General features: G+C 40.2%; 25 protein-coding genes and 2 long non-coding RNA genes across 102 annotated transcripts; 10 read left to right on the top strand and 17 right to left on the bottom strand.

Annotated features, from left to right (window-relative positions):
* Positions 1-9,727: 9,727 nt before the first annotated feature.
* On the bottom strand, positions 9,728-36,536 carry PLA2G4F (phospholipase A2 group IVF). 7 transcript variants are annotated; one of them, XM_054198782.1, is made up of 21 exons: positions 34,624-36,536; positions 34,211-34,353; positions 30,681-30,753; positions 28,959-29,095; positions 27,503-27,631; positions 26,054-26,094; positions 25,397-25,439; positions 24,054-24,120; positions 23,581-23,750; positions 21,490-21,603; positions 20,936-20,973; positions 19,894-20,029; positions 19,019-19,155; positions 17,691-17,913; positions 17,003-17,117; positions 15,747-15,884; positions 15,150-15,257; positions 14,017-14,211; positions 13,513-13,679; positions 12,680-12,866; positions 9,728-11,283 (listed from the first exon to the last, which is right to left on the bottom strand). In XM_054198782.1, the coding sequence occupies exons 2-21, from the start codon at positions 34,319-34,321 to the stop codon at positions 11,054-11,056; spliced, it is 2,559 nt and encodes an 852-aa protein (XP_054054757.1). In that variant the 5' UTR covers positions 34,322-34,353; positions 34,624-36,536; the 3' UTR covers positions 9,728-11,053. The 7 variants fall into 7 exon arrangements, with proteins under 7 accessions (XP_054054757.1, XP_054054756.1, XP_054054760.1 ...); XM_054198781.1 differs by having other exon boundaries at positions 34,211-36,536; XM_054198785.1 differs by lacking the exons at positions 34,211-34,353; positions 34,624-36,536 and adding an exon at positions 31,055-31,293.
* Positions 36,537-36,705: 169 nt separating this feature from the next.
* On the bottom strand, positions 36,706-62,151 carry VPS39 (VPS39 subunit of HOPS complex). 5 transcript variants are annotated; one of them, XM_054198776.1, is made up of 25 exons: positions 61,963-62,151; positions 60,202-60,267; positions 58,800-58,864; positions 57,962-58,004; positions 56,828-56,922; positions 55,481-55,579; positions 54,699-54,791; positions 52,937-53,120; positions 52,310-52,430; positions 51,815-51,935; positions 50,891-51,020; positions 49,618-49,760; positions 48,649-48,792; positions 47,927-48,068; positions 47,554-47,640; positions 45,425-45,498; positions 44,718-44,816; positions 44,344-44,461; positions 43,732-43,860; positions 43,025-43,127; positions 42,120-42,165; positions 41,326-41,475; positions 41,021-41,155; positions 40,353-40,444; positions 36,706-39,185 (listed from the first exon to the last, which is right to left on the bottom strand). In XM_054198776.1, exons 1-25 carry the CDS (start codon positions 62,033-62,035, stop codon positions 39,110-39,112), a joined length of 2,628 nt encoding a protein of 875 aa, XP_054054751.1. In that variant the 5' UTR covers positions 62,036-62,151; the 3' UTR covers positions 36,706-39,109. The 5 variants fall into 5 exon arrangements, with proteins under 5 accessions (XP_054054751.1, XP_054054752.1, XP_054054754.1 ...); XM_054198777.1 differs by having other exon boundaries at positions 55,481-55,576; XM_054198779.1 differs by lacking the exons at positions 57,962-58,004; positions 58,800-58,864 and having other exon boundaries at positions 55,481-55,576.
* A 2,697-nt stretch (positions 62,152-64,848) lies between these two features.
* Positions 64,849-89,881, bottom strand: TMEM87A (transmembrane protein 87A). 2 transcript variants are annotated; one of them, XM_054199819.1, is made up of 20 exons: positions 89,696-89,881; positions 88,660-88,717; positions 84,706-84,803; positions 83,730-83,846; positions 82,024-82,077; positions 81,873-81,929; positions 80,100-80,247; positions 79,291-79,352; positions 77,381-77,564; positions 76,436-76,535; positions 75,618-75,711; positions 74,928-74,999; positions 73,125-73,233; positions 71,932-71,990; positions 71,566-71,669; positions 71,133-71,206; positions 69,762-69,823; positions 68,496-68,551; positions 67,212-67,242; positions 64,849-66,855 (listed from the first exon to the last, which is right to left on the bottom strand). In XM_054199819.1, the coding sequence occupies exons 1-20, from the start codon at positions 89,828-89,830 to the stop codon at positions 66,814-66,816; spliced, it is 1,716 nt and encodes a 571-aa protein (XP_054055794.1). In that variant the 5' UTR covers positions 89,831-89,881; the 3' UTR covers positions 64,849-66,813. The 2 variants fall into 2 exon arrangements, with proteins under 2 accessions (XP_054055794.1, XP_054055795.1); XM_054199820.1 differs by lacking the exon at positions 74,928-74,999 and adding an exon at positions 74,298-74,366 and having other exon boundaries at positions 89,696-89,880.
* Positions 89,882-89,987: 106 nt separating this feature from the next.
* Positions 89,988-118,353, top strand: GANC (glucosidase alpha, neutral C). 10 transcript variants are annotated; one of them, XR_008466147.1, is made up of 25 exons: positions 89,988-90,159; positions 91,209-91,271; positions 92,808-92,916; positions 94,467-94,594; positions 95,097-95,279; positions 95,879-95,924; positions 98,007-98,073; positions 99,468-99,564; positions 100,149-100,329; positions 101,215-101,368; positions 102,551-102,786; positions 103,938-104,064; positions 104,985-105,064; positions 105,982-106,125; positions 106,529-106,625; positions 107,007-107,108; positions 107,588-107,831; positions 109,529-109,593; positions 110,469-110,545; positions 111,789-111,863; positions 112,294-112,407; positions 112,948-113,060; positions 114,108-114,211; positions 115,121-115,348; positions 115,600-118,352. XR_008466147.1 is itself a non-coding variant. In XM_054199807.1 (25 exons), exons 2-25 carry the CDS (start codon positions 90,547-90,549, stop codon positions 115,228-115,230), a joined length of 2,745 nt encoding a protein of 914 aa, XP_054055782.1. In that variant the 5' UTR covers positions 90,025-90,159; positions 90,521-90,546; the 3' UTR covers positions 115,231-118,350. The 10 variants fall into 10 exon arrangements, 7 of the variants coding, with proteins under 7 accessions (XP_054055781.1, XP_054055786.1, XP_054055783.1 ...); XM_054199807.1 differs by adding an exon at positions 90,521-90,575 and having other exon boundaries at positions 90,025-90,159; positions 115,121-118,350; XM_054199806.1 differs by having other exon boundaries at positions 115,121-118,350.
* Positions 118,354-121,078: 2,725 nt separating this feature from the next.
* CAPN3 (calpain 3) lies at positions 121,079-153,055 on the top strand. 4 transcript variants are annotated; one of them, XM_054199815.1, is made up of 24 exons: positions 121,080-121,719; positions 128,925-128,994; positions 131,039-131,157; positions 131,781-131,914; positions 132,344-132,512; positions 133,161-133,301; positions 135,870-135,953; positions 136,346-136,431; positions 137,187-137,264; positions 137,717-137,877; positions 138,420-138,589; positions 139,236-139,247; positions 140,420-140,628; positions 141,331-141,367; positions 142,418-142,435; positions 143,891-143,992; positions 145,343-145,420; positions 146,118-146,175; positions 146,770-146,834; positions 147,856-147,924; positions 148,492-148,570; positions 150,096-150,212; positions 151,382-151,440; positions 152,083-153,055. In XM_054199815.1, the coding sequence occupies exons 1-24, from the start codon at positions 121,426-121,428 to the stop codon at positions 152,107-152,109; spliced, it is 2,436 nt and encodes an 811-aa protein (XP_054055790.1). In that variant the 5' UTR covers positions 121,080-121,425; the 3' UTR covers positions 152,110-153,055. The 4 variants fall into 4 exon arrangements, with proteins under 4 accessions (XP_054055791.1, XP_054055790.1, XP_054055793.1 ...); XM_054199816.1 differs by lacking the exons at positions 142,418-142,435; positions 143,891-143,992 and having other exon boundaries at positions 121,079-121,719; XM_054199818.1 differs by lacking the exons at positions 121,080-121,719; positions 128,925-128,994; positions 131,039-131,157; ... (7 more) ...; positions 138,420-138,589; positions 139,236-139,247 and adding an exon at positions 139,301-139,318.
* Positions 153,056-154,134: 1,079 nt separating this feature from the next.
* Positions 154,135-198,058, bottom strand: ZNF106 (zinc finger protein 106). 3 transcript variants are annotated; one of them, XM_054199803.1, is made up of 22 exons: positions 197,924-198,055; positions 189,337-189,422; positions 187,945-188,006; positions 182,434-182,631; positions 178,212-180,311; positions 176,765-177,389; positions 175,776-175,845; positions 174,055-174,209; positions 173,900-173,960; positions 173,245-173,586; positions 168,770-169,550; positions 168,318-168,373; positions 167,677-167,822; positions 167,232-167,366; positions 166,211-166,327; positions 165,183-165,374; positions 164,009-164,071; positions 162,655-162,774; positions 162,114-162,185; positions 160,558-160,629; positions 159,771-159,917; positions 154,135-158,720 (listed from the first exon to the last, which is right to left on the bottom strand). In XM_054199803.1, the coding sequence occupies exons 2-22, from the start codon at positions 189,388-189,390 to the stop codon at positions 158,664-158,666; spliced, it is 5,625 nt and encodes a 1,874-aa protein (XP_054055778.1). In that variant the 5' UTR covers positions 189,391-189,422; positions 197,924-198,055; the 3' UTR covers positions 154,135-158,663. The 3 variants fall into 3 exon arrangements, with proteins under 3 accessions (XP_054055778.1, XP_054055779.1, XP_054055780.1); XM_054199804.1 differs by having other exon boundaries at positions 168,770-169,547; XM_054199805.1 differs by lacking the exons at positions 154,135-158,720; positions 159,771-159,917; positions 160,558-160,629; ... (5 more) ...; positions 167,232-167,366; positions 167,677-167,822 and adding an exon at positions 167,934-168,032 and having other exon boundaries at positions 197,924-198,058.
* Positions 198,059-198,996: 938 nt separating this feature from the next.
* Positions 198,997-200,354, bottom strand: LOC128908190 (translation initiation factor IF-2-like). The gene is made up of 2 exons (XM_054197858.1): positions 199,575-200,354; positions 198,997-199,236 (listed from the first exon to the last, which is right to left on the bottom strand). The coding sequence occupies exons 1-2, from the start codon at positions 200,229-200,231 to the stop codon at positions 199,174-199,176; spliced, it is 720 nt and encodes a 239-aa protein (XP_054053833.1). The 5' UTR covers positions 200,232-200,354; the 3' UTR covers positions 198,997-199,173.
* On the top strand, positions 199,733-221,835 carry SNAP23 (synaptosome associated protein 23). Of its 2 annotated transcripts, none has more exons than XM_054197863.1 (8): positions 199,733-199,868; positions 208,983-209,088; positions 209,645-209,686; positions 211,464-211,512; positions 212,030-212,147; positions 215,644-215,796; positions 216,351-216,495; positions 219,093-221,835. In XM_054197863.1, exons 2-8 carry the CDS (start codon positions 209,032-209,034, stop codon positions 219,156-219,158), a joined length of 630 nt encoding a protein of 209 aa, XP_054053838.1. In that variant the 5' UTR covers positions 199,733-199,868; positions 208,983-209,031; the 3' UTR covers positions 219,159-221,835. The 2 variants fall into 2 exon arrangements, with proteins under 2 accessions (XP_054053838.1, XP_054053839.1); XM_054197864.1 differs by lacking the exon at positions 199,733-199,868 and adding an exon at positions 200,074-200,209.
* Positions 221,836-224,645: 2,810 nt separating this feature from the next.
* Positions 224,646-230,536, bottom strand: LRRC57 (leucine rich repeat containing 57). 3 transcript variants are annotated; one of them, XM_054197862.1, is made up of 6 exons: positions 230,515-230,536; positions 229,459-229,637; positions 228,124-228,259; positions 226,831-227,099; positions 226,182-226,367; positions 224,646-225,583 (listed from the first exon to the last, which is right to left on the bottom strand). In XM_054197862.1, exons 2-6 carry the CDS (start codon positions 229,540-229,542, stop codon positions 225,542-225,544), a joined length of 717 nt encoding a protein of 238 aa, XP_054053837.1. In that variant the 5' UTR covers positions 229,543-229,637; positions 230,515-230,536; the 3' UTR covers positions 224,646-225,541. The 3 variants fall into 3 exon arrangements, with proteins under 3 accessions (XP_054053837.1, XP_054053835.1, XP_054053836.1); XM_054197860.1 differs by having other exon boundaries at positions 230,408-230,515; XM_054197861.1 differs by lacking the exon at positions 230,515-230,536 and adding an exon at positions 230,300-230,417.
* On the top strand, positions 230,526-235,438 carry HAUS2 (HAUS augmin like complex subunit 2). The gene is made up of 6 exons (XM_054197857.1): positions 230,526-230,827; positions 231,517-231,609; positions 232,946-233,015; positions 233,854-233,986; positions 234,639-234,747; positions 234,884-235,438. The coding sequence occupies exons 1-6, from the start codon at positions 230,567-230,569 to the stop codon at positions 235,031-235,033; spliced, it is 816 nt and encodes a 271-aa protein (XP_054053832.1). The 5' UTR covers positions 230,526-230,566; the 3' UTR covers positions 235,034-235,438.
* Positions 235,439-237,968: 2,530 nt separating this feature from the next.
* On the top strand, positions 237,969-351,400 carry STARD9 (StAR related lipid transfer domain containing 9). 4 transcript variants are annotated; one of them, XM_054198160.1, is made up of 34 exons: positions 237,969-238,080; positions 252,295-252,364; positions 255,262-255,378; positions 289,352-289,468; positions 290,347-290,379; positions 290,469-290,530; positions 291,146-291,258; positions 296,746-296,815; positions 299,959-300,031; positions 300,950-301,017; positions 301,997-302,094; positions 302,312-302,512; positions 303,464-303,561; positions 305,746-305,823; positions 306,646-306,720; positions 307,434-307,613; positions 311,436-311,487; positions 312,385-312,522; positions 313,477-313,559; positions 314,591-314,694; positions 316,962-317,009; positions 324,226-324,416; positions 328,770-329,253; positions 330,142-341,379; positions 342,187-342,384; positions 343,159-343,342; positions 344,672-344,818; positions 345,455-345,560; positions 346,141-346,283; positions 346,945-347,009; positions 347,098-347,303; positions 347,740-347,819; positions 348,218-348,376; positions 349,753-351,400. In XM_054198160.1, exons 1-34 carry the CDS (start codon positions 238,034-238,036, stop codon positions 349,852-349,854), a joined length of 15,228 nt encoding a protein of 5,075 aa, XP_054054135.1. In that variant the 5' UTR covers positions 237,969-238,033; the 3' UTR covers positions 349,855-351,400. The 4 variants fall into 4 exon arrangements, 3 of the variants coding, with proteins under 3 accessions (XP_054054135.1, XP_054054137.1, XP_054054138.1); XM_054198162.1 differs by having other exon boundaries at positions 348,678-351,400; XR_008465898.1 differs by lacking the exons at positions 346,945-347,009; positions 349,753-351,400 and having other exon boundaries at positions 348,218-348,355.
* Positions 351,401-352,628: 1,228 nt separating this feature from the next.
* CDAN1 (codanin 1) lies at positions 352,629-387,975 on the bottom strand. Of its 3 annotated transcripts, XM_054198164.1 has the most exons (28): positions 387,616-387,786; positions 384,211-384,911; positions 382,377-382,601; positions 380,002-380,195; positions 379,461-379,580; positions 378,465-378,543; positions 377,955-378,075; positions 376,827-376,936; positions 376,039-376,128; positions 374,321-374,396; positions 371,889-372,097; positions 371,000-371,114; positions 370,065-370,208; positions 369,249-369,415; positions 368,544-368,625; positions 367,755-367,844; positions 366,513-366,567; positions 365,382-365,515; positions 364,576-364,679; positions 362,889-363,038; positions 362,371-362,434; positions 361,806-361,884; positions 360,666-360,823; positions 359,008-359,115; positions 358,564-358,627; positions 357,154-357,356; positions 356,299-356,406; positions 352,629-355,534 (listed from the first exon to the last, which is right to left on the bottom strand). In XM_054198164.1, exons 1-28 carry the CDS (start codon positions 387,709-387,711, stop codon positions 355,409-355,411), a joined length of 3,972 nt encoding a protein of 1,323 aa, XP_054054139.1. In that variant the 5' UTR covers positions 387,712-387,786; the 3' UTR covers positions 352,629-355,408. The 3 variants fall into 3 exon arrangements, with proteins under 3 accessions (XP_054054139.1, XP_054054140.1, XP_054054141.1); XM_054198165.1 differs by lacking the exons at positions 352,629-355,534; positions 356,299-356,406; positions 357,154-357,356; positions 358,564-358,627; positions 359,008-359,115 and adding an exon at positions 361,214-361,269 and having other exon boundaries at positions 360,671-360,823; positions 387,616-387,975; XM_054198166.1 differs by lacking the exons at positions 352,629-355,534; positions 356,299-356,406; positions 357,154-357,356; positions 358,564-358,627; positions 359,008-359,115 and adding an exon at positions 361,560-361,659 and having other exon boundaries at positions 360,694-360,823; positions 387,616-387,975.
* Positions 387,976-388,086: 111 nt separating this feature from the next.
* On the top strand, positions 388,087-391,477 carry LOC128908607 (uncharacterized). The gene is made up of 2 exons (XM_054199215.1): positions 388,087-388,585; positions 389,424-391,477. Exons 1-2 carry the CDS (start codon positions 388,117-388,119, stop codon positions 390,080-390,082), a joined length of 1,128 nt encoding a protein of 375 aa, XP_054055190.1. The 5' UTR covers positions 388,087-388,116; the 3' UTR covers positions 390,083-391,477.
* Positions 391,478-393,881: 2,404 nt separating this feature from the next.
* On the bottom strand, positions 393,882-500,228 carry TTBK2 (tau tubulin kinase 2). 5 transcript variants are annotated; one of them, XM_054199210.1, is made up of 17 exons: positions 499,851-500,228; positions 499,337-499,417; positions 472,999-473,159; positions 467,516-467,663; positions 460,728-460,801; positions 459,539-459,679; positions 457,100-457,204; positions 433,414-433,479; positions 432,719-432,811; positions 431,615-431,740; positions 428,395-428,552; positions 426,589-426,805; positions 424,972-425,183; positions 423,200-423,803; positions 417,699-417,947; positions 402,631-403,904; positions 393,883-401,639 (listed from the first exon to the last, which is right to left on the bottom strand). In XM_054199210.1, the coding sequence occupies exons 3-17, from the start codon at positions 473,065-473,067 to the stop codon at positions 401,171-401,173; spliced, it is 4,005 nt and encodes a 1,334-aa protein (XP_054055185.1). In that variant the 5' UTR covers positions 473,068-473,159; positions 499,337-499,417; positions 499,851-500,228; the 3' UTR covers positions 393,883-401,170. The 5 variants fall into 5 exon arrangements, with proteins under 5 accessions (XP_054055189.1, XP_054055185.1, XP_054055188.1 ...); XM_054199213.1 differs by lacking the exon at positions 417,699-417,947; XM_054199211.1 differs by lacking the exon at positions 499,337-499,417 and having other exon boundaries at positions 472,999-473,158.
* A 14,615-nt stretch (positions 500,229-514,843) lies between these two features.
* On the top strand, positions 514,844-521,234 carry LOC128909479 (photoreceptor outer segment membrane glycoprotein 2). Its single transcript, XM_054201204.1, has 3 exons — positions 514,844-515,424; positions 520,080-520,326; positions 520,968-521,234. Exons 1-3 carry the CDS (start codon positions 514,844-514,846, stop codon positions 521,232-521,234), a joined length of 1,095 nt encoding a protein of 364 aa, XP_054057179.1.
* On the bottom strand, positions 515,319-519,997 carry LOC128909480 (uncharacterized). The gene is made up of 3 exons (XR_008466389.1): positions 519,570-519,997; positions 518,391-518,492; positions 515,319-518,066 (listed from the first exon to the last, which is right to left on the bottom strand). It is a non-coding gene; the product is annotated as an uncharacterized LOC128909480 (long non-coding RNA).
* A 4,788-nt stretch (positions 521,235-526,022) lies between the features above and the next one.
* Positions 526,023-599,723, bottom strand: UBR1 (ubiquitin protein ligase E3 component n-recognin 1). Of its 5 annotated transcripts, none has more exons than XM_054201503.1 (47): positions 599,270-599,723; positions 586,216-586,472; positions 584,006-584,084; positions 581,722-581,832; positions 576,552-576,682; positions 575,887-576,028; positions 575,436-575,498; positions 574,984-575,107; positions 572,886-572,993; positions 572,338-572,426; positions 571,429-571,527; positions 570,580-570,737; positions 569,853-569,952; positions 569,436-569,564; positions 568,422-568,602; positions 567,417-567,478; positions 567,091-567,201; positions 566,091-566,156; positions 565,817-565,918; positions 565,158-565,221; positions 564,606-564,730; positions 563,614-563,666; positions 562,491-562,593; positions 561,935-561,983; positions 559,781-559,935; positions 558,724-558,823; positions 556,827-556,936; positions 555,706-555,795; positions 554,220-554,401; positions 552,858-553,063; positions 549,776-549,869; positions 547,182-547,334; positions 546,721-546,818; positions 545,962-546,055; positions 544,553-544,701; positions 542,159-542,214; positions 541,734-541,830; positions 540,730-540,797; positions 539,646-539,796; positions 538,729-538,816; positions 536,812-536,945; positions 535,466-535,574; positions 533,622-533,678; positions 533,048-533,125; positions 532,225-532,395; positions 531,921-532,022; positions 526,023-531,444 (listed from the first exon to the last, which is right to left on the bottom strand). In XM_054201503.1, the coding sequence occupies exons 1-47, from the start codon at positions 599,357-599,359 to the stop codon at positions 531,303-531,305; spliced, it is 5,280 nt and encodes a 1,759-aa protein (XP_054057478.1). In that variant the 5' UTR covers positions 599,360-599,723; the 3' UTR covers positions 526,023-531,302. The 5 variants fall into 5 exon arrangements, with proteins under 5 accessions (XP_054057478.1, XP_054057477.1, XP_054057479.1 ...); XM_054201502.1 differs by having other exon boundaries at positions 554,220-554,407; positions 575,887-576,025; XM_054201504.1 differs by having other exon boundaries at positions 575,887-576,025.
* A 2,317-nt stretch (positions 599,724-602,040) lies between these two features.
* Positions 602,041-628,195, top strand: TMEM62 (transmembrane protein 62). Of its 2 annotated transcripts, XM_054201507.1 has the most exons (14): positions 602,041-602,627; positions 606,152-606,263; positions 607,383-607,520; positions 609,780-609,825; positions 613,246-613,387; positions 615,417-615,541; positions 615,683-615,805; positions 616,646-616,801; positions 618,300-618,459; positions 620,151-620,264; positions 621,175-621,259; positions 622,799-622,903; positions 623,797-623,915; positions 624,850-628,193. In XM_054201507.1, the coding sequence occupies exons 1-14, from the start codon at positions 602,442-602,444 to the stop codon at positions 625,174-625,176; spliced, it is 1,938 nt and encodes a 645-aa protein (XP_054057482.1). In that variant the 5' UTR covers positions 602,041-602,441; the 3' UTR covers positions 625,177-628,193. The 2 variants fall into 2 exon arrangements, with proteins under 2 accessions (XP_054057482.1, XP_054057483.1); XM_054201508.1 differs by lacking the exons at positions 602,041-602,627; positions 609,780-609,825 and having other exon boundaries at positions 606,154-606,263; positions 624,850-628,195.
* Positions 628,196-634,587: 6,392 nt separating this feature from the next.
* PTGR2 (prostaglandin reductase 2) lies at positions 634,588-650,045 on the bottom strand. 3 transcript variants are annotated; one of them, XM_054201511.1, is made up of 11 exons: positions 649,975-650,045; positions 649,041-649,153; positions 644,352-644,420; positions 642,803-642,921; positions 641,306-641,497; positions 640,191-640,361; positions 638,930-639,139; positions 638,018-638,139; positions 636,705-636,792; positions 635,953-635,992; positions 634,588-634,780 (listed from the first exon to the last, which is right to left on the bottom strand). In XM_054201511.1, exons 3-11 carry the CDS (start codon positions 644,386-644,388, stop codon positions 634,716-634,718), a joined length of 1,044 nt encoding a protein of 347 aa, XP_054057486.1. In that variant the 5' UTR covers positions 644,389-644,420; positions 649,041-649,153; positions 649,975-650,045; the 3' UTR covers positions 634,588-634,715. The 3 variants fall into 3 exon arrangements, with proteins under 3 accessions (XP_054057486.1, XP_054057484.1, XP_054057485.1); XM_054201509.1 differs by having other exon boundaries at positions 649,056-649,153; XM_054201510.1 differs by lacking the exon at positions 649,041-649,153 and having other exon boundaries at positions 649,975-650,035.
* Positions 650,046-660,618: 10,573 nt separating this feature from the next.
* Positions 660,619-667,464, bottom strand: LOC128908463 (uncharacterized). Its single transcript, XR_008465953.1, has 3 exons — positions 667,373-667,464; positions 666,108-666,238; positions 660,619-660,733 (listed from the first exon to the last, which is right to left on the bottom strand). It is a non-coding gene; the product is annotated as an uncharacterized LOC128908463 (long non-coding RNA).
* MIDEAS (mitotic deacetylase associated SANT domain protein) lies at positions 667,401-719,751 on the top strand. 3 transcript variants are annotated; one of them, XM_054198719.1, is made up of 15 exons: positions 667,413-667,525; positions 668,487-668,603; positions 693,492-693,825; positions 697,039-698,731; positions 704,344-704,664; positions 705,684-706,029; positions 706,500-706,566; positions 711,853-711,995; positions 712,832-712,935; positions 714,361-714,436; positions 715,557-715,645; positions 716,772-716,921; positions 717,126-717,302; positions 717,699-717,898; positions 719,307-719,751. In XM_054198719.1, the coding sequence occupies exons 4-15, from the start codon at positions 697,274-697,276 to the stop codon at positions 719,524-719,526; spliced, it is 3,351 nt and encodes a 1,116-aa protein (XP_054054694.1). In that variant the 5' UTR covers positions 667,413-667,525; positions 668,487-668,603; positions 693,492-693,825; positions 697,039-697,273; the 3' UTR covers positions 719,527-719,751. The 3 variants fall into 3 exon arrangements, with proteins under 3 accessions (XP_054054692.1, XP_054054694.1, XP_054054693.1); XM_054198718.1 differs by lacking the exon at positions 693,492-693,825; XM_054198717.1 differs by lacking the exons at positions 668,487-668,603; positions 693,492-693,825 and having other exon boundaries at positions 667,401-667,525.
* A 4,955-nt stretch (positions 719,752-724,706) lies between these two features.
* On the bottom strand, positions 724,707-750,761 carry LOC128908462 (dynein axonemal light chain 1-like). Of its 5 annotated transcripts, none has more exons than XM_054198720.1 (9): positions 750,129-750,761; positions 747,072-747,274; positions 740,223-740,261; positions 737,189-737,298; positions 736,454-736,509; positions 733,630-733,685; positions 732,280-732,406; positions 731,727-731,873; positions 724,707-729,197 (listed from the first exon to the last, which is right to left on the bottom strand). In XM_054198720.1, the coding sequence occupies exons 1-9, from the start codon at positions 750,688-750,690 to the stop codon at positions 729,151-729,153; spliced, it is 1,347 nt and encodes a 448-aa protein (XP_054054695.1). In that variant the 5' UTR covers positions 750,691-750,761; the 3' UTR covers positions 724,707-729,150. The 5 variants fall into 5 exon arrangements, with proteins under 5 accessions (XP_054054695.1, XP_054054696.1, XP_054054698.1 ...); XM_054198721.1 differs by having other exon boundaries at positions 731,727-731,870; XM_054198723.1 differs by having other exon boundaries at positions 731,727-731,819.
* A 158-nt stretch (positions 750,762-750,919) lies between these two features.
* On the bottom strand, positions 750,920-757,867 carry LOC128909492 (acyl-coenzyme A thioesterase 1-like). Its single transcript, XM_054201231.1, has 3 exons — positions 757,147-757,867; positions 754,485-754,687; positions 750,920-752,857 (listed from the first exon to the last, which is right to left on the bottom strand). The coding sequence occupies exons 1-3, from the start codon at positions 757,754-757,756 to the stop codon at positions 752,252-752,254; spliced, it is 1,419 nt and encodes a 472-aa protein (XP_054057206.1). The 5' UTR covers positions 757,757-757,867; the 3' UTR covers positions 750,920-752,251.
* A 2,054-nt stretch (positions 757,868-759,921) lies between these two features.
* Positions 759,922-763,651, bottom strand: LOC128908863 (acyl-coenzyme A thioesterase 5-like). The gene is made up of 3 exons (XM_054199795.1): positions 763,042-763,651; positions 761,122-761,324; positions 759,922-760,503 (listed from the first exon to the last, which is right to left on the bottom strand). The coding sequence occupies exons 1-3, from the start codon at positions 763,649-763,651 to the stop codon at positions 759,922-759,924; spliced, it is 1,395 nt and encodes a 464-aa protein (XP_054055770.1).
* A 9,169-nt stretch (positions 763,652-772,820) lies between these two features.
* Positions 772,821-774,707, bottom strand: RIOX1 (ribosomal oxygenase 1). The gene is given in 2 exon segments (XM_054199626.1): positions 772,821-774,184; positions 774,186-774,707. Coding segments are annotated over 2 exon segments (1,851 nt in total). The 3' UTR covers positions 772,821-772,855.
* An 8,693-nt stretch (positions 774,708-783,400) lies between these two features.
* NUMB (NUMB endocytic adaptor protein) lies at positions 783,401-882,722 on the top strand. Of its 15 annotated transcripts, none has more exons than XM_054198010.1 (12): positions 783,432-783,470; positions 792,795-793,072; positions 846,354-846,497; positions 858,746-858,820; positions 864,073-864,150; positions 869,721-869,795; positions 871,709-871,849; positions 873,338-873,539; positions 875,763-876,065; positions 877,894-878,043; positions 878,891-879,034; positions 880,751-882,722. In XM_054198010.1, exons 3-12 carry the CDS (start codon positions 846,372-846,374, stop codon positions 881,470-881,472), a joined length of 2,016 nt encoding a protein of 671 aa, XP_054053985.1. In that variant the 5' UTR covers positions 783,432-783,470; positions 792,795-793,072; positions 846,354-846,371; the 3' UTR covers positions 881,473-882,722. The 15 variants fall into 15 exon arrangements, with proteins under 15 accessions (XP_054053983.1, XP_054053985.1, XP_054053988.1 ...); XM_054198013.1 differs by lacking the exon at positions 783,432-783,470 and adding an exon at positions 784,230-787,768 and having other exon boundaries at positions 791,259-793,072; positions 875,766-876,065; XM_054198007.1 differs by lacking the exon at positions 783,432-783,470 and adding an exon at positions 784,230-787,768 and having other exon boundaries at positions 791,259-793,072.
* Positions 882,723-882,778: 56 nt separating this feature from the next.
* PAPLN (papilin, proteoglycan like sulfated glycoprotein) lies at positions 882,779-939,293 on the bottom strand. Of its 12 annotated transcripts, none has more exons than XM_054198004.1 (30): positions 938,845-938,989; positions 936,658-936,815; positions 932,687-932,738; positions 924,630-924,692; positions 912,473-912,588; positions 911,066-911,126; positions 910,679-910,781; positions 909,659-909,789; positions 909,208-909,331; positions 908,364-908,444; positions 906,971-907,143; positions 906,291-906,414; positions 905,061-905,187; positions 904,292-904,357; positions 901,950-902,157; positions 900,498-900,674; positions 899,037-899,193; positions 898,322-898,408; positions 897,492-897,780; positions 897,249-897,366; positions 896,388-896,517; positions 894,503-895,142; positions 893,672-893,809; positions 892,683-892,807; positions 891,625-891,763; positions 890,071-890,208; positions 889,273-889,400; positions 888,570-888,678; positions 887,056-887,231; positions 882,779-886,544 (listed from the first exon to the last, which is right to left on the bottom strand). In XM_054198004.1, exons 3-30 carry the CDS (start codon positions 932,702-932,704, stop codon positions 886,369-886,371), a joined length of 4,122 nt encoding a protein of 1,373 aa, XP_054053979.1. In that variant the 5' UTR covers positions 932,705-932,738; positions 936,658-936,815; positions 938,845-938,989; the 3' UTR covers positions 882,779-886,368. The 12 variants fall into 12 exon arrangements, with proteins under 12 accessions (XP_054053979.1, XP_054053980.1, XP_054053970.1 ...); XM_054198005.1 differs by lacking the exon at positions 938,845-938,989 and adding an exon at positions 937,846-937,902; XM_054197995.1 differs by lacking the exon at positions 938,845-938,989 and having other exon boundaries at positions 882,779-886,100; positions 886,338-886,544; positions 936,658-937,116.
* Between the last annotated feature and the right edge of the window lie 10,358 nt (positions 939,294-949,651).

Raw genomic sequence — 949,651 nt, 5'->3', positions numbered from 1 at the left:
CACTCAGCTTTCCCCCCCAGCAGTAGTACAGGTGAGAGAATACAAAGAGCAAAATCCAGAAAATTCTTGGGTTGAAATAAAAAGTTTAGTAAGTGAAGGAAAGAGGAAAAGCCACAACTGATGCAAAGGCAATCACTCACCATCTCCCACCAGCAGAGTGATGCCGAGCCAGTCTCAGGGCAACAGCTACTTTGGAACAGTCCACTCTCAAGCAAAGACAGACCTTGAGACCAGAGAGTGTCTTAAACTTGACACACTTGAAGAGTCAGGTTACCTATTTGACTTGAGAGCACATGCTCCCTAGCACTGCAGATTTCTCCAGGTGACAACAGTTAGAGTAATCCAGATAAGAGCTACAGAAGATATCCAATGAAAAGACAATTGCTCTGAAATAATAAGCACCAATAATGTTTTCACTTGATATCCAACCTTAGGTATCCAATATAAAATACAGAAAAATACAATTTTAAATTGGACAAGTTTTTTATTCACATCTGGAGTGAAATGCTATATCACATCCCCCAAACCCTTCTGTTTTAGGGTCAGAATGAAGAAAATAAATCACTCGGGAAGATTCAAGTCTTCCAGTACTCATTTCAGTTATTGCTACATTTCTTCCATTCAAAGGCCATGCAAAGTGTCTGCAGAATTTGGTCTGTTATTCTGGATATTGTAGTCACTTATAAGAACCAGTTTGTCAAAGTCATCCTTACAGTCCATCATGTTCATCTGGTTGTACGAAGAGCAGCAGCCAGTGAGAGGTACCACTCCTCCTGCCCACGCCTGCAGAACTGTGCTCCACTCCTACAGAAGGGAGAAGAAAACTGTGCTATTAGCAAAGTTTCAGACTTCAAAGTGGTTGCATAGCTGGCACCAGTCTTGACAGCACCACTGTTTGTTACTGTTACAGACAGCGCTTCCTAAAATGGCTGCTTAGTGCAAAGATATTTTAAAAAGAATAATCTCAAAAGCTGTGCTCAAGGAGTCATCAAAAGGACAAGATGATGCTCATGCTTCTCTCCTCCTTCAGGAGCAGTGGGTGAAGGGTCTTGATGAAATATACAGCATCAGCAAGGCAGAGTGTGTTTTCTGGGGGTGTCAGTTGATCAGGGAGCAAGTCCAGCCACCAGTCGGAAAGGAGACAGTCACTAGCTCAAAGAGCTGCTCTGTACACACCTTCACTGGGCAAGGGAACCAAGATATTTCAGCCCTCCAGATGTGAGGAGCTATGGATGGCTGTCTCCATCACTGTTTCTTTACCCCATCCTAGAATAATTCCTTAGGGTAAGAGAGGCTTTGATTTTTTTAGAGCAATTTAAGTTTTACCACAATATAATAGGTGCCATAAAAGGAGGACTGAAGGAAAAAATACAGATATTCAGATAAACTCAGGTGGTCCTACAATTCTCCTTGGGGGGGGAAAAAAAAAAAAAAAAGAAGCACCATGGACAACTTCCAAAATGCCACGGAGCACGGAGTTTTTTTCCCATAATTCCATTAAGCAATAATTAGTGTTTAGTATGGTCATAAATTCCTATGGGATCATAACAGATAATGATATTTTGCCCTTTCTATGTAATTTATAGAGTGGTACGTTAGACTAATGAGCTGATCCAATTTCAAAAGTGCCTGTTCTCTTCATTTGTTAAAGGATTATTACACTTCAGCCCCAGCTCAACCAGAATTTTTTTAATGAAGTCACAATGTGACATCTCGTTAATTTTTTATTTTTTAAAGAATTCTTGGGAGATGCAAACCTCCACTCTGATCCCCAAATACTTCAGCTTTACAGAACTGAAGAATACTACAAACAATGCTTGTCATTGGAGGAGCATCTGGATTAGATGCTCCGAACAAGCAGAAGTGTCAGACCTCCAAACAGAAAGCTGCGTCTCTGGGATGGTGTGGAGAGTGAAGGTCAGGTGCAGACACGCAACTCCTGTGAAAAGAGTGCCACCTAAGGGCTGACTGTGGGAAGAGAAAGAGCACACAGAAACAGTAACCGTTTTTATATGGGCCTCGGAAATCCCACGGAATTACTTATATCACGAATGAAGTCATTTCATGATCATTGGGTTGAAAAAAAATAAAAATCAGTGGATTCCCCAGTATTTCAGAACACTGCAGTGACATACCGTAGTGTTCTCCTTGGAGGTGGGTCCTCATCAGCAAGCAGGGCATTAATAACAATCTCAATCCTCTATCCAGCTATCTATTTCCAAAGGACTTCTAAGGATTTGTCTTTGATAAATAAGTCAAATTCAATTGGGATGGGCCACAGGTTAAAAAAAATATTAGAGTAGAAAACACATGCACAGGGAACATCATCTCATAAGTCTTAATACCTTAAAAAAGGCCAGGAAAAAAGAGAGAGAGAAAAAACATTACAGTTTCTTTGGAATCTCTTTCAAATGAATCCTATCTGTATTCCAAAGGGAAACGGAGTCCACATAATAAGACTTCTTGGGATACTAACACAACACAGCTTGGGGATTTCACGTTGACCTTTGAGTCAGCATAATAGCATAAAGCAAGGGGCAAAAATCAGACATTAAGGTTAAAGGCAGAGAGGGTAAGCGTACAGCTGACTGATAAGCGCTTTAAGCATATGTACTTTTGTGCCACTCAGAACAGAGGTCGATCCATAAATAGCTTTGACTTCCTATGTTGGCTGTGCATATTTCCAGAAACACAGTAATGTAGGGAAGAAAAACGTAGCTCATTATTATTATTATTTCTATTGACAGCCCAATACTGATTTCCCCTAGCATTTCCATGTCTTTCTAGCACCATGAGAAATACCTTAAAAACCACAGTATTTGCTAAAGAGTGCACCTTTTAAAGGGTAATCTAACTTCCCAGTGCTTCTGCTAAATATGAGTACTGACTCAAGTGGATACAAGAATAAAAATATCAAAGCAGTCCTTTTGTCATTGAAAACACACACCCTTTGAATTCAACACATCTATGAAAGGAAAACACAACTATGCCTCGAGAATAATTACATTTCAATCAGCAGCAGACACCTGGTTCTCTGACAGTTAAGTAGAGAGGTAGGGGATTTTGCCCCCAACGGCTGGCCAAAGAATAAACATCCCACGACAGCTGGATAGAAAATGGACAGCAAATTGTAAAGAGGAAACCTGAATTGGCTGCTAATTGAATGGAGCTGACTTCCATTTCCTGATGTGTACTGTGAACTCTAGGGGACAGGGACCTCTGCCTGTAACCCCAGGTATGTCCCATCTGGCATCAGTTCAACCAGAACACATGTTTTTCTGATTTTTTTTCCCCTCTCATCTCTTCCTGACACACTGCGTTAATGCTGTTGACACATTTTAAATGAACCTATGATGTAATATTTTCCTTAAAGCATCATATGCATCATTATGCAGATTCCAGTAATGGATCCACAGTAAGGTGAAATTTGCAGATAAAACACGCTTAAACTTGCTGTGTTGCACAATGGAGTAATGAATGCAGCTGTCCAGATGTCGTTTTCTAGAACTCCTTATTACAAAACACAGGCTAACCTCTGCAGACAAAGCAGTCATGAGGCACTTGTAAAATACAGTCCCAGCCACTCTGAAGCCGCTCCCCGGCCAAGCTTCTCACTTCCAGCTCTGCTTTTTCAATTTCGCCAATTTTCTGGCAGAAAAGAAAAAACAAAAAACAAACAAACAAACAAACAAACAAATCTCTGGTGAGCTGGGAAATAACTTTAACAGCAGGGGAACTCCATTGCTCTACAACGCGAGCAACTGCCTGCGTGGTGGAATGCTAAAGGAAAAATATCCCCATTGTTTAAAACATGGATATGCCTGCAGTGAGGCTACTAACTCTCACGAGGGCATAACGATGCTACAGTTGTTCAACGACGGCATTAGGGTTTAGGTTTAGATGCATAGAGCTGCTCTGCAATGCAAACCCTTAACACTGCAGATGGAACAGAACGTATTGCAAAGGTGCAGAGGCTGGTTAAAACCTCACAACAATGGTGCGGAGACCTACTTTAATTTCCACTTGTTACAAAGCACAAGGAAATGCTTGTGGTGGTCAGGTTTGGCAGGGCCAGCAACCATAATTAGCCTTTTATAAATAATTTTTTTTTCCCCTATTGGGGTTATGTAATATTTTTGTTTGTTTTAAAGCTAAAGGTTGCATGTAAAATTTAATTACCCATGATATTGCAGGATTTTTTTTTTCTTTTAAGAAAAAAGGATTTGAAGTTTCATCCATCATTTTCTGACCAGCTTTCATTCTCCTCTGAGTTATCACACCTAGTTAATCAAGCTTTGCAGCTCTACGTGTTTACCCCAAAGGTAAACTCAGCCTGATATTTACATCAACACCCTTGGCTGAAACTATATGAGGCATGAATCATAGCCTCTGTGGAATTCTCCTCACAAATTCTGGTTTGCAGGACATTATACAACTCTTGGCAGACTTGAGCTGACTTAACTGTGACGGTCAGCAACACAATAACCAGTTCACAAACAAACAAATGAAAGAAAAACAACCAAAAAAAAAAAAAACCCACCCCAAGAGCACTGCTGAGCTTAACTGCAGTTGTGGGTAGAAGCGATAGAAGTGCAGGAGCCAAAGTCATAGGCATGATTACACACCCACAAAACTACAGCAGAGAAGATGGGTACACGACAAAGCTAGTCATTAGTAATTTACAAAGCTTATAGTTATTAATGTTTCCCAGGTCTCTCCTGCATTACTAACCCCAATTCTATCTGACATAGTTTGCTCTGAAATTGAAAGATCCTTCTGTCACATACAGTTCATTTCACAGAGATTCGCTCAGACATTTGCAGGAAATACGACAGTAATAAAGATCATTTTATACCATACCCACTAGGTATGGCAGCCTACTCTTGCAAGAGTACTTGCAAGAGACAAATGCAGTTACCGTTCGTGTAGCTCAAGGTCTTTTTGTATGATATTTTAAGGCTATAAACCCAGCAGGTGATGCCTTGTAGAGGAGCGGGAGGAGAGTCATTGCAGTGTCATGTAAGAGAGCATTATCTCCCCTTACTGCGTTTGAAAAATGCGATGGGTACGAAAAGGCATGCAGGTATGTCAGCAGTGCTAAAGCACAGACTGTAAAATTCAGTCGCTTTCAGGACAAAGTTTCACTCGTCACCACCAAACCACCAGTCTTGATGGCCTTAGTGGTGGGGGGGGGGGCGGGGGGAGATCTGTGCTGTGAAAATGAAGGGCCAATAGGAGTGACACAGGGCAACCTGACCTAAGAAGTTAGCTTATGGCAGTGTTGTTTATGTTATCCTTAATTAATTAATAATGAACAGGACGCTGTGTTGTTTGAAGTCGCTATTCTCTGGACCTTAACCAGAGGGAACATACGGGATTTACCATATATAGGATGAGTTATTTGACAACCTGGCAAGATAACTGTCCAGCTAGCCAACTCGTCAACAAGACTTACTTTTAGGGTGTCCTGAAGCGAACTGCCTTCGTTATAATACTATAACACACACACAGGTTAAGACGACCCTTGCCAAGGTGAAGACACTTCCTCTACATAGGCACAGTGGCTAAAGAGAATGACACAGCAGGTACTATAATTATATGTAAATTACTAACCAATCATTGTAACCAGGAGTGTACTACCTTGTAACTTTTGTGTATAAATATAACGAAGAAGCTGGCATGGGGTGTGCTTGACTTGTGGAAAATCCATCTAGCACCCAGGCCTGAATAAACACAGTATCTCTCCAGAGCGTGTGAGATCAGTTAATTGCAGCCCAGGCACAAATCTGCTTTTCAGACAACAGAAATGAGGTTTGATACCACTGCTGTGGTCTTCCCTCTCCTCCCAATTTGCTATTTGGGAAATCCACAGTCAGAAGCTATAGTCTTACAGAGAAAAGAGTTATCAATATTCCTTCGTGCAATCAAGAACGTTTTCATGGCTTAGAGGAGCAATCTCATGCTTTTGTGCCATTTCACTGAGCTCTGCTACTGTTTTACCAGGAGAGTCAGAAGTGGAGGAAGAATTATTAGATATATCCTACATAAATACTGGAATAGGTAAAGAGACATTTTCAAGTGCACTTGAAAACTTTCAAGTGCTCCTTAGACCACAAGAACCACAATTCCACCCAGTAGTGCTTTAATTATATCTTTACATTAAGATGGGAGCCACACAGGGATATGCATGATCACATTCCTTTGGATAGCAAGCAAGCCTAGTAGTACCACCATGAACTGCAAAAATTAGGCCATAAATAAATTTACATTCAACAGCACTTGGCAGGCTCCTCAGCATCCTCCCAAGAAAAATTCCACATCCAACTCTTATATTTCTTCTCCCTTCCCTTCAGAGACATACAGGGGTCACCTCAATACATAGTTCATAACCTCAGGGACCGTCAGGAATTGGATTTTCAAGATAGTAACTGCTCAAACACATCGTTACATTGGGTCTAGCCATCTGTTGGTGAATACCCACTTCTGACATAAATTTCATTTGATTTACAGGCATGTTTTAGTTCCCACAATGTCTCAAGCTGGTGCCATCAAGAGTATCTTACCTCTAAGACAAGGAGTGGGAAGGAAAATGCAACTGCCCTAGAGTATTACTAGGTGAAAGAGTAGTCTGTTTCCTCACCTTCACTCAGAACTCAATACTTTCACCAAAAAACCACACCCAGCCAATTTGTAAAGGCATCACTCCTGAGGTTACCCTCATCTAATGCTTCACATGCAGCATGGATTCTCCCAGGGCTCACTGTGCTGCAGGAGGAGTATATACACCAAATTATCATGGCTATGATTCTTAAACGGGACTCGGCTAGAGGAGACTTGAAGGAGAGCAAGTGCTGTCCTCAAGCCGCCAGAAAGCCTGTAGTGTCCAATTCACTGTATCAGCATGCAGCCAAATGAAGCAGGAGCGACAAGGTTTGTGACTGAACTTCTGTGTTACAGCAGAACTGAAGTAGAATCACAGAATCTTAACAGTTGGAAGAGACCTTTAAGATCAACAAGTCCAACCTTTAACCTAGCACTGCCAAGTTACCACTAGACCAAGTCCCTCAGCGCTACATCTACACATCTTTTAAATACCTCTAGGGATGGCAACTCAACCACTTCCCTGGGCAGCCTGTTCCAATGCTTGACAACGCTTCCAGTGAAGAAATTTTTCCCAACAGCCAATCTAAACCTCCCCAGGCACAACTTGGGGCTGTTTCCTTTCTTCCTATCACTTGTTGCCTGGGAGAAAAGACCAACCCCCACCTTGTTACAAACTCTGTTCAGGCAGCTGTAGAGAGCTATAAGGTCTCCCTTCAGCCTCCTTTTTCTCCAGGCTAAACAACCCCAGTGGCCTCAGCTGCTTCTCATAAGAATTGTGCTCTAGACCCTTCATGAGCTATGTTGATCTTCGGACGCACGCCAGCACCTCAAAGGCTTTCTTGTAGTGAGGGGCCCAAACCTGAACACAGTACTCAAGGTGGGGCTTCACCAGTGATGACTACAGGGGGACGATGATTTCCCTAGTCCTGCTGGCCACACTACACTGATGCACACTTCTGATACAAGCCAGGATGTTGCTGACCTTCTTGGCCACCTGGGCATACTGCCAGCCATGCATGAATAGGTGTCCAGATAAAGTATACGAATTGTTAGGCCACTGTTAGTGGGCTTTTTTGAAATATTTTATAGATGCTGCTGCCACACACCTACTGGCTGCCCTCCTTTGCTGTGCTGTGTACGAATGTTTTCCAAAATAAAAATTGGGGAGGGAAGCAACCTTCTAGCTGTAGGTAGGTAACTAAAATGTCAGAGTGGTGTAGGATGATAATCCTGGTCACTGGAGAGAGTTGGGCACTTCCAAAGAGCAGTTCACCATTCTTTAAGTACTAACTTCCTCCCATATTTTGCTTAGTTTATCATGGAGATATACATATATATTTTTAAAAAAAAAAAACTTTCCTTTTTCTCCATACTTTATAAATTAATTATTTTATGGAAGGTTACAGAAATGTCTTATCTGGAACAGAGAAAAACACAATCCTGTAGAGCTGTTACTTCTTGCACATAAATTGAGCTACTTTGGTGTGTTAATCCAGGTTCATTTAAATGCTTATCACCTTATACAGATCATTCACTCTGAACATTTACGATGACCTAGAATAATCCGAGTTATTCTGCCACAGGGCAAATACAAAAGCGCTGTAAAAAAAGTTGCTGTTACTTAGGACCCAGTTTCTCCACTTCCTTTGACATCTTCAGTTGATTCCTGGAGCGCAGCTGGTACACTTTTGACAACTGTATGATAGTGCAAATCTCTTTGTCTCTACTTGCTGCTCCCACAACTGACTCTGTCCTGCTCACAGATACCTTTTGTCTATAAACATAAGCCATGCATAGCTCAGACCTTGTCTGCACTAGAGCCTTGCAAAGCTAGACCTCAAGCCCACAGCGTGACCAAAGCTAAGATATTAGAAAGACAGGTTGGCCTGCAGGCTATTTTTGTACACATCTTGTTTCCAGAGTAACATGCAGCCTGCATGCACACTTACTCTCGTAAACATATAGCAAGAGCAAGGCTTAGGCACCCACGCGAGCTCTTCCTTGGACATTCCTCCCATTTTCAGGGCTTCTTTCCCCATTGGCATTCATTTGTGAGAGAGCTCTAATGCTGGGACTCAGCAAAATAAAGCACAAACCCAAATTTACCTCCTTCCCATTTCTCCTGAATGTTCCTTTCACTTGGGATGCGAGGTTGATTTCTCCTTAATAACTAGGCTTGTATTTAAATGCCAGGACAAAAGACACGTTCCTCCTACAAGGCAAGAAGCATTTTAACAAGACTGAAGAACACATGCCGCATAGCCAGTGCGCAGATTGTTTGTGGACAACTATCCTGCCACAACATGGAATTTCAAATGAGGTGGCTACTTACCAGTTTAGGAAATTAAAATTAATTTTAAGGCCCTGTATCTTGTTCCTACAAAGAAATACTGCCACTGTGGAAGAACTTATGGAGAAGCTGTGCCTTAAAACACTCGTTGTAACGCCTAGCAAATTTGAGTAGATACAGTTTTTGGAGGAAAAACATTCCACCTTCCCATCGATATGCTGGTATCTAAATACCTATATCTCCACAGTGTCCACGCATCTCCAATTAGGAAATGACCTCAAAACCAAGAAAGCACAGTAAATCAAACCATGCAGTTCAATACAGATTCACATCAGAAAAACAGGAACAATTCAAGAGGAACAAAGGGAACTCCCATCCTACTACAAAGGCGTGGTGGCAGGCTGAAAGGCAGCTAAGACAAGAACATTTGAAAATCTTATGTGCAAAAATGTACAAAAAGCACTCCGCAAATATGACAGATGTCCAAATCCTAAAAAGCAAGCAGCTGTAGAGCACCAACTATAAAGAAAAATCATAACATTAAGTTGCTATTTCTCTATATCAGCATAAGAAAACAAGTGCTAAGGACATAAAGGATACATCCTTCCAGATAAAGAAGATTAATCACCCACTGTTTGAAATACATCTAAAAAAAATTCAGTTTCGAGCCATGCTTCCTCAAAACGAAGTCTCACAATGAAAAGAGCACTTTCTACCGCTGTGTGGCACCAGTCTGAGATGGACTTGGTAAGTCACTTTCCTGCTGTCAGGTATCCTGATGTAATAAAGGAAACTTTGCAAACTGTCATAGAAACTACGCAATATAGTATTACATTGACTTTTTTGCTTACCTTTTATTAGAATAAGGAAAAATATATGAAGACTAGTGTTCATAAGAAAAATTGTGAAAAGCACATTAGCAAAACTAATATTTATTAGAAGAATTAAAAAATATACCAAGAATCACACATATTTATAAGCCTTTACATCATTTCAGAAAAGACAGATTTCCTGTCTCCAGTTTTCAAATACAGAACCAGTACATTCATCTCAATGTAAAAGCTGAAAAAGTAAACAGCACTTGTTTGCCACCCTTTTGCATTAGATATTTTCAATTGTATAATTCAGTACTTTTCTCTGAGCATTCTGCAAATTGAGGTGAATTCCATCCCACAGCACTGCAGCATCCAACACTGTTTTATTCATTCACATTTATAACATGTGCCTACCTTGAATATCAGTGTTTGTATAAATAGACAAAGAGAAATTCCTTGAACAAAGGCCTGGCTGAATTGCAAGCCCAAGTGTAAGGAAAAAATATCTAAGTCAGTCTCTTCAAAGGAGCTTTCCTTCCTCTTACACAGAAAGAGAAAGATGAGACTCGTAGCATTTTTAAAGTTTCATCACCTTGTGATGATCAAACTGCAGGAAGACGGAACACTACCCCATGATGTGTCTTTCATTATTAAATATTAAAAAAGGGAACTACTATTTCCTCAAAAACAAATGGTTACCAAAGTCAGATTCTCTACATTGAACTTTTGGGAGACTAAAGGCCATTGTAATCCTTGAGAAGGGTGGGAAAGAAATAACACCGAGATCTTGGAAACCATGAATGGCAAAAATGGAAAACAGGTAGTGACTGTTCAGTCTTGAAAATATGTGGGCATCGGCCAGTAGCAAGTTGAAAGCAAAAGGACACATTTCCTCTTTCAGTGCATAGTTACAATCTTTGGAGTTCCTTGACAGATGATATAAATTGTAAAAGTTTACGGAGGGAGGTTCAAAAAGCAAGAAAGGTAAAGGTATAGAAGAAACACTGCTGCACTTTTGAAAAAAAGGAGGTGCTTCATCCACAAATCAGTACTTGAACTGTTTGAATAGATCTCCCTAGTCATCTGGTATCCACCACTGTAACATGAGATACTGGGCTAGATAATCCCCTACTCTTCCCCACACGTCAAAGCAACGTCCATGTTGTACTGTACAACCCTTGGGTTTTCGTAGGAGCATCTGTCATCTGGAGTGGATTTTCAGTGTCACACATGCTACTCCCTTCCCAAGAAGACAGTTTCCAGCTATTAGTTTTCAGCATTATGTCTTGAACAACACAGCTTTCGTACACAGCCGTCTGTCCGTATCCTCAGCTATGGAAGCTGATCATGTATTGGACGTATCAATTACTTTCTTCAACTTTCTCCTTTCCAGAGCCAAGTTTAGGGCTTTGAAGAGAGTGTCCTTGCTGTTCAGAACATTGTAGCGATTCACTTCCACTAACCTCCTGAAATCGTACGGCTCAAAGGTGAAATTTAGCGTACGGTAAGGAGAATCTTTTGCCTCAATGACAAAGTCACCAAAGGACTTCTCCTCTTCTGACTCACGTTTAATTCCTGGAGCAAGAAAGAAAAAACAAACACTCACAAAAAACCCAGCTGTGATACTCATTTTAGTTGGATTCAGCAAGGAGTTTATCACAGTAACACAATACTTTTTTAACACAATTTAACACAATAACCCTGTTGAACCTTAACTTTTTCCCCAAAGCTCCTCCTCAGAGATTTTCGGTCCTTCAGGATCCCAAATGCTTGGAAGTTGAAGGTAAAAATATTATTACCCTTTCTACTTCCACCAGAGTCCAAAATACCGCACTAAAATACATTTTCATTGTGATAAATTTCTTGGTGCATCCATGATTATCATGCTCAAAATAGGAAGTACAAAGCTCAATTTTTCCTGAAAGTGCTGCTCTACACTAAAATGAAAGACATTAATGCCCTGAGCTCAATTTACCTTAGGAGGTTAGTATATACTCTTTAAAATATGGTAACTTGTATTTTGAGTATCCTGCCGCTTAAATTTAAATACCAAGATGAACGTTAAAGAAATTTGCTAAAAACACTTTTGCTTGCTGCCATTATCGAAATAGTAGTCTTCAGCCATATTCGAGAACAACACTTTGAAACTCTTCACCACTGATGAGGAAATATAGCCAGGACGTGGCAATCGTTATAGTATTAATACAGATAGCATTAACAGGCTGCCTTACACCTCCCCTTGCCTGCGTTAGTACTGCATATTCTTTTCTAGATGATCTTTAAGGTCCATTCCAACTCTAACCATTCTATGTATTCCAAAAGTTTTCTTCAGGATGCTGTTTCCTCCCAGCATGGGAGAAACAGGATACTGAATTTTGTCTGTATCTTCTTAATGGTATAGCCCTGTGTTTCATCCCAGTGCTCTCGCTTGATAGTCTGAGGTGTGCCTTACAGTCTATATTAATCATGTTAAATGAAGCAAGGATCACTTATCCCTCGACCTTACACTACAAGGGCACAGGCCACTTGGCACTGAGTTACACGATCTGACATACAAACTGGTCCACAACGCTTTGCTACTTAGTGGTTTATTCATAGCCAATAAAGAAATGAACTCATTATTCAAACTGATTTATACTGCTTTCCTACATATTTAGAGTAATTCAAGTAAAAAAAAAAAAATCGAGTATCAGGCCATAAAGGATAAGAAAGAAGCAAAAATACAGGCTCATTTTGATTCTTCCAGCCCTTACATTTTTATCTTTTTTTTAATCATCAGCCTCTTCTCCAACTCTACTTTCCAAAAAAATCAGTGGAAGCTGATCCCATCTTAAGTGAAAGTAACAATTTAATACTAAGTAACAATTTAATACTAAGAAGAAAGAAAGGAGGGAGACTGAGCCCACTGAATTTCCCCATCAAGGCACACAATAGATTCTAAAAATAGCTCCTTAAGATATAGCTCCCTTACCCGGAGCTTTGTATTTCTTGAAGGTGTCATTCACCAATGGGAAATGGAGCACAATTGGAGCCTTTGGATTATTATTATCCATAAACATGTAACACTCTTTTGGCTTCCTTTCATCTTCCTCACTCAGTTTGATTTTTGGAAAAGGAATTTCCCGCTCCTCACAGTATTTTTGAGTCAGCTCTAAAACCTGTTGTCAAAGAACAAAAAGAATTTTGACAGAATACCAGCAACACCTCTAAGATTATGTAACTACAACCTAATAGAGAGATACTTTCACAAAAAGTGACAGAAATGAAACTGCCAAATTGGAAAAAACTATTTCTCTGGCTGGTGATACAGAAGAACAATGAGGAGTAGAACTAAGAACCACTACCAAACATCAACAGTTTGCAGCTGAAACTCTTTTTATGTTTTATTACTCTAAATATATACACCTTGACTTTTCTGTGCTTAAAAATAAACACCTGTATATACAGAAAATAACTTATTTGCATGAAGAAAATCACCAATAGCCACTTTACTGTTAGATGTGCATAGCTATGTAACAAGGATCTTATGAACTCAGCAAATACTCTTATTTTAGGAACAACCTAGTTAAGCTTCTGAAAAGTTTTGAATCTTATTACCTATGTCGCTTTCTGTCTCCTCATGACATCCACAGTGAAAAGCATAGTACAATAGCATTTGAAAGAGGTAAGGATTTATTGTAATGCACTTCCATTAGTGTTTGTATTCAACATTAATAGAGTTTGTATTCAACATCTGCTGCCATTGTGAATACGATTCTGTGCTTTTTTTATCTTCATGTAATAATGCTCAGCTATATCTCTCACCTCAAACGGAGCTTCCCAGGAAAAATTGAATGACAAGATAACATCCACATCCCTCTCTGGCTGAAGTACCAAAGGAAAGGGAGAGTTGATAGAAAAGCCGCCATCCACTAAGTACAAGCTCTCTTCCATGGGGGTCAGCTGGTTGGGAAACGCACCCAGGTGAGTGCCTGGAAGACACTCCAAGTAACACAAGTAACTATAAAGATTCATGACACACCTCTCAGTAAAAGCAACAAACAAAGCTTATGCTGGGGCTAAAAGAAGAAAAAAAAAAACAACATTCCAACACAGACGTTGATCTGAGACCGGCCCATGAAGTCTGATGATGAGCTTGCCTTATATGACAAAGCACACGTAGCAGATCAAATTTTTTGCTATGGTACAAGAAGGGGTAAATTCCCTGACTTCAGTGAAACAAATTCAAGCTTACTTCTGTTCTGTAACTGACTGTTGCAGAATATTAATGCGCTATTTTATATACCATATACAGACTCACTCATTTACCTCTCCAAGTCACAAATTTCTTGACATTAACATAATCTTTATGAAGATACAATCCGTGCATGAAGTTGAAGGTTTCTCCACATGTGACACGGGACTTGAAGAAATCCTGGAAGATTTGTAATAAGGGGCCCCCAGGTATAACCAAGCGAGTCTTTAGTCGTGTTGGATCTCGGAAATGGAATCTTCGGCAGTCATCTGCGGAAGCCACAGAAGGATGCAGAACACACAGCAAATGTTTGTCCACCTCCAAGATTCCAATCAGACTTTTTTTTCTACAATATTTAGTCAGTTGTCCTAAGGCTGAATTTGTCCTCTAATAAAAAAGTACTGCAAAGAAATTTAGGTGAGCTGCATATTCTACAATTGGATAATTCACCTCCCCTATTTAAAGGGAATAGCATTACTCATAAATCCTTGTCCATGTTCATTTCAAATCCACACCGAGAAACCCTTGTTACCAAGTGACGACCACTTCTGTCTCGTAAGACAACAGTCATCCACGCATGGTAGCATTTACAGTTACAATAACAAAAGTATAGGGGAAAAAAAAAAACTAGGGCTGCAAAAGCAGAGAAGAAAAAAAAAATATCTCTCCCCACTTACTACGAGGCTGTAACTATGCATCTGAGCAACTCTCAGCCTTTAATACACTTTCTTTTAGCCTGCTAGGGAGGCATCATAGAAATGGAGAACAATGCATAAACATACAACCAGCTTATCCAAGGTTACCCAAATCAGTCCAAGGAGGGAACTGAAAACCTATTTTCTACTTCCTGGTTAGCAGACCAACATCTATTCTTCCTCTTCTCATGATTAAGGCCCCTGCACTACAATTTGTGTTTAAGATAGCTCCCGGAGCTAACCTAAATTTATAGTCAAGGTCAGATAAAAAAAAAAAAATCTAAAAAGAGGAACAGAAAGTGTACTGAAAATTATAATTGCTCTCTTCACTATATGCTATATGTGTGATGGAAGGGAATAATACATAGTACAAGAGGGATCTGTCCAAATCCATCCTTTATGCTAATCTTGAAAACTACACACAGCACATTTTTGAGTCATATTATTTGTATAATCATTCCAAACCCCGGAATCTTTCGAAAAAATCCAACTATTTTAAAGTATGTTCTTACCTACAACTTTGATAACATCTTTGAAAGAATCTAGAAATCCCAGTCCTAGACCAACCACCTTCAGACAGATATCATCCAAGCTTGCAGCAAAGGCACTGCCCCACATTCCTGCAGAGGAAATATAGAATAATTTAATACTCAAGAGGCTCTTCACAATGTAACAAAAAAGGCCTATAATTCAACTAACATTTGTCATGGGAGAAGGTTGTCACTTGAGCCCTACTGCACTAACAAATGATGTTTGAGTTTAAACCTTTGAGTTAATCATGTGACAAATTCTAATGTAATAACACGATGCAGAAACTTCTCTGAGAGAAAAGCTCTTCTACCAGCAAGGGAAAGCTAGCAAGAGAACGGGAAGACCTAAAGCAGAAGTTTTTGACAAACAGTCCATAGTAGAGTCTGCTTGCAGACTCAAGAACGTCTGACTGTAATGCTATAAAACTACACCGAAACCTTTGGAGAAAGAGCTGACATTTTTCTCCTCTTCAAATTCTTTAGGAAGGGACAAAAAGGCATAGGTTTAAGTTAATGAGTCCCAAAAGCAGCGTGGCTCCTTTCCATCTCCCCCTTTTATTCACTACTTTAAGATCATACCTTGTAGAAAACAAATCCTAGGCTCTGGATGTTTCTGGACGAGCCGTCCCATGAAGAACTCGCTGTCAAAGTCCTCTGTTCGTATAAAAGCTCCATATTTGCGAAACCCAACTTCATAGGGAGTGAACTCACACCATTCTAAGAACAAGTCAACAGGATATTTAGTCGTCTCAGAGTAAACATAGGTGAAAATACTCATTTGATTTCTGCTTACACAGGGGAGACAGAAAGAAATCTCCCTCCATTTCTTTCACCATCAGTATAGATTTCCCTGTCACTGTTCTCAGTGAGCCCCTATCTTACACATGATTGATAAAAACTCTTGTACAGGCTTTCATTGACTCAATACAACCTCCTTTCTTCCTGGCTTTTGGGAAAAAAATCCCATATCTGTCCATCTTGACTTTGTCATCACAGAAATAACCTGCCTATTTTACTTTCACTTTAAACCATTCTGATGGCTAACCGTTATAGTACTGCTTCAAGTCTCAATTGATCCACTGTCTGACTTCATTGTCTGCTTATCAAAGTGTCACCTCATCCTTGAAAGCTTTCCACAAATACTTACAAGTTCATTGTCATACACACACACTCCTCCAGAAAGAGGAGAGGAGAAAAAGAAAAGAAAAAAAAGAGAGCCGCGTAGTGATACACAGATGGACACAAGCATTTGTGTTCCTGTCCCACTGCATCTACCCTCAGTTGTTGCATCATATTTAAAGTTTCAAGTGACCTGGAATAGGACTGGCCTTCATTTTTTACTGCAATTGTATAACCAGAAAGAACCCAGGCTACTAAATACCACAGTTTTGATAATGCATGCTACAAGGTTGCCAATCCATCATTTTACATGCATCTACACAAACTGATTATCTGAGACTATAAAAGAAAGTAGGTCAACTAATTACCAAGGACTTCAATTTTCCAATTCAGACGCAGACTTGTGTATTATAAGAATCTTCCCTCTCAGCTCCTGAAAATTTCAGGGACTTTCTAGCAAAACACGTGGAGTGGCCAGCAGAGTTGAATCTCATTTCTCCATTATAGCCATTTGCAATCAGGATGATAACACTCTGCCTATCAGTATCCTAATGCCTCTTGCACTACCATCTGCTGCTTGAGCCAAGTTTCCTTGTTTTCACAGAAACAGAAACTCAGTTTCAGTGAGTTTTCAGCTCACTACCCAAGGAACAACTGAACAGGTCAAAGGAATTTATAGATTCCAGCAAACAAAAATAAATTTGCCATGTTCATACCTGCAAAGTCACCACTGCTAATATTGGGTCTCACATTGACAGCTGCATAGATAGGATAGGGGTTCTGCGCCCATTTCACTGCTTCTTGCTGATCAGACAGCTTTGATGGATCTTCCTGGTTACAAGCAAGGAAGGAGAAGCACACTTTAGTCAGGTAAGTTCTGTACCCATACTTTGATAATTTGAAGCTGTTGCTTAACATTTCTAACTAATTCAAATCCCTTTTCCTCTCTCTGTCTGTGCACATGGTTAGATTTTGCCACAATATCTCCGCAGTTGCATACTTACAATGTCTGGTGTTATTAATAAACTAGTTATCCTCTGATTTCTGATTTCAATTAGCGTAACAAATACTGCACAGTAATGCCATTTTGCAAAACCAACATCATTCTTTCAGGCTTAACCTGCCCAATACAAAAACTATTTACTAACAGTCATTCCAAATAAACGCTCCACTTTTCTATAGCACCTATCTATATGACTTCAAAATTCTTAGTAAAGAGGAGTGCTGGGAAACCCGGAGCACCGAGAGATGAGAATTTCCCCTGTTTATTCCACACCTCCATCTCTACATTTGTGAGCTGTTCTGGAATAGGGTAATCAGTTTCTTGACACACAAGATATGGGTGGGCAAAGCTCCCACCTGGAAGACAAACAGCAGTGCACATCCAAACATGAAGCCTTTTACCTTTTGTTGTAGGAAATATTCCACAATAAGGCCCCACAAATCTGTAAAGGAAATATTCCGTCCACTAACTTCCATTGCATTCAGCTCCTGGAAATAGTATTTCAGTCGTTCTGGGGAAAACGCCCCTGCTTTGCTGCTGGACACAGTACCCTGAGCTCTTCTAATTGCATCTTGAAGGTCTTTCTGCGACCAGTCAGGGTCTTGATACAGTGTAGATAAACACCTGAAAATGCTTATATTCATGCCATCAGTAATAACGACCCTTGTGTAAACAATAGTTTTAGCTAGTTATAATTATCACTGCAGTTCTGAACTAAAAGCTTGAGAAGTCTAGCTAGAAGATAAAACATCATGAAGAGAAAAGCGACCACAATAATGGATCTCTGAACTCTAAAACATGCTGAAAACCCCAACACCTACAGGACAGTTTCATCCTGATTGCTAAACTAGCTTTCAAGGACGTTCCAAACATCATATGCTAGCACACATGAACTGGTTCATCAATATGAGTTAATTCCAGGCCATAACAACCCTGAGAGACTGGCAGACAGCAACAGCGCTACCGCAGGCAGCAATAGAGGCCATAGGTCTGGTTAAATGAGAAACTTGTTTGGACTCTTGGCTATCCACATGAACAGATGCCTACATTTGTTTGAAAGTCTGTCCCTGAATCAAAAGGGGCAGGCCAGATCACAAGGCTAGTGGAAGAATACTAGCTACACAGGAGTCAATTAAACACGCAAAGCTCTGGAAGATTTTACTCTCAGGTTGTGCAACTCCTCAGTGAAATCATTTCACAAAACCAATGTGTACTTATGAGGGATGATTTCACCACAAACTCCAAGAACTGAAGCATTCTAGCTATGTCTAACATTTCAGCACATTTCTCCAGTCCACCAAAAGGGCAAGCTGGTGCTATTCCTCTGTTCAGACGCACATGCCATTTTAGAAGGTGGTGACATAGTGGTCCGTGTGGGCATGTCTCCAGTGCCTTGCACCACCTCAGTTGTCTTCTTGGCAAGAGCAAAGAGATGGGGAAAGTCTTTAAACACATAAGTTTTATTCACGTAATCCATTCTAACAGTCAACTGCCAAGTTTGCAAGAGCAGTAGATTCGTAAATTTAGCCAGCAGGTGTGTGGGTTAGAAGTGATAATGAATCCCTTAGACTCTTTAGGTTCCCCGTCAGAACTCGCAGGTGAGAACTGATGAAATATTTGACTTTGTTGTTGGTCTGCAGATGGCACAAGTGCAGTTCTGGCCTTACTTTGCATCAACACTCTCATATTTACCTATAAGTTTCTGGAATCGACACCCCATGTAACTTACCAAGTAGAGCCAGAAATCCCACACAGATACATTGCAGCATCCAAAAGGCCCAGCTGCTGAAGCCCAGCAAGACTGCCGTAGAACGATGTCAGTGCTCTCATCCCACCTCCAGACCCCAGTACTGCTACGACTGGAACCTGCAGACAGCAAACTCAGGAGTCACAATCACAGACTTTTGAATTGCCAATAAGTTACAGAACTAATCCTGTATAAGTCTCATTCATACAAAAATAAGACATAAAATCTCTATTTCTATTTACATTTCCAGTAATTTCAGATTTTATTTCAACCAGAACTCCTTTCTCTACTGTATAATTGAAATACGTTGTTTACTCTGAAAGATAGCAGTGTCATCTCAGGGACCATCACTTACTGAAATTGTTGTGTATATTATCACACATTTACTTGCATGCCATACAACATACACATAAGAACAAAAGAAGGCAACCATTCTTACAATAGCACCCAAAGAACACAGAACAAGGTATCAGGCTATCTAGATATAACAGTGTCCTCAAATCAGCAATTAGGAAGCTGTTCCTGTGGTCCGAGCTTCAATTTAAATATTCTGAAAGAGACTTTCCCATCACAATTCAGAGGTCAAAGCCCAAGATACAAGAGTTCAACTAAAGAAAGTACATACATTCTGAAATTACAATTTTTTGTGTTCCAAAACACACACAACCCCCTCAGAATTTTAGAAATATAACAACATTTGAGGCTTCAGAACTGAAATGTCACAGTGATTTATCTCACACACCCTAGTGAACACAAATCACATTTTCTGTTGGTTATAGGCAAAGAATCCTACAATACCTAATTATCACCAACCACAACGGACTTTAGGAACCTCACTACAGCACTGTGTTCAATACCTCATCTTTTGGAGGGGATTCTTTTAAGTGAAGAGTCTTCTTCAGTGCCTCAGAAACTATTTTCTTCCTTTTGTTCAAAAATTCTCTCTCCTCTTTACAGAGGTCAAAACCCAGACGTATATCAAGATCCCAAGTGCTGAAACAGAAATTAAGACAAAAAACCCCAAAACTTTGGAGGATTTTTAGTTACCAGGGAAAAGCAATTTCTGTGATCACACAATCTAGGTGCTGATCTGAATTACTAGACCAAACTCTTAAGTTTTAGTGTACGTCTATACACCAACTATTGTGTAACAACAGCTTCTGAAATTAAAAATGAAACTTCTCCCTAAATACAAAGTTGTGTCAAGCAGTATTCAGATTACGCTTCAGGCATTTCACAAAGGAATAAAAGATTCAGTAGGTAAAGAAGACTGTATGAGGAGCAACCGAGATCGCTGTATTGACATGGATGGAGAAATGAGGGGAAGAGCTATTTTAAAATGGAAGTTTCTGAACTTAAGAGGCAGAGAGGACAACTGAATACCAATAAACTTGCTATGAGTTTGTAAAAGGGGATCATGATCTTCAGTTCATGACTATATACCAAATGACCCTAGCAGCTTACTAGCCAACTGCTCAGTTTTGAGTGTTACTCTTTCCTTATCACTTCTCTCTTTCACCCTTTCTCTATTTTATAGTTCAAGCTCTTCACACACTGAGATGCTCTTTACGATTTGTCAGTACAGCACTGGACATATTCTGGGAACTAACAAAGATACTTAATATTTACACCATCAGATATTTTACATTTAAGTATTACGAACACAAAATTTATTCAGATTTCAGCACAACTGACACCAATCCAATAGACAGTATCTGCAAAGTGAAGAGTCGCAACCTTCAGAGGAAAAATAATCAGAGATATTTTCCTTTAATCTATCCCAAGAGATCAGTGGAGACAATAGACCTCCCCAGAACAGCAGGGAGAGTCACTCAGCTCCTTCACTATGAGAATAAAGGCCTTTCCTGATTTTTAGAGGTCATTGAGGTTCCCACTCACCTCTCTTCAGTTTTCAAACTCATATCCAAACTTTGTCCCTGTGAAAAGAGAGAACACATCTTGAAATTGATACCAACTACATAGGTGGAACTGCTAACTAGAGGTTATGACATCAGTGGGGTCACTAGATACTAACCAGAACAGCACTCTCACTCACAAAACTACATCTCTGGAACACCTTTCCCTTGCACCTATTTCAGACATTTTCAATAGGTCTCCACAGAAACTAAAAACGTGTACTTGGAGAGCAGAGTGGAAAAAACAACTATTTCTTCTGCAAGCTTCTTGCTTTTCTCCTCCTCTGATATTTTTCTTTCACACCCTAACAGACTTTTTGCTTTGGAAAGTGATGAAATTTATACTTATTTTGCAAGACCCAACCATAAAAACATTTGAGGAGAATTGCGCTGAGTAACCTCAGTATTTCATTCTAGATATCCAACAAAACAGCACTCCCAAGAAATACATGCAGTGTAACTTTCCAAATGCCTATAGGCAATGGGGGGAAAAGTTATCCCAAGCATGTTAAAACAAGCTCAAAATGTTGACATTACCTCTCCCAGAGAAACGATTCTATCAACTTTTCGTCCAATAGGAAGGGAATTAAGTGGTACAGTCCCCAATCCCAGAACTGTAGTATGCTTTTCAATATCAGGGTTCATACCATCCTAATAAAAAAACCAAATGTTATTTGAGGTCTCCAGAAAAAAGTTAAAGATATGACCTTCATATGTCAAAACAGCAAACAATCCTTGAGATCATTATAGCTAAATCTTTCCCAAAAGTCTAAGGCTTTTCAAGATCATCCTGCTCCCTGACAGATCTTTGCTGGAATTATTCCAGTCACTCAAATAGCTGTGGAGTTTTTTTGTTTTGTTTTGTTTTTTGTTTATTGTTTTTAATATAGCTGTCTGTCACAAGCAAAAAATCTTCACCTCCAAATATAAAATTTCGCAAAAAATAGTTGTGTTCTGACATGCGTCAGAAAGCTCACAAGCAAACTTGCATTCTGTCTTCAAAGAGGGATTTGGAAAAGATACCAACCAGGCAACAGTGTTAGACATACAGAAAAAATACCACAAAATAGGAAATAAGATAATAGCCTTAGGGAAAAATAGGAGCATGTAATTAAAAAACATAATATTTTTATAAGCACAGTAAATTAAAGTTTGCCATGAAATCTTTGAGTTTTCTCCCATGTTGTATTAGGAAGTAGCAAGCTCTGTTGTTGCAGAGCTGTGTGCAGATTCCTAAATTTTAGGACCTTAAAGAAATAACAGATTCACCCTTCTCACAACAAAAACTCAAGACAGACAAGGAACTACCCGTATTATTTCACAGATGTCTTCTAACCAGAAACAGCTGCCTCGAGTCAAATGTCCCTCTAAGCCCACTGTCCTCCTAACAGTGGCAGATAACATGAATTTAGGTACAGGGCAGGCAACACTACTATGCTCCTGGCACACTCCTATCTCTGATAAGGGAGGAAAGGTCAGACTGGATAGCTTTGTGCTCTATGCCAGCTCTTGAAGGAGTATGTTTCTGCTAGCTACCGCGGGTGGTTTGCTTGAGGTTTACCACCTGGGCCAACCTCCATGATTGACTTCTACCATATTTTTGCTTGCCTGGCTCTGAGTTTTTGACTACTTAAGTCCAGGTCTCTCTCTTCAGCTCACATTTGCTGCCCAACCAACCCCATTGCAAAGCTATTCTACCATATTTCTTTTTGTGTTCTCTTCTCTACAGCTGCCTCTAGAGTAGTCAAGATCGCCATCGTGCACTCACACTGCCCAACTGTTTGTGGGGATGAATAACACCACAGAATAAATAGTTTCCTTGCTGTCTTTTTTGGTGTCTAGCAATACCGGGAGCAGTCATCACAATAAATGTTCAGTCACTCCTATGGGATACACACACTGCATGGGTACCTGTAAAAACTATGAAGTGACAGACAAAGCTAAATAAACCTTTGCAAGTGGCACATACTCTACAAGTTTCTAATAGGAAACACTTGCTATAGAGTAACAGCTGAAAGTAAAGATGTCTTCATGTACCAAGCATGTGCAGATTCAGATTTTTTTAACCCCCAAGTTTGAACGAATTTTAAAGTGTTGAGTAAGGCACAATTTTAGACAAGTTTGCCTCCTTACCCAATGTCAAAGATCCAATGACACGTCTAACAATTTTATTCAATTTTTAAAATAAAAAAATCATAATGTGTAAAAAGCAATGATAGAGAAAAACTTATCTCTGCCCATATATTCCTAATACATAACCAGAAAAATAATACATCCATTCAGAACAGGCTTCTAGCCTAGAAAATTTTTATCTGAGCAGTTACAACATTACAGAGTTAAGTTTGATCAAAAAGGTGTATCTGGAAGTGATGAATAACCTTCACAATAGATGGTCCCTAACACCACATACATAGAGTACTCCACAAGAAGCTTGCTTCCGATGCAAGCTTTTGACACCCAAAACTGACATCCCTGAACATTTGAAGAAATCCCTAGCCTTCTTATGACCAAATTAAGGCCATTCAATTTAAGTTTAAGGACATTTTTATGGACCAAAGACACTGATTTCAGAGTGGATTTATTCAAAAGTGGGCTGTAAACTTTGTGGCAGTCAGTGCAGACGCTTACCTGTAGGACAGATATGGTTTGCTCCAGCTCTACTTGCAGTTCCGAACACATTTCTTTATCCACATGAAAGACAAATGAGGTTTCATAATCCTCCTCGTTGTCTGGTCTCCAAGGAATACACAACTGCTTCTGATATGCCCCCGGAACAGACAGCTTGACTTCACAGCCTCCTGTGCATTAGAATAAGAAGTTTAGACCACAGAAGCCATTTAAATAAATGTTGAAAATCAGATACTTGTTAATTGTAGCTGAGACTATGAAAATACAAGCAAAAACTCTCTTGTGCGGCACCCAGTGAAAGGGACATAATATTAATTAATATGAAAAATAAAAGCAAGATTAACTTAAAAAGTCAATTTTGTAGTCAGTAAATAGAAGTGCACTGTGTCGATAGAGAATCAAGTCTCCCCTCTCTCACAAGGAATAAACATGCTGAAAAGCAGATCTGACTTAAACTCTGCAGGCAGCCCTACCTTGCTGTGTCTCTTTTGTTTTTTCCTCTTTGTTGACCGTGCCTTGCAGAGACAAGCAAGGATGAACCTATGAAAAGAAGAAACCAGCTCCGGTTATGAGATTTTAGTTCACTTCTTGGTAGAAGCTTAATCCACCTACTATATTAGATGGAGCTTTACAGCTGCGAGCTGTCAAAAAACCACTATGGATTATTTTGATCTTTCAAATAAAAAGCAAGTTTTCATTCGGTAGGACAGGATTATTTCCTCTTGTTTCAAAATCAAAACCACACTTCCTATTCCAGTTACGTTTTCGTTTTGGGGATTTTGGGGGGTTTGTTTTTGTTTTTTTTCCAACCAGTACTTTGTAGTTACAAGTTCTCAACAGCTGGGGTTCTTCTGTTGTTTCACCTTTTTTTAATGCGTGTGTGAGTACACGTTCAGAACCTGTTCAGATCAAAGCAAGGACTTAAACGTAAATTCTGCCAGGTCTTTCTGTCCTGGATTGCCCACATCCTCATGAAATTTACTCTCTCACACCATTCAATCATCAGCTTCCCTTCTAGGACAGCAGATGAGATAGATAATTGGCCATAATTGATCTGAAAGATAAGAAACTACTCCACTGCTTGAACGTAAGACTGATTTGCTAAAGGAAATAGGAACACAAAATACTGTCTCCTGTGCAATAGTTTGCAGAACTGTGCTGTTAAGTGCTACCATTTTTTCCTGAAAAAATGTTAAAACTCTACATTTCAACAATGATAAACTCTTTCCCGTCCTTTTCTCCTATTAAAAAACACCACTACAGTCCCTTTCCTTTGGGAGGAGAAAAGAGGTGGTAACACCTGTATTTTTAATGTATAATGCATTGATTTTCTTAGACTGACTGCCCCAAGAGAATAGACAAATCCCTCAAGATGAAGCCTCCCACTCTCAAACTCAAGAGTTATCATCTACTTAACTAATAGCACTGATAAAAGCTTAGAAATAATAAGTGTTAAGATAAAAAGGAGGACTGTACCTGGCAAGCATCTAGCCTAGAAAACTCAGTACAATCTGCAAGACTCACTAGCCTCCTAAGGACATTTTCTTGTTTACATCTTTTAAAACAGCCCCACTGGAAAAAAAAATATCAAAAAAAGACAAAAACAACCACCCTTTCTGTAAGCTGGTATTAACATTTACAAATTGAGGAAGCTTTTTAAACCAGCAAATTAAAAGAGAGGGGCAGATGCTGGAGAGACTAAGAGCTATTTGGACGCAGGAGTTGAATTCTCAACAATTCTTGTCCTCTCACTATTAAAAATCTACCTTCATGAGTAAATCCCAGTCAATTACATAATTGACTTCCATGTACTCACCACAAGGACTCCATTGGTCAATACCTCTATAGGGGCATCTGTGCTGTGAAATGAGGAGATTTAATGCAAATGAGTTTTGGTTTTAATTTGCTTCATCCTACTTTACAAACTAACTGCCTGGATAAGAGGTGGGGGAGAAAGGTCCTCATTGTGAGAGAGCTATACAAATTAAACTGACACCAAGTATATTTCCCTTCACAGAACAATGGGGGAAAAAATACTGAAGAAAACATTCCTCTGCAATTATAAGCATGTGCTATAAGGTCTCCCTATCTCAGTTATGTTGATAACCTAGAGTAAAGCTAAGCTTAGGTAGACTATCAGATAGATACAGTATTCAGTTGTTTATATTGAAAGGTTAACTGTAAGCTTTCCACTCTTAGGTAACTCATCCACAAAATGTTTTTTTCCTTTGCAGCACTGCCATTCCCATGAAGTCCAGTAAAAAATTTTATTTCTTTTTTGGTACCCCAAAAATTTTGGTGACTGGAGCTTTAAAGATATTTGTGATCAACCACTGCCAAATCAACTCAAACACCACAGAGAACTGTAAAGCATTAGCCTTTTTATGGTCATGACTGTCCCTGCATAGAAAAAGGAACCAAGAGAACATATCTGCAGAGCACAAGTTCTTTCAGCTCTTCAGGTAAGACTCACCATTTCTCCAAGTAAAACTCTACATCCAGCTCTTCGTTAGCCTTTAAAAATAAAAGTTGGACACAGGTGACCCTTGATCTTGAATATAATTATGAGAAGTTTTTCCAAGAGATTAAACTTTCTTCCTGTTACAAACTATAGTAACTATTTTTGTTGCTTTTACAAAAGCTCCAGTTAGATTTTGGAAGGTTTAAACTTATGCCTTTTGTTATTGTTGTTTTTTAAACGTTTCTGTCTTCCCAGGTATATCCTATATGACCAGACACATCTATGTTTGAGGAGACAAGCCCACACAAGTGAGAGATGGCTTTCAAAAGTGTTACTCAGCTAATGAGAAAAAACACACCCTCTTCTGGCTTGAGTACCACTGCAGCACCACCTCTGCAAGCAGCTTCTACATGATGTTTTGTGCTTCCTCCCATTTAAATTCATCAGATTGCACTCTTAACTCATTGCTGTCTTTGTCTTGCACAGCCTTTGATTCAGCCCTCTTTCCTCCCACCATAGCATACAGTAAATGCTTGATATGAGACCAAGCGCATCTTTTAAAATAACCAAGTAGAAGAAAATTTGGGTAATTCTCTTTACTGAGGTTGAAGTTTCCAGTTCCATAATTCCTGATCAAGATGACTTAAGCATTCAGCAAACAGGACAGAGTTAGTGGGAACAAGGGAGTTACTAAGCCTCTTTCCACGATCGCAAATCATTCAACTTCTTGCAACACTGACCAACATCTCCCTGCTAACTGCATACCAGTTAGTCTGCTTCTGACCACACCAACAGCACTGAAGCCCTGTTTCTCAAGAAAATACATCATTAGCTCAACTTTAATCCAGACCTATTGTAGCAATCTGTTTGAGACAGTTACAAAGAAAAGATCAGGCTGGCGATATGGCTTTAGCTATGTAAACAACAAGCTGTCTTGTTGCAAGTCCACAAACACGTGTACAGGGACTGCGAGCAACTGAAATGCACCTATATCACCCACATGAAGCAGAGGTTAACTGTAACTGAACATAACTCGGGGAAAATAAGCTTTTCTTAGGCTTTTTCACTTATTAATATAGAGGTAACCTTTGCAGCAATAAACTTCACTGCAAACTGATGACTTTCATTGTAAGCCCAGTTTATGCCCCTCTAGTCTCCTGAAAAATCAATTCCCTTTAAAAGTGCTTTAACATCTTCTGAAAGACACCAGTTATCCTAAGTTTCTTTTAGCTGGGCATTCCAAAGACTGTAGAACACACACACACAAAAAAAAAAAATCAGTAGGGATTTTGGAAACATCTCAGATGACAGTAAAACCATATATGATGACACCACCCGCTGACACATTTTCCCCTTCTGGCTTCTACAACACAGATAAGGCAGCCAGCATGTACTGCAGGATTTCTGTAATGGCGAGCTACAGCTATTCGCAGTTGACCTGGGAAGAAGCCAGGGACTAACCTCAGGGTTCAACCTAAAAGTGCGCAGCAGGGGCTGACCCGGCCTCATGCCTCCTACATCGAAGACAATAGACGTGAGCTCATCGCTGACGAGAACATCCTTATCATAGAGTGTCAATTCCAGAATATTCTAAAACCAAACAGGAAAAAAAAAAAACAAAACACAAAACAAAAAACAGCCTCAGATGAAGAGACAGAAACGCTTACACAAACCTGGGTAGCCTTATACAATAGACCCTTCCTCTTTCCCATTCCTGAAGATAATTCACTATTTCCAGCAGGACCTACAGCATAGTTAAGCAAAAAGCTCATAATTGACAGTGTTTAGCTAAAAGATTTTCTGAGCTTCACAACTAGAGAGAGGCACCAGCTGAATGCATGTGGCAGTACTCTCCTCCAGCTTCAGGCACAGAGTTGCCTGAGGAAGCAACAGCAATTTCCACCCTTTCAGCAAGATTCAGTCCAGGATGTTACAAGGACCTATCACTTCCAGTTTAGCACGCTCTCAGAGCGGCTAAGTCCAGCAGAAATTAACTGAAATAGACACAGTGAGTAGATATGGCACCTAAAAAATGGCCTTGCAGCAACTAGTTTTCAAGGAGACAAGACTGAACTTAGAATTGTGCTGGCACAGCCTCGCAGCAGTAATCTGACTGAGGCCTCGTGAGCCTGCAAGGGGGGAAAAAAAAAAGCTCACATGCTCTAAAGCTTAGTTTACAATTCTCTTATGGAAAGGTACTCCAGTGAGGGTGATAGTTTCTTGTTAATAAGCACCTTATTCCGAAGCCTAGGATGTTACGCAAAGTAATAGTGCCACACTAAAACTAATCTTTTAAAGTACAGTTTCATTCTTCCCTCTACCATCAGTATCTACTTTGATAATTAATGCTGACAATCTGAAGACTCTGTTCAATACTCTATTAGGTCCTGCTCAAAGAGCAAACAGATGCACTGCCTCTAAGAGTTTCAGTTTTGCTTTTCTCAATCATATGAACTGATGGCAAAACTTGACTGAATGAACTAAGCGTCAGTGATTTGAAATTTAGTTCCCATTATTCTCACTCAGCCATTTGGCTGCATAAGGCAAGTAGAGCTACAAGAAGGCAGCAGCTACTCTGTCAAAGTAGAAGCAATCTTCAAATAGAAACTTGCTTTATCAAGGAACTCCCTTGAGCTCTACCAGGTAGTGCCATACCTTCCCTTTCCTGAGTTGCATCACAAGGACATTTATGGAAAATTCTAGCTGCAATTTCCATGAGAGTGCAGTTACAAACTGCTGTAGTTATCACTGGACATGTATAGTACAGCTTTTTGTACCACTGAAGAAGACTGACACCTAAACAAGGAACACTGGGTTTAAGTGTAATAAAGATCCCTTGGTTTTGAATGAAGTACCAAAGGTCAGCCAGTACACAAAGGCAGATAGCCCAACCCGCTCCACAAAGTGGACTCCTTACCTTGACAGCACTATGGATTCGATACCGGAAAGTTTCATTCCATTCTGGGTTATCAGAGTTGTCAATAACCTGAGTTCGGGAGACTACAGGAGATGCAGTGGGCAGCTTTAGTTCCACGTAGCAGTCTGCCTTGGACACTAGAGCAGAGAGTGTAGAGAAAGACATCAGAACAATTTTAATCAAACATATTCTTTTCCATGAGCTCCTCATTTTTTAGATCTCATTGCATCATAGAAACATGCAAATTTAAGGCTGGATTTTAAGGAAGTCTTTAATGGAGTACATGTCTTTAAACAGAAGCAAATTGAATATTAGGTACCTATATTTCTTTTTTCTGGTTCATCCAAACCATAAAGTCCCTCATAAAAGAAATTACTATTCAAAATGAGGAAGATTAGCTTTTCAGAAAAGATTACTGCTAACATAGGCCCACTGCCTCTTGTCCTGTCACTGGGTACCACTGAAAGAGTCTGGCTCCATCCAGATGGATAACACCCTCCTTTCAGATACTTGCACACATTGATAAGATCCCCCTGAGCCTTCTGTTCTGCAGGCTAAGCAGTCCCAGATCTCTCAGCCTTTCCTCATATGAGAGGTGCTCCAGTCTCTTCACAGTCTGAGTGGCCCTTCACTAGACTCTCTTCAGTAGCTCCAGTATCTCTTGTAGTGGAGAGCCTAGAATGAGACACAGTACTCCAGATGCAGCCTCGACAGTGCTTCTCTATGAGAATCTTGTGGGAGATAGTGTCAAAAGCCTTACTAAAGTCAAGGAGACAATATCCACTACTGCTATATCCTCATCTAGTCTGTCCAGGAGCTGAGCCTTTTATTTCCATTCCCTGAAAATAACTAAATGTCTCAGAGTCCTTCCTTCTTCCAGTTAAGGCCCCTTTAACAATGCAAGTACGGAAATCATTCTTCATTCCAGTTGAACAGAAAGGCCATAAAAAGAATTTCTCTTCACAGTATGATTCTAGCTTTCAGCCTTTCAAGAGGGTTCTCCATTGCCTAGATAGTCATTTAGCATTCCAGTAGTTCAATGTTGGATGCCAGATATAAACTTAAGGCAGAGAGACTACCTTAATATATTAAATATGAAGGAATTAAATCTCAAATGAGTTTTAAAGATCCAAATGCCCCAAACAGCCCTGAGAGCTTTAGTCAACACAGATGCATAACAGTAAGAGAATGTATACTATGTTATCAAAACCAGGAACAGGTAAAAAGCAGTTTGTCTTGGAATCAACCACCTACTTCTTTAAAAAGCTTCAATGATATAAAAAAAAAAAACAGCAGACACATGAAAGAAAGCACTACTACAACTGAGAAAATAAACATTCGGAAGCTAGAACTGAAGATTGCTACTTCCAGGTACAAGAAGACTGTTCAGCAGGAGCAAGGGTGAAATTTGCCATGACTGGAGGGCTGACTCCAGACAAAGGAACACAGAATGGGCCACAGTAGCACATGTAAAGGAGCAGGGAAGCTAAACATTACCAGGACTTACCTGATCTTGTTCTGCAAAGTAGCAGCGTTAATCTGCACCTTGGCCTCACATCAAGCTTTTAAAATATATGTAATGCTTTACAAAAGAAGCCTTTGTTCAGACATAAAGGCAATACACTACGTGTAGGTGAGAAGTTCCCATAACAATGCTACCTGTGTTACAGGTATGCACTGAACAAACCATCTATTTTCATATTATCTTGATTAAATACTTACACAGATCTGTACCCTTGATGTTTCTGGCTCGGAGGACTTTTACTGTTAGGTTGTAGTGAGGGTGCTTCTCCCACTGAAAAGAGAGGAAACAAGATCAGCACATAATTCAACTGCAATGCCTGTTCTATAACCACACTAATATCAGTCCAAAGAAATGGATCAGACCAGCCAGCCCAAAATAAACTATTAATAAGTCAGTTTGGGAACATAGGCAGCACTTTCAGTGTCCTGGAGAAAACTAAAGGAGTCTAGAAGGAAACCCAATTCCCTTTCAGCACATCAGGGAGTGATGTCTCCGGGTAACTCCTCACAGACTTCAGAAAATAAGTCCCTTATTTAGGGTTTCCTCTAATTATAGATCAATTTTGAATTACTTCATTAGTTCATTCCTGATGAAGGATAAACAGATGCTGAAGCAGCTCAAATAGTTTTAATCATGACTTGACTAGTTTAAGGCTACTTGCCAAGGGCACATGCATGCTTGAGTAATAGCAGACATGGCAAGACTCCTAACAGCACGGTCTAAAGACATAGAAAGCATATGCTGTTTACAATGAGGAAAAAATACCACTTTCTTGTGGGAACACATATTTCATGGCAGTTTGAGCAAGAAAAGACAAACCTTAAGTTCCTTTTCATTCTGAACTGCTACCGGTATCAGCACTCTAAACACGCGCACCACTTTACCAGCATAGATAAAAATGTAATCCTTGCTCTTGAAAGCTTCTAGGAGGCTATTTTTGGAAAGTAATATTAGAATCTAAATGCCCGGATGTGAAGAGGGGGAAAAAAAAAAGCCTGACTGAATACTAGAAGATCGTGAAGGAGAAGCTGGGGGAGGGCAGAGGAAGACAAGAGAAAACAGCTTGAAGGGATTGAGTGCAGAAACTGCACAGAAGCAATTGTGTAAGGCTCACGAACAGAACAGGACTCTGTCTCATTTCCATCAGTTATGACACAATTCTGGCCAGCTAAGTACCTTTTCTATTCTTAAATACCATTTCAAAATGCTTTTCAGAGGTGGACGCTACTTCACATTTTTTTTTTCTACAGAGAGAAATTCAAGATTACATATGTTATTCTCACCAACTTCCTAAAGGTGCTGCAACTCTTCGGGCTGTTGAGAAATGAAGCAACACAATCACACCCCCACTGCTGCCAAAGCAATCTTTATTCACGTAGCCTGACTATAGCCTGGAATTCAGACACTATCAGCAGAGAAAGCACAGAACACCCTGAAGATACCATATCCTTCTTTTACTGCACACCATCTGTCAACATATAGTTTACATGTTCAAAAGAAAGTCCTTTCCAAAGGTCTCTAACAACCTTTGATTAGCCTTCATTATACAGCTAAGGATACATTTTCCACACCCAGATCATAATTTAAGGGCATATAACACAACAAACATTTCACTGTGCTCCCAAGACTGTGCTATCAATTGTGCCAGAACCTTCCCATGTGTCTTTTCCACTTATCTTAGCGAAAGCACAGCAAGGTCATAACACGTTGCAAGGTGAGCTTGCAGAGTGGTGAAGCATGAGAGTATCAGATATGCTCTATCTAAATGTATTCGGGAAAAGGCAGGCAAGAAATCTGTTTGGGAAATGAACAAAAAATAATGACAGATCTGCCTATACCAGTGTACGTGACAGCATACCAATGTACGCGACAGAGGCAAGCTGCCAACTTCTACTTTGCAGTTTAATGATTTTTCAGAAAGGTCCCTTTTTCAGAGTTGAGGAGAGTGCATCTGAAGCAAAAAAAAAAGCAACCCTTGAAATCCTTAAATGAGGGCACAAAACTGAATTTGCACACACTCAACCCTGCTAACAACTGTGTATCTTTCATCTAAACTCAACATGCTGATGCAGCAGCAAGCCTCTGCAGAACAGGTTATCCCAGCTACAGGACCCAGTAGTCTTTACTGTCATATAGCCCAGAATACCTGCCTTTATACAGTGGGATGCAAGTGCTGGGATCCACCCCACATCTCTCCGTGGATGCAGAGGGCTCACCAGAAGCATGTCAGTTTCCTCACAAAAATTTGTCAATAGCAAATAAAAATGTAACTTCTAAACCACATTCCTTTTGTGTTCACAGCTAGCAGGCAACTCAGGTAGCTCAATGTCCAGTTTACCAAGGGAGCACTTTCTCCCCATCTTGTTCCTGCTCCCAAGCAATGTTGCCTATAATTCCTTTCCTTGTGGCCAAAGTGCCACAGGTTTGCTTTTAAACCCAAAAGCAAACTCCTGGCTTTCCGAGGCACCCCTTGCACTTTACCTCCTCCCGAGGAGTGTGCACCCACAGTCATGAAAGGAGACTTTAGACCCAGCCCTAAGAACTGTTCTCTTCTGGAGGGCAGGTTTTATAATCCGCTGGGTGATACCAGTAGTGCTAGCAGCTCAGTATCAGCAGCAGTAGCAAACACCAGGCTCCCTCCCAGTTTATTGTTGTTTGTCTTTCGATGTATGAAACTAAGGTTAAACTTTGGAAAATTAAAGAGATCTCATGATGTTGAGTTCACCTACAAAGCCAAAAGGTTGATCTGCTGCCCCTGTCTTCCTCAACTGCTATTAATGAGTCAATACAAAAATCTCTCCCCACCAGCCAGCACAACTTCACTGTCAAATTTTTTTATTTATTTATATAGTGAGCACCTGAGGGGAAACATCGCATCCAGTGGTTTATGGGTTAATGGAAATCCCAGCAGGCTGACACTAGGCTCTTCTACCCTGACTTCCCAAGTACTAAACAACAACATAAAAAAAGTCAACAAGATAATTTTTAGCGCAGAGCAAGCAGAAGTGCAGAGAGGCATACAGGCAGCAAGCCATCTTCTGACATCTACAATTTTAAGCTGTAGATTTGGGGGAGGGGGGGGGGGAAGACACAGACACGGGACAGGAATCAGACGACAGATCAGATCTCCCAGGCAAAGGCTCCTTCACCAATATTTAGTGCAATTCAAAACCGAGGTTATTGGCCAGACTGTCTTATACAATGGAATGGTTATACACCAGTTAAAGGACAAACACATTGAAACCACTTTATCTAACGTGGTTGCGCTGCATTAGGAACAGGGGGTGAAGTCATCGTTAACCTTTATCTACTTTGGATTATCAAGACCTGTGAGATAAGGTAAAGAGCAGAAAAGAAGGGAATGGTAATAAATGATATTTTGAAAGAAAACACGTAAGCACTATTTCATCTCTACTGATGAGAAGCACAGTATTCTGGATTCTTTTCCCAAAAAAGTACTTGGAATCAGCTTAATTCTGTTCCCGAAGACTTAAGGAAACAGAGACCTGCTCTGCATTGCCTCACACAGACCCTGAATGTAAATAAAAACCTGGAATCTCCGTTAGCATTAACACTATCCAAAATTTTCCCCTAACAATAAGCTTTTTTGATTAGTTCCTGCAGAAGTGCAGGACTGGTTTTCCCACACGTGCAGTAGCAGGAAGTCACTGCCGAACACATCGGCCAAGGAATGCCCTCTCAAAGGCAGTGCTACAATTTGTCTTACCCGCCAGTGATAAAACCCAGTCTCTTTCCTCTCCTTCCTTTGGAAAAGCACAGCCGCCAGAAAAGGCAGCACTCTGGGTGGAAATGGGCCCCGCAGCACCTCATGGAACATGGGAAAAACGTCCCGTCGCCTCTGCAGAAAACCTGTCAGGGAAACGCAGAAAATAAAGAAGAGTGCCCGGATGCCTGGCTGCGAAGGGCTGTTTGCGGCAGGCTGGGTGTGAAGCTTTGCGCAGGACTGGGCTGCTCTCCAGCTGCGAGAAGCGGAGGTGTGGCCAGCGGTTGCCAAATGACCCAGTTCAAAGCTTTGCTATCAGGTTTTTCAAATACTGGTAAAAGATAAGGGCAGCAAAGCAGCGCCCAAGAGGGAAGCCCTGGGCAGGAGGAAGCACCGCTCCGTGGTTAAGCTACAACCTCAAAAATCCCAGTCCAGATTTCCTTTGAGAGTTTCAGCAACCTGATCTCTGACTTTGGCTGTTCTAAACCCTTTCAGAGTTTCATCAGACCCTAAAAAAAAAAAAAAAAAAAAAAAAAAAAAATTTTAAATAGAAAGAAATTGCCATCTTACAAGCCTGAAGCAAAGCCAAATTTGTCATTGACTGTAGCTGTTCAGAGAAGTTTCAGGGAAGCTTGAGCGGAGACACCACAATTTGGTCTGCGTTTGGATGCCTGAGAATATTGATTGACCACCATGTCTCACCTCTCGCTTGTGGCCCCACAAGTCCCCCCCTTTATTATCACTTCCACACAGCACAGTCTTGAGTCTTCCACCAAAGGTTCTTAGAAAATTGTACAACAGATAGGGAAGAGTTTTTGGGAGTCTACTGTGCCCCAAAAAATATTTCAGTAGTAAAGGAAATTGTTTACTGGAAGTGATTAATTTATTAACAGCTGCTGACAGTTGGCTTGTCTCAGCTTTTTATTAAAGAGCTTAAACTGAAGCAGACGACAAAAAAAACCAAGCTTAAGTGCTTCAACAATGAGAAAGTGGCAGAGGGTGTATGAAAGCAAGTAATGCAACATGTCAAGACCTCCATGCAAACATGAGAATGTGACACATTCTCAGCAAGGTCCCATTCATTAATCATTTCCTGTCATTAGTGTCAGTCATGAGATCATAATTTAGGAAAATTAATAAAAACATAGGCACTGACACTTAGAACACAAACAAGTCAGTACTAGTTAGTGAACTGATGGACTTAGAGTCAACGCACAGGCAAAAAGCAAACTGGGTACCATTGCAAAACAGCCAGCAACCGCTGTTAAAGCTCTCATATGGTACGGTAAAGATAGACACCGGGCTGAAAATGCAGTTTCTTTGCATTACTACATACCACTGCACTGAAAGTGAAGGACTGTCACATTACATTCTATTTATCTTCAAAAAATTGCAGAACCATAAGTGTGATTTATTTATATTTAATCTAATATAGCTCCGCTACAAATTACAGGAAAATTGAAGCAGCCTCGCACAGTAAGCTAACATGGAGAAATCACACTTGTTCTAAACAGTTTATTACAGGCGGTATATAAACCCTGTATTTTATCTTGCAAGTACCCAATTGCGTTTAAAATCAGGCCTACCTGCCTTCTCATGAAGTTCTCTCTCCTCTTCCAATAAAATCTCAGCACAGGGATCTCATGTTTATAGAATTCCTCTTGAACTTCTCTCTCAAGAAAAACTGAAAGCGCTTTAGAACACATGCTTAAGAGTTGTTTTATAGTCAACAGATCATTCACTAGCACACAGTGTTTGTGTGCAGCTTTAGCTATGTACAGACACTACTGACAGACAACTTAATATCCAAAGAGAAGCTGCTGGCTGTTGTCACTTCCTAACAGAGTAGGAAAACAAGCAAGCAAAATGGCATCAAAACCTGAGGCAACAAAGATGGCCTCACACCTGGCAGCTTTACTTCTGCTTGGATTAGCATCCCCATAGTGGTAAGACTAGATGTATATCTACGTTTCATTCAGTTATTTTTTTGTCAGCAAGCACGAACAAATCACACTATCACCAACTATACTATGTAGTACTTAAAATGTGCGTAGATATCACAAGGGACACCACTGCTCCCATTAGCAGCACTAAGAGGAGAGCCAAGATGCAGTGCGTAATTTAAAGAGATGAAGATTCAAAAGGATGCCATCAAGGTTCAGAGGTTTTTTTTTGAGGGTCGGTCTCCTCCAGAAATACCATACATTCAATTGTCCAACACGGAGGCAAGACTTTTCTTCAGTGCCGATATCTCCCATTTCTATAGAATGAGAAAACTGAAGATCCAGATTCTACTTCCAACGCTAAACTAGTCTATGACCTACAATCCAAGCAACTGCAAACCTGTGAATCTAAACATTTCCTGATTTGGTCGTACAGAACTCAACATCCCTCCCCCGACCCCAAAACAGCGTAACACCACTCAAAAAAAATTGTCAGTAAATTTAGTGTTCTCTGATAAGTACATATTTAATGGTATAAGACTTTCAAAAACATTATTCAAAGAGAGAATACAAAAGTGGTTTTAGCAGGATTTTGAGAACATTCACAAGCATACTATAAACTTGTAGATTTAAAAACCAAAGTTGAGAAGTGATGACAGCTCTCATACGACATGGCCTCATTTGAATTACACATATTAAAGCAGGAGTGGTACTGGGAGCCCCTGCACAGGGTCTGACTTCCAGGAGAAAGTGAGGACTAATACGTTAAAAAAAAAAAAAAGTCTAAAGCAGCCCAGAGAAGCTTAACTGCACAATGACTGAAACACACACGGGTTCACAATATTTATTACAATCTATTGCTTTAGATAAACCTGCTGTATGGTTAGTAAACCCAAATCATATTATAAGAACCAACAAAAAACGTTACAGCACAAACCATATCTCTGTACAAGGTATGCGATGGAGGTGAACAGAGGCACAACCTTAACCATATAAGTAAGAGCACAATAAAGATCCTCACGTGTGAATACAGCTCTCCTGGTAGCAGATAATGAAGGTAAATAAAAATCGTACTAACAGTACTAGGTTACTAGGATAGGTAAAAACCAGAATATTGTTATATCTGTATACAAAGAATACAGGGCCTTTTTAAATACCCCTCTTTCATTCTCAATGACCTGTAAACACAACTCTCCCAAACCATCTTCCCTCTGTACCTGAACTAGTATATAAATATCTATACAGAATGTGCAAATCCAATATAAGTACTTTTAGGCTCTCTTCTTCAAATAGAAGAAATACAAGGTTAAAAACATTACCACCACAGATCCCCTCTACCAAGCCTCTGCAGAAAGACACCAGTAGCAATACTGCCCAAGACATCCAAGTACAGAAGTAGCAAAACACCAGACCAAGAAATCCATAAGAATGCATGGCATATGAACAATAAATACAAACACACGTGGAAAAGGGAAGAAACATTTAACAAGGGAAACTAGTAACACTGGCAAATGAAAGTAAGTTAGGACTCTTGTCAGCCTACAGCAGATCTGTTCCTAAAAACACTCATACAACAATGGCTAAAGTAAACCTATAATGTTAACTGAGATCCAATTACACCTTAGGCAGACAGGCTTTATTCATCTACTTGTTCGTTAAGAGACAATATCTGGTAGTAGTTACATGCCATGCTCCAAACTATTTAATAATTACATATTTATAAGTATTGCTAGACCAGGATGTTGGGAGTCAAACAGCCACTCTACTGGGTTATTTGCTACTGCTGCCTTTTCATTACCACTGCACAGATTCTTTCTGCACCGACCAAACATTTTAATATCCCTCATACCAATCTGCTATAGGTTAAAGTTTGTGAAAAAATAAGTTAGACAAAAATATCACAGCCTACAAGGAGTATGGTACAATCTAGTTCTTCTAGTTAAGACTTCTGGCCCAAGAGTAACTTAAGAACAGTACCAGCCTGAGCAGAATGCAGTTCTAGAGCATTTAAGATACAGAGATGTTGAAATAGTCTGGATTTTATTCAATGCTGGAAAGTGAACCAGAGACCAAAGAACTTGTATACACAAATGTCAAGTGTAGTCTAGAAGCTCAAGCAATAACTATAGTTCGCTTCCTTCAGAAGTCGCTTTACAGGGTATTCTTTGCTTTTTGGTATGAGTGCAGATGTGAACTTCTTCGAATAGTCTCTGAGCTTCCACTCATGCTAAGCAGTGAACATATTCAGTGCAAATAACAGACAAGTTAATTCAATTTACAGCTCAAACTAAAGTAAAAAGGCAAAAAAATGCTTACTAGTAGTATCTACTGTTTGTCTGACTATGTCTTGTGGAACTTCTTATCAGAAGGTCAGGTGGTAACACTGAATATCAATAAAAAGATTCCTTTGGCCAGCACTTCAACATTCCCATTACTGAGATGAAAGTAAAATTATATCTTCTAGGTCTAGAAATAGGCACAGAAGCCTTCTCTATGCCAAACATCTGGTGGCCACCATGCAACGCTGATACAGCTGCAAAGACTTTAAAGGAATTTTCTTTTTTGGAAGAACTATTTACATACGAGGCCAAATCATAACATTGTTACCCAAAGGAGGTAAGTGTTATAGTAAAACTTGACTTGTGGTGAACGCCCAACAGTTGTCTAACAACTCATTCGCAAGGTTGGAGTGCAATACAAAACTCTCTACAAAAATCAGTTTCTATTATTCATCTGAGTACCGAGAGGTTCAGTGTAGTTGCCAGCACTATAGTAACATGGTTAAAGTCATTTTCTAGTAAATCAATATTGCCAGATAGGTACAGTCAAGTCCACAGATACAAATGACTTCTACCCACTGTAAGAGAACCTAGGAACAAGCCTCAAAAAATCTCAGAAGCATCAACTTCGTAAGTCGTCAGTTCTGAATTTCATATGACTATTGGGACAGTTGACCATGTCAGGTGTCCAATGTGTTGACTTCTTTGGAGCAGAAATAATGCACAACTATTGCATTAGGGTATCGAGCAAATGCACTGTAAAGACACAGAACACAAAAATCAATACAGACAAACAGTTTTCCCTATTCAAACAGCATCCAAGTTACACAGAATCAGAAAAAGATGCTTATATGATAATGATGCTTTATCTTCTAAATTACAGTCTGAATATACTCTTGAGAAAACCAGACAAAAGAATTCTATGGATTTTGTAAGAGTTTCATTATAAAAAAATAAATATATGTTTTCCTGTCTATAGGCACACTTTACTTGGAAGTCACTGGTAATAGGTTAAAGACTGGGTGACAGACTGACATGCTTGCCCTTCAAAACCTTGTTGAATTTAACAGCATTAGAAAAATCCTAGACAACCAAAACAATACTGCATACACAAATTTAAATTCTGATGCTAGATGCTACACACTAACAGCAAAAAATTGAATACGCACCGCAATAAGTATATTTAGACCTATGTTCATTAAAATGTTTTGGAAAAAGAACCTTTCCTTATCATTGTGAATGCTACCAATATCTCAGAAGGGTTCACATCAATAAGAGAAACAGTGAATAAGCTAGTCATATGGAATTTCACTGGAGTTCAAAGAGAAAAAAAAGAAAAAGTGCAAATAAAATTTGTATTCTATACTAACCCATAATTACCTACTAGGAATGGTAGAAGAAAAGTTATTGGCATCCAGGTATCAAGTGAGTAAGTTCTACTTTTAGGTGTCCTAAGATAATGTAAATCAGTCAGGGAATCACAAAGCCATCAGATACAGAAAAGTATTACACATGTATCTTAATTTAAGATTCTTTATATCACCCTTCTTAATTCTAATTAAGAACTGGGTAGGAAGCAGTGCTCTTCGAAAATTTTCCAAACTCAGTATGAGAAACAATTTTCTGTCTTCTAGAGTTGTGAAGTATGAAGTCTTAGGAGTTTCTGACAGGATTTTATTCTCCTTTGTTGAAAGCAGGATTAAAACTCTTGCAGTAAACTTCACTGACTACAGCTTTGATGTTTTCCCAGCCAACCAGTTGAGCGATGTAATTTGTAATTCAAACACTCTTCAAATGCCTCCCTCCTACTGGTATTCTCTCTGCATACATATCACATTCCAAGTTTTGCAACATTCTTAGTTTAAGTGCACCAGATTCGTATTTGATCCAGTTTCCCAAGCTTTAAGGTATATGCTCTCTCACCTGTTACCTATCTTCTTTTTACATACAGTGCACACTTTCTCCTCTGTAATAATGCACTTCACTTGCTGATGCAAGATCCGCTCCTCCTGGACCTAAAGAAGAATTAAAAAAACAAACTTACTCAAAAAGCGATGCCACACTGCAGCTCCCTTCTAGCCTGGTGAAACTGAAAAGTGTCACAATATTTAATTTTCAGTGGCTGTATCTACATTAGCAAGTTGTACAACACAAAATAAACAGGTCTGTAGAGCAGAGCAGGCGATACCAAACACCCAGCACCCACACTATACACACTGCAGGCCTTTGCTTTCAACTAGTCTGGTCCACAGCCTAAGGCAGTCTAACCACTAGGGGGTGTTCAGGTGAACTACTGAACTGCATCATCTGGTTCAGTTTATCTGAAGAAAATCCAGTCCATGCTCTCTGAGATCATCCTGCAATGCACAACAGAGCACAGTGAGTCCAGAGACTCACACCGAAGACACACACCTCATCCAAACTAAAATGAATGTACTCGCCATCTCCTGAAAAAATCTACTTGATGCATATTTACTCGTTTCAGATGTGCTACAGCACCATCTAGACCACACACATTCTGTATAAGAAACAGTTAATTTAAATACCGAATCTGCTTGAAAACACCATTCCAAGAAATGGTGGGATCTTACCCTCAGAAACTCTGCATGGAGAAGATTCTTGAGTACTTGATTAAATCTTTTCTTCTGAGCGTTTTCTTCAAGGACTTTCTCTAAGAAGATTCGAATCTCACTAATCTGTGTATTTGCTGGAAGTAGGTTTATCGCCTGGAGCAAAATACACTTAGTTAGGAAAAATTAAAAAGGAATAGAGAACAAAATAGAATAGAAATTGACACATTTAGCTTGACACTGTTACAATTTGGGTTTGCCTACTTCAGTACCTTCTGTCACCTTCTGCCAATAGTACAAACTGAGTACTCAGAAGTCTTTCTTACCTTGGTGGTATCCAGTTTGCTGTGATGTAGTTCCAAAACCTGCAGGGCAGCCTGCAGATTGGCTTGAGGCTCCAGCACTTCCATCTTGATTGGTCCCAGGCAATGAACACTAGGTGGGGAGAGATACATCCGGAGCAGTGACAGATAGACCTGTTGCACACAAAAAGAAGAGTTCCGAAACCACTGCATGCATCCACAACTGACAGTGCTAGTATAACCCAGCAATGGTACTAGATAAGCTGTACCCATGCCATTCAAAATTCTGAAGTGCTCATTTGAACAGCTCCTACCTTAAAACAACAAAAACTGAAAAGTACTAATCATAGAATGATGTCCAAGGCCTTTTAAGACTTGCATTCTACGCTAAAGTTTTTCTATAAAAGTAGTTTTAATCACACCTCCCTCATTTATCTTACATAACTCATCTATAACCTTTAGAAACCAACACTTCACTGCTTTTTACCATTAACTTTTCTGTAGATGAATGTGGAATACACACACAGTTATTTTGTCTTCTGAATTCTATCAGAACTTTAACTACAGAATATACGCTCAACTCCAGTGACACAGTAACATTCTCAACAACAAAAAAAAATATTTAAAAAAATAAAAATAAAAAAAACCCAATCATCTAGTAATTCCTAAATTCCACAAGCTTATATATAGGTTTCTGTCCCCCTACACAAACTCTGAAAAAGCCTATACAGAGCAAAAACTTTAAAGTCCCTTACACAGTATGAATAGTCTAATACCTCCTTACTGAAAAGGAAGGCTTCAAAGATGAAGCTACTTACATCTTTGTTGCCATCTTTGTTTCTGTCATAATGTTTATGGCAGTAGCTAGAACAGAGAAGAATCAAGTGAAATGCAGGGTCAGTTTTGGAACCCAGAGAATCAGTCCACAGAAATTAACATTTAAATGCTTTGTTTACTGAAGCCATCCAAGTTAGGCGACCATACATCCAATTCTGATCAATTAATCAAGTTGCACAACAAAACTACACCACTTAGTCTGCATCACAATGCTGAGAAAAGGGAGGCTTTGTGCAAGTCTCCCACTTCCGATCAACTTAAAAAACATTTAATTCAGCAGTGTAAAAAAAAAAAAAAGGGGGGAAGATGTCTCCAATCAACACATCATAGCATCAAAATACATGTGTAGATAGATCTAATTACTGTGTCTGAATCACAAAGAGAAGGTGTTCATTAGTGTGGTTAATTCTTTTTTCACCTAAGTACTTTCGATTCACTCAGAAGGTTCCCTGACACAATGCACTTAGCAAAATGCCATATCTTTACTAGAGAGGATTCTGCTAACTGGAGGAGCTTAACTTTGTATTTGGGCTAGTGAATGTCTCTCTAAAGAGAAAGGAAGCAAAACAACATACAGAAGTTCACAAGCTAAGAACAGGTGGAAACAAAGAAGTCATTGATTAAAGTCATATCACTCTAAAGTGCAATGATAGAAGAGCATGAGACGGTACACCTCAAGAGGATGTCATCATCAGTAATTAACAGCCAGATTTCAGGCGGGAAGAGCCTAAAAGTAAAGAAAACATGGAAACCCAGAAGATCCTCAAGGCTTACAGCATTCATGCTCCACATACATCAACATTTCACTACACATCCTATCCACAGGGCAGTGAGCAAACTAAGTCTTGCCAAAAAAACCCAACAGAACAAAAAAAGCCACCCTTACTTTTCAGCCATGTTGGTGTCCTTCAAAATATGAACATAAATAAAGAGAGCTTGCTCATGCTTCCCCATACGACCCAAGAGCAGAGCACGTTCTTCTAGGAGACCTAGTGATAGCACGAAGGATTAGTCAATAGCTACACAGAGAAATGACAACATAAGTTCCATTGGTGACCAGACTAACAGATGGAACTATGAACTGTAGTCTGAGCACAGGTTAAAATTACACTAAGACTGTAAATCTACTTCACACTAGCCTCAGTAATGTTTTATGAGTTCTGAAGTAACCTTAAGAAACAACAAACTTCAGATCTGTTGAGAAATTCAGGCTCATCAGAAAGTTAGGCTAAATATTTAAGTGAATAATAGAATCATAGAGTTATCAGGTTGGAAGGGACCTCAAGGATCATCTGGTCCAACCTTTCTTGGCAAAAGCACAGCCTAGAGAAGATGGCCCAGCACCCTGTCCGCGTGAATCTTAAAAGTGATGGGAAACACCACAAGGTCTTAGGCCATGGTTACAAGAATCCTGCAGAGACTGGTAAACCCAAGTGTGCCAGCAAACACAGAGTTAGTATACTCAGCAGCATACAACTACAGATACAGCCATCTTCTCCGTTTCTAGTCACCATGATTCTACAATAAGTGAGGAGGTTTTTCTGTACAATGCAATAAGCTAGGATTTAATTAACCTACGGAAACCGAACTCACCATCAAAGGGGAAGTCACTAATTAGTCGACTAGGTTCATACCAGCTAGACTTCTCCAGAAAAAGCAGAAGCTTCTTCCGGTAATCCCCCAAGTCTCCTCCTTCCTCCCCAGCAGGCACTGGAGTTTTATCTATATGGAAAAAGACAACATAAACTATGGTATTACCACTATTTCACTACACTAGTACACACAGAAGAAGATAAACAAACAAATCATTACAAGCAGGAACGAAATGCTGATTAAGCTGTTACATGGGCTGTGATTCTCATGCACCTGCCAAATTACTTCAACTCCTTAAAGCACATCAAGTTGCTGGTTAAAGAATAGACTCAGTTATTCAAGACCCTTTTCTACCCTTAACATGCAGAATTCAGGGAGCAGTAGCTGCCATTTCACTTAATCATGAACAAAGTGTCACTTGGTCCCTTAAGATCTCTAGGGTGGCAATAAACCAGACTTCCCTACAAAGCCACAACTTTTGTTCCGGTTCCTTCATCACTTGTTGTATCTTCTTCTGGATGTGAAGAGGGAAGGCTTACAGCAATAGATTGTGAAGGCTCCCCTGTGCTGACCCGTGTCCCTGGTATTCCCACCAGAAAAGGCTAAACATACCTGCAGGGAAAGAACTGAGATATTCTTTCATTAAGCCCTGCACTTTCTCACAGTACAGCTGGATCAGACAGTTGTGAAACTCTGCACCAGTTTCTTCCCAGACATGAATGATGTGTTCCTGTAAATACACATTCGGGTTCAGTTACAGACACTTCTGGGAAGTAATTTGTTACAAGCAAGCAACAGTTCCATGCTTTCCTTCACCAAGCTTGACTTCAGGATTTCATACATTTTAACTATTTTTTCTTTGCACAGCTTATGTCAAAGCTAGGATTGTCTGAGACAGCATCAGGCTCCAATGCCTGGAGAACTAAAGCCTTACATGTAACATGTTGTACTGAAGGTAATGCACTCGTAGAGATTTGAGTTCTTACCAGATAAGGAATAGTCAAGCTTTTAAAATTTTCTATCAAGAAACTGAGCACTTTGTCTCGTGGCAAAGCTTCCACTTCAGGGAGGTCTTCTGTAAATATCTGTTAAACAAAATTTTATTCATAGCATGGTGATTTTATTTAAAATGTAAGTGACACAGTGTCTCTGAGGCACTGAAACCCAGCATGTTATCACATACGTCCAAAGAGTAAGCAAAAGAAGTATAAAAAAAAAATCTGAGCAGCTTATTCAGGCCCTCAGAAGCTATCTCACATGAGAAAGGATCAACAAAAATCCCCACTTCTGCCTTAGTTAACACTCTTCTTTTACAATGCCCAACACCTCCAAAATACAGGGAGTTAATTCTATACCAAAGAGGAAGGGGAAAATAAGAAAGGCAAATTAACACTTGACATTTAAATACTCAATCAGGCTCTTGTGCAAAAAGCATGACATCAACAAAATTAAATCTTGTATCAAAGGTTCCTAGCTATGTATTACAAGTTAAAGTATTCCAAGGATGGAAAAGGATAAGAAAAACTGAAAAGCTATCCTGCTCTACCTACTGATAATCTTACCACAATAGAAAATATAAGTTATATGTTTAATTGGATTTAGCATTAATACATGGCTTCTTACATTGAGTTCTCCCAGTTCCATACACTGTGCTAAATCTCAATGGCAAGGTGCCTGTTTCAACCACACTCACCTTCAGTCCATCTTCAGGAAAATCTCTTAGCACCCAGACAGAGTAGGAAAATACCAAGTGCAAGTTCTCTGTTCCTGGAATACAAAAAGCAGCAGTACCCAATGTTAAAATCCTAAAGAACTACCTACTCACAAACAAAAGCATTCCAAAAGTCTTCCCTTTTATTTTTTTTTATTAGGGTAGAAAAAGCATTGTACTTTTCACTTTTGTAATTTCCTTCAGTCTATTTCCAGCCTGCCAGCCTAATGACTTCCATAGCAAATGGTCAAACACTTCATGACAAGTAGTAAAGCATCGTAGTATGAAGTAACTGGCACAGAAACTACATGACAGGTAATAACTTTTCAGCTTTTAGGAAAATTTAGGACCTGCCTCTTTAAAAGAATACTTTTATTTGGACAATTTAGTTCACAAAGTTTACAAAACATGTTACAAAAACATGACTTTCCCCTCACCCTCATGATCAGAGCCACTAAGGCATCCACTGTCCAAACAATGCAACACAACTATACAAGAAACAGATATAAAAAGGCAGTTTGCTTTTCTTCTTCCCATAGTATCATCAGGAGTAAGTTACTTTTTAATAGTTAAAACAAGCAGCATCTCCATAGTAGCAGTATTTTAAAAACCAGACAATGAACACTATGAAGTAAAACAATTAAAATAGCCACCAGAAGAGCCTATTTCGAAGCTTCGTAAACAAAACAGTGACTTGGCAAACAGCGCTAAGGTCATGGGTCTGAATTTCACTGAACTTCAATTATCTTTCTGAATTAACAGGGCATTGTACAGTGATGGGTTTGCTAGCCTTACTGAGAAAATTTAACAATTTCATTAACAAGAACAAGAGAATCTAACTCCTCATAAACAAGGGTAAGATTAATTAGAATAGCTCCTTTCCAAAGCACTGATCAAGTTGCCTTTACTGAAATCACAACCAAATCAAACACAAAGTTACAATCTACTCAAACACTCATGATGGCAGGAGAGGAGGAACTCATCAAGTAACTATCGAAACTTATAGATCTGAATACTAAAAGGCCAACATCACATCACACCACAAAACAAAACAACTGGCTCCCTCAGCACATAACATCTGCCTGCACGCGGCTTTACACTGTAGGTCACAGGCAAGGATGTTTTTGCTGCTAGAATTAAAACAGACACTAAACTTTCTCATCAACAAATCCTTAATTTAAATGAGCTATAATAGGGAAAAGTTCTGCATAACACTATTTTAACAGATAAAGAATGGTGTCATACAGAAAACTATCTACCATCCAGTCAAAGACATAACTCCCCTGTGCCTACCTCTGCCCAGATAAAACTATATTTTTGATGGACATGGCCAATCACAGAATTAGCAATTAATATTTGCTTTGATGCAATAAACAATAAGTGCTTACTCTGATGACACATGACAAGTATCAAATCCATATCAGTAATACATACTTGATGACTTTTTCTAATTACCTAAGAATTATTTAAGAACACATCATTAAATGCCCAGAAACCTATAGACAAGATACGACTAAAGAGTTTCTACCTCACTCAGAATGTAAGTAAAAGCAAGTTATTGGATAGGAGAAGACTATTCTCAAAAGCAGCAAAACCAAAAAAAGACTTGGGAGTTCACAACAAATAGTCAACAAAGAAAGTTCCTATCATGATGCTGTGACCAGCAACTACAACTGTTAGGTCATTATCTGGATCAACCTAAACACAGAAAACAAAAACTTCACATAGGATTCTTCATCTCAGGAAAGATACCACAAGCCCCAGCAACTGGAAGTTAGACTTTCAGCTGGAAAGCCTAACACAGAAGTTGGACTCTCCTTTTGTCAGGGATGGTAAATCATCACTGGAAGAAAATTCAAACTACTACATCACGTTTTGTACCAACTGAAATTTTTAGCAGGAATAAGGAATGTTTTCCAGTAAGATACTCAAGTTTCAACAAGATGCTCCTGAACTAATCCTTGAAGTTTGCATTATGCAAGAAATCAGACAAGATGCCAAGGATACCCGTTAGCATGATAGTCTCTAGAAAGTTGCAGAACAGTAACATAACCGAAGTCCAACAAGATTAACACCTTCACAAAAAAAAAGCAGCTCTCCTTCACACTCACCCAAATGCTGCAGATATTGCACTGTCCTCTCATGACCCTTCAAAGGCGAGTTGGCTTTCTTTGATTGATCCACCAGTACCTGTAATGCTTTTAGAAGAACAAAAAGGTTCATTCCTTTGTATTCGCAAGTACCATTCCAACTTGAACAACAAAGTGCATTTTCCCTGTTCTGCTACCAGAGGCAAAACAAAGTTTTGTTTTAAACACACAGACCAAACAAGTAACAGGAACAAAGACCAATTTAACCACACGACAGACCCAGAAACAAAGTCTCTTCAGAATATTGCCTGCTCCCTGAAGACAAGTTACATCTCGATATTAGGAATACACGCTCCTATCCCTTCTCCTCTCCCCACCCTAACCACATACCTACCTTTCTCATGCAGACCCTTCTTCTCATACAGAATTATCAGCTCACTGTATTTGTGTGCCTTCTTTAGTACATGCTCACTCTCCTCAATATGGCAGTGATTGTTCTCCAGACGTAGCAACGGTGCCACCAGTGCTACATTTGTCTGCAAGTGAAAAGGGAGCACTTAAATGTACTTCTAATGTGCACCTCCTAAGCTTATAGTAAAAAACATGAGCTGGACAAGAGAAAAAACAAAATAAAACAAAAAAAGCCTTATAGCATAAGAAATGACAGTTTAACATCTTAGAGAAAGGCCCATCTTCATTCCATAATTTGTCGGGACAGAAAGAAAACAATATATCAGAGCTACTCCCCTTCAAGAATAGAGGTCAGCTTTGAAAAACATTGTTGACAGCAAAGATTACATTCTCCTTCATTTAACAGTACAAGGCAATATGAGAAGCATTCATTAGAGCTTCAAAATACACAGGCATGGTCACATCGTTTTGACAGACGCAGCAACCAGAAATGAACACATCTGCTTTACTGCACGAAACTACATCCTGACCAGTGAGCAAACCAGCTAACACCAAAATTTGACACACCATTTTTAGATCACAGACAGACAGTTGTGTGAGAATTTCTGAAGTAGCTCCTTATCATCCTTCTTAAACTTTTCAGCATGAAATTCCAACAGAGTTTGCATGGTATATAAAAGGCCTCTAAGTCAGGCAGAAACTCACATGTAGGTAACACTTTAACAGGGTGGTATCAATGATCTGTAGCAGCTTCTTTTTGGATTTGATCGTGGGTGTTCCTTCCATGAGGGGTGAGGTACTGGACTGATGGTCAGAATCATTCAGCTTCTTCACCAGCTGACTTCGTTTCTGCAGGACATCAAATGAAATTTGAAGAGCAAAAGACCATGGATTTCTCCATCCCACCTCAGCAAATATAACCTACCAAGTAAAAAGACTAATTGTTTCCTAAAGAATTTTTATCATTACTAACTATTCAACACATCACCTTTCCAGCCACATTCAGGTGTATACATTTCTTTTGCAAGTTTATAGCCTTGCAAGATGCCCAGAGTCTTGAGAAAATAGTCAGAAGCAAACTCTGTTAACCTGAACAGAGACATTGTAGAGAAGTTAGGAGACATTTAAAACATTTGGAAAACAATTTAGGTTTTGAACTACCAGGCACAAAAACTATCCTCCTTCAGACAAAAGCTTCCTTTTAGTCTAGTATGAATGGCAACAGAACAATCCATATTCCAGCTAAAACAAAGTGAAGAGGACAGAAGTTACAGTACCCACTACCTCCTGTTCCACCTTTTAATGCATGCTTTTGACCTGTCTCCTGTATAGAATGCTCTCCACAAGAGTCATCAAACAAAACCAAAACATCAAGAGCTCAAGTTCTCTTCAGAAGGCTACTAGAAATAAAATACCGGACTCATTCAGATCTGGTCCACATGCAAATTTTGTTCGGTCCTCACAAAAGTCACATGTGATGTCTCCCACATATCTGTGGGGCACCTCACATCTTCCAGTTCCCCTGCTTTCTCAGAAGCCACTGCCATAGTTTCCAACCATGAAGACAGCACATTAAGGCTAGCATGACAGAGCTGGAGTAGGCGTACTGCTTCCTGCACAAAGCATGCTAAAACTGAATAATCCTACTCTAAAAACAGATATAGGAGCACTCACTTGAGTTAGGTAGTCTATCAGAGCTAAATGTGCCTTCTCCAGCTCTGCCCCAGAGAGACATGGCAGGGGGTTGGGATACTGTAGCTGTTTCCTGTAATCTGTGGGCAGGAGGTCAGGATACAGACCCATCACGTGAGTGGGATCTAAGCAAAAAATAACTAGTATTAGTAACCATTCATAACATTATTTTTCCAAACTCTTAAATATATGTAACCTTTGAGCAAGCTTAGCTTTCCAGAGCTGTCTGTAGTCAGCTTGCATATCCACAAGGTTCCAGATAACAACGTTTCCTTATTAAAGAAAAGAAGCTAAAACACGGCAAAAGTCGCAAGACAACGACTGTTTCAAAGTCCAAGCACAACAAGTTCCAACCTGTGCGTTTGGCACACCTGGAGGACAAGCCATTATTATAATCCTCTTACTGCTCTCCTTGCAGAATCCCAGCATTAACAACCCTGACAGTAGGACAGGATTTCTAGGAACAAGCAATGTTTTCAGAGAAGATTTACTGTGCTTTTGAAACAAGAACTGAATAGCACCTTCTGTAATTAATGAGCACACATTTTCATGGAGTCTAAGCAAATTCAAAATTACTGCCCTCTAATTAAAGTTCAAAGTATTTTGAGTTCTCAGCCCTTTTCTTTCATTGTAGTTTTCCAAAGTATGATATTGAGTGTCATCAAAACAAGTAAGAGTTCCATGTTTAAATGCACAGGGGATGTGCTGTCACCAATAAGAGACTCTCAGTCTTAAGCACTATTCTACAGTACAGTCCAGTCTTCAGGTGTTCCTACAATAATCCTAGTACGAACCAGAGAAATAGCATCAGACTATTCCGACTTCCAAAACCACAGAAAATTTTCCTGGCTTCAGCAGCTTGTTCCACTAAGCTGGTAACAGGGTTAAGGGTCCCTCAGTTTGGTCCAAGTCCAAGGATTTAGCATATCTACAGATGTTCCTTATTTTTCTTTGCAAGCTACAAGTAGGCTTCTGGCAGCTGCTGAAATCCTCAACTTCAAAGGTCTGTGTACATGCTATGCACGCTGTACAACAGCCTACAATACAAATATATTCTGCACAAAGGGCAAATTCATGATTTAACTCACTGACTGGAGCTAACTAAGTACTATAACCAGTTTCACAAAAGACAGACAAATAGCTGTCTAGGCTTTGTCTTAAAACAAAAACAAAACAGAAAACCCCACACAATAGTCTGCGAGCTTCGTTTCATTCCTCCAAACCTACATATCTCAATGCCAACTCAAGCATTTACCTGTACCAAGCTTGGCAAAAACTTGCATGGATTCATCAAAGCGTTTCTGGCAGAAGAGGTTGAAGGCAAAGAGGTTCTTTATATGGTGAATTTGTTGTCGCTTCTCACTATCTGAATCATCTTTCATTTCCTGCACACATACAAATTAAGCAACATTTAAAACCTTTGGGCCAGGTAAATGAGAAGGAAACACTCTACAGAAATAACAGGAGTATTATCCTTTGGGGAGAGTAAGACGAAAAATTATAATCTTCCAAAGCGATCACCTGTGATGGTGATTCTCAGATACTATGCTTATTGTGTCACTGAGATAGTCTAGAAGGTTTGAAAGCTACCCCTGGTTATCTACATACTCACTTGATCACAGCAACTATGTCTTCACTCATTTGCCTTTTCAATTTTTTTTCCCTAATTAGTAATACAAAATGCAATTAAGTCATTTTAATGTAGTTCCAGGGAAGTTTCTGAAAATCAGAAAACCCTAAAACAGTAAGAGCAATACAATTAAACGTACTGCTTCAGCGTCTCTAAGAAATTATTATATTTCAAGAGTAATATGGAGTAATATTTGACAAAAAAAAACACACAACACCAAGCAAAACTGTTTACAAGCAGTCTGAAGACTTTGAAGCCCAACTGACTTCAAAGTCTAGAAGAAGGTAACCGATTAAACAGCTAAGAGATAATCTTTCACATACAAGATGATATCTCAACATCTAAACCACAATAAATCAAGACAGAGAAACAGCAGCATAAAACTAAAACTTAAGTCAAAAAAGGCCAGAGTTTACCAGTTTGTGCAAAGTGGACAGTAAGGAGGATAAATTCTCCAGACTAGCTACAGTCAAGCAGAAGGCAAACATCCTTTTGTGTACTTTTGCACAAGTGCACCTGCTGCAAACCCAAAGGTTTTTGAGTACTTACTGCCAACTGCAAAGCCAACTCAAACTGCTTGTCCTGCAGAAGTTGCTGGATCTGCGTGGCTATGGACACCGGAATGAGTCGCCACACGAAGTGATTACTCGCCACATATATAATATTTGTACTGTAAACAGGACAAAAAGGTCAGTTACTAAGTTCCAGCACTGAAAAAAAGGCAATACCCTATCTGAAAAAAAACACAATCCTGGTTAATACACACATGGATCAGTCAAGTACAAGGGCAACTTGAGCAACATTGAAAAGCAGAAAGAAGAAGAATGTATCTCCAGTGATCAAAAATTCCCAAAGACACTCAACTCTGCCATTTACTCCTCAAGTTATAGCCTCCACCCATCTTTTCATAAAAAACCAACAGACTCCTTCAATGCTGCTGCTTAAGCTGAGGGAGTTAGAAAAGCTCTTCCTCTCCCAGTTTTTCAGAGTGCTACCATATATCCAGACAGCCCGACAAAAGTAATAATCAGTTATACTCGATACCCTCCAGAGGTGATAAAGCGTGGTCTCTGCAGCTCAATACTCTGTACCAGCAGCCGGGGTTCAAAAGTGCGGATCTCCACATACCTTGGCAGAACAGCAATGATGTAGGGAGGCTGGTGTTCTATTAATGAAACAAGTGAAAAATGTAAGTTGATTGTTCTCAAGTATTCCTTGAAACAAGCCATGACTTAAAGTAAGGCTTCACTTCAATTTTTTTTTCCGCTTGAAATGTGTCCCTTTTTTACTTACTAAAAACAAAACTCAGTGCCCAACGCTGACAGCAATTTGCTATCAGACTACTACCAGGCTTTTTTTTCATCTTTCAACATAAGGAATTTCTGTGGCACTCAGGTTCTCAGAACTATAGTGCTTCAAACACACTACTTTCCATTTCAAATCTTTTCCCTTTATAAAAGATATCGATTATGCCTATTTTCTGAGGAGGAGATAGGCATGCAGACTACAAGGAAAGAAGGGGAAGAAACAAAAATAAACACATGAAACCCTCCCTAAGAATACAGCTTGAAATACTTTAGAAACTATCACACTCGAAATCTAGCTAACAATTTTGTTATATACAAAGGAGTAAAGAAGCAAATTTAAAAAAACATTACTGCTAATTCTCACCCATGGCTATAGGAATATCTGTCCAATTCAAGGCACATTTCTGAGTACAGATCCCTTCTTCATTGAGCACAACTGTTAGATCATCTTGGCCAACTGCAACTTTTCCATCTGCTACAGGAGCTACCAATGGTTCCAGCTGCTTCCCTGTGGGAAACAGTTCTTTGATGGATCCTTTTCCATCCACCTAAGATAATAAAGAAAATAAAAAACCTGGTTTTGAAATAACCTTTATTCCAAACCTTTATTTCAAACCTTTATTGCGTAAGATCAAAGCCAAAAACCCCCTGGAGGGATTTACAACCCAGAATAATCACTAACAGGACGTGCAATTTAAAGAGTAGCAATAAAATTTTTTGCATATCATCATTTATCTTGCTTATACATCATTTGGAAATAAAGAATTAATACTTTTGTGTCTGAGATGATGTATTCCTGTTACTGTAGCTAAGCACATAATTCATACAGGTTTATAAAATGCATAGCACAGTAGCAACATCAGTTAGGTGTCCAAACACTTCTTGGTGTAACCAGAGGATTTCGTTTAGGCCAAAACTTTAACATGGTTTTATTCTGGCATGAGTGAGCATTGTAACAAAAAACAAATTAAAAGCCTAGCAACCTGCCTACTCTTTTTGCCCTGCCCTAGCCACTCATTCTTGTGGCCAGATGCTGTCCCAAAAATTTAAAAAAATTTAAAAAAATTTAAAAATTAAAAATGCAAAACGTTGTTCCATGAGCTGTTCTAACAACTCACTGCCACTAAAAGAGAGAATCCTTCTCTTTCAACTCCGGCTATATGTTCCTGCTGCTTCCCTTGCACTACAGCTCAAGCATCCTTATAAATCAACTAGCTAGCCAGCAGAAAACAATACCATAAAAATATATATTTATTTTTCTGCCTATTTAGTGAAGTCATTCAAGGATGGGTCAGTCAAGCACCAAAGCCAACCCAAAGTAGACACTTGGACAGCATGTCTCCACTGTAGTTAATTCAGCAGCTGTACAACTATACATATCACTAGAATGGTGGGAATCAACATCTAGGAGAGAACTGCAGAAAGACATCACTTCTTTTGTGAGCAGTGTCAGTTTGAAGTGACTGTAAAAATTACTGTGCAGTTTTCCTGTTGATTACAGATCAGAGTTGCCACCCATGTATGTACATACACATACGTATGAGTGCTGCACCTCATCTTCATCTCATTTTCCTATAGTATCAGCAGCACTCAATTGTAATGGCAGAAAAGAGAATGATAGATAGCTGTCAAATGAAGCATAAGTGCAAACTATAATATTAAATTGATGACAGTAAGTTTAAAGACTTTCAAACTGAAATGACTGCAGTTCAGCAAGAGAATCAAAAAAAAGAAAAAATGGTTAAGCTCCGTTGTCTGCCAGATAAGAAGATATTCTTGGTCTTTTTTCCATTTAGAGCTATCTCCTTTCTTCATACATTAAATAAAATGCAAACTGAGCTTACACAGACTGCTGCCAAACCAAAATATCTCTCTTCCAATGCCTTTTTTCTGCAAGAGCTTCAAACACTGGTTTCAATAGCAATAAACAGAAGATCAATTCCTGACAATGCATCAGTTTAAAAGGACAGACTTAGACTGCAATTTCCAAAACCACATATAGCAAGAGTACCAGATGCTGTTTTTCATAAATGTGTTAGCTAAATCCCTGAGCACAGGAGCAGCCTCCATAGCATCTACAGCTATCCAAATCTTCTTTAACACTGTCTTCCAAACCCCAGTCTTACCCGTATCAGGTAATAGTCCCTCTTGAAGCCTACACAGATGGAGTTTTCACACCAGGCCATAGACTTGGGTACATCAGGTACACTGAAGTCGCCCTGAGGAAAACAAGTTAAAACAGCTGTTACAAGAGAAAAGCAAAAGTCAAATCTAGCAACACAGAGTGTAACAGGAAGCACTGTTGTTGACATCATATTCCCCACCGCACATGCCTGACTTTTGCTGGTCAAGGAATGGCAGTATTAAACTAAAAGGCAAGATTCATGCACAGTAAAGAGGCATGTCCAGAGTTAGCTGGTCATTTCCTAGAAGAGCAGCGTAGCCTAAAAATTCTCTACCCATTTCCATTGGTTATTTTTATCATTCTGGTATTCACAAGTGCAATTCGCTATGCTTGTTGTCAGTAACTACCTTCTGCCTTTATGACATACCTGGAAAACTTTGAGAAGTGGACCCGCTTCCACAGTGTTATTGTTAGGTACACATTGATAGAGGCTGCACACTAGTACATTTCACTGACTTAAAAGTGTACTACAACCAGAATGTTAAAATAGAACACAGCCTTTGATTTAATTTATGAAACTGTATTAATGCCATTAATTGTGCTTTCAATCGTGTATTTTCACTTTTATTTGCTGCTTCATTGTTAAACCACCGCAGAACCAGCCGGAGTCAATACTCTGAAAGTCAGCAGTGCCTCTGAGTAACAGGGACTGCACAGCAAGCAGTAAAGAGCAACTACGCTCCCTGTTGAGGCATGCGAGACTGCAGAAACAACACAACTCACCTGTAGTTCATGGAACTCTCTGTCCTTCCAAAAATAAAGTTGTAGCTTCTTCCGCACTGCCACACACATTCTCAGCACCTCTTCCCCTGTATTTGACTGCTGTGAAAATAGACAGGCCTAACTCACAGGCTCTCGTAAACTAAGAGGCAAGTAAGCTAACACAAGCCCAAAAGAATCCTCAACCTGAAGCAACACTGTCAGCTGAAGAGTGGCTTTGTTCATCCATGCCAGATGGGCATTCCGTAAACAAGGAAGCACAGAGAGAAGGGGGGCAAGATACTTAAAAATGAACTTTGGCAGGGATTGTGACACCAAGGAAATAAATAAAAAATAAATAAATAAAAGAGCACCAAAGACATACAGACACAAAGAGAAGATAAGTAGAGCGCTATCAGTCCAGCCCTGAAGACTAGGATAAATAGCTTGAACTCTATGAAGTATAGGAGGGGAGGACATGGAACAAGGCAAAGAAGTGCAACAATGCAATACTGACAGATAAAAACATTAATAACTGTTTAATATTCTAGCCTATTGTAAAAATTTCCTGACAAGAAATACTAGAAAAGCTAAGTGCCTGTACACACAAACAACAAGGCACTTTGGAATGATCAGATTTAAAGCTGCTTTGAACGTCATCACTAGTTTTAACATCTAGAAAACTTTCAGTACTTATTAGAAAATATTTAACACTAGGCTTCCACGGGGCAAAGAGATAAAAAGTGATGAAGAGCACTATGCCATCTCTTCTGTTTATGAATAAAGTTTCTGAATGACATAGCAGACTAAGAAACTCACTTGGATAGAAGTGAGTCACTTAATAAACCGCAGCATATGAACAGAGAATTGCTATACCTTATGGAACCATTTTATGGCCTGAATCTACCACAACTGCTCTGGGACTCCTTGGGCCAATACAGTTTAACATAAACAAAAATGTAATAAAAACAGTGATGGAGATGCTTGGCAAAGTACCTACTACACTGGCAATTTAAGGGAAGGGAATGGCTTTTATATTGGAAGAGGACCTTTTAAAAAAGAAGACAGTCAAAGTTACTACAGGATGCAAATGCCTTGAAGTTTTGTATCAGGAGATTAAAGGTTACAATCACAACAGGCACAGGAAGATGTCTTATGAAGCACAGGAAGAAAATTAAGGTTACTATATCAAAAATTGTTGCCTTAAGCAAAGCTTCAACATCCAGTATGTACTAATTTGAAAAAGCACTAGTACCCAAACAACTTGCATGTAACACAAAAATCAACAAACCTAATCTATACAGCAACATAAAAAAGTTATCCTTATTACAAACAGTAAGGACATTTGTGCCGTTGTGTGCCTCCTCTTACCTGAAGATCACAAGTGAAGAGAGATGCGCCTTTTGCCTTGGAAACAGTGGTAATTTGTTGAAATGTCAACAGGTCATGGACATAAATGTTATTTTCTGTTTTAAACAAAATTCCAATTAGTACTCAATACTTAATACATGTAAAGCTCATTGCTAATTCAAGTAAGTTACCACATTTTATGTTTACGTAAGAAGAACAACTTATGAAACTAAGAGCTGCAAGAAAGTAAAAGGAATGTTCTCCCAAAAGCTGAAAAGCGCTAAGGCACATACAAATACAAGACAATAAATGCAGAAAAGACAACTAACACCAACATTGGTAAAATTACATGAAGGAACTGAGAACACGTGCTAACCAAGCAGAGGAAGTGGGAGTGGAAGGGACAACAAGCAGGCCAGAGCAGAGCAAGTTCATGATGGAAGATTCTGTGAACAAAGACCATTTTGAACTGGCTCCTGAAATTAGTGGAAAGTGAACGGTTTCAAATGGAGGGTACTGTGGTCAAGTTTTTGTACGCACGAGGACGCAGGCAGCAGAAATCTACACATGCTGGAGTCGGAAGAGCCGGGACTTGGAGATCATAAAGAAGGGATTAGCAACATAAGCAAGAAAAGACACAGGAAGATCATAAGGTTAAACAAATATAGCGAGGGACAAGCAAACTTAGATCTTCCACAAGATGGTAAAAGATCGCCATCTGCATATAAACTGAATTGGGTGTAACACATCAACAGTAGGTTTCACATATCAAACAAGTTTGGACAGAAGTTTTAGCCCCTCTCATACAGTGCACACACATACGTATGCATGTATGTATATATGTGTATATACACATGCCAACATAGACAAACTATATACACACACACATGCTTTAGTGCACGTATGCACGTTTTCATTTTTAATCACAAAACTTAGCGTTTATACTTTGTTCTCCAAGCTGGCTTACGACAAGCAAAGCTGCTTCTCAATCTATGCTGCATAATGCTTCCTCTGCAAACTGAAAAAGCCTAGGCCCTACCCAATGACTTTTTAACTACTAGACTACTATGCAGGTGGGTGGAAAGGGTGTCACATTCAGCCAAGTAACTGCATCGAGAAGAGCTCATTAAATATTAAAACATTTTCTCCACTTACCTAACAGACTGACCAGAATTTTAAACTGAGAAACAACATGAATCTGGAAGAAAGAATTCCATTAGTGAACTCCACTCATCAACTAAACCTCTGAAGAAGGCTCGATTATAGATAGTTTAAGAAAACACACCTTAGATACTCTCAAAATAATGAAATCTATGCACAACCTTCCTCCAGCTACTGCAACCCCTTTCACTTACACTCAGCTTTTACAAGCTAGCACACAGAGCTTGTAACCTAAGCTGGTAAAAAAAATGCTGTAAGTGGTATGTTACTAGTACTAAAGTACTTCTAAAGGATATGCAGAACATTGCTGAACGAGGCCACATAATCTTTGGGGTAAGTGCTTTCCTAAGTATCAATATAGTCATTGAGCGGAAGTTTGACAAAAAAAATGAAACAGTAGTAAGACTGGCAGCAGATAATCAGTTACTTTAGTTCTAAATTCCAAACAAGAGGAATTACATTCACACTCCTATAGCATTTTATCCAAGAGTCAAATTATGTATTACAGTCTGTTGGTGTATCACCATAATTTTTACAAATATTCTCAGTCAGGGCAGCTGAAGATTTATTGCTAACAACAGCATTTCCATAAAAGCCCAAAATAAACCTTTAAGTCGAATTCTTTGCTTTCTGCTTTAGCAATCAAACCCAGCTTATTCCTTGCTTGGGAAGAGTGGGCAAAAACACCAGGCTGTACCGCCTCTAGAAGAACCCACAGTTTTGGGGAATTTTTTTAAGCTTATCAGAGACTCCAGAAGTACATTTGGTATTTCATTTCTCGGATGAAAACACTGGAAAACTGTCCCCACATCAAGAAGATAGCATCTCCTACCTGCTGAATCTTTTTTGAGAAGTTCTTGTTGGATTTCTCTAGTGTCACTTCAAACCTATTGCAACCTACCAGAAAGATTTGAGAGAGTATGTAAACTGAAGTTGCCCTTAAATTTATGGCTGCATATATCTTACACTAAATAGATTACAAAGAATTATGGAAGCAAACTTGGCTACTTAGCACTAGAAGAATGACTCTTCTAACATATCTGCGCTATCTTTTACTTAATAGCTAAATGCATCAGAAGGTCTTCTATACAGTCAGGTGAAAATGTAAATTACACTTCTGGTACCCAACCGAAGGCCTCATCAATAGTTACATTTTTGCCTTCCTGGAATTTTAGATTACAAGAATTATATTTAAGCATTCTGAAACCCAGATATACAAAAATACCCATAAAGACTTTATCCACACCAATCAAATACCAGCAATTTAAATTGCTAGGGAGCACATCACTGCAAAGTAGACAAGGAATAAACACTACACCACAAGGGTTTAAAAGGAGTTTTAGGGATAGAGACTTACAGACACTTTCTGATGACATAACCTCTCCTGGCATTGATGCAAAAAAGGGGGAGAAATTTACCACGTGAGATAAGACACTAGCAACTCAAGACTAGCATGTTGTGATTGGAATAGACGGCCTACAAGTTCAGAAAAAGCAAGCTGAATTCAGTCTCTAGAATCCAAGCAGCTACAAATGAACATCATTCCAAGAGCTGATGAACTTGGAAGCAAATGCTTGGCTTTTTTCTTTCCCGTCACACACTGCACGACATTACTGTGTTCAATAACATCAATTTCTACATAATTGCAGGTAATGCAAAATACGAATCTGTTTAGTGAAAATCAATTTTAACTAAACTGAAAATAACATAGCTCTATTTGTGGCATCTCTCAAATAGACTATGAACGCTATGACTGTCAAAGAGGCAGGGACAAGAGTAAATGCCATGACAGAACTACTCTTCCCTCTTCCCCATCCCTTGATGCTCATGGACCCATTGAAAAAAGTTCCTCTTTCACTTATCTAGTCCTTCATTAACAGAAGACGTCAAACCTCTGGCAACTTGCACACTGCACTGCTTTTTCGCATGTTCGTGCACTGTATTCACAAAAATTACACTAACTTACTCTAAATTCAAACATATAGAGACCTGATATAAAACATACTTTAAATCAGAAAAATGGCTAATACTACTTGCTATCTTTCTTGCACATCTGATAAATGGTATGAACACTTTCACTAAAGATCCCACACAAATATTCATTAAACTCTATGTAGGAAAAAAAAAAAATCAGTAATTGAACATACTTCTGTTAACATCACTAAAAGCTCTTTAAAGGCAGGAAATAAAAATAATGTAATCAGCTTTTTGTGATATTCTTAAAATCAACTTACCTATGTCTTTCTTGATCCTGTAAAGCAGAAGATGCCCTTGTTTGGTACCAACAAGGAGCCATTCCTCTAAAAAGACAGGGGAGAAAAAGAGACTAATTAGTTTCAACAAAGACTGCCCTTCCCAACCAAGTTACACTTATCAGAACACTTGGAAAGTCATTTCAAATGCCAGAGGACTTCCTGTGGCAACTACACGCACGTCTCCTATCATCTCTCTGGTGGAAGTGCTCAGAAGCAGCTTTCATTCTCAGGAGGGGATAGACAAAAATCAAGCAGCAAAACATGAAGTACAGCCTAGACATCACGTCCTACTTGTTTATACAAAAATAAAGAAGCAAACCATTGTATCTTGAGCGTAATCAAAAGAGGCACTGAACTATTTTCAGAAATTACTATCTCCCAGAGAGGAACACTAATACATAAGGGGAAAAACTGTCAGGAAAAAAAAAAAAAGCAGCTCTACATGGGTTTGTTTGGTTGTTTTGTTGGGTATTTTAAAATAGTTTTTACAAGAACTCTCTGAAGTAGTCAGCTATGCCTGGAAAGGCAGAGCTTAAGCGGCATTTGAATTGCTTGGATGATCAACAGTCATTCAAGATTTATAAAAGAGAACTTTTTTATATACAAACTCTGTGGCAGAGTTTCACTCTTCCTGTTTACAGCATTTATAGCATACAAAATGCATAGAATCTTTATTGGGTCATGAAATACGACTGAAATTAATCCTGCCTGCTGAACATCATACAGGAAAGAAGCATACACAAACATTTCTTTGTACATTTAGTACTCTCTCATTACTAAAGATATTTGTATTTTAATAAAATCTTTTTTCCTGCAAGATCTTTCTTCCACTATGTGGTAGAAAAGTTGTAGAGACAGAATTACACCTCTTTTTACACAACCATACTGCCATAAGCCTGTGGGTTTAGGCTTTTTTCTACTTCAGCAAAAGAAATGCTTTCAAAGAGATAAGAGCCTCCACACAGGAATAAATTTCACATCTCCTCTTCAACATAACTCTAGCATAAACAACCCAAGTTTAAAGGTGGCACTACTATCCAGGTTATAATTCTGTTCTTAAAACAGATTAAAGGGGCCACAGTTCCGCAGTGTCTGGAGTTTTTTAATTACCGATTCTGTGCTATGGTAGTACATCCGATGGGAACTCCTCAAGCAGTCTGAAAAGCCTTATCAAGCCTTATCATTATGACTGCCGGTGCAATCACCTGACCAAAACCTTGACTCGTTAAGCATGCCCACGAATATAACCTACATTTATACGCCACTAACACAGGCAAACAGATCCTAAACCTGACACTTGGCCACACCACCGGCTTCCCAAAATAAATTTTAGCCAAGACATAGGGAAGGCTTTTTCGCAAGGAACTAGCCGGCCCGTGGTTACAGAGGATCATGGCAGCCTCCTCCTCAGCTGGGCTGCTGCCGCCGGGCAGGCGGGGCTGCGGGCGACCGCCAGCCCTCCGGCGAGCGGAGCTCGGCCCCGGCAGCCCCCCCGCTGCCGCAGGCACCGAATGCAACACAGGGAGGCGAAACACGGGGAGACGCTCCCCGCACGCCCAGGCCTGCGACGCGGCACGGCCAATCGGCCGCCCCAGGGCACAGCCGGCCGGGGGCCGAGCGACGCGGCTACCCCCGGCCCGCCGCAGGGATGAAGAACGGCTGACGGGGCGCCCCGGCCGCCCGGGATGGGCGAGAGGAGCGGCTCGGGGCGGCAGCGCCGCGGGCCCCTGCCCGGCTCACCCCAGGCCGCCAGGCAGTCGATCTGCAGCGGCAGCTTCTCCAGGATCGGCACATGCTCGAAGGCGTCGTGCATGGCTGCTGCGGCGGCCGCTCCTCCGGCGAGACAGAGGGGCGACGCGGTGGGACTGCCCCGACGGAAACGCCGGCGCCGTGCCACAGCTCCCCGCCCTTCCCGGCAGCGCCCGCGCTCGCCCCGCCGCCGCTTCCGCCCCCACCCCCCACAACCCTCCGCGCCGTCCCCGCCCCGGCCTCGCCGTCCCCGCCCCGGCCTCGCCCCCTCAGCGGCGGCGGGCGGGGCCGTCTCCGCCGCCCTCCCCTCACGGCCGGGGGCAGCTTCGCCATGCATGGAGCAGCCGCCCGCCAGCGCAGCGCCCCGCAGCTGCTCAGCACTAAGGGAAAGGGGGGTCGGCGGGGCGGGCGCGCTCCCCGACCCTGAGGGGGACGCTCGTCGCCCTGCCGTAACCCCTGCGCACCGCCATACGGCCCGGCAAGGGAGAGACTGTAAAGACGCTTATTTTGTCTTTCCCACAATGTTAGGGGCGGAGTCGTCGGGTTGCCATTCGCTAAGGTAAAACGTAGCGGGTACGAAAGTCACCCTGGATACAAAGACAAAAATTCACCCCTGTAACGTAAGGAAACCAGACAGAAACAGCAAAACATCTCTTGCAAGTGAATGTCTATTTTTGGACGTCCTAAATTTTACTTTAATGAACTCATCCTATGAACTTGGCCAGTGAAGTTAAATCTCCTGGAGGAAATCTTTACTTGTTACCTTGTTCCTTCCAGAATAGGCCGTGGTTGCATTTACTTTGGCCGTGCAGAGGCACAACATTAGCCACCACTGACCTAGAAGCTAAGGTAATTAAACCAACTAAAGAAGCACGTGCTCCTAAGTTCTCTGAGCATCTCCACGAAGAGACCCCTGTTTTGGAAAACAGGGACTGAGGATGCTCTGTGCTGCGAGAGCCAAGCACAGGAACGGGAGAACGAGCATGGTGCTCTTGTATCCAACTTCTTTCCTGCTCTGGAACGAAACCTTGCTAAAGCCCGAAACCGTGCTAAGTGACATCCCCTTCACAGACAGCACAACTGCAGCGTGCCAAAGGAGTTACGGCTCAGGCATGTATCCGGTCTCCTTGACGTAGGATTCCTACAAAATGAAGAGGGACATAGCACCCGTTTAGTGAAAGGAAACATAAGTTTCAATAACACCGGGTAATAGTGACCTCACATGCAAATGGCTGTGATCCATTTTTACCAGCACACAAATTATGTGCCAGGCATTGGCTTCCTCAGGTTTTATGAAGTTGCATACTTTTCCTTTCGCTTAAAATATAAAATGCCATATAAAGTGATCAGAAGGGTAAAAAAAAACCCCACAAACTCTCACACCCCTCCATCTGCAGAGTAAGACAAACACCCCCTTCCTACCCGAGGTCTTGTGATCCTGACTCACTCGGTGCCTATCAGGCCTGTTGCATTGCTTTACCATGCCATGTGATCTCTTACTCCTCAGTCCCTCCTTCAGAGCGCCTAGCAGGAACATTTTGTCACCCTAATGAAAAGCTGGTCAACATCATCTTCTGTGATATTACTTCGTTTCCAGTTTTCTCCATGGCATGCACATGCTACAATCACATCAGTAGCATCACAGCTACTTCTCACAAATAAACAAACAAATACACACAGAACTAATCAGGCACAAGAAGTTTAAAAAACTCCCTCTATATTTGAATTCCTGGCAGATCTTTATTTTTTCTGCAAGTAGAGTATCATCTCAATTAGGAACAGCTTGTTGAAGATATTTGATGTCTGTCGCCAAATTTCCTAAAGAAAGTTCAGCTTCTACACACCATTCAAGTCACTAAAAACTTATGCAGAACTCAGACCTAAGAGTAGGCGTATTTCCTCCCTCCTGCTCACCACGTCTTCAGAGTGGTCTGCATGGTTTGTCTCAAAATTACAACACCTGTTTTGAAAGAACAGGTATAAATTTGAATTAAGTCCTGCCTGTTTACATAACTAAAGATAACAATCCTGCAGGATTTCTGGTTTCATGCATTCTAGCAAGCTAGCTCGTGGACAAAGCCTTCCTGGCAAGTCATGGAGCCCACATGTCTTTAGGAGCAAAACCAGGACTTAGGAGAGGCAAAAATCTCCTTAGCGGAACCAGCACATCTGACCAACCACGCTGTCAGGGGAGAGGCCACGTTGCTGCAACTCCCTTGCATACAACCTCCTCACCCACATCTCATCTACTGCTTTTAGCCACCTCTTCTGCAATCGCAGTCGCGGCAGTAGTTGTGCATATGCCACAGCCCGCATGGTACAGTAGGAACTGGGCTCCGATACAAGTTGTCCTTAAGACTGCAAACACGGAAGTCACAGCACGCACCAGCTACCTTCCAACAATACAGAAACTCTGCCAAACGAGCAGAAAAACGAGTGAACAGCTAACTAAGGGAGCAACAAGCTCCCTGAGGAATTGAGGCCAACTTCAAATACTGATGGAAGTTACTACAGGGATGGAGGGGTAGAAGGCAGAGAGGACTGCCCAAGACCACTACAGTTGTAGGCTGAAAGCACCACACTGCTACTACATGTATTTTAACCTTTAAACTATGAATGCAATTAGGGCAACTGTTTAGATCTTTGACTTTTGTTTAGAAATCTACAATTTGCCCTACCTACATTAGCTTTACAAATGACAGACTTCCACTCTATTGTCAAGCTTAACAAGAAAAGAAAGAGCTATTAGGAATAACCGCATTACAAAATATCATGCAATAAAGAGTTAAAGAGAAGTAAGGGAGCTTTGTGAAGACGTTAACACTTTCTCATGTGAGAGACCAGGTAATATGAAAGTGGAAGGACACAATGTAAGCCTTTCTACTCTTTGCCTAGCTTTTATTAAATAGTACATACAAACTTCTTTTGTGCTTCCAGTAGAGAACATTTTTCCCTATTTGTCTCAAAAAAAACCCAAACAACCCAAAACAATAGGACTTAAAAAAAAAAAAAACAACAAAAAAATTAAATAGCGAGTTTTGTGTAGCTTTATTTCACAAAATTTCCTCTCCCCAAAAGGACACGGAGGTAACGTTTTTTTTTTCCTTCTGTATCAATTAAGCACAGCAAATTAGAAGTGTTTTCTAATTAAAGATTCTATCTGTGGCCTAAAGGGGATGGCAGAAGAGATCCAGCAACTCTTGCAGAGGCAGACTGAGGTGTTATAGCCACAGCTTTTTATCTCTGCCCATCCGCAGAGGGTTTGCTGCCCCCACGGCACAGCTAGCAGAAGATACTATGCACTTGTGCCTCCGCTACTGTAAAGTGCCATGTTTCAGCACAAATTGCTGATAAAGATGAACTAGAGCTAAGCTACCGGACCTTACAGTGGAATGAATGAAGTACAGGCACATGTTCATTTCTGCTGACATCGCTACAAGTGAAGAACCAGAAAAGCTGACTCCCTGTGCCATTCCAGCAGCAGCCACATCAGCCCCCTGGAAGTCCAGCTGTGCTGCAGCTTGCCTGGTAATTATCAGTCATAAAGGTTATGAACCCAAATTAGAGCTTTTGTCATACAGTCCACAAAGGGTTTCCATGTGTAAGTTATTGCAAGTGAAGCTTCTACAGCCAAGCATAGAATAGAATAAAAACAGAACACCATCCAAAAGCTCTTTTTCAAAGGAGAAACAAAAAGCAATTATATAGAATAGAAATCTGCAACTTTGACTGAAACACAGTGATCTTAGAGTACTTCTTGGCCACAGGGACCAATAGGGACAGGAAAGCCCATCATCAAATCACTTAAAAGGGAGGCCATTCTAAACAGACACTGGGAACAGAACTATCCCAGCACTGTGGAATCCCATAAAAGCCTCTTTCAAGTAAGGTAAGCAGTGCTTGCACCCTCCAGAAAGCAATGCCATCTTCACGTAGAAGAGTGCTGACTTCTCGGTGGGAGATGTTACATGTGCAGGGAGAAAAGCTCTGCTGAAACGTCTAATTAATATCTGCTTAACATGAACAGTCAAGCACTTGTGGAGCACTGCAGGAGTGGGTTTGGTGATGTTTAGTTTTGGTGGTGGTGTGTGTTTGTTTTTTTTAAATTAAATCATGGAAGGTAGGGGCAAATCTTTTTTCCAGGCATCCACCACATTGCCGGCAATGAGATGTGCCACAAACAGCAAGTGTTAGCTCTGTGCAGCTGTTACCTATATGTCAATGGCATTTAAAATAGAAAAATCTTTCTTACACAGTGTTATGAATAAAATTGCACTTGATTTTTGTTAAAAACTCATATCACTGTAACTTTTCCAAATATTTCCTTTCTGGCATCTTAATTTTCTTCATTAACAGGAGCTTCTCTCTAAAAACTTCTCATTCACATTGGACACATGACATAAAACAGCAGTAAGCCATTATCTACCAGAAAATGGGTCTGTTGTTTCTTCAGTGCTTATTTCTATCTGTCCCCATCCTCCCCCCAAAAAGGTACAGGCAGTTCACCTCTAAGCGTCAATTGTAACATTGAAATATAAACTCCTCAAGCAGACATTAGGAATTTTAGTTTCACAGATTAAATATTTGAAAAGTTACAGAAGGTGCTGGAATAGTACACATTTAAATTGCTTAAAAATCCAAACTTGCAGCAACTTTGTAAATTCAAATTTCAAAAAGGTTTATAATGTCCTTGTGAACTTCTTCCACGGCAAGACACCCTCATGACAATAAAGCATCAAACTTCCAAGGCTGAGATCAAGAAACGAACCAGCAGGATGCACTTGCTCCACCAAGCAATTTTAAAAGAGGCGTCTCCACTTCCAATAGCCAAAAGCTACTCCTTCATTCCATTTTGGACCTTTCAAAGTGTGTAATCATTCTTTCCTGGAAAATAAAACACCCAATGTTGTCATTTCCCCCAAAAGGTTCACATTATTCAGAAATAAGGTGGTATGCTTTGCACAATCACAACAAAAGCACACTCTTACACTTTTTCAGTCAGGAGTCTAACTCACACAGCAAAAATACCACTTTTTAGAATACACATTTAGAATGCACATTTGTATTCTAAGAAGTTGTATCATGGTTGTCCCCACCATCCTTCCCCCCCGTGTAGTATTGTACTGCTTCACTGGCAAGATCAGCAAGTCCAGTTCTAATAAGCCATGCCCTTAACAACTGACTCATGACTCCTTTGGCATGTCAGAAGACTAATTTGAACTGAAGATTTGTTTACTGACCTCATCTGAATCCAGAAGAGCTGGAAGAGCACTGCAGTGGGGGGAAAAAGAAAAAAAAAAAAAGAATTGGTTAAGAGGATTAGAGCACTATTGGGAGCATACTATTCAGTGTTATGTTACACCTTAATCTTTTTAGGGCGCAGGAGAGCAATAATGAAGACAGACCTTTCACTTGAACAGACAGAAATTAGAGAAAGACACATAAAAAAGGAAGAGCCCAAGGAGTATCCTCAATGACCTTCCCAGTTTTAAAATGCTTTTTTTTCTAAGCTTCTCATTACCAACGGAACAATTTCCAAGTTGCCATGAATTAAGCTGCATCATTCACACAGGAACAGTGCTGAACTACACTGAAGCTATTTAAAAACACATCCCAGAAATCAAGCAAGTTACATTGGTACCATAGCCTTTTCAGCTACCATAGACCTCCCATCTATTGGGATCTCATCTTTTCGCAACCCTGATCATACTTTCAAGAACAGAAAGCCCTGCAGCAGACTACCTCAAAGTGCCCTTTCCTAGCTTATACCAGTCTAGCCCTTGTTTTCTTAAGGAATCCTACCATTCTTCAAAAAAATAAGTGCTAGAACTGGGAAAAACAAATTCAATTGAGAAAGTGCACTTTTTCATCCTCTTGAAGCTTCACTTGATTTCTCGTCTTTATCTTCAAGCAGAGTTTTGTACTTAAATCCAGAGCCTCTGACAAAACTACCTGTTCAGATTTGTGAACATAATTAACCTGTGAACTTCTGATTTGCTATGAAAAATGTAGGCACAGACACTGACATTCTTATGACATAGAAGTTATTAAAAGCAGAATATGGACTGCCTACATAGCTGACTATATTGCCAGAAGTATAAAAATGACTCAACAGACATCCAAATTAATTAGAGAACTAAATTATATTATTCAGTGGTTTACATTGGGCAAGATACTCAAAGGACTTTTCAGAGCACTATACTGACAAACAGGGTTTGTTTGTTCATTGTTTTCTGGATTTATTTATTTAGTTTTAACTTCAGCTAAGTGCAAACAAGTCGGTCTGTGGTTTCACAGTCCAAGACGGTGTTTCTTAACTCAGCATGTGCTCAAGTGGCATGACCTGTAAGTCTGACAGACTGCAGAAAGTCAAGTGGAAGCATGCCAAGAAGTCAGAGGCCAATTCCAGGCTTAACTCAGTATCTGCTCATGTAAGTGCAGCATACAAGTTACACGGCATTCTAATATATTTGTGTTCCTGTGTCCAAGGAACCTGCTCTTATTGTGACTATAAAAATACTCACACGTCTGTCACTGATGAAGGAACATTCTCCTCTACCCACTTCAGGTCATCGTCCTGCTACACGTATAGAAATTAAATGGAAAACAGAAGTCAGTTTTCCCAACATGCTGTCACATGCAAGCCTTTTCCTTCTCAGCCTACTTGACAAAAACCAATGCATCTATAGCGTCAGTAAAAAAAAAATATATAAAAAACCACAGAAAAAAACAACAAAAAACCCACCTTCAACTTGATTTATGGATTACAGAAAACACATTCCAAGGAAAATAAAAAACCAAAATCCTACATATAAGTTACTGTCAACTCTGTAATAGTCTAATAGTGACCAGGGAAAGCAGGCCCTCAGGACACTTTTGTTATTTACATCATCTACTTCAGTCTCCCACAAAAAGAACATTATCTTTAGATGTGTTATATATGAAAAATTATTATAGAAAGCACAAAAGCTAGGTTTTGCAAAGATAAGTTAAACTGTATTGTCAGAATTTCTCATTTCTATCTGATCAACACACTAATTCACAACACAAGCACGCTTGTTTTGAAGTTGGAGAACTGACCCTTTGTCATCCCCCCCAGTTGCTAAAACAGAAGTTTGATTTTCATGTTAACCTCAGCTAAGTAACATACAGTTGCAACCAACCTTTCAGAAGAACAATGTTAATGACAAAAATATTACTGCTATTATTAATTCCTACAGGTTCTTTCCAATTTTAAATTTATGCATGAATTCCATGAAGAGATTCTAATACATATTTTCTACTTCCTAGCTGAATGTGAAACCACCTCTGCTTATAAGCCACATAAAAAAATGCAGCTATATTAAAAGTGTTACACTCAAAACTATTTAGGCAGCTACGTAACAATATGCACATCATTCCGTTCAAGTAATGAATCACAAATCTCAAAATTAGCAGGGCAATTAATTTAAAATATGGCTCAGCCTGACAAATTTGTTAAAACAAGGTATTATTCATTATCAGAATATAGTATTATACAGTTCTATCTATACTCAATTGTGCAAACATTCCTGAAGAATAGACTGAATTCTAAAGCTTCCATTGCGCTTACAGGAAGTTAGATGAAAACCTGTATTTTCTTTCTTTTCAGAAGTATCATAAACATGATACTTTGACTCGCTCCCGTTCTGAAGCAAACCAGGACACTCACATTTATAGGCTGAACACTTTGCATTTGTGAGCTACTACTGGGGAGCAACCAAACGAGAGATATGGATCTATATCCTTCGAGGTAGGGAAGGCATACTCACAGCTTTGTTTGCTTTTACATTTCCATTTGGTTCTTGCTTCGTACTTCTCATTTTCATGCCCTCTGAAAACAAAAGAAGGAAAAAAGATTGGGATAACTCAACTATAATCATAGGCTGTAAGTGAAAGTGTTGAGTGTTCATTCAGAGTATTTCAACAAATGCAAAGAGGCAGAGTAAGACAGACAAGTTACTCATTAAGACAATGCTTTCCCTTTGTATTTTTGACAGGTGGAGTGCCTAGTTTTTCCTGAATTTTGCAATTTTAGCTAGGAAATATAAATTTCTATTCCTTTACTTTAAGCCAGACATAAGCAGTGTAGAAATCAGACACAGTTGCCCAGAGGGGCTGTGGAATCTCCATCCTTGTACTCAAAGGCCATCTAGACATGGTCCTGGGCAACTTGTTCTAGGTGACCCTCCTCCAGCAGGGTGTTTGGACAGGGTGATCACCAGAGGTCCCTTCCAACCTCAACCATTGAGACACATGCAACTCCAAAAGTTTATTTTACCTGCTGACCAGCCACTTGGTTGACTTAGGAGCTGAAAAGCAGCATGCATCTCCCAGCCTGGCAGAGAGCCAGATAGAGCTGATTTGGCAAATGCACCTAAGGGATTACACACTCCCCCTCCACTCCTAAACAAGTGAAACAGCACTGATATATCCCAGCAGAATTGATCTGTGGACAGACAGCAGCACTGGGTATGTCACACTATGTTTTACACAACTTAAAAACAATAGTGTTAGAAGGACAATAGACATCGTAGGGAGACAGGAGGCAGGGAACTGAGAGGGTTTTACAGTAGGAGGGGAGTAACTGGAGAGAAAGATGCAACCTAGAGTTATAGGGCACGACTCATTCATATGAAATTTCATTAATATGTAAACATATTCATCCATATGTTTACAACTCCATATTCCTGTAGCAGGCCCTAATATAGAAAATGAAGACGACTGCAACGTTCACAGAACAGATAATAAATGAAAATCCTTGAACTGGATTTTAAAGAAGAACTGCAAACTAAATCACTGCCTAGCAACAACATCCGAGAAACTCTCGGATATCCATCATCGTAACTGGATCCAAACCTATGACTTATTTAATAAAACAAAGTCCAGTGGACACGTAAAGCAGCCACAACAGTAGCACTGTATTCAGTGTCATCTAAAAATCCCAGAATTAAACAAGAAATGTGAACACTAGCCATAAAGCCAATGTTTGCTCTACAACTGCATAAATCAATGGCAACAGGGAGGCATTGACTCCACTTTTACAGCAGTAATGAACTTTTTGTCAGAGAACAAGAGACCTCCCTCCACAGCAATGTCTCTTTAACACTGAAATTAGGTGGGGAAAAGAGTTTCTCCCTTACCAAAGCTTTCCTTTAACATTGGCTCTTTCTGCTCATCATCATCCTCCTCTTCAGACAGTGGTGAGAAAGCAAACCTTTAGGACGGCAAGAATGAAAGCTATATTAGAATAGTACTTCTTGCCACTCAAGCGATTCATTACCCTGACATTCACATGACTTGATTCTTCTGTGTAGTTCATTGTTTTTAAGACCGATGCTAAGCTACATAATCAAAAGTTTAAGTCACTTCTTTTTAAGTAAGTTCACCACCAGGAACAGACTGAATTTTATCTAGGTGACTTCCTACACTTACTTTTCCTGAAGCCCCTGCACACACTGCATAGTACCCTTATGGATCAGTATACAGCAACTAAGAATCACCCACCAGTACTTCTTCGGATAAACAAGCATTCCCAAAAAACAAGTTTTTAGAAAGAGGTAAGAATAGATGAACCTTTGGTTGTTAGCAGATGGTCTCCATAGAATCATGATGACAAAAAGGATCATTGAAAACAATAAACGCCAGATGGCATCATCCACCCATAGCTCCTGCCAGTCCTGTCGAGGAGAACAACAGCACAAATAGAAAACGTTGTGAATAAAGAGACTCCACGTCCTCAGCTGTTTCCAAAGGTGAACCACAGGCATCTGACAAAGAGGCTTGTTTCCCACAACACTAAGAATTTTACCATGTGGCATATTACTCTAGACATCATCCACAGAAAAATCTGTTCCAGAATGCCCAGTCTCACTTCTTACACTGTCAAGTGTAAACTTACTAAGAGGCAGCAATTGCAGAAAGCATTCAGTATAAACTCACCGACTGACAGTCCACCAGCCTGAACTTCATGGTGGTCCAGATGATAAATACAATAGATGCTGCAAGATTAAAACAAACAAGCTGCTTAGTACTACAAAATATGATAATCCAAACATACTACTGTATAGAACTGTGTTTCCCAAACAAAGGGGAAAGACCTAAATAGTGAATTTCTGGAATCCAATTTATTAGTTTTGGAAAACAAGAGATTGATTTATTGCAGCAACCTTATACAATAGGTTAGGCACAAACCAGTATATTTTGTTCTTGATTCTTCAGAGACACAAGGCATAAATCAAGTATGAAGTATTTAGCCAAACTCCTCATCCCTATTCACTATTCTTATGTTACTTCCATCTAGTCTCCAAACCATGGTTTCATTATCAGTTGACAAACAAAGCCTACCTTGAAGTAAATGAGCCATCTGATCTGACTGAATGCCTAAGCATTCAGATCTTGACCTGTAAGAGTTCCAACGCTCATCAGTTTTAGAAGACAAGACTTCCCTCTACTAAGGTGCTCTATGCTAACTAAGAACCAGATGCTGCAAGGAATTTAATCAGAGCTCTCGATTGAAAGGAATGTGCCTTTTTGTTGAAATAAAAAAAAAGTACTGTGCTTAGAAGTTTTCTGCTCATTGTATGTATAGCATTTCCAAATAGATGAGGAGCTAAGCACCTGGAAGCACCAACAGATTTAGTCACGAAGTTCAGTTCATCACTACTACAAACGGAAAGAGAATCTGAATTTGTATTCTTCCAGGACACAGAAGGCATTATGTTACAATACTAAGGATACTGCTTTTCCAAGAATCGCTCTGGTCTTCAGACATCTTAAAAATCCCATATTACACAGTGATACTGTGATTTTGGCAAAAACTACACCTGTGAAGTTAACAGTATAGCATAATAATCTTTTGCCCCCCAGCAGCTTTAAGAGGGACAAAAGTGCTCCATGAGAGCTGAACAGAGCTACTGATCTCGTTAACATCAGGACTAATAACCCACTGACTCTGAAGTATCAACATAACTTGGCATCGGTCCACTATTAGAAATGGGTGAAGTGTTAGAAATACCAAGTGTTTTGATTGCATTTACAGAAAGGTCACCAACTCAATTTGCTTTAGTGATGAATTCAAGCCCTACATGGAAATGGCAAGTGCTCATATTTGATTAATGTAATTTTCTGCTTACCTGCTACTGCCAAGATAAGTGTGTTGGTGAAGTGCCGATACAAAGAGAGTTTCACAACATTCCTTCGAAGTTTTAGCAGTTTCATTGTTTGAGTTAAGCTGATGAATATGTATAAAAAGTCAAGGAAAGCCTCTGAAGGGACAAGCTGGTCACAGACTTAGAAGGACACCAGTCTTATGATCAACAGCTCTCCCACCCACACACTTAGCCCTCCAAAAGGGCAGACCAGACTCAACAGAAGAAAAGTTCATCCTATAGCAAACGTGACAAAGAGCAGGATCCATCCCTTTCATATTATTTAGTCATCTAAACCTAGAACTCTCATCACACAAACATGGTATCCAAGCATCTATTTTGGACTAGGGCCTATTCCTCCAGAAAAGTATCAGATGTACATTTGATAAATAGAAAATGAAGCCTAGAAGTGAGTTAAAATCTAATTAGACAGTGCACACATGTCTTCACCCTTTTGCCTACAATTTTATTTCCATAGTGACAAAACAAGTGCTTAGGAGACACATCATGGTAGGAGAGAACTGAAGCTGTCATGGCTGGGCAGCAAACTATTCATGTTTTAAACAGTTTTGTGATTGACTTTTGCTAAAAACACTTTACAGGGATTTTGCTATACTTGGCTTTGAGTTCAGCATTTGACAGCAGTTGCTAAAGTCACACAAGGTTATGGTTGTTTGGATGTAATATGCCAAAACACAAAAAAGTTAACACTGCCCCATTTTGTCACCTAACTACTTCAAGATAAGTTCAAATTTTACAGAAATAATTTTAGGTTTGATGTTGCCAAGGAACCTTCTCCCCAAAACACAAACTGAGTATGTCCTCCAAAGGCTACAACTATGGAACTGTTATAGTGCTACACAGTGAACAAATTAATTTCATACTTCAACAATCAAAGACTGATAACAGACAGACTTAGTCTATGTTCAGGAGCTGCTCTAACACAGATATCTATTGGGTAGCTAGTTTTTCCTTGCACTGGCTGTAGCAGAAGCTTACCTGAACACTCAATTACAGAGGTTCTATTAACTTTACCAGAAGTAGACAGAACATATACTTGAAGCTGATTTAAAAACAAAAAAAGTTCAGCCAAAAAGACTCACAAAACAACAAATGTGAAAGAAAACACACCCCACCAAGCAAAATAGTGAAGGATATCCACCAGCACAGGGCAGTATCTAGGAAAGCCAGGGGAATAAAAGCCAAGGAGGCAAGATCATTCTGGGCCTAGAGACAAAGAGAGAGCCAATAAGAACAAAACGAAAAAGGAAACAAGGTACAGAAGAAGTGAGGAGGGTCAGGCTATTTTATGAGAAACCACAAATACTCCACCACAATGCTTCTGAGTTTTACTACAGAAGCAGAGGGTTTGAACCAAGAGTTTAGTCCAATGATTGAAGGGGAACTGACAATACCACATCGTCAGTTCTCCACCAGCAAGGGGAGAAATAGTTTTCCAGATTAAGTCAATCTAGCACCATTAAAAGGAGCCTCTGCTGAGGTGATTGCTGCAACAATGTGCTCTGGCCACTTCCATTACAGAAGACTAGCAGTCAGCTTGTAACAGATCTAGTAATTAAATCTTTTACACTATCCATGGATAAACTGAACACTCCACTGGCAACCATGAGTTTGACTGAAAGTGGCAAAAATTGCCTTCGCGCATACATCAAAATCTATCAAAGTCCCAACTGAAACAAGCAAATCACCTTTTATTCCTTTTAAGTATGAGACAGAAATAATAAGCTGTGAATAAGCTTGTAACATTCTGCAGTTATGAAAGGATATCCACAAAATAATACAGGCATCAATCATGGACAGGGCCAAGTTTGCTATCAGAGCCACAGTGTCATAGAAAAACTGAAAAAGTACCAAATATATGACATGTTAAATACCTTATCCCAAAATATCAAAAACAGAACAACAGAAATCTACATCCTCAGATCCACATCTTAATGAAGCAAGAAGCAGCATCACCACTCACATGCACTTCCCCAGCTACAGCCTCCAAACTTGGAGTGCTGGTGCAGGTTTGTTTTGTTTGTGGTTTTTTTGGTGGTGGTGGGTTTTTTTTGTTTTGGTTGGTCAGTTTTGGTTTTTTGTTTGGTTTTTTTGTTTGTTTGTTTTGGGTTTTTTTTAGACTCATGGCCAGGTGATCCTGGCTGTACATTTGTGATTGCAATTAGCCCTAATTAATCCGAAGTATTAGACACAAGGGTCCAGGCAGAATATAGTATCTGAAACCTGACTAGTCAGAAAACTATTAGAATTATTTCCAAATACACAGAATTACATCCTGATAAATAGAGAAGACATCAAACTTAAAATAACCATCAGTAATCCAGTCTCAGAGTTTAACCACTTCATTATGTCTGTTTCCTTCTTTCAGCATAGCCCTGGGATTCTCCCTTAGCATATAAGTAACTAAAGACAGTGGCATCTGTGTCATATCAGAAAATTTAAGCAGTTATTACTGACCCCTGTGACTCTAAGAACACCTTCCATGCCAGAAAATAATAGATAAAGGGCTCCAGCCATAACTACTTTGTGAAGAGTAACTCCGAGGCGAGGCCTGTAGGAAAACAAAGTGAAATTTAGATTAAGAGGGGGAAAAAATGTGAAGTCACATCAACTTGAGTGTAACATAAGGCTGAAGCATGTAAATAAAAGGTCCTCATAACAAGCTACTTCTAGATACAGAAATAATTTTATTATGGTGCTGGAAGCTTGCTATTCATTTTGTCCTATGGTATAATGTGACTAAGGAAGAGATTGGTAACAGTCCTGTTTCCGAGTTAACCTGTTTAGTTTTTTATGACCATTTCAAGAAGTCTCAGCCCACCTCTTCTTCACCAGTTCCCCCAGCACACCTGCACTTACTAGAAGCTTCCACTACCACACAGCATGTTGTTTTACCATTGAATACAGCTAGGGACAGACAGATGAGCATCAATCTTGGCAGCAGAAGCAGATCCCCTTCCCTATCATCGATTCTTGACTCCCCCCATTTCTAGCCCTGAAGAAAGGCATGTAAAGCTCCTATTCCAGTCAGTGGAGAATCTCAACAGTGACTCAGAAACCTACCCAACAGCGGTGCGTGGAAAGGGGTGGGAAGAAGAGTAATCATCATATGGAACTGTATGTCTCTGTTGACCAGTGAAGAAGTCTAGACCTTTACAGCACTTAACTAAAGCACCTATCTTTTAAGTAGCAAAGTACAGGGAGATAAATACTGCCTTAAGTTATTAAAAAACAACTGTGAAAAGCCTTTAATAGAACACAACAGAATTACTCACTTGACTATCCCATATCCCAAGCTGACTATGATCACCAGAGTTCGAGCCAATGAGCGCTTCACAGCAGAAAGCAGTTCTGCCAGTATTACTGCTCCTTGAACTACCAAAAGTAAAGAGAAGGAAGCTAGGTTATTAAAATACAATTTCTGTTTCATTAACTACTGCATGCAACTGTAGTATGAGAGCAGACATCATTATTTTCAGAAAGTAGGTTAAAGTGTATGATCTCTTTGTTATCTACATCTGGAGTAACCCTTCAGAAAAGATAGCTCACTTAGCATAAAAAAAAAAAAGCTACTGAAAAATTTTACATCAATAGAAAGTGGAGAGTAAATGATCTATCTATAAGATCTGCCTGGATGATCTTCCAAACAAGTCAACCAACAAAACCTTCTGTACAATGGGTGTGGCCAATTAACAAAGTCATAATGAAGTTTTACTTGCAGAGTTTCATTTGTATGCATCCATCCTAAAGAATTCAAAACCAGACTCTCAAAGTTTTACGTGGAGAGAATAGCTTAAGATGGATTATCAGGCTATGGGCTGAATACCAGAAGTCATCTGCAATGCTGTCATGTTGGACAAGGAGTTTCAAAGTCTCTTTCCAAGGCCAATATCAATTGTCAGAAATTAATTACAAGCTACACTTGGGAAGTGTTAGCTGGCCTCAAGCCAGCACTACAGTGAATACTCTCCAGAATCTAGCATTTTACGTCCCTAAGATGCTACACTCAGGAGTCAATCAACAGCACTTTAGCTTTGGAAGAGCACAGATCATCACATTTATAACATATAAAATGATGCAGAAACTCTGGTTCCCTGTTCTGTGTTTTGAAACAATCCTCAAGCAATCATACACTTCATATGCATCTGTCACCCCAATTTAGCATAAGCCATTAGTACTATGCTCCATCAATTAAAATGCAAGCTGCAATTGCTACCTACCGGATTCCCCTGTGTAGCGGATATTCTGGAACTCTGCATAGAAAACTGCTTTCTCGAGCATTCCCAGGAAGATAACTGCGCCAATCCAGAACTGGATCCTCAGGAGATCCCGCCAGTAACAGGCTGACCAGGCAAGCCATAGAACCCCGAAGAACACGTACACAATACACATCACCATGAAAAACTATTACACAAAAAGAAGAAATAGGAACCTTAGACCCAGAAAAATTAAATTTCCTTGTTTCTATTCAACAGCTGTAAGACAGCTCTATTTTCTCCCCAAGTATAGCAACTTTTGAAGTTTTTATATACAAAAGAGACTAGAAACAAGCAGTGCTTCATTTGTCTTATCTAGATTCTTTTACAGTGACAGTCTAATTTCTCACTGCCAACAAAAGGAATCAGAGTAATTGAATTTCTGAGTAATTTCTCTCTTGAAGGGCAGTCTGCCAGTTTATTCAAAGGCAGTTTTTCTAAGGAAGATATCAAGCACTACTAGCTTTCTGAAATTCAGATAACAGCTTAGGCAAAACATTAACTACTAGAAACTCTGCCCCTTCTCACATATTATTCTATTACTAACTTCATTGTACATTTACATTACTCTGCAAATAAGCTTACAAGTCACCTTTACACATCATTCCATAGAACAGAGATAAGCAATTGATGGTTGTAATTCCTCTGTTCAAATCATTTGACAACTACTCTCAAAAGTTAATTTCCAAACTTAGTTTTTGACCAAGCTTTAGGTCAGCCAAGAACCTGAAACTGAAAGAGAAACCCAGATATTAATTTAAATATTACCACTCTGTGATCTTATTTTTTTTCAGTCCAGCATTACTTGCTTCAGAAGAAATTTCAAGGTATACATCTCCTGCAGCGAACAGTAAGCTTGACAGTGCTACTTAGTGCTGAGTTTTCTAAATAACAGCACCATACAAGAACAAGTCAGGAGGTAGATATTTTTATTTTTTTTAAACCAAGAAAGTATTGAAATTAGCTGCACAATCCATCAAAGCTTTCACAAACTGAAAACACCTTCCTTTAGGACAACAGCTTATTGGTCCTTATAGATTTTCCACATCTAACGCATGCAGTTCAAATGATAAGGACTTAGGCATACTAGTTCATGTTCAGATGCTCCATTACAGAAACATTTAGACAGAGATCTTTTTCTGGACCTGACACATGGGGCTATTCAGACTAGTGAATTACATGTAAACAAAGCTGCTGGAAGCTTTTTACTTCTGTCACGCCCTCCTATTTACAGGCCACTCTTGCCAACACAGTCAGGCTAGAGACCTTACCTGTTATTGATCCCCAGCTAAAGTCTGACTACATTACATAAATATTGAAGTTATTTTATTAGCCTCCTGGACAGGAGCAACTAGCAACCAAGTCCATGACTCCTTTGAATAAAAAGGGAGTTAGTTCTTTGATGTTCAGTTATGCTTTCGCTGTTAGGAAGTATTTAGGATCTCCTCATGGGATGTAAAACAGCTAGTAGAGGAAGGAAGATTAAGCTGTAAAAGAACGAAGCAAGCAGTGACAAATGAAAGGGTAGCTGTAAAAAAAAAAAAACCAACCTCATAGAATAGCAAATTTTCTAAGATACAAGCTAAGGAGGAAAAAACAGCATCAGTAAAACTGCTCAGAGGCATCAAGTCGAACAATCCAGAGGACAACACTAGTGGTACATGCAAACATCTGAAATCTATGTCTGTTTTCCCTATCTGGTATTTAGAACGAAAAAAAAAAAACCAACCCAAAAACCCAAAACCAAAAAACACCCTCTCTAAATTATTTTTTCTGAGACACTGGCTTTGTGTTTCCTGAAGTATGAAAGTAGAGTATTTAATTGAGATTCAAACTGACAACTTTATAGGTCAAAGAAAAGCTGGCTTACTCACAATCATCAGAGGATAGTCTGCAAGTGAGAGATACTCATACGGCCCCTTCAGTTCTACTGTCACTGTCAAAAAACAATCCAATAACCAAATTGAACAAGAACCAAAAGGAGGAAGCCACAAGAAAGTACTTAACTGATTTCTACTCAAGCATAAAGAAATTCCAAATCTTCACATAGCTTTTAAATCTAACTTGCACTTTAATCCAAGAAAGTTAAGACTCATAACACACTCAGCTAAAAGCATGCAATTAACATTACATGCTCCATTACCAAGTAACACATGGCAGCACCTTAAGTAAAAGTAATTTGTGTTGGAGATCCATGTGTAACAGGAGAGTTCAGGAACACACATAAGTTAACTTTTTAAGGTGATTTTCAAACTTCTCTGAAGTTTAGATAGGTTATCAATGCACTGTTAGATATACTACAATATAATTTCAAGGAGGCATTTATGATCTTTGTATTCTACGCGATTTGAGTTTATTAACATAAACCACTGCATTGGTCTGGACATTTTTGAAACACAACACCAAGCCTCAAAATTGAACTGCTTGGGATTCTTCTTTACTTCCATCATTAAAATGACAGACCAACAGCCTTAGGATCTTCAAGACACTAACAATCACCTATGTTCTTATAAGAAAGAGTTGTAGTAGGTAATATTTACATCTATGTGAAGTGAAATATAGTGTCTTATGAAAATGAGCCATACAGTATACATTAGATGTACCTTAGAATACATTCAGACTAGTATACATAAAAAAAAAATGGCACTATGCTTTTAGCGTAGTGTATAAACGGCTATCTTACTTGTAAAGGGCTTGCTTTGGTACGAGGAAGGTGGCATTTTCACTGTTCTTTTAACTCTGGTAGTAGGATCCTTCACAGTTGTAACTCCAATATGCACAATAAATATATACGGCCCATCTCGCCACGTTTTGATAACGGCATTCATTGCCTGAAAATAAAATGTCTACATGTAGACAGTGCATAGTCAAGAAGACAGGAAAAAGAAAGAAGTAGACTTGCCATACATGGGTGATATCTTCCACGTAAAAATAAACTTCATCTCTTCGCAGGCCTGAAACTTGTTAGTCCACATTTGATACATAAATTTTAAATCTATTTATAAGACCTAATAATTACAATGTAGCTGTTTGAATCCAGAAGAATCTCAGAGACCTGGGAGGTGATCAGGGCTTATTTGCAAATTTAATACTGGCTTACTGCAAGAGTCATCTCAAAGGTACTGCAAAAGCTACAAAGAATTCAGCAAAGCGTCCTATTCCTTGTTTTCAGTCTAGAAACATTAGGACCACCACAGAGATACTTCTTTCCTCCTGAAATCAATTGTTTGGCAACAGCACAGCTACATATAACTCAGCTCCCTGGCAAAGGCTGACTTCTATAGTGTAAGACAGAAGAGGTAGCTGAGAAGTAAAAAATTTCCATAGTAGTCATTTCCTGCGGAAACTACTACAGACCCTGCAACCGCTCTCATACCTAGAAGACTCAAACCCTGCCAATGAACAGGGAGAGGAGAGGAAGCTTGCCCAGATAAATATTTGCACCATAAAACAAATCAGAGATTTCTTTGAGTTCCAGCATTTTGTGTTAATTCCACAACTGAAGAAGTTCTAGCTATCTCAGAAACCGCAATATTTACAAAGAGCTTTAAGGTTAAGACTAAGACTATCTATATGTATGTCACTCATGTGACCACTGCAGAACTACCACAAACACTTTTTTTGTAACTGCCTCTCCAAAAGAATTTCAGTAGTAAGAGCATGCATTTCTTAAGAAACTTCCTGACTACCAGACCTAAAGCGAACAGAATTTTATATATATAGAAAAAGAGTTTATGTTGATATTGACTGAAATTAAAATACTTATTTAAAAAAAACACAGTAAACTTAAAAGAAAAAGGATATATTTTTATATACCAATTTTGCCTTTAAAATATCTCCATTTCTTGCTGCATCGATTCCTTATGTCAGAATTGCACACACAGGTATTTATATTTTAACTTTAACGTAAATGGCACTGTAAGTACACAAAGAGTTAAATACTTTCTCTTTGTTGGCATTGAGGACATTCAATTTGAAGTTATTTTGACAATCAGCCCTGGATAAGGCTTGAACATTATATATAATAAAAATACTAATAAATCTGGAAATCAGAAGTAGTCACTTAATTTGTTAGGTACAGCGTTTTAAAAGACTGACTAGTTAAAGATAAAACCAAACACAATCTCTAAGTATTAGTCACCACTTAAAACATATCATATCAATGATTACTTTAAATTACTATGAAAAAACAATTTTCTCATTTATACCGTCAATCTAAACAGTATGAGTTCTATATTTCACATGTAGAAGAAGCAGTTACTCTGTTTCTGTTACTCTGTTTTCTGTTTTTCCAAACAATGCTACCTAGTTTCAAGTTAAAAAAATTCCAGGTGTCAAAAAAAAAGAACTGCACTATCCCTGTAAATGCTACTAGCAATTTTTTATACAAAGAAATATAAATTTTTAAAAAATTGACTATTGGTCTCCAAGCCATGTTTAAATTCAATATACATACAGTTTTATCTGCCACCATGGTGTGATTTCCTCCACTCTCCTTCTTATCTTTTGAGCCCTTAAAGAGAAACAGAAAAATAGATAAATCAATATGCCAAAATTATCTCTTTCATGTTTACACTCACTCATTAGAAGGAAAGAAAACTCTTTACCTCTTGTTTCTCGGGTGAGAGAGGCTCTGGATGAACAAATTCTTTATAGAAAATCTGCAAGATATAATAAAGGTATAGCATTTATAGGCACTTCATATTAACATGTCTTTACCAGAACAGCTTCCAGTAAACTTTATTATAAGGAAGGATTCTCTGAACAGCCATATTGGAGAGCTTTCATTTTTCTAAATCAAACAACTATCCATTTGTGGAAGGAATCTCGAATACTTGGATTAATATTTTTACGTTTGAAAGTTGCTTTTCCTCCCCTCAAACAACAGGTGTCTACTTTTAGAACTGGACCCACAGACATGACAGAAGTGAAGTTAATTTTATTTTCCAAATATTAATCTCTTTGATATCTCCATTACTAGATAAACTCTAGACAAACAGAAACAGGATTTGAAGATTTCTGCCTTAGTCTATGCAAAAAGAGTCCCTAGATGGGTGGATGCCTACTAGAGATCCAGATTTTACCAACTCTCCTGAACTACAGTGACCTGAAGTCTAGTGAAACTACTGTACCACAAGAAAAAAGCTGAACAATCAAGAGGAGAAATGTCTGTGAAACTTCAGAAATTAATATCTGAGAGGAATATATTTTGTTAAAATTCTAGTAGACTTTTCAAAGGAATTAGACTTTTAAAACCCCAGTTTCACCAACCTGAACGTTCAATTAAGATTCAATTAAGTTCACATTACAGACCTAAATCTACAAGATTTCTTCTATAAACCAAGTAAAAGTAGCACTGACACATCTTATATTATTAAACAAAAAAGCAGGCAGCATACAGATTATTTTTTTAAAAAACCCTTCAAGCCATCTTCACATATATCTTCACATAATTAGAGGCATGCGAGCAGATTATTAAAAACCCTTTTCAAGTCACCTTTAGGTTTTTCTTAAAAAAAAACCCAAACAAACAAGAAAACCCCAACACCAGGTTCAATAGTTATGAGACATTTCCCAGTATTCTCTGTCCCCAACCCTTTGTCTAAATCAGGAATGGCTGACTACAGATGCAACACTGCACAATTTGTCTTGAACTCTTAAGGAAGTACATCATTAAAGACAGACAGTGTGTTATATTGATATTGTCATTAGTATGATCGCACAGCTTTGCCTGGCGATACACAGCTGGCATAGAGTCTATGTTTGCATATTACTTCCCTATGCTGTTTTGCATTGTCTTCTCTCTTCCACTTGATTTGTTTCAAACACATTTTCACACTACTTATTTTTCATTTTTAACCTGCTATCAGTGCTTAAGTAACCCATTTCTCAACACTCTTATTTTCATTATGATAAATCAATATTATCTGAGCAAGAAATGCCAGTCCTTTATTGACCCAAATTTAGTGGTAGCTTCACTCTGCTGCCAGAGATTCACACTTCTACTCAACTAGCCGTAGCCTTCTGTAAATGAAACAAATTCAGAACACAGAACCACAAACAAAAAGCAGCACTGAAATTTACAGTGGTTTGCGTTGGGTTTTTTCCCCCCATGGTTAGCCAGACTAGCAAGGCAGAAGTAATGCAAAATGAAGAAGCTATCATTCTAGTTCCGTTGCCATACACAGATAAAACCAAGTACCTCCCAACCTACAGTAATACTTACACAGGATGCTAACACATCTAACAGGAACTACCACCTCCTCTGTATATTGTATGAGAGAACAGAGCAAACTGAAGTTTCTACCCATACCTGAGGCTTGAAGAGCTCAGAGCAATTTGGAAAGAGGAGAGAAGCCGTGGCATAGTATCCTGACCAACCCGGATGCTCTTCAGATGTAGCCCCAAAATAGTACTCTGCCTGTTCATCCTGCCAAACATAGAAGAGAACTTAGGTTAGCATCCAATATATCTAACGGTTTATCTCAGCAGGCAGCTGCAAAACGCAGAGAGCACCGTAACTTCCCTCTGCACACACTCTTGAATAGAATTTAGTAGAATAAAGGCCATCAAGACCATGCATGACTATAAAAACAAAGGCCGGCCAAAAAAAAACCCTATACAGGCTTTGAATAAGAATTAATACCCAATTAAAAACAAATCACTCCTGCAGTGGAGGTGCTGCAGCCAGCATAAACTTCAGTCTACACAAACTCTACATTATATTAAAGATCTCAGTACTGTGTTACGTTAGTAGTTGCAACTGTCATAATTAATATTTTAAGTAAATATGGAAAAGATATTACACAGTATAAAACACAGTTGTTCTACCACATTTGATAGAAACACTAAACATTTTGTATAAATTGCTAATACTTCCAATGTGCAACCATAAAGAACAGAATTTAGACTAAACATGAAAATATTCTTTTTATTTTCTATTTGCTGTCATTAAGCAGTTTTGTAAATAATATTTTCATCTACCATAAACTCACACACTTCAGTTTAGAGCTGACGTACTTATTTAAGCTTCTGGGTTTAGAAGAATTCTGACAAACACTTCAAGTTTACCCAAAACCCAGAAAAGTCAGTAATTCCAGCAAGCTGTGAATCAATTCCCTTGTGTTCAATTCCCAATGATCCAGAAATTTGTTGTCTTTCAATAGAAGAGTGTGGCTTTTAGACCAAAAGAGCAACGAAGACATGAGTGACATCTTCTACAATCCCCTCACCCCTAGATCTGCTTACCCCTAAAAATCATAACCCATGTTTTTCCACACAATTCTTACCCCAAAGTTGAAGACTTCATTGTAGCAGTCAGAATATCTTAAGTACCAAGTAACGTTGTAACTTTGGGAGGGATCACAAGCTTTTTCATCCCCTTCAACTAAAATAAATAAATAAATTTAAGAACATGTAAGATACCCTCTACCTGCCATGCTTTTCCTCCCATTCTGTGCCAAACTACCACAATTAAATTTATTTTAAACTCAAAACAGAAAGCAAAACAATAGAAAAACATTTTCCTCGAGTCATTACCGTTCAGTGACAGAAAGAAGCTTGTGGAAAACAACTGCATTGTAATGTTACAACATTCTATTAAATAGCTGAAGATCATTTGGAAACTTTCTGTTCTCAAGAGAATCCGGGATACTTCAGCAACTGCAAATACCAACCAAGAGGAGAACAGCAGTGACTGAGCAATTACAATACACAAAAGGATTTACCTTTCCAAGATACATGGGACACACAGCAGATAAAGCGAGCTAGGAACAGGTAAATACTAAGGGCAATTTGCACAGATAATTTAAACATGCCAATACCATCACCAAGAAAATAAATAAAAACGTAAGATTTTGCAAGCCAACATCCACCCCCCACTCCCAAAAGACAAACAAGCAATCTATATATTAGCGCACTCTATCAAAGCCACAGTGCTACCTAAAACAGCAGTAAGACAACTTTATGCTTTGATTTATTAGAAAACAACATGCACAAGAAGGGAAACACAAGACTTCCCCCTCCTCCCCGCTCAGGAAAGATTGTGTGATTTTTGCGTTTCAAATCTCATTCTGAAACTAAAGCCCAATGAAGAGAATTTGACATTAAGAAGGTAAGCTTCACCCAAAACGTGCAGTGACTATTCAGTCTTGGAAGAGGCATTTAGATGATTATGTTTGGGTTTTGCAGTCAACAGATGGCAAAACTCTGAGTTGACAGCATGTTTCTAGTGGCTAGGAAGTCCCCACATCTTCACAGGTAACGTTCATCTCAGACTAGACACCCACAAATGTGTTACACATACAGAGCTTTTAATTAATGTTTCCATATTGACCACTGCAGGTAAAAAATGCAATTAGAAAAAAAGACCCTGCCACGGAGTCTTATCTGACTAATCCCACTTTAATCCACATGACTACTAAAGCAAGTAAGTGTAGAGCTAAAAACTCAACAACCAAGTCTCTGATACCAAAGATTAAAAAAAAGGAAAAAAAAAAAAAAGAAAAATATTGGAATGCAATCACTGAAAGATAAGAGTTTCCTTATGACACCTTCTGGTAAGCATGAAAACAAGGCTTACATTCTCCACATGGCCCCAGATGTTGCAGAGGGCAAAACAAACTCAAAGGCAACACAAGCACTGCAGTGACACAGGTAGATGGCAAATTCTTAGAAGACAAATGCTCTTCTAATAAAATTGATCTCAAAAAAGTGCCACCAAAGAAGAGGAGAAATTCAGAAATACCTTTTAAATGCCTTTTTACCTATTAAAAATAAATAAGATTATTGAAACTCTATGTTCAGCAGTAACATCAACTAGTTAAAACAGGCCATGACTAGAACGATCCACCCATATCTGCAAACATCAAAATTATAGAAACTTTGAAAAGGAAGTACTCTAAAAGACAGAAAAGGCATCCATGGTATTTATTGAATTCAGCAACATGGAAATCTAAGTTCCTTAACCTTCAAAGAAAACGTGCAACATTCAACTCAAATGCAGTCTTTGCAATCGTTTACAGAGAGCAGAATTTCTACCATCATGCTAGATAGGAAACCAGATGCCTTCTAGAATAGCACTGAAGAAAAGTAGTAGGTAAAAATATATTCATTATTGACAATACTAAACACCAGTGGCAGTCTTCCCAGTCAGAAGCAGAAAGCATCAGACAACAATACATCACACACACGAGAAAAATAAAATCAAAAATCAAGAAGGGGAAAGAAAACGGAAGAAGAGGTGGAGGAGGAGATGCAGGTGCTCACCAAAAACATGAACAACCCATGGGCAATCATGTTTGGCAAGAAGGGTCATATTGTCCACACAAACAGCACAAAACAGATGGAAAAGGCAACAGACAGCAAACAGGAGAGAGACCAGTTGCCACACAGACACAGGCAGAAAAAAACAACATGTAAAGTTAAAGCTTCCCAGTATCAGATGCAATTTAAATATAATCTAGGCTGAGAAACCAAAAATAAGTTCCTAGCCTTTGTTCCTTCCTCTTTCAGTGACTCGTTATTTAAATTCATGTAAATCTTTTAATCATACTGCCATGTAAAACAGGTGTCTTCACTAAAGAATTTTAAGGCCTAATGCCCGTTTAAAGGCTGACAGCACACTGTAGTTGAAGTCCACATCAGGAGGCAGGAGATCAAATTCTTACTGCCAAATCTGCCACAAACCTGTCTTGTAACAAATTTTATTTTCTCCATGTCCTAGTTCCTTCCTTGTCTTTGTTATTTCAACTGTACACCTCACAATTAGACTTAACCACACACTTCACTGCAGGGACGCACATCTTAGATGCCATGTTAGTATGAGTACACTATTTCTGTTAAACTTTAGGCAAGAAAGCCTAAAGCCTACCAAAGCTCAAAAGGCCTTTTCAAACCACCCCCTTTTCCCCAAGCATCAGATTTCTACACTTTGATCCTGCATGCGTACACTTGTAATTGTCTCGCTGCAAGCAGTGAAACTCAGCATTTGGGCTGCGCTTGACAAGTGGGAAAACCTTAACTCCGACATGATGGACCTTCACTAATAACCACTCTAATACTAGCCTCCTATTTCAGATTCACGTGGAATTAATGGAGGCACTTTAACAAACTCCCTTTGAAACACTGTCCCAAGAAGGGCAGGTATCTGAAATTAAACCTGAAAATCAATAAAGTTAAGTACTAAACATAATAGAGCACAGAAATACGCAATTCCATCAAGAAGCATTGGCTAGTCCTCATGATACCTTTATTTTGTCACATTTAAAAAAGAGTACGCTCACTGCAGTAACGAAGTCTTGGGAAGCGACAAAAGCACGGATCCCACTAATCGTCTCTAAAGTGACTTTTCTTTCCTTGTTTGACACAAGCGCAGAAGGGCATTCACCAGCACTGTACCTGTATAACTACCAAACTAGCAGCTGGGGATCGAACAGCTTCCCCCCCCCGGCCATGGTAAGAACTGGCACAAGCAACCCCTTAAAGTGATCAAAGTGCAGGGGAAAGATTTCAAGCCTTTCTAAATCAGCTAGTTACTTCCACAAGTCACCTACATCATCTCGTTGCTATCTAAATGTTGTCCTCATGTTCACAGATAAGAGAGTATTTCACAGAAACTCTCCTTTGAGCTGTAACCTACATAACCCGTAGCCCTGGCCAGATCAGCAAAGAGCAACGAACAGAAAGAACAAATGGGGAGGCTGCCAACGTGTTTGCTCTGTAGCACACTCACACACTGTGATCAGAAGGAGAAAACAGCTCTCAGGAGAGCTCTGCCATAGCGCGCAGCAACACTCCCTTACCACTCCCAGAAACACCCAGCTAAAAAGAAACAGGGCCTCAAAAGCACTGCCTCCTGCACAGTGGCATCAGTCACCCTGCAACACAAATAGCCCCTGTCCCAGTCGGCACAAGATCTCCCAGCTGGAGGAATTTAGCTTATCTTATATAGGGAAAGCACACCTCACAGTAGGGCTCAGCACACCCCACACCTGATTACCCGCTGTCTGAAATGAAGTGGTGCTCCCATTGCACATCTTGCCCTCTCCACAGAGGACTTGAACAGATCACAGTTGGGAAGTTTCAAGGCTGTTAACACACCCCACCATATCAGAGCTATGGCTTTCATCCAGCGTTAAGGAGATCAGCTGTCACTGCAACCAGTGCAGTTAAAACACTTCCCAGTGTTTTGAGTCTCAAAAGTCAAAGCAGTCGAACAGCAGAGACAGCAGGTAACCACTTACATCTCAGGAAAATGGTGGTGTTGCTGAAGAGAATCTTCCCAAAGTTAAACTTCTTCCCCTGCAAAGGCACAAAAAATGAAGAGACGTTAGTGGCATTAATGTCACGGAGCTTAAGTAAACATTATCTTCCACTCAACAGTTTTAAGTTAATACAGCAATGAAAGCAAATGCCAAATCAGGAGCCAGCCTTACTGGATTTTCCAGTCATGCTTCACTAACCCTTCAACCTACTCTTAAAGATGGTTTGAGAGGCTCAGGGCTTTTTGTTCTGCAAAACTGAATCAGTTTCATCATCCTTTGTTGAAGTGATTAATATTTTCTTGCTGATGAGAAGGTCTGGACCATGCAACACAAAAAAAAAAAATTGTTCCAATAATCAACAGGAGTGTTCACTGTGATCCTTGAATTTTGTTCCTGAACCTCAAGAGCCTCACAGAAAACGTACATTTCTCCCTTCCTCAGTCTGGTAAAGGCAGGTTTAACGTGAGGCAAAACAGCTTTTCTCCACACAACTTCAAACACGCACCGTACAACACACGTGCCGGAAATCCCTTCACCTTCCCAGAGGCCCACAGCTCTCGGTTCAGCCTTTCAGGGGCCCAGCTTTCCCGACGCCAGGCCCCAGCCCAGCGCGGGCGGGGGCCGCCAGCCCAGCCGCACGGGGGGCGCCGGCCGCCCTCTCCCCACACAGGCCCCACCGAGGCCGGGACCCAGCCGGGGAGGCCACCGCCTCCCGCCCCACGGACCGCACAGACGCCAACGCTCCCACCGCCGACCCGCCAAAAGGGGCTCAAGCCCGGCACAGGGGCCCCGGCAACGGGGCAGGAGGGCGGCCCGAGCGGGGACCCACAACAGGCCCTCCTGCGGGGCCCCGCCGCGTTCCCCCCTTTCCTCCTCCCAGGGAGGACGAGGCCTCTCACCACCACCGCCGCCACGCACACGCACTCCGACCGCCGCCACAGCCAGCTGGCCTAGCGGCTGGGGGCCGAGAGCCCCCTAGCGCGGCGCCCCGGCCGGCCGCCTTCCCCGCACTCACCATGAGCACTGGAAGCCGCCATTTAGAGCGCTGCCCGGCGCACGCCGCGCCCGCCAGCAGCAGTACGGCCAGCAGCCGCAGCAGGACGGCCTCAGGCCGCCGCCAACCCCCGGAACGCGGCGCTGCCGCCGCCATCCCGCCGCACGGAGGCCACTGCCGCGTTGGCCGCGCCTCTTCCGCTGCCCGCCGGGGGCGGACGCGGCTGTCGTGGGCTGGCGGGAGCGGCGCAGGGGGCGGAGCCGGTCTCCGGCTGGGCCCGGGCTGTCACCGCCCCGGGGGACAGAGCGCCGGCCGGAGCCTCCGGCACCTGCGGCGAGCGAGGCGAGGCCGTTACGAGAGGGGTGTGTCCCCCCCGCTCCCCCGGCTGCCGCCGCTCCCTCAGGGGAGTTCCTCCCGGGCCCTGCCGCCGGCGGGTGGTCACCCCTTCTCCCCGCCATGGAGGCGGTCACGCCGGGGGAAGTCAGGTAACGCTGCCCGGTAGCGTCTCCTCGTCCGGCCCTCTCCACAGCTTTCCGCGGGGAGCGGCGGGGTGCGGGCCCGGCCCCGGCTCCAGCAAGGGCCCAGAGCCGGCCGGCGGCGGGGGGCAGGCGTGAGGGGGGCCGTGGCGGTGCCGCCCCCGCCGCCCCTGCCTGGGCAGACCCTGCCCGGCCGCGGACGGGGAGCAGAGAGCAGGGTGGTGGGGGTGCAGGCAGGCCGGTTGCAGGGTGTTAAATACCAAAACCGAAAGGGCATGAGTATCTTCAGGCAAAATGGGAAGGGTTAAATTGCCTAAATATATGGTTACTGTGAGGTCTCTAATAATAATCCAGGTCTGCTAATATTTAGTTCACAGTAATTGTGACTGAGTCTTCATGACTGCTGTCTGCATTTTATGTCACATGTAAGTATTTTGTGAGCATAAGCTCTTTGTCTGCCAGTACTAATATCTTATTCTCTTCGATGCCTGTCAGAACTCAGCATGCTCTGGGGAGTTTGATGATAGACACTACTAGCAGTCCATTTCTTCAGGCAAGCCAAAAATTTACTGTTACCTAATAGATCTAAAAGTTACCTTAAGCCTAGAGATAACATAGAGCTGTCAGCAGGGCCACCAGAAGCCTCCCTCCCTCGTCAGTCCCACTGCAGGTAGAAGAGAAGGGTGCAGGGTTTCTCCTTTTCTGCCAGTCCTGCCTCTTTCTCCATTCATATTCCTGGAGCATAATATTTGACTATAAGGACTGCAGAGAGACATCTGTCTTCAAAATGCAAAACACCAAGAATTCACTCATGCTGATTCAGTTGTTCCCTGAAAGTACCAAAATTTTAAAGGAAATGGTTTAACATGGAACTAAATGTGTAAGACATTCTTCCCATATCCAAACATAGTAGTTCAAAGTCCAACATGTTTTATGCCACCACGATTGTCTGCAGTTTCTTTAATCCTTACCCCACTTGAGGAGGACTCCCATCATCTGATCATTCAGCAGATGTTTGGTGAAGACATACAAACATTTTCTTTATCTGCTCTTTCTAGTGTCCAAGATGAGGCTGTGGACAAAAGCACCTTTAAGAAATGCAACCAGATTGCTTTTTACAGGTAAAAAGAAGAATTATCATGCAGGTTGTTTGGGTTTTTTAACTAGTACTATTAAAAGACACAGGAAATAGTTATATGTTGACTTTTAATCACAGCAAGTTTGCTACTTTCAGTATTTGTCGTTCAAATTGAGCATTCCACTCACCTGTCAGCAAGCAATAATCGGCGTATTTTAAAAGGTGGAATCTTACATCCAGAACCTCTTCTGTTAAAATTCAAAAGTGTCGGTCCTCTCATCTGACAAAGCCCCAGCAATATTTTAACTATAAGTACACTCAGACACAGCTTGTTTTGTTGATGTGGATATTTCTTGAATATCCGTAGTTCAAAACAATAAAATTCTCAGTAGAAACCATTAGTCTGTGACAATAGCATACATGATTACAGTCCTGTTGAACCTGTGCCAGAATTCAGCATCAAATCTAAATTCTAGCTCATTAGACTCTTAAAGCTAACCTTAAGCTAAGCAATCCTTCTCATCCCATTTCTAACTGAGGTGTCTCTCTCCTCCGCCTTTTTTCCTCCTGCCCTCCATTGTTGCCAGAGTGAAAGGAATGATTGCCTAGCGTTATACCAATTAGTCACTGACGTACTGGGTTACAGTTTCAGATATTCATTTCTGTTCTGCAGGAAGTTATGTTCGGAAAACCCCAAATAACATTTTGCCAGTGGGAGCAGGACTCCATCCTCTTTTCACATCAGCCCTTTCTAGCGTGCCACCACTTTAACTTAACACATCTAATTTCTCAGCAGGAGGTTGCCCTACATTAGCGAGCATCAGATCCTGTCTTTGCTTTGCTTTTTAAATAAATCCTTTATCTGATTGCTCATATTTGTGCCATATCTGTTTGCAAGGAAACAAAGTCAGTTTACCAATGAAGAAGCTTCCCTTTAAGGTAGTCTCCAAGACACTTACTTATCTTCAAATAGTTCGTAAAACCTGGGCTCAGCAAGGAGCATTCTGCAAACAGCTGAAAGAGTCTCTGTTTCAGGCTCTCTGTCCTGAAAACTTCATCAGGGCCAGAAGCTGTAGTCAAAAGTCTGTAATCAGCAGGCCTGTTGAAAAACAGTTTCCTCGGTGCATATTCAGGAGGTTACAAATTACAAACATATACTGCTTCATATTCACAGAATGTAGAAGCTGTTCGCCGAGTGGTTGCAGACCAAGCAGGGGTATATGACAGAAAATGAAAAACAGATTATTCAACTGAAATTTCTGGGGTCATGGAAAGAAGAAAAATGTAACTGTACAACTAAGAATTTAGTTGGACACTTGAATTAAGACTACTATTGTTTAAAAAAACCTATAGAGTGGTGATGGGTGACCCAGCCCCTCTAACATCTCATTCGTGCATGTATGTGTGCTCAGAACCATATTCCTTCTTTTTCCCCTTGACTTGAAGTTCTGCTAATAATTTTATTTGAAAAAATTCAAGACAAAATTATTAATTAAACATTTCTAACAATATTATGTCGCTCTGTGTGATATAAGCCACAACACTTAGGGAGACAAAAAATAATTTTCTGTCTTAACAGGCGTCAGAAACTTCTACATCCTGGCAAATCCTTGTATAAAGCATTGTTGGATTCAGTCACGTTAAGTGATGAAAATGTCAAATTCCACATTATTCATGAGGAAAATAAGGTGAGATCCCACCTAGTATAAGAGGGTGCTTACAGAAAGAGCAGTGAATATTATCAACAAGTCTGATAATATTTACAAGTTTTGAGATTCTTCAGTGATAATTTAAGATGTGATGCAAAGCATCAGCCTAAAGATGTCCTTACCAGTCAGTATTTATTTGACAGCTTGAGATTGTGCAAGAAGAACAGGTATTAAAAGTAACTTAAAAATACCTTTAACTTTGTGAAGAATTTGCATAGAATTCTTTTTATCTAAAAAAATGTTTTTAATTCAGAGTTTTCTCCACTATTCCAAAATAATAAATTCTTTTTCTGTAATGGAATAAGAAGACCTATGTTCCAGCACCTCCTAACCATACCTTTGTATTCCTGTGTTTGCTCAAAGGCAGTTTTTTGGGAAAAAAGAAGTCTTCTTTGCATTTAAGAAGACAGCCAGGAAGAGGAGTGTCTTCTGTTTCTCTAATTTAACAGCATAGCAGGTAGCACATCCCCTCAGGGAACAGGCAACCTAACCTGTCTACAGATAATAGCAGTTTGGAACTACAGCTGTCTTCCTATAGTGCTCTATGCATCACACTATATAGATACTGTGCATAAATGTATTTTCTGCCTCTCCTGTTAATCCTGACCTTCTTTGCAGTAAGCACAGAAAAAGGAGCCTATTTTTTGTCTAGATTTTAAGGTAGATGAAAGACTGAAGGCTCTGTGGCTTCCTAGACTGTTTGGGCGTTTATACAAAGATGGCATAATGTTAAATATTTCCTGGAAAGCAGGATCTGGAACTCCAGATGAATCTTTTCTCTCTTGCCTGCTCTTCCTCTGGTATTATGGCTCTTTCATTCTTTCATGCCTTTGAAGAGAGCAGGGCTGATGGCTTCCAGGTAGAGGGAAAAGATACCAGGCCAAAATTCTGCAGCCAGTTTTGTGTGTCACGGGATGAGAGATTAAAAAAAAAAAAAACAACAGAAAAAAAATGGACTTGTGGTGTAGGGATCTTCCTCAGGAGAAAAATGAGTCATTTTATATGAGCTAGAACAGAGTGACATCCCTGAACTCTAAAATAGCAAGTTACAGTGGGTAGGGCAGTATTATGCATTTTCTATAAGTGCCTTTCTGACAGTTCATCAGTGTCAGCACCACTGTGAATACTAGTGAACACAGAGCACTGTCATTTTTGCAAAAAACCCACATCTCAGTAGCATCCCACTCTTACATTGACAGCACAGTAGTGAAATTGTGCAAACTTCAAGATTAGTGTATACTACCCTTGATTTCCACACTGCTTGCGGGGAGAGCTGCAAAATGCTGGACATGGGAGACTTGAAGATAAAGAGTCCACTTTAAAAAAGTGTTGCTTCTTCAAAGGGGAGAAGTAGAGATAGCTGGTGTAAGTTCATATGGATGATGATTGTTGCTCAGCAATGCTAAAGAACATTAAATCAGAAAGCAGGCTTTTTTTTTTTTCCAGACAGTAAGTGTTTAGTGATGTTGAGTTGAAAAGTAAGTTGGTATTTTTTATCGTTACCAGTTTATCTGTTTGTTTGCTTCCAGGTTCTTCTACAAGTAGAAATTTGTGAAATAGAAGGCAGTATTTTCAGGCTTAAAATTGATGAGGCTTCTCCTCTCAGAGCAAGATACAAAGTTCCTGATGTTCTTATAAAGGAACCCACCACGCAGAGGTAACTGATGGGAAGATCTGCAAGAGTGTTTTCCCCTCTCCCTCATTTGTGCTACACTACGGTTATCTTTTTACAATACAAAGTTGTTACAGGAAGAGAAAATAAAAATGCACGTAGTTAATTTACTTTTAAAAATTCTTGTTGAATACATAGGAGAAAATTTTGTCGTATACATAAGAAACTTGAGGTTATTTGACGCCATCAGAAAATAGCCTACTTGTTATGATGCATCATTTTTACTGAAGACATTACCTGTTAATGTGAAAGGAATGCACAATCTGGATAGTTTTCACAGCAGTTCTGTAGCCACCTGTTGCACTGTGCAGTGAACCCTGAACACAGCATGTATTTCTGGAATTCTTTGCCTCAACATTAGCTTTGAGGGTTTTGTAATGTATGTAGATATTCTCAGCCCTTCTTTTGTTTCAAATCGTTATTTAGTCACAGGGGATTTCATGTGCTGCTGATTGATGTAAAGCTGTCATTGCTTTTCATTTGCCAGACTCTTCATATCCCAGAAGGAGGCAGGTATTTTAGTGCTGTCAAGTGTTAATGAGGACTACAAAATTCAAGTCACAGCAAAACCCTTCCAGGTTGACCTGCAGTCCAAGGGTGAGACTGTTCTGAGCATGAATTCCAATGGGTTGTTATATTTTGAGCACCTACAACCACCTCCCAGTGATAGGTACAGTATCTGTCTGTCACATCATAGTATCTACTGATTGTGTTGTAGCCGAAGATAAACAATTCCATGGAATTGCAATTTCTGTGATAGAAGCTCTTATGCATTGAAATCTGTCTTCTCTTTTGCTTCATACCAGTAAGTACAATGGTGAAATTTTAGTGAAGAAATTCTAGATCAATTAACTGCAGACTGCTTTAATTCCTTGCAGCAGCCATGTGCAAAATGCTAAGTTCATTTAATGGCAAATTCTGTAAAACACTAAAATATCCCCTTGTCTTATTTGAGAATGAGTGATGGTAGTAGATGAGCTTATTAGTTTTGTTCCTTTTACAACTTAAACTTACTCTTTAGGTAAGTTCTATTCACTATATAAGCTCTTGGTGTAAGTTTTATTCAACTTACAATGTGCCATATAGCTGCAAGATTTTACAGGTCAGCTCCACTGCAAAATGCTGGAAGGGTGAGAAACCACAGTGCAGGACATGTCATGACTAGAAAAAGAGCATAGCAAGCATCACTCCTAGATTATTTAAAAAACTTTAATTAACAGAGAGCCCTTGACAATAAACTGATTTCTATATATTTATTTTTTTCACTAGAAAACCTACAGGAGAAAATAAGGAGGCAGCAAGTGATTCCTCTAAGGTAATCCAGGTTTACTGCAATTCCAGCATGAATATTTTGTAGAAAAGAGAATTAGACTCACATGTTCATTTTTTCCAGGTACTATGTTTACAAACATTGTCTAACCACTTTCCAGTGAAATTCAAAAGGGACCTGGTATTTCATATTGAGATATTTTGCAAATTCATAGTTGAATAAAGGTTTATATGTTTTACTGGGGCTGTAGAAGACATCAGTCACAGAATCACAGAATGGTCGGGGTTTGAAGGGACCTCTGGAGATCATCTAGTCCAACCCCCCTGCCAGAGCAGGGTCACCTAGGGCAGGTTGCACAGGAACGCGTCCAGGCGGGTTTTGAATGTCTCCAGAGACGGAGACTCCAACACCTCTCTGGGCAGCCCGTTCCAGTGCTCTGCCACCCTCAAAGTAAAGAAGTTCCTCCTCATGTTGAGATGGAGCTTCCTATGTTCAAGTTTGTGCCCATTACCTCTTGTCCTGTCCCTGGGCACCACTGAAAAGAGCCTGGCCCCATCCTCCTGACACCCACCTTTTAAGTATTTATAAGTGTTGATAAGATCCCCCCTCAGTTGTCTTTTTTCCAGACTAAAAAGACCCAAATCCCTCAGCCTCTCTTCATAAGAGAGGTGTTCCAGTCCCCTAATCATCTTGGTAGCCCTTTGCTGCACCCTCTCCAGCAGTTCCCTGTCCTTCTTGAACCGGGGAGCCCAGAACTGGACACAGTGCTCCAGGTGCGGCCTCACCAGGGCAGAGTAGAGGGGGAGGATGACCTCCCTCGACCTGCTGGCCACACTGTTCTTGAGGCACCCCAGGATGCCATTGGCCTTTTTGGCCACAAGGGCACGTTGTTGGCTCATGGTCATCCTGTTGTCCATCAGGACTCCCAGGAAGATCAGGTAAATCTAGCTTAAAAATGTTTTTTCCTTGGCCTTTTTATTTAGAATTTCTTTTTCTTTTGTTCTCTCATTTGATTTGGAGTAGATGTGTAAAAGGGAGTTTATGGTGATATGTTGTCATTTTCAAATTTCCTGTTCATTGGAATTTCAAAAAAAAAGAGATCTGTTTCATAACAGTCCAAAAAAGTGCCTCCACATACACTAATGTTTAATACAGAAGTAAGATTCTGTCTGAAAAAAGACCAGGTCCTGGCAGTGCATAAAGGCACATACCAGTTTTCTCAGGAAGTTGAGTTATGTCCATGATATAATTTTAGCCTCGTGTAGAGCAGATGGCTTCTTACTCCACCATCCTGTTATAAATGGCAAGAGCTATGCTGCTTGCAGCATACTTGCGTCTGAACTCTGAGTTCTGCCAGAGAGTGTGCTTGCTTTGGGGGAGTCACACAGCTGCAAGAGGCCACGTCTGCTTGTTCTGGGATGAATGTAGAAAAGAAAACCAGGAAAGACGCTGCAAAAAGTGGAAATTCTGGGACAATGAATGGCAGGGCACAAGGCTCAAAATTTGAAGGAGGCTAAAAGAAGTATCGGTTACACGCAGGACTCTGGCGAGTCTGGAGAGCTTTTTGTTGTCTGACCCTTACTGTCTAGGGGAGCGGTTTGGTTTCTGTTTGTATAGGTTTTCCTGTTTGGTTCCATCCATGCAATCTTTGCATTTCATAATCATGTTCAACATCCAGAAGAAAGACATTTTTTATAGTGAGAGCAATCATTCACTGGAACAACCTCCACAGGGACGTGGTAGAGCCCCCATCTCTGGAGGTTTTCAAGATGCACTTGGACAGCGTGCTAGATAATATCATCTGGGCTCCCTTTTCCACGGAAGGTTGGACCAGATGATCTTTCGAGGTCCCTTCCAACCTATCATTCTATGATTCTATCCAAGATCTCAGGTATTACTTTTATGCTGTAGCAGAGTGCATGTGTGCTCCACTAGCATGTCAGTTCTTCAGTGTAAATTCCTGCATCAGGATCTGATTTGTGTTTTGGATATATTTATATTAACCATATTTGGCAAAAAAAAGCAGTTATCAATATACAAATCTCATGTGAATAAGCATATTTTTTCTTAGAAGTACACGATGTGAGCAGCTGCATTTGCTAGGCTTGGCTATTTCTGTTTATGCAGGAGAAACAAGAGGATCTAGGTCTCTGGCAAGAGAAATTTGGCCGTTTCTTAGACATCAAAGCTCATGGTGAGTCTCAGTCTAGTTCTGAAAACAACTTTACTGCTTTGTAGATACCTGGGTTTATTCATATTTCTGTCTGCTTTCTGTTTAGCTGCTTAATGTTTATCAATGTCTTGCTTGCTCCTTTTAACTTGCCTACCAGATATCGGTGACGGGTAACAAATTTGACATAAGTACTGGGAATATTCATTAGATTTATGTTCAGGAGGGAACACATTAAATGTGATCCATTTCGTCAGCTCACTGTATGCCATTTCTGACACAGCATAACCCTATCTGTGTTGGCTGACTGGTATATAATGCATTATTTCCTTTTTATTTTCTTTTTTTCTTTTTTACTATCAGCACGTAGCATTGATTTCCCTTGTAGTTTATTCTCATGGTGTATCAGAAATCACGATACGTAAGTGTTAATCATTGTCGCAGCAAAAGTCTTTAAGTGGGCAACTACAAAAGGTAATACTGAGCAGTCTTAAAGGATAAGAAGAATGTTATAGAAATGTGTAGGTCAATTGCTCAAATACAATTTAAATTATTAATTGCCAAAATTTATGCCCATCTGCTGTCTGTCCAGTTGTATTGCACATGAATTGAGTTTGTCCATTTTGTCCATTACCGCTATCCTGCAGACTTTTATAGCCACCAGCACTACCCAGCAGCTGCAGCAGGGAGAGGGAAGTCTGAAAGAGCTTCCTTTTGGTGACAGGAGGTTCTTCAGTTCACAGTCAAGACACAGAGGGGCAGGAAGCTGTTGCCCTTGTTGTTCATGCGGTAGCTGATGTATTAGGCCAGCATCATGTCTTTTCTGTTTCTTTGTGTTGGAGGAATAAAGTCCATATGGTCAGGTTCTGATCCTGAAGCCACTGCTTGTCAGCCTACAGGATCTCTGGTCACCTGCCAAAAGTTGCTCTGGATTCAGTAATGTGACAAGATGATATCACTGCCAGAGGCTCTTGTGCATGCTACTCCCGTGGCTGAGGCTGAAGAGAAGAGCAGTAGAAAACAGGCAACTCTGATTCTAAAGTCCACTCTGCTGTACCACTGTGCTGCAGAGCTTGGCTTGTAGGTACTGGGGTAGAAACAGGAGATAGTTTTAAGCAGTTTCACTACAGAATAAAGAAGTGACACACTATTACATGTAATTTTTTTCTACTGAAGTGATTAATTTTATCTTCTTAAGCAGATCAAAATCAGAATAAATACAAGAAAGTCTGTTTAAAACATTACCGTTATAGTACATAAATAATAATGAAAGTGAAGTTGAAATCAAGTATGAAGAAGCTAATTATTAAAACCAGCTTTTCAGTATTTTTTTTTTTCAGTTAGGTTGCTCTGCTCTGTTGCTTTCAGCTAAGCCTGAGAATGGAATGTGGTCTTCTCTTTGATTGTTGTTCCCACAGGTCCTAGTTCTGTAGGCATGGACTTCTCTTTACATGGATTTGAACATGTTTATGGAATACCACAACACACAGAAGCACTTCTTCTCAAAAACACCAGGTAAAGGTGGCAGATTGCTACTGAAAGCAGTATTGGTTTTGTAGAGGAGAGATATAACATTGTCTTATAATTTAATGCACACAACAGCTTGAGATATGTATATTATATAGGGTATGTTTCAGTTTAATGATACAGCAAGCTGAATCATAGCCCCTGTCCACGTGGAGTAAGTTGTTCTGCTTTTCCTTTCCGCTCTGCAATTTCATGAATGATTCTTTCTGTTCTCTTTCAATTTTCCATGCAGTTTTTTTCAGAATTACAGGATTGGTCACGTTTAAGTAGAACTCTTAAAAGAGAAACTCAATGGGAGGATGGGAGAGTTCAGAATTCATATATTAGGACTTAGAGCAAATGAGCAGTAGTCTCACTGGCAGCAAAAATGTTGTTTGATTCAGACAGCTACAACCAAAGCAAAGAAGCAGTAATCTAGGATGTCTACATTTCAGCTCTGGATGCTAAGCAAAAGACCATAATACAGAGCCTTCACCGTGTGTTCACTGAGTTTAGTGGAATAGCAATAGATCTAAAACTGGCCTAGTGCAGGATGCTTACATATAACAAACACATCTGTTTGTTTGTCCTAGTGATGGTGATGCCTACCGGCTTTATAATCTGGATATCTTCGGCCACAAGATACATGACAAAATAGGCATTTATGGCTCAGTGCCCCTTCTTTTAGCACACAAGCCTAACAGAACTTCAGGAATCTTCTGGCTGAACTCTTCAGAAACACTGGTGGATATTAGTACAAAGGCAGTAGCTGAGGTGAGAGTTGCTCACTTTCCTCAGAATTTAATAATGAAAGAAAACACTCCAAGACAGGGCCAACAGGAACATGAAAACATTATTGGAGATTATCTTTTGCTCCCTAGTAAAGAATTGTCAGTCTCTTTCTCCTGTCCTCCCTACCGCTAAATTTGTTGTATTGAACGACTGAAAAAAATAAGGCGATGACTCCTTTCAAGAGTCAAGTTACAGAATTTGTATCTTAACAGTTCCACAGGAGAAGAACGAGAGGAAATGTGTAATGTTGGAGCAGAAAAAGTCTACACAGGTGGATGTAGCAGGCAGAAAAAAGGGTGGACAAAAATCTTGACAATCGCTTGGATTTGAGGAATTTTCTGAGTTTTTAAATCCTTGGAATTGCCACTCATTTCTGCTTAGCAGGGTTATTCTTCTGTGGAATGTAATTGATCTTCAGAAAACATAAAATGTTCAGGAAATGAACTAACTCAATTCTTGAAACACAAACATATGAGTTCTGTTTAAAATTAACACAGCGAAAAAAAATCTTTCTTTATCCCAGCACTCCATTACACGGTTAAAATTATTAATTTTCTTTATTATTCATGATATAACTATAGCTGTTACTCAAAGATCCCACAGAAAATGCATAGTCTTTAATTACAGAAAAGCTTTAACTACTTTGCCCCTCATTACCCATTTTTCCTCATTAACTATTACTTTGTATTTTGTATAAGCAGTATGCAAGGTAAAAGATTTGTGAAGGATATATAAGAAAAGTTCAGTGTGTATTCCTAATACCTGCCAGGTATGTGTTAGTGAATTTTGTGGGTTTCCGACTTTTCTGCTTCATTGAACAAAAGTTCAATAGAGAGACATTCAGTTTTACCTGGGTTTCCTTCAAAGCACCAGCCATCCAGATCTGCTGCAGAGACCGCTAAGCAGAGAGCAGTGCCTCTAACTGATGTGCGCTGGATGTCAGAAAGTGGGATCATTGATGTTTTCCTGCTGATGGGACCCACTGCTTTTGATATCTTCAAGCAGTTTGCACAACTGACAGGTACTAAGTCACATAATTGGAGTCGGTATGGCACATGCACCTGGGAGATTCTCTGAGGAGCATGATGTACCCAGGAGTGGGTTAATATTTACCTAGCCTATTCTGTGCAGGAGGCCAGTTGTTCCTGAACTGTGGTTTGTAGAGCAAAGGCTGGTGCTTTGTGAAGACAGGCCTCCATCCTTTTTTCTAGTGACCGTCATGGTTACTGCTCTCTGAAAGTGCTTCCTTAGATGAAGAGACGAGACACGGGGCTAGAACTGCCAGTCACCATCAAGACAGGCCGCCTTATAACGAGAAAAGCCTGAAGTTATGCAGTAATGTATCCTGGAGAGTAGAGAAAGAAGATAGGTAACTGTCCAGTGTGTCCATTAGGGAAGGGAGCAGAGATGACATGCAGATATGGAAAAGGAAAGAAGCAAGAGTCTCAGGAAGAGAATAAAAAAACAGAGGCAAGAGGACTTAACATTTTATGAAAGCAAAATTCTTTTTGTACTAAAGAGAACTAAAAGCACAGAAACATCCCTGGTAGTTCTTTAGTGTGTTAGCAATGATTATTTGCTGCACAGATGTTATGGGGAGAATTTGGTTCGGCTGAATGGGAATAGGAAAGTAGCCAGATCGCAAGAGGATCTCACCAAGCAGAAATGCGCACTCGGGAAGGTTTCTGAGCTCCCTTTTGCCATATGCGTACCTGTTTTCTAATTTTAAAAATTCCTAACATTGCAATTCCATGGTTCTTCTTGTACTGCAGCACCTGTAGGCCTGTTCACACTACTCAGGTTCAAACAGTTGCAGGAATTGCATTCTACTGATTCAAATCTATTTATAACTGTTTGCATTAATGACATTTAAGCTCATCTGGAATATTTTTACATGAGAAAAAATTAAAAAATAAAATTATATTGGTTACTGGAATAACATTTCAGCATCATGGTACATTCCTTTTCACTCTTGTATTATGATTACAGTCCTCTGCTCTCTCTGGCTGTTTAGCCCATTGTAGTGTTTGATATTTCCAGAGTTCAGTCACTTGGGTGTGAAGAACATGCTTTAGACACAACTTAGGGCAGCAGTCCCTAGCTCCAGACAGTTACATATTAATCATGTTAACTTTTCTGGAGTCTCTAGATAAAATCCTGAAGGGCATTAACAGCGTTATCTTCATCCATATACTCTTCCTAGGCACTCAAGCCCTGCCTCCACTTTTTTCTCTGGGCTACCATCAGTGCCGGTGGAATTATGAGGATGAGCAAGATGTGAAGGCGGTAGATGCTGGCTTTGATGAACATGGCATTCCTTATGATGTGATATGGCTGGACATAGAGCACACAGATGGCAAGAGGTATTTTACTTGGGACAAAAAGAAATTTGAGAACCCCAGAAAGATGCAAGAACATCTCAGGAAGAAAAAACGCAAGGTAAATAATAAAGCAGGAAGAAAGAAAACATTTCTTTGTAGTGTGAAGCTACCCAATCTAGCTTTAAACAAGGTACTTCAGATACTGGAAACAGTTGAACTACAACAGAGTAAATTAGACTGTGTTGCGGTCTGCTTCCAGTGTGCAAGCTATTAATTAAGCTCCTCGTGCCATTTTATTATTTCATAGTTTGTTCTGTATCCTGACCATCAGGCTAAGTTTCACATGTGAAGCTCCATCTTACAGAAGCAGCCCAGTGCTGTCTTTGATGGTCATGGTAGAAAATCTTTATACTTAACAGGAGCTTTCACCATTGGTAGTTGTTGTCCTTGCTTCAGTTTTTCTTTGTATTGATAATCCTTTTTATTTTCGGCTTACACTAACTGGGATTGCTTACCAAAAACTAAAAGTTTTTTCCTTCTGGTGAAGTCCTGGTATGATGTGCAGTCTGTTAGCTTAGTTAGCCTTTATTTCTGCTTTTACAGCTAAAATATTTTCCCTGGAACTATAGAGGTATTAAAATGTACACAGTTAATATCTAAAAGTTGTAGAATTGCTTAATGCTTTATCTTTGCCAAAAGTCAATGAACAGGGGACTGTTGCAACAGCATTCAAGTTTTATAATTTCTTTGTTGGAGCTATAGTACTTTCCCAGCTTTACAGCAAGGCAGTTAATGGCAGCAGAAAGTAACTGCACAGCACAATACCTGGATGTTTAAAAACAATTTTAAAACTTCTGTTGCTGTCATATGTTGTACAAACTAAGATATATTTAAATGTCTTAAGGCAAATTATTTTAAGCAGGGACATGAACATGGAAGTCAGTTATTTTCCCATTCACAGAATACAGTAGTGAATTAAACATGGTGTTTTTAGGGGTTGTGGTACTTGCTTTTATCTGAAACAATGTTTTTTGGCCCTCATTTCAGATGGGTAAGCATGAATTCATGCCCTCCTTGTACATTCAGCTGTTGTACGTAAGTCTAGCACAGCATATACAAGCACTGGTAACTGCTTTCTAAGATTAGTGACACAGCTACCTTCTTTACCTGAAGTGAAATTACTATCTGCCTTTTATCATAAGTGAATTCTTGCTGGTTTATTCAGTGCAGCTGATGCTAATGATGTGTTTTATTTTCTTATCCTGGCAGCTTGTCGTCATTGTAGATCCCCACATTAAGGTTGATCCCACATATACCCTGTATTCACAGGCAAAAGACAAGGGATATTTTGTGAAAGACAGAAATGGGCAAAATTTTGAGGGCGTCTGTTGGCCAGGTAAGAAACCACTCTGTCTCTACATTTCAAGCTGTTTATTTTAAAAATTTTGCAAAATAGTTTAATTGGGACCCATGGAAGTGGAATTAAATTCTTAAATTCCTTGCATTTTTTTGTAAATATTCACAATTTCAAATACTTTGTGGTTTCTTTGATATAGTCATGTTCTAATTGCCTCAGCTGTACAACTTCCTCTGTTACGTCTGTTGGCTTTGCAGGTAGTCCCAGTGTCTAGAGCTAAAAAAGTTGGATTTGTTGATCAGAATAGCCATCCCTCCTCCCAACTTGTCTCGAGTTGCACAAATGCAGCCTGGTCTGTTGCAGTGAGCACAGCTGATGTAGGCTGGATGAAACTAAGTGAACTCTGATACTGAAGACTTTGATTCAATCATAATATAGTGATTTGACATGTTATTTTTCATGAGGAGATCTCATTGCAGGGGGGAAAAGGAGGTTGTCCCCCTTCTTTGCAGACAGAAAGCCCACAGTCTTGGCAAAGGAATGAATATGAGAAAAATCAAGGGCGTATTACAACTTCTAGTAGCATGGCAGGATGTAGTTGTTCAACTTCTAAGTGACTTTTTCCTGTTTGAGCTCAAAATACGAGGGACGCCATCTCTCCCTGGCTTCCTCTTCACATCTGAACATATTTCAAACTGCTAACAGTCATCCTTAAATGGTGCTGAGTTTTAGACCTCCAGAATGTATGTCTATTGGTCTGCAGAATATGGCAAGGGGTGCACTGAGTTCCAGGACAGCCTGGAATTTGCGCTTGAGCTTTTGTCTCAGAAACAATAGCGACCACATTATTGCTGCCCATTGTGGAAAGCGTCCTAGCTTTAGGCCACCGTATTTAGGTGCAAAGACAATGCACGCATGCTTTTAAAATCAGGTAAATAATTGATCTCTCACATCCACAGGTTCCTCTTGTTACCTGGATTTCACCAATCCTGAAGTGCGAAAATGGTATGCAGATCAATTTGCCTTCAAAACATACAAGGTGTGTATTTATTTGCTCTGATCTACATATCCCAGAAAGCCTGAAAATAGGGAAAATAGAAAAGATAAACTACTGGCTAAGCAAGTTGGTGGCTTTTGTAGCTGTATTATCATAACGTAGAGGAAAATATCTTGATGAGCTGAAGTACCACTGAGGAATTTTCTCCATGGACTTGTTGGAAAGTTGGAACTTTCCAACTTCTAAGAAAGTTGGAACCCATATGCCACCAGTGAACCTGTTCACTTAGGTGCAGCAGTAGAATGGATAAATTGCAGGCATTTTAGCAACCCATAATCTAACACAGCTACTGCAATTCCAGCTTCTACTACCATGATGGCACATAAGGTGCGATGTGGGAGTGCTCTCTCATAGCTCATGGTCACTTCACCCTGACTTTGTTTCCAGCAGTCCTGCCTAGTGCTGAAAGCATCTGGGTGAACACTGCTGGGCACCTCCAGTTCCCCCCTCCCTGTCCTGAAGTTCTACTTCCAGTAGGGTTGTTGAAACCACTACCATAGTGGACATGTGTAGTAGGCATTTCCCGTGCTGCTTTTCCTTTCCTTTTTTTCTCTTCTGGACTTCTCTAATTTTTTCCTCATGGCTGTTTAATACCTCTCTTTTCCCTGCCCCTTTTCCCTCAGCAGAAGTCAGCAATAGCAAGTACCTACTGAGTTTTGTAAGAATTGCAAAAATCAAGTGGGCTTGTAGGCTGCCATCCTGACCAGAAGGGCACCAAGAGAGATGAGATGAATGACTGGCAGATTTCAAGTGACCACCACAGGAGTATAATTACCGTGTTTTGCTTTGCTGCTGCCGTTTCTACTCATACCCCAGACTGGTCTGACACCCACTAGAAATAAACACGCTAAGTCACAGCAATGGCTCTGTTATGTCCTAATTGCAACCCTGTGTCACAGGGATCCACTGATATCCTCTTTGTATGGAATGACATGAATGAGCCTTCAGTCTTCAAAGGGGCAGAACTAACAATGCAGAAAGATGCTGTGCACTACAACAACTGGGAGCATCGGGAAGTACACAACCTCTATGGATACTACCAGGTAGAGTATCTGGAGACACAAACCAGCAGTTGTTCTCATGGAGTATGTCTAAAGTGGTAACTTACACAGTAGTAGGTATTCTGTAACCTCTATCAAGGATTGAAACTCTGCTGTGCTGGATATTGCTATGTTTGAAATAAACTCTGTGATTGGTCACAAGAAAATGTGACAACATCCGTGCCTCTGCCATAACAATGTAACTTACATTGGCGGTGACTAGATGATGATAATAAGTTTTTGTTGTTCAAGTATATTCTAGTAAGAAAGTGTTGCTTTAATAATAAGTATTATTTGTGGGTGCATATTTCTTAATTTTCCTGCCTTGAAAGGGCTAAAAAGGCAGTGTAGCAAATATCCTAATTACAGAGTTTATCTTCCTGACTTTTATATTCATGCTTTTCAGCAAATGGCAACTGCAGAAGGACTCATCAGACGTTCTTCAGGAAAAGAGAGACCATTTGTCCTCACACGATCTTTCTTTGCTGGATCACAGAAGTACGGTAAGTAAGGACTAGCTGGATGCCTTCCATGCTGCTTTGTTCTATTAAGTTTGCTGTGTAGTAGTTAAGTCTAGAGAGAGGACAGAAACTGTCTTAGAAATACTGACATGGTGAGTTCGTAAGAGTGCAAGTGATTAAAAAAAATCAGGAGAGGCTGTCAAAGTGTGTACAAGTTAAAGGCAGAAAAACAACCCGTGTCCTGTGACAAACCACTACCTGCTTTTATTGCATATTTCAGGATCCTCTGTGTATAAATAAAAAAAAAGTTGCAATGAACAGCAGTTCACCAATAGTTCATGACCATTCTTGTCTTCTTTCCTTAACTGCAAGCATAAGCTGAACCCAACTTTCCTGTGTAATGCTGAAACTGGGTATTTCCAGGGGCAGTGTGGACTGGAGACAACACGGCAGAATGGGGTTACTTGAAAATATCCATTCCAATGCTTCTCACGATCAGCATGGCAGGGATTTCATTCTGTGGAGGTAAGGTGTTTAGCTGGAGTTGCTCACTATGCATAAATCGCTGGTGCCACCAAGCTTGTATCCCAGGATAGACTTCAAAACAGGTGGTGGAAAGCTCCACAGTCCAGTGCATTTCAAGGCAGTTTCACAGAGTTGTCTGGTTTCACATGCCGGTAACTTCTCCACTAACTCCTATGTAGTGTTTGCATCCCATCTGGAGCAGCTGTCCTCGGGTGGTGTTCTGTAGCATCACTGTGACTGTCCTTTGTCACTGCGGAAGGCACTCACTTAGAAAGCTCTCTTGAGATTTTTGTTAAAGGATAACTTGTTACACCAGTTTTCCACTCTTATTTGGACGAACAGCTGCCCAACAGCAGAACTGCAAGCACACTGTGAAATGCATGGATTTATACACTCAGAATGTTTGTTAGAGGAGTACTTCACATTTTTCAGAATAAATTCCAAAAATGTGTATTTTTATTTGTCTGCGCAATATCTAGCTGATGTGGGAGGGTTTATTGGAGATCCAGAACCAGAATTACTTGTTCGCTGGTATCAGGCTGGAGCCTACCAGCCCTTCTTCAGAGGTCATTCTAACATGGAGAGCAAACGGCGAGAACCGTGGCTCTTTGGGGAGAAGAACACCCAGATCATCAGGGAAGCCATTAGAGAGCGCTACGTCCTGCTGCCATACTTATACACACTGTTCTATCGCGCACATACAGCGGCTGAACCGGTTATGAGGTAAGAGCATAAGTCAGCAGGTTTAGTGACTATGTTCAACTTGGAGGAGGGAAGTTAAATTGCCATCTCTTACTTTTTTAATTGCTTATTTAAATATTAAAAAAGAAAATACACACAAAAACTACTAAATTCTATTTTCATGCAGTCTGCAATCCTTGGTAAGGTTCTCAGAGGAAAATTATATGTTTTGGCTTTTTTTCCAAATGACGCCTGGAACACACTGATTCAGTAAACACTGCACAGCCCTGAAACATGTTTTAAAAATACAGTAGACTGCAAAATTCTCCTCATAATAAATAGCATTATGTAGTACCCCAGCCCACACTTAGTGCTTAATGGCCTTGGAACTTGCTGACCTAAAAACTTTTTGCCCCTCATGAAAATAACTCTTACTGCTGAATTGTGACGGTTATAAAAGCTTATTTCATATTGGTAACTTGATCCTTTATCTCTGCAGTATTTCTTACAATTTTTCTTTTAGTAGAGAATCTCATAATCTAGAAGAGAAATGAAATTAGAAAATAAACTTTTGCTCTGCTGCTCCCTAACCTCTAAGAAAGTGTCTCAGGGGAATTGAACGCAACAATCCTTTCAGCAAGAGATGAATGTCATTAATCTCCCTGGTGTTACTGCGTCTTTGAAGTTGCCCTAGAACTCTCCCTTTGCACCACATTTACCTTTACTTGTTGTTACGCAAGTACAATGCATCTCTTAAGTTTTAAAAACATAAAGGTCTTTTTGAAGAGGGTTGAGGGGTTTGAACTTTGAAGATGATTTGCATTACAGACAGTGTGAACATCTGTCTGCACATGTGTAAGCATAGATGCCCCTGTTGTATGCACTGACATAGGCAGTGGGTTTCTGTCTTTCTTGAAATGAAGCTTATGTTGACAGGTGCACTGCCCGCAATATTAAATAAAACTTTGATTATGTTAAATTTGCCGCAGTAGCTACAGAATTAGAGAGGAAGCATGGTATTTTTTACACTGAGATAAGCAGAGTGGAAAATGTGTCTCATTAGCAAGCACATAAACAGCAGGGCTGCAGTGAACAAGCAGGTGCCTACAAGCGAGCAGGTGAGCCAGGCTTTTTGTGTAAGGAAACCCAGACCCTGTCTCTGAATGAGCTATTGTTGTCATAATATCTTTGAATATACAACTTTAAACATACAACTCCTGTTCTGTAACCAGATGGTTATCGCACTGCCCTTTTTTGAGAAAGACTGAAATTGAACTTCTGGTGCAGGTTTTTCAGTCATGACCGGGAGGAGACATGCTGTAAAAGCAATGGTCAACTGCTGAGAACAGGAAGGACTGTGCTGCAGGGACCAGCTCATCAGGTGTCACCATTGCTGGTAGACGGTGACAGAAAGGCTCATCCATCTCTCCTTTGCTAGAAGGAAGGGATATGTAGTGGAAGTTTGTAAGGAAGAAGGCAAGAGAGAAGAAAGTGAGGCTGCAGGAGGCCAAACCATAGGTATATATGGGGTGTCTTAACCCATGTTAACTGGGAACTCTCATCAGTGACTCAAAAAGAGTACTTTAAGACACAGAAGAGGACCTTGCCCTATCTTCAGTGCTTGATAGCTGTACATTGTAAAGAGAGGGAGGAAATGGAGCCTGAAAATGCCAGAAGGTCTTGAACAGACTGGTGTGAGAGGGGAAACTAACTGAATTTCACTTTCTTTCTTTCTACAGGCCTCTCTGGATAGAGTTCCCAGGAAAAATAGAAACTTTTGGTGTGGAAAATGAGTACATGCTCGGTAAGCAGGTATCTTCTCATTCTCTGGAATTTGAGTTAAATATTTTTTGGGTGATAGACTATGTCAGAAATGACAGTAGCAAACAACTACCATCCAAAACTGATTGTTTTTTGCTCTGATATGGCTCACTGCTAAAGTCAGTTTTCTCAGAAATTAAGTTTAAGAGATTAATGTGTTTGTGTAAAGCACATTCAGCCAATATGGGATGAGAGAATGCGAGGGGAATGGTGCATTCCATTATTCTTTTTTACCTCTGGGCTCAAGAGTGCCTACTGATGGCTTTCAAATGAAGGGACATTCACTTCTCATGCAAAAGTCTGACCAAGGTAGGCAGGACACAGCTTCAAAGCTAAGTGTGGTGAAGCAGAGCATTTCAGAGGACTGTGGAAGTTCAGCTTCATCACCAGCAAAGCAAGGAGAGAAGTAGTTTATCAAACTGTACAGTCTATATATATTTATGCATTTTTTTTTAGGAGTAAAGAACAACCATCCCAAATGCAATAAGCTTAAGGAGATTTTTTTTTGCAAGGACATTGCTGTCTTCCACTCTTGGCTAGAAAAGTGTATTTTTTTGTTCAACCGTAGAGCAAACGGGAAGCAAACTCTTAGACTATGAGGGGCCCAGAAGTGCCTCCAAGCTGGTGGGTATACAGTGCAGCCCAGCTGCATCCCAGTAGCCTAACAGAACAAGACCCAGGCAGCCATCAGCTCCCTACACATGCCTTTTTTTCCAGTAAAAAGTGAACTTAAGTACATGGCATGCCCCAGCAAGCCCCTAAAATGGCTATGGGAGGCTGACAACCCCAGAGCACACAGCTTCCAGTCCAATGAGATGCAGCCTTGAGGACCACAGCCATGTTTATGTTTTTCTTCAGGAAATGCTTTGTTGGTGCACCCAGTCACGGAGAAAGACGCCAAGGCAGTGAGCATTCTCCTACCAGGGTCAGAGGAGGTGAGGATGCGTATGAAGCTGCTCAGCTGTTCAGCCCACAGAAGTATTTTATACAGCAACATTCCAGCTCCCCATCTCTTAACTGCTGAGTGCTGCCACTGTGCCAAGTGCTGACCGGCCATTCTGTGCTACTCTGAACCTTGCTGCCATCTTTATATCTCGTTTGCTTGGCTTACAGTAAATTTACTTTCTTGCTTTTCCAAGAGCTGCTGCACAAATCTCAGGTCTCCTATAATTTAAAACTCCCCTCAAGGCCTGCTGCTTCTCATGGAACACCAAAAACCACCTTCACTAAATTGTCCATTCCCTTTTTTCATGCATTTCTCTTTAGGTTAAACTTCTCTTTTATGTAGAAGAAAACGGATCTTTGAAGAAAGGTCATAAGGAAATCAGAGGGAAGCTGTGGGGAGGGAAAATTATAACGAAATACAAGCCTCAGTAGGCTGTGTTGTGTGTAGCAAAGACTTTGACATGTACAGAGATCAGTTCCTCTCTGAAGTAAAGTTACTTATCCACAGGATGGCACTGTGATCCACTCCTACAGAGAGTTTGGCTGCAGCAGCCGAGAGGTGGAGGAAGGAAAGGAATTTGGGGAAAATAGTTCCTAAGGGAAAGCCTGAGACTCTAGAGAGGAATGAGAGGAAGGACAGCAGCGAAGGGGAATGTGTGAGACCATGCAGAGCCTTGTGACCCTAATGCATCTGAGGACACTGAGAATTCTTCTCAATATAAGGAGAAAAAACAGACTAGGCTCTTCAAACAAGTTAAGAAAAATACTTTTATCAAGATCTCTATGGGAATTGACTGCCTGGCACACTGAAAGCAGTTAAACCTGTTGGCAAGTGTGGTGCATGGGAAGTTTCAGGTGTAGCTCTCTTTTGTGACCTGTTATTAGCAACTTTGTTGTTAATTTTCACTGCAATTTAAATCCGCTTATTCTGTAACTCAGCATTTCTAGATAAAAAAAGAGTGGTATTTCATTGTTTTGCATTTCCAGATGCTTTAAGACATACAAGATGTTATGCAAGCTGTAGAACAGACCAGCTTATTTTTGTGCTTCAGGAATGAGAATTTATTCTTTCCATCCAGAAGGTCATCTGATTTAAAAAGTAAATGCTTTTTCTTGCACATCAAATAAGTTTTTAGGAACAGTGACAGTAAGGTTAAGCGGGAGAACAACCGCATCTGCAGAGGGAACAGATCATGCCATATGTCAGGCTAATTCTTTTTTCATTTTTCCTAGATTTGGTATGATTTCAGAAAATTTAAACGAATGGAAGATCTAGGCACTCTGAAGATCCCAGTAACACTGGAGAATGTATGGTTTTGTTTTAAAATACTACTTCCATTGAGCAGAAAAAAACCAAATAGGCTTTTGTTTTGTCAACATTCAAAATCAGAAAAGTGACATTGCAATTTCCTTGTAGAAATGTAACGTAAAATAGCTTTTGTAGAGAAGAAAATCCCATGTCCTTTGTTGTTAGATGGAGCACTAATATGTCCTGGTGGTAAAGAAAAGTGAGATGATGTAAGGGTGACTTCTCCAAGCAAAGGTATTTTGCTTGTACACGTACAGGAAGATTACTACTGTTCCCATTGTTAGCTGAATAGTTTCTTTATGTACTTGTGATAAAAGCTGATTTTGGGCTTTAGTGAGAGCAAGCTTCAGTTATCCCTGTTCCAAGTTAAAATTATATGATCAGAGTATATGAACTTTTCTATACTGGCTTTTTTTTTTTTTCTTCCAGATTCCTGTATTCCAGCGGGGAGGCACTGTGATACCTCTGAAGACCACAGCTGGAAAATCCACTGAATGGATGATAGATATTTCTTACGAACTCCGCGTGGCCCTGAACACTGAGGTACTCTGAGATGATGTACCCTTTACAAAGTTGCCTTTTATTACATCTGACCTTGTTATGGTCCTTGCTGCCTGTTCGATCAGCACAACGGTATCTGCATCTGTATGCCAAATGGCTCTCCCGCACTTCTCCTGTTTGGGGGGGCTGCCACCTCCCCTCCCACTGTTCCCTTAAAATGAGACTGAGTATAGCAGTGGCAGAACATTTTTCTGACCGTCCTCATCCCTCCTCCAGTTCCTTGGAGGAGGGAGCAGAGAACGGTCAGGCCACAAACTTGCTCTTGGACACAGAGAGAGAACTTCCCACAACTGTCTTTTCTAATAAATGAGGTGACACCTGGCACCCACATCAGTTTACAAAATGAGGATGTCAGAGCACTCACAGACCTGGACTCTCTGAGCCTTCCAGGGATACAAGTCACTAAATAAAAATAAACACACACCCTTCACTATGAAGGGTAACATATAGTGAGGCATTTTTAGTTTCTTTGTCCAGCGCTAGAGGCTGCTGTTAATTTGCTCCACCTGGTGTGTTTCACAGGCCTGTGCAATGGGTGAGCTCTACCTAGATGATGGGCATTCATTTCAATATCTCCACAAGAAGCAGTTCCTCAATCGGAAATTCACTTTCCATAAGAACATTCTGTCTTCCAGGTAACAGCAATTATGGAAAAAAGCCACCAACACACTGTCATTGGAAATGCCTTTTCTAGTTCATGAGGCCTTCTTACAGGTGTAGAAGTATTAGCCTCATCTATTGCTTAGTGAAGTCCCAGAGCGTGCAGAATCCGTTATAAAACTGCAGAGGTAAACAATGTTTTGTATAAGTCTAAGGGCAGAAACACATGCAATACCGAGGGTTCTCATTGTTTCAGTCTAGTCAAATCTGCAGATTCTACGTATTTACTCAAATACAAAGAAAGTCATCAGCAGGAGTAAAGCCTATCAGAGAGACAAAAAGAAGATAAACTGGGAGATTTGCAAATAGGCAATACCTGGAGTGCTTGTATTTTCTAAGATCTTCACTGAGAGGGTGGTCAGTCACTGGAACAGGCTGCCCAGGGAAGTGGTCACAACACCAAGCCTGTCAGAGTTCAAGGAGCATCTGGACAATGCTCTTAGTCATATGATTTAGTTTAGGTAGTCCTGCGAGGAGCAGGGATTTGGACTCAACGATCCTTATGGGTCCCTTTCAACTTGAGATATTTTGTGTGGGAACCACAAACAGACACCATCACATGTAGTCTCCAAAAGTCATCAACAAATATACCATGTACATTAGCATGGTAAAAAATACAGGAAAAGCATGTGAAAGGAAGCATGAGTGGACACAAGCTGCAAAGGTTGAGTGAAACAACCTAAACGCCAAAAATATCCATAGCTGCTTGTAGGGAAAGAGATCCTAAATATGTCACTATGACACTTTCACTATTGAGGTACGTTGCCCGTGGGGCTGTGCAGTACATAAATGGTGATTTTTACAGGCATTTGTTTATTTCTTCAGGGTTCAAAAATATGCAGTAAAAAATTAGCTGATAATGGGAGAAAGTTTTACTTGTTTCAGGAGAAAGGTAAACAGAGGAAAGGAAGCCAGTACAGGGAACTTTCAGGGTGAGACTGAAGTATTACTTTCTCTATATGGTGCTGAACTTTTACTGATGGACAGAAACTAACGTATATGAAATTATTTTCTTTTTTCAGGTGCACAGATGAAAGCGGACAATACCACACCACATGTGTGGTTGAACGGGTGATAGTTCTGGGATTTGGACAGCAACCCACTTTTGTGACAGCCTGTTCCAAGGGTAATGAACTGACTTCCATTTTACTCCAATTATTTGAAATACCATTGCACCGCTGCCATTCACTAGAGGTGGCAAACTGACAACTCTATAAAGGAAGTGTTATAACATAGGGAGCATCTTTGTTTAGTTTTATTTGCTACTTTTTGGATATCAAGGACAGAATTTAGTGAAAGGAGACAGCAGCTACTCACCACTAATATTACAGGCAATATTAAAGAACACTTGCTTTTTTGTAAGGCAAATAGATACATCAATAACAGTGGTTCAGACTTAACAAGTTCAGATAACTTTGTCCTGCACAGAATATGACCAGAGATAGCATTTCAAATGAAGAACCATTTGCTTGGATCTGTAAGCCTGCCTGGTTTAGAACAGCAAACTTGCAGACAAAAACAGAATTACCTTTATGTTCTCTTGCTCATTCAAAAGCATCTGGAGTTCCTGACTATGTGAGGATCTCTAGAAGTTGTGAGGAATCCCATATAGATTGGCAGCGGCATCTAGAGAAAGGGCTTATGATTTCTGGCTGCTTTCCAAGCATGCCGCCTTCACTTGGGGAATCGCATGGACATGGCTTTCTGTCTCCACCTGTTGAGCTTGAGGACTTTTAGGGTGCTTGGAAGAAAACCTATGCTGAAACAAGGGTTATTTTTTTCAGAAAAATCCCTGAATAGTTCCATAGTTTGATGTACCATAGTGTGAAAGGTCAGAAAAAAAGAAATAGTTTTTCCAATTCTGCTACATTCTTATGCGTATACTGGGCAGATTTGACTACTGGTTTTTTTGTTAATCAATCCTTTCCACCAGCGGCAGGGACAGTTTGAATTAAAAACTGGAGGGAGTCATGTGTAACTGCATTTCAGAAGGGTTCTTCTTAAATCTTATACTGAACTCTCTTGTCCTGTTCAGATGGGAAAGAAAAAGAAGTGGTTTTCGCATACAATATGAAGACCTCTGCACTGACGCTGGAAAATTTAGCCCTGAGTGTAGATGCTGACTGGGAGATTTGCATCAACTGAAAGAAGACACTTCTTCGAAGAATTCTTGAGAAGTTGAGGGAAAATAAGTTGGGAGGACTTAAAAGGCTCACTTGGATCCAATCAAATCAAGGAACATGTTTCCCACCTACACCCCAAAGTAATGTTTCCTGCAATTTTTCTTTTAAAGCAGTAATTTAAACTTGGATAGCTCTTCTAGATGGCAAAAGTAATAGCACTAGGATCTTTGGGGAAAAAAGCTAAATACTATCTCCTTCAGGCTAGCTTCAGTTGGGCATTAAAATTGAGTTCTACCTTCACTTGCACTGGAAAAATCACAAATTGATAGGGTGAGATTTTGGCTTGTGATCATGAGGTTTAATTCAAGTATTTGGAAATCCCACTATTCAGAGACTGGAGTTCTTGAGAAGAGCAGATCTGTGCCAGCTCGACAAGCAGCATCAGTAGATGTGCCAGATGCAGAGGTTATCCTCAGAGTTCTGCCTGCAAGCTGCCTTGTGAAAACAAACCCAGAAGGAGCCACCCAGTGTAATTACAGACACTTGCCCTTTCCGCTCCTTATGACAATGCGAAATCAGGCAGTCTGTACAGGAAAGTGAACAACAGGCTAGCCAAACAGTTCAGTCACAGAAGGTAAGATTTGAGTAGGTTGTGCCAGTCAGTTGTGCAATAGTAAAAGACAGTAACATGGGAGTGCAGAATTCTCTCCAGTAGCCGGCTTTGAAACTGGTGTTTGAATTTTGAAAAGGCACAGGTCTACCTAAGTGCAATACTGGCTTAGGGTAGCAGCTAGACTCGCACAGAAACATTTTGCATGTTATTGCTCCCCTCTGCAAGTAATACTTAGAAAAAAGTCATTTGTTAGGAAAGAATTGGCAATTTTGGATGATTAAATGTCATTAGTTAAAGCCAGCCCAGTGAAGCAGCTCAGATTACGGAGAGCTCTGCTTCTCCACATCTGCCAACTCTTGCCAAGATTTGGCTTCCTTTACACATATTTTAGTAATTTCTTGGACAGTTTTTAGTATCTGGCTGAGATTTGCGCCTGGTATTTATGAAGCAAATTTTTAGTTTTAATGGGATTAATTCTGCATTTCACCATCCCACTTCGTGCTTATTCCCCTATTCTCTTACAACTCACCCTAATGTTCCCTTTCCTCCTTTTCCCCGCCATCTCTGCAAACAGAACTGGTGTGTCCTGATGCTTTCTTCCCTTTCAAAACCAGGAGTCATCCTGAGTCCCACATCCCCTACATTCTGCCTATTGCCAGAGCCCTTTCCGTATCAGACATCTCTTTTTGCAGGCTGCCATTGCTCCATGGCTCAAGTTGTTTGCCCTTTCTATTTGCTACACTTGTCAACTGTATTTTTTTTAAAACCATTTGTGCTTTGAGTCAAGTCTGAACATGCCATCAGTTGGCTTTTGTGAATATAAAAGGGCAAAATTTACGTAATGTCTTTTAGCAAGATAAGGAAGTATTTTCTAAAAAACTCTTAGGAAATGGAGAATGATGCTCACCATTTTTGCCAACTAAAGGCAATGTAACCGTCCATTTGTGTGTTGTTCCCTACTCTTCTTACCAAGTCTTTTCTGTGCTTGGTCAGTCATTCCCACCTGCTGCTGTCTGTCCTCTGCAGAGCAGATTTCTGGGAACAGCAAGCGTGAGAGCAAACTGTGACTACTCCGTCCGCTCTTGAATACCAAGCGCAGTTTGTTCCCCAGCAGACCCTTAGGTTCCTTCTTTTTCCTTGTGTGGAGCTGTTCGTCAGCCCCTTCTAGCAGAGAGTGTGAGCCTCCACTTCAGGAACTGGCAGCCTAAATTCTGTTGTCCTTAATGCAGACGAGTAAATCCAGGTAGAACAGTAGCAAGTAGATCTTTACATCTGTGAGAAGAGAGACAGACCCTATTTTTGAGACAGACCCTATTTTTCTAGCAATTTCTAAGCTTTTATTGACAATTGCTTCTTATGTTTAAGCATAGCAGTGCTTCTGACGGGATATAATTATTGTCTGGAGCATTTTAATGGAATGTTTTAACTGGTATTTCGGAAGTTAGAAAGTAAGTGAAATAAAGTAACAATGAAGCCTTATTCCTTCTAACCTTCTTTCTACTGTTTAGAATCACTACTAAGTATTCTTCCAAGGGTATCTGGTAAAAATGAATGACTACTTCTTGTACTCTGTCCCTCAGTATGATATCTGCACTATAGCATATACTCATGGGTCAAATTTTCAGTGGTATGAAGTGCTTAACTTCTACGGATTTCAATAGGAATTAGTTGCTGAAAATCTTAGCAGTTGTGTCTTTTAAATTTATTTCCTCAGATTTAAAGAATATCATTTACATTGATATTTTTAGCAACTCGCATACTTTTCCACATATTTATGCCATAGATGAAGAAATAAATTTATAGTGTATCTTTACAAAAAAAAAGTAATTGTATTCAATTAGTGAAAACAACTGGAGATAAAACTTTAAAAAAATTAAATAGAAAGATTATCATTCACATAGTTCACTTTTGCTCTGTCTGAACAGGTCAGGTATTGGGATACTTCTGCTTGCAAAAAAATTCCATTGCACAAGGTGGTTTAATGGACAAGGGGTCTATTTTTCTGTTTATAGCAGACAGCATATCCATTCTTCTCTATGGTAACTTGTGTTTTTTTAAAGATGCCGTTTGTCTTTTATTAGCAACTGCTGTTTCTCACAAAAACCATCTGTCCAGTAAAAAATAAGAAAAGGAGAAGCTGTTCTTTGAACAGGTATAACCACATAATACTCCTGAACATCTGTAAAAAGCAGCATTGGGTTAGAAGTGAGAAGTGCATGTCCACCTGCCATTCCCTCTGCAGGCACTACTGAACTGTTAGCTGTCGCAGTGGCAGCAGGTCATACCCTGACACTTGCTGACCATCCCAAGAAAAAAAAAGAAATAATAAAAACACTGCTAATCACGGAATTTTTCAGAGTTGGAAGGGACCTCTAGAGATCATCTAAGTCCAACTCCCCTGCTAAAGCAGGATTGCCTAGGGCACATTACTCAGGACTGCATTCAGGTGGGTCTTGAAAGTCTCCAGAGAAGGGGACTCCACAACCTCCCTGGGCAGCCTGTTCCAGTGCTCTGGCACCCTCACCATAAAGAAGTTTTTCCGTGTATTTGAACGGAACTTCCTATGTTCCAGCTTGTGCCCATTACCCCTCGTCCTGTTACTGGGAACCACTGAAAAGAATCTGGCTTCATCCTCCTTAAACCCACCCTTTAGGTACTTGTAAACATTAATAAGGTCTCCCCTCAGCCTTCTCCAGGCTAAAGAGTCCCAGCTCTCTCAGCCTTTCCTCAGAAGGGAGATGCTCCAATCCCTCAATCATCTTTGTTGCCCTATGCTGGACTCCCTCCAGTAGTTCCCTGTCTCTCTTGAACTGGGGAGCCCAAAACTGGATGCAGTATTCCAGTTGTGGCCTCACCAGTGCAGAGTAGAGGGGGAGAATGACCTCCCTTGACCTGCTGGCCACACTCTTCCCTATGCAGACCAGAATTCCATTGGCCTTCTTGGCGACAAGGGCACATTGCTTGCTCATGGATAATTTACTGTCTACCAAGACCCCCAGATCCTTTTCTTCAGAGCTGCTTCCCAGCAGGTCCACCCCTAACCTATACTGGTGCCTGACATTCTTCCTCCCCAGGTGCAGGACCCTACACTTGTCCTTGTTGAACCTCATTAGGTTCTTCTCTGCCCAGCTCTCCAGCCTGTCTAGGTCACGCTGGATGGCAGCACAGCCCTCTGAGGTGTCAGCCACCCCACCCAGTTTGGTATCATCAGCGAACTTGCTGAGCATACACTCTGTCCCCTCATCCAGGTCGTTGATGAATACGTTAAACAATACTGGTCCAAGTATGGACCCCTGGGGGTCACCACTGGTTACAGGCCTCCAACTCGACCCTGCTCCATTAATCACAACCCTCTGAGTCCTGTCACACAGCCAGCTCTCAATCCACCTCACTGTCCCCTTGTCTAGTCCACACTTCCTCAGTTTCTTAAGGAGGATGTTATGAGAGACAGTGTCAAAAGCCTTGCTAAAGTCAAGGGAGATGACATCCGCTGCTCTGCCCTCATCTAGCCAACCAGTTATAACATCATAGAAGGCTACGAGATTGGTCAAGCATGATTTACCCTTGGTAAATCCATGTTGACCACTTCCAATAACTTCCTGCTCTTGAACGTGCTTGGATATGATATCCAGAATGAGTCGCTCCATTACCTTCCCAGGGACGGAGGTGAGACTAACCGGTCTGTAGTTCCCTGGGTCCTCCTTCCTGCCCTTTTTGAAGACTGGAGTGATATTGGCCTTCCTCCGGTCCTCAGGCACCTCTCCTGTTCTCTATGACCCTCCCCAGCAGCCCACAAGGAACTTGTCAAATGCCACACCTGTGCTACTGATATTCTTCCCGAAACAGAGCTCTGTGTATGAGACGTAATAGATGAATTTTTGTACTGGGCAAAAAGGGAGAACATGAAAGAAAGAACATACGCACAGGCTCCAAAATGAGCATTTTTCCTGAAGCTGTGCAATGAGAAGCCCTTGCATCACTTGCATTGCTCTTGAAACATCCTGGAAAGAGAGAGATGTGTCTCTGCCAAGCTGTCCTGCAGAGTAATGTCAAATATGAGCCCTGCAATCCTTGCGTCTAAATGTAATGAGGAAGTCATCAATTCTGCATCTGAACTATCCACCGTGAAGAAATTGCGTTCCCATCTCCATGAACACTTGAATCTGCCCTTTCTGGTTGCCCTGTTGGTGCAAGAAGGCTTGCATTCATGATAAAAAGAAAAGGATTTAGGCCACCGTTAGAAGACTGAGGATTAATACTTCTAGAGGGTCGTCAAGCTTGCCAACTATATTACCTTCTTTAAAAGTTCCCCTAGTGAAGGCTTTTTTAATGATGTTTAGAGATTGTCCATTGTACTGTTGATTTGAAATGTGTAAACCAAGCAAATGGATGAGGAAAAAAAAAAAGAAGAATCAGTGCTTTGGAAAACACCATAGTACTAGGGCAGAAGGTCAGCAATCTGTACATGAGCCAGAGTCCAGAGACAAGTGTCATTAAGCAAAAATAACGCTGATGTCATTGTGTGATTTAAGACTTCCCAATAAAAGAAAAATCAAGGTGTTAGGGGGCTTTTCTTGACACCTTTTAAAGAACTGGGTTATAGAGAAGAGCAACATGTGTTTAGATTTTCTTTCATAGAGACTGTGAATTTGTCCCTTATCCCACTGTTGTGTGATAAAATAAATGTGCAAAGTCAGACGTCTCCTCTAAAATTGGTATATGCTAGCACATGCAGAATGGCCCAGTTTCCACAGTGGGCCCCCTATATGAAAAGGTGCCTTTTACATGGGAGGTAGCTACCACCAAGTGAATCTCAGTGCTGGTGAGCTGCTTTCTAGAGGAGCCAAACCCAGCTGGCAGGTATTGACCTGACCTCAGTAGCATAAAATAATTACTTTTTTCACTACTAGGAGCATGCCTTCAGATAAGCCTCCCTACTAGTAAAAATCTCTATATATCTTTTCTGCAGCAAAGAGTAGAAACAACAAGTTGAGTACAACCGTTCCTTCTGGAGTGTCAGGACGAGTTTAGTGGCTGGCAGTAATTCGTAAATGTGTTCCCAGATCAGCAGGAGTTTAGCTTCCAGTTTAGCTGTTCTCTCTACTTAAGGAAAAGATGGGCTGCTTGCACAAGGAGTCAGCCTGCACATGGAGCCTGTCCCAGGAACATGCCTGGCCTTGGCATGAGCTGCGCAGAAGATTGACACCATCTTACTAACCGTCTCACTTTCCCTCTCTCTCACCCTTTGCCTGTAGTTATTTTTAGATTTCATGGGTAAAAGCTTGTCCCTTCTGGGCTCTTACGCGCACAGGACAGGCGCACACACACATGCTGTAGATACAACAACTCAGGCACAGGAGTTAGCCAACAGATTATCCTGTTCTACATTGAGGAATAAATTCCAATTTGTTATGACAAAATACCACCCTCTGAGAGGATGCACAACGCCCTTAACCACATGGAATTCTATTGCTTGCCGATTTGACTAGGAGACTTTCAACGGATAGAAAAAGCGGTTTACCCAGCAACTTCCTCTTCTCTCAAATTTCCTTCCAGTTTGCAAGACCTTGCTTTCTTTCAACGTCTGCTTTAAGCCTGATTCCCATGCCGACCGCCATAAATGCAGCAGTGGCTCAGCAGACAGGTGCTGGGTCGGTTCCCAGCGCTACTATTAGCACTACAACTGAAGGTGCGGGTGGGGGCACGGGGGGGATTTATTCTGCCATTATAAGTCGCAACCAGCCCATTATCAGAGTGAAGGAGAAGACCTATGAAGAGCTTCACAAGAAGTGCCTGGAGAAAAACATTCTCTATGAAGATCCTGATTTCCCACCGAATGAATCCTCCCTCTTCTACAGCCAGAAAATCCCTATCAAGTTCGAATGGAAAAGACCACGTGTAAGTAACATGTTTGCTGAGTGTTTTTTACTGTCTGTAAATTGAAGTATTCACCCCGAGCTTACATTTTTGCAGAAAGTGTGTGTTGTGGGAGGCAGGGGGAATAAGCTGGAAACGTATTTCCCTAGAGCTCTCCTGGAAGATAACTAGCTAGGGCTGTGGAAGCTCAGAGAGTGTGTATATAATGACTAAAATACAATAAACAAAAATTAAACAAAATAAGAGATGGAATTAAATATGTAGAAAAAGAAATATGGAATTTAATTTTCTTCTTTCATGATTTGCTAGGGATTTTCTTGTCTGAAACTACCAAAAAAGAATTCTCCTCATTCTGCTACAAGTTGTTGGGTTTGCTGAGGCTTAATTTTTAAGCACTCCCTTATTTCGCTTACAACTTTACTTCAGCATTCCGCTGGTTTCCTAATCTGTGAAAATAAAAGGACAGGTTAGGGCCTGAAACATGGTTTTATTCAGTTGATTGTTCCCAACGTTGCTTAGCCAACTTACAAATGTAGTTTAGCGTATTATCCATTTACCATGAACGTAAGCGTTATAATCACTATGAGGACCCACTTCTGCCTACTATTCCCATTTATTTTTCCTGTCTTGTGGGCATTCCCCAGCCTGCCTTCCTCTTCTTTCCCACCCTGAGTCTCTCTCACAGGCAGAGGACTAATTCCTCAGTTCCCAATTGATTCCCCATCCTACCACATGAGGAGTTCTCCTCTTTCCCTGTCATTCCTGCTGGGCAGCTGCTCCCCTCCAGTGCCCCTGGGACACTGCCTCAGCCCCTGCTGTCCCCTGTCCGGCAGCGAGGACGTGCTTCTGAGGAGCTTCCCCAGCTCCCGTTCTCTGGCAATTTTTTGCCGCCTCTTCTAGATTTGCCATACTCCCCCAACACTCAAATCTGTGCTTCAATGGCAAAGTCAGTGGTGGTAGAAAAAGCTAACCACAGGAATGTATCTAAAGAGCAAAAGCCCGGGAGCTCTTGTGGGCGGCCGTTACAGACGCAGGGAAAGGCCGTGTGCCACTGTCGCAACAGTGTGAGCAACAGGGGGGGAGCAACATGACTCCCCCGTCTGCTGTGCCCTGTGCGTATGTGCTCTGTCACTCCTTCACCATCACCACGGCTGCATCAGCTCCTGGACACGCGTGTGAATGAGCTAAATGCAGCCACAAGTCAATCATCTTAAAGGGATGGATTTCCCTTATTTCTACAGAGAGGAAAGTGACACAGCAGTACGGTGGATGAGTGCCAGCACCCTGGGGCAGTCAGACCACTAGTGTGAATATCATTAAAAATAAAGCACAATGTAACCTCACGCTTGTCTAATATATCTGAGCAGGCACAGACCAAGCCTTTGGTTTTGGGAAGGTTCTTCCCGAAGAAGGGAAGACTTCAGGATCTCTATCCCAAACATAGTTCTCTAAGCCACTCATTAACAAATAGGTTTTGGAGTTCTATACTTATTATTCAGCAACAACATGCTAAGGACTGTAGAAAGACTCAAAACCTAAACATCAGAACCAAAGCTATCTGTGTTCTTTTGACACAAGTGTTGACATCTGATGTGTCTGTGCTGCCAGATGCAGGTAGAGCAGAGGCAGGAGATCCAGAGAGCTGCAGTCTGTGCCTGCCGACTACTGGTGTGCTTTGGGATCGTGGATCCAGTCGGTCCTGACCCCCATAGAGATGGCTGTCCTGCTGGGGACGCACCGGACCTATGCCTTCTGTTGCAAATGTGTGTGTTTGTTTTAAAACAAACCCTGTAATTCAGGTCATTGCTGCACCCAGTAGGTCCCCAAAGAGGAGAGACACATTTATCACTTTCTCCTTTTATAATGCATCCCCCACCTTGCCATCATACCACAACTGCAAAGTGAGACCTCTTGAGCGCTGATGCAAATACCTGTATTTATCGGTGCTGATCTCAGATTGACTCAGGACTTTGCTTCACAGAATCATAGAATGGTTTACGTTGGAAGGGACCATAAAGATTATCTAGTTCCATGGGCAGGGACACCTTCCACTAGACCACGTTGCTCAGAGCCCCATCCAGCCTGGCCTTGAACACTTCCAGGGAAGGGGCATCCACAGCTTCTCTGGGCAACCTGTCCCAGTGCCTCACCACCCTCATAGTGAAAAATTTCTTCCTGATATCCAGTCTAAATCTACCCTCTTCCAGTTTGAAGCCATTACCCCTTGTCCTATCACTACATGCTCTTGTAAAAAGTCCCTCTCCAGCTTTCTTGTGGCCCCCTTCAGATACTGGAAGGCTGCCATAAGGTCTTCCCAGAGCCTTCTCTTCTGCAGGCTGAACCCCAACTCTCAGCCTGTCCTCACAGGAGAGGTGCTTCACTGGACTTTGAAACTGTAGGTTATATAGCACTGGCAGGAAGACTTGCCCTATAATAGCATGTACACGAATAGCCACAATAGACACGTTAATAGCACGTCATAAAGTCAAATTTATATGAAGGAGTGATACTGGGCTAAAGGGTATTTTGCTAAGAGATTAAAGCAATCATTGAAGCACTAAATGTAAAGATTTGACTGCACAGGCCAAGTTTTCTAACAGTCTGTAAAGATACAGACAACTTCTGTTCTTATTAAATTGCAATGGCATTTTTTTGGCAAAGAAAGCAACTAGCTTCTAAAAAATTGTCTTATAAAGTGGTAATTTTTAATCTCTTTGAAATTCAGGTCAAACTGAATTGAATCAGATTTGATAATGCATTCTAACAGAAAACTAAATACCAGACAGTTCAGAAGTCCTGAGAGAGTATCCTAACGCTGGCTTCACTCTAGGTCCTTTCCCTGATTTCTATAGGATATTGTATATTCCGCATACGCCCAGGAATAGCAAACAGAGTGATCCATGTTCTCTAAGATCTCATTTAAAACAGAGAGCTGGGAAATAGGCAACCTGTTCCAGACTGCCTCTGGCTTCCTGAGTCACCTCAGTCACGTCACCTAACCTGTATATGAAAGATTAATGCTGGCCTTAAATGAGCATTATCTGCGATGACATGGATTGACGTGGGATTGTTGAGTGCAAGTTTTTCCAGAAGCTCCAAGTATTATTTGAGGAATCACAAAGTTAGTCTAAAGGGCACATGTTTGCCAGTTACCAACACTATAACCAAGCACTGATGATGGTGCCGTTCCTCAGCTGAATAGTGCTGCTTCTCTGCAGCCCTCACACACTGTGCTGACATGTGGAAAGGCTAGGAGTCTGCTGGGGATTTACAAGGACCCCACAGCAAGTCAGCCACATGATGGCACTCCCCCGATCCCAATCCCAGGATGGGCAACTCTCCTTCCCACCTGTGGGATGCTGGGACCCGGGCTCTCTCTGCTTCCCCTGGCAATGGCTGTGCTGCAACTCAACCCTTTCCTTGGGGCTCCTGCAATTCATTACCAAGGTGGAGAGAGGTGTCGAGCATTCTGGCCCCAGACCTACCCCTTGCTCTCATGTGTCTGGCTCTGCAGGCTCTTCTCTGTGCTATCTGGAGGTCAGGTCCTCTACCGACACCTCCTAAAATGTGCGAGGGCAGCGAGGGCACTGGGAATGGTCTTGTGCCTTACCGTCAGAAGGACGGCTGCCATGCAGAGCAGCTGTGAGCCTTGGCATGGGGGCTGCGAGAAGGCCCCTGTAATTCCATCCAGCTAGTGACTGCCATGCTGCAACATGAATGCACAGAGCAGACCACCTAATACTCAATTTGGGCAAAAGCCAAGTGACAGCCCTGAAAGTTTCCCCAAGTAAAGACTGCGGGATCCTTCCAGTGTTTCTCTCCAGAGTATGTGTGAGTGTGGTTTAGGTACGTAGAGGGGAAATAAAATCCCCCTCAGTTAATGCATAATATTAAATCATTTTCTCACCCATGGAAGGTAAGAGAAGCCCAAAGAGCCATTCTCACCTGCACCATGTCATATCCAGCTCAGTGGCAGGCTCTGTGCTCAGCTTTCTTAATGACCTCTGCCTCCCACCTCTACGCTGCCTCTGGGAGCTTCTGTGGGCTGACAGCAGGGACAAAGTCACCGATCTTTAAGAGTTGAAAAAAGTCTGTGTTGTAACACAATGCAGAGTATTGAGAGGTCCTGCTGCAGTCCTGTTTGGATCTAATGACACTAGGACATTAATAGGAAGGCTCTGCCGTGGCACTGTGCTTTCAAATGTACCATTGTCATTCTCCCTGCTCACAGCCAGGAGGTCACAGCATTAATCGCCAGATTCTATGACTTCCCTACGGTGATCCTGTCCATAGCCAAGAAAGTCAGCAGGAAGAGCTTTCTTTTCAAAATGAATACAAATAAAATCAAGTCATCAGACTAGTGGATTTTGCTTAGAAAGAAAATGAATCAGTCTGATCATCTGCTGCTCAGGTGTGAAGCTGTTTGAATTTAGTAATCACAAAATGTGTGCCTCTACAGGCAGTACTGCAAATCAAAGCAAAGACAGTGTTTAGTGCCACCAAGGCAAGACTTTCAGATGAGAGTAATCCAACTCTGAAACTCTAAAACCAGCTTGGTGTCTGACAATGTCGAGCTCTGCCTTGAAGTCTGCAGCACAGACATTTAATAGCATGGTCTAGAAGGGACCAAGGGAGCAGCCTGAGGTTACAAATTGTCTTAGGCAGAACCAAAGAAGATGCTTCCTCTACTTGATAGGATCAGTTTAGGGAATTTACTTAGAATGATGCATTTATTAACAGCAGGTTTTTAAAGGAATGAATGCTTTTTGCTGCAACAGTATAAGCTGAGTGGAGGGTTTTTCCTGACGCAGAAGAAAAGCTAATGAAAATATAACAAAGGTCAAATGCCATTTTTAGTTCCATGCTGCCTTTGCATTTTCCAGTGCTCTCTTCCAACTGATTCGTAAGTACCCTCTGCCCAGAAAGCAGCAGGCACTACTAATGGGGTTTTCCTAGGATTTTCTGTCTCTTTTGCTGTAACCTTGGCTCTTTGTAATGAAGTTACAGTCCGAACTGAATCAAGCCAGTGAAAACAAAGGTCCCTTGGATAGTACAAGGCTGTCTGAGGCATTCAGATCAGAGAAGACTCTTTCTAGATGAATCATTGCATCGATGAAGTGCAGCCTGTTGGGATTCTCTCTGATAACTTGACCGAAGAGATGAAGAGCAAACCCTTGCTCAGCCAGGGAGGCTGGGAGGACAGATCTGCGACCTGCATCTTGAACACCAGGTCATCCCACTCTGCTCACTGAGTACTTCTCATCAGCCTTGGAAGACCTTGAAACCTTTCCCTGTAAATTCGGCTGTACTCAGCACAACTAGCACAGCTGGAGATGAACTAGGGTAATACAATATTAAAAGTATATCCACAGTGTACTAAACGCACCTGGCCACCATAAGGAAATGCAAGAAAAGCATTTTAGTCATAGCTAAATCGGTCCATCTGACAACTGTATGATTCCCTCATTTTCATTTATTTACCAACCATCCTCCAAATCAAACAAGTCCAGGATGCAATAAATTGCTCTGATGAACAATAATTGCTGTACATTTAATATTTGGAAACACTTAGGCCCCATCTAGCTACCTTCATCTAAAACACAGCATGCTGGATTTCAGAGCTTGTTACTGTAACAGGAGCAGGATCAAGCTAAAATACAGCAATAGAGGCTGAAAAACACAATAGGAAAACCTGGCATCTCACAGCTAGTTTTCAGAAGAGCACCACAGCAATGTGAGGAAGAACATTTTCAACAGAGCAAGTGGGTGGAGATGCATGAAGGCATCTCAAACAGCTGCCTTGGCAGAACTGGACCCCAGGACAGCTGACTGAGGCCCAAAATAACAGGACAATCCCTCCATTCCCTCCCTGGCGGAGAATAAGTTGACTGCTGGGAGGAGCCGGAAGCTGGTCTCTCTGGCTATATGACTAATCCAAATATTTACATCAAAGCAACTCTGCTGATTACTGTGAAGGAGCAAAAAAGTGGGCTCAAGCCAAGTGAAACTACTAGACCTGAAACATGAGTCTGGGAAAATCCAGGGCTACGCTGATGACATGGGAAAAAAGCTTTAGACCGCAGAGGTAGCGTCAGCTGCCTGTGCTGCCACACGAGCAATTGGCAGTTGTTTTCTCTTTCTCCTTCCCATTCCAGCCCTGCCATCTTCCAGCAAATTTGTTTCCTGGACTATACTTTGTCTTCTTCCCCATTTGCAGCTGCTCAGTGAAGCAGTCCTCAGGTTGCAATATCTTACCCTCACAAGACATGGGTCCAAAAATTAGGGGTCTTCTTTTCCTTCCCCATACCAAGCATTCAAGTATGAGTGACGGCATAAAGCAGGGACTTTTTCTGTCTGTAGGACAGGTGCTACTTCTTCCCTTGACTTTCCTATACCCTGTAGTTCTTTGTCCTATATGGAAGAGGTTCTGTGTAACCCTGCGATGGTCCCACCTCCATTGCTGGTAGTTCCTACATAGTTCTTCCTTCCCTACAGAAATTTCTTAATTATTTATGCGGGTACAGCATCTTGTGCCCACTCTGTACTAGTGTAAATACTGACAAACCCAATACATTGTCCTAAGTGCAGGGCAAAAGAAGAGCTTCCTGTCCTCAGAGACAGATGTATCTATTGTATTTCTGAACACAGCATTGGCAATTAAATACTGCAACGTGAGCAAAAGAACAAAATCTCTTAACCAGCAATTGATTATTCCCGAGAATTAAACACCTGATACCGGGCAAATTTCAAGGAGTATTACTGGGGTTCATTCCTAATGAAATGCACTCTTCAACCTTATTAATACCTCAGCATATAAGTTACTGCAAATTGGACACCTTAAACCTGCAGTCATTTTTAAAGAATTTAATCTGGTCCCCTGAGGTTCTTTCCACCTGCCTGCTCTCCTCTCTCCTCTAACATTTATTTTTTCGTTGTATGGAAAAAATATTTTTCCCTATTCTCCTCATTTTAACTGTACAGAGGGATCCCCCTCGACTAGCTATTAAACCCTGTAGACACATGGAGAAAGCTGTACCTGAAGTCTGGAACACCCGGATTCTAAAACATTTCCATAGTGAAACTCTGCCACTGAAAACTCTGCAGGAGATTTTGATATCCACAAACTACCCTACACGAAAACATTGCCCTAAACCAGCCTTTATTTGTGGCAAACAGGCATTATAATGTATGTTTTTCCTGCTCATCCATCTGTTTATATTTTTCAGGAAATCTGTGAGAATCCACGGTTTATCATCGGTGGAGCCAACAGAACAGATATCTGCCAAGGAGAATTAGGTATGAAATTCTTACTTCAATCCTGAACTTTTTTAAAGTCTGCATCATAGCTGAGCTCTCACTTGATTTTCTTCTGCTTCCAAGATGATATTTGAAATCCTCTGTTTCCATATACCACTACACATCTACTGATTCCTGCTCTATACAGCAAATTATTGCTATCTGCCTAGTAGCAATCTAGCGAAGAACTTTAAGCAAAAGATGCTTTGCAGGGTGTTTTGCTTTTCATGAACTAATACCATGAGTGTGTTACAAAGCACCACTCGGCCTTTCTCTTGGGATTTGAGGATGAACAAAATGAGCTAAGATGAGAATAAGAGGTACAGAGAAAGAGTTATTTGACTGAGAGAAAAATCTAATCAGCTACTGTTGTATTTTTTCAAGTATTTAGTCCTGTTATTTCCATACAGAATCTTCTGAAGGCCTCCAGCTAAGTGTGCCTTGTACTCAAGGAAAACCCCTATATTGAAGAACTTAAGCTTAGATGCTCGAAGAGCCTTTGATATATAGAGCTGCTACTTAATACAAGTGATGCCCCTGCAACAGTCATCCACATGGCACTCACCTGCACTGCTTTGTACAGTCATCCCCTGCTCAGCTTTGCCATGTCTTTCATGGTTTTATAGCTTCTCCTGTGACCTTCTTCCTGAGCCAATGCATCCTAATGTGCATTAATCTTTTCATTTAAGAGTTGTTCTGTGCTTGTGACTGTCCTCACCTTCCCAGTACTTTTTTTAAAAACAAACAAACAAAAAAAATCCATTGCCTTTCCTTTTGAGGCGACCAGAACTTCACAGTTTCCAAGCTGCGGACACAAATGAATTTATGTGCGTAATATGTTCTCTCTTTTGTCTTCCATTCCTTCCTCAACTACTCATAGCATTGTTTATCTTTTTGAGTTCTGCTGAATATTGGATAGTTTAGAAAACTCCTGTTCACGGTTGACCCCACATCCTTCCTAAGGAGAAATAGGTAACTGTCGTGCTTTAACCCCAGCCGGCAACTAAACGCCATGCAGCCACTTGCTCACTCCCCCGCAGTGGGATGGGGGAGAGAATCAGAAGAGTAAAAGTGAGAAGACTCATGGGTTGAGATAAAGACAGTTTAACAGGTACAGCAAGAGCTGCACACGCAAGCCCTACATAGCGCTACATTGGCTGCCAGCAAGAAAGTATGTACAGAGGTGGCTTTCCAAAATATATACTTATATGTATTTCTATATGTTTTATCATTCCACCAGTTTCATAAATTTATTTTACAGCTCCCTGCAATTAGGTTTAGTTTTTGGTACCTCATATAATTCTATCGCCCCACTAATTCACACTGCTCAGCCAAGCTTACCATATAACCTCTCTTACAGTAGCAGCAAGGAGGTTTTAATTAAGGGTTGAGGCATCCTTTGCTGAACACAGAAGTACTGTGGGAGAAAGTCACTTTCCCAGAGCTCCTACAGAGGCAGCAAACTTGTGCAAGAGTCTGAATGAGGAACTGAAAAGCGCTAAAGGGAACAGCGTTTACAACAGTGCAGATACAAAGAGGAAAATGCATCAGAGCAATGAAGCAGGAAAGAGGCCCCACAGAACGATGACTGGGACAGTGGGTTATCCTGAGGGCAGAACATGAAAATGCGAGACCGAGCTTCAGCTGTACAAGAGCTCCACCTGGGAGAGAGTTATTTCTCAGCTGGTCTCTGTCCTGAGCTTGGAAGGAAAAGTAACATGGGAATTCAGATAGGAGTTCATATGGGACAGGGAAATCTTGACACAGGCAACAGAGCTCATCAGGTTTTAGGCATTTTCTAAATTACAGGGAACATCTATTTAACAGCCATGTACCTAACCATGAATGATGCCAATGAGCATTCCCAGAGCACAAATAAAGTGATAAAGTACCACAGAACACATGGAGAAGAGCCCTCTACTGAAAGGCGATGATGGCATGCTCTACTGAGAATTAACATGTTGCTTTGCAGTATCTCAGGTTTCCCCTTTCATTCTAGTTGCTCTGTCCCTTCATCTTGCCTGCTGCTTCTGCTCATTTACAGGTGACTGCTGGTTCCTAGCTGCCATTGCCTGCCTGACACTGAATAAAAAACTCCTCTGCAGAGTCATACCACATGACCAGTCCTTTATACAAAACTATGCTGGCATCTTTCACTTCCAGGTGAGTCCCTGCATCTAGCGGGAGGCAGATGTAACTGTATTTACCCAAGAGAGAGCTCAGCTCTCAGCACGCTCTTCCCATTCACTTCTCTGCCCTTTGGAAGCACGAGGGATTGAATTGCCCCACCGCAAACTCTTCCAACAGGGCAGTCACAGAAGGGACAGCCCTTACAGGCAACTAGGGAGCATTAATCCACCAAGGAAGCGTTTGCAGGTTGCTGTGTCCTGCGTGTAAGGGATAGTAACAGGTGCCCAGTCCTGCCTCGCTACTCAGATGCAGCCGTACAGCCAGCACAGACACACGGGGAGTTGGCAAGAGCATCTATTTTTAGGCCCACAAGCAGCTGGTCTCTGTCAAAAACAAGTTATTGAAGAACCTCTTATTTAGAAAAGATTGACTGCTTTCCGTAATTCCCTTGCCTCCCCTAAGGGACCTCTCACTGGTCCACACGCATTGCCCAGGGGAATTCAGTCCGGCTGCCTCCCTCCCGATGCCATCACTTTTTGTCATATTATGAAGCAGTTCATTTCCACATTTGTCCTCTCTCAGCCTGGTTTTTCAGCCAGGTTCCCCCTCCCTGCACCAAGTCAACACAGGGGTGTTTTCTGTTTGCCTTTATTCAGTTCTGGCGCTATGGAGACTGGGTGGACGTTGTCATCGATGACTGCTTACCCACATACAACAACCAGCTGGTCTTTACCAAGTCCTCCCAGCGCAACGAGTTCTGGAGTGCCCTCCTGGAAAAGGCCTACGCAAAGTAAAATGACCTGCTGGACTGCAACGGGCTCCCCACTGAGGCTTTGGCTGGGGGGGGCGGTGTGGTTAAACCACTGCATACAGGACCTATAATGAGCACATAGAGAGGCTCTGAACATACCACTGCCTTTTCCTATAGATCCTCATGCCTCAGAATTGGGGATGGGGTAAAGCATATCTTCTAGGGGATTTTGCTACTCACTCAGAGATCCACATTTGATTCTCAACATAATTTTTTTTTGATGCGTACAGGTGGCACGTTTTAAAACTTTTAACTTGAGGGTTACCAAACAGATGGTTTGTGGGGTTTTTTTTAGTATGGGTATTTACATATCTTTATTTATTCACACACACAAGATAAGTATAAATATATAGGTAGGTACCTTTATCTGTGTAAAAGAGAATCTTATTATTCTTTTCTCCTTCCAAGACTCCATGGGTCATACGAAGCTTTGAAAGGAGGCAACACTACCGAAGCTATGGAGGACTTCACCGGAGGAGTCACCGAGTTCTATGAGATAAAGGATGCCCCTAAAGATATCTATAAAATCATGAAACATGCCATTGACAGAGGATCCCTCATGGCCAGCTCCATTGATGTGAGTCTATGAATTTTGCAGATAAGCCATAAGAAAGGGTAGAGAAGAGGGACCTCTTCATCCATAATTACATATATGACACCTTTTGGAACTACTTGGTTTAGTCCATATAGCAAACATTCAGTTCTAGGAGACTGAGTCATCTCCACTAGACACCACCCATTAGCAAACAGCAAGTGCCAAAAGGGAAACAAAGCGAAGCAGAACATGGAGGTGGGGAGAAGGGGTGTGATCAGCAAAACCAGCACCCCCCATCCTCAGTGCCCTCGTCCAGGTTAGTAGGGGGGTGCTGCAACTCTCTTAAGACACAAATCTCCATGTCAAACATGCTAAGTGTGCAAATGCTTGGGAAATCAACCCTTCGATTGCCTACATAGTCTTAAATTGTCTTCATTTACTGTAGTTAACATAGAAGTGAAAGTAAAAAACTAGTTTCATTAATCATTATGAAGTATGAAGTTGCAGTAAAGGCAGAAGAATAAGCAGTGCTATCAACTACCGTAGGTAAGTATGAGCCATCTAGCGTATAATGAGAGAGAAGTTATCTGTCTAGGCTATCTTTTACCACTCATCTTTCTTGTATAATTTCTCTTCTCTCTCCCTGCCTTATCTTTCTGCATGACGCTTTTCTCCCATTCTCTGTACCAGGATAACCTAGGCTTTTCCTATGGATCAGCTCCTCGGAGCGACATCGGGGAACTGATTTCTCGAATGGTGAAGAATCTAGAAAACGCTCAGATGACTCACCCTACTGTAGACTACCAAGGGACAGACGAGAGGCCAGCCTGGGTTCGTATGTTTCTGGAAGCAGTTGGCTTCACAGGGCTTTTGTTTACAGACGAACAGTTAGAGGAACATATCATCTATGCTTTTAAATCCTTATTTGGCTTCACTGAGTTATCCCAACACTAAAGACCTCTTATGGATGCTATTTGACATGTGTATTAAAGGATTTCTGTCCTTTCAAACACAGCAACTGATACTAGAGGGCTTTGCTGATACTGAGGCAAAGGGCTGTTGGCTTGTGGCAAAGGCTTATTATTTCCAGAGCTTACTTGTACAGTAGAAACAGAGAGCAAAATCATATCAAATATGTCAAAGTGGCACATTGATTATTGTATTTGGGAACAGGACATGATTAGTGGATTTTATAAAGTACCTCGCTTGCAAAGTATGGCAAAAGCGAGGAAATTAAAATACTAGAATAGAACAAGATCCCCAAGTGTGGAGGGGGTGTGAAAGAAAGAAAAAGCAAGCTCTGCACAGCTCTCACACCAGGCACAAAAGCTCCTGGTGAACTTATTTTGAGACAGAGAGTGCTGTGGAGGTCTGCCCACTGATGGAGGGGAGTCTGCTCTCAGGACACTCCTTTAGATTACTGCCTTTAAGATCCTCATTTAAAATTCATAACAAGGAAAACGAAAAATGTGTCAAGTTTTACATGTGTGATAAACTACAAAGTAACTCCAGCATACCTAAGTATATAGCAAAATAGAGAGAGGGATGTTAAAAACGTGAAAGGAAAATCCCATATTGGGAAACAGAAGAGCTTCCAAATCTGTAGAGGGACACACTGCTTTCTCCTTCTCTCTGTCAGGCAGCTGCCATACCTTGCCCTTTAGGGAGCTGCATTTCCATGACAATGAAATTACATCTGTCACTTTACAGAGAGAAAAAACATCCAACACCCACCCCAATTACATCATCTAAAACTTTTGGTTGCGCAAACTGTCTTCTTTATTTGCAGCAGAAATAGATGGTTTTTCCTCTTTTGACATCCATATTTAGTGTTCCTAAAAGACTGAAATGGTGTAACTCTCCGGGAAAGCCCAGTATGACTGCTTTGTTTTGCAAGCATGCCTACACAAATCACCCATGTTTTGGGGAGAATTTCCTCCCCAGTGACTGTCTACTCAAAGAAGTTTGGACAGCTCTATAGTTGCTGCTCCCACAGTCATTTTGCTGCATTATTACACACTCCTGAGCCATCACCAGGAAAAAAAATAATCACAACTCTTGAGGGAAAGAGGCAGGTAGTGCAGACTTCAGAAGCCACTAGAGAAGCAGCCCAGAGCACTAGCAGAAGTTAATATTCTTTAAACGAAGAGAGAAAGGGGTTCTATTAAGCAACGATGATGACAACGTGAATAGAAATGAAGAAAAAAGCAAACAGATATGAAGTGATAGGCACAAAAAGTAGGGAAACAGAAGTAAGAAAGAGAATAAATAGGACGAGAAGGGAAATAATGGAAAATAATTGTGACAGCCAGGAAATATTTGGATGAGATCCTCCCTGTGCAAGTTGAGAATGCATCTGTGTGAACTTACTAATTCTTCATTTCCTGCCCTGCCTTTCTCATGCCCTCGAAAAGCAATGGCAGAATTACTGGCAGGGTCTTGTGGTCATCTCTCAGTCACAGACGTAATGGAGGAGGGGAAGTTTCACAGATATGCCACGTGTGCATAGCAGGGTCTTTCCCCCTCACCCTTCTCAATGATCTCTCCTACAAACGCAGCAGACTGTGCACCTGCCATCTTCCTCTCAATTCTTTATCTCCCAGATACAGACCATTCTGAGACTTGCAAATAAAAACCTATCAGACACACTAACAGTTGATTACCAAGACAGTAAATGTATTTACACCTGAGCACACATTGCTGAAGAAAGCTACACCCTTCCTGAATGCCAGTTGGAAAAAATTTCAAACATAAGGATTTTAACAATTATGGAATAAAATGTACATCTCCACAGGAAATTAAAAAAAATTAAAATAGTAAAGTTAGTAGGAACACTGTATTAAATAGGGTGCTTTAATGTCATTGTGATAAGATTGCAGCCATGCATAAAGGTAGAAGTATTCTTCTAGGTCTTGAACTGCTCTGATGTTTTCAGTTAATACCTAATAACCTTACTGAGCCATACCAGAACACACTATCCCAGAAACGGCTGAATACTCCCACTAATAGAAAATATGATCGTTTTGGTTAAGCATCCTATATACATATATATATAGATAGAAATATACATATATATATATATAAAAAGCATGTTCTGAGTGCAAAAAGCAGTAACCTACACAAAGGTAAAAAGTTAATCATAGAATGTCCTTTCCAATTGATATTATTAACATTTTGCTTTTTTAGTTCATGCTTCATTCCTTTCGAACCAGCAACATTAATTCTGTGGGCACTAAGCTCGGCCACCTTGGCAAATGCAAAAAAGAGAACAAAGACAAAAGCCCCTGTCACCTGAACAGTGTCATCCTCCCTCCAAAAGCCCTGGGTGGCCATACCTGCCTTGGAGCAGCCGGCTGAGCTTTGCATGACTCTTACAAGTTTTTATCTTGTGTCTACCAGACCATAGTGCCAATGCAGTATGAAACCCGGATGTCTTGCGGGCTTGTCAAAGGTCATGCCTATTCTGTCACTGCTGTGGAAGAGGTACGTATGGTCCTTTTCCTCCAGCTATGAGGAGCTACTGCCCTAGCACAATGCATGTTCAGCAAAGCTATGAGGGGGGGAAAAAAGCAAAACAACTTAGGATCTGAGGAAATGAAATTTATTTCTAAATAAATGAAAGATTTGTGGAGAAACAAACCTGTCCAGGTTCTGGCTTTCTGGGGAAACGGATAGTCCACCATGGTGTGCTTGGGCAAATGAGGCCACAGCCAGCCACTTCCTGGTCTTACAGCCTTTCTGCACTCACCCCAAGAAGGTCAGACTGGACGATGGCCCAGTACAGTACCATCACTGGAGGAGCTAGTATCAGCAATTTGACAGGCAGAATGTTTCTTTCTGAACAGCCTATTCTTGTTGCCTTCCTTTCCAATTAGACAACATTTAAAGGGAAAAAAATACGTCTGGTAAGGCTGAGAAACCCCTGGGGGCAGGTGGAATGGAATGGACCTTGGAGTGACAAGTGAGTAAAAAGAAGATTCACATGATTTGAAAAAAAATTGCAGCTTTATTTGCCCTTACACAACTTGTGCATGACCCTAACATTTAATGATGAGGTATCTGAATTGTCTTTGCTGTTATTTTCTTTGCTGTTATTTTGACACATGAAATTTGAAGCTGATCATATTTGATAGCTTAGCTGAAGCTGTAAAAATAAAAGAGTAACTAGAAAAGACACTAAAAGGCGCTTCAATCAATGGAGAGAGCCCCCAGTCTAATGGCACAGTCAATCTGATTTTACTGTCTAGCAAGTTCAGCGATGTCTATTTTCAAAACAATATGTGACAGTAGAAAAATCTTTTCAGTTATGGAAGAACTGGATGAAGCAAGATGTCAGTACATGAGCGAGTTTGGATAAAGCTTCTCATTAGGTTTTACTGAAAGGAATTTCAACAGCTACTCCAGCAATGAGAGTCTGCAAACATTTTTGTCTTCAAGCTAAATAAAATGAACACAGTTCAGGAGATTTTTTGAGAGCTGCTAAGAGGATGTCTGAAGGGAAGGCAGAGAGGAACAGGGCAATTGCTTTTGGATTTGGGCACGTGGAGAGGAGAGTAGCATCGAGAACAAACGGTTGTAAGGCTGACAAAGGAAAAATTATATGGATATAGCAAGATGACTCTTGACTTTCCACTCAATGAGGCTTAGAGTAAAGAGTAGAAATTTTAATGAAAACTGTATTGCAAATTGTAATCTAACTTGCTTACTCCTTTGAAGGTCAGAAGAGTGGAACTTTGTTAACGAAGCAGAGAAAATTCGCCTGCAGCACAAGATCGTGGAGGATGGGGAGTTCTGGTGAGAATCGAAAACCTGTGTTTCTCTAGGAGATATGCAACTATAGCAAAAAAAAAAATAATAAAATCACATTGCACTAGCTAAATCTGCTAAAACTGTTGCAGTAGTCCCTGTTCCCCTCATACTCCCAATTAGCCCTGCTCTGCAATCCCCTCATTCTCCCACCAGGGTTTATTGAGTGCCACCAGCACAGTCCTTCTAATTATGTCACCCTTCCACAAGCTCTCTATCACCCTTCCTATGTACCATCCTCTCAGCCCAGTTTCCCCCAGTTTGGATGTGTATCTGTGTTAATTGACCAGCCAGCATTAGGAAATCATGGTGCTCCCACTGCAAACTTGCCCTGAAAGTGGCATTAATGTGGGTCACCCTCCTCCATCTCACCAGGATCTTTCAGGCAACCACCCACCACGTAAATCTCTTTGGGTTCAGTTTCCCCTCAATTCTTCCAGGATATCATTTGAAGATTTCATGAGGCACTTCACAAAACTTGAGATCTGTAACCTCACACCTGATACTCTGGAAGCAGATAAACTCCAGACCTGGACTGTGTCAGTCAACGAAGGGCGCTGGGTGAGAGGCTGCTCAGCTGGAGGCTGCCGCAATTATCCAGGTGAGCAATGGGTCTTAAGAGAGATACGTCCTCTTTGATGGGGACTGTATTAGATCCCACAGGCTAAGGTATACCACAGCCTGATCAGTGCTCAGCCACAGGAAAAGCCTTGCTTCCTCAGTGGATGAGGCACGCGATTTTGTAGCTGGAAATCTTCTGTCGCTATGTTTGTGACAGCACACACCTCATAAGCCCAAAGGTAAATCACTGTTCAAATACTTCACAGTGGCCCAAGTAAGAGAAAAGAGAACAGTTTCACTCTGTTAGATTTCACTTGGGAAATCCACTTTCTTACAGCTTTAGGTGCTTTGGAAGTTTGTCAGATGCCAATTCTTCATTTTATATCCTCCTTTGCTGTACAGTTTTGTTAAAACTAGGTAAAAAAAACATAATGCAGAAAAAAATATATACGTATTAGCCCAATTTTAACTTTTCCCTCAGGAGCCACAGGCAGGGAACTTACAAGTTCTCTTTGATTACGAGTATCATTAGAAAACTGAAGCTTTACACGTTTGCTTTGGGTTGTTGGTGGGATTTCACAGATACGTTTTGGACCAATCCCCAGTATCGCCTGAAGCTCCTGGAGGAAGATGATGATCCTGAGGATGAAGAGGTTATCTGCAGCTTCCTCGTTGCACTGATGCAGAAAAATAGGAGGAAAGAACGCAAGCTGGGAGCCAACCTGTACACCATTGGCTTTGCCATCTACGAGGTACCAGCTCTAGACTTCATTTTTCTCACCGCGGTCACAAATCCTGACAGTATGCATTTACTAAGAGAGTCACCGAATCATTCCACCCAATTACATGAACTGCAATTTTTACTTTGCAAGGAACTCAGGGGAAAACTGGAAGCGAGGAAGGAAATTCAAGGCTTTGTAAACATTCAGACCATAGTAACCTCTGAGTTTATCCCCATCTATAAGTAACACACTTTTTAGACTTTTATACTGACTTAATGCCAGAATTTAATATATTCTTTACCATATATTCTTCAAAATCCCTTTCATCCATGCGACAATAAACATTTAATTGAGAGAATTGTATAAAAAAGGAAAGGACATCCAAGATGCATACGTAGGGATTAACCTCTGTCCCTGCTGACAGAACTTCATGAAGAAGTCAATTTACTCAGTCCCTCGCACAAATATATTTAGTTCAGATCTTAGTGGATCTCATGTAGACCCCAAGAAATCTAGAAAGGAAGAGAGAAAGCCCTCGGAATATTTATATAACTTGGGGCATTTTAATTACTGGCTGTGTCCCCAGAAATCTATGTGAACACCCTTCTGTAAGACCTATAAACAAGTGGCCTCACCTAGCAGCTCTGACTGTTTCTTCTCTTTGTTTCTCCCTTAGGTGCCCAAAGAGGTATGAGCAGAACGGAGGCAGATTGACATCTTGGTGTATACTCACAGCTAGTGTTACTGTTGTGCCTGTCTGTAAGTCAGCAGGAAACTGTTCAGTCAAGCTTGTTTTCAGGGATGTAACAGAAGTGAAACCACTAACCTTTCTGCTTTGAGTGTTTCTTAGTAACATTTTGCGAGTAATTTTTAGTTCCTTCTCACCCAGCACCCCATTTTCACTTGCACCTTTTCCTCAGTCCTTCTCTTCTGTTCTATATGAGACCTGGCCATGGCTTGCATGGTCAGTCAGTCAGCCTGGGCTGCAGGAAGCCGCGCCAGCGAGCACTTTGCCACCACGCTCCACACAGAACCACCCTAAATCACTTCCGTTTCCTCCTGCAAATAATGCCAATGGCCTATATCCTGCAGCCACAGAGTTTTCTCTATAGTTTTAGAATTTGTTTGGAAAAATCAATGGTATTTTCAGCCATTGAAGAAAATGTATTAAAAGTACACAGATGAAGTTTTTCTGAGCCTGCCAGTAGCTGAATCTTTGGCATCAAAGTTTTTGCAAACAAGCTCACCTGAAGGCTATTTTACCTGGAAAACATGAAAATGAAAGTCTGGATATTGTCTTTGCTGACTATTTTATGGGTGGTTATTTCTGCAGAAAACAGCCTGCAAGTGTTCTTAGCCCACAATTCTTGACTTAATGTTCATATTTGAACCAATGCAACGTTTGATTATGTTTCTTTAGCAGATACAGAACTAATGTTTTGTCCAGGCAAGGACATGTTTCCACTGAAAGCATCTTCACCTAACCACACTGCATGTAGCAGTTTGCATATTACCATTCCTTGCCATGCCACCTTCCAAGGAAAGTAGCTGAACTGCGATTACACACAACTTAGCATCCAACAAACCAGTCAGATAAAAGTGCCTACACAGCAGAAGTCAGCCAACGCTCTACAGGTGGGCTCTGGGGCAGCCCTGAGAAGCCAACTAGACCCAGCCAGTAGCAACTTAAAGGTGACACCTTTGTATCTGTTACCAGCTAGCATCCCTCTTCAGCTCCCTGCTTGCTAAGCTGCTGCTTCATTCATGTTTTCTGTCCCAACCATGTACTACCCTCATGACAAGCCACCTGGGGAATGGTTAAGGCTTCCTTGAAGACAAACTGACTCATTTGTTCTGCAGATGCATGGTACTAAGCACCACTTGCAAAAGGATTTTTTCCTCTACAATGCCTCCAAAGCTAGAAGTAAGACCTATATTAACATGCGAGAAATCTCTGAGCGCTTCCGGTTACCTCCCAGCGAGTATGTCGTCATCCCATCAACATACGAACCCCACCAGGAGGGAGAATTCATCCTGAGGGTCTTCTCAGAGAAAAGAAGTCTTTCAGAGTAAGTTGCAGATCTATTTATCTGGCCACAAAGGTGGAGGTGAGTTAGCTAGTCTGCTTTAGTCGTGTTCCAAATTTGCCACATCTGCTTTTAATTTTCTCAACCTCATTAGAAACTCCAAGCTGCAAACTCATGTCCCTGAGCTTCCCTCAGTCTACCAAAAGTCTGCTTTCAATTGTCTTTGGAGAAGCTTACTACTTGCAGGGTATCCTTTGTAAACATACCATTAGCCATTTATAATAATGAAAACGAACCTGTTTGGTTTTTATTGCTATATGCCTCTGGGTGAAGTTTTAGCCAGATAGATCATTGAACCAGATCTAATGAATGAAACACAGCAGTAGGTAGTTAGTTATTTTCCATCCTGCTCTTCAACTACTTTCCCAGAGCTCAGCAAATTACAGCTAGTGTCACCCTACTTAGGCCAAACATCTTCTGTTTTACTCCCAGCTGCCAAAGTTCAGTGTTATCAAAGGCTCTTTAGAAGTGTAAACCAGGCAGCAGCCCTCCTGGAAGTGGTACTTGGGATGCTCAGCTCAAACTGGGAAAAGGCTATGTCTAGAGTCCGCGTTTGTAATGCTTGGAAGCCAGCCCATGCCACTGGCTGTTTGGAAAGTTCAAGCGGCTGCTTACAAACCAGCTACAGAAACAAGCAATGTTGGGAACATTCACTTTCCTGATTTATTTTCTGCTTTCTTCTAGGGAGGTTGAAAACATGATTGAGGCAGAGCGTCCATCGGTAAGTACTGTCCTGGGCCTCTTTTGTACATGAATAGGGGCAGGGAGAGGAGGAGCATCACATCTAGGGAAACCTACAGCAGGAAACAATTTGCGGCCACATCACAGCTCCTTTAGCATAAATGCCCACATTTTCTCATCAAGGTACTTCTATTAACACTTGCTTTATATACACTACTTTCTGATTTGGCCAGATGAACATCTTTTGCCACATTTGAAATCTGCTCCTAGCATAAAGAAGCTGGATGGTAAGCATTGCCTTTGCCTCCATCAATGGAGATTATTCATTTACCAGCGGAGACCTAGCTCTGGGCTCCAAGATATTTTGTTTATGAAATTGGTATCTCATCTAATAAAGAAAAAAGTACCTCATTTTGAAATACATCCCTTTCTGGAAAGGGATCCTAATGATACTCGGATTCAAACTAGCGTCCGTGACAAGCTCTAACTCTTCAGCCTGGGGTTTTACATGTTTTTGTAAGAATATACTAAAGCTAACAATACAATTAGTCTTGAAAAAGAATCAGAGGATATGCTCTTGCACAGAATTGAGCTCCATCAAACCTTGCTTAGAAGTGTTCCCCTTTCGTTTGCTGCCATGATTACAAAATATCTGTCCAAATCTGGTGGAGTTTAATTGCCACTTCATATAACATTGATCTGTGGGCACAGAAGTCCAATCTCCACTGCACTCACAGGTTGGGAAACAGAAGAGGAATAGTCAGAGCTAAAAGTAAAACAGAGACATTATTCGAGCAGACAAAGCCCCAGATGAGATGGGACACTGTTTTCCTATGGTTTCTGCAATTTCTGTCCTTCAGTATGCAGTTTCTTGGTGGGTGCATTTTCCCTCATTTTTTGAGATTTGAAAACTGTATGAATATAGGAAATGGGAAATAATTGTATGAATACAGAAATGAGAAAAATAAATGTGAGAAAGGGCAAGAGAAAAAAACACAAGCTTTACCATCAGCTCTGCATAATCTGGGTAAAATCTATAATTCTGTTTAAAAATACTTTTTTTCTTTAAATTTTACCTCTTTTTGTACAGAAGAAGAAAAAGGGCAAGGTGGGTACTTGTGCAATGTGCTGAGTGCCAGAAAGGCGATGAGCATGTGCGATGCATGCAGCAGGAGCAGAGTCCCTTGGGGTCATTATGATTTCTCTGCATCTGGAAACTAATCTAGTTAATGAAGGGCACTGGAAAAGAGGCCATTTGCAGGCAGCAAAGACTTTTGTCTTCCTCCACTAAATTCTAATGAAATGGCATTAGCATCGTATACCCCCTCTCATTCAAAGGGATGGAAAAACGGTAACAGAAACTTTTCAGGTTTATAAGCTTGATCCTCTGGGTTGCTCAAACTGCCCGCCCTTCCTGCCCCTCCACAGGCACCCTGACACCTCTTCCTAGAGAAAAGCACCCCTTTTCCAGACACGTCCCCTGACAGAATCATAGAACCATAAGGGTTGGAAGGGACCTCTGGAGATCATCTAGTCCGACCCCCCTGCCGAAGCAGGGTCACCTAGAGCAGGCTGCACAGGAACGCGTCCAGGCGGGTTTTGAATGTCTCCGGAGTTGGAGACTCCACCACCTCTCTGGGCAGCCTGTTCCAGTGCTCTGCCACCCTCAAAGTAAAGAAGTTCCTCCTCATGTCTAGGTGGTTCCTATGCTCAAGTTTGTGCCCATTACCTCTTGTCCTGTCCCTGGGCACCACTGAAAAGAGCCTGGCCCCATCCTCCTGACACCCACCTTTTAAGTGTTGATAAGGTCCCCCCTCAGCCGTCTTTTTTCCAGACTGAAGAGACCCAAATCCCTCAGCCTCTCTTCATGAGAGAGGTGTTCCAGTCCCCTAATCATCTTGGTAGCTCTCTGCTGCACCCTCTCCAGCAGTTCCCTGTCCTTCTTGAAATTTGCTCACATTTGCTTTCTGTTGCCTAATGCAGCTGCTCCTCTTTCCTGAAGTTTCTGCTCACCAAAGTCCAGGATTCTCCTTCCTATTCTACACAACACATTTAGAACCTTGAAAACATAACCAGGCATTTTAATCTCAAGACAGGCTGATTGCAATTAAATACTCTAGGGTAACACATTCGCATCTTTCTTGTAGTGGCTTTCCTTGTTTTAAATAAACTAAAACAGAACAATTGCATGTGGCTGCTTACAGCTGAATGCTTCAAGAATTAATACAGAGGAAGAATATACACTTTGCATAGCTAACAAGCTCCTACACAAATACTCCTTTTCTGTGTAGGATTCAGATTCTGGTTTTGTTGCTACTGTCCATCATAGAGAGGGGCAAGTTCATCAGCTTAACTGAGACTTGAGATGTCCCCCCACCTTTTTTTTATTTTTTTTTTTTCCTTTTTTATTTTCATTCCTAGCTCTGGCTTCTCCAGTCATGCTCTCAGGGGTGGGAGCTGTTGCTGCATGTGCTTTCCCACAGAATGGCTGTCACCAAATATTTTCCCTTCCACTATTTCTTGTGTAATTTCCACTTCTCTTTTGCTCTCTTCCTTCTTCTAGCCTATCATCTTTGTTTCCGACAGAGCAAACAGCAATAAGGAGCTGACAGCAGATGAAGATGCTGGCAAAGACGGTGAAAAAACCCATGTAGATGAGAAAAAGGTTTCTGCGGCAAGGGGGGAAACAGAGCTTGGTCTGGGCTAGCATGAAAGAGTAGCTGGGAAGAGCACAGGAATGGCACAAAGCGTCCTAAGATACTTAACAGCTTTTCATCAAATCTTAGTATAGCTTGCATCTGGTTTAGGTGGATCTAATGAGCATGAGTGAACAGAGATTATTTTACAGTTATTTATTTTACAATTATTTAACACCTGTGCTGGAGGATTTAGTTGCTTGAAAACATCCCCTGGTCATGCCCTCGTACAAGGACCCTGGCTGTGAGAGATCCCTTCCCCATGAGCAGTGCAGTTCCCTTCATTCTTGCTCAGCCCCCTGAAGCCGTACCCCCTTTACACAGGGCACACACACAAATCACACCCGAGGGGCTTCAGGAGCTCCTGGCAATGATCCCAGCCTCTCCCCATTACAAATTACACAGCCCTGTACCAGTCCCCATGGCCAGTGGAGAAACGGACGAGTAAACACAGAAGCTCCTGCACCTCTCCTTTTTTTTTTTTTTTTCTTTTTTTTCCCCTCACCTCTGGAGGTGTGGAAAACAGAGTAGCAAATCTGGAGTTTCTGCCTGCAGGTGGGTGAGGGATGTGAGACACAACAGCCAGATCCTGCATCCAGGCTCGTGGCGTCTGAAGGCACGGCTTGAGTGTCTGCTTCCAGGGAGTGCGCTGTTCCGCTGCGTGACCGCCAGAGCAGCAGGTGGCAAAGTGGGAACCATTTAGACAAACAAAAATAAGAACTAAGCCAAGACATTCACTTTGCTTTGTTACACACAATTCCTGTAATTTAACATTGGCGGGGAGGGAAGGGAGGGGGAATATAGTTTCCTTTTCCAGTATCAGCCTCAGAGATCAGACTCACTCTTTGCATGGGTCTGAGACGGAGGAAAACAATGAAAATGAAGCTGTCTCATGTGCTGCTTGTCTCCAGCAAGGGGCTCCCCACTCTGCAAAGAGCTCTCAAGCCTGAGTCCCTCTGGTCCACTCATAGCCTACAGGGTGGCTATGGAGCAGATATGGCTCTTCTGCTCCAAACTTCTTTGCAATGCTTTGGAAAAAAAAAAAAAAAAGAGAAGATAAGCATCTGTCAGTGAAAGTAATCATTTAGGCTCCTTCCCAGAAAAAGGAGAGCAATGGGATGAAGTTAAATAGTCAACAGTTTTGGCAAGGAACACATTTAACTAAAAAAAGGGGAAAGGACCAGGAGGATGACCCGTTCCTCCAAAGAGCTCCAGATTCAGTAAGAGGCTCCTTCACGTGAGGGTGAGTGAGCCGTCCAGGCCCCTTCCCTTCCCTGCTGGGCTAATGCTGTCTCTCTCCTTTGCTTGTCTCTTTTCAGCGCCCTTCAGCAAAAGCTCGTGAAGGGAGTGAAGAGGAAAAACAGTTCAGGAATATTTTCCGACAGATCGCAGGGGATGTGAGTATGCAGCCGACCCTTGTCTCTGCCATCAAAGCAGCCTAACCACAACAGCACCTGAAAGAACTGCTTCACAAATTCAAAACGCTGAATTTTAAAATTTCCTTTGAATTTCCTTCCATCAAATTTCCTTTGAGATCTGAAGCTAAGCAAAATCAAATCAAAATCCAATTAAGTATACAGCTATCCTCATATGTACATATAAGCTATTCCCATTGCCTGTAAGGGAGCCTGATTTAAAGTGGGGCTTTTACTTCTATCACTACTACGTGATGCTAGCATGCATAGCATGTATAAACAAGTTAGAAATACAATGCCCTCCAGTATATGATTAATGAGAGAAGTTAAAAGTAAAAACAGATCAAAGAACTGCATAAACCAAGAGGCTGCAAATGGGTTACAAGGATTTTCGCATTTTGCTTTTTGGGTTATTCAGTGACTTGAAATTACTGGTCATTATTGTAGTTGTAGCTTAATAAGCACTAAATGGTAACTTTAGACCTACCTCATACTGCAGCCTCAAGAAAGATTTAGACCACTGTTTATATGGCCTAGAATGCGCTCTAGCTTGAAGCATATATATGCCATACTGAAAAGTGACCAAAGACTTCATAACTTCTAGCATATACATCCATAAAGCAATCTGCTTAATAAGGAATGTTGTAGTTAATTATATTTTCACCACATTTCTCACCAGGACATGGAGATCAATGCTGAAGAACTCAGGAATGTTCTCAATAATGTCGTAAAAAAACGTGAGTTTGAGCATGTTTTTCAGTAACCCTGGACAAAGAAATCCATGATATACTGTAACCCTCCACCCCTGAGCTGCACTCTAAAAATTATTTATGATTTCAAACTCACTAATTCCCTAGTTACCCTTCCATAGACTTTTCATCTCAGACATTAGCAAGCTGAATGTTTCATAGAGATGTTCTCTACGAGTGATCAAGTATTGATCATGCAGAAATGAGCAAAAGTTCATTGGAAGCGCTACATGGAACAATATAACATTTCAAGCAGTCTGCAAATGCCCTTTAAAAAAAATTCTAATGGCTAGGAAGGCTTTTCTCCCTGTTTAACAAACTTTATCCTACAGACCTTGGGCTTGCTTAGTTACCTGAGAGTTAGTTTAGAGTTTCCCAGAGGTTTTTATTGTATATAACAGGTCAACAAAAGTCATCTCTAATTCACAAGTAATAACATTAGAGTCTTTTCAGATTTCTCTACTATTCATTTCTTACTGGACAAAGTAGGTTTGGCTTCTACTCTGAGTAGAGTTACACCTAAGAGGAGGAAGTGCTTGCTGACTTGCATGACCTATTTTCACCTGGGATCATTTATTTCAGATAAGGACTTAAAGACAGAAGGATTTGAACTGGAATCCTGCCGCAGCATGATTGCTTTAATGGATGTATCCTTTTCTGGTGAAAGAGGAGTGCTTGATTCCACACTATTCCACTTGGGTTGTACTTCCCACCACTACACACACACAATTTAGTATGCCAGGGAAGCAGAACAGGACATTATAGTCTGTAGTCAGATAACACAGCATTTCTGGTTTGGCACATCTTAACTCCAGTCATCTCAACGTTAGCGTAGTTGGTAGATGAAAATATCTCAAAACAGAAAACTACAGAATAAGTCAGTCAGTATGATACCCTTCCTTAGGTATCAGCAACCGGCCAGCTATGTACTAAAGCGTGATTATTTATTTTTAAACCAACGCAACATAACTACAGTTCTTGCCAACAAAATTACTATATTTCTCTCAAGCTTATATGTATCATACATTCCACTGAGTGCTTAGCATGCAGCGCATACAGAAATTGTCTTAGAACAAGTATAACAAAACACAGAGCAAGATGCTGTACGGGGTTACCTCTGATACAACATCAGTCAGTTGTCCTATTTGGCATAACCCATGATTTTGAGAGAGCACAAGCACGCTCAAACATAACCAGAACAAAATTGTAACTACAACCCAGAGCCATAATAGTTGGAGCCTAAACACATTTTTGTAAGTGGCTTTAGTCAACATTTTGCTTAGTTCTCAATTCATTTTAAGCAAGGCAGAAAGAGCTTCATTCTAGGATAAAGCTCAGTTGTCTTAAAAATGTTGAGTAAGCTTCACATTTGGAGGTATTTGGAAAGAGCCCCCTAAAACATCCTGCTCACATGCTTTATAATAGCTGCAGGAATGAGCCTCTCTCCTGTACCAGATGTTTGCTTCTACACACCGTAAAAATAGTACTTCACACTCCTGAAAGAAAATAGTCCAAAATGGTCACAAACACTTTACTGCGCAGCTCAGCCAGCTCTTAATGCTGAGGAGATCCTCAGTTTCGCATTCATCCCTTCACCACTAGCTGCACGCTTAATGAATTTTCTCTTAAAAATATTGTGGTTTTTTTACCTGAATGTTTGCATCACAGACAGATGGCTCAGGGAAGATAAACTTCGATGAGTTTCGACACCTCTGGGACAAGATTAAAAGCTGGCAGGTATTGCTGGTATTCACAGCGCTGTTCTTCACAGCTTTTGTGGCACAAAAGCTTGTGTAGGAAAACAAGACCTCTCTACATACGCTACAACAAAAAGCTAAAATATTGCAAATTAGCTTCTAAAAAGAAAAGGAATGTCTCTCCTTGTCCTACTCACAGCCTAAGCAAATAGCCTGAATCTCTGAAGCTCCAGCACTCATGGTAAGAATTTCCCCCATGAGAATAGCACAGAGGCATACAAATTGGAGGAGGAGGGTAATGGGAACTAGATTAAGGGCTCACAAATAGCTTAATTAGGACAATCAAGAGAGAAGATTAACAGCATAAACTCGAGTCAAACAAGGAGAGTCTCTAGGGGAGAGCTTTTTGCTGGATCTAAATTATTTTACTTTGTGACTGAGAGGAGCTCTGTGGGAACAATACAGACTGCCCAGCAGCAGCAATGTAAGGCAAACGGCAAAGCCTCCAAGAGCCTGAGGTACACATCCCATACCCACTCAATGGGTACATCCAACAGAAGTACAAGCTTTTATTTCTGTTGTGTATTTATTTTTTTTGTTTTTCCAGAAAATTTTCAAGCGTTATGACACAGATCATTCGGGAACCATTAACAGCTACGAGATGCGCAATGCAGTCAATGATGCAGGTACTTCTCCCACTGTTCAATGCCCAACAGACAAAGAAACCTTATTCTCGTTGATCTATCACAGGTGAAATCAGGAATGCAGTGCAGCCTTTTAAAGAGACCCTACAGAAATTCAAAAATCCTTTTTTCCCCAACAGAGCTTCTCAAATAACCGAAGGGCAAGTCTTGTATCTCTTGCCAATCAAACAGATCTCTTCAGCTCTTTAAACTTTCCAATGAATGAGGCTCTGCTGTCTTAAGGATCTCGTACTCGGGGTCCCACTCTTCAGGGGGACCAGGGAGCCCTGAAGATATTTGATTTCATTTAAGCTGTGGATTCTTTATGCTTGTGTAAGTAACAATCAATGAACAGCAGAAAACCTGCAACCCAAGTGTACGGGCACTGGAACCGAGGCAGAGCAGGTTAATGTCCAAGTTTGCATCAGAGGCAATTGCATGGACATTTCTAGAGTCCCACAGGTGTTTCGTAGTGGCACTAAGCCACTGTGGGCTCAGTCTCCTCTTCTACCTGCACAGCAAGAAGAAAGTATTTTTGCAAAAGCTGCGGTTAATGAAACTTGTCCTGCAAAGAGAGGCTTTTAACTTTTCTTGCTTCTCATCTCAAGCACCTTCTTTCCCTGGACAGCAGGCCTCCCCCAGCAAGTGTCTTTATCAGCTGCTGCTTCTCTAAGGGAGCAAGATGGCTTCTTTAATCAGAAAATCTGCAGCATCACTGTAAAGCTCAATGTGATGATTTCAGTGACATTTTGTCTTCAGTAGTATTTTGGCACATCAGTTACCAGTTCATCAAGGAACAGAGAGAGATGGCTATCTTGTACAATAGAAAACCTCAGTGATTTGATCCTTTGTTAAGGACAAACCTACACCTGGATTTGGACTCCTGCTACAGTAGAAATATGGGTCATTGGGAAGTTGTCAATGTAAAAAAAAAAAAAAAAAAAATTAAATATCTCCTGCCCTGACTTTAGAACTAAGAACACATGTTGCAATAAAAATGTCTCAGTCTTACAGCATGTAGGCTGTACCTGACCTTGCATTTAGCCAAGAACCACCAGCACCCAAACCACAACAGACCCTTTGCGAAGCTGCAGCAGTCAGGGCCACAGGTTGGCAACGCCACGCCGAGGAATTACCTCATCTATTTTTTGACCGTTTTGTAATTGTGTTTTCACAGCAACTTCCTCTTATGCTTCTGTAACCCTGTTTTTGTTGCTCTGCTCTCACCAGGCTCAGCTAAGCTGCAAAATCTTTGGTGTAGGCCTCTCTTCTTCATACTGAGAGCATGTGGTAACTTATGTGCTATCAGCCCTCCCAAATCGTAATTTCAAAATGTTAATCGTGTTTTAAGAAAGCAGCCGGACAGAGGGAAGCTCTTTATAGCTTTACTTCCTTATGTTCAGCAGCCGCAGCTTCCTCAGCTGGGCCCGGGAAGCGCTTATGGCCAAACCTCTCCTGGAGGCCTGACCAGCCCCAGCGCTTCCCCCCGGCCGCAGCCCAGCTGTGCCCCGTTTCTGGTCCTCTGCAGGGTTCCGGCTGAACAACCAGCTCTACGACATCATCACCATGCGCTACGCCGACAAGAACATGAACATCGACTTTGACAGCTTCATCTGCTGCTTTGTGCGCCTGGACGCCATGTTCAGTGAGTGGCTGCCCCGGTTTTACTGCGCTGCATCCGCGCCTTGCCCCTGAAATGCACTGTTGTACCTAAAACACTACTGACTGCATATAGTTTTAATAATTTATGTGCTTAGGGAATCTAAAATATGACAGCCATCCTATACAAACACAATAGAAAATAAACCATTGCGTTTCTCTTTGTATTATAGAATAGCATCATAGAATCATCTAGGTTGGGCGGGACCTTTAAGATCATTGAGTCCAACCATCAACCTAACACTGATAGAATCCCCAAACCAACACTAAACCATGTCCCTTAAGCACTACGTCTACCCCTCTTTCAAATACTTCCAAGGATGGTGATTCCACCACTTCCCTGGGCAGCCTGATACAATGTTTGATAACCCTTTCTGTGAAGAAATTTTTCCTAATATCCATCCTAAACCTTCCCGGCGCAACTTGAGGCTGTTTTCTCTTGTCCTATCGCCTGTTACTTGGGAAAAGAGACCGACCCCCACCTCACTACAGCCTCTTTTCAGGTAGTTGTAGAGAGCGACAAGGTCTCCCCTCAGCCTGTTCTTCTCCAGGCTAAACAGCCCCAGCTCCCTCAGTCGTTCCTCATAAGACTTGTTCTCCAGACCCCTCATCAGCTTTGTTGCCCTTCTCTGGACCCGCTCCAGAACTTCAATGTCTTTTTTGTGGTGAGGGGCCCAAAACTGGACACAGTATTTGAGGTGGGGCCTCACCAGTGCCGAGTACAGGGGACGATCACTTCCCTAGTCCTACTCACCACACTGTTCCTGATACAGGCCAGGATGCTGTTGGCCTTCTTGCCCACCCAGGCACACTGCTGGCTCATATTCAGCCGGCAGTCGACCAACACCCCCAGGTCCTTTTCTGCCGGGCTGCTTTCGAGCCACTCTGCCCCAATCCTGTAGCGCTGCATGGGGTTGTTGTGACACAAGTGCAGGACCCAGAACCTGGCCTTGTTGAACCTCATACCATTGGCCTCGGCCCATCAATCCAGCCAGATAAGGAAAAGCATAGCAGATATTCTTGCTGACCGCCTAAGTAAATATCTGCAGAAGTTTGCACAATACAGCAGGAGCACAATTTGGTTTGCCATTTGGGATCTTCTTTACACACACAGTAATTTAATCTACTCTATACGCTTTTGTTTCCTTGCTTTAGGAGCATTCCACGCCTTTGATAAAGATGGAGATGGCATCATTAAGCTCAATGTCCTGGAGGTAAACTGGTTTATGCCAGTATTTCTAACACAAAGTCACAATATTAAATTTTATTTGTATTATTCATTGCACATGTTCTCAAGGGAGCCTGTAAGAGTTGGTCTGAAATTGTCATCCAAGTGGTAAGAGTCCACAAAACCTCCTAAAAATCTTGCTACATATTTTACACAGAAAATGCCTGTACCCATGATCTGCCAGCAACAGCCTCTCTGTAAGACACCAGTTGGTGCTGATAGGCACAGCTGCGGACTCTTCAGACCATCTTTAAAGTGCTTCAAAAAATCTTTTTGTTTTTTCTTATGAGGCAATTTAAATCAAACATACTTTGGTTTAAAGGCATCAACTGATAATGGGATTTAACATAGTTCTTTACCTTTGTATAAATCTTATTAAGAAGACTTAGAAAGTTTCAACTTAAAAGCATGTCTCCTGCTAGGGAGACCACAAAAAAAAACCCCTTCTCTTGCTGCAAGGGAAGGAGGAATAGGAGCAAGAAGCCTCAGACAAAGTTCCCCATTGCCAGTAGGCTTCATACTAAGTATCAGCAAGCAGCTGCCTTCCAGCTGCAGACAGTGGTGTCTCAATACAATTTCTTGGAGGATGCCAACGTCTTTCGTCATTTAATTCTAACTCTTCTTCCAGTGGCTTCAGCTCACAATGTACGCGTAACACCGGAGCCAGTGCCCACCTTCATCAAGAAAATGCTCAAGACATCTGTTTTGAGTAACTAGCTCCATTCATCCCCAAGTGCAAACAAGAGCACTTCCTAATTAAATGCTTCACCTGCTGAGATAAACAGCAAATGGGATGAATCCCTTGGAAAAAGACAACCGTACTTCAGTAGGCAGACTAGTGCGCATATTCTGTAACTACTTTTATAACTTCCTGACATTTTCCTTCAGGCAACAAGGATTAATTTATTGATGACTGAATTAAGCTTTTTATGCGTGGTGAAGACATGGAGCATACATCGTTATTTTGCTTATGCTGACGACTGGAAAAGTATTCCCTCAAGTCAGGCAAAACCGTAACTGTACTTGAACTGTGAAAGTCAGAGGTGTTTACTACCACCTTGTAATTACCCATTAGCTCTTTGTCCTGCTTTTGATACTATCATTTCAGCCTCTTCGTAATGTTGACTGAATATTTCACATGAGATTGTGCTATGTTATGTTAATATTATGCATCCCAGTCAGTTACGTTGTTATAGCCGTGGCTGTGCAAGTTGGTTCTCGGCTATGCTAGAAACGTGGAAGTACAGCAAAACAGACCGCAATACCCAGGCACGGCTTGGTCTAGTACCCCCCTAGTATCTTAGTTACATATTGGACATTTTAAATGTTTCTGCATTCTCTGTAACATTGAGAAAGTCGTTTGCCCTTCGAGACAGAAAACCTCTGTATATACATAGAAATATACATCTCTACACACATGCTTCACCCCACCCGCCCCGATCCTATTTCCTGACAGTATTCTGTATTTCTTTATTGTACGAAGTGACTTGCAGCAGAATCGGACACTATGTTAGCATGACCACTTTGGGAAGATTATTAAAATGTGTAGGTACAATTAGTTCAATTGAACCAAAAATAAAATCAACTGGGTTTTGGCCTAATGTTTAGGGATGTTTTTTGTTTTTATTTTGAAAGAACAGAGGAGGATGAAACACTGAGAATGCTTCTGTCATTCTGAATATACAGCCGCTTTTGGAGTTTATGGCAAGCACGCCATCAGCTTAGTATCTCAAACACTTGCCGGTTTGCTCCTTGAACGCTTTAAAAATAAAAAAGCACTTGAGTGTGGGAGCTCCATCATTACCAGCTTTAAGGATGACAGCTTTTCAGAACTGGTGAATTGCTGATCAATATAAAAATGGAAGGAAAAACAAAATGTGGAAGAGGGGGTGTGAAAAGACCAGACTTCATCAGGAGAACCTTCTACTTAGTTCTGCACTGGTGAGAAGTAACAAAGCAATCCACTACTGTAAAGCAAAATTGTAAAAACAAATCCTAGCATCCACTCAAAGGTATTCTGATAAGTGGCACATTTAACTGAAAGGTCACTATGAAACAGAAAACCTTTGACTATACAGTTCTCAATGTTGTCCGGCATTATAACTTACTCTGAAGGAGTAAGAAAATACTAGAGTTTATGTAAGGAAGACTTATTCTCCTTTAAATTCAACTTTTGTTTTAACCCAAATCAAGCTTTTGAGATGACTGGAACAGTAGGAACCCTGCATTCCAGCCATGTGTTCTCTCCACTAAGCTATTATTTTCCATAGAAAAATATGGCAGAGATGCTCTTGGTTAGGGTGTTCAGAGAAAAACAAAATCTATCAGTCAAAAGATCAAAATCGGGATTTTTGATTGGCAACTCAAAACTGGTCCTTAAGGTTCTGGTGAGGTCTAGAGACCTTCCCTTTGCAACAGGCCATGCAGAAAGGAAGTCAATACATCATCTTGGTGGCACCAGCTGGGTGGACAGTTTCTATTTTCCCTGCCGAATGACTAGGTCTGAGATTCCTGCACATTGGGAGCAAAAACTTGCCCTGCCAGTGCTGGAGCTTCAAAGCGACCTGTCTGGTTTTATCCAGCCCTCTTAAAGGAAAAAAATCCGGAACAAGGTGAAGTTCTACTGAATCCTGTGAAAGAATCATTCCATTCAAAACAAAGAATGAGACTGACAAACCACAACAATATAAAGAACTTTTATTTTTTTTCTTTTTGTGTTTTTTTTTTTCCTTCTTTTTTTCTTCTTTTGCTGTGTAAAGTTTTGTTATTATGCTCACAGCTTTGTACCAAAGTGAAGGAAGAAAACCAAGGTCAATCTGTGCACATGTTCTACACAGCTTAAATTATTAAATATTCAATCATGTTGTTTTATTCCACTTCCATTCTTCAAAAAGACTGTTTAACACTTACAGCAAAATGAAATTAGAGAAGCTGGCAGGCGCATATAACAGAATATATACCTACACAGTTTGCTCTTTACTTTCGCTATGAAATATTTCACAAACAGTAGCTGAAACCGTTTTCTTATCCTTCCTTACATATTCTGCAACTCTGGACAACTTACACTGTTTGAATGATAGTACCACACAAGCCTCAAAACCAAAATTCACCTGTACCTGTGTTTTAATTCAAAAAAAGGGAAAAATATTTTCTCAACACCACACTTTTGTTTCTGGGAACCTAGAGTTTATCAGGAGTTTTTGGTTATCCTTTACCTTGATCTAGCATTATTGTACAGTTTGAAAACGTGCATTAAGAACTGCACTACTTCAAACACACTGCACAGCCAAACTCCTGCTATTTTGCAGGTGTCAGCTCATGCGCTGATAATACATATAAAGTCTGCAATTCACAAGTAAGTGACCCAAGGCAAGCAGAAGCTGGGATATTTAATGCATCTTCGATACCAACGGATGCAGCAGTTTTCCCTCCGTCTCCTCCCACGTACAGAAGCAGCAGCATTAGGCCACAGAGTATTTTGCACTGCCAGTTAGCTGTTGTTTTTCCTTGTGTTTTGAAGGAAAAAAAGGAGCAACGAGTATAGACCAATACACGTGAGGCTACTGGGGCTGGGGAAGGTTAAGTTTTGTGGCGTATGTGAATTTCAAGTGATTGTTTTATGCTACTCACCCTCCTTTTGGAGCTCGGGCGGGCCTTGGTATGCCTATGGCACCCTTTTGAAAAGAATGATATAACTGGTTGCAGTAGCGTCTGGCCCACTCTTTATTAGAAAAGTGTACAGTGTCTCTGAGCACGCACTCTCTGCTGAGGAGGCTCATAGCTTAACAGGCACAATGTCAGTCCTGCTAAGAGGAAAATGGTGACTTGCCCCCCAAAGAGCCTGCCATATGAAGTCAGCCATATAGCAAGACCAGAGCTCATTATTTAACACTGGACTAATAAAATAAACACAGCTAACCCCAAAATAAACCCTCACTCTACGCACTCTTCCACCCACAAGTTCTTACTTGCATAGAAAACAAACTGAAAACAAAAATAGTCCTGAAACAGGCTTCAGATGTGCAGTACTGCTTTTCAAAAATATTAATCCACTGAATTCCACGAACAGCCTGCCTTACAAAGTTATTACACTCTTCGCCCAGAGATATATCAGGAAAAAAACCCGTAAGTTGCAAGACTGGAGAGGATCTCATTAATGGCTAGGAAACCAATACCTTAGTTTGGCATCTCTCTTCTGCAATTGCCTCCGGAAGAAGCGAACAGCCAATAGCAAAAGCTGCACCAAAGTCCAGCTGAACAAGTAGGAAACCTCCCCAACAGGACTCCAGAGAAGCCTTGCGATTTCCACAGCTGCACAACTTCATAGCAAATCCTTTTAAGATATCCTCAGGACAAAACAGCACAGCATTTTATTCTGAACCCCTAGGCAATTTCTAAATTTTCTTTTAACTTATGGAGCAAAATTTTTATAAACACTCGAGCAGCTCTGCTATCTTCCTGCCTCTTATCCATTTTAAGAATCTTACAGTATATCTGGAATTACCTACAAAGTAGAAAAAGACACCACTGCTAAAGCTAAAACTGGATTTCAGAAGCGAAGATTCTTCAGGAGGACTGTTTTCAAGGACAGATAAGAAAATATCACGGACTACACGAGAAGAAAGTCTGCTTCCACCAACTAGAAAAGATAAACCCAACAAGCAATTAGGAATGCAAATACAATGTAATAACTGTGTTTGCTGCAACACCTAGTGGGAAAGATCTTTACACATTCCCAAAATCAGCTGAAAGAACATGAAGAATCACAAGGACAAAGTAACAAAGTCTACTCTTATGCACCATTTTTCAGAATGCTACAATCACTCCACATGCTTGTCCTCAGGACACACATCTCCACACCTTCACTTCAAGCACAGTCAATGAAGGACAGCTTGAGATGTTCGCATTGTTTATGCCACACTTACACTTTTGTGGTTCAAAAAAAAAAAAAAAACCACTCAGAAAAACTCCTGAACATCACTGGATGAACATCATTGGAAATGGTTTAAGTATTACCCAGTATTCTGCTTTCAAGTCATGAAAAAAACCCAGATACTCTCAGAGGCTCTAGGGCAATACGGCCTGCACAGAAAACATTTACACTATTCAGAGATTTCCCTGAACTTGATTCTCTCTTGAATTGCTTCATCCACAGACCACAGAAAGAAAGGGAAAAGAAAAACCAAAACCACAAAAATACACCCCAAAAACCAAAACAAAAACACCCTCAAACTCACCTGGGGGCTGAGCCACATACTGTGTTTTTTTTCCTGTCTACAAACAGCTTAATAAAAAAACCCAAACAAATCACCACAAAAGCATTGGAACCTCAGAGATTCCCATGAGTTTGAAGTAGGATGCTACTGCACCTCATTCCTATTTTACTCCTGTCTCTCACAAAAAAAATCATCAACGTCAAGCAATTACAGAGAAGTTATACTCGTCCGCTAAGACAATACAAAAATAGCGTGCTTCAGAGAAGGCCCTGAAGCTCCTTGATTTGATGGCAGTGGAACATTCATGTGCTTTCCTCAGTCATTTTCTTGGCCGAGAAAGGCTTCTTTAGAGTCAAAGAATGAGGCTATAAAACTTATTTGGCCTATGGTTGGCATACCAAGCCTCAAAGTAGTGGTGAAAGAGATGTCCGGTAAAAACAGTACATTCAATTTGTTTGAAGAGCACTCGATTCATTTATAAGCAGCTCAGTTTTGACACTGGGCTGTTTTTACTTTCTGTTACGGTTTAAGGAAACCTCTGCTTTTTTTATCCTGAGCAGCAAGTTAAGCAAAAGTGAACACAAAGCTCCTTGCTAGATTAGTCTCATTGTTTAAGAGAGCTCTTTGCTAAATGAGTGTTATTAGGGGTGAGAGGATCACAAATGCAAGTAGTACATTTCACTGAACTTAATGGTAAAGTTTTCTGCCCCAAGGGACACCTGCAGAGGAACCCTGACAAGTAGAAAGAGTCTCCCCCCTCTGCACTGGCTTCTCTGTGGTACCTTCCATGCATTAGTAGAAACAAGACTTCTACGTGCAACGTGCATTTTGTATCCTCACCTTCTGCTTGAGAACTTTAGACTTTAAAATCCTTTAAAACCCTGCCCCATTCTTTCCAGTTGAGTCTTTGTGAACCTAATACAGCCCAAGCCAATTAAGCCAGTTCACAACAGAAACAAAACAGTACCTAAGCTGATGCACTTAGGCAGTACCTTTGCATTTCTCTTAGTTTGCTGTGCCACGAAAACACAGGACTGCAAAGCTCAGTCACGAAGATTCCCATTAAAACCAGGAATCCGACTATGGCGTTGTATCAAGATAGCAGTGGTTATGCTGGTATTTAATTAAAACAAAAGCCGACACCACTTACTTCTTTCCTGTACATAAGGACCTGTATTTAAAAAGACTAAGACTGCAAAGCACATCAGTGGAGCCACTGTTGTGGTTGTTTTGCTGCTACTGGCATACCTCTCAAGAAACAACTGCTTTTCTTTAAATAAACAAAATATCTCAGGAGGTATAGTATTTAGGGCAGTATATCACTGTATATATTGTGCCAGTTAGAGCAACTTTTACACAAGGAATAAAAAATAAGTTACAATCAACACTAAAAAAATTCATTTATTCCAGTTCCTCATAAAATACCTTTTTTTTTTATGAAGAAAGTCAAAATGTACATGGGATATTCAGGTTACACTGTTAGAATTTGTGATATTCTGGTTTGCAGAATTTTATTAAAATCAGCTAAAAAAATTGGATGCAACATAAAAACAGACATGTCTTAAGACACTTAACACATTTCAAGCTGAGTTTGCAAACACCAGCGCCTATTGTAATTTAAGTCCTCAACACCCCTCTGGACTTCCCAAAGACTCTCAACTATGGTTCTTAAAAAAAAAAAAAAAAACACAACAAAAAAACAAACCCCAAAACAACAAAAAAGCCCAAGGCAGACAAGAGGAGGGAATATTCTTAGCTGTCAATGAATTAAAAACTTGCAAGAATCTGCCATTTGGGCCAAGTCTTAATTGACCATCCTTATTTCTACAGAGTGCAACACAATCTGCAGTCTCTGTAGCAAGGCATTTCAGCCCCACTCCATTTTTGCATTCCAAGTGGGAAAAGAAAGAGGAAAGACTGGAGTAAGAAACTGATGTTATTTGGAATAATTCTGGCATATAAAATTACTTCCCAATGTGGGAGGTGAAAAGCTTCATGAGTCAATCCTGCTGTCATCCTCAGCATGTCTTTCAATGTGTCCTACAGCATCCTAGAAAAGAACCAGAGAAGTCAGATGTTAATAATCATCGTCCCCAAAAACTTTGCAGAAGATTCTTGACATCTCAGTGAAAGTGACATTCTGGATAATAGACACTTTTTGGCTTAAAGCTTCTAAAACATTTTTTAAAAAAATAATAATAATAAAAAAATCAATGCCAAACTATTAAATCACACATAGAAAGTGTCTCACATCCCACATGATTTAAGGCAAATAAAAACCAGCTTCCTTTCTGACTGGAAGGGCGTATAAACACATGATATCCAAAGCCAGTGCTTAAAGAGAAAATAAGGATTCTACTTCTGTTTCTTAGTTCTCACAGAAACGTCCTTCCATTACGTATTTTGGAAAGCATTCAACAGGAAGGTAGTTTATATTGCCAAGCAGTAAACCGTGGATTTTGCCAATCAGTTTACAGGTAACAGCCCACCTTCCACCCATCCCCCAACCCTTTCCACATCACTTAATCCAACTGGCATCTAACTCTTCTGCTTTCTTAATTTTTTTTTTCCTCATCTGCAGTAACATTTATTCATAAATGTATGCATCATACTTATTTAAATATTGTTAGCAAAACCAATCCTGTGTGAAAACTAAACAGTGTCAACATCCACAACAATGAAGGTGGGTAGTGATGGATAAAAATTAAGAGGATTAAAATCTGTTTTGAGACTGACGTTTGTTCATCTTAAAAATAAATTTTTCCTACAAAAACTTTATACCATCTTGAGTATAATTACCAGAGGTTTCTTTTTGGTTTGTTTTTCTTTTATTTCAAGAATTTTACCATTTCCATGTAATATTTTAGGACCAAACTGTTTTGGATAGACCATATCTCAAGCTATCATATTTAGCTGCACTCTTCATCTGTCACAGGCTGAACCCCGTTAGCCTTGTATGACTGTAACTGTAAGCAGTTAAGCCTGTTAAGACTAGAAGAATTTAACCATTTTAAAGAGAAACAGGATTCAAATCCCACGACTGGGGTTATAGTATATACTTTATACTACCAAATACAACCATGTTAGTTCAACCACGCACCTGCTTGGAACCTTTCCTGGAAGTAAAGAAAGCATCACAGTTCTTCCAACGACATTTTAGGGTCTGAAAATTTGGGTTGGTGTGGTCAGTTAGCAAGTGTTGTTTTAGATGGTCCACAACTCCAAAGATCAGTGAACATCCATGCCACTGGCAGAAAAAACATGGCAGAATAAGCCAGGGAAAAAGAACTTCAGCTAATGCCTTTATTTGTGCAACTTAACAATATTCTACCAAGACTGCTCACATGCATGCCACCTCCTGTCACTTTTTAACCTTCTTATCCCAGTTTCACTCTCAGTGGTCTCTATTCCTTTAATTTCCACTTTAAAGAGATTTTTCCTGCCTCTAGCCAAGCCTAGACCATCAGCAAGAATGGCAGGAAGAAGAGAGGCACTAAGCCTTTAAAAGATTTAAGCTAACCTGAGACAGAGTCATTGGGAATGTAATTAAACTTATTTAGCGGAGTAAATCCGCTTTTGTACATCACTCAGCTGAAGCTTTTGGTTTTAAACAGTTAAATGTCACTTTCTAAAAATTGCCAGGGAAAAAAAAAAATCATTGAAGATGCTACTACTGACGTGCCCCAAAGCATATACATATACTAAAGACCATGAAAAAGGGAACTAGAGATATATATTTACATTTAAAATGTACGTATACAGTTAAAAAATATTATCGAAGTATAAAAACTTAAAGATCAAGCTATCCAAGACTGAGAAGTGACCATCCCCAGAAGATAAGTCTAAAAACTATAACAAAGGAAGGCTGAAATAATTTTGCTCGTTACCCAGCAACGATAATTCTGCATCAGATTAAGCCTCACAGCTCTGACACTGCCATCATAGCATCCAGTGTAGATCTGTAAAAGAAACATTTATGGATAAGCAAGCTAGCAATAATTTTGAAGGAGCCTTCAGTGTAGAGTATATCAGGTGAACGACAATAAGATACCAACATGCAAGGCTTCAAATTTAAAAAACAGGTCTAAGCTAATTCTTTTAAGGTTTGCATTCATAGCTTACAAAAACCTACTAATGAATAAGAAATGTTTCCGTAACGTCTATTGTTCATACTGTCATGTGTGTAGAAGTTCAGAAAACTTTGAAACATGATGCTACTATCCACTAAAGTGGAAAAAAAAAATTTCAGCCTAAATGTTAAGTTGAATACATTTCCAGGACTTAACCAGTTATATGTATATCAAAAAGGGATGCAGAGGAAGGGTGAGGAAGAACATCAAAATTTCAGAAAGAGAAGACTGATGCAGATCCTGAGAAGTCAGGCAAAGTGACATCTTAAAAAACACTTTTGTTAGGCAAATGCTCTATAGACAATCGTCTTTTGGAAAGAAAAGGATGTCAGACACTCGCAATTCCGCAAAGAACATTCCTTATTAAAAAAAGTCCTCACATAATAATGAAAATCTGCAAGCTGAAGATTTCATTTGATACCTTTCTTCAAGTCTTTTTGTCTCTTGGAAATTCATCACTAGGATATAACAGCCAATCTGCTTTGCGTAGAAGACTATACCTTAGTAAGGACTACTACAGAAAATTATAATCTTTCACTCCACACTAAGCTTCCCATTTGAACACTTCTTTGATTTGAGAATGCCCAAAACAGACTATTGCTGGAGGCAGTTCAAGCTTCAGAGCGTAAGCACAAAGCCTGAATGCACTTTGCTCTCCAGCTCGCTCAAACGAGCAGTGAAGCTTGGGCAGCATGTATTACAATTAGTAGGAGATCAGTTCTGTTACACTTGTTTCTATATTACAGACATCACTATACATCTGTACCTCTTATTTTACAACCTGAAAGAAAGTTTGCATACAAATTCCTACACGTGCAGACAAAAAAGTGTTTTTAATGACTATTTTACAAAAATGATTCTGAAACCTATCCTGCAGAGCAGATCTGTGAAGAAATCTGTGCACCTAAATCAACTGCACACCTTTGTTGAGATTCTATCAAAGGTTGCTAGAGAAAAACTTCACGCACAGTCTAGTATCTGCGTGACTGTCTTGAGTAAAATTCAAACTGGATTTATACTTGAAAAGAGGGAGTATTTTACTATTTCTAGACTCTTCATTGCAATCATCACTGTAAATAAAACTATTGTTTTAGGACTACAATAAAGCTAAAAGGTAATTTTGCCCCAGACAATAATATTACATAAATACAAAGCTGTTACAGCAACTTGATGTTTTTGGCTGACATTTCCAAGTTCCTCTGTCTTAGTCAGTCAGCAGGCCGATTTCATTATCTGAAAAATTTAAACTATCTTGTACGTGCTTGTGGAAATTACAACCTTCTCTTTGAGACCAGTGAAAAGAAGGAAGTTACCATGCTCTTATGGATGGTCATACACATGATCATATCTGTGTGGCCTCCGTAGACTTGCAAGCGGTCGTGTGACTTGAAAGAAAGAGAAAAAGACAGACGTTTAATAGCATGGCAGTTAATAGTCATTTTTCACAGACATGCAAATGACAATGCTTCCAAGAGCAGTTTCCTGGGTAGCAACTAAACTCCCCTGGTAGACTCCAAACTTCATAGCTACCATGAAGGCTCACTTTTGCTTACATTACTTCTGTGAGTCTTTCTGTCCAACTAAGCACTTCCTCTTCCAAGGAGACAAAACTAACATTTCCCCACTTTTCTGAGCTGTCATTATCTTAGGATAACCCAGGTTCTGAAAACACATTTGAGGTTACGTTCTTTAAAACCCACGTATTTTGGCTGGTGAGACAACTATATATTCTGAGTGACAGCAGAGAGAGATGGGCCAGAGACCAGTAAGCACAAAGATGACTTCTATTGGACTTCAAAATCATTAATTAACACATATTAGGTAAAAGTCAGTAGTAACCATCTAATTTCTTACCTGTAGTTCATAAACACGAACAAACTTATCCAGACATGCTGTCACCATCACTTTCCCAAGAATGTTCACAACTGTGACTGCATGGTTATGGCCTTTATAGATCCGTACAAGCTCTCCAGTCTGCGTCAAGAAAAAGCAAAGGCAAAGAGGTCTTTGGGTTTTTTTTGTTGTTGGTGGTTTGTTTTTTTTTTTAAACAACAAAACAGTTTTATCTAACCTAGATAGGGTAGCTAGCTTCAATGCTCACAACTCAAAAAATGAAAACACGCTTTATTAGACTTCCATTTCCTATGAAGGCACTAGATTACCATCAAATACTACCTCTCCTATGAGGAAAGGCTGAGAGAGTTGAGGTTGTTCAGTCTGGAGAAAAGAAGGCTCCGAGGAGACCTTATAGTGGCCTACCAGTATCTTAAGGGGGCCTACAAGAAAGCTGGTGAGGGACTTTTTAGGATGTCGGGTAATGGCAGGACTAAAGGGAATGGATTAAAACTAGAAATGGGTCGATTCAGACTGGACGTTAGGAAGAAGTTCTTCACCATGAGGGTAGTGAAACACTGGAACAGGTTGCCCAGAGAGGTGGTGGAAGCCCGATCCCTGGAAGTTTTTAAGGCCAGGCTGGATGGGGCTCTGAGCAACCTGATCGAGTGGGAGGTGTCCCTGCCTATGGCAGGGGGGTTGGAACTAGATGATCTTTAAGGTCCCTTCCAACCCTAACAATTCTATGATTCTATCCTTTTCTTTACCCATGTTAACATAGAGCCATTCCAGTAGAATAGAAATACAGATCACTATGAAAAGTGTCTACTTCTCCTCTTTCCATCATTAGTTACATGTGCCCCCCAATCCTGCTATTAGTACTGCACTATTACTACTAGCAGTATTTTATGTAGCCACAAGGATCGGTGGCAGGGCTAGAGAAAAAGCATTCACAACAGTATAACAGCTTTTGAACTAGCTGGTTTGGAATGCTGTTTGTGTTCCTCAAGTTTTTTCTGTAATAAAGAAATCTTCCCCCACCAGAATATCTCACATGGCTTTCCTCTGAACCCTTTCCACATTATCAGCACATTTACAGTAATATTTGCAAAAGCAAGATCCCCAGATAAAAAGGCACTGCATACCATATTAAAAGAGTCAGCATGTTTATGTTTCCCAAGGTATTTAATCCCCTGCATCCCTCCTTAGTTAGCTATAATGCATAGTCACGTTAACAAAATCATATGAATTCCTTTTCTGGAAGCTATTCTGCCCAACCAGCCAGTGAAAAATTCTGGAAAAACTGACTTTATAGTAAAGGAATTCACTGCCATAACAGTAAAAGTCATTCCAACTTTATATATATGAGACTTACATGAATGTTGTGGGCATGGACCGACTGATCACTGGAGCCACTGAATACCAGATCATTTACAACCTTACCAAAAAAAAAAAAAATCAAAAAGAAAACACCAAAGAACAGTTTTATTTTTGTAACAGACACAGAAATGGGTAAGCAAAACATTAAGACACTGTTGTGTTTAAAGTTGTACTGTAATATTTCCTAAATTTGACAGTCTTAAAATCAATAGAGAGTATGAAAAAAAAGCACGCACTGAGTTCTTTACATAAGAGCTAGAAAATGTACTATGCTATCCTAATGTTGACTTTTGACGCTTCACAATTGCCATTAGAAGCTGTTAACTTGCAGCCCACCAGGCTAACTCATCCTACCTACAGACTATTCTCAGGGACAGCTCAGCAGCAGCTCAGCGACCATGCAAATTGAAGGCAGAATGCTGCTCTGCACATGCACAGCAAAGCCCACTGTTTCCTGGAAACATTAGATGTACTGTGCACTTATATTCTGGTCACGTGAGAAAGATGGTGCTCCTGATAAGTCCTAATCTAGAAAGGAAGCTCAACAGATACATCATGGATCAAGAAGGGGCCACAGTATGCTGCCACACAAACAGGACTAGGATAGCCAACAGAGCAAAAAAGGCTGTGCCACTGCACCATAAGATCTAAAGCGACAATTTATGGAATTCACCCCCTATCTGTTACATGATAGTGGTCACAGCAAAGCAGTCAGGCAAGCATATGTTCCACCTTGTAATCTCAGGACCCAGAAACCTCTAAATAAGTGATAGTGATTCTTCTATTAAAAAAAGAATACTTCTCTAGAGTTACATTTTTTCCAGTTTCCTCTGAGATTTGTACAATGTGGGTATACGAACGTTAGCTTCATCTTTTCCCCAACTTTCCCTCTGTTGGCAAACTCACATTTCAAGATTCCCTGAATCTTCTAACAACATGAAATAAACATGCTTCCTACATAACACACCCACAACAGTTTTGCTGGGAACATGGGATATGTCAGCCAGTCAGAGACAATTTTCCTACCAAATTACTCAGTTTTTATCCTTTAAAGTAGAGAAATCCTCTGTTTCCTACCACAATCTGCTCACTATTAGATGAGGAAGAAGAAGAAAAAATGCACCATTTTAAGTATTCTTTGTCAAAAACGTATTTTCAGAGACACTTGCCTTCATGCAGAGTATAGTCTTGCTGTGACCTTCCAGGGTTCTGAGAAGCAGCCCGTTCCGCGCATCTCGCACGCTGATGGTGCAGTCATAGGAGCCCACTACCAATAACTTGCGTGCTCCTTCCTGAGCTGTAGCTAGACAGCTCACTGCTCTAGGGCCATGGCATTCAAAGGTATCAACCTGCTTGTTGTTCTGTTGGGGGAAGAAAAAGTGGTTTTTAAGAATTAAAACTTTGCTATGACACTGACTAGACCACCAACTCCTTTTTGTGTTGTTATAGGATCTGATTTCAGTTTAGTAACATGCCATTCGAGTAGCGGTAAGAGTTGAATCTTAACAACTAAGTTTCCAAATCAAGGAAATAACTCTTTATGTTGGGATTTGATTCTCTTTTTTTTTAAATTTTAAAAAATATTTCATTATTTAGCAAAGGTCCAGTAAATCCTCCGAGTTAGAAAAATGAGAGGAAATAGTGTTATGAGAAAAATGCAAAACAGAGTAAATTTGTAAGGATAAATTTGAGAAATTAGTCTAGGATCCATGAAAAGAATAATCAGAAAAATAATTTCTTTAAATCATGATTTTTATTCACTTTTAAATATCACGGGAACTGCTGATTAAGCCTCTTTGCCAGAAAACAGTGTGAATGAGTCTCTTCTATAACTGCAAATGAAGCAAGCAAAACCAGCAACACATTAAAATCTCTCCCATTATTTTGATAGGCAAGAAAGGAGGATTCACGAACAATCAACTGTGTCAAAAAACTCACACGCATGACTGATAGGTCAGGTGGAACCTTAAGGAAAAAGGTGACAACAATACAGCAATTAAGAGAAAGGTAACCGGAGGGAAGGGGAGATGGGACAGCTTCATGCACTAACCAAAAGGGGCCACCAGTGACCATTTATACCAAAATACTTAAATTACAAATACACTTGCTACTCAAGAGAAAGAATAGAAAGAAACACAAAGTGGAGAGAAAGAGCATCACAACAGGCTTTTAGGTGCCAATATTTAAACAAACTAACCTTTATGCTGAAAGTAACCACAGTGCCATTTGCAAGGCCTGCATAAAGGATCCGCCATCTGCTGTGTAAACAGAGCACTCGATCTTCCAATTTAAACTGTACCATGCATTCTCTGGTCTGGCAACAAAAGGAAGTATTTAAAGATTTTCATTAACTGAAAACAATTTAGGGAAAAAAGCCTGAAGTGAATGATGATTTCTACCTACAACTTGCATTTTTCAAACCAACAGAGCTGGAGAAAAACATCTGAAAGTCTGGTGTCACATGGCAGTTTGACACTGGTTTTAATCAGCTCCCTCCCATCTTTGAGACTTGACTGTATTTCAGCAACCAGTCATAACCCTAAAAGCTTTATTCTTGCCACAACCTCTAATGTATACAGACGTTTAGACTACAGACTATATATATCTATAGATATGAAAACCACCCTGTTACATGCTTGAGTTTGAGGAATCCCCATGAAGTTCCCCAAAGGGAAGTGCCATGAATCCTCAGCCTGAGTCAAAAACCTCTAGTACTTTGCCCCTTGAAGCAGGTATTTGCTTTCTAGTCCACCAAGCCACAGATTAGACAAGCCTTCCTATCATTTATCCTTAGAAGTCCAGCTTCAGGAAGTCTCAGTCTGCTCTTCCATCTGCCCTCAGAATAATACCTGCTCCTCTATAGCTGCTCCACAAAGAGAGCAGTGCCTTCCATAAGCAACGTAGTTACAAATACAGCAAGACAAATAGAATGCTCATGGCCAGACAAGCATCCTGCACTTTGGTGTTCCCAACATTCAGTATCCTGTCATGCTGTTCTGGCAAAAACTCTGCTGACAAGCTAGTCAAAAGATTAGGGTAGTAAATCACTTCATGGTTTGCCATTTGGTTGGGTTTTTTTTCCTGTTCTACTCTAATGATGTATAAAGTGGGGCTCATGTCCAGCTTATATGGGTTTAAAAGGCTTTTTAAATTTATATTTGCAAAGAAACACTCCCATAAAAAATGAGTACATGTTAACCAACACAGAGTTTGAGTACCTTGATATTGTAACAGTTGATAGTGTGGTCGCTTGAGCCAGTGTAGAGTGCAGCATTCTTCCCATTTGTCTGAGTGACCAGGAGGCAGTTCACTTTTGAGGTATGTCCTTCAAAGATGGCCACACACTTCCTGCTCTAAAAAGGAAAGCACAGGGTCTGTCAACATAAAGGCCCATAATGTCAGGCACAGAATCCGAGAGACAAAGTCAGGTAGGACAGCTAAAAAAAGTAGGGCACATGCAGCAGTCTATCTCCCCCTACCCGTCTTGTAGGGAGAACGGGTTGGGGAGGGGGAGAAGAGAGGTTTGAAGGAAAGAATAGAAGAAAAAAATTAAGCTCTTGAAAAAGTAGCTGCTCCCTTAACTACATAGCAAGGCTTCACAAAAACACAACTGCAACCTCATGACTACAATTAATGTAACAACATTCCCACAACCTTACTTACAACCAGATTGTAGGCACAAACAGTTTTGTCTGCTGAGCAGGTATACAACAAATTCCCAAAAATCTGAATAGCATTCACTGCAGCTAGGTGTCCCTCAAAGTTTCCCTCTGTAGGTTCTTCATCCTCACCTGGCTCCGAAGACACTTCTGTAGGACAGAGACACAGGTACTTTGATTATGTGAACACACTCAAGCAAACACGCTACTGTTGTTTGTATCACCAAACAGCAGAACTATTTTGTGAGCTCAGCACCTTAAAGTCAGATTTCATTGTAGGTCCCAGCTGGAGCCTGTACGTGGCAGAAGGCAATACAAAATGCCAGAAAGACCTTTATACGATGTTAAGTCCAGAAAGATCTTTAAAATAGAAAAAGGATTGTATTATTGTTTGTCCTACAACTCTACGGAGACTGTAGGGCGTAAGTGTTCGTGTGGGAGGGGGCAGGAGGATGTGGAGGGTTCAAGGCACAAAGCATTCAATGAGGGATGACGTAAGTGAATATGCATCACTTCCCACTTCAGTTTTCAGTGCAGGTTTTTACCTTGCAGGGCAAAATTCCCCTCTGGAAGCAGTCTAATCGAGACTTACAAGTCCTGCAAGATACTATACACAAAGTATCAGAAGAAAAGCTTAAAAGATACCTGATGAGTTCTTTGATCCTCTTAGCGATGATATGGAAGTCTGCGTCTCAGCCATCCTGTAACACAGAAATAAAGAGTAGTGAGACTATACTTTGCATGTTCATTTTCAGACAAAATACTGGTGTAAGTAATACTCCAGAATACAAGACTCAGCACTTAGTAGAAAATAGGCTGTAACAGATAAGCTCAAAAACAAACTTTCCTTGGAGGGCAGCCTTGTTCTTGCTTTAGAGAAATTAGTAGGCAATAAGACACATTCAGTTGCTGGACCAAAAAGGCAAATTCAATTTTTATTTTCCCCTCTCATTTCACTCCTGAATGAAATTAAAAGTTACTCATGTTGTAAGACTTTCTGAATAGAAAAAAAAAAGAAAAAAAAAGAAAGAGAGAGGCCTAGGCCTCTCATGAATATTGTTTAATGCTTTTACTTTAGAGAGCTACAATAATCTCACCTTGTTTTCCCATCATTCCTATAATTTGTGCCAATCTCACTGGTAGAGCTCACTTCATCATAACCAGAGCAAGATGCCTCTAGAACTGCTTGATCCACAGAGCTGCATGAATCTCTCTTTGATGGACTGTCTGGTTTCTCGTCTCCCGACTCTGATGAACCAATGTCAACAACCTCACACTGGGGCGCTGGAACTTCCACTAGTTCCAGAGAAGCATCACTGTCATTCTCATCTTTGTTTCTTGTTGTTTGAGCAGTAGCTCCATTCTCCTGTCTTGGAGGAGTGGATGTAGTAACTTTTTCTCCTTTAGGAACCTTTCCACCCTTGACTTTCCGGACAGGCTTACAGTCAATTATATCCTGTTCTGTGTCACTGTTCTCTGGCACGTGGGCTGCCCTCAGAGTCTTCTTCTTCCTTAACTTTCTCCTCCTCCTGTTTCCTTTTTCTGCTGGGACTACAGTGGTTACCGTCCGTTGCTCAGATGGTTCTGCTGACAATTTGGGGGTTTTATCCATTGGCATTTCTAGAAGGACTGAATGCTTCGGAAGAGAGGTGCTACACTGATCCAGTAAAAAGCTTTCAGTCACTGTATCATTTGCATCTCTCTTGCTGAAGACAGACAGTGAATGAGGAGAAAGGTTCTCAGGAAGTCCACCCTTTCCCCCGTCTGCAACAGGCTTGTGAACATCTTGATTAGTGCGGTGGAAACAAGCTGCCAGCTCTGATAGGGATATGGTTGCAGAGACAACTGGATACACTGGAGTTTTCTGGTTGGTCTCTTCTGAAGAAAAGAGACTAGTGTTACACTCAATCTGTACAGCAATAAATATTTACGCAAAATTGCTTTCCCTGCATTTTTTTGTTTATACTTAATTGTGCATATAAAGTACACATACATACACGTTGAAAGCTATGTGCACATGCAGATCTGCTATTTCAGTCAGCTATGCAGCCTTTAAAAAACATAGCCGGGGAATAAAATGTTTACCTGTGTACTCAGAAGCAAAGGAATAGGGCACACCATTAAAATTCCTGGCTGACTTTATGACATTAAAGTTCTCACAAACAACCTTTTGTGAGTCCTACATCGTCAGCTTAAGATGCCACCAGCCTTCACAGTGTGCTCCCTTACCAGCTGTCACCATTATTGTAGGATTGGTATTAAGCAATGCATGCCTAATACATCTCAGCTGCTAAGTGACACAGTTTGAAGACCCTGCACTTAACCCACCTGTGTTAGTTACTTCTACCAAGTTACTTGGACCTAACTCAAAGTAGATGAGTCCTGCACAACCCATTCTGCAGCATTGTACCTTCTGCCCTAGGAATGGCAGCACTGTAAGCCATCAGGGTAAGTTTTTTAGTTCATCCGTGGTAGATTAAGTGATGAGGCAAACACACTCTCCCTGTCATTTTAATTTGAAGCTAATATGAACAAATTAAGCCAATCTCTCAACGGAGACAGGCTAAGAGCATAGGCAGCATCTCACAGCCGTGTTTCCCACACCCTAAAATTCCCCAGTTGCATTTGCAATAACTATAATCCAGAACAGGATGTTTCAAGTTCACTGCATTTATTGGGTGGGATCCCTCAACACAAATGGGAAGCTGGATGTATTTGAAACACTTCCCTGCTTCAGTCTCTTCAAAACCAGCAATGCTTAGACAAAGCTGTTGGACAGTACAAGTTTGATGCTTCAGAATTAAGCATCCACCGTACTAGATCCACTAGTACCAGGTAGCCAGCTGGTACCACTAGAGCCAGATTAAATGTGAACATCTCACCCCACACCTTCCTCAGGTGGAAAGTTCCAAGATAAAATTAGAACCATGCTGACAGTGTAGGGTATATCATATTTAAAGTAAATGAATGGAAAGCTGTTTTTCCCCCTAACCCATAACTGTCATACACAGCTACATACACAGTGCATACACAGAGGGTTAGAAAACCCTCTATGCAGAGGAAACGAATGCTTAGATGAGGTTTAAACAATTACTGTGTTGAATTGTATGAGGGAGAAGGAACACAAACCCTTAAATTATGAATACACCTCTAACATCACACGTCCCTCATTTCCCACAGGAAGGGGGAAGGAAACAACGGGGTCACTTAAAACAGGAAAACAACAGTAAGGGGCAACTTAAATTGAAATTTCTAAAACCAAAAGTTACTAATTCTCAGGCCTTGGAGTACTACAGATGTTATAAAAGGAATCATGGAATCACCATGGTAGTGCAAGAAACAGAATCTCAGTTCCGCGGGTGGAAGAGATGCTGTTAGTTAGGGGAAACCAAATGCAGTCAGCTCCTTCAAAGCAAGGCTGAGCTGACCTCCTCGGGAAGCTGACAAGCCTTTCCCCATGTTCAATCCCCAGAAAGCAGATAGGCTGCCCTCAGAGAGAATGCCTCTCCCCCAAATTACAGAATTCACCTGACGGTAAATGCTTATTTTGACCACAAATGACCAAATTCATTTGATGGTAGACACTCATTTTAAATGTAGCACGTATAGAAATTGATCATTATGAAAACCACATTAGTTTGACAAACAAACATCAGAAGAACATTCTTGCTTTTAGTATGTCAAAAATAAGTTTGTAGGAAACTGAAAAATATGCTAGTGTGATGATAACATTTTAATGCAATTATTTAAGTGAGAAATACAGTTATAGATTGAATGTTCATCTTTATGAGAGAAAACTAAAAAAGCTCCTCAGCTTCTGTCATGCCTGCACAGACATCAATAAAGTCTGAAGATTCTGTAAGCTATGCCACTGCAGCTAGTTATCACTAAATCTTTATTCTGAATTATCCAACTCTAACATTAAAGAAAAATGACAAATGACACCTCTCTTCATTGATGTTTGAACGTAACAGAATGGCCAATACAAATGGGAAAGAGAGGGAAAGGTAGTGGCTTCCTACAAGCTAAGTCTTAACAATGCAAACAAACACAAAAGTTCATTCCTCAAACACCATTCCCCCGAGTTTACTTTAGTGTACACCCCTAGAGCTTCATAATCCTTGTCAAATCCTCCAAAGAGAGATGAAGTAAAATTCACACTACTACATTACTGTAACGTAACACAGTGGAATACAGGAAAAGCAATGGTGACTAAAAAAAGCACAAAAAGCGCTATTTATACAGAATTCTACATCTGAAGCAAACTGCAAAAAGGTAAAAAAACCCTTCAAATTCTTGTATTTACAGGTCTAAGCTTCAATTCAGCCAACAATTCCCTTGTGCTTGAGAAAAAAAACACGCTTATGGAAGTAGGACAGCATGGCTTTTTCCAATAGTATTTTCCACTTCAGTTGAAGGAAAAAAAATTGTCTATAAAATTGGCTATATTTACCTTTAACAAGGATCTTACTTATGAACCTTTACCTCAAATTATCTAAGTTAAGGGTTTGGGTAAATGACAATTATGGCAGACAAACAACTGTCATTAGAATCACCCTGCGTGACTTCCCAGGCTCTTAGGAAAGTAAAGGATAATTGAGCTTGTAATCTTCAGTTAGTACCTTCAGTCACAGTAGCAATTCGTAGTGGAAAGTACCAAAAGCATTTAAGCCTTTGACCACAGAACATGAGTTTTAGGGGTTTCAAACTGTCTAAATAGTTAGCAGTTTCAGCTACGACCATAAAGATCTCATTTTTCTGAAGCAGTAGCTCTCACATCAGTAGTTCGGTTAATTCATCATTTTCTCCTCCAGACAAAAGTGAACATACACCTTCATTGGCAACCCTCCCCTACTCACCCCCCTCGCATTAGTGAACAGTGCCAAACGTCCTTCTTACAGTAAATTGTTTACTGAAATCACAAATAAGATCGCACAAACTTTGAATGAGGTTATTAAATCTAACTAACATCTCCAGACCAGTGGGATTTGGAGAGATGGAGAGGGGGAGAAGATGGATTGTTATTTTTAATATCAGAAATTATACTCTTTGTGCTTATCCAGCAGGTCCCAAAAGGAACACAGAACACTCTTAGTGTAGTTGGTCATAATCTTTTTTAAAAGATCTTCAGGCATGCATTTTTCCTTTGCCGGTAGATTTTCATCTGCCAATGCCCATTTAATGATGCAGAGTAAACAAAAATTACAGGGCAGGTTTTAAGGTTCATTTTTTTTTTTCCTTTATTAACTAAATTATTCTGAGACAATGTAATCTGCAAATTCATATTTGTTCTATTTTTAAAGTAAAACAGAAACCTGTAGGTGCAGATAACTACAATTTGCACGTGCTCAACAATTTCAAAAACATGGAATCCTTTTGGATGTGTCGTAAAGAAAGTCCCAGTTTCTAAGATTATTAAGTTGACAAAGTCCTACACCAGTTGATGGGAGCTTGCCTCTGCACAACAGGCTGCAGGTCTGAGACCCAACTTACATTCTTCCAGGAAAAAAAAAAAAAAAAAAAAATCCTTATTTTCTTAAAGCTAGTTCTTTTAAAGAGAAGCCACACATACCATCCTTCTGCTCCACCTCTTCTGCTCGTGAAGCACATGGAGAACTCTGGAGCGCAGAATTCACATTTTCTTCTGAGCCTTTTGGAGACACAGGTTCTCGTTTAACTTGCACTGAGGTGTCAGGAGGAACAGTAGGTGTGATGCCAGAAGACTGGAATGGTGACAGTGTATTTACATGAACAGAAGCTCCCATTGGAGGTACAGAAGAAGATAAAGTGTCCAAAAGGGGCAGGAAGGAGCCTGCAGGAACTAAGTCAGCTGCCATCCGAGATTTGCTGTTTCTTCTCTCACTTAAGACACTGCAGGAAAGTTGCTCTGACAGATCAGAGGGTTCATACGTTTCTAATGGCAGAAGAGGAGAGAAAAAAAAATACAGAACAAAAATGTTCACATTTTACAATAAAATTTAATGGTGCCGAGAGCTTGTTTCTTGTGGACACAGAGACAAGGAAGAGAAAAACCGGTAAAAAAGCCACTAGATAGCACTAGCAAAGAAGACAGATCATACTTGAATAAAGACTTCAATATTGAAAGCCTACAATTTTATTGCACATTTTAAACAAGTGAATTCAAGTTAAATGCTGTTTTTACAAGATTCTGAGTTCAAAGAATAAGAGTCGTCATTCCACTGTTGTTGTTTTATGGTATCTCATACCTTGTAGTCCCTGCAAAATCTGGATTCTCTGACTTCTCAGTGTACTCATTTCCATGGTTATCTGCAAAACAGTTATGGTTTAAATCAGTCCTACTTAAGGCAGTTCTTCAGGCTGCTAACTTCTAGTTTGGACAGTCTCAAAAGCCCACTGTTACCTGTTGCTTTAACACAAGGAAGCGTTGAACCTCAACATACGCAGCCTGCAGGGCAGCCCTGGCCTGCAAGAGACTGCTGTCCACACTATGCAGGGACTTGCTTAACTCTTCTTCCCTCAGTGAAATAGCCAACAACTGGTCTACCTGAGAATGTTCTGAAAAAGAAACAAAATGAAGAGTGTAACTGTACTTGACAGTTAATAAATTACACGTGATATCGAAATAAATACTACTACCTCAGAATGTAAAAATAACATAAATTATGTCAAGCATCAAGAGTCATAAAAGAAGCTGAAAAGGAATATCTACGCACAGGAATAGTCACACCTACATGACAGAAGAGCAAAGTCAAGTATTCCCTTTTTACAGGATCTCAGCCTTGACTCTAGCAGCTTTTTTTTCCATCATAGCTTTGCCAGTACTCTTCCACAAAGAACTTTTATTGAAGTATGTGTACATAAAGTACAAACACATACTTTCCATTAATGTAATCAAAAAGGCAAAGGCAAGTTTAAGGTAAACAAGATTTAAATTATTCAGCTAATCCAGAGGCCAAGGAAAAGCAGCTTAAGAGAAAAATTCCAATGATAAAAAAATCATTTACTATCCAGGATGATTTTGGGCTGTGAGACTCATGTTTGCAGTCTCTTGAGAAAGAGCCTCTGAGCACTCTACTCAGGAAAAGATCCACCTATACTCCTTTCTAAAGTCCTCTGGCATTACAGATAGATTCTCCAGGCAAATTAAGTTTCAGTTTGAGCACTTAGGTTCATTCAGTTTGTATTTTCCTCTAGTAGTTTTACTACAATAATGATGACGCTGAAGCAAAGTAATGGGAAGGAGAGATTTTACCAGTCAAATGTGCCATTATTCTCCATAAGAGGCACTAGTCATTGAAGACAGACTCTGATAAAAAACCCACCTTTTCAACTAGTGAAATATTAGTCCCCACAAGAAGATACATATTAATTGCCCTGCATTCCAAACAACCCTCAATATAAATAAAGAATTTTAAAAAGATAAATGGAACATTTGAAAGTTATCTTCTGGACCCCAAATACATCATTATAGTGATGTAATGATTTAGTTCCCAATGAAAACATTCTCCCTAAAATACGGATGGTTAATTTTGATTTGCGGTGATGTGGATGTGTTAGGCGTGTTTGAAAAAGACCTGTCTAATGCTTCTGTCAGGAGCAGGAAGGAGTGAAGCATTCCACATTCATTTCCATTAAGGACAGAGAAGGAGGAGTCAAAAAATAAAAAGCATTGCTGGAGATGTCAAAAACAGAACACAGCCCAAGCTACGCAGACTACAAGTTTTCCAGTAATACCAGACAGTAGTAGAAAGGGAAAGCTGCATGGCTGAATTAGAAGGTAGCGATGGGTGCTTCTCCCTTCAGAACTTCATACGAACAGGCAACAAACCTCTCTTCCCCGAGCAGGGGAAAGCAAAGGCCCCACCCATGCAACTGGGATCATGAACTGCAGGCAGAAAGAAGGCACAAAGTCTTCTCTTCGAAATAACTCTGACAAATTAAGATGTGACTCTCCAGAGAGGAATCTGTTGCAGACCTGAAAGCAGTCCACCCCATGACCTTCAGTAAGAGTCCAACAGGCACCAAAGTAACATTAAGGACCTACCATTTTAGCCAAGTCAAAACACTAGTAGGTATTTATAACTGCTATACCAGATGCACGTATATATGATACTCACTCACCTTTTTTGCCTTTGATTTTTCTTCTCTTATTCTTTCTTTCTAGACTAGGGATTTCAGGAGAAGATCCCTCCTGCAAGTAAAATCATTTATTAACAAAAGTTACAAGAGCAATTTTGCCTAAATCAAAAAGTCAAACATCCACTGTCTTTTCAAGCATTACTTCTACCCACAGAGAAGAATATTCAAATAATTTTGCACATTCTTGTATAACTCATCCTTCCCTCTTCCCTTAAAAGAGGGAGGGCCACAAAGCGAGTGCCATGTTTTCGTCTCAAGTAGGAAGAAATACTAAACAAGCTGACAATCTTCAACTTGCTCAGATGTTCAAGACCACACTTGAGTCAGATTTCTGCTCTACAGTTTTAGTTGAAGGTCTAGAGGATTAAATCAACGAGGAATTAAAACTATCACTTTCTGCATATAACAAAACCATTCTGAGGACTTTGATGAGAAGCATATTTTTTTTTCTCCTTTGGGTAAGTCCAAGACAGAAGAGTGAAACAAATTCAGATTTAAGTATATCATTTTAAGTATATAATTTTGTAAAAAGGGTTGTCTTTCCTTGCTTGACCATAAAACCAGGAACATCTAAGGAAAACAAATTTCTGCTACAGCTTAGCTTCCATTTACGTTCTGAAACACCAAGATCCTTGCCACAACACTAAGTACTTCCACGGATATATTTTAATAGCTCTCATTTACCAGTATAGCATGTCAGTTACCAAATCAAAAGTAAAGAGCATTTGCCATTCCTACTAATTAAAAAAAGATTAAGCAGAAGTCCTGCACTAGGAAGGCAGAAATGGAAAAGATTGTTAAAGAAAATTAAGTCAAACAAGCAAATTAGTTTGAGGCTATCAATGTACAAGACAATGAAATGGAGAAAGCCCTTCTCGCAGAGATCATTCCCAGGTTGAATGACCATTGACAGGGAAGAAAAAAACCAACATTTTTTACCACATCAAAGCTGGACAAAATTGCACACTTACTCCAGTTGCTCTTCGTTTCTTTCCAATTCCTTGGCTGTCATTCTGCTCAGTACCAGATGTGCAGCTACTGTCCGTAGCTGCATCTATGTTATTAGACACTGCAAGAAGTGAAGCATTATTTGAAGCTGGACGATTTTCTTCAGAGATTTCTAGTACGTTTTGTTTTTCAAGAAGAGGTGTTCTCTTCTCTGGGCTCTCCTGGTCTTGTTTTGTGAGGCCTGTGACCTCAGAAGTGGCCTGTAGGCTGTGTCTTCTTCCACTAGTCTCAGTTCTTTCAGACGTAAATGGTGACAAAGGAAGAGAAGACGTCTTCCGTTTCAAGTCAACCTCAACGTCAGTGCTTGCCTCATACCCAGATGTTATGTGATGTGAGTGGCTGGCTGCAATTATTTGCCTTTGCCCACATTCTTTTGTTTTGGCTTGTTCACTGAAGAAGCTATAAGCAGAAGGATTTCTATCTGCAATGACACTGCTTTCAGAAAAGCTACGTTTTCTGGCTGAGCCAGGCACTGCTAAGGAAATCCCTTCCCACTGGAATCCTTCCAGAGTAGACAGATCAGATTCTTCACCAAGTTCTAGACCCTCTTGCTCGTTTTGAACAAGAGGCACCATTTCTATGCCAAACCTTTAACAAGATAAAAAGAAAAATAAGTACACATGTAACAAGCCAGCTAAATCTAAAAAAAAAAAAAAAAAGCCTTCCAAATGCACATTGCTGTTTTAAGAGATCTGGCCACTCACTACACTGGTATTCTGTGCTTTCTGTCTCATCTGGTAATGGAACGTCTTTTGTGTATCACAAAATGTGATTTAGTGGCTAAGAACTGACAGCATGATTTCCAAGTCAGAAATCATGTTGGCGTAATTATTCCAAACCAAGTTTGGAATAAGAAAATATAACATCTTTTCAAGACACTTCAAAAACTTCAGGTTTATAGAAAGTTTCAACAGTGAAGTATTTCCTTCCTCTAAACACAAAACTAAACTGTGTACCAAATTAAAAGATTAATATATGAAGAGGGAATATTTATTCTGCTTGCACCAATGCAAGCATTTCTTGTAGTCCTGAATAAATGAAGAAATAAACAACTGTCACAGCATTGTTCACATCCTGATTGCATTTTCACATTCTTCCACTTACTAGAACTTGAAAAGCAAACGTATTGCTACTGTTCATATTCAGATATTGAGCAACAATTATGAATCTATTAGAATCTTTTCTAAACAGACTACTATGACTTATTTATGGATAGACATCCACAGCAGCGAGCAATCATAAAAACTCAAAATTATTTATATACGCAAAAGATTGTGGTATAGCAAGCTTCATTCTGAAGTCTTAGTTTTAGGATTCTGGAATTTGTTTCAGATTTGGAGAAAAGCAACCCTCTCCCCTCAACACACACACACACACACAGAGGCATGGTTAGATCTGAAAGCAACCAACCTTGGTAAGCCTTTGCCAAGTTCCTGTTTCTTCTTGGTTACCTGCTGGATGACTTGATCCCAGTTTACATTTCGCCGGGAAGCACTAAGAATCTGCCTGAGGGTGGGTTTAAGCCCCGACTCCTTCTCAGTCTCACTTTTCCGATGGCCACTCACATTCCGAATGCGCCGTGCGTTATTTAGATTGGGCTCTGGAAGATGTGTCCCGACTTTGCTCTTCAGACTAATATGTCTTGTCAGGTCTCTTTGCAGAGAGGCAGGGAGGCCAAGTTTGCTTAAATCAGGAAGAAGGAGGCCTAGTGACTGGCTTCCTCCTTTTTGCAGCTCATGATCTGAAGGATTTTCAAAACCTTCCATTTCAAAGTGATCATGTGACTTGACATGCTCTTCATCCCCTTCTCCCTCCTGTGAGGAGATTTTCAAATCCACGTGCAAACGGTCCTGACCGCTCGATGGAGGAACTGTGGATTCCCTCTGGAACGTAGAATCTTTTAGATCAGCACAAGAAATACTTGAAGCAGTCGGTTTTTCATCATCTTCCTTTTCAGAGGTGGCAGGTTTACCTTCTGGAGTGTCACAGGGTAAACAAGAACTAACAGAAGAACCCAACTTTTCAAATTTTGCTTCTGACTTCTCACTTCCCGTTAAATCATCATCACTCACATCTTCTAATGTATCTAATCTGAACTCGTTCTTTGGCAATGCTTTCCCAGTTTCTTCCTTATTCTCGTCACTTGTATCCTTGCAAGATGTCAAGGGAGCATTTTGCAAGGAATGGTTAGACTGAACATCTTTGGGGTTTTGCTCTGCTTCACTTAAGTTATTAACAGGCTCTCCAAGATTGCTACCAAGCGTATCTTTGTTGTCATGTAAGTTACCAGCACATGCACCATGCAGCTTTGATGAATACGAGGAGAAACCGTTTGTTTCCAAATTCAGTGCATTCAAACGATTCTGCTCTTCACCACTAGTTGACGATAACAGAAGCTTGACATTTTTTAGGAGACTGTTTGTGTCTTGCTTTGGAGAAGATAACTTCCTGTCTGTGATATTCAGAAGAGGGGATTTCAGTGATGGCATCGTGTTACTTTTGCCATCATCTTTGTCAAGCTTTTCACCACTGGAACAGTCTTTCATTACCTTGCAAGAATCAAGGTGATCTGAGGTTACATTAGAAGGGGAAGATGCTTCCCATTTTTTAGGTTTTGAAAGGCTAACATCGGCTCCACAAGTTTTTCCTTTCATTGATGAATCAGTAAGCGGCATTAATACAGAATCCATTTTATCTGGAGTTTTAGAAACACTATCTTCAGACCGTGGCTGCTGCTCTGCAGCTTTCTGGGATGGGTAGGGAGTCCAGCGATATATTTTATCTCTGGAAGGACTGCCACTTTTTCCACTGGCTCTTGAAGTTCTGCCTTCTCGTTGCTTCGACTTACAAAAATCCAATGCCCCCTCGGAAGGAAGTTTATCACTAGTAAAATCAAGTGAGTCACTCCTATTTTTTCGATCTCTATATGGCAGAGAATCAATATCTTTCTCCTGTCGCTGCCATGCATATCTTTCCTTATTATATTTAATTGGCTCTAATGAATACGTATCTCCTGAGTTTCCAAAATTCCAGCCATTTGCACCATGAGAACTAGATTTCCAGTTTCCTCCATAACTCTTGGAATTCCAGCTGGAAAAATGACCTGTTCCTTCTGAGTGCCAAGTAGAGTTTCTCTCCCTGGCACCGTGATGCCAATTTGATGTTCCTCCTCCCCGCCCACTTGGATGCCAAACATTTCCAGAATTCCCATAGCTATGCCGATTTGAAGAGCCTCCTGAAACATTTTGGTGCCACCCAGAGCGTCCTCTTGGGACACCTGAATGTCTGTTTACACTAAGGTTCCTCTGAGAGTGTGAAAATTTGCCTTGTCTAGGACTAATATAATCATCCTTTTCCCACTTCCAGTCCCTTTGTGATGCATTATGATGATGCCACGATGACTGATCATAAGCTTCTCTTTCTTTGTAAGTAGCTCTTTCTTCTCGCCTTCTCTGTGATCTCCTATCATCACATTCTAATTCTTGGTTTGCACAGCTTGGTTCAGCTTGCCTATAAAACAATTGAGAAAAACCTAAATTCTGATGCCATTCTACGGAAACCAAAAAGTCTCATGCATTTTATTTGCACTGGGAAGAAAACATTTCCTTTTTTAAATAGAAAGAAACAGAGATAACTTATCTAGCTGCTTTATTGTTCAGGCTTCTGTAGTATTTGACTTTCAAAATGAATGTCGTACTTTTAATTTATTTCAAAATTGCCCATACAAGAACAACTGATTTAGTGCAGGGACAGGGCAGTAGACTAATTCTTAAATATTTCTGTTCAACTCAGAAAAGATTATTCCTTTCTATTTACTAGTTATTGAGCTATTAAGAAACAAACAAAAAGAAAGCTTCTTTCTGTTGTATAACCTTTGTAATTTGAGTTATCTTGAGAAATGAAAAATTCGTTAGTAGTGAGATAATTATTTTTGCCGAAGACTATTCTTTCAGTGTTAGTTATTCTACTTATTGTAGAAAACAATTGAGATCATGTCTCAGTTTAAAAAGCTTAAGTTAAAACACAGATGTAATAAATCCACAGAAGTTGTATCTCAGATACAAAAATATTTTGTCTTGTTTTAACCAACAGACTCCAGCAGACCACAGCATGCAATGCTGAGTCTGTATGAGCCTCCCAGAACCACTATCTACTGCCCTTTGGAGAGTGCTTGTGCTTGGCGACTTATCATGAACACGTGGTAAATTACCACATGCACATTTAAAGATAAATGCTACCTTAACACCGACAGCTATTCCCAGGGTCAGCAGTCTAAATGCTCTAAGTAGTTATTCTACCAAATGAGGAGTTTTATCAAAAGTGTTTCCAAAAACTGATTACAGAAATGCTTTTTTTCTGACATTGAAGGAACACATTCAGTTTAGATCCCTGGACAAGCAAGACAGGAAACTTTCACGCTAGTGCTTAAAAACGATTGATTTGAGTAAACTGGAAATTCATATTGTACCACCTTTTAAGCTTTCAACACATTCCAGTTTTGCTAAAAGATGCACAAATAATTACTCTCTAATGGGAAATGGCCTACTGCATAAGATAAAGTGAGTTCTAAGACAAGAATGCAGAGAAAGAATGTCTATGTGATACCGTTAAATTCTAGGAGTTCACTCAACTAGATTATGATCTAATGGAAACAATTTTCTGTATTAGTAACTTAATCCGTAAACTTTCTTTTGTCTCCCCCCTCCAAACCGGCATCCAGCTGAGAGAGATTTTCTAAGATTTTAGTTGCCTCAGAATACCACTGTACTGACAGCGTTTTACCATAAAAGCAGAAAAAGTGACGTTGTTGCTACCTACATCGACCAATATGAAAACACAACCATCACGCAGTACAGGGACACCCTAGTATGACAGGATGATGTCAAAATCAGGTAATCTCCACAGATCTAGGCACTTGGAGGTGCTAACTGAAATTTCTAGCCACAGCAAGAACTTCTTTGAAAAATCACATGCCTCTAATACCATTGCCATGCCATAAATCTATTCAAACAATATATTCACAACTGGAACATCATATTAGCGATGCACACTTGCAGAGTCACGTGGAAGATAAATGGCGGTACTTATTACTCTCTGCAGCCATCCATTTGCTAGTAAGCCACCAGAATTATGTTTAGCTAACGGTAAGCAGTAAGATAAAACAGGTAAGAAATGTCAAGGATTATGGGATTTTAGTGTGACATTGACAGAACAATCCTAACTCATTTTAAAACCAGACAGATTAAAGTTTTATAACAAAGCGTGTTCAGCAACAGTTTCTAAAAGGCCAGGTTCCTACAGACACCCTGTGCCCCAAACAATATTAGCACTACTGACAGATTTATTAAGCCTCTCAGTTAAATGGGTATCAAATATTAAAATAAAAACATTAGGGCTCTCAAAACACAAGATTCCACACTGGGGATTGTTTTTATCAATATAAAACAAGAATATTGAGCAGAATCACATTTACATTTGAAACTACAGTATCTACGTAGGTCTCTTGCATTGTTCTTTTAACAAGTACACTGGTTACAAGTGGTTTACATTTCACGAGCACCTAAGCGTTAGGAGCATATCCCAACTGTGTTAAAAGCAAATCTACGACCTAAGAGGAGAAAGGAAAACTCACCGGTTCTTTTCCTTCCTTTGCTTGATTAGTTGAATGAGTTCTTTGTCAAGGTATTCTTCTTCTGCCTCTTCTTTCTCTTCCTCTTTTCTGTCATGGGCATCAACATTGTCTTTGTGCAGCTGGCTTGAGATGTGCTTGGCATATGCTGACAAACCCACCAGTGTCACCCTGCACACCCGGCATTCGTGGTTGCTATCCCTAGGAAGAGAGGCAGAGGGTGGACTTTCAACTCTGCCAACAGGCATGGCAGGTATCTCTTGTCTTACTTTGTTTCCTCTGAATGTGCTTGTGTTCAAGGCAACTAGGTTTTGCTCAGTATATTTGTTACTTGAATTCTCTGGCTTTTTCTTTCAAGGTCTAGTTTTTTGATGGTCAGTTTTTAAAAGATTTTTTTCCAACAATCAAGAGGTAAAAGACTTGGTAATAAAGCTGCATTAACTGGGGGGAGGAATTCTTCTTGAATTGTTGTACTCAAAATCTTTTCAGAGGAAACATAGTGAGCGAGGAGGCAGAGTGGAAGGCTTACAGAGCTAGCAGGAGCTGCTCTGAAGCCCATCCACGGTGCCAGCTGCACTGAGGAAGCCTGGTGACAGCTTCTACATTTAATCCTTGCCTTGAGCCTTCCCCCAGTGAAATTTAGAAAAGGGAGGAGGCAGTACATGGATACAGCCAATCCTGACACAACATAACCTAAACTGGGACAGCTGAGACTGCTGCCTGGAATCCAAAGACTCCACAGCACTGCGAGTGATGGGAGGGTGTCTTCAGTTCACTGTACTTTATTTGGTTCAAGTGTGCATGAGATCTGCTTTCTACTTTAGAGGCCTTATCTTAAAAAATACAGAAATTATTTCAGCTGGAGGAAGTGGACAGCTGTTCCAGACAAATGGCTTTACTCATGTTTCAGTGAATACTGGGTTAAGGTTACAGTATTTTTTTTTTTAAACCTTTTTTTTTAATATAAATTCAGATTTCTAAAAATGCCTTATTTGTTCTCCTGACAAATCCTTTCAATACTACACTGTTAAGGAAATACTTTGTTAATAACAAACCTAAACAAGGAAAATATGTTCACCAGTTTAAAAAAAAAAAAAGTGAGGAAAAATCTAATGAGCACAATCCACTGCAAATAATTCAGCAGGACCAAGTTAGGACTCCCTGCCTGCCTCCACAAGGCTTTCTTCATAAAAGCGGATCTGCGTACCCCCATGGCACACTTGAGACCAAAGTCTTGTAACAGCAGCATTGGAATACACACACATGGCTGGGGTTCAAAAAAAAAAAAAAAAAAAAAAAAAAAGGATCCATAAAGGAAAAAGGCAGACATGAATCCCTGATCCCTGTTCTTTAGAGAAAAGTTAAAAATAGAATGAGAAAAAGATCAAAAGATGCACTTTCACTCAAGATATTAAGCCAACATCCTTACTGGAGTGCTTGTGCTTAATGGAAGTGTCAGCAGCTATCTTTTATTTATCCTAGAAATCTGTAGTTTTCCTACTAACACAGTTGAGATATTTAACCAATGCAGTCATTCAGGCCCAGGTAGAGAGGGGTTTATTTTAAATAGAGTAATTAATAAAAATTACACTTTTTACATTTAATTTTTGTGTCTTTTGCAGCCTAACTAATTTCAGATGAAACATTTGGATAAATTTCATTTACAAAGCCAGTAGCTTACAAATTTAGTCTGTGTTTTCCAGAGAGGGGTGTACTTCATTTTGCATACTTCACACTCACTAATAATATTCAAATATTCAAAGCTCAGATAGCCAATATATAGTATCTCACTAACCCAATAAACATAACCTAATACAATCAGCAAATTTTCCTAATGCTATCAGAAGGATCCTCTCCATATTCATAAATGGCACAGCTACGTGTTGCTAATAGGACTTATTTTTAACTTAGGTCATTACAGAAGGCAAACTGCAAATAGGAAGCCGACTTCTTGCTGAAAAAGGTGCTCTTTTTACATAACATTCCACTTGAGCCATAGGGACACTTAGCAAGAAGTGTACCTCAGTGGTACTAATTAGGCTTTAAGAGAACAATCCAAATCCTTCATAAGACCCGTGTTTCAATTCTTTCATAAAACTTTCATCATCCTCATTTATAGACTTTATAATAAATAAATGTAAGTTTTGCTTACTTTGGACAAAGCCAGTGAGTTAGCAGCTGGCCTATGGACAAAGAACTTGTTTCTATCACTTCTAATTTGTGAGTTACTAGTTACTGAGCTGTGATTCTTGTACCAACTGATAGTCTGGAAAGAAAAGACCTCAGTGGGTAGTGACTAGAATTCTCTGTCCTGCTCTTAACCTATATGAACCTAAAGAAAAAAAAACAACACTATTTTTTCCTATGCGAACAACTGCTTTAATTGAAGATGAATTGGCTGGGAGTTAAGATAGTTAGAATTAAGGGAATTTTTATTTCCTCCACCCCTATTAATATCAGCCAGAACTGGGCACGCTCCAAGACACACACTGATCATGTTTACACACTTCCCCACCACACAGGAATGCCACACAATTGTAGTTGTTCAATAAGAAGGCCAAAAGTAGTTCAAAATAAACAGAACAAAAGTATTCTCAGTATGAAAACATCCAAGAGCTTTATTTACTGGATGTGTACTTCAGATGGCAGACTCAATATCCCTTGTATAAGAGCAGTATTTCACTTTCAATTTAAAAATCAAGACAAAAAATACCCACTAAGCTTTGTACTTGGCTCCTTATATATCATATGGAGTAAGACTTCAAGAAGAGAAGAACCTCACAAAGTTTCAGAAAATTATTCTAGCCCTCAAGATTACTAAATTAACTTTACAAGGAGAAAAGTGTGAACCAATGTGTCCATTTCCTTTACTTTTTCCCCAACGGAAGTCTAAAAAGTGACTTCTAGTTGGATATCAAATTTGAAGGCAGTGAGATACTGATATTACACACTTAGGTGGTATGATCCTCTGTTACACAATTCAACCACACTCACAAGGCTGTTGCTTGTCCTTCTTATTTTCCACTTGGAGCACCTTTTGCTTTATAAGGCGCTAAGAATCATAAAAGACTTCTACTAAACTTCAATGGGAGGAAGAAGCAGCACAGAGGAAGAGAACAAGGCTGCTGCTGCACAGTGAAAAATGAAGTTCATTATTAGTTTTGAGAAGAAACATCTTCTATGCGTTCTTCCAAAAAAAATAAGACACTTACCTTAATAATAGCAAATGTAATGCTGATGAAACAAAGTTAATTTAATTTCAGTATTATGGAAATGGAAAACCAAGAATTGTCAGATCACTTGCAAGCCACTCCAGACACAATATGTAACTTCTAGAAACTACTGTTACCTTCAAGAGTCATGAACAAAAAAAAAAAAATATATTAACTTAGAAGGCCAGAAATAAGATGGAAAAATATGTGAAATTTTAAACTGGAATCCTCACCACTTTCTGTGGTAAGAATCTCAGAACCATTGTCAGAAGAAGAAAGTCCAGAACAGAAACACGCTACAAGTTAGCTGACCAGAAGCCCTATATCAGTGTTTAGTGCTGAGGACGTTCTGGTTTCTAAGCAATCCCTTCCCAGCTGTTCAGTAACAGAACAAATCCGTTTCACACCCAACAGGACAGATACTGAATAGCATGACACACTTGATTCCAGGCACATTTTCAGAATGTTCCTAGCTCCTATGACCCCATTGTGTGAGGCATTGCAGAGAAGAAAATAAAATTATCTGGGTTTTTTTGGTTCTGTTTTAGTAAGTAGCTGAATTCAGAACAAGAAAAAAAAAATCCCAAGGATAGGGCTGAATAAGGGATGGCGATGTCAAGGGAAAGAAAGAAGAGGGTGGGGAATGTGAGGAATTTATCATTTTTATGCCCTCCCTCTTTACTGCAAAGCAATTTTTATTCGAAAAAATGAAATAGCTTCCAAGAAGCTACTTTCATACATTTTCCAGTGTGACACAATAACAACTTTATTAATCTGAACAAATTGAAGATTTTCTGAATCCTACTAAAACAAATTTAATTTCAAGAGGAAAGATTATTTAATTTTCTTTCTAATATGTTTTAACACTTTGACAGTCCACACAGCCCCTGCCTAAAGACAGGCTGATGACAGAGATTCTGAAGGTGGAAGTTGTTTTCCCAATTTACTAACCTATTGTGAAGGCCTGGACCCCTGGACAAATTAACCAAATATTCAATGGAAGCAGGAATCAGACAACAGAGGTTATTTACTGACAGTTAATATGCATTTCGAGGTAAACTGTATATTTTTTACTTATTGTCCTGCAATAAGGGTTATTTTATATTTTAGAGAGACAATTTGAAGTGTTAGCAGATATAAGCGGGCATACACATATGCTACAGATTTTCTCGAATTCTTAACCTAAAAACATATTAGGTTGCTGATTTAGATGAACTACAGCAATACTTCGCAATTATACACAACAGCAGTATAAAGTACTATGCAGCTGGCTCAAACAAGTGTCTTCAGCTGCGGCACATATGTAGTACAAGCCTGTACTCCAAATGCAGACACTTCTCTGCAGCTATATGTATGCTTTGCACATGAAAAGTTACTGAAGAGAAATAAATTGCAAAGTTCCTCTAGTTTTGAAACATTATAAAACAAAACAGTTTAAGAATTCTACTAGAATTCAACTTGGCACAACTTAACTAGCATTAGTATCCCATACCTCTAAGAGTTGAAAGAGGATCACTTAGTCCTTTAAAAGGTGTTTAAAAAGGATTTGCCATTTCCATATAAAATTTGTGCTGCAAAATGATTAAGAAATTATTCTGTAGGTCAAATACTTAAGTGCAGACTATTTGATCTCTCTGGCTACCTCAAAACCCATAAACCTGAAAGCACTTCTAAGTAAGCGCACTCTGGTTACACACTGATTCCATATTATCAGGATATTTGAATACCCCTTAACTCCCTCCTCCTGCTTTCCAAAGGTTCTAAATAAAATCAAGGACACCAGAAGGAAAACACCATCCACCATGGTTAGGTGCCTTAACCAAAAAACTGGACCAGGGTAGAAGAGGACAAGGCAGTCACTCAAGCAGATGCAGACTTCACATCCAAGATATTAGTCTTCTCACAGTGGTCTAAAAGATCAACAATTGTTTCTATAGCATTGTAAAACTTTTAAAAAACATTTTAAAAAGGAAAATACCAGTGTTCATAATTCTGCCAATGGCAGAATGCTTGCAAGAAACCAAGCACGAAACTGCCAAGACCTAAAAAACATGTTTTTTTAATTTTATTTCACTGCAGTCCAGGTAATACGGGAAAGCTTTCTTCCACATCACTGCTTGCCTCCTGAATTTTCAACATTAAGAGAACATGTCCGTTGTCAGCTTTATCACAAGGCATGCAACTAAGCGATGCATGAAAATAAGTTGTGCAATGCAGCTTGTATGGGAAACAGGACATGAATTCTTCCAGAATATGACATACAAACCACATAGAGAGGAAGGATGCAAGATTGTTCTCATACCTTCCCTTCAGGTTTTCAAGTTCTCTGTGGTGAAGCATGCTTCTCATGTGTTCTTCCATCTCCTTCAACATGGGGAAAAAAGTAAAATCGGTAAAAAAAAAAAAAAAAAAAAAACAGGTGTATCATATTTGAAAAGCTCACTTTTGAGAACTCTCCTGCCTTGCAGGAAGATGTGCTCTACTCCTGTAGGGCTGTAGCAGTTGCCAGTCCCATTTTGACCATGAAAGCACAAGTAGTCTTACTCTCAGGAAGTCATATAATATTACCTTTCCTCAGGAAGGACGCACACGAGTCATTAGAATTCAACAGAGAGGAGCAGAATTCCAGGAGACAAACAGGAGTGCATGTAGCAAAGCTTATTAGACTGATTTTTGACAAATTACTGTTGATCATAATTTTTATTGAAAGTCTCATTGATACCACTCTCCAGAATCATAATACTTAACACAGTTTTCCTGTGCACTCTGAGCAGTCTCTCTGTATTTGTATAATGATAAAGCTGTAATTTCATCATCACATACTATTTTACTCTGCTAGATGCACTTCAGAAACTGAGATGTGCGTAACGTGTCAGTTTGTAGTTTCCAGCAACCTTGATACATGAACTGCAGTGGTAGTATAATTAATTGCCTATGAAAGACAGCTGCTGTAAGAGAAAGAATGTTCATAATTCAGCAAAAGGAAGCAGTTCAGAAAATTTAACTTGCTCTTGGTGTTTGAGCCAAAGCGTTTGGAAACTTTGAAAGAACAGACACTAATCACTATCCTCTTCAGTCCTTGCAATCCCATCTGCAAAGGGAAAGCAACGTCTTCAACCTTGAAGAGTTGTGTGAATTAATACATTGGTATTTGCAAGATATCCATGTGCCATGTGGGTAAGGTCCGTTAAGAAACACTCAGTTCCAGTGCAGGCATTGCAAGATATGCAGTGTATAGAAGATAACACACCGAATTTATGCATTAATGAAAACACATGCTGTGCTGCATAATTCCACATTCTGTATTTCCGTATGGAAAGAGATCTCCCAAAAGGAATTAAAAAATTTGTGTATTACAGTACTCTTAACATAGCACAATTTATAGCCAAACGAGTCTGAGTGCTTTTCACTTTATTATCTTTATACAACAATATGAAAAAAAATAATCAAAGACTTCAGTATTTTTAACATTCAGAATCAAGCATACTGCCCAGCTCATTTCAAGAAAGATACTCTAAAACACATGCAAATATATTATTTGATTTGTAATGGACCTGCATCAATAATATTCCTGCTAGAGGAAGAAAAAAATCCTCATACTTCACACAATTTTAAAATGGAAGCATTTCCTACATTTCATAGTAGTATCTTCATAATGATATCTACCGATAGATGTAAAGCGTTAATGATTTACCTTTTTTGAGTTGTACACAATGTGACATAATATGCATTTTCGTTCTCGAACCATGCTTGTTACTCTGGAAAGATCTTATCCCATGCCTGCAAATAAAAGTAATTTTAAAAGAATCAACATTCAGGGTTACTTTTTTTTTTTCATTGATCTGTTTTAGTAAGGAAAGTAAAAATAAGTTACTATTCAAGAAAACACCTGTGCTGAGTTTCTTTAAGAGAATACATACCCCTTATGCATAATCATTATTTTTCAAAAAAGATAAGGTGGTTCTGAATAGTCATCTAAAACAGCTATAAAAAAAACCATAGCCTTCCCTTTCTTTCATTTTGTTCCTTGTCCTCCAAGACATAGCACTTATTCTACAAGCAAATAAAGATCTGTAGGAATCCTCTCAGCTACTCAAATCAGATTAACAAAACACTTTTCAACTAGAATGATGAGAGGGAGATAAGGAATTGGGGAAACAAAGCAGGTCAAACTCAGATCTTTATTTTGGTATGCAGGTCAGCTCAAGTAAGATATTTATAAGGCCCTAGGAAAATGAAACGAAGGCCATTCATGACATCAAAGACCACCGGTCTTCAAGGTTTATTGGTCCATTTATTCACTATAAAATAAAGCCTAAAGTGATTTAAATTCAGCATTTTTCTCATTAACCTCCATAAGAACTACATGTATATATGTACTGAAATACTCAATTTAGTATTTTAAGATACATTCTCTAACACCATGCTGTACATGGGCATCTTATGTATTTGAATCATTAATAAAAGTTATTGATTTTCATTAATTATTCCCAACGGTACAAGATTATTCAAAACTTTGCACCATAATATTAGACATTTTAACACTGGTCTTAAGTAGACTTGCATATATGCAAATGAAAGCAGCATCAGCTCAAATAAAATGTTGTTTTGTATTTTATCATAAAATTGAATTCATTGGGAGAGCAATTGGAGAGGTATATAACAGTCTAGGCTATAATACAGAGACGGACATGTCTGCATAAGTAACAGAGTATAATCTTTGAGCTTTTCTTTCTCTGAAAAGACACTAAAATACAGAATGATCAAGCATTATAGTAACTTTTTATTGACTTGGCAAAGGCAGTTCCTCACCCTAAAGTGAAAAGAAATAAAAATGCCTAGTGAAAAGAAATAAAAATGCCTAGTAGTAAAAAGATATGTACCTCCACATAAAAAGACAAATCCTTCCAAGCTTTGCTATCTTACATTAGTCAAATTCAGAGATAACCTAGCTAATACCACCAAACTTAACCCACCAGAGCCTTCTTCAACAGATCACCTCCAGAGCTCACTCTACAAAGTTAATTCTAATTATTTACCATCAACCTTCTGTATCAGGGCCATCAAACCCTCCAAATCTGGTACTAAGAAGCTGCGAGCAAAAGGCAAGAACTGGATTTTTACCAAGTCCAGATTACCTAGAGTTAAGGCAGCACTGACATTCAGTGGTACTGTCCAACAGTAAACAAACAAAAATAAGCACTTAAAAACACATCCTTTCTTTTTCCAAAATGCAGTTCTTTGACAAATAACTCTTTTCCTCCAGATTTGTATGTCCATTTACAGTTAACATATGCACCAGCATCTGTCCAGCCTAAAGGGGAAGAGAATCGCAATAGCCTTTTCACCTTTAGTTTCTTCTCTAAAAAAATCCACCTCATCATACCAGTACAAACACACTTAACACACAACAGGAGATTCAGTCATCTTCTTATGGTCCCCATCTAGCATTCCTAGGGTTCCATTCTTGATCTCACCTGATGGTGTTTAAATACGCATTCCTAGCTTTATCACATAGGCACCTGATGTACTCGAATCATTAGTAACAGTTATTTATTTTGACAAATCATCCCTGACAAAAGTACAAGATCATTCAGAACTTTGCACCAGCCTAGGTCATATAGAGCATGCATATAAAATTATGTGATAATGTGCATGCAAGGTCAGAACACAGAAGTTTTGGAGCAAAGCATTTTGCAATCATTTGAAAACATATATAAAGAGTATAACTTGTTTCAAAACTTATTTAAACTGAGACAGCAGCTAAGGAAAATTTAAGCTAATTATGAGTAGAGATAGAAAATGAGATAGTTCAGCCTTATGGTTTTCCAATAGGTTATTAGGTGAGTATAGTAGCACATCATCAACATACTGTTTATACACAGATCATCTGTGCAGCTCCAATGCAACAGAGCTAAGAGAATTATTTATGATGATACACAAGTGACAAAGGTTTAGATGCCTCCCCAATATAGGTGTGCTATTTTAATGTGATTAAAAAGCAAGGGTGCTAGTCCTTGCACCAATTTCAGATATTTCCTTTGCATTAAAATATTCTCTACTCCCACAACATTCTTCACTAGCAATACTTTGTAGTTTAGCAGAATAATTCCCTACATGCGTTCAGGATCTTGTTCAAGATTACTTGAATATTTACAGAATTCACTCTGCACAAGAGTGGAACAGCAGCATGGGACTTTAGTCAGGAAAAGCAGGCCAGTAAAGCATGGTGACTTGCTCACAGCAGTTAGCACATAACATGAAAGAGCTTTCACAAGTAAAGCTAACATTACACCTGTTTTGGCTAATTAAAACATATAGTAACTATACACGATTACAGGAAGAGTTTTAGGCTAACTGCCCAATCAACTGGTCATTACTTATGACAGAGTACTAAAAATACTAATGGAATTCAAATGCTATTGGATGTCACTATGAAAAGTGAAACTTTCACCTCCACAGAGAGAAGCACTCAAAGGCAAGGACTCAGAAGTTCAGAGATTTAGTAGATGCTACAGGGTCTGAGAGAAGACTGACCCACGTTCTATTTCCAGATCACCTCATGACTTACTGTCTACATAGAGATAAACCATTTTCCCTCATCCTTAGCTTTCTCACAAATCCCGCTAAGAAACCCAAGGCTCACTATTAAAGTACTTCAGTTTCACTGTAAGAGAACTTTCATGAAGTACTTTGAAAAGCATTATAAATTCAAGGCATTCCCTCATTCACTATGCAACAGCGACAAGAACCAGACAGCTTTTGAGCCATGTAGTCAGTAATGGCATTTCATCTCATCACACACTGTTCTGTTCAACCACAAAACTGAGAAACTTCCTAAACATAGCTTTCTCTACATAAATGCAGGCATATTTGAATTCTTAACACAAAAAAAAATCCCATACTTTAAACACCAAACAATCTTCAAGCTTTTACCAGATTTAACAGTTTGTACTATTGAAATCACCAACTTGCTGCATAGCATAGGAAATTACCTCTTATGGGACCTTAATGGGAAAATGACCTACTCTAAAAATGAGCATCAAACTGCAAGCAAAGATAAGGTTTTGCCAAAAAGAACCCACCACCATATAAAAGAAAAACACGTCAACAGCAAAATGTAAAGCCTTCAAACAAATGAGATGTTACAACAACTTTGTATTTTGAGGAAACGTAACTGTTCAGCGAAGAGATGCATTTTACAACAATGTGATGTCAATGCAACTTGCCCATAGGCTGCAGCTGCCCAGAGCCTGGAAACCCCACTGAGTTTTAATCAACTTAAGCAAGTCTGCTACAGAGATTTTAGAGAACACTTCTCACAAGTAAAAATAGCCTACAAAGAAAATAAGGCATTAGACTACTTCCTGCTACAACATCCATTTGTCCACAGTTATTCAACCTTACCGGATAACATACATTAAAAATGTACGTCAAGGTTAAATCTGTTACAGAGCAGTGGTGGAACACTGACTATATAAAGCCACAAGTGCCATGGAGTGGCGCGGGCAGCCCAGCATTCCAGCTGCCTAGAAATCCTCAGGCGGCCTCAAAGAGCTCAGCAGTGCTGGCCTGTCTGAAGGCCTGCCTAAATGCTGCACGTCCCTACAGACAGCAGTGGAAACTCTACACTTGACAAGAACCGGAGTCTAGAAGTTCACTGTGGCAGAATGCTTTGCAGCAACGTGCTCCTCAGTTCCTCACAGGGATGTTGTTCCTTTTGTTTTAGTGACCTCTCCTGCAGCAACCAATTGCACACATCCTAGTTGAGCTGTAGAACAGTAATACAAGCTGCCATAGACATAGGAGAGGAGAGCAAGGAGGAAAGCAGCAACTCACCACAAAGCGCATTCATAAAAATCTTTCGTTGGCTGATGGGAGGAAATGGTGGACACAAGCTCATTTTGACTTGGAGAGAAGCCTCTTGCTCAGAAGAATTAGGAACGGCAGTGTATTTAGGCCCTGGAAAGCACTTAAACAACCACTGCTAAATTAGACCATAAGTAGTTTGATTATCAGCATAACTTATTTTGCTAATCTGCCAAGAAGCCAGGCCTTTTCACAGGAAAACCTGGAGAACCCCACATAGGCCTTTAAAAGCTGCATCCAGCCACCTGTTGTGATAAACAAATGTTACAAAGCAATAACAATTGCTAATCTAACCAAATAATAATTTAGTAAAGCCTAGTAATAGAGCAAGATTTTCTTAGGGAAAAATTTTATCACTATAAAACCATTTCCCTGTATTACACACTGCTCCAAACATCAAAGTCCTGTACCACTGTGAGAATGCTGTACAAAACCAAGTAATTCATCATAACAAGACTGAGGACTATGCTCAAATTTCATCACCTCGAGCAGAATTTAACGTGGAATAAAGCACCGACATTCAAAGCCTATCTTTCCTTCTCAGATTCATTGCCCTTGAGGCATCTGAATTCACTATGCATCCACTTGCTAGACTGTAACTTTACCAATTACCTTAAAATTACTTATGGGCATATATAGGAAGCACTTTAATCTTTCTACTGAGATGCAGATCTGTACAACTTCACCTGATCAACAGCCAGAAACTTAAGAACTTACTAAAGTTAAGTCATGACTAACAGCATTATTCTCCTCTAGCACACTATCATGCAGTGTACAAACTACTTTGTAGTCACAGGGTTTGTTTTTTTTTTAAAATGGCAAAGGAGATAACTTTGCACAATATTTAAAATACTTGTACCACAACTAGGACTTTTAAGGTAAATTCCTCCCTGCTTTCCAAGATTTAACTTCATCCTCATGACAGACTGAGGGTACTCAAGACCCCACAGCAGTGAAAAAGCACCACTGCACAGCAAATGCTATAACTGGGTGGCCAAGTGCTCAACTACTTTGACATAGAGCCAGAAGAGAAGAGTTATTTCATAGATCAAAGTTCTTTAAGTTCCTGTTAAAAGCAATAAAGTTGACTCCACTAACTAACCTACAAGACATCTATCAGAAACTGTTTGCATGCTATCCCATGAGCATGGCTGGCTTTATATAGGGAAGGCATACTGGAGATAAGGAGACTGTAGAGAAATACCTTAAACAAACAGACCTGTGCAGGCACAGGAACACCTGGCATGAACACAGAGTTTTCACTGATATGTATTTTTACTTCAAGTAAGTCTAAGAATGAGGTCTAAGAAGAATAGATATACCTTAAGTCACAATCAAACTGCATCGTCTAATTCCCTATATATAAGCAACGTTAATAATTTCCTAATATCCGAACTAAATTTTTCTTGCTGTAAACTGAGATGATAATTCCTTCCTCGTGAAAGTAAATACCTTATTGTTAACTTGCTTGTGATAGCTTTTTACGCGCTGGAAGATTCAGGGATATACACTGTCCTAATTGGAATGGAGAGCTGCTCAGCATCATTGCTGTATGCTGTCATTTAGAACACCTAAAATCCACCCACCTGGAAAGCTTCTGCTTTCCCCTGTACTCCCAGTTCGTTTTTAGACATATGCAAACTCTTTCTTCAGATATTTTTCTCAAATACCACATTTCCTGAGCCGATTAAAATTCCTGTTCCTCTTTCCAAATTGCTTACAACACTCTTAAAAAAATGTCCCAAACTGGAAAAAGTACTCTTAACTAAGACCCCTATCAGCACCCTTTGGAGAGGGGCATTCTTTGTACCCCTACTACCATTACGCCTCAAATATAATTGCTAATGATCGAGACAAAATCTAATTAAGAAGCAACATAGTGATCCACAATATGTGGGACAGATAACCTACCTGATTTACATATTTATGTGACTTAGATATTTAGATATTTATGTGACAAAAGAATTCACGTCAGCTTATTCTGACAACCTTGTGTCAATTTATAAAAGGTTCTTCAACAAACAAACCCTTATAAGAACAACAGAAATAAGCATAAAATTAAGTGGTGGGTAACATTTGTCTGTATGTTTTTTCCCTTCCTAGGGTATTTAAGCTCATAATACCCTTCACAGGTATGCATACTATGCCACTTTATTGGAAGTTATGAGCAAGGACTCAGAAACCAAATCAAAACAGACCACTCTATACATCCCATCTAGTGCAGTTCCACAGAAGCAGATACCTGGCATTGGCAAAATGATGCAGGTTCCCTAAGAAGGATCTATGTAGATGCAAGAGAGCTCATAGAAGAGCATTCAGTCATCAGGCTTCTTCTATTTATATAGTCACTACAGAGTATTAAGAGTCACTGGAGAGCGATTTGAGGTGCTCAAACCAAGGTAGTTAGGTCACATGTCAGTGTACAGAGCTTCGGTGCCAAGTAAATTCAAGTTAAGGATCCCAAACATTAAGACAGCAGTCATTAATGACCAGGCAATAGAAATACAGGGGTCTGTCTGAATTCTTACACCTCTGCAAGACAGGTGGTTTGCCCCAGGGCTGAACATTAGAGGCTCCATCAACTTGCAATTAAAATGTAAAACAGTCTAGGACTAGATGAGAAAAATCTACACTACAAATATGAAAAACATTTTCACAAAAACAAAGAAGTTATTTGTAATGCATAGTATCCTCTTATTTTTCTATAATCAGCTTGCGTCAGATGACATCTCAAATCTTATGACACCATCTGGTGGCAGAGTTCACCATCTTGTGAAAGATGATTACCAGAAGTTAAAAGGAATTTGATTGCAGATACCTTATTAATTTTGTCTTTACACAATAAAGTGGAAAAATGCCTTAATTTTACCTAGATGAAGTTAACTACAAGTCTTAGCAACCCTGTACACAATTTGGATATGTATTTGTAGGATAGAGGCCACTGTTACTCTCTGTACTGGATATCAGAGCCCTGCATAAATTAAGATGTATTTAGCTGACATCTCTTCAAACATGTGATATTCTTGGACGTACGGGCTAGAAGTTACCTGAAGTTTGGTCACAGTGACTCAAGTAACAGACTAACATAGTTTGGCTAAAACCAATTATTTGCCTGAATTGAAAACTCTAGAACATAGCACCTATTTAACAAACTTTACATTAAAAAAAAATAAATATCCATCAATAGAACATATGTGGTGATGCAAATGCAGCTGCCTTTTACTGCTAGTTCAACTGAAGTGAAGCAAAGACTAAAAAAAAAAAAAAAAGGTAACACGGTTGCCTTTAACAGAAGGGACTTCAGGATGGGAATCTGTTCTCCAAGGTAAGTTATAAAGCCACCCTACATTACCGTGTAGAACCTGCAATATTCATCCCAAATACTGCAGTCCTAATGGGGGGAGAATTTCAAAGTTCAGCAAAACTATTAACCAATTTTTTTGACATCTTAACTGTTTTAGACTAGGACCTACCAGTTCAGCAAAATGGTCATTTACTTTAATATAGTAATTGAGGTTTGACTGAAAGTAGCAAGTGACAAAAGAACAGAAAAAAATGGCAAAGATGTAGGAAAAAAGCAGCCCCAGGGACTCATGCTGAAAACAAAGTCCATCAAACCACATTGCTCTTCTCTCTCAGGTCACTCCTCAGAACTCATCTGTTCTACAAACTTCTTTAAAGCTGCACTTCAGAAGGGGTAGGATGGAAGGTGAAAAGGAAAATTTCTTACTTGCATGAGACCATTGTTATCAAACCACTATCAATAAAGTACAAACTTTAATCACCAATGCCACTTCTATCTAATGTTCATAAGCTTTTCTGAGGTGAAGGCCATAAATTATATTAAAAACTGTTCAGGGGTGCTTAAATTTGCATGTGAACTACCCTGCTTGCAATGATGAATGCTTACTTTTAAATATCTCATATTTCATTGTACTGTTAAGGCATGTTTCACCCTATCAGTCCCACTCGGTTTAAGTTACCCAACGTTTGTCACCACGTTCATACATGCTTTCACTAGGACACATCTTTTCAGCTCTATGTCGCGAGGAAGGTAACTAAGCAACTCTGTACCCAAAGCCACACTTCAGCACTAGAAATGCTTCTGGCACACATGTAGAGACAGCATGATAACAACACATCTGCAAGATAGAAACTGCTCTAACAAAGCTTATATTTAACCGGATAACAGAGTTCAGGGATCACTCCAGCAATAAAGGATGCTCACAACGCAAAGCAAGACGTATGCCTGCCCCAAGGCAAAATGCCAGGCTACAGCCCCTCTAGGCCGGGCCTGCCCCGCTCCCCTCCCTAGGCCGCCCCTTCCACCAGAGCCGGAGCAACCCCCCATCACCCCCACAGCCGCCACAGAGCTCCCAGGGCCCTCTGCTCCCCTCCGCCCCGGTACTCACACATCGCACCCCTCGCCAGGGCAGCGGCCCGAAAACCCATCCCCCTGCCGGCACCGAACAGGCCCAGGCACCACCTGCCCCACAGCCCACTGCCCTCACAACACCAGCGCCGAGCCGACCCCACAGAGACCCGCGGCGCACGGCGGGGCGGGGCAACCGCCTGGCACAGCCAATGAGACAGCGGGAAGGCGGCCGCGCTGCACGCCGGGAGGGACGCCAGCGCCGCCGTGGTGCCTGCCGGGAAATGTAGTCCTGGCGGCGGGACACCTGGGCAGGGGTGTCAGCGAACTTCATGGAGAGGGCAGCGGCGTTTGCCGCTTGGGGGCATTTACCAACCGATAATGGTAATAAACGTTGTTATTATTATGTGTAAATATGGCGCTATAAACGTTGTCCCACATGCTGCCACCCTAAAAAGCCAGCACTGCAGACTGCAGGTACCTCAGCAGCGAGAAGCCACTGACGATGTTGTGCTGGGCCAGGGCGGCTGTGGCTGGAAAACCGGTTCCAGGAGCAATTTGAAGGACAGGAGGACATGCTCATGCGTGCTCATGCCCGGGCTCTGCAGTGTGCAATGAGCCTTGATCCACCAGGGAGGGGCTCCGAGCATCCCGAGAGAAGGGAAACCAAGGGCCGGCTGCGAGATCGCAGCGGTGTCACTGGATGAGGGACCTCAACCAGGCTCAAAGAGCCACAGCAGCTGCTGCCGGCCTCGATGCTGTGAGAGTTCCCAGCACCACTCCGAGTTAGCAGCCTTACAGCAGGTACAGGATCCAAATGGCAGCCCCAACAGGGAAGAAGTTCTCCACAGCTGAGAGGGAACACCTCTCAGGAAAGGCTCGCTGGCCCAGCCACACCAGACGAGGTCTGTGATTCCAAATGGCAGCTTTCCCTTTCTACCTTCGTTCTCTGGTAACAGCAGAGGGGCTCACACACTTCCTTCTGGCAACTTACCCGCTGGTATGGTTTGAGGAACTCCCAACAATTTATTGTCATTTAGACAATTATTCTATCATCCGATTATCCCTCCCCACCTGGGAAGGGGAATCAGGAAAAACAAGAAAACCCAAAGGTTGAAATACAAACAGGTTTAATAGAATAAGACTAGGTAATTAACATCGATAATACTAAAGAACCAACATTGATCCTGATACCAATATAAGATATACAAGAATCATACTCAGCCAGTTCCATCAGTGGGAAGCTGTGCACTCCCAGCAGTGGACAGCAAATGTTGGACACCGTGAGCGCTACGGCTTCGGGAGGAAGGGAAGGGCCCAGGGGTCCAGCACTGGGGCAAGGAGTTCTCGGGACTGCTGCCAGCAAGAAAGAGAGAGAACTTTTCAGCAAACTTTGTAATTTATATTTATTGTGACATTCACAGTGTGAAATAATCCTGTGGGACAGCGTGAGTCAAGTGCCCAGGTCTTGCTCCTCCTCATCCCTGCACCTGGCAAGGCCTTGAATCCCACACACCATATCTGGCTATAAAGTAAGTATTTTCAGAAATTCAGACACTAGAGTCTTCTAAAAGCGTAAATTTCCCAGGCATTAGAAATTAGCCCTGTGTCACTCAGACCGGGACGCCCGGAGGAGAACCCTACTGATGTAAAAGCAGGGCTATTTGTTATAAACTGCCCTATTTGCTCACCCAGCCCTCACACCCCGGCGCATGCGCACAACCTCTCCCCGGCGCCATGTTGGGTGTACCAGCCCCTGCCCGGGGGCGCCGGGGGCATCTGCTTTCCCCCGCCATGTTGCGTGTGGCGGGCGGCGCCGCCGCTGGGCGGTGCTCGCTCCCGCTTCCGGGGGGCGGGCGGTGAGGCGCTGGCGGGTCGTCGCTCGGCAGCGGGCGCGGCGGGAGATGGGCTCTTAAAGGGGCGGCTCGGCTCAGTGGTGGCTTGGCTCCGCTCCGGTGGGCTGTGAAGGAGTGACGGTGTTGCCGGTAGGTGTACGGCGGCTGGGCCTCTTCGCGCTCCGGGCGGGGCATCTGGCTGGGGGATCCGGTCTGTGGGCGCCTCCCTGCCGCGTAGCTCCCCGGGCGGGGCGGGCTCGGCTCCGCACCGCGGGGGCCCAGCGGGGTCGCCCTGCCTCGGCTCCGGGTTAGTCGGCGGCCGGGTGCTGGTCCCGAGAGGGCCCTCCGAGTCCCCGTCGCAGCCGCGGGCCGCGCCCGTCCCCTGGTGTGCCGGGAGGCCTCCCCCGGCCCTCCCCTGCGGGGGGCGTCCAGGTGTTTTGTGCTTGCCCCTCCTAAGCTTGCGTGACGTCCTGCTGCCTTTAGACTAACCGGTGAGATGCTGTTCTGATACATAGTAAGCAATAAACGTCAAAAGTAAGCTGTGTTTTCGTGCTTCTCTTAATCGTACATCTCGATGCTCTTGGCACTTATGGGAAGCTAACGAAGAGACAGCTTTATTTATCACTTTTTTTTCCTTTTTCGCTTTCATTTTTGTTTCACACAGTGAAGGCTATCAAATCAACACATGTGACTTGACAACCTGAGCAAATGAGCTAAAGAAACTTTGGAAATTTCTTTGTGCAATATCTCTAGCTATTTACCTTCCTCTTTTTCACTCTCTTAAAAAGGGTAGTAGATGCTTAGTGTTCAGAACTAAGCAGCTGGGTGTTGCTTTACTTCTCCTTCATAAACAAACCTCATTCTGTGCTGCAGAGGGAACAGCTACATAGGAAGGTGTTTACGGACAAAGGAAAAGCCTCCTATGATGTCAATTGCTTGATTCATTGACTTGAGTAATTAATTGCTTACTGACAGTTGAGTAACCAATTGTGTGCCTGGCCTCCCCTGCTCTGCAGTCTTTGAGGTAGCTTTTTATATAGCACAGTTTGTGTCACTAAAAGAAATGGAATTTGTTACAGTCTGTATGTGGGTCTAGGGTTGGCTGTTCATTTGTGTTGGCCAGTAACTAATTTAGAGGAGGTATCACGAGGCTTTTCCAGGGACAAAAATGAATTGTTGAGACAAGTATAGGACTGAACGCACTGCACAGAGGAGGTGGCATTACTAGCGCCTATTCTTTGCGCTATCGTCTCTGTGCAGTGTGTTCAGGAAGCTGATAAGAGAAAGCAGGAAGCATGCAGAGTAGTGTCTTGTTCTTGGGTCCTGGCCTCTTCTTCCAGGGTCACAGATGCTTTATTCATTTATCTTGTAGGCATAATAATATGGAGGAGTACATTCTGGTGCTGATACCTTGTACCACCCTGCACTAGCTGGGCTGAATTTCAGCTAGCAAGTAGGATAACTGTTTGTGTTAAGGAAGGGTTTTAAAAAAACAACTTCTACATTAGTGATAAGAATTTGAAAGAACAAAAAAAAACCCAACGCTTGATACAAAGCCATCTAATTGGTAAACTGTCTAATTTTTAATCTTTTCAAGAATGCACAGAAATTTCATAATTAACGTTCACATTTTTCTAAGAACATTGTTTCATAAATTTTTCCATCTTTCGTGGAAGGCAACAGCTTGCTTTACAAGAGAAGGAACTGGGAGTACATCCATCCATGATCACCTGAGGCTATACCAATTTGCTGATGGGTAAAAGCATAGCTCATGAGATACTGCCTTTCAGTCAGTTGCTGCAACAGTTGTCATCTCCTAGTTCCTACCTTTGTGGTAAGATTACCCAAAAGGAAGCATAGGCTGCATTTCTCCATCATACTTTTAGATGTATTGGTTAGTAGCTATTATTTCTTCCTTGGTATGTATATGAAACATCCAAGGAAAGAACTAGTGAACTGGGAATTGTAGGATTTTAAGGTTTAATCCTTTGGTTATTCTTACTACTGGTTTATGTTAAAAGGATAAAGTACAAGTATCTCTTTCTCCTTTATCTGAAAGGAAGAGGTAGTCAAATATAGTTACTTGAAATAGAAGGGGTAGGATTCTGTCATATTATGGCTTTCTAAAAATTAGTAACTCGGACATACATGTATGAAAGTTTTCCATGCAACTCTGCTGTGTTTAGTTCCTGACTGCCAAAAACTTTCACTAGGCTTTTAAGAGGAAAGGAACATGAAGATGTAAGCATGGGGTCTTGCTAGAACACTTTGTAGAAGTTAGTGGCTTTCATTCACAGCTTGGAAATAGCTCTTTTGAGAGAGAAAAAGAAATTATTCTAGAAGGCAGGCTTAATAAACCTTACAGTTTTGGCATTAAACAAATAATCTTACACCAACTTCCAGCTCTCACAGCTATTGTCTTCCATTGCTAAAAGTATTATGCTGGTTTCTTCTCTCACTTTACTTCCTACTTGCAAGGAAATTGTGGACCCCTTGCTTATTCTCCATTATGGAAACAGGCACCGAGGCACAGCCTGCAGTGTGGTGTTGATGTTATCAAAATATCTTTAACAGAAAAAAAGAAATGTTTGTGCTTAACTTTTAGTTTAGAGCTATCAGTGAAAGAGGAAGAAAATCACGTGATATTGATTAGATGCATAACTTGACAGAGAAGGGGTTATGTTCAAATAGAGGACCTCCAGATGGTGAGGAATTAATTTATGATATTTAGCAAACGTGTGACAAATTTCTGAAAGGCATTCAATCTGTCAGAGGCACAAAACTGCATGTCAGCCAGAGATGCTGGACAAAAACCTTATGATCGTTCAAGGTGGGTTTGTGAAGGTGCAAGCAATCAGAACAACTTATTGGTCTGGTGCAAGTAGATCTGTCTGGTTGAAGTAAACTTGTCACTTTTGACAGCCTCTTCTGCCCACAGTCCTTCCAAGATACGGACTGTGTAAGTGTAGTTGAGCAAGCACTTCATTAGACCTTGTGGTGCCCTGCAGTTGGTTTAAATTTACTAAGATCAGTAAGATGGAAAATTCCTATGGGTTTTGAGTGCTTTGGATAGCACGGCCTGAATATGCCATAACTGTCATAAAACAAGGAAGTAAAATTTTTTTTCTCTAGAGCTAATAAGCTTTAGAATTGTTTCTCAGCTACTGCTGAAAAGCATATTCAAACAGCATGTAAATTGTCTACTGTAGCTTTATTACCTTGAAGTGTCTTATATTATTGTGATTGAAAAATCCTTGAAAAGACTATAAACCTCACTGTTGTAATGGCTTTTGAAACTTGTTTACATTGGAAACTGAGTGTTGGCATAAATAGCTGGCATCCAGTTTACAAGTAATTCTGAATGAAAAAGAAGACAATTGTAAGAAAAACCCGTGGTTGTGCAGAGGAGTATCTTAGACCAATGACAGAGACAAGAAAGAAAGATTTCATGTTAATTTTTTACTGTGTGCTCTTGCAAGATGGGTTGCAAAGATAACTATGCTGTAGCTGGCAGCATAAAACAGTACTTTGGTCTTGAGGCTCTGTCCATTCAAATGCTTTATTTTTTCCCCTGAAGATTTTTAATGCACCTATTGTCAGGGAATCCCATCCAGAGAGCTGCTGTTGGATAAAACGATGCTGCCTTAGCTTCCTGATCCCAAGCAGATAGTTTAAACTTGGAGACTTATACATGCAGATAGTAGGCCACTGCTCCTACTGCACTCAGTCTTATGAAAGTTATGTCTTGGCAGGCATTAGCTCTCAAATCAGTAATTGGGGTTGGGGTAGAGCTCTGATTAAATAATTCTGACTGATCCACCTGAACTGTGGTAGTGTGAGCAGTGCTTCCCCCAAACAAAAACTTGCCCTCACAGGATCACCCTATTGCTAATATAGACACAGCCATCGCTCGTACCGATCTGTGTCACCTTCAGTCTTTTCAAAACAAAGAACCTAGTGAAATGCGTCAGGTGCTATATGGGGTAGCAAATTAAGCTCTCTAAACCAATGATGCTTTGAAAGGGTCTGGCACTGTCAGCCCAAAACCGCCTGTAGTGTCCCTCAGAGACACCTTGAGGTTTTAAACAGTTCTGCAAGATCACCTGTGCTGTGTCTTTTCCTCAGCCTTCTCCAACCTAACAATTTCACACAGGAGAGTGAAATGAAGGTTTTTCAGGGGTTTTGGAGCCATGGCTAAATGCATAGTAAGTGGGGAGAAAAGTCTGTGCAGACACAAATTTATTTCCCTTATCTCATCGTTCCTTTTGTCCAAGGGATAGAAGTAACTTAGATGTAATCTATCCTCAAGTGGTTTGGACAGTAATATCCTAATTTTAATATCCATTATAATGGTGAGCTTATAGGATGGCTTAGCACAATATGAATAGTCTTGTGAAGAGATAACATTGTATCTAAAGCTTGTGGTCAGAATTGGAATTTCAAAGAACTTCTTATGCGCCCACAATATCCACAGTAAAACATGGCAGAAAAGACAAACTCTTATGATTTGCAGGCCCTGCACTTATTTCCTTGCTGCTCTTGTTTCTTGATGAATTCTTGTTTTTATAAGACAGTGATAGTTAGGATGATGAATATGTTGTAGTCATCTTAGTTTCCTAGTAGAAAAGTTTCATGAGGCCTGTTACTTCAAGAAAGTGTATTTTTGTAGCAAGCTTAGTTCTGCATAGTCTGTAGGTGCCAGGTTTTCCTGGGTAGAGGGGTTAAAGGTTCCAGGTTTTCAAGGGGTAGAGGTGGGTTGTGCTAAATGGGTTTAACTTTAATCCTTGCAGTCTGGTAACTAAGTAAATACTGCAGAGTACTTTTTGATAACAAAAGGTAAATACAGCTGATGGTACATCCTTCTTTAAAGGAGTTCTACTTTGTATTTAGGTACATTAGTTTCTTTAAAACTTAACACTCTAGAGAGAATAAACTAAAATGGCAGAATATTGTTGCAATATCATTATGAAGTCTCTTTGTAGGCTGTCTTTTTTTCATTGGTTACTTTGTGGCTAGGATTTTTAAAATGATAGGAAGGAAAGCAAAGAAAATGGGCATTGAGCATTGATATTAAAATAAATGCTTGCCTTAGCAAATATTACACTATAATAAAAATACGTACCAGGAATACTTTAGCCACATCATGTATTTTCTCCCTGAATATCTTGTCTTTATTGAGGAATCTTAATGTCTTGAATATAAAAATCATTTTGTTATATACCATTAACTTAAAAGCTGGATACCTCAGTGGGTCCTTTATGATTCCTAGGCAGAAAGACAGAGGAATGAGTAGCTCTTCTTTCTGTATGTACAGTGTGTTCTGTTGGAATATCCGAGCTATTATTTCAATACAAACGGCCTCATCTTGGGTGTTCTAACTCCTTCAGAGATATCTTGCAGTACAGGGACCTGCTATGTTCCAGCTATTGCAGTTAGACATGCTGCTATCAAGCATGTATTTCCATCTTTGGAAACAGGCTTTTTTTTGAAATGTTTGATTTCTTCTCTGTTACTCCTGTGTGCTTTTTTTGGATGTTACAAAATGCTGTGTGGTGAGAAGTCTCTTTGTTACTGCCTAGGGAATATCTCTTTCTATTCTTGCTTCCTCTGCAGAGTTACTGTGCAGGTTGTGTGTGTGTTTACGAAAGCAGTGCTGGCCAACTGAGTTGTACAAATTAACCAGAATAAAACTATGGCTTTGTGGAGTTGGATGCATCAGTTTGTGATATTCAGCTTTAAAGAGACGTTATAATCAAACCAATTCAAAGAGCGTCCTTTCTTAAGCCTGTCTTAAGAAGGAAATGGTATCTTGTTTCATGTAGCTCTAATGGCTGAAAAGTGAAGGTGGGTAAGCTTGCTGGGAAGTCTAGAGGGGGGAAGAAGAAGGGATCTGTCACTGTTTGCGGTGACATAAGACCTCAAGAAATGATCAGAAAAGACCAGCAAGTAGCTGTACCCTGTTATCCATAGTAAAGGATTGTCAGAACACTTGTCTCTTAACTAAGTGTTCTGAGTGGTTTTATTTAGCTTCCTCCCACATAGCTCAGTTATCCTGGCAGTTGTAAATTGGACATATGAACTGTCACTTTAGATTATGTTTTCATCTCGCAAGAGGCAAAACACTACAAGTGTCCAAATATGAGCATCAGAAGATAAGCACGTGCATGCCTCAGCTCTGAGGAATTCTGGAAGTAACTATTTTGCTCTGTATTGTGGAAATCTGTTATGTAGAAGGGTTGTTTTTCCTTCCTATCTTGCAACTGGATTTCTTCAGTGTTAGGTCAATTCATAAACAGTTTCAAGACCAAATATCATTGATTTAGGGGGAAAGTGGGAGGAATGCTGTGGATTTCCATAGAACTTCTTCCTGTCTGGCAGTGAACTTGTTCAGGAAGCTGTGAGCAAGCTAGGGGAAGGCAAAGCTTGTCTGTCAACTCTTAGAACTGGTAGATTTGGTGACAAGTGCTTGTTTTTTTGTTTGTTTTTTTTTCAAGCTGTTGTCTGGTGTCAAATGCAACTGCAGACACTTTCTAGTTTTAGTGTGTTACTAGTAACTTATGTCAAATAATGAATTGCTAGTTCCTTAGTGAGGTAACGTAAATAAGACAAAGGTGGAGGGGGGAATAGTTTGGTAGCTGACAGTATGTGAAGGAGCTACTTTATGTAATTGCTGTGTCTCTTCATGTAAGTACTATCAGATTTCAACATGGCATTATCTTTCTTAGGACTTTATTAATATCGCAGTTGTCAGCCCAGGGTGAATTCAGTATAGTGTACGTGAGCTTCAGTCCTGAAGTTAATTCGTAACTGTCAGCTTCCAGTAATATGTTACCTTCCAAACTGTACCACCAAGAATAACTAGCTTGGGAGTCAGAAGTGATGACTGTTGTCTCCTTCCTTCTTTTTCAGCCTCACTGCTGGTTTGTTTTTCAATGGCTTCTCCATGAACTTGTGGCTCTAGTAGCACAGGACAACATTCTGGCAGTATTGAATGAAACACAAAACTCAGTATCTGGCCTGATAAAGTATACCTTCTTTCTTCTGATTTTGGGTGCTTTCTTGATGTGAAAGTAGCAGTATAATGTATTTGCAAACATCTATTCAAAGATGAGAATCTTATTACCCACTAAAGACTTATTTTGTAAACAAATCATTCTTATGCATGCTTGAGAATATTATTGTCGTTGCCCTTGCCTCAAAAGCAGAGAATCTGATGTCGTAGTGTGTAGTGTTGGCTGCAGTATGGCTCTTGGGTAACTCAAAGACAGCTTCTGAGCTAGGGCTACATCATGTGGCCAGCAGTTGTGCTTATGCTGGTGTGTGAACTCCTGGGTAGGCTGAGCCCACAGCTGCAAAAGGAAGCAGGACACCGGGGCTCCTGAAAAAGAAATCTCCAGGTCACTCTGGGAATACAGCTGTATTTCCGGCCCTGTTATACAATTACAGCTGGATTCTTGGGAAGCCCTTGTATTCATAGGGTGGGGATATGATATCCCTTTTGCTGTCCAAGATGAGACGTGTGTGTTATGGCTCCAAGCTGCAGAAGTACCTGACTGCATGGCACCCAAAGTAGAGAAAGGCTGGCCAAACCTGCAACAACTACAGTAATCCAGATATTGCTTGTTCAGTGCAACTATAAAATTGAAATTTCATCATATTTCTCAATATTAAGAAGATGCGAGGTCTTTACCCAAAGAACTAGCTTCATGTAACTTTTCCTGTGCTTAATCTAATTCAGTGAAAATAGGTCCTTTCCTCCCTGTCCCTGCTTTAATGGTCCTTAGCTGTGCAAAGCAGCTTGAAGGATGTTCCCAAGTTCAAGGTTGGGACTCAGCGGCCCTAAATAAACTTCACCAAAGGAGCTTAAACCTGTTAATGAAAAGATAAGTCACTGATTATGTAGTGAAACTGGACTGCTGAAAACTGAGCTATTAGAGCTATTGGAGGCCTTGTGTGAGAGAGTTTTTGCCATCACTTTAAAAAAAAAAAAATAGACAAACTTGTGTTGATACTACTTAGAAAAAACCTCCTAGAGTCATAGTCTTAGGCTGGGGAGGTATGTCAGGTGCTAAAGACCAGACTTGCTGAAGTCTCTAAATTCTGAAGTACTTCAGCTGCAAAGGTGTCTTGATTTCAATTTGCCCTCAGAGGTATGCATACTTTGTGCAGAGAGCTGTAAACAGCGACCATTCTTTAGCTAACAGCTGAGTGAATCTGCATGAATTTACCCTTCTAGGAGCAGTTACTAATGCAGTGAGTTACCTCACGGTCTTCTAAAACATTGATCTTGAAGGGGAAGATGGAACAGAGTTCTGTTAGTCAAGCAGGGTGTTGGAGTGATCTCAACGGATAATGCAAACTTAATTTGGAAGCTACCCATGTGAAAGGACAAGGATTAATCTAAAGTTAAGGGGAAAATTCATTTTAAAAAATCCTCTTATTGTTAAATTCTTTATAGCCTGGGAGCTCTGTTTTCCCATTGCTAGGAGTGCCAGCTTTATTAACATTCCTCCAACAAAAATACAGATTCTTAGCTCTAAAAAGCCTCGCTCTGATAAGACTGTATTTATTGATGGGCTTGCTTTTTCTTCTTGTCACTTCAGGCAAAAATATATCTCCTGTTTATAGCAAAAGTTAAATCATGGTGTGTTGGGGCTTCAGTTCTGAGAATCTTGAGCCTATCCTTGTTATGCGAAAGGTAGATTTGAAAACCTTTGCTAGAGTTGCAGACATACAACTTGAAACTTTTGCAGATCCTTTTGCGTTTGAGGGATTCATCATATGTAAGAACTATTTCTGGAGTGTTACTGGAATCATTTTGGGTGGTGCTTGATCTGTGAAAGTGTTTCCCCTTCTTCTGACTGTCTGTTGAAATCCCTCAAAGGGAAGGGGAAGAACACTTAAAGCTTACTCTAGTAACTTAAATGCCTTAATGAATTTCTTTCTGGATTACTGGGTAAACCAACACGCTTTTTCAATGTGGAGAAGCTTTTTATTTTAAGACTTCATTTCCTGATTTTTACCTTAACTAACAATAGATAGAATTTTCCAAAAATGCTTAGGAAGCCAAGCCTTGGAAAGGAAACTATTTCACGTACTGATTGTTCTGCATTTCTCTAACTCCTGAGTTATGTTGTATCAGATGAATAATTTTTTTAGTGCCTTCTAGTCCTAACCAGCTGTTGTATTAAGCAGAATGTATAGGCTTTCACTCTTTGAACTGTTGTCTAGTTTCTGATTCATACCGAGTATCTCTTGTTACAGGGGGAAGATTCTCTTTAACGTGATTACTTACAATTAATAGTTCCACATCATGGCTGAACTATCACCTGAAGAAATTCAGCTGAGGGCCAACCAGGTCACTGATGAGGTAAATATTACAGGAAGCCATCTGGGATTACAGTACTTACCTGCCAAGATTACAATATCTTTTAAAAATAAAGACAGTCTAGGGTAGTGATTCTGCAAGGGTATGGCTTCATACTCTCACTTTACTTGGTAAATACTGGACCAAAGACTACTCCTAAAATTAAGACTGAACTTAAACTTCTAAATTGTAAAGCCACTGACTTGACTGACTACTGATCACCCACTCCTGATTATTGAGACAATGCAGGCTGGGTATCTACATTACTCTTAATTGTGTTGACTTCTTCTATTTAACTAGAATTCATTTGAATATCTTCTCTTTTATAATGACTTTCCAATGTAATAAACAAAGTACTAGCAAGTACTAAAACCCAAGGATTTACTAGCTGCTGAAAAAAAACTCTAGTATGCTGCCGCTATGACTGTGTTGTAGCATGTATTATGTACAGACAGGTTGATGAACCTTTGTATACTGGTTGCCTTACTGCAATGAACTGGTAAAGACTTTCAAACACTGATATATGTTGTTAACTCTCATTTTAAAATTCTCTTTCTAGTCTTTGGAAAGCACAAGGAGGATTCTTGGCTTGGCCATTGAGGTAAGGAAAAGCTTTTGAATTCCCTGGGGATTTAAGTATAAGCAGCATCATGTTAACTATCACAAAGTGACCTTAATCACTTTTTTGTCTTTTTTAATATTAGAAGTTGCCAGTTTAATTCAGTAATAGAGATGGAATGACTTAAACACAATGTTTTTCATATTATGTAAAGTCAGAAGGATCAATATACTTTCTACCTGTTTTCCTCTTAAGCAAAATGGCCTAATCTCCAAATGCTACAGATCAGTTATAAACAGTCTTCTGTGCTGGTCAGTTATGGTTTTGTTTGTTGCATCACTTGCTCCTCATAATATCTTCCGGTTTGTCTTTTAGCTCACTTTGGCTGTGAACAGTGTGAAAATGTCTTGCTTTGAGGAGGAGGGCAGGGCTCAGTTGGGTGGGGTAGTAGAGGGTAGGGCTACTTTTGGTTCTGAACAAAAGCAGTTCTACATACACCTTCTTACAATCTATTCATCAGTTTTAAAGATAGTGAAGTATGACAATGAAACTTAACACCCTTGTACATGACTTAAAATAAATACTCTGTATTCCAACCAAGTTTATCTAGGTGATGTTGTGTGAGGAATCTATTCCTCTGCACTGTTATGGTTTGCATGCCCCATTGTAGAAGTGACTAAAAGTTTACTTTTGATGCTGTAATCTCAAAAAATATAGAGCATCCTGTTGATAGGGAGTAAGATAAGGTGGCTGTTAGTCAGCTCCGGTAGACTTAAAGCTTACCTGATTCAGCAAGACAATTTTGCTAGTACTTGGCTATGACATAGACAAATGGGAATCCAGAGACTAAGCAGTAATGCCTTTCAAAGCTGATGCCCAGACTTTTAGTGGTGAAGACTTGAGACAACTTATTGTCAGTGTGAGAACACTAAAAAAAATAATCCAATGAATAAGGACCCTAAAGTGCTTGGTCACTCCTGCTTTAGGGCCTGTACTCACTGTCCAGATGGTAGCAGGCTGCTGTGGAACTGAAGATGCTGCTGTTACCAGTGAGGCATTTGAATCACCATAGCCTAATGAATACCTTTCAAACACATGTTAAGAACGTGTAATGAACCAACATAATTTCTCTTGATATCATAGTTTGATGATTCATAGAAGCTAAAATAACTCCTAGCATAGACAGTTCTACAGTAAAGTGTGGGTACAACTTGTGTGCTAGTTTCAGGGCTTTGAGCCAGCAGAGTAGTGTACTGTGCTATGTACCTCACTGATGACTCTCTTGCTTGGTTCTAAAACTAGGGATGGGCTATTCTCTTCCTGATCTCTTCTGCCGAATTCTCAAGAATGGTTTTGCAGGTTTTGTTTTGCTTTCTTTTACTCCAGCTTCCAGGACTAAAGGCCTTGTCAGCCCTATTGAAGGGTGTAGGAATAAAGAATAAACTAAATACTACTTTTCAAAACAAGGCACAGCTAGGTTTAATTTTTTAGCTTGACATTGTCATATTTCAGTTTGAGTATTACAATAAACTTTATCATCTTGTTGTAATGTGTAAAGGAAAAAAAAAGAGCACCAAAAACCAAACCCGCACACCACCAAAAAACCCACTAATTGAGATAGGTTAACAGGTGAGATTATTATTAGCCTAACATAGGATCTAATTTGAAATTTAGCATAGCTTTACTACAGAAGTTATTCCTAACACAGTGTTTTAATATGAACTTGGTTGGCTTATCAAATCTACTATAGAAGCCTTCTGATTTTGCACTGATGTATTGAAATCTGGTTTTATATCTGCAAATAAATTTATTTCTGCAGTCCCAGGATGTTGGCATCAAAACTATCACTATGCTGGATGAACAGGGAGGTGAGTTCTTCCTTCTTCCTCTCTAACATTCAAAATCAATTTTATGACTAAGAAAAAGGATTATCATGCAAGAGTTGTTGCTGAAACTAAAGGCTTATTAAAGACTACTTGTGTGAAAATGAGATCTGCTAATTGGTTATTCCCATGTGTTTGTGGTATTTAAAAGAGTTTTTAAAGTAGCTGAGAGACCATGGTAGTTAAAATTTAATACAGCTTTGCTACAGAAGCTGTTCCTTTCCACCAGGAAAGGTGGAATTTCTGCATTTGTTCTGAAAGCAGCAACAGAAATGTTGCTGTAAGGATAGGGAAAATATTTTTAATGTAGTAAACAACTGTATCACTGAATATATTTCCTAAAAATAAAAAAAAAAATCCCAGAAGGCAGGAAAGAAAATAGGCATTAGTCTTGGTAAAGATAGAACTGAAACTTGTAAGTTCCTGCTTGAAAGAAATGTTAATATCCTACCCCTGCCTTCGCCCAATCTGTGTTTATTCAGGTTTCTTGTTTCTCTTCTAGAACAACTAAATCGCATAGAAGAAGGCATGGACCAGATAAATAAGGATATGAGAGAAGCTGAGAAGACGCTGACAGAGCTCAACAAATGTTGTGGGCTCTGTGTCTGTCCTTGTAACAGGTCAGTTAAACTGGTACTTGAGTCTGAAGTTCTAGAATACTCCCAATAGCTACTGTACTGGGAGAAGGTCTCTAATAAAAGAGCCAATTAAAAAACGAAGAATCTCTAGGAAAGTTGACTGCTTTGGTTTGTAGAGCTGCACCCTTCTAAAATTGTATGAGACTAGCAAAAGCTTAATTGCATCTAACCGTATATTGGGCCCCTTTCACTGTAAATGTAGCTGCTGTATGACATCCTGCACAATTGTGCCGTAATCTCCTTAAAGCTTATATTTAGTAGAATACTATTAATGTCCATACAGATGAGACCAAATTGGAGTGCAAATAGCTATATGTAAGTGCATGTCTGTTAGAAATTCGACTGCAAAAATCACTTTTTTACAGAAGTACTTATGTACTAAACTAAAAGCAAGAAAACTTCTGTTTTGGAGAAGGAAGGTAATACTCGTTCTCTAGGTATTTAAAAAATTTTCATGCTTTAGGGAGGAAGAGAGTAGGAGAACAGACATTGTTGTTAAAGCTTTAATCTCACTAGTGACAACATAAATTCTTGCAGACCTGCTTCACAGTACCTTTATAACATCAGTGTTATGGCTACCTTATCCAAGTCAGTTAAGAGTAATGTAATCTTTTGTATGGCACTTGGTTTGTACTTTTAAACACCTAAACAATGATCAGGAATCAGTATTGTAAGGAAAACAATATTTATTTTTTGGATGTGTGCTAGCTTTATCTTTAAGCAGCAAAGTATCCAATTGATTTGGGTGAATTGGATGTAATCATAGTTCTTCCAAGTGAAGGAGAAATAAGTTATTTTAAGAGTGGGACCACTGAAGTGAATGGTGTGTGTGTGTGTTCTTTTTTTAGCTCTTTAGCATGAGCAAAATAACTTCACCATTCAACTGAGAGGTAGCAGAAATTTAGGTAAAAATTCCTTGGTGTAGCTGAGTCTGCTTATCCAACAGAATAATACTTTGAGGATCACTTAGGATAGATATGAATGTGGCTTCTAAGGCTAAAAGTCTTAGACCTTTAGTATCTTGAAAAGGCAGTTATTTCTGTCCTGACCTCTGGATAGGTGTGCTTACTGGTTTATTAGTTTTATTAAGATGACGGACTTTGAGCATTTTGACACACTCAGTCTTTGTTTTCTGTAGTTGTCTTATTTCACTGAAGCTAAGCAGCTTATTGACACTAAGCAGGCTCAGAATTTGTGAACTCTTTTGGAACTCCAAATACACAGGTAACAATAAAAGAAATAATGAGTTGTATAGAAAAATGGGTAGTAATGTGCAGAAAAATCTACTAGATAGAGGGCAATGAAGAAGAAGAAACTGTGAATTCTTTTCATATATCTACTGGTACATCAATTTTTCTGACAGTTATTTGCCACCCAGTTAACTCCAAAACTTCATTTTTTGCATAAAGCTAAATCAGAACGCTTTCTGAAATAAACATTGCTTTTCTCATTTCTCCTAGGCTTTGATTATTTATAAAAGCTTTGTGAAAACACAAAATACTGGCAGTGCTCTAATATAATCTATATACTAATAACAATTTATGTGCTTGCTGGTCTTTACTATTCTTTATTCTCCATTCTCTCCTAACACTGACTCTTGCTTTCTAAAAATGAAGACTAAGATGAGAAGCTGTATTCACTTAACTGCTGAAAGTGGATTTTAGGACAAGGTCAGTCTTATTAGTGCTGATGTACGTTTAACAAGCTGTCTGAAGTGATGCTTCTGTTGGATTTGTGCTTGCATGTGCATGATGTCTGCATGCAGGTCTCCTTGTGACTGTGATGTGTTGTAATACTGACGTGAATGGGAGATGTCAATTACTGTAGAGTGTAATACTTGTGGAAATGAACAACTGCTTGAGCCCTTGCTGGTTTTACAGGCTACATAAATTGCCTTACTCTTACCGAAATGAAACATGAGAAAAGTGAACATATTTGAAAAACATGAATTTGAAAAACAGCTGTTAAAAAAACAGGTGGTGAGAAGCTTTGTTCTTAACTGTGCTTAGTTTGAGCAACAATTCTGTTTCTAGCTGTCTACTTACATAGTACATACTTACATACATCTACAAGATATGTAAGTAGTTTTCAGGCCACTTGTTTTTGTTGAATAAATTCCTCACAGTTACCTCTGGCACCTTAGATTCTGCTAATCCAGAAACATACAAGCTCTCCTGCTGTTGTGGCTTTAGTGTGAATGAGATTAAAACATAATGCTTGATCTAGTTGCTGTAAACCTAAAGAGATCTCTTAAGTCTGGGCATCCACAAGGAGCTAGAATTGAGTAGTTTAGGTTTCCTGAGGGTTCTGCTGGGTGCAGCAGTTCCATTCTGAACTGAGAAGTTACTCCATTTCTTCCCCTTTTTGTATTCATAGTACATTACTTTTCATAGGATCTATCTGACCTATGAAATACAGCTTCTGGTTTTGATTACATAAATGCCTTAAGAATGAGAATATATATTCATTACAGCTAATCTCACATCTCTTCAAATGTGAAACATCTGGGCTACTGAAAGGCACTATAAATATAGAAATTGATTACCTTGTAATTGTAAAGATAGTTCTACTGAAAGATATTACAGATTTCCCTTCACAGGCTTTTAAAGAAGCAGAAAAGTGTCAGTGGAGTCTGGATTATCTAGCTTAAACCTGAAAATGCCAGCAAACAAGGGGAACGTGAAACTATTCTTGTCAAAATACGTTCTTTAGCGTTCATGAGAACTGACCCCAATTTAGATCAGTTATTTTTCTGTTATATTTTCTTCCCCTCTTGCTTTTGTGGGTCTGGGATTCTTGAGATTGCTTCATGTCAGTGTGCTTTCTTTAATGTTTTTTTCTTCTGAATTATGTGGTATAAGTGTAACGGTAAGTTGATGTGTCACTTTAATGGATCTAATGCATTTGAATTGCAGAATGAAGGAGCTATTTAAACATGATTACTGTTATTTCATAATCAAAATTAACCTGAGAAACATTAACTTTAAAAAGAAAGACATGGCGACAGAAAATGTTTGAGAAATAAAACAGTAAAGATCAATGGTTTTCTTGTGTGCTGTAGCTGTTTGTATTTGAGGGAGTTTTTTTCCTTCATCCCTATTTCTTTCCTGAACAGTAACTAATCCTGACTCTAGACTAACTCCTGTTGTAAGTGCAACTTTATCTTATGACAGTGGAAGCTTCCTGTTACTGTCATAAGCTTCTCCTCTTCTGGTAAAGTATATTACTTTAGGGAAACTTCTGTGCTTGTATAAAAGCTTAAGACCAAATTAATCACTGTCCCTAGAGTAACTCAGTTATGTTTGGACTATCCTGATACAAGAAATTGTATTATATAGAAAAGGCTTTGTCTATAGAAAAACTAATCTCTTTCAGGCACAAGACAAATGTTTCTTAAAAATCTAGATTAATACAGAACTTGAGCCAGGAACCCATATTTCTGATGTAGCAGTTCAGATTTCTTATTTTTACGGAGTAGGACGAAGAACTTTGAGGCTAGCAAGGCATACAGAGCAACCTGGGGAGATGGCACAGAGAACTCAGCAGATCATGTGATATCCATGCAGCCAACAAGTATAAATCGGCAGCAGCCTCAGACTTCTGGAGGACCAAGTGGTGGATATATTACAAGGTTTGCTTCTTCATATTTCTTGATTTCAAATGGAGAAATCCTAAATTAGCAGTTGTCAACTTCTTCCAGATGCATTTTAAGTGAAGTTGCTAAACAGATAAGTTTTTTACTACTGCTTGAAGGAATTGCTACTGCTTGGAGAGGAGAGGGTGGACACCTACACTTTCAGTACTGTAGCGTTCATCTTGTACTTTTTCTTAGAGGTGGTATTACATTCTATTTCTGGATGTGAGGACTACAGAGCTTAGTGCTTTGTTACTGTGGTGACTGTTAAAAATATCAGGACTTTTATTGTCATAAAGTATATTTGAGACAAATGTGTCTTAAAATAATAGCTACCAGAGGAAGTTTAGATTCCAATAATGTAATAGCAGTTAACTTGGCATCTTTTTTTGGTGGGCCATTTGCTTGGGGAGTTTTAAAAGGGGGGAACTAGGCTTGAATACATTGCCTGTCAGATAACTGTGCAACAAACTATTTCTATTAAAGTAAATTCAGGGTCGGGAAAAGCAAGTTCTTGATTCTTGGAAACATTGTTCTAATTATTTGAACAGGATAACAAATGATGCCAGAGAAGATGAAATGGATGAAAATCTTGCTCAAGTGGGAAACATTCTTGGGAATTTGAAAAACATGGCTTTGGATATGGGCAATGAGATTGATGCCCAGAATAAACAAATAGATCGGATAAATGTAAAGGTAAGTGTCAAAGGTGTTCTCTGCCTTCAGCTTAGAGGTTTTTACTGAGAAATTAAAAGGAATGGGCTCACTGTCCTATCTACCTGTATTTGCAGTAAATATGCATTAAGATTATACCATCCTCTAGGCTGCAGTGATTTGAACAAGAGATATATCTTGGTGTTTGGGTATGTAGTTGAAAATTCAAAGCGTCAGGAAACCTAAAACTACAGCACAGGACACTGCTTACTCTGAAAACAACTAAATTTGACTGGATCAAAAGGACAAACATTTACTGGAGGTATAACTGGGGAATTGTTGCACGTTGGGAATCTTGTATGTGGTAGGGAATAGGTATCTTTAACAATAGAAAGACTCCTCTGGAATTATTAAAAAGTTACTATAATCATTGAACATAAAATAAAACACAGGTAATTTGTTGACCGAATTCTTGTGGACAGGTTAACATTGGGTCTGGGGAGACTTTGGAATAATAGGTTTTGTAGATGCACAGGACATGGTCTGCCCTCATCTGCACAGGAAGTTATTCATCACCAATAAGATCTTTATTATATTTTTTAAATTTTATTGATTTAAAGATTAACTTCTTAAAACAGATGAAGCATATATAAATATGCTTGGGGGAGATTCTTTTGGAGGGCAATTTATGAGGATGTTAGTCATATTTTGAAATCCCCATATTCTGAAATGAATAGAAGTTTTTACGGGCATGCTGTTAAGAAAGGGAATGAAAGCTTTTATGAATAGTGTATATTAAAGATTTTAAAAAGCAGAAGTGAAAACCACTTGCTGTAAAACTATAGAATTAACACAAAATGGGAAGTTAGATGTCACTGAAATGCCCAATAGGATTAAAAGCAAGAGGAACATAATTTTCTCAAATATACAGAGCTAGTCTGATGTAAATGCTGGTTGGACCTATGTCAGCATCTCAATTTTGTCTGGTAATTTAGGGGTTGTGCTATTAATATGGCCAATCAACATGATTTTATGAAGGATGCCTTAATGGTCTTTCACTGTTCTGAAACTGCAGATATGAGGTGACTATAGAGTAAAAGAAATCAAACACTTTTAAAAAACACTAGAAAACTTAATTGGAGTTTAAAATGAGGTGTGAAATACTTACAGTTTATACATGGACTGAAAACTGCCTGGTCAAATTAACTGCAAGTGAGAATTAGTGCTTTTAGCAGTAGTGTTTCTGGTAGTTTCAAGCACCTGTTTTGGCCTGACGCTCTTTCATTTTAGTGGTCTGAATAAATCTTGCTGATCAAGTCTTACTAGCTACTAAAATATGATGTAAACAAGTTAAAATTGCTTTACAAAACAGAAATAAAAATGAAAGTGCACCTCCTGTCTTTGAAACTGGCAGCTTGTCTCAGGATATTTAAATTAATCCTTTTCTGCTGATAACTGTTTTTAAATCTCATGAACAAACAGTATGGAAACCAAATCAGAATGTTGAGGGTAAATCTCCAAAGGACAGTATCATATAAAGAAACAAAGAGCAATATTAAGCTTAACTTCAGAATAGAGTTGATGCTTTTATTTTTATTTCTTTAAAAAATAAAAATTCCTACTCACCTGAGAAATATATAGGCTTGACTTTTGGTAGCCTGCAGTGTTATGCAGGACTCCTGGTCTGAATAAACCCCACATAAAAGCTGATGTTACCGCCTTTTTCTTAGAAGATCTAGTAGCTAGATCAATGTGTTTCTAAAGTGTTGTTAACAGGTTCGATTCTCACTTTTCTATAGTAGAATCCTGCCCCTCTCCAACCCTTGACCGGAAGGGAAGAACAGGAGGGAAGGGCTTGAACTGGCAATGTCCTCTTCCCAGCCTGTTGCAGCGTGAAGGTGTGAAATGGCTAATAGTTAGCACAGGTAGAGCTTCTCAGGAATTCCACTCCTCATGGTGAGGGCAGAGGCTAGGTTTATGCTTGTTACCCCTCTGCTCATTCCCTGCTGCAGGCTGGATAATCAGGGAATTATTTCAAAGCTCCTTATCATACCTTTCAGTAAAACTGTATTTTGATATTTGTTCAGTCTAGATGCTGTGGCTGACTTTTGATGCTTTGTAACAGTAAAACAATTATAAAGTGTTTTTTCTTACCAATACCATACTACTGTGACACTAGGACACTGGGAGGGGGTGTGGATGAAAACCAAGGATCTGCACTAAGCGAAATAATTCTGACTTTGCCCATAGGTCACTTCCAGTTTTGACTGTTACTTCTAGTCCATAGCAACAAAGCTGCTCTGTAGAGGTCCTTAAGATGTCTAAGCACTTGGAGAAAGGGAATTTTTATCCCCTTGTTCTGTTAATATTCTTCCTGACTTGCTGAGGCAAGCTGCTGTATGTTTTGGGGGTCAGCTAGAGACTAAAAACTATTTCTCCTGATTCTGGTTCTGCCAAAATTGACAGCATATGCTGGCTGGGGGGTGGATGGGAGGGCGGGAATTCTCCCAGCTTATAAAAGTTGCTCCCCTTCTGTCTACCACAATGATAACAACTTGCAATTCAGAATTTCATTTCAGTTTGAATTTTTAAATTCTTTTGCATGAAGTCTGCGAATGACCTATGAATTTCTCTTTCAGGCTGATACAAACAGGGAACGCATTGAGCAAGCCAACATCAGAGCCAAGAAACTAATTGACAATTAAAGCCTGCTGTCATTGTTCAATGACACTGTCTCTCCAGCTGCAAGCCACCGTGTTCATGGATCTGTGAAACTTCTCCTATTCTGAAATAAGAGGGGCTGGGAAAAATGAAGCATTACCCTTTCTATAGGGATTAATTTTCTTTTTTTTTTATTGTTTCATGTAAATGTGGCCTTGACTCCAAGAAAGCAGCCAACATAACTTCTTCCCACTCATCTGCCTTCACTTTCTTTAAATTGCTCAGGGCTAAAAGTGTTATGGCTTTGAGAATCTTCTTGCATGTTTTATTTCCCCTCCCAGTCTCTTTTTTTTTTTTTTTTAATCTGCATGCAAAATACAGTCCTTTTATTGAAGTTGAACAAGCAGGGTAACCTGAATTCACAGTTGTGGGAAGTTGGAGAGGGCACTTTGCACTGTTTGAAATACCTCATAAGTTGAGTGTCTTCACTAAAATAGGGACTTGGTGAATATTGTCTGACTTCTATCTCTAGCGGGCTAACCATAGTGTTACAATTCAAACCACATGATTGGTTTAGGGTTCCGTTTGAGGGTTACAGAATTGTAGAGGCCCACTACTTACTACTTGTGTGTTGAGGGCTTTAAAACACTTCCTAACCACGTGAAGTTTAAAGGTAACTGGAGGGATATACAGGTTTCCATTTCTTTACTGTAAATTGACATCAGTTTGGAGGCCATGACTAGGAAATCATGCTGCTTTGTTCTGATAATATGTTGTTTGTATATATACCTGATCTAAACCCCATGCACATGTGAGTAGAAGAACATAAAACTATCTCTCTAAAGTATTTATTTGATGGAAAATTTTATGCCCCTCATCTAAAAGTTAACTTTTAAGTGTTTGAATTATGCATCTTAACTGGAAGAAACTGAATAGAAAAGCATGCAGCTTTTCTGCATCCCATGTCAGATTCTATTTTGGCCAGTTTTCACTGGAGTTCAGTTCATGCCTTTCTCCAGTGCAAAATAATGCCAGAGATCTGGTGCAGAGTTTGCTGTCAGCAGTGACTTTGGGGGAGCTTCTTAAACCTACTGAAAACAGAGAAAAGCTTATTATGAAACTTCTTCATGACAAGTCTGGAGGAAGCAGTATCTATTTGAGAACTGTATGCTAGTGCTAAATAAATGTTCTAAATAGATTCCTGACTGGTTTATTATTGCAGACTTTGGACTGTAATGTTAGAAATATTACATGTCTAAGTTGCTTGCAACTAAAGGGTTCCTGTTCTGTTGCAGAACAGAGAAGTTTCTGACTGGCTGAGATAAAGCTCTCCCTACGAAGAAGAAAAGCATTTTGGTTTTACTGTGATATAATCGGATTTATTTGCAGCATTTTCTTGAAATTTTTTTTGGCAAGTAAATTGCAAGCAACCTGTATAATTTTAACTCCACCCAGCAATATATTCTGTGTATTTCAAAGGTGAAAATAATGCTTGAACTAATCTGTGATACTCAACACTGGATGACAAAAATCTTCAAACCAAATCGATTGGAGGAATAATTAAAACTGATAGCATTATGGGGTGTTTTTTTGGAAGGACAGTCCACAAGTATCCTTAATAATGAATCCCAGGGCTAGAGAGATGACACTAATCTGCATAAATGTAAGACAAACGGTCTTTAGTGTTCTGTTTTCTTTTTAGTAGAAATACAACCAGTATTACTGGTATATTCTCAGTTCGCTTCCAGGACAACTTGATATTTAAAGGAAAAAAAATAAAACCAAAACAAACAAAAAAAACCAACAAAGCACAAAAAACAACACCTGACCAAAGGATGAAGCTGCTGCGTGTAATAAATAGGCCAGTGGTTTTATGTGAATATGGTAGAGTAATTTTTAGGGGACTGGATATTTCAGAAGGCTCTATCTGGCTTCCAGTAATTGTTGGAAAGCTAATGAATTTTAAACGCTCATTATCTGCCCCACTAGTAAATGAAGATTACGTGATTGAAAACACAAGTAGCAAAGAAGTACTTTTAAGAATATTGCATAGTAAATTTCTAACAACCGCTTCCATGGGAAAGCCTAAGGGATTTGTATGGGTTTTTTCTTCCCCTTATTACAAACTTCAGGTTAACTGAAGGAATATTTGCTGCTGGTTGTGAAAGCAAAGTATATGTTATTTAATTATGATTGTCTCCTGGAACAGAAGATTAAAGTGGTTACCTTATTCTGCTTACAATAGTGCAACCTGCTCTGTAGCATCTGGACATTCCAAACACTGGAATGGTTTTCTCCCTTGCCATGACAAGTCTGTGTTCTTGACTTCCCTGAGCTCTAACAACAAATTAGCATGTTGGCTGAGAGAATCTGCAATTGGTATATCGGAATTGAAATATTGCAATGAGTACCACACAAGGAAATAATTTCTGAGACTCTAAGCTTGAGTATTAGCAGAGTATCAATACTATCTTCTGATGCAGCAAGAGCCAAATCCGTGAGGGAGTTGGTGCCTTTATGTTAGCGAACAACACAGTCTGCTTCTTGGATTGTCTTACTGTTGTCTATAGAATAGATGCTTCATTTCCATATCTATGGGATGGAATCAACACTTGTACATCTTTGTATTTCTGAATGCTATTAAGAATGAAGGTTTACAGTTTCTGCTTTTGATTGTTAAACTATATATTGTGCACAAAAATACATACTTTTGTAACTGAATGTGTTTTAAAACTATTTTTCTCTTAGAAATGTCTTTGTTTAGTTTCCTGTCCTTGAAAAACTTGGCAGAACTAGTTGCTACTCTGCAACTAGGAAGTTTCCCTTCTATTTTTATTTCACAGAAATCCTAATGCTAACAAAGGAATGGGTGTGGTTGGGAAGAAAGGGATATTGTGATTTATTTTTTTTTTAACACTTTGGTTTTCATCCCTGCATAATCAACATCACCTAACTTCAAACTATGAAATGTATCCATCTTTTCTTTGAAAGACTGTGATTTGATGTGGCACTATACCTCAGGATGATAAAGGAACTAAGTAACATAACTTAAACTTTCCAGTCAAATATCGGTAACAGATGCCTAGCAAATACTAGTCCAGTAGGTGAAATCTAATGATTCAGTCTACAGCCAATGTAATTTCACTTGCAAGGCAATTTAAATTGTATTTTCTCTGATGTTTGAACCTCAGATTCCCAGAATGCTCTTAGTGGGGAGGAGGTGGAGGGGAAATACAGACTTATGTTCACTTGCAGCAGTTTTCAGCTGCAAGAGAATAGCATATCTGGGAATGGCTTGGAGGAAGTACTTCTCATATAGTATACTTCTACCAGTAACTAAGGGAAAAAAAGTAGGGACAGCCTGCATATGAAACTATTCTGAGCATGCAGCACGTGCCCTATGGGTACACTTAAGTGATGATAACTGGTAAATTCAAGCTAGCCTACTCCTTGATGAAAGATGAATTAAGCCATTTAACACAGGGGTAGCTATAGTATGAACTGCAGCTTGTGCAGTAACGTGTAGAACTTTCCTCTGTGAAGGCTATACCATGAAACAATTTGCTGTTTACCCAATGCAGTGACTTGCAGTTGCACTTGAAACAGCAATGCACTATCTAAACGTTGATTGAATAGATGGATGAAAAGTGTATCTTAATGCCATGGAAAATTGGAGAGCAAGTAAAATACATCTGACACAAAATAGATGAATGGCTTACATTGTTAACTAGGGTAACGCTTTCTACTTCAATAATTCCAAAAGTAAAAACCTGCTAGTGTAATTATTAGTGGAAATAACATTGTTTCATATTGTCATTCGTTGTAGAGTGGGGGTGGTGAGAAGGGAAAACTGAGAAACTCACAATATAAAACTACTAATAGATTACATACAGTGCTGAAACGTACAGAACAGTGTTCTACTAAGTGACTTGGTCACAGTTATTTAGTGCTGTGCGCTAAAACATATGAGGGTATCAGCCAGCTTTTTTTCTTGAAACAGAAATAGTCTTCCTCTGTTCTGGAACAAATCTGGTTAATCCAGGACTAACTCAGCACCATTCAATACTTTGCATGATGTTTCTCTCTTACTTTACAGAGTTTTTGGTAGCTGTCATAACTCCAAGGTAGCAGAGGAGCCTAACGAGTAATTGAAAGGTTTCTAAATGTAGTAGCGATCACGTAAGAGAAATGTTCACTGACTTCCTCAACTACTTCCAAAAGCAGTAATATTTTTTATAGCAATGCTAACTGCATCATTTTTAAATATTCTGATCTACCTTCTCTTCTTAAACATCTTTGTTGAACAGACAAAAGAATCCTGATTGATAAACAAGTGTTAAATGAGAGAAGCAGCATGTCTGAACAGGTATTTCCAGTTCGAAAAAAAAAGCAGCAACCAAAAAAACCTCCCAAAACCACCAGAGTGTAACATCCCTAAGTGCATACATAGTGATGGTAGTGATACGTATTGACCAGTCCTTTGTAATTGTCACAGCTGGTGAATGAAAAGGAGGAATCTGCTAATTGAGGGACTTTGTTCTGTAGAGGTCTCACGTGTGGCAAATACCTAGAGAAAAAAGCGCTAATACTTCAGCTGGGATTTAGGTATCAAGTGAAAAGAAATAAAATTTAAAACAAGCCTGGGACTTTAAACTATTCACTGCTGGATTTGCACGTCATAATCTGTGGAGTCTATTAGTATAAAGCTGAATAGATTTCTGACTATACAGGGACTTGCATTATGATATCATACAGGTTGTGCTCTTAAAGCACTTGCCTAGTTATGTCTTGCAAAACAAAAGTGGCCTTGTAAACTGTTGTCAGCTACTTCTTACAGGAAGCTAGTAGTTTTTCCACAAAGTAACCCCTCAAAGGGGGGTTCTTAAGTAAAACTGGTTCCCTGTTTCATGATGGATCACATCCATCCTTTGAATAAGGAGCTGATGTTCCTTAAAACACTCTTATAATAGGTATTACTATGTAAGATTTAAAGTAAGACAGCAACAGGGTCAGGGAACTGGCTACCTCTTCTGGCCATCTTACAAAAGAATGATGTATCACTACTCTTAATTTCAGTGGTTACATTGAGGAAAGAGATTGGCACAGAGGTTACTTCATTTTTCTTAACTGCAGATGGCATAAGACATTGAATACATTTAATGATTACACCAGCAACTTTAAGGATCTTGATGTCCAAATGCCTTTCCTGTCTCATGCAGGAAAGCTTAACTATAGAACAGTAGTTAACATAAGACAGTCTCACTAGAAGTAGATGCCTCCATGCTTATCTGGCCAAGAAGCATACTTAGTACAGCTCCTACTTCACTGTTTTAAGCGTGCAGTACCTATTAACTAACTGAATTGCTACCAAAGTGTTGACATATTCAAATCCTCTGTATTCTCAAAGCAGCTGAAGCATAGCTGTTACCAACAACTGACAGAACCAAGTACCAAAGTGATGGCTTTCAGTGATAGCTTGGTACTACCTGTAAAAGTGACAACAGCAGCAGTCATGCCAAATAAACTTGAACTGATTTTTTGAAAATTATTTACTAAAATAAACAAGTACATTTTCCTTTTCAGTATGAGTTACATAATTGCATACATTTTTAGCTCTTTCTAGGTGCTTTTGGTAATAAGGCTGCAGCAGTAAGCTGACAACTAAAGCTTTCAGCATTGCTCTGTACACAAGGAGTCAGTGCAAGGATATTTTGTTTTCCAGCAATATCCATTTTTACTGAATGTGTTGAAGATGAACCTAATTTTTATTTGATACAGCTCAAGCAGAAGTGGACTGTAGTGCAATTCTTGCTTATGGGAAAAGAAAGCCCGTACAGTAAAATATTAATGAAGGATGCTCAAATCATGATTTGTTTACTAGAAGCAATTAATAAAACACTTAACTTAGCCACAACTATTTGTGCTTCATAAAAAACTTTTACAGGTTATAAACTAAAACCTCATCTTTAAAAGTTCTTTTCTGTAGAATAGTGCTTACTGCAAGACAGACAATGCTTCAGATCTGCTTTGGTGGCAGAACTTCCATATGCTATCACAGAAAAATGTTTCCAGAAGAAATAATCCTCTTACAAATCAACAGCCAGCTTCCTAACAAAAGGGAACTGGCAACTTTGAAACACTCATTCCCCTTCTCTGTGAAAGAACAAGCCCTGACAAAGGAGAACATGTATTGTGTTAAAAGCTATAGTGGCACAAAAATCAAAACTGGCCCCTGGGAAGGTTCATCAGTTCAATACCCATGTTCTCTAGTTCAAGTTTATTCCATGTGGCCTTAACAGACCGTATCAGACTAGAGGAGGAGGAGTACTCTGATCATCTACCTTCATCAGTCTTGGCTTAAGTCAGTGAAGCAGGTGCTTCAGTCACTAACTCTTCTTACTGGGAATACAGAGGGTCAGAATAACGATCATGCAAACTTCTTCTTTGTAGCTGTAAATCGTTCCATGTACTACAAAGAAAGCCAAAAAAAAAAAAATCTAAGATTCAGAAATTAATACAAGATTCATTACTGTTCAAAGCAGCTAAGCTTCTGCTCTCAGACTCAAAAGCATTCTGCATCTAAAGCTTATTTTCAGTTCCCAGACATAACCATTAGAGCTTTAATTTCAAACAAACAAAAAAACCCCAAAATTTTTTCTGCCATTTGCTGTAATTCAGATTAATGTTCTAGAAAGTCCTCACAGTGCTTAACAATCAAATCTCAAGTATTCAGGATGAACTAATGTTAAACAGTTAAGAAAGCTGCATAATAGGAAGCATCTATTATTTGTCCGATCCAAGTGAAGACACGCACCTGTTATTAGCTACCCTTCAAAAGATGCTGATGAAAGAGCACTGATCCCAAATCCTATGAGAAAGTTAATCTTTGAAGAGCCCTTGAAATTCTTTTCAGAGGTTAGTTACGAATCCAGTACCAGTAACAATACCAATAGACTGTGCTTTAATTCACCAGCATAAAAGTTTCATATTCTGAGGAAGTACTGGCTAAGGACTTCACCAGAAGCTTCTTTAGAGAGAGACACAAAAAAACCAAACAAAACACAAACCTTGTCGTAACCTTCCAGTTCTCTGAGTTTCTTGATTTCAAAGAGGTTGCCTTCTACTGCAAGCAGTGAGATCTGGGAATCGCTGAGGATGCTTTGAGGAAGCATGCTGAGTTCTAGACAGTTTTCTTCTAAACGCAAGACTTTGAGGCGTGGACAGTGGGAGATCTGCACTGAGATCTGGGAAATCTGTCAGAAATAAAAAACCACAGAGAAATAGGATTAAAATGTTAGAGATCCATGATTACATAAAGTGATGTGTTTCAGACTAATATGAAACAATTACCATGTTGTAAATACAAACTACATTAACAGTAACTACTTAACAATGCATAAGCAACAATAATAATGATCAAAAATCCCAAGTAACTTTTTTTTTCCTTCCATGATGACAGGCAACCTACACTTCTGTTTGTCAGATTCCTACTCAAGAACTGTTCAAATAATTTTCTGTATGACTAAATTCAGGATTTGTTTGTTAGTCAAATCAGGCAGTTGGATGTTATCAGTACATAAATTCTAGTTACGATCCCTCATTTCTGTTGTGTCCAGGAGATGTCTTTTAGCTATGAAGTTTTGATGGTCTCAGCTTATGTTCTGTGGATGTTCTAAGTCCTAAATCCACATGCCCATAATATCTCAGTTACCAGACCTGATTCTGATTCAAATTGAGTTCGATAGCCTGCAATTCTCCCACAGTGTCGGGCACATTTTGGATCTGGTTTTTGGAAAGATCTACCACATCCAAGTGGCGAAGACCACAGAGTTGTGTAGGCACAGTCCGAAGCTGGTTTCCAGAAAGGCTCAGGGTTTTGAGAGCTGAAAGTTGTCCAAACGCAGCCGGTAGCTGCCTCAAGTGATTGCCATTCAAGTGTAGTGTTTCCAGTTTTTTCAGTTTACACAGCTCCTCAGGTAAAGCAGCTAGAAATAAATGACAGAACAAAGAGATGACCTAAACAAAGAGCAGTAAACGTTCATACTCATTTAATTCAAATAAGCTTCTGCATCGAAAACAGTGCTATATTACAGTAATTTCTCACGGGATTCCTGCCCATTTTCCCATGAAGGCACAGATCCCTGCACAGAAGCTTAAGCCCACTGACAGCATGTGCTTTGTATATATCTTCCACAAATAAAAAATTATCTGCAGACAAGGGATACCTTCAAATCACAGGCTGAAAACACTGCTCTAAGAGGATTTTAGCCTATCAGTTACACTCCTTACTAACCACTTTGCCACTGTATTCTGTGACATTTGAAATACTACACAATTCACAGCTTCAGGTCTGCTGCAGCCCTTTAAAGGTATTACACAACCCACTCGAAAGTCAGTTCTCAGGTAATTCATACCATATCATACCAGCATATAAACCTCACCAAGTAAGCTCTGCTGGCATTTATTCACCCCTCATTCTACCTACGCAAGTGTATAACCTGTAGCACTCCTGAGTTGCACTACAGAGTCAGAGAGGTTTGTAAATTACACTTGTTTTTCAAAAAGGCAGATAATACACAATTAACACATAAAAAAGTTAGTTTCTTCACCTCATCCTAATTTTTCCTTAAACTTGGAAGTTTGCCCATTACCATTGAATGGCCAGCAACTTTTTCTGCAGATCATCTTCATTACCTGTTCTCTATGCAAGTACTAAACCACCTGACACTGTTAAACCTTCTGATCAGACAAGTCACAGCACAGAAATGTTACAGTTTTAAGTACTTACGTGTCATTGTAAAACTGATAATACAACTAAGTTGGCAACTAGTTTTGAAGAATCTATGGGTTTGGGGTTTTTTCCTGTATACGAATTCCAAAGATTTCAGTTTAGGTGACTAAACTCCCCATTTACATCCTGTGAGAGTTAAATCATTAAATTTAGCTTCTGATCAGAGAAGTCAGGTTATTAATTTAGAAATCTGTGGAGATATTAATTAGCAGGCATACTCAGTTTGTTGTTGTTTAGAACAAGGCTCTTCAAAAAGGAAAATTTTCCAATGAGTGGTGGCAAGAGCTCTATTTTGTTGTTCGACAAGTCTATTGTCCTTAAGTTGCTTGTTAGCTTCTGCAGATCTTCAGGAAACTGCGTGGGAAGAAAAAAGATACAGCATTTAAATAGTTGATACAACTCTGAACGTTCAAGTTACACAGCTTAAAATTTTAATTGAAATTTGTATCACTATTACATACTGTCATATGTGTCACAATGTCCAATCACCACAGTGTGCAACTAAGTTGGAAAATTTGCTTAATACATATTTTTTTAAATATTTTTTCATCTGAGGAAGGGAAAAGGGATATAAAGGAGACAGTCTAACATCTAGGAAGAGTAGTTTTTAAGCCAAATAATTTAAATTAAAAAGGGAGAAGGAAGCATACCATGACAGGAGCTCATTTATGTTTTAGTCCTCTTGTATGTTTCTCTTAAACGTGCCTGTCATTTAAAAATATTCTACAGCTAGTTAACAACTCTGTATTTTAGCAGAGTAGGATTGGGAAATCTTTCTCTTGCTTTCCTTTTTAAATAATTATGAAAACCATTTTCTTTATTCTTATTTACATCCTGTACCACTTTAATCTGCACTTGGCACCGAGCTGAAAAAAAGAAAAAACTGACAATCACCATCAGCGAGTCCTGATCAATAGGCCAGTAGTTTTGATTCTCCTTTGGTTTGGCAAAGGAAAAGGGAGGAGAGAAGGTAGGACAGTGGAAGAAGATACTTTAGAAAAGTCTTGGAAAATTACTGCAATATAGAGTTACTTTGGCTATCCTGTGAATTGTTACTCGACTTATGGTTCCAGGACATTCTGTGTTTTTCTGCAGTTAAGTCAAAGTCAAGACAATTTCCGATATAATAAACTTCAAGATGCTTGCAGCCCAGTGAACAGCCTGTACAGACTATTCATATGACTACAATTAAATACAGCATATCTAAACGTGACAAACTGTGGAATATCTTTCTAAGTAACAATACAGTTGTAAAATTTACTTTTCTCCCTCAAGTTTTCAGCCTTTTTTTAAAAAGGCACATCACACACATGCACTCTAATGCATAAGCTCATAGGCATACAAGAACCCTGACAGATAAATCCTCAATCACAAAAAAGTGCAAAGTTCTGCTCTGTGAAAAGGAAAAAAAACTAATTCTTGAAATAATATTATCCATCGCTATTTATAAGAAATACATGCATGTAGGGCATTACGACAGTCAAGTGGGAACTTCTCTCCAAAAGTGTCAGTCATGCACACACAAAGCCACATTTCCACTAGAGTTACATTACCTCTGCAAGTCCCTTTCCCGTTAGCTGAAACACACCAGTTTTCTGTGCTGTCTCAAGGTGGGCTTTTAATGCACTATTTCCCATCTTAACAGTCCTCTGTCAAGCGTACAGAGTTGGACTGAGTGTCTCAGCCAGTTTCTCTCAGTTATTCTTCACTAGAGAACCACAATCCGAAGTCTCTGTGATAAAGCAAACGTAAAAAGTCATTTTAGTCTACCGTCTTCAACACAAGCATTTCAACATACTGAACTGTTTCACTGCTGCGTTTTCATTTCCCTCATAACTAAAATCTAGAACTTAAAAGATTTACCTAGCTTGAGGTGCCGTCATTATAGTAGTTTAAATACTGACATGATGCAATGGGTGGAGTTAAAACTAAGTGTAAAAATTGTATACTTCCCACATTTCACCTCTTTCAGGGCCCAGTAGTGTACAGAGATTCTCCATGGAGACTGGCCGTGATTTTAGCGGCATCTACCAGCACTGAGCTGCTGTCAGTACTACAGTTTTCTTCGCTTTTTTGGGAAACATTTGTTTCATTTAGAGACCGAACACCTTTGCTGCGTCTCTAGATGCAGCCATTCGACATCCATCTCCCGTAACCCCAGCAGGGTTTAATCCCCAGGACAAACGAGGCCGGGTTACAGGCCGGAGGATTAGCCTCGGGTTTGTAGCCGGGAGGTGGGGAATAAAGCCTAATACAGCGTATAAATACCCGGGACGAGGAGCCCAAGACAAGCAGCACTCCCTGCCACGACGGCCAGAAGCGGCGCAGCAGGACCCTCGGCAAGGGGCCAAGCCAGCCATGACCCGCTTACAGGCCCCGGTCCCCCCGCCTCACCTCCGCCCCGGGTGCTGCGGTTCCACCGGGGCCGCTTCACCCTCGTCCCAGCCCCGCAGTGAGCCCCGGCGGAGGCAGCCAGGCGCAGCCAGGCCCGGCCCAACCCACCTGTACAGGCACCGCACGCCGAGGCTCCGCGGTAGCGGAACCCCCCCGGCACCGTCCCCCCTGCTCCGCCTCCGCCCTTCCACAACGGACGCTCCAAGAGCCCTTACCGGCTCCCCCGGAACCGGACGCGCGTCGACAGCTTTTCCTGTCACGCCCAACATGGCAGACGCCCGTCGGTCGGTAAAGGGCGCCGCCAAGTCCCTGAGCTTACAGGCCCTGTGGAGCGCTACAGCTGACAAGGAAGAAGAGGCAGAGGCGGCGGAGGCCGCCGCCAGCGGTGGGCTCCTGGAGCTGTGGTGGGAGCAAGGCGCGGAGGAGAGCGACACTGCCGCCGTCTGCTCTAGGCCCCGGGAGCCGGGGCAGCCCACGGCGGCGGCCGCCCTGCTGGCGCGGTGCCTGGCGGCGGGCGCCGTGAGCCAGGTAACGGCCCGGGAGCGGGCCGCGGCCGCGCGACGTGGCGGGGGAAGCAGCAGCGTAACAAAAAAGTACCTGCGGGTGAAGGTTCGGGGCGGCCGCGGCTGAGGCGCTGCGGTCGCGGGTTTCCTCATCCCTCCGTGCCCGGCCTTTGGGTGCCGGTGCCCTGCCCGCAGGTGCGGGGCTGCGCACTCCGTCTACAGGTTAACGGACCCCTGCCTTGGTGTCCCCTCCGCTAAAGCCCCGGCGGCCTGTCCTGGAATAAAAGTGTTAAACCCTGTCACTGTTTGCATAAGTGCTTGCTAATTTGAAGTTTTCCCTTTTATCGTGGGGTCTCTGACGGTTTTGGCTGGTGGCTGCTTTCCTCACTAGGAATAACCCAACCTGCTGCTGTGTATGTTTCTGGAAGGTAGACAGGAGGGTTTTTTGATGCCCTCTCCTGTGTTTCAGCAGCAGCAGCAAGCTGGTGGTGTTGAGAGTGCTCTCCCATTGCCTTTCATGAAATTTCATTTTCACTTGCATTCGTTTTCCCCCAATAATGCATGTATCTTATGAGTTGTTCAGGTGAAACTTACTGTATTGCATAGTGCAAAATATTAACGGATACTTTAGACTATTAAAAGCTAATCTGGAGAATTTGCCTGATTATGTTCTTGCTGCTGCCTGCATTTCTTACTGCTGTTTTCCTTTCACAGGAGACATTGGATTTAACCAACAGAAAAGACCCGTGCTTTGTGAAATTCTCAGAGATCGAAAAAATAGCAAACATGCAAGCTGAAATCAATGAGGTACAGCCTTTACTGTTGTCAATATACACTCAACGTTTCAATACTGAGAGATAATACATGGCACCTGATGGGATATCAGACTGCAATGTGCTCATTTCATGATTTGTTGGGGGTTTTTTATCAGTTTAGCCATTTAACAGCTGACATTTTTTCCCCAGTGCACTAAGTTGTCATAAAGAAAAGAGCAAAATCATGAAACAAAAAGTTTCAGTATAGCTGGAAAGACACAGCAGCCTGCATCTTTGACTGAAGTGTTACCTGAAGTTTTCTGAAGAAACGGAAGAACAAATAAGAGTTTCTAATTGACTTACATTCACAAAAATGTGTTTCTGTATATGCAACTAGACCATTTATTTTATTGGTCAGCAATAGGTAACTTCAGTCGTTTCCTACTGCTTGAATTGGCTGTTGGCTTGTGTTTTATGATGATATTTTCTGAGCATCAGAAAACTGTACAAAACCGAAAAACTGGCACAAACCCCATGTTTATTAAATTATGCAATATGGGCTCCAGCAGCTACAAAGTCTTACTGTAAAGCAGTGTGACAAATCACCATTTGCTTTTTTGGAGAATGAGTTAAACAACTGACATCCTGTATTCATGGGCAGAAGGAACAAACAGTTTCCAGCTCCCAGTAAGGTGGCTACTTAGTCTCCTTTGCTGGAAGGTTTCACATGCAAAGTACTCTGAAAATTTTCACTATCCTGTGAGTGAAGCAGGTGTATTTTTGTCCTCCCAGTGATCAAGAAAAGTAAAGCAACAGTTCTCTGTGTGTTCGGAGAGACCGATGTGTCGTCCTCTTCTGTACTTTACTTGTCTTCTCTTGTCTATCCAGAAATGACCGCATCTCTTTCAGCCACAGGAAGGTACCTGCTCTTGTGCTGGTTTATCATTGGCAAGAAGTAAAGTCAGGGGGTTCACCTGAGAGAGCTTCTCCCTCAGCTGAAAAAACACAAACCAGTCTTTGCCAGAAGATGATGACTTGGGGCTGAGAGGTTCTTTAGTAGAATATACACTATGAAACTGCTTTGTAGGAGGTGTAAGTTTCTGTGTTTTAGGAATGAATTGCAGGATCTGTCTTTTCCAGACCAAATTTGCAATAACTCACTGTTTTTAAACAGTCTTTTCCTATTGACCAAAAAAGCCCCACCTAATAGTAGAAACACTCGAGAGAGCGTGTTAGCATGCTCTCATGCACATACTCTTTCACATGTGTGCTCTCCCCCATCCTCCTGCTTTCTCCCTTTCTACTTACTCCACCGCCTCAAGAGGGTCAACGATATTTGGGTAATTACATTAAAAATTTATTTTCATTTGTGGATGTTATTGTTGTAGAAGAAACTGAAAACTGAAATTCTGCAGTTGGAGCAGGAGACAGCAGACATTGCTCACCCTTTTTACTTAGGTAAGTGCTGTTGTACCTTAGAAGAACCAAGAGTGTTAAATGACTTTATCAGCAGATTAATGTTTCACTTAAGTACGTGACAATTCTAGACGTTATTGCAGCTGTCTCCACGGGCTAGCTTGCTAGAGGTGGCAGGTGTTTTATTAGCCCCTAAAGAATGCTTCCGTACTATTTGAACTTGCACTCTCCGCTGTCTCAGGAGAAGCTCCCTGTGTAACTCATTCTCCAGAAAAGTTTTTTGTGTGTGGTCAGCTCCCCAGGATCAGTTGGAGCATCAGGAGTTCTGGGATCATCAGTCACCTGATTTGCTTCCCTTGACTTGTGTGCTACTTTGCTGCTTTTCCAGTAATTCAGTGCTATTTTTGCTGCATCTGTATGCCCCTAAAATTGCTTGAATTTTTATTTTAATATTTTGGGAGCATATATATTAATTTCTTTATTATTGCACGCTTTTCCCACTATGATTTGATGGATGCTTAAAAACATTCTAGCTTGCTACCACTGTGTTAGGCTAGTGAAATATATTGTAATACTTCAATGCTGTGATATAGTTTAAGAAGTTGGTTTAATCTCAAAGACAGTTTACTTAAAACTATAGGTGATGTAAAACGATTAACAAAGCTATATCTCTAAAAGTAGGTGTTATGACTTTGAGGTGCGTGCTGATATTAAGTCCTATACGCTCCAACAAAAGTCATTCTGATGAATTATGTCATTCTTGAGTTTAAACTCTCCAGTGCAATAGATCAACGTTTTCTTTCTGTTGTGCTCTTTCTTCCTTTCTTTTGCTCTTGGTTTAGCAGGACAATAGTTTCAACTTTGCAATTTTATTTTATAGGCAAAAAATGTGAGATTTTGCAAGATATGAACAGACACTTGGAAGCAGTACTGAAAGAGAAGAGAACTCTTAGGAAGATGTTGATAAAGCCCAGATGTCAAGAGAGCCTGCCTATTGAGGCTACTTTCCACAAGTAGGCATATAGAAAATAATTGTTCTTGTTTGCATGAGTCCAAATTAATTTGAACTAATAGGCAGTAAAATTCGCTTGCTTTCATTCACTCTTCCATTGAGAAGAATAGAAATAAAAAGTGGTAGCAGAACCTCAGCTCAAAGCTAGTACTTTACTGATTGCTAAATTCAAGAAAGTTAGTGGTGCGTATTCTTATGAATATTTGCTTAGCTTATTTGTCTTGTCTTTTGAAGACTACGCAGCAATTTGTAATGTATTGTTTTAAACAGCTGTGTTAAATGCTTGATTCATTATGCTTCTCCATAGGTAGGAATTGTTACTTTAGCATTTGGTGTCTGCTTTCCACTGTGACTCGCTCAGAATAAGCGTGTGAATGATTCCCAGACATGCATAGTACTTGTTTTAAAAATATAGTCCTTCTCATGTTCTAAAAATCTAGTCCAGTTTCTAAAGAAGCACGTGTTCACTTCTGTAATCCCGGCTGTACTTTGTCCTGAGAGTCATAAAAGAAGTGTAATTGCAAAGAAATTAATTAGATGGTTAAGAACCCAACTAAAACTGGAAGAGAGGACTAAGAGAACCCACGTGGGAAAGAAATAAGAGCTCATTGTTTTGCACAACTTCTGAGTAGGGGGCTTATTCTTGGTTACAGGTATGTAGTAGAGTTGTTGGCTGAGGCTGTGACTTTCATTGAGAACCTTGAAAGCCATTTGCAGACTGTAAGAAGCATCCCTCAGATACCAAACGTCATGAAGAGTATGGTGAGTAGCAAAAGAACGAAGCCTTCTGTCTCCCCAGCGTTAAGAATTCAATGCTGTTTTGTTGTTTAGGTTATTGTTACGTCTTGCTAGAATGACAGGATGTATAGAGGCGAAATCCAACTCTTTTCTGCTTCAGGGCACTGCTTTGAGAAAAACAGAGATGCTCGTGATGGAGTTGGAGGAACTGGCAGACCAAATATTGAAATGGAGCAAACTGCAGAAAGATGTGTGTTCTGACAGCATCTGCAATACTGCTGGACTGGACTTTGGCTTATCTTTAACCTGACAAATCATTTTCCTCAAATAGGATGCATATTCAAAGAACTACCTTTTTACAGTCTCCCGTGAAAACTACAACATAGTTGTGCTTTAATCCAACAGGGACTTTGTAGGTAGTTTTATATTTCTGTTCTTACGTAACAGTTCTCCAACTAGTAAAAAAAAAAAAAGGACAGCTGCTTCTGTGAGCTATAGCTCACAGGAGGACAGACTACTGAGAAGACTGTTAAGGAGTTCCTTTTTGAAATAGTTGGACAGGATTCCCTTGGAGCCTATATCTTCAGTGCAAATTTGTTTTGATATTTTTCACGCACTTGCTATAGTGTCTATGTTCATTTTTATATGTGTTTTGATAATACACTGTGTTTTGTATGTCATTATAAAACTTCAATAAAAGCACTACATTTCAAGAGCTGAGGCTCTTGGTTTTTATTTTGTTACAAAATCCTGTAATTAAAAGAACAGTGCAAAGTCTTAGGTCCCAGTTTATACTTCCATAGGAGTTCCAACCAAGAAATTAAACAAGTTTTAAGTTACAATTTATTATGGCTATGATGTGGTTGTGTGGGAAAGCAGGGAGTGGATTCGGTGATATATGTCAGACTACTGAGTTGCAAACCATGTTTCTATGATAGTGATAAATATATTCTTCAGTCTCTCCTTTTCTGTTGCTTGCCCTACCTTCAGTGCCCCCGCCCCCCTTAGGATAAAACTCATGTTCCATGAGTATGACTGACAATTTAGCAAAAGCACTGATAGTTCCACTTTGCAAGCTTAGCTACTTTTATGTCATGGAAAGACCTGTTGGTAAAATGTCAGTGGCAGGACATCTGTAAACCAGGACGGTTGGTTGTCTTTGCAGGATGTCCGGTTTTGTATTCAGGATACAGAGCAAACTGGAAGTGGTGCAGATGTATTCCTTTCTACTGTTGTATTGTTTATGTTATCTGAATTCTTCACATATCCAACCTGTTGATTTCAATTTCTGAAAATGAGTCCTTTATTTTTTGAAAGTAACCACTAGGTGGCTCGGTACCACACATTTCACTGTAGTTTATGAGATTCTTGCATAAAAACTTGAATTAAGGAAGAAATCTTTGGTTCTCTGTTGAGCACGCTCTGGTCTGACTGACTTGTAATTGGTCTACTCTATATTTGAAATTTTCTGAGAAACCCATTTTAATATTTGTAGACCACATCATTCTGAGTGTGATGACAAGGTGTACAGTTTAACAATTCTCTAGTATACTATGTCAGCGTAGATGATGTTCCTCTCTGCTGCTAGTTAAGAGGATAGAAACAATTTGGATTAACTCAAGCAGAACGTCAAGAGATAGGATCTGGGAATATAAAACAGTGTTCGAGTCCCATAAACTCGAATGGAATCTTTGTGTGAGCACTTGCTATATGTCCTTGCAGGATTTGAGTCCAAAGTCCCCCATCACTGTCATTTCAGATGTGGAAACGAAGGTCTTCCACACAATTGCAGAGGAGCTGGCATTTTTACTGAAAATGCTTTGCACATTCTGTGAAACAGGCAGAAACAGAATCCAGGCTTCTGGAATCATCGTCCTGTGCATCTATCACAGGCTTAACCTCTCTCTCATTCTCTTACAGGGATGATTTAAGTCAGGCAAATTAAAGCTGTTGTAATTTAATGCTTCCAGAAGTAGGATGAAAACATTTCTAGTTAGTTTGTTTGTTATAATTCCTTGAAGTGAAGACAAATATGTGTTTTTGCCATATCCCAAAGAATCCAGCATATTTTTTTTCTTTCACTGTATCAATTATTGGGGGTTGACTGTGGCAATGGGTTTAGCTAATACCATTTGCCACTGATGTACCAATTCATTCTTTAGTATGATTAAAGGGATAAATCTGTTGAAGTAAACAGTGATTCACAGCTTGTAGGTATTAATTTTAGTAGCTCTGTGGTGGGTCCAAGGGACCCATCCCATACTTCACTCTGGAAGGTTTCTGTATTGTGGTATCTCTTTTATTTAGATTTAATGTTTCTGGAGCTTAAGGCAAATTGTCTCATGAGGAGAACTATACTTAAAGTACAAATAAATAGTACAGTTAAAAGGCAGTTTAAACAAAAGTTGTTTAAATGGACTGTAAAAGGCTCGTATATGATATTCAGATACAGCTCAGTTTCTCATATATTGAAATGCAAAACAAGAAAATTCCAGTTAAAAATGAGCAATGACATTGGCAAAAAAACAGGAATTGTGTCTTGAGCCTGGCATCTTGTTTACGTGGGCAGCCAACGCTGCTTGCTCTCACATCTTCACAGGCTTCACAGCAACGGCAGTAGCTGACAGGGACAATATTCTAAAAGCAATTTTTTAAAAAAACTTTTGGTGGTTTTTATATTACTCCGAGTGCAAAACCTTCATCGAAGTTTTGCATTGATTTCAATTACAGTTCTTTGGAAGTTTCAAAGTTTAATTTTACACAATAAACACAAGCCTCCTAAAGACTGGAGGTTTTCAAAGGAATTTTAAACACTTGAGAGCTTTCCTTTAGGTTAGTGAGGAAGGGGTACTTACCTTCCTTCAATTACTGTCAAATTAATTAAACGTGGAGCGCATCGCACTTTAAACAGGGCTGGTTTTCTGGGCGCCGGCACGTTACTCGGAGAAGAAACGCGATTGGGATTATAAAACTGACAAGTTTTTTACTTCTGAAACCCAGTTGTTTTCCCTTGGCTTGGGGGGCGGGGCGGGGGGCTGTCCCTCAGCGAGTGTCCCCACGGCAGCGCCCGCCTCACCGCACGGTCGCCATCCGGCCTCTCCCCGAAGCCCCCCCTCTCCGCCGAGGGAGGTTTCCTTCCTTCCCTCCCTTCCTCCCTCCCGCCCCCGCAGCGGCTGTCCGGGTCTTCCCGCCCTCCCCCCCTCCCCTCCGGGGCGGCTCCGCTCCTCCCTCCCCGTCCCCTCCCCGTCCCCTCCCCGGGCGCTGGGCCGCCGCGATGCGGGGCCGGGGCTGCTGGGCGTGAAGGCGAGCCATGGCGAACGTCAAGGTGGCCGTGCGGGTCCGGCCTCTGAGCAAAAGGTGAGGGGACGGACGGACGGATGGGACGGACGGGGAGGTGCCGGTCGCCGCGGGGCGGCTGGCAGGGGTGATGGGGTGCCGCTGGTCCCGTCAGCGGGGACGGGGAGAGGGTCGCCGCTGCGGGGGGGGCTTAGCTGGGGCTGAGGGAGGGACAGCAGGCGCTGGAGAGCTTCGGGGTAAGGCGGGAGGAGCGGCGGGACTCCTGTCTCCGGGTCACTGCATGGCTTGGGAAGTTTTCTCGGAAAAGTCACCCGCTGGAGCTGTTAGGCTGAACTTCCCTCTTCCTGAGCTCCCCAAAATAGGACAGTTGTCACCCAGTGTCAGGGAATCGTCCCTTCCCCTTCTGTTGTCGCTGGTTTTTCCAGCGGGAGGCAGAGCCGGATATTCCCATTGTGGCTCAGCTCCGCTCCTTCCCCGGCTTGCTTGGCTCCAATAGAAATCCCAAAAGCTCAATGAGGGGGCTTGAAGACAACTCCCACAAACAAGAAGATGCCGTAGCACAAATGCTCTGGTGTTGTTTGAATATAATACACAACTAAAACCTTGCAGACTTTGGAAATTCGGAGAGGAAAGCAAAGAGAAAAAGCAAGCAGCCAAAATTTCAGTGGCTGGTAATCTACTTCTCCTGTTTGAGAAATGCTACGGCAGTTCAGGCAGAAATGGTTTGAAATGTGGTATGAGCTCTGAGGGACAGTCTTTGATTTGATGCTGACTTTCTGTTTAGCACCAGTCCCTTGCGTTGTCTTCCAACTGCGTTTACTTCTGTGATAAATAACTCTTTCATTTAGTAGAGAAAATTATTCTTGAAGAGTTGCCCAGACAGAAAATTAGCCTAGTCATTTAGCCAGCAGTATACCATACTATTTACATTTTGTACTCTTAAGTTCTTATTTGTCTATGGATTTTTTTTTTTTCAATAAAAGATACCAGAGTGTGTTGAATAAAATAGAAACCCAAACCAAACCTGATAGTCTTAATAGAAAAGGGAAAGGTGGAAAGTAATTTACAGGCTTTTGATATATTTTACCTTTAACTCAAAGCTAACTGATTTAAACAATACCCTGTCCATAATTTAATCTGAAACCATCTTTGGATAATATAGTTCTGATCTGTTGTACAGCTATGAATAGAACAGATTTTAATACATACTGGCATATTGTAAGAAGAGTTGCAGCACTGAAGTAAGCCAAGATTAATCTTTCATTGCTTAGTGTTTACTTTAGTGTTGGAGAAACTATTTGGTTTTTATTCTCTTCCGTATTGTTAGTCATTCTTAGCGTTTACTGGTTAAAGAAATTGCCATTATACTCTCTATAAATAAAAAGCAGTATTCAAGTGCTAAGTATGAACATTAAATGACAATTTGGTAATGATACCACAGGACCCTTTTGCTTCAGTCTTGTGGAGTTCCCTGGAGACTGAAAGTATTTAAAAGCCTGACTTGGTGATGTATTTCATTGTGCAGTCAATGACATATTTGTTTCTCCCACAATAGCATTTGGCTGCCTATTTGCAATTACATAGTGGACTTAGTAGGGTCTCCTGTAGACATAAGTTAAAATGAGTGTTTCTTAGCAGTTGGGGAAGAGAGGCCCAAGACTGAATTGGCAGGAGTGTAATCTTCCTTCTCACCAGACCCTCCTTGGTGAGGAGCTTTGCACCACGTCTGTCTTAATGTTTTTTCCCCGATGGGTATCATTAAATAGTCCATAACAGTGCATATATCATGATAGCATTAAACAGCACCTGTAACTCTGTCAGATAAGGTGTGATAAACAGGAAAACCTTTGATATAGTCGGCGTGGGCCAGCTATTTGGTAGGGAATGTAGTTTGGAGAGTAGGATCAAAAAGGTGGACAGCCTCCTGCATGTGGGAGAAGCTAATCTGGTGCTGAAGTAGAAATGTTTGTATGAAGGTGAGAGTGGAAACCCAAGGGGTTGTGCGGGAAGAGACTTAAGTAATTTCCACCTGCTCAACCCGTGGCAGCGTAAGTGATGAGATGGGGAGGCAGAGACCAGTCTTGTATTTGACCCCAAAGGCAGTAGGCCATTTGTTCCTTGTGCTGTGTTGCCACAGCTGAGGTCAGCAAAAGCATTTCAAGATGGATTCTTGTATTTCATAAATGGTAAGGGGAAGTGACAGGATATTCTCTGTGAAGGCTCTGACGTGAGAACTTGCTTTCTAGCCTTGACCAATATTGTCCAAATGTAACGACTTCGGGGCAAATACCAAATATATGAAGGCTTAAAGTAACCTTGATAAGCATTGATAGGACTAAAGCTCTCAGTGAGGATAAAGGCCTGCTCTTTCTATTCCAGCTTCTTGTACCACTTCCATGTTGTGGTCACACAAACCTCTCGCCCTCTCTATACGCACACCCTGTGATTGCCTCCAACAGGTACCCATGCTGCCAGAGCTCCTGGGATCTCTCAGGTGCTTTGAAAAGAAAAACTTTCTGCAGAAAAATTTCAATTCAACTGGATTGAAGTATTGTAATGTGTACAATTGCAGTTCCAGCCAAAAATATTAAGCTTTGCTTTTTAAGAGTCCCCAAAATTGTAAAGTTGCAGGCAAAGGTTAGAACTAGAGGGTTAGTTGGTTGTTTCTAGACTACCATACAAACTTTACTTGCTTATTGCTTCTTTTCATTTAATTTACAATGGCAGATGAATGTTGGATTTGCATCTTAAAATTTACAGAATATTCAGATGTTAAAAGATGTTAATACAGAAGTTCATAAAATCCTTCTTTCTGTTTAAAGTTTCCATTTTTTTATAAACCATATTAATCACATCTGCTACGCGTTATTTAGCATAAGGCAAAGAGTGGTCTTTTTGTTCTGTGCCTGTTCGGCGCCCATCACAATGCATTCTTTGACAGCGAGCTCCTATGCACAAATAATCCCTGATAGTTATAAAGTGAGTACAGTTATACAGAATGCAGAAATTTTTCCCTTGCCTAAACTTTAAATAGCTTGTAGCCAATGTTCTTCATAATGCCATCAGTCATTCTGGAACAGACTAAATGATTTTTTTTTTTCCCACCAAAACATTGTCCGGGCAGTAAATTACCTCAGATGTGTGTTCCCTGGAGTGACATTGCTTTAAAAAAGTCTTTATTACACATTTACTATAATACATACTAAAAAAGATTTATTACTTTGTGGTTACATGGATACTTGTTCTGTGTAAATACATTTCCCCCTCAGTATGAAATATAGAAGCTTGAATGGGTGCTATAAATTGACTACAGCGATAGGTAATAATCAGGTATTAAATAGGAGCCAGGAACTGATGAAATCCCTTTATGGTTTATTTCCGGTCATCTTAATGCTTGGTCTATTAGATATTAGACTTTTGTAAGGAAAGTGTAATGTTATTTTTGGCTGTCATTCAGACGCTGTTGATGGAAACACTTTCAATGCTAGCACGTAACTATGTGAACTAGGAATGTTGTTTCTTTTTCTTTCTTGATGTCTGCCGTGGAGTACGCCAACACCGCGGGCTGCAGTGTGGTGCTGTGATAGCAGATCTGGCCCTCCAGACCTGGAAATAGTGCGACTGGCTGAGAAAGAGGGTACATTACCCTTCAAGCATTTCAGTGCTGCATCTAGGGCTCTCCTTGCACCTGGGTAGCTCACTTAAAGCCATGTTAGCTGTTTGTATGCTGCAGAAACACCTGCAGCGTTTGGCATGTGCTTTTACCACTTATGTGGGCCAGCAGAAACCGATGCCAGTTTTTATATGCTGCTGGATTCAAAAATGTTTGTCCCTGTGGTATCCCAAGACAATTCTAGTGCCTGGTTGTGGCTGCTGATTGCTCTGACGGTGGATCTCACCCCTGTGTTGTATGAGAGGAGGAAGGGGGGGCTGTGTTTGTGCACGGGAGCCCCCCTGGGAGGGGAGCCATCATTGTTTCCAGGACAGTATGGTTGGGGCCAGGATGGAGCACAGCTGCCTTGTGCCTTTTCTTCCACGATCCACTTCTGCAGCTTCTGCTCTGCATCCAGCTGTCTCAGTTCACTCGTGCATACCCAGGACGTATTCCCTTGTGACAGTGTAGCTTGAGAGCCACTACCTGAGTAGTCTTAAAGATGGGAAAGAGGGATTTTAAAAAACAGAGCTCTACACCACAATGAAAAGCCTCATGCATTACTATAGCATTCTCTTTTTAGCATGTGCCAGTGACTAGAAGACATTGCATTCCTTCACGGATTGTGGATTGAGGCCTGGGTAAAATCATTCACAGCAAGTTTGTTTAATTGAATTGTAAAATTATAGTGGTGGTAGTTAAAAACTTGGCACTAGGGCATGCAAGTTGCCCTGTGATGCTTTTTGAGAGTTTAAAGTACTTTGCTGGGCCCTGAAGTTTGGGAGATACTTGTGCAGGACCCACTAAAACAGAAGACATATTCTGCTGTTGAAAATATCCTTTCTGCTTTTCAGTTGCCTCTGTGGCCTGGAAAAGGAGGGACTGGCAAGGAACTCTTATTTGAAAGGGTCTTTTCTGGTGTCTTTAATAACTCACAAATTAACTCTCCCATCCTCTGTGAACCTTGTAGACATGTCACCTGGAAGAGTTGCTAAACAGATTAATTAACCCAAAAACCGCCCTCAGCCTTTTTCTGCTTTGCCTGCTTTCCAAGATGTAGCTTGAAGCCTCCTGGCCAGCTGTCTGTTTCCCAATCTCCTCAGGAGTCCCTGAGCCTGTCCTCCACACTCTGGCAAATGAGAGCGTCAAAGAAACGCCTATGTAGTTCCAAGCAGCAAAGAGGAACTGCGCTCACAGCTGTGCAGGTGTTTGCTACCACGGTCTGAGCTCAGCGGTTGTTTTCCTCATTACTGCTGCCCTTCTAATGGCCTTCCTGGGGTGCAGCAGGTGGGAGAGTTAAGTTTGAGCTCCTAAGGACAGGGGTGATGGATGTGACCAAGTCCAAGGCTGGGAGGGAATTGTCTCCAGTAGTACGGAAAGTTTCTCACTTACAGTTTGCAGAAACATGCCTGGTGTGTCAGGCGAACCTGGGCAGTGTGTTGAGCATAGTGGCAGGGAGTGGGTAACAGAGGAGCTCAGCTGATCAGTGCATTATGACGTAAACACGTAAAATTTAATTTCTATTGAAAGTGAAAGTTAATGGAGAAGTTATGGAAAAATAAAATTAATTTAAAAATCATTCTGGAAATTATGAAAAGTAAATCACTGTTGGTTTGGGCTGGGTACGCCTTTATTAATCTGCTGCGAGATCAGCTTTGTTAAATAGTCTCCGTGCTGTGGTCCCCCTCCTTTGTTCTTCCTAATCACACTGTGGTAAGTACAAGGAAGGATTATTTTGTAAGACTTGTTGCTGTTTTATAGACCATGCTATTAGCTATTTTGCATGCTTGCATATAACCACAAGAACTTAAGATAGAGCAATATTGCCTACTGCTGACAAGAGTGATAACTTGTAGCAACTCTTGTAGAAAACATTCCTTGAATCTTATGCATAACAGATGTTAAATGCTGTATCGAAGTAAAATTAAAGCAACGGCAGATTGGAGGCTATTGTTCTCCCTCTTACCCCCACCAAAGCAACTGTGATTGTTTTACTTATTCAAGCATATTCCTTTTAAAATGTTTATTCTTCACTAGTTGCTTAGTGCTGCCTTTTTTAAGCACTCTTTGAACCAGCCCTGTTCAGTTGTTGTTTCTCCGTCTTAAAACTTCACAATGCCACTGTTAAGAGGAATGTATTCTGGGGAAGGATAGCCATTGACGTTTAGGTTAACATTTCAAAAGCTTTTCCAATTATATTTAAAACAAAAACAAACAAAGCAAAAAAAGCCCACGTGACCTTACTTTATTCAAACTGTTGTGATACGCTTCTTCAAATGTACTTCATGCGAGTGTATGATGACGCAAGGTACTGGCATCATTAGTAATTCATACAGTTTATTTTTGTTTACAACTTCTACTTAAGTTAGCTTTTCTGTGCTTTTTGAATAGTGTTTGAAAAGTAAGTGTATTTGAAGTAAGTGTATTTAAAAAACCCAACACAGTATTTGCAAGGGGAGAATGTTTCTTTTCCTTTATATTTCTAAAGGTAGATGTGAGGATTTTTTCTATTTGGTACTTTTCTTGAGCTAACTCACACTTTACTCTGTGACCCAAGTGTGTGTTGGATAAATGAGTTCTCTGTTAATGGAATATTGCTATCATCTGTGTTAACTGCTTTACTGGATGTAATTGGACGTAACTTCCTTAGAAATCTGCATATATTTTACATTATCACAAGAAATATATTACATTCAAAAATTCCCCGGAATATAGATGTAGTATAATTTGGTTTTATAGATTTTAAACGTGTGTTCCATAGGGATGTAGTTTTCAAATTCGAGACAAAATACTGCTTTCTTTGAAGAAAATGACAAAATTGTCTTAGATTTCAAAGGGATCAGAATGTCTCTGTGAAAAGAAAAGGTATAAATACAGGAAAAAAAACAGGTAACAGGCAAGAGCAGAAAACACCTTTTAGGCTTGCTTAGGACTGTTGGATACTTCTTATGCTATTCTAAGGTTTGGACTAAGGCAGGCCATTGAACACAGTGCAATGAAGTGTTTTTCTTCTACCCTGACCTTGATTTCTTTGCCCTGCTCAATTGTATATTTTAGAATATATATTCCTTGCTACCTTGGTGCTGTCATCTCCTCTCACACCTAGAGAAATGGCAAACTTTCATCTGCTGTGATAGCTGAGTGAGTGTTGTTCCTCAGTGTCTCTCTGTTACACAACAGTCCCTTTTTTCAGAGGGTGGTAGTTGAACTCTGTCCCAAAAACTGTGGGTTTTGGGGTTGGGTACCTGATGGTGGGAAAGAGCTCTCATGGGCCTCCAAGAGTTGCTGTCTGAAAATGTGTAAAAACTGCATTGGTTATGCATTGCTCATGATTTCAAGCTTTTTTTTTTCCACAGAAGAGATGGGATTTCTTTTAAAAAGTTTACATTCTAATTGTATGTTTATAAAGGAGATCCTTTCCCAAAAAATGTATTTTAACGTTTCTGTATCCTGTTTTGTAACCTAGCCTATTGTTAAGTTTATCTTGACATCTTTTCCCCCCTCTCTCTCAAATTAGCTACTTTCCATTGCCTAGTCTACTATTTAAAGTTTCTAGTAAACTATCATTGAGGTGGCTGCTCTTTTCTCTTAGTATCTGTACTTGGCATTAGCAGGTGGTTTTCATAAGTCACATCTGTGTTTTTATAAGGGACTGCACCCGTAACCTTTCCCAAATGTATTCTTCTTGCAGTTGCATGAAGCAAGTTTTCTAACTTTGGTAAAGGGCAGACTTTCTAGCTTTTATAAAGGGGAGGGCTCTGCACGGCTTGAGTGGCCACCACCACCCATTCCACAGAAGGTCATGCTTTTGCTGGTGTTATGTGACCATGCTGTGCCTGTACTCATTTAAGCCCGGAGCACAAGATGCAGGCTACTGGTGGTTTACTTCCCAGAGTAAGAGGCTGACTGTCTTCTCTTCTTTTGCTTCCCTTGTTGCCTGTGCAAAAGCAGCTACAAGAATGTCCTGAAAAAACAAAAGCAAAAGAAGCTTTTGAAAGCCCTCTAACTAATATTTTGCATTTTCATAGAATGTGTTTCCTCCCAAGTCCTAAAAATACTTCATGAGTGTCAGAATGTTTTGAAGCAGGGATCAGATTTTTTGTATGTAGCAAAGAAAAATGGGGCACAATGTCATTAATTAACTGGAGCCATGTCTGTGCTGGGCAGTTTCATTCTCTAAGACCACATACTCTATCTGAGAGAAGTTGCAGTAATGTAAGATGACATGACTGCATGGATTGAGATCACTGCCCATCGCCCCCGGGGAATGGTGCAGAGTTGGGATGCTAGTCTTGTGGGACCTTTGTGCAGTGCATGGTGAGACACCACCACTGTGCACAGAGAATTTCTGCAAGTTCTGGGTAGGGTTTCCCCAATTTCCTTTTCTTTAGTCTGACTTTTCTTTAGACTGAGCTTTATGTGAACTTTAAATAGCAGTGCACTTTTATTTTTTTTTCTGCCACTTTCTGTCTGTAGCATAGATTTCAAACAAAATAGTGGAGTTTTGCACCTTTTTTTTTTTTTTTTTTTTTTTTTTCAATTTAAGGGTTTACTGTAGGAGCCACTTTTGATGCAATGAAAGAGCAAGAGGGATGAGACAGTAGTGCATCACAGCATTCAGTGTCACATCGTTTGTTTAACTACGATCACAGGTTGAAGTTCTGTCCTGGTGGAATGAAAACTGACCACTGTATCCAAATTCTGGTTTGCATGGGAATCATGGCATTTGCACAGAATTTCTTTGATACAAAAGTCCATGAACTATACTGTCTCATTACTCAGTAAACAGTTGGAAAATCAAGGGTGGATGAAACTGGACTGTAGCTTTGTTTTAAACCCTCCTTATTTCATACTTCCTTAAATGCTGGTGGTATGAGAGATGAAAAGACTTTTCCCTCTCCCTTTCCCTCCTCCCCTCAAAGCCTCTGAATGAAAGAGAAAGCAGCATTATTCCACAGTTGTTCAAGGCACTGATGGATCATCAGGAGTATTTCTGACCTGGGATTGCTCAAGGAAGATGCCTGGCTCTTGTTCCAGCAGTACAAGACTTCAGAGATGGTGCATACAGGAACACCCCTCTTGTACAGGATTGCAGAGCTTACTGTGACCGGAGGAGGTTGTCTCCTGTGCTTCCTCTCCTAGCTCGTGAATATGTATATCAAAAGTCTGGTAAGATTAAGTAAAGACTTTAACGGTTTGAGCAGGCCTGTATCTGAAAAGAGCACTGACGATGCCTCATATTTATCTCTGCACTAAATATTCCTATTTCTGTTGTTGCTATGTAATATTTGCAAAGAAGAATAGGGAGAAAACACGAGGATGATGGTGATCACTAGGAATGCTGATTTTTTACTATCAGATTGTGTTAGCCATTATCAGAGCCAATGAAAGCTCTATGCAGCTAGGAGGAGCCTTGAAAGGATAACTTGAGCAGTGTGTCTAGTATAGCAGCGTGCTGTCTTGGTGAACTCTGTACTTGGCGTCAATATAGATTTTTAAGTTATTTATAAACATCTGTTCTGAATTTGTTAGGAGGATTGGTAACCGGGTGTGCACTGCTTTTTTGCAAGACACAGTAAAAAAATTATGACTTAAAGAGAAATACCCAAAATAGTATCGGGTAGTACTGAATAGTGAAAAACATTGAAAACAAGGTTTAGGTAAATTTATTGATTATTGATCCTTTTTTTTAAAAAAAAAATAAATCTGCATTAGCCCAAGTGAGGATGTTCATACTGTTAAAAGCTCTTGACTTTCAGAGTTTATAGCAGTAAGGATACAGATCATGCTGGTGTCGTGGAGCGATGTTGTGTTTGGGAAAGTTGTGGTTGTACGTACCTTAATTTGTCAGTAGAGTGCAGAAGCTCTAATGGCTGAAGGCTTTGACATTCTTCTCTACAATTTCTGATGGACCAGCATGGATTTCTAGTGTTATTCTCATTGCACCCTTCATCTCATGACAGACGTGTCCTCAACCCATTTTGTCTGGGGCAGTGTTCTCTGAAGAGTAACATAATAGAAAATACACCTTGCATTTTTTTTTTTCTTTGTTTCTGTGGCCAAGGTCAGTCACTCAGGTGATGCAGAGATGGCGGCTCCTCAAAGATACCTCTGCCGAGGACACCAATAAAAAGGAGGCAAAGACACTTTACAATATACTGTTAATGGGAAGAAAAAGATAAATCTGAATACTCCCTGAATGTTTCTCCCTAAAACCTTTCGACTTTCACCAAGAAAAAGCTTGAGTTAGATTTTCCTAGGGGTTATACTGCAGCTGCTGGCATGGTGATTACATAGGGGTGCCAATTAGATGGCACAAATGTCCCATGTCCAAGTGGAAGTAGTTTAGTAAATGTTACACCTTGCTTATAGACTGTCATGGCTATGGGTCATATCATGGTAAGTGACAGAGTCACGGAGACAGCAGCAGTGACTGCTGGCATGCATCCTGCCGAGCTTGCTACGGGTGTGCTTTTGGTTGTGTTTGTAAGCAGAGTGTGACAGTGTCCATCACAGTAGGCCACAGAAGACTACATTTTTCTAGAAAAAATATTAAAGTGAATTGTTCCAAAAACCAGAATGGACACGATTGTCCAGATCAGTAAAAATCTCTGCAAGAGGGGAAGGATTGATACTGTTGCCAAACTGCATTTCAGAGTCTCCATCTCAGTACAGGTTGAGATTGGTTTTGCAGTTAACTTGGGTGATGGGAATCAGTAGGAAAGCATAAGTACTTGCAACAATTACATTGCAGGGTTATTTTCAAAGTTTATATGAGTAGACACATGCTCAATTCTTTAAAAAATGATTTAAGATTTTTCACGTATTTGAGCGGTATATATTGGCTTTAATATGTTTGATTACTTTGGTGAGCATTTGGTGGTCTGTACTCTTAGAAGCTGTTTTGTTGTATGACATGACTACTGCTAATGACTTCAATATTTTTGCTTTACTGTATGTGCATGTTTTTAAAATAAATAGGCAACTTTTAAAAGTCAGCTCCTTTGTTCTCCAAGTGCCTGGCTGTTATTTGAGAGGGTGGAGGAGAAGTGGGGCAAATTTTATAATGGATAAAATAAACAACTGCCCCCTTTCTTTCCACCTACTCCTTCCTCCAGCTCCGCATACCTACTCACACTTCTGTACTCGGTGTCTGAACATGTGTCAGTGAGGTCCAGCAAGCTGTGGGTGGACCTCTCAGGGGTCTTGATCCTCTCATGATTCTTTTCCACTGGCTCATTCTTCCAGGTCTTGCAGAGTGTCTGTTGTCCCTATGGGGCTGCATTAGCTTTACATGTTGTCTGCAGAAATGATTTGTCATAGGGACAGCAAATGTTATGAAGAGATTTTCCTTTGGGCTGCTCCTGTCTTTTGGATTGCCACAGCAGCTTCACTTCTGTCAGGTCTCTCTTGTAGTTCCCCATGACAGCCCTGCTGCTGCATTCTGTACTTGTGTCACTGTTCTGTTGCTGGGTCTGCATTTCTCTAAAACTTTCTGGGTTGGAGAAGATCCAAGTCTTCCCTGGGACATGTACCATTAAAAGGTCTCTCTACAGCTTTATCTTTGCATGAAAACAAGTTATCTGTAAAGAAGTAATTCAGAAGAAGAGAGGCAGTTTCCAAAATTCTTGAAAAAATCGTGGATTTTTCAAGAAGTGGGGAAGAAAGGAGGATGGGAAAATTAAATGTTAAGATCACTGTGATTTCTGAGCAGCAGAAGTCAAATGTGTTAAGTGTACTTTGGAATTGATTTTATTGATATGAGGAATACAGCTTTCATATCTGTGAAGTGGAGCAGAGCACCTATTCCTAAGGATGACGGACTTTTTTCAGTCAAATGCAAACTGTGGTGCACGTGTGTGTAAGACTGTACTGACAAACGTGGGTTTTGCTGAGAGTGCTTTTGTAGTGTTTGCAATCGGGAGTTAAGGTCAGAACATCTAGAGCAGCTGTGAGTCTGCACTGCCTCCAGGGCTTTATATATTAAACTGTGCTTTCTTTCCCAACATTCTCTGGTTTGTACCTAAAAGAAGAATGAAATAAGTATGTGTTTACAGGGAGGCTGAACTTATGGCTTGTAGGGCTGGGAATGGCTGCAGGTCGAATTTTGTTGATGCTCAGCTCTCAAGCTGCTGCAGAAGGGAGGGGTCTCCATTCCCACCACCGCGTGTTCTTGCTTTGGTTTAGCAACCGTGCGACCACTGTGCTCTGGAAGGTCTCGCTGGCCCTGTGGCACCCTGATTATTTGTTTTGGTGTGTTTGTTTTCTGATCGCATCTGATCTGAGTCATTGCATGGGTGTGTTATTGCTAGATCAGATGCAAGAAAAGAAGTGGGAACACATGTGGGATGTTGGAACAGGGAAGAGAAATTGCCTCTTGCGGCAGCAGCCTGCAGCTAAGATAGATAAAGTGTGCTGTGAATCTGCACCCAGAGCAAGGGGAGGCTTTAGTTCTATCCCTGTTTGCTGGTGGCTTTCTTGTCGTGTGAGACTTCAACAAAGCTACTTGACTGCTGCATAGAGCTTTTTGTCTGCATAGTGAGGAATGTTACCCTATGGTAAAAGCTGGTCTGGTAATTTGATTTTGTGTTGTTTGTACCTTACTGGTTTTGTATTTATTTTAATGTAAGTATATAGACATAAGTATATAAACTTACATAGATCTGAAGAATGTTCGTACTTCAAAGGTTTTATGTTTGGAATTTCTTCTTTATCTTGAATCTTTAATAATGACTGTGTCCTGGGAGAACATCAGGTGATGAGAACCCACAGCATAAAGCCATTTGTTCATAGGATTGTGTACAGTGCACGTGGACTGAAGGCAGTGAGTTTCATTTAACTGTTATAGGTGCTTGTTGTTGAGGTTGCCTTATGTCTGCAATGAGAATACCGTAGCATTTAAAACTAATAAGAGCTTTGCCAGATTTCAACAGTTTGGGTAGAAATCTCCCATGCATGATTGCCTGCCTTGGGCTAGGTATTTTAAATTATTTTTAGGCTTTGTCCAGAACAGTTCAGCTGCTACAGAAGATAAGGTTAAGGGAAAATTAAGTTTTAAAATATTTAAAAGCAACTTAAGGTGACCTTTTATTTGAATTTCCAACTGATTTAAATTTGGAAATCTGATATGCATTTTTTTGAATTCTCCATTTGAATCCACCCATTTCTGCCCAAGTTCTAAACAACTAAAACTCTTTAACATGCTCAGTGAAGATTCATAAGAACACAGTAGATAAAAGGCTTAAGGCATCTGCTTTCTCTGAGTGCATCTGAGCTTATATTTTCTAGTGTTGACCAAATTGTGCATGCACCATCCCCGTAAGTCAACTCATCAGTTGAGCACTGCCTTGATAAATTGAGCTCAGTGTTGTCCAAGTCTCAGTTGAAGCCCGGGTGTAGGAACTGAGAGCAAGATCTTCTGTCCCATTTAATCACAACAATCTGTCTGCTGACCTCAGCTGGTGTCCAGGAAGAAATGGATTCAGTTGTGGAGTGTACAAGAAAACATGGGATAAAGACTGAAAGAGCCTTCAGCTTGATTTTAAACAAAGTGTGTTAAAACTGCACTATGGACAAAATTTATTTTATTTCTAAACCAATTTTTTCCAGCTTTACAAAGGCATTAAACTTCATCAAAATAAAACTTTCTGGTAAAGTTGTAGCTTACAAGATTTGTCAGTATCAGACTGCAAAGCAAAATATAGAAGAAATATAAAAGATAAAACATCTTTCTTCTGTTCTTAGCCTCTCAGTACCGAATTGTTCATTTATTTTCTGCTGTCAGATAAGTAGTCTGCTGACCTTGTCTTCCTCATTTCTATGTTGCTATGTATAAAACAATCCATGATAATTATTGAGGGCGGTGTGAATAAACGCACCTATAAATAAGAGCATCCTTAACAAGTAGCTCTCATGTTTTCAGCGCAGAAATAAACTGTTGATTGGTTTTGGGCTTGTTTGTTTTGTTTGTTTTTTTCTTTGGCCTCATGCTTTTATCATTCTTGTCTAATATGACTCATCTTTGGAAGTGGAAGTTTTCTGTAGTAGTTAATCATAGCTGTGTTCAGTGGGAGTTTTTACAGGCAGTATATATGAGTGTGTGGTTCGTTGCACTTGTGGAACAATCCTGTCCATTTACATTTCAGGACAGTTTTGTTTTGCTAAAAAGTACTTTTTTGAGGACTACGACACACACTTTGGATTATGTGGTAAAAATCAGATGGTACGACTTGACAACACTTGTGGCTAATAGGTCTGTGACATGGATTTGTACTTCTCAAAGCACAGCCAGTCTACCCATGTTCCACTCTACTTCCTTGTAAACATAATTTAAAACAACAGCTCTTAATTTGAAATAAAATCCTAACAAGTATTTAGGACAAGCTCTTGGAAACTGTTTAATGACGGCAGTCCTGTTTTGTTCTTTTACTATAGAGATACCTGGCTGAAGCTCTGCAAATGCTCCAACCTGTTACAGAGTGTCTTATGAGTAGCTGTTTTATAGCTCTTTCTGATCTGCAATTTGTCAAAGTAAACACAAATTTCTGGGGTTTATGAATTTGATGTGCATCTTTCTGTGTCTTCATATTTTAAATGGATTTTTTAATGTGTTCTGTTTCCAGAGAGAGTGCAGAAGGAGGAAGAGTGATTGTAGAAGTTGATGACAAAGTGGCAAAAGTCAGAAATATAAAGGTATGCTTTTTGTTGTCTTCTCTCTCTCATATAAGAATCCCGATGCCCTGATGCTTTTCTGTGTTTGCTTGGCTATTGTATCATTCTAATAAAAATATTTAAGGGAGAAATTTAAACTGGCACAGCTCTAGAATAAATGCAGCAAAAGTGTGCGTGGCGGGTGTTGTTTTGGTTTGGGGTTGTGGGTTTTGGGGTTGGTTTTTTTTTTTTTTTTTTAGATAGGGCATATAAAATGTAGCTGCATTTTCTGTACTTGTCAAAGCTGCTGCACTCTGGCTGCATGCCATCATTCAAAGCTGTTAGTAAATTGTTTAGGATTTTGTGCTTATCTTAATGTTACTAACATCTGGATAGTTTCTTTCCCTGTGTCTCGTCTCTTCTCATATTTGGACTCGGATTGCAACTGACTGGCATGAAACGGAGCAAAATGTGTTCAGCTACACTTCAGGCCTTGGTAGAAGACCAAGAGCTATAAGAATAAACTGAATGTAGCTGTCGTCCTCTCTGAGAGCTCTGGAGCCAGGATGCATGGGAATCAGCCCTCTGGTTTAGAGTCTTGAACTACTTAAAGCTGATACGGTCCTTCACTAAATTAATAGAATGGGTGTAAATAAATTTTTTGTCAAACATGTTTCTGCTTGAAAGGCAAATAAATGCACTGTGGGATAACTGCGATTACTGTGGGAGTCCTAAGAGATAGATGCATTTTGTATTTCTTCTCTCCTTTTTCTGTACATCTGCAAGCAACCCAGTTATTCTGGATGTCGGTTCAAGAGAAAGAATTTATTAGGTTATGAAGAGAAGCAGTGGCAAAAATGGAATTAGAAGAGTAGAGCTATTTGTCTGGTTTCCATTATACATAATTTTTGTTTTGACTAGAAGTGTTCTTTTCTAAAGAAAGAAGAGAGGAAAAATGGTATGAGAGGTCTCATGGATGTAAAATGTTGCTTATTTTCCTCATCTTTCCTTCCCAAAGGCTGTATTTGCAGGGTCTGAGACTCGCTAATTTCTGGAATAATTTTCCCCAATTCCTTACAGATGTGATGAAGCTCTCAGACAGACGCTTGTGACAGGCAGGGCTGTGGGGCCCTGGGCCTCCCGGGCTGCCTGCCCCACGGGGGGACCTCCCTCAGCAGGTGGAGGCCTCAGTCGTGTAGCTGCTTAACTGGGTCCAGCTGAGCCTGGTTAGACCTAGAGGGTTTGGTTTGTTTTTTTTTTTTTATTATGTTATATTTGTTTAATGAGGAGCTGTGGGCTGCCTGGGGAAACCACAGGAGTGGGGTGGACTGCTCGTAGCAGGCCGCGGAGGGTTGTTTGGAGATGCGAGGGCTGGCTTGTGGATGTTTTCTCTTGTGAGGCTTCGTAATTGGTGAGTTTTGTAAGGGGGGGTTGAGTTTGCTTTATGCATAAACTAAAGTTAGACAGCCTTTGGTGAATCCAAGTTAGTGTACAAATTAATATTTATATGCTAATGTTCACATTGTTGCCTCTGGGTAGGGGCGCTTTGTAGTTCGAAACAAACCCCCTCTCACCAGAAGGGTCATCACCTCTGTGATCAGGGGCTGCTTTTCCTGAGGTGGAGGGGTGTTATTTTTTTTATTCTTCTTATTTTTTTATTTTTACGTGTTGCAATGGGAAGGCAGTGCTCCAGGCTGTCTCCTGCCTATTGCTGTAGAAAACCTGAGAAAAGGTAATTGCCTATAAATCTCTGAATCGCAATATGACGAAAACATCATTATTGAAGATGATCAGTAGGCTCGTTGAGGTGTTAGTTCTGCCTAAAGGAAACCTTGGTTGTACTTAGCTCAATGTGACAACTTTTAGAATCATGTGGGTTTAAAATACATGCAACCTCTTTATTTCAAAGATGATTTAAAATTATTTCTGTCCTCTTTTGCTTTGCACTTTCTTGTTTTTTAAAAAAAAACAAAAAAACCCACAAACCTGCCAGATGGGCCTGTAAATTAATTTTCCCTGCAAGCCTCACAGCTGGTGTCAGAGTTCAGTGCTTACAGCACCCTTTACCCAGTAATCAGGCAAAAGCACGGTCACCCCTAGTTTTTGGGACTGTTAGTGAAGCGGTTTGTTTAGGTACCAAATTATAACACACCCTTTTTTTCTGCTTATGTTATTGCAAATGTCAAGTTTACAATAAAGTTACAGATCAGGTCAAAAATCATGTGTGGATGGTGTTAATTTTGTGTAATGTTTTGGCTCTTTACTTTGCTGAGTAGAACAGCAATGTGTTGTTCTTTGTTCATAAGCTTATCTGGCTTATTACAAATCACTTGGGCAAGATTATACAGAAAGGCTTGCGTGATTTCCTTAAAATTTCAGTCACCATTTCTGACTATTATGCTAGAAAGGCTTTACTGTCATTATTACTAACCCCTAAAGGTTAGGTTTGTAGTGTGCAGTCCCAGTGACAGAAGCATTAGCCTGCAACCATGACAAAGCAAAGGGGAAATGGGGGAAGAGACCTACATTTCAACAATGCAGTCAGAAAATTGGGTTTGTTTTCTCACTTTGGGCATCATTTCTGTGATGCAGTTCTTGGTGAAACCAAAAAATGGCAGAAAAAGATAAAAAGGCCTATAGAACTTTCCTGCTAATATAGATGTTATGAAGGTTCACTAAATTATGTTTGTTGTATATAGCCTGGAGGACCTTAGCTGTAATAAATAAACCCTTCAGCAAAAATTCTTCAGCAGGTCTGTCATGGACGTCTCCGCCTCACTCTGAGCATCAAAGAAAATTGAATAAAGAGGATAAACTCTTTGCCATTCCTTTTCCACAATACAGATCTTAGATATGGTTCCTGTTAGTTCATAAATACTTACTTTTTGCTCAGATTAAAAGTAAATTGGTCTTCTGTCTTTATTTCTTTCTGTTGTCAGGTTGACAGTAGGCTTGATGGGACTTGGGACTCGAGAGAAAAGACTGTGGCCTTCAGCTTTGATTATTGCTACTGGTCAGTTGATCCCGAAGATCCGAAGTATGCGTCTCAGGAAATGGTAAGTGATGCTGTTCTTCATGTCTGTGTTCCCATCCTGTTTTGTCCTTTATATTCACATCTACAGGAAGAGATTGAGACATAGGGTAGACAAAATTTCATTTTCTTTTCTGTCCCCATCTTTTTCTTATTTGTTTTTAATACCACAGTACTCAGTCATTTTGTCTTAAGTAGAAGCAGTAGGACTGTAATACCCTTGTTCATCAACTGATGCAACACCTTCATTAGATTTGTCAGCTTTGGTAGCAATCATTAGTTGCGATTAATAGCTTAAACAATGAGAATTCTGGAGGAGGGGAGAGGAATTAGGTTCTAGGAGGAGAAAGCTCTGAGGTGAAAGGAAGATTGTCGAGGTGATGCTCCCGACAGGATTAACAATGAAGTAATCACATCTTTAACAGTAGTAAATTTTACTTACAGTGTATTGTTCCGAGCACTTTTCCTTGCTAAAGCATCAGAAATCTCTTATAACTAATGGAGACTCCTAGTTTGAAGATCCGAGGTCTGATTGATTAAGATTTGATTAAGAAAGTTGAAGGATTTGGTATAAAAACAGGATACAACTGCAAATTTTTGTTAATAAAGAAGGAATTATTAAATCTACTACAAATACATAAATATCATGCATGGCAAAGCTATCCAAAGATTTCTCTATGCATGTGTACAATCACATGTGTCTGTTGGCATTAAAATAAGTTTTTACTGCTCTTTTGTCTTCAGAATTCTATCTTACTTTGTTTTCATCTGTTGTCAGTACAATTGGTCCTGAAATTCCAACCTTTATAATTGTGTTGTTTTTCACAGAAAGTATCACTTAAGATAGTCCTGTGAAATATGTATTTCTGGTGGTGATGAGTGCAATTGTTTTACTTTTGAGAGGCAATATTTGAAAAAACATCAAATTTGGCAATTACCACAACAATAAATCAAATTTTTGGTTGTGCTACATTTCCTGCTTGGTGCAATAGAGTGGAAGAGATTTTGGGAACTCAGGAAGCGTGTATTTAGTGTTTTAAAAATAAAGTTGTCTTTTCTAAAGTACTTAGCACTAGATAAACTTCCATTTTAGGGATTACAAATAACAAATCTTTAAATGTTGAACTGCTGTTGGGTTTGGGTCCTGTCCCATTTCCCTCCCCTGCCCCCACCTCCTTTATATTATTGTACTTGCTTATTTGGGTTTTATGTTCTTCGTGAGTTTTTTCTCATCATACACTCAGGAGCATGCTTCTTTGAACTGTTGACAATAGGGTTGGCTTTCTATCTGGAATGGTTTAGCAGATGAAATGTTGATAAATACAGTCTGCCAAGTCAGCTTTATCTCTACTCGGTATGAAAAATTATCAGACCTGCCAAATGGAAAATATAAATATTGGCTACAGAGTGTAATTTTTTTTGTTCTTCTTGTTACTAAGTACAAGTGCAATTGAAAAATCATGTAAAATGCGATATAAACAGTGGAGCTTCCTTGCTGGGGCTGAGTAGGTATTTCAGACACCGTGTGAGACTTCTGTTATCGTACAATACAGTTTTATCCAATAAAAGCACTGAAGGGGAAACACAAGCTCACTGGCCGTATAAAATTAAGTAATGGTCCATGGTTTCCTTACTCAAGTTTGATGCTGGCTGAAAGGATGTCCAGTTCTGCTTCATGTAACCATTGGGTTCTTGAGCCTCTGGCAGACCTTCTTCGTGAGCTAAGAAAAGTTTAAGGATGGACTGGTGTTTTGAAAGGCCCGGAGTCATGAGTGAATTTCTTGAGATTTTTACCTTTCTTGGTGATTGTAGAACCAGTAAAGCATACTTTAAATGTCCTTGAGAAGAGGACTGCTGGAATACTGCAATCTTATCTTGCTTTTGTGCATTTGTCTGCCCCCTTACACTGTATGAATGAAGTTTATTGTACTAATTCCATGTTTTGAATAATTTCTTCAGTGCTGAGCTTGAAATTTCTAAGCTTCCTTACAGCAATGATGCTATCTGCAGCCAGAGGAGGTTTGGTAACTCTGTCGTCCAGTAAAAGCTTTCTTTCATGGGGTGACCTTGGATTACTTTTTCCTTTAAGATGTCCTGCCAACTGTTATCATACGTGATTGGTGTATTGGTTGAGGATGAAAAGTAGATTAAAGTATCTGCCTTCAGGTTCATTTTTGCAGAATGCTGTCTTTTAGTAAACTGTCCTTTTTTTTTTTTTGTCCTCTGGATGGACATATAAAAAGGCTTCTTCAGTTGTTAGGGGTTCTGTGACAATAAAACAATAGCAAGAAGGCTGCAAATCATAGTTTTTACCTAAAACCTGTGATTTCAAAGATAGAAGTCTGCTTCTCCGAGTAATTCTTACCATTTCTTCCAGATGTTAATATTGCTTACTTTAGGTCCTGGTCCCTTGCATTCCAGAGATGACTGCACACAATGCGTTTTATTCCCTATATATTTTGATCATATACTTCACAGGTACTTGTGACAGGCTTAAGTCACACATGTGTAAGTACTTTCAAATATTTGGATGAAAAGTTCAGATTTATTGTTCTATTTATAAAAATAGTGCTTTCTCTCCCACCCGTATTCTACTTCTATTTGCCAAAATGGGAAAACATGTTGCCCACCTTGTTTGTTTTTCCTAATACATTCGTGTTAATATTTCTTCTATTGTTTTTTTTAATTTCAAAAAAAAAAAAAGATGGGAAGGCACTTTCTCACTTTAATTTGGGGAGAGCAGACCTTGCAATACAGTACACTGAAGAGGAACTGAACGAAATTAGTAAAATCTGCAGTGCCTATGTGACAGATTATATGCCTTCACTTCTTTTTTTTTATTATTATTATTTTTAATAGCACTGAAACTGGAAGTGCTTTTCCCTTCAAAACACTGGCACAAACAGAGTCAAAAATATAAATTATTTTTAAGAAGTGTTATTATCTGCATATTTTTTAGGGCTGAATTTAAAAGGTAATTCTCTCTTCACAATATATGTAAGCTTTCTTGATTGGCATTACATAAATAATGTAAGCCTCCTCCTATCTCTGAAAAGAGGAAAGTTTGCTAAATTAAATACAAAACTGATTTTTGACTACTGAAGGAAGAACCTATCACTGTTGATGTCTGGCTTCTTAGCAGAGATAACTTGTTGGGTAGTGGTTGGTTTCGGAAGATGGTTTCAGGTACAAGTGGATAGTCTTTGACTGTCATTTAAGATTATTCTCTCACTTAAAAGATTTGAGGAAGTAGATGAGACAGAGTTCTGTTTTCTTTATTTGTCTCCTAACTGTGGTGAAGTATGAAGCTATACACTGTTTCTAATGATGATCCGGTAATTTATAAGCTTAATTTAGAAGTCTTAATAGTAGTGGTCTGAATTCTTAGTCTTTCTTTAGAAGTTATATACATTTTTTTACAAAATGTGATATTTTTGAAATAGTTCAGCCAGCTAGGCAATTATTATGTTCATTTTCCAAATAAGCTGAATGCCACATTTTACAATGGGACCACCGGTCAGGCCCAGATCCTTGGGCCTCTTGCTTTTGTTTTCTTACTGGGCGGTTGAATACTTCGCGTTAATATTAAGCTGAGAATTTTCATCTACTTTCACAGATGTGCAGTTCTTTCCAAAGGGAAGTCTGCTTTCTCTTTTTAATGATGACTTTTTTTTTTTCTAAGTGGATTTGTTGGTGCATAAACAGAATAGTAGAATAAAGAAATACCCTAAGAGAAGAGTCTCTGTCTAAATCAACCAGAGCTACCAGCCACTAAAGGAAGAAGGAAAGGAAACAGATGTGCTAAATCCTTCTCAGTACAGAGAGGTGAACCAGGCCCTAGGTCTACATGTCAGAAAGAAAGAAACTGAGTATCAAAAAATTGTGTGGGACCAGAGAAAGAACAGGTAACAGATAAATATTAATTCAGGACAGGAACAGAACATTTGATGGTCAAAATATGAAATGAGAAACAAAAGGAAATTCTAAAAGATTATAGGCATTTAAGAAAAAAAGATTATGCATGGTTTTTCTGATCTTAATTGCAATTTGTTATAGGCATTTTCCGTGGTTATAAACAAGGGAATGGTTTTCCAAACCATGTGTCAAGATATACTTACCAACCCAAAAGAGAAAACCAAAACCAAGAAAGAACAAACCGAACAAAAAAAACCCACAAGAAACTGTAATACTTCTGATGATGTTCCTTTTCCTGTCATTTTTGAGATAAACTGCTCATTTTCCTCTGTGCTGTGTTGTTCCAGAATTAGTTTGGTCTTGCAGAGGGAGAATGCCGAGTGTCTGCACCTGGGCTTTACCACTTGCATACAATGAAGTAGTTTCACCATGTCTCCTTACATTCTTGTATTAAGGTTTTCTTGGGAGGTGAGTTTGGTAGTATACAAAACCACCTTTAGTAAAGAGGGACATTTTGTGCAAAAGTAATTATTGCTTCCTTCTTTTCCCCTTGCCCCTTTTCTCCACAGATGTCTTCAGGAAGCTGCGTGTAGTTCAGGATTGTTTTCCAAAGACAATGTTGGAAATCCGTCACTCTTTGGCCATTGTGTAATTATGGGATTATCCTTTAATAGAGATTCATGGTGTATTTCCATTTCCAGTAAAAATAATGTGTGATAATGATATTGTAATGATGTTTAGCATTATAATTTTTATTCTTATAGGCAGATTCAGGCTTGCTGGTTCGTTCTCCTAGTTGAATGTGATAGTTAATATGTAGGTGCTTTGAGACCTTTATAGTTGTCCTGCAAACAAACGTCTAAATTTAAACTTACTTAAATTTTTGTCTAGCGTAGGAAAATCTTTCAATCTTTTGTGTTTCCTTTGTAAAACCTAGAATAGCTCTCAATGAATCTTTCCTCAAGTATATTTTAGCTCTACCAAGCAAAGGAAAATGTTTAAAACAGTTGCAAAACTTAAGTAAATGCCCATTTAAATCCTACTGAAAAAAAAAAAATGCAGCTTGGTCTAATGCCAGTGCAGTTAAACAAAATCTTAAGAGTATTCAGCACAAGAGTATTCTTAAGGCTACAGGAACATATGCCAGCATTAAGTTCTCCTGTGGCTGGTTGTTACAGCTTCAGTCCTCAGCTTCCCTTCAGCCATCCTACCCATCCGGTTATTGTGCGTGCACAGTAACCGCAGTGGGCAGACTGACCCACAGGATGTACAAGCAGGTATTTACACACAGCAGTTGCCATAGATAGCTGATGTGTAGCAGTCTGTTCCTTTTGATAAGAGGAATACATCCCATGACTAATAGGCTTTGAATGGTAGAAAGGGTAAAATCCAGGAAAGTATTTAAGTGCCCAGCTCGCACTGACTTCAGCAGGATCCAAATCTCTGACTGTGTTTTCTTGAAAAACTTTTTGTAGATCTCAAGCTTAGTTTTCGTACCTCAATGCATCAGTTAAATCGAGATTATAATGTTCAAGAGGAAAATAATAATTTAGACTTTCAAATTTTTGCCTCGGGCTTTCAAAAGTATGAAATAAATTATATTAATGTTGGTCAAGGAATTTCACACTTCTGGGCTTGACTTGATAAGGTTTTTAACTTGGTTTGGTATAGTGTATTAGCTTTATGCAGGTATGAATATTCATTCAGTGTCTCTCTGAATATTATCATTTTCAGAAGTGCCGTGACCCTCATTGGACTTTCTAAGATGCAACCATAAAAGCGCTCAACCAAAAAGGCCATGAGCAGACAAAAAGATGACTGTCTTTGAGGCAAATCTAAGAAATATGAGAGTGCACAGAGGTTGTTGTAAACAGCTGAGTGATGATATTACTCTTGCATCTTTTCCCCTGAAAGATTACATTGTCTTTTTGATTAGAAGTGGCTGCCTACCAAAAAAACCACAGGAATCTTGGTTTCAAGATTTCATATGGATTTCTCTGTACGTGGAGGTTGCACTGTGATGTGTCACGTGTGAAAAGTATTATCGTAATGAATCAGGATGGTTTTATAGTGAGGAAACAGTAAGGGTATGAAAACAAGTCTTATTAGGAGCAGTTACTGACATTTGCAATTTCTTGACCTTCTCCCCTCCCGCCCCATTCTTCAGCACTGGCTTACTAACGTAAGTGAAAGAATAACTGTGATTCTTTTTTTGGTGCACTTCCACCGTACATTTAAATAATTGAGGGGTTTGCAAGACTGTTCAGAAGCAAGACGGTGTGTTAAAAGTTCTTTATTTCTAAACTTTATAGAACAAGTGACACGGGTTCTCTTTTCATGTCTGTCCATTGGAAATGTGTGCTAGGAAGAGCTCCTTTCCATTCATACACATTATCTAATTATTTCTATCCTTGTTTATAAATATTCATCGGGAAGATTGTGTTTTATTTTGTGCTCTGAAGGGAGAAATGAGGGTTACTGATGACTCATGTCAGTGAACACACATGACCCCTGTAAACAGATGTTTCCATTTTTTATTTGTTTTAAAAGTATCATAATTGCTTTTCATCACATTTGACTTCCCAGCGTAGTTGGGTTTTATACTACTTCCAGCCAGGAAAAGTAGTTGGGGAAAGGGGCAGACAGGCAGATGATATTTTTACCTCCTTGTCAGAGCATAGCTGAAAAGGAAATAGAAGATGACACAGATACGTTTATTTTAATATGCAAGATCTTCAGTGTGGCACTAGGTTTTATGTTTTGGTTTTTGGAGGGTTTTGTTTGTTTGTTTTACATGTTAATTGAAAAAGTTTAGAAAAGTTACACAACAGTATTGTTTGGAAGTAAAAGATTGCAACATACTTTCCAACCCTTCATCAAACTAAGTTACTGTTCTTGCTTCTCTTTTGTTTTTTCTTTTTTTTTTATTTTAAAGCAAATGTAGTCACAAACTTGAACTGTGAGACATTTCCTTTCTAAGATGAGTTTGTGACACTTTCATGCCTCTGTACATTCCCTGTGAAATTTAAGTTTTCGATTGTCTTGAGAATTCTTAAGACAAATTCGAAATCTGTTATCTGGCATACATGCTTAATTCTAAAAATTATAACATAATAAAGTTCCAATGTAAGTCTCTTGAAAAATCCTTCAGTTTGTTCTCTCTCTCTCTCTCTGCCTCTCCCCCTTGTCTTGGTGTAAAAGGAGGGAGAAAGAGGCGGCGGCAGTGGCTGTGGGTGTAAATGGCATTTTCGCATGAAATATTTAAAACGTGGCAAGCATTCCATCCACAAGATTATTTTTTTTTCTCCAACCCAGAGTGAGACAGACGTGAAAAGGAGAGAATGCTATAAGAAAAAGGCTTTTTGTGCAATAATTGTATCAGTATATAATGGATTATGATGGAGGGAGGGAAACCACCATGAGTGCATGCTATATATCTTCTGCCAGCAACACAGCTGCTGTGTTCAGTTTGTCATCGAATAAGGTCATTCTTTCTGGCTATACCAAGATTTCTTTGCCGAAAACTTCTCGGGGAATTATTGTGAATAATTGCAAACTTCAAAGAAGGCTTTATTGGAAGACAAAAAAGAATCAAGATGATTTTCAATTTACCGTGCATAACACTAATTTTTTTTCTACCCAAAATACAATGTTTTTAGTTTTAAGTAACTGAGGCATTGAGTTAATTGATAGAAATAATTATATAGTCATTCTACAATTCTATGCTGTATATTCATATGCAGCTATAATTTTATGCAGATACATTTCAAATATGAAGGCTAAACAGGAGTAGGCAAGAAAGGATTAAGGTGAATATTGATAACAAGTTGAGGGAAATCAATAAACTGTTTCACAAACAATGAAATGAAACATTCTCTGACCGTTCAATCTGCTAGTGCTCATACGCACTCACTCTGTTTTCCTGTTAGGTGCTTACTAGACACGCAGAGCACATTCTTTACAATAGGCAGGCAGTATAATTTGTTAAATAATATTGAAAGGATGCATGTTGTGGTGAGCCTGCACGTTCACAATCTGCATTACTTTTATCAACCTTATGATTTTTGCACGTCTTACAAGTGAAAACAAAAACTTGGTACTGGGGACATGCAAACTTTCTGAAATAACTCGGCACCATGTGTTTGTTTGAAAGGATGATTTTTTTTTTTTTTTTTTAGTTCTAAATAAATAAAGTTGTTACATAGATAAGCTGTATGCAGATGTTGATTGTTCTTACTTGCAGATGAACATTCACAGTTTAAATTCCTCTGTGTAATCGCACCACAGTCATAAAGTAGTGATATTTTTTTCTTCTTTTAATCTAATATGAGGACCATTCCTTACTCTTTCTGCTTTGCAAATAGCTTCCCTAATTCATCTGCAAGTATTTCCAGAGCATGGCTGGATACAGAATGGCAGTTCATATTCATGGTGCTTCCAAGGTAGCAGATTGTTTCAAGGTTAGTTTTTAACCTGGAGTGTTTTTTCTCCGATCTTAGCCATGTTGTGTGTAAAACTTCAGTTAGACTCGTCTTTTGGGAACTGAAATTACTGAAAAATTAGTCTGAACTTCATCTAAGTCTCCAAGTTCATATCGGTCTGCGAGTTCTGTAGTCATTGGATGGAAGGATGCTGATAGAGTTTTCGTAGGAGATTGGGCCAGGTTTGGGGCTTTTATTTTATGCCTTTGGCGTTTTATTTGGTTTTAGCAGGCAGCTGGCTTAAGAAAGATTTTGTTGGGCAGGACTGTGCTAGCATTGAATAGTGAGATCTGCTTATTGCAGCAGCTGTGATCAAGTTCAATATGGCCATTTTGTTTATTTCTGAAAACGTGCCATGTTTCTGACATGTTGCAGCTATGAGATTGGACTTGCATGTGGAAGTACCTAAAGCCTGAAAAACTTAAATAATATGCATGTGTCCTGTGTCACTGTTTATTACAGTGTTTGGTATGAACAGCAATTGTTCCTTTATATTACATGAAAAAACAGCCCTTCCCCTTTTTATAGTTTTGTGCTTGCTTTATTTATTTATCTTCACTAGTGGCTTTTACATTTTTCTGTTAACTAAGATGATATGCCTCAGAGAGATGTGTGTGTGGCCTTGAACACAAGCTGAATGAATCATCCTTTTGGCTGGTTCTAAGCACCTGCACGTTTATTCCCAATTCTGTTTTGTTTTTAATCAACAGAAAGTCTGCCCTTGAAAGCTCGTATGTGAAAAGCAAAATTAACATCTTTGTTCAGTTGTGGCTTTTCTGCTAAAGTAGATTCTGTTGGCCCCGCACCTAAATTGCATACGAAAGAGTGAAGATGAATAAAATTCCTTCTGTCTAGAAACATTTACAGTAGCCTCAGCACATCAAAATCAAAAATCTGAGTGTCATTTTGGGGTTCCTTACCCTCAGATATACATGCTATTATGGGTATGTTCTCACTCTTTATAACTTCAGTGTTATGATGTCAGGACTTTCTCAGCTGAAGCAGGGGAGATGATGTTCTGTATCTTAGATTAGCAAATAGATTTTGCAGCATGTCTTACCAGACTATATCACTGTCACGTGGAATAGTTGATTAATAAGTTTTGGAATGGACCATTTGAATCAATCCTTGCTGGACAGGTTATATTCATAAGATGCTGTATGGCCATGAATGTTTTCTTGGACTTTTTTCTGTGCCTGTAAGGATTGACTTGATCTCAAATTACATCTATTAACTTTAAGATGGGTCTCAACTTCTGCTCTACTGTTATTGCAAGTGTTTTCCATTCTGAATTTTTAGACATCACTGTCCTGCATACACATACATCTTTAAGATCACATACATGGATTGTATCATTGATACTGTGGGCCTTTACAGTATTGTTGGCCGATTTTCCTATGAAGAAAAGGGATAGTCTCTAAAGAGTATGTGCCTCATCCCCTGTGACGGACCTAAATATAAAACATCAGGTCTGAAAAATTAATCTAAAGAACTGTGAGGATCCAGCCCAGAATAAATTAATTTGGCCTACCTCGTTCTCTTTATATTTATAGATTTTATTTTTTTTTTTTTATTTCATAGGCAGAGCTGAGTAGCTTGACATCAGTGGGTAAGGAAAGCCTTCTCTAGTTAGCGTCAGAGAAGCAGAGATAGAAAATTGCAGGGGATTACTTATTCAATTTAAAGTAGGCATACTTTCAGGGAGGTTATATTTGTACTTTGTATGTGGTTTTGAAAAACAGCTGTCCACCTGTCTGGGATTTTGTTTTGTTTGGAATATGACTAAAAAAAGGAGGAGCTCAAATTACTGGTGCAAGACTGCTTTATGCCTTTTGTTTTGGTAGCTTAAGTTTTCCGAGACCATAAATATTTTGCAAATTTTGCCCAGATCTGTTGATTTTAGTAAAAGATCTTTCAAGCTATATTTAAATTGGGCTTCAGCAAAGGAAGGTCTAGAAAAGAACCAATGGCTTTGAAGGAGAACAAAACAGAAGGAGACCTGTCTTATCTTCTCTTAGGTTTTGATGAGTGTGTTCTCTTGTGATAGCAGACAATGGATTTGAGTAACTGCTCATGGACTTAGGAATAAAGTTTTTTTGTCTAGAACAGTAATGTTGAAAGCTTCATGGGTAATACTTTTTTTTAATCCTCATTGTGGAAAAATTAGGTTTCCTGATGGATTTTAAAAGCCAAAAATCTCTCAAAGCAATGATTCACAGTCTGTTGAAGCAAGCCCTACTGGAGCTATGAACTTCACAGTAAAGACCACAATGATCGTTTTGCCACAGGACCAATAAATGTAACCTGAGTGCCTGGAACTATGATCACAAGAACTTCCTCATATAGTGCCCTGAAAGCACATATCCCTCTGGGACAGGAGAGGTGCGTCTACAAATTCCATCTGCAGAATAGAAAAGTGCTTCTTTGGCTGTTGGCACTGGGCTTTGCTTGGGCTTGCGTCACTTGGGCTTTGGACTTCTGCATTCCCTCTGACGCTCTCCAGGACCTTCTTGTACATAGGCAATGGTTATTGCTGATGGTGGGTAACTCAGGTTACCCTGTGATCATGCATGAAGTCACCATGCTGCTTCAATAAGTGACAGTGCTCTAAGGCTATTTTCTTTTCCAGTCTATCTTATTTTGATGCTCTTAGTTGCATCCTGCTTCTTCATGACTGAAAGTAATGGCCAGAGTAGTTAATGAATGACTAATATCTATATATTTTAATTTTTTTTATGGCTGCATGTTGTAACCTGTTTCCTAATAGAACACAAGTTCTGCTTTAAAATGTGTGTGTCTGAATTCGCTGACCTTTTCATTAACTAAACAAAATGTGAAACCTGCTTGCTTTTACCCTTTTTTCTTGTTGTTGTGGGTTTCCTTTTGATTTTGATTAGAACTAAGAGCATTTCTTGTAGCTGCTTTGAAATAGGAAAAAAAGGTGGAATCATGTTAAAGATCTAGAGAGAGAGTTGATATGAATTTATCACTGAAGCAGTGTTTTTTCTCATATTCCAGCACTAACTTTTAAACCCCAATCAAATGGAAGGGTGTGGTGTAGCTAGTTAGCATTTTAAAGCCAAAAATCGTCTCACTTCTGTAATAATTGGGAAATGTTCTAGTCCACAATCCAAGGCTGTTACTTGTTCCTTGTTAATTTTCTGATAGCTAACATTGTTATATCTTTTAGTTATTTTTAATGTGTCTTACAACTCTAAACCAAGAAATTGACACTGCATTTTCAGCTCCCCTTCAGAAAATTGGCAACCTTCTTGAGTCCTATATATGGAGAATGAGATAATTTAAAGCCTGGGCTTAAGTAGCTTTTGATATTTTTAACTTAAATTCAAACTCAGCTGAAACTCAAAAGAGCTGTCAGCTCCTTAAAGATACATTTAGTCTGAAAACACAAAGTTCTCAGAGGACTGTAGAAATTTGCTTCGAGCTCTTCATGTTGTCCTCCTTTACATCATTTCTGTGTTCGACTGCTTGGTACAGCACAATGCTTGTATTGTCTCATATCCTACTGCATGTCATTTGCATAAATTTGTTGCTTATTACAGTATATAGTGTTATCTATTTCTATTACATTCATAATAAATGGAAGTGGCTTTCTACAACTGAATGTCATTAGCATATTGAGTTGAAAGAGAGAGCAAAAGAGAATAGAAGGTAATCTTCTGCTCTCCACTTTATTAATCTGGAGTTGATGCTCTTTTCCTCATAGCAAACTGAGGCTGTATCTGTGCAAGTAAATAAAGTGGCCCTATTTAATGCCAGGGAATATTCCCTGAGCACTGCAGCTTGGTCATCTGTACTGCTGAATTGTTAGGCTTGTTCCTGGTACAGTTTGGGCTGGGATAGCTGGTACTTCTAAAAGTTTCTGGGCACAGTCCAGGAATCGGCAGGGCCTATGAGCATTCCTGACTGGCAGTTTGCATGTGGCCAGACTGCTTTGGAGGCTTAGAGTACTTGATCATATGAGCACAGGTTGGTCTGTGCTGTATGGGCTGGGCACACTTAAATCGCTAGTGGTTCAGCTGTAGTTGCGTGGTACTGTAAGAAGTGCTTGTAGCAGTGTTCAGGAAGTGATACTGAAGTGCTTTTGCAAGTGACTAGAAGTTATCGCTTGGAAAAGGAGGAACGTTTTTCACACATATGCCTCTGTCCCAGCTTTGTGGGACAAAAAAAATAATCACATTTTATGTTGGCGTAACACCTAACTGTGTCTTTGCAGGGTAGAAGATAGCCTGCAGTGTGTAACCAGCAGTGGACCTAAAGCTGTGATTGGAGCTGGCTGGAGAGCTCTGTTCCCGGAGGGACTAGGGGTGGAGAGTTAATTATGGAGGCTGAAATTTGTTGCACGCAGTTTAGCTTTGATTTAATGGCTATGCTTCATACTAAGCATCAAGAACTTTTTTTTTTTTCTTTTAACTATGCTATCCACAAGATGTCTAGCAGCATGCATATTGTAATATTGCTGATACAGTTGGGAAATAATCTGGACCCCCTCTTACAGCTAGGCTCTGTATAAATCCTTTTCCTGTGTCTGTAGGCCAACCTTTGAGAGTCCCTGCAGCTTTTGTTTTGAAGATGGATTTACCATTAGAGCTGGTTCCGCACTGTACACCTTCTGCACCGTGCGGTTTTGTACATTTATTCACTGATTCAGGCACCTGACATCACATCCCAGAACACGAGGACGTGTTCTTTAGTATATGTATACAATGTCAGAGATCTAAAAATTTCTGCGGTATTTTCTACCTTCCTTCTGTTTTGTTCCATCCTCCTGGTGATTGTTTTTGCTACTGTTACAGATGTAGAAGTATTTCTTGGACTCAGTCATTTTTGCCTAAAGAAAATGGGGATAGGAGGCAGGAAGAGTGATGAGACAAAAATAGGACATAATTAACACATTTGAGGTAGTGAATGGCTACTGTTTAAAATAAAATTGTTTGTTTAAGAAACATTAATAAGAACTAAAAGTCTAGGCAGGGCATGGAGGCAATTTGTCACTTGAAGGAAAGAGAATATTCATTAGATCGTTTTTTGTTCTTCTAAGACCCAGCTATAAGAAAATGTTGCATAGGCTCAAGCTGCAAGGTAAGTCCTTGCAACCATTTCCATCACAGTCACAGCTTGCAAGTAATCTACATAACCTTTTTTGAGAACACAGAAAATGCTGAAGTAGCCTCACATAGAATTGACCCCTCCTCCCATTTTTGCTTCCAGAAGGAATTACTTGAGTTGTAAGGTGCTTCTAATATATTGAAAAAAAAGTATTGTTACTATCTACCAAAACGTTTTTACACTTCAAAAATTTATTACAGTCAGCAGCATAAGCATGATAGCTTTATTTACAAAGCATCAACACAATTTACTTTCAATTTGCAATGCAGTTAGCAACTGTGTAACGTTATTAATGAGGCAGCATGAGAGATATACACCTTTATTTTGATAAATAATCCACATAGGAGCTGGAGGATGTTTTCAATAAAATGCCTGAAATATTTTCATATAAAGGGTTTTCTTGTTGAGTTTAAAATGGTATAAACTTGGTTAAAACTTGTGGCATACAAAAAGTCATCTATGCTATGCTTCCTAAACAACAATCCAATAACTATGCAATTCAGGTATATCACTTTTTTCCAATAAAAATTAATACAGTTTTTTTTGTGGGCTTTTAAATGGGAAGACCTGTATTATTGATTTGGTAGAATGGTAAATGCAATATACTCAAAATGAAGATGGCAATGAGTGAGTAAGGAAGCATCTTGAAATAATGAAATTATTAATGTCACTTAAAATAATGGCACGAAATAGTAGAATTTAAAAATATTTTCCCATAATCTTAACTATTTTTTTCTGTTATATACCTTAGAATGAAAGCATGCTTAACAAAATAATAATTTCTCAAAATTAAGAAAAAGACTTAGGAAAATAAATTATTTGATAATGGAAATCTGCAGGAAACAATGCTATACATAGAATAGTTTTTGGTTGTTTTTTTAAATATTGTTTTAAAAATCCTTTTCAAGTCAGGCTTTGAATTTTAAAAAATGGTTGAGGGACTAATAAAAAATGAAGCATTACAAGTGAAATGCTCTAATTTGTACAGAGCGCTGTGCTACTTTGACCTGTTTGTGCGGCTTTGATGGCTGGCAGTCATGTTTTAAAAAATGAATTTATGCTGGGGCCTTTTTTTTGAGGAGAACAGGCTATACAGATGTTGAATGTAAGAAATAGCCGATGTTTCTGCTGTAAATCATTACACTGAAAGGAGAGAAGCCTGAGCTGAATTCCATTAGAGATAGACGGTTGTCTGAAAATCGCCCAACAATTTCAGCATGTGGTCATTATATTCGACACTCTTTTGAAACAGAAACAGTACTCCCTAATAACTGAATTTCTAGCTAGGTCAATGATGCAAACTGTTCTCTATCTGAAAGAGAAAATAGTGGAAGTAGAAATAAAGATGATTAGGTTGTCATATTCCAGTACATCCTCAGGTTGTGTGTGAACACGTCTTTTTCTGGAGCAGTTTATCATAGTAAGACGGTTGTATTAAAAAAGAGTTAAGGGACGTGTATTTAAAATGTATTAATTTAACATATGCTCAATACAATGAACTTTTTTTGGGACAGAACTGACAATGTAAGTTGCAAACTGTAAGTGACAAAATTTATACCTCATTATAAAGCGCTGGAAAGTTTATGTAAAAGCCGGATAGTTCCTTAAACCTGGCATAAGTACATTAAATGTCTTGCATTTCAGTCCCTTTTAAATCACTTACTTTGAACCACCAGTTCTCTGCCCTTTTCTTGCCCGTTTTAAGGTGCTCCATAGCTGTTGTGTTTTGTGCTGGGCTAGCCACTGAAACGAACAACAGGTGTGCTCTTACCAAATTTTAATTTGTAAAGAAAAAAAATTAAACACATCTTCAACTTGGAAAAACTTTAAATGCTGATAAAATTTCTTCTTGCTGTCTCATTTTTAAAAGGAAAAAGAAAACCAACAACCCTTCATGTATTTTATTAGTCATGAATAAATCAGTAAAATTATGCTTTTTTTTCTTAAACAATCAAATGTGTTCCTCCAAATATTTATTTTATTTTTTTTGTCCCAAAAAGCCTCATGTCTGAGAGGGAAACTCCAGTATTGTCTTCACAGGAAATGTCTTGTTATAATATTATAAAGAAGTGTTTTTTGACAGTCTGCCAAAGGGTCTTTGTTCATCTTGGTAATACCAAAGATTTGGTTTATTACTGGGCGGAAATATGTGACCTTAATTGGGACATAGGGATTCCCTGGTTCTGATGCCTGTTTGTTCTCTGATCTTTAGCAGATCTGCACGGTTTTCTTTTTGAAAATGTATGGTGTCATCTTTTGCTTTATGGGAGTATTGGGATGGTTGATTTCTAGATATTTTACAACTACTTTTTAAGATGTTTTACAGGTGCTGCACACCAGCTTGCTTTTTGCTTTCTGTCTACTTTAGCAAAGTGTAGTATGAAGCACTGAGGTATCTTCATAGTATGCCTTGCCCAGTTTGGAAGTTGGTGTGGTGTGTATGAAGTGAGTGGGGAAGAGAAGGACAGTATAAAGAAGTAGTTATGTCCAGCCTAAGTAAATTCTGTCACTAGGGGAGCAAAAATAGAAGAAACTGATAGTCTCTGCAGCCTTTTTAATGTAACATTTCTAATTAGGTGAGCTGTGACTGCTCATTGCACCTTTGGCTGCTAATATGCTGCCCACAGTACTTGTAAGCTGGAAATGAAGAGAGGCCACCGACCTGGCAAAAGAGCAAAATTAACAATTTACTCAACCACTAGTCCTGGCAAACTTTGCTGTTAATAAATTGTTGAGAATAAAATGCCAAGAGTTCTCTCTCTGAACTCATAAGTGACCTTAAATTACCTCCTGTTTTGTGGATTCTCCCGGAAACTGCTAAAACCATATAAATTTAGAAAGGACTTTTTTTGGTGAGAACCTTGTACAGCTCCAAACCACTTTTTTTTTTTTTTTTTTTTTTTAGAGTTAAGACGTACTATAGACAGCATTCTTTTTATGCAATAAAAGAACCCCATGAAACTTTAGTGCTGCAAGAATCTTTGAAGAGCTGAACCAAAGTCAAGAAACTTGCTTGGGGATTTCACTTCTGGTTCTTGATCTTCTCAATAAACATTGAAGTGATATCTAAATTCATACAAGTGTGTAGATTTTTTTCCTTCATGTCCTTTTCATGGAAGTCAGTTGCACACTTAGTACTCTGAGCATACAGAGTATTCAAAACATAGGCATAAAAATAGTGTCATTGCTGTAAAGGGCGTTACTCAGTGGAAACATCACTATTGTGATGTTTACATCTCCCTGCCTCTGAGAATAGTGATAGCGGATCCCTCCCTTGTGAACTGTGCTTAATGAAGACAGTTGGCCCTTCATATAAGCGTGGGATGAAATCTAGGTGTATGCAAGTAGCTGTTTCTCAACCTGTTCTTTTGGCAATAAGCCCGGCACATATTCTAAAAGCTGGCCAAACTTTCCTATCAGAAGGCATGTACTTTTATGTCTTTATTTTATGGAAACAAGCAACAGAAAAAAGAAGTACTTCTAATGATTAAAACAGATTTAGTCCTAAATCTATTGCTTGAAACTAGGAGGAATACATTAATCTGCTTTTTGTTTTTTTTCCTTCCTGTGAAAGACAGAAGTAGAGTGACTGCTGTGTCTTACTAATAAGTGTCCTTTATACCTTCTCATCTCTCCAATTATGAAGCCATAATTTCTTTCAAATATAGAGACTTCTGTCTTAAAGTGGCAACATTTCTGGTTCGTATAGTAACATAAAAAGAGTTATTTATAGATGACCTGAATTGCTTTATTAACAAAAAATACGGCTACAGCTTGCTTAATATCCCAAATTATAAAAAAAATAGTATGTCTATATTGTATTGTAGAATCAGGTTAAAAGTTGGTTCTTCGTTTAATACATCTCTAACAACTTGAGTCAAAAGATTTGTTTTTCATTGGCTGAATTGGATGAGACAACCAGTGCACCAGAATAAGAGAACATGGTAAGCCACTTCTTTCTTTGCTTAACTGCTGCTGATTGCTGCAGGCAGAATATAGATTCTTTAATCCCAACCTTGGCAGGTAAGACTTCATTTACTTGTACACTTAAAGAGAAAAAAATCATTGCAATAAACCTGAAGCCCCTTTTTACATATGCTGCTAATAATATAATTGACTATAAAGTTGAAAATTTTATAGTAGCTGCTTTTCATTTGATTTTTAATGTTCTGAGCTTGGGCAGTGAAAAATCAGTTTGAAAATGAAACTGTGTTCAAGTAACTTTCATTGCTGCGTTTTTGTGTCTTTAAAGTCTTATAATGCCCAAAGGGAATTTTTTTTTGTTATGCTTCAGTTTTCAGTGGAACTCTTAAAATCAGTACTTCTGGGTATTCAGTTTTTCGAGATTTGGCTTTTTATTAGCTTATAGTATTTATGTAGATGAAACTTGAGACACACTTTATTGAAACAGTTACTGTATGTCTTTCCAACAGCTGCCATAATTGTAATTGTCAAAATTTGAAATCTGAAGTGCAGTTTGAAACCAAGCACTGGTGAACTCCATGAGCACTTGCAAGGTTCACACAGATTAAACAATGCCAAATACAGGAAATTTACTCTCAGCAGCATGAAGTGAAGTTTATCAGGTTTGGGTATGGTTGAAATTCAGTTGTTGCTGGTAGTTTTACAAATGGAATCTGCCTTGTAGTATTTCTACTGGTATTTTAAAAGAATTGTTGATATAAATTAGTAATTTCAATGTTTCGTCATCTCTCTTGCTTTGTTTTACTTTCTTTTGGCAATGATGTCTCTTGTATGAGGGTGGATAAATGAGTTTATTGCTAGGAAAGTATATTTTATAGGTTTAAGAATTGTTTTCCAGTGTAATTTTAAGAGATGATGATTTAATAGCAAAAATATCAACTTGAATTAGCTGATACCTGAAAAGAGAATGCCCATTTCCAGCTGAAGGGAAAAAAGCAGAAATCTAATCTTGATAATGTCGTTGTGCTCTTGCCTGAGTATTACAGATGATTGTTAGCCCTTACTGAATTACTGAAAAATTTGGATCACTACTTTTTCCTCCCACCCCCTTGTAATAAAGTCAAGGAACAGTCTTTTTTCCATCTCCATCCTCTATCTTCTCACAAAATTAATGGGCAGTTATTTTCAGAGACACAGCTGAAAATTGATATTTGTCCCTGCTGCCTTAAACAATAAAACTTACTAATTTTATGTTGTTGTTCTTTACTTTCCTTTCACATGGAATCACAGACATCCGCTAATGACCTGGGATCCTAGCCAAGAGCTAGCAGTGGTGGGAGAAAATGCAGGATATTTATAACTTCATTATCGTCCATTATTTATTCCTCGCTCTTTTCATTGTGAGACATATATAATTCAGTATAAAAGAAACCAACTAACAGCTCTCACAGTATTTATTTTGCTCATTTTAAGAGGATAGCAGTAAAACTGCCTCACTTTTTCTTTTGTTTGTTGTTTTTTTGTGGGTTTCTTTTTTTTTTTTTCTTTTTTTTTTGGTACTTTTAGTAGACATTCAGGCACAGGTAACGATGGTATCACATTTAAAGTGACAAATTACATGATTTTTCTGGCATGAAGTAGTATCTGGGCCAGGGAAGTGGGATGCCTAAAACATGTTCTGGTCCTGGTGGAGAAAACAGTATGACTGTAGAGAGCATTGTGCTGCTTCGTCCAGCTGTGACAGTAGCCTTTGCTAGACATTTAGAAAAGCTGAAGCTTTTAGTTTCTCCTGTGGTTCCATTCTTGCATGGTCTGGCCCAGAATTCACTTGGGAAAAAAAAAATCTTGCTTCCCTGTGTATTGCTGGCACTAGTGTAAATCAGTGTGTTACTATTCTGCTAGTGAACACAAACAGCACAGAAATGAAATCTGTTCCTCTGACACCCAATCCCGCAAACAAGCACCCATATGGATAGAGTAGCACTGCAACCGGCAATTCCAGGTTCCTGAAACAGAGAAACAAAAACACTTAGTTGCTCATCTGCTCATTAAGTGTTGTAGACACAGTGTTGCAGGTTGTGTGTAGCTAGCTATTTACTCCGTCCTTTGCCTAGGGGTATTTATTGACGCTTTTGTCTATTTTGAAAGAGCTAGATAATATAATGATGCCACAGAGTAGTCTTTCATTGCCTTCTGCAAAAGAGTAACTCACTCTTTTGCAGAAGATAGGCATAATCAAAAAAACTCTGTGTTTTCTAAGCATGTCTAATTTTTTGATATGTAATTTATTCTTAACGCATGATCAGTTTCACTCTCCCACTTCCCCACCGCTGCCCTGGTAAAAACAAGGAATGTTCTTTAACTGGGAAGTAAGCAGTATGTCTTTGTGAAGCACAGGCAGGAGGTCCGAGGGCTGGAGCACCTCTCCTATGAAGACAGGCTGAGAGAGCTGGGGTTGTTCAGCCTGGAGAAGAGAAGGCTTCAGGGACACCTTATAGCGTTTTCCAGTACCTGAAGGGGGCTTACAAGAAAGCTGGGGAGGGGCTGTTTGCAAGGGCATGTAGCGATAGGACAAGGAGCAATGGTTTTAAACTACAGCAGGGTAGGTTTAGATTAGACATTGGGAAGAAGTTCTTTACCATGAGGGTGGTGAGGCACTGGAACAGGTTACCCAGAGAGGTGGTGGAGGCTCCATCCCTGGAGACATTCAAGGCCAGGCTTGATGAGGCTCTGAGCAACCTGATCTAGTTGAAGATGTCCCTGCTTACTGCAGGGGGGTTGGACTAGTTCACCTTTAAAGGTCCCTTCCAACTCAGCGCGTTCTATGATCCAGGATTATACAACTGCTCAGAATTTTCCTTTGACATGCATAAGAAGTTGTACATGTCCAAGTAACTGTATCTGTAAGGACTGTTTTTTGTCGATTGAACAGGGATCTTGGAAGAATAGAGCACCTGTGACAATTCTGTTTTGCAGAATATCTGTATGGAAAGAGTATTCACATCTGAAGTTGGGCTGCTGCCAGGTGATCCACAGATTTAGATCAGAAATAGAAACAGCTCCCCAAGAAGAACAGTCCTTTTCCTGCAGTTCCTCTTAAATAGTGACAGTTGGTAACCATTGGCTTTTGAGGAAAAATGGGGGATGTTTTCACTGTGTTTCCCTAACAAATATTTGCTGTTCTCCTGGAGAGGATTACCAAGCCTAGTATCTACTTCACATTTCACTAAACGAAAGGGTTTTCATTCAGTCCTTAATGGATAGGATTGGTCTATGTTGATTTGATGGGCAGATGAAATACCAGAATAAAACATACAGGAAACACAAAATACAACGTACAAATCTTAAAGTATTCATTATTAAAGCCAAAAATGATGTCAGGTGTTTGTTTTTTTTTCCGTGTAGAAAGCTTTATTATGACAAGTACAGCTGAACTGAGCCAAGTCAGATATTGATACAGTGTCAAATGCTGTGGGGTTTGGGTTGTATGGCTGTTGCATTCAAATTGTTCCTCTATAATCCAGCGATAACACGATAGGGACCCCTGTCAGGCAGGAGGAGAGAGATCTGAGAAAAATGTGGTTTTGTACAGGTAGATGAAAATGCCAGGTGGTATTTTTGCAATGGGTATCTGATCTTTCAGCTTTAAAGTAGAATACCACCAATTTAATAAAAATAAAAGGGGAAAAAAAAAAAGCGGGGGTCGTGTGGTTGAGTTGTGCCTTTGGTGATTTTAACACTTTTGGAAGTTCAAGATATCTATCAGAACATTTATAAATTACATTGGTGTGATAAGCACAGAGCCTTTTTCTTTTTCAAAATAAGGTAGATTTTTGATGAGTGCATAAGGTGTATTTTCATGACTGTATAATTCAGTGACAAAATGTCAGGAATATAAAGCTACCACTCAGCCTAGTCAGTGTTTCTTGTATTCTCCCTCCCATTCCCCAGAGAAGCGCTATATATTTGTCATATGTTATCTGTGACTTTTTCTAGTATTTTACAATTCTGCCTAAATACCTTAATCAAGATTGAACTTTCATGCTGTTAAATACAGTGTGTATATGTACATTATCACACAGAGCAGACAGTTTCTCCACTGGAAAACAATTACAGCTGATAAGAGGAACAAAGAAACCATTGTTGTCTCTCACAGGGAGAATTAAAGCACAAAGGGATTTGAGGACACGCAGGAAGTCTGTTGGCAGAGCCAAGAATTGAACTGTCTCTCAAGTTCTGGTGCAAATGCCTCCCCCACGGGCCAAGCTTCTTGAGCTGGAGAGAAGCCGTCCCTTTCACTCCCCTGCTTCCGGTTTGATTGGGAAAAGAAACTGAAAAGGCTGGATAGAGAGAAGGAAAAGAAGTAATCCTAGCTGTGAAGCTGCGGCCTCTTAACAAGAGAGAAGAAGTGTTCCCAAACTAACCAACCAATCCCTTTTTTTCCTCCCCTCTATATTCCATTCAAATCACAAAGCAACGTTGCTGAAGTAATCCTAATGTCCCAGTAAAGGGTTCTGTGCAGCTGATCAGCATAATGCACTTCCCTTTGCTTGTGCTTTCTCTGGCTGTGTACAGAAAGCCCTTCAGCTGACATTTCTTTAATATTCCTTAAGCGAAAACATGTGTGGAAAAAGTCTTGTGTTATTGGAACAAACCCCTAGATTTGTTTTCAGATAGTCCTTCCTTGCATCCTCTTGCATCTTCCTTGCAGAAGCCTTTTTTATTTAAATTAATCTTTGGGGGTTTGTGAGGGGTTTGGAAGCAAGGCTTTTATTATTTTGGCAGGAAGCATTTAGTCCTATATAATTCTATTTCATGAAATATTTTTTCACTTTAAATCCAAGTCTTGGATGCTGTATCTGAGACGTAGCAACAATTTAATTAAACAGAATTTGGTCATAATCCAAACAGTAACAGCTTGAGCAGGTCAAGATTCTTTAAGGAAAACACACCAAATATGCGATACTGCATGTCTGTAATTCATAGTGGAGGTGGTGGCAAATAGATGCTGCAGGACTGAGCCTTTTATGTTTTATGCAGTTGCTTAAACTGTCCTGACCTATCAGTTGAGAGTAATTTTGTTTGTATAGTAAATAACAGCACCTTTTTTACAGTAAGTTCATTTTGTGCGTGGATATGCTGCACTTTTCTTGATGCTCTCAAGCTTTCTATCTTCTGATGAGGCATTTTTCTGTTTTCTTGTGTGCGTGGCAAATCTTTAATGGAAATTGAGCCATTGAGTTTTTTCAGCATTTATAAAGTCATTTGTTGGTTCTATGGTGAAAAGCAGCTGTTGGCTGTGTGTCTTACTTAAGTTCGGTCTTTTCCCCTTTCATTAAATCAGTGGTATTTTAAAGGCTATTTTAAATTGTGCAGTGCAAGAAGATGATTTTCTTCTGGTTTTGGTCCCAGTTATTAACCTGTGGGAATTTATCTTAGTATGCTAACTTTAGACTAATGTTTTACAGTACAAGTGGTTTGCGTTTAGTGAGTTTGTTGATACTGATGCTTGTGGACTATGCCTGTAACAAGTAGCAATTTTATTTATTAAAAAACCTTTTTTAAAAATTACCAGAAGTTTTTATTCTTGTCTCTCTTTTTTTGTCTTGACCCAAATAAACTCCCTTGAAATTTCTGACGTTTCCAAGATTAGTTAAGTTTCCTAATGATGATGTGAAGTATTGACCATTGCAGGCAATTCCAAATAAGAAAAGTTACTGTACAAATAAGACTTGATAAACTATTTTATTAGCTTGTTACTCCTAAAAGTTGTAGCTCCCTCTCTTCTACTCTTTCCATTTTCTCCTCCCTTCATCTCTGCTCCAGTCAGAGTTGGTCCTAGCCTGGTCATTGTAGTATAAGAAAAATGCAAGTATTATTTACCAGGAATTATTCAGGGTTAAAAAAACCAAACCAACAAACAAACAAAACAAACAAACAAAAAAACCACAACAAAATCCCCTTATTTATCAATATTGTTCCCTTAAATTTGGGAACTTAAATGCAAACTTGGCATTACACGCTGTCCCTGGAGTTTTACTGGGCTATTTTTTTTCCCATGTTACTCTGATACTTGGCTTGAGTGACTTGGGAAAACTTTCAGTTTCCAAAATTATTAAACCCCAAAGCATAACAGACAATTTACTGTAGTTTTACACAACTGCTTTTTGTTTCCTTCTACAGTTCAGGTTCTGATTGGATTAAGAAAATTAAATCTTATAATCTTGAAATTCATATTGCCAAAACTTCATTTCTGATAGAATGCCCCTTTTATCTTCAAATTAAAGCATTTATTACCATATAAGGGACATTATCACAGAATAAAGAGAGCCCATTGCAGTTACCATGTAAAATATGTATTTGCTGTTATGAGCTGTCCTAGTTGCGTATCCATTCAATGCATAGTAATTCAATGAAAAGCCAAGGATGCTGCTATTAACTGAGCCTCCTGTAGCATTACTTTGAATCATGTGTATAAAAGGAGAGCTTAATTATCTTGAACTTTTTGTTAGATCAAAAGAAAACCTGACAACTGACACACTTCTGTCTGTCTTTGTGTGTGACACATAGAAAGGTTATAGATTACAGGGGTTATCCACAGGCCATCAGTTTGGTAGTAACTAAGAGGCCAAGGAACACAAAAGAAAAAAAAGGCTTGAAAAGAAGAGTTTAAAAACAATAAGCTTCATGGTTTTAATATCCAAGCAAAGATTTCAGTGTAGAATAACAAAGTCCCAAACCATCACCATTAATAATAAATATCTGTCACTTCTGGTGTCGGACTGGATGTGGTCCATGCCAAATTTATTTCTTCTTGGCACTGGCACAAAAAATATTTGTTTTCATTCCAGAAAAAAAATATAGTCATCTGTCTGCTATGTGTATTTATACACAGGCATGCAGGTCTAATGCGATAAAATGTGATATAATCTCAGGCTAATAAATATTTTTCAGTATCTTGAAAACTCATTATTTAGGAAAGATTTAGAAAAGATGCTATAAATTTTGACTTTTAAGCCAGTAAGAGAGAGAGCTGAGATTTTTGATTCTGCTGTCCAAATGGGAAAGGATCAGAATAGAATATCGCTTCTCTATTATAAATCTAGTAGTAAAAAAGGTTGTTTTGCTTATTACCCACAAATCTATTTGCTAAGCATACTCCCAAATTCTAAAAACGGAGAGTTTGACTATTTTAGTGTTGTGAAACTTTTCATAAAAGTTCATTCAATAGGGAGGAAAAATGTCTTCTGTCACTTAGTTATCACTGTTTCTTTGGATAGATGGTATACTTTTCTTGAAATCTCCCGGACTCCTTCAATTTTTCTGTCTTTGCAAGGTACATTTGCAATGAATTTTCCAATGAATATTCTTTATATGTCATTTTAAAAATGGTCTGTGGAAAGGTTAAAATTCTCCAGTATTCTTGAAAAAACAACCCAACAAGGTGTTTCAGTTTATTCTGGTTTTATTATTTGTCATTTTCTTTTGAAATGGGTAGTAAAACGAGACTTTTATGTCAAAGATGACCTTGTACAAACTGCAAGTTTTTGGTGTGGTTTTACTTTGTGTTCCAAGCTGACTGCAATTTGCACTTCATGATTTTCTCTTCCAATAGAGTTTCAGAGGTTGTTTGCAGAGTGGCATATTCATTTGTCCTCTAATACATTTGGATTCTAAAGTCAATCTTTCTAGCTTTTAATTTTAAATAGGATTAACTCAATAGTGGTAATTAGGCTGCACTAAGTGACTACTTTTTTTTTTTTCTTTTTCAGTTTCCCAACATAACAGCAATTAGAACCTGAAGTTGTCCTCATTTTAACGTTTTGCTCATATGCCATATGAAAATTCTTTTGGTTTTGATATATTTATTTGGTTATATGAAAATGAATTTTTAGGATTTAGATGGCCTCAGAATCTGTTATTCACATAAATATTTGGAAAACATACACTGTAGTGAGACTTCATCTGAAGTATTTTCTGTTTGTATCTTCAAAGTTCTACAATCCAGGTCTAACCACCATGTATTAGAATTGACTAAAAATATCCTGTTGATGCTCACATGTAATATGTAGTGACCTGATTAAAAGAGCTGATGTGCAAATCAGAGGAGAAAAGCGAAAGCAGCATAAATTGATGGGAAGCGGGCACACTTATCCCACACAGAAGCATTCACTTCAGTGTGATTGCCAATAGTAAATTTGACCTTGTAATTCTAGACTTAAGGTGCTGGACTTGAGACTCAAACAAGTTTTTAAGAGTGACTTTTTTGTTTTTAAAACTATTTTGAATGAGAATAGAATCCTAAAATTATTTTAAAACTACATTAATTTGAAAAATTAATGTATTTGAAGAAGGAGGCAAGGAATTTAATTTTTTTCTGATTAAATAGTCTACTGTCTAGTAGACACTTAAAGGTATTTGTCGGGGCTGTTAACACCAGCCCCAGGCTTATGGAGCATTTGATTTGAGTCTGTTATTCTTTACTAGATCAGTAGTTTTCCTTGGGTGATGTGGAATTTTGTAAGACAAGAAGATTTTGCACTGGAGGTTTGTTGAAACAAGTTATCTGAAGAGAAATTATATGAATTGAGGGAGGGGGAAAGACAGAAAGAGGAGGAAGATGTTGGGCAAGTCACCAGTACTCCAGTGCACTGGCCATGCATTTAGGAAATGCTTCAGAAAGATGGTGTAACAGTTCAAGGCGCTGATGATCACGTCTTTCTGCACTGCTGGGCCAGGGTCTTCTAAGTTTCCTGCATTATCTGTTGCAGCTTGCACTCGTACTGCCCAAGGCTTTGAACTTCACCTGAGTAGCAATTGCATATCTGATTTATATTTCAGTCTGGTAGTATAACCAAAAAGGGTTGAAGAAGTTTGTATGTGTTTAAAGGGTATATGCATATCAATTGTACAAATAGCTTCAAAAAATCACCAGGTAAGATCAAACTGCATGTAATTCTATTTTTAACTAAACAATAGAAGTAGCCTCCCTGGCACATAAATCTGTAAACCTTAAATTGTTTTTAAAAAACACATTTAGTTGAAATGGTCTGGTTTTCTAGTATGGACAAGAGCAAACTACTAATACTGTAATTTTCAGAAATTAAGTTCTGTGATTCTTTGTCTGAGTTAGGACTGAGTTATAAAACTGAGGTTGCTACTTAAGAGTTGGTAAACCTTGTACCTTACTTAAGTCTTCTTTTTCTTACATTCCCCTACGGTTTGTTAAGGGCAGGATTCCTGTTGCAATCTTTCTATGTGCTTCTAACATAGAGCTAGAGCGTATGTATGTTTGTTAGTTAGAGTGTATGAATGTAGGTACACAACTGTACAGCTTCTTATGTAAGATTTCACAGTGAGCAGCTTAATTTACCTGTTCTGCAAATATTTAGACTCTCTGAACTATTTCTTCTGTCTTCTGATGGAGCATTGAAATAGGTTTTGAAATATTTAAGTGATCTGTTGTTATACTTGAAGTAGATGATTCTTATCTAATATAAAACAGTTTCAATCCCACATATGTTCATATTGCAACAACTTGAACTGTATTTTGGTATGCCTGAGCTGCATGATTAGGCATAAATTTTAACTACATTTTAAACTAAAACTTTCCTTTTCTCTCTTCTGTGCTGAGAAGGAGGGCTCTCTTCTGAGCCCTCCTGTAATGAGGGCTAACTTGTACGATTCAGGATTTGTTGGATTTGAGTTGGAACCTGGCCACTTTGTAGTGAGCATGCCAGCAGAGTACCTTGAATGATAACAGTTGTCTTAATGCCCTCTCATAACTTCTTCAGAAGGGCATGTATTTTCCAGTATTAGGACAGTTGACAAGGAATAAATTGTAGAATGTTTCACAGATCACCATGGGATATGGACCAGATACAGCTGGGCGAGCGCAGGAACAAGGCATAGCAAAGCCAGTTAAGGCTTTGTTGAAAGAAGCTTTCTTGCATGGAACAAACTGAACAGTGCCAATCACGTAGAGCAGCCATGCAGGGAAGACATAGTCGTCTCGGCCAAATGGCGTGTTCTCTGCAGGAAGCATTATCCAACTCATGTTCTTTGAAAAACCTCATCTTCCTGAAGTTTCATTTCAAAAGTGAGACTTGGAAGAATCCCAGAATAATCCTCTTTTTTTTTTTATCTTTTTTTTTTTCCTCATGATCAACAAAAACCATGATTCAATCTATTATATCATGAAATATGTTAGTACTTATGTCCAGAATGATTAATCCTAGTACTTTTTGTATGATCTGCAGCTGTTGATGCTGATGGGTATTTGGACTAATGCCTCTGATATTAGCACAGAAAAAGCTTTGATTTCAATTACTCTCCTTTATTTTTAAACAAGCCATAGCTTCATTGCTGTGCTTCACTTCTCCATTTTTTTTCTGTGGTACACTAAAACAAAGAGGCTTTTCTGACTAAACTGAGACTATATTCAATTAAATTAATTGTAATTTATCTTCACAAAACAAGAGAGGGTAATTTACCAGAAAGAATAAACAGAAACCAGTGCAAATCTGCTTTTAATAGGATTTCAGTAAATAATTTTTGAAATTCTCATTCATTATCATCATAGGGTTATGGCATTGTTTTCAGAGTTATCCAATTTTGGTTGTAATAATACGTCTTCTCTCAAGGCCTAATTCAAAAAGGACTGATTTGAAACATTTGAATTGAAGCATTTGAGTAGCCATGTGTATTTAATAGAGAGTAAATATAACAAAGATTTACTTAACTGGTACTTTGGATTTAGATGTTGTTCTTTCAGAGAGTCCAATGTATGTGGAGAGAGAGCGAGCACAAGAATTTGCACAATTAGAACATCCAAGGCAATTTAAGCCAAGATCACAAGGAGTTTTATGAACACTACTGAGAACATCCCGCAATTTTCTGCTAATGGATAGCATTATTCCTACTCTATCTGTAGGAAAATTGAACCATTAAAATGTTAAATGAGTTGCACAATGTTGTACAAAAGTTTCAACAACGGAGCTTAGAAGTAAAATGCATTTCCTCTCAAATTCCAACTTCAATGTCCAGATGACATTGCTAGCATTGCTATCCTGAAAACTCGCCACTTTGTGAATATTTTATATTATTATACGTAGATCAATTAATAACTCTCAAAAGCTCCATTATGAAACTTCAGAAAGAAGGACAGTTCTTAATAAGGAAACTATCATAGAATCAAGATACTTCTCTAGGCTGCATTTATCCTTGTTGTAAGAGGTTCTACCATGTGAAGTACAGGTTTCTAAACTGATATGGAGTACAGAAGCTGGTTTTAGGCTACTACTGTGTACAATGGGCCATGCAAAATTCCTGAATTCATTTCATGTTGGTACTCTGAGGGAAAGTGGGCACAGACTCACCTTGCTCATGTTACTTCAAAATAATGCATCCTCTCATTTCTTAGTCCTTTTCTTTATACTATTTTGACTCCAATCCCATTTGGTTGCCCCAAAATCCTGCCCTCTGGACTCCAGATGTGCAAATGTCTGCCTTTCACACTTGTCCTTGTTCTTTGTCCTCTGTATCAACCCAACCCAATGGTTTCCTGCACTTTGGCTTCCAAACTCCATCTCTTTCCCACTGATTTGTTGTTCCCAATGGATACTAGTCCCGCCTTTCCTCCCTTAACTCTGTCCAGTTTGACTCCCTCCCCCTCTTACTCAGAGCCTCTTACTGGTCCCACTCCCTTCTCATTCCTTCCTCTCAGTGTTACTGGTTCTCAGTGGTTGTTATTTTACCGAGTTGTTCCCCAGGCTTCTGTCAGTCTTCAGATCTGGCTCTTGCAATCCTGAATTTAGATGAGATTCTTTTCTCCTCCCTATGTTTGCATTCCCAGCTACTGAAAATCATTGAGCCACTCAGATAGGAGGAACTTTCTCTTCTGCTCTGAATTTAGGTATCCTGTCTTAGAGATCTCTTGGCCCATGGCAGTCCAGTTGGGAATCTGGGTGAAAGTCCTCACCTCATGAGCTGGAGCGTGTCCAGAGCAGGCAGAATCTTACAGGAAAGTTATGTGGTGAAATCTTAATTTCTACTGAATAGATAGTAATTGCAATCTCTTATCCTGATTTTCTGAAGAAATACAATTTTACAGTGGCTGGCTGGTTTTGGCCTATGTTTCCCAATAATTCTTGGAAAAAAAAGGCCAGGTTGAACCAAATCTGAAAGAGGCATAGGGATCTCTGATATTGGATTCCTACAAGTTTTGTGTGCTTGTAGATAGGGAAGAGATCCTAATGGTGCCTCTACTGAGAGAAGGTTCAATGTTCACTGGAGAATTCACATGGGAGCATAACCTTATGTTATGACCATTTTGTTTTGCAGTCTTGGGGGATTCTGACATCTAAGTGAATAGTAAGCAGCAAAATAGAAAAGCTGGGAGTGCAGAGAGGAGAATTCTGGAAGTTGGGGTGCAGAGGGCAGGCAGAGTGGGCAGGAGGAAGACAATGACTGCCTAACAGCACAAAAGACACGTGGAAGAGGGTGCCATTCTTCCATCTTTTAAAAGGCTGTATGACATGCAGTTCATGAACCAATTTTAAATTACAGGGAATTTCTTTGTGGCCTGCCAGGGCTGAGAGTCAGTCTGTGGTATTTGGTGCAAGGCTTGTATGCATTTCCACTGGTACTTGGCAGCTGCTGGAGCAGTTGGCAGTGTCCCATGTTGCCTGGTCAGTCATATCATCTTCCAGTATACCAAAAGCAGTATACCTTGTCCCAGCTCTGAGAGTGGATGTGAAGATACATGAGAGGATGGCAGGGAACAGTGGAGAGGTGGTGGGTGCTGAAATATCTGTGAGAGAATTGCAAGAACCTGACTTATATCCTACATTGATTGATGACTCCTGCCAAGAATCAGTTACAGTGATTTGCGTTGCTGCTGTTAATGTTCAGATGCTTTCCCAAATATCTTTATTGAAGAAAAACAAATTAATCTCTTACAATGATGTGTAAATATGGGGCTGACCTCTTTCTTCACTGAGCCTTGAGGGAGTGCATCGGTATTACTGAAAGGAGGCACATCAGCATCATTGTGTTTAGCATGTAGCTTGCTCTGTTTATCACCATGCTCTAAAGCAGTGGCATGCTTATGGTTAAATGTAGTGTGCTGTTCACCTCTGGCTGTTACCTGTAGCTGCTTCTTTAGTTAGAAGATTGATACCACTGTCGCTGAATCACTGAAACAAACAGCAACTCTCAGTTCAGAAGGAGGAACTATGCTGGGACCGTACAGGGATACATTGCGTACATGTGGTGAAATGCAATCAGGTTACTAAAAGAAAAACAGTAAATCAAGAGCAACGGAAGACTCAGAACCTGTCATAAAAGTGATCTCAGGGCCAATTTCTGCAGACCTTCTTCATGTAAGAAATCCCATTGCAGTCAGACCCACTGAATTCCACTGATCAAGTAAAAGAAAAGTAATAGGGATAATTGCACAGTTTCACGCATTTATTCAATTATCATTTTTAAGTGGGGCTCCCATAGATGCAGGGATATAAAAACAGATGTCGAAACACCGCTACAAGCAATGTCCATGAAATCCCAACCCCCAGCCCAATCCCTGCAGTTACATTTTCCCACACATGGGAAGGCAAGTCTCATGGACAAAGTGCTGCCTATGTTTTTATTTTATACTTTCCAGTATGTGCTCGATTTATAAGGAACAATGTACTCTCAGTTGTGGTTGTGGAATCGTGAAACATTTGTATCTGAAGTGGGTAACAGAAGCACCACTTTTGTAATAGCTCTGAGAGAGGATTCTAGTGGTAACCACATTCTGCCGCTGGAAGGAAGAAACTTCCTTTTCCCCTTACCATACATATCAAATGCAACTTTTCCTCCTTGCCTACAAGGTTCAGAAACTGCTTTGTAATTGCTGCTCTGTTTTTTCATCTTTCTTTCACCTGATGTTTTGAATGTTGTTTTCTTAGCTGTTTTTCAATTTTTCGCCTGGTCCTTTTTTAAGCCCCCTTTGATGATAACATCAGGCTATTAAAATCCCTGTGCATAAACTTCCCTCTCCTCCTCTTCTCTTAAACTATGCACTTTCCTTCCATAGTGACACCTTAAAATTGACATTTCCAAGTGCTTCTCAGTGGCTTTCTTCTCTACCATTCACTTCTTAAGCCCTTTCTCTGTCTTTATGTGCACTTCTGGGTTCTTGATATAGATTCTAAATCTTTGTGATGGCAAATAATGTGTATCCATGCCTCTGTATATGCTGATATTTATAAAAGCAGAATGATAATATTTTTTTTTTTTTAATTTAAGTAGTGTTTATTTATTAGGTGAAAGTGGTAGATTGGCCTCTTCAGCATAACTTTTAACCATCATGCTAATGTGTAAGTTATTTGTTCACTCGTTCGTCAACTATGTACCATAGATTTATTTTGGTACTAGCATTACTTTTTTTTTTTCCTTCCTGTCCATAGAAGTTGACCATTTTATGGCATATTGTCCTTGGTGAGGAATTACTAACCAGATGTGCTGCAAGTGAACTACTAGTTCTCAGTGTATATTCTGGACTTTTGGCTTTGATCTAATTATTCAAGACCATAGATAAGTTGTTTCCAATAGTAAACTTGATACAGTTAAGGTCTGTGTATGGCCACTGGCCCCCTGTGGACTCCAGGACCTGGGGGTTCCTCTTGCCCAGCCCCTGGAGGCCAGCCCCGTGTGCCTGGATACCTGGAGGTCACTCCATCCCACACTGGTGGACAGGGCAGCTGCTTTCATAGAATGTGTTGGGTTGGGAGGGACCTTTAAAGGTCACCTAGTCCAACCTCCCTGCAGTAAGCAGGGACATCTTCAACTAGATCAGATTGCTCAGAGCCTCATCCAGCCTGGCCTGGAATGTCTTCAGGGATGGAGCCTCCACCACCTCTCTGGGTAACCTGTTCCAGTGTCTCACCACCCTCGTGGTAAAGAACTTCTTCCTAATGTCTAATCTAAACCTACCCTGCTCTAGTTTAAAACCATTGCCCATCGTCCTATCGCTACATGCCCTTGCAAACAGCCCCTCCCCAGCTTTCTTATAGGCCCCCTTCAGGTACGGGAAGGCCGCTATAAGTCCTCTGGAAGTCCTATACTTCGATTTCTTAATGGCCTGTCCAGTAGTGACTGCAGAGTTTGTCACTATCTTTGTTATCCCTTGTATATTACATTCGTATCCATGTGTTTTGTTTATGACTTTCTCTGTTACTCTTTGAATAGAAAAGTCCCTTGATCTGATAATCCTAATGAAGCAAATGCTCTGACGTGCCACATGCCCTTACAAATACAGGCAGGGGTAGCCAGATTCTGCTGAATGGGAATATTATTGATTCTTCATCTAGAAATTAGCATCTTGTCTCCATTTGAGTTGAAAATATGATCTGAAAATAAAAATCTCAGGAGAGGATTTTTAATCTCTTTTCTGGGCTGTTTAGGCAAAGTGGTGATGCTTATAAAATACCTTTTACTATTGATTTTTATATCAGGTTCAGTACATTTACCTGTCCATTGGAGAAGAAAATGCCCTGGCAGTGGATGAGATTTCACAGCAGTGAAACACTGAAATTGTATGCATCTGTCTATATATACTAGCTAGTTTTCTATGTGAATGGCAAAACCATTAATACTTGTAATGTTTCTTTTGAAAGGACAAACCTGTGCTAAGGGGTTGGCAGCCTGCCTACTGCAATCTTTTGATCCACCATGCACTTCCTAGCAAACCTTACCAGATGTCCTTTCAGCTGGTCTATGGCGAGGTTTTGATGTGCTGAGAACATGGTCAGCTGTGTCTCCAGAAGAGGAACAGGGAAAGCAGAAGGAATGACTGTTCAGATCTTTATGTATGAGTAGTCTGGTTGTCATGGTCCAACTTCTGCAGCCACTGTGGGATCAGTGCAAGCTTTGGAAGCCCCTACAGGCTGACACTGATTTGGTGGTAACAGTTCCCGTCTCTGCATTATGATGAGCAGAACAAGGCACATCACTGTGCATGTGGCATGAACAGGAAATAAAGTATTTAGCCTTTGGTTGTGTTACTTGCTGACCAGATGGTTCAGATAGAAGCATTACTTGGGTGAGGTCTGCTTGCAGGCTGTGAGTTAGACTTCGCTTTGCTTTTGACCTGTAATTCTGATGCCTAATGCTCCTATTAATGTCATTGCGTCAAAAAGCCTTGATCATGCCTTTCTGTCAGATGTATGCTGAGGGCTGTAAAACCTTGGGATGGGGTTATAATAATATAACCTCAATAATTCATACAATCTAAGTATAAAATAAAAGATTGCAAGCAGGGAACCACAGTTAAACACTGCTGCTCGGTATCAGCACTGACCTTCGCACACCCGCATCGGGAGGAAAATCTAAGTAGTGAATGTTGGGCGCTTAACATTGTGTCTGATAAATTAGAAAGACAAATACCGTGAAGATCCTTGTTGCCATGGAGTTATTAAAGCTGCAAGATCCACAAATAATGCAGAGTGTCTATAAGGACACATATTATTCATGGTCAGTTTTGTTTCTTCTCGGTCTTTTCAGGTGTTCCAGGACCTTGGCACTTCCGTGTTGTCAGGTGCATTTAGAGGATACAACATCTGCCTCTTTGCATATGGACAGACTGGTTCAGGAAAAACTTACACAATGATGGGAACGCCTGTGAGTTACACTGTTCATTTTACACTTAGGGTTGAAGGTGGGATGTCCAGCAGAAACATCGCTTTACTTTTAAACTGTGATTATGGTGCTGGTTGAGCGGAATGCTATACGTGTTTTATTTGGTATTTATATGTATAAAATGAGAGTCAAGCCTTTACACGTAGCATCAGCTAAAAATACTAGAAAATATGGTGTGAGCAATCATGTCATAAGAACAGATCATCACACAAAAACACACTGTTAGTTGAGTGCTGTGTGGACTGTTTTGGCAAAGTTTAAATCAGCTAGTTTGGCTACTGTTGGCAGCCCATATTCCATTCTCTCCGACAGATCAGGTTTATAAATCTAGAACATAAAACTGTTCCAAGCCTGTTCTGTGACACCAAAGTATAAAGAAATAAAAGCAGAATAAGGAATAAACAAAATATTCATGATGTCAAGCTAGTTTCAGTGTTGGCCTGGCTTTATCTAGCCTGCGACACCTCTGACGTGGGCATGTCCAGTATCTTTACATCAAACGGCTCTTGGCTTTAACCCAAGCCTCTAAACTCCTCATCGACGCTGTATAAGTGGCTCTAAAATGACTTCTGCTATAAATAGCATTTGCACTGAAGCTAAGACAGATGACATTACACAGCACGTAAGTCCCTGGCAGTGTTTCACGTGCAAGGTGCTTCAGCTGGAGTAGTAGAGGACTGCCACGCTGTTCTGAACTACACTCCAGAGCAGTTTGTGTTGTAATCTATCATACGGTCATCACTTTAATGCTACATTATGATTCTGTCCTTTTCTTATAACTTGGCTTTTATTTAAAAATAAGTTTTGCAAGAGTGATAGCAAGTATATTGTTTAAATTTGTTTCTGTTTATTATTTGAAGGCATCCATTGGGCTGACACCACGTATATGTGAGGTACTTCTTTTTTATTTCACTTGCATTTGTTTAAGCAGTTTGATTTTTTTGATGGATTTAAAATTTACATAAACTTCTGGTTCATGCAGGGCCTCTTTTCAAGGAAAGATGATTACTCAGACCAGACAGCATCTTGCAGAGTAAAGGTCAGGTAAGTGTGTCACTCTTTTGGGCAATGCTATGAATGCTTTCAACAACATATTCTGGTAATCAAACAAAGTAAAGACTAGTTTATTTTGTTTCTGTTTTCTCAGATGATAATCATTTTGGAACAAGGGAGAGAACACAGAGGAAGGATGAGAAAGTGATAGTTTTAGTTTTCCATCTCAGTATAGTTCTTTGGATGCCGTTTTGTATAGACAGCTGAAATAGGAGTCTATTAAAAATTTACTTCCTGTTTGTTTAACTCTTAAATTTCAGCCATAATCCTACATTCCATTCTTTTTGATCTTTCCCATTGATCTAATGAAACAATACGTTTTGAAATCTGGGAATTTGAACTCACTAGTGTTAAAAAATGATATTTTATGAATTTTTAAATAAAATACTGAATGCTTCTTGCTTCTTGGAAATTTGCTACTATGAGTTCTTTCCATGTGCACTGCATGGGAAGGGGCAGTAACAGAGATAATGAAAACTAATTCATTAACTTTATCATGAAGGATTTATCTAAGATTCAGGTAGTGACATTGCCTAAATATATGCTTTCTCTTTTTTTAATTGTGTGCATTTAACTTTCCTTTTTTTTAATTTTTTGGCTTTTCAGTTTTCTTGAAATCTATAATGAGCGCGTCCGAGATTTGTTAAAACAGTCAGACCGAAAGAAACCTTATACACTTCGAGTCCGCGAACACCCTGAAACAGGACCATATGTACAAGGTGAGAGTGGGCTTCACAACTAGTGTCAGAATTTCAAGTAAATCTGTACCGGGTCTGTATGTATCTTTGCATATGTTCCTGAGATGATCCTGATTGCTTCTACTCTTCAAGAGTTACTTTCCTCAAATATTTTGATTGTTGATATGACCATGTATAGCACATGGAAAGCTTTGCCTCTGTTATCCCACTGGCTGGATATCCTGCACTTTTCTGTTTGCCTTTACAGGCATAGGTGATGTGTGAGCTACAGTGTTTTGCTTTCTTTCATTTTAAAGAAATCTTATCTTAATCAAGAAATCCACCACCATCAGCTCTACACAGGTTCTCCAGACCAGCCTAAGGTCCTTCCATACCTGTTTCAGTCCTTGGCAGCAGTATATATACAAAATAATAATAATAATAATAAAACAACTAGATAAACTCAACTGTTTGATATTGCAGGCCAGGCCATGAGAAGTGATTAAAATCTCTAATACACAAGTGAGAACCCAATGATCTTCATTTCCTTCATTAAACTGAAAAAGCATAGGATGGGTAGTGTAGATGCATTATATGATTAAAAACATCACACACTTTCTAATTCCCACTTGCAACAGCAGCCCCTCAGGTGGTTTTGTGTTTTCTAGTGAATCATAACTTTCAAATCAGGTGACACAGAGCAGATGAAAAAAACCCCATATCTACGTTTTCCATTTCAGTTGTCTGTCTTATTTTAGTTCTTATCTTCTCTCTCATTGTTTTTGTACTTCCAGTTAATTTTCACTTTTGATTGGTGCCTTCACTTCAGCATCTTACATAGCTTTAAATTGGAGCTTGGTCATTGGTACTTGTGAATTGATTAACTACCTATGTAAAGTTTACCTGCTACATTTCCATTTATGTGACCAACATCTGACAAAAGGGATGTCTCTCAAAATCAGTGCACCAGTGCAAAATCATACAGAGTAGCTTTACAGTGGAGATCAGAAGGAAGAGCCTTTTCCAGACTGATGCAAGTTTCAAAAATACTGAGTTTGTTTAGAAAGTAAATGCATATGTTTCCTTTTCAGCATGCCTTATATCTAGTGGGCAGGATTCCAAAGTTGCCTCTGGTATCACTGACACTGCAACTGCTTGGCTGGCCACCAAGTGGGTAGTAACACCTGGGGGGTATGCATTTAGTGTGCAAAATGCATATCACACAGAATTGTATTGGTCCTGTCACATCAGATCAAATACTGATTTGTTCTGGCTTTTAAATAGAGTTCTTGTCTATGTTGGTTTTGTGAATTCCTTTTGTTCTCCCTGGTTCACTTTTCTCTCTCTCTTTTTCTTTATCACGCCATTACACGTGAGACTGTTATCCTCACTTCAGAGATTAAGGCAAGATGTGACAACAGATAGGGTGACTTGACTGTGTGATTGAATGAAGCCTGGAATTCCCAGCTTTCATTCCCTGGGGCATCTGCACTATCAGTCACCGTACATCTAACAACGAACGGTTGTTACCAATTCCTCCTCTCAACATTTGAAATAAGTGCTTGGGAAGGGTTGAACTTGCATGGTCCTTTACACAGGGGACTATCTGGCATTCTGGTTATTTCAGCTGTGCTTTCCCAGCACATCAGCATCCTGTCTAAGGGGAGCTGGAAAATAGATGAATTGATGGTCTCATTAGTATGGCAAACTTACCATTCTTTGAAAAGCAGATTCATAGACATTTGGCCTTTATTGAGGTCTTTCCAAGATTCTCTTTCTACCTGCTTGTTATTGGAGAACTTCATTGTTGGTGGAGTATAGTTACTAATTATTTTCTTTTAGCAGCTGCTCATTCACCACACAAGAAAAGGTCTTTAAACTGCTTCCTTCCTTGGCAATTTCCATCCCTTTTTTCAGGCCTTATATCTCCAGTGATTCCTTGGCTGCACATAATGGATTTTCCTTGTTTTAAAAGAAAATGAAGTTATAGCTTCTGCCAATGGGCTGGCTTGCCTTTTGTCACTATTTTGTCTTCAACTGGAACCTTCCAGGCCAAATCTGTCACTTCTTTTCCAGTTCTGTTTTTTTCAGAGGTTTTTTGGTTGGGTGGATGGACGGGTGGGTTTTTTTAATTATTATTTAATTTTTCCCCTTTTGAATAAGTATTTTATACTTAGACACAACTAAAAATTTTAAGTGGAACAGTATTATACTAGAGTTCTGAAATATCCCATAAAAGTTCCCAAGGGATTAGATTTTGTAAAATAAGAGGAAAGGATAATGGAAAAAGGTTAACCTAAATAATATTTGCCAGCTCTGGCCATGTTTGTAAATGCAGTGTGAATACTTCATTTTAGATTCTCTCCCTCTGTATCTTACGACAACCTCCAAAAATCCTTGTGTTAATGACTATAAGAAAAAATTTAATTTTAATGATAAGTGTGATCTGCATTTTTAGAAAAACTGATCGCATGCAGGAAAAATTAAGTAATTTCTCTACTGAAAGCATCATGGGGTGTAATTAGATGCTGTTGTGAGAGCATGTGAACAGAAGCAATTTCAGGCTGATGAGTCAGTGGCTTAGGGCAACAGCTAGATGACATAGTTATTTTTTTTAGTTTTGTGTATATGATTATATATTAATAAATAAATATGCACGGTTTACACAATTAAGAAATGTAACAGTTTGCTTTACTTGAGGCAACTCTGTTGTCTTTTGGGGCAAGGGACTAATAAAGAAGATATGATTATGTAGCTCCTTTTGGAATTACACTCATTAGCTCATATGAAAAATAAGCAGCAGTGAGAAAGTCCAGAGGTCTTCTGAATGCAGGTGAGCAGTACACCTGAGCTTGGTTTTAATAATATCAAATCCAAGAAAAGGAAGCGGTTCCCTACTCTGGTAAAAAATGCCCTTCTCAACTGTAGTAATATATTGTTGCAATCAACAATTGTTGATCTCTGTAATTAGGGCCTTCTATGTGCCTGAAGTAGCCTTTTGCAGTTTTATATGTAGTCTCTCTGTGTGGGATCAGAGCACATGAATATTGTTTCCAATAGCTAGATGGCTGAGATCAGAATTACCAGCAAGCTTCCTAGAAGGGAAGCTTGTTTTGTATTCCCCTTTCAGGCAATTTGCTGTATGGGAGAAATAAAAACGGTGAACATCAGCAAAGCTCAGAAATTTTCCATTATTTCCCGTAGATACAGTATGTTAAGGACTAGCATCTGTATTTGCATCATACTTCTTGCAAACCATCAGCAATTTTAAGGTTTGCGGACTTTGATCAGGAGCTCCCCAGTGTACTGTTAGTTTGTCAGTTGTGTGCTTGGTGTCAATGATATCCAGAGTACGGTTAGCACTGGATGAAGAAGAGACAGAAAGGAAAATCAGAAAACTTAACCCCTTTAAGGATGCTTAGATGCTCTGGGCAATGCATTTTCCATTTGCAAGTCCAGTCAGGAAGTCCCAGCTCTGAACACTGAGTATTTTGAATAGTTTCCAGCCCATCATTTTTCCATGTAAAGGCTGTGAGATTGTAGCCTTTAAAATGCTGAAAGTGTTTTAGTGCTTTGGGTTTGGAATCGTTTCAAACTTCTCCCTCACAGATGGTTGCACTGTTAAGGAATCGGCCTCTCTTAAATCAGGAAATGATGCAATCTATTTTGTTACTCTGAGACAGATTTCTGGGGGAGATCCTTTCTTACTCCAAGGCAGATTTCTAGACGAGCAAGTGTTTTTGATCTTTCTATGGGACTTGAAAATGACCTTTCTTGTTCTAGCAGCCAACAGAACACTTTGTCATTTCTTTTCATACAACATTTACAATATTTCATTTACCTTATTGAAAAACTAAATGTTTTGAACTCTGTGCTAGATTTACTGTTCCAGTACTTACAGAAAAGTGAGAATTTCTTCCGTGCCTCCATTTTATAACTGGATTTTTATTCAGTTAAATAAGACCCTGAAAAAGGGTCTGGGAAAACAATAATAGTTTCCATATTCTGAGCTTTGAAGATCCCAGTGCTGTTGGAAAAATAATAATGGGCCTCTTTCTCAAATGGAAAATGTGATGACTTCTGGAATTAATGTATTGTAAAGGGACACTAGAGAGCAGAATATATGCTTTTGTTTGAAAATCATCCTGTACTTGGTGTGTGTGCAAGTGTGTACACTACCGTTAGGGTTTTTTTAAAAGTGTGGGTGATACAAATTTTTTTATTTTTCTTTATGTGTATCAGTTGTTAAAGGACTAAAATAAATTCCCAGCTTTGGCTTAGATGTTGCTTTAATTTAACGTGAAGCAAGCTGTTATCATGTAAGGATAGACTCTCTCTAACCATGTCAGAAGTACTTATTTCAGACTTGTTGAATTTTATATTCATCTTGACTTACATTCTAGCAGTAGATAAATTATGTGATCCAAATAAATCACAGTTTTCAGTACTTTGCCTTCAGCCACACTTTTGTGGCCTTCAGTAAAACAAACCAAGCCAGAGGGAGGAAGTAGCCCTGGATTCCAGCTCTGAGATAAAATGTTCCGCAAAGGAGTGTTTTACGAGGTATTGTATGACGAAGTCTTGCTTCACAACTCAGGTGTACCGCAGTACAAATGATAACTAATCATCGCCATAAAATGCAAACGAGGCATGCTAAACTGGATTTATGTGAAATACAAGGCTGTTGAGGTTAATCTTGTCTGTCTGCTGGAATTTGCATTTTGCAAGGGGCTGGCAGTGCCAGTACAGCACAGCAGCAGACTGCCCTCCACTGGGGCCCTGCTAGTCACAACCACCACTCCAGCACAGCAGGCTCTGCAATGCAGCACTTCTTTCATTTGTTTTCAGTGAAGTTTTTTTCCCCTTAAAAATAAAATCAAATTAAAAAAAAACAAACAAACAAACAAAAAAAACCCCAAAAAACCCCAAAAAAAACCAAAAAGAACAACTGAAAGCAGAAGTTATGCAAAGGCCAGATGTTTGATATAATTATTTGGGTACCCCCTGGGGAGAAAAGAGCGTGAAGACTCCTAAGCGTTGCAGGCTGAAGCCTAGTTAAGTGAACGGTAAATATTCACAGGGGTTGACTCCTAATTCTGTTAGTTGCGTGAGCAGAGCCATTATCCAGGGGCAATGACAAAAAGCTTCTTTACAGGATCTGTACCTAGTTAGTAGCAGTGACAGAGCTGTAAATTTCTTATGGAGTTTCAGTTATACTGTTTTATATACTATTGTTCTGCAGACAAGCTGGAAAAAGGTCTGTAATTTGAAGGTATGAGGCATTTTTTGTACTGACGTCACTGCACGTGAAGGATGGATTGCAATTTTTTATTTTATTTTTTAAAAAGAAAATATTTTTTAAAAAAATAAAATAGTTACTCTAGTTGAGAGACTGCTTGTAGAACAGACTGAACAGACTGGCATCCCAGCAGAAGATCCTTATGGCCCTGATGTTGGGTAAATTGTTGGTAAACTGACTGAAACTTCCTGAGAAAAATATGCATTTATCTCTTTTTAAATCTTTGGCAGGATTGACTCAACATTTAGTTACAGACTACAAGCAAGTTGTAGAACTTCTAGAAGAAGGAATAGCTAAAAGGTATTTTATAAAACAAACCAGCTCCATCTTTAATTAACAGTTCTTTCACCATGTGTTGATTTCATTAATGTTTATTTTACTGACAGTGTTGCCAATGCTTTGTTGTGACAGGATGTCAGATTTTATGATCCTGCACATGATGTACACATAAGATGTTACATATTCTCGTATTATCCCAATAACAGCTAAAAGCACTCATGAAGTTGTTTCTTCAAAACTGATCCCATGCTGACTTACCCACAAAATTCAACCATCTGTCTGGGATAAAAAATGCATGCCAGGAAAACATTTTGCTGTAAGCAGACTTCTGTTTTTCTCCTCCACTTGCTTGTGACCCTTTAGATTGTATAGCTTTCAACTCACTTGTTAGTGTAACTTAGTGATTTAAAACTGCTGAAAAGATAGTATATTTTAATTTAATTTATAAAAATATGTGTTTTATAATTATTTGTTTTAAATTTTACAAGTATTTTTTTAAGTTCTTAGTCCAAATCATGCATGTTTGCTATGAGAGAACTGTGGGAATTGGCACACCAGTGAAGCCAATGATTTCAGTTCTCATTAGTCAAGACACTTCTTTGTGTATTCCACAGGGAGCCTTGGATATCAATACAACTGCTAATACAGTGGTAGAAAAGAGTTGTATTTGAAAGGATCCTCCAAATACAAATCACAGTTCCAAAATTCGTATTAAGTCTTATCGTAAGAGAGGCCAAGATTTTAGAATATCACTGATGCTGGGAAGTAAATAAAAACTAAGCCGCATTATCGAAAAAACATAGAATATACTGCAGGATTAAGTTTTGCTGCTTCTGCTTGTAGTAATCAAGAGATGCAACTCTGTGGTAAGAATAGATTTTTTCAAAAGAACGACAAAATTCTAGTCTGTCTGCTAGCGTAATCCTATAGTCGTCTCGTTGCTAAGGAAAAAGAAGATGAGGAGAAAACAAAATCTGAGGTTCAATATTTTGTGTGTAGGTTTTTGTGATGCTGAAGTTTCAAACTATGTCACTTGCATGAAACCAAGCAACTACTTCTTTTTCTGAATAACTTTTCAAAAACTTATTTGGAATATAGAGGAAACTCCTTTTTGCCTATAGTGTTTATTTTTGTGAAATATTCTATAGAGTATTTATTAGCACATTATAAATGCAAACAAACTAATTTAAAACATCTGCTGTCTGGGAAATGATGCAAAAAGAACATCAGCAAGATCTTAGGGATAAAGAAGGTGGGGAACAAGTTGCAGTTGCCCCATATGGCTGGAGGCAGGAGAGGATTGAATGGGACATGGTGGATCCAGGTCTGACTATACAGGAAAGATAGGAGGGGAAGCTCCCCTTGAACATGGGTGGTGCCTTTCATGGGGGAGAGGGTGGCTCCTGTACTAACAACAAGCAGAGTTTACTGAAAGCATTTTTACCATCAGTTGGTTTTATCAGGCCATCTCCAGCTTGCTCTGGCTGCACCTGTCCATTCTAAAATAAACAAATAGGATTTTCAACATGCAATCATTATTTTTGTTGTAACTCTCAGTGCTATTATTTTATTTTTCTCTTAATACTTTGCAAGACTCAGTCTTAAATGCTTAAGAATAGAATTTTTAAAATGCAGGAAATACAAATTTCCAAAAACATATCCCTGATGCTGTGTAAAGCAAAACAATCAATGAATCTAGATAATATTATTAGAACAGTTAAAACTATTAAAATGTATACCACATGCCACAGTGAAATAGAATATATGAAAAGCTAACACAGATTCTCCCATAAAAATGCTTACGTGGGTTGTGAGTACTTGAGATGTGAACTTGCCCTCCAATTACCCCGTGTATTGTCGGAATTGAGAAGCGAGTACTAACACTTCCTCCTCCAAATCCTGGGGCACTTTCTATTTCTCTTTTGCTTTATAAACTTCAGTGCTGTTCCCTTATATTCTCTGGCTGCTGTAGAGCTGTTTTCTGTCTTCTGCCCTTTACCTAATTGTTTGTCTTCCTCCTCCAACATCTGGAGACTAGTTCACGTTCTCCTGCTTCCTCAGCTTGTAACCATGATGCACTAGACTTGCCTGTAGGTTTTGGCAGAGCCTGCTCACATGGCTGTGGAGGTGTAGGGAAGCACAGAGCAATAGGGAGGAGAATCCCGGAGTCCTTTGGCCTCTGGCAGCAGCTCAGGGGCATACACACAGCTGCAGCTCTCTGGTGCAGCCAGACTCTGCAGTACTCTGACAGCTGGGCTCCTAACAAAAAATGTGGTTCCACAGTCCTTGTGTGCACTATTAAAATTGCCTGTTGTTGTTGAGAGTAAGCTTGGCAAAACCGATGCTTAGTGCTGCACATACAGACAATATTCAAGGCATGCTCCAAGAGTGACAAAGTAAAAGACCTGTGACCTGGCTTCTGCCCTAGGCAAAACTCTGCTTTCTTTGTGTTTGTCTAATCAAAACAACAACAAAGAAAGTAGAATCTCCAAAAGTTTGTGTTTCAGAGACAGTGGGAGAGTGCCGCTGCTGCTCCTCCTCCTGTGCCTGGTACCTGATGGCCAGAGGGCTAGAGACGGATGGTCTGTCCACATGGTAAAGCCAAGCAAGTGGTACACAAGTGAATTACAGCGTTCATTGGTACTTATACGGGTAGACTGGCTAATCTCATTGGACTCCTCTAACAGTGTAAAACTACAGTATCAGCCCTGTGACAGAAGGGAGCCCCAGAAGCGGTATATGAAGCCTTTTGGACCCTTTGAAGTACCAAGAAATAAAAATGAGAACAATGGAACTATATGGAGAAAATGTACCAGGCCAGTGCATTCAGTGGTGTTGGGGGTGAGCTACATGATGCAGTTGCTGGCTGTACGTCTCTGCTCTGTTCTACCCTTATGCAACACCTTACACCTGTGCTGTAAGGCTGCTTTAAGATATTTCTTCTGAGTGCTTCTGTTGGACAAAACCACCTCTAACCGACTCAATTTCCAGCCTTCCAGGTCCTCTGCCAAACACTCTGTGATCAGATGCAAGAATACAGCCTGCCATATTTTCCAAATTTCACATTCCTTCATCTTCATTTATCTGCTGTATTTGTTATTTTTGCTTTCCCTGAATACAGGGAAATAAGCCTTTGTAATTGAATGGTTTGTTCTTCTCTCTAGAATCACAGCAGCTACACATATTCACAATGCCAGCAGCAGATCCCATGCTATCTTCACCATCCACTACACTCAGGTTAGCTAAAAATAATCCAACTTCCTTTTCTCTTCTCTCTCAAAAAGCATTGTTCAATGTGTTGTGCATTGTTTACTTGTCACTGTTTTGTGCTGTTCAAAATAATCTCGGTGGAAGTGGTTACTTACTTCCTTTGGATCACACTGCAGATGTGTTACTCTTCCTACACCACCTGATGTGTTGAGTGTTTACTGAAGTGTTCTTGTTCCTTTATGCAAGCTTACAGTCAGAAGTGATGCCAAAGACTCACTGTAAAAAGAAATGTTTTAAGTTTTAATCAGCCCTTTGAAATGCAATACCCCTTCTAGGATGCTGTGAAAATTACATATAAATATGTTTGAAGTTATGTTTTGTCACACTTGTTTAGGATCCTTAATTGAAGTATAGCATTAGTTTAACACTTACCAAAATTTTGTATCTGTCCAGCTTTTCAGATGTGCTCATCTCTTTAGCATTTGGCATCCGGTACTCTTCCAGAGACAATGCACCCTTTCTCCGGAGGAATTATATCCTTCCCTGGCAGGGAAATCGTTCAGTGATCCAATAGACCTTTTCTATCTCACATTTCTAACATCCTGTAATCACAGAACATTTCGGGGCATTTTTCAGTAGTTTCACAAAAGACCTTTGGAATACATTAGTGGAAAATAACTCTGCAAGATCTACAAGAAAGCCTTTCACAGTCGCTAGGCAGTAAAGGTTTTTTTTCAAGAGGAAATCAGCATAAGAGGGTAGTTTCTCTGTTGGGTGAGAAAGCTGTTGAGTTAATGGTTTGAACATAGTCAGTGGGTCAAGGTCACGAAGAAAGGCAGTGAGACAGTTGTGTACAACTCCATTTCAAACAAAAGAGCACATCTATTTTATTTTCATTAATTAATTAAGAGGAATAATCTTCCTTATTTACATATTTCTCTTCAGGCTATATTGGAGAACAATCTCCCCTCTGAAATTGCAAGCAAGATCAACTTAGTGGACCTTGCAGGCAGGTAATAATATACTGAGGGGCAAAAAGGTAATTTTCTCTGAAGATGTTGGTAGTACTGCCTTAAGAGATGAAATTTAATATTTTAAAACTTCATTAAACTAACAACAAGCCTGACTTTTTTGTATACAGTAACAAGGAATATTGAGGTAATATTGTCTCTGTCACCTGCTCTTCTGTATTGGGTATTGGATTTCATTGAGGAAGGTAATTCCTGGGTCCTCAGATCCAATGTTGTGCTGTTGCATACATTTAAGGTAATTCCATTCAACCTGGTGTTCTTATTAAGTGGCTTTTCCAGTAGCTATTGGTGGAATTACCAAATCTGAGCTTGAAAAGAGGCAGGGAAGGAATGTATTCCTCATGGCTGCCTAGCATAAGTGGGAGAAAATAGTCATATGTCACTGCTTATGTTTTTCATGTTACAAAAGTTCCTAAGTCTCTGATCTTAGCTATGCATTTCAGGGAGGAACATGTGGTTATGGTGGATGTCACAGAGTGTAGAAAGACGGAAGTTGTGCTGAAGAGTTACAGAACAGCTGGAGAACAGGGCATTTTTCTTTCTCAAGAATGTAAATTGCCATGCATGTCTGAGCAGAGAAAGTAGCATTGAGAGGATATACAGACCTTTGCACTGAGCCAGTGAAGAGAGTGAACCATTGCAGAGCTGTGAAATGTGTGTTTGGTTTTTTTTTTAATTCAGAACCACTATGATTGGGTTGCACAGTTCAGGCTTGAATTTATGTTTTGATGAGTCTTTAACAGTAGTTTGTGGCAGCGGCCTTGGCTCCTGGTTGTTTGGACTTTCTGAACCAGAGTGCAATGTAAAGTATTCAAAGCGTATGTTTTTGTAATTACAAAGCTTGCAATTTCTGTTTTCTTGTATGTCAGGAAAATACATAATGCTTATCATAATGAATGTATGTTAATAATGGAGCATTTTTTTTTCTTTGCATTGTATTTTCCATGCTTGTGTGCTACAGTGAAAGAGCAGATCCCAGTTACTGTAAAGATCGAATTACCGAAGGTGCCAATATTAACAAGTCATTAGTTACACTTGGAATTGTCATCTCCACTTTAGGTAAGCACAGTAGTTCTTTATATTGAAGGGTAGTGATAAAAGCATAAGGCTTGCTCACCATGTGCTGTGTGTTAATGTTTATCTATATTTACAACAAAAGGCTGAAGAGAACAGTTGTGTGGCATCTTCACAAACTGTAATGGCATCTAAGAAAATTAAATAACCATGACAGAAAGAGATGACCCCTTTCCTGAGCTCTGTGGTATTTCTCCTTCAGCACAAAATTCACAGATGTTCAGCAGCTGCCAGAGCATAAACACCATAACAAGCGAAGGGGAGAGCAGCCATGCGGACAGTCCTTCCACAGGCAGCATCAGTGGGACCAGGCGACCAGCTTACATTCCATACCGTGACTCCATCCTTACCTGGCTTTTGAAGGACAGTTTGGGAGGCAACTCTAAGACCATTATGATTGCCAGTGAGTTTGGTTTCTATTCATTGTTAACATTTTGCACTACGCTACCCCCTTAAAATACACCTGTACTGCAGTGAGAAGACAGCTATATCACTTAGAATCTGTCCTTGTAAAGATTTTCATAAATACTTCATAGGATACTCAAGGAAATGAAAAGGCATGCTGATTGTGCACGATGTTAAGCTTAAGAGTCTTTCCAAGGTCATAGCTTTGATTTAAAGTGATTCATTGCAAGAGTTTGAAAGAAACGTGTATGTGCAGAAATAACATCTGTGAACGGTGATTTTTCTTGGTGGCCGAAACAGTGAGGTGTAAGGCATTAGTTAGTAAGGCTCTTCGTATCCAGCTGTTGGTCAGGATGAGGTTGGCTTTCTCACAGCTTGCTCACTCCTAGGCAGGGACATTCATGTCAAAGAAGCCTAAGGAACTCAGTTACCAACATCCATTGATTTCAGTGAGGTTTGGTTGCTTGACTGTTGATTCCGATAAAAAAGCCAAATTACGTAAAATTCTATACTGCGTGATACATATGCAGCATTCTGCAACTCACAGAGCTGGTAGGGGTAAAGGAGATAAGAAGTTGATAGCTTGAATTCAAACAGCTCGCACTTCTTTAAAACTATGTTTCTTGCGAATTAGTCCACAGGTAATCCATAACCTTCAGTAACCCCCACAAAAATCAGAGAAATGCAGCTATAGTGTTATCTTCATGGCTGGACTCGATGATCTGAAAGGTGCTTTCCAACCTAGGCAATTCTATAATTCTATGATTCAGTTATAAATACAATCTTGAGAAGACATTCTCTGTGAGCTTAATAAAATATCCCTAAGGATGTTTTTGGTTTTGTTTTTTAAAGAAGCAAGACTAAAAATGTCCCATTTTTTGAAAAGCAGTGAGTTAAATGGATTACTTTCTAAAACAGTATTTATTTTCCATTTTTTTTCTGTCTGTAGCTATCTCTCCTGCCAGCTCCAGCTACAACGAGACCATGAGTACCTTGAGATATGCTTCAAATGCCAAAAATATCATTAACAAGCCCAGCGTGAATGAGGTGAGGCCTTGGGTTCTGCTTTTCATTCTTGTTCCATTTTGTTGTGTGCATTATTTAAGGTATATACAGTATATCTGCTCTCTGAATAAAACTCATACCTCTTTTTCCCATGTTAATGAGAGCTAAAAAGGAGCCTCAGTCCTCTGCCTCTTGAACCATTTAGAATTTCACACCTATTTTTTATCCTTCATCTCTTTCCATTGAGTTTCAATCATCCTTCTCTTTTAATTCTTACAATATGTATATTTACCCTATGTCTTTATCCTAAATATTGGCAGAGTTACAGATGTGTTAGGATTATTTGTTACTATTTAACCTGTTACTGTAAGTGCATAACCCTTGCAGCCCTTCCTTGTGGCATATTAAATGAACTCTGTTAAGGTTGTAAAGTCAAGAATTCAGAAGCTAAATACCAGGTTTAAGGTAGCCTATGCAGTCTCAATTTATCTTCTTTTCAGTACGCAAAATGATGAAGCCTTTAAATACATGGCAACTATTTTTGCCACAGACCCCCAGCTTCATTCATTGCATAAAGTAGGCCTGTTCCAGGTATGAACTCTTGACTGTATGGCAGTTTCATCTGTTTGATTGTGCAGGGGTCCTTCACAGACTGCACAAGTTAAAAGGTGACATGGTATTAAGGGGAAGGCCTGATGCTGTCTTGGAGGACTGGGTTCTGTCACTGCCTCTGCTGCAGCATTCTTGTTTGATGCTGGTCCAGATGCTTAAAGCAAATTTTCAATGTGTGCTTGTTCATCATTTTCCATCCTTACCCCTAGTCCACATTTATCAAATGGGAAAAACGTAAACTCTTCCAATCAAAGATATGCTGTTAAAATAGGTTGATTAGCAGTTGTGGTTTTAGACGCTATAGTGATGAGAATTGGCACAAAAAATATTCATGGGGAAATGCATAATTCTGTCTGTCTCCACAGCAAAATTCAAATAGCACATAATAATCAAGATCTATGATCACACATGCTAGCAATATAAAACTCTTGAATGGTTGGTCTTTAACTGAGCATTCTTCACCTAGCGTTCTGCATGAGGCTGCCATCCTACAGTGATCATGTAAGTTAAGGACTGAATTTAAGGGGACTGAATTAAATTTTCAAAAAAAGAAGTCTTGATTCCAGCATTTCCTGATCTTTGAGCAGTTGACTTTACAACTTTAGTAATGTTCTTCTGTGATTTGGCCTGGGTGCATGAAGATTTTGTCTGTAGATAAAAGGATAGAATCTGAGGGATGTACTTCATTTATTTGCTTTCTTAATGATACTCTGTTAAATCTTGGGCAGAAGGAAACCCTGCTAATCTAAGGTTTCCCAAATTTAATTCACATCCCTATTACCAGTGCCCGTAACTAGTTTTTAGACATCACTAGTGGCAGCAACACTGTGTTTGGTTTTCACAGCAGCAGTTCTCAACTCTGTCACAGGCCACAGGCAAGTAAACACAGTCCTCCTGCGTTGGCCTCTTGTTACATACAACGTCTCAGCCTCCAAACTTGCATGCCCACCAATCTCTTGCACAGCCCATGCTAGACCTTTAGCTCCATCCCTTCAGCTAGCTGCCTTCTTCCCCTCGCTGCAAATTAACCTGAGCCAAAGTGTCACTGGCAGCCCAGAAAAAGTTAACTCTTGAGTTTCCCTGAACTGTCTGCAAAAAGCTGCTTTCTAGAAACTGCCTGTGCAGAGGTGCTTATTCTGAAAGTGAGATAAATGCCTCCACACAAGCAGGCAGGAAATGCTTTTTGTATCAGCTGCAAGGGATTTTAGTACCATGGCTGGTGACATTCTGACTTAGTGTCCTCTAGTCTCATTTCCTCCTCTTCATGACAGAAATAACAGCATTTTTCTGACCTGATGGGACTATTTTGAAGGTAAATCCATAAAAGTAGTGATGTGTCCAGCTATTGTGATGATGGGAACAAATGCTATGGTAGGTCTATGTTCAGAAAAAAGATGGAACAAAGTTTATCGGAAAAGAGAACCTATTAAACTTGGGAACCACCTACATCCTAGGCAGCACATCCCAGAGGCCTGGCACAGTGAAGCAAGGAGTACTGCTGTGAATGTGCCTGTTCTCCTCTCCTCCTGGCTCTTGTAAAAGCTCTGTATTGATTTCTTTAGCTAGAAATGTTTAAAGAATGATTTTTCCAACATCTGTGTCTCAATGTTTCAGGATGCAAATGTAAAACTGATCAGAGAACTGCGAGAAGAAATTGATAGATTGAAGACTATGCTGATGAGCTTTGAACTGGTACGTAGGAACACCTCCCATCTGGAGCTCTAATGGTACTTTAGGTATCTACACTAGCTGACTTTTGTCCCATCTGTTTATCTTTTCATGTTTATTAAACTGTTCTCTGAGTGATTTCACCATAATTATAAGGCTAACTGCATTTCTGTCATTCCTCCTTTTTCTGGCATTATATTGATAATCCTGGAGTATAAGCAGTTGTGTAATGATCAGAAAGGATTTCCTTTGCTGTCTTTCATGGAGTCAGATAGTTTTGTTGTCCATAAAAAATGTGAAATAGAAATATTTTATTTGTAGTGATATGGAAGCACAAAGACAGTACAAAATATTAATCGTTAAGGTGATTTCCCTGCCAGACTTGTTACAATCCCCTTTTCCAAAAAAGTGAACTAGTAGGCCTGAATAGTGTTGGAATTTTCACCCTGCCTGCACACTCTGTCCCCCAGAAGAAGTTGTGAACATCTGTGAGCCCTCACAATACAGCTGACAGTCTGTGTTTTTCCCCTTTGGAATAATAATAGCGTCTTGGTTTTCCGTGCCATAGAGAGCATGTTTTGCTGGGGGAGACTGGAAATGCAGTCCAGGATTTATTTACATAGAAGTATCTCTCTGTTAATGCTTCACCAGTTCTTCACAAAAACTTGCGTGCAATAGCTAGAGAGGTGTAGGCTAGATGCTAGAAGGCAGTATCAAATGTCCGTGTATTTTGTCTTTCCTTCTCCTGAGTTCATCTCCTTGAAATCCTGGAGAGTGAAAGAACATGCCTGCCAGTTGTGAATAAGGAAACTAATATGTAGATCTCGGTGGCTGTTGTTTGTACAGAGGAATTCCAGTCCTTCTTGGAGCGATGACAGGGATGGAAATCTGACTGAGCTGGTTCTTCAGAATGAAATGAAGGTGTGTGTGATCTATTTGATGCTGTAACTCTCTCCTGTTTCACTGGGCCAAAGGGGATAGCATTGCCATAGTTTGAAATCACAGTGAAAATGTTTTTGTCCTAATCCTTTCCTGTTTGCTCTGAATATGCAAGAAATAGCTATCCATAATGCATGTTGGGTGCTCTCTACCAATTTGTGATGAAAGTATTGTGTCCTCAATGGGATACTGTCCATTGCATACCACTAAATCTGCACAACCTACTCCTTGTTTGAAAGCTGTCTCAATATATCACAGTAATTCATTATACAGAGCCTCTCTCTTCTAAGATTAAACTCCTCTGATTTGTTCAAAGGCAATTATTGTGCAGTCACCAAATTACTAAGAAGATTTGATCACTGGTGACCTAGAAAGGTTTTGGAGATCTTCATTTTAAGTTTTGCTTAAAGACAGGCAAAATAACTAGTTAGCATGATCATATATCTTTATGGCATTTTGGGGGAATGAGTCTTCAAAAGATTAAACCTGCTTCATTCGATGGTAGTACAGTTTTTACCTGATTTTTTTTGTTGCTACAGAAATGTACTGCAATTAGAAATACACCTGCATTGCAACTGGTGAAAGAATTTTGCATCCAGTAAATGGAAAATATCCTGTTATTTCTGAAGAAATTTATGTATGAGAAAAATTAACTTGCTTAGTAAGTGAAACAATTTCCTCTCCTATTCTTTAAGATTGAGCAATTGACCAAAGACTGGACAAGTAAATGGACAGACAGGAAAGCCATCATGGAAGAATACAGTGTGGACATCAACAAAGAAAAAGCTGGAGTAACAATAGATTCTAGTTTACCTCATCTAATGGCCATGGATGATGATATCCTCAGCACAGGAGTGGTGCTGTATCATCTCAGGGTGAGATATTGTCACTTGTCTTATTTTTTTCCTTGAATTTTAAAACATTTGTTTTCTTTTGAAAAAAGGCCTTAGCCCACAAGACACAGATAAAAGGAAAAAAAAAGCAGAAACGGATACATGAAAATGGAGGAGGAGAAGAATTCATATATGGAATAATAATTTGACCTTTTATGAATTCACGTGCAAACTATTTGATGATGTATAATAAGCAAAGCAAAATACTCAAAATAAGCATTAGTAGTTTATTCACAAAGCATGAGGACAGGCGCGTGTGCCTGCATGTGTGTGTAAACATAAAGAATGGTGCTTAAAGTATACCACACACACTGGTCCAGATTTTACTTGGTACTTGCATACTTGTGACTGGAATACTTGTATGTGTAGAATAAAGGTAAAAGTAAGCTTTAACAAGCACAGCTCACTTTGGCAATGACTTCTATATATTGCCTGCCAAGTATACCCCTGGTGTGTAGCTTGAATGCTAATTACTTGCGATCTCACTCGAGTGACTATTTTCCAGGATCAGGTAGAAATCCTGCACTCATAGATATTTTGCTGTGTAGCTGCTCATTTAAGGCAAGGTTTTTACCAAGAAACCTTCATAACATCCTATGTATATTACTCCACATTGCAGCTTATGATGTGCATTAGGGTGTTTATTTTCTTTTGATTAAGTCAGTGCTAAGTTGGACTTCAACCTTTTAATGTTGTTTAAATTAATGGAAATTACTGAAATATTGATACCATTTAATGTAAAAGGAATGATGGATGGGCATCTCTACAGAGGTGTGATCATTAGCAAAAAATGTGTTAAATATGGTTGAAAATCATGTATCTGTCTACTAATAAAATATCTTAATCCAAATCTAGGTTTTGTGCTATCTGATATAGTTTAGGGACACAGGATTTTTTTTTCACGTTAAAAAGCCGCAGCAAATATTTGAAACAGAAATCGTGCTGTTCTTTATCATGTTGAAAGAGAAACTTTCCTAATTTTTCTTGTGCCAGCACAAAGAACTTGTACTAGGTAATAATTAGGGACCAAGTAGTAATGTCCAGTGCTGATCAATGTGCAACTTGAACTACTTAATCCTACATTAACATTAAATATTTATTAAAAGTCATTGCTACTACTTAAATGTTTTTCCATTACGTGCCATTTTGGAAACAGCAAATATTTTCACATACTAATTTTGACAACACCTAAAGTAATTTAAAGATACTAATTTTAATGAAGGAACCTAGTTTGAAGGGTCACCTTCTGAAGTCATTAGTGTCTCTCTGTCACACTAACGTCTTTGTCCCCTCTTTCTTTGCTCCTAGATGCTGCCTTTTCTTTTCATTGTGCTTTGCATCTTTTAGACTCTGGTGTCTATTACCTTCATCTGAACAACAAGAAGGTAAAACATGAGCAGTTCCTTACATATTAGGGCTTTGACATATAACAGCACTTCACATTGTAGTTCTAGGGAGAGGTCGTGGCAGCAGTTCTCAGATCATGTAGAATAAATATTGTGTTACTCTTTCAGTCTCTTGATATTCCATAGTATTAATTGCACTAATCGATGCTGCATCTATGCTTGAAGAACCTTTCTTAGGTTCTGTTCTTTTTTTCTGGCTTTCATTAACAAAAATATATGTTTTCCCTATAACTGAGCTTTTTTGCATAGCTTAAAAATATGGGATTTTTTAAAATATTGTTTTAGAAAAAGATGTACTTCGCAAACTTATTTTGAAAGTTGGAGTACTTCCAAAACTGACGGGGGAAAGCAATCTTGCTCTTTATGGTTCTATAATGCTGCTTGGGAGTTCTACCCTTAATCAGGAAATGCTGCCAGAAGAGGGTAACAATGTAAAAGCACTTCAACAGTTATGAAGATGTATCTTGGTACATTAAGGTGAAGTTGTGCGATCATTTTGTCTGAATCACGTGTCTTTCACTTTTTCAGGTAGAATACTCAATATTAAATCAGGAAAAAGTATAAACATTGAAATTATTAGCTCAGTAATAGCATTTGGAAAAATGAAATCAATGTGTGCCTGGCCTATGTTATGGCACTGTTTGTTTTGTTTTCTTCTTGCAAGTTTACTTGTATCCTATCTGTACTCTTGCTCTCAGCTGCAATTTTTAGTTGTGCTTAATCTCAGTCACAATCACTCCACCAACTGGGATACTATTGCAAATTTCATGAACCAATACTGCTGTAATATACTTTCCTGAATTAAATTGTATTACCAGAGAGTTATTTCAGCACATTGGAAAAAGGTTTATTTTGGAATTAGAATAACTGTGTCTTTGCTTAGTCAAGAAGGTAATTGATAAAGAGGTCTTTTAGGAGTTGGTTTACTTCTCTTGGTATAAAATGCATGTTGCTAACTCATTTGCTTGTGCGAGGTGAGTCAAAGGCTATATGGATCATAAGTTTTCTACAAGTTGTGGCCAAGCCGTGTGGATATTTTGTGGTTGAGTCCATTGAATGTTAAGCTGACATGTAACTTGATAATAACTCCGAAGCAGGGTCACTGGCCACAATCCAGCTTTCAGCCCCTCCAGCAAGGGAGTCTCAGCAGGGCTTGTAGCAAAGGGCTGTGTTAGTTGGTTCAGATAGCTGAGCTCTGTGAGGAACTGAATGATTATCACTCCCTTTCCCTCCAATGCACAAAACCACTGTGATTCCCCCATAATTACTCATAACTGCATCATCTTACAGCAATGCACAGCTTCCCTTTTCCCAGGGAAACTTCCTTTCACACTTCTGATTACCACTTCTTGCTTCATGCTTTAATCTATGTTACAGTATGCTTGGAGCAGGAAGCATATTCAGTTTATTCTAATTAGAATACAAAAATAAAGAAGTTTAATGATGGTAATAAATTTTAATATCACTGAAAGGGCTGCCACTAAAGTAATCTTAGAGTGTATTCACTAATCAGTTTACAATAACGAAGTATAGCCTCCCTTCCGAGATGGGAAATGATCCTGCTTTGTTTTCCTAAGGAAAAAGATATAACTGGGAATGGAACATACTAGACAGGTGGTAAATTCATTGCTTTTTTTGGTAGTTTTTTTTCTCATAGTATTGATTAAATGACTCATTAAATGCTTCATTGACATATGCACTGTACCATAAAAATACAGTCTCCCTTCTATCGCTGGTCCATAATATGGTTTGAGTCTGCTTGTTCTGGAGACTTTTGTTCCTAAGCAGTTCTTTTCTCTGAAGTTATTGATTCTTAAAATTTGGGAACTTGCCTATATACCATAATCACCAAGAAGACCTTTTATAAATGTCATTTAACTTTTGGAAAAAAGTTCTCCTTTAGTAGTTAGTTTGAAGAATTCATAATCTGTGAGAGAGTTCCCTTATGAAATAGGAATTCTGTAACTTTTCTGTCTGAAAAGCCTAGTGAACTGAATAATTATTTTGCAGCTTCTTTCTTCCTGTATGGATATTTATAAAAAGAATGATCTAATTTCTGCAAACAACAAATCTCCCTGTAAAAGTTCAAAGATCAGAATATTTGTTCATATTCAAAATATTTTTCTCAATCACAGTCCAAAAAATCATCCACCGAGAGTTATTTCATCTATTGGAGTTGTACTAGGAGAAGCTGACATAGCTGCAAGATAAGAAGTAGTTGCACTGCTATGGGGAACAGCAGCCTGAGTATTATGAAGTAGTAGACAGAGTTTGCTCTAAACAATTCAAGTGATTTATTTCAGGTATTTGCTAAGATGCTGTACCAACACTTTTTAAATTATTATATATAAACCACTTTCAGTAACCAACTTTTAAATTAATTCTTTTCTTGTTTTAGGAAGGAACAACCAAAATTGGAAGAAGTGATTCAGACCAAGATCAAGATATTGGTAAGAGAATTATATTACAAATTATTTTATGATATGGTCAGGTCAAACCAAGAGATTTATATTTGTCATGTGCGATAGCTAGGTAATGTTTCTGTTTGTCAGCTTTCTTTACAGAAGAAGGTAAGTAGAAGAGAATAATTGTTGAAGCTGCCTAAAATCTTTCAGCTATTTTTTGTTTAAGAGGTCAGAAAGTCAATGGTCTTGATCTAACTGAGATTTCTTCATAATTTCTTCCCACTTGTGAAATGCTACAGTAGGGTTTAAAAATATCTTCATCCAACATGCAAATCTTGGTATGTTCTATCCTAAACTAGTGGCACAAGTGATCATGAGACATTGAAAATCCTTTTCACCCCTACTTTGGCAGAGTATTTTAGATATAAAATCCAAATTATTCAGAATATTTTTTGTTTTATTTCATTTATGCTTTTAATTTTGTCAATCTCAAGAGCTGCAAATTATGATAGAGAGTTGCAACTTTATACTGAAACTGGAAACTTTGTGGAATCTCAGCTTTGGTTAGTTCTGCTAAGTTTGGTTAAGTTTGTTTTTCTGACAGTAGGTTAGTAAAATATAAACAATAAATGACATAACACTAAGAAAATTCAGCATAATAGAATAATTTGCATATCAGCTCACACATCAGAAAGTAGTGTATAGTTTTCTAGAACCAGAAATACTTTAAAAGAGCAATCTCATTATTTTCAATCAAGTAAGTTTTTTCTGTGATTGGCTATCAATCAAAGATGGCAACTTAATCTCCTTGGTCTGCACGTGACATAGTTCTCTGAAGTATGCAGTCATAGTGTCAAACAGTGCATGGTATTTAATTCTGAGGAAAATAGTGCAAACCCAACCCCTTCAACAGGTGAAATAAAACAAATGTATACATTGTAGTTTTGCAGGGAAGGTGGATTGAAAGGGATCATTGTATGATAGATAACAACTGTGGGATTGTGACGCTGAGACCAGTTCAGGGCGCACACTGCACTGTGAATGGATGTGAAGTCACTGGATCATGTCGTCTGTCACAAGGTAAGGCTTGCTTTTGCTGTAAATGCTGTGTTATAATCAATTTACCTTTGGAGTTTAGAGCTTTAGAGACAAGGATTTATCGAACTCATGCAGATCTAAGAAATATATCTCTCAGTCTCCTACTTAGCTCCACAAGGTTTGATCCATGGCTAGAGGTTCCAGACTGGGACAAATTAAGTACCCCACAGAAAGTAAAATGAAGATGTACGTGACAATATTAAAACCCCTTTTGGCAGCAGTAGTCTGTAGCCTTCTGAAAAGGGAAGATCTGTAGTCAGAGGCACTGTTGTGGAAAGTAGTGGAGACTGGCTCTAAGCCAGCTGACCACTGGTGGGGTTTTCTGGCCTTTATGTAATACAGTTGAAATGATCTTCAACTTTTTCATAGCGTGTTTAGGTGGAGAGTACTGGCCACTGAGTCACAGGCTATGGTGAATGAGCTCAGATGAAATGGATCAGGCTCCCAGATTTTCAGGCTGTTTAAAATTAAAAAAAACCCAACAAAACCCAACACAAAACAACAATTTCTGTGAACTTGCAGTGATCTGGATTCTTAAAAAGATAGTGTAAAAGCAAGTTTCCAGCAGTGGGTTGGTTATGTTTTTGATAGGAAGACATACTGGTCTGTAATATGAACAGGGAATTTACTGTTATGTTGAGTTTGCAAAGATCTCCAAGATGAATTTGCTTGGATGCTGTCATTACAGAATGATAACTCTTCTGTTCCGTAGTGTTCCATGGTGGCAAATTTTAAAAATAGTTTTCTACTCTGTGATGGTCAGAAAGCTCTTGTTTTTTGAGTTTTGGTTGTTTGTTCTTTTTTTAACGTACTACTCTGTAGTAATTTGTATATGTTGTAGTCTGTATACTGGAATTAAGAAACTGCTAACATTCTAGGGACCAACTGTTTGATGAATTATTTCTCTGTAGATTTCTAATGAATTTTTGTTCACAGGGGCCCTTGTTGTCCTTGGCAAATCTCATAAATTTAGATTCAATCACCCAGCAGAAGCTGCTATCTTAAGACAAAGAAGATCAGTAAGTTCTAAAACTGTATTCTTCTTTCCTAATTCTTCATTGATTTTCCTAATTATATTCCCTCTTGAAAGCTAGCCTGATAAAGATAATATTTCTTCTCATCATCATATTCACTTGCTTCATTTCCTCTATCTAATGGTCTGTAATGACATTAAACCTTTTGTGAGAGGACAGTAGCGCTTCTTTCAGATGTGCTTAGCAAAAGATGATGCAGATCCCTTGAATAATTTAGTGTTTCCTATTTCTAGTCATGACTACAGTAGGATTGAAACAGAAAGGCAGAATGCTGCAGTGAATAGATCAGTTAAGAATCTTTCCACATTTGATAATTTTCTGACTTATCTTCTGCCTCTGCCATTTCACCGTCCCGAATGAGGTATACTAGAAGAAATGGAAAATTTATGGGATTAAGTGCTTTAGTATTGTAGACTCTGAAAGCACTTAATTGTAACATACATCAGAAATAGATAAAATATTTCTTAGTATGTTAATCTCAGGAACTAACTACTGCAAGATAGTATTTGGTCAGCTAGTTCAATAATGTTTCAAAAAAATTAGATAATTCTTAAAGTGACTGGCATATATAACTAAAAAACCTAATTTAAAGAATGTAAATTTTTCTGGTTTAGGACATAACCATATTACCAAGTGATATGGGCAAGAATCTATCTTTTAAAATGGATTTTCATACAATAACGTCTTATACTTTCTGCTCAACTGTCCTTTTGTACTCACTTCTGTAATTAAGAGCCTTAACTTCCATTTGTTTTCATTCATAGTTTCTTCATTAGTGAAACATGCGGTACATTAAAACAGAGCTACAAGAGCAGCTATACTCAGTAACAAATGCATAGCAATTTTGCAAATTATCAAAGACTAAGCAGAAGTGTTAGTGAGATTATAAACTCACGTGGGAGGTATTATGCATCATTGCACACAGTACTTAACAATGGTGGTGTTAATGTTAACTTAGAAGTTCCTGGATTACTGTGATACTTTTTCTTTCTATTCTCGTGTTATGTGTTTTGTAGATTAATGAAACCCCATCCGTTCTGACTTGTGGAGCTTTGGACTGGCTCAACTTGGATGGAAGTTGCATGCATTCTCCTCATTATATACTTTCTTCTCTTGACTAGTAAGTTAAAGCAAAGAAATAAACAATTTCTCATGTGCAATGATGTTTGAAACCAGGACTTGGTTCAGACAAAACTAAGTTGTATATAGAATAGGTCCCATCGTGTTTTCAAGTGATCAAATAAAAGCGTCCGAGAAAATGCATTCACCAGCTGACTAATACACAGTGTTATATATATATCCAAGAAACAAACCTGAAAAATTAATTGATGCACAATGAGTATTGATGCACAATCAAGAAAATGCCTTGGATGAGACTGTCAGACAGCCTTAGTACAGTTCACTTGCACATCTGCATTATAGCTGTTTTGATTTATAAGGTAATGTATAATTTTTACAATACTCTTACTTCAGTGCACAGAATGGATTTTTCTAGGTGTGATCTAACCAAGGTAATTATTACCAATTCAGTTTCCCTGCTAATTTGTTGTGGAAATCAGAAGGTTGGTTTGTTCATAAATTCCCTTTAGTTCAAGAGCTCATTGAGCCCTTTGTCTCAGAAAGCCATTGTGATTCTTGGGTTTTTGTTTGGGTTTTTTGTTGTAGGGTTGTTTTTTTTTAAACTGAGCAGTAAATAAGGCATAAACTGCTTCCCAAATGTCAAAGAGCTGCTCATACTCACAGTGTCTAGTGTATGCTTTTCATGGCAGAGCCTTTCTGAAACGGAAAGGATTGGTGTTATGAAGACGGTGATTAAAATGTATCAGGAAAATTAATTAAGATATCTCCTGTGTTTCAGTTTATAACATTGAAAACAGAGTATCACAGAATTAAATGTAATTGAGTTCTTTCTCTTTTTTTTTTAATTCCTCTCAGCCTGGCACATTCAATTGACCTGTTAAAGGCAAGAAACAGCCATCTTCTTGTTCATATCTGTTGATAGTTTTGCTTCTTGCTAGAGCATTTTTGGTGTAGTAACATACTGGGAATCTTTTATCTCTTTATCTCTAGAGGAAGTATCTCATCTTGTTTTTATGAGCATTAAAGTTATTTCTGTTTTGAACATCTCTTCATACTTTTAGTCAAGTGGCTTGCTTTCCAACTTGGGTAGAGTGTGTCTATGTGTTTTCTTTAATGTATCTAATCTCTGCATTTGCTTTTCATTTGCTGCAGTGATACCTTTCTATACAAAATGATATTTCATTTTGTTTCTTTACTGAGGTACATTTTACGCATCACTGCTGTTATTTTCTTTGTAAAAATTAAAAAGATTTTTTTAAAAAAGGCTTCGTCTAATGACCTTCAAAAGTAGATACCAAGTTGCGCTTTACATGGGTATAAACATCAGAGGTGGAGATTTTGTCACAGAAATTTGTTGACGGTCCTAGAAAAAACTGCAGAAATCCCAAACTATTGTGAACAGTTTAGCACAGAATTGCACTCGGTTTCCCCCTCTTTAACCTGACAAAACTGAAGAACGTTTCTCATTGATTTTTGTTCAGACCGTGTTCAGATCGCAGATTTGTCTGTGTTGATCAATTTTTTAATCACTTGGACAGGACTATGCATATTACGTTGCTTATTACCGTCATACTTACCTAGAGTGTTTCAAATGGTTACTTCAGTGTAAATGAAAAGCATTATGGTGTTGCATTCACTTGATTTTTATGAATGTCCATCTCTTACAGGAATAAGCTATAAATTATATCTAATATTAGTTGTCTTTCACTTTACATAATCCACTGGTCTTTTTTTCCTCTTCAGTAGTTTTTTGGCAAAGGTAAACTGAATTGATCCACTCATCCTTCCTTTACAGTAGCCAGCCAGCCTGTGCTTCTGTCCAGACAAGTAGTTTTGCTCATGGAGGGGGGTTATGATTGAGACATCTAGCCTAAGATCGGTAATATAAGAATAAAACGAGATATATGTGGTCTCTTAAATGTCCAGCTTTTGTGTAGAAAAGTCAATGTCAAGTACTAAAAGGTGTCTGAGTTATTTTGCAAACAGTAATACAGGACTAAGCGGACTACAGGGAATGGTTATTGTTCATCAGTAAAAAGATGACCTAGTGCAGGGTCTTATCTCTGTGGGAAAGAGATGCTTAGTCGAAAATATAAGAACAGGGCAAGCCACGTGTGTGTGTCCCTCACTCCCTCTCTCTCCCCTCTCACTTGGTAGTTCTTGATGCTCTCCTAGCTGCTAGCAATCTGCATCTTAGAGTTGTCTTCTACTGAAAATTACAATAACATCTCTGTATAATAGGCTTCAGTCGAGTTTTTTTGCCTTCTTTTTGAACGTCTTTATGATGTCCTGTTTTTATTTTTACAGTCAAAAATGTGGAAACTGTAAAGAAAACAAATGTTCTCCTGAACTAAGGTAAGAATATTAATGTCTAAATATGCAGAATTTTTTAGCCCCTCTAGCTTTGTCTTTCTCCTACACTACACTACACTGATTTGCTACAGTAATTTCCTCCAGAAGAGATGCAAACTAGGCTTCAAGCTTTAATTTGATTTTATCATATTGAAACAAGAATCTGTACATGCAGCTGAGTTACAGGCAAGTCTCTGCAACCATGTTCTTTCTTCATACTCAGTCTTATGCAAATGGTTTGCAGCATTGTTGCACTTGTAAGCTTTAAGCCATGATTAGAGTGGGGTTTACGCTGAAGCTGCCCCAATTTACAATATATAAGAACCCTAAAATACATTAAGTTTGATGTCAGTAGTAGGTACCGTGAATACTCATTACTATATTGAAAAATCCTTGGACAAATTTTGTTCTCTTCTGGTGAGAAGAAAATGCCTTTATGGAAGAATCCAAAAAGGAGGTCCTAGCATAGAACATGGTTCATTCCTGCAAAGAGACACAGCAGCTGCACACAAAAATAATTCAGAAATTTTTACACTTCCATGGGTTTAAGTACTCTTTAATCAGGAACTGATGGTACTTTGCTTTCTTCTGGGTTTTTTATTTCAGAACATATATGTTATGGTAATGATTACTTACAGTCTTATCTCCCATGCTGTCAGTAAGATGACATTTTTCCCATCTGCTTTTCATGGGTTGAATTGCCAGTTCAACCTCTAACTGTATGTTAAAATATTTTGAGAAATGAGAGAGAAAACAGATTTCTACTGTTGCACCAAAATATTAAAACTTTAGGCATGAAACTTCCCCTGAGAAAGGGGTGTGATTCATTGTGCTCTTACTTGGCTGCTTGCTTGTACACCCTACTCAGAAGACCCCAGCACTTCAAACTTCTAATGTTTGTTGTCAGCCAGCAAACACACAGAAGGCATGTGACTGGCATCAGTCATCATATGATAGCATCACCACAAATAAGTAGATAATGAAGGTCTTGCGCCTGTCATTGCCTTAATACCATACTGCATATAAATATAAACCCTGATTTTGTTCTCTTGCTAGTTTGAAAAAAACAGGACTTGTTCCGTTAGAGTCCAGTGGTATAGCAGAACACTTGAATTAATTTTAGTTGCTTGGAACATATTTAAGCTCTCTTTCCTTGAAAGTGCCAACATTGTTAAACTGGAGAAAAAAAAATCATCTCGTAAGAATGTGTGAAATTCTACTGAACTAGAAAGGAAACAGTGCCTGTAGGTATGGCATCTGATGCTGGAGAACACAACACAAATGTTACTCTAATGTGGTATGGTTAACATGTACAACGAATATTTGTAAAAATAATACTCTGAGTTCTTACTAACAGCTTTCATTTTCAAAGTGCTCTACAAATACAAGTTAAAGAAATATTTTGCATCTCTTAAAAGATCCCTCAAATATTTCATTTCACAGAGAAATGCAGCGTCAATTACAAAAACTCTACAACTTAGAGCAGAATCATCTATAGTGGGTTAGCAGGGGAACCAACTGATTCTATATATAACTGAAATCATAAGGGGAAAACCTGTGATAGATTGTAGTTCCAGCTGAACTGGAATTTAGCGAGGCAGCAGTGACCTTTACTGGAGTGTGTGGCTGCGTCTTGTGCCTCTGACTCCTTGCCAAAAAGAGCTCTGTTTTAGAAGCATATTTAAAGGGTTGCCTTAAATAAGTCGTTGCCTTAAATAAGTCGTTGCCTTACTGTTGTTTTGGGGGCTTAGGCAAATAAAAAAAAATGAGGTTTTGCATGGAAAGGCTAAAAAAAATGCACAGGTGTGCTTTTTCTGTAAGTATACCAGCTAATCAGAAATCCAAATGATACTTCACCTGATGGTAACTTCTGTGAAGGGGATTACTCTGTGTGTACATTTCCAAAGGTCCCTTATTTCTAACGGTTTCTGACTCTGCTAGCTGTTTTGAGTGATTTCTGGTTCCCCCCTCCTGCCCGCCGCCCCCCAACTTTGCTTTGAATTGTGTGAGCATCATGGCTCCAGGAGGCTGGAGGAGGTGTCCTCATATCTCCTTCCTCCCTCTTCCCTTTGCTGTAGGGAGGAGAAGGTAGAGGTTGAGCCTCTGTGCTAGGCAGAAGCAGATGTACGACCCCGTGCAGCTGCGTGGTGTCTGCTGCGGTGTGATGCTCTGAGGCCCTGCGGGAAGGGCCCCGGATTGGACACGGGTGGAGGGGGAGGATGGAGCGGGGGTGGATGTGTATCAGTGGATAGGCTTGTAACCCTGACTTACAATTGCTCTCAGTGCTGTGATTTGCAAGGGCGCAAAATGCCTTGCCAACATCTTTTTTTTCTGTTTTGTTATTAACTCCTCTTCCCCTGGAAAAAATCATTTGTAGAAGAAAAATGGGACTTGAGCACTAGGCAGACAGAAGGATCAGGACGCTGACTTGACTGATGTTTTCTTTGGGAAAATTGGCAAATTTCAGATTTTAGCAACAGTGCTTATTTTCACTTGAGTTTCTCTGTTTGAGCCTGAAGATTTTATTGCAGAAGGCGTTCAGACTCACCACAGAGCTATTGCTGCCATAGTTACTGAAAACTGCATTATGCTGTAGCAGCCGCCAGCTTCTGCATCAGCAGTAGAAGTGTTTGGGGAAGAGGGGAGGAGAATTGCACAATAGGATCCCGGAGAGCTGACGACAAAACAGGCTGGAAAAAATGTGGATTTACAGATGGTTCATTTAGCATGCGTCATGCAAACTTTGTGGAGAGAAAAATGAGGTGGAAAAACAAGCCGGCAGCATTGGTATAATATGAAAATTTTCTCAGTAATTTGTGATTACTTTAGTTTAAGATTTATGTCTTTCTGTTGTTGTAATTTTACTTGCTGTTTTTAAAGGCTTACTTGGAGGAGGGGGTAACTGTTGACACTTCTTGCTGCATTTGGTACTCCTAGAAATATGCATGCTTTTATGAAATTCTGTGCAGGGTTGCTTTTTTTTTTTATATGCTGTGTGCCAGAGTATGTCAGTCCCTCGAAACCAACGTTTTATGTATGTCTTGATACCTACAGAAATCAAGCTGTTTGTCTTATGTTTGTCCTGAGGTTATATTATTTCCTGCTAGACCTGTACTGAGTGTAGATTGCTTATGTGGGAAGGCAGGAATACAAGCAATAGCAGAAATTGGTCTGGGCTTGATTCCTGTATCTCATAGTGTTCCTGTATTTCAAGTCTAAATTTAACGGTACATCTGATTTAAGATGTTTTAGATGAAAGAAATGAGCGATCTCATCTACCTATTACAGGATATGGCTAAATTCTTAGTTAACTGGATTGATATTTGGTTTTAGTTTAATCATTCAAACATGTATTACAGAAACATTGCTCTTTAAATTGTCTATTAGGTGATTTAGCTATGAAGTGTGTGTGAATCTGTTATTTTCTTTCTGAGCCTTTGTCACCTCATTTTTTAGTTTAGTTTGTCATGTCATTTCTACAAACCAGCAAGGGTGTGTTGGTGTGACATAGCATGTTCGAAGGTAGAAAGGGAGCATTCTTACTTCATGTTCTTGGTTTCAGCAGTTTCTGAGAGAGACAGATCTGTATCCCAAACCCAAAGCAGCCGGTCATTTTGCTCTTTACAGTCAGTAGTCTCACAGCCAGACGAAAAACATCTTCTGGCATACCTGTGTTATGTAAGTGGCTCTGCATGAATTTTCATTACCTTTTTGTTCCGCTTGAGAAAACCATCTTTAAGAAGCAACTTTATAAAAAGGTGTTTAATATTCAATCTTTGTATTCAGACCTGTCTTTACTGCCCTGCCTGGTTTTTGTTTTGTACTATTAAAAATTAGGAGATGAAGCAAAGAGGCACTGAAATAGCAGCAGAATTGTAATTCATATCTATACCTTCAGCAACAATATTTTATTACAGAAACCAGCTTATTATTTTATTATCTGAGGGAGAATTGTACCAAGTAGCTACATCACCAGAACAAAAGCAGTAACACTGTGATGGTTGCTGTGCTGTGTTTGTTTTTCCAAGGTTTAAAGTGAAGTATGAGTATGCCTCTGTAGTCTGCCTTTTTGGGGTGTAGTCCTAGTATGGAGCTGTGATTAATAACATGAGTTTGGCCTGCATCATGTTCTGCTCTGTGTGCAAACGCACATGCCTGTTGGAAAGGATCTTACAGTTTCATGTTAGTTCAGCAAAAATCCATTACCACACACACGAGGGAATACACTAGTGCTGCTGAGAGCAGCAAACAGCACACTTCCATGTGCATTGTTTGCGTTGCTTATTCTCTGATGCTTTATAATAGGGGTGGTGGCGGTGGGGTGTGTGTTGTGGTTTCAGCATTGTTGGAAAGCATGGGAAGACCTTGTGACCATCTCCTAGCTGTAAACAGATGTTACCTAACCGCCTCTGCGAGCACCCTGAGGTCTTTGGATTCAAATGCAACACTGAGTTGTTTCAAATACTTAAACGTTCTGGGTTTCAATTTGTAAACAGTTTGGTAGGTCGATTTTATGGAAAGCATGGCTGAGAGCTAAAAGTTGTGGTTAGGAAGAGTATGAGACGTTTTGTAAGAAGTAAGAATTTTATTTTATCTAGTTTTAGTAAACTGTTACAGAACAAGAATTTCTGGTCTACTGTTTTACTATCATGTTCCGCTTTTCAGCCTTATTGGCAATGATTTACGCAGTTTCCTCAATCTCATACAGAATGGTGCTAATAGTGATAAATTAGAAAATCAGCCCTCCTGATGCTTGACTTTCTGATATTTGATAATGTTAATGTGGATCCTCATCACTCCACTTAGATGAAGGCACTTTGCTTTTTTCACCCATGTCTCAGACTAAGTGACTTGCCCAAGGTCATGCAATTGTCCAGTAACAAATTTAGACGCACATTTTTCAACTTTCATACCACTATAGGAATCAGAGCTTTTGCATGTCTGTTAGCAAAACAGATTAAAGACTACCCCATCATCAGAGTATGCACAGGGACTTAACATTTACAATTGCTATTAAGGTTTATTAGTTTTCACGTATCAGCAAGTAGAGGCTCCAGCTGACATCAAGGCTCTGTTACGTTCAGTGCATAGACATCCAGAGGCAGTCCTCACCGTGAAGACCTTGCAGCCTAAGTACGCAAAAGCACAGAGGGGATACAAGTGCTCCAAAACCAGAGAGCTTTTGTCTCAGATCAGTGCTTTAACCTCCATATTATATGGCCGTTCCATTACATTTCCCTTGAAAAATATGGAAGATAATCTGGAAGACGCATTCTGGGAAAGTGTTCCTCAGAGTTATCATTATCGGTGTGCAAACTCATTTTCCTAAATGAGATCCTTCAGATTGAATACTATGTTTGAAAAGTGATTCTTCTTTAGTTAAGTAGTCTAGCTTTAACCTCTGAGTTTGTCCCCCAGTCATTGGTGGCATTACAAATACCCGAACAGCTGGAGATTTGTAATGGCCATATGAGCGTTTCAGTGCTGCAGTGTCAATTCAAACCTACTTCAGCTGAATGAGAAATGAGGCATCCCACTCCTATTTCCTTGGGATCAATTAAAGTTTATCTTAGAGGAAAAAAATTACAAATCACAGGTTGTTGGCATCTTTGTAGTCAAGCCAAGGACAAATAGATCTTGGAGCTGCTTGTTCCTGTAGTTTGTTCCTGTGGGTCCCAGGCAGAAACAAACCATTAAGCAAATGACAGCAGCAGAGTTTTTACTCTGTTTGCACCATGCCAGACAATGGAACAGAAGATGTTCCTTCTCAGTTATTCTCACCAGTATTACATTTACATAAACATTAAAAACAAACTGAATTCTGGTTTCCATAGGTGAGCGAAAGAGAATCACAGCAATATTGTAAATTATTGAGAATCTTAAGGCTTTTATGTAGTGAGGCTTTCCCACTGCCTCTTAAGGAAGTGAAATATATGTTCCATGTAAAGGTACTCCAGAAGATTTGTAGACTTTGCCTGCTTGTTTGTTTCATCTGTTTTGTCTGTTAATCTAGCACATGGAATCAAAGTTGTTGCTGTAGAAATGGTTGCTTTGAACACATGCTTACAGTTCTAAATAGAAATGTCAAATTAATTCCTATGTAGCAAATGTCAAATGCTCTTTTCATACAGGTGACCTTGTACTGGTAATGATTTTTCAAACAACATGCTTCCAAAGCATTCCCTTTGAAATTATATTTTTGTTTTCTTTTGACCTTCAGGGACTCTTTGGAGTTTTGATACGTTTGCTGTCTTTAAAATTATAAAAAATACATCATTTACTTCATTAGTAAAATATATTAAAAAAATTTTCAAGACTTAAAGATTTCATTTTCTGAGGTGACATATAATAATGTGGTGTTTAGAAACAAAAACCAGGCAAAGATCATATATCACCTTTATATATAATATAACTTTAACAAGTTTGGATGATATTATGTGGACAGGCAGAATATATATTCCTTTCACAGGTTTAATGTATTTTGAATATTATCATGAGTCACACTAAGAATAGATACTATTTTTATTGTTACTCTGGGTATGCGTGTAAAATTTTGCCACACAGTCAGGAACCAAACATCTTGGAGGGGACTGTAAGGCAGTTTTTCACAGGTTAGTCACTTTTCTGATCCCAATTCTGCTCCAAATATAGAAGCAGTAGCCTAATATAGTCGTTGCATCCAACAGAGATTGGGTGATCAAGTTCTTTCCTTGGTACTGCCAGAGAACTGTCAGTGTAATCTCAACAGTGCCTGTAACCCTTTCTAGGTTGGAGATTTTTGATCTGAAAACAGCGAAGAATGTTTGTCATTTCTGTAAAGCACTTTGAAGTACTTAGATAACAAATATCCTATATAGCAGTTATAAAATTTTATAACATATAAGTAACCCCCCTACCCAATTTCGGTTTTGGAAGATGTATAGAAAAATGAAAAGTGACAATATTTTTTAAATTCTTTCTGCTATTTTCTTTCTGGTGATGGAATTTTCTGCTTCACCACAAGAGCTTTTGTGTTTGCTGGCACTTATGATACCTACAGGATTGTAGCCTGCTATGACATGCATATACACAACTACTTTACATTTTAGGCATAATGCACCCTTATTGAACAAAACAATATCTTGAATGCTGTCTGTCTTTCTTTAGTAAGATGACTTGTTTTCTTACAAATGTTTGGTATTCGTTTCTGGTTTAAATTCACCGTCAACATGTCTAACAGCAGAGAAATAGATGCTGTGCATGAAGAGTACAAGCAGAAACTGAGAGACCAGGAAGCTTTCCACAGAAAACAAATTCAGCGGCAGCAGCTCTACGTTGAGGATTTAAAGCAGCAGATCCTGAGAGGACAGATCAGAGCAGAGCGGGAGCTAGAAAATGACCAGGCACTAATCAACCAGCAGATCCAAGAAAGTGGGTACATGCCTCTTCCCCTCTCTCACTTCCCTTCCATTATTGCATTCTTTCATCCTCTTGATGTTTTGTCCTAGTTATGCTTTATAGTATGGGTGAAACTTTTTATTATGGCTTATGACAAGTTTTCTCTTATAATTGCCTTTCCCTTGAGAACAGTTACTAAGCTTTGATTAACAGGACTAAAGTGCACCAGCAGCACTGTTTAATTAGCTCTGCAGGTCGCTGCTGGCAGAGACAGCACCAGCATGCTACTCCCCTGTGCCACTGAGCCTCTTGTCTCCCAAGCTGCTCCCTGTCCTGCCTCCCTGCAGCTTTGCTCTGCTCCTGTGTGTAGTGCAACTCTGCCGTGTTACAAAAAATAGACCGAGTCTGCTATTGTGTTTCAAGTTTTTCTTGTGATATGCCTATGCTTCATCCAATGAGTTGTTCTGGGAGACTGAAATTGGGACCACTATGGTAGTTCTGACCATAAGCTTTCAAGCGAAACTGCTTTAACAACAGGATGCGATAGGAACCAAGCAGCGCTTCCAAGGCAGTCACGTATGTCAGTTGACTTACTCTCTTTGTGCATGTCATTGATGATGTCACCTGTAACAGTAGAGACCATTTTCATGTGCATTTAATGAATTTCACTCATTAGGAAAAATAGGGCCATGGCATAAGACTACAGGTCAAACTGAATTTTCTGTGGTTGCTGCGTGAGTTTTAAACAATGAAAACAAGGAAAACACCTGTGAGAAGTAGGTGGGACACTGAAGATCAAAGCTAAAATCCCAGCCCCAGTTAAGGGAAAGAGAGTTTCACTGGCTTTTATATATTCAATATTTCCATACGCCCTCGCCCTTTTATAGCATGAAGAAAAATGTATGAAGATATTCTGTGGTAGAAACTGAAGCGCAACAAATTAAGATTAAAAATAAGATATGGGTTTATTTACCCTAAAGATGATTAATTAGTGTTATTACATTCTTCACTGCTGAATTTGTTATAAACAAAAACTGGATTAAAAAAAAGAGGGGCATGCTTTGGTTGAAATAGGAGCTGTTTCTAGGAAGTTCTATAGTGTTATGCAAGAGTACTAAAGGCATCAGCGATCAGATTTTGACTGGCAAATAGCTATGTCAGAAGGTGAAGCCACAGCATATTTGGAGAGGTATTTTTTAGCATCAGTGACTCCTGGCCCCTAAAGGTGCTGCTTTGCATGCAGCCAGACATATTCAGCAAGAAGTGTTGGTGGGGTTGGGCTGCCCTTTAACGAGTTTATAGACTGATTTGGGAACATTCTAAACCTTGAGAAGTTTTTGACCACTGAAATTGGGTGGTTATAGTGTTCTCTAGTTTGTCATCTAACAAATTATTTGATCCAGGTTTCTTGATAAGCAAAGTATGCCCGTTGTAAAGGCACCGTTCACACTCGGCAAAACTCACTATTGGCTCCTGGAAGAATAAACCTTCTGTGGACTTTTGCAAGCTTCTCAGACCCAAACTTCTGCAGTCTGCTATCTTTTAATCATGCCAGCCACAATGAAGAGATTAAAAGGAAATTGAGGTGATGGGATAGCAGAAAAAAGATAGTACAGAGAGGAGAGTTCCCCCAAAATATCTTTATTTTGTGGCTCTGTAGACTTCTTCTCAGTTTCCATCTAGTTCTGCTGGTTTTGCTGTGTTCACGTGAAGCTTAGCCAGGCAAAAAAAATTCTTCACTTGGCAACCCACCAAAGTTCTTCACCTTTTCTGTGCCCTCTGTGTCTCAGCTCCTGACAGAGGCAAGTTTGTGAGCAGAGATTAATTAGCATCTTGGAGCTTGCAGTTCTGTTGCAGAGCTTGTCTGCCAAATGTTCTGCTTGCTAGAAACATGCTAAAGAGGACAGACCTGGAAATAAAGAATTAAGAATAAAGTTTTTATGTGAAAGTTACAAATGTTATTAAGAAAAAATAAGTAAAATAATGACTGAAACGCTTCCCTTTTATCTGTAGAGTAACCGTAGAGTTATAATTCCTACTTCTGTGCATGTGCTGTGTGCAGAGCAGCCAACATAAACAGGACAGGAGACTCATTGCGGTAGGGTTCACTAATCATAGAAGGAAGTATGTTTAACAAGATCAATAGTCACCAAGCAAGTGATGCTGACAATGCCTATGCACTAATAATTTCTTACATTAGGGAAACTTCTACAGCCCAAAATTCCTCTCTTGCAGCTTAGCTGTGCAGAGCTGCAGGTAGCCCTTGTTCATCACATCAGAATTAAGTACCTCTTAATTCCTAACCCCCTGAATAAACAATGAAAGGTTGATTATTCAGTAAAGGACTGCAGATTGAAAGTAAGCCCAGCCAAAAAAATGTTGCTGCTTGTAAGACATAAGTGCTTTGAAAAGCTTTGGTCCTTTGAGAAATGGTCTACTTCTCAAGGAGCTTTGACTGTGATTTTTACATTGCCCTTTCATCTGAGAATTATTTTTGTTTTGTTTGCTTTGTACAGCTGAATATGTATATTTTTATAGCAGTATAAAAATGAACAAACTCTGCTTTGTTAAGAGAACATTTCCAAGCCATCAGGTATAATCTGGTAGTGGTGATCTCAGTAATCCCTTCTTCTGATTGTTACTGGCTCAGATTGAAGCCAGTGCACTCTGAAAAACCCCTAAGCACATACCCTGTGTGGAATAAAGTAGTCTTCCATCCAGGGTTAAAAATAAATCAACCTGGTGTTCTGTGTTCTCTACTGCTTCCCTATTGACTGCAAAGATCAGGTTCTGAATATTTAGAAAAGACTAAGTGTGTAAGCAGAGGTAACATATTTTATTATCAAATTAGGTTAATCGGTTGATTTGTGAGCATATTTAGCATTTATGAAATATGGGGACATTAACAAAAGCAGAGAAGCTAACTCTCTTCGTGGAGTAGAGTGGTGATTTTAATGAAAAATACGCATTGACTGATGGTATGAGCTTGTCTTTTTCGAATTATGTTTGTCCTGATAGCTAAAGGTTGTGTCGGACTTGTGTCCTTGCCATGAGAGTATTTGATTCATTTCAAGTACACAATATGCTAAAGTGCTCATGTACAAGATATGTGTGCTCCCATCAGGCTGTTTTGGCAAGAGCTTGTTGGAGCAGCTGTAGTTGCAACAGGTAGTAAATTTGTGGTTGTTGCTCTGCCTCAGCCAGGTGCCACAGAGGGTTTGTGTTGCTCAGGAAGTTTCCATCTGATGGGCGTAGAGAGGCTGGAAGAACTGTCCGGCAGGTACCTCTACGGTGGCTTCCTTATAGCCTTGTCTTCAAGCCACTTTGAAGGTTGCATGTCCATCCCCACAGGACTGGTAGCTGGCAGTTGCCCCCATAAATGAGGCACGTCTGTGCTGGGGCATAGAGAGGTCTAGCCTTCAGGCTTATTGAACTTGCCACTGATAAGGGCAAGCAGAAAAAATTGCCATTTCCTGTGCTAAACAAAGTTCCTTAGCATGACTCTGGGATCCCTCATTTTCAGCATGCCTAGCTAAGTGAGAGAAAATGGTTTGCAGGTGGCTTTTGTTGGTTCAGTCAAGTTAAGGAGGAAAGGATAGGTGCAAAAGGCACAAAGGTGAATGTTTGTTTCAGAATAGTTGTAAAACACTCAAATGCTGTGACGAGAAGTCATTTTAAGAGTGCACAAGTGCTTATTTTTTCACTCAAAATGTAGGAATTTATTAGCCAAAGGCTCATTAGTGTGTGCATGAAATTCCATTTGCTGCATTAACACAGAGGCTCTGTTTAGCTCTGTACAACTTCCTCTTCTAGTTCCCTTGTTAATTCTGCTCTCAAATGCACATACGTTCATTCCCTAAGTAACACATATGAAGTTTAACATGTGACTTTAGAATAATTAAAGCATTAGTAGCATATTTCACAGTCAAAAGCCAATGAAAACATACTTTACTACTGTGAACACATATCCTATGTCTGAAAAGTTCACAAATTGAACCTGAGCCTTTTAATGCTTCCGCTGTATTTTAACAAGAAGATTGAGGTGACTTTTGAGTGTGGTCTTGGAGAAAGTGAAATGCGTTCTCCTTTTAGCTTACAAACAAGGTCTTACCCACCAGTCTCCTTAGCTGTATCAGTCAGGCCCCTGCTTATATCTTGCAGTTGTTACCCAAGTCCTAATCCCAATGGAGAGGCTTTGGGTTATCAATAAAGTGCAGCAATGATTTACGTTTTTCTCTAAACTCTTTGTCAAGATTCTGCTCTACATGCATAGAAATTCTGTTCTTAAATGAGCTCTCAAGGCTGATTAAATTAAGAAACAAGATAGTAAAGAACAATGTTTTTCCTATGATTTTTACTTTCTTTCAATCGTTGTTTTGTTTACAGACCAGCAGTGGCTTATAAATGAGAATAAACGACTGGCTGCCCTTCAGCAACAGCAGAGGGAGTTTGCAGTGCAAACAGAGTCTACGCTGTATGCAGAGGCTGAGGTGCAGAGTACCATTGGGCTGGAAATCTGTCCATCCCTGCTACAGCAGAACAAGAAGAGACTGGTGCAGCTGGAGCTCTTGCGAAGATATTCCTTAAAAAAGGCAGAAAGAAACATAAGACGGAAAAAGGTCAAATTCCAGCTGGAAAGGATAGTCAAGAAGCAGAAGTTATTGGAAGCCAAGCAAAACCTAGAGCAGCTGGAAGCTAGCTGCTGGCTCAATGAAGAGTGTGTGAAACAATCCCAAATCCTAAGCGAAAATACTGCTGTACGGTCCTCTTCGGATCACCGGTTACAAAAGAGAAGGAAGTCATTGGGTTCAAGTTCCTTGCAGCAGAGGCAGCATTTGTTCTGCAACCCACATCTGCCCCAGGTACCCAGGTAAGACAACATCCGCCAATATTTCTGCATTTTCAAAAGTAATTCAAATTCAGTGTGTTTTCAGTGGCCACCTATAATCCAGAATGCCTTTCAATGTATTGAAACAATTCCAAAACTTGCAATATCAGTGAACTTACTATATTGTTTGTCATGCCGGAGCTGTTTGTCCTTTTTCCTCGGATCTGTACAGCGCACTCCCTGCTTAGCTATTTGACATGGTCTTTCTCACTGGTTTTTACATTTGTCTTTCAAGCCTTTCTGCACTTTTTACCTTTTTGTGAATGCTTTCCAGAACTGGCTTAACTCTTGTTCTTACCTTGTTCAAACTGTTGGTAAATACTAATTTCTGCATCATTTTATCTTGATTAGGATCAAACTCTTCCTTCAGAATATTTGTATCATTGGGGTGATTCTGGATTGTACTTTTAAGTTTGCCAGCCTTTCTCAAGCTAAATAAAAATCTCTACGCAGTGCTAAAAAGTTGGGCTGCTAGGGATTCTATCACAGCACGGTCCTGGAGGCAGAAATTAGCTAAAAGTGGGTTTCTGTGACTTAAAACCATCCTTCATTTTCAGCTAATGCTTGCAGCTACTTGAGCCTACAGAGTTTGAATACCAAGCTATGCTGCATAGCATCGAGCTATTCCTTTGTGTTGCAGGACATATTTCAGGATATCTAGGTGACTGTATTTATTATTATTATAATATATATATTATTATGACAGAATTATTTTTTGTTTAATTATTCTGTGCTCGAATTTGCTTTTGAAAGCATGAAGATTATTACTTCATGTATTGTTACTCTTAACTACACGACATTACTGATGTGGAAGTGTTAAGTACGTCATTCAAACAAGGATTGGACTTTATTTCTTCTTTATTTCCACAGCTTTTTGTTGAAGAGGGAGACTGTCTCAAAGTTATCTACCTCACCAAGTATTGATCAATGCTATGAAGGCAATAGAACAGGGAGGTTGTCATCTGTAGAATATCTTTACAGAAGAGGTAAAGACGTTTCTGGGAGTGATGACCTTAATGATGAAAAAGGGATCTCCTTTTCAGTCCAGAGGCAGCTAACTGAAAAACAAAAAACATCTTCATTTGGAAATAAAAAAGGAGCAGAAAAAGACTCTAATGATTCAGCTATCATGGCTTATGTCAATAAAAATGATCAAAAAATCAAAAAGTTGGATGACAACCCAGGGCAAGCTGGATCTCAAAAACAGACCTCTAAAGCCCCCTCTCCTGATCTTTTTAAGGAGAAAGAGGAACCTGAAACCTTTATTACAGGGACAAGAATGACAAAAGCAAAGGTGCTAAGAGATTTAAGTCAGCCTGTAAGTAGCAATCTAGAACAAAATAGAGCTCAGGTATCCAATAAAAAGACTAGAATGGATATCAATGGAAAAGGCCATAGGTCTTCTCCAGAAAAATTTCCTAAAGAAATGAAGAAAACAGTGTATGGAAACCCACCATCAGTGCATCTAAACCAAACAGCCAAGAACTGGAAGAGAGAGACAAACTCAGCCTTGCCAAGTCATGAGAAATCATCAGTGGAACAGCAAGAATTTCTGATGGTGGCAACATCAGTAGGAAATCTCACTAAGATGAACACACAGGCACCACTCTCTTATGTTGAAAAAAAGTGGCACAGTGCGGAGTTGCTAAGTGCTGGAGTGTCCAAAACAGCCACAGATGTGCTGGGGAACTGGCAAGAGGATGATGAAAATGAGATTTCTGATACCGACAGTTCCTATTCTGTAGATTCTCTCTCCTGTGCTTATGCAAAAGCTTTCACAGAGAAACTGAAACAAGAAGATTTTGACAGAAATAAATGTCTTGCCAACCCAGAAGATTCTGAAAGCGATGACAGTCAAATGTCACAAGACTCTCTGGTAGAAAAGGAAAATAAAGCCAAAAAGCAAAATAAAAGCCGATTTCACAAGTCTAAGGCCTACAATGAGCCAGCTAAGCTTTACAAAAGCAGAACTGATCACCATATTTCATCTTTGGTGACATCATACGCATCTCATGTGAGGCTGGGAAAGCCTGAAAGAAGCTTCTCTCTGGACAGCTTAGCGGATGGAGAAGAGATGCCAGCAGAAGATCCAGTAGAAGAATCCAAATCTGATTCATCTGATGAAGTGCCAGCAGAGATTTTCTGGAAGTTACAAACTCCTAGATCACCAACTATACAGACTGAGGAAGACCATGAGTCCACGACCTGCGACAGAGATATAGAAGGGACAAATTATGATCTGAAGCTGAGCAGTTCCTTTTATTTGGACACTAAACCACAGCCTGCTTCTAGTAATGCTTGCAAGCAGTTGCTGAAGGGGACAAAAGTCTCCTTTGTAGAACAAGAAAGGTCTCTTGATAGAAGACTGTATTACGCAAGTGGAAATCCTTTGCTTACTAGCGATGCTTGGTCTTCCTGTGACTCCGAGGTTGACATCAGCAGCCCCAGAATAACAGCACCTTCTTCCCATGAAAATTTGGAATTTCAAGAAGCTCATTCGTGCTCTTTGAGCAAACCAGAGCTTTGGCTGAAGAAAGATGATCTAAAGCAGTCAGCTGCTGAAGTTTCTTTTGTTTCTGGCTCTAAGCAGATACATAGCATTACTCATTTATCACATCATATAAATGAAATAAACACAGTTTTCTCCTCTGACACATCAGAAGTACCTTTACCTGAAACAACAACTGCAAGCAGAGTTTCTGAGAGTGGATCATTAAATAAGATTCTTAAGGAGTGGACAAACTCTAATAAAAATTCTTCCTTGGAATCTCAAGATGTAACGTCCTCATTTGTTAGCTCAGTAGGACCAAGCTCCTCTTTTGTTCCTATTTCAGCAAAGCATGATTATTATGAACATTCAAGGTCAAATCATCCTGAACAAGAACAACTGAATGAATTATCTACTTACAGGTCTACCACTGAATGCACACAAACATTCAGCTGTTTGGAAAGCACCGCCATCACAGATTGCTTGTCACTGATACCTAGGAAAGAGCAGGATTCCCTCCCCACAACTCATCCAGAGCTGCCAAAAGATCACAATCTGAAAAAAACACCTTTTATTTCCGTGTTGCCTATGCACATTTTGGAGCAGAGAAATGCCTGTGTAGATGCAGACTTAGACGACGATTTCTTCAGAACTTTTGAAAAAGACGACCTCGATGATGACTACAATAACTCGATGACAAAATCACGTATGACAGATTCAGGCAGTGGAAGTGCATCTGTCAGTGCACCTGCTGCTGAGTCTTCTACAGGACTTGCTGATAATATGACCTCAACACAGACACCTGCAGCAAAACAAGTCCAATTTGGAAACCATGGGCAGCTTTTTCCAAGCAGGGAAATCCCAACATGTTGTGCTGAAGGTTTCTTTCTCAGTGACTTAACAAGTAAGAACTGCTCTGTAGTAAGCAGTTATGAGCTTCAGCCATCAGCTGAACAAGGAGCAGAAGCAGCTGTTACAGTAGGTCTTCTCAGATCTGGGGAGAGTAATTTGGAAACAATGCAAGAAACCGATTATGAACAAATATCTGCAGAAGAAATAACAACAGAGACAGACTTTTCGTCACAGAAGACAACATATCGATGTAACCCTTTAGTTGTTGCTCACAGTGCAAGTTATGACCAATCTGCAACACCAATAGAGATGTCTCAAAAAGACATTATCTGTATGGAAACAAGCACAGATAGCTTGGCAGAGACTGTGCCAGCGGGGCCTTCCTTCGGAGATAATGAAGAATTTGAACCAAAGGATGAAGACTTATCTTCACGGAACCATTATGAATTCAAAAGCAAACCTGTTTCAAAAAATTATTCCCATGAATGTGCTCTAGCAGACAGTCGGGCAAGTTGCTTATCCCAACAAATTTCAGAAAATTCTGTGTTATGTATTGATAACATAAGGGAAGAAAGCAGTGAAAGCAAAGAACGCAATGTCTTGAATTCTCAGGCTGTAGTTCAGAAAGAATTTTCATCCAAATATGAAAACCTAGTGCTAAATGAAGTAAGTTATCTCATAGTGAATGTAAATGGGAAAGACACTGAGTCCTTCCCTGCTGCTATTTGTGAGACTACAAATGATTTTCTCCCAGAATCCAATTCAAGCATATTTTACAAAGCTTCAACAGAAGCTAATCTGTTTCAGAGTGCATCTGAGACTGAAAATTATGATAAACTATTGGAGCATGTCACCGTAGTGAAAGGAGATTGCGATGCTACCTCTAATCTTACTGTGGAAGTCAGTGCCACAGAAAGTTGTTCTGATGTACATTCTGGCTGCCTTTGCACAACATGCTCTTCAAAATCAACAGGGCAGAAAAACAGTACACGTAAGACAGCCAACATTTCTGTGGAATTTGATGCAGCCATTCTGTTGGAAACAGAAACACAGAACAACTCTTTACTTGAATCAAGAGAAGAGAAAGAAGCCTTTTTTGAAAGTGATTGCCCAGAGGATATCTTGCTTGTTGAAGATGATGTAAACTCAGAGTCAGGAAGAGTATTTGAATATAACACAAATACATCAGCTACTGTTTCTCAAGAGGAGAGTCCACATATAAATAAGGAATCCAAGTTTTTAACAGACCCAGAAACCAATCCAGAGGAAACTATGGTTCCTTATCAGAATACAAAAGCAAACACTGATGAAGAAATAACAAAATTAATCAATAGTGCAATCAACTTAGAAAAAAACGCATTGGAAATTAAATCCAGACAGATTGAAAGTTTACCTGACTACTCAGTAGCCAAAGTCCAAAGTGCAACTGAAGACAAGAGTGGAAAGGATTTTAAAGGCATTAGTCTGTCTCAGAATCCAAAGAAAGCTATTGATATTGTAGCTCGTGAAGTTCAGTGTGAGTTTTATACAAATCTGTGCCTGACACATGAAAATATGGAGAAAGATGAACTGCAGGTAGCCAGCACCGGGGTAGAATACACTCAGGAATCAAAAGCACTCATGCATTCTGGCAGCCAACTTGAAACAAGCAGCTTTTGCCAAAAAGAAAAAAGCAAGAAAATAGAAACAGGTATTTATTCACCAGAGTTTTCTGTTGCTCCCAAAACCACTCCTTCAGCTGTGTGTTCCCACGCAGCAGATATTACTCAGAATACTTCACGCTTCCTTGATACTTGTGAAGGGTTTTTACAGATGAACACAACAATAGAAAATGTGTTTAATACAGAGGACGTAGCTGCAACGGTACAAATCACAAGTGGGCAAGGAAATATTTTAGCAAAACCTGAAAATGAAGGACAACTAAATTCTAGCAATTTAATTGAGCATTGTGTACCAAACTGTTTGCCCCAGGAAGACAAGGTTAATGAATGTGAAGTGACTGGGAGTGAAGAACAAATTATCATGACAAACACTGAGGGGCTGATTATTACAAGGCAAGAAGTCATACAGGCAGATGAAAATGTGTTATTTACTGAAGAGTCTCCAGCTCTACATCAGATGTATTGTGACAGAGATGACAAAGAGGAAATTTTAAATCAATTTAGGATCCCTGAAAGATACCTGACAGCTTCAGGACTAGAACAGAATATACTGTTAGAAGATGATTCAAGATACCATGATTGTACTGAAATGAGTGAAGATGGTAGCTCAGTGGACTCTGTTACAGATACAAGAAATGCAGTCATGAAAGATATCGATGCATATGAATATCCAGTTGATGATAGTACTGGTGTTGAGCAATATAGAATTGAACAAGAATTTAAAAGTCCCCACATTAAAAAGGACAGCCATACGTATATGAGTTGCTCTACGCGATATCCTGAGCATGGCACTTCAGAGAACTTGAATGTAAGTATCGTTAGAAAAAGACCTGATATTTGTCAGTTGGATCCAGTAGGCTCCAGAGTTGAGGAGGAGAAAGTGCATTTGATGAATCTAGTACAAATGGCCAAAACAGACACAGAAAAGCAGATGTTTGTAGAAAACACAGAGGAGGTAGAACTGATCATTTTACAAAACCTGAATGAGCTGTTCCCTGAAGACAAAGACAGCTGCCAAGTGACACATGATGACAGCAGATTAAATGAAATCCTAAGAGAAAGCCAGTGGGTGTCTACTAGCTTTTCTAGAAATAACGAAGATATCAGCAAGCAACAAAATCCACCAGCAACACTGAAGTCTTCTACTGAAAAAAAACAAGAAGGTTCACTTAAAGACTCCCCGTGCCAGACTGTAAATCACCATTTATATCTTGGAATAAGAGATGATTCCCATCTTGTTCAAGATGTTCCCGCTGCATTGAAAGGATGCACAAAACCATCTGACAGCAGTGTTGGAACTGGAGCTATTCTGCCTTACTATGAAACATTAATGGAGAGTGAAGTCTGTGTTGGTACGCCTGTTACAGTCAACAAAATAGTGGGAGAAGACACACATCCTTCTGATAAAATGCGAAGTAAGAATGTAGCTTTTCTGGAAGCCAGGACCACGCAGGACAGGCAGGAGGAAGAATCCTTTGTGTTTAACAATGCACCTGATTATGCCATATCTGGGCAACCTGTCAATAAGAACAGATCTTCCACTCCCTACGGTGCAGGCGGTCCTGAGTCTGAAATTGTTGTACTTCAGCAAGGTGCCAAAGGAAACTCGTTTTCCTTGGAAAAATTAGATTCTTCTGAAGATATAATTCAGGATGTTAACAATGCTCATGAAGAACGCAGTGTGGATTTAATGGTTAATAAGCTATCAAAAGACTGCCTTAATTCCATAGAAGATACAGTTCAAGAGGAAAAGGGTACCATTGTGCCTGATTCACTGCTCTTGGATAATTCAGACTTGCTTTCTCCTTCAGAGAAAGAAGTGAGGGAAGATATAGAGGGGCAGGAAATGCATTCTTTACTAGAAATCTCTTCACAAAAAACATTTCACAGTATTAATACAACTCAGAAAGTATTTCACTCAGGGAGTTTATCGCAGCATGATGAGAAGGAGAAATTTTTAAGCACAAGCTCTACCACAACAAGCAGTACAAATGAAAATGCAAAGTGTCCTGGTGTAGCTGCATATCAGCGTGAGCCCAGAGAAAATCAGCGACACGGGACTTCTGAAGACTGCTGTGTAGATCAGCCAGGCAGCACTGTTTCTGAGAATGCTTCAACTCTTTCAGAAGGCCTGAACAAGTCTCCACGGGAAAATCCACATTATAGTAAAGAGTTTCTAAATTATAATAGAACCTCGGGCACTTCTGAATGTTCTCCTGGTCTCCAGAATCATCCAGCATCATCTGCAGATGTTTTCATTGCCAGCAATGGAGGCAAATGTAAAAACGATGCTGTTCTCTCTGAAGAAACAAAATACTTTGAAAGTGAATCAACTGATTTAAGTGTATCTGTAACTTTTAATGTTGTTTCTCAAAAAGGAGCTGAAAGGAAAAATAATTCTGCAGTTGCAGAGGCCACATATGCTCAGAATAATAAACTCCCTGAAAAAGTTGCGGGAACAGATCAAAAGGAGAAAATACTTCAAGGTTCTATCCAGAATTGTAATGACATAAAAGAAAATAAAGTTCCTGAGTATTCAGAGCACTATAGCAACACTTCTAGTGTGACTGTACCAGAATTTGGCTCACTTACTTTTCAGACCCAAGGACAGACTGGCAGTAAAGAATCAGAGTCTCTTCCATCCTACTTTGCAGAAAATACTCCAACTGATACACCATTTCAAAGCTCAAAGAACTTCAGTCCTTTTGACACTTCTTGTTTACTTGATGACTCAAAGTCTCTAATATTTAATCAGCGTGAGGACTCACTTCAAGACACGTTTTTGACTGAACAAATGTCCTCCAGTTCTGCAGATGTGTGCTCTGTAAAAGAAGATTTTCCCCAAGCATTTACATGTGTTAATCATCCATCCTTAACACCATTTTCAGAATCTTCTTTAACTGCAGATATAGGCCATGGTGAAACCGGTACATACAATATTTCACATACAGATATGTTGAAACATACTCCATTTGCTGCTTTGCAAATACAAGACACTCAGTCTGATAAGGCTGTGGTATTCGATGAGCCGATACGTGCTTCAGGAAGTATTTTACTTTCTCTTGCAAAAGAAAACAGGCATTGTCCAGTATCAGACACAGACTCTACTTCATATAAAAAATCTGCCGTAGATAGGGAAACCGTATATGGAAGTAATCCTGAAAAATTTGACAATGACATAAAAGTTGATCAGCACCACTGGGGTAAAGTTCCACCACAAGAAGCTTGCACAGAATACATAGAAAAAGTAGTAAATGATAATTCTCTTTTATTACCATCATTGTCGTTTTGGGATACTGGAAGGGCAATTCTTGTTAAAGAGGGACAAGTGAGAAAAATACTTAACAGAAATGAGGAAGAACTACATTCAAATACTGAGGCTGAACATTCTGCAGTAAAGACAGAGCAGAGAAAAACATTAAGTAGAGAACCTGTTGAAAAGCAAACTAACGTATCCTCAAATTCTGCAAGCGAATTAATAGGCTCAGAAGTTACAGTGTTGGAAAATCTGTATCCAGGAGGTGTTGGTGTGGATCCTGAACACACCTGCAATCCATTTAGTCCAACATATCCCACATACAGCAGAAGCACTGATCCCAGGCGACTGTATCACACTGGTTTGGGTTTTGAAAAAAAACCTGCAGATCTGCAAGGTAATTGTCAGTATGTGCCTACAGATGAACAGATAGAACAGGTGTCAGGTAGAACAAATACAGGTGGTAGAAAAGAGATTTTACTTTTCAATACTACAGGTTCAAGCATTGATTGCCCTGATGATGATGATGAGGCAGACGATTGTTCAACAACAGGAGATGCTATAATAAGGAATAAGACTCTAAAATCAGAAAGACTAAAGTTTTCTGTAATGAATAATGAAAGTACCTCCACAAAGTTTCTACCAGAAAACCATGATTTGCCTCCTCAAGAATCCAAAGTAGTGCAATTTAGGAACAAAAGATCATATTCTACTACACGGAATACAAAGAGCTGTAAAGAAAGTGAACAGAGACCTTATTTACAAAGTCACAGACTGTCAGCCCCAGCTATTGCTGTCTTCTCTGATACAGAATATACTTTGGAAGCTTCATCCAAGGCAGATCCTTTGTTATATTCTGCATCTAAATCACTACAAGATTTAAATATGAGTGTAGAGCCTCCATCGCCAACTGAAGATGATCTTCACAGCATTGAAAGATTTTCAAAGCAGGAATCGAAGAACTTCCTACAGGTTAAATCTAAACCCAGATTTCAGCAAAGAATGGCACAAATGAAGAAGCTTGCAAACTGTGATCCCAAAAATTTACAAAATTTTGCAGCAAGAACCCAAAGCAGCCAGTCTTTAAAAGACTGTACTACTCAATCTCCATCATCCTTACTGCACACAGCTCACAGTTCTGTGGGTGCAGAAGCAACTGTCTATTCAAAGAGTAGTTCTGTAACTCAGTGTAGTGAAGGGAAAGTTGAAGAAGCAAGATACCAGCCAGAAACAGATTTATTTTTTCACGACAATAAAGATACAATGCACTTTAGTTCAAGTGATATCAACCCATATATTCATCCATGGCAACAAGATGGATCATGCAAGAATGGCTGGAAACAGTATATTTTTGGAAGTGCAAGCGATGTCTCTTGTAATCAAATTCCTGTAAACCTGGAAAATCGTAAAGTTATGAGATGTTCCAGTGTAGACAATGGATTGAATTCTCAAAATTCTCCATTTCATTCTCATCTCAGTTCGTATGCTACAGCAAAGGTTTTATCAAGCACTTTAAGCAGCATTGAAGGTCTTCAAAGATGGGACAATGTCAGACAAAACTTTCAATCTGCATACTCAAGTGACAGTACCAAGCAGTATAGCAACGTATCCAGTGAAACATTGGAAACTAATCTAGAAAATAACACTGCTGAATTTGAGAATCCTTCTGCACAACCTGGTAACTCTTCAGTGCAGGTTGATGAAATTGTACTATTATATCCTTCTGAGTCTGAAAGGTCTTCCAAAAAACTACCAGGGATTACATGTGAGCAGGGAACACAAACAGCAATTACAGGAAGGTATAAGAGGCAGAGAAGACATCAAAGAAGCTATACGGATGTTTCTGCAAGAAAGCAGGAAACAAACAGAGATCTATTTCATCAACCTTCTTGGACAAGTATGCAGAACCTGTCCATGCATCTGTCACAGCTTCTTCAGAACACTTCTGAGCTGTTGGGAAACCTCTCTCAGCAGAGTGTTATAGACAATGAGCAGAATGCCAAAATCAACCAAAGAGGAACTGAAGAGGCTGTAAAGGCTACGAGATCAGATAGCTGCACTCAGACTACAGCAGATGTAGGCACTCAGACTGAGACTTTGGAAGAACCTCAAAGCAAACAGGAAGAAAAACAAGTGGAGGCAAAAATGGAAAATGAATTGAGGGCAGCTCAGGCAGTAAACGTTGATTGGAAAGGGATAGGTGCAGATGCAGTAGGTAAGATTCCCAAAAGGAAAGAGGAAACACTTCCTTTTGAAGAAAGAACACAAGAACGAACAGGGATGAGAAATCTGGGTGATCCTGACTTCCATGACAGCCTTGATAGCATTTTGCAAGACTCCTTTATGCGTCTCCCTCTCTTACCCAGAACCTCCGCTCCTGTCTTAAATTTTCAAAAAACGTCATTAAATGCGCCGCAGAATGTTGCTTTTCCTAATACCAGAGTTTCATCTGTCACGTCATCTTCACTGAGTTCAGGGCAAGATGGTTCTTCATGCACTGTAGTTAGCAGCCCTACTAATAGCACCTCTCAATCTCCAGCATCTTATGCCCAGGAGAAAACAAGTGTCAGTGAACTAGAGGTTCCAGCAGAAAGAAAATTTTGTTACAAAAACACCCTGCTAGTCGATAGGGCCTCTTCCCCCATTCTTACCCTTAGTGCTAGTCCCAGCAGGCAAACTGCTTTTAGCAAGTCTGACTGCCCTCTTGGATATTCCAGTGACGTTTCAAGTCCCTTTCACAACCAGAGACAGACAAGGGCAGGCCCGCAGTCCAGCGTGCAACCTCATGTGGACAATTTTTCACAGACAGACAGTGAATCGAGCTCTTCCAAAAGCAATAAGGGCATAAGAAAGAAATCTGGAAGTTTCACAGATAAGAAAGCAGCCAAAGAGCTTTTAGGACAGGATAGTTCAAAAAGCTTGGAACAACAGCACAGACTCACGGTTGACACCCACACTACTATTTGTGCAAAACGACTGTATCACTCTAGTAGTATGTTGGAGGTGTCGGGCCACAGGGAAGTTTTAACAGGTGATCTTGGAGACCGCAGTCCACTGGCACGTTCACTTCGTTGTATGTATGTCACAAGGGGAGGAAGAGGTTCTTCAGCTGGAATTGGACACAAAAAATATGTTGGTAATTCTGATACTGCTTTGATTCATAACTACTCACCTCCAAATGCTGAGTTACTTTTTAATCAAAAAATTAGTGCCACTTGTTCAAGTAAGACAAATGCTGGCACGTCCTCAGAACCTCTGGTAGAAGCATCTTCTCTACAATTTCACGATTTCTTCTGGAAAAATGAAAATAGCTGCCCTCCCCTGCTCTCTGATGTGAGCGATGTGCAAACTTCCTTCCAGGACGACAATACAGATTCTGTCACGGAAAGTGAATGTGACACCGAAATTCCTCTCAACAGAAATACTACTTTTGCAAAGCCTTACAGGCCTCGGAGCTACAGTCTCCGTGACTTACCCATACACAATAAATTTAGCAACTGGTGTGGTGTTAAGGGCAGCCCTTCTCCTTCATTACTCAGCTTGAGCGGCAGCGTGACCGATTTACGAAGTCAGGCAGAAAAGACAGCTAGAAGCACACGAGCAACAGAAATGGAAGGCAGATCCCAGCTTTCTGATAGCAGGAGCAGAGAGATCGAGAGACTTCAGAGAGAGCGTGCTCAGATCATGTCTGGCATTCACCTGGATCTGCATCAGCATCCCCTTACTGTGGAACTGACCGAAGCAAAGCTCAATTACGGCATCGGGGAAACGGATGCCCTGCTGAGGGTCCTTCAGAGCGGAACTGCAGAGGACCTGGTGGCGATTCCAGTGAAGCAGCAACTTTATGAAAGGTAAATTACTTATAGTAGTCTTGTATTGAGTATTTTGTATGCACTTCATGTACGCTTCGTGCAGCATAAATAACATTTAGTAATGAGCATTTAATAACTTAGTCGCACTGAGTGAACTATACGTGAAGAAATATATAGTATTAAGCTTATTTTGTATACAGCAAAGTAATGCATTTAAGACAAAATTTTGCGGTTACTTCAAGAAAACAGGGGAAAGTATAAGATTCGGTGTAATTCAAACCTAGCGTCACCCCACTCTTAACATTTCTAGCAGCTATGAGAGCGATCGTGTGTATCTGGTGATCTGATTTCATTAGTTTATTGCAATGTAAAAACAATTGATATGGGAATCTCATATCTCATTCATGCTTCTGTGAATAAATGCTGCTGCATGAATATGCAAAAACAAATTTTAAAACCCCATAAATATACGAAATATGTTACGAAAAAATCAAGATCCTAGATTCTTGCAATTGGATTCTGGAACTCAGTTTGGGAAGCTGTCGTAACTAAAAAAATTTAGGAGTAGCTACATTAGTCTCTGCCCTCAATTTACCTCTCAGCCATTACAAGCAGTAACCAAGACCCTCTTATGCATTTCCCACTATTATAAAAGCAGTGGAGTTTTAGAATTTCTGCATCATCTGTCAGCATATGGCCAAAGCGGTATTTGCAAGGGCGGTGTATGGTATTATATTCCTACAAATTTTACATTACAAAGCTAACAAATATTTAAGTGTTTTAAAAAATCAGAAAATGTGACTTTGCAGGGTGCATTTTGTCAGTGTAATCATGTTTCCCTGACAGACACATGAAGACTATTGAAACTTTGAGGAAGGAAAGAGAAAAGAGGCTGCAAAGGTACCAAAGAAGCCGAAGTCTGAGTCCTCAAAAGCATTTGAGTCTGTTGCAGACGCTGGATGCAAGTCAGAGGGATCTAGATCTCCCCAGCAGACGCCGAGAATATCTGCAACAACTGAGAAAAGATGTGGTGGAAAATACCAGGTAGGGCATTAGAAACCTCTCTTTTGTCCTGCTGGACATTACTAGTGTTCACAATGGGTGCACATTAATAGTTCTTACCGACATCCGAGACTTCTGTGGCAGAAGAATTCTTCTCAATGCAGAAGTGTTAAACTTTGGGATAGAAAGTGCTTTCAGAAAAAACATGTGCCTGATTTTAGAAAACATTCATTAAAATCTTCCGTCTAGTTTATTTCAGTCCATAACAAATGTCTAACTTATTTTATGTGTATGATGTATGGGGACAGCCAAGTATTTAGACTTGAGCCATTATAGACCAATCTGTTTTCTTATTCTTTCACTCACTTAAAAGCTACATGAAATAGTTAAATTTCACATTAAATATCAAAAAAGTTCTAAAACCCTTCACCATTTAGAATTTGAATGTCTCATCCCCCACCATATCCCCTAAATGACTTTGCTTCCTTTGTCAGGAGACAGTTATTTTCCCAACACAATTATTTTGCATGTGATATGCCAAAGCAGTAACCTTAGATCATACGGAGAGCTGACTTAGAAACCAGTGCAGTTGTTGGAGTAATCTCAGTGGTAAACTGGACTTGCAATCTGCATAATTTTCCAAGGTTGAGGTCCATGCAGCCTTTAGTGAGCAAAGAGAAACTTTTGGGAGGCTAATGTGGTGTGTTTTAATTGCTTTTCTGGCAAATTTTCCTGTTCCATGTTGAAAGATGATTTTCTTATGGTATTTTTTCAGGTGACCCGGTTTCAAGTAATTATGTTTTCCCTCACTTACAGAGTTCAAGAACCAAAAAGAAGAAGCATTCAGCATCCTTCAGACATTGAACTGTTGCTCCGAGACTACCAGAGAGCACGAGAGGAAACCAAAACTGAAATTGCACGAGCTAGGGACAAGCTTCGGGAGAGAGCTGAGCAAGAAAAAAGGCGTATACGGGAGCAAATATTTTCTCAGTTGCAGAAGGTGAGCATTGCAGAGGAAACTGTTCTGCGTTTTTCACATCAAAGCATTTTTTCAGAGAAACCTTTCCATGGCTAAGTAATTCTCCTGTTTGATACACATCAGTATAGAAAAAAAAGCAGAGAATTAAATGCAAATTTATGCCTAAAAAAATCCCAGTAGTACTGAACTGATACTGTTCATGCTTCTGAACTGCATCTTTCTGAAGCCACATTTTATGTGCAAGAAACACCTAATGTTTTCTTATTGGATCAAGCTTACACAGCCGTCCTGTGGGGCATCTGCCCAGTCTAGGGAACAGTTGCTAAGGTAAACTGAATTTATTTCAGTATGTGCTTAAACACAAGGACCTTTATTAATTTTCTTTTTTTCTGTTTCTCTTTTCATATTGTCCTCTCTGTGTGTATTTGTCCTCTACTTTTGTTTTTCTTCTGCACTTTGTTACCCATCTTGCCCAGTCCAAGTGTGTGCATTTTTCTCCCAGAAGCAAGGACGATACCTCGTTAGGGTGCGTCTGTTCTGCCCAGTTCCTGGCTCTACTTTTACACAGTAACCTTTGTCGCTGCCTGACAATGCAGCTCCAGTCGTAGCTGCAGAATTCCTCTCCTCCTACCTGTGTACCTGGTACAAAATGTGGTGAACGCTCATTTCGTTGCTCTGTGCCCTTTAAGGCACCTCAAATTCAGGCACCTCCACTGGATGACTGGATCTTACCACATCTACTGCCTTATTTTTCTTGTGAAATGTAGACATACGTCACCTGAGTTGGAAGACCAAACTTAAAACTGCCCTCGAAAGTATAAGTCATCTTGAAGTTCTCAGTTTTTCTTATTATGTAATTTTTATTTCATCTTCTGGGCTGTCGTTGAGGAGTTGCATTGGTTGAAGTAAAATCTTCAGTCTTTAACAACTACATTTGGCCAGCAAGTTAAGTCAGGGGCTACTCGAGAGGTAGGCAAAAAGCAACACATGGGAGTGAAAAAAGATCTTTTCTAAATTTCTTTTCCCCTTTAAAAACATCCTAGCATTGGTTTCATAGCCTGGACTCTCGTATGTGAAGAACAACAGCAGAAGCTGCATTTTCCCAGACTGCCAGGTTTTACAACGTGATTTGCTCTATGACTTATGCAATCTTAATCTTTCAGTGACCCTGCTTATTTAATACTTTCTGTATGGCAACAGCTTTTGTCCTGTCAAAGCTCCTTGAAAGACATTGGACTTGGGTAGATTATTCCTCTTTCATTTTTCAGTGATTAGAGATTTGGCTAGCTGTTGTGGAAGATGATGGTTTGTGTGGCATTTCTGTTTGTAACACTGTGATACCTGTTACAGGAAGAAGCAAGGCTGAAGACTCTTGCAAGTACAAGCACTTTATGTACAGACTCCAGCCTCAGCCTCTCCTCTGGCCCAACCTCTGGCTACAACAGCAGTAACACCGCTACCTGTACTGCGAGTAACCTCAGCAGCCAGGAAGGACAGGTGAGAAACTGGCCTGTGAGACTGATGTCTCCCGGCACTTCGACAACAGAGGGATAATGTGGGAACAAACACCCTTTTTGAGATGGTTCGTATTCTGTCACAGCTCTCAAGCAGGACACGTTTGTGTCACTAGGACACAGAGGGGTGACATGGGGTGGAGGGAGCGTTACCATGTAATTGCAAAGGACAGTGACACTTATTTTTCTGAGTGGTGTTATTCTTTTAAACTCATAGATAAAAACCAGATAGTGTTACTATCAGTAATGCCACCATCTGTCAAATGGTTTAGAAACAGTAAGCCTTTTCTTGTGATAAGCCAGAATGTGATATTCTCAGTGTGCCTCCCTCAATGATGCGTACATTGACTTCAGAGTTTGTGTGTGTGAACATAAACTTTCCTGAAGTTACTTTTTGGTGTATGCACCTGTGCAAGCTCCTCACACTTGGTTTGCTTTATTTCCGGAATCAACGTATAATTTCATAACAAGGGGAAAGGCAAAGGAGTTACCGTTTCATAAAGAGAAGCTTCCAACCTTGTAAGACAGATTTGCTACAAATAATCCACTTGCTGTGTAACAGAATTTATTTTTCACAGTTCACACCAAAAGCTCCCGCTTCTGCTCTTTCTTAAATCAGGTTTCTTCTGGAAATGCTTTGTTTTCAAGAGACACACGAGGTCGTTCAGCTGTTAGAAATAGTCAGCTTTATGTGTTAGAGCAACTACAGAAGGATTCAACGTCTGGTACGTAAAACATATGTTGGCTTATGTTTGAGTTGTATTCAAAAACCTAATGAAATTTGTCATTTATGCAAATCAAAATCTTATTTGAGTCTAGGTATTTTGAGGATGTCCCTACCATTAGCTTGCTTAGAATTTCTTGAAAAATGGTGATTTGGTCCCTCTGAAGTTGGTCTTTTGACGTGGTAACATCAAAGTACAGTGTTCTGAGAGATGTGAGGGTAATGCTTTGAATGAACCAAGGAAGCATGCGGGGGGGGGCTAAAGCTGCAAAAAATATAGGCTTGTACATGCACGCACTTATTTTTATCCTCAAGACTGATGTTGCCTGTTCTTCTGTAGGTTATTTTATTAGCTTATACGTGGTAATAACCATTAAACTTGAGTAATGCAAAATGTAACTGCAGTGTAATTACCAATACAGAGATCGTCTAGACAAGGGACGTTCTCTCCTTCGTCTCTTCATGAGGATCAGGGGGACTGGGTGCTCCGAGGGAGGGTGTAAGTCCCTACGACTGCTGAATAGTGGTGGGTTTCCTTTTTATTTTTTCATTCCCCTACAGCTTTTTTTTGTTTCCTGCAGAAGCCAGCAGAATTCAGCCACCCCTCCCTTCTAGTAGCATCAGCTGCAGGTTCACTCATGGATTAACTATTTCTGTCAGCTCCTCTTCAACAAAAGGATACCAAGATTTATCCAAGCATATCTTGGCTAATGCTACCACTGAGGTAAGTAAAGAAGCAGAGTTTTCACTTATTCCTGTACCTCCTACTGGAATTTGTAGTGAAAATGGGTGGGACAAGCCTTTTTTGTTCTGCACTACTCATAGTTACCTAGAACTGTCACCTACAGAGAGACACGCTGAGAAATTTTAAATGGTGGGGGAAAGTGAGCCAAGCTGCAGCACTGAGGTTCAGAAGAGACTGCTGCATGCTAGCCTACATGTTTGAGTGAAACTGGCGAAACTGCTCAACTCCTCTAGCATCCAAGAATTCCTACAGTGCAAGTTTTATGTGACAAGATGTGTGTGTAGTTAGAAGGAAAACATACCGATTTCAGATCAGGTAGAATCACTTCAACATCATCCGTAGCTACAAGCTCTTCCCATCTCCCATTTTCTCACAATAGTTTAGGTTAATATACAGGCTTAGGCTCATATATATCTATTTACATATATCTCCTCCTTCAGCAGAGAATGAGACAGGCAGGTCAGTCTGGCTATTAAGACTCCCTAAGGATTAGTAGCACCGTAAAACCGTTTCTGGTAAAGCCAGCTTACTAGTTTGAGTAGAAGATAGTGCAGCAGCATGTAAAAGCTGAACACAGCTTTATAGTTATTACGATTTATACAACTTTCTCTTACCTGTACCTTTGTCACTGTTTTCTAAGGTAATGGCAGCATGCTCTCATAACCTGAGGAATCTCTACACATGCCAAGCAGCAGCTGGTTGGAAGTAAGCTTATGGCAGGTCTTTATAATGGGAGGCCTTTTTATGTACTTGGTCCTCCTGTGTGTAAACACCTTTCATTTGTCTTTGACAGATATCAATGTACAGAAAAAGAGGTGATGGTTTACTACAAAGTCTTCCCTTCAGCAACAAGGCACGGGTTTCTGGGAGCAGGAGTGATAGAGAGACCTCTTCCCTGTGTGTGGGGACTAGTGAGGGATCCTGGCAAAAGGCACCTGTACGACAGAACGATCAACACAGCACGAATCCACAAGAAGGTGACCAGCCATATTCAGCTGGGTGAGTATCAACACAAACCCCTGCCCACCATTACCGTTGTGAACTCTCTCAGCTCAGGTTGTCAGCCAGGAAGAAATTTAGAAGCATCTTACTTCATTTCTTCAGGTTTGAATAAACAATTTCATTTTTTAATATTTGCAAGATTTTTCCAAAGTAAGGATAGTATTAAACAGATCTTGCTGCAGAAGTACAACTAGAGACACTAGTAGAGCTAGAGAGTTTGAAAGTCAAAATAAATCTTAAGTGGCTTGAAAAAGCATCTTAGTGGCACATGATAGCATAGTAACTAGAGCTCTGCTCTTAGGCAACAAAAAGTCAAAATAAAATACTGCATGTGCATTTAAGGGTTGAGGGAAAATAGTGACAAGTTAAAGTTGTCAAAGTCTAATTCCCCCCTTTTTTTTTTTTTTGGTTCTTGGGTGTTTTTTTTCCACAGTATATTTAGTGACTGATACCTCCCTATGTTACCTAAAGCAGCCCCGGGATTTCTGCTGCATTACCGTAGAAGCCAAAGAGGTAAAGTGAACGTTTTCTCTGAAGCATAGAGGAATGATTGTTCTGAACTCATGATGCAAGGACAAAGGCGAGAAAGAAGGAAAGTCCATGCTCATATTTCCAGGAGTGACAGTGTAAGAGGAAGAAAAGCCATGCTGATATGACACAAGTGGATTATGTATAAAACCCTCTTGTGAATGACAATTGTCAACGAAGCCCCATTAGGCAGTAATACAAGTGTTACACAGTATATCCCGGTTACAAACATGCAAGATTATGACAAAAAATTATTTAATAAATAACATGAGAACTATTATTTCTTATTAAAATAGCTCTTTTAAGTAAGAAAGACAAAGAAAACCTTCCTCTATGCATAGGAAATTTTTCAAATTGTCATTTTTACACTTTGTTGCATGCAGGAGAACTTGTCTGTCTTGGCTATTCAGTCTGTCTACGATGCATCCATGCCTCACCCTTGTAAAGAAGTGGTGAGAGGGGAGATTTTACCAAGTGCTTGGATACTGGAACCTGATGTAGTGAACGGAAGAGATATCACCAGAGTTATTTACATGGCACAGGTAAGATTTTGCTGTATGTCACAGAATCACAGAAACTTCAGAGTTGGAAGGGACCTCTAGAGATCATCTAGTCCAACTCCCCTGCTAGAGCAGGATTGCCTAGAGCACATTACTCAGGGCTGCATCCAGGCGGGTCTTGAAAACCTCCAGAGAAGGGGACTCCACAACCTCCCTGGGCAGCCTGTTCCAGTGCTCTGTCATCCTCACTGTAAAGAAGTTTTTCCGTGTATTTGAATGGAACTTCCTATGTTCTAACTTGTGCCCGTTGCCCCTCGTCCTGTCACTGGGACCCAATGAAAAGAGTCTGGCAACTGTGATGTCCAACTGTGAATGCAAAAAATCATTAAATATCAGAGCGCTGAAGAGCTGGTAAGTAACAAAAAAATGTAATCCTTATGCCATGCTCCACAAAGTTTATGAAGTGGCCGTAAAAGTCACCTCTACTTTGCACTGTTATCTAGCATGATGTACAGTAATGCAGAGAGAATCTTATTAGCATTGTGCTTAAGCGCCTGATCCCGAGTTTTTACAGCATCTAAAGCTGCTCCCTCGGGTACCAAGACTCTTCTGTAAAGGTTTATTAGCAATTTTAGTGTATGTTGCTTTCTCACGTGGTGAACCAGTGTGGAGAGTCTCATTCACATTTTTATCTTGCTGAAGGAAGTCCACCTCAGGTTATATTATTTCCAAAATGCATGGAAATAGTTGTTGTTACCTTTTTCTAACTGAAGCCAGTAGTTCTTCACACTTAATAGAGAAGTCACGCTTAGAAGAGAAATCAAGATTAGGATTCCAGTTAAGAATAAGAAAATCCTGCCGTGTATTTATTACAGACTCATCTGAAAAGCAGGCTCTCTTCCAGATAGTGGTACCAAGTGGTATAATTTAAAGTGCTCACCTCAGAGCTAAATGGCACTAGTCCTTTAAACTTATCTATATAAAACATGTTTTTAAGACAAAATTTTAAAAATGTTATCTTTAAATTACAGTAATTAGTATACCCATTTTACAATGCATATGTGTAATGTATACGCATTTTAAAATTGTATATGCACTTTATACTGCACTTTAGTATATGCATATACATTGTCAGCAACGCTGTATCTGTCTCAAACGAGTACTGTTTAATGCAAACTCAAACTCAGAAGCAGTGTGGGTCACACCTGCTGAAAGTAACATCCAGTAGCAAAGCTTTGAAAGTCTGTGGAGTATTGGGAAGGAGAAGATACAAACCACAGAGTAACGAAAGCACTTGTCTGTAAACTGCTTTCATGCTTGCTTACGCTTGCACCGTTGGAACTATTCCAGGCTGGAGACCTGTTTTGTTCAAACCAGGTACAGACCCCAACGTGCAGCCTTTCTTCTAATTCCTGCAGGTGGATCTCGGTGCCCCAGCTATCCCCGCAAGGCTCCTGAGTTCCATTGCTAAGCGACAGCCGCTGGTGATCGCTCGACTGGCGCACTTTCTGGCTAGTTAGTGTTTGGTACAAAACTGGACACCTAACAGCAGCTGAAAGCTCATGAAGAGACACAAGCATCTGTAAGGGTAATGTGAAATGCTGGCTCACAAGACAAGTCACAATCAAGCCTCACTTGAGGAGCCTAATGCTAATGTTGGACTATACAAAAGTATAGTTAGAAAAAAGGATCATTTATTTTAGCCAACGCTGCTCAGAAGAAACCCAGCAAGTTTTATGGGGAACCTGTCCTCCTGGAGACAGCTGTGGAAAACCTCCATGGCACGGCAGGAAGGAATGCTGTCTCTACAAAGAGCAGAGGAAGAGACTTTGCTTTACTATAGCCAGCCTCTTACATGCAGAAGTGTATTATTTAATTTCTGTTTCCAAGGAGCTTCAAAGATCAACCTTCTTTCTTTAAGAAAGTTTACGCAGCAGTGAGAAAAAGGCAATGGAAGCAATGAAATGCACTACAAACTGGAAACAGTAGGTGAACGGCTTGAGACGTTTTACAAGCTCTTGAGTAGAGCTGCAAAGCCACTTTCTAATGTCGAGCGAAGTATCAAATGCAGAATTCCTAACAGCGTAGATTAGATAAATCATTTAACTTAGCTAGCTGGCTGCGCTTCCCCTTGAGGAGGGAAGTTAAACCAGCACACTATCCACTAGTCATCCTGCACCTTGGACAGATTTTTCTCATGTAATTGGCTGACCACTTGCAGCCAGTATAAGGTATTTCCGATTGCCACTACACTATGCAGCATCAGTGGAAACCACCACACCTCAGGACACAGTTTTACTGCACTGCAGAATTAGGTGCTTTGAAACAAGGAAACCAAACTGACAGTTGTAAACAGTGACACTTTGTCATTAATAGGGAGTAGTACTGAGTAATCAGCTTGTTTCTAGAATTTAAATCCTGCAAATAAGAGTAGCTTTTTCCATCAGTCCTCCTACACTTTTATCCAAATGCATTAAGAGTTGAAGATCTCGCCTGGTCATAGTCTCAGCGCACTTCTTTGTTCGTGACCACTGTCTCACTGCAGTGAGTACAGACTCTTCCTGTTCAATCACCTCATGTATTTCTGTTGAACCGAGTCCAACAATTCTGCTGTCAGGCTTTACAGGTTTGTTCAACGCACTCCCTAGTTTGGCCACACATTCCTAAAGTTAAACAAAACCACAACCAACTTGAATACCTAAATAACTTCATTTAGTCCTTCAGCACAACAGTAAAGAATCACTTTAGATATCTTATCTAAGCAATAAAAAGATCCTACGATATGCTTTCTTTAGCTCAAAAAAGCCCATGTTGTTCAAGAAGCTGTTGCACTTTAAATCTGTGAAGTAAGAAATATGTATTCAAGCATCCACCTTACCAGAGTCAGCATCTGCTGCTTTAAGAGTCACTTTTGGTAAAAGATGTGTTTCCCCAGCATACAGTGAAGTTAGCTGCACTTCCCACCTTTGAGTTCAAGAGCCAAAATCTACTTTTACTATATCTTTGCACAGGTGTAATTTTGGCTCTCAGCTTCTATGTTACTTCCTGTTACTAATATACTATGTTTTAAAAGAAAAGATAATAGCTATTTTAAATTGATATTTAAGAAAATAGCAGTTTTGAGGCATATCAGCCCAAGGCTCCCCCCCCAAATAGATAAGACAACAAAACCTTTCACTTACAAATTTGCTTTGTTTTATCTTTAGATGGTCATGGTTACAAACTACACCAATCTTATTAGTGTTCTTTTTTTGGTGAGACTCAGCCTTTTCTTAAAAGCTTGCCGAACTGAGTGATGGCGTGGTTCACTTCAAGTGTCATGCATCTTCCACAGCTCCTCAAGCAAAAAGGGGCAACCCGTCACAAAGTTTTCTGCAACTGAGTGAAAAGACAGATTTCCAGATTTGCAGCCTGTCACACAGCTCCCCCCAGTCCCCTTTTGGTGGAAACCAGGAAAGGAAGAGCGAACAAGGCAGTACATAAAAGCCCTAAAAAAAATGTGCAGAAAGAGCAGCAGGGTGTATTGGCTGTTTCCCCAGTGCTGCTTCCGTGGAGTTCCGGAGGAGGTAGGGGAGGTCTTCATACAGTCCACAAAAGATTCGCTCAGTGCTCCGCTTTTTTTCCCTTTTATTTTGGACATGGCACTAGTGATAAAGCAGTTTTTGTAGGAAAAACATCTAGGGGGACTCCTGTTGATCAACGATGCCAGTGCCTATGAAGGATAATGTCTTATTGTACAGTGCATCAGATGTTTATTTTTATATATACATAAGATTTTTTTCTATGTTTACAAATTAAGTTATTTATATATGCTTGTTTTGAAGCGTTTTTATATGCTATCAAAGCTAAGTTTTATTTTTATTGGTATTGAATTAATGTAACTTTTTTTTTAATACAATCTTCAATTGATACTAAAAAGCCTATTTATATAAATGTTTTCTTTTGCAAATATAACGTTTTATGGTACCTGTTACTGTACGGCATTGGTTTGTTTGGAAGGAAGAAATAAAAACCCAGCAGATATCTAATTTGTTAATCTACAACGGGCAAACCCCAACGTCCTGTAAGTTACTGCTGAGCAGTAGATGACCAAACCAAGTGTATTGTACCACCTACTGTCGCATCTCTGCTCTTAATCAAGATTGCTATTTTCATATCCACAATAAATGGTATTTTCTACACAAGAAAACGTGCCACACGTTATTTTGCTCCAGATAAGATTCCTCATCTATGGAACTACGCTGGATGGAGAAATAACGTAAAGGCTAGCTTGTGATAAAAGATGAGGTCTCCTGCTTACCTGCTGAGGAACATGCATGGAATATGAAGAGTCAAGAAGCCAGTCACTGCTTAAATTTGGTTTCTGTGATGCAGTGCCTTGCCAAGCAAAGGGGGGTTTTTTGTTTGTTTTGAAACAAGGCACCAGCTGAAGCTTCTTCCTGAATCCACTTACATGGCTCCTCTGACCTGTGCACCCAGAAGGAAGGTAATGTAATGCCATGTTTCCTCATTTCCTTTTTTTTTTTTTCCCAGTCGGGAAGACTGACAGAAGGAAGGCCCGACACACTGACCTAGCTTGCTGTGAGCTCTCTTCTCACAGTGCCGCTTGCACTACAGCTAGCGGCAGCGCACAGGGAAGAGGTACCACGCTTGAAGCACTCGCACAGAGAGGAGCCCACCAGCCCAGTGGGACTGCACCAGTCATGCATCCTCATGAGAGCGGTTCCGCTGCTGAGTGTCCCTCTGCAGGAAACAGCACGCTGTACAACCGTTCCTGAGGTTTAGTCACAAAATCAAGTGTCTGTCCTTACAGAGCAACCAAGGCCAAGTACCATGGGATGCCCGGGAATAGAGTAACTGCATTAAGACATGAGAACAGGGAAGTGGGTGTTTCTTACCTGCTGGCTCCCACTGAAGCACTGACTGCCTTCTGCCCAGTAGGGCACAACTATGCTCGCTGGAAGTAGTAAACCGCTCCTGGGGCTTGGTCAACTTTTAAATAAAAATTTCCAGGCATGCTGTATTAGAGACGGATAATTGAGGTACGCTGATGTCACAAAAACAGCTGTGGCCACAGCATCTATGCAAACATTTTAGAATACCCAAATAAAGTCAGCTCTAGGGCCAAGAGCATCTTTTTTAACCCTAATGGATTCCAGCTTCTTCCTCCTTCCACCACACCAACCGCCCACGCCCCTTGATAACAAAATACAGTTATATTTCAGTATAAGCAAAGCAGCAGCAGCCCGGACAGGAGAGATTACTGTACTTCTCTGCACCATGCTTTGTGCCCAGGCACCTTTTTTCTACTTTGCCCCAGTACAAAGAGGCTCTCTCTGTATCTATCGCTCTCAACAGCTTGAACACAAAACAGGACATTTAATCATGTTTATTACAACAAACAACAACTTCAAATAAGATCTGCAGCAAAATGTCACATAACAGCCTCAGGGAGCAGGTATGGTATGATACAGTGTACTTGCTATTTCAATTTGTATTACCATGTCCTTGCTGCGTACACGGCCTGCCTGCTTCTAGGGACCTCTGCTGCATTCACATCTGAAAACCCCTAAAATGCAGCACGCAGCTGCAACATGCCAACTCTTTCAATGCCGGGCTTAGTAACCAAGTCAAGAAATAACTCAGTACAGTTCAGCCACTGATGTTGCTCTATGGTTTCTCTCGTAGTAGCACATATTTTAACAGAAGCCACAGTTCTACCTAATCAGGTCTCTGTGGTATTTCTTAAATCACTGACTCCAAGATGTTACCTTTTCTTGCCTTATAGAAGGAAAAGGTAAGTTAATTAGCAAGCTCAAAAGGCCTGGGCTTCCATTTGTCCAGATGATGTTCTTACATAACACAGTACGTGCTTTCTGGAAAAAAACCCTGCACTAACAGGACACTCCTAGAAAAAGGAAATAATGTCCTCACTGCTACGGGGGAGGCGGGGGGGAGCATAATAAAAACATCCCATGAGACAGCTAATGAGTGCCTAATCATATTCTGCTAGCCTCCAGCTGTCCCTACCACAAAGCCCAGTTTAAGGAAATACTTGTGCAGGGGGTGGGGGTGCAGGGGAAGTCACACCCTTGGTGATGATCTACGCAGAAAGGCAAAGAACACCTACTGTCCTCCATGAAAAGGATTCCTTTGAAAACCCACGCTCCAGGGGCTGTCACAGTGCTTTGACACTACTTTTTTGTCTGTTCTTCCAGGCTGTAGTTTTCTTGCTGCATCACTGCCTGTCTGAGAAAACCCAAACTCAAGGCAAGAAGGATTATAAAAAACAGTGAATATCAACCAGATGCCATTTATGTTCACATACTATAAAAGTGTCTTAAAAAATACCGTCATCTGTCTTCAGTAAAAAATATAAACAGATATTTTCTCCCTTATTTCTATTAAAAAAACCCAAGAAGTTATAAGTTCTGCTTCCAACAGGAGATGGAAAAACACTTAAGCATCTACATCCTTTAAGAATAATGCCATCAGTGTTCTGGTGTATATATTTAATACGGTTTAACTTTTAAAACGAGTCTTTTAAAAAAAAAAAACTAAAAAATCAGACCTTTGAAATTGAGCTTACAATGAAAAATAAATATAGACTCATCTCCATGTCATATAGGTTCACCTTTTCCTGCCCCTGACAGTACAGTCTTTGTGAAAACACCATGAGAAATCACAAGCCGTCAAGAGAAGAGGCAGCCACCAGGAAGCCATCTCTCTGATCACGAAGTAACTTGTGCACTTGAATTGATTCCTGGGTTTGGTCACAGCCTGCTGCTGTGCAGATACAAAAAGTGTCTATGAGTCTAAAAAACAGCTGCTTTGAGCCACAATCAAGGTGCTTAAAGGACTTTTGACTGGGAGATCCATTTGCTGACATAAATCTTTCAGCACAGTCACCACGGCAAACCATCCATGAACAGAAAGACCAGTGCAGGCTTGGCACAAAGTGATGTCTTATCTGCAGTATGCTCCCAGCAAAGAGCTCACAATGCATTCAGAAACATTAAAAATTCCATTTGCATCTTCAAGTAGTAATTTTTGTCCAGAGAGAGTCCACCTCCACTAACTTTGGGCTGTCACGGTACCTAGAGATTGTCTGGTCAGCTCACAAGGGTTAGTCCTGGTCTCTTCTCTATGGTGTTCTGATATAAACACTCTGGACAGCATTTCCAGTTCTCTTAAGAAATCCTGTAATAAACAGATAGAAACCAGAGAACCCTTATTAACAAATGTCAACAAAGAGGCTTACTTAATTTTTCTAGTAAAGAACTTTACAAGGTTAAACATGTTGTTGATGGTTTTCCAGTGCAGAGCCCCAGACAAGCTACAAACTTGATTGCAAAGCTGAATGCCTGTAGCTCTACACATTCAGTCTCCCCTTTAATCCCCACACCTTTCTCAGAAAAGCTCACTGCCCCACTTTAAATGGCTAAACATCTCCAATATGCAAGCGCTCACCAGCTTCAAAATACTGCCCATCTTCAGCAAGGGAGTCGGGTGGTTTCCTACATTTTGACTCTGGCTAGAATAGTCCTAGAATAGACTCCTTGCCCATCCTGAGGGTAAGAGGGAAAGAGGTTTACACGCCAGTCTGGTCAGTTACGATCCTTCCCAATGTGTCATGCTCAGCTGGAGCACGGCAAACACATCCAGGCTAGAACTGAGAGCTGGTAACTGAGCCAGCTGGTCTCCAAACTGGTTTAGAGTTTTCTTGGAAATGTTTCCACTGCATGGGAAAGGCTGGGGACTCACACGAGTACCCATTTCAACCAAGCATTAGTAACAGTAGTGTGCCTGTTGGAAGCCAGGCCTTCTGCTGCATTAAGCAGGAACTAGAGACAAGGGAAGGTTACGGCTCCATCTACACGAAGCAGAACTACAAGGATTTACTTTTTATGTAGCTTTACTTTTTATTTCACTTATGATTCACACACATCTAATTCATTACTTACTGAGGGCCAAGGGAGCTCTTCGAGGCTATGCAAGCAACTCTCTATTTCACTAGTTCTCATTAGTTCGTGTTCTACAAGACCATGAAGCAAGAAAAGGAACAAATCCCACTGCAGAAGAGAAAGAAACATCAACAGTTCAAAAAGAAATGGACTTTGTGTTCATTTCTTTATCCCTATACAATTCATGTTTTTCTTCTTGGATCAGAATGTGGAGAAAAGGAGAAAGCACATTATTTATCTGGGTGTGGCAATGAAGGATATCAAGGAGCAACACCCAAAATGAATGAACGAAATTCCTTTAGTTCATACACTGTATCCTGCCATAAAACCTCAACATTTCTAATTCTCAGTTTCCAAACACATCAGGTATTTAATTCTTGTGTGTTCAAGAACAGCTTGAAAAAGTCTTTTCTTGCCCTCTGGAATAAGCTGGTTTTAGCCTGCAACTAAACTAGGGCGATTTTCAGTTTCATAGTTGGGGATCTTATAAGATAACACCAAAACACGTGCAAAAATGAAAACTGATAAAAGACACACAAATGCAACCAATTAAAAAATCCTGCCTGTTCAGTCCTCTTAATCTCCCAGGCCAAACAGGCCACTTTGCCATTTGTTCCTAAATTAAACTGTGCCTTCCCGACAGCCCCCCAGAGAGGTATCAGGCACTGACAAGTAGTACGCCGTCCTCTTCTTCCCTGTCCCTGCAGGAAGAACGCCAGCAAACAGGAGAGCAAATCCTGCTGCCCTCGTTCACACAAGCCATCAGTCAACACTGCAGGCGGGCAGAAACTCCTACACGAATATATCAAACCACAGTGGGTAACTGGCAGCTCCACAGATCGGAATAAGCTTTACCTCTCGCTGCCTAACTTCTGCAAGATAACCGATGTTCTTCTTGCTGAAGATCAGCTGTACAGGAACAGGTGTCCCAAAGTCCTCCTTCCAGACAGAAAGCAGCAGTTTTAGAAGGCCATAGGTGGGATTACTCTTTACACGCAGCCTCTCGGAGCTCTTCTCTGGGGACTTGATCCTGACATTCAGAGGAACACGGTCTGAAACTGTAAGAAAAGGAACGAAGGTGAACTTGTGTAGCTGCAGTATCTTCCTTTTATATCATCATCTTGGTCCAACAGCACATTTTGCACAGCTGGTATCTAAACAATCACTGAAGTAAAAACACTTAGTGAGTGTAAACCAGCAAACCTAAGAGGACAGGAGTTTAGAAACATGCAAAATTATGAGCTTTGAAACCACAAGAACAAGTGTTACATAGGAAGAGATTTTTACATAGGAAAAGACTTATACTAGTCAGATAAAGAATACCACTTGGTTGGCATATAGCCCCAAGCCTTGAAAGACGACTGAGTAAATAAAAGTCAGTCTGATGTTTAATAAAAGAGGACCTAAGCGTTACTCCAAAGGAGAGGAAAGTAACACAGTAAAACAACATTTAAATCTATAAACAGATTAAATAGTTGTTCCTAGTTTTGATTATAAGCAGAGTTGCATAACTTCATACAAGTGAAAGTAAAGCTGAACAGTGTTTAACTGCACCTAAACATACACCGAGGGAAGTTACCAGCTCTTCCTTCGTGCAGACTAATGGAATGGGGCAGAATTACATTGCTGCCCCCCAGAATGAAATTTCACGATATTCACATGTGAACTACTTTCTGAAAGAATGAACCACGTATAAAAGCTTCTTAAAAAGGTTCTAAATCCAGGAAATTAGAAGGTTGCCCAGGGAGAAGACACCTGCATCCAGATCACTAGCTCCTGCTGAGAAAACCATTGTATTTAACACATTAAAGCAAGAGGGGAAAAAAAAAATAACCCTGAAAATTCTCACAGAAGTCACAATACACAGAACACAAGTTATTTCCATTCGCTCCAAAAAGAGATATAAAAATATAATCTAAGGGAAAAGGCCCTTACTTTTAGGGGAGAAAAACCCCATCACCTACAACTTTTCAGAGGCAGAAATACTGGAAACCATATCACATATTTAAATGAAGGTATCGATAAATAAAAAACAATGGAGGTGTGACTAGAACACCAGATGTGAAGTATAATGTTGTTTTGCAGATGGTGGAAGGGAACAATAACAACCACCCAAATGGACAGAAAAAAAATCTGCAGACTCAATGACACCAAAAAAGAATCAAACATCCACGAGCTCTAAACAGTGACATCTCTGACCCCAAGGATTTAAGAGAACTGTAATAACAGACTTCAGTCTTAAGTAGCTTATCATGACTGACTTACCCAGCAAAGACGCCAACTCAACTGTGCACTTTGCCAGCTGCTGTTCTGATGTGGGACACATGAACTGGAAAACACAAAAGGAAGTTGTATCTTTGTCCCCATACTGCAGACTGGACAAAACAGGGCTTCACAAGAGATAAAAATATCAGAGAAGAGCAGGCAATTTACAGCAAGAAGCACAGAGCTGTAATCAGAAGACCATTAAAGGACAAGACAGACAAGAAAAGATCATATATGAAAAGAGGATCCACAAAGGCTAATTGTAAGTAAGAAGCAGATCTCCACAGTGTAAAAAATCCACAGGGCAACTTTGTCACATCTGAGCTCAGGCAAAAAACATTCAACTAAACTCAGCTGTGAGGCAAGGCAAGCAAACAAGTTTACAGGTATGAAGACAGCTCAAAGTGGTCCAAGAGGGTTTTTTTGTTGCTTTTTTACTTCTACCTTTCTGCATCGAAGTGTCTGACTCAGTCTCCCTAGCAGGCACTCCAGCCAGACGTAGTCAATCACTTCACCCTCATCCCGTGGGCCCACAGCAACACAGAGCACATCCTTGTTGAAAAAGACAGCAATAATTCACCTGTTAGCATCCTGCACTTCCATAAACAGATCTTTGGATCTGTGTCAGAGCAGTTCACAGATAGTCCTCATTAAAAAAAAAAAAAAACAAAAAAAACAAAAAAAAAACAAAACAACAAACTAATTCAGCTAGTATCCTCCTCATTTCATAAGGCTGAATGTTTTACAACCTTACCTCGGTCTGATTTTCTACCATAGTTCTCACTAATGTTATGAAGTCAAAAGTCAATGAGGGCAAGGAGTTCATCTTTCTTAAAAGAAACTAGCTCTGAAAACTCTAGGCAGATCTGATAGCACAGCAAGCAAGTTCAGGGTAGAAGTGCTACAGAAATCCACAGCCCTCTTACATTGTCAAGGTAGCTTCAGTGTCAGTAAGAGCCGAGCGTGAAGAGCACTAACAGGGTTATGACACGAAAACTAGTTTAGCAAATTTTATACATGGTAGCACTTTCCATCACCAGCGATTTACCACCCGACATCAGAAACTCAGGATGGAAATCGAAACAATAAAAACACTATTTTAAAAACTGTGTCTTAAGAGGCCAAACAAAAATACCTTCAAAAAGCAACAGTTTACAGAAAAAGCCCCTGGTTTCCTCACATACCTTACCCTCTGCTTTTTATTGTATCTCAAGCAAGAAAGCATTAAAGGATGCGTACGCATTCTTACACAATTGCTGGGAATGCGATCACAGTGAGATCCATTATTATTGCTCAAACAGAAAAGAAGCAGGAACAAAAACAGGCAGAATGCATAATGGTAAAAGAAGTGAGGGGTTTAGAATTCTTTTCCTCATGGCTTACTCACACACGTTATATAATCGCATGATTTTTTTCAGGAACAGTGACCTTTTAAAAGCCTGGGAGAAAAGCTCAAAATGTAAATTTGAACCAGCTTGAATAGAAAATTTCTCGGCTCTAAGGCTGAAATGAAGTCCATAGCATCACTTTCTTTTTAAGATATTCTGGTTCTCCCTAATTATAGCTGAATGAAGGTGCAGATGCAGAATGGCAAAAATCTTTCAGATTCATATAGATTCATCTGACACTCAATTCAATGTAAATTCCTGGTGTATACGATGGGACAGTCTACCGAGTTCTACAGAATTGAAAGGAACAACGGGAAATACTTACTCTAAACAGAGACCAGGAGACTCTCCATAAAAAGAGTCAGTCTACAAAAGAGTAGCTAATTTGATACGCTGACTCTCCAGCACACAGTTGTACACAATGCTCACCACACCATGGTTTCTGTGCTACAGGTATCAAAAAGGTCACGGCCATGCTACCGAAGTCCTGTGTTTGAGACAGTACTCCTCAGCAGGGAACACTGATCGACACACAGACAGCGAGCAGGGGGATGAAAAAAAACATGAGACCTTTCCATGGCGCTTCCTAAGCACTCCTCACAGACAGTTCCTTTGAACCAGAACATCCCCCTTTAAAAACCCAAACAAATAAACCCCACCATGGTGAAAAATAAAAAGGGAGTTAGGGCAAGCCAGAGAGGGAACACTGTGTACCTTAATCTCGTTGATGATTTGGGAGGGAAACGGAGCGCAGTGCTGACAGCCTGGAGGGCAGTCCCTTCTCAACTCCAGAGCATCCTCGCCAGGCAAGGGAAGCCCTGGGACTTTCAGCATTCTGTTGAAGGTTGCCTTCACTTCTCTTTTGATGAGTGCTACAAAGAACAGGGAACAAATCCTGTCTACTTCCTGCTTTTCTCTCCAGTGAGGCAGGCAACTGTTTGCCGACACTACCCTTACTAGCCTCTCATTCCAAGGGCCACGGCGAAAGGACAGTTTATGCTTTCAAGCCCTTCTCACTCTGAGCTCCCGTTACATTTAATGGGCAGAGGCACAGGTGCAGCCACCCACTACCACCAGGTACCACTGGCAACTCATCTCATTTTCCATCAAAATATTTCAGCGCGTTTAAAGCACACAGTATCTAGGCCAGGAGGCAAAGTACAAAGCTGAATCAGCATGATCATACCAGTTCAACCACTGTGCCCATGAAAGCCGTATGTTTTCTACCAAAATAAGTTTTGAGCATCATCCAAGACACTAACCTCCTGCTGCTGCAAGTGGTGCTGGATATGCTTCCCCAGATTCTTGGCACAACCTCCTGAAACAATGGATTTTCAGAGATTCTAAAGAGTTGCCAGGGCACTATTACAGAGTAAAGGACTACAGTTGCCTTCAGCCTGCTGAAACCACACCCAGTGCAAGAGGTGTGTGTTTCACAGAAGGTTTCAGGAGCACTCTGTACACATGGGCCATACGGTGGCTTAAGAGAGCAGCTATCATATGTTCGAAGTGCTAAGACAACTTCAGCCTAGATGACATTTTTAGAGGGAGCTTTCCACAGCATTCATTCTCACCATCCTACGGGCCTCCGAACTAAAAATCACTTACACAGGCCAAGGCTGAAAAATCCCTGAAGAAAGCTCTTGGAGCTAGAAATCACTCCTCTTATTCCTAAACAAGGAGGGACAGAGCAACTGCATGCTTCCCACTAGAAGAAAAATGAGTAGGACCAAGTACTTTATAACACTGGAATAAATTCTACCCCTTGATCTCAGAAAAAAAAAAAAAAAAGAAAAAAAAAAAAGGAGTACACCACACAGGTCAGAAGCCCCAGTTCAGGGTAAAGAGACTCACCTGCAATGTTGGCAGAAAGCCAGCCACAGGCTTTCTCAGTAGCCAGTTCCACTGCAATGTCTTCTGCACTACTTAAAACCTTTACAGGGAGGATAACAAGTGATAGGAGATTTACTACAAGCCACAGCACTATAGTCAATGAGAAGTCAAAAGGAAGTCTAGAGGGAAAAGGCTTAATTTTGGCATGCAACGTTTAAACAGAGCACCACCACCTCTGTGGGAACTGCTACTCTGAGCAATAGGACTGACCCATTTTGATTTCCCAAACCCCATCAACTCTTGAGGAAGTTGATGTTAAAACAAAAGCATTATCCTTGCAAGATGAATGCAATTTATATGCTATTCTAGTCTCAACAGTTAGCTATTCGCTAGAGTATCACTTTAGCCAGAATATCCACGGCGGCCTGGCAGAGGTGGCTCTTCTTAGCTATTAGTCCTCACATGCGGGCATCAATAAATTCCATTGTCCTAAGCCATTAAGGGATAAATGAAGCAGTAATGGAAAAATGGTAACAGTCCAGACTTAAAGTCAGGGCCTATAGTAAGTTTTAGTGAAAATACATACTGCTGCAGATGTCTCTTCTGGCAGTAACACCCTTACCGCCTCAGGACCTTTCTTTTTGCAAAATCTGCAAGAAAAGAAAGAAAATGTGCCACAGTATTAGTCAAAGTTCTTGGACAACACTCAGAGGTTCATTACCGAAGGAACTTTCACACGCTCTCTTGCAGTCAAAACCAGTTGGAAGACTGCAGTGAAATACCTCAGACCAAAAGAACCAGACAAGGAAAAAGCAATTACAAGCCACCAGGCTGCAATGCTCAGTTTTCCAAAGAGGGGAAACAGAATAGCTGCAGAGGATGTCCTTTTGGAACTGGATGCAGAGGGACACACAGCACTTTTATTTCTTCCTACAAATACAGCATTAACTGGGTGGAGGCGCAGCAGACAGTCACCCTACGAGCAGAGGTCAGGGTTTATAATTGCCAGAATCCGAGCACAACAGGCCAAGCCAAACTAGGCTTACAGATTCCGCAGTAAGAAGAGACAGAAAAGCACAAGTTTAAATAACTTTTCCTCCTTACTCTCTGCCTTTGATGAGTGCCTGGGCCCCTTCCTCATACAGATGAGCGCACACCTCTTCAAGCAGTTTGTCATGATTAGCATCCTCCTCCTTCACTTTATCCTGCAACATGACTTCAGCCCTTTGAACCAACTCTGCTACCAATGTTGCCCTGTAAAAAAACCAAGAACAATTAGACAGACTGAAATCAATACCGCAAACAGCGCAAACTATAACCAGCTGTTTCCCCCAGTTTAGGGGGATACCCATCTCAGGCACAAATGCAATAAACCACTCTGCTAAAAAAGAATTAATCACCCTGCATTTAGTACTGTACCATCTCCTTGTTCTTTTTGTAAGGAAGAAAGCAGCAAAGAAAATATCAAAATAGCACAAAGACTCAAGAGTCACAAGCCTTTAGGCTTTAGAAGCATATATGGTTACAGGTACCTTTTCTGGCAGCAACACCCCTATACTCTCAATGGACAGTGGTCAGAAACTCAAAGATGTCAACAGCAGCCTACTGCAACCAGCATTCCTTGTGGGCTGATACCATTTAACACCTTCAACAAGTCGGACAACAGGACATTGCAAACTCTCAGCAAGCTCATGAGTGACATGCCGGAGGGCAGGGCTGCCATTCCGAAGGCCTGTAACAAGCTGGAGAAATGGGCTGACAATGGGATGGTGACTGTGTCCCCTGGCCAGGGAGCAGCTCTGCAGAAAAGGATCTGGGGTTCCCAGAAGACAAGCTAAATGAGTTAGCAATGTCCAAAGAAGGCCAACCTTATACTGGGCTGACATTAGCAACAGTGCAGCCAGCAAGCCAAGGGAAGTTACTGCCTCCCTTGCCACCATGAGGCTGCATTTGGAGTACACTGCCCAGCTTTGGGACCCAGGACAAGAAAGCCATTGACAATTTGAGTGACTGCGGGACGACAAAAAAAAAAAAACAAAACCACCAAAAAAACCCAAACAAACAAAAAAAAAAACACCAAAAAAACCCCAACAAACACAAAAAACCCCTAACACTAAGATATCTGGGATGCTGGAGCACACAACCTACAAGGAGACTGGGAAAGCCAGTCTCACTTAGCCTGGAGAAGAGAAGGTGAAGGGAGAAGACAAAACAACGCTCAGCTAAAGGTTGACAGGCAACATACACAAGCTGGAACAAGGGAAATTCTGATAGGATATAAGGAAACATTTTTTCCACAAAGCCTGGGAAAATTAAGTGTTGGAACATGGTACTAAGAGGCTGCAGAGTCCCCATACTTACAGACTTTCACAACTCAACTGGAAAAGGTGGAAAACAACCTGATCTAACTTAACGCTGGCCCTGCTTTGAGCAGGAGTTTGGATCACATGACCTCCAGAGGTCCCTTCTGACCTGACATTTTCCTGTCATTAGCAAGAACGTTCTGAAGGGGATATTAAGTCTCAAAATGCTGGATTACTTTCACATTCCAGGTGTCCCACAGTTATAACCCCCTCCTCTCTGCATCCCTTCACAATTTCTCCTCTATGATGGCAATAATATGCTGCTGGTCCCCACTGTCAACAGCCTTAAATAGCCTTGGCGTTCTGCTACACAGTGGACTCTGAGGGAAGCTTTCTTCCCCCTACACACAAAATTTTAAAGGATAAACTCTTCGCCTCATTAGTGTAAAGTTGCTTCTTAAGTCACAGAACAGATCACCAGCACTTACTTGATGTGCTTAACACAGTTGGATCCCACCCTCTCTGCCACAAATTCAACTGTTCTCCGCAGGGAGGGAGGCTGGTTGTGAAAGAACGCCTGTTCCAACTCTACCTGTTCAAGAGAAAAGTGCTACAATTGATTAGAGCACTCCACCCAGGTCCTCCTCTCCTCAACAAAGGAATGTACAAAACTACCGTCTGGAATTGTGCTAAAGGGCATGCAATTTGCCTACACTTAACTTTCTGCTACTGTAGCATTTAGCATCCCTGCAAAATATTTGCTCCCTATTCCCTTCTAACCAAAGCTCCCTATCAGGGTTTACAGCGCTACAAAAGCAAATGCCCAGTAAAGGAGGAATGGGAGAGTTCTGACAGCTCCTACTAGTACTGAGTCACCACATAAAGGTGGTTTCTTTTTTTGAAAGAAAGGATCCTCTCTTTGAATTAGAGGGTGGTAATCCTGTAGGCTCTTACACAGTTCATTCTTTTATTGGAAAACATGGCTAGGTTCTAATCAAAACAGAGTATGAGAAACATACCAACATTTTATGTTAAAGAAGAGGCAGGCAGAGAAACAGGCTAGTTGTTCCAACTGCAAGAATGTTTACTGAAATTAGCCAGATTTCAATACCTATATGGTATCCCGGCCACATGACTATAACAGAAGAATGAGGAGTAAGGATATCCGACTGTTAAACACAATGTTCCCTGCTGCCTAGGCCCATTCTTTTTTTTCCCCTGGCATTAGGGTACCACTGTGTACCCTACCCTCACGCAAGCAATTTCTCCTGTCTTGCTTCCCTAATTTCATTACCTGCAGTTTCCGTTGTGTTACAGAAGCCTTGGGTGCCAAGGACTCTGCGGCCGTGGGAGTGATTTTCCTTACAAAGCCACCGTTTTTTGCTCCACTACCAGCCACAAAGGAGGCAAGTAATTTCCGAAGCTCACCTGTACAGAAAAACATGCAAAAGCAGTCATCGTCCCCATAAGCAAGGGAGCAAATCAAAACCCAAGAGAGAGACTTCCACATTGTCAGTTCTGTTTCCAGAGCAGAACTGCAAAAGCTGAAGTTTCAGAGAAGCAGAGGGGCATCCCACCCATTTAACTGGCAGGCATAAGCAAGGCAGGCAAGGGTACGAAGATAAACAAGGAGGCTTCCAGAAAGCTCCCTGGCACATAGAATTTGTTCAGAAAGATCAGGGAGCAGTCATTTCCATGCCTCCCTTTTTAGCATGGCAAGTGGGAACTGTAAAGTCTACAAGGGCAGCAAGGTAAGCAGGGTTACACAAAATTCCAACAGGGTCGTGAGAAAATACCAGGGGAAAAGCTTGAAGACATGTTCAACCTAGAAGCTTTTGTGATGCAGGTTTAACATAGTTTTCCTAGCAGCTCCATCCCAAAAAGCAGAGCACCGTCCTACCACCTGGGACTCCATTGCCTACAGAGAGGGATTTTACCAATGTCAGTCAGACCCCAGGAAAAAGATATCTCAAAAAACAACCAGATGAAGCATCAGGGCACAAAAAGATTCAAACCCTCTGCCCAGCAGCAGAAATATGTTCAAGGATCAAGGCATTCCTCACAGTACAAACACCTCTCCCGATACCTAGGATGGAAAAGTTGTACACTTACTCTTTATAATGCTTCCTTCCAGTTTGTGAAGGATGAGTTTCCCTGTCCCACTGTATTCAAGTTTTGTAGATCAACTATCCTGACTGCATAGCCTCCGTCCCCCACCTTCACCAGATACTATTCACAGCTGCACAAGCTTCTGCAATACAGCTTTTATCAAGGTTTACTTATACACAACTGAGACCTGAGTTGCGAGGAGGGGTAAGGTAGATCATCTGAGGACTCACAGTACCAACAGACAAATATAAACAAACATATAAATAAATATATACTATTATTTTATTTATATAGCAAATATAAATAAAATACTCACCAAGATAGGGACAGCAGGTATAAAGTAACTGCTGATCCACCAAGGGTACAGAGTCCTGGTGAGAAAAGGTAGGAAATGCTGAAAGGACACAGCAGGAAGGAAACAGTCTTCAGCAAGTCAGAAATCCCATACGCATGGTCACAGGCAGGTTTTTCAGAACTGCCTCTCCATGAAAACAATAAAAATAACTGTATTCCAAATCCACAGTAAAATTATGAACTTTGCAGCCCAAGTGTTCAGTCCAGCCCTGTAACATCTTGCATAGCTCAACTTTTGCTTCCGATCACTGCCAAGGCCCAGGTGAAAGCTGATGGTTATGAAGGGAACCAGGACTGTTGCCGCAGCTGCTACTCATAAAGAAGAAGCCTACCCATGGAGGAGAAAGAACGAGGCCCATTTGCTAGGCATTACACCTCCACAGGTGTCTTCACTCAGACTCAGTGGAACATCACACTGTGGAGTAATGTCACCCTAGTATCACACAGCACAGCCAGAGGTATGGGACAAAAAATAACTTCAGATCCCACCTACCCCGGCAGTGTGTACTACACTCATTTGGAAAAAAAGAATCAATTGATCTCTGCATCTTATCTTTGCCATTAAAGAGACAGTGCAAAACAGAACCTTCTAATTCAAACAAGATACACATATATCTTAGCAAACATACTGTTCATTTTTCAAGGAATACTACATATTCTCTTGCATGTCTGGGAGTTACCTGAAACATCACACATGCCATAAACTCACCTCCTTTCCTGCTTGCTCATACTCTTTTCAGTTCAATTACCCTTTATCATGCAACTGGAAAACAGATGACTCTAAAGACAGCAACCTTGCTCTTATAGTCCCATCTTACTATTTCTGTTGAGCTCACCGTTATCATTACTTATTTCTGGGAAGAGCTACAGTTCTATCAGCTCACCTTGTACTGCAATAATCAGTGAGTAGGAAAACAGCATCTGATCCTCCAGCATAACTTTGCACCTATTCTGCAAGCCATTGCAGCAGGTGAGATGGCTCCTGCCTGCCAAAAGCCCCAGAGCTGTAACGCACACAGTTTACAATCCAGGATGCAATGCAGTTGAGGCACTTGGACAAACCAGGGCATCACATCCATGGGCCTACATATGTTCAATGCTGCTGCACTGAAGCCAAGTTCCTGATAAAATCTTAAACTCCTGAGGCCATGGTAGGTCCACCCTCATACACAGATTCAGAGGACGTGCTGCTGCACTAACTCACCAAAGCCTGAGCAGATGTCACAGTATCCAGCATCAATCCCTCCTGCCTGACATCAGCGGTAAAAAACAACTCTTCAGGGACTGATGGAACCTGAAACAGAAACCCCAGCAGTTACAACAGCAGTCAGGAACTTACACCATTTCTGATAAAGAGGACAGTAAAATCTCACCAACCTCCCACCCACAAAAAAACCCAACACTAAGGATCCTCTCTGCCCTAAGAAGAACCTTTCCATAAAATTAAAGGTTTAGTTTGATCACACTAACATAAGCCACCTTCCTTACCCTCCTCCTTACCCTCCCTACACAGCGTCTTTCACCTTCCCAACACGTTCCAGCTAGCCAGTTATCTTGCTTCCAACTAAAGGCACAACAGGATTTTAAAAGTTCATCACACATCATCGGTTCATCAGACAAAAAATCCCCCAGTAATTCAAGGCTGCCAGCTAGCACTCCATCTTTGTGACAAGAGCTTCCAGTTCTAACAGGAATCAGCTGTCAATTTGCTTACAAGGATGCAGATTTATAAGTACAGAATGTGCTTCAGCAGCCATTAGAATTCTTATTGGAAAAGAAAAAAAGTTGCCTCACACAATTCCATTAAAGGAAAATACTTCTCCACTACAATATAGAAGATTCTTTAAACCCTACACTAGCATAACAAAACCAACAGCAAAACAACAAACTACTGCTTTTGCAGTGTTTTAACTCATTTAAATAATACTTTCTATAGAGTTCTGTGCCCTGCTTTTTCTTCAGGGAAGAGCTGTGTGCACACAGGAGACTCTACCTGAAAAAGCCAACCCAGAACGGCAAGGATCAGCAGCTTGTTCAGGAAACTTATGTCCTTATCTTCAGAAAGGACCATTAACCTGCCATGCAGCAAAAGCAGCAAGAAAGAGTGTGAGATTTCAGTAGTTCAATTTTCAATAAGGAAAAAAATTCCAAACCACTCACTTTCCAATTATACCATTTGTCCCATGTACACATTCCCTACTTGTCTGCCTAAAGAGTGGAGAGCAAGCTCTACTTTTTTGTAGGTATGCATCTGATTAATATGCCATTTTGCTTACACTGGAAAAGCCAGTGTTAAGTAACTCTCTAGAGGGTGCTTCAAATTTTCCTCATGTACATAAGAAATAAAACTAGAGTATTATTTAGGCATGGGAGACCTTGTAAATTTAAGGTTCAAATTCAAGGTTTAAAATTCACAGCTGCAGATGTAGAATGAGTGACTGGGGATTTAAAGAATTTTGTTTACTTAATGAAAAAACCCATATTTAAATGAAATATTAATCTCCGAGTTTAGGATGTGCACCCTTTGCAGCCTTAGGTAAGATAAAAATTGCTCATGATTTGCACAAAAAAAAAAAAAGTACTTTTATAGGAATCTCAAACTAGGGCCAGCATGCATTCTTAAACACCAGGTACCTCAACTGAGCAAGCAAACCTTCACAGAAAAGTTCTTAACAAATATCCTTTCCCAGGCTCTTACCTGTATACCTGCAGCAAGAGACAAAATACTTTCCTGTAGTAATCAAGGAAAGGAGCAATATGATCCACAAGGGAAAGGTACTCAACAATCCAAGGAATAGTGAGGATAGAACGTTGATCCCGAATAGATTGTCTCAAAAGCTTCAATACATCCAGTATAGGGAGGGTCTTAATGGACAACAGAAGTTAAAACAGCAGCTTGAAGTTACCTTTTGATACTTAAAGAAAATCTTCATCTATATCTTGACTTTTCTTTCTAGGATTTCATCTTCTGTACAAATAGGAGGGAACTTTACGGCTAATGAAAACATTTCTTTGCACACAAGCAGAGGTAAAAACCACACTATGACAGCAACCAGAGGTCCCACTGTGACTTTCAAAAGTAAGGCTATAAGCCTGACTGTACAAGTGCAGTCAAGGTCTAACCCCTGCCTGCTTGCATTCAGCATGACATGCTGCTAGGAGATGGGTGTGAAACTAACAAAAACTTTCTTGGTAGATGGATTTTACACTACAAATACTTCTTACCTAGGTCAGAATTCTGGTATGACAGACACAGATTAGCAGAAATAACAGAATACTGAGTACCTCACCATCAGTGCATTGCTCCATCTTTTTTAGCTTACACAAACTCTTCCTTCCTTTGTTCCCAACCCCAGAATTTGCAGCAGGGGCACAGAACAGTATAACATCGTCCGAGAAACCGCTGGCTTGCTTTGAAAGGGCATAACTATTCATGCTCCCCTCCTTGGATTAGAATACCTGCCTGCCAAGTAAAAGGCCACGTTAGATTTCTTAGAAGAGTCTGGTTTCTTACTTGGTTTCTTAACGCTACCGCAGAGTCTTGCAAGTCTCTAGTTGGTTGTTCCACAGTGCGATATGGCAAGAAAACAAGAAACCCCAGGAACTTGGCGAGGAGTCGTAGGCTTAACAGGACCACAGTGAAACGCTTCTTTTCATCCTGAAATGAAGAAAAGCAAGCTGGGGCAAGGCTACCATAAACTGGCAAAGAAACTACCTACAATAAACTTCAACTCCCTTCCTGTAAAAGGGCCACATAGCTCCATCACTGCTTTTAATAAAGGTAAGCTTCCAAAATACATATTTATCAAGCATTTTAAATTGCTTCTGCCCCCACTGCTTCTAGTATGGTGAGAAGAAATTAATTCAAGAGCTTTCTCAAACAAGCAGCTGTTCAATCACATCTTCATATGAACAGCTTTGGAGTCAATGAGAGGGCAGAGAGCTCATCTCATATTGCGTCCTTTATACCATTACTGCTCTGCAAGCCGTCATGAACCCTTGGCTGCTACTTTGCTAATAGACACTGTGACACCTCTGATAGGTACAGATAAGCGAAGAAACATCTGAAAAGGTATGAACAGGCATGACTACAAATTCATTCTAATTCAAATCTTTCTATATGGAAAAGTAATACGGAGATACTGCAACTGAGTGCAACAACGGGACTCAGTTATTTCATTGATCTAACACAGGGTACTAACAACGTAAAAAGAGGCTCTCACTTTTCAAATTATTGTGCATCATACGACACAGTTGCAAGCAAACGGCAAGGGGCTCAGACATCCATAACCAAGATCAGAGTTATGACAAAACCAAATGAAGAAGCTCTTGTCCTGCAAATACAGTGGTGGAAGCTCCAGGCAACTCACAATCAAGCCACTAATTCTTTGGGTACTGAAACAGCTCAGGGAAATTGCTGCCAGATGTGTTTACAAAAAACTAGCTTACCTGTTCATCCATATCTGCTTCCCCATCACTATGCTCATTCTCCACTAGGGTAAGGCCATTCAGTTCGAGTATCTTCAGGCACAGACTATCCATCAGGTGTTGATTGAACTGGTAACTTCAGCAAAAGATGATGATGAGTCAGACTGGGCTGAAAACAGCAGTAAAACCTCAACTAACACACTGCAAAATTTCAAGCTTGTCTCATGAGTTGTATCAAGCATCAGCAGGCATCCAACATAACAAACTGACAGACAAGAAAGCAAAGGACAAGACTAGTACTGGCTGACCCCCTTCTTTTCCACTCTTATTCTGTACTTTTTCAAACAGGCGCTATTTAGCAAGTCCCACCATAAGGATAATAATACGGATCTGTCAAAGCAAGAAGCTGTAAAATAACTGAACTTAACATTTAAATCTCCCATAGATCACAACTCTTCCATACTGTGGATTGTCAAAAACTCACTGAACAAAACCATGAACTGTAACTCCTTAGCTTTGTGCACTACTGCACAAGAAACACTTCGCCAGTCCAGTGCCCTTGCTAGGCAGCACTGCACGCCTTGGCACGGGGAAGTGCTGATGGCCTGTGACAAGCTATTATACTTTTACAGAAGGAAAATTATTACCACATAGTTTAGCCTAACGTAGCACCCACATACACACAAACACATTCTATGCTCCAGACAGAACCTACTTATTAACATGTTCACCAGGCATGCTGGCCAAGAACATTAAGTGTGGTATTACACAGCTTAAAAACATTTCTGATATGCTTTGCCTAGGTTACACCATGCCCCAAGCTCTCCAGACAACTCCCCACTGCAAGAGTGACATGCTGGTGTTCCCCACTCGCCCACAGACTTCACCAAGGGAACAGCAAACAGCAAACCTTCCTGCGCTGAGGATGAAGTCCCTGAAGAACTGCTGGCACCCTGGGAATGAAGGTGGTGGACAAGGTCCTCTGATGCTCTGAGGAACAATAAATCTTTCCTGCAGCCTCTTCAGACGGCTCAGATTATCAGAGCCTAGCATATTAAGGACATCCTGGTCTGGGGTGTCTCCCCAGCTTGCGCCACCACCAATAGGCCCTTTACACATCTTCAAGAGACAGAAAGAATAGTGAGGTGGAAAATTCATTAAAAGGCATCATTTCACTTCATCTCTCACTCTACATGTTCTCTCTTCCCCACAAGACTTTGCTTTAGGAGTAATCCAAGCATGGCCTTTTCAGGTGGCCCACGTACAGAAGATCTCTTTTCCTCATGCCAAAACCCACTACCCATTTTGGGCATAAACAGCCTAGGGATCTTGAGAGATAGAATTCCGATCCTATACATGTAACTCAGGCACACCTAGCAGGTTACATGTGTATCTGTGGAGAGAACACCTATCGCTCGCATAGTCTTCATGAACAACTCAGTAGGATCTTTAGCCTAGTCTCCAAGGTCCATGATACTGCACCAGACCAGGTTTTCCTAGAGTTTCCACAGAGTTAAATAAAGTTAAAAACCAAATACCTCCCCTCCCGCAAACACACAGATACTACTCAAGACTCAAAGAATCACAATCTTTGAGGCAGAACTGCAAAACTGTTTAGGTTGGAAGGCAAGGGACCTCTTGAATCATCTAATCCAATCCTCTTGCTCAGTCAGGGCCAACTACAGCAGGTTGTCCAGGACCACGTCCAATTGGGTTTTGAATGTCTCCCCAGACTCTGATTTTGCAACCCCTCTGGGCAACCTATTTCAGTGTTTAACCACCCTCACAGTAAAGAATTGTCTTCTTGTGTTCAAATGGAATTTCCTTTTTCTCAACTGAGAAATAATTGCGAACACGAGGACTGCCTCGTGTCCTATCAGTGAATACTACTGAGAAGAACCTGGCTCCCTCTTCTTCATTTCCTTCCATCAAGTATTTGTACACAGTGCTAAGATAACCTGGAGCTTTGTCTTCTCCAGGCTGAACAGTCCCAGCTCTCTCAGCTTCTCCTCATATGGAAGATGCTCCAGTCCCTTAATCTTTTATGTGGCCCCTGGACTCACTCTAGTAAGCCTGTATCTTTCCTGTACTGGTGAGCCCAAAACTGGACACAGTACTCCAGGTGTAACCTAACCAGTGCTGAGTAAAGGAAAAAGATGACTGCATACTCCTACATTTAAGTCAGGATTGTTTTCATCAAAGAGATCATACTAAACGGCAACATCTAACTATGTATATCAAGTGAACAATTACTAGGTCCTTTTATTCCAAACTGAGCATTCGGCCCTCACAAAATAACATCTTGTTACACTTCCCAACCTTTAATTTACCAGGCCTTGACACAAATCCTCAGTCTACGTTCTTTTCTGCATGTGTATCATAATACACACAAGATTCTGCAAATCACTTTCTAGTCAGACACACTGGATTCATTGAAGACTCCCGGTTATCAGTTTAAATCTTTGGTTACCCTTGTGAAACCCTGCAGTCTTCATTAAGAAGACACAGATATAAAGGAGAAATACAGTACCTATGACTAATTAAATCCTGCTAATGCAAGAAAGTCCATCTCACCTCTTCCCTACAACCTCCCTGAACACACAGCATACAAGACATTGATGCAAATTCAGACTGGACGCTGGAGGAATTTTCAACATTCCAACAGCTCGCAACTTCCTGGCAGGCAATGTGTGTGGGCTAATAGTCAAGGCGGGCTTTTATGTCTGTTTTGCTATCCAAAAGGAGCCCACCAATAAGCCAGCCAATTATAGACAACACAGTGAATATCTATGCTCCAATCAGAAGCATCTTTTCTTTCTTCATTCCTTCAGTTACAGTGAAGTCAAATGACACTTAACACTGGCCAAAAACCCCCTGTAAACTACAACAGCAATGCTGTATCAAAAAGAGGCTGTTGCAGTGTTACACAGAAGAACCAGAAACTCTTCGCAGGTAGTACACTCATGTTGTTATCAAACATGACCGGGAACTTCTGCATTTAATACATACCAAAATACATCCTTAAAATTTCTAAAAGTTGTAACTGTTCTAAAATTAGGTGGTCAAAGTAAACAACCATGAAGAATGAATTCTTACAGCTCATGATGTGCTCAGTGTGCCTTATCCCTGATTTACAGAGCGTTCATTAGTAATTTATCACCGATTTATATTTCTGGAAAAGGAAGGAAATTCCCATTCTGAAAACTTGTCTCTCCCAAAAAAAGTTTCAATAGGAAAATCTCAAAGAAACCCGCCAGACACAGTTTGTTTTCTCAGTCTGAAGAAGTATCAAACCAGCTTCATTAAAAAACCAGCTTTCATTAAAAAAAACAAGTCATTTACCTGGATAAGCTGTTTCTGAAAGAGCCTGGCAAAATGGCTGTGGTTGCAGGTTGCAGATAGGTGAGCCATCATGGACCTGTAAAGGAAAACATCACAAAATGCTGACCAGATCTCTGTGGTACAAAAAAAAGCTGTTCTAACCTCAAACTATATCAAAAGCATAACATAAGTGCTTTTAAGAAAGTCATCTCCAAAGGTCACAGCAGACAGCAACATCTTTATAACCAAGCTTCTAAAGCAGTGAGCCCCATTTGCTGACCATGGAAACAAAAATTCTCCCTGAGCACCTGCAGAGCAGAAACAACTCTAGAAAGAGACTCTCTTCCTTTCCTGCAATAATGCTGTTATTTAGGAAGCAAATTAACTCATTCAGCTCCCGCTCTCCCCTGTGCAGAGCAGTGAGTTAAGAGTTCACACATACGCAAGTAAGAAAACAGCAATAGCAGTACTTCTGATGCCCAAAGAGAATCACGGAATCACGGAATCTTCAGAGTTGGAAGGGACCTCTAGAGATCATCTAGTCCAACTCCCCTGCTAGAGCAGGGTTGCCTAAAGCACATCCCTCAGGGCTGCATCCAGGCGGGTCTTGAAAATCTCCAGAGAAGGGGACTCCACAACCTCCCTGGGCAGCCTGTTCCAGTGCTCTGTCACCCTCACTGTAAAGAAGTTTTTCCGTGTATTTGAACAGAACTTCCTATGTTCTAGCTTGTGCCCATTGCCCCTTGTCCTGTCGCTGGGAACCATTGAAAAGAGCCTGGCTCCGTCCTCCTTAAACCCACCCTTTAGGTACTTGTAAACATTAATCAGGTCCCCCCTCAACCTTCTCTTCTCCAGGCTAAAGAGTCCCAGCTCTTTCAGCCTTTCCTCGTAAGGGAGGTGCTCCAGTCCCACAATCATCTTGGTTGCCCTTCGCTGGACTCGCTCCAGTAGTTCCCTGTCCCTCTTGAACTGGGGAGCCCAGAACTGGACACAGTACTCCAGTTGTGGCCTCACCAGTGCAGAGTAGAGGGGGAGAATGACCTCCCTCGACCTACTGGCCACAGTCTTCCCTATGCAGCCCAGGGAAGGAAAATTTCTCAGTTTAAATCTCAGCCTTGTTTTGCTCCTATGGTGAAAAGTCACCATCATACATGTGACTTGAGTAGGCTGGTGGTTAAGACTAACACAGAAACCCACAAGGCAACTGCTTTCAAAACCATAACAGTTTCTTTATATATACTCTATTCTGATAAAAAAATGAATGAATGAAACAGTTTGCTTGCCATACAAAGAGCCACGGTTTTCTTGTTTTTAGAGCCAATACACTAGAACCCCCTGAAATAATTAGAAGAGCTAATAGTTTCTGACCATATAAAACACTTCTCCATGCTTAAGAGGGTGAGGCATTGGAAACATGAAACGTACGCACAAGAGTATACAATGGCAATGTTAAGACCACAAAGTACTGCTTGTGACAGTGGCTCTTTCTGTGATTATGAACAGGGAAAGAGCTGTAGCAAGACAAATTGGGCCCTTGCCACTTATGGCTTATTTCTTGAAGATAACAGTTGATACTTTTAAATATAGGAGCAAGTTTACATGGACAGAATCTTCCAAGAAGCGCAGCTCCCTACAGATTAGTGCAGAAGACCATTAGGGAGAACATGGAAGAGTCTAGTATGCTACACCAGCAATTCCGCTACGTTAAAGAGCTATCTAAAGTTGTGCAAGACTCCTACCTGATCTTGTTGCCCAGAACTCTTTCAAAGTCCCAGCCAGTTTTTTCATGGTTATCCTCCCATTCACGCAGCAGTTCATAAAATATATCCCTGCGGATCAAGATATTTCAGTGTATGAATTCCCACTCTTCTACATTTGAAGTAACAACAACTGAATATTCAATTGCTCCTAAATTCCCCAGCAATAATCTACCTCAGATTAAATAACTCAAGCCTCTAAGCATTCAGATACCTTTGCAAAACTCATTAATGTTAGTGGTACTTCAGCGAGTTTCCATTTTCCATGTCTTTGACAGCAAGTGCTTAAGCTTGTTATGCCCAAGCTCTGATGGAATGACCAAAACACCCATTACTAGACATACTGAAGACTGAGAGGCAGGAAAGAATATGCCACATGAAATAATACCTACGAGAAGAGAAAAAAGGACCAAGACAACTTGCCATTCTCCCCTCACCCTGTTGCTGCAAGCATGGAGGGAGGTGGCAGGAAGAATAAAAGCATACCAGATTTATATGCAGAAGCAATCCAGTAGGGTGACACACTGTACTGGCATTAACCAGAAGTCTCAATAACTCCTGAAGACTTAGGCTGTTCTTCTCTAAAGACATTACACATTTAGCTCCTGCAGTCAATATGAACAAAGACCTTTTTTTTTTTTAATTAGAGTGAAAATCTCAAGATTTTTCTACAGCATGTAGCATACACGAGACAATCTTAATATCCTTTGTTCACAGTCATGGAAAGATCACACCCTGTGAGCCATACAGTAACAGCAGAAAAAACTAACCTTTGTTTCTTAAATATGTGAAATGCTCTGTCACTGGGAAAGTTTGAGCGATTGTCAGTTTCTGGCTGGAAAGAAACAGACTGTACAGAGCATGGCAGCAGGAGAGACACCTGTTAAAAATAAGAAGGTAACCATTAGACTAATATAAATCTCTAATTTATCCAACAATCTGAGACCTAGAAAAAGCAAGGAAAAGACGTGATGAGGAAACCAAGTACCACCAGTTGAGTTGTTCAGACACTAGCCACTTCCCAATTGCTAACTGCTAGTAAACACCAACAGTTTCACAAGCTACATTACACTACAGAGGCAGAATCGCCCAACATTATGAGTGGAAGCATCTTGTCTCTCTAAGAAATCTCTGCAGAACAGACTGAAACCAGTATTGATACAGTGTGGAAAGAATGATCTGCAAACAGCCAAAGCGTACCTTCAATACATGCCTCCAGGGAACACAGGAATAGTGGCTGGCAATTCCTGTATTATTATTCTTTCTCCTATTCAAAAAGCCTAGTCTTCAAGTAACAGCAGACCTTAGCTTAGCTATTGACAAGTCCTAGTGTCAGTCTATACTTTCTTTGCCAAAAGTAACTTCCATTTTTAAAAGATGGATGAAACACGATACAAAATACATTAAGGAAGGCATTCCCAACATCTAGCTTTTGTTCCGTAACCCAGACAAGTAGATCGGGAAAACAGTTTTCATAAGCTGCATTTTCTCCTCTGAAGCTTCATTTGCCTAAAAGGAGTCTATAGCTATGAAACAAATCCACTTCTTCCAAACTACATTCTGATATTACACCTAACCAATCAGTCTTCTGGGACCCATGTTTATTAGATGAGAACCTCAAAAGAAAAACTTGACTCTGTCAAAGTCGCTGCTGGAGGTCAGGGCCTGGAGCACAATGCAAGGCTAGCCAGCGGCAATTTGCAGCTAACAACCACTGGACCCAGCAACGCACTCACCCGCTGATGAGAAAAAGAAGCAGCTTTTACATACTTGCCAAAGATGACATGACAAGATACTCAAAGTAGAAGGAACAAGATTTAACATCAAAGCCATCGCAAATAAAAGAGCAACAATACAAAGGTTTGAAGCAACATCAGTTGAGGTCTGCCAATTTTTACCTTGGCTGTGCTGCTTTCATAAGCCTGCCTGAGCCTCTCGTGCAAGGTGGGAGAAAAAGATGCAATCCGTTCATTTTCAGCCAAAAGCTTCAGCATCCCCTTTTCTAAATGGGAAATAATTCTGCCGAGACAACATGGATAAAACCCAGACAGACATAAAAAACACAGGATGAGAGCTAAAGAAATGCTTATGCTCTTTTTTCATGAAGCTACCAAGTAAAGAGTTCTAAGCCCCAGGCACTCAGCATGAAATCCTACTGGCATCTGTAGGGTCATTTTTTATTGCTTTCATCTCATGACTTTCCCATTCTTGCATAATTACACTGAAGTTCAGTAGACAGACGAATGCAGGAAAAACTTACAGACAGCCAAATCCAGGTCAAGTTGTATGTTTTGAGGGTAAATTAACAACTCTGTGCCTGTAAGTGGTAAAGCTTTAAAATCCAAGCACACTTGCTTAATCTCATACACACCTGCAGACACAAGCAGAGGAAAAAATATTCAACTCACTCATACTGATAATCCAAGACCTGAACAGCAAAATAAACACAATTGTGCACGCTTCGGAAATGCTGTCTCCCTGATGCATCTAAGGAAAAAAAAAAAGAAACATGAGACCACAGCACCTATCACTATTTATAAACTAAAAGACCAACAATTCTCTCTCAAGGAAAGTAGGAACTGCTGTACTCAAAAATAGTCTTCCAGAAGTTCCAATTTCCAGAAGTTCCCATTCTCTGCTACCTGTATAGACAAATCCTCCCATCCCTATCCTTCCTATACTAAAGGCAACTGAATTGTTTAATGCCGTAGGGGAAAGAAAAGATTCCTTCTCAATGTTTTGGCCAACAGTAAGCAGATCCAGGACAAAAAGTAGACCAACTGCAACCAGTCAACAGCTGCTGTTCTGGTAGCTGGAGACTTCGTGTTCCTAATCTCAGCCCTAAGAATCAGAGAGTGGCAAAACACAGGTCAAACAAATCAGGGCATCTTGGGGAGGGGGGGACGAGGTGTGTCGGTCTCATCTTAAAGCCGCTCTTGTTTTCTATATCCATAAAGTACTAACTGCATCAAGCTTAAGTCTCAATTTGCAAAAACAAATGTAACAATTACGCATCTATATGGATGAGTCCTCTGCACTCATAACCCATCCTTAAATTTAAGAAACACATAGAAGATCAACAGGACTTTTGAGTTGCAAGGACCAATGGAGGAGAGACTTTAGCATATCCTTCCCTCTCTTTGAAAGTCAGTGTTAGCAAGTAGGTCCAGCAAATCTCACACGGTTGCAGAAAACTAGATTGGAGCAGTACCTAGCGATCCTACTCTATCATACTGTGTAAGCACTTCCTATACATGCATCATTTTTTCAGCATCGCAGATGAGTCCCATGGTGGTAATAAGGCGCTTTTATGGAATTTAACTGTTCAAACGAAAGGCAACTACTCTACATCACATTATCATTCCATGGAAGTAACACTCTTTCCCCTCAATACTATTGCTTACCTTTACTTCTTTCATCGACTTCAAGGTCACTATCCCCATCTTCTTCAGTAGAAGTGCCTTTAGATGTCAACAGCTGCAGAACAAAAAAGAGCTCCAGAAAAATATTTGGCACCAGGTTTTCTGGAAGAGAGGAAATGTGATACTAAAGGTGGATATTCAGTACTGACCTGCTGTAATAAACGAAGGTAAAAATATAGATACCTGTTCTATGGTACAGTTAGCAAAGAACTCCCTCCCCACACACAGCTACAGGGTAAATCAATGTGGGAATCACAGGAAAGATGTGTTAGGGAAGGGTCTGGTTTCAGATAGGGCCATACAACTTCAGCCTACTGCAGCTCAGAGATCTCCTTCCCTAACCTTTTACCTAGTATCCATTTATTTTAATAACTGTGTTGGTTTAGTTTATTTTTCCAGGTGTTATTTGTTTGTACACTGTAACTGTCCCACAACTTTTGCTTCTCATCTACTTCCCCCTTGCAACACACGTGCAAGTTCAAAGCTCAAAGAAAGGTCAGTCTCACATCTTCTGGGTCTTCACCTGCTATACATGATGAATAGAGCTGTGCCAGACACTCCAGCTGTTTCTTGCAGGAAACCTTAGTAGGATTTGCACAGGTCACCAGATGGCTTTCAGCAGGAAGGCTAACACTGCGAGTGTAGCTAGGCTTAGTAGGAGTGCCAGGATCAAGAGAGATTCCTGCAGGAGAAGATGCCTGGTGCAGCAATTTGCATCTGAAATTCAAGAGAAGCAACATACCATGTGACTGAAGATGATACACAACAGCCATGTGCCCAGAAGAGGTCTTTCTCTTGCAGTCTAGCATAAAGGAATTCCTGCAATAACTAGCTATGTCATTTACACTGTCTAAAGCTGCTTTTAGCATTATAGTAATTTAACTCATCTTTCTCTTAATCAGAAAGGATCTTGGGACTAACAGTCAAAAGAATTACATTCAAATTCCATCTCTGCTAAAACAGCATGGCACTTCGACCAAATTAGCTATCTACGTTATTGCTCCCCATCTAAACTGATGCCTTTCAAGGACACAGAATCTGTTGGAGACCAGGTCCTAAAAAAATTTTTGCACACACAATTTCTGACAGCTAGACACTTTACGTCCATACCTTCAGACACATTTATAAGTTAACGATGCCCTGAGAAGATCCAATACCACTAAGTGGAAAGCCAATGCAACAACTGATGAAATCTCATACTGGCAAGCTAAATGACAGAAGGAACAAGCTATTTTAATTGCTGGATTCTAAATCAACAATGATCACTCAGTTAAATACACAGATATTGTGAGAAGAATACACCTACAGACGTCATCCAAAAACGCAGCAGCAGAGTGACATACATAAGACACATGAGAAGCAGGAAAAAAGCCAGTAACAGCAATATCAAATGATTGTCAAAGATCCAAATGAAACACCCACACTTGACACATCACCTCTTACCACACTGTCTCAAAAGTAAAATCTTTAAAAGTCACTTTAAAGGCTCTAGGGAAGACAGAAACATTTTTAACCATGTCAAAGAACTATTTCTAGTGTAACCACTGCGATGAAGAACAAGTTAGTCCCAAAATGGGAGTAGAAAGGTTATTAAATAACATCTCCCTTGCAATGAACATAAGCACCTGACTGACTGATGAAAATTATTTATTAAGCACTTTGTAAACCCAGCAAGGTAAGACTCCAACAACGTAGTCAGACTCTGCTTCACTTCTGCCCCAGTGTTGTCATCTACCTCAGCACGAATTTCACCTTTTGCCCTTGCTCAGTGACAGAGCTGGCTGCGTTGGTTTTGTACCTCACTCCGCCACTATTGAGCACACAACAGCAGCTCACAGCTCTGAGCGCCAAGCACTGCTCATTTCAGGCATGATGGGTCAGATGAGATCACCTCATGGGCAAGATCCAGCCCACATACTGCTATTTCACCGACTTTAGTTTACATGGATTAGTGTGACATTTTAGGTAGAATTCAGACTGGAATACACGCTTCACTGAAGTGCACAGAGGCAGGTTTGAATCCTGAGCAGTTCTGTTACAGGTCCTGTACAAACAGTAACTCAAGAGACTCCATCGGGTCTGTTTCAGCCAGTTCTCGACCCACCAAAATGAACTGCAAGGCTTAGCAGGCAAAGAATTGCACCCACATGTCCTGAGGAGTTTCCCCAAGAACAAAGTCTACAAAGAACAGCAACAGTTCTGTCAGCAATCATAAACAATAGTTTCTCTACTACTATGCTTTGCTTTTTTTTCTGAAGTGTCAATCCTCACAGGCTGACAGTGATATCATTTTACAGAGGACAAAAGTCACACAGTAACTGAACAGCAGAGGCAAAATTAGAACCTAGAATTCAACTCATCTCCCAGCACACATAATTTTCAATAGATTACTGCAGTAGTAACTTTTAAAACACAATGTCACTCTACCCATGTCCTGTTTTCTCTGACTGCAAGCTTGTGTTAGTTTGCCTACCTTGCAAAATCATTAACATTTTCCCCACATTTGCATCATTAACTCATTTTCTTCAAACCAGACTGTGCCTTCCATCACAGGCCTCTGCAATCTAAGGAAAGTTGCACAGGAGATTGCCTCTTCTTGGGTGGCCACACACGTGGCTATCCTATGAAAGCAGCGAGGACCGATTAAACTTCTGAAGATAAAGTGAGGGTCATTGTTCCAGAGTCAGCATACCTCTAAAATGACAAACATGAGCTAGCTGCATTAACATCCTAGTCTGATACCAGAGGCACAGCTAGTTTTAGGCAAATTACAGTTTAAGGTCACCGATATCTGGTTTGGATATTCTTCTGGTCATTTCCACTCTGATACTGGTACCGCCTTAAAACAAGAGAATTAAGAATCAATACAAGCCTATCAGCACCCTGCTCAGACTGTACCGTTCTTTCTTCAGCATCTCCCTCTCCTCCTGAAGGCTGTTGCTTATCACAGATGTGAGGTTTCCTTCCTGGACAGCAGTAAAGGCCTCAAGGCTTGACCCAGATGAAAATCGAGCAGCTGGAGGCTGGCTGACAGGTGTAGAAGTGAAGCACATCTTTGGTTTTGAGAGAGGGCGCTCAGCACTTACAGGAGTTGGGTTGATTCGCCTTGATGGTTTGCTTTTGCTGAAAAAGTGAGAAGTGATTCCACTAAAATCAAGCCAAACAACAACAAAAAAACCCAGGTCTCAAGACAGATATGCATGCAATTCTTCCAAAAGAACCTAATGCTAAAATAAAATGGATATGAAGTCAGGATATTGAATTTCTAAACTGTATGTACAGTTGCTGACTTTATTCTGGTCACTGAATAAAAAGCCACAGAGCTACAGACTGCTAAAAACAGCCTGCTGACCCTTGCTGCAAAATTATCAGTCATCAAGCCCAGAACAGATAACAGTGCCACACAACTCTTACAAACATTTCTAATTTGAGAGGACAGGATATGCCTCATTTTAGTAAGAAACTAATTCACCAGCAGTTTCTAACACCACCACGAGAAAGAAAAAAAAAAAACAAAACAAAACCCCCAAAAAACACATCACAAAAAGAATCAAGCTGCCATTGTCTATCTGTAAGAGTTCAGGCTCCTGAGTTACCATAGGCCCTTTAAGTTTAGGGAAACCCATCCTTCCTGCATAAACTACCTAGATTTGTCCTTTAGGAAGAGGCTCTGCAATGCAGTAAGAGACATACTGGAAATGAGATACAGGAACATAAAGCATTAGACTTCTCAAGGAAAAGCTGGTTGCTACATATTAATTGCTATAGTGTTCTCAAAATTGCTATAGCGCTGGCTTCCAAACACTCCATGACCTCTTTCCTCACTCTTTTTCCTAGTTGGGCACAATGCGGTTGAGGAAGAGAGACTTACTGTCTATGCCAGAAACACACCTTACGTCCCTTGGCCAAAGCATCATTTACATCCAGCAACTGGATCTGCTGCAGAGACCCACAGACCTATCAATTTTCAGACAGAATTTTGCACATCCAACTAAGAAGTCCCACTTTCAGAGACCAGTGCCTGACGCATGGAGCACATAGGCTGACATGAAAGCTTGGTACTTGGTAATGAGGATTTTAAAGAGTAAAATCTCAAAGAGGAAGGGAAAAGGACTGAGGCAACCACAACACAAACAGCTGCCCAGAAGCTAAGCCAAAGTCACCAGGGAGACCAGGGCTTGCTGCAGACCAAAGAGAACGTAGCCGCCAGCTAGCTATTTTGTCCATGATTATATGGCACAAACGAAGCTGCACACTAACATCTGTTACCAGAAACCACAGTATGTCCATCCAAAAGCTTTTTTGCTAGCATCAGTAAAGCCGAAGAGCCTTCCAGGACTGCTCTTCATTAGCAATTGCTATTGTGTTAAATGAGAAGTGTGAAGAGCCAAGATAACGCTGACTTGTTAGAACATGCAAGAACAAAGATGTGCTCAGCTTTGTATCAGCTGGTCTGCGCACCGGCAAGCTGCAGGCAGTATCACAAGTGAGAGGCTAAAGAGGCGCCTTGGGTGAGTTCACGGAGTAGAAACCCGACTACCCGTTGAAGCAATATTCCCCTACACGGCAACCGTAACAAAGCAGTTCTGACCAAGGAGCCCAGAAGCCAGCCCCCAAGTACTGTTTATTACAGTGTGCTCTGTATCTGGACACGCTCAACAGGACAAGCTAGTCAAGGAACAGTAACTTGCAGCACAATCCGAATGAGACAGCGAGGCAGACTTGCTCTTACTTTGTCCAGCCAGAGGCAGCACCCATGGGCGGAAACTCCTCCAAGTTGTTAAGATTTAGCTGGCTGGGTGGGGATCTGGCAGAAACAAGAGGCACTTCACTCCGCTTCCTTCTCCCTCCACTCCACGATACACTGTCATTCTTTCCATCTTCTTCTTCAGCAAGGGAACGCCCCAGATCCCGAGCTACCTGCCGGCCAGAGGCACTGAGTGAACTGTTGCCTTTCCTTCGGCCTCGTCTTACTGGCAGGGCTTCAGGTGTGGCTGTGAGGAAGCTCCCCAGGCTGGCCTTCTGAGATGACCGCTTCTCACCGTGGATAAGCACAGGGCTGTACCCAAAGCTCGGGCTGCTACTGGAGACCATGCTAGGGAAGTCACCACAAGGGCTAGACAGGTTTGACCCAGAAAAGGAAGAGGAGCTGCTGGATGCCACAGCAGGAGAAAAGCTGGTATCCGTGGTGCAGGAGGTCACTGAAGTCCTTTGGGAAAAGAGCTGCACTCGGCTGCTGGTTGCGTGGCCTGCCCTCCTTTCTGATCCTGTCCTTTGGCCCCCGTGGGCCTTGGAGTTAGGAGTTTTAGCAGGAGTAGAGGGTCCATTAGTCAGGATCTGGCTGGTCTGCTCCCTTAAAAAGTTTAGCAGAAAAGGCACAAAGTCTTTCTGAAGCAAACTAAGAGATACCAGCTTGTCATGGATGTGGTTCTCCTGCAAGGAAAGAGGACAAAGCATTAATATAAAGATGCTACCCAATTCTTTCTTTCCATGTGCCCAGACTCACAGAATGGTTCGGGCTGGAAGGAACCTTAAAGATCATCTAGTTCCAACCCCCCGGCCCTGGGCAAGGACACCTCTGGGATTGCAATACACAATAAGAAACAACATGACTTGTCAAGGCAGGTCACTGAAATTCAAACTACCTTAGCACTGGTCATCAATCTGAAACTCAGCCTCCACACAAGCCATGTTGGCAGAAGTTTTCAGATGGAGTCACTCACTTTGGTTTCTGACTGGGGAACCGTGGAACTGTTCCATGGAAACATCAGTAATATTTGCTGAAGCTACAGCCAGAGAGAACTTGGAGCAACTGGCACCCCTGAGTCCAACATTTCAAAGACATCAATCCTGAAGCAGCTAATTCTAATAGAAAATTATAAAATCTCCAACTTCTCCATCCCCTATTTGTCTATGAATGCCACCTGCTTCCACAGAGAGGTGCTATAACAACTGTTTAAGCACTTCGGGCCCTGCAGTGCCAAATACAAGACCAAAGCTGCTCTTCCGTTTCAATTAAATAATTCTGCTCTCCTGAGACCTCACAGGGGTCTAAATAGGGACCGTGCAACTTTAAGGTACATGAATTTTATACTTAAGAAACTTAAACAAACAAAAAAAACCACAACAGAACCAACACATTTAAAATCCAAAGAGGTGGTGGCAATCTGACAAGGGCAAAGGCAGACAAAAAAGATTTCATATTACATGGATAGTTCAAAGCTTTGTCCACTGGGCAAAATTTCTTTTGTTCCTATCACTGCACCAGGTTTCTGCTGCCTCTCAATGGGATTCAGCAATACTTACAACAACAAAAGCAGCTCTCATGGGCAGCAACTTATTTCTTACTAATATTAAAATCATTGCACACACATTCCTGTTCATTTATATTCACACCTCCACTAAATGAAAAGTCAAGAGAGAAATGCTATTTCTGAAGGATTTTTTTGTATGAAAGGAGGCAGCGAAAGCATGGCCATGACTGGACTCTTACGATCCTCAACACAGATGCTGAAAATTATATTTGAAAGTGTTGAGACCAACTCAGCTTCCTGGAGAAGCATGAGATTCCGACACAGCCTGGATAACAAGGCAAGCAGCCAAGGCTCACCGCTTTAGCACTTGAGGAAAAAACACAGGCCAGAACACAAACCCTGTGAGGTGTCAGAAGACCCAGCTTCTTACTAGCTGCCATGAAAGCTAGAGCAAGGCGTAGCCTCCCATTCCCTCTGGTGCCCCCCTGGGTTTAGCGCAGAGGCAAAAAGACAAGATTACAGCCTGTGCTACGCACGAGGTCAGGCATTTTCTCCAACTTTTCAGAGCACAACCTGCTTTCACTCATCTGTGTCTGCACAAGCTGACAGAGGTTTGGTTCCTCCACAGCCCGGCAATGGCAACCTGTCGGCAGTCGCCAGCTGCAAGCCTTCCACTTGCTTTCTCATCCTGGCTCAAGGGGGCTGCTCCCAGCAGCGAAAGGCAGCTTGCACCTCCCTCGCGAAGACAAACTTTTGGGTTAGCAAACAGAGGCCCCGCAGCCTCCACCCATGCAGCGCCAGCCGAGCTGCCAGCGCCTCCAGCTTCATAACACACACACCCCCACACAACCCCAGTTCTGCTTCTGCCAGTCACGGCTCAGGCGACACTGGACAACATAACAACACTCATCCCTTCCGCACACGGCTAGCACGACAGCAATACTTGACTAACTCACGCGGGTGGCAGCAGTGAGTTTTGATTTTAATGAATACGGGGTAACGCGCTCTGAGGGACTCGGGCAGGAGATGCTTTAAAGACAAATTGATTCTCTAGGTTACCAGTGAAATAGAAGCGCTCATAGTCCACCGATGGCTACAAATGCTTTTATTACCCCGGGAACCCAAGTTATCCAGCCACATCCCATTACAAAACTCAGCCTACACAAAACCCAGCCAGAACCCGCTCCTAGCCCCTGAAAGACCCTCCCGGGCGCACAGAGGGGACGAGCTGCCGGTGGGTGCCATGTGCCCTGAGCCACCCACCAAGCTCCTCACCGGGCCGGGCCCACGGCTGGGCGCTGGACGGCGCTGCCGGTGCCCGCACGGTGCCGGCGGCAGCTCCACCCGTCTCTCCCCGCTGCTCTCCCCGCCAAAGCCGCGGGAAGCGTCACCCCTCCTGTCACCGCCTGTCCTCGGGCCCGCCGCTGCCCGCCCTCCCCTCCTCCCGCCGCTCTCCGCTGGCGCGCGTCAGCCAGGGCACCGAGGCCTCGACCTCCGCGCCAGCCACCGCAGGGCCCCCCGCCGCCCGGCCGCCGCCTCAGCCCCACTGAGCTGCCGGCGGGCTCGGCCCCACGGATTTCAGCGGTTTTCTCGCCAGCGCCGCTGCTCCCGGTGGCAGCTCCCAGTGGCAGCTCCCCGCCGGCGGCCTCGCCTTCCCACCGCTCCGCTCAGAACCCGCCCGCGGTGGGGGCGGTGCCGCCGGCCGTTCGCCGGAGCTCGGCCACGGCTCCCGGGTTGACCCACCCGGGCCTCGCCCCTCACAGCGGCGCCGGGGCGGACAAACTTTCCCGCGCGGCGCCAGGGGGTGGCGCGGCGGAAGGTTCGGCCCCGCCAGGGCCTGGGGGCGCTGCGGCACGGAGGGTAGGCGACCCGCCGCACATTACCTCAGCCGAGCGGTGGCCGGGGCCGTGCCGGAGCCACCGCACCACGGCGCTGACCGCCACCTCCTCCTGCAGCAACAGCTCCAAAACGGCCGCCATTCCCGGCCGCTAACGCCGCCGCCGAGCACGCGCACAACTGGCGGCGGGGGCGGGCCCGCCGTGTGCCCCGTCCCCTCCCTCCACCGGGGGCGGGGCGGCGGCGGGGATTCCCGCCGGGGAGGCGGGCCGGGCCGAGCCCGCGGCCGGGCCCCCTCCCCATGTCAACACGCGGGGCACGGGGCGCCTGCGCCGGTCCGTGCGCGTCTTTTCCTCTCATGCGCGGTATTTGCTTCCCCAGCAGGGCTCGGGGCCCGGCCTAGCGGCGGCGGCGGCCGCGGGCCGGGGCGGGGGAAGGGGCAGCGGCGCCCCCCGCGGCTCCGCGCCCGCCGGTGCCGGGCGGGGGCCGCCCCGGCTTCCCCCCCCCCCCCCCCCCCGCCGGAACCCCCATTCCTCCCTGGGCAGAGGATGGCCGAGGACTCGCCCAAGCGGCGCAAGGCGAATTTCAACGAGGCGGAGACGGAGGTGCTGATCGAGCAGGTGCTGAAGCACGAACAGCTGCTGTTCGCGGCGGGGCCGGGCCGCGCCTCCCCGGGCCAGAAGCGGAAGGTGTGGGAGCTGATCCGGCACAAGGTGAACCCGGTGGCCGCCTGCCCCCGCGACGTGGAGGACCTGAAGAAGCGCTGGCGGGACCTGAAGCGCCGCGACCGCAGCAAGCTCTGCCGCCTCTCGCAGGGCTGCGGGCCGCCGGGCCCCGCTGCCGCCCTCGGCCTCCTCCTGGCCCCCGAGGAGATGCCGCCCGCCGCCGCGCCGCCCGGCCGCCGCCACCACCACCACCACCACCGCGCCTACGGCTCCCTGCTGCCCGCCGAGGCCGTGCCCATCGTGGGCGGCATCGACACGCTGGAGCTGCCCGGCGCCGTCGTGGGGGAGATGGGTGAGTGCCGGACCGACCTCCGCGGCTCTGACCCGCGGCCCCCGCCTGGCCTCCCCCCGCCGCGGGAGGGAGGGGGCCGCGCCGCTGCCGCCGCAGGCTCCCCGCTCGCTGTGGGGGTGCGGGGGGCTGCGGGCACCCGCCCGGCTTGAAAACGCCTGGTTTGGATAAGTGCCCTCCCTCCTCGGGCGTGCACGGTGCGCAGATACACACACGCACGCACACACAGAACTGGGAGACTTCGGGCTGTAGGTCATAAAAGTGCATCGAAACGGCGCCTAAGAGTAAAGCCCGTCTCGTAGCAGATGCCCGTCCGTGAGGCGTTAGACCCACCCGCCTGCGTTCCCTGTGCAGGACTTGTTCTTGCAGATGCGAAAAGCCGCGCCGGCGCGCAGTGGGAGGCAGCGCAGAGCGCGTCGAGTGCACAGCTCCCAACCTCCCCGAGAGACATTGCGTTAGTACGCTGAAAGGACTACCTTCAGTACCAACGGATTTCGTGCAATCACACGGTTTTGGGCATGCTGATACTGGTTGCCGCACGCACGGTAGAGCGTGAAATGAGCTTGCAAGGAACTTTGTCTCTTGGAACCTAAAACTTGGCTTCTGTGGTGGGGCTGGTAGGGGATCTGTGGTATGCAACTGTGTGGGTAACTGGTGAATGGTTTTCTTACCACTTACAGAGGCAATATGTAAAAATGCATCGAAGATAATGTAGTGCGAGTTGTAGAGTCTTGGTTCAAGGACTATGTTAGGGCTTAGTGGATAAGAACATATCTCACTGACCGTGAAGTTTCTCACTGACTACTTTCCTTTGCTTTTCCTCTCCCCCCATCTCCTCTAGGGTTTAATGATGATCCTGGCCCATCTCATCAATCTGGTCTTGAGAAGATGAATCTCAAAGAAGAAATAGTAGTGAAGGTGGTAGAGCCAGAAGAAAGCTCTGAGGACATGGCGGTAGTTCCACCTAGCCAAGAACAACTACCTTTTCTGGGGACATCGAGCGGTGGTTCCTCTGGGAAAGTAAAAGCCAAAACAAAAGGCAGGTCCCAGGCAGACCAGCATGAAATAACTGAAGAGGACCTAGTACAGATTCAGCAGACCCAGATGCAGGTGATCCAGTCTGGCTTTGACAGTGTCAACCACAATCTTCGGCTGCTGCAGCAAGGCATGCAAGATCTGAGTAACAGCCTCAGCATCATGGCACATACGCTTGTTGCTATCAAAAACGTCTATGTGAAAAACAACACTGGCCCAACCACGTATGCCACCGCCTCTACTCAGACCACAGCTGGGTACCTGAGCCCAGGTTCCCCCCAGGTCTCCCCCGCTGAAGACAGAGGTAGAGCGCAGGTGGCTGGAAGCAGCAGCAGAAGCAGCAGCTGCAGCTCCAGCTCCATGTCACAAGAACCAGGTCCTTCCGAGTTTCCTAGGCCCCCCCTGAGAACCATTAAGAAAGAACATCCAAATGGCTGCTACTACTTCTGCTTTGCAGATGTGTAAAAACTTGAATATATGTAAAGTGACTGTGATGTTAGGTGCTGTTGTATGTTCTGCTCCGGCCTGTGACCTCGAAGGAGCAAAGGGGACTTGCCTCCCACGTTTTTCCCAGTGGGAAACATTTCACTATAGGTGGCATTAAACACTAATCACCGGTCTCCTGTTTGTTAACTCTGTTGCAGTTGGCTAATATTTTTTTTTCTGTTTTTGTTATCCTCTTATTCTCTCTAAAAAAAAAAACAAACAAAAAACCAGATTTATTTTGACTAAGACTCTTGTCTATATCTTCCTTTGTTTAATGTGACCTTTTGAAAAATAAAAGGCATGAGAGTGGGGTAAAAAAGTAACATTATGGTTACTGACCGTCAGGAGCTGTCTTACACAAGTTGCTTAGTTTTTTGATTAAACAAACCTCAGAAGTAGTTGGTTTTTTAAGTACTTGCTTTTTCTAATAATGTCAGAGGTGTTTGCTTGGTGGTTGTTGTTGTGATTATTTTTTTTTAAGACTGAGCAGTTGATTCATGCCAAGGCATCACAGGAAGTTTGACGTACCTGCTTACTCTAGGAATGGTTTAGGACTGAGCTGTTGATTCATGAATGTACTCCTCAGAATTCATACAGCATTGTTCCACTTGGCTATTGTTCGTTCCCAGCTTGTCAAATGCACCTTCTCCTCAGAGGCATTTTGTTTTACTGCACTAGCAGGGTAGGCTCTTTCTTGTCACATGATTAAAATAGAGAAATACAGCAAAAAATAGTAATTGATGGGTGATGCCTGTTTTTGGTATGGAATAATTTTTCCCCGTATGGTTTATAAGCAGGCTGTATCTTCATCGGATTTTGCTAGCCTTATGGAACCAATACTGCAACATTTGAAGTACAGAGAGCAAGAAAGTTTCCATATTGTTTTATATGAAGCAGAAGTTAGATTTGCTGTTAAACAAATTACAGGAGGCAGAGGCTGACTGCTCCAGACAGAACAAATACTCCTGCATAGTTTATGAAGCTTTCATCTTCACCTATTGGAGAGATGAGTAAAATCTTCCATTCTCTTAATTATATATCCAAGGAAGAAGAAAAACAAGACTTGGAGCAAAAAGTAACCTGTTAAGTGTCAACTCCGAAACAAGCACAAAGGCATCATTTTATCCTGATGTGAAAAAGAAAAAACTCCGTTTCACATTTAGATAGGAGGAAACTATTGTCACTGACACTATTCTTAAGATGTGTTTAAGGCTTACATATTGGAATTGCTCTACTTCACATAATTCAAAATTAGCAGAGGTGCTGTGTTCATATGTCCAGTGTCCATACCACAGGGGAAACAAAAACCCTCTCGCCTGCAATTTTATCCTATGACTGCAAAAACCATGCGTTCATCACCAATATTAAAGTTCCACAGATAAATTTGGCCTGTAGCGATGACTAGCTGCCTCTAGTTTTCCAGTCATTTTGCACAAGCATTCCTGCTGCAAGAATTTAGCAAATGCAAATGATGTAGAGAATGGCAGCCCAATTGTCCCTCTCCTAGCAGCATAAGAACATGTAATCAATCATAGGGTAAGACACGTCATTTTTGCAGTCAGCTTTGACAGAGCACTATGTCATATGAAAATGCACTTTTAAATACTTCCTTTAACTTCTGCCATGACACCATTATGGCGTACCGACCACACACACACACGCGCGCCTCAAAAAATGACAGCTGCTGCCTAATAAAATGTGAACATGGGGTAGTCACGTTGTTAGCAAGTGCTTCCCTTCAGTATCGCCAATGGGAGCAAAATACCCAAATATCTCACAAAATTAAAACATATACATGTACAGCACATCGTTAATTGGGATTAATGCCTTGAAGAAGAGGAGGTTCTCGTTTTCAGGTTTACCTTAACGAAAGGAGATGGTGTGGGTGACAGGTATTGCTGCCTTATTCATAAATTGCTGGTTTTAAGAACAGGAACTAATCCTTCTAGATCTGATTTTTTTAGTCTATGTTGTTAAAAGCTTTCCAGATTAACCTGTTGGAAGTATTATTTCTCCCCCATTAGTACAGATGGTCTCTCTCAAGCAGTGTTTTCTGTAACTGAAGGCGGCACCCTTCATTTGTATTTTGTTCTTATGGTCAAAGAAGCCAATTAATGCTACTGTGACATTCCAGGTATATTAGCAAAATGCGATCTAAAGTTTACCTGGTCCTTCTGGGCAGCTGTTTGAGTTTGTCCAGGTTGCAACAGCCAGTTCTTACCTGTCTTTCTTTCAATGTTTCAGTTCTTTCTCTGGTTCTTAATACTTGAATTGCCCTTGCTACAGCATTTCTAGGGAGAGCTGGCTTGTGTCTACTACACAGCTTTATTATGTCCCAGTACAAATTGAAATGAGAGGAAGCTACAGCGCAAGTGCAGAGAAGCGCAGCGAGACCCCAAGAGCAGAGTGGGCAGCTTGGATCTCCTGTATGAACGAAGACAACAAGCCAGGCAATGCTAAAAGACACTTCAGCAGTCAGACGACTGCCAGACCTCAACACCAATCTGCCACAGCATCTTTGATCCAATCTTCCTTCTTTCCCATGGTCTGTCATTTGTACCACTAACGTATACTGGAGGCAGAGCAGAACCACTCCTTCCATCCCTCGTATGATCCAGATTTACATAGTATTTTAAACCAGGAAGGATACTGAGCTAGCTGTCGCCAGGACAGAGTGCGCAAATTTGTTATTTTCATCTTCAAATTAATACAGCTAGCTTGCTCTTTCTTTATGTGCCCTTTCTGTGATCAAACGATGGTTGCGTTGGGAGCACCAAAACCACACGCAATCCAGAAGCACACCATGGAATTTCTGGCTACTCTTAGCAGAAGATGAAATATAATTTTCTTGGAATGTTACCGAGTAAATGAATTCCCAGTTTGTTTCTTATCATGTGAAGCAATTTGGGCTATTTATAGATATGACAAGAGCTAATGACCTGGTCATGAAGCTTAATGAAAATATTGCCAATGATTTGAACAGGGTCAGAGCTGGCTTTTAATTTGCCTTACATGCAGGCCTAACGGTGATAATGCTGAGAAAGAGATCCAGGGCATTTTCTCCAATTATTCTGGGCTTGCCTAAAAACCTTGTTCTGCTGCACAAAAAGCAGGCAGTATTTTCCATAGCATGCAAGGACTAAGACATGCAGGCGGATAAACCAAAAACATAAATTGTGAAGATACTGTACTATACTTCTTTTACCTAGTTTTACTAGAAAGAGAAATTAAAGGATCTTGGAGGAAAGTAGAGCAACGGGTAGTTTAACGCTGCATTTCCACGTAGCACAAACTGGTCAGATGCAGTAACAACTTCCGCTCATTCCGTTCCCTGCTATCTGCCACTTAAGCGTATTGTACAGAGGATGAGACACGTCTCCTCAAGAGGCTGTAAAAGCTCAGCGAGTACATCCAGACAGCTGGCCATCTCCAAAGAAATCAACTACGGTGCCTTCTGACTAAGTAAGAAATTACAATTTTGAAAGAAAAAGGTTGGGTTTTTTTCCAAAAAAAAGTAGCTGGCTCTTCAGAACAACAAGCCTGGGATACACCGTATTGTTACTAAAATTGATCGGATCTGGCTGTGGCAACCATTTATTGTTTGGCTGAATACGGACAGCACGGATAAGAGCAAGAGCAAATAGAAAGGGAGGTTTCTGAGGAGGCTGGCTGAGTTTCTCTGTTCTTACTAATATACAACACACGAAGCTACTACATCAGTAAAGCTTCCATTGATCCAATAATTCCGACTTGAGATATGAACATCTGACTTGTTGCGGTTGTACCAACAGACACTTGCTTTTTGCTTTCTCGTAACAGGGAAAAAAAATACCACTGCCAAAGCACTTTCTCCATTTGACGTACAGGGCTACAACAGTAAAAAAATACTGAAAAAAATTCAACTGAAGCTTTATAAATAATGAAATCAGTATACAAACACAATCAAGAATTGAAGTTTTGCATGCTGAATGAATATTTTATTTAGAACCAGTTTATAAAAATAAAATACAAAATAATTTGAAAACAAAACTTAAGACATTGTACAAAGCCTTGATATGGTACAAATGAGAAAATAAATAATTACAACTTTATGTACAAATGACCATTACAAGGGCATTAACTCTTTATGTTCTTGGGTGCCTGAGCAAACTTAAAAAGGAAAAGAATGGCTTAGAAGATTTCCAAGAAGGGGAAGGGAACTGCAATTACTGAGCAAGAGAATTTGAAGGACTCAACATTTGTCTTCCTCAATGGTAACAAACAATCCTGGAACTACTTTCCACTTAATCGTGCTGCAGATTTTACTATTGAGTACTTAATTTCTTATGGGGTGATAACATTGTATTTTTAATTAATACACAGATTTAATTCTTTGTGGTGTTGCCCAGAGATTTTAGATTAGCAGCCAGTGGTTGGCAGCTTCAGAAAGTCAGTACTTGTCTGAAGGCATTGCTGGTGATTTCCTTAATTTACTAGTTTGGATATTCATAGGAAAGCATTTGAAAATCGACATCATTTAGCCCAAGCACTGCAACTCGTCTGTGGGCTGACTCTATAGAAAGTAAGTTAGAAGTTGGGGAAGAATTTCAAATCTTGCTTTCTAGCCAAGAAAAGTACAGAGGGTGCAGAGAGGGCTGCTGGGCAACCAATCCAGATCTCCAGTCAGAGGGAAAAGATGTGAAATAGCCAAAAAAAAAAAATCCCGTCTCACCTTGTGTGAAACTTCTATGACCTTGCCTGCCACGCAGCAGATATGGGTTTAAAAGGATTTGAAGCCAGGCAGACCAAACTAATTATACTGTATCTTTTGGAGCAAGCTGGTCTAATGTTATTATAAATCCTTTATATAAAAGTTAGGTCAAATATCAAGTGATCTCAAAAGGAAACAAACATCTGTAATTCCAATTAATTCCAGCTGAATTCCCACAGAGAGTTGTGGATGATCAGGAATTCGTATGAGTGGCCCACCGGTGTTACTGTTTTAGAAGAAACCACTTTGTGCTCTTGGCCAAAGCTGGCTCTCACCAGTAATTCTTACAGAAAAGGAGAGATCAAAAGGCAGGTCATGTCATAATAGGAATAAAAAAATAAGCATTTTCCAATTTAAAATACAGCAACTGCAAATATAATATTTATAGAGTGAGTTTATTCCTTTACTCCCTAAACAGGGACAAAACTGAAGAAAACAAGACCCTGTGGTGATTTTAATGCAAGTTTCACCTGCACAAGAACAGCAAGAATTCCCAAGGATCCGAGCTCTTCATGTAGAGGAGAGACAAAAGCCAAATACATAAATGACATATACTAACATTTTGGTCTGTCGCTGTTACTCTTAGGAGAGAATGTGTTACCAACAATGGAGAGTAAAATCAGCCTGCACGTTCAAACCTGCATGGCTAGAGCAATTGCCAAGTTAATACATTAGACTTTAAAACAATACACTCCTAGGCATTTCTGCCTTTGAAAAGCCCTCAGAGGTTAACATTAAAAAGCCTGATTATTTCAACCACAGGAAAATGAGTGATTCAATAAACTTTTTGGCATTTGGCAGTATCTTAAAATAACTCCAGACAGTTATTACGCAATTCAGGTTGACTTCTATAGCATTTCTCTTTTACAAATGTTATATGTAGGGAAAAGGAAGACTGGCTTCAAGCGGACAGCTGAGGTATTCTCGCGTGAGGTGCATGTTTATGCAATTTGCACGTATTAGCTAAGAACTGTATGACCTATGCCTACATACTGCGTGTCATCTAAATGCTGAACCTCCCTTCCTTTTACCAGCGTTACTGGTTACTGAAAATTGCAGAAATTGCAACCAATGACATGCGGGCCAAAAGCAAAACAGCAAACAAAACCCTTCAGTTCACTGCCTACTTGATTAGCTACAAGTAGAAGAATAAAAACACTGTTCCACAAGTTTCAGAAATAGGAATGAGCATCCAAAGCTTTTACCAGTTGAAGAAAGGAGTCATGGATAATCGTCAAGGCTTTTACTTATATAGCTGACAGTTCTCTTACCAGTCCTTACAGCGGAAAAGCCTACAGAGAATGCACCATGGGGAATCACGGTGTTAACCTAAGACACCTACGCAGCCCATTGCTCACTGGAATCGCCAAAAAGGGCATGGCTCTCGTTGCCTCATAGGATCAGTCCTGCTTGAAAAAAATAATGTATTATGCACCTATAATGAGAAACCAACGTGACTTTGAGCTCTCTTTCATTCTCCTATTCCTTTTCAGAAGATTCCTTTTTCATTTTACATATATATATAAAAATTGGAGGCATGTATCTCTAGTTTGCCATTAGAACCTTTTAAGAAATTGGAATAATCGATTTCTTCTTACCAGAATTTATGCCTCTTAGTGTTCTACAAAAATGTCCAATTCATGATGGAAAAATTCCGTTTACAAGAAAGAGTCTGTACTTTTAAGTCTAGGATTTTGTCTACATTCTCATTAAAAAGAAAATATTTTTTAGAAACATTACAGTCAACCATTGCATAAATGATGCTGCAATAAGAAGGACTGATGGGAATTTTGCCCAAGGAGGACTACAGGATCAGGCCTTCTAATATGGAAGAGGGACAGAATCAGAATTATGGCACAGAGGAGATCCGAGCAAATCAAAGCAAAACAGGCCTCGGCTCACTCTGGCAAATGAATTCCAGTAAATAGGATGCAATAGCTGAGACTGTTCCTATCTATATGTATATACACACATATGTATGTATGTATATTTGTTTCTATATAATATACAGTATCTATATAAGTGTATATATAGATACACTTATGTACAAATGCATATTTATAGATATAAAATAAAAATTGTGTGTTTTCCCAGCTATAGTTAATACCATAATTCTACAAATTGTAAATGATAGAGCTCTTGCAAGTCTTTTTCAGATGAAAAATCTTTCAAGCTATTTTTAAATATAATGGACCGGATCCTTCCCTTTACATCAAGACTGCTTAGTGAGGTATGCAAGAAAGCTTGATCTCATACATGCAGACTTCAAGGCATGAACACGTCCAGATTTCCCAAGACAGGATGTGGCGGGTGGCTATAATGAAAGCCCCGTGTCACCCCCCAGGGGTTTGCCTCCTGAATATTTGTACGTAACTAGCAGTTAAGACCTCGTATTGCTCCTGCCTTTGAGCAGTGAAATTTTCTATGCTTACCCATCCTGCTTCAGCAGTGGAAAGGTGCCTAGCATCATACAACTTGCCAGTGTTGCTCTACTGTATCACACCTTCTATTACTTTTAACAGAGTATTACCGAAGTAATAATTGGCATTTGTAATTAATAATGAGGCTTATTAATATTACTATAGATTTTTGAGGTTGCAACTTAGATTCATTATACCATGCAATATTGCAGCACAAAAGTCTGCATGAAATGTTCAGTCTTTTCAAGTTCTATTTTCGTTAAAAGGCATCATGCCTCATTTTCTCTAAAAAATGCTCCAAAGTGCTGGCCACGACACAGGAAACACTATAAAAAGGAAAGGCGTGCACAGCATCTGCATCTGCTCCATGTCACGGCGCCATTGTACCGCCCCCCAAAGAAATGGAGGCTTGAAGAGGACAAAGCAACAGCTCCTTCAGTGATATTGTTTCCCAGATAAAACCCCCATGTCAGAGGTTGTGTGCGTGCTATGCAGAATAACTGTAACCATTTTGTACAATGGAGAAAGATTTTCCCTGTCCCTGAAAATTTCTTGCAGATAACCCTCCGTAAACCATTCATTCATACTCTGCACAAGGGCCACGCGCGTGTACATTGGTGGTTTTATGCAGAGTCAGTTGCATATTCAAATATTTAAGCTTACATAGTTCTTGATGATTATACAGGCCTTCCAGAAATACTAAGCTAATATTTATGTGTGAGTTGATCAGCTGACCGTTACCTAACTACATTAACTGATTGCTACATTAGACTACAGTAAGCAATTCTGTAAACTTCTGGGGGGAGGGTATCAAGCAATAAAAAATTCCAGAAGAGCGCATAGTTCAAGATAAGTTATTCATAATCATCCCTCCATTCATATCTTCATTATTTTCTCACTAGATCCTGTTGAATCCACAGCAAAAAGCAACCGGGGATAAACAGTCCTTTCACCTTTTTCTGCAGTAAAAGCAGCCTGGGTCATCAATCACTATTGATACCTCTTTCTCCGTTTTGGCATAGATTACTATTTTTACATTGGCAAGTCGTTCAAGTACAAGTGAATTTCTACAGCATTGATTTATTTTACATAGTAATGTGTAACAATGGACAAGTTTGTACTTTGAAGACAGCATAAAAAAAAAATCTTTAGGTGTTATATTTTCTCGTCTGTGAAGCAATTACCTGTTTCTGGATCCTGCTACACTGGAGAGAAAATATAAACACCCCAACTTCAGCATTTCAGGCAAGGATGCGTGAGGTTGGTACCTCTTAAAAGTGACCATGTAAGTGTAGGAATAAGCTTACGAGACCATAATAAATGCTTTTTGGAAATAAGGGAAAGGAGACCAAAAATAATCATAGGTTGCCACACCACCTTAACAAATAATTCCAGCAGTGCCCAGGGCAAAAATATCACAATGGGAGCAAATTCTCTTTATGCTATGCCATAAGGAAACATGAGGAAAAGAGGAAGGAAAAGATGGAATTTGTTATTGTCACATTCATCTCTTAGGTACTCATTGACTGTCACTGCTCCTATATGACTTGCATTCATAACAATTAAGAACCCACATTTTGAAATAAAAATGAGTAACCACAAGCCCTATCTGTAATAAAAAATAAAAATACCTTTGAGTCTCCGTTCTTGTTCCATATGCAAATGCACACACGAAATTATAAAGAAAAAAAGCAAGCTGCAAGATGAAACATTGGCTGGTTGAGAAATCATCAGTCCTCCAATCTTGTACCAAGGTATAAAGGCTATTAGAATTTGTGCATTCCAGAAATTTTGGGGGGGAAAACAGTAGATGTAATGCCAAAAGTATTCAGGAACTAACAGAAAGGGAACTGTATTATTTGTGGCCCATAAATTACAAATGAAAATTGAGAAAGAATGAGTTTATATAAGCATATACATATATGTATATATATAAATATTTATATTATATAATTTACCATGAGGACATGCAATTATTGGTATAGCACCTATTATACAATATAATACAAAGGAATAGGACTTTCCAATGGTACAATTTCTTCAGAAAAAGCAGGTATACCCTACCTATTGCATTCATCTGTAGTGCTTGAAACCTGAATGAAATTAAGGTTCCACACTGTGCTACATTACGTACAGGAAACAATATACATAATCATTGTAAGAAAAAAAAGAAAGAAATCAACATAGTCTGACAAAGCAAGTGAAATTCAGTGCAGCTCCAGGGCAGCTTTAATGCAGCATTAGAATGTGTTAGCTCAGAGACAAAATATTCCCTTTTTAATCCAAAGGTATTCATTTGGCAGAGGTTAAATAAAAAAGCACAGATGCTGGCTGGAGAGGCATATGGCTACAGCAAGCAGATCAGTAACTAACAAGTCTCCTATGCATCCAGTGTCCCCGCAACAGGAATCATTAGGGAGAGCTGGCTGCATCTTTTTCTCAGGCTTGTGTTCCTGTGTGTTACTATTCTGACCCACTATTCTCTTCTGAAAATAGTAAAAGGTGCTATACCATTACGTTCCCTACAGAGGTCCTGTAGAGCACAAGAAATTATCAAGTAACTACCAAACAAAGTCGGAAGAATTAGACACCATGGACTTTACTGCCAGACAATGAAGTTTGGCTACCAAAAAAACATTTGGGCAAAAGAATGACAAGAATCCAACATAAAAAATACCTCAGATTGCTTTCTGTATATTTTGCTTTGATGACTAATATTCTTACCCAGTTTTCCTATTAAGTGTATTTCTGTCACCTATAACCTGCCAAGTTCATGAAGTAGACAGTCTCCTCATCTGTGTTTCACCTTTCATATTTTTATAAAACAAATGACTAAAACAGCAGATCTTGGCTGGTAATCATCTCTGCACAGTAAGATCAGTGGTTTAAGTGATCTGTAACTAATGGAAAAACAAAAGCCAGCAGTAACAAGGGTTCTTTTTTCAGTTGAGTTAAGGGAAAAAAGGTACTTCTGTTTTCTAACATTTCCTAACTCACATTGCAATTTGTTGTAAATCTGCAACATTCAGTGAAATGCAGACATCTCCTCCTTTCTCTCATTTCCTAGACAGGAATGCTTTTCCAAATTCTACCGAACACATTTTGAAGACCCCCACTATGACTCCCAAAGAAGTTTATGATATAGAACTGAGAACTAGCTTCTTGGATCCCAATTAGCAGTAAACAAATTTATAAAGAATATAGCTATAAAAACATCTTGGCAAATTTTAATATTAATTTTTTAAATATCATCAGCGTCAAGAAGGGGCAAGGTATATGATACTTCCCTAGGTAAAAAAATCTGTGCCATGGTAGATAGGGGACAGGATGAGCACTGAATGACTCAAGAGATGTGTGCAGCTCAAAATGGAAGAGACTTATAAGGTCTTCATCGTCTTCTAAACTGTGTGCTTTTTTAACACTGCGAAGACATGCTTCAGCAGTACTTGTCTCCCAAATGTGATGTCATTTTGGGAATAACCGTTTCAGGCTTTCTTACATACTCAAAGAGTATGTAAAGCCTTAAATAATTAGGCCAAATCTTCTAGCTAGGTAAACTAAAAACATAGAAATAAATACCCTTTTAAAACACTCACCTTAAGAGATTTTTTTTTTTACTCTAAATACATTGCACCTCTTTGACTACCTAGTCATTCTTATCCTGGCCTCTGCTTTCCCTCTCACAGATCTGCTTGCTGCCTGCTCTTAGGCAATGCCACTTATTTACACAGTATGCTTTCTCATGAATAGTTTATGACGCTTACTTTCTTTAAAAAGCGCAGATTCAACACCTTTTTTTTAATATACTTTTTTAGATTATTTTTTTAAATACACAGTACACAGACACAACATGCATCAGCTTTAGGAGGCGGCTTTATACCTGTCAAGGCCCAGTTCCTATCTGCTAAGCTTAGTGGTTGATTTGCTCTTTCCTGTGGGAGTCTTAGTGTTTGGGGAATGGTGGAAGGAACTGCCAGATCCCTTCAGACCATTCTTGCTTGGTTTGTTGCAGCAGTGCTCTTGTTGGCAGGATCTCCTAGAAGATGAGGAGCCTGAATGACTAGGAGGTGATTTACTCCTCCCAAGATGTGGGGATGAACTCCTCTGATCATGATGGGGTCTCCCAGCCCGGGACGGAGAAGAACTGGCAGTACGGGGTAAAGAAGAGCTCCTAGGGGAGGCACTGGGACTGCGTCGGGGAATGACAGGGCTTTTGGGTGGTGTTTTTGGACTATGTGGAGATCCTGGACTCTTACACTGGGTAGAACTCCTTGGTCTTTGAGATCCATTCTGCAGGATTTGAGCCAGACGAGAGATAAGATCTGAGTCCGAGCTGCTACTCCCTAGGACTCTGTATCTGCGTAACCTTGAGAAGAAACGAAGAAAAATTATTTCTCTTCCCATCTATTCACCAAAGTTCACATAGAAACACAGAATTATTGGAAACTAGCGATGAGCTTACATTGCAGAACAGACACCTGGAGCTAAACTGTCCTATAAGGTGTTTGGATCTAGGCTTTGGCTTCTGTGTTGTTCAAACACAGTATTTATATTTGCATAAAGTCACTAACATAAACAGTCTAAGTGTTTACAGGATAATTGAAATTTCCTGGTGGTGCTAGCACCAGTGCACTGAAGTGTGGTGCTTATCACCTCTGTTCCGGAGGGGTACATCCATTCCTGCACGCCATCAACACACTCCATACACAATTTTAAGGGATGACAAGGCACGCAACAACCTCCTTCAGAGGATTTCGCACTACTGTATCAAAATTCTCCTTATCTGGTAATGTAGACACTGAAGAAATTAGATCATGGATGTCTGTATATAGAATTGGCAAAGGAGGACTTGTAGAATTCACTCTGCCCTCCTTTATTAGTCGTTTTTACTTAGCCATGATCTGAGCACAGCTAACTAACTCAATACTGATGGCTGGAATCTCAAAACCCAAATACTTAAAATGTCTACTATAAGAACAGTTTAATTTTCAAATTGCTAGATATGACAGATCCTATTGATTTTTCTGGGTTTGCAAATAATCAACAGTTCCAGAAAAGTGACCCCACTTAAAAAAAAAAAAAGTAAAGATTTAGTTATAGATTGACAGGTTTCAAAATACTGAATACACATCTCTTGAGGTATAAGATTTAACAGTGAAGCAGGCTCATTCTTGTGTAAGAGCCTCTCCTCATTCATTCTCCAACAAGGTAAGATTTCTCGGAGAACTGAAGCCCAGCATTTTAAAAAAAATAGTTAAAGGATGGAAATTCTACAGGATTACATCCTGCACACTAACTGCAGTCTAGCTCAAATCCATTTTCAACCTGAAAACCTATTTCTATTTTCTCTGCATTACCTAGCTTCTACCCCAGGTCTGGTAGGTGGTTTTCCTGGTGGTGGCCGAGGAAAGAACTGAGCTGAACTTGAACTGGTGACTTGATCAGCGGTTGCCCAGGACACTGGCCTTGGAATCTTGCTTTTTCTGGACTGAGGGCTGCTTGGAGATAAAGAGCTATCTTCCGTCTGCTTGCTGAGATGAGAGTCCAGTGTCAATCTAGAAAATGAGGATAAGACATCATCCTCAGAAAACTGTACTGGAGCAGCAGCCATTTTTTCCTCCAGTGACTTATCAGAGGCACTTGAGAGGTCACCAAGGAAAGATTTGAGCTGTCTCTTTTCCATAAGTAGTCTGACCAAGTCTGTCTGATGGGCCTTTTTTAGAAGAAGCTTTTCCTTTGCTGAAACAGGAGAAGAGGACTCTGAGGTTGAGTCTATCTCTTGTGCTAAAACTGGAATTCGGCTCTGCCTGAATACAAAAGGAGATTTAACTAAGTCCTTCTTAGATCTATGAGAATTCCCATTTTCAGAAATGCAGTGGAATAACTCTCCATTTCTGGGAGCATTTTTCTCTTTTTTGTCCTCCTGGTGCAAAAAAGTAGTAAGGGCCACTTGGTGGCATTTCAAGTCTTGGATATGGACTTCTTCCTTATTAGAATGAAAACCATTTTCCTGAACTGGTGCTATTTTGCTTCCCTGTCTATTAACATGTGGTTTGGTAAGTCTTGACGGAGAAACTTCTGATGTTTTAGGTGCTATCGACTTCAGAATCTCATCTTGATTTGGCACCAAACAGATGGGCCTTGGCTTTGATTCTTCAGCAGCTTCGGTATTTGTTAGAGGTTCTTCCTCTGCAGATTTTGAGTTTCCTGGCAAAGAATTATTCTGTTCTTTGCTTAGCACATCAATGGCGTCCTCAGAAACCACTGGAAGCCTTTCTTCTTCAGCATCCTCTACAGGAATATTTTCAAGTTCTTTCTCTTCCTGTATCCCACTATTTTGTTCAGGTAGGTCCTTTTGGCCACAGTCCGGGACGCTGACACATTCTTTGACAAGTCCTTCCCTGTCAAGCACCTCTTGGCTGATATTTAGTACCAAATCTGGTCTGCTGGCACTATCCGGAAGTGCATCTTCTGTCCCAACCAAACCTGGCAAACTTTCCTTTGGAGAGGAAAGTTCCACGATGTGTTCCATAGACTGAGCATCTTGCTCTCTTTTCTCTAGCTGGGGGCCATAATGAAAGCTCTCCGAAACAGACTGCGTGGATGCCACTGAAGGTCTGGGTATTGTTATCTGCATTAGAAAATTAGAGAAGGAAAAGGTGAGAAACGCAGGAATGTCATACAGACAACATTCTTTAAATAGCATTTTTGATTCCATGTCTTCAAGATACATTATGTAACAATTCCTACGAATCACAATGTTCAAATAATACCTAACTTCATAATTTACATCTGGATAATTGGGGGGAAATAAATCAACCCACTACCATCCCAAGACAGAAACGTGTAACAGGTAAAAACAAACATAATCTCAGTGGAAAATACTGCAGTTACCAAGTAACCCTCCTGGAAATGAGATCCAGCCTAACAGGTAGGCTTTTTATTTATTTTACATTAGTTTGAATACTCTTAGAATAAGCTGCATATAAATGTAAAATCTTGAACAAGTACACAACAATATTTTTAGACAAGTACAGAAGACAAAGAACACAGTGAGATCTAGATTCGGGAAAGGACTTAAATTTCAATTTAGGCAGAATTTAGATACTCTGTTAACAAAACAATTAATAAAAAACTTTATTTACCTAATTAAATATATCCATACCCATAATACTGACATTTTTGTCCAGAAAAACTTTCCTGAATACCCAAATTTTAGCTATTACCTTCCCTATGGAAGCTTATGCCTCATTTTAAGTAAGCAACCTGGTTAGGACAACTCCTTACCTAAGGCTGTTAAGAGATTCACAAACTAAATATTCACATATCTAAATCCCCTAACGGGTATAATCCAATAGACGCGCTTTAAGCACTCCTAAAACCTGTACATAGTATTGAGTCAGAGTCCCTTTGAAAAACTGTTGGTTATGATGAGCGCTGCCTCTAGTACGTAGCTTAACTGTTAGAGCATATGTCCATGAAATGGGAAACCTGCACTCTCCCCTCCTGAGGGACATAAGCCCACTTCCCCCAGTTCCCATCAAGTATGGACAAAACCAGAATGGAGTTGCTTCTCACCTTCCCCATTGAAGTCAGGCGACTGCACAGACAGAAACGCAAGAGTGATGAGGTCAGAGGGTGAGAAAGCACACGCAAAAGTGAGAGGAGTTTTACCTCTATGGCCAAGGGAGGAACGCACTCTCAGGTGGAGTCCTAACTTCTGGTTTATACATATTGGATTGAGTCATTTGGTATAAACAGTGAAAAAAAAAAAAAAACAAGGGGCGTCCCTTATATCTTTCTCTACATGGACAGAGAGTTCAGCTCCTTCTTTCCTTGTATTCTTTAGCCTCATGAATCTGACAGAGTTTGTAATACTGAACAGAAGGTGGAAGACTGGAGTCTGAGTTTGGACATAAAGGCTTTCTCGATGCACTGATGGCAGAAGAGACGACTATTTCCAGTGTTGTCAGGATTCTGCCATGTTACAAGACAGATTTCACTTGACCTTGTTGCAGAAATTATACATGCTGCTGAGCTTAATGGGCTTTTGCAAGAGCAAGTACATTGGTACTACTGGGTGGTAGAAACAAAGCTCATCAGTCAGAACCCATAACAATTTACAGTGTGTACTCAATACTTAAAAATACAGAACAACTCTCCAAAATAAGAAATGGGAACTGAGAGTGAAGGAGATATACTCAGATTTCCCATGAGAGCATAACAGCCTAATTGAAATTCTTGCAGATTTCTTTTTTTTTGCATTTTCTTCATAGTCCTGTATAACAAAATCTCCATCATTGTGGGTGCACATTTACCTCCATGAAACACAAACATTCAACTGATATTATAAACAGTTCACTAGAACGAAACATGAAACACAAAACACAGGCATAAAGCTGAATTAAGAGAGGACAATTACTTATGTTCAAGAAATTATTTCTATACTATAAAGTGTATACTAAATCACTCTAATTTACCTAATGCAGTTACTGGACCTTAACCTAAAAATGTGGAATCATATTTTTGAGAAATTTGGAATAAAATTTGGAGAAAAAGATTATCTGTTAGGCTACAGCGGTATTTTTCGCCAGGAGGGTGGAAAGAGCAGAAATGTAAGATAATTGAACTCTTATTTTCCCAAGTAGAACTAAACTGTCTGTAGCATCTTCCCCAAGTTGAGATTTATTGAACTAAGGATAAAAAAACCACTGAGACCTACAGCAAGGGTCTACTTTTTGTCTCCCTCATAATTTGTTCTCAAGTTTGGGCCAATACAGTCCCTTCATGTTTGCTGAATTAAAATGGTGGCTTGAGAAACAAAGTTTCTCAAGTTACTTGGTTTTGGCAAAAGAATCCTCCACATCTCCTCTTACTGTCAGTCTGGGTTTTTTCCTCTGAAAGAAACACCACTTCCCTCTTGAGTTAGGGAATCCAAGCACATCAGTTCAGCTACAGGAAGAACAGAGGAAGTAGAATTTTTCTTTAAAGCACCTTTTCATGATTAGGTCAATTAGTGTCTAAATCTTGAGTGTTAAACAAAAATGGTTTCCATACATCTCTTAGTAAGTTGCTCTGAGGCAATATATTTCCAGGTATCATACACTGAAGGACTTGCTTTCATATGACAGAGGAACATGTTTTGGCCTGTCACACAAAAATCATCAGATCTCCTAGAAATTCTCAAGTACAAGCTGGGTAGAAGTGGGTTCATGGAATTTTAATGCAATATTGTTCTTGGAATAACATGTTCAGATTTTGGAGAGATCACTTGGGTATTTGCTGTCCACACAGCTCTGTCTCCAGCTTGTTTCAATACCTTGTTCTCCAGGGCTGCAGACGACATCTCCAAAGTAAGGAAATCTGGTAAAATATTTCATTTTCCAAACTTTTCACTTGATGAACTAGTCTGGTTGCCAATTCAAATAACCCAGGAATCAAAAAAGAAGGAGTTGTCTTACACATATCTGAATAAGGATGGCTTCCCTTAGAATGGAGTGGTTCTGGTGTCCTCTCAATTTTCAAAGCTAGGACTAGCTATTTGCTTTTAGGAGGATATTTACCTTCTTAGTAGATTTCCAGAAGGGCTGCAATTGCATTTAAATCCTCCTTTGCTCAAATATGTTTACATGGAAACTCTATTTTCCTTGTGACCTCTCTCATATGTCAATTCTTTGTTAGGTGAAACCAGCTCTGATCTGAAATCTATTTACATTTTTAAACAGACTTCATATCCTTTGCCACATCTGGAGACAGAATTTCTGAGTCTTTCAGGCCTATCTTGGCCAACCCAGATTTAACCCCTACACCCAAGAAACAGAAGAGTAAGCTTGTTGAACAACCTACAATAGAACAGGCAGGAGCTATACATGAAAGAAAATAATTGAACAATGGAGGAAAGAAAAGGATACTGGATGACTACGTATCATCAAAGACTCAGTATTACTGAGTACTTCACAGTTCAGAAATGGCTTTTTGAACACATACATCACCTCCTTGATTTGAGTTCACTAACAAACAAAAGTTTGTTTTCTCAGATGGTCAATAAACCTCTTATTAGTATTCTCAAAGCACAAGAATTAAATTATATCCCTGTTGGGATTGATATTTCACCTATATGTGCAAGAAATTTAATTGAGTAATCATACAGAAGTGCCTTTAATGCAAGGCTTGCTACAACTTCAGGTGCAGCTTTAAGAGAGAAACAAAAGAGCAAGGCAAATTTTTAAAAAATCTGTGAATGTATATGACAAAACAGAACTTGTATAGAACTGAACCCTGTTAAATCACAGAATCATAGAATGGTTTGGGTTGGAAGGGATACAAATGCTTTAATTTGTAAGAACTTGGATGTAATAGTCTATTGAAGCTTGTAGACAATCCTCCTAAGGCTCCTTATAAAATTTCTTTGGGTAAAGCATCAGCTTCTTTACAAGGCTGGCCACTACAGATAACTTCACGATTCACACTATGCCATATTCTAATTAAAATAACAGGAGGAAATTTTTAATCTCTTAAAACAATTTAAAAAAAAAAATCTATAATCATGTAGCCTTAATTATCCCAGAAATAGTCTTCTCGCTCTCTTGTTTGTGAAAGCTTGCAAAACAGAAGTGATAATCAAAGAGTCTGAGAAGGGCTGATCCCGAGACATGCAAAATACCCCCATTTAAATTATCATTTAGTCTAACTCAGGGAGATGGAAATTTCAAGGTTGTTCAATGCATATCTAGTTACAAAACAAATAATACATACCTAATATGTAAAATTAAAAAACCCCATCTTAATCATAAATAATCCTCATACTGTCTTTTCTTCTGCCACTAATTAAAATCTTATCCTATGGTTAATCACGTCAATTTTGTAAAACACTGTACCTGAGGAACAAAGATTACAATGTGATGTGGGCAATTCATCTAAGAAGAAAAATGTGGGGAGCATAATTTAAAACGCTGCCTCTCAGCTCACTATGATAATCAGTTTATAACACTACCCAATTATCGCAATTCCCATATTTCAATAGCAGTTACGTGATACAGCAAATTACTGAGACAATATATAGAACAATGAATTTGAGGTCCTCCTTTCATGCCGAAATACTTGAATGAAATTATTACCACTACAGTCTTGAATCCTTTGGCCTTCCCCAAATAATGTCTCAATTCCTTTCTTATTTCTGAAATTAGCACATGAATGAGGTGAGAAATTAGCCTGCATTCTTTTTCAAGAAACTTTACAAGATGGTGAGTGGGATGTTAAGAAGGAAAAAACAAAACAACACCAACAACATAAATATCTCTTGGACATCCTTTATGACATCTGACAAACCTTCCTCCCTTTAAACCTTTGACAGGCTGCAATAGCAAGTGATGTGCTTGGATGAAATCCTCTGTGAACATATACAACAAATTGCAGAGGAGTGAAATACTGAGTTTTGGTCTGCAAAGTTGCTAAGTCAGAAAGATCTAAAGATGTGATTATGCATTATTGTACAGTACCAGCAGGTAAAGATCTGACCTCTCATCAATAGCTTCTTCTGTCCACTCATGCTGTTTGCTACTTCTGCAAGTGCTGTCAGGACTTCAGGCCTCTTAGAGACATTGTGTATAGATCTGTATTTCAGCTAATCCTGTCATTATTTATAACTTCGCACATTAATAAGCCATTATCATATTACTTGGCATTCTGAAGACACTTTACCCCGTCAATTTACTCTTAGAACTTCTTTTCTACCTTAGTAAAGTTTGTGTATCTATGAGAACAAACTTTGTGTATCTTTTCTCTTTTTCCTGCTTACCTTTTACATCTATCGTTAGCTCTATCACCTATCAGGAATATGTTACCATGTTACCAGGAATATAACCCATGTTAGTACAAGTCTGCAACTTCCGCGATACCAGACAACCTCCCTCAATCTTTCCAGTTCAACAGCTTCCTCTAACTTCATGAGTTTTTCTTTACTTATGTCACTTAATTTCTATTTCCTCACACAACTATATGACTCTGCGAAGAAATGTAAACTGTAGTTTGTATGAAAGCGTAAAGGGTATGTTAGTGCACTGTTCTGTAATTTACTGCTGGTGTCATTCTCCCATGAATGAACCACTGCTATGCTTACATCTCTGTAGACAACTCACCCAGCTTACTGTTCAGAGCAGCCCTCTTACTTTTCAAAATCCTCCCTACCTACTACTGCCATTCCTACTGACTTTTTAGAGCTTAATCCTTTGTATCCCTTACATTCCCTTCCCAAATTAAATTCACAGCAGGGCATAAATTAGATATAATTAATTACAGATTTACTAAACTACATTGGCTGTTTCTACAGACAGACTAATATGTGGATAAACAGGAGAAATATATGGCTGTAATTCATGGTGTTATGGAACATAAGACCAGAGATGACTGTAAGTTTTCATACTGAATCCCTTTCAACAGTCCCATATATGTGGTACTGTAAGCACTGCAGGCATTTGTAGGAACTGGTGGTCCCCAGGATACTACCTTCTGCTGTTAAAAATTCACACGATAGGCCCTAATCCTAAACTAAAGAGAAGTAACACATGAAGGCTTACTTATATCTACCTGAAAAGAGGCGCATGTTGCTCTCCACAGCTCTTCAGATATATTTTTACTGCTATTCTATAATGCTAATTTTTGCATCGATTTATACGGAGGCTGCAAGAAATGGTAAGAGGATGGAATACAGATGCAGAGCTGTGAATGTACAAGACAACCGTGTTTTCATATTCTCTAATGTGATAGGTATCTTGTGAGGATAAAGAACAAACAGATCTGTGCGTACAGTCTTTCTTTAAGGCTTATTTATCATATATTCTTTAGATTTCAGTATTCTTTACATATCTTCCATTTTCAGTTATTTCTATGCCACTTACCAGGTAAAGGAAGATTTTTTTGTTCTAACACAAACCCATATCCTCAAACATCCAATAGGGCAAGTATTGATTGTTCTAAAAGCAGTATCTTTAATTGCTTTTAGAGAATGACTGTCATTGTAATAAGTGGCTCATTAGTTTGGTAACGCGACTAAAACAAGTACCCATTTAATTTGAAACTTCTACTATATAATGCATAAACAAATTGAAGAATATTCTTAAATTTACTTGTATTGTTGGAGAACTGGGAAGCAGCAGCACTTACAGACCATTACTTCATAACACTCACACAATACTCCTGTCATATACTCCTATTGAAAATGGGACAGAATTGTAATGTTTTTCTTGAGTTCCACAGAGACAGTCGTCTTCTAACAAAGAGAAAGCATGAATTTGCCTTAACGCACAGTTCAGAGACGTGAAAAGACAGCAACTGAAGCCTATTTCACCTTCCCATCTCACGCTATTATTTCATTCTTTACAGAAACTGAATTCCTACTGTACCATGGTTATTTTCTAAAGTCACAAAAGATCTAAAGATGAAGAACTTTTTTCATAAGCTTGGCCACTTGGAGACTTTTCCCTCTGGAAAGCTGGAAAGCTACTGTTTCCATGAGGATTGTGGTTTTAGTAACAAAGCCAGGGAGCTCATATCACACTTTAAGTAGCACAATATAGTCAGTATTTCTAAATCTAGATTTTTGTAAAAATCTTCAGTAGGATGTTAATTGTTTCTCCATGAGAGGTTATGTTCAAGTATACTTAGGGACGCTGCTGCTCAAGTATACTTAGGTACCCAGTTAAAAAGCAAACAAAACAATACAAATTACAAGGTTTCTCCTCTAACAGAGCACACAATAAGCACAAAGTGGCATTTATTTTGTAATTAATGGTGCAACCACTTTTGGTATATAAAATGCAGTTAAAGTATTTTCCCAGCTATTATTATCATAGCTAATAATGATGTAAGCAATTTTAAGCAAACCTTACTTTGTTTCAGCAGCTAGCTGTGACAAATATATTAGTATATATTTTTTCTTACGGTAGAAACAATTTTTACTACTTCTGAGTGATCTTTTTGAAGCTAAGCTGTATATTAATACCTGTTCCTACAGAGAGAATACCTGCAATTTTCAGAAACAATAAAAACACAGGCTAATACTTCCTCAGGAAAACCTTGAACTCTCATTTTCAAAGCCACATCATACCTTTTTATTAAGGACCAGTACTTTTTTGGGTTTTGGTTGTTTTTTGGTTTTTTTTTGTTTTGTGTTGTTTTTGTTTTTTTTTTTTTTTAAACAGAGTGTCTTCTTTGAAAAAATCACTTGAAATGCTGTATAGTAAACCCAAGCTCAAGACGAGTAAATAGTCTTTCTTTGTCATGAATAAGAGACCCTCAATCACACAAAAACTGCTCTTCTGTGTAATAGCAGTGGGGTCTGGCTACCACTGTTTAGATTAATTCTGAATTTTCCTCTCCAATATATCAATTCCAATAAATAAAGGGTTATAATGAAGTATCAGGTGATTCATACATAAGATCTGCCTTAACACCGATGTACAGATTTCAAATATATCAATTTTTTTTCTGTTTGTATCTGATTCCTATGAGCCACTGTCTAATTCTAGGTTACCACTGTGCTACACTCATGCTTCTGGTTTGCTATTTACACTATATTTTTGATTTTTTGTAAAGGTAAAAGTATCTTTTGTATTCAAACAGCAACACTCTAAAATAGAGCTCCAACAACACAGTAAAAAAAACAAGGCAAAATTAAGAGTCTTCCTGACTTCTGATCCTCCAGTCATCCTCCAATGAATCCACTCATTTGTATGTGGTAATAAATTAAATCCAGTTCTATCCAGTTATACGATTGGCACTATATTAGCACGTTACCCACGGTTGTGTTATGCTTGCAAGGGAGAGAATCTATGAACACTAAAATTTCCACGGATGAACCCAACATACCATGAGAACTGATGAAACCATGAAAGTGTAATTTTAATACTAATTGAAATTTCAGCATAAAATACACATAAAATTTAATTTTCAAACTTGAAAACCAGATTAAAATTTTCTTAAAAATTCTCCTCAGAGTTGTCAGGATCTGTCTGAAAGCATTATGGGTTTTCTCGTGCCCACAGCGTGCTACCTTCAACAGTAGCTGTAATTCACATAAAGAACTAGCTGTTTCAGTTTGCTTATAAGCATGATTAAAAGAAATACTTCAGAGAAGACAGATCTGGAGATAGGAGTCTTATCTATACTAAGGGTCTTTTTGTTTTCTTACAATTTTTTTTTAAATATTCTCTCTTCTGCACACAAGGTTTTATAGTCACAAAGTTTGCAGACACAAAGATGCGATTAGAATCCAGCTTATCTTTTCAAAACAAAATACCTAAAATTTTTGGCAGCCTGTTATGTTACATAGTTTTGCTTCTGTGAAAAGGAGTGATGATAAATGTAAAGCACAGCTCCATGAAGTAGTTACAACACAGCTGATTCCATCCAAGCACTCAAGCGATCTACAGTATAATACATGTTGCCAGTTAGGTATTTAGGCTCCATAAAAATACTTACGAGGGCACTATCAGCTTATTCTGATTCTATTTTGGTTAGCCTGGTACCTGCTAGCATGGTATTCTTAAGAGCAGATATAGCAATAAGGTAGTGACACTTCAGACAATTCGTGAGCTCTCTACATATATCATGTTTTGTGTTTAGAAGCTGCCTGAAAGCAGCCAGAGCAGCTATATGTTTGTAGCTAGGTAATAAGTAAACACATCTGCCTGTGGTTCATGTAAAATTGCCAAATACTAGAAATCTTAATAATAATTTGAAACAAAACCAGTTTTCAACAATTACATAGTGGTAGCTTAGAAATATTAGAGACTTCCACTTAATGCTTGTCCTAATTTTAGTGGTTTCCCTATTTTCCCTATTTTAAAAAGTTCTCTCTTCCTTCCGTATGACAGCTCTATCAAACCAGGAGAAAATGCTAAGATGATGATAAATTCACAAACTCTAAATAATTTTTTTCCTGTAATTCTAGTTGGACTAGTATCATATGTGATTTTAATGATAACAGACAAAAGATTTTAAGAGCTAAATATCTTATGGATGATATTATAGATAACATCTGCAATTATATATATACACACACAATATTTATTCTATTAATTACATCAATTATACCTTAATTACATGAGAAATAATCATTAGTCATTGGGCATTATGCTCTGAATTGTAATGGCGTACTCATTTCAAGAAGATTACTATACGAATTGTCATCACGGAAACAACTGTTGACACCAGAGTTGATCAGCTCTCCATGGGAAATCCCACAGACCATTTAGCTTTCCTGAAACATCTTTACTTATTCTATGTTAATGTACTAAATCACATATGTTTGGGCTAAGACTGGCATTTTAAAAAAAATTAGAAATAAAACAAAACATCACCACTTCAAGGACAGACAAGAAGAGATGAACCATGTGTTTACGAATTTCAAGAGTACTGTGGATTCCAGAAAACATGAACATTTAAAACAATTAATAACTTTCTACAGGGTTTTTTTCCTACACGATCAGTGCATGTGGATGCTATATCACCAAGGCTAATTTATTGTCCTGACCTTCACTATGACTCTTCTGCTGCTTCTGATAGAAAAACCTGCAGAAGGAGAATGGCCAAGAGGGTTCTGTCACTAAAAATTGATGTGTTCTCTACAGGCAATGCACTATTTGAAAAAAATTAAGACGTTCATACTGACTGCTTATCTTCAACTATTAATTCCTTAATTTACAGCTTGGAAAGTTTCCATTGAAAGAACAGCTAACCTAACATACTGTAATTTTTAATTCTTCTTTACACCAAAGGCACATGTGAAAAAGCACACCTGAAGAATTTCTCTCCTTCAGACAAAAGACTCTACTAAGCCTTGGAGGCAGCATTTAAATTTCTACGTATCAAGCAATTGTCTCTGCCACTTGGAAAAAAGCAACAAATAAAACTTTGCTTGTTTGCATTAGAGAGTGTGTAGATGAAAATTGTTAAAGAAACATCATCTCTTGCTATTGCAGACTAGTGAAACCTGCCAAAATTAGTTCATTAAAGATGGCAAAATGTACAACATTTACGTGCATTCCTGGCTCATAAACCTAAAACATCCAAAAGAAAATGACAATTACAAGGGATACGCATTCTTTCTCTAAATACCCCTTGAACATGTCAAGAATTCTTACCTTATTCTTCCACAGGTCCCTGAATTCCAGTGAGATGCTTAAAAATTAAGGTAAATTTTTCAACTCAGATCAGTATATTATTTCTTATCTTGGATATCAATATGAATATGATGGTTTGCATTCCCATACCATGTTGTGTGGGAAGATTTCAGCGCATTTTGTAACTAAGAGTATAACTATAAAATATTTTTTTAAATGTTCCAGTAAGGTAGAAATTTGAGAAAATTAAGGCATAAGAGAAAACATTTGTATAAGTGTCAACTAATTCTGATGTTTAACCTGAGAGACGCAGGTTATCTTTCCCTAACACAATGAATAACCACAAAGTCATTAAATTAAAATTAGCCCCCTTGTACATGTCTTATTAAGCACATAGAAAAATGAAAATATGCCAGAATGACACACAAAACTGAAATCCACCTTTTTTAAGGGCTGAATCTTATTATATCACAGCCAGTTCAGAAGCATTCTAGATTGCTGCTGAGGCTAGAAGAGTTGTTCACTATCTTATTGAAGAACTAGAGCTGAGAAACCATAGAGATCAAAATCTGACGTCACTGATTTTGATTGTTTCTCAAGACATGGTTACACATTTAGCACAACATCTACCTAAGCAACCTCTTCATACAGAGCCCTGGCCAGTAGTTGCTGCACTCACATCACCTTTTCCATTGAACTCACACAACACTCTATGCAGTCCTCTAATGAGCAGAGTTCAGAGAACTTATCTGGCTGAAAAATTCACAGAAAGAAAGAAAAAGGTTACGTTTCAAGAGGATTTCTTGTGTAATTTGTCCATGCTATAGAGGAAAAGGATGCTAATAGCACTCAGCCCCACTCTTCAGATTCAAGTACAGTCAAAGAATTAATTCTGGTTTTTGTCAGCTCTGATGCTGCCAGACTGTTTCTTTATGCTGCAAGTTGAATAACTAAGGAGAGTTGAAGCAAAATACTCCAATTCTCTTCCATAATATTTGTATGACAAGAGAGGAGTTCTCTTTATTGAACAAATAAAGGTAGACCTACATCCTATACCCTCTTCGCACTAGTGAGCAGAGAATATACAGAAATTTCATGACCTCCTCTATCTGATGTCAAACTAGAGGAAGGTGGGTTACAGTTCCTGAACCATCACTCATCAACAATCAGGAAAGAAAATCCCTTTGCTTGATTTCACAAACAAATGTATTCTTTATTTTTTAATACATGAAACTAAATTCAATAGCACAGATCCCTGACCTTGGCAATTCATTAGCTATGAATGCTGAACCAAACTGCAAACAGCAGGAATACAGGAAAATACATTCAGTACCAAATATTTATACAGAATAATATAGAATGACATTAAAATTCTTTTTAATATTTAGCTGGAGAAAACCTTTAGGTTATTAACATGCATATTCATCTTTCATGCTGCTGGAACTTCTAGCTTGCTGAATACCTAAGATTACTGCACTGTAGACAAGAGAAGGACTTGCAAAAGTATTTCAGTTCTTCAGTGAGCCACAAAGTACACGAGTCCTTCATCGTTGGAATGAACTAAAGAATCACATGCTTGTGGTTTCCATAGCAAATGAAATACTGGAAGTTAAATTCTCAACAGAGTCAGGACTTTCAAAATCACAGCTTGAAAAGGAACACAGCAGTCATGGACTTACCAGGTAAAAAGAAAGGAGAGGCTGAGAATGCTACACTCCACATTCCACTCAGTAGCAGCACCTGGCACAATACCAATTCTTTTTCACATGACAAGAAAGTATATCACTTTGCAGCCCCTATTAATACTGCAGCTGTATTCATTTGTTGGCTATTAAGGCAGCCAGAGAAGACCCTCTGTGCTAACCTACTTTCTTCCAGTATTGTGAGGAGGTTGCTAATTAGACCTGCAATACATTCTGATTGGAAAATCTAAATCGTAGATATACAGGCAAAAAAAAATAGGTCATTTTGCATCCTGTGATACCAACTAATCCTGAAAAATACTGAAGCTTAACTTTTAATGAGTTAATTTCTCCTAAGTCTTTTTCCCTAATCAATACATCAGTCATCATGAAGAATGTGGTATTTCGGTATCCCATCAAGTTCACAACAATGAACATCTGGGAGCTACTGTTTCTTCATCTCCACGCACCGAGGACAAGAACTATTTGTTTATATTCATATAAAAAGCAGACAGGAGTTGCAGGAAAAAAAAACACTGCTTTTTGAGTTAAGAAACAAAATGCTGATGGAAGTATGCTAGCTACTTTCTTTGCCTTGTTACCACTCACCACTGATCCTGTGGAAGTTTGAAAGAAGTTAATGTTGATAGATTACTTTTAATATCAATACTCCTGTGCATGCTTCACTGAAAACAAAAAAGTCTTTCACATAGAAATATTTATACTGAAAAATACATTGGAAATAAAAGGCAACACAAAATATAATCCAAATGAAATATTAATGGTAAAATGATGATGATATGTTACGGTCTTATGCATAAATGCTATGTCATACTGCTTTACCAGTCAATGCAAGCTCTCAAAGCAAATCTCAGTATTTTTAATACTAACACGCAAATTATAGTTAACTCCAATTGTGACTCTAAGCCTTCATCTTTTTCATATTGAAATGAAACTGGGAATACAAAAGTATGAAAAGTCCCCTTTCTCTAGTGACATTTTCCATTAGCTATGAGCCCTGACAATTCCCATCTTTGTTTTGCATAATGCAAGCAGTGGAACAATTAATTATTTGTTCATTCCCAAAGTAGCAATTTGACTCCCTCTAGATGCCTTTATCTCACGTTAAAATAATTTAAGATAGTCCAAATTTTAATATGTGTTCCCAATTCAAAATTCAGCTGGTACTGATTATAGGAACATAAAAAAGAGATTTTAATCTCAGTTTTGAAAGAAGCAAAAATCTGTTTTCTAGATTTTATAATCCTACCTTTTTCAAGAGAAAATCCCTCTGAGGAAGTGAATCTATCTTCCAGAACATCCAGACATACTTAGTACTCCAGATCATAACCTGAATAACTGCTCTTTAAATATTCCTCTCTCTAATTTTACCTCTTTTAAGCGGCACAATTTATCTTCCTCAGTAGGGTATTCCTGACTATTCCTGAACAAGATCCGTTCTTATTCCCTAATCTGATCTTTCAAAATATTTTTTAGGATGTTGTGTAGAGCAGTATGACTAGCACATGCCTACTACCGGACGGTGCAGAGCAACAAAAAATGTTAAACTTCGCAGATGACTGCTACAATGCAGTCACTTTTATGAAGACAAGGCTTATTCACCTGCTGAAGTTGTGCTTTTGAGATGCGAATGACAGGGGGGAACCTGTTGCCACAGGGAATGACAGGAAGCTGCCTACGACCAGTTGAGCGGGAGGAAGAGGAGTGGCTCTCAGCTGATTGACTCCTTGGTAAACCAGCCTCTTTCAGGGGGTCCGAGTGGATGGATAGATAGGCTATAGGGCTCATGGTGCGGAGGATGGGACTTGAAATTCTTGGAGTGGAGAAATGCAGCATATGAGATGAGTTGAGCTGTGAGAACAACACGGCGGGGAAGAAAATAAGGTTTAAAAATCAATATTTTAATAATTCTTGTTTATGTCCTGCCTATATGCATTTTCTTAGAAGACAATATTCACAACTCCCTCACAGGTAAAAGCTGATAATTTAAGAGGTATCTTAAGTCTAGTCTTCACATTTTCCATCAATTTTTAAAACTCCAGTATCAAAATCAGAAGTGAGCATCCTTTTTCTGGCTCGCTCGTACCTTCATTCATTCAGTGAGTAACAATCTGAGGCAAATTTAATAAAATAACACAGTCTATTCCAAGGACACTGTGTACACAAACTAGCTGATTGTTGACCGGTCCTTGTAAATGCTTAGCGCATCCATGCAACAACATTGTTTTCTGAGAGGACTGTATTTTTAGCATATACATCCATTTCAGGCTTTACAAATGTGACTGTACAGCTACAGCTACAGCAGCATATATTAAGAACCGTAACTGACAGGATTAATCAGTAAGATTAGTACTAAACAATTTTGATGAAATTTCCCAAATATGGGATTGAACTAGAAGGATACACTGGCCTGGAGAATACATGAACAATTGCTTCATCTTGAGCTACATCACTCAGGCATTTAGAAAGGAGGGGGAAAAAAAAAAAAAAAAAAAAAAAGAAGAGGAACCGTAAAGTCAAAGTGTTCCAAACTAATCACTTTGGATAAAGTACATTTTCAAATTGTTTTTGGTGATTCCAGTAAACCTATAGCTTTGACATACAACTTTGAAATCAACTGATTGTTTGCAAGACCTCTTCCAGTGCTGAATAAATATCTGATGGTGACACGTCTAAATACCTGTAAATGAGATTGATATATACAGTTTGAGATTCTTTGTTCCAAGCATATGTAGATAAAAACATGAAGAGAAGAGATATGCAAATTCATTGCAAGCTTCATGAAGGTAATTTTCTGTTTCCTACCATGGTATTTGCAATTCTAACCTGTATTCCTTGGAAACAGAGGGCATCTATCAAGCATCTCAGTTTCCAAGGAAAAGGTATTTTCAATTATGTCAATCCTAAAGCTTCAGTTCCCATAATGCATAGCTGTCTCTCAACCGGAAAAAAAAAGCGTTTTCCAGTGTCTCATAAAAGCAGTAACTGAGGATAGAAGGTACATGAAAATTAGATGACTTAGAACTCTGAAATAAATGGAAATTTAAGAGCAGGTTTTTGATAAAACACAATAGTACCTCAATGTACAAAATGCTAATTTCAGCAATATTTATAAATAATAAAGATAAATGGATTCACACAGTCAAACCTCTTCTATAACCATACATACACATATATGGCATTAGGTTGTCAACCAAGTGTGACCAGAGCAAACTGTTGTTTAATTTAAACTGAAGATGAAAATGAAATTAGCTGTTACATATTCAATTACTTCAACTCCATTATTATTTCTTTGCTGAAATATCTGCCTGAAAAATATACGTTGCAAAGTTTTGTGCATGCACTGTATGGAGTTCACTGCAATTCAATATAAACACAGTAAATTAATGAGGCTGTGGTTCAACAACACAACAAGTCCAGCTTTAGGCTTCTGGTACCAGATCAAGGGAAAACAAACTAGGGCTCTATGATGTAAAGTGCTGCTCCAGTATAAATTCAACATTAGTTTAGATCAGTTCAAATTCTTTTGACAGATTAACTTCACACCAGCTGATATTACAGCAAATCAGGTACTGTCTGTCCTCTTGCAGCCAAAGTCAACGTAAAGCCATACACATATCCAAGGAATGCTCTGAACAGAAATGTGACCATGTGCCTGTGACTGAGACAGATCAAACTGGTATTTGCTGGTAGTGCACAGAATCTGTATTGCAACTGGAAAACCATGACTAATAACATGATAATTGGTTCTCTTACCTGCAGGGTTTTTTTCATAATAGATAGCATAATTTGCTGTAATTTTTTATGCCTGAAACTTGCTCATCCCCAAGCCAGTAACTTAGACATTTTTCTCTCGTATTTTTTGAGTTCAGGTTTCCCTTCCTGAACTGCTACAACCTTACATTCTTATTAGAATGCTGATGCTGCGTGAAACAGGTAAGAAATTATATCACCATCAATTACATGAAGTCCATGTAGACACACAATTTCAGGAAGAACATTTTTCTACAAATGGAATGACTGCACACCAGCAATTTCTTTCCTTCAGGAGAAAATAAAATTATGGGTGAGTATATGAACCTTTAGTTTCTCACACAGAAACATCCTTGCTACCACTTACTACTTAAATAGTGAGCAATAAAATCCTGAAAGAAATAAAGAAAGAATAGAGAAGAATCACCAGAGTAAAAATGAAAAATCAAAAAATACATAAAACAGGAAAACTATTTTATTCATTCATCATTGAAGTAATTGCTTGCATATTTAATAAACCTATCAGAATAGCTCAAAGAGCATAATTCATCATACTTGCTCCTAAGTGATAGTGAAGCAGGTCACTAGAAATCCATGTGGGAGGTATATTCATAAGCACAATGACCATGAATGCTGACACGTCCTGGAGTTTCAAGCCGTTTGAAATTAATAAACTGTTTCAGAAATTATGTTAAGCTATTATTCTACTATAATTTCAACATCTGTTTTTAACCCCTTTTAGTAACACTTAAGTCATTTGATTTATGGTCCTAAAGTTACATCCTTGGATCCAAGCCTGCTCTTAGTAACTGGTGCAATATAATCAAATCACCAGAAAAGTAAAATATGACCCTTTGCGATTATTTGTATTGTCAGTAAGGTGCTACCTAGATAAAATTACTAAAGAACAAGAGGATCTGATCCACAAACAAGGATCACATTCAAAGAACAAGTTCAGGTGGGTAAATGCTTTGAAGAAGGAGGAAAAGAACTCTACCAAACAGCTCCCTAACGTCACCAGGACTCTGGAATAGAGAGAAATACTGTGTGAAGAGGCATATATATAGTCATGGAATTGCCTAGGTTGGAAGGGACCTTTCAGATCACCAAGTCCAACCATCAACGTAAAACTGACAAAACCACCACTAAACCATGTGTCTCCCTGTGAAGTGACTAGGACACTCACCTATAAGAACAGCTAGGTTCCGGTACCCACCTCAAGGAATATTAAGTATCTTTTATGAAGTGGAATACCATCAACGAAGGGCAGAAAGAACAACTCGCCTCCAAATATCCTCCTGGGCTTTGTTTGGCTTTCAAGGGCTAATAAAGTCGATGGAAGACTACCACAAATTGCCATCACAGTTGTATGGCACACACTGCATAGACACATTCTGTTCCCAGTTTCTAAATCAGCCAAATAATTTTGATTCTCTTTATTCCCAGTTCAGTTTATATTTTCAATTCCACATGATTCACCTTCAAAACAGTAAATTCCTTCCTGTCATTCATCTTGGCCTCACAGCACTACTTGCTCTTCCAGGATATTATAAACCATACTGATTTCCCTCATTTTTGAGGTCATGACAAATATCCCTTACCTGCTTGCAAAGCCAAACTAAAATACAATCTTACCCCAGTGTCTACTTCAACCAGTATTTCTTCCAATACGTCTTATAATTAATTGACCTTGTTTATATCTATTTCTGCTCCTGTGCTCAGAAGCTTCTTCCTTTTCCAGATAAAGACATTTTCCATTATTTGCACTTTAGTACATGATATTTATATCACCTCTACTTTCAGTTTTAGGTAAAATAGCTATTTTCCCCAAAAAGAGCCAAGAATGTATAAAGTGGGATAGTTCACCTACATAGAAAACTGCAAGCTGTTTTTTAATGGCTTCTGAAATAAAAACTCCTGATAATCAGTATTTTGTACAGGACTAAGTGTTGCTCTTTCTTGTCTATTTTATTAATACTAACATTAAAATATTAAAAATTAACAACTGAAAACAACCAAGTAAGTTAAATTAATTTTTCACTTTTACAAGTTTCTAACCCATCAAAAACTCTTTCAGGCAACTAATATTTCAACTCAAATCTCAAAAAAATCTTCTGTTGTTTAACACAGTTCTGTAATTTCAATCATGCAAAATGAATCTTCTATAAACTACATAATTCACAAAGTATGATATCTAAATATAATCTATGAAAGATATAATCTTGCATTTTCCATAAGAACCTAGGTGTATTTGAACTTTTACTGTACAGCTATAGTTAATTACATTGAGCAGTTCATTTTCACCATAAAGGATATTCCACACCTTATAATAAATGAATACTTGGTGACAAGTTTCTTTTTCTAATGAGATGGCTGTAACTTTCACAAAAAATGCTAATAAGTGAGGGAGAAGTACAGCTGGGTTTCTTGGCTCAAAGGAGCTTGAAAGAATTGTCCTTTATATCATTATGACAGAATATCTACTGAGAAAAGGGGAGAAATAGAACTAGGAGCTGATTCCCAATCACTTAACCATTAATCTGACTCCTTCTTAAGTAAAGCCACAGAAGTCTTTATTAGAGGCTTTTTCAGAGGAAAAAAAAAACATATGTTCAAAACCTGTGCAAATGAGAATTCTTTAGAAAAGATGGAGAAATACAAAAAGAAGAGGATGCAATTGAAGCAAAGCAACCTGTCTTAGTGAAGAGAAAATTCTCAGAGCAAAGCAGTAGTTGCAAAATTATCTTAGAAGTGAGGAGTAGCAACAACTTATAAGAGCCAACAAGTTGTTTGTATAAGAACCATTAGAAATTTCAGAATAAACAGGAAGAAACAAAGGGAATTCCAAAAGAAAACACTACATCAATGATGGTGAGAGCAAGTAACTCTGGAACTCTGTTTCTTTAATTCCAGCCACTTCGGCTTTTCCTGAAACACATGAAACATTGTAGCACAGTATTTCACATATTCATTGCAATTTTATGTTTATGTGCTGCAAATATAATAATTATGTATTTGCATGTGTATCTCACTGATTAGGAATCACTGCATAAGGAGCTTCTTTATATATATATATGTATGTAACAATATACAAATAATTGGTTTTTTTATTGAGGCCAGTTCTGCAGATTACACCTGAAGAACTAATAGCCACTTCCATGGCAGAACGTAAACACTGATACAACAGAACATGGAAGATCATTCCTCAAGAACGAGAAGAGTCCCATATCTGATGAAACTTGGGATTTCTGCTACGCTACTGTGTTTTAGTCACTGCCTTTTCCCTTACTATCTCCTCATATAACTCTGAATAAAGAGAGGTTCAATAAACCCACTACCATTTCTCTTACCGGAGTGAGTGCTCCTTCTGCTTGAGCTTCCATAGGACTTGTAGGGGTGGCTGCAAGAAGCTGTCCAGCAGCTCCAGACAGAAGTTCCAATTTATCTGTAAGCTGTTCGGAAGCAGCAGGATGACACTCCATGGCTAGAACAAACTCCACCCCTGAGGTTTGGTTCTTGGCATGGACACTGTTTCCTGCCCAACCACCTTGTCTGGGCTGCTCTTCTGGAGGGGACTCCTCTAGAACTTGTAGTACCTCTGGCTCTTCATCTGAGGGACTTCCAGTCGTTTTGTGCCCTAAAGCCTCATTTGTCCTGAAGTCCTGCAAGTCCCGTTCTTTATCTATTATCACCCATTCCTTGGAATCAGCCTCCTGCCTGCAGGAGCTTAAGTTGACAGCTACAAATCCATTGCTAATAACACCATCAACGTGTTCTGGAGAACTAGCTGACACAGGCTTTGAAGCGTCTGGAAGATATTCTTCATCATAGTGCCAAACATGGTCCGTGCGAGCAGTCACAGGAGCAGGAATGGGTGTTTTCTGAGAAAGAGGAGGAATAGCAGCAATAGGTGTCTCTGCCGCAGCATTCAAGTCTTTCTGCATCTTCTCCAAACTTAAGGAAAGAAATTAATATCTGAATTAGTTAAGAATTAATTAAATAATGTAAGCTACATTTGAATTTTTTCAGTAGATTTATATAAAAAATTGTTGTCATATTTTAGAACAATCTACAGTGGTAGAAAGATCCACAATTTGAGACAAATAACGCTGATGTCAAGTGAAAATGGGGGAACGGTCTTAGAAATTTGCACATATTGTAAGTGTAATCATAATGTATCATACTGTATCGTAAACGTAATTACCAGAAGGGAGAACAGTGAGTGGCTACCAGCTCAGTGGTGAGGCTACCACCAGATGTCCACTGTACTTAATTTATGCTACTAAGTAGAGACTTAAAGCAGAACAGAAGAAACAGATGTCTCCAGCAGCAGTTAGTAGATGCTTTCAAGAAGAATGTTATTGATTGTTTTGATTGATTCTTTTTTTATGCTTTGCATAACTTGCTTCATCAAACAAATTCAAATTCCTAACCCCCCATAACATATTGCCACTATCAGCATCTCAGCTGTCTTCTACTGTCCCCACTCTGCCTTTCAGTTAGATTTCACTGTGTCCTTCTGCACTTACTCTTTCTACACATAGGCAAATTGATTGAATCTGTTCTCATACATCCGCCTCTTCTCTACCTCTAAACGCCATTTTAAGATCTCTGTCTTCTATCAAGATTTTTTTATGTTGGTGCAACACCCTTGGGCATAACTAAACCTGCTGCATGCAGGTAGATTTCCAAATTTACTTTGTAACTCCGCTTCTTGTAAACTGTCCTCATGTCATATAATCTAATCCCATGTTACCTCTACTGAGCACCTGATGTTATTCTTATTTAGGATGAGTTCAACTGATTGCCAAGACTATCCCACTGAAGAAACAAGGTAATAAACATCAGGCTTATACTACTAGGTCTTGAAATAAAAAAAATCTCAACTGTAGAAGTCTGACTTTAACTGTATACTAGCACTAATCTTCTTTCAAAGAAGCTGCCAAGTAGCAAAATCCATTAATCAAGCAACATTATGAACATAGTAAATACTTTGCTGTAGCTTGCATAAGCATAACTCAGCAGCTCCATTCCTGTTTTTCACAAGGCAGAGGAAAGATGACAGTATCTTAACTACATATCCTGAAAAGATCTAAGCATACGAATAAAATAATTTCTTTACCAGGTCTCAAGAAATTTATCAGTGTCTGGCTTTGACTCCAATGTCAGACGCTTCTCCAGTTCAAAGCTGTGAATCGAACGTAACTTTCGCACCAGTGGGACATCTCTGTCTAGCTGTGTGGTCTCTGAGCGAACACGAATTGGAGAACCCAGACTTGGTGCATTAAGCATTCCATTCACTGGCCCATGGCTGTTTTCTTCCTCTGTGGCAGCCTGTGCAAAAAGTAAAATAAAAACGTAACTCACTAGGAGCAGCAAAACAGAGGAAGACAAGGTACTACATAGTGAATACCATCCAGCTTTTTAGCCTGTGATAAGCCAATTTGTATTTGGAATGATCATTAAATTCATGTCACTGTTAAGGTAGTTTAGACATACTCTTCAGCACACACCCACAGAAGACAAAGTACTAGTAATATACCAGTTCTGGGTCTCAAAAACCAAGCAATATATTTAAATTTACTCTGATATTTCACGCCCATCTGTGAAATTTTCTTTCATAATAGTCTGAAATCCAGCACTTTGTGGCATCTTCAGTCTACTTTATACTCAAGTGCTCTTATTAAAGAGAAGTTAGCTTCCAAGCTGTCTTTATGATTCTCTGGAGCATATAACACTGTTATACACTGAATCAACCAGGTATTTCTGTGACTGAGAACTATGTTTTAGTCCAACTGCATTCCATCTTGTACACTAACTGGACATGATTTAGAGCTGGGAAATCATGATCATCCTTAGTTTCAACAGGTAAAACTAATAGAAATTGCCTTTGTTTAAAACAGAACAATCTCCTTTCTCCCTCTTTGGTAAAAAACAAACAAACAAATAAGCACTGTGCCTTATTTTTTCCCACAATACATTTTTGAAAATAGGCACCATGCCTTATCCTTTCCCAGAATACATTTTTTTCTAGTAAACCAGTAACAGCCTCAAAACTAGACAGCTCTCCTAGCTAAAGAACATTCCAGTACCAGATCCCTCTTCATGTTCAAAACATTTTTATATCAAGAAACAGGGCTACATTTGTCTGAGTATGAGATGTTGTGATTGTGAGCAAGGGAGACAGAAACCACTTCTGAGAGACCACTTCTCAAAATTAAGCAGCATTCTCTTCTAAAGACAAGCCCGTGAACCTCTCTGGATCAGTACAAAGGTATCCTATCTTATAGAGACAAAAACACCAAGCGAATTAAATGGATACTGCCAATTACACTGCCCATCTGTCGATTGAAGAATAACATTAAACTGGTTTTTGTATATTTGGTATCTAACTTCTACACATGTAAGATGCAAGAAATGTGCTTTGGTTTCATTCAGTGAGCAAGAATCAAAATCCTGTCTGAAGAACATAAATAAACTACAAAGAATCTCAAAGTATCAGCAATCTACTACTCCACATAAAGACCTGATAAAGTGACACAAGGCCCAAAAGAAGTCTGCTTGTTACAGTGTATAAATCACTCTAATAAAATGTGTTAGCTCTACCGTAAATCTGGTTTTCTTAGACAATACTGGCTGATCAATATTAGTAAGACTGCATTGTTAATTACACGTTATGTGCACTATGGGGACAGGCAAGTATTCAAAGATGGTCTTCACAAGGCAGATTTTTAAGTACCTTACAGATCCCTAGTTTTATTTTGTTTCTGTTTGCATCCATTTCTTCCCAAACATCTTTTTCCTGAGGACGCTGATGCCCAGGGGATCCAGGTAGTTTCTCTGGTGAGACACCAACTGGAATACCATTCTCTCCATCACTGAGCTGTTCATCAGGAAACACTTCATCTGTGTTTTCTCGCAGCAAATCTCCTGGGATAGGAGTGGCATTGGCAATTCTAGAAAAGTAGTTTAAAAAAAAAATCAGAAAGGTAAAAAATTTTGAGACTCTAATATGTTTTTTGAAATTATTTTCTACTCTAAGCCATTTTCTACTCTATTAAAAGAAAAACAAAACCTAAAAATTATAAGCAAAAACATGCTTCTGTAGAAAACTATATCTTGTAAATTATTTAATATAAGAAATCCCTACTTCTTGGCTTTCACAATTTCTGTTTCTTTAATTCAGGCACATAACAAATAAAAAAAAAAATCACTTAAAAGCTCGTATTTGAATGTTTTTGAAGCAACTTCTGAGAAAATTTGTTAGAGATCATGTCCAGGCTCAACTTGACTCCTAACTCTTCTGCACATATTTTTCTATTCAAAAATATTAATGGCAACTTTCAAAATATAGTCTCCTTTTCCCCCAAGTTTGGCAGAATAACAAAACATACTGTGTGAGGAAGAGAGATCACTCAGCAAACTAAATGCAGTTTTAATCTCTATTCTTATCAAAGTGCCATTTTGGTCCAATTGTTGATAATCAAAACATAAGCATAACACTAACAAGACACTACATTTTAATGCAAGTTCTGTAGTCCTATTGATTTGGGGCTAAATAGGGCTAAGGCTTAGCTCACTATCTGAAGCTGAAGAAATGCTATTCCTAAAAAGTGAAAAGTCAGAAGGTCAATTAAAAGTCATTCCCTTATAGTCACCAAAATTGTTAACTGCAGCCAAGACTATCAATAGCTCCAGTGTGATGCTTAGTGCGATAATGGGACTGAATCACATGCAAAATCCCTGTCAACTTCAGTGTGTTCAATAGTGCACACAGTACACCTGTGTAATATTCACACCAGGTAATTCTTGACTGACATTTATTGTAACACTTTTTTTAAAAAATTACCTTGAAATACTGGAAATTTAATACATTCTACATGAAATTCTGGTGGTTTTCAGCCTCACTACACTGTCAAAACTCCCATGTCACAACCTTTGTGACTCTTAGATAAAAAGTTGATCTATTCAAGACCTAGAACACACACAAAGTCTTACTCCTCACTCATAAACATCTCTTCTATTCTCCAGTCCCGTGAGATGAGTATGGGTATTATTAAGCATCGCATCTCATCCAAATTACTTAATTATAGAAGGTCCCAAAGACCACATTAAATATTATTTTAAACATGACCAAAATCTATTTCCAAATTTCCTATAAAGATCCATTCATTTTTCAAAGTTATAAGGAAATTGCTGCTAGTAGTTTACTCCAAGCTTACAGAAAACAATGCGTTTATTTCCAGGCAGTTAAACTCAGGACACATCATTTAGTTTCACAAAACACGATTTAGCAAAGGATGGACTAGCAAATTTACATGCAGTTTCCTGAGCTACTATTTTTTATTGCTATAAATTTAGGACTGCAGTGCTATCTTTCAGGACAGTATAAACAGGAACCCTAAAGAGGGAAATACTTCAAATGCTCCCGAACTTCTATTCCTCTATTTATTCAACATCCTGTAGAAAAAACCTAAATTATGGAGATAATTTCCCATTGGCACTCTGTGGCTGCTTTTTAAGTGACCACAATGTGCACACATACCCAATTGCAGCCGGAGTAAGACGAGTGTGTAACTGAGGTGTGGTTGAAGTTGTTGTTGTTGTCAGAGAACCGTCGGTTCCACTCTTCTCCCAGTCAAAAGGGTCACTTTCAATAACCCCAAATGTTTTCATGCTGTTGTCAAACACAGACATGAGAAGCTAAAAATGAAGAAAAAAAAGTTAATAAGCTTCATTTTTGTCCAAGAAACCAAGCAATTGAAAAATAACCTCCTGCAATGCTTTAACATGTCTCTCCTCTTTAAGATTTGGACTGACAACAATTTCCAAAAAAAAGGACACAGTTCTTTATATTAACCATTTCTCATTTTCTCAGGTTTCAAAGTCAAGATATTCAAAATTCTGTTTTATTTAAAAAAAAAAACAACAAACACATCTGTGTTTTTATGAGTAAAGAGAGGCAAAGATAGGCCGCAGGCTCCCATAAAAAGACACATACACACACACAGAGGCATGACTACATTGCAGCAGAATAGCATCCAATGGCTCTCCAGCAGAGGAAGATAAAAGAATATATTCAGTAACACCATTAGAAACCAAAGAAATGAATGAGGAGTAGGTAGGGAATTATACCAATTTGCTAATTCATACTTTTCTGTCATTTGGAACCATGTATCATTTACTTCATCTAATGCTGACATTCATCCCACAGAAATGTCACACTGGGAGCTTTTCACCCTCATTTTATGCTATGAAAAAGCATCTAGAACAATTTGTGTCCATGACAAGGAAAGAAATTGCATCTACCTTCTTCTCCCTGTGAAAAAACTTTGTCTCATTCTAGTCTCTGGTGGGAATGCTGTGTCCATAACACATCATCTCTTACTCTGTAACATTTCTAAAATTAATCTTTCATTTTTTCTTTCCTAAAAGCTAAAACTAGTTTTCATTTTTTCTTCCAATCTAGCATGCTGAAAATTTTTATCTGGCCTCCTTTAAAAACATATACCCTTTGGCAACTTAAAATGGATGGCAAGTTTGGATCATTTTTCTTGTATAAAGTGGTCATATCCATTTTATCCTTACTCTCAAGAACCTTCAGTGTGCCATCTATCCTAATCAGTTCTGAAACCCCACTGAACTGCACAAAGCCATAGTTCACTCTCTGTCCTGTACATACACTCCTTTATTCTCCTCTTCCTGTAAACATTAAGTAGTCTCTCTGAAGTAATTTTTAAGCTCATTCTCATTTAAATCTTTTCTACAATTTCTGCTATAATGCAAATACAAACTCAAATGCTTAATGATGTCAGGAGGTTGAGGCAATGTGTGCATAAATACCTGAATAAAACAAATATATCTGACATTGCCAAATAAAAAGTGAATTCTGGGCCTATGTCATTAACTTTTTAGACTGTAAACTCTTCAAAGCAGGGATCTTGACCGTGTACATTCTTGTTCAGTGCCTAACCATAAATACAAACAATGATACATATCAAAGGTATGAATAGCATTGCTACAACAAATACTAGTTAAGAGAAACCAGAACTTAAATGCCCATGGAAAGTAAAGCACTTTCTCACTGCTCTAAATAAAATCACCCTGCTCTGCTCTAAAGCACACGAGCAAGACCGTGTCGGAAGGCTCAGGCTGCAGCTACACAACTGCAAATGTTCCATGACGAACCAGAGGACTGTAAATTACTGGGCTGTCTCTATCATGGAGAAACTCTGTCCTGTTATCACGTTAATCCCTGAGTGCACATGCTCTGTTAGATACAAGTAAACCACAGAAAAAAGTTTTGCAAACATATGCCTATGTATATGTTTCATTATTCAGGATACATAATGTAAATAAAACATATTTACCAGTCTACAGTCAGGGTTTTTCTGTGCAACATCAGAATTTCTGCAATCAGTAATTTTTACCATAGAAGAAAAAAAATCAATCTGATTCATCTTTATAACTAGGCTCTTAAAACACTCAAAACTTTCTTAATCGTTTTCCTCACTTAATTGTAAACTATAGGATAAATTCCATGGAAATTTGTAATAAAAAAGGAAAAAAAATCAAGGTGTTTATTTGTCAGGAACACTGAACATTTTCTGTATTTGTAATAAGATTTTTTTTACATTCAAATTTTTTGCACAAAAATGGATTTTTTTTTTTGCAAATGTGCAGAAGAACTTATCAGCACATTTAGAGAAATTAACTTACTAACAGGAAATTAGTTATCCCTTGAGATTTTCAGTTCTTATTTTGAATCTATATATCTGTATTTCTCTGTTAACCTTACCAAGTAAAGCACAGGAATCATTCTTATCAAAGTTCCAATACTGGAGTTAGCCAGAATGATTTATTTATTCAGTTGAACCAATTCAGCTAGCACACCAGCAGAAATCCCTTCCTTCTGGTTTTGCTGAGTTAGCGAGCTGAACAAATGCTCCGAGGCAGACAGGTAATGCCAAGTGGGAAGCTGACAGGAACGTGTGTTTCTGGGAGCCACAGGCACACAGGGACAACTTGTCGTGGTGTGATGTCAGATCAGTTCAACTTCTCCCACAGTCTGCAAGACTGAAAAAACTCTCAGTCTCTCCCTCCCTGCTTTTCCTGAGCATACCTCTGATACCACATACTGGTACAGAACAAAGTTCTGGCTTTGAGTTTTATTTATTGTTAAATCATGGGCCAACACTGAGTGAATAAGACACATATTCTACAGCATATCCTCTTGGCACTTATCACCTTATCACCGAGCTGAGGCCATCCATTTCAGCAGGCGATACTCTCTTAAACAAAGGAAAGTTTTCTGGTGACCTCTGTAGGCAATACTTCCGTCTTAAAAATCCACCGCGGCTGCATGTTGTGCTCTAGCTGTATACATTGTAGGTGCTGAGCTCCAGACTTTGGAAAACTGACAGAATGAATATCACTGAGAAAACAATCTGATCGATTTAACTTAAGGAGCACCCACTAGAGGCGACAATAGTAGGACAGCACCCCATCCTAACAGAGTACTGACTGCAAAGCAACTGTCAATTGTTTTTAGAAACTTAACTGCCTTACTCTTCCAAAATGGAAAAAAACAACATCTTTGAACCGCAAGGTTTCTGTGGCACTAGATGGCCATTAAAATAACTTTGTAGTGGCACAATACATAAACACTACCAAGACTACACAATGAAATCAAAGGAAATTGAAGATGAAAAGCATAACATTCTGCTATTTAAAAATCAGAAGGAGAAAATAGTAAAACTGTTTACCTGGTAATCAGGCTTTGTAAAGTAATCTAAATTAGAAATGTGATCCAGAAAGATGTTGAATTCTTGAGGAAGATGTTTCAACATAAGCCTGTGCTCATACCTTTCTTTAATGGAGCCCACTTGCTCCTAGGAGTAAATAACACAACAAACATTAACATGCCTTCATTCTCTGCTACAACCGATTCACCTTGTATCTTACAGCCATTCGATACACTACTGGCCAGAAAGATGGTAAGTGCGTTACACTGAATAGTACTGAGGAAGTTCATCCTACATCAGATAGCAAGAGAAGAGATTCTGTCATAGCCCTCAGTACACTTGCAAAATAACGCACAAGCTTTAAATTCAATATGAAAAGCCATTTTAATTTTCTGCTGTGTTTGAATGCTGCCTGATATCAAGGACTGTCATTAGACACTCCAACCCTTCTAAGAAGCATGTTTTAAAGATTTAAATATCCTGTTGCACCATCTGAGGTTCAGTCACTTTTTGGTGTGTATTTTGTCATCACAGTGTATTGTGTAAGATTAGTAAATCCTGTTTAGTATAAGACCCTATATACCACATTGACATCTAACACAAACCACATCAGAGAGTACCCTTGTTTCAATTTAATTTAAAAAGAATTTGAAAGAAGTAATAACAGGCTAATTAGACGTTGTTTCTTTGCATAATTCTCCTATGATATATGACTAAAGGCACTACTGCATATTGACTGATTCACTTGTGTTCATCAGCAAATAAGAAATGCCCATTTCACAAATAATGAAAAAAGATAAGAATTCTAAATGTGTGATAGGTGAAATCAAAAAGTACTCAAGTGAAAACAAGAAAATGAATAAGTGGCATATATACATTTACTTTTGCGTTTTAAAACATTTGCAAACTAGAAGCACAATTTACTTCCTGCCTAGAACAGTTCGTAAAACTTGATTCCTTTTTATACCATGACAGTAGCAATTAGAACTAACACTAGAAAACACTGGAAAATGTATTGTTAAAATTAATGAACCAGTGATTCTTAGTGGAATCTTTGTCGCAGCATTCGCTTGCAATCTAGAAGTAAATCTCCCTTGTGCTCTTTGGTTTCACTTCTAGGTTTACCTTATCTTTTATTTTTCTCCAAGGCAGTTGCCCAACCACAAATTCCACCAACATGTAGAACAGGGACCAGAGGTCATCATGCCGACCCATTTCCTGTGAAAAAGAAATATTATTCTAATGCATCTGACAAATAGCTGTAAGACAAAAGCGAAGATAGTGTCTTCACTGCTCTAGAGACTTAAATTACTATATATAAAAATTAATATAATCAATGCTGCAAAGCAAGTTTGTATAATTAAATCCAACAACTATTTTAAGTAGAAAGTAGAAACATACAAGTAAATTTCCATAGAAGACACAGAGAAACAACACAGAAGCTGAGGTCTGTTAAAATAACATTGCAAATCTCTATACTGGAAAAGCTGTTTACTCAGATTTCTTTAGTGTATAACGTTAAGATAACATATTGGGCATTACGTACTTTATAAAACTCAGTAACTTCACCTTCTTAATTTATTAATTTGCAGTACAATTGAACACCAAAGGTAATTCTTAAGACCACGATCACTTCTACAACAAGAAGTTTTTTACCCTTGATTACTGCAGAGTATAATTTCCTTTCCCAAAATTTCTAAGTATTAATTTCTACATAGTAAATACACACATAAGAATACAAAAAAGGAAATCAGTAGCAACTGCATTATTGACTGCTTTCAGCTACATGAGAAGGATACGATATGGATTGAGATACTCACTCTGTTTCTATGAGCATTGATTGATGCGTATCGTACTGTTCCTCGAAAACCAGCGACAGCTCGTGGCTGTCAAAGAATAGAAAAAGATTCTCATTGTTAGAAATAAACCTGCTGACTACTTAATTTGGCATCTACAAAGTAACTATGGAGCCACAACAAGTATCATTTGACTTTTTGTTTTATTTTAATTTACCATGTTTCTACAAGTTCTCAGTGGAAATCCAAGTAGGCACCAGTGACGTATGTCAGAGTTTTTTAAACAATCGATCTATGTCAGTTTTTGTTCTCCACAGTCATCAAGTCTTGTTTACCTCATCCCTCAAAAAAGCTGTATGGCAGAACTATTCCTGTTTTTTTCTCCAATAATTAAATTATTTCTTGGTTTTAACTATTCATAGTTTGAGTTTTTAAATTCTTACAGGATCTAAACCATAATGATTTCTCCCACTTTGCTAAAATACATCAATATTATGTGGTATGAACAGACAACCAGCCATTTATTGAAATGTGCTAGCAACATTTTCAAAAAGTATTTTCTGACCTAGCAAGCCAATCAATTTTTTGAGAAATTCCAAATGCAGGGAACACCGAAGGTAAGTCTCAAAGCTGCGGGCAAGCAACAAATAGCAAGGGCTGCACTACAGGCACTAATTAAAAAGATTTATTTCTTTTCTAGTTTCTGAATACCAGCATTTCCTCCCTGACACTCCAGATATTGTATGACTGGCGTATGGTTGTATAATTGGTGTTTTACAATCACAGAATATATTTTCCCATCCTTCCTTCCTTCAAATGAAATGTTTCAAAAAGAATTTTATAATTTATAATAGTCACAATTACCACATATTTACAATGTTAAAAAAAAAATAATCAAACCGTAGTGTTATTACTTTGCCTAAGACAAATATCCAGTCCATGCTACACCCTTAATTAATCATTCTATATAAAAAGAGAACTGCCAAAACTGCTAAATTTGCTTTATTTTACACAGTCTTATCTTCCCAATGAATAATTCTTTTTGTTTCCTCTAACAGTCAATGTGAGAAACTTGAATTATCTTCCTCACCACTGACTTGTACTTAAAGGGGAATTGGTGATCTGTCTGCCTGTCCCAGACTCATGACAATTCTTAAGATATTAAAAAATTTTGCACAATGCATTGAAAAATCAAAGATAATCACAATACAAAATTATTACCCTATTAAGATAAAAGACTTCAGTCTCTCCCCACCTATATATATATATAGAGGTATAATTTCTTCTTATCCACCAAGAGATGCTACACAGAGCTATCATTGAAGTACACCAGGAGCTGCCATTACTGTCAGCAACCCTATCAATTAAATCCATCAGGATTATGCAGCAATGCCTTTAAAAAGGATTCAACAGCCAATATAATCAATGCCTGCTAGAGTGGTACTATGAGAGCTGAACCAGTGGTAGATAAGGCAGAGAATATTTTCTAGGATGTTCTTAACATGAACAGGTTCTCAGGTGATATTCCATAAATCCTAGGTTTTGCATGATATCATAAAGTTTAAACGGTACTTGGAACACATTTTGTGTTCAGGCAGGACAGACAATTGAGCTACTATCTTAAATCTTGTAACTATATCATATTCCATACTGAACATTACCCTGAAATGAAGCACAACGTTGTAGTTGCAGAAATTTCACAGTACCATGCAGCTATAAAAATAATAGCTCAAAATGCTTTGGAACTGCTAAATTTCAGGAGAAACTAAATTTTTCCAAAAAGGACCTAAGTCTCCTTCTTAGTAGTTCTGAAGATTGGCAAACCATCCAAATAAGAATAATATAGAATCGCTGCCAAGACAATCAAAATACAGGTAAATTTCCAGAAAGATGCAGTTTGATGAATAGCACTTTAGAAGGCCATTGAGAGCTTAACTTTAAAACACCTGGAAATATATGTTCAGTAAATCCCAAGAGCATAAAGTTTCAGAAGATGAAACCAAATGCTTACTTACTGTCCTTAGCCTCTGGTCTGAATGTTAAAAAGGAAGGATTATATTCAGTTTTACTAAGTTAAATATTTCCATTCTTCTGAGAATAATGAAAAGCAGGATGAAATGAGGCTTTTATTCCTAGGGTAACAACTTCAATTTCTACTTGATAACTAGCACAAAAATGCTCCAGTTGCTTGACAAGAAAATAAAAAATGAGTAAGAAATGGCATATAGAATCTAAATTATCCCATCCAGTCTACAAATGTTAATAACCTGACCTATTCCTGTTCTGTCCTGGGGAAGAAATGTCCATATGAGGAATTTCATTTTGTACCAACTCAACTGCTTTTGAATGTTAAAGTCACTGCCATCCTTAGCCATTCCTTTGAAATTATTTGCCCTAAGATGATTTCAATTATCTCAGAATCACCTGCCTGGGGTGGGGCGGGGAACAACAACAACTAAAAAAGCATGATTATTGTTCATATATATTAGCTTACCGTGAAATGAATTCTGAATTCTTTACAAGGACATCGAAATCCTTTTACAATCTCCTGCCTTAAAGTATAGTTTGTATAAATCTGACTTAAGAGCTTATGTAACACTGTTACATATTAAGACACAATGAAACACCTTTTAGTAATGCAGCTGGTCACTATTCAATAGTGGTATTACAATGCAACACAGCAACAATAAATTAATTCTATCATGTCACTAAAAATGTGAATGATGGCTCTAGTAGCTCAAATCACGTTGTCCAATTCAGAATAGAATTTATAGACTTCTAAGCATTTGAAAAACTTCTGAAACCGCTTCAGAGCTCTTTATGCATCGCACAACAGCTCATGTAGTCAAAGAGAAATATTACAGGCAATAATAGCAACTTCCTGAATGATTCACCACTTTTTTTCCAAATAAAATTCCCCTCTGCTATTACTGATCAAGTTGATTTGGTTTTAGACACCTCCAAATTTTTCCTATCTGAGCTCATCTGACACCAACTTGGAGGGGGCAGGGGGGCAAGAAAGAGCCTTACAGAAACATTGTCTATAGTATCATCTGCCAGATGCCTTATCTAAGAAAGCTGCTACCACAGCAATTGAGCTTCCTTAAGGCACAATAGATTTCCTTGTTGAGAAAAAAGCTTAATAGGTCCATTTTTTTCAGTTATTACAGGTGATTTATTAAGACAACCAACAGAATCTATGGCATTTTTGGAGCATATAGCTGTAAAGGGCATTTGTACTAAAGACATGGTGAATCCCACATTTGAATACATCTGTGAATTCTACTGACACCTTTGATTAAAATGGATCACATCTGTGTTCCTTTCCATGGCAAATGCCAAAATCAAAATTCTCCTGGTTTTTCCCTTGAAATGTAGTGTGTGTGGGGGGGTTCTTATCAGTCACAGACTGGGAGCAACCACAACATCCAGGCGCTGTCTCAATCTCAGGGATCCATTAGCAGTTCTCTCAGCAGTGGGATCCATTCTTCAGCTCTTCCGTATTTAACAGCTTTATTTAGCTTGCATTCATGTCTATTTATTTATGGCAACTATTGTTATTATGTTTTTCCTTCAGACAGAGTAAGAAAACTTTTGAAATAGGCAACTCTCAAATTGGCACAGGAACAAATGGGAAATTAGGGAAGAGCTCTTAGATTCTAGAGTAGTACTTTCTGCAGAAAAAAGAATTCCTACAAAACTTTGTCTTAAATCTCAGTGGCGCGGTTTGGGCTGGACCAGTCTCCCCAGGTGCCACCCCTTTACACTCTTTCACTTCTGACCCTCTAACTTGGTACATAACAAAGTCAGCCGACCTTGGTTGTTATAGGAATAAGTATAAGCAGGAGCCCCTCTGTATACCATCCCTTCGTGTTAACTTTAAACATGAGACCTTCTCTGCTAGAAGCAGACACTGTGTAAAAAATATGGTGTTAATTTCAGAGAGTGAGTTAGTCAGAAGAGGCTTAGCTAAAAAGTAAAATTACTGAGAAGAAAATTGCTTCTGTTTTACTTCAAACCAGGACACCCAGGTATTAAATTAGTGGTAATGGCCATATAGATCACATGATTTAGTTCCTTTATTAGAATAAGGGATATAATTTCTAGGAAGGCTAGAGTTCTTCCATACGTATATTTGACACAAAACATACTTTGCAAATCTTCTACAAAACTGCAATTTGTTTGTATCAGTTTACATAAAAAGGGTTTTCTAATATAATTAGCTCAAGCAGTGATCTGGAAGTCAGAGTTGTCTCAGATTTGATTACTATCAATAAATTCTTCAAATGTAAGTGAAAAATTATTTTGAAGATACATGCATATGAAGCAGATCCAATGACTATGAAGAATTTTTCTACACATAAAGGTACTTTCCAGTGTAACGTAAGTTTTCTTTGGAGGTGGCCCTGCACTGGAAACACGTGACAATGTCTTAGATAAACCACATGCAGGAAATAAGCAGTTCCTGGAAAAGTGAACTACTTCCTCTAAACACACAAGTTTGCAGATCCCTGGGAGAGGCTGTGCTTACAAACTGTCTACAACTGATGCTTCTTTGGAAAGGCTGTGGAAGAGGCAACCCACATTCCTTAGCTCAGTTCAGTATCTCTAGATAAATGCTCTGGGTTTATTGCTCTCGGCAACGTTAGAAAAGTTATGCAGAGCAAAAAGGTAAGTTTTTACTGCAGTCATGGAAAGCAGATAATAAACAGGAAAAAATAATGATTCTCTACATCATATCTAACACACATGTTTCTTCCTATCAGTCAGGGAAAGACTGAGAATTCTTAAGTGTCTTTAGGTTTTGGATTGAGAAACCAGCTCAAGCAGTGACCCCCACCTTCTCAGTGCTGCCTCTAAAGCTGAGTTCTAAAGTGCACACTGGGGGAGGGTAGAGAAGCAGCCACCTACATTACCTCTATTTCCCTTTGTTAAAGGCAGGATCTTTCTTATCTTTTCCCTTTAAAAAGCCAATTTCTTAGTTCTTTTATGCAACAGGAATATATTTCCAGGATTGGAACTATACACATTTCAAATTCTTTAGAACCATTTTTCATACCAAATGGCTTCAACAATTCACATTCACTTCTCCCCTTTTTTGTTGATATAGGCTTTGAAATCTAATTGAATGCCTAGCATGTGTTAGGACCAGTTTAAAGTAAAGGAAAAATTCAGGGATCATCTGGGTAAGGGAAGATCAAGCAGCTGAAATACAACTGCCATTAAAATATATCATAGATCTCAATTGTTTTCACTGTATGTACAGCTCTTCAAACCCACACTTTTAACTCTACATAAAAACCACATCAGACACTAATAATCGAGTACTTGCACTTAGAACTCTTTATTGACCCATCTCCTACCAGTTGTCAGTATTAGATATTATTTGGACTCAGATCTACCTAAACAGAAGTTGTGATTTCCAAAAACTGATTGCAGCTGTCCAATCCTATGCTACCCAGTTCCATCAGAAGCTGGGTAACAAGCCGAATCAACATCTAACAGTACAATTAAGTTTTGCTATTGGGAGTTCTAACAGACATGTGGTGACAAATTAAAATTTAACTCCAACTGCCTGTGTTATAAAGAGCATCACTACCTCTAAGACAGCAATATTTGATACACGAATCAGCTCCGGAGCTACTCAGTTTCCAATCTGGAGTATTTACTTAGCCAATGTGATGCACTAGCTGAAAATGGCAATCGTTTCAAAGCTGATTCATGAGCAGACAAAAAGTCTGGTGGGCTGGAGGTGGTAACAACCTACTAAGTGTCTGTCACAAATGTGAATTTACTGCAGTGAAAAATCACACAGGATAAATCTGCCATGTGTATGTTTGCTTTGCCCTATGCAATCTTTCTTCTTCATCTTATACCAGGAGCCAAAGCAGAGATTACTGTAAGAGGAAGACTACCTACATAGGCCAGCTAATGCTTTGGCAGAGAATTTCCCCAGACAGCAGAATATTGTTTTACTTATCTCCACAAGTAAAAATTTTATGATTGTTTTGCATTATGGGAAGTCCTGTGCTCTTAACAGATGGGAGAACCAAGACCTCCACATTTAATTGTTTTGTGCATATCATATTTAGCATTTGTAATGATAATACCACACATGAAAGAGTTGCATCAATCCAGCAGTAGACTTATTTCAATAGCAGACTTATTTTCAACTAAGCATGAGAAGCAAAAGGTCTCAAGCAAGCTAATGTATGCAAAATAACACACTTCCCTTCTTTTCTTTTAAAGTATTCAAAATAATTTTACATAACTCAGCAGATAATTTAGTCCATAGCGCAGAAATAATTAGAAATTCAAGTTGCTGTTTTGATTTTGATTTGCTTCTGTTTTCACCAGGAAACAAATTTTACTGGATCAAACCATCTGTCTATAAGCTATAATAGCTTTTAATTTCAAACAAATAGGACAGCTCTCAAAGACTTTCAGTTCCTGAAAGTTTAATGAAAATTGGTGATTAAAGATAGAATCCAAATTAGTACCTTAACACAGAGGCAGGCAATTAAAATTCAATTAATGTGGTTCACATCCACCTTAAGAGACACTGATCAGTTGGTCAATCAGCATGCATTTTAGATGGCAAGAAATCACATGCCTAGTCCTGAAACTGCGACTACGTACTGCTCAGAAAAGTAGGGTGTAGCATGAAGGTGAAAATACTAAGAAATTTGGAGGACATAAGGGGAAAAAAAAAATCACAGGAAAGCAGCAAGTTTCACCATTCATAGAATAATTTGATTTTTTTCAAAGAAAATACCAAATATTAGTGGAAAACTTACTTCCCCCCTTTTTTTTTTTTTCACTATTCCCCTGAGTGTCTATTAGTTCTATAGAAAATAAAGGAACTACTGTATCAGAATACAGAACAGCTATACAGCACACCAGAAATTCTAAATTAAATTGTTCAATGATTGTCTGGATATGATATCAGAGTTCTGTACACCACAGGAAAGGAGAAAAAAAAATCAATATACCCCAACAATTACAAAGTATTGTATTATGAGAATTAGATCTTTTTCATATCTCAACTACTTATCAGCCTGTTCCTTCAGGCAGGATATTAATAGATTGTGTATTCTTATTATTTTTCACCCAAAACTCCCAAACACCAGGTCACAAAGAATCTTCCTCTCAAAGAAATAACCATACATGGTTTTCTTAAGTTTTTCATTTCATTTAATTATTGCAAGAATATTCCATAGAGATGTTAGAAAATAATATCACACCACATGACATTCATATATCCATTCTACTTGTGTCACCTTCTAAGTCAATTCATAATGCTCTTTTTTCATCTTTTGTATTAACTCACTTTGTACTATCACACACGAGACACCAGTTATCTGTCTCTACACCACTGATTTCCTTCATTCCTTGTCAGTAACACAATCAAACTTGCAAGGATCATGTTCAGGGGATGCTGAAAATGCTACGTATATACATTAAAAGATCATGCCTTAAATAATCTCCCTCTATGTCCTTGAAGGAGGTTATGGCAGACAAACATAATAAATGGTGTTACACCGGTAGGTATAACGCAGCTGTATCATTATAGCTGCATAGGTGTATCACTGATAGGTATATCACAGCTATGCATTACCTCAAAAACTTTTGAAACCTAGCAATTTAATGGTTATTTTAATCTCTTTATTCAAAAATAATGTCTGCACAAACCTCTCCAAACTAGCTCCCTTGTCTTCCCTATAAAGTTACCACTAATTCAGAAATGGAGCCTCAAATAACTACATTCTTTCAGCTCATGCAGATTGCTGCTTAGAAAACCAATAAAACAAAGGGCTCTTCACTTAGTCTTTCCAGCAAATAACCATTTCCACGTAGGACATTTTGACATAAAATTCTAAACCTTCTTCGGTTTCTCCTGTGATTTAAGGGAAGGGAAAAAAAAAAAAAAAAAAAAAAAAAGAATTAGGCTCCAGGCTTTTTTGGCTTAGATGACATAAGGGAAAGAATAAAGGAGTATGTATAAGTTATTTAAGAATGAGGCTATACATTTACGTCTTGCATTGAATGGCTCTGATATTATGTAATAATTCCTTTGCTACAGAACTGAAAGTTAGACAATATAAAGCTGTAATAATTCATCTTAGACTCAACAGAACTCCATGTACTGAAACAAAGCTTTTTTTCTCTAAAGTACTTAATTTTTTTAAAACGCTATCAACTATCAAATGCTTTGCTCAGAATTTAGAAGGAAATCTTGCAAACCTCATCTATTTCCAAATATATATGTAATATAGTCTGACTGATGCAGATTTAGGGAAGAAAAGCTGAAAACATAGTTTTAAAATATTTATTCTTTAGATGTTTTCTTTGTTCTACAGTAGCAAAATATACAAAATTTAATTTTATAGACAAAGAAAGAAGAAGTGGGCTATAACAGGAAGGGATAGTCAGGTTTCCAAAGAATTACCCCAGTCCTCTCTTCCAACACTACTTTTGAATTATTATTTATTAATTAGAAACAAAGAACATGCAGTAAATAGTTTCCAGCTCTATTTTCAGGAGCTTACTACATTCCATTTGGCAGCCAAATTATACCACATATTGCTCCTTCTTTTATTTTTATTTGTGCTGTAATAGCTGAACTGATTTTGCTAATTGCTGTAAAACACACAGTGCAGCAACATTAATCAAATGAATTAACATTTACACACTAAAGATTTAAAATATTCCTTTGTTTATAATTTCTTGTTCATTTTATGCCTTTCTGCTGGTTTATAGAGAGTTCAGTACAAAACTATTACTTATTTTTAATGTTTTACAGTCCCAGCTCTTGAATCTTCTGTGTAATGTACTGTTTGGGACTGAGAGAACATTACTGAGAAAAAATAGCATATGGTAAACGCAAGAAACAAAAGGCTTCTCGACAGGATGAAACAAGCACTGAACAGCACATTTAACAAAGTGACACAGACCATTACCCTTCAGTATCTGGCTTTCAACAGTTTTAGTCAGATTTGGAAGAGAGGTCTTTTTAGACCAGTTAACATATTTTAGCCAATTATTTATTATATGCTTAATATGGAGCGCTATCAATTGAAACAGCTCCCTGGAACTTTTTTGTACTACTTAATTATTTTTCATGTAATTCACTGCCATTTTATACTGTACTCATAAACCATGTCCTGGTTGTCCTTGGATTTTGCTTTAATCTGTGTCACCCAAAGTAGAGAATGTATCAAGGAACTCCTGAAGATACAACGTATCTTCCTGATCTTTAAATAAAACCAAAACCTGATCAATCTCACAATTTTCTGGAGTTGACCAAAGTGCTGCCAATCGCTTGAATTTAATAGGCACTCTCAATTTAATCCAAATTTTAATCTGAATGCAATGTTCAGTAACTATTATTGAACAACTTCCAGTATACAGACTCTTATTTCTAATAAACGCACACAGTTAAGGTATTATTCAGGAGTTACTGAACCAAATTCTACATCATCAGTGGCACTGGGGCAAATAAAGGAAACTGCACTAGTTTTAGTCAGTACTATCTGTGGACCACTTCTGAAGAGTTTTTTCTTAAAGTAATATCAATGTTTGCAGACCAGGCTATAACAGCATTTACTTGAAAAGGAGATTGAAAAGCATATATGAGCAACCCATCTTGAAGCAGTCCGTGGGTCCAAACTGCCTTCAGAGGGGACAAAAGATTCACAGTGATCTTTTTTCTCACAACAGTGTAGCTTCAGCATTGCTCCTTTAGCTCTTAAAATTATCCTGCTTTTTTGACCATCACACAAAGCATTTAATGGAGACAGCTTCCACTCTTTCAGTACCATAAAAACTATGTTCTATTCCAAACATCGAAATAAACAATCCGCAATTTTTCCACCAAGACAACAGGAGGTAAGGTAGAAAAAGATGGAAGTTCTAGAGAATGGAAGATTCTCTAGTCCTCCAGAGCGATCAAGACACTCCAGAATATTAAAAGAAATAAACACCATTCAATTCAAATGCATAACCATTCCCAAATTTACGTGAAGTTAAAAAAAAAAAAAGAATATACAAGAAATGTATACCTTCTACCCCTGTATTTAAATGAAGTACAATAGACTTTAAAAGCTTTCAAACTGTATTTAATACTCTGCTTTGATATTTACCAACATATTTCTGTGCAGCACTCCAGGCAGGGGTTTTTTGGGGGCTTGTTTTGTTTCGGGGTTTTTGTTGGGTCTCTTTGTTTGTTTTTAAGAATTCAGCTTCTTAAAGTATATTTCCAGAACACCATCTGTCATCCTAAAGTGAAACTTGAAGATAAAACCTCATTTGCTGGAAAATCCTCAGAATCTGAGGGCACTGAAGAAAGGCAAGCAGCACTTACTTGATTTCGTTCATAAACATCTGAATAGAATAACATGTTCATTGTTTGATGTGAACAGGTTTGTAACTGCTTCCCTAGATAATAAAAAGATCTAAACATTTGTATTCAGAATTGCTCTTCCTGCATTTTTCTAAGGGTCAGACTGTACAGCAGCTGGTGTATCTTCTGCTTTAGCAGGAATCAGAGAGACAGGTCGCCAGTAAAGAGCATGAATATCTCCTCAGAAAATTTTGGTGGATACTCTGTCTCCTTTGGATTTGAGTATTTTTGTTAATGTTTAGCGTAAGAGTTTTGTGACTACTTTAATGCAAAGCATATCAGAAAAAATAGTGCTACATTTCCTAGTTGTTCTAAAATCAGGGCTTCCCAGCTTGGTATGGTTTAATATTTCAAATTTCCAGGTAAAAAAAAATCAAGCAAGTTAGATCTAAAATACTGTAAACCTCCTTAACGTATGTTAAAAGAACGCAACTTTTATTTTTAACTTATTTCAAATAAATACTGGAAAGTTCAGACACTTGAAATTCAGATCATGTCTGTCAAAGCTCTTCATTTTGTTTAAATAAAAACTGAAGAATGACCTAAAATCTAGTCACTGGGAAGGACAAGAGAAAGGTGGGGAGAGGGGGGAAAGCAGTCATAGGGTAACTCTCCCTTTGACCTAAAAAGCCTTACTTATCAAAAATACAACAGCTCCACAGGCAAAACAGAGTCTCCTCAGAATACCTTTTAACCCACTAGTTAGGATACTACTAGTCCTAACTAGTTTGGAAGCCCACGTTCCAAACTAAGCACCAAATGGGGCAAAAAGGAGTTTTCTCCTTCATTTATCTTTGCTGAGTCTGAATTACCAGACTCGGGGGACTGCACATTAATTTGAATAATTCTTTATGCAGCCAGTGAGTGAGATCTATATATTGAGTAGAAAAACACCAATGTTTTAGATAAGAAGGTTATATCTAAATACTGCCTTCTTATGGAATTTTTTCAATTGTGTTTTACCCTAGCTTTGTCAGCTCAGCTTGCATACATGTTATGCTATCTTTTTTGTAAAACAAGTACAATTCAGTTATTTGTAACTTGAAGTCCACATAAATAAAAGACCACAAAACTCAGGCCTGTGATAAAACAAGGTGATTGAATTTATGGATTTTTAAAGAATTGTGATGTCAAATTAATTTTTAAAGGTTAATCTGTCCAAGAGCAAAGACTAGCGGCTTCTTTTTTGTTTTATTTTGCTTTCTTTATATTAAATTTAGCAGTACCTCAAAGAAAAGTTGTGGTTAAAATTCACTTTAAAACAGGAGTGATGACAACTACCCAAGAGCTGATGATGTTAAGAATGCAGATGTCCTTCCAATTTTGTCCCTCAAAGTTTTCTATTTATGTACCACAGCTGACACCTTCACTTTCTATTATTGCCATGTAAATAGAGACATGTAAACTGAAGGCTGTATGAAGTTAGGTTTACATTCAAAAAGAATAATTTATTCTTTGTCTCAAGAAAACACAGATGCTAGCACTACTTACTTCAGCTATCACTAGGACAACGGGAAACAAAATGGTAGGTAAAATAACCCTTTGACAATACTCTCAAAAATGAATAAACAGTAGACTATGAATCTCATAAATAAACTAAATTTGCATCCTGCTAAACGTATTTGCCTGATAATTTGCCTGAGTGTCCCCACAATTAAATTCTAATTACCCTGCTTTGCAGTAATAAATTCTGATCTACACCATTAATTCAATTATTGGCTTCCTCTCTCCAACAATTTATTCTTCTGCCCCTGTTTCCTCCTTCCTTAACAGCCTACATCATGCCCAGCAGCTTTCGTTCTCCTTCCCACACACATTTTTCTCTTTTCCATCAGCAGACAAGGCTCCTCCCACCAATGAGTGTTTCCTTATCAACTTCCATTCTAGAATTTAATTCTACATGTACCCCGAATACTTGCATCCTAGTACTGTCCTCAACATGTAAAATTTAGTTTCAGAAGCCTATGCACACACACGCTACTGCCCGAGTTTCCATATTCTTTCACCCTATTCCCAGCTACACACAAAATGTTGTTCAAGGTTTCCCAAAAGTATATGCGGTCAAAATGTGTTCCAAGCAAACAAACAAACAAAAAAAAAGGACAAAGAGCCAGGGTTCAATAAGACTAATAAAGCCTGAACACAAACCTCTTCATTACATAAAATAGTCTCCCCAAATACTTCTTCCCATAATTTCCTGAAACGAACTCTCAGTCCTCTTTATAAAGAGGGTTGATGTTCTCCCATAAGGAAAATGCTGAATTTAAAGTTACAGTCCAGATAATTATTATGGAATACCAGAAAAGATTAGTCCTTCGCTAACACTTGCTGTATGACATTTATAATCAATTTTATCTGTTTTTACCAACTTTACAACAGAATACTACCTACACAATCAATGTGTAAAAATAAAGAGTTAGAAACTCTGCATTCACTAAACTATTTGGGAAATACACTGGAGATTTATTATTTCATTGTTTTCTGAAAAAGAGTTCCGATATCATTGGAGGAAGAAATTATATAGTTCTGCAGAGAGGACTAGAGGAAAAAAACTATTTCGGCTGCAATGTGGGAAAAGAAGCTTATATAAAAAAACAAAAAAGGAGATGACAGAAGTACAAGGGAAACCAAGAAGAATAAGGAAGAAATTTCCTACTAGTTTTCCCAAACAAAAACCATATGCTTCTATGTTTATAGAAATTAATTTATTCCCAATTTTAAAAACTAGTAGAACTCCTCTCCTCTTTAACACCGTGCCATCCTTTGTATTGAAAGCTTGAGTCAGATGGAACAGATGACCCAAATAACACATCATTGGCTAGGTCCCTGAGTTAATGAATGAGTAAAACCTAACTGATAATTAAGAAGGGAAAGAGATACTTCTTGTGAATTGTGTCCTTCAGATATGTAAAAATCAGTGCATCTTATAGCAGTAGTTCATATGAAAACTGCTGCTTACTGACTTCAAAAGCTTAAGCTTTGTGACTATTCTGCACTTTTCTTGAAAAAGGGGGTTTGATGGATACAAAAATGTGGGAATAAAGAAGGCATTAATACCTACAGAAGCAATTTCTTAGATTCCATCATATACTTGGTGGATAAACTACAATATATTTCCTTCAAGTCTTATTTTTTTACTTTCAAAAATCAGTCATACTGTCATCTGTCTGTTGGAAACCAAATGAAGGTCATTTTAGATAATCTAATGCAAGGGTGAAAAATCATGCTATTGCAAATCTGACGGCACAAAAAAAACAGTGAAATGGGCTGAAAACTGCTTGCTCCTCAATTCTGTAAACAGGCAGTCCACACGTGACACTCCAAAATGCAATGAAAAATACAGTAAGCACTACAAGTGTTGAACAACTGAATTGCTCACTTGGGACTCCTCTTCCTGTTCTTTAAATATTACTTTCTGAGAAGCTCTTTATATTAAACCTGCATTTTTCAAAACAGTATTTAGATAGGAGCAGCTACAGCTGAATGGGCTCTTCGGTAGCATGGTCTGAATGGTGCTAAATCAGCATGGAGTCTCACAGTAAGAGGGGTAGTATTAAGATGAATGACATCTCCAAAAATGACACTGAAATGTCTTAGGATCTGACAAGCATGACAGCAAAACTCTGGGGGATCCTTTAATAAAGAAGTATGACTTGAACCCTTCATGGAATTAGTTGGGCTGATCTTCAAGAAAGGCTTTCTCATTCTAAGCTCTCTGCTGTGACCATTCTTCCAGGTAAGAAGTCCAAGGAGACACCACAACTTCTCAGGAAGAAAGTAAAACAAAAAGACCACAAAAAATCCTCCCTCCAAACCTGTCTATAAGAAACAACTAATAACAGCTAAAGTGAAAATGCAATGTTGAAACTACTTTTTTCAGAAATTCAAAATAAGAAACCAGCAATATGCATACAGCACACGCACAAATGGGCAGAAAGACCAGCACAAGGAAGACTTCCCCCAAAGCCTGAGGTGCCCTTGCAGAACCGCTTTGCTGCTCTGCAGGCTGAAGAGGAAAGACCTGTCACATCAGGAGAGACGCTGGAGCTGACTAAGGCAGCCCGATCTGCTCCCCATATAACAACCAGTGCAACTAAGAAAAGACAACGGATGATAGTAGTAGGTAACTCTTCTGAAAGCTATGGAGACACCCATTTGCCAGCCTGACGCACTCTCTAGAGAGGTGTGCTCCTAACCAGGGGCTCGTTATCATGGATGTCACTGAGAGACTATCAAGCCTCATACAGGCCACTGACTATTATCCGCTGCTGTTGTTCCACATGGGCACCAGTCATACCACCAGGAGCAGTTTGAGGAGCATCAAGAAGGATTACAGAGCTCTGGGAGTCGGGGTAAAGGACTCTGTAGCACAGGTAGTTTTTTTCATCAATCCTCACAGTCAAAGGGAAGGGGTTCAAAAGGGCCCATTGAATCTGGTGAGTCAACAAATGGTTACAGGACTGGTGCCAAAGCCAGGCGTTCAGCTACTTAGACCATGGGACTCACTTTGAGAAACCTAGCCTACCAAAGGCTGATGGGGTCCATCTGTCAGAGAAGGGGAAGAGCATCTTCAGTCACAGACTTACCAAATTCATGAAGAGAGCTTTAAACTAAAGTTGCTGGGGGAGGGGAAACTTCATCCATCCCACTCCTACCAGCCTGATGCCAGTGCCAGCAAGAGATGCCCAGAGCCTGGAGAAGGATCATAGGTCAATAGGAGACCACCTGGGGTGCAGCAAAAAGGAATTCCAGCCATTCCAGCCAGTAAGTCAGCTTCATCGGGGGCCCAGCTTAAATACCTCTCTGCAAAGGCACATAGCATGGGGAATACACAAGAGAAATTAGAGACATGTGCACACCTGCAGGGCTATGATCTTACTGATATCACAGAGACATGGTGGGATGGCTCCTATGACTGGAGTGTAGGAACGGAAGGATACAGGCTCTTTAGGAAGGACAGGTAGGGGAGATGAGGAGGGGACATCATCCTCTATAGTCAATGACCATCTGAAGTGCATGGAGCTCTGCCCGGTTGTGGATAAGAAGCCAACCAAGAGCTTAGGGGTCAGGATTAAAGGGAGGGCAGGGACAGGTGACATCACAGTGGGGGACTGCTACCAGCCACCTGACCAGGAAGACCGAGCAGATGAGGCCCTCTATAGACAGACAGGAGCAGCCTCACAGTCGCAAGTCCTGGTCCTCATGGGGGACTTCAGTCACTTTGAATCTGTTGAAGGGACAACACAGCAGGGCATAAGCAATCCACGAGGTTCCCAGAATCTGTCAATGATAACTTCCTTCTCAGAGGAGGCCAACAAGGCCAAGGAGAAGCCAACAAGGATGGAGGTGCCATACTGGACATTGTTCTCACCAACAATGAGGGGCTGGTGGGGAATGAGGGGCAGCCTTGGATGCAGTGACCATGAAATGGTGGAATTCAAGATCCTTAGGGCGGTGAGGAGGGTGCACAGTAAGCTCTCTACCCTGAACTTCAGGAGAGCAGACTTTGACCTCTTCAGGGATCTGCTTGGTAAGTACTGTGGGGTAAAGCCCTGGAGGGAAGAAAGGCCTGAGAAAGCTGTTTAATATTCAAGGATCACCTCCTTCAAGCTCAGGAGCTATGCATCCCAACAAAGAGGAAGTCAGGCAAAAACTCCAGGAGGCCTGCATAGATGAACAAGGAGCTCCTGGACAAACTCAAGCTCAAAAAGGAAGCCTACAGAGGGTGGAAGCAAGGACAGTAGCCTGGGAGAAATACAGAGAAATTGTCCGAGCAGACAAGGATCAGGTTAGGAAAGCTAAAGCCCTGATAGAATCAAGTCTGGCCAAGGACATCAAGGGCAACAAGAAAAGCTTCTACAGTTTCCATCAGTGATAAGAAAAAGACTAGGGAAAATGTGGGCCTTCTCCGGAAGGAAACTGGAGACCTGGTTACCCAGGACATGGATAAGGCTGAGGTACTCAACAATTTTTGCCTCAGTCTTCAGTAGCAAGAGTTGTAGCCATACCGCCCAAGTCACAGAAGGCAAAGGCAGGGACTGGGAGAATGAAGAACTACCCACTGAAGAAGACGACCAGGTTCAAGACCATCTAAGGAACCTGAAGGGGCACAAGTCTACGGGACCTGATGAGATGCATCTGCAGGTCCTGAGGGAACTGGCAGATGATGTTGCTAAGTCACTATCCACCACATTTGAGAACTTGTGGCAGTCTGATGAAGTTCTCACTGACTGGAAAAAGGGAACCATAACCCCCATTTTTAAAAACAGAAATAAGGAAAATCTGGGGAACTACCAGCCAGTCAGTCTCACCTCTGTGCCCAGCATCATGGAGCAGATCCTCCTGGAAACCATGCTAAGGCACATGGAAAATAAGGAGGTGGCTGGTGACAGCCAGCATGGCTTCACTAAGAGCAAATTGTGCGTGAACAAATTTTGTGGCCTTCTACAATGGCATTACAGCATTGGTAGATAAGGGAAGATGACATTATCTACCTGGAATTGTGCAAAGCATTTGACACTGTCCTGCACAACATCCTTGTCTCTAAATTGGAGAAACATGGATTTGATGGATGGACCACTCACTAGATAAGGAACTGGCTGGATGGTTGCACTCAAAGAGTTTGCAGCTTGATGTCCAAGTGACGAGTGGTGTTCCTCAGGGGTTGGTACTCGGACCTGTACTGTTTAACATCTTTGTTGGTGACATGGACAGTGGGATTAATCAGTGCACCCTTGGCACATATACTGACGACACCAAGCTGTGTGGTGCGGTCAACACACTAGAGGGAAGGGATGCCATCCAGAGGGACCTGGACAGGCTTGAGAGGCAGGCCCACGCAACCCTCATGAAGTTCAACAAGGCCAAGTGCAAGGTCCTGCACCTGGGTCAGAGCAATCCCAAACACAAATAAAGGTTGGGTGGAGAATGGATTGAGAGCAGCCCTGAGGAGAAGGGTTTAGGGGTGTCAGTGGATGAGAAACTCAACATGAGCCTGCAATGCGTGCTTGCAGCCCAGAAAGCCAACCGTCTCCCGGGCTGCATCAAAAGAAGCATGGCTAGCAGGTGGAGGGAGGTGATTCTGCCCCTCTACTCTGCTCTTGTGAGACGCCACCTGGAGTATTGCATCCAGCTCTGGAGCCCCCAACACAAGAAGGACATGGACCTGTTGGAGTGGATCCAGAGGAGGGCCACAAAGATGATCAGTGGGCAGGAGCACCTCTCCTGTGAAGACTGGCTGAGAGAGTTGGGGTTGTTCAGCCTGGAGAAGAGAAGGCTCTGGGGAGACCTCATAGTGGCCTTTCAGTACCTAAAGGGGACCTACAGGAAAGCTGGGGAGGGACTCTTTATCAGGAAGTATAGTCATAGGATGAGGGGTAACAGTTTTAAGCTGAGAGAGGGTACATTTAGATTAGATATTAGAAACAAATTCTTTACTATGAGGGTGGTGAAACACTGGAACAGGTTGCCCAGAGAAGTTGTGGATGCCCCGTCCCTGGAAGTGTTCAAGACCAGGTTGGATGGGGCTTTGAGTAACCTGGTCTAATGGATGCTGTCCCTGCCCAGGGCAGGGGGGTTAGAACTAGGCGATTTCTGAGTTCTCTTCCAACCCAAACCATTTTATGATTCTATGATAAATAAGACTTCCTATCATTCATGTACAGTTTCTTGTAGTAGAAGATAATCTTTTCCATATGCAGTATTATCTCCATCTTTGCAGAGTTCTATATAGACTGGCATTAAATTCTGCTTTTTGCTGTTAAGCATGCCTTCCATTTAAACCTTAAATAATAATTACAGTCATAACAGACTATATTTGAAGGTTTAAGGGTCAAACAAAGGTTATTTTCAACAGAAAATAATGATACTTTTCCAGTTTTATTTCCAAACAGAGATTTAAAAAAAAAAAAAAAAAAAAAAACCAAAAAACAGTGAGGTTTTGGGTGCTTACAGAAATCTTCCTTACAACATAAGGAACAGTCTGAAATAAAGAATGAAGTTTCTTTCTTTAAAAATCCAGAATTAGGTAATGGAAGGAGGTCACTATCTTTACTGTTGCTTATCTTTACTTTGAATGAAAGATAATAGGCTGTGCAGGCACAGCCTTAAAAATGAAAATAAGTAGCTCGTTTGATGCACTTTGGAAGGGTAACATAATCAAAACAAATCACTTAAATTGTGTCTGTAATAGCACCCTGAATTTTAGTGTTTGTCAAGGCAAAAACCTTGCATTCATTAAACCAGAAAAAGGATACTGTAACAGTCAGGTGGGGATGGTGAGCCTACACAAGAATTCAGGTTTGTGAATGAAAAAAAAAAAGCCCAAAAAAGAATACATACATACACATATGAATGCATGTGCACATTATACAGAAAGCACTGTCAGGATACATACACAGACTGGATGTAGAGACATATCAAGTCAAGACTGCCAGTAAGCCTCAGTGACAGGAAGATAGCATCACATGCAGTGATTAGGAACAGAAATAGTGATGAGTGGTTGGCACAGGAGAAAGGAGACTAAGTTTGAATTCATCATAAGATATTCACAAAGATACCTGAGACACATGACACAGTTTTAGTTTGAACAGAAGGAAACAGTATTGGAACAGGGACATCATGAATGCGAATCATGTGCCTAGATTAAAAAAGTGTTTATGAATGAAGCTATGTGAAGATAAAGGGGAAAAGGAGGGAACATAAAACTAGAGAGGGATACACTGAAGAAATAAAACTAGAAATTAAATTGTGAAAGAAGCTGGAGCCAGAGTAAAGTCAGATAAAGGAACACTGTCACCAAAGATAAAGGCAGAAACTACGTGGATACAGATTTAAGACTTGTGCTAACGGAAATGGAGAAAACTGAGAAAAGGAGAAAAAGCTGACAGAAATCACAGAAGACAAAAGCTAGTAAACTTAAGAAAAACCAGCACAGGAGAACATGTCAATAGATGGTATGTTGTTAGCACGTGGGCATGGAGAAGTTATAAAGTAGTTCTGATGGCATAACTACAGAAACGTCAAAGTTCTGGATGCTAACATCTCTAAATAAACACAAGATTATCTACCTATGCAATTTTCTTTGCAAGCTTGATTACATTATGATCCCTAGATAATTTAATTAATACTTTTTTAAAAATACTTTTTAACAAATAAAATAATTTCAAACTTACTAATACATAAGTCACTATTAATTTCAAGGCAGAGTGAACCAGAGTGGCTTTATTTGTTGTGAACTTTGTAATCAACACTACTTATGGTAAACAGCAGAAGAAACAAAACAGTGAGATAAACCTTATTTTATTTCACAGTAAATCATAAATTAAAATACGTTCTTATTCTAGTTAAAGTGTCAAATGTCTCATTTTAAAATTTCTCTCTAGCAATAAACAAGAATTAAATGAGAATTCAAGAAATCAGTGCTCCCACAAAGGAGAAAAAGAGAAATCACACTCAAGCTGGTCGGAAATAAGCAGTACTTAAACACAGGCTTTGTGTGCCTATAGAGCACAAAAATCCTGGGAGCAACTTTTGCTGTAATAACATCTATTTACTCTAGAGAGTAATTTAATTTATCATGGAAGATAGAGCTGCTTTTAACTTAATTCTGCAGCAGTTTCAGGAAGGTAGAAAAGCATGGCAGCAAGATGAGAAAACTGCACTGAACACAACTAGATCCAATGCAACTGTAAAATTTGCCCCAAAAGAGTCTATGATAACTCTTTAAAAGTCTGTAACTAAACTAATACGATGCATAAGAGACTTAGTTCCATAGGCTATGATTTGGAGTATTACAGACAGGTAAGTCTGTATGTTTGGAAACTAATAAACTAACTTCCAAACTATGTTTGGAAATTAACTAAGAAACTAATGTTCCGAACGGATCTATACACCACAGAAAAGATGAGGAAGAACCAAATCCATGCTAGGGAAGTGTCTGTGTCATCAATGCATTTTCTGTAATGAAAACAAGTATGTTTGGTAACTACTGTAATAACAATGTGAAACAAAAAATTAATTACTACAGACAGTACCAAAAATATTTAAATTCTCCAACCTGAATGATTCTTCATTTCTACTTTAAAGTATAAACATTTTCTTTTGGAATATTGCAGGAACTTTATCAAAATTTCTGCAGACTCACAAGCACTGCTCCCTGTTTGTGACCTTCACTGCCATATATGGCACCTGTAGGGAAATCTACACTTAAACATTGGCCAATACTTTCCAGATAAGATCCTGCATTCAGCAGCTTGAAACTTTCTCCACATTACCAATTTAAGCTGAAATTCTTCACGTTAGATGACTGGTTTTGTAGCTACTTGCTTGTAATTCAGTAAATCATTTCAAACTGTTCTTGAATGCAGCTGAAAGAAAAGTTTGGTTTGTTTATTAACCCCCACAATAATCTGTAGGAAGTCTATAACCCCAGTGTGCCTTGGAATGAAGACAGACAAGGAGGGATTTGAAAGTATACCATGATGATGTCAAGGAATATTCTACTAGTCATCCAAACCTGATTATGCCTGAGCTTTTGAAAAACTAAATTTCACGCAAACTCAGTACAGCCTTGTTTGAATCAGGCATCCAAATTCTTCAAATGTTCTGTCTGTCATGAGGCATAATTCAATCCAGAGCTGCAACAGCTTGAATTTCCTCTTACTCCCTCAGAATGGTGCAAAGAAAAGGAACTGAGAGCGAAGAAAATTTCACTTAGCTGCATTGTACTATTCCAGTTGGCACCAAAATTGCAAGCAGAAGAGAAATTAGTCTAACTAGAAGCGAAGCAATATGAGGAGGTAGATGTAGAAAGGAAACCAGAGAGGAGAGACAAAGAAAAGATTCAGACTAGAATAAGCACAGGATTAGCAGAAATGAAGAAGGGTTCGAATGGATGGTTGAACATATCAGTAGCCACTAGCACATACTTCAGTCAAATACTGGAATAAAACCATGGATTCCCAAGTTTTATAATTCCTCTTTTTGTAACAGATCTGAAACAACACCACCTTATCACACCGAAGTCGTATGAAACTGCTGCATTCCTGTGTCTTGGTACAACGTACTGGAATTAACTAAGAGTCTAATGTTGGGTAGCTCAATGGTTTGATAAATTTCTCATTTCCTCTTTGCTTCTTGACCTGATTGCACAAAATAAAGCAGTCTTCCTCACCTAAGGACCTCTTTTCAACTTCTTGTTTGAACTTCAGTCAAGTGAATACTACCTATATTAACAAGAAGATTTATAATATAAAACTGATGATAATTTATTCTTGTAACTGCCTTTTAGTTTCAACCCCCTTGCCAGTCTAAGTTGCGTTTCGACAGAGAACTACACAACACCTTTCTTCTCTACCAGTCTTGAAGATAACTCGACTTTTTATCTCCACCTGTTGGAATGCATACGCTAGCCAGTAGTGCTGGCCACTGATTTCTGGAGGGAAATCATAAAGTCATAAACTTTTCCGCTTTCAGCAGTATCCATATAAGCCTCTTTTGTCTTTTTGAGTCGAACAAACATTTACAGCCACCAGGAATTCCTTAATGTTGAAGGAAATACAAAGCTGACAAAGGACTAAAACCTGACACTATAATTTCCAAAACTTCTGATTCTTTTAGAACACATCATAGAACTTCAGGGACTCAGGGTTGATATGTAAAATCTCAATGGGACTGGATTCTTTCTGCAGAAGTCAGGTATATAGAAAGTTAGGCTTATCATAAAAATCTAATAATCAACCTTAACTAAGGAACAGGTTCTTACCAATAGAGTACTATGTTTTTTGGAGAACATGCTTTTACATTGTTCCAGGTTATTTGCAGTATCTGCTGAAGAAATCTAATGGAGTTTAGAAGAAGAATAGCCTTAAGGAGAAGCACATAGCACATTTAATGAAAATATTAATAAATTTTATTAGTAAGCAAGGCCAACAGTATGGTTGCTATCTATACAAGAGCCATTTCTGACTATTGAGTACAAATAAAAGTACTGTCTTTTTTCCCCCTCACTGGCACTCTACTAATATGAATTACACTATCAGAAAATTCTAAACAGATTAAATTGAAGAATTACTTCAGTTACATTGTAGGGCACTGCAATGAAAATCAAAAGGCAAGAGCTGAGTTGTTACAAAAGAAAGAATAGCAGAAATAGTAAATTTTTTGTTATCACCTATTTTTTCAAAAATACTGCCATTGGTGCGTATGCATATAGAAATTACAGAATCCTGGGAATTGTTTTTGAAACTACAGGTCAAGCAGCCAAATATACAGAACACGACAAGAACATTTAGAAATAAAAAAAAATTTAAAACTTCTTAAAGTGTTTAGCTCACCTTTCCAACAGCAGCAGCCACTCTGTTGGTCTCCCCTGTCTTTGCTTTCATTGCAGTGTCCAGCATTATGGCTGAAGGAATAGAGTACAGCAGAACCCCGCTAATTTACCTTACTAACTCATACACCTCATAATTTGCATACAAAGTTTTGCCACTTTCCCAACTTCTTAGGCAAAATAAAATTGAAAATCCTGCACTTACGGCTTCTATCACTCAAATCACATCACATTAATAAACGTGTTACACAATATTGACTAGTACATTATTCAGTATCACCATCAAAATGTAAACTAAAGTAGTTTAATAAATATGTTTCTTTAAAACATCAAAATGTACCATGGCACTGACGTGCTCATTTTCAAACTTTGAAATTAACAAAAGGACTGCCTGCCAGTGAATTAGGGAGGCTCTACTGTACTTAAAATTGCAATGTCCTCATTGATAGGCTTTTATCTACAATTTTCTTCAGACTGCATCACATGGGAATACAGCAACTACACTCAACTATGTCCCATTATATATTATAATTAGTGTCCTATCACTGTTTTAATTATTCAGACTTTCTCTTTCAGAAGATTATATATTCAGTTTAGTGTTTGACTATTTTCTCCTAGGTAATTTTTTTTTTTTAAACACAATATCATACCAAGTGAAATTCAGCTCTGCTGTATTACTCTGATATTTAATGAAAACCTATTTGTCGCTTGATTTTCCAAACCAAAAGATAGATTACCCAAAAAAATTCATATACTAGACCTCTGCCTCAAGCCAAAAATCTGAAACCTGATTCATTCCCGGCTGCCAATCTTTTAGTATAATCAATAAATCACATGACATTTCTGATCTGGAATGATGTTTGTCAAGTTTATATCAGTTACCAGTTCAATGCAACTCCCATACTTCTCCAGACAAAAAAGACAGCATATTACTACATTCAGTTAATAAAATTGACAACTGTGAAAAAATATCTTACTGGTCTGACATCCCCACATGAGTTGGTAAATTGCCGTGCCAAGCCAAAATCCAGCATATAACACTTTCTACAGGTGCTAGGAAAACGTCCCATTGCGAAGTTAGACTAGGAAGAAAAACAAATACAGATGGATATATAGATATATACACCCACACATGTTTCAATATGTGCACGTATTAATGAAGTAACACAATCATAGAAAATCCGCATTCTATTTCCCTAGCCTTCCTTCCATATTTTCAGTTCTACTAAACTCCCATTGAATGTGAAGAAAATGTTGTTAAGAAAATCGGACATCCATCTTAGCACATCTGAACAGCGGCCTACACAGCCCAAAGAGATAGTCATCTTACTTCATCCCTCAGAATACATTTTTAGCAAGAATTTTCCAATCATGTCACCCACTCCTATATTTTGATTTGGACATTTCAAAAAACTACCAGCCCAGTGGCTAACATGTTCATCTAAACAAATGCACGAATATCATATATGCAGAATACAGAATAAAGAGTGCAAGCTGCCTTTTCCTTTTCATGGGAGGGGGAAGAACCAGACTTTAAAAAACAAAACTAAAAAAATATCCCAAAATGGCCAAACAGTAAGAGCTGGAAAGTCACTGAGGACTTAGGGAGTCAATTCATTCTGAAAAGCTTCAGTAATTTTTTTTATTTGCCTCTATGGATTAACATTCCATGTTAGCCCTTTAAAAAAATAAGAATAAAAAATTTTTCAACACTCCTAGTTTATAATGTTTGAACATGTTGGCTGAATTGGTTTAAGTCTCTCCCCACCAAATCCCCTTAAAATGGATTATGTGATATAAAAAAAGATAAAGCTAAAAGATAAAACTACACATCTGAACAAGCTGAAAGCTTAATGCAACTAACTCTAGCAAAACTACTCTTCTTTTTCCATTAAGTGAAACAGCAGTACTGTTCTAAATAAATCGGAAATTCACAGCTTCTTCAATGTCAAAGGTTGAGGGTAAAGACCAATTGAAACCATGAATTGAAATGAGCCTGATCAAAATTATTTTTAAATGGAACAGAATTTCAGCATTGCCTAATTCATCACAAGACAAATAACGAACTAAGGACTTCAAGATTTCAGCTCAGCACAAAGCTTGCTTTTAGTATAATCCACCTAAAAGATACATAATAAAGGATAACATGGACTTGTATTTTCAAGCCAGGAAACCTGCATGCTAGAAAGCAATTGTGCCTTATTTTGCATGTGTAAGTCACAACACAACTCCTAAAGGGGAAGAAAAATTCTTTCTTTTATGAACCTAATGCATTGCTTCACACTGCTCTTCATCCTGACTCGCCATTTAATTTTCTGGGGTTCTTCCATCCCCTAACAGCATTCTCCATTTCCATCCTATTTGAGTCCATAGACCCCAAGACACAGCTAAATAACAAGATGTCCCAAATCCATCCTGCCCGCCATAAAGGAACACATTTCCCATTCAAAACTGGAATTGTTTTCATCATTAAAATCTTGCGCTCCAGCGAACTCCTCCTCACCTATTTCACTTGACATTCACTGCCTCTGTGTCCTTTGCCTATGAAATGAAATCTTAGGCAGGGGTCAGAGAGAACACAAGTTTTATAAACGCTTGCAAGGAAGAAGTGATGAAAATGAAAATTCCCTAATGCACAGAAACTTATCAGAGGCTTTATGTAAACAACATTCAGCTGACAGGAAATTTACCTACACATGCCAGATATAACGAGCCCTATTTGCATCTATTAGAAAATATAAGATTTGCTTATTTTCTCTCATTCACAGATTTTGAAAGTTGAGAGTTCTAATGACATTTTTAATATTGTCAATACTAAAAATAGCTGATGCAATTTCAGGAATAAATTCAAAGAAAAACAGAACAAAATAAGAAAAAAAGCATGATGCTACCAGGAAGGCACTGTCCTTGTGGTATTTTGACAACACTCATTTTATTAGAATTGCAGAATAGAACAATTGAACAGTTTTCTCTTACAGTCTTTCTTTCCTTGTTTGGCATATTAAATACAAAAAGTCGCTATTGAAGACCTTATAAATACATCCTACAGCTAGTATCTATTCTCTTAGATTTATTATGTGAAGATATTAATTGCCAAATTCATTATATCATATCTCACAGCAAATAGTCCTGATTGCATGATGCTACAGATGAAAGTTGGAAGTTTTAACTACAGAAAATTGCAAGGAGGCCTAAGTAACTGGAGACAATGATGACAAAGACCAAAGTTGTTGTTGCAATCCAACATTAATTAATAAAAAAAAAAATCTGCCCTATCTGATGAATAAACATTCAATTTTCTGTCCCTTCTCAGTTTTTTTTTCATTTTAACATCTAATATAGAACCTATTCTTATATATGCAGCCATCTAACGACCACATCTTACTTGACTATTTTGATTTAATGGGCAGACTTACTGGTTTTATGTCCCTGTGCAGGAATCCCACAGAATGAATACTTTCAATAGATTCCAAAATCTGCTTCCCAAGCCGCAAAGTGGTACTAATGGTGAATGTTCCTCGAGACTGGCTCCGACGCAGGTCTGCCAAGTTCCGACCCTGATCAAATTAAAAGGACATTTTCATAAAAAAAAATACTAATACCAAGATTCACGGATAGCATAAAGTCTTCCTACTACTTCTTTTTTAACCACAGAATACTCTCATTACCTATTTCCATATTCAAGGATAATACATGTCACCTAAATGTAATGAGTATATGCCACTGAGTATCTCCAACATTAAATTTAGAATCTATTTTTGAAAATATGAACCTCAGTATCTTTCTACTCCTAAATAACATGGACCAAACTAATCTCTTTTAGAAGACTAATAGATACGCTACTAGTTAATGTAGTATCTGTGTCACATCTGAAAAAATGCCACTGAGAAACTGCTCACAAAGACTTCTTTACACTCACCTCTTTAAGGGAAAGTACATAATTTATTTAATTATACAGCACATCTTAGATGACTTAACTGAACTGATGAAAAATATACTATGCAAGAAGTGCGCCCCCATGACATCACAGAATTGCTGGTTTGTCAAAATAACATATGACCAACAGTATGAACCACTGCACGCTTTTTCCAGCATTCATATTCAGCAAGATGATAAAGGACAAAAAGTCCACAACTTTAAGTGCAAATCACCCATTTTATCCCTTTTCACAGGAACAAGTCTTTCAGTAAAGCGACTTAAGTGTTCTCTATCACTTGCAAAGGATATCTTTTCACTTTGACCAAAAAAGCCAACAAAATGCAGAGACTAATATATTATATTTTAGACTATCTTCAAGTGATGACTTCAAGGGAATGTGAATTATCTCAGAAGACATCACAATTCACTCTTTCAATAGTCAGGTCTTTCTGAGGATGCAACTTTCTCCTTTCTGAGAGAATTATGGAAACAATATTGAAGGATAAGAATATAAAAATTTAGGTTTTCTCACTCCTATGCGTTCACGATGTTTCATGATCTTTTTAATCATTTTTTGGTGGTTTTTTTTATTTGTCATCCTCTAAAATTTTACTGGTATTTTCGCATATGCTTGGCTAATAAACAAAAACACACAAGCAAACTTTGAGCTCTCTTTGATACACTGACCTGCAACTGCATGACCACATAGTTAAATCTGTCATTCCTTCCACATCCAATGAATCTACAGACATGATCTTTTCCTAAGGAAAAAGAAGCAAATTAGTCAATAATAATAATGAAATTTTGTGGTTTATTCCTTTAAATACCTAGCAAATTACTGGCAGAGATAGTTATATTTCTTTAGATATCTTTAACAAACTTAGCTCCCCACTCCCACAGTTCAACAGCTGTAAAACCAACATCAGTACTACTTCCATAAAATATGCAGCCCTACCACACCTATCACTCTTCCCTAAGTAAACATGCATGGCAACAGGCCTAAATATCCACAAATTCAAGGCATTTTGGATTGGGAAAATGTTATTTTCTTGCTGATGGCTTGTTATAGACAATGTTTCTAGCCACCATTCCTCTTTTTTCATAAGCTGGAGCTGCTGCAATGACAGAAAACAGTAGTAGTTACCTGCAGGTCATGTTTTGTATTAAAAAATTGCAGAAAATGTAATTCAACTAATCCAACTTATGAATATCTTTTTCTAGAATATGATCTTTGCTGTTTAGCTACAAAAGACAAATTCAGCTCAGGTACAATGAACCAGAGATAAAAGTACTGTAGTAGTTTAAAAAAAAAAAAAAAAAAAAAAAAGTTTGGTTTCAGACAATTTTCTTTAAAGCCTGTGAAGGAGAAGAGGGCTGGTCAAAAATAATCTCCTTACTATCATGCAGTTGTAAGTCAAAGCATAAGATTCTCCAGGTAGAGAAAAAGGCAAGCTAAAGACTGCAGTAGGAAAACAGAAGGGCAATGCAACCTCATTGTCATTTTGCCATCTGTGTTCATCGACCTGAAGACAACCTGGGACCCCTTATGAACCCACCCCACGACAGAAGAGGGTACTGTAGGGTTTAAGTCCCTCAGGCCATTTACCTTCCTTTCTGAAACCATGGAAGCTACAGCCAAGAGAAAGCTGATGGTCACAAATGGCTGCTAAAGCTGTGTGAGATTTGTTTCACCTAAGGTTTCCTTCATTAATTTCTTTACCCTTAGGATTACCAGAATGTCATAAATGGAAAAAAGATGACAGGGGAAAAGCAATTCAAAATTTCGAAAAAAACATTACTGCTTTCAAAACACCATCACTGCTAGCTACAGATCTGGGAGGACTTTTTACTGCTGCACTCATAGCTCCATCAAATCCCTAAAACTTGGCCCTACGGCTTCTGAATATTTTCACTTCACTTGACAGAAGAGCAGTTGCCTGTTTATTGCTTCCTCAGGAAGCTCCCTGCCACATAGAATTAAAATAGGCCCATTCAAACAAAGAAAATGGTACAGGATTCATAAAAAAAAATTATTTTAAAAGGAATCTCTACAACTTCTGCATATACATAAGTGCTAAGCTGTAATTGTCACTGCTTTTCCTCCAGTCTTTCCCTCCACCCATTTGTTTAAGTAAAAGACAGGCAAAGTTACAGACAGTATAATTTTATGAAGAAAAAGGATTTGCAGCAAATTTGTCAAGATGAAATTTTGTATATTCATTGCTGCAGTTTCTAGTTAATGAAGTCTCATCTCAAATATTTATGATTCATTTTACAGCCACAGTGGGTATGCTGAGGGAACATCTTCAGAGAAACATATTAGTCAGATTTCATCTGACAAATTCAGTAGACATCCAAAATTCAGTTTGGTCAGAGAAACCCCATTTTAACTGGAACAGTTGTGTGGTAAATTCTCTGGAAACTAATTTTATGAAAATCTGAGCAAAGGGGAAAGGGCAGAAGTAGGGTCTGCATACCTTATTCAAATAGCATGATCCTCCGCCACTCCAGTGTGGCTATATGCACCTACTACACCTTTGCAGATACCTTCAGTTCATTTTCCCTTAGCAAGAAAACAGTATTTTCTTACACCTGTGAGCCACATGGCTGGGGAGCAGGGTGAGAAGATGGCAACAGACTGCAACGAGCAACTACACCCTTGAAAAGCTTTCTAGGGAGTGTAGGAAGCATACATGCCATTCCCCAGGCTGCAGTGTATCACTGTAGCTTGCTTTTCAGCCTACATCAGACACAACCCATCACTAAATTATGATAGAGAGCTGCAAATGAGTGAGGGAGAAGTCTGTAAGGTTGTGTGAGACAGAAACCAACTGAGTGAGTCTCACTCTCACTGAGTGAGATGTGATAAATCTGTCTTCTCCCATCTGACTGTGGGAACAGATGGCCTAACAACATGATTAAACAAAACAACCATCTGTTGCAGCAGATTTCTTTTTAAAAAACAACAAACAACACAACCAAAAACAGAGTTTAAAGAGTTAAACGGTATTCAGACAACAATAATTAGGAGACAGCATCGTTGGCAGGAAAAAAAAAAAACGAAAAATAAAAAATAATCATCAAAGATGCAATTGATGTAATGATAGCCATACCGGTGAACATGCTCCTCCTTCACAATTAAGAAAGAAGTCATACAACTACTCACATATTTAAGCATGTTTTGCTATATCAGGGTCTTAAAAGAGCTTCTCTAAAGTTTTCATTATTCACTTTACTGCATACCTACAAAGTTCGATTCATTTCACCCCCACAATGAATGACTCTTAATTTTCAAAGTTCCTGAAATCAAAAATAATAAAATAATAGTACATCCCTGCACTTCTGTCAACAGCTATTCTCATTTCAGTTTCACAGTTTCTGTGAGATAAGATTCTAACTCAGAAACACTTGAAAGCACATTTATAACCTTGAGAACGTGCCTAGCTCTCATAAAGACTGGATGAGCTGACATATTACACCTGTTTATTTAATTATTTCCCGAAAGTCTGTTTCTTTATAATTTTCCCAGAAATTGTATATGATAATAAACTTTAAAAAAAAAAAAAGATCCACACATCAAGAGAATACTGAATGCCACTGTCAGCTCACTGTCTCTCATTGCATACTATTCACACATCAAACTTTCCAAATATTTGCAAGAAAAAGTATTTTCACAACAATTAAATTCCTTCCTCTGATTTATGTCCAAGGTAACTAGAACACCTTGAACGTAAAAGAACATAAGCCCTTTGAGAAAAGGATAGTAATTATATACATACATATATATATATACACACACATGCCAAAAAGGGATAGAAGAACAAGATAAAAGTTGGTCTCAGAGGATGTATGCTATTAGAAGGTTGTTACAAAAATATCCTAAAAGAACTGTTTACAATTTCACCTGCTCTGAATCTGCATGAAAAAAAACTTGTCAAAAATAATAAAAATTTCTATATGGTAAACGAAGCATTTAATAAAAAATATTTTTCAAGAATCAATGATAAAATTGTTTTCTACTCCCCATTTTTGTCCATTTTTCTTTATTTTCTATCTGCTTCAAATTTTTAGCTCTTGCATACTGAAAACTTGTGAAGGTAGAAAAATTAATAGGAATGGCTTGTAGGAGCCAAGATTTTATGTATAATTTAAAATGGTCTCTACCATAGCCTTATTTAATAAAAATCCTTTAAGTACGGATAAAAATATACGCATGTAAAAATAAAAGTTATGTATCTGTGCAAACTATAAATCCCAATATATGCAAAGGGTTCATCCTTGACCCATCTCTTACTGTAGTCACTTTCCTGATCATCTACAATTTTCCTTATCTAAAACCAGGGCAGTTACACCGTAATGTGGAATTGCACAGCAATGACTAAAGGTCACCTCTAATGTTACTATCATGAAATCACCAACTTCTTTTTTTCTTTTTTAAACTGTACAAGAGAATAAAAAAAGATTAAAGATAAGGAATAATATTTAGATTTTTTTCTCATAAGGAAGATTGTCAAAAAACCTTCTAAAGTTCTCATACAAAATCAGGGTTTCAGTTACGTAAAAACTTCTATTTATTGTTTTCGCAGGGAAATAATATCGAGAAAACAAATAACTGGAAGATCTTTATTTGGATTATATATTATTTGGATCATTTGCCTCAGTGGATCTGCTGTTCAGGTGTTTCATTATTCTGTTCTTTTTCAGCACTTCAGTAGAACCAGAGACTCTTCTGCAGGAAGACGTGGGTTGTTAAAGGAATTATACTCCCCAAAGGAAGAGCGATATGAAAATTATAACTTCTGTAAGGCCCTATGGCAATTATTCAAAAATCAATTTTTTTATTATTTCAGAAAACATTTTTGGTTTTCAAAAATATTTCAAGAAGTAAAAAAGTTTTTACTAAGAAAAAAGAATTTTTGCAATAACTTACCTCAAACTTCACTATACGTAAATTCACAGCAGAAAGTTTTAAGGCACTCCAGTTATACAGTCACATATAAAGCTATGTTTTTACAAATACATTGGCATTGTAGTGCTACCAAATGCCAATATTTTATTTCAGTTTCAACTGTTTTCCTTCTTTCTTTAGTTGCTTCACCTACACCATTTTAAAGACTCTGGGTTTTGTTAAAAATAGAATCAAGCTCATATGTGCAGAAAAAAAAAAAAAACACTTGTGAAAAATTACTTCTCAGCATTTAAAAACCCAAGAGTTACAGGGTATTTGTTTATTCAAAACTCACTGTCTTTAAGATAATGTCTTTCAAGAATCCTCACAAATGGTTTCTAAGTTTACAATTTGTAATACTGAAATGCACTGTTCCTCACTGGACTAGAACTCTAATATGCAGTCCCTGAATCTCCTTGCTCAACTATATAAATACTAGAGGGTTTTGTGAAATTCTTCAAAAATACATAAACACAGGAACAGTTTGTTAACACTCTGCCATGTGACATGCTTGCCCTCAAATCTATAGAGGCTGTCAATTTCTGCTGCAACGTGACCTTTACAGCAGATTAGGCAGCACTGTATGTCATACAGATTTTGTTTTATTCAAACTAAGAGTTTGGAAAAATCGGGCTGCTGACAGGGACAGATGTATTGGCCAAAATCTTCTATCTTTTTAAAGAAAAAAGTCACCCTTTAAACTTTATTTTTATAATCTTATGTTGTGAAAAGCAATGAAGAGAAGCCATTGCATATTTCTCTGTATTGATAGCTTCAGACATTAAAGCATTTAAAGGTACCTCAAAAGTGACTATTTGTTATGGTTTGAGAAAACCCATACAATTTATTGTCGTTTAGACAATTATGCTATCACCCGATGACCCCTCCCAATGGGAAAGGGGAATCAGGGAAAGCAAGGGAACACAAGGGTTGAAATATAAATAGATTTAATAGGATAAGACTAAATAATTAACAATAATACTAAAGAACCAGTATTAATCCCAATACTAATATAAGATATACAAGAATTATACTCAGCCAATTCTATCAGCAGGAAGCTGTGCACTCCCAGCAGTGGACACTAAGTGTCGGACACTGTGAGCGCAACGGCTTCGAGAGGAAGGGAAGGGCTCAGGGGTCCGGCATCGGGGCAAGGAGTTTCTCTGGATCACCGCCATCAAAAGAGAGAGAAACTACGCAGCAAACTTTCTAATCTATATTGAATGTGACGTTCATGGTATGAAATAATCCTGTTGGCCAGCCTGGGTCAAATGCCCAGGCCTCACTCCTCCTCTTCCCTGCACCGGGCAAGGCTTGAAAATATTCAGACCTTGAATCCCACATAGCCTAGTTGGCTATAAAGTAAATATTTTCACAAATTCAGACATTAGAGTCTTCCAGAAGTGGAGTTTTCCCCAGCATTAGAAGAGAAATTAGTCCTGTGTCGCTCAACCCAGGACACTATTCAAAGCAGTGATTCTAAATGGTCAAGGACCTGAACCCTAAAAGTATTTCAGGGCTCTACATGGCAATAATAATTTTTTTTTCTACAAGTTACAGTATTTTAAAGTTGGGGTTTTGTTTGTTTGTGTGGTTTTTTTTAAAATGTTTCCCATTTCAACATTAGAACTATTCTTGGCAACACTTGCACAGGCAAAGAAATGCAAATATTCTTATTTTGCATGTTACATGAAGGACCCGCAAATATTCAATGCTAGAGAGTACAGGGAAAAAAAGAGACCATCTCAAAGAGGAAACAAAAAGCTAAAAACAACAACAAAGGCTAGAGCAAAAATGGTAAGGACAAGATATAGATCCAGAATAAACTACAGTTGAGCATACTACCAAGATGATTAGGGGACTGGAACACCTCTCTTATGAAGAAAGGCTGAGGGATTTGGGTCTCTTCAGTCTGGAAAAAAGACGGCTGAGGAGGGACCTTTTCAACACTTATAAATACCTAAAGGCTGGGTGCCAGGAGGATGGGGCCAGGCTCTTTTCAGTGGTGCCCAGCGACAGGACAAGAGGTAACGGGCACAATCTTGAGCGTAGGAAGTTCCACCTAAACATGAGGAGGAACTTCTTTACTTTGAGGGTGGCAGAGCACTGGAACAGGCTGCCCAGAGAGGTGGTGGAGTCTCTGTCTCTGGAGACATTCAAAACCCGCCTGGACGCATTCCTGTACAACCTGCTCTGGGTGACCCTGCTCTGGCAGGGGGGTTGGACTAGATCATCTCCAGAGGTCTCTTCCAACCCTATGGTTCTATGATTTTATGATAAGTTTTGCAGCAATTTAATTTTTGTTGTTCTTTTTATTTTCACGTCAACCTCTTCCAAAGAAAAGGTTCATTGTAGTAAAACTTTCAGAAGCTGAAAGAGCTTCTATTCCACTGTTAATAACCATTTAGCAATAACCTGCAGAATGTGGGGAATATTTACCCAAACTATTACTAAATAGAGATTATAATGATTTTTTAAGAAGATACACTGACATTCTACTTCTGGCACACCCAGGGTACAGCCGTACCTTGCAATTTCTTCAACACAGCTACTTCCATTTTCAGCACTTGCTTTGGTTGCTGAGCTGATTCGACCTTCAGTGCAACATTTTCCCGAGTAAGCAAGTCCAGTGCATCGTAAATTTCTCCAAATCCTCCACCACCAATTTTCCTCAACTAAATTGGGAAAAAAAGAAAGAACAAAAACAGATTTTAAAAAGGGGAGAAGAAAAGAAAGGAAACAAAACATCAACAGTTCTTTGTACTGTCTGTCGTATTGCAAATGCTGTTGTATTACTAATAGATTTTAAAGTAACATAATCGTATCCTTCGGCATAAAAGAGCTACTGAATAACCTACAAAGTTATGGTTACAGCTTGGAAAAGAATTCTAGAAAAACAAGTTAATATACCTGATCTCCATCTGCACTAAACCTGTATTTAATACAACAGAAGAATACACTAGCATTCCCAACACGAACCTGACCAAAGCCAAAGCCAGCATGCTGAATAATGTCTTTCCCTAGTCACATACTACCCAGAGATCTTCAAATACAAATGCACAGTCACATTTTTAAAATATGCCATCTTTTTCTTTTTTTGTTTTTCCCCAGAAATATGCACACTGAATACTAAAGGTATAAAAGTTCTTGGACTTACTGAAAAGAGGCAGCATTTTCTATACATGCAGTGACTCACACATAACAGCTAAATCATAAATGATAAGTAATGGCTAAAATTATCTTTGAATATATATTTTAAATGTTACTCACATGTACTTATGGTTCACCAATACCATTCTTATTAACAGACATACTAAAGAAACTTGCACCACTGAAGTTTCATCTGTGTTAGGAAGACATTAAAAGAATGCTCCTGGCATATTAATTAATTTGCACTACATTCAGAGCAAATATTAATAGTTGCATTTTCATTCTGCTTCAAATGTTTAGAGAGAACTGAGACTTGTCTGGCTTTCAGTATCAAAAATATCCATGTTATTTCATGTAATGCTTTCATGTGGTGATCTCCCCTGTAGCTACCTTCTTAAAGCTGATAAAAAGAGAAAAGGAGACAAAAAGAACTTACCCTAAGAAAGACACAATATTGTATTTTCACTATATTTTACCTTGAAAGAACTGACATGGTTTTCTAAACGTCATTTGAAAACGTACTAGTTGCTAAGGTTATATGACTACACCATATTAAATGTCATCTAAACATTCCGGGGATCTAGAGATCAGCAATATGCTGACCTATCTTCAGATTCTGAAAATAAATCTAACGTCTCCTAATCCAGACAATCAGCTATCTGACTGAGAAGGAAAAACAATTTCTAAAATAGCCTAAGAATAAGGAAGAAGGTAACAGATAAAATATACATAATGTTTACTTGCATTTTTCAAGTCATATTGCATGAAATTCTTATTCTGTACAATTACAACAATACTCAGTATTTCTTCATGCACTTTCTGTCCCGAAGATCTTTTACCATTGCAAGCAACTGCTATTCCAATAGCCTTAAGATAAGAAAAATACGTAGCGTATCTACATTACTACTCACTTACGGCCAACTCATTGCCAATATTAAAAAGGTGCATAGGATAGACAGCACACCACATTTTCAGACCTACAGAACTAACCCACCTAAATACCTGCTTCAAGTGCAACACCTCTTAACTGCAAATGCACATGTTCATTTCTTTCTAAGTAGCACACTAGCTGTTAGCAAATGCAGGCTCCACTTCTCCACATGCTTTCTCTGAAGCAGCATAACATGCACACTATGAACACACGCCTAAACCTGTTACTCTTTAACCTACACGTTTCAAGAGCTTAATGAGTTCCAGTACAGAGTATCACAAATCCTAAATAAGAAGTTTGTGTCTTCGGACATGACTTGTTTAAAGTACTATTCAGCTAAGAATCTAGGGTTAACTCTGAAATAATGACGAATCCTAATAAATAGAAACCTTTCAAGTCTGATGAAATACCCAGTATAACTTGGTTACGTTCGGATGTATTTAATATATACAGTGTTATTCCTTACAGAAAGGAAAGAGATCTGGCATCTAAATATTGAGAAAAATAGTAAGATTTAACAGGATTTTATATATATGTATATATTAAAAAAAAAAAAAAAGATTGTGTGTATCTATATATATCTCAAAGATGTAGCTTCGTGACTAATTTGGCCATTTTAAGTCTGCGCTTTTCTGTTTCGCTTCTTAGTCCGGTAATGCCATTATCTTGCCTGAGCTCTGAGCTATTAACAGGGCTCCAACAGTTAAACATAGACATTGATCTGACTGTAGTTTTCGGCATAAGCACATAAATTTTCAGCATAGTACAAGCACAGTGGAGACAGTGAGAATGCATGGTGAAAAGGGTGAGAAGGGAAAAGGAAAGAGGTGACATAGCCATCCTCACCCCTATACAAACTTATAGCAGTTTATCATATAACTTCATTTACCAGCTTTGAGAAACAGCCAGATGAAGAAAGACTGCCTCTGAAAGGTTGGGTTTTTTTCTGCTTGTGTGCTTAAAAAAATTTAAAGCAAAAAAAAAAAAAACAACCCCAAAACAAAACCAAACACGCCACCACACTAATAAAATAAACAGATCAATTTCTATCCTCAGATAAAGTGTACCAGAATCATTAACATACATCCAATAATGACGTCAGTCAATAATTCCAGACACAAATTAACCTCTCTCTGATTGTAGAAAAAAATATTTTCCATGCCCTTTGTCATCAGGTCACGCACCGCATTCAGCAATGAGCCCACATTTTCCTTGGTCATCTTCTTGCTGCCAGTGTCCCCGTAGAAGCCTTTCTTGTTGCTTTTCACATCCCTACCAGTTTCAACTGTCAGCTGAGCTCTGGCTTTCCTCTGTATTCATCCCAAAACACAGAGGCAATGTCTCCATACTAACCTTGGGCAACCCACCCTTGTTTCCACCTTCTGTTTGCTTGCATTTTGCTTTTGAGTTCAGACAGGAGTTGTCTGTTCAATCATACTGGCCTCCTGCCATATCTGCTCGACAGCTCTTGCCTTGACAAGGACCTCATTTGCCCTTGCTTACACACTGCATGGCATTCTCCCATTTTGTACATTAGTTTCAAGCTTCTCTTCTTTGCATTCAGCTTCACACATCCCAAACTCATTCTCTCCCTTCTCTCTTCCACTCCTATCTCTTTGTATGCTTCCAGTCTAAAGCATAAAATTTCCAAAATGTTTTATCTTGGTACTTTTACTTACACTGTATATTGAATGACATTCATAAACCTACCTAAAAACAATTACCATTACAATCAAGTCTCTCCAAGTCAGGACTGTAATAAATGTTTCAAAGGCAAAAAAGAGGGACAAGAAAAGGCATCGACAGAGGGTAAAAGCAAATGCTAATAGATACAGAAACCAGTAGAGAGGGAGGGTGTCACTGGGGAAAAAAAAAATATTTTATAACGTCTCTTCTGTGCTTACTTTTCAAAACAGAATCACCCTAAAGAACATTTAGGCTAAAATTAAATTTAATTGAGCATAGTTTTTTAAAATGTTCATGTCCACAAATTCCAGGTATTTTTTCAAGATTACAAAGACCAAGTTCATGAACAGCAAAATTCTGAAAACTTAATTTCAGCTGCAAATCTTCACACAACTTCCAGAACGTGTACTTTGTTTTTCTTGAACTGGTTACAACAAAATAATCTCAGGCAATCATACTACGAGCTGCCACTCTTCAATGGGGGAAAAAAAAAAAAAACCAGGATATTGGGAGAGTTCACAAGGAACAATCAGAAGTACTACTGATAATTAGGGACAGTACTCACTGTCACCAAAACTTGGAAGTCCGCTGATTTATACCACCTCGTCTTTCTACACAAGGAATTTTTAAGTACTCTACTGCTTCAAGAACACTAGGAAAAAACTTCAATACTTCATAACCTAACAGAAAAGTATTATTAGGTTAATATATACGTGTCAAGCACTAAGGAATTTCTGAAGTTTGCATGCTATTTTCTTCCACTGGCAGACTGTCCCATGAAATCCTGAATTCAGAATGAAGTATATGGCCTTAGATGCCATCAAGAAATCCTTAATGTTTGCTACAGAAATTAAGAAATTGAAAAGTTACCCACAGGCAATATTTGTCAGTCATCTATCTGTAATACTTGATTTGGAAAACATACAAGTTAAAATGTATAATCACACGATATGAACAACAGCCTACTCTCAAAATTTTCCAAAAGACACAGATCTAATCATCATTCCTCATTACAGAGGAAAGAAAATAAACCTGAAGAAAACAGGACTACTGTTGCACGTATCAGACAACAGAGTACTTTTGTGGATAGCAATACATTAGTATATCATTATCTATTTATAATGCTATTTTGCTCTATTTGATCAGATTCAAGACTACGCTTTCAGTTTTTACTTAACTGCAATATTGAGATGCAACACAAGAAACTATTTTAAAAGTATGTACACCCTCAAGATAGCCGTTTAGGTTCTATTTACGCAAAAGGAAATATAAAGATTTCCTACACAAAGCTAGTAGCAGCTTCCTGCATTTTTAAATGAAGGACAGGACATGAGATAGTTGAAATTGTTTTCTTTATATAAAATTGAAATGAATTATGAATCTTTAACTTCTATGTTCAGTCTCACAGTTTTAAATAAAATACTGAATATGGGAGCAATATAAAGCAAAGACGGTGCAAAAAATAGTTATTCAGCATCCATTCACAGCCTACAAAACACACAGAGATACCCACAATGCTCTATTACAAAGTGGGTTTTTTTTTTTCTTTTTTTACTTCCTTTCTTTTTTTTAAATCTCAAAAAAAAATCCACAAACAAAAAATTCTAAAGTGATCAGGGAACGGAGAAGGAACTATGAGAACTCAGCCTGTTTTTCCAAGCAAAAATAGTTTCAAATGGATACTATTTCCTTCTAGATGTAAATCAAGGATACAAACACCAAAAGGGAACAGAGCTATTTATGGAAAAGCCAATACTGGCACACAATCAAATGGATGTAAATCAGCCAGGAATAAATCTATGCTATAAAATATAACAAAAATAATTTCTAATTGGAAGAGCGGCAAGGTCCTGAAAGACCTTCCTACAAGAAGTAACAAATCTCACAATCTGATGAGCTTCAAAAGGGCGCCTGACTGATTTCCAAAACAGACTGACAATCACTGGCTGACTGGATTCTCTATACTAACAGGACTCTTCCAGTTGTGCTCTGAACAGGCACTCAATCAGGATTTAAAAGCTTTCCTAGGTCCTTACCAGAAAAAAGCCCACCTTAAATCAATATAAATTCTTTTTAAAGTAGAATAAGAGAGACAAGTGGTTTTAAAGTCCTTTCAACGTTTAACATAAGTATTAAGCAAAATACATCTCACAAGAATTTTGAAACAGATTTCAAAGCACAAACTACTTCTTTTCAAAAACATGTTTTAAAGAATAAAAAGAGTTGCAAGAAGGCATACTCACCACCTTCCATCTTTCTTTGACCAAGATTCCCACACTGAGGATGTCAGGCTGCTCCCCTCCTCCACTCATTGCAACCTCCTGACGTTATGGAGCTGCTATGCAAAGTCTATGTCAGCAGAAACCATCCAGATCCCAGGAGTGGCTTCCATTTAACCAGTGACTGCAGAAACAGAGCAGAACATGGGATCTCAGTGATTAACAGAATAACATGAAATACACAAAAGTGTTGTGTTTCTCACCTAGCACCTTAACTAATGTTTCTATCCCATAGTGACTTAGGTTGAAACTCTAGGCAAACAACTTCCAGTACATAAAGAAATTCAAGTATATTCACCTGCCCTCTCTCAAACCTCCAAGCCCAGTCTCAAAATAGTACTAATGAACATAAACATTGTCAGAGTTATATTCTGCAGTCAGTTTCAAATTGTTGTAAATCATAATTACTTTTAAATTTAATTTTAATAACAACAACTTTTAAAATCTAATTAGTAATTTACTAATAATTGGTTAAGTAATTAATAGTAATATATAATAAGATTAAAGTAATATTAACTTAAAAAATTACAATATTAAAAATAGATACTTAAATCGGAATTGTAATTTATTGCACTGCATATGGACTATTCCACATTTTATGTGTTTCACATAGCTAAGATTACTTATGATTAAATAAGTCTAAAGCACAATTTTGTTTGTTTATGTCAGGGTACAAATAGCTAAAGGGAAAAAAAACTTGTCTTGGGTAATTCTATCAGTTTAATTTTTTAATTTTCTGGCTTTAGGCAATCATCTCTAAATCAAATTTTATATAGCAATATAAAAATTTGTCTTTTAGAGATTAATCCATCCATAATAGCTCCCATCAGCAACTACTACAACGAATTAAAAGCTTATTTCATTTGTTTGAAGTTTTTCTAGAATTGTGCTTATTTGTTACACTGGTATAATTACCCAAGTGTAACTCTTTGTACAAACAGTCTTATCCAATAATAAGACTCTTCTAAAGTGTTTTTGCTTTGGGTTTATTTCTATCACTTCCAAAACAGCATAAACTAAAAGGTAAAGGATCTTTTCTCCCTGAATCAACACGAATTGTATGCAAAATTGGTACAACAATTCTGATTTAATTAACGGTATGCCCTTCCATGTGGACAAATGCCAAGTTTACTATTGGGACTAAATTATGCTTTTTAAAAAACAACCTGCTGCTTAAATGACCTGGCTTTTGAGATTGATGTTTGTTTGACATGACAGTAACTGTGGGATTTTTTCATATTCCTTCATATTTATTTTTTGCATTTCATTTATGCCTTTCTTGCTTCAATTGTAAATTCTGACATTTAAACCAACTCCAAACAAAACAGACCCCTCTGGAGAAAAATTACTCTGGATTAGTTGAAGATCTAAATTTATACCAAATTAGAGTGGATTACACCCCTGTAAAAGAGTGTTCATTCAGAATATGTAGCCTGAATTGGTTTAATTCAAACAAATTAAAGGAAACCAAATTAAGATTGCATATTCTGAGAAACACATCCAGCCTGCAATTTAATCAAGTTGAACTAAACCAATTTAAATTCTACTGGTGCTGGTAAATTCTCCCCTGCAGATAAGGACAAAATTCTAAAAAGAACTACAGTTATTTTCATGAACACCCTTAACATTCCTAACTACTGACCATAATTACTGGCCTTTCTAACAGAATTATCATAACACAGTCAGGTACTAAGTAAATCAAAGAGAAAAGTAAATGGCACTAATGAAGGGAAAAAGGTCTATTTCCAAAGTTACATGCTTACAACACATACAGTGATTTTCCCGTTTGCTCAAATCTTAGTTTCCCCTTCCACCACTCGCCAGTTACATCACAGTGAGTGGTGGTCTTCACTAAGTAATATGTTTACTCCTATATTGGGACTTCAAGGGTGGGGGTTTTTTCACCTCCTTAAAAAAACAGCAATAGAGAAAGTATTCATCTCACCAGAGCAAAATCTAAAATTGGCACGTATGATTTTTGCTAAATCTTTCAAACATGAGCAAAATCCATCACCTGTAGGAAAAGTAGATGCTTTATTACAGCAAAGATACGACATCAGTGGGTTTAGAGTTTTTTGTTAATATTGCTATCGGCCTTGATCTGATACCTGATTGGATACTTTTATTTTAAATACATTTCAAATTACAATTTTAAGTCACAGCTCTGACAAACACTTTTGAGAGCTATTCATTCATGGATTCTTAACCATACTAAGAGAGCATCAGTAACTGGCCCAGAATGCAACAGTACAATACATATATCCACAGAACCATCCCATACTTTAAGAATTATCATAGAAGTACCGCATTACTGTAGATAACATCTGCACGGCAGGGTAACGAATATTCTTCGTTTATACACAATTCCTCAGTCTTATTCCCATAAATCCTAATTCCTTGTTAAATCTCTTGTCATCTTATTTCATTACAAAACAATAAAATCCATTCTATATTATCAGTCACCAGTACTCAAAGCAGCAAAACCGCAGGACTTATTAAACCATCATGCACGGGAGGTAAAAGTTCTCTCCTGAGCCCCTGAAGGCAAGGTGCTAAAAACCTCCTGCAAGCACTATTTTACTTGAAAAATGCAAGTTTTACAAACACACTGAGGTTAACTTGAAGAATCCTATTTTCTTCAAGACACCAAATAAAATAGCAGGAGGATTCAGTCACAATTTTCAAGGCCAGAAAGCTTGAAATTAGCTCAAACTTTTACCTACCAGGCCACATAACTTCACCCCCTTCAGTGAATTAGCAGACGCTAATATGTCAGAGTCCAAATGATGAAGAGTCCCCTATCTTCACTGGTTCCACTACGTCCCTTCCCTCATGTTGCAGTAAGCATAACTTGCTTTGTTTCAAGGTTTAATCTGCCTAATTTTAGTTTCTTACCACAGAACTTTGTTACCATTTTGGAAACCAAATTCCATTCCCAGTAATTACCCCTCATTTAAGCACCTAAACACATTTACTTACCTCCTCTAAATTAATAAATTAAGCTTTAAGCCTTCCTTCTTATCCCATGGGTCTTTTATGTGGCCCTCCTTTGAAAATCCTCTCCTCGCTCCACATACTTCTTGTGGTATGGGCAGCAACATTGAGTGAGACACCAGACTGAATTACACTCAATCATACCAATTCCAACTTGGAGAAAAGACAAATTTTTATTTCTTTATGATAGCAGTCTTATTTCCCTAATTTAGGTCTGAAGCTGTTTTAAACTTTTGCTAAATCACAACTGTATCAGATGCTTATACACCTCCATGCTTATACTCAGGCACTGCTCTGAGAAAATGGTTTCTTTAAAGCCTTTTTTCACAAGCTGACTGCGTTTCATTGCTCTGATGCGTTCTCTAACAATCAACACTATATAACTGAAAATCTGTTAGTTATTAACGTACTGCAGTGGATAAATATCATAGTATTCCTTACCTAGTAACAGAAAACGTATTCTGGTAGGTGTAATTTACGTTATGATCGCCTTCTCCAAACTCATGTGGAAAAAAAAAAGACATTACCAGAGAGTATTACATTTAAAGGTCTTTTGGACAGACATAAATATGCATTCTTCAGAGGTGGTGCTCAGGACAAAACTGAAACTGAAATTTCTGCAAATTTTGACGGATTCAAACTGGTTTTGGTATTCAAACTGTTCGGCCCATTCTGAATTCCATAGATAAATAAGAGACTCATAAAAGTATATTCTACAGTCCCATTTATATTACAGAAATACAGACATATGTTGCTTTCAGTGTAGCTATTTAACAGCCTACAATGCTGTTAAAGAATTTAAGAAAGCTCCAGCACGTTCTGTATCCCACTGAAGCAGAGGAATAGTTAATGACATACAGTCAAGGGGCAAACTTTCCCTTATTCATTCAACGGATGAATCCTTTAACAGTGCAGTTCTATAGGTAGCAGTCCAGTTATTTTCTGCACAACAAACATTTCTTTATAATTCTCCTAAAAAAGTAATAGCCATTTTAATTGCAATCTATCTCATAAAATTCTATATTCATTAACTCATCAGCTACCTTCTCAGACCAGTTTATCAGATCAGAGGAAATGTGTAACATAATGGAATTATCACAACGAAAGGCAATTAGACCTCTGTCAAATTTATTTCCAGGTGACAGGTCATGGAATAACTAGGACAACACAACAAGTACTGATTTTGTTCCATAACATAAGCCTTTCCCTGGGAACTGTACACAGTATAATACAAGAACAGGTAAAGGAGGGTTAGTGCTTATATCCAGAATTTAATATTGAAGAAACAGCATCTATTATTTAAAAATCTTCTATCCACTTTTTTAAACTACATATCACCCCTGCAAAAGACTTAATTTACCACAACCAAGCGTACTAAAAGATTACATGCTATTAGAAAACAACCGTGCAAAAGTTCCAGGAAAAAAAAAAAGTCAGTTTTGTAAAAGCTGATTCTAGTTCAGCAAGAAAAGACCACCGGTTTATGTAATTCATGTGTGTGTGTATAATTTCTTTAGAGATGGACCTAAACTGAAGACAATCTCTGCTTACCAACCTTTGTAGATGTTGAAATCCAGATCTAAGGTTGAAAAAGTAGCACAGACAATTTTGGCTGAATGGAGGTACTGTAAGTTTCAGGACAAAGTAAGTAAGGACACAAGATTACTTCTGTTCCACAGAAAGGAAAAGTATGTGTCCTGTTGCCTCCCCTGTGGAATAATAGCAACTTCTTGCTATTAGGAACTCTCTATGCTTATTAGGAGATCTGTTTGCTTGCCTTCAGTTCATTTAAGAAACTACTAAATTAATTGAATCCACCAAAGTTGCTTTCCACTTCTGTACTTTCTACTTTTGAGTAGAAGAATTTAAAGGAACGAAGAAAAGTTTAATAAGTCAGCATAAAGAGAAAATCAGGGCAGGAAGAGTTCAAAGGCCCTAATTGCACCACATTTATGGTAAAGTCCACTTTCTTACACAGGCTAAGAAGCATGTTCAAATTGTAAATTCTAAGGCCAGAATGTTTTAAGCGTGTTTATTTGAACATCCAAACTAGAAAGTTATCCTACACTTACAATCTGAATATTTTCTAAATACATTCATTGAAGCTGGAGTCCTAAAAATCATCATTCAGCATGTCAATGAGTAAACTAAATTTAAGACCTTGACCTAAATTTCCAACCATACTGGTTGTGAAGAAAGTCTTTTAAAAAATTCAACACATAAACCAATGCCATTTTAGGTTTTCCTATCTCAAGCTCGTGGGTGCCAAAATACTCATCACCACTTACAGATTCCAGGTGTGAAAAGCTCCCAACTGTCTTGTGTGCTATTGCCAAAGAGTCTAGATTTCCTTCTGGCAACTTCTACACTTACAGCTATGTTGTTATTACAAAAGCGGCAGTATTTTCTCAGTTTGAAGACAGAGGTAAAAATATAACATTTAGTTTCAAGATAACAGTCTTATTTTAAAAACACATATTTCAAGCTACCACACTATTTCCAGTTTGCAAGAGAATTCAGCACCAAAATGTTACAAAATCCCAAGTAAGGCAAAGTTTATGGAAGGAGTGTATTATCTTTTACTAAACCAACAGATAGAGGTGACAAAAACATACAAGTTCTAGGCACGCAAACTCTTTTTCAAGTCAAAAATAGAATAAGTAACTTTAAAATTAAATTGAACTTGAAAGCAATTGCACTGAAGTAAACTTCATAAAGTTTCTTGATTAGATCAACTGAGATAAAAGGTACTTGATATCTTGCCATAAAGAAAGGGGAGCACCTGGGTATGTGCATGACAGGGAAAGACTATAGGGTTGTGGCTCCTATGAGAAACACGGCATGTAATTTATTACTACAAATTTTATGGTCAGGGAAATTTATGGTCAGGGAGAATTAGAATGAGCCATAAAACAAAAACTCTGTTTAATCCGTTATATTTTCACCATGGTACTTTTGCACTGACTGAGTTAATTTCCTAATTTGATCTGTCACACAATTGCACAAAGACTTCTGTCAGAACAAAAGAAAGAATGAAAGTTAGCTGGGGGGGGGACAGGGAAAGACTGGATTACTGTGGTGCTTTCAACTCAAGCTAGTTGCTGAACTACCACCTCAGGTGTAGAGCCTTCAAGACTAATATGGAAACCCAACCCTTTGGAGAGGTTAATTTCATTTCAAATAACACTGTATTATTCTCAATTTTTTTCCACAACTCAGAGTGAACTCCAAATAAAAAAAAAAGGCTTGTGAAACCCTATTAATTACTCCAAAATTAATTTTAAAACCCTAAAAGTGTCATTCGTTTAAAAAAAAAAAAATGTATTTCTGTGTCTTAGATTAGCTATAACTGTTTTGATATTTACAACAAACCTAAATGAAATTAGAAGAGAGGTTTTTTGCTATTACAATAATTTGTTTTACCTGTCATGAAAGTCTTCTTCAAAGAAACTAGTTCTCTGATTGCTTACATGAAGTGAAAAATATTTTCAAGCCCGCAAATGGAAAGTTAGTTCTGCAATCACCTGTTGTAACAATTGCATTGTTACAATAATTATTTTTCAAGATCCTTGTAAAATTTTCATTGCAGAAGAGTTAAGTGATAGCAAAGTGTGGTTTCGAACACTGATATGAAGACAGCTTGAAGTCAAACAAGATACTTTAAATAACGACATAGTAATATAATACCAAACTATTCATAGTCTGGATTTATCAGCAAAATAAAAATCTTTGTTTCCAGTTTTTTGAAATGTTGGAATAGTCAGCTCTCTTCTTAGAATACACGTAGAATATTAATAGACTACCATCAATGTCACTAACTTTATATACCAAGGACTAATAAATTGATCCTTTAAGACACTCGTAAGTATTACCCTTTCCACTAGTACTATCTATTTTTATTATTTGATAAATCAATTTTTTCAGTAAGGAAAACACATAACCCATGCGTATAACACACAACTACAGAAGGCAAGAAGGCAAACTACACTACTCTTAGGAATTTCTTCCAAAGCCTACACAACTTTTGGCAGCAGATACACAGTGATTTATAGAGGAGGAAAGCTGCGGCTAAGGACCGTGCAAGAATGATACAAGGGCATCTATACAACTAACTGCTATTAATTTCTGAATGCTTAATCCAATCAAGTAAAATTCAGGGTAACCTCTAAATATAAATGGGAATAACACTTAACTTTTTTGAAAATACAAAACAAAACAAAAAATCAGCAGAGAAACTTCGCTGAGATGATCAGATAGATGACATGCGCATAGCAGAATGCTGTCTGCACTGACAGTGATCAAATGATCAAGAAGGCTGCCAGTGGCAGACAAGCAGCCCAGCTGACAGACCACAAGACTATACTCATTGTACTGTGCCCTGGCTGCAGCACCACGCATGAAGTGATCTGGACCTCACTAACAAAAGCTGAGAATTCCCTTGATATGTCAGTTGAGAAAGCACACCACAAAAACACGGTGAATAAGGCCTGACAGTTTGCTAAGCAGAACAGGAGAAAAACAGAGGAATAATCTCTTTTTAATCTGTAATGTCTAATCTCTTAGCATCTTTATCTTAAGGGCATGTAACTCTAAATCTGCAGCTGTATTGCGATGAAGAGAGGGCGCTGGCTGTGCACACACAGGTATTCCATCTCCTTAAATACCCGAAGACAGTAGCTCTCCTTTTTGCCAATATGCGAAATGAGGTCAGTAATTGCTGCACTAAGCAAGGTGACTCCAAAAAAGCCTATCTGACAGGAAGATGGAATCTGAGTGAGCCCATGCAGTGCAGGAGATCTACCAAACTCTGACAGGCTTTGGCCTCCTCAGAGAGGGGAATGCACAACCACCCTCCCACACAATGCAGCAATCCCTGAAAGAGTTACGGAGGAAAGACGCACCATCCCATTATGGTTTATGCAGGAGACTCTTCAGTATATTCAAGGAGGATTGTACTTTCCAGTAGTAGGTCAACAGCACTAGAAGTCAGGCACAAAAAGATGAAAAACCACAGAGACCCTGTGCTGACCCTCATGCCAAGACAAACTCAGCACTGATCTCAGCATCCCTAGGACCAGCGAGTAGGGGACAGCCATGTTAAGTGAGCCCTTATGAACTGCCAAATGACTTGAGAGGTGGGAAATGGCTCGGTGCTTGGCTATACTGAAGGAAAGTGGCACTAAGGCAGCTAAAATAAACACATAACAAGCTAGTGCCAACAGAACAGCATGAGTCATTACTTTATCCTCAGTCTGAGCTGGCTTCAGAGGGGCCCTCTACAGTGCCATGGAGCCTCTCTTGTTCCCAGGATATTCCACAATGATCTGATGGGCTCAGGCAACGTTGAATCTAGAAGCACATTCCAGAAAAACAAAGGAGATATGTAGCTCATCTAGGACTGCCTGACCAGTCTGCCCCTAAAACACATTCATGCTGGGAACTTCCAAGGTACCGGGGTGAGAGTCAACAGCATGACTTGGCCAGAGCATGAACTTTGTAGCTGTAGTTGAAGGTAGCTTCAAGCAACAGTGACTGAAACTTGAGCTCCTAACTGGAAGTCCTTCAAGGTTTGAAAAGGGAGACAGGTATTAAAAACTGAAACGGAACTTTGGCAAAGGCATTTAAAGTTGGGACAAATCCAAAAATATCAACTTAATTTGCAGCAGAAAAAAATTAGGTTAGACAGTAGAAAAGTAGATAGCATGGACAGCTAATCACAAGACCAGACAGGCTGCGTTAGATCAAAGATCCACCTAGCCCAGTCTCCTGTCTGACTACTGCCAGCAGCAGACGTCTAGGGAAGAATATAAGGACACAGAAAGCATATAATCACACTTTCCCAGAGTATTTTCTGAGGATATAGCGAGCTGGGACACAAAACACTTTGAGCCAAAGACAGTATTAAAGATTTTTCGTTCCCGAGTTCATCAGATCTTTTCTGAACCCAGGAAAGGTTTCAGCATCCATAACACTCTACTGCAAGTAAATCATAACTTGATTCCATGCTATGGGAAGAAGCACGTCCATTTCCAATTTATCTTCTGCTAGTTACAGTTGAAGTTCACTAAGTCTTGTACTGGAAGGTAGAGTTTACAGTTGCTCCCTGTCACCTCTTAGTCCTACACAGGGAATATGCTGCTAACTACATGCCCCTTCATTTATCTCTTCACCTATTTAGTTTTTCCACTATTTTGATCACCATCTGTTTTTTTCCAGTTCTACTACATCCCCTCTGAAACTTGGAAACCAGCATGGTTATTAGGCACTGACCTGCTATTTTAGAGAGAACCTGCAAGACCTCATTCTATAGAAGTAAGCTCATCACTGGGTAAATTTTAAAATTATTTTTCCCTCAACTAAGTGCTTTATGATAATTTTCATTTATCATTACCTCAGACAAAGTTGCAAGGTCTTTCTCCAGCTCTTCCCTGTCTTCATCTTTACCAATTTTAATACCCTTGTATCACCAGATCTCGTAACTTCAGTATTTGCATCTTTTCTAGATCATCTGTGAATACACACTACACCACAGAGCACTACACTTTTTAGGCTATCAAGCTCAACATTTACGTTTTAAATTCAGGTTCCATTAAAAAAAATATATATTTTTTATCCAAATTAATCACATATAGAAAACCTGACTCATGATCTTCCATCTGGATCATTAATGGCTCTGCTTTCAAATGTGGAATGGATTCCTTGGATATCTAAACACAATCCTTCTTCAAAAGATCATCATTCAGCATGTGACATAATTCAGGGTCACATTTTTCAGAGATACTGCCTGACTTGGTCTTGCAAACCAAGTAGCATCTCTAACATAGACCAAGTAGAAAGCAAAGCACAAAATACGTGTTAAGAAAGACTTGAAAAAGGTCAAAAGGAAGCCAACAGGAATGAACAGCAGGTAAAGAGAATTTCTAAGTAGAAAAAAGCAAGTAATAAAAGGTAAATTACAGCAAGTGCAAAAGCACAACAAGGACAAAGCAAAATAGACTGAGGAAGAAAAATAAAATACATTAAAACTAATAATAAATCTTTCTTCAGACAATGGGAATAGAAAGCTTACCAGAGAATAAGTAGGACCAATAAATGGTCAGGGTATAACAGGTGTATTCAAAGAATGTAAGACTGCAAGAGAGATGCTCAGTGATTTTTTGCATCTGTGTTGACAGTGGAAAAAAACCCCAAGAAAATACCCAGAAAGAAACACTTCTTTTTGAAACACATCAGAAAATTTGCCTTATACTGAAGTGACTGAAGAAAGGAATAGGGAATAAATAAAACAAAGTTAAAAAGTAATGTCACCAGTGTCAGATGATATTTAGCTGGATTTAAAAGAAATGTAAGAATTAAATAGCTGATCTATTTATGATTGTACATAACCTCTCGTTTATACCTGCACTGGCACATAAAAATTGCAGTGTGGTGACTATATTGCCAATTTTTAAAAAGAGTTACATAGGACATCCAATAAGCTTCAGGCCTGGAAATCCAATATTTGTACCCAGCAAATTAGTAGAAATTGTAATGAATTGATACTGAATGTTTGAATAAAAGTGATAAAAGTTGAGAAGATAACATGGTTTTGATAAAACAAACTGCCATCTTCCAAATCTCAGAGTTCTTAAGAGAGGCAGTCAGTCACATAGGTAAGAATGATCCAAATTAAGTCTATTTGAATTCCTAAAATGTATTTGGCAAAGTCTTTTTAAAAAAAGACAAACAGATACGGCATAAAAGGACAAGTCCTTTACAGAAAAAAATAACTGGCTAAAAGGCAGGAAACAGAGGACTAAACAGCCATTTCACCGTGGGAAGAGGCTACAAGTAGAGTTCTGCAAGAAGCAGAATATGATCCATGCAGTTTAAGGTTTTCATAGATAACCTGAAAAACAGGGTGAGAACTAAGGTAACAAAAGTTGGCTTACAATAACATGCAACTTGGTTTTTAAAAAGCAGAAATAAAGAAAAGATAAGGAACAACTGTGAGGAATTGCTGGGTGACTTTATGGTACTGCATAAGCAGGCAATAAAATACTAGATGAGATTCTGTGTAGATAAATGTAAAATTAAGTACATCAGAAAAATTATCCTAACTTCTCATTTAAGAATATGAGAAACTATTTGCAAAGAAGAATAAGGTCTTGGTACTATGATATACATTTACAAAAGATGATAACTCAATGCTAAATAGCAGTCACAAAAACCCCACAAAACCTCAAATGTTAGGAATTCAGACAAAGCAGATAACAACATGAAGATCATGTATATGTCCATGGTTCACTGATACCTTGAGTATTGTATGCAATTCTACTCCTTCCTATCTCTAACAAAATAAAAATAAAAAGGTTCAGAAATTGGAACAAGATCATCTGAGACACAGAATAATTCCCACGCAAATAAAGAATGAATGCCAATTTTTTAAAGACATGATGGGAAGTAGAGAGGGGTATTTGATAGAGGTCTACAAAATCACTAGGGGCACAGAGAGGTTGACTAGGAATCAACTATTCACGATCTCATTCAATAAATTCAATCAAGAGAGGTTAGCAGGAGCCAGGCTCAAAACAAACATGAGAAAGGAGTTGTTCATGAATTAGTAGCTAACCTCTGCATCTTCTTGCCAATGGATACCGTGAATGATAAAGGTTTTCAATGGTTCAAGAGGACACTTGACAACTATACGGAAAAGAAAACTATTACAGGTTACTGAAAATACATATTAAGCACATTCAGCTCAGGAAACCCCTTAATAGAAAATGGAAAAGTACTAGAGGAAGTATCAGGTATATTTTCTCTGTGACTATACTTTTCCTTAGGCACCCACTTGTGATCACTGTTGAATACAGACCTTTAGTCTGCTCCAGAATTTTATGTTCATACGTGTTTGGGAAGATGGAGAGAGGACAGAGAAATTCTGCTTCCTGTAACATCATAAATTCAAATGATCTGAATTGATGAGCTGCAATTTGAATTAAATTTTTGTGCATAATCTTTTGTCAGTTACTTAAAAGAAGCTCCAACCCTAAAACTGTTGAATAACTTACTGTTGTGGGAACGACAACCGAAAGTGAACCATTTCAACTCGGAATCACAGAATTTTTCAGAGTTGGAAGGGACCTCTAGAGATCATCTAGTCCAACTCCCCTGCTAAAGCAGGATTGCCTAGAGCACATTACTCAGGACTGCATCCAGGCGGGTCTAGAAAGTCGCCAGAGAAGGGGACTCCACAACCTCCCTGGGCAGCCTGTTCCAGTGCTCTGTCACCCTCACCGTAAAGAAGTTTTTTCTCATATTTGATCCGAGAAAACTCTTTTGCTGGCACTTCTGTGAAGCTGTTATTTGGGAAAAAAAAAAAAAACAAACATGTTATAAACCCTGGCATGCAAGAAACGCTTGAGATCTCCAAGTACAATTTGTGCCATTATTTCAACTTCTACTTGTCATGTGCTGTCCATTCTATTTTATGCTGGGTTTAGTTTCTAGTCTCAGTGTCTCTATATGTATTACTCTTCCCATCTATTGATATATTTCCTATTCCCTCCAGCACCAGGCTTCTCATTCAAAGGCAGGTTTTCCCATGGACACTAAAAACTAATACTAATCACTAGTATTATAAGCTTGACATCTACCTCTAACAAAGGTGCATCAAGCCACTCTGCAAACAGCAATGAAATTATGTTGATTTAATAACTTGCAGCTATAGTACAGGCCTGCTACTTTCAATGATCTTCTGCATTCACTAATCTTTTTTCACTTATGATTGAAGCAGAATACTCCTTTTTAAATTTAGTTTCATTACACAGAGCAAGCTTGTGATCCTGTCAACCACTAAAATCAGAAATATACTCCTCAGCTGAAGCATCAAAATCTATTACAGTATGTATTTTAAAAAATGCAGAATGATAACGCTTTTAAAAATGAGTTTCCATGTATCTTTTACAAAATGTTAACTTACATAAAGATGAAAGAAAAATGGCTTGGAGGACTCACAGTGTAGCTTGGGACTTGAAGCAATTTTAACTACGGCAGAGATCAAACCACTCATAGGGTATCAAATACATCTCAGTTTTGGTGACATTAATTCATTAGTGGTCATTATGTTTTAATGGTTATGACATTTATATTCTTAAGTATATATCAAAAAGTTTCTTATAATACTGCTTTTGCTAAAATCTTGTGTGGTAATAATGTAAAGTTTTAAATTATACCTACTGCTATAGAAAAAAAGTTAGACTATTCATAGAATATGCTATTATAGTTAAAGACTTTCAAACATTAAAATGTACAGTATTATCAAAACCACTTAACATCGTATCATCATATTCAAATGATATCACAGCTAATAATGCTACTTGAATTACATCAATTCTTTCAATCAATAAAAAAGCAGCAAAATCAGTTTAGACAGTATGTTTTAAATTTTTTCCTATTATGTTGCACTTGCAACTTATGCCACGTGACAGAGAGATTCTGATTCAAATTTTGGCAGCAGACTTTGTAGCTTTTTAAAACTTTTCTAAAACTGGAGATTCACTTCCCAAAACAGACTGGTACTACTGAGAGTCCATAGAAGTACATCACTTTTTTGCTAATTCTATTCTACCAACAGAAATATAGAAAAATATCCTCAGCTCTTGTAAACTTCAGAGTAGCCTGCCACAGGATCTCACGCATTCGGTCTGCTCAAGCGCAATATCCCTATGCTTCTCACTTTCCTCTCTTCCCTTTGGTCTTAACCCATTGTCTCATAACCACTGCAGCCAAGGCTGCCATCAGCCTTCACACGTGACCAGTTCTTCTTTATTCCTGAGTAACAGGTCCAGCAGTGCACTTCCCTTAGTAAATTCATCCGGCACATCAAAAACTCATCCTTAACAGTCCAGATGACACAATGAACTGGACTAAGGAACGTATCTCAGATAATACTAAACCTTTCAGAAAGGTTTAGCTTTAAGCTAGCTCCATTCCCTGATCTAAATCACTAAGTGACAACACAAATCCTTCCACCAGGAGAGAGGGTGAATGGGTAGAATTGCTTTCAAGGTGGCAGTGCTGGTTTAAAGTATGTACATGTGTATCTAAAGTAAAGCATAGCTGGTGTTAGCTTAGCTGGACATTACTACTGTCAATAATTTATTTTTCTCTCCTCCAGCCTAGCTAAAACCTTGCTTTATGCAATGCACTCTAACAAAATTTTTGTCCCAGAGACAGAAGTTATGCCAAAATACCATAAATTCAATTATTTAGAACCATCTTAACAACAAGAAAAACCTGTGGAATCTGCAAAAGAATTTTAATTCAAAAATACACTAAAAACATACAGGCTTAGACCTCTGTTAAATCATCATCAGATCACAATCGAGCTTTTTTTTTTTTTTTTTTTTTTTTTTTAAAAAAATGTCTCACATTCTGCTCACCCAGAGAATGATTTTTCTCAACAGGACTAAACATTCCTCACTCAATAGGGAGCTTTATGCATGCACAGAACTGAGCTAGAAGAATTTTAAAGCATGGCATGATTCAATAGTGGTGATCATGGATGGATGAACCTCCGCAGCTGTAAGGATTGTGGGTGACTTCCACACATTGGCCAGGTGGAAACAGCAAATTTGTTTTACCCATAAGCTCATACATTACTTATAATTTTTCCATTACTTTATCCTACAGCTGCCAAAAACATCACACCAAATACATCCTTGCCAACCCTAAAAAGACAATTCCATTATCTCTGCTGTTATCATGTTACCATGTGACTTTGTTACACAAGTTCAGTATGATAAAAAACAAACTATAGCTGATTGATCAAAGATATTGATTAGACAAGGGATGGTTTTTCCTCCCTGTATCTGGCTTCAGAAAAGACTTGGAAATGCCTCTAACCATTACACTCAAGTAATTCTATAGCTTGGATGCAGAGAACCAACACATTAATACATGTCTCCTAACCTCAAGGCTCTCTTTCTCTTAACAAAGCTGGTACAGGCACGCAGGGTCAGATTTTTAACCATGAAATTTCACAGAATGCCTTTGACCTCACTGACAGTCAGGTACAGCAATGCTACAGTTTGAATACAAAGAAAACTTTATTTTAAAAATCAGTTATTACCTCTGGCAGCAGCTACACATTTGACAGGGATTTTTATATAGGCAACAGGACAAAAATTTTAGGCTGCTAAAGGTGTGAGCACCAAGCGAAGCAAAAGTATAAAGAGCCACAACAACTGTGATTTTCATATCTATTTTACGTTACTTGAGAGAACATCAGATACTGTGTTCAATTTAGCCAAAATAATAATAATAATAAAAAAAAATCTCTCATGAACAGCCACAAACAATTGCTGTAAAACAACTGGGAAGACATATGACTCTTCTTCCACAAATAAGTTACAATGTACAACTGATGAAAAAGGAGACAAGAATTCCTATAATTCTGTTACCACTTGACAGGATATTCACACCTCTTAATGTTCTTTTCATTTTTCTAAATTGTTTTGGTTGGATAGTCCTCAACAAAAATTCATACGGAATCTCTGAATTTTAGCTAAATTCTAATCTTTGCTACCTTTCCCCACAGGAAACACATTAGAGAGGCAAATCCTGATTACATGCAATACCATGCAGGCTTTTTTGTTCAATTCTTACCACTGGATTAAGACTTTTTGTTCTCCTAATTACATTCAGCACATACACACCTTTTTTCGGTCTGGCACTACCTGCATGCAAGAAAGAATGATACAGAGATTTCTAAATCGTTTGCTAGAGAAGTGATCACACACTTTTGCTGACATAGATCTTCCTCCCCCAAGAGGACTAGGCTTTTACCACATCATCAAATATTTAAAGCCCTCCAACGTAGGGGGAAAAAAAACAGGGTAGAAATACCCTTTTTAATCCATCTGTTGGTCATTATCAGTTGTCAAGTCTGACAAAAGGACAACCTGTCCCTGGAAAGTCTGTTAGGCTGAGGTAGCTGGTGATGGGAACAGCAAGAGAAGAGATTTGAGTCTCAAGTGCATTTTCAGAAGTTTTACTTAAGTGTTGACACCTGCAGTATTGAAGTGTAAAAAGTGGTTTTAATTTGCTTCAATCCAGTAGCTAGCAATAAGAGTTCAATAACTACTAACAATTGTTGAGTAAGAATTTTAAAGCTGAGAAATCAAAAAGGATGAGAGAGACTTACATCTTACTTTTAAGGAAAAACACGTACCCCTGGATAGAGCAATCGTCATACTCTCAAAAAAGGAAAGAAGCTCAATCTATGAGGTAGAGATTACTTTTTTGTGTGTGTGAAATAAAATTGGCATGTGTATGGTGATACATATGAAATGAAGCAAATTTATCAAAACATGGCATGGGTTTAAAACAAAAAAAATCATAGAAATTATTTTCCATTGCCATGTTTAAGGACTATACAATCCAATTCACACACACAAAGCCTAACTAAATAAAAATAAACTAATCCTCCATTTTTGCCTTTTTTTTTTTTTTAATACATCTAGAGTTCTCTCCCTCAGGTTCTCTTACTTATCAATTCTGATTCTTTGCTGTAGCTTGTGCGGCATTGCTTCACGCTGCACAGAATAGCGATCATCTCAAGAAATTCAGGCTCTTGCCTGAGAGCCATGGAGTCCTCACAGCAGAAAGGGATCCAAACCTCTCATCAGAAAAGGCCTGAGGAAAAGGAATTAGATCAGAAAAGGGGAGAAGGAGGAAGATGCCAGGTGTTCAAAACAGCTTCTAGCACAGTAGCACTCCCTTGTCTTGCTTCTCTCCCTGTTCTTGTTACTACTTCCTAATAATTGCTAATGAGGCCACCAAAGCTTAGCAGATTCTGCTCTGCATCAAGACTCTGAGGTATACCTGCATCAAAGCAAAAATTAATGCAGGGAATCAATAATGTAGTATTCTTTATAATACTGCTATACTAACACACATTGTAATAAAGAATATTACATAACATACTTTTTAATTTACATACATATACACACCACACGTGATCTTACATTATATATACACATATATGATTACATTATTTACATATAAATTATGTGTACATTACATACACACTATTATATATTTTATGGGAACACAGAACTTTGTAGTTGTATCAATGAGGATTCGTGTCTTTAACCATAACTACTGACACAAAATGACAGCAAATTTGGCAATGTAGCTACATATAGATGCAAATGAATATGCCCTAATGCTTACTAAATGTAAGGTATTTGTAAAACTGAAATACTAAAACAAGGGGGTTTACGTTTAATAATAACTAAAAATGGGGCTATCACTAATCCTCTTTAAAGTACATAACAAAGAAAAGAGTGGTGTGGGGAAGAAGACAGAACACAGGAATTAGTGGGACATGGAGGAAAAAATAAAAAAAACACCTAATCTCTCCAATAAGCTTAAAGTTGGTTATAGATGTTACTGTTATTTTCCAGGTTCATCTTTGAAGGCTGTTTTATAGAACTCTCTTGAGGCCAGAGCTGAGATCACAAAACAGGTGTTTTGTGAAAATTATTAAACTACAGGCAGATTAATGTTTTTGCCCTTTATGTGCTGTCTGAAAGTTCACTGTGATGCACAGTGATTGCTAAGTTTTGCTTTGTAGTTAAACTTTATAAAAGTACATTGGAAAAGTTTATATCTCCTGCTCGAAGATGATATAGGTACACTTGGTGTCATTTGGATAACAAGGAACCTGCTTCTGACGGCAAACTTCGCGTGAACTGGGGCTGTTAAAAAGCCAGGAGCACTGGTTCTGGGAAAACTTCTTTTCTCCCGATATAGGCAGCAATTGCATAAAGATTTTCTGTGCGGCTCCCAGCATATAATGATACATGAAAACGAGATGTTACAGCCGCCTTTTTGTAACGAAGTAATTAACTCCTTGCCTGGCAAGCGCCGGCGGGTCAGCACCCTGGCCAGCTCAGCGGCACGGACCAGCGGCCCGCGGCCAGCGCAGCGCCCGGTCAGGGGCAGCCCGGCGGGCAGCAGTGACCGATGCACGGGTCACCCAGAAAGGGCAGAGACACCTCGCACGATAACGATGCATCTTCTAGTCCCACGATAACTACTAGTCGGATGCTGCTAAGTTGGACAGGTTGAGAAGAACGCATTTGAATAACTTGTATTTTAACAGGAATTTTCAAGGAGATTTCTGAGTTATCAATGCAGACTCCAACAGATCCCTGAAACATAGAAAACTCCAGAAGACAGTTAATGCTAATGTTTGGAAAGGACAAATACAATTACTTTGATAACTATGGGCCATCAGCTTGATATCAATTCTGGGCAAAACAGAGTATTTGAGTATTAAAGAATTACAGGAAGGCAATGTAATTACTGCCATTCAACTGAAGTTCCCCTTCTTGTCAAACTAACTTTTTACAATGCTGTTACAAGTTTGGCCTATAAAGATAATAGTATTATGGCACTTATACTTCTGTAAGACATCTACGTTTGTACCACGCAGCACAGCCTGTCCTTAAGAAACTAAAATGTCAGAAAATCAACAGATCACACATTAAATAATGGGTGCCAAAATATAACTGTAAGTTAACTGAACCAACTTGTCTCTAATTGGTCCCATAAGAATCAGCTCCTGACTTTATACTGAAACATTTTTTACTAGGAGAAAGAAAAAAAAAAAAAGATAAAGTTTGTAGTTGATACTGAGATCAGGTAGTGGTATAGAACAAACTGTAACAATTGTTTAATGGACTGCAATCAAACTACACATGTTCCAACTCGAGTAGAAGAAGACATTATACATCAAGGAGCAAAGAATAAATGAAAACATCACCTAACATGATGCTGATAATCAGTCACTTTTAACAAATGTATCTGCTGCAGTGTTAAGGCTATGACAACTACGGATGAGTAGGCAAATAAATACTAAGGGAGACTGTAATACCTCTCTATCTGCTCGTTTTAGGATTGCTGCTGGAATATTATATCCAGTTCTGGTGTTCACATTTCAATAACAGATTTTTTTATAAACAAAAAGGTGCAGAAAACCAAATTATTAAAGTACTGGAGAACACATATTAAGTGTCAAAATCATGAAATTCAATTCCTTCGGATTATCTAATAAAAATTGCTTTAGTCAAGAGATCTTACAAGAGATCTTCATTCTGAGGTATAAAATCACATGAGTAAAAGGTTAAACCTTTAGATTACTTTGAAATAAATAAAAACCTCCAAGGTCTCTAATTGCCGTGAATAAAGATATTCTACTATTAGAATACTTCATGAATTATTTCAGTGGATTTCTCATTACTGACAATTCTTAAAAGACAACAGAAGGATTTTTCTAAATTATATGCTCTTATTCGACTGCTGTAAGCACTGCTAGTAATTATTGTTAGTAATTCAGAGAAGTCCTAGGGAAGCTGGTGTTATGCATGACGTTAGCCTCAATAACCACAACAGCTCCCTTGGTCTTAAAGCAGTCAGGCTGAGATAAGTGATGAGTTTTTTATCTTTGAAAATTAACTATAAAAGTATACTTCATTATGAAAATATCATTATCCTAAGAACATTTAGTATGCTGAGACTGTCCTAAGTCCACAAAAGTACTTTTCAGCTGTCCACGGATAAGTTGAAAACTTAAGGCATGGCAGAATGATGAGGCATAAGAATCAGTTTATGTATTATCAACATGGGGATCAAGAGACTCTCAAAAGTTATTTGAATTTCTTACCCATCAGAAGAGATAACAGTGCAAGCTCAGATTTTAACTATTCGCCAAACAAACACAAAACTATTCCTAAGAACACAACAGCAAAGTTTCCCAAAAACCATCACAGACTTTCATTTAATTCTTACTTTAAAAATATAAAGTATTACCTGTTTTAAGAAACACTGGCTGTGCGTAAAGACAGACAGACATTCAATACCAAATCTCTCAGAATTAAAGCTCGGGCTTTAAAAACAATCCTGCTTGTATTATTGACCTATAACCTGCCAAATTTGTATATTTTGAATGTTTAAACACTCAATCTATACAAATAAAACGTCTAAAACTAGAAGAAGTTTTACTTCAGATTGACTGAGTGCACATCTAATTTTGTAGATATGAAAACAGTAATACATGACAACATAATGGCAAAAGTGTAATGACCCTAAAATAACAACAGTATTCTACAGGTTCTTGAATTTACTTATAAGAAATACAATTCTATTAACGCAAGGTTTAAGGTTGTTTTTTTGGTTTTGGTTTGTTGGTTGGTTTTTTAATACAACAGTCATTAAATTTGCTTTAGGGCTATTCAATTCTAAAATGCAGTGAAATACTGCTTCATTTTGAAATTATTATTTAAACAAAACTGAATTTCTACTCTGTAAGAGAACACGGTGGATACGCAATCATATGGCAAGCAGGGTTATGAGATTTCTACTGAGAAACAGGAAACATACAATGATATGGGTGAAATCTGTGTACATTTTTTTTTATTAATTCTAGGAGCTAGATAGTAATAATACAGGTAATAAATAAGAATATAGTTATTACTACTCTTAAGACCAAGATTCCGCTTTTACCACTTTCAGAGCAAGGAATATAAGAGTACATTATAATATGTCAACACCAAATATGAGCAATATCTACTGCAAGGCTACTCATATGGCAGGCCCTGGTCCTGATTCAGACCATAAATCAATTCTGTCTGAACCTTTACTCCAGGAAAGAAAACTACTTTAAGGATGCCATTACACGTCGATGCAGGTCCTCATAATAGAATTGATGTATTACCTACCAACTCCAACAAGCCAGCCAAAGTACAGCTGCTCTCTGATTGCAGAGGGAGGTCAAGGGAAAATTGACTCATCAAGGAAAGGTTAGTCCAGTCTTTGGAGATATGTACAGAAGCACGGCCATGTGACTGAGGTATCCTAGGCTCAAAACTAATGAAATACATAAAAACAATACGGACAACAGGGAGAAACATCCAGCCTGAACTTAGCATCTAGTCCAAATTTCCTTATCAACAGGGAACGGAGCGTAACATCGCCTCAAAGCAGCCTTTCAGATAAAATGTTCCTCTTCCTCTCGCCTCCTCACCAAGTTGACAATAAGCAGAAAAACCTATCAGCTGAGCACCCACGCTACAGTAATAGAAAGAATCTGGTTATGACTACTACCTCAGCTAGACATTCAGGGTGAAGTTGCACATAACAACAATGACCTAGCAAGAGTTATAAACCTATCTCAGAAAAAAAAAAAACCAAAACTATAAATAACTCCCTTGCAAGAAACAATCATTCTCTATCAAGTTAGCAAATTGAGTCAGCACAGCTCAGAGATCAGTGGGCACTAGAAAAGGCACAGGCAGAGGACCTCATCTTCCACTTACAAACAGCAGCCAGCTGTTAGACTGGTTCAACAATAATGTGCAATTTCATCCACAGGAGCTAACACATGGAAATTATGATTATTATGTATGTATATCTATAAATAAATGACAACCAGTACCAGTCAATAATGGAGTTTCTTTCCTGCATGCATTTGCTTTACTGGGGGAGGCTCACAACTCGCTCCTCAGCTTCAGCATCAATTTCTTAGTTCTTGCCTAGTCAAGACAAGAACTGCCTGGGTTAGCTAGCGCATTTCTCCCACAAGACCAATACATACTTTCTTCACACTGATCTATTTTGTGATTCTTTCATGATTTTTCTCTGTTCAGACAAATTGTTCAACAGGTTTCCCCACTGGAAACACCAGCTTGCTCAAACCTGTAAAACTATAATGTGACCCAAATCATCATGATTATCACAATAATCCCTAAAGCTTGACAAAACAGCAGATAAACTTTACGCAGTAAAAGAATTGTGATCCAATATCAATTCCCCTCCTACAGCTCTCAGAGTATGCCATGCCAATTTTTTCTAGGCTGACTCTACTTAGGGAATTGTACTTTGATTTTATAGACTACTGGAAATGGAAAAATCAAAGTGTCACATATGAAGGCAGGGCATTCAATGAAACTCAAGGAGTAGCACAGTCATTCCTCATCTAATACAATTTCAATCATTTGATATTGCCCTTTCTGGATCTATTTAACTCAGGATGCTGACAAATGGAAAGACAGGAAAATAATGAATTATTTCAAGACAGTAAATAAGTCATCATAGCATTATTTAAAACAAAATAACAATACAAATACATTCTAAAAAGTCACCAGTTTGATGCTGAAAAGCAGCATGCTATATTTATAGGTCACACACCACACACCCCCCCTCATTTGTGGAGGTTTGTTTTTTTTTTTTTTAAATACTTCAACACTGTGAAGCTAAACAGGCATACTTAATTTGCTCAGAAGCTGCACTGCTCGCCAAGAGTGACATTTGAAGCATTACTATAGCAGTAAACTTAGCAGCTGCAACAAGACACATCCTGCTGATACACCACGCAACAAAGCAATCTCATTCTTACCACATTGCTGAAGAACATTGTACCAAGTAACTGTTGCTAAAGCCCTCACTAAACCTTAATACCCCGAGAGACTGCATGACAGATACAACAAACATGATCTGAGAATTATCTGGGAAGTGATAGAGAGCAGAATGAACCCCTTTTTTCAGAATCAATAAGCAGTTGCTGACTGAAGACAATTTCCAAGTACTGAAAAGACGCAAACTCTTAAAGGCAAGAGTTTTCCTAACTGCAGATGAGTCCAGGGGAGGAAGGCCATTAACACAGGATACAATTTTTGTGTAACTTCAGTTGTGAGAGAAGTGCACCAAAAACATAATAAAATTATTTCAATTTAAACAGACCAGGAAGACACCAACCTTGGTCCTTTCAGTTTCCCCCATGTTAGCTCCAGATTATTGCTGCAACAAGCAACAAATCCCTTTGTAATGTCCAGATATAAAAAATGGCCTCATATTAAAAATACTTCACACCTTTTACAAGCTCTCAATGCAAGTTCAGCATATTTTACCCTTTCTTTATGCATTCAACAGCTTTGTATTGGAAAAAATTACTTCCCTCGTCAACGGTGAGCTGGTAAACTTCACTCGTGAAAACCCAGCCAGCTTTCAACTCTTCCAACTACTCAGAAGCTTCTCCCGCACTCAAATGCAAGGCTAAGCAACATACATGCATTTCTCTGAAAGGAAGAATTACCGGATGGAGTTCCTCAACGGTGCAAATAACCTAATTCTCAATAATTGATTAATCTCTTCAAAGACAAAGCAACAGCATGAAATAGCATTTGAGCAATGCTTTTCATCACAGAATTGTTCGCAGCTGTACAGCACAAGAACCACAGAAAAACATGCCTGAACATAACAATGAACATATTTTTGAATTCTTAACAAGATACAGTTTTGTTAAAAATGCTAAAGACTTCTTCAGTTTCACAGTTTGACCCCCTTTTCCTCCATCCTGTCAAATTCAATCTTTCCCTTCTCCCCAAAAAAATCCTCACGGTTTTCAAAGATTTGTCTCCACTAATTGAAACAGAAGTTTGAAGAATAAGTTAGTGAAAGTTATGTCTTGCACAACATCTCAAAAATGGGAAAAAGATACTCAACCAGATCAAGAAGTGAAGCATTAAAAGTTCAGATTTTATTGTTTGAATTTTCCACTACTTAGGTTTCAAGATTAGTGACCTGCAAGCTAATTAAAAAAAAAAAAAAACAAAAAACCTATAAATTTAAACTGGCAACTCAATTTCATAAGCATCTTTAAAAAAAAAATCTGAGTTATCAGATTCCCTCAAAAGCACACTACTTGACAACTAGCACAGAAGGTGAAATAAAAAGTATATTAAAAACGAATCCAATTCTAAAATTTTAATACATGAAATAAAGTTGTAAAAGATTGAATATTTTCAAAGACGTAATTTTGAAAGACCATACAAGATACAGTTACTAAAAGCCACGTTATATAGTATCCAGTGTTTCCAACAAAGAGAGGGAAGTTAACTTTTATTCAACCACTGTGTGACACAGAATTCAGTACAACAATTAAAGCACCCTTATTAGTGCATGCAAAGCAGAAAAATGAAACTGCTCCATTTAGCTGTGCTGTATCATCCAACTGAAATAATTTTAATTTCCTCTTCTTAAAGTTAACATGTTTAATTCCTATTTAAGTAGCGTAAACTGTTAAACAAAAGAAAAACAAATAAAAGATTAACCATTTAAACAGATATCCTTCATCCCAATCATGGACAAGAAATTGAGTTGATAAGTAATTTTTAAAAACAGCACGATCTGTAGCTCTTGGATTCCTTAATGTACACCTTGCATTTAGTTAATTTTGCCTGTTTTAATTCTTGCCCATCATACTTTAACAATTGGCCCATCTGACTGATCTGCTAGATCCATGGTGCAACACACTGCCGTGTGAGGCCAACCAAATGAAGCTCGGGTTTCTCTGCCATGAAGAGAGTGTCCTTTAACAATCAGAATGAGGGAGGAAGGACAGTGGCTGGTCCACATACAACAACGCATCCCTGTGAGACCACTACGAATCCTGGTGTCTTGCACTGAGAAGGCAGCTGTTTGTCCTCCCCTCTAGCCAAACACAAAGGCTTTGTGTAGTACTTCCCCACAGCAGGGGAAAGAGACAACACAACACACAGCAATACACAGAAACTGTCAATCTCCTGTTGTAGAGTATCAATTCATTCCCACTAGATAAACAAGTCTTAGCTAACACAGAAAATACAGCAGTATATTAATATACCATATAGTGCAACTTCACACGCTAAGCAAATGTTTAACCTTCTGTACACGTGCATCTACAACTGGTAGAAGCTGATCGTTTAGAAATCAGTTTCAATCAGGGAAAACTCTACTCATCTCTCTCTTTTGTCATAGTCAAAAATCTTTCCTGATTTAATCAGTCACATCAGAAAAACCTCTCTGGAATTTGCGATGCTAGAGGTAACAGAGCCTGCAGCACGCAGCAGCAGTACAGTGACTACGCTACACATAACCAACATCACGATATTCCAGTCACTCAATTTGCTCTTCTCATTCTAACCCCATCATTTCCAAAATAGGAAGTTTAAAAAGATACTGAACTTCAAGAGCATAATGGTACACTAGAAACATATCAGAGAAGAACAAAGTATTTATCAGAGATAATCGATTCCATCTTCACATTTTTTAAACTATGATACCTTGATGCATTATTTTCAAAATAACTTTTGACCAATGAATACTACTGCAGTCAAACTTTCCTACATACAATTTTTTGACAAGCCAAACAAATGTTAATACGCATACTTATGGTTTAACAAGTAATGAAGTTTTAATACTTTGTTAAATGTAATGTGCACTGTAAAACAAAGGAATCATCATCAATAAAGTATTCTGTGCAATTTAACACAGAATAAAATAGTTAGATATCTTTTTACCATGAGTTCACATCATTAAGACCCCCAAAAAAAATCCAAAATCAAACAAGAGCAGCAAAATAAACTCTAATCTTTTGATTTCACAGATAAAAACAGCTAAAATGAACCTACAAGCATAGCACATGTTCAACAGAGGCATAGCATTAACTATGCAGAATATATAAAAATTCTACTTGTTTTTTCTAGAACCACAACATGGAAACTAATCTCTCACTTTAAGTCTAACGCCATTTTAAAATAAATAGATTATGTTTTATTTTAGGGCTCTCAACCTTCCTGTCAAACTACTAATTCTGAACATTTCAACTGGTTCTGCCTATACAGTCTAACTAAGAAAGTCATTACAGCCTATTTTATAACTCATTTTCTATAGTCCTTTCCAGCTTAACTATAAATACAGTAGAAGGTTCTCAAAAGGCTGTGCTATAGGCAGGGGTCTTTCCTTTGTGTCCATCTCCTGCCCCACCCCCAGGATTAGTATTATTAATACCTGCAAATCTATCCCCGTTCACACTACCAGTTGTTCCAACTACTCCGGCTCACACCAGAGGTTAGAAACCTTGTACCGATCTTTGTCCTCTCGTTGCTTTGCCTCTAGAGTGACAACAGAAGTACAAGGATGCAGTTGCAGCTCCGGAGAACGTTTGGAGACTTAGGAATGAGATATTTTCCTATTTCCTTTGTTTTCTTAAAAGCTAAAAGTATGTATAATAATGTTTTTTAAATTTCTTCCACATGCAGTGTATACGCTTACTACTATCACTGTAGCGAGTGCATCTGCGGCCTAGCCAGGCATATCTGTATTCATATATTGATGCAACTGCTGTTAATGGCTCCGGCACTTAAAGCGCTAGACGAGACAGCCCGATTCCCCATCCAGCCTTGCCCACATACGCAACCGCTACACACACGCCACGGTTATCAACTGGAAATATAGATGCAGCTATTTTAAAACAGGGACGTTTCGCCGTCAGAACACGTAAATATCTGTACTGTTTGCCTTCCTGCAGCAAGTGGGAGGGACAAAAAAAAAAATAAATAAATCTGGTGCCTATAAATTTGAATTCTCCGTAGAGGCCGGGCGGGCGATGACTGCTGCTGGAGCCCGACAGACCTGCTGACCTTAACTCCACAGACAGGATCGCCCCGTCCCGCCCGCGCACCCCCCGCCGCAATGAGCCCCCCTCGGGGCGCGCCGCGGCCGCCCCGAAGCTCCCGCGCCCGGCAAACTCCCTCTCCCGCGGGCAGAGGAACCGCGACGCGGCTCCCACGCATCAACCGCTGGGGCCGGGCCGGCGGCGGGGGCTCGCCCACCGGAGCCCGAGGGCCGGGCCGCGCCCCGCTGAGGCGGCCGGAGCGGCCCCCCGGGGGCACCTCTGCCCGGCGGGCGCGCAGGGGTAATGGCGAGGGCCGCCGCGCAGCGCCGCGTCTCCTCACCTGGAACGGGGCCGAGGCGGCGGCGGCGAGTCCCTGCGAAGCCCGGCGCCCCCGGCCGCCGCGGGGGATGGCCTGCGCGGCGCCTGGCGGGGGTCGGCTAGAGCGGCTCCCCCCGGCCCAGCCTCCGGCCCAGCCTCCGCCCCATGGTGTGCGGTGCGGTCTCTATGGCGACTGCAGTGCCGGGACGGCGCCGGCCCGCCCGCGGGGAGGGATAACGGCTGCGCGCAGCGCGGAAAGGCGCTCAGAGGGTTACGGAGGGGCCAGCGGCCCTCCCCGATGGCCTTAACGCCGTCACAGCCGGGGCCGCCACCACCGCGGCCGCCGCCATCCCTGCGGCAGTCCCGGCCGGCGCCCGGCCGCGGTCGCCCCGCGCCGCCTCCCCCCCTCTCGCCCTTCCTCAGACGCGGCGCCACGGAGACGGCCGTCCTTCGGGGCACCGCCCGCCTCCCGAGCACAGCGGTGATTGGGCAGCCGCGGAGATTCCTGCCGGGCGATTGGTCGTCAGCCCGATCAATCAGGATACCGGAGGCGGGCGCAGCTGGCAGCGGCGCTGTGTGCGGGGTTGGTTGAGACCCGGCGAGCCCCGCTACCGGCCGCGGCCGCCCCCGCGCAGCCTCGGGGCCGAGGTGCCCGCTGGGCGCTGTAGTCCCCCGCCGTGGCGAGCCGTTTCCCGCCGGGGCTCCGAGGGGGCGGCGGGCAGCGGCCCGTGGCGGGGATCGAGGCTGTCCCGCGGCGCCCGCCGCCGCAGGGCCGCTCCCCGCTGCAGCGCCCGCTCTGGCCCGGGGGGAGAGCTGCCTCCTCGCTGCGGCACTGGCCTCCGCCTCAGCAGCCCGGGCTCGGCCATCCTCGGGGCTCATCGGCGACGCTGCCCGTACCCCCGGGGGGGGGTGAGGGGGTGGGCCCAGGAGCGAGCGGGCTGAGGAAAGAGAGGCTGGGGCGGGAGAGGAGGGCGAGCGTGCAGGGGAGGCCGGCCTCTCGCGTCGCCTGAGGGACCGCTGTCCCCGGCGGCGGCAACCGCTGCCCTAAAGACACAGCAGGGCTGTCACCCGCGGGCTCCGCGCTGTGGCACTAGGAAAGGGTCGATGTGTTCCAGGCATAGGCCAGTACGGCCTTCGAAGAGAAGGGTTCAGCTCTCACTGGTGACTCCTTGCTGCAGGCGAGACTCTCCAGCCTGGTGAGGCGATGGAGCAGGAGCTCGGGTGGGTGCTGGCATGCCATCACGCAACAGCTGACGGGATGCCTCTGTGGGACACGGTGTCAGCCGAGAGGCTGGATCCATACGGTGTGAACCCAGCGGCTGGATCCACCTGGCAGCTGGGACAGACCCATTCTGTGGGAAGGAGGAAGGACAGATTTGCTGTGCTTGCAGCAGCTCGTATGAAGTGAGTAGACACACTGCTGTCTTCCCCTCATGTGAAGTTTCTTTAAAAAAGAGAAAGCTTACCTACTGCCAGGCAGGTAAGATGGTGATAGTGTGAATAATTTAAGCCCTTTCTTCATTCATCAGAAGGAGATCATAGTCAAAGAGTAAGGTTAGAAAACAGTATGTCCTACTGCTGCTCTATGAGTAGAGAGATCTTAGTGCTTGTAGTTTACAAATGAGTTGTGGGAGCTGTGAACCAAACAGTTGTGACTTGCTCAATGTCAGCTTCAGTCATGTGCTGCTTCATTCTCAAAGTGAACTACCTCAAGCAGTGGTCCACCAGGGCTAGTGGTGTGGATACAGCACTGGTGATAAGCATATATTCCTCTATATAGAGAGAATGTGTGTGTGTATAATATGTCCTAACTAACAATTGAAGCAGTTAATAAGAAAGATGATATTATGAAGAAATGTTCATTTCATGAATGAACCTTGATTGAAATAGTTGGGGTTTATTTTTTCTCTTTTTTTTTTTAATAGTACATCTTTTCCTCAGTTCAAAAATGGAGTTATAAGTTTTGCTTACCTTTGATAGACATTTACAGTTTCCCTGATGGAAAATATTCTATTGAAGCTACATGTTCTTCCAAACCTGTCTTAAAGGCATTGCAAAGGTGACGATTATTCTAGGATAGGCCTGCTCCATATACCTACTCTTCTTATGCACTAAACAATTTTTTCACATTCCCTCTAAAGTAGACGGTACTTTTTCCCAAATTGCAACTGAGGGTAGATGAATGCCCTAACCACCTCTTATTTAAGTAATGCCAACAAAACTTGCTATGTGCTAGGTGTAATGGGGAGCTCATGAATATGAATCCATCTGTGAAGAATACTTTATTGTTCCCCAAATAATTGACGCATTGCCTGAGGTGTACAATTCTTCAGGAAAATTTTCTGATTCAATTAAAGAGAATGGAAAGGCCTTAACAAACTTGTTTATCTGGTTTGTCTGTTTACCTGTTTAACATTGTTAATGCAAGGGACATGGTTTCTCTCATCACTTTGTAACTTCACAAGTTAAATTCATTATCTAATATAACTGCATTTTCATGCACAGTATCATGGAAATAGCATCATGAATACATGTCTTCTTAGCATACTGTAAGTCAGCATGCACGCTGCAAGCTTTAAAAGACCAAATACTCTTTCTCTTCATTATCTGTTAGTTCTGGTGATCTGTTAGATTTCAAATTACCATGGACTCTTCATAAGTAGACAAAACCTGAATGGTTCAAATAGAAGTCAAGCAGCAAAAAAAATAAACTAAAACTGAGTCTTCTCAAAAGGAAAATATGTTTCCGCTGAAGTGCAGGACGTCTTTACAGAAAAGATCTCATCTTTTTTAATTCGCTGCTCCAGAAATATACCAAGAGGTTCTTCAAGGCTTTCTGTTCTACTATTTTTGGTTCAAAAAGATGATGGTAAATATAACAGATGCCAGCATTTCCTCTATCGGTGCAAACTTGCAGAATATCTTCACCACAAAAAAAAAAAAAAAGCCCAAGACATTAAAATCTCCGTGTAACTATGGAATCAAGCCATCTAGCTTTTTTGCAGTAGTACAGGTAGTTAAGCTTAGATGAATGCACAGTGTTGATTGGGCCTGGAGAAAGTTACCCTGGGCCAACAACTGTCCTAAGCCCTTTATTCAGGTTTTACGTTGCTAGTTCTAATTGGCTATCTGGATGTACAAAAATTGTATTTTGTTGCTGTATCTGGCTTTGTGTGGTAGTTATCTGGTGTTCCATAACATGCCATTAAGAACAGTTTCAGATGCAGAGGGAGTAAAAGGGATATTAAGTGTAAAAAGTGCCTCTAAATAGTATCTACTCTTGCTACTGTTAGAGACAGACTAGAGAGCCAGGTAGATAACTGGTCTGACCCTGAAGGATATTTCACATGTCCTGATGTAAGAACTTTTTTTTTTTTTTGTATAGGAGTTTATCATGCAGCCTTTGAATCGATATATCAGACACGTGAGTGAAGAGACACTTCTGAGTCTGCATGGAATGATAAGAGCATCCTAGGTCCTCCTATAAAACTAGAAAGCTCTTGCAAGCATATTGAAGTACAGCACAGCTAAACGTTTAACTCTGATATGGCTGTGAATTAATCTAGTAATTTTAGTTTACTTGTACTTATATAGAAAGAAAAGGGTAAAGAAGAGGAGCTTCTAACTCCAACCTGTTGCAGATCTCTGAGCCTATTCCTACTATGAATATTCTCTGGAAGGTGAATTCTCGTACGTGCATTTTACCTGTCTGTGCCTATAAACAGTAAACCTAAATATTTCTTCTTAAAAGTATTACATCACTTTCATTATTCCTGAGAAACACTTACACTGAAATTAAGTTAACATTTCTATCATAAATTTTATCAAAAACATTACTTTTATAAATAAATGATTAAAATCACAGGAAGGGGAAAATCATTATTCACATCAACCAAGGTTCAGATCTTGCCAAGAGCTGGATTTCACCTTGGGATGGAGAAGAACAAGTACTGAAAACAGTTGTCTGCTGGTTTAACTTTTCTGAAGTCAGAAACTTTATGCTTTTACTTCCAAAATAGAGGGAAAATGAAGTTACTTAGCAAAGTTAGTCAATAGCTGTAAACCACCGCAAATGGACAACTCTGCATTTGTTCTGAAGATTCTTAAATATCTCAGTTGGTGAACTTCCAGGATTGTCTATAAATGGAACACAACTTTCCAGTGTTTCAGGTTCTGCTTTCTTAGGCTTCATGGAAAATCATGGAAAAATAAGTTTGCTTTCCTGGAAATCTTCTTCCTTGTGGGATAAGGGGGATGTGAGAATTTTCATCAGTGTTTTTTGTCTGAAAGGAATGATCTAATGTTTCTTCAAGGAATCTTTAAAAATTAAAAACCACACCTGTACACAAACATGCATATATTTGCCAATGGAAAAGGGTGACATGATTAACAATGCATAAGACCTTCTGAACTCTGCTGCTATTTTCTTGAAATAAATGTGTATGGGAGTAGATGATTCATCCTGCAAAGTACAGACTGCTTGGTTTCAAATATTTTTATTGGAACTTCTTTGCCTAGACATCAGTGTTGGGGTTATTTATTTATTTCTGTATGAGTCAGAAGTTCTGAATAATGTTTCTGCTTAGTTGACCACAGAAGTAAGAGACAAAGCTCCAAAAATTTTTTTTGGAGTGTCAGAAATCAATTGATTGTCAGAAAAGAAAAGATAGAAAAAGGAAGAAAAAAATAAAACGGGGGGATAGATAGTAAGATGCACAGACTTCAAAATTGTTCATTCCCAAGAGATGGAAAATTCCTTGGTTTGGTTAGGCAGTAAATGAACATCCACCAAATCCTAGATTTTGTTGAAAATTGCAGCTAAAAATGAATATATAAATGGAGGTGGAAACAGTGCTATCACTGAAAAGCAGAAAGTAAAACACATTTTATAAGTTCACATTTCAGGCAAAAGTCAATGAGCAAAAGAAGTACTGTCCAAAGATGGGATAGCACTTATAAAGTTTTGTAGATGTTTAAGCAGATATCCAGTTCATAGCAAATGAAAAATTACGGACCTTGAGACATCTAGTTCAGCCCTTTTTCCAAGGACCGACTGTCCTTACAACATTCCTGGCTAGTATTTTTCAACATTTTCTAAAAGTAGTCTGTTGGTGGAAATCCAGCTTTTTGATGGGCTGTTTCACTATTCTCACTAAAAGAAAGATTTCACCCATTATTTCTCCTCCTGTCACCAAAGGAATTTATTCTCTTCCTCTGTGTCACTACCTTAAAATTACTTGAACACAATTTTCACCTCTCACCATCAGTCTTCTCTACACTAAGAAAACCGAGTTCCTTCAGTCTTTTTTCATAGATCATGATTTCTAGATACAGAGTGTCAATAAGCATAAAGTAACCACTGAAGGGACAGAGGGATCTTGGATCTCTTTCAGAAGAGCGCTAAGAGCACTGTGTCTAGGTGCTGGCTTTTGTCTGTTTGACAGCTTCAGAAACTTTTGAGTCTCCCTCTTTTTTTTTTCTTTTTTTTTGGTAACTGTCTCTTTTCTTTCTAAAAGAATCTCAGATTCCCTACAAGATGTTCTGAGTAATATTGTTTAGTTCAAATTGTGTCTAGAGAGTGAAAAACAGCATCACATCAGGTTTATAATAAGGTGAGAACAGGGAGACTTCCTGATTAGTATAGGAGGTCTATAGGAGGTCTCTTCAAGGAGAAATGTGAGAGTGTATGTCTGACTACTTTGCTAGGGGAAGAAGGGTTAATTGGCAGTACAGTGCACCAATATATCGATGCTATGAGATATGGAATAGAAAAAGGAAATTTTACATAATTATGTAAAGGGAATTTTGTTGGGAGCCCTCATAATATGGTTACAATTCCATTCTGCAAAAAGCTTCCTGATGACTGGCTTGTGGTCATAGAATCATAGAATCATTTAGGTTGGAAAAGACCTTTAAGATCATCAAGTCCAACCGTAACCTAGCACTGCCAAGTCCACCACTAAACCATGTCCCTGAGCACCACATCTACCCATCCCCAGGGATGGTGACTCAACCACTTCGCTGGGCAGCCTGTTGCAATGTTTAATAACCCTTGCAGTGAAGAATTTTTTCCTAATATCCATTCTAAACCTCCCCTGGCACAACTTGAGGCTGTTTCCTCTTGTCCTATTCGTTGTTACTTGGGAGAAGAGACCGATACCCATGTCACGACAGTCCATAGTGAATAAGGTATGAACGTGAAAAGCGAGACTGCTGCATCGTCTAATTATGAATAAGGTCGTAAAAATGGATTCTAGTCTTCAGAAAAAAAGTTACAGCCAAGATGGAAGTTTTATGTTACTAACCAATTTAAAATAACGGGTTCACTTTCCAGCTTTACCGTAAACTGCTGGTCTGATTTTAAGGTGAATACAGTATTTCTGTGCCTTAGTTTTCCATTTGTAATGACTCACCATGAGTCAGGAGTAGATGAGTCAGAGGTTATGGACAGCACAGCTCCTATGGATTGAAATCAGAGCCAGCTTGATAGGTACCTGCACGGTGTTTCCCAGAATATAGAGAAGCCCTGAAGACTAGCAGCAGTACATGTGCAGTGCAGTTCATGCAAGTCTTCTATAATTTCCTTTTTGCGTGAGACTGGTTCCATCATCCATATTGTTATAACCTTTAAACATCTGGAAAATGAGAATTATAATACATATTTTTCTGATTCATATAGTCTGTGATGTTTTTCAGGCAATGAAATGAGCTACAGTTACGGTATTTGTACTTTGCATGCAACATAGTACAGCAGGTCTTCTGGTACAACTGTAGTACAGTTTATAGCTCTAGTTGTAAAAACATATAATTGACTTAGTATGCAATAAGCTTTGTGGCATTCTAATGTACGAACTGGGTTCTTTTAAATTACTGTCTATCCCCATTACCTCTTGCCTTGGAGTTTTGGCATTCCCTCTGCCATCTCTGCAATTCCATAAGAATTTCAGGTGTTGTGATTTAACTTAGGTATCTTCATCTAACTAAAACAATTGTAGTCATCAAGATACCATTATACTTCCTTCCTAGAAGTTCAAAACTGTAATTGAGAGATTAATATTCTGTAAAGACCCAATTGCTTCTATTTGCCTAATAACTTACGCCTCTCAGTATCTACTGTGTGGTTCACAACTTTACCAAAGCCAAAAAAAGCAGATGGTCTGAATTCCCTTTTTCATGCCCTCTCCCCGTTAACACATATCAGAGAGAATCTCTTTCAGAATATGGACTCTCCCTCTGAAGCACTGACACGCTGAAGAACAGTTGTGCTTCCAGGTTTAGCCTATTACACCAAAATCTCTTCTCTTTAGTTATCATTTACATTAAATACAAGACGAAATGGAAAGCCATCCAAATTACATATAAAAAAACCGTTAATTTTTGGAAACTAGACGTAAAATTCAATTTTGCAGCATGCATCATCCCAGTAGCTATTTAACTAGGCTAATTCATAACACATCTGTGCTTGCTTGCAGACTTATATATGAATGGTACTAAACAGATAAGTAATTGGGCAAACATTTATTAAATTTACCTCCCTCAGATCCAAAGCCACAGCACAGCAATCTCCACTGTTAGCGGGAAAGTGTGTGTTTTCTTTCTATACCACTGGGTGATAGATAGCAGACCCGCATGTACAACAACTCCTGCTGGGTTACAAAATGCTACTCTATCATTACCATCTTGGTGCCCAGGCTTCCCAGCAGGTCTGTAAGAAAGTGCAGCACGGTTACTTATAGATGGTCATAAAGCAAAACTAATTTTTGAATAATTCAACTTTTACTATTAACTTTGCAGCTGAAACCATTTCCCAATATGAAACAGAATAAAAAATACAGGTAGCATTGACTTTTAATTGCATTAAGACTGGTTTTAAGTTATTTCTTACAATGATGCCTTCCTGAGCTGCCACTAGCTGTATGAGTGACCTCTAATCTCTTGAACACAAAGAAAAGAAAGCTTCTTACTTTGCATTGTAGAAAAAAACCCTCCACATACAGCAGCACTGCCATCTTCTGCTTGCTTTCTTTCATGCATGGAAGTAGGTTTATACTGCAAAGCAACAGGAAAGGTACATTTTTCTACTAATAGGTATCTGAGGCAATAACATTTTCTAATACTCAGGGATAACATATGTCTGGAGTTCCACAGATTGGGAAGCGGGGGGGGATTTATACGTGAACTTCTTCTGGGCATAGAAAAGGACTTCAGACATTTGTCCAGGATTTCTAATATATCACATCCCAGCCAGCGCAATATCTCAAAAACCACAGGAGGCAAATGTGTATACTGATGTACTTGTGCTGTCCACAAGGAATATATTATACTTGTTGAATATGCTCCGTAGAGTTGATCCGTACAAAAATGTACACATTTGAACAGATCTAACATATTCCTTGTGGTCTGCACAAGTACACCAAGTCCAAAGCATGAATGATCCATGTGCATAGGATTAATTCAATGCAGTTGGGGTATATTCGATCATATGCAAGCATTTGTGTGGTCCGTATGCAGTAGGTCCAACAGGTCCCAGATGTATCACAGATGCTCTTGATCTGAAGTTTCCTGGACGTGCTGTACATCCGCACACAGGCAAGATAGAACGCTGGAAGCCCTGCTTCAGATATTTTCTTTAAAAAGGTGAAGGTATGGTAAATTATATTTTTCTGAACTGAAGTTGCCCACAAAAGGCATGTTGAGCCTGTATGGCTCCAGGGACCCCACACATGTCAAGGAAGCTGCTCTGTGTAAGTTTGCCATACAGTCCTAGATGATGCATTATTGGATGGAGCATTCGGTATAAACATTAGTTACGAGTTTGGTTGTATCAGAAAAAGTGAAAAGGCAAAGAATTTCACTGTATGCATGACTTCATCCTGTTGGGACACGTCCTTGGGATTTTTCACCCCATGGAGGCACGGAGGGACACTGGCAATTCTGAGCCTCCCTCTTCCACGCAGTAATGCATGAAATGACTTCGGCAAGTGAACAAGTCTGAATTGTTTTTTCTTCTTAGAATAGTGTAGTTAGATATTCCAGTCTCTGCTTTACTCCAGACTTCGACAGACTGAGTTGCACTGATGATAACTAATCTTTCACCTTTCTCTGATAATAAGTGTAATAATACTGATGCATGTAGAGGAGTGTCTGTCTTTATGAAGGCACGAGACCATAAACGAGATGAACAGGCATATTGTGAGAATACGAAGTTAGAATTACTGTAGTATCATGGTATCAGTTTATTGCTTATTATTAGCTGGGAGCAGACAGTTTATGCTTCTGAGAATATTCATATGCATTACAATTTCTGGTGCAGGGTCCCTTGCAGTCAGTCGTTGTGCTCACTGAACTGCTGATGTATTATGGGCCCTAGAGACCAAACCCGGTCCTGGTTACTGATTCAGTTCTGGTACTAACATCACCACTAATTTGATCAAGCATCACTGCAGACTCAGCTTGTTCCCACTGCTGTTGCCAGTTCAGCCCAGCCATGTCCATCCCACAGATTGCTACATGCTGGGCTCAGAAGTGCCAGAGGACAAGATGCTTTTGCTTCTGGCTTCCGATAAAGCTTTTAAGAGTCTAGGACAGAGGTTTCTACTAGATTGTTCTTGAATGTGGAAAGCTTCCCAAACCAGAATCTACTGTGAGTCATACAGGATGATCCAATTGCTCTTGGTTACGTGAATTCCTTCCTTGGATGCAGTCACAGTCAATATACAGAGGGCAGAAAATTCCATCCAAAGAGACAAAATATGGAACAATAGGTAAGGCACATATTAGTGAAATGATGCGATTGCCTATGATAGATTTTCCCTTCCCACAGATGCACCAAGTTTGATTATTCTCATTCTTCTCTCTCTCATATTTATTGCTAAAAACAAATTAACAAACTAAGAATTAATGAAGACGTTAGCAGGTACTGAAGAACAGTCTCTGTTGCTTACTAGCCCAAACCTCAAGGGGATAAAAAGGCAAAAGAAGTTAGTATAAATCCATTTTGTCAGTGAGATCTCACTTCACACTCAGTTAATTGGCCTGTTTTGCAGGATTTAACCTGGTGGCATAAGAACCTTGAAATAAATCTCTTAGCTACGATTAGAGACGAAAGAGAGATTAGCACGGGCAGGAGAGTTGAAGTCTTTTTCTCCATCTCCATAGGTAACTCAGTGTAAAAACAGAAGAACTACACAGACATCAGGAAATCAGTTCCTCACTCTTCCTCAGGATGCCTGATCCAGGTATTTTCTCCCCTGTACTCAGCAAGTTACCAGTTTCAAGATCCTGTTCAGTCCTCTGAAGCAGGTTAGTGGTTTCTTTTACATGAAATCACAGATAGGAATGTGTGTTTAGCTAAAATGGCAGATTTTAGTGAAATTGTTTAAGATAAGATGTGGTTTATTTATGACAAAATTGCAAGCCAAATTTCTTTGGACAATTTGCATCTGATAAGTCAATGTTATAAATGAGTAAATATCTGTGCTATGTCTTCACTGTAGTTAGGGGAGTTTGATAGGAAAGGAACAGGTGCGTGGAATCTTGGAAGCAAAAAGCTACAGTATGCTGATGGAAGCTGTGTTTGAAGTGGGTTAGACAAGGAAAGCTTGAGAACAGTATCAGTAATATGGGAGAGATTTGGCTTCTTCTGTCAAAAGAAATATTTCTCCCTTCATAGAATAAAATCCATCTTTCTGTCCCCTAGCTAGGGAAAAAAGGGTCTGTGTGTATATGCTTCATAACTCTGGAGTGGTTCATGTGCAATGGTGAGGTGTGTTTCTACGAACTTTGATAGAGATGTTAGTTCCACTGAACTACTAGGAGCGTGTGTGGTTTTACAGTAGCTCACTACCAAATTAACTTGGAGAAGAACAGGTAGATATAGCAGAGAAAGATAATGACACTTTTAACTCGTAACTGCACTTCAGTTCTTTCAGCTGGAAGAACTTTCTTCATGGTGCTCAAAAAATGCTACTACGCGGCAGTATGTGTGTTGCAATACAGCTTATGCTAATAAATGTATTCAATACTTCATTGAACAGTTAGGGAAAGAATAATGTTATGGTGTATTTACAAAATTGATTATGATAGGAAGAGAGTCTTCTCATTATCTAAATTCAATAAACTGTTCGCATAGGAAAAAATAATCTCAAGAGAAGTATCCATGCAGAAGCTGGGAACACAGGAATAGAGTAGGTAAGTTGTTCTTCTTGATGCGCGCAAAGTTTCAGGAGAAGCACAGTTGTCCCAAAGATCCTTTGTGCAATCCCAGGTATATAAGTGACAGCCAGGGTCAGTCAACGAGTGGTCACCGCACTACAACAACCAGTCATTCCACCCCTTTCCTCTGGCAGTATGGTTCATGTGAAATAGCAGATCTTATACTGCTGGAGAACTGTGGCATGGGTACCTCTCTTAGATGAATGTGAATATTCCATGAAATCTGGTCTTATTACAATACTAAAATTGGAACAATGAAGCAGGAAATACCTTATGAGAATTACTGGAGGCAAGGACTTCCTAGGAGAGTTGCTCTTGCACATAAGTTTTTCATTTTTTTAACTTTAGGCATCTGAAAACGGGGGAAGGAGCTGTATCAGAATAGCTACATGAGATAACGCTGCTTATGGAATTCAGCTTCAAGTTTCTTTATGGCTAGAATATGACAGAAAGTCTCAAATTTACATCTTTGAAAATCAACAAGTGCCTCTTGAGTAGATGAATTTTAAGTAAAGGTAGAGTTGTTTACAAATTTTGTTCAAATGTTAAAGCAAAAGATGTTTGGCAAGTAGGATGTTCTCCGTGACACCATAACTATATGTGTGCCTAACAATTTAGAGGCATTTTGCAAATGCGTACATGTATGAATGATATATGTATGATGTCATATATGAACAGTGAGCGATGCATTCATATACACTGGCCATTGAATGCAAACTGCGTATTAGCAGCCAGGAAATTTCACGACAGATTCTCTCTATTGTGAGCTCTGAGACCTGAGTATCAGGGGCAGATAAACCTATTTGCACCAGCCATCTACAGCTATTTAAGTTCAAGTCATGAACTGCTTAACTGGTGAAGCAATCAAAGATACTGTCTCCGGGCTTAGCAGACAGGCTGTCATCTGAATTCGTATGGAGGCTTAATTCTGTGCCAGCGGAGCATGATCCTTTTAAATGAGGTCTGAAGGATACCGTAGAAGAATGATGTGAAGAAAGAGTTGTCATTTTATAAATGATTATTCTCTGGACTTGTTTGTACAGAGATGTCTATCAATAATCGGTATTTCATCATGATAATCAATATGATTATCACAATACAATCACAATCAATACTCAACCATAACTGATAATCATCCTTAACTACCATTAAAATTAGGACCTTATTTTTAAAGTCAGAGAGCTGCTGGCCTCAAGAAAAAACACTGTGCATTTTGCAGGCTACTTCATGTATTGTACAAAAGATATTACGAGATTAACAGTTTTGAGGGGAATTAGTTTCCTCTGTAAATGCAGGAGAAAATAAATGTAACATGAATGAATTGGATCTCACAGGCATTAAAATGTTTTAATATTCAAATGCATGAAGACATCTAAATGTGTCCTGATATGAATGGAACAACTTGTTTCTCGCCTGTACACATAGAATTGATTCCTTCCAACATATACAGATGAAGACACTGGAATACCATTACCTTTTTAAACTGTACTCTACAACAACCTACTTACCCAATGTAAAACTTCATTGCCACTGTGGATCCTTTAGTGTAGCCCTGCTTCTGTACAGCTTGTCTGCAGGTAGCTTTCATGCTGGTTTAGCTGATACCAGTTTTATTCAGATTAAGTTAAATAGTGGAGTCCACTAGCTTAAAAAATATTAAACAAGAATAATGCTGCTTATACATCTCTATTTCCCCAAATTTACAGGATTATAAATGCCATTGTATTAGTGGAATTAGAAGACTGTATAATCATATAAACACATAGTTGTATAGTATAAAATCACTCTAATGAAAATTACTGAATTAGTACAAGACCATGCTGAGAGCAGGCCTTCAGGGGAGCAAAGAAAGAACTCCTCCGTATATCTTGCACGTGTTGAGAAAAGGCAATCGCAAAGCATTGGAAGCACTGAAGAAGGGTAAAAGTTCATGGTTTGATCTTGAGGTGCTGCAGCATAGTTCTACATCCACATCATGTACACCAAAAACACATTGTCTCCAGTTCTAACAGGTTTTAGATCTTGGATGTTATTAGCTGCTTTCTGCCTGTGATTGTGATGTAACTGGAGAAGTGCAAAGCGGAAATTGTTAGTAGTATTGAAGAGAAGCAAGGTTAAAAGTCCTGGGAAATATACTATCTTTTCTTAGATCCACTAATAGCTGGGGGAAAGACGACAGACCTTGAAACACAGAAGTCCTCCTTCAGCTGTGAAACTCTGAAATATCAGATTTGAAACTCGGGGCAGAAGGAGTCTCTCTGAGTATATTTTATGTCCATCATTGTGATCTTTGGAGAGAAAAACAAAAGAGTCTGTAGATCACATGGGAAAGTTAATAACGTAAGAGTAGGTGCATCAAAAATAAACTAACAAAATATACAAGATATAAACTACAAAAAACATGAGTAGTTTCTTGTTGGTTCTCAAATGGTTCCCCTTCAAAAATTATTGTGTTTCCCTTGGGCTGCAGTGTCTTCTTCAGATGGGAGAATGGAAGCAGTTCCAACAGGCAGTGAAGAAGTCAAGGTTATTGCAGAAAGTGCAACCAGGAATGAAGTTTAGGATTCTGACTGGAATATGGGGAATTCAGAAAGGAAACCAGTCTACAGGTGGTAGGAGGGGTGGAACAAGGTGTGATTACCATAGTTCTCAGGACAAAGGGAAAGAACAAGGAACTTCAGCTGCAGAAGCAGAGGTTAAGACATCAACAGTGATTCCCTAAGGATCAGGCCTCATTTAATACATCACGCTATTCCAAAAGCTGTTTTTGAATAAGAACTTTCAGAAAGAAAGGAAGGGCAATCGGTAGAGAAAGAAATAGAGCATCTTAAACTGCTGATATTTTTCTTAAGGTGTGAAGATGTTTTTTGTAGGGTGATAAGTTACTTCATATAAAAATGGTAGTGCTTTTATGCCAGATCAAGTGGAAAAATGTGGTGGAGGATGGTTTGTTCACCAGTCATAGCACTTAAAAGTTAATAAAATTTTGATAATATTTTCTGGAAAACCAACACAGTCATTGATAGTTTAACTATTTGTTGAACATTTTGTGTCTGTGGATAACCACAGCCGTTCCCCCTGCAGTTGTTGCCAAACTAATCACATCTTAGTAGTATAAGTGTAGGAATAAAACTGCTTTTTGCTAGCAAAATCATGTTTTACTGCACATAATTGATGAAATGACTAAAAATACCCGTAGGATACTGTATTTCTGGTACTATTTTCACTTTTTTTTTTTTCCATATGGAAAAAAGGCTTATGTGATTATGCTGTATATATTTGCTTGTTCATCCTCCTTGTTCAACTTTTGAACACAAATCTGACCCCGATACAGTAAGAATTATAAATTCCTAGAATCATCAAGAAAATACAGGCAACAAATAGAAGGGAAAGGCACCGTGAATCTTCTGGAGGGAACGACAGCAGATGCAGCTCACTTCCAGACATCAGAAAATCTGCATAGAAAATTGCTCTTGACAAAATCCATGGGAATCCAGAATTCACTGGTTCTACTGATGGCTTATTTTTGATTGCTCTAGTTGGTCCTTAGAATTTTGGGGGTTTTTAAGTGACTGACATTGTACAAAATTTAAGCAATAAATTTCAGTGGGGCACTCCCTTGGCAGGAGTCAAGCATGCGAAGCTGTACAGGAAGTTTTCTGTAGTCTCTATAAATACCCAGTCAGACAGTAATCTCTCTCTCTCTTCTTCAGATGTCTTCTGCATGCCTTGGATACATGCTCCTAATCAGCTTACGAGCTTTCCTCGACCTACGCTTCTTTACCTAACACTGAACTAACTATGGCTGTCCTCAAAGTAAAATTCACCAAAACTAAAAGGGACAAATTGGCTCAGATCTTATGGATCCTCAACTGGGTTTCTGTTGTGAGTGGGATCATTCTCTTCAGCCTTGGCCTCTTTCTGAAAATAGAGATCAAGAAGCGCAACGAAGTGATGGCAAAAGGGGACATTAACTCTGTCCCCAACATGCTGATCTCTGTAGGGGTCATAGCATGTATCATCAACTTTGTAGGTGGCAAAATCTGCTATGACTGCTCAGATGCCAACAAATTCTCTCGGTGGAAGCTAGTTATGCTTCCATACATCGTATGTACCTTCTGTTTTACCTTCTGCATCCTGGTGGGTGCTCTCATGTGCTATACCATGAGGAACGAGCTGGAAGAGTCTCTCTATCTGGGATTGAGGGATGCTATGAAGTTCTATAAGGACACGGACATACCTGGACGATGTTTCTTGAAGAAAACAGTGGACATGTTACAAATTGGATTCCGATGCTGTGGAAACAATGGCTTTAGAGACTGGTTTGAAATTCAGTGGGTGTCTCCTCGTTACCTGAATATGGCTTCCAAGGAAGTTCTGGAGTAAGTATTTACTAGTCATAAGAAAAAATTCCAGGAAAAAGCCTCACTCAAGAAGAATTTGTACTGAACAGAAATTAAGTAACAGTCGTGTCAAGAGATCTTGAGATACATTGACATTAAAGAGAATATGGCAAAACTGCTTGTTCTCTGTCATGAGCCAAAAATTCTGGCAGTGTTTTTCCTCCTTATTAAAACAGCATCTTGTGGCTAGAAGGCTTCTCTCAAAGGTCATTCTAAATAATTCTCGTAAAGGGTCTAACTCAACAAGAGGTAACATTTCTTTGGTCATAGGCATGTTCACAAATACTCTCGTAGTAATCTTTAGTAAATAGCACTGGGAATAACACTTTGTCTAAACCATACACTCCCTCTAAAAACAAAAAGTACTGAAGTACTCAAGCCAAAAAGCATCCTTCTGTTTAATTATTCTGGGCTTCCAGAATACACCTCATAAGGCCAAGTAGATACTAATTTCTGCTGGACCTTTGTCTCCATCAAAAAACTGTAGAATGACCATGTTACTCACAAAATATGTGAACTACATGTACAATCAAAGTTGCCTTTTGGTAACATTTTCAGGATGCAAAGCAAAGACATACTTTTCCTTTTTTAACATGTGAATTAGCTACCTCAAAATTTCAGTTCTATTGAGCTGATGATGGAAAGAAAAGAGGATTTAACTATCAATACATCGCACATTCAATCCTAAAAACTGAAAGATCTTTCTCCTTCAAGATACTAGACTTCACAAATCCAGGTTCAAATCTATATGTTCACATGTGAGAAACTGCCAACACCATGTATACTGCCTAAAAAAAGAGGAGAAAACCAACTGAATATTTTTGTTTGTTTGTTGGTGCTTCACGTGATGTAGCAATTGTGAAGTTATATGCTCAAAAAGAAGAGTCTGATAATTCTTACAGACAATAGAAAAGGTAACAATAAAAAAAAAAATTAAAAGTAGACAATCCAGTATGTAATAATTCTTCTAAAGCTGAAAAAAAGTCTTCACTGATGAGAGCAAAGTAGCTATATATGCACCTGGGAAATACAAACACAAAAAGCTTGACTGGCACTTGTCAAGTCTTTTGTTTGTTGAACTCAAAAATCAGTGACAATAAAGCCAGGTGAAGGGAGACCAAAGGTCTTATTTTCACAGAATTTGCAACTTTGAAACTGCCATTATAACAAAGTGTATAAACAAAGCTGCAAATATAACAGAGAACAGGACTTAGGAGAATACGGACAAGAGGGTGCCAACGTGCGTAAGGGCAGTTGGCTGTGGAAATAAAGCAAGCTTTAGAACAAGCGTTCTTGAGAGAGAAGTTGGAAAGTAACAGTGGCACAAAGCAGACTGACCCAAGAGGTCTTTTAAATCCTGGTTCTACACTGAAAAGTGACATGACAAGAAAGATGGTCCACAGGAACTTCTTTAGTATCTTATTGTAAGGACAAAATTAAAATATACTGCTTTTTATTTACGTGAGACGTGCACAAACAGTAATGTTTTACCCAGGGTCTTAGCTAAACTCCATTTTCTTCCGCAGGGTCACCTGCGCTTTGCCATTATTTTGAAAATACACCGTCAGTTAATTTTTGCCGTATGTAGGCAGAAGATGCCAGTGAAATGTGTGTGAAGGGAGTAGTTACACTGCATAATTTCTTTTACTGTATATAAATTGGAGAATTCCATCTTGATTGCTAGAATCCAAGTTGCTGCTGTATAACCAAATTACACTGATTTCCAAAAATGTGGTAGTGAAACATTTGATATGAAATTGTTGGAAGAAAGTTCCAGCTAGTAATGTTCAGAAAGGATGACGGAGGAACCAAATACCTATCTTGGTTTCATCTTTTACTGTATGTCAATTAGTACTTGGTAGATTAAGAGGCAAAGCAGTTGAGAACTGACATACTGTTAACTCACGTGTAACCTTCGTAAAACCGAACTTCTCAACTTCCTTCATAATCCTCTTGCCCCTCCTCTCTTCTGTATCTCCATTGCCAGCACCACAATGTGACAAGAAATGCAGAGAATCAATGGGAATGGTCGGAGAATGAGGCAGGTTACAGCAGTACAATCCTATTATTGCTTTGGTTGGGCAAAAATCGTCTTTTTATAGTCTCAAAAGCAACTTTTGCTTTACAATAACCACAACAACTTCAAATTGCAAAAAGAAATGGCAGTGAATGTCTCACTCCCTCAGCTCTGTTACTGGGGCCTTCCCTTCTAACAGCACCAAGATACATCGTTCTTTAATTTGCCACTAGTAGAGGAAACAGGGGGACAGAACCTAACTCTGGAAACTGCTATTGTGGGCAATAGAAAGAAAATTCCTCTTTATAACATGTGGCAGGAAGAAAAAAAATTAACTAAACTGATGCTTGGGAACAAAAGAAAAGCTTAAGACCTAGTTTAAGAAACCATATTTTAACCATTTTAGATGCCGTACTATATTTGGGTCATGTCACTGAAATATACTCACACTAGAGCCTTCCATTTTGTACCTTTCTGGCTCCCTTCCTTGTTTCCTTCCCAGCGAATGGTTTTGCCTATGCCCGTTACGCTGCTCGCACACTTAAGTCTGGTTTCACTGGTTTCTGTGGCTTCTTTTGCATTGGTTTCATTCTGTTGCCATTACCTGGAACATGATGGCCACAAAGTGAAGAGCTAGACTTTAAAACAGAGAGGAATTCAGGCCTAACCCAATCCTAGGTGGGAAATGGCAGACGAGCTTCCTGACTTACTTGGAAAGATCTTTGAGGAAGGTATTTTTGACTGAGTACTAAATAAAACAAAACAGACCGCCACTATCCCCCCAAAAAAATAAGGGGGAAAAAAAAAAATAAAGGAAGGAGGTTGTATTTAGCAGGCCCACAGCAATAAAATGAGGGCAATTATTCTGCCATCCCAGCACAGCCACAAATACTGAGCTTCCTAGCAGCTTGTTTCTTTTGAAGGATACCTTGAGTCCCCAAAAGCCTGAAGAACACTGGACTGCAGAGTTTCTGCTTCTTCTTTTCACCTGCTGAGCTTCTTATGATGACTTCACTTTAATTTAGATCATCTGTAATGGAACAGGAAAATATGATTTGTAAACGTTAATAAATGAGGATAAGTTTTGGAAAATATTATAAATTTTACTATTAGAAAATGGTGAAAGCTGGATATCTAAGAGAAAGTTGTCTTTCCTGTATTCTGGCTCCCTAACAAAGGCTGAAGGGCATGAACTTCATTAAAACAGGCCATGGTTCTCACCTGCGGAGCTGCCTCAGGAAATAAGCATGAAAATAGATACATGCTTTAGAGGCTACTTCCCCAAAGTGTGAGAGCATCTTTCAATGTCTTATATACTCTCCAGTTTCTGGAAAATCTATTTCTCTGAAGAGCCGGCTTGGAAACAGAAGCCCTCACAAGGACACGCTAGCTGGAGAGCAGATAAGAGAAGGAAAATGGATGTCAAGGACTCATTTAACTGTTCCAGAAACTCTCAATTAATCTGAGACCGTGTTCTCTTTCCATCCTATGATTTTTTTTTTTCTCCCTCCTATTTCTTTATCTTCCTTCTTTTCCCACTTGTTTTTCTCCTGATCTTATAGGGAAGGGAAAGGAATAATTTTTATCAATAACTACAACCAGTTTCAAAAGTTAGAAAAAGTATAGATAAAAGAATGATAGAATCATGTAGGCTGTAAGGGACCTTTGAGATCATTGAGTCCAACCATTCCCCTAGCACTGCCAAAACCACCACTAAACCATGTCCCTGAGCACCATGTCTACCCATCTTTTAAGTACCTCCACGGATGGTGACTCAACCACTTCCCTGGGCAGCTTGTTCCAACATTTGATAACCCTTTTGGTGAAGAAATTTTTCCTAAGATCCATTGTAAACCTCCCCTGGTGCAACTTGAGGCTGTTTCCTCTTGTCCTATCACCTGTTACTTGGGAGAAGATACTGACCCCCACCTCACTACAGCCTCCTTTCAGGTAGTTGTAGGGAGCGATAAGGTCTCCCCTCAGCCTCCTTTTCTCCAGGCTAAACAACCCCAGCTCCCTCAGCCACTCCTCATAAGACTTATTCCCTAGACCTTTCTAGAAGTAGAAGCTCCCTTCTGAATTAGTCTCAAAACATGTGCTGAATCACCATTGCACGTGGGTCTAGTGATGAAATGTCAGTAGACAATTTCCAGTGGTTCCTGGGCATGCAAAGTTGTTCTTGTATTAGGTTCTCTCTTAATGAATGCTTGTGTTGAAAAATCAATACAAAAGGAGAGAAACAGGATTTCCGGGGTCATAACTTCCATTAGAGTTCCACCAAGATAAATAAGTTCAGTAATTGTCTGTAGCATTTTCAGTGCAGATACCTGAAAAGGCAACATCTCCGTGAACACTGAATCCACGTCTTGCACACACAGTACCAGGAACCACGTGAGATACTGTGCTGATACCACACTTAAGAAATACAGCAAATAAAAAATTTAGTTTTCCTGCAGTAAGCAACTTTTCCAGTTGGAAATATATTCCCATTTTCCTTTTGTTCCTTTGGAGAGGCCTACATGGCAGCAGACTTGCATTATGCCCTTTTATAAAAATCACAGACACTACACTGCTGCCACCAGATTCATAATGCCCAAACTTTCTGTCCTGTTTGCAGCCGTCTAAAGAGCAACGTTGACGGGAAGTTCTTGGTGGATGGAGTACCCTTCAGCTGCTGCAACCCAAGCTCCCCACGGCCCTGCATCCAGTACCAGCTGACAAACAACAGCGCTCACTACAACTACGATTTTCTGACAGAGGAGCTCAATATCTGGGTGAAGGGGTGCAGAGAGGCCCTGCTGGATCACTACACGGCTATTATGAGATCCATTGGTATTACGGCATTGCTTATTTGGTTGTTTGAGGTACGTCTCATAAAAGTGGTCTGTGTCAGATTAATGAGAGACTTCCTGCTCTCTAGGATGGGAAACAGCTATGGTATAACATTCAAAAAGTGCCTCAGTATCTAATATAAAGTCTATACTTGAGCCTCTATCATAGGCTGTCCTTAATTTTAATGCATTTACGTGTAGGACACATATGGCTTACATATGAATGATTAAAATCCTTGGAGGAAATACCAATTTAATCAAGGTCAGTGGAAAAAAATCCACATAAATTAACAGACTACAATTTAAATATTTTTTTTCACAGTAACTGATGGTTCCATTAATTGATCACCGATTCTACATCACTCAGTTGTAGTCCCTGAGGCTGCAGTGTTCCCAAGTAATACTAGGTATTTATGTGCTAATAACACGCAAGTGTGAACACTACCTGAAGAATGAAGAGAGACTCAATTAGTCTCTCCCTGGTATTTTTCTTTCTAAAAAATAATGTAATTATTTGGGATAGTGGTCAGATATATTCCTGGGATAAAGAATTTGTCTGCTTTACCCGATATTAATTAGTAGGCCTGTAAATACACAAGTCAGAAAGCTGACTTAGGGGTAGGACTGAGGCTGTAATTTGAACTCTCTGTTTAACTATTAACTGTTTCTTACAGCTCTCCGTACTTATTGGTGTCCGGTACCTACAAACAGCAATGAAGAATGTCCTTCTGTTAGGAGATTTGGAGCGTGAATCAGATGGTTGGTTACTAGAAAACAGCTTTGTGGAAACTGCCAAATACAACATCAATATCATTAAGAACCTTGGCAAAGCCAATCAGATCTCCACTGTCTCAGGCATGAATGACCCCAACATTGATGTTCAAAGCACAAACTGTGGCAAAACCAATGTTACAACAAAATCGATCCCAGCGGCTAGCTAGGTAAGTCTTCAAAGAAGTGACATCACAAGTGGAGGTTTGACATATTACAGTCACCAGATTTTTCACTGGTGGGGGAAAAAAAAAAAAAAAAAAGGTAGTAAAACTCACAAGACAATTGAACAAACCACGGACTGGTGACAGCTCCAAAAATGCTGGTATTCCATTGGCTGGGCATATTTTTACACATTCTTGTGAAATTTCTGATTTTCAACACTGCACAAAACAAACTTTTGGAATTTTCCCCACTTTCTCTCCCTTGCTTACGTATTTCTGTCATGGTCTGAATACATCAGAATAATCATTGTGCATGAGCAAATGTTCCAGACAGGGTGGGTCTACATCTGCTGACATTCAGATTGGTCTACTACATACCAACAGAGTTTGTCATTACATCTATAGAAATCCCAGCAGCAGGGAAATCCCCAAAGGAAATCCCACTGGATAAAAAGATTCTTTAAGAAAAAAAAAAAGACAAAATCTTTGAAATGAAAACTGTTAGTCCAAGTTAGGATAGAGGAAATTTTAGCTTAATTATACATACATTCCAGCTCTTCTAACGGAACCTACTAGCTAGGTGAAATTGAGTTGAAGACAATGAAAGTTAGCATAATATATTTCACTTTTTTTTCCCCCAAAAATAGTCTGAAGTATCTCTTAATTTCCTCCCACCCCCATAATTCAGAGAAAGACAGCTGCCAAAACTCCCTGAAAGCCAATCGGCACTGCTGAAAGGAGTTCTCTGCTCAAGAAAACTAATTGATAGCTCATGCCAGGATATTTGAAATTCCAAGTAGCCCGTGAAAGCACAAGTTTAAAAACACGCAGATACTTCCCACAAAACAAATATTGATGATCCTAGGTGCTTAAAAGCTCCTAATTTCAAAAGTACTTACATAGATCCAGGGGATGGAAGATAAGGGATTATTTGGAAGCAATGAAGGCAAAGATAGACTGACAGATCTCCCATCGTGTTACTGGTACAGCGCTCAGGAACTTTGGTAACGCATGGAGTAAAAGCCTTCTACACCGAAGACACTTGTAGTTATAGGCTGCCCTAATAGCATTAATAGTAAGCAGGAAAAACATACCGATACAGAATAGAAGACAAAAGGCCAAATATTTTACTTGTTGAAGTTGTGAGTACTACGTTGTTTGAATATAACTTTGGACAGCTTGTGCATTCTTCGTGTATAATCAAGTAAGAGAAGTTTATCACTGGAATATTCAAAGCAGAACTATTCCTGCTTTTGAAGTTGCATGAAGGTAACAGTACAAATTCAAAATTCCTTTACTTGTCTAAATAATGTTGTTTTCTATAACACTAGAATACGCAAGAATTATTCTGTAAGAATATATTGTAAATAAAGTGTGTGATGTAAAAGTCTATACTGTAATTCAAGCTGGCTATATACATTATCATAATTTCAAATGCAATTGCTTCACTGCTTAAAATTTTAGGCCTATACTTAAGTATGTTAAAAATAGAAATGGACAGATGGGGTCTGTCTACAATAGTAGCTTGTAGCAGATGTTTTGCAAAAGGCATGTAAGAGGCAAGACCATTAAAAAATAGTTCTTTCCCTGACAAAGCCTCCTAACTTTCACGAAACTGCGGTTTGGGACTTGGTATGACAAAGAGCGTATTTGTATCACTGTGTTTTAATAAATCTCAGTAGACTTTTTTTTTTTCCCCTATGAATTTGCAGGTTTTTTAAAACCCATTCATATTTTTGATATCCAAAACAGTTATGACAATGAGCTTCAGATTTTAATTTGTCACAATTCAATTCCACATTGTTTGAAAAACTGCTTCTCTTTGCTTATTGACTCCCTGACAGCTTAATTGGGTATCCCCTAATTCTTTCTGTAAAATGTAGCAGATGATCATTCCTTATTTATTCCCTCCATGTCATTCCCGATTTTACAATCCTCCATTATAATCTCTCTTGGTCCTGTCTTTCCAAGTCGAAGAAGTGGCTATTTAACTCTTTCTTCTATGGAAGCTGTTTCACACCTTTGATAATTTTCATCACTCTTCTCCATTTATTATTTTTAAATGAAAACACCATATAGAGCTGAAGACATCATGAACTAAATAGCTCTTTTCTTTTCCTAAGAATTCCTATCATTGCTTGCACTTTTGACTGTTCCTGAGCATAGAGATAACATTTTCACAAAATTATCCATAAAAATAACAAGAAAATCTCTGATATGAATATAGCTGGGGATGCTGGTCGACAGCAGGTTCAATAGGAGTCAGCAGCATTGCCCTGGCAGCCAAGAGGGCAAACCGCATCCTGGGGTGCATCAAACACAGTATAACCAGCTGGCCAAAAGCGGTGACTATCCTGCTGTATTCAGCCTTGATGCAGCCTCACCTTCACCACAGTGTGCTGTTCTGGGCCCCACAATTTAAGAAGGATGTGAAGGTCCTCAAATGTATCCAGAGAAAGGCAACACAGACAGTGAAAGGGCTGGAAGGAGTGTCCTATGAGGAGCAGCTAAGGACCTTGGGCTTGTCTAGTCTGGGGAAAAGAAGGCTGAGGGATGACCCCACTGCTCTCTATAGCTCCCTGAGGAGGGGAAGTGGAGAGGGAGATGCTGAGCTCTTCTCCCTGTTATCCAGTGACAGGATGCATGGGAATGGTTCAAAGCTGTGGCAGGGGAGGTTCAGACTGGACATTAGGAAGCATTTCTTTACCAAGAGGGTGGTCAAACACTGGAACAGGCTTCCTAGAGAGGTGATCGATGCCCCAAGGCTGGCAGTGTTTAAGAGGCATTTGGATAATGCCCTTAATATAACGTGCTTTAACTGGGTCAGCCCTGAATTGGTCCAGCACTTGGACTAGATGTTCATTGTAGGTCCTTTCCAACTGCAATTGTCTATTCTGTTCTATTGCAAGATGTTAGTTTTTGCATAGCTGCATTAATTTTCATTTATCAAACTGAATCTTCTGTTATTATCCAGTCACTACCCTGAAAACATTCAAAATAAGCTTTTTTTACTGAAAATATTTGTATCATTAGCAGAATTTGCCACTTTATAATTCCCTTTTTGAGATCACTTCTGAAAACACTGAAAAAGACCATGTATATTTCTGTGGATCTCAGTTTTTAAGCTTCTTCCATTGTGAAAACATACTGTTTATTCTCTCTTTGTTGCTGAATGAGATCTTCCTTATTATCTCTTTTTATCTGTGAGTTAGTTGGAGGACACTATTCAAAGTTTTTTGAAATCTACATTATTATTGACTGGCTCAACATCCTCATCATATTCATTAGCTCTTCCCTTTGCACTGCATTTACCTATGTGTCTACTTATGTTCTTCATTTCAATCACTTTGTCCAGCGTGGAATTAAACTTAATTGGTACATAATTCATTCAATCATTTCTCAGAGCCAAAAATATTACTTCTGCATCGCAGTCTGTTGTCATGTTGTTGTTGCAGCACGCTGAGCACAACACTGTCCTGAGCCTTACCAGCAGCGCTAAAATTAGCTGATACATACTGGAAAAAAACAGAACACAAAGTTGTAGTACCTTGAGAGATCAAGGAGAAAGACAGTCATGTTAATCAGACCTTGTAACAGAATATGATTTTTTAAAAATGCATTATTTTTTTTTCAGATGAGTATACAAAGTGCCACATGCATCCGTCAATAGCAGTCACTTCCTCAACACAATTTTAACCCATATATATTTGGAAAAACAGTTCTAGATTGCTCAATAACCAAAAGGTGTAAGTTAATCAGAAATAACTCTGAGAAAAAACGAAATTATTTCTGTGGACTTGTTTCATTCGGAAAAATTGAATCAAGAAGACTAAGAGTATGCAAATTTTAAAAAATAAAATACTTTTAAAAATAAAAAAGAAAAGTGAGGAATGGTTCAGCGTGATGAAAATGGTTGTAAAAGAGAAAATAAGAGCTTTTAAAAAAAAAAAAAAGAAAGAAAGGAAGGAAAGCTTACTCTGTAATTTAAGAAGTATTTCCTAATGGCAAAACACATTTAACTGTAGAAGCAGACGACACCTGATATTTTGCACCATTTAAAAAAATCTCTCTAGGTCATCTATTTAGCTTGCAGAATTATAAGAGCTGTGAGCGTACTCTTGATAACTCTCTAGTTGAGGTCCCTGTAAGATGGATCTATCAAGACTCTGCTCTGCAAAATAGATTTGGAAGAAAGGGTGAAGTAAAATGATCATCCAGCTTGAGGACCTCTTAAAGACACAGGAATTTCATGCGGTAGTTGCTGTAACACATTAGCACGAAGAGCAGAGGTATGACTGCCCGGCTACACGTCTTCCCTGCCCCCCCACCCCGGCCCCAGCTCATTTACTTTCATAGGAAGAGAACACATTTTACCATGAAAGACTAGTTAATATTTGGCAAGTTAACCTTTGTCTCTCAGCCAACAGCCAAAAAGCGCAGCAGTGGCTAGTGATATGATCACTTGTGAAATTCACTGAGTATCAGCATACATTTTACAGTTGTTGTCTTGATTATTACCGCTAATTACTTAGTCATTAGATTTTTCATCTCTACCCTGTCTAGGCATTCAGAGTCCCCATCGGAATAGATGTATTACAAAAAGATGACAGCTTATTTCCCAGTAATCAGGATAAATGCTTTCTTTGCTTTGTATGTATTAGTTTCCTCAGACAGTGGAAGTGCACCCTACGTATCTCACTTGCGTTACAGCACCTGTCACAATAGTTTGAGTTTCCTGAAGTATTTAACATTACAGCCACCGGGTCAAGAAAACAAACTCAGGGAACAGCACAGACTCCATCTTTAATTCTCTGTAATTTATAAAGACAAAGATGGCATTAGCAAGCCAAGCCTTTAAGCCGGAGCATCTGCTCAGATACAGAAATAAATACGATTTAGGGGACACGTCTTATCCTATTTGTTATTAATGCTTAATCCAGTCAGAATTAATAACAATACATTTGTGCAACAGCAACTTCCAGAGTAAGAAACTCACCTATGCATAAAACAATCTTCCTTATAAGAAGTTCTTCATAAAAAAACCTGAAATCTTTTAATATTCAGTTTCTGGTGAAGTCACTATGACAGTTCCTGTAGAAACTGCAATTATGATGCTCTTCCTTTTAAAACTTTCTGATTACCACTGAAAACAGTTGCTCTACATTGATCATAAAGAAAAAATAATTAATAAGAAATATACAAATACAGCACATTTAGAGTTTCATTTATATTAAAAAATGAAAGCAGTACATTTCGTTAGAAGCTGGAAACCTCCCATCTGCAAGGTGATTTTTTTTTTTTTTAACTGCATACAATCATACAGTTCTCTACAACGCAAGATCTATGATATTTAACATCTTACAAATCATTTGTTACACATGTGCTTTGTATCAGTTTCCCAGCATGGGAGCACTTTAGGCTCTGTATACGGTACTCCGTAGTTTAGCAAAGAACCATAAGGTGCAAAGCGCACAGAACACAGGTGGAGTCCTTATTTATGAGGAGACCATCATTTAAATGGATGATCTTCTCCGGTTCCTCTATGTCAACTAACTGAGGCAGACTGCTTGGAGTATGTCCAGGGAATTGCTCAATGAAGCTCTGTATAAGTCTGAATTGGGAAAATAAATATTCCTAGATCATCTGCAGTATCATGTGATCGAGATACATTCGTTTTGCCACTTTTAGTAAAGGCATGATTCACAGAAAGAAAAACGGGATGAAAGAAGGTCAAAGGCTTTTTAGCATCTAGAGTGGATAATTCCTCAGGTGCCATGGTACATTCAGGATAACCTTCAAGCAGAAACTCTGGTACATTGGGATGAACGACCTCTCTCCAAGCACTAGACTGTATCTCAATACTTGCACCCAAAGAGGCTAATGTTATATTTCAGGCACTATTAAGAAGAAGGAGATAAAAGGTTCTGCAGTCTGCTGCAGAAGACTAAGCACAGATCTTCACAAATACAGCAAGGACTTGAAAGGATTATGAAATCCACAGTCCCCATTGCCTGCCTCACAACATTTCATTGAGGCTCATTCAACTCAAGCATGAAGCCAGGAAGCCTCCTAAAATTAAGTCTGATGGATTCCAAGTTGTTTGACAACCTGTAATTAAATGGCACAAAATAGACTCTTCTTTTCACACTAATTTCATCAACTCAAGTCACACAGAAATAAAGAAGAAAACTCAGGTCCAGTTTTAATATTTTATGTTTAACTTTATACTCAGTCTCCTCTTACCATTACACGAAATAACGTAGATAATCCCTTTGAATTTCAGCTTGCTCTCCTTCAGCACACGTTTCCTTTACACAGCTTCTCTTTCATGTACACTTTCAACCACAGTGAATCTAAGCTTAGAGAAACGTAGCTAGGATTAGAAATAACTAGATTCGAGAGACTTGTAAAGGAGTGGATTTTCATTATTATCCATTTGTTTTCTGTATCAAACCCCAAATTTAACCTACCTGCAAAACATAGATAAAAGACAAATAAAAGAGATCGTGCCACAGAAATTAAACAACTTTCATTTTTTAAGCAAGTATCTTTGAAGATCTTGTCAAGTAATAGGTTAAAAGAATCTAAGTAACAAACTTAAATGTTGTGTCACGAATCTGACTGGTTTACAATGGAGATTATTCAAGGATATTGTCTAGTAAATAAAGTGGATTTCAACCACAAAGCAAAGCATACGATGGCCAAAATCCTCCTTTATATAATTTTGTACGTTTGTACATTGCACCTTGAGATTCTTACTAAGGAAGAAATGGTGCTGTAGCTTTTTTCCTTTTTTTTTTTCCTCCCCCCTCCCCCTAATGAATGGGCTGCTTGTTCTCATGACCGTCAAAACATTTTTGCTAGTAGACTTTATCTACCCTTACCTTTTAAGGAACTGGTTCTTAAGAAACATTTGCTTTACTAAGAATAAGCATAGAGAGCATTAACACCCAAACTCTGTAAGCTGAATGGTGCCCAAAGCTACAACAAAGCAGCACGAAAGCGATGACAGCCAGCAGCTTGTAACATCAAAGGGGGCAAGAAGTATTGGCCGTTTCTATGGACGAGATTTCTTGGCTGTTTGCTTAGCTCTGTAATAAAGCACTTTTTAAAAAAACAAAATAAAACAGAAGTCACACATCACGTTAGACCACCACCACAAAAACTTTCCCTTTCTAGAGAGTCTAGAAGTATCTGACTTAACAGTACATCCAGTTCTTTAGGAAGTTACAAAACCAGCATCGCTCAACTAATCAGTTCAAGGACATCTAAATATTAAGGTCTGTACTTAAGACTTCTTTTGCAAATTGAGGTAGACATTGCTGGAATTTGCATCTGTGAAATACTAGGACAAATTTCAAATGGAGTATTTCTTTAAATAAGAAAAAGCGTGCCACCACTACTAACTGGTACAAGGACTACACAGACTACAGGGAAAACTGGTATTGTTTACCAACCATTTACTAACTCTTCCATACCGACAGATGCTACTATAATACTCTTGTAAAATGAACTGTGAAGTGTCAAAGCACCTCCAAATAAAAATTGAATAATCTATGAGAAGTTACTTTATTTCCTTTTTTTAAATATACATATACAAGATATTTTATTTCAAAAGCACAAGAACATTATACAAGGTTCAAATTTACATTTTTGCAATTAAAGATACCAATATGTGCATTATCAAAGAACTTCTTCTGTCAGCTTGGATGGAACAGAAATCAGTGGCATAAGCGTCTTGCGATCACTAAATACAGATTATACTCACAGTGAACAAAACTGCATAGTAATTTATGAAATGAAAGATGACGACGCTAGTCAGCGAACGACATGGGAGCCCATTTGCTAAATTAGTATGTGCAAATGTACAGAAAGATGCAACTTCTCTCTCCCACTTCTTCAGCTACAAAGAGATTTCTAGAGCTTTAAACATGAGCTCACCTGCTCAGACCAGCTCCTGTCGTTATATACTACAATTCAGACAGAAAACAAAAGTGATCTCACTGCATATTTGGTAACGGAATTTTTGTATGAGTGAAGTGCAAGGTAACTGAAAGTTTTTGATAAATGAATAGGTAAATATCAGAGGGAAACAGTAAGTGAATACAGTCTTGGTATCAATGAGCCATACATTTGCTAGTCTTAATCCAATATTTTTGTTGCTGAGTAGTGTTTTGATGACCTTAGAAATCGCCAGTGCATGCAAGTTTTCATGACAACTGTTCTTCTAAATTCAGTGTGCATTTCAAATACATTTTAGAGAAGACTAACAGAATTAATGTTTGTCCTTAAGGAGTTTCATATTCAGGTTTAAAATCTGAAAGAATCAAAATAAGGAGAATGATCTTAATTGCAAGAAACACAATACCTGAAAAATATACCAAAGCCAACTATTTATATTACCAGGGAAGGATTATACCAAAAGTTATAAAAAAGTATTTGAAATCAGAACAATATTTGAGTTCATTGGTATTCCATTTTTAGATGAGTTACGGTGCTGTTCAGTGCACTCATGCGTACTCTAAAAACTTTTAAAAACTAGAAGAACGATATTTACCGCTAAATCATTATTTGTGATTCTACTATCTCTCATACAATCAGCAGCAAAAAAATCAACAAAAAGAAATCATACAAAACATGCTCTCAGACCTAAATTTGGAAACCTCCCCTTGCAAGCCTTATTAAAATGACACAAAAGAATCCAAATAGCAGAGGGGCGGGGAAATTTAGAGCACTGACAACTTTCACAGAGAAATGGAATTTCCTGGGAAAGCATTTTTACACATCACATTAAAATTTCTCATGTAAATTATGGTTGAAATTCAGAAAACAGAACAACAACAAACATTTAGAACTGAAGCCCAATCATGTATCATTGAGAGAGAGTTCAATCACAACGTGCTATTAACTACTGGAGGATAAAGAGACAGACTTAGCCACCCTTTTTTCTCTTTTCTGCTCTAACTGGCACTGAACCACCGAACATGGCCCCCGAAACACACAATTTCATTTACATGGGCAGGGCTCCAAACAATAGTGACAGAGGATGAAGAGTGGAAAATCCCTCAGATATGGGCAAACTTATTTCTGATTCTAAAACTTGCTGCTTTGGGGCCTTAGTTTTAGTCCAGTGATAGCTTTGAAGGTCTTTGACTTTACTGAAGTCTCTGGCTCTTGTATAACTTGCAGAGCAACACTACAACTACCTAACAGTATTTTTGCATTTGGTTCTCGGGGAAAATGTCAGAAGAAAAACTGTAAGAGAAGTAAAACTAACCACAACCTAGCCAAATGATGTAGCCCTAGACCTCTTAGGATATACAACATTAATAGAGGACAAATTCATTAGATAAAGTGCAGTTCTGGCAATGCAAAAAGCACAGACTTCATTTTTTGATGCAACAAGCAAGATGGTAATTCCCCCATGCACTTTCTATCCCACACTTCTCTTTTAAAGAGCTCATTAATGAAAACTCTTCGTTAAATCCCAGGATATAGCTGAATGCAGGCTTTTCATTACAACTTAATGCTTGCTGTACCTGTTGCTACAGGCCTGGCACCACTTCCACTCCAATATTATGCCACATATCTTGACCGATTTTAAAGGTTCACTAAGCTTGGGAAAAGAACCCAGGAAGAACGTAAAGGAGGCTTTTCCATAGCAACTCCATTTAGGTATATTCTCAAGGCATGGAAGAGGCAGAAATGTGGTATGTGCCCTGAAGCACAGTATTTGGGAAGCTTTCCTCGTCAAAACAGGTGAAGCAATTACAACTTCTCAAAAAAGTGGAAGTATTTCTGGACCTGAATGTTCAGTAAAATTATATAATGTGGTTTTCCTCTCTTTTTTGGGGGGGGAAAAAAAAAAAAGAGCAAAACATAAGACATGAGATTCTGTATCAATGTGTCAGTAATACATCCAACCTAGAGAATCCATCAATTGTATCTGAACTACAGAATCTACTTGAAAGTAGATTATTTACTGCCACCTTTTTTTCCTTTTCCAAAGCACTGCCAAAGGTAAGAGTTTTCACTAAAAAAAAAAAAAAAAAAAAAAAAAAATAATCAAGAGCCTCAGAGCAGTTGCCAGTTGAATCCAAAGAAGATCTGATTTGTTTCTTGGCTCCTGGCAATCTCCTCTATGATGCAGTGTTGCTGCCATAGCAGATGGAGCTTCCGGTAACGCTCACGACATAAGTGCAGGGGATTGCCTCTTCTTCATAGAGAGAAAAAAGGAGAATATCCAAATAAGCATAACAGAATAGCAACGACAAGCTGTTCCATTAATAGTCTAGCGTTAACACTTTTAATGACAACCAGAAAATATTAAATACTTGTACGAACACCAATTCCAACAAGTCTGGAAATGAAAAAAACCTCTACATCCGACAAGCAATGACTGCCATTTCAGCAATGGCAATTGTGCATTTCTGATGAAAAGCATACAAATTATTCTTGAGAAAAGTAAGAAAGTTTAACAGTACCAAAAAAGCGTATTTTTCCATTATGAATGACCAATTCACGACTGGAAACTGACATCATGAATTTGAAATTAAACAAGTTCACCAGGCCAAGATACATATTACAGTGCTGTACGTGCTAGCAGGAAGAACATGTTGTCTAAGGGGGATAAGAAAGAAAAAGGTACCAAAATAGAAATTTAGAAAGAAATTAAGTCAAACATTTACTTACTTCAGACCTGGGTCTGTTTCTCCATATTCATCCAAGTAGGGAGCAGGATACAAGCAGCCCCTGGTTTTACCTTCGATGAGGACAACTTTGCATTCCCTGATTCTTAAGGAAAAAATAGCTGCATTTAAAATACAAGACAACTCCCAGCAGGTTCTTAACTTTTTGGTGAGCAATATTTTAGGTAAAAGCAATGTTTCTTCATCGCAGACAAGAAAAATCAAGTGCTTTGACAGCATTGTGAATTTTGACCTTCAAATATTTCCCTTTACTTTTTTAACACATCGAATTCTGGCTAGTTACTTACTTGAGAAACATACAGACTCCAGCTCCACATTGAAGAGCATGAGAAGTACAGGCTCCCAGCTCCTCCCCATTCACCAGTTCCTGACAACAAGTATTCTGGGAACACAACATAGCCCCACAGAATAAACACAATACTGGATGTTTTTGCTCATCATCAGAAGACCGCGGGCATCTGAAAGAAGTGTAACCAGAACCTTACTGCAGGAATTAAAACTTCAACAGAAATGTTAACTATGCATAATGTTCCAACAACAACAACAAAAAAACAACCAAAACCCCCAACCCACAAACAAACAAAGTCTGAAGACACACTACGTCATAATGATATTTCACATATCTGTCTCCTTTGGCTATGTTTTTACATTGCTTGAAATATTTTATCTGCAAGATAACTGCTTTGAGCAGGATGTTGGAGTAGATGATCTGCTGATGTCCCATCTAACCTGAATTATCCTATGATTCACTCTTCCTGGCATAAAATAGCGCCAACCTTCTGGGCTTCTTGTGTCCAGTGCAAAAATAATTTTCAGACTTATGGCCAAACCAAAGGCACATTGCACTGGTGAAAAATGACCAGCAGATCAAGCTACAATAATTTTATATGCTGTCTTATCAAACATGAGTGACTTCATTTAGTAAGCTGTTGTGTTTCAGATTTAAAATGAACATGTGCTAGTATTGTCCAGTATCACCATAACGGTGCCTTCACTTCTGCAACATAATTTCTGTACACAGTTTTAACACCAGTTACAGTAACTGCAACAATAGAAGTGCCTAAAAGTGACAAAGCAAATAGGAAGACAAGTAAATACACCACATCTTACCTAAACTGAGAGGCTTGGTTCAGAAGGCAGCTATAGTCTTCAGGAAGCTCTATTAAACTATTTCTTTTCCTAGGATACCTGGGTAAGTGAAGAAGAACTCTTATGAGAAGAATAAAGATGGTAGCAAAGAACAGAACGGATAGCCATAAATTCCTGCTAAGCTTTCAGTCCTTCCTGCAGAATTCTGCAGTTCGAGAGCAATTCTTCAGTCCTAGATGCCCGAGTGAGAGGCTCCACATGGGAGCTTCAGCATTGCTATATTCCAGAAAAGGTGATGAAATTAAATCTCATGTGTAAGCTACACGTATGAAGACATTTCAGATTTCAGTTAGCTTTTGGTTTTTTTCCTAGACTAAGCTGGATAACTTGTCTAACAATGTTGTACATTCTCAGTGAAGAGTCACTACATGAGGAATTATACACAGCCATTTAAAGAGAAACGTACTTTTGGTAGTAGAGTGGGAGGAAGAAAATACAAGCACTCTAACTTCCCCACAACAAGCACTTCATTCTTTCAACAGTTTTAACAGAAAAACAGAAGAAAAAACAGCAGTAACAACAAAACCAAACTTACCTTACTGCAATGCTTTTCCCCTTCAAGCAACTTAACACCACCGGGTCAGCACACCACCTATTTCAAACAAACATTTGCAGATGACAGTGTTTGATAACAACATACCTTCAGGATCACTAAACTAAACTAATAAGCAAACACAGAGCACAGATCAAGCATTGATAGTTCTAGCTAAAACTTCACAAGGAGAAACAGCTATCCTTTACAGTTTTGCTTCAGGAAAAGAATTTAAGTTTGTATACACAAGAAAAACCTATGTGAAAAACGCTGACGCTTAAAATTATCAACACGCACACAGAGTTAACACAGAGTTCAAAAATGAAGCAGTCTTCAGAAATACTCAAGTTCTTGAAGTGGGCTACAGTACACAGCTCCTTTTGGAATATATCTGCTGAAAGCCACAGTGCAAGAAAATATCATACAATCTACTAGGAAAATATTTATTGCTTTTATTTAATAACCGTTACCCAATGGTTATTTTACAATGCTGTATTGCATGTGGTGTGCGTGCTTAGAATGGCCAAACCTGTCTACTAAAAGAATGGTAGATATCGGCAAGTTATTAAACAGAGGAACTGGTGCATCTAAGATACCTTTTCAGTTATTTCTACAAAAAGGAAGAGAAGGGAGAGAGAACTGTAGCAGATGGTCAGTCTAGTAAGCCTCATTTAACACATTTCTCAATCACCAAATTTAGTCTTATGAAATGAGATTCTTTCAAAAAACATATGGGAACGTGCATGATGATCTGACAACTGTTACTATTGCATTAAATATGTAGCCTCCTACTTGAAACCTGTTTTTGACTGGGAGCACCACAGTGGATTTGTTAGCCCTGCCTCTAGTGATCATCTTCTAATGTTCAAAAGCATCTATCCCTGGTGTTCTCTTATAAGCACCATTACGTGCAAACATGTAGGAACATATAAGACAAACTTATTTAATAATTTACTTGTGAAAATGCTATTAATTTATAAGTAATTACATACACTACAAATACAATTAATTATAGTAAAATTGCATGTAGGGAATTTTTTAGGTCAGCTATATGGACTATAAGTTGGAGTCAACAGCTCAAAATGTCCCTAAACTGAAAGACTCTAGACAACAAAACAGAACAGAGGTTTAAAAAAAAACAAAACAAAACAAAACAAAACACAACAGAAAAAGCTAGTGTGAGCCAGAGAATTCTGCCAAGAACCAGTAACAATAATTAATGCAACTAAGTGCACAAACGGTCACATTAAATACATGGGACAGTCTCCAACACAAATATCAGAATTATTCTCAGAGTTGGGGGGGGAGTGGTGTCTGTTTATTTTAACTTGTGTTTTTGAATGGAGAATTTTACCAATTATTTCTTTACTGCTAGATTGCAATGTACATAATATTCAAATTGTACCTTTCAACCATTAAGCTAACTTCGACATTCATCAGTATTTTGGAAATCCAGAGAATAGTACAAAGCCTATGTAAGTTTTCCATATTCTCATTTTATAGCTCGTGTAATCAGCACTTCTGCTGTAGACAGGTTAAAAATAGGCCAATGAACAGTAAGTGGCATACCATGCAAGCAAAGGTTTATGATAACTTCTTTCTGCATGGAATGATTGAATGATGCATGTCCCTTAAGCTATAATTGTTTAATATTTGAATTACCATAAAACATAGAATGTTTATGTTTTTGAAGTGTTTTAAGAGATTCAGTATACCTGTGCACATCAAACAAATGTTTAGGACCCTAGTATGAGTTTGAACTCAATCATTTGTTAACAAATTTGATCTGGAATTCCCATAGGGCCATTACAACAGAAAAATGTGGCCTGTCCAGTCCCAATTAGTACCTTTGAAGCAGTGGATTTACTGTGTCCCAATATTCTTGGAAGAGCAAGAACAAATTGGTAGGCAGAGAGAGGTAACTGCAAAGTGCCTTGAATTGCCCTTCTTCAGAAACTGCAAAAGAAAAAAAACACGAACAACTGTTGAAGTGTTTCGGCACCACTGAATAATTCACTTAAAACTAGAAATCTCCTGATCCCTCTTTCATTGAATAAGATGTATCTTGCAACCTCAGCATAGCTCCTAGCTAGTACAATTAGATGTAATTCCACTGACTTAATCGGAGCTACAATAATTTGCATTAGCTGAGGATTTGCTTTAGGTTTAACAAATTTGGCATATATTATTAAGTAATTTTGAAGTCATGCATAAGTCACTGTAATAACAGAATTCTTTGCTCAAATACCATTTCACTGTATAACATGTAACACATACATGTTACCGCAGCAGATTTCTGTACTTACATTTTAGGTTTTGACCATCCTTTTGGACTGCAATGATACCAAATTTTGCTATGATCAAGTCAGTGCTAACACACTGCATAAAGTTGAGCTCATTTAATAGTTTGCTGGGTGGTCATTTATTGGCTCTGCTACAGAAAATGGCACTGCTGATTCACTCCTCCCTATAGAATCAAAGTTCCAGACTAACAGTAAGAACAACAGCATATCCCAAAGTGCACAGATTTTGACTCGTACCTCCTAATCATATTCAAACTTAGTTCACACTTTACATAAATCAATTTAAGATGCTATATTTTGTTTCAATTGTTCATGGCAATTTTGGTCCTTCTTTCCGAACAGTTGATGATTCTGTCCTTCACTGCATTTTGACAGAATATTTATTTTTGGGTTTAGTATCTGTAATGCATTAGGAACCTTTAAGAAAGAGGTTTAAGTTTTATTATGTGCTTTATTTCTACTTGGCTCTGTTTTGCTGAATCCCTATGTCGTTAGCACTTACCAGCATTAGCAACTGCACAAAAAGATCTGTTTGCTGGTTCTTTTTAAATATACTCCAAGCTATTTCTTAGGTGATGTACTCTGAGCCCCTAGAATTATCCTTAAGTCACAGAATCTTCGTATTCACAAATACTTGCTACCAATACGTCATTGATAATTCACATACTTGCACATAATCAAAGTAAGTCTTTTCCATGCAAAGAAGTCCAAGACAACTCAACCTCTCATGCCTGCCCCTTCCTATACAAATTAGTATTTCCGTTTCTTATCAAGTCTTACTTAAATGTATTAACTATTGTTAAGCTAGTATGAACATTTAAAAATTCCATTCTTCCAAGAAAACAGTAAAAAAAGTCAATACACAGCCACATTTGCTTTCTCATATTTACCTTGTAGTAGCTCCTCAGGTGGAGAAACTCCCAGCAAATAGTGAAAAAATAAAGCAGCGCAACGAAGGAAAGGCATGATGCCTTTTTTAACACAATCCCACACAAGCCAGCCTGGAATATCCTGACTAAAACAACTGTAATACACAAACGTAATACACAAATGAGCTGCAGGAGTTCACAGTGCAAATCCTTCCAGCACTTTCACATTTTGGCTAGCATTGCTAGAATGGCAGCTGTGTAGAATCAACACTGATGGACCCCAAATTCTGTGAAACACAGCCACCAGCACCTAACTTCTGACTACCCCTTTGCCTAAGGAGTTTATGTAGAATGCTTACATTAAGCTTCAAATTATCTCAACTTATATTTTTCAAAATTAAAAAAAAAAAAAAAAAAAAATCGTCAATATATAACTGTCTATCTCTAGGTAACTCAAGATAACCTGATTTAAACTATACAATACAGCATCACACACGGAACAACTGATTCTTGCACTGTTTTTTTTCATTACCGAATACCAGCAATTTTTTTAAATGGTGAAAGTTTTTCATTCATTTGGTGGTTTTAATGCAATTCAAAAATGAGGAAAGAAACAAAACGAAACATAAATACTCTTCAGGAACAACAAAACCAACTCAATTAAAAAATTAATACCTCATACTTCACTATGAAACTCACAACAGTAACGCTCAGATTTTTTAAAATAAAGCTATAATAATTCCATTTTTGACAAAAAATACTGGAGTGACACCCATCTCAGTCATTATTCTTGTAGTTTGTGTGATATGAGCATTTGGTCTAAATTTCATAGTAAATTTAACTTACTTAGAAGGCCCTTGTTTTCTAAAAATTTTAAACTTACTTAAATTCACATTTATGTGAACAGGATGTTCACACAAATGTTGACCAGGACCTGCTGCGGAACAAACTGTACAGCTGTATTATAACACCATAGACTATTGCAAAATTATTATGCAGATTGCGCTGTTTAAGCACTGATGGGTCAGAGTTAGAAGATGACAATGCATATGCAGAAATTAAAACGCTAAAGCTGGGTTGCCTAAACTTTGGCATTTAATTCTATACCTAGGCATCTCAGTGCAGTGATCTGATTTTCTAAAATTCTACAATTCTAAGCTTATGCCTCAGAAAACTGCTCTTATTATTTAAATATCAAATTTTAAATATTTAGAAATTTACACTTAGAACTTTTAGACAAGTGGGTACCACTGTGATTTTGTGTCGTGGTTTGGGCTACCTCAAACTGGGACACACTGTCAATCCTTGAGAAACATATCTTTGCAACTAGCCTTGGCGAAGATAAATCAAAGCAGAATTTGTAGAGGGTGCATCCATATTTTCTAGCTTATTTCACACACAGATACTGAAGTACTAAAGAGTCTGAAACTATACCTATCAAAAAAGCCTGAAAAGATGGGTGCTAATGCTCAAACAAATAAGCAACTGTGTTTAGCTTTACACTTCTTCCTTCTCTTATAGTTGAACCATTTCCTTTTTTCTGTCTTCCATCTCTAATTGAGAGATCCCATCTCTAATTGAGAGATCCCATCTCTAATTGAGAGATCTAAAAAAACCCAATCGAGACAAAGAAAAAAAAATAACTACTATGGTTAGTGGTTGTATTTCTCTCCAGAAAGGATACAGGTTATTTTTTAATCCTTAGACTAAGAATTACTCTGTTGTCCACAAAAAGTAGCTATTATAACTAGAAGTGTTCCCTTCATGAGTTTCCTTTTTTTCACTGTCAGGAGTATTGGAAGAAAGCACAGGGTATTGTGCTAACTCCCCATACAAAATGGCCAATATTTTTTCCTGTTTTCTGTATTATTCAGATCAGTCCCTGTGGATTGCCATCTTTCTAGGAAAATGCAACACTATGACTGAACTGCTACTTACCCACTGGTGTACTGACAAATCTCTCTACAGAAAGACTGTGCAGACTGCGCCTCCTCACTGTTGTCAGATGATCGAGCAGTAGGGGATTCTGCACACAAAAAGATGAATCCCACTGTGAATGCACTTCATTTATGACACACTTTTTTTTTAAATATACCGAGCTCTTCTTTTTATTAAATGCATTACAGAAATATTTCCACTTTTTTTTTTTACTTCATTCTTTTTCTGTTTGCTGTTTTTAACCTAACAAAGGTTCTCCTAAAACTGCATGCTATAAAGAAGAATCAGGATTACTGCTTCATTGCTCACCCTCACATAAAAACTGCTTCCTTCCCTTGAACTTTTGAAGTTTTTGTCTTACATGGATTAAACTACAGGAAAGGTTGTTTGGTTGGTTTTTTTAATACCCATCATGCTGAAGAAAAAGGAAAGTAGTAGCTAGGAAGCCTGTAGGTTACTGACAGTTTTTAATAGTGGTATTAAATACAGAGAAAAGTAAAATTGTCTCCTATTGGTTTATAGGATTCCATATTTCAGCTCTGGGTATTTACTAGGTTGAAGGGTAAAGAAAAGTTTATTTCCCAAGTCCATACTGTCATTGCACAGCTCAGAGAGCTGCTGCTGGGAAGAGCTTTGCTCCTCCTACAAGGAGTGAAGAGGGGAAAGATACCGCTCTGGAATGACTGACTAGATCAAGTGCTGATATATCAATAACTATTTTGTTTTCTTAGGCTAAGCACACAGAACTGATACAATAAAATCCTCTGAAAATGACGTAGTGCTATTATTACAACCTAGTGCTAAGTGTCAATTATCATGAGAAAGTTTATACCTGGAAGACACTAATATTGTCCGTCCATTATTTTTAAGAAATTGTATAAAAGTGCCAGAATAATCCAACCCAAATACACCTCTACCTGTTGCTGAAGAGACGACGATTTGTGTTATGTGTGCCAGTGTTGTCAGATGGAAGAGGTAGAGGTGGTTATAGGCTGAACTAATTGATGAAGGCTGCAAGTCTACAGCATCCTCCCAGTATAAAGATGGAAATGATAACACAACTCCCACCTAAAGTGAAAGGGAAGGAGCAAATATTAAAGTAATAGAAATTTGGTAAGAGCTACATGGGTTAATAGAAATTATATTCTCACTATACATTTATAATTAATTTCTGTAGTCAACTTAAATACGTTCATTTATCTTGCTAGTTTTAATTCACAAAGGGTAGCAAAAACTCATTGGAAAATATTAACCATTTGTGCCCCTCTAGCACGTAGGAAACTCAGATATAGTTCCATTGTAATTGCCAGTTTAGAGATATACCAAGAAAGCTTGTCCAGTTTCTGGTTTTTGACATAAGACAAAGCACATTGAAAAAAGTGAGAAGAGAGACCAAGCATTAGTTAGAAAGGCAACCAGGGCAAAACAGGTTTTATTTCGGTGGGTTTGGTTTCTTGTTTGTTTTTTGCTGGCTTTTTTGTTGTGTGTTTTTGTGGGGGTTTTGTTTGTGTTTTTGTTGTGGGTTTGTGTTTTTTTTTTAACGGTAGAAGAAACTATAATACAGATTTGTATTAAGAACAGAAAGAAGTGGCTAAGAAGAGTAAAGAAGGTAATGAGAGTGAACGGGAAGGAATCAGAAGGCACGAGACAAAGGGAAAGTGAGGGAAATGAGCTGAGTGGGTGCATTTCTCAGGGGTTTTTGGAGGTTTGATAGCAATGGAGGTTGCTAGCATGAGACTGCAAGCACGAAATTTAATAAGAGTGAGAGAGCAAAGGCTTGTAAGCTAGGAGAAGAGCAGAACTAAGAGTAAACACTCGTATATAGCAGCCATATGTAATCATTTGCTTGTACGCAGTGCTCATGTATAGTCATTTGACTCATGCAAGTGAACAGATAATGCAGGACTATCTACAGGGTAAAATACACAAAAATCCATGCTCCAAAAAAAAAAAACCCAACACCAAACCTACTAATATGAAGAATAAAATGAACCTGCTTACCAAAATGTGGAACATATCTACTTCTAAGAGGGATGGAGTGTCTTCCACTTTGAAGTTTGGTAGAAGAACTACAAAATAAAGATACCAATTATACATTTGATATGTATTTTCTTCTTTTGGATTGAGCTGCAATATCAGTATCTGGTTTTAGAGCCTCTATTATTCCTGTGTTTTCATCAAAAAAAAGTTCAAGTCTCTGAACTAAGGAAGTATCTATTTAATTGTTTACCACTTATTTAATTGATTGTGCATCTGTTTAGCTATTTCCACATGTTCAACCAGCCCACAATTTTAATGACTATATGTTCAAAATTCTAAGATAAAAAACTTTGATTTATTTCTCCAGCTCTAATAAAGCACACAGTGTTAAGGGTGAAGTCCACAAACATATTTAGGCACTGCAGCACCAGATGCCTCACAACCTAGACCAATACAAAAGCCTGTACCACACCTAAGAATCCTATCACTAGAAGGCAAGTCAAAGAGTGGGATTCAAGGGCCAGCATGCTAACCTCATCAGTAAGAAACATGAAGGATAGCTATATGTCTCAAACTAGCTTTCCCTGAGACCAAAATATCTTAAACTAGGCTGCAAGCAGCCTTTTGAAAGTACTAAAAAATTGAAGTCTCACAATTGAGAGAGGAATATCTGTTTTGTGGCTTTATCCACCCATTTAGTTTTTTGTCAGTTTGAGTCATTTTGAACACTGCCAGAAACAGATTGTTAACCAACCGTAAATATTCCAGATCTGAGTATCTCTAGGCCTAGGTAATCTGGGATAGAGGATTTTTTGGAGACTTCAGTGATACAGGGCTGGGTTAAGAAGATTATTGATTACTTAAGTTCAATCAGTACTCCGTGATTTCAGGCAATATTAGAGAAATGGAAGTTAGCACTGTTGTCAGTAGTCTAACCTTTGCTTCTATGCTGTATTAGTGTGTGTGCCATTTTGCAATAGAAACTTCTGCAACATGAAAGGTAGCACAGAAAAGGAATACTATACCTCCTAGAAGACGAATCAGATGTTTCTGAATCAGGACCTGTGGTGATGTTGTTCTCTGAGCGGCTGCAAACTGCACTAATGCTTTAAGGCCACTGTGCTAGAGCGCAAGAGAAAATGGTTGGACAGGAAAAAAGGAAGATATAATAATGAAATAAAGCTGTAAAAACATATCTACTTCTACAAACAGAAAATATATCGATAGGAGAATTTAATATGAACTTCCACGTATAAGTAGAAATATGATTCTTCCAAAATGCTCTTTATGCTATCAGTCTAAACATTTTGAGAGCTATCCCTCCAGAGGGATAACATCAAGATTTAGCACGATGTTAACAGTTTCAACAGTAATGGTTTTATATACGTGTATTAGATATGTATATAAACTTTTTTGTTTAAAATGTATTGCATATCTTACTTGCCCATACCTGTCTATTTTGTAGAGATCCAAATAAAGGCTTGCCCTCCGTTTCCAAGAGGTTTTCTTAAAATCAAACACAGAAAAAATTAAGTTGCTTTGTTCTACAGGAACTAACATAACATTTCTGTTAGAATTCACTTAGTTCAAGATTAATTTATTCTTTGTATATGTACTTCTTTTTAAAGCTCAACTTTATTCTGGTAAGAGAATTAGTTTGAAAAAAAAAAAATCTAGCTTAAATGCTACTGAATGTTTCCCAGATAAATGGTTGCAATGAGCTTTTTAAAAACATCTGGTTTTCAGATCTTGCTAACTTGGGATTTAAAGGAACACTGTTTCACATGAATGATGAAAAGACATTCTACGGATTTAGTTGACTTTTCAGTTACCCTTATAGAATGCTCAAAAACATCACGTATGTTTACAGGGATGCTATACAGCCATCTCACCCTCAGATTTGCACTACTGCATTTAACTGTAGTTTAACAAAAATATTTTGTAAACATAATTCCCGAGCTGGAGTACAATACAGCTTTCCTCCCTGAGTGCATTGGTTCTAAAGGGATAATAAAGAAAAAATAAGCCAATAAAAACAACAAAGATAACTCAATTGAGTAAAAAGGTATTAATTAAAACATTTGTGCTTTAGTCACTATAGTCACTTTTCAGAGATGAATCAGTACACTTCAAGATCTTGGAATTTTATTTTTTTTTGTTTTCATAAAGAGTTTTTTGGTTGAGAGGGGTTTTTGTTTGTTTTGGGGTTTTTTTGGTTGGTTGGTTGGTTATTTTTAAGCCACCTCCAACGAAAAATTCAAGTGTTTCAACTTAGCACTTCCATACATCAGTTTAACACACAATATGTGGAGCTGATGAGGAAACGTGAAAAATCAGATTGCGATTTTTAAGTGTCTGGCTTCAGGCAATAAAAGCAATTCACATCCCTCGGGTCACTGATGCTTTGAACCTTCTCTAGAGACTCCACTCATACAGGCAGCTAAGGTTCCTTGTCTAGGCAGCTTGGCTACGTGCCTGTTAAATGGTTTTAATGACGCATCCTATGACTAGATTCAAAACCAGCATACTGGAAGCTATGTAGCAGTTTTACTTTACAATTTCATGGAAGCCTGCTCTATTTGTAAACAAAAATGAATAATCCAAGGAAGTGTGGCCTAGGATGGGTCAGACTGTCACAGTGGTCCCTCTGGTTTTATAATCTTAGCCTGGTGAGGCATCAGAATTTTCTACTTCCGACATATGCCTTCAATATCACACCTGTGATAACAGTTGTTGCATTTATACACTTGCTAGCAATCTCATCTCTGACAGCCACCAAGGTCATTTTTAGATATTAAATGAAAACAATGTGCTCAGCATTAAGTGCATAAAATAAAGCTGGGCGGCTTCCAGTCCTCTCCTGACCAATTTGAAAACTCTGACACAATCCAACACTAAAAAGATGTAATGAGTTCTCATGACTGTCCCTGCCTTATGAGAATATTCCCAATTCTTCTACAAACCTTTTGAACTCTTGATTCTGCACTTGGGTCAAGTCCACTATAGATTTAAGGTAGACTACACTTGTAACTCAACAGCTTCATCAAGAAAAAATGGCATACTTGGCAAATCATATTTATGCAGATGCACAATTACATTCTCAATTCCATCAGCATACATTTCAGACTTATCTCTTGCCTCTCTCCCTTCCTGGAAGCTACTGCAGCTTTATCTACAGCTTCATGTTTACTACACAAATTTATTTCTGTATATAGTACAGAAATGAAATGAGAATGACTGCTAAACAGGTACACTAGCCCAAAAAATGCAATCATTTTTTATGGTAATTATTTTGCCTTCAAAAAGAGATTCATGCTACAGAATGTTTGGCTCGTGTTTTTTTCTACCAGGATTCTGCTTAGCAATTTCAGAATACAAAAGACTATACTACTACAAATTCCATGAGAATTCTTCAAGAATAGAGACAAAAAGAAATAACAAGGGAGGCAGTACTGTTTCATAGTTGTTAGATAGTTATCTGTGTAGCAGATGCCTGCAGGTCAATGATCTCCGGCAGCCTGAAGATATCCATTGAACATGCTTAATGTTCCAATTAGTAACGTGGAACATGATCACTCCCTGCTCTCTCACACTAAACTCAATGTTGGCATTCCATACCTTATTTTATACGCTACCATCTAACAAAACCATCCTGTTATTTATATTAGATTATAGATTAGCATTCTATTATTATATATGTAATATACATTGTTATACGATTACATATTGCTCTTATTTATGTAGAACTATTACTATTACTATTTATACTATCAGATTTTATAAAATTATACAAACAAGTGTAAGATTTTCAAGCCATAAGGAATAAACCCAAATTATGCTTTACCTATACACTGGATGGTAAAAGCACATGTGCTCCAGGTCATCATAGGAATCCTGTAATCAGCTTCATTTGGAGCAACTTTTAGCCCAACTCTATAAATGGTGGTGGCAAAGAGAATAAGCATCTCCTTGATACTGCTTGAGTATTTGGCTCTGCAAAAGGAAGTCAAGATAATTCCAGGCTGAATTATTAATAGTGCTCATTGCTTACTGGTCAATCATTAACGAAGTCGAAGTCATTTATGAAAGAATTCTTGAATACAAAGGCTCTTTGTCTATACAGAGGAGAAAAAAATTTCTAGTTTCCAGTAGTGAACAAGTACCTTGACATAACAGGTTCCACAAATTGAGAGATTAAGAGCTGCCAGGCTAGAAGAAGTCGGTTTCTGTATACTGTATTATAATTCACATTCAAAGAATGCAAACATTTAAATCAAAGTAAAATACAATGAAAAAAGCAAATGCAAGTAAGCAAGTCTAGTTAAATGCTGCAGTGAAAATATATCCCATCTCAAAAGGCACTAAAAATGCAAAGACAGACATTTCAAATGCCCTTTTAGCATTTAAGCTTCTTTCATCTGCCATTGGGTTTGTTTATGCATATACATTTATACACAGAAAAGTGCCTAGGCAAAAACCAGTACAGTTTTAATGGCTTGTGTTTTTTCAAAGTCATACACAGAACTTCGTAACAGAAATAGATAACATACATATTAATTCTCCAAATCTTTACAGCCAAAACAATTGTACCACGAAGTTTGGGGATTAGCCACAGTCATACTTAAACATGACATTGTTTAAGCACAAACTGTAGAATCTTTCCTATTGAGATGAGTTATCAAGAAAGAATTAGATTCACCTATGATGTCCGGCAGAAGTAGCAGAAGTAGAGTACTTATAGCATGATCTAAAAAGACGACAGACAGCTGAGTACACTTAAAAGTATCTACGCGTCCATTCTGTTTTAGTGGGAGCGTGCTTTTGTGCACTGGAATAGAAACAGACAATACAGCCCTACTCCTGTGAATAACCTATATTACATTATTGCATCCAAAACCAAGTGAAATCTATCCCTGCAACAGCCATATAGCAGGAAAATTAATGCAGACAGGCATAAAATAACTTGCCTAGAGGCACAGGAAGTGACTCAAATCACTGAACTGTGGATTAGAAGGTTCCAGACTCCTAGCTTTATACCAAGAACATAACTACCACCAGATTGGATTTGACCTAGAAGTCCATCTAGCTCTGTATAGGTCTGATATTCAGTGAAAGCTTAAGGAAAAGTATAAGTAAGCCCATATTGAGACCAAACAAATCATATGCCTTTCCTTCAATACAAATCCTGAAGTATACCTAGGTTATTTTAGGGAGAATTAACATAATGCAGAGAGCACTTCCAGTAACACTTACGAGGACTGAACTCCAAAACTAAGGATGGAATGGAATTCCAAAGCAGAGTTCCCCATGCCCTTGTTGGTGAAAGCTGGAAGACTTTGTTTCTCTCCTTCCAAAAAAAGAAAAAAAAAAATTAGATTCACATTAAAAACCAAAGAAGTGGTTACAGTTTTTACAGTAGTCTAACAGAAGTAAGATAATTTTTTATTTTAAATTGATTTGAAAAATAATTGTAAACAGACCTCACCAGCCAAACTGCCTTCTAACCCTCCTCGTTAAGTAAACATTTTCTTCTATTCCCAGAAATACGAGGATTAAAAGTAGTGCTTTGCTGTCAAGGAAAAAGAGCTTTCCTGCATTGTAAGAGTCCAAGGAACAAGCTGATTCTCCGTACCTTCTGTTTTCTAAACACTCATACATGTTTTTATTTTGGCCCTTTAAATTTAATTTTTCTCCTTTTTACTGCATCACAGTCAATACAAAAGTTTAATTAACTCTGAGTGTAGTTGGTGGCTATCCCCCCCAAGTTTACATAATTCTCCTCAACAGGGAAGATGGAAAGAATTTAACAGAAACCAGAAAACTGGTGAGGGCACTATGAAATCAGGACATCAGCTCAGAAAGGGCCATGAATTTATCTGCAGCTTTATTTGACACTCTCTTGACTGACAGCAAAACATGTTCTTTCTTTGAAGTTTTCTGTTGGTATTAGTTACAACATGTACTAGCACATGAGATATCCCACAGAATAGCTTCAAGACCAAGATAACAAACCTTTAGCATTTTTCACACTGTAGCCTGATATCCTGACTGTGATAATCTCCAGCCACCTGGCCAGGGAGAGAATTTGAGCTACTGCCTCCGCATCCTCACTGAAAACAGAAATAGAAAGCAGGTTTTACTTTAACAGTCAAAGAATCACCTGATCTTTAAAAACAGAGGACCCATGTAAATTTTAAGCAAACCGTACAAAATGAAATGTTAGGCCAAATACTAGATCTAGGTACTTGCCATTTGATATCAGCTCCAAAAGATAGCCAACCCAAGATTTTTTTTTTTTAATATTTTTGACTGCCCAAACCAGTATATTTGGCTGAATAGTCACTAAGGATATATGCAGTCTTTTATATAGATTAGGAAGGCCAGCTCCCTTGCAAAAATCTGAAAAGTCAATCTGCTCCAAAGTAAAATTTTATTTTTTTTTTAATTAAAGGCTATGCAATCTGGTAATTCACCTGTTTATTTTTTGAGCCTGCAATGGAACGATAGGAATAACAGTATTGCACAAAGATTTGCAAAGTGGACAAAGATACTCTCCATTCTCCAAGTCAAATATCTGTTCAACATGCAGACGTTGTCGAAAGTTCAGCTGCATGGCTTCAAAGTACCTACAACATTGGAAAGGGAGTTACTAGAAAATGGAATGGCGCAGATGTGACATGAAAACAAATGTTCAAGTAATTAAAATTGTTATTATCTAGCAAGTACTTATCCAAGCCAACAAACAAATCTTTTCCTTTGATTTTTAACCCTTTCATGTGCTTAGACACAAAAATAAAATAAAACCTTTGGCTTATACATGAACTCATGCAAAAATGCATGGTATACCGCTCATGCAAAAACGACAGCAACTTTTCCTTGCTTTGAAGAGCCTTTTAAATGTCATTAACACTTTTACAGACAAGCAGTCCTTAAATTTTCTACTCTTCTCTCACAACATCTTCAAAACAATGAAACACTGCATCTAGTATCTCTCATATGCAACTCATTACAGTAAGTTTGAAACAGGGATTGTACATATTTTGATTTCATTTTAGGAAAAACTACTGGTAATATTTCATGAATGAATAACAAGCTATTCATGGTAATAAATGAGCCTCATGACTAGACCATTAAACTGTAGCCTTATTTTAACAGGAAAAAAGGATAATTTATATTACAGTATCGCACTTGAGCTATTTTATACCCAAAAGGAAACTAAGAAGTAACTATCATCTTTTTACAGGTTTCATTATAATTTTGCTCCCCTGATGGATGCAGTAAGCCTTCAAATTTCATTAATGTCTCAGTGGTATTATTAGGAACAAAAAGATCCAACATTCAAATCTTCTTGCCTGGATACAAGCAACTAAATTCAGTACTAACGTTCAGACTGGGTATATAGGATCTTCAAGACAGATATGAAATTATCTAACTTCCCCACTATGGTAATAACTAGGGGTTATTATTATTAGTTTTGCTTTAAATCATACATCTTAAGGGAAAAAACAAAATCCCATTTATCTAATAAGAGAAAGTGTGCGTGTGGGGGCATCTGCAGAAGTTCTAATTATTACAGAGTATTTAGGAAACTATTCTCTTACAATCAAAAGAAAAAAGATACATTTATTTTCCCACATTCAAACAACTATGTTTTTGCAAGCAGCTCCTCTTCCTCATACATGGCAACTACAAACATATTCCATTCATCTGAACTCATACTGTTTTAGAGAGTATTTTGCAGTATTTTTAAGCTGCACAGATACTCTAGAAAGGTGTGTCAGGCAGCACTTGGAGGAATATTAGTATGTTAGAATGTCTGTTATGTAATAAATAAAAGACTATACTCAAACCTTCTGTGCCATCCCGTATGAGAAGAGCCTGTTGTCCATTTTAATCCCATTTACCCATACAGCAAGCCATCTTTTCTTAAAAAGTGCAAGGGAACTGAGCTCCAAGGTTGCACTACTTAGATCTACGCAGATGTAGATGGATCTGCCAAGAGCAGATGTATTATACTCAAGGAACATACTGCCGTATCTTTTTAACTGTGTGCACCTATTTATTCTGTACCGATGTTTTATTGTAAATATATATGTATCTATATACACACACATATAGAAAGTAAATTATAAGCACTAGAAGTTTACACAGATTTTTTTTTTAAAGTAAAATGGCACAAGTACAAACAACAAACCTCAAGAGATCGTTTATATCATACAACAACATAAAGTAGCTTGCAAATGCATGAGCCAACTCTCTTATCTGTGGATAATACTTCAGTGCGATTATTTCTGTTGTTATTTCACACTATTAATCTTGTTCAGAATTGCCTGACCTATGTAGATTCAAATGCAGAGAGCATTAGCTTTGCTCTCTGTAATCCTACAAATGTAGATGCAACCAGGATGACTATATTCTGCAAGCTAAGTAACTTGGCCTTTTAGTATTTCAGGTTGCATTCTAATGCACCACACTTGGTCTAAATTGTGGGCTTCCCAAAACAATAGAAATCTAGTGAAGTTCTTAAGCACTGTATCAATTCTTCGTTTTTATTAAAAGTTTGTTCACCGATAGGGGAGGAGTGGAGAAGAAATACTGGTAGATTTAATGATTTATATTCTATTCTAAATGCCAGATTCTCCTCTAAAGACTCACTGGAACAAGACAGCTTCATCCTTTAAGTACTGACCCGGTGACAGACTTTCAAAGTATTGTTGCTATAGAGGGCTCACCTGGAAGATTCCTACTGGTGCTCATTGGCTTGCTAAAAACAAACCCACTAGATACAGTTTCTTATTCTTGACCAAATTTTACCCCATTGGTTTTCTTTGCATGAATTAGTAACTCCTTAAGAGATTCTTCTTTGGGTCATAGAAGGCACTACAAACTTTTAATGATTTTCTTCATCAGGTCAAAACTTCTCTTGTGTGGTATTTCATTTTTAGATGAGTAAACAGTTTTGACTCTTTAATTAAATATCCACTTACCGTTGAGTGTTTTCAGTGTGCACTTAAATGTTTTGGAAAATAAATTAAAAAAAGAAAAGACTGCAAAGACACATCCTTACTTCTGCCAGCAGGCTGCATGCATTACATGACCACAGCTTCCCGTGTGGGTCCCACAAGGCAAGTCAGGATGCATGAAGAGAGGATCTAGCGTATCTAGAAAGACACAGCAGAAAGAAATTACTGAAAGAACAATACCGTAGCTTCCCATCAGTATGAGCAGAAACGAACAACAGAACACAAGCCTTTGGATTTTATTTTGCCCACAGTCGCAATTAAATTCCATTTGGCTAGCTTTTACAGACCAATACTCCAGGAAAGCAATCACAAGATAGAGCCCACTTAAACTACTGAAGGCTTTCAACAAAATATAAAAGCAACAGTAAATTGGTTAAAAAAGAAAAAAAAAAACTCGTTAGATTCGCTATCACTGAAGTTTTTAATGTATATTTTATTGTATTTTTAAATGGAAGAAAATGAAAGGACAAGAAGTATTAGGCACTTCTCCAACTCATCCCATATATTTTTTTAAACCACTGACATGAGCAGCACTGCTGAATAACAAAGTCAAGTCTATTTCTTTCTAATCTTGCATAATTGTAAACAGCAAACACGTTAAGTAATGGTGCCTTTGTGCTGCAATGCACTCACAGTGAGACTCCATGTCCCCCCCTAAAGATATCTAAATAGTACTCAACTGAACAACAGCAGTCCTCCCAACTTCATCTGGTGGACTGTTTATGATTTTGAACAGATACACCCGAATTCAACAAAATGAAAAAGGAAAAAAAAAAAAAAACGAACAAACAAAAAAACCTAGCACCCAAATTGCACTGAAAATATAGTTCTATTTGACAGCAGCTGAAGCTGCTCTAAATCAAATGGAGACTGAAATAAGAAAGTGAACGTTGGTATAATGATAATTTGCCACAATCCAGACTTCTGCTGTGGGAACAACCATTTTTCCACTTACTTAGATCTTCAAAGAAAAGAAGTTCTTACATAGAATCATAGGCCTACTTACAGGCCTGCTTCTAACGGACAAGCTGCAGAGGGCCATGCAGGAGAGAATAGGTACTATAAATAATACACAAAAGTGGCTTTAGGAAAAGGAATTTCGTTCCCTTCTTTTTTCAATTATTTCAATAGCCCAACATGTCACTACAGAAAGCTTACCAGCGTATCTGACTACAAGAGCATAGGATTTAATTTGTACTTCAGAGTGCCATAGAAGAGAGCAAAACAAATGGATGCAATTAGTACATGGCCTAGATAAAAATTCTATACAGTTGGCTCAAAATTGCCATTACCAGTAGTTCGCTGTTAAAAACAAACATGGATCAAACAGAATTCTGTAGAAGCTTGTCCTGGGTCTAGGACTATTCAGTATTTGTTAATGACCCAGAGGAGGAAACACAAAACATCTTATTAAGTGGAACAACTTGGTAAAGGTTTGCAAGTATGATAGAGAATAGGGTAATACCCTGGAGAAATAAGAAACAATGTTCAACTTCCCTTTGCTTTAAAAATTCTATTTGATAACATCCAAGAGTGTACTTCTAAACTGAAGCAGAAATAATGAATTGCTATTTAAATGAATTTAAAGCTATTTGCTAGACAGTAGTGTCGTTAAAAAAATAAGACATAGGTTTTATTTTGCTTTAAGATCTGACCACGAATCAACAATACCCTGTTGTAAAACAGAAAAAAAACCATTTGAAAATAAGTAGCAATTTAAACTACAAGTTGTAACATCCTTGCCATGCAAAGGCAACAAACTAGAAAACATCTTGAGAGCACTGTGCATCAAGTAGGACAAAGACAAAAATTCTAATAAATGAGAATAAATTACCTTTCCTTCTCCTTACCCACAAAACCAGTTATCCTGGTCAAAAAATTAGGGTGGCTTACTAAGTTTCTTTCTTGACAAATCCATTTTTGACATTTCCTACTGCTTTATTGTCCGTCTTTATTTTTTACATTGTCTTATAAACTGATCAAAATTACGATCAATCATCCAACATACTTCAGAGGCATCCATGAGGGATGGAACACTCAAATTTTTAGTACTTTCTCATTTCACTTCCATTTTTTTGGTGGGGTTTTTTGTGGTTTTTTGTTTTGGTTTGTTTTTGGTTTTGTTTTTGTTTTTTTAAGACAAATACTTGTTTGCCCTTCTTAGCCTTCTGAGATCTCCACAATCTCCTATGCATTTTAAAAAAATAATTAAAGACTATACTGAATACAATGGTTCTGATAGTACTTTCAATATTACTTTAATAATTGCCAAGGAGAATACACTGAAGTTATCTAGATATTGTTTCAACTTTTCTTATCCCACTCTGGACTGCATTTCTCTCTTTTTAAAACTAACAGCTATCAAGCATCCATCTTATCTTGAATTATTATTTATTTTCTTTTCCAAAAAGAGAGCAAAAAAAGTCACTGAGTACTTAAGTTTTCCCTTTTCCTTCTATTTATTTTGTTTCTTTCCCTTAAGTAAGTGACCGAAATCTTTCTCATGTTTAATCAACTGTTACTTACAAAAAAATTCTGGTTGGTCTTTGTGTTTCCTTCTACCAATATGCTATTACGCAGCTCTAATGCTTTTGTTTGTATTATTCTTCTGTATTTTTCTTTTCATCAGATGATATCATGTGATCCTTGCTTACACTTTTTTTTTTAAATGTTGCTGGTTTTATTACTGCCTGGACATAAGGAAAAAAAAAAACCCAAACAAAAAACCCCCAAACCAAATCCTCCTGAGGCTGCCATATGGGCCTTTGATAATGTTCATGTATTTCCTCCATATTGGGAAAGTTTGCTGCTGCTCTTGAATAGACAGGAACTGTTAACATTCATGGATTTTTTCCAGAGTGACCACTTCTACCCAATCCTTAAGTTTTATAAAATCTTCTTGTGAGATTAAAACATGTTCTGATTTCATAGGGACAAATCAAAATCTTCATAGACTTCTCATTTTTAAGTTTTAAAGCAGGGATTTTAAAACAATTTTAAAATTTTCACTTTCTTTTTATTAAGTAGGGTAAGCCATTTAGCAACCTGACTGAAGACAGAGTTCAATTAGGTTCAAAGCTCTAGATACAGAACTGCTTGTAGTCTAAAAGAACAAAAATCACATACCCCCTGAGAGTTCAAGAATTCTGCTCCTATTCTGAGTTAAAGCAGTTGATTTCTGGACACAGGCAGATAATACCATGGCAGCACTTTCCAACTTTACTTCCTGCTCCTCCTGACAAAGAATACAGGTCAGAACTTCTTTCTCAGCAACAGATGGACCTCGTCTGGGACCCAAAGCAATTCTGGAGTAATCAATTGCTGAAGACATGCTGTAAGACCATAAGTGATATAAAGTGATATAAAATAATCAGACGGCTTTTTCTAAACAACCTTACCTAAAAGGGTCATATATTGCTAGCATTTCTGGTTTTATACCAAAGTGCTTTAGAAAATCAAATGGTGACCAAACAATGAAGAAACACCTCAATGCTCACTGAAATGCAGTTCTCTTTAAAAATACAAAATGGAAGCCAGCTAACATAGGATAACACAATTAAATGGATTCAGACAGCAGGAAATTCAGGAAGCTGTATTCAATGTAGATTGGATTAAATATATTTTAATTATACAGACATATTAAAATTGTTTCTCATTCTTGAAGAAAACATACTGAAAACAAATGTTGCTACCTTAATTCAAGGCTTTGTGACACAATAAGCTTCCTTATTTTTTTTTAAATATTCCTTATTCCAGAGTTCAACAATGATTTATAGAAGACCGCTTATTAAAGAGCAAAAGCACACAGAAGTGATTTGTACTTTTTTTTCCAGCAGATATCTCAGTTTTCCTGATTAGTTTTGTGCAGCCCCAATTAGACCAAAATTGTGAGGTGTATTAGGTATACTGTACTGTTGAAGCATCTCTAGAAGAGGAGCAATCCATATCAACAAAATTATAACCAATATAAACCAAACATCTTCAGTATGAAATTAGATTTTAAGAAGTAATGAACAGAAATATCAGCAACTTGAGCTACAAGAAGCATATTTTCTTCATCACAAATTAACCTTAAGGCATATTGGCTTTCAGATTCTTTCCAAATTAAATACTTAAATTTTCATGTAAGGTAGACAGTCACATCCAAACTTACAGTGTTGTCAACTCAGCAACTTTTTGTTGACATTTTTTTCAACTGTTAAGAAATATGTGTCCACCATTTGAAGAAATAATTAATTTTCTAATAATTTATCTTATGCTGCTCTACAAAGCGAGTCCACTGTTCTTACATTAGCATACACATGCTAGTTTACATACAATTCTGTAACAGAAGATGACTTAAAAGTAAGTGGAGACACAAGTTTGCTGACTGGGATGACACAATCTGTCCCTTGAACATACTCTCAAAATTTTCATGTAGCAGACTGAACTTATGTAGCAGGCAATGAACTCTTCCCACTAGAACTCTGTATGTTTGGTTTTTCTTACCTTTCCTCCTCCATAATAGAATCTTCTTTCCCCTGTGCCTCTAGTGTGTTTTCGTACAGAAGCTTATGGGTTTCAATGAAATTCCTCTGCAGTGCAGACATCTGGGCCATTATCTTCTGACGGTGCAACCTAGCTGCTTCTGCCTTTCTCTTCCGCTCTGCTTTCTCTTTATCCTGACTGCTCTGTGTCTTACAAGAAAAAAGAATAAAAAAATCACAGGCGACAGAGAACAACAAAAAATGAGATGAACCTTTCCCCAACTATACGCATTCTAACCACTGACACCAAATTCCTTAATTGACAACACTTTAATGATATAAAAAAAAAAAGTTAACTGCTAAAAGAAAAATTTAAAACTAAAATCTTAAATTAACCTTGTCAGAACAAAGAGGTTTTTCAGGGGTCCACAAAAGGTCACTCGTACAATCTCTTGCCTGGAGACAGGATCAATAACACCTGATCCATTTTAATTAAGTGCTCGTCCGTTCTTAAGAAACTTTAGTGAGGTGAACATCACAGGCCTCCTCCAGAGTTTTGTTATTATTCCCCCCATAAGCAGAATTCCTTTTATTCGATTAACTAAGGCACAAATTCAACTTTATACACATTGCTTCCATTCACAATACCATTACTTTTTGAGGAAATGAAACAACAACAAATTGCTCAACAAGTAGTGGAACTGTAAGAGTCTCGCTTCTTACTGACTTTTGCATTTTGTTCCCTTACCTTATCAGATATCATATGACACCTTTCTCAAAAAAGAAACACAGCATATGCTGTGACAAGTTTAGAGCTATACATGCAGTGACGAGCCAAGAGACTGTCTGGCAGCAAGCTGTTGCCAAACAGAATGTGTAAGAGCAAACCAGCCTGTCTTTGCACACTATCTAAGGCTAGCTGGATTCTTCTTTTCTATTAAATTGCCAGTTAAAAACAAAAAACAAACACTCATGGGACTCCAGTAATCTTCAAAATTTTCATTTCACTATGTCATTTGACCACGGGATTCAAAAGTTATTTTGAGGGAAGCGTAGAGACTGATAACACAGACGGAATAATCACCTAAACCTGATGCCTTTATACAATCAAGGCAAAGCACATTAACCTCTTCGTAGGTCACGTAAATTACAAGACGTCATTTTAAGTGGATTTGTATTTCTAATTATTGCACAATGACAACATAATAGAAAAGGTGACCAAATCATAAAGATAAGAAATGGAGAAACAAACACAAATTACTTCTCACCCCACCTCAGTTGTTTCTTTTAACTTGGAAGTACAACCAAAACCAGATTAGCTGCTGATAATTCCACAAAACTTGTTTAGCATAAATTTCATTTATTAAAAATATTAATCTTGGCACCTAAATCCTATTTGTAGGCTATATATCAGAAATTAATATTTTAAAATTATCATTTTAGGTAACCTTTTTGAAAACAGCCATTCAAAACATTAAATACAAGGCTTCCACAGAACATTTTATTACCTCATCACCTTTTGTAGCTTCTGAGCCTGATGTAGCTGCTACTGTTGTCAAACTAGATTTTTCTCTCAATCTTTTCACTGTGTCAAACATCTAGGAATAGATATTTAGATGTTAAAAATAAAATGCAACTTGGCTCTTATGAAAATATAGACAGGATTAAAGCTCTTGATATTTAGTTTCACATTATTTTCAGGTTTTCAAATGGATGAAACCAACAGCCATACTCATAAATAACAAAAATATTTAACTGAGACCATATGCGCACTCCCGTAGCACTGCTGTGTCTGCATCCTAAACCTGATGAGCGCTGCTCATTCTTCCAGCGCTAATACAGCTAAGCAGCTCAAGCATTTGTACATCAGAAGAATGGACAGAGACTGCTAGCTTATTTCAACTAGGAGAGATGTGGATCATCCCATGAAAATAGTCATTAAAATAACGTAAAAGCATATACATCTGTAACAGAAAGCTTTCCAGCATGTACCAAATTAGTTGAAAGAGCCTTCAATTTTTACTTACTGTTTTCTCCAGCTATCTTTACTTTAATAAGCATCTTGGAGTTTTGATAATATTAAATATTCTACATTTACTATAGGTATCATTAAACAGTTAAATATACTTTTAAAACTACACTTTTACTTTCGCCCTTCGAATTTTAGAAGTATAACTTCTCAAAAAGTCTATCAAACCTGCCTGCCTAATGTACCAGGATAGTCCAATTTCAGTAGCCAAGGATAGTTTTGGAACGCTACTATGGATTCTTACCCTCTTTTCCAAAAGCACTGTCTTCTATGTTTGCCACCTAAAACAACAAGCCACCTAAAACAAGAAGCCCAAAACGGAACAGGACAGTAATACTCCTGCTAAGCAGAAGCAGCAGCCTCCTACATTAGAGGAGGTGTCACTGGTCTAGAAGTTCTTCCCATCTCTTACTGGGTAAGAACAGGGAGTTGGATTCAAGAAACCTCATGTCGTCTGGGGGGAATAAAATGTTCCAATATATTAAGCTTCTCAAGAAATCAGTGCAGCTGTGAACACTGGGTTATATGTAGGAATCATAACATCTTTCATAAATGCTTTTTAAGTTACTAAAATCAGATCATACTTATCTCCTTGTGTACCTGCAGTATCCAATTGACTGTGTCCTTCTGTGCCTCTAACTGAGGAACTCTCTTTAATTTTTCCAGAAGCATTAACACATTCACAGCATTCAAGGCCGAGCTTCCCATTCCTTTACAAAGGGGGGAAAAAAAAAAAAATAAAAAATAGAAAAGCATGGGTCTTCAGGGGAAAAAATCTCTCAACATTTTAATGTATTTACAATCATGGACTTTAAAACATTGCCAATTATATAACACACATACATGAACACAACATTTGTAGTTCCATTTCTGTTTTAATTTCATCTGTTTATTCCAGTTAAATGCGACATAATCTTTTCCCCTTGTAGATCAATAGTTTTTGCTACTTTCAAAAGCAGAAGAACAGACAAACCCAGATTTCCCTTTTGCTTCAAAGAGAAGCAGTGAAGTTCTTATAGATTACCTAAGCTTGCTAACAGCTCAGTGTGCACAAGTTTATTTCTATCACAAAAACTATTATAATTACAGTAATTATTTGCTTTCTCACACTTTGGTAACAGTTTATAATGTTTTAGGCCATTCTCTAACACAAGCATGCTTTAAAATTGAGACCATTCTCTTTATTATATTTCTTTTGCAGCACTTTCCATTTGAAATGAATTTGCACATTTTTAGAAATGAGACAAATACATTACAAAAATTTTTTTGTTTGTTTTTAAATAACTTCTCAGAAAGAGTTTTCTCACAAAAACACTGTTTATTTTTGCATCCCTTATGTATCAATAGGGCTTTGGTTTCTCTGGTTACGCAAAATTCAAGCTGGCAAAGAAATTCTTTAACGTCTCAATTGTAATTACTTTCAGTGTATTCCTACAGGTGACATGTAGCTTCTTAAACATGTTCAGTGTGATGATAATACTTCTTGCTCAACAATAAGAAAAAATAAAATTTGAAAAAGCGAAATGGCAGTGTTTTTCAAACTCAGTGACACCTCTTTAGACAAGATTTTAGAAAAACTAAATAAAGGCAGTTCAGCAGCTTTACGTATTTATTTATGTAGGAGGTATTTAAAAGACGTGTAGATGTGGTGCTTAGGGGCATGTTTTAGTTCTGAACTTGGCAGTGCTAGGTTAACAGCTGAACCCAAAGGTCTTTTCCAACATAAACGATTCTATGATTTTAGTTCATAATTCTTATCTCTCTTTCATCTCTCAAGTGACAATAAATGTTTAGCTTGATAATGGATTTTTTTTTATTTATTTGTTCTTACACAGTGAAGGAGAAACTCTAGATAAGGTGGAAGATTATTTAGAAAATGTAGATTCCAACTCCCACTCACGAGTCTTGAACGTAAGATTAGGAAATTCTCTGTAGGGATTTGGAAAATTAAAGAAAAAGAAAAAAAAGCACACTTCATATCCACTAAGTTTTGCTTCTGTTATCACTACCATAGTAAAAGACTTTAACTTGCAGGTAAATGCATAACTGTACAGCTCAGGAGTACAAAAGATTGAGACAGTTCACTTAAAACCACTCTCATTTTTCAAGGAGTTCTTAGTTTCCATGTCAATAACGTTCTTGCAAAGCAAGAACCATTTTCAGCTACCTAATGCTAGTATTACTTCATTTCTTTCACAGGAAGAGAAGCACATCTCCTCTTCAACATACCTGGCAATTTGGAACAAAGAAAGCTAGTCCAAACCTGGTTTCTTGGTTATTTAAAAACAAAACAAACAACAACAACAACAACAACAAAAAAAACCAAAAAAAACCCAAACACCAACCAAACACGTCACAACTTTAGCAAGTTTTAATTCTGTAGCAAAAATAAATCCCTTCTAACTAAAATCACCGAATACTTTTCTAGTTTATTTTTGTCCTGACAAAATCAAGTTAGCCTAATTTGCTCTGCCCGTTTAAACAAAATGAAACATACGTGTTGCTTTGTGATAAAAATCAAAGGTTACTTCTTCTTCTGGAGACTTCTGTAACTGCTGCTTCTCTTCTAGTAGCCCTAAAGAAAGGAGATGAAGCACCTACAGAAAGAGAAAAACAGTAAATCTCATTCACTGTTAGAGGTCTGGAAAACTGGCATATAAAATAAGGATGTTTAAGATAGTTCTGTACTATATGCTGATTATATCTATGATGAAACACAGAAATAAGAAAAAGTGCAGAGATCATACATGAAAAGTGAAACAACTATATACAGTATAATTTTCCTGCATATTACTTGTACTAAAATTAAAAAACTTGCACACATTTTACATTAATAACATATGAATCTTGTCATTTTGCGGATACAGATCTATGAATATTTGGTTAATTCCATAATCCAAAGATTAGCAGCTAAGGGAAGGCAATTAAATAATCCATGCACTCTAATTAAGAAAACTGATTAACTCAACCAGTCTGTAAATTCAGGTCCTAATCCTATAAATATTTAAAAAAAAAAAAAGAAAAAAATACTTCAACAATGTCAGTAATTCCTTTTTTTAAAGCATAAAGTCACTGTGGTAAAATCAAATGTTTTAAATACTTTAAAAAATAAATTATTTCATGACTGAGGCCCCAGAGACATTTACATATTTGGAAATTTCACAGCTTACAAGATGAAGCAACTCCAGTTTCCCTAAGATGATCAACGGGTTACTTACTTGCACATGAATTTTCAAGTAAAAGATGAAGTAAGGAGAATTACATACTGAAACAGCTTCAGTGATGAGGAAACATGGGGGGAAAAGCAAAAAAGAAGACTGAAGAATATTCCCGATTTAATACTATTGTGTTTCACATTTCTATTTTACAGTGGAGACAAATAATTAGAAATATTTTCTTTTTTGGTAAGATTTATAAGAACAGGTTTGGGGACAAAAAGTAAATTCTTACCATTCAAAATTAAAGTTTATCTTTACACATTTTGATCTTATCACGAGCGGTTAACATGGTCAACACAAGAATGACCATAGGAAGAAAACCAGCGCTAACCATACCATTTGGATCATAGCTTCAGTCCACAAGTGAGTTTCCAGTTCCACTGCTCTCTGTAGAATAGTCCGCAGTATGTGCATCATAACATCACAGTTCAGAATCCTCACCACGTTGCTGAATGCAGGACTGAAGTCTGGAGGAGGAGGTGGTGGCAATGCTAGAAAACGGTCACGTGCAAATATATTAACAAGCTGGCATCTCAACAAAGATTGCAAGCAAAAAGTCGAGAGCACAAACATACTAATTCCAATGAAAGAACAGCTAGACCTTTAAATTAATAAAAACACACTCAAACACAATTGCTCACTTAAGTCAACTTTTATCTTCAGCAAAACTAAGTACTTTTAGTAAGTTCTTATATAAAACATATGCAAACTAGGGTAAACAATCAATCACAAGTACTTAGTTGTATCTGTAAATACAAATACTTTGCACTGCCTGATCATTTGTGTATCACTAATAAACATATAGTGTTTGTGTTTTGCAGCAAATTTAAAGTTTTCAAGTAGTTAAACAAGAGTGAGAAGTGGATCTTCCAGAGCGTGGTGTCTCACACTACAGTGTCCCATGCCTTATATGGTTGGAGCGCTAAATTTTTCCTGCTGCTGGGGCATTTTGATAGTTTCTAGCTATCTACATTTTCTGAGTGAATATTGAAACCATGTGACATGGTGTCTCACCCAGAAGCCAAGTGCAATCTTGGCATCTCCTAACAGCAGCTCAACTGATGCCACAGCCTCTCCCTACCTGGGAGCATTGACTTAACTCTTCTTTTGCTACCTGGATGCCTATTTTCAGAAAACTTCTATAAATGTAATGTCTGAAACCGACAATCTTTTGGCAATTTAGACTGAATGAATTATAAAAAGTTACTGAGGTAGCCACATAAAAGCATATGCACAAAGCATTTGCAACAAAATGGGTAGTCTGGGGGGAATACACATTAAGGTAAACCGTTACCTTTGTATTCTGGAACTGTATTGTGTGATTACATGAATGTGAGTGTCTGACAATTACATCTAAATATTTGCATTTTTAAAAAGTTCTACAAAATAAACATCCCTGCTAACATTAATTGCTGAAGTGAACAGGGGGAATAAAAAAAACTTAGGCACTATTGAAAAAAATCCATCAACTGTATAAAATAAACAGTGGAGGAAGAAACAAAAAGTAATCCAAAGATTTTTTTTTTTCCTCATTATTTTCCAGATGCCGTAATCTTCCACGTTACTTACAACTGAAGGAAATTAATTTTTTTCAGAGAGAATGTGATTTCTGATTTAACTGTGTCCCTCCTAAATGACAATGCCAATTTATTCTTTTTCAGTTCCAGGGTTTTTCAACTGAAAGGAAGCCAAAGCAAATAAAATTTACTCAGACTGAATTTTAACCAAGTATGTAGCCAAGAATGAAAACGCTGTAGTGCCCCTGATTGTACACAAAAATCAAAACAGGCTTTAGAGTAGAAAGCAAAGATTACGGTATTCAACTGAAAGGGCAACCTGGGAAGAGAAAAATAATTGTCTGTTGCAACTCACAAAAGCAGGTGATAGTTGCTTTTTTTAAGTTGTTTATTGTACTTAATTAGTTCAGCTTACAAAGTCTTCCTCAAATCAAGTCAGTTAGTGCTCATGACTTGAATGGGTAAAAGTAAACTCAAAGGGGAAATAACGTTTATGTTACAATAGAAACATGGGGCTTTATCGTTATCTGTATTTGCAGCTTCTAAAAAAGAAAATTTTGATTTATAAAACTTAAGCCTCAAGTCTCATACTTACAGAATGGATATGAGCACTAGTTCCTGCGGCAACCTGCTCTACACAGCATTATAATATCTTAACATTGTGCTAGAGAAACTACTCACAAAAATAAAGTTTTGCCTCCTAGTTACTCCACCATAACAACTAAGTTGTTCATTTTGTCAATGGGTACTACACCATGTTTATTTGTCTACACGGAAATTAAACTAAAAATTCCTAAAAAAGAAAAGAAATGTCAGGTTCTAATTAATTACAATTATTACAAATCACAACAAATTTAATATGAACTCGACTAACCACGATTAAGTCATAAGACACCTCCCAAAGTTCATTTTTATATGCACAACTACATATACTACTGAATTATCACATTTGTTATCAGTTTCAAGTTTTTACCTTCATCTCTGTTTTCTTGTTTCCTTCTTTTCTTTTGTGTATGTTCAGCCTACAGAAAAAGTAATGTTGTATCAGCATCTCTACAGAAGTACGTAATGAAACAATAAGAAACATTAAACTGGAAACGTGGCAAGATACATAGTACTTGGTCGCATAACTAGAATCTTGTCTGAAATCTGTTCAACAATATTGCATTTTACATTTCAATTTGTAGTAGAGATAAATAATTGGACATACGTGCTTCCTCAATAAAAGTTATAAAAGCAAAGTTTGGGGTTTTCCCATTCAAAGATAATTCTTATCGTATTTTGTTCTTACCATAAACAGTTGACACAGTTAATACAGAAGTCATCCTAAGGAAAATACTAATGCAAACCACACCATGTCAATTTGTATTAACAATCTTAACTTCATTAGAAGTTTAGTTTTGAAGTTAACTGCATATACTCTTTACTGAATTGGTTTCTTTAGATTCCATTGATTCAGCAAAATTCTTTAGACATTGATAAGTATTTACTATTTCTTAACCTTTGAGAGTGAATCTTACACTGCTTACCTTGCTGTGCTGGGTCTTAGTATAGTGATAAAAGAACATATTGAACTCCTTCAAGCATTCATCTTTCAATTCATAAACTCCATGGCCAGACACACCCGGTTTCCTTACAGAGAGATATTTCATGACATGCAGATTAATAACGTATGTTCAGCACATCTTTGAATGTAAACAAACCAGTAACACCATTTATTTTCTAAGGAAACGCTAACAAGAAGAGGAACAGTGATGGTTGCTTCATTAACTTATAAAGAGCATAGAGTAAGTACAGTTATCAGTCTTTAATTTTCAAGACTGCTTACTACTGTAAATCCTACCCAGCAGCAAAATATTTGTAGTCTACACCATCTACAGTGCACCATATAGCTTCTGAGAGGTAAATGCTTTTTAACTTTATGGCTTAGAATTTCAGACATTCCATGTTATTGGATAAAATTCATTACTTGCTTTAACCAAAGTACAAAACAAGTAATACAAAGAGCTACTTTCCAGCCAGCGAGATTTTTTGAACCTTCCATATAATTCCCAAAGCAAAATTCCTAGGTACGCCTAGAGTTGCCCTTGATTAAACATAAACAAGCGAGCCACATGAAATTTAAAATAAGATAAACTAAAATAATTAAAATTACAAGATATTTTTGTGACAAAAAGAGCAGACATTTGTACTAGTATTTCTCAACTGCTGCAATTGATTGTTCTATATTTGCATGTATATCTATGTCAAAAAAAAGAATTAACTCCCATCTGAAAGTTACAGCAAGTTCCCAACTAAATAACATCTAATGATTAGGTGGTAATCGTCCAAGGCACAACGACTTGTTAAGTTTCCTGACCATCTTTGAAATAAAGCGAAATTTGAAGATTTTCCCACCAGGACTTGAGATTACTAAACTCCTGAGACTCCTCAAACTGGATTTGAAGAAAGAGGCGGGCAACAGGAAAGAAGCAGCAGCTTTTGGATATTCCATACAGTTTTCTTTCCTATGCATATTTGAAAGCATATATATTTCAAGACAGCAAAATATTAGCAGAAGAGAGACTGTGCGGTACAGCTTGCTTAACCCGTATAATCCAAGAGATCTTATTTCACGTTCAAGCTACTTACAAAATAATACTGTGAACTTACTTAAATGTAGCCACTCTATCAATTACATTCTCCAAGCCAGTTTCATTGTTCTCCTGGTAAAAAAAAAAATTTAGTTTAGCATAAATATATAATGATTCAAATATATTCAGTATTATGCTAGGTGTAACAAAACTAGACATACAGATTTAGATCAACTCCCTAATTCATGAATTAATATATTTTGCCCACTGTTATTCAGAAAACAAATATTCATAATTGACAAGCTACAAGGAAGTACTAAAGACAGCTAATACTTTCATTTAATCATGTAATATTTTATATATAACAGAGCTGATCTCCAGAAACAGAGCAGTGCCTTACCCAACCTCAATAGAGGGAAAAACAGAGTTTTAGTCTCTTAAAACTGAGTGAATGTGGATCACCTATTATTGGTTTCTGATAATATTCCAATCTATTTAATTTACAATAAAAATTAAGTTTTTTGCATCGGTTGCCAGCCCTGAAAACTTGCACAGGCTATAAAAGTCTATTCCAGATCCCTCTCCTTTGCTTAAATTTTCAACAGTTGGAATAAAACAGCAGGGAAATCTGTGCTTTTGAATAGATCTGAACAATACTTGACTTCCAATGGATCCGCACAGGTTTAAGTGATCAAAACTACAGGATCAAATTGATTGATGGCACACAGAGCAGAATGGTATACATCTGCATGGTCCTACAGGGCTAAATGAGAAAATTATTTTAAAACTTTTCTTTTTGAATCTAGGAGAACTACAGCTGAATATTCTAAAAAATTCCACCTCTTCACCAAAAAGCACAATCCCCATACAAGCTTTTTCAGGTTAGACCATACTTGAATCCATGGCATTTACCTTTACATCACGAAGGTGTGTAAGCCCCTTTGTCATCCTATTTTGTAATTCTGAAACCAATGTCTGAGCTTTATATCAGAAATAAAACGCTTACATGTAAAGATTTGGAAGTGAAAAAAGAAAAAGACGTACACAAAAAGTAAATAAACCAGGACTCACATTTTCAGGCAAGGACTTGGTAATTGCACTGTGAGCCATTGGTTCAATACATAACAGATGGATGATTTCTCTCATGGTAACATCATCTTTTGTCACATTACTCACTCCAGGCACATATCTTTCCCCTACCAGAGTGAATCAAAAGGAGAAGAATGGCAAATGTGTCAGTTATAAAGCAATTCTGAATTTTGCACAAAGGTAATGCTATTGGTGAGGTATTTAATTGTGTACGTTTGCATTTACCAGAAACTTATCCCAAGTGTCTGAGAGAAAAAATGTTTTTTTAGCCTAGCTTCCAAACAAAATGGGCTGACATGGAGTTTCTCTTCATATTTTACATAATAGTCAATTATGAAGTTATCTAACAGCTTTTTACACTATGTAACCCCTACTGCTTCCAGCTGACAGACAACTGTGCTACTGAACCATCTATTTAAAACAGCCATTCTCCAGTACCCTCTCCATACCATCTATGTTAAAGAACGCCACCAAGCCTGTTTTGTCAAACTGTAATAATCCATTACTACAACGGCAGAGAGAAATGAAACTCACCCACAACGTAGATGAGAATCTGTAGCATCTCTTCTATTAACACATTACATTGTTTGATCAAATCCTACAAGAATTACAGAAATTAGGGTTTTTTTAATGAAAAAAAACAGGCAGGAAAATCTGTCATATAACACTGAGCTCAGCCTTCAGATGTACTACTTTGCTGAAGCACTGTACTGTAAGAAGAAACCTCCATTCTAACAAGCTAGAAAAAAATACTTGTGCTTGTAGAGGAGATATTCTGCAACTGAAGTGCAAGATTCGCATGCAGGAAAAGAAACAGCTAAAAATGCATCCCAAATAAAGGTTCAGATAAAAGTTCAAGCCTCAAGAAGCAGTACAACAATCCAAGAAACTTCCAGCCAAAATAAGAACACACAAAATGGCTTACAAGACATAGAAGTTTCATAGACAAGTCATTTACATGGATTTTTGTAGATGCCCTATGAATTAAAGGTCAAAGAGGGCAAAACCTGTTTGCTAATTTTGAGTAAGCCTCTACAAATTCCAAATGCAAAGTCATTTATCTAACCACTGGGTCCTGTGTTGACTGACTTTTAGTGTGATCATAAAAATGCAGTTATCAACAGTAGCTAGTTTTTCTTATTAATGTTCCATAAACTCAAACAAATTAACCAGCAGAAATACTTGGTACTTACCTGATCTTTGGTGGGCTTGAGTTTTTTGAAAGTATCAGCGAGCTCGTATCTCTGCAGTATCAGCAGGAGGAACTGGTTTGGATCCATAAGAGATGCACCTATCTATCAAAAAATCCAAACTATTATGAACATCAGTTACTACTACAGTTCTTCGTTCATTATGAAAAATACTCTTTTACCAAGAAAATTTTAAGAAATCATATAAATTTAATTAAAATTTAAAAAATTCCGTGAAAGTTTTGAGTCAAGCAAGCAAGCATTCAGAAAATCATACCTGAAGCATGATAATGTCTTTATCATACATCTCTTCTCTGCATTTAACATCTTGATAATAGAATACCTGAGAAACAGGAAAACAAAATTTAAGTAGAGAAGTAATGTAATGTAATGCACTATCAAATGTGCACCAGTTAATGTCTGAGGCTTTTTTAAATCATAGAGCTCCTTTATTGAGTAAGGGAAAGTCCTGTGTTTCTTTCAAAACAAATATGTACTTTAATGGAAAATAAAAATGTTTTTTCACCTATCCAGAGAAAGTCTATGCCATACTTCTTCATACCCTCTTCCAAGACAACATAATTCTAATGGCTGCTACTGATTAAAGTCTAAACATCATCTTCCTCCTACCCGTCTCTCAGAGAGACAATTCTACAGGTGGCTATCAATATTTTCTTTTACCAAAGGGTCCTGCGAAAGGTAAACACAGAAAATTTCTGCCATTAAAGAAAAAAAAAAAGAAAAAAAAAGTGAAGCCAAAGCAGGCAAAATACAAGTACTTAAGGGTAGACTTTTACCTTTATTCTTGCAACAAAAAAAGCCCACAAGTATTATAAAATATTTGTTATGTCCAGTTATATGCCACTCAAGAGTTTAGCATGAAATCATTAAAATAGTTTAATTTTTGCATGTAATTATTACCACATGTCAGGAGATTCTTCTAACATTTTATGTTACAAGCAATAGCACTAACAGTACTTACACAGTGATTTCTTTACCAGATATGAAAGTAGTTTATAGTAGACATCAGTAACATCAACACCATTTCACAGTCAGAAACAGTCATAAGAGAGATGAAAATACTTGTATAATATGGGGACACAAGCATTGATGAAGCTGCAGTCTAAATTCCCACCTAGAAGCCTTTCTATTTAGTGTAGGATTGACCCCCCAATGACCTCTTTCTGCACTGGATGAAACCACCACTGGGAGCATCACTGAGAAACGTTTGCATACACCATTAGGACCAGCTCACTACTGAATACTGTAGGGAGTACCTGGCTTATCAGGGAGAGCCCGTTCCTTCTCCACATCTCTGCAGCAACCTGAGCAACCAAGACAAGGCATCGCAAAGGATATTCCACTAGCAGCTCCACTTGAAATTCTTCCTAGAATTTAAAAAAGAATAATAAAAAAAAAAGAAAAGAAATCCAGCAAGAGTAAGTCTGACAGTCATTTTAAAAGTGTAAGTCCTAATAAACGAAGACACATTGACAGCTGCAAAATAACTTGTATGTGTCATGAAAGTTAGAGGATATAATTTTAGGCTTTTTCCTTCCCAGAGAATAAATCACAAGAAGTCGGGGCAGAGGGGGAATCTTACAGGAGAAACAAACTCGTGCAGTCTTGAGATGGTTCCAGTCTTGCTTAATCGTACATGAAGACCTACAAAACCAACAGGAAAACATTAGACAATAAGTCAAAATCAGTAAAGATTCTCCTCCAAGCCATTCTAAATGTTAGCTAAATCATCTACAACTCGCAAGAATTACAGAAAAAAGTCAAATTTTATTTAGGAAAGACTTGGTACTTTTGTTTGGTGGGGTTTTTTTTGTTTGTTTGTTTGTTTTAGATAGAAGATCTATTACATTATCACTACAGTTCTTACTAGCCTTACAATCCATTATTTTATGAACAAATCTATTCATTTAATGATTTCATTAAAACCATTTAAATTGAGACGCTAAGTAGTATTAGCAAAATTTTAATTTCACGTTTAAATCATGTCAGTAATAACTGAATTTCAAGACTACACGGCTTAACAGATGGTATCTTGTGATAAAGAATCTACAGCTTAATAATAGCATATGATTTCATTTGTATTCTAGAGAAAGTGGCGATCACCCACTGCTGTGGTCCTTTGTATTCTGACTGGAAATCTGTCCTGGCATGCTGCAAGCATGTCTTTTAAGAGGAGCATTTTAACAGTCCTAAGATGTATGTGGCTGGAAAATAAATTCAAGATACAGTAATAATGAACATTCATTTAGGCAAAACGGGTAGAAATAGAACGACATAAATCCAAATAGTCCAGGGAAAACAGAAGTTCTCATTAAAACACAAAGCTTTTCCTTCTCGCCTGACTTTCTTATCTCTCTCCCTTTTAAAAAATGTCCTCCAACCTCCCAGGCAAATGTTGTTCTTTTCTGGGAAAACCTTCCCTTAGGGGGACATCTGAGGAACATGGTTGCCTCACCATGAGAATATCAGTAAGTCAGAGAGCGACTGATCTGTGAAGCACTTCATCTAAATGCTGTCTAGAATAAAGAAATAGAGACGGATAATAAAAGTAATTCAAATAGCAATCAAAACAAAACACACCACCTACCAGCAAGAGTCCTAGACAGTGGTAAATGTATGCTGACAGGATCTGCAGACACTCTGTAAGGTCTGCTCTCCAGAGTATGGCCACACAAGTGAAACACTGTCTTTTCCCGTGAGCGGCCATTTGTGCTGCACCTCATCACAGCTTTGTGACATTCACTGTAGGCCCTGAGCAACAACTCTTCCTAGAATTTAAAATAAACGCATAGCATTATATTCAAAAATCATATATATGCACTGAAATTCCTCACTTGCTTTTTCTGATGGTATAAACAGTTACTAAAAGTCCACAATATAATTACTACTCTGTTTCTTAATACTGAGAAGTACTGAACTGGAGCAGTGGAGCATCCAACTAAAGCTAACAGACTATGCTTCTGTCCAAAAAAGCTGCTCTGTCAAATGCTCTAAAAATCTATGTGCTTACTTAAGCTGCAATATTTCAATATTTTGTGTAGTTTGCACCCCAAATTGGATCAAGAAGTTCCTGCTGTAGTTCTTCCTGTCTCTCCTACTGGGGGTGGGGGGGGGGACGACCAAAAAACCCACCACAAAACCTACTTCAAAATATTACAATATTTTACAATTTCCTCCCTTCCCCCAGCACAGAGATGAGCTCCAGCACAGATTAAGTCTACTTACAGTGCAATTACCCAATTAGCGCAGTTTCTGCAGTCCACTTTTGCAATTAACAATGAACACGATGTGCTTCAAAACCTTAGAACTTGACAGTGATACCATGAACCTAATTCTCAAAATCTGATTATTATTATGAATTATAAGAAGTATTTTCTGTTTATGATTTGCCTGACACCCTGTGCAGCCTTGTCAGCTAGAAGATTATATTCTTCTGAGATCTCTTCTCTCTTTGTCATACCACAGATTAATTCTTTCAGACTCTTTGTGGAGATCTGCATTGAACAATACTGAGCTTTTTTAAAAGCTGCTATTTAAAAAACACTCAGGATTATTCACAAAAGGCACCCATGTATGAATCCCAGACAACTGACATACTTACATCACAGGCACACCACTCCTGGAACATCAAAAGAATGTTCTTGAGCTGCATCTGTATAGCAATAGCTGCTTCCCAGTCAGGGTCCACCTCAATGTGCTGACCAATCTGTCTTTTTATCTCCTCCATTCCCTGAAATGAAGATGCAACAAACCACTCAAGCTAAATCAGTGCTTGTAGGCTTAAAACAACGCAAAATCCCGTACGGTAAAATAGAGGTTATTCAGACACATGTAGCTAAAATTACACAAGTAATATTCACCAAAGTAAACACTACTTTTTCACCCACCCAAGACCGTGATTGAAGAATTTACCATTTTAATTGCACGTTTATACCCACGACATTGCTATGGATAAAAAGAAGTGCTGTAATATCTTCATAACAGTATATTAGAAAGAAATTATTTAAACGTGTTGTACCTGCATGCAAGTTAGAATCCTTAGGAAAGAAACAAATCCTTCTAAAAACCGCGCCCTCAGACGGTCAGTCCATAATGTAGGCTTGCTGACTAAAACATACCTGTCCCCAAAGAAAACATTATCATCTTTTGCTCAGACTTTCCTTCTGCTTATGCTTGTATTTAAAGTGTTCTTTGCATAAAAATAATCAACTGCATCACCACATTACATCACCCTCCCCATCTCAAACTCCTCTTAAAATTGTCGCCAAACGCTAGAGTTGCTTGGTGTAACTCCATCACTTGAAATGAAAAGATTTGGGTTTTTTAATTCCAAGGTATTCGGGGTGGTTTGCTTTTACATTATTCAGTTTATTAGAGAAATTTGAGACCTGTGAGAGGGGAAAATGCTAAGCAGATGAGGATTATACAGCTTTCCCAGAATGATAATGAATAGAAGCCAAATTTCCCATACTGTCTTACAGCAGGTATATTTTGTTTATTAATGCAACTGTTATATGGAATGGTATCAGTGAAAATAATCAAAAATCGTCTTTATAGAATATAATTTTAGTATTGGAAAATTTTTACGTTTCCACTGAAAGACAAAACATTAAAGTTTCGTGTGTGTTTTCGACGGGCTTGGGTTTGTTTTTAAAGCAGTTTTATCATCAGATTCCTGAATTGAAACACCTCATCTTACTGCCAATTTTCCAAGAGCTGCTCAAGCATCTCAGTTTTACACTTACCTGAGGTCATATATTACTGCATATACCCGGTTCAGTTTGTCCTGACTGTAACCTTGGAAGTTGAACTTGTCATTTTTGTCTAGGTACTCTGGAAGCACTTCTAGAAGTGTCTCTGTAATGGTGGTGATTACATTCTGCTCTTCAATAAGATGTCGGGCCTGCAAGAAGAAAATTTAAAATTTTTCTTCCGATTTTTGTTGAAGAGAACTGTCAAATTTTTCTTTGAATTGAGTCTTTTTGATTAGGAATTATTTTAAGCATTTGTAAAGAGTCCAAGCTACAAAAACTCCTATAGTATTTATTATGTATGAACAAAATTTCTATAAATTTAGCATGTTTGTTCACTCTGACAGCTTCAATGTAACAGACATGCGATTTTTTTCCAGAAGGATCATGTAGAAAAGGACTTTTACACTAGTATTTCAGGCAAGAAACATATAACCTTTAAAACCTACAGGTATGCTAGCCCCTCCTCACCCCATCCCCCCCAGGATTTAACATATTTCACCCGCACAAAAAGACATGTAAGCACTTTTCCCCCTCCCCTCTCCTCCCAAGTTTTTAAAGTTACATAAGAAGGTAAATGTGAACAGTAAACGAACACAGAAAGTTAATGCAGAAAACAATGCTGCAGAAAACTTATTTGCCTTCCCTCTGTCTTCTGTAATGAATTTTCACATGAACTCAAGCTCCTGCTTTCATATTGGCCTTAACAAATTTCAAAAACATTCATTTTCAACTCAGCAATGCATAATAGACTCTCTACCAAGTACAACAGCCTGCAAAGGTGGTACTGCTAGCAATTCTCAAATTTATTTCACATTTCTAGTGGAGACAGGCTGTACGTACCAGAGTGGGTACAGTGAACATCTGAACCGAGAGTGCTGTCACAGAGAGAGCTCTATCATGATCATCACTGATGTATTCTTTTTGCAATGCCTTGTAATACTAGGAAAAGAGAATATTGGGGAAATTAAATAAAACAAGTGTTCTTTAAAAACATTTACTTTTTTATTTGCAAGAATTACATCTCAATGTCTTTCCTCCTTTCTAATAGAAGCAGTTCAAACAACAAAACCAGCACAATGTCCTCAATGCACCAAAGCAATTAAATATGTGCCCCACTGCCTTAATACTGAAGATAAGCACAAATTTAACTGTTCTGCCAGATCAAAACGAGGTTGTTTTTTTTCCTCCTTTTGCCCAAGAAAAGAAATTCAATATCTGAAAAAAGGATCAATAAAGACATTAACTTATTATAAAACAAGTCTTCCTCCTGCAGTGAACTGCACAGATAGTTATTCAACAGCTGTCTATAAAAGATGTGTACAATGACTAATGTAAGTCTTTGTTTGCTTTGTTTCGGTCCAGAGAAAACCATGAGTGTCAGTCACCTTTACCAGGATTAAAAAGTCTCACCCTAAAACAAAAACCTCTTGGTCTTAAGTTTAGTATATTTCTGAACTATTGTATGTAATTTTTAAAAAGAAAGACCAGTTTCGGTTGCAGTTCATCTCCCATTTCAAAAGATACACAGAATACTAACAATACTGCATTCAAAATGAGCATATACACCTACACGATTATAAGGAACAAACCAATGATGTTGAAAGTAACACACTCTATAAAGGCTGAGCTAGTTGTTGAAGCTCTGCTTGTTGAAAAATTCATTATTTATACTGAAACAATTTTCAGGTTTCAGGGAACTTTTACAAAGCTAGTAAAAATTCATAGCATAAGTAACAAATAGCTATTTACCTTCACAAATTCCACAGCAAAAAGTTTTTTGTATTCCATTTCCATGAAAAAACTACTGAAGATAAGTTCATGAAGAACCTTCCTTGCCCCTGTGAAAAGCCAATACAATGCACATCACTTTATTGTGCTAAGATGCAGCTTTTTGTGTAAAAGAGGAAGAGATTACTAAATTATAATTAAAAATCATTAAAAGCCTTGAAATGGTTATGAAGTATATTAAAAGAGTTATTCTTTTTTTTTTACTTTATTTTTAACATTTGTTGGTATGTATTTAAAACACAGGGTAAGCATCAAGTCACTCACAGGCAGGCTACAACTTGTGAAAAGATTCTTCAAAATACATAAAGCAGGAAAACTTTAGGAGGCAAATACATACACAAAATAACAATTATCTCAGCTGTAAAAAAAAGTCTGTATAAAAACCATAATATAAGAACTATAAAGAAATGTAATTTCACCTGCATATCACTTATTTACTTTTACACATTTGTTACACGCATGAAAAAATAATTTGCCTCTTCAGTTTATAGCAACATAGGTACACAAACCTTTATGAAGTTTTGCATCCCATAGCATCAACTTGCTTATGAAACATGGGTTTTCAGATCCAGCTTCTTCTTTGAGACATATTTGACAAAAGATCTGGCGGAAGTCACCTATAGGGATAAAACTATTCATTTGTACAAGAATGCTTCAATAATTAAATGATAGGAGGACACAAAATGAGAATTACAGAATTATGTTCTTTAAGAGAAAAAAAGAAGGCACTTAAGTATGAGTTATTTTTTAACAATTTTTTTCCTCAGTGATACTCCCACACACTCTCCCATTACTAATTTCTTCCTATTATTCTTACCACCTTTATTTAATAAATCCAGTGACGCAGAAGAGTTTTTTGAAATGAAAGGCATTTAGACGGCTTTGCAAAGCAGATCCATAAGTAGAGTTCACCACAGAAATGTACAGCCTAGGCAGATCTACACTGGTCCCTTCCTTGGGCGCTGAAAGTCAGTCTTTTGTAGAATTTCAGAACATTATTTTATATTTTCTTGCATCTATCAGTAAATAGAGTGCTTGATGAAGCAGTTTTGGGGATCACCATATCAGAGTCATGGGTTACTACCATTCAGAAATGAGCTCTTACGTCACTAATTTCAAAAGGAAAAGTGGAATGTCATGAATCAGATTCCTAACAACCTGGAAATAAAGAGCATTGAATGCTTCTTGATCAGTATTCTACCACTTGAAGCAATACCAGGAAAACAATGGGAACCACCAGACCACCAAGGTGTTCCAGCTGAGTACAGAACATCAAGCCCTTAAAGCATCTATGTATATAATCCAGAAGAACAAGGACAAGAATGTTACACTTCAATCTTTGTGCTTGAAGACTCTCATAAAACATATTAAAGTATCAGTTAACTTATACCAAAATGCTGCACCCAACAGAGGAGGCTGCTTTTTAGCTTATCTCATCACCTAAAAAGGTAATACTTAAAACCCTGTAATTCTGGGGATTTGCTGGGGCACTAACACCAACTTGTCTATACTCACACAGAGTCAACAGATGAATAATTAGCTGTCAGTTGGTGTTTTAGAGTAATCTCATAAAATTTAAAATAATAAGAAAAAGTTATCTAGAAAGAAAAATGTGGATAAACCCCAAACTTTCACTAGAAATCTTGAAATAAACCACACAGTCAAGAATTTGTACCAACTAAAAGAACTGTCTGAGGAACTCAGACCAGCAAGAAAATATCATCAGTGAAATAAAGTTGAAAAGAACTGAAAGCTAAAATTTATAAAATATTGTAAAGAAACGCAAAAAGGTACAATTCTGATATAAGTATCTCAAGGGAAAGATTGGAAAGTAAGCGTTCAGAAAAAAAGGCAGGAAAGTCACTTTATTATCCAAGCTTACAAACTGGCTAAAGCAGACCAACAGATTTACCCTTTCAAGAAGGAGAAAGAGCAAAGAGCACAGCTTAATCTATGTATATTTGTATGGCAAGAAGAAATTCTATAATGGCTTTAGTCTGCCAAAACACAGGTAGGACAAAACCTAACAACAGTCATCAAAATTAGATTGATCCAGAAGTCATCTTTAAAACCATGAGCATCATTAAATACCAGAGCAATGTTTGAAAGCTTAAAATAGACTTTCCACTACTGGACAAATGTTTAAATTAAGGCTTTTGTTTGTTTGTTTTACTGACGCTATCTAATTAATCACAGTTATCAAATCTGAAGCAGGAATTAATTCAAGCAGAGGATGTATGCTTTACACTGATGATGTTCTGCAGCTTTCCACCACCGCTGGGTAAGGCAGCTTTTAAGCAAAGAAGTCACTGAAATAGGGCATGTGATGCTGAAACTAAGGATAATAAAACTTCTAGAGGAACAGACAGAGCTCAAGCAGGGAGAGACATTTGTTTCAGTAAGAAGGAAAAGAAAAGTACTACTATTCATAACCATACCAATGGATATCAGAAGCCATACTACTGTATTTATTTATTAATTAGAAGGAATGTGAAAGTATTTTAATAAGGGAATATCATATATAGTACAGCTAAAAACATTTTTTGAGATAATTAGTCAGCTAAATACTGACGTAGCAGTATTGTAACAAAAATCAGTTATGCTTACTTGAATAGCTCATGAGTTTGTTCAGCCAAGAACCAAGGCGCAAGGCAAACTTCTGGTGAGCCATAACATCAGCATGCAGAACCTCCACATGAAGTGGTCGTTGAGAAACATTTTCAGAATGCCTCTAGGAGTCAGGTAAATATTAATAGAGATAAAATAAAGATAAGATGATTTTTCATATTTGTCTTTACCACTCATTACCTCTCCCAAGCAGATGTTAATGGCAAACCCTAACAAAAAAGAAATCAGTTTGACATTTTATTTCTGAAGATACCTATTTATCTATACCAATTGTGGTGGGGTAAATTCACTTTCAAAAAGTTCACAGGCAGGATATAAAAGCATGGAAGTACTAAGTTAAAGACTACAACAGACAAGTAAGTCTTCAGTATTAATAATGATGAGGGTGATTTGCTTGTTTTTCAAATGAGAAAAATATTTTAGGAAGTTACCTTGATTTCTTCTTTTGCTTCCTGACAAGAGGTGTAATGTCCTGCCTTAACAGCTCTACGACCCTGTTTAAAGAAAATATCGAGCGTGAGACTAACATATGACAAAACCAAAATGTCACAAGCTTGATCCTTGCTATGTTTTTTATGAGAAATGGGGACCAGCATCATTCATGGTGTTTATAGATATCTAGAAGCAAATCAAGATTAACATAATTATCTTTAGAAAAAAGCTATTTCAATTAAATTAACAACAGAACAACAAAGTAAAGTCTGGGTATCTTAATATTATTAGATGAGGAAAATTCATGTACACTAAGTTACTCTGCAACATGCCTTTCTCTCTCCTCAAGCTCCAGCACCCCAGAAACAAAAACTCTATTGATCAAGAGACTAAAGTAGCACTAGTTAATGATTAAAAAGTTACTTTCTCCCATACACAGAATGAACTAACCTCTTTATCTATGGCAGTAGTATGCAACTGGGCTTCACCGAGTTCGCAGCCAAGTGCCCTTTGCAGGCTATAGATGACATGATCGTAAGAATGATGTTCATCATTGAAAAGGACACAGTAGTAGCTGTCTACCTTCTCTCTACTGGAAAAAAGCCAACAGAACACCATACAAATAAAAGTAAAATCGTAAATAGTGTCCTATCCAATACAAGCAACAGCTCACTTGGTAGCTTGAGAGAAACGTCAAGTACAAAAAAAATCATAGAAGAAAATCAAGCATGGTCTTCATGTCAAAGACACACCCAAAAATTCCCTCACCGTGTATACCAGAATAAGCCATAGAAATAACGTACGAAGGACAAAATAGATTTTAAGTTATTTGATTGTTCCATTACTATTCCTCTCTCTGCCATTTAAAGATCCCATTTGTCTTTTTAACATGACATATAACAAACTTTTTCCATTTTGATGGAGGACAATCACATGTTACTTTTTCCATGAAGTATCAAAAGCTTTTCTCTATATAAGTGTAGGTCAGAAATGCTACAGTGCTGTTTACAGGGATTTTGGCACTAACATATTTGCATGAGCCTAAGTATACCGCAGGCAAAATTATTATGAAAGTTTCTAATGCCTTGGAAGAGAAAGCGGGAAATACTCCCTACCTAATTGTGAGCTCCGGAGGCAATTCCTTCTCTTCTTCCCATATAAGCATATCTACAATGTATTTTATCACAGCGGGAAACACTCTCCTAGAGTGCTCCATAATTTCTTCATTCAACTGACATTCAGAATTCTGTAAGACATGAGATAATATTAACATGGAAAAGAAACTTAAAAAATTAAAAAAGGATTGGTAGAATACCTTATTACTATATTTGTTTCAGGAAATGAGCCTTCTCGTTATTTTCAAGCAAATTAATCTCGCCCAATTTCTTCTCTTCAAAATTATTTCATCCAAAGGGCTCTCAGTAGTATTCCAACAGTTTCATCTAACTTTTTATACACATCCAGTTTTTATCTAGGAATAGTCTATGAAAGGTCTCACCAAATGTGTTAGGAAGCTTCAATTATTGCTTTTTTTTTTTTTTTTAAAAAAATGAAGCTTGTTAACAGTTTTCTGTACACCCGAAGATATTGAAAATTTGCAGTCCAGACCAACATTATTCCCCTGCATTGCTTGCTCTTTTGTGAGTGTATTCTGTCAAATGTTTATGACAGCTTAAAATCATGTTTTTGAAAAATTCTTAAATCAACTATAGAATCATATTTATCCATTTACGAAGCAGATTGCTTTAAAAAAATAAAAATTCAAGTGAAATCATGTTGTATCCATAGGATGTAAAACCTAAAAACATAGTGGAAGAGAAGTAAAAATGCATTAACATGGCCAATTACTTACAAAACTCTGAACAACAGTTTTCTGACCTGATAAGCACTACAAGAATAATTTGGATCCAAACATACAATCTAAAATGTCTGCCAATGAAATCATGGTCTATAAATATCACTGTGTGTACATACTTAAGTTTGAATAAGCTTGTGGTAGATCTTGGTAATTAAGAATACAAATGTCTGGGCTATTTTTTTTTTCCCCAGATTGACAAAGCTATCATTATCTTACAGTTTGGAGCAGAATGAAAAAAACTTAAGTGCTAAGAATAATCTAATTGAACGCAGTCGTAAATATACTAATTTTTTCTTCCAGTATTTCTTAAGAGTTTGGCTTTTTAAGCATTAACACATGGCAAGCAAAAATGATAGAGCTGGAAGAAAACATGAAGCTGTGTGTAGAGATACTCAAAACAAGAACCTTCTGGTAAGACATGCTACTGTCCTTCAGTCTGTAGAAGAAATCAAAGGAAACTACATCAAAGGATTTATAAACTACTAAAAGTGGGGACTGAACTCATAAAAGTAGTGGAAAGTTAAATGATGCAATGCAACCTCCAATGCTACCCACTTTAATAGAAGTCACAGTAAAATGAAATTAAGATACAGCTAATGTAAATTGAAAGCATAAGAACAAAATTTCCTCAGAACTATGCCCAAAAATGCCTAATTATTTAAGCTTCAGGTAGAGCTTCAAATAACAACATTGTGGAAGAATGAACAAAGCGTGTTCAGATATCAACTTTTAAAAATAACTAATAACCAAATTATTATTTTTTTTAAACAAACATGCCTGGGAAGTATTTTTACCTCATCTCTGACATAAATTCTTAAAATTATCTGTTTTTAAGGATAAATTCTGGCAAAAGGGTTTTATATTTATATATTTCTGGCATAGCAAAGACATTAATTTGGAATCAATAGGGAACAGATGACTCCTAAAAGCCTGGACTGGGGATTCTAAAGTGAAGGATTGCTTTTCTGAGCCCCGTGTTACATACATACCAACAAGTTTTGTAAATATCTCCTCATTGTAAAACTTTTTTTTTTTTAAATAAGGTTCAATTAAGATTTTTGTAAGGGTACTGCATTTTACTAATGCTCACCTCTTTATCTCAGAAATGGTAAAAGCTCTGGTGCCTATCTTTCACATGGTAGATTCAAACCTGTCCTCTACTGAGGGCTCATTTTTAAAAGGTGGTAGTTCTGTAGATCATATTCTAAACTTAATCAACCTTTTAAAAATAGCAGCCAGTTTCTAAGCACATTTTTACCATGTTCTGCACAGCAGACAAATGTATTGCGAACATATCCCTCTTCTTATTTGCTCCTACCTGATCAGAGTAAGTTTATAAACACCTTAGTATGATACATCCTCTGCACTTAAGCATAATTAAAGGAACATTGGTCAGGATCATCAATAAAAGAGTGCTTTTTGTTTGACAAGCATGTGATAAACTTCCATACTATCAGAAAACATGCTGGAAGAGAAATATGCAAGACTGTTCCAAATGCGCTTTGCAACTCATTTCTTTTAATAAGCACTATATGCTGAGAAAATTCCTACATTATGAATGTCCTTGATTCTCAAAACAGAGAACAAACTATAAGATAATCCAAACATCCATGAGTCTCTTCATCATAAAAAAAAATCTCTGCGGACAAGTCTTCTATTAAAACAGGAACGTTGTCATGCAATGCAATCTAACAAATAGTTACATATAGTATACATTAATATACTGATCCGTTTCATTATTGTAGTGGTTGTATTTCTGCCCTATTACTAGAGAGTCTACATACACTGACTGCATAATAACTACATCTACTGACAACAAAGAACTATTACAACAAGTAACTTTCTACTTCTTCAAATTCAAATAATTGTCTGTTTTTCATTATTCACTACTCCCAGGTAGTATGTTCCAGTTTATTCTTGTGCAATCTATTCTAGATGAACCTGCTCTGGCAGGGGGGTTGGACTAGATGATCTCCAGAGGTCCCTTCAAACCCCTGCCATTCTGTGAGTTGACAGCAGTTGTAACACAGCTTTGGACTAGCACAACTCCATGAAAGAAGTGATGATCAAACAAACTCACTGCAAACCAACCAAAGACCTTATCAGAGACTGGAAGAGAAATATTACTCGAAGCAGCATGGGAGGTTCCCCATTTCCTTATCATCACAGGTATGATTACAGTTCTCAATAATCTGTAAAACCAAGAGATACCGCGGTAGCTGCTGTCATTCCTGATATGATCTATCCTTTAACCTTATCTCCATTAGATACAAATGACCCGAAAAATATTCTGAGCAGCTTATCTTCATCCAAACAGAAATAAAATGCTATGGACTGAATGCATGCAGTTTCCTCTCAAGCTTTGTTTGAATACGGTTTTGAAAAAAAGCCCACAAAATTTGGACAGTGCGATTTTAACAAGAGTGAAAGAGTTTTTGGGTAAAATTTTTTATAAAGGTTTTGGTGTTTTTCCTAACATTTGGTTTTGAATTATTTCATTGTTATGAAAAAACTGTTCTAAAGGAAAGGGAGGTAAAAAGCCAAATATGCCATCACAGATGCAAATACCAGATCTGCAAGATCAAAATCTGTACCTTGCTGATAAATAGGTTCCCCAGCAGGAAGTAAACATTGCATAAACCATTTTAGGGACTCTGACCAGAGTCGTTGGAACCAAAAAAATAACACCATTCTCAGAAGTAAAGTACTGAAGCAACTGTTTTTTAGATCTCCTACAGAGGCCTAAATTTTAAATCTGGGAGATACAATCTATGTTGTTTAGAATCTCTTTGTTAAAGTTCTTAATGTGCCTCATAGGTCCATGTTCATACAGGTATTGGTGTGATTTTTTGTGAGCCATCACGGGTGAAATCCATAATGTATGCTTGCTACTGTCTGTAAGACACAAACTGGTCACCTGAGGCATAAGTAATATCCCGTATCTAGGAGCAATGGAGATACTTTGGCTGGAAACAATTTTCAAGTGAAAGAACACCTAATGCTCAACTGAGACCTGAACATTTTGTCTTAAGACCATTGCTAAATTCTCTTCATGATGTGACACGGACCCCTCAGCAATCAGCTAGAAATCTGATACTGAGCATCTTGTAACATAAGCTTTCCATAGTATCCAAAGGTGGCTTTGAAGCTGGTAGACACGCAAGCTTCTCTACCTTCCCATATGTCTTTATCAACAGTACCAGGAGTCTAGCATTGCAAAACAATACTATTTTCCTTCAGAATGCAAGGACAAAAACTAACACTTCCCAAAGAGGAACTGTTTCTGGTTTCTTATTCTGGAAGCACCTCTAGAACATGCTGGAAAAACATATAACGTATGTGATAATAGCAACAGCAGTAAAATTAACCATACTGCAGCTATTTTGTGGTATTCTAATATTGTGGAAACAATCTGGTTCTCTTGATTACAGTTTTTCGTAAGTAATATGTAGGTATCAGCTGCAGATATGTATCACATGGCTAAGTACTCGGGGATAAGTACTGCACAGCAGAACAGACTTTACTGAAGTAGAAGCAGGTCAACATTACAGTGACAAGCTCCAAATGGTAATCAGACAACCCCTTCTTGGAGCTTCAACTATTTTTATTTCTGAAATCCATTAAGATTCATGGTTTTTTGAAGGATGAACCAGTCAAGGAAAACTTTGCCTCATTTTTCTGTAAGATCAGTGTTCTTTATTTCTATTCCATTTAATTTTTTTCCAGATCCTAAAGAGAAGTACTTTTGCAAAAAAACCAGGAGGAATTAAGGGTCTCTTTGCAACGATGAATGGTAAGGGCGTTTTTTGTCCTGATTATCTCAGAATGTAGGACTCGAAAGAAAAAATTTTACCTGAAGCAACTGATTTGCCTACATTCTTCTTGAGAACTACTTATAAAATGGCATATTTCTCATTAATATGCTGCTTTATGAGGTACAATAAGCCTGAGACATCCTGAGGTTACTTTTAAAGCATAGCAACTTATTCTAGCCATAGTGACAGATCACATACCAGAATTAACTGACAAAAAAAATTGTTCACTAATGCAGTAATGTGGAAAAGAGAAAATATTATTAAAATCAAATACTATACCTATTTACTAACCACTGGGAAACCAATTATTTATAAATAAGAACTGAGTAATACATATAGCACAGAAAAGAGCAGAAACTCCTATTTTAATTCCTAATCAAAGACAGAAGTGCACAAGACCGGTAGATGGAAGTGTTCTATTGGTTTTGCTTTTTGTTTGGAGACAAAGGATGGACAATATACATGTTTGACCCCAATAAACACCTTGACCAAGGAAATCCTGATTCAATTCAATTGGACCTGCTACATAAACATACATACTTTCATATACTGGAATAAGCACTTTTTAAAAAAAGACAATATTTATTCTTTCACTTTAAGCAATATTCTTACTTCTTTTGCAGAACCTGATGCTCCAGGTTCATGTTTAGTACACAGCGGTCCAGCCTTCCATGCCTCTGTATCCCCACAGTCACAAAATCCGCCTCCAGTGGAGCTATGCATCTGTAAAAACGTGTATTTCAGTCATGAAATATGCACGTAAAAAGCAAGAGAAAAATAAAAATGTGCACTATTTAAGTCAAACACAAGTATCAATAGCTACTTACAAAATACAAGAGGCACTGCATAACCAGTGGACTTGTCACAACATATTTTTTTCTTTTTAACTAAAAGTTAAAAGGAGACTTATCAAAGATGAGGCGGGGTGGCGTGATGGTGGTGGGGGGAACGTAAACTTTTTGAACAGAAAATACAGGAGGAAATACAGTTGCCGCTGCAAAAAAGTATGCAAGTAAAGTAAATTTGAGTATTAAGTAAATTTACTTAGAAAGTAGGTGAAAAGGCCTATGACTGATAAATAAGCACTTCATAAATAGAAAAATAATGATTTCTGGTTTTATGAGCAAAATTATAGCAAAGATGCTTAATGCCTTCTTTACAAATTACTTGGTAAAGTTTGAAAATAATCTAAACAAGCATGTGTGTATATTGAACAGGTATTTAGTAGTACCTCTACACCTAATCAAAGAAAATAAGATATAATCAGCATCTAAATACATTCTTGCAACTTCAACTTTGCATTACACTTTCAGAAAAGTACAAATTTTGTATCATTTTGGCAAAAAATTGAGACAAAACTCAGGCAAAAATAATTATCTTTAGCTTAGTCTAAATCCCCAATCCTAAACTAATTATAAAAAACACTAAGTGACCCAATAAAAAGACATTCAAAAATTTGTTATTTACTTGAAACGTTTTAAAATAACCTGATCTAATTAGATGTGCTTGGAACACGAGGCTGGACTAGGTGACCTCCTTAGGCCCCTTCCAACCTAAATTATTCTATGAATCTATAAAGAGCATAATCTGTATTCTGTAGAATGCATCTTTAAAATGGAAATGCAGCAAATCTGCTCCCATCTGACTACCTATTTCCATGGCTGATGTTTTGCCCAAAGTAGTTACTGAAAAACAGGGAAACGACAACAGCTTCTCAGCCCAGCTGTAATTCCAAACTGCTCCGTAATCACTATTGTCTACTTTCCCTGATTTTCATCTTACCTCTCTGTAAAATGTGTGTGTGCGTGGAAGTTATATTTGCACCGTCCAAGTAGTTTTGTACATCTTTCAATCAATACTTACTATACATCTTCAGATCAGTATACACAGACTCATACAGAGGGGTGGAATTTTGTATTTTAGTCCCAGTTAATTTTGAGATTCTTACAAACTATCTCTCATTAAAACATACCCACTTAAAGGGGATTTATGACCAACTGATAATACAAGTAAGACATCATGTCAACAAATAGAAGAAATAGCTGCAAAAAAAATCCAGCCCACTTTTTGGTTATGAAAGTTAATTAAGTTGAATACATAAAGTTTCTGTACATTTTTTTGCAGCAGAGTTAGACCAACTTTAAAAATTACACTTAATATATTGTTTTCCATTTCTGCTTCCAAGGCTGTTGACATTACAGAGTTCTCAATGAAGAGGGCAAGCAAAAATAGGGGCTTGGGAAAGAAACAGTAGGTGACAGTTTAGTCATCGAGTTAGCTAAAAATTATTTAAAAGATACTTCTTTAATTAAAGCATGGGAACCTCTCAAAGATAACACAGATTTGACTCAAAGAGAATCAAAAGGATATCAGAAAGAGATGATCCAGTTCTAGAACAATCTCAAAAAAATTGATGCTTCACTTTTGTTTTAACTTCATCATAGTCCACACTAAGCACAAAGTAGTTTATGCAAATCAAAATGGAGCAACAGAGTGAAAATGTAGAGACTGCATGAGTAAGTGCTGAAGTAATGGCCCTTGTATACGCACACTCATTCTCGTTTTCCAAATAGCACTGACTGGAACTCAGGACAAGACTGTCATTTTCAGTCACAGCTTTTTGCTCTGACATACACTTCTGTGATATTGCCAAAGAGAATAACAATGTATGCATTCACAAACACTCCCTTACCTTTAGCTCTTGAACAAGACAGAAAGTCACTATTCTTAAAAGAGGCTTTACATAGTTAGAAACATGAAAGAATTAACTAATTAGTAAACCCCAGATATTTTTTTAAATGAAAATTACTAACAGTTCATATGCAGTTTATTATATCCTCAAAAAAAATCTTCTCTAAAGCTACAAATACAATTTCTTAATATAAAATATTCCTACCTTGTACCGGTGGTTCTTGTGAATGCTATTCTGGAAGCAGTCCATACAGAGTACACAAGTTGGATCAACTGCACAGTCTCTGCAACGAAAATGGTAACTGGAAAACTTTCTAAAACAAACACATGGAATTTTCATGCACAAAAGAAAATGCTGCTCTGAAAAGAAATTTGAAATTAACAGATCCAAATTATAAAAACATTGCCTACTTCACCTCACAGAAAGAAGATAAAAGCCAATCTTGTTAGGCTTGAACCATGTCCTCAGACCTGCTGTATCAGAAACATGCTTGATATCACTTTCAAAATTTGTTACTAATATATTTCTGGTTTTGCTAAGAATAAGCAGCTATGAAACACCATGATGGCCCTGAAGTAACCTTTATTATTGTTTCCAACAACTGCAGCCAGTTTGCTAATAAACTTTTGCTACACTTCTGCTAAGTTATGTTTATAACTTTTAAAACAGTTAGAAGTTAAAATCTAAGGAGAATACCTTTGTAAAATGAGCCAAAGAATATATACTTTGAAATTTAATTTCAACGGTTTCAGTCGTGCACTCAAATACATGAAAATCCAGAATTACATTTGTGGGCAATCTAATTCAATTTTTCTCTATGCTCCACATACATACATTTTTTTTTTTTTACATTGCATTTTGCCCCTAAAACATGTCACTCTTTTTTTCTTTAAATGCTGTTTAATTCTATGCAACTTGTGGATGACAGGCATTTAACGCAACATAACAAGTTTTTTGTTTCATGCCATTGTTCAACATCTATTTCAAGCCTCCTTTACAATACAACTAAAATAGTATGGTAATTCTGATTACAGAATGAATTTCCTTTCAACCCTTTAGATGATAATCATGATTACAATAATTTAATCTTCACTAACATTTATTATCATAAATTGACTGCAAGGTGAGTTAAAAGAACGAAAACTTAATCCAGAAGTTAAATTTGAATGCCTGATTCAAGACATTTAGATTTTAATATTTCAGAGTATCTATTATTTTTAGCAATTTAGATGCCTAAAGCAAATGTATATTTAGCTTCAGTTGCAGTAGTAAATACACTATTTTGTATAAATACTACCACATTTTTGTAAGACAGGAACTCAAAAAAAAAAAAAAAAGAAAAAGAGACTACCTCTGGGAAGCATAGCTTTGTCTTTTTGCCTGCTATCATACAAGAACTCTGCAGAGGTAGGAACAGAATTATTCCTGTTACAGCAGCACTAAACTGCCTTGACCATCCTTTCCCTTTGTTCAATCCAATGTCACACTCACTACACACTGTCTAGCAAACAGGTAAGGACTTCAAAGACCATTCTCCTTTCATACACAACACTAACTTATTCCTAGAAAAAGCTGAAGAGTATGTGATTGATTAAAACCTTACAGTGTAATTCATAAACATAAAGTTTACAGAGAGCTTTCATTCTGATATCTCCTAAATTCTAAGGGCTGGATTTTTTATCCATAATAATATTCTTGATCCTTAATAACAGTCTTTTGGTATTTCTGATTAAATTTTCTAGGGTTTTAAAATAAACTGAAAACTAGAATAAACTATGACAATAGCATCATATTAATACTAATGAATTGCCAGCACCGTTACAATCTTTACATCTACCACAAAGACCTCTGGCTTTTTAATATTAATATATTCTTATTCATACTATTTATATTAATATAGTCATATTAATATGAATCAACAAAATAAATTCTATCAAACCAATGGGCTGCCATCTTTAGTATACTCGAGGATGAGACAGAAAGTGAAAACATGACCACTGGTCACATAGCTATTGCTTAAGCAAAGGACTGACGATGCTCAGAAATGCGGGGTTCTGTTTCAGACTTTGAAAGGGTGAGTACTGTACAGCTCACAGATTTTTATGCCTATTCTCCCTCAATTCAGGTACAGCCCATACTCATACCCTATCATCCAATCTTTTTAACCAATGGCTTTCAGTACCTTTATTATCCTTTACATTTCCTTCCCCATTTCTCTGCCAGAGCCTGCTTTTCACGTGCAATTTTCCTCACATTAAAGTGGTTTGAAATGTGAAGCAAATGCCACTGTCAGTTAAGCAAAGACCTACCATGACACAAACAATGATTAGTTAGCAGTGCGACTAATTTTATTAAACCACTTTGCCGCATTATCTCACATGGGAACACTCATGATAACATACCTCCATTCTTACCTGCAAGAGTACGTTGTCTCCCCTCCTTTGAACACCTTCCCACAGAGCTGTGAGGTTCCACTTTGTTGTAGTTTCTCCAGGAACATATCTGGGTCTTCCCCAAACAAATAACATTCCAGGGGGTATAATACTGCTGCCTGGACCATTTCTTCTTGTTTCTCCAGCAAGGGGTCCATTTCAGCTGAGTAAATATTTGGCACATGTTTTGCCAAGCACTGTAAAAACGTAGCTTGGAAGTTGAATCTTTCATCACACCACTGCAAGAAAAGTACACCCATGGATAAACATAAATGAATAAATAAATTTAAAGATAATAGATTAAGTGCTTCTACTGCGAATCCAGAATTCTTTTCCACATCAGAAGTCAGTTCTGCAAGCAATAAAACCCAAGAAAGCATGGCTTCTCAAGATTTTTCTCTGCTATTTTCCTTTCAGTACCCACCACAGTAACCTCTGCTCCCTTGAAGTCATCTACTAAAACACTTTGAGGCAAGAGTTGGCAGGTGCTATGCTACTGTAGAGCAGCCGACGCACTAATTAATCTTCAACTACGTGCTTGACAACCGGCCAGCCAATACACAAACCTTGCTGTTTGTTCAGCTGCTGACAAATGGAAGGAGCAGCAGCAGCAGCGGGTTTCCCTGTCTTAGCTGGGAAATAAGTTTGGGATTCATTCCTTAGCCTGCTGATAGTCACAAAACGTGCAACAACTGAATGGCCTTTGAAATTGTTACCCTTCTGTAAAATCTTGTTGAAACTGGTCATCTGGGTTCAAGAGTTACTGAGGGAGAAAGAAGCACAACTGACTGTTTCAGGTTAATATCCTTGGTACGCCTAAACTACAATGCTATTTTATATTTATAAGGCAATTAATAAAAGTACTTATGTTTTGGCTTGAGGTTCTTAATTTAAGTCCCTAATTTCAATTGCAACTACTCTAGTTCTCTGAACAGTTCTCGCCAATTGCTCTATTTCTGTCCTTCAAGTCTGAATATTCTTTCTTTCACATTATTCCCATTATTCAGAAATAGCTTTTGTTTTTCCTCATTGCACATCAAGTAAGTTTATCCATCAATGCTTCTAAAACAACCTCCTTTCATGCACAACCTTGATTTATGCCCAAAAATTTATTTTTGCAAGAAAAAAAAAAAATATATGTAACTTCATAAATAGCTCAAGGGAAATTCCTCTAGGCCAAGAATGAGCAAAGCAACCAGCAGAGAGTTCAGATTGAGAGAAGGCTCAAAGTAGCAGACTAATCAACTTTTTTAAAAGGATGAAAAAGCACAACATCTTACATGAAAGGCAAAAAATGCTGATTTCTCACTTAAAATGAAACCTACATCAATTGAATCAATGGATTGCCCCCCCCAAACTGACAGAGATAAGAGATTAAATAACAGATCTATAAGGCTACAGCTCCCCAGTTTACTACCTAGAACCACAATTCTCCAAAAAAAATAAATTAATCTAGAACACATGCAGTACAAACTGCTGCAATTGCAGTACTCTGAAAGCCGGATCTGCAATCATGTAGAAATTGCATAGCTGTTTTCTGAAAAATTGTATGTCTACCTAATATAGACAAGTACAAAAAAACCTGTCTACTTACAAAATCTAAACAGAAATAGAAGCGAGATACCAGGTTGAAACAGCCTCGATTAACAATAATATCCGTTACCCCAAACTAATCTGTTAAAGGAGATTGGTTCCACGTTGTAACCACTCTAAACACTTCCTTTATGGCTTTAATAAAACACACTACAGTTCTAATATGTTCAGTTTTAGCCTGAGGCTTCTACAGATATTTTGGCTATCAATCTTCCTTAGAATTACCCTTAGGTAGTCCATTATTTCATTTATCAGAGTGATCCATGAACTCAAAGTTATGGAAAAAAAATACATGGCAGACACTGATGAAAAAGAGAAGCCATGGATAATGAGGTCAAGCAGGAGAGCGAATTTGTCCTCAAATCATCCTAGAATATCCTCATTTTATAAATGCAGGTTGACCAGTCTAATCAGATTTCTTGAATCACAAAGCATTCAACCGATCCTCAAATATCTGAAAATGAAGATTCACCCATGAAGTGACAGGAGTCACTTATTTAAAATACAATTCTAACAAAAAAGTCTAGATCAAGAACGGATTTATTACATGAGCAGTAAGCACCACTGTGATCACCATATTGGTCATAACAGCTTTAGCATAGACATGCATGTAATATATAGCATTCTGTATACATACACACACTCAAATATATAGGTATGTATTTATTTTTACATATTCACAGTGGTAAGGAACAAAAGGGAAAGGAAACAAATTAGCAGATTGCCTTTTATTTTTAATAATTTGTTCAAATTTTTCAACTACCTAGCAACAATTTTTTAATAAAAATTTTATTTACCTGGGACATAAAGACACCAAATTGTAAAAAGCAATTGTAAAAAAATTGTAAATTAAATCCAAATTTCTCAAAAACTTGCATAGTAACACTTAAAAAAGAAAAATATCACATTTAGCTGGGAGCTCTCAGAAAGACGTCAAATTGTAAAAGGTAACTGAAAACTGAATTCCTTGATCGCGTGTTTATTTTTTTGCAGGTCTGATTTAATGAGTGGAAGTAAATTATTCCTATCATAAATAAAGTCCATAATTCAACTTTCCTCCTTAAACATGTTTCTTCCCATAACTTGTTTTTGTTTTTTGTTTTAACTTACCTATCCCGCATTATGTCTTTAGCGAGTTCCCCTCAAACTGTATTTGTTCAAATGGGTGTGTGTGACCCTTTGGCGTGCTCCCTTCCCAAAGCACAGGAGAATCCCTGTAGTCTGTAGCTCTTCTATCTTAATAAGCCATGCTCCCAAGAGATGGTGTAACTTTAGCTTCTGTGTCGTTGGAACAGAGCACATCATAGCTTCAAGAAACAGGGGAAAGCTTTCCTGAAAATCTGCCAGAAGTGTAGAACGGGTTCTCACACAGTCTAACTCATAAGCATTTCAAGTATTCCTATGCAAAGCTTTTAATTCTATTTAAATGTTGTCCAGAGAAGGAAGTAGGGAAACAGAGGGAAGAAGGGAAGCAAAAGAACTCTCTCAAGCAGGCTGGCTGCCTTTTGGTAAACACACTAAATTATATCCTCAACCTATACATCACCCAGGAAATATCCATTATATTCACAAGAGAAACAAGAATATTCATTTTCCTATTTCTAAAAGCTGCACCAGGCTAAACTTCAGACCTATCCCATACCCTCTGTGTCTCCTAGGAGAAGCAATTTACTCCTTGCATCAGAATCTGTTTAGCATACTATATTCAACTGTATAAAATTACACACAAAATCATCAAAAAAATACAGAAGCTGCCAAATAAAGCACTCCCTTAAGTTCAGACTGACTGTCCAATGCTAGCTTGGTCCCCTTGTGCACACATATTGAAATTCAGGTTTGAATACTTTGATTAACACTTTGAGCAGTCCCACCTTCCCTCTGCTCACTCACTCCTTTACACGTCAAGTGCTCAGCTGCTACAGATATGAAAACCATATGAATTAATAAATTGTTGGTTTTTCTTTATTGACTGGCAAAGAAGAAATAAAATACTGTATTATCATCAAGTTCTAACCATCCTATGCACGGGATGAGCTGGGAGTCTAGAAAAGCCTAAGAGCCATGCGAAACAGCAGCAGGCAGAGCCGGGGCTTGCACCGCAGCGTTCTGCCCAGCACTGGCACAGGCTGCCCTGAGAGGCTGCGGAGCCACCATCCTCGGACATACTCAAAAGCCAACAGGACATGGTCCTGGGCAACCTGTCCTAGGTTGGGCAGGGAGTTTGGACAGGACGACCTCCAGAGTTCCCTTCCAGCCCCAACCATTCTGTGATTCAAGTACCTTCACCAGGAGAAATATTACTTCTTTCTCAGTTTCTAGTAGTCTTTCAATTTCTACCACAAGTAAGCTCGACTTAAGAGAGCTTAAGTAACTTAAGCACTTAGCTCTACTAAGTCATTTTCCAAATTTGATGCCACTCAAAAATGAATTTGAAGCAGTGTACTGAAAGAGGCAGAGATCATGAGATAGAGCAATTAAGATAAGAACATAATCATGTAACTAAAATACTACTATCGGTTGTCTCTCCACAGCCCCCCAGTGCTCACACCCAGCCCTCCAGGGCCCACAGACTGTAACTAACAGAGGAAAGCCCAGAGGAAGCAGGCCTCAATACACTCCATTCCCATCGACACTATTCCACTGGAAAATATTTTTGGACTGCAAGGTGAAAATTACTGAATTTAGGAAAAAAAATCACCTCTGCATACATTTGGAGTAAGTTAAGGCTTACCTTCAAATTTTAATTCTGAAATTTCTGTGCTTTTAAATATCTGGATTGGCAACCTTAGTAAAGTTCTTTTGGTAGGTGTTTTTGGTCATTTTCTCATTTTTATTAAGTTACCTGAAGAAACAGCCATGCCATCATATGGACCATACAGACATACGCATGGCCGAGAAATAAAAGAGCCACAAACAATGACCAGAATGAGCTCAGGGAGTAATCACAGCAGCAGCACACAACCACCCCTCCTGTGGAGGGAGCAACATCCACCTCATGCCGGTGGGCATTCCCAGGTATTGAAAACAGCAGGCAGAGGTGACACTTGGGAACCGACATTAACAAAGACCATATGTAAAAGACATACATAGCCTCCTGTGTCTTCTTTTATACTTTACATCTCTATCCTTCTCCAGCCTCATCTTTATTCTTCCTTCAATCAGGCGTTCCTGTCACATTCTCCTTTTTTAAAGTAACAGTAATTCTTAAACTGCATGAAAAAGGGAGATGAGGGGAACCAGGAGTTGCAAAGCTATGTTTCTCAAGTGTAAGTGGTTTTGTCAAAAAAGCAGAGACAGCATCCATTTTGTCCAAGACTTTTGATTTGTTCTGTATAACAAAAGCAGTAATCTATAATTTTTAATGGCTCTTCAGAAGAGTATGACTATAGAAGTGGCACCTCACAATACCACTTGAGAAAGAATCATTAGAAGATAATCTCTTGCATGGAAATATGTCTTCCTCTGTGGGATCAGACTACTAATATTTCTTCCCATGCGTAAGCACACAGAGATCTTCCAAAAAGTCAATTCCAACTAAAAGGACAGTTTGTAGACTTTTTTCAAACCCTTTAAATAAGCATCACGTCAGAAAAGGTCAGAGGATGAAGAATTACACTTGCCTACAAATACTGCTATAAAAAGAGCAAAATATCTGTCGTTGATATATCCAATATATCCGTACCCAATGTTGTCACTCACAAACGCATTCATTTGTGAATACTGCAAATAATAATAGGCATGAGCGCTAAGTATATACAGAAACAGAGAAAAAAAAAAAAAAATCACTTTTCACCTATAGCTCAAGCGTCAAATGAAATTTCTCACCACTATGACAGAACTTCTTCATCATTGCAACAGGTTTATTACGTACATTAATTCAGTAGCCATTACTTCCATGACAGTTTTTGATTTACATTCTAAGCACAGTTCAGTTTGAATTCTAAAGTCTTTTCAAATTAACAGTTTGCATTAGGCAATACTATAAAAAGCAGCTCTACTTTAACTGCAGTGATTGACACACTGATCTTTTAGTGCAAAAGTACTGCATAAATTTCAAGACTACATTTTTAGAAATATACATTAATGTAATCAGTGAAAAGAAGGAATATTAATATTTATAAACATTAAATAACAAATTATGAAGGAATAGACATTGCCAGTAGCACAAACTAAAACCTGTACCTGGTCCAACATTCAAGTTTAACAGAGTAGTAAAAGAACTTAGTTTGTGCATGACAAATCTGTCAAGCATGAGAGGGCAATACCAGCTGCCTGTCAAAACAGCTGGTAGAAGCAGAATTTTAATAGTAAATCGATAAAATGCTGGGGACACATTGATTTCAGGCAGATGCCATTCAACATTAATACCGAATGCAAAAGGCTGCTTTACTTTAATGCACAGAACAGCTGTTAGTAGTTAAACAGAGATTAGCAGGACAACAGATCCCAGAAAACTTTTATTCTGATATTGTCTATCCAATTGAGCAACCATAAAAGATATTTTAAAAGGATAAACGTGCAGTAGTTCTTTGATAAATATGCAGAATACTTAAAATTTCTTTAGAAAGCAAACTTCAAAAGATTCTTGAACTAACATTTTCATATAAGGTTCTGCTTTTAAATGTTTAGTTCAGTTTTTCCTTCTGATTATTTTAGTTTAAAATTCTGTTTTCTACTGCACTGAAAATAAGATCCAACTGCAGTGCATAACACCTAGGCATTATTTTTACTAAAAATAACAAGATGACAAGGCAACCTATTTCAACCTCAAAAGATACATATTCCCCAAAGAAGAGGCTTCAAAAATAAGCACTAGGAATTAATTAGCATATTTGTTCTTCCCTGCCTTAAATCAAACTGAATTTTTTTAGGAGCACAAATTCTACTATGTCAGGAGGGGCACGGTTCAGGGAGATAAAACGGAAGCTTACTCTAGCTTTTTGTCACTTAAGCACTGCGTAGCTGTTCATGTGTTTCACATTCTCCGACAAAGTACAGCCGATGTTTCAGTAGAGAACCTAAGCTTAAAAAATGACGGTTTAGAACTCAATTACAAAATATCCGTTTTCTAACGCGACAGTCACATGGCTCCTTTATATTAACATAGCTGGTAACCAGCCACGTACCAAACTTTGGTCCGCTCTGCAAGAAGCAAATTTGGTTTCAAAAGTTATTTTGTATTGGCACAACATGGGTAACATTCAAGACCATCTAACATTGTTCTAACAAAACATCAACTCTGACCTAAAGACATAAAAGAACTGTTTGATCTCTACATTCATTTAAACTTTGGCCCCTAAGCCAAAGCAGGGTGCCAATTAATGTTAAAAGATGCTTTAATGATGCAGGTGTTTGCCCACTGGGAATGAGACTTGTAACAGCACAGACTACTGAAGCTTTTTCTACAGTAGAATCTTACCCCAATTCCAGCAGTCTCCAACAGCTAACAGTTTAGCTGAACTAGAGCAAACTAGTGATAACCAGAGAAGCAAAAAAGTAACCGCCAGCACCAGCAGCTACTGCTTTGGCTGCTGGACAGTTAAAACTAATGTCATATTCAGGGTAAGCAATGCCCAGAGCCAGGCTGTTCAACGTCCTTGAAACTGCAGGCCAGGTGTCAGTTTTAAAATCAGACTCACCTCCAATATCACTGGAGTGCAGCTTCAGTTGACAGGGATCAGCACGTGGATACAAACAGGTGGCCAAGGAGACATTTCAAGTGAAATCATGGCCTGTAGTTCTCTCTCTGCCACGCTGCAGATATCATACTGCCTACCAACTGAACGCTCTAGCCTAAATACACTACAAAATTAGCAGGCTACTACTAAGTAGGTTCAACAGGCAAAACAAAATAGCCAGAAATTCTAGAATTCCCAAGTCTTTGAGGCATGCAATCTAAACGCCTTTCATGTTCCAAATTTTTTGGTCAAACCTGCGTTAGGTAGATAGCAATGTACTGTAGGAATGTGTCTGAGAGAAAATGGTCATGTGAGCCAGCCTCCCTACCGTGAGAGATTAGATTAAGGGCAAAACAGGTGGTAGAAGATGGAATTAGTACATGGGAAAAATGGGAACTGAGAAGGTAGAAAACATGTTGTGCTAATGACTAAGTAATTTACTATGTGAATTCTTGTAACCAGTCTGATCTGTGAATGAACTGCATGGACAGTGCGTGAACAGAGACTGTAAGCCAATCCTATAGCTGCCGCTAGCACGTGCTCTTATTGCCTGTCTATATATACTCTGTGAAAACTGGAATAAAGGGAGAACGATCATACTCATATTGAGACTCCATCGTTACTCCAGGTCCGTCTCCCACTCCAACAATGTACAATTAACACATCAACACTACAGGAAATAGGAATTCAGTATCAGGCATTAAATATACAAAATACATATTTTGTAAAAATAGTTATTCTCCCTAGAAAAATCATCACCTTTGCAGAGTTATTTGTAGCACTCTTGTGAGACTTGAAAATAGAACTTTTTGTTTAAGTTCTGACCATTGATATAACAGATCCTTCTTATTTTGTTTCTAAAGAAACAAAGGAAAGGCTTTGATTCCTTCCTTGTCTGATCCTTAACACCCATGCTGTAGTCTCCTACCCTTGATGGAACAGAGTCTCTATCAAATTTCTTAGCATCAGACTACACTTCAAAAATTGCAGCTATGGTGGATATTTATAAAGTAGTAATTCATTAATTTGGTATAGTTATGTTCAAAGAAAAAAAAAAGCAAAACCAGAAAGTGACATATGTTTATACCAGGCTTTTGTATTAATGCTGGTGTACTAAAACTCGCCTTGCACCCACACAATTTTCCATTATCATGAATTTTAAGATCCCTTGTATACATAGTCTAATTCTGCAGTGAATTAATGTGTAATAAAATTCAGGTCAATCTATCTGTATCTAGCACTAACTCAGCATCTCCCAAAGGCCTTCCCTTACACAAGAAAGCCAACCTGTTTATCCCTAGCTTCTCTACTGCTCTGGGATCTTGAAGACACTTAAACAGTTGCACGATATCAGGAACATCCACCTGCAGCTACATTCTCCTGGAGCCACATACCTCTCACAGCACAATAACAGTATAACAGCCGAATTACAGCAACTGTAATTTGTGCCCTTTTTGTGGACTTGAGCAAAGCTGACAGATACTTCCACAATCACAGTTCACTCCTGCACTAACAAAAGCCACAAAAATTACTCCAGTTACCTATTACAACTTCACGGACTCCACTTCTTGGACACTGATACAAGTGTAGAGTAGACAGTGTTCTGCTAATACACTCCGCTGTTCTAAAAACAGTAGCTTTGACTAGATGCGATTCAGGGTTTATTTACACAAAAGGATATGCTAGTTTACCTAAAGATGAAATTTTAAACTAATTTAGCTTAACATAAACTGATGTAAAATTATATGGACATGTCATCTGGTTGTCGTGGTTTTGGCCAAATTGGCCAATGGCCAGCAACAGATGCTCCCCCCGCCAGCCTCTCATATACAGAGAGGAGGAGGAGAGATAAAGAGAGATTTATGAGTTTAGAAGAAACTAAACTACTTTAATGAAATATTAATAATAAAATAAAAAGGAAAATAATGAAATAGATACAGAGTATACAAAACCGTATTAAGCTCCCAGGATGACATCACCATCAGGCACTGGGGAAGTCCCAGGCTGGACTCAGCAACGGGTGGGAACTGGATTCCACAGATGGAGTCAGGAACACATGGATCGGGATCAAAGGCAGATGAACAGACAGGGTCCTCCTTGGATGTCAGCCACTGAAGGAAGAGACTTGACCCTTTGATCCCTCAGCTTTTATACTGAGCATGGGGCAGATGGGATGGAATATCCCTGTTGGTCAATTTTGGGTCACCTGTCCTGTCCGCTCCTCCCCACAGGTGGGACCCCTCTACACTTTTCCGCTTCCAACCCTCCAATGGGGCAAATAATGAAATTAGTTGACCTTGGTTGTTATAGCAATAAGTACAAGCAAGAGCCTCTCTGCATACCATTCCTTGGCACAAACTGTCTTATCACTCTGAACGAACTGTTTTAGACACAACATGCTGTTAATTTCAGAGAGGCCTAGCTAAGAAATAAAATTACTGAACAGAAAATTGGTTCTATTTTACCTCAAACCAGGACACTGGTCTAAGCAGGTTCACTCAGTTCAGGAGAGGTTAGATTTAAAACTGAAAGAAATGCCTGACTGATATTTCATTAATCTCAAGTTTGAGATATGTGCATATGAATATGAACGTCCCCTCCATATTACTACTTGATTACACCACCGCTATAGAAGTAAGGCTTCTCATATGCATTTTCTCAACAATATAATAGCATTGAATGGCACAACCCAAAATCTGAAATAGCTTGTAACGCACAAGCACCTGCATCATGTTTTGCTTTCCAAGATTAAGTGGTTTTCCTTCAAGTTATTTTCCTGCCTTTAAAGAAAATATCCTAATAATAAAGCTCTTTGCTTCTTGTACACCACTACCCTGCTTACATTTATACTTTTGTATAGGAGTATTGAGTGATGACAAAAGGTGGGACTGATGAAAAAAATCCCTTTTCTTCACAAGTATTACTGAGAAGGTACATGTACATCAAAATTTTAAGATTTTGTATAAATTAAAATCTTTGAAATATTTTAGTATCTACAACCTGGCTTGTATATTCCAGATAGGCATCACCAAAGCAGGCAGGAGTCAAACCGGAATTTGTTTAGAATACAGATGGACAAACAACTAAAAGGCTGGGTCCAGCCTGCAAAGCAGGCTTTTATTGGGCCACCGGCAATGCCTGCTAGCCAGCTACTAGACAAGCCAAGTCCAACCCATCAGTCAGCCAACAGCAATGCTGTTGGGAAAGAAAAGAAAGTAAACTTAAGTTTGGTAGACAGGGTTTACTGCAGTACCAGTGCAGCCCAAATTCAGCCCTCTCTCCTTCAGGGCAGCTCAGCTCAGGAAGCAATACAACCAGTATAAAGAAGAGGGCAGAGACAGGACCTGACTTCAACTAACACAGTGAATCACCAACTCGGGTATTTCCAACCACAGTCATCCAACCCGAAGAGTTGGAGTTAAGTGCACAGAAGAAACCACAGAGTTGGGCTGGGTGCAGAAGAGTTTATTACCTGAGTCATCACCATCCATTCCAGAATCAGGCTGGCACCCGCAGAATCATTTAGGTAATCCTGCATCATGTACCCAGCGCTCTGTGAAGGTTTATTAGTCATGCAGCCAGATGTGGTGCTGCACTGCAACCAACTGCACCCAGAGCCAGAGATGAAAAAGGAGAGCAAAAGTCGGTCTGACTGGGCTGACGCCAAGACAGATTTGACAACTTCAGTAAGGACAAAGCTCTCTCCACTCAGCCAGTTGTTTCTGCTCCACATTCCCTCAACTTCCCAATTCTAGCACAACAGCGAAAGGACATTCAGAGTAGCTGTGCACGGTCAAAACACAAGTCAGACAAGATACGTTAGTTCCACCTAATTAGTATCAGCTTTAGCACAGCAGTAAATTGGGTGTACTACTTCCAGATTACAGCTTTCTCTGGCATCAGTATAGCCAGGTTTGCAAGCAACTTCACGAACGCTGTCAGACCCAACCTAAGTCCATATCCCTAACACCCCTTCTCCCTTAATATATGCCCCATACTCCCTGTCAAAATTCCTGCAGTTTGCTTGGATACATAGCAGACAGCCCAACCTGGGTGGCCACCCACCTCTCTTGCAATAACAGTAATTCTAGCGCAGAGTCTCTCAATTGGCTGAAACCACATAAAAATTAAGACAACGTAGTTGATGAGCATCAACTTTGAGCAGATGAGGATCTCTTTAACATCTTTCCCCATGTTTTTCACAATACCACTATTATGAGTTTTACACATTGCCTGGGTTAATGCAGCCTCTTATGTCCCCGAATAATGGAAGGTTGATTGCATTGTTTTGCTGCTGATTGCAACTATCACTCACAGTACCTCTCTGACTCTACACATGGCTCTCAAGCTTAGGAAGTTGCCTGACTCAGGCTGCATTTTTTTGAAACTACAATGCAATCGAATTACATTTTTACTAGTTTAAAATCAAATTGCTTTTAACATAGGAAAAAAAAAATCAACACATAGACCTGTTATGGCCACAGAAATATACTTCGCTTTAGAAATGGCTCTGTAGTCACAGACTGCATTCTTATGATTTGCAGAGACCCTTATAATTCTGAGAGGAAAGGTATGACGAATAATTGTTGTTGCCCTAGCACTACCACCTGCAAGAGAAGTTCCATGAGTAAACATCTCTCTAATTACATCTTCCTCATTTTATTAATGGTGTGTAGCATCGTGTAAAAAGTAGCTATTCCACAGGCTTGCCAGTGTCCAACTTTTAAACATCCACAGTCAAAAGTTTCAAAACCACAGTATGTATTCGGGTTGTTGCAGGAAAATATAACATTGAATGCAGTAAAATTTCTGCCATGCATTTGGACTCCCTTTCTTAAACTGACAGCCTTTGGGTTTTGAACTCCACTAGCAAAAATGTTTGCAACATAGTAATCACTTTGCAAGGCTGTGAAGGAAAGCACAGGAGGCCCTCACCTACTTTCACTAGCCAGATTCAGCACTAAGTTGTGTTCAGTAAGGGAATATTGAATCCATAGGTGACTGAAGTAATTCACAGAGAGGAGAATTCTGTTCAGCAAATGAACAACTGTCTCCATCTACATCCCTTCTAAACTTCGCTATTTGTTGCTTCATTCACGCTCTGCAGAATGATAATCTGTTACTCGGCCTTTTTTGTTCCACAGTAAAGTCACCTTTAATTAGGAAAGGTAAAGCCAGAATAAAAATAAAAGGTGCATGTATACGCTGCGGCGTTTTAAGGACGCGTGATAGCCTTTGCAGCTTTCTAAAGTCTGATCTCGTCTAATTACCGAGAGGTCAAACGAAGAGAGGGGAATGAAGGCGGGGGGTGGGTGATGCTGCAGGGAGCTGGCGACAAACCGCTTCCCTCCGGGCCGCCTGACAGCGCCTCGCCGGGCCCAGGGCAGGGCTACCTCTCCGGGGCACGGGCCGCCGGGGCCGAGGCCGGGCCGGGTGCGCAGGGGGCAGCGGGCCGCCCGCCCTCCTCCTGGGCTCCGGCCCCGCTGCTGGCCATCGCGCCTCGGCAGCTGCCACCGCCGCCGCCCGCCGGCAACAGCGGGCATACAATAGCGCGTCCCGCCCCTCCACACGGCGGCCCCACCAGAGAGGACGCGGCCCCCACGGCGCCGCCCCATCGGGCGGGGGCCGCCGGCTCCTCTCCGCGGCGGGCAGCGGGGCGCCCCACGGCCGGAAAAGCTAGACGGGTCGGCGGGGTGGCAGCGAGGGCAGGGCACAGGCTGCCCCCGAGCGGGGGCAAGGGGAACCGCGCCGGGCTGCAGCCTCACCATGGCTCGCTCCTGGGGCTGCGCGTGGACCCTGCCGCCCGCTGCTCCCGCCGCTGCTGCTCCGGGCCCTCCGTTGCCTCCGTCCGCCATTTTGAGAGCGAGGGACGCGACCGGCGAGGCCGTCACCGCCCGGAAGGAGCCGCCACCGTCACCCGGCCGCCGCGCCGCGTCGCCTCCACAGCCCGCCCCCCGCGGCGGCCCGGGTGGCACCGCGCAGGCGCCGCCCGCCCTACGCGCATGCTCCACGGCGCTGAGTCGGTGCGAGAGGTCAGCGGTGCAAGCTGCGCTGTCCCAGAGGCGGTAGGGCGGAGGAGGCTGAATAGGCTGAGTTCGGGAGGTGCGGTGAAGCGAGCGCGGTCGCCTTGGCCCGGCCCGGCCCGGCCCGCTGAGGAGCGCTGTGAGGGGCTGAGGAAGGCCCGGAGCCCGGGAGACTGAGGCGGAGTGCTTCCCCGGGATGTGTGAGGACGGTCGGCAAAGCGAAACTCGCGTTGGTTCCGCCCGCGGAGTTACGTGGGTGAGGTTCCTCTGCGGGCCCTTAAACTGCAGGATGCGGGTGTTCGCTCAGGGCCCTGCATTAATAGCAAGATAATAAACACTTTAAGTAATTTTCCTACACGATACTGCAGTGGTACACTATCTCAGCAGACTCCCATTTCATATTTCAGCATGTCTCCTATTTGGGCTAAGCAAAAGCAAAAGCAAAATTTTAGGAACTTTGTACAAGCATGGGAGGCAGCAGTAGTTTTGGCACGTCACTGTCTCCAAGGTCAAAGTTTTTCCTCCACTAGAACTGCGGTGGGTATTCTGCGTTTGCTGCTCTGGCAGAAGACTGGGGTGTTAAGGAACTTGGCTGATACGTGACAGACCTGGCCTCAATGCTGCTTGGAAGTTTTCCAGATGGTTGCAAACCAGTCCATTTGCGCAATTCCCTGGGTTTATACCTTTCTAAGGCTGGGGAAATAGGTGGAATAGCCATAGCTTTGGACCTCGCAGGCACACATGCTAACTACCTATGTCTAATAACTCTGTTTTGAAGAAGACCGACTCCTTCCTCGCTGCTTCAAGCCTCCAAGCAACCCTTCCACATTCCTCGTTTATCAGTATGGATGGGATGAAGTTTGCAGGTGACCTTTTCAGGTATATTTAATAGAGTTTTCTCACTGTAGCTGGCCACAGGTCCTCCCAAAGTTCTTCTCTTACATCTTTAGAATATCTGACTAGCTTTTCCGTAGAAGCTACCATTCATCTTCATTTTAAGTCACTGCAGACTTATTTACCTTATTGAAATCTGTCACTTAAAATTACTGAGTAGATAATGTCACTGAGACAAGTTTAGGCATGAGAGATAAAGAAAGGCAAAGCTTCATCTAGTTTTGTCCGTGTGTGTTGCAAGTCTGCGTTCAACCCTTTCCGATGGCATGGCTGATCTCTAACCAGCAGGACAACAGCCAGCTTTAGACTGCAATTACTGGAGTCCTCATCATGTTTTAGCATCAACAGTAGCAATTATGTCTTCCAGCTTCCGATGTAGTCGAGCAAGAGAAGCAAGGCTGGGATTCCAAGACAGCAACGAACGCGCTCGAGCAGCGGCAGGGCCGCCTGCGGTCCCCTCGGCTGCAAGATGGGTGTCTTGCGTGGCCATGTCTTTTAGCTGAACTATGGGTATGGTTTCACTTTAGTGTGGGACTTTTAGAAGAAGTTATGCTAATATAAACCAGCTGCTTTAGTTGAAGAAGAGTATGGATTTATTAAGGAAAATAGTACAAAAAAAAGAAAGATTTGGAACCCACGTATGCTGGGAGACAGCAAAATGAGTGGCAGCGAACCTCTGAAAAAACAAGCTGGCAACACTACCCCAGGCAGAAATGGCACAAAACACCAAGATCTCCATGGATGCTAAAATAATAGACGAAATAAGAAGAAGGAAACACAAATACAGATAAATTTTAATAGTGACAAAATGCTGAAGCTTGGCAGTCCTTCTAGGGCTAAAATAAAATGGTAGAGATCCAGGAAGAAATTGAGCAAACCCTAGTTTTCAAGATTACTCCCCAAAATGACCGGGATTACTGATTGCTAACTGTTGATTTAAAAGCAGTTGTTTGGGGTGTTCTTTGCAGGGAAGTAGGAAGCAGACATGCAAGATGGAAGGCAGCTGAAAAAAATAAAGCAAACATACACTGTATACGTCCCACAAAAGAGCAGCGAAATTATCAAGAACATCTGAAGAAGGGGTGTAATATAATAATGAAGATTAAGTGATCTGAAAAGTGGTTTTCTTGATCAATGCTAAAAATTAAATCTTTTTCCTATGAAAAATTATATGAGAAGAGTCAAGATAATGAAACTTAAGCAATATTGAATTAGAAACTTCTAAGAGTCTGGAAAGTTGTTTGAGAATACCATGTTAAATATCAAAGAAAACAGTGATGTAAAGCGGCAGAACCTTTTTCAGCTAAACTCGTGCTTAAGATGGTAGGAAAAAAAAAACCAGACTGCAAATGCAGGCAGCAGTTAGGGAAGCAGAGAGCTGATAGCAAAGAATAACTTACCAATTATGAAATGTGCAGTTGTTATAGTAAGGTTTAAAATGGTGTATATGAAAACAAAACAAAACAGTGTTCAAAGCACCGTAAGATGACTTTTTATGTATGTCGGGAGAAAAAAAAAAAAGTCAATTGCCTAGATTTATAAGCAGGTAGAATTATAAACACTGACAGGGAAAGGAAAAAAGAAAGGTGACTGTTTACATGCTGTACGTGGAAGGAAGCGGGATGAGACATTGATCACTTTATACGTCTGTTTTTGTCCCGACCGTTCTTGACCGAAGAAATGGCCCGAGGCCTCCTTACGGTGCACGCTTCCCCCCGGATCACGAAAACGGCTTAAGGATAAGGCAGACCGCGCGTTTCAGATAACGTGCCGGCCGTGGGGGCCTTTCCAGGCACCCCTGCAGTTTTGGGGCAGGCTCAGGGCGCGGGGGCAGTCTGTGGCCGCCGCCCGGCCCGGGCGAGGGCGGCCCGAGGAAACCGCCGAGAGCCGGGGAGCGCCCACCCCCTCCCGGAGCTGGCACCAACCATCGACGAGCGGCAGGGGCGGCCCGACTGGCCGAGGAGGTGGGCCGCGACGCGGAAGCCCTGAAGCCGGCGGCAGGGCGGCCCGGGGCGGGCGTATGGTGGCCGGGCGGCGGAGGATGCTGAAGCTAGCTGTGGGGCTGCTGACAGCCGCCGCCGTGGCGCTGCTGCTGGATTGGTGCGCACCTCCAGGGGCGCCACCGCCGGGGGGTCAGGGCCGCCGCCGGCGGGCCCCTCAGCCGGCCCCCGGGGCGGAGGCCGCTAACCTGCTGTGGGTGGTGCAGGTGAGTGGGGCCGGGGGGCGGTGCGTGGCCGAGCAACGGCCCGGCGCCCGCGGCGGCCTTTGGCGCCGCGCTGAGGTCCGGCCGTCCCTCCGGCCGTCCCCCCGGCTTCTCGGGGCTCGGTGGCGGGGCGAGCCCGGCCAGCTGCCGCCGGGGGTGGGGGGAGGGCAGGGGGCAGAATGAGGGGCGGCCCAGCTACGGCACCTTCTCCGCGTAGACGTCCCCCTTTCGCCTTCACGGAGGCTGGCAGTGAAGCTTCAGTTACAGGTGTTTGACCAGTTTGCTTGGGCTACCCGAAAGATGCGATGTGCATGGTAGAAGCGGGTAATTAAGACTCACCTAATTATTATGCTAGCCTCTATGTTGTATCAGTACCCCATACAGTATTATCTGATATCCCAGTGAGAAATGCAGGCTCCGCCTGTCCCTTTCCTCTCCCAAAACTCAGGAAAGTCGTGTGGCTGAGGAAATGGTTACACAGAATTTTAGCAATAGACAGTACTGGGGCAGTACAAGAGTGATGTATGTTAGGTTAAATGTATACAGCTTTGTTTCCAGGTTGAACACAAAATCCAAATTAACCTGGTATAGTCTTGGAAGTAAACTGTCACGTCCGGGTTCTTCTGTGGCCTCTTTTCTGACTCTTCCCCCCTGCAAGCGTTCCTGAAGCACTTTGTGTATAACTAAGCACAAGCTGCTTACATATTTGCAGGTAATTGTCTGCTGAGATGTCGCAGGGGTTGCTGTGCAGTTCCTTCTAACAAATAGGCTGCTTTTACTATTTTGCTTTTGTTCTCAAACTCAAGGACACTTTGCCTACATGTATTAGCTGCATGCAGTGCTCTTAGTGCACAAGCCTATGTATTATTAGTCCTTTTGTTCTCTCCAATTTCTATGTATTTTCAAAGTCAGTTTTTCCAGTAATTTTTCCTTAAGTGACTTAAGGCTTATCTTTACTGCAGAACAGATTTCAAGATGAGAGATATGCTTGAATTAATGTAGATAAAGTCCCTATCTTGAGTTGCTATCTGAAGAGTCGACTACAGCAGCATATAGCAGATGCAGAGCTATGGTGACGGCCCCGTACTTCTCTTGCCGCGTTCTCTCTGGTTGTGTGACTCCAAGTGGAGTTCTCCCAAGGACAGGTCACGGCACAGCTAATTTGAGACTTGGCTTTACTTTCAAGTGGCTATGTTCTCTTTCAGACATGCCCTTTAACAGCTGCTTTATCATTGACCTAACTTGGCAATTAATCAAGCACTAAATGCAGCGTTGTGCCTGATGATGTTGTGGGAAACAGGCTTCAGGCTCCCTGGTGACTCCATAGGTCTAAGCCTAGGTCATGGCATAGAGCTCAAGATGATGGGTTCCACCCCCAGCAGTTCCTGCCTTGTTTTTCCTCCCATCCACAGGACTCTCTCTTCTTAAAATGAACTAAATGGCAATCTGTGTTCTATAATCTTGTATAAATGGCTCTTTCAACTTTCTAATAGCAGAACTTCCTGTCTTATCCAGTGCCTAATAGGCACTTTAGTTCAATATTTGACAAGCTTGCAGTTGATTTTTCTCCTGTTTCTGTCAGCTGGATGCATTCTGCTGTTGCTGTAGGCCATTGTAATTCTCCCTTGTTCATGCTTGGCTTTCCTGAGCCACATCTTCTCAAGATAAGGAATGTCGATGGTGATTTCTCCTCACCCCTAAGTCTCTTCCAACCCATTTTGACAAAATCACTGCCTAAGATCCAATGAGAGAAGCGAAGTTTCCACATCGGTCAGAGGGAGGGGAAAGAGAGAAGAAATGCAACAAGTGGGCTCTTACCTACATTTTGGGAAATGAAATAAGAGCATTGCAAGCTTTTCCCCCTCTCCACTGACTTCCCTTTTATTGGGATGTTCTTTGAAGTTAATTAGAAAAAAATTAGGAAAAGCTCCACTCCCAAGATCTTCATATTTCATGGCTTTTAGTGATGACAGAAACGTATTCCCGGGACACTGTAACACTTAGAACTTACAATAAAAGCCTTTTGTAAATCTTAAACTTGTATCATGGTAGGGGAAAAAAGTGGGAGGATCTTTGTAGAAAATCAGGCTTCCCAACCACTGTCTGCTAAAAGGTTGGAAATTTACATTCTCCATAGTTATTGGTAGAACAGGAGTGAGGTTTCTTGTAAGACTTTTTGCTCAAGAATCTGGAGACAGCAACAATAGGGGGTTTTATTTTCTCTGTTTGATTGCTGAGATAGATGAATTGCAAATACACAGGAGGAGAAGCAAAGTAAGATATTGTATCCTTGCCAATGATTAAATTAGGTTTGATGTATCAAGCTATTTTACTTTGCTCTTTTGTTCACACTTGCTTGAATGTATCAGTAAAAATGAAGTTAAGTTTATGTCTAAAAGTATTTACCTTTTTTAGCGTCCAATTCTGATCTAGGTGAAAGTTCCATGTAAGAAAATAGGGAATTTTCCTAAGCAGAATTTAAAAACTGTATTCAGACAATATTTTCTGCATATTCAAATGACTGAATAAGTAGAAGCTAAGGCATTTTGTCGTCAAAGTATTTTATCTGGATTTTTCAAAAAGGAAAAAGCTTTACAAGAACCAGGTTTATTAAATTGAATGTAAAAGTTAATGTTTTTCTTTCTCAGTTAGTGATACCATCAGATGGCCATGAGCACGTGCTCACTGTTCTTTGAGCATCAAATACCATTTGTCTAAACTGAGGAGGATAATTTATTAATTGATTGACTGAAGTGGAACAGAAAGTGGAATTGAAAGGACTCACCCAAGATTTATTTTGGACAGATCTGAAAATCCACAGCATTTAAAAAAAAAAAAAGATTATGTTTCTTATTCTCCCCATCCTGTCCTGTATGGCTTTTCTGATGTGAGGGCTTTGACTGTTTGGTTCAGAAATGAACAGCGTCTTTTACAGTTACGTGCAAGTGGTATCATCTTTGGGCAATCTTTGCCTTCATGAAGGCACATGGAATGGGGTATAAACACACTCATTAGCTTCATTAAAATTAATGGGTAGAATGTTAGAAGTCCTTCCACCCAGCTACTGAAAATGACACACCAGCTATAAAATTAGTTATCAGTATGCTTCAAGTCCTAGGTGACTTTAACCTATTGTTGCTTTGCAGAACTACTGAGTATTCTCTCTTGCAGCAAGATCACTGTGTTGCACCAGAAGCTCACAGAATTTGGAAGTCAACAGACCACTTAGAGCCATCAAAACTTACTGTAGATAGCTAAGTATTTCCCCATATTATTGTATGCCCTTAGATTTAAGGAAATTCTCTTGATATAAATATGATTTTAGGGGTTAGAGATGCAATATCATATATTTGCACTGCTTTTGTTCTCCCCTAGTCAACCACTTCTGTTTCTCCCTGTATCCCTTAGACTGATACGAATCACTATGATTGCTCTTATGTTGCATTCTTATTTACTTGGCTTTGCAGAACAACTTGGGCAGCAATAACCCTCTGCTTGGGACAGTGTTTCATTTTTCTCTTTTGCAGGTGTCAGATATTCATATCAGTAGATTTCAGGATCCCAAACGAGCTCCTGACTTTGAAAAATTCTGTTCTGAAGCAATTGATGTAATTCAGCCAGCAATTGTTCTAGCAACAGGTAAGCAATTCAAAAGTGTGAATTACCCGTTGAATGTGCTGTCAAAGGAAGAGCAAATAAGCAAAATTTTAGGATGTCAAGAGAGATCCTATGAAGCCTTAAGATATCTTAAGCAATGGAAATGGAATCACAGCTGAAGATAGACTCCTAGAAGCAGAAGAGAATAACTTCTCAACTCAAGAGAATTAGTTTTTGTTCAGTGTCTTGAGTCTGATGGTGATTTTAGTGTGTATTATACATAACAAAGACATAATTATGCAATATAGCTATTGTTTCCCCAATATTTGTCACTACACCTTAGTCCTTGCTAGCAGCTGTCTTCCTTTTTGTCCTCCTGATAGTGATTCTACATGATTCTTCATATTTGAAAGTGAGCAATATCTCTGATTAGTCATTAAGAACCAGTTCCTCTCTCAGAACAGTCCCTGCTCATTTGTATGAAATTCACCTGTGAACTAATGTAAGATTTCATTGCTGGTTTCCGTTTGAGCATAGCATACCAAGGCAGGTGAAATAAACCTTGCCATTTCATGTGATAGCTTACTGTTGCTATTAAAATGGATTACGTTTTTGCAAGCAAATAAAAAAGACTTTGAGCCATTACTATATGCAAGGCTTTAGAATCTTAATGCTAGACTTGTACATTTGTTTCTACAGGGATTTATTTATCTGCTGCTTGCTTTTTAAGATAAGAGTTCTGAAATGGTGAGCATTCATCTTTTAACTAGCAATGCAGGGAGGCATTACTATATGAACAGAAATGTGAATGGTTCAAACTTTATGGAGCTTGAGGGGATATGGAAGGTGTAAAGTTAGGCAAAGCTTCTATAAGTAGAATCTTCAGGTATAATGAATGCGTAACAATTTTCTTTGGCATTGTGGTAGTAAACATGCTGCAGTGACGTGGTTGATAGATGTTTGAACAGGCTGCTACATCTGCATTACAAGGCTTTTACCCTGATAGTCACCTCTTGGACCAGATGACGGGAACATCCAGATTGCACACAGGAGGCCTGTGGCCTCTTACACTAGGAGGCTTGGGTTGCATGCTTGCCTAGTTACAGTATTTGTGTAAGCTGTGTAGGCCTCTACTTATATCTCATCTTTGTACACTTTCAGGTGACCTGACAGATGCTAAGACAAGAGATAAATTGGGATCTGAGCAAGTAGAAGTAGAATGGAAAACTTACCAGTCAATCCTGAAGAGATCAAGAGTCATGGAAAAAACCAAGTGGATAGACATCAAAGGGAATCATGGTAAGAAGGAAATGAAACATCTCTTTCTATCTTGTGATTACAGAGCTGATTTAGGTAAGTTCGAATAGAGAGGTAAAGTGTTAGTACTTACTAGCATGTTAGTGGCGGTTATGAGTCACTAGAAGGGTTGCCATCCACGTATCTGCTCTGTTGAGGCACACTTTGTTTACAGAAACTTATTGGAGTTTTAGTACCAGGGAAGTAAGAGTCTTCATTTATTAATTTTGCCTGGCAAGTGATAGAACATAGCTTCAGGTATTAGATTCCAGGTCATTAGTTTATATACCCCATCTTTTAATGGACAGGCAAAGTGTAACCTTACCCTACTGAAGAAATGGTTTCAATTTATTTTACATAGACCTTCCCCCACAGGCTTAAGTTAAATCTGTCACAAGTTCAGCAATTAAAGGAAATTTGATTTCTTTTGAATAGAAAGAACTCATGGAAGTTTGTACATGTCATAGTTGCCACTATATTCTAAGCATTCAAACACAAGCACAGAACCTTGTGGCCTGTATAAGCCAGCTGTTACATGAAGGGCAAAACTAGAAAGCCTAGCACTGTGGAAAAAATGCATGCTTTGTCATATACAGCCCGTATATGACTTTTTACTCTCATTTCCCTATCAGGCTTCTGTTACCAGCCTTTATGGAGAGGTGGACCCCAGTTGCAGTACGAAATTCCCCAAGTTGGTGTTTGTTTCACACATGCTATTCTCTGGGTGCTATTGCTACTTTACTTTCTTTGCATGAGTTAGGTCTTACTTGCAGAGAATCACAGAATCACAGAATCTTCAGAGTTGGAAGGGACCTCTAGAGATCATCTAGTCCAACTCCCCTGCTAAAGCAGGATTGCCCAGAGCACATTACTCAGGACTGCATCCAGGCGAGTCTTGAAAATCTCCAGAGAAGGGGACTCCACAACCTCCCTGGGCAGCCTGTTCCAGTGCTCTGGCACCCTCACAGTAAAGAAGTTTTTTCTTACATTTGATCGGAACTTCCTATGTTCCAATTGTGCCTATTACCCCTCGTCCTGTTACTGGGAACCATTGAAAAGGGTCTGGCACCATCCTCCTTCAACGCACCCTTTAGATACTTGTATGCCATAATAAGGTCTCCCGTCAGCCTTCTCTTCTCCAGGCTAAAGAGTCCCAGCTCTTTCAGCCTTTCCTCATAAGGGAGATGCTCCAGTCCCTCAATCATCTTAGTTGCCCTTCGCTGGGCTCCCTCCCTGTCCCTCTTGAACTGGGGAGCCCAAAACTGGATGCAGTATTCCAGTTGTGGCCTCACCAGTGCAGAGTAGAGGGGGAGAATGACCTCCTTCGACCTACTGGCCACACTCTTCCCTATGCAGCCCAGGATTCCATTGGCCTTTTTGGCAACAAGGGCACATTGTTGGCTCATGGATAATTTACTGTCTACTAGGACCCCCAGATCTTTCTTCTCAGAACTACTTCCCAGTAGGTCCACCCCTAACCTATACTGGTGCTTAGCATTCTTCCTCCCCAGGTGGAGGACCTTGCACTTGCTTTTGTTGAACCTCATTAGGTTCTTCTCTGCCCAGCTCTCCAGCCTGTCCAGGTCACACTGGATGGCAGCACGGCCCTCTGGAGTGTCAGTCACCCCTACCAGTTTGGTATCATCAGCGAACTTGCTGAGGATACACTCTGTCCCCTCATCTAGGTCATTAATGAATATACTGAACAAAATTGGACCAAGTATTGACCCCTGGGGGATGCCACTGGTTACAGGCCTCCAACTAGACTCTATGCCGGTGATCACAACCCTCTGAGTTCTGTCACACAGCCAGCTCTCAATCCACCTCACTGTCACCTAGTCTAGCCCATACTTCCTCAGCTTCCTAATGAGGATGTTATGGGAGACAGTGTCAAAAGCCTTGCTAAAGTCAAGGTAGATGACATCTATGGCTCTCCCCTCATCCAGCCATGCACCCAATCTGAAAAGCTTCTGAAAAGCTTTATGGCCAAAGTGGAGAGTGGTTTTACGTTCCCACAACAGCCTTATCTTTGAATTGAAACATAAATGAGAAAACTATTCCCACTTTTAGGTCAACCGCATCAAGTATGTAATATCTTCTCTGCACAGTTAGAGAGTCTGCTTGTCAATTATGCATTTTTTAAAAAATAGCTCTTCAGGGCCTGCTCAGACTGCTTTATCTCAACATTAGGAAATAAAATACAGACATCAATAATCAATTTGATATGAAAGTTTCTTCATTTCCATTTTCTCTCCCTTACAGATTCATTCAACATTCCACACCTGGATAGCATTCGGAATTATTACAGGTACTTTTATTTACCATACAGATGCCATTATATTCAAGGTCAAACTCACTAAACAATATTCTGTTTTCAGTTATCACATACATGGTTTTTCACTGACTTTCCTGTAGTACAGGATCATATTTGCTATTCCCTCTGTCTTTTCCGTTTCCAGTTAGTAGAGCAGAATAGATTGAGAAAATAGAGAATTATCTGTGCAGACTTCTTATCTCTTATCCCTCTGTGTTTTGTAACTGGATATATTGTAAATCTGCTCGTGTCTAGGAAATGTTCTGTGCGTTTTGTGTTCAGTTTCCTCAGAACAGTTGTGGTATTTCTGTAAAAAAAGGTACTTCTGTAAAACCAGTGTTCCCAAATAATGCTTTACCTCCTTAAAACAGATCAAAAAAAGAAAAAGAAAGCTAGAGAAAACCTCACTTTTTTTAATATTCTTTCTGTATGCCCAAAGGGGCTTTTCAAATCATATGGGTCTAAATTATATCTGAGCCATTTCTTCACATCTGAGTCATTTTCGAAAACTGAAAGTAGAGAAGCAAAAAGGCAGATGATGATAGTGGGTGGAAAAATGTTCTTGAGGAATAGACTTGAGATTTGAATGTGAAGATAGGTGAGGAAACTTTCCCCTCTTCAGCTGGCTCTTTTGCTTGTACATTGTAAAGGTAGCCTCAGTTGAAACTCGTGTTTAACTTCTCAGTTTCTCCTGCCCTTCACATCTGAACACAAAATCTTGTCTCGTAATTTTGGTGGTGATTTCAGCTTTGACTCTTTGGAACTGGAGGAGGACTTGGAAATCTGCTTTAATTCAGGCTCTTAAGCCATCCTCTGCAATAAGAACACAGATTAAACATCTGAGAATTCCGTTTGCTTCAGTTCCCTGCGGCCCAGCGGGAGCAGATACATTTTCCCACAAATTCCGTGGGATAGGATCCTACAGCAGCTGCATTTGCAGAACATGGAATTCACATGTGGATTTACCATGAAGGGATGAATGTGTGGTGCTAACAAGGCTTTTGAATGTGCTAGAGCAGTGCACATCCCTATGTCTCTCATCACAGTTGTGACTACATGACAACCTAGCATCAGTCTTCCACTCTAGTTTAAGGTTGCTATCAGAAGAGTTAGTGACATGCAGAGTAGCACTGGTGACTTTGCTGGATCATCCCTGAATTGCTGTTTGGCCCGGACAGGCTTTCTGTTTGGAAAGATACATGGATCACCTGCCCCTAGTCCACACTGAAGATGCACTGATAGCAAAAGGGATTGGAGAGGATTAGGGTGAAATTTCAAAGCAATTTAGCCAACTTGAGAATTTCTGAGTTAAATTCTGAGTCAGGTAAAAAAGTCTTTGCTTATTAGTTAACAGTCTCTTGCTAAACAAATGGTTCTCATAATGGTTTTTGCTTCATTATAGTCTGTTGTGATTGCAAAATGAAGAGATTTATCATACTTTCTATCAAAGACTGAAGAAAGGCACTAAGAGTCCTCAAAAGCTATTAAGCATCACTAAAGACAGAACTTTACAGGGACAATTTTATTTATCTGATGTATTAATAAAATATAAAGATTAAGAAAATTATTAGTAAATGTGCTACACTGTAGGAAGGCACTGTCTGCTTGGTTTTATGTGTGATTCCTGAACAAATAATTCATTCTTTGCTGTACACCTTAGAGCGCTGTAGCTTGCAGATATAAAATAGAGGCTAGGGAAAACAGGGAAAAAATCTGTTGTTCATTATGTATTAAAATTAAATAAGGAAACAGTTGCATTGAAATACAATAATATTTTTACACAAAAAGCATGGGTATCTATTTTATGTCCACAGCATACTTTAGTGGGACTACAGGCAGAAATCTTAGGATTATGGCACTGAGCTTCCAGTTTTCTTATTGAAGGTTCATGATGTTTGTGAAAGTAACATTAACTTAAAAAAACCCCAAACATATTATAAAAGGGTCTTTATGGCATTGGAAGTATTGATTTATATCTGAAGCTTGTTTTTAATATGTTGTCTTTTGTTATGTTCAGGTCAACCCTTCTGGCAGTTTTATTGTTTATTCTGATTGGTGGAGGAATAGTGAATTAATTACTTTCTGGATGGCTGTGTTCAAACTATACTCACCATCTGAACTCAGGGATGTTTTAGCTTCCACATATCATGCAGGGAGTTTAAAAAAAAAAAAAAAAAAAAACCAATAAACCCACCAACCCAAAAGAAAACAAAAAAAAAACCCCAGTAAAACCCAGTAAGTTTTAGTTAATCTCAGATATACTCACAGTCATTTTAGTTACAGAATTTAATTTAGAAGGTAGAATCATATAGGTAGGTACCATTAGTTGTAATGTTATCTGTCTTTGCCAGTGGAGGATATGTGCAATTCCCATCTAGCATAAAATGTCAAAAGCACTTCAATTTTAGAAATTAGAAGAACTGAAAATATCTGTTGTCGATGTAAGAAGAGAAAGTAATTCATATTCATAAATATATTATTACATGTATTTGTTGTAGACAATATTAGCATAAAACCACGGGGGGAAAAAAAAAAGGTTGAATTAGTTGACATATCTTTTACGTCCTTCCATGTTACAATTCTCTCTTAAGAGTATTTTAAGATTAAGATTCAAGAGCTCAATTAACATCAGGTGGCGTGCAAAAGAGCAGCAATCCTTTTTGCTCTCTGCTTTTACTCTTTGAAGAATTCTGATGACATTCCACAGGTGACAGGAGAACTGATAGGATTTGATGTGCAAAAAAGAGTAATAAGTAGGAAGAAATGCTGCCTTATTTGCTATTCATAAGATTTGGTGTAGTGTTGTGTCTCTTTTTGGAAAATAACTGAAAAGGTTCAATATTTCTTTGGTTCAAAATCATATTACATTAGCCAACAGCTGATCATTCTACATCTGAGTAACTTAAGAGATCTCTAACAAAATAGTGGAGACAAGACTTGATGTCCCTGATATTTCTAGGTAAGCAAGGAAAAATTCTTTTGGAAAAATTCTTTCAGATACCAACAATAAACACAAGACAATTTTTTTTTTTTTTTTTTTTGGTTGCAAATCTCCTTTAAGGTGTAAGATCCTGCTGTCCTGTCATCTTGCCTATTTGTTTTGCATTGTTTATGCTGCTGGCCTATCCTTTGTCCATGAAAAAAGTGCCGTGTTGATCAGGGAAAGTGTATTTATGCTAGCATTTTTTTAAGTGTTTGTGTGCTAACCTGCTGCTTGTCTTAACATGAGCCATGTAATGCATCCTATTTGAAGTGCAGACTTTTCAATGCCATTGATTTTTAAGAAAAGACTTTACTGCAGTAACAAGATGGAGCTAGATCCAATGCAAGAAATCTTGAATTTATAGTATGCATGTCATTTTCGTCATTGCTGCAAGCTTTTCTAACAGCAATATTTCCATTTTATTTTGGCAGGAAATACTCTGCCTGGCGTAAAGATGGCTCTTTCCATTACATCCACACCACCTCTTTTGGGAACTACTCATTCATCTGCGTGGATGCCACACTCAGCCCAGGCCCTAAGAGACCCTATAATTTCTTTGGGATTTTAAACATGGTATATTATAAGTCTTGACATTCTATTTTGCTGGCTGTTTTATTTCTATAGTGGTTTGTTTGTTTTTATAAAGAAGAATTGTCTGAAAGATTTGTGTTCATCTAAAAGAGTCTTTATGCTTTTTAAGTTATTATACATGTGGGACATTTATTTCAAAAAATTAATGTGTCACTTAACGTATGGAGTATTTGTGTTTTCTCACTTAAGAAATAATCCGGTACGAAAATGGCAAATTAGACATTTTAAGGACATTGTCAGTAGTTTCTCAGCACTTAGCTAGACTTGAGTGATAGTTTCCTTATATGCTGTAAAGTTTAAAAAACCAAAACAAACCCCAAACTTTCTGATTTCACTCCTTTTTGTTTCATTAGATGCTTTTTTTCATTAGTATTACAGATGAGAGAGTTGCACTTATCAGTGGAATAATGTGAAAAATAATGCTGTAAAGAAATGTGTCATTTATGAAAGTGAGGTCTGATCTTCCGAGACCATAAAAATGACATGGTATTGTTTGGAAAGAATAACATTAATCACAATGTTTAAATTACATATCATTTTAGATAACATTTTGCTTCTCTTCGATTTTTCTCTGTAGTTTGTTGATATGCTATTGTTCTTGAGATACTCTTCTGAAGTGTTGGCCGAGAGCTAATGTGTTCTGGTAAACAGATGTCATGTTTTGCCTGTGATAATGGCCTCAATGAAAAGTAAAATGTTCTCCCTCTAATCTTGTCTAAAGGAGGCTCAACATTTAATTAAGTGTTTGTAAAGAGCTTGGTGATACTTAGATGAAAGGTGATGTAGGAGTGCCAAGTACTGTTCTCATTGTTTACTGTAATCCATAGTAGGTGCAGTAGATTTGCAGACAAACTCTCAGGGAGCTAAGAAATGCAGTTGAGTCTAGAGCTTCTGTCCTTGGCTGCAGTAGGCCAAACATTTGCTTGCTAATTACCCAGCACAGGAGTCCAGAGGGTGTCCTTCACAGATTTTTACACAAAACTGAAAGTAACGGTAGATACCTGTAACTTTCAAGAATTAAACTTCTGTCAGGAATTTGAAAAATAAATTAGATTTGTATCAGTGATTTGATTGCATAGCTTAGGTAAAGTATTCTTAAAGCCCAAATTCATAAAGGTAAAAGAAATAGAATTTCACTTAATAAGCCCCATTACATAAACCCAGAATGATATACCGAATCCATTCTTTTTAAATATACCTTTATTTCTGTTGCCTTTACACATGCCCTTTGGTGTTTCTTTTCAGGTAGGAGGGAAAATAATACGTTTGTAATTCTCTGTGTTCTCACCATCTGCAAAATGGTGAAAAAGTAGATTTGTGTTCTTTTCTGGTTTTAGTTTTCCTGCCTCCTCTGTTAGACTTTGAGATCTTACCAGTATAGGGAGTCTCTCTGGACAGTAAGTGGGTGATTTAATATTGGAAGTCAAACAAGTAAAGGAGGGAAATTTTACCTGCTGTGTAAAGTGTTATTTTTGCTTAACTTTAACAGCAATGGCTGAGTAATATTTTCAAGATTCAGCATCACAGTTCATCCGATTAAATGACTGAAGCATATGGTGCACAGTTTCTGTGGTCTGTCATGTTTATAAAAGGCCATCCAGCAACTCAAGAGATAGTAGGGATGATAATTGTAAGGTAAAGATGTTTGTAAAATCAGCTCAAGTATGTCATCTCTTACTATATAAATAAGCAGTAGAAAGGATAGAAATAGAGTTGACCAAAAATCTTTCTTTATATTGCACTTTTCCTGTGTTCGTTTGCAAGGAAAGTATTGAGTGTCTTGTTTTCACTTTCTTTTTCCAACATCGGATTTTAGGGATACGTCTAGTAGTACAGTTTGTTCATGACAGGTCCCTGAAGCAACTGAAAGTATTCTCTGAAAAAAAAAAAAAAAATTGCATTCTTCATTAGTTTCTTTCTGCTTTCATTTTGCTGTTCTTTGCAAATAGCCTGAATGTTAAACAGGTTTGTTTGGTTGTTTGTTTGTCTTTCAAACACCTGCCCATTTCAGAATCAAATGAAAGATCTATCTTTGATGGCATCAGAAAGTCTGCGCAGCAATCATACTGTCTGGTTTGGCCATTTTCCCACCTCAACAATCATCTCACCAGCCCCAGGAATACGATCATTAATGAGGTAAGATCGTTCTTTTTCTCCTGTATGTTTTCAGCGTGAAGTACATTTCTTGCCTCCATACTTGTGTGTCACTTCTCACGTTTTCTGCAGTGGTATTTCCTTCCCACCCAAATAATCACAATTCTTACGTTCTTTTGTTAGTTCTGCCACAGCCTATTTATGTGGACATCTCCATACAATGGGTGGGCTGATGCCAGTCTTGCACAGTCAACACCGTGGTGGCACGCTGGAACTCGAATTGGGAGACTGGAAGGATAATAGGAGGTAAGTAAATCCCATGTGAGCAAATGATTACATGGAGCCTACCTGGTTATACTGTGATTCCCTTTTATGCTGTTTGGAGGATTTGAAAGAAGCATTAGATCTGCCTGACTGGTTATTACTATTAATGCTTTTGAAAAACGTCTGTTTGTAAGTTTGAGATTTTTTTCCCTATGCTAAAAGTGTACTAGTAATGTTTTTGATTCATTCTCAATATTTAGAAATTAAAAAGAGGACATCTAAATGTCCGTTTAGTATGTTTTTAGCATTCAAAGTAGATAAATAAATTGTAAAAAAATTCAGCACCACTATGTCAAAATATCTGTGCTCTGTACCAGCTGTTAGAACTGTAGAGACAAAAATAGTCTACCTGAAAAATGTTACCTTAGCGGCATATCAAAAAGTCCGATGCTACAGGGAATGTATAGTAGCTTTTATTCTGCGGTGGTCCTAAGAAAGATACTTGCACCCGTACAGGAAGAGAGCACACTTGGGTCTTTGTCCATAACTAGAGTACCTACCCAGACACTGTAGTAATGTACGTTATATTTGAATTCTTTAACTTAATGTTTATCTGTCTGATTCATGTGCAAAATTCAATAAATCTTGACATTTGGAATTTTGAGTGGTGCTTTAGTGATTTATAGTAAAATGAACTTCATCAGAGGTAGGAAGCTGTACAACTAATACAGCAGAGTTGGTCGATACAGAATAAGCTACAGAAGAGAATAAACGGAAAATAAATCAGACAAGTTCCGATTAGTTATTTGGGAAGCAAGGGAATCAGCTGTTGTGCAGTAGTTTGTATCAACAATATTTATTTTTTTTTTCCTTTCATTATAGATATCGGATCCTTGCATTTGATCATGACCTCCTTAGCTTCGCAGATCTTAGCTTTGAGGAATGGCCTGTAGTTCTCATCACCAATCCCAAATCCTTCCTTTACAGCAGTTCTACTCATGAACCACTTGTCAAAATTCTTTATTCCACTCATATCAGGTACCCAGTGTTCTCTTGATTTCACAATATTTAACTATATTTTAATATTTGTGGTCTTTCTTGGTTATAATGTACATCTATATTTATACGTATATACACAAAACCTCTTTTTTAAATGCATGTGTCCACTGTTCTCAGAATTCACTTTTCTCTGGAAGATTGTTCCTGAGAGCTCACTTTGTATCATATCTGTGACAAAAGGAGATTATGTAGTAGTAATTAATGTTTGTTTTATTTATCCAGTTATTTCCTCTAAAGTCAAGTGAACTTTTTTGTGTAAACAAAGCTGATAGAGTTAGATGAACACATAATATGTGTTATTAATCTCACATGTTGACATTGCCTTGCTGATTTCAGGATTTTTTCTATGTATTTTTCTACATGTTTTCTCTATTTGTTTTGGGATTTCTTTGCCTCTTGTATTTTCAGTTTTATGTCCCTTATATATTAAAACATTTTAAGCTTCTGCCAATTTTCGTATTTGTCTTAAATCTCTCCGTCTTTCCATTTTTACCTTTTCTATTTACTTTTTTAATTTGTATTCTATGCCCTTTCCAACATCTTATATTTGCTGTTAGACTAATATGTGTTAAATATATGAGCATATTGCATACACAGAATTACAATCAAAAGAAGTCTGTCATACTTTTCAGTTAGGAAGCAGTGTCCTACTAAGTCTAGCTACTTTACAGTTTTGTATTTAGAACCTTATCTAAACATTCTTACAATTATATTAAATATATGAACTGTTGGAATTGTTCACCATAACTATATGAAACTCCTTCATTTGACTGAAACATGCTCCAGAATGCCGTTTGGATTACCAGAGATGAAAGAAATTGTACGTGCAGCATATTGAGCCTATATGAGTAACACTGTTTCCCTGAATATAAGCACTGCCAAATGATACTACATTTGTTGGTATCTCAGACCTGTAAAACCAGTCTTGCATTCCACTACACTTCTCACAAATTCAGTTAAAAAGACTGAGAGGTTATATTCTGACTAGCAAAACGTAAAAAAACAAAACAAAACCAAACAAACAAATAAAAAACCAAATGCACACACAACAACAAAGGACTTGAGAGAGAGAGAGACTGGCAATTTTTAATGAAGACATCTACATGTGTTTGATTATGTGTCTGCATGTGTGCACTAAGATGCATCCTACTTGCGTTAGCAAATGTTTTGACAGCAAGAGTTCTAAAATTATTTCTACCAGGACCTGAAGATCTCTGCCAGTTTTTCATCTGTTCCACAGCCCAGTTTTCTATGCTATTCTTTTGCACAATACCATACAGAACTTCTCTTTTTAACAGCAGGGAAGAGCTGTAATATTACCATCAGCCTACAGATATTTCACTGTTTTAATTTCTAACACTTTTGAACTCTTAAGCACAAGGCAGCGTAATCTTTAGAGGCTTCTCTTCAGGAAGTAATGACAAATCTGCAAGTCCTGTGGCAAATCGGTTTATTTTGCTGTTTATTCACTCCTTAGAATTCTGGCCTTCTCTCCTTCTGTCATTATCTCCGTCGAAGTCTATATAGATGGAGTTCACTTGGGGAATGCGCATCAGGTGTCTGGCCCTCTCTACGTACTGAAGTGGAGCCCGCAAAACTACAGTGAAGGGTTCCATCACATAGATGTGACTGTCCAGGTAAGGTACCTGTTGGCATTCTTTGTATTGAATTTGTATGTTGTCACGTCTGCTCCATCACTCTTTTGCATCACATAACTAGGGACGAAATATGTGATAACAAACTTCCTTTCATGTTTATCTGTTTACAAAAAACCGAAAAGATTTATGAAATGAAAAAATACTGACTGCTCAGCACTAAAACATTCATAAAGCATCTGGACAAAAGAAAGGATTCTTACGTTTCATAAGAAATACAATAAGACATGACATAAGAGCAAGCGATTGGTCAAAAATAAATTATTCCAAGTAACAGGCAACAATTACTTTTAAGGTTGTCTTGGAAAAAAAGAAAATCGAGCTTGGTCAAGGAAAACAGGAAGTAGCATCATGTTAGTTCAGAAAGGCAAAGGAACTGTATCTGGAAGATTGGAGTGCTGTCTTTATCTGTTTGAAGTTCTTTTAATGATTTCTTACAGTCAGAGTGAATACAGCTTCTGTTTCTCAGAACATCAGACTTAACTGATGTTAGATTACTGGGTGCAAAAAATGTTTTTCTGTGAATGCTTCGGTTCTTGGTACTATATTTTATTTTATTTTTGTACCTTCAAGTGGTCTTTGAAGAACTCAATCTGGCTGTTCTAACATTCCGCACATTTGCGCAGGGAAAGTCAGCTTTGTCCCGCTTGGTGGAAGCCAGCTGGGTATAAGGCAGAGGCTAGCACAGCTAGGCGTAAGGCAGAGCTAGGTATAGGCACGAGAGCGATGCTGTGTGGTTTTTTTCTAATGGCCTTTCTGTACTGCCAGTGTTCCACCTCCTAGCTTGCTACCAATTTCTGCGATGCTTTACTTGGGAAAGCTGCATTTTATGAGTGGTTTATTTTGTGGTTTTTTTAATGATGATGAAAACATATGCACAAAACTGAGTAACTTTTGAAGAGGGTTATAAAGGCCTGCATAGCAATAGTTTTCTTGCAAATACATGCTTGTTATCAGATAACTGAATGGCATTAAAAAAAAAAATAATTTCCTTTCCCCTTCAGTCATAAATCACTATTCCATCTAGTAACTGAATAGTTTTGGAAAAGTGAGGAGGATGAAGTGTTGAGTTAGATAACTGGAGAAAATAATGATACTCAATTGCTGTACGTTGTTTCTGGGATTGTCCAAAGATTGTCTCAGCTGTAATCACACTCAACATAGTAAGTCCTTTATTCTAAATAAACCATTTATTATGTACTGGAAGATAAGGTGTCGGTGTTACACATGCAGAAATACCAAACTGTTGAATAAATGTAGCACTGTTATTGTTTATCAATATCAGTTTCTAACAAATACTCCAGAAAAGAAGCACGACAAAGCTTCAAAATATTTTAAGATGGGCTATTATTTAGAATTCACCTTTCAGAAAACAAATGGTGGTGGCGGCCAATAAATAGTCACTGTCTTCCAGGAGTTTCTGAATCTCTGAAAGGATCTCCTTCATATGTAGCACTTTCAGATTATGATTTCACAATCACCAATTTACTTGAAACTACGAAATTGACAGTAAGTAGTCCATTGTAGGTAGAACTATTTAATAAAGCAGTATGCCAGACATGCATGCATCAAGTGGATCTTTCCAGAAAAGCTGCAATGATAATTAGCAACTTTAACTAGATATTTTGTGCACTACTGGTATCTAATTGCTCTTTCATTTTATATCAATCTAGGATGCTTCGGGAAGAATTAGCACGCAGGGTCATATATTTGCTATGGAAGAAAACCTCTCTCTTAGATTTGGCTTTTGGCCATCTCTTATTCTTCTCACTGACCACTATGTTCTAGTAAGTACTTCCAGCAAAACAGCCGTCACTTCGTGTTGGTTTCCCCAGAGACTGCAGGAGGCATTTTCCTGATTCCTGGTAGACTTGAATACACTTTGCTTTTTCCAGATAACACTCTGATGGAATTTCACAAATATTTCAAGTTTGCTTTCTCAAGTTGCACACTTCAAACGTGAATGTGCAGCCATGGTTCATGCAAACAGTTGACTTCCTGGATTTAGTCACCATTGTCCTTTTTGGGCATAGCTATACAGGCATTTTGTACAAGCAAAAGGAAAAGAAGCTACTAGAAAGCTGCTAGTAGAAAAAGGAAAATTAAATCAAAGAAAACTTCACTGTGATCTGTTGCAATATGCATACTAACTTAATAGCTAGCTCTAGCAAAGAGGAAGGCAAAATTCCCATTGACTTTAGTAAGTTTCAGGTCATATCCAGAGGCGTTACAGCTTGGTACGTGCAAAGAAGGCATGTCAGAATAGCTTAGGTGCACTTACAGAACAACAGGGGAAAGTCCACATGACAGCAGATAGTATCATAATTGGCTCAAAATTATTACATTAGTTTTGTTAATCAGTAACCAATATTCTCCACAATGTCTTGGTCCCCAATTCTATTCGGTACAGCACTCGGAAAATGTTTTACATAGGAAGTGTATTTACACTTTATCAATGGATGTGTTTTACAAACCCCGTTCTTCAAAGGTTCAGGTCTATCACTTTCAGCCATCCAACTGAATCCAACTCAGTAAGATGTAAGGCCAATAACTTAGAAACTCAAGTTTCTTTTTAATCTTCAGTTCAATGACACCATCAAGCTTTGAAGATGCGTCAGAAATCTTTGTATCATTCTGTAACTGCTCAAAGGCGGCTACGACTCCAGGGCTGGCTTAGAGTTAAAACTGTCTTTTCAGGCTCGTGTGCTGTTTGGACTGATTGTGCTGATGCAGATTGCCTTGCTCGTTATTTTCAGATACCTCCAAAAGCCAGCACTCAAAGGTATGAACCAATGTTTGTCTGTGGTTTTTAGAGGATCTAATTTTATTTACTGTTTATCTGTATGTTAACAATATGTAAGTAATTGTGCTCTTAATCACCATATGCATTTTGCATCTAGTACTGTGGGGTTTGATTGGGTTCTCAGAAGCTGCTGTTTTGCTTCTAAGGGGATCCAGAAAACCTCCGATATATCAAATAAAGTAAATGAAAACCTAAAAATTTGATCAGGTATCTTTGTTTAAAGAGAAATTCAATTAAATGAAGTCTAGAGGTTTAATTTTAATTTTCTTACTGGAGAATCCAGTGCATAGGAAAATTAATGCTTTGGTTTGTATTAGTTCTGTATGTGTGCTTGTTTCACTACAGCTGGCCCAGAATTCTCTGTCACCTGAGTGGAGAAACAGATTTCCTTCTACAAAAATAATTTTTGTGAATCTTTGCAAAGAACATGAACAGGCTTGGGTCTTTCTCAAAATAATATTAAGACCAGTTCTGTCATTACTTGATATTTTGTTTGTGATAAATCTAGTAAATGAAAATTAATACTATTAAGCTTGTGGTGTTTATCCTTCAAACAATTGCTTGAACCACACCTCACTAATGAGATTTTTCTGGAAGCCACCTCCCTTCCTATTCATGTTAGCGTATGTCCCTTCCTTTATACTTATAATCACGTAGCATCCTGAGGTAACTACAGCAACTGCTTACATAGAAAAAGAATATATTTTTCAGTTGCCTTTTTGGAACTCAGCAGCTAAAAATGAAAAGAGCTAGCACTCTGTGATCAGCTACGTCCCTGTAGACCATGACAAATGTTTTACAAATTGGTGAATAAATTTGTTAGAGCTGTTGATATTCAAAGGTCAAGCTTGCCCTCTGGGAGTTAATGCTTTGTGAGAAGGGCAGCCACGTAATAGGTGAAACTCTAAAAGCTAAGTTTTATAGGAGGGCTTTCTCAATCTCAATCTATGAATTGTCTATTTCAGTTAGAAAATTAATATTGCTTTTTTTTCACAACATTACACACTTGTCAAAATGCTGCCATTTTAATGCCTAGCCTTCACTGTATCGGAGTTGCTATCAGATCTCACTAAGTAGATTAAGCAAAGAAAATCCAGTTAATCTAGTCTGTGCTGACCTGCCTTTTTGGGTTTGCACGATTACTGTTTTGAATCTCTTACTTTTCATTTAATATGAACTTTCTCCGTGTTTTTCATTTTAGCTAACTTCGTTTTCTGGGTATAGAATGGTCGTTCAGTTTTATTTACATACAGTAAGTGTACTCATTTAGAATGGCAGCTTCTTCTGCTGTTTTTACCATAGATCATTATATTTATTGGTTCCTTACTTTCAGTTATCACAGTAATAGTAGAAATGCATTCCCTTACGTTTGTTCTGTAGACGTACCAAATATTTCTTATTTAATAGAATGAGTAAGAAATGTGCAGATTTGTTTCGGAAAAAGCAATACATTTTATATATGTGTGTGTGTTGCAACCTGAATCAAGTGTATTTTTCTTAAATGTTGTCTCTGTTTAGAAAAGCCAGGATTACTTACTCTGACCTCATATTCCCTTCATGTCTTCAGTAAAACAAACACCTTCTACTACTCAATTCTGGTTCTGAATTTATACACCATTCTGGGTAAGTAACATAGAGTACTGGAGAACAAAAATTAGTATTTTTAAATTGCACATCAGATGCTGATGAAAAATGAGACTTCTAACATCTTGGAGAGTAGGGAAAATCTACTTCAGTTACAAAATCTATGTGGAACTTTTAAAAGTTAATGTCTAAAGAGACTAAAGTTTGTTTGGAAGAGCCTAACTTAGAAGCCCTAGAATTAATTAAACACTTAAATTATTAAATCACTCTGAAAGCAAAGTGAGTATTTTAAAATTTAATTTGGTTTTCACTTATTCTTTGAGTAAGATCTGGTTGTGCCTTGGTGTAAAAAGAGTATACGGAACGTACATTTCACATGACATGTCACTGAGATGTCTTGGCTCTGATGCTAACAATTTTAGCTTATTTCTCCTCTGATAATATGTTACTAAAATAGCTACTTTGTTGGCAGTCAGTGTAGTACGCATAACATAGTGCAGCCTGCTCATTCTGACTGCTAAGCTGGGCCAAGCTGGAATTGTTTATGACCGTGTCTTTCATATATCTTACTGTAATTCCGGGAAAAGGCCAGCATGTGAAAGGATCGATCTTTTCACTTCTCTCATAAAGAAAATATTATATGTAGTGTTGAAAATTGTCACAGCGATGAAACCTTAAAAGCTTAAAAGCATTTTCATTGCATTCACAACTCGTTGGTGTACTGTGATCTTTTCAAATCAGCAATGTTCATCACATTGTTGTTTGTTGACAAATTGTTGACAATTAGGCTTATGACTATAGACAAGCAATAGGGAAGTCATTTTCCCCGGTTAACTACTTTGTGCTCAGTAGCACAAAGCGCTGCGTGAAAAAGGGCCATGTCTATACTGTATTTTCTGATGGTGCTCTATGTTTGATTTCCTCTCTTTCAGGACCATGGTTTGTAGGTGAACTGATAGACGGCCACGTGGGGGCCTGTTTTTCCTTTGGGGTGTTCGTTGGTGGTTCCTTCTTACAGGGAAGTCTGACGTTTGTGGTTGGGATTTTACAGGTACATATTTATAAAAATTAAGACTGCCAAACTGCTTTTCTCTGGGAATTTTTTCTGATGTTTTTTTTCTTTAATAGTTTAATAAAGAAAGGAGTCTTGGAAGGAAAGAGAACACTAGTGGACATGCCTGACTACAGGAGCTCTTTCTTACCTTTCTGCAAAGTTAAAGGGCGGAAAGGAAGGAAGTTGTGCATTATTGTCCCAAACTTCTCTTTTCCACTATTCAACGTTGCTTTGGACTCCCTGGATGTCTGGGTTAGAAGCCGTCTCTACAGGTTTACTACTCTAAACTTTTTTTTGTCCTCAGCTCACACGCAGGTTGCAGTGATTAAACAAAAGGAACTGAATGGCCAGAGCAGCCTTTGCACACTGTATTACCCTTCACAGCAGTAGGTGTCACTCTCCAAGTACGCACGAGTCCAGTGTTCCCAACAGTCTGACCTGGCTGCCCACTGGTTTTCGCAGCTGCCATTAGTCTGAAGGAGAGGGTGTAGTTCCTTCGCATTCAAGCCAGACCAAGCTGGTATTGCCTCCTTCATGGTCCCTCCCTTATGCCAGTGCTACCACTTGTCTGGCACCACAGCGGGCTGGGTCAGAGAGCTAAACTGACATAAGGACCTTCCTTTTTTACTGTGCTAGTGTTTTGCCAAGTCTAGCTCCCTGAACCAGCTCCAGGAAAGGTCAGATGCATGTCACTGCCCCCTACTGCAAGGGAGTGGGCAGGAACGCTTGGCCTGGGACTGAGGCACAGGCAGTCACAGCTCTATCAGCTGCTGCGTCTTGGAAGTGCACCCTGAGATGCCAGCTCTGGGAATTGTACTCAGCCCTTGGAATGGGACAGTTCTATGTGCTCTTATCTTTCTATGCCCTCACATATGTTGCCCATAACACTTGGCTTGCTCATTGTCTTATTTTTCTCTCCTCTTCTTTTCAGATGTTGTTTTTCAACCTGCCATTAATGGCCTACTTGTGCTGGTGCCTGTTGCTGCGATGCCAGGGTCACAGCTTCCTTTCTCACATCCGTCACGTCCGACGCCCCGTGGCTGTGCTCATTCACCTGGCAATGGCCCTCCTCCTGACCTGGCAGGTCTATTCCTGCTATTTCCTGCAGCGAACCTATGGAACCTTGGCTTTCTTCCTCTCCCCAATGAGAACGTGGCTGGTGGTGCTGACCTCAGCTCTGATTTATAAAACTTGGACACTGAAATCATCTGAGCTCAGAACTTACATAGTAGAAATAAAAAACTGTCAGAGCTCCTGAAGTACAATATGAGTATTCAAAGTTCTTTTCCTTAAACACTGTCAAGGCACAACTTATAGTTTTGTGATGCTGGAATTCCATACAGCCCAACTATTAGGTGGTATGATCTGAAAGTGGTAAGATTGCGATCTGCATCGCTACAGAGCTGTATTAAATAGTGAATGTAAACAATATGTATTATATACTTTTATGGTATTATACATATACAATATACTGTATAATACATGTTATATAATACAGTTATACATTAATACAGTGTGGGAAAGTAATGGAAGATCGACAAGAAGGATTGTAAACACCTTGCACTTGGGGTGTTGGAAAACAGATATCCCACTAATCATTGCTCAGTCTTATGTGCTCAACAAGTAGAACATCTGCACTTAGATAACATGGGCCTATGATGGACTCAGAGGCACCTTATCGAACGTGCCTGAGATTCCTGCCCTGCTGTCAGAGAAAATCAATGCACAGTGGAAAACTATGCCTGCTTGAATCCCTGATACACAGGCGAGAACAGCAGCTCTGAACTGTCTGTCTCTCTCTGGCTAGCAAGGAATCTCTTGCTAACAAAGAAAAAATCTCTAGCAAGGACAAGCTCCACGGTGCCTGTGTTCCCGCTTGCGTGCCTCTGCACAGGTGCCGTCTCAGACACCCCCCCAGTTCACGAGGTATCAAGATTAAATTTACTCTTTGCATTTCACCCGTGGTTTTGTGGTTGGGCCTGTGTCGGCTCACACATGCAGTATGAACTGTATCATAATCTCTATAATAGGGGGGTTTGTGATACAGAAGATAGATCCGTATGGATCACAAATGGAAATGTTTGATCATTACTACTGTGAATGGAAAAATGCTTTTAATTAATTAAATTGATTCTTACACTGCTGGGAAAAATGAGCTCCAGGATTTGTGTTTAACTTTGCTTTTTATTTCAAGGTTTACGTATCTTTTTACAAGACTAAGTGTAAGACTAGAGGGGATGTCTTTATGAAGTAACGGTTATTGCAAAGGTGCTGTGGTAGCCTTCACAGTAAGAGTCCTACGCTCATACACTTTTTCAGTTCATAATGCTGTATACGAGCAGTCTGTAGGCTGTTAGGTGTGTATATGTGTATTTATGTTTACCTGAGCCATGCCTTGTTGGTCTTGTCCTGGGAGTGCTGGCTAATTAACATGCTCTCTCACTGGGAGGAAGAAGTTATGTTTTCCACTGCTGAGGTTGCCTATTTTCCCACACTTGACCAGTGAAAGGAGAGTGAATGATCAGTGTTACTGGGATTCCCAGCTGTAGTCGGAGTTCAACTTTAAAGCAAAGAATGGAGACGATGTCCTCCAGATGGAAAAGGGTGAAGGAATCACGTGGCATGATGCCTACGAGGTCTTAAGTGAGGGGGTCAGGGCTGTATTTCTGGGTCTCAGTCAAATGTGACAAAGAGCAACCTAGGAAAACTCGTTTCTTTGTTTTTAGTTTTCCTAAGTCTAAAAATGATAGAACACTTAAATTTACGAAGAATGCAATTATCCAGAGCTAAGACTGAGGTGCCTTTATCTGTAAAGTAAGGAGAGCACTGGCCTGCTTCACAAGACTGCTGGGAGTGGAACATTTAAAATACTTCAGGTAATTTTCCAGTAACTTATTTATGGCTCCTCAAGAAAAAGGAGGGTAACTTACTTATGGCACCTTAGAAGAAAACAGCAGTGGCTGTAGTAGAGCATACAGGAAAATAAATTTAATTGGAATAAAATATTGACTACAACTAAGACTTCTGTTATTTCTAAAAGGTGACAGTTTTTCTATTCCTTAATTCCCGTTCCTCAGTGACTGACAATATACTAGAAAAAAGAGTAACAGCTCTCATTTGCGTAAGTTAAATACACTGTTAAGAGAATACAGAATGTCATTGGTTGCTACCTAAGTTTGTTTTGCAAAGCTGTTAGAAAATCAAAGAGGCAGGGTACAAAACTGACTTGTGCGAAACAATACTGAAAAATTAATTAAAAAACCTGACATTTCACAATTAAATTACTTTTATGTGATCAGGGAGCATAAGAAGTCGCAATAAAATACTTCATATCTATTCCCTGTGACAAGACCCTGTTCTGAAATGAGACTTTTTTTGTTCTGGTGGTAGCGGTTGATTACATTGTAATCAAGTGTCTATGGATTTAAAAATCTTACAGTCTGTGAAGTACTTACCTTTTGGCTCCACGGGATGTGTTCGGTACGTGGACGGGATTCTCTTAAGAATCTCTCAGTGCTGTTCTTGGTGTGGCGAGCAAAGATGTTTCATTTGTAGATGTGCTATCCCTGGCTCCAGGGAGCCAAGTAAGAATCACATGCTCTGAAGTGTGGTTGATGTGTGAGTTATATGTGTGTGGGGGGAATGATGTAGTAAATTTCAGAGAACGGGACTATTCCAGTGGTATCACAGTGAAGAGCACGCTGTACAAACTTAGCACTCTACCCTGCAGAGGAAGCGCCTCTTATCTCATGTTCTACAGACACAGCTATTGCCGATTTTTGTTGCCTAACAGATGAGTAAAACTTACCGTGTCTCACAATAATTCAGATTTTTCTCCTTCTTAAACAGTTTTCCAATATTCTAAAACCTTAGCAGGAAAATACTAACTTTTGTATTTGAGCTGTACACTTTGACACAGGAAGACTTTGTTTACCAGTACTTTCTTAAAAGTGTTTTAATTCTTTGTGTCTTAGCAGGCTGAAAATTCTTAGAAGCACAGACTATGAGATAGCCTCTAATTTAGCTGTCCTTACCGTATAGGCAAGTGGTTGCCCAAGTTAACTATAAGTGACAAAAATCACAATACAGTATGTTTTCCGTTAAAATTAAAACACAATAAATTGGTTTCGTAAAATGCAGCCCATCTCCTAGAACATGTGACCAGTCACCTAACTGAACCAGTGACAATGGGAGAAACCTCTGACAACTATGCAGAAATTATGATAAATCTGCAAGCCACCCTATAAAGAAACTGCATTTGCTCCTCTGTTGGCCTGTGGTGCCCAGAAGCCACAAATCAACATAGTGGACCGAAGGGAGACATTCCGGTGATAATGGGCACTGAGTTGTCCTGATGAATTGCCTGGGTTTGGTCCTCTTTCAAAATTAAGCTCTGCTCACTGACAGGCAGCATTTCTACTGAGAAAATAAGACAATATTGTGCTGTAATACATCTTAGCGTTTGCATCAGTATAAGATCTCTCACAGTGTTACATGGTTTATAACATGGTTTTCCAGTTTATGGATGAAAAGATTTTATTTATTAACTTTTTTTACTTGAACAGAAGCAAATGGCTTTGGCATTCGTTACTTCTGGCACATAGTTCTCTTTATTTTAAACTAGTACTGCATGGCTGGTTTAGGGTAAGCATGAGAATGCAGCCATCTTCTGAAGTCAAGAGCATCCTTTCCAAGCTGTTCATTAGGAGGACAAATCAGAGCTACGTGAAGTGAGCAAAGCAAGTGGCAGATCCCGGAATCAGACTGATGAAGTACTTTACGTACTGCTGGCAGACATTAGTATGATCTGTGACAAATCAATCTTTCATAATATAAATACTTCTATTATGGTACTCTGCGGGGTTGGTTGGTTTGTTTCGGTTTTTTAAACCTGCATGGAGGAGCTCCTTTAAAATACTTAATTCCCATTTGAAACCCCTCTAGAAGGAGACTTGAAATCATTATTTGGAAAGAAAAAAAATCTGACAATGTCTTTCAAATATATTTTGTTCTCTTTTTCTCTTTTTAAAGCCTCTTGGACAATATCGTGTGTAACTTTTCATGCTGCTGTTTGCTTATGAAGGAATTCTTGTGTTCATCAATGATTTATGTCCAAGATGTTGTGAAATGCATAACATAAACTAGGAAAAAAAGAGAAGATTATTTTACATGTATTACCCTCGGTTCTCTGAGGGCTGACCAAAACTCGCAGAGGGAAGTTCCCGGGGGAACGCCATTGCCATGCATAATTTCCTATAACTGTCATCAGTGAAGGCCTGTCCAACCCAGTGATCCTAATAAAGAGATCTTGGCATTCGGTGTAGTGGAAAATGCAAGGATAGGGGGCAAGAGAGGCTTTTTCCATGTGCTTTTCCCACTATCTGTAGCATACCAAAAAAAAAAAAAAAAAAAAATCAACAAGAAACAGTTCCATAAGTTCAAAGAGAAAGCAGCCCGTCCTGGAGCTGGCCTGGGCAGAGGCAGAGGTGAGCGACAGCTGCCTGCAGGGCCCCGAAGGCTCACTGGGGCTGCCTGGCCCCAGGACACACAACAGGCTGCTCCAGTTTGAAACGCTCATTGCTGCCCAAGCAGCTTTCTAATGGCATTGTTATTGCCGAAAGCCAGGTATAGCTATTACTCTGGCTGAGTGGGACATAAAGACAGGAAAAGCACGAGTGGACAGTGTCCTGCCCTCCCCAAGTCACTCCGAGAATCAGGAGAAACTCCAACCGTGCTGGCTCCCGTCCGAACTTTACCTCATCAGAGCCTGATCCTTGGCCTTTTGCTTTCCCTCTCCACATTCCCCAGCCTGGAGGGCAAAGGGAAGCGAGCAGGGGCTGATGGGGTGAGGAAGGCTCCTTCTTGCACAGGAGAAGGGACTGTGGAAAGGTCTCTGATATGGGGAAGCCAGTCCAAGAAGAGGGTGGAGCAGAAGAGGCCCTAGCCCCATAAAATTTACTGCCTTCTGTCACCGTTGCCCTCAGACAGTCTCCTATAAAAAATAAATTGCAGCTCCCTATACTTGTATAAACACTGCTTTGCTACTTCATGGTTTCAGTTTTCTTTCAATGCTGCTGACCTGTTCAGCCACCCTCTTACCACCACTCCACCCGGAGTAGAGTGCTGTAGCAAAAGTGAATTTTGCTGTCTTTCCGGTTGCAAAATTCTGTGTTGCTGTGGCTGAAAAGTCTTGACTCATTTCTGCTTCTTTCTGTGCTTTTTTTCTAAAAAGCTCTTAGTTGTGTCTCACAAAATATTTTCTAGGTTTGGCGCTTATTCCAGCTGCCGTTACCCTTTCTTATTGCACGATAACGCTATCTGCCTGTGATCTTCTTTTATCCCCTGGCAGTCTATTTCTGGATTGTATAAACATTTCCCACTGTGAAGAGAACCCAGCAAAGCGAAAGGCAGCCTACCAATAGAGGAGAGCAATGTTACAAACAGGACTAAGTAATCCTGTGTCTGCTTCTTCCATGATCAATGCATTAAAATATAGAATAAAGAGATGAAGCTGTTCAAAAGGCGTCTGCCTTTGCTCTCTCCACTTTTGTAACAACAACTACTAGAAATTGCAGCAAGGCACATTTATGTCAGGGCTGGCAAGCTCTTTTCACGGTATTGCTGACATTTTCCATGAAATCCTGACACTAAACCACTAATAGGTGCTCCTATGAAAGACAGCATGTTTTTCTGATTACCAAGGAAGCCAAAAAGAAAGAAAAGGAACATGATGAACTAAAAAAAAAAATAAGGAAAAGGGGGGAAAAAATGGAGCATAAGAAAGCAGAAGGGAAGAATATTAAATATAGGACAGGAAACAGCAACTGTTCAAGGTGCAAAGGGAAAAGGGGTGGAAATGGGAGTGCATAGAACTTTACCAAATACAAACAAGCAGAAGATTGGCTCAAAGAAAAATAAGAATAAAAAGTCTCTCTGCCCAATACTGTTTAAGTTTTATTACTCTTGGCAACAAGAAATGCTTTTTTTATACAGACTTCTAGTCTTTAAAGAACTTCTAGTAGCTTACAACTCCTACTCTGAATCCATGCTTGCCTTTGCCCAAGATGTTACAAACTATCACTCGCCCTCTGTCAGGCAAAACTCCATGGGACAAATGCTGGTGGCTCCTGCAGCCAGCGACCGTCTACCTGCTACATCCAAAGCATCTTGGATTTTGGTTACAAGTTATTTGTCGCCCTTTGTGAAATGTGGCCTCTCCTATAGTGCTGAAGAGCCACACTATTACGATAATTAAGAAATTAAGACACAGTGAAAAAAAAAGACGTATTAATATTTTTTAAAACTGTGGGCACTTTGTTTGAAGCATTTTCTCCCTTTGATTTTTAGTTATTCTTAAGAGGATTCATAAGTAAAGAAATGCTTCTATGAGAGTCCTAAACATTGGGGACACCAGGATGAGATTTACTTTGACTAGGAGCCAATTTTTTTTTTATTTTTTCCCTAAAGCCAATTGTCTAACGCTGATAGAACTGACGTTGCCCTCAACAGCTTACCTCAACTACAGGAATGCTGCTGCGATCTAGCTGCCTTTATTATGGTAAAGAATCAGTGCCTCAGCATGATCTCACTCTGGATCACCCCTCACATCATCAGCTCTTAACAGGCTTACAATTTGGGTGGATTACTAAGCAATTGCTGTAATAGAATAGTGCTGGGAATTTTATAATTTTATCATATTCCGTTTTGGTTGTAAAAAAATAACTTTCTAGAGGAGTGTCATTCCTGGAAAGTGTGTCAACTCACGGTACCAGAGATGAGCTCACTCTGGAGTAGCTCTTCAGCAAACACTGTTCAAAAGTACAAAATTTGTACTTTGGACAAACAAATGTAGCTCTGGAAACATAAATATGTCAGAACGAGGCCTTCACCTACAGCATACTAATGGAAAACAACATTTTAACACCTTTTCAGTAGTGGTTATTGTTATGATTGCTTTCTTACATTCATACAACACAAACTCACCACAGTTCACAGCTGAAGTCTCTTTTGAAATATACAGGTATTTAATTAGCTTGCTTTGGATACTACCCTATGATATACTTCCTTCCAAACAGGCTGGAATTAAAACAGAAGAAGGGTCCTCGGTTTTAAGAATAGAAGATATTTTTTTCAAAACAGGCTGTTGAAACTCAAATAAAATTGATAGATTGAAGGAAGCCATACATAGGGAAATGCAAGTTATAGGATGCTGAAACTTGTGTGCAGGAAGAAAATACGAAAACACCATGCTGGCACCATGCCCCAAAATGCACCACAAATATTTACGTACAATTAGAGAGAGACACACACAAAAAACCCAAATTCAATGGAGGACTTCTGTTCCTAATTAAAACTGATACTACTTCAACTCAGCAGCAACAGCAATACTAACACCCTCATTTGTAAAAATACTCTTGCATCGATATCTATTTTCAGGAGGAGCAGCAATGGAGCCTCATGTTAAGACCAGCTTTGCTTGCAGGGGTGTGGAGTGTTAACGGCAGGTCACATACGTGGAGCGGGCTGATTTCCTTTGCAGTTAGGTATTTGCTTTAAGAATGGACTGTAAGGATGAGGATGGTTATTCAGAAAGGTGAAGTGTGTTAAAGCACATTAAGGCTACTCTGCTGCCTGGCAGAAATTGAACGCAGAATATGGTGTGCGCTGCATAACAAACCAATACAGGGTGATGGTGATGCTGTTTTGTTCTGAATATTCATATCGGGCATGGGCATGTGGGACCACGTGGGAAGGAGGAAAGAAAGGAAAGGGGGCAACGGACACATCAGCACACTCATTAGAGCCGCAGCTCCCTCCCCATTAAATCCAGCCGACATGACAGGAATCCAAGCCTAGAGACAGTGCTCAGGATCACTACATTTCCTCCTGCCTCTTGTTTTAATGTACGTACAAATTATCAAGTCTTACAAGCTTGCATTGCTTAACTTTCACAAGTAAGTTACCATCTATAAACAGTCAATATGCAGGAATTCATAGAATTTCACTCACCTGTTGCTTTCTGTCTTTATTTGCCCACTATGATCACACTGATTCTACTGCGTAAAAATTTGGGCTTCTATCCCAGTGTGACACTGTTATTAATGCTGCTTGAGGTAGTTATGCTGATGTTAGATTCACAATCTAGCTGAAAGTGAACCAGTCACTGGTTTTGTAGTTAAAAAGGCACACTGGGAGATTTTAGACCACGTAATGCTATACTGCAGGTGTCTCTTCCTCGAAGTTTATGGCATCCATCACTGCATGCCTCCTCCTTTCAGGGCCAGCTTCAGCACTAGCAAACAAAAGGACTGTTTTTCATATTGCTCACCACCATATCAGGCAATTTTGATAACCCATTGGCTTGCTTTCCACAGCATGCAAAACGATTTCTTGCATAGTGTTTCTTTCCTAATCCTTGGATTCCGTTTAGCGAAAGGCGAGGCAGTGACTCACACAGACCTGGATAATCCATTCTCTGGACAGCTCAGCTGACCCTGCAGTTTGGAAGCACTCGTCTTAAAGGCAAAGAAATTAAAACCAAAACCAACAATAGCCTGTAAATCAGAATGTGTCACGAGCAATCCTATTCTCTAAATAAATATGCATTTATGTCTCTAAATGTACACGGTCCAGAAATTCTAATATCTTTAAGATAATTATCCGTTCCCTTTTCTGTTCCTTACTTTTGAAGACACATACTTAATCTGATCAGTCTCATTTGACTTGGAGTTATGCTAGTCAAACTTGGCAACGGTGACTCATTTTTTCAAGTTTCCCCATTGGGATGGTAAAAGAGCATTGTTAGATCAAAAATTCTGAGCCAAGATAAGTTACTGAGGGAACAGAAGGTCAATTGTCTGCAAAGTTACCTTCTGTCCTCAGGCAGCATGTTTTGAGATCCTCTGTCTGTCACCCTGGAGAGGTAGAAAAACTAGAAAAACTAGTGAAATCGGGGAGACTATCATAAAATACAGTAGAGTTTAGAAAAGGAATTCTAAAAAGAAAACACTTAAGTCCGGAATGCAAAGATTGAGAAGAGTAAATAAATGAACAGTTAAGCAGGAGGCTCACCCTACACCTGAACCTATCTCTGATGAAAGTCTCAAGTTGCACGCAATGGAATTGTAAATGAATTGAATTTCAAGTGCTCTGAAAATAGGGGATATAATGACACAATGCAGAGACATGGACAAGACAGATCAGCGGAAATTTGTTCCAGATGGTAAAATGGAAATACCTTTGTTATTAGAGACCTTAAATTCCAGAAATGGAATTTGTCATTGCAATTATCTGTTAAAATGAGAACAGTTACATTCTAAAATGATCAGTCCGATTGACTGAACCGTCAGAGTAAACTTACACTATTAAATTGAAAATTCCCAGTGAAGTTCCTGGGCACTGAGACACACTATCACGGGAAGGGTGCCCATCTACACTAGTAAATTCTTCTAACGACCAAAACTAGGTGGCTGCATACAAATTGCTTATTGGAATTGGTTCCCGGGATGTTCTAACTTCCAAACCATACCCATGAAATATTTGCAAGTGCGCTAGCTGGCAACTCTCAAAATCATGTCAAAGAACATATTACTCATTTCTAGTATAAATAACTGCATTCCTGTTTCCAGTTCTATTTAGTTTATTAGCATAGGTTCTGCCTTAGCATCCCAGAATCTCTGCTTTCAGTACATACAGAACAACATGATGGTTTATTTAAGAAAATGGAAATTAGTATATGTAAAAATTTGCTCACTGTTAGAGATAGAATCCAATTATTTTTCCCCGAAGAAATATTTTTTACTTAGAAACTGAGACGATCTGTTTTCCAATATTGCCTCCATTCATCATGGACTGGAAAGCGGCTTCAAAAGAAATGATGAAATAAGTTAGTGCCAAGACGAATGTGTCCAGTAACTTTCAAAAAAGAAAAAAAATGGTGGAAGCAAATACATTAGCCAGCTCCCCGAATTAAGAAGAAAAAAGCTACTCTGTAATAAACTGCTAAGGGCAGTTTTGTGTAATAATTAAAAAAATATTTGTAAGCAACTATTTAGCCCTATACAAGTTAGCAATTACATGTGCTGCTTTTGTGATATGGCATACAAATACCAAACAGAAAGACAAGGTGTGACTGGAGAGTCCTCAAATGCTGTGGATTTCACGAGCCTTTGTGAAAGGAATATAAATACTCGATGTAGTGCAATAAATGCCAGAAGCTGGTGCAAAATAATAAATCTTTGAGTAATCAAGGTATGAAATATGACTGCTATATTTGATCAAAATCCTTAAAAATACATATGTATACAAGTAAGTAGCAATAATTAGTATAAGTTTTAATCTATAAGATTCAGATATTGCTTAATTATACTGGTTTCAAATCTAGTGGGATTAAAGACTAAATTCTTACAGCACATCTTGAATCACCGGACTCTCTAGCTTTGTCTCACTGGAGTCTCAGTGCCCCCTTCATTTTTATATTTTCTTTGCTACAGATTTTTTGAACAGGCTACAGTCTATTTTGTTCCTTTAAATAAATTATTTTTTACTTTGTTTAGCAACGTCTAATATGCTTGCCCCTTTCTTGTGTGTACTTTTCAATTTATTTTTTGTTACCAAATTCAATAACAAGCACTGTTAGAAATTGGTTTTTTTAAAGCTTAAGTTCAAGCTTTCCAAAATACCATTTCCTTACACACAAGTTCGAGGAAATGGGCAGCACCTTGAATCTGTAAGATCAGGGTGATATCATCAGCTGCTAAGGTAGCAGTTTAACAATTCACTCCCCCCCCCATAGTAAAACAAAGAAAAAAACCACCCAAATTTATAATGAATTGGGTTTTTTAACATAAAATATTCTTCTCACAAAACTTTTTAATACCTTGTGAAAAAATATTTTTTATTATAACATAAAAATCGTGTTTTAGATCAAATCCAAAAATCTGAATTGGCAAACAAAACAAAGGAGGTAGTTAACCTCTACTGTCATTGTATTTAATCTGACTGCTATTCTTAGAAAATGGTGTAAAAATCTTACCACCAATGTTTGCTAAGCCTTCTACCACGGTCTCTCTGACCTGTCAAGGCAAACAAGTCCTTTTAGCTTTATTCAAACAAGATTAACATTTCTTAGAAACACGCCATGAAACTGCCAAGAAACTATCAAAATCTAAAGGATTCTCTTGCTACATTCAACAGTCTTTCATCAAGAGAGGAATGAATACTTTCTGATAAAGCTGTAGGCAATTTAATGCTTCAGTCAGAACTGGAACATCCCTGCCCCTGCCAAAATTTCATGTTTCAGGATTTTCCCAGGAAAATTTACTGATCACCTGAAGAATCAAAAACTAATGTAGACAGACCTCATGGGGAAGGAATGGATAAAGCATCTACCCATCACAAAATAATAAATGGTGGTTATAAAGCTTGAAACAAAATTTCAGACAAGATCCCCAAAAGCATTCAGGACACTGACTATTCAGGAATTCGAAAGTAAATATTTTTGAAGGTCTGATCCCTTAAGTAAAAAAAGCGCTTGCACTCTATACTGAAAGAAACAGACATCAGCAGCATGTAATTAGGCAAGTCTGTCATACTACAGTCACATCATCCTCAGCAGGTATCTACTAAAACAGTGCTACTTAATAAGCTTTCAAGTACATAAAAACACTTGTTCAATAATGAGGCATGGTAAGAGAGCCAAGGACAAAGACATCAGACTTCTTGTACTCAGACCGTGACCTGAAGACGTAGTATCAGAGGCCAGAGACTAGATGTAAAAGTTCGTACCTTCAGTTTGCCCTCTTGGATCCACTGACAGAGTTGTAATACACTAGCTTCTTGTTTGTCCATATAGTTCAACACTAAGAATCTTTCCCTGTGAAAGAAAAGAATGGGCCTTGATTTAAGAAAGGATGGTAAGCATAGTTTGAAATCTTTACAAATATTTTCAGGAAACAGCGTTATTGAAACGGAAGGATTATGAGTACTAATTACACTGGGACAGAGCTCAGAGCTTTGCCAGCTTGCTGAGTAACATCAGTCTTAGCCAAGTAATTCTGGTCAAGTACCAGAGACAAGAATAATAAAAATCAAGTAGTATCACCAAAATAAGCAAATGTCTATAAAATGTGAGTGAATTCCTATTCTTTCTTACTTTTTTTTTTTGGTGGTAGGGAGAATAATGAATGGACCTGCAACTAGATGGTGAGTATAAACGTTCAGGCTCCCCAAAATTTTGCATATCCTGCTATCACAGCTGCCTACAGCAATCAAGAGAAACTGTAACGATCATAAAAAATGATAATTACTTGTAGCAATGTACTGACTACATTCTCCACTACCTTCTACTACACATGGTGTATTTTAGTATTTTTATCCATTTTTTAAAAGTGCAGACAACAGTAACAGGGACAAGAAATTAATTTTAATTAGAAGAGGTCAATCCATTTGCACAGAAATCAAAAGTCTCCCCAACTTTCTGCAATGCAATGAATGAAAGATCTCCTAAGACTTTGTTCCTAATCTCTTTCCTAGCTCCACCTGAATCCTGACAGGAGATTCAGCAATTCCCAGAGTCATAACAAAAACTAATGGTTTACCCTGTGTATATCTGCCACTCCTCAGTCCCATTATCTAATAAACCCCCAAATACTAAAAATGTAATTTCAATACAATCACTGCATCAGCTGCATCCTTTTTTAAAAAATATTTGATTTTGTCTCTGCCTGAACTACTACACCAGGCAAGAAGGCACTCTGCAAAACATGTGAGAACAGAACCATGGCAACACCTCCCCTCGTACTGAAGAATCCGTCAGAGACTCCAGGACTAAATCAAGCAACCACAATCAAAGCATAACAACAGACAACTATATTAACACATAACAACATCCTTTCCCATTTTTTTATGCTGATACAGACAATTGTAAGAGAAAAGATTTACTGACACTGCGATTACAGTTTCCTTTTTTCATATGGCAACGTTCTGTTCCGATTACACGTGCCTGCAGATATACAGACTATCTTCCAAACATCGGAGTCACAACATCACGTGCGCAATCTACCTGGAACCTGGTCACAAGTTCTGGAAGAGAAACGTACCTTGTGATATTTCTTTCTTTCTGTATTTTTTCTATGTCAGGAGGCAGCGGAGGAGGATAAGGCACATCTTTGTTATACTGAGAAATCTGTCCACACAGGATGATATGGCTGTTCTGATTCATCTGTTTGGGACAGCACAAAGTGAGAAAAATTACACTTCTTGGTCTCAGAAACTAAATTTTCCAGAGATGCAATAGATTATATTCCAAAATTTTCACACGGGTATCCTTATTTAGAGCCACATTTCCTAGAAAAGAGTGGGAGAATTGCAGGCTGTCCCATTAAACCTATGACAACATTCAAATAGCTAAATGCAGGGCAATAGCGGAAAAAGAAATGCTATACAGCCCAAGTGTAATTTAAAAAGGCATTAAGGACAAGGAATATAAGAAATTGTTATCTTACTGTGTGCCCTTTTTGTCAGGAGGAGAGGGGCAAGCGGACAAGGAAGTTGGATACTTCTAAAGAAGTGATTTAGAGCTCCCAAAGATGGCATTGCCACCAAAGCCTCCTGCCATGAGACAGAGTAGTTTCACGCTAACGAGAGGACCGGTCAAGACCAGGAGAGCTGGTCTTTTGTGAAGCCAGAAAACCAAAGCTGATAAAACACAAGACTACTACACTGACAGACAAGATTTTAGAATACCACCAGGTCTCCTGGACAAAGAAGTGAGAGATGAGAAGCAGAAATTGTGTTTCTATTACTACACTGCCAGGCTAGTCCAAATGACAGACACTGGTTTCAAATACCTGATTTCTCCTCAGGACCAGGATCAGCACCTGGATTAGATCAATGAAGTGGAAAGTCTGCTCTGTTGTACTGCAGGCTCGTCTCCAGCATGAATTAATTCAAGGCTGAGCATGCAGACATTGGAGAATGACTAGAATAAACCCGACAGCTGGTATAATCACCTGACTTATTACTGTGTCACTGATGTCTCCACCAACATTATCAAAGTAAACATCCACACCGCCTGGGCAGAGTTCACATAGCTGCTCTGCCACATTCCCCTTCTTGTAATTGATAGCAGCATCAAACCCCATTTCTTGGACCAAAATGGAGCACTTTTCATCTGTGCCAGCGATCCCCACCACTCTAGAGCAGCCCTCCAGACGGCCGATCTGCAGAGCACAGTTTAAAAACAAAACAAAACAAAACAAAAAACAAAACAAAACCCCCAAACAATAAAGAGAAGTTAGATCATTCATCTGCATAAAGGTACCAGTGGGAGGAAGGGGGCCTGAGCGGGTGTTACAGTTATCCCACATCCAACTAAACCCCAAGCAGCAAAGTTCAGGGCACACTCCCATCTCATGTGACACCAGTGCCTCTTGTCATTCCCTCCCCACACATAGAGAAGGGGCACGTACAACCAAAATCTGCCATCTTTTCAAACTCACTGGCTGCAGGACATTTAATCTGTGGAGTCACCAATGACTGGTAGTACTAGAGAGCCAAATATAGTATAAAATCACCAAGTACCAAATATAGTATAAAATCGCTAAGTACCTTAACATAGCTAATAAAAGGCCAAAAAGATTGGACAATAATTGATTTAAATACATTTTTCATAGATCTACTTATGCATTGTTTCTTCATAACTCCTCTTTATCAGTAGGTCTTAAGCTTGCTTAATATTTATTGTGTTTGTATATATGTATCTCTGTGTGTGTGTATATATACATGTAGATACGCAAAACCACACCGCAACATGTTCTGTAAAGCTGAGGAGGATAGAAGGGCTGTAAATCTCAAAACCCAAAGGATGTCATGGAACACAACATGAAGAAGGGTTTACTCCATTTTTTTACTGACTATTTTCTACTATAGAAAAACAATGAAAGTCGCCAGTCAATTCAAAGACTGTGTTCAAATGGCAGACTACTATACAAATATATAGTAAATAAATGTATTTATACCATCTACTTTATTTATGCTAGTGACAAGTAATCACCTTGGGATATTTTCTCCTATCTCAGTTCCACGAAGCTGAAGTTTCACACCTAAAATCTTTCTCAGTAAGAATTTAAGCCAGATCTGTGAAACTGGCCCTTCCCATGGAGTTATACCTGCTCACATTTACAATGATTTTATCTGTATGTTTACTAACCAGGATGTTTCAGAAAATAAACTTGGTAACAGAGTATGCTTGTAAGTCTTAAGCCTACCTACCTGGCCAGCCAAAGAGCCACAAGCACCAGCTGCTCCACTCACCACCATTGTCTGATTTGCACCGACAGTCACGTGTCCTTTCTCCCTTATACCTAACAGGGCTGTCAGTCCTGTGATGCCAGCTGCACCGAGAAAGTAGGAAAGGCGTCCATTTACAAGTTGTGGAACAAGCTACAAAACAGAAACGCGTGGTGGTGGTCGTTTCTTTTTAAGGTGAGGCTTGCTATCTGATTATCTAAGGATAGAAGACTAACTCAGGATATTTACCAGGCAAGGTACAACTGCTTGGGACAAGCTAGCTCTAATTAGCTTTACCTTAATAATAAGTTTTATACAAAATGAGACAAAGATTTTATTTCCATAGTTTTAGAAAAAGTTTTTAAATGAAGTCACTGACAAAAACTTAATGGAAGTATCAAAATGCCGTGGGGAGATCCAAAGCGTCCAGCAATAGTGAACTATCCCTATGTTAGCATAAAGGATAAAATATCACCGTCTTATCAAATATTGTGATTTCAGATCAGTGGGAAAAGGTCCTAAAGGGAGGAGTTTATTCAAAAGTATACATTCCTAAACTACAATAAGTTTCTGTATTACACGAGGACGATCAACGCAATAACCCTAATGCACTGTTACCTCTCCATTTTCAACTTAATATTGAATAACCTTTCTTCTGCGGATGTAAAATCTCAAGTAAAATCTTTCACTAGCATATGTTAGTGAAATAAACTGAAATAAATACATTAAAGCCTTTTATGTCTTATGACTACACTCTCATGGATCAGGTGTTCTACTAGAATTAGAATAATTAACAGAATTAATTAACAGAAGCAGCTTCAGGGAAATTTATTAAAGATCCAACAATTGAAATAATACTGGCATGTCTGGTAACCAACAAAAGCATTTACATTTTTCTTTGTTAATAAAAGAGATAAATGGATACAGATTTTGCCGCCTGTGAGCCAATCTGCCTTTTGAGAACTGGTTGCTCCAATAACAGCGGCTTGGTTTTAGCTAAGAAATAGTATCATTAGCAGCTATTAAAAAAAAAAAAAAAGAAAAAAAAGGTTTAAGAAAAGAAAATAGTGACAATCTGGGCTTTGCATTTACACTACCTTTTGTAGGAAGCTTCCATCTAGAATTGCCACTGTCTGCCAGGGCCAATTGAAGGAAGTTACGAAGTCTCCTTTAGCAAGGTTATCATACTTGCTCTCCTCCACAACCCCAATGCCGCCACCATCAGCAACTTCAGACAGCTGCCAGGGCAGGAGGTAATCTGAGCCAGTATCCTCATTCATTCGGCAGCGCTGAAAGACAAGGCTTTAATAAGAGCCTCTGGTTTGTTTAAGAGTTCAAATGAAGTTGGGGATGAGTTATGTTTAAAACTTCAAACACAAAGGGCTACTCAAAAATCTCTCAACAAGCCCCAAATATTCATCGTCTTCACTTAGATCCCTCTTTCCCCTCTTGTTTGCTCAGTACAAAAGGAGGACGGACCATTCTGACCTTCTGCAGCGTTATCAAAGCCAACACGTTCTATAGATGCTGCCTCAAAGTCAGCCGTGCAAAAACGACTGACTTGGGTCTGATGAGAATCCTATAAATGCCATTCCTTAACTGGATGAATCATAGAAATGTAGGATTGAAAAAACAACCCACAAGTCATTTAGTCTATGCCTATGCACTGAAGAACAAACATCCGTAGGCCATCCCTGACAGAGAACTGATTAATGAAACATTTTAAAATCTGAAGTCTTTTCTTTATATCTCCCCCTGTAGCCTGAGTTAGTACTTCAAGATGCTTAAACTTTTCCTTAATTCCCAAGCTAAACCTACTTTCCTGAAATTAAGACTCTTTCTTTTCTACTATCTCCATCTATGCCGGGAACAAAAGATCAGAATACTCTTTATAGCAAACTTTTACGTACTAGCAGACCATCTGTCTGGTTCTGCTCCTACCTTCACTTCCATTTCAACCCAAAACTCTCTCAACCGCGATTCCTAGTTTTGCAGAATTAGGTGCATTAGCTGGTTATGGCTTCATTGACTAATCCTCCCTCTGTTTCCATTGTTTACAATGTATTGACACATTTTTGTCTCACCATCACCCACTTAAGGAGAAAATTTGACTTTCATTTGTAAACAAAACCACTAATAGCTAAATAGCATTTAAGTTGAATCATTTATGTGTTTTGTCTAGAATTATTTTGCCCTCTCTTGCTTCATCATGAAATATTCTTCCTCCTCTACACACACTCCCCTCAATTAAAAAAATACTTCCTTCCATGGCAAAAAAAAAAAAAAAAAGGTTAAAAATGTATATAAAAAAAGCAAAGTTCAGAAAAAGACAATAAATCTGTAATGGTATGCCAGGGCTCATAAGCCTCTTCTTGATCCTATAAATTCATATTCCTATGTATATCACAGGCACATTAATGCCAAATTCCTTCTCAATATAACTCCATCAGAATGAACAGAATTACTAAGTTACACTGGAGATACATTTGTCCTGTAATTGGATGTTTAACTTTGATGTTAAACATCATGACAGGTACAGAGTGGAAGATATTTTAAAAAACAAATTCTGGCTTAGCTCTAAGTCCATCACCTACCATGTAAGGGTCCACCGAGAGATAGAGGGTTCTAACATGCACTTGTCCCACCTGGATTGTATCTGCTATTGTACTTTGTTCCAGTCGGAAGTTTTCAGCCACCGGCACTCCATTCTTACCTAGAATTATTTTAAAATCAAAGAAATAAATTATTCAATATAGAGCTTCCCTTAACCAATATGGAAGGCCTGTTTTCAAGGTAGTCCTTTTTAGAATACGTTAGGCTGTATCTTTACTTAGGTATAAACCTACCGACCAACTTTCAGATTTCGTTCCACAGACTATGATTTAAACGGGCACACTGCCACCATCCAAACTGAAGACCTGCCGATCTGTCAGCTTACGCTTACCTGGGCCAGCACCAGGCACTTGCCCTGACTGACGGTTTCCATGCTGTTCGCTACACATCATTTTTATGAAGAATTAATATAAATGAAAAAAAAAGGGGGGGGAGGGTGTCTGTTTCCATTCTCAAAAAATGGTTCTATATACAGTAAAAGCTGAAAAGCCCCTAACTTTCAAAACAAAGACATGTATTGGGACTTCTCTCATATAACAAAACCCCTGTACGCTATTTTTCCAGTAGCAAATGACCATAAATTTTAAACAGGTTAAGTTTTAAACTCTCACCTTTCAGTCTCTTTTGACTCGGTGAGATTGGGGAAATACAGACCATTACCACTGCACATGCATATGGGGCAAGAGCATCTCTTCACAGCTACAGACAGACCTCTTTAAATTAAAGTTTCCCAGGAACACCTATAAAACGTATGCCAAGAGCCCTAGAACCGGAGGCTTCATCCTCAGGTTGGTACCACACGCAGATCAATCAGACTGACACCTGGTACCACCGGCACTAAAAGGAGTGAGCCAGATACCCGTGTATGTTTTAAGTCAGAGTGACGGGACAACTACAGCAGGCTTGCGTTAAAAGAGACAGTCCAAACAATAGTTCTTACCTCTTAGGACTATTTTGGCATTGAGCAGTATACAATGCACCCCAAAAACTTAATGAACGTATGTGGGTCTTCTACAACAGACAATTTAGAAACTCACTACTCAAAATATTGTGCTGACATCCCTAACAAGGCAAATGTGTAAGCAAGGAAGTAAACAAATCCTTAAGAGTGTAAATTTAAACAATAAACGCTTCAAAACATGGGAAGAAGAAAAGACTCGATATTTACTAAAAGGAAATAAAAAATGAACAGTAACAAAATACTTTATTTTAGTCATCTCTTAAAATGCATAAAGAACAAATGTCAGAACTAAAAAGCAATGTTTGCTAATCTTTCTTCACTTTGAGTCCCTACACTTAGGGTTTTCTCATTTATTACGCATTAAACCTTTTTTTTCTCACAGAAGAGTTTAGAAATCTGTATATACAAAATAAATAAATACACTTCACAGTAAACTTTATTGCTGCATGCAATATTAAGATATATAAATGTCAATATCTTAAGTTAGTGTCTGTTTCTACCCTTACCATTTTGGACCATTAGACAACCACAACAAACACATCATTCCTTTATCAGAGAGAAATACATACCAGGGCGTGAATTCAGCACTACTCTCTGTATAATCATCCCTGCTTTTGCAGCAATTTCCCACTGGATTTCTACAAAGGAAAACATTGTTTGAAGGTATGAAACATAAATTTGCTTGAAAAAGAATACGGGGCAAAGTACTTAGTAATTTGGAAACTGGGGATGAAATATGGGCCTCACCAACTTCAGCATCCATGCCCAAAAATCATATAAAACCACCTAAAATGTAAAATAAAAAAGAGTTTCCCCGTTTATCTTGTTAAAGCCGTGATTTTATACAATGTCACAGCCGCACCTCCAGGAAAGTCTGAAAATTATCATGTACCATGCTCCTTGTAAGATCACCACCAACCCCTACCAGATTGTAGGAGACGGGTGCAGTTTATTTTCCTGTACTGACTGACTTGAGAACACTCTGTTCCCACCTAAAAGACACTGTGGCAGTTTTGCCTGCGTAAGTCAGGTGCAACTCAATAAAACGCATACACGCATGCCAGTAACAGCAGTATGCAGGTATATCATAAAAAGAGATTGTTGTGTAAGATGTTTCACATGAAACAGCAAGTCTTTCTATTAGCAGTGCGTTTTCTCCTAAGAAATTGTCTGGCCCAGAGAGGAGAAAGAGTTACATCCCCATTTGATCTGTTTTACTGAAAATTTTCTCCTAGAATTTCAACAGTTTAAAAGCGGACTGTAAATGTGTGTTCTTGCAACCGTGAGATGCCAAAGTGATTAACAGGGAATGAACCTGATTTAACAGAAGAAAAATCATGGTCCTATATGCTTTCGGAGCTAATACATAATAAAAATGTTCTTACTACTATTCTCAGCTGAGTGCCATAAATAACCGACCTCCACAAGGACCCAGGACTTTAAGGAATGAAACATGATAGCTGATGTCTTTGTTATAATGTTTGTTTTGCTGACAAGAACAGCAAATTGGAATGAAGCTAAACAGATGAGCCTAGGGAGAGTACATCACCACCACTTGTCCAACACCTTTATTGTTTGAACATTGTGAAATACAGAACCTTCTGTCTGTGCTGTTGCAGTGCTTACATTACAGCACTCACAGACCATCAAGAAGTACAGCTTGGTGTGCTAAAAAACATAATACAAAAATCATCTGGAGAAAATGAGCATGTCCCTGGCCTTTCCCTCTCCTCCTGGCCACCCCTCCACGACTGACTCAAACCAAAAGTATCTTGTTCATAAACCAGATAAATGTTTGATTGTGTTCAAACTTGAAAAGCTACTTATTAGGCAAAAATTATTCAAGAGTTACTTTTGAAGAAATTATTCAATAAATTATTCAACAGATACTTTTCAGCATTGCAACATCGAAGGGCGCTACAAGAAAAATTACGTGAAATGGATCTCAAATGTGTCTTTACAGCATCATATCAGTGAAAAATAAGTGACCTGCACAGTTCTTTGGACAGAACAATGCAGAACATCAATCTACAACAAAAGGAAAAAAACCCCACACTTTGATGAAAGTTACTAGTTACTGTTTAAAAATAAAAAAATGAGCATTGGAAATACAGGAGTTAACAGTTAAGGAGTGAAATAAAAATCCGTTTTTATACTCACACAGCTGATACAATCTCTGGAATAAATATACTCATGTAAAACGGTAACAGGAAGGAGGGCCTAAGATAAACTTTGGCCAATCTTGGGTTCAGCATCATACTCAGCTACAGACTTCCTGTGTGATCGTGGGCACACCACTTTGTACTTCTTTTATAAAATATTTTTCAGAACAAAGTTCCAAATTTGCCTAACAAAATTACATTCAAGTGGCACAACTGTTATCCCCAGAAAAATTGTCTTAGCATCTGAGAATTTGTGCTAATTCAACGAGCATTTTATAAACTGTGAGATATGCCCAGTACAATTTAAAAGGACAACATATTCTAGTAAACAATTTGCACACATACAGAAATTGGCTGAAGTTTATAACCACTAATGAGTGCTCTGTGCAGAAATAATGAGTTAAGAATGTAGTGAATATAAACCAACAGCGATCTGACAGCTCACATGAAATCTGGGCAAATAATTCCTCTACATACTTTTCATATTCAGTTCAAATCTATTGATGGTGTTAAGAGTTTGCTCCACTGCTTATAAACCATACAGAGTAGGCAGAATTGCTGTACAGCTCATGCCTTACAAAAAGGCCCACTGTCAGAACTCCTGACCCAATTTTTGTTATTTTGAAACTAAATACCTGTATTATGCAAACACAAAATCCCAATCTGAACAAGAAGAGATGATGAAAAGCATTTTTATTGTGCCTAACACATACTTGAAGTATCTGCTTTCTATGATAGTACAGAGAAAAAAATTAGGTTTCTTTAAAGAAAAAAGCCAAAGATACTAACATATTAAAAGAAAGAAAAAGCAATACAGAGTGGCATAGAAAGATGAGAGTGGAAAAAGTATACAGTGTAAATTCAGATTACTTCTTTGAATGCCTGACATTCTGAGGGAACAAAATGGTGTTGATTTCCCAGGTCATTTTCACAGCTTTTGGTGGAGAAGCCTGTGTACTAATTCAATTTGAAGATCTTCCAGATACTGTGAGTGGATGGACAAAAAACAGGGCTGGCAACTAAATTGTCACTCATTCTATGGCAGCTGTCACAGTAAAATACAACACTGGAGATGGACATTTACTTCCAAATATGACTGCACTTACTCTACAGTGGAAGTCAGTAACACCATTACACAAGCAAATGTTCACACTAATATCATAACATAGCAAGAAACAATCAAGCCTTCCTCACATTATAAACAATACAGAAGTGACTAAAGAAAATAAGCAGAGGTGCCATCTTTCAGCCCCATAAATTGACGAAACCTTTTGGAGAAAGAGAACAGATTTTTTTTCAAGTGAAATAAAGGGGATTTGTATCATATACATAATCCTTTTCTGTATACATGGAATCCCAGTGTGAAGGATGCTTTTGACTCTTTTGGGTTTTTTTTTTTAAAAGACCAACAGGCAGCAACACGCATTATTATTTTTTAGCTTTTCCAAACAAAAATAATGAGTTAGTTTTACTCCTTAAATCAAATGGAGTAAAAATTAATTCCAAGTTTTAGCATTGTCATTCTATGCTAAGATCTCCTGACCCACCCTGTGAGTACCACAGGAGCATTAAGCAGCACAACAGCCGTACCTTCAGGGGAGTCTCAAGTATGTTTTAGCTCAGTTTTATTCTTATCCCTTCTCCCCTTGCCTTTCTTTTCCCATTTTTGCAGAAAGAGCCATGACAACCCCTTTTAAAAATGTTAAATAAATTTCTCAGTGCTAAAATGCTTCACTTTATTTATCCTGGGCTTGATTCCTATAATTTCTTTTTTCTGAGACTGCCCATAAGACACAGTTTTCATTTGCAAATACTTTTGCAAAACAATTCACCTGCTTCCAAGTTCTTAGAGCCTATGCCAGGCTCAGTCTAGTAAAAAAAGGAAGAACGGGTAGTTTATTCCTCCTGTATCAGGTGTGGGCAGCAGAGAGGAAAAAGGCAGTCAATCTAAAAGGAGGAGAATTAAGACTGGAAGTCATCTGAAACTGTGGTGTCAAATTGGCTAGAACAAGGATCCTCAGAGGAAACTCAAAGAAAGAAATTTCAAGGAAGAACGACTCTGAATAAGGAACATGAAGGAAGGAAAGATGGGAAGGACTGGCACTAGGAGTCAGTAAGAACAGACAAACGTGACAAGAATAGCAACTTAAGGGCCAGTAAAGCAGGGAAGAGAGAAACAGAATGGAGAGAGAGAACTGGAGAAACTGGCAACGATGAATGAGACAGAACCAAGCAAAATGAGATGGGAATAGATGGGCAAAAAGCAAAAAAATGGTAACTGTAACTGGCAAGGTGAGGAGAATGGAAATGGAAAAGCAAATGTAATGGCTTAGGCACCAAAGTCTCCACCACACCCGTAAGGAGCTCTACATTTGAAGAACGTTAATTAATTGCAAACTCAAGTTTTCAAAAAGTAGAAGCCAGAATCAATGCTGTCATGAATGGAGAAAAAAACATGCCGTAAAAAGATAAATACTTTAATGAACTGAACTAATAAATCCAGATGTCATAGTATTTTATGTCTCATCACTGAATTCTCTAGTGTAAAGTTCCTCCCATAGTGTTTTCTCCATGTGGATTCTCTGACGCACTGTAAGGGTTGAGGGCAGGCTGCAGTCTTTCCCTCAACAAAGAAAGAAAGGTGAAAAAGGAAGAATGACAACAGTAGTAGGATCTTGATACAGCCAATTTTTTTTTTAACAAACAAGCCTAATATCTTTGAGCTTTTGATCAAATTTGACGGACAAACAGAGCAAAAGTTCCAGTAAGTATATACACGCATATCTACACACAGTAGGATTGTAAAAACTTTACTTTTTCAGATCTAGGTAGTCAAAAAACGCTGAAAGCTCTCAGGTCCCACCTCTTGGGCCTTTTGAATTTTTTTTTAAATAGTTGCATTGTATTGGAGTTGCTGAAAATTGTTTAAAAATACCAACACACAAAGCCTAACTTTTCTTAGCGGAATTTCAAATCAGGAATGAACACAAGAATGCAGATTGCTCCCGGAAAGGCAGGAACACCACCTGACATTTTTTTGAGAAGCCTGTGTGCAATATGCAGGCTCCCACACAAGAGCAATCCCAGAGAGTGTACCGATTATCCACTTGCCTAGGTGTGACCCAAGGCCAAGTTAGAAATCACTGCTGTCAAAGGTGGAAGAGCCTCTGGAGACCGTCTTGCAGATGGTTCAATAACAGTTTCAGAAGCTGCAGACAGAATAACGTAAGAGAGAGAAACCAAGAGAGGTCAGAAGTAATGAAAGATGTTCCGTTTTACAAGCTACACAGTGGCCCTGATGTGGGTGCTGAGGAGGACTCCTTTCCTCAGGGATTCCTCCACAGCCCCAGGCCACGGTTTGACCTAGGGGCTTGGTGAGGCCAGGCTGCTGTTCTAGAGATCAGGCAATTCCAGTCATACAATGGTTTAGGTTGGAAGGGAACTTAAAAGATCATCTAGTTCCAACCCCCCTGCCATGGGCAGGGGCACCTCTCACTAGACCAGGCTGCTCAAAGCCCCATCCAGCCTGGCCTTGAACACTTCCAGGGATGGGGCATCCACAGCTTCCCTGGGCAACCTGTGCCAGTGTCTCACCACCCTCAGAGTTAATAATTTCTTCCTCATATCCAATCTAAACCGGCTCTCCCGACCGTCAAACCCGTGCCCCCGCCCACCCTGCAACCACCACGCGCCAGTCCCTGAGGAAGCGGCTCCTGGGAAGGAGGGCGGGGGTCCTGCCCCCTTAGGGAGGGCTCGGTGAGCGCTGCCGAGCCCTCCCCACGCGAGACGAGGCCGCCGGCCCTCACGGTTTTACACCTGGCACCGGAGCACGCTCACCCCGACGGGGACGGCGGGCGGGCGCGCGCCCACCGGCCCGGTCCGTTCCCTCAGAGACTCGAAGCCCCGCGCGCCGCCGCCGTCGTCCCCCTCCGCGCGTGGGAGGCCGCGTGGGGACGGTTAGAGGCCGGCTTTCCCCCCATGCTTATGCCACCACCGCCGACGTCACCACACGCGAGACGCTCTCGCTCACCTTGAGCGCGCCTTGAGCGCTCCCGGCACCTTCGTCGCGGGGCGGAGAGGCGGCCCCGCCCCACCCCACCCCGCCCCACCCCCCCCGCGCGCATGCGCGCAGCCCTGACACAGGCACCGGCTGCGGCACAACCCTTAAAGGGGCCGTGCCCGAGCCCGGCCCGCGACAGGCGGGAAGGGCCGCAGTGGGCAGTGGCCCGGACTCCTCAGCCGCCTCCTGTCGGCAGCAGGTGCCTAGTTTTGTCCCGTCCTCCATTTCGCGGGGAGCGGCCGGTGGGGCTGTGGGCCGGGGTCTCCCGCCTTCCTGTGTGGGCGAGGTGATGGCGGCCTCACCTCCTGAGGCGCTGGGGTGAGGTGCCTACAGCTCCTGAGGGGTTTTTCTTTGAGAGAGCGGGTAACACTGACAGATGCTCGCTCCTTGCATGTTCTAGTGGGAGAGATTTTGTTCATTGATGCAATATAACGCTGTATTGCAGCCGTTCTTACAATTCCATTAATGTCACAGTTGTGTACAATATAATGTTGTATTTACTATATCCATCCTTTTGCTATGCTTGAATACAGCTGAAGAGACATCTTTACTTCAAGAACAGGCTGTAGGAGGATGAATAACTGAAGAGCCAGAGTTTTCCTGGGATGGGGCTCAGGTCCTGGAGCTGCCTGACTTGATGACTGTGTAGTCACCCTGCTGGGTGTCATAGTGACTCACCGTGCTGGAAAGGCAAACAGGTCTGTGAGGTGGCCACTGAGTTGGTGCAAACTACTGTGGAGCTTTAACTGACCACTCAGAAAACTGGAAAAACTCTTCCAGACTAATGATCCAGATGACTTTATTCTCTGCCTCTCACATAAAGGCAGGCAAAGCCTTTCTATTGTACAATATAGGTCGAAGTGAATGATTTGTATTTGTGACACCATGATATACAAAACTTTGCATTTCACATTAGTTGCAATAACTTCATTGGAACTCATATGGTCGGGAGGGTGGTGGAAGAGGTATCTTAATGTTGTAGCAGAACTGGTATTAACTAGGAAAATGAAATGTAACGTAATTGAAGCAACCAAGGGAACCTGCTGCTGCTGCTAAAAATCCTCTATACAGACCCAACATCATTTATAGAGAAACAGTAACTAGATATGATTTAACTGAGATTAAATTAAGGAACTAACTACTAGACAATATAGGTTTGTTAATAAGCAGGATATTCCTCTCAAGAGAGCAATGTACTGTAGGCCTGGTCAGCAAAGCGAGAAAACCACCTGGAACTGCCAAGATTAGAGGAGAAGCAGGTAAAAGGTAATTTTGGCAGGGGGAGATCGCAACCACAGACTCATTGAGCACCTACCCAAATGATACCACCTACTCAAAAGAGAACAATAGAAGAAGACAGAGTTTGCGCACTAATTTACATAGGAAGCAAAGAAATCTCGGACACTCATTAAAGAGAGTAACAATGAATATGTATTAATTGTTAGTTTTTGAAACTAAAGTGTGCTCCCTTGGGATGAGCACCCCATTTCTGCGCATTAACGGAATAAACTCGGAAATACCTCTGCTCCATGTGTTACTGGCTTGCACACCGGGTAAAGAACCCAGACGTGTGACAACATTAGTAAGGGGATTCATACCTCCATACTTTTTTTTTCCCCAACTTTTATCATTTAATCTAATGAAAGGTCAACATCTTACTTACAGTGTAACGCACTGTAAGTAAGTATTCAGAGTTGAAGTTGTCCCCATAGTTTCAAATGGGCATATCTTGTATGTAGAAGGCCTGCATTAATGAATGAATACTGACTTGCCTCATACTTATGCAAGAAAAGAGCAGCACAATTACTACAGAAATAATTATTTCAGAAACCAATGTCACATGTCATTATATGAGCAAACAGGAAAAGATTATGAAGTGTATTAATGGAGAACTCCCAGTTAATTTAGAAGTAGTATATCTCAATGACTAGTAATAATTGAAAGAAAAGTGGGGAAAAGGTATGCTGTATATGGGCACATCTGCATATTTTTGTTTCCATATATTATATAATGACAATACAACTTCAGATACTTTATAAAAATACCAAAAAAACCCAAACCCACCCCAACACATGAAATGGGCTTTCAAACTCTCTGTTCAACCTCACTTTCTCTTGCCTATTATAGGGTGGCTTTCTATCCTCCACAAACAAGGTTATCCTGAAAGGTGGTTACAGCAACCATCTGCAGTTTACTGTTTTAACCCTCATGTTCACACACCCCCCCCATTGGCTCTTTTGTTAAGTACTTGTCAAGTGAAGCTATTGTGAAACAAGCTTAGGTGTGAATTTAAAATGCAGTATCTGTTCTGCAGTGGCTTGCTTTATGGATACATGTTCTACTCTAAGAACACCTTTTTGTGGTTCGCTTAATCCACCTCAAACTAAGCTAAAGCACAGAAAGTCACACTTCCTATGAAACAAAACCGTCCACGCAAACTATTGTGGAACAGTTATTACATAACAGGTATTAGGGGTTATTACCACATATAAATACGGCTAAATCAAGCTGGGTGTCATCATTTTAAAGTCAATCAGAGACAGGGCAGAGATGAAATGGGGGATGTGTTTGTGCTGGAAGATGGTTGTGGTCATTGTCAACAAACCATTGCTGCCTACTCACATAGGGTATGTCATTCAATTGGGCCTTTCTTCGCTGAACAGATACTTCCCCCTAATTCAAATTTTTCTCTAACTAACATCAGGCAAACTGGAGAAAGCAAAAACATTTCTGGCCACATGGTGGGATTAAAAAGACTTTGTCCCCTTTGATGTTTTTAGAACAAAAACAGAGAGAGAGAAAAAAAAAAAAAGAGGCTTGTGGATACAAAGTCATTAGCTCTGAGAATCGTGTGTAAATTTGGACAGAGTGTGAAAATGAAACAGCAGTTTCAGAGCGGTTAAAATCATATTTCCATAAATTTTAGTGAAGTCTACCACAAAAATTAAAATAGAACTCAAAAATAAAATTCTGGAGGCTTTCTTTTTTTTTTCTTTTCTTTTTTTTCTTTTGTTTAGCTGACTGCCAAATCAACTTTTTGTTCTTGTTTACCTGCCCTTAATATAGAAACAATAAACTTTACATATTCTGTCTATACTGTGAGGCATTAGTTTTTGAAGTACAAAGTAAACCTGTTTATTTTCCAAGATTTGCTGGGTTCATGGATCGTATTGGTAAGAGTATGTAATAATAATTCACCTTCTGATTTTTGATGTTCATAGATAATTTACAGTCTCAGGACGTGTGCCCTTTCTTTGTTATTTTTAATTAATATCACTAATAAGTAGTCTTTTTATATCTTCATAGATGAATAATACAGATGTTGCTTACGTAATTGAGATGCAGCTGTGTTTTGGCCATCAAAATCCTCCGGGGTATGTTTGAGCCCTGAATAACACCAGATACTTTAGCCTGTGTGTGTAGAGAGCAAAGTGGTCTATGAGGTCTCTCAAGAAACATCCTTCATAGGTTCTGTGGATAGGAATGATCAATTAGATTACTCAAATCCAGCACAATTTAAATGTTTCTTTTTTGATATGGTAAGTCTCCTACACGATAGGAAAATTAGATGCCATCTTCTGCTACGGGGAAGCATTTTTCTAAGGGTACAGAAAGTGAGAGGAACATTTTTGAAACTATTCTTCAGAGAATTGATGAAATGTTCGTGGAAGGTATCTTGAGAAAAGTTGTGCCTTCTCCATTGATAAAATGGCTTTATGGAAGAACTCAGTGAGTGATATCTCTGTGTTCTTGGGTAACAAAACAAGTTCACTTGTCCTACAGATTGTAAAAACAGCATTTCAGGTTGCAGTAAGAAAAAAATATTGCAAATCAGCTGTGGTAGACTCGACGTTTCTGATTTTCTAAACTGCTTACTGGTCTTCTGTTAAGTTTCTTGCCCTCATTGCTGAGCCAGGAGAACAATGATGCAATGTCAGCTAACAGCCTGAAGTGTTGCTGAGTGTCATTTGAGCTAATGCACATATCTCTGCACGAATTTTTTTAAGAACTTGCAGATGATTCATTCTGACAGCTAAGGTGCAGATGCAGTAACTTCAGCAGAGGACAGCAACACATGAGGTCATCACAGCCATTTGCAGTGACTGTTTGACTCAGTGTAAGTAATCCAATATACCAACTGAAAAAATTTTATCTTGAGACAGCTGCTGAGGTTGAACTGAGCTATTCAGCTGACTTTATGTCGGAGTGACATACCATGCTGTAGAGTGCAGTTTGAAGGCAATTTGTGAGCAGCTCAGCTCCCTGTTGGCTGAACATGTTGGAAAGGGCAGACATCTGGGGAAAGCCAAGTTATCATCCAACTCAAGTTGTGCCATACACTTCTGAACTGTCTCTGTTTTGGCATTAATGCAGGTCCTGTTTTGTAAAAAGAAACAAACACAAAATGTATCCCTGAGCATTAGCTCGAGGCAGAGATATTTGTGGGAAAGTTTTGCAGGTGGCCACTTAGAGTCATATGAGACTAACGCCTTTTGATGCTAATTGCTAGCTAATCACAAAGTGGGCTTCATCTGTGCAGGTAAGTATACAGATAAGAAGCAATTGCTACCTTTTATGGTAACTGCTGTTTTTCTGATGTTCAGGAATGTCCCCATCCATCTTCCTTTGTCATTGTTTCAAAACTTTCACCTGGATTCTGACTGGCCAAAGGGCATAGGTGGGATCTGGGTTTGCTCTGGTGATTTTTGTGATGGTTAGGAAGCTTTGCTCTATAAACAGACTTCACTATTCAAAACTATGGGTTTCAATGTATGTTCACATGGAAGACTATCTGTAGGGCACATCTTGAAGAATCAAATTGATTTTAAGGTAAATAACTTCTTTTGCTAGTAAAGTAAAATACAGTATGTCAATAACGCACCTTGATATCTGAGTTTTTTGAGGAAACCACAGGGTTACAAGACTTTCACATTAAAGTTGTTGGGCCTGATCTTTAACCATTTGGTATTTTGTAAAACCCCTTAAATCCATGAAAAGTGAGCACAGTACGTTATTGTTTTAATCTGGTAGTGATTACTACTGTTTGATCATCACAAAGTTTTACTCATAATCTTGCTTCTTTTTCTGCCTGTGCCTTTTTTTTTATCCTTAAGAGAAGAAAGAAAATACTGAAGTGCTTGCTGCAGAGACTGATTTTCCTGTTGTCTTTAGTTTGTTGCTGGCGGTTTCTTAAATCCAATCAAAAAGGGTCAGATGATGTTCTAGTAACTTTTATATTATTAAATGTGGTGAAGTTACAATTTGGTATAGCTACTTATTTAATGTTTATAAATGACCTGAGCATATTGTAGATGAAAACTATCCTCTCACTATGCATCATCACATCAGGATCACATCTTCCATTCTTTGCTGCAGAACAGTTGAGGAAATGAGGAACTGCTGTTTTAGAACCACACTGCTAGATAAGCATACACATCTGTGGAGGAAACTTCTTTCTTTATCACTCTGTATGCCATTTCCATTTAATGATATCTCCCAGTTATACAAAAAATGGTTCTACTAACAGTCCTTCAGAAATCTGCAACTAGTGAGGTACTAATATAAGTACAGTTTATATTTCATACGCTAAGATTCAGCCATATGTGTCTGTATCAGAACAAAAATGTCTTGAATTTTCCCAATTTAACATAAAGCATCACCACTTATCTGTTATAGACACCATTGAAAAGTTTAAATTTTAATTTTGTTGTCATGGCCTGTAGCTGTTGTACATGCTTTATAATGCATAATTATTGTTTTAAAAAGGAAAGATTGAAGGGTTTTTAAATTAAGAATACCAATAACCTTGAAAGTATTTCTTCTTACTGCTCTTTTCTCCACTTTGTTGAAAAAAAACTGAGATTGGAAACAAAGTTTTTAAATGTAAGTGATCCCTTATTTTTTCTTGTTTCACAACTTATGTGAATGGAAATTGGGAATGTTTAGTGAAAAGGAAACTAAATCTGTATTTTAAAAATAACTGAAGTTATCAGAAATTAAGCGGCATTATGTGAATATCCAAGATATTAGACCACCCTGAAAAATGGGGGGAAGGAAGAAATGTGTTCACAAAGGCCCAAATGACTTATTCAGAACACAAAATGATCTTTGCACAATCACATTTACAGCAATGCTAAGTTATGTTTCTTTGGTTTAAGATTGCTGGCCGCAAATGGTCAGGACAAGTGTTTCTGTCTGAACTGAGGACAGAAAACACATGAGCGCCATTTGTTGAAAATGCTACCGATTGCTTCACCAGAGCAGGAGGCAGCAGTGGGTGATAGACTGTGCTACATGGGGAAATCCTAATATTAATAGAATATTGCATCATATTTAATTTCTTTTTCATACTTGAATAATAGAGGCAGGTGTGAACAAGGAGGAAAATGAACGAGGAAGAAATTGCTTCAGAAGGAACTTTTCTTGCACTAGCATCATATTTATGCAGTGCTGTTTCTGAAAAGCAAGTATTGGTTTCCAAAAGAGGACTATGTAGACTTGCAAAGTCTCAAGATAACTAAAGGCATATTTTTGGAGCTCTGTGCAGGGTTTTTTTCAGAGCTGCTGGGTATTAGAATGCTTCTCATCCATTCAGCAATGTGGATATTCCCTTCTGGAGATTTACAACACTTGGTTGTTATCAGTCAATTTTGATATCGGCAAATCAGCTGTTGTATTCCACTGGCCTGGAAATGAGAATTTGCAAAGATTTTTCACCTGTTTCCTCTAAGGAAAAGAAGAGGGATCAGTAAGCACAACTGGCCTGGAAGGAACAAAGAGTGTCAGTGACTGTATTCTAGGAGCCTGTGCTTGCCCTTGCCCTTATTATGTGTGATAATGTATTTTTTTGGACATATGAAACTTAGATGACAACTGTTTTGACTCTCCGCTAAGCAACTGGAGGATAACAGTGAGGGTTGTCTTTTAGAGGCTGATCAACAATCGGTAACTGGAAGTTCTGAGGCAACCAAGCAAAACCTGCTTCAAATTATAATTGCATACTGTGTTTTATCTAGCAGAGGCAGTAGTCAAGAGTCTTTCTGCCATTTCTGAGCAGTACGTGAGACTATCTAAATGACGATCTCTAAGGGCATTTTGGGAAGATCGTTTGTACATCTGCCGAGGAAATGAGATCTTGTTTGGATGCCTTTCTTTCCTAGTTCTTTCTGCAGCTTTCTGTGGCGTGCCATGAAAGCTAATATTAACAGGATACTCCTCTAAGTCACTTAGTGGCTACTGGCTTTGCAAACACTGCAAATTGTGTTAATTTTAAATAGAATTGTGACTGCTAAATGACAGGAATAAATAGGTTATATCATAGTTCTGGCAAACGTTGTATATTTTAATTAGAAATTTTATTAGCAATAGATGACTAATTAGAGAGATGAGGCCTACAAATCAAGGAGCTGTCCAAGTGAACTTGTTACATAATTTCTATAATTAGTCTTTTCTCACAGTTCCCACTACTACTTTTTGGAAGCTGAAATGGCATGACAGAATTTTGTTTGAATGTTGGGCAAATGAACGCAGGATGCTGTTCTCCGGAACAGACTGGAAGAATTGTGGCTGAGGGTCTGGTGGTGACGTTCAAACCACAGCTGGTGGCTGTAAGACTGAAGTGCATGCAGTAGGAGAGTGTTACAATTTTTACAAAAAATGCTTTCCAGAATATGCTCCTGGAACAACTCCATTATCTGGTTTTGTATATGCCTGTTGATTTCTCTGTGTGCCTCCAGCATCACAAAGCTCCACCCTGCGGTTACAAAGTCATCTTTCATAGTGAATTGTGACCGTTTCGTTGTTAGGAAGTCCTCTATTTACCATAGCAGATGTACCATCTGCTGTGGTAAATTCAGCAGATACATAATGCTGGAGTAAGTGGTCTTGCTTGGTATTTGAATACCTTTTCTATTGTTGCCTTCATAGATCATGTGTATTCCTGTGTCTATTCCTCTGTAGGTCTCCGTTACATTAGCCTTCTCCATCTCTTTTCCTTTGCTTTCTCAGTCCATTATGGCTTCAAGGAGCTAGAGAAGACTCTGCGGGAGCTGGGGGGAGATAAGGGAGGAGCATGCCTTTGCAAGGGAGGAAAGATCCTGCTTAGTTTGTAGGAAGGGAAGGGTTTGAAGAGGACATGCAAAATGTCTGAAATGCATTGATAAAAGATGTCGTTGCTGCCTGTTGGCAGCATTTTCTTCAGACTAGCAATCTTGTGACAGCCATGAAGGTATGCTTTTCTGTTGAGCATTATTAGTGTACTTCTGGTAATTCAAATGCTATAATATAATATGCATATATAATATAATATACATATATATATATACACAATATAATAATATAACCACATCCATATTTGGGAAGCATTCCTGCCTTGAAATACCACATCCTAGCTAGGGCTAGCGCTTCAAAATTGCATTTTATGCCCTATGTAGATATTGCAAAATAACTCTAGTTGTACATTGGACTTTGAGCACAAGCCTTTTTAAGGTTCCCATTGACAAGAAAACAATAATTGGTAAGTTTCTATTAAAAAAAAAGAACAGGGGGAGAAAAAGTGTAAATTCCATAATGAGATTTGTATGAAAAAACATACAGAGAGGAACTGAATTAATTTTCTGTATTATCGAACATGCTATGTACTTTATAACAGAATTAAGGAGTGTTCAGAGATCACAGAGATAACCAGACTAGCTTGGTTGGGATAGGACACAAATTGGCATTGGAAGGCAGCTTGGAGGACTGCCAAAATACTTCTGGAGTCCAGGCATGAAAATCAATATGATGTAACTTGCTCCTGAATCCGAGAAGAATAAAAACTGCACAGCAATTCACCAACAACACTGCCGTGTAATAGTGATGACAGAAAAAACTCTGCAGCCTGGTTTGCACCAATGGAAACTGCCAGCACAGGCAAGCATGGAGTGTCAGCAAAGAAGGATTAAGGAGGGACAGATAAGGTCATCAAGGTGCATAATTACGTAGTTCCAGATTATCATCTGTATTTAGTACATCTGTCATATATATCTTATTTATACATATTGGTGTCTGACATGTGATTGATTTATATCCCCCCTCTGCCTCCCCTTCTATAATTTATTTATGGGATGGAATAGGAATGAGTCCCCATGAGACACAGAGTAGTACCACATGCTACCTATGGAGCCTGATGTTAGCGAACGCTCGCTGTCTGATTCCCCCCCTGCCCCTAGATTTATGCTGTGTATGTTTCAATTTAATCGCGATGGTACTGAGTCATTGTCACTGAAGCCTGTTTGGGCTGAAAGCTCCTTGAATGATTGTCAGTGTCAAATGATTTGAAATGGGCTTTGAGGTTGCTATTTGTAATATATCACCTACTGAAGCTTGGAGGAGTTCCTAGTTGATGCTCTCCATAAGAGATGACTTTAAAGACGCTTTTCTATATATGCACATATATACATAGATATATACAAATTGTACACAAAAATATACATGATAGAAATAGTGAACAAGGCTCCAAATCCTGCAGATATTTATATACCACAGAACACTAGTTATGAGTAGTTCCTTGGTGTCAATAGGGAAAATAATCCTATTTTTGTGGGCGTGAACTGTTATATTTACATAAACCTATTAGCAAATTTTCATCTCTGCCTGAGTTTCTTCCTTATTTGGGGATTTTTTTTGTGTGTGCAATGGATAGAATGAATAGATTTTTTTCTGGCAAGGGATACTATTTTTAATGATGCTTGACAGCAGTAATGCTTTTTTAAAAAAATGCAGTAAGGAACTGAAAGCTTTTGTTTTTTCACCATAAGCCATTTAAAATTTAAATTTCCAAATGCATTATCAGTTGTGTAATTTGAAAAAGCATTACATTTTAGATGACACATTTGAAAGAACAGAAGTACTAAGGACTCCTGTGACTCAGTTGCATTTCTGTTTTCTCTATTCACTGCTGCTGGGAAGGCATGTGTGCAAAGATACTCTTAGCATGAAACTTCCGGATTGCTGTTTTATTCCAGTTGTCATTAGTCCTAGTCAGTAGCTGGGACAAACACTGGGACATAAGGAAATATTAAATCATTCTCCTCTGATCTGGCAGTTGCTGTTAGTGGGCTGGACAATGTAGGAACTATTCAGGTGGTGTGTACAACCTGTGACTTCCTGCGTAAATGAGAAACCCTTAGCCCAGGCAAGCAATCTTAGAGCTGAATGTTCATTGTATTATCCCTAGAAAGGAGAAAGAGAGAGCATTGCCTTCATATTGGTGTACCTGTGAGGAATATAAAGTATCTGAAAATGAAATATAAGTGGAACCAAAGCACTTTAGGGTATTAAGTAGACTAATGATCAAATTCATTTACTGATCCATGCTTCAATAAGAAATTGGTCTACTCAGACTATTAAAGAAAGTTCTAAAGGAACTAGAAAAATAATTCCTAGTATGTAGCGTTAGAATCACAGAATGGTTTGGGTTGGAAGGGACCTTAGGGATCATCTAGTTCCAACCCCCCTGCCATGGGCAGGGTCACCCAGACAGAAAAATCTTGCAGCTCATAGTTTCAAATTCCAGTCTTTATTTCTGTTATTATGCTAAATTCAGTCAAGCTGTGAACATTACTCTTCAGTAAATGCTCTCAATATTTCTTTTTCTTGTTGGCTTGTTGTTCCTGGGACTCAGTGCTTCTAGGGGGTTTGTTTCTCCGCCAGGGCTCAAAGCCAACTGAAAGAAAGCGCAGCTGGTTGTCTGGGGGAAAAAAAAGATAGAAGAAGCCTTAGTGGAAGCTACTTGCGAAAACAAGCCTCAGTCTGCCGTAGTTGCTTGGGTGCTGCTTTAGGCTGAGGCTCTTGCACGTGGTGTTGAAACAGGCATTTGACGTGCAAATTTGAAACTCTTGCACGTGCTGTTGAATCTGGCATTTGTAAGACCAACAATTTATAAGCATACTTTGGACTATTATCTAAATGGTGTTCTACATTAATTTTTTGCCAGCAGATCTGTGATTAGACTCTCATTAACTTTTTTAAAAGCAAACTATATGAAAGAATGCCATTTTAGTATCATATAGGCATATTCCACTTTGACTTTCTGAAGGCCAGGAGCCCTGTTTCTCCTTTCTCAGTTTCATGTGACCATGGCACCGTTGCTTTTAGTGGAATCAGTTCTGATTTACAGTGGTTGAAACCAGGCTTTAGGGTAGAATAATTGACTTGGTAACAATGTAAAACAATAAGCATCTGCTCCAGTTGCTTCTGTGTAAGACCCCTGAACTTGTCTTGCCAGCTTAACTTCAGCCCTGCCTCACCCCCATGGGGGAGCCTGATGCCCTGGGTTTGGGGGGCCGCCCCCCTGGCCTGTCCTGCTTCATCACTGGGGGTGGTAGGACCAGCCCTGCCCTGCCAACCTTGAGAGTCTCCTTGGCTCCTGACCCTGGGCCCTCGGGGAGCAGCCCCAGCCCTTGGTGCTCCCCAACAGGCTTCCACTTCTGTCTTCATCAGAGTATCTATTGCCAAAAAGAAAATCCATCCATTTGAGTTCTTGACAATTTAACATACGAATTTCACAGAAACTATAGACCTACTGTCATATTTTATAAAGTGTTCCCTGTGAAACTGATATGGTGCTGGAATTGATGTAAGCGCTCCTGAAAGCAGGTCTACAAACTTCCAAAACGTCAAGGTAATAGATGTGTTCCTTTCAAAGATGTTGCACTCTTGGAAAGCATAATGAGAGGTAAATTCCAGAAAGGTTTATTGAAATCTGTTATAATAGTGGCCCTCAAACCATTTAGTGATTATAGCATTAAAAACATGTATTAGAATTAAAATATGTGTATGCCCACCAGTTCTTGGTACTTTTTATTCCCCGTGTTTTTCAGTATTTCTACTGATATGAAGTTTTCGTGATGTTGTTGAGAGCTATTAGTCTATGCACTTTTTCCAAGGTATGCATATTAATAATTCATAGAGCTGATGAATTTACAGCACTTTTTTCAGAGTTCTATATTCATTATTTCCTTTTCTAACAGTTCCTCTCACACAGCAGGTAAGAAAATATAATGTCTAAATATTTAAGAAATAATCAGAGGCAGTTTACAGCCAGCTTTTCGAAAATTGTCTTACTTTAGGTGGTATTTAATTTTTTTAAAATCATCCTGCTTAAGGTAATTTGAACCTAATTCTCAGAAGGACTTGTGCCACTGTTCAGCCAGTTGAGCAGCACGAAGCATTTGGTGTCCTATAGTTGTATGTGTAGATTAGTGATACTTAGATGAGAGGGCATGTTGTAGTTTGGTACAAGCTGTAGATTGAGCTCCTAAAATACAGGAAAAGTATAGTGTGACAGATGAATTTCCATGTGGAATTGAGCATTTTGAGCTAACCAAAGCTCAGCTATTGAACCTCTGTGTGGTCTTCAGCTCACCACTTCGCTTTTCCAAATGTTGTTTTTTTTCTCAGTTGTAAACAGTGAATAATGTTACCATAGACTATTGTTTGTAAAACAAACAAAGAAAGAATGTGGGATTCTAGGAAAAGTGATAGTAAATGCAGAAAGGACTGCAAGGTGTGTTTAAGGCTACACAACCCAGTGAAGAAGAAAGTTTCATCAGTCCTGGTTTTCAGCATGCCATATAATTCCGTACTTCATAGATTCTTATGCTGTCTTTCTCGCCATGGTGTCTGAGCTTCTTTCAGTACTGTTTAAGCAATATGTGAGTAACTTTTTTTCTTTTACATGTGGTTTCTTTTCTCAACCACAGTGTCCCTCCTTTTCCTTCACATAGCAAGGTCTCATCCTGGTTCTCAGGGAGCCAGCTCATGACACTTCGTGTGTGTGTATACATATGTATTTACACACACATGCTCTATAAATAAACACATGCATTTTTCCCAGAGTTGATCAAAGAAGCTGATTCTTGCTCAAGTTAGTAAAGCAAACTCAATGTTTTAATTTTAAACTCAGATATGAAGAGTAAAATAAATATGCAAGATTTTCTTTTTCCTTTTGCAAACTTTTTTAAAAAAAGGCAAACCCCTTCTTTCCAAACATTTTATCTGACTTCATCAAGTTTCGCAAGAGAAGCTGTACCCTAGAATAATTAATATTTCAAATGTAACATCTTGAGTGTTTCATTTTAATTCTGACAAAGATGGGAGAGACATTGATACTGGGGAAATTCAAATATCTCTGTAGTACGGAATAATTAATCTTGTATAAGAAGAAAAAAATCATTTTTATAAGCATTTTCTCCTGTAATCACGCAGCTGAAAAAATGCTGACTATGAGGGTATGGGTTCCTTTGTATTTATGCTGATGGTGTTCTAAATTCATAACCTCAAAACTAAAGCCCAACCAACCCCAAACACATACAATCACTTGATTTTCCTATAAGGGTTTTTTTTTCAAACTATTTTACTATCATTTCATTTAGCCTCCTCTTATGTGAGGTAAGGGGCTTTGCTTCTTGAATTATAGAATCACTCAGATTGGTGGGGATTTTGGGAGGTCACCAGTTCAACCTCCTGCTTAAAGCAGGGTCAACGCTGAATTTAGACCATGTTGCTCAGGGCTTTCTTTGTAGGATAGTGGAAACTTCCAAGAAAGGAAATTCCACAACCTGTTGCATTGCTTCACTATCCTCTCTAGGTGGTTGGAACAGCCACTCTTTCAATTTATGGCCATTGTCTTTCTCCCACTGTGCACCTCAATAAAGAGTCTGGCTTTGCCTTCTCTTGTGGGAAAAGATCTAGTCTTGTAGCTACTGGAAGGCTGGTATTAAGTCTCTCCTACCTGTTCTCCTTTCCACGCTAGACAAGCCCAGTTTCCCTCAGCTCCTCTGTGCAGGAATGTCTGTTCCAGCCCCTGAAAATCTTGGCTTTCTACTGTCTGAGGTTTATCAACATATTTCTTGTACTGGGGTGCCCAGAAGTGGACACAGTATTCCAGATGCAGTCTAACAAATGGTGAGTAAAGAGGAATAATAATTTCCCTTAACCTAGCCGTGCTTTTCTTTATACAGCCCAGGATGCTGTTAGCCTTCTCTGCTGGCTGGTGTTTCTCCCAGTGTCCACCAGGACCTCCAGATCTTATTTGGTGGTGCTGAGTGGCCTGCTGAGGCAGAAGGTTAGTCCAGCCAAAGTGCAGGGCTTTGCATTAATCTGTGTTGAACTTCACGTGGTTCCTGTCGGTCCATTCTCCAGCTTGTCTAGGGGCAGCCCTGCCCTCAAACATTGAATATGTTTGTGGGATGAACACCGCAGCTATTAACTACTGTTTTATGCTGTCATTAATTTTTGAAGAAAAATAGCGCGTTCAGTGGAAATTTTAGGGGAAATTTCAGTGTGATTATGAGATGGAAGTTTTAGGCTCACTGGAATCTGAAACTTCTATTTCAAAGGGTGTAATTATTTTCTTACTAGCTATAGTGATTAAGACCTTCATTTTACACTTAATTTCAGGGAGAACTAATAGCTCCATGCTGTCTCCCATAATGCTGGGGCACTAGTTCAACTCGTGACAGCTGGAAAGAGGCTGGGGCATTGGCTCTGCTCTGACTTGGTGAAAAGAGTGCCACCTACTGAGCCTATGTCCCAGTTTTGCAAACGTTGAGTATGCAAAGCGTAGTCTTTAATCCAAATTCTGACTCAGTGCAATCTAGTTTATTAATGAAATGAGTCGATGTTGTTACAGCCCAAGATGTGTCTGTACAAGCCACAGAAACCTAAGATTTTATATGGTGATAGCTAGGAAATCTTCCAATCTCCTTCTTCAACGTAGTAATAAAATAATGACATAGCAGGGAATATATGTGTATTGAATTTTGTTACTGTAAAACTGACGGAAGTGCAGCCTCCATGCAGTCTCAGCATATGCTGAGAAAAGGACAAAGAAAAACAATTTTTAAAAAAGCATAGCAAAAGCTGCTACTGCAAGGAAGAAAAATTATGATGTCTGGTTCTGGAGGAGACGTAAAGACTGCACAACACAAGGAACAGAAACAATTGAAGAGTGGCAAAATCTTTACAAAACACTTCATAAAACTGTTTATTGCTCAGTAAGCACTCGTGCCATGGTGTCTTTGAAGCGTGCTTCTTCTATTTCCGATCTATAAACTGGCTGGTGTACCAGAATGCTGGCCCGTTTTTGTTCTTATCCCATGTGGTATGTTTAGGAAGAAGTACCATCCTTTCCTGGAGATTTTGCATCTTACAGTGTGTTTCAGCTTTGTCCTTGTGCTTGCTGTATTGTCTTTGGCTCAGTAAAGAAGTATTCCTATCTACCTTATACATTATTTAGGAGGTAACTATCAAAAAACAACAATGTCAAAATGTCTCCTAGACAAGGGTAGAAAGCATCCTCCCGCACCTGCCCAATGTTAGCTTCTGTAGACAGATGATGATGTTTCTGCCACTGCCTGTTGCTTTTACATGATTATGTATTGTGAAACGTGAGACATTGCTCATCATTTTGCTTCCCAAACTCCAAACAGGTGAAGTAAAACATGCGTTTGTTCTGGCTGGAAGGAAGAACTATGTTTTGCTGTTACAAAATGATTTACAGTGATAGAAGAGTGGTGGGGTTTTGGATTTTTCTTCCCCAATGAAAGCTGAGATAAGCAATTTCAATCTTAGCAATATCTGATGTGCTTCATGGGAGGCACTGATTGCCTAACATCTTATAACAGAGAAGGAAATAACTCCAGTTTATGGAATCTGTCTTTTCAGTCTTTATCAGGGCAAATTAAACTAATGGGTTGTATGCCTTTGACTTCAGTTTTAGTCATTATATGTTCAGTTATTTAAGTTTGCTTTACATATTAGCAAATTTGTGAACAGCTGTGAACATTCCTTCTGTATTGATTTAAACAGTTATTGACCTATTGCTCCCGTCTATTCAGGAGTTTAGAAGAGCAAATGCATTAAGGATAGTATAGAGGAGTTTTCCTTGAATGTCCTCTTGAGACAGTGTTGCATCAAATGATACCTTTGGTTGTGAATGAAAAAAAAACCTTTACCAGTAGTACCTGTGGCTACTAATTCGCTCCTCACTTCCATGTGTCTCACTGTTATTCTCTGCACCGTGACAGGAAAACATTGGGTGTGGTAATTAGACTACTGACCTGGGACTCATCAGAGAAACCTGGTTACGCATCAGGTACATTCTGTAGTCACGGGTAAGTCACTTCTCTGGGCTTCTGTTTCAGTGCACCTTCAGCTTCCCTGGTAAAAATTTCTGCATAGAAGCCAGGAACTATTGGGAAAGAAATGCAAACTAGAGTGAGCAGTGCAAAAATGACTTCTATATTTCAGTCTATAAAGCAATACGTGCTGGAAGGGAAACTGTCCAACTGGTCTGGGGGAAAAAAAAAAAAAAGCTATGCTACTGCATGCACTGAATGAGCTAAGCCTGCATGAAGGTAAACACGTGGCTGGCTGCGTGTTGGGGAAAAATGTTTGGCATTTTTGTGTTGCTTGGCATGTTTCACTGAATGGGAGTCTGATATGTGAAATGCTGCCTAAATGTTATTTCATATTCTGAAAGTTTCGTTGGTTGTGAACAAACTGGAGCATTAGAGCAGTCTACAGGGGGAGCAATGACGAAGCAGCTTCTTGATTTCCTGCCTTAAGAGGAGTAGCGTGCCTGCATTTGACAGAACACTCTGTTTTTTAGTCTCGGACCACGGCGACAGAGGAAGCCATATTCCAGTAGAGGAGCTGGATGTTTTTGAAACCTCAGCAGTATGTGTTCTTGTGAAAGTAAATGTCAGGTGTTTGGTAAAACAGCCAGCAGTATAGAGATGACCTGAGCATTTGTATCATGATACAACTCCTTTCTCCCTTCCCTGTTTTTCCACTTTTTCTTCAGAAAAAGCTGTGAAAAAAGGGACCAAAAAGAGGGGAAAAAGAAAACCGTGGTTTCCTCTGGTGCAAGCGTTTCCTTAAAAACAAAAAGCTTTTAGTTTGTTTGTTTTTCTTTAGAGAGGAGGGCCAGGAAGCCTGATCACGCAGCCGGAGAGGCTGGCGCCCAACTCGGGGCCTCAAACTGGCGAGTTTTGCCAGGTGTTGAACACGGCCAGTGTTTTGCAGGGCTTGGCTTCCAAATCAGTGCTGCAAACTCCCTCCCCGCCCCTGACTCGTTGGGGATTTCCCCTGCTTCCCTGCAAACGGCAGCCAAAGCCAAGCAGAGAAGGTCAAGCCAAGATCTGTGAAAAAGGCCGGGGGGCGGGGGGGGGGGGCAGGCCGGTGCCGGGAAGAGGCTGCGGATCGGCGGGGCTGCTGCCTGTGGCGGGGGGGGGGGAGGAGGAGGAGGAGGAGGAGGAGGAAGAAGAAGAAGGCGGGAGGAGGAGGAGTTGAGGAGCCCGGGCCCGGGAGCCTCCCCGCTTACCGCACTAGGAAGTGACGCTTTCCCTGAGTCCCGGAGAGAAAGAAACAAAGTTTGGGGCTTTTTTTTTCTCCCCCCTCCTTCTTCTTTCCCCCCCTCTTTGGTGATTGCTGCTCCGCGTCCCCCCGTGGGCGCCCGCCGTGCCTCGCTTCGCAGGTGAGCAAGCACGTTTTCTTCCCTCTCCTCTTTTCCGCGGGTTTATTGTTATTATTTTATTTTTTTTTTTTTTCCGCACGATTTGCTTCCGTTTTCCTGCCATTTTGGAGAGGGGGTACCTTTCCTGGGGCTGCTTTTTTTTTTAAGGGGGGGGGCGGAGGGGGTATTGCTTGCTTTGTGGCTGCAGGATGAGGAGGGAAAAGTACCTGTGGAGCTGACGGGGGCGGCCGGGCCGCGCAGCCCCGCCGAGCCGGGGCAGCGGCGCTCCCGGTCCGCCTGCTACGGGGCGGGCAGGCTCGGCTGCTGAACTATTTTCCCCCCCTTGCTTTACCGTGAATCGTTCGGAGGGCTCCGGAGGGGTTCCTTTGCCGCTGCCTGGCTGCAGCAGCGCGTTAGGCATATATCCGTGTCCGGGTGAGCTGCCTGCGGGTGGTCTTTTGGGGGGTTCGTTTGTCGTTGTGGGGCTTTTTTTATTATTATTATTAGTTTGTTTTGGTTTTTTTCCCTGTTTGCTGCTGGGGCAGCTCCGGCCGCAGGGGTCCGGGGGGGGGAACACGTCGGGCTGCAGCCGCGGGTTAGTGCCCGGGGAGCCTCGGCGTGAGGGGCCGGATTTCACTGCCGGGATTTGCGCGGTGGATTGGGGGTGAGGCGGCGGGGGGAGGAGGGAGGAATTTATTAGATAATTTCTGAAAATCCCGTGCTCTCAAATGTGCAGCTCCTTCTCCGGCAGCAACTGCAAAGGACGGATTCTTTGCAGTTTACCAGTAAAAGCTGACAATACTCCCACGCGCCTATGCGAGCGTCTTATATAATGCGTACAGGTTTTTTTTGTTGGTGGGTTTTTTTTCCTTTTTTTTTTTTTTTTTTTTTACCGGGCGTAAGCAGGGTTTATTTTGGGTTTGTAAAAGTCTCGTGTGGCTGCAGCCTGCAGAATTAAAGCAATATTCTCTTCGCCCCACAGAGATTTCCCTGGCATCCTCTTTAAAACAGATAGCGTCTTTTCCCTGATACCCCCAAATCACTTGATGCCATCCTGACTGCGTGTTTCGAGCGCGGTGTCGGGGCCGTCGACACTGGGGTAAGCTGTTAAGGGAGGGGAAGAGAGAAAAGCAATGTCCTAATGCGGAGACTGATATTAGGTTGTTTAGAGGGCGAGACTGCAGTTCCAAGCAGCAACAGCAGCAGCTTTATGACTGTGTGTAATTACAGAGTGATTGCATAGGGCAGCATTGTTGGAACAAATACGTATACGCAGACTATTGTGCAAGATTTCTGTACCGAACAAAACCCAGTTCTGCATTGCAAATGCTAAAAAGAGAATGTATATTCTGCATTGCATTTCCACATTCCTCTTTGACTTCACCGAAGAATTAGAAGGGAGAGAAGGGGGTAAGTGGAGTGAGGCTGATTGCAGAGGTCATAGACCTGAAATACTCAGCAGAAACACCACCAACAGTCTGTGCAGTCACAGAAGAAATTGAAAGCTGGTTGAATCTGTGGGTTCATGTTTCCAAAGTGATTACACAGCAGGCGAAAATCAGTCAGGTTTGCTAACAGTCCTGCAGGTTTAGTGTAATTCTTGCTCTGGTCTAATTGTTTGCATGGGAAAAATGACTGTGTTAAAATAAGTAACTGCAGTTCAGCTAGCTTGCTTGGAAAAATGGAGAGAAGAGCACTGGGGAGAGTTTCTGTGTCAGGCCCCAAAAAACTGTAAGTTCCTGTCCAGCCTGTTGTAGGTGAACCTGCTTTGGCAGGGGGGTTGGACTAGATGATCTCCAAAAGTCCCTTCCAACACCTATGATTCTGTCATTCTGTGAAAGGAGTGCTGGACTAGACATAAGTTTTAAACACGGTGCTTCAACTTTAGTTGAAGAGTTGCGTCTTGCTTGGTGATCTTGCAGGCAGCGTCGGCTGAGGGTTAGGACAAGGCATTGAGAGTGAGCCACTGACACTGTATAAGACTTCGAAAGACCATCAAAATTATGCCAAAGTTCTTGTGGATACAACTTAAGGTACCAAAGATTTGTTTTTCAGAGATGCTGGTTACCTGTAATTTTTATCAGTACTTGTAATTCATGAAACATCAGATCCAAAAGATTTCAGATCTGGTACTCAGAAATTGGCCTTTCTAAGGTTAGAGACAATTTTCTAGAAATGTTGTCTTTAACCATCACTGCTGATGTCTTAATAAATGCTGTGAAAACTTGTAAAGTGTCATTGAGCACTGTGATAGAAAGTACTACAAAAACAGAAAGCTACCTTAAAATTTCTTGGTGTTCAACTAGAACATATTATTTTAGTTCAACACACAGATTATTTTATTACTGGTAGTTTCCTCAGGTTGTCAACGAAATGCTTCATGGAAAATACATGTAACTTTGTTAATGAAGAATGTAGTGATGTGCTGAAGAAGTTTACATTTGGTTGGTTGTTTTTGTTTTTTTTTTTTTAGCAAGTGGCTAATTAATCACAGCACTAGGCCTATCACTTGACAAACCTACTGTCATGGTGATCCTTCTGTATGTTTATTGGAGCATTTTATTCTAATACAAAATAAGCAAAGATATGTTAATCTGTGCATTACTATAATGCTCTATTTGTAAATTTTTCTTTGAATTGTTCTTCATGTCTTGACTGACTTGTCAATCTATGTTATCCTGGGTGTTTTAATGTCAAAATTACTTCTAGGGAAAAACAGAATCATTTGTGGTAGTGATACAATACAGTAATTCCTTATGCTAAGCCTTTTGCTTTTGCCAGACTTGCGTGGTGGGAGAAAATGTTTTAGGCCAGGATTCTTCGGGCTTGTATACAAAGGAGCAGGTAACTTTTATGTCCATGAGTCGTCCTGTGGTACTCGGTGGAATTAGTCATAGACGTACTTTTGTGTGCATATTAGCAGAAGGCAGGCGTAGCCCAGCTAGCTTTTAACCCATCCGGGCGCATGAGAGTAGCGGTGGTACGAAAGGACGAAGGCTGCAGTGCAGTACAGGCCTTTCGAGGGGCAGCAGCGCAGTGCAGGCCTTTCAAGAGCCTACGTACTCCTTCCTGATGTTAATTTATGCTTTTGCGTTTTCACTGTTACTGTCACCCGTAAGCAGTAGCTGCAAGAACGGCAGGAGGTATTTTCAAGCCTAGCACCCCTCCCGTGACGCTGTTCTGTCAAGCTGCCAGGCCGTCCCTGAAGCTGCCCCTGGCGGAGGACCTTTGGCCTTTCTTCAGAAATGGCCGCCGTGGTGATGGCGGTGGCAGCAGGAGCAGTGTCTGTGTGGGGGTGTGCATGGGGGGGTGTGTTCGGGCATGTGAGGAAAGAAGAGCGACGGACATGAATCAGAATGGGAGTCAGTCTAGCCCGCGGTCCTGTTTCCAAAGGTGGATGTGTTTCCTATACGCTTAGCAATTCTTGGGGAGTTCATACTCAAGATTACCTAGTTTTCCCTCCAGTTCAGGTAAACATTTAGCAGCCATTTTTTTAACCTACTGATCAAAACATGGAATGAGGATGTTGAAGGGGCTTGTATTAGGGATAAGAGCTGATTTGTTTTTGTTGTTTCACCTTTTCTTAAAAAAAAAACCAAACTGATTTTTTTTTCCTTTTTCTGAGGCATTGCATAAAATCTTAGTATTGGTTGCAGTAAATTACAGTTTTGCTAAAATGAAATATAGTAAATATACATATTGTCTCCAGTGTAGTTAGCTATATTCCAAGTGACACAAAGGGAGAAATAAACCACTTTTCTCTGAGTGCTCATGATGTGAAGCCGGGGGGAGGCGAGGGGGAGGCAGGAGCTCTAGTGGTGAGGTTTTGCAACACGTGTCCAAAAAGCTAGCAAATTCTGGCACAGGCAAGCCAAGGCTCATGAGTCAACTCCAAATGGAAGACTTGTCACTGAGCAACTTGTAAATAGGAGGGATGTACTGCTAATTCAAGGAAATATCATCGTTAGGACCTCCCCTAATAATTGGAATAGCGTGGCACAGAGCTATCTGTCAGACGTGCTTTGAATCATGTGTTCCCTTCAGTGCAATTTCAATGTTCAAACCAAGAAATCCTTGTTGTGCGATATGTAGGTCCCTGAAGGAGGTGGTTGCTCAAGTAATAACTTAAATTTTTGTAGCTGCATACCAGCAACGTGCATTCCACATGGAAGCTCCTTGGCAGCTACAGCGGCTCCCAGGGCACAAATGGCATGTGTTTCTAGCGGGAGGCTGCTCAATAAGCACTTCACAACGTTTTGCATAACTTCTGTTTCTGAATGGTCTCCAACTGTAGCCCTTCTCGAGCACTCTGATGACCAACTCTAGCAACTGAAAAATACACAGGATGTTATGAGAAGAAGCTATATTCTTCGCACTGGGAAAAATGTGAATCTGTGCATTTGAATGCAGCCAACATTCAAGTATTCAAGAGCAAACAATCGAATGGGGAGGCAGAGATAAATCTTGGTAATTAATTCTTCGCTTTTCTGGCTGTGTTGATGCTTTTTATCATGTTTGGTGCAACTGACAGCCACTTGATCAGCAGATCCGAATTAATATAATTCGTTAATCTGTATATGGTATGGAAGATGTACAGATATTTTTTGAAATTTACATCTCTCAAAAATTACTGTTCTCTTTTGTACAAGTAAATTACATGAATGCCTCTTGTTGCATTGACAGCTGGTGTTGCTCAAGAAGTTAAAAACTGGGAAAAGCTAGATTTGGAGGGGGTGGCAAAGTGTTCAGTGGGAGTTTTTTTGTGGTTTTTTTTTTTTTTAAAGGCATCTTGAAAGGCCTACATCAAAACGTGGAATAACGCTTTCTTTTTTAGTCTTTAGTATTTGAAAATTAATTTTAAAGTTCTGTATAGTTTATCTGAAGTATCGGTAAGGATTGAAACAAGTTAAACACTATTAATGACTGAAGTAGTAAGCTGAGAAACAGTTCCGCTATCTTTTTTGCTAAATTTGTTACTGATTCATTACATGTTCCATGTTGGGATGTAAAGAGCTAGGAAGTGGAATCAAGCCAATATTCAGGTTTTACTACTTCTTTGCTGTATATTATCTTCTTATGTGAAAATTGGTTCTCAGTTGCTTGGCTTTCCCCATCATAGCTTACTAATAGGAGAGGTTACAGTGCAGTAATATATATTGGTACATCCTCTTGTCATTTATTTTGAGAAGACAAATTAAACATAGATGTATATTTATGTATACACACAGTATTCTGCTATACACCCTTAAGTTTTTCATACCTTAGAAACATCTGTTCTGAGGGAAACTTTTTCTTGTAGTGATAGAGTACTATTTGTGAAGCTTTGTTTATTTTTTAAAAAGACTTTTTGAAGTTTTTTGTTTGACTGTTTGTACTATTATTTCAAACTTGAATATAATGTCAATATTTGGGGTTTATCTTAATTTGTTGGTTTTAATAGTGTTGCTTTTGATATTTCTAGAGCTACAATGACCAAATCATGCATGAATCGTGACTGCAAGGATTGTTCTTGTCTTTTTTTTTTTTTTTTTTAATCAAGGGCTTTTAACTGAGAAGACTTTTTGGAATATCGGTTTGGCTTTTCAGTCTGGTTGTGGTATCGTGTTGTATGGTTGATTTCCAGCTACCAGACAGTCTACATCCCTTCAGCACGGGGGAACTAGAATCTGTTCTCTGAAGCTGTGGATTGTGGGGCAGTGGGCCAGCAGAAATGCTTGTTGCCATGTCTGTGGTGTGTGCTGAGATGAAGTCTAAAGTTGAAACTAGTTCCAGAAGTCTGAATAATCTCCAAATTGCCCTGTTATGGTTCACAGAATAAAAGTGCATTTCTATTTGGATCCCAGGTTGCTTGAGGATATTGCATGGTTTCAAACTCAGCTTAATCATGTATGTTTAGGTGCAGACTTATCTGCTGTTGGTGTACACTTAACGATTCCTTGAGCATCTCCTTTTGAACTCCTGCATCTGTCTCTTAGTAATTGGTCATAAATTACATTATCGTTTAGAGTTTTATAGTAATGCAAGGCAACTATACTTGCAGTTTCATAATATCCTTAATGTTCAGATTCTTGATACTGAATAGTCACCTTTAGACACATTGAAAAGTAAAGTAAAATGAAGTGCCATACGTTAAAAATACTCTTGGGATTTTACTGGATCATTTGCCATTAACTGTCTTATTTTCAGGCTTTATTTTTTCCTGCATAAGGTATTGTTCATTCTTTCAAGCACTTCCTGAAAGGCGAGTTTGCTGAGAGTTTGTGGGAAATCGCTACACTTGGGTGGAGAAGGATTTAACAAACTATTTTCCTATTTAGAATTTGGTTTTATACCATTTGAGAACAAAATCCTAGCACTGCCAAATTCCTGGTGTGAGGAGAGAGCGCCACGGACGTAAGGCATTCTCATTGCTTTAGGAGATTCCAATGATGACAATTTAGGATTCCAAAGACTCATGTATGCGAAACTGGCAGGGAAATCTGACTCCCCCTCTGGTTTAGTTTGATGTCATGACTTGGAATATTTTCGAGAAGCTCTAGATGTTATCCTGTATGAGACATGCTAAATATTAGGAACATTTATAATATTATCTTTATTATATTGAATTAAAACGGTAACTTTATTTGTATTTTTTTAATTGGAAAGCTATTATCTTTTTCAAATTTTTAGAAAATACAAATATTTTTTCAAGTATATGTCATGGGTAAATCGCGTAGTATTTCCACAACAGTATTTGTTTAAATGAAGATATTTTAAGGGATGTTGAGATGCCTGGGGAGAGGTAAATGAATATGCTATAAATGAAAGCTAGGAATTAGAAAGTATTACTGTACTGTTGGGCATTCTTATTATTGAGAGTTTAAGCTGCCCTCCTTGAATATTTGCGAAGTTTTCTTCTGCACATAAAGGGTGTTATTGCAAGCAAATAATTGTGGAAAATGTTGCATTTGATTATGGGCTTCATTTTTTTTTTCTGATTTAATTGCAGTATTGAAGTGGTCTTTGTTACCATGATTTTCGAATTAATGCAAGAATGCAAAATATATTTAGGACATTTCTTCTTTCGTATTGAAGCATGAGAACTACTTTGTCCCCTCCTTGGTTTTTTGTTTTAATGCACTTCTTTCTTTGGCAGAAGTAGTGCTAGCTGACTTATTTTGCTATTACCGCTATTTCTTTCTATAGAAAATGTACAATAACTTCTTCTGTAGAAAAACTTGACCTGTAATAAAAATGCTCTTTTATTGCATAAGAATATGAAAAGAAGAATGTGGAACTCTGTAGAAACAATCCATTTTAATTTTGAATTTGGGATGCAAAGAATAAACATTTGAAATACTGACATATTAAAAACATAGGAAGTTTGATGTACATGGTACTGTGCTTAGGTTTCACGCTTGTTAATGGCGAGTAACGGGCTACCTTGCAAGAAGCTTCGTTGAAGTCAATGTTGATATTTTTTTCTTTAAAGAAATGAACAAAGCCTATCTGAGTTTTTTAATTTGCAATATAAATAAACTTATTTATAAGCTAAAAATAGCTACCTTACCTTTACAGAGGAAATTAATATACAGAGAGCTTTGTTAGCAAAAGAAATCAAATGTAGGTTTGAATCCTTGATTTGTGAAGGTTTTCTCTACAGCTGGAAGACAGCTTAAATAATAATTATGATTGATATAGACCTCATTCAGGTAATCTCTCCTGGCATTTTAAAATGAGCTAGCCTGCTTGTGCACACATGTATGCCAAGATGCAAATTTTTGTTTGTTTGTTTTTCTAAGAATGACATAAGCATATATTTGCTAAACTGTAAAGCACAGGAGACAAAAGAAACGTGGGCAGACTGGCAATAAAGCAGCAAGGCATCTCTCCAACACGCAGGCGACAGAGCAAGGTTAGAGACCTCTCACTGGACTTCAGGTTGCACTGCTGCTTTTTGACGAGATTATGCCTCTGCGAGGCACCTCTGTCAGAGGTATCATTAGGCAAGTATGAGACCAAAGGCAGTGGCCCAAATACTTGTCAACACAACAATTGCTTGCCTGCCTGCACTTTGGATATTTAGTTAAAGGGACAGCGTATTTGATATTTCGAGTTGATGTTAAAACAGCCGTGTTGGCAAGATGCTGCTTCTTTTGTGCCGACTGTATATTTGGGTGGCACTGAATGGGCTTTTACTTTTTTTTAAACAGAAGTGTGTTGTTATGTTTTTCTTTCCCAGTGGTGGTAAATCTAAATCAATAGTCTCTTCCAATCCTGACCAGCACTATTCTGTTGTTATATTATTGCGAAGGTACTGTTGATGTTTGTGGAAGAAGGAGTTGTAGATGAAAGAGCAAAACTTACTATTTTTAAAAGACAGCCTCAAAGCAAGAAAACATTCTTGTGTACACACAAAATAAAAAAGTGCCAAGGTAGGAAGATGCTTAGTTTTAGAAGTTTTTAATGCTTTCTTCACGAGAGGTATTGGTATTTTAACTGTACTTGGATTTGGATCTCGAGTTGTAAACACTCGCTTCAGTTCATCTGCTACCATAATAGCATACTTCAAGGACTGCATCACAAAAAGAAAACAAGAAAACTCAGTATTTGAACTGCTTCACACATTGCTCAGGTAAAGAGCAGAGATGGCATGGATGTTTGCAGCAACTCTTTGTGGTCTAATACAGGAAGATAATTTCTTAAGAAGTAAAACCATCTGGTTTTCTTTATTATCTTGTCAAAAATTTGAGCAGAAATGTACTGAAGAGGGTTTGTGAGCATAATTCAAATCTGCCTAAGATGGTTTGCTTCTGGTCTTCACATCGTGAGCGTTAATAAAAAAGACTGCATCTGCTCTGTAATTCCCAGGCTACATGGTATAGATAAGTCTACAGATTTACTCTTTGTTTCATATTCTGAGCCAATATGGTTTTGCTGCAGGTTTTTACCATTTTAATTTGAATAATGTGTAACAAAGGTGCAGGCTACACTTAGACCTTTAGAGGTCTGAGTGATCTGCAGGTGTCCCATTTGTCAAAAGCAAATTTGAGGGCCTGATTTGCTCGTGGAGGCTGCAGTGCTGTGATTGGGTCTGTACCAGCAGTTCTTATGGAGGTCTGTTTCAGGAGTACAGCCGAGAAACTGAAGTTAGGCGGAAGCTTTCTAATGTATTAGTTGTGTTAAAATGTTTAAGAAGTCACATCTGTACTCTTACCAAGAAGTCAATGGCTTTGTTTAGCCTTTAGACATCTTAAGTAAAATCTTGCCCTTCATCTCTTTTATTAGGCTGAAGTGCTTTCAGTGTTCTGTCTCCGAGTTAACTGGTGTTAATATTTGGGGGAGGGAGGGGGAAGTGTTTATGATTTCACTGAGCCTTTCATTCATGTGTAGACACAACAAGCTGCTTATACTGAAACTAAAATGGTCAGCAACAAGGAGCAGGTACCTAAAGCTTAGAGGAAGTCTTGCTCTTCGCCCTGTCCCAGAAGACATCCTGATTAAAAGGCTGACTTTTGGTTCTCTGTGAGATGCTTAATCCCTTTGTGTCTCTTCTAGAAATCTGAGATGTGGAACTGAGACTTCTGGATTGCACTCTAGAAAGCAGGCACAAATTTCTGTGTGGGGCAGGCTGAGTAGAGTTTCCCTAGCCAGATTATTTACTTGGCTTTAAAACAAGTTGTCAGTGAACAAAATTATCATCTCGGTGGTTCTGTGCACTTGGGGTGATTTCAGTCTGGCTCTTATGCAGAGTTATTTCATACTTTTCTGTTTCTCAGTTGGGTAGCTTTGGCAGTGCCATCAAAAACCATTCAAAGATGGAGGAAACCAAAAGTGGTAGATCAACTTTCTCCCTTGGAGCACGGTTCCAGGGCATTTTTCCCAGGTTGTTAGCTGTCAGCTCTGCTGTATTATGTTTTGGGGTTTTTTTTTGGTTGTTTTGTTGTGAAGATGAACAGAACTACTCAATTTTGCTGTGTGCTAAAAAGTATATTAAGACAACAGTTCTTTCTGAGTGACTTGATTTATGAGAGAAAAGTACAGTTTGGAGGTGGAGTTTAGTGACAGCTATAACTGAGTTATTGTAAGTGACACAGTTTGCTTGGGAAAGTGGTCTAGATTAAGTGTAGGATGCCTGGCTGTTTACAAGTAACCATCTGAGCCGTACAGTCTGGATGCATGGAGAGAATGTGAAAATCTATTGCCATCTTCAGTTACTCAACTAGTTTATTTTTGGGAGCTCATGAATTGGCAGGACATAGTGACCCTGTCTGAAGGGGAAAAGTGTAATGACTTTGAATGTGGGAACCTTAGTGAATCTTTTGTCAGGTTACTTGCTACTATTTATTTGCTCCAACTATAGTGAAGATTTAACACTGCTTTCCCACGGAACATTTTTGCATAGTGTTGATACATTTTAATGAAAATCTAATACTGCTCTGTCAACATGAAATTACTTCGTGCATCATACAACAGATTGGAGGAGTATGGGGCCTTCTCCTTTGAAAAAGTGGAAAAACATGGTTTGGTGACAGATTGCTTGTTTGTAACCCTTTATATAATGTTATAACCTTCATTGGGAAGAGCTATAGTTTGGATTCAGAATTGGTCCTGGGCACAAAATACTGCAACATAGGAAAGACAGAGCTGTCTTGCACACAGGTAATATTGGATTGTGAACAAGTAAGGAGCTGAAAGAAGTTCTGTTCATATATACAAAAGCACAGCTATATTTTGCATGACACTGATACTGCTTTTGCACTCTGTGGCTAGAGAGACCCAGCAAATGGGATCAAAAACTGACAGTAACAACTGCAAAGTCTTGCAGAAATTTTGCCATTCCTGTTATTAAGTTTTCTGCACATGACTGATTTGCACAAAACTATTGCCAGTGAGCATGGTGCATAAAAAAGTACAAGAAAGCTTTCTTGTAGTGTGCTCATTGTAGCTGCTACTACAGTCCTGGTTTGGAGAGCTGATACAAGGTAGCATTGAGTAACTGGGCAGTTTATTCTCAAAGAAAGTTCATTTTCTTTTGGCTTTCAATATTCTGTACTCTTACACTATCAGAAATTCCCAACTACATTGCCAGTGCTGAAAATAAGTTATTTCAGAGCATTTTACTTAGTGTTACTTGCAGTTGTCTTAATGAAAAGTTAAAGCTGTGTTCTTGACTCTTAACCATTCAATATCCCTTATTCATTCACACAGTTCACTTGTAGTCTCAGACCAGCGTTGAGGGATTTCTTACAAGTACTGAATTTTGAGAACAGATGACTTACTCATCACTTTAAAGGGAAAGAACCACTGATTTGATTTTTGTGTGTTACACTAAGAAAATTTGAAAAACGGCCAACAGATGAAGAAACAAAGCAACGGTTAATACTTGGCATGCTGACTGGACTCCTGGAGACCGTTTTGCTTCTCCCCCATCCCTTTATTTTTTAAATAGAAGTAATTTTTTTTTTTTTTTTTAATAAGGAAGATCTGGAAAACTCATATGTGTGTGGAACAATGTCAACTGCTAGCTTATCTGTTCAACAACAGTCCCTTACTATTATTAAATACAATTGCTGGAAAAAATTGTCTTGGGTCTCACATCTTAATCAAAGGCAGGGATGTTAATGTATTTTTTAAGAATTTTTTTCTGAAGTGTTTATTAGATATTAGTTTCAAACAGTATGAGTTCTCTTTTCAATACCCTCAGTGCTAGTTTTCAACTTTAATAAATCTATAACTTACTAATTTGTCCAGAATTTTAGATTAGCTGTTCCTAGCATTAAGAATAAAAGCTTCCTCGTCACACTAACTTTTAAAAATGAAAATATTTCCAGCGGAAAAATCTTTTTTTCCCCCTCCCCTATCTAGATCCAAACCACGACAACCTTAATCACAGGTTTAATCACTACAAACATCTTATTGGTCAAACATGAAAAAATATATAGTTGTACTTTCATATTGCTTAATAGTTTGTTGATAACCGACAAGGTTCTCAAATTTAATTTTTGGAGGTGGAAAAATGCCGAAGTCCGTGATGCATCTCTTACAATAACTTATTGAAAGCAAAACAACTGTTTTTATTTCAAAATTTAGATAAGGAAGTGTTTTTACAATTCCTTGATGACTGCAAAGACATTATTAATATGCTGGAGCCTTCATAATTGAGTCAGATTTTTTTGTGTAGTGCTTGTTTCTTTGTGGGGATAAAGCATCATTTTAAGAAAAATTTTATTTGAGTAAACTACTTATGAAGAGCTTCTTCCATTTAAATTGGTTCTTATTTGCAGTGTATGTAGTCATGTAAATGTATGCATGTATACATACAGTATAGGTATAATACATAGCCAAGATAAAATACAGCTGGTTAATGATCACAGGTGTTGCTTATTATTGTGACTTCAAACAAAACGTGCTTTGCAAATAGCATTCATCTCTTCTTGCCAAACAAAACATCCAAATATAAATTGGATGCTGGTATAAGGGAGAACAGTACCTTTGACCAGGCTGCAAGTATGTTATGGCCTTAATTTAATTGAAAGCATCGCATCACTTGGAAGCTGAGGATTAAAGCAGTTGAGAGAGATCCTTTGTTTTAGGTTTTTTTCTTGAGGGTTGTGGTGTCAGTATATGTTTTCTTAATATTCAAAACAAAAAACCCCAAACCTTCCCTGTTAGCAAAGCCTGAACACTGTGATGTAGCTCTTTTTAATCTAATTTATCATTTTAGGGAAATTTGCTTTCGTTCTAATGCAGAAGTTGAAACAGCAGCTGTGTATATTCATTGCTCATGAAAATGCAGAACATGTAGTATAAGTAACAGAAGGGGCTGTATATTAAAAATATATATATATATTTGAAAAATCCTCCTCCTAGACCTAAATGAAATTAATGTATTCCAGGATGCCTTTACATGCACTGCTGGACAGGGTGCAGGACTCTTGTGCTTGTGCTGCAAATGTCGCCTCACCTGTCTTTGCAGGAGTGTTTCGTGCCTGGGGGGCACTAAATTAATGGAGGGAGATGCCTGGATGTCACGGGTCACGGCACGACAGGGCAGGGTGGGCTGCCAGGTGCCTGGTTTTGGGAGCAGCCTTGTCCTCATGGCTCTTGAGACCGGTGAGCTCAGCTGCAGGGTGGACACAAGCCCTTTGAGAGATACTGTTTCTTCAGGCTGTCACTTTGGGGACTTGCTCAGCAGCTGGTGCATTTCGTTGCGAAAGGCAACATCAGAAAAGCACGCTTTTAGACTCCGAGTGGCTTTGGAGCAGCTGTACTACGGCTAAATAAATACAACCCTCTGTAAGAGGAAATAACTCTTCTACCAGATATATGCACAGATGGATTGTAATCATACTGAGGCCAGTGTTTGCCTCAACAAGAGGAAAAAAACTTTTAGTAGAGAGCTATAAATGGAAGTTTGTGCTTACGCTAGCTTCTTGTAGCAGTGATTGGAGAACACTGTTCCTGCCTAATAGGAATGAGATAGTCAGGGAGTTTGAAAAACTGAAGGAGCTAGGGAGATACAGGCCATGAGCTACAACAGTAATGTACATTAAAATTTATTGGCCTCCAAATGTCTACGGAAGTGTCTGGGAGCCATTCTTTTAACAGCAGTGTGAGTGGACCTGGATAAGAGAGGCATGTGTGCCAGAGGTACGGACATATTGGATGTCAGTGTGCTCAGAGAGCGCAGGGGAGGATAGCCACTGTCTTGCCACCTCCAAAATACAGATTTCATTTTGGATAGAAGAATAAGATTTTATTTTTTTTTAAATAATGCAAATTTGGAACATATTTATTAATTAGATACACTTCCTAAAATATTTGCTTGTAAGTAGAGCAAAGTGTAGAGCTAAAATTATATGCAGACGGCACCTATGAGAGCTGCTGCTGCTTCAGGAAGGAATTATGATGCTAAAATAGTGGATCTGGTGTAAGATCATCCCAGGTTAATTTTTTTTCTGTAATGAATGAGGGAGTTCTTTAATGAATATTTTAATGAAGTATTGTTCATCACTTCATCTTCAAATACTCAGACACTTTAACGAAGAGGGAGTTGTTACTGATGGGATTTTGCTTTAAAAAGGCAGCTTCAAACTGAAAGCAAACTTGTAGATTAAAACAACACCCTTCTGTGTCTTAAAATAAATGGATTGTATCTCCTGACAGAAATGGTGCCAGTATCCGGAGGGCCGTGTGATGGAGTTGCATGCGTTAAAGACTAAAAAGTGACTTTAAATTAGTGCACACGCTTACAATTGTATGTCTGTCTTTTTTTCTTAAAAAAAAAAAAAAAAAAAAGGTTGTTAAACTTTAGCGTGGGAGGGAAGAGGTGGTCAGTGATTGCTTTTAAACACTGAGGTTTTCCAGAATGCCTGGGCAGGACATGGTGCTGCTTTTGTGGTGCACGTTCGCTGGGGTCCGTGCAGCAGAAGAGACGGCAGCAGATCTCTGGCGAGAGCTCGCGGTGCTCCACAGGGCAGTTTTCCACAATCCTCAGCAAATTGGTCACCACTGATTATTCTTTCCACATGTGGATTTCGTGCATGAAGCTACTTTAAGGAATTGAAGCCAAAATTCAGGAGTTGGAAGGTTAATTATTTCCCCTGCCTCTTTGCGTGTGTGTGCAATTTGCTTGGAGGGAGAGGAGGGAGAGTGTTAACCATTTACAAGAATTCATCTCCCCTCGTTCCTCCCCAGAATGATTGTGGAAATTATTCCTAGGCCGGTTTAGTGAAGCAGCTAAGTCCGGCCTCAACAGTAGGGACTGTTGTAAGTACACAGATTAGCAAGAAACACAAGAGCGGGTGGATATTGTTACTGAAGAGTTAGTTCTCCAGAACGGACAGGAAAAGAACGTGCCCATATTGGGCTGAGGAAATTTCTACTATTGCAGCTAGGCAAGGAAAGTATCTTTATTGCTATGGACTTGACTTTAAACTGTTTATTCAAAGACCACCAGAAGTGTCATTTTACTTGCTTAAGGTATAAAAAGCTTGAAAAGTTGGAGCATGGTAAACAACTTCCTTTTTTAACATTAGAGTTGCAGATCTGCTTATTTTAGAATTTGACTAGAGAGCAAGTGAAGTGATACTGGGAGCTGCACAACTGACAGGTGGGTTTTCTTCCAACAGTTGTTAAAAACCTGAACCTTTAAATCCACTGTCTGCTGAATGTTAGGAGGAGGTACCTGTATGAAACTTTTCAATTGATATTTGAGAATTCACCATCTTCCAAACTATAAGCAGTTCCTCCGATGATATTGAGAAATTTGGCACGTGATATTCTTTCCATATCCCAAAAAAAGAAGTATTAATTCCTCTTCACCATGCAAATATCTGTGCATAAAATTGAAAGATACATATTAACAAATGAAATGTTTGGGTAAAACCCTCTATTTCTTCAAGGAAGGGAGCTGAGAAGTATAACTAAAATGGTAAATAACTGGTTTTTATTGGTTGTAGCTTTTTTTATGTCCAAATCTATCCTATTACTTGCAGGTAAGGTAGAAATAAAAAAAATTATATTAAAGAAATTACCAATTGTGAGAAGTTACTAAAAAAAAAAATAATAACTAAGAAGTTATTACAGTTGCTTAATTAGATGGGTGGTTTATGTCTTTCGAAATGGTTTGTCCTGCCATGGTATCTTTGTGAAACTAAGTATATTTAACTGGAAGGCATTGTGTTCGAGGAAATGGACAAAATGTGCTAGGAATGTAGGTGCAAGAGGAAGTGCATCTGCAGGGACTGATACACTTCTGGTTTCAGAAGGGAGATATTTTCTTCCTTCTAATTTTTTTGTCATCTCACTTTTTTTTTTTATGTGTTAGCTTCCTACGTGTTGCAACATGAATGGAAACCAACCATTGTACTTGACCTCAATCTAAAATCGAAAGTGGTCGGTAGGTTCTTTACCCCTGGGCCTCTGATACTGCTGCTCGGGGAAATCCCTGCCTCTGCGCAGATGCTACTGTGAAGCTTTATGCCAACACGAGGGTCGCACATCTTGCACAAGCTGGGCTGAAGGTGCCTGAAGAATGTGGAAACCTTGTTTAAGCAAAGCTGTAAGTTTAGAAGTGGCTAAAATAATACAAACTTAGCTTGCCACGGGCAGGAACTGTGTACACGTAGAAGCTATTCTTTCATCTGAACTTTTTTTCCTGATAGTCTTATGTGCAGGTAGTGATGAGTATGGATTTTCTTCTGCTTTTTTGTTCAGTTTTGTGGCTCTCACAGTACTTTCGTGACTCTGATTTGGCAGATTTTGTCAGCAAGGGAACCTTTTGTGCTGAGTGTTCAAGATTTTTAGTAAGGAAGAGAGAGAACAAAGCCACAAATATAAGTGGTGGGAGATTTAGGAACAGAGCTGACTTAACAACTTAATCTACTGTAATAGGTGAATTTCGTCCCAGTTACGTGCAAATTAGTACTTGTTCGTTCTTTCTAATACTGTGACTTAGCATTCCTCATGCATAACTTCCAAGGCTTTTTTTTTTTTTTTTTGTAAGCAGCTGCTATAAATGCATAGCTTTTTATGGAAAGGAGAAAAACAAGACTTGCAATTTCATCTCTAGTGTTCGCATTTAAAAAACTCTCGCCCCTATTTTATTTATTTCCTTGATGCTTCATTATGTTTCACAACCAAATGTGTAATGGTTCTGCCCCCTCCCTTCCCCCTTTTCCTGCTCCTTAAATGACAGAAATCTGACTTGGTGGCTGCAAAGCTAAACTGGTGCCGAGGACCGTGGTTGCCCCCTACGTCCGGGGCCCCAGAAGGGGCCGGTGGTGGCAGCGGCAGAGCCCCTTCCGCAGTCTGCTGAAAGAGTCCTCCTTCCTGCAGACCCGCTTGCTGCCATCTCTGACGTGTTCCTGCTAAAAATCAGTACGAATTTTGCTCTCAACTTGGCTGGAGGCAGGCTTAAACTGAAGGTTCAGTCAGAGGGTTCCAGGGTTGGAAGCTTGTCCCTGCACGGGTGGGCTCTGAACACGTGTGACGCCGACACATCCGTTTCTTGTGGGCCTGAAAGCTGTTTCTCATTTGTGGAGCCTCAGATGCTGCAGTTGTGGGAAAAGAACAAAAATGCTTTTCCCTTGGAGTGGTTGTCAGGAAGGAGGTTGCAAAGATGGGAGGAACATACATGTCACGGTAATTGCCAAAAGCCCTGTCTTACAGGATTCAAGAGTTCCCCTTCCTTTTTTTATTTTTTTAATTTTTTATTCTCTGATTCCAAAGTGTGCTTTTATGCTTATGGTGATCGTAAGTGATGTAAACAGATGAAAATGTGTATCAAAGCTAATCTACTTATAGCTAGAAATTAGTATATTCTTTCCGTTCTTTGTTCATTTGAATTTGTAATTGCATGCAGGGAAGGGATCTTGTCTAATCCCTAGACAAAACTAGTAACAACGTCACCTGAATAGGTCTGATTAGTATTCCTGAATTGCTGTGTGTCCCCTGGACAGTACTGCAGCCAAGCCTAGTGTATCACTTAGGCATGCATGCCGTATAGGTGACAGCTCTAATAAAAGCCAGAAGAATATTTTTAGATCCACAATAAACCGGCATTCACTGCTATATGCTTATGAGTTTATTATTGTGCATGGCATACAGTCTCATGGCTAGGCTGAAATAGGAAGAAATGCTTTGGGGAAGTTTCATTTGCACTTTAGCCATCCTTAGAATGGGATTTCACACCGAGTCAAGAGATTAAAGGTGATTGAAAGGGTAGGGCACTAACTTGACATTGAGTTGGGTTCTCTGCTCTCTCACAGACCTCTTCAGGCAAGTCGCTTCATAGTCTCTCTCTCTGACTTAGCCCCCTTCAATAAAAAGGGAGTAATAGTAGTTCACTCTCTTAGAGGCGTTGCCGGAGTAAGAGCATTAAAGAGTAATAGTGCTGTTATACTGTGACTATGAGGCCATGCAATTGTGTAAAACAGAAATTGCTGTAACTCAGTTTCTGTACTACAGTGTAAGAAACAAAGCCATGGACACTAAGAAGGAGTACTACCTGGATAGTGTTGTCATTTTCTTAAAAAAATGAAGTACAAGCCCTCTTCCCCCCCCAATATGGTTCATGCAGGTGGAAGAGCCCTTCCCCTCAGCTCGCAGTTCCAGGCAGAGCTCGAGGACTCTTCAGCGGCATCCCAGGACGCCGCGTCTGTGGAGCATTGGTTAGAGATCTCTAGTATGACACTGCCATGTATAATTTTAATGTTAGAGCTCTTCTACAGGTACGGGTGGGTGAACTTTTATGTGCTTTAGAAGACATTGTGATTTTTATATCAAGATAGCCTTAACATTTTACATCAAGGTGGGGGGAGGTCTATGAGGTATTTTAAGAATTAGTGTTCTATACCAGTGTCTGAATTTTAGTGCATCTCTTCGAAATTAAGATGCTTTCCCTGACACCAGGCAAGTGCAGTCTGTATCGGCACAGTATGAAGGAATGAACAGTGGACAAAACTGAGATCAAGGAATTCCTGAAGAATAATCTCTTGTTGGCTACCCTTTTGCTCTTTTGTGGAAAACAAACAAAGAGAGACTAAATTGCGTACCTGTTAAAAAACCAGAATGTTGCACATGATGCGTTGTGAGGTTGGATGAGTTGGTGTTAATATATTGCTTTAACTGTTGCAGTGTGTTATGTAAATATTAAGTATTCCAATAGCATCAAGTTTGTTTATGGGCAAGTTCCTTCAACTACTTTCTTCAAATGAAATTTGTCTTCAGTGTAGCAACTAGTAGAATGTTTTGGGGTGGGTTTTTTTTGGTTTTTTTTGTTTTTTCCCCCCCTTGGTTGTTTCGTAGATCTCTCTCAAACAGGTGAGAACTGTGTAACCAATGTCAGCCTGTTGATGGAAGACTGGATGTTCATTCTTACTGTTTGGATATTTCTTGATAATAATAAATTCATCAGAAGCTGTGGGACATAAGCTGAACCTAGTAAACTATTTGAAATGAGAGTGCTATCTCGCTGGTGTGGAAAAATCCTTCAGAAGCCACTAGATGCATTATGGATGGTAAAGCAGCATCACTCTCAGAATTTTTTTTTCTTCAGTGTGAGGATCAGGTTAGTGGAATCCGTACACCTGAAGGGATGATTAGTTCATCAGCCTTGAAGGGTTTTCTGGTTGTTAGTTGTTCTTTTTTTTAATGCTTAGTGATTTCTTTTGGAGGTGGTCAAGTGTTTAGCAGTGAATCTCTTATTGGTTTTCCTAGTAAGTTGCTGTGTGACTTTCCAATTATTTGTGGCCTGTTTTTTTCACAATTGAGAAGGACTTACTGTTCCTGTTAATAGCAATTACATAGGTTGTATCTTTAGCAAATACAGCTATTCAAAGCGCAATGTGGGATTTTTGACCCAAAATGTTGTGACTTCAATTAGAGTGTATTTATATTGTTCCAGGACTCGGACAGCGACCTATGTAAGTGCAGGAGGAAATGTAAAAGCACATTATACTTCTGATCTGCTTAACACTCACAGAATTCCATGTGCCGGTGGATTAAGGCGTAAACGTTTTTCCTGTAATATTGAACTTGATAATTGTGACCTTAATTTTGTGTTTTACTAAGAACCGAGTCTTTTGCTCAATTTAAAACAGCTTTGTAAGGACTCTTAATAAAGGGCACTCTTCCTCATGCTGTTACTGAATGACGTTTTTCCTTTATAGTTATAAAGTGCGGGATGGGTGGTTTGTTTGGCTTCAGGTAGGCTTGTTGAGCTGAATCTTGAGGAAGCTTCTGACTTTGTTCTGAGTAAGTATGAGGCTGGTGTCGCTTATGCCCAATTGTGGAAATGCTTTATAATGTTAGTTAGGATACAAATAAGCCACTACAGAAATGGAAGAGGCTCGCTTTGTATTTGATCCAGTATTGGTGCCAACCATCTGCTCTTTCTTTCCTCCACTGAAATCCCTGAGGCTGAAAGGAGGAGACTGGGCAGGTAACTGGCAGGAAGCTCTGAATCCAGGGGCCTGGAGAGTGCTCTGATTTTGTAATTAAAGATTTAGAAATCTGAGTTCTCTCTGGGCCCCTGGATTCTTTAAGCCTTGCTGGTTTCCACCCTGTGATGATCGTGCTTGTCTGTGTCTTTCAGTGTTCCTACGCCCAGTATGAACCAGTGGGTATTTGCTGAGCTGCACTGCTGTAATGCACGACAGCCCCAGTCATGTCCAAGAGCTTTCTGTACCTTGTAACAGACCAGCACAATAAAAAGACCCTTTTATGTTCAACAGTGACCACAAGACTTCTTAAAAGACATAATTTTAGAATTTTGAACTAAAGTCCTGTCAGTGCTGTTAAAGACTGACTACTTGAGTAGTTTTATAATAGATTAGATCAGTCAATGCTGGCATCTGTCTGGCTGCGAGTGTGTGGATGTGGGCAAACCAAGATCAGCACTGCCTCAGCTTAGATAACTGCTGAAAAACAAAAAGATATTTCTGAGTCGAGTGAGGCATAGAGAGGCATATGACAAAAGAACAACTATGTTATTATTTGTGTGACCTTCTTCCTTCATTTTTTGGCCCCCTCCCTCTTCTTTGGTTATTGCTACCCTGTTGCATCATGTCTCAAATTAGACTTCTAAGCTCTTTGTGGAAGAATCCCCATCTGCCCTGTTAGTGGGTAATGTTAAAGATAATATGACTTTTATGACCTCAGAATACTTCATGAATATCAGTGTCTTGGGTTTCAGGTATTGTTCTCATTTTATGAACTGATCTGAAGTGTCTTTTTTAAGATGCATGTCTGTAGCAGAGCTGGAAATTGATCCCAGATCCTCTGAGTTTCTGCCTAAGCTTTTAGTCCCCGCAGTTCTCCAGCCAGACTTGGGCGAGTGATGATGCCTGCCTGATGGTGTCAAGAGTGTCTCTGCTGAGAGCTATTGAATACGTTTATATCTCTCATGAAGAAACCTCTGGGGATGGAAAGTGTCATCATCTCTGTCAACTTTCCCCTTTCTCTTCCCTTATTTGTAGGCTGTTACCTCTTACAAAGCCTTGAAGGAATCTGTGAAGCGCTCAGACAGTGGTATTTCATACACTGGACACCTATGTATGTCTGGTTTTGTGATAGAGTGCTGGAGAGGTCAAGGAGGAAACAACTGTACGTGCAGCAATCTTTCCTGTTGCAGCTCAGCACATTGTGAGATGTTTTCCTCTCAGGGCTAAAGTGCAGAGAGATTTGGTCTGTCTCTGGGGTGTATCCGTGCAATTCTGCAGCTGATGTGTTTGTGGTGGGAGAGGCACTGGGAGCGAAGGACGCGTTGGTGGTTATGACAGCTATGTGAACATAGGGCAGGGAGAAGCTTTTGGCCTGCTCTTTGCCATTCTGACTTTAAAGCCTGCTGTGATTCCTGCCTGTTGGAGTATTCGTCTCTGTTGCTAGCAACTACCTTCCCAGACAGCTCCAAACAAAAAAGTTTAAAATAGCCATCTAAGTGCTTACAATTAGAAGAACTGTTAACCCATTTCCAGTAGGAAAGAATATGTTCGTGTAACTTTACAAAGCCTGAAAGCAGCGTTTCATACTCCTTAATTGCTGTGCTCTTTCTGCGCTCTAAGGATGCCCAAGCCTCTTCACATCACGCTATTTATCATGATGACAGTTTATAATAACTAATATTCCTAACTTCAGTACAGCTTATAAACATTAACTAATTTAAGAAACATATCATATACCTATTTTAGTAAAGAGTAAGCCTGCACTGTTTTGCGTAGCGATTTGTAAAAATGGTCTTTTCTGCATTATTTGTTCACAAAAGTCCAGTTTATGTAGCTGTCTCTTTCTCATTGTTCTCTCTAAGAATTGAATGTTGTTGCTGTGCAAGATGAAAGATAAGTCTGGTGCAAATCATGAATCTTTTCTTTTCCTGAGATGAGGCCTGGACAAAATTTCCATTATTTTGGAAATACCACTTAAAGTTTTGAGGATAAATTAAATTGAAAAAATAACTTATATTTGCTGTAGTACCTTTTCAATAGCTGGTAGAAACAACATTGTCAGTTCTTTAAATCAGGGGTGCGGTTTTTTTCCCTTTTGTTGTTTGTTTAATAACCTGCTAAGTTTTAAAATTCCAGTCTGTCTTTTTAATAGTTTTTCTTCCTCATCTGTGCTGATTTTGTTCTGGTGGAGCTGTTTGTGTAAGCCAGGTTTTGCCTGGCTCATTTGTTGTCAGGCCAAGTCTAATCAGCACTTACTGGTTATTTTCTTTGTAACAACTTTTTGTGTCTTTCTCATCCCTTTAAAACAAAATTGTGTGGAAAATGGCAGGTGCATTTTGAAAAGTGAACCTCCGATACCTGTACCGAGTTTACAGCTTGAATTGAGGAAGACAACCCAAAATATAGGTTATTTTTTTGAGGTTCCTTGAAAGTACGCAACTCCCCTCTCATAGAAATATTATCTGAAAACTTCCTTTTGAGGCACATCTGTGGTGCTTCAGGCCCTGCAATTAAAAAATCAAAAATCCTTCTCTCTAACTTCCTGTGTACTAGAATGCATCTGTGTGTTCAGATGGAATGCGGAAAATTGTGGTGATAGGGGATAAATAAAACCACGTCCACATATATAAATGGTGGGTCAAAATACAATCAGAATGCATGCTTAGTGAATTTTAAGATCATTTGAACAGAAGAGAAAGCGGCCCAATCAAATAACATCTATGAGAACACATTTTCACTGCCTCTCCTTTATTACATCCTTTACTGGATTGACCAAAATATTTTACTTAAGTAGGATTTGTATTTTTCCTTGGTTTGGTTAGTTCATGAGGTGTAGTTAATACTTTCTTCTTGGGTATGTGTATTTTTCCCAAACAATATGGTAATTCTACGTTTGGTGTTATTTTGCTTGCTGTAGGTAATTAATCTATGATGCTGAATGTCGGGAATGGTCTAGGTTGGCACAGTAGTTTGTCACATCTGGTGGTACAATACAAGCTACCCGATTCTGCTGGCACACGGTCCTTCAGCATGACCGTTGTCTCTGCTGTTTCACCTCACAGAGCTGATGGATTTTGCTTTTGAATCTCTGCTTAGTGTAGTGGTTTAAATCAGCTTTATCAATCCCAGCCTCTGAAAATGGGAAAGTGAAAGTGGTAGCAAAGCAATTTTAACCATGCTGCCCTCAGGGCAAAGGCACCCTTGGAGTCAGTCATGTCTTCAGCCTTTCTCTGCAATAGAAATGGGCCAACGATGTGAAAATTTGGGTAAGCCATAAACGTCTTTGATGTGTACTACTTATTTAGGTATGTGTTTACTAGCCCCAGGCAGGCACCTTCAGGCAACAGTGGAAGTTGTCAAGCTTCCTGGATGCTGTGTTTTCCCTTTTGTTGTTGTCTGTCTGTCTGTGAAGCAGCTTTCCTTTGATCTCTTTGCCCCTGTTATGGGCAAGCTGTAGAGTTTCTTTTTTGCTGTGCAATGTTGCGCAAACAAGTAAGCCTTCCCCATTTTATAGACTTTATTGATTCTAGGACTGATACAGTTCCCTAGTTTAGTTTCTTACTTGAAGGTGTTGGGGGGATGATTGCAACCTACTTACATTATTTTGCAGTGGGGTTCTTTCAAACTGGAGACTGTGCAGTTGGTTGTTCTTGCTTGTTCACTTTGGGCTTCAGTTGCTGCTCCTCTGTGGTGCTAGACTCCTGGAAAATACACCTTTTGCTGTAGAGACAAGCTTGCTGGGTATCTGTGGAAAATGCTGTACCATTCGGGATAAAGTGAGACATAAAGCCATCATCCTCCGCTTATGCTTTTGGCTTTCTTGAACAATGTTGTGTTTCTCAGTTGCTTTGAGCCTTCCCCTGCCTTTCTTCAGAAGACAGGCTGCTGTGCTTTGCTGTACGGAATTTACAAACATGGGCTATTTTCTGCTTTTTCTTGTTCCCTCCCGGGGCGGTATGTAGGAAAGCTGTGCTGTTATCCTTCCTGTTAAAGGTGTCTGAAGGTGGTGAGTGGGAGGTTGCAAACAATCTGTAGGAACTTTGATGTAGCTAAACTGTCTGGAAGAAAATGTGACAAAGTGAGTGCACGGGAGAGGCTTTTAAGGGAGAGATTGAAGCTGTTTTCACGTACAGCAGGGTAAGCATAGACTATGGATATGCCGTGCAATAAGCCTTGCAAATCTCTACCAAACACAAAATCTGTCCCAGATTTTTCATTGCTTTCTTGGTTCTTACGCGAGGCTGTTGCAATAGGTGATGGTGGTGGTGGTTTCGTAGGTGGTGGTTTCATAAGGGCAAATTTCTTTTAGCCTGGAACAAGTTTCTTGTTTGTGATGCCCTATAAGTCTCCAGTCATTTAAAAAAAAAACCCAAACCACTAAAACTAGAAACAAAACCTACCCTATTGAACTACTTCTGTCCTGCTGTTGCACTGGAGGGATTGAATTTTCTTTGCCCTTTCTGCACATGTATAAATAGTGCACACAATTTTTATCTTGCATGTGGATTTAAACCTGTATTTTCTTGCAGGGTTGGAGGGGAACTGGTAGGTAGTATCCTATATTCCGTTCTTGATTTCTTATTTTTTTTTTTTGACCTTGTTTGTTCTGTGATCTTAGAAGTGAGTTAGTTCTTCTGTTTTTGTTCCTTGTTAGTAAAATGTGTGTCATGTTTCTTTACCTGTTTCATAAACTTGGGATCTGACCATAATAACGAGCAAATTAGGGAAGGAAGGCTCGGTTGCTCTGTCTCAGAAGGACACTGAGTAGCTTGCTGCATTTGGCTTAAATGTAAAAATTGTTCTTGGAATCTGTTCATCTTCATTAAAAGCGATTGAGCTTCTTACAGGGAAGATCAGTAATTTGAGTTGCTGACAGCAGGAGGATTTTGTGAGAAATTATTCTCATCACTCTAATTTAACACATTTCCTGTAAGGAACTGTGATAGCATTGTTGCAGTTAAGGCTGAAAATGTATGTTAGCTAGAACCCAGGAACACTTTTTAATTTTCATGTGAAAAAAACTGAAATAGAAGTATTTAAAAGCTGAAATTTAAGTGGCAAAATAGAAGATGGTCTTTGACTGCACATTATTTTCTGCATCCTTAACTTTGCCAAGGTTTGACGAGAAGTCATAGTCTTTCCCGAGTCATTTCTGCAGCATTCTGTCAGAGAGAATTGTGTGCAAATGATCTCAAAGGAGATTAGGCATGTGCAAAACTTAAACTTGCTTATCGTGCCAAATATAGGTGGTGTAGCAAATGAACTAAGCAAAGCACAGGACCACAGAGCCCTCAACAGGTGGGCTGAAGAGTTTAAGGTTACTACAGCGTGTGAGGTCATGAACTTGATATGTGAAATTGTACAAATACGTGCATACTTAGTGGAGAGAATATTTAAAGAAATAAAATAACGGTGGGTGGTTATTAAATATACAGGCAAAGAGTTTTAAAGGGAGATAAAGATATTTTATATTAAATGGTTGCACTGAGTGTTCTTAGTTTGTTCTCTAAATCAAATAACCTTTTACCTTAAAAAAAAAAAAAAAAAAAAAGATTAAAAAGGTTTTGTAGCTAACTCTCTAGGCTAATGATAAACTGGGACAAGATGGTTGCAACAGATGGAGATGTTTAAATGATTCTGCAGAACCTGCTTCAGGTTGAGTAAAATCTCCTAATGGGTGCTCAGGGCTGGTGCCAGCCTAGTGAGTGGCTCCGAGTGCCTGTGCCCTGCACTCCTCAGATATCTCTGCTTTTAAAGGACTTTATTAATTTGAGAACAGCATCCTGGCTGCGGGCAGAGACTCCTTCTTAGTCCTCTTGCATACTTAAGTAAATCCTTCAGGAGACTTTGCCGTAATCTAGACCATGTGGTGTTTTATATGTGTTTATGATTTTAGCGCTTTAGCGCAGATATGCTTGAGAAGTTTTAGCTAAAAATGCTAACCCTAACTTCTCTCAGTAAGGTGCCATGGGTTACTTTGCTTATGGTTTTTTCAGTCCAGAAGATACTGCATAAGTATAAGTACTGCATAAGTTAATCTAATTTGACATTCTTTTTAGGTCTAGAAGAGAAAGCCTTGCAACATGAAAAATTCCTAGAAATCTGGAAGTATTTACAGCATTAAAGGAGGTGACATACAAATCGTATTCATCTTAAGAAAGTTCAAGAGATGTTCTTGCCTGCCAGAAGTTTCTGGAAGTGAAAATAACTGATGATGTTGCATGCCAAATCTTAAAGTTATTAAAACAGAATATACTGGTGCTAGGTTCTGCTTTTTCGCTGTGCAGTATAAAAGCAATGCAAAGTATCATAACACTTCAGTATATTTGGAGGCAAGGCACAGTATCTTCTGGGAATTACGGTGTCAGAGCTGGCCCTGTGCTTTATTCAAAGGTGAGCAATGGTCAGGGGCATACTGCTCCAAAGCACACTTAAGCCTGGAAGACGTGTTGCCATTTTACTGTGCTACTGCATGCTGACTCTTGTGCTCAAATTAAAGTAAAACAAAACACACACAAAAAAAACAAACCCAAAGCTGGTAATTGGCTAGGATGATGATAATGTGAGCTCATCCCTCAACCTCAGGGAGGGAAGCCTGCTTAGTCATAGAGCCAGCAGTGCTCAGCCAAGGAAGCTGCCAAGTGTGAGCTTTCCTGGAGCATAGTCATGCTGCAGCTTGAACATTTATCCCTTCAGCTTAAACTACGTACGACTATTATTAGGATATCCTACAAGATACTTTTCTGCAGTTTTTCTATATAGAAAGAAATTGTAAAGAACTAACTTTGTAATGTTTTCATCTACCATCTAATAGTGGGTGCACCAAATCCTCTTTTTGGTAATCTCCGAGTTAGGATTTATTTATTTTTGCATGCAGTTGGGTCTCTTTCCTCCCTGGTAACATCACTTTCACTATCCTGATATTTGTGCTGTTGTAGCTTCAGTTGTTCTTCAATCACTACAGTCTTCTCAACTGACAAGATTAACTTCCCTAAGAGGTGTATAATATTTTTTAGGACTCCCTTTATGGAGCACACAAGTACATATTCCTTTCCCTCCTTTAGGTTATCTCTGAACTCACTTTTTTTGTAAACTTTGCATCTTAATACTTCTGTCTCTTTCCTAGAGAGGTGCAGTTCTAAACTGGTCTGAGTTAGCCTTTGCAATGCTGGTGCCTTCTTATTTGGTAATGGAAAAAACAGAGCCAAAGTCCACACAAGCGGAGTTTTGGAGAGCTGTACTAATGCAGTGCTTTCTCACTAACCTGAGAGCCCTCTTTCTCAAGGTATTCTAGATGCTTGTGTGTTGCAAATCTTGGCCACCACGATTAAGAACAGCATCAGTTGTTTAGTTGGTTTTGGTTGGTTTTGTTTTGGTTTTTTGTGTGTGTTGTTTGTTTTTTTTTTTAGAAGAGTTAAAAACAAGGGCCCTTGAAGTTGTATGCCAGTTTTTAGGCAGTTATCTTTGTGTTCTTCCTCAAAGTGTAGAAAATCTACAGCAGAGTTTCTAAAGGTTGTCTGGCAGTTTTAAATTTGATCTAGTGTTAATGTCTTCTGATATACAGAAAACCTTGCATTCTTTTTATCAGAATTATGTGACTGATCAATACAAAAGCATGCAGAAGCATCAGTGGAAGGAAAACTGTTACAAGGATGTCTATTTTGGAGAGAAAAATAGCTTGCGATGATTTCAGAAAGTAAGATACTGTCAGAAACCACTGTTAGTAGTATTATCTCAGGTATTGTGGTTTAGCTGACAGCTCTCTTAAGGTTTGTAGCACTGCTGCAAAAAGCAAGGAGAGAGAGAGAGAAACTTTAATGCTCCTGAAAGACATATAGCGACCTTTCCATCTCTACATTTTTGCTACTGGGGATCCAGTTTCCTGCTGCAGGATGTTTTTTCCTCTCCTAATGAAGTTTTGAAATAGGAAAAACTTACTTTATGAAATCCTCGTTTGTGTACTAGTTGCAGTTTAGAGAGAATTTTCCATCTCACATGTCCGTAATTTGTCCTAGGGTTATTTTTGTCCTGTTGAAAGAGGACTGGAAAATGAGCTGAGACGTTGTGCTTAGAGGAGGGAGAAACGCCCTGGCTCCGTGATATGGGGTGGCAGAGGTCCATGGTTTGTAGCCAGGGGGGAGCGTGGGGGGAACAGCCGTGTAACAGCCCGAGGAAGTGAGTCACTTCACTCTTAAACACAGGCCCATGGTTCCTGCAGCATTGAAGCCAAGCTTGGCTTCCGAGGTGGAAGTTGCGTAAGTTAATTTAAACTCTGTCTTTTTCCTCCTTCTCGTGCTCCCAACCCCACCCCAGTATTAAAGTCTTCACTGTGGCCATATCCGTTTGGAGGAAACTCAGGTTACAGGACTTGGGTGTGCTGTATGCTTTTGTTTTATTATTTTTCATTTTATAGAGAGAGATAAATGGATTGCAGGTTTCATTGGAGGGGATGTGTGCATTAGTCTTACCTGCTCTGCTCAAGAGAAAGTCAATTTTATAACAGAAGGGATGCAGCAGGAATAGGTTTTTAACCATTTATTAAAATCTTTCTGAAATATGTTGGCAGTGTGATTTGAAGCAGAACAGAGTGCGTATTGAAAAGAGTAATAGAGACTCGCACTTAATTACTTCACTGTTAGTAGTTTAAGAATTTAATTAAATTTAAAAGTAATCTTAAAAGGTTTTGTGTCCTACTAGAAATCCTGGTGTATGTGTTGACATATTAGACCTTAATCCTGCAAACTAGGCTTTTAAAGCCTAAATGTGTGGATAGCTTTCCTCTGTGGAAGAGGAGGGTAGAATTGTCCTAGCCTGCACGTTCTGGAAAGCCTTTCTCCTATAATGTTTGTAGCTTTACAGTAACGGATATTTGCTGGTGTCCGGGAGCAGCTGTAACAATCTGCCTGAACCACTTCTCCACCGGTGTGACCTGAGCAGGAGCAGTAGCTTTCAGCTGTTGAAGAAAGCATCTGCGAGGGCAGCGGGTTGAGCAGGCCCCGACTTCAGCACTTGGATGCTTGGTGGGCGGTTCTTAATTGGAAAGCAACTGTAATGATTGGGAGAGGGGAGGTGAAAGATGGGCTGCTGCCTGATCCTCCCCTTCAAAACGCTGCATGGAGCATCTTACTGCGTGTTTGGCTGCAGCCTTTGTGTGCATGTGTGTTTGTATTAAATGTCTCGGGGAAATGTGGTCTGACACGTTGGGTTTTTTGTCTTTTGGCAAGTCATGAGTTTTTCTTTGGCTTGTTTTTTTTTTTTTTTTGAGTTCAGATTAAAACCAGATTATTCTGGCTACAGGAAGACATAGAAGTAATTGGTCAGATGAGTTTGAGAGAAATCTTCAGGATGAGCTTGAGTGCTTAGTCAGAAGCCTGTGCAATTGGGAATTGCATCATGCAAATACAGTGTGATATCTGTTTTGTAAAACTAGGTTGTTTTGTTTTACATTCTTCTAGCAGATCAGATGTATTATTTCTTACACATATTATCCTGATCTTCATTTACGTGGGGAAATGGGACAGACATACACGTTGCCGCTTATCGCGTGAGGGTTTATATGCCAGTTATGTCTGTTGATGATTCATTGCAATTGCTTCTCTATTTCAGGACCTGTAACTACGTGGACCCTGCTGACCTCTGAACCACAAAGGATAAGAGTGAAAAGAAGTGGGAGAAGCACACAAAGAAAAAGGAAGTGGATGCACTTTCGTCTGGACTTCTTTCCTGCCCTTTATTGCTAAAACCGAATGGAAAAGAGAGACTTCCGTGCCTTTCCTCCCCCAACCTCAGGGATGGGTGGATTGTGAATACGGTGTGTGCAGCTAGGAGAACAGACTGAACCATGAATCTACAGGCTCAGCAAAAGTCTTCAAGCAAAAGGACTGGGAAACGAACTGCCTATTTTAATGAGCAGGAAATAGCTGTGTCATCAAAAGAACCACAGCAGCAGCTTAAGGATGGACAGTACTATGGTCACGGTGGGAATGTACAGGTCTCCCAAGCTGTGGAGATTTCTCAGGCAGGAGGATTAACAAGTGCCCCCAACAATGTTGCTTTGATGAACTCTGTTTACAATCAAGACAGGGGAGAATCAATGATGATGTCCCAGACGGTAACAGCTGTCAAATGGCAAAACTCGCTAATGGGAAACCGGTTGCCAGAGAGGGGTGACAGCCACTGGCAGTCTCCGCCTTCGATGTGGAACCACGGTATGGTTTTTGGGGGCAACCCAAAAGGACCCCACTCCAATGCTGGTGCCCCAGGCTTCTATGGCCACCCAGATGCCCTTAAAAGAAATCAAGAGAAAGGAGTGTTCGTGTCACAGCTGGACTTGTATGGAGATGCTGTCCAGCAGATGATGTCCCAGAAGGCTCAGCTGGAACAGCAAGCCTTGGTTAGGCAGCAAGCTCAAATGAATTCTTTTCACCAGATGCAGAAACAGCAGCAGCAGAATCAAAGTCTGCCATTGCAGCCTTTCCAACTTGCATTTGGTCACCAAGGCCAAAAGCAGGGTCTTCCTGAGCTGTTACATGTCTTTCAAGAAGCCCCAGCTTCTTCCAGTCCAGCATTTACTGCTCAACAGAAACAGCAAGCTCTTCCCCAGCTACAACTGTTTGAAAATTTCTATCCTCAACAGCAGCAGCAGCAACAGGCTGCCACACAAGCCTTCAGTCTGCAGCAAACTACTTCCATAGCACAGCCTCATGTGGCAGCTGCAGCACCTCAGCATCATGTGATGGCACACCAGTTCCAGCAAACAGAGAGGAACCAGGAACTATTCAAGGCTCTGACTGAGCAGAACCAACAGACTGTGCTACCTCAGACCCAGATTCCCTTTCCAAGAAGGTCACGGAGACTCTCCAAAGAAGGTGTCGTGCTGACATCTGCAGGAGAAGTGATGGCTTCCAAGCAGGCAGAAGAACAACCTAGCAATTTATTTCTGCATCACTGGCAAACACATCAGCAAGAGGTCCCATTACAGCAGCTGCCTGAATCACTGGCTCACAACAAAAGTAGCTTTTCGCACCCCAAGAGGATGGATCTGGGGCAGAAGGATGTCCTGGTCAATAGTGAACTGTGCCAGATGGAAACAGACAGGCAAGCCACAGCCCAGAATGGTGGAGATGGGGAGAAACAGGCGGCAGCAGCTGAAGAAAACACTCAGAGAACTAATGATTTTCAGGGTGTCAGAGGTGGTGTAATCCAGAGTACACGCCGGAGACGGCGTGTTTCTCAAGAAGCCAATTTGCTAACTTTGGCTCAAAAAGCTGTTGAGCTGGCTTCTCTTCAGAATGTAAAGGTAAGGTATACATCCTAACCAATATAGCATGTTTTTAGACTGCAAAATAGGGCTGAAATGAAAGGAATTTATGTATACATGCAGGATAGGAGGTTATCTTGATGCAAGAAGTGTTGTTGTACAGCAAGGGCAGCTCTGTAGTGGTGGCGTGTAAGTTCAGCTACTGTAATTCATAGATGCCGGAGAACAGAGATCTCCTAGTGCAGTGAAACCACATAAGGGCAGTTTTATTTCAGTAATATCGAATGTGATTTTAGCCCAGGCCTTCAAAATATGGACATTTTCAGCTTAAGCTTCAAGCTGATCAGGAATTTAGAGAGACAAGTCGTTCACTTGGTGTCTTTTTACCAATTGAACATTCTCTTCCTTTTATGTTAAGACTGCTGCTTAACTACCAGTTTTAGCTGTTGAAGTGTTTCTAAATTGTGCTGTCTAAAAATTACATAATGCAATTTGCATGTTCAATATTTCCCAAATATTAAAAGCCTGAGAAAGCTCCACTCACACAAAGCCATAACAAGGGTCTGGCTGATGTGGTATCCTGTTTCCGGGAATGGCCTGCAGCGGATGTGTCAGGTTACACTGGTAACCTGAGGACAAAGCCTGCCTGTAGACCTTCTGAGGAAATTTAGTGTTGGTTGATTAGGTGGTTCACTGCTCTTACCCTTTTGGTTCCCCATGAGTCTAAACTGTACAGTTGTGCATTCCATGTGGCAAGATGACAGGGTTGAAAATTAACTAACCTAGGAGAGGCAAGTGGTGGGACTTTGGTGTTGGGTGGGTGTTTTTTGAGAGTTTGGGGGGGGGGAGGTTTTCTTTCATTTGTGGTTTGACTAATCTTTCATTGAGTGCCTCTCGTGAGAAGTAAAGATACACTTTTCTCTGGAAGTTTTGTTGCCAGAGATTGATGAAATATGGGTGTTAAGAGTCTTGGCTACTTTTGCTTACAGTTTTGCCACTTGAGTTGCTACCTAGTCAGACAATAAAGGGAAGGGAGTTTTATTCCCTCTCTTGTTCTCGTCATCGTGTTGGGTTTTTTTTTTTCCCCTAGTCTGGCTGTGGCCGTTTTTCCAATCTTTTCCTTAGAGGGATGTGCTTTTTGAGTGAAAGAACTCAACTAATAAACAATGAGGCAAACATCCGTAGCCTACTCCATTTCTTGCACAGCAGGCAGCAACCAGTGACTGGTCATGCTGCCTTCAATCTTTCCTGCTCTAATTCCTGTTGAACAAGCGGATTTGTTAGAAAACTGGTAGTATTTAGCAACCTGAGCTATTTGCTCATACTCTCCCAGCAATTGTATGTTTATATTGCAGGAAGGCCTACAATTCACATTGCAGTCTGATAACGGACACACTGGCAAGAAAATGCTAACAGAGCATCTGAGAGGTGAAGCAAGAAATCAGCTGTTTGAAGGCAGGTCTGCTTGCAGCTCAATTCATAATGTAAAGAGCAAACAGAGAAGTGTTTTGACAGATGCTCTTTTGTTCTTTGCAGTTACGCAAGCAGCTTGTTTGCTTCCATGATGGCACTAGCAGACAAACTCTTTATGTTTAGATCTCTTCAGGCTTTCCGGATGAGGTTTTGAAAGATGTTAAAATTCTTACCTGAGGTCTGATGGATTTTACATCTTTAAGGGGGTTGGATATTATGTGAAGGAGAAAAAGAAAACATGTTTACAGAGGAAAGTGCTCTGCTTCTCGTATCAGTGTCTTTATAAACAACCTAGAAGCCTTCTCTAATGTAGGTTATGTGAAGAGCGTGCAAGAAGGCCATAGGATTAAATTATAGATGAAAGAAGATACATTCATAATTTGAACCAGTTTTTTGAATGTTCCAATGTAGATGCCGTGTACCTTATGCAAAAACATTATTTTGGACAGCATTGGCGTTGTCTGTCTACATGCAGTGTCACAACTGATGCTTTCCACCAGAGCTGCCCATCGTACTGGGCCTGCCATTTTCAGGTGGTGCAAGCTTATTGCTGCTTACAGGCTGCAGCAAATTCTCAACTCTTTGTTTTGTGTTTTCATTTCACATGTAGCTGTTATATGCGAGAAGGCAGTGTAATTTGTTTTCTTTCATAGTGCAAAAAACTTCTCTCAGATCTGAAATAGTCCTCTTAAGGGTGTCTGGATTTAAATATTCCTTTATGGAAGGGAGGCAGAGATTTTAGTTATCTGGCCTCTTTTCCCTGGAACAGGGTAGGGCACCAGCTGCCACATACAAAAAGGAGGGGGGGAAAAAGGGGTTTTATTTGTGGAATTGCGGTTCTGGACTCGCCTCCATGGACAAGCTTCAGTTTGACTGCAGAGAGAAGCTGCCTTTACTGTTAGCAAGATGATGCAGAATGATGGCAGAAAGCACTGTACGGGTAGGTGTTTCTAAAAGGCTGGTGTGGTTTCTTGTTTGGTCACAGCAGTGGCCTTGGAACAGTTCTTCCAGCTATCACAATTGGGTTTTGTCTGTGAATTCTAAATTTTTTTAGAAACGACTTGAGGGATAGACCGGATCAATGCCAGAATGACTGATGGGTTTCTGTGGCTGTCCCGGAGGACTCTAGATCACTAATTCATCCTCTAATATTTGTGCAAGAGTCTAAATGGAAGTGCAGCAAGTTGGACTTGCTGGAGTTATCCAGCGGCCCGCCTGCCCTAAATTTTGCAACAGAGACGCTGAACTAGCTGAAAATCCCCTAGCAGTTCTACAAATGAAGGTCCTGTCCCTTCAGTGACTCCTTTCTGCTTACCTCTGAGCATAATCAAACAGTTGAGAAACTATTTAAGGATTTAAAAGAAATAGCTTAATTCCAAAATCATTCGTGCCCCTTCTTAGTAAAACTTAGGTGTGTGTGATCTTTCATGACCAGAAAAGCTCTGGTGTGGACCAGAGCACCCTTAAGGATATCTCAACTACTTATATTAAGTTCCCAGTGGTGCCTTCTCTCTCTCTTTTCTACTGTTGAGGTTTTCTCCTTCCTCTTTTCTCTCGAAGGAGTCATCTCTCTCATCATCAAGGAAAAGAGTCCTTTGCTGGTTGCCTCTCAATCTCGAAAATAAAAGAAGCATGGTTAACTGATCATACAACCAAAGAAATGTGACATTTTTTGTGTGACTAGCTGCCATAATTTCCTCCTTGTAGTCAGGAAATTAGTTCGTGTCTCCTCACCTGCAGAGATCCGTGTAGCACACAGGAAGTATCTGAGGTTTGTAGATTGGTCAGAATTGCTGCTTGTTCACATACTTATATTGGCATTAATTGTTTGATTGCCGTTATTCTCCCAGGTACCCAGAAAGTATGCTAGAGTGTTTGCACTAATAACAGCTGTATCAGGACGAAAAAAAGTAATTTGATTAAAACAAAGGCTGTCCTTGGCAGTGGTCTAAAGAATATAGTAAGAATGCACTGCTCTAAACAGTGGTGCAAAACTATCTACTGTGGCTCTCACTGCCAGAAGATGACTCCAGAGCTATCTCAGATGTTTAACTAGGCTTCAGTAATCAGTTGGTAACAGCATAAATTTCCCTCATGAATGGAGGCCCACATATAGCAGCATGAAGCCATATGTGAGCTGCTTCTTCAGGTATGGGCAGGACTGTGGAGGTGGAAGTAGGCATCTGTTTCCAGTAGATGACCTGTTTAAGTGTTTAAAAAGGCATCCTTGTTAGTCTATCTTTCCTGAAGTAGTGGAGGGAGGCTGCAAAAATTTACAGGAGCCCCTTACTATCTAGAGGGTAGTGGTCCCTAGGGACATATCTGTCAGCATGATGAATGCCCTCCATATGCAAAATTGGTAGTCTCACAGGAAAGTACAGGTGTGTATTGCCAGTCTGGAGTGAAGGGAGGTCCTCAGAGCTCATTAATTCCTCCTGCAGGACAGTCTGGGGCAGCTGTTGCCTATTGTGACTTTTCAGTTGTGTGTTTCATCACTGTGTGGTGGGGGCAGATATCTACAGTCTCTGTGAAGAAGCAGCCAGACTTCTAAACTGCAGTGTCACTAATGGGATAAACCTTTCTGTGCACACTTAGCTTTACTCTTATAAAAGGTCTTGGAAGGAGGCAGTCCTAAGTCTTCTTGATATGATTGATTTTATTTGCTCAAGCTTGGCACCTAGCTTTTTTTTTGAAGGTTTAGTGTTTCAGAGTGGACCTGTTCGCACTTAAAAGCGTCAAAAATTACTAGGACTCTCATTTGGAGAGAGGCCAGAGCACTAACTCCAGGCTCTGAATGATGCATCTTTTGACAATATAGTTGCGCTTCCCTCAATATAAATATAGTATCAAAGTGGGACTTCTGTCTAGTGTCCTTCCTAGCTATCAAGGGTTGACTCTTCATGGGCCAGCTGGAGCATGCTCTCTTGCTCATCAGTGAAGCCATCATCTGAATCCTTATGATACAACCTGCTCACGCTAGTTTTTTAATTGGGATTAGGTACTCTTAATGGCACACAGTAGATTCTTTTTGAGGACTTCAGTAAATCTCTGCAAAATTTTGGTAGTTCAGGTTGGAGACCTCTTGTCATACCTGAGGGATAATGTGCCTTAGTTTCTACCTACAAAACACATCTCTTCAGGTAGATCCCTCAGTAGATTGTGGCTTTGATGGAGGATGAGTTTGCATACCTAATCCTATCCAAAGGCTTTCCAAACAGAGCTATAAGTTGAAGAGAAGTTCTGAAACACCAAAAGGAGCATCTTCTACAGCTTCTAGTTTGCACTTGATCAGACCTCAAGAAGGCCTTTTACATCCTCAAAGAGAGGTGTTTTTAAAAGTTGTACTTTTAACATTTGACTTCTAAATGAGTTGGCAACTGCTTTTGAATTGAGAATGGAATGAACATGTGGAGAGTCATTTGAAAGACTAGAAATCACTTAACAGAACAGTACTTGAAGCCATTTGGCGTTACAGTATCCATATATGTATTCAGTAACTTGTCCTCCATTGCCTCCTCCTTGGAGCTCAGTTTTTTGGGGTTTCCATGAATAAAAGAAAGCAGAGACGTGCAAGCTGTAATACCAAAGCAAAAAGTGCTGGCTTGCAGTTATGCCTTGTTGATTCTGCTGAGCAAAAGTCCTTCAGATTCAAGCCTGGTTAGGCAACAAACCTCAAAGGCTCCAGTTATAACAAGAAAAGTTGCTTCTGTCATGTAAATCAGAAAAAATGCAACAAAAAGCTAGCTCTGTTTTTTGTATGAGAGATTTAATTAAGATTATCATGGTTCAGTCTTTGCTGGAATAGAAGTCCAGTATTTGAAATTAATAACCTGCAGCTTATGATCGTTACTAAAACTGAAGAACCTTTGTTGGAAGTTGTATGGCAGGGCACAAATTCATCTGGAAAATAAAATGTCCAACCATAGGTAATGAAATGATACTTAAGAATGATGTATACAAATATTCTAGCAGTTGAAACTTCAGGCAATCCTCAAGTAATTCTAAGAAGTTTTGGTAACACTTTGGTGAAGTATTCTTTTCCCTTGAGTAACACTTTTCCAAATCCATTTCAGCTTGAAAATTGCATTGAGAAACTTGTTATACACTGAAAGTGAGATATCATCTGATTTGTTATGTAAGTGCTACAGAACTTTTAAGGAATCAATTTTTCTTCTCAGGAGCTGGATACTTCAGAAGAGAAGAAGAGTGTGCTGATAGCAGCTCCAGGACCTACATCTGCAAAAAGTGTTGTGGAATTTGCTGATTCTTCACCAGCTCCGAAAAGAGTCCGGGAGGATAACAGCCTCGTGCCTCTTATCATTCCTGTTTCTGTGCCAGTGAGAAAAATTGACTTGCAGAGCCTTGGAAAGGAAAAGTCTGAGGATGGAAAGCTCCAGAGAGGCCAAACAAATGATCGAGCTCCTTGTGAACGCAAGCCTTCTGTGATAGTCACTCGGAGGCGATCTAATCGTAATACTAACATGGAAACCTCAAATCAGGTATGGATAAACTAAGAAACCAAAGTTAAGCCAAATTTGTAAAATTTAATTACATAGTTTTTATCCGTAAGCTTTTCTATTCAAGTAGATTGATCTCAAGACTTGAACTTGGAATGGATATAGTCTGGGGACTGTGGATTTTTTTTTTTCATCGTAATATCATTGTATATTTGGGCATCACTGGCTTTTCATGACCTCCAGCTAATGCTAGTACAGCCAAGCAATTCCCCACTACTAAACAGCGAATAAAGCCAGATGGTCAATAACAGTAGAATAAATAGTCTGTCTGAGTAAAGAGTGCTTTCTCCATACATACATAGGTAATAATAGAGTAGTGCCCATATCTCTGTATATGAATAAAATCCAAAGTGAAGATTTATTCTCATGGAATTGGAATCTCTTACATAGGTTCTGAAGGTCAGTACTTGAGTGTTCCCCTTCAGTGTGGTGCTGTTGAGTGGGTTTTTGGTTTTGGGGGCTTTTTTTGTCTCTTCTGTTCAGAAGTACAATAGAACGTTTAGATACCAGACAAATGGCAGACATCTAAGGAGATTTCTCTGCATTTAACTGCTTGACCATCTAAGACAATATTTTTAATATTGTCTTCTCCTATCGCTATTTAGTGTCACCCTGTATCTGTACCAGGGTTCTACTATACTTTTATGTCCTCTTTCAAAGCTACCATGAGGTCATTATCTTTCTAACCAACGGCTGGAACGCACATATGTCTAGTTCTTGTAAAAATATGACTTCATAAGCACTCAGAGCTAGTGTAGCTACCTAATAGTTCCTGTGTCTATTTAGTTGCACTCAGAGCTAGTGTTGCTACCTAATAGTGCCTGCGTCTCTTTAGTTCCCTTCTTCCTCCCTCTTTCCCTTTGTGCTAATTGTTGAGACATCCTCCAACTGCCCTAGCCAGATTTTGAGTTGCCATGAAAGAATGTTGGCATCTCACTGAAGTCTTTCAAATGACCTGAGGTTTTAAAATGAAATTTAGTATGTAATTTTTTTTCTAACAGCATGAAGATGCTGTTCCAAAGGATGAAGCAGAGGGCTTTGCCCGGAAACCAAAGCAGCGTCCCAGACCTGAGCCACTCTTCATACCACCAAAAGCCGGGACCTTTATTGCACCACCTGTTTATTCTAACATTACTCCGTATCAGAGCCACTTAAGGTCACCTGTCCGTCTGGCAGATCATCCTTCGGATAGGAACTTTGAGCTACCTCCTTACACTCCTCCGCCAATTCTTAGTCCAGTGAGAGAAGGATCTGGGCTATATTTTAATGCGATCCTCTCTTCAAGTGGTCATGCAGTTCCACCTCCAATGACTCCTAAAAGTGCCCACAGAACTTTGCTTCGATCAAGTAAGTTCCACTTTATCCTTCCTTTCTTGGCTAATTTATGATTAGGAACTGTGGAGTAACAGGAGGAAGATCGTGACTTCAGGAGGTGTGGTTATGCGGAACTGGGACGACTTTGTGATATTCTGGGGAACTAGGATGGAGGAGTTGCAGTGTTGCTTCCATCTGGGCATGCATGCTAAGATGCATTCACAAGTAATCTGCAACACCCCCTACTGACGTTTTTAGGAATGGAAAAGTCGGTTCCTTCTCTATAATAGATTGTCATTATCTTGAACTGAAGGCACAGTAAATAGCTATTATTAAGATGTAGATGGTGACTGGAAGGTAAGTTATTGGTCATCTTAAACTCCTTTAGGGTATGGGTACCTTTTTTGAGACACGGATAGCTCTGACAGGTTTACAAGCAGTGTGAAGAATATGTCTCAAATGTGAAGATGCGCTGTCTGAGCAGTTCTTCTTTTTCCTTGCAGATAGTTCAGAAGTTACCCCTCCTGTTCTTACAGTGGTGGGGGAAGCCACCCCGGTCAGCATTGAACCGTAAGTACCCAGTAGATTCTTAGCCTGGTAGTAAATGTGCTTCTTTTCTTCTTCCTAGACCTTCAAGCTGCTCCTTCTACAGTTGGTATATCTCTTAGAAGCATTAAAGCTATTCCTGTTAGCATCATAAAATATAAATTGTCTTTATTAGAAATTACTCCATACAATGAAAATGTTTGTTTGGGCAAATGCACGTTGTAATTCTGGCGATGTTAGCTGCTTTCTGTTACTGCTCATCTGTTGGTTAGCTAAAGGTGAATCTGTCCTGTTTTGTTGTACACAGACACTTCTTTGTGTGCTGTATGTTTGTTTTAGAGTGGGGAAATAATGCTGCTTTAGAGGAAGGCCAAAACATAGTATGGAAAAATGGAGTTAGCTCTCACATGGACCGGTCAGATTGCAGGTTATCCGTGCGGTGTGTATTGGCTGCAGTGCAACTGTGAACACAGCTTTGCTCCCTCTTGGGCTAGCTCCATCTGAAGGCACTGCAGCCAGTTGCATACAGCGTGTGTGGCCTGAGCTAATAAGCCTCGTTAGTCTTTTTAGCTGGCTGTGTGCTGGGAAAGCTCAGACACGTGGACCCTGCAGCACTAGGGAATGCAGTTTGGAAGTTATGAGCTTGGGCTTGGCGCCAGTCCTGCTAAAGCTGAGCAGAGTAGCAAAAAAGGCAGAGTAGCAAGTGTCTCTGCACAGCCCATGCAAACCCTCTGGGAGTGTTATCAGCTCGAGTTCAGTGCTGCACATCTACAGCAAGGTAATTACGATTCACAATTATACCTAGGTTAATGAACTCTTGCAAAATCTAAACATGGAGATGCATGGCATGGAAACGCCCCTACGGCATAGAAGCACCTACGTGGCTCTCCATTGCTGACTCTGCAGTCAGGAATCTCTGCTCTAACTCTGCAGCATATCCTGTAACATTGGAGATATTTGACTCAAACTATCCCCAAATAAATACTAGGCTTCTTTTTACTTTTTTTCAAAAATGCCTTATATTTTAAAAATTGACTGGAGCATTTGCTGTTAATTTATTTTTTCATGCCCTTTTGCCATTCTGCCTTCCTGTTTGAAGCTGAGTTTTCTGCATTTTTGGCAGCAGGCTGTCCTGAGAGAATGTTGCAATTGTGAACAAACTCAAACTATTCTTGTCACCTTTGCAAATCCCTTCCAGACTGAGCCCATTCATGAAAATAAGCACGTTTGGTGTGGGTTTTTGGTTTTTTGTTTGCTGTGTTTTGGGGTTCTTTTAAATCTGTTTTGAAAATGACTTAATTCATCTTTTTATTGTTGGTTCACTTCAAACCAAACCAGGGGAACCTCTTCTTGAACAGGTATTTTTTGTTTCCCCCAGTCTTGATCTTTGACCTCTCTCTGTGTTGTACGTCATATATGTTGGTTTAAATTGCTGAAGTTAATGACATAAAGTTAGCTGCAATTTTAGTTGTGTGTGAAAATTTTCAAATTTGTTGCTGGAAATTTCAGACCATAGTAGCTTAGTAATGCAAGTTCATTTCCTGTTGCCAAAAGGGAGTTATGTGCAAAGAGTTGTCTTGCTGTCATCTGAAGTCTTACTGAACAGATGCTTGTGCAGGCACAGAGCTTTAACTTTTAACCAAGATAAATTATCAAGCTAGTATCACTCTGTGTTGTTGAAGTAATCAGCTTGCTGCTCTGAAGTTTTTTTGTGCGGCACTACTGTTGTCAGTTAGGTAGACATATCTTCTATAAAAAATATGGCAGGAAACACTTTTTCTTTTTTTTAAAGAAAAAGTTTAATTTGATTTGTAGTCTTGACTCTGTCAGAAGTTGACTATAACTTGTGATTACCTGATATTGTGTTCTTAATTGCTTGTGCTTTGCCAGACCTTCTGCTCGTGCATCTCAAAAGGTCACTTCATTGCAGAGATTTGGAATAGGAAATGTGATAAGGAAGCTTAATGCTTCTATTCGTGAAGTGGTATAACAGGCAGCTGGTGTAACAGCTCTTTGTGTCCTCCTGGTTTTGCAGTTCAGTTGCTTCAAAGCCTTAAAGTCGCCCCTCAGCTGGCCAGCCTCAAGTATATCCGCGATGCATCAGCTGTGAATTGCCTTCCCAATTCCCAGCCTCAGTTCTGGATGTTACCACACTCGGCTCTATACCTGGGTGTCTGAGGAGCACTGTCAGTACTTACAGACAAGAGCTTTTGCTGTACTGAAATCTAGGCTTCATCAGTAAGGGAATTGTGGAATAACGTAGCTTGAATGGGCCTCTGGAGGTCATCTGGTCCAAGCCCTTGCTCAGAGCAGACCAAATTAGATCAGGTTACCCAGGTCAACCCTTGCAGTGGAAATCTGGTTTTATTTAGACTTTGCAGGTACAAGGTCTAATTCTTAGGCTTTTCTAGCCTACAGAAGCCATGTTCTAAGTTTAGTTTCAAGATAAAAAGTTCTTTCCTTCCAGCTTTTCCAATTTCCTCTTTCCCCCTCATAAGTGAGGCCAGAGGGGTCTGTGTCTTAAGACAGAAAATGTCTCAAATTTCCCAATACAGTAACAGCCTCTTTATCTGTTTCTAGTTGACAGGAAAGTCTCAGTTTCTGTCAGTCATTCCTTCTAGGGTGGATCAGAATTCATTATTCTCTCCTCCACTGTGAAACTGCATTCCATAACAGTAAGTGAGACTGCTCACAGTGAGCAGAAGACTCCACACCAACATCATTCTTCAGTCCATCACAGTGTTCTGAACGGAGGACTTATCAGGGTGTTTGCTTTGCTTTGTGTTCTAGCAAGGTCTCTTCCTCAATCTTGCGTGAAATGCCTTGCTCTTTATTTCTGGTCTAGATTGTGCTGTTTCTGTCCGAGATAATCAAGACAGGTGAAGGAAAAATGGAAAACTATATAGTGTTTTAGTTTTAATAGACTTTTGTACCTGTAAAACACTCACAGCCAAACTTTGAGGTTTTCTTGGAGTTCTTCATCCTCCATGCAGGTTCCACTTTTAGTATGCATTTGAAATTGAATTACTTTTGAGAAGCAGATCCTGAAACACAACCATGGGCATCCAGAGATAGGATGTTTTCAACTGCCTCAGTTCTACCCTGCCCACAGCCATGATGTGAGATGTGTAAATCCCTATCACTTTACCTTTGACAGGTATTGAAGGTAGTGTTTTTGGGAAAATGGCAAATAGTATATGGCAGCCTGTCTAAAACTTGCCTGCTGCATCTGTCATGCTGGATGTAATTTTTGTCATCACCTACTGGAAGTTAACGTTGATCTGTACATCTATCAGATTCTGTTTGTCCAAGTAGGAATCCCACCCCATCAACGTCGAGCTGCTGCTGAAAGGGTGGATGTAGTCAGAAGAGTGAGTGTGGGGTAGTATCTTCTGTATCTCTTCTTTTATACACCCATGAATTGTAAACCATTCTCCTCAAGCGTGGGGAAGTAGATCTGGAATGGATATAGATGCAAGAGAAATAGTTTGTAAAATCTCTTTTTATGTGTGTTCGAAGTCAGCCGTTTGTTTTGAATTGAGGCTTTTCCAACTTATGACATCTCATGATGCAGATGCTTACTGACAATAGCAAAATAGTCAGGAAAAAAGGTATGAAGGTGTTTTCCTTCTTCCCTTTCCATAACAGAAAATCAAACCCTCTTTCTTCTCTTTGATACCACAGTCTTCTAGGACTTCAAAACATCCTCTTGGAACATTTGCTATTATCTCCCTGGGTTTTCGTATGGGTTATATGTGTTCTTTCAAGGCCTCCCCATGCCTTTTCCAGACTCTGCTGTTCTGAAGTGACACATACACATGTCTATTATGAAACGAAAAGGACCAGAAAAGTCTGGAGGCTGGCATTTCTCACGTGTTTTTGTTATTATTCCTTATGGTACTAGAATCGTACTTTTTTTTCTCTGGTAATTGTGTTTCCGCTCATGCTGGGGGTGAAGCAAGCCGAGACTTGAGGATTAGAGCAAATCTTGCTGTAGGCAGAGTTTCACCTTTTTTCTAATGAAGTGACTCCAGAGTTTAATCATCTTGCGGGCACTGTCTTATCTACTCTGTCAAAAAAAGAGCTTACTTCTCCATCCATTACTATTTCAGGAGCTACCAGTATGGTGCTAGTTGACTGACATCTGGAAGAGGAACGTTTTTCACTAAGCATAGTTATCTTATTTCAGAATAGGAGATTTTTATTATATTCAAAGTGGTCTGAGCAGTAGCTGTTCCAAATATCTTGGGTTTTTTGGTATCTTGGTTTTCTGAAGGGTCTTTTTTTCTAGCATAGTTTGCACATTTTTGTTCTCTCTTCTGGACCTCCAAATTGCATACATAGTTGCTATATTACTTAGAAAGTTGTCCTTGAACTTTATCCCAAATATTTTACACTGAGCTTGTGTAGCTGCTGCTGTGTGTCTGTGCATTTTGCCACTGGATAAGAAATGTAGAGCAATGATAAAGGACATCCATGCTCTCACTGCTTGCTGTGCTATTGGTGTAGATCTCCAGGCCTCCGAGTCTGGTAGAGCAGCCTTTCAGGGGTGGTTCTTACCTATCTCCATGCACAAAATCCTTTTTGCTAGTACAGAGTAGAAACTCTGTGGATGGTCACTTGACTTAAAGCAAGTATGTGGACTGCACGTTGTGAAAAGTCTGTCCGCTAACTGAGAATCTAAAAGTACGGGGTTGTTGCTCAAAGAACGGGATTTGGTTTTGATACAGAATGAGCAATACAGCTGTCATTGTTTTATATTTCTGGTTTCAGCTGTTAAAAATAGTTTCTAGAAGATACTAGCTTGTGTCAAGTCATAAAAGGACCAGTCTTTGAGATTGATCCTGCTTTGAATGTGGAGTTGGACCAGATAGTTTCCAGGACCGTTAACCTAAATGATGCTATGATTCTGTAGCTATGGCTGGCAAAACGTTAATACTAAAAAAGGCTCACCTAACTTACGCACGAGGGGCAAGCTTGCTACAAGAGAAGTCCATGTGAGAGCCTTGCAAAAAGTGATGATTATTGAAAGCTAACAACTGTTCTTTGAGCAGTTATTAGGAAATCCGAATTTAAATACAATTTCAACCATTGTTGATAAGACAATGGAAACTGGTAATGGATGTAAAATCTCTCACCTTTTGAGTCATACTTGTTAAGGTAACCTACAGCAGCTGAAAGTTGTTCATGTTATGTGCAAGAGCAGTTATATGCCTTTCAGTTTCCTCATAATTAGTGCTTCTAGCAGAGATGGAGATTTTCTGGATATCGGAAAGGGGGCTTGACCATTACTTGTTACCTTTTCGGCAGGCGAATAAATGTAGGAACTCGCTTTCAAGCAGAAATCCCATCGCTCCAAGACAGATCTCTGGCGGCAGTTGATGAACATAAAGCAGAGCTGGTGTGGCAGCCATGGGGCGACCTGGAAACCAACAAAGTCACCCAAGAGAATGGTAAGAATGTGGAAGGCTGGCAAATATGACTGAATTGTCACAGTGGTTGTAGGGGTAACCACATATCTACTGTAGGCATAATTTAAAATGTCTCAGAGCTGCCAGTCAAGTGCCATGTTTGAGTGGTCTTTAGAATAGCAGGGAGGGAGATGGATGGGATTGTTTTTGTTTTTTTTAATTGAGCTGAAATGGGACCATTTGTAGCGTTCAGGCAAAGAGCAGCCTTTTGCTCAGTGAAGCTTCCTTGTTTTTGTGAACATCTGAACACCACATGCACTCAACTTCTGTATTTTCAAGGGATGTTCCAGACGTAATAGTATTTTTGAAAAATCAAATTGTAGGCTGAAGTCAGGATGAGGAAGCAGGAGTTGTGGCAGCCACTAGCAGGCTTGGGGAGCTGTCTGCTGTTGGTGCACATGGGCTGTGGCATGTATAAATCCTGAAGGGAAGAGGAAGTGGGTAGGCTTGGAAGAAATCTTTCTGATGAGAGAGAAGAAAGGGTATTGCAAAATGGAAATTCACAACGTAAAGTGGAATTCAGGAAATATCGGAGGTGAAGGGAGATGGAAAGACATTATAGGAGGGAGGAGATTTGCAAGAAACTCCATGTGTAAGTAGTGCTGCATGCAGAGTAATGCTGCGTGACCTTGCGATCTAGTGAGTTCTCATGTCCAAATTTGACCCAGATAAAGAACTTCAATGTCCTTGCAAATTTAAGAGTTTTATTTTGTTATGTCTAACTCTGCTTCAAAAGAGCTAATTAATGATGCAAATCCTGTAGGAAACTCCATTTTAATCTTCTTATCTGAATTTTTCTGGTACTTCTGTGGAAATAGTGGAAAACCTGCTAGCTGCTGCCTGTTCAAGCATTTTTCCTGGCGCTGGAACCAACCAGGAGCTGGCGTTGCATTTCTTACATGAAGCAAAGGGAAGCATTCTGGTGAGTCTTCCCAGCTTTTCACCTTGATGTGGTCAAAGATGTTAATTGAAGGCCAGGTAACCTCTCACTTCATGAGAGGAGAGCCTTGCAAACTCCTTCCTGTGCATCTGGCTCTCACTGTTTAGTGTCCCTTGGATGTCCCTGAAGTTCTGCATGATGTACAGTACCATGTTTTCACTTACTATTTTGCGTATTTCCAACTTCAAAGTGTTTGGCTTTTTAATAAACAGACTGAGAGTCTACCAGGCTGAGCGAGCTCTACTACTAAATGAATCTTAAATGTTGTCTTCCTGGGAAGATGACCATGTTGGAAGGAAAAATAAGAGGCTGGGACTGAAGCTGAGACAAAAAGTGCAGTGTCTTGCTTTTGCCAGATCCATTTAACTTCTCTGTGGATGTCTCTAGAACGGCTGTGGTACTAATTTTATATCGGTATTGTCAGATGTGATACATTTTCATAAATGCCCTTTGATACCCCGGGAGGTAATATCCAAGAGCCGACCATAGCTTATGGCACAGGGTTGTCTTGCTCTTATAGATCTATGATTGATTTAACCTGGCATAAATCAGCCCTGTGGTCAGGAGCATCCCACACTTTTGCCTGGCTGCTTGTTTTCCCATCCCCTGTGGTGTGCCAGCGCTGACACTTGAGAGGCTCAATTGACCTGCATTGGAGAAGGGAACAAATAAAAAGTAATTTTTGTGTGTATGTGTTAGGTTTCTGCTAGGTAAGTTCCCAGAACCAGCCCGCCATTGTGAATGCTGTTGCTGGCATTAGGGAGGAGGAGCAGGGCTGCCCCAGCAGCGGGAGCTCGCTCTTAAGGTGATCTATACTGTTGATGGAAGCAAGACTCCATTCTATCCTTCCTGATAACTTGGAAAGCATTTCCAATTTAAATGCAAAGTAAAAAGCAGTTTGAGAGGTGGGGGTTCTGTTTTTTTTTTTTTTGTGTGTGGAATCTTTCAGGCACATGAGTGCTCTGTTTTATTTTTAAATACTTCATAGTTAAGTGAGATAAGATCACAATGACTTAGGTGTTTAGGACAGACCTCATCTAGGGCAGGGGTTTTTGGATGTGAGTTTGTAACTTAGGCCTTCAGTGAATGACAGGAAACTGCTGCATCGTCTCAGTCTATGGAATGAACTCTCTCCCAATACCACGGTGGTTGCATTGGAAAGCGTCAATTCGCAGAAATGTGAAGAGGTGCTGAGAGCTTACCACTCACCTCCAGTACCCAACGCTCAGTGGATAGTCAAGAATCTGATTTTTAAAGTTGTCCCAAATATTAAACTGTCCTAAACATTAAGCTGTGCTATGGTTCTTTTCAGTTAGCTTGACAGAAAGGAGAGGATTAACAGTTGCCCGATCTTTGTTTTAAATACCCCAAACATGAAATTAATTATTTTATTTGTGTTTATCTTAGGGAGCTTTGACGAAACTGCTATTGAAGACGCCAGTACGATCGTGTACCCACCCTTTGGCAGATTATCACTACACAGGTTTGTTAGGCAGCACAGAGTTATTCTGCATGTCTATCATAAAGGAACTTTTCTATCCTTTTCCGCTCTTTTGGGGAACTCTGTAACATTACAATAAGATTAAAAGATGACTCTTCTCTTTGGTAAATCAAATGATGGCTTGCCACAAATTTTGCCTTAGCAAATAATGACACATAGTGTAAGAAACGCTGCATCTCTCAGAACACATGCATGTGTGTATTTGCATATGTGTGTGTTCTGATTTCCTCTTTGGGGAAAAGGGAATGTGATCCCTTGCACTAAGCCATAGAGAATGCAGAAAGATAGCCAGTACGAACAAGAAAAGCTGTGGTAACCTCAGAACCATAGCCTCTCTGGCATGAATTTCCAGGGTGGAGTTAAGGGGGGATTTATGGGAAGAGTTTTCAAGCTCGCTGAAGAAAGCTCAGCCAACTATTGACGTCTTTCAGTGTTTCTGCAAAATTTAATTGCCGTAACCTGCCTTTGTAGTCTCATACCTAATTAGAAAATAGTCAGCCGTGTGGCACTAACTTCAGTGATCTAGAGTGATCCTGGCCACCCGAAAGACCTGATGTAAGGTGGTAGAGAGGCATCTAATAGCTGGCGCCACAAAGCACAGAAATTACATTTCTTCGTTATTACACGGTCCTACTATAATGGTCAGGAAATGTTACTTTAGTAATATCTATAAGACAGGAGGAGATTCCAAAATGTGTCTATTATTAGAGGCAAGGGTGCTGGGATAGTAGGACTCTCTGAGATGTACTAAATCTTCAGGTACAGCGGATTGCTGCTGAGAGAGAAAATCTTGTTCTCCTGCCCTACCATTTCCCTTGTATAAAATCTAATGACTGGGCCACCACAAAGCGTGTCTTTTTGGAAAACATCTTAGTTCATCTAATGGGCTGTTTTTTGCAAGCTGAACGGAGTTAACCTGTGGTGCTGAGTACTAGATGTAACACAAAGGAAGTGATGAGGGGAGGGTTTAAGAGCAGCCTGCAGTGATGCTGGATTAGGCGTGGTGTGAGACTGCACCCCTGCATGGCTGTCTTAAGTTGAACATGGAGAAAAAGTATGTAGAAGAGTAAACATCTGAAATTGCAACTTTTTTTATCTACAGGATCAGACAAGTGGAAAGTCGCTGAAAAAAAGCTTTTCAACAAAGGCATTGCAATCTACAAGAAAGACTTTTTCTTGGTCCAAAAGCTTGTAAGTTGTTTGTTTTTTTTTTTTCCATGATAGCAATGATACATTCTTACATGTTTGTGGAGCATTAAATACAGGGAGTTCAGTCTTGGATTTTGCTGAAACCTCAGTATTAAGCAGTAAGTCCTGCACTCAAAAGATTTCAGAGAAATTTTATTATTCAGCACAACATAAAATCTCACTAGATAGCTAGAACAATAGCGTTTGTTTTGCTGTTGTTGTTAACTTAACCCTCGTACTTACTGCATTACTTCCATGAGCCCACACTGCAGATAGCACTTCTACAGGGCGTATTTATAGAGTGCTGGTAATGTTCCAGTACGGCTTAAGTGGCCTGCTTATAAAACTAAATGGAAACAAACCTTTGCTACTGATGAAAAGGACCAAAGAAGGATATGTGAGTGATGCGTCCCTTAGGATCTTTCTTTCTAGTTTTCTGTGACAATGATAATAAAAATGATTATGTATGGCACTTCAGGGTGGGGGAGATCGCTGAAGGAGAGCGCAAAATCAGGAGCTGCATCACATATTTCCTCTGAATAAAGACCCAAAAGGCGTTTAAGTTTCAAAAGCCCAGAAGCTAAGAATATATTCCAAAACTTCCAGAAAAATCACTGATAGAGAATACGTAGACGGTCACAGGTCTGTACTGATAACTGTGTACCACCACATGTGCATGAAATGCCTGTGGCCAAAATGGGAAAGTGCCGCAAACCTTCCTTTCCATTTTTGGATCGGTATTCTGCTCTGGTGCTGCTGGAAAATAAAGCTCCTCCATAAAACTGAAAGGCTGCTCTCAAGCCTGACAGCTCAATTGGAATGTTTCGGAGGCTGAGAGGGGTGCATTAAGCTTACAAAGTGCCAGGTTCTGTCACCTTTACATTGACCAGCTTTTCTTTGGAAATTTGGTCCTGCAGTTCTTGGTGAATAACAGTGGTAACAGGGGATGGTCTGTGTGCCGGGGCATACAGGCGAATGACACAGAAAAGAAGGCTTTAACAGCAGTTGTGGTGGAATGGAGACTACTCAGGAAAGAAAAATACAAAGTGTATTTATTGCTCTTTAGTAATTACTTATAAGCCTTCTTAAAATATGTAATCTATTGGACTTTTGTGTTTTTAAACACCAGATAAAAACCAAAACAGTGGCTCAGTGTGTGGAATTCTACTACACATACAAGAAACAGGTGAAAATTGGTCGCAATGGGACCTTAATCTTTGGGGACATTGATGTTCCTAATGAGAAATCTATGAAAGATGAAGCTGAAGTTGACATCAAGGTAATTTCCTAAATTTCTCTCACCTCTTTTGCGCTGTGGTGTGAAGTCTGATTTTATGTGTTGTTTCAATTGCTGGTAAAATCAAAAGCAGAAACGGTCTGGTCAGTGTGGAGGAGTCCACGCTCACAAACTTGTGTCCTGTGTCACATAAGAACATTTAATTACAGACACCAAAATTAACAGTTCCTTTGTCTTCTCGTGAAGAGTTCCCATAGGTTTGCACGTGTTCTTCCTCCCAGAAGGGACATTTACAGTGAAGAACAGGGGCACGAGGAGGAGGAGGAAGAGGAAGAAGAGGAGGAGGAGGCAGAGGAAGGGTCGGATAACAGAAAGAGCACAGGTCCTTTCAAAGATGAAGAGACACTACAAGATGGTGCAATAGTAAGTGCTGCATTGTGCGTGTTGTGCTTTCTGTGCCACCTTCACTCTGCAACTAGTTTAGAAAATACGAGGTGGACAGCTGCAGGTGTGAAAAGTTTCCACCTCCAACTTCTCCCAGAGCAAGAGATTAGGCCTGAGGTAGCTTAGAGTATTAGTAGCAACCGGACTCTGTGCTGTGGTGGGAAAACCAGGATGAGTAAGGGGGGAGAAAACCCAATAAATTTCTTTGTGGTTGGTGCATGCATAGGACCACGATGACAAATATCCCAAAAATATCCTGAAGACTTTCTCATTAAATAAAACCTTGGTCTGGAATAAATGAAGCGCAGCCGTTGTCTTCCTTCTGATGGTGGGTTTAAGTTTCAGTTTGCCTTAACTGTTCCCCTTTCTCCAAAGGCCAATGATGCCAATATGAGGAGCCAAGAGGCAACTGTCACGAGCAGAATTGGAAGGAAACCAAGGGAGACAACAGTGAAGCCTCGAAAACCTATTACTAATCCAGTGCAGAGGAGGCGGCGGAAACAGAAGATAAAATCAGATGCTACTAGTAAAACTCAGAACACAGAAAACACATTTCCATGTAAAAAATGTGGCAGGTAAGAGCAACTCTGTCTCCAGCAATAGTCACAAAATTGCAATAGGGCATCTCTTGTGGAAGATTATTCCCAAATGAGCTTTCCTTCTGTGTATTTAGGCCAGAGACACTGGCAGTAATTTTAGTGAATTATTACCTCACTAATACTCACATATTAGGGATTTTTATGTATATTGATACTAAGATACTACTACTTGGATAATTACCTGCTACTGACTGTTTTTCCTCAAATGGGATGAGACACGATCTGCACTTCAACTGCCTGCGGTATTTGGTGTCAAGCTGCACTTTCAAACAGCTGCTGTATTGCCCCTCATTTTTGCCATTACAAAAATGCCTACATTTTTGTGACAAGTAATTTCTATATACTTCCTAGATCACAGATTAAGAACATGGTATAGACTTACTTACGAACGGTGGTGTAGAAATACAAGACGCTACCATTGTTATAGCAGCAGATATTAGGCCAGTGGGTGCACAGTTCAGCTGGTTAAACTGGCACCCATCTTTTGTGTCTGTAAAATACACTTGTCTTTCCTCACACGGTTGCAGTAGTTTTTGTAGGTTTGTTGCCAACAGATTCATAAATGTCAAGAAAATTCAGTTCCCTACGTAAATTTCTTACTCTTAAGAACTACTAGAGAATCCTCTAATACCAGCTAGGGAACAGCAAGAAAACGCAATCTCCGTCTAGTTACATCACGGGGGTGTTGACAGATTCCTGCTGTGGCTGGGGTTTGGCTGGTCCTGCCAAGGTGCCCTGTCTCTGTGCCCTCGGGGAGCGTGTGGCATCGGAAAGGGCAGGGCTGGGAGAAGTGGAGCAGTTAGGATTTGGTCCTTGGCCACTGACAAAGGAGGAGCAGGCAAGTATTCTTAACGGTGTCTAACCTTGTCTTGTGACGTTTGGTGCCAAATCCGAATGGTTAGTGGCGAAAGGTGGAGGGATAGAGCATAGAAACGCAAAGTTGGGAGGAGAAAGCTCAAGTGTCTTTAGCTGTGTGGACGAGGGTCAGGGGTGGCACTTGGCCATTGTTCGCTTCCGTGTTTATTGTATATTTTTGCAGTATAGAGGGAGTGCCTAAAAACCAGGGCCCTGTTGTGTTAAGCAGCATATGCGTATTTCAGATACCAGTGCTGCCCCTCTGAATTTAGAGAATTTGAGCTGAATGAGAGATAAGAGAAAATGGCTGTATTAAGAAACGAAGGGTGCTCAGGATCTCGCTCTGCCTAGTGCTGGCACACGCAGGGTCAGAAGTGGTGTTTTCTGTAGATGCTCTATTGCAACGCCAACCTAAGTTCCTGTGCCAAAGCCCACAAATTTGAGATTGGAGCAGCAGAAGTTCTTTGGGAGAATTAATGAAGGAGGCTGTAGGAGAGACCAATACTAATGTCCATGCGTGATTCCTCAGGGTGTTCTACAAGGTGAAGAGCCGCAGCGCTCACATGAAAAGCCACGCGGAACAGGAAAAGAAGGCAGCTGCACTGAAGCAGCAGGAGAGAGAGGCGGCAGCAGCGGTGGCAGCGGCAGCAGCAGCCCACAGCCAGGCCCGGCAGGACGAGAGCAGTGAGAGTGGGAGCAGCAGCAGTGGAAGCAGCAGTGCGAGCTCGGATGAAGATGGAGAAATATAGCAGCAGACCGGACGTGGAGGGAGTAGCAAGGCTGGACCCAACCTCCCTCTTGGTGGTCTCGCTATTTTTTGCTTGCACTTTTCTTGCCTGAACCATCAGGTCCCAGTTTCAGTGCTGACATTTCCTCATGCCACATGTTCCACTTCACCTTGCCAGTACTGACCAAGCCGGAGTGGTAGACGAAAAGATTTGTTTCAACTTGGATTTATTTTTTTTTTTTAAAAACAAATAAGATTTCTATTCTATTTATGATATCTGAGGTACATAATATAGAACAATGTCACCTGCAGTGGAAGTAAGTTCTCTCTCAGGTCAGTCAGACCTTTCTTTTTGTGCTTGTCAGGAATCATGATAACAGGACTCCTGGATATAAAGGTTTCCGGACTGGAGCAAGAAAATGATGCTCTGCTCTGAGCTAAGTGTATCCAGTTACTGTGACACTGGTGATTTCTAGATGTTTCCTTTCTCAGCAAGTTCTCCTTCCTGTTACGCTTTCCTGCCTTTCTGAGCATTTATTCAGGCAGCCAGCAAGTTTTGTGGAAAGGTGGCGTGCACTTCTCGCCTCTGCTTCACAAAAATGAAAACTGGGATGAGCAAGACACTTCTTCCTTTTGAGAGGAAGTATTATTTTTCAAAAGGAAGCCTGAGGTCGTTTCTTTTATGCCATTAAGAATGCAACAACAGATATAAAACTATCCTGTGGGATTAGAGTAGCCACAGGCCTTGCAGGTTGTCTCATCTTGGAAAACAAAATTGTATGTCTTTGATTAACTTAATGGAAAGTAGTCAGGGCTTCACAAGTGCAATTTGAAATGAAAACTGCTGGGTTTGACTTTGCATAAACGGGAGCAAGTTTGTTTAGTGAAAATGAACCAAGACCTTCTCGTGGGCTGGATTGTGTGCACCTCGGAGATGGGAGGAACGGACTCTCATCTCCAGCAGCGATCCCTCTGTGAATGGCTTTTACCTCTCAACACATCCATTTCTTTCTTGTGGCAGCCCTCATTTATTCCTTGACATTGCCGTCATCAAGAGCTTGTATGGTGGGGCCCTAGTTTCCCAGATACTTCCTGTCAGACAGTCTGTAGGTGCAGGAGGAGCTTGTCACTTGTTTCCACGCTGGTGGCTGGACAGCCCTGCCTGCTGCCTTGTCCCGCTGTGAGCCTTGCTCTGTGCTGCCAGGCTGACTCTTCCTTCAGAAGTGACACATGCTAATAGCCCAAAAAGCCTAGCCACCAAAAGCCTGCAGGTGAAAGAGAGTTAAGAAGTAAAGTGGCCCAGGTGACATAGATGTTAGATTTGTGCAGGATTGTTCTGTACATCCTTATAGCCCGCACTTGACCATTATTTTGTAAAGATGGAAAGAATGGGATCGCTTCCTTGTGCTTTAGGGCTGGTTGGTCCCAGCCCCGTACCCCGGCTGCCCAGCGCCCTCCTTCCAGCCAGTGCTTGGGGCTGCGCTGATCCCCAGCTCCTGGGTGCCAGCAGTGTGCGGGATCGCCTGTGCCCTGCTCCAGCGGTGCCATACCAAACCGCATTCCCAGGCCGGGATCCTAGCGGGGTTGCTTGTACGTGAACTACAGAATGTTCCTGACTGGCTGATTTTTTTTTTTATTTATTTATTTTTTTTTTAATCTTGACCCTTCAAGCTGCTAGGTAAGTTCCAGGTTAACTATGGAAAGTGGCTCTAACTCCAGCGTGCCATCTGGCAATCTTTTCCCACCCTGTGGTTTTATGGAACCATGATTACTTCACTTTCTGAGTCTGGGAGGCCGTCTGTTCTACCAGGTTGGCTTTGACGTATATTTGACTTTGGATAGAATCTTTTTTCTTAACAGCAGAAACAGTTACTACTCTTACAAAATAAGTAGGAGTATCATTAAGGACTGCACTTTTTTCAATGTTGACACTTTTGCCTTTAAGTGTTCAGTTTTCTGCCAAGGTTGTATTTTTCATTCCTAATGAAATTAGGATTCCTTTCAGCATTTGGATGACTGTTCCACGTCCCTACATGCGCGGGTCTTGTTGACTAACTAGGCTGTGGAAGCAGATGGTGTGTCACGAACTGTTAAAATCATTCAAAAACTGCAAAGAACTAAAAGCTATTCATCTTTTTAAAAGAAGCTTAAGCAACCCAGTCTTCCTATTGAGGGTTTCAGTGTTGATTGTTATCTTTTTCCTTTTGTAAATTGGAGAAAATGCTTTTCTACCATTATCCTAGGGCCCTCGAGAGAGCCGAAGCTTTAGCACACTGTGCCAGGACAGACAGTAGGTGAAGCAGCTGGGACCTCGTGGTCCACTTGTAGTACTGGGATTAATTCCAGTAAAAAGCAATGATGCAATTAAGCTTAAAGTTCTGAAATGTGTTTCTGGGAAGTTGCCAGTAGTTTCCAGATCTTGAGAACTGCAGGGCAACAGTTCAGGAACAAGCAGGGCTTGTGAGTATGTCTGAAAAGGATTTAAAGTAATGTCGATATTGTTACACTGCTGTGATGAATGTATTTGTCTGGAGCACCAGTGTCGCAGCAGTAGAACACTTCCTTAGACTGAGAAGGCCTAGAAACACGTAACAAAGATGTGGAGATAGAGGTGGAACTGGCACACATTGAGAAATGTGGCAAAACCGAAGATTTTTGTCTAGCTCCGGGTCTTCTTTCTGACAGCGATCAGGAGCCGATGCTTAGGAAGAAGCGAGGGATAGCATGGACTAGCGGGTACAGTTCCAGCTAGAAAATAGGATGCTACACTAGAACTTGCATGTCTTCTCCAGTAAGGCAAATCTGCAGAGAGGTTTGTACTGAAATGTACTGCTCTCCTTCTGGGCAGAAAATCAGGACATCTCTTCTGCGCTGTGTGTCACCTGCATTTAGTATTTTTAGTGTCTGCAAGTAAGCCTGGGTGATAATGAGTAAACATTTAGTCATGGCTCTCGGGAGTTTTCAAGCTTGAAGTAGTTTTAGGTACGGCATAGCAAATTACGGTGACAAACAACTGATTGGATGAAATGAAGTACAAGCAAATCATGGGATTGCTTTAAGTACCAATTTAATCTTCCTTCTGATATGATGATGCTTGAATGGAAGCATTATAGTCTTCCAAAGACCAGATCTTTCACTGATTCTCCCTATTTTAGGAAATCAATATAAGGGTAATTTTTCCTCTTACCAAGGATAAGCCATTGAGGTGCTGATAAGAAGAAATCAGAGATTTTCTTTAATTGCACACAAATGGTGTGTGTATGACACGCTGAATCCAGTACTAGTTGTTTCTCTCCAACACCCTGCTGCAGCAGAAGTAGAAGAGAACAGGAAGGTTTGGTATAATGAGGTCTGTCACTGGAAGAAAATCAGAAAAGGGCTTTTTCTGAGGATAACCTCTAAGAGCTGTGGGTTAGCATGGATGACCAAAATCGGGTAAATGTTCCAAGTAAGGGGCATCAAATGGAAATGTTTCTGAGCATGTTTACATATTGCTAGTAGCCACCAGAAGACCTCTTTTCTGTCATGGTAATCAGCAAAAGTGCTCCTTTGAGTGCCTTGTTTAAAAGCAAAGGAGGAAAAAAACCCAAACCTGCGGCCCACTTGCTTACAGTAGCAGTTAGGAATTGATCCTACATCTGAATTAGATCCTGCCTACTAGCAAAAGCTGGCAGAGAATTGCTGTGGACAAAGTATTTGAACTGAATTTGTCTAATCTGGTATGAATTCTTTTACTCTTCTTAGTGGCTGAAAGAATTACTTGAGTGGCTCTTTACTGCAGCACAGTGTTAATTTAAGGCTGCGTTGTTCCAATTATGATTTAAAAAAAAAAAAGACTCTATGCTCTCTTGATTTGTCCGTTTTACAGTCCTATGCTCATTATTTTCCATCATTTAAAGGCCTATTTACTGATCCCCATTTAGTATAAGGGTTTGCTGTTAATTTAGGAAGAAGGCAGTATATGTTCAGTCAGAGTTTGAAGAGGGCGTCTCTTTGCTTTACCTGTCTTTTCTATGGGAACAAATACCAGATTTACAGACTGCGAGTCTGTAAATGTGTACTAATAGATTTGCCTTCTACGGCGCGAGGTCAGGCTTCAGGTGGTTCTATACCCAGCAGTCGGGTGGCGGTGGTTCAAAGCCAGCGCCTGTTTGAGTCTTGATGTCAGCCTTGGGTGTTGAGATGCAGCGCTAGATCGCATTTTGCCCTGCTCGTGTACTTCTGCCTTTCTGCCTATGTTGTCTGCCCTTTACACTTAAATTCGGTGTTTCGGGTTTGTGTTCTGCATGGGACAGCATCTCAGTTTTGTAAGACGTGTGCGTATATAATGACTAGATATATGCATGCACTTGTGATGTGTATCTGATACAGCTACAGGTGTTTTGCAGTCTAGCTGCAAGAACAACTCTGCATTTTAATTTATTTGATGTTTTTCCATTTACTGATACAGGTAATGGTATGTGAGATAACTCAACTCCGTAAGTTAAAGGCCTACAGAATTTCAGTCAGCTCCGCAGGACCGTGGCATTTTGCTAGCTAGGACCAGGTAGGAATGTAGCTGTTTAAATGTATGGAGAAGATAGCCATTCTAAAGCTTAAAGGTAATTCATCTATTAACCGCGTACTAGAGATGTAATGCGAAGTCCAAATTAGCTAAAAATACCCTCTGATTTATCAAACTGAGGCTTTTGGCCATTTTTATCGTTGTAACAAGCTTAGATTAAAATCAACATTCAAAAAAAAAATGTTTCCTAAACCACAGAGTGAGCTTTCTCGCTCTCCGCAATTACACACTTCTTAATTCTCTTTCAGACAGCGGAGTAGAAAGTCCCTATATATATATATATATATACAGATGCTGTTCTAAAAGAGATGGGTGTAGGGAGGAGTGTAGTCCTAGAAGTCTTGTCTGCTTTCATACAATGGCACTTTTAGTCCAGTGATTACCTCTGCCGGAAACCTTAATCTAACCCACATTTTCCCACACAAACATTCTCCCTATTTTATCTTCTGATGTACATCTGAAAGTTTATAAAGCTTTAAAGAGACAGGGAAGCAGTGTCTACAAATCATGTTGGATTTTTGTGGGGGCGAGTTTCTATGTAAATTTATCGCTTGGGTTCAGCTGCTTTACTCACCCTCATTCTCTCCTGTGTCAAATGGTAGGAAGACAGAGACTTTGAATCCCCAGCTGTCTAAGGACTCTTCTTTCCCAGACTAGGATTCCACTGACGGCTGAGCCTGAAAAAAACCCTTAACTTCTCCAGATTAGAAGACAGCATATATTTTTATAGAAATGTATATTTTAAAAACCAGTTTCCTGCAGCTTCTCCACGTGTATTTTTCCCCTTGTAGTTCAGATTTGATATAAACTTTTTTGTGTTCATTCTTTTTATGTTCTGTTTTTACATTTGTAGTCGAAGCTTTGGTGTACTGTACAGGAGCAGTCAGCCTTTGTAATTACTGTATAAATGCTTTATAATAAAGTATATTACTTTTATTTTAACAAGTGAGCAGACACTTCCTTTTGTGTGTTTGCTGCCTAGGGCACCTTTTAAAAGACTGTTACACGTTAAAAATGTACATATATAAATATATTTACCTGTTGCTGTACAGTTGTGATAGACTGGACTGAATTTATTTTTTGTGTGCTTTTTTATAAAATATTAATACACTAAAGGAAATCTTGCTGATGTGATTGTAATGTACTATGTAACTTATTTACTTAATATCCTCTATATATCTAAAAAAACCTTTTATTAAATGAGGTTTAAAAAATAGTTTCATAGCTGAGTTTTTTGACGGTATGAGGGAGTGGCCGGGGGTTCGGGGTGATCGTGACTCTGGTGCGTTCGTGCAAAGGAAGCGGTTGTGATTCCTTTGAGCTAATCCGTGCTCTCTTCATACCCACCTCTCTGCTTTCCATAACAATCCTCCAGGCTGTTTCTCAATGTAAACTACTTCCTGAAGACACCAGCTTGCGCTGTGTTTTATGTCTTATATCCAAGAAAACATGGCAGCTGCCACTGCAGTTGCGTTAGAGAAACGTCGATTCTGTGTGTGTGTCCCACTCCAAGCCAAGCACCGTCCTCGAACACCAGTAACAACCTTGATAGTGTGTTAGAAATTCGCGGGGAGTAGTTCTAGGTTTGCTTCTGTGCTGTAAATAAGGCCAGCTGGATTCTGACCCTACCTGAAACAACTACAAAGAGAGCGGGCAGAGCAAAGGCAGCATGGAGTAACCTGGTAGCTGAGGGGCCTGTGTCAAATCTGAATTCCTGGATGGCTGTAGCTGGGACAGAAAGTAGAGACAGGGAAATCCACAGCTGCTGGGAAGAGTTAACATCACTGCTGTTTAGTAGTTGAAGCTGCTGGTTGTAGAAACAATGTCTCCAGGTGTAAATCATATTGCATCCTATTTTTCAATGGTAGAGTTTAAAAAACATTTTGGTGAATACTGTCTGAGAGGCACTTGCCTGTTACCTGAATCTAAGGGGGGTTTTAAACGTATTTTGTTAAACAGCGCTAATCTCATTCCCTCAGATGGATCGCTTGCTGTGGATTTTAAATATTAATATGCTTCCGTCCATCTTCAAAACAAAGGTTCCTCCTGTTTTGGGAGTTAACTGTTTTTAGTTAACTAGGCTACTGTTTCTCTCACCTACAGGCGTGAAGTCTTTACGTGGTGAAACACTGGTAGCTTTTAAAGCAGATGGTAGACCTGTGTATCGGTGTCTGACTGGCCTCCTGCTAGATCTCAGTTAGAATCCAAGGTGGCACAACTGTTTTCTTTTTAGTTGTTAATTTATGATGACAAATTTTAATTTCAATATTCTTGACAAAGCTGGCAGGAGAAAGACTCAGCCCAAGACATTGAAATGCTCTTTTTTTTTTTTTTTTTCTTTTCAGCTCAGTGCAGAAGCCCTTGCTTTAATTTACTGCTGTGGATGCGGCTGTTGATCAGCAACGGCATTTGGAGAATTAAGTGGTATTTCACTTGGTGGGCAAAAGAGAGAGGAAACACTGACGCTTCCACTTCAGACAGCAGCCCACGAGTTTGTTTAAGGCTTTAAATAATCTGTTTGCCTCCCTGTCAAAGCCAACTGGCAAAAGTGCCAAAGGTTAGCTACTTTGCACTAAAACTGTGAAGCTCTGCAAACAAACTTTTGATGATCAAAAAAGTCACAAGTTTTGGGCATTCCGGTTTTCATCCTTTTTTTTTAATTGGTGGACCCAAGCCCAGCCTTCTGGAAGTTATTTCAACTACTGAAAGAGACCTTATTAAAGCATTTTAGTGATTAGTAAGCTTTGAGTTAGCGGTAGTGTGCAGAATTCTGCAGTGATTCCCTACATGTTTTTCGAATAGCATTCCAGCCATCACTGCAGGATGCTATTCCTGTCATTGAGGCCAACTGCTATGGACTGTGGGGTAGAAAGCTTTTCCTTTATATATGGGCTTTGGAATTACATTTCAGTGACACTGTCTATTGACGGCTATAGTATATTAATCAGTTAACCTTCTCTTGTCCTGGTTTAATGGAGTTGATGGTATATTGCTTTAACAGAACTTAAATTGAAAGTGAGTTAGTAATTTTGTACCGAAGAAAGACTAGCTATTTAACTTATATGAATTTTTTCCCCATATAGCAGTAGTAGACTTTTCTCTGAGGACCTAAGAAGAAAGTCTGACAACCAATGTCTTAAAAGATTGAAAAATATTTATGTATCAGATGACAACAATCACAATGTACCAGGATTTTTAAAGTCTAAGTTATTTTCTATTGTAAGATATAGAGGCAATAGGGAACAGCATTTACATACTATAAATACATTGCTCCCTGAGCAGCCAGGAAAGTTTATGAGAACAAAATGAGAACAATATTTCATTACACATCCAAAGATGTTTGTATAAAACAATGTTATATTATTTTTGTTTTTTTAGACGAGTTTCAAGTTTTTAAACAAGAACAACATTATAAACATAGGCCTAAATTTAACAGTTTGGTCATGCTACAAAATTACTGTATACAAAAGATAGCCAAAGGGGGGTATTAAAAGTGCTCTCTTGCTTGAAGATTTTTCTAGATGAGTCTATTTCTAGTGCAACCTGAGTCATCTGCTGGTTCTCGGGTCTCTTCTCACCTTTTTCCAGCAGTTCTCAATAGAATCACTGCATACACCAGCTCTCTGAAGAGAGGTCAATGCGCTAACGAGCAAGTACAAAACCTGGGCCAATTCTACCTCTTTATCTCTGACCATGACTTCAAGATTTCAACTCCTGCCACACTGTCACAAACAAAATAATTGAGTGGTGGTCTGCCTCCATCCCTTCTATGCCTGGTCTGGAACCAGCAGGTACACTTGTCGCCATTTTAATTTAAATGAAGATGGTACCATGAATCAGAAGAAAAGCTTTTAAAAAAACAACCCAAAACCAAGACGGAGTGATCTATTCTCTAAAGAGAAGATGAAAAAAACCCCACTCTTGGCATCCAGCAGTGCAATCAGGTATGTCTTCATCACTGTTTAAAGCTTTTCACTAAAAATAGTTATCTGTCATATAAGGGGGCTTTACTAAAACTATACTTTTAGTAAAGAACGTTTATAGCACATTTAGTATGTCTTTATACTTTTTTCTAATGCTCACTTTCCATCTCATCTCACCTTCCCCACTAACTACATACGCTTCCTCTCACTGCTTAACATCTGTGCTTTCATAAAAAATTAGTATCTCCAAAACCAAAATTTTCTGTCCTCAAACCCAGGTCCTTTGTTCACTGTTTGTTTCTGTATTAGTATAAGCCTACTTAGTTATAGGAAAAATTCAGAGCTGAGAAGGATTATGTCCAGTAGTGACACAAACCAAAACTAGGAACCAGCTGTAGGCTAATAGACCACATATTCCAATCTAAAATAATTTCTTATTAAGAGACAAAAAAACAAAAAAAAAGCTAGCAGATATTTTAGTCTCACTGAAACCATGCAAAGAATTCCCATTGCCTCTTTAAAATAAATAAATATATTAAGTTATACGTGGCCTTCTAAGCAATGCAGTTGAGTTCCAATGCGAGAAGCCCAAGTCAAAACTTAAGGCCAGTAAGAAGCGATCATTGGACCAATCCCTTTTTTGTGCGTAGGTCCACAACTACTGGGCCTGTTTGGCATAACAGCAAGGGGATGAAAAGGCAAACTCGCATACTTAAAATACTGAGGCATTCCCATGACAAAATTAAACACAACAAAGCCTGTAATGTGTCTCTAAACCACAACGCTGTTCTTTCGGCCTCAGTGTTTCCAACGATAATGTTGGCCAGCTGCACCTGACACGCCACAATGGTTCTATTATAACCCAAGAGTGAACAACAAACACCACTAATCAGGGATGAAAAATAGCTATGCATTAGATTAGGCAAAGACCTCTTGCTAGCTGATAAACTTAGTTCCACTGGTCTCTGAAGAAGGTGTCATAAGCGTGACAAAATTGGTGTGCCCGAATTTTGGTAACTAACTCTTTGGGTGAGAGACTGTGGAGATAAGCTCATCTTTTAAAAATTGCCCAAAGATCTTCTTCAAAACAAACATTTATATAAAAGTTCTATATGCCGAGTTATCTGGAGTTACTTAAATACCCAACAAGAAAGTGTCATCAGTTTGCTCCTTCTTCTTCATCTTCTTTTTTAATAACTGGAATACCTAAGAGAAAAAAAGAGAGGTAAAAAATTCTGCAAAGATTTACAAATAGATTATGCAGAGAAAGACATAGTTAATGCTGATATACCTGAAAGCTAATCTGGACTGTCGGCAAGTGTTGGACTGGCAGAAAAAGGAAAGAGTTGTATTTCCGGACACTGCTTCTAACTGACATGAACTTCTACATACCTCAACTGCTCTTAACTTGAAAAGCCTTCAACTGATGAGATCTTCTATTGGATGGGGTTTTTTTCCAACTTCTTGGGTAACAGGGAATAAAAAAGGTACTAAAGCAGGACCTGCAAGGATCGGTCTAACTTGGGCACTGGGAGATGCACCATGTTAGTTCAACAACCAACCAACTAGCACATTGCCTTTCTCTTGTTGGGCCCCTACTTTGTGTTGCCATTACCATAACATAAGTGACCAAGTTAGTACGGGATCCCTCTTCAATGATACCCAACTAGGATGTCCAGACTACAAAATACAAATTATATTAATGTGGATCCAAGAAGCAATGTGGTCACGTCTCTGAGGGCTAACTTGGATGTCATGAAATAAAGCTGCATTGCACAGTAGCATCATAGTCTATACCTACCCCTTGGGTACGTTCGAAAAAACAAAACACTTTTTAACAGGCATATTGAGCAAGGGCACCTCAGCTTGTGGCATCCTGCAGGGTTCATGCCACCTCATAGTGATGTGTTCATGAATTTAAAATAAGCTGAAATGCTAGTAGCCCCCAAAAAGATTTATCAAGTTATAAATTTTCCCCACAGTAGCAAAACCCAATAGTACAGGTAAGCTCAGAGCATGCTGAAATAGCACAATCAAATACATGCCCAAATAACTAGTACAAGAACAGCAGGGGCCTGAAGGTATATGTTCATTCACCTGCGCTGTCACCTAGGTAATGGGAACTGGGTCATACTGATGCTTTGCTCAGCTTGAGGCAGAAACTTGAACTATGGTGAGGTTTTGTGGTGAGAGCCCTGTGCTGACTGTAAGATTGGGGTGCTGCATTTCTTTTTTCACTGGTAGAAAACAGAAAATAAAAACCACCAGAGCCTGATTTCTGTTGTGCTTTAGGGACCTAACTGCTGAGCAGGGTTCCTGGCACAGGAATTTGCCGAAAGGAGACACCTACCTGCTGAAAAAGACCTTCAGTGCCTATTTTTTTGTCCAGCACATCTTCAACTATTTCAATAATTTTGAGGTCCCCATATTAATCATCTCACATACAGTACACAGGCATAACAGGATCCTGGGACAGTGTAACAGCAAGAACCTTACAGCCAGTCACAGCATTTCTGACTTCTCTTTTGCTCAACATTCTAGTTTTTGTGGTTTCCGTTCTTAAATATCATCCTATCTTTCTACATTGCACAGGAAATGTACCTGCCTAATTCCGAGCTGCCCATTGCTCCTGGCTGCAGGAATGCTTAAAAAACTAAGGGTCTAACCTTATAGTAACAAGGTTACTCTTTGCCCATACAGATACTTGCCCTATTCCGTTTATTGTTTCACTCTTAAAATGTTTTCTACTACAACAGCAAATGGACTACTGCAGGCCGTCCTTCATAGCAGTACGCTTTTATGACCAGGCCTCCACTTACCAATAATTCTTAGTACTTCAGTTGATCTTGCTTTGATTTCCCATCCATTGCTCCCTGTACTGATGCTGTCCTCTTGGCGCCAACCCTACGCTCGTACCTTCCCTGCTGCTACTCTGACTCTTTATTACTGTTACCCGTCCTGCTCGCCTCTTCATTGCTTTAGTAAACAGCAGCTAACAGCAAACAGCTAACATCTCCATGAGCAGAAATTAACATCTTTAAAAATAGATTTAAAAATTATCTCGCTTTTAAAAGTAGAACACAGTTTAATATATTTTCATGTCAGTGATAAAAAGGAGAGGACAGTTTATAAACTGAGGCTTAGTACGGTGACAAGAGGGAGATGTTCAGGCATTTAGGAAACTTGCATGAAATTTTGAAAACTTGCCCCTGTACCATAAGCAAAACAGAACATAACCCTGTCCGTCCCCATTCACCCATGTCACCCTTTTTGGTTGAGGAAAACTGTAAATCAAATTTGCTGGGAAAACTTGTTGTAATTCAACATGGCAGATGAAAGCCTTGTTAACTTATTTAATTCTAAACACTTAGCTATATAGTTACACAAGTCAACATGTGAAGTCCACAAGAGAATTTCAGACCAGTATGTTCCAGTTACCTATTAGTTATGTGCTAAAAACTATTTGACTGCTTAACTTCAAGAGTAAAGCCCAACAGTGGGCTGCAAGACTACTTAATACTCCAAAATCCATCAAACACTTCCAGAAGATCCTGCAGCCAAGGCTGCAAAATTCAGCTGCTAGAAGTTAGCCCGCTTCTGAAGAACTCCAAAGACAGGAGGGAGGAATATTACATGGGCGCACACATGAACTTCTGAGGCTATGCTGAATTTCTCTGTGGTTGTCTTTATATCAAGCTGTTCACTCACACCAACTGCCTCATGCCCCAAACTCACCATCCAGCTTTTTCAGCTTGGGTACCCGTTTGGTTGCTTCTTCAATCCAACTGTTCTTCTGATCAGAGGTGTATTTCTCTTGTAGTGGATTCCCTGTAAACACCAGATCCTCTAGCAATGGCAGCTCTGCCAGTCTCACAAACTCTGCTGCAACCACAAAGGTGAAAACACCAACCAGATTGTGGAACACGGAAAGAACCTCTGCACCAAACCTTCCTTTCAAACTCAGTGCAAACATAAATAGCATGGGATACAACAGGATAGGGATTGCTTGGGCTTGAACTGGTATCAGGTTAAAGAACAGGTATACATTTTAACAGAAGTCCAATAAAGATGATTCAAAGAATAAACTCCTTTAGACTTAGGAGTTAAATTCAATATTCTATTTTTACTCTCTTGCATGAGTGGATATTTAGGGATTCAGCACACATCTGCAGGCTTATCAGTGAGACTTAAAGCCCTGTAACATACAGAACTATTTTTTACTTGGTAACTTAATTCATGCATTCACCATACTACAGGAGAAGCTACAGAATAGAGAGGTGTGGCTTACCCCAGTCTTTCACCAAATTATTTGACATATAAAGAACCTTCAGCTTCTTCATTACACGGATACCCCTCAGTTTCTCAATGAAGTTGTATGAGATCCACAGCTCCTCTAAAGTATCTGCAACTGCCTCCTGGAAAATGACAGGACTACTCAGGTAAGCAGAAGTATATCTTACTTTTTTTTCAGATACTCTCTTCACCCCCTACAGGTCACCTCATGCGAGAAAATACTAAGGTATATTGGTCCTCATTTGCTTTTAAGCAGGTCCCTAATTATGCATGACAAATACTCATGGGAATTAAGAGCAAATGATCTGAAATATATTTAGTAGGACAGAAAGCACAGCATTAGAATAAGATAAGGAATAGCTGACTGGAGTAGTTGTTCTTAAGGCATAGGGGCAGGGGAGACAACTTTGGCTGCTTGTCACTGCAAGTATACATGAAGTGAATGCAATTCAACAACTACTTTAGAGGGGGTTTTATACAATATAAGGGAATGATTCATTTCAGGTGCACGTATGTTTGTACCTGTTGGCCAGAAGTTGCTTTCATAATTCTCTCAAAAGAGAGGTTTTTTTTAAACCAGCCATTACACATTGACTCTGCATTTCACACATAAGAGATATGGCATCTCTGAAGGTGGGGAATAGCTTTGAAGAGAAACATTCTGCAGGAGAAACATACAATATCTCTTCAGGAAGAAAAGAATTTCTATATTCATTAAAAAAATGTCGACTGAAAAAAAGTTCTTCTGCCCTTAATTTAAATGTAACAAAACTGATCGAATTTTTTTCCTCAACAATTTTCCCCTACCTGGTATACTTAGTCCTGCCACCATCTTCTCCCCTAAAGCCATATTGCTGTGGGTGCCAGTTAACATAAAAAGGACAGACTCCCATGAAGTGTGTGTTCATAGGACTGCCAATATATGTAGTAAAGAAGCATAGCTTAAGTATCTTCAGGTAGAAAATTCCTCCTGCAAAAAGTCTGTAGGAATTATTTTCATGTAAAGCCAGTGGAATTTAAAGGGTTTTATAGACAGACAGCCATTTTCAAATAACAGTTCTGCTCGTCTTTGTCAAAGACAACAAAATCCTTCTTTGTAAAATGCGTTTATGTAGTAAATTAGCCCTGAAGAATCTCCGAACATGAAGAGTGTTTAAACAAAAAAAAAAGAGAGAAAGATTATCTGATAAAATAGAAACAATATGAACAAATCATAGTGAAAGCAGAAAATAAATGCTTAGGCAACAACGTAAATTCAGCAGACTTTTATGAACACAGGGGAATTATCCCTCGTTCTAGACAGCACTCCATTTTGTTAGTGAAGAATTGACACTGAGGCACATACCAATCCATTCAAGTTCTTTATGTTATTTCTTCCCAAAGACAGAATCTTCAAATTTTCTGTAATAGATAAAAGAAAGTTTATTGTTAATAAATGGGTTTTTTTTAAATATAAGAAGATGCTGTAAGTCATATAGATAACAATAACAGAAATATTCAATAACAGAAATAAAACTTCCTGACCTACACAGATAATCGGGAATGGATGCAGTGGACAGCTCAGAAACACGCTCATGAATACAAAGCTACTTGTGCAGTTTACCTGCTTAAAATTCAGTCCAGATAAATATTGAATAAAAATGATTATTTCACCTTGCACCTGAACTCTAACTGCTAACTTGCTAGTTTTGATCTTACATAGTTCACACCCCTTCTTCTCCAGGCAAAAGTTGTTCCAATCTTATTTTAAGGCAGCAGATTTGATTTCTATAATAGAGGCAGCATATAAAGCTGCCTTACAGAAGTCTGATGAGAGACATTTCAACTTAGTCTAGCGCCCAGACAAAACTCTCCAAGCGAGTTGTTCTTGCTGGGGTTCAGTGTCATATTAGTGAAACTCAAAGCTATGACAAAATATCAGTCTTTTTATATAACTCATTTTAATTTTTCACACAAGCTTTCTTGCATGTGTAAATAAGCAAACTGAGCTGCGGCACATAGCTGAGTTAACTTTGGATCTATACCTTTCATGAATGTTTTAACCCTTCTTCCTAAGTGCATTAATGATTAAATACTTAATTATCTTGTTTTGCTCTTGTATGCACAATGATTGAAAATACGTGGTACAATAATTAATGGCAAGACCAATAAAAGTTGCAGCCAAATAGCAACAGATACTCCACAGACAGCACGTGTAGTGGCTAGAGATTGCTACGGATGAAGATTCAAGGCTGATCTAGAATAGATAGTTGTATGTTCTGCCTCAGGAAATGCAGGGCTGAAACCACACCTGATAAAGCCACATCTGGCAAATATTCTCAAACAGAAAGATTAGTTTTCATTAAAAAGTTGAGGTACAATGAGAATTCTTTATCTTTTTAAACACAACAGCTTAATACATGAGCACGCTCAAAAAATGAAGATTCATAACCAGTAAGTCTAAAGTCCACTAGAGCTAATATTCTGCAGAATATCCCTAAGGATCCCCATCCACAGGGCAGAGCACTGGGAGATGGCCTTTTGCTCTAGACAGCTATTCTCCCTGTAACTCACACTTATAAGTTTGAGCTAGCTTTTGAAATTTGTAAGAAATTAAAGGATACTTACAAATACAAAAATGACAGATTGCTTAAAAAGCCATGCCTTAAAATTGTTTCTAACTGCTGTTAGTGTTTTTTATTACTCTCATTCTGAAAAATTCCGCATTTTAAAGGAAGAAAGACCTCCCTCATGGAACATTTACACTCTCTAAAACACAAAACTAACACTTGCTGCTGTCATCTCAAACATCTTCCTCACATGTATCGATACAGGGGTGTGACACAGGATTATCTACTTGACGTAACTACAATATCAGGTATATACATTAATAGTAATCTTTTCCATCTGAAAAGAGTGTAGATGCTTAAAAAGATTTCTTGGCTTCCTCTCTGCAACAAGCAAAAGCAAATATGTAATAATTACTGGCTGTTTTTCATAGCTATAAGCACTGCTTTCTCCCTCTTTCACAGGAGCCAATAAGAGATGGTCAGTTCCTCATATTCTGTACCTTTAAGAGACAGACCACGTAGTTCTAGTTTGTCTGGCTTTAGGATCAAATATTTGGTACAGACTGGGTGTTTTGATTCTGTGTTTTGTTAATATAAATATTTAAGATGCTTTAGAGACTTTTAATATTTTATCCCACTAGGAAATTTCATTGGTTTCCCTTTTATATGTAACTGCCTAATTATTTTTTGCTCATGATGATAGAGCTTCTCAAATTGAAATATTACAATACAAATACAATTCCAAGTATTATTTGGAAAGAATACAGGAATATTTTTTTCCCTGATTAGTATTTGCAAATTTGTTGAAGTCTGAGTATATTATGAAAACAAATAAGTTCATCAAGTTTCTTGACAGACCCATTGGTGTGTAGTTGGAAAGGATGGGATTCCGGGTTCCTTGTCTGTCTGCCTGGCAATTTGATAAGGACAGAAAAGCCTGGAAGCTCCAGCTCAAAGCCTGCAGCTCTTTGCCAGCCTCATGCCACAGAATCAAAGTCTTGAGGACAGATGATTAAGACTTCTGTCCCAAAGTCAGTAAGCCAATGAGTTTCAAGGTGTCATAGACAGCTGCCCATGAAATAAAAGTTCAGTTCCAGTTCTAGACAGATGGCAGGCCCCTTTCAAGTACAAACAAAATCAAACCAAGTATATCCAACCCTCTGCAAAGTGGAATGGCATTTTTCCATCCAAAATTTACAACACTCCAACCTCACACCAACCAATACCACAATTACAGATTACTGAACTGCAGACTATCTCCAACATGAGCATGGAAATTGGTCATTAAATCACTCTAGAACTGATTAGGTTTTGAATATCACAACTCAGGCCCACTGGAAGCTACAAAGGTGCTTTCTTAATGGATTTTTTTTTAAACCTGCACAGTGAGACAACTGCCAAGGCTAGTGCACAGGAATACATGCTTTAATACACCATTATTGGTAAACATGCATTCTCTAGTAAGACTGATAATTTAAAGGTCACTTGTAATTTTCTAAGAGGAAGGAATTAAAAAGAATAAGAATAGGTATAAAGTTAGACACATATAACAAATTATGGTGTATGTCCTAGCCAGGCAACTTGAAAACAAACATAATCGATCGCTAGCTTGTCACTTACTTAGGCTGTTCAAGTTGGCGATTCTTTCAATGCGGTTTGTAGACAGCGATAGTTTCCTTTAAAAGGAAGAATAAACAATTCACAGTATACAGGGGATCACTAGATCAGAAAAGTTCCACGCTCAAACACCATTGCATTAGAAATAATTGTCTATTCTTCTCTCGTTAGATGATGAACTAACTGGATGTCTAAGCAGACTCAAAATATCCTCAAACCATCAAGACTTCTGCAACGTTATTTAGCTTCTGGGAAAGTATCATGAGTTACTTACGTGACACGCTGGACTATCTTGATTATCTTTTTATGCCTAGCCTTATCAAATGAATGGATGTTTATTTCTGAAATGGCTCTAATCTCCTTCTGAAAGTTCTGTTTGTCTCCTTTTTTTTTTTTTGCATAAATTTTGGAATGGATCATAAATGTGCCAGTTAGCTGATAGACTCCAAAATGGACCTGTAGTTATATACTGATAAACAGTATATAATTTTTCTGGGGACAAATATCAATACAGAATCTCCCCTAACACCTTCTCAGTTAAGTGACAGGGATCTCTGAATTAAAAAGAGGAACTGTGTATGGAAAGAGAAGTTCAGCTGAGAAAAAAAGAAGAGAAAGCTGCTGCTTTGAAGGCCACACTTAAACATAGTAAATACATATTAGCACAGCAGAAAAACTGAAAATTAATATAAAGAGAAGAGAATGTTTGGTTTCAAATTTGTTTTTAACTGAACTTACTCGCAGTTAACAAGCGTGGAGAGAGATTCATCCATCATTTCTACAGGAGGAACCTGACCGTACAGTTTCACCTCCTTTGCCTCTGAGGCCTTCTGGCCATTTTTTGTTTCCTAAAGAAAAAAGAAGGTGAGGAACAGGCTCAGTGCTACATGCAATTACTAAAAATTACTATAAAGGTAAATACTATATAAGTAATTTCAATATACTACTAAAAGATGTTACTGAAAAGTTAAAGCATTTTGAATACTGTTTATCAAGACTCCTGCTGGCATAGCATAAAGAAGGGAAGGCTAGCTTATTTTCAAGACATCAAAAGAACTTATACATTACATATGCTTTTTAAAAAAAGTTAATTAAGGGATCCTCTGCCATAAAGAAATGGAGAATAGATGGAGTTTTAAAATTCTGAATGAAGGTACTTCCGTGGAGACTGACATATAGGAGCCTCAACTGTGGCCAATCTGTAGCAGAAGCCAATTCTTAAAAGCTCTGACAGAAAAGTCTCCTTCCCACTTCATCCAGAAAACTCAGAACTCACGCCTAACTCACAATACAAACTGAACACAGGAAGTGTGTTTTGGGGGAAAACCTCAACAGATTCAGAGTTAAGAATCTAAAAAGCCATTAAAAAAGAGTGGAGGAAGATTTCACACTTTAGAGAACACAGTAAAAGACAATTTCCTATTTACAAACTAGGTTGATAATTTTCTAGATTAAATACAGAGCATAATACAGAGATTAAGTACAGAGCATTCAGAGCATTAGAAAAATTACCATAACTGCAGCATTTGGGTTTATTAAAAAATATAGTCTATTAAATCTTTTAAAATTCTGAAGCAATGGTATTTATTGACTAAACATTTGAAACAAGTATCTATTTAGGTAGTACCACCAGTTTTGACAGCTGTCTCCCTGACAGCACAAAGGGAGCATTTTGTGAATTCACTCAGTGTTCAGTGGTAGGACTGGAGGTCCATTAACAAAGGAGGAACCTACTCTGCACTTTCAGAACAAGGACTCTTGTTTTCTCCCCCATTTTTATGCAGCTACTGAAAAGTGAGATAGCTGAGGTCTGGCCTGGTTTATATGACTACTTTATAATGAAATAAATTGCATCCCAGAAGTCTTTAAGAATCCAACAGCACAAGATCAGGTTTTGAAAACATTATTTTCTCTCTTATGTACCCAAAATACTTCAGGCAACTTAATTTAATAAAAAAAAGAGCACATTACCTTGTGCATTTACTTATATCCCAGTTTCTGTCTGAATTCAGTGTGATAATATTTTACTTACAGTTAGCGATGTAGCAAGTAGGCATCTCAGATGCTTTGCTAGAATATGGTGAATGTGTTCAATCTAAGTCACTATATAAATAGGAAACTTGTTTTCTTTTCTAAGAACAACACTGTATCTATTTGCATTTATACTCAGTTTATAATTATTGGTTTATACCAACAAATAAAACCACATTTTTTCTTAAAAATGTGAAAGGGAAAAAGCTTCCAACATAGACTGTGGCCAGTAGTGAGCACTTGCAGGAAGAAAATTCATCCTGATTGTCACGCACTTCTGGAAGAAAGGTCAGCTGAATGACCACAATAAGCCACAGAGAAACCACAGGTAGGACAGATACTTTTTTAAAAACAGGTTATGTATTTGCTAAGTTAAAGTTGCTTTGATTTAACTAATGTCACCCTGACTATAGGGCATAGGTAAACCCTTATGCCAAAGGGAAGAAAAACATCCAGAATGCAACACAACACCAGATCCAATTTTACAAGTCACATGGACCCAGATTAGGAGTAGTAAAAGGAAGATTTAGACCCACCCCCAATAATACGATCAGAAAAGCAAATTCAGCACTTCATGCCTAACACTAATGGAAACTCACTGACACAGGTCAATTATCTCTAAGAGACATGTGACAGAGGAGCAAATGGAAAATAAATCTTTAATAGGAAACATGCAGTTGAGGTTTTGCAGGGCAGAAAGAGCGAGTGAGGAAAATTTTTTAATACTCAGTTCACACCCCTAGTAATGCTAATGTCTGCAAGCTGTTGCATTCTAGTTCTTATTAGGAGACCAGGAGTGAAGTTTGTGGGATATACCAACATAAATGAAAAAAAAAAAAAATTTGAAATACTGAAGGTACTAAATACTGATGAAATTCAAAAAGGAAGTAGTCTTCAATTACAGACTAGTACCTTCAGCTGATGCTACAGATCTTCTGGCTTTCAACTGTACCTGCCCACACTGCCTCACAGCCAGATCTTCTACACCAAAACATTTATAAACTCTTTCCCTAGCAGCTGCCCAGAGTTAGTGAGAGAGTGCGTATGTATCGAACAGCACATCTACGCCCTAACCTAAAATTCTCTGAGACTGGGGCAAGATTCTCACCGGTTTTACTTGACCGTGCACCTGACCCCAGAGCATCCTATATCATCATTTGAAATTACATGCACATCCTTGCCAACAAACAGCTTTCTAGAAGGCTCTAAGACCAGGTCAGTCACTGCCTGTATTAACACAATGCTTTAAGAAGAAAAACAAGTAAGAAACTCATTCTGAGTTAAGCTTTGCACGATATGAGGGACAATATGTTAAAAGGCAATTGTAGAAGCTTTGCTGACTTCAGTACAGTGAGAATGTCATACTTGTTTATTCTGTGGGAAGGACTACACTCAGGTAAAATGAAGAGAGCATAATTAATACATAAGACATCCCCATCTTTAAATGTCTTTGTAGCCTCAGGCCTTCTATCAATACATATTCAGCAGAACAAGGCAGGAGAGCAAAACAGACTCATCTTTACCAACCATATCAATTTAACAAGAACACACAGAAAGTCCAACAGAATGTATTATACGTCAATAGTAATAATAAAATTTTTACTTTGTGAAACTTATTATAGCAGATGCTTCAAACAAACATATTTCTTACAATAAGTTTAAAAAATGAATTTAGCTGAATATAGTCAAAACCCATCCTATGGAGGACTGCAAAGCATCTAGAAACTGTTCTAGTACTTACCCATTTGGCTAGAGCTTCTCTGATAGTTGTTGCTTTTGCCTGAAAATGAAAGAAATTTAAATGAATATTCATTGCAAATTTTTAGTTGTCTTGTTCACTGCAAGCCTATCTCCTCTCCCTTCTCTCTCCCTATCCTGCTTGTCTACCCCCTTCTACCACTTGCCTGTATTATCTTCCTCCAGCTGAGTCTAAGAAGCTGGAACCCCTCAGTGTCCTGCAATTTTATTGTCTGGGGTACTTGGTAGCATTTTCAGAAGCAATCAATTGGCTTTATGTGAGGTTGTTATCTTCCTGATCTTACTTTCTGCCCCACGTGGAGCACAGGCTTGTGACACTGCTTGTTAGTTTTGATGGTGAAATTCAATTCAATTCAAAGACATAAGAAGTTACTGCACTGAAAAACGTGGTCTAATGCTCTGAAAACCCCCACACTTTCTATTATTGTGCATTAGCAACTTCCTGTCTGAAAGCAAGTCTGTGAGTAGACAGAATGATACAGCCTCTTAAGATACATTAAGGAAAATAAGGTACATCTTGCCAAAAATCAAGAGCAATAGGGATTGTTTATATTTGGTTTTCTCCAATCATTTTATGTCAAGTCACATCATGCGATGAGAAAACATGTATTACTCAGTCAGGAACAATCTGAGAGCTGCTGCACAAGGGTTTTTAAGGATTGACCCATTGACCAACTTTCTGTTGTCGCTGACTCCAAATCTACTGCCTTACATCAGAGTCTTATCAAAACCCAGCGATGATATCCAAAACAGTAGTATATAGAGAAATTCTGATATATCCTAAACATTAAACATTTTCCAAGATGTCTTTCAGATTAAAAAGGTTCCAGAGACCAATCTTTCACAAAACCTGATCAAAACAGCCTCCTTTCTACAAAAACAGGAGGGCTCTAGTTTCGGCATCTCTATTGCTCTTCAGTGTCGCACTACCACACAGGGATAGAAGCAGCCTTTCAAGTAATCAAGTATCAAAAAAACCCCGACTATAAATGTTAAAAGCAACAAACCAACTTCCACCAAAAATCTTACAGGCAATCACCGCTGTCACAGAGCTTTAGTGTTGGGTACCTTACTCCAGACCCCTGGGAGCTCTGGACCCAACAGTGAAAGAAAACAGTTGAGGCAGCTGCATATTATGGTAGCCAATCATTACGGCATTCAGGTACGTGATCTCAGTCACTCATGCGAAAGACAAAACCAGGTTTATACAACCAGTGCCTGCTTCTGTTTCAAACTCACGCCTAAAACAGGATTGGACTTTAAAGCTAGTGATCCCTGTAAGCACAAGGAGCAGCTTCTTCCCTGACCTCTGCTGACCCGTCTCTCCCCTTGTAACATCAGATTTGGTGGAAATATGAAAATCAGCACAGTGGGTTACGAAGAGAACACATATTTTGTTTTGTTCTTTGAAGCGTGCTTGAAATTTATGTAGATAAATCATAGTATCTTCTGCCAAGGGAGGTTACTTAAGGGAAACTTCGCTCTGAGAAGCCTATTTTCAGGGTTCCTCTACCTGCATATTGAACAATGTCCTAGATTAAAGAAAAGTCATATTGCTTAGAGTATTGAAAATACCAAATGATCAAAAGCTGAAATTTTCACCCTGAAAAGTCACCATCAACATTGCAAGAATAAGAAACATAATACCTTAAGGAGAAAAAAAAACCCCATCCCTGTACATATAAAAGTTGTAGCAAAAGAAACATTTTTACCCCACAAAACATGGCTGTTGGACACAGAGTATTTACAAAACTCAGACCCTCCAAGTAAAACATCCACACTTTGTGTTCAGTTGCAAACATTTATTTGTCGGTCAAACACCAGAATTGCACAGCAACAGACACCCGGCTAATCGCTGTAGTAATCGCAGATACTGCTGCCTTAAAAACCCAAACTAACTCAGGTTTTCATATGATGGCAGCCAAGACTCCCCACTACTTTGATCTGTCCCTGAAATCCCCCTTTTCCCAGGCACAGTAACAGGCCACAACTCCCCCGCCTTAGCCAAGGCCCCGAGCACTGGGCTGCCTTCTGCCCGGCTTATGCCGTGCCCGGGCTGCTCGGCGCCAGAGACCAGCTCTGAGGAGCCCCGGGCCGCGAAGGGCTCGGCTCCGCGCTGCCGCTCACGCAGCACCGGGGCGGCGGCACCGCCACAGCCGGTCCCCGGGGACCGCTCGGGGGCAGCCCTGAGGAGACGCCGCTCCCCCGGCCCCTTCCGCCACCCCATTCCCGAGCAGGCCGCGGTCGTCGTGCACCCCCCGCCGCCCAGCCGCCGCCAGGTCCGGGGGATGCCCCGGCTCAGCCTCTCCCCAAGCCCCCGGCCTCCCCAGCAGCCGCTCGGTCGGGCTCCACGCCTGCAGACCCAGCGCCCTCCCCGCCGGGACCTACCATTGCCGTTGCTACCGTTAACGCTCCGGTTGCTATGGCACGACCGCCTCCCGCGCACGCGCGGCGCCGCCGACACGTCGGGCTGGGGCAGCGCGAGCACGGCGGCAACCGCACCTGCCGGTCACAGAGAGGCGCTGCCACACAGAAAGCCCCATCCCCATCCCGGAAGGCGCGTCGGGGGCGGCCCGCGACGCCTTGTGGGACGTGGCGGAGGGGGCGCCGCGGTCCTCCCCTCCAGGCGCCCCCTGGCGGGCGGGCGGACCCCCCCCGTAACGGTAACGACTGCCCAGGAGCGCTTTATTGACACCTTTTATTGAAAGCGGACGGTGACAGAAGTTACAACAATTTGGGAATTACAGACAGCGCCCCAGCGGCAGCTCGGTCCGATGCGGCACCCCGGCCCCGGGACACCTCAGAAGCCCTCAGGTTTAGCCCGTGAAGCCAACCCCGGCACCCAAGCAACAGTGTGAGGAAAGGCCCCGGGAGCAGATTCTGCCACCCCAGGAATGCAAACCAAGGTAAATAAGGCAGCTTGGACTAAGGCCATCATCAGGGACTCGGTTTAATGTACGTTTCAGGAAATCGCAACATTTTCCGCATAGTGTCTGCGATGTATCTTTGGTCTCCCCATGGCACTGTAAGAGTACAAAACACTACCGCAAAAGTTAGCTGGTTTTCAACAGATCATTTCTTGAATAATTTTGTCCGGGAATATACTCACCTGTTCACAAAAGGACCTTTACAGTACAATTATATTCTTTTTATTTTTCTCCCTTCTTTGTTTAAAAAAATACGATTTGGCTTTCCAAACAAATGAAGTTATTCAGAAACAAAAGTGTCACATCGAATTCTTACACAGCCTTGCTTTTTAATGCAGGAAGCGCTTTACTTTTTCACATTGCATATATCCAATGACAACTAACGCTGAACTATTTTAAAGGCTTGTGCTTTAGACACAAAGTCTGAGGACTTTTAAGCTCCCTGGTGTTGGTTTATTTACAACTTAGCACATACTTCCCGAACGTCGAGCCTGCACTCTCGCATGGCAGTGGCTACGCTGAGGTAGGACAGCGGTGTGGGGACACCGGTGTGGGTACTTTGTTGGTAACAAAGCAGGGTTTGGGCAGATACACAGCTCCCACTACTGAAGATGCACATGATGAGGCAGACCCAACAAACAGAAACCTTCAGATAAGCCCTTCCCCTACGGTTGCAACTTGGAGTGAGTTTGGGGAAAAAAGGCAGGATACTAAGCATGGGTGACACCAACATGCACATGACAGCGGGCTTGTGGTCCTGGACTTCTCTGGCTGGCAGTTCTAGTGGAGGTTCAAGCATCAGGTACAACTCTGCAAAGGCCTCTTCAGCCAGAGAGAGAGTGTAGAGAGACGAGGCGTGAAGACATTTTGTGTGGAGTGAGCAGGACGGAGTTTCTCTTGTAAGGAGTGGACGGATAAATTGTTCGATTGGCAGTGATGGCATGTGGAGAACATGTGACTTCAATCAAGCAATAATGAGTAATAACAGTTGCAGAAAACTAATGAGACCTGAGCAGCAGCGTAATGACAGTTAACTGGAGAGAAAAGATCCCTGAGAGCAAAGCAAAATTCAGTACCATAAATGAAGGTTTTTGGGCAGCTCTCAAGCTGGTCTGACAAAATGACCTTGGAAGGAGAAATTGTATTGACAGAGGCCCTTGTTAAACATGCCTTCAGCGCTGGCACCATTCCAGCAAGACCCTCTCAAGAGATCAACTCATTTGGGAAGAAGTTGTCTCTTTCTACCTGAACTGTGGGGAAAAATAAGGCACTAGCCAAAAATTAATTAGGACGAAAAAAACCCAAAACCAGTCTCGGGCAGTCATGGAAAAGACATCCTAGATTTGAGTTCGGGTTGGGTTTTTTTTTTTTAAGGGAGATGGTTTTTTTTTTTTTTAAACGGAAGGTTGTTTGTTTGTTTGTTTGTTTAAGTATTATGATTCTAAATTAATCATCGCCATAAGGTGACAGCTTTTTACAGTCAGTCTTAATCTTCTACTGGCTAGGTTTTCTGTCTCTCAACTTTGCTTCCTCCCCAAGAACAACTGTGACATCATTACTAAAGAGTTCCACAAGTAATTAATCCCTAACTTAATGGCAGGTGTTATTAGTTTAAAACAAGCAACGAGGAGAGAAGTAAGACTTACACATAGCGTAACTGCATTTAACCATGCTTTAACCTATCCAACAGAATATTAATACCCTGAGTGTCAAATGCCAATCCAAGATGTTATAGGAACAGATGGTTACATCCCTAATACAAGACAGTGCTAGTGCTGCCATTCTCTTGGGATGACAGGAAAAATACTCTTCATTTTCCCACTCTACAGGTCATTTTTGTTGGAAAGAAACAGACTGTGTCACCAAAAGACCACTACCTTAGGTCTAGGTCTATGAGTCTCATTACAAATAGATATCCCCAGCTTCAGGTAAATAGAAAACATTTACAAACTGTATATGGCTGTAAATCTGAGAGTTCTGGGCTAAGGTAACTTAAGACTCAAAGCCAGAATCATTCATCATTTTGATGTCAAAGTTTATCATCCATGGGTTGCCATCATTCCCCAGGTGCAATCCAATCTGTTATTGCTGAGGATGCAGCCTAGCTGTTAAAATTCTCTGAGTCATAAATACTGCAAGCAAGAAAGTACCTACTGCTCGCTTCAGATACTTGTTTCTTGACACCATGACCAATTCAGGTTGTCAAATTTGTATTACAATGTAGGCTGCTTATCATTGTTTCACTTCTCCTCTGTGTACCTAGTTGAAATAAGTTAGACTAGTCCAAATACATCCCCTTCTTTTTGGATTTGTACTTGTAGCTAAGTAGTCATTTGGTTATTTCATATTTCAAAGCTTTTCTCAGTCAGTCCCTCCAATTCACCAGTCATTTTGGTGGCTCAAGCTCAGTCCTCTGCAGTTCTGCAACAGCTTGCAGGTGCTTAGGCGTTCATCCCAAATGCAAGTGCAGAAACTCCTGAATCTTTCCCCAGGAGTGTTCCTGTGCATGGGCATGTGCTTTGCTCTCTCCACCCCCCAGAACAGGCACCCCCAGAACACGATCCATAGCTACCTGACAAAATGGAGTAGAAGGAGGATCAATTCTGTGACCTGCTCCTGGATAACTCAAGAGTTCAAAGTTTTCTTTCCCATGCTGGCGTAGACGCCCAATTGCCAGCTCAGCATATAAGGAGCTCTTCCACATACGATCATCTTCCCCTACCACTAAGAGAAAGTGACCTTCTGCTTTTTCAATGGGGATCGTGCAAGGAGAATTAGCAGGATTTGTTGGGTCATCCAGAGCTTCAAAAGTGTCAAAAACACCAGTGTCAGAAACACTGACCTTATTCATATCAAAACGCAGCCCAGGCAGAGTCATGTCACCATAATGGAGGTCTGCAACTGTGTTTGAACTACAGCCGGAGACAGAGACAGCAGCCACTACTTCTGGCAGGAAGGTGATCATGGAAAGTCCTAATTCTGCCCCTTTCCCAGTCCCAATCACTCCAACTCCTGGTCCCTTCACCTTCAGATAAGACAGGGGGTGGGGAAGAGAGGAAGAAAGGAATAAAGGAAGTATACATTATAATGGGATTAGCCATTAAATGCCTTTGGAGTTGTGTTATTACACACACACAAAAAAAAAAGGACAAGAAAAGAAAAGGTTAATTATTGATGTGACCTGTTGGAAAGCTACAGCCTGAACCCCAGCTCCTCCCTCTGTTTAGTGTCTTATTTTTCAGAGACACTAGAGCTGTCAAACTCCACAAAATAACACAAACAGGCACAAGAATTACCATCACTTGGACCTCACCTAGTCCCTACTGCATATTTTGATGCAAATATTTTCTCTTTTTCCCAAAATAGATAGCAGGAAATTCAAGCATAGTCTATTGCTCTGTAAGTCTCAGGCAAATAAAGTAACCTCACAAATGAAGGATCAGATAAGTAGTATTTAGTCTTGTCCTTTTCTAGCCTGGAAAGTAAAACTGAAAGCAGCATCCTAAGTCATCAAATCCATTCCTTTGCTGACTATTACAGAATCACAGAATGGTAGGGGTTGGAAGGGACCTCTGAAGATCATCTAGTCCAACCCTTTTGAGCAGTTTTGTATCATCCTCTCTTAAATTAATTGCTTTCATTTTAAAAAATCCCATCTTTATCACCACTGCTCCTGTTCGGAGAATATTCCAGCACTTTATTTAGCAGACAGCTTGTGCTGGAAGAAACTCACTCTCCACAGTCATATGCATAGCCTCCTATGCAGGACCTACACTTTTTCCATTATTGGACGAAAACCCGCCCAGCAGAAACTGATACTTCAAAAAAAATAATAAATCACCACCACCACTTGGGCATGACTGCCGAATCCTCCCTTGTCCTGAGAGATCTCTCATTACACTCACCTTTGGATGACGCTGCAGGAATCTAGCTGCCTCCTCGAAGTACTCAAGTTTGAATTCTTTCATGACTTTAGGGAGATCTTCAAAGTCAAAATATGGCAGAGAAAGGGCTGCAAAACCACGGGTAGCCAGGAGACTGGATCTAAATTCAATCAAACCTCCTTCATCACCATACATGTCAATCACTCCTGGAAAGGGGCCATCCCCTATATTAAAAAGAAGAGGTACAGAGGACAAGTTATCAAACAGGACACTAAAAACTATCTGGTGAAGAGTGGACATCAAAATATAGAAGGCTTAAGACATTTTCTATTAATACTCATTACTTTTCCATTTGCACAGCAGAGATTAGAGAACCTAAGAATAGGCCCTTGCCTTCCTGTAAACATATGTGAACAGTTAAACTTGTTTTTTAAAAAGAAACTCTTCTAAACGTTTTTTTTTCAATGGTCTTAACCTCCCACTCTCAGAATAATCATACTCTAAATCATCTCTTTTCCCACAAAGAAGTCATACCTTATTTAGCAAAGTGCAAGCTCATTACTAATAAGGCAAGAGCACTGAGCCCTAGAATTAAATTCTACAAAACTTACGCAAACTCTGGAATAAGGTGCATTGAGCAAAGCACATCAGAGAGACCCATTGCTACATGAAATCAACTGGACTTACTAGCTCTATCTCAACATCAGCACTGTAACACTTGGCAGCAGAACTGCTACTGCAGATGTGAAGAAACAGGGTAAAATTGAGAGCTATATCGGTGTGGTGACTGATATATAGATAAACATGCCTATACAGGTGTACAGTCAGTCCCACTACAATTTTAAACGAGCATGCTTTTGCAAAGTCGTGTTGTGATATTACTGTATGCCATGCCAGCAGATCTTGGGTTAAAAGGCTAAGGATACTACCTCTTGGAATTATAAAGACCCCAGGCTGGCTATTTCTTTTTTTTTTTTTTTTTTTTTTACTTTTTTTTTCCCTGGCCACCAGATGTTCCCACTGACTTACTCGGATCCAGCTCACTATAACTGTCTCAGCAGAAAAAGTACCTGCTTGTGCAAGAGTGCATTAACGATCTGACATTACCTATATGCAATTAAAAAAAAAAAAAAAAAGGACCTCTGGCATTTCAAGGTGCTCGAGAAAAGGAAGTTTTGGACAAGACATGTTAGATGGTGGAAACCTCCTAACTTAAAGCATTAGGAAGTCAGAAAAGGACTGAAACATGCTTTTGGGTTCTTTCAGTTCTGAAATTTTTCATAGAAGTTCAATATTCTGCTGTAGAGAAAATATGTCTGGATAAATTTATCATAATGCCATGATCAACAGTAACCTTTTGTTAACAACAGTCAGCCTAGATGGCTAGAAAAAAACCGCACATTAATTTATCACCCCTACCTGGAAAGCTTTCTAGCAAGAACATGTGATCAGAACACAGTCAAGCATGAATGCATTTCTCTTTCATGAAGACAACCTTTAACTTACACAAGGATCCCGGACTGCCTTCCTGAGTACCTACACATGCCCTGGCATACAGTTTCTGCATAGCTCACTAAAAAGCAGGATAAAGCCGGCTACACAACTTCAGTATTGCTTAAAAACAACCAAACACCCCCCCAATACCTGTAACTCCTATGCCTGCATTGAGAAATCTCTTTCATTATTAAAATCACAGTGTAAGCTCACTGATGTCATCTCACTTTTACTAAGAACAGTTCAGGTTTAAGATTCCTATCTTAATAATATTAAGATTTTTCCATCCCTGGAGCAAAGAAAGGTACGGTAGTAATGCTGTAACTGGATCCTCCATCAAGAAAGATGTCAGTATCATTTAGGCAATGATTCCAGACTTTTCCATGCTATTACAAACGCCAGACTTTCTAAAGGGAAAAATGCAGTTCCATCTTGCAGATCTCTGGATTCCTACTTAGCTCAGCAGAAATCCAGCTAATCCTCTAAGGCAGGATATATCAAAACAACCATGTCTCAGTGATGGAAAATCCAGAATGCTGACTAAACATTTGATCTAAAATTCAAAGTTCAATCTCTGTTTTTTTTTTTCTTCAGTGGACTTTGGATTTGTATCTAAATGGATAAAAAGATTATTGGTTTGGAAATCATTCACTGAAAATACTTAAATCCCTAATAAATGTAGTGGTACTTAGAGGATTTGCTGAACCAAGTCATTATAAATTAGAGGTAATATGGAGGGCGGTTCTAGTAGCACAACACTCGGGGACATACGAGAAGTTTAAATCATGGCTCAAGTGTACAAACACCATAACCAGAGAAAGCTTTCATTTTCCAACAACACTAGTAGTCCATCAGAATACCACACCTCATAAAGCACAAGCATCCCACAAGCAGAACAGGTAGAACTTGCTCAGAAATCTATTCCTCCTTTATACCACAGAACAACCGAAGTAACTCAATTATTAACTTAGCTTTGGCTCTCACGTAACAGAGGTGGAATACCTCTATTTTCTAGAATCTCTTCCACTGCTCTGCTTACTGGCATGTGTTCCACCGGGAGGAAGAGCACCTTTTTGACTCGATCCTACTCGGGGTAAAATCCTTGGGAGATTTAGCACAGGCTCACACGATGAAGCGTATCAGGTTTTCTGAATGCTACAGGTTCTGGTAGTCCAGTGCAAACATCAAACTGACTGAAAAATCGTAAACTGAGAGCAGCACCACGGTAAACTCCTCAACCTCTGTTCTCATTTGGCTCCTGCCTGTCTCACAAGAGCCACCTGTCTGCACCTGCCCTGCCCGGTGCCACCGGTAAGGACCAGGCAGTGTCCCCACGCACAAGCGGGGCCGTGTCCCGACAAGCCTTTCCTTGAAATCGCCATGAGATTTCAGGGAGGAAAAAAAAAACCCACAAAACCCGCCACCTGTCTGCAAGGCGGCGTTCGGATCTATTGCGGAATACGGATTTCAGGGGTGATGTCCTTTTGTACGTTTTTCTTTTGAAAGAGACTTTCGTTGCTCTGGACAGAGAAGCCCGGGGGTCCCGCCGGCCCCAGGGCGCAGGTGTTCGGCCGGGACACTCACCCGGCGGCAGGAAGAGGGAGCCCCTTACGCCTCCCTCCTTCAGCCGGATCCTCCGTACGCCGGGGGCTGTGAACCACCTCTCCACCTCGGCCTTGGCCACCACCGGCCCGGGAATGGCGCCGGGCTGGCTGTGGCCCTCGTGGACCAACATCTCCACCTTCATCGGGGTGCCGGTGCTGCGGGGAACGAGCCGCTGGTACGGCTTCTCCATGCCGGCGGGGGCGAGGCTCCAGAAGAGCCCCATGGGCTCCACGCCGGTGTAGTCCCCGCCGTGCGAGGCGTCGGTGCCCAAGTGCAGCTCGCCGCGGCCGTCCGCCCGGTAGTGCGCACACGACTGGAAGAGGCAGCCGCGCTCATCCGCCGCCACCGCCCGCAGGGTCACCGGCTGCCCGGGGCTCAGCCCCGCCACCCGCGTCTCTACCCGCTCATCCGCCAGGCCGGCGGCGGGGGACACGGCCACGCTTACAGCCTGCCGTCGCGGCGAAGGATGGAGCGGCGGCGGGGCGCGGCACAGGGCTCGCGCCGCGGCCGAGGCGGCGGCAGCAGCGACCGCTCTCCACATGTCGGCGGCGGGTGAGCGAGAGCCGCTGGGCCAACGGCAATAAGGCAGGGCGGCCACCGCCCCCGCCAGGCAGCCTCAATCGATAGCGGGTCGCGCGTTGCTACGGCGACAGCGCGTGGCCGGGGCGGGGAAGGCACCGCCCCCCGGGGCACCTCCCGCTTCCCGCTTCCTCCTCCGCCCCCCCCCCCCCCGCCCTCCCTCAGACCATCGGGAGCCGTCGGTAGAGGTTAACGTTTCCGTTTAATCCGTTAAAAAAAAATTACAGTGAATGCAAACCGCATAAACGCACACCAACAGAACTCACCCAAAACACGCATAGCAAGTTTAGACGATATCCACGCTCGGCTTGGCTTTGTAAGGCACTCACGTGTTAAAAACTTACTTATATACAATAATGCAAACTCGCCAGCGCCCCACGAGCAGTATTCAGTGGTTTTTCTGTCAAACTCACCCTTGGGCGGCAAACATGACTGACAGCCCCCCGGCGCGGGGAGAATGGGCCCCCCTACCCCTGGCTGCTGAGGAGAAGTAGAAATGGAGGCCGGCAGGGCCCGGCGGGAGAGAGACCAGTTCCCACCACGGCATGGCCACCGCCTCGCCGCCCCTTCCAGCCCGCCGCCCCGCGCACAGCGGCAGCCCCTACAACCTGGCCCGCACAGCACTGGGCAGCAAGGAAAAGACGACGGCTCAGGGAGCTGCCGGGCCGGTTCACTGCCTTGCCATTTGCAGCAGCACTTACAAGCGGGCAGCTGTGGAGGCATGAAGGGAAAATACAGGCAGGGAGCAACTGCCCTCCAACAGTGCTGGGGACCTACACAGGGATACCCAGCCCCGCCGAGGAGATGCCCACCAGCAGTTCTAGGCATGACTACCAACGGGCCCGATCCTGCCGTTCCTTCGTGCTTACAAACTTTCCAAAACTGTACAAATGTCTCATTTCTATTGCATGTGTTCAGAATGTCGCCTCAGGCTGTGTATGGGCTGTTGTCTATAAGCCGGAGATGTGTTAATCTGGGGATGGAAGCAAAGCATTGCTGCTTTTGGTAAGTGAAATATTAGATATTGAGTGTTAAGGCAGATGCATTTCAGTGACGTGGGAGAAGAGGAAGAAGCAACAAAGGAGATGGAAGTGCACAGGGAGAACAGAAAGATTGCTGGAGGAAGAGAAACTGCTGCTTCCAGAAAAAACTAGAGCACGAAGCTGGCTCTGGTAAGGGCATACAACATGTTTCCTCTGAGATAGCTAAGGCAAATTTTCATCCCAGCTCTCAGCTTGGATGAGCTGCCTTCCACTTAAATTCACATTCAAAGCAGACCCAGCCTTACCACCATCATTTTTCCACAGCTTGTAATCCCATCCTACACACAACAGGAGGCCAAGACCTCTAACCAAGGTTAAAGGATGGTGTTAAAAGGAAGCAGCTCTCATGCTCTCGCCCACTATCATCCTCCAAGAAACCCAATAGCTTATTCTCTGATGTTCTTTGTTCTCATTCAGAGCCATTTAACAAAACAAACTTGAAACTCTAGCATCTCCACCTGTAAAGTAACCTAACTCACATCACAGCTTATTGGATGTTCCAGATGGCTTGCCCATGAGGTGTTTGCAGAAGAAAGCTTGGATCTGCTGCCAAGCATCTACCTGTGCCTCACAGTGTGCCTTGGGCTCCCCTCCCCACACCACAGGCTTGCCAACCAGCAGGTGCATTGAGGCTGCACACATCGGGAAAAAGGGGGGTTCAATGTAGTGCCCTGCACCAGGATAACAGACTATCTCAGGCTTTTCCTTCCCATGAGCTTGCAAACGTTTGCTCCCCTCAACTGCAAAGAATTCACTTTTCCAGTTGCGATCATCCTGACCAACAATGAACAAGAAGCGACACTCGGCCTTCTCCAAAGGGATAAAGCTTTGGTGGTCAGGCCCTTCCAGTGGGTTGTTCAGTACATCCACAATATCAGCAATCCCAGACTTGTTGACCTTGATGTGTTTTACATCGATACCGAGGGGTGGAATGGTGATGTCCTTGTAGCGGAGTACTGCGCCCACATTTGCCACTGAGCCATTGATAAGGGCGGTGGCCGTGATGCCCTTTAGGAAGGAGGCCATGGAGATGCACAGGTCACCACCCTTCGAGATTCCAAGCAACCCAATCCCTGGACCTTTAACCTGGAGGGGAGAGAAGAGAAACCACAAGCAATGAACCATGGCATGCCACTTCTTTAAAATGTTGCCATGTTCGCAGCACCGTCTGTCCTAAGTTTGGACCCCAGATGCAGGCATCTAATGTGCACAGAACCCACATCTGAGGGACACTGGGACACTGTTCCGTGCTTGATTTGTGATCATAAGCCCTGCTGAGACTACAGGATCATCCTAACAAAACTACAATGCTCAGTGCTGAAGGGTACTGCAGAGGGTACAGCTATACTTCCAAAAAGCAATGCAAATGTGCAGCCCCAGATTCACTTTGCTTATAAGACGGTTCAGGGAAGAAGAGGGAAGGGGCAGGGGAAGCCTCTTCTACAAATGCTTTCTTTCAGTGCAAAATGCTCAAAGTCAGCCATGACTATGATACTGTCAATAGCTATGGTAACTTATGTTCAACGACTGTCTTCTATTCCCCTGTCAAGAAGCTGACACGGGGTAGCAGACTCCACACCAGCTGCCCTCCCATTTCTCTAATATGCTTGGTGTCTGACTCACAGGAAGTATTCTGGGGTAGCTTACTCATGAAAAAATATCTTAAAAAAATAACCTATTAAAACCACTTTTCTAAGCAAATTGTCCAGTCCTCTGGAGTCAGTCTAGAATAGGTTACCTTCAACTTCTTTTACACAGGTGAGTTAACTAGAATAGGAAAGCTAAATGATCTTATGGGGTGCTGAAATCCACTGGAAGAAGGCTAGCTAATATCACAACTGCTCCAATATCCAAAGACCCTCAGGGGTAAAAACGGTTTGAGACATCATCTAAATTTAATACCTTTTGTATCTTACCAGTATAATAAAATATCTTACCAGTGTAATAGGCTCCAAACCCACTGACTTTGAAGCATGGAAACGTGTCTGAATCTTTGTAATGTGTTAACAACATGGTGAGGTTATCAGTGGAGGTGATCGTGGGATGCTATGGTAATGCTCTCAGGGAAAAAAAAGGGGGGGAAAAAGCAATTTTCAGAGTTTTTTGTGGCACGAGCAGTTAGGGTTAGGGCGACTGAAAAGCAATCAAGACCTTTAACAACTACTCATCTTTCTGAGGTTGATGAAGGTATTTATTTTGAGTTCTCCAGAGAAACCAAGTGTTACCTCATGCAATTCTAATTATTGTCATACACAGCTACTTGGAAGGAGATGCAGAACCGATCAGGGTTCTCTTCCAAGAGGTGTCAACTTAGAAGGATGCCCAAGTTCACAACTAGCTACTAAAACCCACACTCAACAAATACCAACATTTGGCATGATTTTAACAGCTTATACAATACACAGCAACAAATGTGTACTGGTGGATTTCCTTGAGACCCAGATCACGGAAGCTTATCGTGTGCCCCAAGGCTGAAAAGGGCATTTAGTTCTGAAGGACATTCTACAAAGCATAAACCTAAAAGCCCCACTGGAAGTCAAATAAGCCTCCAGGCAACTAGTATCCAAAAGGAAGAACGGGAATAATCTTCCAGAGAACTACTGTAATGGGAGTTAAAGATATAAAACAAATTAATTACAGCCAAGTTGAATGGAGATGACTAATGACTAATGAGAGTTCCCTGTAGTGAGAGAGTGTCAATGAACAAACCAACCTGGGTGTGTTGTAACATATAGTTCACGGCTTCTTCAAAATATTCCAGGTGGAATTCCTTCATCTCTTTGGGGAGATCTTCATAGCCATAGAAAGCCAGAGCCAGCACAGCAAAGCCATGGTTGGCCAGTAGGCACGCCCTGTATTCAGGGAGTCCTCCTCCGGTTCCATACAAGTCAATAATTCCTGGAAAGGGGCCATTTCCTGTAAGAGACCATGGAATAGGACACGTTAACCTACAATTTTTAATTTATATTCCAAATTCATAGGCCTGGGAATGTGTTGTTTTTAAAAAGAATAAAACATAGAGCAGCAGAATGGTACTAAGGGTCTTAAACTACTGTGCCAGTTTTCAGTAAATGGCTACGTTGCTTCAAGATTAAACAGGACAGCACAAAATAGCAGGCCTGATAATGTTTTGGATAACATCGGGAAACACGTGGCTGGAAGGGCGGGGATCCCTCGACAGTCACAACTAGTTCTCTTTATCATGTAAATTCACTGCAAAGGTATGAAGCTCTGATTCAAAAATACCCAGGAGGCCTCCCCCCAGTGTATTTCTCAGAAGACTGATCCAAGAAATTTCATCTTTTGATGGTTCCAGCTTCACTGTAAATGTACTATAGCCATTTGTTCTGGGATTAAGAGAAGAAAGTATTTGCAACCAGCCTTGCTAACCTGATGAGGGTCCATAGCTGAGAGGGATTGCTGCAAACAAAGTATAGAAAGGAGGAGGCCAAGAGGCAGACTCCCATTCCTGCTCAGAAGTCAGGATGAGGTGTCTGCAGACTACCACGCAGAACTTGGGCAACAAACAAGAAGAACTGGAAATTCACCGCCAGCCACAGGGCTAACAATGCAATCACAGTTCGTGACACTGGTGGGGACAGCATGTATGATTTTGGCAGTATCATGGAGGAGTTATCAGGGCCAGACAGGGCAGAAAGGGGAGAAGGGAAGGCACATACTACGTAGAGGAGCTCCTCGAGTACATGGAGTTCCAGAGACATGTTTGGTGAAAGCCTCTGGGTCACAGAGGGAAGGAAAGGTGGGATGTGGTGGTGGTGCAGCTGCTACAGACCACTCAACCAAGAGGAGGCAAGAGATGAAGCTTCCTGCAGACAACTAGCAGAAGTCCGGACAGCTGCTCGGAGGACAGCACAGCATTTGTCACGTTGAGAGATGTTGTTTAGCTTAAATAAGTAAGTTTTAATTACAATAAATTACTTGGGGTTATAATACGGTGTGATTTATGCTGTTTGCCTACCTTTACTTGGTGTGAGTAGCTAGATCTGCGGAAGCCTTTAGGCTACAACAAAGTCAATTTTCTTAGTAATTTTCACAGCAGTTGGTACAGTGGTGTGTTTAGTCTTTTAGTATAAGGAAAATGTTGATAACATGCTGATGTTTTGGTAGTGTTTTCCATAAGTCTGTGACTTTTCAGTTCCCCACGTTCTGCCAGCAAGCGCAGGCGCACAAGAGTATAAACCAGAAGATAAGGAGGCCACAACTGTCTGCAGAGACAGTAAAGAAACAAGGTAAGAGCAGTCAACAGCCTGCCTGCCTGGAAACAGAAAAAGAATCCCATAAGATGTTAGAAGATTCCAGACCAAAAATCACCATTGGACTAAAAGATGCGTGAACAGCATGCAAAGAGCACGTGAGGGGTGGGTGTAGAGATCACAAGGGTATAATTTGCCAGGGATTTCTTTTTTCGACATCCCTCTCTGAAGGCATCCAGTTAGCTGACCCTGCTGCTGTACCTTTCAATTAAATTATTTATTTTTATAAAATCTGATGCGTGAAACTCTGCTGTGGGAAAACTAGGGTCGAGCGTGAGGGAGGAGGAAGCGTGCCCAAGAGTAAGTGTGTGGGTGAGGAGCCGAAAGGGGCACCCCTCCACCCAGCTCACTGGAGTTGCCCGCTGCAAAGGGACCCTGGTCCGAGCAGCTGAAGACTCAGATGGTGTGTGTGCCACTCCTTGAATAGTGTGTGAATGCTCGGGCAGCAGCTTCTCCTTTAACAGTCAGTCAATCTGAAAACCTCACAGACCCTCTCTAAGATTATTTTCTAACAAAAATACCCTAAGGGCAAACCTGTCTAATGCTTTACTTATCTTCTGCTCACAAATGGGGAAGAACTGGGGACAAATGTGACAGCAAGAGGCAGCTTGGGTTGCAGCAACTATGACATTATTAAGTTCAGGATCTGTGGAGAGGCTAGGAAGGGAAGCTTAGGACTCTAGACTTTTGGAGAGCAACCTTCAACCTACTCAAAGAATGACTAGCTGAATTCCCTGGAAAGCAGCCAGGTAGAGGAAAGGTACCTTGAAGACTGGCTGATGCCACTTCCCACAGCATTTGGAAATGAAATGGGTACGGTGATCAATGCCCTCACGTCCAATACAAGTCAATAAAACAAACTCACAACTTCTAGCTCACGTAGAGTGAGGAGCGTGGCCAGATCAAAGCTGGTCGGGCTGATCAGGCGGATCCTTGAAGAGTGACCAGTGCCAGCTGGCGAGGTCCAGCTCCCCCTCGTCCTCTGCCTGCTACGGGGCTCACGGGGAGTCTGGAGGGGGTCTGGCTCTGGGCCTGGGAGTGCAGGGCCGAGAGCGGAGGCAGGACCTGCGGGGAAAGGAGGCCGGCGCGGCCAGTACTCACCGGGGGGCAGGAAAAGCGTCGCCCGGATCCTCCCCTCTCGCACCGGGACTCTCCGCACCCCGTCCCGCAGGAATGCCCGCTCGTGCTGTGCCTGGGCCAGGAGCCGCCCGGGGGGCTCCCCGTGGCCATCAAACACCTCCAGCTGCAGGAGGAAGGGGCTCTGGACGTCCCGCTTCACCAGCCGCCTGAAGGGCTTCTGGGGCTGCAGAGCCCAGAGCAGGCCCATGGGCTCCAGGCCAGAGAAGCTCCCTCCCGGCAGCGCGGGGCAGCGGGCCAGGTCCAGCTCCCCGTCGTCCCCTGCCTGGTAGCGGGCGCAGGCTTGGAAGAGCTCGCCCGTCTCGTCCCGCAACGATGAGCGCAGTGTGACCGGCTGCCGCGGGCCGAGGCCCTGCACGGCGATGGCCAGTGGCTCATCGAAGAGGCTGCGGGCGGCGGGCGAGAGGCGGACGGAGGGGGCCATGGAGGAGAGGCCGCGGGCAGGGGCCGTCCCGGGGGTCCGTGCGGGGCTGCGTTGCTGCGGGGCTGCGAGCGCGGGGCTGGGCCAGGGCAGCTGCCTCTGCCAGCCGCGGGAGCTCGCCCGGCACAGGGAGAGGGCAGTGACCTGCCACATGGCCCCGGGTCTCTCCCGCCTCTGTGGGCGGATTTCAGGGCAGGTCCCCGCGGGACCGGGGCCGGGCTCGGGCACGAGGTGCGGAAGCTGTCCCCGGCGGGGAGGAGCACGACGCCAGATCCCTCACCCTGCCCGCCTGCCCGCCTCCTCCCCTGCTTGCCCGCCCCTCCCCGGTGGTGGGCGGGCTCTGCCGGGCCTTCTGTGGTCCGAGGCCCATCCTCTCTGGGGCGGCAGCTCCTCGGTGTTCCCCTGGACTCCCCGGGGCCGGGCGGTGGCTGTGGGCGAGGGGACGTGCGGGTCAGGGCGGGTAAGGGGTGTTGACGGGCCACCGAGCAGAATCGCGATGAGGATTCACAGTCAGGACGCGGAGAGGGAAGGGCCTGTGTGCGGCCGCCCGCAGAGAGCCGGGGCAGCCCGGGCGGCGCAGGGGCTCCAGCCACCCGGCAGCGACCCTGAGCGTGGCCGAGCGGCTCGGCCAAGGGAGGGGAGCCAGCCCCAGCCGCAGCCGAGGCGGGGAGAAGCCAAACCAGCGCCAGCCCGGTGTTGCTTCATGTCCTCTTGGCGTTTCTTCCTCCATGTTGGCTGCCCCAAGGCCTGGGCGAGGCAGGTTGTCTCTCCACCTGGCTCTGCCCAGCCCTGGCACCTGCACAGCCAGGGATTGGGAAGGGCTGTCAGGGGTGCCGAAGGGGTGAGGGAGAAGCACTTTCACAGACTCTTTAGGCAGGTCAGGAAACACCTGGCTCTTCCCAGTAATGGATTATGCAGGGGTTTAAAAAGGAGGCCATTGGGTCTGTCTTACCCAGAACTTGGACCTTTTGCTCCAAAGGAAACTACAGAGGGACTCAGGCTCCCTGACTCCTCCTGGGAGATGCAGGTAGAGGTGCCTCTCGCTCAGAGCTCCCTATATCTGACTTAGTGGTGTGAAACAAGTGAAAACATCTGAGGAAATCCTCAGCATTGTCCTAGTTTGAAACACTAAGTGGTGAGGGGTATTGGGCAGAGTCTCAGCAGTCTTTTGTTCCTCATGGAGATTACCCGTCTATCCTAAACAGGTGAGATGCTTTGTCATCTAGCATTAGGGTATGTTGTCTGGTGTCCAGTCCTCAATGTATGGCAACTTCGCCTGTTGTTGAGAACAGCACACCCTGGCTTGCAATGCTGGATTGGATCACAAGCTTGAACGTATTCTAGAGCAGATGCTAAGGGAAAGGGCGCTGAAGGCTTAAGAAACACTCCTTCTCCTCCACACTTGGTGCCCCAAGAGCAGTGGAAGAGTGAGGGCAAGGGGGCTATGTGTCAGTCTTCTCTGTCTCCTCTTACCACCTGGGCAGCTCTTGCTCCCAAGCTGCTGCAGGTTCCACCATGGGGTGTGAGGGTGGTGGAGCTGCAAAGATCCCGGCTTCTAACCAAAGCATAGCAAATGACTCCATGGCTTTCAAATCTCAGGCTCTTTATTACAGTTCTCACCCTAATAATGAAGGTGAAAATGTTCCACATCATGTGGGAGAAGATCACAGTGGCTGTAAATTAAGCAGAATGGCTTTTTGCATGACATCTTGTGCCCAGAAGTATCCATGAGCCAGAGCACTCCCTTCTGAAGTGAAGACAGAAAGAAGACACAGAGGGAAAACGACCCTTCCCCGAGGTTAACCAGAGACCCCCCTGGCATCCAGGCTGTAGCATCCATTCTTACGCACTTCCAGGGGCACAGAGATGAGAGACGTTTCCATTTGTGATGAGACATTCTCCCTAAGAGTGGTGAATTCCCTGCTCCACAATTAGCATTTAAGAGTTGTTGCTTTAAAGTACGAGCTGAGGACAGGGTATGCCTGTGGAGACCACAGTGATATGCAAAGTACTGTCAAATATTAGAAGAAAAGAAAGCTCTTGAGAAATGTGACCGAACATTTTGCACGTGATGTGTTCTATTGCGAGATAACGCAAATGTTTTTGCCATTCTGTTTCTTGACACTTGAGCAAAAAAGCTCAGAGAAAACCAGAAAAGGCCAACCCAGTTCTTTTCGGAGTTACGGCTGTGCAAAGCCATAGAAGATACTGTAGCTGTATTACAGTCTGTCAACAATGTTTGACGTGATAAACGTAAAAGAGTTTATCAGATCTGTTAGTTCAAAGTTGCCTGTTGCTTGCACATTATTTTTTGCCCATTAGTTGTCATTTAAATGTTTGTTGAAAAAAGCCTGGATCTGTGGCCAAGCATGAACCTGAGCTTTAGAATGAGCCCCGAGCTCTCCACCCAGGACTGCCCGCTTGTGAAAAAGGGGATGGTGTCCTATGGAGTACAAAGGGAAATAGGGAGGGTCAATGCAGTGGCCTGTTCCAGGGTAGGAGAGAATCTGAAAATTTTCCTTCCCTTGAGCCTGCAAAAGCTTGCAGACTTCAGTAGCACAATAGTCACTTTTGACAACATGGTCATCTTGTCCCACGATGAATAGTAACTGTGCCTCAGCCTTCTCTAGTGGGATCAGGCTTTGGTTGCCAGGGGCTTGAAAGGGGTCAATAAGGGTGTCGTAACAATCAAGAATATTGGAATCAATGACCTTGATCTTTTTTTCATCCACGGGTAAAGCGGGGATGATTTTATCCTTGTAACAGAGAGGAATACAGGTAATGGCCACGGGGCCATTGAGGGAAGCAACAGCTCTGATGTTCTTCAGGAAGGCGGCCATGGCGAGAGACAGATCAGCTCCTTTGGAGTAACCCAGAAGTCCGACCCCTGGTCCCTTCACCTGGTAGAAAGGAGGAAATGCCCATCAATACTGAGCTGAAAAACACAACAGCGAGTTCCTCGTGGGGAACGCTGTATAATTGTAAGAGTCTGCAAAACACCGTGAAGGAGGTGATGCCAATGATCAGTTTTTCTTGTGGACAAGTGCACAGCATGCTTCCCCCTTCAAACCGCTGCCTTTGATAATGCCCCCTGGTGCACTGACATCAGCCAAGAGAGGGGGAACATGTTTTCACCAATTTGCCAACAGGCTGTAGGACAGAGCTAAGAACTGTTAGTCTCAGACACTGGCAGATGCTCTTTAGTTTTCACTTCTAGGACTGTAGGAGGACATTTGGTGGCAATTTGTGAAGGGTGTCTCCTTCACAACTGTCCCACCTTGTTATGTCTCAGCTGTCTCTAATGTGAGATTGCTTTGTGATCTGTCTCCACGGCTCTTCCAGTGCATATCTGCTTGACCCTACCTCTTTCCTAGAACTCAGACACCCAAACTCCTGGCAGATGCCAGCCATGCCAGGTGAGCATTTCAGCAGGTTCCTCCAGAGATAACTCAGGCAAAGTGACAGGCACTTTGGAGAAGTGCTCCCCGGAGCCCAGGGGACATGGAGGGTGCTCCTACCTGTGGGTGCTGCAGCATATAGTTCACCGCCTCTTCAAAATATTCCAGGTGGAGTTCAGTTGGCTGCTGGGGCAGATCCTCATATTGATAATAAGCCAGGGCCAGTGTGGCAAAGCCACGACTGGCCAGGAGGCTGGCTCTGTGCTCAAAGAGACCTCCTCTGAGTCCGTGTATGTCGATGATCCCTGGCAAGGGGTGTTCTCCTGGAGCAGACAAGACAAAGACCTGTATTGCCTGAAATGACGTATTTCAACGTTTCTCTGCTTTAGAACGCATCAAATGACATACACAATGGGAACTACAGGAAGGCATCTTTTGTGGAAAGACGTAATCAGTCACTCGGCAGTGTGGTGTCAGCATCTGAAAAAACTCTAGTGTGTTGCAGAGAAAGAAAGGCTTAGGAGCAGAACCTCTTGGGTAAGGTGCAAACCCTTATTTATTTTAGGAATAGGCAGTACTTCTGCAGTGTGCTCTTCCTTCTGCAGCAGTTTGCACGCAAGCAACAGCACATCTACTGACTCCTCATAGACTATGAGCACTCAAAGCAGCGGCTGTGTACCCCAGAGGTCAGGAGTGCAGCTGTTGGTGTCCCATGGCTCAGCTGTGTGAAGCAGTGCTCTGTGGGCTTGAAACTGAACATGCACAGAAAAGGTGGTAACGCTGAATAAGGCTGTGGGGGCTCCTCAAGGGAGGTGGGACGCTACTATAGCAAAAGCCTTTTAAGGTTTCCACCATTATGTGCCCTTAGGACGTTTGCTGAGGAATATCCAACTCCTGAATCTGAATGTAGGGCATAGAGCACTCTCAGGAACTGAGAATCTTGATGGGGGTAGCTTGGTGCATGAGAGATGATTTGAGTGTGGGGAAATCATGGTGGCAAAACACATCTCCAAGTGGAACTGTGTAACAGAAATACTGACTACAGGCCAAGCTTACAGGCTTGCTAAGCTGAAGATTTGCTGTGGTGGTGGCAGGATGAGAATAAACTCCTGTCCTGTGGCTAGGAAACAATTCAAAGCGTCAGGGAATGCGGCAAGGGCCTGTCATTTCAAAACTCACACAAAAGGAGCAGGTCAGGGGACGCTGAGAAAATGCACCAGCGTTTGGCTTACTGGAAGCGCCTCAGCTCAGGGGAGGCAGGACCTTTTGGATACAAAATGGATGCAGGTGTCTTCTTCCATGTGCTGGTCATCAGGTGGGGGCAGAGGTGAGGCAGGGGAGGGAGCCCCGGCCTCTCCCACCCTGGTGGGTGGGGTGCTGAGCCTGTGAAATCAGCCCTCCTGCACCCGGACTCTGGCCGGGAAGTCTCTGTGGAGCTGCCCAGAAGGTGCTGGAGCCTGGTGGTGCCTTGGGCAAATCTTGCACCTCAGAGAGGTGCTCTGCACCTTTTTCAGAGCAATGAAATAATTGTCTCTTCCTTCTGCCTTCTTGCAGGCTTTCATTCCTGCAAATGTTCTTGAGCCCCTCCTTTTCCCCCTTTTACAAAATGATGCTGTCCACAGGAACCCCAGCATGGTAGACTGTGGTCACTATATAGTTAGTTGTTACTGTGCTGGGGGGAGAGTGAGGACGCCCCAAACCCTCCCGGTGAGGAGGACTGCCAAGGACTGGCACAGAGCCCCTCTCCACCACTCTCCTCTGCAGCTCCTCATCTCCAGCAGCCCTCCTGGCACGCTCACTCCCACTTGCTGCCCTGGGGAAGCAAGATTATCCCTCTGCCTGCTTCTGCATCCGTGCTCTGGCAGCTGTATAGCCAGGTGAATTGGGAACAATGGCCAGGCTGGTCGGTAGTGCAGGAGGGAAGGAGGGAGGGAGGGAAGGACAGGGCCTTTCATGGACTTATCTTCCAGAGGTCATGGAACAGCTTGCACTACAAAACATTGGTTTATGGAAAACAGGATGGCCGCGGCCAGTACTCACCGGGGGGCAGGAAAAGCGTCGCCCGGATCCTCCCCTCTCGCACCGGGACTCTCCGCACCCCGTCCCGCAGGAATGCCCGCTCGTGCTGTGCCTGGGCCAGGAGCCGCCCGGGGGGCTCCCCGTGGCCATCAAACACCTCCAGCTGCAGGAGGAAGGGCCTCTGGATGTCCTTCTTCACCATACACCAGAAGGGCTTCTGGGGCTGCAGAGCCCAGAGCAGGCCCATGGGCTCCAGGCCAGAGAAGCTCCCTCCCGGCAGCGCGGGGCAGCGGGCCAGGTCCAGCTCCCCGTCGTCCCCTGCCTGGTAGCGGGCGCAGGCTTGGAAGAGCTCGCCCGTCTCGTCCCGCAAGGATGAGCGCAGTGTGACCGGCTGCCGCGGGCCGAGGCCCTGCACGGCGATGGCCAGTGGCTCATCGAAGAGGCTGCGGGCGGCAGGCGAGAGGCGGACGGAGGGGGCCATGGAGGAGAGGCCGCGGGCAGGGGCTGTCCCGGGGGTCCATGCAGGGCTGCATTTCCGCAGGGCTGCGAGCACGGGGCTGGGCCAGGGCAGCTGCCTCTGCCAGCCGCGGGAGCTTGCCCGGCACAGGGAGAGGGCAGTGACTTGCCACATGGCTCCTGGGTTGCTGCATCCACTGTGTCTGCGTTCAAGATGAGGCTTTTTCTACAGATGCAGCTTCCCACACACAGGCGTGGGGAGGAGAATCAGGGCAGGAGCCGTGTGACGACACAGTGTGCTGGAAGACATCAGGGGTGCCTAAAGCCACCGCCGCGGCCCTGTCAACGCCCAAGGCAGGGTGGGATCAGCACAGCCAGTTCCCTGGCATTGCAGGAGCATCTCTAAAGGGCGGCAGCTCTGCCCAGACACTTATTGGCAAATACCATGCTTATCTGCTGTGGTGGCAGCTCTTTGAACCAGGGCTGCTGGTTACCATCCTTGCAGGACTGGATCCAGGTGAAGGTGCAGCTGCAGCTCTCCTCTCTGGGCTTCTCTCACAGGCTCTGTCTTTCCTCTCCCAAAGTCGGCCAAGCTGCACACTCCCTTTGGAAAAGGCTCCCGCTTTGCTGCACGCAGACCTGCAGGCAATTGGCACCACAGTCTGGGCGCATTTTGGCAGCTTGGTCCTGCCACCCCCATGGACCACTGCCCCCAGAAAGGCCACCCCTGCGCCATGATCCTGAAGCCAACAGGGCATTGTCATGTGTGACAAGCTGCAGGCATGGGGACAGTGGTTGGGGCAGCATGGCACAGTCTGGCACAGAGCACCTCTCCACTCCCCTGTGCTCCAGCTCCTGTCCCGTGCCAGGGCATGTGAAGAGAGTTCTGCTGCAGCAGCAGGAACTGCGCGGAGTCATCCCACAGGCATTCTGTGCTCAGCCCCTGGTGTGGGGCTGCAGGCAGAGCAACGGGGCATGTTGAGGGCTCAGGTTTCACCCACCCCCTGGGGGAAGATGCTCTGCAGAAGCACATGTGGGATGGGAGCCCACCATGCTCAGCAGGGGCATCCCAGGAGGGGCTGGTGTGGCCCTGTGCTGGGGTGGGCGCATGGGACCATGGCCTTGGAGCACCACAGGGGAGAGACAGCCACACAAGCCCAGTGCTGCTCTCCTGACCTCTCCTGGGACTTGCAGTCTTGCACATCTGGCCAGATGATGGCATCTGTCATGGGCACAGGCTGCCCCAAGGTTCCCATCCCTTCCTCCCTCTGGCTCTGCCACCTGCTCTTCTTGCCCACGCCCAGACACAGGGCCTTACCCATGCTAGGGCAGTCCCACAGGTGTCAGCCAGAACTGCTGATAACATCTATTACGAAACCTGCCAGGCAGGGAAAGGCTGTGATGCCCTGGATAAGGATGCCCAGGTGCAGAAAACAGGACAGGGCTGAGAGGCAGCTGCTAGCTCTGAGGTCTGCCCTGGTGTGCCAGGCTGGCTGGGAGGACACCCGTAGCCAGGAGACACCCCAGATGGCTGTTTGAGCAGAGCAGTGGGAGATGCAGTCCATGAGGGAGGTGGCAGCCCTTCAGGACTCACAGGGATGATGGCCCCTGGCAGGCCGGAGGAGAACCTCCCCACCCAGGACTGCCTGCTTGTGAAAAAGGGGGTGGTGTCCTATGGGGTACAAAGGGAAATAGGGATGCCTATATTTATATAGGGAACCTCCCCAGCTATTATGTCTCAGATACCATTTCTGTCACTCCAGGTGACGATACCTGAATGGTACCCATCTTCTGCCCTTCCAGTGCATATCTGCTTGACCCTACCTCTTTCCTAGAACTCAGACACCCAAACTCCTGGCAGATGCCAGCCATGCCAGGTGAGCATTTCAGCAGGTTCCTCCAGAGATAACTCAGGCAAAGTGACAGGCACTTTGGAGAAGTGCTCCCCGGAGCCCAGGGGACATGGAGGGTGCTCCTACCTGTGGGTGCTGCAGCATATAGTTCACCGCCTCTTCAAAATATTCCAGGTGGAGTTCAGTTGGCTGCTGGGGCAGATCCTCATATTGATAATAAGCCAGGGCCAGTGTGGCAAAGCCGTGATTGGCCAGGAGGCTGGCTCTGTGCTCAAAGAGACCTCCTCTGAGTCCGTGTATGTCGATGATCCCTGGCAAGGGGTGTTCTCCTGGAGCAGACAAGACAAAGACCTGTATTGCCTGAAATGATGTATTTCAATGTTTCTCTGCTTTAGAACACATCAAATGAGGTACACAACAGGAGCTGCAAAGGAGCATCTTCTGGGGAAAGGACATGACCAGTCATTTAGCTGTGAGCTGCTAAATGACTGCAAATTAACTGGCAAGATACTGAGCAGCAGAAAGACAAATACCACCTGCGTAAGATGCAAATCTATCTTAGTGCTAATAATTGACAATTGTTTTAGCATCTTGTTTAAGGTGCATTGGCAGAGATGATCTGTGCGGTGACTTCCCTCAATTTCCTCTTCCTGCTCCCAGACCAGCCCTTTGCCACCACTTGGCCCATTTTAATTCCTAGCAGGTGTCTGAAGGAACCTCTTGTAATTTGCCTTGGAAGAGAGAAGAGGAGCCACAGGGAGAGTTAAACTGAAACCTCTAAAAAGTTTGTCTCAGATGCTTGGGATTTGCTTTAAGTTTCACTCTACTGTTATGCAACTTTTAGGAGCAGTTTAGGGATAGACTATGCATGCCCAGATCATTATTTCTGCTGTTAAAACAAGAGAAAGGATGAACATCCATCAGTTAGCAGACTTTACAGCCGGAATATGAACGCGAGATGTGCTGCCCTCTGCAAGTGTAGGATTTCCAATCCTTCTTCTCCTTTGCTGAAAAGTCTTGATACATGCATTGGTAATCACATTGTTCGTCCCTACAGAGCATGTCCTCAGTACAGTAAAAGAAGGAGTATCAGGCTTTGAGCTAGAACATAAGGTTAAACTAACAGCCATTGTTCTAAAAGTAGCCCCTGCAGAAGCCAGACCAAAGGCGTTAAATACAAGAAATGGAAAAAGAATCCAGTTACACAGCAGAAGAAGCATAAGGACGTACAATCCCACTGTCCTCCACAAGTCTAAGAAGACAAAATTGTTTGATATTAAAACAGCATGGTCTTCAAGAACTTCGGTAACAGACTTCAAGAGTTTGCTTGTGTTTAAGAACCATGGAGCAGCAGTCGGTATAAACCCAGCATCATCTGAAACAGAAAGTGTAGAGATGACAGTGCAGGCAGTACTACCAGAAACTGACCATCATGAGTGGGACACCTCAGTGCAGGACAACTCCAATGTGGTGAAATTATAGTGGAGAAAAAAAAACTCTGAGCAAAACTGTAAACAAGAGGCTGACTGTGGCTGGAGCTGGCCAGACGGGCTGTGGGGAGCGGTGGGGGTGAGGCAGGGGAGGGAGGCCTGGCCTTGCTGCTGAGTGGGAAGCTGAGCATGTGAAATCAGCTGTCCCAGTTAGTTCCCTATTCAGGAACATCAATTCGGTCCTGAAAATGACTTTTTGCATTTGGTCTGCCATAGCCCAGCACTGGGCACAAGGTAACGGGACTGGGCACAGGGCACTGTGTGTGCCTGTGGCATGGTCCCCATGCCTGGTCCAGCTCCTGCTCACCCCTCCGGCCAAGAGAGCGGGAGGGCTGGCAGCTGCCCTGGCCCAGCAAGGCCCTGGCCAGTGACAGAAGAAATTCTTGCACTTCTCGCCAAATGATGGCAGCTGGTGTGGCCACAGGTTGCCTCAAGGCTCCCATCCCTCCCTCCCTCTGGCTCTGCCACCTGCTCTTCGTGCCTACACCCAGACAGAGGGCCTTATGCGCGCTAGGGCAGGCCCACAGGTTTTGGCTGTGCCGGTCGGGAGCATGCATTACAAAATATCTCGTGTAGGGAAGGGCCTGGGAGTTTCATTTGCTAATTTTCTTTTATCAGTTCTGATCTCTTACATAAATTTTGCAACCCAAACACAAAGGAGCAGGCGTACATCCTTTTAGAGAAGATTGCAGAACAGCTTCTCGGATGACTGGACCGTATTTGGGCCAGAAGTATAAATGTGGTGAAATCTCTCCAGCAAAAGATGCATATGGTGAAAGTTGCTTTAAAGTATGGGCTGAAGATGGGGAGACCACAGTTATATGGAGAGTACAGAAATTTATTTAAAGTTCACAGGCCACCAGCAAGATAAATTAGCATATTGCATATGATCTGTTCAATTAAGATCAATTCAAATGCTATCCCTTTCCTCAATGCCTGCTCAAAAAAAAATCAGGAAAATTATAGAAAATGTGAATCCAATTCTGCTCGCAGCTGTAGGTATATCAAGCCCTGTTATTGGGGTTATACTGGTGCGGGTGTGAACAATATTAATGCAATAAATGAAAAAGCCCCCGTCAACTCAGGTTCCTTCAGACCTCGGTGTGCTTGCTGGTGGGGTAGAATAAAGCCTAGATCTCTTGCCAGGCATCATCCTGGTCCTCTGAACGAGCCTCACACTGCCTCGTCCCCCATCTTAGATGGCCAGCTGGTTCAAAATGGACTCCTTGCTCCTGGTGTTGAGTGGAAAGGGGAGAAAAATATGTCTAGCATTTACTTTCTTTGAGATTGCAAACATTTTTCTGGTTTGATTAACAAAACACTTGCCTTTGCAGAAATGATCTGCCTGCTCAGTGATGAAGAAAGAGGAAGTGCCTGTCAAGAAGAGAGGTCTCCCCGGTACTTCAAAGGCTGTGCTCAAGACTCAGCCAGTCAACTAATGCTGAACTGAACACCACCTGAGGCAAGCGCCAGCACAACTTCTTAGCTGGACTACCGCTGAAGGTACACTGAGAGACTGCACAAAGTACATAGGGGTGATGGCAGCCACCAGGGTTTCTGCCGCATTAGCTCCAGGCATGCTGCCCCAAGGCTCCTGTCCCTTCCTCCCTCTGGCTCTGCCACCTGCTTTTCTTGCCCACACCCAGAAAGAGGGCCTTACCCGCGCTAGGGCAGGCCCACAGGTTTTGTCTGTGGGAGCATGGATTACAAAATAGGGAAGGGCCTAGGAGTTTCATTTGCTACCGATTCTCTTTTATCGCTTCTGATCTCTCATATAAATTTTGCAATACAAACACAAAGCAGCAGCTTCAGCCCCGTACCATGGCTTCTCTCCCAAACTTGGTGAAAATGCAGGCTTCCTTTGGAAAAGGTTGCCCCTTTCCCTGAATTCATACGTGTGGGGAATTGGCAACAAAAGTTCATGTGCTGAAAACAATATACTGGAGATCACCTACGTGTGGTGAATAGCATGAATTCCTAGTAAGTGAATAGGATTCTTCCTAGTGGAGGAGAATCTTACTAGGGCATCTAAGTACTGGTACTTAGCACTTGGGGTACTAAGGGTACACCTAGGATTCTGACAGACTGAGTGTTTGATCAAGGACTGATTCTAATGTATTCAGCCATCCCTTTCCTTCTGGCAGCCATCCTCAGGCCATTGACCATATTGCTGTGTGTGGTTATCATGAGGGGTGAGGTCCTAGATGTGATGAGAGGAAAACTGCACAGAGGAAGCGCCCTGTGGCAGGTAGTGTACAATCACTCAGAGGAGCAGAGCTGTCTCACCCATAGATAGGTTGTAATACAAGTGTATTCTTGCGCTTTTCCCATTTCCTTCCAGTGGAGGGACATTGACAGTAAGGCCTGGGAATAGTTTTAGCTAGCCTTTGGATGAGAACTTTCCAGCTGGAATTCCAGGTGAATTTGCAAGGTGCACTTCCTGCCGTGGGCATGACAGCTTCACAGTTCCACTCGCCTTCTGCAAACCACTTCACCCCCATGAGGTCATTTTGGAAGCCCATTTCTGACTGAACGGCTTTAGGTCGCATGAAGATGCCATCTCTTGTGCAGGGAAACGGAAAACAAAGGGCAGTTAGGGATTGGTGAAAGTCTCCTCCATTTTCCTGGTGAATATATCCCAGGGAGATCTTCCATATGTAAGAAGTATAGAGAAAATTACAATGCCAGTTGGTTGTCTGGACATGTTTTCCTCTCCAATGCCAGATCCCCAGTGATAAGGTGTGACATCAGAAGGTTTAAGGAGGGCTCTCACATGCATATATGTTATCAGTAGGCTCAAGGCTATCGTAGCTTGTCCATCTGCCGCAGTGGAGCAATACGAGCTGGTCACCAGCCCCCCCTCCTTCTCCTCGATGGGAGCAGCCCCTGCTTGGAGGCTGCTGACCCATGTGTGGGTATGGGAAATTCTAACTGCTATGAAACATTATGAAATCAAGCAATTGCCTGTTTTATCAGCACCATTGCGCTAAAAAATCATCAGTACCCAAAAATGGTACCTTTGGATCCAATATTATAAAAAGCCATAGGATATATATGATCCAAATAAACACTGTAATTTAAGACACCTCAGAAATCAAGGGAATTGGGTGAACTTAATGTTGGCTCACCTCTTTGTACTTGATTGCATACATACTAGAAAGTGAGAGACCATGAAAGCAACATCTGTGCTATTAACTTAATGCAAATGGCTTTCTTTTGTAAATTTTGCTTTTGGGCAAGGTACATAGAATTTTCCTTGCTAGCCATTGTCTGTAAAATAAAGGTAATCATAGTTTTTTACCTTGCCTTGGGTTGCAAGTTGAAAAGTATTGATATTTAAGAAATATGGAGATCTTCAGTGCTGGAGGACATTAGAGAAGGATGAAATATTGCTATTGCAAGTGTATTCATAGAATTATATTATTATTATTGTTGTTGTTGTTATTATTATTATTATTTTATTATGCATTCCATATTTAATTATTATGAATTCAAACATGCATGGAAAATGTGGTCCTATTTTTATATAGGGAACAAAGCATGAAGCAGATAGATTACTTTCTTATTCCGAAACTGTGAGATCAGCTTGTTGCTAGGTCTGAAATGCTGCAGCACGTTTAGGCATCTCACCATTTGTCTCAGTGGAAGTCAGCGTAGCGATCCTGAAGGTAAGACTCTTGTACATGGAACAGTTAGTGACCCCCACCAGAGTTAACCCAGGGCCTGCGCACTGCCGCGCTGCACATCCAGCGTGGCCTTTGGGCCTGTGCTGTGTTGCGCAGACCCCCTGGCCGCCGGGAGAACCCAGACAGCTCTTCCTAAAAGCGGAGCCCGCAGGCAGCTCCTGCCCAGTTACTGCCATTACGCCACCTGCGTGACCTGGCCTTTATCCGGCAGTGCAGCAAGACATTCTCACGCGCATATTGTTCCTGTTTGACTGTAGACATGGTAAACAGAGGTATTTCCATATACAAAAATCTTAGAATACCTTGAAAGACCAAAAGGGGAGAATGTCTGCTATGGACTATTTCTGCATGGCATGCTGCATGTGAGTGTTACATGCTACACTGCTCGGGGTTCCCAGCATCTGAAGGGATGTAAGACTATCATCTATGCTATTTTCTTCCTAGAGTGTTAGATCTAATAAATAGCATGTTTAATGGTACCTTACAGAATGTGAGTGCCTTTCTTACTGGGATCATAACAGACCAGCACCTCCTAGTGCAAAAATATTGGCACAGTCGGTAGGTCTCAGTGAGAAATGCCTCTCTGGAGAAAGAACAAAGAAGAAAAGAGAAACTCTGTGCCTGGCTGGCCCCGCACAAATCTGTGAGGGGTATTTGCAAAGTGTTTCCCCAGTGGATTTAGAAACTGAGGAGGAATTATCAGAATGCCCCGCCTCAGCTGAAGTATTATGCTATCTAAGAAAACAGGTGCCAGGGAAAGGAAAAGCTAAGGAGAATTTTTGCTGTCTTTGGTTGTTACTAGTGCGATTGAAATGGACGTGGGAGTGCTTACAGCCAACACATGAGCTACCGGGGCAGCTCTGCCCCACAGCCCCCGGGCAGCAAGCTGCAGCGCGGGCGCCTGCTATCCAGCTGCCCGTGGTGCAAGTGTCCGTGGTGTGGCCACCTGTGCTGGCAAATGCCCACGGCACAGGCTGCCATGGTGCAGATGCCTGTGGGGCACGGCAGGGCACACGGAGCAGCCCAGGAAGGGCACTGCAGAGGGACGAGCTATTTGCCAGGGGGGATGAATGGTGGGACAAGGACTGCTGATCCTCTGGTGAGGATGAGCAGACAAGAGGTGTCAGAGGATGAGTGTGGCAACAGCATTTCTGCCCAGCCACTTGTGATTCACAAAGCAAAGGCAGCCCCAGGGGCACCTCAGCACGCTCTCCTGGTGTGCTATTTTACACAGCCCAAGTTTCAAGATTTAGCAAAAGCATATGGGCAAAAGAGAGGGGAAAGGCTGGTGCACTGATTATAGCAAGTACGGGACTTTGAAGGAGATGATAGTGTACACGTAAATTCTAAACCATTAAAGTGCAGGGGTGTCATCTCACAAGACCCTGATGACCCAGCAGCTCAGAGGAGCACAGGGTAATGCAGCCTGCTCCTTATGGGTATGGCTTCAGGCTTTAAAGACAGAATGTCCCTCACCTGCTGACTGCAATGAAAAAACAGCATTGTGGAAAAGTATGCCTGAGGCTTGTCAGTAAATTCATGTAACTTGTTAGGTGCCGATATGAAACTTTTGGCATCCAGCATGAAAACCCCCGTATTAGAGGGGGCCCCATTTGCCTTGAAAGGACCAATAATTTCCTTGCTGTGGGCTGCTGCAGTGGGGGAGGTTATTCTATCACTAAGACAGCATGCAATTATCTGACTGAAAAAGAAGAGCCCGAGCCTGAAGCATCTCAAATGCAGCAGCTCATTTGCATGAGAACATCTCGCTGCAACTGTTCCACAAGGGCAGGGGCACTCAAGTGGTGTAATCGCTGGCACTGAGTGGGAGCTGCCTGCGGCTCCAGTTTTAGGATGAGTTGGCCAAGGTTTTTCCTGGGGCCAAGGGATCTGTGCAGCACAGCACAGGCCTGAACGCCATGCTGGATGTGCAGTGCGGCACAGCGCAGGCACGCAGAATGGTGACCATCAACAAATTTGCCTGTGAGTAAGGAGAGTAATTCCCACAGTAGGGCAGGCTGCTTTAAAACACTGTGTAAGCATACAGATGATTTACAGACTGCAAGAAAGGTCACCAGCTTCCTGAAGTTACCTAGGGTGTAGTAATATGGCTGGCGAAAGGTGACAATAAAAAATGAAGCACTTTCCTTCTCTAGTCACTCAGCCGTGCAAAAATCACTCTTAGAGCAGATACACATTTTAACCAGAACGTTTGATTTCTCTACCACGCCAAAGCTCTTCTGCCCCCAGATGAGATACTGTGATCCAGACTGCTGATTCACACCTAGCAGGTGAGATGAGAAAAGACAGAACGCTTTCTAGACAAATGTATGTTTATTTTGTTAAAAAATTAGAGCTGCACTTGCAGCAGGGGCTTCTTCGTAGTCAGAATGCCCTTCTCAAACAGGAGCGTGGCTAGAGAAATCTTGTCCTCCAAAGTTTCACATGGAAGGCTATCCACACTGACGTGATTTGGATAGGAAGACAGGAGAAATTCGATACTGTCTGTATACTCAGGATCTATCTCAAGGAACTTGGGTTCTTCCTTGTGGTATACTCTTGAGTTTTCTGTCGTGTAATACAGCATCACACCTGCTTCTTCATTACACAATCTTACAATGCCATGGCGGAGGAGACGTACTTCTGTGTCTTTTGTTATCAGTATATCGACATCGCGGGGGCCTCCATCTTGCCACCGGGCCGGGAAACCATACACACTCTGTGCCTTTTCACTTTGTGTGAGCACCGGGGGGAGACAGTCATGAAGAAACGACTTGGCTCTCTGATCCACGGCAGCATCAATGGGTGCATAGCGAATGAGTTTCTTTATCAGGCTCTGCACCTTCTCCATAAAGGCCGTTCGGCGAGCGTCGGCTGTGTCCGAGTTGGCGACCCCCATGTACCCCAGGTAGTCCATGGGAAGCCCTTGCCGGTACTCCACGTCCTCCTCCAGGGCCATCTGCAGGGCAGCTGGGAGGAGCTTCTCCAGGAGGTCCCCCCAGGAGTTCCTCTGGTAGGAAGACACCGTGATGTGGAGCGAGTGCGCGTCAGGGAGACAGTCGCCCTGGTGGATAAAGCCACGGGGGAAGTACAGCAGGTCCCCGGCCTCCAGCACCGTCTCCAGCATGGGCTCCCCGAGCTCAGCCTGCGTGAGGTTTGCGCTGGAGAACTGGGGCAGCACCTCGGCGCCCGTCCGGGGGCTGTAGACCCGCCAGTGCTTCTTCCCCTCCAGCTGCAGCACGAAAGCCTCGATGTCATCGTAGTGGGGGGCAAAGCCCTGTGTCCCTGGTGGCGTGAGGTACGTGTTGGCCCCCGCCATGCTGCCGAAGTGCTCCTGCAGGATGGAGAGGAAGTGCCAGACGGTGGGGGAGAAGGTCTGGGGGCTGAGGAGCCGCAGGGAGCAGCCGTTCTGATAGAAGTCCCAGACGACGGCGGGCAGGGCCCGGCCGGACGGGTTGTGGGTCTCCCGCACCCCCTCGGCGTAGCTGGTCACGTCCAGGTGGGTCCCGAAGTCCACCTGGCCGCCTCGCAGGACGGCGTCGAAGTCGGCGGTGGAGAAGAGCCCCGCGTAGTAGCCGGGGTCGCCCCGCCGCACCAGCAGCGGCGCCCGCTCCCAGTGCCGCCCCAGGAACTCCCCCGGTGACACCGGCGACACCAGCCATCGGAAGAGCTCGGCCCCCCCGCTGCCGGCTGTCCTCCAGCCGCCCCAGCCGCTGCAGCAGCCCCACCACGCCGCCGTCCTCTCCCGCCGGCCGCGGGCCGCCCGGGCCCGCCGCGGGGCCGCCCTGCCGCTTCGCTTCGGGGATACCGGCGGCGATCGGCGGGGGGGCCTTCCCGCCTCCCGTCCCGCCGCCCCTCGACCGCGCCTCCGGGCCGCCCTGCCGCTTCGCTTCGGGGATACCGGCGGCGATCGGCGGCGGGGGGGCCTTCCCGCCTCCCGCCCCGCCGCCTCTCGGCCGCGCCTCGGCCCGCTCCACGCGGCCGGGGGGGGCGGCGATCGGCGGCGGGGCCTCCGGCTGCCGGCCGCCGCTTGCCCCCCCGCCGCGCCTCGGCCGCGCCTTGGCCCGCTTGCCTCCCGCCGGCAGCGGCGTCCCGCGGCGGCGCCGCTCCAGCCGCCCGGCCCCCGCCGCCCGGCGGTACACCGAGAGCGCCGAGAGCCGGCCCAGCCGCCGCCGCTGCTCCTCCACGCCGCCCGCCGCCATGGCCGCCCGCTCCGCTCCGCCCCGCCCCGCCGGGCCGCTTCCGCCCCGGCCTTTGCCTGTGGGTGCACCCGGCAGACGGGGATTTGGCGGGGTGACGGACCCCGCGTGGGGAGCCCGCGGAAGGAAGTGTTAAACGTGTGCTTGTGATGCTGTATAAACCGGGATGGCTTATGTTTTATCAGCATGTCCACCTAAAGTACTTATTTCCCCCTCCCCCCAAAAGGAAAGGTGAGGCGATTCCATTAGGAACCAAGGAATGTAGACGGATGTGTTCCCCGGCTGGAAAGCTCTAAGCACATGCAGAAAAGATTTCTTTCCCAAGGTGTACCGTAAGGATATGCTTTTGGCCAGCATGCAATTACTTTGCAGCCTAATGAGGCGAGATGAGGTGTTACTGTAAGCTGGCAATTAAGGACTCTAAGACTCAATTTGGGAGTGTTAAAAAGCAGGCATTCTTTATTGCAGCGCTGGGCGCACAAGGGATCACTCCACCTAGTGTGTGTGCTGAGTTGCTCAACTACAAAGGTTATAAGCAATCAGAATATACATTACATTTCCCAGAAATTATTAACATATTCATATTATCACCTGGAACTCATTAATATATGTAAATGTCCTTGACACATGTGCATCCATGTCCATCGGTGGTCTTCCAGGGTCCTCTGGTGGTCGTCAATAGTCTTCCTCACCATGTCCGCTGGTTGAACTTGGTCTTTGCGCATACTCAGTTTGTCTTTTGGCTTAGTTTGCAACTCTTGTTTTCACAAAACTAGTTTATTCTAGCATCTCTCCCTATCTGTTCTACTCAAGGATACAATGTCTCAAGACTTCCTTTTATCCAACTAAACCCAGCAGATGTTTAACCCATCTGCTTACAAAGCATTTCAAACTTATCTGCATTATTCCAGTAAGGAGGGAACTATACGTTCTTTTTAACTCGGTGTCAGTAAGGCCTGAGGAGCCTTCCGCCCCAGTGTTTTGTGCTGTTCAAGGCTACTGTATCACCAGCTACTGTATCAGAGGCAAGACCTACTTCCTAAGGTTCTGTTGCGCAAGGAGTAGAAATCCAAGTTGGACAAAGCCAATTCTGGTGTGCCACCCCTCCTTTCCCTTTCTTGTGCTTCCAATGGAGACGCCAGGTGAAAGGCTATGTCCTCTCGAAGGATCCCCAGAACCAACAGGCTGCCATGTCATGTAGTGTTTGTGGGTTTTTTTGCCAAATCCACTAACTACCTAATAACCTGGGCAGACCTGTGGTCTCTCTCCATCTCTCTCCTAGGCCTGAGGCTTCCCAGAAGGACAGGGTCAGTGGCACTGCAGGTACCCAAGGGCTGCTCTGCGCTTCCAGAGGCTGTGGCTCCAGCACAGGAAGCTTTGCTGGAGAGTAAAGGACAGACCAGCAGGACTCAGCTCGTGGCAAACATGAAAAACTGGAGGGGTTTGCATCGTCAGACTGTGTTGATGCTTTTCTGATCAAGAGCAAGCTTCAGTACAAGAAATTCACTATGCAATACTTCTGTGAGAATAATTTTTGTTGGACTCCAGTAATTCATGGGAATGGATTTTGCACGAGAATTTCATCTCCAGAGGCTGCTGTGAGCCTAGAGCATTTAACTGGAGCAATCACCAAGTGTACCCAGGAATCCTCTGCTTCACAAGGGTGTTAGTAGCCTCTCACAGATATGAATATCAGCTTTGCACAATATGTTAAATAAGCAGCTAACGTTTGCAAGGCATGTGCAGATTTGTTGCATGGGCCACTTAGCGTTCTGGGTCTAGGATACCAGCTGAAAAGTGAATTTTTACCTCTTTTAACTTTACCTTTGCCAGGCTTTCATCCCAGATCTGCATTTCAATTTTACCACAATTCAGAAGCAGAAATCATTAATTAGGCCTAATGAGGATGACTTCAGCTGTTAATTTTTAATTCTAGAACAGATGCAGACATCTTAAAGGTTTAAGGTTTTTTTGGATTGCCTTAAAACCAAGAAAACACAACGCAAGAGCCTCACATCTTGTCACTGTGCTGTAAGCAGCTGGGACTCATTTTGTACATATGCAAGAGCAACTATTTTAATTTTAGAGGTGTTTTCCTGATAGGGTTCTGCTGGCACAGCCTTTGCAGACAAAGCTGTGGGAAAAGCAACAGCAGCAGAAAGTTGTCCTGTTTGTACCCTGATGGTTTTAGCTAAAGGAGCTGGATTTTAGACGTAGAATAGAATAGAATATCATAGAATCTGTTGGGTTGGAAGGGACCTTTAAAGGTCACCTAGTCCAACCCCCCTGCAGTAAGCAGGGACACCTTTAACTAGATCAGGTTGCTCAGAGCCTCATCAAGCCTGGCCTTGAATGTCTCCAGGGATGGAGCCTCCACCACCTCTGGGCAACCAGTTCCAGTGTTTCACCACCCTCATTGTAAAGAACTTCATCCTAATGTCTAATCTAAACCTACCCTGCTCTTGTTTAAAACCATTGCCCCTCGTCCTATCGCTCCATGCCCTTGCAAACAGTCCCTCCCCAGCTTTCTTGTAGGCCCCCTTCAGGTACTGGAAGGTGGCTATAAGGTCTCCCCGGAGCCTTCTCTTCTCCAGGCTGAATAACCCCATCTCTCTCAGCCTGTCCTTACAGCAGAGGTGCTCCAGCCCTCGGATCATCTTTGTGGCCCTCCTCTGGACCCACTCCAACAGGTCCATGTCCTTGTGCTGAGGGCTCCAGAGCTGGACGCAGTACTCCAGGTGGGGCCTCACGAGAGCAGAGTAGAGGGGGAGAATCACCTCTCTGGATCTGCTGGCCACGCTTCTTTTGATGCAGGCCACGCTTTTGCCTCCAGTTTAATGCCTTGAACGTTTTCGGCTTTGCCAGCAGGTGGCAGAGGCTGATCATCGCTCTGGACCCCTGCGGTGGGAAACACGCGTGGAAGGGGATATTGCATTTTCCCGGCAAGGTGACTGGCGTGGATGGGGTTTAAAAGGAGAGGGATGTGCAAGCAGCCTGTGCCTGCCTGTGTAGGCTGGAAGAGAAGGGAAGGGTGAGCTCTCTATTTCAATCCATTCTTTGTTTTCCCAAGGTTAAGCCCTGCTTACCAGAATAATCTTATCAGCTGAAACCGTTTCAACAGAACTGGGCCCTTAACAAAACCAAGATACAGGCGCTTTGAAATATGGTAGAATTTAAGCTATTGTATAGTTTAATTATACGTAAGCATGGCTAAATAGACTTGGGGGGGAAGACCTTTGAAAAATCTGGGCCTCTGTGTTGTTATTTGTGTTACTGTTTAATTTTCCGTAGTGCAACTGATCCTTCTCAGAAGGAGCTGGTCACTGGACACAGAGCCTGACCTGAGTTACACCAGAATACCTGTAATGACTGCAGCAAAGCTATTCTGGATGTTTACCAGTACGGCGGGTTCAAAGCCTCATTCGAGGGCTCTGATCTTCATGCAGATGTCACTTTCTACTGCCAAGAGACAGATGATTGACGTTGGATTTTGGTTTTGATGTATAACAAAGTCTCAGAGTGGAGGACATGGTGGAAAATGATGGTGGTGAAACAATAAAATGTTTCTTTCAGCAATTTAGCCTTTGTACTAGTAGACGCTTTCAAGAATAAAGAATGTTGCTATTTTTCTGTGCAACACAAGAAAGGGTTTTGACCTAAGGCAAAAAGAGGGAGCTTCAGTATCACTTACAGAGTACTCAGATGGTTGTCTAGGAATAGCCACAAGGTCTACACGCTGTTTTCATTCATTGTCCAATATTTCAAGGGAATTTGTCGTAAAGAAAGAACAGTGTCACGTACGGCTCTTTAAATAAACAAAAGGAAAGTAGCACAGATCTCTGAATGATTAGGTGGTCCCCAGCTGCTGCTCACATAGACAGAGTAGCAACTGGAGGCTCAATTAAATTTCTTAATTAGAATTTAGCACAAAGTTACTCAGTTTTTATGAGCGTATAGGCTGCATTGCCAAGAGCCACACGTGTTTTATTTAAGAGGACATAAAAAATGTGGTGAGCACAGCTTATTAAAGAGCCACAAGTGACTTCACAAGAAATAAGTAAATGACACCTCAAAGACATGTAGAGTTCATTTGATACTTTAACCTTATGCCATTCCCTGTTCAAATAATGGAAATCTCAAGTTTAAAGAGCAGCTGGGGTACGGCCTGATCCTGCACAGCTGTGTGCAGTCTTCACTAATGAGCAGAAAGGGCAAAATCCTTTGCAATTCTCTGCGTAGTGGATACTCAGTTGTTCACCACCATGCAAACTGCCCAGCACTTTCTCTGTGTTCCCGGTAAACCATTAATGTAAACCAGTCACTTTTAGAAAGTTAAACTCAGTTTAATCCTTTTTCTCATTATTACTTTGCTGGCAACCTTCCTTTTGCACTGTCAGTTTTGTTCTCGTGCCAAAAGCAATATCCAGTAAGGAAAATGAACATTTCAAGTCTTCACTAACGGGTTTCCTTAGCTGACAATCTTTCTCATACAGCCTAGTGGCATCCAGTATGTCATCGCTGGAAGGACACTGGGCTGGATTGTGAAGCCCGCTCCTCGTTGTGAAAGCTATAGAGTTCACTGCCAGATAACAAGACCGAAAGCTAATTCAGGAACTGTTTCTCAAGAGCTATCCTCTGGCCCCCCTCATCAGAGTGAATGCACTCACTCACTGAAGCATCTCTTGGCAGAGATTTTGGCCTCTCTCCAGCTGTTTCTCTCTTCTCAGGGATTTTCTTATTCAGTGACTGGTTGTGGTCTTTAATCCTGGTTATCTTGCACACAAAGCCCCACCGAGAGAAGAAACCTTCCCTACCATGGAACAGTCCAATTAAAACAAATTTATAAAAATAATAATTACAAGGTCCAGTCCTCCCTATGAAATTATCTTTTTGGAGGGATTTGGAAGCAGAGGCATTTTCTCTTGTCCTGTGTGACACTAAAATACATACTTTGTAAGTTAAAGCTGAATTTATGTAATGTATTTGAGTAGGTTACCCTCGACTGAGCTTATTCACCCCCTTGATGGGGCATGTGTACTTTGAAAGCATTTTGAAATAATTTTATGAGGGTTTTTGTGCTCTTAATAGATGCCGTCTAGCATTTGGTAACATTGAGCAGATACCATCTGCAGTGACTCTGTAGGCAGTGACTAAACACGAAGCTGCAGACTCCAAGACTCTGGTCTTGTTGCTTTTCAGCGGAAGGAGAGAAGTAAATGGCCATGAGGAGAAAATTCCCATCCTAAAATGAAAGCAAAGAGAACCTGAAAGAATTATTTGCCCCATTTATCACATCTAGGCAATCAAGATAGAAGGAATAGTCAAGCTGTTCCTGCATGCATAATTGTGTATCGTGTGCTAGAGAATATTCTTTTGATATGCACAGACTATGGCTCTTGACAAGCTGCTTGGGTGATGCTTTTCCATGGAAGAAAGATTTTAAAGGATTGCTGTTCACATCCTTTCTGTATGAATGATGGCAACTGCCTAGCTTTGCTCATTAAATATATTTATGCTCACTGTTTCAAAATGAACATATAGCCATGCTAACATATTGCAGCACCATTCAGCGATTGCTTCTTCTGTAAGTTAAACCTTTTCAGAAGACTGTCAAAAGACTTTATTCTTTTTTTTTTTCTCTTGTAAAAGCTACCTATACTGAAGGTTTTCTGAAGTACTCTTAAATTGCTTGCTCACCTCTGACTCAGCACGTGCAAACAGGATGTCTTGGGTTAGCAACCATATTGTTCAGCTCTGCTCAGAGCGTGGTAGGTGGTACTTGCTTATTTGCTTCCTGTAGTAGATTTGTATCGCTACCAGACTATATGGCACCTTCTAGAAGTATTTTTGAACATTTTCAGTGCTCATCCACACACACAATCTCCCACTGTTTTATCTGTTTTGTCAAAAATATCGATTTCTCTTGCTCTTGGGTGAGCAGTTATAACAGCATAAAAATGCTTATGTTGTAGTATTTATACTGGTATGGCTTGTTCCTAGAAGGGATAATATTACGGTGTGATTAGAGAAGGGAGATTAAATCACTGACATTGTTTTAGGTAGCCAATAGGGGAGAACGATGTTAAGCCTCTGGGCATCTGCAGTGAGGATATGGAGTTTGCATTATCATGAGGGCGCGTGTAAAATACTCTCAGGTCCTTAGGGGATAGCGTGCTATCCTGCCATTCCACTGAGACCAGGAAGGATCTCAGCTAGAAAGGAGTAAGTGGGCATGGCAGAAACAGCCAAATCCATTAATCCCGCATATTACCCACGGAGCCCTGCTCTCAGTCTTAAAGAAAAGGTGGAAAGGGTGAAATAGGGTTGGGTTTCTCGGGGAAGCTATGAAGTCTCTCCCACTTCTTTGTTATCCATAAGGATTATACCGCCTTCAAGCCTTGCTTCCAGTATCAGGCCTTGGAGAATGAATTTCCCCCCTCTCATGGAAACTCTCTGTGGGAAGACTGACTACAGGGAACGTGACTCAGACCCACATCGCAGCACTGCGAGTGTGCAGTTTGCTATGTCAGATGCTCAGCTGGTCCTGCTAGGTAACCTGTAGGGTCATCTTCCTTTCCTTTCCCACCACAGCCCCCTTTCCCTCTGGTCATCAATGACTATAAGGGAAGGTCAAGTTAGGGAGAGATACAAACAGCCAAGCAGAGAAGCGGTAATGGCAACAAATCAATTTACTATCTAATAAATATTTGTGAAAGCTATATATAGCTGAAGCATACATTAGAACTTTATTTACAATAGCATGTCCTGGCCTTTTCCTTGCCAGCCCTCAAATACTTTTCGTTTGGAATTAGAGCATCTTTATAATATGGGAATTGTTCCTTAGACATCAAGGTTTAGGGCACCATGTTTTATACATTTTTTTATCAGAAATTCAGAGGCTGAATAAGATGAAGAGTTACATGAAAGCTACTGGGAATGCAGTATTTTAAGAACTATGCCAGCTCAGGAATATTTTAATCAAATCAGAAGAAAACTCAGGACTGGTAGAAATGTCAAGACATTTGTCTGTCTAGTCATTCTGGAACATGTTTGGCTCAAAGATGGCTGTGTTGTGCTGCTGGCTGAGAACAGCAGTGTGAAAGTAATTGAGAAGCAATAGTGAGAGGGAAGGCAGCTCTGTGCTTTGGTTTTGCCTTCCAAGCACAGGGATATGCAAAAAGATGTAAGGAAAAAAAGGAAAAAAGCTATATTCTTCTTAGTTTAATTTGTGAACAAGGTTCATTTGTGAACAATGGTTTGTGGGTCAGAGCATCAGTCTGAAACTCAGAGTCAACGTCACACTCATACTTCTGCCCAAGCACCTCCTGCATGAGCTTGGTAGATGTTTTTTGCACGCAGTGTTCTGAAATTCCCGCTGATTTCAGTTGCTTTATTTTCTGGATGTTTGCCAGTTAACATTAAGGCCCATGTTCTTTGCTGCTCTGTTTCTTTGCTTGATTCAGAAACAAAGAGGAACAGGGGGGATGGTGCATGCAGGGAGAAGATAATGATGCAGAGAAACCTCATGTAATCTTTGCATTTCAGTTTCCTGAGGGTTTGGTTGCTTTTGGGTTTGGGTTTTTTTTTTGGGTTGTTTTTTTTTTTGGTAGCTGAATGCTCTGGGGACTGTTCTGGCTTGCATTTTGGATGAAGTAGCTGCTTGAAAAAGTCTGGGGAGAGGAGGCAGCTGTTGGAAATTCACATTCTGGATCAGGCGCCCAGGCCAGGCCCTGTGTTCGCAGCCACCACATTGGTGCCACACATGGTGGATTCCCCTGGGTGACTCCCCTTTGAAGCGCAGCCTCACCCCCTCCCGAATCCAGAAACCTGGTATCTCCTCTGCTTGGAAAATGGAGGCAGGCTGGTGTTGCTTGGGCTGAAGGCAGGAAGCTGAAAGAACATCTTGGATCTCAGAAGGTCCCAGTCATGGAAGTTAAGCGCGTTTTTCCTTACTGGCCGAGGGAGGACATTCCGTGCCACGTTTCTGGGGAGCGGGCACGTTTCACAGCAGCCCCTGGGGAAGGCGACATTTATCACATGTGGCTTTCTGGGGGGAAACCGAGGTGGGCCAGCGGGAGCCACCCTCCTCAGCCACCCCTGCCGCCACCCCGCGCCGGGGCGGCTGCCTGTCCCGTGAGGGGCTCTCCACGGGGTCTCCCCACTCGGGGAAAAGCCCCCAGGGCGGCCATGCCGGTGACAGGCTTTAGGCAGCCGCCTACCCCTGAGCTCGCCCTCACGGGGAGACACGTCCCCACTTCCCGCGTCAGGGGAACGCCGGCCGGAGGACCCCCGGGCGCCGGGCGCGTTTCTGCCCCACCGCCCCGGCAGCGGCCGCCCGCCTTCCAGCCGCGCAACCCAACCCTTAGCCGCGTCAACGCAGCCGAACACCGAGTGGCGAGGCGGGTCCACCGCCGCAGCTGGCATCTCTGCCAACCTATCCTGGCAGGCTGCTCCGACGGCTCCAGCCAATCAGAAGCGGCTGCAAAAGAGTGGGGGCGCTAAAGCCCCGGCGTGAATAAAACACCCGGGACCCGTGGGCGGAGAGAGGCGGGGTCAGGGCTTTGACGAGCAGCTCCTCGCAGCAATCCAAAGGCCGGACGACGGGGCGGGTGGCCAATGGACTGTCGGGATGGGCGTGGGCCGGGCGGGCGGGGGCGGGAGCAGTTGCCGGGAGGGCGGGGGGGGGGGAGCGGCGGCGGCGGCGGCGCTGCTCGGTGGCGACGGGCGGCTGAGGAGGCGCTGGAGGGAGGAGGCTGCGGGCAGCAGGTGAGCGCGACCAGGCCAGGCCAGGCCGCGCCGCGGTGTGGGGTAGGGCAGGGCCTTCGCTGCGGCAGGCGGGGGCCGGAGCTGTGGGCGGGTGTGGCGAGGCGTGCGAGCCCCGCGGGGTGCGGGGGGGGGACCCGGCTGCGGGCGAGGAGGGGGACGACGCTGGAGGCGGGGGAAGCCTGAGGGGGTCGGCGGGCGGTGGTGCCCCGGGAAAATGCGTGTGGGGTCTGGGGGAGAGGCGGGGGCGCCCTCCGGTCCCCGCCCCGGGGGGCAGCAGGGTGGGCCCCGGCGCGATCCCCCGGGTGGGGTGGGGTGGGGTGGGGCGGGGGCCCGGCGCAGGTGGAGCCCGCAGGGGGGGGAGCCGGGGCGAAGGCCTGGCGGGGAGCACCGATCCGCCAGCCCCCGGAGGTGGGGTGGGACCCCCCACCCCCGGGGCGCTGCCGCTTCCCGGTCTCCCTCTCCTGGGGCCGCCCGTGCCTGCGGTCTCTCCTAGGCCTTGAATCCCGTCCAGGTTTCCGTCAGAGGGTCCCTCCGGCGCGGCCGCTGCCGGGCCGGCTGTCGCCGTGCGCGGCGCTTTGTATCGCCTCCCGCCCCTGCCCGCCGCCGCGGCGGCGAGCGGGGGGCGCCGGGAAGTTTGGGCTTCCCCGAAAATCCTCCGCCTCGTCTCAGCCGGGGCTGGGGCGCTGTGAAGTTTGGGAGGCGTCGGGACGAGCCCAGCCGTCGGGACGGCCCAGCCCCGCCACGGGAGTTAGTGGGGGGAAGGGTCCCCCGCACGAAGCAGCGAAAATCGCCGCTTTTCACGCCGTTCGCGGCTTCCCCCGGTCCCTTTCTGCCCGTGCAGCCGCCCGCCGGGCTGCACAAAGGAACGGGCGGCCGGGTTCGGCTCGTCGGAGGGGTTGATGAGCAACAGCGTGGTCGGCGGAGGGCTGCTGTGTGCCCCGGGTGGGCCCTGGCCGCGGGCGAGCATCCCTTCCCTTGGCTTTCGGTAGCTAACGAAGGGTTAAAAGGCAGCTCCTGTTTGGAATGCGCTTAGCTCCCTTTTTATTGCGCTTGTGGAGATGAACAGCCTTCAAGAATGAAATGATGCATCCCTCGGAGGAGGGTTAATGTCTTGCAGCAGCTCCGGTGTACAACTCCTTCGGTCCAGTAGATTTATGTAACGTGCTCATTAATGGTTTATGAAGTGATAAGGGAGCTCTTCTGGGTTGATTTCTGTATCTTCAAGGTTGTTGCCAATGTTTTTTAATTCAGCTGTCCGGAGTGGGAGATACTTATAACTGTGAGCAGGGTCTGATTGTACCGTTTGAGGGGTTTTGTTTTGCTTTGCGTTGTTTTGTATTTTTGACCTTCCTGCTGCTCCAGATAGGCTCCCAAATGAGGAGAATGGGTAAAATGGAAGGCACAGTCATTCTGGTTGGCTACAATATTACTCTAGGTATGGCTTGTAGCAAAAAGTGTAAATATTTAAATGGATTTCTGACTCATCAGTTCTATTTGACTTATTGATCTATGTTTACTGCTAAAAAGATCTTTATGATTATGCAGGAGTTAATAGTTACCATAGAGAAACAGTATTGTTTTTCTGCTCATCAGTGTGTTTTCCATATCTTCATCTCTTGGCTATTCTCTGTGGAAATGCTGCTTTTTTTTTTTTTCCTTAGCAAAAAATCTCACAGAAGAAATAAAAAATAACGTGACTGAAGTCCAAAAAAATGAATTTGAGATGTGTTCATCCTTGCCTGTGATTCCCAAAGTCTTCTGATAGCCTGAGTTATCCTACAGTAAACTCTTTTTAACCTGTGATTGGGTAAGGTGTTGGTTTTAAGCCTCAGTGAAAACTGATTTACAGAACTCGAAACATAACACATCAAAGAAACTTTTTCCTGAAGTATACATATGAAATGCAATTCAAATCAGCCATTTAAATCCTTATTAGCAGAAAATTTATTTTTCAGCCTGGGAATTACTTTCCTGCATTTATTACTTCTTAAATGTGTGGAAACTGAAGGTGCATGTAAACTAGACAGAGTAGACAAGTTTGTTTATCTTCTTACCCTGGTGTTGTGAAACCCTCTGATTTAGTATTAGTAGCTGACAGCATTATGCATTTAGGAAGAAAAAACCCCAAACCAAAAAGCCACGCTGGGCTCTTAAAACTCGCAAGACTTCCAAGTATTACATTTCATAGTTTGATATGAGCAACCTGATCTAGTGGGAGATGTCCCTGCCCATGGCAGGGGGGTTGGAACTAGGTGGTCTTTAAGGTCCCTTCCAAGCCTAACAATTCTATGATTCTATATAGCTGCTTGGTGTCGGGATGATCTGTAAATACTTTTCTTTCCTACCATAATAAGCATGGTGGGATAAAAACTTTCTGAAATGACAGTGACAATCCTTGCAAAAGTGCTTGCCTCCCTATGAAAAGGGGCTATTGGGAAAACATATTGTAGATTTTTTTTATCGCGTGTTCATAAGAGCTTGTTACAGCACCATACAGGATTCTTGAATTCTGCCTATAGCTGGTTTTTTTCTACTAGTAATATTGATGGAGCTGCATAACGTTAGGAAAAAATTAAATTGCCCTAATGATATAGAAATTATATCTTCTGCACTCTAGAAAAGATCTTTTACAGAATCTCTCAGGTAAGAGATTCTCGTGGCAGCCTAAGCTGGTTTAATTGCTGACTTTGGGGTCCTGTCCTACTTATCGCACTCATCTGACACTCTGCTGACCTTGTTCTTTTTTGGGGGGGAGGGGTCAAAGGTTATTTATATTCTTATTTTGCCAGCTTATCAAGCAATCTTGGTTTAAACTAATGTGAAATCATGGCCTTAGTCTTGCTTTTGAAGTTTATGTTGATCAGTGACCATCTATTAAAATTATACATTACTTGTTCAGTCCAGGGATTTCAATTTTAGTAAGTGACATTAGAGTGTATTGCCTTTATTTTTCTACAGAATACCAAATATAAACTTGATCCAGCTAAGACTTAACGTGTCCTCTACAGTCATGTTGTTGCATTACCACCAGAGCAGCTTTGATTTCTCTGGAGATGCTTTTGCCAAAAGGAGCTATTTTTCCCTGTTAGTCCTTCTTTGCTGATCCAGCTGAAAACAGTGGTATGGAAAAATGTTGAGCTTCAGTTGGATCAACTGCCTGAGCTGGCTGACTTCATGGCTATGCAAATGTTATTGCTCGCATAGGAGGAGGCTGTGACCGCTCTTTTCTGAAGCAGCTCTATTTCAGTTTTGCCTAAGTTTGTCTAGACTTGGCATCTTAGATTGGGGCTGCGGTGGTCCTGCCTCTTCCTTTACTGTTCATCTTCCCCTGCTGGCAAGGAAGCCTTTGTGGCTGTGAGTTAAGGAAAGTCAGGGACTTAATCGGGCTGGTAATGAATTGCTTTTTTTGTTTTGTTGGATTTTGGCTGGATCATGTTTCTGAAGTGGCTGAGCATCCAGGTCAGGGGGTGGGAATGGGACTTCCCGTTGAAGTGAATGAGATAGAGGGTGGGAGATGGGCCCATAGTAGCTCTGATTTAAACTTCCTTGAGCTTTTCTGGAACCGTACCTTTCCATCAACGTGACCTGGGTTGACAAAGACCGATAGCAAACTGTTTTAAGATGGCTTGGCTAATAAAACCTCAAATAAATTGGAGAGTGTTCTTCTGTTTTTCTCAGCTGGCACATTGGTAACAGCGGCGGGTAAAGGATGAGGAGCTAGGGATGGGGTAACATCAGACTGACACAGCTGTGTCTGGAAGATAATTTGCTCTCATCTTAATTGTGGGATCCATCAAATACCTATTTTGAACTACTGTTCTTTACAGTGTATAGTTAAAGCAGATATTGCATCAGAAAGAAGAAAACTTTCATAACAAGCAAGATCAGGAAGACTATTCCACTGTGCAGGAGACAGTGATTTGTTGGTTTTTTTTTCTTTTCATTTCTATTGATCGAGACTCACAAGCATTAATAGGCTGCCATCAGTCTAGAAGTAAAAATGGCATCACGTCATGTGTAACTGTGGTTACACATTCATCCAGAATCCTTTTAAATGTTTTGTAGGAGGTACCTCTGTGAAAACTTGAATTGCTTTGTTCAATACTTGCCTTTACAGAGTAATTCTTTGTACAGTCCTGCTGTTTTGTAGTTATCAGGTGTGATGGCTTAAAGGTGTTTCAGGATAGTAATTTATATATCTTCTGTTTCTGCAGAGCTGTGGCTGTAAGTGTGTCAGGACAAATGATTTGTGTGTGAGAAATTGGCTGGAAGAGGAATATGGATGCCAAAATGTAAAGGTGCTCTTGAGGAAAATGTGAAGCCATTCATTTCAGAGTTTGGGGGGGGGGGGGTGTCGTAAAAAAAACCTCTTGGTTTCTTCAAGTGCTGAATCTGTAGGATTTTTTAGATTTTGCTGGGGGTTTTGATATTGAAGCCAGAATCAAAGTTATTAGCCTTCTAAGTGAAATAGTGGTTTCAAATACAGTGTATTAAGACTTGGACCAAACTGTTTGGAATTTTCTCTGGTTACCTTTACTTTTCTAGGAAACAACAGTCTGGAACTTGCTGGTGAATTAGATTGTAAACGGTGCTCTTTAATGTTTAGGTATACCCAGAGAGTTTATTAATCAGAATTGCTTTCTGTAGGTACGTACTTGGTTGTTGGCCTGGGGTTCTTCACAGGGCACAAATCTAGGAGCTACAAGTAGTACTGAGGCTATTAAGAACAAACATACACTGGTGCGTTTAGCCAGAGCCACTCTTACTGTGTGCTAACTGTTCTTAATCTGGATGTGACCACTTCTAATCAATTTCTAGGGGAAAAACCCCACAAACCTGAAGGATGTCTCTTTCCTTCTACTTTTAATGTTGTTTAAACTTGATTAATGCAGCTCAAGCCTGTGTTGAGGCTCCACTCTCAGCAGTGGACTGATTTTAGAATGTTAAAGAAGCTCGTTGCCATGATCCACCAGGACTCGAGATACATTGGCTTTACCAAGGCTGTGCAGTTTGCTGATGGGCACCGCTGAGCGTAAAACTGCCAAACTCTCCTAGTTACTGGGTTTGCCTTGCAAGTGAATGCTTAGTGGCTGTTAAATGCTTGGGTCTGTAGTTAGCTGATATCTTTGTGTGTTGACTTAAGATTTTGATTGAGGGTAGTCTGCTTTCAAGGCATTAGTTCGTCAACTGCTGAAGTAAAAATCCATGGAGACATAGGAATTTGTTCCCCATACGGAGGAATGACACAAATAGAAACTTGGTTCAAAATTGATATAGGCTGTATCTAACTTTTGTTTAATAACTAATGGTAAAAGTGTTGGATTTGTATTTTTACTTTGTATGCACAGCAAGAGGGAAAAGCAAGTATGTTCCTTTCTTCTAAATGTGTTTAACAGTAATCTTCTAATTTTGTTCTTGGATGTTTTTTTCTGGAACTCGGCAGCACCAGACCAGTTTATGTGAAGCAAATACCGTAGTCCCATGGAACTTAATTGCTGGCTTTGCTTTTTTGCTCTAATATTTGTTTCTTACTCAAAGTAATAACCTAAATTCTGTGGAAAATAATCAGTGGGTATTTTTTCTTATGAGAAGACAACTGATGCTCATTTGATTTGTACAGGTGATGGCAGCTGCAGGGCTACAGAGCCGTATTGGGCTGTGCTCTGGGGGTTGTGGCTGGCTCATGTCTCAGTGGTGGGATAGATGAATTTTGAAGCCTTTTCCTCTGCTTTACTAATACGCCTCTGTAAAGCATATACTTTTTTTTTTTTTAAGGCTGGCTATTTTATTGTCAAAGTCTGCTTAACGTGATCTTTCTGCTGACTATTTTTCATTTACAAGAATGAGATGTGATGCTGTTTCCAAATAGCCTGTGAGGCTTAATCTGGTCTAAAAAGCCCAAGAAAGAATTTACCTGTGATTAAGGTGGTACTAGTCAAGATTTAGTGCTTTGTGCTGGACCAGGGTTACTGCGTGGGTTCTTCCTTGTAGTTGTCATCAGTGCAGAGTCTGCGTTTATGCCTTTGAGGTTGAAACGTGTATCACCTATGCGTCAAATTTGCAAACCCAGCCTGAAAATACCATGTATGAGAATTTCTCTGTCTAGTTTAAGGTCTTGCATAGATTGGGTTTTATAGGATTCAGCGGTTGTGATATTGGTTTTGCTTTTTGTATTTTAGCAGGTATTTACAGATATAGTGGAATTTGGGGGTTTCTTTCCTTCCCCTCCCCCTTCAGTGAACTATCAGTAGTCTAATTAATAGTTAGAATTAATTGTGCACACTTTTGTATTAACAGGCCTTGAACGTTAGGGGCGGACATGCTGGGAAGCAGCTCTGAGGAGAAGGACCTGGGGGTCCTGGTAGACAGCAAATTATCCATGAGCCAGCAGTGTGCCCTTGTCGCCAAGAAGGCCAATGGCATCCTGGGCTGCATAGGGAAGACTGTGGCCAGTAGGTCGAGGGAGGTCATTCTTCCCCTCTACTCTGCACTGGTGAGGCCACAACTGGAGTACTGTGTCCAGTTCTGGGCTCCCCAGTTCAAGAGGGACAGGGAACTACTGGAGCGAGTCCAGCGAAGGGCAACCAAGATGATTGTGGGACTGGAGCACCTCCCTTATGAGGAAAGGCTGAAAGAGCTGGGACTCTTTAGCCTGGAGAAGAGAAGGTTGAGGGGGGACCTGATTAATGTTTACAAGTACCTAAAGGGTGGGTTTAAGGAGGACGGAGCCAGGCTCTTTTCAATGGTTCCCAGCGACAGGACAAGGGGCAATGGGCACAAGCTAGAACATAGGAAGTTCCGTTCAAATACACGGAAAAACTTCTTTACAGTGAGGGTGACAGAGCACTGGAACAGGCTGCCCAGGCAGGTGGTGGAGTCCCCTTCTCTGGAGATTTTCAAGACCCGCCTGGATGCAGCCCTGAGGGATGTGCTTTAGGCAATCCTGCTCTAGCAGGGGAGTTGGACTAGATGATCTCTAGAGGTCCCTTCCAACTCTGAAGATTCCGTGATTCCGTGATTCCGTGATTCCGTGATTCCGTTATCAGAGGTTAACTTAATATCGTGTTCAATTTTGCTCGTGTCTATAAGTTTTGGTTTTATCTCCAGAGGTTGCAGTGTCTACGTGAAAAGCATCTCTTATGCAACATGCTCTTTCTTTAACTGGATTTGCAGGGGAGGCTTTGAAAGAGTGTCATGACGTTTGTATACATATTATTTATTTACACATTAGGATTACTTGCTCTTTTTTTAAATGACATGAACTTGTTTTTCAGAGGAAATTTGTTTGTTTTTAATGCCTCTCAACTGTGCAATCCATGGATTTTCCTATGTAAAGAAAGTAGCCTGTAAAAAGCCACTCAGTCTTTGAGCAACTGGGCAGCCCTGTGTATTTCTCTCAGCTTCGTCGCAGAAAGCCAGCCTCGTGCAAGGGAATGAAGGACTGTGATTCAATTGGCCTGGATCTTTTTGCCAGGATATTTATTGAAAGCTTCTATAAAGTAGTTGTTTTTATAACAGGCTTTTCATAGTTGATTTTATATATACATACACGTGTATATATATATATACACACATGTGTGTGTATATATATATTTGATCTAAGCTGTATCTTGGATTTACTGTATGCAGCTGGCAAATAGAGTCACTGAATGCTTTGTCAAACTCTCTGGGTGTGTTTTGGATAGGTGCATCATGCTAATATTGAATATAGATTGTTTATAACTTCATTTGAATGTCTGTAATAGCATTATGTGTCTCTCTTTTTTTTTTTCTTTTTTTTTCCTTCAGTTTTTATTTTGTCTGGGCGAATTCTGACCTGCTATCTTAGATGGCCTAGAGAGTCCTCCACCAGACTGTAATGAGTGGGATGGTAACTAGGTTATTTCTGTGTTGCCCCCAGGAATAGCACAGTGGTATATCAAGATAATTTTTAGGTTTTATTTTAGCCTTTTACCAACCTGAATACTTTGTGTCTTGGATTTTCATAAGACACGCTCAAAGTCTGTGAGTGTTATCCTCCAAATAAGGTTGCTGTTATTTTTTCCTCAATACTGCAATACAAATTTTCATGACTGTTCAAAGGCATTAAATGAAAGCTTGTAAGATAGGCTTGGAACAGTAAAAAAAAACCCCAAAATATTTCTTTGCTGTTTAGTGAGGTAGGGTACACCCCTTTTAAAGAGGTGTATGTGTGGTACTATCTGAAAGTTTTCCTCAGTCTTAAAAGTACAAACCTTGTGCCTCAGAAATGACCTTTGTTGCTTAAATGCACAACCTTAGCTGTTGATACAGATGTAATACGGTTTCATGTCCATTACCTCACATTTTAGACTTGGTCTTGTACTTCAGTTTTATTTTCGGTTGTATTCACTTATTCTCTGTGTAATTAACTCTTGCTTTGGACATCGTTTACTTTGCGTGCAAGAGTTTGTTCTCAAGGTAGTCATATCCGTGTAGTGTTTGGTATCTTGTCCATCCACAGAACAGGAACATAATTGGGACTAGAAAAAGTCAATGATGTTTGTCTGCCTACAGTATTTGTTGACTTTAAGCTAAGGACCCAACTCTACAAATCTTACAATGTAAACAATATTCATCATTCAAGTGAAAAAAAATAATTAAATATTTCAGCTCTGACACATACTAATTTAACAACTGCTAAATTGCTATTCTGGTACTGTAGATTTAGTTCTTCCTTTCTTCTGAGGCAGACAGTGCGGAGGTAGAAATACAGATACACCAAATACAGCAAGGTCCTGTGAACTGTGGATGTGTTATTCTTGTTTTGAAAATCCTAAGGATGATAAGAAAGTTGATCAAAATAATTATTTTTTGAGAAAATCCAGGGTGGAAATCTATCCGAGTCTGTCTTAGTTTCCTTATTCCTCTATTTCCTGTCTTAATTTCTTAATAACGTACTGTAGTGCTTTGCTGTGAATGAATAAGTATGGTGACTTGGTTGGAAAAAAACAGTTTTCCACAAAAGAGCTCACCTTCTCCTGTTGGGTGTTGTCTATCACCTGCAGGAATTTGGTTGATTTGCTAGTTTATTATTCTCTTTCATCTCCTGCATTTCAGAAAAGTAAATTAGGTATGCAGAGGTAAGAAACTTTTTGGAAACGTAATGTATCCTGGAATTGTCTGAGATGCTGGATCGTGACTTATCTCCAGTCTTGCCTGATGATGGCTAAGCCTCTTGCACTTCTGAGTTGCAGTTTAGCATCTGGGGACTGTTTGATTGTATATTCCTTTCTTGAATTGAATAAACAAAAACAGCAATTTCTGTTTTCCAGTTGTGTTTTTTATTTATTTTTTTTTTTACAGCAGGATCAGTTCCCTGTTTCTACTTCTGCAAGCTCTAGCGCTGGAGCTTTGGGTGGGGGTGAAAGAGCAGAGGGGCTGTGCTATTCCTAAAAGGAAGTGACACGGATCCGGTGCATATGGCTAACGAAACTATGAGCTAGTACGTTTTGGAAGTGGTCCTGCCTGTCTCCTTCACCCTCGAAAGGTGCGACCTGAGGTGAAGATTATGCATTCAGGAGCTGTTTCCCTGGAGTTTCTTCTTGATGCATAAGAGAGAGGCAACCACTAACACGGCACAGGTAATGACAGCTTCACCTTCAATAGAGAGGTATCTGTAGCTCTGGTTGTGTGAGCAGACAACTGCTGATGGTCTTGCCATAGGGTGTAGGTTTCACAGATGAGAACGCATCTCAAACCCATCAGTGATGGTAGATCTCCTGACTATGACCCCATTGTCTCGCTGTCTGCTTCTAGTAGATACCAAGATGTTATCCGAACCAACTGGGTTCTGCTCATTGCCTTAGCCCTTGCTCCCCATGTAGTGTATCACAATCCAGTGGCCAGACTGAGCTCTGTCCCCTCGCATAATAGCCCTAGAAGTAGGGGTTTCTGCAAGTGAAGGCTGTGCAGCCCTCTGACCACAGGTAAATAGTAATAGTTGAATGGATGTTTTGCTTTTTACGTCATTAGATCAAGTGGAGAATGGAGTCATTTGGTGTGGACAAAATGTAGGCTAATGCTAAAATGATTAATGAGGTGATTGTGAAGATACAGTTTATCTTGCTAATGATAATGTTACCTTAGGGAAAAAAAAACCAGTAGTGCCCGAATCTTCCTTCCTTCAGATTTTCCCCAAAGAATGGAAACCTCCATTTCTTTTACGGCCCTGGGCTATGAGGTTGGGTTTTTGTTCCCCTTCACATCCAGTTACATCTGAAAATGTACAAACATGCTTACTCCAGTCTTCTTAATGTGGCTTTTACGTAAATGATTGCTTATTGTTCAGTTTACTGCTTCAGTGTCTAGGTAAATTCTGCATAAGCTTCCTTTCCACATTCAAAGATGGTCTTTCAACTTTCTGATGTGCATCTTTCTGCTGTGAGACATATCACATGTGTAACAACTGATTAGTTGCAACTACATTTGCCTTTATCTTCATGGAGTAGCTAATGATTTGTTGACTCATTTATTTGAGATAGCATTGCATCTGGTCTAGTTCTGTGCAGAGATACTAGATCAATCTACTGTGAATTGGTGTCCCAGTTTCTTCAGTCGAAAGGGGCTGGCATCTGCCAGTCTTGCATCGTATCAGCCCAGATACTGAGGACTGCTGTTCTGTGGTAGGTGTAAAATATCTACAGCCATAGTATTTGAAATTCAGCTTAGAATTAATTTCATCTTCCAGGACTTGCTTTCAGATGTACTTTGTGGCATTTTTGGGTATCACCAGTAGTTCATGACTAAAAATTGTGTGTTCACACTGCACTTTTCTTGGTTTACCATGTGGTGCAGCATTTATGAGGCATGTATGGCTGTCAGGGCTCTAAACAATACTGGCTTAAAGCTGCAGGCCTAATTCTTGGGACATTCTGTTTTCAGAAAGTGGGGAATGGTGCCAGTGCAAAATACCTGGGAATTGCTTCTCTGCACGGCTGTTTACATGGAACTGTGAATAGCCCTACCACTCAGGACTTAGTAGCTTTTAAGATCTAAGCAAAGTCATTTGTTGAATTCTGGTAATTCCTAGCTCTTGCTTCTTTTAGGCACGTCAGAATGATTGAAGACAATTGTTAGTTTAGGGAAGTAGCAAGGATGGTCTTGGTTTGTGGTTTGGGTTTTTTTTTGTTTAGTTTTTTTTGTCAGAAACACCACATTATGTATTTTCATCCTTTAAAAACAAATAGTAGTCACCATGTCAGGTGTCATTAATGAGTACTTACTTAGCTTCAATAGGCTGTTTAAAAAAAAAAAAAGAAAAGAAAAAAGTAATGTTCCCCTGGTAATGCGGTTATGGAGTGTATGGACATCAGTCTCATTTATGCTTAGGTGCTAAAGCAAGCTGCATTACTGTATTAAAGTACATATTGCATAATTCTATGTTTACTTTGGAGGCTTCATTATCTGCTGTTTTAAGTTTGGAACTGGGTTACAGAAGTTCCTGGGCTTTAATGCTAATTCTTTCCTTTCATGCAATTTAGAAGTTGTTTTTATTTTCTTGAAGATAGGAGTTCATGTCTCCATACGCCCCTCACAAGTCTGTAGTCCCAATAACATTTGTAAAGGACTTAACCAAGAGAACTGTCATTAATATATATTATTTTCTCAGGTATACTTTCCTAATGGAGTTGGGATCATTTAAGTTCAGATGCATGGGAAATGTGTGAGGGGGTTAATGTTTACATTGTAACATATTTCATTACTCTCAGTCTTGTTTGTAGCAAAATTAGGGAAGTTCTTTGCATCCATTTAAGGTTTTTATGACTCGTCTCTTTTGGAATAGAAATATCACAGTTTATCTGAAAGATGATGGGAATAGTTTAAAGCGCTTAAAAAATTTCCCTTGATTTGTAGTAAGTCTATATCATTGTGTAGTGGTCTTTAAGCAGGTAGCAGAACACTTCTTTAATTGTGACTAATAGAACATCTGAATATCAGAAATTCGGAGTAACAGGAAGGGGGAGAGGCAAGACAGCAGCAGTTTGTGTAATTTTGTATACACAGAAAGTAAAGGATGTTGAAGAAAATTGCAAATTCTTGTTGATTTTGCAAACTAAAATGTTCCGTGGTGTGGCACAGGCTTGTTGAAGAGGAAGCTGGTTGATGGATCCTCTCTTGTAATGTTTTGGGTTTTTTCCTCCCTCTTATTTTCCTTAACCTTTTTCCCATAGAAATGTCAAGGGGAAAGGTGCAGGTTCTTTTAGTGAAAGACAAACTTACGATATCTGGCTTAATTTTTATTTTGTTCTACAGATCTATTTGCTAATATATTATTAGCGGTTAAATCCAGAAGGCTTAAATTTTGCAACATTAATGTTTAGGTTCTTGGCATGCCAGACTCAGGGTTGTGAATCATGTTTTGGTTCTGCGTGGTGCATGGTGGAAAGTGAGGAATGCAAGAATCTCATTGAAAAGAAAGGATATTTGCTGCTCAGGGTAGCAAGTAAAACACAGACAAGACTGGAGTCCTCTTATTTTCTCGGGTTAAGGTGCCACACTCTAAGCTGCAAGATGCTTATAACCCTTGGGATTTATAGTTGTAAGCCTCTTTTGAAGTTTAAAACATTTCTGTGGTTCATGGGTCATTCCTTCTAAAATACCACCGAAGGAGGTGGTAGATGTGCCTCCAGGCAGTGTTATGACATTCGTAGGAACAGCCCAGGGTGTGAGCTCTAAGCTCAAAAATGTATTTCCCAAGCAAGTCCTGTTCACTAACAAGTATTTTTGATCCTGGCAATGACACTACTGAGGATATCTAAAGATATCTCATGAATTCTTATCCTGACTGTTTGCTACCACTGGATCAATGCCCATCGTGTGCTTCTGCTGTGTCTTTTGTGTTCGACTCTTGTAAACCATAACCATTCAATGAATCCATCAAAAAGTGAGTATTTTGTGCTGCTGTGATGAACTGAGTTGTCTCTGAGTGGTCTGGCAAATCCTGGTGTAAGGGAGAAAGGGAACTAGTGGGAGCAATGGGCACTTGGATTGGTACAACCACGTCCTGCAACCTGGTTTAAATGTGAAGGGATTGTAGGTTACATCAGTCGAGGTTCTCCAGTGCAGGGAATCAAGAAGATCAGTTGCAGCTGATTAAACCTATGTCAAGTTTCCATGTGGAAGTGGCATGCTGATGATTTTTGGGATGGTAGGAGAGTAAAAAAGTTGTTTGTGTGTTCGGGTGGGGAGAGGGGAGAAGTTGCACAAAGTAGTAAACAAAAAAGGAATTGCCCTTGAAAAAGTACAGCGTTTCAACTTTTATGAGGGGGAAGTGTTTTATGTCATCACTTTGAAGAGGTTCCTCATTCCAAAAAAAGCAGTAGAAGCTATACTGGACTAGAGATGTGGGCGAGGGCAAGGATGGCCTTCCAGCTTAGTTGTCAGGGCTCTCTTATGAAGGAGGAGAGGATGGTGGAAGTTGTGGTAACCGACTTGAGGACTGTGTGGGTTGTTTTTTTTATTACTTTTTTCTTTGGTGTATGGATGTAACACTCTTACTCGGTATGTGAGTGGTTTTTTGCTTTGAATGAGGGTTACTTGGTAAAATGGCAGGCAGGTTGGTGTTAGGTGGGTAGCAGTGGGGAAGCACCAGCTTTGAGGAGATCTGTTGGGTGCCTGAGCTGCATAACCATGGCTAGGGAACAAGTGCTGGGCTTGCACGGGAACAGGTGCATTATAGAACTTCACTTACGCAGAAGCTTGAGCAATGGCAGACTTTAGGCTGTGAGAGGAAGGAGGTTATTGCTTGTGGGACTTTAATGTCTGTTTTCATCTCACCCCGTTGCTGACTGCCTTTCTCTGCCTCTCGGGAAGGAAGAGGAACCTCTTATCTGCCTAGGAAACCTTATTTATTTCAGGAGCCGCCTCTTACAATACAGAGAGCTCAGTGAGCATTGATTTTTGGGACAGATGATGACATGTAAATAAGCTTTCGTATGTTAGTTTTGGAAATGTCTTCATTTTAACTAGCTCTTACTTTCAGAAAGGCTGCATCAAACATAGCAGAATTTGTATTTCTCTGCTTCAAACCCCGAGGCACCAGCAAGTGCAGGTGCAGACACTTGCCCTAACTGTTCAGTACTGTAAAAATCTGTATTTCACTGGTTAAAGATGTAGAACCATATCTAACTTGTTATAGGCTATAGCTGTGACACGGTCGCTCTGTTACTGTTTTCTGTGTTACTGAAGCATTAAGTCAGTACCTTTTAATGTTAACTACCACTTACCTTTCTAGCAAAAGGGTACAGCAGTACCAAGTACCCATGTCTGGACGTTGTAGCTGATTATCAGTCTGTTAGTCCCCAGACAAGGTCTGTCAAGAGTATAGAATTTCTGTGAAAAAAAAATTTGTTAGCTTTAAACAGCCTGTGCAAGGAAACCTAAAGTATAGCTGAGCTCAATTAAGTTTGAAAATTCATCACATGGACTGGTTATTAGTGAGGTAAACACCTTGTATTTATGGAAGAGCGAAAGAATTTTAGCCATGAAAGAAATGCTGTATGATTACAGACTCAGTAAAATTTATTTGGGTAGGAGGAAGTGTTTAATTTCAGTCTGCTCCAGCCAACTTTTCTGTAATACTCTGTGATGATGAATGCCAAGGAATCACTGTTTTTAAAAGCTATTTTGAAGTAAACTTGCATTTTACAGATAACTTAGGAGAAGAATCTGAATATTAAGTACAGTTTGATCTGTTTCCCTGGCAAAGATGCCTGCTGTGTTTATTCAGCTATACCTTAGTACTTTATCTTTAAAATTCCTATGGAATTTTCTGACTCTGTTAGTTTGCAGTCTTTTTCTTTAAAGAGGGGTGATTGAGCATGGTTGTGTGCAACTCTGACTTTAAATAGGCAGTAAAGAGCAAAGTTTGAAACATGGTTTCCCAGTTTGTTTATTTCTGTGATGAGGACAGCTAATCTAGAAGAATCTTAATGGGATTACGTATGCTTTGATTCTATTAAAACGAGTTTGGTTTTGCCTAAAAACTTCCCAACATAAATGCTGCGGGTTCAGTTTTGTTGTGGATGCATGCCATTATAAAATCCATATGCTTTTGCCATTTAAACACTGTAATCTATTCCTACTCTTTGCTTTAAAAGCCTCTAAATTTGTTAATATTAGTAATTCACTGGTAGGATGTTACTTGGGCTTGAGTTGTAGCAGGAATGGTCCATTTTGAGAAATGAGTGTGTGCACTTTTCTCCCTATCCCCTTCATTCTGGTGTGTGACACCAAATGGACAGCTTAATTGCTGTGGCACAGCTGTGATTTGACTCTTTGCTGAATGGAGTTGTCAGGTCTCCTGTGTGTTAATGTTGTAAAGGTGATCTGATAAGCTGTATGGGTGTGTTGGCTAAATCTTATTTTGATGCCTAAAGTAATGAGGGGTTATTCTTACAATGGTGTCTTCAGAATTGGGTATTCTGGTGTTTCTAGAAAAGTTCTACCCAGTTGTTCTAGTAATTTCTAAATCTCTATGTATAGACAGGCCATTCAGATTTTTAAAGTCAAAGGCTTTGTCTATTTCAAGTGAAGCATAATCAGATAACCCATCCCTGTTTTGCTGGAGGCTAAGATCAAAATTCTTTCTGAATTTGGCAAGCAACTCTTGCGTTTGGGGTGTTTTTTTTGTTTTTGTTTTGTTTTTTTTTTTTAATTCCTTGATGCCTTCATCTTTGTGAAGTAGCTTGTATATGGGCACAGGGGTTCTGCTGATATGTGTCATAGTGGGCTGCCTGAAAGTGAAGTGCGAGACTTGTGCTTAGGCACGGAGATAGTCCTATACATGTACCTTAAGAAGATAGCTGCAGAGAAGTCTGAGCCCAGGGAAAACTATAAATAATGGATGCCTTTGAGCACTATTTAATACAAAGGAGGTGTTAGGGTAATGAAGGTGATTGATAATCCAAGTTACTTGCTGACATCCTCCCTCCTGAAATGATTACTTATGTAACTCATTTAATTTTAAATTACAGTGAGGATGAATTGCCTTTGGTGAGTTGCCTTCAGTCCAGCTAGGTTTGTCCAACTTGTTTAATTCTGAGAGCGGTTATTTCAGATTCTGACTTTGCAACTGTCCTGATGCGACTTCTCTCAGAAAAGCTCTTCACTATGAGTGTGAACAGGTTCGTTTCAAAGTGAAGAGTTTAATAGAAATTGAACTAGAAAAAATGCTGAGAGTCTTCAAAGTGAGAATGCATATTAGCAGAAACATTGTGTGAGACTTTTGGAGATCAGTTTTTGTTTGATTCTGAAATAATCTGGATGAAGTCCACCTCTTAAAAGTTGATATTGAAGGTTTGTTTTTTTTCCTCTTCTACTTGTTTCATAAAACTTGATCATGAATGAAATTAATTTTCTTCTTGTCAAACCCAGTTTTCCATTATTCTTCAAGTGGTAAAGCTTAAAACTTTGAGAAGACTTGAAAGTGCAGATGTCACCCTGGAAAGGTCTGTTTTCATACTGAGTAGATGAAACATTTCCTGCTTCTTTCTTAGTGAGGCACGCTTGCTCAGAACAGGCAAAGCTTAAGAGGAAGCCTTTACCTGGATATGGTTTCCAGCTCTTGCCCCTTTACAGTCAGCACGCTTCCTTTCAATCCCACAAGTACTTTCAGGAGGACTTGCTGCTGCTGCAGATCAAAGATCTGGTGGTGGTTTTGGAGCAATTGCCAACCTACAGGCTGTAGAGGCCTCTGTCTAAATTGTGCAAGTGAAGATCTTCCTGCAAAAGCACTGGAGGACTCAGTGCATGGCTATTTTCCAGTGAAGTGGTTTATTAGCACAGAGATAATGGCTTTTGCACCAAAGAAGTACTAACAACATGAGAGGAGGAACGTGTTGCTTCAAAACTCTTGCTATTCAAGGTATGTTCTGTCTTGTGGTTCTTAGGTCCCATGCTAGGTTAACACAAGCAATGATCCTGGAGGAGGCAGGTGTAAGACAAGCTTTTTCTTCCTCACACAGTCTTATTTTAAGTTTGATCTCTTTTTCATTTTCAGGGGTTAAAAAATACATTAGTTCCTGAAGACAAAAGGGTATGTTCAAAAGACACTTCAAGGAGCAAAAAAACCATAATACAAGAAATTAAGTAATTAGAGGTTGTAAGTACACAGTGAGGACTATCTATTTAAATAGAGGTGACTTCCAAAGCTTGTACACTTTGTTCTTTGGTTTTGTTGTGGTTTTTTTTTTTTGTTTTTTTCTTTATGGATGCTGGAGCCACAAGGTCTACCGTGATTCTTTTAAAATCAATTCTGGATATGAAAGTGAGGGAAGGATCTCACAGCTATGATAAGTCACAAGCCTGTAATTTCTTTTTGCAATTAGTTCAGTCATGCCAGCTGAAGCTTTTCAGGCTCATAAATTTAGTAGTGTTCATGATTAATCTAACAATTAGAATTTGTGTTAAAATACGTAGATTTAAACACCCAGAAATCCTCTGTGACTGGCTTTGCTGAGAGTGAAAATACATCCACTGAAGCAGACAACGTAATTCTTAACTGCTGGGTAAGCTGGAAAATAACAATGACTGAAAATAGGCAATCTTTTTCATAGAATCATGGAATTGCTGAGGTTGGAAGGGACCTTTAAGATCATCAAGTCCAACCATTAACCTACCCTGACAAAAACCACTTCTAAACCATGTCCCTAAGTACCACATCTACCCTTTTTTTAAACACCTCCAGGGATGGTGAATCCACCACCTCCCTGGGCAGCCTATTCCAATGTTTAATAACCCTTTCAGTGAAAAAATGTTTCCTAATATCCAATCTAAACCCCCCCTGACATAACTTGAACCCGTTTCCTTTTGTCCTATCACTTGTCACCAGGGAGAAGAGGTCAGCCCCCATCTCTCTACAACCTCCTTTCAGGTAGTTGTAGAGGGTGATAAGGTCTCCCCTCAGCCTGTTCTTCTCCAGGCTGAACAACCCCAGCTCCCTCAGTTGTTCTTCATAAGGTTTGTCCTCCAGACCCCTCACCAGCTTTGTAGCCCTTCTCTGGACACGCTCCAACACCTCGATGTCCTTCTTGTAGTGAGGGGCCCAAAACTGAACGCAGTACTCGAGGTGGGGCCTCACCAGTGCCGAGTACAGGGGGATGATCACTTCCCTAGTCCAGCTCACCACACTATTCCTGATACAGGCCAGGATGCTGTTGGCCTTCTTGGCCACCTGGGCACACTGCTGGCTCATATTCAGCCGGCTGTCAACCAACACCCCCAGGTCCTTTTCTGCTGGGCTGCTTTCGAGCCACTCCGCCACAATCCTGTAGCGCTGCATGGGGTTGTTGTGATCCAAACTTTTCAACTAACAGGACTTAAAATATGAAGCCTCGTCTGTAGGGATCCTACCTCTAAAGGCAATTTCAGCCTGGTTGCTAAGAGAATCTTGGGTCAGTTGGTAGCAGTAGAGATGGAAAAATTTCCAGGTTCTTTCCTGAGCCTCAACTCTACTGGGACTATAGTGGCGTTAACCACAAGTGCCAATCGACAATGCTCAAGGGTATGTGGTAATTTTTAAATTCTAACTGTAGGAGTCTGAATGCAAGCTGATATTCCCCAAAAAGAGTATTAGCAGCACTGAGAAAAAATTAGCCTATTAAGCAGCTCATAACATCAACTTTTACAAAAAGGTCTTGCTTTTTGGATGGTAAGATGATTTTAGAGGTCGTTATTTGTCTTAGTGCTGCTACCAATCAAACATGAAGTCTCCAACTCTAGATAAGCCTTGTGTTAGTCTTCTGTACTATTCTTAGTACAGCTTTCAGTTACAAAATAGAACTTGAAATAAAAATAATAGCAAATGTGAAAATTACATATATATGTCTGGAAATTGGTTAATGTGCTGCTGCTGAAGCAGTTTGGTATTTGGTATCCTTAACATTTAGCACTGTTGTCAAAAGAAATTCTGCCAAAGGTAAATTTATCAGTAGAATTTGAGTCTAAAACACACAGACTTGTAATGGAGGATCTCCTTGCTTTTGGAGTAACTGGTTGTAGAGGCAGATTGCTCTTCAGAGGAGGATAATTTATAAAGGTGGCTGACACGACTTCACCGTTAAGGTGCGAAACTGTATTTATTCATTATCTCTTCTATTGTGCTCTTAAACTTGAAGGCAATTTAGGTGCCAAGAACAGAAAAGACTGTATTTCTCACAGGTTTCCTTCACCTTGTTAAGCTGGACCGTCTTGAAAATCTGTATTCAAATGAAGCCAGGACTAAGATAAGGTCCAGTAATTGTTAATAATGCAATAAAAACTGCCAAGTTCCGGTTACGTACAAGCGTTTGCCTAAATCTGTATTAAAGCAGTCTTTTCTGCTTTTCTTCTTTAATCATCTTAATGAAGGCAGACATCAGTTACTTTGAAACTCTCAGTATAAAGGTTCAAGTCTTTCAAAGGTTTGCTCTAATAATTGGGGGAGAATGTTGCCAAAGTCCGAAAGAAATTGTGAAATGCAGTTTTATAGTAGTCGGTGTAAAGTGTTTAAATTTAAGTGTGTGAAGTCTACCTAGTAGAAAAATTGCTGGTATTAGGAAAAACTATTGGTGTTACTATAGTCACAAACTAGGCAAGTGAAGACAGACCTAATTAAGCATTTGACTCCCGATAGTGTTTATAGAGGTCTACTGAAACAATTCCTAGCATTGGCAAAATCTCGGTTTACCTCTTCTCAATGCTTTGTGTTACAGTGCCTTAATTATAGTTAATAATGAAGTTCCAAGTGGAAGAGATTTTGTCAACACTGAAAAATTGTAAAAGCCTAGATTATTTTATTTTTTTTTTAATACCCTACCTGGGATGTTGTTGGTGTAGATGGAGTAAAAGCCTGAACTTGCATGTTGTATGTTATCCTCTGTACTTTCTGAAAAGATCAACTATAAGTTGCTGTTAGCTCAGTCCCGATATGTTGAACTATTAGTGTCTGCCATACTTTGAAGCCTGCTGGTTATACGAGAGACAGCCTGCTGTTAGCTTCAGGGGCCAGCCTTTAAGACAGAATTTTTTGTTTTGTTTCTGACCCTTTGCTATGCCTAAGTATAGTCAATACCTGCTTTTGTTTTGGGATTTTTCTCTGGATTGCTTAGTAATAGATGCAAAGTCAGCTCGGATCCCGTACGGTCTATTGGCTAGTGCTTATTACAGTGCCTCCCAGCCGGCAGTGTTGCTGGGTCCCAGCTGGGCTGAGGAAGCAGCACAGCTGCTGCTCACCGGCTCCATGCAGAATTACCATTTCCACCAACAGCTGGTTGTGCACTGAGCAGGCCTGTGTGCCATGGTACCGCTCTTGTCCTCTCTAGCCACTGCACAGAGCTGGGTCTGTCTCAGAGACGCTGCCTTTTGTAGAGCTGCTCTGGCTGTGTCTTGACACTGGGCTTCCCAGTCTGCTTTTACTTTATTTTCTCAGGGGTGAGGGGAAGCAAGTGGGGCTGCTCAGAGGAGAGCTGTGCTGGGCCCTGCATTTCCCAGGGTGGTTCCAATGCCGGGGAGTTGTCGTGGGGCTGGTGCTTCCCCAAGAAAGACGGAGGTTGTGAGGTAGCTCTGTAGCTCCGTGGCTTTATGAGCAGTGGACTTGGGCTGACTCTACCTGGGTGGGTCCCAGGCTTTGTTGCAGAGGTCAATATGTACACTATAGCTCAGCCTGCCTTTATCCTAGATAAAGAGAGTCTGTCTCTGTATATTGATTCAGTCTGCAAACAGTGGGCTGTGCAAAAGTGGGTCCCAAGTTTGGAGTTGTCTGCTCTTAGATAATGCAGATGCTGTAACTTTTTTCCCCCTCTCTGGAAAAAAAACAACAAAACAAATGAAACCACCAAACTTTGCCTTGTGGTATCTCCTCTTCACCCTGACAGAGTTAAAAGGAGTAATATTTCTTTAACAGCAGAGCATTCATTCCCATAGCTCTATAAAGCTCTGTGGTGTGGAATACGTATTTTAGCACATCTCCAATTAAATTGGTCTGTTCCTAGTATACTCTGAGTAACTAAAACTTTTTAAAAAAAAAAAAAACAAAACAAAAAACAAACAAAACAAACCAGCCCCCGAAACAACAGTGAAGACAAGTGCTTATATTTCTAGTGAAGTATGTCTTAATCCAGGGTTTGAGTCACAGGCAAAGTTCTGCTTAAATGAAAGTTTTGTGGGATCTGTAGAACTATTCTGTAAAAATTTTATGTGACTGACCCCCTCCCTTATAGTTTGTGATTCAGATTAGGGTACGGGTGCTGAGCTGGCTGCACATTTGCCCTTTGCCTGTGCTGAGCACACCCCAAGTGTTGGCCTTTATGAAATTCCCCATCAAGATAATAAGGTACAGGGTTCTCTCTTTGTCTGAGGTAAGGACTCTGATACCCTATCAAGTAGGTGGGCTTATCTAGGAGGTCCAAGTGTGTTTGGGCAGATGACATTAAGGAACTTGGCAATAGCAGTATTGAAACTTTTGTCTCAAGAGAAGAATACTTCTGAAGAGGTGCTAAGAGAAAAGAAAAGAGTTAGAGGATGTGTGTTTAGCTTATATAAAGGTTTACCACCCCAAATGGTGAGCTCGTTCAGCCTAGAGGCATTAGGGACTGGGCACGAGGTATCTCAGCCTGGGTCTCCCCTTGCCCTCATCACTCCAGCAGCTCCTTTTTTCTTTTTAAGGGAGAAAGGTGGCAGCTTTAAAATGCAACTAATCTCATCTCTGTCATGCAGACATCCACTCCTGTCTCCACATTTAACTTCTCGGCATTTAGATAAGGTTTATGTTGAGTCTCTCTTTTCCTCATTTTTTCTTTCCTAGGGGCACCATTTTGAACTAAACCAATGTAGTCTAATTGCAAATCTTTTATGAGGTCCACCTATTTTATAGTTGGAAATAAGACACAATACAGTTTCTTTTGGTGACCTTCTGTGGTAAAAACTTACACAAAGTAGACCTAAAGCAGCAAAGCCATGTTTTGTTTGAACTATAGCTTATGCTGTAAACCACACTCCCTATTTTTTTTTTTTAAACTTCAAATGTTGGATTCTCCTCATATGCCTTGGCAAATTATTCCAGTGGCTAAAAGTAAACTACAAATATTGGTCTAGTATCAAATGCCAGCTACTTGATCTAGCAGGAAAAAAGCAAAAGATGAAAGGAAGTTTGAAGTCTTTGTCATTTAGATTATGATCTCCTTGTTGCTTAATTTTCTGTTATATATTTCAGAAGTCAATTAACCTGAGTATAAGAACTCAGTTTTCATGTATGTGTGGGAGTGGGATGATGACCTGATACTGCTGTGGGAAAGCAACGGAAGATCGGCGAGGAGGATTCTAAATATGCTCAAGTGACTCGCACCTGGGGTGCTGGGAAACACGTATATCACACTAATTGTTGTTCAGTCTTGGGTGCTTGCAAGTAAAACACTTGCACTTAGATAACGTAAGTCTGCGATGGGCTCTCAGGGACGTCTGCGATGGGCTCTCAGGGACGTCTGCGATGGGCTCTCAGGGACGTCTGCGATGGGCTCAGGGACACCTTATCTAGCTGCTTGAGAATCCTGGCCTGTTGTTGAAGAAGATCAAAGCACAGTGGGAAACTATGCCCGTTTGAACCCTTTAAATATCAGCGAGAACAGGGAGTCCACGCATGCTTTTGCTAACAAGGACTCTCACTCTGCGGTGCCCGCATCCCCTGCTTGTGTGCCTCTACCCGGGTGTTGCTTCGGAGATTCCCCGCTCTCTGAGGTATCGAGATTAAACTTGTTCTTTGCCTTTCATCCGTGGTTTTGTGGTTGTTCCTGTGTTCTGCCTGCATCGGCTCACACAGTTACAAAGCTTCTCTTAAAATGCGGGCACCTAAACTGTAGGCAATACTTCAGTGATAAACATGCGAGTGGACTGCTGATGGTGCTTGCCCTGCCTACATGTTCTGAGGTTGTTTCTTCTGTCTCCTGCAGCATCAAGTATTCATCTGGCCCTTACTTTCCTGCTGGCATAACTAGAATCCAAGATAGTCCCTATGATGGAAATTTAGTCTGTGTTCCTTTTTGTGTAGACATGGTCTTATGTTTGACTAGTCATAATCCATAGTGAAATAAATTCATTGTGAGAAGGAATCTGACACCATAACTAGTCCTTTGTTGGTACCTCTGAATTTGTCAGTTTCTGATATTGGCAGATGTTACTGTTAAATATTCTTCTTCCCAGGCATGAGTACAATACAAGCAGTATTAAGCCTAACGCTAACCTCTGCTGGACACAAATAGAAGCACCTCCTTCTCCTTTCCCCTGTGGGCTCCTATTTACCTGTTAATCCAATTAATTGATCACAAAGGTAAACATTTAACCCACTTGAATTTAAGATAAGGCAGCTAAATTTTATGGGGTTTATATGCCTGTATTTAACTCTGTGAAGTCATGATAGTAGAGGTTAGTTTGTGGTTATGGTGATTCTTGTGACAGAAGCTCAGAGTGTATGAGAGAAATAGCGAGATTGCACTTCATTCTTTATTTGTTAAATATTTGTATTACGGAGGTCTGGAGACTTCTGAGCAGAGAGAAAAGAAAGATTTCATTCCTGTATCACTATATGATGTGATTCATTCTCAAATTAGTAATGTAAGAAGCCATGCATTACAAATGAGCTTAGAAGCCCTTCCTTTATTTGCTGAATAGCTAGTATGGCCACTGCAAGAGCTCCCAAGGTGTGAAGCAAACATTAGAATCTCTGGAGTGTTCCTTCTAAAAGTATTCTATTTTCTGAACGTAATAGGACTTAGAGTAGAAAAAGCAGGATGTAAAATCAAATATTTCTACAGTGTGGTTATGGCTGAACTGTGCAAGTCAAAACCTGTCCTTTCCTCTCTACCAGATATGAACTAACTTATATGTACTCCAAGTAGTGCATAGGATGTGCTTCAGATTACTCTATTTTAAGTTGTTTAGGTGAACTTCTCTAAAATGGCTCTCAGGAATATGGAGTTTAGTATTGCATTATGCTCATTTTTCCAAAGAAGTTGAAAAACCTATTGTACTTTACTGCTTTTTTTTAGTGCAAAATGCTCTCCAAACTTTTGGAAATAAAGCCAGAAACAGCAAACCAGACTCTTTAAAAGAATCCTTCGTTCCATACATCTGAAAGCAGTTTATGAAAAATGTTGTTAGAAACCTCAGATGGCACCCTTCAATTTAAAGAAACAGTAAAATGAGTCATTCTTTAAAAAAAAAAAAGTCTGTAGTGGTTTTTGTCTAGTAATAGGAAAAGGGATTGACTCTGGATATAAAATGCTGACCTTTATTGCATTTGCATTAGGCAGAAATTATTAACATTGTATTGTAGAGGCCGTGGCACATTTTTGGCAAGCTGGTACATTCCTCCCTTTCTCTGTTGCTTCCTCCCACTCAAGAGCTTTTGTCTTTCTCCATCTGCTTTTTGAAGAGAGAAATGCGGTATGCATAAAGACCTCTGAAACTGTAACTTGAGTTTGGATTTGACGTAAATCTAAATTGTTACCATAAATTCGGACTACAGAAATACGCGAAATTAAAAAGCTCTGTTTTCTTATTTAAATAAAACCAAATACGGTTAAACTGTAGAATCGGGCAGTAGGAAGTTCACTGCCCAGACTTTTGTAACTAATACCTGGCAGGCCTGAGAAACAACTACTGTGAAAGTTAATTGTGCCTGCTCCCTGTATCTTTGTGTATCCTCTTTTCTCCATTGAGAGAAGACTATTATGAAAGATGACAGTGAGTTAAATATGAGAAAAAAAACCACTTGTCATATCAACACAAGAAGTGTATGATTATGATGCAAACTACTGTCATGTTCTATTTTTAGCAAATATGAACTTGGTCCATGGTTTTACTCGGACAACTTAGCCTCTATTGAATGAGTTTGTCTGGAAGAGCAGCAGTAACCTATGATTTGTTTGTTAGTATGGTAAGAACTTAAATTTTCATCATCAAACCTATTGGATGTCCCATGTAATGTAGCTGAAAATAGTTATGTGCCATGAGCTGATACCTTGAAGGATTCTTCTAAGCCTGTCATATGCAAAACCCCATTAGCAAGGCTCAAAGGTGGCTCCACACAGCAGATCTTTTATGAACAGCCTTGGAATGCTACGCGTGTGGTTGTTTCTAAAACAAACAGATAGTAACTCTTCCCCTCTCCCTCTGTTTATATATAGACACAGATGAATTTAAAAGCTTAATTCATTTTCAGGCTGCTTTTTACTTATTTAATTTATTGAAATACAAGTCCGTAAAAGGTAATGTTCTCCTTTAAATGGATGTTAAAGTAGTTTAGGACTAATATTTAAGCAAGCGGGTTTTTTTATAGAGCTACTAATATTTTACTTTAAAGGTATTCCCCTATGATGTTTTACATCTAAGGCTGAAGAATTATGTCCCTGAGATGAGAAGAGAGAAATGGAGGGGGTGGTGGGAGCTGACTTTTCATAGCCAAGGATATCTAAAAATGGGGCATAAATAGTGTAATAGTGAATTTCCTTTTTATATCCTCTTCAAATTTTATACAATACTAACAAGAGAAAATAGGTCTAATCCTTGTTAGGAGAAAATGGAAAATATTCTGTATGAAAGATGGAGAGGTGGATCACTCTTTTATGAATGTTGCAGTTTCTCAAGTTTTATAAGTTGCTGCAGTCTTAAGGGAGGCTAGAAAAATGTTCTCTAACAGTATCCTGCGGGTCTCGGGTCTGTGTGTACACAATAGCATTGGATCTTAGAAACAATTTCAAACTGTGTAAACTAGGTGCTTGTTTTTTAAAAAAAGATGTATTAAAATCTCTATTTCCGTAGATTGTATGTATCACCTTGGAGCAAGGTTTCTGGCTGTCCCTGCGCTCTTAGTTACTGGAAATTCTCATCTGTAATGCCTTTACAGTTACAAATATTATCCTGAATTACAATATTTTTGAAAAAGCAGAATAACTAATAATTTGATGATGGAAGACATCTGGCTACTTCCAGACAAAACTTTTCAAGTGATGGCAGATACTCTAAAAAAAAAAAAGTGCGTGTGTGTGTGAAGTATCTAAATACCTTCTCTAGGAGATTGTCGTGAAAGTTCAGAGATGCTTAAGAAGGTGGGGTTCAGCTTTCCTGGTGAAGTGTTGCATCTTGACAGATCTTGTTATTCTCAAAGCTGTTGGTGAAGTCAAGCGTTTTCAAATATTCAACTATCACACAAACTTTTCAGCTGTGTTAAATTCAAATCCGCAATGATACGCTGGCATTATGGCTTTTCTATCTCATCCTTTGTCTTACTGTGTGCTGGCAAACCACTGTTGCCATTTTCTACCCTTCGCATAGTCAGAAAGGGAAACTTTAGACCACTCGAAATACTTTAATCTGTACAGTCATTGGGTTTTCCTGAAGGATAGACTAAACAGTGTGTTCATTTTAGTAAAGTTGAGTTAGGGAAACATTGGTTGGGCGAGTAATACTTTTCTTTTGTCCATGTGGGCAAACCAGTTTTTCTTGTTCAGTGGTAACCAGCATAATACAAAATACGTGTATTTGGGTTGTAGTTTCTTTGTTTCATTTTTTGTTTTGTTTCATTTGGGGGGGGATTTTTTTAAATTTCCTGTGCTGCATATTTTGATCTTGACGTTTCAAACTGTAAAATTGTAATGAAACCAGCAATATGCTTTGGGAAAGCTAGCAGAAAATTCCATTATTCAGCACCTGAAGACTTTTTCATTTATTTTTGTTTTTGCTCTTTATGGAATGGCTACTGCTTGTTGTTTTCTCATCAGTTGTGCACAGAAGTCATAGTATGCTTATGTGCAATTTAATGCAGACAGGTGATCTGGTGGGGACTTAAATTGCAATATTTAGTAGCATTATGCTGGTTGTATCAATATTTCTGAAAACAGAATGTCCTTAAACAAGTCCTTTGAGAAATTTGGCCTATTACTGTTAGTGCTTCCACTTAGTGCTCAGGAAAGCTGTGATGGGCTTGTTGCTGGCTTTCATGTTGATGACTGACCTATGATATTTCTAGCTCTGGAGAAAAACTCAATAAGGATATCTTTCTTCTCCTTATATGTAGTGAAATTTGTAAGATAGAATAAGAAACTATTGGTAGGGTCTTCAGGTATCGAGTTCAATTTTCGGTTTTGGGCATATTGTAATTAAAAACAAGCAGCAGGAAAACCATTCCCCATACTAAAGGTACTTAAGATTTATTTTCTTTCTTAATTTTTTTTTCTTCCAGACACATGTAGCATAGATAGATATATTGTAATGTTTTGACTGCTGATTGTTAGTGGTGACCATCAAATAGGGTGAGATCTGGTAACAAACACGGAAATTTTCTTTGGGAAAGAGAAGTAATACTATGAAATGATCCACAGCATGGAAATGCTAATTTTTCAGTTTTTCAGTTTTGTAAACTAAATTCCATTTCTTTAGAAGCCAAAGTAGTAAAGGACCAGATGGAGTTGTCTGATGAGCCGTGTCTGACCTGTGGATCACCAGAAAGAATTTTCTGCTTTGCCATGATGAAGCTTTTTCTGAATGCATGTTTTGCTAAGAAACTAAATACTGTGACTCTAATAGAGCTACATATCTGCTAATTACCGAATGCTAACAGTTTCTGGACAAAAATAGTTATTTCAAAATCTTAATAAAAATGCTTCTTGTAAGTCAATCTTACTTTTTCTTTGGATGCATGCAGAACGAACTCGTAGAGGTACAAAGGAGTCTCTGCTTTCCATACTCAGATGCCACTTCAGACGTAAGAAATGCTGAGTGGGGTGACCTGTAGCAGTGTTTCAAGTCAGGCTTTCAAATACTTGGTCAGAATTGTGTTGATACAGACTAAACTTTAGGTGTGGTGGCCTTTAAGGAGGCTTGAGATGTCATAGGTCTCACGTTAATACCGGAATTTTCACTTCTTGTATGAAGAAGTAATACAATTTTGCTTTTTTGAACGCATGGAAGTTAATAGTAACTAGTACATGAATACAATTTAAATAAACAATGCTAATTTTTGTAGAACCTTACTTTTCTTCTTTACTCATTTGTTTTGGTACTTCTTCCATGCATTTTTGAAGCTGATGGGTTAAAAAGAAAAAAAAAAATGATTTGTACACATATGATGCATTTTCAGTAGTAAAAATACTTGCTCAGGCAGATCTTTATATTCACTACCACACTTAAACAGACACTAAAAAACCTCACTGACTTGTTTCTGAAGGTACCACTCCCAACATTTCTTCATCTGCCATTCTACTTTTGTTGACGTGGTTGTGGAAATCAGTAGAAGTAGATGAAACAGCTGCATGCTGGCTGTTTCAGTTTTAGCGTGGTTTGGGGTCAAACAAAAATAGCAGTACTAATGCTGGAAAGAGGGAGGACTGTGCTGAACTGATTATACTTGTAAATGCACTGGAGTTTTACCTAGAGCACTGAGACAAAATGGGTGCTTGTTTTGGAATAGATTTAATTAAAGTTTTCTTCAAAGGGGTTTTTTTTTTGGTAAACCTGTTAAATCAGTTTGGGAGCCACTGATCTGTAGGGAACTGGTTAGGGATGTACTGTTGTTTTTCTCCTTTTTTTTTTTTTTTTTTTTTTTTTTTTTCCTCCTGTTGCTGTTTCTACAGTTGTTCAGACTCCTTGTGCCTTTAACAGTTGTCTTATGTCACACAGGGGTAGAATGGCTGGGATACCTCCGGCTGGAGAGGGTTGTCCGAGAGACTAGCAATGGTGTGGCACAATGTATAGGAGGAAGAGGAGTTGTAGGAAAGTAGTAGGAAAGCAGCATTCAAGTTGTTCAATTGGCGAAAGCCATGTATGCACTTGTGTGTAGGTGGATCGCTTGTGAGCTTGAGGGAGGAAAGATACTGGTGTGGAGTCCTATGATCACTTTTTGTTACCCTGAGAATTAGTTTCTCATATGTGACGCTTCTTATCAGCCTCTTCCAGATGCTTTCTGAAAGTCCAAATACATTTTTCATCTTTAAACAACTCATCTAACTGTAGTTGACAAGAATTCTGATGGACAACTAAAGCACATCTGGATTTCTACAAAATTTGGTTTTGCTTGTCCCACTTATGAGACTTGAAATAACTTATTATTTTAAGACAGGCTAAAGTTTGGGAATATGTTTTTATAAGTGTAAAGATGATCTCATTTTCATCTCTCTACAGATGTCAAGCTGTTAATATCAGCTATTCTGAGCTTCTCTGGAGCTTTCTGTGCTGCTGTTTTTTTGTGACACTTTGTTTAAACCAGCTTATCACCTTAAAGTATGTTTTGTAACTAATTCTCAGACCTGCTCCTAGCACCCTTTAAACATGAGTGCAACATTTACTATCCTGTGGCATAAGAGCTGGCTTGAGTATGTGCACATTAGTAGCTTAGTCATTTGCTCTGTACAGTCAGAGCTCTTTAATGCATCCTATCCAGACCTAGGGAGTTGTTTAAATTATTTGTTCTAACGCTTCACCTCTTGACATACGTATGACAGTGCCGTGCCCCAGAAATGCAGGGCAGACAGTAAGGTATGGGTTGATAAGTTAAGATGAAAGAGCTGTATGTGCTAAAACACCAGAATACGTAACCACGGGGATGCATCATTTCAGTTTCCTGGAAGTAACAATTTGCTTTCATCACGATTATAAACAGGGAAGTTGTGCTGCTGTTGAGACAGCTGTCTTGCTACCTAATCATGTTCATTCCACTGCACATCACATATGTCAATCAGGCTTGCTATTTTTGACTGTAGGAGCAAATTTAGCCATCATTAGCATGATCCTTGTGTTGTAAGGTTAAGCAGGGTAGAGAGGCAATTTGGAGCTAATTCTAACAAGTTGGTTAAGGTTTCCTTGATTCGTTTGTATTGTATTTAAATGGTTAAGTTAGAATACGCCCAACAAGAAGTTTTTCAAGAAGTGCCTTTTCCCTTATTTTGTACTTTTTTTGAATCTGAACTTAAGTCCTGCTTGTGGGTGTGTGAGGAATGACAGTAATGGAACGTAGAAAAGGTATGGCTGGGAGTGGCTTTGGACCTCTGTTTTCAGGTAAGTGTTCAGGGACATGAAGGGCAACAAGAAGGGCTTCTGCAAGAGTATCAGCAGCCAAAGGAAGACTAGGGGAAACATGGAAAAAGCCTAGGTACTTGATGCCTTTTTTGCCTTGGTCTTTATTGGTAAGATTAGCCTTCTGGAATCCCAGGTCTCAGAGACTAGTGGGAAAGTCTGGAGCGATGAAGACTTAGCCTCAGTAGAAGAGGACCAAGTAAGGGAACATTTAAACAAATTTGCTATAAGGAAGTCCATGGGACCTGACAGAATGTATCTATGAGTGTTGAGGGAGCTGATGTCATAGCAAAGCCACTCAGTTATTTTTGAAAGACTGTGACAATAGAAGACTATTCCTGAGGACTGGAAGAAAGCAAATGTCACTCTTGCCTCCAAGAAGGACAAGAGGGTCTGGGGATTTACAGACTGATCAGCCTCACCGTGATCACTGGGAAGATGGTGGAGCAAGTTCTCCTGTGAAGCAATTTCTAAACATACAAAGGACAAGAAGATGATTAGCAATAGTCATCATGGATTTATGAAGGGGAAATAGTGCTTTACCAACCTGTGAGTCTTCTGTGACGAAATGACTAGGTTGGTGGATGAGGGAAGAGCAGGTGATATTGTCTAACTTTGCCAGTGCTTTTGACATTTTCTCCCGTAACACCCTCATTGACAATCTAGCTGATGGTGTATAGGCTAGATAGTAGACAGTGAGGTGGACTGCAAACTGGATGAAATGCTGGGCTCAAAGGGTTGTGAGTGGTGGCACAAAGTCCATCTGGAGGCCAATTACTAGTGGTGTACCCTAGGGGTTGATAGTAGGGCCTGGGCTGTTTAACATCTTCACTAATGACCTGAATGATGGGACAGAGCGCACCCCCATCAAGTTTGCAGACAATACAAAATTGGGAGCAGTGGATGACACAATAGACGGTTGTGCTGCTGTTCAGAGGGGCTTTGACAGGCTGAAGAAATGGGCTGACAGGAAATTTCATGTTCAAAAACGTTCAATGAGCAAATCTGCTAGAAGGCTGTCTGCATTCCAGCACCGTCATCCCCGTACTTCACTGTTCGTACCAGTGCTGGCTGTTGGCAGACTGCTTGTGCTTGGGCTCGGGCAGCACTCTGCCATTAAGCATGGTGATTACGCTAAAAATATGCAAAACTGTTTGGAGAGACCTATCAAAGTCCTAGAGAAGAATGTGATAACAAAGCTAAAACATTTATTGTAAGGGTACTTGAAGAGTCGAGGATGCGATTTTCACAGCTCTGGACTGTTATTTAAATGTTACTGGGTGTCAGAGTTCAATGAAGCAAGGAATTTGAAAGTGGCTTTAATCACAGCTTAGGTAATGGTTTGCCCCTTGAAAACTTGCAGTGTCGCTGGGGTCTAGCCTGGTGTTGCTGAGCCCACAGTCTGTTATGCTTGGTACAGTCAGCCCTGCTGCCACAAGTTGCATGTGGTTTCTAAGTTATTTCTTTGTAAAAATGCAACATCTTGTCCAGCTATCTTTAAATCTTCAGAACCAGTGTTGCCACTTCATGTTATTATTTGCTTAAGCACATCTTTTTCAAGATTTCAGATGTTCATATAGTCTTGGTTTGCAGTTCTCATCTTTAGAAATGTTTTAGCTGGAGTTAATCATTGCATAAAAAGTGGATTGTGAAGAGACAAAGCCTTTGAGTGTGAAGGCTAAGAGGAGCGCTAGGAACAGATTCCTTAAGTTTGTCTGTATTTACGGGTAACCAAAATAGCTTTAATAGAAATGTTGGGGTGTATGGTAAGCATCTTGTATGCAGCCATATAAAGCATTTGATACAAGGAATTGCAGTCCAAAAGAAGGACTTGAAGAAGATGACCTGGATTGATTGTTATGCCCTAACTTTCACAGTAAGTAGGGGTTGTGTGAACTCTGGAAGGTTTTCATAAACCTTATAAGGTTTTATTTTATGAACATTTATGAAATGTTTTTTTTCATAAACCTTCATAAACATTATGAAACCTTTCATAAACCTTATCAAGCAAAAGACTAATGTGACTACACTTGCTTGAAGGAGCGAAAAGCGACAGTTTTGTAGCATCGGTGTTCCATCTGATCTTCGAAACAGGTAATAGTTCACAAGCTTCAGGAGAAAAACTTGGAATAGCTATAAGCTACTAAATGATGCTCTTTTCTGCTAAAAAGCCCAGTGTATCAATTTTTCTTATTTAGGGTTTTGTGCTGTTCTAGTACATCTTTATCAAGGTTTGAGACTGTGACACCCTTCCATGGCTTTGTTCTTTCATGAATGGTGGTGCAAGACTGAAAAAACCATCACAAGCTTCTAAATTATAGATAGTCTCTGGAGTGGAAGTACTCATCAACATAGTTAAGCCAAAATAAAAAGAAAAATGTAGCTTGATTAATGTGATTATGCAAAGAAAAAAATTAACTTCTTGCCTCTAATACTTGATGCAGGTGTTCATCTATACGCACAACACCTTCATGGGCTTCTGTGGTTATCTTTTTACTTATGTTGGCTTGGCAGATTTGGTGCAGCTAAGCATGGATTTTATTAGTGTGTCAGTGATAGATGTCCACATGTATTCATTTATATAATGAAGTTGCACAAGTATTATGAGTTTGTATGTGAAGGCAGAAGGCAGGTTGGTTGGCTGGAGGTTTAACAAAAAAAAAAAAGTCTCTCCTAGTGTACTGAACCTAGAAATACTGTTCTATATGCTCTATGGATTCCAAGGTACTGTTTTATAACCACTTTTAAAGGGGCATTTTCCAGCTTATTTATGAATCAAACTTCTGAAGACTTAAACTTGCTGTGGCATTTTCTGTTGACAAATATGCCTATGTACCTGTGCATCATCATACTGCAATCAATTGCAGTCAGTTTGGCAATTGCTTAGATAGGCGTTGTTGGAAGGAACATGTCAATGGAAAGAGGTTCCTGTTTTAATCCTAATAATGCAAGCTGGAATGTGTGTTGTCTACTGCATTGTTATTTGAAGTGGATGCCAGAAATTCTTATGATAAAATCAGTGATGATCATTATGCCAATTTAAGGAGACACCAGCTCCACCTCAGAAGTTCATAGGAAACAAAATCTGGAAAACTGGATCCAAGTTGAGACTGTATGTTGGCCCTGGTTCTCTCATTTACCCCAAGTGTGGGTACCCAAATTCTAGAAGCCTGTCTGCCTGTGTGACCTTAGTTTTATTTCTTGTCTGTGAAATTGATCTTAGAATTTTGAGATGCTCTTGGCAGGGAATTGATAAGAAAAATATTTATACAGTTGCAGCTGTGTGGTTCTTCCTCATGTATATACTTGATTCCAGATGTCTAGATCCAAGCAGGAATTAAATGGGGTTGATTTCCTTTTTTAAAGGGATGGTAGTCAGTCAGCTCCTCTGTATGTGCAGTAGAGTGACTGCTATGTAGTTTGCCGAAGATTCTGCAGTGGCAATACAGTTAAGTGTTTTAACAGAGGTGGTTTCTTGTTTAAGAGAGGGGTAATTATGGCACAGTGTAATATGTGAACCATAGCGTTAGAGGCAGGTAAGCAGTCCAGGAGGCTATAAAATTTCAGCCAAGGTTTTTTGATAAACTTTGCTCAATCTGAAATTGGACCTCAAGGATTAACTTTTGCACTTAGATCTTGCTCAGTGCAATTTAAGCTGAACCCTAAAAATACAGTGAAAGCAAACCAGTTTTGTAACAGCTCTCCGAAGAAGTGAATTATTTATCTTTTTTTTTTGCTGCAAGTTTGTACAAAGACCAAGTTGTAGCTCATAATATAGCTGCACTTTCTAAAAAATTTATGTTTATGAAACTTTCCATCCACTAACATATTTTATCGCTCTTTAAAATAGCATTTGTGATTTTAGCTCTACTTTTAGTTCCTGAAAAACAGAGATCTCAATGTTGCTTTACTCTGTAGGAAGGGGTGTGTATACATTATAAGGAATGTAACCAGAATCTGTAAATCTTGACATCTAGTTTATTCAGTCTGGATTGTGTGATTTGCTTTGTCATTGTGTAAAAACTACGGTATGTAAGTGTGCTTTGCTGTTTGAACTAGGGTTTAATATACACAAGCTCAGATTTGACCCTGTGACTTGGCTCTGTGTTTTGTTATCTGTTGCTTGCACAATTCTCTTTGCTATTTGATGAAATGACATTCTGTCCCTCAAAAATTCTTAGCTGTTATTTTAATCTGGTGTTAAAAACGGAGGTAATGCATTTTATCTAATGTATTAAGAGCTTGAACTGGAAGAATATTAACTGTTTGAGATCTTATCTGCCAGTTTTTTTCTTTCCTATCTCAGTTTCAAATGCAAATATCTAGAAATGCAAACTGGTTGCCGACACTTGGTAATTGAACTAAATATGAGAGCAAGCTCATCCAACTGTCTCACTCTAGTAAACATTTTTAAGGGTTTATAGTGCTGAACCAGATCTCACTGAATGAAGCTTTATGTAGTTTTCAGTAGACATTTTACTAAAAAAAGATTGAAATAATGTTGCTTATTTGCTCAACGCTCTCCATTTCCATGAACTTCAAGAAAAATGCAGAGATCGGTGCTCCATCCGGGGGGGAAATGGTAACTAAATATAAAAGTCTGCTAATACAAACACGGTAAAACCGCATTTGAAGCAGCCATTCAGGCAGTCTGGGCCAATCTTTTCTGTTAATTGTGTACTTGAGAAGACTTTCTGACCAGCAAAGCAGTAATTTTACTTAGGAGGGAAATGGGTAAAAGATTACCAGTTCATTTAAGTGCCCTGCAGTTTATTATTGACCTAACTAGTTTGTTCTATAAGGACTTGGTGCCAATACTAAGAAACAGGGAAAATGAGTCTGATCAGAATACTTGTTGACCTTGTTCCTTACATCACAGGCATCTCCTTGTGGGTTTGGGGATGTAGTCCTAAAAAAGGAAACACAGAAAAAGCTACAAAAGCAGTAAACATCCCGTCTTTCCTAAACAGGTGAATACATTTTCCTTAATGAACAGACCTGGACTATATTCTGATAAATTCCAAACCTCTCTATTGGAAGAGATAGCAAATAAGTACTTTGTTCTGCTGAACCAGTTTCAGGAAACGTGTAACTCCAAAACAGAATGGATGTTAACAAATGAAAGCTTTCACACAAGATCACCACATATCGTTCTAGGAACTAGGAACAAGTATATTGTTCCTAGTTCCCTGCAGCTGCAAAAGTGGACATGTTCAGCAGCATTTCTGAACTGGACAAGACTTGATGTCCCGGATTCAGCTGGGATAGAGTTAATTTTCTTCCTAGTAGCTGCTGTGTTTTGGATTTATCATGAGAATAATGTTGATACCACATATTGGTTTAGTTGTTGCCAAGTAATGCTTATATAAAGTCAAGGATTTTTTCAGTTTCCCATAGAAACTGAGAGAGAGCATAGACAGGACAAGCTGGCCAAAGCAATATTCCATACCATAGCTGTCACGTGCAGTGTATAAATGGGGGTTGGCTGAGGGCCAGGAATCAGTGATTTCTGCTTGGGATGGGCTGGGCAATCGATCATCAGGTGGCGAGCAATTGTATTGCATCACTTTTTTTTAATTTTTATATCTTTACCATTATTATTATTGTTATTACTTTCTCTTTCATTACTGTTCTATTAAACTGTCTTTGTCTCAACCCACAAGGTGCTTTGTTTTTTTTCCTTTTTCAGCCTCTTCTCCCTATCCTACTGGGGGCGAAAGGTGGGGGGAGTGAGTGAGTAGCTGTGTGGTCCTAGCTGCCGGCTGGGGTTAAACCATGACACTTGGTTAGAAAAGCCTCGATATTCTTAGACAATAATTTTTTTTTTTGGAAGCCGAAATAAGTAACTAGCAAAACTGTATTTATTATCCTAATCTCCAAATTTGCACGCTTGTTACTGCTTTCCTGACAGGATGTTTTGGAGGACAGTGTGTCCCTCCCTTGAGGTCAAGGCAGGACAGGGAATAGATCTTCATCCTTAAGAACTGAAGCCATTTTAAACAATGATGCACCTTTGATATGTGATTGTCTGCAGAGAAGAGGGGTATCAGCTACACCACTTCCTCATATTGTTGTGTACTCAGAAACACGTCACTATGAAAGTCTCAAATCTTCACAAAGTCCATGTTGTAAACCGGAGTGTGTGCAAAGCCGTAATTTATGAAAGCTCAATTTCTTGAAGACCTTTGTACTAATCGGTTTAAAACTCTACCTTTGCTTTGCAGATACAGTTTAGCAGGTGGTTTTACTCTACGTGACACAGCTGTTTTAAACGTAGTGAGATAAATGTTGAGGGGGATTTTTTTTTTCGCCCCCTCCTCCCCCCCTCCCAAATCATGACTCTTAATTTACATCCTTCACATCTATATAGACTGACTAGTAAACAACCTTATAGTGGAATTAGAGGGCTGGGTTGGTGGGGAGTTTTTGGTTTGTTTTTTAAAGCTGTGTTTTCTGCTGGAAGTCTCATTTTGAACTTTCTTCCGTGGAGCACCTCCCTTCTGGTCTTACGGGGCTGTGAGTTGGTGTTAGGTGAGCACTGCTTCTGGGTGACTTGGATTACTGCTACTCATTATGTAGGTTTCCCAATTTGAAGGAGTGTCACTGGTTTAATTTCAGTAACATTTCAAGAACTACTTGACACAAGGAATGCAGAGGGTATCATGCCAGCTAGTGAAGACTGGGTTTGTTTGCTTGCTGGCCTGTATGCTAAATTCCGAACCAGCAGTTTAATGGGTTTTCCCAGATGTAGCACTCTGCTTATGGGGGTGCTGGTCTAAAAAACCTGTCCTGAAAGTGTTCTCCAAAAAAAGCTGGATCCCATTTTACTGATGACATATAACACACTTTCAGATGAGCGCAAAGGAGCTGTCTTTGTAAACTAAAATGAAATTATGAAGGGGTGTGTGTGTGTTGTGCTGTGGTGGTTTTTTTTCTTAAGATCTGAATGTAAATCTGATCTCTGATTACAACTGAAAGAGCTGCCAGAAGATCTAATGCAATGGTTTGATAAGTGGTTAGCTCTTTTGGGAGGAGGGTTGGGAATGAATATCAATTTTCATAAGAGGTTTGATTTTTCTTTTTTTTTTTTTTTTTTTTTTAAAAAGTTGCTGTATTCAGTTGCTCAGTCAGTAGACTCTACCGACCAAAATGTCTGTTGAAACAAAATCATTGTTGATACAAAAAGCTGTAGACTTGCTTCAAGGTACAAGTTTTAAGTACTGATACTTGCTAGGAATTTAGGAATTAATTAAGAAGTTATTGACTTGCAGAAAGCCACATGCCAACTTAAGCTAAATATATAGAATTCTAATAGAAAAATGATACAGTAATTAATAGCGCCTAGCAATTTCATCAGGGATTATCATTATTTTGTAATTTTAAGTAAACTAGACATAATTTTGGTGCACTCACAGCAGCTGTAAAGTAAATCTTTTTCCTTTAAAGGGGAAAAAAAAGATGGGAAAAGGATAGGAGAGGCAATCATGGGAAGCAGGGTGGGTAGGCTATTCGAATTAGATGTAATATTCACAACATAGTGGTGTGTTGACTACTGTGATGAAAACTTTCTAATAATACCTTCAGGGAGATGTGGAAGAGGGGATTATAGCTGTGACTTTCCTACTGAGAGTCTTTAATTTTGGTTTCTACAGAAATGAAGAGGACAATTGTCCACTCCTGAGCCTTCCTGAATATAAATGTGATGTTGCCTTTCACTTACTGGATTGATACTGTGGGTTGTGGTTTGTTTGTTTTGTTTTTTTTAGCCGAGAAGTGCTTTCTTTTCTCCGCTGTTTTTAATGGAATGGAAAATGGAGATGAAAAGGCATGAATTCTCATTGAGTTTGCAGAGAGGCACTTCCGTCTGTCTCTCTTCTTCGTGTGGGCTGCTGAGGACTGAAATGGGTCGAGGCCACGGGGCCATCCACCTGACGGAAGGGCACAGCAGAGCAGCGCAGGGCTCTCTGGAGACCTTTGTCCTCAGCATACAAAATGGATACCGTAATAGTCCAAGCTCTTCTTTAACCCTTAATGCCAAGTTTACTAGTGATTTGAATTGATTTAATTCAGGAACCATTTCTGTGTGTGAATGAAAGGAGTGAGGTAAGACTGTGTAAGAGCCCGGCGTTATTCTGCGTTGAAACTCTCCAGTTTAAGTGAGCTGGAAGTCTGGCCCTAACTTACATTTTGCTATTAATATCAGGACTTGATTTTGTACTTTGGTTACCTGAAGTCTGGTGTAAAGTTCTTTTTTTCCTTGCGTTTGCCTATAGGATATTTCGCTATGAGTGAACATGTTCAAAACATAACGCTTTGGTATATGTTTAAATAGTAATTGATGTTGGGGGTGGGTATTTCCTGAGACTTAATGATGGTTTAGAAGAGTTAGTCATCATTGGCCAGGAAATACCAACTCCAGATTAAACTGAGTTCTGTTATCTAAAAGATATTTCAGTGTCCATCTGAATGTGGTATGTTGTCAGAGACATTGTGTTCATAATAGCATCTTGTTTTGGTGATTAATTATAGAATAGGTAGTGGTTGTGTGGGTTCTGTGTGCTGTAAATATGTCATCTTGGAGTCACTGCCTCTGCTGCCCCAGGTTTTGGGAAGTGGTAGGATGATGTTGCCTAAAACTCGCTTTAAGTTCTCTAACTGTAAGAATTGCTTTTGGATTCTCAAATTAAAGAATACTTGCTACTCCCTCCTCCTCCTCCCCCCCCCCAAATTTTTTCCCTTGGCAACCACAATTGCTGTCCTATCTGTCTATGTACCGTTTACAGTATACTTCTTTGGGACTTAAACTGCACCTTTCAGTTGATCAGGTTCCCTTCCACTTTCTGAATGGGAATGGGAGTGGTGATTTTGTGAATCCTAAGGAAGCATTTTTTCCCTCAGGACTCTTACAAATATGTAATATTTGTAATATAAATAATGTAATTGTAATATAAAAGACTCTTACAAATAGTGTAATAACTAGTGATGTTTACATCAACCTATGTTCTTCAGTTTACAGATTGACTTGGTGCATGCATGTGCTTTTTCCATGTCATTGACAGAAAGTTAAAGCACTGATATTAGAGAAAAACGGTATTTTATTCCCTCGGCTCTTCACCCCCAGCCTTTATACAGATTGAAGGAAGGGCTTGTTTTGCTGCTTATATTCTTTCCTACCATAGCAAAAAGCATTTTAGACTTGTGTTGGATTTTCACAGAAGCTCGTCAAGCTGTTTTTCAAGGTGAATTACCAGTCTGTTGGTAGGGTTAAGCAGATGCCATGATAAACTTTATACCACTATTTGAGAGATCTTGAGAGATAAAATACCAGTAACGCTGAGTAATGTTTCCTTTTTAATTCTGTTTATCCTGCTTAGCTCAGTTTAGATAAAGATGTGCCTCCTCCTTGCAGGAAAGGGACCAGATGCAATAAAGCCTTTTGTACCAGCCAGTAGACTGAACTGGTCAAATAAACTAGATGTGGGGTGTACAGTACGTGGTGCATAATGGTCTTAATAGCTTTGGTAATGTAAAAACAAAACAACCCCCAAATTGCTGATGATCTCCTACATAATAAGTGTGTCTCTTTACTGTGTAGCTTGTGCATTTTTTTCTATGCTCATTTTTCAAAATTGAGAACTCTCTCAAGGGTCTGAAATGCCAGATGTAATTTATCACTTCATGTAATGCTATTTGAAAGCACTTCCCCAATTTTTTTGTGTGTGGATATAAATTCATTATGATGTTACTCTTCTCTGGTTAGGTAGTCAGAATTTAGAACCTGTGAAATCCTTTTCCTAGTTTCTAAAAAAAAAAAAAAAAAGCATATGTTGGCAAAAATTCATTGTTCAATATTAACATTGGACTCTGAATCTTTATCTTAAAATAAGATTGAGATATTGAATTTAAAGCTTCTTCAAAATATTAGATTTGCTATAGTTACAAGGCAAAATCACTTTTCCAGTTATAGCTATGCTGCTGAACTGAGGCTGCTTAAGGCCTTAATGTGAGAAGTAATAATCCAGAGGAGTGCTCTTATCAAATAATCGCATGTGCAACTGAAAAGGGATGGGATATTTTACAGAAAATATCTAGAAAAAGAGGTACGTGTATTATAGCGAACTTTTTTGTCATGCAACAGCATGTTTAGTACTAGAGTGGTGCATCTTAGTGGATGGCAGCACTACGTTACTTCCTACAGCAACAGAGCTGCTGTCTGGGAATCCTCACTCTTCTGCTCTCTTTGGTGAAGCAGGCTCTTTGCAGCTGGATGCTCTCTAATTTGCAGATGGATAATTAGACCCCTCTCTTCTAGGACATGTGCATATTATTGCCTGATCGCTCTAAACCCAGTAACAGCTCATACAGGGTTCATACAGGGTTCTGCTTTTGTGCTTGTAGTCCAGTGTACAAACAGTAGCTTGTACCTGGCATGACAGAATAAGTAAGTGTACTTAAGAAAACTGGACAAAAATGCAGAGGCTGGCATATACCAGTATTAAACAACGCTGGTAGTTATAACCAAATATTGTTTTTTGTTTTCTGTCATTAAAAAAAAAAAAAAGATTTGTAAGTAGTTGCAGACACCTTTCCCAGAGGTGCTTAGTCCAGATATTTGCTCCAGTCTTTACTGTCTAGGTAAACCATTTTGACTGAATATTTGTGGGGAGGTGAGGGGGGCGATGAAAACCACCAGTGACTTCTGTAATTCAAGGCTGAAGTGAGAAATTCTGGGAATATCTTCCTGACTGTCTCAATCTTTCTTCTGCCCTTTGGCTTCTTTCCTTCTCAGGACGGGATTTTTTCCAGCTGTAATCTTGTAAAAATGTATATTGTGACTTAAATGTGTAATTGTAGGCCTCTGCTTCCATTAAGTATTACACTCCTTTGGAAGAGGCTGAAGCGTCCTGCTCTCCAGGCCTGTAACTGTCTTATTAGTACACCTAGAGATCCTTTCTTCTGCACAGTTATTTTTATAGGTGTGTGCTGAAGACTAAAGTAGCTCTACCAGTCATTCAACAGACTTGAACACCATGGGTGAAAGCAGGATTCACACAGTCAATTCAATTTATAGAACCAAATGTACTGTGCAGTTTACATACACAGGAGCTAATCTAAAATTTTTTGCTCCGGATGTTACCCTGTGGAGAGTAAGGAGCCTGCGGTGGCCTGTCCCACTGGTGCAGTTACTCAGGCTTTGCAGAACAGACATGGTGTCACTGTCTTGCTTAAGGTGTTGTACCCAAGAAGAGGACTGCTATTGCCTGCTAAAACCCACTGGTTTCCATTCTCTGAGTGGATGGACTTTGAGTACATTAACTGCAGAACAAAAAAAAAAAGGGGTTCAGTAGATTATATTTATAATTTTATGTAGACAGTGTCGGTGCTGCTTCAGGTGGAATGTGATAAGTGGCGGTCATGGTAAGCTGTGTTAGTTTCTATAGCAGGATATAGCTACTGCTTCTAATGGAGATGTCCTAATGTATTATGACTGTAGTAGTCTCTTCCAAAATGTTTGATTGGAGTCAGATATCTGGGAACTGATGCGGGTGCTACCAAAACCTCTGTAAAACCAGATAGCTGAAGATGGCTTTGGTTTGTGTGCACCACAGTGTCTTACAGATCCAAGTTAGGTACCTTTGACATAGCCTTTATTTTGACCCAAGGCCATGCCTAGTTTGTTGAGGTTTCCCAGAAGCGTTTTGGTGTACCTGACCTAGAAGGAAGGCTGTCCAGGCCCTTCCTGTTGTGTGTCACGTCTGTGTGCCTCACACAAGGGGATGTGGGTGGTGAAGAGAATTTGCAGGGAGTGTCTCAGGGCAGCCTGTCCAACAAAGCCTGTGTCACAGCCGCAGTCTCGCCTTACCCGCTCTCTCTGGAAGAGGTTTTACCTTTTCATGCTCTGAACTTTGGAGAATTATATCATCTGGATTTGTTTGTGTGACGTGTAACTGGCTGTGTGGGTAGTAATTGGTGGACTTCTTAAAACAACAGACTCTTTTTTTCAAATGGTAAGTTAAGTACTATGGAAACCAACAAGTTAATTCTATAGGTGAAAGTAAGTGTTTCATACTGTGAAAGTGAAAAGCTTTTCTTTTCAAATCTTGGGTGGACTGGATTAAAATTATTAAAGGAGGTATTTGTTAGCACTTCTGATTGAATTAGGTACGACAGTGTACTCTCAGTCAGTTCTGCTTTCTTTGACTAGTTGAGTAATGTGTTTATTCCCTGAACTAAGCTTGTGAACTTCCCCTTCGTTTCTTAAAAACTGAATACCACATCTTTTTACTTTAAGATTTTGCAAGTTTTAAAATTTGAGAGATTCTATGAAACATGTAAAATGAATTGTGAGGCATCCTCAGGAAGTTTATTCTACCGTAGCTCTTTTAAGTTCTCTGAACTCATCTCTACCAAAACCTTTCAATTTAGTGAATCTTTAAATAATATTTTTAATTGTACTCATACTGAGGATCTTTAACCACTTAAAATAGATTCAGAATATTAGTTACTGATATGTTGAAACAATTTGAACCTTTGAAATTCATTAAATAAACACTGGGGATTTTTACATTGCATTTAGTAGATAAATTGAAATGTTTCTCTTGTTTGAAGACTTCAGCCTTGCTTGGATTTGTTTTAAACATCATACTCAATAAGCTGATCCATAATGCTATTAATATTCAGATTTCTACTCAAAATCTGTTTCTTCTGTGATGCCTGTCAATAATTAGCCACCTTAAAAGCTAGATAAGGTGCCACCTAGCAATAGCTGTGCTAACGATGAAGTAATTTCTTTTCATTCGTGTTTTAGTCCTTATTTCCTTTACTTTTTTTGTTCTTTCATTGCCTGCTCCCATAATCTATGGGTAATTATATCTTATAAAAGCACATAGTTTCTTTTTCTTCCCCATTCCCAAAATAATTGTATGAAGGAGAATTAGAGCCAGAGGACTCCGTTCTGATTTTGCGCCAGGGTGAGCATGGATTTAATTTTACATAATGTGTATCAACCTGGGATGCTTAGGTTTTATAGAGGTGTTCGGTCACATCTCTTGATGGTGTATTGCAATTGCCTTGGTCCCTTCTGGAGTCTCAGAGCGAAGGGGAGCTCTGCTGAGAGTTTCACGTGTTGCAGATACTTTAATTTTACCAATGTAACCATTTTTATGTGTAACGTAATATTATTACCCAGCAGGAAATATAGCCTCCTACTGTGAATGTCAAGACTGTCCAATATTTAAGGAATGCTGTCTAACCTTCTTCCCAGAATCGGGGAAATCAGAATGTCAAATATCCCTGTCCTGCACAATCCCCACCCTCTACCCCTTTAGGAAAAAAAATTACAAGCTTGCTTTGTATGTCCTGACTCTTGTAAGATATTTTTTTTTTTTTAATCTGTTCAGATTTTAATTGTTTCATAACTCCAGGGTGGCTTCTAGAAGAGGGCCTTAACAGTAACAAAATTTTCAAAAATCCTTCTTAGAAAAGTCACTTAACTGCAGACAATATTTTGAAAAGTAAAAATATTCTTAGTAGAACAGCATCCTCCCCAAACAATTAAACAAACAAACAAAAAAAAACAAACAAAAGGAGTGAAAACTGTTAAACCGCAAAAACTGGAGCAGATCACATGTATATCCATCTATGAATATGATCTTAAACATGGGCAGATTTTAGGTATGTTCTGTAAAGTTAATTTACCTGGTCATTCAAATATTTTTGGATCTTTTGCCTTATTAGATAATAAGGAAGGATGGAATTGGCTTATCTTCTCAGCACTGGTGTCTGAGTTTTAACTCGTGCTGCTTGAAATACTGAAACTTTCAAAGATTAATCTCAGTTATTCTGGAAATTACCATTAGATCAGGAATTTCAGAAGTTCGGTTTAATAAAACATGTATTCAGTCTGAGTGTGTTGTCAAGTTAGTAACCTATATTATGATTTTTCACTGCAGAAGCAGGATAGGAATGAGGTAGAGCAACCGCCAGTCTTACAGCCCCTCTCTGAGAGAGAAAACATGGAAATGCCTCTTGCTGCAGAGTTGTGTTTGCAGTACAAAACTCCATGGAGGCTGCTGATGCTCCTTTGCCTAGTGGTATGTCAGACACACGTGTGTGTTGTCTTCATCCTTATGTCTTGTGTTACGGGGCAGTCTGCTACTAGTTAATATATTTTTTTTGACACAAAGTTTACTTGTTTTATCTAGAAAAGATTAGTTCAGTAACAGGATCATGTGCATCAGTATGTAATAAGAGGGAATTTGTCTGTAGCCCAAACTCCTGATTTCTTCCACAGCCTTATCTCTCAGTTGCTCTGTTTTCATGAGAGTTCAGAGTGCACAGGCCATGTGCCTTAAAGTAGGCCAATTCCTAAATCTCCTCCTCTTCTGTAATTTTATATTGCTGAAACTTTACTCTCTGTAATTAGTATTTGGGTCTCCTACATATGGCTCCAGTTTCCTCCTGTATCTACAGAACTAGATGTTTATAGCAAACCCGCCTAAATGTATTATTCCAGTGGTGAGAAACTGATTCAGTCCCACACTGTGATTCCTCCTGCGCCTACGTCAGCGACCAACTGTTGAGTTTTGGCATGCGTTGCATTCCTGGGTGTGGTGGTAGGACAATCCAAGATAGCCTCGGTTATCTTGGCTTTGTTACAGCAGCCTGTCGCAATTTAGAGGTTCACGATAGAGGCTATGAAAAGCATTTCATTCCAGACTGTGAAGTTGTCACCTTCATCTTTATTTCTTTTGTTGTAAGATTTGAGGGAGAGAGAAGCTACGTGAGTAATAAGAAAGGCCTGGTGTAGTTCACAAACTCAATAGATTATTTTTTTTTTTTAAATATTGTGAGTCATGGGAATAAAAACTTCCATAGTTGTGGTTGCTTTTCAGCTTTGGGATTTAGAATCCTGGGTACGCTGAATTTCATCCTATTCTTTTTGCTATAGATCCAGGGTTAAGGAGGTTTCATCTTTTAACACTAGGAAGTCTACTTCCAGCCAGCATGGCTGTAATGCTTAATCTTGAGAAGCTTCTAAAATGCAAGTGACCAAGACTGACCGAGATAGGACTTGGCCGTGAGTTAAGGTTGAACACAGAAGGACTAATACAGGAAAGAAAAAGAGGACAGGGCATGGAAAAAGAAAACCCACGGTAGCTGTCAGATGTGATGCATGGACTGCAGCCCCTTCCTGTGACAAGGAATTCCCAACAGGCAATGTGAATGGGAGTGTGCTGGAAACTGTTGTTGCTTAATAGTGTTGGCATCCCTCAAACTCACAACTTGGAAAGGCTAAGAAAGTTCTGTTGGTTTGTATAGTCAGACACCGTGTACTTCATAGAAATGTTTCTATATAGTCCCTGTGTAAACAGTGCTGGAGGTCAATTTCCAGTCCTCATATTTCACAACAGAGAGAGGTGGAAAAGGAGAAGCTGATTTTTGCAAATGTGGCCTCTTTCTTTATAGAGTATTTTCTCCAAAGTGAGGGAACAATAAGAATATAAAACTCATTAAGAACTCTGAACTTGTTCAAATACTTCAGCTCTTCTTACCAGGAAAGATTGAGTGACTAAACTAGGCTACCCTAGTAAATTCTTATGCTATTGCTTCTGCAGCTTGATAAATTTCATTGGAGAAGCCTTATTTATGTAAAATATTGTGTGTAAATAACTGAAGAACATGTTATTGCATAGGTGATTATCTTTTTGGGTGGCATTTGTGAGTTTATCAACTTTGCCTAACCACTGGAAAAAATCAATTTGGCATAGATCTTAAATATGCTTAGTGTGAAATTTGAGGAAAGGTGGTTTGTGGCTTCCAACGGTACTTCTTGAGGCATGCAATTCAAATGCCCTAGACACTTGCATAATTGTACTGTCATGAGGCTAAATTGGCCAGAGAAACATACGTAATAGCTACTTGGCTTTTTCTCCTCCTCATTTATATGAGTTCTGCAATGCTGCTCTTTCTGAGTAGGAATCCAACTTCTCAAGTCTCGATGCTGGGAAAATTGTGTGATAAAATGCTTTTATTTAGAAGAGAAGGCTTGGTATAAATGCTTTCAGCATCTCTAGCTACAGTGTAGCAGTGGGCTGCTACAAATGAAACCTCAAATAGGTTTTAGGGTCAAAAGAAACCTCTTAATAGAGAGATGAGGAGTTCTGCAGTTCTTGTCTGAGAATCCTTTCCTTTTCCAGAAAATAATACTGCTGATGGAGACCACTGCCTTTAATAGTGGCAGCTGTCTGTTTGGTGCAATGTGTGCAGCTCCAAAAAGCTGCAGGTAAGATGCTGCTGTGGAGATAATCTCAGGAGGTGAAGTTTGAGCTGGGAACATACACAACAAACCATAAGCAAAGTAGAAGGATGGCATTGAAATAGAGACGTGGCACCTGATGGACAGGTGAAATTTGAAATTAAATCTGTCTTTTAGGAAGTAATGTGAGGTATTTGCACCCAGCAAGTGCTAGAAAATGCACGCAGGGAGACGCTCCCCATTCGGATGTAGACAACCTTTGGTTTGTTAGTGCTTGTTGATGTATGTTTGCAAGACACTGGTTGCCATCAGTTAACCAGGGGTGAAGATTGCTAAAGCTGCTGGAACAACACTGCAGTTTGAGTGGACTTTCAAAGTTCAGCCATGGGCACTGATGTTTTCTGGCCAAGTGAAACATGGGGCTTTGGTAATCTCAAAGGGACATAAGATCATGCTTGGTCCCCCAGGGGTTGTGGTCAAGATCCACTCTTGTGGAACTTGCCAGCAAGCAGGGATTATGCCAGCTTCTCAGGTGATCTGATTTTCCTAGAGTGGTATAAGATAGCTTTCTATCTTAATTCAGTACCTATGTCACCGACTTACTATTTGTATCCCCCTGCTCATGGGTTCCATTCCTGTGAGTGTAGTAAATAAGGTGAAGTTATATGTATATAGAGGAATTGTATGATAATTGAGGAATGTACAATTGACTCCCTGTAAAGGAAGGTTAGTGTTGTCTCCCACATAATTTTAATGACATTCTAAATTATAATACAATAATCCATATTATCAATGTCCTGTATGCTGCCTATTGTATAAGGGACAAATGAACATTCTATAAGGAATAGACTATTTTTTAATGGTTTCTGGACTGAGACAGGGAAGGCAGAGGACACTGTTAAGAATGGTGATCTATGAATGGAGTAGTTAAGCTACAGTCGGTTGCCAGAATAATTGATTTTATTCAAGGTCCTGCTCAAATCAGTGGACCCTGTGACCAGCCAATGGTGAAGATAACACAGTTGTGACTTTTATGATTGTGTGAATCTGCAGCACAATATCCAGTGCCCTTTGTACCAAGTCCCTATCATGCCTGCCCTGCTGCTGGGTGCCAGCTGTTACATTGCAGGCATTTTTAGACTGCTTTCCTCTTCATCCTGTCTTCTGCTTCCAAGCTCACTTGCCACCCCAGGAGGCAGCTGTCTTTTGTGGAAGTAAGGTGATGTGTTGCTGTCTTGGTACGGAGAACAAGGCGCGTCATTTCATCGTCCAGCCTGGGCAGCAGCAGCACAATTGCCTACTTGCCCAGGCTGTGGAGCTCATACTGCTTCCATGTCAAACTCCTTCATACCAGGAGTGAAATTTGTGGCTTGCCACTGCAGCGTCCATCAGCAGGCAATGCACAGTATGGCAGTGGTAGAATCTGAATATGTTATTCAGAGGAGCCTCCTGTGAGTGATGACTTGGAGCCACTTGCTCTGTGCTGTGTCTGGTTTTGCAGAGGGACTGGTAGCAGTGTGCTGTGCTGCAGACATAGGAAGGCTGACGATGGGTGTGGGATTTCAGGGTTGTCGGGTGATGTTTCTGTCTGTACGAAGCTTGAAGCTTCATTGATTGCTCCGACGAACATGAGGCCCAGGGAGGATGAAGACAATTTTCCTGGTTGTTTCCCGTTTGGCTTTTCTTGTTCCTTTGCCAAGCAGTTTAAAGTTGGGAAGATGACAGCCCGTTTATGATTCAAGAGGCTACTGCAGCCGTGTGGTTTTCCAGCATGTGTTACTTCTGGGCAAACACACTTTTTGGCACTCTCTGCCACCAGCCTCTGTGTTGTTGCAGAAGATCGTTGTAGCAGCTTTGCTGTAGTGAACAACAGCTGATTTAGAAAGGTGAGAGACATATGTGGATTTCAGAGTTCCAGCCTGGCCGAGGTCATTCAGTGAGATGGGTGTGTTTGTGAGGACTGTTGGCACTGGTGGAGCTGAAGAATTCCCGCTGTTGTGGGCAGCCCTGCCTGCACTCCGGTACTGACTCGTGGGCAGCCTGAGCTCCCTCCCGGGAGAACATCACCTGCTACACGGCTGCGGGATACAAGTAACCATCTGAAAGAGATGGAAGCGTGATCCCATATATGATAAACAAAATCCTACTTTGCTTAAGAACACGGTAGTGAGGTAGGTAATTTCTATACCAGTAGCATAACTAATGTGAGGACCACTTTAGGGATCTGTATTCTCTGTACTTACCTCTGTAGGTCAGTGTGGTGTTAATATTGGACTTTCTTCCTGGATTTGAACAACAGTAGCAAGAAAGCCAAGAACTCAATTTATTCAAATAATGAATGTCTTTGTCTTTTTGTCCGTGTCTCAGCTGGCAGACTATTTTAAATAAAGTTAATAGGTGCACAATTGCAGCACATCATGCAATATTTCTGTAGCTCTTTCCTGTCCCTAGCTGACAAGATGAGCTTTACTGATGGCTTGAGATGCTTCTGACTTAATTCAGCAGATATTGCTTGTAATTATACTTTCATTTGAAGCTTTTGCTGAAATAGGCACTTTTTCATGCTCTTCTGTTGTTTTTCTTAAATTGACTATGTATTTGCAGATCAGGGCTAAAATAAACACGGTAGGTTAGAATCTCTTAGGTGGGAGAACAGTTCATGAGTAATGGCGAAACAGGAGTTTTGTCCATGTGAATATTTATGGGATTTTGGTATTCGTGGAAGAAGGTGATAGTCTTAGCTCCTTGTATAGATAAACTGGGGCCCTTGAAGGCAGCACTAGCATTTTCAGATGCATATCTTAGCTTTGTCTTTTGAATGCATGATTGACCAACTGTTAAAGTACTGTTGGTTAAACTTCGTCTCATTAGTAAGTGTTCTGTATCTTGCTGTACTAAGAATATGGGAACGCTTTTGATCTTAATTTCTAGATTCTACGGACAATTTCTGTGGAGGTTGTTTATTATTACGTGAAGGTTATTTTAAACTGTTGGTATTAGGACGCACATTGTGGCCTCCTCTTAAAATCCATTTCGAGATGCGAGTACAACTTGCAAGGAAAACATACATGCAAAGGCTTGTTCTGGCTTTTAATGCATGTTTGTTTGTAGTACTTGTTTGCCTTGTAGCAGAAAGCCCATGCTGAGCTTGAAAGAGGTAGTAAAACCTATGCTAACAGTTTGAATTAATATGGGGAAGAGAAAGCTAACAGAAAAAAGTTGAATTAAGATCCCAATATTTTATGTCCAGGAAGGTGGTACAGTAAGGCTGAATCCATTATATTCGAAGCCAACGACTTGGCTTGTGTGCTAAATTACCATAGATTTAATTTTTACTAGAAGCTGAAATGCTGATGCAAGTGCTTGCAGTGCAGTTAGTAGGTAAAGCAGTTTTACTAGTTTGGAACAGTCTATCTCAGGTAACAAATTGAGATTATCCCCCTCTACACCCCCCCCCCCACCTCCCGGCCCCTGTACTAGAGGATGTTATATTGGAATAAGTGGTTTAAATGTTGTCTGCAGGCTGGAATTAACATCTCATTGTTGTGCTTGAAAGACGAAGTACTTTAACTAGATTGTTGGAGAATTGAATGTACTGCTTACATTTCTTGATTTAAAAAATCTCTACATGGAGGAATTTTGTAATTATTAATTTGATATTAGGTGAAAAGGATGGAAACAATCTGTCTGGATGTCTATTGAGTTATGTATTTAGAGAAATACATTTTCATTGTTAGGTATACTTAAAGTAGGTTTGTATAACTGTACTGTTTTTTCTCTCCACTGAGTGTAATCAGAGTATAAATAACTGGTTTGGATGTGGACCCCTGGACTTTAAGTTGTTTAAAGTTGGGCATTTTAAGTTGTATGTGTTAATTTTCACTGAGCATGTAATTGTGGATTCATAATATGTTATTGCTGATCAGCAATAATGTGTTACTAATTTTAGTGATCATAATGAAACCTGGTGACTTCTGTGGAAGGAAATGTCTGAGAGATTACTACCAATATTTAAAAAAAATAGCGCCTGTGAAATTTCATAGCAATAGCAGTTAAATTCCAATCTACTGCCTCCATAAAGATGAACACTACTGTCCTTGTAAGCAAAAGGCTTTAAAATGCCAAGCAATAGGAAGAGGGAGTAGGGAGGGAAGTACGCATCTGTTTATAAGACCCCATCTGAAAAACATGATTTGGATTTCTTCCAAAAAAACCCAAACCTTAAATGCAGTCTGACTGATTTGATTTTTTTTTTTTTATCCTTGAATTTTTTTTTTAACAGGAAAATCCCCCACCCAAAATCTTTCCCAATTCCATTGAGATTACACTCCCTGCCCCAGTTACCCACAACTGCAATCCCCAACACCCAATACGCAAACACTGAAATCAATAAGATAAAAGGTTTTGCCGTAGGTCTGAGAAGCCTCAGGTCTGTTGCCATAAACAAAGGAAAATCCAGTCTTGACTGGAGTTGTGGCAAGTTGTTATAACGGTGTAACAATTTCAGATTGTGGGGTGGTTCTTTAAAAGAAATACTTGAAATATTCTAAACATTTATTGGCTTTTGAGGCACAGGGAGGAAAGGACATAAGTTCTCAGCTGAAGCCTTTTTTAGCCCATATTTGACTTGACCTTATCATCTCTGTTTTTTTTTTCATTCCATAGGTTTATATTTTTTTGTATATCCATTGAGTCAAGATTATAGCTTCAAGAGAGAGGGATTTTGAGAGAGAGATTTTTAAGAAAAGTAGTATTGCAGAACCTGAGGGAAAAAACCTGTAAGTCAGTCACCAAGTCAGTGTATTCTTGCTGCTGTCATATGAATATTATGTTCTAGTAACTGATTCTATGACACTTGTGGTTGGGGCCATTTTTTGCCACAAATTACGTAGATCAAGATTTTATGAAGTGAAATACTTTTAAAAGAGAAATCTTTGGTTATGTTGCTATATATAATTTTCAAAATCACTGAGTAAGCATGCCACTGAAGTTGGGTTTAGATATTCTGAAGGCTTCGCAGTAAGCGGACATGGCAAACGTTAGGCACAAAATGAGTTTTTAAGTGCTGTGTAGTCATAAGGAACACTAGATGTGTGTGTACCAAATTGTACCAGAAAGATGGAATTGTCTTAGAGTACCCTGTTGAGACACCTCTTGTTTAAAGAATCTGTCACCGTAGTCCCTACATTTTGTGAGTTCTTCTGTGGTGATGAAACACATGACTTGTATTAGACTTGAGGGAGGATGCAGAATATTTTTAAAGGTATTTAGCTGGTGGGGGAATTCAGAAAACATTGCAACCTGTGTGCTGAAAAGAATTTGTAGCTTGTATCTGACTTCTGATTTGATTACAATTGTGTAGAACGAACAGATTTGAGATATAATCCTGTTAGTTCCCGGTAATGTTTTGCAAAGAGCTATTAGGAGAAAAGAGTTATGGAACAACTCAAAACTTGCACTGGGCAGGTGTACAAATGTTAACATTAATTCCTAATATAATAAATAAGAATATTTCTGAGAAGAAAAAATTATGTTCTTACAAGGCAGCCACAGTTGCTGTGCTGGGCACCAGAGCGAGTTCTCTAAGGTGATTCTGCCCATCCTTTATGTGGAAGTGAGCTTTTCTGTGTTGCTAGATTTATTGAGGGATGATCAAATGATTTTTCCAATATTCTGACAGCCAGAAAAAGTTACCGTATCTTTTCTCTAGGCTCATTTTTATTATCACAACCTGTCGTTTTCACACAAGCTTGACGCAAAGCCTTCACAATTTCACTTCATGAGTTATAAATTAATATTAAAAATGCCTTTTGTGACACTCACCCTCCTCCTCTGCATTGGCTGCAGTCAAGAGTGACTGATTTATTGTCAACAAGCTGAAGAAAATGCACAGATAAAAGGACTTTAATTATATTTATCTAACTGTTGGAGGATGGGAGCGGGTAAAGTGTCTTGAACTGCCACATAACAGCTGCCAAGCAGTGACTGAAGTGCTTGGGCCCACTGCAGTAATGGTATAACATAACTAGGAGTCATCTGTCATCCTGGGAATGGATGAGCTAATTCTTCCTCACACGTATTTCACAGCAGTTTAACTTTCATTTTCTAATTGAGATTGACTAGTGCAGGCATGGCCTGTTGCCACAGTAATTCAAATTTTGTGAGCTATCTGGAATATACAAATTCACGTGCTGATTTTCATTTAAATGTCTTGAGCTATAGAAACTTAAGCTCCTGTGGGCTTGGGAAAGGGAGATGCTTACCAGGCAGGTGCAGGGAGCCAGCTCTTGCCGATCCTGCTGTAGCTGGGCGCCAACAGCTCTGCTGCGATGCTGCGACAGCTGTAACGCAGCGGTTTGGCCGGATGGATTGGTACTGAAGGGAGACCAGCTTGTGAGTTAACGCTAGTTGGCAACAAAGACTCCGTAGCACCGTAATTCTCTCTGATACGGTCGGTGTTGGATCCCGAGGAAGAATAGAAGGTTAAGGCAGACATGAAATAAGCCTGCCCAGCTGGTTGGATTAAACTGAGTGATTTTCTGAATGGGAGGCTGCACCTCCACTGTAGTTTCTAATAACCTTTGGAAGTTTTGATCAAATAATTTATTTTTTTTTTTTTAATCCTTTTCTGTTTTTAGTTTGTAAAACATCCCAGGGCAAGGAATTGTGCAAGTTAATTCTGTATTATGAGGGAAACGCTCTTACTTTGAAACCTGGACTGCTACAGAATTCCATTGTTTCTCCACAATTTCTACAACATAAAAATTGGACAATCATCATTCCCTGTTCATTTTCTAACACTTGTGGTACTATAGTTTTTGTAGCTCTCCCCACCAGTAAATTGCTTTTCTGAGGTGAAGGCCTTTGTTGTATCTAATCTGTCCTTGAGCAGAAACTGTTGATGCAGTCCTAATTATCCTTGTTACCTTCCTGCACCTTTTTGTTTCATTTCAGAAAGGGTATATTAACTACAAGAACCCTGTGGTTCTGGTCTGGTTTTATGCTGGGGCTTCTCACTGGTTTTTCTTTGCTCCTTTCATGATAATTCTTCCTACTGTTTGATTATTTGACAGTTACATTTTTAGAGGACTAAACACGTGATTTATGATCTTTCCTAGACAATGGTAATAGCTGAATTCATATTCAGCATTATTTGTAGTTGGGGTCATTCTCTTACCCCTCTTCTGTGTGCTTTTCTCTGCTGTTTTTATTACAGAATAATTTCTTCTTGTGAGATCCTCTTGAATCTCTGAAATTAGCTTAGTTTAATCTACTCCAGAACATTATGCATTAGCTGTAAACAGACACTTAACTGTTTGCTTTTGAGAGCATATATGGATGAAATAAAAATCACTGTTTCCACAACTCCTCTTTCTGCATTAGAGCATGCTGTTATTCTTCTGGATTTACCAAGTGTGAGTTACCTACTTTCTCTATACCCAAATCCTACTTGCTGACAGATGGGCAGCGCTACTATCCATTCCCATTGAGGACTTCTCATGAAGCCGATATGAATTTAAAGTTTGCTGTTGCAAATGCTTTCAGAACACGGGCCACGTAGACTGGACTTTGAGGGCTGCTGTGTGCTGGTGCAGAGCGCTGTTGCTGCATCAGTTGACCAAAATGCTGTGGCTTTCGCTTCTGTGTTGAGCATGACCATTGTATATGAAACGCTGTGTAAAGATTCAGTATGAATTTTTTTTTTTTTTTTTTTCCCCCAAATCTTGCTAAAATGGATCCTCCAAGTGATCTGGTTTAGAGTCCATGTTGGTTCCTGACACGCGTGCTCTGCATCTGTATCTTGTTTGTTTGCTGTTTCTGCACTCACTTTGGATCTGGAACCAAAAATACAGTGTGTGTTCATATGTTTCTGAACTCACAGTAAGTAGGTAACGGTCAGGTCAATAGCACAAAGGTATGATTGATTGATTTATGTTTGACTTTTTCGGCTTCTAAGCAGCAGATGTCTGCTGTACTGGATACAATTCCTTGTCAGTTCAAACACTGATTATTTGGTTCTAAAACACTTATAGGTCCTATTGAAGTAACACTGGTGTAAAAACCTGAGATTTGTGACTGATTTGCCAATAAAATATGCTTCTTTTAATTGTAAAAGTTACTCTCTTTTAATTTTGAAAATGCATTTATTTTTGTGAGATTTAACATATTTAACTTCAAGCTTTGGTTCTTGAATTTGGGTGATTTAAGGAAATCTTCTTCCACTGTTTTAGCCCTTTTTGGTCTGTCTCTCTTTAATATTCAATTTCTTTTCTAAATTCCATATATATTTCTAAAGATACCTTTTGAACCGGAGATGTTCATGTTTGAAAACTGCTTAGTCGTCTGAAATTTAGCTGCCCTAAATGTAAATGATTCACTTGGAAATGGCGTGACTGGGTTAGTTAAAATTCTTCACATGCATGCAGATGAGCTGCAAAGCAGAATTGCTTGAACTGCTTTCCACAAGGCACAGCTAGTGTTTCTTTAGAAAACTTTTGCTTATTTTCGGTTGTTATAGGTAGTATATATAATTCAACTCGCTTTTTTTGTGTGGAGTGTTTAGGAGACCCACGTTTCACCAGTGACTGACAGTCATTGCAGGGTATTTTTAGAGTGAGCCTATAAAACAAGGGGATTACTGCCTTATATCTCTGCACTTAAAACGTTTTAGCATATTGAATTGGACCATAGTCAGGACCGTAGTCAGAGTTTGCAGTCACTGTGGAGGCTGATGAATTGGCACATTTGCTTTAGAATAGTTATTGATGGAGAAAACAGGGCTTGCTTTCTTTTATTTGCTGAACCTCACAGGTTTGGGAGAGGCAAGTGATTTCTTATTGCGTGGCTTATCTTTAGGAATAACTTCTGCCTTGCAATGATCAAACTCGTATTTTTCTGACAGTTTGAGAGTCTGAGTGTAGCTGCTGTGCTGGTAGTTCTGTTACATACTGTCATGGAATACTGAATACTGTATTTAATTGCTGCAGTGCAGGGATATTTATGTTTGAAGAGTCTGGCATATTTTGCAAAATTCTAAGACTTAGGATAGGGCTTCTGGTAGCCGAATGTTTTAGCCACGCAATTGTTGACGGTGTATTGGAGTACAGTTCATGATTTCATTTCCTGATATTTCATAAGCTATCTGCAATTTTTGTTTAACTCTGTTTTTTGCCAGTAAGATGTTGCTGTCATAACATTCTTTTTTCCCCTTCTTTCACCCTCATCTGTGGTGCAGATAGAATTGTCAAGTGCTCTGGAAACAGCTGTGGAGTTCTCACATGATACTTTAGCTCAGGTATGAGACAGCAAGAAAACTGATGGCTTTGAGAGGATGCTTAGTACCTCACTTCTTACAATGACAGGGCATCACAATTTCTAAGAACGCTGTCAGAGAAATTGATATTATCGTTACAGCTCTGACCTCCTTGGGGTTATATCAAGAGTTTGCTGTTTCTGCTGTATTTTCAAAGTATGATCTAAATATTACTTTCACTGCTGGAAGGTGAGTTTTCTACAGCTGATGTGCTTGTTTCAGTAATCTTTTTATTATGTATGCAACACTGCATTTTTCTACAACAAGGAAAATCCCCTTAATTCGAATTCTAAATAATAACAACAACAACAAAATGTATTTACTGGCTCAACAAATGAGCTCATGCTTCACCTTTATGTGTATTTTGATGTCTTAGAATGTTTACTTGCAGTATTGTATTATTAGATCTTAATTGGGTAATGAAAGGGTAAATGGGTTGGAAAGCCATGTGGTGAGTAATGTGGTTAGTCATACCGTATTGCGTAAGCAGGACTGTTAAGGTTTTAGTGAGCATGCTCATATGGTTACATGCCTTGGTTTGCTCCAGTGTGACAGTGCTGGATTTAATTAGATTTTATGGGATCTAAACTTACAAAAAGGCTCAAAGTTCTGCATTCAAAATCTGACACATGGGGTGACCTTTTCTTCCTTAGAAGATAAGGGTACTCTGTGTTCTTGTGCTGGTGAATAATTGCAGAGAAGCTGTTGCAGGGCAATTGCAGCAAGTTTTGGCTAACCTTTACAGTAGGCTTGGAGAGATAGGGCATTACATGTTTTTGTACTGCGTGAGTGGGAGAGGAGGGGAGACTGTTTGTTTAGCAGCAATGCTTAATAAGGATTTTTTCAGAGAACTAAAACTCCATTCTTGGCAGATTCATAATAGACAGGGACAGACTATTTACCTTGGCGGCAATCAACTAGCTTTCCTAGCTTGCCTCTTTCTTATAAATAAAATCTTCTTGCCTTGTCATCTTAAATTTAGAGATTCAAAATGTGCATTAGAAAGCAAAATAGATCTAAATGTTTTGAACCACTTCTTTATGTTTGCGCTCATACTGCAGATAAGCCTGCCAAAATCTTGTCACAAGGAAATGACTTGGAACAAGCATAATTCCTCACTGATGTCCTAGTGTCCTGCTTATAGCCAAGATTTACAATAATGTTCAAGCGTCAGCAGTGAACTGAGTTTTATGGGAAAAAGCAATGCAGAATACTCTTCTGAAATGCAGAAGTGCAGGCTGTTTGCTTTTCCTGGTGTGAACCCTTGTGGATTTCGTAATAAAATTCAAGCTTTGGTAATGCTAAAAAGATATCTGTTAGACTTGAGTCTTCGGACAGGTGTGTCCAGGTTTTACTTGCACAAAGAACTCAAAGCCATGGAGTTTTATGAGGATACAGACCTTCACAGCTGTGCCAAGGAATGTTTTTTGGAGTGTTTTCCTACTAAGTAGGTTAGGCAAACGCATTTTTTTTTTTTTTTTTTAATCAGATTAAGATAATTCGCATGTCCTCTTAGGTCTTAAGTATCAGGTAACTTTGTCAGGAAAAACGCATCCTTATTCAGAAAGCTTTGAAATGCCTGGTATTTCTTAGGCAAAAAACATATTAGAGATGGATGAACTTGTTGCTTTGGGTTTTGGTCTCTGTTTGGCTTGGTCCTTTTTTTTATTAGCAATATTAGGTGCATTTCACTGGGAAAGAGGACATAGCTGGTAGTTGTGCAGCTGCCCCTACCTCACCTGTGTGTGGCCAGCAGGCAATGGAGATATGAATGAGATTATTTTTTTTAAAATACTTAGTCTCATTGTAACATGTTAATTGAATTACTTTCATGTGGAGGCTTGTAAATTTTATAATGATCCCTGTAACACGTTGTACTTAAACCTAGATTTCCCTGGTGTTTGAAATGCATACTTCTAGGAATTTTATTGATGTTACTCCTGATGGTTCAGGCTTGCAGGATTTATACTATAAAGCAGGAGGATGTCACTGGGGTCGGGGTGTGTGTGTTCCCTCCCTGCCCTGGCTACTCTGTACTTGTTGCAGGCTGCAGAGAGTACTTTGCCCTTACTTGACCCATGAATTGTTGTGGGTTTTTTTTCCTAAATTGGTAAAGTAAATAGAAAACAGTATTCAATTCTGTGAGAAAACAGAAAGTAATCCCAAATGCTCTGAATGGTTTTAAAAAAACAGCTGAACTGAAGACTTAAAATCAAGTTTTATCCTTTTCCATTGCAAACAAAAAAGATACCACGTAATTGAATGTGGATTAAATAACCTTTGTGAGGGCTAGAGTTCAGAAGAAAGGTAAAAATGGGGTTATGCTGGTTTTTCGTCCTCAATGTTGAAACTGTAGGTGGTTGCTTAGTGTGAAATTTGTAGTACCCCTTGCCTAAAATCTAACCACTTAAATTTGCAAACTCAGTTCAGGTACCAATACTGCCCTTCTGCCCTGCGGATTCTGTAGTTTGGATCACCTTGGAACAGCAACTGCTATGCGAGAAACATTTATGCAAAATGTAAAGGAACTGCTTATCTGAAGGTATGGGTATATGCGTAAACTCCTGCGAGGGGAGCTAAACTGCATTTGCATCAGCAGCAGCTCCCCACCTGATCCAGCTTCAGTTAATGTGAAAGCTTACCCATCTCTCACTGAAGGGTAAATTGCTGGCTTGTGCTCACTGAAGGGTAAAAGTGAACACATTCATACAGCAGAGCAGCTAACGAGACATGAATTAACATGCTAGTTTATCTTGCAGTCATTTGTTCTGCAGCCATAACCTGATGATGCACAAGGCAATGAAGCCGAGAGTGCTTCAACATGCTCTTTTATCCGTGACAATGTTATTTCTGTCCCTCTGTTGCCCCTGAGTTGTCAGTGAACTGATATGGGTTAAAATGCTACCTTTTCAGGTGGTCAGAAGAATAATGGTGCCAAAGCTCTCTTTAAATTGGCTTTGGAGCTGTGTTTTCAAAATACCTAAAATACATCCATTCGCATAAAAACAAATAGCAACATAAATATATAAACTCACTATGTGAATAACTTTTGTCTTTTCAATGCTTTTTGTAGATGCTCGTATGGTGCTTTGGGAACTGGTGTAATGTTTAGTCTAATGTTGTAATCTCTTGGATTGCAAAAGTGGTGAAGGTTTTCTTGGGGGGGGGGCGGGGTTGGGTTGGTTTGTTTGTTTGTTTTTCCAAGGGGCATGAACATTCAGATAACCTTGAAATGTAACAGAACCCAAAGTGTCTCTGTTTCCTCTCTTCTCCAGAAGATTTTAGTGCTTTCAGCCTTTGTTACTGGTTTGTCTCTGATATAATGCTACGTTTTGTGATTTAGCTAGAATTTTGAGTTTCCCATCTTGGCTTTCCGACAGGTTTAATCTTTGAATACTGTTTCTCCATGTCTTCTCTCCGGGTCCGAACTGGATTTGGGATTGTAAAAGTGAAAAGGAAATAGTGTCTGTGGTAGTTTGATTTGTTTCTTCTTGGGGGTTTTCAAAATGCTTTTAATTACAGGACAAAATTCAGCTGCTAAATATAGAAAAAAATCAGGGACAAATAACTTCCAGCCTGCCTAATCCCGAGACAGAGTGTAAAACTCTGTACAGTATCAATGATGCTGTCAGTAGAAAATACCCTGCTGGCTTGTTGCAGGCTAGCTTGGTGTCTCTCGTTGTGTCGGTGGGCCTGCTATGCTTGCATGGAAATGTGAAGTGCCCTGCAAAGATTCAAAGTAGAAAACGCTCACTTGTTCTTCTCTAGAGCTCCTGAGCAGGGATTTTGAGCTCCAGACAAAATTAGTAGAAAGTTAAGCACCTAATTGCAGCAATTCATGTGCTTCTCCTCTCAAATACCCAGCGTGTGTGTGAATTGTTTTACTTAACACCTTCAGTCAGATGGCAATCCTGGTTATATTGGGCTGACATGCATGTTAAAAGCAAATTAGGTGTTTATAGGGCAACCTAGTTTGCAACCTACTCCAAACAGTCCGACATCTCAGACATCCGAGTATGGCAGTTGGAGAAAGCTCACTGGTTGCCTGGCCAGAAATTAATTTTGCTATTTGTCAGCATTGCTATTAAATAGAACAAGCTATTTTTAAATTGCTTGTTGCCAATATGACCTCAAAATTAGAACATGCAGGAAAATGGGTTTGTTTTTCAGTGAAAAGGAAATACTTTTGGGCAAAATGCCACTTCAGCTTCTCATAGGAAGTGTAGTTGAAGAACTCTTTTTTTTTTTTTTTTTTTCTCATCCTACCCCGTGGGCTGAGATTCCTGGTCAGAATAAATCTCTGATAAGGTACCAGTCTCATGGGCAAAAGCAATGCTTCCTGGGAGAAGTCCAAGGAAATGCTCACATAAGCAAATGTTCCGATAAGGCAATTAGGCTGTGATTTCACAAGTGGTACAGCAGCTGCCTGCTGTTCTCGGTTCTTGTTTTGATACTTACTGAAGCTTCTGAGTTACCTTCCTAACTCTTACACAGGTTGCTTTTACACAGGTGTAGGTTGAAATATCCACAACACGTTTTTTTCATCTGTTATGCTCAGAATGCCGGCAAGTGAGTCTTACTGCATTTGTTTGTACCAGTTTGAGAACCTATTGTCCTTTTTGGCGGAGCAGGGTGTCTGTGCCCGTTTCTCAGTCCCCCGAGCGCAAGTCGGGTGGGTGGTCTCTAAGCGCTGGGCTAACGGCACTCCTGAGCTTTGCACCGACGCGACAGGAACTCATCATGCCAGTCTTCCACAGGGACAACAGTGGGTTTCTGTCCTCGTGAGCTGAGGTGCCGTGTGTCAATCTGCTGCAGTACAGTGTCACCTTCCCGAGGTGATTGAACGGCTTCCCCCATGAAATTCTGGTTCCTTTAGACTGAGTGATGCATAGACTCCTCTGTCTGCAGTTGGTGAAGCAAAATACATAACTAATACTGCTCTAATGCCTCTCTAAGCGTTAATGGAGAATAGAAGCCTTTCATCTTCTCTTAAAACTTTCAGAATTGCCTTTGCACTTTCAAAGATTTTTTTAAATGGCTTGTAAAATAAAGAAACTGTGTTTGTAGAGGAGCTGCCTCAGCTTCTTCAGTGATAAGAAATGTGCGTGTTTTTTATTTTGCACACATGTTCTAATCTCTAAATCCTACCAAGTAAATTCAGGAAAATATTTCATTTAACTAGTTACGTCAGGCACTTTGCAGCTATGAAGGAATGAAGCTAACGCTACTTTATAACTAGATAATTGGGACTGAGAATCCCTGAGCAACTTCCTATCCCTGCTCTTACACTGTTTGTTAGAGCTGGTGGCTACTTTAGGTACATGCTCCCTTCCAGGGACAGTCATCTGGCCTTTGCCGTACATCTGAACCCTTCACTTAATTTGCAAGAGAGATTTGGATTGCTTGGAGTGCTGCACCTTATTGCTTTCAAACGCTCCTCAAGCATCTTTGGGCGCAGGTGTTTGCTGCAAAAGTGGAGTTCGGTCTGGTTGTTTCACTAATGTAGAAATACTTCAGGAACTATCCCTTATGCTGAAAGAATGCGCCACAATGCTACAAGATCAGGCAGCATTGCATTCATTTGCCACTGAACTCGTGCACGAGTAGCATGCGTATTTGCACTTCAACAGGTATTAACATCACCACACTTAAATTTCCCACTTCTAGTGGTGTTTTCCTTATCCATGGGTATATCTTTAAATTAGTACGTATTGTACAGTATTACTTTTAATAGATGATGGAAAGACAGAAGATTCTAGAGAAATGAGCCAATGCCATGCCCGTAAGGAACGGTGGGAACTGGCTTCCCTAATGACTTACAGCTTGAGGAGGAAAGTAACAGTTGCTGAAGGAGAGTTTGGGGAGTCAGTGACAAAACTCACACCTTTTTGTTGTTTGGAGTGGCTAAAGTGCGTCATGAGTTATAAAACAATATTTTTAATTTGGCTGATTGGAATTAGTACTGGTGGGCAGTGATTTTTCTGTAACGCTTTCAATTTCTGACTCTTGTTCAGCTTTGAAATTGTTGCATTTTGAATTTAAGCTTCTTAAATGTCAGATACCACAAACATGAATGTGTTGATTTTTCTCACCTATGTGAAATAGTTTTAACTGGAAAACACTAGTTCTTTTCAAGGTTTAAAATAGTGTTCAAACTGTTTTTAAACCTGCTTTCCTACAAGGGCTGCCTATTGACACCCATAAACATCTATATTCTGTAGATTAGTTAATCTAGCGGGAAATAAGCATATATAATCCAGTGAGATTTTGTTGCCTTGCATTCTGCAGTGTCTTTTTTTTTTTTCTATCAAAATTAGATGTCACAGTTGTAAGAAGGCTTCTTTTTCGGGAAAGAGGACCAATATCTCAAGAATTCTTTCAGCATGTTTTCTACATTCCCCCACATTGTATCCCATATGATTTTACTTCTGTAGCTGAATATTGAATCTTTGTATTAGTAGTGCTTTCCTTGATATCTTCTTGGCTAATTGTAGTTTGAATCTAGTAAAGGTGAGCATGTCTAAAGTATAGACTGGCTTGTATATAGAAACTGATACATAAGAAAATCGTGTATAAAAAGCATCTAATTCTAGGCTTTGGAGGTGTTATTACAGAACTGTCTTCCCCCTTTGAAGAAGTAAGACTATGTAATTGTTTAGAGATTTACCCAGGACATGGTAGTCACTTCAGTGCATTTCTTATTTAAGTATAAGAACTTCTACGAGTAGACTAAGCAAGGGTTGGACTGTGCCCCTCAATAAAAGCATGAACCTGTCACTTGTACTCAAAGAACAGCACAGGCACCTAATTTTAGGGCAGTCTTAGGGCTATGAATCCTTGCCTTGCATGGGTGCCTTGGAAGCTTGTGCTACTGGTGTCTCACTTGGTCGCTCTAGGTAGGTGTTTAAGTTTGGGGAGGCAGGATTTCGTGTACATCACTCTTCAGAGCTTCTCTGTCAGCTATTTTAGGTAACCTTATGCCCAAGAGTAATAGTTATTCCTGGGTCTAATACATCAGTTGCTGTGGAAAGATATTAAACAAGTAATGTGGATTTGTGTTTTCCACTTTGAAGTGAATATCTATCTATCTTTGAATCTACATACAAAATGTTTTCGTTTCACAGGTACCTCCATTCATATCTGCAGAAGCTCAGATTTTTCACAGGGACATTTGTCAAGATAGTGGTTGATCCAAAGTGGCTAAATGTGTGGTTTGGTGCCTATTGGCAATGTTCTTTTTTTCTTCTTCTAGGACGTGAAAATCTGAGAAATGAACAAATTACGGCAAAGCTTTAGGAGAAAGAAAGATGTCTATGTCCCAGAGGCCAGTAGGCCTCATCAGTGGCAGACTGATGAAGAAGGCGTTCGAACTGGCAAGTGTAGCTTTCCTGTTAAGGTAAGATTTTTCTGCCTTTTTTTCAGATATCCATGAGATACTCTTGCCATGAATTATTATTTGTGGGTTTTTTTGGCAAGCATAAGCCAGCAGCATGCTTCATTACACACTGACCTATTTTACAATCAGCTCTCATTGCAAAGGATGTGGCTTTTTTAAAAACCCAGATGAGTCATGTAACGAATGCCTTGGAAAATCACTGTCTGAGATATGCTGCGTTATTATCTAGTTGAAATAAATCATGTAGCTAGGCAGAGGAGTAATATAATATTTGTCTTCATTTTTCTGGAAGAGCAGAAATGGTAGACCTCTTGGATTGCGTGGAAAGGTACTCCGTTCTCTCTGTTAAAAGTGGAGTTACGGTTACGGTTTTGACTTGTAAGGTAAGCGGTGGGTTGTGCTTGGAAAGGAATCATTCCTCCCTTTTGATAACTGAAAACGTTGCAAAGTAACACCTGGGTTTCCTTCCAGCGCTTGAGGTTATAAGCACTTGCTAACTTCTGAGAGTGTCTTCTGTGCTGTGATTTTGTGTGTGTGTATTACAGACTGTTAATGCATGTGAAACTGAAATTACCTTTTTGAATTCTGAGAACTCATTCCAGATTATTGGAGTATTAGAAATAGTTATTTTCTTTTGTGTCACCATTTCTCCTTCCCCTTTATTTAAGAAATGATATTATTTTAATATTTTAGAATAATACTAATGCTTAGGAAATATAATAATAAAAGTAAATATGAAATTAAGGTGGCTTGTTGCATATGCTTCCCTTGTAATCAAAAGCTTTCTTCCTCAAAGCACGCTAATACTAACTCTACAATAGATTGTAAGCAGATGACACTTACGGAAAGCAAACGGATTAAATATCTATGCACAAGGAAAACAGCCTATGGTTCTGATGCCTAAGGACCTCTTATTAGTTTTTGTCTGTATTATACGTGAAGTAATTCTGTCTGATAGTTAAACAGGTGATGCTGCTAAGTGGAACTCTTGAAACTGGCTGTTACATGTTTTTGTAAAGCTGTGGGTATGTGCAGATATACAATAAATCTGAGAACTTTCACACTAGGTTCATTCCTACATTCACTTTACCCTACTATAGTTGCTTATGTGTGCTTTTACATACACTCAAGTGTTCATAAGGTTTCTAGTTTGTTATGGTTGCTTGCTTATTGGTCTTTGTCCTGTGTTAGTTTTCAGGTAGAAGGAAGGAACTGTAATCTAATGCTAAACTGTGATGGTGTTTTGCCAGAGCTTTGAAAGTAACCGCTCTGTGGAAGCTCAAACTTAGGTTAAGGTTTAGCACCGTCTAGGAGAGAACAGAGGTGTTATTTTAAGGATTGTCATTTTCTTTAATAATTTAGCCATTACGCAGGTTGAACAGCAAAATGCTGGCTTTCTAGACATTTACTTTCACTCCAACTTTTTCAGTCCTTTACGGAACACAAAGGGTGTGAACCATTTGTTGCTGTTTAAAGACTGGCTTTTTCTTTGACTTGCAGTCAGGACTTGCACTTAGAATGACAAATGCTTCCTGTATTTAAATGAAGCATTAACCTATTCTGGGCACATGTACCCAAAGTCAAAAAAGGTTTTAGGCTATTCTGTGCTGAAGAGGTGTAGAAATGGAGGAGTCTTTGCATCCTGTCATCATCATGGCACTTGTTTGCCTTTATTTGCCCACTTCATATTGGAATTCACTGAATTAATGTAATTTTTTCATTGGAAAAAATACTCTGAAGTAAATGCATTTTTACATATGTTTCTTGATTTGATCAGAATGGTAGACTTTTTAAAGAAGTTGCAATTAGATGAAAACTTAAAATCAGAACAATTTGACATTAAGAGGTATTTTAGCTTAGTCGATTAGAATTCATACTGTGCCTTGAGATGGGCAGTAGTGGAAACTTTTATTAGGCTTGGGATGCAAAGTGGGTGTTAACTGGTGTTTGATAGATACAGACAGGAAGTATGGCCATTGTGAGCGAACGAGATAAACCAGATGTAGAGTCATCGGTTTAGTGGGTGGTGCTATATTTTGCTTGCAAAAAGAATAGAACTTTGTGCTATTGAAGGAGAGTATCCTGTCATGCTGTTCTTGGGTATTATTCGAAATTCATACATTCCAGGAAAAGTACGCTATCGCCTAGATTCTTAAATAGCCGATGAGGTGACTTTTCTTCCTGATGCTCCTCAGTGGAGCAGAATAAACACAGATTTTGGGAAAAATAGTTAATGAATAGGAATGCATTCAAGTCTGAAACATGGTGAAAATATCTTCATTTTCTTAAAGTTCCTAAGTGGGTATTCCAGAGGGGCCCATTGTGTGTAGTATAGCTGCTCGACCACAGTGTAATGTTTCAGGGGGTGTGTGTGTATGTGTGTGTTAGTCTGTCCTTATTGTTTATAGTCTGCCTTGCCCATTCTCTAAAAATCATTGGCTGTGGTTCTTTGGAGCTGAAAGCATAGCTGAGTGGAAAGACTGGAGTCTGGCTTGTGCAGGGATGATAAAGATTTTACCTGTATAGCAGGTGAAGACCTGAGAATTGTTAACAAATGTGTCTACGGCTGTCTTTAGGGTTTTCTGTATGAAAGTAAAATACATGAAACTAATGTAGTAGCAGACATGTTGAGAGCTTTGTTTCTTCTAATGCTTGCTATTTTAATTTAGGTAAGACTCAACATTCTTTTTTTTGGAGATAGGAGACTAGTACAAATGCAGAGTAGGGAACAATTGCTCTTGGTTTCTCTTGTAAAAGAGAAAGATCATGAATGTTTGATCGATGAAAGAAATGTCACACTCTCAAAGTAGTGTTAAGCTCGTGTGTGTTTTAACTTCTTGCCTTTGGGCATTTATACTTTGCCTGGAGTTGGGGTGTTTGTAGAGTGCTAGGACAGATTTATCCTTTTTTAGATATTACAGAACATGTGGAAGCGCTTTGAAAGTCATGTTGCAAATAGGATTTCATCCTGCCTCAGGCTTCATTCTGTTAGTGTTGGATAGGGACTCCCGTACCTGCTCGTTCATTGTGCTTTGAGGATGCTGTACTGCAAACAGGTTTGATGTTGTTGAAAGGATTTCTATGTTGGCACAGTTTTCGATGCTTTTCCTGTGCCACGTCCACAGCTGATCCTTACTAGTAATTAAAGTCCATAAGCATGCTGTTGGATTTTGAGCAAGTCCGATGCATCTATGGATCATCTTCATTTCGGTAGAGGAGGTGCTCTGTGGAAAGCATTGGCAAAATTCCTTATACATTGTTGCTTTAAAATTGAGGAAAGTGGATTTGATGCACAGTTGGTTCTCTCCAGTGCTGTGCTTATAAATTAGGAGATGGTGATAATCCTGGGCACGTACTGTTACTTTTAGGCAATAACACTTTTTTGTTGCTGTTTAACAGTCTGTGTTTTTCCACTAGTTGGAGTGACTGTGTTGTATGTAATGAGCTACTGATCATATTTTTCTCAGTCATCTTAGTGTGTGTAGAATGTATTTAAAGATAGCTCTTCACTGTGTTGGAAATCTAACCACGCTTGAGGTGGTAATTTGACACATTCAATATAGGGCCTTGTAGTGGCTACTGACTTCCCTGCACTGCTCTTCTGCGTTAAACGGCTTTGAATCAGCTAAAGTTGCATTGGAAGAAGGGCCAGGATGCTGGAGCATACAACTGAATGTGGTTTTTTTGCACTCCGCTGCATCAGCAGAGAAGCAGGTGCCTGTCTGTCAGCAAGGGTATGAAAAGGGTGTTAAACTTGTGTTTAGACAAGTGTCACTTGCAAACTTCTGCTGTTCCATTGCGAATGTAATGGTGTTGCTCTCCTAACTTTTGTGGTGTGGAGACACGATACATTGCAGCTTTTATAGATGTACTCAGGGTTGCCCTGTTATTAAATATGACACTGTTACAGCTGCTGGAAAATCTGTGTAAAAGTATATTTTCAGGGGTCAATTCTCTTCCGCTGTCCTAACAAACTAAAAAGTAATGACCATGTTTCAGTAGTGAATCCTCTCTCTGAGGGGGGGAAAAGCATGACAGATACATGTAATGTGTAAGGGACTTAGACTGAGACATTGTATTTAAACTACATAAGTAAATTATTCTAACAGACGTTACAGTCGTGCTTATCAGTGCTATAATTTATTTTTATGCAATCTTTATACACTGTAATTGCAAGAAGTGAAGCTCATTGACATACACGTTTTCAAACTTGCTTTCTTGCTCCAGACACTACCTCACTGAGAACATGCAGCTGCTCTATGTTTTAATGACTAAAATATTTGACACTAGGGCTTCTTTTGTCTGAAATGCCTTTTCGAATGTCCCTCTGGGTAAGTAGTTTTTATTCATACAAATGCACTTTAGAGTAGCTGGGCTGTGAAATTTATATGAGAAAAATTAGGTCATTTCCCTCTACTTAAAAGGACTAAACAAATCAAACATTTGCAAGTTCTTGGTGGTTCTAACCAACTGGGCATGTTAAATGGAATAGTAACAGCTGATTCCTATATGTGGTTGTAGAAGACACAACAGTCACATATATCTTGGGTTAATTTAATTAGCCTTATTCTTTCACTTTCATGTTTTTGGTGGTCAGTCTCTTCCCACCTTAATGTGCCGAAGGATACTGTTGCCTATAGGCCTGCAAGTTTGCTTGCATATTTTATTCCATTTATTCCAGTGAAAAAGGTCCATGTTGTAGAGTAACAAACCATATTTTTATTTTTGAATTTGAAGTCCAGGCTTTGCTGCTGAGTGCCTGGTATCATATGAATTAGCCTTTCCACTGAATCTTGATTTCTGTGCTAGTGTTGACAAATAAAAATTGTATGGATGCAGTTGTACATTCACACATAAAAGAATTGACTTCACAGTGTAAATACTCTTCAACTGTTTCCTCTCTAGCCTTTGCTTTGGTGGGAGGTGTTTGGAGGACACCATATTGCTCTGTATTCAAGCAGAGACAGAAGAAAAGGGAGCAACTCGCCCTGAGTCTTGTAGAGTATCCTCACTGGGACCTGTGTCAGTTTTCATCCCTGGAGTCCCTGTGACCCGGCAGTGTGCAATGTCACTAGGCCATACGTGGCTGTGTGGAAACTGCCATCAGTGGGACATAGGCCATTTCTGTCACTTTGCTGTGTGCTCTGGCGCCACTCGAGGCTGCCCAGTTGTCCTCATTAAGCTTTGGAATTTGCATGTTGAACTTTATTGCTTATTGTCTAATTCATAAATCTCATATTAGAAATAACATCCTATTTTGGTCCGTTTGTAAACACAGCTTGCATGTGATTCTGTTCTCCAGATCAGAAAGCCTGGTACTCAGCCCAGGTAACTGGGGCTTTCAGTTTATGTCTGAAATGCACTTCTAGTTTGAAATAATAGTATCTGTGAAAGAATTTAAAGATTTAAATGCTGAAGTTCCTTTAAATTAGGCATGTGATATTTTTGACTGTGAAAGCTTGAGATGCTTGAATAGTCTTTGGAAACTATGTTAAGTATTTTTAAGAAGTTAATGTGACAAATCTGCTGATTTCTGAAATGTTGCAGAGCCTTACACATTAAACACTACAAATCCCTACCTCTTAAGGCACGCATTGATGTTTGCACTGAACAATAACCATTTCTATTGAATGCTAACCCAGCAGCAAGCAAAGGCACATTTTTAAAGTCCTAAAGCATTTAAGATCACAGGAAAAAAATCTTGAAGGCAGCTAATTATAAAAGAATTGTGATCATAAAAGAAGGTGTGAGAGTTGCCTCAAATATATTCCTATGTATTTTTGTCACGATTAAAAGGAATGTAATGCAGTCCCTCATCTTTAAACTTTTCATGCTTGTGTCCAACCTTTAGTTTTGTTTGAATAGCCTTGCAAACAAGAAGTTTTAAATGAAGCTTCTTACTCAGTTTTAAAACTCTCCTGTCTTTGGGCAAGGTCAAATTCATAAATTGTTTAGTAAACTTCAAATTGTTTTAAAGATATGATTATTATTGTTTAGAGCCATAAAAATGGTTTGAATGTCCTTGCAGAAATACTTCTTTTAAATGTAATTTAGGTGTTGGAAATAAATTTTTCAACTCTGGGTGTTCTGTTTTTTAAAATTAGGGGGTTTCCAGTGTCATAAGTGGAAACTGATTTTTTTGCAGGACTTGAAGAACAGGTACGATGTGCACCTGTGCAGTGTGTTTATAAAACTTTGTGCTTTTCTTTAAAAAAAAAAAAAGAAAACTTTAAATTTACTTACTTAATTCTGAATTCCTGGAAAAGTAGGGATTGCATGTCAGAGTGAACAATTGAAAACCTAAGTGTAACAGCACATCCATGGAGCCGTAAAGGAGCTAGGAGAAATAGCAGGTTTAAGCCTCATCAAGGGAAATTTCGGATAGGCACTACAACAACAGCTCAGCAAAGCAACCGCCCTTTCTAACAGTGAGGCATGTAAACTACAGAGTAGGTGGTCTACCCTATTGATCTCCAGTTACAGAAATGTCATTATACTTCAAGGCTGACTCCTCTGATGTAGATGTGGCAGTAGATCCTGCCTTGAGGCAAGTGCTGTCCTATATAACCTCCTGAGTTCCTTCTCTGCCTCATTTTAGGGATTTGTGAGAATATGAAGAGTATAGCATTTGTGTGTCCTGTACTGAGCTTTGCTGCTTCATCTTCAGTAGCCCTAAGGGGAAATGTTTTCATTCCCTCACAGTGTTGTTTCTGTTCACACTGATAAATATGATATGAGAACCAGTAAGTGAAATACACGGTGTGGCTCTTAGATGGGTGTGATGTGATGAGACACAGAGAACTACTTGTACGAATACTGCTTTGGTTTTAGAGTTAGATTCTTTTGACCCACACTATTCAGAGACATTTAGCAGTCATAGACTGTTACAGCTCCTGTTTTGGGCGGTTTAAGAGGTTGGTGAGACATTTTCATTTCTGGTGACTTAGGGAAATGGAAGAAGTTGGACCCCACGGACATGTGTGGCATCATAACTGACCTGTAGCTTTGACTAAGCAGAATTAGGTTTATTTTGTTGTTTGATGCTTAATCATGGAGTTTGTTGTCTGTTCTTCTACAGCTCTGTCTAAGCAAACATCTGTTTCAAACCGATAAATTAAAAAAGCAGGAGCATGGGTGTGAGAGTGGAGAGAAATAGAGTATTGAACATTGGAATGTAAATCTTACAGAAGTCAGTGGAAAAGTAGCTCAGCTTTAAGACGTATCCAGGCTTTCTGGATTTAAGCTTGCTAGTTGCAAGACAGCATTTCACTGTGAAACTGTGGAGCTCAGGCTTCAGTTCTTAAGCAATACCAATTCCAGAAGCATATCTGCACATGCAGATGCCAAGCAGTCACTCCTACTGTTACAAATAACACCCTAGTTGTAGAGAGAATAGTACTTCCACAGCAGAAGAAAGAGCAATGTCACTGCCTATAGGAAAAATACCAAGGAAACGGGGGTGTGCTTCTCTCTGTGGCAGCTAGTTCCCTAGCACAGGACATCTTGGCCAAGACTTGGAGTAAGCTCATTTCCCACATCCGTCTACTTTCAAATGCAACCTGAAGAACCTAATCTGTTATTGCAAATAAAACAGCGCATGTGAACATCTGCTGTTACAGAGGGAACTTCAATGATTTGTGTAGCTACGTCTGTTTGCAAGAGAGGCTGTAGTAGCGTATTACCAGGCTTGAACAAACAAATCTGGCTCGAGTGAGTTGTCCAAGTGGAAGGAGTTCTGGTGAAGGATCTTTCTTTTTGCCAGCTGTTATTGTTGAACTTTGAAATTTTGAAAACTGAGTCAGCCAAGTGCTTGTGAAAGAAATGAAAACAAAGAAAGAAGATCAGGGCAGTATTTCTTGTACTAGGACACAGATGGTAGATCTGTTTCTGACCTGATACATCAGCCCTTGATGTTTCTTAGAAGCAATTTCAATAGCGTATCTTTGGGGGAAGGCAGTAGGATAGCCTCACCAAAACCACTTGATAAGGTAACTTAAGTTGTTAGTTTTCAGATGAAGTTGGAAAAAATTTAAAATGTTGAAAAATAATAAAGTTTCTCAAGTACTTTTCAAGTTCTAAGGGCGTTTTGCTACATGCCAGTTTAACTTGTTCCTGTGTTGATTACTTTCTGTTTGACTTGAGATTGATACCGAGCACCACCATCTGTAAAAGAGAACAGTCTCTTTTTTATTATTATTATTATTACTTGCTGTACCATCATCTCATATTTTTTTCTTTTTTTCCTGAAAATGTTAATATAAGCAATACTTCTATTTAGAAATATTTGTGTTAAGGGATTCTCCCAACAGCCCCTGAAAGTATTTTATTTGAATTACAGCTTTATTTTATGTTACTTTGTATGTGGACTCTGCCCACAAGGATTTTAGCTTTCTGTAAAAGCCTTGGTGGTTAATTTCTGGTATAATGATTAAATATTATACAGAACATCTTATGGCTGAGAATTGATGATGTCATGGCTATCATTCATTGGTTGCTATGGGAATTAAGTAGGAATGCATTCAATATTAATACTGCATTCCCGCTATGTGCACTTTCATGATGGAAAAGTACTCGCGTTCTCGAGGAACACTAGCTGCAGTGATCCTTGTGACAAGGAGTGCTCTTTGCAAGTATGTCCAGGGTACCCCCTTCCTTACCGTTCTGCAAAGTCATCAGCCACTGTGGTATGGATTATGATGTTCACATTGATTTTGTGCACCCAGTAATTATGCGTCCCAGTCCTTGAGCACATGTGTGGTAATGTTGCCATGATGGATTTGCATGAGATGTTACTTATATAGGACAAGTCGTTGCCCAGGCACTTCGCAATATGTTTCTTCTCCTTTAGTTTGAAAGGGAAGTTCCTTTTCAGAGATCCTGAAAGGTTGTGTATAGAAGTGTGGGACTTGTGTATGTGCTTTTTAAAGTGATTTCCATGCAATCTCTTCCTGTGGCAGAGGTGATGGTTTATTTTTATTAAGTCCTGATTTCTGGTGTTTTAACTTCCGTTTCAGGCTGTGAAGAGCAGACCATGTCTTAATCTAACTTGCAGCTGTATTTTCTTTCTCTATTAAATTTTGAAATGTTATTCATAAAATGCTGTTGCACTAATAAGTTGAGATAATATTTCAAATTTAAGGTTAGGCAGTGATATAACTACAATTTAACAGTTCTGATTAAAATGTAAGGGTACTAGGAAAAAAATCTCAGTCTGGAGCAGAGCTGCTTGCCAAGTTTCTTGAAGAAATATTTACGTCTTTGATTACTACCCATTGAAAGTCAGGTAGATATTGTAGCACTGGTTAAATACAGGAACCATGTATATCTACTCTCAGCCTGGTGGGGGGAAAAAGTTTTTAGAAATAACCCTGAAGACTTGGAAGGAGACCTGCTGCTTAAGGGACACTTGGCTAAAAAAAAAAGAGGAGGACCATAGCTTTCAGATTATACAGTTGAAAGTTATTTTTATAAGTAAGAAACTTAAAAATATGTAGGTATCTATAAGAAATTAACACACCACCACCGCACACTAGAAAAAAACCCCAGGAAGAATTTTGAAACTGGCTGTAAAACGTACAAGGCCACCAATACTGATACTGATGAGGTTCTGGCTTCTGCAAAAATGGTGTGATGGGAAGAACAAGTTTTTTTTGATGAAGGGCTTAAAGTGTAAAGTGTAAGTGCAAACAAAGCACCTTTTTGTCCTCTATATCATGAAGTAGTATTGTGTGGCAGTGTAATTTCTTTTATAATTCAGAATTGATTGATGCTCAATGAGGTCTGTGGATTGTACCCTTTTGGTGTGGGTAGATGCACTTGATATGTGCAATAATGTCCCCATTCACTGGAGTGGAAGCAGCATTGAAAACTGGAGCTAAACTTGCTGTCTCTAGCAGCAGTGGCATGACTGATTGCTGAAAGTTGGAGCATGGGACTTGAATAGAGGTTTGGCAACACAGGGGAAAAGGGTTGTCTGTTTTGGAGTGTGACATGAGGCAATATTTACCCTGCTCTGTTTCTCCCTTTTCCAAGCAAAAGGCAGGTTGCCAAGTACAGAGACTGAATGGTTTGAATCTTCAGTTGGAAACTTTTGCCTACACTGAGGTAAATGAGATGTGCAGGTATCTCAGGAAATCCAAAAGTTGTCTTTACTCAGTGGTCATGCAAATTAGATGGCTCATTCCATGCATCTAGCTTTTTTTTCCTGTCCTCTATAAACATCAGCTTTTTTCCCATCTGTACACACCCCCCCGCCTTTTTAAAGAAAAGCTGACAAACTTTCTTAAGTTACCAAACTCAAAACTTTCCCCCGACAAATATACACAACCACAGAATTTCTGCATCTCTGGGACTTCCAGAGGAGTCATGGTAGAAGAACATCTAGTTGTTGGTATAAATATGTACTTGCAGAGACATAGTAAATGCATCTTTAGTTGTTAATATTTGTGTATTTTTTAGGATTGAGATTTTCTAGTTTGTGTGTGTTCTGGAGAAATGAAGATCTTGCGCAAGTGTTCAGCAAGCTCAGCTGAGGGAGTACAGTTGCTGTTTTGGCAGCTCCAGCATTCAATTATAAGGCTTCAGCCTCACAGAGCTCATTTTGAAAAAGCTCTAAAGTGTCAGATCTCTTTTCTTTACCTTGTAGCTTCTATGCAATTTATTTTTCAAGCTGCTCTCCAGCTGTGAGGGCTGGTTTAAAGGAAATTCTTGCAGAATTGTTCTGTATAGATTTACTCTGTTTTAAAAATGCCACATAGTGAGATTTAATGTTAAAGCCCTCTGTCACTTATGATCTTTCAAATCTTCCAGCAGTTTAATGATATGTAGGGTAACATGTAGAATCTCCTCTTTGGGAGTATCTTGCTTTCCATGAATAAACCCTCAACTTTCAAAATTCCATTAAATCTTTAAAACAGTTTGAGTTTGTCTATTTTGTCGAATCTGTTGTATTATTCTGATAGAGCACTTCAGTATGGTGCTACACAGCAAAATCTTTTTTTGACCATCTAGTTAAGTGTGGTACCCTAATTAATGAAACGAAAACAGAGATTTCAGATAACTCATGACAGAATATTCTGTGATGGAGTGGGACTTCTCGATAGATTATTAAACCTAGGTTTACTACTGCATTAAGTGACACAAGTATTGATTCTGATATTTTAAACCCATTTCTTCACTCTCTGGCTAGAATAGAATATAAATGCTGAATTGCATACAGTTCCTGCAATGCCATGTAAATTGGGGTTTCTTTGACCTATACCTCTTATTACCAAACATTAGAAAGCTGTTATTTAATAGTTTTTATGGTTTACTTCAAGAGTTAAGTACTTTGAATACGGATATTAATGTTTCTGAGAGAACATTTCCTTCCCCTATCAAAAAGAAGTATGATTGGAAAAGGTAGGGAGAAACTGGAAAACTTAGACCTTCCTCCCCACCCACAAAATGTGAAATTAAACTATTCACAGTACCCTGAGCACTACACTCTGATGTATTTCTTGAAATTGCTTTCTCTATAGGCTAATATTATTCCAGGTTATTAATTTAAAAGCTTTGAAATTTGCAGTTTCTGTACATTGTTGTTTTGTTGTTGTTTATAAGTTGTGATAAGACGAATATACAGAAAACTGGTATTTTTTTAAAACTTTTAGTGAGAATGATGAATGTTTCAGTGTCCATGTAAGAGCCTGGTATTGTAATGAACTTAAACAGTTTTGATTTACAATTTTAAGAAAAAAGCGGGGGGGAAGAAGGCTTTTTTTTTTTCGTGTTTGTAACATGAAATTTCTTCTATTTCGACAGGAACATTCAAATATATTTGGTTATGTTACTATGTAGTATAATTCAGTTTTTGATAACTAAATGTATTTATCATTATTCAAAAATAATTTATTCACTCTTTTGACTTAATGTTTTCATGCTATGCTAGTGAAAAAAGTGACCAAAGCTCAAGCTGAATAAGAAGGAAAATACAGTTCTACTTTTGCATTTCATTTTTTCCCCTGAGTAAGCAGAATCTGTCTTTCCCTCAGAATTTCTAGTTGTATTATGCCTTTCTACTGACGCCAGTGCCCAATATACATACCAAGTCAAACCTCCAAATACAGGTCTCAAAAGAAGGCTAGCAGAGTGCTGTTAATGTCCCTCATCTCAGCTGTACTGAGCTGGGTTCAGAGATTGGATTTTTAAACCCAGGGAGTTTAAGGAGCTGTTGTTAAGCTTTTCTCTCCCTACTCTCTTTCCTGCAGTACTTGGGACACGTCGAAGTGGATGAATCCAGAGGAATGCATATCTGTGAAGATGCTGTGAAGAGACTGAAATCTGTATGTATATTTGTTTCATGGAAAAGCTGGCTTTGGGGCTGTGAGTGTTACTGGAGAAGGTCCGTGGGGCGGCAGTGCCCCAGCTAAAGACTGAACTTCTGACCCGCGTTAGGAGAACAGTTGGCCGGTTTGAGCGCGCTGCTGCAGTTAGGGCGATGTGCTAATCCAGTGATGAGAGGGAGAGAGTTACAACTGCGCTTTCGACTTGCAGAAACTATTTGCAAAAGAAACGCGTAAAAAATCCTGTGTGACCTTTCAGGCTAAGTTGGTACCCACATGGGACTTCAACCATTGTTTTTAACAGTTCTTTCTCCCTCTCTTTCTCTCTCTTCCTCTCCCTCTCTCTCTCTCCCTCTGTTGCCTGCCACTTTAATAGTGACTTAATTCACTGTTATTATACAAAATAGTACTTGATTTAGGCTGCTTTTTTTCTAATGCACTGCAACATCGTAGCCATGCATGAAATAATCTGGCTTGCATCTGCTCAGAGTGGCCTGAAGGCTGCCTAATTCTGATATGTCATGAAGTGGGCTGCTCTTAGTTTGGCTTCTGTGAACGTTTGCTCCTGTCAATGGCACTCGTTCAAAGCTCTTTTATTTCTATGGCTCATTTGAAGAGGTCTTGTCATCTCTTTCCTGCAGTAGTAATATCACAAAATCCTGCAGAAACAGCAAACTCCAGAAAGGCAATGATCAGTTTATCAAGGAACTGAGGCTAAAACAGCATTGAAGAGAACAGAAGGAGAAAGGGCATTAAAATTTGAAGTCTGAATGGAGATAAAGAATTGCAATCCTTTTCATCATTTCTCTTATGTGTCCTAGCTATATACATTCTTCAGTGATGCCTTTAGTGGAAGAAACTCTTCTATTCTTGTAGCTCAACAAAATTACTGAAAGTACATCGCACACTTCTACTGCACCTTTGCTAATTTAAGATTATCTGCTACTGGGCATCACTTTTTTCCCCTCACCAAATGTGAGAGCTCAAATGGCTTCCAACTAAACCTGTTCTTCCCTTCTTCCTAGCACACAACACAGGATTATAGGTTATCTTTTCTTCTGTTGTGCTGTAAAGTTTCTGAATTGGTTTAGTGCTCTGATTAAAATCAAGTCTTTTCATTCTTTTCTCTCTCAGCTAATGTATAGCAACCTGCTAAAGCCGCATCCCATCTGTTCCTATTCAGTCCAACAGTGATTGGTGATTGATTTTTATTAAAAAGGGACACACAAATTATAAATGAGTTTCTTTGTTCTATGGATTTAGTTTACGTAGCTAAAAGTGCAAGTACCGACCACATAATGAATTGCTTCCGTTTTTGTCTCGTTCTGGTTTTTGTCCTATAAGAATACTTGCTATTAGCACACCAAATAACGTTGCAGTATCTACTTCATGCAACTTCTCTCATTCTGTTCACTGGGGAGCTATGCTGTGAAGTATTTGTTCTCTAGGTTTTTTTAATAAACCTTAAGCCCACAAGCCAGTTAAGTGTAACTAAGCTTATAAATAATGAGACACAGTAAAAGCATAACGCCCAGTTTCTTCTGGAATCTGGATAATTCCAGGATTGTGATTCTTGATGACCGGAATTATTGATTCAAATGTCAGACTTCGATATCTAGCTTTTACAGTGCATTCTCTGGAAGTAAATAATTTCATTTCCCTATTCTGTGCTACGTCATTGTTTCAAATTGTGAATGGCATCAATTTTTACCCATTCTCATAAATTCAATGGTTTTCTTCAGATAACTTTGATTTCTTCTGCTGTTTGAAGCTTTTGATAGATCAGACACAAGCACATGTCTCTTGCGATTGCTATTCGCATTGTCTCTTTTGTCACTGTTGGAAGTTGAGAAGCAGAGGTGAAATTCTCATTGGGCCCCAAGAGGAAGATTCAGATTACGGAAATTGCTTTGTAAGCTTTGGTTGCTAGACTCCATCAGATCCAAGGTTCATTTGGAGCTGCTTGCTGCAATTCAACCCCTGCCCCTCGCCCCAGCACGTAGGTTTTAAACTGGTGGCATTTCTTTAGGACTCTACTATTACTGAAAGCTCTCTCCTGTACAATATGCTCTCTTAATTAGCAAAAGCCAGACCACTGGATGATGTTTCAGCATGGAAGGAATGCGATAAGAAAACAGTTTGTTCCTTTGGAAGTCTCTTGCTTTCACAGTGCTTGGTTATTTTGATGAGCTTTCTCTTGGTCTTGAAAGAATCACAGGTTTTAGCTGCAGTGCTCAAACTGAAAGAGTAGCTTAAGGGAAATTGGACTTCGCTTTTCATGTGGTTAAACTACATCAAAATGTATGTGGCCTATTTTAATCTTTACTGCTTTCTTTGCAGGTAATGTGCAGGTTTTATAAATCATATCCAGTCAATAAATAATAGTCCTGTTCTCGGAGATAGAATTCTTGAATTCTTGTCTCTTGTATCTTCTAAAAATTAAGTTATCTCTGTCTTTACTTATTTTAATAGATATATTTTTTTTCTCTTAATTCTTGTTCTTCACTAGTTCGCAATTCATTTGGGGAACCAAAGTCTGTTCTTTTTTAGGGTTGACTAATGGACTTTAAAACATTTTATGGAATTTGTCAAGAAGAGTATAGAACAGTGTTAATCTTGGTTAACACAGCTTAATTTCTGCTTTGCTTTTTGAAAGAAAAGATGCAAATAAATCTTCTTGTCTCTTTTTTTTTCTTGTGGGAAATAACCTTACAGGGCTTTTTTACCTGCTTGTTTAATGTGGCATAATTGGTTTTGAGTATTGCATCTTGCAGAACTTGAAACCAAATGATGGTGAGCATTTTATTCAGGCATTGTTTAATTGACAACTGAGTAAAAGAAGCCACTTTTAGCTAGAGAATCCCTCATCCATACTGTACTCTGTTGTTACAGTTTTATAGCTCTGAAATTGCACACCAACAATACTATAATGTGCAGTCTGTAATATTGTTTAGAATGAATGAAGACAAACTTTCATTATGTCCCTATTTTCTGTCTAATGAAATAGCACTGCAGTCTCATTAATAGATCAGAAACCCATGTATTCAGCTATCAGTCTGTTATTAACATGGGTTTATATTACCAATGGAGCTTGCATTTTTCCCGTAGTAGTAGGATATGACCAATATAGCTTACATTTTTCCCTTAGTAGGGATATATTACTAACTGCGTATACATTTCATATCAGGTAGGATCCTTGTATTTGGACACTAATCTCTAAATGGTTTCTTCGGAACCATTTCACTGAATTTAAAATATTTTGTGCAAAGTGGGAAATCACTTCATAAGGGCCCTGTAAGCGTATTTGACTCCGGTATGGGAACATCATATAAAGACAAAAGTATACTCTCTCATGTCATGTTTCGATTTTAAATCAGCTTTAGCCTGTAGTATTGGTTTCTAACTTGCCACTTTTTGTTTTTAATGATGAATTTGTTTTAATATATGTTCTTGTTTTAGCAGGTAAAGAGACATAATTTAATATTTTAAAACATGCATTAGTTATCTCTAAACTACATTAACTTAGTGTTGTTTAAAACCCATTTTGCATGATGCCTTTTCCATTAACCTTGTCTAGTTTATTTAAACAAAAAATCTTGTTTAACAAGCATTTTGCTGAGAGCAAAATTAACCATCACCTAAAAATGAGGTAGCTTCTGGTGAATCTCTTTAGCTTTTGCTATCTTTAAAAAAAGCTGTTATTTAGTGTAATGCGATAGTCATTGCTCAACTTGGCAGCAGCATCCAGCCCCTTCTCATTATGTACACAACACTGTGATTAATCCATTAGTTCCCCTCCTAGTGTTCAGCATATCCTGTCCAAATACATAACCATTCCTGCCTCTAAAAATTGTTAAGCTTTTCAGCTGGCTGAACTTAGAGATGTTCTTTCTACAGTGTCTGAGCTGACATAAATATGTTACAGATACTTGGTTAAACGCCCTGTGGAAGGATGTCAGGCAGAGCCACACAGCAACAGAAGTCAGGAAATACAAAGTCGAGATTGACACTCCCTTCTTAACTTTGTGTTTCCTGGCTTTTGTTGGCTTGCGTCAGAACCATAGCTGTGTTTTAAATATAACCTTGTTTATCAATCAATTCTTGAGACACTGCCTCAGGATATTTGTAATAATATTTTTAATATAGTATTGTTATCAATGATCAACATGTTGGAATTACACAGGGTTAATTTGGGGTCAGGGGCTTTCACAAAGATGCTCTCTGTCTCATCTGCAGTTTTCCACCTCTTCCTCGCTCCTAGCTTTCTTACAAGCGAAACAGTTTGGAAAGATAGCGGGAACAGCACTGTGCTTCACGCCAGCTTCCCTCAAACGTGGAGCAGCGTGTGGCCTAGAGAAGCGTTCTCTCAGGAGATCAGTTTAGATCTTGCAGTTTGCTTTTCACAGTCTGGTAACAAAATAAAGCCAGTAAACTTAACTGCACACAAATATACTTAAAAATGTGTCTTGCCTTTTTCTTAATGTGAATTGGGCAATCGGTACAATTACTTCCAGGCTGAAGAAATTTAGGAAGCGCTTGCCTAACTGTTGCTGTCTGAGCTGTCTTTAAAGGGGTCTTCTTCAGCCTATCAATTCAGAGTTGTAGAATGAATATCTAGTATTTGTATAAATATTGTATGAAGCCTTGGAAGGCTTCAGAGGGAGTGAAAGAGGAAGGATCTCATTTGTGTTTCGGTTGTACCATAAGGTAAGATGAAATTTCTCAGTGTTCAGAGAAGACTGCATAAGGTGTGAAGTTTAAGAGCACCATGTAAACCAAAGCAACAAATTAACGGAATAAAATGAAGCAGTGTTTAACCCTGCTTTATACATGCTTTCCCAGCTTACAAAGCACTTACTTTGGGAAAGAGTAATCGATATAGAGCAAACTTGACTGTAATTCTGGAGTTAGAACTTTGCATTTTACAAGAGCCCATACAGTATTTTAACTGTTTAACCACCATGTCTGCTGCCAAGTTTGGTTTATAACCTAACTAAAAGGGACTAAACGAGGGAGAGTGAAAATAAAGTAACACTTTGCATGAAATTGGGGCTGAGGTTCTCTTCTTTCCACCAATTTCAGGGCAATAGCTTGTTAGAATTGTGTGCGTGTCCTTTGATCTGCATTTTCATGGGATTATTTTCACGTTTGCCTGTCGCACCTTCTCATGGATAACTCTAAAAACCCCTTCCTTTCCCTCCAAACCCTATTCTTGTGTGTGCTTGTTGGTTTGAAAACCTGGGACATTTTAGCTACCTACAGTAATAGCGCTCGACTTGTCCCCCCTGTTCCTCCAGGAAAGGAAGTTCTTCAAAGGCTTCTTTGGAAAAGTAAGTTTAATGCCTCATTTGTGCTTGCACTATAAGGAGTTACATCCCTGGTATAGCACTGCCACAAAATCAGGGTGTTGAGAGTCCCCTAATCCATTTCAGAATAATTTGCTTCTGAAACAGACTTGGAAATACATTGATCAAACAAAGAATACGGCTAAAAAGCAACCTGAAACAGAAACTTAAATCTGCGTGGACTGTATCGGAAATCCAGTGTTCTGAAGTGATTTGGTCTTCCTGGAAAAAAAAAAAAGTGAATTTTCCTTTCTAAACCCTTAAACTTGGGCGGGCCTACATCACCTGGGAAAACATCTAGAGGAGTTGGGGTCTGTGCCTTGTAAGTGCTTCATGGTTGGCTGCCTGGCACCACCACGTTGACCCAAATGTTAGCACTGGGAGAAAGCAGCGTCCCTACACATACCGACTCTTATACCTTTCTTTTTTGAGCACAGTCCTATTTCAAAAGTATACGAAGATGAGACTAGGCATTTACCTACTATGTTTTTCTAATTGCAACTCAACTGTAGAACTGAAAAATTTACTGTTTATATTGTTGTTCTTGTTTTCATGAGGACAGTGTCTTAGATGGGAAGAGAAGCAACTCTTTGTCCTTATTAAGAATGCACTGTACTGGCGGCTGGGTGGTTTTATTCCTGCTGTCTACATCTCTGCAAGGTGGTGCGTGTAGACCTCTGAAAGAGCTCTCTCTCTTGCCTCTCATCTGTTCACTACCTCTGCATTTACAATTCCTGTAAAACATTTTAATTTCGTTTTCATGTAGAGTTAATCTAAGATATGGCTTCTGAAGTATCTTCTTATAAAATGAACTTTGGCTCAAATAGAAACTAACAGGTTTGTAACTTTCATACATACAAAAATCTTTTGGAGCATATTTGGTCACAAATTTGTTTTGGCATTACTTGGGAGTAAATAAAGTTGTTTTTTTCACCTTTTTCACCTTTCACTCAGGTAGGGATGCATGTCACAGAGGGACAGCTGTTTCCCCAATTCAGGTTTCTTCCAATGATCTGGGAAAGCACGTATCTAAAGCGTAGTGATAGTGAAGGGCCAAAATACAGTAGGTAGGTGGTAATCTGTCAGATTAATCAGATCATTCCTACAGGCGAACAAAATTTAAGAGCTGGGATCCACAAAGAATGCAGTGAAAACAAGCTGTTTGATTTACAATCGAAAATGCTAACTACTACTTACAATTTGTTTAAAACAAATAGAAAAACCTGCACCTTAACCTCATCAGATATGTTAGATTTCTTTCTGCTTGCTGATATTAATTTATTTTAGGATACATAAGGAAGTAAAGATGTAAAAGGACAGAGCTTTGCATAGCACTTAAAATCTGTCTTTGACTTTTTTAGTTATCTATTAAATATGCCAGCTTCCCCATTACATCTTAGTAGCTTTTTTTATGAAGTCCAGTACTTTGCCACAGCCTTGTAGATTTGCTTTGCCTTTTGTTATAATACCTTGCCAAAGAGGCACCTACTTCTACTTCAGCCTGTGAAGTTATATTAGTTAGCATTGAAAGCACTTAAATCCAAAGATATCCCCACAGTGTCAGTATGGCAGTGCTGGCAACAATAGGCCAAATCTAGGGGAAAAACTGCAAAAAAAAAAAAAGACAGCTGTTCTCTTTTTAATATTTGAGAAATACTAATAACTCTAATATCTTTTGGCTGTCTTATCTATAATTTTTCCACAGATGCCTTGCATGGGGATTAATATAATATTCCAAACCGCAGAGCTGCTTAAAACGTCCTACCAGCTTTCAAATAGTCAGTCTAGACAGGTTTGCTTCTTTCCCTGCCCATGTTTTCTCCCCTAAAAGGTAAAACTGATGGATTTCAAGTGTTTAGTATTGAAAATACTCTCTTTTCAGCTTTAAGTACAAATTAGTGTCTGTTGATAGCTTCAGGTTAGGCTTCTGCAGTTTTATTTTATGTAGCATATGCAATGTAACTGAATCAACTGTCTTTTTAGGCAGCTCTTCATATTTTAAAACTTAAGCTTTTCTGTTGTAATGAATAGTAGTATGGATTCAGTGATCTTTCCCATGTTTTGCTTCCATTGAGCGCATGTATTTCTCATCATGCAATGGTTTATGCAGGGACTGAAATGAAAGATTTTCTTTTTATGTACCTTAGGCTCCAGATATATCTTACAGCTGTTTGTAAGTCCCAGGACAGAATAAAATAAGCAGAAAGACTAGAAACAATTTAAAGTGTTTAAAAAGATGCCTTATTGGGCAACTTTTAATTCTGCTCTGGTATCCTTAAGACTTTATTTTCCAGCTTACAATATAGCTGCTTATGATCTCCACATTCCTATTGCCTCTAACAGTTAAATTTTTGTGACCTGCACTGTTGATTAGAAAATGCGCATTTCAGATTTAGTCCACTTCATTTTATTTTTTTGTTTTGTTTTTGTGGATGCCCATCTCTGTTGGAGAGGTTTCCCTTGTACCCAACACACAGTGGTCCTGCTTTGTCTTTGGGCCTTGTTGTCTGTTAAGACCAATGCCTCACCCACCCTCCTGGAGACCTCTGAGGGCTCCGAAGTTAGTCTGGGTAACGAATCTCGCACTGGAGCAGATACCTGATCTCCTCAGAAGTGCTGAGCGGCGAGGTTTCTATTGGGGCTGACTCAGTACTGACAGATCAGGCTCCTGGGAGTTGGTGGCACCCGTGGCTCCTCCAGCAGTCCTGTCGTCCAAAAGCTCTTGAATATGAAGACAAGCTACTGATACGGATGTCTAGATGAGTCCCTTGGTAGCAACATTTAAGACCACACTGTTCCAGTAGATATTGACCATTTGCTTTAAATACATTTGTACATTTGTTTGGAGTCACCTAAACCTTTCAGCGTTCCTGCATTGGAGGTCACTTCCCATGCAGTATCTTGCTTCTGGTCTGATCTTTGTCCAGTGGGTGCCAGGAGTGCAAACGCTCATCTCTACTTTCTAATCACAATATACGTGGCAATATCCCACCCATTACAGAGTAGTACTTTGATTTGTATAGCCAATATAAACTGATTGGAGAAGTATGTTCATATACATCACTTGCAGACACAGATAAGCTGACGATTCAGTAAAATCATACGTTGCCCAACAGTAGTAGCTGTGGGTTTGGGATATAGACTGCAAGGACTTACCCCTTCTAAGCACTGCACGCACCATAAATTTAGAAGAAGGAATTGGGAGATAAAAGTGTGTTTTCTGTTTTCCTTAGTGTAGCAAACCCGTGTTTGGTTATCTTGCATGAGGAACCTTCTGTTTCCAGTGGGAGAGGAGGACTTAGACAGCCCTTTAGGCTTTTCATTTTATTCTGAGAAACATGAAGTTCCATGTCTTAGCTGTTTCTAAATCCTCATTTGGTAAAATAGCAGGTGAGGAGTAGCTCTGCTGAAGATCAGTACTGCTCTATGAAGTACCCAGCTCAGTTAAACTTGACTTGTTTAATACAAACTTCAGGAACCATTCACTCTTTCTGCAGAAACAAGGTTTTTACTGCTTGTTGGGGAAAGACATGTATCTCAGTTTCTAATGCTGATAATCTAAACCAAACAGTTACCTGCAGGCATTGTCTTCACTTAATTGTTTGTATTTGCTTGGAATAGAGATTTTAGAACTATTAACAGCTTAGAAGTAACTGGTACTCCTTTTAAAAACAGTTCAAGGAGACAAACCTCTACAAACTACTTGCTTTTGGGTTTAATAGGGACTTTTATGCTATGGAAGCTGTCTGAGCATTGAAAATATAGACTATATTTTGTGGCTATCAGTATTTACTGCCTTTTAACACCAAAACTTAGAAGTGACTTTTACATGCTGCAATATATATATATATATAAAAACACAAATGGTGGTAAATTTAATTACATCTTCCTTTGTGAATTATACTCTTTCCATTAAGGAATTCCAGAATCTGACAGTTTTACTTTAAACTTTCTCTGGGGTATCCAGCAGGCTGATGGACATTTAGAAACTTGCTTCTGCGGGCAACTCTCCATAGCTTGCTTTCATGCTGTGCTTATTTTCTCTCTTTTCTCTTTTAATCACTCTTCCGTACAAGTCAGTGCCGTTCTCTGTTCTCACCAAGCTTTTTGAAAATGCTCGGGTTGTCATTGCTGCTTCCGAAATTGGGACAGATAGTTCCTTCCCAAAAACAAACAGAAGTCCTGCCAGGCCTGTTTTCTTCACAGTTACTGCTTTCTCTGAGAATGAAACCGATGTGATGTAGCAGGAGACTTTTCACTCCAAGATATTTCATCCTTACAGCATTAAAATTGATGTTGCAGACTTGGTAGCTTATGCCAGAATGTGTGCCTGCTCCATTACTTGCCATATAAATATAAATTATATACATCCGCAATGAACTATTAAAAAAAATAAAATAATTGCAATTCTTGCATGAAGCCATTAGCTGATACCCCTTCATCTTTTGTTGTTGTTGTTGCTCTCTTTATTCCCCGCAGCGGTCTGTGGCGGGTGCCATTAGCAGCCACAAACTATGTGAACCCAGTGCTTCAAAAAAAGTTATAGGGAGAATAGTTTATTAGCTGGCTTAAAGTATGAGCCTTGTGAATTAAAGTAACACATTAAAAAAATAAATTATTTTGCTAGTAGTATTTCTCTGTAACAACCAGTGAAATTATGTTGACATCTTGTACCTATTTTATGTTCAATTAATTGGTTTCAGGAGAATATTGTGTCAAGTGTTTATAGTGTTTTCTGTAACTTTCCCTCAAAAAGTAAACAGTCGAGAAAGAATCTGTAGTTTAAATGGCTCCTGAAGACTTCCTGTGTTTCCCACTTTTACTTACCCTCCGCTTGTGGCAGCTGAAAGTTCCCACAGTCAGATCTTGGATAAAAGCCAGACAGCTCCTCCGCTGCGTCAGCCTGCCACGCACCATTGCTTTCTCAAGATACACGCCAAATGGTTAAGAAATCGTATTTTTCCACTTCTCTTCCAAGATGTGACATTTAGCTCTTAATAAATTAGTGAAACATGTTTTGGATGATTGATCTTAGCATTAAGCTCATAACACAGCAACTGATGATTTTTGGGTGCTTTTGACACCGGTTTAAGGTGATGCCATGATTCTGCCATGCGACTATTGGGGCAGAGGGTAGGGCTGGTGGAAATACCAGGTAAGAATTCTCCTATGTTTAAACTTGTGCTCAAGAAGCTACCTGTGGTGTAACTCCTTATGAATTAGTGTTTTTCTTACTCTTTAGTGGAATTCTTCACCCACTTGGTCGGTCTTGAATTCTTTACTGTCAGTGGACGTACACCCTGTTTTTGCCTCCACCCGTCCTTTGCCCTCTCCCCATCCCCACAACGTGCTGTTTCTGGAATACTGGCTTTGGCTTGGTTCTCTGAATGTTTTGCAACTTGGATTGAGTATCTGGCTTTGGGCACCCTACTGACCGTGGACTTCATCTACACTTACTGTTATGGTTCTTGGAAAGGGGAAGCGGGTGGCAGTCTGATGCTGTTGGCATAAACCTGTTTTTGTTTTTTTTTCTTTTTTTTTTCTTTTTCTGAAAGTCTGGGAAGAAAGCCGTTAAAGCAGTCCTGTGGGTTTCGGCGGATGGACTCAGAGTTGTAGATGAGAAAACAAAGGTTAGATTTCCCTGGACAAAAGTTTTTAATCTTTCTATAATAACGTATGTGCTATAACTTTAAATGGACACCAATCTTTATGTTACTGCAAATGTTGGTATTTGAAAGGAAGACTGAAGTGTCTGGTTAGTTTAATCATTCCTTGCTTTGTAAACATATGTATGCCTGCTAATTTTTTTTCCCCAGTTAATTCCACACTACTCTCAAGACATGTTTCATAAAATGCAGCAGGTAGCAAAAGCTTGGGCTATTTTTTGTTGCATTTACCAGATGAAGCGTTTTTTTCCCTGATAAGCTCTGTTGATATTGAACTAGGAGAGTCCCTTGGCTTTGTTCTGCACCGCTGCAGGAGGCCGCCATAGTAATACGTGAGCAAACTCACATTAATCAATATAATTTTCAGTGCATCCAAATCCCAGAGTGGGTCTGAATGAACAAGAACTAGTTTCCAAAAATGTAACGAGCATAGTAAATGAAATAGAGAGGGATTGTGCCTTCAGACTCAAGCTAAATAGTAACCGAGTATCAAATATGATAATTTCTAATTCTAGTATCTAAGCTGTCCTTCTGAAGTGGAAGACTAATGTATTCGCAGCGTGCTTCTGGATTGTTTTAAATATATGTATTTTTTTTTTAATTGGGAAATAGCACAGTATGTACCACCAAGATGCCTGTGTAATAGCAAATGATTCTTGCTTTTATCTAGATGTGGGCAATTAGAAATAAGAGCTTTAGACTTGCCTCTAGAAGTGTACTAGGATTTTAAAAGATGGCCTGGCTACTGGAACATTCTTTACTCCCATATAGTCTGAAAATAATTTGTTTTATATTCATGTCGTTTAACCCTTTGTCAACCTAAAAGATGATTTCTGCAAGCCAGCACTGAGAAGCAGGTAGAGATAATTCGTATCCTCCTGTGGTCAGCTGCCAGTCACATACCTGCTCTGTGGCTGGGCTTCTCTAGGGCTGCGCTTACCGTGTCGTTCTTGAGCGCTAAAGTTACCGCCTCTTAAGAATTCAGTTTCTGATACAAACGTACTTAGGTAGTTGAATTCAGTCTACTGATTGCCTCACTTAAAAATAACAATACATGTATTATTTTTAGAAATGTTACTGCATATATCTAATATTTTAAAACTGAATTTTAATAAATTGTGCAGACCCTGGAGGAAATTAAAAGCACAGGGCTTAAAAAGAGAATATGCTATTGCCTCCTGGTGGTTGATTACATTAGCACAGGTGCCAAGTACTAACCACTAACTAAAAGGAACGATTTTGAAAAAAATATTGAAAAAATAATTTTTAATGACGATAGCATAGTTGTTAAATTATGTTGTTTCCTTTTTAGAAACACTTCTCCCATCAATCTGTGGGAACAAATCAGGGCTGTGTGGTACTACCAGTGCTGCTGGTGCTTTTCCATTGCATCCCTCTTGGCTAATTGCAGATCAGCTTTTGCTTTTTGGGTGGCAGCTGCTTAGACCTTTCCACACTTGCAGACCATTCCCATAAGTTTCAGCATTGTGTTTTAACCACAGTAAAGATTTATTTTTTTTTTTGATTGCAAGACTACCGGAGCTGCTGTAAACATAAAATAAAACAAAAATGTGAGCTCCATAGTCTAGAGGAGAGATCTTAGGAATTGTTTGTCCTCCTAGATTCTTAAGTGGTGCCTTGGCACGCTTCTTCCAAAGGTGGCTGGTGGAAAATGTCGTCTGTCCTCTTTGTTTCATACTGGGAATAGATTCTGAATGGTGAATTCATTGACAGATCATTGTAGCCACATGAGGTTACCCTCTTTTTATTGTAACTTGTCTTCTTGCAGTTAACACTGAAAATGACTTGTTCAAGTGTTTCTCTGTATTTCCTCACGCTTCTTTTATTGTGGGGGGCGGGGATTTTTTTCCCTCTAGGATCTTATAGTTGATCAGACAATAGAGAAGGTTTCTTTCTGCGCACCAGACAGGAACTTTGACCGGGCATTCTCATACATCTGTCGAGATGGCACGACGAGACGCTGGATATGCCACTGCTTTATGGCTGTAAAGGACACGGTAAGTTTAATATGGTGGTATCCAGCTCTTCCAGCTTCTAGCTGGAAGTTATGATTGGAAAAATTAACTACCTAGAACACTGCAATATGTTTTGACTTCAGCTAAAATATTAGTTAGTCCTTGCAAATTATTTTAGTTCTAATTCTTTATATGTGAATTATTTGCCATCCCTCTGTGGTGTCATCTTGTGGAGAGAAATGGTGCCCAGCATGTGTATAAATGGAATGCAGTCAGCCTCAGATATCTCTAGCAGAAGGGAACTACTCTTCTAAAAATAGACAGGAGATATTCTCATCTGAAAATGTATACAGCCAAAAACTGAAACAGCAATGACAGTTTTTCCAGGATAAAATCATAGTGAGTAAATACAGAGTGGTTATGAATGCAGCCTCTTGTATGCGAATGTTATCTTGAATGGAAAGTCATCTGAATGTTAAGAGATGAAGTTAAACTGAATTAAATTAGCATCCTGTTTGCTTCTAAATGATAGAGATTTTTCCAGTAGAAGGTTTGAAAGTAAGTTACTTCTATCAGTCTCCTGCTGTGTAGACTTAAGTTATTTAACTCCCTCATCTGGCCTTTTTCCTCTTTCTGCTTTGTGTTGAATCCCACCCATATTACACAAAGCGCTTGAAACCTCATGCAAATTCATTGCGTGAGCTCCACATAGCTGCATGTTCAGGGCAATTGTACTTGACAATTTATCATTTTTCTTTAAAGAGAAATTCCCAGTTAAAACTATGTTAGAGCTGGAGCGTTTCTATTTTCCTCTGTGAATAACAGGTCAATTCACTTATTGATTATAATCGATGAGTTGAGCTGCTGGTAGTAGTAGCACTTCTGACTCAGCTGTAGCCGCCGTATCAGCTGGATTGCTGGACTTCCTCCGACTTGAATTCCCTTTCCTTATTGCAGACAGTGGATCCTTTTGACCTCACTGGTTAATAATGGAAGTGCTTTTCAGAAGGCACTCTTAATACTAACATGGGCAGTTGGTCAGGGCCATTAAGAGGTGTAAGTAATCACCATTGCATTTCTAATTTTCACACTTGCACCCAACCGTAGTGTCTCCCTGAGCCCTCTGTAAACTTTCTCCATCTGAGAATAGCACTTATCTGTCCTTCAGGACTTACACCTGCTTAAGATATCTTCACAAACGTTTCTTTGTGCACAACTGTATCCAGAGGCAAGGGATCCGTGCAGGCACGTTAGCACACTCGCATCTTAGTAGCAGTTGAACTAAACAGATATCCAGCAATCTCTTTCATTTCTGGGTGGCCTTGTTGAGCACTGCTTGTGCATTATTTGTTGGCGGTCTTTATATGCCGTGTTTAATTTAGAGCCATACAAAAGGTGGCCAATTACAGTAGTTCTCTCTAATGCCTCAATTAGATCCCTCTTGTAAAGGCAGGTTATGACTTTGCAATGCTCGAAGCACATGTATGTTTCCGTTCCAGTTACTGTATGACGCAATGTTGTCTTGTACAGGGGGAAAGGTTGAGTCATGCCGTGGGCTGTGCATTTGCAGCATGCCTGGAGCGAAAGCAGAAGCGAGAGAAGGAGTGCGGAGTGACTGCCACCTTTGATGCCAGCAGAACCACATTCACTAGAGAGGGGTCATTCAGGGTCACTACAGCTACTGAGCAAGCAGAGAGAGAGGAAATTATGAGACAGATGCCGGATGCTAAAGGTACGGGGTGCGACTTACACAATCATCCAGAGTGAGCAAAACCAGCACGAAGGTGAATTGGAGCCCCTGCAGGGATTGAGGCTTAACGTCTTGGCCACATTCCCTCTCTTGAACCTGATTATGTACAAATCATATTCCCCGTTGCTTGTCACTTCACAAGATGAAAAATGCTCCCAGATTCACTCATAGCGCACTTTCCCAAATCTCTTCTAGAAAAAGTACAAGTGGCTTCATATGCAAAAGCTGCTCCTGCTTTGTGTTGTCAGCCTGCTTTATGGCAGAGAACACTGTAGGTGTACCGTACTAAAAGGCCTTATTAGAAAAATGTTATAAAAATATAACAAGTTCGGCAAACATGAAGTAATCCTTTTTGTAGTCTAACGCTTATGGTAAATGAACAGAAAATTATATGCATTTTTCTTAGAAAATTATGTATTTTTATTTTTAAGGCAGGTTACAAAGTGTATGCATAGAGTTATATTGCATGAGGGAAGAACAGATCCATCAGTGTGCTTTCTAAAAAAACCAACCAGCAACTCTCTCCCCATAAAGCACATGACTGTTGCACTGTTAATTACATTCAAAACTAGTAACTGATTTGAGAGGAGTTAGTTTTTACTTCTTAGCCATTTAAAACGTCATTTAAAGCATTCTGAAATTCAAGCGAAAGTAGAGCTTCTTACCCAAGTTTATTACAAGTAGTGGAGTTCTACAGCTAACAAAAAATAAGTATTATAAATATTGTTCATAGCCCCCTTTACAGTGGAGTGGAACTTTTGTTTCAGAGGGTTCCGCAGCAAGCTTTATGCCGCCACTCGATTGCAAAACTTTAATCTTCGTTTTCATCATCCATCTGCTTGTTCCCATACGTTAGTTTTAGAATGTGCTAAATGAAGCTTAAACACAAGGCCTTTGTTACTTGAGGGCATGAGTCAAAGTCTTGACTCAATGAAGGTGTGTGAAATCCTTTCCAAGAAAGACTGATTAGAAAAGTTTCACTTGAACGAGCAGCTGCAACTCATGGGTACTGAAGCTTGCAAGACAACATAATTAGTTCCTCCTACCATTCCAGCTCCTCAGAAATCTCTAGCGTGACTCCTCTCGTACCAGACTTCTAGTTATTCTGTTGGTGTGCCAACAAAAAAAGTCGTTGTTTCTCCTGAAACGTTTGGAAAGCAGTATAGGTAAAATAAGAGTTCACGTGGGTGTTGAGGTTTCCCCTTCTCCTGCTGTGGTGATGACCTGTGTTTGTTGCCCCCAGAGCCAACTCCCTTGATAAGAGGGAGAGAGTTTTCCTAGAGATGGAGAAATCCCTGTTGCTATTCTAATCATAGGTGTCATGATTTACACTAGGCTTCATCCTACATTTCTGCCGTTAGGCCTGGGTGACAGAAGCATTGTGGTGCTATGCAGAACCCTCCCAAAGGAAGCAGCTGACTTTAAGTCGGAGGAGCTTCCAGCGCAACTAACTAGTGACTGGGTGGTAACGTGACAGCTCGGTTCAGTTAAAGAAGTGACACAGGAAGTCACTAGACGTGGCTGGTGTTAGCAAGGCCTGTCAGCTCAGAGGCTGGGTCTGCCTTGCAGCGCGCTTCCATCTGTCCATAATGTGTTTCCCGGAGGAGCTGGGGAGCTGCAGCCTGAGCACTGAACGCAGCGTAACCTGTTGAGTGCTGCTGCTGTTGCTGCCTTTGGCCCGCTGAAGCTTGTGCAGTGTGTTTGGCTGCCGCTGCTGATTCTGCGGGGGCGGGAGGGTGGCTTTTAAAAGAAGGTCCTAGAGCTGGGTTCTGTTCCCTGCTGCTGCTGAGCTGTGCCGCCCTAAGTAACTTTAAAATACAGTCTGTGGTAATATTTTGGCCACAGTTTTTTGTGAGGCAAAGTAAAGGTCTCAATACGCTTTTTGGTCCTAATCGTAAATGAATTGCAAGTATTTCTAGAGCTGGGGTCTCGGGAGTAGCTAGAAAGAATACGTTTATAAGGCCATCATTTTTTATGAAGTGACTAGCCTTGTAAACTTTGCTTTGGAGACTGGATGTATGTAAAGTGACATGGTGAGGACAAAGAAGAAGAAATGATTCTTCTACTGTGATATTAGAAATTCTTTTGGAAGAATACTATTTATGTAAATTCCTGCCATTTCTCTTTTCAAAACAAGTGGGAGTAGGGGCAGGCAGTTGAACACTACTTTGCTTTACTTTTCTAACCTCACCGTATTTCCTCCAGCAGTTGAAACAGAAGTGAAAACAGTAGCACCAGGTGCTGCACCAAACAATACTGCCCCCTCTTCTGGCTCACCAACCTCTCCTACTGCTGAAGTTGCTGCCTCTCTGGATAAAGAAATGAGCAATCCCCACGCTATTCCACGGAGGCATGCCCCTATAGAACAGCTTGCCAGGCAAGGGTCTTTCAGGGGCTTCCCTGCCCTTAGCCAAAAGATGTCTCCTTTTAAACGCCAGTTGTCTTTGCGAATAAATGAGCTGCCTTCAACAGTGCAAAGGAAGACCGATTTCCCCATGAAAAACTCAGGTAAAACCAAATGGTTGCAGTGAAACATTACCTTAAATTGTCTCTTCCTCCTTTCCTTCTCTGTGGCTTCAAATAACACCTTGTTTTCTAGTAAATCCTTCTTCCTACCTCATGTGGATCACTTCTTGTGAGCAAACAGCACCATGCCAGAAAACTTCTGCTTTGGGAGTAGGCAAGAATTTCAAATGCAGTACTGACATGCAGAAGCCAACAGTTCTAATCTCTGTCTGAAATATTGGAGCACAGCTTGCAGCGCTCCAGGAATGGGTGTCGGTGAAGTAGTAGGTGCTGGCTCTTCCCTCTGAGTCACCGAACCAGTTCCTCCACTTAATGCCAGGGCATCTGGAGAGACAAATCCCTTCAAGGCCTTAACTGCTTGTCGTGGGATCGTGTGATGCTTTTCGGCAGTCTGTCCTTCTGCCTGTGGGAAGTCCTCTTTTTGAGAGCAATGAAATGGCTTTCCACCTTGCATTAAAAGAAACTTTACTGTTTAGGCGGTACAGCTGGCTGTATCAGTAATGCGTGGTACAGTTTTTAGATGATGGTAGTGGGCTTTTCTAGAGTCATCCCAACGTAAACACCTGGGGTGCTCAGTACCTTGCATAATGTCCTAGAATCCCCTTAGCTAGGTTATCCTGCAGGCCAGCTGTACTCTCACTTGGCAACAGAGCTAGTTTTAGGCTTCTAAGCTTTGAAGCAAGAATTACTGTGGCAAAGGCAACACCGACAAAAATACCTAGCCTGGCTTCTCTTATAGTCCTTATTTGGTGACCTGTACTTTAAGACCAGCACTGAGTTTATCGGTTTTATAGTAGCAGTGCACTGCTTACTGGTGATGCTCACTGGTGATGCTCACTGAGCACACTACAGTCTGAGTGTTTCATGATTCAGAACATTTCTGATGCATGTTCCCATGTATGCCGCTGCCAGTGCTGCTTACTGTCACACCACATGCCCTGTGTTGGAATATCCCTCGAAGAATCAATTTTTGGGCATGCCTTCCCCTGAACTGTAGATACGGTGCATGTCGTGTTCTGACATCTTATGGTTTTTGTACTATTTGTGCTTAATTATGCTTGCTCGTGTCAGTTCTGTGCAATGAAGGACTGATGATCAGTACTTTTGAGAAGCAGTGCAATTATTACTAATGAGAACATCTGGTAAGATGGCAGTTTTGCTCCAGATGTTACTTTATGCACGTTATGCTGATACTTGGTTTAAAACTGAACGTCCGTTTTATTTGAGCAGTCAGCTTTTGCCTTTCATAACTCTACCACAGGAGCTAGGGATTTCAGCTACCGCTGAACTGGAGCACTCAACATTCTAACTCTAGACCTAACTTGTCACTGTACATTGCTGTCAGCACGTTTCAGCTTCAACTAGTTACTGGGGAAGTATGTTGTTGGAACACTTAAATCTATCATAAGTATTTTCATTTCACAGAGTGCCAAATCTGAGTGCCAAATCCGTGATATGTTTAGCACTTTAATACTGAAAGATTTAGATCTCTACTAAAGCTATAGAAAACCCTTTTATTTTCTGAAATGAACATCCTCTTACATTAACACAGAGAAGCAGTAATAACCGACTTTAAATCTGGAACGCTGATCTCCTTACCCTCTTGACTTAGTCACAAAATACACTAATGTGGTGTTCTATTTCAGGTCAGGTCTTCAACACAGATTTTAAAAAAAGCTGTCATGCAAATCAGTAGCAGGAACATCTAGGACATTAGGGAACTGATTATATTTCAGTTTTACGTCGGTGTTTGTAAATTGTTTCTATATCCTTTGAACTTCCAATTTAATGAATTTTGTTTACATTTTAGTCCCTGAGGTAGAAGGGGAAACGGACAGCATTAGTGCTCTGTGCTCTCAAATCACCAGTGCTTTCAGCACACCGTCAGAAGATCCTTTCTCTTCGGCCCCCATGACAAAACCAGTGACAGTAGTCGCACCACAGTCTCCTGCCTTTCAAGGTTTGTGATTTCTTTGTGTGCCGTGGTCGTGCTGGATGAGGCTTGAATGCACAGAATGTTCCTTTCCAGTAACACATGGTCTTAATGTCTTGTGCAAGTCCCGTTATCAGTATTCTGGGGGAATGCATCCTGCTTTATTCATCTCGTCTGTTTAGTTTTTCTGTGTTTTTTGTTTTTAACAAAAAGTTCACGCACCTGCCACACGATAGTTACTGTAAAAGGGACTGGCTTTGAGATGACGGCTATTTTAACATTCTCCTGAGCTGCAAAAACCTTAACGAGTGTGTGTCACAGGAACCACATCCCACGAGGGAAGAGATTTTGTGCCACCACATGATTACTATTTTTCACACAAACTCTTGGATAAGTTGTGGAAAGATGCCAACTATAGAACTCATAGCAGCCTCTAATCTTCATTTCCCTGATAGGCTTTTGTACCAGTTGTGTGAAAGAAGAACCTCTCCTTGTTAAATGTAGTTATAGCTACTTTACATCAAAAATCTGTTCTTTCGAATCTAAAATTAATCATACAGTAACTTCTGGTGAGCCATCTCTCTTCTCTGTAAAAACAAATTTAACTTCCGTCAGTCATCAGAACTCAAGATCTCATCAAATACATAAAAATCCACCATCCCACAATTCTGTTAACATGCGTTGGCTTGGTGAAATGGAATTTACTGGCTTTATCAACTGTCAGTCCCATTCGGCTAATTTACACCAACTGCTGTCATGTGGAAGTGTCTAAAATTGTTGTCTGTTGGTAGGTATGACATGGCCCACTAATATTCCAGTCACGTGCATGCCTTGCATGAATTAATCGCACTGATGTTGTCTGCTCCCATTTTAGTTAATGGCACTGCCTCTGCCTTCTGTGTGCTTGCTGCTAAACCATCCCAGGCTGCTGTAGTGTCCACAGCTATGCCAGTTCGGGAAACCAATCCTTGGGCTTATGCTCCTGCTGCTAATACTGGAGCTGCAGCCATGGTCGCTGGTAAGATTGGAAGTGGATCCGGTGCACTGCTATGAGAACTTGGATCAAAAGCCTAATTGAGCCCTTGAGACAATTGTCAGTGCCACTTAATGGCAAGTGGAAGGAACGGTAACAAAAGCCGGAAGTAGTAGCCTTTTGCACAAGTGGATGGAGGGAAGCGATGAACTCATGGGTTCTGGGTCTATAAGCTCGACTGATTCTTATTTTGGCAGCATCTTAGAAAATACAGTGCTTAAAAAGGAAGTAATGAAATAGTGTGTGTTTGGGGATGAAGGGCAAAGAATCTGTATGTGTACCCAAAATAATTTTTGTGTGTTCTTCCCACTAACGTACGTAAGGAGAGAGTAAGTTGGTCGCTTAAAGGCTTTCGAGGTTCATTTCTTCTGTGTAATAAGTTTAGTCTGTGCCTCACATCCTTGTCTATAGTTACATACAACATAAGGTAGTACTTTAAATGGCTGTCACCCATGTGGTACATGTATGCTAGAAGGCTACAAGCAAACTAACATCATTTCCTGGTATAAGCTCAACTCTAAAAGGGAAACTTTGCTAGGGAAATAGTAGGTGCTGCTTGGCCTCGTAAGAGTACTAGATCCATTTTCAGTAAGTCTTCCCCCATAAGAGAGCCCCTAAGCTCTGACTCCAACAGTTCCCACTGGGAAAACAACAGTAAACTGATCTTTGGATGGCGTTTAATTAGATCAGGCTGAATGAAGACTATTGAGCAGTAATGATTTTCCACGTCTCTAAAACACCAAATAACACGTGGATTGCAGAGGCATCTCCAGCATTCCCAGTTGCTTTTCTCATCACATTGGAAACCTGGCAAGGCCCTAAGGGAGGGAAAACTGTAGGGAGAAGGAAAACCAGAATTCAGCTGGTGGGAAATAGTTCTGAAACTGTGGGAGGAATGGAAATGATGGTGATTTTTTTAATATTTTTTTTTTTAATCAATCATTGAAGATAATTGAGTTAAAATCAGAGCTGGTTTTATAGAAGAAAAGTCTAAAATGCTGTGTTGAATATTGCAAAAGAATTTGCGAGTTTAACAGCCTGAGTTATATATGAAAAGAGTAAGGGAGGAGTGAGTGGAGATGGAGGAAAAACGTAAAGGCGTCATAGTAAGTACAGTTTACATATATAGTAATTTGATTAGATGTATTGCCTTAAATGTGCATGTATATCATAGGGAGTGCTCACACTTCAGTGGGTATGGGACAGAAAAATGAACTCCCAGTACCGTTACATTACTGTCCTTTAGTGGGTAAAGCCTTAATTTAGGAAACGGAGCAAACGAGTCATAAAACCGGTTTCTTTATAGCTTTGTGTTCTGGCAGTCCACCAGTGCTGAGCTGTACGTTCAGAAACCAATACTCCCCAGTTAGAAGAATTAGTGGTTATGCACTAGATCATTGCCACTAAGTTATGAGTGCAGGCGGCATCTCTCCTGCGTGCCCTAAACTCTCAGATATCTGCTATGAAGAAAAAAAAATAATTTTGCATTTTAACGAAGAAACTCTTCTCTATTTCCTCTCGACCAATGTCTTACTATAAGAGGACAGTACAGTGGATGCATTAAAGATGCTTCCAGTGTTGGTGGCAGTCCTTTCAACTGTGGAGGCATCTGTTCTTGTGTACATCCTCCAGCCTTTCTAACTGATAGAAGGGTGAAGAAGATTGGAAACATTAATGACTTGCCCATGCTTTCCTTCCCAGGCACTGAATGGAGCAGCACCTCCTCAGGTGCGGCCTCGCCAAGTCTCTTCCAAGGAAATCACAGACGTACTCCCTCCGAGGCAGACCGCTGGTTGGAAGAGGTCTCAAAGACTGTCAGAGCCCAACAGCAGCCAACCCCAACCCCAGCCCCAGCCCCAGCCCCACAGCCGCTACTACAGCCTCCTCCAGCAGCTTCCCAGTCAGCGCCAGCCTTCCCAGTCAGCACCTTCATTGCGCCCCAGCCTGTGCCGGTGGGGGTGGTACCACCCATGCAGCCAGCGTTTATTCCGGCTCAGCCCTATGCTGTAGCAAACGGGGTGACCTATGCAGCCCCAAGCGTACCTGTGGTTGGGATCACACCTTCCCAGATGGTAGCCAACGTCTTTGGTACTGCAAGCCACACTCCAGCAGCCCATCCCCATCAGTCACCCAGTCTTGTCAAACAGCAGACGTTCCCTCAGTACGAAAGCAACAGTGCTACCACCAGCCCTTTCTTCCACCCACCCGCGCAGCACAACGGCTCGGCAGCCTTCAACGGAGTCGACAGTGGCAAATGGGCTGCAGAGGACAAGCATTCGCAGCCTCCCGCCGCTGCTCCGCAGGTAGACCCATTTGAAGCACAGTGGGCAGCGCTGGAGAGCAAGGCAAAGCAGCGCACTAATCCCTCTCCAACTAACCCCTTCTCAAGTGATTTACAGAAGACATTTGAGATTGAACTTTAAGCAGCCCTATGGGGGGGGGTGGATAAATTGTACATTAGAATAAGAGGGATAAAGGGAGCAGAGGGGACTGTTTCTGATCAGTTTGCTTTGATAATCCCAAAGGTCCCTTCAAATGAAAAAGAGTTAGAAAGAGGGAGCAATTACGGGGAGGGATATAAACAGACAGAGAATTTAACGTGCGGTTCTTAAAAGGAGTCCCGGAGCCGCCCCAGTCTGCGTTCCCTCCTCACTTGGAAAGCTGGAAGTCAAAACAGAGCAAAGAAAGGCACCCAGTCCCGAAGTCTGTTCTGCAGAAACACCAATTATCTCACAGAAAGGAAGGCAGATTTTTGTACTTGTGTCCTTCTGATGCCCTTCCAGTCCTGGACATTCCCCCTCAGGGAAAAAAAATTGGGGTGGGGTGGGGGGGTGGCTGTGGGTGGGAGATTGTCACCTGCTTAGCAAAAGCTAGGTTTGTGGAAAAAGTTGAGCTTCCATTTTGAGTAACAAAGTGAATATTATATGTAAAGAATAAAGTAAAGCCAAAATCTTTATTTTTATGCATTTAGAATATTTTAAATAGTTGGATATTAAAAGCTGTATGAGTTGTAAGTAATCTTGCCAAAGGTTAAAAAAAAGGGGGTTGGATGTAAGAAATTGTACATAAGATTGATTTATCTCTGATTCTTATTGTAAGTAATATTGGGGGGGGTGGAAAAGGGGGCTCTAGCTTGTTCCTGTATCTGTTCATTGTAAGTAGCATATTGCAACAACAATCACAACCAGTAGGTCATTATATCGTAGTTTTAAATAAAGAAAATTAAAGAACAGTATTGTCATGGTTTGAAAACCATGGGGAAAATTTACTGTTTTTTATTGAAATCAAGCTACTTATTATATATAGTATGGGGTTTTTTTCCTTTCATGTATTGCTGCAGTTTCTTTGTCTTAATCTATTGGTTCTAACACTACTGTGACAACTTTACTGTAATCATATCTACATCCTGGGCCTACCTGGGAAACCATTTTATGTTTGTCTGTCAATAGCTCTTAGAGTTTTTTAACTTTGTTTTAATTTTTTTTTTCCACTGATTTGTGAAACCTTGTGGTTAAGGCTGCAGCTGGTCCAGGTTCTGCCTCTGGTGACTTGTGAAAACCATCTCATTTTAACTTTACTTTTAAACTTTGGCCTTACAAGCAAATGTAAGTTATATATATTTGTACTGATGATTTATAATCTGCTTTAACAGAAATAAATGTTGGTGGTAGAAGCACTGTCTGCGAAAGCTTAATTCCCCCCCACCCCACTTCAGTTTTCAGCATTTGCCCTTCTGGATATCTCTGTTATTAGCCCAAGCTAGAAGCTTAGTAATGGCATCTTAACACCTCTCATTTCGTGCCCTATGTTAGATTACCTTGAACTTCAAGGCTTGCAAAGATCCTTGTGACCCATAACTAATTAAAGCTCTGAAATGGAGGGCTTTACTGAAAAACATCAGATTCCGGGTTTGCATCACTGTAATTTCTACCACTGAGTATTTACATAGCGACAAATATGAAGACACTAACATTCAAAAAGGAAAACTCACTTTGGTTTTATGTCCCCTGCTGCTAAAAGTAGTACACATGAGAAGACGGTGTATTTTCACTCCTTTTCTGTTCTCCCAGTAAGTTGGTACCTGTGCTGTTAGTATGTCTCTTTCCTTACCACATTTTTATGCGCACCACGTAGTTTTAAACAAGGTAAAGTCAGACTTCATAATCTGAAGGTGAAGAAATGCTCCCTTTGTGTGACCCGAGCATTTGCGCTTGCCAGCAGTTTCTATTTCCAGGCAAGGATGGCGAGTCTCACAGTGACGTGGTCTGGAAAACCAGGGCTTTTTTTCTTTACAGGTTCTTACCGCTTTTCAGTACAATATGAATAGTAATAACCAACACTCCCCGTGGTATTTGAGTTGGTACCAATGTTTTTTTCAGCTTTCAAAAAGCAAGCAAACATTTATAATAGAATAAGCGATACATGCTTTCTTTCATGTTTAGTTCCATATCTTTCACAGCGGTGCCCAAAGATCAGCTGAAAACAGCCCAGTAACGCTACACCCGTCCCCTGTCCTGGAGGTAACAGCAAGGACCGACAACCTTCTTACAATCCAAAATGACCATCTTGATTCTCAAATCAAAAAAGTTAAACATTCAATTTGGCACTATATAGATGGGAAAGCTCTGCTTGCCAAATGGAAGAACTGTAAAAAAGACCCTTTAGTTAACTATGACAGTGATGACACATATTTAAAGCAGTGAAGCGCGTGCCTTCAACTACTAGCCCTACTGCCATGGGTCTGCAGCTGAAAGGAAGGGCAGAATAAACACTCGCTTAACTGAAGCGCCTTCAATGTTACAAGTCCTGCCCATCAGGACACAGGTGGCTGCTACAGCCCTCAGGAGTCTTGAGAAAGCGTTCCCTGGCCGCGTCTTCTATAATCATACAGCTTAAATGAAAGCTGACTACACAGAATATTTAAATAGTCTAAAAATAGAGCCTCTGACATAGTAGAAAGTGCTATTATAGAACTCTGGCTGCTTATTCTGGGACAAAAGGCTCTGATACAACCACAGTCAACTTCTATCCGTGCTCCTGAGCAGGGCCACAGACCTTGACTATGCTCTGTGCCTGCCACGTGTGAACTGAGGCTGGAATGTACACCCTGGCATTAGTCTCTGGCCTCAACAGGCAGAGTCAGTCATACTATATACTAAAACAGCCTATATGCACACGCACACACACAAAAAAAAAAAAAAAAAGTGTTGGTCTGAGATGCCAAATGCAAAATTAGATACAAACACAATTAGAAGGTCTGAGGACCGTCTCACTGTTCTTGACTATCCAATGATGGCAACTTCAAACCTCACACCTCCCATGAATTACAGCAGAGGAAGTTTACCCTAATTAAATTAAAGGGTCTTAACTGCAAATAAGTATTTCTTCTAGCAAGCAGAATCTATCAGCCTACAAAAATACCCACCCCCAAATAGCTGTGAGACTGTCACCTCTCGCTCCTTTACTGGATTGCTTCTAAGCTTTTCAGATTGCTTCTAAGCTGTTCAGTTAAAGCAGCACGTCCAGTCCTGAAGCCACACCTGTGCTGAAGAGAGTGCAATCATTAGGTTACTAATTCTTATTTTTAGGTGCAGCTGAACTGATTTACTGGATTTAGCATCCAAACCAGCTTTAGGCTGTCAAGCCTGGGGATTTACACCTATGTATGTATGTATTACTACTGCCCTGAGTACTGAGGCTGGACTGAAGGAGAGGAGAGTGGCTTGAGCCTAACTAACCGCCTTCCTCAGACGTCTTAAATTAAAGTAACACAAATAGGAGAGGAGGAAAAAAAAAAAAAAAAAAAAGAGAAAAGAAAAAAAGCCAATCCTCCACCATCCCATCAATACTACACAGCAGTCTACTAGTTTATAGCTACATCTATGCAAATAATAAGTGGGTAATGGTGCTAATTAATTTGATTAACCCATCCAAGTCTCACTGGGTACTTTGGAATGAGGAAGAGAGGGACTGTTAGGGCTGATGCTAGGGTAAAACGATACCATGGAGGCTGTAAAAAATGCTTTTCCTCAGAAATAATTCCATTTTGAGATAGTGAAGACACCCAAGGGCCTTTCCTGGCCTGACAAATCATCATCTAATCTCACCTCCCACCCCTTAATACCTGAGACACTGTCTTTCAGAGCCTCTTATGCACGCTCACTGCCACTCACTGTTAGTCTCAAAACTGAGGGTGCTTTTCAGCTACAGCTGCTCTGCATCTGGGAGTCCTGGCTTGTTAGCCCATAGCAGCAGGAGCCAGCCCCGGCCACGTGCAGAGCCTGGCTTTCTGCAAGTTAACTGAGAGTAAAGCAGATCATTGGGAGGTTTATTCTGGCAAGTCTAATGGCCCTACACCTATTTCTATGTGTATATTATTCACCTTCCCAAGCTGAAACTCAGCGCAACGCTACCACTGAGCCTGGCTTCGCAATAAATTCAACAGCACAGTTCTGGCTCAGAAAAAAAAAATAAAATTATCTGCTAAGTCTTCCTCAAGGGAGTGATATTTAAACTGTAGCATCTCAGGACAGATAACAGTGTTGGTATATTCATCAAAATTACCCCTAACATTCAGAAAAGGCTAAAAGCATTCTTCTATTTTGTCTTAAGCTTTCTGTGAAGCGTCGCTTCTGAATTTCACTCCAAAGTTGATTACAGACACATAGAAACCAAACTGACCCAACCAGAAATTTGTCTAAGGTTTAGTGGAATAAACCAGCTACAGTAATGTGACATTACACCTGCATCCCCCGAGCGAGTAATCTCATAGGACCCAAATGCTAATTTTACATGCATCGAGCTGTTTCTCACGGCCAGAGTTCTTTGCATTTAGATGGAAAGTGCTCCCCAGGAATACAAATATTCATCGCTCATTTCTGCTTTGCTTAAGCCAGTTCAGGCTGATCTTCAACCACCTCAGAGATGATTTCTTTTTAAAGATACTTCTCTCTCGTGCTTGTATGAAGAATTGGTCTGTCCCTCTTTCATGCTGGTTATCTGCCTTCTCTATAAAGTCACAGCATCCTTACGTTCCCAGTGTCATCTTGTTCTGTGAATGACAGCAACTACCCTTAAGCGAAGAGATGGATTAGCTACAGCAAGGCATACACGGGAGGAAAAAGAAGCTTGCAATAAACTTGAGGGTGGTGGGTCTCCCACCTTTCAACAGTTATTACACCCACTACACTCTGCTCAATTCACCCTCTTGAGCTTTCCAGCAGGGCAGAGCTCCCAGAACAGTTTCATGCAGTTAAAAGGACAGAGTTCAGACTTCCAGCCTTGTCACCTGTACTTCCATGTGGCCGCGGAGATGTCTGTCACCCACGGTGACGAGGAGGGCTGGCCTGCGGTTGGTAGCGAGAGCAGGTAGCGCAGCAGAAGCTGGAGTAGTATTCGTTAGTGCAGAGCTGGGCCTGCAGGATCAGGTCGCAGTTGGCCAGGTGCGGCTGGTCCACGCACTCTCTGCTCAGGTCCACAACGTGATTCACAGTAGCTGCAGCCAAGCAGAAGGTGAAGCAGCTGTGAACACACTGCCAGGGCTTACCCTCAGCTTTTGTTTCCCTCCCAAAAGACACAGCGTGTTCCTGCTTACTCTACCCTGCCGGTCCTAAGGGGATTGTTTTAAATTTAGTCCAACATCAAGGATGAGAGAGAATCTGGCACCTCTGGTGAGACAGAGGAGGAGAATGGAGTTTCTGGGGCTGATCTCCTTCGCTGGATGGTGTCCAGAGTCCAAATACGAAACTTGCAGCCAACTATTTGGTCAACCAACTGTGACATTTTGGCCTCGGGAAGTTAATTAGGCTCCCAGCGCCCTTGGTAGGGGAGGTCGTTCCTACTGTCCTGCTTTTCCAGCCAGGGAAAGCAGGGCTCCTGGGGTAGCACAACCCAGAGGCTCCTGCTGCTCCCCATTGCCTGGGGTCCGTGGCGGATGGGCAGACACAATGGGAAGACTTATAATAGGGATTGTGCCAGGAGAAGTGAGGAGGATGGGTTGTACTCACTGCTAGGCTTGCTCCTTAGCACTTTCACCTCTGTGCTGGCACTGACGGAGTTGCTGCTGCTGTAGGCGCTGCATGTGTAGGATCCCTCGTCAGCCTCTTGAACGTTGCTTATGATCAGGTTTCCATCCTGGGACAAGTGGATGCGGTGGCCATCTGCCCGCATGGGGACTCCATTCCTGTGGCAGAAAACATTTTGTATTACAGTTCCCATCCTTGGGGCTAAAGGAGCTCTCTGTGCTCTTTGGGAACTGGTGCTCTGTGAAAGGGGTGAATTTTTACAAAATTCAGCAGGAAGGAAGAAGAAATCTTTTTTTGCCATGACCTGGCCTTACAATTGGGTGGTAACATGAGCCTGAGTGAGTCTGCATCCGTTAGCCTGCTGTCTGCATGGGAGGCAGCTAGCTGTGCACGCTGTATAAAGACGTTGCCCTTTCCGCTGTTACACATTTTTGAGGTTTGAGGAACTGAGAGAAAATCCAGGGTGCCTTTCCCTCTCTCCAGGTTGTGGTCTGGCAGTGCTTGTTTGGCTGGCATTGACAGCAGCACATACTGCCTGAGGAACATATGGGGTAGTGAGCAATGCACTCTCTTCCCTCTCCCTTAAAAGTTTGGTTAAAAAAAAAAAAAAAAAAAAACACACTTAAAATACCAGCAAGATTGTGTCTGTTCTGTTCCTCCTGGAATACTCTGTGCCCAGCAGGAAAACTGCCTGAATTATGAACTCCCAGTTACCAAGGAAATGAGATTTGTTTCACTGAAAAGGGTTTCATTCAGACTCTGAAACTTGCATCATTTTGTTAATTCAAATACCAAACTCATTACAGAAGAAAAGCTCTCTTTGTGAGATGGCCCACTTCAGTCCTACCCCTCGGAGTAGAGAGATTTAAACAATTACCAATCAATCCCGCTGGATCCTTTGCAAGAAGGCTCCAAAACAGAACCGATTCTTTTCAAATAGAGAAAAAACAAACACCAAACACTTCCACAAATTCAGAGTTTCCCTGTAAACCATCAACAGAAAAGGACACAGCTTTTCCTTTATCTTTATTAAAACACTTTAAAACCTCCCTTGCTCCCACTTGACAGTAGAGGGAGAGAACTGTTGCAGCAGGAGGCTGGGACTGTAGGGGCTAAAATGTTTGCTAGGGTTAGTCAGAGTTTTCTGAAGCCCAACTAAAGGTCTTCTTTGATTACTCATTTCAGCTTTTCTATTGTAATGTCACTAGCTTTCCAGCATGGAGCCCTTTTGAACTCCATAAAATCTTAGCTTAACGTCTGCTTTCCTCCTCATTTGGCTGGAATGTGAACTTGGTGACACCCACACCCCACAGGGATCTTTCCCAGGATTTTTGGGTAACAGCCAAGTTGTTTAGGAAAGGGTACGTGATGCTAGTTGGGGTTGAGAACCGCGGGTCTCTCCCTTACCTAGCAGATATCCGGCATTATTATTTGGAGGGTAAGTGATGAGGTTTGGGAAAAGAAGGAAAGGGAAGTTCTGTCTCATTTTTGCTCACCTCGACCACCTTATATTCACGTTGTTGCCAGTCACAGTACAGTGAAGTTGAGCAGTCCCTCCCTCAGGTACCGTGATGCTTGGCAGAAGACCAGTGATCTTCAGGTCTCCTACAGCAGAAGGGAAATCATCACTAGCAGGAAGCCAATGCCATGCTGCCCTCTGGTAGTAGGAGCATTCCCTCATGGGAAAAGTCCAATATACACTATGGTGAGATACAAGCCCCTGGGCCTTGAAACGGCACATTTGGAGCTATGGTGCCGTTGCTATGGGGAATGTGGGTTTCCTAAGGACCTTGGCCCGAGCAAGGACAAGTAGCAGAGGCCTCAAAGAGCTTTTGCCTCCAGCTGGACACAAGCACATCACATGCACAGAAGAACCTTCTCTTTAGTTCCTCTTGCTCCTATACCCGTTCCACAGCAGTGTCCCAGAGACAAGGCCCTGAGAGTCACCGTTACTGTGCTATTGGTCCCTCCTCCCAGATGCCTGGAGCACCACGATCTACAGACACACAGAGATTACCACTGGGTAAAAGAACTCGCTCTTCCCTTGCCCTCAAAGTGCCTGTTGAACATTAGGTGCGAAGCCAAGAGGCATGGCCAGACAAGAAACCCCCACTGCCCAGCCCTCCCTTCTTCCCGCTTGTGTGTGCAGGCACGTGTGTGCGCGCAGACGTGCCATGCGTGCCCCCACTCATCCAGTACCTAGAGGTCGGAACAGGACCTGGCGCTGGTCCTGGTCGCGTCCATTCGAGGCAATGCAGGTAAAGAAGCCGGCGTCTTCAGAGCTGACCCGGCTGATCACCAGCGCCCCATCCGACTGCTGCCTGTGTCTGGGGAACAAGACCAGAAATCCCCTCAGCCTGTGCGTGGGTCAGGATGGGACTCCAGCCACCAGAGCTGAAGCTAATCCTCGTGCACAACTTTGTAGTAACACCGAGCAAAGGTTTAGCAGCAGGTCAGTTCAACCTGTAATGCAACCCTCAGGTCCTCAAATCCCAGCACTAGTGCTGCAGACTCTGGAAAAGCCGACTGCTAGAGCAGGCTTCAGGGAGCAGAAGGTGAGGGGAGCTGCAGGAGAGCAGCCCCAGTGGCTGTGGAAGTTCGCCGCAGGCACCCTGATCTCTCTCTTCGCTGTGAGCCTCTGCCCTGGCTCACAGACCAGTTGGGGTTTGGCAAATTTGCTTGCTGTGCGTTCTCTTTGTGTTAATCTTGTAGAGGAGCAAATTTCAGCTTTGGCTCGCTTGTAGACCCTGTATCACAGCTGTTCGCTTGAGGGTTCAATGTTCAGACTTTGATCTGTGAGCGAGGCTAGTACGGGCAGTCAGGCAGTACCGTCTGGCCGTAACAGAGGAAGCCGGCCGGCATAAAGCAGGACGGGCCCTGGCTGCACGGCCAGCAGCTCCATGCCCTCAAGGAGGAGTCAGGGAAGGCAAGACAAGGAGGAGGCTCCCCTCCACACGAACCTGCCTGTGGGTACGGTGGAGCCACCTGGGAGCTCACCTGGGAGAGGAGAGGGGCTGCCCGTCTTTCTGCCACTCAATGGTGAGAGCTGGCGACGCTTCCACTGTGCAGGGCAGTCTGACTCTCTCCCCGACGTTGGCCTCCATTACCGAGGGCTGGCTCTTATCCATTCTCAATCTGCAAAGTCCACAAGCACAGCAAAAGGTGCAGAAACTTCCCCGCTCAGCGTTTGACCTTCACCACAAGGCGTTTTTAATTACAAGCCTTATTTTTTTACCTTCAATGGGAAAGGGTGGTCTCTGCGCTCCCGCCGGAGCTCTGAAACCTGTCATTACCAACATTCACTCACAACGTTCAGAAAAGAGCAGCCTCCATCAAACCCTGCTCCAGTTCAGCACAGCTTGGCGCTGCGCTCCTGCCAGCCGGCTTAACCCTTTCAAGACAGCAACCCTGTTTCTTATAGCATCCCTCTGGATAACAGCCTAGGAAGTGTTAACAACGTGAGCACGTGGTACAAAGTCCTGAACAGGGCACCAAGCAAGTTTCCCCCAAGGGGCTTGCCTGGCACACAAAAATGAGCAGATATTTTTTGGGGTGTGAGGAGCCCGTTGCCATCACCTGCCTGCATGCAAGGGCCAGGAGCTGGCCACCCACGTCACGCAGCAGAAAGGTCAGGCTCTCACACCACTCATCTCCTCATGCTCTTTGCTGTCTCATAACTACAGCTAAACACCATTTTAGAAGGGAACTAAACCATGATGTTCCCAGCATCGAATAAAACATCATCTCCCCCACCCCCATTCTCTGACCTGAATTCTTGATCTCAAAAAACAAAATCAAAGAGCCTTAATTCAATGCTCTTAATTCAGTGAATCACTGCTTTCTGCTTTTAGGCAGAAGCAGCTAAGGAGGCTGCTGGAGAGTTCAGCAAATTGGCTAGGTTTTAGGTTGTAAACTCAAAAGAAGGGAAGAATCAGATCACGGTCCCACTTAATCTGGAACCCCAACATGCTGCATTTAAGGCAAAAAATAATTTGTACCCTTTTATTTCTGTGGGGACTAGAAACACCAAAGAAACATGCAAGAAGCTACAAAATATGCCACCCAGTACGTGAGGAGATAGTTTTGAGTCAAACTGGTTTGTTCACAAAGTATTTAAAATAAATGGGTGGGGGACTGGAGCTTTTTTTAATATACATGCGTCTATTTTGTGCTAGTTAAGCAGTTCCTATTTGCTCTGTTTTTTTCCAGAACAGGTTTCTCTTTCTGCCTACACTAACTTGAACAGCTAAGGATGCTGCCCCTGATATTTCTACTTTGCTTTGAACTTAGCTCCTTTGCTGTCAGCCTCCCTGCGCGTCTTTGCTCAGAATATGCTTCTTTCCAGAGACCCTCGGGGCGGACAGAAGACAGCTTGCGACTGGGATCTTCTCCCGTTCCTGTTGTCAGCAGTTCAGTACTGCTTGCTTCCCAACTGTGCCCCACAACAGCTGACCCGGGACCTTTCCAATCTTCAGCTTTTCTACATGAAGAGATGCCATATGGTTCATCAGCTGGGCACGGTGGACAAACTGTTGCTGTATACGAGCTTACCTGTATGTGAATTGCTGATGCGCAGAGGAACCGGCTGCCTGTACAACCTTCCTGCCTCTGGATAGCTCTGGCTGCTGCTGATTTTCCTTGTGAAGGACCCGACCTCTCTCACCCTCTGCCAGCACAGCGCCCTGGTACTCTATTCAAAATGAAATGCCATATGTGAATAAAAGGACCCTTCTTACTGTGACCTCTTGCGCAGGGTTTCTGCGAGCTTGGGAGAGCTTGCTGAACTGGAGCCAAAGAGCCCTTCAGCCATCTGTTTTCTGGCTGACTAGTGCAGTAAGCCTGCGCTGCCTGCTAATGAGAGTCACAGACCTGCAGGCAAGCAATTTTAGACTCCTTTCTCTCCTCTGTCAGTGAACATGTTGCAGCATCCCTTAGGCCACAATGCCTTCTGCCCCATGTGCCACCGCTGTGACAAAGTCCACTGAAGAGACTGAAGGCTACAGGGTGCCTTGGCTGGCCCATCTTTTGAGACTAGTCTTTCATAATTTTTTCTTTTTGTTTCTTAAATAAGGCACATTTTTCAGAACAGGGAATCGTTTGTTACCCAGCAGGACCTGTTTGGGTGAAACACAAAACGTAAATGCACCAGCACAGAGAGCTACGGCAGACTGGTCACATTATAGCGAGAGATGGAGGGCCCAGGAAACTGCAGAAAACCCCTCTTCTGGAGCCTCTTTTCTGGGATCAGGAGGCAGCTGATGGCTCGCAGGGAGGAAGACGCGCTCACTGTGCTGGAAGTGGGGTGGGTCACAGGCAAGCCACAAGGCTGGTTATGGGATGGCACTGCAAAGGAATGCTTTAACACGAGGCAACACCAAAAGAAGCCCTGCTGCCTCCACACTCCCTCTTGGCACCCCTGCAGCAGAGGAGACCAACTGCTTTGCCCGTCTCTTGGGACACCACTGCGATGGAGCGAAGGCAACGCTGCTAGCACAGCGTGGCAGCGGAGGAAGTTTGCTCCTGCAGCTGGCTTTATCGCTCCTGTTGTCAATAACCATTAAGAAGGAGCCCTGAGCTACCTCTTTGGTTTGAAGCGGAAGATAAGTCACCTATGATCTGTAACTGAATCTGTCGGCTCTCTGTCCTCCCGTCAGAAACGAGGCACTTGTAAGTCCCGGCGTCCTCCAGCTTGACATGGCTGATCACTAAGGAGCTGTCGGACTGGTAGGTGTGCCTGCAACAGGAACAAGGATTCACGGCCTCTGCCTGGCCAGGGACAGCAGCTGGCCAAGGCAGAGCGGCCCTTCGCGCTGAAGTTGCATAAACCATCACCATGGAGCGCCCTCCCCGGCTTAGAAAACAACAAAACCCTGTTGACCACAGAGGGGTCACAGGCAGGGGAAATAACTGCGGCAGAAAGGAGGTCAGGAACAGAGAGGAAACCGAGATGGGAAAACAGGGAACTGCTTTCAGCAACCATCTCCCATGAGGAGGCAAACTGCCTTTCCGGGCAGGAGCCTGAGCCCCAGCAGTCATCTGCAAACAGAAAAGAACCGGGCTTTACTTAACTGTGATTTTCATAGCACAAAGGGACTGTCTGGCTCCAAACTGTTGCTGGAAACAGACCTCCCAGGAAAAACTGGCTTTAAAAGTAGTTTTTTAAAAAGTTGTATCTTAGGTGGGAGTGCCAGAAACTTCTAGTCAGAGGAACTCTGACTTATTTGTCTACATGCTTCACCCTGGACTACCAGCTTACTGCTGCCCCAGGATAAATCCAACAGAGACAACATTTTTCTGTATCACTACCCACACGTCAGCTTCCACCAGTGCCTTGTTACGCGACAGCACCTGTTCTGCCCCATAACATTCAGCCAGCGCCTCAATACTACTGCGGACTCTGTCTCTGCTGGGCATAGACCAGGTGAACAGTTCGTGCTTTTAGGTCAATACACGGGCTTGTTTATTTATTCATCCCATTTTTTTATTTATTTATTTTTTAAGAACGTTAACAGTAAGATGACAAAGAAAGTAGGCAAGCATTTGGCGCTCTGCCCAGCAAGGAGCCTGTCTGCTCTACAGCGAAGGGAGCTGAGCTCACCTGTCAGAGGAGACCGGTCGGCCGTCCTTCATCCACTCCACTCTGGAGAAGGGGGACATGCCTGTCTTACAGACCAGCTGGATGTTTTGTCCCACGACTGCTGTCACAAGAGAGGGCTTGGCTTCCTCCAGGGTGGCTCTGAAATGGAAAGAGATTTTCATTGGCACCTCTGCTGCCCTCCTCTCCTCCAGGTCCTCTAATGCGACTCTGGGTAAGTCACAGCCACAGGGCAAAGCAGGACCGGCTGCCCATAAAGCCCTGAGCAGATCACCAGGCAACATGTGGGGACCCCTCTCCTACATGGCAAAGGCTACTCAGCAGACAGACACAGAGCCAGTGCAGACACACTTAGATCTAGCTCTGTGCACTCCTCATTTGCAGGGTGACACTGTCTGGATCCTGACCCACGCTCTGTACCTTAAAAGTCTTTCCTAGAACAGCGCACTGTTGCTCCGTGCAGTGCTCAGATAAAGGCTCTGAAGTCAGAGTCAGCTAAATTTATTGGTCAGAACAAGAAAAACACCCATGGATTCTCATTTACAGTGTAAGAATGCCTCCCAGACAAAGATCCCAGGATCCTGCAGTCTTTTCACGCACCATACTTCCAGTGCTGTCAGAGAGCGAGGAGAGTGCAAGGAAAGAGAGAGCAGATAACTCCAGGGCCTGAATAACTCGATTTACCAAAGGGCCACATGTACAGCCAATCTATTGCATGGCATTCCCAGTTAGCTGGTCCCAGCTGGGGCAACACTTTCAACTCCAGGGGAAGATGCACTGACGCTTCACAGTGAGCTGGCAGAACAGTAAAATAAAAAATAAAAAAATCTTCACCTGTGCAGAGCCCGTGGTGGGAACGAGTCTGCAGACGCCTGGTGCCCAAATCCTTCCATCATGAAAACATCTGCTCCAAAAGCCTTATGCCACTGCTTGTCTTCATGGGGCAGCACCTGCTGGCCACTGCTACCCTGCCTCTCTGAGGGCCCAGGCACTGCTGTTTCCCACAAGTGCAGCTGGCTCAGGCTGTCCAATCTGCTTTGCTGGGTGCCCCCGTGCTGCCTCTCCAGCCCACCAGTCCTTGGCAGCACATCACTTCTCCAGCTGTCCCGTCTGTGGCTGTCTTGCGTGGGGCGCGAAGCCCGGTAGGCTCTTCCTTCTTGGCTGTGACTTGCAGACTCTCTCACGGGGGACTGCTGCTGACCCCGAGCATCCCCTGTTCGAGAGCGGGAGTCAGTATGCTGGTGTTGCAGGGCTCCTGTGACAGAAGATGGCTGGTGCTCCAGAGGACTGACCCCCACAGAGCTGTGGCACGCTCTCATGCACTCCTCCTCCGAGGCAAAGCTGTTTTTATTGCCGTGACAGCCGCCGTACCAAAATCGGTTGCACTTGCCAACGACAGTCACAAAGTACCAGCGAGTGGTCCAGTTTGCGCAGGGGCCGTGGGCACTGGGCAGCAGGCATATGACAGGATATGCTACCAAAAAGACCAGAACAGAGGGAGATGTGAGGGTCATGAGGGACACAAAGGTCCAGGCGCTTCATGCCACCTACCTAGATGATCTGATGGGCCTTGTGTGGCAGAGGTGGGAAAGTAGGACACCTGAGTTTGCACCCAGCTCTGCTTTGAAATTGGGCGGCTGCTCACATGTTTCTTTCTGCCCCAGTTTTGCCACTGGAGGAAGGAGAACAAACCTCAGAGACATTTCTGAAACTAGATACTAGACGGACGCTTTACGGCCTTTCTCGAGGAATTGTGCAGCTGCAAGGTTGGCTCTGGGGCTTCCTCTCCTGCAAGGGGCACGTGGCTGGCGTTTGCACATTTCCAGCCCACAAAGCAAGTGAATTGGACCCAGTTATGAAGCCTCATGCATTACAGAACACCCATCCACACACTGGTATAAAAGAGGAGCACAGCCCAATGTGTCTACGAAGCGAGCCCCGTGCTCCGAGTCACAGCTATCACAGCCACAAACACTGGATGCAGAGCTCTGACTGAGGGGTCCTTTGCCAAGCTGTGGTTGAGCAGAGAGGATCCAGAGAGCTTTCCCTTTCTCCAAGGCAGGCCCACAGGGCTGGCCACGAGGCAATCTCTGTGTGCTGCGGCAAAAGGGCAAGGCAATGCAGCAGCAATGTGCCGGCAGGGGATACAGCTGGGAACGAAAGGAGCAGAGATGCTTTTGCCCAGCAGCTCTAGGGCCCTCATAGTACAGCAGGCACTGTATTGAGCTCTGCTGGCTGAAAGCATCCATACGGCCCTGGGCAACACCTCCATCCTTAGCTGTAGGCTCTTTCCACCTCTGTCCATGGGCTGTCTGAAGGCTGAGCATGGCCTTGAGTCCTCAGAGGGGCCCTACTTCTCCTAAACCCAGGTAACTAATTTGGAGCACTCCAGGCTCCATCAGGTTGTCTTCCCAGGGGATGACAGCTCCCCAGAAGACCTACAGACAGACAGAGGTCACACAAATGCACTTCTGTCCAACTATCAGCAGAGGACAACAAGAATTTCTGCGGTAGCTGACAGAGCTGCACCACCTGGCCGCTTTCCTACACTCCCTCCCACCTTCACCTGCCCCAGGCACCAGGCAGAATTTCTTTTCAAAGAGACAATTTACTACATTTTACAGAGAGCAGAGCATCTGCACAGGAAGTTTCCATACGCTACTGGGTTCCGTAGGACTCTTCCTATGTTTCTAAACCAAGAAGCCAAAGCATCACTTACGGTAGTTGGGCCTATCGAGACATCCTTCCCCTTGAGGACCTGAAGCTGAAGCGACATTGTCAAAACAGCAGCCGTACATGGAACTGCGGCACTCGCCCGAGGGGTGCTGCTGGGACAAGGCTTGGCTTGCCTTAGAGACAGGAATTGAAAGCCAAAAGTTATCATGCGTACATGAGGACAGTAGCACATGCAAGGCACCGTGTCCAACCTGTCGGCTGCAGAAGGCCAGCTGTTAGAGGAACCACTGTTTTTTTGTTTGCTCCTGGAGGCTTTCATGCTGTGAAGGGGTGGGAAATTTGGCTGTCAGCCATGGAGCCAGGGCTGCACTTCTCTGCAAGACAGACCTAACCAGCGCAGGGGCAGGCCAGGTTTTTTTCATCTGGTCCCACCAAGCACCCCAAGCTATGAGAGGAATTACCTCCCTGACAACTTTGCCCTCAATTAGTCTGCAGAGTTGACAAACAAAGGCAATTAATAGTGGCCGTGTTTTTCCCATTTTTTTTCTCCCAGAAATTGGCAGGGCATCCAATTGCATTCTTGCAATGGGATGGCAAGTTTCTGACTGACAGAAATTTGATTACTCAGGATTATTCAATCAGTTCTACGCAGGATGGTCTTCTACCTCTCAGACATCTCCCAACCACCCTCTGTCCCCTGCTTACAGAGGATCACAGGTGGGTGCCCCAGACTGAACAGGAGCGAAGTGGGACGAGGGGCTTGTTGCCATGCCTGCAGTACTGGTTCTCCAGCATTATCGGCAGAGATGAAGCACAACAGAAACCCACAACCTGAGTCACCAGGGTCAAATCTGAATCTTCATATCAGATGGACTTCGAAAATGCAAAGAGCTTTTGTACTTACTGCTGGAGCAGCTGCAATGGTCTGATTTCTGCTCACTTGAACATCACGGTAATATCGTGGGCATCCCACGTTGTTTGGACCCTGGGCAGCCGATACTCCATCAGGACAGCATCCATACCTACAGAGGCAGAAGGGCTGCAGCAATACCTGACCTGCCCAGCTCAGCAGGCACAGGCCATAAATTTCAGTAAGCCCCCAGGAAAGGCAATGCCTCCCTGTTCAGGCCTATCTACTTCCAGCTACCTGCTTCGGTGACAGGTGCTGAAGGGGCAGCCTCTCCCCAAAGGGCCTGAAGCTGGAGTGTGCCCATCTGCACAGCAGCCGTGTGGGCTCCGACGACAATCCTGAGAGCCAGTCCCTGCAGTGGAGTCCTGAGAGAAGCTGAGCTGATGGGAACCCGAAGAGCGCGACTGGGATTCCCAGCGAACAGGCAACAAGTTGATGCCATGGTCCTTGGTGGATGGGATGTGGCGATTCCCAGAGGTACTATGGATCGTGGAGCTCCCAGGGAGCATCCTCTCATCATCAGAATCTGGGGAGAGAACTCCTTAAAGCATGCAGGTGTGCATCAAAATCTGGTCAATTTTCCTCATCTCTGCACTCTCTCACCTGCCCAGGTCTACAGGGCAGGCTTTTCTGTATCAGGATTACACATGAATATGTATCTTCTGGCCTACTCTTCTAGATTTGGTTGTTCTGAGGTTCTTTTGCTCATTGCCCTGACCATTCTTCCTGCTGTCCCATAAGAAACCACCTGCCACATTACCGTGGTCCCCTCACATGATCCTTTCCTCTTCCTATGGTCTGCTTTGGGCAGTATTTCTCTCAGCCACTGCGTAAGTCATGCTGCCAGACCGTGGGATCTATATACTGTACAGTCTGTTCTGTACGGACAGATTCAGATACTGCTCACTATCAGCGTAAAAGAATCTACACTGTCCCCGGCTCCATGAATTCCTAGAAGCCCACAAAAAGAATGAAAGAAATTAAGAAAAGGAGGAACCTTCCCCCTACCACACCCTATTTCAAGTCCACCATCATCAAACCCCCAGACTAATAAAATTCTTCCAAACCTGTGGCAGGGCTGTTTGGGTTGTAACGTGTCAGCAAGGACTGGCGAGTGACATCATATCCCATAGTGTCCTGCATACTGGGGACCTCTGCAAAGAGAGACACACACAAAATAAGTGCAGTTAGTCCAGCCCTATGTTCTAATAATTGCAAATACATCCAGGAGTCAACACAAGCTGATGAAAATGTTTCTCATCTCCTGGAGCAGCTGCTGAGCAGCAATTGGATTCGACTGGATTGTCAGGACAGTGACCTGTGACGGGCAGGCAGACAAAAGCCAGCATTTCAGCTCTGGCATGAAGGCAAGACACAGAAAGCAACCAAAACCTTCTGAGCAGTTGTGCCTCCTTTATAGCTGGTCCACAGAGGGATGAGAGCTGGCTGTAGGTTTTAGCTACTGAGCCTGCCTAGGTTGCCATCCTTCTTGACTGGGAGTCCTGAGGTCAGTCAGCAGCACACACTGGGACAGAGCCGTCACGGGATACTGAATTCAAAATGGACACACACCAACATTGCTCCCAAGCCTCTTACACACATTTCAAATAGCACAGGTGCTGGGACTCTGAAGATGCCATGGTTACGCACACAAGACATAAATGCACAGGATGGAGACAGGCAGACAAAAAGCTGAGAACACAAGCTGGTGCAGAAATAGGAATTTCTACTCCTAAACAAAAACATCTTAGGAAAAGCTAGGTGTGCAGCAATACCACTCACGCTGTGGCAGGTAGCAGGGCTGCATGTTGCAGCTACCCAGGGTGGCTGGTTTCTGTGGCTGGATGGCTTTACATGTCTCAGGACTGTAGAATTTGGAGTCGCCATCAGCGCAGATGACTTGGCGTGTCCGTATGCCTGAATTGCAGCTCTTCGAACACTTGGGCACAGAGAGAAGGCAAGTGAGCAGGCAGCAGAGGCCGAATGCAGAAGCCCCACAGACCAGAAGTGTGGAACTGCTGCATGATTAGCCACAGGCTGAGCACAGCTTCTTCCACCAAGACAAGACAAACAATACTTCAGCTGGACAATTACAGAACCACACTTCAAACAAATGTTGCACCCAGCCCTGAAGCATTAGGCTCCCGGCCATGCTCAGCCTCTAACATCCAGATGAGCTGCCGTTACCCGCAGCGGCGTGGCAGGGAGTTGCAATAAGCAGCTGGAGTGAATTGTTTCAGCCCAGTCTGAAGGCATCTCAATACTACAGGGATCCACCAGCGGTGGGAGGGTCAGTTTTGAACCATGCATTCAAGAACAACAGTTTACAATGGGAAAGCAAACTGGTGGCTTTCTTGTAAGGAGCTAACTGGAGTTTCTTTCACTGGAAGCTGTGGATGAAGAGGGAGCAATGAGCAGCAGCTCAGTGGAGGGGAGAGGACAAGGTATCTGTGTAACCCGTCTGTTCATGGCAAGCTCTACAAACATTGGGAGAGCATTTCTCTCTTTTTTTCAGATGCAGGTAGGAGCTCTTCTGATACTAGAAAGCCAGGGGCCAGGAAAGATCAGATTAAGGTATGTGACTTTTTTAGTTGTTATTAAAACTTGGCCTGCATCTCATGAAGAACCAGATGTAACATGTTCTAACTCAGAAGAAGCTGCTCTGGCTAGCACAGAAGAAAAAAAGTGTTTAGAAGTCACCTGATACATCGGATCTACCCCTATTCTCCTCCCCACAGTGCTCTTCCTGGACTGAACGCAGTCTGGCTCCCTCCATAAAGACAAGACTAATCCAGCTGAAGCACAGTCTATCTGAAGAATTACAAAAATGTACTTTAAACCATATCACTAAACGTGATGACCAGTTCTGAAGACTGGGGCTCCAAGCCATACTCAGTCAGAGAGCTGTTCCAGTATTCACAGTGATGGAACGAAGAATTGGGAATAAGCAGCGAGAATGGATTGTTTCAGCTTATTGGCTGCATTTTCCCACTGTCACTGAAACTATAATCCCCCCCTCAGAAGGCTTTATTTTTGTAGCAGCTGCATACAAAGCAGGCAGCAGATTAACTGGAGCATTACTAGTGCCAGTTACAATGCAACTGCGCGCCAAGGGACTGGCAATGAAGCAGTACATGCACTCCCAGCCTCAGCCAACGTGCAGGCTGCACGGATCAGAGCTTGTTTGTGAGGAGCACAGCAAAATAATCAGTTATTTCCGAACCGTGAAAGTGCAATGCTCACCAGGCCCCAGTCTCCAACATGCCAGCCGATTTCCTGGATGCAATTCTCCTTAAGGCAGGGCTGGGTGGCCGATGGCTTTGGCTCCATTAGGCAAGCAAAGTCCTGAGCCCGAGAGCCCTGCTGCGTTCTGCAGGTGACGGTCCGGGTCTGGACCCCTTCCCCACAGCTGGCTGAGCACTGCAGAAAGGGGGCCAACAATTACAAGGAAGCACCTGGTTTCCACTTGCGTTTCCAGGCTGTGCTCCCTAACATTAGGGCAGAGCACCATTTTGAGATTGCCTACACCAACCAACCATCATTAAAATCATCTTCTGGGATGGGAGTTAGCAGAGTAGTTGTTTACACTGTAGAAGAGACATTAAGGCATGGTGGATAGGGTCTGGGGGATCTGGAGCTCACTGGATGATTTCAGCCTAGTCACATCATTGCTCTTGATCTCTACCAAAGAAGACATGGAGAATCATTTTGGAAAAATATCAATACTGCAGGATACATTGAGAACAATAAATGGCAGAAAATACCTGGAATCTCTTGTTATTAACTCCTGATTAAAATCAACTCAAGGTGAAGAATTCGAGGGAAGATAAAAAGATTAGGTTTTTGTGTTGCTCCTTTCTTCTGCCTGAAGACCTTGTGCTCCATTTTTACAGTGTGGAGCAACTTCTATACTAGTAACTGGTTTGTGACATTTTCAGCGCCCTCTTAAATTCACAGTGGTGTTTCCTGGAATCCAGACTACTTCTCCATGAATTACTAAGGCCTCTTACAGAGAGCATTAACTTGAGGCCAGCGTGAATTACTTTAGATGAGTTTCCAAGATGAGTTTCAGCCACTCATTTACTATAGTGACCTTCTCTGTCCGAGAGTGCATGAAACACAGACGCTTTTGAGAACCCCAGAATGAATCACTTAGGAACAAGTTTGTAAGAGCACGACACTTGGTGCTTTTGCTATACGGTGCTCTTACTCCGCAACCCTCAAGTCATCTCAGTATTCACACCTCACAAGAGAAAAAATTAAAAATAAATACATAAATAGGACTTTCAGTCTGGGTTATCTTGCCTCAAAGTTGCATTTTATGCTGCTGCACCACCCAAAGTGCCACCACAAGATCGTAAGTCAAATGTTGCAAGCATACATGTACTTCTTTTAAAAGAGGAAAATTCACTTGTGCTGTAGAAGAAGGCACATACAATAACAGCAACAGGGGTGCAGGGGCACACACGGTTTTGAGGAACAGGCATGTGTTTACAGGAGGGCATAGCTGCTAGCTAGCTGGAGAACTTGTTTGGAGGACTGCAGGGACAAGTCCTATACCTCTGCACAGCACCTATCCAGGAATACACACCTTTTGCAGCCCCAGAAAAGGAGCCTGGCTCTTCATCCCCGAGCTTTGGCAGATCCTCCTTTGGTACGTGCCAAGCAGCGGTTGCCTCCCAGACAGAAACTCACCTCTGACCAGGGCCCTGTGCTCCAGGTCGCACACTGTCTCATGTTGCAGGGCTGACTGCTGCGAGGCTGCTGCGCAAAGGCCATGCACTCAGAGTTATCCACCACCCCTTGGGAGCTCTGACCGTCGAATGCCACGCAGTAGACGGAGCGAGTCTGGGTGCCCCCACCACAGGTAGCTGAGCAGGGTCCCCACTCCCCTGTTTTCCACCTGCAGGTCACAGAATCGAGCAAACAAATGTAAGCCCAGCTAAACTGCCCAGAGGCACAGGGGCGGTTGCTGTTGTAATCAGACAGGGAAAATGTCCCTTTGCAGAACAGAGTCAGAGGCAAGTTCCCATTTGACCAAGCGCTGCCCAGCTTAATTGGCAATGCAGAGCATGAGCCCCACTCCAGAGACAAATCCCCCAACTACAAAACACATGTTTCTATGGAAGTGCAGAGCTCTCCCAGAGGGGGAAGTTTTCTCTCCATGGCTTTTGGTCTCTTGATGTCCGCAAAAATGTCATGTGTGAATGGAACACCAAAGAAAAAAAGGAAGAAAATAAGAAAACAATCCAGATCAGCTAATAGAAAAGCAACCCACACCAGCCTAACCACCCATTACACTCCAGCCATTATCAGAAACAATAAAACCAAGCCAAGACCTCACTCTTCCTGCAAACCATGCCAGACGCTCTCAGAAGCGCTTGTGAACTTTTCACTGACAGCCAGTAGAAAGCTGGTTTATTCCTCCCATTGGCCAAATTCTCTAACGGCAGCACACACATTAAAAAATAAAATAAAACAAAACAAAACCAAAAACTTTAAATAGATTTTGTCCTGTGTTTGGTTGCTGAAACTGTCACAGAAATGATACACCCTTGCTAATGGAAGGGGGAACGTCCACAAAACAATCCGACTGTTTGGATGCTAAAATCTCTGCCCTTGTCCACTCCTGTGTCTCAGAGCTGCCCAGGTAGCCAGGAGCACAGCTTACATGGCCTGGCTTCAGGGGCAACATGATGGGCTCTTGATCCATCTGGTCCATCAAGGACAACATTCACGACTCCAGCGTGGTGCACAGTCAAAAAGCACTAGTGATGCAAGGTGAGCATCATGGTGATCTGTTTGTCGGCTGCTACTTCCCGTTGCAGTCAGGTGTCCCAGCCAGGGTGTGAAGGTGGTTCATGTTTTCTCCTCTATCCTTCCAGCTGCTTCTCTGGTCTGCCCTCACCACCCCTAAACTGAGTTTCAGCCAATTCCCATTCACACCCTACCAGAAACTATGCAGCAGACTCAGCCAAGAGAAGACATGTTCATCTCCTTAAGATACTCTTCTTTACTGCTAAAGATGCAGATACCAGCCCAAAACTGAACAGCCTTTGCTATAAAATAAGATGTTCCCTTTGGAAAGGCAACAGCTGCAGCAAGAAGTCACTTTGAGTGGTGTGGTTGCAGGGCTCAAAAAAAAAAAAAAAAATTTCATTGATCAAGATTTTTCAGAACTTCCAGTGGGGCTAAAAAAAAAAAACACAACCCAAAACTGTTTTCTGCCTCCTGTAAAGCAAATGCAAAGTTTTAGAAAGGCTGTATCAACTGGATAGGCTCACCTACAGCTTCCTTCAATTGCGAGACAAGACATCTTGTCTGACGCTTGTTTCATTTCCTTTGTAAGACAAGGTCAACCATAAGGCTCAGGCCCTCATCAGAGGGCAAAGCGTTGCAAGTCCTAAGCTATTAGCAGTTTGCTGAGGAACAACTATTTTGCTTTTTATTTTTTTTACTTCTCATACCTCAGTGTACGTTTTAAGTATTGTACCTGTACTCGTCCTTGTACTCGTCACAGTATATAGGCACTTTTCTGCCTGCTATAGGGCACATGCCAAAGAAAGGAAAGCTTTCGAGAAACTCTGAGGCTTTTGCTATGGCATGGTGGCATCCTGGCCAATGCTTCAATTCTCCAATCCATCATGCTCTCTTTTCTTTTCTGTTCTTTTATTTATCTCAATAAACCAAACAAAAATCTTCCAGAACATCCCTTCGCCTCTCTACCTTGATTCTAGAGAAAACCCAACAATTGTCAGGACAAGCAGCCAAAAGCTGTGAAGAAACTGTCCCCTTCTCAGTCCCATAAGAATCAAGTTACCAGGAGCACGCACAACCACCTAAGCAAAGCTGCCAGCCAGCACCCTCCACCACTATTTTCACAGGCAAGAATCAAAAGCAAAGCACCACCCACTGCTACCACCAGCACCAAAGAGGAAAGCCCCCACATCCCCACAGACTTCAGTGGGCAACTAGGCGGAGAGCAGAAGAGAGCAGCTGCCTTCCTGTACTTTCTGTAACCTCCTTCTCCTTGTTACCTCTTCATATGAGACCTCCGTGATCCACTGTGGCTCCAGGCTTGTGGCAGATAGATGTAAGAAGTCCTTTATACACAGAACAAAGGATTTAAAGAACTTAAAACAAGTAGCCACAGGCCACCATGTGTTCAGAAATGCTCCTAGGTTTCCAAGTGCCCTCTCACCCACAACTGCACTCTCACAGGCCTCTACTGCACCCACCAGATACGCAGTTAAGGCTCTGGCTACAGCTCTGAATGCGCATGTAAAAGCCACGTGAAGCCAACTGCAAGGCTATGCCTGCAAGAGACAAGGTGGAAATGGCTGGGTAAAAGGGTTTGAAGATGCCGCAGGATGAAAATATTTGAGGATTCATTCCTTTCTAAAAGCAAGGACACTGGGAATGCAGAAGTTACATTAAAATGACACCCTCTGACCTAGTCCTCTGTTTTTGCAAGCTCCAGTTGAAGAGAACAAAAACCAGAGAATCTGTTTCCTATCTCCTACATGGGCTAGAAGACTATCTTCCACAATCATACTCTGGAAAGCAAATCTAATTGGTCTACAAAATGAACATAAGATGTATTATGTCCTTTCCTTGTGCACACAGAAATGCTCATCACAGTGTTATCAACACCACCCTTTGTCTTGGGCTTTCTCCAAGAAGTATAACATTTCCTTGGAGAGAACCATGCTGGAGGGCAGGAGAAGCGAGAGGGTCATTGTTTTTCTTGGTTTCAGAAGCACCTCAGAAAGAATTCAGAGTCCAGAAGAGGAAAGGAAATCTTACCGTTTTGTCTGGGGACAAGTCTGACGGCCACATGTCCGGTTATTGTCTGGTTGTGGTTTATTCCTGCACATATAGTCCGGATAAATTTCATTGTCTATGGTACAAAACACCAAGCGTGATTGGAAACCTAAAGGAGAAGCAAGAGAGTATCCTGATCAGTGTAAGTCACCCAGGACAAGGTTTGCAATGCACTGCTGTTGGCAAAACGAGTTTCTAAAGTAGAGCAGAATCCACACTCATCCCAGCCAACCTGGAAAAGAGTCAGGTGCAGCTCTCGGTCTATCAATAGTGACAGTATGAATGATGCCTCCCCAGAGTATAGGAGTCCACTGGAAGGGGAAGAGAGACAGAATAGTTCTGTGTAGCTGAAGGGCATTTCCCTGTTATCTTATGGATTGAGACTCACAAGGGAAGCATCATATCCATATATTGCTTATCAAGGAACCCAGCATGGTGTGTGCAGTAAACAGCAGCAGAGCTGGGAGCCTCCAGTTAGACTCAGAAGGTCAGTCTTGTGAAGAGTGCATACAGGAGGACAACTTGCAACTCTTCCTACAGGATAAGAGTGCCCAGCAAAGACAATATCATCTCCTTCAACCACAATATGGCAAAAGCAATCAAAATGGCCATCAGCACAGGCGACCAGAACAGTCTGATAGGAACTATATGTATTAGTCAGCTGAAGAGGTTTTTTTGTTTGATTGGGGGTTTTTGTTTTGATATTTAGCTTAAAATCCATAACTTTGCCCACAGCAGAATCTGTAAACGGAACATGACGTTAAGCTCTGTGAGACCTGACAGTCCCCCTGAAGAGAGGGAATCTTCCAGGCTCTGGTAGAGCGGAATGATGTGGTTCAGTTATGTAGGCCAAGTCAGTTTGGAGAGAACCTCTCAAGTGGTTGAAAAGGCCTGAACAGGACATGAAGAACTGAAGCAAAACAAAATGAAACAGAGGCTATTTATGAAGATTCTTAACAGATCCTAGGAACACGTCTGAGGATTAGGGCATGGAAAATAAGACAGGACAAGGCAGGGGACACAGTCCTGTTGTGATTCCATGTGTGACCCTCCCTTGGCAAAACCTTAGCTGCCCCCTCCAGATACCTGTGCTGTCTTCCAGCGGGAGACTGCTGGGAAGCAGCTGCAGAGGGCAGCACACAGTCACACTGTCTTCAGGGTGTGGATATAAACCCCACACCAGCCACCAGAGACCAGATCCTGTCCCCTTACCTCCTCCACACTCAGAGCTGCACTCACTCCAGGAACCATAGCTCCAGCTGTAACCCGGGGCCTGTCCTTGCACGGGCAGGTAGTACTCATACTGTACCCCTGGGTTCGGCTCCTGGCTGATGAGCTGTGAAAACATGGGATGAAGTCAGGGAAATAACAACGGCAGCACTTTTTGCATTCGCAGCATTTCCCCACCGTGTCTGAGGGTTTGAGCTGACCTGCTTCCTTCCCATTCAAGGAGCACTTATTCTCTACGCTGCATTTTCTCCTTTCCATCTATGATACTCTAGAGAGCATTATTTTTCAGAGAAGGGGGCATTCGCCCCTCTCAGAGGCAGAAGGTCCAGCTGCTCCTGTAACAGTCAGTACCCTTGCCTGGCTTGCAGCACACTAGAACAAGCAGTGCCCTAGAACCTGTCCCTGCCCCAACACCATTCGGTGTTGACTCTCCGCTCCCTTAAAGTCAGAGCCCAAGGGAATAGGCAGGAAGCCAACATCAAGCCTTGCCCTGCTCCTTTCTCGGCAACAGAACCAGACCCCACCTACAGCACGATCGCTTCTCCAGTCTTCCCCACATGGTCCCTACCGATGCACTCCTGCTGCCCTGCTGCACAAAGCGAGGGCTACTACGCAAAGTGAGAGAGCAAGAGCATCAGCGAGGGGCAGGCACGGCCTCTTACCTCAATGATGAGGGGTTCTGTGGTGGGACCCTGGGCATGGAGGAGCTCTGGGGCCAGATCACCCTCCGAGCCACGGTCATAGTGCATAACCGTGCTAGCTATGTGCAGTGCTCTGCTGAAGTCAATGGTCCAATGCCCGTTCAGATAATACTCCCCTCGTACATTCTTGACAGCTGGACAAATCCATGTGCCAAAAAAAAAAAAAAAAGAGGCAGTAAATTAACACACCTATAGCCTGACACCTGGCTCCAGATACCACAAGACAGAGCCTACTCTAGACGTCTAGGGTATTGGCAATCCATAGAGCTCTCAGATCCACTACTTGAACCCCAGCTCCTTTACACCAGTATTATTACCCTTTAAGTGTGGCGACAAACTAATATGGCAGCATCTACCAGTGGAGAACAATCACACATTGAAAGAGGACCATAAGAACCCATCAGGGATGCTCCTGTTTCCACTCAACACTGCATTGCAGGCGTAGCAAAAAAATGGGACCATCATCCTCCAACAATACTGCTCCCCCATAATGCTCTGCTGCCAGAAGCTGCTTCATATTCGGACAGTGGTTCTTGCCAGCTTTGCTGCAGATCAAGCATTTTTTTGCTGCACAATCAAATGCTTCCAGTATATTCCAGCTCTGCCTCTGCAATCCCCACTATTAGTCACTGAGACACAGCCTATGTCCCACTTGCCATTAAGATGTGGGCTTCACACCCCACTGCCTCTACACCACTGTCCTGTTCATCAGACATTCTATTCAGAAGACTTTGGTGCCGCATACAGTTTTCTGCAAAGGAAAACATCACCAAATTGATCTGTCCAAAGCGTTGGACAATGGAAAAGTCAGAAAGCAGAAGACTCTTTCTCCCCTGGAATTTCCTCAGCCCTGCCCAGAAAACTAGAAAAACTAGGTGAGAACTTTTCCACCTCCTTTTTGCCCTCTGCAGCATGACCTGAGTTTAAGGTTGTGCAGACAAATACCCAAAACATCTATGGGGAAAAGCAGCCTATCCCAAACTTTTGGGTGGCAGGGAGAATTAGGGTTTACATTCACTAAGCAACCAGCAGAACTCATAGCCAAATTTTGCTGCATCAACTAGACTCCTTGTAAGTGCCAGGCAGGAAGTCTGAACATGGTTTATTCTTTTTATTTCCCACCCAACAGCAAGATTATCACAGGAAAGAAAATGAAGTAAACCTGAAGCTCAGGGCTGAGCATAACTAACGATTCAACTCAATAGTCAGATCCTGACTTTCAGAGAGTTTTACCCTCTGCCACATCAAGCCCTCAAGGTAAACATCCCAAAGCCTGGTGTATCTGAAAATCAAATTTCAAAGCAATGGCTGGAATCTAAATGGGCTGAAACACAGATTCTGACATCAGGCTTACCCAGAAAATTCCTGCTGGGCATAACTTCCTTAATTAAGATGCTGGTGGCTCCCACGGGGATGATGAAGATCTGATTGTAACCTGAGAATAAAGACGATTATTCAATATCTGTCTGTGGATGCCACACAGTCACTCTCCTGTGCCAGAGGTGCTCATGGGTTCATTGGTCCCTGAACAACTGGATAATCATTATGATAGTGGCTTGAAGCATTTCAGCTGTCACTGTATCTGCATTCTGAATAGTTTCACCCAAAACTATCCACAGGTCAGTCCAGGTCTAAAAATTTCCAACTACACCTTAGCAAAGTAAGTGCAAGGGTCAGTGCAAAGTCTGTTTTTTAGATTTTAAAGTCTTTGAGATTTCAGCAGGCATTGTATTGGAGCTCAACACAGAGAGATTTGACCACAGTGCAGTTACCTTGAAATTACTCAAAATTGGCCAAATGCAGAAGATGCAGTCCCATTTCTAGCCTTGCACCAATCCTGGGGGGCTATCAAGACACTGGACAGGGGGACAGTCTTATGAAAGAGGTATATAGCTATATTCATACGGTATATTTCTAGCACTTGCTGGAGACAGAGCAGGGAAAGACACCAGCAGCACGGCAAGTACTTCAGTCTGTACTGAGACTAAGGAAGTGATTCCCAGGACAAGGCCATCAATACATTTTCTGATGCTAAAGCAGCCAAAGAGCCACATGCCATTCACAGACATTTCCAGTGAACATCCAAGCCTGCCTACAATGACCATTTGAGCAGGTGTCTCCACCAGCTCTTGTAGCAGCTTGATTTTAGGTTTAACTCTCCCCTTCTCACCTGTCCAAACTACCTAGATCATCTGTACCTTTGGGGAGGCTTGCCACATCAAAAGTGCCCTTCACACCATAGCAGGTGCTGCCATCTCCTCCACACTGCAGGCATTTGTCCTCCTTCTTGGCAGATTCCAGCATGTTATCACAGCCAACAGCCTGTCAGAGCACAGCGGCGTTGATATGAATAAACCATAATGACAGAGGAAAGAAAGAAAAAATGGCCAATCTAATATGAAAGTCTGAACCTAGGCAATCTGGGAAGTCAGGAGAAGGTGGGGAAGGAGTTGTCAGAGAAAGGACAGTTGGCATCTTCTATTTCACAGAGACAGATAGATAAATGCTGTCTGCATGCTCCTCAGCACCTCAGAAATGCAATGATCCTGCTTTTTTGGGGTTATTATGAAGGGCCAAGTAGAACAAAGGGAAGCAACAGAAAGACTGACAGTCACAATGGTAAAGGCAAGAAGCAACAAGGTGACTCACCTGACAAACTCCCTCTACACAGATGTCCCGCTTGCCAGGTTCACAGGTAGTCCCATCTATCACTGCTTCCTTGTGCCTGTAGTAGAAGTTTTCTCCCTTGGGAATACAGTTTAACTCACACTTATTGGGCGCTGTTAGGAGAGGAAAAAACCCACATTATATACTATGGCTAATAGCTTGCTAACGCATCAGGAGCCTGGTTTTAGATCACAGGAGCAGAAACAGAGAGGTGGACTGATATTAAGTGACAGATATTGAACAGATTCCTGTGTCACAAACTGCTGGAGGCTGGAAAACTACCCTGGTAAAGCCTCACTGTATGCAATCATTTCCTCAGGCACCTTGACTGGCCAGTAGTGGAGGAGGGATGTCGGGCCAGGTGATGTTTGGTTGTGCCTTAGTAGGACTCTTCTTATGCTCCCTTGGAGTACAAGGCTTTCTAGAATAACAAGTGCTGGTACAGAACACAAGGGAGCTGTTATCTTAACGGCCAGCAAGCAAAACTTTAAATCCATCTTGAAATCCCTCATAATTTTTTAAACTGGTGTGAATGATAACATATCAAAGCACAGTGAGGACCTACACCTGCCTTCTGAACTGGTTCCTCAAGAAAGCATGGGCCAATTGCGAGAGATGTCATATTTTCTGAAGCACTCAATTATATGCATTTGTTTCTCATGTGCTCCAGTAATATTTCATCTATATTGAAAAATACAGCAAAGCTTCTGCTTCTCTAATATTTTAGGACCTAGCCGCCACTTCTTCCAGCACTCCTGGGCAATGTTTCTGAAAGAATGGCTGTTACAAGAGAGAACTATGTATTGCTGCAGAGAGAGATGTCTCTTGGCCCATGCATCCAGTGTCTTCATGAGAGCAGTTTTTTCCTTGCCAACACCCTGCCTACTACTCCAGCTAAGGAAGTCCCCCTGCCAGGATACTACAGTCAAAAACATTATAGTCACTTCAGAACATACTGCTGATAGTCAGGGATGAAGAGAAATCCTACATGTTTGTCATTACCTCCATAATAAGGAAGCCACTTGTATTTCTTTCCTTGGAATTCTGTCCCGTCAAACTCTGCACATTGCTCTGCCCGGAAATCCCGTGAGCCTTCTGGACAGCTCTGTTTGGAGGAGAAAATGTTTGCGCTGGGCCATTATGAAAAGGAGGACAATTAGGTGTACAACAAAAAATTGTTTTTTATTTGTTACTCTTCTCATCTGAAATTAGGGGCATAAAATCAATATGCTTTTGAGGGGTCCTGTTGGCAAACAGCATTCACCAGTGATGCCAGAGAAGAAAACCTAATAATGACATATTACTTCTGAACAAGAATGGTGTTTATCTGGGGAAAAGGAGCAACAGGCAAGCAAAGACAAAAAACAGAGCACAAAGAGAGCACTGTACCTGAACATTGCATGACCGATAGCTTCGAGTTGGTCCAACACAACTGGAATCACCTTCTGTCCTGAAAGAAAACCAACATGAAGTTCTTTGAAGAATACACATGCAAAAAATCATCTCATGGCAGATATTACAAGTCACCTTCACATTGAGAATATCACCCTCACAGGGTTTCCTGAAGCCACAAAATAACTAAAACACACTACTTTTCTACTAGAGGAAGCTGGCATCTTTTAGTGACATTTTCTGTTATGGTTTGCATTCTAGCATGAAAGAGACACACACTATGAATGATTGCAGTATAGCTCTTCAGGGTCACGTTTTCACTAAATAATGGAAGCAGAACTTTTTGTCCTTTCTCCACCGACACACAGCTGAGGTGTCCTTACCAGAACCAGAAACATGCTATGAGCAAGAGGGTAGCAGCCTATTTAGAATATGTACACACGTGACCTACCATGCACACATTTACTTGCATACTATGCATAGTAGGAAGATCTAAACATGCCCATGGAAAGTGTGCAACACCCTCATTCCAGCCAAGTGTCTCTAGCTGAGAATGACGGAGAGTAAGTTATGGAAGAAATTGATCTGAAAAGCCAACAAATGTCTAATATCTTGGTATTCCTAAAATGGAGAGACAGGCCCCCAGGGATTCTGACAGGTGTCTACCATAACACACAGCTGTATATCATAATAGGCAGCTTCAAAAGAGACCTTTCTTTATTCTGGGTGGGAAGAAGCAGTGCTCCATAACTCTGGATTCTTCTATTTAAAAAAAAAAAAACCAAAACACCTCTCATTTCTCTAAGCATGAAGAGGCTGTTTTTTCAGGATATTATTGAGATTCTGGCTTTTTTTTCCATTTTCTTTCAGGATCTTTCAGGTCCATCATTCCCAACAGGTGCAGTCCCAGACATCGTCCTCACTGCATCTAACCCAGCTGCAAATGAGACAGCACAGTGTTAACACCACTTGAGCCGACTCCACTCTCTTCCATTTCTTCTGGGGCAATTTACCTTCCTGGGAATCATAAGCCTGAGAAAATCTCAGCACCATCATCGGCTCTCTGGAGAGAAACCTACTGCTCTGGACTCTCCTCCCTCTCCCCCAGGCCTGCCACCCTAGACCTAGTTGAACCTCTGCTGCCATACCAATTACCTGATTGCACAGAGAAACCACTGTGCTCTAGCAGAGGAGCCAAAGCAAGGATGTGTTGAAGAGAGCACTATTCAAAACAGCAGTGACAAGACTGAAGCCGAGGATCATCTCAAAGTGAACTCAGGTGACTTATTACCCTGGAATCAAACACTAGGTCATTCTTGTTCTGGAGGTATATTAGAACAGAAGTGCAGGAGCTCAGTAACAGAAAAACACATTTAAAGAAAGAAAAAGGAGGTTAGTCCTCACCTTTGGGAATAGCAGCGCCTTTGCCGAAAGCTGACTCCACCACCACAGCTCCGACTGCACTTGCCCCATTCACCCCAGCTCCCCCAGACACCAATCTGCCGTTTCATCCGCCAGCTCTGTAAATAAAAAAAACCACAGACATATCAAATGGACATGGCAACACAGAAAAAAAACCCCAATGAAAGTGAAGCAGAGCTCCTATGCATTCTCTTGCCAAAGAGACTGTCTTGCTGGGCTGTATTCCTAGTATGAAAAGTGGCAGAGAATAATACATCAGAAACATCAAGCCTCTAATATCTAAGAGTATTAGCTTCCTGAAGCCATATAGCACATCCAGCTTTATATCCCTTAAACTGTTACTGTTTGTCTATTCATAGAATCTCAGCACTTTTGAATAACCATTTGAAAGAGGATAACATCTCCCTCTCAGCTAGGCAACAAAGGCAAATCATTACTTCAGGGACTATGAGTGCTGTCACTCCACACCAGATCGATAGAGGCACTTAATCCCAAATCCTTGGCTCCAAGCCAGATACTTAAGAGAAATAAAGGAAAGAGTAAGGAAACCCCTGCAACACACCTCTTACTGCAACAAAATTCCGTTTGTGGACCATTTTTCCCCGTACCTAACTGTATCTTATGATGAGGTCAAGGTCTGAGCCACCATTAGCTACAGCCTTAATTAATTATGTGTTTAGAAAGTCCGAATGGATGCTGACACTAGGAGAAATAAGCATGATAACATAGACACGTTGTTACAAATGCAGTGGAATGAACCAAAACACATTGTCTTAGAAGCACATGAAATATCGTATTTTCAGGAAAAAAAGGCCTACTGCAGCAGGTAGGATCCACATACAGCAGGACATGGGGGTTTAGCAGGAAGAATAGCAATATCCTGAAAAAAAAAGGACAATTGCAAGATGCAAAAGGATTAATTGTGTTTGGGAAAAGAAGGTAAATGCAGGGTTACACAGGGACTGAGACTGTAAAAACAGGGTTTGCTGTGCATCTGCACCTGTAGGGCAGTTTATGTATGTATTACACAGCTGAGAAGGTAATGCATACCGTTTGGGCACTTAGACATTTGGGGTAGTGAAGAGTGGGCAGGCAGAGAAACAAAAGGTAAAAAGTTATTGAGATGTAGTCTAATTCCCTTCCACACACACAGTATCCCACCAAATCTACATAATCCCTGGGTCTGGGTCCCAATCCATCCTCCAGTTTCACACAGCCTCTTTTGACTTGAACATGGCACCCCACATTCCCATCCTCTGGTGTTTCCCTGCTTGTGCTCCATTTCCATTCCTTCCTGTTGTCCCTCAGGTAAGCTACTCCCCGACGATCACCCAACTAGTAAATGCCATCATAAGGGCTTTCTGCTGGAGCAGAGGAACATCCTAGAAATGGAGAATTTCACCATAGCAGGGATATTAACCCCACTTGGCTCACAATTTCCACCCACCCAGGTCACTTTCCAAGGCCTACAGAGAAGGCATAAGCTCCTTACTTCAAGAACATAATTTTCACTTCAGTTAAGTGATAACTGCTTTTATATAAGACATCCAGGTCTCTGCTAGAAATAGGAGCTAGCCTAATAAATTATCTAGTGAAACCGACTCAGACAAGATGCATGGGTTAATCCTCACTTGTCATTTAAACAGTTTTTGTAATTTTCTACACATACTCCCTGCCTGACCATATGTCCTTGAGTTACAGTCTTGTTTCTCTCTTTCTCTCACCCTCTTAAGGAATAATTCCCTGCTGCTGACAGAGCAACGCAGTCAATCATTTTACCATTTATGCATTTGCTACCAAATTACCCACAACTATCTAGCTGCAAAGTCACCCCAAATTCTTCCTGCCTATTACCTATATTGCTGTAAATTGAAGCACTTTCTTCTTGGCCCCTGCTATTCAATTTCCTTCGCAAAAGTTTTGTGCAATTCTTTCTCATACCTCTGCAAGTAAAATCCTTCAGGACAAGTTTTCTGGTTCAGACCAAGTCTGTTTGCCTTCACACTGCTCACTTAATGGCAGTACCCAGGTTACAGCCACTTCTACATACTTTCTCTCTGCCAAGTCAACATCTCCCTGACCCCTTGCCAAACCTTTTTCCCATTCTCCCATTCCAGATATTGAGCTCAGTGTTTGTCTTCTGCATTCTCATTTGCCTTTCCAGGAGTAATCCTGTCAATAGAGTTTCAGCTTTCAGCAAGGCATCTTATTTTCCCAGGTTTTCCTTTCAGGCAGCTAATTCCTCCTCCTGTAATCTCTCCTCCCTTACTCTCAAGAGAATGAAACACGCTACCGCTCTGTTTCTCTGCAGTTTTATTCCTCTCTATCAACTGACTGATTTAGGAGCAGTACTAGCTCACTCTGGAAACAAGGGACCTTTCAGTCAGCACAAGGCAGAAAAAAACATGTAGATAAAAATCCAAAGGAAGAGCATTTGAAAGTCAGATTACTGGAAGGCAATTAGAATAGAAAGCCCTTCCCTGACACACACACCAACCTGATAAATATTCCAATCTCTCTCCTAGAGAGGTAGCATTCTTTATTCCTTCTATAGAGAGTAAAATCTGCAGGGACTCTTTGTTTTAAAGCTTATGCATCCACCGAGTGCAGGAACAATAATTTTCTCAGTATCACTCCATTTATGTACACCCCAAAAGGAGCACCAGCAGGAAGAATTCTCCCAAAGCTGTATAGCGTTGGAGAAACATCTTAATAGGGGCCCAACTCCCACATTCAGAAACCTGCGCACAGCCCTCATTACTTTGATAACTGCATGCGTGCGTGTACAGGCAAATACAAAGCTGCATGTTTATAATAAATAAGAAATCTATTATCACATAATCTGATAACAAGATGTTTTTAGATGCTGTTAGCTAGTTTCTGTTCCAAAAGCCCCCTCCTGCTTTCTTCGCACTCTGAAATCTGTTGTCAGCCAGGACAACTAAATCCCAGTCTGTCTTGGACCCCTAAATTAAAAATCTACCACTAAAAAACGTCACTGTTTTTTATTCTAAAGTTACTAATTCATTTGGTTCCATTCCTCCCTCACTTCAGCCTAACATGCATACAAGAACACAGTTCCATTATCTGCGTTAAGTATGTATTTTAATGTTTCAGGAAAAGCAAGAGAAAGCGTACAACCATCTTACTTGACTTCTAAAAACTCCAGAAAGGACAGTCGGTTAATGCCCAACCGTTCTGTCCAGTTTGATTGCCTGTTCAGACAGCAGAAATGCATACCTTCTGGGGATATTGATGATGCACGTGACCCTTGCACCGCATGCTCTCAGTGCTCACTGGTAAACAGACTGCTGCGGTATAAAGGTTTAGAAGGCCAGTGATTTCATTTTTATGAACACTGTATTGCTTTCATCAATTCCTAGATAGATGCATTGCTGATGTAGTTGCAGCATCTGCTGTTATCAGGCCGACTCTATCTGATATAACCAGCAAATAAAAAAATCTGTGCCTCCAAGTCACTAGAGCTCCAGACTTCATCTTTAAGGACAATTCCAGTATGCATCAGACACAAACAAAAGAATTCTGGAAAAGGGTCCTAGGTAGCATAATATATGCCATGTAATATTTATTTTTGTATATGAAACATGCACCGGAAGAGGCGTTATGAATGGGACTTGACTCAGAAAGTCAGAAAATGTTGGCAGTATGTAAGAACACTTTTAAAAGGGTCCTTGAAATACTTCTCAGTCGGTCTGATAAGATGCATAGGAAACTATGCATGGGAAGACAACTGTGCTTCCCAGAGGGATGCATTGCAGGCATGCAGTGATCCACAAAGTTCATATAACCAAATGTACACTAGCAATTCAGCATGAATGATTTCCTAATGCCTTGTTGCAACTCAATTGCAACTCAAATACTGGCAAGCTATCAAAGCAAACGTCAATTTATTACACAGTCCAAAGTGAGCCGTGAAGGTCTGCAGTCACAGGTCCAAATAACCAAAATCCCAGACAAGTTCTTACCCCTAGTGTTTCCCTGGCCCCTTGGGCACCTTTGAGGGCCTAGAGATAGTCAACCTGAATTATTCCGTGATTCTTTGCACTGCCTTTCCAGACTGACAAGCAACAACAAAACATCATGTTACACCACTCCAACAGTCGCTCCTCAAAGCACAGGGTTGCTGACATCCAGGCTATGCCTGAGAGGTTTTGGACAATGCTAGTGCTTGCTTTTAGCTCAGCAGGTCACATAGCTTTGGTCCATTGAGCTACAACTGAAGCATCTTTTTGGACACTGAAATTTTTTTACTGTGATTTCTTGAGCTGCATCACATAGTTGCTAGAATTCATTCAGATCTGATACAATCTCAGTGCCTCAATACTGAGGACATAGTGGAAAATCCTTGACATTGGAAGTTGACTACAAAGCCCTGTACAATTGTTACCCACTGAAAACAGACGTTGTTGTCAATTGTAAAGTGAGGCTGGTTCCCCAGGTATCACTGTTATTTTATGCAGCATTTCCGTGGCTTAAAACTGGAGTAAAATTCAGACTTTCTCTCTAACCTGTCTTAGTATTTCTCAGATAACACTACATCCTTTTATTTAATAAATATCTGCGTTCTGGGGTTTGCAGTTTCTGAAATAAGGTTAATGTTTATTTTGACACACCCCTGAAATGTAGCCCCATTGATGAAACATGTATGAAAGAAGGGTGAAAACCAAACACTTTACAGAAGAGAGCGATCACCACAGTCATTTATTCAGTAATGGTTTCATTGACAAAGTCTTGGCAAGTAAGAAGGCCCCAGTCAAAAATGCAGCTTTGCTAAGCTTGAATTATAATTGCTTAGAGAAAAGTTAATTGCTTAGAGAAAAGTTAATAAAGGAGGGGGGCCAAAGAAAAAAAGAAAACTGGCAAGGTTCCCTGAGGGCTGGCTGCTCCCTGTGGGCTGGAGGCCAGTAGCAGGGGCTCTCCCAGGGTGGCAGTGCGAGCCAGGGAGCAGGGAGGCTGGGGGACAGTCCCAGCCTTGGGAATTGGGCACCTCCGGCCAAAGCCAGGCCAGGCCATGAGACCGCAGGTGGGCCTGGCTCATCAGAGCCCATGGCTGGGCAAGGCAGGGCTGTGGGGCGATGGAGACCAGCCCTGCTGCAGCATCCCTGGGGCAGGGGCTGACAGCCCTGGAGGGCTGCAATGGGGTTCTGGGCTGTGGGCAGGATGGGCTGAGGCCAGCCAGGGACAGTAAAGCCTAGTGGTGCTGTCAGGGCACCCACGTGGAGTGTATTCTTAGACCATGTGCTTTTCAGGAGGTGAACCATTTCCTTCTCCTTTCTATATCCAGAACACCTACCCAGTACTACAATGATGATCACCTCTAATGTTTCCATATAGCTAAGCCCTGCAAGACACGTGGCATTCACCACTCACACTGAATTGAAAGGGGGATGGAAAACATTCAGTGTATATCACATATTTATAATGTAGATAGATGCTACTATTCCAATAGATGCATTTTCAAGATAAATCCATCTGCAACAAGCTATGCTATTAGCTGAAAATGCAACAAAAAATAAGTGAATTAATCAGACCCACAGCAGCAAAGCATTTTTTATAATTCTCTCTTAACCCTTGATCTTGGCTCAGACACAGCAGGCTTGCAATGAGCTTTGAAGGTGAAGAATGCCAAGTACCATTTTTATGAATAATGAATAAGCAATCAAAGAGTTGCATTTGAGCGAAAAGAAAAACAAGAATGAAAGTGAACAAGATGGTGACAGCAGGAAGCGAAATACAAAATGGTACAGAAGAGGAGAGTATCTTATTAAGACAAACTGCTTCACAAAGAGGAGAAAAAAAACCAAGGCGTCATTAGTTTTAATGGCTTGTGGTTTTTACACTCACTGTGTATATCTCCTTTCATTCCCTTCTATCACCCTAGCCATGGCTTGTTAGCATATCCCCTCTAACAAATCCACTACAATCCATCATTTCCCTTAAATCTTCAACTCCCCAGAACACTTCGGGTTCTCCCTACATCACTTAACCCACTCCCTCATTGTTCCCAACTCTTTTCCGTGTTCCCTGTGTTCACCTTCCCCTAACACTCCTCACCCTTCTACCTCTTTATGGGCTGTCCCATCACATACCTGGTCCCTTCCACATCCCTCGCTTTCCTGTCAGCCGCGCAGGATGCTGCGCGTGCCTCACCCGCTGCAGAAAGAGGTACCTGCTGGCTTCCTGGCTAGTGGGCAGAGCAGATAAGTTACTTTTCAGAAACAGAAAGCCTCCCAGAAACACCGGGTGGCCTGGAGCTGACTAGGGTACAAAAAAGAGTTTTCTACAGAGATACAGCCATCACGGAGAAGTCAAATTAATTCTTGGAATCCTTGTGGAAGAAACTGGGGACATTCAGAAAACTCCACAAAGAGGGGAATTGTGAGAAAACTTTATGACCCCAAACTTGTTTGGAAAAGTGGACAAAACACACAGTATGAAGTCACCAGAAGCTGTTTATCCAAGGGACCTAACAGGAACTCAAGGTTGAAATGGATAAACTGTTACATACTAGCAGACAAGCCTCCCGGCTAAAACCACTTCGGCATCTGATTATTGGAAAGTGGAAAGTCTGACACGAGTTTACAAAAGGATCCCAGGGGAGCCCAAGGAACCATACACCCAACATAGCATAAAGCTGACGTCTACTGATAAATTAATAGAAATGATAACAAAGAACAGAATTAGCAGGCACCTGCATAAATACAGTCTACGTGCGAAAAAGTCAACAAGGCTTTTTTAAAGGCAAATCCTTAAGACTACTGCAGTTCTTTGAGAGATTCACAAACAAGTCAACAAGGGTAACTTGTCAGATACACTCAGATTTCCAAAAAGCTCAAAATCCTTCACCTAAAGCTTTGAAAGAAGATAAGAAGCCAGAAGGAAAGTCCTTGAATGGATGATGAGCAGGTGGCCCAAAGACAAAAACAAAGGAAGGAGTGAAATCTCCATCTACTGCAAGAACTGACATTAGCAGCAGGATTCTGCAAGGAACCTGAACTGATCAACTCTTTTATAAGCTACACCAAAAGCACAGAAGTAACAAAAGCAGCCAATAGGGGTAATTCAGGGTAATAAAGGACAATGAAGAACCAGGGAGAGGCTGCAAAGAACAATGGAAGTACAGTATAGTATAAGTGACTTGCCACTAAAATGACAGTTGAAATTTCATGCAGGTAACTTAAGTGATGCATGGGAGAAAACACAAATCCTATCCTAACAAATACAACCATTACACATGAGCTGATCTTTACCACTAAAGAGCAGGATCTCCATGTTATGATAGAAATGCTCTGATGCTAGAAGTCTACATGGCTTCAAGGTGGCGCTGACCAAATTCAGGGAAGAGAACCAGAGACCTCTCCAGCTCAAAAGGTTCATAAATTATTACCAGAGACTAGAAGCATACTGGGGGAAATTGTACTTACTTACCAATCTTTTTACAGTTTTTTTTCTATACATGTGTTTGTGACATAGCTGGAGATAGGATATAGTGCAATATGAACCGGTCCTACCCAGTACGATTATTCTTATGCGCTTTTTCTACCTTTCCCTCAATAGTAGCATTAATAAGATCTCCTTCTCTTTCTCCCTCCTCACAGCAGTTTTCACTGTTTCTGTATGACCTTAAATTTGAGATTCTTCTGCACCTTCTGCCCTTCCTGTCAGATCTGGTTAAGGGGTTTAGAAGTTTATTCAATAGATTAACAGTGTTTAAACAATAATTATGCTTTTTAGAAGAAATTAAAACCAGCACTTTAACCTAGAAATGCAGACCCATAGAAAGCAATACTGTCCAGATGAAATGTATCTGAATGTGATTTTCAGCCAAGCTTCAGACCAGCCTTTATTTTCAGCACACCTGCAGTACAACCTGGAAGCAAATGTAAGCATTGGGCACAGTCTATCAGCTAATGTCTAGAGATCATAAAAGATTAAACAAAACTCTTCCTCTGATGATCAGTTTTTCCTTGAAATAATCCCATGGTATGGGCAGATAAGACGTTTCCGATCTGGAAAGAAGGAATTCCAGATGCAAAAATTTGCCAACATGAAATCACACTTGTAAAAAAGAAAATGAGGCAGAGAGAAACTTGATGAATGCTGAACCTGATGAACTAAACATAAAGCAACCCCAAAGTATATGATACACACAAACAATCATGCCAAATGCATGCATGCAACAATAATAGAAGAGATGTTCACATGGAAAACCTTCCAAATTTATTTTCTCTAAGTCACCAGAAGCACCATTCTGTCAGCAGTAGCACTAATGGACAGAGCTCAGGCAGTTTTACATCATTTCATCCTTCTCTGAAAACACAGGAGGAATCATGACAAAAAACACTTGAACCTGTTTTTTTTTCCATTATTGCCACTGTTCACAACCTTCCTAGAAGCAATGACAGGATGGCCTGAAAATTGCACTAGATGCTTCTGTCTCAGTTCTGCGTTAACAGCTAGGGTATAAGATGGAGACACATCCATATACATGATGAAGAGACATCTTTGTTTTCTCTTTGTATAGCCCCTAAACACAACTCCTCGTGTCCATCCAGCTGTAGCTTCTAGTACTACAGTCTTTCAGTATTTAAAGAGGGTCTACAGGAAAGATGGGAAGGGAATCTTCACCAGGGAATGTAGTGATAGAAGAGGGGTAATGTTTTTAAACTGGAAGCGGGTAGATTTAGATTAGATAATAGGAAGAAATTCTTTACTGTCAGGGTGGTGAGACACTGAAACAGACTGCCCAGAGGAGCTGTGGATGCCCCATGCCTGGAATTGTTCAAGGCCAGGCTGGATGGAGCTTTGGGCAACCTGGTCTAGTGGGAGGTGTCCCTGCCCATGGCAGGGGGTTTGGAACTAGATGATCATAGAATCATAGAATTGCCTACGTTGGAAGGCAGATCATCTAGTCCAACCATCAACCTAACTCTGACAAAAACCATCACTAAACCATATCTCTAAGCACTATGCCTACCCGTCTTCTAAATACCTCCACGGACGGTGACTCAACCACTTCCCTGGGCACCCTGTTCCAATGCTTAATACCCCTTTCAGGGTAAAAAATTTTTCCTAATATCCAGTCTAAACCTCCCCCGGTGCAACTTGAGGCTGTTTCTTCTTGTCCTATCGCCTGTTACCTGGGAGAAGAGACCAGTCCCCACCTCTCTACAGCCTCCTTTCAGGTAGTTGTAGAGAGCGATAAGGTCTCCCCTCAGCCTCCTTTTCTCCAGGCTAAACAACCCCAGCTCCCTCAGCCGCTCCTCATAAGACTTATTCTCACCAGCTTTGCTGCCCTTCCCTGGGCCTGCTCCAGCACCTCAATGTCTTTTTCATAGTGAGGGGACCAAGGTTGCTCCCAGCCCAAATCATTCTATGATGCTATGATTCTACTACCACAGTGCAAACAATAAAGGAGCTACAAGTAATGGGTGACTTCCTTTTCCAGATCCTTCAAAGCCTTTTGAAAAGGGACAGACACCGCAGGTACTGTATGGTAAGACCCTCTCCATATTCTAGCAGGGAAAAAGGGAAGAAGAGTCTAGTTGGTCCCAACAAGGATGGAGCACTGGTCAGGAAATTCTCAGCAGCCAGTGTCTTTGACAAGCAGGAGTCCCTCTCTTGATCCTCATGCTGCCTGCCATATCTGGTAGATAAACCAGCCACTCTCAGACTGCAAGCAGAGAGAAGATGTAGGCAATAGCCTCAGCTGCTCTTAAAGTCTCAACCCTGTCAACATTTCTGCCCTTATGCTGCCTGCTGCTTTCCCTAGTCTAACAATCAATAAAGTAAAAACAAGTTCAGCTACTCCACTCCAAAAGTAGAAAAGATGAAAAACAGCAGGCATCAATCTACACCCTTTAATCACAAGCAGACATGAATCCCTGTAGACCCATCTTCTCCATCCTTGTGTAAGCTTGCAGTTCACAGGTTTATAGCTGTACTCCCATTAGCACTATCAGTCTGTGTGTTTGTGAATTCATGCTTTCCTGCTTCTGGGACAAAAGGTATCCAAGAAGCAATCGTTGTTTGCGTTGGTGGACAGGATGGATCTCAGAAGTAAGCAGTTCATTCTGGAATACTGGAATAAAATCCACACATGCTAGTCTGTGCCTTTTCTGCTGCTTTTAGTTCTCCCACCACCACCTTCTTCTTCCTGGGGTGTACATTATTCACTGTGTACCTGGAGGTGACCCACCTTTCTACCCATTGCAGCTCATTTGATACCAAAATAGAAACATTCCAGCTGCTCTGGATCTAATATTTAAACTCAATTTCTTAGATATTTGCAACTATACATTAAAGGAAGTGTTTCTCCTTCAGTGTGGGGAAATGCACCGTACCACCTGACAATCTCTTATACCTCTACCACTGGGAATTACAAAGGAACAGCTTAGGGAAGGGACCATTTCAATGCTACATGACACGGCTTCAAGTTACTTTTCAATAAGCCTGCCGTCTCAGATGAAGCCTTAAAGGAGTGGGGAATGGTGTAGAACAGCAAGCAATTCTCCAACTTATTTTTCCACTATGCCATGTTCCCTGCCTCAGTTTTCAGCCTCGCCCTCTCCTTCCCTTCCTTTCTCCCACCACGTAAGTACAGAAGTTGCACTTATGGTATGGTAGCAGGGCTACCACTCCTCTTCTGCAGCAGTGAAGCAGAGGCATGCAGGCACTGCTTTTCCAGAGCTGTCCCACCTGTGGGAGTTCCACTACTCTTTTGGTGCGTAGCCTGATCTAGCACAAACTTAAGTTGCCATCGCTACAATCAAATCAGTCCGGCCAGGTCCAGCTCCCACAAGCTGACTGTCTCTTTCCATGGTTCAGCCTACTCGCATTAGCATCTGGTAAGGAACGGCCCATAAGAAACCAACACCATTTCTCTCTTCCCTCCCAGAAAAAAAATATGGAGAATTACTGCAGCAGGGTGCCTCGAGTGCTGCTGGCTCTTCCTGCTTCCTCATGGCTTGGACAGATACAGCATGTCAGGAAAACTAAAATTAAGTGGTGGCCAAGCAAAACCTTCTCCCCTCATCCAGCATGGCTTCAAGAGGAGCTACTGATAGCATGCAGGGGACAGAGTCTAATGCTACGGAGAAATGTCACCCTTCACAGTTGGAGGGTGTTTCAGTCATTTCCCTTCCAAAAAATGACCAGGTTGGAGATCGACAGGTGAACAGATGAACTGAATATAGTATATTCTGGTTCTTTTAATGCCCAGCACCATCTTCTATTAGATGTGAGATGTCAAGATCTCATTTAAGCATATTTCCAGCTGTAAGATAGGAAATCTATGATGACTAACAAACTGCTTGATTTCTGGCCTCTCATCCCTGATCTTCAAAGAAAGCCTAGAAAGGACCTGCAAATGCTGAATCTGGGAACAGAAATTCATAATCGTACTAGAGATTAAAAGTTATGGGCTCATTAATTTTAATGGCATATTTATAATTCCGCACGACTCCCACAAAACACTTACTCCAGGTGATAATTACCTCTTTGTTTTCCTCCTCTCTGTTCCTTTACACCTAACGAACATATCACGTCTTCCTTCGCTAGCACTTCCACTCTACTCTACACCTTTTACCTCAGATGTCCAACTTATTAATATAGCTGAAGTTGAACTCAGAGAAACTGTTCTCAAGGTGCATTTACTTCAGAAAGATCCTACTTCTCTCTCAGAAAGGAAGAGGAGTCCCAGTTCCTAATAGCTGTGGTCTTTTTCTGACAATATCAAATTGGCTTAACAGAAAGATTACTTCCCCCAGTAAAGCTAAACCATACGGCTTAGACCACTAAGACCAAAGAAAAGAGAAGTGGCTAACCAAAGATTCATTCTTTTTACTTCAAGTGAGAACTCTCTGTAACTTTGAAGCAGGAGACAGCAATTACGGCTTTGCAGATAACAACCCCTATAGCCAAAGGCACTACCAGAATTTTGTTATTTAATTGCCGTGTTAAATTTCTCGTAACATGTACCACAGTAGGCCTGATGACTTGAACCCATTAGCTCTTTCAGGAATACTTTCTGCAAAATACTTGAGTTACAAATGTTGACAGCCCTTAACAAAAGTATCATTCATTCCTCGTAACAGTGTTCAGAAGAGCTTTTACTTACTGAAAATGCAGAAGGTGGCATCATTACCAGCAGGAGCAGAAGGAACAAGTTCTTCATCTCTGCCTGTGGGAACAGAAAGGCTATTGATCTGAACTGCTTGCTTCTTTGCTGCTTGTACGGCAGAAAAGCCAAGATACCATACAGTAAAAATGGAGGGGAAACTAAAATCAAGGTGAGAGAAGAAAATCAGTTTTACTACACTCGCTGGATAGATGAAGGCAACTGCAAAGACTGAAATTACCCTGCACAGAAAGCCAGAAGGTAATTACTGAGTGCAAATATTTCCCTGAACTTTCCTCTGGTATTATGACAACACCATCCCCGGGCACAGTGGAAGATGCATGCTGTTGCATGTCTGCCCTCCCACCCCTTTACATATGCACATGATAAAATACTTGAAGATTGCAATGACTTCAACCAACCCAAGGTAAGAAATTCCACAGTTAACATTTCTGTACCCTATATTCATCCTGTGAGGCTCAGGGAAGACTCATGGCTGTCTTTGTGTGATCTTGTTTGTTTAAAATCCTACAGTTCATCATGGACAGCTATAGCTAGATTCAGCCATCAGTAGTTATATCCTTTCTGCAGAGCTAGAACGGAGATCAGGCCACACAGAGTGGTATGGCAGCGTACAACAGGATACAACAGGTCCTAAAAATCAGGGCATTATGCACATTTGGGACCACAATACTTCACTGGTGCCTTGCCTGTTGCTACTTTATCATTCCTCTTTTGAGTTGCAACAACCAAGCCCACACCAACCACCACTCACCAATGTTTACAGCTGTGACCATGGACACTTCAGCCACCAGAGACTGCCTGTGTCTCATGATCATTTTCTCATGACCTCACGACCAGTTGATTGAGTCCAGAAAGAAGAGGTGGACTAGATATTCCTAGCATAGTTTTATCTGGGTTAAGCCTCTTTTTAACTTGGGAAAGTAAAGGAAAAAGGAAAGATGGAGAAATCTTCCTTTTACAGCACATAAAAGCATCAAGGAAGAAATGTTTATCTCAGTCATTGTAACAACATCTGTTTTAATACTAAAATTTCATATATAGCTCCTTTAGCCTGGCCTATTGAATCCAGATAAAATATAGAATGCATATCACCATTAACAATGATAATATTGATATAAAATCATTGTTGCATGAGAATGTCAAATCAGAAACAAAATATACCCAAAATGAAACCTACTTGACCTAGCATTTGTATACTTCAGGTTGCTTTATGATGGGCAACCACTTTTCTCAGTGCTAGGCCTCAGTGAATCACAGCTTGTTACGGCTCTCTAAGTCCATATATACCATGGATTTTGAAACTCCCAACATTCACAATGCTGGGGATAAAAAACTTGTTCTTTTATGTTTTTTCCTTTCGGATGCAAAAACTATTAAGTGCTGAAAATCCAGTTGCAACAAATTCTACATGCAAAATACTAATGAACCAAGAAAATGTAATTGGGAAAACAAGCACTTATAAGCTTCTGTCCCTATAAACTGAGTGCCAATCGTATGATTCATAAGAAAATTAAGCTATAGGAGCTTTTTATACTAATAGACTTTCATTCATTTTGGATTAGTCCTTCTTAAGAAACTGAGAGAAGACTGTGTACCCTCTATCACACATACTACTACTTCTCTTCCTGTTCAAGTCAAGGAAAAAACAACCTGGAGATGCCTTCCACAAGAGGTCAAGTACATTCTCTATGCTGAAGAGACAAACAGGCAAAACATAGACTAGATCTGTATCATAGCCCTATCCAACTGCCAAATCCTTTCAAAGGGGAAGGACAGCCAGGAGAGAACCTTTTGCTACAAGTTCCATGCACACACACAGCAAAGCTTTCCTGAAGCAGCTTATAACATCCTCACATGACTAGCAAATAGCACTGAGAGCGCAGCATCTTCCTTGAATGGTATTGGCGTCAAACAGAGATAAATCTTTGAGATTGATCAGCTTCTCCTTCTACTGCCCAGAGAGAAAAAATATCTCTTCCTCAGCATTCCTCTCTCACATCTTCCATTCCAGGCACCTCTCAGGTTCACAGAGATGGCTGTGGACATCATATCCCCTGCTCCAGCAGCCTTGTTCTGCTGCTAATGGACTGCCCACTCAGCTCCTTCTGGCCTCCGAGCCAAGAGGCAGGTGGGGAACTGGGCCCAAACCACATGAGGCTCCCAGAGAAGAGGCTAGAGAAGCAGCTCACCAGGGCTAGCAGTTCTCCCACTCTCCAAGTAGTTAGCATCTTGCAGGTTTTTAGCCAGATAGGATAAAAAGATTCTGTGAGGAGACAACTAGAGACAGCAACCAACATTTGGGACAATCCCCTGCATCGAAGGCGGATGACATCCTGCATGAAATCCTCGTCTCTAAATTTGAGATAATTGGATTTGATGGATGGACCACTTGGTGGATAATGAATTGGCTGGATGGGCGCACTCAAAGACTTGCGGTCAATGACTTGATGTCCAAGTGGAAACCAGCTATGAGTGGTGTTCCTCAGGGGTCAGTACTGGGACCGGTGCTGTTTAACATCTTTGTCGGTGACATGGACAGTGGGATTGAGGGCACCTTCAGCAAGTTTGCTGACGACACCAAGCTGTGTGGAGCAATCAGCAGGCTGGGGGGAAGGGATGCCATCCAGAGGGGCCTGCACAGGCTTGAGAGTTGGGCCCATGCAAACCTCATGAAAGTTCAACCAGGCCAAGTGAAAGGTCCTGCATGTGAGTTGGGATAATCCCAGGCACAAATACTGGCTGGATGGAGAATGGATTGAGAGCGGCCCTGAGGAGAAGGGTTTAGGGGTGTTGGTGGATGAGAAGCTCAACATGAGCTGGCAATGTGCCCTTGCAGCCCAGAAAACTAACCACATCCTGGGCCGCATCAAAAGAAGTGTGGCCAGCAGGTCAAGGGAGGTGATTCTGCCCCTCTGCTCCGCTCTCGTGAGACCCCACCTGGAAAACTGCATGCAGCTCTGGAGCCCCCAACATAAGTAGGACATGGACCTGTTGGAGTGAGTCCAGAGGAGGGCCACAAAGATGCTCAGAGGGCTGGAGAACCTCTGCTATGAGGACAGGCTGAGAGAGTTGGGGTTGTTCAGCCTGGAGAAGAGAAGATGCCAGGGAGACCTTGTAGCAGCCTTCCAGCACCTAAAGGGGGCCTACAGGAAAGGTGGGGAGGGAGTCTTTACCAGGGAGTGGAGTGATAGGATGAGGGGTAATGGTTTTAAATTGAAAGAGGGGAGATTTAGGTTAGATATTAGGAAGAAATTCTTTACTGTCAGGGTGGTGAAAGACTGGCACAGGTTGCCCAGAGAAGCTGTGGATGCCCCATCCCCGGAATTGTTCGAGGCCAGGCTGGATGGAGCTTTGAGCAACCTAGTGGGAGGTGTCTCTGCCCATGGCAGGGGGGTTGGAACTAGATGATCTTTAAGGTCCCACCCAACCCACGATTCTATAAAGCAGCAAGAGGTTACAGCTCTGGTGTTTGGTTGTATTTTTGTGCCATTGCGCTTTCATGGGAATTGCTGTCATATGTCCCAAATTTAGCATTAAAAAGTTTAGACCATTTTAGACCACCAGCCCTATTAAACTAGTCAACAGATTCCAGGAAGGATAGTCAGAAGGAAAAACCGCGCCTTCTGTAACCTATTAAGTCCCCCACTGCAAAAAAAATCGTGTGTCTGATTCTCAGACCTTCAAACAATTTCTTATTTTAAAAGCTTCCTCAGAGGTAGTATTCAGCATTGATCTCTTTTGCCTTACTTTCAACCACAAACAACACAGATGGGACTGGGGAATCTGTCTGAAACCTTCAAAAAAGGTTCAAGTTCTGTTTCCGGATTTAACGGCTCTGTCAGTCCTTGTAGGACCTGGGATAGAGCAGCATATGTTTATTCTGCTTGTTTGCCATTCTTTCTCACTGAAGGCTGGGTATGCGGGGGAAGGAATGAAAAGGACAGTGTTTTGCAGTGCTTTCACTTGTAACAGCAGCAGCTGCTTCTCCCTGTGCCTCCTGCCCTTCTTCAATTCTCTTCAACCCTCCCAGCTCCCTTTTCCCACTGTGTGCTAGAACAGCATCTCCACCCCCCTCCACCCAGAAACAGCAGCAGGGCCTGAGGGGAAATGGTGACTTTATGCTCAAGATATGGAACAGCTGCTGGAAAGCTCACATGGAGGAATTCCTGCCATAGTGTTAAAATATGAAGTTATCTCAGCAAGAGGGATTATGAGAATCAGTTCGCAGTAAATAAGGAACAACCAGAATCTTCAACCAGAACTAGAGGTGCGCCCAGCTGAAACCTCCATTCCATACACCAGAAGAGATTCAAGTTGTCTAGCCAACCACATCTGGCATTAACTGCTCGGGTTAGAAGAATAAAAGGGTTGAAGTAGTGACTGGTTCCAGCCATCTTTAAGTTTGGTCAAAAAGAGTCAGCCCACATGTGAACTACAGAGCTGTTTTCTCTAAGAGATACTGACCCAAGCTCCTCTGAACACTAGAGAAGTTCAAACTTGAATCTGTTTTTAGCATCTCAGGACCCTTATTTCTATTCCAAAACAATATGGATCAAATCATATTTTGTGGAAATTTCAGAAACTTCTGAAAGGATGTTCTGGTGCCCTTTCTGATCTTCCTCCACAGCACCTGTTTCTCCCTGGCACTGTGGACAGGAGAGTTAGAGGGCCATAAAGGCCCCCTGGAATTTCATAACTGGACAGAACACAAAAACTCCAGCACAACTGGAAACTGTGATAAGTGCCCTTATTTCAGGGCTTAACACTGAACACACTCAGGAAAGAAGCTTTTGCCTTAGCAAATAGAAGGTCTAGAAAAGACAGATGGGCAGCCTTGGAGATTTCTCTATAGTGGAGCCAGCAGTGAACTGCTGTAAAAATATTTTTAGTTACAAACTCTTATCCAGGGCCAGGCAGGCTTAGCAAGATCAGTCAAATCTTCATTAAGACCAGGAGTATGTTTCAGAATCAAGGATAGTTTTAATGACTCCTATATTTACTTTATGTGTGCAAATCCTGCCTTCCAACACATAAACAAAGTTCAAGATTGTTTACTTAAACTTGGCCTCTTTTCCGAAAAACCTCTCAAAATCCATGTTCCTAGGGAAACAAGACTTACATTGCCTGTATATATATGTAAAAATAACTTTGAATCAGCTGCCTAATTTCAGGGTTTCAAAACCATAAACTTAACTTTTGTTTGAGGGAAAAGACACTGGTCCGGGATGAAGAGATGTACTGGACTTCTAACTCAGAGAGATGATGACTTTTTTTTTTTCAATAGAAGGGAATCCAAACTTGAAAGAGATGTTACAAATAACTCAGCTTTGCTTAAACAAGAGCTTAAGCTGTTTAGACACTACAGAATCAGATCACAAAGTCAAAACAAAACAGGTTTCATGAGTTCCATTGCTCACAGATTTATCAGTCTGGGTTTTTCTCTATTCTTTTTGACAATAATTAGACAACCAGTGCTATGCGTTTCTTCTCTGTTTAGCACATAAGACAGACCAGTCTTCTTTTGCCTGTGAAACGTGTTTCTAAATCATTCTTTGGCCAAAGACACATACAACATAGGTGGGCCAGGGACTGTTTTGGGAGTGGTTCGTAGGCAGAAGATAAAAAGACCCCTTCAGGATTCCCACTTCTCTATTGCCAGACAAGATTTAGCTGGGCATGCAGGTAAGCGGCAAAGCCACCTAGCAATACTAGCTTCAGCAGGTCCTTACAGCTCATTTCGTCTCCTGGCTGGGGATTTGAATTACCCAATGTAGACCTATTATTCCCATCTGAGGTAGCCCTGACACAGAAGCTGCCTTTGCATGGCTTGTGAGCCATAGGTGGGCCACCCCAGCAATAAATATTTGCCTGTTGCAATATAGACAGAAATTGCTTATTGTAAAGTTTAGCACATCGAGCACTAAACCAGAAGCTGTCACTGTGATCCTGCTACTCGCACCTTTTCAGAATTTCCTTCCCTTTTCCTCCACACCCAACTCCCCCCGCCTTTAACACCTGCCTTTAACATATCATATCTCACTCAGTTGTTATATTTTTAGAAGTTTGGTTGAAGGAGGCGAGAAGTCACAAAAAATGATAGGTTGCCCAATTATCCACTGGCATAAATTTTGTTAGCCATTGACTCAGAGCAGTCTTTTAGCTTTCAGACTCATTACATTTTCTAAAGACATTAAGATTTTTTGCTTTGCTCTCAAAACATCCATCATATCTTGGTTCCAGCTTGCTTTTGTTTGCCTTGTCTACTGAGAAGCACCTTTTAATTTCTGGGTGGAAGAGTTAAAAAGGGAAAATATACACATACAGCAAAACGATGAGATGAAGGCGAGGAGAGAAAGTGGCTCCATGGAGCAGGGATTGAGGGTAGGGAAAAACCTTATTTTACTTAGGCTGGGAGCCGAGTTGGGAGAGCATGAAGATCACATCACACAGCCCAGAGGAACAAGAAACCAACCACCCCTTTAGACAGAAGATATCACGTTCAAGATACTTCTTAATATGCCTGTTTTCTTCCCTGGCTATAGTAAACCATCTTTTGCTTGACATTTTGCCAAAGAAAATCCTGGGCCTAATGTCCTTCGGGATGTGACAATTAAGGTGCATGTGTCTGTTAAAGCAGGAGGATGCTGAATTTCCTTTGCCTTGACCACGGAATGAGATGCATTCCTAAAGAGCTATTTATATACAAAGCAAGGGATAAATGTTTATAAACGTGTTTAAGTAGAGACTGGTTGAAAGGGCTTAGTGGGAAAGAAGAGAGACTAAAGGAAAACAAGACACAAGTTGTCTGAGTAGAAGTTTTACGAAGGTATCTTTCCCATTGGTATCCAGATTTATTAATTCACTCTAAATACATGCTGGGAGTTGAAGAAGCCTCATCAAAAAAGTAATCCTGATGAGATATACTTTCAGCCATATTATGCATATTATGAAAGATAAATTTTAAAAACTTTAAAAATCACCTTGTTAAATGAAAAATAAGTTACAAAAACTTACTAATGAGCACAGCAGCAAAGCACCAGCTGGCTGGAGAACTGAGCAGTGGTAACATATAAGCATCTTCTAGACTGCTCTGTCAATAGGCTTTCATCTCAGCCTTCAGCCTGATTTATAATAGGCACATAAATCTGCACCAGGCCATCGCTTACTGTGGCTGAATCAGACTGACAATGCTTTTACAGAGGACTTCTACAGCAATGCCAAGTTCAGCCACACCTGGGAAAGCTGTGCCAGCCTTTGTTATAGAGTTTTAATCCTAACACCGAAATCACACAAAACTGTAGGTGAAAAATCATCAAGTGCAAGAGCAAGATTAGACTGCGAAACACACAGAAGTTCTAGTCAGGCCTCATGCCATACCCTATCAGTGGGTAGGAGAAGAGGCAGATCTGCTTCTTTCCCACTCTCCAAAATCCACAATGAAGTATCTAAGGTTTAGGTCAGTGAAGCAACATCTTCCAAGTAAATGTGGTCACTACGCCATCCCTTTACAGGAGCTGAGAGACTATTTCATGAGGACAACTTTCTACCTACCTATTAATATCAGCTGAGATTCAATTTTCTGCAACCAGCCTTCCACTATTAGGTTTGCAGCCAGAGATTTATTATAAGGAGTAAAGATAGGATTCTGCCTTCTATTTTGGTAGTCTCACTGTGCTTAGCTGTTAATTAAATCTGGGAGCACATAGGGATAACGAGAAGTGCACACAGACTAATTTAGACAGTTAACATTGCAACGAGAAGCTACACCCTGCCTACAAAAAATACATGACAAGGATATATCCCAAACACTAAAATAATTCAAGAGGAATAGCTAACAACCTTTCACATTTACTACTGTCCTGTCACAGCTCAAGCTTCATTTATGTGAGTTATTTAGCCTGATCTGGAATATTACCCATCACTGAGCACTGCTGCTGTTTACAAACATGTTAGCCTGCTGAGACTAATCTCTTCCAATTCAAATTTTGGAGACTTCTTTAGGAAAGCAAAGGATTTCGATGCTGGAAACTTACTTCTAATTTTAACTTCATTCCATCCTGAATATAAAGATGGCGATCTTCTGCACTGTGCAAGGGGTTAAAAAATAAAAATGAGTGTTATCTCAAAAGGAAATTTTAAAACAATGCAAATTGTTTTCTGCCTCTGTTTGCAAGATCTACATCTGCTCGCTGAGCAGGTGTTAGCGCTACATCCAACCCTATGCTTGTAGTACACATAGGGAGCACCTGTGTTACCTTTAAATAAATTTGCTTGAGGACTAATAACATAGACAGGAAAACATGACAGTATTTACCCTGAACCTCATGTGGGTTTTGACTGCCGCTGCCTCTACATTGTTTCTGAAGCCTAAGATAGCTTTTGGGTTTTTTTTTTTAAAGCTTACTCAGTTTTAACTATATATATATATCTATAAACATGCCAAGCATGCCACATTGTATGGGTACATCTCTTCCCTAAGGAATCACCCTTACTGACTGCGATGCAGACATACCTTCAGTGGTACGAAGCAGGAGTTCCCCCTGAGAAGTCAGTGGGCTTACTCACACTACTCTGCAAGGGAAAGATGACTAACATGAGGAGAACTAAAAGAAATCAAAAGGAAAAAAAAAAAATCCAGAAATTCTGACTAACAAACTTAGGAGGCAGAACACGTGCTAGTGGAATTAGGGCTACAGTCTCTAAGGATACCGGCCCCAGCATCTTTCATCTGTCACTAAAAATTAACTTCATAAAAAATGATCTTAGGAGGGTGCGATCACACTGCAGTGCCTGGAGAGATCTCAAAGGAAGCACATGCTCAACTGTGTGATCACAGCAAAACGACAACAGTGTGATCTAAAAATAAATTGGTTCTTTGCTCTGAAGCTGGTTTCTCCCACAGATGCCCAAACCAGAGCCTCCAATTACTGCTCTAAGGGCTAGGCAGAGACATAAACAAACTGTGGATGGTACTTGTTTTCTATACATCATGACTGCGTGTCAAGAAGGCGAGCTTGTTACTGTGTGAGAAAGCATAAAGAAGCGGTTTGTACATAGGCTATGCATATGAGTAGGTACCCACTCAAATCCTTTTATATTAAAGTCCATTCTCAGATATCTAGTAACCATTATTATTAATCATCCAAGACAAGAGTGGACCACAACAAATCACATTTCAGATCCAAGAGTGTTAAAAAATGAGAGAGTGACACTGTATCCAGCAGAGTATTATTTCCAGTGAAATAAATTCTTTTGACAGGTCCATCATACCTTGGGCATAACTGCAAATGACTGTACTGGATCAGAGCAACCATCCATCACTGTCTAGGCTCAGCAGCTATGCGAGGTATACTGAGGGGTTTATCATCAGTTTTGTATAATCCTTCCCACAGACCTAAGAGCAAAGCAACTTATTTCCTCTGTAGTTCACTGAGCGTCAATATGCCACTAGAACATCTGCCCCTTCACTCAGCTAATGATGAGCCTATAACACGAATCAAGAGGATGATCGCAATTGTGTCCTATGTATTCTAGGTGCCGTTGTTATACAAAACAGCAGCTCTCATCCTCTTATAAGAAAGCTGTTTGTTTGCTGTGTATTGATGAGTTGCAAGGTACATGCATATGTTTAACATTTTATTAACATTTAATGCCCTCATCTAAACAAAGAGAAAGCCTTCTGGCAGCCTAAGCCCTACCTGCTCTGAGGCACAGAACAGTATTTTGCCTTATTTACACTGCATTCAGAAGAAGGGACCCTCAGTCAAGATCGGAGTTGTTTTTTTTTTTACCAGGTTCACCATTTTAACAGAACATCTGTGTTCCTTTAGAATAAGATTTGCTCTAACTCAAAGTCAAGGACCACCAGGAAAACCAGCTGCAACAACATAACTCCTTTCCCATTTCCTAAACAGCAAGTCAGGGCACAGCCATTTGCACAGATTCTAACTGAATCTTGATGCCTAATTTGTGAGACAAGTAATCCCTTAAGCAACTAGATTAGATGAGCTCTACCAGCAGTCTCTTTTACCCAAGCTGGTAAGTAGTGGGATGAGAGAGAGCGCCAAACCCAAAACCGGAGTTACAGAATCTGCATCAAAAAGTACTGCACTTATTGAACATTTGAGATCATCCATTCTCTAATTTCTCTATAGCATTGTAGTACCATAACGACAGCTACTTTCCCCTTAAAATTAAGACAATTTAATTTGTTTTATACTTAACACTATTTTATATACATATACAGAGAGAGACCAGCAAACAAAAAGCTACACCCTTTCTTGAAAATCACCTCAAGTCATTTGTCACACACTTTTTGGAAAATGCTATGGAGTAGACCGTTTACTAGTAAACAGATTTGGAATATGCAAATGCTACAGAGTAACTACCCCAACCCCAGCATTTCTGTGAAGCCAGCAAGCATTTACACTCAAGAAGCAAAATATTTTAAAAACAAACACCTCTGAGGTGTCAGAATGGTCCACAGTGTGCGAGAACCTGAAAATGTGCTTGAAAAAGAAGTCTCAATTATCTCACACTGGACAGGAAATTATGCTAAAAGCAAAACTTCCAGAGATAGCAAATTTGCTCTACGTCTTATTTGTTTGCATTTTGTTAATCTTGCCATTTACTAACATGAACGAGTATTAGTTTAAGGTAATGCCATGCCAAAAATACGTGGTCCTACCTACCTTTGTTGCACATCACAAACACCTCCCTTTGCTCCCTGTAACAGCAAAGTATTTGTCCTGAAAGTCCGCAATGAGCCTGTCCAACACACACGTGGCTGCGTAGCACGCTGGCCCACCGACGTGCTGCATCTCAGAAAGCGGTTTTTCATGGCAGCTCTGTGTACAGAGACTGAGAAATGCTCTTCCATTACAGGGGACGGCACACCTCTAAGAAGCCAGGAGAGAAACACTGAAGTGGCAAGTCAGCTTACAGAGAAGCTGTTGAAGGGCCCTCATAAGTGCAATGTAGAATGGATAAAACAAACCCCAAGTGCTGTGTAGACACTTCCAAAAGCAATAAGCATAAGTGTTTCCAACCTTCTTTAGGGTCTCTAAAGACAGACATAAAGAAACGTACCATCTCCCTACGCTCCTTTACTAACACCAGTTATTCCTAGTCCCATGAACTCCATGCAAGACTGACACTACCTTCATCAAAGCTTTGAAACTCAAGTTTTTAAATCAACTGCTCCTCTACCTCCACCCAACCACCCACAAGGAACACCAGGGCATCAGGCAAATCCACAGCTCTGCCACACTGCTACATGTGCCCATTACTACTTCCGTGCCAGGACAGGTCCCTGGAGCTGCTGCCTCGGCCTGCCTCACCCGCCAGATTTCCTCAGGGATGAGAGATCCGGTCCTGCAAACCTCCCCTTTCACAAACAGGTCCGTTGACTCTGACAGCATCATTTGGCTGGGAAGAGCCTCCCAAATGGATCCTGTCTCACACAGCTGAGAGCAATGCAAGACTGATTAGGAGACACTCCCTCCCCTCAGCACCTGCCACCACATGAACAGATGCAGCTGAGCGCTCCAGGGGGCACCGTGAGGGGGTACAAGAGTCTTCGCACCTGGACAGGCTTTTATTCCTACCAGCAAAAATTATGTTTCTCCAGTCAACATCTCTGCTATGTTTGTCCAGCATCCTATCAATATTATACCTTCCCCTTCCACCCCGCTGCTCCTCCCACCCACAGTATCAGGAACAGCAGTTTTGATTACATTAAGTCTCAGTGTAATTAACTGTGAGTAAGAGGGTGATGTTCACCAAATACACGTAGTGTCTTCTTCCCTCCCTTCTAGGAAATAAAATTCTGCAGTCATAAGGACTCTGGTCTCTCCTCTCCCCTGCACCCTTAACTGAAGGACAAAAAATGGTGGGAAATAAAAAATAGCTTAAAAAGCACAAACAGCATCGAAAAGACTAATAGAAAATACATGTCCAGGTAGAGAGATCAGGAGACAGCCCAGAACACGAAGTCAACTCTTACCTTCTCGGTATACCTGTGAAAGGTGAGTGCAAAAGTTGGAGACACTTGCACCACACACCACTCTTCAGCCAAGTTCCAAAAACCACTTTCCTATCCTGGTTCAAACAGTGGCTCTTAAGCGCTCTTCTCTCCAGCTTCTGTTTGGTTACTAATCCTTGCTGCACAGGAAAAGGAGAGTTGTATTTCATTTAACCCCTTCAGCCCCTAGTTTCTTCACAAGAGGTTTCGCTTTTGCTTGGGAAAGCGAGAGTTGTGAGCATGCACACACGCACGTTTTGGAATTGTTTCTAGCTCCTGTACCAGAGTGTGAGCACACACGTTATCTCTAAACTGTGCCTTAAGTTATTGCAGGGGTGGGGCCCTCTGTAACTAGTTTTATTTTAGCTGTAGGCAGCATATCAAAAGAGAGACAGTTATCCACATATCCCTTCAGTATTCATTTTCAGTAAGTTCCTAACTCTAAAAATAAATTATTTGACTTAACATTTACTTTAAAACTAAAACCTGAGTCACAGTTCACAGATACGCTTTTGACCAAAGGAAGTTTGAACTTAAATACAATTTGCAGCTAGATCTGGCTCTGGGCAGAGTTCAGCAGGTCCCTAAGATCGGAATATACCAGAGCTTTGGATACAGACCTGAATTTAACCAAAGACAATGGCAGCTCAGGTTTCTCTATTTTTCTCCTCTAACAAATGCCATGCAATTCAGATACCCTCTGAAAAATGCCATGAAGGAACAATTCAGCAACAGAAAAACTGTTAAGGGAAAAGGAATCTAGCTGGACGCATTACAAGGAAAAACTTGTGCCGTTAATCATGTGAATACTAGAGAAATCATTGCATAACAACTTACGTGTTGCTGCTGTTTTATCTCGAAAACAGGTAATTCGCCCCCTACTGATTTTGCCCTCTGCTTAGTATAAAACAAATAAATATTGAAATACAAATATCACTGATCTATAAAAATAGATTCTGGTCCAGCAATTATAACAGCTATCAGCATTTCAACACTACTTAAAAAATGTTATGATTGAGGTCTCCAGGATGATGAGAATAGCTTTAAAGTCTTGAGTTTGGGTTGGTCTTTTTGTTTGCCTTCCAGTGTTAGAGTCCTTTTTCATCTGTGGTTCATTTGAAACCATGAGATACAGAACCTTGCTTTCAAAAGGAAAGCTGAAGCTTTTACCTTCAGGTAACTCCACGAGCTCAATCTTCCAAGGAAGACAGCAAGATGTGCAATGAAATCCCCAGAACTGGTATCACTACTCTCTTCTTGGCCACGCTACTGCTTTAAATTATTAAAAGAGATAATTTCCTTGGCAACTGTTGACAAGTCTAGACACATACAGCTCCAAACTGAAAAGAAGTTTCTAGCAGCCTCATAAATGCGCCATGTGACACAGAGGCAATTTTATTCTAGGACTACCGTTCTTTTCACACCTCCTGGTCAAGCCCTGTGTGGCAACTGGCCACAAAGGTACACAGTACTCAAATCCTACCCTTACTCATGCCAAAGGGGACAGAGTTCGAACAAGAGTCACACCTTTTCCACAACCAAAAGCAATCCTGTACTTTCCTGTCCAAGCTAACTCTGACATAATAGACAGGGACAAACCCTAACAGGAACACCAAAAAAAAAAAGGCAACACCTCCACCAAGAAGCAGGGGAACCCCAAAGGTTGAAAGACATGACACACCCCAGAAGAGTGCCTAATGGTGGTGCTGATGCGTGGCTTCCTATGTTCCCCTTGTCAGGACAGACAACAATTGGACATTGTTACATTGTTAACACCTAATTAAGAATACAGAGATTACCATCTTGGCCCTTTAGATTCAAATTTTCCCGTAAGAAAACAAATTTTGGCCTTGGGACAAGCTGTGGGCCCTCCTTTTCCATCAGAAACAAGTTACATCAGCATATGCTTTCTCTTTATCCGTCTGTACTCTCAACTGGCCGTTGGCTACTGCCATCCTGCCAGCTGTCACAGTTATATCCTAAGCTGCATGATATTTGATCCCCCACAAACCAAAGCCACAACCCATGGCCTCATATGAATAAACCACACTTTCAGATCAGTTTAAAGCTTTTAGCCTGTATCATTGGCAAGAAAAGACATGAAATCCAATCCTAAAGGTTCAAAAACAGTAAGCAAAAACCCACAACTCCATGCAAATTTATCAATACCTGATTCTTAAAATTTCTTCTCACAGCAGCAGGACCCTCAGTGAATGTTTTTGGAAATACCAAGCTTAGTAATGTTCTTGTGGTTCTTGTGTTCTTGTTGATAGTTAGAACTACAAGGGAGTTCAGAGACAGGGAAAATGTGACTGCTCGGTTTGGAATCTAGCCAGGATACATCCAAAAAACAGCTGTGCCTACTGCATTAAAGCAGATACTGCGTAAACACATCTGGATTAATTTTTAACCCCATAAATACTTAATAGATAACCTCCTGAGATGCTAAAATAAAACAAGAAGTGACCAGACTTTTACCACAACTAAGCAACAGGAAACATTGATGAAACTCCTTTTATTAACAAAAGGAAACAAAAATCTGCCTATGCTTCCTGGTTCTAGTAGAGACATGACAAAATCAGAAGCTATTAGTTTGGGATTTGAACTTGAGGCCGGTCCTTATCAGGAAAAAGACAACGCAAATATGAAGTAAACCTTTGCCCTGTAGTTCCACAGAAAGTTTTGCGTGTGTACCTTTTCTCTGGGAGAACGGACATGACCCCTATGTTGAAATTGTTTTCAACACCTATCATTTAATGAAAGTGAGGTAATCCACCAATTCAAAATCATTCTCGTCTCCTGGTAAGTTCACTACGGAGTGAGTACAGTCAAGACCACAGGCATTTGCCTCTTGCCACTAGCTCTATCCAGTGGTTAGCCTGGAGGCAATGGCACCTGGGTGTCACAGATGTGATCATCAAGAATAAACAGTTGAGGTGAACACATAGTAAATGGATACTGCTGAACAAGATATCCCTTCTAATCCCATCAGTGAAGTGCTTTTGGCAAGAAGGAATCTATACAGGAGCTGTGATACTGGGATTTCAACAGTTATGTGGCCAGAGGTCTGTAGTAAGACTTCTTTCTCTGTTGTTATACTCCAGAAGTACATCTCATAGAAACAAACCACCTGGATTCCTTACTGCCAGATGCTGTTTTCAAAGACTGTCTAAAGATTTGCATCCTTTACTGGACACAGCTCCAGTCCAACTAGTCTAACACTTATAGCATTGTGGTGGGTTGACCTTGGTGGCCATCTGGTGACCAGCCAAACTGCCCTATCACTCCTTGTCCTCAAGAGAACAGGGGAAAAAAATATGATGGAAAAGTTCGTCAGTCATGATAAAGACAGGGAGATTATTCACCAGTTACAAGACACAGACTTGACTTCAGAGAAATTAATTAGTGAGAAATAAGAACAAAACTAAAAACACCTTCTCCCCACCTCTCCTTCTTCCCAGAGGGCAACTTCACTCCTAACTCTTCTACCTCCTCTCCCCTCCCCCTGAACAGCATCCAGGAAATTCAGACAAGACTCACAAAGCTTCCAGAAGAAAAGCTGGTCTCGGTGTCTTGAGCATTCACCCAAGGAAGTAAAGGATCTGTGTTCAGCTTGTTTAGGGGATCTGAACCTCCCAGGAGACTGTTGTGATCAGGAAACCATGGTATACAGACACATTACAAACTGGTGTTCTTGATCAGCCCCTTACTCTTTAAGCCAAAGAGCAAGGATCTGTGATGTTATGGTTATGGTTGGGTCACATGCTTAAAAATTGGATGTTTGCCGTGCTTGGATTTCAAACTAATACCAGTTTCTTAGGTAAGTGCAGTAGCCTAATCAAGGGAAACTGACAGCCATTCAAATACTTTAGTCTACTATTCGGGGCGTTTTATTCAGGTGATATGCTCAAATTCTTCTGAGCACAGGATAACACTGAGGAGTAATCTGACATCCCAGGTAAGTGTGTTGATGACTGAATGACAAGGTAAATAAATAAGGGTTTCTGGGATGTCAGACCAAGTCCACTGCTACTGGAGACGCTACAGCATTTCACTCCTTCCATCAGCCGCACAAGGGTCTGAAAACAGGAGGCTTCAGCTCACTCTGAAAAGAACACATCGTTTGACATACTGAATTTTTTCTTATTATTTTTTTAAAGAAAAGACAGAAAAGTAAAATTTGATTCAAACTTGAATAGCGCACCAATAACACCATTCCTACCAGACTCTCGCTTAGTATCGCAGGATAGGCATGTCATTTAGCCCTCTGGATCACAGCCTCTCTGTACGTAGAATGAACCCTTGCCAACCCTTCAGGAAAAGAAGCTCAATTTCATGTCCTGGAGACACCACAAAGTCCCTAGAGGAAAGTCAGAAAGCATATTACGCACCGATGAGCTCTGCTGTGCAACGTAACTGCCTATTAGAGCCTGTTATGCTCTTGCAGTAACTCTTGCACTGGTATGTATCTGCCCCAGAGACCTGGCTAACCATGAACTCTTTCAAGCGCTGAGGACTGCTGCAGAGGAATTGACCCTGTACAACTTTTGTACAGATCCTGTTACTAGCAGAGATAATTTTACTGTGGTTTGCCAGTGTGCAGCCACTGAAGTCAGCAACACAAGGGAGGAAACTGGAATAAGATATGTGGAGAATAGACTCCAGTATTGGGATATAGGGTATAGGGTTATTGGAACATAACTCAAGATGACCTAAGCCAGAGCTTTGAGGACTGCAAAACTATCACTACAGAGAACTAGATACATACAGACCTAGACCAAACAAACTTCTGAAAAATTCGCCTTCTACACTGTATTCACATTTCCACATGATTTTTCATCTAGAGGGCCAAACTCCATCTTCTGACATTCACAAGTTCTGGAGACACTGTATTTCTAAAATCTGGAGATGTTTCCAAAGGCAGGTTTCATGAGCAGTGATAGGTAATGAAATAAGGGCTCTTTCACCTCTTTCATGCAGGGGCTGTAGGGCTGTGCTTTCATGAAGTTTTGGGGACTTTCAGTCTACTTTTTGGAGGTTTTCCTCATGTTTTCCTGTCTGCACAGAAGCAGCCCACTTTTGCTTATTCAATAAGTGAGTACACCCCAACAAATTTGTGCTTCTCCTCACTTATACTCCTTACAAATCCCAAGATACCTCTAGCTTCTACTTTTGATTTGCCAACATGATTTCTTGTCCATTGCGACCTACTAGTCCAGGATTCCCATCCCCCAGCTCATATGCTCATGTGCATCATTAAACTCCCTCCCCCTCACCCAAGCACATTCTTGGTGAATGTCAAAGAAAGAGAAGTATCAGCTTCATTCTTATCCAGTCTCCCTTCTTGCACACTTCCATATAATGCAGCCCAGAAAAGTGAAAAACAATGCAATCATCAGTATTTTGCTGTAAATCTGCTCCAAGAACAGACCAACTCACAGGCACTTGGTCTAACTTGGCCTCTCCTCTTAGTCCCTTCTTGACAACTGAGCCAATTCCTGTGCTGTGCTCTCCAAGAGAGCCTACAAATAAATTTGCTTTTTGTATTCAAAGAACTAGATACCTCTTCTTCATCCCTTTCCAAAATGAGCGAAATGGTAAACCTGTCACTTCATATTTATTTTGATTCTCACCCAAATCAGGCGAGACTTTTATTCAGGCCAACTTTCTGAAGAAGCTGATGATGCTACACACAAGTTTCAGCTCTTCATCCTTAGGCCATTTGCAGAAGAAAAGCAGCACATACTGATAATGTCGGTGTTCAAAAAGCAAAACCAACTTCAAAGCGCTGTGACTAATTCCAGGCAAACTTTGTGGTGAAAGGTGCTCTAACACACTGTACCTCAGAATACAAGTGGAGGCATTAATCCATTGCTAAGACTATATTTGGATACACAAAGATTTGCATATAAAAAACAGAGGACCTACATGTAATACAATTGATTTTAAACCAGCACAAATTCTCCCAAGTTTAACCCATCTAGGCAAATCCAGGACACAATCTAGCATTTGATAATGCATCAAGTTTTTCAAATGTCCCACCCCAAATCTTAGGATACTTACATTAAATAATTCTCACAGCTTTCCTTAAAATGAGACACTTTGAATCCTGTTAATTATTAAGAAACTGATCATAAGGACACTGCAATCCCATTTTCTTTTTCTGTATCATGGTTTTAAATCCTGTAGGGTGAACTTCGCAGCCATACAGAGAATCTCCTTGAGAGAGCTTAACCTGGGAACACAGAGAGATCTGGAGGGTCTCCATTAGCCTATTCCTTGCTGCACGGGATTTAAACTGGAATAATTATATTCAGCAAGCACATACACACACTAAAAAAATAACACATACATGCATTAAATGAGGCAATGCCTTATCCAGAACAGACGCTCATTCAGCTGTTTGTTTTCCTTTTATTGTTGGTTTTACATTTTAATGATATATAAAAAGTAGGAAAAATCACAGGTGGTAAGCAGATTCGGGCTAGAGAATTAATTTCAAGAGAAAACATTTCTAGTTCATATACAAACAAATATAGTGATTAATGCTAATTTCTTATGCTCCCCAAGCTGTCACTGGTGAGCAAGGAGCAAAGGGTCAAGGCTGGTCATTCGTATTCAGATTACATTTGAAAACATAAAGGACAGTCTCCGATCTCCCAAATGTTTTCCACATATTCCAATCTGCTCCACCCAAAATAGCAAAAAATAAAAGTCTAGATCACACAGATTTAACAAAACACGTTGTCACATCTCCCACTTACAGCAATTCACAGGAAAAGCTGTTCCCCATGGATGTCCCAGTGCTTTGTTTGCCACACAAACCACAGCCCTCTGCTCAGAAGGTCTGGCCCAGAGGTCAGTCAAATTAATGGGAAGACTTTAATTTCCAAAGGTTTTGGTCAGGCCTAGACTGATATGGCAGAAGGGAGGGCAGAGAAGGAATAATAACTAGATAATTCTAGGCCTGATCTCAGAATTTTTATAATCAATGACAAAACTACAATTATTTTCACCAGTGCTGGACTGAGTCCTAAGAGAAGGTCTTGATGAACTGTTCTGCCCCTGCTTGAATCTCCACATGGAAAGGAAAGCAGCCAGGTTTCCCCTTCCCCCTGGGCTGACTCCCTGCTCCTGGCGTCTGGGTTCCTGATGCCACAGGATGTCCCTGAGTCCGTCAGGGATGGAAACAGCTTCTCCCCCTCTCCTAAATATCAGCCCTCACTGGGCAGGAGCTTGCCAGGCAGAGACAACAACACAGCAAAGCTTCGGAGGGAAGAAGGAAGCTGGCTACATCACAGGCAACATGAAGAAAGATCCGCCTGGAACTATTCCAGCTATTCTCCATTTTAACATTCAGGCTTTTTCTGCATTTAAACATTCAGGCTTTTTCTCTCAGCAATGTCTCTATGCTCCCCCCAGAGATCTCCCGCTATTCACTGTGGAGTCAAAAGTCACCTGCTCTTAGCTGGGCTTGGCACTGACTACCCCCAACGCTGCTTAGAAGAGACAGGAGAAGAGACAAAAGTTGAAAGCAAAACCTCTGACAAGCAATTCTCACCCCCACGCCCCACATACATTTATCCCTCCTAATTCCTGGTCCGTTTATACACGTTACTTCTGCTTGAGAAAAGTAAATCCAGTGCCAAAACATAGCTCTCTGGTTAAAAAAGTGTTATATTCAGCAGAGGTTTAACTCTAGCATACTAAACATGGAGTCATTAGGATTTAATGCTATTGAAATGGAAATTGAGACAGAAACCTTTCCAGTTCTTATACTCCACTTTGGAATTGGGAGAGGACAACACCAACTGTAATAGCATTAAAAGATCCTCTGGACCAACATGCCCTTGATAGCCAGTCCTTGGAAGGATGAGGCACGACGTAAGCTCTTGGTGATGTCTTCCAGCGTCAGGGAGCACAGAAGCTGACACTCTACTAAGAACAGCCTCGCTGTGCAACAGAGAAAAGTTAGCAATGAAACAGAGCAACAGCGGCTGTCAAGACGATGATCCTTCTCTCCGTCTCGGCAGACTCTCGCAGCACAGCTCTCTCCAGTGGCTCAAGGCAGAGACAGTTCTATTCCCGGGCTCTGTCCTTGTGCAACCCCCACGGGGCATGAGAAGGTGCCCAGATCCTGGCAGTCGTTGCTGTACGTCTATGGCTCAGATCTCCGACAAGGGATTCTGGAATGAGATTTCCCTCCCAGCATAATGAGGTATTTAGCCGTTAACAAAGGAGCCTTCTGGGGCAGAATTCCAGCTGCGCCTGAGATCTTGCCTCCACAAGAGATGTTTTTTTCCAGCACACAGGTTTAATCTGAGGAGGAAGGGAAAGGGTTGCTTTAAAATACTGATCCAGGGATTTTCAGTTGCAGCAGTCGAAGGTTTCTGTTTGCTCTTCGATCAGGTTAAATCTCTCGCTTCTCTTTCCTGCTGCTTCACAGCTGCCGGTTGAGCTTCTGTGCTTGCCGCTCCTTTGCCTCAAAGGCAAACTTGGTGTCCTGCAGCTGGGCAATGGCTTCCTTGGCCTCCTTCAGGTCCTGACAGATGTGCTCGTACTTCTCTGTCAGCTCCCTGTTCTCCCGGCGCAGTTCCTGTACCACCTGGTTCACCTCCTCCGTCTGCTTGGTGCAGTGGATCTTCAGCTGCTCTACCTCAGAGAGCATGATCTCCATGTTCTTGACCAGTGACTCCAGTTTCTCTTTGGACATGGCGTCAGGATCGGTTCTATTCAGTCTGCCTAACCCAAACCCGAAAGGGACAAAGAAAGCCACCCTGTGTAACATGCACCAGAAAGCCTGGCACTCACAGTCTTGTGGTCTCTTTTTATACTCCCTCCTGCTCATCCTCCTCCCTTCCTTTTCCTTCTCCAAAGTGTCTCTAATCTTCTTTGCTTGGTTAATCTACTTATTTTTATTGCGCTGTAGAAATCTACTGAAAGGCTGACAACCCTGCAGTAACATATGTGCTGTGCAGCAAAAGCCAGAGCAATAATGAGACTCTATGCAGCCTGCTTATAGAAAAACAGCTTTCATCTGAATAATTCTCTTGGGAATCCCTTGCAGTGCCCATTAAAGTACAAAGAAACCTCTTCAATCCAGACGCCTACTCCAGTCTTGCACACCCAGTCCCAAGAGCACAGCCTGACTTTCGTCTTACATATGCTGAGGTAAGCAAGCTTACAGCAATATAAGCCAAGTGTAGGCAAAGGAGAGAATTAGCCTTAGTTTTTCTTCCTCTCTCCTAATCTTATGTTTGGGCAAGGTGGAAGGAACAAAACATAAATTTTCTTTTTTTCAGGAGAAGTTCTATCCAACAACTAACTCCACAACAGCCTGTACGCCATCTTCTGTTGAAGGAGTACACAATGGTCCACAACCAGTGGCAACCACAGTTACTGAGCCACGTACCACTTGAAGGTGGCTTGTGTTCTGTTAGTGACATCCAGGCTAGAGATTTTAAACCCTGGTCACATTCCCGTCCTGAAGCCACTTCAACTCTATCGGTAACATTGGCCCCAGAAGTTATATGCCAAATGACCTACCAAAGGGGTTCCCAAGCTACTTCCAAGCCACTGTCAGGTGCTGCCTGAACACACAAAAACTTCTTCCTGGACACACATGGCACCCACAACAGAGTCTTGAACTGCTGCTGAATGCTACCGTGAACTTGTGAGAACGAGAATCAGGACTGAGACATGCCAGTCTGACAATACACTAATTACTCAGGTCACATCAGGCAGCAGGATGATCCCAGCAGCCAAAAGGGATTGAGAGAGTCTGGCCGACTTTCTGAAGTTTGACCCAGACTTTCTTATGTATACAGTTAATTAATGCACTTGCCTAGACGATAAGAATCATTAATTAGCCAGGGATCTGATGTAACAATATCACCCTCGAGAAATTAATTTAGCTGAAAAGAAGGTGTTATTCCACGGCGCTCTCCAGGAAAGAACCCATGCAATTCAGCACTGATTGTCTGGTCGGAGGGCATAGACCATGACAGAGACAAGAATACAGGCTTGCCCTTGGTTAACTTGCAAAGTAAGGACAGGAAAGAGTGTCTCTCTCCTTCCTCCCCCTATCAGGAACGTTTCCTCCAGGCTGAACCTCCACCCTTTCAAAAGGCCTCAGCCTGTTCTAGACACCCACAGAAACGCACGGTCTCATTTGCCCTGTGTCACATACAGACATGGATTTCTCCAGTGCACAGTACTGCTTAATGGCCTTTATTCTTGCACGCTGTTTTGCATTTCCAGTTCCCTTAAAAATGACACCTAGGTAAGATGCTGTAGTCCCATCACATAATTCAATACCAGGTTGAGAGAGAATGCCCGTGTTCACACGCATAGCTTCCACAAATACATTTTCCCTCCATTTTCGTCCACAAAACATTGCTTTTTTTCAGCTACGGAGAGTTGCAGACGCTTCATCTCACAACTCCTTCCCCCTTTCCCCCTGCTAGGCTCCGAGAAATGAAGCTCTTTCTTCCAGGCAATCTTATATCTCCTCCAGCGCTGGATGAAAACACTGCTGGACAGTGGCCAGGCTCTGACAGTGTTCAAAGGCCTGGGACTTCTCACAGCTGGAGGTTAAAGAGTCACTCACAAAGCCAGCCATCCTACTGCCTCTCACACAAGTGCACCAGTGGGCCCCTCTCGTGCTGGCAGATGGAGCGCTTTGCACCGCACTTTAAAATGAGCAGAAAAGAGTGACATCCTTCAGATGAAAAGAGAGTGGGAGAATCTAAACATAATTAGAATATGTCCTAAAGTCCTTGAAGAAACATTTGCACTGGCTGTCAGCCCAGAGCCCACGTGATGCACATGGCACTGGAATAGGCTGGAACACGCTGCAGCATTACAAAACAGCAGGTCTTCATTAGTGAGGAATCTTCCCTGTCTCCGCAACTGTACACACTGCACCCAAACATTTTAAATCAAGTAGAATTACAATGATGCATAAAGGGAGTGCCACAGAGGTCATTTACTTGGATATTAGTAATTGATACATCACCTCTCACTATCTTACTCTCAAAATTATTTGAGTTGCCTTGGATACAGACAGAATCTTGGCAACAGAAACTGGGTAAGAGACACTACTGAAAAAACAATGTAAAATGAAAACAAGGAGTAGCATGAGAGGAGGTGCTAACAAAGAAAGATGGGAATCATTACTAGGGTTGTTTTGATTCAAAATATCCTTTGATGAAGTAAGAAGTAGGAATTAAAAACATGCTCATGAAAATTGCAGTGGGAGAACGATGCAAAAAATCACCAGAGCTAGAGAAATACAGCAATGAGACTCTAACGTGAACTGTAGTTTGTTACCTGTAGTCAATGCTGGACTCTACTCTTGCAGAAGAACTGGAGGCAGAGGCCAACACCAACAAGAGTGAATTCATCTGGGAAAAATGCAGAGCAGCATACCTGAGAAAAAGAATTCAAACCACAAGAATTCAGTGCACAAGGACATGCAGCAAACAGCAGTGTTGGGGAGTGCTGGGGAAATAGCACGTTAGACAGAAATTTGTGACACAACATAGCAGGGGGAAATAATAAAGCACTGGTAGGCTGTATCACATAGAGACACTGCACCTTAGGGGTATGGAGTATCTTCAGCTTCTCCCACCCTCCTTCCACCGCACTGGAGGTGAGATGTAATGTTTTGCTCTGGACATCTTGTTATAAAGGGGCCAAAAAAAAAGTTTGAAACTTAGACAAGTGTCCAGACTCTAGGAACGAGGTTTAGAAAGAAGGATTGAAAACTGCACGACAAGATATTTCTAGGACTGTTTTGCAGTCATGCCCAGGTCCTCTGCACATTCTAGGGAAGACAATTCAGCTGGAAGAATGATCCTGTAATTATTAAGGGCCCAAATGTGCAACTGTCATTTTGAAAACACCAGTGATTTCAGTGCACTCCACCAAACGGTGCCTTTCTGGTCATTTCATAGCCAGGAAAACTTGGTGTTAAACCTCTCACTATGGTACACACTACGTTGAGAGGCACTGTTGCTAAATCTATCAGCCTTCTCTGCATGATCTTCCTCTATTCCACCTTTCCCTCACGCACATGGTTTTGAGATACACGGAAGGAAAGGTAGAGCTAATTGAGAACAAAACAGGGGAGCAACCACTAGGAACACCCACTCCTGCTTTTGTGGATGGCAGGAAAATTGTAGCAAGTGGCATGGGTGGAAGTGAAACTTCTGGAGTTTTCCCATAAGGGCTGGGAGCTACCACATCTGACTGCAATACCATATTCAACTATGCTGGTTTTAGCACGAGAAGCAAATGACAGGACGAGGCTGCCAAGCTGAGGATGGTTCATGTGAGACACACATGTGTCTTCTTCACAGGTCTCCAAGCCAAAGAGAATCAACCATTCCTCTCTCAGAGGCACGCTCAAGGCAGAAATGCAGGTTTCCTATCATGTGCACACCTCGGAGCGTCTGAGGAGCAAGATGCAAAAATCATACCCTTTAAGCATCCGTTTGAAAGCACACCACAGCCATTCCAGTTTCTAGTTTATTTCAAAGGGGTCCTGGGAACATTTGTAGAATAAATCAATAAGCTACCTCACTCTCTCTTTCTGGGGTTTTCCTAGCAACACAAGGGGGACAATTCAGTAGCCTAGGTTTTTAAATGGGAAGAAAAAAACTGCAAACCCCAACAAGAATGGCTTTTAAGCAACTGCTCAGGCTGGCAAAGCAAACCACTTGGTATAAACCCTGCTGAATAAGAAGTAAAGCTACGAACCACACACCTCATCTTCTCAGGCACATACTTGTATTGCAGTAGCTGTTTCTATTTTTATCAGCCACAGACAGGAATGTCCAACACAACGTTCACAGCACTGTAGTGGGAGACAGCACTTTACTGTCTCATAGTAGCTAGTTTAAGATTATCATCCCCAGCTAGCAATGGCCACTATTTTAAAAATTGATTATTTTTTTTAATGCATACACTGTGT

This window comes from Rissa tridactyla, chromosome 4, assembly GCF_028500815.1.
Source record: "Rissa tridactyla isolate bRisTri1 chromosome 4, bRisTri1.patW.cur.20221130, whole genome shotgun sequence".
NCBI classification, from domain to species: domain Eukaryota; kingdom Metazoa; phylum Chordata; class Aves; order Charadriiformes; family Laridae; genus Rissa; species Rissa tridactyla.
The sequence above is the reverse complement of the archived record's forward strand: the minus strand, read 5'-3'. Positions and strand labels throughout refer to the sequence as shown.

Coding starts and splice junctions, on each gene's coding strand:
- ZNF106 (XM_054199803.1), bottom strand. CDS start 189,390: ATGGTTCGAGAACGAAAATGCATATTATGTCACATTGTGTACAACTCA. Junction 174,210..175,775: donor AAAAATCAAAGGCAAAAAAG/GTGAGTGAGTAT, acceptor TTTCTTTTTCAG/AACATTCTCAGGTAGACCAG. Junction 165,375..166,210: donor TGGTTACTTTCAGCATAAAG/GTTAGTTTGTTT, acceptor TTCCCCCAACAG/AACAACAAGCAGGTTGATAC.
- UBR1 (XM_054201501.1), bottom strand. CDS start 599,359: ATGGCGGACGGAGGCAACGGAGGGCCCGGAGCAGCAGCGGCGGGAGCA. Junction 570,738..571,428: donor TGTTCACTGTACCCACTCTG/GTACGTACAGCC, acceptor TTCTTCTTGCAG/GCCCGACATCTTATTGAAGA. Junction 556,937..558,723: donor TTTTTATCACAAAGCAACAC/GTATGTTTCATT, acceptor CCCTTTGTAAAG/GAATGGGAAGCTCGGCCTTG.
- LOC128908607 (XM_054199215.1), top strand. CDS start 388,117: ATGGCCGAGGACTCGCCCAAGCGGCGCAAGGCGAATTTCAACGAGGCG. Junction 388,586..389,423: donor CGCCGTCGTGGGGGAGATGG/GTGAGTGCCGGA, acceptor CATCTCCTCTAG/GGTTTAATGATGATCCTGGC.
- LRRC57 (XM_054197862.1), bottom strand. CDS start 229,542: ATGGGAAATAGTGCATTAAAAGCCCACCTTGAGACAGCACAGAAAACT. Junction 228,260..229,458: donor CGGGAAAGGGACTTGCAGAG/GTAATGTAACTC, acceptor CTTCCCACGCAG/TTTCCTGAAGATCTGCAGAA. Junction 226,368..226,830: donor TCAATTTGAATCAGAATCAG/GTCTGGTAACTG, acceptor TATTTCTGACAG/ATTTCCCAGATCTCAGTGCA.
- SNAP23 (XM_054197863.1), top strand. CDS start 209,032: ATGGCTGAACTATCACCTGAAGAAATTCAGCTGAGGGCCAACCAGGTC. Junction 209,089..209,644: donor CCAACCAGGTCACTGATGAG/GTAAATATTACA, acceptor TTCTCTTTCTAG/TCTTTGGAAAGCACAAGGAG. Junction 215,797..216,350: donor AGTGGTGGATATATTACAAG/GTTTGCTTCTTC, acceptor TTATTTGAACAG/GATAACAAATGATGCCAGAG.
- STARD9 (XM_054198160.1), top strand. CDS start 238,034: ATGGCGAACGTCAAGGTGGCCGTGCGGGTCCGGCCTCTGAGCAAAAG. Junction 342,385..343,158: donor GATGTGGTGGAAAATACCAG/GTAGGGCATTAG, acceptor CCTCACTTACAG/AGTTCAAGAACCAAAAAGAA. Junction 348,377..349,752: donor GAGTTATTTACATGGCACAG/GTAAGATTTTGC, acceptor TAATTCCTGCAG/GTGGATCTCGGTGCCCCAGC.
- CAPN3 (XM_054199815.1), top strand. CDS start 121,426: ATGCCGACCGCCATAAATGCAGCAGTGGCTCAGCAGACAGGTGCTGGG. Junction 136,432..137,186: donor AATGGACCTTGGAGTGACAA/GTGAGTAAAAAG, acceptor ACTCCTTTGAAG/GTCAGAAGAGTGGAACTTTG. Junction 147,925..148,491: donor ACAAGATTAAAAGCTGGCAG/GTATTGCTGGTA, acceptor TTGTTTTTCCAG/AAAATTTTCAAGCGTTATGA.
- LOC128908190 (XM_054197858.1), bottom strand. CDS start 200,231: ATGTATCAGAACAGCATCTCACCGGTTAGTCTAAAGGCAGCAGGACGT. Junction 199,237..199,574: donor CGCCGGGGTGTGAGGGCTGG/GTGAGCAAATAG, acceptor TGCTGGCAGCAG/TCCCGAGAACTCCTTGCCCC.
- TTBK2 (XM_054199210.1), bottom strand. CDS start 473,067: ATGAGTGGAGGAGGGGAGCAGCCTGACATCCTCAGTGTGGGAATCTTG. Junction 459,680..460,727: donor ATGTGGTCATGCAGTTGCAG/GTCAGTGTATCA, acceptor TAATTTGATCAG/GGTCGGAACTTGGCAGACCT. Junction 401,640..402,630: donor AGACCTGGGGTAGAAGCTAG/GTAATGCAGAGA, acceptor TTTCTTCTCAAG/GTTACGCAGATACAGAGTCC.
- LOC128909479 (XM_054201204.1), top strand. CDS start 514,844: ATGGCTGTCCTCAAAGTAAAATTCACCAAAACTAAAAGGGACAAATTG. Junction 515,425..520,079: donor GCTTCCAAGGAAGTTCTGGA/GTAAGTATTTAC, acceptor TCCTGTTTGCAG/CCGTCTAAAGAGCAACGTTG. Junction 520,327..520,967: donor TGCTTATTTGGTTGTTTGAG/GTACGTCTCATA, acceptor TGTTTCTTACAG/CTCTCCGTACTTATTGGTGT.
- TMEM62 (XM_054201507.1), top strand. CDS start 602,442: ATGGTGGCCGGGCGGCGGAGGATGCTGAAGCTAGCTGTGGGGCTGCTG. Junction 609,826..613,245: donor AGCATTCGGAATTATTACAG/GTACTTTTATTT, acceptor TTATTTTGGCAG/GAAATACTCTGCCTGGCGTA. Junction 620,265..621,174: donor TCACTGACCACTATGTTCTA/GTAAGTACTTCC, acceptor CTGTCTTTTCAG/GCTCGTGTGCTGTTTGGACT.
- TMEM87A (XM_054199819.1), bottom strand. CDS start 89,830: ATGGCGGCGGCAGCGCCGCGTTCCGGGGGTTGGCGGCGGCCTGAGGCC. Junction 77,565..79,290: donor CAGACTATCCTCTGATGATT/GTGAGTAAGCCA, acceptor TTTGTGTAATAG/TTTTTCATGGTGATGTGTAT. Junction 66,856..67,211: donor CTCTTCTGGATTCAGATGAG/GTCAGTAAACAA, acceptor TTTATTTTCCAG/GAAAGAATGATTACACACTT.
- VPS39 (XM_054198776.1), bottom strand. CDS start 62,035: ATGCACGACGCCTTCGAGCATGTGCCGATCCTGGAGAAGCTGCCGCTG. Junction 43,861..44,343: donor TCTCAGTTCTTTCCCTGCAG/GTATGTTTAGCC, acceptor TTTTCCATATAG/ATAAAACTCCAGTGCCTGCT. Junction 42,166..43,024: donor GACACCAACATGGCTGAAAA/GTAAGGGTGGCT, acceptor TCTCTGTTCTAG/CTACTGCCATAAACATTATG.
- PLA2G4F (XM_054198781.1), bottom strand. CDS start 34,321: ATGTTCCATGAGGTGCTGCGGGGCCCATTTCCACCCAGAGTGCTGCCT. Junction 26,095..27,502: donor CTTTTAGGTTGAACCCTGAG/GTTAGTCCCTGG, acceptor TTATTTTTAAAG/GCTAACGAAGAGCTGGATGT. Junction 13,680..14,016: donor GAAATTTGTGACTTGGAGAG/GTAAATGAGTGA, acceptor AGTGTCTTCCAG/GCACTCACCTGGGTGCGTTT.
- NUMB (XM_054198008.1), top strand. CDS start 846,372: ATGAACAAATTACGGCAAAGCTTTAGGAGAAAGAAAGATGTCTATGTC. Junction 871,850..873,337: donor TTATGGCTGTAAAGGACACG/GTAAGTTTAATA, acceptor TGTCTTGTACAG/GGGGAAAGGTTGAGTCATGC. Junction 876,066..877,893: donor TTTCCCCATGAAAAACTCAG/GTAAAACCAAAT, acceptor TTTACATTTTAG/TCCCTGAGGTAGAAGGGGAA.
- GANC (XM_054199806.1), top strand. CDS start 90,131: ATGGAGGCGGTCACGCCGGGGGAAGTCAG. Junction 100,330..101,214: donor GTACAAAGGCAGTAGCTGAG/GTGAGAGTTGCT, acceptor TTTCCTTCAAAG/CACCAGCCATCCAGATCTGC. Junction 107,832..109,528: donor GCGGCTGAACCGGTTATGAG/GTAAGAGCATAA, acceptor TTCTTTCTACAG/GCCTCTCTGGATAGAGTTCC.
- LOC128908462 (XM_054198720.1), bottom strand. CDS start 750,690: ATGTGGAGAGCGGTCGCTGCTGCCGCCGCCTCGGCCGCGGCGCGAGCC. Junction 747,275..750,128: donor CTCCCTCTTCCTGCCGCCGG/GTGAGTGTCCCG, acceptor TTTTTAATATAG/GGGATGGCCCCTTTCCAGGA. Junction 737,299..740,222: donor GAGAAGCTCTAGCCAAATGG/GTAAGTACTAGA, acceptor TTTTTTCTTTAG/GAAACAAAAAATGGCCAGAA.
- PTGR2 (XM_054201511.1), bottom strand. CDS start 644,388: ATGATTATACAGAGAGTAGTGCTGAATTCACGCCCTG. Junction 642,922..644,351: donor AGTGCTGAATTCACGCCCTG/GTATGTATTTCT, acceptor AAATAATTCTAG/GTAAGAATGGAGTGCCGGTG. Junction 638,140..638,929: donor GTGACACAGTAATAAGTCAG/GTGATTATACCA, acceptor TGTCCCAAACAG/ATGAATCAGAACAGCCATAT.
- MIDEAS (XM_054198717.1), top strand. CDS start 697,274: ATGAATCTACAGGCTCAGCAAAAGTCTTCAAGCAAAAGGACTGGGAAA. Junction 698,732..704,343: donor CTTCTCTTCAGAATGTAAAG/GTAAGGTATACA, acceptor TTTTCTTCTCAG/GAGCTGGATACTTCAGAAGA. Junction 717,303..717,698: donor CACTACAAGATGGTGCAATA/GTAAGTGCTGCA, acceptor CTTTCTCCAAAG/GCCAATGATGCCAATATGAG.
- PAPLN (XM_054197994.1), bottom strand. CDS start 936,845: ATGAAATACAACTCTCCTTTTCCTGTGCAGCAAGGATTAGTAACCAAA. Junction 897,781..898,321: donor CCCAAACAGCCCTGCCACAG/GTTTGGAAGAAT, acceptor TTCTCTCCCCAG/ATTCTGATGATGAGAGGATG. Junction 893,810..894,502: donor CCACCACGGGCTCTGCACAG/GTGAAGATTTTT, acceptor TTTCCATTTCAG/AGCCACCCTGGAGGAAGCCA.
- LOC128909492 (XM_054201231.1), bottom strand. CDS start 757,756: ATGTGGCAGGTCACTGCCCTCTCCCTGTGCCGGGCGAGCTCCCGCGGC. Junction 754,688..757,146: donor GACGCTTTTCCTGCCCCCCG/GTGAGTACTGGC, acceptor GGTCTCTTACAG/GAAATGGCCCCTTTCCAGGA. Junction 752,858..754,484: donor ATATGTTACAACACACCCAG/GTTGGTTTGTTC, acceptor TCTCCCCTCCAG/GTTAAAGGTCCAGGGATTGG.
- HAUS2 (XM_054197857.1), top strand. CDS start 230,567: ATGGCAGACGCCCGTCGGTCGGTAAAGGGCGCCGCCAAGTCCCTGAGC. Junction 230,828..231,516: donor CGGCGGGCGCCGTGAGCCAG/GTAACGGCCCGG, acceptor TTCCTTTCACAG/GAGACATTGGATTTAACCAA. Junction 234,748..234,883: donor CAAACGTCATGAAGAGTATG/GTGAGTAGCAAA, acceptor TTTCTGCTTCAG/GGCACTGCTTTGAGAAAAAC.
- CDAN1 (XM_054198164.1), bottom strand. CDS start 387,711: ATGGCGGCCGTTTTGGAGCTGTTGCTGCAGGAGGAGGTGGCGGTCAGC. Junction 361,885..362,370: donor CAGAAGAGACATCTGCAGCA/GTATGTATTTTC, acceptor CTCCCTGTAAAG/GTTTTAAGTAGTGCAGAAGA. Junction 358,628..359,007: donor AGACACTTCGATGCAGAAAG/GTAGAAGTAAAA, acceptor TGTGTTTTCCAG/TTCATGTGTCCCACATCAGA.
- LOC128908863 (XM_054199795.1), bottom strand. CDS start 763,651: ATGTGGCAAGTCACTGCCCTCTCCCTGTGCCGGGCAAGCTCCCGCGGC. Junction 761,325..763,041: donor GACGCTTTTCCTGCCCCCCG/GTGAGTACTGGC, acceptor TGTCTGCTCCAG/GAGAACACCCCTTGCCAGGG. Junction 760,504..761,121: donor ATATGCTGCAGCACCCACAG/GTAGGAGCACCC, acceptor CCTTTCTACCAG/GTGAAGGGACCAGGGGTCGG.